The sequence below is a fragment of the Zea mays genome, chromosome 9 (assembly GCF_902167145.1).
Source record: "Zea mays cultivar B73 chromosome 9, Zm-B73-REFERENCE-NAM-5.0, whole genome shotgun sequence".
In the NCBI taxonomy this organism is placed as follows: domain Eukaryota; kingdom Viridiplantae; phylum Streptophyta; class Magnoliopsida; order Poales; family Poaceae; genus Zea; species Zea mays.
The window spans coordinates 67,168,569-68,322,001 of record NC_050104.1 but is presented as its reverse complement, the minus strand read 5'-3'; the positions used below and the strand labels follow the sequence as shown (position 1 = coordinate 68,322,001).

The 1,153,433-nt window shown below is 45.8% G+C and overlaps 5 protein-coding genes, 1 long non-coding RNA gene and 2 pseudogenes across 7 annotated transcripts; 4 read left to right on the top strand and 4 right to left on the bottom strand.

Moving 5' to 3' along the window:
- The first annotated feature begins 44,006 nt into the window (after positions 1 to 44,006).
- Positions 44,007 to 45,779, top strand: LOC103632007 (uncharacterized). Its single transcript, XM_020544613.1, has 6 exons — positions 44,007 to 44,237; positions 44,346 to 44,438; positions 44,528 to 44,638; positions 44,720 to 45,073; positions 45,197 to 45,430; positions 45,510 to 45,779. Exons 1-6 carry the CDS (start codon positions 44,022 to 44,024, stop codon positions 45,777 to 45,779), a joined length of 1,278 nt encoding a protein of 425 aa, XP_020400202.1. The 5' UTR covers positions 44,007 to 44,021.
- A 205,403-nt stretch (positions 45,780 to 251,182) lies between these two features.
- On the top strand, positions 251,183 to 254,413 carry LOC100283707 (uncharacterized). Of its 2 annotated transcripts, NM_001156606.2 has the most exon segments (5): positions 251,526 to 251,903; positions 252,511 to 252,726; positions 252,799 to 252,947; positions 253,531 to 253,807; positions 253,916 to 254,413. In NM_001156606.2, coding segments are annotated over 5 exon segments (1,194 nt in total). In that variant the 5' UTR covers positions 251,526 to 251,572; the 3' UTR covers positions 254,137 to 254,413.
- Positions 254,414 to 380,564: 126,151 nt separating this feature from the next.
- On the top strand, positions 380,565 to 394,149 carry LOC100277419 (uncharacterized). The gene is made up of 8 exons (NM_001150984.2): positions 380,565 to 380,863; positions 380,968 to 381,171; positions 383,200 to 383,349; positions 383,437 to 383,619; positions 391,395 to 391,475; positions 393,260 to 393,460; positions 393,541 to 393,681; positions 393,773 to 394,149. Exons 1-8 carry the CDS (start codon positions 380,711 to 380,713, stop codon positions 393,971 to 393,973), a joined length of 1,314 nt encoding a protein of 437 aa, NP_001144456.2. The 5' UTR covers positions 380,565 to 380,710; the 3' UTR covers positions 393,974 to 394,149.
- Positions 394,150 to 502,111: 107,962 nt separating this feature from the next.
- Positions 502,112 to 502,242, bottom strand: LOC111590196 (uncharacterized; annotated as a pseudogene).
- A 3,839-nt stretch (positions 502,243 to 506,081) lies between these two features.
- Positions 506,082 to 510,268, bottom strand: LOC100191753 (uncharacterized). The gene is made up of 5 exons (NM_001137180.2): positions 510,163 to 510,268; positions 509,455 to 510,043; positions 508,896 to 509,364; positions 506,886 to 507,081; positions 506,082 to 506,589 (listed from the first exon to the last, which is right to left on the bottom strand). The coding sequence occupies exons 1-4, from the start codon at positions 510,236 to 510,238 to the stop codon at positions 506,992 to 506,994; spliced, it is 1,224 nt and encodes a 407-aa protein (NP_001130652.1). The 5' UTR covers positions 510,239 to 510,268; the 3' UTR covers positions 506,082 to 506,589; positions 506,886 to 506,991.
- A 357,263-nt stretch (positions 510,269 to 867,531) lies between these two features.
- On the bottom strand, positions 867,532 to 868,499 carry LOC100284733 (VQ motif family protein). Its single transcript, NM_001157628.2, has one exon. It carries the CDS (start codon positions 868,341 to 868,343, stop codon positions 867,924 to 867,926), a length of 420 nt encoding a protein of 139 aa, NP_001151100.1. The 5' UTR covers positions 868,344 to 868,499; the 3' UTR covers positions 867,532 to 867,923.
- Positions 868,500 to 943,374: 74,875 nt separating this feature from the next.
- Positions 943,375 to 947,078, bottom strand: LOC109942355 (uncharacterized). Its single transcript, XR_002265122.2, has 3 exons — positions 946,794 to 947,078; positions 943,811 to 943,905; positions 943,375 to 943,704 (listed from the first exon to the last, which is right to left on the bottom strand). It is a non-coding gene; the product is annotated as an uncharacterized lncRNA (long non-coding RNA).
- Positions 947,079 to 996,571: 49,493 nt separating this feature from the next.
- LOC103638500 (60S ribosomal protein L7-4-like) lies at positions 996,572 to 1,001,377 on the top strand (annotated as a pseudogene).
- The last annotated feature ends 152,056 nt before the right edge of the window (positions 1,001,378 to 1,153,433 follow it).

Genomic DNA, 1,153,433 nt, shown 5'->3' with positions numbered 1-1,153,433 from the left:
CAAAAACCTAGTGAGGAGATTAGAGAATCTTAATCCCGCATTTGTTCCTCATTAGCGCTAGCGAGAGCCACCTAGAGCACACACCACTTGCATTAGGCTTCTCTTGGTCAAGCGAAAGTCTATGGCTTGTTACTCTTGGTGATCGGCATCACCTAGACGGCTTGGTGGCGTTGGGAGCTCGGTGATCACCGTGAAGATCTTGTTGGTGACCTGACTAAAGTTTGTAAGTGGTCCCGAGGGATCCACCACGCCGGAGTGGCAAAGGATCATCTCGTAGTGAGCACTTGGTTCTTGCGAGGACCAAGGGGGAGCGATACCCTTGCGTGGGTGCTCCAACGAGGACTAGTGGAGAGTGCCGACTCTTCGATACCTCGGGAAAAATTGGAGGAGTCTTCTAAACCTTGCTTTACATTCCGCACTTAATTCAAGCACTTTACATTGTGTATTTGTTTAGCAAGTATTTGAAATATTGTCTTACCATTGTTGTATTTCTAGTATTATTATCTTAGTGCTAGTTGTTGGGGTGAAGTTGGGCTCTTGCTTAGCTCTTGCTTAGGTTTTAATTAGTGTTGATTTTTAGAAAAGCCCAATTCACCCCCCCCCCTCTTGGGCATCGTGATCTTTTCAAGGGGAAATCGCAGCCCCGCTCTGAAGAAGCTCTTGAAAACCACAACTTCATCCTTCTTCGGCTCTGGGGTAGTCTCTTCTCCAGCAAATCTAATAAGTTTGCTTTCAGCTTCTCCAAAATAGCCTAGTTTCATCATCATAGGTATGTCATCTTCAGACACAGTAGATTTTTCAAAATCTAGATGACTAGGCTTCGTTGGGATCAGAATGTTGTAGTCTTCTTCACTCTCAACATCTTCACCCTCAATCACAGTCTGCTCAGCTTCGACATTAGAAGTACCTTCGTCAGCCATAACCAGACCTGATCGTTTCATTACTTCTGAAATTGGTGCCGTTTAAGTGGCCTCGGTTTCATACCCCTCACGAGACATCCTTGCAGTTGATCGCACTCTGGCCATTTTGATGGATTTGTACTGTTGATCGCTGAACAGATTTATATCAAGATCAGCAGAGAGGAATATACCATTCTTTGAAATACTAAAGTCAGCCGAAGTTTTTCAATGGGGTCCGGCTCAACAGAAAGCTTTCGAAGAGTTAAAGCAATACCTGATAGACTTGACAACTGTAACTCCACCTTCATCAGGAACTCCGTTACTCCTGTATGTGGCTGCCTCCCATTCTGCAGTCAGTGCGGCACTTGTACAGGAGAAGCAAGATGACCAAATAAAAAGACAAGCACCAGTATACTTCGTCTCCGAAGTACTTAGTTTATCAAAGAAAAATTACACAGAATTGGAGAAGGTATTGTATGTTGTGTTAATGGCCTCAAGAAAGCTTCCGCATTACTTTCAAGCATATCATATAATAGTCCCTTCATCACAACCTCTGAATGATATAATGAGAAACAGAGAAGCTACAGGAAGAATTGGAAAATGGGCTGCGGAACTCAGGCGCTAGCAGATTTCATTGCTGATTGGACGCCAGGGGCTCAAGGAGAAGAAGCAACAAAAGATGCCGAAGCCTGGACAGTATTTTGTGACGGTTCTTGGGGAACCTTCGGCGCTGGAGCGGCTGCTGTTCTAATAGCGCGCTCTAAAGTCAGGACATGCTACACAGTAAAGCTGGACTTTAGTTGTACAAATAATATTGTTGAATACGAAGCTCTTATGTTAGGGCTTCGGAAGCTAAAGGCAATGGGAATAAGAAGGGCAATCCTTAAATCTGATTCCCAAGTTATTTCTGGCCATGTAGACAAAAGCAGCAAGGCAAGGGATCCAAAGCTTGAAAAATATTTGGATGCAGTCCGAAGATTGGAGGCTTCTTTCGAAGGATTTTCTGTAAAAAATATTCCAAAGGGGGGAAAATGAGCATGCAGATTTGCTAGCTAAATCAGCGGCACAGGGGCTCCCTTTGCCTTCAGAAGTGTTCTTTGAGACAATAAAAGCACCTTCAGTCGAACTTATGGAGAGAGCAGTGCTTGCAATATCACCTGTACATAGTAAAGATTGGAGGACTGAGATTATATCTTTCCTCCAAGGTAATTGTCTTTCGGATGATGAAGTTTATAATAAAAAAATGAAAGCAAGAACAAGACCATATGTGATCATAGAAGGGGAGTTATATAAATATGGAGTCTGCTCTCCACTACTCAAGTGTTTATCCAGAACCGAAGGTCAAGAACTGATGAAGGAAATACATGCAGGTTTATGTGGGTCTCATATTGGGTCTAGGCCTTTGCTGGGGAAGGTTTTCAGACAAGGATTTATTGGCCGAAGGTAGCTTCGGATGCAGCAAATCTGGTTCAAAAATATGAAAATTGCCAAAGATGTGCAAAAGACCAGAAACAACCTTCGTCTCTAACCTAGTTAATACAGCCAACTTGGTCACTGCAAAGGTGGGGTTTGGATTTGTTAGGTCCACTTCCACCAGCACAAGGAAATTTGAAATATATCGATCTAGAAGTGGAATATTTTTCTAAGTGGATCGAAGCAAAGCCCTTAGCCACAATAACTTCGGCCACAGTACAGAAATTCTTTTGGCAAAACATTGTTTGTCGCTTCGGCGTGCCGAAGGAAATAACCGTGGACAATGGAACTCAATTTGATGCTGAAACGTTCAAAGATTTCTGTGACCGAATTGGTACAAAAATTCATTTTGCATCAGTAAGGCATCCATAATCAAATGGGTTGGTAGAAAGAGAAAATGGAATTATAATGTAAGGAATAATGAAGTTAATCTTCAACCAACCTAGAGGAAAGTGGCCAGATGAGTTGATTAAAGTGGTGTGGATCCACAACACAACTGTATCAAGGTCAACAGGTTTTACACCTTTCAAGCTCCTGTTCGGTGACGAAGCAATAACACGAGAAGAAGCAAAGACAGGATCAATAAGAACAACAGCTTCAGCGGAGGACGAAGCTGATTCTCAAATAACAGAAGACACTATAGAAGGGACCAGACTTCAGGCCGTAGAACACATCAATAAGTATCAGATCGAAACAATAAGATGGCGTGATAGGAAAGTTCGATTAGAAAATATCAAGCCAGGGCATTTGGTGCTTCGGAGAGTAGCCAACCCAGATACAGTGGGCAAGTTACAACTGAAGTGGGAAGGTCCTTTTCTGGTAGTATCTTCGTCAAGACCCGGTTCTTACAGATTGAAGGATATGAATGGCAACGACATACCCAGATCTTGGAATGCGGATGAGCTTCAACGGTACTATGTGTAATTAATGTAATCTTTTTCATTTTTCCTATGGCACCCTTTTCCTTTTAGGAGGGGAGAAAGGTTTTTAATGGGGCCATAGTTTGTAATTTCATTCTTATTTAGCCCCATGCAATACAAAGGCCAAAATCCCCCAAAGATGTAATATGTAAAATCAGAGCTTGCACCATCGAGTGAAAAAGAAAACAAGGAGAAGCTCAAAAGACGTCCCTAAGGGGATGCAGAGCTGTAATCACCCCAAGGATGACGAAGCAGCAAAAAGTCGTTCCTAAGGGAGCGCAGCGTAAGTTCCGAAGCTACAGAAGTCATTCCTAAGTGAGCGCGGCGTAAGTTCTGAAGCTTAGAAGTCGTTCCTAAGGGAATGCAGAGCCAAATACCACCGAAATATAAGGTGAAGAAGCTCCAAAGTCATTCCTAAGGGGATGTAGAGCTTAAATGCCACCAAAATAGAAGGTGAAGAAGCTCCAAAGTCGTTCCTAAGGGAATGCAGACCTTAAAGACTCCAAAGTCGTTCCTAAGGGGATGTAGAGTCTGGGTGTGGCTTCGTGTGCGTTTGGGACATTCATTTGCATATTACATCACATCATGCATTGCATTCATACAGACATTAATTTAGACATTCGTAGGATCATCATCATCACGACATAAAGCACAAACAGAAATACCCTGGCTTCGACGACAAGATGCTTCGATGAACACGAAGAAGCTTAGCTTCGATTCAAACATACTTTATGCAAGGAAATGCTTCGATGTGTACGAAAATAAGGGAAGGTGTTTTTCGCCTTCGGCTCAAAAGATACAAGTTTCATCCACAACAAAGCAATTCGCATATGGATGGAAAGGTAAAAATATATTAAAAGGTATGGACAAATATACAAAGTACTGTTCAATTCTTGATTACAATCTTTTGCAAAGATAATGCAAATGTTTCTAAGCTCTATACAGGAAGGCTTAAAGAGAAGCTTCATCTCAACAACCTTTGGAATGTGCTTTGCGTCATCAACCTTCGGCACCGCTATCCTACAGACAAACAATGGAATGAGGTAAAAGTAATTATAAGAATCAAGGCCAGCAACAGGTATGAGTTTCGTACTGGTTTAAGCAGGTTTCGGGCTTCGTCCCCAGCCAACTCTCGCCCACCCTTAGCTCAAATTTGAGTTATGAATCTATTTCTGATGCTTTGGGCTTCACTAGGAATATCAATCAAATCTGACGGCGTTAGGCTGAAGGTTGGTATGTTCACTGTCTTTGCATGCGTGCAACCGGCTTTCAAGAATGCGACAGCTGTGCCGCGAGAAGCTAGCAAAGCACAGAAGTCACCATGCCCAGCTATCACTTCATCGAGTGCATCAACTTCATTTTCAATATGTTTGAAAGTATTTGATATGTCTTCAGACGAAGGGGTAATATCTTCAGAACTGGCCCCAACCGAGCTGAAGAGCCCTTTCAACTGTTGCACGCAGCGGCTGCCAAAATTTAAACACGTATCCCGAAGGTCCTTCAAAGATTTCTGTAGCTTAGTATTTTTATCAGCTTCAGCTTCATACTTTGTTTGCAGTTCTTTCTTTTCTTGTTCGAAGCTTTCTGATTTTTCTTTTAAGGTTGTTTGACTTTGGAGAAGTTCCTCGCTTAGTCTAGCATTTTCAGCTTGAATTTCTGCGAGCGAACCCTCTGTTGCTTGAAGCAGAAAATCCTTCTTCTCTAACGAATCTTCGTAATCCTTGATCTTACTCTCCAAGCCATCAATTATGATTTCATTTTTCTTGTCCTCGAGGTCTTGTTGCATCCTCAATGTAGTACTTAATAACATACTCTGTAGAAATAAGCCGACATCAGAAAATTTTGCTTCATCACAAAAATAAAAGAAACCTAGCAAAGGAATTTTACCTTGAAATTGGAGTAAAACAGATTGTCGACGATATGTTGTTGCCGGTAGCCGCTAATATCAGCCTCAAGCTTCGGGAAACCGACACTCTTCGATAGAGTGCCCATTATCTTTGCACCAGCGCGATCGCAAATGCATCATAAGGCTCCTTCGTCAATTCCACCAAAGAGCATAGCTTCTGGCTGGTAGTCACAGGATATCCCATATTCCTGTAGCTCCTTCTTTTCAGCCTCGAACAATTCTTGACCAACCAGGTTTCGAAGGTCAAAGTCACTTTCTTCTGAAGCAGCATCATCAATCTTTTTCCCTTTGTCAGGCACTGTGGCCATGACCTTCTCTACAGCCGCAGCTGTCTCTTCCGCAGCCATATCCGAAAGAATTTTATCAATCCCTGACAGTGTACTCTCAAGGTTGGCAGCTTCGGCAGCAGCTGCAGCTTCGGCAGAGATATCAGCTTCAGCAATGGCCTCGGCGCTTGCAATAGGTGCTATTTTGGATGTCGAGGCCAGCGGTGGTGTCCGCTCAATGGCTTGCATGACATTAACAATTCTTCATTTTTTATGACCATCAGCCTTCTCCTTTGTAGCCGAAGGCTCATCCTTCTTCTGTAAAAGTTTCGTCAGTTCTGGCCCCAGAGGACTTAGCAGCTTGATGGGTAAAGATTCAGTCATTACCTTTAAAATTTCTGTCATCTCGGCAGTAGGAGGCGTCGAAGGAGTCTCCTCTGTCGCCTCAGTTGTATTCGGCTCCGGAGTTTCAGCCTTCCTCTTCTTCGAAACTGCCGCCTTCGGCTCAGGAGTGGATTTTCTCTTCTTTGAAGCCTTCTCAATCTCCTTTACCATTCTGCCAGCTTGTCTGCTCAGAATGCTGACAATTCTTTTTCTTTTCACCCCTTCAGCACCTTTGTCAAGCTTTTCATAATCAGGGTATTCAAATTTCAAGGCGTCCATTACCCGGTTCAACCATTGTTTTGGCCGGGTGCCAAAGGCTGCGGTCATCAGTTGATCTTCCTTCTTGGTATAATTCCCAAGTAATTCGTTGCACATGGTCTCAATCATGTCCAGCCATTCTTTGCAAGGCTTCTTGAATTGTTTTTCAAATTTGAAACGGTAAGCAAGACGAACAAGTTCATGCTTCTTCCCCGTTTCTTTCTTCTTCGGCATTCCCCAGTCACTTGATGTCGGATATGTTCTATTCGCCAAGTATTCTTGCACCAAGTCCCTGGTACTGATCTGCTCAGCTACCACACTAAATTCCGCTTCGGCTAGCTGACAGGGTGACCCGAGTTGCATGTTGCATAAGGGCCGGGTCATTCCGAAGCTCAAACTTAGTGGACTCATGACCATGGTCATCAGCTTCTCCCTATTTTTCTCATCAGCATTCATATAAAACCATTCATTTTTCCAGCCAGTTGGCCACTTTGTGCGGTAGCTGAGGACTGGTGCCTTTGTATCTTTTCGATACGCAAAGTTATAACAACCAAAATTTTCATGAAGACCATCTGTCCTGGCCTTCGTCTGATAATGCAGCTCATGCACTCGACAGAAAGCTTCGGCATCTAGGCTCATCCCTTGGCTTCGAAGGGCCCAGATAAAGACGCTGAGCCTAACAATAGCGTTAGGAGTCAGCTGATGAAGATATATTTCGAAGTTCTTTAGAACTACCCCTATCATCTCATTCAGGGGTGAAAGCATCTAGGCCCCTGGTTGGTTTTAGTGATTAATGATAACGTAATGTTATATGTGACTAACGTGTGTTTTGCAGAGACAAATGGTAAGTTAGGTCGCATTACAGGTAGAAGTACTACAATGGTGAAAACAATCCCGGAGATAAGAACTCGAAGCGACGGCTAAACGACGAAACAAAAGGTGAAGGACTACGGAGTCCGAGTGTCAAGGAGATGTGGACACTCGTGATTTAGTTAGATCTTTTATTCTCTTTTAGTCGTACTATAAAGAGGGATTGTCGATGAGTAGTTTGACCAAGAGAGTTCTAGTGTAGTGTTGGTGCACAATCACACTCACATACAGTGCTAGGTGTCACTCTAGAACTCACTCACAAGTTAGAACAAAAACCAATTTGAAAATCAGCTAAAAACAAGAGATAGAGTTTCTGGCCCTGGGGCACCGGACTGTCCGGTGCACCATCTGCCAGGTGGGCCAGGCTGGCCTAGGGGAAGGCTTCCCCTGAGCAGAAAAACCCGAGAGCGCCTGTTTCAGAAGTGAATTATAGTGGCGCACCGGACAGTGCACCGGACTGTCCGGTGTGCATCGGACAGTGACTGTTCACTGTCCGGTGTGCCATCAGTCCAACGGCTACCTGTCAGAACTAGCCGTTGGAAACGACCATTGGCGCAACGGTGGCGCAACGGACTGTCCGGTGCGCCCGTGCGCAGTAAAATGCCTGTAACGGCTAGTTGGTAGGTGAGGGCTATTTATACCCCCTCCACCCACCATATTCAATGTCTTGCAGCCCACATTAATTCCAGCACATTGCTAGAGCATTGCAAGCACCAAAAACCTAGTGAGGAGATTAGAGAATCTTAATCCCGCATTTGTTCCTCATTAGCGCTAGCGAGAGCCACCTAGAGCACACACCACTTGCATTAGGCTTCTCTTGGTCAAGCGAAAGTCTATGGCTTGTTACTCTTGGTGATCGGCATCACCTAGACGGCTTGGTGGCGTTGGGAGCTCGGTGATCACCGTGAAGATCTTGTTGGTGACCTGACTAAAGTTTGTAAGTGGTCCCGAGGGATCCACCACGCCGGAGTGGCAAAGGATCATCTCGTAGTGAGCACTTGGTTCTTGCGAGGACCAAGGGGGAGCGATACCCTTGCGTGGGTGCTCCAACGAGGACTAGTGGAGAGTGCCGACTCTTCGATACCTCGGGAAAAATTGGAGGAGTCTTCTAAACCTTGCTTTACATTCCGCACTTAATTCAAGCACTTTACATTGTGTATTTGTTTAGCAAGTATTTGAAATATTGTCTTACCATTGTTGTATTTCTAGTATTATTATCTTAGTGCTAGTTGTTGGGGTGAAGTTGGGCTCTTGCTTAGCTCTTGCTTAGGTTTTAATTAGTGTTGATTTTTAGAAAAGCCCAATTCACCCCCCCCCCTCTTGGGCATCGTGATCTTTTCAAGGGGAAATCGCAGCCCCGCTCTGAAGAAGCTCTTGAAAACCACAACTTCATCCTTCTTCGGCTCTGGGGTAGTCTCTTCTCCAGCAAATCTAATAAGTTTGCTTTCAGCTTCTCCAAAATAGCCTAGTTTCATCATCATAGGTATGTCATCTTCAGACACAGTAGATTTTTCAAAATCTAGATGACTAGGCTTCGTTGGGATCAGAATGTTGTAGTCTTCTTCACTCTCAACATCTTCACCCTCAATCACAGTCTGCTCAGCTTCGACATTAGAAGTACCTTCGTCAGCCATAACCAGACCTGATCGTTTCATTACTTCTGAAATTGGTGCCGTTTAAGTGGCCTCGGTTTCATACCCCTCACGAGACATCCTTGCAGTTGATCGCACTCTGGCCATTTTGATGGATTTTTACTGTTTGACGAAGCTAACCCGTATGATGAAGTTAACCTTAAATGATGAAGTGTTCGCTTGAAAGCGCAGTGTAGAAAGCTTCGGCTATGGTTAAATTTTTTAACAGCACAATAGTGCAATGGCAATTAATGCTTTGGTAACTCTTCACCAACCCATCTGTTTATATAGTGCTGAAGGGGGGAAGGTGAACCGCCAGGTCGCCTGCACTCGCTGAACGGTGGACCGCTTGACGCCTGGAATATTATAATCCTTTCTCGGCAACGAGCTCAGGAAAGGTGTTTTTCGGACCTTCGGCATTCCGAAGCCTTCGAGTATTTCACGGATCGAGCTTGTTACAAAAAACGTTCTAGCACTGCGAAGGGCTACTGTTGGGGGCCTTCTTCTCCGCCGAAGGTCCTCTAAGCAAAAACACCTTCGGCAAGACGATATGCAAGCAGATACGATATGAAGATATATGCCGAAGCTACAATTGAAAGAGCTTCGGCATGATGGCATACTTAAGACGAAAGGTGGCACCGACTTAAAGAGGAAAAGACTGTATAGCCCCTGATAGTTTGTACCATGATTATAATTAGTTATTAAGGACACGAATGTAATTTTGCCCGGGCTGCGCCCCGTGCATATAAATTGATGAATAGTACCCCCTACTGTTCACACTGACCTGTAATCGCTCACACGTCACTTCGGAATTTTGATCTTCTATCAAGTCGAAGGTATCAATGTAATTTAAATATCATTGATGTTTGTTCCTACTTATATGAGGATAATATGAATAATCTAATGATTTAAAATGATTATTCATGTTCTTTCTGCGTTTCGTATGTCCCTGTTTACATCTTTGCATATTGAAATTGTAAAGCCCAAAATTGCTAGGAAAATAAAATAAAATAATGATGATGAAATAAATAAATGTGTTTATGATCGTGTTTTAGGGATTTTTTTGAAACCTTTGGATATTATTGGGTTTCTCATGCTTTTGAACGTTCAATTGAACAACAAAATTAAACTAGCCAAATAACAAACTAAAGAAATATAGAATTATGCACCTCATAATGGAGTTCATGCATTTTTACCTTTGTGCTCAAAATTTTGAGACAAGCTTAAGTTTGAAAAGTAGAATTTGTAGCACCCAAAAATTTTATTTTGGATTTCTAATAGAATGATACGAAGATTTGAAACATGATATTCTTTATATCACCTTTTAAGTCACATCTTCTTAAATAGATATAATTAAATACTAAAAGATTTAATGATCTTATATAAATTAAGTTATTCTTTTTAGATAAAATGTTAGAAATGTTATCTGAAATAACTATTAATAAATTGGTACAATAGAAATTATTGCATTAAAACATATATTTGGTGGGTATAAAATATACACTTGGAATTGGAAGAAGTTGCTTAAAATAATTAAAGCAATGAAAATATATATAAAATAAAAATAAAAACGTTGCATCATGCTGGATATTTTGATTGTGCGTGAAAACATTAACCCTAAGTTTGGATTACAAATTCGAATTTGGAATGGAAAATAAAACTAGAAATGAAATCTGAAAAAAATAAAAAAAATAAAAAGAAACCACTGTACCGCGCTTGGGCCAATTCTACCCTAATCGGCCCACCGTAATTCCGTGGCGGCCTGGGTAGCTGACCGGTGCCGACACATGGGCCCCGAACGCCAGCGTCGGTCGCGTGGTTGGCTCGCTGGCACCGTGGGACCCGATGACTAGGTCCGTCTTCTCCGCAGAACGCGCGCATTGGGTCATGCCACCGGAAACGCTCGCAACGGACTCGCTGTGGAATCCGCGTCGCCGCCAATCTCCTCGGCGGACTCGCTCTGGCCCTATAAAACAATCACGGGTTCCCCCCTCCATCTTCCCCATTGCTAGGAACCTGACCTCGGTGGGAGCACGACACAGGGAGCCGCTGTCGTCTACACTCTCAACCAACCAGTGCCTGGGCCTCGGCCGGTCGCTGTGCGGTACTCACGGCGGAGTCAGCGCTTCTTCGTGGCCTCGCCGGATTCGATTGGTGAACGGGTCGCCCTAGATTCCTCCCCGGAGTTGAGGTCTTCCGCCAATGTTGCTCCGCTCTATGGTCGGCCTCGTTATTGCCTTTGCCTCCGGTAATCTACTGCCCCTTAGGTTATCCCATTGTCTTCTCTTTCCTCTGCACGAGCTCTTGCACTGTTTGCGCCGTAGTGCTAGGGCGGGTTTGTCACCGGAAGTTGGGAAGCCGCCGCGCGCCGTGGGCAGGGAACTATGAGGCGTGATTCACATTGTGCCCTCCCTATTTTGATTCGCCTTGTTCCCTACTGCGTGTTGAACTACTTGGGTAATCATTTGGGGTACTGACGCTGGATCGCGTGTCTCCGGTGAGCCGTCACCGCTGGTGCACGGGGCGCCGCCGCCTGGCATTGTCGGGAGATAGGAGATAATGGCCTAGGCGTCGATCTGGATTTGAACGACCAAGATTAAAACGAGACATATCCCTTCGCTTATAAAATCTGTGCCCTTGGATTCGGATCTGATGATCGGAATTTGGGCAGACCAAGGTCTAATCTGGGCCACAGATTACAGATCGTGCGGCCAGAACCAGCCCATACCCTTTCAGCTAAGAACAATTGGTAAAGAGGCCCTGCATGTTTCCTTATTTAACCCGCGGTACAGTAGTGTGTAAAAATCATTGCAGGCAGGTCCTATAATTAACATTTTAGGTCTTTGTTAAAATAGTGTGCGCAGTCTAGAGCTTTGAGAAAATAGGAAAAATAGTTTAGAAAATGGATTTCTAGTGCCAAAATAATTCCAGAACTTATATAATGCATATAAAATTCATCTTAGCACCTTTTTAATCCATTCCAGTTGCAATATTTTTATAGTAATAATGTTTAACACTTGGTAACTCTGTTTAGTCATAAAACATATATTAAAATTGTTTACTTAATTTATCCTGTGCGAGGCACTTAAAACTTCAGAAATTCATAATTCCTCCGTTTTAATTCCGAATTGACTCGTTCCAGTTACGTTAGTTTCATAAAGTTATTGTCTGCGCAGTGGCAATATTAATTGTACCATAGAACATATTTTTATAATTAGATATTTGTCTAGCCTATGTTTAATAAATGAACTCCTCTAACCGAAGTTAACCTATCCATAATTATAGTTTGATTAAAATATGATATAATTAGGATTAAAATTGAATTAATTATTCATGGAATAATCTCTCATATAATGTATACTAATCAATTCATAATATAGTTTAATCATGTAGATCTACCATAAATCCTAATTCTTTAACCGTAACTCTGATTTTAGTGGTTCGCAAATCCACGATCTCGTAGCTTTCCGTAGAATATTATTACGCAGTTTATTCTTATATTTGGTGTGATGTTAATTTTGCCTATACATGTTTTTCTGTATTGCTATGTTTAGTAGTGAGGACACGTGTCATCTAAAGAGCAAGTTGGTACCTGGAATCTCAAGTGCCAGGCAAGTTGTGCCCTTGATCCACTTTTGTTACCCAATAATGTTCTTTAATATCATTTATTCATGTATATGTTTAATTTGGATGGGATCCAATACGTCACCCTACATTGTTTATCTTTTTACCTTGTTTACCCCTGAATCATTGGGTAGTTATGCTATTGCTTACACGGTTTTTGGGTTAATATTTCATTATATCCATGTTCATATTATTCTGTTATGTTATTTATGTTCATGATAATATCATTAAGTTAATGGGAACATGGAGAACCACCTGGGAAAACAATGCTACCACAAGGGTAGTATGGGATGCCCTTGGCTGACTAATTAGGAAAGCTAGTGGATGACTACCTTACCCGAAAGGGGCAAGGGCAGTAGGGGAGTGGTCAGTGTAGGGAGGTACTTGGGTTGATTTTGCTGCGATGGCGGTGAGGCGAGGGATCCCTGCATTGGAGCTTCCTAGAAACTGTAGCAGGTTTTCTGAAGCTAGTGGAACTTTGTAAAGGCCTCGTAGTGTTACCCTGCCTCGCTTCCTTAGTAGAGGTGTATGGGATTCATGACCCCTTGGCAGATGGGTAATGTGGGGGACAGATATCCCCCGGGTCCACTTGAAGGCTAAAAAACCTCACGAAAGGCCTTGGGCCCAATAATTCGCGAGGTCGTTCCTTCGTGGGCCTGGGGAGGGACGCCTAGTGAAGCGGAGTGACACAAGATTGGATCAACGCAATCCTAGATGACCCGATGAATTTGGGCAACCGCAATAGTGACCCGACCTTCCCGCGCAGTGTCCTCATACATCGGAACCGAACGGAGATAGGTCGGCGGAATTATAGGAAGATAAGCTCAGTCGGTTCACTATTACTTAGGCTCACGCTGTTATCATATCCACATGTAACGCCCCACGGTCAAGTATATAAGGCCTAGGGGCATCCCCTCAAAAACATATCTCACCACTTAGCCATCCACTCAGTTCTCTAACATCCTCGATACTAGAGAACCTCCTTGTAACCCACCACTCAAAGTATTCACGCTAGGACGTAGGGTATTACGCATCTCAAAGCGGCCTGAACCTGTACAAAATTGTCCACTGTCTCTCGTGCATCTAGCGCGAACCATCGAGCTACAGTCGGTAACACCGTCCTACCCCAAAAAGCACCTCGAGGGGCAACCCTGGGTGCGCGGTCGGACCCAAAACACCGACAGCTGGCGCGCCAGGTAGGGGGTGTGTCACTGATCCAAGCTAGCTCAATGGCCATCACCTTCCAGCACAAGATCGTCCTCCGTCCCGGGTCCACATTCTGCTTCGGAACCATTTCATCCATGGCAGATGAAGAGGGAACTCTACATCGCATCGCGTATCCGCCGAAGAGAAAGCCTTCCTCAACAAACTCTGGAAAAGCCGGAACGAAGCAAGAAAAAGCGCGACCTCTAGCGCTCCGAACCGAGACTCCCTCCTGCAAACCAGGAACAGAGGGTCCATCTACCCGGAGAACTCTGTTGTCCACCTCTTCCACAGAGACATGGACACAAATCACTACGAGAAAGGAGGCGAACAAGGTCAAGGATCGTCAAACTGCTCTTCTGGTGCCTCCACCCTCAAAGGAGAACAGAAAGAAGCTCGTCACTACGACGGTTCCATTCTACCCCGACGTCCTCTTCATCGGAGGAAGAGTGGAATCAACTCCCATCTCCGACGATGAACCAACCGCACCAGGAGAAGAACCTCTTCAGCGGGAATCTCGCCGACGAAGGAACCGGCGCCGAAACGTTCGGCGACAACACGAGGCCGGAGAGCGGGACCCGGCGCAACCTGTGTCACGAGATGAGGTCTCGGAGATGGGAGAGACTCCAGAAGAACGGGTCTTCAAGGAAAGGAGGAATTCCCGACGACATGATCGTCGGCAAACTCAAGAGCAGGCTGAGCAGGAAGCGAGACAACGCCGAGAGAATCCACTTTTCGGACGAAACCTGAACCCCGACTTCCCCCGAGCCATGAACACACCGAGTGAGGTCGGTGGAGTACTAGCTCGGATAGCCGATGGCCTCCCCCCGCACTCCGGACGCCGAGGGCTATCGGCGGCTGTTCACTCGGGCAGCTAATCACCTTCTACCTCTCGCTCATCCACCGAGTGATCTACGACACGCCATCAACAGTCGGCAAGACGCACGGAGCTCCATCAACGCCTCGCGCGAACGACGACACGAGAACGTGAAACGGCGCCGAGAAGAATATGACCGGGATCACGACATCCCTGCGCGGAGTCAGGCCACCAGAATTGAGTCGGCAACGACTTCGACTGGTGGGACGACCCAGGGACGGTCGAGGCACCACGATAACAACTCCCCTCCCCAGGATAGACATCATCACCGACGACAGGAGGATACGTGTGGAGTATCGGCGCTCACTCCACGCCTCAGGTCCATCCAATGGCCCCCTAACTTCAAAGTCTCTAACGTCGACAAGTACGAGCCTAAGCAGGATCCGGGAGGCTGGTTGGCCGTCTACACCACCGTCGCCCGAGCTGCTGGGAAACCGAAGATGTGATGACCGCATACTTGCCTATCGTCCTTGGGCAAGATGCACTGCAATGGCTTCGACACTTACCCTGACACTGCATCGACGACTGGAGCGATTTCAGTCAGCGTTTCACCGCCAACTTCCAATCTCTCTCTAACAAACCAGCGCAGCCGTGGGACCTCAAATCCATCAAGCGCCGAGGGGATGAGACTCTACGGTCAAACCTGAAAAGATTTCAGACCATGAGAAATCGTATCCCCGAGGTCGCGGAAGCGGTAGTGATCGAGGACTTCTACCGGGGATCTAATGACTCGGCCTTCATCCGAGCCATACTACAGAAGGCGTCGACTACCTCCGAGCAGCTGTTCCGGGAAGCCGACCTCTACATCACCGCCGATGAACGAGCTCAGGATCTCATTGGAGGAGCAAAGCCTGCACCGGCGGCACCGCGGCGCGACATGAACCAACAACCTGACAAACGTTGGGAGAAGAGGCCTCGTGAAGAAGTCCACGCCGCCGGACCACCCGCCTCTCACGCCCGAGGAGGACCTCGCGGATGCGAACGAACACTGGACGACATCCTCGACGCTTAATGCCCGTACCACAAAGACATGCGCCACACCCTCTGGAACTGCAGAGACTTCAAGCACTCCATGGGGAATGGCCGACCCTTCCAACCTCTGCCACCTCCCCCACCGTGAGGAGGACCTGGAGAACCTCGACAACCTCAACAGCAGGAGGGGGAGGAGGCGGAGCGTTCCCTTGCGATGGAGAAGTCAACATCATCTTCGGTGGACATGTATCGCAGGAAAGTAAGAGGCAACAGAAGCTCAACGACCGTCAGATACTAGTGGCGGCCACCGGCCCTCTCGCCCCATATCGATGGTCCGAACACCCGATCACCTTCACTCGGGCAGATAAGTGGCTCAACTTCGATCACCTAGGCAAATACCCGCTCCTCATCGATCCGGTGATCCGAGAAAGCAGGGTAAAGAAGGTATTAGTGGACGAGGGAAGCAGCATCAACGTCACCTTCCGCCGGACGCTTCAAGGCTTGGGAGTTGCCCTCAAAGAGCTCCACAAGTCAGACACTCCTTTCTTCGGCATCTGGCCGACTGAAGGAGAATATCCACTAGGACACATCTACATGCCGTCACCTTTGGAACCCCGGAAAACTACAGAACTGAGTTCCTAAGGTTCGAGGTGGCGAATTTCGACTGCGGATACAACGCCATCATCGGTAGGCCGAGACTGGCGAAGTTCATGGCCATTCCACATTATACATACATGATATTGAAGATGCCAGGACCACAAGGGATCATAACTGTGCGCGCTGACTTCCAAGGCGCTGCAGAGTGTTTCCGAGTGGCCATTCAGGCGACCCTTACCACCAAACCATCGGCGACTCCTTCTGCGCAGGCGAACTCAAAGCCTAAGGAAGACCTCGCGGTACCCGCGAATGAAGCTCAAGCCGTGACCTCTATGCGGCCGACTGAAGAAACCAAGAGAATCAACCTCGGGTTCGCCGATGAGCGCAAGACTGCCATCATCAGTTCCAGCCTGGATGACAAATAGGAAGGCGCGCTCATCCAGTTTCTGCAAGATAACCAGGACGTATTCGCATGGCAGTCTGTGGATATGCCGGGAGTCCCGAGAGAACTGGCCGAGCACAAACTGAAGGTCTACCCCCTGGTGAGGCTGATCCGACAAAAATTACGTCGTTTCACGCCCGACAAGAGAGAAGCCATCCGTGCAGAGCTGGCTCGCTTGGTTGCGGTCGGATTCATTAGAGAAGTATTACATCCCGAGTGGTTAGCAAATCCTGTTCTTGTACTCAAAAAAATAAAGTGGATTGGTGCATGTGCGTCGACTATACGGATCTCAACAAACACTGTCTGAAGGATCCCTTCGGACTTTCCAGAATAAACCAGGTGGTAGACTCAACCGCCGAGTGTTCTGTGTTGTCTTTCTTAGATTGCTATTCTGGGTATCATCAAATCAGCTTGGCAAAAGAAGATGAGGAAAAAACAGCATTCATCACCCCGTTCGGGGCTTTCTGCTATACCTCCATGTCGTTTGGCCTCAAAAACGCTGGAGCGACTTACCAGAGAGCCATTCAGACATGCTTAGCCGACCACTGGGGCAAACACGTGGAAGCTTATGTGGATGACGTGGTGATCAAGACAGAAAACTCAGAAAATTTCATTGAAGATTTACAGCTGGTCTTCAATAGTCTGCGGCGATATCGATGGAAGCTTAATCCTGAATAGTGTGTCTTTGGAGTACCAGCAGGAAAATTGCTTGGGTTTATTGTCAGCCACCGGGGGATTGAGGCCAATCTAGAAAAGATTGAGGCTATCATGAGAATGGAAGCACCACGATCATAGAAGAAAGTACAAAGACTTACTGCATGCATGGCAGCCCTAAGTAGGTTCATATCAAGGTTAGGAGAAAAAGGCCTACCGTTCTACAAACTGCTCAAGAAGGTAGACAAGTTCTAGTGGACTTCAGAGGCTCAGGAAGCTCTAGATGCCCTGAAGAAATTCCTGACAACACCACCAGTGCTAAAACCGCCGCGCCGAGCCACGCCAAGTCAACCAGCCGAAGATATGCTGTTATACATCTCTTGCACGACTCACGTGGTGAGCACCGCGTTGGTAGTCGAGCGAGCAGAAGAAGGACATGCATACCCAGTACAACATCCAGTCTATTTCATCAGTGAAGTCCTGGGTCCCTCGAAGAAGAAATACCCTCAAGTTCAAAAACTATTGTATGCAGTACTTCTAACTGCACGCAAGCTCCGTCACTACTTTGACGATCACAAAGTCATAGTAGTCACTGGATTTCCAATAGGGGATATTCTCCACAACAAAGAAGCCATCGGAAGAATAGCCAAGTGGGCCTGTGAGCTGGGAGCTCACAACATTGAGTTTCGACCTCGTATTGCAATCAAGACTCAAGCACTAGTTGACTTCGTATCAGAATGGACCGAGCAACAAGTGCCGGATAACCCGGAGACTGCAAAAGTATGGCGGATGTATTTTAATGGTTCGTTGAAGCTGCAGGGGGCAGGCGCAGGAATCCTCTTCATTGCACCCAGAGGTGAACAACTCAAATATGCTCTTCAGTTACTATTCTCAGCGTCTAATAATGCGACAGAGTATGAAGCTTTGATTCATGGACTGAACATTGCCATATCATTGGGCATCAAGAGGCTGATGGTATATGGGGATTCACTGGTGGTCATAAGTCAGATAAACAAAGAGTGGGATTGCTCGAATGACTCCATGGGGAAATACTGCACCGCCGTCCGAAAGCTAGAAGACAAGTTTGAAGGGCTGGAATTTCATCATGTGGAGAGAGATCGCAACGCGGCAGCTGATGCATTGTCAAAGCTAGGATCCAGTCGAACTCAGGTCCCGCCTAGAATCTTTGTCCAAGAAGTACTGCGCCCGAGCATCTCATTAGATCGGGCAGAAGAGTGCAATATTCTGAGCCAACCAGAGTCAGATTCTGATGACTGGAGGGAGTCGATCATCAAATACATAAAGAATGAGGAGGAGCCGGATGACAAAAATGCAGCAGAGCGTATTGCAAGGCAGTCAACTCACTACACTCTCATTGGGGAAACACTATACATAAGGGGCACGACAGGAGTCCTCATGAAATGCATTCTTTCGGCTACTGGGAAGCAACTGCTAGATGAGGTCCACGCTGGACAATGCGGGATACACGCAGCATCCCGGACTCTGGATGGGAAGGTCTTTAGGTCTGGTTTCTACTGGCCAACGGCAAAGAGCGACGCAGCCAAATTAGTCCAGAGATGTGAAGCTTGTCAATACTTATCAAAACAGCAGCATCTACCAGCACAGCAACTGCAAACCATACCTGTAACATGGCCATTAGCGTGCTGGGGACTGGATATGATTGGACCCTTCAAGAAAGCTCAAGGAGGATACACTCATGTACTAGTTGCTATTGACAAATTCACTAAGTGGATAGAGTACAAGCCCATTGCTTCTCTAACTTCAGCTAAGGCAGTGGAATTCATACAGGACATAATATTCAGGTTCGGAATACCGAACAACATCATAACCGACCTGGGATCCAATTTCACTAGTTCAGAGTTCTTTGATTTCTGCGAACAAAAAAGCATCCAGATCAAATATGCATCAGTGGCACACCCAAGAGCCAACGGGCAGGTAGAAAGAGCCAACAGAATGATATTGGAAGCACTCAGAAAGAAAGACTTCGACAAGAATGAAATGTTCGCAGGAAAGTGGATCAGAGAGTTGGCGTATGTGATCTGGAGCCTAAGAACTCAACCCAGCCGAGCTTTGCATGGAAACACTCCTTTCTTTATGGTTTATGGTTCGGAGGTAGTGCTACCTGCTGATCTCAAGTTTGGGGCGCCAAGATTGATCTTCGAAAACATAGCTGAAGCTGAGGCTACTAGACTAGAGGATGTTGATATACTAGAAGAAGAACGATTGAATACAATGATTCAGTCAGCCAGGTATCAGCAAACTCTGAGGCGCTATCATGATAAGGCCATACGACATCGATCCTTTGCAGTGGGAGATCTCGTCCTCCGCCGAATTCTAACAGGGGAGGGACGACACAAATTATCGCCGCTATGGGAAGGACCATTCATAGTAGCAGAAGTCACTCGGCCTGGATCATATCGTCTTACTCAAATGGATGGCACGGAAATAGGAAACTCATGGAATATAGAGCATCTCAGGAAATTTTACCCCTAGCTAGATTTCAAAAGCTATTGGGACAACATTGTATTCTGTAATTGGGAAGTACACCATCAATAAAAAGACTTCATTCTTAAGGGCACTCGAACTGTTTATTGTCAATCTGCACGTTTACTCGACTCAGGGTGACCACTATACCCTACAAACGGAGCAATTGACTTAAGTCGACGACGACTTAAGGCGGAGTGACATGCTCACGCTCACGTAACTCAGGGTGACCACTATACCCTACAAACGGAGCAATCGGCTTAAGTCAGTAGTGACTTAAGACGGTGCAACATGCTCACACTTACTTAACTTAGGGTGACCACTATACCCTACTAACGGAGCAATCGACTTAAGTCGGCAGTGACTTAAGACGGTGCAACATGCTCACGCTTACTTAAATTAGGGTGACCACTATACCCTACTAACGGAGCAATCGGCTTAAGTCGGCAGTGACTTAAGACGGTGCAACATGCTCATGCTTACTTAACTTAGGGTGACCACTATACCCTACTAACGGAGTAATCGGCTTAAGTCGGCAGTGACTGAAGGCGGTGCAACACGCTCGCGACCACTCGATTCAGCATAAGCAAGTTTGCGATTGCTCGTCTTAGGGCGATCTCTATGCCCCGCGAAATAGGAAGAAGTTTCAAAACCATCACACTGCACGTACTTCTGCAATCATAACGACTGTTGAATTCAAACAACAGAAAAATAATAATTGCGTTCAGTACCGAGAACATTTTCTAACAGAATATTCAAGCACATTGACCACATACATAATGGATTCAGTGTTTCTGCTTAGTAATGTTTTTCTCAGGAGCAACTGGTGAAGAAGGGCGACTCGAAGAGTTAGGAGCAACGTTGACATCAGCAATTATGTCATCAGGAACAATCACACCCGGCCTTCTCATCAAGATCTGCCCCGCGCGAATGGCTTTGTCCATAGCCTTGTCGCGCTGAGCCTTCAAGGTGGTAGAAGTGTCTTCAGCAGCCTTAACAGCCAGCCGAGAAGTTTCTAGCTCCTGGACGACTGATCTTTTGGAAGCGCGCAGATCCTTGATGACAAAATCTTTGCTTGACACCAATTGCCTAACACGAATGAGTTCATCCTGGGACTCTTGCAGCTTGTAACGATGATTATCCAAGTCTGCCATGGTAAAGCGATGGCTCCTCTCCAAGATAGTCAAAGAATTGTTGGCATCGCGATACAACCTATCAAGGTTATCGCGAGAAGCTGCAAGGGCACGTTTTTCTTCCTACAGACAAGAATCAGCTCTCAAATACCCGGCGGGCAGTAAGAACACAATAGAGAAAGTCAAAGTAAACTTACTTCGTTAGCCACCCTTTCAGAGTCAAGCTGAGCACTGAGAGAGGAATTCAATAAGTTGGCGTTGTCTAAAGAAGCAGAAACTCGAGCCAGGTCCATCTGACCTTGAGAGTACTTCTCCTCGAGCTCAGAGTACCGCCGGACCATATTTAGCAAGAAATGGTTGAAAAAAGATATTCAGTAAAAAGCAGATTAATCAAATAGCCAAATAAGAAACAGAGGCACTAACCAGCATTTGTCATCTCCAACTCAGATACCTGCCACTGAAGTAGCACTAGATTCCAATGCATCAGAGACAGAGCTCTTTCTGGGACAGAAGCACCCTGTGATCTTAGCTGATCAGCCATCTCGTCAACCAAAGCCTGGTATTGAAAACAGGTGAGTGCAAAGAAAATATTTCGCCCGAAGTATAGCCAGATCAGGAAAAACCAAGTTACCTGAAGATTGGAGAAGAATGAAGGAAGCCCCAAATCATGAGAAACCAGTTGGTGACTCAATGAGGGAATATCAACCGAGGCAATCTGAAGAGCATCATTGGGGATCAACTCAACATCACTAGCAGGAATCAAAACTCTAGCGTTGGGTATGCCGGTCTCTAAGGCGACTTCCTGATTTGAAGCACGTGCTGCCGCCATGCAATCAGAATGTGGAGGAGAAGACCCGACGTGGACATCCATGGAGGTATGAGAATGGGAGCCCGCTCGGACACCCTTGGGGGCTGGGTCGCAGCCTGCATCGCCCATTGGAGCCGGATCACCACCGGCAGCACCCTCGGGGGCTGGGTTGTCGCTCGCGCTACCCACCCGAGCCGGATCATTGCTGACAACACCCTCGGGGGCTGGGTAATCGCTGGTTCCATCCTTGGGGACTGGGTTCTATGCAGCCACCTCTAAGGCTGAAGGACTCTCAGTCACCTCCATGGGAATGGAGCAACCTAGACCAGCTTCTTGACTCTGAAGACCGCACTCCAAGGTCGACGAGGCACGAGACGCTGCTCGGAATAACTCTAACTCCACATCAGGAATGTCAGCGCAAACGTCCATCATACCACCATCTGTTGGCTCAGATAGTAGATCTTCAGGAACCATATCCTTGAGAACCTGGTCAAAATTTGCTATGGACAACTCTTGCAGACCAATGAGAGCAGACAAAGCTGAAGAAGGAATATCACTACTCCCCCCACTGACTAGGTAACGCCGACTGTTTTTCCGAATTAAGGGGATTTCCTCCTCTTCATCCTCATCCTCGTCAACAATACGAACAACACACCCATTGGGTTCAGCGTCGGCCGGATTGCACCCATTGGGATCAACATCATCCAGGTCATACCCATTGGGGTCAGCGTCAGTAGGGTCACACCCATTGGGATCAACTCCAGTAAAAAGTTCCATTGGCACTTCTTCAGCAGCAGGAGCAGAAGGGCCAGCATCCTGATTCAAACATGACACTCACCGAAGCCTCCTCTTTTTCTTCTTCTTCCCCTCGGCAGGAGCAGTTGGGTGACTGGCCGGGCGAAGGCGCTTTGGGTGAGCACCATCAGATTTTTGAGCAGCCAAGGTCTTTTCAGGCTCGGGGACAGTTGAAATATCTATGGTTTCAGCAGGGACGGAATCGGATGAATCCTCAGCCAACATGTCCAGCATAGCACTTATCTCTGTATCACTCGGGTTTATGGGCATCTCAAAGTGACTTGCCTTTCATCATTGGGGAGATCACCAAGTGAAGCAACCAAAGCCTCGACTTCTTCGGGAGAGGGTCACACTCTAAGACCCAGGCCACTGTCGCTAGCAGGAGGATTGGACACAAAACTGAAAAAAGTCTTGGAAGGTGGCAGATTCCAGGCAGAATATGCAATAGGAGCACCAATATTCGACACTTTGCCTCTAAGAATCATCTCCAGTCGGCTCACCAAATCCACGGCAGGAATCCTCTTGTTGGTAACCCAGGTAGAATCAGTGACACCACTATACAAATAAGCCGGGTACGCTCTATCCTTCAGTGGCTGAATATTCTTGAAAACAAAGTCTGCAACTACCGCTTTAGCAGTCAGACCTCTCTCCTTCAACAAGCCAATTTCAGCAAGCAGAACCCTGGCTTCGGTTATCTCCAAGTCTGTGGGGGATTCAGTCCAACTTGGAGCACGAACATCCGGCTGTCTCCCTGACCGAGGGGGGAGGTACTTGCCATGATTCTCTACAATAAACCACTCCAAGCGCCATCCTTTCATGCTGTCCTTGAGTGGGATGTCGAGGTACTCTGTCTTCCTCCCACGACGCATCTCCAAACTCGCACCACCCACGAGCTGGTGCTGCCCCCCGGCCATTCCAGGCCGACAATGATATAAGTACTTCCACAAGCCAAAATGAGGCAGAATTCCAAGATAGGCTTCACACAAGTGAACAAAAACAGAAACTTGCAGAATAGAGTTGGGATTCAGATGAGTCAGATTCAGATGATAGAAATCAAGGAGACCGCGAAAGAATGGAGAAATAGGAAGAGCAAGGCCGCGGATGAGAAAAGGAATGTAAATAACGGACTCGTGGGTATCCTCAGTCGGGACAGTAACCCCACGACAGATCTGCCAAGAGCAAAGCTCCTTCGGGGGAAGAACTCCGACAGAAACAAGATGGAGAAGGTCTGACTCAGAAACAATAGACATGTGATTACCTGCGAAAGGAAATTGACTGTTGGGATTGATGGGAGGAATAATCGCAGTGGCGGAATTCTGACTCTTTCGCTTGGGCGCCATCTCAATCTCGCCGGCGAACTGAGCGGAAGCGAGATCAAAGGGAAACAGAGAAGGTCTGGAAGCGGAAAGTAAGGCTAGGGCTCAGAAAGCAGAGGCATGCGACGGCGCGGCACAAATGGGGTTTTCCCGGGCCAAGCACCAATTCTAAAAATGCCTAGTCATCACTCGGCTGTTACTTCTAAAACGCCGACGTGGCTCGATATAACTCAGCTATTATTTCTAAAACGCTAACATCACCGGTCTTCACTCGGCTGTTACTTCTAAAATGCCGACGTGGCTCGATATAACTCAGCTGTTATTTCTAAAACGCTGACGTCAACGGTCTTCACTCAGCTGTTACTTCTAAAACGCCGACGTGGCTCGATATAACTCAGCTGTTATTTCTAAAACGCCGACGTCACCAGTCTTCACTCGGCTGTTATTTCTAAAAACGTCGACATGGCTCAGTATAACTCGGCCGTTACTTCTAAAACGCCGACGTCACCCATAATCACTCGGCCGTTATATCTAAAACGCCGAGGTGGCTCAAAAGGACTCGGTTACTCTAAACACAAATACAGTCGATCAGCTAATCGCAAAAGAAACAGTGGAAAAGCAAGAAACGCGCACAAAACAAGGAGAAGTCTTCTTCATTATATAAGGAGGGGAAGTATTTTCACAAACTTAAAAACCAATTCATTATGAGTTGACCTTCTTCCCACTATTCAGTACATTACACTAATACATTACATTTCACTACACTATACTACTAACTACTACTACATTATTCTACTAATACTACTTCTACTACCATACTAACATCTAATCCAGTGGTGCCTAGCCACTGGCCTTGCCACTGCCGCCCTTGCCGTTGCCGTTGCCGCTACCGTCATCATCCTTGCCGTCGCGCTTGCTGCCGTCGCCACCGCCATCGCCGTCGCCCCTGTCGCCGTCGTCGTTGCTGTCGCTCCCCTCCTCGGACGAGTTAGAGGATTCCCCCTCGTCCGAGGAGACCTCCGACTCATCCGAGCCCTCGAGCCCAGCGTGCTCGACGGCCCAGATGTAGGTCCACACCTCTGCAGCAATCCCCCAGGAATCGTTTGAGTCGTTAGACGATGCCGGGGGAGAGGCATGGACCGGCGATCCCTCGGACTCGGAGGAGAACTCCTCCTTCGAGTACTCGGAATCGCCGAAGTCCTCCGAAGGAGGAGTCGGCTCGTGCTTCCTCTTGTCGCTGGAATGGTGCGAGGAGCTTCCGCCTTTCTTGCTCTTGCCCATGGTGGAGTAGAAGAGAAGAGAAGAGAGTAAGCAGCAAGCGACAGAGAGATGTGCGAAGACACCAGTGAAACAAGCGCTCTATTTATAGAAGAAGGCAACCGCTCATCTCCTACCACGGTCACTGAACAGTCGCAAATATTCAATAAGCAATTCAAATCGTCTGCAAACAAGTCGGGCGGTTGGCGCCGTTTCACGTAACATGACACCCATTGGGACTCAAGTCAACTGCTTGAACGATATGATTACACCTATGGTCACGTCAAGTTACTACTTAGGGGCAGTTTGCTAAACGTTCAGCGCACCAAGTCGTCCCTTGCCCACACCCATTGGGGGGGACGTCCAACAATTTTCAAAAGATTTTCCCAAGCAGTCACATCCATACAGTATACGCAATGAATACCTCAAGACAGAAGGAAGATATCGACGGAGATCAGAGGAAAGCCAAATATAGCCGATGAGGTACAAGTCTAATCAACAGAAGCATTGAAGCACGAAGTGATATAAAGACTAGCCAAGAACCATCTACCGAACGTCCAATCTATCGCAGATCAAATAAATTTCAAACCTAACAAGATATGGGCAGATCGCGTGCTCGATCTCAAAGGCAAAACTGTATGCTGACCTCTAAAGCATAAAGTTGATGATATAATGCTGATTTCTAAGGCATTCGACGAAGAGGAAAGGATGATTTCTAAAAACAGCATGAGATTAAGACCTTCGAGTGGATTATTTTCAGTAATCCACTCGAAGCTCGGGGGCTACACCCATTGGGTGCACCTCCGGTGCACCCAATGAAACATTAACCCCAAAAGATAGAATGCTGATTTCTAAAGCATGAGATGAAAATAAAACAATGCTGACTTCTAAAGCATGAGTTGAAGATAAAAACGATTTCTGAGAAAACTTGAAATGAAGACCTTCGAGTGGATTATTTTCAATATGCTGGTCTCCAAAGCACGAACCCAAGACAGAGCACCGATTTTCGAGGAATAAAACGAAGGCTGATGAATAATGGCAGAAGAAAACAACAGAAGATCGTTTTTACCGAGTCACTCAGAGTTCGGAAGCAACGGTTCGCCAGACTTATTTTCAAGGCATCAAAATCAAAAACTACAAGCTGGACCTAGGATCTTTGGGCCGATTATTTCAAAATCAACCCAAAGATCGGGGGCTTGTGGGGGACAGATATCCCTTGGGTCCACTGGAAGGCTAAAAACCTCACGAAAGGCCTTGGGCCCAATAATTCGCGAGGTCGTTCCTTCGTGGGCCTAGGGAGGGACGCCCAGTGAAGCAGAGTGACACAAGATTGGATCAACGCAAGCCCAGACGGCCCGATGAATTTGGGCAACCGCAACAGTGACCCGACCTTCCCGCGCAGTGTCCTCATACATCGGAACCGAACGGAGATAGGTCGGTGGAATTATAGGAAGATAAGCTCAGTTGGTTCACTATTACTTAGGCTCACGCTGTTATCATATCCACATCTAACGCCCCACGGTCAAGTATATAAGGCCTAGGGGGCATCCCCTCAAAAACATATCTCACCACTTAGCCATCCACTCAGTTCTCTAACATCCTCGATACTAGAGAACCTCCTTGTAACCCACCACTCAAAGTATTCACGCCAGGACGTAGGGTATTACGCATCTCAAAGCGGCCCGAACCTGTACAAAATTGTCCACTTTCTCTCGTGCATCTAGCGCGAACCATCGAGCTACAGTCGGTAACACCGTCCTACCCCAAAAAACACCTCAAGGGGCAACCCTGGGTGCGCGGTCGGACCCAAAACACCAACATGTAACATGACTTGTGGGTAAAGATGTGCAACCCCTGCAGAGTGTAAAACTGGTATACTAGTCGTGCTCACGGTCATGAGCAGCTCGGAACCTCACATGATTTATCTATGGAATTAAAACTCAATTGTCATTTGCATCGCATTGGGATTATTTTATTATTACTTTTACTTATTATTACTAAGGTTTGATATTTACTTATACTTAGTAATTGCTAATAAAATTTTGACCAACTTATAAAAGCAATGCTCAGCTTTAACCTTTATTTTGTTGATCAGCCATACACTTCACATGAACTCCCACCTTTGGTGAGTTCATACACATTATTCCCCACAACTTGTTGAGCGATGAACATGTGTGAGCTCACCCTTGCTGTCTCACACCCCCCACAGGAGAAGTACAGGTGGTTCAAGAGGAGCCACGCAACGAGGAGTTCGATTCGATCTAGGTGGCGTCTCCCAGTTGACTTTCTGGCGCCAAGGTTGATCCTTAGTTCGTTTTATATTTATAATTTATTTTGTAAGTCTTTCGCTATGTAATAAGTACTCTGATTATACTGTGACATTTATCTCTATACACTCTGTTATTATATATGTTGTCTTTTTTGGCGCATGTATGAGATGCACCCGGCTTTATCCCTTAAAACCGGGTGTGACAGAAGTGGTATCAGAGGAATGTTGACTGTAGGACGAAACCTAGATAGAACTGGACAACCAATACTCACTTACCTCTGCTACTCTGATTCTTTTTCTAAACTCATCTTACTCTTTTCTCATCTATTTCCGCTTTACTCTGATTATTCTTATCTTTCCTTCTAAAGACAAAAGTGGATTTCACACTTTGAAATCCTGTGCCTAAAGTGACTTTAGGAATAGGAGACCTACTTGTTGGGGGCCTTCGTCTTCCGAAGGTCCTCAAAAACATGATTAACAATGTTTCCCAGGTGTAATATATGTACAGGAACCTTCAGACTCGGAATGAAGTTGTACATAATATAAGGAGCATGTTTGGACGAAGGTTGAACCAGCTACGAAGCTACGAGCAAGGAAGCTTCGGCTCAGTAGCAGAAAAAGGAACCAACTTAAGGAGGAAAAGGCTATCTAGTCCTCGATAGATTGTCTTTAAGTCAATAGTAAACATAAAGGGCATGAATGTAATTTTACACAGGCTACGCCCTGTGCCTATAAATAGATGAACAGTGTCACACCCGAGCTTTAAGTAACAAAGCCGGGTATCTCATACATGCGCCAAGAAGACAACATATATAATAACAGAGTGTATAGAGATAAATGTCACAATAATCAGAGTATTTATTACATAGCAGAAGTCTTACAAAATAAAAGATAAATATAACAGGATCTAAAATCCATCCTTGGCACCAGAAAGTCAACTGGGAGACGCCACCTAGATCGAATCGAACTCCTCGATACGTGGCTCCACTTGAACCACCTGTTCTTCTCCTGTGGGGGGGGTGTGAGACAGCAAGGGTGAGCTCACACATGTTCATCGCTCAACAAGTTGTGGGGAATAATGTGGCATGAACTCACCAAAGGTGAGAGTTCATAAAGTGTAAGGCTTACCAAAGAGAATGGTTAAAGCTGAGCATTGCTTTTAAAGTTGGTCAAAATTTTATTAGCAATTACTAAGTATAAGTAGATACCAAACCATAATAATAATAGAACAAAATTAATAATAATCCCATGCAGATGCAAATGACAAATTGAGTTTAGGTTTCATAATTTAATCATCAGAGAGTCCTGAGCTGCTCATGACCGCGAGCTCGGCTAGTATACCAGTTTTACACTCTGCAGAGGTTGTACCCTTTACCTACAAGTCGTGTATCCCATGTCGCCAGGGTTAGCTAGACCCTTAGACACTACCGAGGTGAATGGCTAGGGATCCACTACGAGGCCTTTACAAAGTTCCACTAGCCTCCGAAAACCCGCTACAGTTTATGGGAAGAGCACTTGCAAGAATCCCCCATCTGACCGCCATCGCAGCAAAATCAACCCGAGAACCTCCTTGCATGCAATCCCCTACTGCCCTTGCCCCTTTCGGGTGAGGTAGTCTTCCACTAGCTTTCCTAGTTAGTTGGCCAAGGGCGACCCATTAAACCCTTGTGGTGGCACGTGTTTCTCAAGTTAAGCTCCATGTTCCAATTAACATTAATGATCTTGACATGAACATAAATAGAATAACAAAATAACTGGAACATGGATATAAGAAAATATTATCCCAAAACCATGTAAAGCAATAGCAAAACTACCCAAGTGATTCAGGGATAACAAGGTAAAATGGAATAACAATCTCGGGTGACCTATCGGGTCCCATCAAAATTAAGCCTATGCATGGTAAATGATTATAAAGAACATTGTTGGGTAACAAAAGTGATCAAGGGCACAACTTTCCTTCAATGAGCTCCTGCTCAGCTACTTCTATCTGCTGCTCACTAGGATCCTCGGTCACAGGCTCTTCTACTCGCCACAATACAAACAAGCACAGTATATAGAGAAAATTAACATCACACCAAACATGTAAACAAGATACATAATAATACTCTACACATTAAAATAAAATCCTAGGGACATAAATCATAATTTTTGGAGTTATAGATTTTAAGATATGAATTTCCAAAAGTTTTATGTGCTTAAAATATGATTAAATGATAAATAAATTTTCTTATTGTTTTCATGTCAAAACAGAGACTCTAAGTGATAGAAAATAATATTACAAAATTTTAGAAACTGGAATGGGTTCATTTGGAGCTCATATGAATTTTCTATGAATTATTCAAATTCTAGTACTCAATTATATAATAAAAACCTATTTTCTAATTCCTTTATTCAATTTATCATGGCACTGGATTGGGCCTCAAATCCTGGAAAGTTCAGGGGCATCTAGGAAAATCTCCAAGACACAGTGAATAATACCCCTGGATGGCGGGTTGTTTTCTGTAAAAGATAAGGGTTCTTTAGCAAAATGGCCAGGCCGAAGGGGTTAACTCTAGATTTCGGCTGTTGGATCTAAAATCCAAGGCAGGGAGCTCACCACACCACGATCTAATGCCAGTCGTTCGATCTAGATGGGCGGCCGAGATCACATGTGCCCAAGCGTTATCTTCAATCTAATCTAAGCCGTTAGATGCGAATCCAGCGCCCCAGAGTCGTCTTCCCTAACTCGACACAACTAAGTGGGGCGAACAGCACCCCGCGGCAGAGCAACTCGCCGGCGCACCCTGCCCGACGGAGACAGGGCCCCAAATTCCCAAATCAACTGGTGCTAATCGAAATTCAAAGAACGACGAACCTACTGAACATGTGTTCATTGGAAGACGTGCGACGGAATGCCCTACCCACGGCATGGCGCGGTGTCACGGCGCCGATGAGGCTCCAGTGACAAATTCCTGGTCTACGGATGGGTAAATACCTCCCCAGCGAAACTCTACATGACGAGGATCGGTTGACGAAGATGATGGGAGATTACCTACACGCAGCAGCGCAGAAGAACTCCCTGGCCACAGAACCAGGCAGTCCGCGGCGGAACACAAACGGCGGCGAGAAATTCCGGAGTCCCGAAGTACAATCTGCCCAAGGCGAGGCTTCGCGCACCCTCCCCAGCAGCCAATGCTTCTCACGGTCGGGTTCACCGGCTGATTTTGGTGGTCGGGTAAGACCTCTCTTCACGGCGGAGCTCTCCCCTTTCTCTTCTCGCGGTTATGGCTAGAACGGCCCTAGCTCGAGGCTAACTCCCGAGATATAGTACTGGGGACGGATGACCATGCAAGGCTTAAATCGCGGGCGCGGGGTTCAGGTCAGCGCATGGATGCGAGGTCCGCGCGGAGGTTGCGGCGGCCATGGCGGCAGTAGTTGGTGCACCTGGCGGAAGGCCCCACCGATCATAGCAACTCAGGAGCGCAAGCGAGTGGGAGACCGATGCAATGGGCCCACATGCAGGTGCGCGCGAAGGTACTAACGAGGGAACTGACTGATGGGGCCCGTGAGATAGCGGTGGACGCAGCTGATGGCTAGGACCCACCCTGCAGTGAGTGACCGCGCGCAGTGGAAGGGAATTGGGCCGCGCGTGTGTTGAGTCAATGGGCCGGAAGTGATGGTCCGTGGCCCAGGTAAGCTTTCTTCCTTTTTTCTTTTGTTTTTATTTTCAGTTTTCTTTTCTCCTTTTAATTTCAAATTTAAGTCCCAAATTTGAACTTCCAATATAAATGTGAATTTAGTACTCAAATTAAAGGTAGACTTTAATCATACCATTATGGTTGGGTTTATATTTTTATCGATTTTGTTTTATATTTTATGATGTTTCTCCTCTTTCTTTTCTTTTTCTATGTCATTTTGTTTTCAATTTAGAGGTTATATACCATGTGTTCATTAACATATTAATATATTTTTAATGACACATTTATTTTATTATCCACAAATGCACAATCCAATAAAACTCAGCATGATGCACATATTAATTTAAGTGTCATTAGCTAATTAATGACTTTTGAGGTGTTGATTCACATGTTATAACAAACAGAGGCAAAAACATGTGTGTAAATCAACTATGTTTTCAATTTTACATTTTTGAGTATTACAAATCCTACCCCCTTTAAAAAGAATCCCGTCCTCGAGATTTAGGAAGGACTAGAGAAAAGATGGAGAAAATCTATGTGAAACTCTTTTTCTCTTTCCCACATTGCTTCATCCTCTCCATGGTGACACCATTGCACTTTGCACATATTTATCACCTTATTTCTTGTAACTCGAGTCAAAGTATCCAAAATCTTGATCGGGTACTCCATGTAAGTCAAATCACCCTGAACACTGAGCTCTTCCATTGGTAATTGTTCCTCAGGGACACGGAGACACTTCTTCGGTTGAGACACATGGAATACATTGTGCACATCAGATAGATTATCAGGTAGCTCGAGTTGATAAGCCATCTCTCCAACTTGCCTAAAAACTCTGAAGGGTCCAATAAAGCGAGGGGACAATTTGCCGTTAACTTTAAATCTCCTCATTCCATGAAGTGGTGACACCTTGAGGTACACATGATTTCTTTCCTCAAATTCCAGTGGTCTTCTTCTATTATCTGCATAGCTCCTTTGTTTGGTCTGAGCTACCCTCAAATTCTCCCTGATTATACATACTTGTTCTTCTGACTCTTGAATAAGTTCAGGTCCAAAGAACTAGCTTCCTCTAGTCTGATCCCAATATAGAGGAGTCCTGCATTTCCTGCCATACAGAGTCTCGAACGGTGACATCTTCAGACTGGCCTGGTAACTATTATTATATGAAAACTCTGCATATGGTAAGCTCTTATCCCAACTTCCACCATGCTTAAGAGCACAAGCTCTTAACATATCTTCTAGTACTTGGTTAGTCCTCTCTGTCTGCCCATCAGTCTGAGGATGGTAGGCTGAACTAAAATTCAACTTTGTATCCAAGCTCTCATGCAACTTCTTCCAAAACTGAGAAGTAAACTATGATCCTCGATCAGACACGATCTTCTTGGGCACACCATGTAGGCAAACTATCCGAGTCATGTACAATTCTGTTAGCTTGGCTCCCGTGTAGTTAGTTCTCACAGGTATGAAGTGAGCCACTTTGGTCGCTCTATCCACAATAACCCATATAGAACCATATCCTTTCGAGGTGCGAGGCAATCCAGTAATGAAGTCCATACCAATCTCTTCCCACTTCCATTCGGGTATCTTTAATGGGTATAATAGTCCAACTGGTCTTTGGTGTTCGGCCTTAACTCTTTGACACACATCGCACATAGCCACATGTGCAGCCACATATCTCTTCAATCCATACTACCAGTATTTTTGCTTCAAATCCTGATACATCTTGGTACTCCTAGGATGAATAGAATAATCCGAGTCATGGGCCTCCTTTAAAATAGTCTCACGAAGGCTTTCAATATCAGGAACACATATCATGTCCTTGAACCATACGGTGCCTTGCTCACCCTCCTTGAATTCCGGACCTCGTCCTTCAGTAATCAGATCCTTAATCTCTTGTATCTTAGCATCACCAATTTGTCCTTTACGGATTTCTTGCTCCAAAGTAGGTTCCACATCAATAGTGACTCTTTCAGTGTGAGCAACTAACCCCAAGTTAAGTCTCCTGAAATCCTCAACAATCTCATCAGGTAGCTGGGCAACAATAGCTGAATGAACGTGTTCCTTCCGACTCAAGGCATCTGCAACCAAATTCGCCTTGCCCGGGTGATAGTGAATCTCCAAATCATAATCCTTAATAAGCTCCAACCAACGGCGTTGCCTAAGGTTGAGATCCTTCTAAGTGAATATATACTTCCAACTCTTATGATCCGTGTACACTTGGCTCTTGATTCCCATGATATAATGCCTCCAAATCTTAAGCGCATGCACAACGGCTGCCAGTTCTAAGTCTTGAGTGGGGTAGTTCAATTCGTGTTTCCGCAACTGACGAGACACGTAGGCAATCACATGTCCTTCTTGCATGAGCACACATCCCAAGCCTTGGCTACATGCATCACAATAAATGTCAAATCCCTTCTGTAGATCTAGCATAACCAACACTGGCGGCCATATCGACCTCTTCTTTAAATGATCAAAGCTATCTTGGCACTTCTTGTCCCACTTAACTTCTCTTCCCTTCTCTAGAAGCGAGGTCATAAGCTTTGCGATCTTAGAAAATCCTTCAATAAATCTTCGATAGTATCATGCAACTCCGAGGAAACTCCGAATCTCTGTAACTGTAGTGGGTATGCTCCACGCCACTATCTCCTTGACTTTAGCAGGCTCCCTTGATATTCCTCCATTAGAAATGATATGTCCAAGAAAGGGCGCCTCGCCGACCCAAAACTCGCAATTGCTATACTTGGCATAGAGTTGATTGTCTCATAGCTTCTGTAGCACCAATCTCAGATGTTCCTCATGATCACTATCACTCTTGGAATAAATAAAAATGTCGTCGATGAAAACCACGATGAATCTGTCCAAATCATGAACACCTTATTCTTCAAATCCATAAAATAGGCTGGTGCATTAGTTAGTCCAAATGACATAACTACGAACTCATATAAACCATATTGGGTCGAGAAATCCGTCTTGGGAATATCCGATGGCCTAATCTTCATTTGATAGTAACCCGATCGGAGATCAATCTTCGAGAATACACTTGCACCTCTCATCCGATTAAATACATCCTCAATACAGGGTAATGGACACTTGTTCTTCACAGTGACATCGTTAAGGGACCTATAATCCACGCACATCCCTTGCGGTCCATCCTTCTTCTGTACAAACAGTACTGGTGCTCCCCAAGGTGAGGAACTCGGACGTATGCACCCAGCCTCTTGTAATTCCGTTAACCGTTTCTTTAGTCCCTTTAACTCTTCTACAGACATCTTGTATGGCCATTTGAAAGTAGGGGCAACCCAGGTAAGGGATCAATGACAAACTCAACTTCCCTATATGGTGCATCCCTAGTAACTCTTCTGGGAAGACATCTGGAAATCTCTAACCACACAGATGTTGACACCAACAAACTTCCCATCTACTAAGAATGCCGCTAGTTTGGTGGCGGTAGTTACTGCAATTCCAACTTCAAATCTTTCTCCTTTGGAACTGGTGAGTTCTATGGTTCCTTTAGCATAGTGTATAAACTGCCTTTGCCTTTCTTAACCATGACATACCAAGGATCACGTCTATAGTGCTCTCTTCTAACACTATAGGGGTAGCCTATCTGGGTTAGAAACACAGGGTACGAAAGAAAGGATTGTAGACAAGGCATGTAATTACGAAGCATGTTACTTTGGGAGATTTATTAGCTAAGTGTGTCGCCTATTAAAGCTAATTCATTACCTTATGGTGGTACATGCTAAGATGCCCGTCTATACTATTTCAATCAATCAAAGAAGCAAATCAGGCATTGATCATCAGAACAATCAACCAACATTTTTAATAGAGAAAATAATTTTTAATTTCTTTGTCTTAGGTCTCCTATCTCTTAGAAAGGTCATAAATGTAGGATTCCAAGGTGTGAAATCCATCTAGTCTCAGAGTAGAAAAGGTAAGAATGATCAGAGTAGAATAGAAAAAGGTGAGACATGATCAAGATAAGGTAAGTATGGAATGAATCAGAGTAAGATAAGTAGTTAAGGGTTTGTCCATTTCTATCTAGGTTTCATCCTATAGTCGACATTTCCTCTGATACCACTTCTGTCACACCCGGGCTTTAAGGAACAAAGCCGGGTATCTCATACATGCGCCAAGAAGAAACCATATATAATAACAGAGTGTATAGAGATAAATGTCACAATAATCAGAGTATTTATTACATAGCAGAAGTCTTACAAAATAAAAGATAAATATAACAGGATCTAAAATCCATCCTTGGCGCCAGAAAGTCAACTGGGAGACGCCACCTAGATCGAATCGAACTCCTCGATACGTGGCTCCACTTGAACCACCTGTTCTTCTCCTGTGGGGGGGGTGTGAGACAGCAAGGGTGAGCTCACACATGTTCATCGCTCAACAAGTTGTGGGGAATAATGTGGCATGAACTCACCAAAGGTGGGAGTTCATAAAGTGTAAGGCTTACCAAAGAGAATGGTTAAAGCTGAGCATTGCTTTTAAAGTTGGTCAAAATTTTATTAGCAATTACTAAGTATAAGTAGATACCAAACCATAATAATAATAGAACAAAATTAATAATAATCCCATGCATATGCAAATGACAAATTGAGTTTAGGTTTCATAATTTAATCATCAGAGAGTCCTGAGCTGCTCATGACCGCAAGCTCGGCTAGTATACCAGTTTTACACTCTGCAGAGGTTGTACCCTTTACCCACAAGTCGTGTATCCCATGTCGCCAGGGTTAGCTAGACCCTTAGACACTACCGAGGTGAATGGCTAGGGATCAACTACGAGGCCATTACAAAGTTCCACTAGCTTCCGAAAACCCGCTACAGTTTATGGGAAGAGCACTTGCAAGAATCCCCCGTCTGACCGCCATCGCAGCAAAATCAACCCGAGAACCTCCTTGCATGCAATCCCCTACTGCCCTTGCCCCTTTCGGGTAAGGTAGTCTTCCACTAGCTTTCCTAGTTAGTTGGCCAAGGGCGACCCATTAAACCCTTGTGGTGGCACGTGTTTCTCAAGTTAAGCTCCATGTTCCAATTAACATTAATGATCTTGACATGAACATAAATAGAATAACAAAATAACTGGAACATGGATATAACAAAATAGTATCCCAAAACCATGTAAAGCAATAGCAAAACTACCCAAGTGATTCAGGGATAACAAGGTAAAATGGAATAACAATCTAGGGTGACCTATCGGGTCCCATCAAAATTAACCCTATGCATGATAAATGATTATAAAGAACATTGTTGGGTAACAAAAGTGATCAAGGGCACAACTTGCCTTCAATGAGCTCCTGCTCAGCTACTTCTATCTGCTGCTCACCAGGATCCTCGGTCACAGGCTCTTCTACTCGTCACAATACAAACAAGCACAGTATATAGGAAAATTAACATCACACAAAACATGTAAACAAAATACATAATAATATTCTACACATTAAAATAAAATCCTAGGGACATGAATCATAATTTTTGGAGTTATAGATTTTAAGATATGAATTTCCAAAAGTTTTATGTGCTTAATATATGATTAAATGAGAAATAAATTTTCTTATTGTTTTCATGTCAAAACAGAGACTCTAAGTGATAGAGAATAATATTACAAAATTTTAGAAACTGGAATGGGTTCATTTGGAGCTCATATGAATTTTCTATGAATTATTCAAATTCTAGTACTCAATTATATAATAAAAACCTATTTTCTAATTCCTTTATTCAATTTATCATGGCACTGGACTGGGCCTCAAATCCTGAAAAGTTCAGGGGCATCTAGGTAAAATCTCCAAGACACAGTGAATAATACCCCTGGATGGCGGGTTGTTTTCTGTAAAAGATAAGGGTTCTTTGGCAAAATGGCTAGGCCGAAGGGGTTAACTCTAGATTTCGGTCGTTGGATCTAAAATCCAAGGCAGGGAGCTCACCACACCACGATCTAATGCCAGTCGTTCGATCTAGATGGGCGGCCGAGATCACATGTGCGCAAGCGTTATCTTCAATCTAATCTAAGCCGTCAGATGCGAATCCAGCGCCCTAGAGTCGTCTTCCCTAACCCGACGCAGCTAAGCGGGGCGAACAGCACCCCGCGGCGGAGCAACCCGCCGGTGCACCCCGCCCGACGGAGACAGGGCCCCAAATTCCCAAATCAACTGGTGCTAATCGAAATTCAAAGAACGACGAACCTACTGAACATGTGTTCACTGGAAGACGTGCGGCGGAATGCCCTACCCACGGCATGGCGCGGTGTCACGGCGCCGATGAGGCTCCAGTGACAAATTCCTGGTCCCCGGATAGGTAAATACCTGCCCTGCGAAACTCTACATGACGAGGATCGGTAGACGGAGATGATGGGAGATTACCTACACGCAGCGGCACGGAAGAACTCCCTAGCCACGGAACCAGGCAGTCCGCGGCGGAACACAGATGGCGGCGAGAAATTCCGGAGTCCCGAAGTACAATCTGCCCAAGGCGAGGCTTCGCGCACCCTCCCCAGCAGCCAATGCTTCTCACGGTCGGGTTCACCAGCTGATTTTAGTGGTCGGGTAAGACCTCTCTCCACGGCGGAGCTCTCCCCTTTCTCTTCTCGCGGTTGTGGCTAGAACGGCCCTAGCTCGAGGCTAACTCCCGAGATATAGTACCAGGGACGGATGACCATGCAAGGCTTAAATCGCGGGCGCGGGGTTTAGGTCAGCGCACGGATGCGAGGTCCGCGCGGAGGTTGCGGCGGCCATGGCGGCGGTAGTTGGTGCACCTGGCGGAAGGCCCCACCGGTCATAGCAACTCAGGATCGCAGGCGGATGGGAGACCGATGCAATGGGCCCACATGTAGGCGCGCGCGAAGGTACTAACGAGGGAACTGACTGATGGGGCCCGTGAGATAGCGGTGGACGCAGCTGATGGCTAGGACCCACCCGGAAGTGAGTGACCGCGCGCGGTGGAAGGGAATTGGGCCGCACGTGTGTTGAGTCAATGGGCCGGAAGTGATGGTCCGCGGCCTAGGTAAGCTTTCTTCCTTTTTCTTTTGTTTTTATTTTCTGTTTTCTTTTCTCCTTTTAATTTCAAATTTAAGTCCCAAATTTGAACTTCCAATATAAATGTGAATTTAGTACTCAAATTAAAGGTAGACTTTAATCATACCATTATGGTTGGGTTTATATTTTTATCGATTTTGTTTTATATTTTATGATGTTTCTCCTCTTTCTTTTCTTTTTCTATGTCATTTTGTTTTCAATTTAGAGGTTATATACCATGTGTCCATTAACATATTAATATATTTTTAATGACACATTTATTTTATTATCCACAAATGCACAATCCAATAAAACTCAGCATGATGCACATATTAATTTAAGTGTCATTAGCTAATTAATGACTTCTGAGGTGTTGATTCACATGTTATAACAAACAGAGGCAAAAACATGTGTGTAAATCAACTATGTTTTCAATTTTACATTTTTGAGTATTACAAACAGTACCCCCGTACTGTTCACGCTGACTTGTATTCATTCTTGCTTCACGCTCGGACTTTTACCTTCTGTCAAGCCGAAGGTACAAATGTAATTCGATATTGTTCATATTCATTTATGATTATTTAATAAAGATATGTTAAAGATGTTGTATAATTATTCATGTTGACTCTCATGTTTCACATGCTTCTTCTCTCATCAATATATATATACTGAGATGATGAAGGTACGTCCTTCGTGACCTTCGTTTGAAGATCATTATATCCTGAGGGAAATAATGCTTCGGAAGACGAGGGGCTTTAATCATTAACATTTTGTGTTGCCTTGTTCTTAACTCGTAGCATTTGAGAACAAGTCCCCAACATTGGCGCCCACCTCCACTGTACTCACTTCCATAATCTTCGGTAAAGCATTAACCTTCGTCATGCCGACGAAGAAGATAACAGCGCCAGGGGCTGCACTGCAGCCACTGGACACAAACCAGGAGACTCTCTTCTCTCTCCGAGAGGCCAGAAGCCAAAAGAGAATGGCCATCAGTCCAACACTTCAGGAGGAGGAGTTGGACTAGGAGATCAGGGACATGGAGATCATTCACCAGCAGGTGCAAAGGAAAAAGGAGAAGATGGCTCGGCTGGCCGACCTTCAAAAGAAGATCGATGAAGCTACTGAGGAAGTGCGTCATCTTACTCAAGATGATCATGACCGAAGGCCCTGGCACAGAGAGCTTCATCAAGAGGACTCATTCAACGAAGATGAATGGTACGATGATTTTAATCATGGTACCTTTACTTTTGATGATGCTTCTCCCCTGGCAGCAGAATTGCAAGCTATCCCATGGCCACAATCCTACAAGCCACCCCAGCTACCCTTGTACGATGGGCACTCAGACCCAAAGCAATTCTTGATGAGCTATGAGGCAACAATATCCTCATATGGAGGCAACACAGCTGTCATGGCAAAGTCCTCCGTCATGGCAGTCTGAAACGTGGCCCAGACATGGTACTCTTCTCTTCGGCCAGGGACAATTACGTCATAGCAAAAGCTCAAGGACATGCTGGTTACCAGTTTTCAAGGTTTTCAGACGAAGCCAGTCACAGCTCAGGCCTTGTTCCAATCCACACAAGACCATGAGGAATACCTTCAGGCGTATGTCTAAAGGTTCTTGCGACTGAGAGCACAAGCGCCCACAGTGCCCAATGAAATTGTCATTGAGGCCATCATTAAGGCTCTTCGGCAAGGACCTATGGCCCAATACTTCGCCAAGAAACCTCCCCAAACTCTGGAGAAGCTGCTTTAGAAAATGGATGAGTACATCCGGGCTGACAATGACTTTCGACAAAGAAGGGAGGAAGCTTACAGATTTTCTGAGATGACTATGGGCTTCAGAGGGAAAATCCACCCTAGGCATGTCAGATCAATCCACATCTCCAGTCAGAATGATGACAAAGGAAGCTAGCTTCAGAGGCCACAACACAACTCACAGTCTTCGGGACAGCAGCAAAGCTCCTTCAGGCCACCAGCTCCAACGGGCAGAGGCGGCAGGGGCTTCGGAGGAAGATATGGGGATCAGCCCAGGAAAATCTATTGCTTATTCTGTGGTGAGGACAAAGGCCACACTACAAGAACCTGCCAGATCACTATTCTAAAGCAAAAAGAGATTGCCGAAGCAGAAGCTCGACAGAATCAGCCGAAGCAAGTCCTACATACTGCTTCGTCCAACTCTCCCTACATACCAGAATATGTGGGCAACAAACCTGCAACTTCTGTTGCTTCGGCAAGCCATTCACAGGCTTCTTGGCCTCAGCTTCCACCGCCACCACTACTGCAACCTACTTATTCCCGAAGCCAGCAGCTAGAAGGGCGCCATCACTCCCAACAACAACGTGAAATCAGGGAGGAATCCGAAGCTCGTACAATCAATAGTATTGTACCAGAATTGAAGCACATATACTGAGCGATATCCTGCTTCTGAAATACTTTTATGTTCTATGCCATTTTGCTTTTTAATAAGGAACAAGCAATGTAAATATAGTTTTAATTTCTTGTAATGATTTTGCTTCTATCAGAATGAAATATATCTTCTTCACAGATTTACAAAGCTCAAAAGTCGTTCCTAAGGGAATGCAGAGCTAAATTTGCCGAAGCTAAAAAAAGTCATTCCTAAGGGAGCGCAGCTTATGTTTTGAGCTCGAAAGTCGTTCCTAAGGGAATGCAGAGCCTAAATTGCCAAAGCTACAAAAAGTCGCTCCTAAGGGAGCAGCGTAAGTTTTCTGCTCAAAAGTCGTTCCAAAGGGAATGCAGAGCCAAATACCGCCGAAATATAAGGCGAAAAAGTTCAAAAGTCGTTCCTAAGGGGGTGCAGAACTTATACCGCCGAAATAGAAGGCGAAGAAGTTCAAAAGACGTTCGTAAGGGGATGCAGAACTTACATCACCGAAATAGAAGGTGAAGAAGCTCAAAAGTCGTTCCTAAGGGGATGCAGAGCTTGTGTGTTCCAGTGTGGGCGTGAGGGTGTGTGTCTTCGGCATCCTCATCATTTTGCATCATATCATCACATCATTTTGCATAACATCACATCATACATCATATTGCATCAATGACACGAGAATTGAATACGGAGCTGATCTTCAGAAAATGCTTCATCAAAATGAAAATGTGCTATGGCACGAAGTAAGCTTCGGGAAATACAGTTTCATCAGCCTTGTCACAAGAAGGGATCTCTCTTTGCGAAGCATGGATGTCTTTCTTTACGAAGCATGGATCTTTTTCTTTATGAAGCATGAAAAGAAGGGAAGGTGTTTTTTCGCCGAAGGCTCAAAAATGGTATGTATGTAAGTTTCATGTGTCACAAAGAAATAAGTTAAAATAATTTACATACACTACACCATGACACAAAATTAGCGTCAAACATCTGACGGTAAAAATAGACTTTTGGCGACAGTCTGTCTGTCGCAAAATATTACCATCGCACCATTTGTCGGTAGTTATGGGATTGGCGTTTGCCAATCTGTCGGCAATATTGTTGATCTATTGTGATAGTCCATCTGTCGGTATAAATGATTATCGGTGGCGCAACGTCTGTCGGAAAAAATTCGCATCAGATCATTTGTCGGCAAATGGATGTGAGGAATCGAACTCGTGAGACCCTTGGCAAATTAAAAAGATAAAAAACATCTCCGATGCGCTATTTAGAATTATTTGATTTACTTTTGGTATATTACCTACTCAATATTTTACTCGTTAGTTTACAGTAGCAAGCTAAGTTGGGCGTATCTCAGGCAAATGTGATCCTAATAATGTACGCATGGTATAGCTAGGATCTCTCTTTTCGATTAAGTACGTATTGTATAGCTAATTTATAAATAAATATATACAGCGTACGCATCTATAACTAATTAATAAATAAACATAACTAATTCCGATCCCTGTATCTCTCTTTTCCTATACGCGTGCGTCTCCCAGTCCCCTCTCTTTTCCTATACGCGCGCGCGTGCGTCTCCCAGTCCTCCCACGCGAGACTACTCCTTCAACCCGCCGTCAAAAACTAAACACCGCGCCGCCGCGTCCGAGTAAACCCTAGGTAACCAGGGTGGCAGGGCCCGCGCGGCCGCTAGTGCGTGCGGCGAGGCAAGCCGTCGAGCAGGTGTGCACTGCACCGGCGCGCAACCAGGACGACTCCGCTACTCTGCCTGTGACTGGTGAGCCACGTTCTCCCATTCCTAGTTGGTCTGTGTTGATTGTTGTTAGACCAAAACAATGGATTAATTGATCATTAAGATGAGGATCTATCTTTTCTTAATTAGGTAACCACTTATATAAGTCAATTTTACGTTACATTGCAATTATTTTATTCAAATGAAGTTTATATGTGCCATTATTTATGCATTTGTATTGTTTAAACTTTTTAAGAGGTACAATTTTTTTAGTGTTATATCTGGCCCTACCCTTAGAAAGATCCTAGCCCCGCCACTGAGTTCAGAGGTAGAGTTGCAGTTGCAGATATTCCAAGTACTAGCAACTAATCTTATTTAGAACTGAGTTAATTAAGACAGACCTCAAAACAGATAATTGCAGATATTCCAAGTACTATCGTTGCAATTTTGTGCCTACAAATCAAACGAATTCCCTATCTAATGCTACTACAAAGGATCACACTGTCACAAAAATCATGTAATACAGGAACATTTCAAGCAGTCCAATTTATAAGTCCTGGAGGCTAAATGCACAAATCATTCCGTATAATCAAAATACTGAAATATGTACTATCAGATTAAATTTCTAGAAAGGTACGATAGTGAGTTTAATAATAGCGTTGTTTAGGACTCGTCACTAACATGGTGGCAATGCTAGCTACATCATCCAGTGTCCAGAAATGTTCTTCTGATCATCCTTAGTCCTCACAGTTCCTCCTATATGGTAGAAGCTTTGTTTCCCTATCTCTATCTTTCTTAGATGAAAGAAGTTGGCTCTGCGCTTGCAATATCGGAACAACACATGCCATCCTAACCTGTTTCTTTTGGAGCTCCATCGTCCTAGGTCCCAGCACCGTCCCATCCAATACTAGAGCCAGAAGCTTTTAGGGCCCGAGTAATATTTATTATATATACAAAAATATTTATATTGTTCCTTCTTAAATATAATCTTTACACTTTGCCACCTAGCAGTCCTATAGGGTGTCTGAGTAGTGGCTCTGCCATTAGTCCCACCAACAATATCTCGACCTAACAAGATAGGTTCATGGACGTATGGGCGTATGGATATTGCTTGTTTGTCGGCCTGCAATTCCTACTCCACTCGCGGTTCAGTGTTTGAATCCATGTCCACCGCAACACCATAGCAGATGGGCGTATTATATAGGTTGGTCGGTTTCTAGAGTCTTGGATGATTAGGATGTCTGATCGACTAATCGATCCATATTATTCTAAGGCACAAAAGTACGAATGCACAACAAACTAAAGTGTTAAAGAGTTTTTTGTGCAGAAAACATTCACATGTGTCTTCATGAACTATCTGATCCTTATTTGAAAATATTTTTAAGTTCAAATTTGAAAATATTTTTATGTTCTTTTTCTGGTATGGGTGCATATATCTATTGGAATAAGGAGCATAGCCAAAGATCAGTTTTGTGTTGAGAAATCTGCTGGCAAGTATTGTGGACAGACAGCCGGCGACAATAAATTCAGTGGTGCACGACGCCTGAACGATAGCCATTGGTCAGTGGTAATCTCTAGCCTTAACTTTTTCATCTTCTGTTGATCAGAACTATCTAAACTGGGAAAAAAGTAATTAATTTAGCTTTTATCTTTAATACTTGTAACGATTCCCCTTTTTCCACCTCTACTTTGAGGCTAGGAAGGGTACATTTCACCCACTATTTGTTAAGGTACAACATGGATAAAAGGTGGATGAATGAACCTAGGTATATTTCTAACAATGTACTATAAACCATTATTTTGTAGTAATCACCTTTGACCAACATATCGTTTTTGTACCTAATATTTATAGGCACACGAAGGTCTACATAGATGGGGTAGTTGGATTTATTGAGTTTGCGTTTAGCAATTCTATAAGCGGAAACAAAATTCTATGTCCATGTAGAAAATGTGTTAATTCTCTATGGAAAGATGAAAATGAAGTTCGTTCGCACTTGATATGTGATGGCTTTCAAGAGGGATACAAAAGGTGGACTTATCATGGGGAAAGAGACTCTGTGCCTATTAATAGTCATGACTACACTGATACAGAGGCTGTAAACAATTCAGACGAAGATGACATAGCCAATTTGGTTCATGACTTAGCTGGTGGTATAGATTATGTTGAAACAGGAATACTATGAAGTGGATGAATCTGGTATAGATTATGTTATAACATCTGCAGCAAAAAAGTGGAGAGAGTTTAAGGCTGACCTAAAGAGCAAATATTTTGATGAAACATTGAGTTTTGAAGAGCTTATTGCTAAAAGGGATGAAAGGGTGAAAGAATCTGATTGGGAGTGGTTGATAACTTATTGGATGTCTCCAGAAGCCGAGGTACATGCTGATTTGTTTTGAATTGCTTTTTGAGATATAAACCTTCATTAAACTATTGTATGAATGAATTTGTATTATTGTTTTGATAGATTCATATTTATGTTGTAGGTTCGTACAAACAGAGGTAAAGATAATCGTTCAAAGCTGACTATGTCGCATGCAGCTGGTAGCAAGAGTTATGCTCGTGTGGGGCATGAACTGGTAAAAAAATTATAATCACTAGTTTGTATAATTAGTTTAATTTATGAAAATTCTAGTCAATTACTGGACCAAATCATGTTTTCTTGTAGGCCGAGCAACAAGGACGCCCTGCGAGAAGAGATGAAATATATGTTAGAACACACACGCGTAAGAACAAAGAAGGGGATATTGTGCCTCTACCTGGAGCAGAAATATTCATTGTGAGTACACACATATTTTTGATTTGTGTAATAATTAAAATATAAGTGAACAAAATATAATATATGTGTGGTCCTCTTAAGAATAAATTTGAAGAAGTTGTTGCTGAGAACCCAGAACTGAAGGACAGAAGTATTGAAGATGGTGATTTATATGCACATGTTTTTGGAGAGAAAGAACCAAGAGGTCGTATTCGTGGTTTAGGCTTAGGACCAACTCCACAAGATGTAGGCACTCCTGGAACTCAAATGAAAATATCAACAAAGCTTCAAATGGCATTGCAAGCTCGCAGTCAGTCTGAGCAAGAGGTTAGAGCCTTAAGACAGGATATGAATCAAATGAAAGAGAAAATGGATCAAATTTATCAAATGATGGTAGCAGCTCAAGGGGTGCAACATATAGAAAGCCCATCACAACATGGGTCTAATTCTCGACAGGTGATATAATATTGCATATGTTTAGCCAGTGTAGCATATATCGAGCAGTTCGCCGTCTATCTTGTTAATTAGGCTTGTTTCCTTTATCTCACTAACACTTTTTCCCTTTTTATTTTTCTTTAGAACTCAAGGGTGCATCGGTCAGATGAGGTGGCACATGGTTACAATGGTAATGACCATTCACCAAATATGGTTGAAGATGACTTGCAGCTTACTAGGCGAGTTGCAAGCACTATGGGCCGTCCAAGGAATCGTGAAGATGTTAATACTATTGAAGAGCAAAGTCGCAGGCGAGACATTGCAACAATGGTACCTCAAAGAAATCATGGATCACCTCAAAATGCAGATGATAATCATGTAATTTCTCATCTATCACTTCATATTTATGTTTCATTATTATTTGAACTTTGTAATCTTACTTCGCATATTTTATTAGGTTGGTAAAGAAGTCATATTATATTCTATGATGAGATCAGAAGTTCCTGTTGCAATAGCAAATATTATCTCAACCGACCCAACCACTAAGGTTGCAGATGTTCCTCTTGGAAGGGAGTTTACACAGGTTTTTGTGACTCGTGTGCTAAAAAGGGAAAGTACTCTACCACGACCATACTTAGGTGTAGAGAGTATGGGAGATGCTCTTTTTATGCCCGTTGCATGGCCAACGAACAAGGTAATACTACAACCTTGTATTTTATTTATGTAATTAATAGAACAAGCTTCTAATGTTCTGTATTTTTAGATGAGTCGTAACAAAAAATCAACATTGACCCAAGGTTCTACAGCAGCAGCAGGTAAATATTTTCTTCATATATATTTGTGTATAAGTGTAGAGATGGATTAAAAACTGAGTGAATGGTACTATTGCATAACTGTGCATCTGAATCAATCTCTGATTTTGTAGACAATTCTTGTCTCTAATATGTAATTGTTTGCAATGGATCATAATTGTTTGCTTGGATGTTTGGCTCTTCTGCTGGTGCTTTAGGAAACCTCCTAGGTGGCATTGCTCTCAGCTATTTTTCTCCCAAAGTCTTGTTTCTGTTTTTCACAATCCTTCTCCAGCTCTTCAGTACATCACTTCAGCTCAGTTCTGTTCATTTCTCTTCTGTTCAGTACATCATTTCTGCTCAGTTCTGTTCATCAGTACATTATTTCTGCTCATCAATTCTGTTCGATCAGTTCAGTTCTGTTCAGCCACTCAGTTGATAAATTTTCTGGTTACAAGCCATTCACTGATGCAACACTTTAGCAATCAGGTAGTAGACAGGAATCTGAAATCTGTAATAGCTTCAGGAACTCGGTTTATACCAAACCTCCTAGGTGGCATTGCTCTCAGCTATTTTTTCCCAAAGTCATGTTTCTGTTTTTTTTGCAATCCTTCTCTTGTTGCAGTTCTTCAGTACATCACTTCAGCTCAGTTCTGTTCTGTTCTGTTCAGTACATCATTTCTGCGATTGTATATGTGCACTATATATCATTTGTTGGATCAGAGATCAATGACTGAGATTGTATATGTGCACTATATATATGCACCTCCCCATCATTTGCATTAGATATTTTCCCTTCTTTGTAATCATGTGCATTCATTACATAAATATATGTATTAATAGACCTTTATTGCACTTTCAGTTTGTATTTTCTGTTGGGAGTTTATAGACCTGCTGATACAATAATTGACATATTATCAAATTATGTTGTAGGAAGAGGAGCTGGAAGCAAGGATCAGATTGCTTGAAGTGTGAAAAAAATGATTACTCGCATGCATGCTAGCTGTTGGCGTAACACCCAGCCGATGGAGAGATTTTAGTTTGCTAGATGTATATTTATACTTTTGCATGTAATAGAACTGAACGATCACTTCAAAAATTTAGGAAATTCGTGTATGCTATTATTTTTATATGTTCATCACAGGAATCGTGTTCTAAACAAATATATGTTGGAATTCAAAGTCAAAGATTGATCTCTTTCTTTTACTAATCAAATTTCATATATTCTGAGCTAAATATTATTCAAGTTGTCCTGCAATGTGCATCATAATCGGTTTATTATTTGTTTCATTAGCATATATTTGTATGCATGGATTATTTTTTTTAAACTGCACATAGGGAATAACATCAGACAATCTGTCGGCATATAGACTTTTAGCGACACACAAGCCGTCGACACATATATGTCTGTCGGCAAAAGTATGTCTGACGGCAATGATATGTCTGTCGGCAAAAACATAAACATTGCCGACAGATATTATGTCGGTACATATATGTCTGCCGGTAAAGCGTATTGCCGACAGGACTTTCGCCGACACACATTATCTGTCGTTAAAACTTTTTACCGACGGACTGTGAGACGTTATTCAGGTGTTTTACCATCAGATAGTCCGTAGGCAATAATGTGTCATGGTGTAGTGATATTCGATTCAAAGTTACACACATCAAATATCATAGTTTTGTTGCAATAGAAACCTAATCTCCCTTCATTTGTTATACACATCAAGCTTTTCAAAATGTTTATTACAATAAAATCTATTCCTCTTTAAGGACTTTCTCTGCAACTTCGTTCAACAATTTGTTGACGACTTCGTCGACAATGGATTCAGCCATGTTTATGATGTCCAACGCTTCCTTCATTTCTGGATCAGCCAGGGGATCGTACGGTTCCGGCGGTGGAGGTAGTTCAGCTGAAGTAGGAAAAATTGATTAATTCGAAGCCACAGAGCAAGTTCCGAAGCTAAAAAGCCAAAAAATAATACATATACGCTTTTCACGCTCTGCAGCCTCTTCAGCTCGTCTTGCTTCCGCTCGGGCTTCATGGGTGTCTTGTTCACTTTTTTGTATAATTTCATGGGCCATCTCTTGGCCACCATTCACCCAGACAAAATTGTAAAACTTCCCACCCATCAAGGTTGCTTCAGTTGATGGATCCTTCGTATCATCCACGGAGAAGGCAGCTTCGGCCTGGGCCATGGTCTTGACGTGATCACACCCGGCCTTCTCCAAGATGGCTGAAATCCCCCGCGCACCAGAAAACGCACAAACATCCCCCCGATCACTCAGAATTTCTTTGAAGGTTTCGCCTACTCTGCCGAAGAAAACTTCGTACGAGGCGACCCCGAAGGCGTTATTGAATGGATAAGTGGAGAACCTACTTTGGCGAAGCAAGTTTTCAATTTTTTCACATAATCCAAGGATTTCTCGAAACATCTTTTCTTGGATTGGCGAAGTTCTTCAACATTTTTCTCTAGTTAATTTTTCCAGTATTCGCTAATTTCTTGGTTAGCCTGTGCGAGTGCGCAGTTTTCCTTAGCTTCGGCTAGTTGTCTCCGAAGGTCTTCAATTTCAATTTTCTGGGCTTCGGCCTGAGCTTTGAAACTAGCTTCGTCTTTCTTCACTTTGTTTACCAATGAAATTAAGGTTTTGTCTTTTTCAAGACCTTCGTTTCTCAATTCAATCACCTTTGAACGAAGGTTATTCAGAGCCATTGTATAGCCTTCTCTTCAATATTCTTCTGTGCCCTTAGGGCATTACTAAGAATCAAGCCCTGTAAAAAATAAGAAAGAATTGAATATGACAATGAAATACGTTAGTTTCCAACTTAAAAGTTAACTTTCATACCTTTATACTATTGTATGCTAGGCTATCGGCAAGATCATCCTTCAACAAAATTGAAAGGCCATTTTCCAGCTTCGGGAATCCCATATTCTTAGCTATCTCCCGGCAAACAGATATTTCTTTATTGTTCGGGAGACAGTACAGGAAATCATCTTCATTACTTCCGTTAAATATTAAGGCTCCTTTCAGATATTTCAGTTTTTGAGCATAATGCCTTGCTTCCGCGATTTCATCTTCGGACAGTTTCTTTCCCCGAAGCATGTCGATAAATGTAATCAGCAGCTTCGACCTGCGCTTCGGAGGCAGGAGATTGTGCCCTTTCTGTAATATCTTGCCCTGCTATCAGAATGGTATCTGAAGTTTGTTGATCAGCTTGGACTTCAGACGTGATAGCCTTCGTCTCGCTGGGCATCAGTGGCCCAGTCTTGGTTTCGGCTTGCCCGGCTTGCCCAATTGTGCCTTCGGCTTGCCCAGTTTTGGCTTCAGCCTGCCCAGTTATGACTTCAGTTTGCGCTTTAGCAATTTCCTTTGAAGGAGCGGGGCTCAAAGCTTTCATAGTCTCCAGCACAGCGTCCAGCACGTTGGCCATTCTTCTCCTCTTGGGAGTCGCGACAGAAGCTTTTTGTACCTTCGGCAGTTTTGCCTCCATTGAAGGGCTCAAAATTTCTGGCATTTTTATTGTTTCTTTTGACTGTGGCTCTTCAGCCTTATCATCTTTAGATAAGGTTGGCTCGACTGTAGGCACCTTCGGCACTACAGTCGGCTCTTCAGTGCTCTGCATAATCGGAACAGTTTGCTTTGATTTGGCAGCAGAAGAGGACTCTACGCCAAATACAGGTACTACAGCCGATTCAATATAACGTGGCCGGTGGGTCAGAACCTTCTCCTTTGTGCTCTTTGGCTCAGCTGGGGTGACCGAAGCGGCAATCTTCCTCTTTTTATCTTGCCCCCGCAGCGGGTAGCGGTAATAAAGGTATATGAAGCCAATAGCATCAAATACCCTATTTAATCTTTTCTTGCCCTGACCTCCAAAGGCTGCGGACAGAGCATTATCTTCGGCCTTGGAGTATGCTCCAAGTAGCATGTTGGGGACTTGTTCTCAAATGCTATGAATCAAGAATAAGGCAACACAGAATGTTAAATGTTAATGCCCTTCATCCTTCGAAGCATTATCTCCCTTAGGATATAATGATCTTCAGACGAAGGTCATGAAAGACATACCTTCTTCATCGTAACATATGTTAATAAAAGGAGAAGTGTATGAAATATACGAAACAACATGAACGATCGCATAACATTATCAATTCATCCTTATTATATTAAGATGGAAAAATAGAGACAATATTGAATTACATATGTACCTTCGGCTTGACAGAAGGCAAAAGTACAAGCGTGACGCACGACTGAATACCAGTCAGCGTGAACAGTACGGGGGTACTGTTCATCTATTTATAGGCACAGGACGCTGCCTGTGAGAAATTACATTCATGCCCTTTACATTTATTATTGGCTTATAGAAAAATCTATGAGGACTGGATAGCCTTTTCCCTTTTAAGTCGGTTCCTTTTCCCGTGATTGAGCCGAAGCTCCTTTGCGCATAGCTTCGAAGTATCGGCAACCTTCGTCACGATCGCGCCCTTCTCATCGTGTAATCCGAAGGTACCTGTCCATAAGCCATACTTGAAAGGCATTGTTAAATTACACTTTTGAGGACCTTCAGAGGATGAAGGCCCCCAACAGTAGCCCCTCGCAGTATTAATTTGTTTAAGATAACAAATTCAGACTGCGTCATGGACGAAGGCCTTAAGCCGATGGTCCGAAAAAACACCTTCCCTTTGCTAGAATAGCAACAGTCAATGACAGTCGGGACCCTGCAATTTGGAGTGCGCCGAGCGTATAAATAAGAACTCACCCTGACCACATTTGGTACGCTGTTTGTGCCACTTGCTTTGTTTGCTCAATTTTATAGCTCTTGCTCACCAACGCTTGCTTAGTTTCTCAAGCTTTCTAAGCTTCGGTTTGAAGGACACATTTTCGCCATTTCCGAAGAAAAGATGTCTCAAGACAAGAAAGTTGCTGCTAAGACGAAGCTAACCGAAGAGGAGAAGCTCTTTGAGCAGATAAAGGCTGTGAATCCTTATACAGCTGGGTTTTTAGAATCAATGGAAAAATCAAATACAGAGAAAATTACAAAAGATATATTGGAGGGCCTGTCTGAAGATACTAGTGAAAGTGATAGTTATGATGCTGAAAGTGGGGGTGAAGATTCTGAGGACCAGCCCTGGAGGCCAAGTCATTCGATTTTCGGAAAATCGACCATCAAACAAAATCACCTTGAGAGCATGAGAGGAAGATACTTTCAGGATATGTCTATTGTGAGAGCTAGCGGAGACAACGACGTCCCTGCCCCTGAGGAAGACGAAGTTGTGATTTACCGAAGCTTCTTCAAAGCTGGGCTTCGGTTTCCATTGAGCAGGTTTGTGGTCGAAGTGTTGAAAATTTATCAGATCTTCCTTCATCAGATAACCCACGAAGCTATTATTAGAATGGGAATTTTTGTCTGGGCTGTGAAAAGCCAGGGAGTGGAGCCAAGCATGAAATGTTTCTGCAGTATGCATGAACTTGCATATGAGACGAAGGCCATGGGCAAGGAACAATATCATAATAACTTTGGCTGTTATGGATTTACTGCCCGCCCCAACGCAAGCTATCCAGTGCCAACATACAGAATAAGGTGGCCTGGAGCCTGGATGGAGGAATGGTTTTACGTGAAGAATGACTTGAAGGCAAGAGAAGATATTAAAGAAGTTATTATGCGCCCCATTTGGTCCCGCTTCAGCCTTCGAAGGCCAAAGGTTGAGATTGACGAAGCCGCCGAAGCATGTCAAAAGGCTTTCGGTACTGTGTGCTTTTTTATTGGTACAAGAGATTTAATCTAGGAGCATATAACCTTCAGAGTATGGCCACTTGTAGAGAGCTGGGAAATGACGAAGGAGACTGTCACCAAGTCTAACGAAGGTGAGCTGGTTTGACTGAAATACACCTTCAGATATGGAGATAAATTTGATGAACCGAATGATGACTGGCTAAAATGTATCGAAGCTACAAGTGATGAACTGCTTGGGCCGTATTCCAAAGCAGAAGATAATGCATTATCCACATCCTTTGGTGGTTGGGGAAAAAAGAGATTGAACAGAGTTTTTGATGCCATTGGCTTTGTTTACCCCGACTACTGCTACCCGCTGCGGGGACGGGGAAAGAAGAGGAAGACCACTGCTTCGGCTAGGACTACTGCTTCGGCCACTCCAGATGAGCCTGCGCCAAAGAGCAAAAAGTTGAAAGTCCTTACCCACCGGCCGCGTTATATTGAACCGGTCGTGGTGGCTGAGTTTGGCGGAGAGACTTCTTCAGCTGCTGAACCAAAGGAGCCCATTTCTCCTACACAGAAGGCTGAAGATCCGACTATAATGCCGAAGGTACCCTCAGCCGAGCTAACTGAGTCGAAGACTGATAAAGATAAGGCTGGAGAGCCAAAAATCGAAGGAACAAAAATGTTAGAAATTTTAAGCCCTTCGGCAGAAGTAATAGTGCCGAAGGCACAAAAAAGTCTTGTGGCAACTCCCAAAAGAAGAAGGATGGCAAATGTACTAGATGTGCTAGAAACAGTAAAGGCTTTAAGCTCTACTCCTTCAGGGAAAATCGTCGAGGATTCGAAAATGCAAACCGAAACTGAAACAAAAGCGGCCGAAATTGGAGCTGCAGTAAGCCAGGCTAGTGCCAAAGCTGGGCCTTCAGAGCCCACTGAGAGAAAACCTTCGGAAATTGAAGAGAAGGCAGCAGAGGAAGAGGCTATAGAACAGACTTTGCCTGAAAAAGTTGCCACTCCTGCTCCCGAAGCTTTAAAAGAAAGTATTGAATATATCATCCGACATGCTTCGGGAAAAAGACTCTAAAGAAGAAGAACGAGAAGCTCAACACTATGCCCAAAAACTGAAATATCCGAAGGGGACATTAGTGTTCAATGGTAGCGGAGAGGAAGATTTTTTGTACTGTCTCCCAGATAGCAAAGAGATATCTTTTTGCCGGGAGATGGGTAGAAGCTTCGGTTTTCCAATGTTAGAAGATGGCCTCTCAATACTGTCGAAGGATGAATTGGCTGACATTTTGGCATATAATAGTGTTGGTGACTTGTTCTCAAATGCTTCGAATTAAGAACAAGGCAACATAAAAAGTGTTAAATATTAAAGTCCTTCGTCCTTCAAGTTATTATGTCCCTTCGGATATAATGAATTCCGGACGAAGGTTATGAAGGAAAAAACCTTCGTAAGCACAATAGATGATAAGGAAGAATTCATATGCGAAACATGAAGAATAATATAGATATTATCATCAACTTATTTTTATTTGCATTATCATATCCAAAATAACAAATTATAAATGTACCTTCGGTTTGACGGAAAGTAAAGGTACAAGCGTGATGGAAAAAGCGAATGCCAAGTCAGCGTGAACAGTACGGGAGTACTGTTCATCTATTTATAGGCAAGGGATGCAGCCCGTATAGAATTACATTAATGCCCTTTACATTTATCAATAACTCTATAGTAATTCTTCGAGGTCTAATTGCCTTTTCATCTTTAAGTCGGTTCCCCTTCTCTGCTATCATGCCGAAGCTTTTCTGTGCACAGCTTCGTGATCATCTTATCCTTCGTCATAATTGCCTTTCGTCTCACTCAGGCTTCGTCCTGACCATACTCTTGTATACTCATAACCCGATTCCGAAGATACTTGTTCACATATTTCACTTGGAAAACTTTATCAAATCATGTTTTTGAGGACCTTCGGAAGCCGAAGGCCCCCAACAGTAGCCCCTCGCAATATTAATTTGCTAGAATGATAAATTCATATTGCGACATGGACGAAGGCCTTAAGCCAAAGGTCCGAAAAAACACATTCCCTTTGCTAGAATAGTGTTGGGGACTTGTTCTCAAATGCTATGAATTAAGAACAAGGCAACATAAAATGTTAAATGTTAATGCCCTTCGCCCGCTGAAGCATTATTTCCTCAAGGATTTAATGAACTTCGGACGAAGGTTAAAAACGGAACAATTACGAAGGATGAATCTTCGTAATTGAACTCTCAGAAATTATATAAAACAATACGAGATATGAAGCATTAAAGACAAATAAATTATAAGTAGACGACATCATTTTTATATTATATAAACTTGATGTATTCAAATATTAAACACATTTATACCTCTGTCTTGGCAAAGAATAATTTCCGAGTGATGCGATTGCAATTACAGGAATGTGTGAACAGTAAAAGAATACCGTTCACTATTTATAGGCACAGGACACAGCCTGTGAGGAATTACAATCATACCCCTCATAAAAGTTTACAACATTGACTCAGACCTTTATGGGCTAAAAGGTCATTCTATCTTTAAGTCGGTTCGACCCTTCATCTTCGGATATGTTGTAATACCGAAGCTTCATGAATGGTGCCTTCGGCGTCACGTATGAGCAGCTTCAGTCGAAGCTGTCTCTTTCTACAGGACCTTCGGTGACGAAGCATGGTCCCAACAGTAGCCCCTTCGCGGTGCTAGATCGTTTTTCGTAACGAGCTTGATCCGTGAAAAAAAGTCTCTTAGGCTTCAGGAAGCCGAAGGTCCGAAAAACACCTTCCCTGAGCTCGTTGTCGAGAAACGATACAGTTTCCGAGCGCGTAGCGGTCCCACCCTGCAGGTTTACTATTTGGTCTCTGTGGCCCACCGCGCAGCGGGTGTGAGCAGCTGTTTGCCTGGTGTAAAAATCCTGACGATTCACCTTCTTACCTGCAGTACTATATAAACAGACGGGTAGGTGTGAAGTTACCACAGCATTCATTGCTATTGCACTGTTTTGCTGCCAAAATTTTTAACCATAGCCGAAGCTTGACTCTCGCAATCAGACGAAGCTCCAGTTTAGAGCCTACTTCGTCAGAAGAAAAGCTTCAGGAGAAGAAGTTATTTAGTTCCCAAGAAATCTTTCAAGAAATTCAGAATTAAATGGCCAGAGTGCGCTCTACTGCTAGAGCTGAGCGTGAGGGAGGCGAAGCCGAAGGAGCGGAGACTATTCCTATCTCCGAAGCAATGCGACGATCCGGATTGGTGACCTCGGAAGGAATCCCCACTGCCGAGACAGAACAGACTGTTGCCGATACAGAACAAGTTGCTGCCGAAGCGGAGGAAGGAGATATTGAGGAAGCTGATTCCGATGATGATTACCATATCGCCGTACCGAGCAAGCCCAGCCATTTGGACTTCGGAAAGTCGACTGTCTCCAAGGCTGATTTCTCCAAAATGGTGAAGTCGGGCTATTTCAGTGAAAATGAGAAGAAGCTGCTTCGCTTCGGGGGGGGAGGAAACTACCCCGAAGCCAGAAAAGGATGAAATAGTTATTTTCAAGAGTTTTCTGAAAGCTGGGTTGAGATTTCCTTTGAATAGAATGATTTCTGATGTGCTGCAAAGGTTTGGGATCTATTTTCATCAGCTGACTCCTAACGCTATTGTCAGGCTTAGCGTCTATATCTGGGCTCTCCGAAGCCAGGCGGTGGAGCCGTTTGCCGACAGCTTCTGTCGAGTTCATGAGCTGCATTACCAGACTAAGGCCAGAAAAGATGGATTGCATGAAAATTTTGGTTGCTATAATTTTGCCTATCGGAAAACCACAAAGTTTCATGTGATCAGCTACCGAAGCAAATGGCCGACAGGCTGGAAGTCAGAATGGTTTTATGTCAAAGTTGACAAAGACAAAGAGAAGCTGGTTCAGAGCCCTCTTGAACTAATCTTCGGAGAAACAAGACCCCGATGCAAAATGGCAGTAGAAGGTCCAACTTGGGCTGCACTGGGTGAGTTCAAAATTATTGCAGAACATATTGGCACTAGAGATTTAGTGCAAGAATTTCTGGCCTTCAGGGTATTTCCAACTATGAAAGAGTGGACTATGCCGAAGCTTAAAGGGGAAAAGAAAGAGGGGGAACTCGTCCGACTGCCTTATTATTATAAGTTTAAGAAATATTTTAAAGCACCCTACCAAGAATGGCTCGATACAATTGAAATAATGAGTAATGAAATTCTTGGAAATTACTCCAAAAAAGAGGACCAACTGATAACAGCAGCCTTCGGCACTCGGCCGAAGCGAAGGCTGAACAGGGTGCTTGATGCTATAGGATTTGAATATGCTGATTATGGTCGACTGGGCAGAGATGCTGGAGGCCCGAAGCGAAAAAGAATTGCCAGCGCTACTGACGAAGAAGTCGCCAAGGTAGCCAAAAAGAAAAAGAAAGATTCTGAAAAACTTAGCCCTGAAGAGTTAAACCCTGAGCCGAAGGTGGCCACTACAAGAAAGAGAAAAAGTGCATCTCCAGAGCCGGAAACGCTGGTTCAAGAAGAAGATACTCCTGCTACTCCTTCTGCTGTTGAAGTAGAAGAGATTATGAAGGTAATGACTGAACCCTTGCCTATCAGGCTAAGTCCGCTGGCGCTGGAACTGACAAAGTTTTTTTAGAAGGACAAGGCAGCTTCGGCAGACGAAGGTCCTGCACTGCCGAAAAAACGAAGGATTATTCAAATAGCAGATGTAATTCATGGGACACCGTCTCCAACACCGGCATCAAAAATTGCCATTGATCAAACTGCCAAAACTGCCGAAGCTGAAGGCGCCGCAGCCGAAGCCACCAGAGCGGAAATTTTCGAAGCTGATACTGGCGCAGCCGAAGCTGCCGAGGCTGAAATCGGGGTCACAGAAGATCCAAACCTAGAAGAGACACTTGAAGTTATTGATAACATACTCCTAAAAATGACTGAGGAGGAATCTGTTGTGGCTGCGGCAAGCACAGCTACTGAAAAGGGGAAAGAACAAGCTGAGGACATTTTGGAGGAAGAAGATTTTGAATTTCAAGATTTACTTGGGCAAGGACTGACAGACGCTGAAAAAGCAGAACTTAAAAAATGTGCTATAGCCTGCGGATATAAGCCAGGGGCTACACTGTTCGGCGGTGTTAACGATGGAAAACTGAGGTGCCTTCGAAACCGCAGCGAAGCTAAAATTGTTAGAACTCTCTGCAAAAATATTGGCTTGCCGAAGCTAGAAGCAGACCTGTGCCGTTATCAACGACACCATATCGCCGGAAGCTTGCTTTACGCTAACTTCAAGGTAACAAATATTTTTGTTATTTTATTACTATTATTATTATCTTTTAGGTCGTGTTTTAACGAAGATCGTTTCGACAGAGCATATTATTAAGCAAGGTTCTAAAAATGCAACAAGATCTGGAAGAAGAGAAAAACAAAGCCGTCATTCAAGATTTGGCTGAAAAAGTTGAAAATTACGAAGCTAGTCTGAAAAAGAAAGACTTCACAATCCAGGACCTTGAATCATGGTCAAAGAGCACGAAGGTGCATTAGAAAAGAAAGATTTTGTTATTCAGACCATGGAGGGTTCTTTGGCTGAAGTCCAAACTGAGAATAACAAGTTAAAGAATGAATTGCTCCGATAGTCAGAAAAATTCGAGCAAGAAAAGAAATATCTTGAAGCAAGCCTCAAAACTGAAGTGGATAAAAATTCAAATTTGCAGAAAACTTTTAAAGAACTTCAGGAGAAATGCTTAAGCTTCGGCAGCCGATGCGTGCAGCGGCTGAAGGATGTGTTTCACTCTGTTGGAGCTAGCTCTGTGAAATTTACACCTTCAGCTGAAAATCTGCCCAGAACATTAGAATATATTGAAGGCGAAGTTGATGCCCTTGACGAAGTTATTGGTGGGCACACCGACTTCTGCGCCCTGGTAGCTTCTTGGGGCACAGCTACTGCTTTTTTGAAAGCTGGCTACACGCATGGAAACATTGTGAACAGACCAAACTTCAGCTTGTCAGCATCAGATCTGATAGATATCCCAAGCCTAGCCCGAAGCATTGGAAATAGATTCATGACCCAGATCTGGGTAAGTGGCGGGCGAAAAATGGCAGGTGACGAAGCTCGAAGCCATCTTAAGCCGGTAAGAAACTTATGTTTGTTACTTTTACCTTCTCCTTTGAAATTTGCACCTTTCTTATTCTGCTGTTTGGTACACACAGGATGACGAAGCTGAAGAATGACGAAGCTAAAGTTTGACGAAGCTGAAGACGAAACCTAGGCTGAAGCTTAAAGTTGCTTACAATATGCTTTCCTGCAAAAATTCTGGAGAAATTCTTGTAATATAGCTATGGAACAACTCATGTAAATTTGTACATACCTTGTAATATATTATGTCTCCCTTATCCGCATACAGTCTGCTTTGCTGTGGACGAAACTTCTCTTTTGAGCCGAAGGCGAAAAACACCTTCCCTTCTTTTCGTACACAACGAAGCATAAATTTTTTTTCCTTCGAAGTTTTTCCTCATTTCTGAAGCACTTGTCTTCTTTGTGTAGCATGATGATGATTCTATATATGTCTAAATGAATGTTTATGAATGCAAATGACATGATGACATGTACTGTGCAAATGAATATTGGGACACATGTTCAAAAACCATAAGCACAGCCCTTCATCCCCTCAAGAATGATACAAATATTTTTGCCGTTTACTTTTCGGCTTCACCGTTTACTTTTCGCTGTATCAGCGTTGACTTTTCGCTGTAAGCCTCCCTTGGGAGCTTCTTCGCCTTTTACTTTCAGCGGAATCAGCGTTTATTTTTCGCTGTAAGCCTCCCTTAGGAGCTTCTTCGCCTTTTACTTTCAGCGGAATCAGCGTTTATTTTTCGCTGTAAGCTCTGCATTCCCTTAGGAACGACTTTTGAGCTTCTCCCTGTTTCCTTTTCTTTTTTCCTTTGCGTTTACATTTACATTTTTGGGGGATGTCATTCTCATAGAATTGAAATAAGGAAAATTACATGTTGTGGCCCCATTAAAAACCTTTCTCCCCCTTTGGAAAGGAAAAGGGTGCCACAAAAAAGAATATAAAAAAATTACATCATACTAAACATAATATCGCCGAAGCTCATCCGCATTCCACGATCTAGGAATGTCGTTGCCGTCCATATCCTTCAATCTGTAGGAACCGGGTCTTGACGAAGATACTACTAAAAAGGGGCCTTCCCACTTCAGCTGTAGTTTGCCTACTGTCTCAGGATTGGCTACTCTTCGAAGTACCAAGTGTCCTGGTTCAATGTTCTTCAGCTTAACCTTTCTGTCACGCCATTTTATTGTTTCAGCTTGATATTTATTGATGTTTTCCACAGCTTGAAGTCTGATCCCTTCAATAGCATCTTTTTCTACAAAGCAATCAGCTTCATTTTCGCCTTCTGCCGAAGCTACTGTCCTTATTGATCCTGTTTTGGCCTCTTCTGGGGTTATTGCTTCGTCACCAAACAATAGTTTAAAGGGTGTAAAGCCTGTTGATCTTGACATGGTTGTGTTATGACTCCACACCACTTTGATTAACTCGTCTGGCCACTTTCCCCTGGGCTGATTGAAGATTGACTTCATTATTCCTGTCATTATGATCCCATTAGCTCTTTCGACAAGTCCATTTGACTCCGGGTGTCGGACTGATGCAAAATGGATGTTCGTGCCGATTTGATCACAAAATTCTCTGAAGGCTTCAGAATCAAACTGTGTCCCATTATCCACAGTAATAGCCTTCGGCACTCTGAAGCGACAAACAATGTTTTGCCAGAAAAACTTTTGAATAGTAAATGAAGTTATTGTGGCTAAGGGTTTTGCCTCAATCCATTTGGAAAAATATTCCACTGCCACCACCACATATCTTAAGTTCCCCTGTGCTGGTGGTAATGGACCTAGCAAATCGAGACCCCACCTTTGCAACGGCCAAGTGGGTTGTATTAATTGAGTTAAAGACGAAGGTTGTTTTTGATCTCTTGCACATTTCTGACAACCTTCGCACTTTTGAACTAAATCCGCTGCATCCGAAGCTGCCTTTGGCCAATAAAATCCTTGGCGAAAAACTTTCCCAAGCAAGGGCCTAGATCCAATGTGAGATCCACACAGACCTGCATGTATGTCCTTCATTAATTCTATACCTTCGGATCTGGATAAACACTTGAGCAATGGGGAACAGACTCTACGCTTGTATAACTCCCCTTCTATCATGACATATGGTCGAGCTCTTACTTCTATTCTCCTGTTATAAGCTTTGTCGTCTGAAAGAAAATTACCCTGAAGGAAAGAGATGATCTCAGTTCTCCAATCTTCACTATAAACAGGGGATATGTTAAGGATTGCTCTTTCAAGAAGCTCGACCGAAGGTGCTTTTATTGTTTCAAAAAATACTTCCGAAGGTATACGCAGCCCCTGGGCTGCTGACTTAGCCAATAGATCAGCGTATTCATTTTCTCCACGAGGAATATTTTTGACAGAGAAACCTTCGAAGGAAGCCTCAATCCTTCGGACTGTATCTAGATACTTTTCAAGCTTCGGGTCTCTTGCTTTGTAGCTCTTGTCAATATGACCAGAGATAACTTGAGAATCAGTTTTAAGAATGGCCCTTCTGATTCCCATTGCCTTTAATTTCCGAAGACCCAAAAGCAGAGCTTCATACTCAGTGATGTTATTTGTGCAACTAAAATCAAGTCTTGCCGCATAACAAGTTTTAACTTTGGAAGGTGAAACCAACACAGCAGCCGCTCCTGCTCCGAAGGTTCCCCAAGACCCATCGCAAAACACTGTCCATGCTTCGGCATCTTTATTTGTTTCTTCCTCCTGAGCCCCTGGCGTCCAGTCAGCAATGAAGTCTGCTAACGCCTGGGACTGAATCGAAGATCTATGAACATAATCAATACAAAATTCATTGAGCTCTGCAGCCCATTTTCCAATCCTTCAAGTAGCTTCTCGGTTTCTCATAATATCCTTCAGAGGTTGTGAAGAAGGAACAATTATGTTGTAAGCTTGAAAATAGTGCCGAAGCTTCCTGGAGGCCATCAAGACAGCATACAGTACCTTCTCCAATTCTGTATAATTTTTCTTTGATAAACTAAGAACCTCGGATACAAAATATATTGGGGCCTGCCTCTTAACTTGGCCTTCAAGCTTCTCCTGAACAAGTGCTGCACTTACCGCTGAGTGCGAAGCTGCCACATATAATAACAATGGAGCCCCTGGCGTAGGTGGAGTTAATGTTGTTAGATCTATCAAATACTGCTTCAGCTCTTCGAAGGCCTTCTGCTGGATTGGTCCCCATTGAAAGACTTCGGCTGACTTCAGCACTTCGAAGAATGGTAAGTTTCTCTCTGCTGATCTAGATATGAATCTGTTGAGAGACGCCAGCCTTCCTGTCAATCTTTGAGCCCCCTTTTTTGTACTTGGTGGTTCCATTCGAAGTATAGCTTCAATTTTGCTTGGATTAGCCTCGATTCCCTTTGTTGAGACTAGGCAACCGAGAAATTTCCCCTTCTTTACTCCGAAGACACATTTTTCTGGATTCAATTTTAGACCAACCTGTCTAAAATTAGTGAAGGACTCCTACAAATCAGCAATGTGGTTATCTTGCTTCGTGCTTTTTACAATGATATCATCAACATAAGTTAGCACATTCCTGCCTATCTGAGAATGAAGGACCTTCGCTGTCATTCTGCTGAAACTTCCTCCGGCATTCTTAAGCCCCTCAGGCATCCGAAGGTAACAATATGTCCCACTAGGGGTTATGAAGCTGGTTTTCGGTTCATCCTCCTTCTTCATCCATATTTGATGATAGCCTGAATAGCAATCCAGCAAACTCATAAGCTCTGATGAAGCTGCTGCATCAACTAAGGATTCTATCCTTGGCAATGGAAATTAGTCCTTCGGACATGCTTTATTGAGGTCAGTAAAATCGATACACATTCTCCATTTACCATTGGCCTTCTTCACCATAACAGTGTTAGCCAACCATTCTAGGTATTTTACCTCTCTAATAACTCTGGCACTGAGGAGTCTTTTCACTTCATTCCGAGCACCTTCGGCCTTGTCATTAGACATTTTCTGAAGCCTCTGCTTTCTGGGTCTGAAGGATGGATCAACATTGAGCGAATGCTCAATAACATCCCTGTTAACTCCACAAAGATCATTAGCTGACCAAGCAAAAACATCTTTATTGTTGAACAAAAACCTTATCAAGGTTTTCTCCTGTTCTTCAGACAATTGAGATCCCAATAGCACCTTCTGCTCTGCTATATCCTCACATAAGAGCATGGGTTTCGGCTGGTCAGCCGAAGTAGCTTTTTCCCTTCTGAACTTTTATTGCTCACAAGCTTCAGTTCCATCTATATTATGGATTGCTTTTGAGTCTGTCCAATTTCCTTCGGCCCTTCTGGCAGCTTCTTGACTTCCATGAATAGCAATGGGCCCTTGGTCCGAAGGTATCTTCATGCAAAGATAAGCTGGATGCAGAATTGCTTCGAAGGCATTAAGAGTACCACGACCAATGATTGCATTGTAAGGGTATTCCATGTCAACAATATCAACCACAATTTGTTCAGTCCTTGTGTTGTTGATAAATCCGAAAGCCACTGACATTGAGATTTTGCCGAGTGCTACAATCTGCCTTCCTCCGAAGCCGCAAAGGGGATGTGTGGCATCAAGAATTTTATCTTCGGGCTCTTGCATCTGTCTGAAGGCCTTAGCAAATATGATATCAGCTGCACTGCCTGTATCAACCAAAACATTGTGGACCAAAAATCCTTTGATAACACAAGAGATAACCATAGCATCATTGTGTGGGTAATCCTTGATTTGAAGGTCCTCTTGGGAGAATGTAATAGGAATGTGAGACCATTTTGACTTGATGAAGGGTCCTTGCACCCCGACATGTTGTACCCTTCTCTGTGCCTCCTTCTGCTTCTTGTTGGCTGGCTCTGAACATGAACCGCCTGTTATCGGGAGTACCAGCTTCGAAGCCGAAGCAGCTCCAGCTTGAATGTTGAACGAAGCCATCAGCTCAGAAAAGTGGAAGTGAGTTCACCGGAGGTGGGCGCCAATGTTGGGGACTTGTTCTCAAATGCTATGAATTAAGAACAAGGCAACATAAAATGTTAAATGTTAATGCCCTTCGCCCGCTGAAGCATTATTTCCTCAAGGATTTAATGAACTTCGGACGAAGGTTAAAAATGGAACAATTACGAAGGATGAATCTTCGTAATTGAACTCTCAGAAATTATATAAAACAATACAAGATATGAAGCATTAAAGACAAATAAATTATAAGTAGACGACATCATTTTTATATTATATAAACTTGATGTATTCAAATATTAAACACATTTATACCTCTGTCTTGGCAAAGAATAATTTCCGAGTGATGCGATTGCAATTACAGGAATGTGTGAACAGTAAAGGAATACTGTTCACTATTTATAGGCACAGGACACAGCCTGTGAGGAATTACAATCATACCCCTCATAAAAGTTTACAACATTGACTCAGACCTTTATGGGCTAAAAGGTCATTCTATCTTTAAGTCGGTTCGACCCTTCATCTTCGGATATGTTGTAATATCGAAGCTTCATGAATGGTGCCTTCGGCGTCACGTATGAGCAGCTTCAGCCGAAGCTGTCTCTTTCTACAGGACCTTCGGCGACGAAGCATGGTCCCAACAAATAGCAACAGTCATTGACAAGCGGGACCCTCCAGTTTTCAACGCACTAGGTGTATAAATAAGAGCTCACCACGAGTTTATTTGGCACACTTTTTTGCCATCTGCTCTTGCTCACCCGACTTTTAGCCTATGCGCAACAACACTTGCTTGGCTTTTTAAATTTTTAAGCTTCGGTTTCGAGAGCACTTTCTCAGCATTTGCGAAGATGTCTGAAGATAAGAAAGTTGTTGCTGAATCAAAGCTGAGCCTTTCTGAGGAGATGCATCTCGGCTTTCTTCAATCAATAGCAAAGACCAATACAGAGAAGATCACTAGGGAGATTTTGGAGGGTTTATCTGAAGACACTGGTGACAGTGACAGTTATGATGTGGATAGTGGTGGCGAAGATTCCGAAGATCGACCTTGGCGACCAAGCCATGCGGTTTTTGGTAAATCAAGTATTAAACAAAGCCATCTTGTCAATATGAGGGGTAGATATTTTCGGGACTTGTCTATTGTGAGGGCTGACGAAGGAGAGAAAACTTGTCCGACTCCCGAGGAGAATGAAGTCGTGATATTCCGAAGCTTCTTAAAGGCTGGACTGCGGTTTCCCTTGAGCAGTTTTGTCGTGGAAGTACTGAAGATATTTGAAATCTGCCTTCATCAACTTACTCCCGAAGCAATCATAAGGATGGGCATCTTCGTCTGGGCCGTGAGGAGCCAAGGTTTAGAACCAAATGCAAAAAGTTTCTGCAACATACATGAGCTATTGTATGAGACAAAACCTTGGGGTAAAGAGCAGTATCACAACAATTTTGGCTGCTACAGCTTCGGCGCCCGGTCTGGGTCAAGCTGTCCCGTGCCAACCTTTCGAAAGAGGTGGCCCGGCGACTGGATGACAGAATGGTTTTATGTGAAGAGTGACTTGAAAACACGGGAAGATATTAAAGATATCATTATGCGCCCTATCTGGCAACGCTTCGGCCTCCGGAGGCCGAAGGTGGAAATGAATGAAGCAGCCGAAGAATGCCAGAGAGCCTTCGGCGTGGTTTGCTCTTTTATTAGGACAAGGGATTTGGTCCAAGAACATATTGCCTTCAGAATATGGCTACTTGTAGAAAAGTGGGAAATGCCGAAGGAGACCGTTAGAGAAACTGACGAAGGTGGATTAGTTAGGCTAAAATACACATTCCAATATGGAGATAAATTCGTCGAGCCAGATGATGTCTGGCTAAAAAGTATTAAGGCCATAAGTGATGAATTGCTTGGATTATACTCGAAGGCCGAAGACACTGCACTATCAGCGGCCTTCAGAGGCCGAAAGAAGAAGAGACTCAACCGAGTATTTGATGCAATTGGATTTGTCTACCCCGACTACCGTTATCCAACGCGGGGTCAAAAAGAAAGAATACATCTTCTGCGAAGGAAGTTGCTTCAGCCGCTCCTAGTGAGCCGGCGCCGAAGAGGAAAAGGGTAAAGGTTCTCACACACCGGCCACGTTATATTGAACCGGCCACAGTGCCTGAGTTTGTCGGTGAAACCTCTTCGGCCACCGAAGCTAAAGAACCAACTCCCCTGCCGAATATTGAAGGGCTGGCCGAAGTGCCGGCGACGGAAAAAATAGAAGAACCGAGGGCTGAAGAAACAAAGACATCGGAAATTCTAAGTCCTTCAGCAAAAATTGAGGTGCCAATGCCAATGCCAATGACGACCCCAAAGAGAAAAAGAATGGTTAATGTACTGGATGTATTGGAGACAATAAAGTCTTCAAGCACTACTCCGAAGAAATTTGGCAAAACTTCCGAAGTGCAAATCGAAGCCTTGGGTGCCGAAGCTTCAAAGCATCAAGTTGAAACTGAAGCTGGGCCTTCAGAGTCCGCCAAAGTAAAATCCTTGGAAGCCGAAGAAATAAAAACAACAGAACAAATTTTGGCCGAAGAAACTGGCACTGCCGCCTCCGAAGCATTTTCCAAAGCTTTCGATTATATTTTACGACATGCTTCGAGGAAAGAATTGACTGCAAAAGAAAAGCGAGAGGCTCAGTTTTATGCCCAAAAACTGAAATATCCAAAGGGGGCATTGATATTCAACAACAGCGGAGAAGGAGACTTCTTGTATTGTCTCCCCGACAATAAGGAGATTTCTGTCTGTCGGGAGATGAGCAAGAGCTTCGGATTCCCAACATTAGAAAACGGGCTCTCGGTGTTATCAAAAGACGAGCTAGCCGACAGCCTGGCGTATAATAGCTTAAAGGTGCGAAAATGAGGTCTTTGTATTATTTCTTGAAATTAAAATTTTTAATTTGCTTAAACTTATTGACGCACACACAATTTTTTGCAGGGCCTTATACTAAGCAATGCCCTCAGGGCTCAAAAAGATGCTGAAGACGAAGGGTGTGTTATGGCCCTGAGCAACCTTCGTTCCGAAGTAATTGAACTAAGGAACGAATGTCTCAAAAAAGATAAAATATTACATTCATTGATAAATAGAATAAAAGAAGACGAAGCTACTTTTAAAGCTCAAGCTGAGGCTCAGAAGCGTGAAATTGAAGATCTTCGAAAACAACTAGCTAGAGTTAAAGAGGAACGCACACTTGAAGAAACAAAACGAGAAATCAGTGAACAATGGGCAAATCACTTGGAAAAAAAACGTTGAAGAGCTTCGTGCATCTAAGAAAAGATGCTATGAAAAATCTATAGAATGTGTTAAGAAAGTAAGAACCAGCTTCGCCAGCGTTGGGGCTTTCTCAAGTGAAGAGAAATTCATAAGGGGTGACCCCGAAGGCCCAATTGAATGGATCAGCCACGAAGCTGAAGCCTTTGAAGAAATTTTGAATAGTTATGGAGACATATGTGCCTTTTCGGGTGCCAGGGGGATTGCTACCATTTTGGAGAGGAAAGGTTGTGACCACGTGAAATTCTTGGCACAATCCGAAGCCGCCTTATCCTATGAAGATATAAAAAAACCCTCGGCCGAAGCGAGCCTGGTAGGTGGAAAATTTTTCACCGACATCTGGGACAATGGTGGCCGGGAAATGGCCCAAGAAATTATACGAAAAAGCGAAAAAGACATTCATGACGCTAGAAAAGTAGTAGAGGCCGCTGAGAAAAGTGCAGAGCCCGAAGGGCAAATAGGTATTGACTAGTGGTTTTTGACTTTTTGTTGTAATTTTTTGATTTCGAACTTGTTCACGGTTTGTAATAGTAATATAGCCGTATCTTCTCCTCCCCCAAAACCTGACGAGCCATCTGCGGACCCCCACGCGAAGGGGGACGACGAAATTAAGAAAATGGCTGAAGCCATCATGGATAAAGTTGTCGATCAGCTAATAAATGAAGCTGCAGAAATAGTTCTAAGGGAAGATTAGCTGTTATTGTAAAAAGATTTAGAATGTAACGTTTGTTGAGAAACATGTGTAATATTTTGTAACTTTGAATGTAATATATTAGTTGTTTACAGTTCTATTCTTTACGATGCATGAAACTTCATATACATACCGTTTTTGAGCCTTCGGCGAAAAAACACCTTCCCTTCTTTTCATGATTCGTAAATAATATCCGTGTTCTCATAAAATCAGTAACCAATCCTCGTAAAATCAATAATCAATATATCTTTTCATTTCAGAATTTGACGAAGGTATAATTCCTCGATAGTTATTTTTGTGCCCTATCACTGTTTCTTCGAAACAATCTTCGAATATCAATACTGAGACCCCCTTCTTGCGTTGTTGATGCAATATGATGTATGATGTTATGCTGTGCAAATGATGTAATGATGTGATGTTGTGCAAAATGATATTTGCCGAAGATCGACGTTTTTTCACTGCAAGCCTCCCTTAGGAGCTTCTTCGCCTTTTACTTCAGCGGAATCAGCGTTTATTTTTCGCTGTAAGCCTCCCTTAGGAGCTTCTTCGCCTTTTACTTTCAGCGGAATCAGCATTTATTTTTCGCTATAAGCCTCCCTTAGGAGCTTCTTCGCCTTTTACTTTCAGCAGAATCAGCGTTTATTTTTCGCTGTAAGCTCTGCATTCCCTTCGGAACGACTTTTGAGCAGAAAACTTACACTGCGCTCCCTTAGGAACGACTTTTTGCTGCTTCGAAGAAATTACGCTGCGTTCCTTAGAACAAAATTTTTGATAATTCGAAGGTCCTCCTTGCCACCATAAATTGTTATGCTTCGGCAACTTAAGCCTATGGAGAAGATATATTTTCATTATGGTAAAAAGCGAAACTGTTACAAGAGATTAAAAACGACAAAAAGCACTTAAGCCTCCCATAATTGTTCCTTATTAAAAAGAAAATAATACTGAATGCGAAAAACTGCTGTCGGGGTAGGATATTTGTCAGTAAATATGCTTTGACTCTGGCACAGTGCTATTGACTGTGCGAGCTTCGGACTCTTCTCTGAAGTCCCGTTGAAGGTGAGTGTGCTGACTCCCTTCTGGCTGCTGGCCTCGTTGCGTTGGTGGTGGAGGTGGAGGCTGTTGCCAAGATGCTTGAGGTTGGCTTGCCGAAGCAACAGAAGCTGCAGGGTCGTTGCCTACATATTCTGGAATGTAAGGCGAATGGTACGAAGCAGTATGCATGACTTGCTTCGGCTGCCTCTGTTGTGCTGCAGCTTCTGCTATCTCCTTTTGCTTCTGGATGGTAACATGGCACATCCTAGTGGTATGGCCCTTGTCCTCACCACAGAATAGACAATAAATTTTCCTTGGCTGATCCCCAAATCTTCCTCCGAAGCCCCTGGTGCCTCTGCCCCTTGGAGCTGGTGGCCGGAAAGAGCTTTGCTGCTGCCCCAAAGCTTGCGAGGAGTACTGTGGCCTTTGCTGTTGATTCCCTCTATCATCACTCTGAGTAGAGTTGTGAATTGACCTGACGTGCCTCGGATGGAATCTTCCTCCGAAGCCCCTGGTCATTTCAGAGAACATGTATGCTTCCTCCCTTCTTTGGCGGAAGTCATTGTCAGCTCGAATATACTCGTCCATCTTATGGAGCAGCTTCTCCAAAGTTTGAGGAGGCTTCCTGGCAAAGTATTGAGCTGAAGGTCCCGGCCGAAGCCCCTTAATCATGGCCTCAATGACAATTTCACTGGGCACTGTTGGTGCCTGTGCCCTTAGACGCAGGAACCTTCGGACATACGCCTGAAGGTATTCTTCGTGGTCCTGGGTGCACTGGAATAAAGCTTGAGCAGTGACCGGCTTCGTTTGAAACCCTTGGAAGCTGGTTATCAGCATGTCCTTCAGCTTTTGCCATGAGGTGATTGTTCCTGGCCGAAGAGAGGAGTACCAGGTTTGTGCAACACTCTTGACAGCCATGACGAAAGATTTTGCCATGACTGCAGTATTGCCACCAAACGAAGATATGGTTGCTTCATAACTCATCAAGAATTGCTTCGGGTCTGAATGACCGTCGTACATGGGGAGCTGGGGTGGCTTGTAAGACTGGGGCCAAGGTGTAGCCTGCAGTTCTGTTGACAGAGGAGAAGTATCATCAAAAGCAAAATTTCCATGATGGAAATCTTCATACCAGTCGTCCTCGTTGTAGAAGCCCTCCTGATGAAGCTCTCTGTGCGGAGGCCTTCGGTTCTGGTCATCTTGAGCAAGATGACGAACTTCTTCAGAGGCTTCGTCTATCTGCCTTTGCAGGTCAGCTAGACGAGCCATCTTTTCCTTCTTCCGTTGGACCTGTTGATGGAGCATCTCCAAGTTTTGGATTTCTTGATCCAAATCGTCCTCCGGAGGCGTTGGGCTGGTGGCCTTCCTCTTCTGGCTTTGGGCCTCCCTAAGAGAAAGGACATCCTGATTGGGATCCAGCGGCTGCAGAGCGGTAGCCCCTGTTGCTGAAGCTTTCTTCGGCGGCATGACGAAGGTGATGCTTGCCGAAGGTGTTCAAAACTCAAAAAATGGAAGTGAGTTCACCGGAGGTGGGCGCCAATGTTGGTGACTTGTTCTCAAATGCTTCGGTTTGAAGGAAAAGTAAAGGTACAAGCGTGATGCAAAAAGTGAATGCCAAGTCAGCATGAACAGTACGGGAGTACTGTTCATCTATTTATAGGCAAGGGATGCAGCCCGTATAGAATTACATTAATGCCCTTTACATTTATCAATAACTCCAATGTTGGTGACTTGTTCTCAAATGCTTCGAATTAAGAACAAGGCAACATAAAAAGTGTTAAATATTAAAGTCCTTCGTCCTTCAAGTCATTATGTCCCTTCGGATATAATGAATTCTGGACGAAAGTTATGAAGGAAAAAACCTTCGTAAGCACAATAGATGATAAGGAAGAATTCATATGCGAAACACGAAGAATAATATAGATATTATCATCAACTTATTTTTATTTGCATTATCATATCCAGAATAACAAATTATAAATGTACCTTCGGTTTGACGGAAAGTAAAGGTACAAGCGTGATGCAAAAAGCGAATGCCAAGTCAGCGTGAACAGTACGGGAGTACTGTTCATCTATTTATAGGCAAGGGATGCAGCCCGCATAGAATTTACATTAATGCCCTTTACATTTATCAATAACTCTATAGTAATTCTTCGAGGTCTAATTTGTCTTTTCATCTTTAAGTCGGTTCCCCTTCTCTGCTATCATGCCGAAGCTTTTCTGCGCACAGCTTCGTGATCATTTTATCCTTCGTCATAATCGCCTTTCGTCTCGCTCAGGCTTCGTCCTGACCATACTCTTGTATACTCATAACCCGATTCCGAAGATACCTGTTCACATATTTCACTTGGAAAACTTTGTCAAATCATATTTTTGAGGACCTTCAGAAGCCGAAGGCCCCCAACAAATAGCATAAAGGTATAAAAGTTAACTTTGTATCTGAAAACAAATTGTTTCTTTTGCTTATATTTGATCTTGATCTTCTTTTGTAGGGCCTAATCCTTAGCAATGCCCTTAGAGCACAGAAAAATATTGAAGATGAAGGGTATACAATAGCTCTGAACAACCTTCGTTCAGAAGTGATTGAACTAAGGAACGAAGGTCATGAGAAAGACAAGATATTAATTTCATTGGTAAACAAAATAATAGAAGACGAAGCTAGCTCCAAAGCTCAAGCTGAGGCCCAGAAGAATGAAACCGAAGACCTTCGGAAACAACTAGCTGAGGTCAAAGTAAAATGCGCTGTCGCTGAAGCTGATCGAGATGTCAGCGAATATTGGAAAAATTATTTAGAAAAAACAGTTGCAGAACTTCGCGCATCCAAGGAAAGATGTTTTGAAAAATCTGTGGAGTGCGTGAAGAAAATTAAGACCAGCTTCACCAATGTGGGCGCTTATTCAAACGAAGACAACTTCATACGAGGCGATCCCGAGGGTGTTATCGAGTGGATCAGCGGAGAAGCCGAAGCTTTTGACGAAATCTTGAGTGACCGTGGGGATGTCTGTGCGTTTTCTGGTGCGAGAGGAGTTTCAGCTATCTTGGAGAAGGCGGGTTGCAATCATGTTAAAACCCTAGCTCAGGCCGAAGCTGCCTTCTCCGTGGAGGACACGAAGGATCCGTCGGCCGAAGCAAGTTCATTGGGCGGCAAATTTTTCACTGATATTTGGGAAAATGGCTGCGGAGAAATGGCCCATGAAATAATGAAGAAGAGCGAAAAAGATATCCACGACTCTCGAGAAGCAGCGAAGAAAGCTGAGAAAGCTGCAGAACTTGAGAGACGGATAGGTATTGTTTAATGGCTTGCATCTTCGCCGTTTGTTTTCGTGGCTTCAAACTGATTGATTTTTTCTATCGCAGCTGAGCTACCTCCTCCACCGGAGCCGTTCGACCCCCTGGCCGATCCGGAGACAAAGAAGGCGATAGAAATCATTAATATGGCCGAAGCTATTATCGACGAAATTGTTACCAAACTGCTTAACGAAGCTGCAGAAAAAGTTCTGAAGGAAGAGTAGTAGTTATTGTAAAAACATTTCTAGGATATTAATGTAACATTTGCTGAACTAAGTCTGTAATATTTGATGTTTATAATTTTGAATCTAATATGTAAGTTGTTTGCAATTCAACTCTTTGTGATGCATGAAACTTTATGTACATACCGTTTTTGAGCCTTCGGCGAAAAAACACCTTCCCTTCTTTTCATGCTTCGTAAAGAAGAGTTTTTATGCCTTGCAAGAACATCCACACTCCGTAATAAGATCAATGCTTCGTACACAATAGATCCCTTCTTCCACAACAAAACTGATGAAGCTGTAATTCTCAGCTTACTTTGTGCCTTAGCACCATTTCATTTTTGTAAATCATCCTTCGAAGATCAGCTTCGTTTCCAATTCATGTCATTGGTGTGATATGATGTATGATGTGATGCTATGCGATATGATGCGATGATATGATGCAAAGAATGATGCTAATGCCGAAGACACATACCCACGCTGAAACACAACCTTTGCGTCCCCTTAGGAACGATCAAAATCTCTTTGCCGTTTATTTTTCGGTTTCACCGCTTATTTTTCGGTGTAAGTTCTGCATCCCCTTAGGAACGTCTTTTGAACTTCTTCGCCTTCTATTTCGGTGGTATTCGCATTGACTTTTCGCGTTTCGCCTTATATTTCGGCGGTATTTGGCTCTGCATTCCCTTTGGAATCACTTTTGAGCAGAAAACTTACACTGCGCTCCCTTATGAACGACTTTTTGTAGCTTCGACAAACTTACGCTGCGCTCCTTAGGAACGAATTTTTGTAGCTTCAGCAAACTTACTCTGTGAATTTTAGCTCCGCATTCCCTTAGGAAGGATTTTTGAGCTTCAACAATTTTTGAGCTTTTTGAGTCTATGGAGAAGATATATTTCACTATGACAAGAACGAAGCTATTACAAGAAATCAAAAATGACTAGAAAACTAGGTTTACATTGACTATTCCTTATTAAAAAGAAAATGACAATGAATTTAAAAATACTTTAGAGGTAGGATATTTCTCAATATATGTGTTTTGATTCTGGCATAGTACTGTTGACTGTGCGAGCTTCGGATTCCTCCCTGAAATCTCGCTGCTGATGGGTCTGTTGGCTCCATTCTGGCTGTTGTCCTCATGAATAGGCAGGTTGTAGTGGTGGCGGAGGTAGAAGCTGTGGCCAAGAAGCCTGTGGCTGACTAGCCTAAGCAACAGAAGCTGCAGGATGATTACCCACATATTCTGGTATGTAGGGTGAGTGACACGAAGCAGTGTGCAGGACCTGCTTCGGTTGATTTTGCCGGGCTTCGGCTTCTGCGATCTCCTTCTGCTTTTGAATGGTGATTTGGCACATTCTTGTAGTATGTCCCTTGTCTTCACCACAAAATAGGCAGTAGATCCAGAAGTGGTATCAAAGCTATGCTGACCCTAGGTCGTTAGACTAGTTAGAAATGGAAAGCCTAGTTTGTTCAAAACTTGCTAACTTCATTCTTATAAAATTATTTTTATCAGCCTTACCTCTTTAAAATTCAACTGAGTTGACATTTTCTCTTGTAGATGTTTCGTACCCTTCAAACCACTCGAGTCAACACCAACTACGCCCCTCCGCCATGGCAAGCTCCTGTCTACCCAGTTGTAGTGGAGGAAGTTCCGGTGGATCTCCCTCGCATTCGAGTGGAGCATGGAGTCATCTTGGAGGACAGCTCGGAGGAACTTCTGCCGATGCCCACCCCGTTGGCAGAGTCACTGACCTTCGCAGCTAGGTCATCGACCTCAGCATCGCCTGCACCAGCAGTTCAAGCTCCTGCACCCGGAGGCGACGACCCAGACGACTCTTGGGATGATGATGAAGATGACGATGACGAAGATGAGGAGGACAACAACAACGAGGAGGCCAACGATGCTCAGCAGGAATACTTCATGGGGTTTGGGCCTGTCACCGAAATTACACAACAATGTTCGAGACGGGGCACTTCCCCAACCTGCTGCAAGACGTGCTGCATACGTTGGGATCCTACGTCTGACCCTTGTACGAGACAAGGCGAGTGTGCGAGCCTCCTCGGGCTTGATACTACATCACTCGCATCCACGTCAGGGTGATGGATGCAGGGGATAGGGGGTTCAGGACTCTATTAGCTCATGAGTCCCTGACACCGCTATCCACCTACGCTGCTTCGGGCAGCGATGCTGCCAAACAGAATCTTTGGTCTCTCCGCCACACCTACCAGTAGCAGCTGCATGACACAAGGTTTAGGCATCTTCCTCTAAGTCTTAGTGAAGGAAGCCAGACCAGCATCGTTCCAGGTGGAGCTAATGAGGATCGCCTCAACACCCTAGCTGGTGTAGTGGCCGGTCTTAACACCGACCTAGACAGTGCCACCCTGAATCTCTCTAGGGTGCACTTGGAGCTGGAGGATGCCCACGCCAGGTTTGCAGCCCTGGAAGCCCTACTTCAAGGACGGGATCCCCCTGAAGCCCAGGTCCCCACCATGGCATTGTCCCCTCCTCGCAAGAGGATTCGCTATGGGGAGCCCGGATCCATCACCAGACTACTTTGAAGTTTTAAGTTATAAGTTGTAATAAGATAGTTCTCGCGTCAAACGATGAATACTCTTTTATAAGTTATCTTTATAATAATAACAACCATGTGATGGTGTTGGTTGCAATGTTTGATTTGGATTTTTTGTTTGAGTGCAATGGTCTTACGGAATGATGGCCATAAGAGCATATAAAAAATAAACTTAAGCTATTTCCCTCTAGAATCTTTATTACTCCTCACTCCTCTAAGAATTTCACTTTCTAACCAATCAGATGGTGAACGCTCGTTCAGGACCCAACAACAACAGCAACCAGTGTGGTCAACAGATACCACCACCACCCCGAACCCTAACATGGAGCAGTTTATCGTATCTCAGATGCAGCTTCTGTAGGGACTCACTGCGTCTGTTCAACAGATTTAGCAAAACCAGCAGAACCACCAACACCAGTAGCAACAGCAGAATGTACCCCCGGCTAGAGATAAGCATCGGGATTTTATGAGCCATCACCTGCCAACTTTCTCTCATGCGGTTGATCCTTTAGATGCCGATGACTGGCTCAAGGTTATCGGAAAGAAGTTGGATATCACCTAGTGCAATGACCGGGAGAAGGTCTTGTACGCCTCGGGAAGACTCGAGGGAGCCACGTCCGATTGGTGGGATGCCTTCACAGCGGCACAACCCAATGCGGATATTATAACCTGGTAGGAGTTCCAAGTGAACTTCCACTCTCATCATATTCCCTCGGGGAATATGAAACTAAAGAAGAAGGAGTTTCTTTCCCTTACTCAAGGGAATATGATCGTCAGTGAGTACCGTGATCGCTTCACCCAGCTTTCACGCTACGCATCGAAAGAAGTGGATACCGACGAGAAGCGGCAAGAGCATTTCTTGGATGGATTGATTGGACCACAGAACTATCAACTTTAGAGTCATACCTTCCCCAACGTCCAGACTCTGCTGAACAAGGCAACTGGCCTTGAAAGCAAAAGAAGGGAATTGTCTGACCACAAAAGGAAGTTTCAAGGTCAGTCTAGCAGGAACACACGCCCGAACAACTCGCAGGGTTCTCAGTTTCGCTCTGGAAATCAGGGTGGAAACAACTATCAAGTGCAACACTCTGGACAACAAGGCCAGAAAAGCAATCAAAGTCAAAATCAGCAGAGGAACAACTCTCAAACCAACCAAAGGTCTGGTGGGAATTCGCAGACTCGTCAAGGTGGCGCCGTGAACACACAGGCCAAAAGCAACAATGCACCAGTCCAACCCAATGGCTGTTTCAAGTGCGGTGAGCTTGGCCATTATGCTAACAACTGCCCTAGGTGCAACCAACAGACACCTCAGAAGAATAGCGGATAGAGAACTGACCAGAACACCCCCGCTCGTGGATCTGCGCAGAACAAAACGTCGTAGAACCAGAATAGAGGAAGGGTTAATCACATCACAGCGGAATCAGTGCCTGAGGATGCCAATGTGGTATATGGTATGTTTCTTATCAACTCCATACCTGCTTCAGTTTTATTTGACTCTGGAGCATCACATTCATTTATAACTGAGTCATTCGTGGAAAAACATAACATACCAAAGCACCCTCTTAAGAAGATGTTACATATTAGTTCACCAGGAGGTAACATGAAGGACACACACTCATGCCTCAATGTTAATCTCAATATTCAAGGAATAGATTTTCCAGTCAACCTAGTGGTCTTAGGATCCAACGGTATTGATGTGATTCTTGGATGCGACTGGTTGAAAAGTTGTGATGGAGTGATACAATATGCCAACAGAACAATTATGTTGACAAGTCCTCAAGGTGAAAGCATCCTAGTTAGCACAGATATGTCAACAGATGCAAAAGGAGAAACAATGATAAATCACTTGGAAGAAAAGCCCATAGAAAATATCAAGGTAGTGTGTGAATACCCAGACGTATTTGTGGAGGAATTACCAGGTATGCCACCTGACCGTGATATAGAGTTTTCTGTTGAATTATTACCAGGAACTGCACCTATCTCAAAAAGACCTTATAGAATGGATGTCAAAGATTTAGTAGAACTGAAGAAACAAATAGAGGAATTACTAGAAAAAGGTTTCATTCGCCCAAGTTCATCCCCTTGGGGAGCCCTAGTTCTATTTGTGAGCAAGAAAGATGGTTCGAGAGAATATGTGTTTATTATAGAAGTTTGAATGAAGTAACTATTAAGAATAAATACCCATTACCTCGGATTGAAGATTTATTTGATCAGATGAAGGGAGCTAATATATTCTCGAAGATAGATCTAAGGTCGGGATATCATCAGCTAAAGATTCAAGCAGAAGACGTACCTAAGACAACCTTCACTACGAGATATGGGTTATATGAGTTTTTGGTCATGTCATTTGGACTGACTAATGCACCGGCATATTTTATGAACTTGATGAATAAAGTATTCATGGAATATCTGGATCAGTTTGTTGTCGTATTCATTGACGACATACTGATATACTCTCCGAATGAAGAAACACATGAAGATTATCTAAGACTAGTTCTACAAAAGCTTCGTGACAACCAATTGTATGCAAAGTTCTCGAAGTGTGATTTTTGGCTGAAGGAAGTTGCTTTCCTAGGACATATTGTTACTTATGGTGGAATTAAAGTAGATCCAGGAAAGATAAGTGAAATACTAAATTGGAAGCAACCAAAGGATGCGTCCAAGATTAGAAGTTTTCTTGGATTGGCAGGATACTACAGAAGATTTATTGAAGGTTTTTCCAAGTTAGTGAAACCTCTTACCTCACTACTAGAGAATGGTAAAGAGTTTAAGTGGGATGAAGCATGCCAGAAATGTTTTGTGGAACTCAATAAAAGGTTAACTACTGCACCAATATTGGTAATGCTAGACATTCACAAAGGATTTGATGTGTATTGCGATGCATCACACCTTGGACTTGGATGTGTGCTAATGCAAGAAGGAAAAGTGATAGCTTATGCATCAAGGCAGTTGAGGAAACACGAGAAGAATTATCCTATGCATGATTTGGAACTAGTTGTCATAGTGCATGCTTTGAAGATTTGGAGACACTATATGATTGGAAACAAGTGCAAAATCTTCACGGATCACAAAAGCTTGAAATACATATTTACTCATAAAGAACTCAACCTAAGATAGAGAAGATGGCTTGAGTTGATCAAAGACTATGATTTGGAAATATAATATCACCCAGGAAAAACAAATGTAGTGGCTGATGCTTTGCGTCGTAAGGGTCAAGTGAACAACATCACTACTCATTTGATGTCACAGGAATTGTGCTAGGAAATGGAACAACTCAACCTTGGTATGCTCAATAATATGGAAGCAATAGTTATGGAAGTTGAATCTACTTTGGAACAAGAAATTCATAAAGGACATGAAGCTGATGAGAAAATTAAGGAAATTAAAACTTTGATTGGTTTGGGTAAAGCCCCAGATTTCACGGAAGATGATCAAGGCACAATATGGTTTAAAAAGAGAATATGTGTACCAGAAATCGAACACCTATGCCAACTTATTTTGAGAGAAGCTCATGATTCGGCTTACTCTATTCACCAGGGAAGCACAAAGATGTACCAGGATCTAAAGGAAAAGTATTGGTGGTACAGTTTGAAAAGAGATGTTGCTACTCATGTTGCATTGTGTGACGTGTGTCAGCGAGTTAAAGCTGAACACCAAAGACCAGTAGGATTACTACAACCTCTCAAGGTACCTAAATGGAAATGGGAGGAAATCGGTATGGATTTCATAGTTGGACTACCCCATACTCGAGATGGCTATGATTCGATATGGGTCATAGTAGACAGGTTGACTAAAGTGGCACACTTTATACCTGTGAAGACAACTTACTCGGGAGCCCAACTAGCAGAGTTATACATGTCGAGGATTGTTTGTCTGCATGGAGTACCAAAGAAGATCGTATCAGATCGAGGAACCCAGTTTACCTCGCGCTTTTGGAAACGACTACATGAGTCCATGGATACCAAGCTAAACTTTAGTTCAGCTTATCATCCACAAATGGATGGGCAAACGGAAAGAACAAACCAAGTGTTGAAAGATATGCTAAGAGCTTACGCTCTAAAGCATGGTAGAAGCTAGGATAAAAGTTTGCCTTATGCAGAATTCTTGTACAACAATAGTTATCAAGCAAGTCTAAAAATGGCACCATTTGAAGCACTTTACGGACGAAAGTATAGAACATCGCTTTATTGGAATCATACCGGAGAAAGTCAAGTATTTGGTCCAGAAATTCTACAAGAAGCAGAAAAGCAAGTGCAGATTATCAGAGAGAATTTGAAGACATCACAGTCAAGACAGAAAAGCTATGCTGATAATAGAAGAAGAGAGTTGATATTCGAAGTAGGAGACTTTGTATACCTTAAAGTTTCACCAATGAGAGGAATGAAAAGATTTAAGGTTAAGGGAAAATTATCTCCTCGCTATATTGGCCGATTCAAGATTTTGGAAAGAAAAGGTGAAGTAGCGTACCAGTTAGAGCTACCCGATAGTTTGTCGGATGTGCATGACGTATTTCACGTGTCACAACTCAAGAAGTGCTTGAGAGTACTAGAGGAACAGTTACCCATGGAAGAACTAAATGTTAATGAGAATTTGACTTATTCGGAGTACCCTGTCAGAATTCTGGAAACATCTCACAGAATTACACGGAGTAAAGTCATTAACATGTGCAAAGTTTAGTGGAGTCATCATTCAGAAGATGAGGCCACTTGGGAAAGAGAAGATGAACTCACGACAGAATTTCCCCAATTATTCTCAGAAATTCCTTAATCTCGAGGACGAGATTCTTTTATGAGCGGTAGGTTTGTGACACTATAAAAACCATCAACTAAAATAATACATTTAAGAGTATTAATGATAATTAGGGTAATAACTTTTCTTTTTAATGTTTGATTTTTATTTTTCATAGAGAATATTTTTTGTTTTAGTCATGTTTGATTTTGGATATTTAATAGAATTTCCTTCTTAATGAAAATCCAATTAAATAATATAATAATTAATAGTCCAGAAATAAATATTTTAGTTATAAATAATTTTGGTATAATTATTATGATTTTTAGGGTTATTTAAAAATAATATTTTGAAATAGAAAAGAAATAGAAAAAAACAAAAGAAAAACCTAACCCTAGCTGTGGCCCACTAGGGGCCCATTAAGCCCCATTCGCGCCCTCCTCCCCTTCCCTCCCAGTCGTCGCCGCTAGGCACTGCATGCACGCGCGCCCACGCGTGGAGCCGCTGCCTCGCCGCGCGCTCGGCGCCGCTGGCCATGGCCGCCCCACGCCCGACCGCGCCGACCCGGCTGCCCGCGACCTTGACGCCAACCGGAAACTGTTGGCCCCTTCTCTCTCCCTTCCCCCATTCCTCTCCATTGATGCCATTAGAAACGGTCGCCGCCATTAATCCGAGTAATGGAGCCGCCGGCACCTCTCCCTCTCCCCTTGACGTCTCTCCCTCTCCCCTCCTCTCTATAAAAGCCGGTCGTGCCATGGAGTTCTCCCTCCCCTACCCGAGCTCTCTCTCACTCCTCGCACTCTCTCTCCCTCGCCGTTCGTCGCCGGAGCTCGCCGTTCATCGCCGGAGCCGTGCCACCTTGCCGAGCTCGAGCCTCGCCAACCCCACGCCCCTTCCCCACTCGGCCGACCCCCGTCGAGTTCCTCCCTGCACAAGCGAGAACCTAAGGTTGAAGACAACCCAAAACAATTTTAATTTATTTTTGAAATTATGTTTGAATTAATTTATGAATTTTGTGAATTATCGTTGTAATATTGGGATGATGTGATTTGGCGATTCATGTGTATGTGAATCGTTGAGTATATGTGTATGAATTATTATTAGACATGTTATTTATGTGCAATGGTTTTGGATTTGAAAGAATGACAAAATTCGGTAGACATGTGATACAAATACTAAATAAGTGATTTTATAACTAATTCTATTTAAGATGAATTTTAATGTTTATATAGAAGTTATAATCAAAAGGATCATTTAGGCAGTAAAGAAAAGTGGTGTAGAATTTATCTTGGTGCCAGAATTATAGGCTAATCCTCGTTCTAAGTTATTTATTAGATGTTTTGACCTCTGATTATTATTGATACTTTCTTTTAGAAAGAAAAGAGAAAACTAAAAGAATATCACTAGTCGTAATGAAAATATGTTTTTACTAGCCAAAATAAATGTGTCCATAAGTATAGCACTTAAATTCTTAAAATTAGTAAAACACTTGTTTATGTCATAATAACCATGATTATGTTATTAAAAGTCTAATTACTGATTTATACTGATTATTAGAATATTAATGTTATAAGAATCATGAATAAACCATTTTTAGTTATACACATAAGTTCTGTTTAGAAATAAATGGAATAAAATATATTAGTCTATTATTAGTAATAAAGAAAATAATTAGCCTTTGTTTTCATAAAGAATGTAAATACTAGATAAAACTAGTATTATAGCCACCTACTCATAATTTCATCAATAATGACTCGCAGTAATAGTCATAATGAATTAATAAGTATTTACGCTTTAAAACGTATTTATGAGTGTGATAAGTGTGATGTATGAATATGAATGTAATGGTGAATGATTACCCCTGTACTGGTGTATGTTTATTTATTTGGAGTACGTATTCTTTTGTATGTGCGATACGCAAATCGATGCTAGAAGTGGACTATGAGTTAGACGAGCCAAACACGTTTGAGGACGACCCACAGGAAACTTTCGAGCAAGGCAAGTGGATTCTCCTTCTGCATATTCTGTTTGTACCCAATTAATGCATATAATAATGTTTACTTTTTGGACATATTGCATAATTTGATGGAATTTGCCTAATTAAGGATTTCCTAGATTTACCAACTGTATTCCTTGATTACCCTGGGAAAATACTATGCTTTGCAAATTTTTGCTACCGCTCAACTTGATAATTTTGATGTCACTCATTATTTGATATTAATGTTCCGGAAATGAAATTGGCATTATGTTGTTAACCCGAAGGTTAAACAAGATTATTTCATATTAATTGGAACATGGAGTGACCACCCAGGATAACAGTGCAACCACGAGTGCTATCATGGCTCTGGCTTTGGTAATTAGCTTTATATGCTTTGTACCTAGCAACCTTACCTGAAATATGGGAAAGAGGGGAAGCGGAAGTGGTGGTAGCTCACGTTAACATGGGGTCGTATTCTTGGCTAAGGTACCTCGCCTAGAGGGCCTCCACACCGACTTGGAAACCTTAGCAGGTTGCTTTGTATTAAGTGTATTTTGTGAAAGCCTCATAATGGATCCCTAGCCATTCACATCGGCAGTGTTTACGGGTCCGATCAACCCAAGCTCGATGGGATACATGGCTTGTGGGTAAAGTTGTACCACCTCTACAGAGTGTAAAACTGATATATCAACCGTGCTCACGGTTAAGAGCAACCTGGACCCTCACATGATAATTGAAGTTAAAGATGGACAATAAATAGAGATCTGATGATCTACCAATGGTTTGCTTAAGTGGTTTCACTTAAGTGTTTTTGATATACTCTTATACCTTTGTTTAAAAGGGATACTTGGGATACACACTTATTAGTAAGATAGGTGTTGTTAATAAAATATTGACCAACTAAAATGCTTACTGCTCAACCTTAGCCTCACCTTATTAAACTTGCATTAATTTTCCCCCACTTGCTGAGCACTGACCATAAGTGAGCTCACCCTTGATAATATTTTGATCATAGGGTGATGAAGAAGACCTTGATGGAGATTTCGATGAATACTGAGTCTAATGATGCGCCGGTCATCTTCCTAAAGGAGATTACCCATGTTATTTCCGCTTTACTTTGATGATACATTTTAAGATACTATTATCTGGATGTTGTAATAAAGACTATACTACTCCCTTTGCACCTTTCTTGCATTGTCTTTTGATGTATTACACTTGTGACGTCAACATATGTGTGGAAATGGATCTTGGCACACATATGCTATGCATTCAGTTTTGCCCCCTGAACCGGGTGTGACAGTTTGAAGTGGTAGTTCATTTGTGGTGGCATAGCGACCAGAAATAAAAGAACGCATAGCTCTAGAATCAAATAATATGGCTCCTAGAATTGAATTAATGTAAAACATACCGATAGCGATGTCCGCTCCAGCAGTAGTGGCCTCGACACTGACTTGGTTGACCCTGGCTATGTTGAATCCTTTGCCAGAGGTGGGAGTCAGTTGCTTATTCTGAGTGGGTGTGCTAGAATTCCCCATCGAATAAGCATTTGCATAGTGCCCAACCTGACTGCACTTGAAGCTTGTGGGGCATGTCCTCTGTCCTACGGGTCTCGCTGGGGTGCCAGTGGGGGCAGCCTGACGAGTGTGGGGTGTTTGCGTGGTCCTCCTCCAGGACGAGCTGGTGTACCCTAGGGTAGAACATAGAGAGGACAAATACTGCTGCTACCCTGCCCCTAGGTAATGGCCTTCCGCTTCATTTCTCCCAATTGAACACGCTTGTGTTCAATAGCTAGAGCTTTGTCCAAGAGTCTCTGAAATGATGGGAAGGTGTGAGCAACAAGTGCATACTACAGTGGTCCATTCAGTCCCTCTATGAAGTGCTCTTGCTTTATCTCATCATCAGCCACTTCATCTGGAGCATATCTTGATAGTTGAATAAATCTATCACAGTACTTGCTGATTGACATATTGCCTTGTTTAAGAGATAGAAATTCCTTCTTCTTAATCTTCATCAGTCCAGCAGGAATGTGATAATTTCAGAACTATGTGGTGAATTCTGCCCAGGTGATAGTATCAGCAGCATCATGGGCAGCAGGACCAGTAAAACGACCAGAAGCATAGAGCACCTTCTCCTGGTCAGAGCATTGAGCAATATTTAGCATCTTTTCTACTGACTTTAACTAGTCGTCGGCTTGTAGAGCATCTGGAGAGCTGGCAAATGTAGGAGGCTTGTGGCTCATGAACTCTTGGTGCTTGTCCTGGGGTGGAAGTGGTGGTGTGGTGGAGGCATTGGTGCTTGCTGCTGTCGCACCATTCTCTCTTTTCGCATTTCCTTCCTCATCTCATGCCTTTCCTAGCGCATCTCTTGACGTTCCTGCCGCATTTGTGCTTGCATATCCGCCTTAGTGTTGGCCATTTGTTATAGCATCTGCATCTGAGCTGCAACCACTGGATCAGTCCTGGCCGGTGGAGGATTCAGAGGATTCATTTCTGCTTGTTGTTGTCTAAGCACCCTCCGGTTGTGTGGGTTGGCAGGTAGATCAATTCCGCCTCCCTTCCTGGTATTGACGATCTGGGTTAGAAATACATGGTAAGATAGAATTGTAGAATAGACGAGTAATTGTGAGGTAGAATCTTTTTTGGGGTTTTATTAGTTAAGTAGATTAGTGTGTCACCTACTCATTCTAATTACCTTATGGTGGTACATGCTAGAATGCCCTGCTATACAATTTCAATCAATCAAAGAAGCGACTCAAGCATTTACCGTATGTTGGGGGTCTTCTTCTTCGCCGAAGGTCCTCAAGACAAAAACACATTCGGCTAAATAATAAAAAGGCTCGCCGAAGCTATCATCAACCTCGGTTTAGCCTCCCAAGACGAAGACCTGCGTACAAGCAACGTTGCAGAATGCCGAAGCTCAATAGCTTTGGCTCGGACTAAGCAAAGAAGGAAAAAGACTAGATAGACCTTATTAGTTTTAGTTGCTTGTAAATAAACGTTCAGGGGCATGAATGTAATCTCACATGGGCTGTGTCCCGTGCCTATAAATAGATGAACAGTAACACCATACTGTTCACGCTGAATTGTAATCACTCTCTCGCATTCATGCTTTCGAGAAAGCCGAAGGTATCAATGTAATATTAATACTATTGAATATTCATTTATATTTTATTGAACATGAGCATAAAAGAATTAATAAGATGCAGTTATTGTCTTCATCCTTTTGCATTCTTATTCACATATTAAAGGATGAAGGTATGTCCTTCTTGACCTTCGTCTGATGAGCATTATACCCATGTGGAGATAATGCTTCGGAAGATGAAGGTCTGTAATAATTAACAATTGTGTTGCCTTGTTCTTGATACACAATATTCGAGAACAAGTGACCAACATTGGCGCCCACCTCACGTGAACTCACTCCCACGATTGCAACAATGGCTTCGCAAGACAACCAAGTTGTGGCACCTTCGACTACGAAGTTGGTGCTCCCAATCACGGGCGACTCAAGTTCTGAACCAGCCAATAAGAAGCAGAAGAAAAAAGCACAGAGAATGATACAACATGTTGGAGTGCAAGGACCCATCATCAAGTCCAAATGGTCCCATTTACCAATCACAAATATCAGGAAGATCTTCAACTCAAGGATTATCCTCACAATGATGCAATGGTTATATCTTGTGTCATCAAGGGGTTCCTGGTCCACAATGTCCTAGTAGACACAGGTAGTGCGGCAGACATCATCTTTGCGAAGGCTTTCAGGCAAATGCAAGAGCAGGATGACAAGATACATGATGCAACACACCCCCTTTGCGGCTTCGGAGGAAGATAGATTGTGGCGCTCGGCAAGATAACTATGCCGATCACCTTCGGCTATGTTCACAATATAAGGAAAGAATAGGTTGTTTTCGACATTGTTGATATGGAGTATCCCTATAATGAAATCATTGGTCGAGGAACATTGAATGCTTTCGAAGCAATACTCCACCTAGCATATCTTTGCATGAAGATACCTTCGGACTAAGGGCCTATCGCTGTGCATGGAAGCCAAGAGGCTGTCAGGAGAGATGAAGGGAACTAGACAGATTCGAAGGCCATCCATAACATAGATGAAGCCAAAGCTCATCAACAATACAAACATAAAAGAGACAAGGTTGCCTCAGTAGATCAGCCCAAGCCCATGCTTTTGTGCGAAGACATAGCCGAGCAGAAGGTGATGGCAGGAAGCCTTGCGACTTAGTGCATCTGCCACCACATTGGCCTTTCCTGGGTGATAGTGAATTTCTAATTCATAATCCTTAACCAGCTCAAGCCATCTCCTCTGCCTCATGTTTAGTTCTGACTGGGTGAAAATATACTTCAAACTTTTATGATCTGTATATATATGGTAGATATTTCCCAGCAGATAATGACGCCATATTTAAGGGCATGAAACACAACAGCTAATTCCAAGTCATGAGTTGGATAATGTTCCTCATGCCGGCGCAACTGTCTTGAAGCATATGCTATAACTCGACCCTCCTACATTAAGACACATCCGAGGCCACTGTCGGATGCGTCACAGTACACATCAAAAGGCTTTTCAATGTCCAGTTGAGCCAATACCGGAGTAGTGGTCAATAATACCTTCAATTGCTCGAAGGCTTCGTTGCATCTTGAGGACCAGTTAGATTTGGTATCATTCTTCAACAGACTTTTGATTGGCTTCACAATCTTGGAGAAATCCGGGATAAATCTGCGGTAATAGCCAGCCAGCCCAAGGACACTTCGAACTTGATGTACAATGGTTGTTGGTTTCCACTCAAGAATATCCTTGACCTTGCTGGGATCAACCACAATCCCATTTGCAGACAATACATGTCCCAAAAATTGGATTTCCTCCAGCCAAAACGCGCATTTGCTGAATTTAACATATAATTGGTGCTCCCTTAAGCGCGTTAATACGATCCTTAAATGTTTAGCATGCTCCTCTTCATTCTTGGAATAGATTAAGATATCATCAATGAAGACCACCACAAATTTATCCAACTCGGGCATAAATACCGAGTTCATTAGATATGTGAAGTGGGTAGGAGCATTTGTCAACCCTAAGGACATATCCAAATATTCGAATAATCCATACCGCGTAGTAAATGCGGTCTTGGGTATATCTTTGGGCCGAATACGGATCTGATGATAGCCTAACCTGAGGTCAATTTTGGAGAATATTCGTGCTCCAGTAAGTTGATCAAACAAGATATCAATCCGGGGAAGAGGGAACTTGTTCTTGATCGTGACCTCATTAAGGGGTATGTAGTCCACTCACATTCGAAGTGTTTGAACCTTCTTCTTGACAAAGATTGCGGGACATCCCCAAGGTGATGAATTGGGCCGAATGAATCCCTTGTCAAGCAAGTCTTGTAATTGAGTCTTGAGCTCCGCCAATTCATTTGGTGGCATCTGGAACAATCTTCTAGAAATAGGAGTTGTATCGGGCTTCAGTTCGATCACAAACTCTACATCCCTTCCTGGGGGCAATCCAGGCAAATCTTCAGGAAACACATCCGGAAATTCACATACTACCGGAATATCCTGGATTTCGGGAATGATAGCTTCATAGACCGATCCAAATGGTTTAGTTGTAATAGCTACAGGGATGTACAGGAGAACCTCTTCATGGCCATGGCTCAACTTGATAGTCCTTAAGTCAGTGTTAAGGATAGCTTTGTGCTGGGCTAACCAATTCATGCCCAGAATTACATCTATATCTTGGCCTTTCAAAACAATCATGTTGGTGGGAAAATCCCGTTCAGCCAATGTTACTAGCACATGGAAGGCTACTTCCTTAGTAAATATTTGTCCCCCGGGCGAATGGATAATAAACCCTTCCCTTGATTCAATGCAAGGAATGCAATATTTTTCCACGAATTTCTTAATTATGAATGTATGTGAAGCACCAGAATCAAAGAGAATGACTGCTGGGAGATTGGCCACAAGGAACGTACCCATCATTACTGGCTCTCCTTCCAGTGTAGTGGCCACTTGAGTATAATAAATTTGCCCAGTCTTCTTGACATTTTTGCCTGCTAAATTATTATCCATGTTCCCTTTGCCTTGATTTGAGCTCCTAGAGTTATGCTGATTGCTGGAGTTATTCTGCCTCAGATATGGACAGTCTTTGATAAAATGACCAGACTTTCCACAGTTGAAGCAGCTAATTGAAGAACTAGGGAGGGCGGGGAAACGAGCACCAGGGACACTTGGCTGATTTGTATAAGTGGGGCCAGTGGCAGGGTGAATGAAAATAGGTTGTTTGAACGAATAGGAGGGTGGACGAGGCAAAGAACGATTCTGATTAAATGGTCGGATTACCAACCTGGTTCGGTTCTCAGGTCCCTGATTGGACCTGTCAACTCCAAATCCCTTTGATTTTCCTTGGCCTGTATTCTTGGCTTCTACTGCCAACGCCATGCTGACAGCTCTGCTATAAGTAAGGTCTAGACTGGTGGCCATTTTCCTTTGGAGTCGGTCGTTGAGTCCTCTCATGAAGCAGTTCTTCTTTTTTCAGGTCAGTGTTTACTTGGTCAATCACATATTGGGATAAATGATTAAACTTGTTGAGATACTGCATCACAGTATCCCCTCCTTGTTTTAGTCGGATAAATTCCTCTTGTTTCATGTGAAGCACTCCTTCTGGAAAATAGTGTTCACGGAATGCCAGCTTAAATTCATCCCAAGTGACCTGATGTTCGGCTGGTTGAATTGCCACAAAATTTCCCCACCAGGTACTGGCAGGGCCTCTCAGTTGTTGGGCAGCGAACAACAGCTTCTATGTTTCTGTGCAATGGATTAATTCGAACTTCTGCTCCATTACCCTTATCCACTCATCAGCTTCAAGAGGGTCTTCAGCTTTAACAAAGAGTGGGGGACGCATTTCAGAGAAGTCCAGATACAAGGTTTCACGTGGTCCCTGTGGAGGAGCCCTTCCGCCTTGCTGCTGGAATTGATTACCCACCATCTCACGTAAAAAGCGGGTTTTATCTGTATTTGCATTAACCAAGGCAGCGATAGTCTCGGCCAGCGTTGGTGGTACAGGTGGTGGATTAGGAGTATCTTCCCGACCACGGGAAGTACCCGCATCGTGATGCGCACGAGTCCATGATGGCATCTGAGGCAAAGAAATATTTGGGAAAAATATAACATGCCGATACACACCATCATTTTACATTACCAAGATGTAATGATACAGACTCAAGTGTACAACATGACTACATTACTTATTTTACATAGGTATAGTTCCTACACTATACTAGTCTAGTTTTCGTCGTCCTTGTTTTCTTCATTCCCTGCAGTGGGAGACCGATCGTCAGCCAGGCTCATGGAAGGAGGAGGCCTAAAAAGGTCCAGTTCCCCATCAATTCCTTCACATGTTGTCCCTGATGGACCGACTCCCATTGCAACAGGGTCGGCAGGCACGTCCAGGTGCAGTCGCGAATACAATACATGCACTTCCTCATGTAAAGTGTTGCAGTATGCCTGCAAGTTGTCAAGGGCCGCAGTAAGCTCGGTTACGCGAGCACGAGCTTTGGCTTCCCAGTCCCAAGCAACCGAACGTGAGTTGATGGCCCAATCGACCGCCAGATCCCGTTCAGCAAGCTCGTCTTGCAGGCGTCTGACGTCAGATGCCATCTCATTTATACAATGACCGTCTTGTCCCCGCACCCTGTTTTGGTGACGTAGCTCCATCCGAAGCTGTTCCACATGGGCTTCCAAGTCTCCGATTGGATCGTTGTTGCCGCTGCTGCTCCCTTCATGTCTTGGAGCCAACTAATGACGAGGCACGCTAATAGGTCCAGTGGACTTACGCGCGGTTTTCCTTGTGCGCGGCATATGTCCATAAGGGGAAATTTTTATTAGTATAGTTTTTAAACATGATGCATGCATAATTAAGGAATCAACCTTCGTTGATCCTACTTCCCATAATTTGCACTCTATTACCTGGTCTTACAAGATGAGAACTTCCAGAACGTGGCAAGGTAAGAAAGAAAGAAATTTTCTTGGATAAGTATTTGAAAATTCTTTTTGAAATGCTTCATAATATCTGAAGAGATGGAATTCGCTGCGATACCAGCTATGACGGAACCTCCCAAGTCATTAGGCCCACCTACAGTTGTCCTTGTCCAACGGACCTTGGACAACCTGTAGATGCACGTAATCACTCGACAAATTCGGTATCTGTATCACTTTCCTCGTCCAAGAGCGTTTCACCCGTCACACAGATATTACAACACATCGGAGAAACGAATAAGCAGAAGCGAATTACAATAACTTAGTTTACATTCATTAAAATATAGAAAGAGTATTATTATTACATCACCAGGTCATAAGAGTGCATAAATATTATTATTACAAACTTGGGAGGCAAAAACCCCTCCCGCATAATTGTATATTGTTTTTCAAAGGGAGGCCAACATCCTCCCGCAACCACTTCACTGTTGAGGTTCGTCCTTGGGCACCACCTTAGTGCAAAAACAACAAAATTATGTTGTTTCCTCACCTACAACAACATGGGTTCGAAAACCCTGAGTACGAAGTGTACTTTCGCAAGGCTTACCCGTCAAAATAAAAGACTATCAAGGATATGCTGGCTTAAGGGAGTTAAGGTAAGGCTTAATCAAGAATCAAGACTCTGTTTGCAAAAATGCTTACTAATAGTGGATCCTTAAAAATCCAGTTTTATTAGCAAGTTAAGTCATTATCTGTCACTAGAGTTCTTTCTACCCTAGTTCAAGCACTTGGTATATACTAGCCATTCTTTTATCACCCCTTTTTATTCACTGGGATGCTACGTGTAAGTCAGTGACCAAGTCTTCATGTTCGAGAAGTAACGGCGATCCGAATCGATTAATACTCAGCTGAGGATCTCCAATCACACGACATATGTAGCACTTAACCCTTGCATATGTCAACTCGCCACCGGGGTTCTTAAGACCAGACCGGGTTCACGCCAACCGAGAGCACAGATGCAGCACCGTCCAGCCTCTTGCCACGGAGGGTACACGCTACTCTCGCCATCTCTCCACTCCCATTGCGTGTTGGCCTTTCTGGTATTAGTCTGCCCAAGGCAAAGCTTACCCATGACGAGGCATGTGACCAGTTAAAGGGTCCTCGGTCAGCAGGCCCACATCGAGACTGTCCTTAATCGACTCAAACGAAGACACTACACCGAGACTCTCTTCTCGTGCAAGTCACCCATCCGGTCTCAACTTTATCATTTCAACCCAAAGTTTGGTACCTAGTAGAGGTACATCCTTCCAGATGTTGAACCCATCATGGCCATGATGGATCCACCATCAAGTTTTATTTTTGAAAACATCCCATCCACTGTGAAGCATCACCTTTTGTTTTTAAAATAAAACATTTGTTTTTCTAAAGCAGGACTAAGCATCAGAAAACCTTTTAATAAAATAGGTAATCAAGGAATGGTAAAAATAGTTCCAAGGAAGGAAACAACAATTGGTTTAACACCCAACTCCTATTACCTAATGCATCATTCAAGTGATAATGAGTTTAAAACATCAAGGAGGTGGCAAATGCACCGGGGCTTGCCTTGTGTTGTAGGAAAGTCGGGCTCTGTTCCACATATGTCAAAGTAAAAACAGTTCCCGACAAGTGGATTTTCTGTTGATGTAGTAGGCTCTTCCTCTTCAACAGTCACTTCTTCTTCGTTTTCTATTTATAACCATGAATGCTCATGTAATGCTTATGAAAATGCAATAATAGGAAAGATACATTAAGTTGTATCTTGAATACAACTTTCCTTCACGGTGCACGAGGAAAACTATGGTTTTTCTAGGTTAGTACCTTAGTAGGGTTAGACATTTTTACCCTAAGGAGCTAGGGTTTTGGGTTTAGGAATCAGACAATGTCCAAAGCAAGTCAAACTTCACTCATAGGGTCTAAATATCATATTAAGCTTATCCAAAAAGTTTGGTGATTTTTGGAGTCACTAAATAATTCCTAAAATTCCAGAAGTATAGGTTTAAGCTCTTTTAACTACTGATTAATTCCTTGTTTGGACTAAAAATCCTAGAACTACTTTTATTAAATACTAGAGAAATTTAGGAGTCCAACAAAATTGGGCTCATATTTTTATCATTTTCTATAATTTTCTATGGATTTCCTAAGCTTGGTAGAAAAAGAAAAAGAGAAAGCATAAACAGTAATGGGCTGAAACTAGCCCAAGTCGGCCCACGCACAGGCGAAAGCGCGCCCGCGCGTGCCCGCGGCGTCAGATTTGCACAGCAGACCCTGACGATTTGAAAAAACCCTTAAAGAGTGTGCAGCACTATTTCTCTATGTCACTGACCATCGCAAACAGACCCTCCCCTTTTCTATTTCTTCACAAGTCGAGACCCCCGACCAAGGACGGCGGAGCAGGGATTCCGGCGAGCCCACACCAGCCGGAAAACGCAACGGCTATGCTTCTCCATTGTACAACACCTAATTCTACCCTGAACGACCATTTCCCCTCACTCAATTGCAAGGTTCTGGCTCACAATCACTCTGTCCACGGTGATGGCACAGATCGAGGACAATTCGAGGTGTTCCCGGTGATCTAGCGTGATCTAGTTCAATTGGCCGGGCTGTTAAGCATCTACAGCACATAGGGATGCTGAAACGAGAGCGAGGAATACATGAATGGACCTCTAGAGAGCTAGCCACGGAGAGCTCACTCACGGTGGAGTTTTGACTGAATTGGGGGAACTTGGAAATTGGAGCGCTCTGGTGGACGATCTGAGGCACGGGCTGGTGCGTTGGGTGCGTGACTACCTAGCGGAGCTCACGGCATGCTCAATTTATAAGGCCCGAGGGCGATGGCTCATGAATTTGGAATGGCGCGCTAGCGGCCGGAGAGAGGGAAGAACATAGGCGCAAGAGCCACGTGGCTTTTACCGTGGCAGGCTTACCGGCGACGAGCCGACAATCTAGAGCGGCTTACTGCGACGTGGTGAAGCTTCAAGGCACGTGGCAACCGATCGGCAGGCGGCCAACTCCGGTGAGCTTATCTGAACCGGCCGTAAGGCAAGGGGGTATGGCGGCTAGCTCCTTGTCTCACCCGCGACGAAGATCTTTTTACCTTGAAGTGTTATCCGGGCACCACTGAGCACGAATCACCTCGCCGGCGCGAATCCAGGCGCGGGGGTCGCCGGCGGTAAGGTGCACTGCACCAGGGATCTTCTTCAGTTCACTGTACCATCAGAACACCATTTAGAACACCTGACAGAGAGGTTTGCAGCACCCAGATCTCCAATTTTTATGTGAGAACTTGTTAATCCACCTATAACAAAGTTCTAGCCCTATAATCCAGCTACAATCTTGCTATAGTAACCATACTCAAACACTCACTAGATTATCTTCAAAAGAGCTCCCAGATTTCATCCCAAGTTACTGTCAATAAAAGTTCAGACTGTGAGTTGACTGACAGCCAGACTTTAGGCCTATTTATCTCCCAGTTTTGTATGACACCAAGGTTTAATCACTTAAACAAAGTTATGCTCCTATAGTAGCTCTATAATCTTGATGTATTGACCTAGGGAAAATTCTTCATGGATTAAAATATATAAGGCTCCAAAGATGCTCCAAGTTCACTGAATTTCAGAGTTAGGCCTATATGGTTTAGGTGGTGCTTTTTGCAAATAAGCCCAAATCCCACAATTTGACTTGCAAATCCTCAAATGTGAGAAACACATGATGTGTGGTGTTCTATTACTTTGGTATTTTCACTTGGGTCCAAAAGTGCACAAGATTTACACTTAGCCCCCTAGGGTTCCAGTTTAGGGTTTTCTAGGTGTCTTTCAGGGTTTTTAGCACTTTAGGGTTTTGGTGTTACTAAAGTTCATCAAAGATGATACCTTATGATCATTTCTCATGTCTTTTGAGGTTTTCACACATTTTGGGCTTCACTCATAGCCATAAGCCCTAATTTAGGGTTAAGCACTCTACCCTAGGGTTAACCACACATCAAGTCACATCAGTACAATTGATTTGAAATTTTTACCTAATGAATGCACTCTAGGTGTAACAAACACATGATATGCCAATGCTCATGATGTTATGCTCAAGTTTTAATGATAGTAACACCAGGGGTGTTACAAGTTCGGATGGAGCCACCAAAGTCAAGAAAAGGTGCTCAGAGATTTAGCATAAAGGAATATGCCATTCTTCGAAGTACTAAAGTCAGCTGAAGTTTTTCAATGGGGACCGACCCAACAAAAGGCCTTAGAAGATTTGAAACAATATCTTATATAGTTGACAACCTTGATTCCACCTTTATCAGGAGCCCCATTGCTATTGTATGTAGCTGCTTCCCACGCTGCAGTAAGTGCAGCGCTGGTTCAAGAAAAGCAAGAGGAACAAACAAAGAAACAAGTCACAATTTATTTCGTCTCCATTGTATTAAGTCCATCAAAGAAACTACATAGAGTTGGAGAAGGTACTATATGTTGTACTGATGGCCTCCAAAAAGCTTCAGCACTATTTCCAGTCCTACCATATCATAGTACCTTTGTCTCAACCTCTAAAGGATATCATAAGAAACAGAGAAGCTACAGGAAGGGTTGGCAAGTGGGCTGCAGAGTTGAACGAGTTCACCATTGACTTTGTTCATAGATCTTCGATTCAATCTCAAGCATTAGCAGACTTCATTGTCGATTGGACGCTTGGGGCTCATGAAGAAGTACATCCAACAGATACCGAAGCTTGGAAAGTATTCTATGATGGATCATGGGGAACCTTTGGCGCAGGTGCAGCTGTTATTCTAAATTCACCATCAAAAATCAAAACCTGCTATGCAGCTAGATTGGAGTTCAATTGCACAAACAACATTGTAGAATACAAAGTTGTCCGTTTGGGGCTTCAAAAGCTTAGGGCCATGGGGATAAGAAGGGCAGTGATTAAATCTGACTCTCAAGTCATCACAGGCCAGATTGACAAAAGTAGTAAGGCAAGGGACCCGAAGCTTGAAAAATACCTTGACACAGTCCGAAGGATGGAAGCCTCCTTCGAAGGATTTTTAGTGAAAATATCCCAAGAGGAGACAATGAATAGACAGATTTACTAGCTAAATCAGCGGCACATGGGCTCCCGCTTCTCCCAGAAGTATTTTTTGAAATTCTGAAAGCACCTTCGGTCGAACTCATGGAAAGAGCGGTGCTTACAATTTCACCTGTGCATAGCGAAGATTGGAGAACATAATTGTATCTTTTCTCTACGGCAACTATCTTTTGGATGATGAAGTTTACGTAAAAAGGATGCATGCCAGAACAAGGCCACATGTGACTATAGAGGGGGAAATGTTCAAACAAGGAGTATGCTCCCCATTACTAAAATGCCTATCCAGAGCCGAAGGTCAAGAATTGATGAAGGAAATACACTCAAGAATATGTGGAGCCCACATTGGATCCATGCCACTCCTTGGCAAAGTTTTAGACAAGGTTTCTATTGTACAAAGGCTGCTTTGGATGCGATCTAGTACAAAAATGTGAAAATTGTCAGAAGTGTACTAGGGATCAGAAACAACCTTCATCTCTAACGCAACTGATTCAGCCCACTTGGCCATTGCAAAGATGGGGACTAGACTTACTAGGCCCACTTCTACCAGCCCAAAGGAATTTGAGATATGTTGTGGTAGCAGTGGAATATTTTTCAAAATGGATCGAAGCTAAACCACTAGCTACAATAACTTCGGCCACAGTTCGAAAGTTTTTCTGGCAGAACATCATTTGCCACTTCGGTGTGCCGAAGGCTATCACAGTTGACAATGGAGCACAATTCAACTCTGAAGCATTTAAAACCTTCTGTGGTCAGATTGGAACGAAGATACACTTTGCATCAGAAAGATATCCAGAATCCAATGGTTTGGTAGAACGGGCAAACGGAATCATCATCACATGAATAATAAAATCAATCTTTAATCTTCCAAAGGGAAAGTGGCCAGACAAATTGGTGAAGGTAGTGTGGAATCACAACACTGTTGTTTCAAGGTCAATAGGTTCACTCCATTTAAGATTTTGTTCGGAGACAAAGCAATAACATCGGAAGAAGCAAAAATAGGATCGATAAGGACTCTAGCTTCGGCAAAGGACGAAGACGCTTGCAAAATATCAAAAGACGCCATAAAAGGGGTCATACTCCAAGTAATAGATCATATCAATAAATACCAAGCCAAAACAGTAAAGTGGCAGGACAGGAAAGTGAGGTTAAAAATATTAAGCCAGGACATTTGGTGCTTCGAAGAATAGCCAACTCAGAAACAGCGGGAAAGCTACAACTCAAATGGGAGGGCCCCTTTTGGTAGTATCTTCATCAAGACCTGTATCGTACAGGTTAAGAGACAAGGATGGGAATGATATTCCAAGATCCTGGAATGCAGACGAGCTTCAGAGATATTATGTGTAACAACAATGTAATTTTAATTCTTTTTCCTACGGTACCCTTTTCCTTTTGAAAGGGGAGAAAGGTTTTTAATGGGGCCATAGGTTTCATCTTTCATTTTCTTTTTGTAGCCCTGTCCAATACAAGGGTAAGTTTCCCCCATATGTAAAATGTAAAGATCTGAGATTATACACCATCGAGTGTAAAAATATGAAAAAGCTTCAAAGTCATTCCTACGGGGATGCAGAGCTAAAATGCCACCTAAGTCAAAGGTGAAGAAGCTCCAAAGTCGTTCCTAAGGGGATGCAGAGCTTAGCTCCAAAGTCATTCCTACGGGGATGCAGAGCTAAAATGCCACCTAAGCAAAAGGTGAAGAGACTCCAAAGTCGTTCCTAAGGGGATGCAGAGACTGGGTGTGTATTTATGTGGGTTTTTGTTATCTTTGGCATACACTTGCGTACTTCATGACATCATATTTTGCATTCATACAAACATGCATTAGACATCTGTAGCTTCATCGCACCATGGCACATTGCATAAGACACTAAGGGAAGGTGCTTTTTTGCCTTCGGCTCGAAAATGCTTCGTTATGAATGAAAAGGATGTTTTTGACTTCGCTCCAAAATGCTTCATTTTGAACGAAAAGAAGGGAAGGTGTTTTTCGCCTTTGGCTCAAAACAAATAAGGTGGTTCCGTCCAAACCAAAGCAAACGACAACATATGAAGGTAAAATTGCAAAGGTAAAAGTATATTACAATCCAATTTTTTTATCTACATACATTTTTTGTACAAAAGTTAGATGAATTTTTCTAAGGCTACACGAGAATCCTTCACCTTCGGGTCTCCAAACTATACTAACATTTTCTTTAGCTTCGGTTCTTCACTCTTCGCCAATATCAGCCTGAGAAATTTCTCATATGAAATGTTTAGCAGTATGAAGCAGGAAAAAACAGAAGGGGGGAGTAAGGATGTTTTTATACTTCGTCAAGGAGAGCTCGAGCTTTGTTTCTAGCTAGCTCTCGGCCACCCTTCGTCCAAATTTGGGTAATAAATCTGTTACCCATGCTTCGAGCCTCACTTGGAATACTCTCAAGGTCAATCGGGGAAATAGTGAAGGTGAGCTTGTTAACATTTTTCAAGTGCTTACACCCGGCTTTTGCAAATATAGTACCAGTTCCTCGAGCGGCCACTAGAGCGCAAAAATCTACATGCCCTACCATCACTTCGTCAAATTCATTGATTTCTTTTTCCACAAACTCAAGCGCCTATGGAATATCGTCGGTACAATAATTCGCTTCTCTTGACATTGGCCCGACCAAATTGAAAATTTCGCGCAGACGAAGGGAGCACCGAGTTGCAAAGCCGGAGCAAGTGTCTCGAAGCATTCTGAGGGCTTCGTATAGCTTAGAACTTTTCTCTTCTTCAACTTTGACTTCATCTTTTAGTTCTTTAATTTCATGCTCATAGCAGACTGCATCATCTTAAAAATTTGAATTCACTTTTTCATGCTCTATGTTCAGCCTTTTCAGTTGTTTGTCTTGGTCAGAGATTTGAATAGTTTGATTTTCAATCTGAAGGTGATCTTTGGCCAGGTCCGCTTCGGTAGTTCTAATTTAGAATCCTTTTCCTCCAAAAGATTCTTTAGTTCTTTCACTTTTTCTTCCAAGTTACTGATAATAGGCTCATTCTTTCTATCTTCGCCTTCCTGTTCCAACTTCAAGGCTTTGATCAGAAGTAGGCGCTGTTGAAAGAGACGAAGCTACATTAGCTTGAAACTCTTGAAATTTAAAAATTAATAAATTGAAGAGGTAAACATTAAAATTTGTACCTTAAAATTTGAGTAGAATGAACTTCGAGTAATATGTTGCCTCCTATAGTTCCACAGGTCTCGTTCGAGCTTCGGGAATCCGATGCTCTTGGATAAAGTATTGACAATCTTTGCTCCGACACGATTAGGGATACACCCTAGGATTTCTTTGTCAACACCACCAAAGAGCACGGATCCAAGCTTGTAGCCACTAGCAATAGAGAACTCTTTCAGTTTAGAGATATCTTCTTTGGAGAGTTCCTGGCCACCCAAGTGTCGTAGGTCCAAACCTTTGTTGTCCGAAGAAGCTCCTTCCAATTCTATCATCTTTAAGGGCGAAGCCCTACCAGTGGTCACTTCATCCATTTCCCTCTCGAGAACCACATCAGCTATAATCCGATCAATCTCTGACATTGTGGTTCCAAGAGGGCCTCCGCTATTTTCAGCTTTAGCGACCATTTCATCAGCTTCGACACCGGCGGGGGCAGCAATTTTTTCTATCAAGACCGGGGGTGGGGTCATATGGATGGTCCTCATCACAACTATCATGTGTCGTTTCTTCTGACCACCCTCACTTCCCCCAGTCGCCAAAGTAGTCTTCTTCTCCTCTTCCGCACCTTTTTCATCCCCCTTCTCCTTTGACAGCAATAAGCTAGTCAGATTTGACCCTAGAGGACTTAGCATAGCAAATGGGAAGGGTTCAGTCATTATCTTTAGGATTTCTGTTACACCGATGGAAGAGGACAAAGAGGTTCCAGCAATCTTCTCTGGTGAATCTTGTACCTTCGCCTCGATAGGGGCTAGAGTTGAAGACTTTCGTTTCTTGGGAGCCGAAAGCTTTGGCTACGTTAAAATTTTTTATTTCTTGGAAGCAGCCCTCTGCTTGTCTTTTTCAATGGATCGGATTGCTTGCCTTTTCAAAATGCTTAAAATCCTATTTTTCTTCGCTCCCCCAACTTCTTCGTCAAGCCTTTCATAGTTTGGGTACTCGAAGCCAAGGGTGTCCATTACCCGGTTCAACCTTCGTTTGTTCCGAGTACTGAAGGCAGCTATCATCAATTGATCCTCTTTCTCCATATATTTTCTAAGGATCTCATTGCACATTGTCTCTATCATTTCCAATCATTCGGCATAGGGGTTGCTGAAAGTGTTCAAAAACATGAACCAGTATGGCAACCGAACAAGCTCAATTTTTTTCCCTTCATCCTTCTTATTTGGCATTCCCCACCCACCAGATGTTGGAAAGGTTTTGTTAGCCACATATTTTTGCACCAAATCTCGAGTACTAATGTGCTCTGCCACAACACTGAATTTCACTTCGGCTAATTGGCATGGGGAGCGAAGTTGCATATTACACAATGGCCTCGTCATATCGAAGCTTAATTTCAAGGGACTCATTACCATGCTCATGAGCTTTTCCCTTTTCTTCTCATCAGCTTTTACATAAAACCATTCATTTGTCCAACTGGTAGGCCACTTGGTATGATAACCAATCACTGGAGCCTTTGTGTCTTTCCGGTATACGAAATTGTAACATCCAAAGTTTTTATTTAGACCATCTGCCCTTGCTTTGGTCTGATAATGAAGCTCGTGGACTCTGCAAAATCTTTTGGCATTAGCACTTTTTCCTTGGCTTCGTGAAGCTCAGATATATACACTAAGCCTGACTATAGCATTTGGAGTTAGTTGATGAATATATATTTCAATTTTTTTTCAAAACTTCACCGATCATTTAATACAAAGGGAACCGAAGCCCTGCCTTGAAGAAGCTCTTAAAAACAACAACTTCATCATCTCTTGGCTCTAGAATTATTTCGTCTCCGGCAAATCACAACAATTCATCATCATTTTTCCCAAAATATCCAAGCTTCATCATTAAGACTAAGTCTTCCGCCTTCAGGGTGTATTTTCCAAATTCAATATGGCTAGGTTTGCTTGGACTCAAAATGCCATCATCCTCATCATCATCACTAGCAGCTTCGGCAATTGCATCATCTTTCTCTGGAATAACCTCTTCTCCCTCCTGAACAACCAGCCCAGACCATTTCATTACTTCTGAGATCGGGGCCGTCTCAGCTGCTTCAGTATCCTCACCTTTGTTTGTTAGTCTAGCAGTAGACCTGATCCTAGCCATTTCAGTCCTTAAGACGAAGCTAAATTTCAGCTAACTTGATGATTGTCCGAAGGATACACAACAAGTGCACAGAAAATAGAAAGCTTCGGCTTCAGTACAACGATGCAATAGCAATGAATGTTGTGGTAACTTCTAACTAACTCATCTGTTTATATAGCTCTGCATGTGAAGAAGGCGAACCGCTGTAACCTGCATACTGATTGATCGATGGACCAGCGAAGGCCGTAACCTTTTATTCGTTTTTAATAACAAGCTCAGGGAAGGTGTTTTTCAGACCATCGACATCCAGAAGCCTTCATGTTTTTCGCGGATCGAGCTCGTTATGAAAAAAACAACCTAGCACCGTGAAGGGGCTACTGTTGGGGGTCTCCTTCTCTGCTGAAGGTCCTCAGGATGGAGAAATTGCCTATAATCAATGAGACTAAATGCCGAAGCTACAACAAGCATGCGTGAAGCGCCGAAGGATGGCAACTTCGGCTCAAGGTGGTTGTGAAGGTCAAACATGATGTTGAGCCGAAGAGGAAAAGACTCGTTAATCCTTGATGTTTGTATTAGGATTATGTGTATATGTCAGGGTCATATATGTATTTTTGCTCGGTCTGCGTCTCATGCCTATAAATAGATGAACAGTACCTCTGTACTGTTCATGCTGAATCAAGATTGTACTCTCACTTCCATCTTCGAGTGAGCCGAAGGTATAAATGTAATATATACATATCATGTATTGCTTTGTCGATATATGATATAAACTTCAATGTTATTTAATGTTTGGTATGATATAAATAATTATTACAATATTACATCGGAAGATACATTTTCGTATTTGTGAATGATGAAGACTTGTTCTTCGTAACCTTCGTTTGAGAACCATCAAACCTGGAAGGATTTGATGCTTCGAAGGACGAATGTCCTTTTCATATAATATTTGTGTTGCCTTGTTTTGTGATTAAGCTATCATAAACAAATGACCAACATGCGTCGCTATCACACAAGTCCCTTGCGTATGATAGAGAGGTAGTTGGCATTTAACACAAAATTTTGCGCTAATGAAGCTATGTGATTTTCTGCTGGAACTGCTGCGGCTGCTGCTGGGGTGGGTTGTTCCTTGGAGTGGGTGGTGGAGGACGATTGGGTGCTTCCTGTGGTTGGGGTGGTCTAATCACCCATATGTCTGACTGCTGCTGAAACCCTCTTCTCTGGTTGCTGGAAACAATCCGAAACTTCTGGGGCTGTGACAAAGGTCCTGTCATTGGTGCCTTCATTTTCTTTTCTGCCCGGTGAGCTAGAATATATTCTTCCAAGGAGATGGCCAGGTTGACCAACTCATTGTAGTTGTTGGCCCGAACAGTGTTGAGACGCTCCCGGAGTTTTGTGCTGAGCCCTCTCCGGAACATGTCCCTCTTCTTTTCATCTGAGTCTGCATGATATCCGACGTACGGGCATAGGTCATTGAAGGTCTGGGCATACTGTAGTACCATGCGAGTCCCTTGGGTCAGTGCTAGGAAGTCATTTAGCTTGCGGTCCATGATGCTCGCGGGAATGTGGTGTCCCCTGAAGGAAGTCTTGAATTCTTCCCAGGTTACCATGTGGTCAGCGGGGAGCATGGCGAGAAAGTGATCCCACCATGTCATTGCAGGTCCACGGAGCTGTTGGGCGGTGAAGCGTGCCTTGGCGGTGTCAGGGCAAGCTCCCGTGAAAAGGGGAAACCTGGACTCCACAACTCTGAGCCACACATCGGTGTCCAGCGGGTCCTCAGCATTTGTGAACTTTGTTAACAATAGACAGGAATCGAGAGAACATAGTGTCTATGGTATCTATAGCCAATTGCACTAAGTTCTCATAATCTCGCTAGTACATCTCAAAAAGTTTGGTCTTTAAATGATCATTGCCCTCATGGAATCTCTCGAGGGTGCATCAAATCTCATGAGCTGCAGCCAAATGTCCAACTCGCTCAAACTCAGGCAGCGATAGACATGAGAACAAAGCGTTTTGAGCATTGTTTTCTTCGAATCATGGAACTGCATTTGAATCGAAGGTGATCCAAGCACTCAAAGCATCAATGGCAACATCAAAACAGATCTCCTAGACGCGGTACCCAATACCGTGAAGATATGCCGACATGCGAATCTTCTAGTACGGTTAGTGTGTCCCATCGAATAACTGAGGTTTGCCAACACCTTGTTACATGTCACCTTCGTGAATTTCAAACCGATTAGGGGAAAAGGATATCCTTAACCGGCTTTGATACCAATTGAAGGACCGGTAAGGCAACCAGAGGGGGTGAATGGGAGGCACTAAAATTCTCTTCGAGAACAGCATCGTGACTTTGATCCTAAACTTGACCCAAAAGCTCTAGGACTCGCAAAGCACCAAATTACTGTGTATTTCAATCTAGTATCGTTTGAATACACAAAAGTCCTAGAAGAAAATCAACCAAACTGTCTGAATCAAAGTCGAAAACACAGAACGGAGGGAGCGGCAGTGTCGGGCGTCTGGCCAACAGTGCCCGGCCGCGGTAGTGCCACACTAGGGTCCAGCAGTGCCACACACCTATAAAAGAAAAATTGCTTCAAACTTCACAAAAAGATTCTATGGGGGAAAGAAGATGATATGTGAAGTACCGACTCGAGCAACTCAAAACTCAAAACGTAGATTAGAAATCCCATTTTGGTTGGGTTTTAATGGGGTTTTCTACAGCGAGTTCAAACTGAGTTCATCTCGAATCATGACCAAAATCTACACCAACAGAGTGTGTGTAGTGATCTGAGAAGTGTAACTCACCACCAATCAATTCTCAAGCTATATCCCCACACAAGAATGTGATGGTTCTTCACAAAATCACAAAGAGAGGAAAGGGAAGTACACGAGAGTGAAACAAACCAAAAAATTACATGGAAACAAAACTAGGATTTAGACTCAATGAAACCTATGGGTGGAACTGGCCACCCTTCCTTGGATCAATTATTGCAGATTACACAGATGTAGTTCAAAACTAGCAGATCTCTGGTAGGAGCAAAACTAGACAGAAAACTAGTGCTCTCTCTCAAGTGGAAATCTAAAATAGTGCTCAAAGAGATGTGGCTACTAAGATGGCTGTAACAATAGCCCTACCTCTCTATTTATAGAGGGTTAGTTTCCTAGACTAAACTACCCCTATGTACATAGAGCCTATCCACTTCACCTAGGTGCAAAATGGACCAACTCCTGGGTTTTTATCCGATTCCCACATGCTCCACACGAAGTTGCTTAACCTTGACGCACCCTTCGATGTGATGTTGTGCCACCACCAGTTCCCACAGAAACTGCTGCCACCGAGTTTTGAGGTCAAACTCCGTCGAAAACCCGTCGATCGTAGTGTTGGGTGGTTTTTTGAGGATCAACCACCAAACCACCATGAGTATCACACCACTTGTGTGTCTCTCATGTCTTGGACATGTGCCCCGCTAGTCCCCGACCACGCCGGCAACACGGTCCGCTCTGCGACATCCTCGCGCGAGTGCATGTCCCAAGTATCAGCCACCACGGCTAGTCATCCCGCGACTCTGGTCCCTCAGTCATGTCTCAGCGCCCGTCCTTCACCACTCTCGATCCATCGGCACGAACCCGCATGACCTTCACCGTCAACCACCGTCCTTGTGCTCCACACCTGCACACCACAAGGCGATCGACATGGTTGCACAACACATAACTCACGCCTCAGTTAGTCCATGACTCACCCGAGATGCTACCCGTTGACAATCACGCATCATCAACCCGAACATCAAGGGACAAAGCAACCTTGTGTTCGCAGGTGATGACAGTGTTCCTGCTGGACTAGCTCTTAGATTGGAACTTTCTCTAGTGTTCCATCAACTCCTTCCTCTTGCTTTATAGTCTTATGACCTTGTGCATAAGAGTCTAGAAATCTAGAAAATTATGGCTCTATTGCTAATAGTTGAGCAGTCCAATCAGCCATTCTAAGAATCACTCTTGTGCTTCTCAACTATGTCTGCTTCCTTAGAGGCGTAACACGATAACTGGCTGAAGCAAACATAATATTAGCTTATCGACATGTTGCCCTAGGTAAGCGATAAAATTCCCTTCTTTAATTTCATCACACCCTAGGGGATGTGAGAGCACCTAGATGGGGTGCATAGGTGATCCTGCAAAAATACGGCTCCAAACACAAACTTGGTCTAAAATTAGGAGTTAGTGCAAAACTAAACCAAGTTTGAAGAGAGAAGAGAGAAAGTCTTCTTCACTTGATTGCTCTTTTAGAAGTGAATTATACTAAGAGAAATATTACAAGTGAAAATTTAGAGAAATTAGAAAGTAATAAAATCACAAGAAAGTAAATGCATAAGTGAGACAGGGGATTTTATCCCGTGGTTCGACCAAGCCTGAATGCCTTCTTACATCCACGTTGTGGTGTCCTCTCGACAAGGGTTACTTTCAACCCCTCTAAAGTGATCTAAAGATTGAACTTGAGTGCCATGGTCTACATTATATCAATAGTATCCCTCTCTCAAGGAATCTCCACAAATTGGAGTTTTTTGTAGCTGTACACAAGGTTAGAGTAAAAACTAAGCACAATAGAGGGCAGAGAGTCCACACACAAGAGCCAAAACCAGCAACACAACACAAGAACAAGATCACAAGAGCACAAAACACATAGAGTCACAAGAACATCTGAAACCTATGCTCAGATCTCATTAGAATCATCAGAACGCGTTGAGGCAGAGTGTCGGATTGTAGAGAGGCTTTTGGTATGCTTGTGTGCTAAAGAGGTGCGCCATGGGGGCTCTTTTATAGCCCCAAAAGGCCCCATAGTCGTTGCCCCTTCCATAGAAAACTTGCTAAAAATCTACAGATCTCTAGGGCACCGGACCAAGTCCTATAGCTCCATCCTCGGGATCTAACTAGGAGCAGACGGGCACTAGACCGGTCCGGTGCACCTCCGGACTATGTGCCACGTCAGCTAGCCATTGGCCAGTGCACACCCGTGGGAGATAACCGTTGAAGACGGTCCGGTGCACCACAGGACCGGTTCCTCTAGACAGTCCGGTGAATTATAAAAATAATTCCCGAGATTGTAGACTTTGTACGGATGGTGGTCCGGTGCACCACTGGAAGGGTCCAGTGCACCAGGCTGTCTAAAGCCTATGTTTAGGCTCACTGCAGACGCGGTCCGATGCGCCACCAGTGAGTCTCAGACTTGGGCAAATAAGTCATTTATTGCCAAATCTTATTCCATTTGACTTGGCCTTTCTTGTGAGCTTCCCTATGATTAGTCAAACATAGTTAGCACATAATCAAATTAACTAAGTGTGGGAAACTCACCTTTTCACCAAAGTTTCACTAGGATTTGCATTTTGGCTCAAACTAAGTCCTAGAAGCACTTTTCTCATAGAATAGAGTTAGTAATAAAAAAACAAAAGTGCTAAACACATAGTATTAGGCATATGCAACTTGTCTAAGTACTCAAACCTTATGGTTTTACCCTTTTTACCGAAAGTTGCACTTTCTAGCCTGTATTTCAGCTCTTTTGGACTTAGTGCCTTCAAACTGCCTTCAAGTGGACATGTGCTCATACTCATATCAAACTAGTTAGTCCATGTTGGTGTGTTGGACACTTAGTCACCAAAACATGTAGAAATCGCTATCTAGCACATTTCCCTTTCAGGATGTGATGGGCTCGAAAGTTATTCTAAAACTCCTGCCAGTGATGATATTAGTGTCAACGTGGACTATAATGTATGTGTCCCATCAGTCAGACACTTCTTCAAACCTTCTTGATGCATGCATGACTCTTCCCCTGTCGGTGCACTGAGTGATATCCAACTTATTGCTTATTAATTTAAGCCACTCATCAGCATTCAATGCATCAACTTAATGGGAGAAAGTTGGTGGATGATGGCTCATAAACTCTGTGTTTGTCTCTTGTCTAGTGTGCGTTTTGGTGTTGTTGTTGCTGGTTCTGCTGTTGTTGGAGTTGTTGTGTAGAAGCAGCTAGATTCTGCATCAGTTGCATTTGAGTGGCGATGAATTGCTCCATAGTTGGGTTTGTTGGGGGTGGCGGCAACTATTGACCAGAGTTTTGACCTTGGTTTTGTCCTGCACCTGATCGGCTATTCACCATCTGGTTGGTAAGAGAGTGAACCCTTTTGATAAGTAAGGACTTGATAAAGAATTTAGGGGCCTAGGTTTTGAACGAAAGTTAACTTGTGCTTATTATTTAGTTATTAATGCTTTTGTGGTCATCATTCCACAAGATCATTACACCCAGTGAAAGATTCAAATCAATGTTTATTCAATCATCAACCCATCAGATAATATCAAGATATCGTCATTGTTTCATTGTCTACCATGTTCGACCTTATTACAATAAGATCGATGACAAATCTAAAGAAGCCTAATGATGGAACCGGGGGTTCCATAACGAAGCCTTTGGCATGGAGGAGACACAGATGCGAAGGGTGCTTCCTGTTGGTCACTTGTTTTGGTTCCTAAAAGGTATCAAAATAAGACAACACAATTAACAATATGAGACCTTCTCCCCTTCTACTTATCTTCAGTTTTGGAGATAAATTGAGGAGAGAATGACATTATAATTGAAATTCTAATAGAAACAAAAATATATAAATACACTCAAGGGAAATCTTCTCTATTGTATTCCTCATGTTATCTTTTTATTATTACCTACGAGTACAATTATACCTTTGTAGGTTCAAACAACAACCTGTAGGCAAAAGTTAACACAACTTCGGTTGCGGAGCTAATCAGTGTGGTATGAGTTCATGCCCCTCTATATGAGCATTGTTCACCTATTTATAGGAAATACCAGGTATACAACTCTGTGAAATTATAATCTTGAATCCTATATATATAGATATGAAAACTACTGGAGACATCATCGTCATTTCTTCCAAAGAGACAACACTCATGTTGGTCATCTTCATTTATGGGTTAGTTGCTTTGTCTTCGACGACAGGCTTTGGCTGAGTGTTTGAACTGAAGCTTCTTGCTATCCTCTTTTTACTTGTGTTAACATCATTCCGCAAATACAGACTAATAACTCATGAAATAGATTGTAGAACCATTAATAATAATTAGTTTTGAGGACCTTTGGGAAAGGCTTTCTCCCAACACTTTTTCTTCTCCTTCTTCAGGTGGGTTCCTTCCTTCGAGTTGGGCTTTCAACTCGAGAATCCTTGGGTCGACATCCTACAGTTCTTTATGCTTCTTAGAGGTACTTTTTGTCATCTTTAAGGATTGGCTATAATGGTGGGGTTGTTTTTTGTCATCTTTAAGGAAGATCCATGTGTTCAACTGTTCCTAGAAATCAATTTTTAGTTGTTGTGTTCCTGAAAATCATTTTTATGGGGTTGGCTGGCCGATCCATGAAAATCATCAGTTTCTAGATACTCTTGGCAGGGACAATTGCAACAACCGCCCTACGAAACGACTAGCGTTGAATTTGTGCTGTTGAATGACCATTTTCACTCTGGGTTTGATGACCTCGAATCCTCGATCGGGGTGGCCATTTCTCAGTTCCTCTTGCTGTATGCATGCATATATCTCAACCAACAGCGAGGTACACAGTTGTGGCATCGGCTCTTTCTAGTCGGTTGTCAGTGGTACTTTGCAACGGATTGGAAGTATCCAATGAGATAGAGACGACGAAATCAATTTGGCATTTGGTATATATATCTTATTCAAATTAATAAAATGAGTCGTCTCTTGATGGGTCTCTAAGTAGCTAAGTAAAAAAAATCAAGAAACGGTCTCTTCACGAAGAGTCTATCTCTACGTGACTCTTTGATACATAATATGTATTGACTACATTTATTATCTAAAGGCTTAATATTATATTATACAGTCTCTTAACTATCTCTTGTATTTAAAAAACTGTTCCATATGATTAGAGTTGTTAGTTGTACGTGCTCTAACCGGTTCCACAGGAGGGGGGCCAAAGGCCATTCATGTTGATCCACACTGCGCCGCATCGACAGCATCTCAGCCCTGATACGCTCAAGATAAATAAACTAGAAATCCGGCAATGGTGACGAGACGAGATAGCTCTTTCACGTCGTCTTATCAACATACCACGTAGACTTCGTCTCAGATATCCATGCGACAAAGCACTGCTGCCTACCGGATTAATCCCACTAATACCGAATCCAACACGAACATAGATCGATCTGAACCACACCACCATGCAAGCAATCTACACCCAAAAAAATGCCACTATATATTTGATGTTCATCAAAATTTCTTTAGACCCCGTTTGGATCCTTTGAATTGAATCATATTCATAATTGTAATTTAAACATAGATCAATTAAACTAATGTAATTTATGTGGAATATATTTGTATAATATTGTTGGTCATATGAGAATCTACTGTAAGGTACCAAGCCGAAAGGAATGTTATATATAAGTTGAAGAATAGACATAAAAACCGGCGATATATATATCAAATTAATTTTTATCCTTCACCCGATATATGAATTTAACATAAACTTATATATAAAGTTTCGAAAGTGGTGTAATGTCAAATTTAAGACAAGTAACATACTCGATTAAGTAGAGTATAATTCCTTAAAAATTAACTGATCCAGCTAGAGAGCCCCTAAGTTTGATTAGATTTATATAAAAAAAACTGTGGGTGAAACTTAAATTTTATGTATTTCTCCAATTTTCCTTAAACTATATATACAGTTTCGAAACAAAATTGTGGGGCGAAACTTATGGCTGTAATTACAGAAAAACCTAGAGCAACCGCAAGTGTATCTCTGATATCCAAGTAACAAGAGATCCGGTCTGTGGCATGCGCATATATGCATGCAGTCAAAGCGTTCAGTGCATTAGTGCACGTACAACCTGGTACTTAGCTGTAGATTTGCGATATACGTACAATACTGCCTAGTGTAATCGCACCACCTCTTACCACCAAAGTTGCCCCTTTTTGGGGTTGATGAGCGAACCGGGATTCGACAGGATAACGAGGGACGCTGCCCTAGTTACAACTAAAGTAATGCTTCAGGGTGCCCACGATTAACTGCCAGCCCAAGTGGCCGTGCTGATCGTTGCGATTCCGAAGCGACCCCCACTATACCTTTTCAGCAATCGTATCGACTCCCTTCAAAAAGGCCATGGCATTTTCGATCCAGCCAGCTTTACTCAATATGGATTTTCTCATTCGAGCAACCACTCCATTGTAGACAAGCATATAGTCCATGCTAACACTACAATCTCGGTAAGGAGATGGGATGGGTCGACGGTAGTTGTGACGCGAGAGGAGCGAGTAAGGTGGAGGGGGTGGCGAATATAAGGTTCTACAAGCGACGGGGTCACTAGAGATGATGAGAGATGATACAAATAATATTGTCTATTAGATTTGAGTAACTAAGAAAAAGGGGTTATACATAGATCTGAATCGTTGGTTTTGACAGTGTGTTGAGTATGGATCTAATTTTTCGGTGGATTTAGTGTAGGTTATAGATAGATTATATATTGGTATAGATGAAATAGTATATCATAAATATTTTCTTGAATTTAGGAGGATAGATTCATTCTTTATGCTAAGTATTAATTATGGTCTTGTGACAACAAATATATAATGACGTGTCGTTCTATTAGGATATCTCCAACAGGCTACTCATCATCTTATTTGATTTCAAATTTCACTCAATAAACAGTGCAAAACAGTGTTTGACAAAATTATATGTATGATCTGTTGGCCATACCCTTATACTTTCCGTTCATATATATACTTTGAATTCGATATCCAACCACCTGTTTAGCTAACAATTGGGTCCAAACGAAATTAGCTAGATAAAAATTAGTACCTTTTAGTTATTAGCTGCTAGCTAGCCTTAGCGCACTTGATCCAAACAAACACATTAACTTAAGAATTGTTTGGTTTGAGAAATGATATAGTTCATCATCTTCTCACTTCTCATTTTTTTTATTTGGTTTGTGGAATGGAGTGAGTTAATCCATCATCACTTCATTCATCATAGTTAATTGTTTAATACTAATATGTGTAATGGAGTCATCTCACCAGATTTGAGGAATGGACGCATAATGCACCACTTCATTTTGGATAGAGTGATTCATCAAATCAAACACCTCATTAGTTCTGCAACCCGAACATCTCGTTAATTTATTAGTACCAATTATAAACTAACCATCGGTTAGTTAAAATGATTCTTCCTCGCTGCTTCCTCTCCTCGCCTGAGGACCTCGAATCGGTGTGTGTATATATATGGGCCTTGGGCTGCAAGTGTTTGACCACATCGATCGATCACCATCTGTATGTGGACAACAAATATATATTGTTGTTTGTGCATGCTATAGATAATAGATCGTTTGTTCGTTGCTCACTTGTAACTTTGTCGTCTTGCTTGGTGCTCGATACCATGTCGTCAAGGATGGCAGCGGTGGCGATGGCTGCGTTCCTGTTCTGCGCTCTCTTTGCTTGGACGTCGTCGGAAGCGGCACGCATGGGGCGGACGGGTGATGAGGTCGTTGTTGTTGCCGCCGCTAGAGCTGTCAATCGAGGTGGCAGAGGAAGCGGCGGCAATGTGGTCTACTGGGAGAGGCAACGACAGCAGCGCGGACTCATCGTCGGCGGCCGTCGGCCGAGGCTCGCGTCGTTCACGCCACGTGACGACGGTGCTGGCGAGGTTGGCGGCTACAAGAGAGAGGTGCCCTCCGGCCCGGACCCTAAACACCACGGCGACCCGCCACCCACGTCGGCTGCTCCGACGACGAGCCCATAGAAAGGAAGTAAGACGAGGGAGTAATGACGTGGACGTGCATGTGCAGGCGTTGTAGAAGGCGTAGGAGTAATAATGTACGCGCGCGCGCGTACGTACGTGCTGTGTTGTTGGGTCCTTATTTGCATGTTGGCTTGTACCGTGTGCAATGTTTCTTGTATTCGTTCAACCGGTAGCTTGAACGAGTTGAAATAGTTTCTCCTCATATATTTATATATATAACAAAATGCGTGGTCCATATATAGATGTCCAAACGGGCGGCACGGCCTGATCTAGCCCGAGCACGTTTCAGCACGGCCCGTTTGAGCCCGTCATGGATGATAAGGCAGAACCATTAACTGTGTTAGGCCTTGCCGCGCCGACGGACTGATAGAGTCAGCCGAGCACGGCACTGTTCAGGCCCAACCGTGCCGGGCTGGCCCGGAAAGCACGACCCATGAAGGAGCCTGTGCCAGCCCGAGCACGGCAAATATCAGAAATATATATAAATTAGAAATATATATAGAAAAATATATAGAAATATAGATACGCACACGTTGGAGTTCCTCACGGCGCGCACTGGTTCCTCACGGATCCACACACGCACACACCTCACAGATCCGAGCCGACGCGCACTGGTTCCTCACGGATCCACACACGCACACACCTCACAGGAGCACTGGAGTAGGGAGGATGGAGCACCGGAGCACTGGAGCAGGGAGGAGGGAGCACCGGAGTACTAGAGCAGGGATGAGGGGCACCGCACCACTGGAGCAAGGAGGAGGGAACACCGGAGCACTGGAGCATGGAGCACCGGAGTTCGCCGTGCGCTGCATCGCGACTCCGAGAGGACCCAGAGAGCACTGGAGCAGGGAGCACCCGAGTTCGTCGTGCGCCGCGCCGGGAGGAGGGAGCAGGGAGCACTGGAGTTCGCTATGCACCGCGCATGGAGAGGCAGGAGCCAGGGATGGAGGGACCCCAAGACTGAGAGAGCAGGGAGCACAGGAGTTCGCCATGCGCTGCGCCGAGAGGAGGGAGCTGTCACACCCGGTTTTGGAAGACAAACCGAATGTGAACCGTGTACGTGCCAGGATCAGAACTCATGTACACAGCGATTACATAATTGGACATCATCACACAATGCTTAAAGTAAATAGCGGAAAGGGTACTTTAATTACATCAAGATGTCCGAGACATCCACAGAGTCTAATACATGTCCATAGTGTTCAACATTAATATCAAAGTGCGGAGAAACGAAACGTAGAAGATAAGCCTACACAGGCAGCTGACTGGGGGTTTGCCACTAAAAAAACTAGAACTCATCGTATTGCTGGAACTCCTCAAAGTCCTCCATGTTGCCAACATCTCCTCCTGAGCACTGAGTACAGTGGGGACAACCTGGGGTGGGGTGGTTTGTAAAGAAAGGGTGAGTACACTTCAACGTACTCAGCAAATATCCCGTTTGGCTAAAGTGGACTAGTTGTATGTGGAGTTAAGGTTAAGTAGTTGCTTTTAGTTGATCAAATTTTATTACTATAAGTAGAGCCAAATTTTAGTAATAAACCCAGTTATTACCCAGAAGCACTCCCTCCAAGAGGAAATACCAGAGATCGAAATTATAACCATCATTGCTAATCATCATCATAAAAGTAACCAAGTTCTTCTAATCAAAGAGGATCCCAAGGCTGCTCATAACCGTGAGCACGACTGATATACTAGTTTCTAACACTCTGCAGAGGTCGCACACTTTACCCACAAACCGTGATTCCCATTCTGCCCGGGGTTCTAGCCTCCCCGTTGATAACTACTAAGGTGACCCAGCAGGGTCTCACTACGTAGCCTATACAAAGATTTCCCAGAGGTCATAGTCGCCCGTTAGGTTTCTCCAGTTTAATAAACACAGTACATCTCTCCAAAGGAAGGGTGACTAACAAAACCAAATCAAAGAACCTCTGCAACCAGCCTCGGCAGAGCAAGTACTGTGCCCGGACCCCATTGACGGCCCTACGGCGAAGCCAACTACTCCTTTAGTTCCTCTAATTAATTAGCTAAGGGCGTCCCATTCCACCCTCATTGCTGCACTATTATCCTGGGTTGTCACTCCCCAAACATGTCCTTACGGAGAGGTACTCAGGAAACAGCCTGAGCCCCCTAAAGTAATCACAAGAACCTCATCGGGATAACATCATCGTATCATAAATTATCACATCATATTCATTGATTAAGTTAAAGCAATAGCATAAGCTAACCATGATTAACCCAAAAAGGTAAACAAGGGTAAGGTAAATACAGACTAGTCAATCCTTAAGTTTCAATAATGTAATGCAGGACAGTGAATTATAAAGTAAAGTAGGACATGATAGGTCTGAGGACACTTGCCTTCGCCAGGTTGTTGCTCCGAGGGATCTTCGGCAACACACTCAGGAACCACGAGCTGCTCATTGTCTAAATAAAGCGATCATACATTCAATACACTTGGAAAGTACAAATGAACATCACATCAAGCATGTACCAATCATTGGAACACATCTCAAAAGGTATAGTATTAAATAAAGGATAAAGAAATCAAATTATAGAATGAACTAATCTTAATTAGGAGTTGATTACTCTCTTAGTGTTTGGAACATATCTCAAAAAGTTAAGGTAGTAATTTAAACAAAGTAAGAGATTAAATTATAAGATGAACTAATCTCCTTTAGGAATTGATTATTCTTTAACTGTGGTCCATAATTACATAACCTAATTCTATTCATTTTGTTGAGACCTAAAAGTTAAACAAAAGATGAATTCATGTAATGCGTATGACTAATCTCACAAGATTAAATATACTTTAACTTCTAGGGCTTTCATTTTATTTATTTCATTAAATAAATAAATCAACATATGCATTAATCTTATACCCTAGGTGTAAAATTAAAGTGTATAGACTATAAATGAACATAATATATTTGGATAGAGAATAATCTTATGAACATTTTGCAATTTGAACCACTAAATTTGGAGTTCATATGAAAAAGATATGAAATAAACAAGTTTTGAAGTTTGAAATATGAAATTAGGGCTAATTCTGTGATTAAATAAAAGTGCAGGGGACTAATTAAAATAAACCAGGGGTCTGCGTGCTAAAATTCAGGACGGCGGGTTGATTTCCTAAAAGCCGGGGGTCTCTTAAGTAAAACTCACACGCGAAGGGGTACGGGGTAATCTCGACCGTCGGATCCGAGATCAACGGATAGGATTAGATCGCGCGGAAGCGAGAGCGAGGACGCGACTGACAGGCGGGAACAAGGCGTCAGCGAGCCAGGGCGGGCTGACCGGCCGGGCCCAGGGGCAGGGGAACAGGTGAGGGGGAGAGGGGAGAGCGGCCGGATCCAGATCGGAGGGCTGCGGTCAGATCTGCACTGATGAAACCTAAACCGCCCGATCTCGGACGGACGCCCGAATCTAATGGCTGGGGGCGGACCTAAACGCGGTGGCACCGCTCGGTCCCGCGGCGAGGGCTCGCTAGAGACGAGGGGATTGGCCACGGCGGGGCTCCAGAGGCTTGGGAAATAGCTTGGGTGCGTTCAGGGCGGTCTGGCGGACTCAGCCATGGGCATCACACTGGCGCGGGAGCACCAGAGGGCGCTGCACACGGCGAGGCGGACTAATGGCAGCGCGGATCAACTCCGGCGAGCAATCACGCGGGCAAAAGGGCAATAACGGCCGAATTAAGGGCGCAGGCAGGTTGCTCACCTCGAGTGCGAACTCCGGAGCGTGAGAAGGACGGCGAAGGTGTGGTGGAACCTCGGGTTGACGGCGGTAAGGCTCTAGCTGCGCAAGAACTGCTCCGGTGAGCACGGGCCAGGCAAACTAGAGAGGGGGAGGGCACACCGAAGTGTGTCCCGAGCAGCTAACGGCAAGGCGGAACTCACCGAGGCAAAGGACGGGCGCGGGCGCGACGGTGATCACAAAACGGACAGCGACCGACGGTGAGCGGTGGCGGAGTTCTCTGGTCGCGCGCGCAGAGCGAGAGAGCGAGGGGCCTCGGCTGAGGGCGCAAATGCGCAAGGGGAGGTGGGCGAGCAGGGCGCGGGGCTCAAAAGGGGCGCAGGCGCGAGGACGTGGCCGAGAATGCACGGACGTGGGCGCGTCCACGGTGGGGGATCGTGGGCGGGAGGTTGGGGATGACTGACAGGTGGGCTCGGTGGGACAGAGAGAGAGCGGACGCGGGGAAAAGGAACGGCGCCGACAGATCGACCCCAAAGAGCAGCGAGAGGGAGAGAGAGCGCGCGCTCGGGATGGCGCCGATAGGCGGGGCCTGCCTATCAGGCACCAAGGGCACGCGGGCGCGCTTAGGCTGGGCTTAGTGGGCCGATTGGGCTGAAATGGGTTTTCTATTTTCCAGGTAATTTCTAATTGTTTTTCTATTTATTTTCTCTAGGGTTTTCAATTCAAATTCAAATCAAGTTTCAAATTCAAACCAAATCAAACATGTGCAGTAATTCAAAGAATATTTAGGCTCAATATGATGCAACATTTCATGACTCATATGTTTTGGGAAAAATAAAATAAATAATCCCTCACTAATTAAACTAACCCTAATCAAAAGAGGAAGAGGAGCCGCGAGAGGAGAGAAAGGAAGAGCGCCACCGCCGTCAGGATTCCTTCGCGACTGTAGTCGGTCGTTGGGCGGATTGCGAGGGTGGGAAGGAGCCTTGGACCCTGATGCACGTCTTCATCGCCGAATCGAACTTCGTGGGTAAACGGAGCTGACAGAATTGCTCACCAGTGTGGCGTCTCTACCGTGGATCCGCCATTCCTCGTCGGTGGAGCTTGGTGTTGCACAATCGGAAGTAATAGAGCAGGTTCTGTGTTCGGCATGTTCAATTCATCATGTAGCGCCACCTAGGCCGAGTTTTGGGTATCGGGGAAGCAAGTTTTAGGAGTTTCCGGCGATGAACCGCCGTGTTGGGGCACGGCGCCGCCGTCCAGATGGTGTTGGTTGGGGGAGATTGCCAGCATCGCTCGTAGACCGTAGATTTGCAGACGAGTGGTCAGGATTAGACAAGAGGTACCGATTCGGCTAAGGCTTCTCTCGGCCGTCGATCATGCGGTTAAGGGCGTGGATTGATCGGGTGGTCATAAAATATGAGTCGTACATCCTTGATCCCACGGTCGTGGCGTGTACCGATTCACATCAGTGTAGGATCTAATCCCGACCGTCCGGTGGGGATCCAACAGTGCAAATCAAAACGTACCCCTTCGGCCTTGTAACTTTGCGTAAGAGACCCTGCAGTTATCAGAAAATAACCCGCCGTCCATTTTTACGGTGCTCGGTGTCTGGGGATTCTTATCCCGAGCCTCCTGGCTTTTGATTAAATCCTGTGCGCAGTCCAAGAAATAAAGAAAAGAGGGAAAATGAATTTAGAAATTGATTTTGGGTTTAAAAATAATTGCAGAAACTCATTTAATTCATATAAAATTCATATTGAGTCCAAATTTAACCATTCCAGTTTCTATAATTTTGTAAGATTATTGTTTATCATCTAGTGCCATTGATTTGACATGAAAGCCACTTTAAAATTTTATCTCTTAATTAATCTCGTGTCAAATACATAAAACCTTCATAAAGTCATAACTCTTTCATTTTAAATCCGATTTGACTCGTTCAAGTTGCGTTAGTATCGTATGAATATTTACTATGCAATAAAAACATTTATTATACCATGTCTCATTATTTTATAATTAGGTCTTTATTTAACTTATGTTGGTTAGTCTTGTTAATCTGCTTATCATTATAACCTACTAGAATAATATCTATGGTCAATTTATAACTTAGATTAAAGTTGAGATAATTATTTATAGAATAACCTCTTATATGATTTATATTAACTAAATTATAATATAGTTTAATATTTCAATCACATAGATCTTTTATAAAATCATAACTCCTTAATCGTAACTCTGATCTTAGTAGTTCTCGATCCCACGATCTCGTAGCGACGTGTAGATTATTATTATTATTCAGTTTGTTCTTATGTTTGGTGTGATGTTAATTTTATCTATACCATGTTTGTTTGTATTGCTACGACTAGCAGTGAGGTCATGAGGATCCGAAGAATAATCCTGGTACCTGGAATCTCAAGTCTCAGGCAAGTTGTGCCCTTGATCACTTTTGTTTACCCAATAATATTCTTTATTATCGTTATTCAATGCATAGGTTTAATTTTGATGGGACCCAATAGGTCACCCTAGTCTGTTAATCCATTTTACCTTGTTATCCCTAAATCACTTGGGTAGTTTTGCTATTGCTTTACATGGTTTTGGGATAATATTTCATTATATCCATGTTCCAATTATTTTGTTATTCTATTTATGTTCATGTCAAGATCATTAATGTTAATTGGAACATGGAGCTTAACTTGAGAAACACGTGCCACCACAAGGGTGGAATGGGACGCCCTTGGCTAACTAATTAGGAAAGCTAGTGGAAGACTACCTTACCCGAAAGGGGCAAGGGCAGTAGGGGACTTGCATGCAAGGAGGTTCTCGGGTTGATTTTGCTGCGATGGCGGTCAGACGATGGATTCTTGCAAGTGCTCTTCCCATAAACTGTAGCGGGTTTTCGGAAGCTAGTTGAACTTTGTAAAGGCCTCGTAGTGGATCCCTAGCCATTCACCTCAGTAGTGTCTAAGGGCCTTGCAAACCCTGGCGACATGGGATACACGACTTATGGGTACAGGGTACAACCTCTGTAGAGTGTAAAACTGGTATACTAGCCGACATCACGGTCATGACCAGCTCAGGACTCTTGCATGATTAAATATGGAACCTAAACTCAATTTGTCATTTGCATTTGCATGGGATTATTTATTAATTTTGTTCTATTACTTATATTATGGTTTGGTATTTACTTACATTTAGTAACTCCTAATAAAATTTTGACCAAATTATAAAAGCAATGCTCAGCGTCAACCTTTATTTTGTTGATCAACCTTACATTTAACATGAACTCCCACCTTTTGCGAGTTCATGCCACATTATTCCCCACAACTTGTTGAGCGATGAACATGTGTGAGCTCACCCTTGCTGTCTCACACCCCCCCCATAGGAGAAGTACAGGTGGTTCAAGTGGAGCCACGTTTCGAGGAGTTCGATTTGATCTAGGTGGCGTCTCCCAGTTGACTTTCGCCAAGGATGGATTTTAGATCCTTTTATATTTACCTTTTATTTTGTAAGACTTCCACTATGTAAGAAATTTCTCTAATTATTGTGACATTTATCTCTATACACTCTATTATTATATATGTTGTCTTCTTTGGCGCATGTATGAGATCCACCCGGCATTGTTCCCTTAAAACCGGGTGTGACATGGTCGATGCTCACTAGCGAGCGCCGCCGTGGTGGCGGTGATCCCTCCACACCATGGCTCGGAGGAAGGTGATGGCCTCCTGGTCGTTTGATCAGATACTGGCGGCTGGGATCAGAACATGTAGCCAATTGGTTAGATCAAATCTGCACCATATATGTTAGTGTGTATGGCTCTGATTAGATCCGGTAGAGTTCGGATTGGGGCGCGTGTGGGCCGTCAATCCATTGATGGACAGCTCTGATCTGTTGCCACATGTCGCTTCAACGTGGTCGATCCAAGCCCTTGGATCATGATCGGGCGGATCCGAAAGGGTCTTAGTCAATTGAAATCAACACCGTCGAGTTCGGATCCAAAGGACACAATTGCGTACCAATTCAACTTGGCTCGATCTAATCCGGATGCTCGGTTAAGGATCCAACGATCGAGATCCGTCCGGACCCATCGGTCGCGCAAGTTTACATATAAACCCCTCTTTTTACATAGTAACAACCCGCGATCCACTTAGGGTTAGCCTGAGTCTTAGTATATTTTGCGCCAGAGCCCCTGACTTCTTTGATAATTGACGCGTAGTTCAGAGGGTAGTAAAAACAGAGAATTAATTATGGAAACTATTTTTTAATGCAAAATTAATTCTAGAAACTTTTGAAATTATTTTTTAATTAATTTTAACTCCAAATTGATCAGTGCCATTACTTTTGTTTTAATATTGTCTATCAACTAGTAGCTCTGTTTAGCCATGAAACTTAGATTAAAAATTGTCGCTTGAATTATTGCACACGAAGCACAAAATAGCTTCAGAAATTCATAACTTAATGACCGTATCCGAATTTAGTGATTCTTGTTCCTACGATGTCGTTACGTAGCGTAGAATATTATCATGCATTCTGATCTATTGTTGGTGTGATGTTAATTTCTGTCATCCCATGTTTGTTTGTATTGTTGCGAGGATGTCCTCATCAGGTAACATGACTTGTGGGTAAAGATGTGCAACCTCTGCAGAGTGTAAAACTGGTATATCAGCCGTGCTCAAGGTCATGAGCGGCTCGGACCCTCACATGATTAATTTATGGAATTAAATTCAATTTGTCATTTGCATTGCATTGGGATTTATTATTATTTTGATTTACTATTACTATGGTTTGGTATTTAATTACATTTAGTAACTACTAATAAAATTTTGACCAACTTATAAAAGCAATGCTCAGCTTTAACCCTTACTTATTGATCTGCATTGCACTTCACATGAGCTCCCACCTTTGGTGAGTTCATGCACATTATTCCCTACAGCTTGTTGAGCTATGATATTTTGTGAGCTCACTCTTGCGATATATAACACCCCCCCACAGGTGAAGAGCCAGTGGTCGAAGAGGAGCCGCCCTACAATGAAGCATATGAGTTGATCTAGGTGGCGTCTCCCAGTCAGCTTTGTGACGCTATGGAAATAATATTTAGTTCGCTTTATTATTATCATTTATTTTTGTAAGACTTCCGCTATGTAATAAGTACATTTATGATATTTATGACATTTGTCTCTATACACTTTGTCATTATATGTGATGTTCTTACTTGGCGCACATATAAGACGCACCCGGCTTTATCCTTTAAATCCAGGTGTGACAGAAGTGGTATCAGAGGCAAATGTTGACTATAGGACGAAACCTAGATAGACCTGGACAAAACCCTTACCTACTTACCCTACTCTGATTATTTCTATACTTATCTTGATCCTGTCTCACCTTCTACTGTTCTACTCTGATTGTTCTTACCTTTTCTATTCTAAGACAAGGAGGATTTCACACTTTGGAATCCTACATCCATGACCCTCTATAGAGATAGGAGACCTAGGACAAAATTAAAAATAGTTTCTCTATTTAAAGTAATTGGATGTTTGTTCTTATGGTAAATGCTTGAATTGCTTCTTTGATTGATTGAAATCAGTATAGCAGGGCATTCTAGCATGTACCACCATAAGGTAATTAGTATGAGTAGGTGACACACTAATCTACATAGCTAATAAAACATCCAAAAGATTATGCCTCATAATTACTCGTCTATTCTACAATTCTATCTTACCATGTATTTCTAACCCAGATGGTCAATACCAGGAAGGGAGGAGGAATTGATGTACACGCCAATCCACACAACCGGAGGGTACTTAGACAACAACAACAACAAGCAGATATGAATCCTCCAAATCCTCCACCGACCAGAACTGCTCCAGTGATTGCAGCCCAGATGCAGATGATGCAACAAATGGCTGATACTATGGCAGATATGCATGCGCAGATATGACAGGAACGCCAAGAGATGTTCCAAGAAAGGCAAGATAAGCGGAAGGAGATGCGCCAAGAGAGGATGGGGCGATAGCAGCAAGCTCCATTGCCACCACCACTACCACCATTTCCACCCCGGGGCAAGCACCGGGAATTTATGAGCCACAAGCCGCCTACCTTCGCTATCTCTCCATATCCTCTACACGCCGACGACTGGTTGAAGTCAGTAGAGAAGATGCTAAACATTGCCCAATGCTCCGACCGGGAGAAGGTTCTATATGCTTCTAGTTGTCTGAATGGTCCTGCTGCTGAATGGTGGGATTCTTCTGTTGCTGCCCATGATGCTGCTGACACTATCACTTGGGCGGAATTCACCACACAGTTTAGAAACTACCACATTCCTTCTAGACTGATGAAGATTAAATAGAAGGAATTTCTATGTTGGTTAGTCTTGTTAATCTGCTTATCATTATAACCTACTAGAATAATATCTATGGTCAATTTATAACTTAGATTAAAGTTGAGATAATTATTTATAGAATAACCTCTTATATGATTTATATTAACCAAATTATAATATAGTTTAATATTTCAATCACATAGATCTTTTATAAAATCATAACTCCTTAATCGTAACTCTGGTCTTAGTAGTTCTCGATCCCACGATCTCGTAGCGACGTGTAGATTATTATTATTATTCAGTTTGTTCTTATGTTTGGTGTGATGTTAATTTTATCTATACCATGTTTGTTTGTATTGCTACGACTAGCAGTGAGGTCACGAGGATCCAAAGAATCATCCTGGTACCTGGAATCTCAAGTCTCAGGCAAGTTGTGCCCTTGATCACTTTTGTTTACCCAATAATATTCTTTATTATCATTATTCAATGCATAGGTTTAATTTTGATAGGACCCAATAGGTCACCCTAGTCTGTTTATCCATTTTACCTTGTTATCCCTAAATCACTTGGGTAGTTTTGCTATTGCTTTACATGGTTTTGGGATAATATTTCATTATATCCATGTTCCAATTATTTTGTTATTCTATTTATGTTCATGTCAAGATCATTAATGTTAATTGGAACATGGAGCTTAACTTGAGAAACACGTGCCACCACAAGGGTGGAATGGGACGCCCTTGGCTAACTAATTAGGAAAGCTAGTGGAAGACTACCTTACCCGAAAGGGGCAAGGGCAGTAGGGGACTTGCATGCAAGGAGGTTCTCGGGTTGATTTTGATGTGATGGCGGTCAGATGAGGGATTCTTGCAAGTGCTCTTCCCATAAACTGTAGCGGGTTTTCGGAAGCTAGTGGAACTTTGTAAAGGCCTCGTAGTGGATCCCTAGCCATTCACCTCGGTAGTGTCTAAGGGCCTTGCAAACCCTGGCGACATGGGATACACGACTTGTGGGTACAGGGTACAACCTCTGTAGAGTGTAAAACTGGTATACTAGCCGAGCTCACGGTCATGACCAGCTCAGGACTCTTGCATGATTAAATATGGAACCTAAACTGAATTTGTCATTTGCATTTGCATGGGATTATTTATTAATTTTGTTCTATTACTTATATTATGGTTTGGTATTCACTTACATTTAGTAACTGCTAATAAAATTTTGACCAAATTATAAAAGCAATGCTCAGCTTCAACCTCTATTTTGTTGATCAACCTTACATTTAACATGAACTCCCACCTTTTGCGAGTTCATGCCACATTATTCCCCACAACTTGTTGAGCGATGAACATGTGTGAGCTCACCCTTGCTGTCTCACACCCCCCCCCCCCACAGGAGAAGTACAGGTGGTTCAAGTGGAGCCACGTATCGAGGAGTTCGATTTGATCTAGGTGGCGTCTCCCAGTTGACTTGCGCCAAGGATGGATTTTAGATCCTTTTATATTTACCTTTTATTTTGTAAGACTTCCACTATGTAATAAATACTCTAATTATTGTGACATTTATCTCTATACACTCTATTATTATATATGTTGTCTTCTTTGGCGCATGTATGAGATCCACCCGACTTTGTTCCCTTAAAACAGGGTGTGACATGGTCGATGCTCACTAGCGAGCGCCGCCGTGGTGGCGGTGATCCCTCCACACCATGGCTCGGAGGAAGGTGATGGCCTCCTGGTCGTTTGATCAGATAATGGCGGCTGGGATCAGAACATGTAGCCAATTGGTTAGATCAAATCTGCACCATATATGTTAGTGTGTATGGCTCTGATTAGATCCTGTAGAGTTCGGATTGGGGCGCGTGTGGGCCGTCAATCCATTGATGGACAACTCTGATCTGTTGCCACATGTCGCTTCAACGTGGTCGATCCAAGCCCTTGGATCATGATCGGGCGGATCCGAAAGGGTCTTAGTCAATTGAAATCAACACTGTCGAGTTCGGATCCAAAGGACACAATTGCGTACCAATTCAACTTGGCTCGATCTAATCCGGATGCTCGGTTATGGATCCAACGATCGAGATCCGTCTGGACCCGTCGGTCGCGCAAGTTTACATATAAACCCCTCTTTTTACATAGTAACAACCCGCGATCCACTCAGGGTTAGCCTGAGTCTTAGTATATTTTGCGCCAGAGCCCCTGACTTCTTTGATAATTGACGCGCAGTTCAGAGAGTAGTAAAAACAGAGAATTAATTATGGAAACTGTTTTTAATGCAAAATTAATTCTAGAAACTTTTGAAATTCATATTTAACTAATTTTAACTCCAAATTGATCAGTGCCATTACTTTTGTTTTAATATTGTCTATCAACTAGTAGCTCTGTTTAGCCATGAAACTTAGATTAAAAATTATTGCTTGAATTATTGCACACCAAGCACAAAAAAACTTCAGAAATTCATAACTTAATGACCGTATCCGAATTTAGTGATTCTTGTTCCTACGATCTCGTTACGTAGCGTAGAATATTATCATGCATTCTGATATGTTGTTGGTGTGATGTTAATTTCTGTCATCCCATGTTTGTTTGTATTGTTGCGAGGATGTCCTCATCAGGTAACATGACTTGTGTGTAAAGATGTGCAACCTCTGCAGAGTGTAAAACTGGTATATCAGCCGTGCTCACGGTCATGAGCGGCTCGGACCCTCACATGATTAATTTATGGAATTAAATTCAATTTGTCATTTGCATTGCATTAGGATTTATTATTATTTTGATTTACTATTACTATAGTTTGGTATTTACTTACATTTAGTAACTACTAATAAAATTTTGACCAACTTATAAAAGCAATGCTCCGCTTTAACCCTTACTTATTGATCTGCATTACACTTCACATGAGCTCCCACCTTTGGTGAGTTCATGCACATTATTCCCCACAGCTTGTTGAGCTATGATCTTTTGTGAGCTCACTCTTGCGATATATAACCCACCCCCACAGGTGAAGAGCCGGTGGTCGAAGAGGAGCCGCCCTACAATGAAGCATATGAGTTGATCTAGGTGGCGTCTGTGGCGGAACCACCCGAATTATTCCAGCTTAAGTGCCCAAGTCGCATCCTTAAGGGCAGCAACACACTTAAACAGGAATAACCTGTCAGTCCCTCGGATCTAGTCCGATAAAGCCACTTACCAGGATCGAATACCACTAGCTCACACGAAGGTGAGGCACAGAGATATACAATAAAACATAATACCACAAATTTAATAAGTATCATTAGTGTTTACATTATCGGAGTTTCAAAAATGATAACCATAAATTTTAGTGCAGCGGAAATAACTAACAGAGAAAACCGAGTAACATGGCGAAGCCTGGCCACGCTACTCCTACTGGTCCTCTCCTGCAGAAGCAATAACCCTCTCGACCGTCTATCCCGGTGGCAGGGATGAAGGCCAAGTCACATCAGCAACCAATTATCCTAAGGAGTACCTGCAAAAATTATGCCACAAGCAAGGCTGAGTATACTAATACTCAACTAGACTTACCCGGTGTGAGGAGTCTACTCCTCTACCTCTAGACATGCAGCTGTTTGGTTGAGGGGTTTGGTTTGCCAAAAGCACTAGCAGAGTCTAAAATCAAGTTTTAGCTTTTCAAGTTTTAGTATGATCCTTTTTAAACTAGATGAGTACCTAGCTATTCATACATGGTATCAAACATTTTATCAATCAACATCTTTTCCAGTCACCTCATTTCCACTTATTACTCAATGCAGTACAATGGATCAAGCACTCTCATTAGCTGCGAGAAGCAGACGATTCGAATCGAGTTTTTATCCTTGCAAGGTAAACCTAAACACACGACGTGGCGAGGCACTCCGTCCCCACACACATCAACCGTCCCCATCGATTCCCCGTCAGCAGAGAGGGGCTCCCGCCTTGGCGTACAATGCCTCACTGACCCTGACTGCCGTCGTGCAGTGACCGCACTTGTACCCACCATAACCGGAATGGGAGACCACGTCTCAGGTCGCGTGAGGAGGGCAATCTGCTGCCAGGTTCAATCAGGTACTAGGCTTACCGATTTACCATATTTCTCGGCATATGTTTAGTACGTTCAAACGCTTGACACAGGTATCCACACGTTAATCCTTATTCCAATTTCATCTCGTAGACCACGCATCCCCATGGATCCGTATCCACAGACCATCATCATTCTGATATAAAAATGGATACATTCAATTCCTGACCTCGCGCGAGTGCTAGAAAAATCACTCGACTTCTACCGAGATCCCTAATTAGTAAAGCAGCTACTCGACCTAGCATACTAGTATCCATCTCAAAGGGAAATCCTGAGGTAATGCAACTAGGGTTTCAGGCAACTCCTACACTTAAGTGCACAATACAAGCCTACAATCATTAAGTGTAGTAAAATAATATATAGAACTGGTTATGCATAAAACCGGGGCTTGCCTTTAATTTAACACTTAGATAGTGTTTGCTGGGGTGGGTACTCGCTTGGCGAGCATCCACTGGGTAAGTCCACCATTCTTCAGGTCGTCCACCAACTGCATCTTGTGGTTGGCACCACATCACTGGCTCGATCATCGTCTCTCGGTCCTAAATGAGATGCAATATGCATATGTATGAATATAATGAAATAGCACAAGATACTTTAAGTAAATGCTAGCGAATTAAACACTAAGTAGCGAGACATCACAAGCAACCACACCCACTAGCGTTAGCTAACTACATATCGTCGAGCGCACAACATTACACCACTAAAAAGACGACAAATATTTTGGATATTTACGCAACACAATACTACATCACAATTAACTAGAGAAAGAAACGTATAAAAACATGACACATATGTTATCTCAAGCTTGGCCATGGCAATTCTATATGAATTTAGTGCTAACCAACCATTTATAGCCAAAAGGGTGAACTAACAATTAATTGAGCACATGCAGATTTTTAGGACAGTGTTGAATGTGAAATTTATGATCCGTTGGTGCAGGGCTGTAGAAGGTACACGAAGTTGCCTGCTGCAAAATAGGAGAGAAAGCAAATTATTAACAGGTATATAAATGAGATGCACGGCGATAGGTGACCAGTAATGCATAATCAAGAGGCATGTCAGGATAATGACGCAAGGCTATAAAAGTGGAATCTGTTAGTATTATTCCTATTATTTAGACTAAGTTAGTTCCTATTATTTAGTAAAGGTAGCTCCTGTTATTTAGATTAAGTTAGCTATCAGGTTTCAGAATCGACTATATAAATATGTTGTAAGCTACAGTAACGCGAACAGAAGAAAAAAGAGCTTACAATTACCTTTTTTTTTATCTGTTATCTATTTCCTTTGTTTTTCTTTCTTTGGTGTTTTGCCGAGAAAAACACTCGAAATTCTCTGCGAAAGTGAGATCATCGCTGTTGCTTAAAAGAAAATACTGGTAGCAACAGATTTGGCGACTCCGCTGGGGAACGATTTGCAATCGTTTCACATCGACAAACTGCTGGCGATTGGCGTCCTTATCGCCAATCATAGTCAAGGCTATGGAGGAAAAGACAGCAAAGAAGGCGGTGCTGGACAAATCTGAAGTTCATCCCTTGAACGTGATCAAGGTCACAATGGAGGACCTTGCAGAGGCGGACCGGAAGGAGATTGAGGAAGAAATTGCACGAGAGATGGAGGAAAAACGAAACGAGAGATTGGCTTGCTTTCGAAAAACCAAGAATGGTGTGATCAAACAGATTGGTGGGGCAAGCACGTCCAACAAAAAGGTAAGTTCATCTGTCACTTGTGAAGAACTAGCTCATATGATTGATACCGCTGTAGCTAGCAAATATGGGACTGATGTCACAGAAATAACACACATGATTTCTGAGGGAGTGCGCAATGCTTTTGACACATTTAGATCTGAGTTTAAGCAAGATATGAATAATAATATGCCTAGACAGATCCGATCTATAGTTCAACAGGTTCAAGGAGAATTGCAGGGTAAGCGTGTAGAAAATCTTTCATATGCGCCTAGTTATAACGGAGCAGCTGCACATAATGATGTAAACCAAACTGTTAATGAGAGGAGTGGGGATTCGGTAATGAACTTTAACCTACAGCAGCCATATTATCAGAGTATGGCATATGGGCCATCTATTCCACCTATAGGAAACAGGATACCACAAGGATTTGTTCCACATGATTACAGGATTGGGGAGCAGAGAGCGCTGTTATCAGCATCGGGAGTCGCACATACAACAGCTGAGGGTGAGAGATCTGAGGGTGTTAGAGAACAAGTGGCAAGGACTCTCAGGGAATTTGGTTTTGAGCCCAAAGGGCATACTAGGTCATATAGGAAGCCCTATCCTGAATTTTTTGACACTGTGCCATATCCTCGAGGTTTTAGAATCCCGGACTTTGTGAAATTTTCTGGGGATGATTCAAAAACTACCTACGAGCATGTAGGACAATACCTAGCGCAGGTAAGCGAAATTGGTATAACAGATGCCCACAAGGTGAAATTGTTTCCTTTATCATTATCTAGTACTGCTTTCAATTGGTTTACATCTTTAGCACCAAATTCAGTTACTACGTGGGCATGTTTAGAGCAGAAATTTCATGATTATTTTTATTGTGGTGATACTGAACTCAGGCTATCACATCTTACCATGGTTAGGCAGAAATATAATGAAACTGTTTCTGAATACATTAGAAGGTTTAGAGAAACAAGAAACAAATGTTATAGCTTAACTTTAGGGGAAAAGGATCTAGCCGACCTAGCTTTCACAGGGTTATCATCCTATCTGAGGGAGAAACTAGAGGGGCAAGATTTTACTGACATAAACCAAGTCATGCAGCGTGCTATTACCCATGAAAGTCGTGCTAGGGACAACAAACAGTATAGCCGATTTAGAGATATGAATGGCAGGGAGAAAGAGAAACAGGGGGTTAACATGTTAGAGCCCGATAATGACAGTGATGAAGAGACAGATGTATGTGTGGCTGAATGGGTAGATGCGCCAAAGAGTAGGCCCATGACGTGTGCTTTTTTAAAGCCAAGTCCAGGGAAAAGGGAAGAGATGAAATATACATTTGATGTGTCCAAGTGTGATAAATTGTTCGACATCTTATTACAGAATAACATCATTAGATTAAGGGAGGGGCATGTGATTCCACCCCCTGAGCAATTGGCTAAGAAAGATTATTGTAAATGGCATAATTCATTTTCTCATTCTACTAACGAGTGTAATTATTTTCGTCGTCAGATACAATCGGCCCTAGCTGATGGACGATTGACGTTTGGAGAAGCTAGCAAAATGAAGCTTGATAAAGATCCGTTCCCTATCAATGTAATTGATTTCGAGGGCCAAAGAGTGTTAGTTCGGACAGATCAGGCCGAAACTACTAAAGGCAAGAATGTGGTTATCTCTGATGATCTCAAACTCAAGATGATAAAACCGAAGAGTCCGGAAGTCGGTGTGTGGAAAATAAACGAGAGAAAAAGAGTTCAGTCTGTCTTTAAACCAACTTCTGAATTTTTGATCAATAAATATACTTCACAATGGAAAAGGAATGAGTTCCAACATCCTAGAGGTTTTAAGAGACCCAGGGCTCCAGAATGGGCACAAGGCAGTTTCTTTGGACAGAGGGGAGGGCCGTTGAACTGGAGAAGCAGGGAAGACCGTGCTCATGCAGAAAGCCAATATTTGTTCTCACAACATGAATTCCCGAAGCGGCCATATTTGGAGACAGAGCAAAGGCATGGAGGTGGAGTGTGGAGCAGGCTAGGGAGAAGCATGGGGAGACGGCCCGGGGCTATTGCCATATCAGAAGGCCCCGAAGAGTCGCGCTCGCAGATTCAAAAGAAATGGTCTCCTCGCAACCCAGTGGATGCTAGAGGGCTGTGTATGGGCAAAAAATTAGAAGGGGGAATTATTGTTGATGGGCAAAATGAGCCGCTGAGGAAAAGCTGCTCAAAAATCATAGTGGGAACAGTGGAGTGCGACATATTAAATGCTGCAGAAGGTTCCCAGGCAGAGGTGGCAAAGCAGAATGGTCAGGTGGCTGTCATAAATAATTACATAAAGAATGGTGAAGAAGTGGCGGCCAAGCCAAATGTAGTACATGGACACGTAGCTGCTGCTGGGATAAACAGATTATAGGTGATCAGGCCACAAAGTGGTGGTGGACAAGGGATGAGCAGCAAGCGCATGAGGCTTGACGTAGGGGCTGCACGAGAAATGAATAATTTTGCTAGCTGGGATGGTAGTGTACTGGACGTGGGGGGCAAGAAAAATCATGGTTCAGTTGCGCCCGGTACAAAACCAGCACCGAGATGGTGTCCACCTGGGTTAAGCCGTACGCAAAAGCGTCGTGTCCAGCGGTTGAGGACTATGGAAATGACAGAAAAGATGGAAGAGGAGGAACGTGACAGATGGTTTAACGAGGATAGGCCAATGGTTATCCCTAAGAAAACGTGGAGGGAGAAACGATTGGCCAGGGAGGAAAAAGATGATGACAACAGCAGTGGTTCCGATAAAGAAGAAAGCACTGAAGCACAAGGGGACATGGATATAAACATGGTGTTTGTTTTACCTAATGAGTTCAGAGCAGGAGAGGGAGATGTGGCTGAGCTAACATTGGGGGCTGAACGTGCTGTGTTTGAAAAAACAAGTGAACAGGGATCTCATCTAAAACCATTATATGTTCGTGGTCACATTGATGGGAAGCCAATGGGGGGCATGTTGGTCGACGGGGGAGCAGGTGTGAATGTGATGCCGCTATCCGTGTTTTCTAAGTTAGGATACAAAGAGAGTGAGCTAATTAAGACGAATATGAATCTAAGTGGGTTTTCAGGGGAGCCATCACAAGCAAAAGGAATTATGTCTGTTGAACTCACAGTGGGCAGCAAAACTGTCCCAACGGCCTTTTTCGTGGTGGATGTGAAAGGGAGGTATAATGTTTTGCTAGGGCGAGACTGGATACATGCTAATGGTTGTGTGCCATCTACTTTGCATCAGTTTTTGGTTCAATGGGTAGGTGATCAGGTGGAGGTGATTGAAGCAGACACCGCTATGTGTATCGCACTCATGGAAACGCCAATGGAATGGCAACACGGTAATATGCGGTGTTTGACAGGAAGAGATTTGTCAGGATATGATTTTATCAGTGTAGAGCGAGATAGTTTTGTGCCTATTCATGTAAAGCCGGCTGACATAGCACGGCTCAATGACTTAGCATTATAAATGAATGAACACGATAATTTAAAATGGTTACAGGAGAGGACAGATGAATATCGTTTAAACAAAAACGATATGGGTGAGGTGGTGGATGATTTTGATGACCTTGGAAAGTTAGGACAGGGGTTCTCATCTGTTGATGAACTAGAGGAAGTCGATATTGGAGACGGAAAGGTGCCAAGGCCGACATTTGTAAGTGCTAAATTAATAGCCGATCAGAGGCAAAAGGTATGTGATTTACTTAGAGAATTTAGAGACTGTTTTGCATGGAATTATACTGAGATGCCAGGGCTGAGTAGGGAGTTGGTTGAGCATAGGCTACCAATTAAGCATGGGTTTAGGCCACATAAGCAGCCACCTAGACGATTTAACCATGACATCCATGACAGAGTTAAGGAAGAAGTTGATCGGCTGTTAAAAGCAAATTTCATAAGGCCATGCAGGTATGCGGAATGGATCTCCAATATAGTGCCGGTTGAGAAGAAGAATACAGGGAAGATCAGGATTTGTGTGGATTTTAGGGATCTAAACAGGGCCACCCCGAAAGATGAATACCCAATGCCTATAGCCGATGAACTTGTTAATCAGGCTTCAGGGAATAAAATCATTAGTTTTTTGGACGGTAATGCAGGGTATAACCAGATTTTTATGGCCGAAGAGGATGTATCTAAGACAGCCTTTCGTTGCCCTGGTTTTGTGGGGTTGTTTGAATGGGTTGTGATGACATTTGGATTAAAGAATGCTGGTGCAACATATCAACGGGCCATGAACCTTATTTTTCATGATCTTTTGGGCATTGTGTTAGAAATCTACATTGATGATGTTGTGGTGAAATCGGCTGCTTTCAGTGACCATTTAGCCGATTTACGGTTGGCATTGGGGAGGATGCGAAAGTATGGTTTAAAGATGAATCCCCTCAAATGCGCATTCGGAGTGTCGGCTGGTAAGTTTTTAGGCTTTATGGTGCATGAGCACGGGATTGAGATTGATCCAAAAAAGGTGGAAGCAATTGATAAATTGGGAGAGCCGACATGCAAAAGAGACGTTCAAAGGTTATTAGGAAAGATTAATTACTTGAGGCGATTTATATCCAATTTGGCCGGCAAAATTGAGTCATTCGTACCTCTTATTCGGCTTAAACATGAATCTGATTTTAAGTGGGGAGCTGAACAGAGGGAGGCATTCGCTGTTATTAAGGGATATTTGGCAAAGCCGCCAGTGCTTAAAGCATCCAAGGCGGGAGTGCCTTTCAAATTGTATATTGCAGCACAAGAGAAGGTAATCGGCGCTGTTTTAATACAAGAACATGGTGGGAAAGAGAGTGTGGTGGCCTATTTAAGCCGTCGTCTGCTGGACAGCGAGAGCAGGTATGTGTTCATTGAAAAACTCTGCTTATCCTTGTATTTTGCATGCACCAGGTTTCGACATTATTTGCTCTCAAGTACTTGTACTGTAGTATGTCAAACGGATGTGGTTAAATATATGTTGCAGAAACCGATTCTTAGTGGTCGAGTCGGGAAGTGGGCATATGCTTTGATAGAGTACGATCTAATTTATGAGTCTTTATCTTCTATGAAAGGGCAAGTTATAGCTGATTTTATAACTGAACATAGGGTTGATGTAGAGCAGGAAATCTCATGTCTTAATATTCGTCCTTGGCAATTATTTTTTGATGGTTCTGTGTGCAAAGAAGGGCAGGGAATCAGCTATGTTTTAGTATCACCAAATGGTTTATTGCATGAAACATCAATTAGGATTGAATATTGTTGCACTAACAATCAGATTGAGTATGAGGCGTTGTTGTTTGGGTTAATGCATTTAGATGATATGGGAATAAAAGATATAGACGTGTTCGGGGATTCGTTGCTTGTGGTACAGCAGGTGAGAGGGGAATTTCAGTGTTTAGATGGTATGCTGCGTAATTATTTAGACAGGTGTCTAGATATTGTTAAAAAATGGATACTTTCACTATTGTACATATATCTAGAGATAAGAATGGTAGAGCTAAATTTTTGGCACAACAAGCATCGGGATATAACATAGAGAGAGGACAGTTCTTTATCAAGAAGGAGCCAATGTTTGCAGGCATCAATAGTATAGAAAGGACTAACTCAGGCCATAAAAAATTCGAGGCCGAGCAGCAAGATGGGATGGATAATGCTGATTGGAGGAAACCATTAGTCGAATGTCTGCAAAATCCCAGCAATACCAAAGATAGAAATGTTCGGAGGCAAGTTTTGAAGTATACTTTAATGGAGGGTGAGTTGTATCGACGGACGATAGATGGTCTGCTGCTAAAATGTTTAGATGAGGATGATTCAAAAGTAGCTATGGGGGAGGTCCATGAGGGTATGTGTGGCACACATCAGTCAGCCCATAAAATGAGGTGGATGCTAAAACGGGCAGGGTTTTATTGGCCGACCATGATGGAGGATTGTTTTAGATATTTCAAAGGGTGTGAGGCGTGTCAAAGGTTTGGGGATATTCAGTCAGCGCCAGCGAGCACATTGCATCCTATTATAAAACCATGGCCATTTAGAGGGTGGGGTTTAGATTTTATTGGTGAGATTCATCCATGCTCATCTAGAAGGCATCAATTCGTGTTAGTGGCTACTGATTATTTTACTAAATGGACTGAAGCTGTGCCTTTAAAAAATATGACGCATAAGGAATTAATTAGTTTTGTATTAGAGCATATTGTATACAGATTTGGCATTCCACAAACATTAACAACAGATCAGGGAGCTGCTTTTATGTCTCACCAATTTAAAGATTTTGCCAAATCTTTGCGGATCAAGTTATTGAATTCGTCGCCGTATTATGCGCAAGCTAATGGGCAGGCCGAATCTAGCAACAAGGTGTTGATCAGGTTGATAAAGAAGAAGATTGCAGAACAACCGAAGAGGTGGCATGAAGTGTTGTCAGAGGCGTTATGGGCTCATCGAGTATCTCGGCATGGAGCAACTAAAGTGACACCATTTGAATTGGTTTATGGACAAGAGGCAGTGCTTCCTATTGAGGTGAATTTACAGGCTTGCAGAGTAGCTTGTCAGAATTCGTTATCAGCTAAGGTATATGGTGAGCTAATGTTAGACAGAATTGATGGGAATAATGACAGTCGATTAACAGCCTTAAGGGAAATAGAGAAAGAAAAGCTGAGAGTGGCGAGAGCTTATAATAAAAAGGTGAAGGAGAAATCATTTCAGATTGGAGAGTTGGTATGGAAAACTATTTTACCCATCGGAGTCAAAAATAATAAATTCGGCAAATGGTCGCCGAATTGGGAAGGACCATTCAAAGTTGTAGGTATTGTGCACGGGAATGCATACTTCGTTGAGGACTTACAAGGAAGGAGATTACCCAAGGCCCTCAATGGCAAGTATTTGAAAAAAATACTATCCTAGCGTTTGGCAAGAGGTGTGCTAAGATTTGAAACTAGAAGTGGAGCTAAAGTCTCATTATAGTTGGAGCCAACTATAATCTAATAATGCTTATACTGGCTAAAATGAGCAAATCGTATGGGCACTTAATAGCACATGTGAAATCAGATTAGTTAGGAATATACCTTTGATTACTGCTCTGTGAATGTCACACCCGGCTTTAAGGAACAAAGCCAAGTGCATCTCATACATGCGCCAAGAAGACAACATATATAATAACAGAGTGTATAGAGATAAATGTCATAAAACACCAGAGTACTTATTACATAGCGGAAGTCTTATTACAAAATAAAGAAATAACCACAAAACGAACTAAGGATCGTCGGCGCAAATGTCAACTGAGAAACGCCACCTAGATCAGATCATACTCCTCGCCTGTGGCTCCTCCTGAACCACCTGCTCTTCTCCTGTGGGGGGGTGTGAGACAGCAAGGGTGAGCTCACACATGATCATAGCTCAACAAGTTGTGGGGAACCAGTGGACATAAACTCACAAAGGTGTGAGTTCATGTGATGTGTAAGGCTAATCAATGATAGGGGTTAAAGCTGAGCATTGCTTTTAAGTAGTTGGTCAAAATTTTATTAGCAATTACTAAATGTAAATAAATACCAAACCATAAATAAAGTAATAGAACAAATTAATAATAATCCCATGCAATGCAAATGACAAAATTGAATTTAAGTTCCATAATTTAAACATCAGAGAGTCCTGAGCTGCTCATGACCGTGAGCTCGGCTAGTATACCAGTTTTACACTCTGCAGAGGTTGTACCCTTTACCCACAAGTCATGCTACCCATCTGCCAAGGGGTCGCGAATCCCATACACCTCTACCTAGGAAGCGCGGCAGGGCAACACTACGAGGCCTTTACAAAGTTCCACTAGCTTCCGAAAACCCGCTACAGTTTATAGGAAGTTCCAATGCAGGGTTCTTGGCTGACCGCCATCGCAGCAAAATCAACCAAGGACCTCCCTACACTGACCACTCCCCTACTGCCCTTGCCCCTTTCGGGTAAGGTAGTCTTCCACTAGCTTTCCTAATTAGTCAGCCAAGGGCGTCCCATTAAACCCTTGTGGTGGCACGTGGTTCTCAAGTTAAGCTCTATGTTCCAATTAACATTAATGAACTTGACATGAACATAAATAGAATAACAAGAATAATTGGAACATAGATATAATAACTGATTATCCCAAAACCATGTAAAGCAATAGCAAACTACCCAAGTGATTCAGGGGATAAACAAGGTAATGAGATACACAATCTAGGGTGACCTATTGGGTCCCATCAAAATTAACCTATGCATGGATAAGTGATATTAAAGAACATTATTGGGTAAAAAGTGGTCAAGGGCACAACTTGCCTTCAATGAGCTCCTGCTCAGCTACTTCAATCTGCTGCTCACCAGGATCCTCAGTCACGGGCTCTTCTACTCGCCACAATACAAACAAGCACAGTGCATATAGAGAAATTAACATTACACCAAACATACATACAAAATACACAGTAATAATCTACACATTAAAATAAAATTCTAGGAACAGGAATCATAATTTTTGGAGTTATAGAATTTAAGTTATGGATTTTCAAAGGTTTTATGTGTTTAAAATAGGATTAAGTGTGGGATTAATTTTCTTACTGTTGTCATGATAAAACAGAGGCTCTAGGTTATAGATAATAAAATTAGAAAATTTCAGGAACTGGAATGAATTAATTTGAAGTTAGTATGTATTTTCTATGAATTTATAAAGTTCTAGTAATTATTTTCATGTTAGAAATCCATTTTCTATTCATTTATTCGATTTAAACTAACTCTGGGCTGGGCCTCATTTACCAAAAAGGCCAGGGGGCTCGGGGTAAGACTCCTAAGACACAGCGCACAGTGAAATAGAACGGCGGGTTCATTCTAAAATACCCTAGGGTCTCTTTAGCAAAATGTACCCGCGAAGGGGTATCCTTCATTCTGAGCCGCCTGATCCTATTCCTACGGCCCAGATTAAATCATAACTCGAGCGAACCGGCACAAAACGACAAGCGCATGATCGGGATCAGACGCACTAGATCGATCTGCGCGAAGCGCGCTGCCTACCGGTCATCGCCAAATCGACGGCCCTAACTGATACGGAGAATGGGTATGACGTGGTCTGTTCGGAGCCACGCACTGGTCAATCAACGGCTAGGAGTGACCGAAGTCCCTGAGATCCCAGATTTGATCGCGACCGCTTATGCGCGAATCAACGGTCGAGAGTGATCCGCCCAACCCGGGCCGACTCCGGCGGTGAAACAGGAACCTCGCGGCGGCGTGGTTCGCCGGAGCACGATGAAACACCTTACAGGTGATTGGATTGCTACGATGATGGGGAATTTACGTATATAAGCTGACAATGAACTTGATGGGAAGAAGTTTACCGTGAATCTGGGCGCAATCGACGAGGTTCACGCAGAGCCGCGGCACGGCGGTGGTGTACCGAAACCGACGATGAATTCCGTCCGCTAAGGTTGCTCCAGGTGTCCGCTGGTGGTGCGCGCACCCATTCCAAGGTTAGGAGAAGCTCCCCAGGCTACCGGAGGGTGCCAATCGAGATCAGGGCGCGAAATAGACGACGGCGCGGAGCTTCGCCTCCCGGTGTCGCACTGCTCTCAACTGTACTGAGGTGGTCGCGAAGAAGAAGGGAGGAAGAGCGAAACTGAGACCCCGAATCCTTTGTAGGCGCTAGGGTACCCAGGGCGCGGTCACCAGACCCGCGAGTATGGCGCGGTCTCCCGCCGAGTTCGGGGAAAATTCGTTGAGGGAGGTAGGAGACGAGCTGACTTGCGGGCCCCGTGGACCAGCGGCACAAGCAGCGGACGCTCGCGAGTGATGCACTGGCCGAGCGGGCCCATGTGTAAGTGGCAGATGACATTTGCGCGCAGGTGGTTAGTGGTGGGCTTCGTGGGCCGCGCAGTGGGGATGCGGTTGTGGGCTGAAATGATTTGGTGGTCCGACTGAATTCCTTCCTTTTTTTCCTTTTATATTTTCCTTTCTCTTTTCCCTTTTAGATTTTCCAATTCAAATTTAAATTCTAGTTTTAAATTCAAACTTGTGACAAATTTATCCTTTTATTATATTGTGCCAGGACAAGTTACAATTTGGAGATATATTTATATATATCATTTATATTTTTATATCACATAATATTTGTTTGCTTCTCTTTTCTAAATTCTAGAATCTCTTTTAGGTTTTAAATTCCACTTTGGGCTTTTTAATATATTCCTTGTCACATTCCTATTATATGTTGTCACAAAATGCACACCAAATAAAACCTCAACATGATGCACAATTTAATGGTATATCCTTTTATTAATTATTTATTTTTTTGAATATGGTGCTCACAAGTGATGATACATAAAGATTAAACTCACATAAAGAGAAATTGTTTCTCTATTGGTATTATTCTTAGCAAATTACAAAGTGGGTGTTACAGTGAAGTAGGGGCGAGCTTGGTTGGTAGCGGACAGTCATCTTCAGAAGATGTGGATCCAGACGTCTAGGAGGTCTGAATCGATGAAGTCGCTTCAACCTAGGGGCCGGAGCAGACGCACGGTGGGAGTTTGCTTCGGCCGTCTACCTGGAACTGCGTGCTCGAGCCTTCGCCGAGATGGTGATGCTGCGCGTGACGGCGGTGTGCTGGTGCCCTCACCAGACGCTGATGCTTCATGCGGTCGTCATAACGCTGGTGTGCCACGACCACGGTGGTGCTGATCGCGACCTAGGGTGGTCACGACGCATGGCGCGCCGAGGAGACTCCGTGCCGAGGAAGGGCTTCGTTGCTGTAGCAGTGGCAGCGGCGTGACCAGAGTTCTAGAACCCTAGCGGCTAGCGGTGGATGTAAGTGCTAGGCGGAGCATCAGACATGGGCTGAAGCGGAAGAAAGAGAGAAACAATTGGTCGCATATGTGAGCAGGGCCATTTTGGTTTAGGCACTTTGCGGGATGGGCCTGAGGTTGCTGTGCGCCTGTGCACTTGAGATATGGCTGGTGAACAGATATCATCATCCAAGGCGATTTTTTTTAAAAGAGAGAGTGTGAAGAGGTATTGCTAAAAGTGTCATATGAGCCGATTCGATATAAGAATCGATGCTGAGGTGTTTTTCGGCACATTATATTTGCTCGAAAAACAGGGGGGTATGTGTTGAATGTGAAATTTATGATCCGTTGGTGCAGGGCTGTAGAAGGTATACGAAGTTGCCTACTGCAAAATAGGAGAGAAAGCAAATTATTAACAGGTATATAAATGAGATGCACGGCGATATGTGACCAGTAATGCATAATCAAGAGGCATGTCAGGATAATGACGCAAGGCTATAAAAGTGGAATCTGTTAGTATTATTCCTATTATTTAGACTAAGTTAGTTCCTATTATTTAGTAAAGGTAGCTCCTGTTATTTAGATTAAGTTAGCTATCAGGTTTCAGAATCGACTATATAAATATGTTGTAAGCTACAGTAACGCGAACAGAAGAAAAAAGAGCTTACAATTACCTTTTTTTTATCTGTTATCTATTTCCTTTGTTTTTCTTTCTTTGGTGTTTTGCCGAGAAAAACACTCAAAATTCTCTGCGAAAGTGAGATCATCGTTGTTGCTTAAAAGAAAATACTGGTAGCAACAGACAACAGCACAGCAGTTACTAGTTTTAATCATATCTCTTCAAATATTCATCCAAAAATAGCAAACTAGGATTTTCTGGAAAGCTTAAAAGTGAACTATAACTTTGGTATTTTCACCTCAACCTGATTCAACACATAGCAAAGTCAAAAAGTGCAATCACAGCAGCTCTGTCTAGATTTGGACAGATTCAGACTTGCAACTTCAAAAATTTACAACTAGAGATTCAGACATCCAAACAAGTTGATTCTAGACTTTCTGGAAAGCTAATTAAATGTTGTACAAATTATTTATAAACATCTTAAGGTGATTCAATGTTTAACTAAGAATAAAAGACACTAGAAGGCTTTGTTGTCCCGAATAGGACAGATTCAGTCTTCAGATTTTAAACATTCATAACTTAATCTTCAGACCACCAAAAAGAGTGATCCAAGACTTTTTGGAAAGCTTGGCAAAAGAACTACATAACTTTTATAATCACCAAGAAGTGATTCTAGGTTTAATCAAATCAAACATTACAGTTTTCGAAATCTGTGCTGACAGTGGACAGAACACAGCAACCAGTTTGTAAAATTTATAACTCTTAAACTGTCAGGCCTATGGTTGTAAAATTTTAACACAAGCAAGATAAGAAAAGCGTCTACAACTTTCTTATAACGACCATGAACTGATTGCAACATTAAATTGAGCAAACAATGCAGTTTCTGAAATCTGTACAGAATTTGCACAGATTCAGTTACTAAATTTGTAAAAATCATAACTCCTAAACGATCGGACTTAAGCCTGTCAAATTTTAACACAAGTAAGATAATAGAGTTATCTACAACTTTTCTATAGCACATATCTACATAAAACACCATTTAGTTCATCAAACATACAGTACGGGGAAATCGCTGCGTGCAGCCCAAAACAGCAATTAATACATTTCAGCTTCTATACAATTCAAGAATTTCCGCATTTTAGAGACTTGACTTACTCTAACTTATATCAAGACAGACATAAGCATAGTCACACAATAGATGACGTGTCAGCTACGTAGTCATGCCATCACTTCACCCCACACTCCCAAGTAACAAAACAACTCTAACCGAACTTGGCATTTGGCCGATTGATTCCTAACCCATTTTTCATACCACCACTACACCACCCATCGCAAACATAGACTAATTCAATCATACTTCATATGGCAATTTATACAGAGTCGCAGAGTAACAATATTAACACATAGGTAAGCGACATTTCTTCACGACTTTTGGCTAAGTCGTCAAACAGACGACATGATGACTACGAAGGCATGTCACCATTTCATCACACACACTCATCTCCTATATGCGCACTAATCCATTTCTTGCGACATATGCATTCAAAATCAATCCACACTACACAAGTACACTTATCTCTTATTTATGCGCAGACTTAACACCTTTCGGGATAAAACGTCACTATAAACACCTTACACATAATTGCATTACCAACCGACTTGTTCTCTCGGAAACATCTAGTCGAAGCAATGAACCCAACCGTACACTATGTGCCAGGTGAAATTCAAGGAACGCGTAAGGTGTACTGGCTCGACTTATAATTATAGAGAAAGCGATGACTACTTTGGCATGTCACCACCTCTCTATTTAAGCCAAGTCAATTTCTACTATCGACTAAGAGTTCTAAGTATTAAACACATTATTACTTTTCATGCACAAATAAATCTCAACTTAACACCATTTTTGGTTAACTCGATCGACATACTATGCATGTCCTTCGCCCTTCAAAATTTATCGCACAACAGGAATCATCCTACTTGCTAATGACACCAATAATACCTACTGATCTATTATTCGCAACACGAACACAGTTACACGCCGCCTACTAGTTTCTAACATAATCCTTACATAACTCGTAATCCCACTACTCACTAACAATAAATCACGCACGACAACTACCACATCAACCGGTTAATTTATTTGGACACCGCCTGCCTAGCGTACCACTAGTACCCCACGTTTGACTAATGCTCAATAATACATCCTTTATTCGATTATACAACAGCAACCTAAGCGTCGTGTTACCCAATGCATACATCTTTCCTCGTCGCGAGTATAACCATATTACGGCATATACCCGCACTCCTCAATCAATTATCTTACGCCACCACTACTATATCATACCACGGCACACACACACCTACGTGTTCCCATATTGCGCACAAGACATCAACCGCACAAGTGACTCCCACAGGATTACTCATACTCCTCATTCACCTCTACTATCCCAATCACCAATCACACGCATAAAACAATTACACTTTTCACATAAACACCCATCGGTGCATCTCCCAAAACATAATCCGCATTTTGTAACTTAGTCTTCGCATCAAACAACGCATCACATATTTTTTTCCTATCAAAATATAAAAACATCCGAGTCCTTGTTCTACTTCCTTTTTGTCTATATAGTGTTCATTCATACAATTATAATTTCACGCACATATTCACACACGCACATCATCGACCAAATACGTAAACAAAACAAATCGTGAATCATTCAAGGCGAATAACCTAGCCAAAATCCGATCGGAGTTGCACATGCATGCCATCCGACGGGGCTCTTTGCCGACGAGCGACGCGCGAGGCGTGACGACGACAAGGGCTGCAAGCACGGTACAGTTTATTACACGATTTCTTGGTATGGTCATTTAATCGAACACGAAAAACGCATGACAACTAGCAGCTCACCGAGGTTGTTGTTCGCTGCACAGATTGACGACTAGCGGAGCTCGACGCCGACGTGCTGGGAAAACGATGGCAGCCAGGGCCGTGCAGATCGATGGGGCTTGCTGCTGTGGACCGGCACCGCTGCGCAGATCGGTTGACGCTGTCGCGGACAGCGCACAAGAGCACATGGACAGAGGTCCGGCCATGGCAGAGAGGGCGCAAAGAGGTGGAGCTGCAGGGGAAAAATAGCAGTGGAGCCGCTAGGGAAGGGGATGACGCAGATAGGAGATCGGGGCGCCATGGGGCTATGCTCCTGCTGTGCCTGCTGGGACCCCAAGCTGCCGGCAGGTGGGAAAACGAGCAGGGAGCTGCACGGCTGGGAAACAGGGGCGCCATGGGAGGAGCTGGAAAAATTCTAGGCATCATCCATGGGAAGTGGAGCTCGCGCCCATGGATTGGAGGACAGGGAGCAGATGTGTCGCGCCCTGGGGAGGGTAAGCTGGGCGGCCATGCAGTTCCTGCGCGCTGGAGAAGAAGAGGAGGACGCCATGGCCATGGCTGCTGCTGCACGAGGGAGAAGGAGCAGTGGGCGTCGAGCAGCTGGAGGGGAGAGCTCGTGGCCATGGGGAAGAAGAGCTCGAGTGTCGTGGGAGCTTGGAGCTTGGCTCCTTGCTGTCGAGCGCCATGGAGACGAGCGTGGCTCCCTGCTGCTGCCATGGGGAAGAAGGGCTGCTGGAAAATGGCTGGTGGTGGCTAGGGGTGGGAATGGAAAATTCCCAAATGCAAGTGAGGGGGGTCCGTATTAATAGAGGAGCCTTAGGGTTAGGGTTTCCTTAGTGGGCTAGGCTGGGCTGGAATGGGCTTGGCCCAAAACACTTAATCAGGCTGCGCTAAATTATTTTCCGGAATAAAAATGCTCCCGCGGAATTCGTCTGTGCAAAGACAGAGCGAGTTGGTGCTCGGTCGAACAGAACGAAGGATTATCCGTACTAGGAATTTGATTTGTTTAGCGTCGCTCGGAAAATAATTCCTCGCACCCAATTAGGAACAAAATGAATTGAAACCGATTGGTTTTGGATTCGTGATCGAGATCAGTCGGGTCGGGTTAATAAAAATCCTTGCCGGTGTTGATTTTTGAAATCGGTTCGGATACAAAGATATTTGGCCGAGTCGGATAAATTTGATTAGAGGACGACATATTGAGTATTCCGTGTGAGAGTACGAACTCAGATTAAAATAGTCAGACATAGATCAATGTTCGAGGAATTAAACTCGGGCTCAGACCAAATAACAGCCGTCGAGAGTTTGATTTAATGAGCTTCAGATGAGATTTATAAATCGAGATTGATTATCGAGTTTGCATTCGTCGAGAATAAAAGTTTTTAACAGGCTCCAAATTCGGCCCTCTGTGAGACTGAATAACTCCGAATTCGATGAAACATGAATGAATAATCTGGATAATCAGAGATAGACACGATCGAGAAATAGAAATTTTTACTGAGCATTTGAGATTAGGATAAATCTCCCGACATAACACAAAACTGACACCTGGGGTGTCACAGCGTCTCCCAGTCAGCTTTGTGACGCTATGGAAATAATATTTAGTTCGCTTTATTATTATCATTTATTTTTGTAAGACTTCCGCTATGTAATAAGTACATTTATGATATTTATGACATTTGTCTATATACACTTTGTCATTATATGTGATGTTCTTACTTGGCGCACATATAAGACGCACCCGGCTTTATCCTTTAAATCCGGGTGTGACAGAAGTGGTATCAGAGGCAAATGTTGACTATAGGACGAAACCTAGATAGACCTGGACAAAACCCTTACCTACTTACCTTACTCTGATTATTTCTATACTTATCTTGATCCTGTCTCACCTTCTACTGTTCTACTCTGATTGTTCTTACCTTTTCTATTCTAAGACAAGGAGGATTTCACACTTTGGAATCCTACATCCATGACCCTCTATAGAGATAGGAGACCTAGGACAAAATTAAAAATATTTTCTCTATTTAAAGTAATTGGATGTTTGTTCTTATGGTAAATGCTTGAATTGCTTCTTTGATTGATTGAAATCAGTATAGTAGGGCATTCTAGCATGTACCACCATAATGTAATTAGTATGAGTAGGTGACACACTAATCTACATAGATAATAAAACATCCAAAAGATTCTGCCTCATAATTACTCGTCTATTCTACAATTCTATCTTACCATGTATTTCTAACCCAGATGGTCAATACCAGGAAGGGGGAGGAATTGATGTACCCGCCAATCCACACAACCGGAGGGTACTTAGACAACAACAACAACAAGCAGATATGAATCCTCCAAATCCTCCACCGGCCGGAACTGCTCCAGTGATTGCAGCCCAGATGCAGATGATGCAACAAATGGCTGATACTATGGCAGATATGCATGTGCAGATACGACAGGAATGCCAAGAGATGTTCCAGGAAAGGCAAGATACGCGGAAGGAGATGGGCCAGGAGAGGATGGGGCGATAGCAGCAAGCTCCATTGCCACCACCACTACCATCATTTCCACCCCAGGGCAAGCACCAGGAATTTATGAGCCACAAGCCGCCTACCTTCGCTATCTCTCCATATCCTCTACACGCTGATGACTGGTTGAAGTCAGTAGAGAAGATGCTAAACATTGCCCAATGCTCCGACCGGGAGAAGGTTCTATATGCTTCTAGTTGTCTGACTGGTCCTGCTGCTGATTGGTGGGATTCTTATGTTGCTGCCCATGATGCTGCTGACACTATCACTTGGGCGGAATTCACCACACAGTTTAGAAACTACCACATTCCTTCTGGACTGATGAAGATTAAATAGAAGGAATTTCTGTCATTGAAGCAAGTCAACATGTCAGTCAGCGAGTACCATGACAGATTCATTCAGCTATCAAGATATGCTCTAGATGAGGTGACTGATGATGAGAGAAAGCAAGAGCACTTCATAGATGGACTCAATGGGCCACTATAGTATGCACTGGTTCCTCATACCTTCCCATCATTTCATAGGCTTCTTGACAAAGCTCTAGCTATTGAACACAAGCGTGTTCAACTGGGAGACATGAAGTGGAAGGCCATTACCCAGGGGCAGGGTAGCAGTAGTATTCGCCCTCGCTACATGCCGCCCCAGGGTACACCAGCTCGTCCAGGAGGAGTACCGTGCCTAGCTCAGTACGCTCCACAGAGGACTCCACAGACACCCCACACTCGTCAGGCTGCCCCCACAAGCACCCTGGCGAGGCCTACAGGACAGAAGATGGGCCCTACATGCTTCAAGTGCAGTCAGCTTGGGCACTATGCAAATGCTTGTACGGTGGGGAATTCCAGCACATCAGCTCCGAACAAACAACAGACTCCTGGCAAGGGATTCAGCATTGCCAGGGTTAACCAAGTCAGCGCCAAGGCCACTGCTGATGGAACGGATATCGCTATCGGTATGTTTTACATTAATGCAATTCCAGCAGCCTTATTATTTGATTCTAGAACTACACATTCGTTTATTTCTGCTCGATTTGCCACCACCAATGAATTAGCACTTCAAAATATGAAAAGACCAATGGTAGTAATTACACCTAAAGGGCCTGTTGAAGGAAACTACACGACACAGATTAACACTGACAATTATGGGAAGGGAATTATGGTCTACACCTGTAGTATTAGAAGAAAGCAGTATAGATCTGATACTCGGAATGTCCTGGTTAAGGAAAGCAAAGGCAATTATACACTATGAAAAGGGTGAAAGGGAAATGTGCCCTTAGGCTATTTCTAAGTATTTTGGTGATTTAGTGTCCAACACAAGTGCCTAAGTGATAAATGGTGGACAAAGTACAAATCAAGTATAAAGGTATGTTTCTCAGGCTTAGTACATAGTTTTAGAGACTAATGTGTTGTGTCTAAGTACTAGAAACAGGAAAAATCAAAGTTGGAATTAAAGATGGCTTTGTTCAGCCAAAGTCAGCTCTGTCTGGGTGCACCGGACTGTCCGGTGGTGCACCGGACAGTGTCCGGTGCGCCAGGCAGACTCAGGCGAACTTGCTACTCTCGGGAAGTAATTAACGGCGTACGGCTAAAATTCACCGGACTGTCCGGTGTGCACCGGACTGTCCGGTGAGCCAACGGTCGGCCGGGCCAACGGTCGGCCGCGCGATCCACGCGGGACACGTGGCCGAGCCAACGGCTAGTAGGGGCACCGGACTGTCCGGTGTGCACCGGACAGTGTCCGGTGCGCCAACGGCTCCAAAGCGCCAACGGTCGGCTTCGCCAAAGAAGGAAAGAAATCCGCGCCGGACAGTGTCCGGTGGTGCACCGGACTGTCCGGTGCGCCAGGCGACAGAAGGCAAGAATTGCCTTCCTGGAATGCTCTCAACGGCTCCTAGCTGCCTTGGGGCTATAAAAGGGTCCCCTAGGCGCATGGAGGAGGCAACCAAGCAACCTTTGAGCATTGTTGATCATTCACACTTCACTCTTGCGCACTAGTTCGACATTCTTAGTGATTTGAGCTCTGTTCTAGTGAGAACCTTGAGATATTGTCTTGAGCTCAAGTCTTGATCGTGTGTGTGCATATTTGCTGTGGTTTTTGAGTGTGTTGCTTCCCTCCCTTACTCTTGTACTTCATATTGATTCTTATTGTAAGGGCGAGAGACTCCAAGTTGTGGAGATTCCTCGCAAACGGGAAAAGAGCAAAGTAAAAAGAACACCGTGGTATTCAAGTTGATCATTGGATCACTTGAAAGGAGTTGAGTGCAACTCTCGTCCGTTGGGACGCCACAACGTGGAAGTAGGCAAGTGTTGTACTTGGCCGAACCACGGGATAAACCACTGTGTCTATCTGTGTTGATTCTGTTGTGGTTATTGTGTTTCGCTAAGACTCTTCTCTATCCACTTGGCATTACTGTGCTAACGCTTAACCAAGTTTTTATGGCATTAAATTCAAGTTTTACAGGATCACCTATTCACCCCCCCTCTAGGTGCTCTCAATTGGTATCAGAGCCGTTCTCTTCATGTAAGGGACTAATCGCCCGAAGAGATGGATCCTAAGGGCAAGGGGATGGTGATCAATGATAAGGAGAAGGAGTCCTTCATCAACGAGCCTAAAGATGACAAGCCTACCGACTCGGGCTCGGGCCACAAACGAAGAGATGGGAAGAAGAAGACAAGGCGCATCAAGGAGATCGTCTACTACGACGACAGCGACGAGTCCACTTCTTCCCAAAAGGACAACAATGACAACGACTACGAGAAACGGAAAACGGTCAATTCAAACTTTTCTTTCGATTACTCTCGTATTCCGCAAAGTACAAATACTCATTTGCTCTCCATTCCACTTGGCAAACCTCCTCACTTTGATGGAGAGGACTACGGATTTTGGAGTCACAAAATGTGTAGTCACTTGTTCTCTCTCCATCCAAGCATATGGGAGATTGTAGAGAGTGGAATGAAATTTGATAGCTTGGATAGTCCTATGTTCATTAACAAGCAAATTCACAAAAATGCACAAGCTACTACTGTTCTTCTAGCTTCATTGTGCAGGGACGAATACAATAAGATGAGCGGCTTGGACAATGCCAAGCAGATCTGGGACACCCTCAGGATCTCACATGAGGGGAACAATGTCACCATGCTCACCAATATGGAGTTGGTGGAGGGAGAGCTTGGGAGATTTGCAATGATAAGGGGAGAGGAGCCAACCCAAACATACAACCGGCTCAAGACCCTCATCAACAAGATAAGGAGCTATGGAAGCACACGATGGACGGACCACGACGTCGTTCGTCTAATGCTAAGGTCCTTTACTGTTCTTGATCCACATCTTGTGAACAATATTCGTGAAAATCCTAGGTACATAAAGATGTCGCCCGAAGAAGTTCTTGGGAAGTTCGTGAGCGGGCGAATGATGATAAAGGAGGCGAGATACGTGGATGACGCAATGAACGGTCCAATCCATGAGCCTCAACCCATTGCTCTCAAGGCATCAAGGAGCAAGGAGGCACTACCTAGCAAGGTAGCACAAGTTGAGGCGGCCGGGCTCAATGATGAAGAGATGGCCCTCATCATCAAGCGCTTCAAGACGGCGCTAAAGGGACGCAAGGAGCATCCCAAAAAGACCAAGACGAAGGGGAAGCACTCATGCTTCAAATGTGGTAAGATTGGTCATTTTATCGCTAACTGTCCCGATAATGATAGTGACCAGGAACAAGGGAACAAGAGGGAAAAGAAGAAGGCATACAAAAAGGCTAAGGGCGAGGCACACCTTGGAAAGGAGTGGGACTCGGATTGTTCGTCGTCCAACTCCGACAACGAAGGACTCGTCGCCACCGCCTTCAACAAAGCATCCCTCTTCCCCAATGAATATCACACCTGCCTCATGGCAAAGGAGAAGAAGGTAAACTCTCGAAAATCCACTTATGCTTCTTCTACTGAGGATGAGTCTAGTGATGTTGATGAAATAGACTATGCTAGTTTATTCAAGGGCCTAGATAGAACTAAGATTGATAAAATAAATGAATTGATTGATGCTTTGAATGATAAGAATAGATTGTTAGAAAAGCAAGAGGATCTCTTATATGATGAACATGATAAGTTTGTAGAAGCTCAAAAATCCCTTGCTTTAGAAATAAAGAGGAATGAAATGCTTTCTTATGAATTGTCTACATACCATGACTCTATTTCTAGTTTAAAGAGCATAAACGATGACTTGAGTGCTAAGTTAGAAATAGCTAATAAATCAACATCTTGTGTAGAACATGTTGTAGTTTGCACTAGGTGTAAAGATTTTAATGTTGATGCTTGTAGTGAACACCTAGTTTCAATTTCTAAATTGAATGATGAAGTGGCTAGTCTTAATGCCCAACTTAAGACTAGCAAGAGTGAATTTGAAAAACTGAAATTTGCAAGGGATGCCTACACAATTGGTAGACACCCCTCAATTAAGGATGGTCTTGGCTTCAAGAGGGAAGTCAAGAACTTAACAGGCCATAAGGCTTCCATCTCCGCCAAGGAGAAAGGGAAGGCCCCTATGGCAAATAGTGTGCAAAAGAACCATGCTTTCTTATACCATGATAGGAAATTTACTAGAAATGTTCATCATGATAGGAGTTGTAATGCTTATGGTTCAAATGCAATGTTTGCTTCTAGTTCTTCTATTATGCATGATAGAAATTTAGCTAGGAGAAATGCTATTAATCACATGCCTAGAAGAAATGTTGTTCATATGCCTAGGAAAATAATAAGTGAACCTTCTACAATTTATCATGCTTTAAATGCTTCCTTTGCTATTTGTAGAAAGGATAAGAAGATAATTGCTAGGAAATTAGGGGCCAAATGTAAGGGAGACAAGACTTGCATTTGGGTCCCTAAGACTGTTGTGACTAACCTTGTAGGACCCAACATGAGTTGGGTACCTAAGACCCAAGCCTAAATTTGCCTTGCAGGTTTATGCATCTGGGGGCTCAAGCTGGATTATCAACAGCGGATGCATAAACCACATGACGGGGGAAAAGAGGATGTTCTCTTCCTACGTCAAGAACAAGGATCCCCAAGACTCAATCATATTCGGTGATGGGAACCAAGGCAAGGTGAAAGGCTTAGGCAAGATTGCAATCTCAAATGAGCACTCTATTTCTAATGTGTTTTTAGTTGAGTCACTTGGATATAATTTGTTATCTGTTAGTCAATTATGCAATATGGGATATAATTGTTTATTCACAAATATAGTTGTGTCTGTCTTTAGAAGGTGTGATGGTTCACAAGCTTTTAAGGGTGTACTAGACGGCAAACTTTATTTAGTTGATTTTGCAAAAGAGGAGGCCGGTCTAGATGCATGCTTAATTGCTAAGACTTGCATGGGCTGGCTGTAGCATCGCCGTTTAGCACATGTGGGGATGAAGAACCTTCACAAGCTTCTAAAGGGAGAACACGTGATAGGTTTAACTAACGTGCATTTCGAAAAAGATAGACCTTGTGCAGCTTGTCAAGCAGGTAAACAAGTGGGAGGAGTGCATCACAGCAAGAATGTGATGACCACATCAAGACCCCTGGAGCTGCTACATATGGACCTCTTCGGACCCGTCGCCTATCTAAGCATAGGAGGAAGTAAGTATGGTCTAGTTATTGTTGATGACTTTTCCCGCTTCACTTGGGTGTTCTTTTTGCAGGATAAGTCTAAAACCCAAGGGACCCTCAAGCGCTTCCTAAGGAGAGCTCAAAATGAGTTTGAGCTCAAGGTGAAGAAGATAAGGAGCGACAACAGGTCCGAGTTCAAGAACCTTCAAGTGGAGGAGTACCTTGAGGAGGAAGGGATCAAGCACGAGTTCTCCGCTCCCTACACACCATAGCAAAATGGTGTGGTAGAGAGGAAGAACAGGACGCTAATCGACATGGCGAGGATGATGCTTGGAGAGTTCAAGACCCCCAAGCGCTTTTGGTCGGAAGCCGTGAACACGGCTTGCCACGCCATCAACCGGGTCTACCTTCATCGCCTCCTCAAGAAGACTTCGTATGAGCTACTAACCGGTAACAAACCCAATGTTTCGTATTTCCGAGTTTTTGGGAGTAAATGCTACATTCTAGTGAAGAAGGGTAGAAATTCTAAATTTGCTCCCAAAGTTGTAGAATGGTTTCTGCTAGGTTATGATTCAAATACAAAGGCGTATAGGGTCTTCAACAAATCATCGGGTTTGGTTGAAGTCTCTAGCGACGTTGTATTTGATGAGACTAATGGCTCTCCAAGAGAGCAAGTTGTTGATCTTGATGATGTAGATGAAGAAGATGTTCCGACGGCCGCAATATGAACCATGGCGATTGGTGATGTGCGACCATAGGAACAAAAGGAGCAAGATCAACCTTCTTCCTCAACAATGGTGCATCCCCCAACTCAAGAAGATGAACAGGTTCATCAAAAGGAGGCGTGTGATCAAGGGGGAGCACAAGATGATCAAGTAATGAAGGAAGAAGCACAACCGGCACCTCCAACTCAAGTCCGAGCGATGATTCAAAGGGATCATCCCGTCGACCAAATTTTGGGTGACATTAGGAAGGGAGTAACTACTCGATCTCGATTAGTTAATTTTTGTGAGCATTACTCCTTTGTCTCTTCTATTGAGCCTTTCAGGGTAGAGGAGGCCTTGCTAGATCTGGACTGGGTGTTGGCCATGCAAGAGGAGCTCAATAACTTCAAGAGAAATGAAGTTTGGACACTGGTGCCTCGTCCCAAGCAAAATGTTGTGGGAACCAAGTGGGTGTTCCGCAACAAACAAGACGAGCACGGGGTGGTGACAAGAAACAAGGCACGACTTGTGGCAAAAGGTTATGCCCAAGTCGCAGGTTTGGACTTTGAGGAGACTTTTGCTCCTGTGGCTAGGCTAGAGTCCATTCGTATTTTGCTAGCATATGCCGCTCACCATTCTTTCAGGTTGTTCCAAATGGATGTGAAGAGTGCTTTCCTCAACGGGCCAATCAAGGAGGAGGTGTATGTGGAGCAACCCCCTGGCTTCGAGGATGAACGGTACCCCGACCATGTGTGTAAGCTCTCTAAGGCGCTCTATGGACTTAAGCAAGCCCCAAGAGCATGGTATGAATGCCTTAGAGACTTTTTAATTGCTAATGCTTTCAAGGTTGGGAAAGCCGATCCAACTCTTTTTACTAAGACTTCTGATGGTGATCTTTTTGTGTGCCAAATTTATGTCGATGACATAATATTTGGTTCTACTAACCAAAAGTCTTGTGAAGAGTTTAGCAGGGTGATGACTCAAAAGTTTGAGATGTCGATGATGGGCGAGTTAAGCTACTTCCTTGGGTTCCAAGTGAGGCAACTCAAGGATGGGACCTTCATCTCCCAAACGAAGTACACGCAAGACTTGATTAAGCGTTTTGGGATGAAGGACGCCAAGCCCGCAAAGACTCCAATGGGAACCGACGGACACACCGACCTCAACAAAGGAGGTAAGTCCGTTGATCAAAAGGCATACCGGTCTATGATAGGGTCGTTACTTTATTTATGTGCTAGTAGACCGGATATTATGCTTAGCGTATGCATGTGTGCTAGATTTCAATCTGATCCAAGGGAGTGTCACCTAGTGGCCGTGAAGCGAATTCTTAGATAATTAGTCGCTACGCCTTGCTTCGGGATCTAGTATCCAAAGGGGTCTACCTTTGACTTAATTGGATATTTAGACTCAGACTATGCTGGATGTAAGGTCGATAGGAAGAGTACATCGGGGACGTGCCAATTCTTAGGAAGGTCCCTGGTGTCGTGGAGTTCTAAGAAACAAACTTCTGTTGCCCTATCCACCGCTGAGGTCGAGTACGTTGCCGCAGGACAGTGTTGCGCGCAACTACTTTGGATGAGGCAAACCCTCCGGGACTTTGGCTACAATCTGGGCAAAATTCCACTCCTATGTGATAATGAGAGTGCTATCCGCATGGCGGATAATCCTGTTGAACACAGCCGCACAAAGCACATAGACATCCGGCATCACTTTTTGAGAGATCACCAGCAAAAGGGGGATATCGAAGTGTTTCATGTTAGCACCGAGAACCAGCTAGCCGATATCTTTACCAAGCCTCTAGATGAGCAAACCTTTTGCAAGTTGCGTAGTGAGCTAAATGTTTTAGATTCGTGGAACTTGGATTGATTTCTAGCATACATGTGTTTTATGCCTTGATCATGTTCCTTAATGCATTTTGTTGTTTATTTATGGTGCTGAAGTTGTACAAGCACTCCCCGGACTTCACAAGTCCATTTGCAAGTGATGCACATATTTAGGGGGAGATGTGCTACAACTTGACCCTTTGAGACTAACTGTGTGCTTGAGTTTGCTTAATTTAGTCTCAAAGGAGGTTTGAAAGGGAAAAGGTGGACTTGGACCATGCAAGACTTCCACTGCACTCCGATGAAAGAGTAACTTATTCCAAGTTCATCTTTGTACTCTTATTGCCTTTTTACTCTTAGTTGAAGATTTTGGTGAGGCAATGGGGTTAAAGGGCCAAAGTTGATCCTGTTTTGGTGCTTGATGCCAAAGGGGGAGAAAATAAGGCCAAAGCAAGAAATGGATCAGCTACGACTTGTGAATTTGAAAATAGTAGAGTTAGAGTTTTTGTTTGTCAAAATACTCTTGTTTGCCTCTTATTGTCAAAAGTTGGTCTCTTGTGGGGAGAAGGCTTAATTATGGGAAAAAGGGGGAGTTTTTGAATCCTTGATCAATTCCTCGTAAACTATCTCTCTTTATGGTTCAACATGTGTGTTTGACTTAGAGATAGGAAATTGAGTTTGATTTGCAAAAACAAACCAAGTGGTGGCAAAGAATGATCCATATATGTCAAAATTGAATCAAAACAATTTTGAGTTATTATTTGAATTGATTTTACAATTGTTCTACTTGCTTTATGTTGTATTGGCATAAATCACCAAAAAGGGGGAGATTGAAAGAGAAATGTGCCCTTGGGCCATTTCTAAGTATTTTGGTGATTTAGTGTCCAACACAAGTGCCTAAGTGATAAATAGTGGACAAAGTAAAAATCAAGTATAAAGGTATGTTTCTCAGACTTAGTACATAGTTTTAGAGACTAATGTATTGTGTCTAAGTACTGGAAACAGGAAAAATCAAAGTTGGAATTAAAGATGTCTTTGTTCAGCCAAAGTCAGCTCTGTCTGGGTGCATCGGACTGTCCGGTGGTGCACCGGACAGTGTCCGGTGCGCCAGGCAGACTCAGGCGAACTTGCTGCTCTCGGGAAGTAATTAACGGCGTACGGCTAAAATTCACCGGACTGTCCGGTGTGCACCGGACTGTCCGGTGAGCCAATGGTCGGCCGGGCCAACGGTCGGCCGCGCGATCCGCGCGGGACACGTGGCCGAGCCAACGGCTAGTAGGGGGCACCGGACTGTCCGGTGTGCACCGGACAGTGTCCGGTGTGCACCGGACAGTGTCCGGTGTGCACCGGACAGTGTCCGGTGCGCCAACGGCTCCAAAGCGCCAACGGTCGGCTTCGCCAAAGAAGGAAAGAAATCCGCACCGGACAGTGTCTGGTGCGCCAGGCGACAAAAGGCAAGAATTTCCTTCCTGGAATGCTCTCAACGGCTCCTAGCTGCCTTGGGGCTATAAAAGGGTCCCCTAGGCGCATGGAGGAGGCAACCAAGCAACCTTTGAGCATTGTTGATCATTCACACTTCACTCTTGCGCACTAGTTCGACATTCTTAGTTATTTGAGCTCTGTTCTAGTGAGAACCTTGAGATATTGTCTTGAACTCAAGTCTTGATCGTGTGTGTGCGTATTTGCTGTGGTTTTTGAGTGTGTTGCTTCCCTCCCTTACTCTTGTACTTCATATTGATTCTTATTGTAAGGGCGAGAGACTCCAAGTTGTGGAGATTCCTCGCAAACGGGAAAAGAGCAAAGTAAAAAGAACACTGTGGTATTCAAGTTGATCATTGGATCACTTGAAAGGAGTGGAGTGCAACTCTCGTCCGTTGGGACGCCACAACGTGGAAGTAGGCAAGTGTTGTACTTGGCCGAACCACGGGATAAACCACTGTGTCTATCTATGTTGATTCTGTTGTGGTTATTGTGTTTCGCTAAGACTCTTCTCTAGCCACTTGGCATTACTATGCTAACGCTTAACCAAGTTTTTGTGGCATTAAGTTCAAGTTTTACAGGATCACCTATTCACCCCCCCTCTAGGTGCTCTCAAAGGGAACCGTAGAACTCACCAGTTCCAAGGGAGAAAGATTTGAAGTTCAGATTACCATAACCGCCTCTACCAGATCTGCCATATTTTTAGTAGATGGAAAATTTGTGGGTGGGAACATCCGAGTTGTTAGAGACTTTCCAGACATCTTTCCTGAAGAGTTACCCGGAATGCCACTAGATAGGGAAGTTGAATTCGTCATTGATCTCTTACCTGGTACTGCTCCCATTTCAAAAAGGACATATAAGATGTCAGTGGAAGAGTTAAAAAAAACTTAAGAGACAATTAACGGAGTTAAAGGAAGCAGGGTACATTCGTCCAAGTTCCTCACCTTGGGGAGCATTGGTTCTGTTTGTACAGAAGAAGGATGGTTTGCAAAGGATGTGTGTGGACTATAGATCACTTAATGATGTCACCATTAAGAACAAGTACACATTACCTCGTATTGAAGATTTATTTGATCAGATGAGAGGTGCTAGGGTGTTCTCTAAGATTGACCTTAGGTTGGGCTACCATCAAATGAAGATCAGGCCATCTGATATTCCCAAGACGGCTTTCTCTACCCGATATGGTCTATATGAATTCACAGTCATGTCGTTTGGCTTAACCAATGCACCAGCCTACTTCATGAATCGGATGAACAAGGTTTTCATGGAGTATCTTGATAGATTCTTCGTGGTATTCATCGACGACATTCTTATTTATTCCAAGAATGATAGTGACCACGAGGAACATCTGCGGATGGTGCTATAGAAGTTACGGGATAATCAACTTTATGCTAAATTTACCAAGTGTGAGTCCTGGCTTGATGAAGTACCATTCTTCGGGCATATCATCTCCAAGGGAGGAATTTCAGTAGATCCGACTAAAGTAACATCGATAGTTGGTTGGAAGATACCAAGTTCAGTTACGAAGATCCGGAGTTTTCTGGGACTCGCAGGCTATTACCGGCGATTTATTGAAGGATCTTCTAAGATAGTGAAGCCTATGACCTCATTGTTAGAGAAGGGAAAGGAGTTCAATTGGACCTGGGAATACCAAGAGAGTTTCAACCAGTTGAGGTTTAAGTTAATGTCAGCCCCAGTGTTGATTATGCCTGATCTACAGAAGAGTTTTGATATATATTCTGATGCAAGCCGGCAGGGCTTGGGATGTGTGATGATGCAAGAGGGACACGTCATCGCCTACGCATCTCGCCAGTTGCGAAAACATGAGTTGAACTACCCCACTCATGACTTAGAACTGGCAGTCATAGTGCATGCAGTCAAGATATGGAGACATTATATTATGGGGACTAAGTGCCAAGTCTATACTGATCACAAGAACTTAAAATATATCTTCACTCAGAAGGATCTTAACCTTAGGCAACGCCGTTGGTTGGAGCTCATCAAAGACTATGACTTGAAAATTCACTATCATCCGGGCAAGGCGAATCTAGTTGCGGATGCCTTGAGTCGAAAGAAGCATGTCCATGCAGCTATTGTCACCCAGTTACCTGATGAGTTTGTAGAAGATTTTGAGAACTCAATCTAGGGATAGTTGCTCGTACTAAAGGAATTACCATAGAGGTAGAGCCTACCTTGGAGCAGGAAATACGCAAGGTTCAGATCGGTGACGCTAAAATTCAAGAGATCAAAGATTTGATAACAGAAGGTAGAGGCCCAGACTTCATAGAGGATGAGGAGGGCACGATATGGTTCAAGAACCGGATTTGTGTTCCTGAGATCGACGGTCTTTGTGAAACCATATTGAAGGAGGCACATGAATCAGCTTACTCCATCCATCCGGGTAGTACCAAGATGTACCAGGACTTGATGTAGAAGTATTGTTGGTACGGACTAAAGAAAGATGTTGCTTCACATGTAGCATTGTGTGATTTTTGTCAGAGGGTAAAAGTTGAACATCAAAGACCTGCTGGTTTGCTGCACCCGCTTAAGATACCTGAGTGGAAGTGGAAAGAGATTGGCATGGATTTCATTGTAGGTCTACCCCGCACATCTATTAGTATTGGGTATGATTCTATATGGGTGATTGTGGACAGGCTCACTAAAGTAGCCCACTTTATCCTAGTGAAGACCACATACTCAGGATCCAAGCTAGCAGAGTTGTACATGGCATAGATAGTATGTCTAGACGGTGTGCCTAAGAAGATTGTGTCGGACTGAGGATCTCAGTTTACTTCTCGGTTTTGGCAGAAGTTGCACGAGTGCTTGGATACAAGATTGAATTTTAGTTCGGCCTACGATCTTCAAACTAATGGGCAGACCGAGAGGACCAACCAAGTACTATAGGATATGTTAAGAGCTTGTGCTCTTAAACATGGTGGCAGTTGGGATAAGAGTTTATCGTATGTGTATTTCTCCTACAATAATAGCTACCAGGCCAGTTTGAAGATGTCACCGTTTGAGGCTCTATATTGCAGAAAATGCAGGACTCCACTATATTGGGATCAAAATGGTGAAAGACAATTCTTTGGGCCAGAAATTATACAAGAGGCAGAAGAGCAAGTCCGTTTGATACGGGAGTACTTGAGAACTGCACAGTCGAGGCAGAAAAGTTATGCGGATAACCGGAGAAGATTGCTAGAGTTTAAGGAGGGTGATCACGTGTATCTGAAGGTGTCACCGATCCAGGGTATGAGGAGATTTATTATTATTTTTAAATATCTATGAACTTCAATGTTTGTTCTTATGATACATGTCTGATTTGGATCTTTGATTGAGTGTGATAAGTTGTAGAGTAATGTCCACAATTACATCTACATACACATAATGCTTATAAAACTAACTAGACAAATTAGATTATCCCTCATTAAAGTATGTAGCCTAACAATATCCATCTCATCTTAAAAGATTTTATCCTACACTCATAGATCCATCTCATCTCAAAAGATCCTAACATATCCTAATTAAAATATATCTAGCTTAATAGATCCATCTTATCTTAAAAGATACTCTATTACCTTAGTAGACTCATCTTATCTTGAAAAGATTTTATCTCATCCTAATAGATCTAACTGACATCAAAAGATTCTACCTTATCCTTATGGATTCATCTTGCCCTAATTAGCATATTTAACCCACTCTAGAATAACAACCATGAGCTAATCCAAAATTTATATAGATCTTATCTAGTCATATCAATTTATTCTAGATCTGATCGAATCTAATAGGTTAATCCAACCTAACTAAGCCTAACCTTAAGTTGAGCTAACCTAAGGTCAGTCACTTAACCAGTTAATAGTGGTAAAATAAATGACTCTACTCCTATGGAATATGTTTTACCTTAGTTCACTCTGCACTAAATGAAGAACGACAGACCAACCTGACCATATGCAGCTACCTTAACCATCTGATAGTTGCACAACCCCTCTGTTTTAACCTAACAGAGATTCTGATCTACCTACACCATATAATCCATCCTATCTCAAAAGATTCTAACATATCCTAATAATATATATTCTACCCTAGTAGATCTATCTAATTTCAACTAGTTTAATCTAGTTTTATCCAATCTAATCTAGACCCTATCAGCTAGGTATTAACTTAACTTAGTACATTAGACCAACTCAACCATGAGCAGAAAAGCTAACCCAACCAATAGAGTCATGATGGATTGCATAATCTGTCCATCCCCACTTAACATCAAACAAACTTTTGACCTACATCATGTAGTCTATCTCACCCATATCTATCTTAACCATGTTCCCCACTTCGATAAAATACACTAGCCTCGAATGAATGAGACCAGGACCGGAGGAGGAAAAGATCAACATTGACAAGGAAGGATATAATAGTCAAAGCGAATCTCGAGATGAATCAAGACTTGAACATTCCGGATGAAGTCCTTTCCTTACCATAATCTTTGTTACTTCAGCCTGTCCAGCTTATATCCTGCATAATAAGTAGCTGGATACCTATGCTCTCCTAATCACCCACTATTGACTATAAAAAAATGAGATTCTGGATTTTTGAACCAATTATAGACTAAAAGCTGAATTACAAACCAATCCTTCTATATCCCTTTTCTTACAAATCTCGAGGGTGAGATTTCTGTTAAGGGGGGTAGGATTTGTAGAGCCCAAAATTTGTATCAAAGAAAAATAAGGATATAAATAAATAAATATAGTAGAAGTTAAATGTCTTGGGGAATTTATCGAACCTTGGGAGATTAATTGAGTTTCTTCTATGTGTGCATATTCAAATAATAGAATTATATTGACCAAATAACAAATAAAAAACATAGGAATACACACCTCATGTTGAGGTTCTTGTATTTCTTCATTTGTATTTAAAATTTTGTGAGACATGTTTAAGTTTAAAATTTGAATTCGAAAATAAAGAGAAAAGGGAAGGAAAGAAAAGAATACATATTATAGGGTAACCATAATAAATAAATAATATTATGGCGGACCGTAGAAGTATAACTCATGTTTACTTTTAGGGGAGATTTAAGATCTGGAATTCAAAGCAAGACTTGAAATTTGGATGGATATTTGAAATTGGAAATTAGAAATTCAAATAGAAATGGAATATAGAAAAGAAAAGGAAAATAATGAGGAAAACTGCGTCATGGGCCGAAACCCTGCTTGGCCCATTTTTCTTATTCCACCGCGCAGCCCAACTGACTCACCGCGCGCGCCCGGACTGGCTTTCTCGTCGCTGACAGTAGGACCCACGTGGACAGCATAATCTTCTACCTGCCGTGGCCGATAGATCCACCGCAACAGACGCCGAGTCTGGCACAACGGATGTGAAGCAGCCCTCCAGCCAACCACCTGGTCCGGTTTTCTTGCTAATGGCTCCGGTATATATATATAGGCATTGGAGGCCCTCCTTAAAACCCAAGTCCCAACCGCCGCTGGCTCTCGGAGCCCTATCCTTCAATTCTTCCCAGGAACCTTTCCAGTCGTCGATGCATGTGCAGACACCATTTGTGTTGGCCGACGGGGAAGTACATGGGGGGTCATACGACGACAGAGATTAGAACCACAAGCAGAGAAGCGCATGTATCTTGCCACCTGCACCTGTGGACCAGGAGGCTACAATTCCTGCCCGAGGGCGAGTGCGAGGTACAACGTCCGGTGCCGCTGTTACCTGTGGCCGTGGTACCGCAGTCGTCTAAAGCTTCCGGAAAGCCCATGTCTTCTATGGGCCTCGATAACCTAGCTGCCACTACTGCAAGCCCAGTCGTTGCCGCGCGCTCTGCTCCGGGCTGTGATACCATCGCCGCGCTGGATAAAGCTTGGAGACGGAGTGGGCCACCGTGTGGCTGCTGTGGCGAGGTCGAAGTCACTATCCAGCATCGAGGTATGACCCCTCCCGTGGTTCCGACTTGTTCATCGCTCCGCATTAGCGTCATTTCAGTCGGGGTTGGCTCACCTGGGTGTGACAATGGCGCCGCCGCACTCGTGGTCGCAGCCATGGTCGTCGGTGTCGGCAGGAAAGAGATAAGTGGGGACCGTTGGATCTCCATCAGGCGTCCGTGATTTGAGCGCGCCATAATCGAGCTCGGACCGTCGACGTTTTGATCCATGGCTCAGATCGAGCGTTGCGTACCCCTTCGGCTTTTTTTAAATCTCAGCCCTCGATTTCTGATCAGGCGGCTCAGTTGCGCCGATACCCCTTCGCCTGAACCATTTGTCACATGAGCCCCTCGGCTTCTATAAAAATAACCCGCAGTACAACTGCGTATGGTAGATTTTACATAATAAACCTTGAGCTTCCTGGTATTGGTGCGCGCAGTCCAAGAAATAAAGAAAATAGGAAAAAGGAATTTAGAAATTGATTTTGGGTATAAAAATAATTGCAGAAAATCATGTAATTCATAGAAAATTCATATCGAATCCTTTTTTATCCATTCTAGTGGCATTAATTTTGTTTGAATGTTGTTTATTACCTAGCAACTTTGTTTAGCCATGAAACTTGAATTAAAATTATTCACTAGATTTATTCTATACTAAGCACTTAATAACTTCGGAAATTCATAACTCCTCTGTTTTAATTTCGAATTGACTCGTTCTAGTTGCGTTAGCTTCGTATAAATATTTACTACGCAGTAGCAACATTGATTATATGATACCACATACTTTTATTATTAGAAATTTGTCTAGCCTATGTTTAATAGATTAACTCCTCTAATCAAAGTTAACCTATCCATAATTATAGTTTGATTAGAATATGAACTCTAGCTAAGTTATAATTAAGATTAAAGTTGAATTAATTAATTATAGAATAATTTCTCACATGATTTACACTAACCAATTTATAATATAGTTTGATATTTAAATCACATAGATATTTTATAAAAATTATAACTCCTTAACCGTAACTCCGAAGTTAGTGATTCTCGAGCCCACGATCTCGTAGCAACGCGTGGATTATTATTATGTAGTTTGTTCTTATATTTGGTGTGATGTTAATTTTGCCTATACACTGTTTGTTTGTATTGCTATGACCAGCGCGAGGTTACGAGTCATCTGAAGAGCAAGTTGGTACCTAGAATCTCAAGTCCCAGGCAAGTTGTGCCCTTAACCACTTCTTACTCAGTCATGTTCTGATTAATCATAATGATCTGTATAGGTCAATTTTGATGGGACCCAATAGGTTACCCTAGTTTGACTATCTTTATACCTTGTTTACCACTGAATTCTTGGGTAGTACCTGCTATTGCTTTATGTGGTTTTAGGTATAATGATATACATTATTCATGATTATACTTTATTATCAGTTGTTATTTACTGTTCATGATAAGATCATTATGTTAATTGGAACATGGAGAACCACCCGAGAAAACAATGCTACCACAAGGGTGGTATGGGACGCCCTTGGAGGGGTCCCTGCATTGGAGATTCCTAGAAACTGTAGCGGGTTTTCTGAAGCTAGTGGAACTTTGTAAAGGCCTCGTAGTGTTACCCTGCCTCGCCTCCTCGGTATAGGTGTATGGGAAGTCATGATCCCTTGGCAGATGGGTAACATGACTTGTGGGTAAAGATGTGCAACCTCTGCAGAGTGTAAAACTGGTATGCTAGTCGTGCTCACGGTCATGAGCAGCTTGGACACTCACATGATTAATTTATGGAACTAAATTCAATTTGTCATATGCATTGCATCGCAGGTGTTGTTATCACTTTTGTTCTACTACTTAATTGGGTTGGTATCTACTTATACTTAGTAATTGCTAATAAAATTTTGACCAACTTTAAAAGCAATGCTTAGCTTTAACCATCCTCTTTGGTAAGCCTTACACTTCACATGAGCTCTCACCTTTGGTGAGTTCATGCACATTATTCCCCACAACTTGTTGAGCGATGAACGTATGTGAGCTCACTCTTGCTGTCTCACACCCCCACAGGTCAAGGACAGGTACCGCAGGATGAGGCGCATGGAGGATGTTGTGATGTGTTCGTGAAAGGTCTAGACCGTCGTCTCCCAGTCAACTTTGGGTGCCTAGATCGTTGTCTGCATATGATGTAATTACTTATTTATTTTGTACAGAACTCCTATTATATAGTAAAGATGTGACATTCGTTTCTGTACCATGAGTCATCATATGTGTGAGACTTGGTCCAAGCACACTTGGTGATTATTTCGCGCCCGGGTCTTGGTGCCCCTGAAACCCGGGTGTGACAGTTGTCCCCTCGCTTTATTGGACTCTTCTTAATCCTGAAGCGAGTGGGAGAAGTGTAACACCCTAAAATTCAATCTTGTGAAATTAAGGAAAAATTCCCCAAAGGTTTTCAATAAAAACGCCTTTTCTTAATAATATTCATAATTTCAGAGTTACTACCCCAAAATTAATATAATTTTTACCTAGATAAACTAAAGTATTCTTGGATTGAAATTATATATAAGAATTATGATTAAACTATTTCTTTAAATATAATCTACAACATAAATTATATTTCACTAAAATTCATAGGATGTGAACTATTCTCTATTTTATGATTGGAATCATGTATAAAATAACTAAAAAATATATATATATATATGAAGTAATAGTAATAATATAAAGTTTTTCATTCATGCCGATGTTTTATTCGTGCATTTAAAAGTAAAAGTTTATAATTCAAACTTGAGCTTGATTTGAATTTAAAATAGAAATCAGAAAATAAGAGAAAAGAAAAAGAAAGGAAGATTACATGCGCCTAGGCCGATTTTTCGCCAGGTCGGCCCATTAACCTACACCACCAACCTAACCCAACTCCACGCGCCGACAGGCTGGCCCAGTTTGTAAGTCGCCCGCGCACGTCTCTGATGTGCTGTCGCTGGGGGGCCCACCTACCGTTCACACGGCCGGCTGGGAACCCAGCACCTCACTCACGGGCTATGCTTCCCCATGCGTCTACCGCCCCCTCCCGTCCACTGTGGATCTTCCTCGATTATTCTGCCCTCCGGAAGCTCCAGCGCGGACCTCTCAGTTCCGTTCAACCACCTCTCGAATTTATCTCATCTGGGGCTATAAGTAGGGCTGTCAGCCCCACAACACTCGTCGTGTGTGGTCGCTTCCATGCCTGGCGTCGCTAGTCCGCAGGTTCCCCTGGTGTCCGGGATGCAGCAGTGAATCTCGTCGGTATCCTCGCCAGTTCTTGCTCGCGCTAGGATAAAGTTGCACCGCGTCCACCTCCTCTTTCTCTCCCGCCACCCACGCCGCGCGGCCGCACTGCCGACCTGCCTCGCCAAGTCGCCAGGATCCCGGCGGCCCCGCCTTGGTGCCCTGACTGACGCCACCACCGAGCTACATCACGGAGAGATTCGACAACGAGAGAGAGTGAGGAGTTGATGTTGGGTTGTTGTTTGCGTTGGCGCAAGGGCGGTCAGGCTCTAGGAAATCGCTCGCCATCGCGCTGTGGGTGCCGCAGATCCGCCGCACGCGGTGTGCGAGGCTCGGCGTGGTTTGAATCGAAGTGAGTAATCTTACAACAGCGTTATACCATTACCATCTACGTAGTACTGCTTTCGTATTGGGGTTCGGGCATAGGAATCGAGAATAGCAAATTCTGGTCATGGCGCCGTCGGCCGTACCCGGGCCCTCCTCACCGGTCGTCCGTCTGTGTGCCTGGGAACAGGGAGCATTATGCGTCGTTCATCAAAGAATGAACGTTTTGGATTAATCGCCCACATACACCTTCGCCTAGATCAATCCGAGGCTTTAGATGGTAATCGAGCGGTTTGAACCAGATCAGGTCGTAGGAGTTACGTGGACCGTGGATCTCTGATCCAGCGGTGCATACAACTCACCGGTTAAATAAATTACTCAGTCTAATCTGAACGCTTGGTTGATGATCCAACGATGGAGATTTGCCAATACCTCTTCGCCGAGTCAGATTCACAAAAGAGTCCATGTGAAACTAGAAAATTAGCCCGCCATTCCGCGTTGTATAAAGAATGCAGCAGATTGGTCATGTTAATTGTACTTTTGACCCCAGGCTTTGTTAAAATTGTGAGCGCAGTCCACGAAAATATAAAATCAGATAAATTCATTTCGAAAGTGATTTTTAAATACAAAAATAATTGTAGAAACTTGTATAATTCATAGAAAATTCATATTAGATCTTTTTTAATCCATTCGAGTTCCTATAATTTGGTAATAATATTGTCTATCACTGAGTAACACTGTTCAAGCATGAAAACTATATTAAAATTTATCATGCAATTATGTTTGTACCAAACACATAAGGACTTCAGAAATTCATAACTCGCAATCCGTAACTCCAAATTGATCCATTCCACTTGTAATAAATTCATAATAATATTGTTCATCCTCTGATGACCCTAGTTTTGTATGAAACATATGGTTAAATTTATGCGCTTGATTTGTTTTGTATCTTCAGAAAATCATAACTAATTCATTTTAACTCCGATTCGATCCATTCAAATTACGTTAGCTTCGTATAAATATTTACTACGTGGTAACAACGCTAATTATACCCTGTCGCATACTTTTATAGTTAGATATTTATTTATCCTATGTCTACTAGATAAGCTCTTCTAAATCAAAACTAACCTGACAATAATTATAATGTGGTTAAAACATGATCTCTAGTCAAGTATAATCTAGATTAAAGTTGAATTGATTATTTGAGTATATTTTCTCATATGATGTATAATAATCAATTTACAATATAATTTGATATTCAACCCCATAGATCTTCCATAAATCGTAACTCGGTAACCGTAACTCCGAATTTAGCGGTACTTGAACCCACGATTTCGTAGAAACACGTAGATTGTTATTATGCAGTTTGTACTCATGTTTGATGTGATGTTAAATTTTCCTATACCCTATTTGTTTGTATTGCTACGACTAGCAGTGAGGTCACGAGGATCTGAAGATCATCCTGGTATTTGGAATCTCAAGTCCCAGGCAAGTTGTGCCTTTGATCACTTTTATTTACCCAATAATGTTCTTTAATATCATGTATTCATGCATAGGCTTAATTTTGATGGGACCCAATATGTCACCCTAGTCTGGTTATCTTTATACCTTGTTTACCCCTGAACTATTTGGGTAGTTTCGCTAGCTCTATATGGTTTTGGTTTAATATTACATTATCTTCATGTTCCGATTATACTGCTATTTTATTTATGTTCATGCCAAGATCATTATTTTAAATTGGAACATGGAGCTTAACTTGAGAAACACGTACCACCACAAGGGTGGAATGGGACGCCCATGGCTGACTAACTAGGAAAGCTAGTGGAAGACTACCTTACCCGAAAGGGGCAAGGGCAGTAGGGGAGTAGGCGTGTAGGGAGGTTCTCGAGTTGATTTTGCTGCGATGACGGTCAGACAAGGGATTCCTACATTGCTCTTCCTAGAAACTGTAGCAGGTTTTAAGAAGCTAGTGGAACTTTGTAAAGGCCTCGTAGTGGATCCCTAGCCATTCACCTCGGTAGTGTCTCAGGGTCTAGCTAACCCTAGCGAGATGGATACACGACTTGTGGGTACACTGTACAACCTCTACATAGTGTAAAACTGGTATACTAGCCGTTCTCGCAGTCATGAGCAGCTCAGGACTCTCGCATGATGAAACTATGGAACTAAATTCAATTTGTCATTTGCATTGCATGGGATTTATTATTAATTTTTTTCTATTATTATTATGGTTTGGTATTTACTTACATCTAGTAATTGCTAATAACATTTTGTCCAACGTTAAAAGCAATGCTCAGCTTTAACCATTCTCTTTGGTAAGCCTTACACTTCACATGAGCTCCCACCTTTGGCGAGTTCATGCACATTATTCCCCACAGCTTGTTGAGCTATGAACGTATGTGAGCTCAACCTTACTGTCTCACACCCCTGATAGGTCAAGAACAGGTACCACATGATGAGGCGCATGGAGGATGATGCGATGTGTTTGTGAGAGGTCTAGGTCGTTGTCACGCAACCTCCCAACGTACTAAGCCCACTTACAGTTGTCCTTGTCCTAAGGACCTCGGACAATCCTGTAGATGCGCATAATCACTCAACAAGTTCGATCCTCTATATCTTCCTTACATCTCCGAAGAGCGTTTTACCCATCACACAGATATTACACCACATCGGAGGAAAGATTAAGCGTAAGCATATTACAATAACTTAATTTACATTCATAAAATATATAGAGAGAATATTATTACAACACCGGGTATTAAGAGTGCATAAAGTATTATTACAAACCAGGGAGGCAAAACACCCTCCCGCACAAAAGTTCATTGTTTTTAAACAGGGAGGCAGACATCCTCCCGGCCACACGATCACGGATTCGGCTCCTCTTTTGGTACCACCTTTGAGCAGAAACAGCAAAACTCTGCTGTTTCATTACCTACAACAACATGGGTTCGAAAACCCTAAGTACGGAGTGTACTTTCGCAAGTCTTACCCGACAAAATAAAAAGACTCTCAAGGATATGCCGGCCTGAGGGAGTCAAGGTAAGGCTATTCAATAATCAAAGACTCTATTTGCATAAATGCTTACTAACAATGGATCCTTAAAAATCTAGTTTTATTATCAGGTTAAGTCATTACATGTATCTAGAGTTCTTTCTACCCTATTTCAAGCACTTGACCTACACTAGCCGTCTTTTATCACCCCTTTACTTTACTGGATTGCTACGTGTAGGGCAGTGACCAAGTCTTCATGTCCGAGAAGTAACGGCGATCCGAATCGATTAATACCCAGCTGGGGATCTCCAACCACACAACATATGTAGCACTTAACCCTTGCATATGTCAACTCGCCACCATGTTTCTCAAGACCAGACTGGGTTCACGCCAATCAAGAGCACAGATACTCCACCGTCTAGCCTCTTGCCATGGAGAGTACACGCTACTCTAGCCATCTCTCCACTCCCATTGCGTGTTGGCCTTTCTGGTATTGATCTGCCCGAGGCAAACCTTACCCATGACGAGGCATGTGGCCAGTTAAAAGGTCCTCAATCAGCAAGCCTACATCGACACGGTCCTTAATCGACTCAGACGGAGACACTACACCGAGACTTCCTTCTCATGAAAGTCACTCACCCGGTCTCGTCTTTATCATTTACAATCCCAAAGTTTGGTTCCTGACAGATGTACATCTTTTCTGATGTTGAACCCATCACAGCCATGATGGATTCATCATCAAGTTTTATTTTTGAAAACATTCCATTCCATTTGAAGCATCATCTTTTGTTTAAAACAAAACATTTTGTTTTCTAAAGCAAGGCTAAGCATCAGAAAACTTTTTAGTAAAACAGGTATCAAGGAATGGTAATCAATTTCAAGGTAGGAAATGCAACAATTGTGTAGCACTCAACTCCTATCACCTAATGCATCATTTCAAGTGATAAAGAATTTAAAACAATAAGGAAGGGGTAAATGCACCGGGGCTTGCCTTGTGTCGTAGGGGACTCGGGATCTGTTCCAAAAATGTCAAAGTAGAAATTGTCCCTGACAGGTGGAATTTCAGTTGGTGGTGCAACTTCCTCTTCAACAACTACTTCTTCGTTTTCTAAACATAACATATACAGACATAAATGCCCATGTGATGCTATGAACATGCAATTATGATAGAACATATTAAGTTATATCTTGAATATAACTTTCCTTCACAGTACTCCTGAGTCACTAGGGTTTTCTGGATTACTACCCTATTAGGGTTAGACAAATTCTACCTTAGGAAGCTAGGGTTTTGGGGTTTTGGGATCAAACAATGTCCAAAACATACCAAACTTTACCCAAGGGCTTTGATTATTATATTAAGCTTACCCAAAAAGTTTTATGATTTTTAGAGCTACCAATTTAATTCTAAAATTCTAAAAGACTAGATTTAGGCACTATTAATTGCTAAATAATTCATGGTTGGGACTAAAAATCTTGGAACTATTTTTATTAAATACTCGAGGAATTTAGGAGTCTAGTAAAATTGGTCTCATGATTTTATCATTGTTTTAGTATTTTCTATAAATTTCCTAAGTCTAATAGAAAAAGGAAAGGAATGAATAGTAACGGGCTCAAACTAGCTGAGAGCACCTAGAGGGGGGTGAATAGGTGATCCTATAAAAACTTAATGCCACAAACTTGATTAAGTGTTAGAGCAATAAAGCCAAGTGGCTAGAAAGGAGTTCTTGCAAAACACAATAACCACAAGGATATCAACACAGAGAGGCACAGTGGTTTATCCTGTGGTTCGGCCAAGTTCAACACTTGCCTACTCCACGTTGTGGCGTCCCAACGGACGAGGGTTGCAATCAACCCCTCTCAAGTGATCCAAAGATCCACTTGAATATCACGGTATTTCTTTTCCTTTCACTATATCCCGTTTGCGAGGAATCTCCACAATTTGGAGTCTCTCGCCCTTACAAAAGATGATCACAAATGAACACGGAAGTAAGGATGGGATGAGCAACACACACAAGTCCACAGCAATACACACACACGGCCAAGACTTGAGCTCAAATGAATATATCAAAGTTCTCACTAGAACGGAGCTCAAATCACTAAGAATGTCAAACGAGTGTGCAAAGACGAAGTGTGAATGATCAAGAATGCTCAAAGTGTGCTTGGTGTCATCCTCCATGCGCCTAGGGGTCCCTTCTATAGCCCCAAGGCAGCTAGGAGCCGTTGAGAGCAATCCAGGAAGGTAGTTCTTGCCTTCTATCGACTGGCGCACCGGACAGTCTGGTGCACCACCGGACACTGTCCGGTGCGGATTTCTTTCCTATTCTGGCGCAGCCGACCATTGAAGGTTTGGAGCCATTAGCGCACCGGACACTGTCCAGAGCACACCGGACAGTTCGGTGCCCCCTTCAGACCGTTGACCTGGCCACGCGTCACGCGTGGATTGCGCGGCCGACCGTTGGCTCGGCCGATCGTTGGCTCACCGGACAATCCGGTGCACATCGGACAGTCCAGTGAATTTTAGCCGTACGCCGCCGACGAATTCCTGAGAGCGGCCTTTTCACCAGAGCCAGCCTGGCGCACTGTCCGGTGCACCACCGGACAGTCCGGTGCACCCAGACTGAGCAGAGTCTTGGCTGCTCGAGCCAAGTCTTTCCAAATTGTCTTTTCTCTGATTCTGGCACTTAGACAAATATGTTAGTACACAAAAACCAATGTACTAAGTCTAGAATCATACCTTTGTATTGATTTGCACTTTGTCCACCCTTTGGCATATACTCATTCCCTTAATGTGTGTTGGGCACTTAATCACCAAAATCTTATAGAAATGGCCCAAGGGCACATTTCCCTTTCAATCTCCCCCTTTTTGGTGATTTATGGCAACACAACAAAAAGCAACTAAAAGAAGTGCAACATCAATGCAAATGAGAACACAAATTTGTTTTGATTCAAATTTGGCATATTTGGATCATTCTTTGCCACCACTTGGTTTGTTTTTGCAAATCAAACTCAATTTCCTATCTCTAAGTCAAATTCACTTGTTGAGGCATAGAGAAAGGTATTCCAAGAGAAATTGATCACTGATTCAAAAACTCCCCCTATTTCCCATAATCAAACATTCTCCCCACAAGAGACCAACTTTTGACAAAAAGAGACATTTTAGAATTTTGACAAATCAAAAGTCCTAACTCTACTATTTTCAAAATTCTCAAGTGGTACAAAATTCTCAAGTGGTAGCTGATCCATTTGTTGCTTTGGCCCTTAATTTCTCCCCCTTTGGCATCAAGCACCAAAACGGGATCATTTTTGGCCCTTAAACCCCATTGCCTCACCAAAATTGTCAATTAAGAGCAAAAGGCAATAAGAGACATGGAGATGAACTTGGAGTAAGTTACCCTCTTATAGGAGTGCAGTGGAAGTCTTTCATGGTCCAAGTCCACCTTTCCCTTTCAATCCACCTTTGAGACTAATTTACGAACACTCAAGCACATGGTTAGTCCCCAAAGAGTCAAGTTGTAGCACATCTCCCCCTAAATATGTGCATCACTTGTAAATGGACTTGTGAGGTCCGGGGAATGCTTGTACAACTTGAGCACCATAAATAAATAACAAAATGCATAAGGAACATGATCAAGGCATAAAGCACATGTATGCTATAAATCAATCCAAGTTCCACGAATCTAAGACATTTAGAGGCTTGGTAAAGATATCGGCTAGCTGGTTCTCGGTGCTAACATAAAACACTTCGATATCCCCCTTTTGCTGGTGGTCTCTCAAAAGGTGATGTCGGATGTCTATGTGCTTTGTGCGGCTGTGTTCAACAGGATTATCCGCCATGCGGATAGCACTCTCATTATCACATAGGAGTGGGACTTTGCTCATATTGTAGCCAAAGTCCCAAAGGGTTTGCCTCATCCAAAGTAGTTGCGCGCAACACTGTCCTGCGGCAACATACTCGGCCTCAGCGGTGGATAGGGCAACAGAAGTTTGTTTCTTAGAACTCCAGGACACCAGGGACCTTCCTAAGAATTGGCATGTCCCTGATGTACTCTTCCTATCAACCTTACATCCAGCATAATCGGAGTCTGAATATCCAATCAAGTCAAAGGTAGACCCCTTTGGATACCAGATCCCGAAGCAAGGCGTAGCAACTAAATATCTAAGAATCCGCTTCACGGCCACTAGGTGACACTCCCTTGGATCGGATTGAAATCTAGCACACATGCATACACTAAGCATAATATCCGGTCTACTAGCACATAAGTAAAGTAAGGAACCTATCATAGACCAGTATGCTTTTTGATCAACGGACTTACCTCCTTTGTTGAGGTCGACGTGTCCGTCAGTTCCCATTGGAGTCTTTGCGGGCTTGGCGTCCTTCATCCCAAACCGCTTGATCATGTCTTGCGTGTACTTCGTTTGGGAGATGAAAGTGTCGTCCTTGAGTTGCTTCACTTGGAACCCAAGGAAGTAGTTCAACTCGCCCATCATCGACATTTCAAACTTTTGAGTCATCACCCTGCTAAACTCTTCACAAGACTTTTGGTTAGTAGAACCAAATATTATGTCATCGACATAAATTTGGCACACAAATAAGTCACCATCACAAGTTTTAGTGAATAAGGTCGGATCGGCTTTCCCAACCTTGAAAGCATTAGAAATTAAAAAGTCTCTAAGGCATTCATACCATGCTCTTGGGGCTTGCTTAAGTCCATAGAGCGCCTTAGAGAGCTTACACACATGGTCGGGGTACCGTTCATCCTCAAAGCCAGGGGGTTGCTCCACGTACACCTCCTCCTTGATTGGCCCGTCGAGAAAAGCACTCTTCACGTCCATTTGGAACAACCTGAAAGAATGGTGAGCGGCATAGGCTAACAATATGCAAATTGACTCTAGCCTAGCCACAGGAGCAAAAGTCTCCTCAAAGTCCAAACCTGCGACTTGGGCATAACCTTTTGCCACAAGTCTAGCCTTGTTCCTTGTCACCACTCTGTGCTCGTCTTGTTTGTTGCAGAACACCCACTTGGTTCCCACAACGTTTTGCTTGGGACGTGGCACCAGTGTCCAAACTTCATTTCTCTTGAAATTGTTGAGCTCCTCCTGCATGGCCAGCACCCAGTCCGGATCTAGCAAGGCTTCTTCTACCCTGAAAGGCTCAATAGAAGAGACAAAAGAGTAATGCTCACAAAAATTAACTAATATAGAGTGAGTAGTTACTCCCTTGCTAATATCACCCAATATCTAGTCGACGGGATGATTCCTTTGAATCGTCGCTTGAACTTGAGTTGGAGGGGCATGTTGTGCTTCTTCCTCCATAACATGATCATCTTGTGCTCCCCCTTGATCACACGCCTCTTCTTGATGAACCTGTTCATCATCTTGAGTTGGGGGTTGCACCATTGTTGAGGAAGAAGGTTGATCTTGCTCTGTTTGTTCCTGTGGTCGCACATCTCCAATTGCCATGGTACGTATGGTGGCCATTGGAACATCTTCTTCATCTATATCATCAAGATCAACAACTTGCTCTCTTGGAGAGCCATTAGTCTCATCAAATACAACGTCGCTAGAGACTTCAACCAAACCTGATGATTTGTTGAAGACCCTATACGCCTTTGTATTTGAGTCATAACCTAACAAAAACCCTTCTACAGCTTTGGGAGCAAACTTAGAATTTCTACCTTTCTTCACTAGAATATAACATTTGCTCCCAAATACACGAAAGTATGAAACGTTGGGTTTGTTACCGGTTAGAAGCTCATACGAAGTCTTCTTGAGGAGGCGATGAAGATAGACCCGGTTTATGGCGTGGCAAGCTGTGTTCACGGCTTCCGACCAAAACCGCTCGGGCGTCTTGAACTCTCCAAGCATTGTCCTCGCCATGTCGATGAGCGTCCTGTTCTTCCTCTCTACCACACCGTTTTGCTGTGGTGTGTAGGGAGCGGAGAACTCATGCTTGGTTCCTTCCTCTTCAAGATACTCCTCCACTTGAAGGTTCTTGAACTTGGACCCGTTGTCGCTCCTTATCTTCTTCACCTTGAGCTCAAACTCATTTTGAGCTCTCCTTAGGAAGCGCTTGAGGATCCCTTGGGTTTCAGATTTATCCTGCAAAAAGAATACCCAAGTGAAGCGGGAAAAATCATCAACAATTACTAAACCATACTTACTTCCCCCGATGCTAAGATAGGCGACGGGTCCGAAGAGGTCCATATGTAGCTGCTCCAGGGGTCTTGATGTGGTCATCACGTTCTTGCTGTGATGAGCATTTCCCACTTGTTTACCTGCTTGACAAGCTGCACAAGGTCTATCTTTTTCGAAAGTCACATTTGTTAGACCTAACACATGTTCTCCCTTTAGAAGTTTGTGAAGGTTCTTCATCCCCACATGTGCTAAACGGCGATGCCATAGCCAGCCCATGCTAGTCTTAGCTATTAAGCATGCATCTAGACTGGCCTCCTCCTTTGCAAAATCAACTAAATAAAGTTTGTCGTCTAGTACACCCTTAAAAGCTAATGAACCATCACTTCTTCTAAAGACAGACACATCTACATTTGTGAATAGGCAATTATAACCCATATTACAAAGTTGACTAACGGACAACAAGTTATAACCGAGCGACTCAACTAAAAATATATTAGAAATGGAGTGCTCGGAAGAAATAGCAATCTTTCCTAGCCCTTTAACCTTGCCTTGATTCCCGTCACCGAATATGATTGAATCTTGGGAATCTTTGTTCTTGACGTAGGAGGTGAACATCTTCTTCTCTCCCATCATGTGATTTGTGCATCCGCTGTCGATAATCCAGCTTGAGCCCCCGGAAGCATAAACTTGCAAGGCAATTTAGGCTTGGGTTTTAGGTACCCAACTCTTGTTGGGTCCTACAAGGTTAGTAACAATGGTCTTAGGGACCCAAATGCAAGTTTTATCTCCCTTGCATTTTGCCCCTAATTTCCTAGCAATCACCTTCTTATCCTTTCTACAAATTGCAAAGGAAGCATTGCAAGCATGATAAATTGTAGAAGGTTCATTAACTATTTTCCTAGGAACATGAGCAACATTTCTCCTAGGCATATGATGAATGACATTTTTCCTAGGCATATCTCTACCATGCACATAGGAAGAACTTGAAGCAAACATTGCATTTGAATCATAAGCATTACAACTCCTATCATGATGAACATTTCTAGAAAATTTCCTATCATAAATAAATGCATGATTCTTTTGAGCACTATTAGCCATAGGGGCCTTCCCTTTCTCCTTGGTGGAGATGGGAGCCTTATGACTTGTTAGGTTCTTGGCTTCCCTCTTAAAGCCAAGCCCATCCTTAATTGAGGGGTGTCTACCAATCGTGTAGGCATCCCTTGCAAATTTTAATTTATCGAATTCATTTTTGCTAGTCTTAAGTTGATCATTAAGACTAGTCACTTCATCATTTAATTTAGAAATGGCAACTAGGTGTTCACTACAAGCATCAACATTAAAATCCTTAAACCTATTGCAAGTCACAACATGTTCTTTACAAGAGGTTGATTTATTAGCTATTTCTAACTTAGCATTCAAGTCATCATTGATACTCTTTAAGCTAGAAATGGATTCATGGCATGTAGACAATTCATGTGAAAGCATTTCATTTCTTTTAACTTCTAAAGCAAGAGAATTTTGCGCACTTACAAATTTATCATGCTCTACATATAAAAGATCTTCTTGATTTTCTAAAAGTCTATTTTTCTCATTCAAAGCATCAATCAACTCATTGATCTTATCAATTTTAGTTCTATCTAATCCTTTGAATAAACATGCATAGTCTATTTCATCATCACTAGATTCATCATCACTTGAAGAAGCATACGTAGTATTATTTCGAGTACTTACCTTCTTCTCCTTTGCCATTAGGCATGCGTGATGCTCGTTGGGGAAGAGGAACGATTTGTTGAAGGCCGAGGCGGCGAGTCCTTCGTCGTCGGCGTCGGACGATGAACAATCCGAGTTCCACTCCTTGCCAAGGTGTGCCTCGCCCTTAGCCTTCTTGTAGGTCTTCTTCTTTTCCCTCTTCTTTTCTTGACTCGAGCCAGAGTCATTGACTTTGTTGTCCCTTGGCTCGTTGAAGATGGACTCCTTCTCATTGTCGTTGACCACCATCCCCTTTCCCTTAGGATCCATCTCTTCGGGCGATTAGTCCCTTTCTTGAAGAGAACGGCTCCGATACCAATTGAGAGCACCTAGAGGGGGGTGAATAGGTGATCCTATAAAAACTTAATGCCACAAACTTGATTAAGTGTTAGAGCAATAAAGCCAAGTGGCTAGAAAGGAGTTCTTGCAAAACACAATAACCACAAGGATATCAACACGGAGAGGTACAGTGGTTTATATCGTGGTTCGGCCAAGTTCAACACTTGCCTACTCCATGTTGTGGCGTCCCAACGGACGAGGGTTGCAATCAACGCCTCTCAAGTGATCCAAAGATCCACTTGAATACCACGGTATTTCTTTTCCTTTCACTATATCCCGTTTGCGAGGAATCTCCACAATTTGGAGTCTCTCGCCCTTACAAAAGATGATCACAAATGAACACGGAAGTAAGGATGGGATGAGCAACACACACAAGTCCACAGCAATACACACACACGGCCAAGACTTGAGCTCAAATGAATATCTCAAAGTTCTCACTAGAACGGAGCTCAAATCACTGAGAATGTCAAACGAGTGCGCAAAGATGAAGTGTGAATGATCAAGAATGCTCAAAGTGTGCTTGGTGTCATCCTCCATGCGCCTAGGGGTCCCTTTTATAGCCCCAAGGCAGCTAGGAGCCGTTGAGAGCATTCCAGGAAGGTAATTCTTGCCTTCTGTCGACTGGCGCACCGGACAGTCCAGTGCACCACCGGACACTGTCCGGTGCGGATTTCTTTCTTGTTCTAGCGCAGCCGACCGTTGAAGGTTTGGAGCCGTTGGTGCACCGGACACTGTCCGATGCACACCGGACACTGTCCGGTGGACAACAGATAGTCCGGTGCCCCCTTCAGACCGTTGACCCGGCCACGCGTCACACATGGATTGCGCGACCGACCGTTGGTTCGGCCGATCGTTGGCTCACCGGACAGTCCGGTGCACACCGGACAGTCCGGTGAATTTTAGCCGTACGCCGCCGACGAATTCCCGAGAGCGGCCTTTTCACCAGAGCTAGCCTGGCGCACCGGACACTGTCCGGTGCACCACCGGACAGTCCGGTGCACCCAGACTGAGCAGAGTCTTGGCTGCTCGAGCCAAGTCTTTTCCAATTGTCTTTTCTCTGATTCTAGCACTTAGACAAATATGTTAGTACACAAAAACCAATGTACTAAGTCTAGAATCATACCTTTGTATTGATTTGCACTTTGTCCACCCTTTGGCATATACTCATTCCCTTAATGTGTGTTGGGCACTTAATCACCAAAATCTTATAGAAATGGCCCAAGGGCACATTTCCCTTTCACTAGCCCGAGCCGGCCCATGAACGGGGAAAACGCGCCCGCGCACGCGCTCGCGCTGGCGGCTTTGCACAGAGGACCCTAGCTATTTGAATAACTGATTAAGAGTCCCTAAACACTATTCATCTGTCTCACTAACGTTCTCACACAAGCCCCTGCACTTCTGTTTTTTCGCAGACCCAGGTCCCCGACGGCGAACGACGGTGAGCACGCCCTCCGGCGAGCCTGTACCGGCCGGGATACTCAACAACTGATGCCCTAACTTGGTCTACACCTATTTCTACCCCTGGCGACTCTAATTCGGCCATCAATTGCACAATTCCGGCCCGGAGCCTTTCTGTCCACGACGACGACGAAACCCAAGGGGAAATCGAGGCGTTCTTGGTGATTCAGGGCGATCTAGCTCAATAAAACAGGTCTACAAGCAACGGGAGACTTAAGGAAGGCTAGAACATCAAGCAGAGAAGCTTGAACTAACCTCTAGGGGGCTGGCCACGGCGAGATGTCTCACGACGGCGTTTCGACCGATTTGGGAAGAATTTGAAATTCGCGAGCTACGGTGGCTAATCGGAGGTGAGGGCTGGTGCATTGGGCGTGTAACAACCTAACGGAGCTCACTGGGGCATCAATTTATAGAGTCCATGAACGGTGGCTCCGAATTTAAGAAGAGAAGTTGGCGGCTGAAGGGAGGGGATGAGTCACCGCGGCGCTCTACCTTGCATTCACTGAGGCACTGTCACAGGCGATGGATAGGCTACCTATTGTGGTCTATTGCGACGTGGTAACACCACAGATTATGTGGCACACGAGCGGCAAGCGGCCAACACCGGCGAGGATCATTTCGGCCGGCCGCAGAGCAAGTGGGTACGGCGGCCAGCACCCGACCTCATCCGCGGTAAGATCTTTTTCACCCGAGTCGTTATCTGCGCGCCCATGGGCACGAATCAAATCGCCGGCGCGAATCCAGGCACGGGAGTCACCGGTGGCGAAGCGCACTGCATCTACTGATCTTTGTCAGGCACTGTACCATCAGAACCCCCATCGGAGTGCGTGACAGAGGTAATTAGAGGGCTTGGTTCTCCAATTTTTATGCGATAACTTAACTAGCCTTCTGTAGCAAAGTTGTTAATCTATAATCCAGCTACAATTCGACTATAGGAACCTTGATCATTTGCTTACTTGATCAAGCTTGAATCAACTCCAAAGTTCATCGGAACCCACTGTGAGGCCAATTTCAGACTTCAGTGGTGACTGACAGCCATACATCAAGTCCATTTATCTCCAATTTTTGTACAGCATCAAGGCTCAGTTACTTAAGCAAAGTTATGCTCCTATCATAGCTCTACAAATTTGATGTATTGACCTAGGGCAAAATCATCAAGAATTAAGAAATACAAGGCTCCAAAACTGGCTCCATTTCACTGCAATTCAGACTTAGCCACTTAGGGGTTCTTGGATCCTTTTGCAAATAAGTCCAAATTTATCCATACTACATGGAAATCCTTCAATGTGAAAGTTACTTGGTTTTTGATGTTCTATTACTTTGATATTTGCACTTTGGTCCAAAAGTATATAGAATTTGAACTTACCCCCCCTAGGGTTCCAATTAGGGTTTTCTAGGGTTTTGGGCACACTAGGGTCTTTGTGCCATTCAAATTCATTACTCTTAATCTCTTTTGGGTGTTTCCAAAAACTTTTGAGATTTTACACATTTTGGCTTATTATTACCTATATGCCCTAATCCTAGGGTTAAGTACCCTACCCTAGGGTTAAGCACACTTCAAGTCACCACATCACAACTTGTTTTGAAATTTTACCTAGTGAATGCATTCTAGGTGTGACAAACAAAATGAAATGTTAATGCATATGATGTCATGCTCAAGTTTTAGTGCCAGTAACACCAGAGGTGTTACATCCTTCCCCCCATAAAAGAATCGCGTCTCGAGATTTAAGGTCCTAGGGTAAGTAGTGGAAAAGGAAACACGTCACATCTTTATTTCCTTATTTGTCTTACAGGGCAGGGGGTGATATGGGGTTTATTTCAACTTTACAATCAAATATACACATCTTACAAGTTACATGAAGCTAAAAACCTAGGAAAATTTTTCTCCATGAAATCTTGAGTCTCCCAGGTACCTTCATCTTCAGTATGCTGGTTCCATTGTACCTTATAGAATTTAAGAGTCCTTTTTCGGGTGATCCTGTCCTTCTGATCCAAAACTCGAATGGGATGTTCTGAATAAGTCAAATCTGGTTCCAAAGCAACATCCACTACATCGATGGTTTGATCAGGAATACGAAGACACTTCTTCAACTGGGATACATGGAACACATTATGTACTGCAGATAATGTTTTAGGCAGTTGAAGTCTGTACGCCACTGGCCCGCATTGTTCAAGAATGGGAAACATGCCAATGTATCGAGGTGCCAACTTTCCTTTTACCCCGAATCGATTAACACCCTTCATTGGTGATACTTTCAGGTATACATGATCCTTGACTTGAAAGAACAAAGGCAGCGTCGTTTGTCCGCATAATTTTTCTGCCGGGCCTGAGCTTCTTTCAAGTCATGCCTTATTCGTTGAACCTTTGCCTCTGTTTCCTTGACTAAATCAGGCCTGGAATACCACCGTTCTCTAGGTTCTGACCAATTTAAGGGTGTCCGGCACCGTCGCCCATACAGCGCTTCAAATGGTGCCATTTTAATGCTCTCTTGATAGCTATTATTATAAGAAAATTCTGCCAATGGCGGACAATCATCCCATTTTTGTGGAAACTCCAGGACACATGCCCGCAACATATCTTCAAGTATATGATTTACTCTCTCAGTTTGTCCACTTGTTTGAGGATGATAGGTCGAACTGTGTAGCAACTTAGTACCCAGAGACTTGTGGAGCTCTTCCCAAAATTTGGATACAAATTGCGGTCCGCGGTCAGACACTATTGTTTTTGGAACTCCATGTAAACTGAGAATACGGGCAATATAAAGTTCCACATATGTAGCCACTATATACTTCACTTTGACGGGAAGAAAGTGGGCAATCTTTGTAAGCCGATCAATTATGACCCATACAGAGTCAAAACCATATTATTCCTTGGTCATCTTTTCTGAAGCAATTTGCTTTGTCGGCTTCCATTTTATCATGAATATGCTTCATACCCTTGTTGGTTCTTTGGGCATCAATAATTCTCTGTAGAAGAACTGACTCAAGCTTCAATTGGGTCAAAGTGTCGTGTTGTATCATACCTAGATTTAACTTTTCCATTTCTTGACATAGTGTCGTGTCAGGGGTCCTTACTATAAGACAATGACAGGAAGCTTTGCGACTCAATGCATCTGCCACCACATTGGCTTTTTCTGGATGATAACGGATTTCCAAGTCATAATCTTTAATTAGCTCAAGCCATCTTCTCTGCCTCATGTTCAGTTCTGACTGGGTAAAAATATACTTCAAACTTTTGTGATCCGTATACACATGACATATATTTCCCAGCAGATAATGACACCATATCTTGAGGGCATGAACGACTACAGCTAATTCCAAATCATGAGTTGGATAGAGTTTCTCATGTCGGTGCAGTTGTCTTGAAGCATAAGCTATGACTCATCCCTCTTGCATTAGGACACATCCGAGTCCACTGCCTGATGCGTCACAATACACATCAAAAGGCTTTTCTATATCTGGTTGAGCCAATACCGGAGCAGTGGTTAATAACACCTTCAGCTGCTCGAAGGCTTCATTGCATTTTGAGGACCAATCAAACTTTGTATCATTCTTCAATAAACCCGTAATAGGTTTAACAATCTTGGAGAAATCCAGAATGAACCTGCGGTAATATCCAACCAGTCCAAGGAAACTTCGAACTTGATGTACTGTAGTAGGTGGTTTCCATTCTAGAATATCCTTGACTTTGCTAGGATCGACCGCAATCCCTTATGCAGATAATACATGTCCAAGAAACTGGATTTCCTCCAACCAGAACGCGCATTTGCTGAACTTGGCATACACCTGATGCTCCCTTAAGCGCGTTAGCACGACCCGTAAGTGCTTAGCATGCTCCACTTCATTTTTGGAATAGATCAGAATGTCGTCAATGAATACCCCCACAAATTTATCCAACTCGGGCATAAATACCGAGTTCATTAAGTATGTGAAGTGGGCTGGAGCATTTGTTAATCCGAAAGACATGATTAAATATTCAAATAACCCATACCGCATAGTGAATGCGGTCTTGGGTATATCCTCAGGTCGAATACGAATCTGATGATAGCCTGACCTGAGATCAATCTTGGAGAATACCCAAGCTCCAGTAAGTTGATCGAATAAGATATCGATCTGAGGAAGAGGGTACTTGTTCTTGATGGTAACCTCATTAAGGGGTCTGTAGTCGACGCACATTCGAAGTGTCTGATCCTTCTTCTTGACGAAAATTGCTCGACATCCCCAAGGTGATGAACTTGGTCTGGTAAACCCTTTCTCCAGCAAATCTTGTAGTTGAGTCTTGAGTTCTGCCAATTCATTAGGTGGCATTCGATACGACCTTCTAGAAATAGGAGTCGTATCGGGCTTTAGTTCAATTACAAATTCCACATCCCTTTTTGAAGGCAATCCAGACAAGTCTTCAGGAAAGACATCCGGGAATTCACATACCACCGGAATATCCTGGATTTCTTATATTATAGCCTCATAAACTTGTCCAGATGCTTTGGCTGGGACAGCTACAGGGATGGACAATTGGATCTCTTCATGGCCATGGCTTAATTTAATGGTTCTTAAGTCTGTATTGATGATGGCATTATGCTGAGCTAACCAGTTCATGCCCAAAATTACATCTATGTCTTGCCCCTTTATAACAATCATGTTTGTATGAAATTCTCGTTCGGCTAATGTTACTGATATATGGAAGGCTACTTCCTTAGTAAATATCTGACCCCTAGGTGAGTGGATAACAAATACCTCCCTTGATTCAGTGCAAAGTATGCAATATTTCTCCATAAAATTCTTGCTTATGAAGGTATGTGATGCACCAGAATCGAAGAGGATAACTGTTGGATGATTGGCAACAAGGAACGTACCCATCATTACCGGTTCGCCCTCCGGTGTTGTAGCCACCTAGGTATAATAGACTCGTCCAGTTTTCTTGAAATTCTTGCCCTTTGAAGAGTCGGCCATGTTTCCCTTTCCTTGACTTGAGTTCCTAGAAGTCTGCTGAAAGTTGGATTTATTTTGCTTCGGGTATGGGCAGTCCTTGATGAAATGTTCGGACTTCCCACATTTGAAGCAACCACTGGAGGAACTGGGAAGGGCAGAGAAACGAGTACCAAGGGCACTCGGCTGATTGTTAGGAGCGGGGGCAGTAGTGGGACGAATAAAGATGGGCTGCTTGAATGGATATGAAGGTGGGCGAGGTGAAGAACGATTTTGATTAAAAGGTCAGATCACCAACCTGGTTCTCTTTTTAGGCCCTTGATTTGACCTTTCACCTCCAAACCCTTTTGATTTTCCATGTCCTACATTTTTTGCTTCCACTGCCAATGTCGTACTGACAGCCTTACTGTAGGTGAGGTCCAAGCATGTTGCCATTTTCCGCTGAAGCCTATCATTGAACCCCTCATAAAACAATTCTTTTTCTTTAAGTCAGTATCCACCTGGTCAATGGCATACTGAGAGAGGTGGTTGAATTTGTTGAGATACTGCATCACCATATCTCCTCCTTGCCTCAACCGGATAAACTCTTCTAGCTTCATCTAGAGTACTCCCTCTGGAATATAATGCTCTCAGAATGCCAACTTGAACTCATCCCTGGTAATCTGATGTCCAACAGGCTGGATTGCTGAGAAATTTGCCCACCAAGTATTGTCAGGCCCTCTTAGCTGTTGTGTGGCGAACAGGGGCTTTTGCGTCTCTGTGCATCGAATTAACCCAAACTTCTGTTCCATCACTCTTATCCATTCGTCAGCTTCTAAAGGTTCCTCTGCTTTAACGAAAAGCGGTGGTCGAGTCTCATAGAATTCCAAATAAGTAGTATCACGCGAGCCTTGAGGGGGAACTTTGCCTCCGTGCTGTTGGAATTGGTTGCCCGCCATTTCGTGCAAGAAGCACGTATTATCAGCGGTGGCATTGACCAGGGCAGTTATAGCCTCGGCCAAAGTCGGTGGTACTGGTGGTGGGTTGGGAGTATCCTCCCCACCGTGGGATGTCCCCGCACTATCATGTGCACGAGTCTGTGATGGCATCTGAGGCAAAGAAACTTTTGAAAAAAATATAACATGCCAACATACACCATTATATTACATTACTGAAATGTAATAATTATACAGACTCCTTTATACAACTTGACTTAACTACTTATTTTACATAAGTATGATACTTAGACTATACTATTCTAGTCTTCTTCATCCTTTGTTGCTCCATTTCCTGCTGCAGGAGACCGTTCGTCAGCAAGGTTCATGGAAGGAGGGGGCCTAAAAAGGTCCAGCTCCCCATCAAGTCCTTCATTAGCTGTTCTCGATGGTCTGGCTCCCATTGCAGCAACGTCTGGTGGCACGTCCAGGTGCAGCCGTTCATACAGTACATGCACTTCTTCATGTAAGGTATTACAGTACACTTGCAGGTTCTCGAGAGATGCACTAAGCTCTGCCACTCGAGCAAGAACTTTCGCTTCGTAGTCCCAAGCGAAAGAGCGCGAGTTAACGGCCCAATCAATGGTCGTATCGTGTTCTGAAATTTCGTACTGCAAGCGACTCACTTCAGCTGACAGCTCCGCAATACGGTGGCTATCTCGCTCACGTGCCCTATTCCTGTGGCGTAGTTCTGACTGGAGTTGCTCCACCCTGGCTTCCATGTCACCAATTGGGTCATTACTGCCACTACTACTTCCTTTGTGTCTGGAGGCTAGCTGATGTCGTAGCACACCGAGAGGTCCAGTCGATTTGCGCTGGGTATGCTTAGTGCGTGCCATATCTCCATAAGAGGGGAAGATTTATTAGTATAGTTTTAAACATGATGCATGCATAATCTAATAATTATGGAATCAACCTTCGTTGATCCCCCACTTCCTACATATATTGCACTCTGTTACCCGACTTTACAAGATAAGGGGCTACCAGAAAGCGATAAGGTAAGAATGAAAGAAAAATTTAAGATAAGTGTTTGAAAATTCTTTTGAAGTACTACATAATATCTAAAGAAATGGGTTTCGCTCCGATACCATCTATCACGGAACCTCCCAAGGTACTAGGCCCACTTACAGTTGTCCTTGTCCTAAGGACCTCGGATAATCCTTTAGATGCGTATAATCACTCGACAAGTTCAGTCCTCTGTATTTTCCTTACATCGCCCAAGAGCGTTTTACCCATCACGCAGATATTACACCACATCAGAGGAAAGATTAAGCGGAAGCATATTACAATAACTTAATTTACATTCATAAAATATATATAGAGAGAGAGAGAGTATTATTACAACACCGGGTATTAAGAGTGCATAAAGTATTATTACAAACTAGGGAGGCAAAACACGCTCCCGCACAAAAGTTCATTGTTTTTAAACTGGGAGGCAGACATCCTCCTGCCCACACAATCACAGATTTGACTCCTCTTTTGGTACCACCTTTGAGCAGAAACAACAAAACTCTGCTGTTTCATTACCTACAACAACATGGGTTCGAAAACCCTGAGTACGGAGTGTACTTTCACAAGTCTTACCCGACAAAAGAAAAAGACCCTCAAGGATATGCTGGCCTGAGGGAGTCAAGGTAAGGCTATTCAAGAATCAAAGACTTTGTTTGCAGAAATGCTTACCAATAGTGGATCCTTAAAATCCAATTTTATTATCAGGTTAAGTCATTACCTGCATCTAGAGTTCTTTCTACCCTATTTCAAGCACTTGACCTACACTAGTCGTCTTTTATCACCCCTTTACTTTACTGGATTGCTACGTGTAGGGCAGTGACCAAGTCTTCATGTCCGAGAAGTAACGACGATCTGAATCGATTAATACCCAGCTGGGGATCTCCAACCACACGACATATGTAGCACTTAACCCTTGCATATGTCAACTTGCCACCGGGTTTCTCAAGACCAGACCGGGTTCACGCCAACCGAGAGCACAGATACTCCACCGTCTAGCTTTTTGCCACGGAGGGTACACCCTACTCTCGCCATCTCTCCACTCCCATTGCGTGTTGGCCTTTCTGGCATTGGTCTGCCCGAGGCAAATCTTAACCATGACGAGGCATGTGGCCAGTTAAAAGGTCCTCAATCAGCAAGCCTACATCGACACGGTCCTTAATCGACTCAGACAGAGACACTACACCGAGACTTCCTTCTCATGCAAGTCACCTGCCCGGTCTCGTCTTTATCATTTACAATCCCAAAGGTTGGTACCTGATAGAGGTACATCTTTTCCGATGTTGAACCCATCACGGCCATGATGGATTCATCATCAAGTTTTATTTTTGAAAACATCCCATTCCATCTGAAGCGTCATCTTTTGTTTAAAACAAAACATTTTGTTTTCTAAAGCAAGACTAAGCATCAGAAAACATTTTAAGTAAAACAGGTATCAAGGAATGGTATTCAATTTCAAGGTAGGAAATGCAACAATTGTGCAGCACTCAACTCCTATCACCTAATGCATCATTTCAAGTGATAAAGAATTTAAAACAACAAGGAAGGGGTAAATGCATCGGGGCTTGCCTTGTGTCGTAGGGGACTCGAGATCTGTTCCACAAATGTCAAAGTAGAAACTCTCCCCAACAGGTGGAATTTCAGTTGGTGGTGCAACTTCCTCTTCAACAACTACTTCTTCTTTGTTTTCTAAACATAACACTATACATACATAAATGCCCATGTGATGCTATGAACATGCAGTTATGATAGAACATATTAAGTTATATCTTGAATATAACTTTCCTTCACGGTACTCCTGAGTCACTAGGGTTTTCTGGATTAGTACCCTATTAGGGTTAGACAAATTCTACCTTAGGAAGCTAGGGTTTTGGAGTTTTGGGATCAAACAATGTCCAAAACTTACCAAACTTTACCCAAGGGTTTTATTATTATATTAAGCTTACCCAAAAAGTTTTATGATTTTTGGAGCTACCAATTTAATTCTAAAATTCTAAAATACTAGATTTAGGCACTATTAATTGCTAAATAATTCATGGTTGGGACTAAAAATCTTGGAACTATTTTTATTAAATACTAGAGGAATTTAGGAGTCTAGTAAAATCGGTCTCATGATTTTATCATTTTTTTAGAATTTTCTATAAATTTCCTAAGTCTGGTAGAAAAAAGAAAAAGGAAAGGAATGAATAGTAACGGGCTCAAACAAGCCCGAGCCGGCCCATGAACGGGGAAAACGCGCCCGCACTGGCGACTTTGCACAGAGGACCCCGGCTATTCGAATAACTGATTAATAGTCCCTAAACACTATTCATCTGTCTCACTGACGTTCACACACAAGCCCCTGCACTTCTGTTTCTTCGCAGACCTAGGTCCCCGACGGCGAACGGCGGTGAGCACGCCCTCCGGAGAGCCTGTACCGGCCGGGATACGCAACGATCGATGCCCTAACTTGGTCGACACCTATTTATACCCTTGGTGACTCTAATCCGGCCATCAATTGCACAATTCCGGCCCGGAGCCTTTCTGTCCACGACGACGATGAAACCCGAGGGGAAATCGAGGTGTTCTTGGTGATTTAGGGCGATCTAGCTCAATCAAATGGGTCTACGAGCAACAAGAGACTTAAGGAAGGCTAGAACATCAAGCAGAGAAGCTTGAACTAACCTGTAGGGGGCTGGCCTCGGCGACATGTCTCACGGCGGCGTTCCGACCGATTTGGGGGGAATTTGAAATTCGTGAGCTACAGTGGCTAATCGGAGGCAAGGGCTGGTGCACTGGGCGCGTAATAACCTAACGGAGCTCACTGGGGCATCAATTTATAGAGTCCATGAATGGTGGCTCCGAATTTAAGAAGAGAAGCTGGCGGCCGAAGAGAGGGGATGAGTCACCGTGGCGCTCTACCGTGGCATTCACTGAGGCACTGTCACAGGCGATGGATCGGCTACCTACTGTGGTCTATTCTGACGTGGTAACACCACAGATTACGTGGCGCACGAGCGGCAAGCAGCCAACACCAGCAAGGATCATTTCGGCTGGCCGTAGAGCAAGTGGGTACGGCGGCCAGCACCCGACCTCATCCGCGGTAAGATCTTTTTCACCCCGAGTCGTTATCCGCGCGCCCATGGGCACGAATCGCATCGCCGACGCGAATCCAGGTGCGGGAGTCACTGGCAGCGAAGTGCAATGCATCTACTGATCTTTGTCAGGCACTGTATCATCAGAAGCCCCATCAGAGCGCCTGACAAAGGTAATTAGAGGGCTTGGTTCTCCAATTTTTATGTGACAACTTAACTAGCCTTCTGTAGCAAAGTTGTTAATCTATAATCCAGCTACAATTCGACTATAAGAACCTTGATCATTTACTTACTCGATCAAGCTTGAATCAACTCCAAAGTTCATCAGAACCCACTATCGGACCAATTTCAGACTTCAATGGTGACTGATAGCCATACATCAAGTCCATTTATCTCCAATTTTTGTACAGCATCAAGGCTCAGTTACTTAAGCAAAGTTGTGCTCCTATCATAGCTCTAAAAATTTATGTATTGACCTAGGGCAAAAATCCTCAAGAATTAAGAAATACAAGGCTCCAAAATTGGCTCCATTTCACTAAAATTCAGACTTAGCCACTTAGGGGTTCTTGGGTCCTTTTGCAAATAAGTCCAAATTTCTCCATACTACTTGGAAATACTTCAATGTAAAAGTTACTTGGTTTTTGATGTTCTATTCTTTTGATATTTGCACTTTGGTCCAGAAGTATATAGAATTTGAACTTACCCCCCCTGGGTTCCAATTAGGGTTTTCTAGGGGTTTTGGCACACTAGGGTCTTTGTGCCATTCAAATTCATTACTCTTAATCTCTTTTGGGTGTTTCCAAAAACTTTTGAGATTTTACTCATTTTGGCTTATTATTACCTATATACCCTAATCCTAGGGTTAAGTACCCTACCCTATGGTTAAGCACACTTCAAGTCACCACGTCACAACTTGTTTTGAAATTTTACCTAGTGAATGCATTCTAGGTGTGACAAACAAAATGAAATGTTAATGCATATGATGTCATGCTCAAGTTTTAGTGCCAGTAACACCAGAGGTGTTACAGCCGTCGTCTCCCAGTCAACATTGGGTTGCTGGATCGTTGTCTCCTTATGATGTAATTATTTATTTATTTTGTACATAACTCCTTTTATATAGTAAAGTTGTGACATTCATTTCTGTACCATGATTCATCATATGTGTGAGACTTGGTCCCAGCACACCTGGTGATCATGTTCGCACCCAGGTCTTGGTGCCCCCGAAATCTGGGTGTGACAAGAAGTTGCATATCAACTAGAACTACCCGATCATCTTGCGGATGTACATGATGTCTTCCATGTGTCTCAACTCAAGAAGTGCCTCAGGGTACCCGAAGAGCAGCTACCTATGGAGGATCTTAGTGTTCAAGATGATCTGACTTATACGAAATACCCTATCAAGATCCTTGATACTTTGACTCGTGTCACGAGGAGTAAAGTGATCAAAATGTGCAAAGTGCAATGGAGTCACCATGGTGAAGATGAAGCTACTTGGGAAAGAGAAGTAGAACTACGATAAGATTTTTTCCCCACCTTTTTCCTAGTCCATCCTAATCTCCAGGATGAGATGCTTTGTAAGGGGGTAGGATTTGTAATACCCAATTTGTAAATGAAAATAAGAGAGTACATCTCATCCTATGTTCTGTCACATGCTCATTATCACATGGTAGTAACCACATATGAGAAAAACAAATGAATAAGACAACTAAAATAAGCCATGCATCATATTGGAGTTTGGTTGTGCATTAAATAATAGTAAAAACAATATCAATAAAAATAAAATAATAAGTTGAAGATTTGGACTAAAATCTAAATTTGAAAGTGGAAATTGAGAAAAAGGAGAGAAAAGAAAAGGGAGAAAGGATATAAAATATACAAAAAATGCATATAAATATATTGGTACTTTTAATTGCCCAATATAATCTGAGAGTGAATTTGCCATAAGTTTGAATTTAAATTGGAATTGGAATTTGAATTTGGAAAATAAGAAAAGAAAATGGAAAATAAAAAGAAAAGGAAAAGGAAAATTGGAAAAACGCCGCTTCGGCTCAATTCCCTGTCTCGGCCCACCTCGCTCTCGTCCGCACGGCCCAGTTAGCCTCCCCACACGACGATCTGACGTACTGGGCCCCCTACCAGTCGTGAGACCTCCCTTATGCGTGCATGGGGCGCATCTGGTGGAAGTGTTTCCTCAGCCGGGGACGCTTCATGCGGGACCCGACGGTCATACCCGTTGTCTCCTCGATAAGCGCGGAGGCCTCAACCGAACGCGGGCAAGTCGCCTAGCCGACCCACCTTCCCCACCTTGCTTGGGTCGTATAAAGGAAGTCTAGTCGCAACCCTCTCTCCTCTTTTATCCTCCTGCGTGGGCTTGAGCACGGAACCAATTCACAACGTCCCGCCGCCGGGCCCTATTGGAATTGATCCACCGTCGACGATCCCCGCTCCCGTCACCGTGTTGACCTCGGTGCCGACCTAGGAAGCTTCATCATGGCTCGATGGTGGTGGCGGAAGAACCAGAGAGAAGGAAGGGCTCGTGGCGACGACGGAATTCCACGCCGGAACTCGGCCTTCGCCGTAGCGCGTGGTCGGCGTCTATTGCTCCACGGTAGCCGGTAAGAAACCCCCGCAAACAGCTCATCTAGCTTGCCCCTTCGTTTATCTGCGTCCGGGTTAGTAGTTTGGGCTCTAGGGTAGGGGTTTGGTCGGTGCTCACCGGCGAGCGTCACAGTGGTGGCGGTGATCCCTCCACGCCGTGGCTCGGAGGAAGGTGATGGCCTCCGGACCGTTTGATCAGATACCGGCGGCTGGGATCAGAACATGTAGCCAATCGGTTAGATCGAATATGCACCGTAGATGTTGGTGCGTATGGCTCTGATTAGATCAGGTAGAGTTCGGATTGGGACGCGTATGGGCCGTCGATCCATTGATGGATAGCTCTGATCTATTGTCGCATGTCGCTTCAATGTGGTCGATCCAAGCCCTTGGATCATGATCGGGCGGATCCAAAAGGGTCTTAGTCAATTTAAATCAACACCATCGAGTTTGGATCCAAAGGACACAATTGTGTACCGATTCAACTCGGGTCGATCTAATCTAGATGCTCGGTTGAGGATCCAATGGCCGAGATCCATCTGGACCCGTCGATCACGCAAGTTTACATATAAACCCCTCCGTTTACGTAGTAACAACCCGCAGTCCACTCAGGGTTAGCCTGAGTCTTAGTATATTTTGCGCCAGAGCCCCTGAATTCTTTGGTAATTGACGTGCAGTCGAGAGAGTAGTAATAACAGAGAATTAATTATGGAAATTGATTTTTTAATGCAAAAATAATTCTAGAAACTTGTGAAATTCATATTTAATTCATTTTAGCTCCAAATTGATCCATTCTAGTTGCATTAATTTTTTTAATATTGTCTATCAACTAGTAGCTTTGTTTAGCCATGAAACTTAGATTAAAAATTGTCGCTTGAATTATTGCACACTAAGCACAAAATAACTTCAGAAATTCATAACTTAATGACCATAGCTCCGAATTTAGTGATTCTTGTTCCTACGATCTCGTTACATAGCGTAGAATATTATCATGCATTCTGATTTGTTGTTGGTGTGATGTTAATTTCTGTCATCCCATGTTTGTTTGTATTGTTGCGAGTAGACGAGCCAGCCACTGAGGATCGAGGGGTTCAGCAGGTGGAGACTGCTGAGCTAGAGCTCGTTGAAGGCAAGTTGTGCCCTTGATCATTTCTTTTTACCCAGTCATGTTCTTATTAATCATATTGATTTGCATAGGTTAATTTTGATGGGACCCAGTAGGTTACTCTAGGTTGGCTATCTTTATACCTTGTTTACCACTGAATTTTTTGGTAGTACCTGCTATTGCTTTATGTGGTTTTTGGGTATGGAGACACATATTATTTGTGATCATACTTTTATTATCAGTTTGTTATTTATTGTTCATGATAAGATCATTATATTTATTGGAACATAGAGTGACCACTCGGGAAAAACAATGCTACCATAAGGGTGGATGAGACGCCCTTAGCTGACTAACTAGGAAAGCTAGTGGAGGACTACCTTACCCGATAGGGGCAAGGGCAATAGGGGAGTGGTCAGTGTGGTGAGGCCCTTGGGTTGATTTTACGGCGATGGCGTTCAGGCGAGGGGTCCTGCATTGGAGGTGTATGGTAGTTGCGATCCTTTGGCAGATGGGTAATGATACACCCAGCCCAGGTGGGGTTGGCCGAGGCCCAATAAATTAGGGTTGCCCAGAGCCCAACAGTTCATTAAGCACACCCAACTCAGGGAAAGACCCAATCGCCCCAAAAGACTAGTCCAATGGGGGAAGGGTGGCTCTCCCTTTTAAAGAGGCTTCCTCCTCCCAAGTTAAGTGAGGTGGGATAATACTGAGGCTCACACGGTCACCGTCCGACTACAATTGGGCCAACTGGGCCAAATGCGTCTTTGCCAACGGGTAATAGTGGAGGATGTCCTCATCATTCTTACCTTCTTAAAATGGGCCCTAGCTTTGATACCATATGATACACCCAACCTAAGTGGGGTTGGCCGAGGCCCAACAAATTAGGGTTGCCCGGAGCCCAACAGTTCATTAAGCACACCCAACTCAGGGAAAGGCCCAATCGCCCCAAAAGTCTAGTCCAATAGGGGGAAGGGTGGCTCTCCCTTTTAAAGTGGCTTCCTCCTCCCAAGTTAAGCGAGGTGGGATAATTCTGAGGCTCACACGGTCACCGTCCGACTACAATTGGGCCAACTAGGCCAATTTGCGCCTTTGCCAACGGGTAATAGAGGAGGATGTCCTCATCAGGTAACATGACTTGTGGGTAAAGATGTGCAACCTCTACAGAGTGTAAAACTGGTATATCAGCCGTGCTCACGGTCATGAGCGGCTCGGACACTCACATAATTAATTTATGGAATTAAATTCAATTTGTCATTTGCATTGCATTGGGATTTATTATTATTTTGATTTACTATTACTATGGTTTGGTATTTACTTACATTTAGTAACTGCTAATAAAATTTTGACCAACTTATAAAAGCAATGCTCAGCTTTAACCCTTACTTATTGATGAGCCTTACACTTCACATGAGCTCCCACCTTTGGTGAGTTCATGCACATTATTCCCCACAACTTGTTGAGCTATAATCTTTTGTGAGCTCACTCTTTCGATATATAACCCCCTTAGGTGAAGAGCAAGTGGTCGAAGAGGAGCCGCCCTATAATGAAGCATATGAGTTGATCTAGGTGGCGTCTCCCAGTCAGCTTTGTGGTGCCAAGGAAATAATATTTAGTTTACTTTATTATTATCATTTATTTTTGTAAGACTTCCGCTATGTAATAAGTACATTTATGATATTTATGACATTTATCTCTATACACTTTTTCATTATATGTGATGTTCTTCCTTGGCGCACATATGAGACGCACCCGACTTTATCCTTTAAATCTGGGTGTGACACTGAGCAACACTCCTGACCGCCATGACGAAGGACTTGGCCATGACAGCTGTGTTACCACCATAAGATGATATGGTTGCTTCATAACTCATAAGGAACTGCTTCTGGTTAGAGTGACTGTCGTACATGGGCAATTGAGGTGGCTTGTACGATGGTGGCCATGGTACTGCCTACAACTCTATAGCTAATGGAGAAGTATCATCAAAAGCAATATTCTCATGGTTAAAAGCTTCATAACACAGATCTTCGTGGTTGGGGCCTTCCTGCTGAAGATCTCTTTGGCGTTGATGGTACTCTTGATGATCAGTATCATGCGCAATGTGTCGCATCTCTTTAGTTGCTTCGTCGATCTTCTTTTGCAACTTAGACAATCGAAGCATTTTTTCCTCTTCTCTTTTCCACCTGTTGGTGTATGGCTTCAAGGTTGCTGATTTCTTGGTCTAACTCCTCATCTTGTGGGGTTGGGCTAGCAGCCTTCTTTTTTTTGGCTTCTGGCTTCTCTTAAAAGAATTTTGTCTTGGTTGGTGTCCAGAGGAGCAGGAATAGCCCCTAGCGCCATTGTTTTCTTCAGCGGCATGACGAAGATGGTCATTAATGAGTTCACCGGGGGTGGGCGCCAATGTTGATTAGTTGTTCTCAATTGCAATACACAGTTGAAAACAAGGCAACATAATGTTAAAAAGATGATCAACCTTTGTCCTCAAGCAGTTGTCTCTTCCAAACAACTTCTTCGAAGATGAAGGTTGGGATTTTAGCCGAACGAATCAAACATCAGCATATTTTGATTATACAAGGAATGTAAATAAGTTAAATATATTAAATTATCTCAAATATTTTCATATCTCATTTTTCCCTTTTCATATAAGGAATTTACAATCTTACCTTTGGTTCCACAAAGTAAATTAGAACGAACGTAATCTTGAAAAGAGATTACACAATGCAATTATCCAATCCACCCTCTCCAGAAAGGTATTTTATGCAGGGTAATGTTCATCTATTTATAGTGGAACGTACAACTTCGTATGAAATTACATGTATGTCCATAGGATCAATACATAGGATTTACAAACAACGTGAGGGCAATATTGTCTTCGGCATCTAACATTCAGGATAACACCTTCTCCAGTTATCATCTCCTTGTGTCGTTATGACGAAGCTAGCTTCTTCGTTCTTCTCCACGTTCTGCATCGAAGGTGTTTCGTCGCTGAAGCTCCTGCAACACTTAATAACATGTTGATAGCTAATGGTTAAATGTGTTTTTGAGGACCTTCGAAAGACGAAGGCACCCAATAGGATGTTCCTATAGATGGCATGCAGTAGGTTGGATCTAGGTTGTTCTTATAGATGGTTTATTATTTATCTATCCCTGGGTTTAGTCAACAGCATGGGTAATACCGGTGCTCCTCTAGTCTGTCACTCCCTTCTTGGTCCTGCATGTAGCATGCATCACTCTTGATTAAGCAACCGACTCAAACATGCTTCAGACAGGTTTACTCTCGTCGTCGGTCACTTTCACTGCATGATCACATTTATTGTTATATAATAGCTGACTTAGGAAAGAAACAACCATCAGGTCAAGGAACCGATCAGCGTAACCCACATAGGTTGATCCACGCGATTTGGCCGGAATTTAACGTTTAACTTATTGTTATGCATTTGCAGAGCGATACATCGACACCAATACCGCCTTCCTAGTTGTAGGTCACGCCAAGTAGCACTTCTTGGACCCAAGGACATGGAGCTGTGACATGTGGTCAGGAAGGACATCCGCATCCGCAAGCACACCTCCTGGCTCCTAGTGTGTCGGCTGCAAAGATTACCCTTAGCAGGTTTCCGCGACGACACCACATCGATGCCACGACGAATTTTAGAATTGGCTGAAGGGGTTTGGATCTGCTATTAACCAAAAGACAATATTATCGGCTAAAAATGCATTTTTAGTATTCATGGATCTAAATGACACACATGTGCAAGTTGATAGACCACCCATTCATTTTACTAATTTCTTCACTCTACATGCATGATATGCTTCCATAGGATCATGTTGTGCTCGTCCATCTTTTTTTGTGAGAAAACTTACACGAATGAGACGCGTGCTTCAGCGATGAGACGATCGATGATGACCCTTTCTTTCATCGTATGTTGGAGAACGTGGTGGTGGTTGATGGCATCTGGGCCTTTGTTTCGAAGTGTCCCTGCACGGATGGACCGTGTTTCAGTTAAGCCAGGCGGGCGCGGGCGCGGGCGCGGCCGGCGGTGAGACAACCCATGCCTTAATAGGCTAGAATGTTGATAGGCCTTGTCAGAGCGTGTCACCGGCCCACTTCACCTGTGGCCGAAAGCCCATTAAGTAGAGAGTACCCCACCCTACGCAACGCACGCATCACGCTTATAAAAGACTGCTGCTAGGATGCTAAAGTTGAGTGCAGTGCAGCATATGTTCTCCCGATGGCTTTTCTTCCAGTAGAGTACGCTTTTGGTAGCATGCTGCATGGGATGGAGATCGGTTCGAGAGGTGAGAGACACTCAGACCATCGTGAACAAGCAGATGCTTCATCTCCATGTCGGTGTGCGTACGTACGTATATGGATGAACAGCAGGTGTACGGGTGGTGGGTGTGGCTCCATCATCGCTACTAGGCTGTCGTCTCTCCGATCGCCCACGGCTATAGGTGTACATTTGGGCCGGGTCTGGTGGGCCGGCCCGAAGCACGGAAAAAAAGCACAGCCCAGGCACGGCACGGCCCGAAATAATTTAGTGCCGGGCCGGCACGGCCCGTTATATCGGGCCGGGTTTGGGCTGAGGTCACGGCCCATGGGCGGGCACGAGCACGACCCGTTTAAGGCAGGCACGAAATGGCCCATATAGAGGCACGAAAAGGCCCATATATTTATTAAAACCACACTTCATTCCACACTTTCATGTACTTGATAAATAACATAAAGCTAGAGATAATGCTAGTTAGATGTTTTTTAGCTTTGAATTAGAGTGTGTGATGTAATTTTGCTTTTGTTATGAACATTAGACAATAAACTGAACATACGAACTTTGTATAGAGTTGATTATACTCTTTTTTCTTCTAACAAAATGATTTATAAACGAGGTAGTCATTGCATAGTTGTGGTAACTTTAATACAAATACTAAGTTTGATTTTGTTCAAATTTATTTGTCTTATCTTTTATTTGTTTTTTTTTTTGAATTTAGGGCTCTAATGTGAATTTTGGGCCAAAAATTGAATTTCGGGCCTAAAATTGAATTTCGGGCCGTAATGTGAATTTCGGGCTTTTATAATTTCGGGCCGCCCGAAATGAGCCCGGCACGTTTAAGCAATTACGGGTCGGGCCGTGGGCCGAGGGCTAGGCCCATAGGCCGGTCCAGCACGGCCCGAAATTCAAACGGGTCGGGCCGGCCCGAAATTCAAACATTACGGGCCTTTTCGGGCTTGGGCCAGGCCGGGCCGGGCGGCCCGAATGTACACCTATACCCACGGCAGGCAGGTAGCAGATGCCCCCGCTCCGGTCCGGCCGTACGTGGTGGTTGTTAGCCCACCTAAACAAACAAACCAACGCCTGCGGTGAGAGTTGAACCGTCGCTTTCGCTAGGGTTGGATCGTGTGGACCGCCAGCTCTACCACGCACGCTGCAGTTGGGCTCGCTCGATGAGGCTTCACTTCACTTCAGGGTCCCTTCTCACGTGCATAAACACCCGCCTACCGCGTTGACGGATGATATGGCTCGCATGTAGGTGTGCAAAAAAAACAAAGCTCGAAGCAGCTTCATTTCGGATTAGCAGTCAACTCGTCTAAGGGTGTATAACTCCCTGAAGAGAAGTGCTTTTAATGAGCTAGAGAAGGGGAGTAGTCGTCGTCATCAGCCGGAGCATATGATGATCTCTCTTTGGAACAAGAAGAATGTCAAGGTTGGTCTCATCGTGGTAGCTCAACCTCTAATCCTGATTACGACGCTTAACTGTATCAACGAACAACATTATTCTTCCCCGGCCCGTCACAGGCAAAAAGTGCTGTGCATATATCGAATTAAAACAGCGTCATGCACGCACGCTGACAGCCCAATAATTGATGTCAAAGCGCCACATATATATTAGATGTTCACTCCCTTCGTTCGCAGCCGACCACTGTGACTTGAACTAACTAATTTTTAGCTAGAAAACAAGATGCTGACATTTATAAAAACAAATAAATTAATTGTCCGGACGTTATTTTCATGAGAAAAAAAATTGACGGGGCATAACTGCATGTATATTTTAAAAGGTTCGTTTTAGATTAATCACACATTCATTAAGTAATATATGAATGTAATTTACGCTATATTTTTATTATCATTTAAATGAATGTGGACAGAAGAAAAAAAAGTAGGCTAAAAAGAACTCCGCTATTTTGGAACGGAAGGAGTAATATCTTTGGTTGTTTTGTGTGTGTTTGTTTGTCGATCTCTAACTCTCTGCATCACTAGGACCACTGATGGAGACCGCCCTACCTTCTTTTTTTCTTTCCTTTATTATTTTTTTTATTTTTTGTCAAACACATAGTACGTGGTTTTGGAAGTTTCCAACGGGCCATGGGCGAGTGCTGCAGCTTGATAGATTTGGCTCACCAACTGGGTCGCATTATTCGCAGCTTTTTGGCCCACCCCACCACGCCCCGCCCCGCCCGCGAGAGGAAAAAAAAAAATGGAAATGGATACACCAAACCAAGGCGATATCTTGTGCCCCTGCGCTCTGCGCTGGTGAGTGCATGTGGCATGCTGTCAGGGCGTTGGCAGCCAATGCATTGATAAGCTTGCAAGTTTGGTTGACCGCACATGCAGAGTATTAATCCCTGCACATCCTGGTCCAGCGCATATCCTATGGCTTCTCCTGTGCAAGTGCAAGGCGACTCAACATCTGTGAATCTGTGATGCATCCACCATGCATTCAACCCCTTTTATGTCGCGCTAGCTCCGACTTGTAGTATAGAGTCCACACGGTAGGTGATTAGTAGTTACTGTATCACTAGTGAGTAGCAACACTGCTGTTGGGGGCTTCTATTGCTGAATGGATAGCGAAGATAGCCTTCGTCAGAATTACGCATGAAGCAAAGACGAAGCTATGAAGCTTCAGCCCCATAGGATTGACGCGCGGACGGACCGGACGGAGTAAGCTTCGGTTCCGCAATAACAACACACGAAGTAGAAGTGGGCGACAATTTGGCCAAAACGACACGACGGAGGAAAAGGCGACGTCATCCTTGATTCTTAGTTCATGTATATAGGATCCGTGCGTATGTTTATAATTTTTATCTGAAGCTGTATTTTGTTACTATAAATAGAGGAACAGTGTCATGTATGGGGCGGGTGGGGCATGGAGGGAGATGCAAATCTCTCAGTCTCTCAAGTTATTTTGTACTGCCTTCGTGCCACTTCCTCTGTAGAGCCAGGGCCGCAGGTATAATTATAATTAATTCTGATATGAGCCATCGAAGAAGGTCAAGAATGTGCAAAGTGAATTATCCTGTCATATTCCTGCGTTATGCTGTTCTCGATTGTCGATTATTTCTTTAACCATCTCTCTTTAATTAGTTTTCATTAGGGATTGATTAAAGGGTGAAGGAAGCATTAATTCATCCGTGTTGCATTTTTTTTGTCTCTCAGAAGTCAAAAGCGAGTGACAAAAAACTACGACCGCTACTGTATTTTACCAAATTTTACAAAAGCTCATTGTACCGCATGCACGTATTCGGATCTATCTAAATCGACGGTGGATTTAAGCCGGATATGGGCATGTCTGTTTCATCTTTTTTTCTATTGAGTTTTTTTAGAATCTGGTTGTGGGGAGAGTGGGGTATTGCAGGATTATGTGCGGATGAAGATGAAAGGGTTCTGTTGCGAGCCTTCGTCTTCCGAATGTCCTTAAAAACACGACTAACATGTTTTCCAAGTGTAATATACTGTTACAAGAACCTTTGGCTTTGAGATGAAGGTGCGCACGGTATGAAAGGAGCGGTCTGGAAGAAGGATGATTCAACTCCGAAGCTATGGATGAAGAAGCTTCGGCTTAGCGCAAAGACGGTGATGGAGAATGAAACCGACCTAAAGAGGAAAAGACTGCTTAGTTCTCGACGGATTACTCCTTAGTTAATAGTAAATGTCAAGGACTTGGATGTAATTTTACCCATGTTGTGTTATATTCCTATAAATATATGAACATTAACATCGTACTGTTCACGCTGACTTGTATTCACTTGCACGTCACTCTTGGATTCTTACCTTCTGTCAAACCAAAGGTATAAATATAATTTAATATCGTCAATGTTTGTTCATGATTATATAATGAGAATATAGATAATCTAATGATTTGATATGATTATTCACATTCTTTATATATCCCATATGTTCCTGCTTTTTCATTATATATTGAGATGATGAAGGTATGTCCTTCATAACCTTCGTTTGAAGATCATTATATCCTACGGGAGATAATGCTTCGAAGGACGAAGATTTTTAACCATTAACATTTGTATTGTCTTATTCTTAACTCGTAGCATTTGAGAACAAGTGACCAACAGGTTCTTAGAGTTTAGAGTCCATAAAGTGATGGATTTTTACTATCGTGACGACTCGACCAAATATGTGTTCACGTTGATTTTTGGATGATTTTAGCCAAAACAATTCTCATAGAATTTGACTGAAAAGCCAGACATTTAATAGTTCGTAGCAGAATCCGGCGGCCAGAATTAGCAAAAAAAAATTTGAAATAAATAGGGCCTATCACAAACAGCGTTGCATGCGAGGAGCTAAGCGGCAACTACATATTTTGTGATATGATTTTTTACTCTCCGCCTACAACTCCAAGGCCCTAATACGCATCTAATCCCGCGCCATAACAAATTAAGGACGCTGCGGTACAATCTTTTTTAAAGGCCATGTCCTCGTGGATTTGTTTTTTTTAACGTTCTCTACCTCTGCTTCTCTGCAAGCAAGACTCAAACAAAACAAGAAGCTTCCCCTTCCGCTTCCTCCCCACTCCCAAGCCACAAGAGTAGCAGGCAGCAGCAAGCACATTGGCAACTGGGCACTGTCGTACGTGACCAACTAGTAACCAATAGCTACGGCTCAACCACCGCGGTGCCTTTAATAGCTGTAGCCATTGTGCACGGCCCTCCTGGGGTTGCATTGTTTTGGGAGGGACAGACAAGCATGGGGACGCCGCATTGGAGCATCTGTTGACCTCAAGGGTTGCACAGGCCGCAGAGATCATGCACTTCTCTACCGGGGTGTCCTACCACCTCCACCACAAGTCTACTGCGCTGCACTACTGCTACAAGATCCATGCTATCCCCTTAGTGCGCCGCGTACACAGTGAGCTGACTGAGGAGTGAGGACACGCCTCATCGATGGCTCCTCAATTTTCCTCACAGTTCCTTCTGACAATAATTACTTTATTTGAGCTTCCTAATTAGAAAATAACGTTTGCTCATGGTTTAACCCTGTTCAATTGGCTTTAATCCTTGGCTTTAATCTGAATCGGTTTCTATTACATCTACAATGTTTTTATCTTTATGAATTGCAGCTGCGGACAGTCGGCTTTAATCCGAAGCGAATAGCCTTGTAACCGAACTATGAATGTTTGCTGTTTGATGTCTATCGGGGTCAACAGGGTATGGATTCAAACTTCTCGCTTTGTTACCAGGGTTATTGCTAGGTTGAGCAAGCAGAGTGATCCGTCAGTGGAGTTATAATTTCTCTTATGGGCACGCACCATCGACCTATCCCGATATGCATCCCAATAGTGTTGCACGCTAAGGGTGTTGGATGTGATCTCGACTAACTGAGTTTGACTTAACACATAAGTTAAGGTCCACATGATAGTGCCGATTTGTTAGATTATTTATCACGGTCGACGGTGGTCTTAAGAGTCGATCCGAATTTTGCAGCAGCGTGTACATAAATAAGACCAAAGCTAATCTCTCACCACTTAAACCGATCCAACCGATTAATTAGACGTTGGGAGGGAATTGGATGCTCGATTCCATGTTCTATGTCAAGTTCTTCGCCAACAGAGCCTCAGCTCTCACATGAGCCTCAACTCTCATTAGTCACTAAGATGTATTTTGCATAATATTAAGTTATTAATCATATTTAGACTAGTTTAAGATCCTTTTTAGTCTAAGATCAACTGTAACGATCGATATCAAGAGACTACTTAGTACTAACATGATCCTAGGCTAGAGCATATTAGTTTTATATGCATGTATTAAGATCTTTGCATTGTTAATTGTTGTTTGTCATGGATTAAGACAAACCTCATGCAATCAGTGACCTTTTCCATCTTTTCAAGTCCTGTTAAGCAATGAGAAGGAGAGGATTGGACAAAAACCCAAGCAAAGTGTTGGGGCGAAGGCAAAGACGCCACCCTTCGCTCGAGGCCTTCGCTGCAGTCGCTGGTCTGACAGAGACAAAACGGGCGGGGACACCCTTCGCTCCATTCGGCACCAGACGAAGGCCTGCGGCCACGCCATCCCGCAGCACGGCCTCGTTCAGCTCTGAGGCCCACGTGTGATCTGGCCCATTGTAACGGGCCCTGCGTGGCCGCCTTTGTGTTACGGGCCAAATCTGTAAAGGCATGCTTGTAATTACAGCTTGTAACCCTGCTTTATGGGAATATTCTGGGGATAAATTAGGTGTCTGAGGGCACATGCGTCCTTAACACAAGGCGCTGGGCACTCAGATACCTATAAATACCCCCGCACAGTGCCCGTGAGAGGCTAGATTAACAGAGCTATTGCCCCCGAGCACGTAACCCTGTTGTCACCACTGTTCACCCTTGTTGGCCTCCTTGCTGCCAAGAGCAAGTGCCAACATTTGGCGCCCACCGTTCGTGCTACGACAACCACCCGCGATGGCACCCAAGAGAGCTAACCCGAAGGTTGACGAGGCTGCGAAGGCAACACTGCTTGCCGCAAGAAAGGGCAAGGCCCTCGCCCTCACCCAATCCACCCACCAAGAGCCCACTGAAGACAATATTCCCCGCACCTGCGAAGACGACACCTTCCGCACATGCGGGCCCGAAGGACAATCGCAGCCGCCCCCAGGCTTCGCCCCACTGGAGGGCGCGGATCTCACCGAGGACGGCGAGGTCCTCGGCGTCTCAACAGAAGAACAGTTACAGCTGCGCGCCCTGCGCCTCAAGAACCGCAATCTCCAGAGGCAGAAAGAGATACTGGAGGCCAAGCGCCAGCGTGTGTCCGCACTAGCCAAGGTGCGGCAAATGATACGCGACGAGGAGCAGAAGGCCCAAGACCTCGAGCGCGAGATCGCGCTGATGCAGCGCGAAGGCCACCTCGGTCCGCAGCAAGAGCCACCCCTCCAGCAACGCGCACAACCGGAAGACACGCGCGAAGGCCACCTCGGCCTGCAGCATGGCCCACCCCTGCAACACCGGGCGCAGCCGGAGAACCCGCGTTTCCCCCAGCATGACTACGCCTTCCAGCACGCCGCGCCATTCCAAGGGGTCAACTACCTCGACGAGCGAAGTCCCCTGGCGCCACACCTGCAAGTGACGCCTTGGCCAGCTAACTTCCGAGCAGGGGCATATCCCAAGTACAACGGCAGCACCGACCCGGCGCAATACATAATGAGTTATCAAGTCGCCGTTGCATCCGCCGGAGGGGACGACGCCACAATGGCGAAGTCTTTCATCATCGCCCTAGAGGGCCCAGCACTCACCTGGTTCACCAGATTGCCTCCGCTGTCCATTGATTCGTGGAGAAGTCTCAGGGACAAGTTCCTTCTCAACTTCCAAGGGTACCGTCCAGACACCGACGCGTTGGCCGAGCTCTCGCTTTGCAAACAGCTGGAAAAGGAGACTCTGCGGGAGTATTACCGCAAATTCCTAACACTCAAGTCACAGCTGCCCTCCGTCGATGATCAGATCGCCATCCACTACGCCATCAGTGGCCTTCGGGCCGGCGTCCTCTACAGCCACTGCATCAGAGATCCACCCAAAAACCTCCAGGAGCTATATCAGCTCTTTGAAAAATATGCCAAATCCGAAGAGCTCCACCAGCGCAAGGTTGAGTCACAGCGGAAGCCCAAAGATGCCCCGCAGTCCAGCCGCACGTGGACGAGGACTCCGCAACCAGACTCCGGTCGAGATGGCCGCAGTCAACAGCAAGTGCACAACATCGCCAACCAGCAGCCTGCTGCTGACCCCCCTCGTCGCCAGGAATATCCCCCCAGGGCCGCGGAAACGGAACTCGTGGCAGGGGCCGAGGGCGCGCGCAGCCGCCGCGTCGGTTCTACTGCCTTTTCCACGGCGAAGACTGCGCCCACCAAACCAAAGATTGCCCTGAAACGAAGGCAACCAGAGACAGAATGGCGCGGGCGCAGCCAGCCGACAATCCCAGAATTGTCGCGCATAATTACCAGCCACCCCCTCCACCATATATCCACGCTCCCGCTCCGCACCCACCGCACCACGCTTACCAACACCATCAGGAAGTACAAATCGTACCTCCTCCACCCCCACCACCACACCAGCAACATCAAAACATCCCCCATGCCCCAAAGCAGGAAGACTTCGCCGACCAACCATATCGCGGAGTCATTCACATGATAACAGGGGGGTCCAGCACTGACTTCGATACCAAGCGGCAGAAGCGGGACCACTACCGCAGCATCAACCATGTCGCGGTCACTGGCCCAGTCGTGCAGACGAAGTGGTCCCACATACCGCTAACCTTCGACGCACGAGACGTCGACCTGCGCAGCGCCCTCCACATCGACGCTATGGTCATCAATTGCAGCGTGGCAGGCTGGGACTTACACAAAGTCCTAGTCGACAACGGCAGTCAGGCGGACATCATCTTCCTCCACGCCTTCGACCGCATGGGTATAAGCCACAGCTTGCTGAAGCCTTCGGACAACCCTTTGTATGGTTTCGGCGGCAAGGGCACCTTTCCCGTTGGCAAAATAGAGTTGCCCCTCTCCTTCGGTGTAGCACCCAATGCCCGAAGTGAGCAAGTAACCTTCGACATTGTCGACATGGTATATCCATACAACGCCATCATGGGCCGGGGCTCCATCAATAAGTTCGAAGCTGCCATCCACGGGCTGTACCTATGTATGAAGATACCAGGTCCGCTAGGCGCCATTACAATCTACGGCAACCAGCAGACGGCGCGCAACATAGAGCGAGACTTCGTGCCTGGTCAGAGGAATGTACACTGTCTCACGACCCAGCGCGAGGTCCCCGCGCTCACCAGCCCAACCGATAAGCAGCACGACAAGGCACAGTTGCAGAGCCAAGACGGGACCAAGACTGTCCCCCTCGATCAGGCCACGCCCAAGCAGACAGTCACTATCAGCGAAGACCTCACCCCACTTGAAGAAGAGAAACTTCTCTGCTGCCTGGCCAAGAATAAAGATGTCTTCGCCTGGTCCGCCCTCGACCTGGTCGGAGTCAGCCGATCCATAATTGAGCACAGTTTGGGAATTGACCCTTCGGCGCGACCAAAAAAGCAAAGGCTTCGCAAAATGTCCGACGAAAAGACAGAGGCCGCCAAGGCGGAGGTGCACCGCCTCCTGGAGGCTAAATTCATTGAGCCAGTGGCTTACCCCACGTGGCTCTCCAATGTTGTAATGGTGCAGAAAAAAAGCGGGAAATGGCGAATGTGCATAGACTTCACCAGTCTCAATAAGGCCTGCCCAAAGGACAATTTCCCGTTGCCGCGGATCGACAAAATAGTCGATAGCGCGGCCGGATGCGAGGTCATGTCTCTCCTTGACTGCTTCTCCGGCTATCACCAGATATACATGAAGGAGGAAGACAAGGCTAGCACCAGCTTTATAACACCCTTCGGCACTTATTGCTTCGTCAGAATGCCGGAGGGTCTCAAGAATGCCGGGTCCACCTTCTCCAGACTCACCAAAACAGTACTCGAAGGGCAGGTCGGCAGAAATATATTTACATATGTGGACGACATCGTCGTCGCCAGCAAGAATAAGGAGGACCATCTCGTCGACCTGGCCGAGACATTCGCGAACATGCGAGATGCACGACTCCGCCTAAACCCGGAAAAGTGCGTCTTCGGTGTTCGCCAGGGCAAGATATTGGGCTACCTGGTGTCACACCGCGGTATCGAGGCCAACCCAACCAAGATCCAGGCCATCGTCGACATGTCGCCTCCGCAGTCCGCCAGGGACGTCCAGCGTCTGACAGGCAGGTTGGCCGCTCTCAACAGATTCATCTCCAGGTCCGCCGAGCGAAGTCTCCCCTTCCTCAAAACACTCCGCGGTGCGAAAGACTTCGCCTGGGGACCGGAGCAAGCAGCGGCCTTCGCCTCACTAAAACAGTACCTGTCGGAGTTGGCCATCCTCACAAGCCCCGACTCCTCGCTCCCCTTATTGCTCTATGTCGCGGCTTCGCCGCACGCGGTCAGCGCGGCACTAGTGCAGGAGCAGACAGTCGAGGGCGCAGTCAGACAGTGCCCTGTCTATTATGTCTCCGAGGTCCTGACACCGTCCAAATGCAACATGACAGAGCTGGAGAAGATCGCCTACGCAGTTGTTATGTCCTCGCGCAAACTGCGCCATTACTTTGAAGCATTCAAGATCCGAGTCACCTCAGACAGGGGGCTCGGCGAACTATTCAGAAACCCGGAGGCATCGGTGAGGATTGCCAAGTGGGCAGCCGAACTCTCCGGCTACCACATCAGCTTCGAGCCCAGGACAGCCATCAAGTCGCAAGTCCTGGCAGACTTCGTCGTCGACTGGACTGGGCCAGTAACACAGCCGGACCCGTCCACAGAGAAGGTCTGGACCATCCATTGCGACGGCGCATGGTGCCATGCGGGGGCAGGCGTCGCTGCAGTCGTCACCTCACCAGCCGGAGTCAAACACAGATATGCAGCACGCCTCAACTTCGCTCTGGAATCCGACAGATGCACAAACAATATAGCAGAGTATGAAGCGGTTATCCTCGGCCTCCGCAAGCTAAGGGCCCTCGGAGTCACCACATGTATCATCAAGACAGACTCCAAGATAGTTGCTGGCCAGATCGAGAAAGACTATGCAGCAAAAGACCCTGCGCTCATGCAATACCTCGCGGCTATCCGAAGTCTCGAGAGACAGTTCAAGGGATTCACCTTGCAGCATGTGGATAGGGCCAAGAACGAGGAGGCCGATGCATTGGCCAAGGCTGCCGCCAGGGGCGAGCCCCTGCCCTCCGACGTGTTCTTTCACACCATCGGCACGCCAGCCGTCCGGAGCCCCGAAGGGCTCCAAATAACTAATGATAGCGAGGGCCACCGTATAGTCAACCTAATCATGACCGAAGACTGGCGGGCACCAATAACCCTATTCCTACAGGGGTACTATCATCCAGCCGACGTCAGTGAGGCAAAGCGCCTCAGACATCGAAGCCGGGACTTCGCACTGATTGAGGGCCAATTATACAAGAAAGGGGTCAGTCAGCCAATGCTTAAATGCGTCACCGAAACCGAAGGCATGCAGATCCTACGCGAAGTCCACAGTGGCATGTGCGGCTCGCACGCAGGGCCAAGGGCCCTGGCTGCCAAGGTGATCCGACAAGGGTTTTACTGGCCTGCAATGATCTGCGCCGCAAATCGAGTCACAAGGTCCTGCGAAGCCTGCCAGAAGTTCTCTCCTCGGTCAGGCAACCCCTCGCAATATACAAAGCTGATTGCCCATACATGGCCTCTCCAGCGCTGGGGCCTGGACATTGTCGGGCCCCTGCCCACCGCTCAGGGGAACCTTAAGTTCGCCTTCATAGCCGTCGAATACTTCACCAAATGGATTGAAGCGAGGGCTGTTTCCACAATCACATCAAAGACTGCCCAAAAATTCTTCTGGCAGAACATTGTTTGCCGCTTCGGGGTACCGTCCGAGCTAACAGTTGACAACGACAAGCAGTTCGACAACCAAGATTTCAAGGATTTTTGTTTCTCCATCGGCACCAAGCTTGCCTTCGCCTCAGTCTATCATCCGCAGTCCAACGGGGTCGTGGAGCGTGCCAATGGGAAAATCTTCACAGCTGTCAAAAAGATGCTCCTCGATGAAAACAAAGGCAGATGGACCGATTTATTACCGGAGGCAGTCTGGGCGCTAAACACAACTGAGTGCAGGGCGACCGGGTTCACTCCTTTCCGCCTTCTATACGGATCGGAGGCAATGACCCTGCAAGAAATAAAGCATGGGTCCCGCGTACAGTTCTGTCAGCCGTCCCCGACATGGACGAGCCAACTTCAAAAGATCTCATTGACGGAGACCGGGTCTTCGCCCTACAGGCCCTAAACAAATACCAAGCCCAGACCAAAGCATGGCGCGACCACGCAGTCATCCCGAGGGAGTTCAGCGAGGGGGACCTCGTACTCGTCCGAACAGCTCGGACGGAGTCCAAGGGCAAGTTGGAGCCCAAGTGGGAGGGCCCCTTCATAGTCAAGACAAAAGCTTCCCCCAGCGCTTACAGGCTCACAACGCCAAATGGCGAGGACCTGGAGCACTCCTGGAACATCGACAACCTCCACAAATTTTTTGTTTGACCCATTTAGGGCTGACTTCGCCCTTGTAATTCGCCGCAAACAATCTTGTACCGGCCCGCACTCTTTTCCTCCCGGGGGGTGAGGTTTTTAACGAGGCGGAGCCATGTAATATATGTGAGAAAAATCCCCCGCAAAAACATGTGTCGAAAAAAGACCGCGACAACGGTCTTCGGCATTCGACCAATTCGAAGTCACCGCGAGGCTAAGCGCTAGCCACCCTCGCGTGCGACAAATCCGCGCAGAAGTCGCCTAAGGGTGCAGCCGGACCAATAAGCACAACAAGTGCGAAAAAATCCGATGTCTATCGCGAAGACTATCCGCGCAGAAGTCGCCTAAGGGTGCAGCCGGACTAAGCACCACAAGTGCGAAAAAATCCGATGTCTATCGCGAAGACTATCCGCGCAGAAGTCGCCTAAGGGTGCAGCCGGACTAAGCACAACAAGTGCGAAAAAATCCGATGTCTATCGCGAAGACTATCCACGCAGAAGTCGCCTAAGGGTGCAGCCGGACTAAGCACAACAAGTGCGAAAAAAATCCGATGTCTATCGCGAAGACTATCCGCGCAGAAGTCGCCTAAGGGTGCAGCCGGACTAAGCACAACAAGTGCGAAAAAATCCGATGTCTATCGCGAAGACTATCCGCGCAGAAGTCGCCTAAGGGTGCAGCCGGACTAAGCACAACAAGTGCGAAAAAATCCGATGTCTATCGCGAAGACTATCCGCGCAGAAGTCGCCTAAGGGTGCAGCCGGACTAAGCACAACAAGTGCGAAAAAATCCGACGTCTATCGCGAAGACTATCCGCGCAGAAGTCGCCTAAGGGTGCGGCCGGACTAGCACAACAAGTGCGAAAAAACCCGAAGTCTATCGCAAAGACTCCGCGCAGAAGCCGCCTAAGGGCGCAGCCGAACTAGTACAACAAAAGCAGAAACGACTGCATCAAACCATCCGTGCTAAGAACGACTATAATCACACCAGCACAGCATAACCAACCATACCAGACAAAGGTACACAACGTCCTCGCAGGCACAGGCACGCGAGGGCACACAACTCCATCGTACAAACCTTTACACATATACAAGCGAGGGCACCACACTCTACATCGGCTCAACCTTAGGAATAATTCCCATCTCTCTATAATTAAATAACATTATCCTAAGCTCCTCACCCGCAAAAAGACTTCGCAGTTCCCCTTCCCCTGTACTCGCAGCAGCCGGCAAAGACAACAGTTCCTGCCGATCAGCCCTACTCACGCGAAGCCGAGCCCCTTCCTCCGCACTAACCCTACGCTTTGCAACCGCCCTTCGTCGTCGGCGCCCGGTGCTAGGACCTGGCACGTCTGGCGCGTCCGCGGCGTGTGGCGAAGCCTCCGCCGCAGCCACGTCCAAGGCCGCAAAATAATCCAAGTCCTCCTCCGACGACTCCTCAGTCCACTCAACCGAGCTCCCAGAGTCAGTAAAATCAAAAAACTCAGATATAGACCCACCATATTCATTCCCACCTTCCGCGGTCGAAGCCGCCAAAAACTCAGTAGTAGCGGTTGCGTGCGCAGGCCCAAAATCTTGAACCTGCGCAGCAACCAAAATTCAGTACAACATCCAAAATTCCCCAACCCTAAACACCCACTACGCCACCTGCGAAGGCCCTGACGCTGCGGGAGCCTCCGCCGTTGGCTCCGCCGCCACTTCTGCCGTTGTTTCCGCCGCCTCCACCGCGGGATCTTCAACACTCGGCGCAGCTGCCGCGGGGGCATCAGGGGCGCCTTCGGCCACCTTTGGGGGCAGGTCTTCGCCGGCCGCAGCAGATGTGGGGACAGCCGTCGCAATCGCTGCGGTCTCCGGGGTTGGCTCCAGGGCGGCCCCGGTCACAGCCTTCGCAGGGGTCGGCTCCGGGTCTGGCAGCACGCTGTTCAGAGCCCCGAAGTCGTCCACCCGCTCGCCGCGCTCCGCCTAAGACAAAACACGCAAAACTCAGCAAACACAAGCACACCCCACATACAGCAAACGCCAAACAAACAACATTACCTGAGCCCTCGCAATCTCAGCCCGCTCCCTGACCACCTCACGACCGTGCGGACCCCACATCCGGTCGTAGAGGGCCCCGGCGGATTCCTTCACAACGGGGTCTTCGACCTTATAGACATCTCGCTCGAAATCTTCATCTGCCTGGTCGAAGACCTCGAAGTGCCGGCACCAATCGCGGGAGAGTGCGTTCATCGCCCCCTCGCAGGTGACCAAGGAGGCGTACGACATAAATCCCCCCACAACAGCGGGGAGTTCCTGCAGCTCCTCCTGCACCCATTGCAGACAACGAAGCCCGGGCTCTCGGTCCGGCACCTCGAAGTCGCCGGTCCGCGTGCCCAGCTCGCGATATGTATCATTAAGCTGAGCGCGCGTCCGTTCAGCCTCCGCACGCATCGCGGTCTCGGCCCCCTTCGCGCGGCTCTCCAGGGCGGCAAGCCGCTCTTGCAGATGTTCGGCGAGCTCCTTGGCAAGATTGCCCTCCGCCCGCGCCAGTTTAGCCTCTGCCTGCGCAGCCTGCTCCTTGGCGATGGCCTCGTTTGCCTCCCTCCTCTCCGCCGCCAGTTGGCGCCGGAGGTCAGCCTTCTCCCTCTCCAGGGCGGCCACCCTGTCCGTCAGCTTACGGCACTTGCTGTCGGAGGCCGATTTCTCACGGACAGCGTCAGCATGTTGTGTCCGAAGTCTCTCGACTTCGGCAGACACAGCTGCCGTGAGGGCCCCCGACGCAGTACGGCTGGCGAAGTCAGCCACCTGCAGGGCACACGTAAGGCCATTGCCCCAAAAGGATGAGGTGGGGGAGAGAGTATAACTCAGCGGACCTGACTCAGCGCCTCCGTCGCCTGACTCAGCGCCTCCGTCACTCCCTTCAGCCGGCGGGTCACTGCGCCCGCCTCGTCCCTGACCAACGCGAGGGCCGACACCTCGCCTCCGGCGCCAAGCGCCTCGCCCCTCGCCTTCGGCACTATGGCGGCCGTCGCGATCGCCGCGCCAGGCGCAACTATAGCAAGCTGGCCCTCGTCCGGCCCTGCAACGCATCAACAAATTTAAAAAAAATTAACAATAATAGGCCAGCGACTTACCACCAAGATAGTCGTCCACGGTAATATCGGTGCCGAAGTCGGCAACACGTTTGCCCGACAACGGCAACGCTCGGGCCGCCTTCGAAGCCTCCGCCACTCCGCTGGCCGGCGGCACCACCTTCGTTGACTTGGAGCCTCCGGCGCCCGCCGTTGCCTCCGGCGCCTTGTGATAGTCGCCTAGAGGGGGGGGGGTGAATAGGGCGAAACTGAAATTTACAAATATAAACACAACTACAAGCCGGGGTTAGCGTTAGTAATAAGAAACGAGTCCGCAAGAGAGGGCGCAAAACAAATCCCAAGCGAATAAGCGAGTGAGACACGGAGATTTGTTTTACCGAGGTTCGGTTCTTGCAAACCTACTCCCCGTTGAGGAGGCCACAAAGGCCGGGTCTCTTTCAACCCTTCCCTCTCTCAAACGATCCACGGATCGAGTGAGCTTTCTCTTCTCAATCACTTGGAACACAAAGTTCCCGCAAGGACCACCACAAGATTGGTGTCTCTTGCCTCAATTACAAGCGAGTTTGATTGCAAAGAAAGGATCAAGAAAGAAGAAAGCAATCCAAGCGCAAGAGCTCAAAAGAACACAAGCAAATCACTCTCTCTAATCACTATGGCGTTGTGGAGTTTGGAGAGGATTTGATCTCTTTGGTGTGTCTTGAATTGAATGCTAGAGCTCTTGTAGTAGTTGGGAAGTGGAAAACTTGGATGCAATGAATGGTGGGGTGGTTGGGGTATTTATAGCCCCAACCACCAAAAGTGGCCGTTGGAAGGCTGTCTGTTCGATGGCGCACCGGACAGTCCGGTGCACACCGGACAGTCCGGTGCCCCCTGCCACGTCATCACTGCCGTTGGATTCTGACCGTTGGAGCTTCTGACTTGTGGGCCCGCCTGGGTGTCCGGTGCACACCGGACAGGTACTGTTTGATGTCCGGTGTGCCAGCATGGGCGATTCTGACTTCTGCGCGCGCAGAGGGCGCATTAAATGCGCGGCAGAGAGCCGTTGGCGCGGAGATGACCGTTGCTTCGGAGGCGCACCGGACAGTCCGGTGCACACCGGACAGTCCGGTGAATTTTAGCGGGCTAGCCGTTGGCGTTTCCCGAAGCTGGCGAGTTCCTGAGGCCGACCTCCCTTGGCGCACCGGACACTGTCCGGTGTACACCGGACAGTCCGGTGAATTATAGCCGAGTCGCCCTGGAAATTCCCGAAGGTGGCGAGTTTGAGTCTGAGTCCCCTGGTGCACCGGACAGGTACTGTTCACTGTCCGGTGGCACACCGGACAGTCCGGTGCGCCAGACCAGGGGTGCCTTCGGTTGCCCCTTTGCTCCTTTATTGAATCCAAAACTTGGTCTTTTTATTGGCTGAGGGTGAACCTTTTACACCTGTATAATCTACACACTTGGGCAAACTAGTTAGTCCAATTATTTGTGTTGGGCAATTCAACCACCAAAATTATTTAGGAACTAGGTGTAAGCCTAATTCCCTTTCAATCTCCCCCTTTTTGGTGATTGATGCCAACACAAACCAAAGCAAACAGAGATGTGCATAATTGAACTAGTTTGCATAATGTAAGTGTAAAGGTTGCTTAGAATTGAGCCAATATAACTACTTACAAGATATGCATGGAATGTTTCTTTCTTATTTAGTATTTTGGACCACGTTTGCACCACATGTTTTGTTTTTGCAAAAATTTTTTGTAAATTCATTTCAAAGATCTTTTGCAAATAGTCAAAGGTAAATGAATAAGAGTTTGCAAAGCATTTTCAAGATTTGAAATTTTCTCCCTCTGTTTCAAATGCTTTTCCTTTGACTAAACAAAACTCCCCCTAAATTAAATCCTCCTCTTAGTGTTCAAGAGGGTTTTGATATACCATTTTGAAATACTACTTTCTCCCCCTTTTGAACACAACAGGATCCCAATTGATAAATACTTCTTGGAAAACACTAAGTTTTGAAATTTGGTGGTGGTGCGGTCCTTTTGCTTTGGGCTCATTTCTCCCCCTTTTTGGCATGAATCGCCAAAAACGGAATCATTAGAGCCCTTAGGTACTATCTTCCCCTTTGGTCATAAGTAAATGAGTTAAGATTATACCAAAGACGAAGTCCTTTTGCTTTGAATTCTCATTTCTCCCCAAGGAATAGAGAGATGCTTGGAGTGATGGCGAAGTATGAGTTACGGAGTGGAAGCCTTTGTCTTTGCCGAAGACTCCAATTCCCTTTCAATATACCTATGACTTGGTTTGAAATAGACTTGAAGACGCATTAGTCATAGTATATAAAAGAGATATAATCAAAGGTATTCAAATGAGCTATGTGTGCAAGCTAGCAAAAGAAATTTCTAGAATCAAGAATATTGAGCTCATGCCTAAGTCTGGTAAAAGATTGTTCATCAAGAGGCTTGGTAAAGATATCGACTAATTGATCTTTAGTGTTAATGTAAGAAATCTCGATATCTCCCTTTTGTTGGTGATCCCTAAGAAAATGATACCGAATGGCTATGTGCTTAGTGCGGCTATGCTCGACGGGGTTGTCGGCCATTTTGATTGCACTCTCATTATCACATAGTAAAGGAACTTTGGTTAATTTGTAACCGTAGTCCCGCAGGGTTTGCCTCATCCAAAGCAATTGCACGCAACAATGGCCTGCGGCAATGTACTCGGCTTCGGCGGTGGAAAGAGCGACCGAATTTTGCTTCTTTGAAGCCCAAGACACCAAGGATCTTCCCAAGAACTGGCAAGTCCCCGATGTGCTCTTCCTATTAATCTTACACCCTGCCCAATCGGCATCCGAATAACCAATCAAATCAAAAGTGGATCCCCGAGGGTACCAAAGCCCAAACTTAGGAGTATAAGCTAAATATCTCAAGATTCGTTTTACGGCCGTAAGGTGGGATTCCTTAGGGTCGGATTGAAATCTTGCACACATGCAAACGGAAAGCATAATATCCGGTCGAGATGCACATAAATAAAGCAATGAACCAATCATCGACTGGTATACCTTTTGATCGACGGATTTACCTCCCGTGTCGAGGTCGAGATGCCCATTGGTTCCCATGGGTGTCTTGATGGGCTTGGCATCCTTCATTCCAAACTTGGTTAGAATGTCTTGAGTGTACTTCGTTTGGCAAATGAAGGTGCCCTCTTGGAGTTGCTTGACTTGGAATCCTAGAAAATACTTCAACTCCCCCATCATCGACATCTCGAATTTCTGTGTCATGATCCTACTAAACTCTTCACATGTAGACTCGTTAGTAGACCCAAATATAATATCATCAACATAAATTTGGCATACAAACAAGTCATTTTCAAGAGTTTTAGTAAAGAGTGTAGGATCGGCCTTGCCGACTTTGAAGCCATTAGAAATAAGGAAATCTCTTAGGCATTCATACCATGCTCTTGGGGCTTGCTTGAGCCCATAAAGCGCCTTAGAGAGTCTATAGACATGGTTAGGGTACTTACTGTCTTCAAAGCCGGGAGGTTGCTCAACATAGACCTCTTCCTTGATTGGTCCGTTGAGGAAGGCACTTTTCACGTCCATTTGATAAAGCTTGAAGCTATGGTAAGTAGCATAGGCCAATAATATGCGAATTGACTCAAGCCTAGCTACGGGTGCATAGGTTTCACCGAAATCCAAACCTTCGACTTGGGAGTATCCCTTGGCCACAAGTCGTGCTTTGTTCCTTGTCACCACACCATGCTCATCTTGCTTGTTGCGGAAGACCCATTTGGTTCCTACAACATTTTGGTTAGGACGTGGAACCAAATGCCATACCTCATTCCTCGTGAAGTTGTTGAGCTCCTCTTGCATCGCCACCACCCAATCCGAATCTTGAAGTGCTTCCTCTATCCTGTGTGGCTCAATAGAGGAAACAAAAGAGTAATGTTCACAAAAATGTGCAACACGAGATCGAGTGGTTACCCCCTTATGAATGTCGCCGAGGATGGTGTCGACGGGGTGATCTCGTTGGATTGCTTGGTGGACTCTTGGGTGTGGCGGCCTTGGTTCTTCCTCATCCTCTTTTTCTTGATCAATTGCATCTCCCCCTTGATCATTGCCATCATCTTGAGGTGGCTCATCTTCTTGATTTTGCCCTTCATCAACTTGAGCTTCATCCTCATTTTGAGTTGGTGGAGATGCTTGCATGGAGGAGGACGGTTGATCTTGTGCATTTGGAGGCTCTTCGGATTCCCTAGGACACACATCCCCAATGGACATGTTCCTTAGCGCTATGCATGGAGCCTGTTCTTCACCTATCTCATCAAGATCAACTTGCTCTACTTGAGAGCCGTTAGTTTCATCAAACACAACGTCACATGAGACTTCAACTAGTCCAGTGGACTTGTTAAAGACTCTATATGCCCTTGTGTTTGAGTCATAACCAAGTAAAAAGCCTTCTATAGTTTTAGGAGCAAATTTAGATTTTCTACCTCTTTTAACAAGAATAAAGCATTTGCTACCAAAAACTCTAAAGTATGAAATGTTGGGCTTTTTACCGGTTAGGAGTTCATAGGATGTCTTCTTGAGGATTCGGTGAAGATATAACCGATTGATGGCGTAGCAGGCGGTGTTGACCGCTTCGGCCCAAAACCGGTCCGGTGTCTTGTACTCATCAAGCATGGTTCTTGCCATGTCCAAAAGAGTTCGATTCTTCCTCTCCACAACACCATTTTGTTGAGGCGTGTAGGGAGAGGAGAACTCATGCTTGATGCCCTCCTCCTCAAGGAAGCCTTCAATCTGAGAGTTCTTGAACTCCGTCCCGTTGTCGCTTCTAATTTTCTTGATCCTTAAATCGAACTCATTTTGAGCCCGTCTCAAGAATCCCTTTAATGTCTCTTGGGTTTGAGATTTTTCCTGTAAAAAGAATACCCAAGTGAAGCGAGAATAATCATCCACTATTACAAGACAATACTTACTCCCGCCGATGCTTATGTAAGCAATCGGGCCGAATAGATCCATGTGGAGTAGCTCAAGCGCCCTGTCGGTCGTCATGATGTTCTTGTGTGGATGATGAGCTCCAACTTGCTTTCCCGCCTGGCATGCGCTACAAACCCTGTCTTTCTCAAAATGAACATTTGTTAATCCTAAAATGTGTTCTCCCTTTAGAAGCTTGTGAAGATTCTTCATCCCAACATGGGCTAGTCGGCGGTGCCAGAGCCAACCCATGTTAGTCTTAGCAATTAAGCAAGTGTCGAGTTCAGCTCTATCAAAATCTACCAAGTATAGCTGACCCTCTAACACTCCCTTAAATGCTATTGAATCATCACTTCTTCTAAAGACAGTGACACCTACATCAGTGAATAGACAGTTGTAGCCCATTTGACATAATTGAGAAACGGAAAGCAAATTGTAATCTAAAGAATCTACAAGAAAAACATTGGAAATGGTATGGTCATGTGATATAGCAATTTTACCCAATCCTTTGACCCAACCTTGATTTCCATCCCCGAATGTGATAGCTCGTTGGGGATCTTGGTTTTTCTCATATGAGGAGAACATCTTCTTCTCCCCTGTCATGTGGTTTGTGCACCCGCTGTCGAGTATCCAACTTGAGCCCCCGGATGCATAAACCTACAAAACAAATTTAGTTCTTGACTTTAGGTACCCAAACTGTTTTGGGTCCTTTGGCATTAGAAACAAGAACTTTGGGTACCCAAACACAAGTCTTTGACCCCTTGTGTTTGCCCCCAACAAATTTGGCAACTACCTTGCCGGATTTGCTAGTAAGCACATAAGATGCATCAAAAGTTTTAAATGAAATGGCATGATCATTTGATGCATTAGGAATCTTCTTCTTAGGCAACTTGACATGGGTTGGTTGCCTAGAACTAGATGTCTCACCCTTATACATAAAAGCATGATTAGGGCCAGAGTGAGACTTCCTAGAATGAATTTTCCTAATTTTGTTCTCGGGATAACCGGCAGGGTACAAAATGTAACCCTCGTTATCTTGAGGCATGGGAGCCTTGCCCTTAACAAAGTTAGACAAATTTTTAGGAGGGGCATTAAATTTGACATTTTCTCCCCTTTGGAAGCCAATGCCATCCTTAATGCCAGGGCGTCTCCCATTATAAAGCATGCTACGAGCAAATTTAAATTTCTCATTTTCTAAGTTGTGCTCGGCAATTTTAGCATCTAGTTTAGCTATATGATCATTTTGTTGCTTAATTAAAATCATGTGATCATGAATAACATCAACATCAATATCTCTACATCTATTACAAATAGTGACATGCTCAATGGTAGATGTAGATGGTTTGCAAGAATTAAGTTCAACAATCTTAGCATGAAGTATATCATTCTTATCTCTAAGATCGGCAATTGTAACTTTGCAAACATCAAAATCTTTAGCCTTAGCAATCAAATTTTCATTCTCTAATCTAAGGCTAGCAAGAGAAATGTTTAATTCTTCAATCCTAGCAAGCAAATCATCATTATTATCTCTAGGATTGGGAATTGAAACATTGCAAACATGAGAATTAACCTTAGCATTTAAACTAGCATTTTCATTTCTAAGGTTGTCAATCATCTCACGGCAAGTGCTTAGCTCACTAGACAATTTTTCACATTTTTCAATTTGTAAAGCGTAAGCATTTTTAACCTTAACATGTTTCTTATTTTCCTTGATTAGGAAGTCCTCTTGGGAGTCCAAGAGATCATCCTTCTCATGGATGGCACTAATTAGTTCATTTAATTTCTCCTTTTGTTCCATGTTAAGGTTGGCAAAAAGAGTTCGCAAATTATCTTCCTCACCACTAGCATTATCATCACTAGAAGACTCATATTTAGTGGAGGAGTTAGATTTAACCTTCTTCTTTTTGCCGTCCTTTGCCATGAGGCACTTGTGGCCGACGTTGGGGAAGAGAAGTCCCTTGGTGACGGCGATGTTGGCGGCGTCCTCGTCGTCGGAGGAATCACTTGAGCTTTCGTCGGAGTCCCACTCGCGACAAACATGAGCATCACCGCCCTTCTTCTTGTAGTACCTTTTCTTTTCTCTCCTCTTGCCCTTCTTGTCGTTATCCCTGTCACTGTCACTTGATAATGGACATTTAGCGATAAAGTGACCGGGCTTACCACACTTGTAGCAAACCTTCTTGGAACGGGATTTGTAGTCCTTCCCCTTCCGTTGCTTGAGGATTTGGCGAAAGCTTTTGATGATTAAAGCCATCTCCTCATTGTCGAGCTTGGAGGCGTCAATTGGTTGTCTACTTGGTGTAGACTCTTCCTTCTTGTCCTCCGTTGCCTTGAAGGCTACCGGTTGCGCCTCAGATGTGGATGGTTCGTCAAGCTCGTTGATCTTCTTTGAGCCTTTAATCATGCATTCAAAGCTCACAAAATTCCCGATAACTTCTTCGGGGGTCATTTTAGTATATCTAGGATTACCACGAATTAATTGAACTTGAGTGGGGTTAAGGAAAATGAGAGATCTTAGAATAACCTTAACCACCTCGTGGTCGTCCCACTTTACGCTCCCGAGGTTGCGCACTTGGTTCACCAAGGTTTTGAGCCGGTTGTACATGTCTTGTGGCTCTTCCCCTTGGCGAAGACGAAAACGACCGAGCTCCCCCTCGATCGTTTCCCGTTTGGTGATCTTGGTGAGTTCATCACCCTTGTGCGCCGTCTTGAGTAGGTCCCAAATCTCCTTCGCATTTTTCAACCCTTGCACTTTGTTGTATTCCTCCTTGCTTAGAGAGGCGAGGAGAATGGTTGTAGCTTGAGAGTTGAAATGCTCGATTTGGGACACTTCATCCTCATCATAGTTCTCATCCCCTACGGACGGTACCTGCGCACCAAACTCAACAACATCCCATATGCTTTTGTGGAGCGAGGTTAGATGAAATCGCATTAAATCGCTCCACCTAGCGTAATCTTCACCATCAAAAGTTGGTGGTTTGCCTAATGGGACGGAAAGTAAAGGTGTATGTTTGGAAATACGAGGGTAGCGTAGGGGGATCTTACTATACTTCTTGCGCTCTTGGCGCTTAGAAGTGACGGAGGGCGCATCGGAGTCGGAGGTCGATGTTGATGAAGTGTCGGTCTCGTAGTAGACCACCTTCCTCATCCTTTTGTACTTGTCCCCTTTCCGATGCGGTTTGTGAGAAGAAGATTTTTCCTTCTTCTCTTTGTGGTGAGAAGAGGAAGACTTTTTCTCCTTCCGTTTGGAGGAGTCCTTCTTCTTCTCCTTCCTCTTGGTGCGGGATTCTTCCGATGAAGTGCTCCCGTGGCTTGTAGTGGGCTTTTCGCCGGTCTCCATCTCCTTCTTGGCGTGATCTCCCGACATCACTTCGAGCGGTTAGGCTCTAATGAAGCACCGGGCTCTGATACCAATTGATAGTCGCCTAGAGGGGGGGTGAATAGGGCGAAACTGAAATTTACAAATATAAACACAACTACAAGCCGGGGTTAGCGTTAGTAATAAGAAACGAGTCCGCAAGAGAGGGCGCAAAACAAATCCCAAGCGAATAAGCGAGTGAGACACGGAGATTTGTTTTACCGAGGTTCGGTTCTTGCAAACCTACTCCCCGTTGAGGAGGCCACAAAGGCCGGGTCTCTTTCAACCCTTTCCTCTCTCAAACGATCCACGGATCGAGTGAGCTTTCTCTTCTCAATCACTTGGAACACAAAGTTCCCGCAAGGACCACCACAAGATTGGTGTCTCTTGCCTCAATTACAAGTGAGTTTGATTGCAAAGAAAGGATCAAGAAAGAAGAAAGCAATCCAAGCGCAAGAGCTCGAAAGAACACAAGCAAATCACTCTCTCTAATCACTATGGCGTTGTGGAGTTTGGAGAGGATTTGATCTCTTTGGTGTGTCTTGAATTGAATGCTAGAGCTCTTGTAGTAGTTGGGAAGTGGAAAACTTGGATGCAATGAATGGTGGGGTGGTTGGGGTATTTATAGCCCCAACCACCAAAAGTGGCTGTTGGAAGGCTGTCTGTTCGATGGCGCACCGGACAGTCCGGTGCACACCGGACAGTCTGGTGCCCCCTGCCACGTCATCACTGCCGTTGGATTCTGACCGTTGGAGCTTCTGACTTGTGGGCCCGCCTGGGTGTCCGGTGCACACCGGACAGGTACTGTTTGATGTCCGGTGTGCCAGCATGGGCGATTCTGACTTCTGCGCGCGCAGAGGGCGCATTAAATGCGCGACAGAGAGCCGTTGGCGCGGAGATGACCGTTGCTTCGGAGGCGCACCGGACAGTCCGGTGCACACCGGACAGTCCGGTGAATTTTAGCGGGCTAGCCGTTGGCGTTTCCCGAAGCTGGCGAGTTCCTGAGGCCGACCTCCCTTGGCGCACCGGACACTGTCCGGTGTACACCGGACAGTCCGGTGAATTATAGCCGAGTCGCCCTGGAAATTCCCGAAGGTGGCGAGTTTGAGTCTGAGTCCCCTGGTGCACCGGACAGGTACTGTTCACTGTCCGGTGGCACACCGGACAGTCCGGTGCGCCAGACCAGGGGTGCCTTCGGTTGCCCCTTTGCTCCTTTATTGAATCCAAAACTTGGTCTTTTTATTGGCTGAGGGTGAACCTTTTACACCTGTATAATCTACACACTTGGGCAAACTAGTTAGTCCAATTATTTGTGTTGGGCAATTCAACCACCAAAATTATTTAGGAACTAGGTGTAAGCCTAATTCCCTTTCACCTTGCTAGGTGCAGAGGCGCCCGCCTTCGCCGCCAGCGGCGGCTTGCCTCCGCCGGGGGCCGCAGCCTTCGCAGCCCCCCGCTGCCGCTTCGGCCTAGCTTCATGCAGCCTGACAGCCGCCTGGCATTTTTGCGCCGCCCCTTGGCGATCCTTGTCCATCACTGCCCACACAACAGCACCGATATTTCGCCCGTAAGGAAAAACTCTCCACTGACGAACCATACGAGATGTAAAACAGTCCTCCTCAGCCGCGCAGGGGATAGGAACATTTCTAGGCCAGCAACCCCCGGTAACCCTCAGCATCCGAGCCGAAGACTCCTGGAGCTCGGGCGAAGACATCCTTTCCCCCGGGGCCGCACACGTCCTCATCAACTCTCTAGCAAAACTATCAGACACCCCAAGTCCTCCCATCGCAGTACCTAATTTTCTCTTTTTCGAGGAAGGGGCGGCCGCCGGCGCAGGGTCGTCTCTAGTCTCCACCGCCGGTTTCTTCCCACGGCGGTCCGCTTCGTCTTGACCAGGATAGCCGTCGTACGGCAATTGATTTAATTCGAAGACCCTGTTCAAACGGTCATTTGACCCGCGGATATCAAAGCTGCGCTGGCCTTCCGTCCTCGGCACATAACGTCCCACGAGCCGCACCGCCAAGTCCTCCTCATCACGCACAAAGGCGGCCGGGTCACGGTTTCGCAAATTCAGTGCGAAGGCAGGACTTCGCACCACCCTTCCTCCGTGAAAAGGCATCTGGCGAGGGCACACTTCGCCCAACGCCCAGCCGTGCGCCAAGGGCCAGACCCCGTACGCCACGAACTCTTCAACTAAATCACGCCCACTGCTCTGACCGGCGGCGCACCGAAGGGCCCCTTCGTCTGCATCCTCTTCTGCCACTTCAAAGGGCGGATACGCAAAGTAATAATGAGAGCACATCTCAGACACGGGGAGTCCCTCATGGTCTTCGACAGTACCCTCAGCGACGTAAAACCAAAATTCATTCCAATTGCCCCACTTGTTGCGGGCGCACGGAACCAACTCCACTACTGGCATTGTGGTCTTGCCGGTCTTCGGCGTGAATGTGCATGACCCGAACTGGGCAACTCCGTCCCCAACCATCCTCTTCTGCCAATGCAAACAATAATTCTTCGCAAAAACTTCAACCGACGGCTGTCCGCCGTACGAAGTCGTCGCCCAGACATACTTCGACAGTGCCACCACGACATTCGGTGTCAGCTGATGTATTTGAACATTGAATCTACGTAGGACTTCACCAACAAACCGATGCGCAGGCAAGCGGAGACCGACGGCGAAGAACGCCTCAAAAACGACCAACTCACCCTCCGGCTCGGGGACTTCCTCCGTCCCCGGAGCACGAGCAACTCCGCCGCCAAAATAACCCAACCGCTGCATATCTTCAACGCGGGCTGACGTCATCCGCGACACACCAAAATCAACAGAGTCGCCGGCGCGCAACTCCTCCACCATCAAGCTACTCAACGTCTCCTCAGACGAGGTGGCGGCCGGCGGCGTAGTGGCAGCGGAAGAAGAGGAGGACGGCATTGCTACGTACCGTCGGCGGCGGCGGGCGGTCTGCTTCACTCGCGCCAGAACTCCGGCGAGCAAGAGGGCAGCGGAAGAAGAGGAGCAGCAAGACAGCGGGCGGCTAGGGTTTTCACGGAGCGCGGAAGGCAAAGTTCAAATAGCGCCAACCCCCGCCCCCCTTTTATAGGCAGGGCGCGGCTCTTCGGGAAACCCGCAATCCGACAGGGCGCGACGCTTCGGGAAACCCGCAATCCAACTGTACGCCGTCCATCAACGGTCACATCAAAAACCCCCGCGGAACCACTTCGAGCGAGGGCAGCGTCTCCGCCATCTGGCGACGTCTTCGGCACCAGGTGACTTTGTCGAACTGGTCCCTCGGAGGGAAAATGTTGGGGCGAAGGCAAAGACGCCACCCTTCGCTCGAGGCCTTCGCTGCAGTCGCTGGTCTGACAGAGACAAAACGGGCGGGGACACCCTTCGCTCCATTCGGCACCAGACGAAGGCCTGCGGCCACGCCATCCCGCAGCACGGCCTCGTTCAGCTCTGAGGCCCACGTGTGATCTGGCCCATTGTAACGGGCCCTGCGTGGCCGCCTTTGTGTTACGGGCCAAATCTGTAAAGGCATGCTTGTAATTACAGCTTGTAACCCTGCTTTATGGGAATATTCTGGGGATAAATTAGGTGTCTGAGGGCACATGCGTCCTTAACACAAGGCGCTGGGCACTCAGATACCTATAAATACCCCCGCACAGTGCCCGTGAGAGGCTAGATTAACAGAGCTATTGCCCCCGAGCACGTAACCCTGTTGTCACCACTGTTCACCCTTGTTGGCCTCCTTGCTGCCAAGAGCAAGTGCCAACACAAAGTTCCAAAAATCCCTAAAATCACAAACCCTAACCCTAAGCTAAGATATGGAACATTTGATCTAAATGGTAAATTATGTAATATCTATACACAAAGGAGCCAAAATTTGTCATATTTTGTTTGTATGTCCACTTGTATTTTGTTTCGGTCATCGTTTCTTTTGGTATTTACTTTTTTCGGTCATTGCTTTGTTTAGTAGTTTTGTGTGTTCCATTTCTATTTTGACCCCACAATTTCCATTCTATTTTCTTCCTTCTCTATGTAGATTTATATTTGTTTTGGTTCAATTTTATTGTTTTCTCTTTTCCCATTTATTTTGTTTCTCCCTCCAATTGCTTATGCTTCTTCATGATTTTTTGTTTTTCATAAAATTCAAAAACTAAAAAACGTTTTGTGTCTTTGAACTATCTATCCTTCCCAAATAAATAAATATTTTTACCACTAATTTATTTCATGTAGTTTTGGTTACAAACAAAAATTCTTATTAAAATTTTGAATGAACCGATAATCCAACTAACTAAACTGTGGACTAAAATTTTAAGTAGTGTTGTCTAATCTATTCTAAATAATTGTATCTTTATAATCCACGACACGAGTTGGCATATGAAAATTGAGATATCCCTCATAATCATCAATAAACAGATCCATCTTTAACACATTGACAACTTACTCCTTGTTGACTTTTGTTGGAGAGAAGGCTCTATCGATGGTCCACAAGTAGCGGATCCTATTGTTTTGAGTCTATTTCAAGAACCAAGTGGTACGAGCTTTGGTACGCTTTGGCAAGTTGGAGGAAGAAGCGAGGCTTCGTCAACACGAATGAAGTGAAGCTTTGTCGTATCATCTAAGCTATCTTCGTGGAGCGCCATTCAAATAAAACTTCGGTCAAATATAGACATTGAAAAGACAAGAGAGCTCATGAGGGACGTGTACAACACATCTTTTGAGTGAGAAGACAAAATACCCTCCGGTGGTTGCATAGTCCTTGTGTAAAGGATTCGTGATATCAATGTAATTTCATATGAAGATGTATAGCATAGGGTCCCTATAAAGGCATCATATCAGCCTATCAGGTACACAAGGATGCCCCAGTGCACAAATGCACAAATCAAACGTGAGTCGTTGATATGTGATCCAACGGATGATACACAAATTGCAAAATAGCCCTCCCACGCTCTCTGCAGTATTCTTACCACTTTTTGAAGAAACCTCCACACCCTTTTTACCCAGGTGATGGACACGGGCGCTCTCTGTCTTCCTGTTGCAGGGAGCAACGCCGCCGCCTTTCTATCATGTCACTGCCGGCCCTACACACGTCGCCATTCTACCCTAGTCGCGGAGTCACTGTCACCTGTAGCCGCTGTCATCCCATACCAACACCGTCACCTACAGTCGTCGTCCCCTAGCATGGGTTTTGTTGGCGCATTTGGAGCTTGCAACTCTAAAATATTGGTTGCACATTCAAGGAAATGGATCTGTACAGCTAAAATTCAGTTAATACAGCGCCAACAGAGCTAAAATTCAGAGTTGGCTATGAAGATTTGGTTATGAAGATTTGGTTCAAACAACAGTATGCCTAGCACATATTAGTCTCACCTGTTGCTAAGCACTGTCAGCCAACAGATAGTTCCAAAAAACAGCAGATAAATCTATAAAGTTGTCTCCATCAATTTCTTCTTATTCTTTCCTTTGCGAGGATTCGGTAGTTCATTAGCCCTCTTGATTCTTTTACTCCTCCCCTTTGATCGAACATCATTTGGAGGATGTATTTGTATTTCTTCTATAATTTTGCAACCAATAAAATTCTCATATTCTTCTTGTGCAGGTTGCAACATGCTAGGTACATTATGTCCCAAAGAATCATCTATATTGAGCACACTTGAAACTAAGAAATCCATAGCTTCATTTGAACCTTTTGCTTTTTGAACCAAATCCTCTATCTTGTTTTGAACAAGCGCTATCTTTTTTCCTTTGCTCCACTTCTTTAGCATCTTTTGGCTTCTCTTCCAACAGGTTTCCTTCCTCATCATATACAATCTCTGTAAGGTAACAAATAAAAAATAAATTTAGGATGTTGTCGGGTACCGTAATTAGGGGTACCCCCAATGCTCCTAAACACGGCTAGAAAACATCTTGAGAACAAACCATAAACAGCTGATAAAGCGTGGTTCAAGTCAAGGCCTCGTCTACCAAGGGACGTGACCTCATCCGAGCCCAGCCTCGGGCAAGGACGATAGTCCCGGACGGATTCACGCCACGCTCGAGGGTCCCTTCAGTCAGCAGACGCACCCCCGTCCCACCCGAGGCTAAGCTCGGGCGAACTTTGTCGTACGACGACCTTGGCCGGATCGCCCTACCAACCGACTGTATCGCATGTGCATTTAATGCGGGGATCGTCTGACACCTTATCCTGACACGCGCGCCTCAGTCGGCAAGGTCGAAGTGACCGCAGTCACTTCGCCCCTTTACTGACCGTTCTGACAGGAAAACAGCGCTATTCACCCCGTTCCGACTACTGTGCCAACCACCAGGGGAAAAATGAGTCACGATCTCCCACGAGTTCAGCCTCGGGCGCAGCAGGGAGCTCCGCCTCGCCCGACCTCAGGCCTCGGCCTCAGCCTCGGCCTCGGGAGAAGGTCTCCGCCTCGCCCGACCCTGGGCCTCGGCCTCAGCCTCGGCCTCGGGAGGAGTCGCATCCTCGCCCCACCTCGGCCTCGGCCTCAGGAGAAGTCCCTGCCTCGCCCGACCTCGGTCTCGGACCGACTACGCTACAGGGGATACATCATTACCCTACCCCTAGCTAGCTGCCTCAGGCTATGGAGGAACAAGACCGGTGTCCCATCTAAATTACTCCGGTAACAGGTAATGATGGTTCCCCGCGTGCGCCCATGACGTCGATGGCTCTCAGCTCCTTACGAAAGCAAGGTAGGGGCGCCCATGACCTCGGGCCGCACCGTCAACTATGCTTCTACAGGGCTCAAGGCACTTCTCCGACGGCCACGTTAGCACGTATACATGGCTCAAGACACTTCTCTGACGGCCACGTTAGCGCATGTACAGGGCTCAAGGCACTTCTCCGCCAGCCATGTTAGCACATAGCTACACCCCCATTGTACAGCTGGGCCATCTCCTTGTATCTATAAAAGAGGATGTCCAGGGCCTTCCTAAGGGGGACGGACGGAGGGACACACGCAGGGACGGGGCGAGCGAAGAGAGGCAGGCAGAGTAGGAGAGATGCGGAGGAGGCTAGCTCAGACAGCCCACCTCAAGGCCAAACCCTCTCTCTCTCTCGCTCTCGCTCTCGCTCTCTCGCGACGCTTGTAACCCCTACTACGAGCACCCCGGTGCAAGATAATATAAGCGTCATCCTCCCGCTTGTGTTCCATCTTGCATCAACCCATCTAGGCAGGGACACGCAGCAACAAATTCACTGGTCGGTTGACGGTCCTCGCGGGTCCGAAACGCCGACAGTTGGTGCGCCAGGTAGGGGCCTGCTGCGTGTTAACAAATACTTTCCCGTTGAGTTCCAGATGGGTAGCCTTCAGCAGCCTCTTCGGCCCGGGACGGTGCTCCGCTTCGGGAGTCTCGAGTTCATGTCCCGCGACGGCAGCTACGACGTGGTACTCCTCCCCTCGCTGCGCGACAGCAACGACGGTCGTCGGCTCGCTCGGCGGCGGCGAACTCAACGACGACTTCCCCCCGTGGCAGAAGAGGAACACGGGTTTTCCTCGCCACCCTCCTCACCGGAGAAGGAGGAGACGGGGCAACCGTGGCCAGGTAGGAGGCGGACCTCGTCGGCTGTCGGGCCAGAGCGAGTCGATGACGCCGGCACCCCTGCGGGGGACATGTCGGGTGTTGTCCTCGCACCTGAGACAACGATGGATGTCGCTTCCCCGCAACGTGCCAACCCCAAGCGGACTGATGACGCCAGCACCCTCGTGAAGGACTTGTTGGGCGTCAGCCTCGTACCTTAGATAACGGTGCATTCCGTCCCCGATGCGACTTCACCACCGTCCATCAACCAAGAGGTACCATCCGTTTTCCACCCTGTTCCCTTTAGATTCAGCTTCGATCCACCAAGCGACCCCGCTTCGGTGAGCGCTTTCGCGAGGGCATATCCTGACCTTCAAGGGTACCATATGTGGTCAACCTGGGACCGACTGACGGCTGTCTCCACCTACGGACCCGTGGGTTCCGAGGAAGAGGATGACCCCGACTTCGGTTGTGATTTCTCCGGACTCCGTGATCCCAATGTCATGCAAGACTTCATGTCCGCATGTGACTACTGCCTCTCCGGCTGCTCTAACGATGGCCACAGCCTCGGCGACGAGGGTTACGACCCAAGTCGCGAGTGTTTCCACATCGATCAGGGGGATCACGACAAAGACAACCACCTCGGCATGCCAGAAGATGACAACGCCCCTGTGCCTGCGTCTCGCGTTGAGATCCCGCGGGAGCTAGCTGTGGCCCCAGTCCCTGCGGGGGGTCAGGACACACATCTCGAGCAACTCCGCGAGATGCAGGCCAAGCTCGACGAAGAAAAGGGGCGACTTGTGCAGCTCCGACAAAACATCGAGCAGGAGTGGGCAGGTCGAGCACTCGCCGGAGGAGCACGTCATCGGGCCCGGGACGTCCAGCGCCGTATCGTCGACGATGCCAGGGCAGGGCTGCCCCCGGCCTTCAGCGGGGCCAGCTAGAACCTAGCTGCAGCAGCGATGCTACTTCGAACAATGCCGGAGCCATCCACCACCGAGGGGCGGTGTATCCAGGGCGAACTCAAGGATCTCCTGGAAGATGCCGCAGTCCGACGAGCCGAGAGCTCTGCCTCCCAAAGGCAAGGGTGCCCCTCGGAGTATCGTGCAACGCCCTCCTGACACACGCGGGAGGCCTCGGTACGCACCGAGCGCATGCGGGATGGGACGCCCGCAGCCTCGGATTACCTCGGCGACAAACAACACCGCTGCGACCGTCGTGCCTGCCTCGAGGAAAGGGTGCGCCGAGGCTACCACCCCAGGCGCGGAGGACGCTACGCCAGCAAGGAGGATCGGAGCCCCTCGCCCGAACCACTAGGTCCGCGAGTCTTCAGCCGGACCATACGACGGGCGCCGTTCCCGACCCGGTTCCGAGCCCCGACTACCATCACCAAGTACTCAGGGGAGACAAGGCCGGAGTTGTGGCTTGCGGATTACCGGCTGGCGTGCCAGTTGGGAGGGACGTACGACGACCACCTCATCATCCGCAACCTCCCCCTTTTCCTCTCCGACGCTGCCCGGGCATGGCTAGAGCATCTGCCTCCTGCGCAGATCTCCGACTGGGACAACCTGGTCAAGGCTTTCGCTAGAAATTTCTAGGGTACGTACGTGCGCCCTGGGAACTCATGGGATCTCTGAAGCTGCCGCCAGCAGCCAGGGGAATCCCTGCGATAGTACATCCGACGGTTTTCCAAGCAGCACACCGAGTTGCCCAACATCACCGACTCGGACATCATCGGGGCATTCCTCATCGGCACCACTTGCCGAGACCTGGTGAGAAAACTGGGACGCAAGACTCCCACCAAGGCGAGCGAATTGATGGACATCGCCACCAAGTTCGCCTCTGGTCAGGAGGCGGTCGAAGCCATCTTCCAGAAGGACAAGCAGCCTCAGGGAAGACAGAAGGAAGACGCCCCCGAGGCGTCCGTCCAGCGTGGCACGAAGAAGAAGGCCAAGAAGAAGGTGCAAGCAAAATGCGACGCCATTGACGCGGATCTCGTCGCTGCTGCCGAGCACAGGAACCCTCAGAAGCCTCCCGAAGGGGCCAACATGTTCGACAAGATGCTCAAGGAGTCTTGCCCCTATCACAGGGGTCCCGTCAAGCACACCCTTGAGGAGTGCGACATGCTCCGGTGTTACTTCAACAAGGTTGGACCCTCGGTAGAAGGTGGCAAAGACCAAGGCAACAACAAGAAGGGGGCGACAAGGATGAGGAGTTCCCGGAGGTCCACAACTGCTTCATGATCTACGACGGACAGGTGGCGAACGCCTCGGCTCAGCACCGCAAGCAGGAGCGCCGAGAGGTCTGCTCGGTGAAGGTAGCAGCACCGGTATACCTAGACTGGTCCGACAAGCCCATCACCTTCGACCAAGGCGACCACCCCGACTGCATACCGAGCCCAGGAAGGTACCCGCTCGTCGTCGACCCTGTCATCGGCAACGCCAGGCTCACCAAGGTCCTCATGGACGGAGGCAGTAGCCTCAACATCATCTACGCCGAGACCCTAGGGCTCTTGGGGATCGATCTGTCCATGATCCGGCCGGTGCAGCGCCTTTTCATGGGATCGTCCCCGGTAAGCGCGTCTAGCCCCTTGGGCAACTTGATTTGCCCGTCTGCTTCGGAACTCCCTCCAACTTTCGAAAGGAAACCCTCACTTTCGAGGTGGTCGGGTTCCGAGGGACCTATCACGTGGTGTTGGGAAGACCGTGCTACGCCAAGTTCATGGCCGTCCCCAACTACACGTACCTCAAGCTCAAGATGTCAGGCCCCAACGGAACCATCACCATCGGATCCACGTACCGCCACGCTTACGAGTGCAACGTAGAATGCGTGGATTATGCTGAGGCCATCGTCGAGTCTGAGGCCCTCATCGCCGACCTGGATTGCCTCTCCAAGGAGGCACCTGATGCGAAGCGCCACGCCGGCAACTTTGAACCGGCCGAGGCGATTAAGTCTGTCCCTCTCGACCCCAGCAACGACGCTGGCAAGAAAGTCAGGATCGGCTCCGAGCTCGACCCTAAATAGGAAGCAGTGCTCGTCGACTTTCTCCGCGCAAACACTGAAATTTTTGCGTGGAGTCCCTCGGACATGCCCGGCATACTGAGGGATGTCGCCGAGCACTCGCTGGACATCCGAGCCGGTGCCCGACCTGTGAAGCAGCACTTGCGCCGTTTTGATGAAGAAAAGTGCAGGGCCATAGGCGAGGAGGTCTACAAGCTGATGGCTGCAGGGTTCATCAAAGAGGTATTCCATCTAGAATGGTTAGCTAACCCTGTGCTTGTAAAGAAAAATGGTGGGAAATGGAGGATGTGCGTAGACTACACTGGTTTAAACAAAGCATGTCCAAAGGTTCCCTACCCTCTGCCTCGCATCAATCAAATTGTGGACTCCACTGCTGGGTGCGAAAACCTATCTTTCCTCGACGCCTATTCAGGCTATCACCAAATCAAGATGAAAGAGTCCGACCAGCTCGCGACTTCTTTTATCACACCTTTTTGCATGTATTGTTATACTACTATGCCATTTGGCTTGAGGAATGCAGGTGCAACCTACCAAAGGTGCATGAACCACGTGTTCGGAGAACACATCGGTAGAACGGTCGGGGCTTATGTCGATGACATCGTTGTCAAGACAAGGAAAGCCTCCGACCTCCTCTCCAACCTCGAAGTAACTTTTGGGTGCCTGCATGCAAAGGGCGTGAAACTCAATCCCGAGAAGTGTGTCTTCGGAGTCCCCCGAGGCATGCTCCTAGGGTTCATCGTCTCCGAGCGAGGCATCGAGGCCAACCCGGAGAAAATCGCGGCCATCACCAACATGGGACCAATCAAAGATTTAAAAGGAGTACAAAGGGTCATGGGATGCTATGCAGCTCTGAGCCGCTTCATCTCGCGCCTCGGCGAGAAAGGATTGCCCTTGTACCGCCTCTTAAGGAAGGCCGAGCGCTTCACATGGACCCCCGAGGCCGAAGAAGCCCTCGGAAACTTAAAGGCACTCCTTACTAATGCGCCCATCTTGGTGCCCCCCGCTGCGGGAGAAGCCCTCTTGATCTACGTAGCCGCAACCACTCAGGTGATCAGCGCCGCGATCGTAGTCGAGAGACAAGAAAAAGGGCATGCACTGCTCATCCAGAGGCCGGTCTATTTCATCAGCGAGGTGCTATCCGAGACCAAGATCCACTACCCACAAATCCAGAAGCTAATGTACGCAGTAATTCTAACACAGCGAAAGTTGCGACACTATTTCGAGTCTCATCCGGTGACTGTGGTGTCATCCTTCCCCCTGGGAGAGATCATCCAGTGCCGAGAGGCCTCGAGTAGGATAGCAAAATGGGCAGTGGAACTCATGGGCGAAACACTTTCATTCGCTCCTCGGAAGGCCATAAAATCTCAAGTCATGGCAGACTTCGTGGCTGAATGGGTCGACACCCAATTGCCGACAACTCCAATCCAGGCCGAACTTTGGACCATGTACTTCGATGGGTCGCTTATGAAATCCAGAGCAGGTGATGGCCTGCTCTTCATTTTGCCCCTCGGGAAACATGTGCGCTACGTACTGCGCCTCCATTTTCCAGCTTCAAACAACATGGTCGAGTACGAGGCCTTGGTTAATGGACTGCGCATCGCCGTCGAGCTAGGGGTTCGGCGCCTCGAGGCTCGTGGCGACTCGTAGCTCGTCATTGACCAGGTCATGAAGAACTCCCATTGTCGCGATCGAAAAATGGAGGCCTATTGCGATGAAGTCCGGCGCTTGGAAGATAAGTTCCATGGGCTGGAACTCAACCAAGTTGCTCGACGGTACAACGAGACCGCGGATGAGCTGGCAAAAATAGCCTCGGGGCGGACGACGGTTCCCCCGAACGTCTTCCCTAGGGACATATATCAACCATCCGTCAAACTCAACGACGCGCCTGAACCCGAGGAGACCTCGGCCCAGCCCGAGGTACCCTCGGCCGCCGAGGGTGAGGCCTTGCGCATCGAGGGGGAGCGGAATGGGGTTGCGCCAAACCAAAACTGGTAGACCCCGTACCTGCAATATCTCCTCCGAGGAGAGCTGCCCCTCGATAAGGCCGAAGCTCGGCGACTGGCTCGACGCGCCAAGTCGTTCGTTTTACTGGGTAATGAAAAAGAGTTGTACCACCGCAGCCCCTCAGGCATTCTCCAACGATGCATATCCGTCGCCCAAGGACAAGAGCTGTTACAAGAAATACACTCGGGGGCTTGCGGTCACCATGCAGCACCTCGGACCCTCGTGGGAAACGCTTTCCGACAAGGTTTCTAATGGCCAACCACGGTGGCCGATGCCACTAGGATTGTACGCTCCTGCCAAGGGTGTCAATTCTACGCGAGACAGACGCACCTGCCCGCTCAAGCCCTGCAGACAATACCTATCACTTGGTCGTTTGCCGTATGGGGTCTGGACCTCGTCGGTCCCTTGCAGAAGGCACCCGGGGGCTTCACGCACCTGCTGGTTGCCATCGACAAATTCTCCAAGTGGATCGAGGTTCGACCCTTAACCAGCATCGGGTCCGAGTAGGCGGTGGTGTTCTTCACAAATATCATCCATCGCTTTAGGGTCCCAAACTCCATCATCACCGACAATGGCACGTAGTTCATTGGGAAGAAGTTCCTGGACTTCTGCGAAGACCACCACATCCGTGTGGACTGGGCCGCCGTAGCTCACCCAATGACAAATGGGCAGGTGGAGCGCGCCAACGGTATGATTTTGCAGGGACTAAAACCAAGGATCTACAACGACCTCAACAAGTTTGGCAAGCCGTGGGTAAAAGAACTACCCTCGGTGGTTTGGAGTCTGAGGACGACGCCGAGCCGGGCCACGGGCTTCTCGCCATTTTTCCTAGTCTATGGGGCCGAGGCCATCTTACCCATGGACTTGGAATACGGTTCCCCGAGGACAAAGGCTTATGACAACCAAAGCAACCAGACCAGCCGAGAGGATTCATTGGACTAGCTGGAAGAGGCTCGGGACGTGGCCTTACTACACTCGACATGGTATCAGCAGTCTCTGCGACGCTACCACGCCCGAAGGGTTCGGCCCCGAGACTTCCAAGTGGGAGACTTGGTACTTCGGCTGCGACAAGACGCCCGAGTGCGCCACAAGCTTACTCCTCCCTGGGAAGGGCCGTTCATCATCGCCAAGATTTTGAAGCCCGGGACATACAACCTGGCCAACGATCAAGGCGAGGTCTACAGTAATGCTTGGAACATCGAACAACTACGTCGCTTTTACCCTTAAAATGTTTCAAGTCGTTCATGTATCTCGCTTTCTTTACATACATAAATAAAGTCTAACCATCAAGGAAGGAACAGCCTTGCCTCGGCAAAGCCCGACCCTCCCTCGGGGGCTTGAAGGGGGGAACCCCCTCTGCGTCAAAATTTTCCTTAGAAAAGTCTTTTACCAGAACAACTTTCACACTTTTCGACTGCGTCGATAACAGAATCCTAAAGACGAGCGAGAGAGACCTTGAACGGCAAGGCCGACCGAGCCGAGGGACTCCTACGCCTTCGAGATACGGATACCTCACTCATCACCTTCCACGAAAAGTAGCTCACGCTCGGATAAGCGATTCTGCTACCGAACAAGTCCTAACGCTCGAAAAGTTTTCTACTGAAACGACTTTCGTGCTTTTCGACTATATCGATACCGGAATCCTAAAAACGACGAGAGGAACCTTAAACGGCAAGGCCGACCGAGCCGAGGGACTCCTACGCCTCCGGGATACGGATACCTCACTCATCACCTTCCGTGAAAAGTAACTCACGCTCGGATAAGCGATTCTGCTACCGAACAAGTCCTAACGCATGAAACAAGAGGAAAGAAAACGCAACTTTATAATCCGACAATTAAAATGTTTAGGCCTCAGCGGCCGCAAAAAGCATACGCATACTTAAAACAAATCGTTCCTGCAGGCTCAGACATCGGCAGGCTCAGACATCCTGCAGCACACTCGGTGTCATTTCCACCCTCGGCAGAGTTTGGCCCGGCCTCAGACGACGACACGGGCGGAAGGATCTCCACCTCAAAGGAGGAAGTCAGTGCCGCGCTTGGGCCCTCGACAGCCGCGTTCAAGCCTCTGGACCTCGGCTAAGGCAGCCTCCTCTTCGTCGGGTAAGTAGTACCCCTCGCTGACCCGCTCCAGATCCACGTCATAGTGGGAAGCGAGAACGGCGAAGGCCCGCCTAACGCCATGGTGCAGCGCCCGCGGAGTCTGCTGCGCACATGGCCGCCCAAGGCCCGTAGGTGACTCTGGGGGGAGCTACCCGAGGGGACGTTGTCAAGGCCAAAGGCCTGGCAGAAAGTCGAGATGGCCTCGGACATGGCCACACGGTCGGCCTCCTTCTGCTCAGCCACCTGGGCAAGCGCCTTGTAGTTCTTGACGGATTTGTTAAGAGCCATCTCGAACCCTGCAGACAGCCGAACAAAATTCTTCAGACACAAGGAGAAGAATGGAGACAAAAACAAAGTCACAGAGCGAGCAAAACACACCTTCGGCTCGGGCACGCTGCTGTGAGGTCATGGCTTGGGTGGACCGGCCAGACCCGATGGCCACGACCAAGCCCTCCGCAAGGGTCCCGGCCCGAGCGGTCGCCTCGGGTCTAGAAAGGGGGAAACCCCCTCCGCGTCAAAATTTTCCTCGGAAAAGTTTTCCGCCAAAACAACTTTTGTGCCTTTCGACTACGTCGATAACAGGATCCTAATAACGAGTGAGAGAGATCTTGAACGGCAAGGCCGACCGAGCTGAGGGACTCCTACGCCTCCGGGATACGGATACCTCACTCATCACCTTCCGCGAAAGGTAGCTCACGCTCGGATACGTGATTCTGCTACCGATGAACAAGTCCCAATGCTCGACACAAGAGGAAAGAAGCACGGGTTTTATTCTCAAATACCCGAATGTTTAGGCCTCGACAGCCACAAAGAACAAACACACATACTAAGGGTAACAATGGTACCTAGACTTAGACGTCGACAGCACCCTCGGCGGTTTTCCCGACTTGCGGCATATGTCTTAGTACTTAAAGCTATTACATCTTGCTTTTAAGCAAGTACCATTACAAACGGGACTCCGGCTCCATTCCCGTGGGAATGAACAACCTCCACACCAGAAGGCCTGCGGGATAACAAACTCCAGGTGGCTCGCCGACGACCACTGCACCAGCAGCGCGACAATGACCTCTGCCTCGGGCGGCTAGACAGCAGCAGCGATGGCCTCAGGGCAAACACTACTGCGAAAAGGCCCTCGCTCACGTCCCCTCACGAGGGACGAGAACCAGCCATTAAAGCGAAAGAGCCGGAGGTCAGGAGCGTAGGTGCCACTGACGGTCTCGTCGGCGGAGGCAACCGCTTCGGCAGAGGGAGCCTCACCTATGGCGACCACCACCTCATCACCGACGACAGCAGCCACCTGCGCGCCAATGCCACACCGGCGAACGGCGGCCGCCCCAATGCGCACCGGCAGGTCCTCACTCCCGTCCTCGCCGAGGCTGTCCCAGAACACGAGTAGCGTCCTCGCGGCGTACGACGTGTTGTGCGACCCCCCGGTGCAGCCGACAGCGCAAGGAGGACCTAGACGTGGCTGGACCGCGCACGGTGCGACCGACACCCGTGCGGCGGACGGGCAGCCGCGCTCCGCCCCAGCGGTAGGAGGCGGCACCGGAAGCAGCACCAGAGCCACTCAGGCCGGGGAGCCAGACACGCGGCAGCTGCCAGCGCCATTGACGGCGAACACCCTTCTCCCCCGATCACTGAGGGAAGGAGCGGGCTGCTGCCCACGCGGAGGCGGGCCCCAGCTCGGTGCACCCTCCTCCCCAGCACAGATGATGAACATCCTTGAAGCTGAGGGTAGGGGGAGGCCACGGCCCGGCTCGCTCTTCCCCACCACGAGGCCTACGCTCATCATCCTGGGTGACCACCGGCGGGGGACTGCAGCCGAGCTGCATGATGAAAATCCTTGAAGCCGAGCGATGACTGAAGAGCGCCAACCCCCACGAGGTCGCGCTCCTCCAACAGCAGCAAGAAGGCAACACAGGTGCACCCCATCTAGGGGCTCGGAAGGTGGAAAGACGCGATGAATGCGAGGAGTGCGAAGGCATGGCTACTGCCCAGGGGATCGACCCCTTTTTAAAGACAGATCTCCTCACTCGCACCCCCAAGCGTCACGGGCAAAGTCTCCACCGACGTGCTCCAGGGTTCTCACCCTCCGACACGGGGGCTGGGTCCCACATATCATACGAGCTGACCCGAAACGGAAGAAGCCAAACCGCCGCACACGAAGCATGTAACCGCCCCGCGGTTATAAGCACTCCCTCATCCTCGCCGAAACTAGCGGGCGAAAGGGCGGACCGCCACGCAAGAAACATACAACCGCACCACGGTTGTGCACCCTTTCGGCTTCGTCGCATCCGGCGGTCCAGCATAGAGGCCCGAGCCCACATGTCATGTAACCGGCGCGCCGGTTACTACGTGCAAGGAAACCGCACCGCCACTTGCGCCAATGTCGCGTCTTCTCGACTGCGGAACCAGTGCCATGACTCGAGGCAGCCCTGCGCGTGACCCAATAGTGCCAATTAAGTGCAACGATCACGAGTCACTTAGCCGCGGGGATAGGCACGGCGGTTGATGTGACCGAAGGCGGGCCGGCAGTAATTGTAGCAACAGACGTGTGGAAGCGGTGGTCCAATCACCTACAGGCTCGCATCCTCTCCTGAAGCGGCAGAGGAGCCCTCTCCCACGACGTAAAAACGACGCACCCGTGTTCCGTTCCTCGAACGACTCACGCACGCGCAACAGACGCCCCGGGAATCGCCCGTCCCGTTGCATTAACTCCTTGGCAGGGCAAACGACAACTCCGGCAGGCGAAGCAAGCGCCGTTTCACCTTCGTCATGATGACCGCGTCAAAAAAGGTGCGCCACATTATTTAAATTCATATCCTTTTTCTTTTCCTCTCTCTCTCTCTCTTGCCACACGGACCGGGAAAGGGGATATTTCGAAAAAGGATCCTTCTCAGCGAAGGAAACGGGCCCCGAGCCCTCCTACTGATCAGGGGTTCGAAGGTTGCGCCCTCCGGGGTTCGGCAACCGCCCCAGAGCACTCGGGCTCCGAGCCCATTACTGATCAAGGGTTCGAAGGCTGACCCCTCGGAAGGGTTCGACAGCCGCCCCAGAGCACGCAGAGTCAGGGATGACCCTCGGTATGTCCGTTACATGGCCGAGGCTCGAGCTACGCTTCCAAGGTACCCTAGGACATTTTCGAGACCAGCGGGAACGATTTGTAATGGAATCCCACCGGAGGGAGGCACCGAGCCCTCGGACCCTATCGAATGGGTCTGGGTCCAGCAAATCACCTGCAGGTACTTTTGGAGCGCGCCTCCGGGCCACTAGCCGACCCTTATCGAACGGGGCTCGGGCATCCACTCGGATCACCCGTTAACAACTCACTGGAAACACCATGTTCGGTGCCCTCCGAGGGTAACATGGCGCTTCCCCCCCCCCCTTCCTCCTTGCAGAGAGGCGACGAAGGGGCGTACAATAAAAGTCGAGATGATCCTTGATCATCCTCTCGCTCCGTGCAGATGCTCGGGGGTTGCTCTCGCACCAGGCAACGGCCAAACTGTTGACCACGTCAACAAACCAGCTTAAAAACTCGGAGCCTGACCGTGCACCCGGGCTACGGCCAGGCCGCATGAGGGAACAACAAGGCTGACCGAGGCATCACAAAAAGAATTAAGACCTCAGAGGAGTCAAACCACTCCCCCGAGGCCTCGGGGGCTACACCCGACGGGTGCGCTCACGCGCACCCATCGGAACAAAATACGACCGAGAAGGGCTGGTCCCCTTGCAAAAATTCGGCAGAACCTCCAAGCGAGTACCTACACTCCCTTCGAGGCTCGGGGGCTACTGTCGGGTACCGTAATTATGGGTACCCCCAATGCTCCTAAACATGGCTGGAAAACATCTTCAGAACAAACCATAAACAGCTGATAAAGCGTGGTTCAAGTCAAGGCCTCGTCTACCAAGGGACGTGACCTCATCTGAGCCTAGCCTCGGGCAAGGACGATAGTCCCGGACAGATTCACGCCTCGCCCGAGGGTCCCTTCAGTCAGCAGACGCACCCCCATCCCACCCGAGGCTAAGCTCGGGCGAACTTTGTCGTACGGCGACCTCGGCCGGATCGCCCTACCAACCGACCGTATCGCATGCGCATTTAATGCGGGGATCGCCAAACACCTTATCCTGACACGGGCGCCTCAGTCGGCAAGGTTAAAGTGACCGCAGTCACTTCGCCCCTTTACTGACTGTTCTGACAAGAAAACAGCGCTATTCACCCTGTTCCGACTACTGTGCCAACCATCAGGGGAAAACTGAGTCACGATCTCCCACGAGTTCAGCCTCGGGCGCAGCAGGGAGCTCCGCCTCGCCCGACCTCAGGCCTCGGCCTCAGCCTTGGCCTCGGGAGAAGGTCTCCGCCTCGCCCGACCCTGGGCCTCGGCCTCATCCTCGGCCTCGGGAGGAGTCGCATCCTCGCCCGACCTCGGCCTCGGCCTCAGGAGAAGTCCCCGCCTCGCCTGACCTCGGTCTCGGACCGACTACGCTACAGGGGATACATCATTACCCTACCCCTAGCTAGCTGCCTCAGGCTATGGAGGAACAAGACCGGTGTCCCATCTAAATTACTCCGGTAACAGGTAATGATGGTTCCCCGCGTGCGCCCATGACGTCGATGGCTCTCAGCTCCTTACGAAAGCAAGGAAACGTCACCAGGACCCCGGGCCGCACCGTCAGCTATGCTTTATAGGGCTCAAGGCACTTCTCTGATGGCCACGCTAGCACGTATACAGGGCTCAAGACACTTCTCCGACGGCCACGTTAGCGCATGTACAGGGCTCAAGGCACTTCTCCGCCAGCCACGTTAGCACATAGCTACACTCCCATTGTACAGCTGGGCCATCTCCTTGTATCTATAAAAGGGGATGTCCAGGGCCTTCCTAAGGGGGACGGACGGAGGGACACACACAGGGACGGGGCGAGCGAAGAGAGGCAGGCAGAGTAGGAGAGACGTGAAGGAGGCTAGCTCAGACAGCTCACCTCAAGGCCAAACCCTCTCTCTCTCTCTCTCTCTCTCTCTCTCTCTCTCTCTCTCTCTCTCTCGCTCTCGCTCTCGCTCTCTCGCGACGCTTGTAACCCCTACTACGAGCACCCCGGTGCAAGATAATATAAGCCTCATCCTCCCGCTTGTGTTCCATCTTGCATCAACCCATCTGGGCAGGGACACGCAACAACAAATTCATTGGTCGGTTGACGGTCCTCGCGGGTCCGAAACGCCGACAGATGTGTACATAGGATAAGAAAAGTAACACAAATTGTGATTCCTTTTACCTCTTACATCGTGTTTCCCATCTCTTTAAAATGTAAGGCGAAGGTAGTTCATATAGCATTTCACCTTGCAATGCCAAAATAATATGACAAGTGTTCAAAGCACTCCAAAAAAAATACTTGTCATGATTTATTGGAGGACCAACCTTCTCTAGAACCTTCTCCATAATGTGCCACATGCAAAACCTATGAATTGTATCTGGGAGAACACTTCTAATTGCTGATTTCATGCTAGCATCCTCATCTGTTATAATAAATCTTATGGCTTTTCCTCCCATTGCCATTAGAAAAGTCTGAAACAACCACTCATAGGAGTCAATCTTCTCATATGAAAGGAAAGCAGCTCCGAACAAAACACTTTCCATATGATGGTTCACACCAGTAAAAGGTGCAAACATCATATTGTACTGGTTTGTGCTATATGTTGCATCAAAAGATACTAAATCACCAAAATGTTTATAATTCTTCCTACTATTAGCATCCGCCCAAAATATGTAAAACTAACTTTCCATGCTCATCCATAACAAAGTCATAAAACAGGCAGAATTTGCCTCTTTCTTCCTCTCCCTCTGTGACACAAATAATTGAGCATCTGCATTTTTAATTTTCTCCCTAAGTCCTCAATAATAATTCTACAAATCCCGCTTCATGCATCCAATATTGTCAAATCCATCACTCACTTGTAAAAGTCTATAGGCTTGCGAGGTACCAATACTAACTTTGTGGCAAGTGAATAAGGTTGTCTTGGCTCTTTGACTGATTGTTCGGTTCGAACGGAGAAAAGGAATTTTATCAGATGATACTAGACCATGGTTATGCTCCTCAACAAATGAAGCAATATAATACCAATTATCATAACCCAATCTCACATATATACGTGCATTGCATCCACATCTTGTTTCAAATAGTTTTTTTGCTTGCTTGGTTTAGAACATCTTTTTGTGAAGCCTTCCCTCGAATGGACAAACCTCTTATACTAAACGACATCACTTTTCTTTCCTTGGGCTCCTATACGAACTGAAAAACCTCATTCATGTGCATACGCCTTATACAATTCTTCCACTTCATCAAGACTACCAAATGTCATTCCAACAACTGGCTTTAGTCTATTCTCGCAATCAGGCACAAACTGTGATGGCTGCAAAAACATCATTGAATTATTATATCAAAGTGTGTAGCTTGTAATATTCAAAAATAAAAAGAAAAGTGCGCCAGTTAAATTGCTCACAAGACTACAACTCAATGGAATTTTTTTGGGCGTATGAAAACTATCTGTAGCCTTAACACGATGTGTGTCCTCAACAGATTCAACGACAGGAGAATCGTCTTGAGGTGTGGGTTGTGCAGGATGATCAGCTTCATGGGCACATGTCTCGACGGGGTGAGGAATTTGAACAGAACCAACATGATCAGAAAGTTGAATGGTACCAGAGACTTGAGCGGTTGTCTCATCGGTATTAGGGCCAGCTAGACATCGCGAGTCCATGGCTGTAAGAAGCGCCATCAAGCCACCATCCGGGCATGGCATCGGCGGCACCTCCATGAACAAGCATGGCGACGGTGGGTCATCCATGAATAGACATGGAGGTGGCTCCTCCTCCATGAACACAGGGACAACTCTGTGCAGGTGATGATGGCGTTGGTAGGGGACGGCGGCTGCAGCAAGTGACGACGATCGCGACGACCTAGGCGAGCGTAGGGTCGTCGGCGGCGTCTACGTATTCGTATGTGGGAGAGAAGACAGAGCGTCTATGTCCAGCGTGGAGAAAAAAGGCTGGGAGGGGGGCTTGGAAAAAAGTGGTAGGAGAAACTGGTAGTGCGGGAGAACTATTTTGTAAATTACCTATGGATCGTTGGATCACATATCAGCGGCTCTGAAAGGGAAATAGGGTCAAACCTTTTCCTAAATGATTTTGGTGGTTGAATTGCCCAAAACAAATAATTGGACTAACTAGTTTGCTCTAGATTATAAGTTCTACAGGTGCCAAAGGTTCAACACAAACCAATAAAAAGTCCAAGATAGGGTTCAAAAAACAAGGAGCAAAACCAACCGAAGGCTGCCATGGTCTGCTGCACCGGACTGTCCGGTGTGCCACTGGACAGTGTCTGGTGCACCACCGGATAGTGTCTAATGCATCAAGGAGATCAACTCTGAACTGCTCATCTTCGGGTTTCTGGAAATGCCACTCCGCTATAATTCACCGAACTGTCCGGTGTGGCACCAGACTGTCCGGTGTGCCATGCGGAGCAACGGCTACTGCGCCAACGGTCGTCTGCAAAAGTGAACAGTGAACGCTACAGTGCGCGGACAGTTCGCGCAGAGCCAGAGCAGGCGCCAGAAGGCGCACCGGACAGTGAACAGTGCTGTCCGGTGCACCACCGGACTGTCCGGTGGCCCCAATTGTCAGAGCTCCAACGGTCGAACCCTAACGGTTGGGTGACGTGGCTGGCGTACCGGACTGTCCGGTGCGCCCATCGACAGACAACCTCCCCAACGACCATTTTGGTGGGTGGGGCTATAAATACCCCCAACCACCACACTTCAAGGCATCCAAGTTTTCAGACTTCACATTCAATACAAGAGCTAGTGCAATCAATACAAGACACAAATTGAATAGAATCAAAGCCTCTCCAAGTCCCATTTCCACTCCAAGCAAATAGTGACTAGATAGAGTTTTTGCTCGTGTTCTGTGAGCTATTTTTCTTGGATCACTTTTCTTCTTCCTCTTTCTTGTTCTCAAGTAACTTGTAATCAATGCAAGAGACACCAAGTTGTGGTGGTCCTTGTGAGGGGTCTAAGTGACCCGTTGATTAAGTTGAAAAGCTCACTCGGTCTAGGTGACCGTTTGAGAGAGGGAAAGGGTTGAAAGAGACCCGGTCTTTGTGACCACCTCAACGGGGAGTAGGTTTGCAAGAACCGAACCTCGGTAAAACAAATCACCGTGTCATCCGCTTTCATTTGCTTGTGATTTGTTTTCACCCTCTCTTTTGAACTCGATTTTATTTCTAACGCTAACCCGACTTGTAGTTGTGCTTAAAGTTTATAAATTTCAGATTTGCCTATTCACCCCCCCCTCTAGGCGACTTTCAATTGGTATCAAAGCTCGGTACTTCATTAGAGCCTAACCGCTCGAAGTGACGTCGGGAGATCACGCCAAGAAGGAGATGGTGACCGACGAGAAGCCCGCCACAAGCCACGGGAAAGCTCCATCGGGGGAGTCCGGCAACAAGAAGAGGGAGGAATCATCTCTCCGTGTCAAGTCGCACCGGAGTGGCGACAAGAAGAAGAAAATGAAGAAAGTGGTCTACTACGAGACCGATTCTTCATCGCCTTCCACCTTCGGCTCCGACATACCGTCCGTCACTTCTAAGCGCCATGAGAGCAAGAAGTTTAGTAAGATCCCCTTACGCTATCCTCGCATTTCCAAACGCACTCCTTTACTTTTCATCCCACTAGGCAAACCACCGGTTTTTGACGGTGAAGATTATTGTATGTGGAGTGATAAAATGAGGCACCATCTAACCTCACTCCACGCTATCATTTGGGACATTGTTGAGTTTGGAGCGCAGGAACCATCCGTGGGGGATGAAGGCTATGATTCGGACGAGGTAGCCCAAATCCGGCACTTCAACTCCCAAGCCACTACTATACTCCTTGCCTCTCTAAGTCGAGAGGAGTATAATAAGGTGCAAGGGTTGAAGAGTGCCAAAGAGATTTGGGACATGCTCAAGACCGCGCACGAAGGAGATGAGGTGACCAAGATCACCAAGCGAGAAACGATCGAGGGGGAGCTCGGTCGATTCATGCTCAACCAAGGGGAGGATCCACAAGCCATGTACAACCGGCTCAAGACCATGGTGAATCAAGTGCGCAACCTCGGGAGCACAAAATGGGATGACCATGAAATGGTCAAGGTTATTCTAAGATCACTCGTTTTTCTTAATCCTACACAAGTTCAATTAATTCGTGGTGATCCTAGATATAAGCTAATGTCTCCCGAGGAGGTTATAGGAAAGTTTGTGAGCTTTGAGTTGATGATCAAAGGCTCCAAACAAATCATCGAGCGAGGCGCCACCTCCACACCCGAGGTGCAACCCATCGCATTCAAAGCAACGAAGGAAAAGAAAGAAGAGTCTACATCAAGTAGGCTCCCCATTGACGCCTCCAAGCTCGACAATCAGGAGATGACGCTCATCATCAAGAGCTTCCGCCAAATCCTCAAGCAAAGGAGGGGGAAAGATTACAAGCCCCGCTTCAAGAAAGTTTGCTACAAATGTGGTAAGCCCGATCATTTTATTGCTAAATGTCCATTGTCTAGTGATAGTGACAGGGGCGACGACAAGAAGGGGAGAAGGAAGGAAAAGAAAAAGTACTACAAGAAGAAGGGCGGCGATGCCCATGTGTGTCGGGAATGGGACTCCGATTAGAGCTCCACCGACTCCTCCTCCGACGAGGATGCCACCAACATCGCCGTCAACAAGGGTCTTCTTTTCCCCAACGTTGGCCACAAGTGCCTCATGGCAAAGGACGGCAAAAAGAAGAAGGTAAAATCTAGAGCTTCCACTAAATATGCAACATCTAGTGATGAGACTAGCTCCAGTGATGATGAGGATGATTTGCTCACTCTTTTTGCCAACCTAAACATGCAACAAAAGGAAAAATTCAATGAATTAATTAGTGTTATTCATGAGAAGGATGAACTCTTGGATAGCCAAGAGGACTTCCTTATTAAGGAAAACAAGAAGCATGTTAAGGTTAAAAATGCTTATGCTCAAGAGATAGAAAAATGTGAAAAATTGACTAGTGAGCTTAGCATTTGCCATGACACTATCTCCAACCTTAGAAATGAGAATGTTAAATTGATTGCTAAGGTTGAGAAGTTAAATGTTTGTGATAATTCGCTTGTCAACCTTAAAAATGAAAATGCTAGGTTGATTGCTAAGATTGACAAATTGAATGAATCACTCTCTAGCCTTAAGATTGAGAATGATAAATTAATTGCTAAGGCTAAAGATTTAAATATTTGCAATGTTTCTATTTCCAATCTTATAAATGAGAATGCCATGTTACATGCTAAGATTGATGAATTAAATGCTTGCAACCCTCTACATCTAGTATTGATCATGTTACTATTTGTACTAGATGTAGAGACATTAATGTTGATGCTATCCATGATCACCTAGCTTTAATTAAACAACAAAATGATCACATAGCTCAACTTAGTGCTAAAATTAATGAGCATGACTTAGAAAATGAAAAATTTAAATTTGCTAGAAGCATGCTCTATAGTGGGAGATGCCCTGGCATTAAGGATGACATTGGCTTCCAACAGGGAGACAATGTCAAGCTTAATGCCCCTAAGAAATTGTCTAACTTTGTTAAGGGCAAAGCTCTCATGGTTCAGGATAACGAGGGTTATATTTTATATCCTGCTGGTTATCCCAAACACAAAATTAGGAGAATTCGTTCTAGGAAGTCTCACTCTGGCTCTCATCATGCTTTTATGTATAAGAGTGAGGCATCTAGTTCTAGGCAATCTACTCATGTTAAATTGCCTAAAACGAAAACTCCTACTGCATCAAATGAGCCTATTATTTCATTTAAGACTTTTGATGCATCATACGTTTTAACAAACAAATCAGGCAAAGTAGTTGCCAAATATGTTGGGGGCAAACACAAGGGCTCCAAGACTTGTGTTTAGGTACCCAAGGTGCTTGTTTCTAATGTCAAAGGACCCAAGACCTTTTGGGTACCTAAGAACAAGGCCTAAACTTGTTTTGTAGGTTTATGCATCCGGGGGCTCAAGTTGGATCATTGATAGCGGGTGCACAAACCACATGACTGGGGAGAAATGGATGTTCTCCTCCTATGAGAAAAACAGTGATCCCCAAAGAGCTATCAGATTCGGGGATGGAAATCAAGGTTTGGTCAAAGGACTTGGTAAAATTGCTATATCACCTGACCATTCTATTTCAAATGTTTTTCTTGTAGATTCTTTAGATTACACCTTGCTTTCAGTTTCTCAATTATGCAAAATGGGCTACAATTGTCTTTTTACGGATATAGGTGTTACTGCCTTTAGAAGAAGTGATGATTCAGTAGCATTTAAGGGAGTATTAGAGGGTCAGCTATACTTAGTTGATTCTAATAGAGCTGAACTCGATACTTGCTTAATTGCTAAGACTAATATGGGTTGGCTCTGGCATCGCCGACTAGCCCATCTTGGAATGAAGAATCTTCACAAGCTTCTAAAGGGAGAGCACATTTTGGGACTAACAAATGTTCATTCTGAGAAAGGCAGGGTTTGTAGCGCATGTCAAGCAGGAAAGCAAGTTGGTGTTCATCATCCACACAAGAATATCATAATGACCGACAGGCCGCTTGAGCTACTCCACATGGATTTATTCGGCCCGGTCGCTTACATAAGCATCGGCAGGAGTAAGTATTGTCTTGTTATTATGGATGATTATTCTCGCTTCACTTGGGTGTTCTTTTTGCAGGATAAATCTCAAACCCAAGAGACCTTAAAGGGGTTCTTGAGACGGGCTCAAAATGAGTTCGGCTTAAGGATCAAAAAGATTAGAAGCGACAATGGGACGGAGTTCAAGAACTCTCAAATTGAAGGCTTTCTTGAGGACGAGGGCATCAAGCATGAGTTCTCTTCTCCCTACACACCTCAACAAAATGGTGTAGTGGAGAGGAAGAATAGAACTCTTCTTAACATGGCGAGGACCATGCTTGATGAGTACAAGACTTCAGACCGGTTTTGGGCGGAAGCAATCAACACCGCTTGCTACGCCATCAACCGTCTCTACCTTCACCGAATCCTCAAGAAGACATCATATGAACTCCTAACCGGTAAAAAGCCCAATGTTTCATATTTTAGAGTCTTTGGTAGCAAATGTTTTATTCTTGTTAAAAGAGGTAGAAAATCTAAATTTGCTCCTAAGGCTGTAGAAGGCTTTTTACTTGGTTATGACTCAAACACAAGGGCATATAGAGTCTTTAACAAGTCCACTGGACTAGTTGAAGTTTCTTGTGATATTGTGTTTGATGAGACTAATGGCTCTCAAGTAGAGCAAGTTGATCTTGATGAGCTAGATGATGAAGAGGCTCCATGCGTCGCACTAAGGAACATGTCCATTGGGGATGTGTGTCCTAAAGAATTCGAAGAGCCTCCACAAGCACAAGATCAACCGTCATCTTCCAATCAAGCATCTCCACCAACCCAAAATGAGGATCAAGCTCAAGATGATGAAAATGATGATCAAGAGATGAGCCACCTCAAGAGGAGGACAACGATCAAGGGGGAGATGTCAATGATCAAGACAAGGAAGATGATGAGGGTCCAAGACCGCCACACCCAAGAGTCCACCAAGCGATACAACGAGATCACCCCGTGAACTCCATCCTTGGTGATATTCTTAAGGGGGTAACCACTCGATCTTGTGTCGCTCATTTTTTTGAACATTACTCTTTTTTGTCTTCTATTGAGCCATACAGGGTGGAAGACACATTAAGAGATTCGGATTGGGTGTTAGCAATGCAAGAGGAACTCAACAACTTCACGAGGAATAAGGTATGGCATTTAGTTCCACGTCCTAACCAAAATGTTGTAGGAAAGTGGGTCTTCCGCAACAAGCAAAATGAGCATGGTGTGGTGACAAGGAACAAAGCCCGACTTGTAGCCAAGGGATATTCACAAGTCTAAGGTTTGAATTTCAGTGCAACCTATGCACCCGCAGCTAGGCTTGAGTCAATTCGCATATTACTTGCCTATGCTACTTACCATGGCTTTAAGCTTTATCAAATAGACGTAAAAAGTGCCTTCCTCAATGGACCAATCAAGGAAGAGGTCTATGTTGAGCAACCTTCCGGCTTTGAAGATAGTGAGTACCCTAATCATGTTTACAAACTCTCTAAGGCGCTTTATGGACTCAAGCAAGCCCCAAGAGCATGGTATGAATGCCTAAGAGATTTTCTTATCACTAATGTCTTCAAAGTTGGCAAAGCCGATCCTACTCTCTTTACTAAAACCATTGCAAATGATTTGTTTGTATGCCAAATTTATGTTGATGATATCATATTTGGGTCTACTAACAATTCTACTTGTGAAGAGTTTAGTAGGATAATGATTCAAAAATTCGAGATGTCTATGATGGGGTTGTTGAAGTATTTCTTAGGATTTCAAGTAAAGCAACTCAAAGAGGGCACCTTCATCAGCCAAACTAAGTACATTCTAGATATACTCACCAAGTTTGGAATGAAGGATGCCAAGCTCATCAAGACACCCATGGGAACCAATGGGCATCTCGACCTCGACACGGGAGGTAAATCCGTAGATCAAAAGGTATACCGGTCGATGATAGGATCCTTACTCTATTTATGTGCATCTCGACCGGATATTATGCTTTCTGTATGCATGTGTGCAAGATTTCAAGCCGATCCTAAGGAAGTTCACCTTAGGGTCGTGAAAAGAATCTTGAGATATTTAGTTCATACACCTAAGTTTGGTCTTTGGTACCCCAAGGGATCCACTTTTGATTTAATAGGTTACTCAGATGCTGATTGGGCAAGGTGTAAAATTGATAGAAAGAGCACATCAGGGACTCGTTAGTTCTTGGGAAGATCCCTGGTGTCTTGGGCTTCAAAGAAACAAAACTCAGTAGCTCTTTCTACCGCCGAAGCCGAGTACATTGCCGCAGGCCATTGTTGCGTGCAATTGCTTTGGATGAGGAAAACCCTTAGGGACTATGGTTACAAATTGACCAAAGTCCCTCTCCTATGTGATAATGAGAGTGCAATCCGCATAGCGGATAATCCCGTTGAGCACAGTCGCACTAAGCACATAGCCATTCGGTATCACTTTTTGAGGGATCACCAACAAAGGGGGAATATAGAGATTGCTTATGTTAGCACCAAAAAACAATTAGCCGATATCTTTACCAAACCACTAGATGAGAAAACTTTTACTAAACTTAGGAATGAGCTAAACATTCTTGATTCTAGGAATTTTGATTGATACTTTGCACACATAGCTCATTTACATACCTTTGATCATGTCTCTTTCATTTGCTATGACTAATGTGTTTTTCAAGTGTATTACATGCTAAGTCATAGATTGAAAGGGAAATGGAGTCCTCAGCGAAGACAAGGCTTCCACTCCACTCCATCATATTATTTACCCTTCGCCGTCACTCCGCACCGCTCTCCACTTTGGTATAATCTTTCACTCATACATTGTTTGCCAAAGGGGAGAGATTTGAAAAAGGGCTCTAAAGATTCCGTTTTTGGCGATTCATGCCAAAGGGGGAGAGAGTATTAGCCCAAACCAAAAGGACCACACCACCATGCCAATTTCAAAAAAAAATTCGAAACAAAGTTGTTTTCAATTGGTAATCTTTGAAATTAATATTCCTCTAAGAAATTCTATCTCATTTGGTATCTATATTCTAAGGAGGAGTTTTTCAAAAATCGGTATCTAAAATATTTGATCTTCTTTCAATTTGCAAAACCCTCTTGAACACTAAGAGGAGAATTTCATTAAGGGGGAGTTTTGTTTAGTCAAAGGAAAATCATTTGAAATAGGGGGAGAAAATTTCAAATCTTGAAAATGCTTCTTGAAATCTTATTCATATATCTTTGACTATTAGAAAAAAGATTTTGAAAAAGAATTTCCAAAAGAATTTGTAAAAACAAAACAAGTGGTGCAAGCGTGGTCCAAAATGTTAAAAGGAAGAAAGCAATCCATGCATATCTTATGAAAGTTTAAATTGGTTTAATTCCAAGCAACCTTTGCACTTACCTTATGCAAACTAGTTCAATTCTGCACTTATATATTTGCTTTGGTTTGTGTTGGCATCAATCACCAAAAAGGGGGAGATTGAAAGGGAAATAGGGTCAAACCTTTTCCTAAATGATTTTGGTGGTTGAATTGCCCAACACAAATAATTGGACTAACTAGTTTGCTCTAGATTATAAGTTCTACAGGTGCCAAAGGTTCAACACAAACCAATAAAAAGTCCAAGATAGGGTTCAAAAAGGAAGGAGCAAAACCATCCGAAGGCTGTCATGGTCTGGCGCACCGGACTGTCCGGTGCACCACCGGACAGTGTCCGGTGCATTAGGGAGATCAACTCTGAACTGCCCAACTTCGGGTTTCTGGAAATGCCACTCCGCTATAATTCACCGGACTGTCCGGTGTGGCACCGGACTGTCCGGTGTGCCATGCGGAGCAACGACTACTGCGCCTACGGTCGTCTGCAAAAGTGAACAGTGAACGCTATTGTGCGCGGACAGTTCGCGCAGAGTCAGAGCAGGCGCCAGAAGGCGCACCGGACAGTGAACAGTGTTGTCCGGTGCACCACCGGACTGTCCAGTGGCCCCAATTGTCAGAGCTCCAACGGTCGAACCCTAACGGTTGGGTGACGTGGCTGCCACACCGGACAGTGTCCGGTGGCGCACCGGACTGTCTGGTGCGCCCATCGACAGACAGCCTCCCCAACGGCCATTTTGGTGGGTGGGGCTATAAATACCCCCCAACCACCACACTTCAAGGCATCCAAGTTTTCAGACTTCACATTCAATACAAGAGCTAGTGCAATCAATACAAGACACAAATTGAATAGAATCAAAGCCTCTGCAAGTCCCATTTCCACTCCAAGCAAATAGTGACTAGAGAGAGTTTTTGCTCGTGTTCTTTGAGCTCTTGTTCTTGATCGCTTTTCTTCTTCCTCTTTCTTGTTCTCAAGCAACTTGTAATCAACGCAAGAGACACCAAGTTGTGGTGGTCCTTGTGAGGGGTCTAAGGGACCCGTTGATTAAGGAGAAAAGCTTACTCGGTCTAGGTGACCGTTTGAGAGAGGGAAAGGGTTGAAAGAGACCCGGTCTTTGTGACCACCTCAACGGGGAGTAGGTTTGCAAGAACCGAACCTCGGTAAAACAAATCATCGTGTCATCCGCTTTCATTTGCTTGTACTTTGTTTTCACCCTCTCTTTCGGACTCGATTTTATTTCTAACGCTAACCCGACTTGTAGTTGTGCTTAAAGTTTATAAATTTCAGATTTGCCTATTCACCCCCCTCTAGGCGACTTTCAGGCTCACGTTCGATTTGTGCATTTGTGCACCGGGGTAGCCTTGTGCACGTGATATGATGCCCCCTATAAATAGATGAACAGTGCCCATACAGAGAGGATCACAAGACAATTCATGTACCTTTGCTACTTTCGAGCATCCCATGTTTGCTCTAAATGTACTCATCTTCAAGCATCCCATGTTTGCCCCGAAGGTACTGTTGTAATCCAATTTGTGTAATAAAAAATGGACTATTATAGTGTTATTCCCTTAAGTGCTTCTCTTTACATCTTAATAATTCATTTGCCTTGTTCATATGTTTACGTCCTTCTCTTGCCTTCTCATGTTTATTGGTAAGGGGGAAATGTGTTATCGTTTTAACTGTGTTGCCTGTTATGGTTCCTTCCATGAGCTTTAATAGGTGTCCAACAACTTTAATTAGATATTAGAATTGTATACTTTGATGGATCCTTAAAGAAAGTTATGGAACTAAATAAATATTTTAGGTGTAGCAATGCATGGATACTAAAGAAATAAACTTATGATATATTCACTTCTAAATATTTATGTGCTTGGTTGGTAACGGGAGAAAAAGTCTACCATGGTAGTGTTGGTCACTTGTTCTCAAATGATGTGAATCAAGAACAAGCCAACACAATTGTTAAATATAAAGGACATTCGTTCTCCGAAGCATTGTTTGCCTTCAGATTCAATGAACATCGGACGAAGGTCATGAAGGACATGTCTTCATCATCTTATAAATAAATTAAAATACATAAATATAAATATAATTGATACAAATCATTTATTCATTCGTATAAACATTTCTTAAAATTTATAAGAGTATTAACAGAATTTATATTACATTGATACCTTCGGCTTACTCGAATGTGTTGGCACGAGAGAGATTACAATTCAGCGTGAACAGTATGATGCTACTGTTCATCTATTTATAGGCACAAGACGTAGCCTGGATAAAATTACATTCATGACCTTCAACATTTGTTTATAATCATAACTTAAATCACTAGGGTCTATCTGGTCTTTTCATCTTTTGCTTGATCTAAACCGAAGCTGATGGCAGCTTCGGCACTTGTCATCGTTGCTTTCAAGCGAGGTCTTCGTCTTGAGGACCTTCGGTAGAAAGAAGGAAATCTCCATAATCACTTTGCCGATGGTGTCTTTGTGTTGAGGACCTTCGGGAGAGAAGAAGACACCCAACAGGTAGCATTTTAATTTGATATATATGATTAATATACATGATAATATTATGTTATTGGCAACATTAACTTATATTATGGACATCATGGTCATTCATAAAATAAATCATAGAGTTTAAATTTACAGAAGCTAAAATACAAATAGACAATATTCACGTCGACGTTTCTAGTACTGTTTGATAGTGTTTTTCTTCCATTACAATACACGTTCGTATTTGTGCTTTTTTTTAATCTACAAAGGCTTTAGCGTCGTTGAAGTAGATGAAGAGTTGATGGGAGGGCAAATGAATGGCCAGTTGACCGACCAGGGAGACAATCGAGGAAGAAAAGCGCCCGCGAGGTCGAAAACTTACAAAAGGAAAAAAAAGTTGGGCCTGTCGGAATTGATCCACGCATAGATCCACTTCACAATGATACAAGAGGAACATCTCATCATGACCGGGGATCCACCCAGCAATAGAAAACCACTCCTATCGTCGGTTCAAAAATTTTCCCATATACAACAGTATACAGCCATATCACTCAGATTTCATCCTTTTTTTTCTCCCTCCTGTAGTGTTCTTTTAAATTCTTCCTCTATATCTCACATCAATCATAAAATATTATTTTCTATACATTTTCATCTTTTATTATTATTTTCCCCAATTGACAAATAATGGTGCTCACCAACTTCGAGACAAGTGGGACAGCTTAGAGCGCCCCTTACTCTGGCAGACTTCTCTGCTCCACCATAGTACTATATAGTGTAAAGGAGCTTTTAGCGTTGAACGTTGCAGCAGACCAGCGACGCTAAACACATACAGGGCAAGGGGAGGGGGCAGCTCGCGACGGGCGTTGCAGACTTTATTAGCACGCCCACGCTAGGCGTTGCGTGCCTGCTCCAACTCTAAGCATTGAATTACTTTAATCTAGCGTGTACTTTTATGGCTTGTTTGGTGACCAGTGAAATAGAGGGAATCTATGAGGTTGAATAGCATGTACTTTTAGCTAAAAGACGCTTAAGATCGCCAATAGTGGAACAACGACTATACATACTTCTCACCAGAACATGAAACGATACCATTATAGAAATGCTAAAGACTCCCTAAGATCATATGTTTCCTTATTTTAATATACTCATTGATGGAGTTAGCAACATTATTGTAGGCGAGCATGTAGAGGGAAGCGATGTATATTTTGGCGAGGGAAGAAACCACTGTGGTTGAGTTCACCGACTCTACGAGTGAATTAGGGGGAATGGTCACCCAATCTGTCAAAGATTTGTAGAAAGAGTCTGCATGTGGTGCCTTCGATGAAAGTAGAGTGAATGATAGATCCACGAGTCATTGAAGTAGTCTTGCATCAGCTGATTGTGGGTGACTTCATGATCCTGGTCGATGTAGCTCCACTGCTCTTCACCTTCCTATAATTGAATACTCGGAGGCAAGCTTCACATCACGTATTTATCATAGTTTCATGCAATATATAGAGTATCTCGTCTTCATCTATCTCAACGCTAGAGGTCGCGGAGGACATGAAAGAATTATTTGGAGTGAAAGGATAGTGACAAGAATGAAATAGGAAGTGTTAGGAGCAAAATGGAGAGTGAAATGTGTGAATGGATCCAAACATCCCTCTCTATTTGTAGACCTAATTTTATTTATTTATTGATTTTTTGAATTGTTTTTGTAATCCCACTAGCTAATAGATGGATAAACTATAGTCCTATGGAGAATACTTCCGCTTCTCTGTGACAACTGTCCACCACTGGGAGTAGTTTCTTATTTATATTTATGAATTATGCAGTTTTTATTTTATATTTAAATTATATACTTTTAATTATTTTTATGAATTGTGTAATTTTATATGATTAATTATATAATTGGATGCATTTTTAATTCAATAAAATGACATATTCAATGTCAACTAAGAACCTATAAAAGAAATGCTGATGTGATGTTGAGATGATTATAAGCTAAGTTAAAGATAGTGCACTGGATAGTTGTGATCGACAAGGGTTGATCAACTAACGACCCTGCTATCAAACATGTCAACCCTTATTTGCCGGAGTGCTCTAGTATATAGCTTGTAGCTTCGGCCTACAACCACCAAATTGCCACTTTTATAGATTTTAGTTGCAATAAACTATCATTTTATCGAAATAAAAATACACAATTAAGCAAATAAAAAGTATTTAATTTATAAAACATAAATAAAATTACATTAAAACTACATAATTCAAAAATAAAATCTAATTGCCAAAATGTAGATTCTAGATATACTCCATTAAATCATTTTGACGCTGGTCATGAACCATACTAGCATGAATTGTGGCCTCACATTGAATGATGTCTATAAATCTCATGGGTGCATGGAAATGATGGTTGGTGCTACAATGGAGGACTCGACTATCTCATAGTTATCCATATCATATGCTTTTTTCATGCTTATCTTTAACAATCATGTTGTGTTGAACGATACATGCACACATGATCACACTAAGTATTTGCTGGGAAAAAGAATGACCTAGGCTAGCGAGAATATAGAAGCAATCCTAGAGGACCCCAAATGATCTCTGTACGTCCTCTCGTGGCATGCAACAAACATATGCTGCTTTCAGAGTCTATAGGAGAAAATGGTCTTCACAAACACTGACCACTAGAACTAGATGCCATTGGCGAGGTAGTACTCTTAGTTATACTATGTCCATTCATCATGAACTTCACATTTGATGTTTCTCTCTTGAGCTCATCAATGAATAACAACGATTGGTTGAGCGCATTGACATCGTTGTTCCACCCTACTATAAAAAAGCATGCAAAATTCATAAGTCATACGAGGCATCCGTCTCGAGCATTATGGGCAGGGATCCAGTGTCCCCCAAAGTAAACTTCTCTTTCCATTCAACGAGACAATTTTTCTACTTAATGCATGTAATATGTACTACCTATGTACCCAAAAATCCATCTCTTCCCTTTAGCTAAAAGATACTTAAGATCGCCAACAGTGGGACAACGATTATACATACTTGTCACCAAAACATGAAACAACACCATTATAGAATTGCTCAAGACTCTCTAAGATCATATGTTTCCTTATTTTAATATATTTATTGATGGAGTTAGCAACATTATTGTAGGCGAGCATGTAGAGGGAAGCGATGTATTTTTGGCGAGGGAAGAAACCACTGTGTTTGAGTTCATGACTCTACGAGTGAATTAGGGGGAATGGTCACCTAATCTGTCAAAGATTTATAGAAAGAGTCTGCATGTGGTGCATTCGACGAAAGTAGAGTGAATGATAGATCCACAAGTTATTGAAGTAATCTCACATCAGCTGATTGTGGGTGGCTTTATGATCCTGGTCGATGTAGCTCCACTGCTCTTCACCTCCCTATCGTTGAATACTCGGAGGCAAGCTTCACACCGCTGTATCTATCATAGTTTGATGCAATATATAGAATATCTAGTCTTCATCTATTTGAATGCTAGAGGCCGCGGATGACATGGAAGAATTTTTTTTGGAGTGAAAGGGTAGTGAGAGGAATGAAACAAAGGAGCAAAATAGAGAGTGAAAAGCGTGATTGAATCCAAACATCCCTCTATTTGTAGACCTAATTTTAATATTTTTTGAATTGTTTTTGTAATCCCACTAGCTAATAGATGGATGAACTGTACTCCTATGGAGAATACTCCCGCTTCTCTGTGACAACTGCCCACCTCTGGGAGTAAACAACTGTAAATGAAGCGATATCCGATCTCACGCTATCTCGTAACGGGCTGAACTGAAAATCACAATCCAATACATTTCCATGAACCTAAACGCGTCGTTAGATCTACTCTATTAATTTTACCAGCTAATAACTACGGTAGTCTTTAATTTTAGTCGGCTACTATAGCTGCATCCAATGCTAACCGTAGGGGCAATCGTCGGCCCAAACCAAAACATTTGCCCAGTGGCTGCCACACCCACACCTCATCCTGAGCTGCTGCAGCACCTGCAAAGCTCTGCAAGCATCCAGCACAGGCCACACTGGCCACCTCTCTCTCACTCTCTTCACTCCCACAGCCGCAGTTTATATAAAGCAAAAGCGGAGGAGAGCAACGCGCCACACAAGCAAAGAACTTGGCCCCGCCTCCCGTCTCTTACCGCACATGCGCGTCGGGCCGCGTCGACATAGCTGCTTGCCGCCGACACCCGCAGCCGCAATGGCCGTCGCCCACGCGCCGCCGCGCCGGGGCGTGCTCCCCCTCCTGCTCGTCGCCGCGCTCGTGGCGGCGTTGCCGGCCACCTGCGCCGCGGCCAGGAGCAAGAAGTCGTACACGGCCATCTTCAGCTTCGGGGACTCGCTCTCCGACGCCGGCAACCTCATCGTCAACGGCACGCCCAAGGCGCTCACCACCGCGCGCCCTCCCTACGGGATGACCTTCTTCCGCAAGCCCACCGGCCGCTGCTCCAACGGCCGCCTCGTCGTCGACTTCCTGGGTACTGCACTGTACCCTAGTAGTAGTTCGTTCCAACACCGGCAGCTGTTTTTATTTCGCTTCCGTGACTAATTTTTCCCAACTGCTTGTACTTATTTTTGTGGTCTCTGGGATATCTAATTCAAACGTCTCCGTCGCTAAAACTTTTTGATTTGAGTGTCAAGAGGAGCCTGCTATGACTTGGGTGGTCAAGATGAAATTGACCTGTTCTTTTCTTTTTATTAAACAAAAAGTTTGGTAGAGCAAACCTAAAATTTGTTTGTTAAATTTTAGAAAAAGGGAAAAACAAAGATGAGGTGACTAGTGACTACTAAATTTGTTTGTAAGAGTCCCATTTCTTTGCTCTCAGCTCTTCATTTCTCTGTGGTGCTACCCTTTTAATCAGGCGAGGGCGAGGGCGAGGTCAAAAGGGGTTGATTTTTTCCGACCTTCCTTTATAAAAAGATGGAAACGAGTGGTAGAAAACTGGTGGTAAAAAGGGTTGCTGCTTTGCCGCGCTGTGAATCGTTGCCGTCTCCGCTCTGCTGCTAGAGTTTTAGCAGAGTACTGATGCGAATTAAAGTCTCTTCTTTCCCTTTTGTGATGGGAACCTTTGGCCAATTATGCAGCCGAGCATTTCGGGCTGCCACTGCCGCCACCGTCGCAGGCCAAGGGCAAGGACTTCAAGAAGGGCGCCAACTTCGCCATCACCGGCGCGACGGCCCTGGAGTACTCCTTCTTCAAGGCGCACGGCATCGACCAGCGCATCTGGAACACCGGCTCCATCAACACCCAGATCGGCTGGCTCCAGGACATGAAGCCGTCCCTCTGTAAATCGGAGCAAGGTCCGGCCCCAATCTCACCCGCACTGAATGTTCTCGAAAATTTTGCAGTGGATCACCGAATGTTGGTTGCAGACTGCAAGGATTACTTCAGCAAATCCCTGTTCGTCGTCGGGGAGTTCGGGGGCAACGACTACAACGCGCCGCTCTTCTCCGGCGTCCCATTTTCTGATGTCAAGACTTACGTGCCCCTTGTTGCAAAGGCTATCGCCAATGGCGTTGAGGTAGCATTTCTCAACTATGAGTCTCAAATTCACTAGTAGATGATTGACCCTTACATTTCATCATACACCATTCTGCATATACATTGATGATGCAGCAGTAGAGTTTCAGAAAGTGGTCAACTGTTTTCGAATGGGGGGAAAATGTTTGATGGCGTGGCCCTGAACTTCCGCATGCTAAATTGAGCTTCTGCACAGTCCATCAGATTGTTGTTTAGTGCAGCCCCATGTGATGCAAGCATGAGGGGGCTCCAGGTAGAACATGATTGCACAATGAAAGAGAGAATGGGCATGCAAAAGGTAGGGTGGGTACAGATGAAGAGAGAATCTTTTGCTATGCGCATGCCCATCATGGAATGGTTGTAAACAATGGTTTGCTTCCACAAATTTCAAGACGACATGATAGATTTATCTGACGACATGGTGGTGGTGGTGCATCTGTAACTAGCTTAACGGCTTTATACATCTGTTTGCCCGTACCTACGTGTAAAGCTAGTTCCGCAACATTTGCTTTTTAACTATACTTCCCTAATTTCCAGTCACACTCTGCAAACTTTTTTTTAAAAAAAATGTAAATTTTTTCCAGAAACTGATCGAGCTTGGGGCAACAGACCTCCTGGTGCCTGGCGTTCTCCCAATTGGCTGCTTCCCGTTGTACCTGACGCTGTACAACACCAGCAGCAAAGCAGACTACAACGCCCGGACCGGGTGCCTTCGGAGGTACAACCGCCTGGCCTTCCACCACAACAGGGAGCTGAAGCAGCAGCTTGACGAGCTTCAGAAGAAGTACCCCAAGACGAAGATCATGTATGGAGATTACTTCAAGGCTGCACTGCAGTTTGTCGTCAACCCTGGAAAATTTGGTGAGTTCTCTCCCTTTCTCTGTCTGCTTCTCCAAGTATATCTCTTGGTGGCTGGCTCCAAAGGCATTCCGTTCCATGAAATGAAACGAACACTGTGAGCTGCTGCAGGTTTTAGCACGGCCTTGCAGGCGTGCTGCGGCGCAGGAGGGCAGGGCAACTACAACTTCAACCTGAAGAAGAAGTGTGGCGAGCAGGGCGCGAGCGTGTGCTCCAACCCGTCGTCGTACGTGAGCTGGGACGGCATCCACATGACCGAAGCTGCGTACAGAAAGGTCGCCAATGGCTGGTTGAATGGCCCGTATGCTCAGCCCCCAATTCTCAAGTCATGATCGAGATTACTAGGCTGTGCGTAATACCGCCGCAGCTGCATGCTGCGGCTAGAGATATATATGAGGAGTGTTTCAGGCAATAGATATGCTAAGTTATGGTAAAGCTATTTGGTCTGTTCATTGGAAGATCTGTATAAACTGCGCCGGTATAGATATGTTCCCAGCTGAAATGGCTCTAGCACAGATGTGCATGGCATGTTCTCTGATTCTTTTCATTTGTTCTAAAAAAATATTGCGGCAGTAATATGAGTTGATAAAAGTAACTAAATTTCTGCAATTTTATCAGGCTTCAAAGCTACCATTAAATTTCCCCCATCCAGGTCGATCTAGTGTTGCAATTTCTATTCGGTCATGACAGTTGATATAAGCCACGTTACAGAACACAGCATGCCTGGCTTTGATGTGGACGGGTGAGAAATAGAAGTGCCAACAACTGGTATGATTACGAAGGCTGCTCAATTGCTGCTTGACAACTCAGTGAGGTAGCTGCATCTGAATAATCCTTGGAATGGATTAATTTGTAGCACCAGCAATCCTGCATTTTGGAATGCTGCACGCCTGGGTTTGTAAGTCGAATGCACCTGAGTTAATATTTAGCTGCTAAAATTAGCTGAGGACATTTAAACAATCTAGCTAGTAGCTAGCTACTTTTAGTAAATTAGCTAATAGTTAGCTAGATAATTCCAGTAGCAATTGTTTAGCTACTAACTGTTACATCTAGTAGATTCCTGTCAAACAAATGGGACCTATATCTCTGCGTAACTCTGCTTCATGCTCACGTACGGAAGCCATGATTTTGTTATTTTTTTTTGCCGAGGACATGGTGAGCAAGAAACCTCCATTCATGTGAGTATACTTCTATGACTGGAGGGTGTACTTGCCTTCCGTCCTTGGAGGACAACTGGATAAGATAACTGATGTCTGCATCTGGTCATAGCTTGGAGTGATGCTGGATCATTTGCCAGGCATTCCGGAACAATCCACCGGCGGAGTTCACGAGGCCGGGTGTTGGATTCAAAAGTTTCAATGCTGCAGATTGGGTCCGTTTGGTCGGCTTCCATTTCTTAACCAACCAAAACCATGGCAAACTAAAACTTAGACTTGCCAAAACCAAAGCTCGTTAAACTTAGGATAAAAAAATATTGGTACACTACACTTTTTATTTCTTATGCAATTTAAGAAATTTTTATAGATTTACTAAAACTTTGGTTCGGTCTGCCAATTCTTTGGCAGTTTATCAATTGATAACTAAGAGTTTTGTCTTGTCATAATTTTGGCTGAGCGAAAATTGAAAGCGAGCATGCCAAGATGCCCACACAGGGAGAGGCCTAAACGTCATAGGAAGATTGACCGAACCCGTGTGGTTGGTGAAAACATCTAGATCTCTAGTTAGTTTTAGTGATTAATGATGACGTAAGATTATTATGACTAACATATGTTTTTGCAGATTATATTGTAAGTTAAATCATAATGTAGAAAATTTGTGTGAGCAACGCGATCAGATATGAGGTAATCTGGTTCTTCTCTTTGGAACTCGACACTCTCGCGCCGCCAACTCGCGCCCTTGCTCTGGGTTCATCGTTTGCCAGCCATATGTTCCAGAGTATTCTCTTCGTTCGCTACAAACCAGTATATGTATCCCTATACAAGCCCACGGGCCAGGATTAGTTGATTCACTCTAGGTCGGCATATATTCATAGCTCTCTGACTTTGCCGACGGCCGCCATCTTCTCGCGAAGCCTGTTCCTGCCTCTGCTTCTGCCTCCGCACTAGGTCCCTGACATCCCCTTCCTTGGGATTTAGCTTGTCTCCAAGCTGGTGGCAAGGGAAATTGAGTCTTGATTGCATCCTCATCCTCTTAGGTGGTTAGAGATGCGGGCCAGCCAGTCCAGTGAATGAGGAGCTAGGGAACCACCTTGCCTGCTCGACCGAATTTTTTTTTTCAGCCCTACTTTTGAAAAATATTTACGTTTCGACCCTCAGAAATTTTATATGCAAGTTTGGACCCGATACTCGGCGCCATAGGCTGTGGCGCCGAGGTAACACAGCTCGACGCACAACCTATGGCGCCGAGGTATGACGTGGCAGCAACGGCTACCCACGCCTAGTGCTGACATGGCACTGACGTGGCGCCGATGCGGCCTCGTAGCTCGGCGCCACAGATCTTGGCGCCGAGCTACGGAGGCCTATAAAAACAGCCGTGCTGCTGGGCGAGAGCAGCACATTTCCTCTCATTTCAAAACTTTGTCAAAATTTGTTGGATTTAAAGATTCGAGTTGGTTCACTTCGTAGACCAAGGTATGGTGCCCAACTGATTTGTTTTGTATATTAGGTTGTTAGTTTCATAGTTGCTCATAGTTTGATAGTTTGTGTAAACCTATTATATTATCATTTCGATTATTAATTTCATAGTTGCTCATAATATATATAGTATCATTAATATGATGAGTATATTTTATTTGATAGTTTGTGTAAACCTGTTATAAAGCATATTAGGTACAAGTGATAATTATAATCGTTTATTAGATGAAAGATATGTACCGAGAGGCGTTGTGGCAGAAGAGAGGTCGTCCTCGGGAGTTATATCCGGACGTATCTAGTAAGGATGCTCTTGTTCCTCCTGAACTCCCCGTGCCTAACTGTGACTGTGGCAGACTGGCTTGGGTATGTCAATCCCAACATCCAGACACGGCTGCTCGCTGCTTCTAGCTGTCTAATTAGCTAACTAATTAAACCAAGTAATCTTGTGCTACAAATTTATTTTTCAGTTAGAAAAATCTATTTAGCTCAAATTAATACCAAGCAATGATATATTAACATCTAGCTGTCTAATTAGCTAACTAATTAATACAAACTAATTTGAATCCTCACCGTGGGGAGATGGCGACGGGGAGCACGAGGTCGGCTTGGCCTTGATGGTGGTGCAGAGGCAGAGCGAGGCGTCGAGGTCGGCCACGCCGGAGAGCAGCGAGCAGCAGGTGTCGCCTTCGGCGGTGGAGGGAGGGCATGGCGTGGACGAAGGCGGCGGCTTCGCCTTCGGCGGTGGAGGCGGCAGCAGCTTCGGCGTCGGGCAGTAGGGGTAGGCCGCGGCCTGCGCGAGCAGTGTGGACGGTGGCGGGCGGCTCTGGTGGCGGCGGGTGGGCAGGGCGGCGTCGGCGTCGGGAGGAACGAAGGGAATGGGAGGAAGGAGAAAGAAGAAACACGGTGTAACGGTTAATTCCTAGCTCGACGCCAGGATCTATGGCACCGAGCTAGGTGCCACACGTGCTAACACGTCAGGTCTATCAGCCATGGACACGTCAGCGCTCGGCGCCATAGGCTGTGGCGCCGAGCTGTGTTTTATGGCGCCGAGAAAAGGGTCCAAAATTGAGATTAAAATTTTTTAGGTCCAAACTAAAAGGGAAATGTTCCCTTGGGCCATTTCTAAGTATTTTGGTGATTAAGTGTCCAACACAAATGGTTTAAGTGTTCAATTGTGCCAAAGACTCAAGAAGTGAAAATCAAGGTACAAGGTATGATTCTAGACTTAGTACATTGGTTTTTGTGTACTAACATATTTGTCTAAGTGCTAGAATTAGAGAAAATACAAAAGGAAAAAGACTTGGCTGGAGCAGCCAAGACTCTGCGCAGTCTGGGTGCACCGGACAGTGTCCGGTGCGCCAGGCTGGCGTCAGGTCAACTGGCCGCTCTCGGGAATTCGTCGACGGCGTACGACTAAAATTCACCGGACTGTCCGGTGAGCCAACGATCAACCGCGCCAACGGTCGGCCACGCAATCCGCGCGTGACGCGTGGCCGAGCCAACGGTCTGATGGGGGCACCGGACTGTCCGGTGTGCACCGGACAGTGTCCAGTGCGCCAACGGCTCCAAGTCTTCAACGGTCGGCTGCGCCAATTTAGGAAGGCGATCTGCACCAGACAGTGAACAGGGGATGTCCGGTGGTGCACCGGACTGTCCGGTGCGCCACCCGACAGAAGGCAAGAATTGCCTTCCAAGAATCTCCAACGGCTCCTAGCTGCCTTGGGGCTATAAAAGGGACCCCTAGGCGCATGGAGGAGACACCCAAGCATACTTTGAGCATTCTTAATCATTCACACTCCGTCTTCATGCACTCGATTGACTTTCTTAGTGATTTGAGCTCCGTTCTAGTGGTGAACTTTGTGCTATTCATTTGAGCTCAAGTCTTGGCTGTGTGTGTGCGTATTGCTACGGATTTGTGTGTGTTGCTTCCCTCCCTTACTCTAGTGCTTTCACTTTGATCATTATTGTAAGGGCGAGAGACTCCAAGTTGTGGAGATTCCTCGTAAACGGGAAAGAGTAAAGAAAGAAGAACACCGTGGTATTCAAGTTGATCATTGGATCACTTGAGAGGAGTTGAGTGCAACTCTCGTCCATTGGGATGCCACAACGTGGAGTAGGCAAGTGTTACTTGGCCGAACCACGGGATAAACCATCGTGTCTCTTGTGCTTGTTCTCACTGTGACTATTGTGTTTCACAAGAGCTTGGTCCTTAGCCACTTGATTTCATTGTGCTAACACTTAATCAAGTTTTGTGGCTTTAAGTTTTAAGTTTTTACAGGATCACCTATTCACCCCCCTCTAGGTGCTCTCAATTGGTATCGGAGCCGTTCTCTTCACGAAAGGGACTAATCGCCCGAAGGGATGGATCCTAAGGGAAAGGGGATGGTGATCAACGACAAGGAGAAGGAGACCTTCCTCAATGAGCCAAGAGACGACAAGCCCACTGACTCGGGCTCAAGTCATAAGAAGAAGGATGGGAAGAAGAAGAGGCGCATCAAGAAGATAGTCTACTACGACAGTGACGAGTCCTCTTCTTCCCAAAGAGACGACGATGACGAGAAAAAGAAAACGGTCAACTCAAACTTTTCTTTTGATTATTCTCGTATTCCGCATAATTCCAATGCTCATTTGCTTTTCATTCCTCTTGGTAAACCTCCACACTTTGATGGAGAGGACTACGGTTTTTGGAGTCACAAAATGCGTAGCCATTTGTTCTCTCTTCATCCAAGTATATGGGAGATAGTAGAAAATGGAATGCAATTTGATAGTACGGATAATTCCATGTTTATCAATGAACAAATTCACAAAAATGCACAAGCTACCACTGTTCTATTAGCATCCTTGTGCAGGGAAGAGTACCATAAGGTGAGCGGCTTGGATAACGCCAAGCAAATCTGGGATACCCTCAAGATCTCGCACGAGGGGAACGACGCCACCATGGTCACCAAGATGGAGTTGGTGGAAGGGGAACTAGGAAGGTTCGCAATGATCAGGGGGGAGGAGCCAACTCAAACGTACAATAGGCTCAAGACCCTCGTCAACAAGATAAGGAGCTATGGGAGCACGAGATGGACGGACCACGACGTCGTCCGACTAATGCTTAGGTCTTTCACCATACTTGATCCTCATCTTGTGAACTCTATTCGTGAAAATCCTAGGTACACCAAGATGATGCCCGAGGAAATACTCGAAAAGTTCGTAAGCGGGCGAATGATGATCAAGGAAGCAAGATACATTGATGAGGCATTGAATGGCCCAATGCCCATCTACGAGCCTCAAAAGGTTGCTCTCAAAGCAACAAGTAGCAGGGAGGTGCTACCTAGCAAGGTGGCGCAAGTTGAGGCGGCCGGGCTAAATGAGGATGAAATGGCCCTCATTATCAAGCGCTTCAAGACCGCACTAAGAGGACGCAAGGAGTACCCAAACAAGAACAAGGCAAAGGGAAAGCGCTCCTGCTTCAAGTGCGGTAAGCAAGGTCATTTTATTGCTCAATGTACTGATAATGAAAATGACCAGGAAGACGAAAGACATGGGAAGAGAGAGAACAAGAAGGTTTACAAGAAGGCGAAGGGCGAGGCACACCTTGGCAAAGAGTGGGACTCGGATTGTTCTTCATCCGACTCCGACAACGAAGGACTCGCCGCCTCGGCCTTCAACAAGTCGTCGCTCTTCCCCAACGAGCGCCATACTTGCCTAATGGCAAAGGAAAAGAAGGTAAACGCTCAAGAAACTCATATGTACTCTACTTCTAGTGATGAGGATTCTAGTGATGATGAAGTAGACTACACTAGCTTGTTCAAAGGATTAGATAGAGGTAAAATAGAAAAGATTAATGAGTTGATTGATGCAATGAATGAAAAAGATAGATTGCTAGAAAGGCAAGAGGAAATTTTGTATGAGGAACATGACAAATTCATTAGTGCTCAAAAGTCTCTTGCCTTTGAGATTAAAAGAAATGAATTACTTTCTTCTGAGTTATCTAAGTGCAATGAATCCATTTCTAGCTTGAAGACATTGAATGATGATTTAAGTGCTAAGCTAGAAGTAGTAAATAAATCTAGTCCTTGTGTAGAGCATGTTGTAATTTGCAATAGATGCAAGGATTTTACTGTTGATGCTTGTAATGAACATTTAATTTCTATTTCTAAATTAAATGATGAAGTAGCAAGTCTTAATGCTCAACTTAAGACTTGCAAAAGTAATTTTGATAAATTAAAATTTGCTAGGGATGCCTACGCTGTTGGTAGACACCCCTTAATTAAGGATGGGCTTGGCTTTAAGAGGGAAGCCAAGAACTTAACAAGCCAAAAGGCTCCCATTTTCATCCAGGAAAAAGGGAAGGCTCCTATGGCTAGTAGTAATCAAAAGAAACATGCATTTATCTATGATAGAAAATTTTCTAGGAATGATCATTATAATAGGAGTTATAATGCTTATGATTCACATGCCATGATTGCTTCAAGTTCTTCCATTGTGCATGGTAGAGATATGCCTAGGAAAAATGTTATTCATCATATGCCTAGGAGAAATGTTGTTCATGTGCCTAGGAAAATGCATAATGAAAATGCTACTGTTATTCATGCCTGCAACACTGATTTCGTTGTCACATGTAAAAATAAGAAAGTAGTTGCTAGGAAATTAGGGGCAAAATGCAAGGGAGATGAAACTTGCATTTGGGTCCCTAAGGCTATTGTTACTAACCTTGTAGGACCCAACAAGAGTTGGGTACCTAAAACCCAAGCCTAATTTGCCTTGCAGGTTTATGCATCCGGGGGCTCAAGCTGGATTATCGACAGCGGATACACAAACCACATGACGGGGGAGAAGGAGATGTTCACCTCCTACGTCAAGAACAAAGATTCCCAAGATTCGATCATCTTTGGAGACGGGAATCAAGGCAAGGTTAAAGGACTAGGGAAGATTGCCATTTCATCCGAGCATTCCATATCTAATGTATTCTTAGTTGAATCGCTCGGGTATAACTTGTTGTCCGTTAGTCAACTTTGTAATATGGGTTACAATTGTTTATTTACCAATGTAGATGTGTCCATCTTTAGAAGGTGTGATGGTTCATTAGCCTTTAAGGGTGTACTAGATGGCAAACTTTTTTTAGTTGATTTTTCGAAGGAAGAGGCCGGTCTTGATGCATGCTTAATTGCTAAGACTAGCATGGGCTGGCTGTGGCATCGCCGTCTAGCACATGTTGGGATGAAGAACCTTCATAAACTTCTAAAGGGGAACATGTGTTAGGTCTAACCAATGTATCTTTCGAAAAAGATAGACCTTGTGCAGCTTGTCAAGCAGGTAAACAGGTGGGAAGTACTCATCATAGCAAAAATGTGATGATCACATCAAGACCGTTGGAGCTACTTCATATGGACCTCTTCGGACCCGTCGCCTACCTCAGCATCGGGGGAAGTAAGTATGGTCTTGTTATTGTTGATGATTTTTCCCACTTCACTTGGGTATTCTTTTTGCAGGATAAAACAGAAACCCAAGGGACCCTAAAGCGCTTCTTAAGGAGAGCTCAAAATGAATTTGAGCTCAAAGTGAAAAAGATAAGGAGCGACAACGGGTCCGAATTCAAGAATCTTCAAGTGAAGGAGTACCTTGAGGAGGAAGGAGTCAAGCACGAGTTCTCCGCTCCCTACACACCACAACAAAATGGTGTGGTAGAGAGGAAGAACATGACACTTTTAGACATGGCAAGGACGATGCTTGGTGAATTCAAGACGCCCGAACGGTTTTGGACAGAAGCTGTGAACACGGCCTACCACGCCATGAACCGAGTCTACCTTCATATCCTCCTCAAGAAGACGTCGTTCGAACTCCTAACTGGTAACAAACCCAACGTGTCATACTTTCGTGTATTTGGGAGTAAATGTTACATTCTAGTGAAGAAAGGTAGAAATTCTAAATTTGCTCCCAAAGCTGTAGAAGGGTTTTTGTTAGGTTAGGACTCAAATACAAAGGCATATAGAGTCTTCAACAAATCATCAGGTTTGGTTGAAGTCTCTAGCGACGTTGTATTTGATGAGACTAATGGCTCTCCAAGAGAGCAAGTTGATCTTGATGATGTAGATGATGTGCGACCACAGGAACACAAAGAGCAGGATCAACCTTCTTCCTCAACAATGGTGCACCCCCCAACTCAAGATGATGAACAGGTTCATCAAGAAGATGCGTGTGATCAAGGGGGAGCACAAGATGATCATGTTATGGAGGAAGAAGCACCACATGCCCCTCCAACTCAAGTCCGAGCGACGATTCAACGGAATCATCCCGTCGACCAGATTTTGGGTGATATAAGCAAGGGAGTAACTACTCACTCTAGATTAGCTAATTTTTGTGAGCATTACTCGTTTGTTTCTTCTATTGAGCCTTTCAGGGTAGAAGAGGCCTTGCTAGATCCGGACTGGGTGTTGGCCATGCAGGAAGAGCTCAATAACTTCAAGCGAAATGAAGTTTGGACCCTGGTGCCTCGTCCAAAGCAAAATGTTGTGGGAACCAAGTGGGTGTTCCGCAACAAGCAAGACGGGCACGGAGTGGTGACAAGGTATAAGGCTTGACTTGTGGCAAAAGGTTATGCCCAAGTCGCAGGTTTGGACTTTGAGGAGACTTTTGCTCCTGTGGCTAGGTTAGAGTCTATTCGCATTTTGCTAGCCTATGCTACCCACCAATCTTTCAGGTTGTTCCAAATGGATGTGAAGAGCGCTTTCCTCAACGAGCCAATCAAGGAGGAGGTGTACGTAGAGCAACCCCCTGGCTTTGAGGATGAACGGTACCCCGACCACGTGTGTAAGCTCTCTAAGGCGCTATGGACTTAAGCAAGCCCCAAGAGCATGGTATGAATGCCTTAGAGACTTTCTAATTGCTAATGCTTTCAAGGTTGGGAAAGCCGATCCAACTTTATTCACTAAGACTTGTGATGGTGACTTATTTGTATGCCAAATTTATGTCGATGACATAATATTTGGTTCTACTAACCAAAAGTCTTGTGAAGAGTTTAGCAGGGTGATGACTCAAAAATTTGAGATGTCGATGATGGGCGAGTTGAACTACTTCCTTGGGTTCCAAGTGAAGCAACTCAAGGACGACACCTTCATCTCCCAAACGAAGTACACGCAAGACTTGATCAAGCGGTTTGGGATGAAGGACGCCAAGCCCGCAAAGACTCCAATGGGAACCGACGGACATGTCGACTTCAACAAAGGAGGTAAGTCCGTTGATCAAAAGGCATACCGGTCTATGATAGGTTCTTTGCTTTATTTATGTGCTAGTAGACCGGATATTATGCTAAGTGTATGCATGTGTGCTAGATTTCAATCCGACCCAAGGGAATGTCACCTTGTGGCCGTTAAGCGAATTCTTAGATATTTAGTTGCTACGCCTTGCTTCGGGATCTGGTATACAAAGGGGTCTACCTTGGACTTGATTGGATATTCAGACTCTGATTACGCTGGATGCAAGGTCGATAGGAAGAGTACATTAGGGACGTGCCAATTCCTAGGAAGGTCCCTGGTGTCTTGGAGTTCTAAGAAACAAACTTCTGTTGCCCTATCCACCGCTCAGGCCGAGTATGTTGCTGCAGGATAGTGTTGCGCGCAACTACTCTGGATGAGGCAAACCCTTCGGTACTTTGGCTATAATCTGAGCAAAGTCCCACTCCTATGTGATAATGAGAGTGCTATCCGCATGGCGGATAATCCTGTTGAACACAACCGCACTAAGCACATAGACATCCGGCATCACTTTTTGAGAGACCACCAGCAAAAGGGAGATATCGAAGTGTTTTATGTTAGCACCGAGAACCAGCTAGCCGATATCTTTACCAAGCCTCTAGATGAGTCAACCTTTTGCAGGCTGCGTAGTGAGCTAAATGTCTTAGATTCACGTAACTTGGATTGATCTATAGCATACATGTGTTTTATGTCTTTGATCATGTTCTTTTATGCATGTTGATGTTTATGTATGGTGCTCAAGTTGTGCAAGCAATCCCCGGACCTCAAAAGTCCATGTGTGAGTGATGCACATATTTATGGGGAGATGTGCTACAACTTGACCCTTTGAGACTAACAGTGTGCTTGAGTTTACTTAAATTAGTCTCAAGGGTGGATTGAAAGGGAAAGGTGAACTTGGACCATGCAAGACTTCCACTGCACTTTGATGAGAGGGTAATTAACTCCAAGTTCATCTCCTTGCTCTTATTGCCTTTTTGCTCTTAATTGACGATTTTGGTGAAGCAATGAGGTTAAAGAGCCAAAAATGATCCCGTTTTGGTGCTTGATGCCAAAGGGGGAGAAATTAAGGCCAAAGCAAGCAAATGGATCAGCTACCACTTGAGAATTTTGAAAATAGTAGAGTTAGAACTTTTGTTTTGTCAAAATACTCTTATTGTCTCTTTTTGTCAAAAGTTTGGTCTCTTGTGGGGAGAATGTTTGATTATGGAAAAAAGGGGGGAGTTTTTGAATCTTTGGTCAATTTCTATTGGAACACCTCTCTTTATGCCTCAACAAGTGTGTTTGACTTAGAGATAGGAAATTGAAGTTGATTTGCAAAAACAAACAAAGTGGTGGCAAAGGATGATCCAAATATGCCAAATTTGAATAAAAAACAATTCTTGTTCTCATTTGCATTGATGTTGCACTTCTATGAGTTGCTTGTTATTGTGTTGGCATAAATCACCAAAAAGGGGGGGATTGAAAGGGAAATGTGCCCTTGGGCCATTTCTAAGTATTTTGGTGATTAAGTGTCCAACACAAATGGTTTAAGTGTTCAATTGGGCCAAAGACTTAAGAAGTGAAAATCAAGGTACAAGGTATGATTCTAGACTTAGTACATTGTTTTTTGTGTACTAACATATTTGTCTAAGTGCTAGAATTAGAGAAAATACAAAAGGAAAAAGACTTGGCTGGAGCAGTCAAGACTCTGCGCAGTTTGGGTACACCGGACTGTCCGGTGGTGCACCGGACAGTGTCCGATGCGCTAGGCTGGCGTCTGGTCAACTGGCCGCTCTCGGGAATTCGTCGGCGGCTGTCGGCGTTTCGACCCCGGGGGTCCCTGGACCGACGAGTAAATTGTCGCCACGTGCCCCAGCCCAGATGGGTCGGCGCGAGACGGGGCGCGAAGGGGGGAGAAAGCCGGAGGGAGACAGGCGTAAAAGGGGAAACCTGCGGCCTTCGTGTTTGTCCCGCGCCTAGGTCGGGTGCGCTTGCAGTAGGGGGTTACAAGCGTCCACGCGGGAGGGAGCGAGAGGCCTATGCACGCGTCGTCCCGTCCTTCCCCGCGCGGCCAACCCTCTGTAAGAGGGCCCTGGACCTTCCTTTTATAGGCGTAAGGAGAGGGTCCAGGTGTACAATGGGAGACATAGCAGTGTGCTAACGTGTCTAGCAGAGAGGAGCTAGTGCCCTAAGTACATGCTGTCGTGGCAGCCGGAGAGGTTTTGGCACCCTGTTCGTGTGATGTCGTGGCCGTCGGAGGAGTGCTGGAGCCTTGCGGAAGGACAGTTGTCAGAGCCGTCGAGTCCTTACTGACGTCTCCTTGCTTCCGTAAGGGGGCTGAGAGCCGTCGTCGTCACGGAGCGCGCGGGGCATCATCATTATTTGTTTTACCGGGGCGAGCCAGATGGGACGCCAGTCTTGTTCCCTGTAGCCAGAGCTAGCTAAGGGTAGGGTAATGATGGCCCCTCCTGTGACGTGGTCGGTCCGAGCGGAGGCTCCTCCGAGGTCGAGGTCGAGTCTGTCTTTCGAGGTTGAGGTTGAGTCTGAGCCCTTGGGTCGGGCGAGACGGAGACCGTCGGTTGAGGCCGAGGCCGAGTCCGAGCCCTGGGTCGGGCGAGTCGGAGTTTGTCGTCTTCCGGGGCCGAGCCCGAGTCCGAGCCCTGGGTTGGGCGAGGCGGAGTTCGTCGTCTTCCGGGGCCGAGCCCTGGGTCGGGCGAGGCGGAGTTCATCGTCTTCCGGGGCCGAGCCCGAGTCCGAGCCCTAGGTCGGGTGAGGTGGAGTTCGTCGTCTTCTGGGGCCGAGCCCGAGTCCGAGCCCTGGGTCGGGCGAGGCGGAGCTTCCTATGGCGCCCGAGGCCGGACTTGGCCGCTGTCAGCCTCACTCTGTCGAGTGGCACAGCAGTCGGAGCGACGCAGGCGGCGCTGTCTTCTTGTTAGACTAGTCAGTGGAGCGACGAAGTGACTGCGGTCACTTCGGCTCAGTCGACTGAAGGGCGCACGTCAAGATAAGGTGTCAGGCCATCTTTGCATTAAATGCTCCTGCGATACGGTCGGTCGTCATGGCGATTTGGCCAAGGTTGCTTCTTGGTGAAGACTGGGCCTCGGGCGAGCCGAAGGTGTGTCCGTTGCTGGAGGGGGTCCTCGGGCGAGACATAAATCCTCCGGGGTCGGCTGCCCTTGCCCGAGGCTGGGCTCGGGCGAGGCGAGATCGTGTCCCTTGAGTGGACCAAGCCTTGACTTAATCGCACCCATCAAGCCTTTGCAGCTTTGTGCTGATGGGGGTTACCAGCTGAGATTAGGAGTCTTGGGGGTACCCCTAATTATGGTCCCCGACAGTAGCCCCCGAGCCTCGAAGGGAGTGTTAATACTCGCTTGGAGGCTTTTGTCGCACTTTTTTGCAAGGGGACCGGCCTTTCTCGGTTGCGTTTTGTTCCGGTGGGTGCGAGCGAGCGCACCCGCCGGGTGTAGCCCCCGAGGCCTCGGAGGAGTGGTTTGACTCCTTCGAGGTCTTAATGCGTTTCGCGATGCTTCGGCCGGTCTGGTTGTTCCCTCATGCGAGCTGGCCGTAGCCCGGGTGCACAGTCGGGTCCCAAGTTCTCGGGCTGGTATGTTGACGCTGTCAACGATTTGGCCGGAGCCGGGTTTGCGAGAGCAGCCCCCGAGCCCCCGCACAGAGCGAGAGGATGGTCAAGGACTGACTCGACTTTTTTACATACGCCCCTACGTCGCCTTTCCGCAAGGAGGAGGGGGGGGGGGGAAGCGCCATGTTGCCCTTGGAGGGCGCCGAACATGGTGTCTCCAGTGAGCTGCTAACGGGTAATCCGAGTGGACGCCCGTGCCCCATTTGTTAGGGGTCGGCTAGAGGCCCGGAGGCGCGCTCCAAAAGTACCTGCGGAAGATTTGCCGGACCCGGTCCCCTTTTGACGGGGTCCGAGGGCTCGATGCCTCCCTCTGATGGGATTTCGTTACAAAATCATTCCCGTTGGTCTCGAAAATGTCCTAGGGTACCTCGGGAGCGTAGCCCAAGCCTTGGTTATGTATCGAACGTACCCCGGGTCATCCCTCGCTCTACGTCTGAGGCAGCTACAAACCCTTCGGGGGCCAGCCTATGAACCCCTGATCAGTAGTGGGCGCGGAGCCCGAGTGGCCTGAGGCGGCCGTTGAACCCTTTCGAGGGGCTGGCCTTCGAACCTCTGACCAGTAGTGGGCGCGGAGCCCGAGTGCTCTGAGGCGGCTGTTGAACCCCTCCGAGGGGCCAGCCTTTGAACCTCTGATCAGTAGGGGGGCTCGGGGCCCGTTTCCTTCGCGGAGAAGGATCCCTTTCGGGGTATCCCCTTTCCCGGTCCCTGTTGTAAGAGAGAGAAAGAGGAAAAGGAAAAGGATACGAAATCGAATGACGTGGCATACCTTTTTTGACGCGGTCATTATGGCGAAGGAGAAGCGTCGCCCGCTTCTCCTGCCAAAGGTGCCGCCTGTCCCGCCGCAGAGTTAATGCGACGGGACGAGTGGTTCGCGGGGCAGCCGTTGCGCGTGCGCGAGCCGTTCGAGGAACGGGCGTTTCGCTTTGAGTTTTGAATCCCGCGGCAGGTTCGGGCGAAGTATTGAACGAGTCTCGCCTGGGTCTTTATATATTCGGGAGAGGGACTAGTGACGGTTTTTTACTCTTGCTACTTGCCTCCCTTTTAGGTTTTCGCAACCCGAGGGAATAGCCAGAGAAAGGAAACTGCTCACCTAGTCCTTTCTGCCGCCACCTCTTCTGCTTGGTGATGGCCGACCGGGTGACCATTGTTCCACCGCGCGACCCGTGGCCCTTCTCCACCGTCACTGCAGATGACCTGGATGCCCTTGTTGCTGAGGGTTTACTTCACCCTCTCTCCGGTGACTCGCAGCCGGAGTGGATGCCTCCCCCGAGCGGAGCCGCCCCGTCCCCACCGCCGGGGTATGTCGTGAGCTTCGTCTCCTTTCACGAGCGGGGGTTCGGAGTGCCGGCAAGCCGTTTTATGCGGGCGATTCTGCATGTCTACGGGGTGGAGCTGCACAACCTCAGCCCCAACTCCATCTCGCAAGCCGCCATCTTCGCGGCGGTTTGTGAAGGATACATGGGGATTGACCCTCACTGGGACCTGTGGACTCATTTCTTCTCCGCGGAGCTTTTTGCTTCGCCGACGGGGGAGAGAAGGGTCCGCACGGCAGTGCGGGCCGGTGGCTGCATCCTCCAGCTGAGGCAGGCGCGGGCGCCGTAGTATATTCCCGCCATCCTTGCGTCCTCGAACAAAGGGTGGCAGCGCTGGTGGTTCTATCTCCGAAATGACGACGGGAGGCTCCCGTCATTTTCTCAGCGAGTGGTGACCGCTGCCGCCGATGTCTGGCGCTATGGGACCCCGCACGACAGACAGAAGAATCTCCAGCCCCTTCTGAAGGCCCTGGAGGAGTTGCGGAAAGGAGGGCTCACCGCTGCAGGAGTGGTTGCCGCCATTCATCGCCGGAGGGTGCTTCCCTTGACGGAGCGGCGGTTGCCGCTTTGGGAGATGACGCCGGAGGCCGACTTGGAGGGTTTGCGGATGTCTTCGGATCCCCTTCCCATCGACGACCTCCACAGGCGGGTAGCCGTCACGTTGGGGAAACCGGACGCCGGCGCCCTTTCCTAGCCCTTGATGCGTCCCGACCGCGGGTGTGTGTCCCTGGTGAGTGTCCGCTCCTTCTTTCTCCTTGCGTCGGATTTGCCCTTGGTTCTCACAGCCGAGACTTTTCGTCTATCTCCAGGAGGTAGGGTGTCACAAGCCTTCCCGGCCACCGGTCCCGGAGGACGCGGTGGATCGAGCTGCGCAGAGGGTTGCCGCGGAGAAGAGGAAGGAGAAAAAGGACGCGAAGAAGGCTCAGGCCCGCGAGCGGACGCGGGCTCGGGACGCCTTGGTAAGGTTCCGTCGTCGGCAGGAGAGGGATGGGCTCCCGAGGGAGCCGTCGCCGGAGACGCCTGACGACGATGATGACGATGAAGACGATGACGAAGACGACAATATGGCTGCCCGCCTTGGCCTCAGTCCGGATCTAAGGCCGGGCTAGGGGTCGTCAAGCCAGCCCCCGAGCGGGCTGGTGTCCTCGGTATCCGGGGCCGGGACGTCGGGGTCCCGGTCCGAAGAGCGGGGGCAGACCGAGGGGGTACTTGACCCCTCAGCCGGGGAAGTTGAGGTGACCCCGGGGAGTCAGGCCGAGCTGCCTGTTCCCCGAGAGTCGTCGCCCGTGCCGGCTGCGCAGGAGGGCGATCCTCAGGTTGTCGTGGCTGCGCCTAGGCAGTCCATCTCTCGGGCGCCTAGGGCACCCAAGGCGAGGATGGTACCGAGGCTGGCAGCAAGGCAGACCTCGGGGGTACCCTCGGGGGTACCCTCGGGGGTCGAGGTTCGAGAGACCTCCCCACAGGCACGGTTGATTATGGCCCGGAGTGGGTAAGTATCTTAGGATATCTTCGTCCTGGCTCCTCCTTCGTATGTCCCGCCCCTGATTCTCCCTTTCTCCTTAGCAAGCGGAGTCACGGTCCGACCGATCTGGCTCCCTGGAAGGTCCTCAAGACGGTGTCGGCTTCCGCAGCTAGTGCCGCGCCGGGCCTCGCCGGCCAGCTGACCTCCTCGCAAGACGCCCCACAGCGGGGGGCTCAGGCGGCACCAGTTGCCGTGGAGCGAGCTCCCGAGGCTAGCTCTTCTATCGAGGCGGCCGTCGCGCTGGGGGAGGTTGCTGGCGCGGTCGTGGTCTCGGGCCCACCGGACATGCTGCCGGCGTTGGCGCCGGCTGCTGCCGAGGCCATCGACGTCCTGGTTGTGGAGCGACCCATCGCCGCCGACACTAAGATGGCCGAGGCGTCGCTACTTGGTGCCTCGGAGGAGGGGGGCGCGGGACCGCGACCCATCCCGTCGAGCGGCAGCCTTGTCCCCGCGCGGCGGAGTTCCGAGGGGCGGCACCAGTTGCTTCGGTTCCGGACCCGTGGGGCCTCGGATCCCCTCTTCGTTCTTGACGATGAGCGGAAGGAGCAGTCTTGGGACGAGCTCCGTGAGTGTGCCGAGGCAACGGTGGGGTCACTCCGGTCATCCTTGGAGGTCTTTTGCAGGGACGTTCCCAAGATTCTCCAGGTAATGATTTCAGGCATACCTTTCTCGTGATGAAGGCGTTCTTTGTGACGCCCCGCTTCATTCCCTCAGGATCTGACAGATCTGAGCGCCGCCAAGTCGTCGTTCATCCGCCGCGAGGTCGATGTCTAGGGTTCGCTGCGGTCCCTGAGGACCACGCTTGCCGGGGCTACCGCGCGCCTCTCCCAACAGAGCGCCGAGGTGGCGGACCTTCGGTTGCTCTGTGCCGATCTAGGAGCAGAGGCAGCAGTGGCACGCGCAGAGGTGCAGCGGCGGCAGTCGGAGCTTGACCAGGTCACCGGCGAGCGGGACCAATCTCGGGGCCGGGCCGCCAAGGCCGAAAGCCGGGCCGGAGCCCTTGCAGCAGACCTAGCCGTGGCCCAAGCCGCATCCTCGGAGCAGCGTGCCCGAGCCGGAGGTATGTCTTGGCTGTTTTAAGTTTTTGTTTCAGCTTGGTTCCTCAACTTGGGTTTGAGGTCTTGCGCTTTGGCTGTTCACAGAGCTCGAGTCTGCCCTTGATAAGTCCACCAAGGCGCTTGCTCAGGCGGCCGAGTAGAGGGAGGCCGACCACGCGGCCATGTACGATGCCATCTCGGCTTTCTGCCGGGTCTTTGGCTTCGACGACGTCCCCTCGGGAAGCTCCCCTCAAAGTCGCCTGCAGGCCTTGGGTGACCATGCGCGTGGCAGACTCCACGAGGCGCCCCATCATGGCGTCAGGCGGGCCTTCGCCGTGCTTGCTTCCCACTATGTCGTGGATCTGGAGCGGGTCAGCGAGGGGTATTGCCTCCCCGACAAAGATGAAGCCGCCCTGGCCGAAGTCCAGAGGCTCGACGCGGCCGCCGCGGGCCCGAGCGCGGTGCTGGCAACCACCTTCGAGGCAGAGATCCTCCCGCTTGCGCCGTCGTCCGAGGCCGGGGCGGAACTTGCCGAGGGTGGGGACGAAGCCGAGGGCGCGGCTCCTTCTCCTGGCGACGCCTGACTCTGCCGGAGCAGTTTTATTTGAATGCATATGTGTCTTTTGCGGCCACTGAGGCCCGAACACTTTATTATCGTAGTATAAGGTTGTGCTCCTTTTCCTTCCGTTTTGCGTATCCGGCCCCGTTCGTCAGTAGCAGGGTGGCTTGCCCAAGAGTCATTTTTCGTGGTAGGTGACGAGTGAGGTATCCGTATCCCAGAGGCGTAGGAGTCCCTCGGCTCGGTCGGCCTTGCCACTTACATGCGCCCTCATTTGCTTCTTGGGGTCCTGCTACCGATATAGCCGGGGAACGCAGAAGCCTTTTAGATGGAAGACTTTTTTCGAGGAAAATTTTGACGTAGAGGGGGTTACCCCCTTCTAGCCCCCGAGGGAGGGTCGGGCTTTGCTGAGGTAAGACTGACCCTTCCTTGATGGTTAGACTTCGTGTGTGAACGAGGTGTATGAACGACTTGAAAGCATCTTAAGGGTAGAAGCGACGTAGCTGTCGGATGTTCCAAGCGTTGCTGTAGACCTCGCCTTGACTGTTAGCCAGCTTGTACGTCCCGGGCTTCAGAACCTTGGCGATGACGAACGGCCCCTCCCAGGGAGGCGCAAGCTTGTGCCGCCCTCGGGCGTCTTGTCGCAGCCGAAGCACCATGTCGCCCACCTGGAGGTCTCGGGACCGAACCCCTCGGGCGTGGTAGCGTCGCAGGGACTGCTGATACCGCGCCGAGTGTAGTAAGGCCATGTCCCGAGCCTCTCCCAGCTGGTCCAGTGAATCTTCTCGGTTAGCTCGATTGCTTTGGTCGTCGTAGGCCCTCGTCCTCGGAGAACCGTATTCTAAGTCTGTGGGCAAGATGGCCTCGACCCCATAGACTAGAAAGAACGGTGTGAAGCCCATGGCTCGGCTCGGCGTCGTCCTCAGACTCCAGACCACCGAGGGGAGCTCCCTCATCCATCGCTTGCCGAACTCGTTGAGGTCGTTGTAGATCCGTGGCTTGAGTCCTTGCAGAATCATGTCGTTGGCACGCTCTACTTGCCCATTCGTCATGGGGTGAGCCACGGCGGCCCAGTCCACCCGGATGTGATGATCCTCGCAGAAGTCCAGGAACTTTCTGCCGGTGAACTGGGTGTCGTTGTCGGTGATGATGGAGTTCGGGACACCAAAGTGATGGATGATGTTGGTGAAGAACGCCACCGCCTGTTCGGACCTGATGCTGTTTAGGGGTCAGACCTCGATCCACTTGGAGAATTTGTCGATGGCGACCAGCAGGTACGTGTAGCCCCCGGGTGCCTTCTGCAAGGGACCGACGAGGTCCAGACCCCACACAGCAAACGGCCAGCTGATGGGTATCGTCTGCAGGGCCTGAGCTGGCAAGTGTGTCTGCCTCGCATAGAATTGACACCCTCAGCAGGTGCGGACAATTCTAGTGGCGTCGGCCACCGCGGTCGGCCAGTAGAAACCTTGTCGGAAGGCGTTTCCAACAAGGGCTCGGGGCGCCGCGTGATGCCCGCAAGCCCCCGAGTGTATTTCTTGTAAGAACTCCTGGCCTTCGGCGATGGATATGCATCGCTGGACGATGCCTGAGGGGCTGCGGTGGTAGAGCTCCTTCCCGTCCCCCAGCAAGACGAACGACTTGGCGCGCCGCGCCAACCGCCGAGCTTCGGCTCGGTCGAGGGGTAGCTATCCTTGCTGGAGATATTGCAGGTACGGGGTCTGCCAGTTTCGATTAGGCGTGACCTTGCTCCGCTCCTCCTCGACGCGCAGTGCCTCACCCTCGGGGGCCATGGGTGCCTCGGGCTGGGCCGAGGCCTTCTCGGGCTCGGGCGTGTCGTCGGTCTTGATGGAGGGTTGATGCAGGTCTCGGGAGAAGACGTCCGGGGGAACCGTTGTTCGCCCCAAAGCTATCTTAGCCAGCTCGTCCGCAGTCTCGTTGTAGCGTCGGGCGATGTGGTTGAGCTCGAGCCCGTAGAACTTGTCCTTTAGGCGCCGAACCTCATCGCAGTAGGCTTCCATCTTCGGGTCGCGGCAGTGGGAGTTCTTCATGACTTCGTCGATGACGAGCTGCGAGTCACCGCGAGCGTCGAGGCGTCGGACCCCTAGCTCGATGGCGATGCACAACCCGTTGACTAGAGCCTCGTACTCGGCCACATTGTTGGACGGCGGGAAATGGAGACGTAGCACGTAGCATAGGTGCTTCCCGAGGGGCGAGATGAAGAGCAGGCCCGCGCCTGCCCCTGTCTTCATCAGCGACCCGTCGAAAAACATGGTCCAGAGTTTCGGTTGGATCGGAGCTGTTGGGAGCTGGGTATCGACCCATTCAGCCACAAAGTCCGCCAAGACTTGGGACTTGATGGCCTTCCGAGGGGCGAACGAGATTGTCTCGCCCATGATTTCCACTACCCACTTTGCAATCCTACCCGAGGCCTCTCAGCACTGGATGATCTCCCCCAGGGGGAAGGATGACACCACAGTCACCGGATGAGACTCGAAGTAGTGTCGCAACTTCCGCCGCGTCAGGATCACCGCGTACAACAGCTTCTGAATTTGTGGGTAGCGGATCTTGGTCTCGGACAGTACCTCACTGATGAAGTAGACTGGCCTCTAAACGGGCAATGCATGCCCCTCTTCTCGTCTCTCAACCACGATCGCGGCGCTGACCACCTGAGTGGTAGCGGCGACGTAAATCAAGAGGGCTTCTCCGGCCGCGGGGGGGCACCAAGATGGGCGCGTTCGTGAGGAGCGCCTTCAGATTCCCGAGGGCTTCCTCGGCCTCAGGGGTCCAAGTGAAGCACTCGACCTTTCTTAAGAGGCGGTACAGAGGCAGGCCTCTTTCGCCGATGCGCGAGATGAAACGGCTCAGGGCCGCAAGGCATCCCGTGGCCCTCTGTACGCCTTTCAAGTCCTTGATGGGCCCCATGTTGGTGATGGCCACGATTTTCTCCGGGTTGGCCTCGATGCCCCGCTCGGAGACGATGAACCCCAAGAGCATGCCTCGGGGGACCCCGAAGACGCACTTCTCGGGATTGAGCTTTACGCCTTTCGCCTTGAGACACCGGAATGTCGTTTCAAGGTCGGAAAGGAGGTCGGAGGCTCTCCTCGTCTTGACTACGATGTCATCGACATAGGCCTCGACCGTTCAACCAATGTGTTCGCCGAACACGTTGTTCATGCACCTTTGGTATGTCGCACTCGCATTCCTCAAACCGAACGGCATGGTAACATAGCAGTACATGCCGAAAGGTGTGATGAAAGAAGTCGCAAGCTGGTCGGACTCTTTCATCCTGATTTGGTGATACCCTGAGTAGGCATCAAGGAAAGACAGGGTTTCGCACCCAGCAGTGGAATCCACGATTTGATCGATGCGAGGCAGAGGGTAGGGAACTTTTGGACATGCTTTGTTTAGACCAGTGTAGTCTACACACATCCGCCATTTCCCTCCTTTCTTTCTCACAAGCACAGGGTTGGCAAGCCATTCGGGATGGAATACCTCTTTGATGAACCCTGCCGCCATTAGCTTGTGGATCTCCTCGCCTATGGCTCTGCGCTTTTCCTCGTCGAATCGGCGCAGAGGCTGCTTCACGGGTCGGGCCCCAGCTCGGATATCCAGCGAGTGCTCGGCGACATCCCTCGGTATGCCGAGCATGTCCGAGGGACTCCACGCGAAAACGTCGGCGTTTGCGCGGAGAAAGTCGACGAGCACTCCTTCCTATTTGGGGTCGAGCTCGGAGCCGATCCGGATCTGCTTGGAGGCGTCGTTGCTGGGGTCGAGAGGGATGGATTTAACCGTCTCCGCTGGCTCGAAGTTGTCGGCGTGGCGCTTCACGTCTGGCGCCTCCTTAGAGAGGCTCTCCAGGTCGGCGATGAGGGCCTCGGATTCGGCGAGGGCCTCGGCGTACTCCACGCACTCCACGTCGCATTCGTACGCGTGTCTGTACGTGGGGCCTTCGGTAATGACCCCGTTGGGGCCCGACATCTTGAGCTTGAGGTAGGTGTAGTTGGGGACGGCCATGAACTTGGCGTAGCATGGCCTCCCCAACACTGCGTGGTAGGTCCCTCGGAACCCGACCACCTCGAACGTGAGGGTTTCCCTTCGGAAGTTGGAGGGAGTCCCGAAGCAGACGGGTTGATCGAGTTGTCCGAGGGGCTGGACGCGTTTCCCGGGGATGATCCCGTGGAAAGGCGCTGCGCCTGCCCGGACCGAGGACAGATCGATCCGTAGGAGCCCGAGGGTCTCGGCGTAGATGATGTTGAGGCTGCTGCCTCCGTCCATGAGGACCTTGGTGAGCCTAACGTTGCCGATGACGGGGTCGACAACGAGCGGGTATTTCCCCAGGCTCGGCACGCGGTCGGGGTGGTCGCCCTGGTCGAAGGTGATGGGCTTGTCGGACCAGTCTAGGTAGACTGGCGCTGCCACCTTTACCGAGCAGACCTCCCGACGCTCTTGCTTGCGGTGCCGAGCCGAGGCGTTCGCCACTTGCCCACCGTAGATCATGAAGCAGTCGTGGACCTCGGGGAATTCTCCTGCCTTGCGATCCTCCTTCTTATCGTCGTCGCGGGCCCGGCCACCCTCCGCAGGTGGCCCGGCTTTGTGAAAGTGGCGCCGAAGCATGGCGCACTCCTGAAGGGTGTGCTTGATGGGCCCCTGATGATAGGGGCATGGCTCCTTGAGCATCTTGTCGAAGAGATTGGCGCCTCCGAGAGGTTTTCGAGGGTTCTTGTACTCGACAGCGGCGACAAGGTCCGCATCGGCGGTGTCGCGTTTCGCTTGCGACTTCTTCTTACCCTTCTTCTTGGTGCCGCGCTGAGTAGACGCCTCAGGGACATCTTCCGGCGGGCGGCCCTAGGGCTGCTTGTCCTTCCAGAAGATGGCCCCAACCGCCTCCTGGCCAGAGGCGAACTTGGTGGCGATGTCTATCAGCTCGCTCGCCCTGGTGGGGGTCTTGCGACCCAGCTTGCTAACCAGGTCGCGGCAGGTGGTGCTGGCGAGGAACGCGCCGATGACATCCGAGTCGGTGACGTTGGGCAGCTCGGTGCGCTGCTTTGAGAATCGCTGGATGTAGTCCCGGAGAGACTCTCCCGGCTGCTGGCTGCAGCTTCGGAGATCCCAGGAGTTCCCAGGGCGCATGTACGTGCCCTGGAAGTTGCCGGCGAAGGCTTGGACCAGGTCGTCCCAGTTGGAGATCTGCCCCGGAGGCAAATGCTCTAGCCAGGCTCGAGCGGTGTCGGAGAGGAACAGGGGGAGGTTGCGAATGATGAGGTTGTCATCGTCCGTTCCACCTAGGTGGCAGGCCAGCCGGTAGTCCGCGAGCCACAGTTCCGGTCTTGTCTCCCCCGAGTACTTGGTGATAGTAGTCGGGGTTCGGAACCGGGTCGGGAACGACGCCCGTCGTATGGCCCGGCTGAAAGCCTGCGGACCGGGTGGTTCGGGCGAGGGACTCTGATCCTTCCCGCTGTCGTAGCGTCCCCCATGCCTGGGGTGGTAGCCTCGGCGCACCTTCTCGTCGAGGTGGGCTCGACGGTTACGGTGATGGTGCTCGTTGCCGAGGCATCCCGGGGCCGCAGGCGCTGTGTTGCGCGTGCGCCCGGTGTGGACCGAGGCTTCCCGCATGAATTGGGAAGTCACGGCGCGATGCTCCGAGGGGTACCCCTGCCTTCGGGAGGCAGAGCTTTCTGCCCGTCGGACCGCGGCATCCTCCAAGAGATTCTTGAGCTCTCCCTGGATACGCCGCCCCTCGGTGGTTGATGGCTCCAGCATCGCGCGGAGAAGTATTGCCGCTGTAGCCAGGTTCTGGCCGACCCCACTGGAAACTGGTGGCGGCCTTGCCCTAACATCGTCAGCGATGCGGTGTTGGATGCCCTGGGGTAGATGACACGCTTCTCCGGCCGGAGGTTGGCCTGCCCATTCCTGCCCGATGTCCCGGCGGAACGGCTCAAGTGTTCCTGCTCCCTCGTCGAGCCTGGCCTGCATCTCGCGGATTTGCTCGAGCTGCGAGTCCTGACCCCCCGCAGGGACTGGGACCACAACTAGCTCCCGTAGGATGTCAACGCGAGGCGCAGGCCTAGGGGGATCACTGTTCTCCGGTATACCAAGATGGTTACCTTCGCCGGTACCCCCTAGATCGACGTGGAAACATTCACGACTTGGGCCGCAGCCCTCGTTGCTGAGGCTGCGGCTACCGTCGGAACAGTCGGAAAGGCAGTAGTCGCATGCGGTCATGAAGTCCCGCATGGCACTGGGGTTACCAAGTCCGGAGAAATCCCAACAAAAGTTGGGCTCGTCATCTTCCTCGGAACTGATAGTCGCCTAGAGGGGGGGTGAATAGGGCGAAACTGAAATTTACAAATATAAACACAACTACAAGCCGGGTTAGCGTTAGAAATATAAACGAGTCCGAGAGAGAGGGCGCAAAACAAATCCCAAGCGTATAAGCAAGTGAGACACGGAGATTTGTTTTACCGAGGTTCGGTTCTTGCAAACCTACTCCCCGTTGAGGAGGCCACAAAGGCCGGGTCTCTTTCAACCCTTCCCTCTCTCAAACGGTCCCTTGGACCGAGTGAGCTTCTCTTCTCAAATCAAAGCCGGGAACAAAACTTCCCCGCAAGGGCCACCACACAATTGGTGCCTCTTGCCTTGATTACAATGGAGTTGTGATCTCAAGAACAAGTGAGAAAGAAAAGAAGCAATCCAAGCGCAAGAGCTCAAATGAACACGGCAAATCACTCTCACTAGTCACTAGGGCTTTGTGTGGAATTGGAGAGGATTTGATCTCTTTTGTGTGTCTAGAATTGAATGCTAGAGCTCTTGTAGTAGTTGAGAAGTGGAAAACTTGGATGCAATGAATGGTGGGGTGGTTGGGGTATTTATAGCCCCAACCACCAAACTTGACCGTTGGCTGGAGGCGTCTGCTCGATGGCGCACCGGACAGTCCGGTGCACACCGGACAGTCCGGTGCCCCTGCCACGTCATCACTGCCGTTGGATTCTGACCGTTGGAGCTTCTGACTTCTGGGCCCTCCTGGGTGTCCGGTGCACACCGGACATGTACTGTTTGATGTCCGGTGCACCGGTATGGCCATGTCTGACGTCTGCGCGCGCTGTGCGCGCATTAAATGCACCGCAGGGAGCCGTTGGCGCCGAAAAGAGCCGTTGCTCCGCTGGTACACCGGACAGTCCGGTGCACACCGGACAGTCCGGTGAATTTTAGCGGAGCGGCTGCCACGCGAACCCGAGGCTGGCGAGTTCCGGAGACCGCGCTTCCTTGGAGCACCGGACATGTCCGGTGCACACCGGACAGTCCGGTGAATTATAGCGCGCCGGCTTCCGAGAAATCCCGAGAGTGAAGAGTTTGAGTCTGAGTCCCCTGGTGCACCGGACAGGTACTGTTCACTGTCCGGTGGCACACCGGACAGTCCGGTGCGCCAGACCAGGGGTGCCTTCGATTGCCCCTTTGCTCCTTTATTGAATCCAAAACTTGGTCTTTTCATTGGCTGAGTGTGAACCTTTTACACCTGTATAATCTATACACTTGGGCAAACTAGTTAGTCCAAAGATTTGTGTTGGGCAATTCAATCACCAAAATTATTTAGGACTTAGGTGTAAGCCTAATTCCCTTTCAATCTCCCCCTTTTTGGTGATTGATGCCAACACAAACCAAAGCAAATATAGAAGTGCATAATTGAACTAGTTTGCATAATGTAAGTGTAAAGGTTGCTTGGAATTTAGCCAATATAACTACTTTACAAGATATGCATGGAATGTTCCTTTCTTATGTAACATTTTGGACCACGTTTGCACCACATGTTTTGTTTTTGCAAATTCTTTTTGTAAATCCATTTCAAAGATCTTTTGCAAATAGTCAAAGGTAAATGAATAAGAGTTTGAAAAGCATTTTCAAGATTTGAAATTTTCTCCCCCTGTTTCAAATGCTTTTCTTTTGACTTAACAAAACTCCCCCTAAAAGAGATCCACCTCTTAGTGTTCAAGAGGGTTTTGATATACCATTTTTGAAATACTACTTTCTCCCCTTTTTGAACACAATAGGATACCAAATGATAAATACTTTTGGAAAGCACTAAGTTTTTGAATTTGGTGGTGGTGGTGCGGTCCTTTTGCTTTGGGCTCATTTCTCCCCCTTTTTGGCATGAATCGCCAAAAACGGAATCATTAGAGCCCTCGAAGTAATTTCTTCCCCTTTGGTCATAAGTAAATGACTTAAGATTATACCAAAGACGAAATCCGGTCCTTTTGCTTTGGGCTTTTACTTTCTCCCCCAAAGACAAGGTCCTTTTCTTGGAGCGATGGTGAAGGATGAGTTACGGAGTGGAAGCCTTTGTCTTCGCCGAAGACTCCAATTCCCTTTCAATATACCTGTGACTTGGTTTGAAATAGACTTGAAAACACATTAGTCATAGCATATAAAAGAGATATGATCAAAGGTATTCGAATGAGCTATGTGTGCAAGCTAGCAAAAGAAATTTCTAGAATCAAGAATATTGAGCTCATGCCTAAGTCTGGTAAAAGATTGTTCATCAAGTGGCTTGGTAAAGATATCAGCTAATTGATTTTTAGTATTAATGTAAGAAATCTCGATATCCCCTTTTTGTTGGTGATCCCTAAGAAAATGGTACCGAATGGCTATGTGCTTAGTGCGGCTATGCTCGACGGGATTGTCGGCCATTTTGATTGCACTCTCATTATCACATAGCAAAGGGACTTTGGTTAATTTGTAACCGTAGTCCCGCAGGGTTTGCCTCATCCAAAGCAATTGCGCGCAACAATGACCTGCGGCAATGTACTCGGCTTCGGCGGTGGAAAGAGCGACCGAATTTTGCTTCTTTGAAGCCCAAGACACCAAGGATCTTCCCAAGAACTGACAAGTCCCCGATGTGCTCTTCCTATTAATTTTGCACCCCGCCCAATCGGCATCCGAATAACCAATCAAATCAAACGTGGATCCCCGAGGGTACCAAAGCCCAAACTTAGGTGTGTAAGCCAAATATCTCAAGATTCGTTTTACGGCCGTAAGGTGGGATTCCTTAGGGTCGGATTGGAATCTTGCACACATGCATACGGAAAGCATAATGTCCGGTCGAGATGCACATAAATAAAGCAATGAACCAATCATCGACCGGTATACCTTTTGATCCACGGACTTACCTCCCGTGTCGAGGTCGAGATGCCCATTAGTTCCCATGGGTGTCTTGATGGGTTTGGCATCCTTCATCCCAAACTTGGTTAGAATGTCTTGAGTGTACTTCGTTTGGCTAATGAAGGTGCCCTCTTGGAGTTGCTTGACTTGGAATCCTAGAAAATACTTCAACTCCCCCATCATCGACATCTCGAATTTCTGTGTCATGATCCTACTAAACTCTTCACAGGTAGACTCGTTAGTAGACCCAAATATAATATCATCAACATAAATTTGGCATACAAACAAGTCATTTTTAAGAGTTTTAGTAAAGAGTGTAGGATCGGCCTTGCCGACTTTGAAGCCATTAGCAATAAGGAAATCTCTTAGGCATTCATACCATGCTCTTGGGGCTTGCTTGAGCCCATAAAGCGCCTTAGAGAGCCTATAAACATGGTTAGGATGCTCACTGTCTTCAAAGCCGGGAGGTTGCTCAACATAGACCTCTTCCTTGATCGGTCCATTGAGGAAGGCACTTTTCACGTCCATTTGATAAAGCTTAAAGCCATGGTAAGTAGCATAGGCTAATAATATGCGAATTGACTCAAGCCTGGCTACGGGTGCATAGGTTTCACCGAAATCCAAACCTTCGACTTGGGAGTATCCTTTGGCCACAAGTCGAGCTTTGTTCCTTGTCACCACACCATGCTCGTCTTGCTTGTTGCGGAAGACCCATTTGGTTCCTACAACATTTTGATTAGGACGTGGAACTAAATGCCATACCTTGTTCCTTGTGAAATTGTTGAGCTCCTCTTGCATTGCCATCACCCAATCCGAATCTTGAAGTGCTTCCTCTACCCTGTGTGGCTCAATAGAGGAAACAAAAGAGTAATGTTCACAAAAATGTGCAACACGAGATCGAGTGGTTACCCCCTTATGAATGTCGCCGAGGATGGTGTCGACGGGGTGATCTCGTTGTATTGCTTGGTGGACTCTTGGGTGTGGCGGTCTTGGTTCTTCCTCATCCTCCTTTTCTTGATTATTTTCATCTCCCCCTTGATCATTGCCATTATCTTGAGGTGGCTCATCTTCTTGATTTTGCCCTTCATCAACTTGAGCCTCATCCTCATTTTGAGTTGGTGGAGATGCTTGCATGGAGGAGGATGGTTGATCTTGTGCATTTGGAGGCTCTTCGGATTCTTTAGGACACACATCCCCAATGGACATGTTCCTTAGCGCGATGCATGGAGCCTCTTCATTACCTATCTCATCAAGATCAACTTGCTCTACTTGAGAGCCGTTAGTTTCATCAAACACAACGTCACATGAGACTTCGACTAGTCCAGTGGACTTGTTAAAGACCCTATATGCCCTTGTGTTTGAGTCATAACCAAGTAAAAAAGCCTTCTACAGTTTTAGGAGCAAATTTAGATTTTCTACCTCTTTTAACAAGAATAAAGCATTTGCTACCAAAAACTCTAAAATATGAAATGTTGGGCTTTTTACCGGTTAGGAGTTCATATGATGTCTTCTTGAGGATTCGGTGAAGATATAACCGGTTGATGGCGTAGCAGGCGGTGTTGACTGCCTCCGCCCAAAACCGATCCGAAGTCTTGTACTCATCAAGCATGGTCCTTGCCATATCCAATAGAGTTCGATTCTTCCTCTCCACTACACCATTTTGTTGTGGAGTGTAGGGAGAAGAGAACTCATGCTTGATGCCCTCCTCCTCAAGGAAGCCTTCAATTTGTGAGTTCTTGAACTCCGTCCCGTTGTCGCTTCTTATTTTCTTGATCCTTAAGCTGAACTCATTTTGAGCCCGTCTCAAGAATCCCTTTAAGGTCTCTTGGGTTTGAGATTTTTCCTGTAAAAAGAATACCCAAGTGAAGCGAGAATAATCATCCACTATTACAAGACAATACTTACTCCCGCCGATGCTTATGTAAGCAATCGGGCCGAATAGATCCATGTGGAGTAGCTCAAGCGGCCTGTCGGTCGTCATGATGTTCTTGTGCGGATGATGGACTCCAACTTGCTTCCCCGCCTGGCATGCGCTACAAATCCTGTCTTTCTCAAAATGAACATTTGTTAATCCTAAAATGTGCTCTCCCTTTAAAAGCTTATGAAGATTCTTCATCCCAACATGGGCTAGTCGGCGGTGCCAGAGCCAACCCATGTTAGTCTTAGCAATTAAGCATGTGTCAAGTTCAGCTTTATCAAAATCTACTAAGTATAGCTGACCCTCTAACACACCCTTGAATGCTATTGAATCATCACTTCTTCTAAAGACAGTGACACCTGTATCAGTAAAAAGACAGTTGTAGCCCATTTGACATAATTGGGAAACAGAAAGCAAGTTGTAATCTAAAGAATCAACAAGAAAAACATTGGAAATAGAATGGTCAGGAGATATAGCAATTTTACCAAGTCCTTTGACCAAACCTTGATTTCCATCCCCGAATGTGATAGCTCGTTGGGGATCTTGGTTTTTCTCATATGAGGAGAACATCCTTTTCTCCCCGGTCATGTGGTTTGTGCACCCGCTGTCGAGTATCCAACTTGAGCCCCCGGATGCATAAACCTACAAAACAATTTTAGTTCTTGACTTTAGGTACCCAAACGGTTTTGGGTCCTTTGGCATTAGACACAAGAACTTTGGGTACCCAAACACAAGTCTTGGAACCCTTGTGTTTGCCCCCAACAAACTTGGCAACTACTTTGCCGGATTTGTTAGTAAGCACATAAGAAGCATCAAAAGTTTTAAATGAAATGGCATGATCATTTGATGCATTAGGAGTTTTCTTTCTAGGCAACTTGGCACGGGTTGGTTGCCTAGAGCTAGATGTCTCACCCTTATACATAAAAGCATGATTAGGGCCAGAGTGAGACTTCCTAGAATGAATTTTCCTAATTTTGCTCTCGGGATAACCGGCAGGGTACAAAATGTAGCCCTCGTTATCCTGAGGCATGAGAGTCTTGCCCTTAACAAAGTTAGACAAGTTCTTAGGAGGGGCATTAAGTTTGACATTGTCTCCCCTTTGGAAGCCAATGCCATCCTTGATGCCAGGGCGTCTCCCATTATAGAGCATACTTCTAGCAAATTTAAATTTTTCATTTTCTAAGTTATGCTCGGCAATTTTAGCATCTAACTTTGCTATGTGATCATTTTGTTGTTTAATTAACGACATGTGATCATGAATAGCATTAACATCAATATCTCTACATCTAGCACAAATAGTGACATGCTCAATGGTAGATGTAGAGGGTTTGCAAGAATCAAGTTCCACAATCTTAGCATGAAGAATATCATTTTTATCTTTAAGATTGGAAATTGTAACTTTGCAAACATCAAAATCTTTAGCCTTAGCAATTAAATTTTCATTCTCTATTCTAAGGCTAGCAAGAGATACATTCAATTCATCAATCTTAGCAAGCAAGTCAACATTATTATCTCTAAGATTGGGAATTGAAACATTACAAACATGTGAATCAACCTTAGCATTTAAAATAGCATTTTCATTTCTAAGGTTGTCAATCATCTCACGACAAGTGCTTAGCTCACTAGATAATTTTTCACATTTCTCAATTTCAAGAGCATAAGCCTTTTTAACCTTAACATGTTTTTTGTTTTCTTTAATTAGACAATCCTCTTGGGAATCCAAAAGGTCATCCTTTTCATGAATAGCACTAACCAATTCATTCAATTTTTCCTTTTGAGCTATGTTAAGGTTGGCAAAAAGGGAACGCAAATTATCTTCCTCATCACTAGCATTGTCATCACTAGAGGATTCATATTTAGTGGAGGATTTAGATTTAACCTTCTTTTTGCCGTCCTTTGCCATGAGGCACTTGTGGCCGACGTTGGGGAAGAGGAGTCCCTTGGTGACGGCGATGTTGGCGGCGTCCTCGTCGTCGGAGGAGTCGCTTGAGCTCTCGTCGGAGTCCCACTCGCGACAAACATGGGCATCGCCGCCCTTCTTCCTGTAGTACCTTTTCTTCTCCTTTCTTCTCCCCTTCTTGTCGTCGCCTCGGTCACTGTCACTAGATATAGGACATTTAGCAATAAAATGACCGGGCTTACCACATTTGTAGCAAACCTTCTTGGAGCGGGACTTGTAATCCTTTCCCCTCCTTTGCTTGAGGATTTGGCGGAAGCTCTTGATGACGAGCGCCATTTCCTCATTGTCGAGCTTGGAGGCGTCTATTGGTTGTCGACTTGGTGTAGACTCCTCCTTCTTCTCCTCCGTTGCCTTGAATGCAACGGGTTGAGCTTCGGATGTGGTGGCATCATCAAGCTCGTTGATCTTCCTCGAGCCTTCGATCATGCACTCAAAACTCATAAAATTCCCGATAACTTCCTCGGGGGTCATTTTAGTATATCTAGGATTACCACGAATTAATTGAACTTGAGTAGGGTTAAGGAAAATAAGTGATCTTAGAATAACCTTAACCACCTCGTGGTCATCCCACTTTACGCTCCCGAGGTTGCGCGCTTGGTTCACCAAGGTCTTGAGCCAATTGTACATGTGTTGTGGCTCCTCCCCTTTGCGAAGCCGGAACCGACCGAGCTCCCCCTCAATCGTTTCCCACTTGGTGATCTTGGTGAGCTCATCACCTTCATGCGCGGTCTTGAGTAAATCCCAAATCTCCTTTGCGTTCTTCAACCCTTGAACTTTGTTATACTCCTCTCTACTTAAAGAGGCTAGGAGTATTGTTGTTGCTTGAGAGTTGAAGTGCTCGATTTGGGCCACCTCATCCTCATCATAGTTCTCATCCCCTACTGACGGTACCTGTGCACCAAACTCAACAACATCCCATATACTTTTGTGGAGCGAGGTTAGATGAAATCGCATTAAATCGCTCCACCTAGCGTAATCTTCACCATCAAAAGTTGGTGGTTTGCCTAATGGGACGGAAAGTAAAGGTGTATGTTTGGAAATGCGAGGGTAGCGTAGGGGGATCTTACTATACTTCTTGCGCTCTTGGCGCTTAGAAGTGACGGAGGGCGCATCGGAGTCGGAGGTCGATGTTGATGAAGTGTCGGTCTCGTAGTAGACCACCTTCCTCATCCTCTTGTGCTTGTCGCCTTTCCGATGCGGCTTGTGGGAAGAAGATTTTTCCTTCTTCTCTTTATGGTGAGAAGAAGATTTCTTCTCCTTCCCTTTGTTGGAGGAGCTCTTCTTCTTCTCCCTCCTTTTGGTGCGGGACTCTTCCGATGAAGTGCTCCCGTGGCTTGTAGTGGGCTTTTCGCCGGTCTCCATCTCCTTCTTGGCGTGATCTCCCGACATCACTTCGAGCGGTTAGGCTCTAATGAAGCATCGGGCTTTGATACCAATTGATAGTCGCCTAGAGGGGGGGTGAATAGGGCGAAACTGAAATTTACAAATATAAACACAACTACAAGCCGGGTTAGCGTTAGAAATATAAACGAGTCCGAGAGAGAGGGCGCAAAACAAATCCCAAGCGTATAAGCAAGTGAGACACGGAGATTTGTTTTACCGAGGTTCGGTTCTTGCAAACCTACTCCCCGTTGAGGAGGCCACAAAGGCCGGGTCTCTTTCAACCCTTCCCTCTCTCAAACGGTCCCTTGGACCGAGTGAGCTTCTCTTCTCAAATCAAAGCCGGGAACAAAACTTCCCCGCAAGGGCCACCACACAATTGGTGCCTCTTGCCTTGATTACAATGGAGTTGTGATCTCAAGAACAAGTGAGAAAGAAAAGAAGCAATCCAAGCGCAAGAGTTCAAATGAACACGGCAAATCACTCTCACTAGTCACTAGGGCTTTGTGTGGAATTGGAGAGGATTTGATCTCTTTTGAGTGTCTAGAATTGAATGCTAGAGCTCTTGTAGTAGTTGAGAAGTGGAAAACTTGGATGCAATGAATGGTGGGGTGGTTGGGGTATTTATAGCCCCAACCACCAAACTTGACCGTTGGCTGGAGGCGTCTGCTCGATGGCGCACCGGACAGTCCGGTGCACACCGGACAGTCCGGTGCACACCGGACAGTCCGGTGCCCCTGCCACGTCATCACTGCCGTTGGATTCTGACCGTTGGAGCTTCTGACTTCTGGGCCCTCCTGGGTGTCCGGTGCACACCGGACATGTACTGTTTGATGTCCGGTGCACCGGTATGGCCATGTCTGACGTCTGCGCGCGCTGTGCGCGCATTAAATGCACCGCAGGGAGCCGTTGGCGCCGAAAAGAGCCGTTGCTCCGCTGGTACACCGGACAGTCCGGTGCACACCGGATAGTCCGGTGAATTTTAGCGGAGCGGCTGCCACGCGAACCCGAGGCTGGCGAGTTCCGGAGACCGCGCTTCCTTGGAGCACCGGACATGTCCGGTGCACACCGGACAGTCCGGTGAATTATAGCGCGCCGGCTTCCGAGAAATCCCGAGAGTGAAGAGTTTGAGTCTGAGTCCCCTGGTGCACCGGATAGGTACTGTTCACTGTCCGGTGGCACACCGGACAGTCCGGTGCGCCAGACCAGGGGTGCCTTCGATTGCCCCTTTGCTCCTTTATTGAATCCAAAACTTGGTCTTTTCATTGGCTGAGTGTGAACCTTTTACACCTGTATAATCTATACACTTGGGCAAACTAGTTAGTCCAAAGATTTGTGTTGGGCAATTCAATCACCAAAATTATTTAGGACTTAGGTGTAAGCCTAATTCCCTTTCAGGAACCCGAGGGCCAGTAGGTCGAGACGGCTGTCAGGCGGTCCCAGGGTGACCGCATACCGTACCCCGGAGGGTTTGGACTCGCCTCTATGAAAGCGTCCACCAAAGCGAAGTCGCTTGGTGGGTCGAGGCTGAATCCAAAAGGCACGAGACGGGAATCGGTCGGTACCTCTTGGTCGATGGGTGGTGACGAAGTCACGTCAGGGGCAGACTGCACCGTCGTCTCAGGTACGAGGGTGACGCCCAGCAAGTCTTTTGCGAGCGTGCTGGCGTCGTCCGTCCGCTTGGAGTTGGCGTGTTGCGGGGAGACGGCGCTCGTCTTCGTCTCAGACGCGAAGTTGATGCCCGACGTGTCCCCCGTTGGGGCGCCGGCGCCGTCGACTCGCTCGACAGCCGACAACGTGCCGCCTCCTGCTTGGCCTTGGTTGCCTCGCCCCTCCTCCGTCGGCGGGGGAGGCGACGGGACAAACCCGAATGTTGTTCTTCCGCCACGTGGGGAAGACGTCATCGATTCCGCCGCCGGTGGGTGGGTTGTCGACCGCCATTGTCGCTGTCGCGCGGTGGGGGAAAGAGTATCATGTCGTAGCTGCCGTCGAGGGACATGAACTCAAGACTCCCGAAACGGAGCACCGTCCCGGGCTGGAAAGGTTGCTGGAGACTGCCCATCTGGAGCTTGACGGGAAGCTGTTCGTCAACACGCAGCAGGCCCCTACCTGGCGCGCCAACTGTCGGCGTTTCGACCCCGGGGGGTCCTTGGACCGACGAGTAAATTGTCGCCACGTGCCCCAGCCCAGATGGGTCGGCGCGAGACGGAGCGCGAAGGGGGAGAAAGCTAGAGGGATACAGGCGTAAAAGCGGAAACCCGCGGCCTTCGTGTTTGTCCCGCGCCCAGGTCGGGTGCGCTTGCAGTAGGGGGTTACAAGCGTTCGCGCGGGAGGGAGCGAGAGGCCTATGCACGCGCCGTTCTGTCCTTCCCCGCGCGGCCAACCCTCTGTAAGAGGGCCCTGGACCTTCCTTTTATAGGCGTAAGGAGAGGGTCCAGGTGTACAATGGGAGACGTAGCAGTGTGCTAACGTGTCTAGCAGAGAGGAGCTAGTGCCCTAAGTACATGCCGTCGTGGCAGCCGGAGAGGTTTTGGCACCCCGTTCGTGTGATGTCGTGGCCGTCGGAGGAGTGCTGGAGCCTTGCGGAAGGACAGCTGTCGGAGCCGTCGAGTCCTTGCTGACGTCTCCTTGCTTCCATAAGGGGGCTGAGAGCCGCCGTCGTCATGGAGCGCGCGGGGCATCATCATTATTTGTTTTACCGGGGCGAGCCAGATGGGACGCCGGTCTTGTTCCCCGTAGCCAGAGCTAGCTAAGGGTAGGGTAATGATGGCCCCTCCTGTGATGTGGTCGGTCCGATCGGAGGCTCCTCCAAGGTCGAGGTCGAGTCTGTCTTTCGAGGTCGAGGTTGAGTCCGAGCCCTTGGGTCGGGCGAGACGGAGACCGTCGGCTGAGGCCGAGGCCGAGTCCGAGCCTTGGGTCGGGCGAGTCAGAGTTCGTCGTCTTCCGGGGCCAAGGCCGAGTCCGAGCCCTAGGTAGGGCGAGGCGGAGTTCGTCGTCTTCCGGGGCCGAGCCCGAGTCCGAGCCCTGGGTCGGGTGAGGTGGAGTTCGTCGTCTTCTGGGGCCGAGCCCGAGTCCCAGCCCTAGGTCGGGCGAGGCGGAGCTTCCTATGGCGCCCGAGGCCGGACTTGGCCGCTGTTAGCCTCACTCTGTCGAGTGGCACAGCAGTCGGAGCGACGCGGGCGACACTGTCTTCTTGTCAGACTGGTCAGTGGAGCGGCGAAGTGACTGCGGTCACTTCGGCTCAGTCGACTGAAGGGCGCGCGTCAGGATAAGGTGTCAGGCCATCTTTGCATTAAATGCTCCTGCGATACGGTCGGTTGTCGTGGCGATTTGGCCAAAGTTGCTTCTTGGCGAAGACTGGGCCTCGGGCGAGCCGAAGGTGTGTCCGTTGCTGGAGGGGGTCCTCGGACGAGACGTAAATCCTCCGGGGTCGGCTGCCCTTGCCCGAGGCTGGGCTCGGGCGAGGTGAGATTGTGTCCCTTGAGTGGACCGAGCCTTGACTTAATCGCACCCATCAGGCCTTTGCAGCTTTGTGCTGATGGGGGTTACCAGCTGAGATTAGGAGTCTTGGGGGTACCCCTAATTATGGTCCCCGACAGCGGCGTACGGCTAAAATTCACCGGACTGTCCGGTGGTGCACCGGACTGTCCGGTGAGTCAACGGTCGGCCGCGCCAACGGTCGACCGCGCAATCCGCGCGTGACGCGTGGCCGAGCCAACGGTCTGATGGGGGCACCGGACAGTGTCCGGTGCGCCAACGCCTCCAAGTCTTCAACGGTCGGCTGCGCCAATTTAGGAAGGCGATCTGCACCGGACAGTGAACAGGAGATGTCCAGTGGTGCACCGGACTGTCCGGTGTGCCAACTGTCGCAAGACTGCAACGGTCGGATGCGCCTGAAAAGGAAGGAGATCGCGCACCGGACAGCTACAGGGACTGTCCGGTGGCACACCGGACTGTCTAGTGCGCCACCCGACAGAAGGCAAGTATTGCCTTCCAAGAATGCCTCCAACGGCTCCTAGCTGCCTTGGGGCTATAAAAGGGACCCCAGGCGCATGGAGGAGACACCCAAGCATACTTTGAGCATTCTTAATCATTCACACTCCGTCTTCGTGCACTCGATTGACTTTCTTAGTGATTTGAGCTCCGTTCTAGTGGTGAACTTTGTGCTATTCATTTGAGCTCAAGTCTTGGCTGTGTGTGTGCGTATTGGTACGGATTTGTGTGTGTTGCTTCCCTCCCTTACTCTAGTGCTTTCACTTTGATCCTTATTGTAAGGGCGAGAGACTCCAAGTTGTGGAGATTCCTCGCAAACGGGAAAGAGTAAAGAAAGAAGAACACCATGGTATTCAATTTGATCATTAGATCACTTGAGAGGAGTTGAGTGCAACTCCTGTCCATTGGGACGCCATAACATGGAGTAGGCAAGTGTTACTTGGCCGAACCACGGGATAAACCATCGTGTCTCTTGTGCTTGTTCTCACTGTGACTATTGTGTTTCACAAGAGCTCGGTCCTTAGCCACTTGATTTCATTGTGCTAACACTTAATCAAGTTTTGTGGCTTTAAGTTTTAAGTTTTTACAGGATCACCTATTCACCCCCCTCTAGGTGCTCTCACAAACGTGATTTTATTCCTGATAAAGGGCTAAAATGCAAAAAATCGGCCTGCTCGACGTAGAAGCGGACGTCGAGAATTTTTTCAGGAATTTGTAGACCTTGAGAAAAAGCAGGCACATCAGCACTTACAGGACTGTTAGCACCAATTACTTGTTTCAATTGTGAAACATGGAAGACTGGATGAATCAAGCAACCTTCCGACAATTCTAGTTGATACGTGTCACACCCAGTTTTAGAGGCAAACCAAATGCGAACCATGTACGTGTCAGGATCAGCAATTCACGTACACAACAGTTACATAGTTCGACATCATCACACAGTTCCCAAATAGTAACATAAAATAGTATTAATTTGATTACATATGATGTCCGAGACATCCACATAGTCATTAATATAGATCAAATTGCGGAAACGAAATGTAGCTAAACACGGCCTTTACAGGCAGCCGACTAGGGGTTACCGCTAACCCACGCCTAAAACTCATCATAGTCTTGGAACTCCTGAAAATCCCCCACCACGACTTCATCTTCTCCTGAGAAGTGATTGCAATGTGGACAACCTGTGGTGGGTTTGGTATTGTAAAGCAAGGGTGAGTACACATCAACATACTCAGCAATTGTCCCGTTTGTCTGTGGTGGACTAGCTTTATGTGGGGTTAAAATCAAAGCAATTGCTTTTAGTTGGTCAGATAATTATTACTAGTAGAGAGCCAAGTTTTAGCATTAAACCCAAATTATTAGCCCAAAAATACTCCTTCCAAATGGAAAGAATACCAGAAACCATAATCATAATCATCAAACCATAATTATCCTCATCATCATCTGTAATCATAGTATCTCTAATCAAAGGAGCTCCCAAGGCCGCTCATAACCGTGAGCATTACTGATATATCAGTTTCATAACACTCTGCAGAGGTTGCACACTTTACTCACGAGTCGTGATTCTTTTTTGCCTCGGGACGATCAAACCATTAAACACTACCAAGTTGAGTAGGCAAGGTTTCACTACGTAGCCTTTACAAAGATTCCCAAATGCTGAAGTCGCCCGTTAGGTTTCCTAAATGTACCGCACTCCTCCCCAAGGGGAAAACCACCCTTGGCAGAGCGAGCCGCAAACACCGAGCCCCATTGACGGCACGACGGCGAAGCAAACTACACCTCAGTTTCTCTAATTAATTAGCTAAGGGCGTCCCATACCACCCTCATGGCTGTACTGTTTTCCCGGGTGGTCATCCAACGAACCAGTACTTACGGAGAGGCACTCGAGAAACCTCTCGAGCCCCCTTTAAATGTCACAATGCCATCATCATAATCAGAAGTAAACCTTGTATCATAAATAATCTCATCATGTTCATTGATTAAAGTAAAGTGCTAGCATAGAGATAATCCAAAAATGATCCAACCTAAATAGGTGAATAAGGACAGGATAAACAAGAACTAGTAAATCCTTAGGTATAAATTGTGTAATTGCGAGAGATGAATTATAAAATGAGTAGGACATAAATAGGTCAGAGCTTGCCTTCACCAACTAGTTGCTGCTCAGGATCTTCGCCTGCAACTCTTCGAATTCCGTCAACAGACCATTATCTATACGTGTTTAAACATACATTCCATAATCTTAACATAGAAATAAAAAATACACCACACATCAAAATATTACAACTAAACAGACGCGTGGCGCAGGACTCACATCTACGACTATGCGAGAAAAGAAACTACAACGGTCGAGGCTACGACCGAAAGGCATAGCGATTACGTTAGGCCGTTATGGACTAAAACAATTGTCTAAATATAATCATATTAATTAACCATCGTGCAATGCATAAATAAAATTAGCACTAGATCCTAATTAGTTCGGTGTTTGATTAATCGTCGTTACACTATGCACCTTAATTATTATACGCGATCCTAGGTAAATTTAAAAAGATCGTCGCGCGACGAAGCGCGCAATACAACACATGATCTAAACGGAAATAAAAGGATTATCGCGCGACGAAGCGCGCGACATAACACACTATTCGAACGGAATTAAAAAGGATTGTTGTGCGGCGAAGCGCGCGACATAGCGCGTGATTTAAACGGAATTAAAAAAGATTGTCGCGCGGACACCACACACGAGTTAAATGGAATTTAAAATGTTAGGGCACACGAGATTAAACGGAGTTAAAAGAAGGGAGGAGGGAGAGAGGGGAGGGAGGAGAGGGGAAGCTCACCACGGGGCTCGACGGACGGCAACAACCGCTCACCGGGATCCACCCTAGGACAAGGAGAGAGGTGGAAGAGAGGGAGAGGGAGGTTACTTTGCGCAGGAAAGAGAGAATGGGCGAGGGGCGCGCATGGGGGAGGGTGGGGTGCCTGGGCGCGCGCCCAGCGCCAGGCTGGGTTGCGGGCCGAGCCGACTTCCCTCTACTCGATCTCGCCTGCTTCTAATCAAGATCAATCCACGATTCGAACACTAAAACTAGACGAACCCATGCCTAGGCTCAACATCAGATAAAATAAATATACTCCGGCATGATGCAACCACAATATCAACTTAGGTTTTGGTTAGACGCGATACGGACACCCGTCTCTATATTGCTTTAAAAATAGGAGGAACGAGCGAAACATGAAGATAAAAAGAGAGTAACATCTGAATTTGGTGAATATTAGAAAAGAAAATTTATACCCCGAATTTGGGGCGTTACAGTACGCCGCCGGGTTAATTTGCTTGGTGATCTCAAATGGGCCTGAACAAACGAAATGCCAAATTGTGACTGGTTCGATCAGCAACTGACGACTAGTTGTATGGTTGTAACTTGAGAAACACTTTTTCCCCACGCTGAAAGACCGTTCAGTCTGCCCTTTGTCCTCCTGTCGTTTCATGCAATCTTGTGCCCCGTTGTAAGTGCATCCGAACCTGCTGAAGCATATGCGGTCTGATGTGAATGGGATTGTGCAAATCAGGGACAGTGCACTGCTCAGCAGTTAGCAGACCAAAATTGGAAGGTGTATGGCTATAGAATACTTCAAAAGGGGACTTGTTCAATGAAGAATGGATGTAGGTATTGTACCAGAATTCTGCCACTGACAACCACGAAGACCATTAACGAGGGCAAGAGTGCACAAAACAATGTAGATAAGTTTCTAAACATTGATTGGCAAGCTATGTCTGCCCATCGGATTAGGGGTGGTAAGCGCTGCTGAGACATAGCTTGGTTCCAAAAAGGCAAAATAATTCCTCACACAACCTGCTAGTGAAGATGGGGTCCCTATTTGAGATGATGGACAATGGTAATCCATGGAGTTTGTAGACTTCCATCAAGTATATCTTGGCTACTGTCTAAGCAGTAAAAGGATATGATAGTGGTAAGAAGTGCCCATATTTAAAGAATTTGTTTACAACCACCATAACACAGTTATACCGACTAGACTATGGTAAACCTGAGATGAAATCCATACTTACCACATGCCAAGCTTGTTCGGGCACAAGAAGAGCTAGCAGCATTCCAGGGTACTTAACCCATTCCACCTTGGCTTGCTCACAAATGTTGCAGTTGTTTACAAACGACTTCACCTGGGACTTCATGTCTGGCCAGCTAAAAATCATTTTGATCCTTCTGTATGTGACTAGGAAACTTGAGTGTCCCCATTAGCATTGTCATGCATGGCAGTGATCATCTTGTCCTGCAGCATTTTGTTAGAACCCAACCATGTCCGGTTCTTGTGTTTTATGACCCACTTTCCTAGCTGAAATGAGTCCATCTTGCCTCAAGTAGTTAACTGTCCTACTATCCTCTTAGCCAAGGTATCATTTTCATATCCTAGTGTCACTTCCAATAGCCACTCGGGTACCACTGTAGAACTGACAATTACATTAATACACAAATTGTAACACCCTGAATTTGGGGTATAAAATTTCTTTTCTGATATCCACCAAATTAAGGTGTTACCCTATCCTTTCTATGCTTTTCTTTTTTTCTAAATAATGGAGAATTATTTTGTTTTATATTGGCATAAGCCTAGTGAAGTGAGCCCTAGAAGTGCTTTGGTTGTTGCATTCATGCCGTTACATGGTGTTTCTAAGTGTAAAATGTGTTTGAAACATGTTAATATACCTTATAGAAGATTTCGATAAATTTTTATATTTTTCGGAATTTTTTCTATTTTCTGTATTCCAAAATCTATTTATTTGAAATACCTAAAAATATTTTTAGAAACTCTAAATATGTTATTTGAGTTTAGGTGCCAAAACATTTCTATGAATTTTTCTAGAATTTTTGAAAGCATCTACATTATTTTGAGCACAAAATCTGAATTACTAGGCTTTTCTAAATTTAATAAATGATAAAATCTGAATTTGGCCCGAAATTTAATCTAGTACGAACTATATATATATATATATATATATATATATATATATATATATATATATATATATATATATATATATATATATATATATATATATATATATACTGTATTTATATATTACACCTGGGTGCATTCAATATAGAGAATGCACCCAGGCCGAACCTATGTGCCAGGTCCGAGCCAACCGTCTCACCCAGGCCGGTTTCGTCCCTCCCGCACGCTCCGGACAGAACCTTTTCATTTTCCCGCCCCCGCCCCTCTTTCTCCGTGAACGACGCGAACGGCTCAACCTCTTCACATAAGTTGCAATCACACCAGACTTGCAGTTGCAATTATACCAGACAGTAGTTGCAATCATTGTTTTGTTTAACAGATTTTTGGACATAGTTATATAGAAGTTGCAATCACACTAGACCAGCAGTTGCAATTACACCAGGCAGCAGTTGCAATCATTGTTTGTTTAACAGATTTTTGGACATAGTTATATAGAAGTTGCAATCACACCAGATCAGAAGTTGCAATTACACCAGACAACAGTTGCAATTATTGTTTGTTTAACATATTTTTGGACATAGTTATATAGAAGTTGCAATCACAACAGACCCACAGTTGTAATTACACCAGACCAGTAGTTGCAATCTTGTTTGTTTAACAGATTTTTGGACATAGTTATATAGAAGTTGCAATCACACCAGACCAGCAGTTGCAATTACACCAGACCAGCAGTTGCAATCATATTTTTTAACAAAATTTCTCAGAGTTATTCAGTACTTGCAATCACATAAGAGCAACTCAGCAGTTGCATCCACACTACACCAGCAGTTGCAATTACAACACACCATCGGTTGCAATCATTTTGTTTACATTTTTTAACAGATATTTGAGTAAAATTATACAACAGTTGCAATCACACATAATGCGGGCTTGCAATCCCACCTAATGCGGGGGACAGGGAGGCACGCAGACAGAGAGGCGCGCGGCGGCGCGGGGACAGGGAGGCGCGCGGCGGCGCGAGGACAGGGAGGCGCTCGGCGGCGGTGGGATCTAGGTTTAGAGGATCGGAGGAAGGAGGAGACGGCGGCGGCGCGGGGATAGGGATGCGCGCGGCGGCGGCGGGGGCGGGGAGGCGCGCGAAACAGGACTTACGCCTGGGTGCATTCAATATAGAGAATGCACCCAGGTGCATTTTAGCAGCGCCGTATACTGTATTTATATATTACACCTGGGTGCATTCAATATAGAGAATGCACCCAGGCCGAACCTATGTGCCAGGTCCGAGCCAACCGTCTCACCCAGGCCGGTTTCGTCCCTCCCGCACGCTCCGGACAGAACCTTTTCATTTTCCCGCCCCCGCCCCTCTTTCTTCGTGAACGACGCGAACGGCTCAACCTCTTCACATAAGTTGCAATCACACCAGACTTGCAGTTGCAATTATACCAGACAGTAGTTGCAATCATTGTTTTGTTTAACAGATTTTTGGACATAGTTATATAGAAGTTGCAATCACACCAGACCAGCAGTTGCAATTACACCAGGCAGCAGTTGCAATCATTGTTTGTTTAACAGATTTTTGTACATAGTTATATAGAAGTTGCAATCACACCAGATCAGAAGTTGCAATTACACCAGACAGCAGTTGCAATTATTGTTTGTTTAACATATTTTTGGACATAGTTATATAGAAGTTGCAATCACAACAGACCCACAGTTGTAATTACACCAGACCAGTAGTTGCAATCTTGTTTGTTTAACAGATTTTTGGACATAGTTATATAGAAGTTGCAATCACACCAGACCAGCAGTTGCAATTACACCAGACCAGCAGTTGCAATCATATTTTTTAACAAAATTTCTCAGAGTTATTCAGTACTTGCAATCACATAAGAGCAACTCAGCAGTTGCATCCACACTACACCAGCAGTTGCAATTACAACACACCATCGGTTGCAATCATTTTGTTTACATTTTTTAACAGATATTTGAGTAAAATTATACAACAGTTGCAATCACACATAATGCGGGCTTGCAATCCCACCTAATGCGGGGGACAGGGAGGCACGCAGACAGAGAGGCGCGTGGCGGCGCGGGGACAGGGAGGCGCGCGGCGGCGCGAGGACAGGGAGGCGCTCGGCGGCGGTGGGATCTAGGTTTAGAGGATCGGAGGAAGAAGGAGGAGACGGCGGCAGCGCGGGGATAGGGATGCGCGCGGCGGCGGCGGGGGCGGGGAGGCGCGCGAAACAGGACTTGGGTGCATTCAATATAGAGAATGCACCCAGGTGCATTTTAGCAGCGCCGTATATATATATATATATATATATATATATATATATATATATATATATATATATATATATATATATATATATATATATATATATATATATATATATATATATATATATATATATGACTAGCTTTTTCTCGGTTAGCACATCCTGAATCACGAAACGGTTTTCTCGTATTTATTCCCCGTCTCCCGAAATTGCGCCTCGTCGACGTCTCGGTGCATCCGGTTTATCGATCGCACCGATTCACGATGGATTTATTCTTGGCTCCCGCGATGTCATCTTCTGGGTGACTCTTCTCCATTGTTTTTAAGTATGGTTCGTTTTTTCGACCATAGCCTTGCCCCGGCCGTGCTGCCTCGCTGACCGCGTCTAGCTAGCCCCACGCTGTGCCGTCGTGCCCTCCCGGTCGGCGAGCAGCTCGCCCCGTCCCCCCGGTTGCGCCCGCCCTGCTCCCTGCCTGCGCCGCCGCCATGGCCGCGTTCAGCCCTAGCGCCGCCACGCCTGGCCAACAGAGCCACACCGTCGTCCAGCCGCACCAGCGAGCACGCGTTGCCCCATCCCCCGCACAAGCAGCCACTGCCCGCGAGGCTGCCCGCAGCCCCGCAGTCCTCGGCCAGCGCCCTTCTCCTCATCTATGTTGCTTGCTGCGTGTAGCCGAGCAGACAAGCGCACCTGCTGCCGGCGACCAACAACGCAAGCGCGGCCGAGCCCGCCCCCACTCGAAGCCTCCCTGGACGAAGAACCTCCCTAGCCGAGCCCCAAGGACGGTTCCATTTCTTGCATTAGCAGTTAGAGAGGGAGAAGGACACCGTGCGTGGTGCATGAGAACCGGAGTTCGGAGGAACTGCGTTCGTGTGTTTGACGTTGGAGAGAAAAATGGTCATGCCCCCACCTGCAATTAATATTTTTTTCCTCTCTTATTTCCCACGCTGATGCGTGGGTCTGGATTTTGGAACCACTCCCCACATGCAAAAAGGTTGGACAGGATTTTCTGTTGCTATGATTTTGTGATCCTCTGTGTGGCTCATTACCGATTAATAAAATCGTGCCACGTCATAACAATCAACTCTATATTAATTATTCGATATATTTTGCATCGTAAATACATTTCGATATGTTTCATTCGCATTAGTTTTATAATAATACTTACTACGTATTAAAATATTATTTTATCACATTACATGTTTTAATTGATTCATTAATTATTTGTTTATCTGGTAGATATTAAAATAGTAATCTGATTAAAACTAATTTATAGTTTTAATTTACGCTTTTATAAATACATGAGTATGTGATTATGCTAATCCGATTTTTTTTGAATTAATACTTGTTTAGTATAAAGTATAAACGCAATATCTGTTATTGATTCTTGCGTGTGGCGCTCGCCGTCGTCGCGCTATCCGCATGTCGCACGTGTTGTTCGCACGCTGTCACGCTGTTTCACGCGCGTTGCCGCACGTCGTCCGCACGCCATGTTGCGTGTGTCCGCGCATCGTTCGCGCGTGCTGTGCCGCACGCGTCGCGCACATCGTTTTCGCACGTCGCGCTCCTTGTCTTGCGTCGTAAATTCGCCTAGCTTAGAATCATTCATATTAATTAAATTACTTAGTTAACCGAGAACGGCTAGTGTAACAAATTAATCGAAACTAAGTAGTAGTTTCGATTTACATTTCCTAAATTCTTGATATTATGAGTATCTCGAATTAAATGTTCTAATTAATACTCGTTTAGCATAAACATGTTACCTGTTAGTGATTCTCTTGGGTCGCACGCATCGTTTTTTTCTGTCACGCGTTCTGTCGCATGTCAATAATTCATTTCACCTAGAATAGCCCACGTTAATTAAGTTATGTATTTTAATGACGACTTTTCGAGTAGCGAACTAATCGGAACCAAATAATGATTTTATTTGTGCATTTAATAGATATCAATTAATACACTGGTAGCACACCCTTTTGAAGCGGGGCTTGTAGTCTTTCCCCTCCTTTGCTTGAGGATTTGGCGAAAGCTATTAATGACGAGAGACATCTCCTCGTTGTCGAGCTTGGAGGCGTCGATTGAAAGCCTACTTGGTGTAGACTCCTCTTTCTTTTCTTCTGTTGCTTTGAATGCAACGGGTTGCACCTCGGGTGTAGAGGTGGCGCCTTGCTCCAAGTTGACAATGTGTTTGGAGTCTTTGATCATAAGTTCAAAGCTCACAAACTTGTCAATCACCTCCTCGGGAGACATCTGTTTATATCTAGGATTCCCACGTATTAATTGTACTTGAGTAGGATTACGAAAAACTAGGGATCTTAGAATAACCTTAATCATTTCATGGTCATTCCATTTGGTACTCCCGAGGTTGCGCACTTGGTTGACCATTGTCTTGAGCCGGTTGTACATGGCTTGCATCTCTTCTCCTTTGTTGGGGACGAATCGACCGAGCTCTCCCTCGATCGTCTCTCGTTTAGTGATCTTGGTCACCTCGTCTCCTTCGTGCGCCGTTTTGACAACGTCCCAAATTTCTTTCGCGTGCGTCGTCATTTGCGAAGTGTGGCATACTTCGTTTCACGAGTTGTCACGTGCGTTATTAAATTGTTTTCGCTTATGATCACTTACGTTAATTAGTCACCTTTGTAGCTGTTAGCTATTAGAATATCAAATTAATCGAAACTAAGTAGTCGCGTTAATTTATATTTTATAAATGCCTGCTAATATAATTATGCATTTGTAGATACCTGTTAACGTGATCGTGTCGACTTAAATGCTATATTTAATATAGAAACGACATAATTTAGTAATATTTGTATATCGCGTCGTTTATTAGCCGTGAATTGTTAGTTATTCAATATATAATGCGTCGCAAACCTGTTTCGACTCGTTTCAGTCGCGCTAACTCTGTAACAGCGTCACACTCATATTAGTAACACTATTTCGTCATGGCACAAGTTTTAATTAATTAATTAGTCAAGTAATTGTTTAATCTACTTGTTATTTCAAATAGCTTTCTGGTTAAAACTATTTTACAGTTTCTACATTGCGCCTTTATAAATACGTGTTAACATGATTAATCTCATGTTTGAATGTTTGGAATTAATATTTACTTAGTATAATCACGACATCCATTGGTTGCTCTCGTGTGTCGCACGTGTGGTTGTGTGCTGTTCGCGCGCATCGTCACGCGTCATTTGCTCATGGTCACACGTGGTTGCGCGCGCTTTCCGTGTGCTCCTTCGCACGTGATGCGCGCGCTGTTCCCACGTGTGGCGTTCGTTGTAGTCGTGTTGCATGTTTTAGTTAAATAGCTAATTATTGGTTTGTTCGAGGGTTAATAAAATAACAATTTAATTAGAATGAGTATATAGTTTTAACTCGTGCCTTATAAACATAAATGTTAATTAACTCGATCAATGCTAGCTTAAATACTTTTAACTAATTATTTGTTTGTTGTTGTTGGCGCGCTGCATCGTTTGCGCGTCATCGTGTTGTTCGCTCGCTGTCGTGCACGTTTTTTCGCGTGCAAACCGCGCGCTGTTTCGTACAGCGTTGTGTGTCGTCGCACGTCGTGTGCGTGCGTCGTCTCGTGACGATCACGTGTGTCGTGCGGCGTGTACGCGTGATAATAAATAGTTTGCCCCTTATAAACACTCATGTTAACGATGTTAATGCATCATGTCATATATTTTACATAATTAACTTAAGGTTCGCTCGACTAATATTTGTTACATTAATATCCCAACTAGATTAATGTGTATTGTTCCACTTGGGGCTTTATAATAAATATTAACATGGTAAATATTAACTTAATTACTTTCTATTTATTTAATATTTGTTTAGTATAAACGTGTCACCTATTTAGTTTTCCTCGCCTATCGCGCGTGTTGTCCCGCATGTGATGGTGAAGGAAACGGGTGACGCTTAAGAGGGGGTGAATTAGGAGTTATAAAACTTTCACTAAACTAGGCCACAATTGAATCCCTAGAGCAAAACCTATGCAAATAATCAAACTAGAATGTGCAAACTAGGTTTTGTCTAAGTGTTGCTATCTCTACCGCAAAGGCTAAGTTTCAATCTACACTAGATAAGTATGAATACAAGATTGAAACTTAAATGCTTAATATAAATGCGGAAACTTGAGAGCACCTAGAGGGGGGTGAATAGGTGAACCTGTAAAAAACTTTAAAACTTATAGCCACAAAACTTGGTTAAGAGTTAGCACAATGGAATCAAGTGGCTAAGGACCGAGCTCTTGTGAAACACAATGATCACAAAGTAAACAAGCACAAGGGACACGGTGATTTATCCCGTGGTTCGGTCAAGTATAACACTTGCCTACTCAATGTTGTGGCGTCCCAATGGACGAGGGTTGCACTCAACCCCTCCCAAGTGATCCAATGATCAACTTGAATACCACGGTTGTTTTCCTTCTTATATTCTTTCCCATTTGCGAGAAATCTCCACAACTTGGAGTCTCTCGCCCTTACAACAAATATCAAAGTGAAAGCACTAGAGCAAGGGAGGGAAGCAACACACACAAATCCGCAGCAATACACACACACACAGCCAAGACTTGAGCTCGAATGAATCGCAACAAGTTCACCACTAGAACGGAGCTCAAATCACTAAGAAAGTCAATCAAGTGTGCGGAGACGGAGTGTGGAAGATTTAGAATGCCCAAAGTATGCTTGGGTGACTCCATGCGCCTAGGGGTCCCTTTTATAGCCCCAAGGCAGCTAGGAGCCGTTGGAGGCATTCTTGGAAGGCAATACTTGCCTTCTGTCGGGTGGCGCACCAGACAGTCCGGTGTGCACCGGACAGTCCCTGTAGCTGTCCGGTGCGCGATCTCCTTCCTTTTCAGGCGCATCCGACCGTTGCAGTCTTGCGGCAGTTGGCACACCGGACAGTCCGGTGCCCCCTGCCGACCGTTGCCTCGCCCACGCGTCGCACGCGGATTGCGCGGCCGACTGTTGGCGCAGTCGACCGTTGGCTTCACCGGACAGTCCGGTGAATTTTAGCTGTACGCCGTTGATTGTTTCCCGAGAGCGATGACTTCGCCGCAGACAGTCCGGTGCACCCAGACCGAGCTGCATTTGGCTGTACACAGCCAACCTTTTCCAAAACATTTTCTCCTGTTTCTAGCACTTGAACACAATACATTAGTCTTCAAATCAATGTACTAAGTCTAGAAACATACCTTGTACCTTGATTTGCACTTCTTGAGTCTTTGGCACAAATTAACACTTAAAGCATTTGTGTTGGGCACTTAATCACCAAAATACTAGAAATTGCCCAAGGGCACATTTCCCTTTCAATCTCCCCTTTTTGGTGATTTATGCCAACACATCAAAAAGCAACTAGAAGAAGTGCAACATCAATGCAATTAAGAACAAGAATTGTTTTTTATTCAAATTTGGCATATTTGGATCATTCTTTGCCACCACTTGGTTTGTTTTTGCAAATCAAATTCAATTTCCTATCTCTAAGTCAAACACACTTGTTGAGACTTAAAGAGAGGTATTCCAAGAGAAATTGATCAAAGATCAAAGATCCAAAAACTCCCCCTTTTCCCATAATCAAACATTCTCCCCACAAGAGACCAACTTTTGACAATAAGAGTATTTTGACAAATCAAAAGTTCTAACTCTACTAACTCTACTATTTTCAAAATTCTCAAGTGGTAGCTGATCCATTTGCTTGCTTTGGCCTTAATTTCTCCCCTTTGGCATCAAGCACCAAAACGGGATCATCTTTGGCTTTTTAACCTCATTGCCTCACCAAAATTATCAATTAAGAGCAAAAAGGCAATAAGAGCATAGAGATGAACACTACAAGAAACTGATAAATGTTCGTGGGTAAAATTAAAAACGTGGGTACCGACGTTCTTACATGAGTTAAGATCATGGGTTTAGTTAAAAACGTGGGTACCCACGTTCTTAAATTAAGTTCGTGGGCCCAGCCAAAACCGTCGAATTTAACTCATTAGGAACGTGGGTACCCACGTTCTTAAGTTAAGTTCGTGGGCCAGCTGGACACCGTCGAACTTAAACCAAGACACCTAAATCCCTACCCTGCGCCGCGCGCCCCGAGCCTCTCTCTCACCAGCGCTTTCCTGCCCAGCGCGCCGCCGCCTAAACACAGACCGCCGCCCCGCCGACCGCTACACCGCCCAAGGTGGGTCGCCGCCGCTAGCCCGCCAAATCCCGTCCTCGGCTCGCCGCCCCGCAGGCAAACCTCACCGCGCCGCCGCCAGCACCTCGCCGCCGCAAGGCCGCCCAAGCTCGTTCTCCGCCATCGTCCTTCGCGGTCCTCCGCGGTCGCCGGTCGTCCTCCGCCGCAAGGCCGCCCAAGCTCGGCTCGCCTCCGTGTAAGTACTACTAACAATTTCCACTGCTGCTGCTGCTACATATATGTGTTCTTATTTACATCCCCAATAAGTGTTATTGTGTTGTATCACATTTACCTATATATATATCAAATGGAACATTTCTCCAAGTGCTACAATAATGAAGATTGTTAGGGCATTTACAACACCATTAAATACATGTATCTTGAGCGGTCTCCAGCAAGGTAAGCGAAAAAAAATCAGACACAATTTTCAAGCATAATAGACTATTTAGAATTAATACATTTATGATTTAGAGACATTTTGTTGTTCAATAAAGTCTCTTTGTTGTTTATTATGTTTGGAGAACTGTTCCAGTGTCTAAGCATTATACATGCCCTTATAATGTACTTTTTTTAGAACTCTAGTAACACTTTCCATGACACACATGCATGGTTTACCTATTGCAGTTTTTAACACATACTAAATGAGCAACAAATATTCGAGTACGGAGGTAATACAAATTTACAAAAAAGTAATTATTATACACCAGCACATGTGTCAATGTTTGTACAGAGGTAAATATACATAATAATATAATGAGTACAAGACCATACTATTAAAAATATGTACAAATAAAAATCTACTATTTTTCCTACATTCAAATTTACAGGCCATTCTAGGCTTTTCTAGATATATACTATGTCTTGCACATATATAGCTTTTTACTACGTGTATAGACTTTATACAATTTGAAAAGAAGAGAGTATTATTAAACTGCAGTGCTTCTTGAGCCATTCTATATGCAAATCCAACCATTTTCCATCCCATCCAGCAGAGATCGATCTACTCTAGCTAGATCAACCAATGTCATAAATCATATAAGATTTGGATAGCCTGAAAATTCAACAAATGTCATAAATGCAGTTTGTCCTCATCACAACCATGTACCACGCGCGGCGGATTTTTTTAAATACTAGTATTTAATTATATGGCGTGGTAAAACTTAAAGAGCTCACCAGCTCTGTAGGATTCAAACAGCATGAGCCCAACTATATTGAATCCAGCCTTATCTTTGTGGTCTCATCCTGTTGGAGTTGGCCCATGACGACCACAAGGGTCATTTTAGTTCAATATATATATGTTATTTGACAGTATTTTCTGTTTTTTTCTTTTTACTTCTTCTAATTCTTAGGTAACAAGTAGTTCTCAAACATTTTGCAAATCAGGAATGAGAGTTACCTACTATAGTAAAAAGAATATGAACCAAGAGTGAGTAAAACAACAAAACTACAACAGAGTAACATAGTTCGGGCAACGAAGTACACTGCAGAATAATGTCACAAGCCTAATCCACCTCTTCCACCCACATTCTTGTGAATGGGGAGCCTGGGTTGCCAATTTATCATCGAGGCCTTCGCCATGGTGATCCTCTCTCTCCCATGCTCTTCATCTTAGTCATGGATATTCTGAATTCTTTGGTTAATTATGCTACAAATAACCATCTGCTTCAGGCCCTTGCTGTCCATCATGCCAAACATCGTATTTTCTTTTATGCAGATGATGCAGTCATTTTTAAGGTCTTTTTAAACTGATTTACTTGTTATCAAGCATATTCTTGGACTGCCCCTTGCTGTCCACAGATCCCCTAAGGAGTCCTTGCAGCTGCTTGTGGTTGTCGACGATGGTATAGATAGCAGTAGCATTGTACACAAGCAGCAAGCAACACCCCACCTCCTTGCATTGACTGTTGCATTTTTTATGAAACCTAAAGCTGTGTTTCCATCTAATTGTAGGCCCATTTGACTCTAGTCTCCGGTCTCTCTCTCCACTCTAACTACAGGCCGGCCTGCGTCTCCTCGATCATCACCACCTTGACGATCTCCGTGAAGGTATTTTTCTTCTTTCTTTGATGCATATTATTAGAATTAGTTTGTTAGCTAAAATTTGATGCATGATTTTTGGGTAGTTGTTACAATTGATGCATAATTTCTTGTTCATTGTAAATTATTCGATGTTAGGTTCAATGTTTGGTTAATTTTTTTATGTCTAGTGATCCTTCCTAATAGAAGAAGGGCTTAACGATGTTTATTTACACATTTTTTTATTTATGTTTGTATGCATAATGATGTTTATTTACACATTTTTATTTATGTTTGTATGCTTAATGAGGTTTACTTACATATTTTTTATACATTGAGTTATTTAGTTTTGGAAATGGATGACAATAGAAGAAGGGCGATGTATGATGGATTCAATAGCCTGACTCTAGGTCACTCAAAGGAATGGGTTAGGGTTGCAAAACAATTCGTGGATCTCGCATTTTCCGGTGGACCTCGTGTGGTGAAGTGTCCGTGTACCAAGTGTCGAAATTTTAAGTATGTGAGAAAGATCAAAGAACTGGAGCATCACCTTTGCAAGAATGGGTTTATGCCTAACTATCTTGTGTGGCGCTCACATGGAGAAGTAGAGCAGAATATCACAGAGTCAGAAAGAATTGATGATGAGGAGGAGGATCGGATGGATGACTTGGTGGCTGATATTAGTAGAGAGTATCCAACATTGGCCTCGGAACAGGGTACACCAGAGGAAGTGCAGGAGTTTTATAAGCTTCTTCACGCGTTAGAGGAAAAAGTGCATGACGACACCACTATGACCGTGTTGCAGGTGGTTACACGTCTTATGGCAATGAAGGCAAAGTATAACTTCTCGAATAACTGCTATAACGATATAATCAATCTGATTATTGATCTCATCCCATCGAACCATAAGATGCCAAAAGACTTATACCAGTCCAAAAAGATCGTGTCCGGTCTTGGGATGAAGTATAAGAAGATTGATGTGTGTGAAGATAATTGCATGTTGTTCTGGAAGGAATATGAAGCGGCCACCCATTGTTAGATATGCGGTAAATCAAGATATGCGGAGGTACTAAAAGAGGATGGAGCTACTTTTGCTACAAAAGTGGCAGTTAAACAGCTTCGATATATGCCCATCACTGCAAGGCTTAAACGTCTGTTTTTAACCCCAGAAACTGCGAAGCTAATGTTGTGGCATAAGGAAGGAGACCGTGAGAGCCAAGATCTAGACATTATGATGCATCCATCAGATGGCGATGCTTGGAAGGCTCTGGATCGTTTTGACCCAGAATTTGCAAGAGACGCTAGGAGTGTTCATCTAGGCTTGTCCACTGATGGTTTCACTCCTTACGACAACAGTTCAACTTCATACTCTTGTTGGCCGGTTTTCATCATGCCCTACAACCCCCCTCCCAACAAATGCATGAAAGAAGGGTTCATATTTCTTGCCCTTATTATTCCAGGGCCTAAACATCCTGGAAAGAAGATCAATGTATTCATGCAACCGTTGATTGAAGAGTTCAAAGAGCTATGGGTAGGGGTAAAGGCTTATGATGGTCATCTAAAACGTGAATTTACCTTACGTGTTGTATATTTGTGGTCAATTCATGATTTGCCTGCATATGGTATTTGGTCTGGCTGGTGTGTCCACGGTCGACTGTGTTGTCCCATATGCATGGGGGACACACAAGCATATCGATTGGAGCATGGTAAAAAGGTCTCATTCTTTGATTGTCATCGACGGTTTCTTCCATCCAACCACCCGTTTCGAAATGATACGAAGTCATTTAGAAGAGGCATAAAATTTAAAGATGGTCCACCAAAACGTTTAATGGGTGAAGATATCCTGATACAACATCGTGCCCTTCAAAGGGCTGCAGAAGGTCATGAGTTTGAAGGCTATGGTCAAGATCACAACTGGACTCATATTTCTTTTCTCTGGGAACTTCCGTATGCGAAGGTATTGATTTTACCACACAACATAGATTTGATGCACCAAGAGCGCAATGTTGCTGAAAGCATCATAAGCATGTGTCTAAACATTAAGGGTAAACAAAAGACAACATCAATGCCAAGAAAGATTTAGCTAATCTTTGCGATCGCCCTAGCCTTGAGGTCAAATTAAATCCTAATGGAAAGGAGAGGACACCACGAGCTCCATACTGTCTAAAGCCGGAAGAGCGAAAAGAAGTATTTCAATGGTTGAAAATGTTGAAGTTTCCAGACCGCTATGCAGCTAACATAAAACGTACTGTTAACCTCGACACTAATAAATTAAATGGTTTGAAGGCTCACGATTACCATATTTTGATGGAAAGACTTATGCTGGTAATGTTCCGTGGCTATTTGAAGCCTCCTCTTTGGAAGATGATTGCTGAACTTAGTTACATATATAGACATATATGTGCTAAGCATATCTTAAAGAAATTGATGATTCAATTTGAGAAACAAATCGCGGTGCTTGTATGCAAGATGGAAAAAGTATTTCCGCCTGGATTTATGAATGTGATGCAACATTTGCTAGTGCACTTACCTTATGAAGCATTGGTAGGAGGACCAGTGCAGTTCCGATGGATGTATAGTCAAGAAAGAGAATTGAAAAAACTTAGAGCTACTGTGCGGAACAAAGCAAGGTTTGAGGGGTGTATCGCAGAGGCCTTTGCAGCTAAAGAGATCACAATCTTCTCAAGTCAGTATTTATCACACACTAACAACGTGAATGCTCAGTCAACGCGGTATCATACTGAAGAAGAAGGTCCTTCGACCGACCTTAGTGTTTTTCTCTGGAAGGGGAAAGGGGTCGGGGCTTCTACTGCACATTATGTTGACATAAGAGAGCGTAATTTCACCATGCTCTACTTGTACACCAACATGGAGGAACTTGATCCATACTTTGAAATGTTTGATTCCATATATTTAGCTGGCCACAAACCTACACCAAAGGAACTGGATAATCTACGTATGAAAGGGATGAATGGAGGTCCATGTTTCGTTGAATGGTTCCACGAGCATGTAATTATCTCTTTATAATTTTCCTTTGTGTACTTAGTTTGCTCATATGACTTGCTATTTACCAATATCTTTTTTTTCTGCTCTATGTAGTGTAAGAAACTTGACTCTCTAGTCTCGGATGATTTGCGACAGATATCACATGGTCAGTTGAAAGCAAGAAAATATATAGCCGCTATGATATTAATGGATACCGTTTTCGAACATCAAAATTAGAAAAAATCCGCCCGCAGGCAGCCACGACAAACAGTGGAGTAGTAGCAACTGCCACAAATGCAGACGGAGGCACTCATGACTATTATGGTGTTCTTCAAGATATAACGGAGTACACTCTTGGTGGGGCCAAAGACTTCATGTTTGTGTTATTTTATTGTGAATGGTTTGATCCTCAACAAACGCGAGAGGATGAATTTGGAATTGTGGAGGTAAAGCATGAATCACGGTTTAAAGGCAGCGATTATAGCAATGTTGTGCTTGCACATCAAGCGCAACAGGTGTACTATCTAACATATCCTCATGAAAACTTGAAGTCTTGTTGGGTTGTATACAAAATTAATCCTGAAGTCCATCCGTTATGATATGATTATTACAACACAAATAACGAAGATGATGATTCTGTTAATATTTATCAAGAAGAAGGCGATCAGTCAGAAAATAGAGAATTTACTATATCTGAGGATTTAGGGCTCAATGAAGTAGCTAGTCTCGCCATAGATTTGATGGCAGAAGAACCAGGTCCTTCTAGGGCAAGGACTCGTAAGTCACAGAGAATTCTTGAAAAACAACAAAGACTTGAAATAATTGAGCAGCGCGTTGCTGAAGCAGATTCTAATGCCGATGATTTTTGAAAAGTATATATATTTAAATTCTTGTATATGCATTCCTATTTCAATACTAAAAGTATATATATTTAAATTCTTGTAATGAAATTTGTGCAGATGATGAGGGTCATGGACAAGCTCAAAGGGAAGAAGCGCGAAGACCGTGGTGACTCCTCGAGGTCACGGTCGACTAGGGGTTCAGGTGGTGGGGTACATCCTCTATGTTGTTCCAGGTATTTAATTTGTTTTATTTTCTTTTCTTCTACGTATACTTCGAGTACTTGATATATCTCATTGTTGATTATGTTTTTAGGGCTCTACAGCGTCAAGGCAACGGCTAGAGCAGCTCCTTGGTTGCATGGAGGAGCAGGGGCGCGAAGTGGCAAGCCATAGTGCACCTGGGCAAGAGCGCGAGGTGGCAGGCCATAGTGCACCTGGGCAAGAGCGCGATGTGGCAGGCCACAATGCACTTGAGCCAGAGAGTGAGGCGATAGGCTCAAGTGGACCTATGCTAGAGCAGGACCACAATGCATTTGAGCAAGCGCGCGAGGCGGCAGAGCACAATGCACCTAGGCTAGAGGACGAGCTGGCACGCCAAGGTTCACCGATGCGTGATGATGATGACTATGGGGAGGACTGCGATGGAGAGGCCGATGACGAGGTTGTTACGACGACACAGGCAATGAACTTCAGGTAATTTTATTTTGACGAGGAGTTCTATTTTTTGTTGGATTGATATTATTACCAGTGCACAATTTACAATTTTGTAGGTTTCGGCGGTCCCTTAGAGTTCCACCGACACAACCCTTGGACCAACGTAGGGTCATAAACCCTGCAGGAGAGAGGAGCTGGGTGGAGGTGGCATGGAGTGGCAAAGGTCACCGGACACCGGTTAACACAGTGCTGGGATCTATAGCTCGTTTTCACTATCCAGGGGTGGTACAACTCAACGGGGCAGAGATAGGGGCGTATCACTGGGCTCACTGGGGCCTCAAACCATATGGACCCGACCGTACTCACCAAGACGCAGTGTGGTCATCATTTTGGGTGAGTTTATTATGTCTTTTAAATTTACTTACCGTGGGTGTCTATAAATGAATTTAATTGCTTCTTCATTTTGCAGGAACAATTTAGATTGGACGAAACAGCAAACGAAGAACATGCGAAACGTGTATTCCACAATGCTGCTAGAAAAGTTATAAATGGTTCAATGTCAGATGCACGGGTCAAAGCTGTTACCGTGTACTTCAAGAAAGTGAAGGGTCAAAGAATGACCAACAAGCAGGCATGTGAAATCCACTTGACAGCTGAGGAGTACAAACAAAGTGAAGTGGACTGGCTCACTGCTCATCCTGAAGCTTGAGTCAAGCTCTGCGAGTACTGGGCCTCAGATGAGTACAAAGTGATTTCAGATAGAAATCGTTTGAACCGGAAGAGCAAACCGGGCCTCCATCGATTTGGAGCAGATGGATTTATTGGGAAATCACAACGAATGGTATGACGAGCTAAGTAACATTTAGTCTTTTTCCCTCAGACAAATTTGTATATTTTATTATGTCTCTTACTGCAGGAGGCTCGTGATGGTGTTGAACCCCGATTCATTGACGTTTACATGGAGGGACACCGAGGTCCAGATCCAGAGCATCCAGAAGTTTTATGTGACGACAGCGCGACAGAAAAGCTGGTAGGTGTAAATAATAACTATCTATTCTTAATTAACTTGTGACTCATTTATAGTTAACATAAATTGTTTTGTAGACTCGTTATGCCGAGGAGGTTAGGAGGAAAGCAGGAGACGATGATCTAGATTGGAGGGAGGCACCTTTCGATGCGGATGCAGCATATGTTGCTGGTGGTGGGCTACCACATGGGAGGTATGATAAGATCAAAGTTGTGATATATAAAAACTATTGGTTCATAACTTGTGATGTTTCTAGGTTGGGGATCGGTGATGGGGTTGTGAGTCGCGATAGCTTTGGTCATCGGTCAGTTTCCTCGGTGGGGAGTAGATCTCGAACTTCAACTTCGAGGGAATCAGAGCTTGATGAGCAACTAAGACAACAACAACAAGTTCAACAACTATCTCAACAAGTTCAGATGATGCAGGGAATGCTGATGCAGGTAATAATTTTATTAATACGCTCAGAATCTGCCCAATCTCAGAATTTGCCCATATTTTTTTATCTAACTCGCTCTGAGCCTTAGACAGCCCAAAATCGGTCTGGTCAATTGTTTAGTGATTGTATAATTTAGGTGTCCAGCTGGTCGAGCGAGCCTAGGAGTTTGCAGTCAATTGTATAATTTAGGTGTCCAGCTAGTCGAGCGAGCCTAGGAGTTTGCAGTGAATTAGGGTATTGAGACAAGGATCACCTTTTTCTGAATGATAAAACTTGAAAACGGATAAGAACAGTACTGTGGCACTTATGAAATAATGGCATGGCATAGTCTTTAACACAAGTAACATGTGATGTTCCGATCTTGCTTGACGGCTCATATGCTGCACAACAGTCAGCTCGAGGACTGATGCTAGGCAGGCTGAAAATGTTTGGTACAAACAGCACAACTAGAAGAGAAATTGGATACGGTGGTTGTATGTCGTTGCCTTGAACATTGAACTGTGCTCCCCAAAAATGTCAAAGAAGTTGGCTTGCTGGAATCTTTGGGGGCAAGTAGTCAGGATGACCTTTGCTAGTTAGGACGCTTTTCCATTTGTAAAAAACATGGAAGATAGCTGACTTTTCTTCGTAAGTTGGCATACCAAGATTTGGTGTCTAGTAAATAGTAGTCAACTAAAATTAGTATTGTGATCGTACAGGTTGCCCACCAAAGACCTGCATTCTATCCGGTGGTCTCCTTTGATCGAGCAAATTCAAAATTCCAGCAAATAATCATCATTCAGAATTGTCCAAACACTGTTCTCTATAGCTGGAAGGTTACAGTTGACCAAACTGTTTTTTCTGTACTTCCCCTCACTTAGCTTGTTTTATGAATAATGCCAGTAAATATCACATACAGCAGGCAGGTAGCTAATCAGTAATTGATTATTTGCAAATGAACTACAAATGTCAGCTGAAAAAGGATTGGTCTTCTTATGAAATTTACTGATCCCCAATGATGGACTCAAAAACTCTATAGATGCTTTCACTAGGTAACCATTAGTATTAAAAACAATGTTAGTTGGGTCTTAACGTGTACCCCTGGTCCAACTGGAAAAGCAACAGAGTGTACTAGTCAATGACTATATCGGACCCTTGAAAATTCTTCATCGTCCCTTCTTTTTCCTTTGTTTGTTCCTGCCATTGCTTTCTGGGATACTTGATAGATCTACAGTGTACTTTAAGCTGCGAGTTGGGATGGGCATATATAGTCGCAAGGTTCAGGCTGTATACATGGCAGCGCGCCCTGCATATTATTAGATCATCCACATAGACCTCCACCACCAGGAGAGAATTTCCAGCCCCTTTTCTGTAGACAGCATGTTCCACTACACACTTGTTGATGAGCTGATTTTTGTGTTATGTGTAATCTAGGCTATTCCTGTTTGCTTTCTTGATTAGCTGATTTTTTGTGTTATGTGTAATCTCAATTTCTGTCATCTGCTAGTTGCCTGCATCAGTGAATTGTGACTTCAGTTGGTAAAGCCTAACTCATGGTTCAGTTGGTAACTTGCTTGTGACTTCAGTTGGTAAACCAACTTCGACATCAGCTAGCATCCCATCGTTTACAGCATTTTTACATCCAAGTTTTTTTTAAAATGGTCTGGTTGTAGAAATAAAAAAAGCATGCACATAGATTATGGTGGCGCGAGTGCTTTTTAGCTCTGTCTTTCTTCTGTATCTATCAACCACTCTAATCCTACACGTTCCAATGCACTTTATGTTTTCCATCGGATTCAGAATTCAGTTGTTTAGTATAAACTCTATATATACATTAGTTTAAAATAAAACTCAAGCTTATTGTATTTGCAGATGTATAGTGCTCAGATGGGATCTCAAATGGGACCCCAGTTCACCCGTCCGTCACAATTTGGACAGACACCAAACACCAATGAAACACAGGTATAGTTTTGTAGTATATTTACTTTCATTTACAATTATAATCATGCATCGTTTTATTTGATAATAGGGTTCTGAGACCGGACAAGGAAACCCACAGATGGACATACATTGGTCGATGCCCCCTAGAGGACAGCTTCTTCCTCCTCCACAACCAGGTATGGGATATTAGCCGCCACCACCATGGGGATATCCTACACATCCAATGGGGCCTTGGGGACGCCCCCCATGGCCAACACAGCCACTTCCGTCACCAGCGGTACATTCCTGAATTTAATGCTAGTTGATTTCAATGCTAGTTGATTTTTCGAATATACTTAGTTGGGGTCTTAAACGTTGATACCATTTTTCCACAAACTCAGTTACTTGGGGTCTAAAACGATGGTACCATTTTCCATAAACTCGGTTAGGTTTAAGTTAATTTGACACTGACAAAATCCAGGATAAGACAGCTAGTATGGCCAAAGACTTGTGTCGTTGTGCTTTCAATCTGTTGACTGGTGCCTTTGTCATATTGAGCTAGTTCTTAATGCCAGTTGTATATTAATGAGAATTTTTGTTTATTTTGTAGGATTCCACAACTCATCAAGTGACTCCTCCCCCTCATGATAACTTTGCGGACAGATGTCTCAATTCTAGTGGTGGAGCTACAAACAACAATCCGATGTCCTGATCGAGAGCGATGGAGCTAATGTTTGAACTTGTGTATTTGAACTTGTGAACTACAAATGTGAACTATGGATGTGAACTATGGATGTGAACTTATGTATTTGGACTTAATTAAGTGAATTTGTGAACTTATGTATTTGGACTTGTGTGAATTTGTGATATGAACATATATCCATGTGTTTGAAATCTGTATTGTATGTGATGTTCTGTGTTGCATGTGATATTATGTGTGTCTAATTTTTCATTTCTATATTTTTTATTTTTTCTGGAAAAGAGTTAAGAACGTGGGTACGCACGTTCTTAAGGTTAAGAACGTGGGTACTGTCGAACTTAATGGCAACCCTCGCCGACCCACGCAGGACCTATAAGTTCGACGGCCACGTGGCCCCGTTGAACTTAACTGTAAGAACGTGGGTGCCGTCGAACTTATGGGAAAGAATTCGACGGCCCCCGTCGAACTTAAAAACCCACGTTCTTAACCTTAAGTTCGACGGTACCCACGTTCTTAATGTTAAGTTCGACGGTACCCACGTTTTTAACCTTAAGAACGTGGGGGCCGTCGAACTTACTTCTTTAAGTTCGTCCAAAAATCGCCGTCGGCTATATTCGTCGGTAAACCCACGTTCTTATGGTAAGTTCGACGGCCTATTACATTAAGTTCGACGGTTTTTCACCCACGTTCTTTAATCAGTTTCTTGTAGTGGAACTTGGAGTTAATTACCCTCTCATCGGAGTGCAGTAGAAGTCTTTCATGGTCCAAGTCCACCTTTCCCTTTCAAACCACTTTTGAGACTAAAACAAGTAAACTCAAACACAAGGTTAGTCTCAAAGTGTCAAGTTGTAGCATGCCTCCCCCTAAATAAGTGCATCACTTGCAAGTGGACTTGTGAGGTCCGGGGATCATGTGTACAACTTGAGCACCACAAAGGAACAAAATAGATTGAAATGCATAAAGTACATGATCAAAGGCATAAAACACATGTATGCTATAGATCAATCCAAGTTCCGCGAATCTAAGACATTTAGCTCACTACGCATCTTGCAAAAGGTCGTCTCATCTAAAGGCTTGGTAAAGATATCGGCTAGCTGGTTCTCGGTGCTAACATAAAACACTTCGATATCTCCCTTTTGCTGGTGGTCTCTCAAAAAGTGATGCCAGATGTCTATGTGCTTAGTGCGGCTGTGTTCAACAGGATTATCCGCCATGCGGATTGCACTCTCATTATCACATAGGAGTGGGACTTTGCTCAGATTGTAGCCAAAGTCCCAGAGGGTTTGCCTCATCCAAAGTAGTTGCGCGCAACACTGTCCTACGGCAACGTACTCGGCCTCAGCGGTGGATAGGGCAACGGAAGTTTGTTTCTTAGAGCTCCAAGACACCAGGGACCTTCCTAGGAATTGGCACGTCCCTGATGTACTCTTCCTATCAACCTTGCATCCAGCATAATCGGAGTCTAAGTATCCAATCAAGTCAAAGGTTGACCCCTTTGGATACCAGATCCCGAAGCAAGGTGTTGTCCTTGAGTTGCTTCACTTGGAACCCAAGGAAGTATTTTAACTCGCCCATCATCGACATCTCAAATTTCTGAGTCATCACCCTGCTAAACTCTTCACAAGACTTTTGGTTAGTAGAACCAAATATTATGTCATCGACATAAATTTGGCACACAAATAAGTCACCATCACAAGTCTTGGTGAATAGAGTTGGATCGGCTTTCCCAACCTTGAAAGCATTAGCAATTAGAAAATCTCTAAGGCAATCATACCATGCTCTTGGAGCTTGCTTAAGTCCATAGAGCGCCTTAGAGAGCTTACACACGTGGTCGGGGTACCGTTCATCCTCAAAGCCAGGGGGTTGCTCTACGTACACCTCCTTCTTCATTGGACCATTGAGGAAAGCGCTCTTCATATCCATTTGTAACAACCTGAAGGAATGGTGAGTGGCATAGGCTAATAGAATGCGAATAGACTCTAGCCTAGCCACAGGAGCAAAAGTCTCCTCGAAATCCAAACCTGCGACTTGGGCATAACCTTTTGCCACAAGTCAAGCCTTGTTCCTTGTCACTACTCCGTGCTCGTCTTGCTTGTTGCAAAACACCCACTTGGTTCCCACAACGTTTTGCTTTGGACGTGGCACCAGGGTCCAAACTTCATTTCGCTTGAAGTTGTTGAGCTCTTCCTGCATGGCCAACACCCAGTCCAGATCTAGCAAGGCCTCTTCTACCCTGAAAGGCTCAATAGAAGAGACAAACGAGTAATGCTCACAAAAATTAGCTAATCTAGAGCGAGTAGTTACTCCCTTGCTTATATCACCCAAAATCTGGTCGACGGGATGATTCCTTTGAATCGTCGCTCGGACTTGAGTTGGAGGGGCCTGTGGTGCTTCTTCCTCCATAACATGATCATCTTGTGCTCCCCCTTGATCACACGCCTCTTCTTGATGAACCTATTCATCATTTTGAGTTGGGGGGTGCACCATTGTTGAGGAAGAAGGTTGATCTTGCTCTTTGTGTTCCTGTGGTCGCACATCTCCAATCGCCATGGTGCGTATTGCGGCCGTTGGAACATCATCTTCATCTACATCATCAAGGTCAACTTGCTCTCTTGGAGAGCCATTAGTCTCATCAAATACAACGTCGCTAGAGACTTCAACCAAACCCGATGATTTGTTGAAGACTCTATATGCCTTTGTATTTGAGTCATAACCTAACAAAAACCCTTCTACAGCTTTGGGAGCAAATTTAGAATTTCTACCTTTCTTCACTAGAATATAACATTTACTCCCAAATACACGAAAGTATGACACGTTGGGTTTGTTACCGGTTAGAAGTTCGTACGACGTCTTCTTGAGGAGGCGATGAAGGTAGACCCGATTTATGGCGTGGCAAGCTGTGTTCACAGCTTCCGACCAAAACAGTTCGGGCGTCTTGAATTCACCAAGCATCGTCCTCGCCATGTCTATAAGCGTCCTGTTCTTCCTCTCTACCACACCGTTTTGCTGTGGTGTATAGGGAGTGGAGAACTCGTGCTTGATTCCTTCCTCCTCAAGGTACTCCTCCACTTAAAGATTCTTGAACTCGGACCCGTTGTCGCTCCTTATCTTTTTCACCTTGAGCTCAAATTTGTTTTGAGCTCTCCTTAGGAAGCGCTTTAGGGTCCCTTGGGTTTCTGATTTATCTTGCAAAAAGAATACCCAAGTGAAGCAGGAAAAATCATCAACAACAACAAGACCATACTTACTTCCCCCTATGCTGAGGTAGGCGACGGGTCCGAAGAGGTCCATGTGAAGTAGCTCCAGAGGTCTTGATGTGGTCATCACATTCTTGCTGTGATGAGTACTTCCCACCTATTTACCTGCTTGACAAGCTGCACAAGGTCTATCTTTTTCGAAAGTTACATTGGTTAGACCTAACACATGTTCTCCTTTAGAAGTTTGTGAAGGTTCTTCATCCCAACATGTGCTAGACGGCGATGCCACAACCAGCCCATGCTAGTCTTAGCGATTAAGCATGCATCTAGACCGGCCTCCTCCTTCGAAAAATCAACTAAATAGAGTTTGCCGTCTAGTACACCCTTAAAAGCTAATGAACCATCACTCCTTCTAAAGACGGACACATCTACATTGGTAAATAAGCAATTGTAACCCATATTACATAGTTGACTAACGAACAACAAGTTATACCCGAGCGATTCAACTAAGAACACATTAGATATGGAATGCTCGGATGAAATAGCTATTTTTCCTAGTCCTTTAACCTTGCCTTGATTCCCGTCTCCAAAGATGATCGAATCTTGGGAATCTTTGTTCTTGACGTAGGAGGTGAACATCTTCTTCTCCCCCGTCATATGGTTTGTGCATCCGCTGTCGTTAATCCAGCTTGAGCCCCTGGATGCATAAACCTGCAAGGCAAATTAGGCTTGGGTTTTAGGTACCCAACTCTTGTTGAGTCCTACAATGTTAGTAACAATAGCCTTAGGGACCCAAATGCAAGTCTTGTCTCCCCTGCATTTGGTCCCCAATTTCCTAGCAACCACTTTCACATTTTTACATGAAAGTACAAAATCAGTGTTGCAGGCATGAAAAACAGTAGCAGATTCATTATGCATTTTCCTAGACATATGAACAACATTTTTCCTAGGCATATGATGAATAACATTTTTTCTAGGCATATTTCAACCATGCACAAAGCAAGAACTTGAAGCAATCATGGCATGTGAATCATAAGCATTATAACTCCTATTATAATGAGCATTTCCTAGAAAATTTTCTATCATAAATAAATGCATGATTCTTTTGACTACTACTAGCCATAGGAGCCTTCCCTTTCTTCTTGTTGAGAACCGGATCCCTTTGACTTGTTAAGTTGTTGGCTTCCATTCAAAAGCCAAGCCCATCCTTAATTGAGGGATGTCTACCAATGGTGTAGGCATCCCTAGCAATTTAATTTGTCAAAGTCATCTTTGCAAGTCTTAAGTTGGGCATTAAGACTTGCCACTTCATCATTTAATTTTGCAATAGAAGTAAGGTGCTCAACACATGCATCAATATTGAAGTCCTTACACCTATTACAAATCACAACGTGCTCTACACAAGAACTAGATTTATTTACTACTTCTAGCTTAGCACTTAAATCATCATTTAAAGTCTTCAAGCTAGAAATAGATTCTTTGCAACTAGATAACTCAGAAGATAGTAATTCATTCCTTTTAATCTCTAAGGCAAGAGACTTTTGAACACTAACAAATTTGTCATGTTCCTCATACAAAATGTCCTCTTGCCTCTCTAGCAGTCTATCTTTTTCATTCAAGGCATCAATCAACTCATTAATCTTTTCTACTTTAGCTCTATCTAATCCTTTGAACAAGCTAGTGTAATCTACTTCATCATCACTAGAATCCTCGTCACTATAAGTAGAGTACTTAGGAGATTCTCGAGCGTTTACCTTCTTTTCCTTTGCCATTAGGCAAGTATGGCGCGCGTTGGGGAAGAGCGACGATTTGTTGAAGGCCGAGGCGGCGAGTCCTTCGTCGTCGGAGTCGGACGAAGAACAATCAGAGTCCCACTCTTTGCCAAGGTGCGCCTCGCCCTTCGCCTTCTTGTAAGCCTTCTTTTTCTCCCTCTTCCCATGTCTTTCGTCTCCCTGGTCATTTTCATTATCAGGACATTGAGCAATAAAATGACCTGCCTTACCGCACTTGAAGCAGAAGCGTTTTCCTTTTGCCTTGTTCTTGTTTGAGTACTCTGCGTCCCCTTCAATGTGGTCTTGAATTGCTTGATAATGAGGGCCATTTCATCCTCGTTTAGCCCGGCCGCCTCAACTTGCGCCACCTTGCTAGGTAGCACCTCCCTGCTACTTGTTGCTTTGAGAGCAACCGTTTGAGGCTCGTAGATGGGCATTGGGCCATTCAATGCCTCATCAACGTATCTTGCTTCCTTGATCATCATACGCCCGCTTACAAACTTTCCGAGTATTTCCTCGGGCGTCATCTTGGTGTACCTAGGATTTTCACAGATAGAGTTCACAAGATAGGGATCAAGTACAGTGAAGGACCTGAGCATAAGTCGGACGACGTCGTGGTCTGTCCATCTCGTGCTTCCATAGCTCCTGATCTTGTTGACCAGGGTCTTGAGCCTATTGTATGTTTGGGTTGGCTCCTCCCCCTGATCATTGCGAACCTTCCCAGTTTGCCTTCCACCAACTCCATCTTGGTGATCATGGTGGCGTCATTCCCCTCATGAGAAATCTTGAGGGTGTCCCAAATTTGCTTGGCGTTATCCAAGCCGCTCAACTTGTGGTACTCGTCCCTGCACAAGGATGCTAGCAAAACAGTGGTAGCTTGTGCATTTTTATGGATTTGCTCATTAATGAAAACGAGATTGTTAGTATTATCAAAAAGCATTCCGTTTTCAACGATCTCCCAAATACTTGGATGGAGAGAGAATAGGTGACTACGCATTTTGTGACTCTAAAATGAGTAGTCTTCTCCATCAAAGTGCAGAGGTTTCCCAAGTGGCATTGAAAGTAAATGAGCATTGGAGTTAACCGGAATACGAGAATAATCAAAAGAAAAGTTTGAGTTAACCAGTTTCTTTTTCTCGTCATAGTCGTCGTCTCTTTGGGAAGAAGAAGACTCGTTGCTGTCGTAGTAGACAATCTTCTTGATGCGCCTCTTCTTCTTCCCGTCCTTCTTCTTGTGACTCGAGCCAGAGTCAGTGGGCTTATCGTCTCTTGGCTCGTTGAAGATGGACTCCTTCTCCTTATCGTTGACCACCATCCCCTTTCCCTTAGGATCCATCTCTTCGGGCGATTAGTCCCTTTCATGAAGAGAACGGCTCTGATACCAATTGAGAGCACCTAGAGGGGGGTGAATAGGTGATCTTGTAAAAAACTTTAAAACTTATAGCCACAAAACTTGGTTAAGAGTTAGCACAATGGAATCAAGTGGCTAAGGACCGAGCTGTTATGAAACACAATGATCACAAAGTAAACAAGCACAAGGGACACGGTGATTTATCCCGTGGTTCGGCCAAGTATAACACTTGCCTACTCCACGTTGTGGCATCCCAATGGACGAGGGTTGCACTCAACCCCTCCCAAGTGATCCAATGATCAACTTGAATACCACGGTTGTTTTCCTTCTGATATTCTTTCCCGTTTGTGAGGAATCTCCACAACTTGGAGTCTCTCGCCCTTACAACAAATATCAAAGTGAAAGCACTAGAGTAAGGGAGGGAAGCAACACACACAAATCCATAGCAATACGCACACACACAGCCAAGACTTGAGCTCGAATGAATCGCAACAAGTTCACCTCTAGAGCGGAGCTCAAATCACTAAGAAAGTCAATCAAGTGTGCAGAGACAGAGTGTGGAAGATTTAGAATGCTCAAAGTATGCTTGGGTGACTCCTCCATACGCCTAGGGGTCCCTTTTATAGCCCCAAGGCAGCTAGGAGTCGTTGGAGGCATTCTTGGAAGGCAATACTTGCCTTCTGTCGGGTGGTGCACCGGACAGTCCGATGTGCCACCGGACAGTCCCTGTAGCTGTCCGGTGCGTGATCTCCTTCCTTTTCAGGCGCATCCAACCGTTGCAGTCTTGCGGCAGTTGGCACACCACACACTGTCCGGTGCACACCGGACAGTCTGGTGCCCCCTGCCGACCGTTGGCTCGCCCACGCGTCGCGCGCGGATTGCGTGGCCGACCGTTGGCGCAGTCGAGCGTTGGCTTCACCGGACAGTCCGGTGCACCACCGGACAGTCCGGTGCACCACCGGACAGTCCGGTGAATTTTAGCCGTACGCCGTTGATTGTTTCCCGAGAGCAACGACTTCGCCGCAGATGACTCACCGGACAGTCTGGTGCACCACCGGACAGTCCGATGATTTATAGCCGTACGCCGCCGTCGAGTCCCGAGAGCGAACTTTTCACCGAGACGGGTCCTTGCGCACCGGACACTGTCCGGTGCACCACCGGACAGTCCGGTGACCCAGACCGAGCTGCATTTGGTTGTACACAGCCAACCTTTTCCAAAACATTTTCTCCTGTTTCTAGCACTTGAACACAATACATTAGCCTTCAAATCAATGTACTAAGTCTAGAAACTTACCTTGTACCTTGATTTGCACTTCTTGAGTCTTTGGCACAAATTAACACTTAAAGCATTTGTGTTGGGCACTTAATCACCAAAATACTTTAGAAATGGCCCAAGGGCACATTTCCCTTTCAAAACTTAAAGAGCAAAGTAGAGAAGCAAACTCTCATGGATGACGCTGGTATTTTTACCGAGGTATCCGGAACCGCGCAAGGTCCCGACTAATCCTCGTTGGTGCCCCTACGCAAAGGGAAGCCCACGCGAGGGCCAAGCACCTCGGTCGAGTAACTCCATAGAGAGTCGCGGGCCTTCTCCACGCGCAAGTGGTGCTCCACTTCTGGCTCCTCTCGGACGCTCCCCGCCGTCTCCACTATCGAGCTTCCAGTCGAAACGCCGCGGGCCTCGTTCCCTCCGGTACACGGTGGCGGCCGTGACACAAACGCGGTTGTCATGGTCTCGCAAGACTCTCGCCCCACTCGATACAATTACAACGGCCCGCGCAAGAGCCGAGGGGTTGTGTGGTTTGTCTAAACTCACTCAACTTATTAGTTGAGTGATTGTGTTGAACATCAAACACCAAAACTCAATTAGCCAAATGGCCCGGGGTCAATTTTCCTTACAATCTCCCCCTTTTTGGTGATTGATGACAACACAACCAAAGCAAGCAAATAATACAATTATTTGAATGACAATATGCAATCTACTTGCTAGGATGCATGTATGTCCCCACAATGTGATATTATGGACTTAAGCCTCCCCCTAACTCCATAATTCACTTACTTCCTATTCTTGGACCAAATAACAAAAACCACCTGAAAACCATTAAAATTTTAAATTGGTGGTGTTTGGTGTTTGATATAGTTTTCATTGCTTTGGTCCCTAAACTTCTCCCCCTTTGGCATCAACCACCGAAAAGGAAGACATTAAAAGTATGTAGGAAGTAAAAAAATGCCCTCAGATGATTACTCCCCCTAAATGAGTTTTCTCTTTTAGAAAGAATTTTCTCCTCCTTTAGAGACGAAGAAAAACTCCCCCTGACAGAGATCTTCTACTTAGGAAAAAGCATGTGAGAAATAGAGGTGTAAAACATGATTTGAAAAGACTAACTTCCCTTATGCATAGGTAAAAGAATATGAGTTAACCACTTATGCATTTTTAGCAACATGGAAGTTTGTGATATGAAATATAGTCTAATCAAATATTGGAGAAGACATGTAAATGATGCTAGATGTAGTCTCAAAAGATACCGATTGAAATTCAATGGCAAGCTTGAGAGACATGAGAGTTCTTGGAGATTTTGCAGTGGAAGATTGTTGTCTTTCTCCGGGGACTTCATTTTCCTTACAATGAGACTATCACATGAAATAGACTTGAAAAGGTGTTAGTCTCGAAGTATTAGATTATAGAGTAACCTCCCCCTGAAGGTGTGCATACAAGTTTTGAATACTTGCAGGAGACATGCACTTTGATTTGATATCAAGAGGAGCAAATTATCTATAATCCAAACTTTGGCACATATAAATTAAATGATGCACATTGTAGGATGTGAGTATTTTACCACTCATAATACCAATTGATGCATCATTTATTATGGGGTGATAAAGGAGCTATGTGCCGTGCTCAAAAGAACATTTTAAATCATGTAGGCTTGCTTAAGTGAATGAATTTAAAACAAGCAGACCTACCATGTGATTTTCCTAGTATGCATGTATTTAAGCTAAAGTAAGTACAAAATGTAATACTAGGTATGAAAGGTAACACTAGATACATAACAGATAGATACTCATATCTAAAAATAAGGAATGCAATAAATCTAGTTACCTTAGTCATGGGTGGGAAATTTGGGTCCAAATTTTGCACTAACCCGCTTGGCAATTAAACTTGATCCAATATGATGTACCCCATGATATACATCCCAACTTTGCCAAGTCTCTTAATTTCCTGTCTGACCTTTGGTCCACTCACTTCCCTTTCGGGATCCAAACCTTCTTGGTGCTTTTCATGGTTGAAATTATTTCCTTTGGCACCCAGATGCGTTTGGCCCCCTTTCCTTTGTTGGCTTGCTTGTTGGCCTTGATTGCTATCACCTTTCCATTCTTTTTCTTCTTGATCAAATATGGTGTAGCAGTCTTTTTGTCCACCTTTTTGATGTAGGTGTTGTAGATTTTGCTTGATGGCTTTTGCTTGAGCTTTTGCCTTTGCTTATCCCCGGTCATCGTCTTGCATTGAAAAAACTTGTGGCCTTCCTTGTGACATAACCTACAAATCATAGTTTCTCCCTCCATAGGCTTGTTCACTCCCGCAGTGGTGTTATCCTATGGAGGTCGGATTTGTTTGGCTTTGCCTTTCTTGTCATACAAAGCCTTGCCAAGACGAGCCACTTCTTGCCTTAATTGCTCATTTTCCTTTACAACCTCATCCGAACATGTTTCTATAACAATATTCTCAACAAGAACTTGGTTGCAGGGATTAGTATCATTAATTAAATCAAAGCAAGAAGTAGAAGCATCATTTTTAATAATTTCAGGAATTTTAACTAAAGATGCTCCTGGGGTGCTACCGATGTTTTCTAGCTTAGTAGTTAGCTCATTATTGTGTATGCTAAGAATTTCCATTTTCTCTAGCAAATTTTCAATAGCTTCTTGGGAGCTAGCTAACTTAGCCTTAAGTTTTTCATTCTTTTTAATGAGGCCATCATCAACAGCATTGGATGGAGCACTAGACTCTAATAGCTCAATTTTAGTTGACAGCTCACAATTTAAGTTTGCAAAAGTTTCAAATTTTTTTAGCAAACCTTTATAATCATTTTGGGAGCTAATCAACTTATTTTTCAAAGTTTTATGTTGAGCTTTTTGCTTAGTGCAAACATCCTGAAAAATTTTAACGGCTTCCGCAAGTTCATCTACGGAGGGCTTTCCCTCACCATCATCATCACTACTACTGTCATCACTAGAGGATGGGATACTCATTTTACCTCTTGCCATAAGGCATTTGTGTGATGACCGTGATGAGCGTGATGAGGACCGGTGGCTGCGCGTCCTTGGAGGTTCATCTTCACTTGAGGAATCATCCCAAGTTCTAACACTTGTTAGCGCCTTGCCTTTGCTCCTCTCCTTTTTGGGTTTGGCCATAGTTGGACAGTTGTCTCTGAAGTGACCCTTCTCCTCGCATGCGAAGCACCCTCTCTTTCTTTGCTTTTTCTTGTCAATGTTAAAGAGAAGATCTTTGACCTGCAGGGGCACACCCATTAGATTAATCTTGCGGATCATCCCCATTACCTTTCCGACGCGTCGGATGGTTTCTTCGTCCTCGGAGGATGATGTGCATGATTGATTATCTTCATCATCATTACTTTCTTCTTCTTCCTCTTCTTCACTTGAGGAACTTGGAGTGGGAGCCTTCTTTTTGCCCTTCCTTTCATCACATGCAAAAGCATATGGCCTTGAGGAAGTTGGCTCCTCTCCCTGACACATTTTTCGCGACATCTCAAAGGCCGCGATTTTTCCAATTACAATGGTCGAAGTCATGTTACCCAAGTCCTCCATGTTGTGAAGGATAGTGATGATGCTCCCATATCTTCGCTGTGGTAGCAAAGAGATAATCTTCCTCACAATGTCCGCATCACCTAGCTTATTAATGTCAATATTATTGAGCTCATTAATAATTAGATTCAAACGAGAATACATGTCTCTAACAAGCTCATCATCTTTCATAGCAAAAGAATTATACTCATTTAAGACTAGGCAATGTTTTTGCTCACGGACATTGGATGTGCCGTCATGGAGCTCATGCAATTTTAGCCAAATCTCATTAGCAGTTTTCAATGTAAATACTTGATTAAAATATCCATGCTAAGAGATTCATACAAGCAATTTTTGTCTCTAGCGTTTAAATGAATTTCTTTTTCCTCACTCGTGGTGGGTTTCTCGAAATTCTTGAGGGGTTTCATCCCGTCATGAGTGACTCTCCAAACACCTAGATCAACGGCCTCTAGGTAACACGTCATTCTAGCATTATAATATGGGAAGTTAGTGCCGTCAAAGTGTGGTGGCCTATGGGTATCCATCCCTTACTCTAAAAAGCATCGGCTCTTTTAGCGGTGAGGCTAAAGCGTTTCAAATGAGCCAAACCAGGCTCTGATACCAATTGAAAGAAACGGGTGACGCCTAAGAGGGGGGTGAATTAGGACTTCTAAAACTTTCACTAAACTAGGCCACAATTGAATCCCTAGAGCAAAACCTATGCAAATAATCAAACTAGAATGTGCAAACTAGGTTTTGTCTAAGTGTTGCTATCTCTACCGCAAAGGCTAAGTTTCAACCTACACTAGAGAAGTATGAATACAAGATTGAAACTTAAATGCTTAATATAAATGCGGAAACATAAAGAGCAAAGTAGAGAAGCAAACTCTCGTGGATGACGCCGGTATTTTTACCGAGGTATCCGGAACCGCGCAAGGTCCCGACTAATCCTCGTTGGTGCCCCTACGCAAAGGGAAGCCCACGCGAGGGCCAAGCACCTCGATCGAGTAACTCCATAGAGAGTCGCGGGCCTTCTCCACGCGCAAGTGGTGCTCCGCTTCTGGCTCCTCTCGGACGCTCCCCACCGTCTCCACTATCGAGCTTCTGGCCAAAACGCCGCGGGCCTCGTTCCCTCCGATACACGGTGGCGGCCATGACACAAACGCGGTTGTTACGGTCTCGCAAGACTCTCGCCTCACTCGGTACAATTACAACAGCCCGCACAAGAGTCGAGGGGTTGTGTGTTTGTCTAAACTCACTCAACTAACTAGGATTCACCTAGAGCAAGCGCTAATGCGGTCTAACTAACCTAAGCACTTCGCAAAGCACCTATGCTAATCATCGAGTGATTCTATTAAGCACTTGGGTGTAAGAGCACTTGGAAATGTCTACAATATGTCTTGGTATGTTGCTTGGGCTCCCACACTTGAAAATGGCTGGTTGGGGGTGTATTTATAGCCCCCAACACAAATAGAGCCGTTGGAGAAAAGCTGCTGCTTTCTGTGTCACACCAGACAGTCCGGTGGTGCACCGGACAGCGCACTGTAGCCTGTCCGGTGCGCCTAGTCGTTGCCCTGTCAGAGCAGGTGACCGTTGGCGCCGCAGGCTTTCCACACCAGATAGTCTGGTCCTCACACTGGACAGTCCGGTGGTCTTCTCTCCGGGTGCCACCTGGAACTAGCCGTTGGGCTGCTGTTCCCTGGTGCACCGGACAGTCCGGCGTGTGGGCACCGGACAGTTCGGTGTGCCACCGGACAGTCCGGTGCTCCACACACAGATAGTCCGCAGGCAGCACACTTGGACTTTTCTTGGATCTCTTTAATGTCTTCTTTTGAGGTGTTGCTTTCCTCAATTCCTTAGTCCAAGTTAATCTTGCATCCTGTGAACTACAAACACAAACAATAGAAAACTTATTAGTTCACTGATTGTGTTGAACATCAAACACCAAAACTCAATTAGCCAAATGGCCCGGGGTCCATTTTCCGTACAAATGGCGTGCTTGTTCGCGCTCGTTGTGCGCGTTGTTTCGTGTGTCGTCAGCGTGCGATGTCGCGCGTGTCAGCGCGTCGTTTGCACGCTGTCGTGTTGTTTCGTGCATCGTAAATTCGCATGGCTTAGAATCCCTTGTGTTAATTAGATTACTTATTTATTTGACAACTGTTAGTGTAGTAGATTTAATCAAAACTAAATAGCAGTTATAATTTATATTTTATAATGTCGAATTAAATGTCCTGACTATTACTTGTGTAGCGTAAATGTTATAACTTCTCGACCGTAGCTTCGACTAACACGTTTCTTATCCTCGTGTAACCGTAGAAGCGCTCTCTATTTTATATTGCTTGCTATTATGATATTTTATCTTGTATGGTGTAATGTTCTTATGCAAGTATATGTTTGTTTGCTTGTACTTGTTCATCTTCGCTTCGCCTTGCGATTAGATTGCGATCCATTTCCGAGCTTCGAGGGATCGAAGATCAAGCTTCAGCGACCAAGCGATCTAGCTCTTCGAGTTCCATAAGATTGAAGACCCTGAGCATCTGTTTGGCGAAGGCAAGTGTCCTCTGACCCGTTATGTTCTATCTACTTATAATTCATTGTCCTGCATTACTTAATTGGAACCTAAGGATTGACTAGCTTTGTATTTGCCTTGTCCTTGATTACCTTTTGGGTTATTATGGTTAGCTTCATGCTATTGCTTTACTTTAATCAATAAACATGATGTGAATATTTATGATACGATGATGATCTTGTGATATTTTAGGGGGCTCGAGCCATTTTCCCTGAGTACCTCTCCGTAAGGACCTGTTCGTGGAGTGACCACCCGGGATAACAGTGCAGCCATGAGGGTGGAATGGGACGCCCTTAGCTGATTAATTAGATGAACCTGGGGGTATAGTTGGCTTTGCCGGAGGGCCGTCAATGGGGGCCGGGGTGTAGTGCTTGCTCTGCTAAGGTGGGGTGTAGAGGTTCATTCGATTTGGTTTTGTTAGTCAGCCACCTTGGGGAGGTGTACTGCGTTTGTACGACTGGCGAAACCTAACGAGCAGCTATGCACCAGGGGATTCTTTGTAAAGGCTACGTAGTGATACCCTGCCAGGCCACCTAGGTAGTGGTCAATGGGGATTAGCTCTCCCAGGGTAGAAGGGGAATCATGACTCGTGGGTGAAGTGTGTGACCTCTGCAGAGGACTAGAAACGGATATATCATCCGTGCTCATGGTTATGCTGCCTTGGGATCCTCTTTGATTAGAGATACAAACAATCTGAGATACAATGGTTCTATTTATGATTTTGGTTCGATGATGATAATGATGTTCCTCGATGAGAAAATGGTTCATGGGTTGGTTATATGATAAAACTTGGCTTCCACTAATAATAAATACCTGACCAACTAAAAGCAACTGCTTGAGCTTAACTCCACATAAAGCTAGTCCACCTCAGCCAAACGGGACATTTGCTGAGTACGTTGATGTGTAGTCTCCCTTGCTTTCACAAAAGCACCAGGTTGCCTTTGGTGCAATCTATGCTCGGGTAAAGAAGAAGGCGTTGAGGCAGATCTCCAGGAGTTCTAGGACTTCGACGAGTTCGAGAATTAGGATAGCGACCTCCTCCAGTCAGCTGCCTGTGGTGGGTTAATTTACGTTGGCTACGTTTCTATTCTATGTACTTTGATTTATATTATGTAAATGGCTCTAGTCTTTAATATTATTACTTACTCTTTATTGTTATTCGAAGCATCTTGCTATGATGAGTCATTTATGTAATCGCTGTGTACGTAAATTTCTGATCCTAGCACGTACATGGTTCACATTCGGTTTACCTTCCAAAACTGGGTGTGACACTTGTTATACTCCTCTCGACATAAAGAGGCGAGGAGTATAGAAGTTGCTTGGGAGTTAAAGTGCCTAATTTGGGTGGCTTCATCCGAGTCATAGTCCTCGTCCCCCACCTGTGGTGCCTGCACTCCAAATTCAGCAATGTCCCATATGGTTTCGTGGAGTGAGGTTAGATGATGCCTCATTTTATCACTCCACATACAATAATCTTCACCATCAAAATATGGTGGTTTGCCTAAGGGAACGGAAAGTAGAGGAGCGCGTTTTGAAATACAGGGATAGTGTAGGGACATCTTACTATACTTCTTACGCTCATGGCGCTTAAAGTAGTGGACGATTTGGTGCCGGATGTGGAGGGTGTTGAAGAGTCGGTCTCGTAGTAGACCACCTTCTTCATCTTCTTCTTCTTCTTGTCACCCCTCCGATGTGACTTGATGGAGGAAGAGGATTCCTCCTTGTATTTGTTGTTGGACTCCCTTGATGGAGTCTTTCTCGAACCCGTGGGCTTGTCACCGGTCACGATCTCCCTCTTGGCGTGATCTCCAGACATCACTTCGAGTTTGTTAGACTCTTAATGAAGCACTGGCTCTGATACCAATTGAAAGTCGCCTAGAGGGGGGTGAATAGGAGAAACCTGAAATTTATAAACTAGAACACACACTAAGGCTGGGGTTAGCGTTAGAATTAAATCCGAGGCGGAAGATTGTTTCTCTTGCCACAAGTTGCTCAAATGATGTAGATGACGTTTGGGAGCAAACTCAAATCAATATTGGCAAGAAACTTTAGAGAGAGGAAAGAGGGCAAACAAATCAAATGGAAATCAACACAAGTGGACGCGGTGATTTGTTTTACCGAGGTTCGGTTCCAAAGAACCTAATCCCCGTTGAGTAGGCCATAAAGGTCGGGTCTATTTCAACCCTTTCCCTCTCTTAATCGGTCACTCAGACCGATCGAGTGCTTTTTCTCAATCTCATGGGTCACTAAGACCCAACAAGGATCACCACACAATTAGGTGTCTCTTGCAAGCTTTACAAACACTTAGAGAGTTTAGAGAGAGATAAAGAAAGCACGATTAAGAGCCAAGCAACAAGAGCAATATGACAAGACATAAAATCACACTCTCTCAAGTCACTAATCACTAATGATCACTGGTCACAATTATGGAACATGGAGAGATTTGGAAGCTTGAATGTGTCTTTGGTTGAAGTGAATGCTCTTATATTGAATGAGAGTGAATGAGAGGCTTGGATGATATGAATGGAGGTGGTTGGGGTTGTATTTATAGCCTCCAACCACTTCCTAGCCGTTGCTCCCTTTCCGCCGATCGCGGACGGTCCGTGCCCCTGGTCTGGACGGTCCGCCCCTGCACATCAACGGCTGAAATCGCAATAGTCAGCAGTAACGGCTATATCAATGGCTAGAGAACATTTAATGCGTCGTCAGATGTCAGGTAAAGCAGTCGCAGACGGTCTGCGAGGACGCTAAAAATGAATTATACCAAACTCATCACCTTCGGGTTTTTTTGTTCTTACAAGTACCGGACGGTCCACGACTGAGGCCGGATGGTTCGCTCTTGGTCTCGGATGGTGCTTGCTTCTCCCTCAGACGGTTCGTAGTGTTAGCTTGTGTTTTTGCAGTGTTTCTGTCCGAGGCTCACCTTGGTGTCGCGGACGGTCCGTGCATAGGTGTTTTTTCAAAAAGCTTCTCCTGTCCGGAATAATCTATGGTATTCCGGACAGTTGACTTAGAATAGTTGTAGATGAACTTATCCACCTGACAAATGATCAACTGGGCAAACTAGTTAGTCCTTAAGGTTTGTGATGGTCGTCAAACACCAAAATTGATTATAAGAAATGTTGAGGCCATTTCCCTTTCACCGACGTCCTGAACCGCTGGCGATAGCTCGGGCGCGGGAGCGTCGCGTTTCCCTAGGATAATGGAAGATTGTTCGCTACTAATCAGGGGATAAGTTGAGAGATTGTAATCAACGGTTGTGCAGGGGAACTCTCTCTGGTTGGGTATATAACGCCAGGAGGCACCCCTACCATTTTCATCTAATCAAGTTGTGGGGAATAATGTGCATGAACTCACCAAAGGTGGGAGCTCATGTGAAGTGTAAGGCTTACCAAAGGGATGGTTAAAGCTGAGCATTGCTTTTAAAGTTGGTCAAAATTTTATTAGTAGTTACTAGATATAAGTAGATACCAACCCAATTAAAAAGAGATCAAGATTAATAACAACACCCACAATGCAATGCAAATGACAAATTGAGTTTAATTCCATAAATTAATCATGTGAGGGTCCGAGCCACTCATGACCGTGAGCACGACTGATATACCAGTTTTACACTCTGCAGAGGTTACACATCTTTACCCACAAGTCGTGTTACCCATTTGCCATGGGGTTGATCGGACCCCATACACCTCTACCAAGGAAGCGAGGCAGGGTACCACTATGAGGCCTTTACAAAGTTCCACTAGTTTAAAAAAAACCCAATTTAGTTTCTAGGGAGCACAGCATAGGAATCCCCGTTTGAAAATCCATCGCAGCAAAATCAGGCCGAGAACCTCCCTATACCGACCACTCCCCTACTGCCCTTGCCCCTTTCGGGTAAGGTAGTCCTCCACTAGCTTTCCTAATTAGTCAGCCAAGGATGTCCCATACCACCCTTGTGGTAGCACTGTTTTCCCGGGTGGTCACTCCATGTTCCAATTAACAATATGATCTTGTCATGAACAATAATTAAACAACAACATAATTGGAACATGATCATAATAAAACATTAGTTTCCCAAAACCAGGTAGAGCAATAGCAAATCTACCCTATAATTCATCTGTTTGTAAGGTGGGGGAAAACAATGCTAGGGAAACCTATTAGGTCCCATCAAATTAACCTAAGTATGTCACAATGATTAATAGGAACATTATTAAGTAAAAAGGAGTGATTAAGGGCACAACTTGCCTAGGACTCGAGATTTCAAGTACCAGGATGATCTTCAGATTCTCGTGACCTCAATGTTATTCGTAGCAATACAAACAAACATGGTATAGGAAAATTAACGTCACACCAAACATAAGCACAAACTGCATAATAATATTCTACGCGTCGTAACGAGATCGTGGGTTCGAGAACCACTAAATTCGGAGCTACGGTTATAAAGTTATGATTTTCTGAAGATTTACGTGTTTAATATAGAATAAACTAAGTGCATTTATGTTTCATAACAAACTAAGGTTACAAGATGATAAACAATATTATTATGAATTTATTGCAACTAGAATGGATCAATTTGGAGTTAAAATGAATCAAATATGAATTAAACAAGTTTCTAAAATTATTTCTAGACTAAAAATCGAAATATGAATTTATTTTATAATTTCTGAAGGACACATGGATTGTGGCCACTATTTTAACAAAGCCCAGGGTTTAATTTGCAAATACCAGGGCATGGTTGTAATTATTTAACATTGGTTGTGGACGGCGGGTTGAATACTAGGAACCAGCGGGTTCCCAATGCAAAATGTACTCGGTGAAGGAGTATCAGCTTACCCAGCCACCCGATCCAAAATCAGTGGCACAGATTAGATTTGCACTTTAACCCAACCGGTGTGTGATTTCGGCCAACAGATTAGCGATCAGCGGTCAAGATTTAATTCGCGCGGAATCGAACTACGTCCCTCCGATCCCCATCGGATGGCCAGTACACACATAGCAAATCGATGTGCCCGAATATAATCGTGGTCGGCCATCATAGCATCAACGACACACGATGACACACCCCACCGATCTAATCCTATCCACCAATAGTGGATCGAACGGCCCCGGGTTCACCTTCTTCCTCCGACAGCACCAACGGCGGCGCCCACAAATCGACAGTGGCGCCATGGCCGAGGTGCGGCCAACCGGCGCTTCCGGCCCCAAATCGATCTAACAAGGTTTGCTACGCGCCTAATAGAGGATTGCGAAGCACTAGGAAGCATTCATATCGTGGTTTTGGGCATCAGTGGTACTGCCCGCGGCAAGTAGCGGATCGGCGGCCCTGCCCTTGCTCCGACGACGAATTGCGCGCACCCCGAGCCACCCCACGCCCAGCGAAACACACACTAGCTACAACAAGAGCTGGTGACGCCCCCCTGCCTGCCACCCGAGGGCCCGGCAGCCGCGTAGCCTCGCCCCGACGGCGATGGCTGACACAATCTCCCTCCCTTCTCTCTCTAGTCACTACACGCTCGGTGAGGGAACGACTTGGTCACGTGGTTGAGGGTGGCTAGATGCAGATGAGGAGGCAGGGAAGGCGAGAACTTATAGGTGCAGGTGGGTTGACGTGAAACTCGCCGGGCTCTGTTAGGATTCGCGATCGGCGAGGTCCCCAACATTTTCGACGGGTATGGTTGACGCGGACGTGGACTCCGGTGAGTGGGCCCTCGAGGGAATGTCCCCACTAGGCAGCGCCGAAGCATGCCAGGCCACATAGGAGAAGGCGCTGATTCGGGGTTCAGCCGGGAGCACGCCATGCACGGGATCTGCCCAACGACCCGCAACAGCTGGAGCTGGAAGATCTGTCCGCCTGATGGGGATGAGTCTGACAAGGCGGTCCAACCAGCAGCGACCCAAGGCGAGCCAAGGAAGGCGCACAGTGCGTGCGGCTGAATGACCGCAAAGTGGGCCCCATTAGTCAGCTGGTGTGAGCGTGAAGAGAAGATGGGTCGCGCGAGATGAGGAATGGAGATGGGCCTCTACGAAGAGAGTTGGCCCAAGAGCAGGTTTGTTCTTTTTCTTTTCTTTTTTAATTTCTTTCACATTTTCAAATTTCTATTTCAATTTCAAACCTGTTGCAATTTTCTGTTTTTAAATTTCAGATTTCCATTCTCAAACATAATTCTATAGATCCTACTATTTTCAATGCTTTTATTTATTCTTTTTCTCATTGTTTAATTCTAAAATAATAGATGATTATTATAATTTCCTTTCTCACTTTCTATTTTATACTTTCATTTACAATTTGAGGTCAAATAAAATGTATCCCAACAAAATCATAAGCATGGGATGCACATTCCTTTATTTATTTATGGGTTAATTGACTAATATTACTCCATTACTTGGTTATGAAAATGCAAGGGTCCTAACAAATTTCCAAATGTTTAAAAAATTCTCAAACACCATTATAAATATATTTATTCATTTATTTTATCATTTTCCCTTTTACCAATTTTGGGCTTTACAGTAAATTGTTTTGAGTGCTAATCATATTTGTCTAAGTGCCAGGGACTTCATAAAGAGAAGCCCAAAAGATAGCAAAAGAAAACAAAGAAAGAAACAGAGAGGAAGTGCTAGACTGTAGAGCACTGGACGGTCCTTTGCTACCCACCGGACAGTCCGGTGCTCGATCTGGCCAACTTGTTGCTCTCAGGTTTTTCAGCCTGCGTCGACTATAATTCACCGGACAGTCCGGTGTGCCAGCCGTGCAACGGCTAGCTGCCACGTCGGCCTCGGGCCAATGGTCAAGTGGCACACTGGACAGTCCGGTGCCCCCCAGAACAGGAAATCAGTCAATCATGGGATTCTCTGTCACGCCTAGCGCGCGCACTGATCACTGTCCGGTGTGCACCGGGCAGTCCGGTGCACCCGCGGACAGAAGGCAACCAGGGCCTTCCAAATAGAGCTCCAACGGCTCCTAGCTCCCTTTGAGCTATAAAAGGGACCCCTAGGCGCATGGAGCATGACACCAAGCAATCATTGAACATCCGACAACGTCGAGACATCGAATTCACGCCTTTGCTTTAGTGGATTGAGATTTGGGCACTTGTTTTGAACTGTAACTCCGCTGTGCTGTGTTTGTGCTCTTCTCTGTTGTTGTGTGTGCGTGAGTTGCTGCAAGTTTGTCCCGTATGTGTGATTCTATTCCCCCTTACTCTTGTGTTCATTTGAAATCATTTGTGTAAGGTGTGAGAGACTCCAAATTGTGGAGATTCCTCACAACGGGATATTGTTGAGATAAAGAGAACCGTGGTATTCAAGTTGATCTTTGGATCACGTGAAAGGGGTTGAGTGCAACCCTCGTCCGTTGGGATGCCACAACGTGTAGGCAAGTATTCTACTTGACCGAACCACGGGATAAAAATCGTTGTGTCACTTGTCTTTATCCTACTGTGATTTTCTCTCTACTCATCTCACTTACATTATTGCTCTAAGTTTAATACTCACTTAGTGAAGAGTAATTATGTGAAGAAGCTTACTCCGCTCATATTCCTCATTTGAACTTGGCTCTTGCTTCCACTAATTCAATATTATTCCAAGTTTGTTTTGTTAAGTTTTTTATAGGATCACCTATTCACCTCCTCTAGGTGCTCTCAAAAAGCTAATCTCCCAAGCCCACCACTGTAGCAATAGGGACAAGACATGATGGAGGCCTATGAGAAACATAAGTATCAATAATGCAACAACAAAAGTGAATACCAAAGTAGCTCCTATATCATTTCCTACGTGATAGCCAGCGGCGGGTATAGGGGTAAGTGATATGCTATTTGATGCCTATGGTGATGACAAAAAACCGTGAGAAGAGGTTTCCTCCAAAAAAACTATTATTAAAGCTTAGATTTAATTAATAAATTTGATAAGAACAAAATTGCATCTTCATATAGTTCCTAATTAGATTTAAACACAGCTTGTCCATAAGTGCTCAATCTCACTGGCCTAGTAAAGAAAACATGTATTGTTATTTGTATATGTTTTCCCATGGCATATACACAACAGTTCAATTGAGTCATGAGGAATCTGAACCAATATACTACACATACAAAAGGATAACCTTGACCAGTGCAGAATCCCAAAATAAGCAGAGTGCCACCCCTTCCAAAGATTGCACATAATAATGTTTGTGCGCATACAATCTTCAATTGGTAGCTAGCAGCCTGCACTTTATAGACAGATAGATCACTTAACCAAGCTCTTGGAAGGAGAGGAACCAAGAACTGCTCGAGTGCTTACATTAATGAGTTGGACACCACAATACCTTCTGACATAGATACCCTCTGCATCCTAGCATAGAAATATTGTAGCTTCAGGTCGGAGTCGGTGAGGCTCTCGTAGACAACCCTGAGCTTCTTGTCCTCCACGTCCTTGAAATGGCCCTCCAAAATCCAAAAGAAAGGAAACCAAGACAAATATGTCCTGCTGTGCACACACAGAAACATCCCAAATCTAAGGATCAGTAGATGGTAACACATTTGCGCAGGGAGGAGCAAAGTGTGTTGGAGGCGCTCGACAGCCTCTTCATGATGGTGCAGCTTCCCCACGACGTTGCCACTTGTGGTCCGAGAGAAGCCACCATGACTGTGTGCCAGGTCCTAGGGTCGAGCGCCACCTGCAGGGTGCGACTCGGGTCAGAGGGCGTCCTGCCACTGCTCGTCAAGCTGGCGGAGTACTTTAGCATCGCAGGGTGCAAGAAGGCCGAGAGGGGGAGGAGGTATGAGAGAGGTATGAGGGGGATCTTGACGGCGTGCAGCTCGACGGGAGGTTACTTTCGTCGTCCTTCCCGTATTTTCTGGAAGTGTCATGTAGTATGGAGGAGGCCGGTTGCCTAGTTCAATCGGCTGCACAGAGGAATCATGAAGTGTTTCATCACCGTTGAAATATGATCCGAAGGCCATAAAAAAGAGGATGACGTGGAGCTTCGAGGAGCGAGCTTTGCTCCCACGAATAATATAGAGAAAAAATAATATAATACCTTTTATCGACTTAGTTTTTATACTCCGACAATTGTGTATCTTGTTCTAACCACTAATCAAGGGATCTAGTTGGGGTGTAAAGTTATAATTTTCAGGTTTCGCCTATCCACCCCCCCCTCTAGGAGACTTTCAAGCTCGTTAGTAGCTCGGCTCGACTCAGATCATTTTAATTTTGTAGCGAGCCAAGCTAGCATTCTAGCTCGGTTCTGTAATGAGCCAGCTCATGTTAGCTCGTGAGCTAGCTCGCTAGCCAAACAAGCCAAGCCACAACACAAGTTTGTCTAGTCATTGATGTCGTCTCATCTCTCACAGTCTTGTTTTCTCGTAGTTATGATCTGTGATATGAACATGTGTAGATGTGCCATGTGCTTAAATATTTGCATTATTGCAAGGCTACATACCTACATTGCATATTTAATATTTGATTATTGGTTATGGTTTTGTGAACTTTGTTTCTAGCAGCATATGATGTTAGTGTTGTGGAATAAAATGTTACATGTTTGTGGAATCGAGCTTTATAATGATGCTTATTGCTATCTGTTGGGGCGAAGGTGAAGACGCCACCCTTCGCTCGATGCCTTCGCCAGACTCGCTGCACCAACGGAGACAAGACGATTGGAAGACTCTACCCTTCATCTCACGCATCGCAGGACGAAGGCCCATGACGAGGTCGTCCCATCCCGTGGCCTCATCCATCATGGAGGCCCACGCGTGATCCGGCCCATTGTGGCAGGCCCTGCGTGGCCGCTACGCATTACGGGCCTGATTTGTAAAGGCTTCCCTGTAATTACAGTCTGTAACCCTGCTTTATGGGAATATTCCGGGGATAACCTGGGCGCCTGAGGGCACAAACGTCCTTAACTCAAGATGCTAGGCACTCAGGCACCTATAAATACCCCCGCATAGTGCCCTTGAAAGGCTAGATTAACAGAGCTATTGCCATCTCAAGTTAAAACCTTGTTTACACTGCTTTCACTCCCCCGTTGGATCAACTTGCCCAGGAGAGCAAGTTCCAACATTTGGCGCCCACCGTTCGTGCTACAGAAAAACCACCCGCGATGGCACCCAAGAGAGCTAGCTCGAAGGCTGACGAGGCTGCGAAGGCAGCACTGCTAGCCGAGAAAAAGGGCAAGGCCCTCGTCGACACCACCCACCAAGAGGCCACCGAAGACGACGCACTCAACAAGAGGCAGCGCAACGAACAACCCACTCCCGAAGGTAGTCTCCGCACCTGCAGCTATGGAGGACAACCGCAACTTCCCCTAGGCTTCGCTCCACCGGAGGGCGCGGAGGTCACCGAGGACGGCGAAGTCATCAGCGTTTCAGCGGAAGAGCAGCTACAGCCGCGCGCCTTGCGCATCAAGAACCGCAACCTCCAGAAGCAAAAAGAGATCCTCGAGGCCAAGCGCCAACGTGTGTCTGCACAAGCTAAGGTGTGACAGATGATACGCGACAAAGAGCAGAAGGCTCAGGAGCTCGAACAAGAGATCGCGCTCATGCAGCGCGAAGGCCACCTCAGCCTGCAACACGGCCCACCCCTCCAACAGCGCGCACAAGTCGAAGACCTGTACTTCCCTCAGCGCGGCCACGCCATCCCACACGCCGCGGCATTCCAAGGTGTCAACTACCTTGACGAGCGAAGTCCCCTGGCGCCACACCTGCAAGTGTCACCATGGCCCGCCAACTTCAGGGCAGGGACCTATCCCAAGTACAACGGCAGCACTGACCCAGCACAGTACATCATGAGTTATCAGGTCGCCGTTGCATCATCCTGAGGGGACGACGCCACGATGGCCAAGTCATTCATCATCGCCCTCGAAGGCCCAGCCCTCACCTGGTACACCAGGTTGCCCCCATTGTCCATCGACTCCTGGAGAAGTCTCCGGGACAAATTCTTGCTCAACTTCCAAGGGTACCGCCCAGACACCGACGCCTTGGCTGAACTTTCACTCTGCAAGTAGCTAGAAAAAGAGACTCTGTGGGAGTACTACCGCAAGTTTCTGACCCTCAAGTCACAACTGCCTTCGGTTGATGACCAGATCGCCATCCACTACGCCATCAGTGGCCTTCGGCCAGCGTCCTTTACAGCCACTGCATCAGGGATGCCCAAGAACCTCCAGGAGCTGTATCAGCTATTTCAAAAATACGCTAGATCCGAAGAGCTCCACCAGCACAAAGTCGAGTCTCAGAGGAAACCCAAAGACACTCCACAGTCCAGCCGCACGTGGACGAGGCCCTCGCAGGCAGACTCCGGTCGGGATGGCCGCAATCAGCAGCAGGTGCACAACATCGCCAACTAGAACCCCGCTGGCGAGGCCCCTCGCCGCCAGGAGTATCCCCCCTAGGGCCGTGGAAACGGAACTCGTGGTCGGGGCCGGGGACGCGCGCAGCAGCCGCGCAGATTTTACTGCCTGTTCCACGGCGAAGACTGCGTCCACCCTACAAGAGACTGCCCAGAAACGAAGGCCACCAGAGACAGGATGGCACGAGCGCAACCAGCCGACAACCCTAGAGTTGTCGCACACACATACCAGCAACCCCCTCAGCCATACAACCACGGCCCCGCTCCGCACCCACCGCACCACGCATACCAACATCACCAGGAGGTACAAATTGTACCTCCCCCACCCCCACACCAGCAACAGCAAAACGTCCACCACCACAACCACCCCCAAGCCCCAAAGCAAGAAGACTTCGCCGATCAGCCGTATCGCGGAGTCATTCACATGATCACTGGGGGGTCCAGCGCCGACTTCGACACAAAGCGGCAGAAGAGGGACCATTACCGCAGCATCAACCACGTCGCCGTCACCGGTCCAGTCGTGCAGACAAAGTGGTCCCATGTGCCATTGACCTTTGACGCCCGTGACGTCGATCTGCGCAGCACACCACACATCGACGCCATGGTTATCAATTGCAGCGTGGCAGGATGGGATCTGCACAAAGTCTTAGTCAACAATGGCAGCCAGGCAGATATCATTTTCCTCCATGCCTTCGATCGCATGGGCATAAGCCACACCTTGCTCAAGCCTTCGGACAACCCGCTGTATGGCTTCGACGGCAAGGGCACCTTTCCTGTCGGCAAAATAGAGTTACCTCTCTCCTTCGGTGTAGCACCCAATGCCCGAAGTGAGCAAGTCACATTCGACATCATCGACATGGTGTACCCGTACAACGCCATAATGGTCCGGGGCTCCATCAACAAGTTTGAGGCAGCCGTTCACGGACTTTACCTGTGCATGAAGATCCCAGGTCCGCAAGGCGCCATCACAGTCTACAACAACCAGCAGGCTGCGCGTAACATAGAAAGAGACTTCGTTCCCGGACAAAGAAACGTACACTGCCTCATGGCCCAGCGCGAGGTCCCATAATCTGCCAGCCCAACCACCAAAGAACATGACAAAGCACAGCTGCAAAGCAACGACGGGACCAAGACTGTCCCCCTCGACAAGGCGACACCCAAGCAGACTGTCACCATCAGCGAAGACCTCACTTCACATGACGAGGAGAGACTCCTCTGCTGTCTGTCCAAGAATAAAGACGTCTTCGCCTGGTCCGCCCTCGACCTGGTCGGAGTCAGTCGCTCCATCATCGAGCACAGCTTGGGAATTGACCCTTCAGTAAGGCCGAAGAAACATCGGCTGCGCAAGATGTCTGATGAGAAGACAGAGGCCGCCAAGGCTTAGGTACATCGCCTGCTTGAGGCCAAATTTATCGAGCCAATTGCCTACCCTACATGGCTCGCCAACGTAGTGATGATGCAGAAGAAGAGCGGCAAATGGTGGATGTGCATCGATTTCACCAGTCTTAACAAGGCCTGCCCCAAGGACAACTTCCCGCTGCCTCGGATCGACAAAATCGTCGATAGTGCGGCCGGGTGCGAAGTCATGACACTCCTTGATTGCTTCTCCGGCTACCATCAAATATTCATGAAGGAGGAGGACAAGGCGAGCACCAGCTTCATAACACCCTTCGGCACGTATTGCTTCATCAGAATGCCGGAGGGACTTAAGAACGTCGGGTCCACTTTCTCTCGGCTCACCAAAACGGTGCTCGAGGGCCAAGTCGGCAGAAATATATTTACGTATGTGGACGACATCGTCGTCGCCAGCCGAAGCAAGGAAGACCATCTGGCTGACCTCGCCGAAATGTTTGCGAACATGCGGGACGCACGACTTCGCCTAAACCCCGAAAAGTGCGTCTTCGGCGTTCGTCAGGGGAAAATATTGGGCTACCTAGTGTCGCATCGCGGGATTGAAGCCAATCCAACCAAAATCCAGGCCATCATCAACATGACACCCCTACAGTCAGCCAGAGACGTCCAACGACTGACAGGCAGATTGGCCGCCCTCAACAGATTCATCTCTAAATCCGCAGAGCGAAGCCTCCCTTTCCTCAAAACACTCCGCGGCGCAAAGGACTTCGCATGGGGACCAGAGCAGGCGGCGGCCTTCGCTTCATTGAAGCAGTACTTGTCAGAGTTGGCGATTCTTACAAGCCCAGACCCCTCGCTACCCCTGTTGCTCTACATAGCAGCTTCGCCGCATGCGGTCAGCGCAGCACTGATTCAAGAGCATAGCAGAGAGGACACGGTAAGGCAATGTCCAGTTTACTACGTCTCCGAAGTACTTACGACATCAAAATGCAATATGACGGAACTGGAAAAAATTGCCTATGCAGTTGTTATGGCTTCGCGCAAATTGCGCCATTATTTTGAAGCATTCAAGGTTCGGGTCACCTCAGATAGGGGACTCGGCGAATTGTTTAGAAACCCGGAGGCATCAGTCCGGATTGCCAAATGGGCGGCCGAACTCTCCGGCTACCACATCACATTCGAACCCAGGACAGCCATCAAGTCACAAGTCCTGGCAGACTTCGTCGTCGACTGGACTGGGCCAATAACACAGCCGGACCTGTCCGCAGAGAAGGTGTGGACAATCCATTGCGACGGCGCATGGTGCCATGCGGGGGCAGGCGCCGCTGCAGTCATTACTTCACCCACAGGGGTCAAGCACAGATACGCAGCACGCCTCAGCTTTGCTTTGGAGTCTGACAGATGCACTAACAACATAGCAGAATACAAAGCTGTCATCCTCGGCCTTCGCAAGCTAAGGGCACTTGGCGTCACCACCTGCATCATCAAAACAGACTCCAAGGTCATCGCCGTCCAAGTCGAGAAAGACTACGCAGCGAAGGACCCCGCACTTATGCAGTACCTCGCGGCTATCCGTAGTCTAGAGAGGCAATTCAAAGGTTTCACCTTGCAGCATGTGGACCGAGCCAAGAATGAGGAGGCCGACGCATTGGCCAAGGCAGCCGCCAGAGGCGAGGCCCTGCCCTCCGACGTATTCTACCATGTCATCGGCACGCCAGCCGTCCGCAGCCCAGAGGGGCTCCAAATAACCAATGACAGCGAGGGCCACCGCATAGTCAACCTTATCATGACCGATGACTAGCGGGCACCAATAACCCTGTTCCTGCAGGGGTACTATCATCCAACCGACATCAATGAGGCCAAGCGCCTCAAACATCGAAGCCAGGACTTCGCACTAATTGAAGGCCAGCTTTACAAGAAGGGGGTCAGTCAACCCATGCTTAAATGTGTCACCGAGACCGAAGGCGTCCAAATTCTGTGCGAAGTCCACAGCGGGACTTGCGGCTCTCACGCAGGGCCTAGGGCCCTAGCCGCAAAGGTAATCTGTCAAGGTTTCTACTGGCCCTCCATGATCTGCGCCGCAAATCGGGTCACAAGGTCCTGCGAAGCCTGCCAGAAATTTTCTCCACGCTCGGGAAGCCCTTCGCAATTCACAAAGCTAATCGCCCACACATGGCCTCTTCAGCGCTGGGGCCTGGACATTGTCGGGCCCCTGCCCACGGCCCAGGGGAACCTCAAGTTCACCTTCGTCGCTGTCGAGTATTTTACCAAATGGATCGAGGCGAGGGTTGTATCCACAATAACATCGAAGACTGCCCAGAAATTCTTCTAGCAAAACATTGTTTGCCGCTTCGGAGTCCCGTCCGAACTCACAGTTGACAATGGCAAGCAATTTGACAGCCAAGACTTCAAGGATTTTTGCATCTCCATTGGCACCAAGCTTGCCTTCGCCTCAGTGTACCACCCGCAATCCAATGGAGTTGTGGAACGCGCAAATGGCAAAATTTTCGCAGCCGTCAAGAAGATGCTCCTCGACGACAAAAAGGGCAAGTGGGCCGACCTGTTACCTGAAGCGGTCTGGGCACTGAACACGACTGAGTGCAGGGCGACTGGGTTCACCCCTTTCCGCCTTCTATATGGATCGGAGGCCATCACCCCGCAAGAAATAAAACATGGGTCACCACGGACAGTCCCGTCAGCCGTCCCCGACGTGGACGAGCCCACTTCGAAGGACCTCATCGACGGAGACCGCGTCTTCGCCCTACAGGCTCTAAACAAATACCAAGCTCAAACAAAAGCATGGCGCGACCACACAGTCATCCCGAGGGAATTCAGCGAAGGAGACCTCGTACTCGTCCGGACAGCACAGACAGAGTCCCAGGGCAAGCAGGAGCCCAAGTGGGAGGGCCCTTTCATCGTTAAGACGAAGGCGTCCCCCAGCGCATACAGGCTCACAACGCCATCCGGCGAGGACTTGGAGCATTCTTGGAACATTGATAATCTCCACAAATTTTTTGTTTGACTCCTCAGGGCCAGCTCGCCCTTGTAATTCACAAAACAATTTTATTCCGGCCCGCACTCTTTTCCTCCTGGGGGGGTGAGGTTTTTAACGAGGCGGAGCCATGTAATATACACGCGAAAAATCCCCCACAAAAATCTACGTCGAAAAAAGACCGCATCGACGGTCTTCGGCATTCGACTAATACAAAGTCACCACGAGGGACAGTGCTGGCTACCCTCGCGTGCGACACTCCGCGCAAAAGTCGCCTAAGGGTGCAGCCGGACTAGCACAACAAGTGTGCAAAATCGAAGTCTTCTTCAAAAGACTATCCGTGCAAAAGTCGCCTAAGGGTGCAGCCGGACTAACACAACAAGTGCGCAAAATCGAAGTCTTCCTCAAAAGACTATCCGTGCAAAAGTCGCCTAAGGGTGCAGCTGGACTAGCACAACAAGTGCACAAAATCGAAGTCTTCTTCAAAAGACTATCCATGCAAAAGTCGCCTAAGGGTGCAGCCGGACTAGCACAACAAGTGCGCAAAATCGAAGTCTTCTTCAAAAGACTATTCGTGCAAAAGTCGCCTGAGGGTGTAGCCGGACTAGCACAACGAGTGCGCAAAATCGAAGGCACATTACATCCGTGCAAAAGTCTACATCGAGAAACTGTCCGCGCAAAGACCGACTACAGGCGCAGCCGGACCGACATAACAAACGTGCTAGACCAAGTGCGCAACGCCCCTATGGACATAGCCGGATGCGCGAAGGCGCACAGCCTCATCATACAAACTATAGTTACACACGTACAGCGAGGGCATCACACCTTACATCGGTTCAACCTTCGAAATGATTCCCATCTCCCTATAGTTAAACAGCATTATCCTCAGCTCCTCAACCTCAAAAAGACTTCGCAACTCCCCCTCACCTATACTCGCCCCAACCGGCGAGGACAACAATTCCCGCTTGCCAGCCCTGCCCACACGAAGCCGACCACCATCCACTTCACTCACTCTACGCTTCGCCACTGCCCTTCGCCGCCTACGCCCAGCACTCAGACCAGGCAAAACTTCAGCATCCGTAACACGCGGCGAAGCCTCCGCCGCAGCCACATCCAAGGCCGCAAAGTAATCCAAGTCCTCATCCGAATACTCTTCCGTCCACACAACCGAACTCCCAGAGTCATCAAACTCAGAAAACTTAGACGTAGACTCATCCGATTCATTTCCAGCAACCATGGTCGAAGCCGCCACAAAATTAGCAATAGCGGTTGCGTGCGCAGGCCCAAAATCCTGAACCTGCGCAGCAACCAAGGTTCAGTAACACAAACAAACTACCCCACACCCACTAAGCCACCTGCGAAGACCTAGCCACCGCCATGGGATCCTCCGCTGCCAGCTCCGTCGCCGCCTTCGGGGGATCCTCCGCCATCGGCACAGTGGCTGGCGACGAGCCTCCACCAGACACAGTAGACGCAGGGGCAGCGAGGGAGCCTTCACCGGTTTCCGGGGGCGGTGCCGGGTCGACCTCAGCCTCGGCCACCACCGGGTTGACCTCTACTTCGGGCAGCGCGCTGTTCAGATGTCCGAAGTCCTCCACGTCCTCGGCACGCGCCATCTACAACACAGCACACCGATTCAGCAAACCCACGTATACCCACATTCAACGACACGAAACAAAAGACAAACTTTACCTGATCCCTCGCCCGGTCAGACCGCTCCCTAACTGCCTCCCGACCATGGGGGCCCCACATCCGGTCGAAGAGGGCCCCCGCAGAGTCCTTCACCACAGGGTCTTCGACCTTAAAAATCTCGCGCCCAAAGTCTTCATCGGATCGGTCGAAGCCCTCATAGTGACTGCACCCCTCGCGGGACAGCGCATTCATGACCCCTTCGCAGGTGACGAGGGAGGCAAAGGACATGAAGCCCTCCACGATGGTCGGGAGTGCCAGCAATTCCTCTTGCAGCCACTTGAGGAAGCGAAGGCCCGCCTCTCGGTCGGGCACCTCGAAGTTAGCAGTCTGCGCACCCAGCTCGCGGTATGAGTCCACGAGCTGTTTGCGCGTCCGCTCAACTTCCGAGCGCGTAGAGGCCTTGGCCCTCTCCATGCGGGCCTGCAGAGCGTTGAACCGCACCTCCCATTCCTCGGTGCGCTGGCTGGCGAGACTCCCCTCCGCCCTCGCTAATTTGGCCTCCGCCTGCGCCTTGGCGATGGCCTAGTTGGCCTCCCTCCTTTCCTCCACCAGCTGGCACCGGAGGTCCGTCCTCTCGCCCTCCAGGGCGGCCACCTTCTCCTCCAGCCTGCGGCTTTTGCTCTCCGCAGCCGACTTCTCCCAGATGGCGTCCGCGTGCTGCGCCCAAAGTCTCTCGACTTCGGCAGACACGTCTGCAGTAAGGGCACCCGACGCCACGCGGTCGGCGAAGTCGGCCGCCTAACAGACACACATGAGACCGCAATCACCATGAAAGCGGCACACACCGAAGTCTAGCTCAACTTACTTGACTCAGCTGCTGCGCCAGCTGCTGCGACGCCTCCCTCAGCCGGCGGGACACAGTGCCCGCTTCGTCCTTGACGGCAGTGGCTGCCGAAATCTCGCCGCCAGCGCTGAAAGTGCCACCCTTCACCCCAAGCACCGCGGTAGACACCGTGGTTGCCACCGCAGGCGGGACAACAACAAGTTGCCCCTCGCCCGACCCTGAAACGTATCACCGGTCAAAAAAATGCTTACCAACGAGATAGTCGTCCACGCTAATATTTGTGCCGAAGTCGGCAACGCGTTTCCCCGGCGAAGGCAGTTCCCGGACCTTCGCAGCTCCGTCCGGGGCAGACTTGGTTCCGCCGGCGCCGACCGCCTTCGCGCTCTCTAGCACCTTACTGGACCCAGGGGTGGCCAGCTTCGTAGCCAGCGTCGGCTGGCTACCGCCGGGGACGGTAGCCTTCGCACTCCCCCGCGCCCTCTTCGCTTCACGCCTAGCATCGGGGAGCCTGATGACCGCCCAGCGTTTCTGCGCAACATCCTGGCGATCCTTTTTCATCACTGCCGACACAACAGCAGCGATATTCCGTCCGTAAGGAAACACTCTCAAGTCACGAGCCATGCGAGACGTAAAGAAGTCTTCGGCAGCCGCGCGGAGGATAGGAACGTTCTTGGGCCATCGACCCCCGGTAACCTCCAGCATCCGCGCCGAAGACTCCCGGAGCTCGGGCGAAGACATTTTCCCCCGAGGGCCGCCCATGTCCCCATCAACTCCATAGCAAAGCTATCGGAGACCCCCAGTTCTCCCACCGCAGTACCTAGCTTCCTCTTTTTAGTGGCTGGGGCGGCCTCCGGCGCGGGGTCGTCTTCAGTCACAGCCGCTGGTTTTTTCCCGCGGCGGTCGACGACGTCTTCCCCGGGATAACCGCCATACAGCAAACCATTCAACTCGAAGACCCTATTCAGGCGGTCGTTGGATCCACGTATATCCCAACTCCGCTGGGCTTCCGTCTTTGGCACATAGCGCCCAACAATTCTCACCGCCCCATCCTCCGCCTCACGCACAACCACGGCAGGATCCCGCCCTCGCACATCCAAAGCAAAAATCAGACTTCGCACCTTCCGTCCACCCAGGGAGGGCATCTCGCGAGGGCATACTTCGCCCAGCGCCCATCCATGCGCCAAGGGCCACACCCCATACCCTATGAATTCCTCAACTAGATCGCGCCCACTACTCGTGCGGGCAGCGATCCGAAGGGCCCTTTCATTTTCATCCTCCTCCGCCACTTCAAATGGCGGGTACGCCACATAATAATGAGAACACATAATGGCGGCAGGGAGCCCTGGGTGATCTTCGACTTTAGCCTCCGAAACATAGAACCAGTAGTCCCACCAGTTGTCCCACTTATTTCGGGCACAGGGGACCAGCTCCACAACTTCCATCGAAGTCTTCCCGGACTTTGGCGTGAAAGTGCACGATCCGAATTGCGCAATCTTATGTCCAATTTTTCTCTTGTGCCAGTGCAGACAATATTGCTTAGCGAAGACCTCCACCGAAGGCTGACCGCCATACGACGTCGTTGCCCAGACATACTTCGCCAATGCCACCACGGCATTCGGTGTCAGCTGATGAACCTGGACTTTGAACTTCTGCAGAACCTCCGACACAAAACGATGCGCGGGCAGACGAAGGCCGGCGATGAAAAATGCCTCAAAAACAACCAATTCGCCCTCGCGCTCGGGAACCTCCTCTGCCCTCGGGACGTGCCCAACCCTGCCGCCAAAATACCCCAATCGTTGCATATCTTGCACGCGGACCAACGACATCCGTAAAAGACCGAATTCCACTGTATCACCCAGTCGTAATTCATCCGCCGCCACAGTGCCCGAGAGATCCTCGGAAGACGCCTCAGCCGTCGGCGTGGTCGCAGCAGACGAGGAGGAAGACGACATGGCTACGTACCGTCGTCAGCAGCGAGCGGTCTGCTTCACGCGGGCCAGGTCTCCGGCGAGCAGGAGCAAGGAGGGTAGACGAGCAAGCGAGCAGGTTGAAAAAGGGAGGTTAGGGTTTTCGTGGCGCATGGAAAGGTAAATTTCAATCCGCGCCGCCCCCACCCCCTTTTTATACACAGGGCGCGACGCTTCGGGAAGCCCGCAATCCAACAGTGCGGCGTCAATCAACGGTCATGTCAGAAACCCCCACGGAACCACTTCGAGCGAGGGCAGCGTCTCCACCATCTAGCGACGCCTTCGGCACCAGATGACTTAGTCGAACTGGTCCCTCGGAGGGCAAATGTTGGGGTGAAGGCGAAGACGCCACCCTTCGCTTGATGCCTTCGCCAGACTCGCTGCACCAACGGAGACAAGACGATTGGCAGACTCTACCCTTCGTCTCACGCGTCGCAGGACGAAGGCCCATGACGAGGTCATCCCATCCCGCGGCCTCGTCCATCATGGAGGCCCACACGTGATCCGGCCCATTTTGGCAGGCCCTGCGTGGCCGCTACGCATACGGGCCTGATTTGTAAAGGCTTCCCTGTAATTACAGTCCGTAACCCTGCTTTATGGGAATATTCCGGGGATAACCTGGGCGCCTGAGGGCACAAGCGTCCTTAACTCAAGATGCTGGGCACTCAGTCACCTATAAATACCCCCGCACAGTGCCCTTGAAAGGCTAGATTAACAGAGCTATTGCCATCTCAAGTTAAAACCTTGTTTACACTGATTTCACTCCCCCGTTGGATCAACTTGCCCAGTAGAGCAAGTTCCAACAATCTTATTATAATAAGGGTTTGTAAATCTGTAAGTTAATACATATTTGGTTATTTAATTTAATATTAAAAGTTAGAAGCTAGGACGATGATATGATAATAATATTATAAAAGTTTTGGGTGTGTAGTGTTTGTCGGGTACCGTAATTAGGGGTACCCCCAATGCTCCTAAACACGGCTGGAAAACATCTTCAGAACAAACCATAAACGACTGATAAGCATGTTTCAAGTCAAGGCCTCGTCTACCAAGGGACGCGATCTCGCCTCGCCCAAGCCCGGCCTCGGGCGGGAATAGTAGTCCCGGACGAACTCACGCCTCGCCCGAGGGCCTCCTCAGGCAGTGGGCGCACCCTTGGCTCGCCCGAAGCCCAGCCCGGGCAGACTTTGTCGTGTAGTGACCTCGGCCAAATCGCCTTACCAATAGACCGTATCGCATGCGCATTTAATGCGGGGATCGCCTGACACCTTATCCTGACACGCGTGCCTCAGTCGGCAAGGTCGAAGTGACCGCAGTCACTTTGCCCCTTTACTGACCGTTCTGACAGGAAAACAGCGCTATTCACCCCCGTTCTGACTATTGTGCCAACCACCAAGGTAAAACTGACACTAGTAAGTCACGACCTCCCCCGAGTTCAGCCTCGGGCGCAACAGGGAGCTCCGCCTCACCCGACCTCAGGCCTCGGCCTTAGCCTCGGCCTCGGGAGAAGGTCTTCGCCTCGGGAGGAGTCACAACCTCGCCCGACCTCAGCCTCGGCCTCAGGAGAAGTCTCCGCCTCGCTCGACCTCGGCCTCGGACCGACTACGCTACAGAGGATACATCATTACCCTACCGCTAGCTAGCCACCCCTCGCTACGAAGGGACAAGACCGGAGTCACATCAAATTACTCCGATAGCAGGTAATGATGGTTCCCCGTGTGCGACCATGACGTCGATGGCTCTCAGCTCCTTACGGAAGCAAGGAAACGTCAGCAGGACCCTGGGCCGCACCGTCAGCTACGCTTCTATGGGGCTCAAGCGCTCCTCCGATGGCCACGTTAGCACGGGTACAGGGCTCAAGGCACTTCTCCGCCAGCCACGTTAGCACATAGCTACGCCCCCGTTGTACAGCTGGGCCATCTCCTTGTATCTATAAAAGGGGATGTCCAGGGCCTTCCTAAGGCACGCAGACACAGGGACGCAGAGAGGGCAAAAAGGCAGGCGAGCAGAGGCAGGCAGAGTAGGAGAGACGTGGTGGAGGCAAACTCAGATAGCTCACCCCAAGGCCATACTCTCTCTCTCTCTCGCTCGCTCTCGCTCTTGCTCTCTCGCAACGCTTGTAACCCCTACTACGAGCACCCCGGTGCAAGATAATATAAGCCTCATCCTCCCGCTTTTGTTCCATCTTGCATCAACCCATCTTGGCAGGGACACGCAACGACAAATTCATTGGTCGGTTTACGGTCCTCGCGGGTCCGAAACGCTGACAGTTGGCGCGCTAGGTAGGGGCCTGCTGCGTGTTGACAAACACTTTCCCGTTGAGTTCCAGATGGGTAGCCTTCAGCAGCCTCTTCAGCCAGAGACGGTGCTCCGCTTCGGGAGTCTCGAGTTCATGTCTCGCGACGGCAGCTACGACATGGTACTCCTCCCCTCGCAGCACGACAACAACGACGGTCGTCGGCTCGCTCGGCGGAGGCGAACTCGACGATGACTTCCCCCCATTGCGGAATAGGAACACCCGGGTTTGCCCCGCAACCGTGGCCAGGCAGGAGGCGGCACCTTGTCGGCTGTCGGACCAGAGCGAGCCGACGACGCCGGCACCCCTGCAGGGGACATGTCGGATGTTGTCCTCGCACCTAAGACAACAACAGGTGTCGCTTCCTCGCAACGTGCCAACCCCAAGCGGACTGATGACGCCAGCACCCTCGCGAAGGACTTGTTGGGCGTTAGCCTCGTACCTAAGATAACGGTGCATTCCGTCCCCGATGCGACTTCACCACCATCCATCAACCAAGAGGTACCGTCCGTTTTCCACCCTGTTCCCTTTAGATTTAGCTTCGATCCACCAAGCGACCGGTCGGCCCAGATAATTCCCGTCGGCTGACATGGCCGACGGGAATTAATAAGTAATTCCCGTCGGCTGACCTGGCCGACGGGAATTAATTAGTAACTCCCGTCGGCTGACCTGGCCGACGGGGATTAATTAGTAATGCCCGTCGGTTGTAGTGGCCGACGGGAATTAGCCCTTATTCCCGTCGGCTCGATATTGGCCGACGGGGATTACGTATTCCCGTCGGCGGCCGACGGGAATAACCGTATCCCCGACAAGGGACGCCTGGCGGCTGACAACCGACGGGAATAAGGGCTAAACCGACGGGAATTACTTATTCCCGTCGGTTTAGTGCTTATTCCCGTCGGTTCCTGGCCGACGGGAATTAACTGTTTTCCTGTAGTGACCCCGCTTCGGTAAGCGCCTTCGCAAGGGCATATCCTGACCTTCCAGGGTACCATATGTGGTCAACCTGGGACCGACTGACAGTCGTCTCAACCTCCGAACCCGCGGGTTCCGAGGAAGAAGACGACCCCGACTTCGGTTGGGATTTCTCCGGACTCCGTGATCCCAGCACCATGCGAGACTTCATGTCCGCATGTGACTACTGCCTCTCTGGCTGCTCTGACGATGGCCATAGCCTCGGCGACGAGGGTTACGACCCAAGTCGCGAGTGTTTCCACATCGATCAGGGGGATCACGACGAAGACAACCACCTCGGCATGCCGGAAGATGACAACGCCCCTATGCCAGCGTCTCGCATTGAGATCCCACGGGAGCTAGCTGTGGTCCCAGTCCTTGCGGGGGGTCAGGACACACAGCTCGAGCAACTTTGCGAGATGCAGGCCAAGCTCGACGAAGAAGCAGGGCGGCTTGTACAGCTCCGACAAAACATCGAGCAGGAATGGGCAGGTCGGGCACTCGCCGGAGGAGCGCGTCATCGGGCCCGGGACGTCCAGCGCTGTATCATTGAAGATGCCAGGGCAGGGCTGCCCCCGGCCTTCAGCGGGGCTGGCCAGAACCTAGCTGCAGCGGCGATGCTACTCTGAACAATGCCGGAGCCATCCACCACCGAGGGGCAGCGTATCCAGGGCGAACTCAAGGATCTCCTGAAAGATGCCGCAGTCCGACGAGCCGAGAGCTCTGCCTCCCAAAGGCGAGGGTGCCCCTCGGAGCATCACGCAACGTCCTCCCGACGCATGTGGGAGGCCTCGGTCCGCACCGAGCGCACACGGGACGAGGCGCCTGCAGCCCCGGACCGCCTCGGCAGCGAACAACACCACCGCGACTGTCGAGCCCGCCTCGAGGAAAGGGTTCGCCGAGGCTACCACCCTAGGTGCGGAGGACGCTACGACAGTGAGGAGGATCGGAGCCCCTCGCCCGAACCACTAGGTCCGCGAGTCTTCAGTCGGGCCATACAACGGGCGCCGTTCCCGGCCCGGTTCCGTGCCCCGACTACCATCACCAAGTACTCAGGGGAGACAAGGCCGGAGTTGTGGCTTACGGATTACCGGCTGGCGTGCCAGTTGGGAGGGACGGACGACGACAACCACATCATCCGCAACCTCCCCCTTTTCCTCTTCGACGCTGCCCGAGCATGGCTGGAGCATCTGCCTCCTGCGCAGATCTCCGACTGACCTGGTCAAGGCCTTCGCTGGAAATTTCCAATGTACGTACGTGCGCCCTGGGAACTCGTGGGATCTCCGGAGCTGCCGCCAGCAGCCAGGGGAATCCCTACGAGAGTACATCTGGCGGTTTTCCAAGCAGCACACCGAGTTGCCCAACATCACCGACTCGAACGTCATCGGGGCATTCCTCGCCGGCACCACTTGCCGAGACCTGGTGAGCAAGCTGGGACGTAAGACTCCCACCAAGGCGAGCGAACTGATGGACATCGCCACCAAGTTTGCCTCTGGTCAGGAGGCGGTCGAAGCCATCTTCCAGAAGGACAAGCGGTCTCAGGGAAGACAGAAGGAAGATGCCCCCAAGGCGTCCGTCGAGCGTGGCACAAAGAAGAAGGCCAAGAAGAAGGCGCAAGCAAAACGTGACACCGTTGACGTGGATCTCATCGCTGCTGCCGAGCACAGGAACCCTCGGAAACCTCCCGGAGGGGCCAACATGTTCGACAAGATGCTCAAGGAGTCGTGCCCCTATCACAGGGGTCCCATCAAGCACACCCTTGAGGAGTGCGACATGCTCCGACGTTACTTCAACAAGGCTGGACCCTTGGCAGAAGGTGGCAAAGACCAAGGCAACAACAAGAAGAGGGGCGACAAGGAAGAGGAGTTCCTGGAGGTCCACAACTGCTTCATGATCTACGGCGGACAGATGGCGAACGCCTCGGCTCGGCACCGCAAGCAGGAGCGCCGGGAGGTCTGCTCGGTGAAGGTAGCGGCGTCGGTCTACCTAGACTGGTCTGACAAGCCCATCACCTTCGACCAAGGTGACCACCCCGACTGCATATCGAGCCCAGGAAGGTACCCGCTCGTCGTCGACCCTGTCATCGGCAACGCTAGGCTCACCAAGGTCCTCATGGACGGAGGCAGCAGCCTCAACATCATCTACGCCGAGACCCTAGGGCTCTTGAGGGTCGATCTGTCCACGATCCGGGCCGGTGCAGCACCTTTTCACGGGATCGTCCCCAGTAAGCGCGTCCAGCCCCTTAGGCAACTTGATTTGCCCGTCTGCTTCGGAACTCCCTCCAGCTTCTGAAAGGAAACCCTCACTTTCGAGGTGGTCGGGTTCCGAGGGACCTATCACGCAGTGTTGGGAAGACCGTGCTACGCCAAGTGCATGGTCGTCCCTAACTACACGTACCTCAAGCTCAAGATGTCAGGCCCCAACGGAACCATCACTGTCGGATCCACGTACCGCCACGCTTACGAGTGTGACGTGGAATGCGTGGAGTACGCTGAGGCCATCGCCGAGTCCGAGGCCCTCATCTCCAACTTGGATTGCCTCACCAAGGAGGCGCCTGATGCGAAGCGCCACGCCGGCAACTTCGAACCGACCGAGGCGGTTAAGTCCGTCCCTCTCGATCCCAGCAACGACGCCGGCATGAAAGTCAGGATCGGCTCCAAGCTCGACCCCAAATAGGAAGCAGTGCTCGTCGACTTTCTCCGTGCAAACGCCGAATTTTTTGCGTGGAGTCCCTCGGACATGCCCGGCATACCGAGGGATGTCGCCGAGCACTCGCTGGACATCCGAGCCGGTGCCCGACCCGTGAAGCAGCACCTGCGCCGTTTTGATGAAGAAAAGCGCAGAGCCATAGGCGAGGAGGTCCACAAGCTAATGGCTGCAGGGTTCATCAAAGAGGTATTCCATCCAGAATGGTTAGCTAACCCTGTGCTTGTAAAAAAGAAAGGTGGGAAACGGAGGATGTGCGTAGACTACACTGGGTTGAATAAAGCATGTCCAAAGGTTCCCTACCCTCTGCCTCGCATCGATCAAATAGTGGACTCCACTGCTGGGTGCGAAACCCTGTCATTCCTTGACGCCTATTCAGGCTATCACCAAATCAAGATGAAAGAGTCCGATCAGCTCGCGACTTCTTTTATCACACCTTTTGGCATGTATTGTTATAATACCATGTCGTTTGGCTTGAGGAATGCAGGTGCAACCTACCAAAGGTGCATGAATCATGTGTTCGGAGAGCACATCGGCAGAACGGTCGAGGCTTACGTCGATGACATCATTGTCAAGACAAGGAAAGCCTCTGACCTCCTCTCCGACCTCGAAGTAACTTTCGGGTGCCTGCGTGCAAAGGGCGTAAAACTCAATCCCGAGAAGTGTGTCTTCGGAGTCCCCCGAGGCATGCTCCTAGGGTTCATCGTCTTCGAACAAGGCATCGAGGCCAACCCGGAGAAAATCGCAGCCATCACCAACATGGGACCCATCAAAGATTTAAAAGGAGTACAAAGGGTCATGGGATGCCTTGCGGCTCTGAGCCGCTTCATCTCGCGCCTCGGCGAGAAAGGATTGCCCTTGTACCGCCTCTTAAGGAAGACCGAGCGCTTCACTTGGACCCCGGAGGCCGAAGAAGCCCTCGGAAACCTTAAAGCACTCCTTACTAATGCGCCCATCTTGGTGCCCCCCGCTGAGGGAGAAGCCCTCTTGGTCTACGTAGCCGCAACCACTCAGGTGGTCAGCGCCGCGATCGTAGTCGAGAGACGAGAAGAGGGGCATGCACTGCTCATCCAGAGGTCGGTCTACTTCATCAGCGAGGTGCTATCCGAGACCAAGATCCGCTACCCACAAATCCAGAAGCTATTGTATGCAGTAATTCTAACACGGCGAAAGTTGCGACACTACTTCGAGTCTCATCCGGTGACTGTGGTGTCATCCTTCCCCCTGGGAGAGATCATCCAGTGCCGAGAGGCCTCGGGTAGGATAGCAAAATGGGCAGTGGAACTCATGGGCGAAACACTTTCATTCGCTCCTCGGAAGGCCATAAAATCTCAAGTCTTGGCAGACTTCCTGGCTGAATGGGTCGACACCCAATTGCCGACAACTCCAATCCAGGCCGAACTTTGAACCATGTACTTCGATGGGTCGCTCATGAAATCCGGAGCAGGTGTTGGCTTGCTCTTCATTTCGCCCCTCGGAAAACATGTGCGCTACGTACTGTGCCTCCATTTTCTGGCGTCAAACAACGTGGCCGAGTACGAGGCCTTGGTTAATGGACTGCGCATCGCTGTCGAGCTAGGGGTTCGGCACCTCGACGCTCGTGGCGACTCGCAGCTCGTCATTGACCAGGTCATGTAGAACTCCCACTGCCGTGATCGAAAAATGGAGGCCTATTGCGACGAAGTTCGGCGCTTGGAAGATAAGTTCCACAGGCTGGAACTCAACCATGTTGCTCGACGGTACAACGAGACAGCGGATGAGCTGGCGAAAATAGCTTCGGGGCGAACGACGGTTCCCCCGAACGTCTTCTCCAGGGACATACATTCACCATCCGTCAAAATCGACGACACGCCCGAACCCGAGGAGGCCTCGGCCCAGCCCGAGGTACCCTCGCCCGCCGAGGGTGAGGCCTTGCGCGTCGAGGGAGAGCAGAATGGGGTTGCGCCAAACCAAAACTGGCAGACCCCGTACCTGGAATATCTCCTCCGAGGAGAGCTGTCCCTCGACAAGGCCGAAGCTTGGGAACTGGCTCGGTGCGCCAAGTCATTCGTTTTACTGGGTGATGAAAAAGAGTTGTACCACCGCAGCCCCTCAGGCATTCTCCAACGATGCATATCTGTCGCCCAAGGACAAAAGCTGTTACAAGAAATACACTCGGGGCTTGCGGTCACCATGCAGCACCTCGAGCCCTCGTGGGAAACGCTTTCCGACAAGGTTTCTACTGGCCGACCGCGGTGGCCGACGCCACTAGGATTGTATGCTCCTGCCGAGGGTGTCAATTCTACGCGAGACAGACGCACCTGCCCGCTCAAGCCCTACAGACAATACCTATCACTTGGCTGTTTGCCGTATGGGGTCTGGACCTTGTCGGTCCCTTGCAGAAGGCACCCGGGGGCTTCACGCACCTACTGGTCGCCATTGACAAATTCTCCAAGTGGGTCGAGGTCTGACCCTTAACCAGCATCAGGTTCGAGCAGGTGGTGGCGTTCTTCACAAATATCATCCATCGCTTTGGGGTCCCAAACTCCATCATCACCGACAATGGCACGCAGTTCACTGGGAAGAAGTTCCTAGACTTCTGCGAAGACCACCACATCCGTGTGGACTGGGCCGCCGTAGCTCACCCAATGACAAATGGGCAGGTGGAGCGCGCCAACGGTATGATTTTGCAGGGACTAAAACCGAGGATCTACAACGACCTCAACAAGTTTGGCAAGTGGTGGATAAAAGAACTACCCTCGGTGGTTTGGAGTCTGAGGACGACGCCGAGCCGGGCCACGAGTTTCTCGCCGTTTTTCCTAGTCTATGGGGTCGAGGCCATCTTACCCACAGACTTGGAATACGATTCCCCAAGGACAAAGGCTTACGACGACCAAAGCAACCAGACCAGCTGAGAGGATTCATTGGACCAGGTGGAAGAGGCTCGGGACGTAGCCTTACTACACTTGGCGCGGTATCAGCAGTCTCTGCGACGCTACCACGCCCGAAGGGTTCGGCCTCGAGGCTTCCAAGTGGGAGACTTGGTGCTTTGGCTGCGACAAGACGCCCAAGGGCGCCACAAGCTCACTCCTCCATGGGATGGGCCATTCATCATCGCCAAGATTTTGAAGCCCAGGACGTATAAGCTAGCCAACGATCAAGGCGAGGTCTACAGCAACGCTTGGAACATCCAACAGCTACGTCGCTTCTACCCTTAAAATGTTTCAAGTCGTTCATGTATCTTGTTTTTCTTTACATACATAAATAAAGTATAATCATCAAGGAAGGATCAGCCTTGCCTCGGCAAAGCCCGACCCTCCCTCGGGGGCTAGAAGGGGGGAACCCCCTCTGCGTCAAAATTTTCCTCAGAAAAGTTTTCTACCAAAACGACTTTCGTGCTTTTTGACTATATCGATAACGGAATCCTAATGACGAGCGAGAGGAACCTTAAACGGCGAGGCCGACTGAGCCGAGGGACTCCTACGCCTCCGGGATATGGATACCTCACTCATCACCTTCCGCAAAAGGTAGCTCACGCTTGGATAAGCGATTCTGCTACCGAACAAGTCCTAGCGCACGAAACGAGAGGAAAGAAAACGACTTTCATGATTTTTGACTATATCGATAACGGAATCCTAAAAACGACGAGAGGAACGCTTAAACGGAAAGGCCGACCGAGTCGAGGGACTCCTATGCCTCCGGGATACGGATACCTCACTCATCACCTTCCGCGAAAAGTAACTCACGCTCGGATAAGCGATTATGCTACCAAACAAGTCCTAACGCACGAAACGAGAGGAAAGAAAATGCAGCTTTATAATCCAACAATAAAAATGTTTAGGCCTCAGCGGCCGCAAAAAACATACGCATACTTAGAACAAATTGTTCCTGCAGGATCAGACATCGGTAGGGGGAGGAGCAGCACCCTCGGTGTCGTTCCCACCCTCGGCAGAATCTGGCCCGGCCTTAGACGGCGACACGGGCGGAAGGATCTCCACCTCAAAGGAGGAAGCCAGCGTCGCGCTTGGGCCCTCGACAGTCGTGTCAAGCCTCTGGACCTCGGCTAAGGCAGCCTCCTCTTCGTCGGGTAAGCAGTACCCCTCGCTGACCCGCTCCAGATCCACATCGTAGTGGGAAGCGAGCACGGCGAAGGCCCGCCTAACGCCGTGGTGCAGCGCCCCGCAGAGTCTGCTGCGCACATGGCCGCCCAAGGCCCGCAGGTGACTCTGGGGGGAGCTACCCGAGGGGACGTCGTCGAGGCCAAAGGCCCAACAAAAGGCCGAGATAGCCTCGGACATGGCCACACGGTCGGCCTCCTTCTGCTTGGCTGCCTGAGCAAGCGCCTTGCAGTTCTTGACGGACTCGTTAAGAGCCGTCTCAAACCCTGCAGACAGCCGGACAAAGTTCTTCAGACCCAAGCGAAGAAGTGAGATAGAGTGGGAAAACCAAAACAGAGGTATCCTCAGATACTTACTCGCTCCGGGGCAAGGCCAATCGTGCCTATGGGGAGGCCCCTCAAGCCCCGGTCTCCGCAGGCGTTGCCGAGGGTTGCCCCGCTGCCGGCTTCAGCGCCGCTTCCGCCTCGGGCGCCCGAGGCGCCGAAGGGGCGGCCCTCCCAGGCGTCGTCACAACGCCCGGGGGACCAACCTCCTGTACAGCCGGCACGAGCGCTTGTTCTTGGGGGACAGGCGGATCGGCCTGACTCCTCGGAGTCACCCCAATTATCTCGGCCAAGGGGTCAAGTACCCCCTCGGCCTGCCTCTGCTCCTCGGACTGGGACCTTGGTGTCCCGCCCCAGGCACTGATAGTGCCAGCCCACTTGGAGGCTGGCTCGGCGACCCTTGGCCCATCCTCGGGTCCGGGCTGAGGCCAAGTCGGGCCACCATGTCGTCGTCTTCGTCATCATCATCATCATCGTCGTCGTCGTCAGGCGTCTCCGGTGACGGCTCCAACAGGAGCCCATCCCTCGCCCGCCTCCGACGACGCTTCTCCAAGGCTTCCCGAGCTCGCATCCTCTCGTGAGCTCGGGCCTTTTCCGCATCCTTCTTCTCCTTTTCCTTCTCTGCGGCGAGCCTACGCACGCCTCGGTCCACCGCGTCCTCCGGGACCGGTGGCCGGGCGGGTTTAAAAATCCTCAACCCCTAGGGATGAACAAAAATCCCAACAGTAAGAATCAAAGGCGTAGAGAACTCGGCGCAAAATAGAAGGAGGATCAGACACTTACCAGGGTCACATACCCATGGTCTGGACGCATCGCGGGCTGGCTAAGGGCGCCAGCATCCAGCCTCCCTACCGTACCTGCTACCCGCTTGAGGAGGTCGTCGGTGGAGAGGGAGGTCGAGGACATCCGCGAGCCCTCCAAATCGACCCCCGGCTTCATCTCCGCAAGCCGCAATCGCCGCTCTGCCAAAGGGAGCACCCTCCGACGATGGATAGCGGCGACGACCCCCGCAGCGGTAAGGCCCTCATCTCGTAACTTCTGCAAGGCCTGCAGAATAGGCTGGAGCTTCTCCTGGTTCTCGCGCGTGGCCCTCCAGCGCCAGTTATTGCCGGCGGCGGTCACCACTCGTTGAGAAAACGGCGGAAGCCTCCCATCGTCGTTCTGGAGATAAAACCACCGGTTCTGCCACCCCTTGTTCGAAGACACAAGGGAGGCAGGGATGTACTGCTGCACGCGCCCCGGCCTCAGCTGGAGGGTGCAGCCACCGGCCCGCACCGCCATACGGACCTTCTTCGCGTCCGTCGACGCGGCGAAGAACTCCACGGAGAAGAGATGGGTCCACAGGTCCCAGTGAGGGTCAATCCCCAAAAAACCCTCGCAAACCGCCGCGAAGATGGCCGCTTGCGCAATGGAGTTGGGGTTGAAGTTATGCAGCTCCACCCCGTAGTAGTGCAGGAGCGCCCGCATGAAGCGGCTCGCTGGCACTCCAAACCGCCGCTCATGGAAGGGGATGAAACTGACCACATACCCCCGTGGCGGAGTCGGGTCGGCCTCGCTCCCGGGGGCCATCCACTCCGGCTGCGGCCCGCCGGAGAGAGGATGGAGCAAACCATCGGTAACAAGGGCCTCCAGATCCTCCGCGGCAACGGTGGAGAAAGGCCACGGGTCGCGCGGCGGAACGACGGTCACCTTGTCAGCCATCACCGAACGGAGGTGGTGGAGGCAGAGGGGATGAGGTGCGCGATTTTCTCTTCTCTGGCTATTCTCTTGGGTTGCGGAAACCAAAGCAGAAGGCAAGCGCAAATGGCAGGGTAAAGAACCACCACCGGCCCCTCTTCCGGGTATATAAAGGCCCGGGCGAGATCCACCCAAAACTTCGCCCGAACCCGTCGCGAAATTCAAACTTGAAGGTGAAACGGTTTTTCTGTTCCTCAAACGACTCGCGCACGCGCAACAGACGCCCGGCGAATCGCCTGTCCTGTCGCATTAACTCCTTGGCAGGGCGAGCGACACCTCTGGCAGGCGAAGCGGGTGATGTTTCACCTCCATCATGATGACCGCGTCAAAAAGGTGCGCCACATTATTTAAATTCATATCCTTTTCCTTTTCCTCTCTCTCTCTTGCCACCGGGACCTGGAAATGGGATATTTCGAAAAGGATCCTTCTCATCGAAGGAAACTGGCTCCGAGCCCTCCTACTGATCAGGGGTTCGAAGGTTGCACCCTCCGGGGTTCGGCAACCGCCCTAGAGCACTCGGGCTCCGAGCCCTTTACTGATCAGGGGTTCGAAGGCTGGCCCCTCGGAAGGGTTCAACAACCGCCCCAGAGCACGCAGAGTCAGGGATGACCCTGGGTACATCTGTTACATGGCCGAGGCTCGGGCTACGCTCCCGAGGTACCCTAAGACATTTCCGAGACCAGCGGGAATGATTTGTAATGGAATCCCACCGGAGGGAGGCACCGAGCCCTCGGACCCTATCGAATGGGTCCGGGTCCAGCAAATCACCTGCAGGTACTTTTGGAGCGCGCCTCTGGGCCACTAGCCGACCCTTATCGAACGGGGCTCGGGCGTCCACTCGGATCACCCGTTAGCAACTCATTGGAAACACCATGTTCGGTGCCCTCCGAGGGTAACATGGCGCTTCCCCCCCCCCTTCCTCCTTGTGGAGAGGCGACGAAGGGGCGTACAATAAAAGTCAAGACGATCCTTGATCGTCCTCTCGCTCCGTGCAGAGGCTCGGGGGCTGCTCTCGCACCAGGCTACGGCCAAACTATTGACCACGTCAACAAACCAGCTTAAAAACTCGGAGCCTGACCGTGCACCCGGGCTATGGCCAGGCCGCATGAGGGAACAACAAGGCTGACTGAGGCATCATAAATAGAATTAAGACCTCAGAAAAGTCAAACCACTCCTCCGAGGCCTCGGGGGCTACACACGACGGGTGCGCTCGCGCGCACCCATCGGAACAAAATATAACCGAGGAGGGCTGGTCCCCTTGCAAAAAATCCGGCAGAACCTCCAAGCGAGTACCTACACTCCCTTCGAGGCTCGGGGGCTACTGTCGGGTATCGTAATTAGGGGTACCCCAATGCTCCTAAACACGGCTGGAAAACATCTTCAGAACAAACCATAAACGACTGATAAGCATGGTTCAAGTCAAGGTCTCGTCTACAAAGAGACGCGATCTCGCCTCGCCCGAGCCCGGCCTCGGGCAGGAACAGTAGTCCCGGACGAACTCACGCCTCGCCTGAGGGCCTCCTCAGGCAGTGGGCGCACCCTCGGCTCGCCCGAAGCCCAGCCCGGGCAGACTTTGTCGTGCAGCGACCTCGGCCAAATCGCCTTACCAACCGACCGTATCGCATGCGCATTTAATGCGGGGATCGCGTGACACCTTATCCTGACACGCGTGCCTCAGTCGGCAAGGTCGAAGTGTCACACCCTAGTTTTGGGGCACCAAGACCCGGGCGCGAACATAATCACCAGGTGTGCTGGGACCAAGTCTCACACATATGATGAATCATGGCACAGGATCGAATGTCACAACTTTACAATATAATAGGAGTTCTATACAAAATAAATAAATAATTACATTATAAGGAGACAACAGTCCAGCAACCCAAAGTTGACTGGGAGACAACGACCTAGATCTCTCACGAACTCATCGCAGCATCCTCCATGCCCCTCATCCTGCGGTACCTGTTCTTGACCTGTGGGGGGTGTGAGACAGCAAGAGTGAGCTCACATACGTTCATCGCTTAACAAGTTGTGGGGAATAATGTGCATGAACTCGCCAAAGGTGGGAGCTCACGTGAAGTGTAAGGCTTACCAAAGAGGATGGTTAGAGCTGAGCATTGCTTTTAAAGTTGGTCAAAATTTTATTAGTAGTTACTAAGTATAAGTAAATACCAACCCAATTAAGTAGTAGAACAAAGTAACAACATCACCTGCAATGCAATGCATATGACAAATTGAATTTAAGTTCCATAATTTAATCATCAGAGAGTCCTGAGCTGCTCATGATCGTGAGCTCGGCTAGTATACCAGTTTTACACTCTGCAGAGGTGGTACCCTTTACCCACAAGTCATGTTACCCGTCTGCCAAGGGATCGCGACTTCCCATACACCTCTACCGAGGAGGCGAGGCAGGGTAACACTACGAGGCCTTTACAAAGTTCCACTAGCTTCAGAAAACCCGCTACAGTTTATAGGAAGCTCCAATGCAGGGTTCTTGACTGACCGCCATCGCAGCAAAATCAACCAAGGACCTCCCTACACTTACCACTCCCCTACTGCCCTTGCCCCTTTCGGGTAAGGTAGTCCTCCACTAGCTTTCCTAATTAATCAGCCAAGGGCGTCCATAAACCCTTGTGGTGGCACGTGTTTCTCAAGTTAAGCTCTATGTTCCAATTAACATTTAATGATCTTGTCATGAACATAAATAAAATAACAACATAATTGGAACATAGATATAATGAAATATTAACCCAAAACCATATAAAGCAGTAGCAGAACTACCCAAGTGATTCAGGGGTAAACAAGGTATTCAGGATAAACAAACTAGGGTGACCTATTGGGTCCCATCAAAATTAAACCTATGCATGGTAAATGATTATAAAGAACATTATTGGGTACAAAGTGGACAAGGGCACAACTTGCCTGGGACTTGAGATTCCAGGTACCAACTTGCTTTTCAGATGACACGTGTCCTCGCGCTAGTCGTAGTAATACAAACAAACATGGTATAGATAAAATTAACATCACACCAAACATAAGAACAAACTAAATAATCTACGCGTCGTAACGAGATCGTAGAAACAAGAACCACAAAATTTGGGGTTACGGTTAAGGGGTTATGATTTTCTGAAGATTCTATATGTTTTGTACAAGATTAAATAGGATATAAATTTTATTGTGGCTTTTATGTCAAAACAGAGGTACTATGTGATAGACAATAATATTATAGAATTATAGAAATTGGAATGAACTCATTTGGATTTCATATGAATTTTCTATGAATTACACAAGTTCTAGTACTTATTTTTATATTAAAAATCTCTTTTCTATTTATTTTCCTGGGTTTTCTATTTACGGGACTGGGCGCACTATTTATAGGAAACACAGGGGCCACGGGGCAAAACTTTCTAAGACTCAGAGAGCCAGCAGTAGGACTGCGGGTTGATTGATAACAAGCTCGGGGTCTCATACGCAAATCGCCCAAGCCGAAGGGGTACGCAGAGATCTTGGCCGTGCGATCAAGGGTGGGCGCGTGAGATTAGATCCCCGAACCGGTACACATACATGACCACTGGATCTAAAATCGACGGCACAGTTTTAATGACACGAAGGGGTATGCGCAGGACTAATCACGGTCGTCCACACAAGATCTAACGGTGGATATTGGATCTGATCAAACTCTATCATCAACCAAATCCTAGCCGTCCATCACAGAATCTAGGGCCCCCTGGCTTCTTCAACCTCGCGACGTTGTGCATGGCCGTCCATGCCCAAACTACTTCCCCCACCATGACAGGCAATCCAGCGCTGGCCAAGACCCAACAGGGGAACACCGCCCGTTCGCCGACCCCAGGAACGTTACAACCTTCCACAAGCTTCGCGCCACCGAACGCCCTCAGCCCGCGGCGGCCCTCGATTTCCCCTGACTGGTGCGCTAATGGCGTTTTGGACGAGGTAGTGATACTCCGGCGTACGGTACCGCCGCTGCGCGCTACCCGAGGCCTACGCAGGTGAGGCACGCTAAAAGTGTCGCGCGCCCAGCCCCGCATGAGACCTAGCGTCAAACATAATCGAGGACGTGATTACTGATGTGAAGGCGCTCACCGATACTGCGACGAAACATCGACCGCGGCGAGGTCCATCCTCCCAGCCAAACTCGCATCATCCCACGGGCCCTGGGCATGATCCCTGTTGACCGGTGAAGCGCCAAAGCCATCCTCCAGTGCCTAGTTGGCCACACAGGCGGGAATCCATGGTCGCGGGGAGAGGGCATGATCTCCCTCCCGTGGCGAGGTCGATTTCCCCCCCCCCCATGGTGCTAGATCTCAAATCCTGGCAGCTTGGGATGTGGATAGGATGAGGTGGTCTAGGATTTTATACCGGAGTAGAGCTCGATTCGGAGGAGACCGCTCGACGAACGCAGCGGCGAAGATCACGGCGGGATTCTGTTTTAGCGCCCCCCGTTCGGACTTGAGGAAGAGGATAGGGCTGACAGTGGGTCCCGCATGGAAGACAGCCGCGCGCGAGCAAGGGGCTGCGCCGTGGACCCCGGCTGCCAGTAGCGTAGGGAAGGCAGCATAGTGGGCTGCACGTGGAGGGAAAACGACTGGGCCGAGAAGTGTGGCGGCCGGCCCACTCTGGCTTGGTTCATTTTATTCTTTTCTTTTTACACTCTATTCTCTTTCCTATATTTCCAAGTTCAATTTGAATTTGAATTCAAACTTGTGCTAAACTTATTCTTAATTATATTGTAAAATTAAGAGGTACCAATTCTAAAAATATAATTTCTCTTTGTATTATATACTCTCCTTTTCTTTTCTTTTCTTCCCATTTCCTTTACTTCTCCACCTCATTATCACTATTATATTTTCATTCCTTTTATTACTATTGTATTAAATGCACAAGCAAAAACTCCAACGGATGCACTTTATTTTATTTTAGTATCATTTGTTTTAATTAATCACTCTTAATTATGCATGCTCTTTTTATGATGCAAATATGGTACATAAAATAACGAGATCCAATATAGTATCACTGTATACATTTTGGTATTACAAATCCTACCCCCTTAAAAATAATCTCGTCCTCGAGATTTGTAAGAAAAAGGATTATACCAAGATTGGTTTGTAATTGAGATTGTAGTTCCTAATTGATAAAAAAAATTAAGACTCTCTCTCTCTTTTTTTTAATACTATTTAGCAAGTAATTAGAAATCCATGGGTATCTTTTATGTTTAGACACACAGTTAGGTAAGAGGAGGGATGGTCAGAGTGAGGTTAGTTGATGGTAAGAAGAACTTGGTAAGGGAAGACTCCATCCAAGGTGGTAAATCTTGAATCATCTCGAGATCTGATTTGACTCCTATTCTTCCATGTCAAGGTTGATCTCCTCCTTCTTGCTCTTTGGTGTCTCCATCCGGGTTTGCGACAAGAGGCTAAGATAGATCTGTTATGTAGGTCAAGTTGTTGGGTATGGCCGAGTTGATCTAGGTCACCAATTTAGGCTTAAGTGTATAGACTTATTCTTTGTGCATTAAGTAACCCTCACCAGATTAGATCATATTAGATAGGATCTAGATTAGATTAGATATGACTAGATTAGAATAGATAAGATTTAAGTAATTTGGATTAGGTCATGGTTGTTACTCTAGGATGAGATAAGCAAAGTGGTTAGGATAAGATAAAATTTTTTTAAGGTAAGATGAATCCATTAAGATGAGAGAGAATCTTTTAAGATAAGATGGATCTATTAGGCTTGATATATTCTAGTGGTGGTATTCTTAATTTGTATAGTTATCTTATGATTTTTATTTATTTATATTTATGTCTATATGTATATGCAAATGTAATTGTGAACATTACTCCACAACCCATCACACTCAATCAAAGATCCAAATCAAACAAGTAACATAAGTACAAGCATTCAAGCATATAGATACAAAAAAAATAGTTTTGTTTTTTTTCCTGAGGGTAGGTCTCCTATTCCTAAAAGTCACTTTAGGTACGGGATTTCAAAGTGTGAAGTCCACATTTGTCTTTAGAAGGAAAAGATAAGAGTAATCAGAGTAAGCAGAAATAGAGGAGAAAAGATTAAGATAAGTTTAGAAAAGAATCAGAGTAGCAAAGGTAAGTAGAGAATGGTTGTCCATTTCTATCTAGGTTTTGTCCTACAGTCAACATTCCTCTGATACCACTTCTGTCACACCCGGGTTTTGGGGCACCAAGACCCGGGCGCGAACATAATCACCAGGTGTGCTGGGACCAAGTCTCACACATATGATGAATCATGGCACAGGATCGAATGTCACAACTTTACAATATAATAGGAGTTCTATACAAAATAAATAAATAATTACATTATAAGGAGACAACAGTCCAGCAACCCAAAGTTGACTGGGAGACGACGGCCTAGATCTCTCACGAACTCATCGCAGCATCCTCCATGCGCCTCATCCTGCGGTACCTGTTCTTGACCTGTGGGGGGGTGTGAGACAGCAAGAGTGAGCTCACATACGTTCATCGCTCAACAAGTTGTGGGGAATAATGTGCATGAACTCGCCAAAGGTGGGAGCTCACGTGAAGTGTAAGGCTTACCAAAGAGGATGGTTAGAGCTGAGCATTGCTTTTAAAGTTGGTCAAAATTTTATTAGCAGTTACTAAGTATAAGTAAATACCAACCCAATTAAGTAGTAGAACAAAGTAACAACATCACCTGCAATGCAATGCATATGACAAATTGAATTTAAGTTCCATAATTTAATCATCAGAGAGTCCTGAGCTGCTCATGATCGTGAGCTCGGCTAGTATACCAGTTTTACACTCTGCAGAGGTGGTACCCTTTACCCACAAGTCATGTTACCTGAAAGTCGCCTAGAGGGGGGGTGAATAGGGCGAAACTGAAATTCTCAAAAATAATCACAACTACAAGCCGGGTTAGCGTTAGAAATATAAACGAGTCCGCGAGAGAGGGCGCAAAACAAATCGCAAGCAAATGAAGAGTGTGACACGTGGATTTGTTTTACCGAGGTTCGGTTCTTGCAAACCTACTCCCCGTTGAGGAGGCCACAAAGGCCGGGTCTCTTTCAACCCTTCCCTCTCTCAATCGATCCCTCGGACCGAGTGAGCTTCTCTTCTCAAATCACTTGGGAATCAAACTTCCCGCAAGGGCCACCACACAATTGGTGCCTCTTGCCTTAATTACAAGTGAGTGTTTGATCACAAGAAAGAATTAAGAAAGAAGAAAGCAATCCAAGCGCAAGAGCTCGAAAGAACACAAGCAAATCTCTCTCTCTAGTCACTAAGGCGTTGTGTGGAATATGGAGAGGATTTGATCTCTTTGGTGTGTCTAGAATTGAATGCTAGAGCTCTTGTAGTAGTTGGGAAGTGGAAAACTTGGATGCAATGAATGGTGGGGTGGTTGGGGTATTTATAGCCCCAACCACCAAAAGTAGCCGTTGGGAGGCTGTCTGCTCGATGGCGCACCGGACAGTCCGGTGCACACCGGACAGTCCGGTGCCCCCTGCCACGTCATCACTGCCGTTGGATTCTGACCGTTGGAGCTTCTGACTCGTGGGCCCGCCTGGGTGTCCGGTGCACACCGGACAGGTACTGTTTGCTGTCCGGTGTGCCAGTATGGGCGCGCCTGACTTCTGCGCGCGCAGAGCGCGCATTAAATGCGCGGCAGAGAGCCGTTGGCGCGGAGATAGCCGTTGCTCCGGAGTCGCACCGGACAGTCCGGTGCACACCGGACAGTCCGGTGAATTTTAGCGGACTATCCGTTGGAGTTTCCCGAAGCTGGCGAGTTCCTGAGGCCGCTTCTCCATGGCGCACCGGACAGTCCGGTGAATTATAGCGCGAGTGCCTCTGGAAATTCCCGAAGGTGGCGAGTTTGCGTTGGAGTCCTCTGGTGCACCGGACATGTCCGGTGGTGCACCGGACAGTCCGGTGGGCCAATCCAGAGGTGCCTTTGGTTGGCCCTTTGCTCCTGTGTTGAATCCAAATTTGATCTTTTTATTGGCTGAGTGTGAACCTTTAACACCTGTATAATCTATACACTTGGGCAAACTGGTTAGTCCAATAAATTTGTGTTGGGCAATTCAACCACCAAAATTAATTAGGGACTAGGTGTAAGCCTAATTCCCTTTCAATCTCCCCCTTTTTGGTGATTGATGCCAACACAAACCAAAGCAAATATAGAAGTGCATAATTGAACTAGTTTGCATAATGTAAGTGTAAAGGTTGCTTGGAATTGAGCCAATATTAATACTTACAAGATACGCATGGATTGTTTCTTTCTTATTTAACATTTTGGACCACATTTGCACCACAAGTTTTGTTTTTGCAAACTCTTTTGTAAATCATTTTCAAAGTTCTTTTGCAAATGGTCAAAGGTAAATGAATAAGATTTTGCAAAGCATTTTCAAGATTTGAAATTTTCTCCCTCTGTTTCAAATGCTTTTCCTTTGACTAAACAAAACACCCCCTCAAATAAATTCTCCTCTTAGTGTTCAAGAGGGTTTTAAGATATCAAGTTTTGAAATACTACTTCCTCCCCCTTTAGAACATAATAAGATACCAATTTGAAATTGACCAAATGAAAATCTCTAATTTTAAAAACTCGGTGGTGGTGCGGTCCTTTTGCTTTGGGCTCATTTCTCCCCCTTTTTGGCATGAATCGCCAAAAACGGAATCATTAGAGCCCTCGAAGTGCTATCTTCCCCTTTGGTTATAAATAAATGAGTTAAGATTATACCAAAGGTGAAGTCCGGTCCTTTAGCTTTGGGCTCTTACTTTTTCCCAAAGACGAAGTCCTTTTCTTTGATGCTCATTTCTCCCCAAAGAATAGAGAGTTGCTTGGAGTGATGGCGAAGTATGAGTTACGGAGTGGAAGCCTTTGTCTTCGCCGAAGACTCCAATTCCCTTTCAATATACCTATGACTTGGTTTGAAATACTCTTGAAAACACATTAGTCATAGCATATAAAAGAGATATGATCAAAGGTATACTTGTGTGCTATGTGTGCAAACTAGCAAAAGAAATTTCTAGAATCAAGAATATTGAGCTCATGCCTAAGTTTGGTAAAAGTTTGTTCATCAAGTGGCTTGGTAAAGATATCGGCTAATTGATCTTTAGTGTTAATGTATGAAATCTCGATATCCCCCTTTTGTTGGTGATCCCTAAGAAAATGATACCGAATGGCTATGTGTTTAGTGCGGCTATGCTCGACAGGATTGTCGGCCATTTTGATTGCACTCTCATTATCACATAGCAAAGGAACTTTGGTTAATTTGTAACCGTAGTCCCGCAGGGTTTGCCTCATCCAAAGCAATTGCGCGCAACAGTGGCCTGCGGCAATGTACTCGGCTTCGGCGGTAGAAAGAGCGACTGAATTTTGCTTCTTTGAAGCCCAAGACACCAAGGATCTCCCCAAGAACTGGCAAGTCCCCGATGTGCTCTTCCTATTAATCTTACACCCCACCCAATCGGCATCCGAATAACCAATCAAATCAAATGTGGATCCCCGAGGGTACCAAAGCCCAAACTTAGGAGTATAAGCCAAATATCTCAAGATTCGTTTTACGGCCGTAAGGTGTGATTCCTTAGGGTCGGATTGGAATCTTGCACACATGCAAACGGAAAGCATAATGTCCGGTCGAGACGCACATAAATAAAGCAATGAACCAATCATCGACCGGTATACCTGTTGATCCACAGACTTACCTCCCGTGTCGAGGTCGAGATGCCCATTTGTTCCCATGGGTGTCTTGATGGGCTTGGCATCCTTCATCCCAAACTTGTTTAGAATGTCTTGAGTGTACTTCGTTTGGCTAATGAAGGTGCCCTCTTGGAGTTGCTTTACTTGGAATCCTAAGAAATACTTCAACTCCCCCATCATAGACATCTCGAATTTCTGTGTCATAATCCTACTGAACTCTTCACATGTAGACTCGTTAGTAGACCCAAATATAATATCATCAACATAAATTTGGCATACAAACAAGTCATTTTCAAGAGTTTTAGTAAAGAGTGTAGGATCGGCTTTTCCGACTTTGAACCCATTGGCAATAAGAAAATCTCTAAGGCATTCATACCATGCTCTTGGGGCTTGCTTGAGCCCATAAAGCGCCTTAGAGAGTCTATAGACATGGTTAGGGTACTTACTATCTTCAAAGCCGGGAGGTTGCTCAACATAGACCTCTTCCTTGATTGGTCCATTGAGGAAAGCACTTTTCACGTCCATTTGATAAAGCTTAAAGCCATGGTAAGTAGCATAGGCTAATAATATGCGAATTGACTCAAGCCTAGCTACGGGTGCATAGGTTTCACCGAAATCCAAACCTTCGACTTGGGAGTATCCTTTGGCCACCAGTCGAGCTTTGTTCCTTGTCACCACACCATGCTCATCTTGCTTATTGCGGAAGACCCATTTGGTTCCTACAACATTTTGGTTAGGACGTGGAACTAAGTGCCATACCTCGTTCCTTGTGAAATTGTTGAGCTCCTCTTGCATCGCCACCACCCAATCCGAATCTTGTAGTGCTTCCTCTACCTTGTGTGGCTCAATAGAGGAAACAAACGAGTAATGCTCACAAAAATGTGCAACACGAGATCTAGTAGTTACCCCCTTATGAATGTCGCCGAGGATAGTGTCGACGGGGTGATCTCGTTGTATTGCTTGGTGGACTCTTGGGTGTGGCGGCCTTGGTTCTTCATCCTCCTTGTCTCCATCATTTGCATCTCCCCCTTGATCGTTGCCGTCATTTTGAGGTGGCTCATCTTCTTGGTCTTCTTGTTCAACATCTTGAGTCTCATCCTCATTTTGAGTTGGTGGAGATGCTAGCGTGGAGGAGGATGGTTGATCTTGTGCATGTGGAGGCTCTTCGGATTCCTTAGGACACACATCCCCAATGGACATGTTCCTTAGCGCTATGCATGGAGCCTGTTCATCACCTATCTCATCAAGATCAACTTGCTCTACTTGAGAGCCGTTAGTTTCATCAAACACAACGTCACATGAGACTTCAACTAGTCCAGTGGACTTGTTAAAGACTCTATATGCCCTTGTGTTTGAGTCATAACCAAGTAAAAAGCCTTCTACAGTCTTAGGAGCAAATTTAGATTTTCTACCTCTTTTAACAAGAATAAAGCATTTGCTACCAAAGACTCTAAAATATGAAATGTTGGGCTTTTTACCGGTTAGGAGTTCATATGATGTCTTCTTGAGGATTCGGTGTAGATATAACCGGTTGATGGCGTAGCAAGCGGTGTTGACTGCCTCCGCCCAAAACCGATCCGAAGTCTTGTACTCATCAAGCATGGTTCTTGCCATATCCAATAGAGTTCGATTCTTCCTCTCCACTACACCATTTTGTTGTGGAGTGTAGGGAGAAGAGAATTCATGCTTGATGCCCTCTTCCTCAAGAAAGCTTTCAATTTGAGAGTTCTTGAACTCCGTCCCGTTGTCGCTTCTTATTTTCTTGATCCTTAAGCCGAACTCATTTTGAGCCCGTCTCAAGAATCCCTTTAAGGTCTCTTGGGTTTGAGATTTTTCCTGTAAAAAGAATACCCAAGTGAAGCGAGAATAATCATCCACAATAACTAGACAGTACTTACTCCCGCCGATGCTTATGTAAGCAATCGGGCCGAATAGGTCCATGTGTAGGAGCTCCAGTGGCCTGTCGGTCGTCATGATGTTTTTGTGTGGATGATGGGTACCAACTTGCTTCCCTGCTTGGCATGCGCTACAAATCCTGTCTTTCTCAAAATGAACATTTGTTAATCCTAAAATGTGCTCTCCCTTTAGAAGCTTATGAAGATTCTTCATCCCAACATGGGCTAGTCGGCGGTGCCAGAGCCAACCCATGTTAGTCTTAGCAATCAAGCAAGTGTCGAGTTCAGCTCTATCAAAATCCACCAAGTATAGCTGACCCTCTAACACTCCCTTGAATGCTATTGAATCATCACTTCTTCTAAAGACAGTAACACCTACATCAGTAAATAGACAGTTGTAGCCCATTTGACATAATTGAGAAACGGAAAGCAAATTGTAATCTAAAGAATCTACAAGAAAAACATTGGAAATAGAATGGTCAGGAGATATAGCTATTTTACCAAGACCTTTGACCAAACCTTGATTTCCATCCCCGAATGTGATCGCTCGTTGGGGATCTTGGTTTTTCTCATATGAGGAGAACATCTTTTTCTCCCCTGTCATGTGGTTTGTGCACCCGCTGTCGAGTATCCAGCTTGAACCCCCGGATGCATAAACCTGCAAAACAATTTTAGTTCTTGATTTTAGGTACCCAGACGGTTTTGGGTCCTTTGGCATTAGAAACAAGAACTTTGGGTACCCAAACACAAGTCTTTGACCCCTTGTGTTTGCCCCCAACAAACTTGGCAACTACTTTGCCGGATTTGTTAGTAAGCACATAAGAAGCATCAAAAGTTTTAAATGAAATGGCATGATCATTTGATGCATTAGGAGCTTTCTTTCTAGGCAACTTGGCACGGGTTGGTTGCCTAGAGCTAGATGTCTCACCCTTATACATAAAAGCATGATTAGGGCCAGAGTGAGACTTCCTAGAATGAATTCTCCTAATTTTGCTCTCGGGATAACCGGCAGGGTATAAAATGTAACCCTCGTTATCCTGAGGCATGGGAGCCTTACCCTTAACAAAATTAGACAATCTTTTAGGAGGGGCACTAATTTTGACATTGTCTCCCCTTTGGAAGCCAATGCCATTCTTAATGCCAGGGCGTCTCCCATTATAAAGCATGCTACGAGCAAATTTAAATTTCTCATTTTCTAAGTTGTGCTCGGCAATTTTAGCATCTAGTTTAGCTATATGATCATTTTGTTGCTTAATTAAAATCATGTGATCATGAATAGCATCAACATCAATATCTCTACATCTAGTACAGATAGATACATGCTCAACAATAGATGTAGAGGGTTTGCAAGAATTAAGTTCAACAATCTTAGCATGTAATATATCATTCTTATCTCTAAGATCGGAAATTGTAACTTTGCAAACATCAAAATCTTTAGCCTTAGCAATCAAATTATCATTTTCTACTCTAAGGCTAGCAAGAGAAATATTCAATTCTTCAATCCTAGCAAGCAAATCATCATTATTATTTTTAGGATTGAGAGTTGAAACAATGCAAACATGAGAATCAACCTTAGCATTTAAACTAGCATTTTCATTCCTAAGGTTGTCAATCATCTCACGGCAAGTGCTTAGCTCACTAGATAATTTTTCACATTTTTCTACTTCTAGAGCATAAGCCTTTTTAACCTTAACATTTTTCTTGTTTTCTTTAATTAGACAATCCTCTTGGGAGTCCAAAAGGTCATCCTTTTCATGAATGGCACTAATCAATTCATTTAGTTTTTCTTTTTGCTCCATGTTAAGATTGGCAAAGAGAACACGCAAACTATCCTCCTCATCACTATTATTATCATCACTAGAAGACTCATATTTAGTGGAGGAGTTAGATTTAACCTTCTTCCGTTTGCCGTCCTTTGCCATGAGGCACTTGTGGCCGACGTTGGGGAAGAGAAGTCCCTTGGTGACGGCGATGTTGGCGGCGTCCTCGTCGTCGGAGGAGTCGCTTGAGCTTTCGTCGGAATCCCACTCCCGACAAACATGGGCATCGCCGCCCTTCTTCTTGTAGTACTTCTTTTTCTCCTTTCTTCTCCCCTTCTTGTCGTCGCCTCGGTCACTGTCACTTGATATAGGACATTTAGCAATAAAATGACCGGGCTTACCACATTTGTAGCAAACCTTTTTGGAGCGGGGCTTGTAGTCTTTCCCCCTCCTTTGTTTGAGGATTTGGCGGAAGCTCTTGATGACGAGCGTCATTTCCTCATTGTTGAGCTTGGAGGCGTCTATAGGTTGTCGACTTGGTGTAGCCTCCTCCTTTTTCTCCTCCGTCGCCTTGAATGCGACGGGTTGAGCTTCGGATGTGGATGGATCATCAAGCTCGTTGATCTTCCTTGAGCCTTCGATCATGCACTCAAAACTTACGAAATTCCCGATAACTTCCTCGGGGGTCATTTTAGTATATCTAGGATTACCACGAATTAATTGAACTTGAGTGGGGTTAAGGAAAATGAGAGATCTTAGAATAACCTTAACCATTTCGTGGTCGTCCCACTTGACGCTCCCGAGGTTGCGCACTTGGTTCACCAAAGTCTTGAGCCGGTTGTACATGTGTTGTGGCTCTTCCCCTTTGCGAAGCCGGAACCGACCGAGCTCCCCCTCGATCGTTTCCCGCTTGGTGATCTTGGTGAGCTCATCTCCTTCGTGCGCGGTTTTGAGCACATCCCAAACCTCCTTGGCGCTCTTCAACCCTTGAACTTTGTTATACTCCTCTCTACTTAAAGAGGCGAGGAGTATTGTTGTCGCTTGAGAGTTGAAGTGCTCGATTTGGGCCACCTCATCCTCATCATAGTCTTTATCCCCTACGGATGGTACTTGTGCACCAAACTCAACAACATCCCATATACTTTTGTGGAGTGAGGTTAGATGAAATCGCATTAAATCACTCCACCTAGCATAATCTTCACCATCGAAAGTTGGTGGTTTGCCTAATGGGACGGAAAGTAAAGGTGCATTTTTAGAAATGCGAGGGTAATGTAGGGGGATCTTACTAAACTTCTTACGCTCTTGGCGTTTAGAAGTTACGGAGGGCGCATCGGAGTCGGAGGTCGATGTTGATGAAGTGTCGGTCTCGTAGTAGACCACTTTCCTCATCCTTTTGTGCTTGTCCCCTCTCCGATGTGGCTTGTGGGAGGAAGATCTCTCCTTCTTCTCTTTGTGGTGCGAAGAAGATTTCTTCTCCTTTCCTTTGTTGGAGGAGCTCTTCTTCTTCTCCTTCCTCTTGGTGCGGGACTCTTCCGATGAAGTGCTCCCGTGGCTTGTAGTGGGCTTTTCGCCGGTCTCCATCTCCTTCTTGGCGTGATCTCCCGACATCACTTCGAGCGGTTAGGCTCTAATGAAGCACCGGGCTCCGATACCAATTGAAAGTCGCCTAGAGGGGGGGGGGGTGAATAGGGCGAAACTGAAATTCTCAAAAATAATCACAACTACAAGCCGGGTTAGCGTTAGAAATATAAACGAGTCCGCGAGAGAGGGCGCAAAACAAATCACAAGCAAATGAAGAGTGTGACACGTGGATTTGTTTTACCGAGGTTCGGTTCTTGCAAACCTACTCCCCGTTGAGGAGGCCACAAAGGCCGGGTCTCTTTCAACCCTTCCCTCTCTCAATCGATCCCTCGGACCGAGTGAGCTTCTCTTCTCAAATCACTTGGGAATCAAACTTCCCGCAAGGGCCACCACACAATTGGTGCCTCTTGCCTTAATTACAAGTGAGTGTTTGATCACAAGAAAGAATTAAGAAAGAAGAAAGCAATCCAAGCGCAAGAGCTCGAAAGAACACAAGCAAATCTCTCTCTCTAGTCACTAAGGCGTTGTGTGGAATATGGAGAGGATTTGATCTCTTTGGTGTGTCTAGAATTGAATGCTAGAGCTCTTGTAGTAGTTGGGAAGTGGAAAACTTGGATGCAATGAATGGTGGGGTGGTTGGGGTATTTATAGCCCCAACCACCAAAAGTGGCCGTTGGGAGGCTGTCTGCTCGATGGCGCACCGGACAGTCCGGTGCACACCGGACAGTCCGGTGCCCCCTGCCACGTCATCACTGCCGTTGGATTCTGACCGTTGGAGCTTCTGACTCGTGGGCCCGCCTGGGTGTCTGGTGCACACCGGACAGGTACTGTTTGCTGTCCGGTGTGCCAGTATGGGCGCGCCTGACTTCTGCGCGCGCAGAGCGCGCATTAAATGCACGGCAGAGAGCAGTTGGCGCGGAGATAGCCGTTGCTCCGGAGTCGCACCGGACAGTCCGGTGCACACCGGACAGTCCGGTGAATTTTAGCGGACTATCCGTTGGAGTTTCCCGAAGCTGGCGAGTTCCTGAGGCCGCTTCTCCATGGCGCACCGGACACTGTCCGGTGTACACCGGACAGTCCGGTGAATTATAGCGTGAGTGCCTCTGGAAATTCCCGAAGGTGGCGAGTTTGCGTTGGAGTCCTCTGGTGCACCGGACATGTCCGGTGGTGCACCGGACACTGTCCGGTGGTTCACCGGACAGTCCGGTGGGCCAATCCAGAGGTGCCTTTGGTTGGCCCTTTGCTCCTGTGTTGAATCCAAATTTGATCTTTTTATTGGCTGAGTGTGAACCTTTAACACCTGTATAATCTATACACTTGGGCAAACTGGTTAGTCCAATAAATTTGTGTTGGGCAATTCAACCACCAAAATTAATTAGGGACTAGGTGTAAGCCTAATTCCCTTTCATTACCCGTCTGCCAAGGGATCGCGACTTCCCATACACCTCTACCGAGGAGGCGAGGCAGGGTAACACTACGAGGCCTTTACAAAGTTCCACTAGCTTCAGAAAACCCGCTACAGTTTATAGGAAGCTCCAATGCAGGGTTCTTGACTGACCGCCATCGCAGCAAAATCAACCAAGGACCTCCCTACACTGACCACTCCCCTACTGCCCTTGCCCCTTTCGGGTAAGGTAGTCCTCCACTAGCTTTCCTAATTAATCAGCCAAGGGCGTCCATAAACCCTTATGGTGGCACGTGTTTCTCAAGTTAAGCTCTATGTTCCAATTAACATTTAATGATCTTGTCATGAACATAAATAAAATAACAACATAATTGGAACATAGATATAATGAAATATTAACCCAAAACCATATAAAGCAGTAGCAGAACTACCCAAGTGATTCAGGGGTAAACAAGGTATTCAGGATAAACAAACTAGGGTGACCTATTGGGTCCCATCAAAATTAAACCTAAGCATGGTAAATGATTATAAAGAACATTATTGGGTACAAAGTGGACAAGGGCACAACTTGCCTGGGACTTGAGATTCCAGGTACCAACTTGCTTTTCAGATGACATGTGTCCTCGCGCTAGTCGTAGTAATACAAACAAACATGGTATAGATAAAATTAACATCACACCAAACATAAGAACAAACTGAATAATCTACGCGTCGTAACGAGATCGTAGAAACAAGAACCACAAAATTTGGGGTTACGGTTAAGGGGTTATGATTTTCTGAAGATTCTATATGTTTTGTACAAGATTAAATAGGATATAAATTTTATTGTGGCTTTTATGTCAAAACAGAGGTACTATGTGATAGACAATAATATTATAGAATTATAGAAATTGGAATGAACTCATTTGGATTTCATATGAATTTTCTATGAATTACACAAGTTCTAGTACTTATTTTTATATTAAAAATCTCTTTTCTATTTATTTTCCTGGGTTTTCTATTTACGGGACTGGGCGCACTATTTATAGGAAACACAGGGGCCACGGGGCAAAACTTTCTAAGACTCAGAGAGCCAGCAGTAGGACTGCGGGTTGATTGATAACAAGCTCGGGGTCTCATACGCAAATCGCCCAAGCCGAAGGGGTACGCAGAGATCTTGGCCGTGCGATCAAGGGTGGACGCGTGAGATTAGATCCCCGAACCGGTACACATACATGACCACTGGATCTAAAATCGACGGCACAGTTTTAATGACACGAAGGGGTATGCGCAGGACTAATCGCGGTCGTCCACACAGGATCTAACGGTGGATATTGGATCTGATCGAACTCTATCATCTACCAAATCCTAGTCGTCCATCACAGAATCTAGGGGCCCCTGGCTTCTTCAACCTCGCGACGTTGTGCATGGCCGTCCATGCCCAAACTACTTCCCCCACCATGACAGGCAATCCAGCGCTGGCCAAGACCCAACAGGGGAACACCCCCCATTCGCCGACCCCAGGAACGTTACAACCTTCCACAAGCTTCGCGCCACCGAACGCCCTCAGCCCGCGGCGGCCCTCGATTTCCCCTGACTGGTGCGCTAATGGCGTTTTGGACGAGGTAGTGATACTCCGGTGTACGGTACCGCCGCTGCGCGCTACCCGAGGCCTACGCAGGTGAGGCACGCTAAAAGTGTCGCGCGCCCAGCCCCGCATGAGACCTAGCGTCAAACATAATCGAGGACGTGATTACTGATGTGAAGGCGCTCACCGATACTGCGACGAAACGTCGACCGCGGCGAGGTCCATCCTCCCAGCCAAACTCGCATCATCCCACGGGCCCTGGGCATGATCCCTGTTGATCGGTGAAGCGCCAAAGCCATCCTCCAGTGCCTAGTTGGCCACACAGGCGGGAATCCATGGTGGCGGGGAGAGGGCATGGTCTCCCTCCCGTGGCGAGGTCGATTTCCCCCCCCCATGGCGCTAGATCTCAAATCCTGGCAGCTTGGGATGTGGATAGGATGAGGTGGTCTAGGATTTTATACCGGAGTAGAGCTCGATTCGGAGGAGACCGCTCGACGAACGCAGCGGCGAAGATCACGGCGGGATTCTGTTTTAGCGCCCCCCATTCGGACTTGAGGAAGAGGATAGGGCTGACAGTGGGTCCCGCATGGAAGACAGCCGCGCACGAGCAAGGGGCTGCGCCGTGGACCCCGGCTGCCAGTAGCGTAGGGAAGGCAGCATAGTGGGCTGCACGTGGAGGGAAAACGACTGGGCCGAGAAGTGTGGCGGCCGGCCCACTCTGGCTTGGTTCATTTTATTCTTTTCTTTTTACACTCTATTCTCTTTCCTATATTTCCAAGTTCAATTTGAATTTGAATTCAAACTTGTGCTAAACTTATTCTTAACTATATTGTAAAATTAAGAGGTACCAATTCTAAAAATATAATTTCTCTTTGTATTATATACTCTTCTTTTCTTTTCTTTTCTTCCCATTTCCTTTACTTCTCCACCTCATTATCACTATTATATTTTCATTCCTTTTATTACTATTGTATTAAATGCACAAGCAAAAACTCCAACGGATGCACTTTATTTTATTTTAGTATCATTTGTTTTAATTAATCACTCTTAATTATGCATGCTCTTTTTATGATGCAAATATGGTACATAAAATAACGAGATCCAATATAGTATCACTGTATACATTTTGGGTATTACACGAAGTGACCGCAGTCACTTCGCCCCTTTACTGATCGTTCTGACAGGAAAACAACGCTATTCACCCCGTTTCGACTACTGTGCCAACCACGAGGGTAAAACTGACAATAGTAAGTCACGACCTCCCCCGAGTTCAGCCTCGGGCGCAACAGTGAGCTCCGCCTCGCCCGACCTCAGGCCTTGGCCTCAGCCTCGGCCTCGGGAAAAGGTCTTCGCCTCGCCCGACCCCAGGCCTCGGCCTCGGGAGGAGTCACAACCTCGCCCGACCTCAGCCTTGGCCTCAGGAGAAGTCTCCGCCTCGCCCGACCTCGGCCTCGGACCGACTATGCTACAAGGATACATCATTACCCTACCGCTAGCTAGCCACCCCTCGCTACGAAGGGACAAGACCGGAGTCACATCAAATTACTCCGATAGTAGGTAATGATGGTTCCCCGCGTGCGACCATGGCGTCGATGGCTCTCAGCTCCTTACGGAAGCAATGAAACGTCAGCAGGACCCCGGGCCGCACCGTCAGCTACGCTTCTACGGGGCTCAAGCGCTCCTCCGACGGCCACGTTAGCACGGGTACAGGGCTCAAGGCACTTCTCCGCCAGCCACGTTAGCACATAGCTACACCCCCGTTGTACAACTGGGCCATCTCCTTGTATCTATAAAAGAAGATGTCCAGGGCCTTCCTAAGGCACGCAGACACAGGGACGCAGAGAGGGCAAAAAGGCAGGCGAGCAGAGGCAGGCATAGTAGGAGAGACGCGGTGGAGGCAAACTCAAACAGCTCACCCCAAGGCCATACTCTCTCTTTCTCTCTCGCTCTCGCTCTCGCTCTCGCTCTCTCGCAACGCTTGTAACCCCTACTACGAGCACCCCGGTGCAAGATAATATAAGCCTCATCCTTCCGCTTGTGTTCCATCTTGCATCAACCCATCTGGGCAGGGACACGCAGCGACAAATTCACTGGTCGGTTGACGGTCCTCGCGGGTCCGAAACGCCGACAGTGTTAAACACTTAAAATATGATTTTCAGTGTTATATATATTTTTATGTACATAGATCTTTGTATTTAGGGCGTGTTTGGCATGGTTTCAGAGTAAAACTCCAAGGAGGAGCTGGCCAGGGCATGTCAAACACCCGAACTCCAGAGTTGTAAACTCTATGGAGTTTTTGGAGCTACAATACAATTTTTTGGAGTGCCTCTTTTGCTGCTCCGAAAGCTCAAAAAAAGCAATCTGGTTATAGAGTTTAGAGTTATTTACCCGCCACCGCCACCGATTATGAGAAACAATCTAAACTCTGGAGCAGAGCTGTTCCACCCAGAGTTTTAGAGTAGAGCTACTCTGGAGTGAAGCAGAGTCATGCCAAAAATGCTCTTAGTTATGTAGCTTACGAGCCTAACGACCTAGCTCGAGCTTTCTAATGAGCCGTACCGAACCAAATGTTTAGCTCGTTTGTATAACGAGCCAAACCGACCGTTACATTAATAAGACATAACAAGCCGAACCATAACGAGTCGATCTGACTCGATATCTACCCTTGCCTACACGCGTGCGCGTGTGTGTGAATAGCGCTTCATGGAGTCGCGAGAAGACCCGTGTGGTCGTTGGATTCTGGAAAACCACTCGTTGCTTCTGGAACACCACCGCGAAAGCAAAGGAATAACGAGCCGAGGAAATGGCCACGCGGTCACTCACCTCCGCACTTCCGCTCTCCAGAACCCCGCGCGTCCCCTCGCATCGTCCCTCTCTCCGCCGACTCCAAACCCTAACCCGCGCGCTTACCTCCTCGTCCCCTCAGGCCATGGCGTCGTCCCCTACCCCCAAGAAGGCAAGTGCCGCCCTCGACCTTCAGCTCTCAGCTTCTTGCCCACTGCACTGCGTCCTAATTGGTGACGGGGAACGAACGGCTGATTGATTTGGTTGCTCCCGCAGGTGCTGGTCCCGATCGCGAATGGGACGGAGCCGATGGAGGCGGTCATCACCATCGACGTGCTCCGGCGCGCGGGGGCCGATGTCGCCGTCGCTTCCGTCGAGCCGGGGGCGACGTCCGTAGCTGCCTCATGGGGCATCAAGCTTACCGCCGACGCGCTCCTCGCCGACCTCGCGGACGATGAGTTCGATCTCATCTCTCTACCGGTGAGTCTTTTTTTTTTTGATTTCCCAAAATGGAACCGATTTGGAACCTGTTGTGCTGCACTGCTAACAGGACACTTTGTTTTTTTTTGAGTGTGGAATCATGGGATAAAAATGTTGAAATGTGGCTAGCTCACAAGACCGAACTTGAGGATAATATCATCAAAGTCATGAAACAGGTCTCCTAGGATGGAATTTGTGTTCAGGATGAGCTGCGTCTTCTGAATGTAAATGATGATATATAATCAGTTAAATATTATAATCTGATAAGCATGATAAACAGATAAATACTGTTGGATCCTTTTCTTTTGGTATGGTGTTCCCAGAACCCAAGATTCAAACTTGTTAATCTTTGACTAACGCTTAATTCAAGAATTTAAACGTTATACCATACTAATTTGATATCAATGGATTCATATTTGAGAAAGCTTTCAGATGACGTGAAATTCATAGTCATAAACATAAAACATTGTGATTAAGGCGAGGCATGGCGACCCACCCCTTCCAGATGCCTAGGCGAATAAGGCATTCGGTGAGATGACGCCATACACATACACCTTCACCTACAGTAGAGCTGGACAAAGGTTCATTGATACACACCTTTTTGCTGCCAATTTTAGAGTCTATGCACAAGTAGCTACCACCCACTAGGCAGAGCAGTTTATACCTTATCCAATTAGCCAAGCACAAGCAGCATACCACATCACAGGAGTATATCCATATTCAAATCCAATATCCAAAGCATAAGCAAATATGCAATATAGTCCATCTTCTGAACAGAGGAAGGACATAACAGGAAAAACAGAGGAAACAAGGGAGAGGGAGAGCAGAGGATAGGAAAAGAGGTACTTGCGAGCCTGTGAAGGGTGCTGGTCCTGGTCTGTTACCAGGGAAATGAGCAGAGGAAGGAGACACTGAGCCCATGAAGAAGCAGAAGAAGGCAGCCCTCGACAGGGCATAGTTCGGAGGTGCAGATCGTCGGGCTAGGATGCGAGGTTGGATGAAGGAGGCACGAGCTGATGGAGTCGAAGGAGATGCTGAGCCCATGTAAAAACACAAGTAGGAGTCCTCAACAGGCATAGGTCAGAGGCGCAGATCACTGGGTGGGGATGTGAGGTTGGATGTCAAAGGCACGAGGTGAAGGAGTGGAGGTCGCCAGGAGCTGCGAATTGGGAGAGCATAAGGGGAGGGAGTGACTGGATGAGATGGGTCGCGTTCCAGGTGCTACCGCCACCATCTTCTCTTTCCCTTCCCTCATTTTTTCTCCCGCTCGCATCGATCTATGCACTTTTCCTGCGCATGCAGACACCTTTTCGCTCTTGCAGTGTCAGTTTGACACCTTGGCGATGCCATTCTGCTTGAGCTTATCAGGGAAGACACGGCGCCTCAATCAGAAAAAAAACGCCCAGATGCCTAGGTGACGCCTTAATAACTATAGTTGTAAATGTTATTATATGTGAGATACTAATGGCCAAAGTGTGATGTCGGATATCATACTTGGTCAAAGCATGCCTTGTGAAAAGAAAAAGGAGGGAGCATATTTGATGAAGTGGGTAGTGAGATATATGCTATGCAAAGTTACAATATAAAAAATGAGTATCTATTCATCGCCACATACTCACATCCTTCTTTTGTGCAGCAGTCGATCAATTTTATTTTAATTTGTATAAAACTAACTATGATCCATTTCTGATTTGACATTTTAATCATCAGTAGAACAATTGTATATATGGCTTTAACCGGAATCTTGTCCCACCTCATATTGTTTTTTGCTCTTTGTGTATGAGATCTATGGTTTGTGCATGTGTTTTTTTGCCACCTGGCATCATCCTTGGCATCTGTATATTGTAGGTCTCTTTTCTCATGCTATTAAAACTGTTGAAATGTTTGAACCCTTCTCCATTTAAGCACTTCCTTGCACCTGGGTATTTGGATACAAATCTATAAGATGAACTCCTAGAAGTTTCTAGAGCTTTCTTGTCCAAACACTCTAATTTATTTTTTGAGCTGTTTGGTCTATATTTTACTCAGGGAGGGATGCCTGGTTCTTCGACTTTTGGAGAGTGCAAAGTTTTGGAGAAAATGGTCAAAAAACATGTAGAGAAGGGCAAGCTTTATGCTGCAATTTGCGCTGCACCAGCAATGACTCTAGGAACTTGGGGTTTGCTCAATGGCTTAAAGGTAGTTTGTTCATTCAATTTTCATTATCCTGATTTATAGAATCAACACCTTTTATTTGAGTTGAGATTATTCTAACTTTTTTTACAGGCAACATGTTATCCTTCGTTCATTGATAAACTTCCTTCAGAGGTACATGCTGTGGAATCAAGAGTGCAGATTGATGGGAAGTGTATGACCAGTCGTGGACCGGGAACAGCCATGGAGTATTCTGTTATTTTGGTTGAGCAACTATATGGAAAGGAAAAAGCTAAAGAAGTTGCTGGGCCAATGGTAGGATTTGTTTCAACACTACATATATATTTTTCATGCATGTATCTTCTTGCTGAACACTGCAGAAATTTTATGTTGCTAAAAATCACCATTTGGTAGCGTGAGATGTTTCCTTATAAAAATATCAAACACAAAGTTAGGTTGGCATCTTCACCATATTGTTTAAGTATGTATTGGCTGCTAAATGGATATAAAGAAGAATAGAAGATTCATCTTATTTTGTTTAGATGAATATCCAATGTGGATCTTCTTATGGGCTATTTGTGTTAGCGTATTATTTTTTTTTACGGAAACCTACCTCGAAAGAACCTTCAGGTTAAGCGTGCTTGGCCTAGAGCAATCTTGGGATGAGTGACCGACCGAGAAGTCTTTTCGGGTGCTCATGAGTGAGGATAAAGTTCGCACAAAAGTCTTGTGTTGGTTTGTGGGGATGGTCTATGACTCTGAATGGCTGCTAGGAGTAAGTACCACCGGTTCGGGAGTGTACGGGGTGTTACAAATGGTATCAGAGCCGATCCTCGTGGTTTCACGGTCGTGTATGGGCTAGGGGTTCGGGCATATGGCGCATGTGGGCCCGGAGTGGTCACATGGCATATGATGACACTGGACACACAAACGTGGCCAAGAGGGAGAGGTTCCTGGCTTGGGATTGACCAACGAGGACGCCAGTCTTCAAAGGGGGGAGGATTGTGATATCCTGGCTTGGCCCAAGGTTTAATAGGATTGATAGAATACTCATACCAATAAGGTGTATCTTTTTTTTCAGAAGCCTACCTCGAAAGAACCTACAGGTTAAGCGTGCTTGGCCTAAAGCAACCTTGGGATGTGTGACCGACCAGGAAGACTTCTCGGGTGCGCATTAGCGAGGATAAAGTGCGCACAAAAAACTCGTGTTGGTCTGTGGGGATGGTCTATGATCCTAAAGGGCTGTTAGGAGTAAGTACCACTGGTCTGGGAGTGGACGGTGTGTTACACCAGGAACACTCGGTCGATCGGTGGCCATGGTGGACCCTCTCCTCCCCATGCGACGCACGACCGCGCCTCCTCTGCATCCCACGGCCGCGCCCCGTTCCTCCCGCTTTGCCACGCGTGGCTGCATGGCCACTCAGAGCACCTGGAGCTGATGTCGCGCCTGGAACTGCCCTTGCTATTCTCTTTCTCTCGCTCGGCGTGCTCTACGTGCCCATCCACTTCCCCTCCACGACCGACGACGCCATCCTCGCGCCTAGAGCCGCATCTTCCCCTCCCCACGGCCAGCGCGACCGCACCTCCCCTTCCTGCGTGCGCATCGCCCACCCTACTTTTTCGCGCCGTCGTCCGTGGTCCCGTTACCCTCCTCGCGCTTGGACCTGCCACCGACATCATCCTTGTGTCTAGTGTGGGCGTGACCCTCCTGTTTGCGCCCGGCGCAGGCACCTCCGCGTCTGGCGCAGCCGACACCACCCTTGCCAACATCTTCACTACGCTCGGCGCAGGCCCCTCTCCTACGAGCCCGACCTCTTCTCTGCGCATGACGTCCTCCCATTGCTCGCGGGAGGTGACCTAGCTCCCCTGCCTTGTGTGCAGGCGGGCCCGTGCCTCCCCACGCTCATCGGCTCCGTTCCTGCAGGCGCGTCATGACTCTCCCTCCTCTACGCTCGTCATCTTTGTCGGTCCATCGTTGACCGCGGGCGGCTCCCCCCTTATCTTATGCGGCCACGCAATAGGACCCCGTGTCGGCTCATCGCTTCTTCGGGCCAACCTCCCAGTGTCGCTGCCTCTTGCTACGGCTGCGCAGGCCGCTCGCGGCCACTACGCCGCCAATGGAGGCTCCTCCGCCTTCTTCTTGGCCTTCGACAGCAAAGCAGCCTCTCCCCACAACGCACGACGTTCTCCCTCCCACACTCGCAGCTACGACCACATCAATTGCCTCATTACCAGCCCCTCCAACGACCCCCGCTCGCTGGAAGCCGTGACTAACTGCTCTGGCTGCTGATGCCCCATCCGTGCGGTCCTTCCCCCTCCCCGCGACCACTAGCGAGTTCCCCCACCCCTGCGCGCTCAACATCCTCACGCCTCCCATGCATCTCTTCTCCCCCTGGGTGCAGCTCCTGCTTCGCCTCCCTTCTTCCCAACATCAGTTGGCAGCAGCTGGTCGCCGCCCTCCATGGTGCACCGCCCCATCCCTTTGCCTCACCCTGCTCTTCATCTCGTCCTCCCATGGCGCCCTCATCTATTCCCCCGTAGCATCACTTTGCCTCACCAACCACTCCCTTGACGCTCGTCCTTTGCCATGTTGCGGTCCACGTGACTCCCTACCATGCGTGTGTCTCCCTTCACTACAACTTGTTTCTTCGAACCAAGTTCGTGGCCTTTGATTAGGCCAAGAACCTTGTTCTCCGTGACTGCGGCAAGCTCTACCATCCTCCGGCCTCCGTCCATCCTTACGAGGGCCACCACACTACTGCACCGTTTGTGTTCCATAGTGACGAGATCGTCTCCATGATGATCGAGGCCTCGCCGTCTCCATCGCCCATGCTCGTTGTTAGCATAGTTTTTAAGGCGAGATGAGGGCATGAGGCGAGCCACTAGCGCCTTACCGCCTAGGCGAGCTCTTAGGCAAGGCGATCCACCCTCGCCTTACCGCTTAGGCGACGCTTAAGCGTCGCCTTACGGACGCCTTAAAAACTATGGTCCTTGTTGCTCTGTGGCCCCAGTGCTCATCCCGGTGGCTCTGTGGGGGGTGTCTCACATGGCTCTCCTCGTACCCCATGTCATTGCTGCCCACTTCCTACTCCCACCGACTGGGTTGCTGGCTCCAATGCCTTGTACTGCACCACTCCTGACCCTGGTACTGTTTCTTTTACCCCATCTCGCAAGCCCACTTTCTCGCCTTCTATCATTGTTAGTAATAGGTCAACCCTGCCTATCACCTTAGTTGGCGACTAGGTTCTTCCTAGTCCTTTGTACCTCAATAACATCCTTGTTGCTCCCAACATCATCCAGAATCTTCTCTCACCATGGAGTTCGATCCTTGGGGACTCACCATACGAGATCTTACTACTCGTGCCGTGGTCGCCTGATGCGATAGCTTCAGCCCCATATATTATCCTATTCGCTTCCCCACCTCATCTCCCTCATCCTGTGTTGCCACACCCCATGCCCTCGTCACTGCTGCTACTGCTGCCTCCACTTGGCACCGTCGTCTTGGCCACCCTAGCTAACCTCTCTAGACTCTTGGGCACCTCGGGCATCACCTACCCCTACGACAACGATGCCTCGCTTTGCCATGCTTGTCAGCTTGGGCGTCACACTTGCTTACCCTTCTCTTCTTCCATGTCCTGAGCCGCTCCTCCCTTCGACCTTGTCCATTGTGACCTTTGGACATCCTTGATACCGATCATTTCTGGTTACAAGTACTATTTGATCATACTGGATGACTTCTCTCACTACCTGTCGACCTTTCCCCTCCACCGTAAGTCTGACACCTTCCTCAGTATATCTCACTTCTTCGCGTTAGTGTCGACTCATTTCGGTCGCACCATCCGGAGTGTTCAGTGGGATAGCGGACATGAGTTTGATAACTCCATGTCTCGTACCTTCTTTCTCTCACACGACATGCAACTGTGGATGTCGTGTCCTGACACCACTTAGAACGGTCGGGCCGAGCGCATGATTTGAACCACCACCAACATGGTGTGTTCCCTCCTCTTCCAGGCTTCTCTCCCGCCCGCCACTGGGCCGAGTCACTGCACACTGCCACCTACCTTCTCAACCGTCTTCCCTCCAAGGCGAGTTAGCCATCCCACTCCGTTCTTCGCCCTCTTCGGCACCACCCCCTCATATGACCACCTTCTTGTCTTTGGGTGTGTTTGCTATCCCAACATATCCTCCACCACTCCCCACAAACTTGCGCCTTGACCCACTCGTCTTTTCCTTGGGTATTCCTCCGATCACAAGGGGTGCCTCGATCTCCTCACCCACGACATCATCACCTCCCGTCACGTGGTCTTCGACGAGGATGTCTTTCTCCTTGCCGGCTCCTCCCCCCTCTCGACCTTAATTCTCTCCTTGATGCCGATCCCGTCGTTGTCCCTTCTCTTCCACCACCTCGGTCCTAGCGCCCTCTTTCCAGTCATGCGTGGCTTCGACTATCTCTTTCGCGCCATGTGCGGCCCCGTCGCCTTCGACTGTGCCACACGCGGCCCCGTCGCCTTCGATTGTGCCACGCGCGACCCTATTGCCTTTGGCCGTGCCACGCGCGGCCCTGCCTCTCTGACCACTTTCAGCTCGCTTCGTAGATCTTGCCCGCGTTGGCATGTGTGGCCCAGTTCACCGGTCCCCCCTCTGATGAGCTACTCTGTGCATCGACTCGCTCCCGTGACGAGCCGCCGGTGCACCATCCAGTGGCCATCCACCACGACCCCTGTTGTCAGTGTTTTGGTACTGACTGCTCACTACTAGGTAGCCCACACAGTGCTTTTGGGAGGATGGCGTCGTTGATCGTGACCCAATGGTACAAGCAGGAGCACGTCGGAACACAAGGGGATTATACAGGTTTGGACCGCCTGAATGCGTAACACCCTACGTCCTGTTTGGTGCTGAGTATTGAGATTGCTTGGGTTACACGGATTACAGATGATTTGCGGGTGGTGATGTATGAGATCTATCAGCCTAAAGGTGGGCGTGGTTGCGATAAGAGGAATGTCGAGACAGTTTTGTAGGGGTACCCCCCTCAATATAGCTGGTCGCTTCCTCTCGAGTTATCCTCCACGTATCCCGCCATTCGGTTGTGCGCAAACTTTGCTCTCGGATTATCAACAATTCTCTCTATGACGGGCGTGCATAGATAACTGCCTTGCGCCACATTCTTCGGGATTGCCTCTAGCTCGGAGCGTCATCTTATTTGAAGAAATATGTTCTGCCTGGTCGTGGCCCAATAGTATGCCTGCTGGACGATTCATCGGGAGCCCGCCAGGCAGCCCATTGAATATATCCATGTTATGGCTTGAGGACCGAGGGGATATCTATCTCCCACACCTGCCATGTCCACCCGATGGTCACACATTGCTCGACCGGTGTCCTCTGACCAGTGGACCAGTTGGTGCTCATGGACACCCATGCTTCGGCTCTCTCGCCTACCCTATGCTATGGAGGAGTTTGAGGCCCATGCTGGCTGACCAAACCTGTCATCTGGGACTTGTCGTGCCCCCTGGCACCAAAGTGGCCACCGGCAAGTGGATTTTATGTCACAAGCTCAAGGCCGATGGTACTCTACATCGGTACAAGGCCTGTTGGGTCCTTTGGGGCTTCACTGAGCGCCCCATAGTGGATTACGATGAGACCTTCAACACCATCGCCAAGCTCGCCACCGTTTGGACACATCCTTGTTCATCCTTCGGCATGACGATGACACCCTCTACCTCCTCCACGTCGATGACATCGTGCTCGCGGCATCCTGTGCATCCTCCCAGCGCACGATCGCCACCCAACATCATTAGTTAGCGATCAAGGACTTGGGCCACTCCACCTCCTAGGGGTCACCGTGGAGCGCCGTCCCCAAGGCCTCTTCCTTCACCAGCGTCAGTACGTCGTCGACGTTCTGGAGCGGGCTGACATGTCTGACTGCAAGCCTTGCTCCACGTCTGGTGACACTCGAGCGTAGGTCTTTGACGACGATGGTGCCTTGATCATTGACATGACGGTCTACTGGAGCCTCGTCGGGGCTCTACGATACCTCATCTTTACCTAGCCAGACATCACCTATGCGGTTCAATAGGTGTGCCTTCACATGCACACCCCAGGGGAGCCCCACTTCGCCGCTGCCAAGTGGATTCTTCGCCGCTTCGGCGACACCCTTGAGTGTGGCCTTCCTCTTCGGCCTTCTCCGATTTTTGAGCTGGTCGTCTACACCGACGTGGACTGGGTTGGCTGCCCTGACACGCGCCGGTCCACCTCTGGCTACAATGTTTTTGGGTAGCAACCTCGTATCTTGGTCCTCAAAATGGCAACCCGTCGTCTCCTGCTTCATGCTGAGGCTGAGTATCACACTGCGGCGAACGACGTGGCTGGGGCATTTTGGCTTCGTCAGCTGCTCTAGGAACTTCCACATCCCCTCGCGCGCCACACTCGTCTACAACGATGACGTCAGTACGGTCTACCTCTCCACCAATCTCGTGCAGCACCAACGCACGAAGCACGACCTCCACTTCGTTCGCGAGCGTGTCGCTGTCGGCAATTTCCGTGTTCTCGTTTCAACCACTTCGCAGTTCGTCGACATCATCACAAAGGGGCTCCCATCCACAATGTTCTCAGAGTTTCGGTCCAGTCTTGACTATACTTATTAAGGCGTCGGTAAAGCGTCGCTCAAGCGGCGCTAAGCGTTAAGGCGCGATGGCGGAGGTCGCAGGCGCGCAGTTGGATGGGGAGCTGCTGACACAACAACCGAGCTTGCTTGTTGAGCATTAGTGGGGGAGGGAGCGGAAGATGGAGCACTGCACTGGTGCTGCAAGCCTGGAAGGAGAATTGGCGGCGGTTGCTGGAGCAATGAAAAATTTAGGGCGTGGGTGTGGCTGTGGTGGAATCTGGGTTTGTGCTGAGTTAATGGGCTTCTAGATGGGCCACCAAACAGAAGTCCATATCATTCTTTTTTCCTTTCCTTTTCCACTTCTGTTTTCTTTCTAACATCCTTTGACAGTTCAGAATTCAAAGAAAATATTGGATTCTTTGGGTTCTGTATGTTAGAGACCCATTAAAGTGTTTCACGACCTAATTTTGTGTGCAAACACCTTACCTTAACTATATATTTTCCTATCTTTATATATGAGTAAGGCGTCGTTTCAACTTACGCCTTTCCACTTAAAAGGTGAAAAGGGGGTTGCTCGCATTAACTCGCCTTAATAACTATGGTCTCAACATCTGTATAGGATAGAGTTGAGACTGTAGGGGTGTTAGCGTATTATGTATTCTATCTCTGTATTGGGCCTTGGCCCATGTACTTGGCTATATATAATATATCCCTTGCCCAATTAGGGTTAGGGTTTCCAATCAAACAACTTGACATCATAGGATAGATCATAATAAGTTAAAATTTGTCTTATATTGTTTGCTAAACGATTATATCCCCTACCCAATTGAGGTTAGGGTTTCCAACCTAACAATTTGACATCACATGATAGATCATAATAAGTAAAAATTGTCTATGTTGTTTGCTAAACCTGGTAAAATCATCTGGTGAGTTGTTGACATTTCTAGTATAGAGAGAACTTAGCTCACCTAAGAAGCTTTCCAGTCCACATCTTTGCTGAAACTGGTTGCTAGTTAGGTTAATCAAATTATATGGTTCTTTTGTTTATTATAGAATACCCTAAGGCCCAAGTTTTTTTTCTTCTTGAAAACGCAGGAGGACTGTCTCATTATATTAAGAAGAAAGAAGGTTATGGGGCCAGAAAACAGCCCAAACACAGGAGCCTCCTTACGGAGGATGAAAACATGAAAACATAAAAGGACTCATAAGGAACCTATAAACAACATCCTCACATCAAGTAAGACAGGGAGAGAGAAACTAGACTGCAGGGTGCCGGGCAGCCAAGGCCCAAGTTGTTTCGACTAAAAAGGCTTTGTTGTGTTTTCTTGCAACTTTCCTGCATTTGATTCCTGTTTCCATCATATTAGTTTTGAAGTAGTAGTTTTTTTGTTGACATTTGCAACATCTCTTGTTCTTTGTTTTTTTACTATAGTTGATGTATTTTTGACAGCTGTTAATTCTATTCAACTAAGTGAATATTACCTTTCAGGTTATGCGTCCTCAGCATGGTGTGGAATTCTCTATGAAAGAGGTGAATTCAACTAGTTGGAATGTTGGTGAAACACCAAATGTAAGCATTTTCAGTGATAATTTGTTTCTTCGATTTGTGGTCCAGTGAAATGAAAACTTAAGTTGTCTCGTATGTTCTTTCCTTGTAGAGTTATGTTTCCCTTGTACACATTCTTTGTTAAGATTTAAAAGTTCTTTTTGAGGACTTGTAATGTGGCACAATCGTATACAATGCTGCAAAGTATGACTGGCAGTTTTTAAACCACCTATTATGGTAGTGTGATACTCCATTATTGTGGGGCATATTAGGATTTGAATAGATCAAACTTTGTTAGTTTTGACCCTGTGTTAGTGAAAATGTCAAATTACTCCATGCATGCTTAGTGTATAAAAGTTATTCTCTTTAGTCCGTAGTTCTCATTCCTGACAACAAAAATGGATTGCAACTAGTACATATGCTCTATTCGAAATGTCATTCTCCTGACCAAGAATACCAAAATAGATTTATATTTGCATATATTTTAATATGATATTGATTTTGTAACAGTTCAAAGTTCATAGTATATTCTAAGGAATTAATGGTTAAAATGTACTTTTTAGGACTTCTCAAATCAATACAGCTTAAATAAGGAAATGTAGGGAATATGAGTTTATGCAAAACAAAGGTTTTCAACTACCAGCGTAGAATGTAGTAATATACATGCAACTTTGCAAAAGAGTCATTGTGTGTTCAGTTGAGCTTAATCACTAGGTTTGATTTATATAAGACGAATGAATCTGAATTGTACGTATGTGTGATCTCTGGGCGTGAACTGGATGAACGGGGGCGAGAGGACGCCGTGCTGTTGCACGGCTGGGAACAAGTAGAGGCAAGGAACAATCTATTCTTTAGATTAATTGCTTGCTGACCATACTGATTACAGAGATAGGACTTATATAGTTCTGGACCGAAACAAACTTCCTACCCTAACAAGCTCATCTAACAACTCCTTAATTGCAGGACTTATCTAATCTGTTTGCAACAACCTGCAACAGAATCTGCTAGTAACTCTCTATGCCTTATCTGCACCGTCCCCTACAATGTGCCGGCCAGTTGGCCTTTTAGACCTCCGGCTGTACACATTGCCGGTCATAACAAGATCATAGTAGCAACATCAGCAATAAGTGTGGTATATGAAATATGATTGTCATCGTTCACTTGATTTGCTGCATTCTTTTGTTTGTGTTGTTTTCGGTCCTCTACAAGTCAAATATTGTATTTGTATCTATACTTGGTGCTCTCTGTAGATCAGGTACATATCATTCATTGTTACCTACAGGTGGTTATTTTTACTCGAGCCATTATTATTTATCTGTCTACTGAAATGAACACACGTAGATTTTATGCTAAGTGGAAAGTCATCTTTTCATGGCATTTGCAAACTCTGATGACCGTACAGAATGTTTTGGCAACCTTCTCGTTTCCTTTTTGTGCTCTCTATGACCATAAACTCCATTCCTTGTGTTGTTGACCTTTTGCTGTCTTCAAAATGCAAATCTGGTCATTTGTTTTCTTACATTATATTTGTGTAAGATCAGTGTTTATAAGAACCATGTTTATGTCACAAATCTAATTGTAAACAAAATAGGTAAAAGTTCTAGAAGTTTGACGTCGACCAAATGTGCCAGTAAATTTTGTGATTAGATCTAGGACTCTTCAGTGTCTCAGAAGATGCAGAGCATGCACTTTACCATGGCATTTTGTTGTTGATTGTCTGCTTTGTACTGTGCCACTGCATTGAAATCTGAGTTAAAATACATAGCACTGGATCTCAAAGTTGGAGCTATTGATGACTGCCTGTACAGATTCTAGTACCAATCGCTAATGGGACAGAGGAGATGGAAGCAACTATGATACTTGACATTTTGCGTAGGGCGAAAGCAAATGTTGTGGTTGCCTCCTTGGAAGACAAGCTAGAGATTGTTGCATCCAGGAAGGTGAAGATGATTGCTGATGTGCTGTTGGATGATGCTCTTAAGGAGCAATATGATCTCATTCTGTTACCTGTAAGTTTGATGTTTTTTTTTTGCCATGATCTAGTAACTTACTGCTCTCAGATCTTATACCTTCCAATATTTTTTGATAGGGAGGTCTGGGTGGTGCAGAAGCATATGCAAAATCTGATAAACTAATGGATCTGATCAAGAAGCAAGCTGCGGCAAATAGATTGTATGGAGCTATATGTGCCTCCCCTGCGATTGCTCTTGAACCACATGGCCTACTAAAGGTGTCATTTGAGATCAATAATAGATCATACTAGTGGAGCGAACATGCAGAAATGTTCTTGGGACCTAACTTTCCTTTTTTTTTTACTTCAGGGAAAGAAAGTTACATCCTATCCTGCTATGTGGAACAAACTTGCAGACCAAAGCGAATGCAACAACAGAGTTATTGTTGATGGTAACCTAATCACCAGCCAAGGTCCTGGGACTTCTATGGAATTCTCGCTTGCCATAGTGGAGAAACTCTTTGGACGGGAGAGAGCCCTTGAGCTGGCCAAATCCATGGTTTTTATTTGAGTTGAAATGGTACGTGTACGTATTAGGTTTCTGGAGTATGTACTTGTGTAAATCGAGGCATGCTATGTTCTTTTTCTTGTGGAATGTACTTCAAATCCCCTTTTAAATAGAAATAAGACGAACGCTTGTAATGTGTTTCATATGCAGTAAAAGGTTTGAGGCAAACATTAAGCGAAGACAGTCCTGAACCTCACGTTCTATGAAATCTTTTTGCTCGTTTGAAGCTAGCCTATATTGAAATGGGGTGTAGCAGTTAGGTGACGAGCATAGCATGTTTTGGCTTTTTAGATATAGTTTTTCTTATGAACGTAGATATAAATAATGTCTAGAAACTAATAAAATTAATGTGCATAGAAATGCCAAACATCTTATAATTTAAATCGAATTAGTCAGTTGCCCGTGTGTACCTACATAAATTATTCACAAAAAAGATTCCAAGATTTTTTATTAGATTTTTTATTAATTGTCCCTGCTTTTCGCATAATATTTTTTTATTTGACTAACCGAGTCGACATTGTGGTAAAGGAAAGGCCATGTAGACAAGCGATGTCGAGCCATCGAATGGGTACCATATATAGCAAATCAGAGACCCCCATCACTCGCCTCCCCCACTTTTAAGGTTCCGTAGAGCAAGAAGGGAAGATAAAAGATAGTCATATCTATTCCTTGCCGGAGAAGGACACGACGAAGACATGAACATCTGGAGGCGACATAGGTAGTGTACCGCTAGATACATATAGAGAGAGAGCACACAAGTGGAGAAAGAAGCCCAACCAGAGCAGCTCCAAATCGAGAGGCACCCGTAGCAGGCGTCAGTCTGAAAAGGGTGAGAGGATGTGAGTGCCTTCCAGCCCTGGACCCGTCGAGGCGATACAACATCACCACCAACTTTGTAGCATATGCCAACTGCTGCCGCGCTACGGGCCTTGGTTGTCCAATATCTCATATCTGGACTTGTCATCGCCAAGATAACCTAAGCGTGACAGGCGTCATCATGTCCTCGGCGACACGTACGAAGAAAAGCCAGGAGCAAGACCGACTCGCTCGTATCCGCATGAACGAGCGTCGGTCGGCTCGTGGCTGTGACCGTGGGCATGTGCAGCAGGTTGGGGAGGAAAAACAGGGCGAAGGCCGGGAAGACGAACGTGACGTCCAACGAGTGCAAAAACGATGGTGCGTTGGTGCGTGCATACTGTGAAACACCCTCGTGGACGTGTAATAGCCACTGCACGGGTCGATGTCGGGGCTGGTGTCGGACGAATACGGGAGGAGGCACCTGCTCCCATGCCCTCTCTGAGAATGGGTGGCGTGGAGGCGGAGGCATGAGGGGAAAGAGAAAAGAAGCAGGATGATGAACAAGGTGGCGACAACTGAGGCGAGGACCATCATTATCGTGCGGAGGTATAGATGGTCAAACTGGCCGTATCTGGCGGGCTGGTCTGGGGCACGACCCATTTAATAGTGTCTGGGCCAGCCCGACACGATCGTCGTGTCGTGGTTGGGCCGTAGCCTCGGCCCGTAGTGCTGATCCGACGCGGTACGATTTTTATTTTATTTTACTTTACAAAACTCGTATATACATATATACAATTTATATTCAATATTGAAAACAATTAACAGTGATGTTCTACTGGTTAAATGGCTTCAATCAGTGGCTCTCGCCCTTCTTTCATGAGGGCTAGGGTTTGAAACCCACCTCCTGCACCATTTTTTAATATTTTACGCTAATTTAACCATCGGACTGGCTACGTGGAGGTTGTGTGCATGGAGGGATGCAGCGGGTTAATTTGAGATAGATGTAAAGGGTTATTTGTAAAAATATGACGCAGGACAACCGTTGAAACTGGTGCTTTAAGTATAGTAGAGATCTTGTGGATTAGGTTGCTAATAAAGAGTCTTATAATTTGAAACCGAGGATAATTTGAAACCAAGGGACTAGAAATGTCAAAACGTCTTATTATTGGAATAAGACGCATTAGAATGCTAATAAAATGTCTTGTAATTTAAAATAAAATAAAGGGATTAGAATTCTAATAGAACTGAATTTTGATTTTGTACTTTAACTGTAGTTGTATTTTTTTAAAAGTTAGTTAATTCATTAAGGCTATGTTTATATCGTATATTAGTGATTGATTATGAGTAGGATGTTCTGTCGGAATATTTTTTTTATTTATTTTAAACTATTTTGGCTCTTTCTCTATATTAGGAAAATAGATTCTATGGACCATTAGATTTGAATTTTGGTGTTTGATAACTATTTAGACTAAATTTGTTTGGTAAGTATATAGAGTAGAGCTTAATTAAACTAATGCTGTTTGCTAAGTATATAGGATATAGTTTGAATAGATGTAAGGTGGATTTAGGCTTAGGCAAAGTGATGATATAGGTAATTAACATCTCAAGCAAGACATTAGAGGCCATATTGAAGACATGTAAGACATACTAGAAGTCTAAGATACTAAAGAGTAGATGTGAGAATAGCAATCAAGATTGGTTAAGCGTTTTCTACTTGCAGAGCAGGCCACGTTGATCTATTTATATAGGCAGATGACTGTCGTGGATAACATCCTAAGGGGATAACTCCTGACAGAATTTGCTATATTTTAGGCTTAATCTATAGCATAGTTATCTCCTAGAATATCTACGTAGTTATCTCTCAGATAAACTACGTTTACATAGCAGAGGCCTATGACCAAATTCAGATTACAAACTTTTCAATCTAACATCTCCCCGCAATCATAACTTGCACAAGATGAGATTGTCTCTAAAGGATGCCAATTTCTTCATAGTTAAGGCCTTAGTAAAACCATCTGCAATCTGATCTTCAGTGGAGATGAGTCTCACTTTCTAAGAGCTTTCTAGCTACTCTTTCTCTGACAAAGTGAAAATCAATTTTGATATGCTTTACCTGGCCATGGAACATTGGATTTGCTGTGAGATAAGTAGCCCCTATATTATCACACCAGATTCTAGCAGAAGGTGGACAGTGAATCTTTAACTCATACAAAAGAGATTGTATCAAGATTAATTCTGCATTAGCATTATCAAGAGCCTTGTATTTAGCTTCTATACTTGACCTTGACACCATTGGCTGCTTTCTAGCACTCCAGGACACAAGATTACTACCAAGATAAACTGCAAAGCCCCCTGAAGATCACCTATCATTTGGGTCACCAGCCCAATCTGTGTCAGCAAAAGACTAACAAGTAAAGATGACGACCTTGGAATCTTTAAGCCATGACCAAGAGTGTATTTCACATATCTCAATAGTCTTTTCAGTGCTGTCCATTGCTGCGAGGTTGGAGCATGAAGGAACTGGTATACTTTATTGACTGCAAAGCTCAAATCTGGTCGTGTTAGGGTTAGATATTGTAAATAGCCAACAATGCTTCTATATCTTGTTGCATCCTCTGGCCCAAGTAACCCACCTTCATCAATTCTCAATTTTTTAGAAGTAGAGAGAGGTGTAGTCACCGGTTTATAGATTTTCATACAAGTTCTTTTCAAATATATTTGAAGCATACTTGGTTTGAGCAAGATGAATACCATCTTTTACCTTCTAAACTTCAATACCAAGAAAATAATGTAGTTGGGCAAAATCAGATTTCAGATCATTGAGCATTGCATCTATAACTTCTTGAGAGGAACTAGCAATAATGATGTCATCTACATAAACGAGCATAAAAATGGTGATACCTCTCTTGCAAAAGAACAGATAAGTATCAGATTTGGAAGCCTCAAAACCCATTTTCACCAACTTTTCACTGAGTCTTGAATACCCCTTGGTGCTTGTTTGAGTCCATTAATGGCCTTATCGAGTTTACAAAAATAATTTGGTCTCAACTTATCTTCAAATCCTGGCGGTTGTTTCATGTAAACATCCTCCTCTAGAATGCCATGAAGAAACACATTATGTACATCAAGCTGCCTCAATAACAAGCCTCTGGATACTGCTAGGATAAGATGACTCTGATAGTTGCTGCTTTGACAACCGGACTAAATGTATCTTCATAATCTATGCTGTAGCGTTATTTAAATTCTTTGGCTACCAATCTAGCTTTGTACCTATCAAGGGTGCTGTCACACCCGGTTTCAGAAGGCAAACCGAATGCGGCCCATGTACGTGCCAAGATCAGAAAATCCAGTAACACAATGATTACATAAATGAACATCATTGCACAATGCTCGAATAATAACATAAAGAAGTATTAATTTATTACATCACGATGTCAAAGACATCCACATAATCATTAATTTAAAGAGTAATCAAAGTCCTAAAGCGAAACACGAATAATAACATAAAGAAGTATTAATTTATTACATCACGATATCAAAGGCATCCACATAATCATTAACTTAAAGAGTAATCAAATTCCTAAAGCGAAACACAGTAAAGGTAAGGCCTTCACAGACAGCTGACTGGGAGTTGCCACTAATCTAGTCTAGAACTCCTCGAAGTCCTAGAACTCCTAAAAGTTCTCCGTGTTGCCGTCATCTTCTCCTGAGCAGTGGTTACAATGTGGACAACATGGTGTTTTGTGTTTAATCAAGGGTAAGTACACATCAACGTACTCAGCAAATGTCCCGTTTGCCTGAAGTGGACTAGCTGTATGGGGGGAACAGGTTCAAAGCAATTGCTTTTAGTTCTTCAGGTATTTATTATTAGTATAAGACAACTTTATCATAGAATCCAAGTATCTCTAATCAAAGAGGTCACACACTTTACCCACGAGTCGTGATCCCTTTTTGCATTGGGTCGATCAAACCCTTAAACACTCACAAGGTGAGTCGGCAAGGTTTCACTACGTAGCCTTTACAAAGATTCCCCTGGTGTATAGCCGTCCATTAGGTTTCATCGGTTGTACAAACATAGTACTCCCTAAGAGGGATGTCTAACAAAACCAAATTGAATGAACCCCTATACCCCATCCTTAGCAGAGCAAGCATTATGCCCTAGCTCCTATTGACGACACAACGGTGAAGCAAACTACACCCAGATTCCTCTAATTAATTAGCTAAGGGCGTCCCATACCAAACTCATGGTTTGCACTATTTTCCCGAGTTGTCTCTCAACAAACATGTCCTTACGGATTGGTACTCGCGAAACAGCCTGAGCCCCCTAAATTGTCACAAGTTCATCATATCCAGAATAAATCATCGTATCATAAAGTATTTCTCATCATGTTCACCGATTAAGGTAAACACTAGCATACTATTGATCATAATAGCCCAATTCCAAAAAGGTAATCAAGAAAAGGATAAACATAAACTAGTAAATCCTTAGGTTGATCATAGTACGCAGGAGAGTGAATTATAAAGTAAAAAGTACATAATAGGTCAGAGGACACTTGTCTTCACCAAGCTGCTGCTCAAGGACTTCTTCTGCAACTCCCTCGGGAAACGCAGACTGCTCGTTGTCTACGCAAAACAATCATTCATTCAATACACTTCGGAAATAGCAAATGAACAATACACCAAACAACATTATAGATCAAGTAAATATGCAACGTGACATGGAGCTCACATCTATGGTAGATGAACAACCAAGGCTACAGGGGCGTTGACGGGATCAAGCTAGTTGGCTCGGCCGAGCTGGGACGAGCACAACGCATCGAGGGCACAGCGTGCCGAGGGCAGACACAGTGTGCCGAGGGCACAACACGTTGAACATAGAGAAGAAAAGGAGAGGCAGGTTAGACAACGGGGATTCTCGTCTTGACCGAGGTAACGGTGCGGGCTCAGACTAACAGATTCTTGAAAGGGAAATGACCTCAACATTTCCTATAATCGATTTTGGTATTTGACGTCCATCACAAATCATGTGGACTAACTAGTTTGCCTAGTCAATATTTTCTCAGGTGCATAAAGTTCATATACACATACAAAAAAATGATCATGGGACAATTCTACAAGTTTGGAGCAAACATACTTGCTGCAGCCAGTGGCACACCAGACTGGCTGTTCTCGGATTTTTTCAGCGCTTGTTCACTAAAAATCATGGTGTGCCACCGGACTGTCTGGTGAGATAACGAGCAACGGTCAACTTCGCCCAACGTTCGACTGTGCGACTGCGCACGCAGTCTGAAGCGTCAGAAGTTAGAAGATAGACTGCGACGACAGGTCACACCAGACTATCCGGTGCAGCAAAAGGACAGGCGACTTCAACGGTCAACTGCTCCAAACCCCAACAATCTGCTGACGTGGCACACACCAGACAGTGAACAATACTGTGTTCGGTGCACCACCGGACTGTCCGGTGTGCCCATCGACGGAGTAGTCAGCTAATGGCTAGAATAGTGTTTGGGGCTATAAATACCCCCCAATCACCACCATTCAAGCCATTCAAGCATCCCACTCTCCTCATTCAATACAAGAGCAAAGAATACACTCCAAAGACACAATTAAAGCCATTTGATCCTCTCCAAGTTCCATAATCAAGTCAAGTGATCAAAAGTGTTTAGTGACTTGAGAGAGGGTGTTTTGTGTTTCTTTTGTTGCTCTTGTTGCTTGGTTGCTTTCTTCATCTCTTTCTAATCTTTTCAAGTGATTTGTAAAGCTAGCAAGGGACACCTAATTGTGTGGTGATCCTTGCGGGGTCTTAGTGACCCGTGACATTAAGAAGAAGCACTCGACCGGTCTAGGTGACCGATTGAGAGAGGGAAAGGGTTGAAATAGACCTGGTCTTTGTGGCCTCCTCAACGGGGAGTAGGTTCTTTGGAACCAAACCTCGGGAAACAAATCGATGTGTCCATTTGTGTTGATCTTCATCATTTGATTTGTTTCTTCCCTCTCCTCTCTCTCTAAAGTTCTCTTGCTCATGTGTTGAGTTAGCTCCCAAAGTTATCTGCATTGATTGAGCAACTCGTAGCAAGAGAAACTATCTTCCGCACTCTGAATTCACTATTATTTATTTCTAACCCTAACCTCGGCTAAAGTGCGTGTTCAAAGTTTATAATTTTTAGGTTTCGCCTATTCACCCTTTCTCTAGGCGACTTTCAATTGGTATCGGAGCCCAGTGCTTCATTAGAGTTTAACAACTCGAAGTGATGTCGGTAGAACACGCCAAAAAGAGATGGTGACCGGGGAAAAGCCCGGATCTTCGGGAAAGAAGAATGAAGAGAGGACTCCGTCAAAGGAGACCGGCGATAAGCACAAGGAGCACAAGAAGGAATCCACCGGCTCCATTAGGTCACATAGGAAGGGTGATAAGAAGAAAAATCAGATGAAGAAGGTGGTCTACTACGAGACCGATTCTTCCTCACATTCCACCTCTGGCACCGAGTCCACAACTTCGAAGCGCCAAGAGCGTAAGAAGTATAGTAAGATGCCTCTTCGCTATCCTTGCATTCCTAAACGCGCTCCTTTACTTTCCGTACCCCTAGACAAACCACCATATTTTGATGGTGAAGATTATTGTATGTGGAATGATAAAATGAGGCACCATCTAACCTCACTCCACGAAAGCATATGTGATATTGTTGAGTTTGGAGCGCAGGCACCACAAGTGGGCGACGAGGACTACGACTCCGATGAGGCCGCCCAGATAAGGCAGTTCAACTCCTAAGACACCTCTATACTCCTCGCTTCCTTGTGTCGAGAGGAGTACAACAAGGTGCAAGTGTTGAAAAGTGCCAAAGAAATTTGGGACGTCCTCAAGACGGCGCATGAAGGGGATGAGGTGACCAAAATCACCAAGCGCGAAACGATCGAGGGAGAACTCGGTCGATTTGTCCTCAACAAAGGAGAAGAGCCACAAGCAATGTATAATCGGCTCAAGACAATGGTCCACCAAGTCTGCAACCTCGGGAGCACCAAGTGGGATGACCATGAAATGGTCAAGGTTATTCTAAGATCTCTTGTTTTTCATAATCCCACTCAAGTACAATTAATTCGTGGAGATTCTAGATATAAACAGATATCTCTCGAGGAGGTAATTGACAAGTTTGTGAACTTTGAACTTATGATCAAAGATTCCAAACATATTGTCAACCTGGAGTAAGGAGCCACCTCGACACCCGAGGTGCAACCCGTTGCATTCAAAGCAACAGAAGAAAAGAATGAAGAGTCTGCACTAACAAGTAGACTCCTAATCGACACATCCAAGCTCGACAACGAGGAGATGTCTCTTATCATCAAGAGCTTCCAGCAAATCCTCAAACAAAGGAAGGGGAAGTCCTCTTCCCCAATGTCGGCCGCAAATGCCTCACGGCTAAGAATAGCAAAAAGAAGAAGGTACATTCTATAGATACCCACGAATACACTACTTTCGATGATGAGAGTAGCTCTAGTGATAATGATGATGATTTGACTTCTCTTTTTGCAAACCTTACCAAAGATCAAAATAAGAAAATTAATGAATTGATAGAAATCATTAACGAGAAGGATGATATCTTGGAATGCTAAAAGGACTTGCTCGTTAAGGAAAATAAAATGTTTGTTAAGCTAAAAGATGCTTATGCTCTTGAAGTAGAAAAATGTGAAAACTTGTTTAAAGAGCTTAACATCTGCAATGATTCAATTTCTTGTCTTAGAACTGAAAATAGTAGTTTAATTGCTAAGATTGAAGAATTGAATGCTTGCAAACCCTCTACATCTACTGTTGAGCATGTCACTATTTGCACTAGATGTAGAGATGTTAATGTTGATGCTATGAATGATCACCTTGCTATGATTAAAGAACAAAATGATCACATAGCTAAATTAAATGCTAAAATTACCGAGAATGAACTAGAAAATGAAATATTTAAATTTGCTCATAGTATGCTTTATAATGGGAGACGCCCTGGCATTAAGGATGGCATTGGTTTCCAACAAGGACGCTAATGCAACATCAAACTTAATGCTTCTAAGAACAAGCTTTCTAACTTTGTTAAGGGCAATGCTCCCATGGTTCAGGATAGAGAAGGTTACATTTTATATTCTGAAAACTATCCTGAGCACAAAATTAGAAGAATTCATGCTAGAAAATCTCATTCTGTTTCTCATCATGCTTATATGTATAGTAATGAGGCTTCTAGCTTTAGGCATACAACTCATATCAAAATGCCAAAAAAGAATATTGCTAATGCATCAAATGAACATAACATTTCATTTAAGACTTTTGATGCATCTTTTATGCTTACTAACAAATTAGGCAAGGTAGTTGCCAAATATGTTGGAGGCAAACACAAGAGTCCTAAGACTTGTGTTTGGGTACCCAAGGTGCTTGTTTCTAATGTGAAAGGACACAAGACCATTTGGGTACCTAAGAACAAGGCCTAAATTTGTTTTATAGGTTTATGCATCCGGCGGGACAAGTTGGATAATCGATAGCGGGTGCACAAACCACATGATAGGGGAGAAAAGGATGTTCTCCTCATATGAGAAAAACAATGATCCCCAAATAGCAATCACATTCGGGGATGAAAATCAAGGTTTGGGAAAAAAATTGCTATATCTCCTAACCATTCCATTTCTAATGTTTTTCTTGTAGATTCTTTATATTACAACTTGTTTTCTATTTCTCAATTATGTAAAATGGGCTACAACTGTCTATTTACTGATGTTGTTGTTACCGTATTTACAAGAAGTGATGATTCAATAGCTTTTAAGGGTGTTGTTGGGACTATGCTTCGTCGCCGAAGGTCTTGTAGGAAGAAGCAGCTTCGGCTGAAGCTGTCCGCATGAGATGACCGAAGGATCCTCTTCATGAAGCTTCGGAATTATAAACCGACTTAAAAGTAGAATGACCTTTTAGTCCATAAATGTTTGGGTCGCTGTTGTAATCCCTTATAAGGGGCATAATTGTAATTCCCCACAGGCTGTGTCCTGTGCCTATAAATAGTGAACAGTATTCCTTTACTGTTCACACATTCCGGTATTTGCAATCACATCATTCGGGAACCAATCTTTGCCAAGGCAGAGGTATAATTGTATTCAATGATTAAATATACTGAGTAAATATAATATGATTCGTTTATGATTCATTTACCTTTGATACTCTATATTTTATGTTATCTTATACAATCTATTAAAATTCAATTACGAAGATTTAACCTTCGTAATCATATTGTCATCAACCTTCGTCCAAGGTCCATTAATCCCCAAGGGAATAATGCTTCGTTGAACGAAGGACATTTACATTTAACATTTTATGTTGCCTTGTTCTTAATTCATAGCATTTGAGAACAAGTCCCCAACATTGGCGCCCACCTCCGGTCAACTCACTTCCACTTTTTTGAGCTGATGGCTTCGATTAACGATCAAGCTGGAGCTGCTTCGGCCCCGAAGCTGGTGTTCCCGATAACAGGTGGTTCGTGCTCAGAACCAGCCAACAAAAAGCAGAAGAAAGAGGCGCAGAGAAGGGTACAACATGTTGGAGTACAGGGACCCTTCATCAAGTCAAGATGGTCACACATTCCAATCACCTTCTCCCAAGAGGATCTTCAGCTCAAGGATTTTCCTCATAACGATGCTATGGTTATTTCTTGCGTTATCAAAGGATTTCTGGTCCACAATGTTTTGGTTGATACAGGCAGTGCAGCTGATATTATATTTGCTAAGGTCTTCAGACAAATGCAAGAGCCAGAAGACAAGATTCATGATGCTACACACCCTCTCTGTGGCTTCGGAGGAAGACAGATTGTAGCACTGGGCAAGATCACCATGCCAGTGACCTTCGGCTTCATCAACAACACCAGAACCGAGCAAGTTGTGTTTGACATTGTTGACATGGAATACCCTTACAATGCAATTATTGGTCGTGGCACCCTCAATGCTTTCGAAGCAATTCTTCATCCTGCTTACCTTTGCATGAAGATACCTTTGGATCAAGGACCCATTGCTATTCATGGAAGTCAGGAAGCTGCCAGAAGGGCCGAGGGAAACTGGACTGACTCAAAAGCAATCCATAACATAGATGGAGCTGAAGCTTGTGAACAGTACAAATTCAGAAGGGAGAAAGCAGCTTCAGCAGATCAGCCGAAGCCCATGCTCTTATGTGAGGACATAGCAGAGCAGAAGGTGCTGTTGGGCTCTCAATTATCCGAAGAACAGGAGAAAACCTTGATAAGGTTTTTGTTCAACAACAAAGATGTTTTTGCATGGTCAGCCAATGATCTTTGCGGAGTTAACAGGGATGTTATTGAACACTCGCTCAATGTTGACCCATCTTTCAGACCCAGAAAGAAGAGGCTTCGGAAAATGTCTGATGACAAGGCCGAAGGCGCTGGAAATGAAGTCAAAAGACTCCTCAGTGCAGGAGTTATCAGAGAAGTAAAGTACCCAGAATGGCTAGCTAACACTGTTATGGTAAAAAAGGCCAATGGCAAATGACGAATGTGTATCGATTTTATGGATCTCAACAAGGCCTGTCCGAAGGACGAATTCCCATTGCCAAGGATAGACTCCTTAGTTGATGCAGCAGCTTCGTCAGAGCTTATGAGTCTTCTCGATTGTTATTCAGGCTATCATCAAATTTGGATGAAGAAGGAGGATGAGCCGAAGACTAGTTTCATAACCCCTAGTGGAACATATTGTTACCTTCGGATGCCTGAGGGGCTCAAGAACGCTGGAGGAAGTTTCAGCAGAATGACTGCGAAGGTTCTCCAGTCTCAGATAGGCAGAAATGTGCTAACTTATGTTGATGATATCATTGTAAAAAGCACGAAACAGGAAAATCACATTGCTGATTTGCAGGAGACCTTCGCCAGTTTTAGACAAGCTGGTCTAAAGTTGAATCCAGAAAAATGTGTCTTTGGAGTAAAGAAGGGGAAATTTCTTGGATGCTTGGTTTCAACAAAGGGAATTGAAGCTAATCCAAGTAAAATTGAAGCTATACTTCGAATGGAGCCACCAACTACAAAAAGGGGGCCCAAAGATTGACAGGGAGGCTGGCATCTCTCAATAGATTCATATCCAGATCAGCAGAGAGAAATTTACCATTCTTCGAAGTGCTGAAATCAGCCGAAGTCTTTCAATGGGGACCAAGCCAACAAAAAGCTTTCGAGGAACTGAAGCAATATTTGATAGATTTAACAACATTAACTCCACCAACGCCAGGGGCTCCTTTGTTATTATATGTGGCAGCTTCGCATTCAGCGGTAAGTGCAGCACTTGTCCAGGAGAAGCTTGATGGCCAAGTCAAGAAGCAGGTCCCAGTGTATTTTGTATCTGAAGTTCTTAGTATATCAAAGAAAAACTATACAGAATTGGAGAAGGTGTTATATGTGTTTTGATTGCATCCAGGAAGCTTCGGCATTACTTTCAAGCATACAATATTGTTGTTCCTTCTTCACAACCGTTGAAGGATATTATGAGAAATAGAGAAGCTACTGGACGGATTGGAAAATGGGCTGCAGAGCTCAATGAATTTTGCATTGATTATGTGCATAGATCTTCGATCCAGTCTCAAGCGTTGGCAGATTTCATTGCTGACTGGACGCCAGGGGCTCAGGATGAAGAAACAAATAAAGATGCCGAAGTGTGGACAGTGTTTTGCGATGGGTCTTGGGGAACCTTCAGAGCAGGAGCAGCCGCTGTGTTGGTCTCACCATCCAAAGTTAAAACTTGTTATGCAGCAAGGCTCGATTTTAGTTGTACTAACAATATTAATGAGTACGAAGCCCTGCTTTTGGGCCTTCGGAAGTTAAAAGCAACGGGAATCAGAAGGGCCATTCTTAAAACTGATTCCCAGGTTGTTTCGGGTCATATCGACAAGAGTTGTAAGGCTAAAGATCCGAAGCTTGAAAAATATCTAGACACGGTCTGAAGGATTGAAGCTTCCTTCGAAGGATTTTCTGTCAAAAATATCCCTCGAGGACAAAATGAGCATGCTGATTTGCTAGCTAAGTCAGCAACACAGGGGCTGCCCTTACCTTCAGATGTGTTCTTCGAAACAATAAAAGCACCTTCAGTGGAACTTCTTGAAAGAGCAGTCCTCAATATATCTCCTGTTTATAGTGAAGACTGGAGAACTGAGATTATCTCTTACCTTCAGGGTAATTTCCTTTCAGATGACGAAACTTACAACAGGAGGATAGAGGCAAGAGCTCGTCCATATGTCATGATAGAAGGGGAGTTGTACAAGCATGGAGTTTGTGCTCCATTACTCAAGTGTTTATCTAGAGCCGAAGGCATAGAATTGATGAAAGAAATACATGCAGGCCTGTGTGGATCTCACATTGGATCTAGGCCGTTACTTGGAAAAGTTTTCCGTCAAGGGTTTTATTGGCCGAAGGCAGCTTCGGATGCAGCGGAATTAGTTCAAAAGTGCGAAGGTTGTCAGAAATGTGCAAGAGATCAAAAACAACCTTCGTCCCTAACTCAGCTGATACAACCCATCTGGCCATTGCAAAGGTGGGGCCTTGACTTGTTAGGTCTGTTACCACCGACCCAAGGAAACTTAAGATATGTTGTAGTGGCTGTGGAATATTTTTCTAAATGGATTGAGGCAAAGCCTTTAGCCACAATAACTTCGGCCACCATTCAAAAGTTTTTCTGGCAGAATATTGTTTGTCGTTTCGGAGTACCAAAGGCCATCACTGTAGATAATGGAACACAGTTCGACTCCAAAGCTTTCAGAGAATTCTGTGATCAAATTGGCACGAAGATCCATTTTGCATCAGTCAGGCATCCGGAGTCAAATGGACTCGTTGAAAGAGCCAATGGCATCATAATGACAGGAATAATGAAGTTAATCTTCAATCAACCCAGGGGAAAGTGGCCAGATCAATTAATCAAAGTGGTATGGAGCCACAACACAACAACATCAAGGTCAACAGGCTTTACTCCATTCAAATTATTGTTTGGTGACGAAGCAATAACCCCGGAAGAAGCTAAAACTGGATCAATAAGAGTAGTAGCTTCGGCAAAATTAGATCCTGAAGCTGACCATTCTGTGGAAAAAGATGCTATAGAAGGGATCAGGCTTCAAGCTGTGGAGAACATCAATAAATATCAAGCCAAAACAATCAAATGGCGTGATAGAAAGGTTCGGCTAAAGAATATTGAGCCAGGACATTTGGTGCTTCGGAGAGTGGCTAACCCAGATACAGTGGGCAAGTTGCAGTTGAAATGGGAGGGACCTTTTTTAGTAGTATCTTCGTCAAGACCCGGTTCATACAGATTGAAGGATATGGATGGCAACGACATTCCTAGATCTTGGAATGCGGATGAGCTTCGGCGATATTATGTATAACTTGATGTAATTTTTTATATTTTATATTTTTTCTTTCATGGCACCCTTTTCCTTTCTGAAGGGGGAGAAAGGTTTTTAATGGGGCCATCACATGTAATTTCCTTTTTAAGTTCTATAAGAGCAAAATCCCCCAAAGATGTAAATGTAAAAGCTGAGAACGCACCATCGAGTGCCGGAAAGAAACAGGGAAGAAGCTCCAAAGTCGTTCCTAAGGGAATGCAGAGCTTACAGCGAAAAATAAACGCTGATTCCGCCGAAAGTAAAAGGCGAAGAAGCTCCAAAGACGTTCCTAAGGGAATGCAGAGCTTACAGCGAAAAGTCAACGCTGATTCCGCCGAAATTAAAAGGCGAAGAAGCTCCAAAGACGTTCCTAAGGGAATGCAGAGCTTACAGCGAAAAGTCAACGCTGATTCCGCTGAAGTAAAAGGCGAAGAAGCTCCTAAGGGAGGCTTACAGCGAAAAGTCAGCGCTGATATGTGATTGTTTCTAAGGAAATAACGGTTGTGATTATGGCTTCGGATATGTGTTTGGACATTCATTTGCACATCACATTACATCATAACATTTGCATTCATAAACATTCATCCAGGCATATGTAGGATAACCATCATCATAGCATAAGTGGTTGCTTCGGCAAAAAGGAAAAAACTGTCTTTTGTACTTCGTCGTGTACGAAAAGAAGAGCTTCGGAAAAAAGGAAAAGTTGTTTTTTATGCTTCGCTGTGTACGAAAAGAAGGGAAGGTGTTTTTTCGCCTTCGGCTCAAAAAGATAATTTCGTCCACATCAAAGCGTCTCTCATACATTAATGGAAGGGTAAGAGCATATTACAAGGTATGAACAGAATTCATTAAGAACAGTTTAGTCATATTTACAAAAGTTATTTCAAAAGTTTCTTGAGTTTGTCTACAGTCTACTCCTACTGATCTTCATGAGGCCTCAGCTTCGGCGTCATACTCTTTAAGCATCGGTCTCGGCTTCGTCATCCTACATGAATTAAGTTGTTGTGGGTCAAAACCAAGCTTGAAGGAAAAGGTAAGCACAAGGTATGATTTCTTACTGGTTCAAGATGACTCCGAGCTTCGTCTCCAGCCTTTTCTCGCCCGCCTTTTGTCCATATCATCTTTACAAATCTATTAGAAATGCTTCGGGCGAGGTCAGGAATATCATCTAAAATTGATGGTGATAGAGTGAAATTGGGCCTATTAACAATTTTTCCATGGTCGCAGCCAGCTTTCAGAAAAGCTGCAGCAGTGCCCCGAGAAGCTACCCAGGCACAGAAGTCACCGTGCCCGGCTATAACTTCGTCAAGCTCATCAATTTCACCCTCAATATGTTCGAAGGTCTTTGATAAATCTTCAGTTGACGGGGTGAACTTCCCACTGCTGGCCCCGACTGCGTGGAAGATTTTTCTCAGTCGTTGAATACATTTATTGCTAAACTCCAAACATTTGTCTTGAAGGCTTGCCAATAATTTTTTCAAATCTGAATTTTGTTGGACTTCGGCTTCAAGTTTCGTATTAAGTTCTTGCCTTTCTTTTTCAAACTGTTCAGATTGGCAGAGAAGCTTCGTATTCAATTCTGCTACTTTAGCTTCGGCTTCTGCCAATAAGCTTTCAGTTGTCTGAAGCTCAAAGTTTTTCTTTTCAATAGTAGCTGATTGCTCTTTTATTTTGCTCTCTAAATTTTCAATTATAACCTCGTGTTTTTTGTCTTCTAGATCTTGCTGCATTTTCAAAGCCTTGCTCAACAGCATACTCTGCATGTAAACAACCTTCGTTAGACATGTCTTCATTATTAAAAACAATAAAAGTCAAGGGAAAAGTAGTTCACCTTGAAATTGGAATAAAATAAACTACCAACGATATGTTGTCGTCGGTAGCGGCTAATGTCCGTTTCCAGCTTCGGAAAACCGATACTCTTTGATAGAGTACCGATAACCTTAGCTCCAGTTTGATCCCGGATACAGTCTAATTTTTCATCGTCAATACCCCCGAAGAGGAGTGCTCCTGGTTTATATCCGCAAGATTTGGCATATTCTTTAAGCTCTTCTATTTCGGTTTTTGACAATTCTTGTCCAACTAAATTTTGAAACATGAAGGCTTCGTCCTCTGAAGCTTCGTCAGCAATTTCCTTTTCTTTCTCAGACACTGCGGCCATGGCCTCTTCGGCGGCAGTAGTGGCTTCTTCTGTGGCCATGTTTAGCAGCATTTTGTCGATGTGTTCGATTGTGCTTGCCAAATTCAAATCTTCAGTTGAGGTAGCTTCGGTAGCCGCGACCTCCGAAGGTGTGACTTCAATATTTGTTATTTCCTCAGCCGCTGGTATCTTCTGAGCTGAAGCTCTCGGTGGTGTCTTGTCAATGACTTCTGTCACTGCGATGATTCTTTGTCTCTTTGTTTTAGTTGTTTTCTTCGTTTTTTCGGGCTCCTTTTCCTTCTGAAAAAACTTTGTCAGTTGAGGCCCCAATGGACTTAGCTTCACAGGCAGGGATTCAGTCATTACCTTCAAAATCTCTTCCACGTCAGTGGCAGAGCGTGATGCGGGAGTCTCCTCTTCGTCGGATACTTTTTGCTTCGGAGATGATACTTTCCTCTTCTTCGGAATATTCTTCTTTTTTGGTGGTTCTTTCTCATCTTTATTTAAAGCTTCGGCTACCCTTTTCCTTTTCCGGCCTTCAACACCTTTATTTAGATTTTCGTAGTCAGGGTATTCAAAACCCAGGGCGTCTAGCACTCGATTCAGTCTTCGCTTCGGACGGGTACCGAAGGCCGCAGTCATCAACTGATCCTCTTTTTTGGAGTAATTACCGAGTATTTCATTGCACATTATTTCAATTGTGTCCAGCCACTCTTGGCAAGGTGTTTTAAAATATTTCTTAAACTTGTAATAGTAAGGTAACCGCACAAGTTCCCCTTCTTTCTTCTCCCCCTCTAGCTTCGGCATTTCCCATTCTTTTAAGGTAGGAAAAACCCTGAAAGCCAAAAACTCTTGAACCAGGTCTCTTGTGCTGATATGCTCTGAAATAATTTTAAACTCAGCCAACGCTTTTTGGGTTGGACCTTCTGGTGTCATGTTGCAATGAGGTCGGGTTTCTCCGAAGATTAGTTCAAGCGGACTCTGCACAAGCTTCTCCTTGTCGTCATCAACCTTGACGTAGAACCATTCCGATTTCCAGCCTGCCGGCCACTTGCTTCGATAGCTGATGACAGGAAACTTTGTGGTTTTCCGATAGGCAAAATTATAGCAACCAAAGTTATCATGCAATCCATCTTTTCTAGCCTTCGTCTGATTCTGAGAGTCAAGCTTCGGCTATGGTTAAAAATTTTGGCAGCAAAACAGTGCAAATAGCAATGAATGCTGTGGTAACTTCACACCTACTCGTCTGCTTATATAGTGATGCAGGTAAGAAGGTGAATCGCTAGGATTTTTACACCAGGCGGACAGCCGCTTGCACTCGCTGCGCGGTGGACCGCAGAGACCAAACAGTAGCTCTGCAAGGTGGGACCACTACGCGCTCGGAAACTGAATCGTTTCTCGACAACGAGCTCAGGGAAGGTGTTTTTTGGACCTTCAGCTTCCCGAAGCTTAAGAGACTTTTTTCACGGATCAAGCTCGTTACGAAAAACGATCTAGCGCCGCGAAAGGGGCTACTGTTGGGACTATGCTTCGTCGCCGAAGGTCTTGTAGGAAGAAGCAGCTTCGACTGAAGCTGTCCGCATGAGATGACCGAAGGATCCTCTTCATGAAGCTTCGGAATTATAAACCGACTTAAAAGTAGAATGACCTTTTAGTCCATAAATGTTTGGGTCGCTGTTGTAATCCCTTATAAGGGGCATAATTGTAATTCCCCACAGACTGTGTCCTGTGCCTATAAATAGTGAACAGTATTCCTTTACTGTTCACGCATTCCGGTATTTGCAATCGCATCATTTGGGAACCAATCTTTGCCAAGGCAGAGGTATAATTGTATTCAATGATTAAATATACTGAGTAAATATAATATGATTCGTTTATGATTCATTTACCTTTGATACTCTATATTTTATGTTATCTTATACAATCTATTAAAATTCAATTACAAATATTTAACCTTCGTAATCGTATTGTCATCAACCTTCGTCCAAGGTCCATTAATCCCCAAGGGAATAATGCTTCGTTGGACGAAGGACATTTACATTTAACATTTTATGTTGCCTTGTTCTTAATTCATAGCATTTGAGAACAAGTCCCCAACAGGTGTGTTAGATGGTCAGCTATATTTAGTTTATTTCAATGATAATGCTGAACTAGACACTTGCTTAATTGCTAAGACTAATATGGGCTGGCTCTGGCATTGCTGACTTGGTCATGTTGGGATGATGAATCTTCACAAACTTCTAAAGGGGAGCACATTTTAGGACTAAAAAAGTTCATTTTGACAAAAGACAGGATTTGTAGCGCATGTCAAGCAGGGAAGCAGGTTGGAGTTCATCATCCACACAAGAACATCATTACGGTTGAGAGGTCGCTTGAGCTACTCCACATGGATCTATTCGGCTCGATTGCTTACATAAGCATTGACGGGAGTAAGTACTATCTTATGATTGTGAATGATTATTCTTGCTTCACTTGGGTGTTCTTTTTGCAGGAAAAATATCAAACTCAAGAGACCTTAAAGAGATTCTTGAGACGGGCTCAAAATGAGTTCAGATTGAAAATCAAGAAGATTATAAGCGACAATGGAACAGAGTTCAAGAACTCTCAAATTGAAGGATTTCTTGAGGAGGAGGGCATCAAGCATAAGTTCTCTTCTCCCTACACACCTCAACAAAACGGTGTTTTGGAGAGAAAGGATATAACTCTTTTGGTTATGACTCAAACACAAGGTCATATAGAGTCTTCAACAAATCCACTGGATTAGTTGAAGTTTCTTGTGACATTGTGTTTGATGAGACCAACGGCTCTCAAGTAGAACAAGTTGATCTTGATGAATTAGATGATGAAGAGGCTTCATGCGTCGTGCTAAAGAACATGTCCATTGGAGATGTGTGTCCAAAATAATCCGAAGAGCCTTCACAAGCACAAGACCAACTGCCATCTTGTCACACCCGGTTTTGGAAGGCAAACCGAATGCGAACCATGTACGTGTCAGGATCAGAAACTCACGTACACCGCGATTACATAATTTGACATCATCACACATTGCTCAAAGTAAAAAGCGGAAATGTACTTTTATTACAATAAGATGTCCAAGACATCCACAGAGTCTAATACATAGCATAGTCATTAATATCATCAAAGTGCGAAAATACGAAACGTAGTAGATAAGGACTACACAGGCAGCTGACTGGGGGTTTGCCACTAAGAAAAACTAGAACTCGTCGTAGTCATGGAACTCCTCAAAGTCCTCCATGTTGCCAGCATCTCCTCCTGAGCACTGAATAGAGTGGGGACAACTTGGGGTTGGGGTGGTTTGTAAAGCAAGGGTTAGCACACATCAACGTACTCAGCAAATGTTCCGTTTGGCTAAAGTGGACTAGCTATATGTGGGGTTAAGGTTAAGCAGTTGCTTTTAGTTGGTCAAGTATTTATTACTATTAGTAGAGCCAAATTTTAGTAATAACCCAATTATTAACCAAATGTACCTCCTCCAAGAGTAAATACCAGAGATCAAAATTATAACCATCATTATTAACCATCATCATAAAAGTAGCCAAAGTACTTCTAATCAAGAGGATCCGAAGGCCGCTCTTAACCGTGAGCTCGGCTGATATATTAGTTTCTAACACTCTGCAGAGGTTGCACACTTTACCCACGAGTCGTGATCCCTTCCCAGTCTGGGTTGTACAAACCCGATCTTCACTACCGAGGTGAATGGCCAGGGATACACTACGTAGCCTTTACAGATACTCCCCTGCTGCATAGTTGCTTGTTAGGTTTGCCAGTTGTACAAACGCAGTACACCTCCCCAAGGTGGGTGACTAACAAAACCAAATCAAATTAACCTCTGCACCCCTTGGCAGAGCGAGCACTATGCCCCAGCCCCCATTGACGGCCCTCAGGCAAAGCCAACTACACCCCCAGGTTTATCTAATTAATCAGCTAAGGGCGTCCCATTCCACCCTCATGGTTGCACTGTTATCCCGGGTGGTCACTTCACGAACAGGTCCTTACGGAGTGGTACTCAGGAAAATGGCCCAAGTCCTCTAATGTATCACAATATCATCATCGGGATAACATCATCGTATCATAAATGTTCACATCATGTTCATTGAATAAGTTGAAGCAATAGCATAAGCTAACCATGATTAACCCAAGAGGTAAACAAGGATAAGGTAAATACAGAATAGTCATTCCTTAGGTTTCAATAATGTAATGCGGGACAGTAAATTATAGAGTATGTAGGACATAATAGGTCAGAGGACACTTGCCTTCACCAGGTTGTTGCTCAGGGAGATCTTCGGCAACACACTCAGGAACCACGAGCTGCTCGTTGTCTAAATAAAAGGATCATGCATTCAGTACATTTGGTAAATGACAAATGAACAGCACATCAATCATGTACAAACACTGGAACACATCTCAAAAGGAACAGTATAAACTAAAAAAGGGAGTTTAAATTATAAGGTGAACTAATCTCATTTAGTAGTTGATTATTCTTTAAGTGTTGTCCATGATTACATAATCTAGCTCTACTTATTTTAATGAGATATCAAATTTAAACCAGAGATAAGTTCATACATCAAATATTATTATCTTCACAATTATAAGCATCTATTTACCACTAGGGTTTCTGAAAGGGAATTAGGCTTACACCTTTTTCCTAATTGATTTTGGTGGTTGAATTGCCCAACACAAATAATTTGACTAACTAGTTTGCTCTAGATTATGAGTTATACAGGTGCCAAAGGTTCACAACAAACCAATAAAAAGACCGAAAAAGGATACAAATATAGAGAGCAAAAAGTCAGCCGAAGTGTGCCCTATTCTGGCGCAACGGACTGTCCGGTGCACCACCGGACTCCAACTCCGAACTGCTCACCTTCGGGAATTCTGGAGGCCGCTCCGCTACAGCGGAGCAACGGCTACTTCAGCACCAACAGTCACCTGCAACTTCATTCAATGCGCTACAGTGCGCGCAGAAGTCAGGCATGCGCCACAAGGCGCACCGGACATTCTACAGGACCTGTCCGGTGCACCACCGGACTGTCCGGTGGCCCAGAAGACAGAAGCTCCAACGGTCAGAATCCAACGGCTGGGTGACGTGGCAGGCGCACCGGACTGTCCGGTGCGCCATGCGACAGCAGCCTTCACCAAATGACTAGTTTGGTTGTTGGGGCTATAAATACCCCTAACCACCCACCATTCATGCATCCAATTTTCTGACTTCCCACACCTTACAAGAGCTATAGCATTCAATACAAGACACACCAAAGAGATCAAATCCTCTCCCAAGTCCATAGATCATTCCTAATCAAATAGTGAGTAGTGAGAGAGTGACTTGTGTTCATTCGAGCTTTTGCGCTTGGATTGCTTCTTTTTCTCATTCTTTCTTGTGATCAACTCAATTGTAACCAAGGCAAGAGACACCAATTGTGTGGTGGTCCTTGCGGGGACTTTGTGTCCCGTTTGATTGAAAAGAGAAGCTCACTTGGTCTGAGTGACTGTTTGAGAGAGGGAAAGGGTTGAAAGAGACCTGGTCTTTGTGACCACCTCAACGGGGAGTAGGTTTGCATGAACCGAACCTCGGTAAAACAAATCATCGTGTCTCACTCTTTATTTGCCCGCGATTTGTTTTTCACCCTCTCTCTCTCGGACTCGTTCATATTTCTAACGCTAACCCGACTTGTAGTTGTGCTTAAGTTTATAAATTTCAGATTCACCCTATTCACCCCCCTCTAGGCGACTTTCAATTGGTATCCGAACCCGATACTTCATTAGAGCTTAACCGCTTGAAGTGATGTCGGGAGATCACGCCAAGAAGATGGTGATCGGCGGTGAAAAGACCGCTACAAGCCACGGGAAGGCTACATCAAGGGAGTCCGCCAACAACAAGAAGGATGGATCTCCTTCACGCATTCGATCGCACAAGAGTGGCGAGAAGAAGAAGAAAATGAAGAAAGTGGTCTACTACGAGACCGACTCTTCCTCGCACTCTACATCCGGATCCGACACCGCGTCCGTTACTTCTAAGCGCCAAGAGCGCAAGAAGTATAGTAAGATCCCCCTACACTATCCTCGCATTCCTAAGCATACTCCATTACTTTCCGTCCCATTAGGAAAACCACCGACATTTGACGGTGAAGATTATTCTAGGTGGAGTGATATGATGAGATATCACCTAACCTCACTCCACAAAAGTATATGGGATGTTGTTGAGTTTGGTGTACATGTACCATCTGTAGGGGATGAAGATTATGATGAGGACGAGGTGGCCCAAATCGTGCACTTCAACTCCCAAGCCACCACTATACTCCTCACCTCTCTAAGTCGAGAGGAGTATAACAAGGTGCAAGGATTGAAGAGCGCCAAGGAGATTTGGGACGTGCTCAAGACCGCGCACGAAGGAGACGAGGTGACAAAAATCACCAAGCGGGAGATGATCGAGGGGGAGCTCGGTCACTTCAGGCTTCGCCAAGGGGAGGAGCCACAAGAGATGTACAACCGGCTCTATACCTTGGTGAACGAAGTGCGCAACATCGGGAGCACCAAATGGGATGACCATGAGATGGTCAAGGTTATTCTTAGATCACTCGTTTTTCTTAACCCTACGCAAGTTCAATTAATACGTGGTGATCCTAGATACACACTAATGTCTCCCGAGGAAGTAATAGGAAAATTTGTGAGCTTTGAGTTGATGATCAAAGGCTCAAAGAAAATCATCGAGCAAGATGCCTCCTCCACGCCCGAAGCACAACCGGTCGCATTCAAGGCGACAGAGGAGAAGAAGGAAGAGTCTACATCAAGTAGACTCCCCATTGACGCCTCCAAGCTTGACAATGAGGAGATGGCGCTCATCATCAAGAGCTTCCGCCAAATCCTCAAGCAAAGGAGGGGGAAGGACTACAAATCCCGCTCCAAGAAAGTGTGCTACAAGTGTGGTAAGCCCGGTCACTTTATTGCAAAATTCCCATTATCAAGTGACAGTGACAGGGATAACGACAAGAAGGGCAAGAGGAGAGAAAAGAAGAGGTACCACAAGAAGAAGGGCGGCGATGCCCATGTGTGGCGCGAGTGGAACTCCGACGAGAGCTCCACCGACTCCTCCGACGAGGACGCCGCCAACATCGCCGTCACCAAAGGACTCCTCTTCCCCAACGTCAGCCACAAGTGCCTCATGGCAAAGGACGGCAAAAGGAAGAAGGTAAAATCTAGATCCTCCACTAAATATGCATCCTCTAGTGATGAAGATAATTCTAGTGATGAGGAGGATAATTTGTGCACCCTTTTTGCCAACCTAAACATGCAACAAAAGGAAAAATTAAATGAATTAATTAGTGCTATTCATGAGAAGGATGAACTCTTGGACTCCCAAGAGGACTTCCTAATTAAGGAAAATAAGAAGCATGTTAAGGTTAAGAATGCTTATGCTCTAGAGGAATAAAAATGTGAAAAATTATCTAGTGAGCTAAGCACGTGCCATGATATTATTGCCAACCTTAGAAATGAGAATGCTAGACTAATTGCTAAGGTTGATTCAAATGTATGTGATGATTCAATTTCCAATCTTAGAGAAGATAATGCTAGTTTGCTTGCTAAGATTGAAAAATTGAATGCTTCTCTTGATAGCCTTAGGATTGAAAATGAAAAATTGATTACTAAGGCTAAAGACTTAGATGTTTGCAATGCTTCCATTTCCAATCTTAGAAGTGAAAATGACATTTTACATGCTAAGATTGTTGAACTAAAATCTTGCAAACCCTCTACATCTACCGTTGAGCATGTTTCTATTTGCACTAGATGTAGAGACATTAATGTTGATGCTATTCATGATCACCTAGCTTTAATTAAGAAACAAAATGATCACATAGCTCAATTTAATGCCAAAATTAATGAGCATGACTTAGAAAATAAAAAATTTAAATTTGCTAGAAGCATGCTCTATAGTGGGAGACGCCCTGGTATCAAGGATGGCATTGGCTTCCAAGAGGGAGACAATGTCAAACTTAATGCCCCTCCTAAAAGATTGTCTAACTTTGTTAAGGGCAAGGCTCCCATGGCTCAGGATAACGAGGGTTACATTTTGTACCCTGCCGGTTATCCCGAGCACAAAATTAGGATAATTCACTCTATGAAGTCTCACTCTGGCCCTAATCATGCTTTTATGTATAAGGGTGAGACATCTAGCTCTAGGCAATCAACCCGTGCAAAATTGCCTAAGAAGAAAACTCCTATTACATCAAATGATTCTAACATTTCATTTAAAACTTTTGATGCATCTTATGTTTTGACTAACAAATCCGGCAAAGTAGTTGCCAAATATGTTGGGGGCAAGCACAAGGGGTCAAAGACTTGTGTTTGGGTACTCAAAGTTCTTGTATATAATGTCAAAGGACACAGAACCGTTTGGGTACCTAAAATTAAGAACTAAATTTGTTTTGTAGGTTTATGCATCCGGGGCTCAAGTTGGATCATCGATAGCGGGTGCACAAACCACATGGCAGGGGAGAAGAAGATGTTCTCCTCCTATGAGAAAAACCAAGATCCCCAAAGAGCTATCACATTCGGGGATGGAAATCAAGGTTTGGTCAAAGGATTGGGTAAAATTGCTATATCACCTGACCATTCCATTTCCAATGTTTTTCTTGTAGATTCTTTAGATTACAATTTGCTTTCCGTTTCACAATTATGTAAAATGGGTTACAACTGTCTTTTTACGGATATAGGTGTTACTGTCTTTAGAAGAAGTGATGATTCAGTAGCATTTAAGAGAGTGTTAGAGGGTCAGCTATACTTAGTAGATTTTGATAGAGCTGAACTCGACACTTGCTTAATTGCTAAGACTAACATGGGCTGGCTCTTGCATCACCGACTAGCACATGTTGGAATGAAGAATCTTCACAAGCTTCTAAAGGGAGAACATATTTTGGGACTAACAAATGTTCATTTTGAGAAAGACAGGATTTGTAGCGCATGTCAGGCAGGGAAGCAAGTTGGTGTTCATCATCCGCACAAGAACATCATGATGACTGACAGGCCACTCGAGCTCCTACACATGGACCTATTCGACACGATAGCTTACATAAGCATCGGCGGAAGTAAGTACTGTCTAGTTATTGTGGATGATTATTCTCGCTTCACTTGGGTGTTCTTTTTGCAGGAAAAAATCTCATACCCAAGAGACCTTAAAGGGATTCTTGAGACAGGCTCAAAACGAGTTCGGCTTAAGGATCAAGAAAATTAGAAGCGACAACGGGACGGAGTTCAAGAACTCTCAAATCAAAGGCTTTATTGAGGAGGAGGGCATCAAGCATGAGTTCTCCTCTCCGTACACGCCACAACAAAATGGTGTAGTGGAGAGGACGAATAGAACTCTATTGGACATGGCAAGGACCATGCTTGATGAGTATAAGACTTCAGATCGGTTTTGGGCAGAGGCGGTCAACACCGCGTGCTACGCCATCAACTGGTTGTATCTACACCGAATCCTCAAGAAAACATCATACGAACTCCTAACCGGTAAAAAGCCCAATGTTTCATATTTTAGAGTCTTTAGTAGCAAATGCTTTATTCTTGTTAAAAGAGGTAGAAAATCCAAATTTGCTCCTAAGGCTGTAGAAGGCTTTTTACTAGGATATGATTCAAACACAAGGGCATATAGAGTCTTTAACAAGTCCTCTGGACTAGTTGAAGTTTCTTGTGACATTGTGTTTGATGAGACTAATGGCTCTCAAATAGAGCAAGTTGATCTTGATGAGCTAGATGATGAAGAGGCTCCGTGCGTCGTGCTAAGGAACATGTCCATTGGGGATGTGTGTCCTAAGGAATCCGAAGAGCCTCCACAAGCACAAGATCAACCATCTTCTTCCATGCAAGCATCTCCACCAACTCAAGATGAGGATGAGGCTCAAGATGATGAAGGAGAAGATCAAGAAGATGAGCCACCTCAAGAGGAGAGCAATAATCAAGGGGGAGATGCCCGTGATCAAGATGAACAAGTTCCAAGATCGCCACACCCAAGAGTCCACCAAGCAATTCAACGAGATCACCCCGTGAACACCATCCTCGGCGATATTCAAAAGGGGGTAACTACTCGATCTCGTGTTGCTCATTTTTATGAACATTACTCTTTTGTTTCCTCTATTGAGCCACACAAGGTAGAGGAAGCACTTTGATTCGGATTGGGTGGTGGCAATGCAAGAGGAGCTCAACAACTTCACTAGGAATGAGGTATGGCATTTAGTTCCACGTCCTAACCAAAATGTTGTAGGAACCAAGTGGGTTTTCCGCAACAAGCAAGATGAGCATGGTGTGGTGACAGGGAACAAAGCCCGACTTGTGGCCAAGGGATATTCACAAGTCGAAGGTTTAGATTTCGGTGAAACCTATGCACCCGTAGCTAGGCTAGAATCAATTCGCATTTTACTTGCCTATGCTACTTACCATGGCTTCAAGCTTTACCAAATGGACGTGAAAAGTGCCTTCCTCAATGGACCAATCAAGGAAGAGGTCTATGTTGAGCAACCTCCCGGCTTTGAAGATAGTGAGTACCCTAACTATGTATATAAACTTTCTAAGGCGCTTTATGGGCTCAAGCAAGCCCCAAGAGCATGGTATGAATGCCTAAGAGATTTTCTTATCACTAATGGCTTCAAAGTCGGAAAAGCCAATCCTACACTCTTTACTAAAACACTTGAAAATGATTTGTTTGTATGCCAAATTTATGTTGACAATATCATATTTGGGTTTACTAACGAATCTACATGTGAAGAGTTTAGTAGGATCATGACACAAAAATTCGAGATGTCAATGATGGGGGAGTTGAAGTACTTCTTAGGATTTCAAGTGAAGCAACTCCAAGAGGGCACCTTCATTAGCCAAACGAAGTATATTCAAGACATTCTAAACAAGTTTGGGATGAAGGATGCCATGCCCATCAAGACACCCATGGGAACCAATGGGCATCTCGACCTCGACACGGGAGGTAAATCCGTAGATCAAAAGGTATACCGGTCGATGATAGGTTCTTTACTCTATTTATGTGCTTCACGACCGGATATAATGCTTTCCGTATGCATGTGTGCAAGATTCCAAGCCAATCCTAAGGAAGCTCACCTTAGGGCCATAAAACGAATCTTAAGATATTTAGTTTATACTCCTAAGTTTGGGCTTTGGTACCCTAGGGGATTCATATTTGATTTAATTGGTTATTCAGATGCCGATTGGGTGGGGTGTAAAATTAATAGAAAGAGTACATCGGGGACTTGCCAGTTCTTGGGAAGATCTCTAGTGTCTTGGGCTTCAAATAAGCAAAATTCCGTAGCTCTTTCTACCGCCAAAGCCGAGTATATTGCCGCAGGCCATTGTTGCGCGCAATTGCTTTGGATGAGGCAAACCCTTAGGGACTATGGTTACAATTTAACCAAAGTTCCTCTTCTATGTGATAATGAGAGTGCAATCCGCATGGCGGATAATCCTGTTGAACATAGCCGCACTAAACACATAGCCATTCGGTATCATTTCTTAAGGGATCACCAACAAAAGGGGGATATCGAGATTGCATATATTAACACCAAAGAACAATTAGCCGATATCTTTACCAAGCCACTAGATGAACAAACATTTACCAAACTTAGGCATGAGCTAAATATCCTTGATTCTCGGAATTTCTTTTGATGTTTGGCACACATAGCTCATAAACGTACCTTTGATCATATCTCTTTCATATGCTATGACTAATGTGTTTTCAAGTGTATTTCAAACTAAGTCATAGATTGAAAGGGAAAAGGAGTCTTCGGCGAAGACAAAGGCTTCCACTCCACTCCATCAAATTACTCATCCTTCGCCGTCGCTCCACACCGCTCTCCAATTTGGTATAATCTTCATTCATATGTTATTTACCATAGGGAGAATTCAAAAGGGCTTATATTTCACTCAAGTATCCGTTTTTGGCGATTCATGCCAAAGGGGGAGAAAGTATTAGCCCAAAGCAAAAGGACCGCACCACCACCAATTTTCAAAAATTTGAGTTAAGAAAAGATTCTTCAATTGGTGATCTTTCAATCGGTATCTTATTTTTGATAGAATTTCAAATTGGTACAACCTCTTCAAAACTAATATCCAAAACCCTCTTGAACACTAAGAGGAGGATTTGATTGAGGGGGAGTTTTGTTTAGTCAAAGGAAAAAGCATTTGAAACAGGGGGAGAAAAATTCAAATCTTGAAAATGCTTCTCAAAATCTTATTCATTTACCTTTGACTATTTGCTAAAGGATTTTGAAAAGAATTTACAAAAGAATTTGCAAAAACAAAACATGTGGTGCAAGCGTGGTCCAAAATGTTAAAAATGAAGAAATCAATCCATGCGCATCTTATGAGAATTTATTGGTTCAATTCTAAGTAACCTTTGCACTTACATTATGCAAACTAGTTCAATTATGCACTTCTATATTTGCTTTGGTTTGTGTTGGCATCAATCACCAAAAAGGGGGAGATTGAAAGGGAATTAGGCTTACACCTTTTTCCTAATTGATTTTGGTGGTTAAATTGCCCAACACAAATAATTGGACTAATTAGTTTGCTCTAGATTATGAGCTCTACAGGTGCCAAAGGTTCACAACAAACCAATAAAAAGACCGAAAAAGGATTCAAATATAGAGAGCAAAAAGTTAGCCGAAGTATGCCCTGGTCTGGCGCACCGGACTGTCCGGTGCACCACCGGACTGTGTCCGGTGCACCAGGGACTCCAACTCCGAACTGCTCACCTTTGGGAATTCTAGAAGCCGCTCTGCTACAGCGGAGCAACGACTACTTCAGCGCCAACGGTCACCTGCAACTTCATTCAATGCGCTACAGTGCACGCAGAAGTCAGGCACGCGCCAGAAGGCGCACCGGACAGTCTACAGGACCTGTCCGGTGCACCACCGGACTGTCCGGTGGCTCAGAAGACAGAAGCTCCAACGGTTAGAATCCAATGGCTGGGTGACGTGGCAGGCGCACCGGACAGTGTCCGGTGGCGCACCGGACTGTCCGGTGCGCCATGCGACAGCAGCCTTCAACAAACGACTAGTTTGGTGGTTGGGGCTATAAATACCCCAACCACCCACCATCCATGCATCCAAGTTTTCTGACTTCCCACACCTTACAAGAGCTATAGCATTCAATACAATACACACCAAAGAGATCAAATCCTCTCCCAAGTCCATAGATCATTCCCAATCAAATAGTGACTAGTGAGAGAGTGACTTGTGTTCATTCGAGCTCTTGCGCTTGGATTGCTTCTTTTTCTCATTCTTTCTTGTGATCAACTCAATTGTAACCAAGGCAAGAGACACCAATTGTGTGGTGGTCCTTGCGGGGACTTTGTGTCCCGTTTGATTGAGAAGAGAAGCTCACTCGGTCTGAGTGACCGTTTGAGAGAGGGAAAGGGTTGAAAGAGACCTGGTCTTTGTGACCACCTCAACGGGAGTAGGTTTGCACGAACCGAACCTCGGTAAAACAAATCATCATTTCTCACTCTTTATTTGCCCACGATTTGTTTTTCACCCTCTCTCTCGGACTCGTTCATATTTCTAACGCTAACCCGGCTTGTAGTTGCGCTTAAGTTTATAAATTTTAGATTCGCCCTATTCACCCCCCCTCTAGGCGACTTTCAGTTTCCTTTTTATTTATTTTATTAAGTGAATAAATCAACACATACACTAACCTATAGTTAGACACAAAATTAGAGTGTACATACTGTGAATGAACATAATTTATTTGAACTGAGAATATTCCTATGAACATTTTACAATTTGAATCACTAAATTTGGAGTTCATATGAAAAAGATATGAAATAAACAAGTTTTGAAGTTTGAAATATAAAAATAGGTCCGATTCTGTAATTATTTATAAGTGCAGGGGTCTGTTTATAAGAATTCAGGGACCTGCGTGTAAAGTCTAAAGACGACAGGTTCTATTACCCGAGAACTCAGAGTCTCTTTAGCAAAAATCACAAGCGAAGGGGTACGGGGTATTCTCGGCCATCGGATCTGCGAGCAACGACTGGACCAGATTAGATCTGGTCGAGCGGACACGCGCGCGAACGCGAGCGCGTGCTGACCACCGAGCCATTGGTTGTCAGCGGCCTGGGGCGAGACGGCCTGACCGACCGGCCCCAGCTGCAGGGCACATGTGAGAGAGAGTGAGAGGAGAGCGGTGAGATCTGGATCGGGCGGTTAGGATTAGATCTGGCTTAATTGAAATCGGGCCGTCCGATTAGGGTTGGGAAGACATGATGCGCGCCAGGGGACTTTAACTTCGCTGGGTAGCCAGGGGCTGCGCTCTCCGCGGGCACGACGGCACTGTCGCCGGAGGCGAGTGTCACAGAACCTCCCAAGGTATTAGGCCCACCTACAGATGTCCTTCTCCTAAGGACCTCAGATAGTCATGCAGGTGTGCATAATGACTTGGCAAGTTCGGTCATATGTATCTTCATCATATCGCCCAAGAGCGCTTAACCCATCACACAGACATTATACATAACCAGAGGTGAGAATGAGCGGAAAGGATTACAATAACATAATTTACATTCATATAAAATATGGTAGGAGTACTTATTACATAACAGGGTGTTCGAGGGCAGCACTTATTATTACATACCTAGGAGGCAAAACACCGTCCCACAAACAAGTTTAGTGTTCTTCCTCCTGCTTTGGCACCATCTTTGAGCAGAAACAGCAAAACTCGGCTGTTTCATCACCTACAACAACATGGGTTCGAAAACCCTGAGTACAGAGTGTACTTTCGCAAGTCTTACCCGTCAAAAGAAAAGACTCTCAAGGATATGTTGGCTTTTGGGAATCAAGGGAAAGCTTATCAAGATTTAAACACTCTGTTTGTAGAAAAGCTTATTATGAGTGGATCCTTAAAAATTCATTTTACTTGTCAGGTTAAGTAGTTACCTGTATCTAGAGTTCTTTCTATCCTTGATCAGACACTTGACCTATGATAGCTGTCTTTTATCAACCCTTCAGTTCACCGGATTGCTATGTGTAAGTCAGTGACCACGTGTTCATGTCCGAGAAGTAACGACGATCCGAATCGATTAATACCCAGCTGGGGATCTCCAACCACACGACATATGTAGCACTTAACCCATGCATATGTTAACTCGCCACTGGGTTTCTCAAGACCAGAATGGGTTCACGCCAACCGAGAGCATAGATACACCACCGTCCATCCTCTTACCACGGAGGGTACACGCTACTCTCGCCATCTATCCACTCCCATTGCGTGGTGGCCTTTCTGGTATTGGTTCGATCGAGGCAAAGCTTACCCATGACAAGGCATGTGGCCAGTTAAAAGGTCCTCGATCATCAAGCCTACATCGGTTCAGTCCTTAATCGACTCAGACGAAGACACTACACCGAGACTTCCTTCTCATGCAAGTCACCCGCCCGACCTCGTCCTTATCATTTAAAACCCAAAGTTTGGTACCTGGCAGAGGTACATCTTTTCAGATGTTGAATCCATCACGACCATGATGGATTCACCATCACCAGTCTTTTGTTTGTAAAATCCCCATCCCATATGAAGCATCACCTTTTGTTTAAAACAAAATATTTTGTTTTCTAAAGGAAAGCTAAGCATCAGAAAACTTTAAGTAAATCAGGTAACAAGGAATGGTAATCAGTTTCCAAGGAAGGGAATGCAGCAATTGTTTAGCACACAACTCCTATCACGTAATGCATCATCTCAAGTGATAAAGAGTTTAAAACAACAAGGAAAGGGGTAAATGTACCGGGGCTTGCCTTGTGTTGCAGGAGGTTCCGGGTCTACTCCACAAATGTCGAAGTAGAAGTTATTCTCGGCTGGTGGGTTCTCAGCTTGAGGGACAACTTCTTCCTCAACTAAAGTCTCTTCTTCGTTCTCTATACATGACAATACATGTATATGAATGCTGATGTAATGCTATGTGTTGGTCACTTGTTCTCAAATGCTATAAATCAAGAACAAGACAACACAAGTGTAAATGGTTAAAGACCTTCGTCCTTCGAAGCATTATCTCCCTTAGGATATAATGATCTTCGGACGAAGGTCATGAAGGATGTACCTTCTTCATTTCAATAAGCAAGGATGTAAACTAAGACATATGAAACACAAAGGAAATATGAATAATCATTTCATATCATTAGACTATTCATATTTTTATTATATAAACAGGAACAAACATCAATGATATTCGAATTACATTTGTACCTTCGGCTTGACAGAAGGTGGAAAAGCAAGAGTGACGCGCGAGAGATTACAAATCAGCGTGAACAGTACGGGGGTACTGTTCATCTATTTATAGACACGGGACGCAGACCGGACAAAATTACATTCGTGTCCTTGATAACTAATCATAATCATAGTACTAATTGTCAGGAACTATGTGGTCTTTTGCTCTTTAAGTCGGTGCCATCCTTCGTCTTAAGTATGCCATCATGCCGAAGCTCTTTCAATTGTAGCTTCGGCATATATCTTCAAGTCGTATCTGCTTGCATATCGTCCTGCTGAAGGTGTTTTTGGTTAGAGGACCTTCGGCAGAGAAGAAGGCCCCCAACACTATGAATATGCAGTTACATAATAGAAACATACTAAGTTATATCTTGAATAGAACTTTGCTTTACTGTACTGTACACACTAATCACTAGGGTTTCTTAAGTTGGTATTCTATTAGTATTAAGCAATTAAACCCTAGAAAGCTAGTTTATTGAGTTTGAGACCAAACAAAGTCCAAATCATTTCAAACTTCACCTAAGGTCTTTAATCATCAAACTAAGCCTACCCAAAAAGGTTTACTATTTTTGGAGCCAATAAATTATTTCTAAAATTCTAAAAGGCTTGGTTCGAGCATCTTTAAATGCTAAATAATTCTAGGCTTGGGATAAAAATCTTGGAACTATTTTTATTAAATACTAGATGATTTTAGAAGTCTAACAAAATTGGTCTCATATTTTACCATTTTTATTATTTTCTACTAATTTCCAAGTCTGGCATTAAAAAGAAAAGGAAAAACTATGAATAGTGCTGGGCTCAATTCAGCCCAAAACAGCCCACGAACGGGGAAACACACGCGCGCCCACGCTGGTGATTTTTCACAGAGACCCTCTGCCATTTGAACAAATGGTATAGAACCCCTGGCACTATTCATCTGTCTCGCTGACGTTTGCGCAAAAACCCATGGACTTCTATTTCTTCACTAACTTAGTCCCTGGCGACGACATGCTCGCCCGCCGGCCATCCCCTCACTGGAACTCACCCTAAACGACGACGACTGCCGAAATCGAGCGCCGGATCAGCATCCCCGATCCGAGGCGAACCTAGTCCATGCCCTAATTGAGCTAGTCCGACCCAGAATCCCCTCTGCCCACGACGACGACGAACAACAAGGGCAAGCCAAGGTGTTCCCGATGATCTAGCGCGGTATAGTTCAATTAATCGAGTCTACGAGCAACAGGAGACCCTAAGGATGCTAGAACACGAATCAACCTGTAGATGGCTGGCCACAACGAGATGCCAACGACGAAGAATTTGACCGATTTGGGGGAAGTACCGAATTCGCGGGCTACGGTGACTAATCGGGGGCGAGGAGTGGTGCTCTGAGTTCGTAACAAGTTAGCGGAGCAGGCCGGGGTGTGGCAGAACCGTTCGAATTATTCCAGCTTAAGTGCCTAAGTCACGCCTCAGGGGTCATAACACACTTAAATTGGAATAACCCGTCAGTCCCTTAGATCTAGTCTGATAGAGCCACTTAACTAGGATCAAATACCACAAACTCACTCGAAGGTGAGTCACAGAAGAAATACAATAAAGCAGGAAAACCTCAAATTAAAGTACTGGAATTATTACATAAGTCGGAGTTTCTCAAGTAAACTGAAATAATTCATAAGATAGATTTGCAGCGGATAATCGATGTCGTCAAAGCGAGGAATAGGGCAAGACCTAGCCCACTACTCCTCCTGCTCCTCTCCTGCTGGAGCAGCATCCCACTCGACCGTCCAACCTGGTGGCAGGGTTGTGGGCCAAGTTGCACCATCAATCATATCCTATAGCGTACCTACAAAAATTATGCAGCAAGCAAGGCTGAGTATACTAATACTCAACTAGACTTACTCGGTGTGAGGAAACTACTCCTCTACCTCTAGACCATGCAACTGTTTGGCTGAGGGGTTTGGTTTGCCAAAAGCACTAGCTGAGTCTAAAATTAATTTTTAGCTTTTCAAATTCTAGCATCATTATCTTAGCTAAATTTGCTCCTTCTAAGCATACATGGTAACAAGCATTTAATACAATCAACAAGTTATCTCATGTAAACCTCATTTCACTTCTTACTTAATGTAGTACAAGAGGTCAAGCAGTCTCATTACCTGCGAGAAGCAGACAATTCGAATCGAGTTTTAAACCTTGCAAGGTAAACCTAAACACACGACATGTAGGGGCACTCCGTCCCCACACATATCAACCGTCCCCATCGATTCCCCGTTCGTGGCCAGGGCTCACTGCCTTGGCATACAATGCTCCACTGACCCTAGCTGCCGTCGTGCAGTGACCGCACTTGTACCCACCAATGGGAGACCCAGTCTTAGGACGAGTGAGGAGAAAAGTCCGTGCCCGGCTTCACTCAGGTACTAGGTTTACCGGTTACCATACTTCCCGACATGTGTTTAGTACGTTCAAACGCTTGACTCAGGTATCCACACATTAATCCTTAATTCCTTTTCCCGTCTCATGGACAAGGCATCCACCCTGAATCCAAGTCCATAGACCATCATAGATCCCGTTATCAAGATGAATACAATCAATTCCTGACCTCGCGCGAGTGCTAGAAAAATCACTCGACTTCTACCGAGATCCTGATTAGCATAGCAACTACTCGACCTAGCATACTAGTATCCATCTCAAAAAGGAATCCTGAGTTCATGCAACTAAAGGTTTCAAGCAACTCCTACACTTAAGTGCACATTACAAGCCTACAAACATTAAGTGTAGTAAAGTAGCATATATAAACGGTGTCGGAGAGCAAATCTCCGGCCGGGTGGAGGAGTGCACCTGCCCTAAATCCTAAGATGAGGAGGGGGCCTAAGCATTTTGCTTGTTAGTTGGAAGAACGAGAGGGACACAAGAACACACAAGGATTTAGATTGGTTCGGGCCGCCGGAGCGTAACACCCTACTCCACTGTGTGATGTATTGCTTGAGAGATTGTATGAACTTGTGAGTGTCTGAGTGAGCCTAAGATTGGGTCTGTCTTCTAACATCGCATGCCTCCCCTTTTATAGCTGAAGGGGGCATGCACAAAGGTACTAAGCCCTGACATGTGGGCCCAGGGACATAATGAATATAGCACTTGGAGCCACAAATGTTCGCTGTTGGGGCAATCTTCTTGTGCCCTGACATCCGAGATCTGCGTATCCTCGGCGTGCGGGGGGAAACTTCTTGTAGAAGGGATGATGTGCACAGTGCGCCGCACGGCACGGGTGCACTGTTTGATGATAGATTGGACAGGCGCGCCGTCTGCCAGCGGAGAGTACTGGACGCATTAAATGCCGAGAGGGCACATCGTTAGTCAGCTTGGTGGCAGGCGGCGCGTCCTCTCTGCAATAAATGCAGAGACTGCACGGCTCTAGGGGCCTGATGTCAGGCTCCGCCCGCTAGTTTATGTCACGGGCCACAAGCCACGCGGTAGCAGCGGGTCTCCGCCTAAGCGGGGAGCGCAGTGCAAGGCCTGGACACGTGCCAGCACCGGACCCTCACTTACGCCGAGGTTCTCCCTGACCCGAGACCTTGCTGTGACCCGGACCTTACTCAGAGGGACCCGGTGCCCATCCGAGGGACCCGACATGCTTTCTTGGGAGTCCCGGACTTGCATGCACAGGGGTCCGGCGTCCCTCTGTGGGGGTCCGGATCCAACGATGCATCCTGGGGTGTATTGTCTTTCTTTGCTATGTGGGCCTTTAGTCCTGCCCACGTGGTGGGGTCGGGTGTCATTCTCTGTGTCTCCCGGAGACGCTGTTCGTGCACAACGCCTTCATACTGTAGAAGAGGGTACCCCTGATTCAGGGTACCGACAGTGGCCCCCGGGCTCGCCTCAGGGGAGGATGCGAGCCTGCAGGTGGGGCCAGAGACTGATTGGTGGTTGTCCTGCTGCTCCTGCGCGCCTGTTGATGTAATTACTGCCGGCCCGCCTGTGGTCATGCCGACTGCTACGCCTATTCCCACGGCTGACTGGCCCGTGACCATCGTACTTAATGTCACTGTTGGGCCATGCACGGGGTGCCTCGAGTCGCTGCACTGGTTCTGAAAACTTATCTTTTCAGTCTTCCGCGACGGCCCCGAGAAGACGTGGCATTGGCGCGAGCGGCAGCGCGATTTTTTCGCACCCGGTAACCGGCGCGCCGGTTGTATGACATGTGGGCCTGGGCCCCCGTGTTGGACCGCCGGTTGCAGCGAAGCTGAGGGGGCGCACAATCGCGGGGCGGCTATACGCTTCTTCCATGGCGGTTCGCCTTTTTGACCGCTGGTTACGGCGAAGATGAAGGGGCCCTTAACCGTGGGGCGGTTGCATGCTTTTTGTGCGGTGGTTCGCCTTCCTGACCGCTGGTTGCCCCGAAAACGAAGGGGCACATAACCACGGGGCAGTTGCACGCTCCTTCTTCGGGTCAGTCTGTATGCCATGTGGGGCTTGGCCCCCATGTCATAAGGTGGGAACTCTAGTGCACGTCGGGGGAGACTTTGCCCGTGACGCTTCGGGGCGCGAGTGGGGAGATCTACCTTTAAAAAGGGATCGATCTCCCGGGCAGTAGCCATGCCTCGCTCCTCTTGCATTCATCGTGCCCTTATGCCTTCCGGGCCTCCAGATGGGGTGCGCCAGTGTTCTCTGGAGGGATCCGCGTCAGGGCCGCTCCCTCCGGTGATCTCACCACCGGAGAGCTCGCGCTCATGGTGCTGCTGCCGATCTTGTCTTCTTCTTCTTGTTGTTAGAGGAACGCAACCCCATGGGGATTGGCACTCTTCTGCCATCGCTCGGCTTCAAGGATTTTCATCATGCAGCCCGGTCGCAACCTCCGGTCGGTGGTCATCCACAAGGATGACTACCAACCTTGTGGTGGAGAGAAGCGAGTCGGGCTGGGGCCTCCCCCATGCCCTCAGCTTCAAGGATGTTCATCATCCTCGCTAGGGCGGAAGGCAAGCCGAGCTGGGGTCCTGCCTTCCGCATGGGCTGGTGACCCGCTTCTTCCTCCAGCATTTGGGGGAGAAGGGCATTCACCAGCCTTGCGGAGGAGGCGAACTTCGGTTACGCGAGGTCGGCCGGCTGCAGGCGCCGTCAGCTGCCGCGTGTCTGGCTCCTCGGCCTGGATGGGTTTGGTGCTGCCTCCGGCGCTGCCTCCTGCTGCTTGGGTGGGGCGTGGCTGTCCGTCCACCGCACGGGCGACGGTTGCGCCGTGCGTAGGTCCGCCACATCCACGGCTTCTCCCGCGCCGTCGGCCGCACCGGAGGGTCGTACAAGACGTCGTACGCCGCGGGGGCGGCGACCGCGTTCTTGGATGGTCTTGTCCTCACTCCCGCAGTGAGGACGGGAGCGAGGACCTCTTCGTGCGTGCTGGGGCAACCACCGCCCATCGGTGCAGATGTGGTCGCTGCCGCTGGTGGGGCTGAGGTGGTCGCCGCCGCTGGTGAGGTTGCCCTCTGCAGAGGTGGTTGCCTCCGCTGGCGAGACCGTCAGTGCCACCTGCCGCCGGACCTCCAGCTCTTTGGCTTTAATGGCCTCATTGTCGCCCCCCGTAGGAAGACAGGGGCGAGGACCTTTTTGCAGTGGTGTTCGTACTGAGGTGATCGCCACTGCTGGCGAGTCGTCGGTGCAGAGGTGGTCGCCGCCGTCGGTGCTGATGTGGTCGCCTCCGCTGGCGAGCCGCTCGAAGCTAGCTAACCCGCTACCCTATTAGTGTGGAGGTAGTTCATACCTACAGAGTAGAGATGGAACTAGGGCTCCACTTGAAAATAGATGTAATACTTTCGCTTTTTGTAAGGTACTCAAGAGTACTATTTTTTAAGCAGTATTAGCACTTATCTATTTTCAACTTGTTTCTGTTGTGTGCGATATTGTTGACTCCTCCCTGGTACCTGGCCCCCAGCCTGGGATGCAGGCTTGATGTGTTTGAGGCTGGATACCAGCGTATCTGAAAAGGTTGTCAACAACTCTCGGGAGGCAACCTCGCCGGGATCTGGACCTGTACATAGCTTCAGCTAGGGAGCGTTAGTAGTACACCCATAGGGTTCCCTGTCTGACATTAGCCACCCTTTGATACATGCTCGGGACTCACAGGTTTCAGTCCGGGTGGCCAAGTTGCGTGTCCGGACTCCCTTGGGTTGCGGTTCTAGATACTAGGACACTTGTCGTAGGGCGGTGGAGCGTACAGGCCCACGATACGGGACCAGGCTGAGCGGCTGCACGGGCTCCGGACCACCCCAGGTGATCAATGTCCGTTCTCTAGCTCGGTCCCAAGGTTGTCGGACCCACAGGACTTATAGCCCCAAATACTAGGTACCCGTCACGGAGTGGTGGAGCGTGCAGGCCCAATGTACGGGACCAGGCTGAGCGGCTACATGGGCTCCGGAGCACCTCATGGAACGGGGTCCCGTTCTCTGGGGCCGGCTCCCAGGCTGTTGAACCTCCCAACTTTCGTATCGGGGGCCCTAGACTGCAAGCCTGGCTGCTCAATTCGGATGTCGTAACGTCAGGACAGATAGGAACCGCACGGGTGGGTTAGATAAAAAGTATTATCTGAAAAACTGCAAGGCAAGGCCATGGAGCAGCGAGATGTATCTATCATAGGGGCACAACTGAGGGGGTAGTTTTCCTTTATAACTCGTCATGCATATGTGCAGACCAATAGGCCGGGTTTATAGGGACAGACCCCACCGGATTGTCGTACACATATGTGTTACCTAGTTACAAAAAAGGGAAACAATTTCGACCCCTCAGACTTGCTCTATGGATAGAACTTATAGAGATGTTTCGGCATCGGGGTAAGGCACTCCCCCCAGTCGTAGCTAGATGGTTGCCCTTGGGTCGGTGCATTCCCGTTACATCGAAGGGTCCTTCCCAGCTGGGGGAGAGTTGCGGAGCCCTTCTTGGTTTGGTACTCACCGTAGGGCTAGGTCCCGACCCTGGGTTCCCATCTGCATTTGACACGGGAGCCCTCGTCTTTGGCTGTGGCCACTCTTGCATGTACCTGTCGTCAGCCTGGACCCGTGGGGAATCCAGAAGGGTTTCCGGAGGAAGGCATGCTTCAGCTCCATAGACCGGGGAGCACGGGGTCCCTCTAGGGTCCGTCTAGTTGTCTTCACCGAAGTAGGAGCCTCCAGCGAAGATATCCTTCAGGTCCCCTCGGGCGACTGATACCCGAGGTCCTGTTCAGCCACAGCCACCTCGTCGTCGTCCACCTTTTCTTTGCCAGGTCGGCGACGAGGTGGGGAGCCGTCTTTGGAAGACTGCTCGCGCGCTCACTGACGCGTTTCGCGAGGTCAATAATCTCGTGGCACTCTGCGGCGCTGTGGCGACCATTGGGGTGCATAGGACATGAGCCGCTGTTACCCCTCTGCGGCCGTGGGCGTTTGCGGCGGTCGCCCTGGCCTCCGGTCGTGGCTGTGACCACCAGAGCGGTGGACAGCGGCTTCTGGTAGTCACTGTCCTTCTTCTTTTTCTTCTTTCCGTCCCGAGGGACGGCACCCAAGCCACCTGACTGGGCAGCTCCGGTTTGTGGGGCTGAGTGCCATGCACGGCCCTCGGCGGCTCTGGCGCATTTATCGGCCAGAGCGAAGAGTGTGGGGACAGTTTCCACATCATGCGTGGCCAACTTCTCCAGCATTTTCTCATCACGTACTCCCTGTCGGAAGGCCGTGATGATGGAAGCATTAGAAATGCGAGGTATGGTACCTCGCACCTTGGTGAAGCGGGAGATGAACTTCCAGAGAGTCTCCCCGGGCCTCTGCCTCACCGCATGGAGGTGGGCCTCCACACCGTGCTGTTGGTAAGCACTGGCAAAGTTTGCAACGAACCGCGCGCAGAGCTCCTCCCAAGGAGTAGACTGACCCTAGGGTGAGGTTCATGAGCCAGGTCCGGGCAGGTCCAGACAAGGCAACATGAAAATATGTTGCCATCACAGTGGTTTTTCCACCTGCTGCCGTGATGGCGGTGACGTACACCTGAAGGAACTCCGACTTGTTTGATGTTCCGTCGTATTTTTCCGGCAGGTGTGGCCGGAACTTGGTTGGCCATGACGCCGCGCGGAGATGATCCGCAAGAGCGGCGTAGCCCACACCGGCCAAGGGGACACCCCCGTTTGGGACCGGGTGCCCATTGGTGTCTGCGGTGCAACCGCAGCGAAGTCTTGATCGAGGTTGCGACCATCGATGTTTTGGCGGCGCTCGCGCGCCCTATCCAAAGAGACCCGTGCATCCTCTCCCGCACGCCTGTGGTTGAGTTCTGCCCGGAGGTCGTTGGTCTGTGCACCCCTTACTGAGGGCGAGCGCACAGATGCTGACGCCTCCTATTGGCGCCGTGATGACCGTGTCCTCGACCTGGTCGAGGTAGAATGTGCCAAACCAAGCAGTCGGTCGACGTCGTCTCGCCATTGCTTCATGGCCCCCGGTGAGGTCGTGGAGCTTGGGGGTGTCGCAACAACTCCCTGGCTGCTGACAATGCTCCCGGAGTCGCCCTCGATGGAGTCCGGGACGTCTATGCAGCCGTGTGTTGCCGTGCGGTGTGCACAGCAGCGGTGCCTGGCACAGGGCGGTTGGGAACCTGCGGTGTGGAAGAAACAACTTCTCCCTCCAACGCGAAATCTACCGACGTCTCGGCACGGTGCTCTATGATTTGCACCATCATGCTTTGAGCAAGGAGACAAGCAAAAACCTAATGCCTAGCCCCCTACCTGGCGCGCCAAATGTCAGAGAGCAAATCTCCAGCCGGGTGGCAGAGTGCACCCGCCCTAAATCCTAAGATGAGGAGGGGGCCTAAGCGTTTTGCTTGTTAGTTGGAAGAACGAGAGGGACACAAGAACACACAAGGATTTAGAGTGGTTCGAGCCGCCGGAGCGTAACACCCTACTCCACTGTGTGATGTATTGCTTGAGATCTTGTATGAACTTGTGAGTGTCTGAGTGAGCCTAAGATTGGGTGATTGGATCTGTCTTCTAACGTCGCATGCCTACCCTTTTATAGCTGAAGGGGGGCATGCACAAAGGTACTGAGCCCCGATATGTGGGCCTAGGGACATAATGAATATAGCACTTGGAGCCACAAATGTTCGTTGTTGGGGCAATCTTCTTGTGCCCTGACATCCGAGATCTGCGTATCCTCGGCGTGCAGGGGAAACTTCTTGTAGAAGGGATGATGTGCACAGTGCGCCACACGACACGGGCGCACTGTTTGATGATAGATTGGACAGGCGCGCCGTCTGACGCCGTCTGCCAGTAGAGAGGACTAGACGCATTAAATGCCAAGAGGGCACATCGTTCATCAGCTTGGTGGCAGGCGACGCGTCCTCTCTGCAATAAATGCAGAGACTGCGCGGCTCTAGGGGCCCGATGTCAGGCTCCGCCCGCTGGCTTATGTCATGGGCTACAAGCCACGCGGCAGCAGCGGGCCTCCGCCTGAGTGGGGAGCACAGTGCAAGGCCTGGACACGTGCCAGCCCCGGACCCTCACTTACGCCGGGGTTCTCCCTGACCCGAGACCTTGCTATGGCCCGGACCTTACTCAGAGGGACACGGTGCCCATCCGAGGGACCCGACATGCCTTCTTGGGAGTCCCAGACTTGCATGCACAGGTGTCCGGCATCCCTCTGTGGGGGTTCGGATCCAACGATGCATCCTGGGGGTGTATTGTCTTTCCTTGCTACGTGGGCCTTTAGTCCTGCCCACGTGGTGGGGTCGGGTGTCATTCTCCATGTCTCCCGGAGACGCTGTTCGTGCACAGCGCCTTCATACTGTAGAAGAGGGTACCCCTGATTCAGGGTACCGACAAATGGTTATGCATAAACCGGGGCTTGCCTTCAATTGCTGGGGCTGTGGGGAGATCCTCGATGGCAGTCTCGAGAGTTTGCTCCTGGTCTTCCTCGTGGACAGCTCCTAGCTCAGGGACGAGCACATACTATCCGTTAGCGAGATTGCAATCTAATGAATGTAATGAGTAAGATACATGCATGGCATGATATATAATTTAGCAATTAAAATTTGATGGGGGATGATCAATTTAATGAGGTAGAGCTTAATCTTACTACTGAAGATTTTTGTGGTACACTTAGCAATTTAGGGTCAAGCTTGGTTAAGCTAATTGGTAAGTCCATTTTAGTGTTCCATTGATTTCTTTTCAATGTCTTACTGAGGGTTTATTAAGATTCCTAGCTGAAATCATTGGAGTGGAATTTATTATTCCCTCTCTTCTTTTCTATTTCTTTTATGCTTTTAAGGCGGGTTTGAACTACAAGATAGCTTAATAAATTTTCAAAAATTCTGCAAATATTATCATGACTTCTTACTGCTGTATAAGCCTCTGTCTCAAAATTTGGGGCTTAAAAAGTGAGGGGTTCTCTCTGTATAAAATTATCAAATATTAGGGCAGAGGGGGTGTTTTGAACTACAACCTTATTTTAACAGGGGGTTATTTTCCAATACTTATTTTTGCTGGTATTTAGATGTTATAACATGACTTTGTACAAATTTTCAGCGACTAATACTTATTAGTTATTTTAGTATGATTTTCTAAAGTTTCTAGCCAAATGGGTGCTTTCTACTACCACTATATTTGAAAAATATCAAACAATAGATTTCTAATTTTTCCTATCTTCTTCTTTGTGCAATAGCAATCATTCTGAAAATTGGTAGTTTTTTGCTTAAAGGAAGGGTGGTAGGAATTTCTTAAACTAAATGGCCTTTTTCATGAAGTAGGGGCAATGGACATTATTTTGTAGTTTCCAATTGGGTTTTGCATTTTTCTCTGGTGTCCTACTTCATTATTAATCTGGTAAAAATTTATTCGCTCACTATTGCACACTTTTTGGCTTGCTTATGATTTAATTGAACTATGGCTCAACATCAAGTTCTATTTGTTTACCCTACGTAAAATGTTGGACTGGGGTGTTTATTATTTTTGTAGTGGTGTCCTAGTGGTTACAAGTCAATTGGATTTTTCTTAACAATTTTGAAATTGTTTTCATAATTCTAATAGTTGTCTTTCTAGTTTGATTAGTGCCTAATAAAATATTTTACCTTGAATTTATTCTGGACTAGGGTTCCTTTTATTTTTCATAGGTTCTTCATTACTTAAGTGAACTAGGAAACATATTTGCATCCACTATTCATTATTTTTTAAAACCTTTCTTATTTTTTTAAGTTTTAGGCAATTATGGCTTTTAATAGATAGATAACCCTGTTTGAATTTTCAATACTGGGGTGCTTAGTATTTTTAAACAGTGTCTAAGTGGGGGTTTGAACTTCTATAATTTTTCTTAAGTTCAGCACAGAAGCATAACAAATTTTCTTCCTTTTAAAAAGGTTTGGTCAGTTTCTTTAATTAATTCCAAACTCTAGGATTTAAAACAGAAAGCATAGGGTTCAGTATTTTTATGTGATACTCCATAATATTTTGAATCCAGCAAAATTGGGTTGACTAAATTTGGTTGAATATAACTCAAGATATAAATTTCCTAAGTTCTCTACTGAATTTAAAAAGAATAAAAAGAAAATGGATAAAGGAAAAGGGTTTTGCACTGGGGTCCCTGGCGAAAGATTTAAGTGTATTACAGACAGGTCCCCGGTTCACTATTCATCTGAGTCTATGACTCTGCAGAAAACCCCCTAGGGTTTTATGAAATCGAACCCACGATCCTTCCCCTAATGGAACAGTGACCGCGACGGAAGAAAAGGGTGGAGGGGCTTACCGGCGGCAAGGTTGCTCCGGTGAGGGGTCGGATGAGGTCCGGGGGTCTCTGGCGATCACGTCGAGGTACGGATCGTCGGCTGCGGTGGTCAGAGTAGGTCGGTCCGCGTGCGCAGGCGGGGGAGCTCGTAGGCAGCGAGGAATTCGGCCTGCTCACGGCGCCATAATCCAATTGAATGGGTTAGAGAGATTTGCTAGAGATCAAGGAAGGTAAGCACGCAAGGAATTTGAGAATGGCTCACCGGATTGCTCGGTCTACGCGCGGTCGCGGGTGACTGAAGTCCGGCGAGGACGATCTCGGGTCTCCGGTGAAGTTCTACCGGGTTCGAGGACTTGGAAAGCTTCACGGGCTTCCGGCGAAGCTAACCGAGTGACTGGCGCGACTTGGAAGTGACTAGAGGGAGCTGACCGCAGTGGCCGAGGCTCGGGTGGTGATGGCGGGCGGTGGCGCGGCGTGCTCGAGGCGAAGTCCGGTGAACTTTGGCTCGGGCAGGACTTGAAAGAGCGTGGGGAGGTACGACCGAGGCCTGGGGCTGCTTTATAGGCACGGCGCGGTGCACGGGCGGTCGTGGACCCGCGAGCGCGCGCGGGTGCGCGAACTGGCATGAACCGAGCGTGTCAGCCACGATCGAACACGTGGAACCGTTGCTTCTGCCCGAGTTCTAACACCGATTGGGCGCAAATCTTTGCAAATTTGGGCAAGATCGCTGTGAAGGATTTGTTCCCCTGACTGTGCTTTGTCGCTTGTGTGTGGATGTCGTGTGGTTTTAGGCTAGGAGCAGAGAGTTTTAGCGTCACCAAGGTGCCAGTGTCAGATAGTCGGGTCTTGAGGACAAACGGTGCCAAAATCGTGCCAAACGGTTTTTGTTTGAGTTCAAATTTTTCCAGAGCGTGTTCAAAGAAATTTGACACCACTTTGATATTTGGACTTTTTGGTTTCGAGTTTTGGAAAACAGGGAACACATTTGATCTTGCAAGAGGGTTTTGAAATTCAGAATTCAGAATTCTGAATTCCCCATAGGGCATTGGTTCAAAGGGCCGATTTGGGGATTTTGGAAAATCCAAATGGCAAAACCTTCTTACTATATTTTGTTGGTTATTTAGTGCACTACAACTTTGTTATTTGGTTCTTACCAAAATTTTGTATTTTTCCCAAGTTTTTCCCAAATTCCCTTTATGTGCATAAATGGTCCACTTAGGATTAATTAGGGTTTGAGAGTTCTTCTTACTTTGAGGTTCATGACATGATTAAGGATAATTTCTTAAGATGAAAAAGACTCACTTCAACCTTTGTTATTAATTTTTGATGTTCATTCTTCTATTTGGTTCACATGTGATAATGGTTTAAGTTAGCTTAGAGAAGAAACCCTAGGTGGCACTGGGGTGTCACAGCCTTCCCCCCTTAAAGGAATCTCGTCCCGAGATTCGGGTCAGAGTCCTCCCAAGGTGAAGTGAGGGTTAAGGCTTGGTTGAAGGGGGTGATTTATTTGTTAAGGTTCTTCTTAGCAACTGCTCTTCGAATGTCATTCTCTTTGCAACTTCAGAAGGAAGTCCTTTTAATTTTTGGCTTACAATTAACTTTTTCTATATTAAGATCATTTTTCTGATATTTAGATTCAAAGGGCAGGGGGAGGGGTTGGGCATGATTACATAGCAATTTCTTTACGTAGGCAATCGGGGAAGTTGGAATGCACAAATTCCTCAGTCTCCCAAGTAGCCTCTTCCTCTGAGTGATTACTCCATTGGATCTTGTACATCTTGATCGATTTAGCCCGAGTTGATCTTTCTTTGCAATTCAGAACCTTGGAAGGGTACTCTTGGTACGATAGATTCGACTCTATCTCCAATTCTGGTTCTACTATGATCTCAGTCGGCAATCGAACACACTTCTTCAGTTGGGATACATGGAATACATTGTGGATGACAGACATTTTTGGAGGTAACTTCAATTTGTATGCCACGGGTCCACATGCTTCTATGATCTCATAAAGTCCAATGTAGTGAGGGGCTAACTTGCCTTTGATCCCAAACCTCTGCACTCCCTTGGTGGGTGATACCTTCAAGTATACGAAATCTCCCACCTCGAACTAGAGAGGTTTCCTTCTCATATCATGGTAACTCTTCTGCCTGGCCTGAGCAGCTTCTAGATTCTTCCTGATTAGGTTGACCTTCCTTTCGACTTCAGTCACTAAGTCAGGTCCGAAAACTTCTCTTTCTCCAGGCTAAGACCAATTGAGGGGTGTTCGACACGTTCTTCCATATAGAGCTTCGAAGGGTGCCATCTTTAGGTTGGACTGATAACTGTTGTTATAAGCAAACTCTGCCAAGGAGAGGTGCTTCCCAGTTCTTGCCACAATCGATTGCACAAGCCCTCAACATATGTTCAAGAATTTGATTTACCCTCTCGGACTGACCATCAGTCTGTGGGTGGTAAGCTGAACTTCTGATTAGCTTGGTTCCTAAAGACTCTTGCAGTTGTTCCCAAAATCTGGCAACAAATTGGGCTCCTCGATCAGAGATAATGGTCCGAGGTAATCCGTGCAAACACACAATTCAGTCAATGTACAGCTCTGCATACTTCTGAACCTTATCAGTGGTGTGCACCGGAAGAAAATGTGCCACTTTTGTCAATCGATCCACAATAACGTAAATTGAATCATGATGATGAGAGGTGTTGGGTAGACCCACAATAAAATCCATGCTGATGTCATCCCATTTCCATAAAGGTATAGATAGGGGTTGCAAAGCTCCAGCTGATTTCAAGTGGCTTGCCTTTATCCTCTGACATGTGTCACATTCTGATACATATTGGGCTATCTCCCTCTTCATTCTGGTCCACCAATACAAGGGCTTCAGATCATGGTACATTTTAGTGCTCCCTGGGTGCATGGAGAATTTGGAGAGATGGGCCTCATCCAAGATTCTCTTCTTGAGATCTTTATTTTTAGGAACCACCAATCTGCTTTCGAACCATAATATACCCTTTCCATCTTGGCGGAAACATTTATACTTTTCTATCTTCTGATGGAGGTTCTCCTTAATGATTTGTACTCCCTTGTCACTGAGTTGGGCCATGATGATCTGGTCTTGCAAAGTTGGCTCAACGGAAATGTGAGACAAAGCACCATAAGGGATCACTTCAATCTTCATTTTGCTCAACTCGTCACATAGGGTGTTGATGCGAGAATCCATCATAACACAGATGCATTGCAATTTCCGACTCAAAGCATCTGCCACCACATTGGCCTTCCCTAGGTGATAATGTACCTCCAGGTCATAGTCCTTGATCAGCTCTAGCCATCATCTCTGCCTCATGTTGAGATCAGTCTGAGTAAAGATGTACTTAAGGCTCTTATGATTAGTGAAGATATTGCAGTGGGTTCCCATCAAATAGTGTCTCCACATTTTTAATGCATGGACCACTGCTGCTAACTCCATGTCACGAGTGGGATAATTTTGCTCATGAGGTCTGAGTGCCCTTGATGCGTAAGCAATGACTCGGTTGTCTTGCATCAAGAAACAACCTAGTCCAGTGCCAGAGGCATCACAGTACACATCAAATGGCTTGCTGCTGTCGGGTTGCGCTAACACCGGTGCTGTGGTCAGATGTTGCCTCAATGTGTGGAAGGCATCTTCGCACTTCTGACCCCAAACAAACTTGGCTTCTTTCTTCAACAATTCAGTTATGGGCTTCGCAATTCGAGAGAAGTCCGGAATGAATCTTCGGTAATAACCAGCCAATCCCAGAAAACTTCGAATCTGACGGACAGTCCTTGGTGGCTTCCAGTTCATCACCTCTTGCACCTTATCAGGATCAACAACTATGCCTGCCTGAGAGATAGTGTGACCCAAGAATTTGATTTCTTTTAGCCAAAAATCACATTTTGACAATTTGGCATAAAGACGGTGCTCTCGCAGACGTTGAAGCACTACATGCAAATGACCGACGTGCTCTTCTTCGTTCTTTGAGTACACCAAGGTATCATCGATGAAAACCACTACGAACTTGTCTAGTTCAGGCATGAAAACAGAATTCATCAGATACATGAAATATGCTGGTGCATTAGTGAGCCCAAATGACATCACCAAAAATTCATACAACCCATATCTGGTTGAGAAAGCGGTCTTCGGAATATCACTTGCCCGTATCTTGATCTGATGATAGCCGGAGCGAAGGTCTATCTTGGAAAACACTTTGGCTCCGACCAACTGATCGAAAAGAACATCAATACGAGGCAAAGGATACTTGTTCTTGATAGTCACCGCATTAAGTGGGCGGTAATCTATGCATAGTCTCAAGCTTTCATCTTTCTTTTTCACAAACAAGGCTGTACATCCCCAAGGCGAAGTACTTGGGCGGATAAAACCTTTGTCCAGCAATTCTTGCAATTGCTTCTTCAATTCTACCAACTCAGCGGGTGGCATCCGGTAAGGCCTCTTGGAAATAGGCACCGTCCCGGTTGCAACTCGATGGCGAATTCGATATCCCGGTCTGGGGGCATTCCTGGTAATTCATCAGGGAAAACATCTGCATACTCACAGACCACTAGAATCTTCTTCACAGGTGACTCCATCATAGCAAAAGCACATGATTGAGTAGAATCTTGGCGGGGGAGATACAACACAAGGTCTTTGGATGTAGGAGAACGGATCTCCAGAGCTCTGGCGGCTACATCCAACACTACTCGGTGTTGTGTCATCCAGTCGGCTCCGAGAATGATGTCCATACCCTCTAATCCCAAAATCAGGAGTGTGGTTTTGAAGATTCTACTTCCCATTGAGATAGACACATTTCGGTTTAATTGGTTGGTTGCAATTTTACCCTCAGGTGTGGCTATCATGAATGACCCCTTTGTATGATAGAAAGGCAATTGACATTTAGCACTGAACTTCTGGCTAATGAAACTATGAGATGCACCAGAATCAAACAGAATTAAAGCAGGTTGATTAAAAACTGAAAAGATACCAGTCATGATGGGGGCTCCCTTAGGTAACTCCTCCAGAGTGGTGAAGTTGAGCTTCCCTTGCCTGATTTGCACCTTCTGCTTTCTTTCCTTGTCTTGATTTGGTGCTGGCATATGCCTCTGCTGATTTCTTGGGCAATTTTTGGCATAGTGGCCCACATTGCCACAAGTGAAGCACTTGTTCCCATTACCCTGGTGGAACTGCTGCTGCTGCGGAGGCTAATTGTTCCTTGGAGCGGGAGCTGAAAATCGAGTGGGTGCCAGCTGCTGCTGCTGAGGTGGCCTGATCACCCATCTGCCTGCCTGCTGCTGAAATCCCCTGCTCTGGTTGTGAGAAACAATCCCGAACCTCTGGGTCTGAGCGGATGGTGCTGCCATTGGTGCCTTTCTCTTCTTCTCTGCCCGGTGAGCTACAATACAGTCCTCCTAGGAGATGGCCAGGTTGACCAACTCATTGAAGCTATCACCCCGGACAGTGTTGAGACGCTCACGCAACTTGGTATTGAGACCCCTGCGGAAGCGGTCTCTCTTCTTCTCATCGGAATCAGCATGATATCATGTGTATTAGCACAGGTCGTTGAAGGCCTGAGCATACTGCAATACCATGCGGGTTTCTTCATTGAGTGCCAGAAATTCATTCAACTTGTGATCAAGGATTCCAGCTGGGATATGGTGCCCTCTGAAAGCAGTCTTGAATTCCTCCCAAGAAACTTCATGATCAGCAGGTAGCATAGCACTAAAATGGTCCCACCAAGTCCGAGCAGGGCCGTGAAGCTGCTGCGCGGCGAAGTGAGCCTTGGTATCATTAGGGCAGTCTCCCGCGAGGAGGGGAAACTTGGACTCCACGACACGTAACCACACGTAAGTGTCCAACGGATCCTCTGCCTTCGTGAACAAAGGCAGCTGCGTGCTCAAGAACTCCTGGTAGGTTGCCGCTGCCGGAGGTCGCTGCGGCTGGCCTCCACCATACAGCTGATGGTGGGACTGGCGCTGCAAAAGCTGTCGCAGAATCTCGTTCTGCTGGGCCATCAACTCCTGCACTGTGGGAGCTAGAGGAGGTGGCGGGGGAACTTGCTCGTTTTGCCCGCGACGCTGCCTAGCAGCCATCTGAAAATAGAGATTGTTGCCACTGTTATCCCAATTCACAATTTTGAACAACATGCTATTATCTCATATGAAAGAAGAATTGCCATAATCATAACATCAAGTTCGAACGAAGGTAACATGGTTACAAACATCCCACATATCTCAAAAGTTCACAAGGGTTACATCAATTAGGGGAAAGTACCCGTAAGCCTAGTCCAAAATCTGCCATTACTAAGCTTGCGTAGATTTCTATCCGCCTAAAGTGTCAAAATGACTGATCAACCCTGAGTAGTGGAAGCGACACTGGATACGGGCGAAGGGGGCATCGCGGAGGCAGTCACATTGGTACCAGGGGCTGGTCCTAACTCCTCAGGAGCCTCTTCTCCCTCGCTTCCGGCCTCATTGGCCTCCATCTCCAGGTGGTGCATGTCTAGGTGGTCATTAGCTTCCTCGAGCTCCTGCTGCACATCGTGGAGCTGGTTTTCCAAGACATCAATTGTGTTGTCTCGGATCTCCACCTGCTGCTCCAAGGTGGTGATGCGCTGGCTCAGCCTCTACACTTGTAGGTCCTTCTCCACCAGCTCGGAGGACAAGTCGACCACAAAGTCTTCTCGGCTGTCAAGGGTGAGCTTGGTGGTTTGAGTGAGGTTAGCAAGAGTGCCATAGCGTCACTCTGCAGGGCCTGAAGGCGGTACAACGCACTCATGCTCTGAATAGTGACCCTCCCAACCAAGTCAGGATACATCGCCCACACGTCCTTCACATGGCTCACATGATTGCACCACATGGGGTCATCCTTTTTCTCAGCAGGGAAGAGTCCCAAGGGGTGCATCACCATCTCCAGGGGATGGTAGCCACAGAAAGTCGTCAGGGTCTTCATAGCCGCCGCTTCAGTGGTGTCGTCCATCCTGAATCCAATCGTCTCGGAGTCAAGAGAAGGCCAACGCAGCTGAAGGGGATGAGCCTCCAGAGTCAGCCAGACTCGGCAACATGGTACCTGATGCTCCTCGTATAGCTGCACCGTGTACAAAGGGGCGTAGGGTAACCGGTGGAGTTAAGCACTTCCCAAAGATGGAAGGAAAACCATCATGAGAAAGAAAGTCAGAGCTGAAACGAGTGTCTCCTCCACTGGCGGGGTAGGTGAAGTCATCTTTGGAAGGATATCAGATGTAAAGATTATGGTGGAAGGAAGAAAATAAAAGAGCCTAGGTGGTTTTAAAGGAAGCGGGTTAGCTCAAATTTTTACTTCTTTAGTGTCTAATCCCTTTTAGTTTTTATAATGCATGCATGCTGAGAATAACGTCTCCTCTCTGAATTAAAGGGTGCTCTTAGGACATCCTTAGAAAACTAAGGACTGGCCCACAGGGCCTACTTACTTAGCCACCTATTTCTCCCTCTATTCCTAAGGTCTTTCGTCCTAGGTCTAGCGTTCTAGTCCTGACGATTCATACTAGTTTCTAAGCAAGTTTTAGATTTTTGAAAATCGGTATTCATGGTTTATTGTGCTTCTCTGTGGTGGAATTTGCTCCGATACAAGCTGTGGCATAACCATTCGAATTATTCCAGCTTAAGTGGCTAAGTCACGCCTCAGGGGTCGTAACACACTTATATCGGAATAACCCGTCAGTCCCTCAGATCTAGTCTGATAGAGCCACTTAACCAGGATCAAATACCACAAACTCACTCGAAGGTGAGTCACAGAAGAAATACAATAAAACAGGAAAACCTCAAATTAAAGTACTGGAATTATTACATAAGTCGAAGTTTCTCAAGTAAACTGAAATAGTTCATAAGATAGATTTGCAGCGGATAATCGATGTCGTCAAAGCGAGGAATAGGGCAAGGCCTAGCCACTACTCCTCCTGCTCCTCTCCTGCCGGAGCAGCATCCCACTCGACCGTCCAACCCGGTGGCAGGGTTGTGGGCCAAGTTGCACCATCAATCATATCCTGCAGCGTACCTGCAAAAATTATGACGCAAGCAAGGCTGAGTATACTAATACTCAGCTAGACTTACCCGGCGTGAGGAAACTACTCCTCTACATCTAGACCATGCAACTGTTTGGCTGAGGGGTTTGGTTTGCCAAAAGCACTAGTTGAGTCTAAAATCAATTTTTAGCTTTTCAAATTCTAGCATCATTATCTTAGCTAAATTTGCTCCTTCTAAGCATACATGGTAACAAGAATTTAATACAATCAACAAGTTATCTCATGTAAACCTCATTTCACTTCTTACTCAATGTAGTACAAGGGGTCACGTAGTCTCATTAGCTGCGAGAAGCAGACGATTCAAATCGAGTTTTAAACCTTGCAAGGTAAACCTAAACACACGACATGTAGGGGCACTCCGTCCCACACATATCAACCGTCTCCATCGATTTCCCATTCACAGCCAGGGCTCACCGCCTTGGCATATAATGCTCCACTGACCCCGGATGCCACCGTGCAGTGACCGCACTTGTACCCACCATAGCTAGCATGGGAGACCCAGTCTCAGGACGATTGAGGAGAAAAGTCCACACCCGACTTCACTTAGGTACTAGGTTTACCGGTTACCATATTTCACGACATGTGTTTAGTACGTTCAAATGCTTGACTTAGGTATCCACACATTAATCCTTAATTCCTTTTCCCGTCTCATGGACAATGGATCCACCCTTAATCCAAGTCCATAGACCATCATAGATCCCGTTATCAAGATGAATACAATCAATTCCTGACCTCGCGCGAGTGCTAGGAAAATCACTCGACTTCTACCGAGATCCTGATTAGCATAGCAGCTACTCGACCTAGCATACTAGTATCCATCTCAAAAAGGAATCCTGAGTTCATGCAACTAAAGGATTCAAGCAACTCCTACACTTAAGGGCACATTACAAGCCTACAAACATTAAGTGTAGTAAAGTAGCATATATAAACGGTTATGCATAAAACCGGGGCTTGCCTTCAATTGCTAGGGCTGCGGGGAGATCCTCGATGGCAGTCTCGGGAGCTTGCTCCTGGTCTTCCTCGTGGACAGCTCCTTGCTCACGGACGAGCACATACTCTCCGTCAGCGAGATTGCAATCTAATGAATGCAATGAGTAAGATACATGCATGACATGATATGCAATTTAGCAATTAAAATTTGATGGGGGATGATCAATTTAATGAGGTAGAGCTTAATCTTACTACTGATGATTTTTGTGGTACACTTAGCAATTTAGGGTCAAGCTTGGTTAAGCTAATTGGTAAGTCCATTTTGATGTTCCATTGATTTCTTTTCAAGGTCTTAGTGAGGGTTTATTAAGATTCTTAGCTGAAATCATTGGAGTGGAATTTATTATTCCCTCTCTTCTTTTCTATTTCTTTTATGCTTTTAAGGCGGGTTTGAACTACAAGATAGCTTAATAAATTTCCAAAAATTCTGCTAAAATTACCGTGGCGTCTTACTGGTGTATAAGCCTCTGTCCCAAAATTTGGGGCTTAAAAAGTGAGTGGTTCTCTCTGTATAAAATAATCAAATATTAGGGCAGAGGGGTGTTTTGAACTACAACCTTCTTTTAACAGGGGGTTATTTTCCAAGACTTATTTTTGCTGGCATTTAGATGTTATAACATGACTTTGTACAAAGGTTCAGCCACTAATACTTATTAGTTATTTTAGTACGATTTTCTAAAGTTTCAAGCCAAATGGGTGCTTTCTACTACCACTATATTTGAAAAATATCAAACAACATATTTCTAATTTTTTCTATCTTCTTTGTGCAAGAGCAATTATTCTGAAAATTGGTACCTTTTTGCTTAAAGGAAGGGTGGTAGGAATTTCTTGAACTAAATGGCCTTTTTCATGTAGGGGCAATGAGCATTATTTTGTAGTTTTCAATTGGGTTTTGCATTTTTCTCTGGTGGCCTACTTCATTATTAATCTGGTAAAAATTTATTTGCTCACAATTGCACACTTTTTGGCTTGCTTATGATTTAATTGAACTATGGCTCAACATCAAGTTCTATTTGTTTACCCTACTTAAAATGTTGTACTAGGGTGTTTATCATTTTTGTAGTGGTGTCCTAGTGGTTACAAGGCCACTGGATTTTTCTTAACAATTTTGAAATTGTTTTCATAATTCTAATAATTGTCTTTCTAGTTTGATTAGTGCCCAATAAAACATTTTACCTTGAATTTGTTCTGGACTAGGGTTCCTTTTATTTTTCCTAGGTTCTTCATTACTTAAGTGAACTAGGAAAAATATTTTCATCCACTGTTCATTATTTTCTAATACCTTTCTTATTTTCTTAAGTTTTGGGCAATTATGGCTTTTAATAGATAACCCTGTTTGAATCTTAAATACTGGGGTGCTTAGTATTTTTAAACAATGTCTAGGTGGGGTTTGAACTTCTACATTTTTTCTTAAGTTCAGCACAGAAGCATAACAAATTTTCTTCCTTTTAAAAACGTTTGGTCAGTTTCTTTAATTAATTCCAAATTCTAGAATTTAAAACAGAAAGCATAGGGTTCAGTATTTTTTCGTGATAGTCCATAATATTTTGAATCCAGCAAAATTGGTTTGACTAAATTTGGTTGAATATAACTCAAGATATAAATTTCCTAAGTTATGTGCTGAATTTAAAAAGAATAAACAGAAAATGGATAAAGGAAAAGGGTTTTGCACTGGGGTCCCTGGCGAAAGGTATTAAGTGCATTACAGACAGGTCCCCGATTCACTATTCATTTGAGTCTATGACTCTGCAGAAAACCCCCTAGGGTTTTATGAAATCGAACTCACGATCCTTCCCCTAATGGAACAGTGACCGCGGCGGAAGAAAAGGGCGAAGGGGCTTACCGGCAGCGAGGTTGCTTCGGTGAGGGGTCGGGTGAGGTCCGGGGGTCTCTCGCGATCACGTCGAGGTACGGATCATCGGCTGCGGTGGTCGGAGTAGGTCGGTCCGCGTGCGCAGGTGGGGGAGGTCGTCAGTGGCGAGGAATCTGGCCTGCTCACGGCGCCATAATCCGATTGAATGGGTCAGAGAGCTTTGCAAGAGATCAAGGAAGGTAAGCGTGCGAGGAATTTGAGAATGGCTCACCGGATTGCTCGGTCTACGCGCGGCCGCGGCGACCGAAGTCCGGCGAGGATGATCTCGGGTCTCCGGTGAAGTTCTGCCGGGTCCGAGGACTTGGAAAGCTTCATGGGCTACCGGCGAAGCTAACAGAGTGACTGGCGCGGCTTGGAAGTGACTGGAGGGGGCTGGCCGCAGTGGCCGAGGCTCGGGTGGTGATGGCGGGCGGTGGCGCGGCGTGCTCGAGGCGAAGTCCGGTGAACTTTGGCTCGGGCAGGACTTGAGAGCGCGGGGAGGTACGGCCGAGGCTTAGGGCTGCTTTATAGCCACGGCGCGGTGCACGGGCGGTCGTGGACCGGCAAGCGCGCGCGGGCGTGCACTGCGGAGCGCGGGTGCGCGAAATGGCGTGAACCGGACGTGTCAGCCACGGTCGAACATGTGGAACCGTTGCTTCTGCCCGAGTTCTAACGCCGATTGGGCGCAAATCTTCGAAAATTTGGGCAAGATCGCTATGAAGGATTTTCCCCTGACTGTGCTTTGTCGTTTGTGTGTGGATGTCACGCGGTTTTTGGCTAGGGACAGAGAGTTGTAGCGTCACCAAGGTGCCAGTGTCAGATAGTCAGGTCCCGAGGACAAACGGTGCCAAAATCGTGCCAAACGGTTTTTGTTTGAGTTCAAATTTTTCCAGAGCGTGTTTAAGGAAATTTGGCACCACTTTGATATTTGGACTTTTTGGTTTCAAGTTTTGGAAAATAGGGAACACATTTGATCTTGCAAGAGGGTTCTGAAATTCAGAATTCAGAATTCTGAATTCCCCATAGGGTATTGGTTCAAAGGGCTGATTTGGGGATTTTAGAAAATCCAAATGGCAAAACCTTCTTACTATATTTTGTTTGTTATTTAGTGCACTACAACTTTGTTATTTGGTTCATACCAAAATTTTGTATTTTTCCCAAGTTTTTTTCCCAAATTCCCTTTATGTGCTTAAATGGTCCACTTAGGATTAATTAGGGTTTGAGAGTTCTTCTTACCTTGAGGTTCATGACATGATTAAGGAAAACTTCTTAAGATGAAAAAGACTCACTTCAACCTTTGTTATTAATTTTTGATGTTCATTCTTCTATTTGGTTCACATGTGATAATGGTTTAAGTTAGCTTAGAGAAGAAACCATAGGTGACACTGGGGTGTCACACGGGGCATCAATTTATAGCGGGTACGACAATTTGAACGGAGAAGAGCCCACAGTGATGAGGGAATGAGTCACCGAAGCTCGCTAACGTGGCATTCGCTAGGCAAAGGTTTACGGACGTCAGTAGTTATCCTTCACAACCCACGACGACGATGAATCGCAATGCTGGCTTGGATCGCGACACGGGTTCACCGGCGGCAAGATGCGCTGAACCTGAAGATCTTTTCACTACTGTACCATCAGGATCTTCTTAAGTCGTTCTGACAGATCATCTTTAAGGGTGTTTTCTTCTATTTCTATGTGATGAGCTACTGACCGGATTACATCAAAGTTATTAACCTATATGCCAGCTTCAATTTGATTATAGGAACCCTGGTCATTTGCTCACTCGATCATGCTCAAATTGGCTCCAAAGTTCATCAGGGTTCACTGTCAGTCAAATTTCAGTCTTCAGTGGTGACTAACAGCCCAACTTTAGATCCATTTTTCTCCAATTTCCATACAGTTCCAAGGCTTAGTCACTTAATCAAACTTGAACTACTAACATAGCTTTACCATTTTGTTGTAATGACTTAGGGAAAAATATCCATGGATTAAGAGATAAAAGGGCATAAACCTGACCTAATGTCACTGATTTTCAGAGTTTAAGCCACATGGTGCCTTTGTACTTTTTGCAATTAACTCCAATTTGTTCCACAACACTTGAAAATCTTCCAATGTAAAAGTTGTTTAGTTTTTGTTACTCTACCATTTTGATATATGCACATTGGTCCAAAAGTGTATAGAAATTGAAATCACCTTGTTGGGCACTAATTAGGGTTTCTAGGGTTTCAATTAGGGTTTGGAGTGTTCTAGGGTTTATGTGCCGCTCAAATTCATCAAGTTTAGTCTCTTATGAACATTTCCACTACCCTTTGAGATAAAACTCAAGTTGTTATCATACACACCCACATACCTCTATCCCTTGGTTAAGTACCCTATTCTAGGGTTTAGGGATCACTTCAAATCATCACATCACAACTTGTTTTGAGATTTTAGCCTAGTGGATGCACTCTAGGTGTAACATACATAATGAAATTTCACTGCATATGATGTCATGCCCAAGTTTTAGTTCTTGTAACACCAGGGGTGTTACATCCTCCCCCCATAAAAGAATCTCGTCCCGAGATTTAAGGTCCTAGGGTAAGTAATGGAAAAGGAAACGCGTCACAACTTTATTTCCTAATTTATCTTACAGAGTAGAGGGCGGTGTGGGGTTTGTTCCACTTTACAATAAAATACATAAATCTTACAGGTTACATGAAGCTAAAAACCTAGGAAATTTTTTCTCTAAGAAGTCTTGAGTTTCCCAGGTAGTTTCTTCTTCAGTGTGTTGGTTCCATTGTACCTTATAAAACTTGAGAGTCCTCTTTCGAGTGATTATGTCCTTCTGATCCAGAACTCGAATGGTATGTTCTAAATAAGTCAAGTCTGGTTCCAAAGTAACATCCACTGCATCTATAGTTCGATGAGGAATCCGAAGGCATTTCTTTAATTGAGATACATGGAACACATTATGCACCGTAGACAATGATTCTGGTAATTGAAGTCTGTACGCCACTTGCCCACATCGCTCAAGAATGGGGAACAGGCCAATATATCGGGGTGCCAACTTTCCTTTTACCTCAAACCGACTAACACCCTTCATTGGTGATACTTTCAGGTATACATGATCGCCGTCTTGAAAAACCAATCATCGACGTCGCTTATCCGCATAGTTTTTCTGCCGAGCTTGAGTTTCTTTCAGGTTATGCCTTATCCGTTGGACTTTTTCTTCCGTTTCTTTAAACAAATCAGGCCTGAGAAACCACCGTTCTCCAGTTTCTGACCAGTTTAAGGGTGTTCTACATCGTCGTCCATACAAAGCTTCAAACGGTGCCATCTTAATACTTTCTTGATAACTATTAGTATAAGAAAATTTTGCCAATGGCAGGCAATCATCCCATTTCTGTGGGAACTCCAAGACACAGGCTCGTAGCATGTCTTCAAGTATTTGGTTTACTCCCTCAGTTCGTCCACTCGTCTGAGGATGATAGGCCAAACCGTGGAGTAATTTAGTACCCAAAGATTTGTGCAACTCCTCCCAAAACTTGGATACAAATTGAGGTCCCAGTCCGACACTATCGTCTTTGGAACTCCATGTAATCTGAGAATACGAGCCACATATATCTGAGCATAGGTGATGACCGGATAATATGTTTTGACTGGCAAGAATAGCTGTCTTTGTAAGCCGGTCGATTATGACCCAGATAGTTGTCTTTGTAAGCAGTCTTGGGCAATCCCACAATGAAATCTATACCGATATCTTCTCATTTCCAGGTTGGGATTGGCAAGGATTGTAATGGTCCGACAACCTTCATATGTATTGCCTTGACACGTCTACAAGGGTCATAGTTTGCCACATAGCGTGCAATTTCAATCTTTATTTTAGTCCACCAATAATGTTGTTTCAAGTCTTGATACATCTTAGTGCTTCTAGGGTGAATGGAATACCGACTAAGATGAGCTTCGTCCAGGATTTGTTGACGGACTTCAGCATCCTTTGGCACTACTATGTGGTCTTTAAACCATATTATTCCTTGATCATCTTTCCTAAAACAATTTGCCTTGCCGGCCTCCATGTCTCATGAATATACTTCATACCCTTATCTGTTCTTTGAGCATTTATAATCCTTTGCAAAAGAACTGACTCAAGCTTTAGATGTGTCAAAGTTCCTTGTTGTACTATCCCCAGATTCAACTTTTTCATTTCTTAACATAAAGTGGTGTCAGGTGTTCTTACTGTGAAACAATGACAAGAAGCCTTGCGACTTAAAGCATCTGCCACCATATTAGCTTTTTCTGGGTGATAATGAATCTGCAAATCATAATCCTTGATTAGCTTGAGCCACCTTCTTTGCCTCATGTTTAGCTCTGATTGGGTGAAGATTTACTTCAAACTCTTGTGATCCGTATATAAGTGACATATATTCCCCAGTAGATAATGACGCCAAATCTTAAGGGCATGAACTACAACAACCAATTCCAAATCATGGGTTGGATAATGTTCCTCATGCTAGCACAGTTGCCTTGAAGCATAAGCTATGACTCGTCCTTCTTGCATCAAGACACATCCAAGTCCATTGCCCGATGCGTAGAAATAAACATCAAATGGCTTTTTAATATCCGGTTGGGCCAAAACAGGTGCAGTAGTCAATAATACTTTCAACTGTTCAAAGGCCTCGTTGCATTTAGAGGACCAGTCAAACTTAGTATCATTATTCAATAACCCAGCAATGGGTTTAACAATTTTGGAGAAATCCGGAATAAATCTGCGGTAATAACGAGCCAGTCCAAGGAAACTTCGAACTTGATGCACGGTAGTTGATGATTTCCATTCTAGAATATCCTTGACCTTGTTAGGGTCAATCGCAATCCCTTTGGCAGACAAAACATGTCCAAGAAATTGGATTTCCTCCAACCAGAACGAGCATTTTCTAAATTTGGCATACAAGTGATGTTCACTCAAGCGCGTTAACACGATCCACAAGTGTTTTGCATTCTCCACTTCATTTTTGGAATAGATCAGAATGTCGTCGATAAAGACCACCACAAACTTGTCTAACTCGGGCATGAATACCGAATTCATCAAGTATGTGAAGTGGGCTAGAGCATTTGTTAATCCAAATGACATAACCAAATATTCAAACAACCCATACCGAGTGGTGAATACGGTCTTGGGTATATCCTCGGGTCGAATTCGGATATGATGATAGCCCGATCTGAGATCAATTTTAGAGAACACCCGAGCTCCAGAGAGTTGATCGAATAAAATATCGATCCGAGGGAGAGGATACTTGTTCTTAATAGTAACTTCATTGAGGGGTCTGTAGCCCACGCACATTCGAAGAGTCTGATCCTTCGTCTTGACAAAGATTGTTGGACATCCCCAAGGCGATAAACTTGGTCTAATAAATCCTTTCTCCAATAGGTCTTGTAATTGTGTCTTGAGTTCTACCAGTTCATTGGGTGGCATATGGGACGACCTTCTGGAAATAGGAGCCGTACCAGGCTTCAATTCAATCACAAACTCCACGTCCCTTTCTGGAGGTAACCCAGGCAAGTCTTCGAGAAATACATCCGGAAATTCACATACAACCGGGATATCCTGTATTTCTTGTACTATGACCTCAAAAACTTGTCCAGATGTTTTTACTTGGACAACTACAGGGATGGACAATTGGACTTCTTCATGACCATAACTCAATTGAATGGTCCTTTGATCCGCATTGATGATGGTCTTATTCTGAGCTAACCAATTCATGCCTAGAATTACATCTATATCTTGTCCCTTTATAACAATCATGTTAGTAGGGAACTCACATCCAACCAATGTTACGGGTACGTGGAAGACTACTTCCTTAGTAAATATTTGACCCCCAGGTGAGTGAATAACAAACCCCTCCCTTGATTCAGTGCTATGTATGCAATGCTTTTCCACAAAAGTCTTGCCCATGAAGGTATGTGATGCACCAGAATCAAAAAGGATAACTGATGGATGGTTGACAACGAGAAACGTACCCATCATCATCGGTTCTCCTTCCGGTGTAGTCGCCACCTGGGTGTAATAAACTCGCCCAGTTTTCTTCATATTCTTGCCCGCTGGAGAGTTGACCACATTTCCCTTTCCTTGATTCGCGTTCCCATAAGTTTGTTGAAAATTTGATTTATTCTTCTTCGGGTATGGGCAGTCTTTGATGAAATGTCCAGACTTCCCACAATTAAAGTAGCCACTTGAGGAACTGGAAAGTCGTGGAAACGAGCACCAGGGGCACTCAGCTGATTGTTCTGGGTGGGGGCAGGAGTGGGACAGATGAACATGGGTTGCCTGAAGGGATATGTGGGTAGACGAGGAGAAGAACGATTTGGGTTGAAGGGACGAATTACCAACCTTGTCCGCTTTTTAGACCCCTAAGATGATCCTTCACCCGCATATCTCTTGATTTTTCCTTGGCCCGAATTCTTGGCTTCAACTGACAGTGCTGTGCTTACAGCCCTGCTATAGGTAAGATCTAGACACGTAGCCATTTTGCGCTGGAGTCGGTCATTCAATCCCCTCATGGAGCAATTTTTCTTTTTTGTAAGACGAATATTTGTAAGATGAGTAATAACATAGAATTGGTCAAGATGACCAACTTTTGAAATGACACTAAAGATCAAGGTAAGAGTAGGGGTCTATAGTCCTTAGGGTGACCATTCTAGTCTAGGTTAGCGGTCCTACAGTCAATAAGGCTTTGATACCACTTATGTCACACCCGGTTTTGGAAGACAAATCAAATGTGAACCATGTATGTGCTAGGATCAAAATCTCACGTACACAGTGATTACATAATTGGACATCATCACACATTGCTCAAAGTAAATAACGGAAAATGTACTTTTATTACAATAAGATGTCCAAGACATCCACAGAGTCTAATACATAGCTTAGTCATTAATATCATCAAAGTGCGGAAATACAAAACGTAGTAGATAAGGCCTACACAAGCAGCTGATTGGGGGTTTGCCACTAAGAAAAACTAGAACTCGTCGTAGTCCTGGAACTCCTCAAAGTCCTCCATGTTGCCAGCATCTCCTCCTGAGCACTGAATACAGTGGGGACAACCTGGGGTGTGGGTGGTTTGTAAATCAAGGGTGAGTACACATCAACGTACTCAGCAAATGTCCCGTTTGGCTAAAGTGGACTAGTTGTATGTGGGGTTAAGGTTAAGCAGTTGCTTTTAGTTGGTCAAGTATTTATTACTATTAATAGAGCCAAATTTTAGTAATAACTTAATTATTACCCAAATGTACCTCCTCCAAAAGGAAATACCAGAGATCAAAGTTATAACCATCATTATTAACCATCATCATAAAAGTAACCAAAGTTCTTCTAATAAAAGTGGATCCCAAGGCCACTCTTAACCATGAGCTCGGCTGATATACCAGTTTCTAACACTCTGCAGAGGTTGCACACTTTACCCATGAGTCGTGATCCATCCCAGCTTGGGTTGTACACGATCCGCAAGTGTTTCACATTCTCCTCTTCATTTTTGGAATAGATCAGAATGTCGTCGATAAAGACCACCACAAACTTGTCTAACTCGGGCATGAATAACAAATTCATCAAGTATGTGAAGTGGGCTGGAGCATTTGTTAATCCAAATGACATAACCAAATATTCAAACAACCCATATCGAGTGGTGAATGCGGTCTTGGGTATATCCTCGGGTTGAATTCAGATATGATGATAGCCCGATCTGAGATCAATTTTAGAGAACACCCGAGCTCCAGAGAGTTGATCAAATAAAATATCGATCTGAGGGAGAGGATACTTGTTCTTAATAGTAACTTCATTGAGGGGTCTGTAGTCCACACACATTCGAAGAGTCTGATCCTTCTTCTTGACAAAGATTGCTGGACATCCCCATGGCGATGAACTTGGTCCAATAAATCCTTTCTCCAATAGGTCTTGTAATTGTGTCTTGAGTTCTGCCAGTTCATTGGGTGGCATACGGGACGACCTTCTAGAAATAGGAGCCGTACCAGGCTTCAATTCAATCACAAACTCCACGTCCCTTTCTGGAGGTAACCCAGGCAAGTCTTCGGGAAATACATCCGGAAATTCACATACAACCGGGATATGTTGTATTTCTTGTACTATGACCTCAAAAACTTGTCCAGATGTTTTTACTTGGACAACTACAGGGATGGACAATTGGACTTCTTCATGACCATAACTCAATTGAATGGTCCTTTGATCCGCATTGATGATGGTCTTATTCTGAGCTAACCAATTCATGCCTAGAATTACATCTATATCTTGTCCCTTTATAACAATCATGTTAGTAGGGAACTCACATCCAGCCAATGTTACGGGTACGTGGAAGACTACTTCCTTAGTAAATATTTGACCCCCCAGGTGAGTGAATAACAAACCCCTCCCTTGATTCAATGCTATGTATGCAATGCTTTTCCACAAAAGTCTTGCTCATGAAGGTATGTGATGCACCAGAATCAAAAAGGATAACTGCTGGATGGTTGACAACGAGAAACGTACCCATCATCATCGGTTCTCCTTCCGGTGTAGTCGCCACCTGGGTGTAATAAACTCGCCCAGTTTTCTTCATATTCTTGCCCGCTGGAGAGTTGACCACATTTCCCTTTCCTTGATTCGCGTTCCCATAAGTTTGTTGAAAATTTGATTTATTCTGCTTCGGGTATGAGCAGTCTTTGATGAAATGTCCAGACTTCCCACAATTAAAGCAGCCACTTGAGGAACTGGAAAGTCGTGGAAACAAGCACCAGGGGCACTCGGCTGATTGTCCTGGGCGGAGGCAGGAGAGGGACAGATGAACACGGGTTGCCTGAAGGGATATATGGGTAGACGAGGAGAAGAACGATTTGGGTTGAAGGTACAAATTACCAACCTTGTTCGCTTTTTAGACCCCTGAGATGATCCTTCACCCGCATATCTCTTGATTTTTCCTTGGCCCGAATTCTTGGCTTCAACTGATAGTGTTGTGCTTACAGCCCTGCTATAGGTAAGATCTAGACACGTAGCCATTTTGCGCTGGAGTCGGTCATTCAATCCCCTCATGAAGCAATTTTTCTTTTTTGTAAGACGAATATTTGTAAGATGAGTAATAACAAAGAATTGGTCAAGATGACCAACTTTTGAAATGACACTAAAGATCAAGGTAAGAGTAGGGGTCTATAGTCCTTAGGGTGACCATTCTAGTCTAGGTTAGCGGTCCTACAGTCAATAAGGCTTTGATACCACTTATGTCACACCCGGTTTTGGAAGGCAAACCAAATGTGAACCGTGTACGTGCTAGGATCAAAATCTCACGTACACAGTGATTACATAATTGGACATCATCTCACATTGCTCAAAGTAAATAACGGAAAATGTACTTTTATTACAATAAGATGTCCAAGACATCCACAGAGTCTAATACATAGCTTAGTCATTAATATCATCAAAGTGTGGAAATACGAAACGTAGTAGATAAGGCCTACACAAGAAGCTGATTGGGGGTTTGCCACTAAGAAAAACTAGAACTCGTCGTAGTCCTGGAACTCCTCAAAGTCCTCCATGTTGCCAGCATCTCCTCCTGAGCACTGAATACAGTGGGGACAACCTGGGGTGTGGGTGGTTTGTAAATCAAGGGTGAGTACACATCAATGTACTCAGCAAATGTCCCGTTTGGCTAAAGTGGACTAGTTGTATGTGGGGTTAAGGTTAAGCAGTTGCTTTTAGTTGGTCAAGTATTTATTACTATTAGTAGAGCCAAATTTTAGTAATAACCCAATTATTACCCAAATGTACCTCCTCCAAGAGGAAATACCAGAGATCAAAATTATAACCATCATTATTAACCATCATCATAAAAGTAACCATAGTTCTTCTAATCAAATAGGATCCCAAGGCCACTCTTAACCGTGAGCTCAGCTAATATACCAGTTTCTAACACTCTGCAGAGGTTGCACACTTTACCCACGAGTCGTGATCCCTTCCCAGCCTGGGTTGTACATACCCGATCTTCACTACCGAGGTGAATGGCCAGGGATACACTACGTAGCCTTTACAGAGACTCCCCTAGTGCATAGCTGCTCGTTAGGTTTTGCCAGTCGTAGAAACGCAGTACACCTCCCCAAGGTAGGTGACTAACAAAACCAAATCGAATGAACCTATACACCCCCCTTGGCAGAGCGAGCACTATGCCTCGGCCCCATTGACGGCCCTCAGGCAAAGCCAACTACACCCCCAGGTTTATCTAATTAATCAGCTAAGGGCGTTCCATTCCACCCTCATGGTTGCACTTTGATCCCTGGTGGTCACTCCACGAGCAGGTCCTTATGGAGGCAGATCGACGGCGGCGAAGCTGCGGCAGTGAACCGGTGAGCATGGACCGGGCAAACCAGAGGGGGAAATGACGAACCGAGGGGTGTCCCGAGCTGCAGGTGATGTGGCAGAGCTTACTGAGGCAACGGGCACGAGCGAGGGCTCAATGATGGTCGTGGAACAGGTGGCAGGCTTCGGTGAGCGGCGACGGAGCTGCCTAGTTGCGCGCGTAGGGCGAGGGAGCTCGGCTGAGGGCGCAAATGAGCAGGGGGTAGTGGGCGAGCGGGGTGCGGGCTCTAAAGGGGCGAGGGCGTGCAGAGGTGGCCGGGAAACGCGCGGACGTGGGCACGTCCACGGTGGGGGTGCGCGGGCGGGAGGTTAGGGACGGGGGGCCTGACTGCTGGGGTCCACGGGCCAACAAGAGAGGACGTGCGCGTGCTTTAAGAAAATGGCGCCGATAGGCTTGGCCCACCGGGCAGCAGAGGGAGAGAGGGGGAATAGAGCGAGCCGGCGGGCGCGTGCGCAGGCTGGGCCTGCTGGGCTGACCTAGGCCGAAATGGGATTTTCCATTTTCCTAGATTTTCTAATGCCTTTTCTATTTATTTTCTTTAGGGTTTTCAATTCAAATTCAAACCAAGTTTCAATTTCAAATTAAATCAAACATGTGCAATAATTCAAAGAACATTTGGAGCTCAGCATGATGCAACATTTCATGACTCATTTTGTTTTGACAAAATAAAATAATTAATCCCTCACTAAGTAAGCTAATTCTACCAAAAAGAAAAAGAGAGAGAAACTGGAGAGAGGGAAGAGTAACACCTGAATTTAGTAGATACTAAAAGAAATTTTATACCCCTAAATTCATGGTGTTACACATCTTCCATACAAGCATCTCCACCAACTCAAGATGAGGAAATGACTCAAGAGGAAGAGGATCAAGACCAAGACGATGAGCCACCTCAAGAGGGGGACATTGATCAAGGGGGAGATGAAGAGGATCAAGACAAGGAAGATGATCAAGAAATTCAGGATCAAAGACCACCACATCCAAGAGTCCACTAAGCAATTCAAAGAGATCACCCCGTCAACTCCATACTTGGTGAAACCACTCTTTTGTGTCTTCTATTGAGCCATACATGATAGAAGATGCACTAAGAGATCTCGACTGGGTGGTGGCAATGCAAGAGAAGCTCAACAACTTCACAAGGAATGAGCTATGGCATTTAGTTCCATGTCCTAACCAAAATGTTGTAGGTACCAAGTGGGTATTCCACAACAAACAAGATGAGCATGATGTGGTGATTAGGAACAAAGCCCAACTTGTTTCCAAAGGACATTCACAAGTCGAAGGTTTGGATTTTGATGAACCCTATGCACCCGTAGCTAGGCTTAAGTCAATTCGTATATTACTTGCCTATGCTACTTACCATGGCTTTAAGCTATTTCAAATGGACGTGAAAAGTGCCTTCCTCAATGGCTCTATCAAGGAAGAAGTGTATGTTGAGCAACCTCTCGGCTTCGAAGATAGTGAGTATCCTACACATGTTTATAAGACCTCAAAGGCGCTTTATGGGCTCGAACAAGCCCCAAGAGCATGATATGAATGCCTAAGCGACTTTCTTCTGACTAATGACTTTAAAGTCGGAAAAGCTAACCCTACTCTCTTCACTAAAACAATTGATAAAGACTTGTTTATATGCCAAATTTATGTTGATGATATTATCTTTGGGTCTAATAACAAGTCATATTGTGAAGAGTTTAGTAGGATTATGATACAGAAATTTGAGATGTCCATGATGGGGGAGCTGAAGTATTTCCCCGGATTCCAAATCAAGCAACTATAAGAGGGCACCTTCATTTGCCAAACAAAGTATATTCAAGATATTCTCAAAATGTTTGGAATGAAAAATACCAAACTCGTCAAGACACCCATGGGAACAAATGGGCATCTCGACCTCGACATAGGAGGTAAATCTATAGATCAAAAGGTATACCGGTCGATGATAGGATCTTTACTCTATGTGCTTCATGACCGGATATTATGCTTTCCGTATGCATGTGTGCAATGTTACAGGCTAATCCTAAGGAAATTCACCTTAGGGCCATGAAAAGAATCATGAGATATTTAGTTTACACCCCTATGTTCGGGCTATGGTACCCCAAGAGATCTACCTTTGATCTAATTGGGTATTCCGATGGTGATTATGTCAGATGTAAAATTGATAGGAAGAGCACATTAGGGACTTGTCAATTTCTGGGGAGATCTCTGGTGTCTTGGGCCTCAAAGAAACAAAACTCAGTAGCTCTATCCATCGCCGAAGCCGAGTTTATTGCTGCAGGACATTGTTGTGCACAATTACTCTGGATGAGGAAAACCCTTCGGGACAATGTCTACAAGTTGAGCAAAGTCCCTCTCTTATATGATAATGAGAGTGCAATCCGCATGACGGATAATCCCGTTGAACACTGCCGCACTAAGCACATAAACATCTGGTATCACTTTTTGAGAGATCACCAACAAAAGGGGATATCGAAATTGCTTATGTTAGCACCCACAGCCAATTATCTGACATCTTCACCAAGCCCCTAGATGAAAAGACTTTTAGCAAGCTTAGGAATGAACTCAATATCCTAGATTCTCATAACTTTGATTGAAATCTTGCACACATTGCTCATTTACATATCTTTGATCATGTCTCTTTCATTTGGTACAAATACATATTTCCTATTCTTCTTATGCCAAAGCTAAGACTAATGTGCTTCCAAGTGTATTTCTATCCTAAGTCTTAGATTGAAAGGGCGACAAAGGAAATGTTTCCACTATGACTCTGTCGGTATCATATATCCATTGCCCTACTCATGTATTTACATTCCTATCTTTCTTGTAAAAGGCCTCTAGTTTTATTCATTTTTGGCGCTTAATGCCAAAGGGGGAGAAAATAATAGGCCAAAGCAAAAGGACTGCACCACCACCATGTTTTCTAAAAACTTTTTCAAAAAGGGGAGAAATTAATAGGCATTTGCAAAAACCCTCTTGGTAGCTGAACTTTCAAAAACTTGAAAATACTTTTAGAAATCATATTCTTATACCATTGGCTATATGCAAAAGAATTTAAAAATACTTTTCCAAGAGATTTGCAAAAACAAGCTAAGTGGTGCAAATGTGGTCCAAAATGTTAAATATATCAAAACAAACATACATGCTTAAAACTGCTTACATTTCAAAGTAATTTATGCACATCTGATAAAATGCAATCTAGTTACATTTCTACACTTTGTATTTGCTTTGGTTTGTGTTGGCACCATTCACCAAAAAGGGGGATATTGAAAGGGAAATGGCCTCAATATTTCCTATAATCGATTTTGGTGTTTGACGTCCATCACAAACCATGTGGACTAACTAGTTTGCCTAGTCAATATTTTTCTCAGGTGCATAAAGTTCATATACACATACAAAGAAAATGACCGTGGGACAATTCTACAAGTTTGGAGCAAACAGACTTGCTGCAGCCAGTGGCGCACCGAACTATCCGGTGTGCACCGGACAGTGTTCAGTGCCATAGCTGGAGTACTCCGCGAACTGGTTGCTCTCGGATTTTTTCAGCTGTCATTCACTAAAAATCACCGGACTGTCCAGTGTGCCATCGGACTGTCCAATGAGACAACGAGCAACGGTCAACTTCGCCCAACAGTCGCCTGTGCGACTGCATGCGCAGTCTGAAGCATCAGAAGTTAGAAGATAGTCTGCGACGACTGGTCGCACCGGACTGTCCTGTAACACCCAAATTCTGAATTTGAGATTGGTAGAAGAAATCCAAGCAAAGTACCCATGATAAATAATTAAACTTTATAATTCACCCCTTTTAAAGGTAAATGATCATAATAAAATAACGATGGTTAAAATAAATCATAATAGAGATTAGACATTGGAAAAATGTTCCTATCAAAACAAAGGGGGGGACTTTTGAATATACCTTTAATCCAACTACACACTCAAATAATAATGTGGTGTGTGTACTTCATGTTGAAAACCTAGCCTAAATAAAATAAATAAATAAATAAATAAAGTAACTGAATAAATAAATATTATGTAGAAATTATGCATCATGTGAAATTTTTCTTGTGCATAAATTTGAAATTTAGAATTTAAACATGGTTTGAATTGGATTTGAAATAAGAAAGGAAAATAAAATCAGAACAAAACAAAACAACCACTTGGGCTGAATTCGGTTCCATGGCCCAACTCCTTGGCTTTGGTTGGCCCATCTATACTTACCTCCCCTTGGCCCAACTCGGCCCCCACCGCGCGCTCCTGGGTTTGGCGTCACTGACGCATGGGCCCACTTAAGCATCGACGCCGCGTCCTCCACTCAAGCTCACTGGCAGCCGGGCCCGAAAAAAAAAACCAGGACCGTCTTCTCCTTCCTCGGGTCGTACTCGCCGCCAAAATGGAATCCACGGAATCCGGAAGCCACCTGGCGTGTAATTTCCGGGATCCTGTAACAACCTGGGCGCGCGCGTCATGCACCCAGGTCGGACTCTTCTCGTGTATAAAACGAGGTCGCGACCCCCCTTTTGACCGGGCACCACCGGCGGCAAAGAAAGGAAAGCGTAGGAGAGAGAAAGGAAGCTACCGCCCGCCACGTTCTCTCCTGCAATGGAGTCCTCCCACCTGCCATTCACACGGCCGACTGGGAACCAGCACCGGACTACGCTGTCGTCCTTCCCCATGCGTCTACCGTCCCCATCCTAACTCAGCACCGAAGAACCGAGCACCCAAATGAACAAAGAAACGACGGTGAGAGAGAGAGGATTGTCGCCAGCGTGGCCTTGCAAATTCACCACCGTCGTGGTCTTGGAGTTGGACCTGCTCGCACCGTGGCCTTATCTTACAGCCGGGGAGTCCTCCTCCTAGCGCGACTTGGCATGCGCCGTTGAAGCTCTGCGGACCCTCCTTCCAATCGCGCTTGACCAGGATCAAGCCGCCACCGCAATACCGCCCTGCGACGTGGGCGGAGCCCTCTGCACCGCCCATGCTAGGTGAGACCCTCCCCAAAGGTTCGCTTTCTTCTCCTTCCTGCGTAGTTCTGGTCGAGGCCAGGTTTCATGAACTTACGCGTTGGTGCGGGGGTGCTCCGGCGCGTCGCAGTCTGGTCGGGTGGGGCACCGTCGTGCCCTGGTGTGCGGCTGGTGAAGAAGATGAGGTCTCGGCCGTTGGATCTAGGGCCGGCGGCCGAGATTAAACCTAACATGCCCCTTCTGCCGTTTTGAATCCGAGTCATTGGTTGTGGATCGGACGGGTGGGAATGTGTACCGGTTCTAATCAAGGCAGATCTAATCTGGATGGTCTGATGCTGATCGAACGGTTGGGATCTCAGCGTACCCGTTCGGTCGTGTGAAAAGTGCTAAAGAGCCCCTGCACTTAGTTGAAATCAACCCGCCATCTACACGGGGAGAATATGAGTCTGGGAGAAATTGCGAGTTAGCCCCTGATCTCTTATGAAATATTGTGCCCAGTCCAGAACCCCTAGGAAATTCAGAATTTATAAAGAAAATATGTTTTTAGTATGAAAATAAATCCATAAACTTATTTAATTCATATTTAATTCATTCTAACTCCAAATTCGTCCATTCTAGTTGTATTAAATTCGTATTAATATTGTTTATCACCTAGTACCTTTGTTAACCATGAAACTTGAATTAAGATTGCTCAATTAAATTAATCTATTCTAGGTGCTAAATAATTTCAGAAATTCATAACTCAATATTCGTAACTCCGTTTTAATCCATTCTAGTTGCATTAGTCTCACAATAATATTTATTATCATCTGGTAACTTTGTTTTGTCATGAAAAATAGGTTAAAATGTTGCACTTAGTCTATTCTATATTTAACCACGTGGATCTTCGGAAATTCATAACTCGGTAACCGTAGTTCTGAATTTAGTGATTATTGTACCTACGATCTCGTAGCTTCGCGTAGACTATTATTACGCAGTTTATTCTTATGTTTGGTGTAATGTTAATTTTTTCCTATACCATGTTTGTCTGTATTGATACGTTTAGTAGTGAGGACACGAGTCACCTGAAGATCATCCTGGTACCTGGAATCTCAAGTCTCAGGCAAGTTGTGCCCTTGATCACTTCTTTTACCCAGTCATGTTCTGATTAATCATAATGATCTGCATAGGTTAATTTTGATGGGACCCAATAGGTTACCCCAGTTTGACTATCTTTATACCTTGATTACCACTACACTTTTTGGGTAGTACCTGCTATTGCTTTATGTGGTTATGGGTATGGAGATACATTTTATTCATGATTATACTTTTATTATCAGTTGTTATTTACTGTTCATGATAAGATCATTATGTTAATTGGGACATGGAGAACCACCCGGGAAAACAGTGCTACCACAAGGGTTTAATGGGACGCCCTTGGCTGATTAATTAGGAAAGCTAGTGGATGACTACCTTACCTGAAAGGGGCAAGGGCAGTAGGGGAGTGGTCAGTGTAGGGAGGCCCTTGGGATGATTTTACTGCGATGGCGGTCATGCGAGGGATTCCTGCATTGGAGCTTCCTATAAACTGTAGCGGGTTTTCTGAAGCTAGTGGAACTTTGTAAAGGCCTCGTAGTGTTACCCTGCCTCGCCTCCTCGGTAGAGGTGTATGGGATTGGCCGTCTCTTGGCAGATGGGTAACATGACTTGTGGGTAAAGATGCGCAACCTCTGCAGAGTGTAAAACTGGTATACTAGCCGTGCTCACGGTCATGAGCAGCTCGGACACTCACATGATTAACTTATGAAACTAAATTCAATTTGTCATATGCATTGCATCGCAGGTGATGTTATTACTTTTGTTCTACTACTTAATCGGGTTGGTATTTACTTATACTTAGTAATTGCTAATAAAATTTTGACCAACATTAAAAGCAATGCTCAGCTCTAACCATCCTCTTTGGTAAGCCTTACACTTCACGTGAGCTCCCACCTTTGGCGAGTTCATGCACATTATTCCCCACAACTTGTTGAGCGATGAACGTATGTGAGCTCACTCTTGCTGTCTCACACCCCCCATAGGTCAAGAACAGGTACCGCAGGATGAGGCGCATGGAGGATGCTGTGACGTATTCGTGAGAGGTCTAGGTCGTCGTCTCCCAGTCAACTTTGGGTTGCTAGACCGTTGTCTCCTTATAATGTAATTATTTATTTTGTATAGAACTCCTATTATATAGTAAAGATGTGACATTCGATCCTGTGCCATGATTCATCATATGTGTGAGACTTGGTCCCAGCACACCTGGTGATTATGTTCGCGCCCGGGTCTTGGTGCCCCGAAACCTGGGTGTGACTACTGTGCAGCAAAAGGACAGACGACTTCAACGGTCAACCGCTCCAAACCCCAACGGTCTACTGACGTGGCACACACCAGACATTGTTGTGCACAATTACTCTGGATGAGGCAAACCTTAGGGACTATGGCTACAAATTGAGAAAAGTCCCTCTCCTATGTGACAATGAGTACAATCCGCATGGCGGATAATCCTGTTGAACACAGCCGCACTAATCACATAGACATCCGATATCACTTTCTGAGAGATCACCAACAAAGGGGAGATATTGAAATTGTTTATGTTAGCATCCACAACCAGTTAGGCGATATCTTCACCAAGCCCCTAGATGAAAAAACTTTTAGCAAGCTTAGGAATGAACTAAATGTCTTAGATTCTTGGAACTTTGATTGAAATATTGAACATATTGTTCATTTTATACCTTTGATCATGTCATATCTCTTTCATTTGGTACAAATGTATATTTCTTATTATTCTTGTGCCAAATCTAAGACTAATGTGCGTCCAAGTGTATTTCTATACTTAGTCTTAGATTGAAAGGGAAATGGAGTAATAGGCAAAGGCAAGGCTTCTGCTCCATATCTCTCAGTATCCTTTGCCCTGCTCATGTATTTACATTCATATCTTTCTTGTTAAAGACCTCTCGATTTCTCTATTTTGGCGCTTAATGCCAAAGGGGAGAAATTAATAGGCCAAAGCAAAAGGACCGCACCACCACCCTATTTCTAAAAACTTTTTTCAAAATTGGAATCATTTCCAAAAACCCTCTTGGCAGCTAAGGGGAGAACTTTTCAGGGGAAGCTTTTATTTAGCCAAAGGAAAAGCATTTGAAAAAGGGGGAGAATCTTTCAAAACCTAAAAATGCTTTAGAAATCATATTCTTATACCAATTGGCTAATTGCAAAGGAATTTGAAAATACTTTTCCAAAATATTTGCAAAAACAAGCTAAGTGGTGCAAATGTGGTCCAAAATATTAACTATGTCAAAACAATCATATATACTTAAAACTGCTTTCATTTCAAAGTAACTTATGCACATCTGTCAAATTGCAAACTAGCTACATTTCTATACTTTGTATTTGCTTTGGTTTGTGTTGGCATCAATCATCAAAAAGGGGGAGATTGAAAGGGAAATGGCCTCAACTATTTCCTATAATCGATTTTGGTGTTTGACGACCATCATAAACCTTATGGACTAACTAGTTTGCCTAGTTGATCTTTTCTCAGGTACATAAAGTTCATATATAACACCCTGAATTTGGGGGTATAAAAATTCTTTCTAATGATCACCCAAATTCATGTGTTACTCTTCTCTCTCTCACCCTAGGTTCAATCTCTCTCTAGATTCTCTCTCCCTTCTACCCCTTTTAAGTAGAATTAGCTTAAGTGAGTAGTGGTTAATTATTTATTTTTGACAAAACATTATGGGTCATGACATGTTGCATCATGCTGAGCTTAAATAATCTTTGAATTGTTGCACATGTTTGAATTAGTTTGAATTTGAAACCTAATTTGAATTTGGAATTGAAAATCCTAGAGAAAAGAAATAGAAAAGGAATTAGAAAATTCAGGAAAAAGGAAAAGCCATTCTAGCCCAAACCAGCCCAGCTCGGCCCAGCCAGGCCGCGGGCCTGCGCCGCCTGACAGGTGGGCGCCACCTGTCAGCGACGGTTTCTGCCCCGCGCACTTTCCCCCCTCCCTCTCTCTGCCCCGTGGTGCCAACTTGTTGGCACCAGTTGTTTTCCCCTCCGCGCGCCCCTCTTCCATCTCTGCCTCGCAGGCCCGTTCTGCTAGGCGCTGAGCCGTTGCCCCGCGCGCCCCTTCTCTCTCTCTCTCTGCGCCGTGGGCCTTCCCTGTCAGCTCCGCCCTCCCCGCGCCCACCGTGAACTAGCGAGCGCGCACTCACGCACGTCCCCGGGATCCTCGGCCACGTCGCTCTGCCCATGCCCCCAGCCCTTTTTGAGCCCCACCCGTGCCCGCACTCACTCCCCCGCCTCATTTCACGCAGTCCCACCCTCGCTCGCGCTCTGCTCACGCCGCCAGACCTCGCCGAAGACCCGCGCCCGCTTCCTTGTCCATCTAGCTCGGCGGAGAGCGCGTCAAGCCACCCCGAGCTCCGCCCCGAGGTGAGACACATGTACCCGTGCCCAGATTCCCCAATTGCGCTCTGTGGTCGACCAATTTCGGCTTTACCGGAGTTCGGCCGTGGCCGTACGCCACGCCCGTGCGGTGACCGGCCAAATTAGCCCGGCCTAGTGCCCCGATGTTAGTCCCTAAGGTACCCCTCCCTCTGCTGAAGCTATCCCAGGCCTTAGCGTGCCTCAAGCCCCCTCCCTGTGGCCGGAATCCTTCATCGGAGTTCCTTCGGTCCGCCCGAGGCCTTTTCCCCGCTGTTCTCCCCTCTTTGTCCGCGGATTCGTGGCCTTTTCCCCGCCATTGAGTTCGCTGTGGCATTCTCTCCCTCTCTGCCCAATCCTGGCGACCCCGGAACCACCCTAGCACGCGCCTGCCCCAACTCCAGCGACTTCACTGCCACGGAGAGGAGCAGCGCCGCCCGCAGCCATTCACCTTCCCCCGGTCTGATCTCCCCCATCCGATCTTGATCGCACGATCTAGATCGAGGATACCGCTTCACGCACGCGCGCACTGCGCCCCTGGCCCGCCTGTGAGCGCCCGTGTCCCCTGGCACTGGGCCCGATCGGTCAGTGCGCCCTCCCCCTCGGTCGCTGACGCCCTGGCCCGCCTGTCAGCACTCGCCCGCCCGCGCGCGCGCCCTCGGCCGCAGATCTAATCTTGGCCATCGGTTTTTTATCTAACGGTTGGAATCACCCGATACCCCTTCACGCGGTAGTTTTATTAAAGAGACCCTCGGTTTGTTTAGAATCAACCTGCCGTCCCTGGTTTTCACGCGCATGCCCCTGTATTCTTGTAGATTTAACCGTGGACTTTTAAATATTCATGGAATTAGACCTATTTTCATATTTTAAATTCCCAAACTTGTTTATTTCATATCTTTTGCATATGAACTCCAAATTTAGTGATTCAAATTACAAAATGTTCATAGGATTATTCTTTGTTTATATAAATTAGTTCCATTTACATTCTGAGCATTCTAATTTTTATGGTTAATTATGAACTAGTATAGGTGTAGGTTTATTTATTTAATAAAATAAATAAAAGGAAAACCCTAGAGATTAAAGTGTATTTGATCTTGTCAAGATTAATAATGTGTATTACATGAATTTATCTCTGGTCTAACTTTTAGGTCACAATAAAATAAATTGAACTAGGTTATGTAATTGTGGGCAATACTTAAAGAGATAATAATCTATTTCTAAATGAAGTTAGTTTATGTTATACTTTGATCTCATTATCCTTTATGTACTATTGTGTCTTTTTAAGATGTATTCCTATGTTTGTACATGTTTGGTGTGCTGTTCATTTGTACTTTCCAAATGTATTGAATTTATGCTCGCTTTATTTAGACAACGAGCAGTCCGAGGTTCCTGAGTGTGTTGTTGGAGACCTCCGTGAGCAGCAACCTGGTGAAGGCAAGTGTTCTCTGACCTATTATGTCCTACATACTCTATAATTCATTGTCCCGCATTACTTTATGAAACCTAAGGATTGACTAGCTTTGTATCTACCCTGTGCTTAAATTACCTTTTGGGTTAGCATCTTGCTTTTGCTTTACTTTAATCAATGAACATGATGTGAACATTTATGATACGATACTGTTATCTTGATTATGTTGATGATCTTGTGATACTCTAGGGGGCTCAGGCCTTTTTCCTGAGTACCTCTCCCTAAGGACCTGTTCATGGAGTGACCACCCAGGATAACAGTGCAACCATGAGAGTGGAATGGGACACCCTTAGCTGATTAATTAGATGAACCTGGGGTGTAGTTGGCTTTGCCGGAGGGCCGTCAATGGGGGCCGGGGCGTAGTGCTCGTTCTGCCAAGGTTGGGGTGCATAGGTTCATTCGATTTGGTTTTGTTAGTCATCCACCTTGCGGAGGTGTACTGCGTTTGTACGACTGGTGAAACCTAACGAGCAGCTATGCACCAGGGGAGTCTTTGTAAAGGCTACGTAGTGTATCCCTGGCCATTCACCTTGGTAGTGAAGATCTGGTCTGTACAACCCAGGCTATAAAGGGATCATGACTCGTGGGTAAAGTGTGCAACCTCTGCAGAGTGTTAGAAACTGGTATATCAGCCGAGCTCACGGTTAAGAGCAGCCTTGGGATCCTCTTTGATTAGAAGAACTTTGGATACTTTTATGATGATGGTTAACAATGATGTTATAAGTCTGATCTCTGGTATTTCCTCTTTAGAGGGAGTACTTTTGGATAATAATTGGGTTTATTACTAAGACTTGGCTCTACTAGTAATAATAAATACTTGACCAACTAAAAGCAACTGCTTAACTTCAACCCCACATACAGCTAGTCTACTTTAGCCAAACGGGACATTTGTTGAGTACGTTGATGTGTACTCACCCTTGCTTTATAAACCTCCCCACCCCAGGTTGTCCCCATTGTACTTAGTGCTCAGGAGGTGATGTTGGCAGCATGGAGGACTTCGAGGAGTTCTAGGATTACGATGAGTTCTAGTTTATTATTAGTGGCAAACCCCCAGTCAGCTGCATGTGTAGGCTTATCATCTACGTTTCGTTTCTCCACACTTTGATTGTTATGTTAAAGACAACGATTATGTAATAGACTCTGTGGATGTCTTGGACATCTTGATGTAATTAAGTACCTTTCTACTATTTATTTCGAGCATTGTGTGATGATGTCCAATTATGTAATGGTTGTGTACGTGGAGTTTCTGATCCTGGCACGTACATGGTTCGCATTCGGTTTACCTTCTAAAACTGGGTGTGACAAAAGTGGTATCAAAGCCTTGCTGACTGTTGGACCGCTAACCTAGACTAGAATGGTCGACCTAAAGACTATAGACCCCTACTCTCACCTTGCCCTTAGAGTTCTTTCAAAAGTTGGTCTTCTTGACTATGTTATTTACTCATCTCAAAAAGTTATGTCTCACTTTTCTTTCGGTTTACTTTCTGGTCTCATAGTTCTACTCTTACTCTTGTGCTTACGATGTCTTTTGTAGATGGCTCGTATCAGGTGCACTGCACGTAAGTTTGTGATTCCCTTTTTTCCTTCTCGCCTGGCGGAGCGTCCACTGCGTCGCACGGTGCCAGGTCAGTCCAGTCACCTGGAGAGACTGCATCGTCACCTGCACGAGGAGCAGGAGCATCAATGCCAGGAGCAGGAGCAGGAGCAACAGGACTCTTCCCCCTCGCATCCGCAGGAGGTGGAGCCTGAAAGGTCGCCTTCCCCTGCACCTCAGCCAGAGATGCCCCCTGCACCACCACAGGGCATCACGGCTGCTGGAGGAGACCCTGACGGAGACGAAGACGACAACGACGCCGGTGGCAGTTCGAGCCACGGCACGGAGCTCTCGGAGGAGCTGGAGCCGGAGGGATGGATCGCTAGACCCATCACTCGTGAAGCCGCTCACGGTTGTCACTTCCACGACACTCTCGATACCCTGCTGCATCGGGCCTTCGACCAACACACTTGGTCCATCGAGTACCGTTGTGTAGTCTACCAGCATCGTCGCGGGTTATACCCGGACCAGTGGGAGGCTACTTGCTTGGTGCGTTGTCTGGACAATGATCTCCAGGGTGCAGAGGCCTTCTAAGAGCACTATTCTATTACTGAGAGGGATACTGCCGAGGTAGCCATGCAAGATGCAGCACGATAGGCACTTTCTTAATATTGCTCGAGTTCAGCAGGGTAGCTGATGGCCTTGACCTGAAGTACTACCCTCGCCGTTCGACCGGCAGTGCTGGGGGTGTGATTGCCTCACCAGTTGGTGAGGGCAATCCCAGGCTGAACAGCATGGTCAACTTGGCTGTCGTGCTCAACATAGAGTTGGACCACGTCCTTGACGAGTTCGGCAAGGTTTGGACGGAGGTTGCGGAATTGCGTGCTAAGTGCACAGCACGCCACTATCTAGATGGTGGTTCTCCCGCCCCTGTCGGAATTCAGCACCCTTACAGTTCACCGTCTCATGGTCGCTTCGACTATGGTACCCTAGACTGCAGGACCTGAATAAATTTGGATCCCTAGATCGACAAAGTTGGAGTCTATAATAAAGCTTAGTTCAGTGTTTTAGGCTTGTCAGTATTAGTTGGAGTTAGTTTGTTTATCTTATGTTGAATGCTTGTTATGATGGACATGTACTAAAGTTGGATCTTTGTAATGATTGTCACCAAGGTGTGGGTATCCCCTGCAACTTGGTGTAGTATTAATAAAGTCAGATATTTAGTTGGGTAATCCATTTATTTCCACTTTCCTCTTTATCTGAGAAGCTGTCAGCAAAGATGGTCATTTGTTCAGTGCTATGAAGATTTTCTATACATCTTTTCTTATGCTGAAAGACTGTAGAGGCAGATTTGATATATATGTGTGATTGCTACAAAAGTCTAAGAATAGGCGCAGAGGTGCGAGGCGTGCTCAGCCAGAACAGCAGGCACCCTAAGAGGAGGCAGCACCGCAACAACATTTGCCACCACCACCCCCGATGACCATTGAGCAAATGTTCCTGATGCAGACCCAAGCAGTCCAGGCAATTGGTCAGACCTTAGCAGCTATGCAGCAGGTGCAGCAGCAGCCACCACCACCTCAGCCTCAGGTGCAAGTTCAGATGCCTCAAGTGCCCAGAGACAAGCGGGCAGAATTCATGAGGGGCCATGCCCCAGTCTTTGCCCACTCTGCTGATCCCATGGACGCTAAAGATTGGCTGCGTACCATGGAGCGGGAGTTGCACACTGCCCAGTGCAACGATCGTGAGAAGGTGTTGTATGGTCCCCGACAGATGAGGGGAGCAACACAGTCTTGGTGGGAGTCTTACCTCGCCACCCATGCCTACCTTGAAGCCATCACTTGGGAAGAATTCAGGGACAACTTGCGTCGCTACCATGTGCCCGACGGACTGATGATAGTGAGGAAGGAGGAGTTTCTCGCCCTGAAGCAAGGTCCCCTGTCCGTCAGCGAGTACAGGGACAAGTTTCTGCAGCTGTCGCGTTATGCCCCAGAAGATGTCAACACGGATGCTAAGAGGCACTACCGCTTTCTGAGAGGATTGGTTGATCCCCTCCACTACCAGCTGATGAACCACACCTTCCCTACCTTCCAACATCTGATCAACAGAGCAATCATGACTGAAAGGAAGCATCAGGAGATGGAGGACATGAAACACAAGATTGGTGGATCTTAGGCCGGGAGTAGCAGCCGTCCTCGCTACTCAGGCAACCACCTCAACCATTCAAGCAAGGTCACCAGCACCAGCATCAGCGTCAGAACCAGCAACAGCAGTACCAGAGGCAGTTTCCTCAGCAGCAGCAGCAGTACCGTTAGAACAACCAGCAAGGAGGAAATCAATACCAACGTCAGAAAACACAGGCTGTCTTCCTGCCCCAGCAACCAACCAGAACAACCAAGCAGCGCTAGCGCAAGGTGGGAGTCGTGCATGTTTCCACTGTGGGGAACAAGGCCATTGGGCGAATCATTGCCCAAAGAAAGCAGCTCAGCAGCAGCCAGCTCCCAATGCCCCAGTCAGACAGAATGCAATGCAGCAAGGAGGCAACAACCGTGGGCAACCTCGTGCCTAGTATGGAAAGGTGAACCACTTGGAGGCCGACACAGTACAAGAGACTCCAGGAGTGGCACTAGGTACGTTTTCAGTCGAGTACCATTCTACAAATGTCTTATTTGATACTGGAGCAACACATTTTTTGTGACTGCATCATGGGTAGAATCACATAATATACCAGTAGCATCCATGTATCCACCTATGAGGGTTAGTTCAGTTGGTGGAAGAACCCAAACGGATAGATTTTGCCCTAGTGCAAGAGTTCAAATAAGGGGATAGAGTTCCCCGCTTATCTAATGGTTATGGGTAACCAAGATACAACTATAGATGTCATCCTATGGATGAATTGGCTGACCAAGTATCAAGCCAGTCTTAGCTATGACAAGAGAACGATGAAGTTAGTGTCCCTATCAGGAGAAGAAGTGTTAGTGGAGTTGGTCTTGTCTGGACCAAGAAAAGGAAGTTGTCACCAAGTCACCGCCCATATTGAAGAGATTAAACCATCAGAGGCTATCAATGTAGTATCAGAATTCCCAGATGTGTTTCTCGAGGAGTTACCGGGTATGCCACCTGAAAGGAAGGTTGAATTTGCCATAGAGCTTATACCAGACACCGCCCCTATTTCCAAGAGAGACCATCGAGTGTCCGGACCAGAATTGGTGGAACTCAAGAAGCAGATTGATGAGTTGTTGGAGAAAGGCTACATCAAACCGAGTACCTCGCCTTGGGTAGCCCCAGTGCTGTTTGTGGAGAAGAAGGATGGCACGAAGAGGATGTGCATCGATTATCGAGCCTTGAAAAGTTACTATCAAGAACAAGTACCCCCTGCCCAGAATTGAATATTTATGCGATCAGTTGAGAGGAGCCAGTGTGTTCTCAAAGATAGATCTGAGGTCAGGCTACCATCAGCTTAGAATCCGAACCTCAGATATACCGAAGACAGCATTCATCACGAAGTATGGACTGTATGAATTCACGGTCATGTCATTCGGTTTGACAAATGCGCCAGCTTACTTCATGTACTCAATGAACAGTGTGTTCATGGACTACCTCGACAAGTTCGTAGTGGTGTTCATCGATGATATTCTTATATATTCCCAGAATGAGCAAGAGCATGAGGAGCATTTGAGGAAGGTACTTCAGAGGCTACGAGATTGTCAGCTGTATGCCAAGCTTAGCAAGTGTGAGTTCTGGATCAGTGAAGTCATGTTCTTGGGTCACATTATAAACCGAGAGGGATTGGCTGTAGATCCGAAGAAGGTAACAACTATCTTGGACTGGAAAGCACCAAAAGTTGTCCGAGGAATCAAGAGTTTTATCGGAATGACCAGTTATTATCGGCGTTTCATTGAAGATTTCTCCAAGATTGCCAGGCCAATGACAGCCTTGTTGGCAAAGAAGGTTGAGTTCAAGTGGACCCTAGCATGTCAGAAGTCCTTTGAGACATTAAAGGATAAGTTGACAACGGCACCAGTACTGATTCTACCAGATGTTCACAAGTCATTCTCAGTATATTGCGATGCTTCGTACATAGGACTAGGATGTGTGTTAATGCAGGAAGGGAGAGTAGTGGCATACTCGTCCCGACAGTTGAAGATTCATGAGAAGAATTACCCTACTCATGATCTGGAATTAGCAACCGTGGTTCATGCATTGAAGACCTGGAGGCATTATCTTTATGGGTAGAAGTGTGATTGTTGGAACTCACTCTCAGCAGCAAGAAGGCCAACAAGGGTGAACAGTGGTGACAACAGGGTTACGTGCACGGGGGCAATAGCTCTGTTGATCTAGCCTCTCACGGGCACTGTGCGGGGGTATTTATAGGTATCTGAGTGCCCAGCGTCTTGTGCTAAGGACGCATGTGCCCTCAGACACCTATTTTATCCCCAGAATATTCCCATAAAGCAGGGTTACAAACCGTAATTACAAGTATTTCTTTACAAGTTAGGCCCGTAATACAGAGGCGGCCACGCGGGGCCCGTTACAATGGGCCAGATCACGCGTGGGCCTTGGGACTGAACGAGGACGCGCCGTGGCAGGACGTCGCCGCAGGCCTTCGTCGAAGTGCCGAGTCCTGCGAAGGGTGTCCCTGCCCGCTTTGTCTCCGTCGAACCAGCGGCTGCAGCGAAGGCCTCGAGCGAAGGGTGGCGTCTTTGCCTTTGCCCCAACAGTGATATCTACACGGACCACAAGAGTCTCAAATATATATTCACTCAGTCATAGCTAAACATGAGGCAGCGAAGATGGCTAGAATTGATCAAAGATTATGAGCTAGAGATTCATTATCACCCAGGCAAAGCAAATGTGGTTGCAGATGCTCTTAGTAGGAAGAGTCAAGTCAATATGTTGGCCGCTCACCCGATGTCGTATGAGCTAGCGAAGGAGTTCGATAGGTTGAGTCTCGGATTTCTAAACAACACTCAAGGAGTGATAATCGAGTTGGAACCCACTCTAGAGCAAGACATCAGGAAAGGTCAGAAGGATGATGAGAAAATTAACAAGATCCGGCAGCTGATCATAAATGGAAAAGGCAAGGATTTCCGTGAAGATGCAGAAGGAGTAGTATGGTTCAAGGACAGACTGTGTGTTCCCGACATCAAATCGATCGGGGAACTGATTCTCAAGGAAGCTCATGAGACAACATACTCTATACACCCTGGTAGTGAGAAGATGTACCAAGACCTAAAGAAAAGATTCTGGTGGTACGATATGAAAAGGAAGACAGCAGAGTATGTGGCTGTATATGACAGTTGTCAGAAGATTAAAGCAGAACATCAAAGACCTGCAGGTTTGTTGCAACTGTTGCAGATTCCTTAGTGGAAATGGGATGAGATCGGAATGGACTTTATAGTCGGTTTGCCCCGCACTCGTACTGGTTATGACTCCATCTGGGTAGTAGTGGACCGTTTGACAAAGGCGGCCCATTTCATACAAGTCAAGACCACCTACAACAGTACAGTGTTGGCCGAACTATACATGGCTTGGATTATGTGCTTGCATGGCGTTCCGAAGAAGATAGTATCAGATAGAGGCACCTAGTTCACCTCTCATTTTTGGCAGCAGTTGTATGAAGCTTTGGGCACACACTTGAAGTTTAGCTTAGCTTATCATCCGCAGACAGATGGTCAAACAGAGAGAACCAATCAGATTCTGGAGGATATGTTGAGAGCTTGTGCTTTGCAAGACAAGATAGGTTGGGACAAGAGATTACCATATGCGGAGTTCTCTTACAACAACAGCTATCAAGCCAGTCAGAAGATGTCACCATTCGAAGCACTTTATGGGAGGAATTGCAGAACTCCATTGCATTGGGACCAACCTGGTGAAAGACAGGTGTTCGGTCCAGATATTTTGTTCGAAGCCGAAGAGAACATCAGAATGGTCCGAGAGAATTTGAAGGCAGCGCAGTCCCGACAGCGAAGTTATGCTGACACCAGAAGAAGGGAACTCAGTTTTGAAGTGGGAGACTATGTCTACTTGAAGGTGTCACCCATCAAAGGAACCAAAAGGTTTGGAGTCAAAGGCAAGCTAGCACCTCGATATATTGGGCCGTATCAGATTCAAGCAAGACGTGGAGAAGTGGCTTACCAACTCAGCTTACCAGAGTATTTGTCCGCTGTGCACGATGTGTTCCATGTGTCTAAGTTGAAGAAATGCTTGAGGGTGCCAGAAGAGCAGTTGCCAACAGAGGATCTTGAAGTTCAAGAAGATCTGACCTATATTGAGAAGCCAACTCAAATTCTGGAGACAGCAGATCAGGTCACTCGGAGAAGTACCATCAGGATGTGCAAAGTCAAATGCGTTCACCACTTAGAAGAAGAAGCAACTTAGGAAAGAGAAGACGATTTGAAAGCCAAGTACCCTGAGCTCTTTTCTAGCCAGCCCTGAATTTCGAGGGCGAGATTCTTTTAAGGGGGATAGGTCTGTAACACCCTGAATTTGGGGGTATAAAATTTCTTTCTAATGATCAACCAAATTCATGTGTTACTCTTCTCTCTCTTACCCTAGGTTCTATCTCTCTCTAGATTCTCTCTCCCTTCTACCCCTTTTAAGTAGAATTAGCTTAAGTGAGTAGAGGTTAATTAATTATTTTTACCAAAATATTATGGGTCATGACATGTTGCATCATGTTGAGCTTAAATAATCTTTGAATTGTTGCACATGTTTGAATTAGTTTGAATTTGAAACCTAATTTGAATTTGGAATTGAAAATCCTAGAGAAAAGAAATAGAAAAGGAATTAGGAAATTCAGGAAAAAGGAAAAGCCATTCTGGCCCAAACCATCCCAGCTCGGCCGAGCCAGGCCGTGTGCCCGCGCCGCCTGATAGGTGGGCGCCACCTGTCAGCGGCGCTGCCCCGCGCGCTTTCCCCCTCCCTCTCTCTGCCCCGTGGGCCAACTTGTCGGTGCCAGTTGTTTTCCCCTCCGCGTGCCCCTCTTCCCTCTCTGCCTCGTGGGCCCGTTCTGCCAGGCGCAGAGCCGTTGCCCCGCACGCCCCTTCTCTCTCTCTGCGCCGTGGGCCTTCCCTGTCAGCTCCGCCCTCCCCGCGCCCACCGTGGACCAGCGAGCGCGCACTCGCGCACGTCGCCGGGATCCTCGGCCACGTCGCTCTGCCCACGCCCCCAGCCCTTTTTGAGCCCCGCCCGTGCCCGCACTCACTCCCCCGCCTCATTTCATGCAGTCCCGCCCTCGCTCGCGCTCTTCTCACGTCGCCACACCTCGCCGAAGATCCGCGCCAGCTTCCTCGGCCATCTAGCTCGTCGGAGACCGTGTCAAGCCACCCCGAGCTCTGCCCTGAGGTGAGACACCTATACCCATGCCCAGTTTCCCCAATTGCGCTCTATGGTCGGCCAATTTTGCTTCACCGGAGTTCAGCCGTGGCGGTCCGCCTCGCTCGCGCGGTGACCGGCCAAATTAGCCCGGCCTAGTGCCCCGATGTTAGTCCCTAAGGTACCCCTCCCTCTGCTGAAGCTATCCCAGGCCTTAGTGCGCCTCAAGCCCCCTCCCCGTGGCCGGAATTCTTCATCGGAGTTCCTCCGGTCCGCCCGAGGCCTTCTCCCTGCCGTTCTCCCCTCTCTGTCCGCGGATTCATGGCCTTTTCCCCACCACTGAGTTCGCTGTGGCATTCTCTCCCTCTCTGCCCAAACCCGGCGACCCCGGAACCACCCTAGCACGCGCCTGCCCCAACTCTGGTGACTTCACCGCCGCGGAGAGGAGCAGCGCCACCCGCAGCCGTTCACCCTCCCCCGGTCTGATCTCCCCCATCTGATCTTGATCGCACGACCCAGATCGCGGATACCGCATCGCGCACGCGCGCCCTGCGCCCCTGGCCCGCCTGTCAGCGCCCGTGTCCCCTGGCGCTGGGCCCGATCGGTCAGTGCGCCCTCACCCTCGGTCGTTGATGCCCCTGGCCCGCCTATCAGCACTCTCTCAATCACGCGCGCGCACCGTCGGCCGCAGATCTAATCTCGACCATCGGTTTTTGATCTAACGGTTGGAATCACCCGATACCCCTTCGCGCGGTAGTTTTATTAAAGAGACCCTCGGTTTGATTAGAATCAACCTGTCGTCCCTGGTTTTCGCGCGCAGGCCCCTGTATTCTTGTAGATTTAACCCTGGATTTTTAAATATTCATGGAATTAGACCTATTTTCATATTTTGAATTCCCAAACTTGTTTATTTCATATCTTTTGCATATGAACTCCAAATTTAGTGATTCAAATTGCAAAATGTTCATAGGATTATTCTCTGTTTAAATAAATTAGTTCCATTTATATTCTGTGCATTCTAATTTTTATGGTTAATTATGAACTAGTATAGGTGTAGATTTATTTATTTAATAAAATAAATAAAAGGAAAACCCTAGAGATTAAAGTGTATTTGATCTTGTGAAGATTAATAATGTGTATTACATAAATTTATCTCTGGTCTAACTTTTAGGTCACAATAAAATAAATTGAACTAGGTTATGTAATTGTGGGCAATACTTAAAGGGATAATAATCTATTTCTAAATGAAGATATTTTATGTTATACTTTGATCTCATTATCCCTTATGTAGTATTGTGTCTTTTTAAGATGTATTCCTATGTTTGTACCTGTTTGGTGTGCTGTTCATTTGTACTTTCCAAATGTATTGAATGTATGCTCGCTTTATTTAGACAACGAGCAGTCCGAGGTTCCTGAGTGTGTTGATAGAGACCTCCCTGAGCAACAACCTGGTGAAGGCAAGTGTCCTCTGACCTATTATGTCCTACATACTCTATAATTCACTGTCCCGCATTACTTTATGAAACCTAAGGATTGACTAGCTTTGTATCTACCTTGTCCTTGAATTACCTTTTGAGTTATCATGGTTAGCATCTTGCTTTTGCTTTACTTTAATCAACGAACATGATGTGAACATTTATGATACGATACTGTTATCTTGATTATGTTGATGATCTTTTGATACTCTAGGGGGCTTAGGCCTTTTTCCTGAGTACCTCTCCGTAAGGACCTGTTTGTGGAGTGACCACCCGGGATAACAGTGCAACCATGAGAGTGGAATGGGACACCCTTAGCTGATTAATTAGATGAACCTGGTGATGTAGTTGGCTTTGCCGGAAGGCCGTCAATGGGGGCCGGGGCATAGTGCTCGCTCTGCTAAGGTTGGGGTGCAGAGGTTCATTCGATTTGGTTTTATTAGTCACCCACTTTGAGGAGGTGTACTGTGTTTGTACGACTGGCGAAACCTAACGAGCAGCTATGCACCAGGGGAGTCTTTATAAAGGCTACGTAGTATATCCCTGGTCATTCACCTTGGTAGTGAAGATTCGGTCTGTACAACCTAGGCTGGAAAGGGATCACGACTTGTGGGTAAAGTGTGCAACCTATGCAGAGTTTTAGAAACTTGTATATCAGCCGAGCTCACTGTTAAGAGCAGCCTTGGGATCCTCTTTGATTAGAAGAACTTTGGATACTTTTATGATGATGGTTAACAATGATGTTATAAGTCTGATCTCTGGTATTTCCTCTTTAGAGGGAGTACTTTTGGGTAATAATTGGATTTATTACTAAAACTTGGCTCTACTAGTAATAATAAATACTTGATCAACTAAAAGCAACTGCTTAACTTCAACCCCACATACAGCTAGTCCACTTTAGCCAAACGGTACATTTGTTGAGTACGTTGATGTGTACTCACCCTTGCTTTACAAACCACCCCACCCCAGGTTGTCCCCATTGTACTCAGTGCTCAGGAGGTGATGCTGGCAGCATGGAGGACTTCGAGGAGTTCCAAGATTACGACGAGTTCTAGTTTATTATTAGTGGCAAACCCCCAGTTAGCTGCCTATGTAGGCTTATCATCTATGTTTCGTTTCTCCGCACTTTGATAGTTATGTTAAAGACAATGGTTATGTAATAGACTCTGTGGATGTCTTGGACATCTTGATGTAATTAAGTACCTTTCCGCTATTTATTTCGAGCATTGTGTGATGATGTCCAATTATGTAATCGCTCTGTACGTGAGTTTCTGATTCTAGCACGTACATGGTTCGCATTCGGTTTACCTTCTAAAACCGGGTGTGACAATATACGTCTCTAAGGAAAATAGACCCTTGGGGACACTTCTATAAAATGGGGCAAGTCAGACTTGCACCAGCCTGTGGCACACCGGACTGTTCGGTGTGCCCCGGACAGTGTCTGATACCCAGGCTGGTGCGCCCGATGAACTGGCCGCTCTCGGGAAAACTCAGAGCTCCGTGGCTAAAATTCACCGGACTGTCCGGTGTGCACTGGACTATCCGGTGAGCCCATGGCCAACGGTCATCTTCGCAGACGGTCGACTGCCACGCGACTGCACCAGGTCAGAAACTTCAGAAGTCAGAAGCATTCAGCAATGGTCAGGTCGCACCGGGCTGTACGGTGCGGCACAAGGGCAGACAAATCCAACGGTCAACTCCAATGGGCGACTGACATGGTAGGCACCGGACACTAAATAGTGTCGTGTCCGGTGCACACCAGAATGTCCGTTACGCCCGTCGACAGAAAGCACAACCAACGGCTAGAATAGTGGTTGGGGCTATAAATACCCCCAACCACCACCATTCAATGCATACAAGCTTTCCACTCTCCACACTCAATACAAGAGCAAAGAATTCATTCCAAAGACACATTCAAAGCATCCAATCCTCTCCAAGTGCCACAAATAAGACAAGTGATCAATAATGATTAGTGACTTGAAAGAGGGTGATTTGTGTTTCATTTGTTGCTCTTGTTGCTTGGTTTGCTTTCTTCATCTCTCTCTAAACTCTCTAAGTGATTTGTAAAGCAAGCAAGAGACACCTAAGTATGTGGTGATCCTTGTGGGGTCTTAGTGACCCGTGAGATTAAGAAGAAGCACTCAACCAGTCTAGTTGACCGATTGAGAGAGGGAAATGGTTGAAAAAGACCCTGCCTTCGTGGCCTCCTCAATGGGGAGTAGGTTCATTGGAACTCGAACCTCGGGAAAAAAATCATTGTGTTCATTTGTGTTGATCATCACCATTCGATTTGTTTCTTCCCTCTCCCCTCTCTCTAAAAGTTATCTTGCTCATAATCCTTTTGAGTTTGCTCCCAAAGTTATCTGCATTGATTGAGCAACTCATAGCGAGAAGAGCTCTCTTCCGCACTCCGAATTTATTATTATTTGTTTCTAACCCTAACCTCGGGTGAAGTTCATGTTCAAAGTTTATAATTTATAGGTTTCGCCTATTCACCCCTGTTGGAACTTGCTCTCAGCAGCAAAGAAGCCAACAAGAGTGAACAGTGGTGACAACAGGGTTGCGTGCTCGGGGGCAATAGCTCTGTTAATCTAGCCTCTCACGGGCACTGTGCGGGGGTATTTATAGGTATCTGAGTGCCCGGCGCCTTGTGTTAAGGACGCATGTGCCCTCAGACACCTAGTTTATCCCCAGAATATTCCCATAAAGCAGGGTTACAAGCTATAATTACAAGCATGCCTTTACAGATTAGGCCCGTAACACAAAGGCGGCCACGCAGGGCCCGTTACAATGGGCCAGATCACACGTGGGCCTCAGAGCTGAACGAGGCCGCGCTGCGGGATGACTTCGTCGCCGGTCTTCGTCTGGTGCCGAATCGAGCGAAGGGTGTCCCTGCCTGTTCTGTCTCTGTCTGACCAGCGGTTATCAGCGAAGGCCTCGAGCGAAGGGTGGCGTCTTTGCCTTCGCCCCAACATTTGCCCTCCGAGGGACCAGTTCGACAAAGTCACCTGGTGCCGAAGACGTCGCTAGATGGCGGAGACGCTGCCCTCGCTCGAAGTGGTTCCGCGGGGGTTTTTGATGTGACTGTTGATGGACGGCGTACTGTTGGATTGCGGGTTTCCCGAAGCGTCGCGCCCTGTCGGATTGCGGGTTTCCCGAAGAGCCGCGCCCTGCCTATAAAAGGGGGCGGGGGTTGGCGCTGTTTGAACTTTGCCTTCCGCGCTCCGTGAAAACCCTAGCCGCCCGCCGTCTTGCTGCTCCTCTTCTTCCGCTGTCCTCTTGCTCACCGGAGTTCTAGCTCGAGTGAAGCAGACCGCCCGCCGCCGCCGACGGTACGTAGCAATGTCGTCTTCCTCTTCTTCCGCTGCTACTACGCCGCCGGCCGTCGCCTCGTCTGAGGAGACGTTGAGTAGCTTGATGGTGGAGGAGTTGCGCGCCGGCGACTCTGTTGATTTTGGTGTGTCACGGATGACGTCAGCCCGCGTTGAAGATATGCAGCGATTGGGCTACTTTGGCGGCGGAGTTGCTCGTGCTCCGGGGACGGAGGAAGTCCCCGAGCCGGAGGGTGAATTGGTCGTTTTCGAGGCGTTCTTCGCCGCCGGTCTCCGCTTGCCTGCGCACCGGTTTGTTGGCGAAGTCCTGCGTAGATTCAACGTTCAAATACATCAGTTGACACCGAATGCCGTGGTGGCACTGGCGAAGTATGTCTGGGCGACGACTTCGTACGGCGGACAGCCGTCGGTTGAAGTTTTTGCGAAGTATTATTGTTTGCATTGGCAGAAGAGGATGATTGGGGACGAAGTCGCCCAGTTCGGGTCATGCACATTCACGCCGAAGACCGGCAAGACCACAATGCAAGAAGTGGAGTTGGTTCCGTGCGCCCGCAACAAGTGGGGCAATTGGAATGAATTTTGGTTTTACGTTGCTGAGGCTACTGTCGAAGGCCATGAAGGACTCCCTGTGTCTGAGATGTGCTCTCATTATTACTCTGCGTATCCGCCCTTTGAAGTGGCAGAGGAAGATGCAGACGAAGGGGCCCTTCGGTGCGCCGCCGGTCAGAGCAGTGGGCGTGATTTAGTTGAAGAGTTCGTGGCGTACGGGGTGTGGCCCTTGGCGTACGGCTGGGCGCTGGGCGAAGTGTGCCCTCGCCAGATGCCTTTTCACGGAGGAAGGGTGGTGCGAAGCCCTGCCTTCGCACTGAATCTGCGAAACCGCGACCCGGCCGCGTTTGTGCGCGATGCGGAGGACGGGGCGGTGCGGCTCGTGGGGCGTTACGTGCCGAGGACGGAAGGCCAGCGCAGCTTTGATATCCGCGGGTCAAATGACCATTTGAACAGGGTCTTCGAATTAAATCAATTGCCGTACGACGGCTATCCTGGTCAAGACGAAGCGGACCGCCGTGGAAAGAAACCGGCGGTGGAGACTGGAGGCGACCCTGCGCTGGCGGCCGCCCCTTCCTCAAAAAAGAGAAAATTAGGTACTGCGATGGGAGGACTTGGGGTGTCTGATAGTTTTGCTAGGGAGTTAATGAGGACGTGTGCGGCCCCGGGGGAAAGGATGTCTTCGCCCGAGCTCCGGGAGTCTTCGGCTCGGATGCTGAGGGTTACCGGGGGTTGCTGGCCTAGGAATGTTCCTATCCCCTGCGCGGCTGGCGAGGACTGTTTTACATCTCGTATGGTTCGTCAGTGGAGAGTTTTTCCTTACGGGCGGAATATCGGTGCTGTTGTGTGGGCAGTGATGGACAAGGATCGCCAAGGTGCGGCGCAAAAACGCCAGGCGGCTGTCAGGCTGCATGAAGCTAGGCCGAAGAGGCAGCGGGGGGCTGCGAAGGCTGCGGCCTCCGGCGGAGGCAAGCCGCCACTGGCGGCGAAAGCGGGCGCCTCTGCACCTAGCAAGGCGCCGGAGGCAACGGCGGGCGCCGGAGGCTCCAAGTCAACGAAGGTGGTGCCGCCGGCCAGCGGAGTGGCGGAGGCTTCGAAGGCGGCCCGAGCGTTGCCGTTGTCGGGCAAGCGCGTTGCCGACTTCGGCACCGATATTACTGTAGACGACTATCTTGGTGGTAAGTCGTTGGCCTATTTAGCATATTTATCCCACTCTAGAATAACAACCATGAGATAATCCAAAATTTATGTAGATCTTATCCAGTCTAAAATAATCATATCAATTTATTCTAGATCTGATCCAATCTAAAGTGAGTTACTTAATGCTGGTACAAAGGATAAGACCATACTCCTAATGCACTTAAACCTAAATTAGTGCATTAGACCAACTCAACACCGAGCATAAGATCTAACCTAGCCAATAGAGTCATGATGGATTGCATAATCTGTCTATTCCCACCTGACATTAAACAAACTTTTGACCTACATCATGCAGTCTATCTCATCCATATCTATCTTAACCATACTCCCCAACCCGATGTTATACACTAACCTCGAATTAATGAGACTAAGACCGGAGAAGAAAAGATCAACATCGACAAAGAAGGATATAACAATCAAAGTGAATCTCGAGATGAATCAAGACTGAAACATATTGGGTAAAGTCTTTTCCTTGCCTAATCTTTCTTATCTCAACCTGTGCAACTTATACCCTACATAATAAGTAGCTGGATACCTATGCTCTCCCAATCTCCCACTACCTCCACCACTGCCACCATCTCCACCAAGCTATATAAATATATATATACTACTATTTGTAAGATCTAAGTGTTACCTTAGTTAGTAGCTAGTATTTTACTATATTGAGAATAATAATAAGGTCTAATTGACCGTATGTGTTTCTAATAAAATTATGCATCATGCTGAGATTTTGTCTGTGCATAGTTTGAGATAACATGATTATGCACCCTCTTACAAATCTCGAGGACGAGATTTCTGTTAAGGGGGGTAGGATTTGTAAGCCCAAAATCCTACATTGAGATTTAGGAATTTGTATTCCCAGATTTGAATAAAGTCTTTTATAATAAGAGATTAAATAAACGATCCTATATGATTAAAACCCACCTTTGTTGAATCATATGGTTAGAAATATTTCCCCAAAAGAATTAAGTTAAAAAAATACCTTGGTAACAATTATACACTGCACAATCCCCTCTTTGGATAAATATGAACCAAACTTTAAATGGACTATACATTCAAAAGAGTAATTTTCATTTTGTGAGCGTAGCAGATTCATAAGTTGGGTAACTTGTTATGTGACTCGACATTTATTCTATGAATAACCATAAGATCCGTACTCAATTAAAATAAGTAGTAATTACATAAACTATGAATCAAATGGGTAGCACATGCCGAGACTTTTTGACTAGTGCATTAAATGGCGTGAACCCAAACTAGAAAAGAAAATTTAAATCAAAAGCTAAAACCTTAGGAATATTTAAATGATAATTAGCGATAACCGTAGTCTAAGCCAGAGTCACGTCGGTCACCTCACTCACGCAGAACCACCCACGTACACTGCATTCTTTATTCATTTCCGTCGTGCTGACGTCATCGTGGCGTCAGGGATGAGGTCAGTTGTGAAACCCCGTACTCACTAGCAGTTGGGCCCTTCTGGTATGGCAACCGTATGGCCGACCGTAGAGGAGATCCTAGCGCCACCTCAGTAGATATCCATTCCAGTTTCATCGCAACAAACTTGGAACAAATCTTTCCCATGTGCCAGCTCGGCGCTAGCCGATCGGATCCCAGCTCTGGGTATAAAACTACTCCTCCCCCATAACCGCCCCTCACCATTGCCGCAAGGATGCCCGAGTAGGAGCTGAGTTCCACGCATCGCTCGCCTTCTAGGGAATTTGCGAGGGAGACTGCTTGCGCATGCGCCAACACGAGATCAGACATCTGGCGCGTGGATCTTCCCTCCACCGGTGGTGGCCACAGGTGCCGGAGCTCGCTGTGACCGTTGTGCCTGCACCTCGACGTGGGCCTGCGCATCGTCGTCAACCAGTTCGCTTCATCGGCGGTGAGCATCTCCTCTGGCGGGATATCTTCCTCTGCTTTTCGAGCATAGGCTAATGGCCTGGAGCGCTGGCGCGGTACCGTAGCCGGGCAGGATGCCGCTGGGTCAGTCGTCGCTCTGGGTTTAGCAGACGATAGAGAAGGAGTGCGAGTTCTGTTTGCGTGCTGTTGGTGGTGAGGTCGAAGGCGGGGCAGTCACCGTGGGATTTATATCGGATGGCTAGTAATACAGTAGTTCACGATGGATTTCGGACCATCGATCTATGATCCAAAGGCAGGCATTGTGTACCAGTTCGGCACGTGGGTCTTCTAATCCAGATCGCTGGTTGTGAATCGGACGACTTGGAATATCCTCGTGATTTTAGCAGCAAGCCGGTTTTCCATGAGTCCATGAAAAATAGCGAAACTAACCCGCTGTCCATGTAGGGCGTAAAGATTAATACATTTAGGTCCTAGATTTAATTAATTTAGTCCTGAACTTCTCTGTAGTTTTACCCGCAGCCCAAGAATGTGATATTCTTTTAGGATAAACCTAGAAAATGGTTTAAATGTGAAAATAAATCTAGAAAATTTTAGTAAATGCATAATTAATATATTTTAACTCCAACATAATGCATTCCAGTTGCAATAAATCCATAATAATATTGTTTATAACCGGTAACTTTATTTTGCTATGAAACATAAATTAAAATTATGCACTTGATTTCTTTTGTACCCGACTCCTAAACCTTTAGAAAATCATAACTTTATAACCGTAGCTCCGAATCTAGTGGTTCTTGAACCTACGATCTCGTATCATCGCGTAGATCATTATTATCCAGTTTGTACTTATGATTGGTGTGATGTTAATTTTGTCTATACCATGTCTGTTTGTATTGCTACGACTAGCAGTGCGGTCACGAGGATTTGAAGAATCACCCTGGTAACTGGAATCTCAAGTGTCAGGCAAGTTGTGCCCTTGATCACTTCTTTTACCCACTCATGTTCTAATTAATCATAATGAGCTGCATAGGTTAATTTTGATGGGACCTAATAGGTTACCTAGTTTGTCTATCTTTATGCCTTGTTTACCACTGAACTTTTTGGGTAGTACTTGCTAGTGCTATATGTGGTTTTGGGCATTGAGATACATATTATTCATGATTATACTTTTGTTATCCGTTGTTATTTACTGTTCATGTCAAGATCATTAATGTTAATTGGAACATAGAGCTTAACTTGAGAAACACGTGCCACCACAAGGGTTTATGGACGCCCTTGGCTGATTAATTAGGAAAGCTAGTGGAGGACTACCTTACCCGAAAGGGGCAAGGGCAGTAGGGGAGTGGTCAGTGTAGGGAGGTCCTTGCTTGATTTTGCTGCGATGGCGGTCAGGCAAGAACCCTGCATTGGAGCTTCCTATAAACTGTAGCGGGTTTTCTGAAGCTAATGGAACTTTGTAAAGGCCTCGTAGTGTTACCCTGCCTCGCCTCCTCGGTAGAGGTGTATGGGAAGTCGCGATCCCTTGGCAGATGGGTAACATGACTTGTGGGTAAAGGGTACCACCTCTGCAGAGTGTAAAACTGGTATACTAGCCGAGCTCACGGTCATGAGCAGCTCAGGACTCTCTGATGATTAAATTATGGAACTAAATTCAATTTGTCATATGCATTGCATCGCAGGTGATGTTGTTACTTTTGTTCTACTACTTAATTGGGTTGGTATTTACTTATACTTAGTAATTGCTAATAAAATTTTGACCAACTTTAAAAGCAATGCTCAGCTCTAACCATCCTCTTTGGTAAGCCTTACACTTCACGTGAGCTCCCACCTTTGGCGAGTTCATGCACATTATTCCCCACAACTTGTTGAGCGATGAACGTATGTGAGCTCACTCTTGCTGTCTCACACCCCCCCATAGGTCAAGCACAGGTACCGCAGGATGAGGCGCATGGAGGATGCTGCGATGAGTTTGTGAGAGAGATCTAGGTCGTCGTCTCCCAGTCAACTTTGGGTTGCTGGATCGTTTCCTCATATGATGTAATTATTTAATTATTTTTGTACAGAACTCCTGTTATATAGTAAAGATGTGACATTCGATCCTGTGCCACTATGCATCATATGTGTGAGACTTGGTCCCAGCACACCTGGTGTTTATGTTCGCGCCCGGGTTTTGGACCCCTAAAATCTGGGTGTGACAGAAGTGGTATCAGAGGAATGTTGACTGTAGGACGAAACCTAGATAGAACTGGACAACCATTACCTACTTACCTTACTCTAATTCTTTTCTAAACTTATCTTAATCTTTTCTCATCTATTTCCGCTTTACTCTGACTATTCTTACCTTTTTCCTTCTGAAGACAAATGTGGATTTCACACTTTGAAATCCTGTGCCTAAAGTAACTTTTAGGAATAGGAGACCTACTCCTAGGAACAAAAATGAAACTATTTTTATATATATCTATGAATCTGAATGTTTTGTTCTTATGATACTTGTCTGATTTGGATCTTTGATTGAGTGTGATGAGTTGTGGAGTAATGTCCATAATTACATCTGCATATACATATAGGAAAAAAATGCTTATAAAGATAACTAGACAAACTAGATTATCACTCATTTAAATATATCTAGCCTAATAGATCCATCTTATCTTAAAGGATATTCTATTACCTTAATAGATTCATCTTACCTTGAAAAGATTTTATCTTGTCCTAATAGATCTAACTAACCTCAAAAGATTCTACCTTATCCTTATGGATTAATCTTGCCCTAATTAGCATATTTATCCCACTCTAGAATAACAACCATGAGATAATCCAAAATTTATGTAGATCTTATCCAGTCTAAAATAATCATATCAATTTATTCTAGATCTGATCCAATCTAAAGTGAGTTACTTAATGCTGGTACAAAGGATAAGACCATACTCCTAATGCACTTAAACCTAAATTAGTGCATTAGACCAACTCAACACCGAGCATAAGATCTAACCTAGCCAATAGAGTCATGATGGATTGCATAATCTGTCTATTCCCACCTGACATTAAACAAACTTTTGACCTACATCATGCAGTCTATCTCATCCATATCTATCTTAACCATACTCCCCAACCCGATGTTATACACTAACCTCGAATTAATGAGACTAAGACCGGAGAAGAAAAGATCAACATCGACAAAGAAGGATATAACAATCAAAGTGAATCTCGAGATGAATCAAGACTGAAACATATTGGGTAAAGTCTTTTCCTTGCCTAATCTTTCTTATCTCAACCTGTGCAACTTATACCCTACATAATAAGTAGCTGGATACCTATGCTCTCCCAATCTCCCACTACCTCCACCACTGCCACCATCTCCACCAAGCTATATAAATATATATATACTACTATTTGTAAGATCTAAGTGTTACCTTAGTTAGTAGCTAGTATTTTACTATATTGAGAATAATAATAAGGTCTAATTGACCGTATGTGTTTCTAATAAAATTATGCATCATGCTGAGATTTTGTCTGTGCATAGTTTGAGATAACATGATTATGCACCCTCTTACAAATCTCGAGGACGAGATTTCTGTTAAGGGGGGTAGGATTTGTAAGCCCAAAATCCTACATTGAGATTTAGGAATTTGTATTCCCAGATTTGAATAAAGTCTTTTATAATAAGAGATTAAATAAACGATCCTATATGATTAAAACCCACCTTTGTTGAATCATATGGTTAGAAATATTTCCCCAAAAGAATTAAGTTAAAAAAATACCTTGGTAACAATTATACACTGCACAATCCCCTCTTTGGATAAATATGAACCAAACTTTAAATGGACTATACATTCAAAAGAGTAATTTTCATTTTGTGAGCGTAGCAGATTCATAAGTTGGGTAACTTGTTATGTGACTCGACATTTATTCTATGAATAACCATAAGATCCGTACTCAATTAAAATAAGTAGTAATTACATAAACTATGAATCAAATGGGTAGCACATGCCGAGACTTTTTGACTAGTGCATTAAATGGCGTGAACCCAAACTAGAAAAGAAAATTTAAATCAAAAGCTAAAACCTTAGGAATATTTAAATGATAATTAGCGATAACCGTAGTCTAAGCCAGAGTCACGTCGGTCACCTCACTCACGCAGAACCACCCACGTACACTGCATTCTTTATTCATTTCCGTCGTGCTGACGTCATCGTGGCGTCAGGGATGAGGTCAGTTGTGAAACCCCGTACTCACTAGCAGTTGGGCCCTTCTGGTATGGCAACCGTATGGCCGACCGTAGAGGAGATCCTAGCGCCACCTCAGTAGATATCCATTCCAGTTTCATCGCAACAAACTTGGAACAAATCTTTCCCATGTGCCAGCTCGGCGCTAGCCGATCGGATCCCAGCTCTGGGTATAAAACTACTCCTCCCCCATAACCGCCCCTCACCATTGCCGCAAGGATGCCCGAGTAGGAGCTGAGTTCCACGCATCGCTCGCCTTCTAGGGAATTTGCGAGGGAGACTGCTTGCGCATGCGCCAACACGAGATCAGGCATCTGGCGCGTGGATCTTCCCTCCACCGGTGGTGGCCACAGGTGCCGGAGCTCGCTGTGACCGTTGTGCCTGCACCTCGACGTGGGCCTGCGCATCGTCGTCAACCAGTTCGCTTCATCGGCGGTGAGCATCTCCTCTGGCGGGATATCTTCCTCTGCTTTTCGAGCATAGGCTAATGGCCTGGAGCGCTGGCGCGGTACCGTAGCCGGGCAGGATGCCGCTGGGTCAGTCGTCGCTCTGGGTTTAGCAGACGATAGAGAAGGAGTGCGAGTTCTGTTTGCGTGCTGTTGGTGGTGAGGTCGAAGGCGGGGCAGTCACCGTGGGATTTATATCGGATGGCTAGTAATACAGTAGTTCACGATGGATTTCGGACCATCGATCTATGATCCAAAGGCAGGCATTGTGTACCAGTTCGGCACGTGGGTCTTCTAATCCAGATCGCTGGTTGTGAATCGGACGACTTGGAATATCCTCGTGATTTTAGCAGCAAGCCGGTTTTCCATGAGTCCATGAAAAATAGCGAAACTAACCCGCTGTCCATGTAGGGCGTAAAGATTAATACATTTAGGTCCTAGATTTAATTAATTTAGTCCTGAACTTCTCTGTAGTTTTACCCGCAGCCCAAGAATGTGATATTCTTTTAGGATAAACCTAGAAAATGGTTTAAATGTGAAAATAAATCTAGAAAATTTTAGTAAATGCATAATTAATATATTTTAACTCCAACATAATGCATTCCAGTTGCAATAAATCCATAATAATATTGTTTATAACCGGTAACTTTATTTTGCTATGAAACATAAATTAAAATTATGCACTTGATTTCTTTTGTACCCGACTCCTAAACCTTTAGAAAATCATAACTTTATAACCGTAGCTCCGAATCTAGTGGTTCTTGAACCTACGATCTCGTATCATCGCGTAGATCATTATTATCCAGTTTGTACTTATGATTGGTGTGATGTTAATTTTGTCTATACCATGTCTGTTTGTATTGCTACGACTAGCAGTGTGGTCACGAGGATTTGAAGAATCACCCTGGTAACTGGAATCTCAAGTGTCAGGCAAGTTGTGCCCTTGATCACTTCTTTTACCCACTCATGTTCTAATTAATCATAATGAGCTGCATAGGTTAATTTTGATGGGACCTAATAGGTTACCTAGTTTGTCTATCTTTATGCCTTGTTTACCACTGAACTTTTTGGGTAGTACTTGCTAGTGCTATATGTGGTTTTGGGCATTGAGATACATATTATTCATGATTATACTTTTGTTATCCGTTGTTATTTACTGTTCATGTCAAGATCATTAATGTTAATTGGAACATAGAGCTTAACTTGAGAAACACGTGCCACCACAAGGGTTTATGGACGCCCTTGGCTGATTAATTAGGAAAGCTAGTGGAGGACTACCTTACCCGAAAGGGGCAAGGGCAGTAGGGGAGTGGTCAGTGTAGGGAGGTCCTTGCTTGATTTTGCTGCGATGGCGGTCAGGCAAGAACCCTGCATTGGAGCTTCCTATAAACTGTAGCGGGTTTTCTGAAGCTAGTGGAACTTTGTAAAGGCCTCGTAGTGTTACCCTGCCTCGCCTCCTCGGTAGAGGTGTATGGGAAGTCGCGATCCCTTGGCAGATGGGTAACATGACTTGTGGGTAAAGGGTACCACCTCTGCAGTGTAAAACTGGTATACTAGCCGAGCTCACGGTCATGAGCAGCTCAGGACTCTCTGATGATTAAATTATGGAACTAAATTCAATTTGTCATATGCATTGCATCGCAGGTGATGTTGTTACTTTTGTTCTACTACTTAATTGGGTTGGTATTTACTTATACTTAGTAATTGCTAATAAAATTTTGACCAACTTTAAAAGCAATGCTCAGCTCTAACCATCCTCTTTGGTAAGCCTTACACTTCACGTGAGCTCCCACCTTTGGCGAGTTCATGCACATTATTCCCCACAACTTGTTGAGCGATGAACGTATGTGAGCTCACTCTTGCTGTCTCACACCCCCCCATAGGTCAAGCACAGGTACCGCAGGATGAGGCGCATGGAGGATGCTGCGATGAGTTTGTGAGAGAGATCTAGGTCGTCGTCTCCCAGTCAACTTTGGGTTGCTGGATCGTTTCCTCATATGATGTAATTATTTAATTATTTTTGTACAGAACTCCTGTTATATAGTAAAGATGTGACATTCGATCCTGTGCCACTATGCATCATATGTGTGAGACTTGGTCCCAGCACACCTGGTGTTTATGTTCGCGCCCGGGTTTTGGACCCCTAAAATCCGGGTGTGACAAGGTGGGAATGAATATGGTGGGTCTGTATCTGAGTTTTTTGATTTTATTGACTCTGGGAGCTCGGTTGAGTGGACTGAGGAGTCGTCGGAGGAGGACTTGGATTATTTTGCGGCCTTGGACGTAGCTGCGGCGGAGGCTTCGCCACACGCCGCGGGCGCGCCAGACGTGCCAGGTCCTTGCACCGGGCGCCGACGACGAAGGGCGGTTGCAAAGCGTAGGGTTAGTGCGGAGGAAAGGGCTCGGCTTCGCGTGAGTAGTGCTGGTCGGCAGGAGCTGTTGTCTTTGCCGGCCGCCGCGGGCACAGGGGAGGGGGAACTGCGAAGTCTTTTTGCGGGTGAGGAGCTTAGAATAATGTTATTTAATTATAGGGAGATGGGAATTATTCCTAAGGTTGAGCCGATGTAGAGTGTGGCGCCCTCGCTTGTATATGTGTAAAGACTTGTAAGATGAAGTTGTGTGCCCTCGCGTGCCTGCGCCTGCGAGGGCGTTGTGTACTTTGTCTGGTATGGTTGGCTATGCTGTGCTGGTGTGATTATAGTCGGTCTTAGCGCGGGTGGTTTGATGCTGTCGTTTCTGCTTTTGTTGTACTGGTTCGGCTGCGCCCTTAGGCGGCTTCTGCGCGGGTTCTTTGCGATAGACTTCGGGTTTTTTCGCACTTGTTGTGCTAGTCCGGCTGCACCCTTGGGCGACTTCTGCGCGGATAGTCTTCGCGATAGACATCGGATTTTTTCGCACTTGTTGTGCTTAGTCCGGCTGCACCCTTAGGCGACTTCTGCGCGGATAGTCTTCGCGATAGACATCGGATTTTTTTCGCACTTGTTGTGCTTAGTCCGGCTGCACCCTTAGGCGACTTCTGCGCGGATGGTCTTCGCGATAGACATCGGATTTTTGCGCACTTGTTGTGCTTAGTCCGGCTGCACCCTTAGGCGACTTCTGCGCGGATAGTCTTCGCGATAGACATCGGATTTTTTCGCACTTGTTGTGCTTAGTCCGGCTGCACCCTTAGGCGACTTCTGCGCGGATAGTCTTCGCGATAGACATCGGATTTTTTCGCACTTGTTGTGCTTAGTCCGGCTGCACCCTTAGGCGACTTCTGCGCGGATAGTCTTCGCGATAGACATCGGATTTTTTCGCACTTGTTGTGCTTAGTCCGGCTGCACCCTTAGGCGACTTCTGCGCGGACTTTTCGCACGCGAGGGTGGCTAGCGCTTAGCCTCGCGGTGACTTCGAATTGGTCGAATGCCGAAGACCGTTGTCGCGGTCTTTTTTCGACACATGTTTTTGCGGGGGATTTTTCTCACGTATATTACATGGCTCCGCCTCGTTAAAAACCTCACCCCCCGGGAGGAAAAGAGTGCGGGCCGGTACAAGATTGTTTGCGGCGAATTACAAGGGCGAAATCAGCCCTAAATGGGTCAAACAAAAAATTTGCGGAGGTTGTCGATGTTCCAGGAGTGCTCCAGGTCCTCGCCATTTGGCGTTGTGAGCCTGTAAGCGCTGGGGGAAGCTTTGGTCTTGACTATGAAGGGTCCCTCCCACTTGGGCTCCAACTTGCCCTTGGACTCCGTCCGAGCTGTTCGGACGAGTACGAGGTCCCCCTCGCTGAACTCCCTCGGGATGACTGCGTGGTCGCGCCATGCTTTGGTTTGGGCTTGGTATTTGTTTAGGGCCTGTAGGGCGAAGACCCGGTCTCCGTCAATGAGATCTTTTAAAGTTGGCTCGTCCACGTCGGGGACGGCTGACGGAACTGTACGCGGGGACCCATGCTTTATTTCTTGCGGGGTCATTGCCTCCGATCCGTATAGAAGGCAGAAAGGAGTGAACCCGGTCGCCCTGCACTCAGTTGTGTTTAGCGCCCAGACTGCCTCCGGTAGTAAATCGGTCCATCTGCCTTTTTTCGTCGAGGAGCATCTTCTTGACAGCTGTGAAGATTTTCCCATTGGCACGCTCCACGACCCCGTTGGACTGCGGATGATAGACTGAAGCGAAGGCAAGCTTGGTGCCGATGGAGAAGCAAAAATCCTTGAAATCTTGGCTGTCGAACTGCTTGCCGTTGTCAATTGTTAGCTCGGACGGTACTCCGAAGCGGCAAACAATGTTCTGCCAGAAGAATTTTTGGGCAGTCTTTGATGTGATTGTGGAAACAGCCCTCGCTTCAATCCATTTGGTGAAGTATTCGACGGCTACGAAGGCGAACTTAAGGTTCCCCTGAGCGGTGGGCAGGGGCCCGACAATGTCCAGGCCCCAGCGCTGGAGAGGCCATGTATGGGCGATCAGCTTTGTATATTGCGAGGGGTTGCCTGACCGAGGAGAGAACTTCTGGCAGGCTTCGCAGGACCTTGTGACTCGATTTGCGGCGCAGATCATTGCAGGCCAGTAAAACCCTTGTCGGATCACCTTGGTAGCCAGGGCCCTTGGCCCTGCGTGCGAGCCGCACGTGCCACTGTGGACTTCGCGTAGGATCTGCATGCCTTCGGTTTCGGTGACGCATTTAAGCATTGGCTGACTGACCCCTTTCTTGTATAATTGGCCCTCAATCAGTGCGAAGTCCCGGCTTCGATGTCTGAGGCGCTTTGCCTCACTGACGTCGGTTGGATGATAGTACCCCTGTAGGAACAGGGTTATTGGTGCCCGCCAGTCTTCGGTCATGATTAGGTTGACTATGCGGTGGCCCTCGCTATCATTAGTTATTTGGAGCCCTTCGGGGCTCCGGACGGCAGGCGTGCCGATGGTGTGAAAGAACACGTCGGAGGGCAAGGGCTCGCCCCTGGCGGCAGCCTTGGCCAATGCATCGGCCTCCTCGTTCTTGGCCCTATCCACATGCTGCAAGGTGAATCCCTTGAACTGTCTCTCGAGACTTCGGATAGCCGCGAGGTATTGCATGAGCGCGGGGTCCTTTGCTGCATAGTCTTTCTCGATCTGGCCGGCAACTATCTTGGAGTCTGTCTTGATGATACATGTGGTGACTCCGAGGGCCCTTAGCTTGCGGAGGCCGAGGATAACCGCTTCATACTCTGCGATATTGTTTGTGCATTTGTCGGATTCCAGAGCGAAGCTGAGGCGTGCTGCATATCTGTGTTTGACTCTGGCTGGTGAGGTGACGACTGCAGCGACGCCTGCCCCAGCATGGCACCATGCGCCGTCGCAATGGATGGTCCAAACCTTCTCTGTCGACGGGTCCGGCTGTGTTTTTGGCCCAGTCCAGTCGACGACGAAGTCTGCCAGGACTTGTGACTTGATGGCTGTCCTGGGCTCGAAGCTGATGTGGTAGCCGGAGAGTTCGGCTGCCCACTTAGCAATCCTCACCGATGCCTCCGGGTTTCTGAATAGTTCGCCGAGCCCCCTGTCCGAGGTGACTCGGACCTTGAATGCTTCAAAGTAATGGCGCAGTTTGCGCGAGGACATAACAACTGCGTAGGCGATCTTCTCCAGCTCTGTCATGTTGCATTTGGACGGTGTCAGGACTTCGGAGACATAGTAAACAGGGCACTGTCTGACTGTGCCTTCAACAGTCTGCTCCTGCACTAGTGCCGCGCTGACCGCGTGCGGCGAAGCCGCGACATAGAGCAATAGGGGGAGCGAGGAGTCGGGGCTTGTGAGGATGGCCAGCTCCGACAAGTACTGTTTTAGTGAGGCGAAGGCCGCTGCTTGCTCCGGCCCCCAGGCGAAGTCTTTCGCACCGCGAAGTGTTTTGAGGAAGGGGAGACTTCGCTCGGCGGACCTGGAGATGAATCTGTTGAGAGCGGCCAATCTGCCTGTCAGACGCTGGACGTCCCTTACGGACTGCGGAGGCGACATGTCGACGATGGCCTGGATCTTGGTTGGGTTGGCCTCGATGCCGCGGTGTGACACCAGGTAACCCAATATCTTGCCCTGGTGAACACCGAAGACGCACTTTTCCGGGTTCAGGCGGAGTCGTGCATCTCGCATGTTCGCGAATGTCTCGGCGAGGTCGGCGAGGTGGTCCTCCTTATTCTTGCTGGCGACGACGATGTCGTCCACATATGTAAATATGTTTCTACCGACCTGCCCCTCGAGTACTGTTTTGGTGAGTCTGGAGAAGGTGGACCCCACATTCTTGAGTCCCTCCGGCATCCTGATGAAGCAATAAGTGCCGAAGGGTGTTATAAAGCTGGTGCTAGCCTTGTCTTCCTCCTTCATGTATATCTGGTGATAGCCGGAGAAGCAGTCGAGGAGTGACAAGACCTCGCATCCGGCCGCGCTATCGACTATTTTGTCGATCCGCGGCAACGGGAAATTGTCCTTCGGGCAGGCCTTATTGAGACTGGTGAAGTCTATGCACATTCGCCATTTCCCGCTTTTTTTCTGCACCATTACGACATTGGAGAGCCACGTGGGGTAAGCCACTGGCTCGATGAATTTAGCTTCTAGGATGCGGTGCACTTCCGCCTTGGCGGCCTCTGTCTTTTCGTCGGACATTTTGCGGAGCCTTTGCTTTTTTGGTCGCACCGAAGGGTCAATTCCCAAGCTGTGCTCAATTATGGATCAGCTGACTCCGACCAGGTCTAGGGCGGACCAGGCGAAGACATCTTTATTCTTGGCCAGGCAGCAGAGAAGCTTCTCTTCTTCATGTGAAGTAAGGTCTTCGCTGATAGTGACTGTCTGCTTGGGCGTGGCCTGATCAAGGGGAACAGTCTTGGTCCCGTCTTGGCTCTGCAACTGTGCCTTCTCGTGCTGCTTATCGGTTGGGCTGGCGGGCGCAGGGACCTCGCGCTGGGTCGTGAGACAGTGTACGTTCCTCTGACCAGGCACGAAGTCCCGCTCTATGTTGCGCGCCGTCTGCTGGTTGCCGTAGATCGTGATAGCGCCTAGCGGACCTGGTATCTTCATACATAGGTACAGTCCGTGGATGGCAGCTTCGAACTTATTGATGGAGCCCCGGCCCATGATGGCGTTGTACGGATATACCATGTCGACAATGTCGAAGGTTACTTGCTCACTTCGGGCATTGGGTGCTACACCGAAGGAGAGGGGAAGCTCTATTTTGCCAACGGGAAAGGTGCCTTTGCCGCCGAAGCCATACAACGGATTGTCCGAAGGCTTGAGCAGGCTGTGGCTTATACCCATGCGGTCGAAGGCGTGGAGGAAGATGATGTCTGCCTGACTGCCGTTGTCGACTAGGACTTTGTGTAGGTCCCAGCCTGCCACGCTGCAATTGATGACCATAGCGTCGATGTGGGGGGCGCTGCGCAGGTCGACGTCTCGTGCATCGAAGGTTAGCGGTATGTGGGACCACTTCGTCTGCACGACTGGGCCGGTGACCGCGACATGGTTGATGCTGCGGTAGTGGTCCCGCTTCTGCCGCTTGGTGTCGAAGTCAGTGCTGGACCCCCCTGTTATCATGTGAATGACTCCGCGATATGGTTGATCGGCGAAGTCTTCCTGCTTTGGGGCATGGGGGATGTTTTGGTGTTGCTGGTGTGGTGGTGGGGGTGGAGGAGGTACGATTTGTACTTCCTGATGGTGTTGGTAGGCGTGGTGCGGTGGATGCGGAGCGGGAGCGTGGATATATGGTGGAGGGGGTGGCTGGTAATTATGCGCGACAATTCTGGGATTGTCGGCTGGCTGCGCCCGCGCCATTCTGTCCCTGGTGGCTTTCGTTTCTGGGCAGTCTTTGGTTTGGTGGGCGCAGTCTTCGCCGTGGAAAAGGCAGTAGAACCGGCGCGGCGGCTGCGCGCGCCCTCGGCCCCTGCCACGAGTTCCGTTTCCGCAGCCCTAGGGGGGATATTCCTGGCGACGAGGGGGGTCAGCAGCAGGCTGCTGGTTGGCGATGTTGTGCACTTGCTGTTGACTGCGGCCATCTCGACCGGAGTCTGGTTGCGGAGTCCTCGTCCACGTGCGGCTGGACTGCGGGGCATCTTTGGGCTTCCGCTGTGACTCAACCTTGCGCTGGTGGAGCTCTTCGGATTTGGCATATTTTTCAAAGAGCTGATATAGCTCCTGGAGGTTCTTGGGTGGATCTCTGATACAGTGGCTGTAGAGGACGCCGGCCCGAAGGCCACTGATGGCGTAGTGGATAGCGATCTGATCATCGACGGAGGGCAGCTGTGACTTGAGTGTTAAGAATTTGCGGTAATACTCCCGTAGAGTCTCCTTTTCCAGCTGTTTGCAAAGCGAGAGCTCGGCCAAAGCGTCGGTGTCTGGACGGTACCCTTGGAAGTTGAGAAGGAACTTGTCCCTGAGACTTCTCCACGAATCAATGGACAGCGGAGGCAATCTGGTGAACCAGGTGAGTGCTGGGCCCTCTAGGGCGATGATGAAAGACTTCGCCATTGTGGCGTCGTCCCCTCCGGCGGATGCAACGGCGACTTGATAACTCATTATGTATTGCGCCGGGTCGGTGCTGCCGTTGTACTTGGGATATGCCCCTGCTCGGAAGTTAGCTGGCCAAGGCGTCACTTGCAGGTGTGGCGCCAGGGGACTTCGCTCGTCGAGGTAGTTGACCCCTTGGAATGGCGCGCCGTGCTAGAAAGCGTAGTCATGCTGGGGGAAACGCGGGTTCTCCGGCTGCGCCCGGTGTTGCAGGGGTGGGCCATGCTGCAGGCCGAGGTGGCCTTCGCGCGTGTCTTCCGGTTGCGCGCGCTGCTGGAGGGGTGGCTCTTGCTGTAGACCGAGGTGGCCTTCGCGCTGCATCAGCGCGATCTCGCGCTCGAGGTCTTGGGCCTTCTGCTCCTCGTCGCGTATCATTTGCCGCACCTTGGCTAGTGTGGACACACGCTGGCGCTTGGCCTCCAGTATCTCTTTCTGCCTCTGGAGATTGCGGTTCTTGAGGCGCAGGGCGCGCAGCTGTAACTGTTCTTCTGTTGAGACGCCGAGGACCTCGCCGTCCTCGGTGAGATCCGCGCCCTCTAGTGGGGCGAAGCCTGGGGGCGGCTGCGATTGTCCTTCGGGCCCACAGGTGCGGAAGGTGTCGTCCTCGCAGGTGCGGGGAATATTGTCTTCGGTGGGCTCTTGGTGGGTGGATTGGGTGAGGGCGAGGGCCTTGCCCTTCTTTGCGGCAAGCAGTGCTGCCTTCGCAGCCTCGTCAGCCTTCGGGTTAACTCTCTTGGGTGCCATCGCGGGTGGTTTGGTCGTAGCACGAACGGTGGGCGCCAAATGTTGGAACTTGCTCTCAGCAGCAAAGAAGCCAACAAGAGTGAACAGTGGTGACAACAGGGTTGCGTGCTCGGGGGCAATAGCTCTGTTAATCTAGCCTCTCACGGGCACTGTGCGGGGGTATTTATAGGTATCTGAGTGCCCGGCGCCTTGTGTTAAGGACGCATGCGCCCTCAGACACCTAGTTTATCCCAGAATATTCCCATAAAGCAGGGTTACAAGCTGTAATTACAAGCATGCCTTTACAGATTAGGCCCGTAACACAAAGGCGGCCACGCAGGGCCCGTTACAATGGGCCAGATCACACGTGGGCCTCAGAGCTGAACGAGGCCGCGCTGCGGGATGACTTCGTCGCCGGTCTTCGTCTGGTGCCGAATCGAGCGAAGGGTGTCCCTGCCTGTTCTGTCTCTGTCTGACCAGCGGTTATCAGCGAAGGCCTCGAGCGAAGGGTGGCGTCTTTGCCTTCGCCCCAACAACCCCCCTCTAGGCAACTTCCAGTATCCCTCAGTGAAGCAGTTTCATCCTGTTATCAAAGCTGAGAATGGACATCCCCAACTGAGACAGACTCCACATGAGCAACAATGGCTGAGGCAACTGGATTGAATTCTTCATCAAATCGCGCCAGAATATATGAGACTAGTTCTTCATCACCAATAGCCTGCTTGGTAGATCCCATCTCATCTGCAAGAGATTTCATCTTGGTGATATACTTAGAAATAGTCATGTTACCTTTTCGAGTAGTAGCTAGAGCAATCCGCGTGTTGATAGTTCATGTGCGAGACTGTGATGCGTAGGTTTGCTCTAGGAGAGAGCACACATCTTTAGGTGTGGAACATGAGGCAACCTGACACATGAATTCTGGAGTCATGGTCGTCATGAGGAAGCCTAGGACCTGCTGCTCAAGCGCGGTCCACTAGATAAATTCTGGATTGATCTCTTGCCATCGAAGTTGTTGGGAATCTTCTCCTCAGGCGCGACGGTAACCAACAAGGTATCCCTGCAGCTGGGCACCTCTGATGACGGGTAGAACTTACGCATAGTTCATCTTGCTGAGTTTTATGACAATGATTTGCCTTAGAAGGGGTCTTGGCACAATGGTTTGGGAGATGGACGCCATTCCTATAATTGGAGATAGATGGCGGCTAGGGTTAGGGTAGAGGAGAGGCTCCGATATCATGTGAGAATAGCAACCAAGATTGGTTAAGCGTTTTCTACCTGCAGAGCACCCGCATTGATCTATTCATATACGTAGATGACTGTCGTGGATAACACCCTAAGGGGATAACTCTGCCTAACAGAATCTGCTATATTTTAGGCTAATCTATAGCAGAGTTATCTCCTGGATTATCTACATAGTTATTTCTTAGTTAAACTACATTTACATAGCAGAGGCCTATGGCAAGATTACAAGCTTTTCAATCTAATAGTAGAAACCTTGACCTAGGACATAAACAAAACTAAAGCCAAAACTAGAGACAAATAGGGGAATAAATTAGAGTTATCTTATATTTTTGGATCTGTTCAAATTGATAAGACTTCAAACGCATGATGCGTTTTTACTACTAGAGAGACAAAATTGAGGCGTGGTGTTGAACTAAGTGGACGGATTTAGGTCCCTTTTTACTCGACACCTTGGGTTGTATGTCTCATCCATAGGGTTCCCTACATGAGAAGTGAACAAACTTTTGTAGGAGTCAGGGGGTGTTTGGTTCCCACTTTCTAAGTCACCTTTAGTTTCCAGACGGGGTGACTAAAATAGGTCTTTCAAATAGAATTTCTAGGGACTAAAGTTTAGTCTCTAAAGTTTAGGAGGGTAACTAAAGGAACCAAACACCCTCTTATTAACTAGATTTCTCATGTTCTGCTCCACCACATCGCCCGTCCTCCTGTGCCAGCCTACTGGTTTGGGTACTCTAGTATTCACCTCAATCCACATGTAAACTAATTTACACCCCAATCCACGTTAATACATGTGGATTGGGGTGAATACTAGAGTACCCAAACAAAGCCTCACTGATGACAAAAACAAGCATTATGATCTCCCTCCAACCAATGCACTTCCCCCTTTGCCTGTCGTACTAGTTTTTACTGATATGATCTTTGATGAGCTGAAGCAGGATTAACCCACCCCGTGGGATGCAATGATTATAGAAGAAGAGAATTATGGAGACACTCGGCCCTCAGATACTAGCTTGCGCTTGAAGGATTGGTGAGGTGACTAGAGGTGGTGTGGGGGAGGGGGTGAATGGGAGCTAATCAAATTTTGTTGCTAAAAACTGAAATCGAGCACTTCAATTGAGATGAAGAAAACGCTCAAACCAAAATCATATCAGCAAACCAATGATCTCATGATTTCAAAATGTTCCTAATACTAACACAAGACCATTAAAACGAACGGATCGCAAATCGGACACAAAAAGTCCGAATCGGTCTAAAACCGTGTCGCGAACTAGTGTTGATTTAGGCAGCACAAAATTCAGTTCTTGGATGCAAAACTGAACCAAACGAACTCTGATGTAGATGAAATTTTATACACCCTTTGATTGTTTCCAAGGTCTCGTCAAATTTTGAGCTCAATCGGATTTGTAAATCAATCACAGATTTGAAAATACGGTCAAAGTTGGGGTTTTATTGGAGTTTTCTAGAACGAGTTCTAGCTGGTTTTTTTCTCAAATCACAACCAAAATCTGCAACAATAGGGTGTATGCAGTGATTAGAGTAACATAACTCACTACCAATCAATCTCCAAACTAAATCCTTACACAAGAACTCGATGGTTCTTCACAAGATCACAAAGAGAGGAGAGGGAAGAACACAAGAGCAAAGAGACTCAAAATTTCACCAAGAATGAAAACTGAGATTGAGAGGCAACCAAAGCTATGGGTGGAACTGGCCACCCTTCCTCGGATTACACAGTGAAGCTTACAAATCACAGACGCAAAGGTTCAAAGCGTTGCGGATCTCTGGCTTGAAAACTAGATCAGACTAGGGAATGGAAAACCACAAGTGCTAAAACCCTAAGCCAAAGAGATGGTTGAAACAACCAGCCCACCCTTCTATTTATAGAGGGTTATTACTACTTCCTAAACTATCCCTAGATACATAGAACCTATCCACTTAGTCGGGGGCAAAATGGACCAACTCCTAGGATTTCGATTTGATGGTCACACGCTCCACATGAAGTTGCTTCGCCTTGACGCACCCTTCACGATGATGCCACGTGCTGCGCCCGATTTTCGCCCGCCGTCCTTAGCGCTGGGTGTTTTTTCGAGGATCAACCACCAAACCTCCGCGAGTAGCGCACCACATGTGTGTCCCCCATGTTCTGGACACATGTTCGGCCAGTCCTCGATCGCACCGACCACATGTTCTGCTCCACTACGTCCTCGTGCGAGTGCGTTTCGCAGGTGTCAGCCACCATGACTTGTCACCCGACGACTTTGGTCCCTTGGTCAAGTCCCAACGCTCGTTCTTCACCACTCCCGGTCCATCCCCACGAACCCGCATGACCTTCACCTTTTCCGTCGGCCTGCACACCACAAGCCGACCGACATGGTTACACAACACATAATCTCACGCCTCGGTGAGTCCATGACTCGACCCGAAACACTACCCGTTGACAATCATTCATTGTCAACCCAAACCCGAATCACAAAGGACATGTCAACCTTGTGTTCGCCGCACTATTTTATATAGTTGTCACTAGGTCTAGTTTTAAGGTGTTGGACTTTGAATCGGGGGCCGTTTGTTGTTTTTCTCTATATTGAGACTCGGCCCTAAGCTAGCAGTTAAGTTTACCGTACAACATTCTCTCTCTGTCTCAAAATAGTATTCTCAAAATAGTATTCGTTTTAGTGTTTTAATAGATTCGTATACTATTTGATGTATGTATTTTATATGTGTGTCTATGTTTATTGTCATCCATTTGGATATGGACAAAAATATTGAGCTAAAATGAACATTATATTGGAATGGAGGGAGTATTAACTTGAGTAAAAATTGTAGTAGCAATCCTTGAACTTTGGCACACCGTGTCATTTGGGCTACCGAATTCAGAAAACTACCAAAACAGATCCTCTAACTTAGTTAGCCCAGGTAAAATGTTCCAAAATCCTTGAACTTTGGCACACTGCCATTTGGGTCATCGAATTCAGAAAACCAGCAAAACAACTAACTTAGTTGTCCCATGTAAAATCGTCCAAAACCGGATTTACTCAAAACAGTGCCAATGTGGGGACTTAAGTGACATATCATGCAAAGTCCAGTGACTTAAGTGATACATCAGGCCAATTTTGAGAACCCACGTGAGTCTATATCAACATCCGGTTTGAGCAAACTCGGTTTTGGACGGTTTTATATGACTCGACTAAGTTAGAGAACCTGTTTTTGTGGGTTTTTGAAGTTCGGGGGGCCGAGTGACACAAAGTGTTAAGTTCGAGGACCGCTAACTCATTTTTACTCTATTAACATTGTAGCGGAAAAACAAATCTTTCTTTAACAATGAGGACTTCATAATGTCATAGTTTTTAAACAGATTACAATAAGATGCAATAGCTGCCTCATTTGTTTACTCGAGTTATTTACATGACTGGGCCACTGGCCTCTCATTTCGACCAACCACCCCGGGGGATGAGGGCAGAATGGTCAAGCTAAATGGAGCTAAAAATAAACGAATGAACCAATTGGTATGTACAGCTAAAATTCGCATCAGAAGAGGCCTAGACCACGGGCTTGTCAACGCAAGGGGAATAAAGCCAGCTCTCTTCTCGCTGAGAAGGAGACGCCAGTTCTCCCAAGCAGCGCAGGCCACCCTTTTTCCTCCTGGCATAAATCTTCTCAGAACGAACTAGTTTTCCTGGTTCCTTCTCCTGATCTCCTCTGCAAGTAACCAAGGAATAAAGTCTGGTGTGTGCTAGAAAATGGCCTCGCAAATAGCTTATACACGCTGTTTCTGTCCTCAAGATAGTGGCTTCCACATCGCCCCCTCGTCCTAGCTTTTTTCTCCCTGTGCAACGGCAAAAAAGGAGGCCGTTCAGCATGTATTGTAAGCAATGTAAATGTGCAAAGCAGAGCAGCCAAGTTGGTTTTTGGACCGGATGTCCTATGGGGTAGGCATGTGGAAAGGGACGACTACAGACTACAGAGAGAGAAAAAGAAGGTCTTGTTGTGGATGGTTGGGCCTTTGTTGTTGTTGATATAAAGCCGCAGACAAAAGGAGGCCGGGCAATGCAAGGATGTGTCATGCAAGGTCATAGGAACATGGTGGCCGGACGCGGACGGGGACGGAGCCAGCCATATTACCTTGGATTTGAACGGTGCGTCTCCCCTTTGGTCTTGGAGGCTTTTGGTCCACAAAAGCCAGGCCATTCTGCAGGCCTGGCAGTGGGCGGGCGCGCGCTTTTTGCGGTCACAGGAGGAGCGATCCTTGTTGGGTGATAAGCAGGATGGCCACAGATACGGCGACGAGGCATAGGCCGGCATAGTCCTTCCCAACATCCTGCGTCAAAAGACGATGCATATGCGTTGTTGCCAGTCAGATGTAGCTCAACTAGAGAAAAAGAGGACTGGAAAATGAATCAAAAAACACACACAGATGGAAACTAACCGACCTCCTTGTAACAAAAGATATATGTATAAAACTAAGGAATGAAAGTTAGTTTGGCCCTCAAGACACTAATCCCGCCGCGCGAAGAAAGTGCGCACACCACGGACTTGTTCTTTCTTGTGTGAGCAAATGCGCAAGGAATATTTAGAAATATGTATATATATCTTTGCCATGATCTGGATGACCACATTTTAAACAGAGCGAATATACGGCTCCACAACCACAATGCAAATCTGACTTGTGCAAGCTAGGTGACATATTTCAACACCCCCAAAGAGTGAAGAGATATGGTGTGAACGCGACGACCATGCATGTGCAAAAGGCTACCTTGTCGTCCTTGGATGATATGGTGTGCAAAAGGCTTTTTTTCCCCGCTCCTGTCCTTGGATATGGTATCTTTGTAGTTGTAGGCTATGCTTCTTTTTTGTGAATGGGGCAACCCTGTTTCGTAATCTTATATCCTTTGCAGGTCTATCTAGCAGTATCATGCGTGCACTTTGAGTGATAACGAGGGAGAGGAATTAATAGCTGCCCACTGCAGGGTTAAGGTCAATGAAAAACTGCAGCATGCCTATGATCTAAGGTCCTGCTCAGCAGAGCCTGCAGAACACAATTTTGCACTGTAGACTAAACTGTTTAGTGGAGCTAGAAATAAGAAGTGTGATAGGGAGATGGATGGGTACTTTGCTGTAGATAGCCTTAGATTAAATATAATAAGTTCACGTAGGCGGGCTGCAAGGGCTCATCAGATTTGTAGCCAGCTGAAAGCAGTATGTTCACGGACTCCAATTAAAACAGATTGTGAGAGTTAGAGATAAGCCAAATATTAAGAGTGTGTTTGGTTTGAGGAATTGAGTGATCCATCTTCTTCTTACTCCTCACTTTTTTATTTGGTTTGTGGAATAGAATGGGTTGATCCATCACCACCCCATTCCTCATAAGCTAATAATTAGTATATACATGAGGAGTGGGTTGATTCCACCAAAATTAATGAAATGAACTTATGATGCATCACCTCATGAAGTATAGAGTGACTCCACAAACCAAACACACCATAAATTTACAGCTTTTATCATAAGAGAGTTATTGTATGACTAGACTTTTAGTTGTCCATATGTTGTGACATGACAACCTCATAAAGCCCACTGTAGGCTATTTTATTAACCTTGCTCTTACTTGATAAATTCTTGGTTGCAAAGTTTGTTGCATCTTTGATGGGTATATATATAGTAGTGTATATAAAGTATGGACCGATCATATATATATATATATATATATATATATATATATATATATATATATATATATATATATATATATATATGGACCAAGTGGTGTGTTTATGTGGGTGATGATGCTATAAAGCATGGACCGATCATATATGAATAGCATGCATGCATGTTCATGGACCACTTGGATTGCATTGCACCGGGCTATGGCTTGGCCCAACGGTGCTCCACATGTGTAGTGCACCCAATGCAATGCAAGTGGTCTCTCCAGGGTGACGTTTATTATTTTGCGGTGCTGGATATATATGTGGGGGAGATGTGCAAGAATCTTTAAAGAAAACATATAGATCACTGTGAGTGACGATCTGGCTGAAAGTAAAGCGATCCTGTACACGCATTGTGTCATCCTACCACTGCACATTCATGGTCGATCGACAAGCAGTTAACTGCAATGCAAGAGGAGCATGGAGCTCTCACCGTGGTCCTGGCTGCTGGCGACGTGGCGAGGGAGAGGGAGGCGGCCGACGTGGTGGCGAGCTGGGAGAGTCCGACGTTGTAGACCATGCTCATGTCCGGCTGGTAGAGTCCGTAGTTCCTCTCGGAGGCGGGGCCGGGCTTCATGTCCTCGTTGAAGAGCGCGAAGAGGTAGACCTCGAGGCGGAGCCTGGGCCGCAGCGGCGTGCCCTCGCCGCTCACCTGCCGCATGAGCAGGTTCCGGTTGTATTGCCGCGCGTTCTCTACCGTGGCGCCGGCCTCGTTGGCGTCGCCCTTGGACGGCCACCCCGTCTCCGACACGTGCACGGGCACGCCGCCGTAACCCAGCCGCGCCGCCGCGAACGTCACGGCGTCCACCTGCGCGTACAGCATGCTCGTGTACTGCAGCTTGGTGAAGGGGTCCACGGCGCCCACGTGGGACGGGTTCGACAGCGCGTAGTCCAGTGACACCCTACACACAGCATTTGCATTAGCTAGCTAGTTGAATATATATACAGCGGCGGGCGACGGCGAAATGAACGAGGATTAATGAAGCACGCACTTTGTGGGGTCATCCTTGTAGGCAAAGTAGGGGTAAGCGTTGACCCAGAAGGGCGAGCTGGTCTCGGCGAGGAACCGCAGCAGCTGCGCCATGTAGGGGGCGGCAGCCTGCGTGAAGACGCCTTGCGACGGCGGGTAGGAGGTGGCGAGCACGGCGAGGGAGTTGGCGGTGGACACGCGCACGTACGCGTCCATCCCCAGCTGCGCCAGCGCCGCGTGCAGGTTGCGCATGGCCGGCACCAGGCTGGCCTTGAGCTGCTCGTCGTCGCCCGTGAACACCTCGTTCCCCACCGCGATGCCCGTCACGCGCGTCGCCGGGAAGTAGGGCCGCAGGCTGGCGCTCACCCACTGCAGCGCCTGCGACGCGCTGCTCGCCATGCCCGGGACCAGGTCGTCCGGGACGGTCACGACCAGCTCGATGCCCGTGCCCGCGAACGCCGTCAGCACCTGCGGGTTCACGTCGTAGATGCGCACCTTGCCGATGCGGAGCGAGGAGAGCAGCTGCACCACCTGCGCCGGCGGCGGCAGGTTGTTCGCCACCTGCCCGTAGTTGATGCCCAGCGCCGTGGCCTGCCGCACAAAGCCCACCTCTGCAACAGAAATATTCCAGCCTATACATTATATACTACACAAGGCAAGCCCAGCGCTCTGTTTGGTTTTGGAATCGTACGCCGTGCGAGATTCAGACGGCAGCAGGGATATGCAGTACCTGAAGACAGAAAGGTGCAGAGGAGGGCACAGATCAGAAGCGCTGTTGGTCCCAACGACGACAATGCAGATGCCATTGTTGTGAGATGGATGGAGGTGTGATCGAGTTAGAGGAGGAGGAGGAGGAGGGAAGGGGGAGGGAGGATGGCAGGAGTTTGCTGAGTATTTATAGGAGGAGGCACGGCAGGTTCCAGGGGCAGCGCTTAGAAGAAAGCAGAAGGCGCAAGGAAATTCACCCAGGGTTGGGGACGACGACAACGTAAGCGTGCATTGGGTTGGGTTAAGCTAATTGGCCAATAATTCTTTTCTTTACTTATTGGGTGAAGGCCGGCGTTGCCATGCCGGGAGATGGGAGCAGGCACGCAGAGGCTTCTGTGTTGGGTCTCTCTGTTAGCCTAGCTAGTTAGCTGTTGCTTGCCGCTGCCTTGTCCCGTTCCGTTGCCGTGGCTTGCATTGGCAGGGCTGTGGTAGCCCTGTGCAGCAAGAAAACGTCTCGATGCTCTAGTCTAGCTAGCGGAACAAGCTCACGGACGGGGACGTCAGACGTGTGTGTGAAAGCGGCTCCCTGGGATACCTGGTACAGAGCTATCATTTGCAGGAGGTTCTGTCGTGACTTCTCCTCTCGGGGGAATCTTCAGTAAGTTTTTTTTTTAAGAAACATAATCTTTCATATAACGAAGCGCACCGAAAGAGATCGCCGGTTATATACGAGAATTCTAGTAGCAGGAGTTGTCAGCAATCATACAGGATACATCTAGGTGCACGATAAAAAACTATATACATCTACACAAGTTAAAATAACGTGTACAACTTAATTAAAATGCAGGAAGTGCCTTACGGCTTAAAAATGAGTATCCAAAAACTTAAACCAATTTAAATAATAAAATTGTAAACTATAAAGTTTCACAACCCTATCATACCGAAATTTTTGGTTTTGATTGGCCCGAAACCTTTTTGAAACTTTTCTTTTTAATTTCAAATGTGCGGAATCCAAACATAATTTTGTTTGCATAGCTGATTTCAAATGGGGGGAAATTGTCAATCGTAATTCGTAAGGTTTGTGTAACTTTCTAAAATCTACAACTTTAGTTTTAGCCATTTCTCCATATGAGACTGTTTAAAGCTTTTGAATTTTAAACATAAAATTTCAAACGTAATTTTATTTGCATAGATATCGACTTTTCAAGATCTAAAGATTTTATTTAGGCTGTTTGTTCATCCGAGATTGTTTGGAAAAATACAAAATTTTAAACTTGAGGAATTGAAACATTTCAAAATAGCAGTCATTTAGGTCTAGATTATTATATCTATATTTATATGGATGATGACGAATATAGACATATATAAAGAACGCATACATTAATTATTGTACGAATATATGAAAAGGAAATTTTAATTTGAGACGGAGGAAGTATCAAACTTGGTAAAAGTTAGGCCATTTTTTCTCACATCAAACGTTGCCTATTTGTTCGAGGGTTCCCTATCCTTGGAGACGACCACGCCCAAAACTCCGCAGTTGGATCCTCTTCATTTACCTTCTCTCTGGTCCCAACTTCCTGAAGAAGCGATCCATTTTTTAACCATGCAAGAGAGTTGCGCCCACTTAGGCTGTCTCCAGCAACGTTCTCTAAATTTCATCCCCTAAAGGAATATTCTCTGTCCTTTACAACACACTCTAAAAGATTCCGTCCTCTATATATTCATCATCTCCAGCAACGTCCTCTACATTTTGTTCTCTATATCTCATTCTCTACATTTTCTACCATATATTAACACAAATTTAAAATGGCATTTTTTTTGTAAATATTGAGTCTGTTTATATATATTATAAAATATTTTTTATTCATATGGATACATATAGAAAGGGCACGGTGCGAAAATTGGTTTTTTCTGTTCATGTATTCGACGATGCAATTTTTGTCTTTTGTTTTTCTCTTCTGTGGCCGAGATCCACAGCGCTGCTGCCGGACTTCTTGCCACCACCGTCGTCAAGCGACTCCACGCGCCGCTGCCGGACTTCTCGCCGCCACTGCCGTCAAGCGACTCCACTCACCGCAGCAGGGTCATACTCTCCGGCGGAGCTCCTCCATGCAGCCCAACTTCTCCAAGTCGTTGCAGCCGAGGCCCCATGGCGTCCGCCGCTAGCTGGAGGGTGGCTACGGCGATGTGCTGGTCATCTTCCCCGGCGTTGCTACTATCTTCTCCTCCGCGGCGCGAGCTCCGCGCAAGCAGGCTCGTTTGGAGGTTGCGGTGATGCGGCCATGGCCGGTGTCCTTCCGTCGGATGTCTGTAGCAACGCGAATAGCGGACGAATAGTGTTTCTTTAGATGTAGCGGCTCTGACACATACTCTAAATTTTAGAGCACTCTATAGGGTTCCTTGCTGGAGGCATAAAGGAGCACCATGTCCTCTATATTTAGAGTACAGGTTGGTTTAGCGGACCTTGTTGGAGATAGCCTAAGCCCTTTACAGCAACAGCAACGTCGACAAGAAAGTGTGCTGGCTACATGTTCCTCTGCAACTCTGCTACGGCTTACTAGGCGGCTCGGCCGGTTCCTTAGCCCACTTTCGCTGTATTGTATACTCGCAGTGCAAATGTGCTCGGCATCTGCGGCTACACACTACCCTCAGTCTCTTAGCTCACTGATGATCATGTTAAAAGATACTTCTTTTGTCCTAAAATAGAATTCATTTTAGAATAAACAACATATTTATTAATTAACCTATGAATGTAGTTTACTTGTATGTCTATATTCGTTATCATTTATTTAAATATGGTCGAAAAAAGAGAGCTAAAAAGAACTAATTTTTTGAGATGGAGGAAGTATTATATAATGCTGAGTTATGATCGGATTGATGTTTCGGTTTTAAGATAGAATAAAATCTAGTTTAGATCTATATTGTATTTATCTATTACTCTCAGAAATGGCTCCTATATAAGCATGTTACGGTGAAAGACTGTTCTCATCCAACAAATAAACACATAATGCATATATTTGAGTTTGAGCTATCGACAATTTTTTAAAGCGCATCTATATTTTTATATGGTAACCAAGGCTATATAGTGAGTTCATTATCATCTACCTTCGCGAATCTTCACGAATCCTCTCCCTGGTTTACCTGTCCGACGACGTCTACTATCCGTTGCGCAAAGCTGCTCAACTTCCTGATCGGTGGTACCAAAGCATCATCGGCTTAATTGTCGATTTAATTATTATTCATGATAATATTATTGTGTTAATTGAAATATAGAGCGACCAGTCTAGAAAACAGTGCTAACACAAGGGTGGAATGATACGTGCTTAGCAGATTAATTAGGAAAGCTAGTGTGAGTTAATCCTTTCTCGAAATGGGCAAGAAGGGTGGATGAGTGCAGGTATAGGGAGGTCCTCGGGTCAGACTATCTGTCGTACCTTTTTGGATGTGGGATTCATATATCGCCTTCAGCCTAGAATCCAAAGCGGGTTCTCTCTTCTAGTGGAACTTTATAAAGGATTGGCAGTGGATCCCTAGCCATTCACCTTGAGAGTGTCTAAGGGTCTTGCAAACCGTGGCTAAACAGGAGACACGTCTTGTGGGTAAAGATGCGCAACCTCTACAGAGTGTAAAACTGGTATATCAGCTGTGCTCACGGTCATGAGCGGCTCGAACCCTCACATGAGTAATTTATGGAATTAAACTTAACCTATTATTTGCATTGCATTGTGGGATTTATTCAATATTGTGATCAATTATTTAATTTTGATGATACATACTTATATTTAGTAATTGCTAATAAAATTTTGACCAACTTATTAAAAGCAATACTCAGCCTTAACCATTTTTCTTGGTAAGTCTTACACTTCACATGAACCCCATCGTAAGTGAGCTCATGCATATTATTCCCCATAACTTGTTAAGCGATGAACCATGAGGTCACGCATGCTAAACTCACACAAGGAGAAGAGCAGGTAACGTAAGATGAGGAGTATGAAGGATGCTACGATGAGTTCGAGAGAGGTCTAGACCGTTGTCTCCCAATCAACTATGTTTGTTGAGGATTGTAGTCGTCATATGGTGTATTTATTTAGCTATTTTGAATAGAACTCCTATTATGTAATAAAGATGTGACTTTGTTTTCTGTAACATAAGTCATCATATATGTGAGACTTGATCCTATCACACATTTGAGATACGTCTGGATTTGTCCTTAAATCCAAGTGTGACACATTTGAAGGTTTGGGAGCCCAAGCAACATGCCAAGGAATCTCATACACATTTCAAATAGCTCCAACACCCAAGGGCTCAATAGAATCACTCGGTGATTAGCGTAGGTGCTTTGTGAAGTGCTTAGATTAGTTAGACTGCATTAGCGCTTGCTCTAGGTTTGTTCCTAGTTGTGCGAGTGAAGTTAGACAATCCACCAAACCCCTTGGCTCTTGCGCGAGCCATTGTAATTGTACCAATTGGGGCGAGTGTATTGCGAGACCGTATCAACCACGTTTGTTATACGACCGCCACTGTGTATCGGAGGGAATGAGGGCCCTGGCGATTTGACTGGAAGCTCAATAGTGGAGACGGTGTGAAGCATCTGAGTGGAGCCGGAAGTAGAGCACCACTTGTATGTGGAAAAGGCCCACAACTCTCTATGGAGTTACTCGACCGTGGTGCTTGGTCTTCGCGTGGGCTACCCTTTGCGTAGGGGCACCAACGAGGATTAGTCGGTACCTTGCGCGGTTCCAGATACCTCAGTAAAATACCGGCGTCATCCACGAGAGTTTGCTTCTCTACCTTTGTCTTTAACTTCCACATTTACATTGTTTACTTAAGTTGCAATCTTTACTATTATTATTTTAAAATATAGGATTGGAACTTAGGTTGCAAAACTCCTTTTGCGGTAGAGATAGCAACACTTAGACAAAATCTAGTTTGTACAATCTAGTTTACTTATTTGCTTAGTTTTTGTTCTAGGGATTTATTTGTGGCCTAGTTTAGAGCGAGATTTTTATAGGTTATAATTCACCCCCTCTTAGGCGTCCATGTTCCTTTCAATTAGCGTTCTCCTCTACGGCCAAATGTTTCCACAAGCTATATAAGTGTAGTAGGAGCTTTGCAATATTTAGCTTTGACTAGAGTTGATATTGTGTCCTCAATAAATGAGGTATGTTAGTTTTTGCATCTCCTACTACTATTTATTAAACAACGATCAAGAAGATATTGAGATATATGAAGCAAACCACTAATTTAGGATTGAAAATTAAGAACAACTAGTTTAGGATTGAAAATTAAGTGAAATTCTAATCTTGACAGTGCCTTCTCTAACATAGATTGGGCAGGAGATATAGATGATAGAAGATCTACATATGGTTTTATAGTTTATATAATTTTTATCTTATGGAGTGCATGTAAGCAAGAGACTATATCAAGGTTTAGCACTAAAGTTGAATGACTGCTATGAAGTCAAGCCTTAGGTACAATCGAGCCTCCTGTACCTTTAGATCGTGATCCAATCGTACGTCACATTTGACACTTAAACCACTCCACCACCAGCTCATGTAGCTTTATCAAAACCCCCTAACAAACTATGGTTGGATCACGATCCAAAGATCTCGAAGGCTCACTTGCACCTAAGCCTTACTTGCACATGTGTCCTTCCTGAGTCTAAAGCCATAGCAAATGCTGCAACACAAGTTATGTGGATGCAAATTCTTCTAAAAAAGCTTAATATTTATAGTTCCAAGACAACAAGACTGTAGTGTGATAATATTGGAGCGATTTATTTGTTATAGAATGTTGTGTTTTATGCTAGAACAAATGCATAGAAGTTGATTACCATTTTGTTCGAGAAATAGGTCATAAAAGAATGCTTGAGATTGTTTTGTTTCTTCAAATGATTAGGTGGCTGACAAATTTACCAATGCTTTATTCGTAAGATCATTAGGGACTTTTAAGTATAATGTAATCCTGGAGAAGATTAAGATTGAGGAAGGATATTGTATAGGATGATAAGATATACTACCTCTATTTTCGAATATTTGTCGCCCGCTAGTTCATTTTTGAACTAAAATGCGGTAAATAAAATAGAATGGAGGGAGTGATATTTTGGTTTCTAAGATAGATTAGAATTTAGTCTAAATCCGTGTTCTATTTATTGGGGACTCTCGCTCTTATATATGTACACCAACTCATCCAACACATCAACGCGTAATATAAACATACCCAATTTTAGTTGGCCGATGATTCTTCTAAGGGCATCTATTATTTTATAGATCATGATGCTTGCTACTGCTCTAAGCATAGAAGTTGATTACCATTTTGTTCGAGAAATAGATCATAGAAGAATGATTGAGATTGTTTTTGTTTCTTCAAATGATTAAGTGGCTGACAGATTTACTAAAGCTTTATTCGTAAGATTATTAGAGACTTTTAAGTATAATGTAATCCTAGGGAAGATTAAGATTGAGGAAGGATATTTTATATGATGATAAGATATACTACCTCCATTTTCGAATATTTATCATCCGCTATTTTATTTTTGAACTAAAACAACACGACAAATAAAAAGTAACGGAGAGAGGAATATTTTGGTTTCTAAGATAGATTAGAATTTAGTTTAAATCCGTGTTATATTTATCGAGGACTCTCGCTCTTATATATGTACACCAACTCATCCAACACATAAACGCGTAATAGTCTGCCGGCGATTCTTCTAAGGGCATCTATTATTTTACAGACCATGATGCTTGCCACTGCTCTCTTTAGCCTCCTCTCCATCCGTTCGAGTGGTCTTCAGAATAATGCCTCTGTTTTGCCCTACCTGCCTACACACATGCACGCTCACACTTTGATTTCGTAAAGTAAATAGAATCATCACCAGCTTCATTTCATAACACCTTCTGATTGCGGCAAAAGTAAATGGATCCACGCGTTGTTCGTGTACTAGTACCTCCCTTTCTCTAGCGCTCTTTGGAGTTTGGATCGACAAACACTAGTTGAGTGTCTGTGAGTCACGGTACCTCGCAAAGAAAGGTCTCATGTGCATATATTGCAAGGGATCTCACTGGCCATCAGTTGGGATTCATTAGAAAAGCAAGATCTCGTGTCCTTAGCAGGGACTGTCTTTCGCGCGGTATCGCGTTGCCAAACTGTCGAGCTCTGGAATTCTGGTCTGGTGATAGAAAACTTTGATTTGCGGTATTTTTTTTATATGCTGCTTGTTACTACTAATTACCAGGAGCATTCCAATCCAGGATGTGACTACACAAGAAAACTTTGACCAGGCTGCCACGCCAGCTGCTGCCTTTAGACCTTTGGATAACTGCTGCTTTTAGACTCGTAGGACGACAGGAAGCACATACTAACCAAAGGTCTAATTCTGCACCTTTTCCTCGCTGCAATTTGACTAGGCGGCATAGAGGCACAAAAGACGACTATTATATGCATCTAGACAGACAGGATTGATTATCTTCTAGGTGATTTCGAAACTTTCTTGCTCCTCTGCATTAGTTACAGTTTGTAGCCCCTGGTTCAGCATCGGCAGCCGTTTTCCTGAATGACCCCGTAAATTTTCAGTCGGCCAAGGTTTTGTCCACTCAGCCACAGGAAAATTTGTGGAAAGGAGTGGCGTTCATATGGCAAGGTCTAATGGGCACTTTATTCCAGCTTCGCCTTTGCAAAATAAGTGCATTGTACTAGTACTAATTTCTCTTTTTTTGTCGGAGGATCCAGATCTAGGAATACTTTTGATTTGTATATCTTTTTTTCCCTCTAGTCATTTTCGGGTTGTGTGCAAAGTCAATTTTGGTTTTGTTGTTGTTATCCAAAACGATAGTACCCGTCGTAGTTAGTGAGTCAACTTATATCGAGAACAACAACAATAAAATAATTTAGTCCTATGTAAATTGGATTAAACGCGCTAAGTCGAGATTATGAATAACTGTTTTTCATATATTTCTATTTAATGCTATGTTTTTGGTATATTTTATCATTTCAAGTCTTCTTTTATTGCATCTTCCGATATTAACTTTACTCTTCCTCTTTCTCTCTTTCTATTGTTACCTTGTCTTAGTATCTCACTACACATTGGTGTTTCTAGAGGTCTTCAATGGACATGTTTAAACCATCTCAATAGATGCTAGACAAACTTGTTTTAATTGGTGCTATCCCTAACTATTGGGCACCTATCATGAGTCCTGTAAGGATAACAGGGCAACACAATTAAATCAACATTACCTTCTCATCATTTATCCACTCATGCATATGGGTGAAACGTGGAGAGAAGATTAGATAAAAAGGAATTATATAAGAAGTAGATTATAAGCTTATTACAATGTATTGTCTTTGAAACACACGAAGAGTGTTTGAAGGTAGAATCGTTCAGATAGGTTCGGAGACAGAGCGTGTTGAGTGCGATAAAAGCACGTGGAGCTTCCAAAAAAGTGTCCCTCTACATGAAACTTTACACCTATTTATAGGAGGGCATCGATGTACAACTTTGTATGAGATTACATTTGGTGCCCTTAAACCTTATACACATAATCTACATAATTTGTTAGGGGTGTTGTTGTATTTTCCTCCACAAAATGTGTTGTGCAAGTCTCCTCAATCCTACTTCGCTCCTTCTGGAATGCTTCGTCCAAGCCCTAGTGATAAATTTGTTAATTCCTCCTTAACGACGAAGTTGTTCCGTTATTTATGTCACCGAGTTCTCCTGGATGAAGCTTACATAACTAATCCTAAAACAAACGTGGAAATGAATAAAACTCATCAGTGACACTCGCCCAATAATTGCCCCTCGCGGGATTAGTTCGTTTTCTATAACCGGTTCAGACCACGCATTAAACAAAGGAGGCATTGTGCCAAAGGTAAAAAACACCTTTCTTGAGCACGTTATCGAAAACTGACATTCCCAAATCCGCTTTGCAACATGAGTGGCGGGGATCGGCATAAGTGACCCACCGTCATTGAGTGAGCACCAATTAACTCCTCGACTACGATGCTTTTTATCTATATATTAGAGTTGGCTCACGTTGATTAGGCATCACATTCACTACTGTTGCCAACCTGCTACCACCGGTTTCTTTGCCTCCGAAGCTCCTTCTCTCTATTGCTTTTTCATGAGCTTTGGATGTTTGTACTTCATGCTCTTGCAAATGGCAAGAACCAAAATGATCGCTGAACTGGCCATCCTAACATCCTTGGATGTCACTGAAAAGAGAGAAACAATAGTCACCAAGACAGCGCTTGAATCAGCAAGCGACACCTTGGCTATTGTAACCGAAGCAATAACCCTAGCCGAAGAAGAAAATATTAAAGATATTTTAGGTGATCATAACAAAGATGAGTCATGTGAAGACAATGGTGAAGAATTTGAAGTTGAAGAGCATGACAGCGACATTCGTCTAACGAAGTTGAGCCATGTGAGCTTCAGAAAGCCGATGATAAAGTAGGGGCAAGTAGAAGTAATGAAGAAGTTAGGGTACATCGGAGATAATGAAATCATCAGGCTTGGCGAAAAGGATATTGTTCCTCAGTCACAAATAAATGAGGTTGTAGCCTTCCACAACTTCAAGGCTAGCCTCATATTCCCTCTACATAAGATGGTTATCAAAGTGCTGAAGAAATACGAGATATACCTTCAACAATTAACACCTAATGCAATAATGAGACTTAGGATATTTATCTGGGCAGTCTGAAGCTAGGAAGCTAAACCAAGTGCTGAATGCTTTTCCATGTACACAAACTACATTACCAGATGCAGGTGATAGCAAATGAAAGACTACATAACAACTCGGAATGCTACAACTTTCAATATTAGAAATATGTACGATTATTTCTCCTAGCTTACTAAAGCAAGTGGCCGTACACTTGGATGAAGGAGTGGTTTTATCTGAAGAATGATTTAGAGAAAATGGAGGATATCATCGATTTCATTCAGAGACCAATGAGATCTACCTTCGACATCAAGAAATATCCGTGCAACATGAAAGACACATCGCATACCACCATGATCACTTTTAACACCGTGTGTAGTTACATTGGTACAAGGGATTTAGTTCAAGAACTTCTAGCATACAGTGTCTAGCCATTGACAGCGAATGGTCGGTACCAGAGCCAAAAGGTGACTGCGAAAAGAAGCATGAAGTGAAAGGCGAAATCCTTGTGAGGTTGGACTACAAGTACAAATTTGAAGAAGTATTTGGTGATCCATGTGATGAATAGTTGGAGGACATCGAGTCGAAGAGCAATGAAGTGCTTAATAATTTTGTTGCGAAGGAAGACCAGACCCTTGTTGTTGCCTTCAGCGGTTGAGAAAAATGAAGACTGAATCGAGTCTTTGAAGCAATATGATTTTCAAACCTGGATTACCCCCATCTAGCTCAAGACGTTGGGGAAGAAAAAAGTCAACATGATGGAACAAAAATTTGTGAAGCAGATAAAAACAAAAGTGACTAATAAACACCAAAGGGCAGTTTTAGGGTCCGAAATTGAGACGACCAAGGAAGGTAAAGATTAACGAGGAAAAGATTTCTATCGAAAATGAAGAAGAGAGTGCAATAACAAAGCCCACTATTGAAGAGAGGACCGATCCTTTAGCCATAGGCATGCATAGTCGTGAATAATGAAGGTAATGACTAAACCCATACCTTCTGTAGAGTTAAGCCCTTTGGGGTTGAAGCTAATTAAATTTGTTTCTTTGGCTAAGGAAAAGGACACTGAAGATGAGGTGATGTAAGTGCCCATCGAAGATTTTATCCCTCTTGCCAAAATGAGGCCCAAGCCAAAGCTAGATGCCAAAGAAGACTCAAAAGTGACAGTGCTAAAAACACCGAGGAAAGCTAGCCGTATGACTTCGCTAATGGTCGCCCACTTTTTCACTCCACCTAGTGAAGAATTCACCAAAAGAGCACCAAGTCCTCTGAAGCATAGGGTTTTTCATGAAGATATAATGGTCATAGCGTTGTCAAGGGCAGCCAAAGTCAACAATATCGTTCACGAGGAGAGGGTTGCCCTGAAGGAAAAAACAAACAATGAAGTTCTGGAGGCTGAAGAGCAAATATAGGAAAAAGGGGGAATAACTCAAAAATAAATGCTTTTGCTTAAAGGTTTGAAGAAGAAAAAAAGGAGGCGAGGAAAATAGAATACGTCCTTCGTCACGTGGCTGGCGAGGAGCTAACCGTAGAACAAGCTGTCGAGCTATTGACCTATGTCGACAGGGGCGATCGTGTTTGGTGGGAGAGACAGAGACTTTCTATACTGCCTACCGGATAGCAAGGAGATGGATGTGGCTAGCACCATGATGGACAACACTGGTTATCCGAAGCTTGAACACGGATTATGTAGGATGGCTATTTGAGATCTTGCGGACTGCCTTGCATGCACAAGCATAAAAGTTTAATACTTACCTTATTTTGATTTATAAATAACTCTTATTTAAAAGTTGAAATACAAAGGAATTTTGAATAAGAAAGTGCCTAAAAGGCAATAAGTAATCTTTGGGTAGAGATAGTTGAGCTTCAGAAAAAGGAGAAACAAAAATAACATATGCTAATTACATTGGCCGAAGATTTGGTGGAGAGCCGAGCCAAGCTTCCTACTCTTGCTGATGAAAGGAATAGAAAAATTGAAGAATGACAAAGTTGCCAAGCTCAAGGCAAAAAAATTGCACCATTCAAGTTGAATCATTGTGCTCAAAGCCCAAGTAGAGAAAGGTATTGAAGCCCATAAGGCCAAAATGGCCAAGTTCAGAGAAGAAATAGAAAATCTCCATGAAAAAGAAATCCTTTCAGATGAAAAAGATAAATTACAGAAAAATGTAAAATATTTATGAATCTTGTTGGAAAGTTGCTTCTCCACTACAACCCGATGCTGCAAAAGACTTAAAGACATTTTTTGATTGTTGCACGCTCTAACGAAGTTAACTTTGTGCTCGGGGATGTAGTTCGGGCGGTAGATTGGAGTGACGAAGAAGTCGATGCATTTGATGAAGTCCTATACACTAAGCAGGATTATTGTACTTTTGTGGGTTCACAAAGCACAACTTCAATGTTGGAGAAAGCTAGATGTACACATTTGAAGACCATCGGACACCCGAACTTTGGGATATCATTGGATGACATTAAGAAACCTTCGACTGATGTCTCCAATGTGATAAAGAGATTCTTTACACTCATTTGGAGTAAAGGGGAAGGAATTGGTCAGAGCTCAAGCGATGGAAAACATGAACAATGTTTATTCTAAAGATTAAACTTATATATATGCACCATACATTAAATACTTTTGAGCACTTATGGTTCTCAGGTTGTAGAGGCTACTAAAAGAGCCGAAGCAATAAAAGAGTCTCAAAAGCTGGCCAAAGATGAAGCTAGTAGTTTAAGCCCTGTGTTAGGCTTAAGTTTTAATTATTTGTAATTACTTATTAAAACTTTACCAAAAGACCCTCTTGGTAGGAAATTGAAGATGATAATGTTGAGATTGATGATGAAGCTTTAGAACGTGGGATACTTATTATTGAGAAAGTAAACAAAACATTAGATGAAGTTGTGCTAAAAATACGTACTAAAGTAGGTGATGAGATTATGAAAGAAGACATATTAAAGCCCTTTTAATATAAACAGTTGTGTATGTCTATAAATGATGCTTATCATATGTTTTTATACCTTCGTAATTTGCTTTGTGATGTGTGAAATCAAAAAGCGTCATTTCAACCAAAGGCGAAAAACACCTTCCTTTCTTTTCACGCATAACAAAGCATTAGATAGATGAAACTTACACCATTTCAACTACATTTCCCATCTTGCAATGGAAAGGAAGGTTGAATATGTGGGCGAAGTCACTTGAGGATACACAATCATGAACCGTATGGTACTTATTTTAAAAGGATTATATGGCCGAAGATATAACTATTGATTGATACAAGTGTTTTGAGTTATAAAATATGCCATGTGCTGAGATCGTGTAGGAAGATTGGCTCATCGTACACAATCACAATGATCATGTAAATGGGTCTGTCCTCATCTAAATGACTTTGCAGACGCATGTTATACATTCATACAAGGTGTATTGTCGAAGGTATGAACAACTAAAATGACATGCATTATTTTAAAGTGTAAAGCAAGACATCTAGAATCATACTCATCATATAATTGATCCTGCCTTCCTCCAAAAGACTTTGGGATCATTCTGACTCTGCCTTCGAATAGGAGTTTGAAGTCTTATCACCATTACTGGGTGATTTCTTTTTGACTCTGCCTTCCATCTGAAGGACTTCGATGTCTTATCACCATTACTGGGTGTTTTTTTTTCTAACTTTGCCTTCCATCTAAAGAACTTTGAAGTCTTATCACCATAAATGAGTGATTTCTTTTTGACTCTATCTTCCATCTAAAAGTCTTCAAAGTCTTATCACCATTACATGATGACTTCTGTTTGACTTTGCCTTTCATTTGAAGGACTTGTCTTACCACCATTACTAGGTGATTTCTTTTTTGTCGATGCACTCAAAGGTGTAACCATAGAGTTACATTTTACAACGTGTCTAGGGAAATATACACCCTTATATTTGATGGGTGAAGCTACATGAGTTACAAAGGTAGCCCCATTAAAAAACCTAACACTTCGTTTGATCAGACGAAGGTCGCATGTGAGGAAAAAGGGTGCTAACCTAAAAACAAAATTAGATCAAAGCAGTCCAATATTTGGATTTTCTTCTGCTTGCTTCATCCCCTCTAGCCCCAATATATGTGCTTTGAAGCTAGAACCACACCGTTTACTGTGTGGGTTTAGAGGGCTCCCTTTTGTCATATTGTTGCGAGTCCTGTATTCGATATTGAGGGTGACTTGAGGGCAATTGCTCATATGGTGGAGATCCTAGGATGTAAGATTGAGAAACCCCCCAGTGGATGGACTATGGGCTGGGTGAAATAATGGATACCAAAGGTTGAGATTTTGGCTTTACATGCTAAGGGATGTAGAGTGAGTAGTAGGATGATGCTTGATAGATCTCTTGGGACTGGCTTGTTTGTGCAACGGCTATAAGTTCTTTTTGTTTTTGTATTGTGATATGGCATGACTTTGTAATGGGGCCTTTGTTCTCTCCACAAAAAACACAATACAATCTTTGTGGCAGCGTGTTCTGATTGAACCGAGCTCCGAAGCTTCGACCTCCTCTTCTACCTCTTGGAACCAGAGGGCAAGAATTGCGATACGAAGCTTGGTGTTGCCCACTTGATGATTGAGGCAAATCATGGGGTTGAGAATGCTATCCTTGAGGCTAGTTTGACTTATCTTCGTGAAGACCTAGATTCTGGATGTTTCAGATATGCCTTGAGTGAAATCTTCCTTCAAAGCCCCTAGACGCCTCCGCATATCTCTATGCCTCTTCTTGATGCTGTCAAAAGTCATTGTTTGCCTTGATGTATTCACTCAACTTTTGCAATAGCTTCTCTAGGGACTAAGGTCACTTTCTTGCAAAATATTGTATTTTCCTCCACAAAACGTATGTGCAAGTATCCTCAACCCTACTTAACTTCTTCTGGAATGCTTTGTCCAAGCCTTGGTGAATAAGCTCTTACTTGCTCCTTGATGATGAAGTTGTTACTCTATTTAGGTTACGAATCTTACATAACTAATCCTAATACAAACGTGGAAACGAATAAAACTCATCAGTTTGGGGACCTTCGACCTAAGGCACTCCCCAACACTAACATATCACATATATCATCATTCCTCACTCGATCCCTTCTTATATGTCCATAAATCTAACACAACATATGCATTTTCATAACGTTTATCAACTAAATATGTCATCTTTTGTAGGCCAATATTCTACACCATACAATATAGCAGGTATAATTGACATTCTATATAATTTGTCTTTTAGCTTATGTGGTACCCTCTTGTCATATAGAATGCCAAGTGCTTTATGCCGCTTCATGCACTCTTCTTTTTCTATGACTAACATCTTCATCTATATGTTTTCTTTTTGTAGCATTGATCCTAAATACCTAAAGGTATCCTTCCTGGCATTACTCGACCTTTCAAACTAACATCTCCTTTCTCATGTGTAGTAGTGATGAAATCATATATCATATACTTGGTTTTCGTTTGCTAAGTCTAAAACTTTTGGACTCTAGAGTATGTCGCCACAACTCTAATGTCCTATTTACTCCTACTTGACTTTCATCAATTAGTACCACATCATCCACAAAAAAATATACACCAAGAGATATACCTTATGACCTTATCTATCAACAAGCAAAAAAGATAAGGGATTAAATTTAATCCTTGATATAGTCTTATTTTAATCAGAAAGTCATCTATGTCCCTCATCACTTGTTTGAACACTAGCCACAATATTATTGTACATGTCTTTAATGAGTCCAACATCATGCGTTAGAATTTTATGTTTATCCAAAACCCACCATACATCATTCATCAGTATTTTGTTATTTCTTCAACTTCATGAAATTCATTTATAGGTCCATCTTCTATCCATATACTGTCCATCACTTATTTTATTAAGAAAATGGCTTCCATGGTTGATCTTCTCATCATGAAACCAAATTGGTTCAAAGAGATCTTTGTTATTACTCATATAAAAAAACTCAACCTATGGGGGGAGATCGCCCATATGACATTATATTAAGAAGAAGAAGTCCTTCTCATGCAGGTCGAGAAAACCCTCAAGCCCATCATGAAACCAAATTGGTTCAAAGAGATCTTTGTTATTCCTCATATAAAAAACTCAACCTATGGGGGGAGATCGCCCATATGACATTATATTAAGAGGAGGAGGAAGAATTCCTTCTCATGTAGGTCGAGAAAACCCTCAAGCCCATGCCTCACCCATACAAAGTGGAATCATAGCCCATGCGAGAACAACCGTGACTGGGACTTCGATTTGTGCATTGGCATGGGACAGACAAGGAGATTTTTTAACCCTATCTTAAAATTCGCTCACATGAAGAGTCGAACTCAGGACCTGATGAGTGTCGCTCTAACCATCTAATCGACTCAGACGGTGCTTGATATTTCTCTCCCATAGTTTCATAAGATGGCTCATCAACTTTATTGTCTGGTAGTTAGTACAACTTTAAATTTCTCCCGTATCCTTGTTGATCTGTACCAATATACTTCCCACCACTTGTTAGGCATCTCGTTTGACTAGAAGATATGGTTGAACAACTTGGTTAGCCATACTATAGCTATGTCCTAAAGATATCTTCATAACTCATTTAGGATACCATCATGGCCCATCATTTGATCCGCTTTCATCCCTCTCAAGTCTAATCTCGTCCGCCTTCACCAAGAAGTGATTAATTTCATACTTCATGCAGTTAACTTGGTAGAAGTCTATTGTCTTCCTCTCACGGACTCAAGCCATCCTATAATGACCTTCTCTCATTCCTTCGTACTCATCATTCTACCCTTTGCCACATTAATAGTTTACTATGTAGTCTTCTTTGCTACCTTATACTTCTCTAAGTTGTGCATACTGCTAACAAGGTATAGACGTCTATAGCAGTCTTTCTTCTCTTTAATAGCACTTTGGACTTTCTCATTCCACGATTAAGTATCTTTAGCTTTTCTTTCACTCCCTTTAGTTGCTCAACATACCACTCAGGTCACCTTCCAAATATAGGTTGTCATCTTCTCCCACATACAGTTTCATCATTTCTTGCTTCCAAGTGCCCTCTTTGATGACCCTTTCATTGAAGACTCATGCCTTCTCTCCTTTCAGTTTCCACCGCTTCGTTATCGTAATCTTGGGTCATTTATCCCTACATACACGTACCTGAAAATGAAAGATCGCCACCACAAGCTTATGTTGAGAGACAACATACTCGTTTGGTATCACCTTACAATCCAAGCATGTTCATTTATCCTCTCTTCTTGTTAGGATAAAGTCAATCTTGAGAGAACCTAGAGGGGGTGAATAGGTGATCCTACACAAATCAACTCTAAACAACACAAACATGGTTTTATAATGAGTGTTAGTGAAAGCTAAAACCAAGTTGTTATGTGTAGAGATGAAGAGAGAGGAGAACTCTTCATTTGATTGCTCCTTTGAAATGTGTCTCGAACTTAGGAGCAATAATACAAGTGAAAATGAAAAATCAAGAAGACAACAATTGCAATAAAGTAAATAAACAAGAGACACGATAATTTTATCGTGTGGTTCGGCCAATGCCTACTCCACATTGTGGTGACCTCCTTCGGTCAAGGGTTGCACTCAACCCCTCTCAAGTGATCCAAAGATCAAACTTGAGTACCACAATTGTCTTCCTTATATCAATTCCCGGTTGTGAGGAATCTCCACAAATTGGAGTCTCTCACGCCTTACACAAATGTTTACAATTAAGACAGAGTAAGGATGGGAGTAGAAACACACACAAGAACTCAATCATAGCAACAACACGTACGCAAGTCAAGAAGAGAGCACAAGAATTAAACAGTGGAGTCACATCTCAAGAACACGCTCAAATCTCTTTGTAATGAATCGATAGCGTGGTCGCGGAGTCTAGGAGTTGTAGATTTCTCAAAGTGTACTTGTGTACTGCTCCATGGTGCCTAGGGGTCCTTTTATAGCCCCAAGGGACCTAGGAGGCATTGGAACTTCATTTGGAAGGCCCTGATTGCCATTTGTCCGCGGTTGCACCGGACTATCTGGTGCACATCAGACACTGCACAGTAAATAATTTCTTTCCTTTCCTGGCGAAACCGACCATTTCTGATCGTTGATCACTTGGCACACCGGATAGTCTGGTGCAACCTTATGACCGTTGGCTCGGCTGACATGGCCGACACTGATTGCGCGGCCGATCGTTGGCTAGGCGCGTGGCTGGCACACCGGACAGTCTGATGAATTATAGCCGCGACGTCCCGGCGGATTCACGAGCGACCTGTTCGCCGGCTTACTTAGCCTGGGCACCAGACACTGTCCGGTGCTCCTAGACTGGCACAAGTTTGGCTAATCTTAGCCAAACACCATTTCTCCATAATGGTTCGACTTGAGAAGTTTCCTAGCACTTAGATAAACATAGTTAGTAACTAAAACAATTTGGTAAGTGCTAGAATCATATCTTGTTTCTTTAATGCAATAGATTTGCAATATACACCAAATGCACTTTTCTATGTTTCTCAAGTTGCCTTTCAAATATCTGTGTCTATGCTCATACATCAAGATGTTAGTCCAAGACGATGTGTTGAGCATTTAATCACCAAAACAATATAAAAATGGACAAAGGGCACATTTCCCTTTCAAATCTTACTAGAATGTTGGCCACTACTATAGGAGACAAAATGAGAGTCTCTTCTTAAAGAGAGTGTTGGCTATCAACAGGTCAAAAAACTACCACGAAGTCCAAGACCTTTTCTCCCTCTTGATTCCTACCACAATATTCAAAACCTTCATGAACCACCTCGAAACATGCACTTGTTATATCTACATGTCCATTGAAGTGAGTCTGCTTATGTAAATTATAAAATTCGTGAAATAAAATCTAAATTACCCTTGGACTGAAGAAGTTTATTAGTTAAGTTATAATTGAAAGGTTATATACTAGAAAATATGTATATGTTTCCGTGCCTTGAAACATAGTGCATAGAAGTACTCAGAAGTTGTATCCAAATACAAAGGTCTCCAGCTATGGCCAACATATCGTCCATATGGCCATGCAAAATAATGTATTGTAATGTAGACTGTACTGTTTATAAAGTGGAGTTTGAAATGAGAGATTGAGATGAGTAAGCTGTTGGAGATATAGAAGAACCATATTGCACTAAATTGACACAAACTTGGTTAGTAATGTGTTGTTACTTAAACCAACCGTTCCAAAACAGTATTTGTTTTAGATCTTGATTTTTATGTCTATATTCAACGGATAATGATGAATGTAGACAAATATATAGAACACATTCACCAAGTTTGTATGAATCCACTAAAAATCCAAAATGAATTTTATTTTGGGACAGACAGTACTATTTATCAAGCAACCTCTTTAACCACGGTAATGACAATATGTACATATACGGGAATTAAATTATAATTAGAAAATGAAGTGAGGATATATACTTTTTTATTGTGTTCCCTCTCAACCTCCAATGTACAGGATGTGCCTTGAGCCACCGGGCTGCCTGAAAATTGCTTCCTCGAACGACTACAAATCCACCATATTTAGAGCCATAATGCTACGGCCTCCATTTTTCTTCTCAAATTATATACATATTCAAATAAGAAATGAATTTACCATTTTTTCTAATCCAACCATGATATCTCAGTAAACAATTGAAAACGTTTCAACTGTAAAAGTTATAGTCAAACTCTAAAATAGAACAGTTATAAATTATCAATTAGAGCCTGCTCATTTAAATTCCAATTCAATTGGATTGGAAGAGATTCAGAAAGATTTGATTCTTAACCAATCAAAATCCTCCTCAATTCAGTTTGATCCCCTCCAGACCATTTGAATTAGCGGGAAAACAAATAAGTCTTTAATAGATTTTAAATAAAATATGTGAACATTCAGTTGGAAGCAAGAATTACACATACGTCTGTGCTATGAGCTGAAAAAGAAACAGAACATACAAAATAGTGAAGACAATAAACTAGAACTTTCGATTCTCACACTCAAATTATCAAATCGGCCCTAGCTCCAGATGAATAAATTAAACGAACATGATTGGTTTTCACAAATAAAATATCGTACATAGGATCATTCGGTCGGTATATTCGAGATGAGGTCAGCTGACAGATCTTAGCTCCTTTTTTATATAAATCTTGCTTGGCTTAAGCCTTAAGAGATGTTTCCTTTGTGATCCTACGGTACATAAAAACACTGCGATCGTGGGCACCTCGTGCACAGACATCTCAGCTGAGAATTATGAGTTGCAAAAGGGAATCTTTTGTGGCACAGAACTATCAATTAAATAGGTATCCGAAACACATCACGGCCTTACGGAGATCATGGGGAACTTGGTCATGCACTAAACAGCTTTGGCTGATTTATTGTACTTTGTCAGTTTCGTGAAAGTTTTAGAATAATAAGCTAGCTTCAATCCATTCCGATCAATTTCCTAAAAAGTTACTACTGATTATAAAAAGGACCCCATAAATTTATATATAAATCATCCAACTTTACCATTATAATTGACAATTCAATAACTTCTAATTTTCTAATTTTTTTCCATTATGAACAATTATTTAAAAAGCTTATAAATTAGCTTATAGATTAACTACATATTGGAGATAAAAAAACGACTAGTGGGGGTGAAAAAGCGACCACAAAAGTTAGCCTCTAAAAATTCTCAATCTAGAACATGTTGAGGGTCTCCTTCTCTAACAAACCATTTTTGATTAATCTTAACAAATATGTCGAAGGACCAAATGTCGAAGTTATAACAGTGAAGCAAAAGGAACGCAAGGAGTACAACAGAGCTTCGACAAGAATCATAACTTCGTCTTAAGGTGGTCCCAAAGGTCAAACAAGAAACCAAATCAACAGTGAAAATACTCATTTATCCTTAGTATATGTATTAGGACAATGTATAGATATCAGGATCATAATTGTACTTTTACTTGGGCTACGTCCTATGCCTATAAATAAAGGAACAATACCCCCATACTATTCACGCCTTTTATTAAAACTCATTCTCGCATGCTCTCATCCGAGCAAGCTGAAGGTAGAAAATGTAATGTAATGCTTTATTAGCATGTAATCTAGATTATGACATTATTTTAACATGCAAGATAAAATGAATACCTAAGATAATATAACATTGTAATATTATCTTTATGAGAGATGAAGACCCGTTCTTCATCACCTTCGTCCAAGAACCATTATCTCTAAAAGAAGATAATGCTTCGAGGGACGAAGGTCCTTAATATTTAATATTTGTGTTGTCTTGTTTTTGATTCACATCAATTGAGAACAAGTAACCAAAATTGTCGGCCACCTCCGGTGAACTCACTTGCACGACTACAACAATGACTTCACATAGTCATCTAGCTTCGTTACCTGCGGCTACGAAGCTCGTTCTTCCCATCACAGGCGGTTCAAGCTTCGAGCCAGCCAACAAGAAGTAGAAGAAGGAGGCCCAAAGAAGGGTACAACATGTTGGAGTACAAGGACCCTACATCAAATCCAATTCTCTCAAGAGGACTTTCAACTCAAGTACTATCCACACAATGATGTCATGGTTATATCTTGTGTCATAAAAGGATTTCTAGTCTATAATGTTCTAGTGGATACAAGTAGTGTAGCAGACATCATCTTTACAAAGGCTTGCAGGCAAATGTAAGAACAAGAAGATAAAATACATGAAGCAACACATCCTCTATGTGGCTTCGGAGGGAAACAGATAACAGCACTCAACAAAATAGCAATACCAATTACCTTCAGTTACATACACAACTAGAACTGAGCAAGTTGTATTTGATATTATAGACATGGAGTACCCCTATAATGCAATCATTGGAAGAGGAACATTGAATGCCATCGAAGCAATGTTACACCCAACATACTTGTTCATGAAAATACCATCGAATCAGGGTCCAATAGGCTGCTAGAAGAGCAGAAGGAAACTGGACAGAATCCAAAGCTATCCACAATATACACAAAGCTAAGGCCCACTAGAAACACAAGCATGTAAGGGATAAAGCAGCTTTGGCAAACCAGCCAAAATCCATGCTCTTGTGTGAAGATATAACTGATCAAAAGGTGTTGTTTGGATCCCAGTTAACTAAGGAGCAAGAGGTGTTGTTCAACAATAGAAATGTCTTTGCCTGGTCAGCCAATGACCTATGTGGTGTATCAGAGACATTATTGAACATCCTCTCAATGTAGATCCCACCATCAGACCAAGAAAGAAGAAGCTTCGGAAAATAGCGGATGATAAAGCCGAAGAAGCAAGGAAAGAAGTTAAAAGGCTTATAAGTGCTAGTGTAATCAGAGAAGTAACATACCCAGAATGGTTAGCCAATACTGTAATGGTAAAAAGGTTAACGGGAAATGGAGAATGTGTATTGATTTCACAGATCTCAATAAGGCATGACCGAAGGATGAGTTTCCTTTGCCCAGGATAGACTCCCTTATAGATGCGGCAAGCACTTCAGAGCTCATGAGCCTGTTAGATTGCTACTCAGGCTATCATCAGATTTGGATGAAGAAGGAAGATGAGCCCAAGACAAGCTTCATAACCCCCAGTGGTACATATTGCTATCTTCGGATGCCTAAGGGGCTCAGGAATGCTGCAGGAAGCTTCAGCAGAATGACGTCCAAGGTGATGAGTACTCAAATTGGCAGAAATGTCTTGACATATATTGATGACATCATAGTCAATAGTACGAAGCAAGAAAATCACTTTGCAGGTTTACAAGAGACATTTGCCAACTTTAGGAAAGTAGGCCTCAATCTGAATCCAGAAAAATGTATCTTCGAAGTAAAGAATGGAAAATTCCTTGGATGCCTTGTGTCAACCAAAGGAATTGAGGCTAACCTGAGCAAAATAGAAGCGATACTTCGGATGGAACCGTCGAAGTCAAGAAAGGGTGCTCAGAGGTTGATAGGAAGACTTGCATCATTGAATAGATTCATATCAAGATCGGTAGACAGAAACCTACCGTTCTTTGTAGTGTTAAAATCAGCCGAAGTCTTCCAATGGGGATCAACTCAATAGAAAGCTTTCGAAGATTTGAAGCAGTACCTTATACAATTGATAACCCTAACTCCACCTTCATCAGGAGCTCCACTGCTGTTGTATGTAGCTGCCTCCCATACTACTGTTAGTGCAGTGCTAGTCCAAGAAAAGCAAATGGACAGACGAAGAAACAAGTCCTAGTTTACTTCGTCTCAAAAGTCTTGAGCCCGTCAAAGAGAAATTACACAGAATTAGAGAAGGTATTATATCTCGTATTAATGGCCTCTAGAAAGATTCAGCACTATTTTCAGTCCCATCATATAATAGTACATTCGTCTCAATCATTGAAAGATATTATAAGAAATAGAAAAGTCATAGGAAGGGTTGGAAAATGGGATGAAGAACTCAATGAGTTCACTATCGACTTCGTCCATCGATCCTCAATCCAATCTCAAGCACTAGCAGACTTTATTGCTGACTGGACGACATGGGCTCACAACGAAGTGCATTCGATAGATGGAGAAGTTTGGACAGTATTCTGTGATGGATCATGGGGGACCTTCGGCGCAGGTGCCGCAGTAGTTTTAATTTTACCATAAAAAAATAAGGACTTGCTATACGACGAGGCTGGAATTCCAGTTTACAAACAACATTGCAGAATACGAAGTAGTGCTGCTAGGGCTTTGAAAGCTTAAAGTCATGGGAATAAGAAGGGCAATACTTGAACCCGATTCTCAAGTAATCAAAGAGCATGCCGACAAAAGCAGCAAGGCAAAAGACGCTAAGTTGGAAAAATATCTTGATACAGTCCGAAGGATGGAGGCCTCCTTTGAGGGATTTTGAGTAAAAAATATTCCAAGAGGGGATAATGAGCAAGCAGACTTGTTAGCCAAATAAGCAGCACAGGGGCTCCCACTCCCCCAGAGGTTTTCTTTGAAACCCTCAAAGCACCTTTGGTTGAGCTTATAGAAAGGGTTGTACTCACAATATCACCTATGCTTAGTGAGGATTGGAATACAGAGATTGTATCCTTCCTCCAGGGCAATTACCCTTTGGACGATGAAGTTTACATAAAGAGATTGCAGGTCAGAACAAGGCCATACGTGATCATAGAAGGAAAATTGTTTAAACAAGGAGTCTACTCTCCATTGCTGGAATGTTTATCTAGAACCGAACGTCAAGAGTTGATGAGAGAAATTCACTCAGGGATATGTGGTGCTCATATTGGGTCCAGGCCACTCTTGGACAATGTTTTCAGGCAAGGCTTCTACTAGCCAAAAGCTGCGTCAGACGTAGTAGATTTGGTGTAGAAATGTGATAACTGCCAGAGGTGTGCTAGGGACAAAAACAACCTTCATCTCTAACGCAGTCAATTCAGCCTACGTGGCCATTGTAGAGATGGGGATTAGACTTATTGGGACCATAACACCAGCTCAAGGAAATCTAAGATATGTTGTGGTAGTAGTTGAATATTTCTCCAAATGGATCGAAGCTAGACCACTAGCTCCAATAACATCAGCCACAGTTCAAAAGTTTTTCTAGCAAAATGTTATCTGCCGCTTTGGAGTACCGAAGGCCATTACAGTGGACAATGGAGCATAGTTTGACTCCAAAGCATTCAATGCCTTCTGCGATCAGATTGGAACGGAGATACATTTTGCATTAGTAAGACATCTAGAATCCAATAGTCTGGTGGAACGAGCAAATGGAATTATCCTCATAGGAATAATGAGGTCAATCTTTAATCTACCAAAGGGAAAATGGCTAGATGAATTAACAAAAGTGGTGTGGAACCATAACACTACAGTTTCAAGATCAACAGGCTTCACTCCATTTAAACTTACGTTTGGAGACGAAGCAATAACCCTGGAAGAAGCAAAAATAGGGTCGATATGGACTCTAGCTTCGGTATAGGATGAAGATACCAGCAAAGTAACAAAAGACTCCATAGAAGGAGCCAAGCTTCATGCAATTGATCATATTAATAAATACCAAGCTGAAATAGCAAAGTGGCAAGACAAAAAAGTCACACTAAAGAATATCAAGCCAGGGCATTTTGTGCTTCGAAGAATAGCTAACCCAGAGACCGTAGGGAAGCTACAGCTCAAGTGGGAGGGCCCCTTCTTAGTGGTATCTTCATCAAGACCAGGATCTTACAGGTAAGAGACATGGAAGGAAATGACATTACAAGGTCTTGGAATGTAGATGAGCTTCGGAGATATTATGTGTAACAACCATGTAATTTTTTTTTTCCATTCCTATGGTTCCCTTTTTCCCTTTCAAGAGGGGAGAAAGATTTTTAATGGGGCCATAGGCTGTAGTTTTCATTTTCTTTTTACACCTATTCAATACAAGGGAAAATTTCCCCCACATGTAAAATGTAAAGATCTGAGATTACACCATCGAGCGTAAAACATGAAGAAGCTCCAAAGTCGTTCCTAAGGGAATACAAAGCTAAAATACCACCTAGTAAAGGTGAAGAAGCTCCAAAGTCGTTCATAAGGGGATGCAGAACTAAGCTCCAAAGTCGTTTCTAAGGGGATGCAGAGCTAAAATACCACCTAGTAAAGGTGAAGAAGCTCCAAAGTCATTCCTAAGAGGATGTAGAGCTAAAATACCACCTAGTAAAGATGAAGAGACTCTAAAGTCGTTCCTAAGGGGATGCAGAGTCTCTCTATGTGTGAATTTTTTCTTACCTTCGGCATACATTTGCATAACGCATCACATCATACTTTGCACTCATACAAGCATTCATTATAGACATTTTTAGCTTCATCGCATCATGGCAATTCGCATGAGAAACTAACAAGAAGTTTATGATGCTTTGTTGTGAACGAAAAGAAGGCAATGTGTTTTTCGCCTGTCGGTTAAAAAACAATAAACGTGGTTTTGTCCACAACAAAGCAAACAAGAGTAGAAGAAGGTAATATTACAAGGTAATTGTACACATTTACAAAAATGTTGTTACATCCTTCATCAAACTTTCTATCAAATATAATCTTTTTCTTTACAACGAAGAGCTCTAAAAGCATTTTTCAGGACTCTATCAGAACAACTCTAAAAGCTTCGAATCTTCATTCTTCATCGGCATTGCCCTGGAAACAACATCATATCAGAAACGCACGATAATAAATAGGAAGAAGAAGGAAGAAGATAAGCAGAAAAGGATTTTTATACTTCATCAATTAGCGCCCAAGCTTCATTTTCGACAACTTCTCGACCACCTTTTGTCCATATCTGGATAATAAACCTCTTACCTACGCTCCTGCCTTCAACCGGAATGTTGTCCAGGTCGGATGGGAAAATGCCGAAGGTTGCTTTATTGATAGTCTTCAAATGTTTACACCCAGCCTTGGCAAAAATAGCGGTCGTCCCATAGGCAACCACGAATGCAAAGAAGTCGCCGTGACCCACTATAGCTTCATCAAGATCGTCAATTTCTTTTTTGATCCAGTCGAGTGCGTTCAGAATATCATTAGCTGAGTGCATAGCCTCTTCTGAAGCAGCTCCAACAGAGTTAAAGATACTCTGCAACCGTGAAGAGCATTGGGTCACAAAGCCAAAGCATCTGTCTCGAAGCCTTTTTAAAGACTCGGAGAGTTTAAAATTCTTATCAGCTTCGTCTTTGACCTTTAGTTTCAAATCTTCGATTTCATGGTTGAAGTGGCTGACACTATTCTGCAAGGTTGATTTTGTTTTTTTGAGTTCTCTATTCAACTCTTTAGTTCTCTTGTTCTTCTCTGAAATCTGGATATTCTGTTTCTCACCACGGAGGCAAGCTTCAGCAAGAGAATCTTTGGCAGTCTTGAGCAAAGAATCTTTTTCCTTCAGCGAATTCTCAAGATTTTTAATCTTTTTCTCCAAATCATTAATGATGAACTCATTTTTCTATCTTCATTTTCTTGTTGCAACTTTAAAGCTTTGCTTAGTAAAAAAACTCTATTGCAAAACCGAAGCTACATAAAGTTTTTATTCTCGAAACTTTGAAACTAACAAATTGAAGGGAAAGTAATAAAATCCATACCTTGAAATTTGAGTATACTAAACTGCCAGTAATGTGTTGTTTTCTATAACCACTAAGATCCCTTTCATGTTTCAAGAATCTGATACTTCTTGTCAGGGTATTCACAATCTTCGCTCCAGCACGATCATGGATACAACCGAGAATCTCTTCATCTACACCACCGAAGAGCACAGACCCAGGCTGATAACCACATGATATAGCAAATTCCCTCAGTACAGAAATGTCCTCTTCGAAAAGTTGCTAGCCACCCAGGTGCCGTAAATCGAAGTTTTTGCTTTCCGAAGAGGCTTCTTCAGTATTTTTCATTTTTGATGCTAAAGTTTCGGTAGCAACCACTTCCTCAGTGTCCCTCTTAGGTACCACATCAGCAATAATCCTGTCAATTTCTGATAAAGTGGTCCCAAGAGGACCTCCACTGCTTTTGGCATCCTGAGGCCCATCGGCAACTTCATCAGCAACGGAAGGGGCAGTTCTTTTCTGTATTACCAGTGGGGAAGTATCAAGAACGACCCTCATAACAGTCATCATACGCCTCTTCTTCTGGGCATTCCCCCTGGGCGCCAAAGCACCCTTTTTGGTTTCCGCTTCGGCAACTTTCCTAGCACTTTTCTCCTTTGGTTGTAATAAGCTAGTCAGCTCTGACCCTAGAGGACATGGCATAGCAAAAGGCAAAGATTCAGTCATTACCTATAGGACTTCTGTCACACCAATAAAAGATGCTAAAGGGGTTTTAGCGACCTTCTTCGGCGGAGCGAACTCATCTTCCTCGGCATGACTTAATTCTACAGACTTCTGTTTCTTGAGTTTCGAGGACTTCAGTTTCAGTTTATAAATTTCAGTCCCCAAAACCTTCGGTCTTTTTGATAGTTTTTTGTTTTTGTCTTCCTCAATAGATCTCATTGCTTGCCTCTTCAGAATACTTACATTCCTTTTCTTTTTCACCCCACCAACTTCAGCTTCACCCTCAAATCTCTCATAGTCTAGGCAATCAAAGCCTAGGGCATCCATTACCCGGTTCAACCTTCGTTTTTCTCGACTACCAAAAGCAGTGGCCATGAGCTGATCTTCTTTCTTAGTATAATTCCTGAGAATTTTGTTGCACATTGTTTCGATCATCGCCAGCCATTCGGCGCAGGGGCCGCTGAAGGCATCTTGAAATTTGAAGCAATACAACATCCTCACTAGTTCTAGGTTGCTTCCTTCGTCTTTGAGCATCAGCATCCCCCACCCATGTTGTGTTGGAAGAACTTTGTTTGCTAAATATTCTTGAACCAAATCTGAAGTGCTTATTTGTTCTGCCACAACTCTGAATTGCACTTCGACTACCTGGCATGGGGAGCCTATTTTCATGAAACATAACGGCCTCATCGTGCCGAAGCTCAACTTTAGAGGACTCATCACCATATTCATATTTTCCCCTTTTCATCTTGTCAGCTTTCAGGTAAAACCATTCGCTAGTCTAGCCAGTGGGCCAGTTGGCGCAGTATCCAATTATAGAAGCCTTCGTATCTTTTAGTATGCAAAATTGTAGCATCCGAAGTTTTTGTGTAGACCATCTGCTCTTGCCTTGGTCTAGTAGTGAAGTTCATGGACTCTACCAAATCCTTCGACGTTAGCCATCATTCCTTGTCTTCGCAGAGCCCAAATATACACGTTGTGTCTAACTATAACATTTGGAGTCAGCTGATGAAGATATATTTCAAATTTCTCCAAAACTTGGCCAGTCATTTCGTACAAGGGGAACCGAAGCCCAGAATGGAAGAAGCATTTGAAAACTATCACTTCATCATCCTTCGGTTCCGGGACTGTTTCGTTGCCTGTGAACCGTATCAACTCATCACCATTCTTTCCAAAATAGCCAAGTTTCTTCATTAAAACTAGATCTTTAGGCTTCACAGTAGATGTACCAAATTCAATATGGCTAGGCTTGCTTAGACTCAAAATGCCATCATCGTCTTCATCATCACTGTCAGCTTCGACATCAACAGTCTTAGCTTCATCATCAATGGTATCGTTCTTTGGCATAGATCCCTCTTCCCCCTGAATAACCATTCAGCAAGCAATACACAAATGCACAAAAGCATCAACTTCCCCTCAAATAAATTTCCCCCCTAAGTTATGTACAAGAGTAGAAAGAGGTCCAACAAATGCAAGAGCTTCAGGAGTATATCAATCAGAGTATAAAAATGCTCTAACTGGTGATTTGCGATGTGTGCAGCAATATACACATATGCTAGCAGATGCTCAAACTAATCATAGGCACAAGATAGGTAAAGTATAAGCATTTGAACCAGTTTTAAGCATATCAAAAAGAGAGGTTCACCACTAAAATATCAATGAGCATATGTAAGCAAGAAATCAACAAAGTGCTAGTCAAAGGTGTACAAGGTGAACTACCCATACAACAATCACTCGTCATGCCTTTGGGGCCCTACCTTTACCGAAGGTCCTCATTTAACCTTCACTTCGACATAAACAAGTGTGTTTCAGGTACACTTCAATCAATGGACGAAGATAGCCTTCAGCCGAAGTAGGGTATAAAGAACCTCCACATATGCACGCAAGTAATAAAGGTGTGAGCCGAAATTGATATCCTCGGCAAAGGAGAAGAGCTTCGGACACGAGTTAGTCGAAGGAAAAAGAAGTTGGAAGACTTGTGCTGCAAGAAAGAAAAGGAAAAGATAACAATGTCCTTGTATCATTTGTAAACCGTAAACCCCATGGACATGTATGTAATTTTCTATGAAGCTGTTCAACTTCCCTATTAATAGGTGAATAATGCCCTGCGTAAGGTACCTTTTTGAGGGTCGTAGCTTGTTTAGCCTTTAAAGAACCTTTGTGACACCTTGTGTTAAGGAGATGAAGGTATGCTTGTTAACTCATTGATATAAATGAAGATGGAATACAAATGCTAAGGAACATGAGATGAGTTCCATACACTGCTTTACATTGTCTTTTCATATTGTTTCATTCACACTTCCTTTTGAAAACCTTCGTCCCTTACGCTAACACTTCAATGAAGTGTTAAACCAAAGGACGAAGGTCCTAATATTTAACTTGTGTTGTCTTGATTTTCAAAGCCTTCAGGGGATTGAAATCAAGAACCGACATTGGCACCCACCTCCAGTGATATCACGACCACAACAAGTTACACCACAGCAAAGAGCATGGCAAGCCATTAAGCTTCGTCACCATCCATGGAGAAGCTTATGCTCCCCATCAGTGGGGGCTCGAGCTTCGAACCCAGTAACAAAAAGCAAAAGAAAGAGGCCCAAAGTAGGTTACAACATGTAGGCGTCCAAGGACCCTACATTAGGACCAAATGGTCCCATATTCATATTACCTTCTCTTAGGATGACCTTCGTCTCAAAGACTATCCACATAGAGATGACATGGTTATCTCTTGTATTATCAAAGGTTTCGTGGTACACAATGTACACAATGTTATGGTTGCCAAGGCTTTCTAGCAAATGCAAGAGCCCGAAGATAAGATCTTGGATTCAACTTTTCCTCTCCGTGGCTTCATAGGACAAAAAGTGATGGCACTAGGAAATCTGGCCATGCCTGTTACTTTTGGTTATGTCAACAATACAAGAACAAAAGAAGTCATGTTCGAGATTGTTGATATGGAATTCACAAACAATGCCACCATCGAAAGAGGAACTCTCAATGTATTCGAAGCAGCTTATCATTCCTTGAAGATACCCAACAATCAAGGGGTCATATTAGTTTATGGTAGTCAAGTGGTAGCAAGAAGGGCAGAAGGAACCATGCAAGAACCAAAGATTGTCAACAACATAGACGAAGCTGAAGTGCAAATCCAAGAATCCGAAAAGCCAGTAAAATAAAAAGCATCTTCGGTGGATCAGCCTAAGCCGGTACTTCTCTGTGATGATGTTGCAAAGCAGAGGGTTTTTTTGGCAATCAACTAACTTCGGAGCAAGAATCTAATCTCCGAAGGTTTTTGTTTCACAACAAATTTGTCTTTGCTTGGTCAGTAAATGACCTATGCGGAGTGGACAGAAGCATAATAGAGCATGCTCTAAACGTGAATCCAAGTGTCAAACCACGTAAGCAAAAGCTTCGCAAGATGTCCGAAGACAAGGCCGATGGTGCAAAGGCCACAGTTAAGAGATTGCTTACTGCCAAGGTCATAAGAGAAGTTGCATACGTATAATGGATGGCCAACATAGTTGTGGTCAAGAAATCAAATGGCAAGTGGAAGATGTATATTGACTTCACATATCTCAATAAAGCATGTCCGAAAGACGAATTCCCATTACTAAGAATTGATTTTCTAGTAGATGTAGCTACCACTTAGGAGCTCATGAGTTTGTTGGATTGTTACTCAAGGTACCATCAAATCTGGATGAAGAAGGAAGATGAGGCAAAGACTAGTTTCATAACCCCTAGTGGCACTTACTGCTCTTTGGATGCTAGAGGGGCTCAAGAATATCGGAGGAAGCTTCAGTAAAATGATAGCCAAAGTGCTGAGTTCACAAATGGACAATAATGTTTTGACTTATGTGGATGACATTATTGTAAGAAGCACGAAGAAACAAGATCACATTTCAGATCTTCAAGAAACCTTTGCCAATGTCCGAAGGGTAGGCTTGAAGTTGAACATTGACAAATGCGTCTTTGGAGTAAAAAAGGCAAGTTCCTTGATTGCATTGTGTCAACAAAGGGAATAGAAGCAAACCCGAACAAAATCGAAGCAATACTTCGCATGGAACCACCAAAGTCAAGAAAATGGGCACAGAGGTTAGCAGGGAGACTAGCTTCTCTAAAAATATTCATATCATAGATCTGCTAAACAAAGCTTGCCGTTCTTTGAGGCCTGAAATAAGCAGAGGTCTTTCAGTGGGGACCCTCTCAGCAACAAGCCTTCAAAGAGTTGAAAGGTTACCTAATAAAGCTAACAACGCCTTCTCCACCTTCGCCATGGGCTCCTCTATTACATTATGTATCAGCTTCGCAATCAAGTGTAAGTGTTGCCTTGGTTCAAGAAGTAGTGAATGAAGGTGTGAAAAGGCAAATGCCTATCTACCTCGTATCTGAAGTATTGAGCTCATCTAAAAGGAATTATACAGAGATGGAGAAGGTCATGTATGTAGTCCTAATGGCTTCAAGAAGCTTCGACACTACTTCCAATCCCACAACGTTGTTGTGCCATCATCCCAACCACTTAAGGATATCATAAGAAATAGAGAGGCTTCTGGTCAAATTGGAAAGTGGGCAGAAGAATTCAATGAGTTTATCATAGACTTCATTCACATATCTTCCATTTAATCTCAAGCATTAACATATTTTATTGCTGATTGGACTTCGGGCTCACTAGACAAGGCAACCCAATCAGATGAAGCTGTTTGTTGGTTAATTGTTCTCAAATGCTATAAATTAAGAACAAGGCAACACAATTATTAATGGTTAAAGACCTTCGTCCTTTGAAGTATTACTTCCTTTCGGATATAATAATCTTCAGACGAAGGTCATGAAGGACATACCTTCATCATTTCAGCATACAAATATAAATAAGAATGCGAAAGAACATTAAAGAATATAGGTAATGATTATATCCTTGCAATTTATTTATATTTACATTCATAGATAAGAATTAACATCAATGATATTTATAATACAATGGTACCTTCGGTTCGTCAGAAGGTGAGAATGCAAAGATGACACAAGAGAGACTACAATCCAGCGTGAACAGTACAGTGTTACTGTTCATCTATTTATAGGCATGGGACGCAGCCCAGATAAGATTACATTCATGCCCCTGACATTTACTCTTAATCATAATGCAAGTTATCAAGGACTAAGTAGTCTTTTCCCCCTTAGGTCGGTTTCGTCCTTCATCTTTGCTATCATACCAACCGAAGCTTCTTTAGCCATAGTTTCGGCGTCCATCCATGTCACCTTCCGGTTGTATCTTCATATCGCACATGCATTTACCATGAGAAAACCTTCATCCCGAAGCCAAAGCCTCCTATAACAGTCTATGTCATACTGAAAACAGATGGTTAGTCATGTTTTTGACGACCTTCGGAAGAGGAAGGCCCCCAACACTGTCTGCACAGTCTTCTGTGATGGCCCATACAGAGATAGAGAATGGACATCTCTGGACAGTCTTCCATTCAATCTAGTGAGCTTTGGACACAATGGAGTTTGTGCAGAAATGTGACAATTGCCAGAGATGCACAAGGGACTCGAAGAAGCCTTCGTCCTTAACTCAACTCATACAACCTACATGGCCCTTACAGAGATAGGGAATGGACATAATAGACACAATGCCAGCAGCGCAAGGAAACTTGAGATATGCAGTAGTGGTAGTGAAATACTTTTCTAAGTGGATCAAGGCAAAAGCTCTAGCAACAATAACTTCGACAACTACCAGAAGTTCTTTTGGTAAGACATTATTTGCCGCTTCGAAGTCTCGAAGCCTATTCTATTGACAACGGTACTTAGTTCGACTCCGAAGCATTCAAAGAATTCTGCAACCAAGTGGGAACAAATATACAGTTTGCATCAGTTAGGCACCCAGAGTCCAATGGGTTGGTTGAAAGAGAAAACAAAATAATTTTGCTAAGAATCAAAAAGTCTTTAGTTGGATTACCCAAAGGGAATTGGATAGATGAGCTTATGAAAGTTGCATGGAATCACAACACATCTATATCAAGATCCACTGATTTTACACCATTCAAGCTTCTCTTCAGGGATTAAGCAGTTACCGCCAAAGAAGTTAGGCTGGGTTTAGCAAGAGTCATAGCTTCGACTCAAGATCAGGATGATGAAAAAATTTCGAAGGTTACAATAGAATAGTCAAGGCTCGAAGCAATTGAGAACATAAGGAAGTATCAGGCAGAAACCATTGGATGGAGAGACAAGAAAGTGAAACTAAAGAATATAGCACCAGGTCATCTCGTGCTCCTAAGAGTAGCTAACCCAAATATAGCAGGAAAATTGCAAGTGAAGCGGGAAAGCCTCTTCTTGGTCTTTGCTTCGAACAAACCAGGTTTCATATAGATTGAAGGACATGGAAGGTGTTGGGGACTTGTTCTCAAATGCTATGAATTAAGAACAAGGCAACATAAAGTGTTAAATGTTAACGTCCTTCGTCCATGAAACATTATTCCCTTGAGGATAATGGGCCTTGGATGAAGGCTGATGAGAGCATAATTACGAAGCTTAAATCTTCGTAATGAAATTTCAATAGATATTGTAAGATAACATAAAATAAAAGGTATAAAAGGGGTAAATAAATCATAGACGAATTACATTATATTTACTTAATATATTGAATCATTGAATACAATAATACCTCTGCCTTGGCAAAGGTTGGATTCCGAAAGATGCGATTGCAATTACCAGAATGCGTGAACAGTAAAGGAATACTGTTCACTATTTATAGGCACAGGGCGCAGCCTGTGAGGAATTACAAGTATGCCCCTTATAAAAGTTTACAACATTGACTCAGACCTTTATGGACTAAAAGGTCATTCTATCTTTAAGTCGGTTTGTAATGCCGAAGCTTCATGAAAAGGAACCTTCGGCCATCTTATACAAACAGCTTCAGCCGAAAGCCGCTTCTTCCTAGAAGACCTTCGGCGACGAAGCATAGGCCCAACAGTAGCCCCTTTCGCGGTGCTAGATCGTTTTTCGTAACGAGCTTGATCCGTGAAAAAAGTCTCTTAGGCTCCGGGGAGCCGAAGGTCCAAACAACACCTTCCCTGAGCTCGTTGTCGAGAAACGATTCAATTTCCCAGCGCGTAGCGGTCCCACCTTGCAGAGTTACTGTTTGGTTTCTGCGGTCCACCGCACAGCGAGTGCAAGCGGGTGTCCGCCTGGTGTAAAAATCCTGGCGCTTCGCCTTCTTTCCTGCAGTACTATATAAACAGATGAGTAGGTGTGAAGTTACCACAGCATTCATTGCTATTTGCACTGTTCTGCTGCCAAAATTTTTAACCATCGCCGAAGCTTGTCTGTCGGAATCAAACGAAGCTCCAGTTTGAAGCCTGCTTCGTCAGAAAAAACTTCGGAAGAAGAAAGTGTTAAATTTCCACATATTCATAATTAAATGGCCAGAGTGCGTTCTACCGCCAGGGTTGAGCGTGAGGGGGGCGAAACTGAAGCTTCGGAGACTGTTCCCATCTCCGAAGCCATGCAATGATCCGGGCTGGTGACTTCGGAAAAGATCCCTAGTGATGATGCAGAACAAGCAGAACAAGCAATCGCTGAAGCAGAAGAAGAAGATATTGAGGAAACTGATCCCGAAGATGATTATCGCATTGCCATGCCAAGCAAGCCCAGCCATTTGGACTTCGGGAAATCTACTGTTTCGAAGGCTGATCTGTCCAAGATGGTAAAGTCAGACTTTTTTACTGAAAATCAGAAGAAGCTACTACGCTTCGGGGGAGAGGAGACTACCCCAAAGCCGGAGAAGGATGAAATTGTTATTTTTAAGAGCTTCCTAAAGGCTGGATTAAGATTCCCCCTACATGGGATTATTGCAGAGGTACTGAAGAGGTTCGGAATCTATTTTCACCAGCTGACCCCTAACGCTATCGTTAGGCTTAGTGTTTATATCTGGGCACTCCGAAGCCAAGCGGTGGAACCGTTTGCGGACAGCTTTTGCCGAGTTCACGAACTGCACTATCAGACGAAGGCTAGAAAGGATGGATTACATGACAATTTTGGTTGCTATAATTTTGCTTATCGAAAAACTACGAAGTTTCCTGTGATCAGCTACCGAAGCAAATGGGCAGCAGGGTGGAAATCGGAGTGGTTCTATGTCAAGGTTGATGACGATAAGGAAAAGCTTGTGCAAAGTCCACTTGAACTAATCTTCGGAGAAACCCGCCCCCACTGCAACATGACACCAGAGGGTCCAACTCAAAAAGCAATGTATGAATTCAAAATAATTGCAGAGCATATCAGTACAAGGGACCTGGTCCAGGAGTTTTTGGCTTTCAAGGTTTTTCCTAGTGTAAAAGAGTGGGAAATGCCGAAGCTGAAGGGGGAGAAAAAAGAAGGTGAACTCGTGCGCTTACCTTACTACTTCAAGTTTAAGAAATACTTTAAAACACCTTGCCAAGAGTGGCTGGATACAATTGAAGTGATGTGCAATGAAATACTTGGCAATTATTCTAAAAAAGAAGATCAGTTGATGACCGCAGCCTTCGGCACCCGTCCGAAGCGAAGACTAAACCGAGTGCTGGACGCCCTGGGTTTCGAATACCCTGATTACGAAAATCTGAACAAAGGTGCCGGAGGCCAAAAAAGGAAAAGGATAACTGAAGCCTTAAATGAAGATGAAAAAGAACTACCAAAGAAGAAAATTCCGAAGAGGAAGAAAGCGTCTTCTCCGAAGCGTAAAATATCCGACGAAGAAGAAACCCCCGCATCACCCTCTGCCGCTGACGTTGAGGAAATTCTGAAGGTAATGACTGAATCCTTACCTGCGAAGCTAAGTCCACTGGGGCCCCAACTGACAAAGTTTTTTCAGAAGGACAAGGAGCCCGAAAAATCGAAGAAAATAATCAAAGCAAAGAGACAAAGAATTATCACTGTGACAGAAGTAATTGACAAGACACCGCCAAGAGCTTCAGCTCAGAAAACACCAGCGGACGCGGAAGGGATAGATATTGAAATTACACCTTCGGAGGTCGCAGCTGCCGAAGCTGCCTCGGCTGAAGATTTGAACCTGGAGAGCACAATCGAACATATTGATAAAATACTGCTAGACATGGCTGCAGAAGAAGCTACCACCGCCGCCGAAGAGGCCGCGACCGCAGCGTCGAAGAAAGGGAAAGAAATTGCTGATGAAGCTTCGGAGAACGAAAACTTCATGTTCCAGAATTTAGTTGGAGAACAACTATCAAAAGCTGAAATAGAAGAGCTTAGAGAGTACGCCAAATCCTGCGGATACAAACCTGGGGCGCTCCTCTTCGGAGGCGTTGATGATGAAAAATTAGATTGTATTCGAGATCAAACCGGAGCCAAAGTTATCGGTACTCTGTCCAAGAGTATCGGCTTTCCGAAGCTAGAAACAGACATCAGCCGCTACCGACGACAACATATCGTTGGTAGTTTATTTTATTCCAACTTCAAGGTGAACTACTTTTCCCTTAACTTTTATTGTTTCTAATAATGAAAACATGTCTGACGAAGGTTGTTTTCGTGCAGAGTATGCTGTTGAGCAAAGCCTTGCAAATGCAGCAAGATTTTGAAGATAAGAAGCACGAAGTTATAATTGAAAATTTGGAAAGCAGAATAAAGGAGCAATCAGATGCTTTCGAGAAAAAGAACTTTGAGCTCCAGGCAACCAAAGGTTTATTGGTGGAAGCTGAAGCAAAAATAACAGAACTGAACACGAAGCTTCTCCGCCAGTCTGAGCAGTTCGAACGAGAAAAACAAGATCTTAATGCAAAACTTGAAGCCGAAGCTCAACAAAATTCAGATTTGAGAAAACTATTGACGAGCCTTCAAGAAAAATGTTTGGAATTTAGCAACAAATGCATTCAACGGTTAAGAAAGATTTTTCACTCAGTTGGAGCCAGCAGTGAAAAATTCACCCCCTCAGCTGAAGATCTACCGAAAACCTTCGAACATATTGAGGGTGAGATTGACGAGCTCGACGAAGTCATAGCTGGGCACGGTGACTTCTGTGCCTGGGTGGCTTCTCGGGGCACTGCTGCAGCTTTCCTGAAAGCTAGCTGCGATCATGGAAAGATTGTCAATAGGCCAAATTTCACTTTATCACCATCAATCCTAGATGACATTCCTGATCTCGCCCGAAGTATCTCTAATAGATTTGTAAAAATGATATGGACAAAAGGTGGGCGAGAAAAGGCTGGAGACGAAGCTCGTAGCCACCTTGAGCCAGTAAGAAACCATACCTTGTGCTTACCTTTTCCTGCAAGCTCGATTTTGACTTACAATGATCTTATTCATGTAGGATGACGAAGCCGAAGCCGATGATTAAAAATGACGCCGAAGCTGAAGCTCCTTGGAGATTAGATAGTAGACTGTAGACAGTACTTGAGAAACTTTTGAGATAACTTTTGTAAATGTAACTAAAACTTGTCTTTAATGAATTCTGTTCATACCTTGTGATATATCCTTATCCTTCCATTGATGTATGAGAAATGCTTTGATGTGGACGAAATTTTCTTTTTTGAGCCGAAGGCGAAAAAACACCTTCCCTTCTTTTCGTACGCAGCGAAGCATAGAAAACAACATTTTCCTTCTTTCCGAAGCTCTCCTTTTTGTACACGAAGCTCTTTCTTCCCCTTCTTTTTTTTCTTTTTGCCGAAGCAACCACTTATGCCATGAAGATGATTATCCTACATATGCCTGGATGAATGTTTATGAATGCAAATGCTATGATGTAATGTGATGTGCAAATGAATGGCCAAACACGTATCCGAAGCCATACTCATAGCCATTATTTTCTTAAAAACAATCACACCTCAGCTCTGCATTCCCTTAGGAACGTCTTTGGAGCTTCTTCGCCTTTACTTTTGGCGGAATCAGCGTTGACTTTTTGCTGTAAGCTCTGCATTCCTTTTGGAACGACTTTGGAGCTTCTTCGCCTTTACTTTTGGCGGTATCAGCGTTGACTTTTCGCTGTAAGCTCTGCATTCCCTTAGGAACGACTTTGGAGCTTCTTCGCTTTTTACTTTTTGGCACTCGATGGTGCGCTCTCAGCTTTTACATTTACATTACTTGGGGGATTTTGCTCTTATAGAACTAAAAAAGAAAATTACATGTGATGGCCCCATTAAAAACCTTTCTCCCCCTATAGAAAGGAAAAGGGTGCCATGAAAAAGAAAAAACATAAAAAATTACATCAAGTTACACATAATATCGCCGAAGCTCATCCGCATTCCAAGATCTAGGAATGTCGTTGCCGTCTATATCCTTCAATCTGTATGAACCGGGTCTTGACAAAGATGCTACTAAGAAAGGTCCGTCCCATTTCAACTGCAACTTGCCCACTGTTTCTGGGTTGGCCACTCTCCGAAGCACCAAGTGTCCTGGCTCAATATTTTTTAGCCGAACCTTTCTATCTCGCCATTTGATTGTTTCGGCTTGATATTTATTGATGTTCTCCACGGCTTGCAGCCTGATCCCTTCTAAAGCATCTTTTTCTACAGAATAAGCAGCTTCGGAATCTGATTCTGCCGAAGCTACTACCCTTATTGATCCGGTTTTAGCTTCCTCCGGAGTTATTGCTTCGTCACCGAATAACAACTTGAATGGAGTAAAGCCTGTAGACCTTGATGTTGTTGTGTTGTGGCTCCACACCACTTTGGTTAACTGATCTGGCCACTTTCCCCTGGGTTGATTGAAGATTAACTTCATTATTCCTGTCATTATAATGCCGTTGGCTCTTTCAACGAGTCCGTTTGACTCCGGATGCCTGACTGATGCAAAATGGATCTTCGTACCAATTTGGTCACAGAAATCCCTGAAAGCTTCGGAGTCAAACTGTGTTCCATTATCCACAGTGATAGCCTTTGGCACCCCGAAACGACAAACAATATTCTGCCAGAAAAACTTTTGGACGGTGGCCGAAGTTATTGTGGCTAAAGGCTTTGCCTCAATCCATTTAGAAAAATATTCCACAGCTACTACAACATATCTCAGGTTCCCTTGGGCCGGTGGTAACGGACCTAACAAGTCAAGGCCCCACCTTTGCAATGGCCAAGTGGGTTGTATGAGCTGTGTTAAGGACGAAGGTTGTTTTTGATCTCTTGCACATTTCTGACAACCTTCGCACTTTTGAACTAATTCCGCTGCATCCGAAGCTGCCTTCGGCCAATAAAATCCTTGGCGAAATTTTTTGCCAAGTAACGGCCTAGATCCAATGTGAGATCCACACAGGCCTGCATGTATTTCTTTCATTAACTCTATACCTTCGGTTCTAGATAAACACTTGAGTAGCGGAGCACAAACTCCATGCTTGTACAACTCCCCTTCTATCATGACATATGGACGAGCTCTTGCCTCTATCCTCCTGTTATAAGCTTCGTCATCTGAAAGGAATTTACCCTGAAGATAAGAGATGATCTCAGTTCTCCAATCTTCGCTATAAACAGGAGATATATTGAGGACTGCTCTTTCAAGAAGTTCCACCGAAGGTGCTTTTATTGTTTCGAAGAACACATCCGAAGGCAAGGGCAGCCCCTGTGCTGCTGACTTAGCTAGCAAATCAGCATGCTCATTTTGTCCTCGAGGGATATTTTTGACAGAAAATCCCTCGAAGGAAGCTTCAACTCTTCGAACCATATCCAGATACTTTTCAAGCTTCGGATCTTTAGCCTTGCAACTCTTGTCGATATGACCCGAAACAACATGGGAATCAGTTTTAAGAATGGCCCTTCTGATTCCCATTGCTTTTAGCTTCCGAAGACCCAGAAGCAGGGCTTCGTACTCGGCAATGTTGTTTGTGCAACTAAAATCAAGCTTTGCCGCATAACAAGTTTTAACTTTGGAAGGTGAAACCAACACAGCAGCCGCTCCCGCTCCGAAGGTTCCCCAAGACCCATCGCAAAACACTGTCCATGCTTCGGCGTCTTTATTTGTTTCTTCCTCCTGAGCCCCTGGCGTCCAGTCAGCAATGAAGTCTGCTAATGCCTGGGAGTGAATCGAAGATCTATGAACATATTCAATACAAAATTCATTGAGCTCTGCAGCCCATTTTCCAATCCTTCCAGTAGCTTCTCGGTTCCTCATAATATCCTTCAGAGGTTGTGAAGAAGGAACAATTATGTTGTAAGCTTGAAAATAGTGCCGAAGCTTCCTAGATGCCATCAAAACAGCATATAACACCTTCTCTAATTCTGTGTAGTTTTTCTTTGATATACTAAGAACTTCAGATACAAAATATACTGGGACCTGCTTCCTGAGTTGGCCATCAAGCTTCTCCTGGACAAGTGCTGCACTTACCGCTGAGTGCGAAGCTGCCACATATAATAATAAAGGAGCCCCTGGCGTAGGTGGAGTTAGTGCTGTTAGATCTATCAAATACTGCTTCAGCTCTTCGAAGGCCTTTTGCTGGATTGGTCCCCATTGAAAGACTTCGGCTGACTTCAGCACTTCGAAGAATGGTAAGTTTCTCTCTGCTGATCTGGATATGAATCTATTGAGAGATGCCAACCTTCCTGTCAATCTTTGAGCCCCCTTTTTTGTAGTTGGTGGCTCCATCCGAAGTATAGCTTCAATCTTACTTGGATTAGCTTCAATTCCCTTTGTTGAAACCAAGCATCCTAGAAATTTCCCCTTCTTTACTCCGAAGACGCATTTTTCTGGATTCAACTTTAAGCCAGCTTGTCTGAAACTGGCGAAGGTCTCTTGCAGGTCAGCAATATGATTCTCCTGCTTCGTGCTTTTTACAATGATGTCATCAACATAAGTTAGCACATTTCTGCCTATCTGAGACTGGAGAACCTTCGCAGTCATTCTGCTGAAACTTCCTCCAGCGTTTTTGAGCCCCTCAGGCATCCGAAGATAACAATATGTGCCGCTTGGAGTTATGAAGCTAGTCTTCGTCTCATCTTCCTTCTTCATCCAGATTTGATGATAGCCTGAATAACAGTCTAACAGACTCATGAGCTCTGAAGAAGCTGCTGCATCAACTAAAGAGTCTATCCTTGGCAATGGGAATTCATCCTTCGGACAAGCTTTGTTAAGGTCTGTAAAATCGATACACATTCGCCACTTGCCATTGGCCTTTCTTACCATAACAGTGTTAGCTAGCCATTCTGGGTACTTTACTTCTCTGATAACTCCTGCACTGAGGAGTCTTTTGACTTCGTTGCGAGCACCTTCGGCCTTATCATCTGACATTTTCCGAAGCCTTTGCTTTCTGGGTCTGAAGGATGGATCGACATTGAGCGAGTGCTCAATAACATCCCTATTAACTCCGCAGAGATCATTGGCTAACCATGCAAAAACATCTTTGTTGTTGAACAAAAACCTTATCAAGGTTTTCTCTTGTTCTTCGGATAACTGAGAGCCCAACAGCACCCTCTGCTCTGCTATATCCTCACATAAGAGCATGGGCTTCGGCTGATCTGCTGAAGCTGCTTTCTCCCTTTTGAATTTGTATTGTTCACAAGCTTCAACTCCATCTATGTTATGGATTGCTTTTGAGTCAGTCCAGTTTCCTTCGGCCCTTCTGGCAGCTTCCTGACTTCCATAAATAGCGATGGGTCCTTGATCCGAAGGTATCTTCATGCAAAGATAGGCAGGGTGAAGAATTGCTTCAAAAGCATTGAGGGTGCCACGACCAATAATTGCATTGTAAGGGTATTCCATGTCAACAATGTCAAACACAACTTGCTCAGTTCTAGTGTTGTTGATGAACCCGAAGGTCACTGACATGGTGATCTTGCCTAGTGCTACAATCTGTCTTCCTCCGAAGCCACAGAGAGGATGTGTAGCATCATGAATCTTATCTTCTGGCTCTTGCATTTGTCTGAAGGCCTTAGCAAATATGATATCAGCTGCACTGCCTGTGTCAACCAAGACATTGTGGACCAGAAATCCTTTGATAACACAAGAGATAACCATGGCATCGTTGTGTGGGTAATCTTTGAGCTGAAGGTCCTCTTGGGAGAAGGTAATAGGAATGTGAGACCATCTTGACTTGATGAAGGGTCCTTGCACCCCAACATGCTGTACCCTTCTCTGTGCTTCCTTCTTTTGTTTCTTGTTAGCTGGCTCTGAGGATGAACCACCTGTGATCGGGAGCACCAGCTTCGGGTCCGAAGCAGCTCCAGCTTGGTCGTTGAACGAAGCCATCAGCTCAAAAAGTGGAAGTGAGTTCACCGGAGGTGGGCGCCAATGTTGGGGACTTGTTCTCAAATGCTATGAATTAAGAACAAGGCAACATAAAGTGTTAAATGTTAACGTCCTTCGTCCATGAAACATTATTCCCTTGAGGATAATGGGCCTTGGACGAAGGCTGATGAGAGCATAATTACGAAGCTTAAATCTTCGTAATGAAATTTCAATAGATATTGTAAGATAACATAAAATAAAAGGTATAAAAGGGGTAAATAAATCATAGACGAATTACATTATATTTACTTAATATATTGAATCATTGAATACAATAATACCTCTGCCTTGGCAAACGTTGGATTCCGAAAGATGCGATTGCAATTACCAGAATGCGTGAACAGTAAAGGAATACTGTTCACTATTTATAGGCACAGGGCGCAGCCTGTGAGGAATTACAAGTATGCCCCTTTTAAAAGTTTACAACATTGACTCAGACCTTTATGGACTAAAAGGTCATTCTATCTTTAAGTCGGTTTGTAATGCCGAAGCTTCATGAAAAGGAACCTTCGACCATCTTATACAAACAGCTTCAGCCGAAAGCCGCTTCTTCCTAGAAGACCTTCGGCGACGAAGCATAGGCCCAACATAAGGAAACAACATTCCAAGGTCATGGAATGCTGATGAGCTTCAAAGATATTACATCTAATGTCAAGCTTAGGCACCCTTTTTCCTTATAAAGGATTTAAGGTTTTTTAATGGGACTGAAGATGTAATAGTTGCACAAAGAGTACCTAAAATCAATAAAGGTGGCCTCCAAAGCGGCAAATTGTCGGCCACCTTTATCCAACAATTCAAAGAAAAATATTTTGCCAGCACGAAGTACACTCTTTAAAGGAGCCTTGATATCTTCTACGGCCACGCCAAAGTCATTTTCCCCATGGCCTTAACATGTTCGAAGCCAGCTTTCTTAAGTATAGAGGCCATGCCATGTGATCCAATCATTTCACAATAATCACTTCAGGCATTGATAATATTTTCAACTTCACTTAATTCCTTTTCAATCCAACCAAGTGCCCCTTCGGCGTCACTGCTAGCGAAGGAGCTAACCCTCGAAGTCACGCCAACTGAGGAAAAGATTTTCTTCATAGCATCACAACATTGGGAGGTAAGATCGAAGCAATTACCTCAAAGCTAGTTCAAAGTCTCCAATAATTTTTGATTTTATTGACTCTGCTTGAATTATTCCTTTTTGCCACCTCAAGGTTGGTACGAAGTTCTTTATTTAGAATTTTCCTGTTCTTATACCTTCATTGCAGCTTGCCTTTTTGCTTCATCAGCCTCAGCTAATTTTTCTTTTAAAGATGCAATCTCGCTCTCTTTTTCTTGCAAAGAGTTTAGGAGTGTTCCATCTTCATCTTGTAGCTTTGATAGATCATTATCTTCTTTTTCTTCTTGAATTCTCAGGGATTTTCTCAACATTAGCTCTGCATCCTGAAGATAAATCGTTTATGTTAAATATATACTTCCTTCGAAGATGCATCTGAACAAAGAGTTTCTCTTTCCTTGATGCTAGTATAAGCCAAACTATAAGTGTAACACCCCCTGTGTTACAAGAACTAAAACTTGGGCATGACATCATATGCATTGACATTTCATTATGTATGTTACACCTAGAGTGCATCCACTAGGCTAAAAGTTCAAAACAAGATGTGATGTGATGACTTGAAGTGATCCTTAACCCTAGGATAGGGTACTTAACCAAGGGATAGTGGTATATGGGTGTGTGTGATAGAAAATTGAGTAGGATCTCAAAGCTTAGTGGATATGTTCAAAAGAGACTAAAATTAGAGAATTTGAGTGGCACATAAACCCTAGAACCCATAAACTCTAATAAGGACTCTCTAAACCCTAATTTGTGCTCTATGATATGAAATCAATTTCTATGCACTTTTGGACCAAAGTGCATATATATAAGTGGTAGAGTAACAAAAAACTAAGCAACTTTTACATTTGGAGATTTCCAAGTTTTGTGGAGCAATTTGGGGTAAATTGCAAAATGGTCAAAGTGCACCCAAATGCTTAACTCTGAAAAACAGTGTGATTGGGCTGACTTTGGGACCCTGTATCTCTTAATCCATGGAGATGTTGCCATAGGTCAATACAACAAATTGGTAGAGCTACTATAGTAGTCCAAGTTTGATTAAGTGATTGAACCCTAGAGCTATACTGAAATGGGAGTAAAATGGCCTGGAAGTTGGGCTGTCAGTCGAGTTCTAGTCTGAAAACAGATTGACAGTGGTGTCTGACCATCTTTGGGGCCGAATTACGCATGATTTAGTGAGTAGTCGACCAAGAACTTCGTAACAAAGTTGAAGCTGGTTTATAGAAGAACAACTTTGGTACAGTCGGCTTAGTGGTTTGTCACATAAAAATTGGAAAACGAAGCCCTTCAATTCACCCTATCAGATGGACTAAGGAAGATTGCCATGGTATAGTAGCTGAAAAGATCTCCAGTGCCGTGAACTCGATGTTGGTGATCTTCCACCGCAATTTGTGCTCGCTTGGGAGATTCGTGCCTGTGGAGAGTGGATAACTTTGGGCAGATTCACTGCTCTGCGAGTTGAGCTGGGGAGGGGTAAAAATCTGGCCGGCGCGCGACACTCACTTGAGTGCTCCATGTCATAGTGTCACCGGTGGTCGAGCTCTCCCTCACTATGTCTCTCTTCTACGTGGTGTCCATGCACTTGTGTAATACTCCCATGGCCGTAGGTAGCTAGCCGTGTCATCGCGCCGTCGTGTGCCATGACGTCGGGCCATAGTTGAAGAAAGCTGAGCGACGCTATAACGTTCTTAACCCAAATTCGTGAAGCATGCGAGTAAATACTATAAATTGAGTGCCCTCCTTGCTCCGCTATCTCGTTACGAACCCAGTGCACCACTCCACGCTCCCGATCGTCCACCATAGCTCACGAATTCCCGTTTTCCCCCAAATCAGCCAAGAACACCGTCATGAAGCATCACGCCGTGGCCAGCCGATCTCAGGTCCATTCGTGTCCCTCTGATTCATGTTTCTGCCTCCTCTGACGCTAGTGAAGCTCTCAGTCTCGGCCAGGAACGCCGCCGCGGACATAGCTTACATCGACCGGCCGTTCCTGGTAGTCTCTATCCAAAATTGCGCGAGCACCATAGCCCTGGTAGGTCACTAGTTAGTGATGCATCCTTGAATTAAGCTAGACCGGTTCGAGTAGGCCGACACCGGCATGTCAATGATCCGGTTCCGCCATTACCGTGGACAGCTAGTTATTAGCGGCACTCGGGTCAAATTGAGCGCGTAAATGTGTTCGGGTCACGTCCATGGGGGTGTTTGAGCGCTCACCACCACCGGAACGGGTCACCGCCGGCGAGTACACGCGATTCTGGCCGGGTATTCTCACGCTGGTGGCCAGGGACCTGAATCGTGAAGAAACAGAAATAGGAGGGTATATCTACGATTCTCAGTGAGACATTGGAATAGTGTTCAGGGGCTCTTTACTGGTTATCAAATACCGAGGGGCTCCGTGCGAAAGTTTCACGCGGGCGCGGGCGCGGACGAGTTTCTCTGTTCGCGGGCGGACTTGGGCTGGAATTGGCCCAACACTATTCATCCTTTCTCTTTTTCTTTTTTCTGTCAGTTTGGGAAATCTATAAAAAATAGTAGAAAAATGGTAAAATTATGAGACTAATTTTGCTAGATTCCTAAGAGCATCTAGTATTTAATGAAAATAGCTCCAAGATTTTTATCCCAAACTTAGAATTATGTAGCCCTTAAAGGTGTTCAAACCAAGCTTTTTAGAATTTTAGAAATAATTTAGTAGCTCCAAAAATGGTAAAACGTTTTGGGTAGGCTTAGTATGATGATTGAAGACATTATGTGAAGTTTGAAATGATTTCGACACTGTTTGGTCACAAACCCAATAACTAGCCTCTTAGGGTTTAGCTGCTCAATATTGATAGAATACCAACTTAGGAAATCCTAGTGATAAGTGTGTACCGTGAAGGAAAGTTGTATTCAAGATACAACTTAGTATGTTTCTATTATGTAACTGCATATTCATAACATCACATAAGCATTCATGTACATGTACTGTCATGTATAGAAAACGAGGAAGAGACTGTGGTTGAAGAAGAAGTTGTCACTCAAGCTGAGAATCCTCCAGGCGAGAATAAATTATACTTCGACATCTGTGGAGTAGACCTGGAACATCTTGCAACACAAGGCAAGCCCCGGTGCATTTACCCTTTTCCTTGTTGTTTTAAACTCTTTATCACTTAAGATGATGCATTAGGTGATAGGGGTTGTGTGCTAAACAATTGCTACATTCCCTTCCTTGAAAATTGATTACCATTCCTTGTTACCTGATTTACTTAAAGTTTTCTGATGCTTAACCTTTCTTTAGAAAAAAAATGTTTTGTTTTAAACAAAAGGTGATGCTTCATATGGGATGGAGATTTTTACAAAGAAAAGACTGGTGATGGTGAATCCATCCTTGAGAGTCATTTTCTTTGATGGGTAAGACTTGCGAAAGTACACTCCGTACTCATGGTTTTTGAACCCATGTTGTTGTAGGTGATGAAACAACTGAGTTCTGCTGTTTCTGCTCCAAGATGGTGCCCAAGCTGGAGGAAGAACGCTAAACCTATTTGGGGGAGAGTGTTTTGCCTCCCAGTAATGTAATAATAAGTTCCGCACTCGAACACCCGGTTATTTAATAAGTACTCTTGCTATATTTTTATATGAATGTAAATTATATTATTGTAATCCTTTCCGCTCATTTTCTACTCCGATTATGTGTAATGTCTGCGTGATGGGTTAAGTGCTCTTGGGCGATATGATGAAGATATAGATAACTGAACTTACCGAGTCATTATGCGCACTTGCATGATTGTCTGAGGTCCTTAGGACAAGGACATCTATAGGTGGGCCTAATACCTTGGGAGGTTCCATCACAGTAAGAAAGCTTTCTCTTTTTAACTTGACTTAACCGGTCTTCGACTTCTGGAAAGCCAATGCTTCGAGTGATATTCCTCATAATCTTCGATTCATCGGGATCAAGTATACACATCAGCATTTGATCTCCCCGTCCGAATACCCCATAGCTTCACCTTTGCTTTCTATTCCAAAAGCTTCCATGTCATCAAGTTCACCTCCACCAAGATGCCTCACGAAAAAACCAAGCTCATCTACTATTTCACTAGTAGTCTGAGTAGCTTTGGCGGCATCTTTTTCAATAATAGGGTTTGACTCTTTCAACTCTTTTTTCGCTTCCTCATGCCCCGAAGACCTGCTGCCTTCGGCGGTCTTATTCTTGTTGTCTTCTTTGGAGGTTGTGGGCTCTCTACTTCTTCCTCATACAAAATCCCTTTGACCTCCAAAAGCTGGTCATCTTTGTCAATTCCCTTTGCAGTTAGCATAAACCGAGTCAGTGTCAGTCCTCAGGGACTTAAAGGGGAAAATGGTAACGATTTTTTCATTACCTTGAGAATCCATGTACAGCCATATAAGAGGTAGTTGTAGCACTCCCTTTTCTTTGATCTTGCCCAACAACAGTTTTTTTGAAGTCCTCACTTTCTTCATTTTGGGGCTCGGAGATGGTTCTTTGTCGCCCTCTGACTCATCATTCTCTGTGATAGCTTCAATAATTTTCTTCGATGTCTTCCCAGCACCCTTAGCAACCCTTTTCCTTTTCCCCAGTTTCAGTATTAATAGCGGGATCTTCATAGTCAAGATACTCAAAACCAATGGCATTCATAACTCTATTAAGCCGAAGCTTCCCCCGGCTTCTGAAAACAGATGACATATCTTCGTGCTCCCTAGTGAGGTAGTTCCCATAGATCTCATTGTACTTTTCTTCTATCAACCTAAGCCATCTAGCCAAAGGAGCTTTGTACGAAGATTGTTCCTTGAAACCAAAAGCTAGAGTAACAAGCTCTTCATCTTTTGACTTCACCTCCTTGGTAGTTTCCACCTAGTCCGAGTCAGATAAATGTTATAGGCAAGTGCCTCTTGAATCAAATCTTGAGACCCAATTTTCCTAACAACTGTATGAAAGGCTTCATAGCACTCTTTAGCAACCTCGTTTAATTTGCACTTCGGTCGTTTCAGACCGAAGCTAATTCTTAAAGGACTCATAGGCACGCCTTTGAAGCCATCACGCTATTCAGAGTCAACTTCGGCGTAAAACCGCTCTTTTGTTCAGTCCCCGTGCCACTTTGTTAGATATGCAAGGACCATACCAGTTGTATCCTTATGATACGCGAGGTTGTATCATCCGAAGTTATTATGAAGGTCTGTCTGACCCTTGGCATTTGTTTGATAGTGCAAATTATGCACCCTGCACAAAGCATCAACATCTGTGCGACCCCTGGCTTCATGTAGCCCAAATGAAAATGCTAAGGCAAACTATGGCATTCAGAGTCAATTGATGCACGTATACCTCATAACGTTGTAGTATCTTCACAATCATCTTATACATCTGAAGCCAAACTCCTGCCTTTAAAAAGCTTTTGTATACAACAACTTCGTCCTTTCTCGACATCGTGGTTGCCTCATTCCTAGGGAGGCGCACATTGACTTTACTGCTAAAATAACTAAGCTTCTTAATAGATTGAAGGTCCTTCTCCCTCAAAGTGGAACGACCAATTTCAATATATCTTGGCTTTGAAGGTCTGACCTTCGGCAACTCCAGAGCTGGCCTTGATGATGACAAAGCCCTCATAGCTTCGGAGATGGGTAGGGTATCTTGACATGCCTCCGAAGAGGTAGGTGTGATCAGTTTTGCGGTGGTGTGAATCCTAGCCATCTGAGTGAAATGGAAATGGTCTAAGATGACGTAGCCAAAGCCGGCTTTTGAAGCAGCGGTGGATGGGAAGCTTCGGAGGCACAAACAATTTTGGCAGCAGGTAGTTGAGCATAGTAAATGTGATCACACTCACCCGTTTGGCTGTTTTTATACTAAGAAATTGGAGCGAAGCGGCACGAGTTGCCAAAAAAGTTTGTGCACTTCACCCTCAGCTTCTCCCTATTTGTTTAACTTCCAGACCAATTGTTTTTATTGAATCGATCTATCTTCTTCATAATGAGCTTTGAGAATGTGTTTTTCGGACCTTCAACACAAGGCCTCCCAATTCTATTTTTTTGCAATCTAAGCTCGTTACGAAGAAACTAACTCATGCCGCAAGTGGCTACTGTTGGTCACTTGTTTTTTATTGCAGTGAACCAAGAACAAGGCAACATAATGGTTAAACGTTAAAGACCTTCGTCCTTCAAAGCATTATCCCCCTTCGGGTATAATGAGTTTTGGATGAAGCTCATGAAGAACAGGTCTTCATCGATCACAAATATAAAAAACATGACTACAAATATTATGTCACATCATTTATTCACTTCATATCAAATGTTAAACAACATTAGAATCCATATCATATATTAATAAACTAATACATAATGCACGTTACATTTGTACCTTCGGCTTGCTCGACGGCAAAAGCGTGAAAACAATTCCAACCCAGTCGTGAACAGTACAGGAGTATTGTTCATATATTTATAGGAAGTCGTATAGCTTTGTACGATATTACATTCATGCCCTCATAGATTACACACAAAGTTTTCAATTATCCCAAGGATAATATTGTCATTTGCATTTAGCAGTCCTTATGTCGCCTTCTGGCGTCAACGTAACGAAGCTTGCTTCGTCGTACTTCCATTGATCTATGTCAAAGCTTTTCTGGTAACGAAGCTCCTGTAACACTTAGAAACATGATGATAACAAATGGTTAGTTGTGTTTTTGAGGTCGTTCGGAAGACAAAGATCCCCAATAGTAGCCCCTCACAGTATTAGTTTGTTTCTTTGTAACAAATTCAGACTACGAAACGAACTCAGACATTTAGCCGAAGGTCAGAAATAAACACCTTCCCTTCGCTAGAATAGCGAAACCTTTTGTACCATGGGGGGCCCACCGGGTAGTGGTGCTTTGCATATATATATGAGGGTTGGGATAAAGATATTTTTCGTGCTATCAAGCTTGTACTGGATTTGTTGTTTAGCTTGCTTACACTGTACCCACGACTGTGTTTGAGCTTCATCTTTTTGTTTCAAACAACGCTAAGATGGTCGATGATAAGAGAAGTGAGGACCCCACATTGGCTAGGTTTTATGAAGATATGGAGAGGGCAAATGCTGAAAAAATTATTGATGAGATTTTAGCTGGGCTGTCTGAAGATTCTAGTGATAGTGAAGATTTTGATATTTAATGTGACAACGATGATGCTGAAGCTCGGCTGTGGAGGCCAAGTCATGTGGTATTTGGAAAATCAACCGTGAAGAAAGGACATGTTGAGGCTATGAAAGGCAAATACTTTCATGATGTGTAGTGAGAATCAGTGGTGAAAATATTGTTCCACTCTCTGAAAAAGATGAGGTAGTGTTTTTTCGAAGCTTCATGAAGGCTGGGCTACGGTTCCCCTTACACAAGTTTCTAGTCGAAGTTTTGAAGAAGTTCAAAATTTTCCTTCATCAGCTCACCCCTTACGCATTAATCAAGGTTAGGATTTTCATTTGGGCAATAAGGAGCCAGGGATTGGAACTAGATCCAAATTTTTTTGCAATATTCACGAGTTGTCTTATAAGACGAAGGCCACTAAGAAAGAGCAGTATCATAACAACTTTGGATGTTATACCTTCGTATATCGATCTGATGCAAGGCGTCCCGTGCCAACCTCTTAGAAAAATGGTCGGGTTCATGGATGAAGCAATGGTTTTATGTGAAGAATGATTTGAGACAAAGAAGTGATATTAAGGATGTAATCCGGTGGCCTATCTGATCCTGCTTCAGACTAAGGAGGCCTGCTATTGTGAATACAGAAAAATCGCAAGGCTGCCTGACGGCATTTGCTACTATGTCCAACTACATCAGTACCAGGGACTTAGTGCAAGAGCATATAGCTTTCAAGGTGTAGCCCTTGACTGCTGAGTGGGAAATGCTGAAGAATGTTGATGTTGATATTAATATGGGAAAAAGTAGTCTGGTACACCTGAAGTACACTTATTGATTTAGGAATTAATTTGGTGAGCTAGATGATGATTTAGTCAATGCCATTGAAGCAACAAGTGATGATTTGCTAGGGAGCTATACGAAGGCTGAGGACGAAGCTATGTATACTGCCTTCGGTGCTCGAGGGAAACGAAGATTGAACTGGGTCGATGCTATTGGATTTGTTTATCGTGATTACCGCTTCCCGATACGGAAAAGGGGGTTAAAAAGGAAGAGTGGGCCTAGGGCTTCTTATGCTGCACCGAAGCAAAAGAGGGTGAAGGTTTTAACCCACCAACCGAAGTAGTACTTCTTGGAAAGGGCTGCACAACTGCCTGCCACATGGACTTCAGAGACAGAGACTGCCGAAAAAACCTAAGGAGTTCTCTTGACAACTTCAGTGAATGCCCTAAATCCTATTCACTTGGAACTGCCAAATCAGCTGAAGGTTCAAGAGTTGCCAAAGGCGCCAGTGCAACCGCAAATTACAATCGCTCCAGTAGGTACACCGAAAGGTAGGAGAATGACTAATGTGCTTGAGGCTATTTTAAGACCTTCGAAGATGGCATCACCTGCACCGCCGAAAGTTTCCAAGGATAAAGCTGGTGAACCGATGACCGTTACTTCGAGTACTTTTGCTGATTCAGATAAGGCTAGACCTTCAGAGGCCACACTGTCGAAGGAAAAATCTGAGAGCCTACCAGAAAGAATGACAACGCCATCCCTCGAAACGGCATCGTCGGAAAATATTGACTTCATCATCCATCATGCTTCAGGAAAGCAACTGACGAAGGAACAAGTTGCCGAAGCTCAACATTATGCCAAAGATCTGAGGTATCCAAGAGGGTCCTTAGTTTATGGAGGCAACGATGAGGATGATTTATTGTACTGTCTTCCTTATAACAAGGCAATTGACGTCTGCGGAGAAATGATGGATAACATGGGTTACCCAAAGCTTGAGCTCGAGCTATCCTTAATGCCAAAGGACCATTTGGCAGATTGCTTGGCATACAATAGCTTGAAGGTTTGTGCTTACTTTTTTCTTTGGGCTCTTGATAATTATTTTGATTAAAGTATTTACTTGTTTTCTTTTTGTCATTATTAGGGACTTATTTTAAGCAAAGCTTTGAAGGTGCAAAAAGAATGTGAGGATGAGAGCACTAAAATAGCTTTCGAAAATTTGCGCTCATAAGTTATAACGCTTCGGAATGAGGTCCTTGAGAAAGACAAGATTCTTCTTTCTTTAGTCGAAAGGCTAAAGACGAATGAAGCTAATTTGGCTAAATTCTCTGAAGCAGATCAAAAGATTTCGAAGCTTGAAAAAAGAAGCGGACGCAAAACGTATAGATGATCTTGAATATGCTTTATCTGCCCAAGTAGAACTGCATAAATCTGAAGTGGCAAGACTGGAGAAGAAACTTGGTGAAGTTACAGAAAATTTTAACGTTGAGCAAGCTAAGCATGAAATATTTGATACTGAACGATCTAGGGTACAAAAGAATGTCGAAGAGCTTCGTGAAGCGAAGAAAGAATGCTACTATGTTGCTATACAATGTTCTGATAAATTAAGGAATGCTTTTGCTAAAGTTGGCGCATTCTCAACTGAGTGAAACTTTATATGTGGAGATCCCGAAGGTGTGATCAAATGGATTGAAGGTGAAATTGAAGATTTCGACTAAGTCCTAACCGACAGAGGGGACTTTTGTGCTTGTGCGGGTGCTCGAGGGGTTGTATCATTGTCCGAAAAGGCTGGCTGTGATCATGCTAAGGCTGTAATGCAGCCAGAATTCTTAGTTTCATCAAATGACATTAGAGAGCCTTCAGCCGAAGCTACCGCCCTTGGCGTGAAATTTTATTCTGATGTGTGGATGAACGACGTAGAGAGATAGCAGATGAAGCTATCAGGCAGAGCGAAGAAGAATCTTATCTTGCTTCAGAGGAAGCAAGAAAAGCTAAAGAAGCCACAGAACACGAAAGGCATATAGGTGCGTTTGTCATATTTTAGCTTCATAAATGCTTTAGCTTCGTATCTGACATAAAGTTATATTTTTGTGCAGCTAAGTTCTCTCCCCCTGGAACCATATGATCCTGACATAGTTCTAGCCCTAAAGGGCACTTTTGATGAATTCAAAATAGTGAACACAACAATAGATGAAGCTGTTTAAAAACTTCTAAATGAAGCTGCAGAAAAAGTCCTGAAGGAGGATGACTAAGCTTTGTTGTAAAAATCATTGTAAAATTTGTATGCTGCCTTTATCGTACATACCGTTTTTGAGCCAAAGGCAAAAAAACACCTTCCCTTCTTTTCACGCTTCATAAAGAAAATCTCTTTTTGCCGAAGGGCTTTCATAAGGAATACCGTTGCCGAAGTGATAGTATTGACCCCTTTGTCTTGTTTGAGGGCAACCGCTAGAGATATAGTATCTTTTCTTTTGCCTTGCCTTATTCCATAATTCCTTAACAAAAACACACTTAGCTCCGTAGATCAACCACATTTGCAAATGAAGGAGCAATTTCCCTTCTTTTTCCTCTTTGAATGATGCGAAATGATGAATTATGTTATGATGCCGAATGATGAGATGATGATGCGAAAAATGATGGTACAAGACACTTCATAATAATAAGACTCTGCATCCCCTTAGGAACGACTTTGGTGTCTCTTCACCTTTTACATAGGTGGTATCTAAGCTCTGCATCCCCTTAGGAACGACTTTGGAGCTTCTTGACCTTTTACTTAAGTGGTATTTAAGCCCTGCATCCCCTTAGGAACGACTTTGGAGCTTATTCACATTTTACTTAGGTGGTATTTAAGCTCTGAATCCCCTTAGGAACGACTTTAGAGCTAATCTTTGCATCCCCTTAGGAACGACTTTGGAGCTTCTTCACATTTTACTTAGGTTGTATTTAAGCTCTGCATCGCTTTAGGAACGACTTTGGAGCTTCTTCATCTTTGTTGTTACACTCGATGGTGTAACCACAAATTTATTACAACATGTTGAAGGTTGCACATTCTCAAATTGTTTCTGAGGCAAGAACATGAAGCAAAAGAAATGAAAATTACAATAGATGCATATCAAATTCTTAGTCTACCCCTCTCTAGTTTCAGTAGATGTGCCTAGACTCTGGAACAATACTATTAACTATTCGAGCTTCGGACTCCTCCCTTGCATCATGCTGCTGCTGAACTTGGCGCTACCCTTCAGGCTGTTGGTTATGGGATGAAGTTGGAGCTAGTGCAGGTGGTTGTGGTAAGGCCCACGCAGCTAGAGAGTGACTTGCCGAAGCCATTGAAATTGTGGGTTGTGAGAATGGTTGTTGGTTGCCCACATACTCTGGAATGTATGGGGAATAACACGAAGCAGTATGTAGGACTTGCTTCGGTTGATTCTGCCGTGCTTCCTCCTCAGCTATTTCGTTTTGCTTCTGTATTGTAACTTGGCAAGTTCTTGTTGTGTTCCCCTTATCCTCTCCATAGAATAAGCAAAATAGTCTTCTTGGTTGAGAGTTGAATCTTCCTCTGAAGCTTCGTCCATGTCACACCCGATTTTGGAAGGCAAACCGAATGCGAACCATGTACGTTCCAGGATCAGAAACTCACGTACACATTGATTACATAATTGGACATCATCACACAATGCTCAAAGTAAATAGCGGAAAGGTACTTTATTACAATAAGATGTCGGAGACATCCACAGAGTCTAATACATAGCCATAGTCATCAATATCATCAAAGTGGGGAAAAACGTAACGTAGTAGATAAGGCCTACACAGGCAGCTGACTGGGGGTTTGCCACTAAGAAAAACTAGAACTCGTCGTAGTCCTGGAACTCCTTAAAGTCCTCCATTTTTCCAGCATCCCCTCCTGAGCAATGAATAAAGTGGGGACAACCTGGGGTGGGGGTGGTTTGTAAAGCAAGGGTGAGTACACATCAACGTACTCAGCAAATGTCTCGTTTGGCTGAAGTGGACTAGCTTTATGTGGGGTTAAGGTTAAGCAAATGCTTTTAGTTGGTCAAGTATTTATTACTATTAGTAGAGCCAAATTTTAGTAGTAACCCAATTATTACCCAAATGTACCTCCTCCAAGAGGAAATTCCAAAGATCACCAAGGATCAGAATTATAACCATCAATATTAACCGTCATCATAAAAGTAACCAAAGTTCTTCTAATCAAAGAGGATCCCAAGGCCACTCATAACCGTAAGCTCGGCTGATATACCAGTTCCTAACACTCTGCAGAGGTTGTACATTTTACCCACGAGTCGTGATCCCTCTCAGCCTAGGTTGTACATACCCGATCTTCACTACCGAGGTGAACGGCCAGGGATACACTATGTAGCCTTTACAAAGATTCCCCTGGTGCATAGTTGCTCGTTAGGTTTCGCCAGTCGTACAAATGCTGTACTCCTCCCCAAGGTGGGTGCTAACAAAACAAAATCGAATGAACCTCTGCACCCCCCTTGGCAGAGCGAGCACCACGCCCCAGCCCCCATTGACGGCCCTCAGGCAAAGCCAACTACACCCCCAGGTTCATCTAATTAATCAGCTAAGGGCGTCCCATTCCACCCTCATGGCTGCACTGTTATCCCGGGTGGTCACTCCACGAACAGGTCCTTATGGAGAGGTACTTAAGAAAATGGCCTGAGCCCCCTAGAGTATCACAATATCATCATCGGGATAACATCATCGTATCATAAATAATCACAACATGTTCATTGATTAAGTTAAAGCAATAGCATAAAACTAACCATGATAACCCAAAAGGTAAACAAGGATAAGTAGATACAGACTAGTCAATCCTTAGGTTTCAGTAATGAAATGCGGGATAGTGAATTATGAAGTATGTAGGACATAATAGGCTAGAGGACACTTGCCTTCATCGGGTTGTTGCTCAGGAAGATCTTCAGCAACACACTCAGGAACCACAGACTGCTCGTTGTCTAAATAAAGCTATCATGCATTCCATACATTTGGTAAATGACAAATAAACAATACATCAATCATGTACAAACGTGGGAACACATCTCAAAAAGAAAAGTATAAACTCAAAAGAGAGTTTAAATTATAGGGTAGATTAATCTCATTAAGTAGTCGATTATTCTTTAAGTGTTGTCCATGATTACATAATCTGATTCTATTTCTATTAATGAGACATAAGAGTTCCACCAGAGATAAATTCATACATCACATGTTATTATCTTCCCAATATTAAACTTCAGTTTTACCAATAGGGTTTCCCTTTTTATTTATTTTATTAAGTGAATAGATCAATACATATACTAATTTATAGTTACACATAAAAATTAGATTGTGTAGATTGTGAATGAACCTACTTTATTTAAACATAGAATATTCCTATGAACATTTTGCAATTTTAATCACTAAATTTGAAGTTCATATGCAAAAGATATGAAATAAACAAGTTTGAGAGTTTAAAATATAAAAATAGGTATAATTCTATAATTATTTAAAAGCCTAGGGTTCAATCTGCAAGATTACAGGGGCCTGCGCGCGAAAACCAGGGACGACGGGTTGATTCCAAACAACCCGAGGGTCTCTTTAACAAAATTACCGTGCGAAGGGGTATCGGGTCTGCTCAACCGTTAGATCCAGAATCCACGGCTGAGATTAGATCCGCGGGCGAGCGAACGCTGACAGGCGGGCCGGTGGTATCAGCGATCGAGAAGGGGGGCGGGCTGACCAGTCGGGCCCAGCGCCAGGGGCGCAGGCACTGATCGGCAGGGCCCAGGGGTAGAGCGCTGGTGAGGGAGCGAACCTAAGCGGCCGGATCCGAATCAGACAGTTAGTATTAGATTAGGTTTAATTAGATCCGGGCCGATCGATCTTAGACTGACGCTTGGGACCTAACGTGTGCGGGCGAGCGAACGGTGACAGGCGGGCCAGTGGTGTCAGCGACCGAGAAGGGAGGTGGGCTGACCAGTCGGGCCCAGCGCCAGGGGCGCAGGCACTGATCGGCAGGGCCCAGGGGCAGAGCGCGGGTGAGGGAGCGAACCTGAGCGGCCGGATCCGAATCGGACAGTTAGTATTAGATTAGGTTTAATTAGATCCAGGCCGACCGATCTTAGACTGACGCTTGGGATCTAACGGCCGGGTTCCTCGGCCGCCAGCGGTGGCGCCGCTCGCGTCCGCGGCGTAGGTCCACCGAAGACGAGGACACGAGCGCGCTGGGGCCCACTAGGACATCGGGAAGGGCTCGGGGAATTCAGGAGAGCGCGGTGAACTCGGCTAGGGTCATGGCATCGACACATAGGCGCTGGAGGGGGGTGGTTCAAGGCGAGGCTGCTCGGCGGTGGCGCAACACTGCTCCGGCGAGCAATCACGCATGACCGAGGGCAAACAAGGGGAAAATAGGAGCAGGTCTGGGTTGCTTACCTCGAGAGAAGACTCTGGGACCCTTGAACGGTGGTAGGGGCACAACAAGGGCTTGGGTCGACGGCGGCGGCTTTCCGGCGGCGCGAGGGAAACTCTGGTGAGCACGGGAAGAGGGAACCAGAGAGGGAGAGGGTAAGCTAAGGCGTGTATCAAGTTGCGGGCACCGAGGTGAAAGGCACGACGAAGCTCCAACAGTGATGGCAGAACGGGCGCGCGGGCACGGCGAACGACGGCTGTCCTCGGAGAGCTCCTAGGAGGAACGGCACACGAGCGATAGCGGGCTGGGGTGTTTGCGAGTGGGGAAATGGCCGAGCAGACGAGAGGGGGCTTGAATAGGGGCTGGGCGCGTGGGTGGTGGCTGAAATTCGCGCGGACGTGGGTGCGGACGTGGGCGTGGCCATGGCGGGCGCGCGGACCGGCAGTTAGAGGAGGGGGAGAGGACTGACGAGCAGGGCCCGATAGACAGCGGTGCAGACGCGCGAACGCGCAATGGGCTAGGGCACCGACAAGACGACCCCACTGGGCAGAGAGGGAGAAGGCCAGTGAGCTAACTGGGCGCGGCGCCGACAGGACGGGCCCACATGGCGGTGAGAGCGGGGAAGGGGAAAGGCGGGCGCGGGCGCGCGCTGCTGGGCCGGTTTGGGCTGACTTGGGCCGAAATAGAGTTTTCCTTTTTCTTGGATTTTTCTATTTGCTTTTCTATTTTATTTTCTTTAGGGTTTTCAATTCAAATTCAAACCAAGTTTTAAATTCAAACTAATTGTAACATGTGCAATAATTCAAAGAATATTTAAGCTCAACATGATGCAAAATTTCATGACTCATAATGTTTTGGCAAAAATAAATAATTAATTCCCTCCCTAATTAAGCTAAGTCTACACCTGAATTTGGATGATAATAAGAAAGAAATTTTATACCCCCAAATTAAGGGTGTTACAAACCTATCCCCCTTAAAAAGAATCTCGCCCTCGAGATTCAAGGTTGGCTAGAAAAGAGCTCAGGGTACTTGGCTTTCAAATTATCTTCTCTTTGCTTCTTCTTCTGAGTGATGACCCCATTTGACTTTGCACATCCTGATGGTGCTTCTCCGAGTGACCCGATCTGCTATCTCCAAAATCTGAGTTGGCTTCTCATTCTGCGGTCTCCAAACTTCAAGGTCCTCTGTTGGCAACTGCTCTTCTGGCCCCCTCAAGCATTTCTTCAGCTAAGACACATGGAAGACGTCATGCACAACTGACAGACTCTCTGGTAAGCTGAGTTGATATGCCACTTCTCCATGCCTTGCTTGAATTCGGTACGGTCCGATGTATCGAGGTGCTAGCTTGCCTTGACTCTGAATCTTTTGATTCCCCAGATCGGTGACACCTTTAAGTAGACATAGTCTCCTACTTCAAAACTCAGTTCTCTTCTTCGGGTGTCAGCATAACTTCGTTGTCTAGACTACGCTGTCTTCAGATTCTCTCGGACCATTCTGATGTATTCGGCTTCAAGCAAAATATCTGGACCGAACACCTGCCTTTCGACGGCTGGTCCCAGTGCAATGAAGTTCTGCAATTTCTCCCATAAAGTGTTTCGAACGGTGACATCTTCAGAATGGCTTGATAGTTGTTGTTGTAAGAGAATTCTGCATACGATAGCCTCTTTTCCCAACCTATTTTGTCTTGCAAAGCGCAAGCCCTCTACATGTCTTCAAGAATCTAGTTGGTTCTCTCTATTTGACCATCTGTCTGCGGGTGATAAGCTGAGCTAAACTTCAAATGTGTGAGCTGAACTTCAAATGTGTGCCCAAAGCTTCATGCAACTGCTGCCAAAAATGAGAGGTGAACTGAGTGCCTCTATCTGATACTATCTTCTTCGAAACGCCATGCAAGCACACAATCCGAGACATGTATAGTTCAGCCAACACTGCACTGTTGTAGGTGGTCTTGACTAGTATGAAATGGGCCGCTTTTGTCAAACGGTCCAATACTACCTAGATGGAGTCATAACTAGTATGAGTGCGAGGCAAACCAACTATAAAATCCATCCCGATCTCATCCCATTTCCACTGAGGGACTTGCAATGGCTACAACAAACCTGCAGGCCTCTGATGTTCTACTTTAATCCTCTGACAACTATCACATACAGCCACATACTCTATTATCTCTCTTTTCATACCGTACCACCAGAATCGTTTCTTCAGATCTTGGTACATCTTCTCGCTACCAGGATGTATAGAATATGTTGTCTCATGAGCTTCCTTGAGAATCAGTTCCCGGATCGATTTGATGTCGGGAACACACAGTCTATCCTTGAACCATACCACTCCTTCTGCGTCTTCACGAAAATCCTTGCCTTTTCCATCTATGATCAGCTGTCAGATCTCATTGATCTTCTCATCATCCTTTTGGCCCTTCCTGATGTCTTGCTCTAGAGTGGGTTCTAACTCAATAGTCACTCCTTGAGTGTTGTTCAGAAATCCGGTACTCAATCTGTCAAATTACTTTGCTAGCTCATACGGCATGGGGTGAGTGGCCAACATATTAACTTGACTCTTTCTGCTCAGAGCATCTACAACCACATTTGCTTTGCCTGGGTGATAATGAATCTCCAGCTCATAATCTTTGATCAACTCTAGCCATCTTCGCTGCCTCATGTTTAGCTCTAACTGAGTGAATATATACTTGAGACTCTTGTGGTCCGTGTAGATATCACACTTCTGCCCATACAAATAGTGCCTCCAGGTCTTTAGTGCATGAACCACTACTACTAGCTCCAGGTCATGAGTAGGGTAATTCTTTTCATGAACCTTCAACTGTCGGGACGAGTAAGCCACTACTCTCCCTTCCTGCATTAACAGACATCCCAAGACAGTGTACGAAGCATCACAATATACTGAGAATGACTTAAATTACACATCAGAGGAACGAATAAGCGGAAGCAATTACAGTAACTTAAATTACAATTAAATATAGAAAGAGTGTTATTATTACAGACCAACGGTATATGAGTGCAGAAGTAATATTATTACAAACCCGAGAGGCAAAAACTCCTCCCTTATAAAAGTATAATGTTTTAAAAAGGAGGACAACATCCTCCAGAGGCTTCACTCTTGAGATTCTTCTTTTGGCACCACCTTAGAGCAAAAGCAACAAAAGTTTGCTGCTTCCTCACCTACAACAACATGGGTTTGAAAACCCTGAGTATGAAGTGTACTTTCGCAAGTCTTAACCGTTAAAATAAACGACTCTCAAGGATATGCTGGCGTGAGGGAGTTAAGGTAAGGCTGAATCAAGAATCAAGACTCTATTTGCACAAATGCTTACTAATAGTGGATCCTTAAAAATCCAGTTTTATTAGCAAGTTAAGTCGTTACCTGAATCTAGAGTTTCTTCTACCCTAGTTCAAGCACTTGGCCTATACTAGCCATCTTTTTATCAACCCTTCTTGTTCACTGGAATGCTACGTGTAGGGAAGTGACCAAGTCTTCATGTCCAAGAAGTAATGGCGATCCGAATCGATTAATACCCAGTTAGGGATCTCCAATCACACGACATATGTAGCACTTAACCCTTGCATATGTGAACTCGCCACCGGGGTTCGTAAGACCAGATCAGGTTCACGCCAACCGAGAGCACATATACACCACCGTCCAGCCTCTTGCCACGGAGGGTACACGCCACTCCCATTGCATGTTGTCTTATTCTGGTATTAGTCTGCCCGAGGCAAAGCTTACCCATGATGAGGCATGTGACCAGTTAAAAGGTCCTCAATCATCAAGCCTACATCGAGACGGTCCTTAATCGACTCAGACGAAGACACTACACCGAGACTCTCTACTCGTGCAAGTCATCCGCCCGGTCTTAGCTTTATCCTTTTAAACCCAAAGTTTGGTACCTGTCAGAGGTACATCTTTTCCGATGTTGAACCTATCATGGCCATGATGGATCCACCATCAAGTTTTATTTTTGAAAACATCCCATCCCACTTGAAGCATCATTCTTTGTGAAAACAAAACATTTTGTTTTTCTAGAGCAAGACTAACCATCATAAAAACCTTTTCGTAAAATAGGTGATCAAGGAAAGGTAATCAATCTTCCAAGGAAGGAAATGCATCAATTGTTTAGCACACAACTCCTATCACCTAATGCATCAAGCAAGTGAGAAAGATTTTAAAATAGCAAGGAGGTGGCAAATGCACCGGGGCTTGCCTTGTGTTACAGGAGAGTCGGGCTCTGCTCCACAAATATCGAAATAAAGCAGTTCCCAGCAGGTGGGTCTTCTGGTGGTGGTGGTGCAACTCCTTCTTCTTCAACCACTACTTCTTCGTTCTCTATATATAATCATATATAACCATGAATGCTCAATTAATGCTTATGAAATGCAGTAATAGAAAAGGTTTATGAAGTTGTATCTTGAATACAATTTTCCTTCACGGTACTCCAGGGAACTAAGGTTTTTGAAGTTAGTATTTTATTTCATAGGGCAGACACTACTTAGAAGATTAGGGTTTTGGTGTTTAGGTATCAAATAATGTCTAAAGCAAGTCAAACTTCACCCAAGGTTTTTAAATATCATTTTAAGCTTATCCAAAAAGTTTGGTGATTTTTGGAGCTACTAATTAATTTCTAAAATTCCAGGAGTATAGGTTTTAGCCCCTTTTTAATACTGAACAATTCCTGGTTTGTACTAAAAATCCTAGAACTATTTTTATTAAATACTATAGAAATTTAGTAGTCCAGCAAAATTGGTCTCACAGTTTTAGCATTTTTCTAGAATTTTATATGAATTTCCAAAGTCTGGTAGGAAAAGAAAAAGGGAAAGTATCAACAGTACTGGGCTTAATCTGGCCCGAGACGGCCCACGATAGGCGAAATGCCCCCCGCACGCGCCCGCGCTGATGACTTTGTGCAAATGCCCCTGTCGTTTTAAACAACTTGAAAAGAGCCTAAAGCACTATTTCCTGAGTCACTGACAATTGCACCGAGACCCTCGCACTTCTATTCCCTCACAACACTAGGTCCACGACGCTGAACAGCGGAGCAGTAGCTCTAGCGAGCTTGTACCGGCCAAGATACACAATGACCAATGCTCAGAAGTGGTTGACACCTAATTCGACCTCTAATAATCCTTTCCCCTCAACCAATTTCAAGGTTCTAGCCCTTAATCTCTCTGCCCATGGTGGTCGTGCGATCAACGGACAACTCGACACGTTCCCAGTGATCCTATGAGTTCTAGCTCAATTGGCCGGGTCGAGAAGCATCACAAGCACACAAGGATGCTAAAACAAGAGTGAGAAAGGCATGATCGAACCTGTGGATTGCTGACCGCGATGAGCTCACACACGCGGTGTTCTGGCCGATTTGGGGGAATCCCAAATTGGAGCTCTCTGGTGAACAATCCGAGACACGAATAGGTGCGCTGGAGGCTTGAATACATAATGGAGCCGATGGCACACTCAATTTATAGGATTGATGAGCTATGGCTCATTAATTTGGATTGGCATGCTGGTGGCCGGAGAGAGGAGATGAGTCACCGCGGTGATCTACCGTGGCGATCATAGAGCAATGAGCTATGGCGGTCACTTGGGCAGTCACTATGGCTCGCGATGACACGATAAATGTCCTAAGGCGTGGCGCCACCATGGTGAATGGCGTACATGCCGGTGACGGCCGCTCGGCCACGTCGCCGGCGCGAGTGAATGAGTCATAGAGCGCACAGTGCCTCCAAGTTCATCCGCGGCTAGATCTTTTACCCAGGGATCATTATCCGTGTTTAACTAGGTGTGAATCGCGGCGCTAGCATGAATCCAAGCGCAAGGTCACCGGCTACGAGGAGGGGAAAGCTGAACCTGAGATATTTCGGTAGGCACTGTACCATCGAGATCCTTATCAGAGTGCCTAACAGAGAGAATTGCAGTGCCCCGATCTCATATTTTTGTGTGGGAATGTGTTAACCTCTCTATAACAAAATTGTAGCCCTATAATCAAGCTACAATCTTGTTATAGTAACTATACTCAATTGATCACTAGATCCCACTCCAATTCGACCTCAAAGTCCTGCCAATGTCACTGGTAACCCTAATTCAGTTATCAGTGCAACTGACAGCTCAACTTTGTGCTCATTTTACTCCAAACTTTGTATGTGATCAAGGCTTAGTTACTTAAGCAAAGTTGCACTCCTATTATAGCTCTACAAGTTTGATGTGTTTACCCTAGGCAAATTATTTGTATTTTTAGAAATACAGAGCTCCAAAGTCAGTCTTATTCAACTGATTTTGGACTTAGGCACATGAGAGGTATAGGGTGTCTTTTTGCAAATAAGCCCAAATCTCATAATTTGGTTTTTCAAATCCTCAAATGTGTGAAACATATGATTTGAGGTGCCCTAATACCTTGGTTTTTGCACTTTTGTCCAAAAGTGCACCAATTTTACACTTAGCCCCCTAGGGTTCCAATTTAGGGTTTTCCAGGGTCTTTTCAGGGTTTTTAGCACCCTAGGGTTTTGATGCCAATCAAGTCCTTCCAAGAGGGTATCTTAGGATCATGTCTCATATCTTTTGAAGTTTTCTCATGCTTGGGCTTCCCTTAAATCCATAAGCCTACATTTAGGGTTGAGTACTTTGCACTAGAGTTAACCACACGGTCATATCAGTACAACATATTTGAAATTTTTACCTAGTTAATGCACTCTAGGTATGACAAACACATGATATGCTAATGCTCCTGATGCTATGCTCATGTTTTAGTGACAGTAACACCAGGGCTGTTACATCCTTCCCCCCATAAAAGAATCTCGTCCCGAGATTTAAAGTCCTAGGGCAAGTAGTGGAAAAGGAAACGCGTCATATTTTTATTTCCTTATTTCTTGTACAAGGCAGGGGGTGGTATGGGGTCTACTTCTCTTTTACGACAATTGTACATATTTCACAAATTACATCAAGCTAAAAAGCCTAGGAAAATTTTTTCTAAAAAGTCTTGGGTTTCCCATGTAGCTTCATCTTCCGTATGTTGGTTCCATTGTACCTTATAAAATTTGAGAACTCTTCTTCGGGTGACCCTGTCCTTTTGATCAAGGACTCGAATAGGATGTTCCGAGTATGTTAAGTCTGGTTCCAAGGTAACATCCGTTACATCAATAGTTTGATCTGGAACCCGAAGGCACTTCTTTAATTGGGATACATGGAACACATTGTGCACTGCAGACAATGTTTCGGGTAGTTGGAGTCGGTATGCCACTGGTCCACATCTTTCAAGAATAGGAAATAGACCAATGTACTAGGGTGCAAGCTTCCCTTTTACACCGAAACGAGATACACCCTTCATTGGCGATACTTTCAGGTAAACATAGTCTTCAACTTGAAAGTACAAGGGTTGGCTTCGTTTGTCAGCATAACTCTTTTGTCGAACTTGTGCTTCTTTCAAATTATGTATAATTCCTTGAACTTTTTCTTCCATTTCTTTAACTATATCAGGCCTGAAAAACCATCTTTCCCCTGGTTCAGACCAATTCAATGGAGTACGACACCGTCGTCCATATAAAGCTTCAAAGAGTGTCATCTTGATACTTTCTTGATAACTATTGTTATATGAAAACTCTGCCAATGGTAAACATTCATCCCATTTCTGTGGGAATTCCAGAACGCATGTCCGTAACATGTCTTCAAATATCTGGTTCACTCTCTCAGTCTGTCCACTTGTTTGGGGATGATAGGCCAAACTCTGAAGCAACTTAGTACCCAAAGATTTGTGGAGTTCTTCCCATAATTTGAATACAAATTGTCATCCACGGTCTGACACAATTGTTTTTGGGATCCCGTGCAGACTGAGAATACGAGCAATGTAAAGTTCCACATATGCGATTACTGGATACTTTACTTTTACTGGAAGAAAGTGGGAGATCTTTGTAAGTCGATCAATGATAACCCAGATAGATTCAAATCCTTAAGTTGTCCTAGGTAGTCCCACAATGAAGTCCATGCTAATGTCCTCCCATTTTTCAAGTCGGGATGGGCAAAGATTGAAGTGGACCAGTAGTTTTCATATGTATGGCTTTGACACGTCTACATGTGTCACACTTCACCACATATCATGCAATTTCAATCTTCATCTTCGTCCACCAATAATATTGCTTTAAATGATGATACATCTTAGTGCTTACGGGATGAATGAAATATCGACTAAGATGTGCTTCATCCAAAATTTGCTGGCGGACATCATCATTCTTGGGCACAACTATGCGGTTATTAAACCATACTATACCTTGATCATCCTTTTGAAACATTTTGCTTTACCGGCTTTTATTTTCTCATGAATATATCTCATACCCTGTGGGGGTATGCTTCGTAGCCGAAGATCCTAAAGAAAGAAACACCTTCGGCAGATCCTCTCCAAAGCAGTGCCGAAGCTATCACCTATAAAGCTTCGGCACAGTGACATGTCTCAAGACGAAGGGGTGAACCGACTTAAAGATGAAATGACTTAAACACCCATGATATTAAGTGTCATTATTGTAGTTGATTGTAAAGGGCATAAATGTAATTATACACAGGCTGTGCCCTGTGCCTATAAATAAGTGAACAGTACCCCTATACTGTTCACGAAATCCTATAATCACGCATTGGGCATTTGCTTCTGTATTACATTGGTATTTCAGCTTTCCTTCAAGCCGAAGGTACATTTATAATTTGTTATCATTTCTATAATAATAAAATAGAAATGAGTTAATAATAATAATCAGTTGCTTATATATTTTTTTCATATTTTATGTAAATCCTTCTTCATTATTCATTGTGCTTATGAAGGTATGTCATTTATAACCTTCGTCCGGAATTCATTATATCCCAAGGGAGATAATGCTTCGAAGGACGAAGGACTTTAACATTTAACAATTTCTGTGTTGCCTTGTTCTTAATTTATAGAAGTTAAGAACAAGTCCCCAACATTGGCGCCCACCTCCGGTGAACTCACATCCACTTGCTGAGCTGATGGCTTCGTTCAAAGCTGGAGTTGCTTCGGCTCCGAAGTTTGTGCTCCCGATAACAGACGGTTCATGCTCAAAGCCGGCTAACAAGAAACAGAAGAAGGAGGCACAGAGAAGAGTACATCATGTAGGGGTACAAGGACCCTTCATCAAGTCAAGATGGTCTCACATCCCAATTACCTTCTCTCAAGAGGACCTTCAACTCAAGGATTACCCACACAATGATGCTATGGTTATCTCTTGTGTGATCAAAGGATTTCTGGTCCATAATGTTTTGGTTGATATAGGTAGTGCAATGGATATTATATTTGCTAAGGCCTTCAGACAAATGCAAGAGCCCGAAGACAAGATCCATGATGCCACACATCTCCTTTGTGACTTCGGAGGAAGGCAAATTGTATCACTCAGCAAAGTCACAATGCCAGTAACCTTCGGATTTATCAACAACACAAGGACTGAACAAGTTGTGTTTGATATTGTTGACATGGAATACCCCTACAATGCAATCATTGGTCGCGGTACTCTCAATGCCTTTGAAGCAATTCTTCATCCAGCATATCTTTGCATGAAGATACCTTCGGACCAAGGGCCCATTGCTATTCATGGAAGTCAGGAAGCTGCTAGAAGGGCCGAAGGAAACTGGACAGACTCAAAAGCAATCCATAACATAGATGGAGCTGAAGCTTGTGAGCAATACAAGTACAGAAGAGAGAAAGCTGCTCCGGCCGATCAGCCGAAGCCCATGCTCTTATGCGATGACATAGCAGAGCAGAAGGTGCTATTGGGATCTCAACTGTCTGAAGAACAGGAGAAAACCTTGATAAGGTTTCTGTTTAACAACAAAGATGTTTTGGCATGGTCACCTAATGCTCTTTACGGAGTCAACAGGGATGTTATTGAACACTCGCGTAATGTTGATCCATCCTTCAGACCCAGAAAGCAGAGGCTTCAGAAGATGTCTGAGGACAAGGCCGAAGGTGCTCGGAATGAAGTGAAAAGACTCCTCAGCGCCGGAGTCATTAGAGAAGTAAAATACCCATAATGGCTAGCCAACGCTGTTATGGTAAAAAAGGCCAATGGCAAATGGAGGATGTGTATTGATTTTACTGACCTCAACAAGGCCTGTCCGAAAGATGAGTTCCCATTGCCAAGGATAGATTCCCTAGTTGATGCAGCAGCTTCATCAGAACTTATGAGTCTGTTGGATTGTTATTCAGGCTATCATCAAATTTGGATGAAGAAGGAGGACGAGCCAAAAACCAGCTTCATAACCCCTAGCGGAACATATTGTGACCTCCGGATGCCTGAGGTGCTCAAAAATGCTGGAGGAAGCTTCAGCAGAATGACAGCAAAGGTTCTTCATTCTCAGATATGCAGAAATGTGCTAACTTATGTCAATGATATCATTGTAAAAAGCACAAAGCAAGAAAATCACATTGCTGATCTGCAGGAGACTTTCGCTAATTTTAGACAGGCCGGTCTAAAGCTGAATCCAGAAAAGTGTGTTTTCAGAGTAAAGAAGGGGAAATTCCTTGGTTGCCTAGTTTCAACAAAAGGGATTGAGGCTAATCCAAATAAAATCGAAGCTATTCTTCGAATGGAACCACCAAGCACAAAGAAGGGGGCTCAGCGACTGACGGGAAGACTTGCATCTCTAAACCGATTCATATCTAGATCAGCAGAGAGAAATCTACCATTTTTTGAAGTACTGAAGTCAGCCGAAGTTTTTCAATGGGGACCACTTCAGCAGAAAGCCTTCGACGAGCTGAAGCATTATTTGATAGTGTTGAGACTATGCTTCGTCGCCGAAGGTCTGGTAGGAAGAAACAGCTTCGGCTGAAGCTGTCCGCATGTGATGACCGAATGTTCCTCTTCATGAAGCTTCGGAATTACAAACTGACATAAAAGTAGAATGACCTTTTAGTCCTAAATGTTTGAGTCGCTGTTGTAATCCCTTATGAGGGGCATAATTGTAATTCCTCACAGGCTGTGTCCCATGTCTATAAATAGTGAACAGTATTCCTTTACTGTTCACGGATTCCGGTATTTTGCAATCGCATCTTTCGGGAATCAATCTTTGCCAAGGCAGAGGTATAACTGTATTCAATGATTAAATACACTGAGTAGATATAATATGGTTCGTTTATGATTCATTTACCTTTGATATTCTATATTTTATGTTATCTTATATAATCTATTAAAATTCAATTACGAAGATTTAACCTTCGTAATCGTATTGTCATCAACCTTCGTCCAAGGTCCATTAATCCCCAAGGGAATAATGCTTCGTTGGACGAAGGACATTAACATTTAACATTTTATGTTGCCTTGTTCTTAATTCATAGCATTTGAGAACAAGTCCCCAACATTGGCGCCCACCTCCGGTCAACTCACTTCCACTTTTTTGAGCTGATGGCTTCGATTAACGATCAAGTTGGAGCTGCTTTGGCCCCGAAGCTGGTGCTCCCGATAACAGGTGGTTCGTGCTCAGAACCAGCCAACAAAAAGCAGAAGAAAGAGGCGCAGAGAAGGGTACAACATGTTGGAGTGCAGGGACCCTTCATCAAGTCAAGATGGTCACACATTCCAATCACCTTCTCCCAAGAGGATCTTCAGCTCAAGGATTTTCCTCATAATGATGCTATGGTTATTTCTTGCGTTATCAAAGGATTTCTGGTCCACAATGTTTTGGTTGATACATGCAGTGCAGCTGATATTATATTTGCTAAGGCCTTCAGACAAATGCAAGAGCCAGAAGACAAGATTCATGATGCTACGCACCCTCTCTATGGCTTCGGAGGAAGACAGATTGTAGCACTGGGCAAGATCACCATGCCAGTGACCTTCGGCTTCATCAACAACACCAGAACCGAGCAAGTTGTGTTTGACATTGTTGACATGGAATACCCTTACAATGCAATTATTGGTCGTGGTACCCTCAATGCTTTCGAAGCAATTCTTCATCCTGCTTACCTTTGCATGAATATACCTTCGGATCAAGGACCCATTGCTATTCATGGAAGTCAGGAAGCTGCCAGAAGGGCCGAGGGAAACTGGACTGACTCAAAAGCAATCCATAACATAGATGGAGCTGAAGCTTGTGAACAGTACAAATTCAGAAGAGAGAAAGCAGCTTCAGCAGATCAGCCGAAGCCCATGCTCTTATGTGAGGACATAGCAGAGCAGAAGGTGCTGTTGGGCTCCCAATTATCCGAAGAACAGGAGAAAACCTTGATAAGGTTTTTGTTCAACAACAAAGATGTTTTTGCATGGTCAGCCAATGATCTTTGCGGAGTTAACAGGGATGTTATTGAACACTCGCTCAATGTTGACCCATCTTTCAGACCCAGAAAGCAGAGGCTTCGGAAAATGTCTGATGACAAGGCCGAAGGCGCTCGGAATGAAGTCAAAAGACTCCTCAGTGCAGGAGTTATCAGAGAAGTAAAGTACCCAGAATGGCTAGCTAACACTGTTATGGTAAAAAAGGCCAATGGCAAATGGCGAATGTGTATCGATTTTACGGATCTCAACAAGGCCTGTCCGAAGGACGAATTCCCATTGCCAAGGATAGACTCCTTAGTTGATGCAGCAGCTTCGTCAGAGCTTATGAGTCTTCTCGATTGTTATTCAGGCTATCATCAAATTTGGATGAAGAAGGAGGATGAGCCGAAGACCAGTTTCATAACCCCTAGTGGAACATATTGTTACCTTCGGATGCCTGAGGGACTCAAGAACGCTGGAGGAAGTTTCAGCAGAATGACTGCGAAGGTTCTCCAGTCTCAGATAGGCAGAAATGTGCTAACTTATGTTGATGATATCATTGTAAAAAGCACGAAACAGGAAAATCACATTGCTGATTTGCAGGAGACCTTCGCCAGTTTTAGACAAGCTGGTCTAAAGTTGAATCCAGAAAAATGTGTCTTCGGAGTAAAGAAGGGGAAATTTCTTGGATGCTTGGTTTCAACAAAGGGAATTGAAGCTAATCCAAGTAAAATTGAAGCTATACTTCGAATGGAGCCACCAACTACAAAAAAGGGGGCCCAAAGATTGACAGGGAGGCTGGCATCTCTCAATAGATTCATATCCAGATCAGCAGAGAGAAATTTACCATTCTTCGAAGTGCTGAAATCAGCCGAAGTCTTTCAATGGGGACCAAGCCAACAAAAAGCCTTTGAGGAACTGAAGCAATATTTGATAGATTTAACAACATTAACTCCACCAACGCCAGGGGCTCCTTTGTTATTATATGTGGCAGCTTCGCATTCAGCGGTAAGTGCAGCACTTGTCCAGGAGAAGCTTGATGGCCAAGTCAAGAAGCAGGTCCCAGTGTATTTTGTATCTGAAGTTCTTAGTACATGAAAGAAAAACTATACAGAATTGGAGAAGGTGTTATATGCTGTTTTGATGGCATCCAGGAAGCTTTGGCATTAGTTTCAAGCATACAATATTGTTGTTCCTTCTTCACAACCGTTGAAGGATATTATGAGAAATAGAGAAGCTACTGGACGGATTGGAAAATGGGCTGCAGAGCTCAATGAATTTTGCATTGATTATGTGCATAGATCTTCGATCCAGTCTCAAGCGTTGGCAGATTTCATTGCTGACTGGACGCCAGGGGCTCAGGATGAAGAAACAAATAAAGATGCCGAAGTATGGACAGTGTTTTGTGATGGGTCTTGGGGAACCTTCGGAGCAGGAGCAGCCGCTGTGTTGGTCTCACCATCCAAAGTTAAAAATTGTTATGCAGCAAGACTCGATTTTAGTTGTACTAACAATATTACTGAGTACGAAGCCCTGCTTTTGGGCCTTCGGAAGTTAAAAGCAATGGGAATCAGAAGGGCCATTCTTAAAACTGATTCCCAGGTTGTTTCGGGTCATATCGACAAGAGTTGTAAGGCTAAAGATCCGAAGCTTGAAAAATATCTAGACACGATCCGAAGGATTGAAGCTTCCTTCGAAGGATTTTCTGTCAAAAATATCCCTCGAGGACAAAATGAGCATGCTGATTTGCTAGCTAAGTCAGCAGCACAGGGGCTGCCCTTACCTTCGGATGTGTTCTTCGAAACAATAAAAGCACCTTTAGTGGAACTTCTTGAAAGAGCAGTCCTCAATATATCTCCTGTTTATAGTGAAGACTGGAGAACTGAGATTATCTCTTACCTTCAGGGTAATTTCCTTTCAGATGACGAAACTTACAACAGGAGGATAGAGGCAAGAGCTCGTCCATATGTCATGATAGAAGGGGAGTTGTACAAGCATGGAGTTTGTGCTCCATTACTCAAGTGTTTATCTAGAGCCGAAGGCATAGAATTGATGAAAGAAATACATGCAGGCCTGTGTGGATCTCACATTGGATCTAGGCCGTTACTTGGAAAAGTTTTCCGTCAAGGGTTTTATTGGCCGAAGGCAGTTTCAGATGCAGCGGAATTAGTTCAAAAGTGCGAAGGTTGTCAGAAATGTGCAAGAGATCAAAAACAACCTTCGTCCCTAACTCAGCTGATACAACCCATCTGGCCATTGCAAAGGTGGGGCCTTGACTTGTTAGGTCCGTTACCACCGGCCCAAGGAAACTTAAGATATGTTGTAGTGGCTGTGGAATATTTTTCTAAATGGATTGAGGCAAAGCCTTTAGCCACAATAACTTCGGCCACCATTCAAAAGTTTTTCTGGCAGAATATTGTTTGTCGTTTCGGAGTACCAAAGGCCATCACTGTAGATAATGGAACACAGTTCGACTTCGAAGCTTTCAGAGAATTCTGTGATCAAATTGGAATGAAGATCCATTTTGCATCAGTCAGGCATCCGGAGTCAAATGGACTCGTTGAAAGAGCCAATGGCATCATAATGACAGGAATAATGAAGTTAATCTTCAATCAACCCAGGGGAAAGTGGCCAGATCAATTAATCAAAGTGGTATGGAGCCACAACACAACAATATTAAGGTCAACAGGCTTTACTCCATTCAAATTATTGTTTGGTGACGAAGCAATAACTCCGGAGGAAGCTAAAACTGGATCAATAAGAGTAGTAGCTTCGGGAGAATCAGATTCTGAAGCTGATCATTCTGTGGAAAAAGATGCTATAGAAGGGATCAGGCTTCAAGCTGTGGAGAACATCAATAAATATCAAGCCGAAACAATCAAATGGCGTGATAGAAAGGTTCGGCTAAAGAATATTGAGCCAGGACATTTGGTGCTTCGGAGAGTGGCTAACCCAGATACAGTGGGCAAGTTGCAGTTGAAATGGGAGGGACCTTTTTTGGTAGCATCTTCGTCAAGACCGGTTCATATAGATTGAAGGATATGGACGGCAACGACATTCCTAGATCTTGGAATGCGGATGAGCTTCGGCGATATTATGTATAACTTGATGTAATTTTTTATATTTTTTATTTTCTCTTTCATGGCACCCTTTTCCTTTCTGAAGGGGGAGAAAGGTTTTTAATGGGGCCATCACATGTAATTTCCTTTTTTAGCTCTATAAGAGCAAAATCCCCCAAAGATGTAAATGTAAAAGCTGAGAATGCACCATCGAGTGCCGGAAAGAAACAGGGAAGAAGCTCCAAAGTCGTTCCTAAGGGAATGCAGAGCTTACAGCGAAAAATAAACGCTGATTCCGCCGAAAGTAAAAGGCGAAGAAGCTCCAAAGACGTTCCTAAGGGAATGCAGAGCTTACAGCGAAAAGTCAACGCTGATTCCGCTGAAGTAAAAGGCGAAGAAGCTCCTAAGGGAGGCTTACAGCGAAAAGTCAGCGCTGATATGTGATTGTTTCTAAGGAAATAACGGTTGTGATTATGGCTTCGGATATGTGTTTGGACATTCATTTGCACATCACATTACATCATAACATTTGCATTCATAAACATTCATCCAGGCATATGTAGGATAACCATCATCATAGCATAAGTGGTTGCTTCGGCAAAAAGAAAAAAAACTGTCTTTTGTACTTCGTCGTGTACGAAAAGAAGAGCTTCGGAAAAAAGGAAAAGTTGTTTTTTATGCTTCGCTGTGTACGAAAAGAAGGGAAGGTGTTTTTTTGCCTTCGGCTCAAAAAGATAATTTCGTCCACATCAAAGCGTCTCTCATACATTAATGAAAGGGTAAGAGCATATTACAAGGTATGAACAGAATTCATTAAGAATAGTTTAGTCATATTTACATAAGTTATTTCAAAAGTTTCTTGAGTTTGTCTACAGTCTACTCCTACTGATCTTCATGAGGCCTTCAGCTTCGGCGTCATACTCTTTAAGCATCGGTCTCGGCTTCGTCATCCTACATAAATTAAGTTGTTGTGGGTCAAAACCAAGCTTGAAGGAAAAGGTAAGCACAAGGTATGATCTCTTACTAGTTCAAGATGACTCCGAGCTTCGTCTCCAGCTTTTTCTCGCCCGCCTTTTGTCCATATCATCTTTACAAATCTATTAGAAATGCTTCGGGCGAGGTCAGGAATATCATCTAAAATTGATGGTGATAGAGTGAAATTGGGCCTATTAACAATTTTTCCATGGTCGCATCCAGCTTTCAGAAAAGCTGCAGCAGTGCCCCGAGAAGCTACCCAGGCACAGAAGTCACCGTGCCCGGCTATAACTTCGTCAAGCTCATCAATTTCACCCTCAATATGTTCGAAGGTCTTTGGTAAATCTTCAGTTGACGGGGTGAACTTCCCACTGCTAGCCCCGACTGAGTGGAAGATTTTTCTCAGTCGTTGAATACATCTATTACTAAACTCTAAGCATTTGTCTTGAAGGCTTGCCAGTAATTTTTTAAAATCTGAATTTTGTTGGGCTTCGGCTTCAAGTTTCGCATTAAGTTCTTGCTTTTCTTGTTCAAACTGTTCAGATTGGCAGAGAAGCTTCGTATTCAATTCTGCTATTTTAGCTTCGGCTTCTGCCAATAAGCCTTCAGCTGCCTGAAGCTCGAAGTTTTTCTTTTCAATAGTAGTTGATTGCTCTGTTAATTTGCTCTCTAAATTTTCAATTATAACCTCGTGTTTTTTGTCTTCCAGATCCTGCTGCATTTTCAAAGCCTTGCTCAACAGCATACTCTGCACATAAACAACCTTCGTTAGAAATGTCTTCGTGATTAAAAACAATAAAAGACAAGGGAAAAGTAGTTCACCTTGAAATTGGAATAAAATAAACTACCAACAATATGTTGTCGTCGGTAGCGGCTGATATCCGTTTCCAGCTTCGGAAAACCGATACTCTTTGATAGAGTACCGATAATCTTAGCTCCAGTTTGATCCCGGATACAGTCTAATTTTTCATCGTCAATACCTCCGAAGAGGAGTGCTCCTGGTTTATATCCGCAAGATTTGGCATATTCTTTAAGCTCTTCTATTTCGGTTTTTGACAATTCTTGTCCAACTAAATTTTGAAACATGAAGGCTTCGTCCTCTGAAGTTTCGTCAGCGATTTCCTTTTCTTTCCCAGACACTGCGGCCATGGTCTCTTCGGCGGCAGTAGTAGCTTCTTCTGTGGCCATGTTTAGCAGCATTTTGTCGATGTGTTCGATTGTGGTTTCCAAGTTCAAATCTTCGGTTGAGGTAGCTTCGGTAGCCGCGATCTCCGAAGGTGCGACTTCAATATTTGTTATTTCCTCAGCCGCTGGTATCTTCTGACCTGAAGCTCTCGGTGGTGTCTTGTCAATGACTTCTGTCACTGCGATGATTCTTTGTCTCCTTGTTTTAGTTGTTTTCTTCGTTTTTTCGGGCTCCTTTTCCTTCTGAAAAAACTTTGTCAGTTGAGGCCCCAATGGACTTAGCTTCGCAGGCAGGGATTCAGTCATTACCTTCAAAATCTCTTCCACGTCAGTAGTAGAGCGTGATGCGGGAGTCTCCTCTTCGTCGGATACTTTTTGCTTCAGAGATGATACTTTCCTCTTCTTCGGAATATTCTTCTTTTTGGTGGTTCTTTCTCATCTTCATTTAAAGCTTCGACTACCCTTTTCCTTTTCCGGCCTTCGACACCTTTATTCAGATTTTCGTAGTCAGGGTATTCAAAACCCAGGGCGTCCAGCACTCGATTCAGTCTTCGCTTCGGACGGGTACCGAAGGCAGCAGTCATCAACTGATCCTCTTTTTTGGAGTAATTACCGAGTATTTCATTGCACATTATTTCAATTGTGTCCAGCCACTCTTGGCAAGGTGTTTTAAAATATTTCTTAAACTTGTAATAGTAAGGTAACCGCACAAGTTCCCCTTCTTTCTTCTCCCCCTCTAGCTTCGGCATTTCCCATTCTTTTAAGGTAGGAAAAACCCTGAAAGCCAAAAACTCTTGAACCAGGTCTCTTGTGCTGATATGCTCTGAAATAATTTTAAACTCAGCCAACGCTTTTTGGGTTGGACCTTCTGGTGTCATGTTGCAATGAGGTCGGGTTTCTCCGAAGATTAGTTCAAGTGGACTCTGCACAAGCTTCTCCTTGTCGTCATCAACCTTAACGTAGAACCATTCCGATTTCCAGCCTGCGAGCCACTTGCTTCGATAGCTGATGACAGGAAACTTTGTGGTTTTCCGATAGGCAAAATTATAGCAACCAAAGTTATCGTGCAATCCATCTTTTCTAGCCTTCGTCTGATAATGCAGCTCATGAACTCGACAAAAGCTGGCGGCAAACGGCTCCACCGCCTGGCTTCGGAGGGCCCAGATATAGACGCTAAGCCTAACGATAGCGTTAGGAGTCAGCTGATGAAAGTAGATCCCAAACCTCTTCAATACATCTGCAATAATCCCATGCAGGGGGAATCTCAACCCAGCCTTTAGAAAGCTCTTGAAAATGACTATTTCATCCTTCTCTGGCTTCGGGGTAGTTTCTTCCCCCCCCGAAGCGTAGTAGCTTCTTCTGACTTTCATTGAAATAACCCGACTTCACCATCTTGGAGAGATCAGCCTTCGAAACAGTCGACTTTCCGAAGTCCAAGTGGCTGGGCTTACTTGGCATGGCAATACGATAATCATCTTCGGAATCAGTTTCCTCAATGTTTCCTTCTTCCGCTTCGGCAGTCGCCTGTTCTGTCTCAGCAGTGGGGATTTCTTCCGGGGTTACCAGTCCGGATCGTTGCATCGCTTCGGAGATGGGAACAGTCTCCGATCCTTCAGCTTCACCTCCCTCACGCTCAACCCTAGCGGTAGAACGCACTCTGGCCATTTAACTCTGAATTTTTTGGGAATTAAATACTATTTCTTCCGAAGCTTTTTCTTCTTACGAAGTAGGCTTCAAACTGGAGCTTCGTCTGATTCTGAGAGTCAAGCTTCGGCTATGGTTAAAAATTTTGGCAGCAAAACAGTGCAAATAGCAATGAATGTTGTGGTAACTTCACACCTACCCGTCTGTTTATATACTGATGCAGGTAAGAAGGTGAATCGCCAGGATTCTTACACCAAGCGAACAGCTGGCACCCACTGAACGGTGCCACAGAACCCGAGAAGGTGAATCGCCAGGACACGTGTAACTGCTGCATGGCGGGGCCACCTTGCGCTCGGATTATTTTAATCGTTTCTCGACAACGAGCTCAGGGAAGGGGCTACTGTTGAGACTATGCTTCGTCGCCGAAGGTCTGGTAGGAAGAAACAGCTTCGGCTGAAGCTGTCCGCATGTGATGACCGAAGGTTCCTCTTCATGAAGCTTCGGAATTACAAACCGACATAAAAGTAGAATGACCTTTTAGTCCATAAATGTTTGAGTCGCTGTTGTAATCCCTTATGAGGGGCATAATTGTAATTCCTCACAGGCTGTGTCCCGTGTCTATAAATAGTGAACAGTATTCCTTTACTGTTCACGGATTCCGGTATTTTGCAATCGCATCTTTCGGGAATCAATCTTTGCCAAGGCAGAGGTATAACTGTATTCAATGATTAAATACACTGAGTAGATATAATATGGTTCGTTTATGATTCATTTACCTTTGATATTCTATATTTTTTGTTATCTTATACAATCTATTAAAATTCAATTACGAAGATTTAACCTTCGTAATCGTATTGTCATCAACCTTCGTCCAAGGTCCATTAATCCCCAAGGGAATAATGCTTCGTTGGACGAAGGACATTAACATTTAACATTTTATGTTGCCTTGTTCTTAATTCATAGCATTTGAGAACAAGTCCCCAATAGATAGACCTAACGACATTAACTCCACCAACGCCAGGGGCTCCTCTGTTGTTATATGTGGCAGCTTCGCACTCAGCGGTAAGTGCGGCACTTGTCCAAGAGAAGCTTGAAGGGCAAGTCAAAAAGCAAGCCCCAATATACTTCGTCTCCAAAGTTCTTAGTTTATCAAAGAAAAATTATACAGAATTGGAGAAGGTGCTGTATGCTGTTTTGATGGCTTCCAGGAAGCTTCGACACTATTTTCAAGCATACAATATAATTGTCCCTTATTCACAACCATTGAAGGATATTATGAGAAATAGAGAAGCTACTGGAAGGGTTGGAAAATGGGTTGCGGAACTCAATGAGTTTTGCATTGATTATGTGCATAGATCTTCGATTCAGTCCCAGGCGTTAGCAGACTTCATTGCTGACTGGATGCCGAAGCTTGGACAGTATTCTGCGATGGTTCTTGGGGAACCTTCGGGGCAGGAGCAGCCGCTGTGTTGGTTGCACCCTCCAAAGTTAAAACTTGCTACGCAGCAAGACTTGATTTTAACTGCACAAATAACATTGCTGAGTACGAAGCTTTGCTTTTGGGTCTTCGGAAGTTAAAGGCAATGGGAATTAGAAGGGCGGTTCTTAAAACTGATTCCCAGGTTATTTCTGGTCATATTGACAAGAGTTGTAAAGCAAGAGACCCGAAGCTTGAGAAATATTTAGACACGGTCCGAAGGATTGAAGCTTCCTTTGAAGGGTTTTCTGTCAAAAATATTCCTCGAGGAGAAAATGAACATGCTGATTTGCTAGCCAAGTCAGCAGCACAGGGGCTGCCCTTACCTTCGGAAGTATTTTTCGAAACGATAAAAGCACCTTCGGTTGAACTTCTTGAAAGAGCAGTCCTCAATATATCTCCTGTTTATAGTGAAGACTGGAGAACTGAGATCATCTCTTTCCTTCAGGGTAATTTTCTTTTAGATGACGAAGCTTATAACAAGAGAATAGAGGCAAGAGCTCGACCATATGTTATAATAGAAGGGGAGCTGTACAAGCATGGAGTCTGTTCTCCACTACTCAAATGTTTATCTAGAGCCGAAGGTATAGAATTGATGAAGGAAATACACGCAGGCCTGTGTGGATCTCACATTGGATCTAGGCCTTTGCTGGGAAAAGTTTTTCGTCAAGGATTTTATTGGCCAAAGGCAGCTACGGATGCAGCGGAATTAGTCCAAAAGTGCGAAGGCTGTCAGAAATGTGCAAGAGATCAAAAACAACCTTCGTCTCTAACCTAGTTAATACAACCCACTTGGCCATTGCAAAGGTGGGGCCTTGATTTGTTAGGTCCGCTACCACCAGCACAAGGGAACTTAAGATATGTTGTAGTGGCAGTGGAATATTTTTCTAAATGGATTGAGGCAAAGCCTTTAGCCACAATAACTTCGGTTACTATTCAAAAGTTTTTCTGGCAAAATATTGTCTGTCGCTTCGGAGTGCCGAAGGCCATTACTGTGGACAATGGAACACAGTTTGATTCCGAAGCTTTTAGAGAATTTTGTGAACAAATTGGCACGAAGATCCATTTTGCATCAGTTCGGCATCCGGAGTCAAATGGACTTGTTGAAAGGGCTAATGGCATCATAATGACAGGAATAATGAAGTTAATCTTCAATCAGCCCAGGGGAAAGTGGCCAGATGAATTAATCAAAGTGGTGTGGAGCCACAACACAACAATATCAAGATCAACAGGTTTTACACCATTCAAATTGTTGTTTGGTGACGAAGCAATAACCCCAGAAGAAGCTAAAGCGGGATCAATAAGAACAATGACTTCGACAGAAGACGAAGCTGATTATTCTGTGGCAAAAGATGCTATAGAAGGGATCAGGCTTCAAGCTGTAGAGAATATCAACAAATATCAAGCCGAAATAATAAAATGGCGTGACAGAAAGGTTCGGCTAAAAAGTATTAAGCCAGGACACTTGGTACATCAGAGAGTTGCCAACCCAGACATAGTAGGCAAGCTACAGCTGAAGTGGGAAGGACCTTTTCTGGTAGTATCTTCGTCAAGACCCGGTTCTTACAGGTTGAAGGATATGGACGACAACGACATTCCTAGATCATGGAATGCGGATGAGCTTCGGCGATATTATGTCTAGCTTGATGTATTTTTTTATATTCTTTTTTATGGCACCCTTTTCCTTTCCAAAGGGGGAGAAAGGTTTTTAATGGGGCCATAGCATGTAATTTCTCTTTTTCTTATTTCAGCTCTATAAAAGCAATATAGAAGCTGAGAACGCACCATCGAGTGCAAAAAAAAAGAAAACAAACAGGGAGAAGCTCAAAAGTCGTTGCTAAGGGAATGCAGAGCTTACAGCGAAAAGTCAATGCTGATTCAGCCGAAGTAAAAGGCGAAGAAGCTCCTAAGGGAGACTTAGAGTGAAAAGTCAACGCTGATTCCGCCGAAGTAAAAGGCAAAGAAGCTCCTAAGGGAGGCTTACAGCGAAAAGTCAACGCCGATTCCGCCGAAGTAATAGGCGAAGAAAATCCTAAGGGAGGCTTACAGCGAAAAGTCAGCGCTGATACACCGAAAAAGAAAAAAAACGGTGAAGCCGAAAAATAAGCGGCAAAGAAGATTAAATCATTCCCAAGGGAATGAAGGGTTGGATTATGGCTTCGAATATGTATTTGGACATTCATTTGCACGATACATTACATCATGGCATTTGCATTCATAAACATTCACTTAGACATACATAGGATCATCATCAGCATAACATACAAACTTGCTTCGGTTCCGAAAGGAAGGTAATTTTATGCTTCACTGTGTACGCAAAGAAGGGAAGGTGTTTTTTTGCTTATGGCTCAAAAATTTTAATTTCGTCCACACCGAAGCATTTCATACATGGACGGAAAAGTAAGATTATATTATAAAATGAAACTCAAATTACATCATACTTTGTACAAGTTATTACAAGAGTTTTTTGAGCTATTTTTTACAGATTATTCAAGCTTCGACAGCATCTCTAGAGCTTCGTCCTTTTACTCTGTAGCTTCAGCTTCGGCTTGGTCAATCTGTACGGAAGTATTATAAGCTAAATTCAAAATTTAAAGGAAAAGGTAAGCATAAGGTATGATTTTGTTACCAGCTTAAGATGGCTCCGAGCTTCGTCACCAGCTTTGCTCCGACCCCCCTTTGTCCATACTAACTTTATAAATCTATTTGCAATACTCCGAGCCAGATTGGGAACATTATCTAGGTCTGCTGGTGACAGGCTGAAGTTGGGTCTATTAACAACCTTGCCGTGTTCACAGCCAGACTTCAAAAAGGCAACAGCTGTGCCCCGAGAAGCTGCTAGGGCACAGAAGTCGCTATGCCCAGCTATAACTTCGTCAAGATCATTAATTTCACCTTCAATGTGATCAAAGGCACCAGGCAGGTCTTCAGCCGAAGGAGTAAACTCTTCACTACTGGCTCCAACAAAATGAAACACTTGCTTTAACTGATGAATGCATCGAGTGCTGAACTCCAGGCACTTATTCTGAAGATTTTTCAAAGATTCTTTCCGTTCCGAATTTCTGTGAGCTTCGGCTAAAAGTTTTGCATCAAGCTTCAGCTTTTCTTGTTCCAAATTTTCTGATTGGGAAAGAAGCTTCGAATTTAATTCTGTTATTTTTGCTTCAGCGTCCACTAATAAGCCTTCGGCTGTTTGTAGCTCGAAGTCTTTCTTCTCGATGGCAGCAGATTGCTCTTTTATCTTGTTTTCTAAGTTTTCAATTATAATTTCGTGCCTTTTATCCTCTAAGTCTTGCTGCATTTTTAATGCCTTGCTCAAAAGTATACTCTGTGGTCAAATAACCTTTGTTAGAAAATGTTTCCGTAACCACAAATAATAAGAGTTAGACACAAGATATTTACCTTAAAATTAGAATAGAACAAACTGCCGACAATGTGTTGTCGACGGTAGCGGCTTATATCCGCTTCGAGCTTCGGGAAGCCAATACTCTTTGATAGAGTACCGACAACCTTCGCACCGGTTTGATCTCGTATGCAGCCTAACCCTTCATCATCAATACCACCGAAGAGAAGCGCCCCCGGCCGGTACCCGCAAGATATAGCATACTCTTTTAATTCTTCCTTTTCAGCTTCTGTCATCTTCTGGCCAACTAAGTTTCGGAAGTCAAAAGTTTCATCTTCCGAAGTATCTTCGGTTATTCCTTCTTTCTCGGGTTTTGCAGCTGTGGTCTCTTCGGTGGCTGCAGCAGTTTCTTCAGCGGCCATGTTTAGCAGCATTTTATCTATATCAGCAGCTATGCTCTCTAAATTAATATCTTCGGAGTTGGCATCTTCGGCTCTGGCTTCTTCTGCGGCAACCTCCGAAGGTACAGCTTCAGTAGCTGTCGTGCCTTCAGTCGTCGGCACCTTCGGAGTTGGAGCTCTTGGTGGTGCTGTTTCAATCACTTCTGTCACGGTAACAATCCTTTGCCTTTTTGGCCTAGACGCCTTTGTTTTTGTGGGCTCCTTTTCATTATGAAAAAGCTTCGTCAGATGAAGCCCCAATGGACTTAGTTTGACAGGCAAAGTTTTAGTCATTACCTTTAGAATTTCCTCTATTTCAGCATCAGAAGATGTCACAGAAGTCTTCTCTTCTTCATCAATTGATTTTTGCTCTGGGATCGAGTCCTTTCTTTTCTTCGAAGCTAATACTTTTGCTTCAAACTTTTGTTTCCTCTTCTTTGATTGATCTTCGTCGTCTTTGTTCAAAGCACCAGCTACTCTTTTTCTTTTCTTCCCTTCGGCACCCTTGTCGAGTCGCTCATAATCAGGATATTCAAAGCCTATAGCATCCAGCACTCTGTTTAGCCTTCGTTTCGGACGGGTGCCGAAGGCTGCTGTCATCAATTGATCTTCTTTTTTAGAATAATTCCCAAGAATTTTGGTGCACATTACTTCGATTGTTTCCAGCCATTCTTGGCAGGGTGCTTTGAAATATTTCTTGAACTTGTAGTGGTAGGGCATTCGGACAAGTTCCCCCTCTTTCTTCTCTCCTTCAAGCTTCAGCATAGCCCATTCCTTCATAGTTGGAAATATCTTGAAAGCCAAAAATTCCTGCACTAAGTCCCTAGTGCCAATGTGCTCTGCAATAATCCTGAATTCAGCCAGCGCAGTTTGGGTTGGACCTTCTGGTGTCATATTGCATTGGGGTCTAGTCTCTCCGAAGATCAATTCTAGCGGACTCGGGACCAGCTTCTCCTTGTCATCGTCAATTTTGACGTAGAACCATTCCGATTTCCAGCCTGCCGGCCACTTGCTTCGGTAGCTGATCAAAGGAAATTTTGTAGTCTTCCGGTAAGCAAAATTGTAACAACCAAAATATTCATGTAATCCATCCTTTCTGGCCTTGGTTTGGTAATGTAGCTCGTGCACCCGGCAGAAACCTTTGGCAAACGGTTCCACCCCCTGGCTTCGGAGAGCCCAAATATAAACACTAAGCCTAACGATAACGTTAGGAGTTAGTTGATGAAAGTGGATCCCAAACTTCTTTAGCACGTCGGCAATCATATTATTTAAAGGGAATCTCAAACCAGCTTTGAGGAAACTCTTGAAAACTACTATTTCATCTTTTTCTGGCTTCGGAGTAGTTTCTTCTGTAGGATTACGGGGAGGCTACGCTAGCGCAAAACAAAATTTTCAACCCCATAATACCAAGAACTACTGCGGTTATAGGTCATGGAATTACCACTAGACGCGTAGAGCAGCGGAAGACGTCTCGATGTAGACAAACGCGTCGAGCAGTGCCGTGCAGTCGTCAGCGTCTTTCACGTCCTCGCACGGTTCGTCCTAGTGCTTCAGATGCAGCACCTCCGAGGTATCCACACGTACAGGGAGGAAGCGCCGCGTACCAAACTGCTAGGTTCGCGACGGCGGCTTGGCGAGGGCGAGAGGTGAGCGGCGGCTGCTCGTTTGCTGGTGGCAAATTAGGTTAAGCCTAACCGCGCCCCCGCCCCTCATTATATAGGCGTTATGGTGGGCTTCTGACACCGAGGCCCATCATTTACCCTAAAGCCCAGTCTAATTTCGGATCTAATCCGAGTTAGGCTTCCTTCCCCTTAAGTGTGTGACCCTATAGGTTCACGTACAAATAGACATAGCCCGAGTACTCTTACTTGGCCCAATAATTGACAGCGGCCTCTAGCAAGACATGTCAACTCCTATGCGCACGTAAAGATCATATCAGACGAACCATTGCAACATTACGTACATGTTGTTCCCTTTGTCTCACGATATTTGGTCTGGCTCTAAGCTGACCTCTCTTTCTCGATACTGTGAATTGGAATCCTTTCAATGGTTAACTCTTAACCCTAGCACGGCCATGCATTTCTTGATCCAATCACTCGAGGGGCCCAGAGATATCTCTCTCACAAAGAGAGGGACAAATTCCATCTTGACTGACCATGCCTCACAACATGCTTCCTGACAATCCCAAAACTACCTTTATAACTACCCAGTTATGGAATAGCGTTTGATAGTCCCTAAGTAAGTCAATTCACATCTTGAGAACATGCGACAATCTCAGGTCTAAGGATACAGTATTCATGTTGCAAAAAGAGAACTATATTACAATATCTCACGTTGGGTCGGTCCAGACTCATGTCATACATGCGCCCACATTATTAGTTTAACATCTCCATGTTCATGACTTGTGAAATGTAGTCATCAACTAATACATGTGCTAGTCATCGACTCTGACTAGGGACATCATTTAGAATAACCATATAAGTAAAGAATCTCACAAACAATTCACATAATTGCTAATCAATACGAGGTGCCTTCCATGGATATTCAATTAAGCAATATATATATCATGGATACAAAGAAATATGCTCATCTCTATGATTATCTCTAGGGCATATTTCTAATAGTCTCCCACTTGCACTAGAGTTAATCTAGAAGATATCTAATACCCATAGATCTCATGTGTGCCTCATGCTTAGGTTGTGGAAGAGGTTTTGTCAAAGGATCAGCAACATTCAAATCCGTATGTATTTTGCATATCTTTATCTCACCCCGCCTAATGAATTCCCGTATGAGGTGAAACTTCCGCAGTACGTGTTTGTTTTTCTGGTGGTTCCTTGGCTCCTTAGCTTGCGCAATAGCCCCATTGTTGTCACAGTATAGGTTCAATAGACTAGAAGCATTAGGAAACACACCAAGCTCGATGAGGAACTTCCTTATCCAAACACCTTCCTTCGCAGATTCAGAAGCTGCAATGTACTCGGCTTCTGTTGTAGAATCAGTCACAGTCTCCTGTTTGGAACTCTTCCAACTAACAGCACCACCATTTATTGTGAACACAAAACCTGATTGTGATTTTAACTCGTCTGGGTCAGTTTGGATGCTAGCATCGGTGTAACCAGTTACAACGAGCTCCTCCTTACCCCCATATACCAGGAACATATCTTTAGTCCTTCTTAAGTACTTAAGAATGCCTTTTACCGCTGTCCAGTGATCCTCACCTGGATCAGCCTGGTATCTACTCGTAGCACTTATAGCGTATGAAACATCTGGGCGTGTACTTATCATGGCATACATGATTGATCCAATTGCTGAGGCGTATGGTACCTTACTCATGCGCTCCCGCTCATTAGCCGTCGCAGGACATTGCATCTGGCTAAGGTGTTTACCATGTGACATAGGTATGAACCCTTTCTTGGACTATTCTATGTTGAACCGTTTCAAAACCTTGTCAATGTATGTATCTTGACTTAATCCTATAAGCCTCTTCGACCTATCTCTATAGATCCTTATGCCCAAAATATATGCTGCTTCCCCTAAGTCCTTCATAGAAAAACTCTTTTTCAGTGAAGCCTTGACGGACTCCAGCATAGGAATGTCATTCCCAATCAATAATATGTCATCCACATACAAGATCAGAAATACAACAGCGCTCCCACTTTCCTTCTTGTAAACACAAGCTTCTTCTTCATTCTGATGAAAACCAAGCCCTTTGATCACTTCATCAAAACGAATGTTCCAACTCTGAGATGCTTGCTTCAACCCATAAATGGATTTCTGAAGTTTGCATATCTTTCCAGCATTGATTGGATCGACAAAACCCTCGGGCTGTATCATATACACGTCCTCATCTAAGTTTCCATTAAGGGAAGCTGTTTTGACATCCATCTGCCAAATCTCATAATCGAAATATGCGGCAATAGCTAGAATGATCCGAATAGATTTAAGCATCGCTACTGGCGAGAATGTCTCGTCATAGTCAACTCCTTGAACTTGTCGAAAACCCTTTGCAACAAGTCGAGCCTTATAGATGTGAACATTTCCATCCATGTCTTTCTTCTTCTTATAGATCCATTTGCATTCTATAGGTCTAACACCATCAGGCGGGTCAACCAAGTTCCAAACTTGATTTTCTCCCATGGAATCTATCTCGGATCTCATGGCGACATGCCATTTCTCGGAGTCTGGGTCCATCATCGCTTCTGAATATGTTGCAGGTTCGTCGTTGTCTAACAACAACACTTCCCCATTGCCCAACAATAGCACTTCTCCTCGTGCCTCGCGAAGCCTTGCTGACCTTCGTGGTTGTGGTGGTGATTCTCTTGCCATAGACGTCTCAACTTGTTCTGCTACATTAGCATCACTTGTTGAATCTTGTCCCACTGGCTCATCCTGAACTTCTTCAAGATACACCTTTTGTTTACTTTTCTCTCTTTTGAGAAACTCTTTCTCTAAGAACACACCGTTCCGGGCGACAAACACTTTGCCCTCTGACCGGTGGTAAAAGTAATATCCTAAAGTTTCCTTTGGATATCCCACGAACATGCACTTGTCCGATTTTGGAGTGAGTTTATCTGACTGAAGTCGCTTGACGTAAACCTCACAACCCCAAATCTTCAGAAAAGACAAACTGGGAGTCTTCCCAGTCCACATCTCATATGGTGTCTTAACTACGGACTTAGACGGTACCCTATTTAGTGTGAAAGCTGCTGTTTCTAGAGCGTATCCCCAAAACGACAAAGGTAGGTCCGACTGGCTCATCATTGATCGAACCATATCCAATAAAGTCCGATTACGTCGCTCAGACACGCCATTCCTCTGAGGCGTTCCAGGCGGCGTAAGCTGTGGAACAATTCCACAACTCTTTAGATGATTGCTAAACTCATGACTCAAATATTCACCTCCACGATCTGATCGCAGTGCTTTAATTTTCTTGCCACGCTGATTTTCTACTTCATTCTGAAACTCTTTGAACTTTTCTAAGGATTCAGACTTGTGTTTCATTAAGTAGACATACCCATATCTACTAAAATCATCAGTGAAGGTTATGAAGTATTGGAATCCTCCCCTAGCTGTCATACTCATTGGTTCGCACACATCAATATGTATGAGTTCCAATAAATCTAACGTCCTCTCTGGTAAACCCGTGAAGGGCGCCTTGGTCATCTTACCAAGTAAGCAAGCTTCACATGTCTCGTATGATTCAAAATCAAACGAAGTTAAAAGCCCATCAGAATGAAGCTTCTTCATGCGATTCTCACTTATATGACCCAAACGACAATGCCACATGTAGGTAGGACTTAAATCATTAGGCCGAGGCCTTTTAGCACTAATATTACAGATAGGTGCATCATCAAGATTTAAAATGAATAACCCATTCATAATGGATGCAAAAGCCACAAACATGCCATTCTTAGAGATCACACAACCATTGTTTTCACTCGCAAATGAATAACCATCCTTCATCAAACATGAAGGAGACATAATGTTTCGACTCATACTAGGAACTAGATAACAATTATTTAACTCCAAAATAAATGCTGATGGGAGGTGAAGTTGCATCGTCCCGACGGTCAACGCAGCAACTCTTGCATTATTGCCTACCCGGAAATCAACTTCTCCTCTTTTCACGCTTCTACTTCTTATCATTCCCTGCATCGAATTGCAAATATGGGCAACCGATTCGGTATCAAATACCCAAGAATTAATATAAGAATCAGCAAGAAAAATTTCTGTAATGTGAATAGCAAGTGTACCTGCTGTGGTTGTACCCTTACCGCCGCGATCCTTAATAGAGGCCAAGTACTGCTTGCAATTCCTTTTCCAGTGACCAAGTTCTTTGCAATAAAAGCACTCTGCAGCTGGTCCAGCCTTGGGCTTTTGATTTGACTTGGATACTGTATCCTTTGCCTTGCCCTTCTTCTTTTGAGATTTACCCTTCTTCTTAAAGTTGGGTTTGTTTTGGACCGCCATCACATGGCCGCTGCTGCCAGCACTTTTCTTTATGTCCCCCTCTGCAGTTTTCAGCATGCCACATAGTTCATTGAGGCCCCTCTCCGCCCCATGCATATGGTAGTTCGTGATGAAGTTTCCATAGCTGGGCAGAAGAGATGCCAAAATGAAGTCAGTGGCCAACTCTTGGCTTATTGGGAAGCCTAGCTTCTCCAACCTCTGACTGTAACCAACCATTTTGATTACGTGTGGCCCAACTGCTGCGCCTTCTGCTAGCTTGCATTCCAGAAAGGCTTTGGACACATTGAACCTTTCAGTCCTAGCCTGAGTCTGGAACATATCCTTGAGCGCCACGATCATATCGTGCACCTCATGGTTTGTCTCAAACTGCATCTGTAGCTCAGGCTCCATGCAAGCAAGCATTAGGCAACTCACTTCAAGATTAGTATCCATTGCTTTCTTGTAAGCGGTTTTAGCTGCAGCAGTTGCATTTTCACCAGGATCCTCTGGTAGTGGGGTGTCTAGAACGTCTTCCTTTTTTTCAGCCCTGAGAACAATTCTCAGGTTACGGATCCAATCCGTATAGTTTGTTCCATTTAACTTATCCTTTTCAAGAATTGATCGCAAAGTAAATGTTGGTGTGCTAGGTGCCATTTATCTACAACAAAATAATGCAAAATACTAAGACAAAAATATCCATGACAGAGTAAATCATATTAAACATTTAATAGTCTACTCCCACTAAAATCAATATCCCTCGATTGATACTTAGTGATTCAGAACCCACAACTAACAAGTCTACTAGTGAGCTTTAGCATCACCGCTAGAAGACAAGGTAGATCGGTAAGCAACTCCTTGCTAATCATATCATATATATGACTCCTGTTGTTGGGTGACATCTCTATGTCTCGGCTCCCAACCTTATGCCTCAAAGTCCTTAACCATTAAGCTGACTTTGTTTAAGTTAACCAACCCTTTCTGCAGTTCGTATCCGATACAAACCTATCTAGTCAAGGAAAACTGGTGGCACCCTAATTTCATAGACCCACCACCAATTGTACAAGACTTATGATAGTGCAAGGTTTGGAGAGGCATTTAAGCTTAACATTTATGAGGGATCGTCCTACTTATATCATCGCACGCAAGGACATATATGCAATATGAACAAGTAGAACATTAAGAATGGCATTCACACAACAGTGGTGATTCAGTATGGCTTGTTGTCACATGGTGATCCCCATCTCCAATAATCTGTCCATCACGATGATCTCCATCTCCATGATATAGGTATGCCATCCTTCAGGTGATGAGTCCTTCAAGACCTATCTAACGTATGCTGGTAAACAAATTACATATACGCTTTGGATCATAACATGTTGACACGCAGGTCATTACATTAAATTTGGACAATACATATGGCTCCAGCCGTATTGCCCAGGTCACGACACGCAGGTCATGAATAATTCATTAATATGCATCATATACACAATAGCCATACCGATCACAAGATGCCCTGCAAAAACAGGTTAGACAAACATGTTTCTATATGTTCGCCACTACAGCAGATAGCCACGGCGGTCCCAAACTTCTTTAGCACGTCGGCAATCATCTTATTTAAACGGAATCTCAAACCAGCTTTGAGGAAACTCTTGAAAACTACTATTTCATCTTTTTCTGGCTTCGGAGTAGTTTCTTCTGTAGGATTACGGGGAGGCTACGCTAGCGCAAAACAAAATTTTCAACCCCATAATACCAAGAACTACTGCGGTTATAGGTCATGGAATTACCACTAGACGCGCAGAGCAGCGAAAGACGTCTCGATGTAGACGAACGCGTCGAGCAGTGCCGTGCAGTCGTCGGTGTCCTTCACGTCCTCGCACGGTTCGTCCTAGTGCTCCAGATGCAGCACTTCCAAGGTATCCACACGTACAGGGAGGAAGCGCCGCGTACCGAACTACTAGGTTCGCGACGGCGGCTTGGCGAGGGCGAGAGGTGAGCGGCGGCTGCTCGTTTGCTGGTGGCAAATTAGGTAAAGCCTAACCATGCCCCCGCCCCTCATTATATAGGCGTTATGGTGGGCTTCTGACACCGAGGCCCATGATTAACCCTAAAGCGCAGTCTAATTTCGGATCTAATCCGAGTTAGGCTTCCTTCCCCTTAAGTGTGTGACCCTATAGGTTCACGTACAAATAGACATAGCCCGAGTACTCTTACTTGGCCCAATAATTGACAGCGGCCTCTAGCAAGACATGTCAACTCCTATGCGCACGTAAAGATCATATCAGACGAACCATTGCAACATTACGTACATGTTGTTCCCTTTGTCTCACGATATTTGGTCTGGCTCTAAGCTGACCTCTCTTTCTCGATACTGTGAATTGGAATCCTTTCAATGGTTAACTCTTAACCCTAGCACGGCCATGCATTTCTTGATCCAATCACTCGAGGGGCCCAGAGATATCTCTCTCACAAAGAGAGGGACAAATTCCATCTTGACTGACCATGCCTCACAGCATGCTTCCTGACAAACCCAAAACTACCTTTATAACTACCCAGTTATGGAATAGCGTTTGATAGTCCCTAAGTAAGTCAATTCACATCTTGAGAACATGCGACAATCTCAGGTCTAAGGATACAGTATTCATGTTGCAAAAAGAGAACTATATTACAATATCTCACGTTGGGTCGGTCCAGCCTCATGTCATACATGCGCCCACATTATTAGTTTAACATCTCCATGTTCATGACTTGTGAAATGTAGTCATCAACTAATACATGTGCTAGTCATCGACTCTGACTAGGGACATCATTTAGAATAACCATATAAGTAAAGAATCTCACAAACAATTCACATAATTGCTAATCAATACAAGGTGCCTTCCATGGATATTCAATTAAGCAATATATATATATATATCATGGATACAAAGAAATATGCTCATCTCTATGATTATCTCTAGGGCATATTTCTAACATCTTCTCCACCGAAGCGAATCAGCTCTTTCTTATTTTCGCTGAAATAACCCAACTTCACCGTCTTAGGAAAATCAGCTTCGGAGATGGTGGACTTTCCGAAGTCCAGGTGGCTAGGCTTGCTCGGCACTGCGCTGATGTAATCATCTTCAGAATCGGTCTCTTCAATACCAGCTTGCTCTGTTTCAGCAGCAGGGACGTCTTCCGGTGTTACCAACCCAGATCGCTTCATTGCCTCCGAAATAGGAACAGTCTCAACAGCTTCGGTCTCATCTCCATCACGATCGACCCTTGCAGTAGAGCGAACTCTAGCCATTTGATTATGACTTACTTGAAATTTTTTGTGTTGGTTTCTTTTGTCTTTTCCGAAGCTCTTACTCTTGTGCCGAAGCAGATTCACAAGCGAGGTTTCGTCTGAGCACGATGATCAAGCTTCAGCTATGACTAAAAATTTGGCAGCAAAACAGTATAATAGCAATGAATGTTGTGGTAACTTCACACCTACCCATCTGTTTATATAGTGCTGCAGGTGGGAAGGTGAATCGGCAAGGTCTCCAGCACCGAACAAACAGTCACCCGCACTCACTGAACGGTGGGCCACATAGTTCGAGAAGGTGAATCCCCGGCGAGCGTGTAATTGGTGCAAGATGGGTCGCGCGCGCGACGATTATTTTAATTGTTTCTCGCCAACGAGCTCTGGGAAGGTGTTTTTTGGATCTTCGGCATCCCGAAGCCTAGAAGATTTTTCACGGATCAAGCTCGTTACAAAAAACGATCTAGCACCGCGAAGGGGCTACTGTTGGGGGTATGCTTCGTAGCCGAAGATCCTAAAGAAAGAAACACCTTTGACAGATCCTCTCCAAAGCAGTGTCGAAGCTATCGCCTATAAAGCTTCGTCACAGTGACATGTCTCAAGACGAAGGGGTGAACCGACTTAAAGATGAAATGACTTAAAGACCCATGATATTTTGTGTCATTATTGTAGTTGATTGTAAAGGGCATAAATGTAATTATACATAGGCTGCGCCCTGTGCCTATAAATAAGTGAACAGTACCCCTATAATGTTCACGAAATTCTGTAATCACGCATTGGGCATTTGCTTCTGTATTACATTGGTATTTCAGCTTTCCTTCAAGCCGAAGGTACATTTATAATTTGTTATCATTTCTGTAATAATAAAATAGAAATGAGTTAATAATAATAATCAGTTGCTTATATAATTTTTTTCATATTTTATGTAAATCCTTCTTCATTATTCATTGTGCTTATGAAGGTATGTCATTTATAACCTTCGTCCGGAATTCATTATATCCCAAGGGAGATAATGCTTCGAAGGATGAAGGACTTTAACATTTAACAATTTCTGTGTTGCCTTGTTCTTAATTTATAGAAGTTAAGAACAAGTCCCCAACATTGGTGCCCACCTCCGGTGAACTCACATCCACTTGCTGAGCTGATGGCTTCGTTCAAAGCTGGAGTTGCTTCGGCTCCGAAGTTTGTGCTCCCGATAACAGGCGGTTCAGGCTCAAAGCCGGCTAACAAGAAACAGAAGAAGGAGGCATAGAGAATAATTGACTGGTTTGGGCATCAATAATCCTTTGCAGAAGAATCGACTCAAGCTTCAATTGGCTCAAGGTTCCATGCTGAATCATTCCCAAGTTTAACTTCTCCATTTCTTGACACAAGGTGGTGTCAGAGGTCCTTGCTGTAAGACAATGGCAGGAAGCTTTGCGACTTAGTGCATCTGCCACCATGTTGGCCTTGCCTGGGTGATAGTGAATTTCTAATTCATAATACTTAATCAGCTCAAGCCATCTCCTCTGCCTTATATTTAGTTCTAACTGGGTAAAAATATACTTCAAACTTTTATGATCCGTATATGTTGGGTCTATGCTTCGTCGCCGAAGGTCTTAAAGAAAGAAGTGATCCTCGGATGAAGCTGTTTGTACAAGATAGCCGAAGGTTCCTCTTCGTAAAGCTTCGGCATCGCAAACCGACTTAAAGATAGAATGACTTTTTAGTCCATAAAGGTCTGAGTCAATGTTGTAAGTTTTTATAAGGGGCATACTTGTAATTCCTCACAGGCTGCGTCCTGTGCCTATAAATAGTGAACAGTATTCCGTTACTGTTCACGCATTCTGGTCTTTGCAATCGCATCTTTCGGAATACAACCTTTGTCAAGGCATAGGTATCATTGTATTTAATGATTCAACATATTGATTGAGTATAATATAATACATCTGTGATTCATTCGTCCATTTTGTATCTTTTATTTTACATTATTTTACATTATTTTACAATGTTTATTGAAAGTTTATTACGAAGGTTCAACTTCGTAATAATACTCTCATCAACCTTCGTCCAAGACCCATTATCCTTAAAGGAATAATGCTTCACGGACGAAGGACAGTATCATTTAACATTTTATGTTGCCTTGTTCTTAATTCATAGCATTTGAGAACAAGTCCCCAACATTGGCGCCCACCTCCGGTGAACTCACTTCCACTTTTTGAACTGATGGCTTCGTTCAACGATCAAGCTGGAGCTGCTTCGGACCCGAAGCTGGTGCTCCCGATCACAGGTGGCTCGTCCTCAGAGCCAGCTAACAAGAAACAGAAGAAGGAAGCACAGAGAAGGGTACAGCATGTTGGGGTGCAAGGACCCTTCATCAAGTCAAGATGGTCTCACATTCCTATTACCTTCTCCCAAGAGGATCTTCAGCTCAAAGATTACCCACACAATGATGCCATGGTTATCTCTTGTGTTATCAAAGGATTTCTGGTCCACAATGTTTTGGTTGATACAGGCAGTGCAGCGGACATCATATTTGCTAAGGCCTTCAGGCAGATGCAGGAGCCAGAAGATAAGATTCATGATGCTACACATCCTCTCTGTGGCTTCGGAGGAAGGCAGATTGTAGCATTGGGCAAGATTACCATGTCAGTGACCTTCGGGTTCATCAACAACACTAGAACTGAGCAAGTTGTGTTTGACATTGTTGACATGGAATACCCTTATAATGCAATTATTGGTCGTGGTACTCTCAATGCCTTCGAAGCAATCCTTCATCCTGCCTATCTTTGCATGAAGATACCTTCGGATCAGGGACCCATTGCTATCCATGGAAGTCAGGAAGCTGCAAGAAGGGCCGAAGGTAATTGGACTGACTCAAAAGCAATCCATAACATAGATGGAGCTGAAGCTTGTGAACAGTACAAATTCAGAAGGGAGAAAGCAGCTTCAGCAGATCAGCCGAAGCCTATGCTCTTATGTGAGGACATAGCAGAGCAGAAGGTGCTGTTAGGCTCTCAGCTATCCGAAGAGCAGGAAAAAACCTTGATAAGGTTTTTGTTCAATAACAAAGATGTTTTTGCATGGTCAGCCAATGATTTATGCGGAGTTAATAGGGACGTTATTGAGCATTCGCTCAATGTCGATCCATCCTTCAGACCCAGAAAGCAAAGGCTTCGGAAAATGTCAGATGATAAGGCCGAAGGTGCTCGTAACGAAGTCAAAAGACTCCTCAGTGCAGGAGTTATTAGAGAAGTGAAGTACCCAGAATGGCTGGCTAACACTGTTATGGTAAAAAAGGCCAATGGCAAGTGGCGAATGTGCATCGATTTTACAGATCTTAACAAGGCTTGTCCGAAGGATGAATTCCCACTACCAAGGATAGACTCTTTAGTTGATGCAGCAGCTTCGTCAGAGCTCATGAGCCTGTTAGACTGCTATTCAGGCTATCACCAAATTTGGATGAAGAAGGAAGATGAGCCGAAGACTAGCTTCATCACTCCAAGTGGCACATATTGCTATCTTCGGATGCCTGAGGGGCTCAAAAACGCTGGAGGAAGTTTCAGCCGAATGACTACGAAGGTTCTTCAATCCCAAATAGGCAGAAATGTGCTAACTTATGTTGATGACATCATCGTCAAAAGCACGAAGCAGGAGAATCATATTGCTGATCTGCAGGAGACCTTCGCCAGTTTCAGGCAAGCTGGTTTAAAGTTAAATCCAGAAAAATGTGTCTTCGGAGTGAAGAAGGGGAAATTTCTTGGATGCTTAGTTTCAACAAAGGGAATTGAAGCCAATCCAAGTAAAATTGAAGCTATACTTCGGATGGAGCCACCAACTACAAAGAAGGGGGCTCAAAGATTGACAGGAAGATTGGCATCTCTCAATAGATTCATATCCAGATCAGCAGAGAGAAACTTACCATTCTTCGAAGTGCTGAAGTCGGCCGAAGTCTTTCAATGGGGACCAATCCAGCAGAAAGCTTTCGAAGAACTGAAACAGTATTTGATAGATCTAACAACACTGACTCCACCAATGCCAGGGGCTCCTTTATTATTATATGTGGCAGCTTCGCACTCAGCGGTAAGTGCAGCGCTTGTCCAAGAGAAGCTTGACGGTCAAGTCAAAAGGCAGGCCCCAATATATTTTGTTTCCGAGGTCCTTAGTTTATCAAAGAAAAATTATACAGAGTTGGAGAAGATACTGTATGCTGTCTTGATGGCCTCCAGGAAGCTTCGGCACTATTTCCAAGCTTACAACATAATTGTTCCTTCATCACAACCTCTGAAGGATATTATGAGGAACCGAGAAGCTACTGGAAGGATTGGAAAATGGGCTGCAGAGCTCAATGAATTTTGTATTGAATATGTTCATAGATCTTCGATTCAGTCACAGGCACTGGCAGACTTTATTGCTGATTGGACGCCAGGGGCTCAGGAGGAGGAAACGAATAAAGACAACGAAGCCTGGACAGTGTTTTGTGATGGATCTTGGGGAACCTTCGGAGCAGGAGCGGCTGCTGTGTTGGTTTCACCTTCCAAAGTCAAAACTTGTTATGCGGCAAAGCTTGATTTTAATTGCACGAACAACATTGCTGAGTACGAAGCATTGATTCTAGGTCTTCGGAAGTTAAAAGCAATGGGAATCAGAAGAGCCATACTTAAAACTGATTCCCAGGTTGTTTCGGGTCATATTGACAAAAGTTGCAAGGCTAAGGATCCGAAGCTTGAAAAATATCTGGATATGGTTCGAAGAGTTGAAGCTTCCTTCGAAGGGTTTTCTGTCAAAAATATCCCTCGAGGACAAAATGAGCATGCTGATTTGCTAGCTAAGTCAGCAGCACAGGGGCTGCCTTTACCTTCGGATGTATTTTTCGAAACAATAAAAGCACCTTCGGTGGAACTTCTTGAAAGAGCAGTTCTTAATATATCTCCTGTTTTTAGCGAAGATTGGAGAACCGAGATCATCTCTTACCTTCAGGGTAAATTTCTTTCAGATGACGAAGCTTATAACAAGAGGATAGAAGCAAGAGCTCGTCCATATGTCATGATAGAAGGGGAGTTGTATAAACATGGAGTTTGTGCTCCGCTGCTCAAATGCTTATCCAGAACCGAAGGTATAGAGTTAATGAAAGAAATACATGCAGGCCTGTGTGGATCTCACATCGGATCTAGGCCGTTACTCGGAAAAATTTTCCGTCAAGGGTTTTATTGGCCGAAGGCAGCTTCGGATGCAGCAGAATTGGTTCAAAAGTGCGAAGGTTGTCAGAAATGTGCAAGAGATCAAAAACAACCTTCGTCCTTGACACAGCTCATACAACCCACTTGGCCATTGCAAAGGTGGGGCCTTGACTTGTTAGGCCCGTTACCACCGGCCCAAGGGAACCTGAGATATGTTGTGGTAGCTGTGGAATATTTTTCTAAATGGATTGAGGCGAAGCCCTTAGCCACAATAACTTCGGCTACCGTCCAAAAGTTTTTCTGGCAGAATATTGTTTGTCGTTTCGGGGTGCCAAAGGCTATCACTGTGGACAATGGAACACAGTTTGACTCCGAAGCTTTCAGGGATTTTTGTGACCAAATTGGTACGAAGATACATTTTGCATCAGTCAGGCACCCGGAGTCAAATGGACTCGTTGAAAGAGCCAACGGCGTTATAATGACAGGAATAATGAAGTTAATCTTCAATCAACCTAGAGGAAAATGGCCAGATCAGCTAACCAAAGTGGTGTGGAGCCACAACACGACAACATCAAGGTCTACAGGCTTCACTCCATTCAAGTTGTTATTCGGTGACGAAGCAATAACTCCAGAAGAAGCTAAAGCCGGATCAATAAGGATAGTAGCTTCGGCAGAATCAGATTCCGAAGCTGCTTATTCTATAGAAAAAGATGCTTTAGAAGGGATCAGACTGCAGGCCGTGGAGAATATTAATAAATATCAAGCTGAAACAGTCAAATGGCGGGATAGAAAGGTTCGGCTAAAAAATATTGAGCCAGGACACTTGGTGCTTCGGAGGGTGGCCAACCCGGAAACAATGGGCAAATTGCAGTTGAAATGGGACGGGCCTTTCTTGGTAGCATCTTCGTCAAGGCCCGGTTCATACAGATTGAAAGATATGAACGGCAATGACATTCCTAGATCTTGGAATGCGGATGAGCTTCGGCGATATTATGTATAATTTGATGTAATTTTTCATATTTTTCCTTTCATGGCACCCTTTTCCTTTCCAAAGGGGGAGAAAGGTTTTTAATGGGGCCAGCATATGTAATTTCCTTTTTTAGTCTTATAAGAGCAAAATCCCCCAAAGAATGTAAATGTAAAAGCTGAGAGTGCACCATCGAGTGCCCAAAAAGTAAAAACGAAGAAGCTCCAAAGACGTTCCTAAGGGAATGCAGAGCTTACAGCGAAAAGTAAACGCTGATTCCGCCAAAAGTAAAGGCGAAGAAGCTCCAAAGACGTTCCTAAGGGAATGCAGAGCTTACAGCGAAAAGTCAACGCTGATTCCGCCAAAAGTAAAGGCGAAGAAGCTCCAAAGTCGTTCCTAAGGGAATGCAGAGCTGAGGTGTGATTGTTTTCAAGAAAATAATGGCTATGAATATGGCTTCAGATACGTGTTTGGCCATTCATTTGCACGTCACATTACATCATAGCATTTGCATTCATAAACATTCATTTAGGCATATGTAGGATAATCATCTTCATCGCATAAAATGATTGCTTCGGCAAGAAGAGAAAAAAGAAAGGGAAAAAAGAGCTTCGTGCACAAAGAAGAAGGGAAAATGTTGTTTTCCACGAAGGAGAGCTTCGGGAAAAAGGAAAATGTTGTTTTCTATGCTTCGTTGCGTACGAAAAGAAGGGAAGGTGTTTTTTCGCCTTCGGCTCAAAAAAGGAAATTTCGTCCACATCAAAGCATTTCTCATACATCAGTAAAAGGTTAAAGATATATTACAAGGTATGAACAGCATACATTAAAAACAAGTTTTGTTTACATTCACAAAAGTTATCTCAAAAGTTTTTCAAGTACTGTCTGCAGTCTATTATCTAAATCTCCAAGGAGCTTCGGCTTCGGCATTATTTTTGATCATCAGCTTCGGCTTCCTCATCCTACACGAATAAGGTCGTTGGAAGTCAAAATCAAGTTTACAGAAAAGGTAAGCACAAGGTATGAATTCTTACTGGAGTAAGGTGGCTTCGAGCTTCGTCTCCAGCTTTTTCTCGACCACCTTTTGTCCATATCATTTTTACAAATCGATTCGAGATGCTTCGGGCGAGATCAGGGATGTCATCCAGGATTGATGGTGACAAAGTGAAATTTGGCCTGTTGACAATTTTCCCATGATCACAGCCAGCCTTCAGGAAGGCTGCAGCAGTCCCTCGAGAAGCCACCCAGGCACAGAAGTCGCCATGCCCAGCTATGACTTCGTCGAGCTCGTCAATCTCCCCCTCAATGTGTTCGAAGGTTTTTGGCAGATCTTCAGCTGAGGGGGTAAATTTTTCGCTGCTGGCTCCAACTGAGTGAAAAATCTTTCTTAGTCGTTGAATACACTTGTTGCTAAATTCAAGGCATTTTTCTTGAAGATTTGTCAGTAGTTTTCTCAAATCCGAATTTTGCTGAGCTTCGGCTTCAAGCTGTGCATTGAGATCTTGTTTTTCTTGTTCGAACTGCTCAGACTGGCGGAGAAGCTTCGTGTTCAGTTCTGATATTTTTGCTTCAGCTTCCGCCAGTAAACCTTCGGCTGCCTGGAGCTCAAAGTTCTTTTTCTCAAAAGCATCTGATTGCTCTTTTATTTTGTTTTCCAAATTTCCAATTATAACTTCATGCTTTTTATCTTCAAGATCTTGCTGCATTTGCAAGGCTTTGCTCAATAGCATACTCTACATAAACACAACCTTCGTCAGACATGTTTTTATTAGACGCAATAAAAGTTAAGGGACAAGTCATTCACCTTGAAGTTGGAGTAAAATAAACTACTAACGACATGTTGTCGTCGGTAGCGGCTGATGTCTGTTTCTAGCTTCGGGAATCCAATATTCCTAGACAGAGTGCTGATGACTTTGGCCCCTGTTTGGTCCCGAATACACTCTAATTTCTCATCATCAACGCCTCCGAAGAGGAGTGCCCCAGGTTTGTATCCACAGGATTGGGCATACTCTTTAAGCTCTTCTATTTCAGCTTTTGTTAGATGTTCTCCAACTAAGTTTTTGAACGCAAAGGCTTCGTTTTCCGAAGCTTCATCAGCAATTTCTTTTCCTTTCTTTGACGCTGTGGTCACAGCTTCTTCGGCAGCAGTGGCAGCTTCTTCTGCAGCCATGTCTAGCAGCATTTGGTCAATATGTTCAATTGTGCTCTCTAAATTCAAATCTTCAGCTGAGGTAACTTCGGCGGCTGCGGCCTCCGAAGGTGCAATTTCAATATCTGCCCCCTCTGCTGCTGCTTGTGTTTTTTGGGCCGAAGCTCTTGGCGGCGTTTTGTCAATTACCTCTGTCACGGTAATGATTCTTTGTTTCTTTGCCTTGATTGTTTTCCTCGATTTCTCGGGCTCCTTGTCCTTCTGAAAAAACTTTGTCAGTTGAGGACCCAGTGGACTTAGCTTCGCAGGTAAGGATTCAGTCATTACCTTCAGAATTTCCTCAACAACAGCAGCAGAAGGTGATGCGGGGGTTTCTTCTACTTCGGATATTTGTTGCTTCGGAGAAGAAGCTTTCTTTTTCTTTGAAATTTTCTTCTTTATTGGCTCTTTTTCACCTTCATCTAAGGCTTCAGTTACCCTTTTCCTTTTTTGGCCCCCGGCACCTTTGTTCAGATCTTCGTAGTCTGGGTATTCGAAACCCAAGGCGTCCAACACTCGATTTAGCCTTCGTTTCGGACGGGTGCCGAAGGCTGCGGTCATCAATTGATCTTCCTTTTTTGAATAATTGCCAAGTATCTCGTTGCACATCACTTCAATCGTATCCAGCCACTCTTGGCAAGGAGTTTTAAAGTATTTTTTAAATTTGAAGTAGTAAGGCAAACGTACAAGTTCACCTTTTTTCTTCTCCCCCTTCAGCTTCGGCATTTCCCACTCTTTTACACTAGGAAAAACCTTGAAGGCCAAGAATTCCTGGACCAGGTCCCTTGTACTAATATTCTCTGCAATTATTTTGAATTCATACATTGCTTTTTGAGTTGGACCCTCTGGTAACATGTGGCACTGGGGGCGAGTTTCTCCGAAGGTCAGTTCCAGTGGACTTTGCACAAGCTTTTCTTTATCATCATCAACCTTAACATAGAACCATTCTGATTTCCACCCGGCTGCCCATTTGCTTCGGTAGCTGATCACAGGATACTTCGTAGTTTTCCGGTAAGCAAAATTATAGCAACCAAAATTCTCATGTAATCCATCCTTCCTAGCCTTTGTCTGATAGTGCAGTTCGTGAACTCGGCAAAAGCTGTCAGCAAACGGTTCCATCGCCTGGCTTCGGAGTGCCCAGATATAAACACTGAGCCTAACGATAGCGTTAGGGGTTAGCTGGTGAAAATAAATTCCGAAGTTCTTCAGTATCTCTGCAATAATCCCATGAAGGGGGAATCTTAGTCCAGCCTTTAGGAAGCTTTTAAAAATAACAATTTCATCTTTTTCCGGCTTTGGGGTAGTCTCTTCTCCCCCGAATCGTAATAGCTTCTTTTGATTTTCAGTAAAATAGCCTGATTTTACCATCTTGGACAAATCAGCCTTCGAAACAGTAGATTTCCCGAAGTCCAAATGGCTGGGTTTGCTTGGTGTGGCAAGGTGATAATCATCTTCGGGGTCAATTTCCTTAGCATCTTCTGCTTCTGCTTCAGCAATTGCTTGTTCTGCATCATCAATAGGGATCTTTTCCGAAGTCACTAGCCCGGATCGTTGCATGGCTTCGGAGATAGGGACAGTCTCCGAAGCTTCCGTTTCGTCCCCCTCACGTTCAACCCTGGCGGTGGAGCGGACTCTGGCCATTTAGCTATGAACTTTTGAAACTTTAATACTTTTCTCCTCCGAAGCAGGCTTCAAGACGGAGCTTCGTTTGATTCCGACAGACAAGCTTCGGCGGTGGTTAAAAATTTTGGCAGCAAAACAGTGCAAATAGCAGTAAATGCTGTGGTAACTTCACACCTACTCGTCTGTTTATATAGTGCCGCAGGTAAGAAGGCGAAGCGCCAGAAGTTTTACACCAGGCGGACACCCGCTCGCACTCGCTGTACGGTGGACCGCAGAGACCGAACAGTAATTCTGCACGGTGGGGCCGCTACGCGCAGGGAAATTAAATCGTTTCTCGACAACGAGCTCAGGGAAGGTGTTTTTTGAGACCTTCGGCGCTCCGAAGCTTAAGAAACTTTTTTCACGGATCAAGCTCGTTACGAAAAACGATCTAGCACCGCGAAAGGGGCTACTGTTGGGTCTATGCTTCGTCGCCGAAGGTCTTAAAGAAAGAAGTGATCCTCGGATGAAGCTGTTTGTACAAGATAGCCGAAGGTTCCTCTTCGTAAAGCTTCGGCATCGCAAACCGACTTAAAGATAGAATGACTTTTTAGTCCATAAAGGTCTGAGTCAATGTTGTAAGTTTTTATAAGGGGCATACTTGTAATTCCTCACAGGCTGCGTCCTGTGCCTATAAATAGTGAACAGTATTCCGTTACTGTTCACGCATTCTGGTCTTTGCAATCGCATCTTTCGGAATACAACCTTTGTCAAGGCATAGGTATCATTGTATTTAATGATTCAACATATTGATTGAGTATAATATAATACATCTGTGATTCATTCGTCCATTTTGTATCTTTTATTTTACATTATTTTACATTATTTTACAATGTTTATTGAAAGTTTATTACGAAGGTTCAACTTCGTAATAATACTCTCATCAACCTTCGTCCAAGACCCATTATCCTTAAAGGAATAATGCTTCACGGACGAAGGACAGTATCATTTAACATTTTATGTTGCCTTGTTCTTAATTCATAGCATTTGAGAACAAGTCCCCAACAGTATATACATGGCAGATATTTCCCAGCAGATAATGACGCCATATTTTAAGGGTATGAACCACAACAACTAATTCTAAGTCATGAGTTGGATAATGTTCCTCATGCCGGCGCAACTGACTTGAAGCATATGCTATAACTCGTCCCTCTTGCATTAAGAGACATCCGAGACCACTGCCCGATGCGTCACAATACACATCAAACGGCTTTTCAATGTCCGGGTGAGCCAATACAGGAGCAGTGGTCAATAATACCTTCAGCTGCTCGAAGGCTTCGTTGCATCTTGAGGACTAGTTAAATTTTGTATCATTCTTTAATAAGCTTGTGATTGGCTTCACAAGCTTGGAGAAATCCGGTATAAATCTGCGGTAATAGCCATCCAGTCCAAGGAAATTTCGAACTTGATGTACAGTGGTTGGCGGTTTCCACTCTAGAATATACTTGACCTTGTTGGGATCAACCACAATCCCATTTGCAGACAATACATGTCCCAGAAATTGGATTTCCTCCAACCAAAACGCGCACTTGCTGAATTTAGCATTTAATTGATGTTCCCTTAAGCGCGTTAATACGATACGTAGATGCTGAGCACGCTCCTCTTCATTCTTGGAATAAATCAAGATATCATCAATGAATACCACCACAAATTTGTCCAACTTGGGCATAAATACCGAGTTCATTAGATATGTGAAGTGGGCCGGAGCATTCGTTAATCCGAAAGACATAACCAAATATTCGAATAATCCGTACCGCGTAGTAAATGCGGTCTTGGGTATATCTTCGGGTCGGATACAGATCTGATGATAGCCCGACCTGAGGTCAATTTTGGAAAATACCCGAGCTCTGGTAAGTTGATCGAACAGGATATCGATCCGGGGAAGAGGGTACTTATTCTTGACCACACACATTCGAAGCATTTGATACTTCTTCTTGACAAAGATTGCGAGACATCCCCAAGGTGACGAACTGGGTCGGATGAATCCCTTCTCCAGTACATCTTGTAATTGAGTCTTGAGCTCTGCCAACTCATTTGGAGGCATTCAGTACGACCTTCTAGAAATAGGAGCCATACCGGGCTTTAGTTCAATCACAAACTCTACATCTCTTTCTGGAGGTAATCCAGGTAGATCTTCCGGAAAGACATCCATGAATTCACATACTACCGGAATATCCTGGATTTTCGGTATAATTGCTTCATAGACTCTGCCAAATGGTTTAGCTGGAATAGCTACAGGGATGGACAAGAGAACCTCTTCATGGCCATAGCTCAACCTGATGGTTCTTAAATCAGTGTTGAGGATAGCTTTGTGCTGGGCTAACCAATTCATGCCCAGAATTATATCTATATCTTGGCCTTTTAGAATAATCATATTGGTGGGAAAATCCCATTCAGCCAATGTTATTGGCACAATGAAGGCCACTTCTTTAGTAAATATTTGTCCACCAGGAGAATGAATAATAAACCCTTCCCTTGATTTAGTGCAAGGAATGCAATATTTCTCCGCGAATTTCTTGCTTATGAATGTATGCGAAGCACCAAAATCAAAGAGAATAACTGCTGGGTGATTGGCCACAAGGAACGTACCCATCATACCCGGCTCTCCCTCCGGTGTAGTGGCCACTTGAGTGTAATATATTCGCCCAGTCTTCTTAATATTCTTGCCCGCTGAATTATTTGCCATGTTTCCCTTGCCTTGATTTGAGCTCCCTAAGTTCTACTGATTGTTGGATTTATTCTGCGTCGATATGGGCAGTCTTTGATAAAATGTCTAGACTTCCCACAATTGAAGCAGCCAGTTGAGGAACTAGTGAGGGTGGGGAAACGAGCACCAGGGGCACTCGGCTGACTTGTAGAAGTGGGGGCAGTGGCAGGGCGAATGAAGATATGCTGTTTGAATGGGTAGGAGGGTGGGCGAGATGAAGAACGATTTTGATTGAAAGCTCGGATTACCAACCTTGGTCACTTTTCAGGTCCCTGATTGGACCTGTCACCACCGAATCCCTTTGATTTTCCTTGGCCTGTATTCTTAGCTTCTACTGCCAGCGTTGTGCTAACAGCCCTGTTGTAAGTGAGATCTAAGCAGGTGGCCATTTTTCTTTGAAGTCGGTCGTTGAGGCCTCTCATGAAGCAATTCTTCTTTTTCAGGTCAGTATTTACTTGATCAATTGCATATTGGGATAGATGATTAAATTTGTTGAGATAATGCATGACAGTATCTCCTCCTTGCTTGAGTCGCATAAATTCCTCCTGTTTCATGTGTAGCACTCCTTCTGGAATATAGTGCTCACGAAACGCTAACTTAAATTCATCCCACGTGACCTGATGTCCGGCAGGTTGAATGGCCACAAAATTTCCCCACCAAGTACTGTCAGGGCCTCTTAATTGTTGAGCAGCGAACAACGGCTTCTGTGTTTCAGTGCAGCGGATTAGTCAAAATTTCTGCTCTATAACCCGTACCCATTCGTCGGCTTCTAGAGGGTCTTCGGCTTTAACGAAGAGTGGGGGACGGGTTTAAGAAAAGTCCAAGTATGAAGTCTCACATGGTCCCTGCGGATAAGCCCTTACGCCATGTTGCTGGAATTGATTTCCCGCCATTTCACGTAAAAAGTGGGTATTGTCGGCGGTCGCATTGACCAAGGCAGCGATAATCTCGGCCAACATTGGCGGTATAGGCGGTGGATTGGGCATGTCTTCCCGACCACGGGAATTACCCACACTGTCATGCGCACGAGTCCTGGATGGCATCTGAGGCAAAGAAACATTTGGGAAAAATATAAACATGTCGAAATACACCATCATTTTACATTACCAAGATGTAATGATACAGACTCAAATGTACAACATGACTTTATTACCTATTTTACATTAATATTATATCTAAACTATACTACTCTAGTATTTATCGTCTTTGGTTGCTTCACTGTCTGTTGTAGGGGACCGCTCGTCAGCCAGGTTCATAGAAGGAGGGGGCTTAAAAAGGTCCAATTCCCCACCAAGTCCTTCACCTGCTGTTCGTGAGGGTCCGGCTCCCATTGCAACAGGGTCGGCAGGCACGTCTGGGTGCAGTCGCGAATACAGTACATGGACCTCCTCATGTAAAGTATTGCAATACACCTGCAAGTTGTCAAGGGCCGTGCTAAGCTCATCCACACGGGCTCGAGCTTTGGCTTCCCGGTCCCAAGCAATCGAACGTGAATTGACAGCCCAATCGATTGCCAAATCCCGTTCAGCAAGCTCGTCTTGCAGATGTCTTACATCAGCTCTCAACTCATTCATACGCTGACCATCTTCTACCAACACCCTGTTTCGGTGACGTAGCTCCGTCCGAAGCTGCTCCACTTGGGCTTCTAGGTCCCCGATGGGGTCGTTACTGCCGCTGCTGCTCCCTTCATGTCTTGGAGCCAACTGATGCCGAGGTACGCCAATAGGTACAGTGGACTTACGCGCAGTTTTCCTCGTGCGTGGTGGCATATCTCCATAAGGGGGAAAACTTTATAAGTATAGTTTTTAAACATGATGCATGCATAATTACGAAATCAACTTTCGTTGATTCCCAACCTTCTATACATTGCACTCTGTTACCTGGTCTTATAGGATGAGTACTTCAGAAAGTGGCAAGGTGAGAAAGAAAGAAATTTTCTTGGATAAGTATTTGAAAATTCTTTTTGAAACGCCTCATAATATCTGAAGAGATGGGCTTCGCTCCGATTCCAGCTATGACAGACCTCCCAAGTCATTAGGCCCACCTACAGTTGTCCTTGTCCAGCGGACCTCGGACAACCCTGTAGATGCACCTGATCACTCGACATGTTCGGTATCTGTATCCTTTACCTTTCCCAAGAGCGTTTCACCCGTCACGCAGATATTACAACACATCAGAGGAACGATTAAGCGGAAGTAATTACAGTAACTTAATTTACATTAAAATATAGAATGAGTGTTATTATTACAGACTAGCGTTATATGAGTGCAGAAGTAATATTATTACAAACCCGAGAGGCAAAAATCCTCCCGCATAAAAGTATAATGTTTTTAAAAGGAGGATAACATCCTCCCGAGGCTTCACTCTTGAAATTCTTCTTTTGGCACCACCTTAGAGCAAAAGCAACAAAAGTTTGCTGCTTCCTCACCTACAACAACATGGGTTTGAAAACCCTGAGTACGAAGTGTACTTTCGCAAGTCTAACCCGTTAAAATAAAAGACTCTCAAGGATATGCTGGCGTGAGGGAGTCAAGGTAAGGCTGAATCAAGAGTCAAGAATTTGTTTGCACAAATGCTTACTAATAGTGGATCCTTAAAAATCTAGTTTTATTAGCAAGTTAAGTCGTTACCTGAATCTAGAGTTCCTTCTACCCTAGTTCAAGCACTTGGCCTATACTAGCCATCTTTTTATCAACCCTTCTTGTTCACTCGAATGCTACGTGTAGGGCAGTGATCAAGTCTTCATGTCCGAGAAGTAACGGCGATCTGAATCGATTAATACCCAGCTGGGGATCTCCAATCACACGACATATGTAGCACTTAACCCTTGCATATGTGAACTCGCCACCGAGGTTCTTAAGACCAGATCAGGTTCACGCCAACCGAGAGCACAGATACGCCACCGTCCAGCCTCTTGCCACGGAGGGTACACACTACTCTCGCCATCTCTCCACTCCCATTGCATGTTGTCTTATTCTGGTATTAGTCTGCCCGAGGCAAAACTTACCCATGATGAGGCATGTGACCAGTTAAAAGGTCCTCAATCATCAAACCTACATCGAGACGGTCCTTAATCGACTCAGACGGAGACACTACACCGAGATTCTCTTCTCGTGCAAGTCACCCGCCCGGTCTCAGCTTTATCCTTTTAAACCCAAAGTTTGATACTTGTCAGAGGTACATCTGTTCCGATGTTGAACCCATCACGACCATGATGGATCCACCATCAAGTTTTATTTTTGAAAACATCCCATCCCACATGAAGCATCATTCTTTGCCAAAACAAAACATTTTGTTTTTCTAGAGCAAGACTAAGCATCAGAAAAACCTTTTCATAAAACAGGTGATCAAGGAAAGGTAATCAATCTTCCAAGGAAGGAAATGCATCAATTGTTTAGCACACAACTCCTATCACCTCATGCATCAAGCAAGTGAGAAATATTTTAAAATAGAAAGGAGGTGGCAAATGCACCGGGGCTTGCCTTGTGTTATAGGAGAGTTGGGCTCTGCTCCACAAATATCGAAATAAAAGCAGTTCCCGGCAGGTGGGTCTTCAGGTGGTGGTGGTGCAACCCCTTCTTCTTCAACCACTACTTTTTCTTCGTTCTCTATATATAATCATATATAACCATGAATGCTCATGTAATGCTTATGAAATGCAGTAATAGAAAAGGTCGTTGATCGCACGGCCACCGTGGGCAGAGAGATTAGGGGCTAGAACCTTGAAATTGGTTGAGGGGAAAGGATTATTAGAGGTCGAATTAGGTGTCAACCACTTCTGAGCACCGGTCATTGCATATCTTGGCCGGTACAAGCTCGCCGGAGCTACTGCTCTGCCATTCAGCGTCGTGGACCTGGCGTTGTGAAGGAATAGAAGTGCGAGGGTCTCGGTGCAATTGTCAGTGACTCAGGAAATAGTGCTTTAGGCTCTTTTCAAGTTGTTTAAAATGCCAGGGGCCTTTGCACAAAGTCATCAGCGCGGGCACGCGCGGGGGGGTGGGGGGGGGCATTTCGCCTATCGTGGGCCGTCTCGGGCCAGATTAAGCCCAGTACTGTTGATACTTTCCCTTTTTCTTTTCCTGCCAGACTTTGGAAATCCATAGAAAATTCTAGAAAAATGCTAAAAATGTGAGACCAATTTTGCTGGACTACTAAATTTCTATAGTATTTAATAAAAATAGTTCTAGGATTTTTAGTCCAAACCAGGAATTGTTCAGTATTAAAAAGGGGCTAAACCTATACTCCTAGAATTTTAGAAATTAATTAGTACCTCCAAAAATCACCAAACTTTTTGGATAAGCTTAAAATGATATTTAAAAACCTTGGGTGAAGTTTGACTTGCTTTGGACATTATTTGATACCTAAACCCCAAAACCCTAATCTTCTAAGTAGTGTCTGCCCTATGAAATAAAATACTGACTTCAAAAAATGAGAAGCAAGGAATTCTAATTTCGAATCAGGATGTAAGAATCAAAAAATTTACTGAAGAGCTGAAGGAAGCAAGAACAATTTTGGAAGAAAAAACGAGCTGATTAAGTCGTGAATCCAAAGCCTTAAATATGAAAATTAAGGCTGAAGCTGAGAAAAGTTTTAAGCTTAGCGAAACACTAAAATCTCTTCGGGAGAGATGCTTTGGATTTGCGACGCAATGCTCTGCTCGACTGAAATTCAACTCTGTCGGAGCTACATCTGAGGAAGCCAATCATTCTGCCGAAGATATCCCATGGGAACTCGGATGAATTGAGAAAGAGATTGAAGGTCTTGACGAAGTCATAGTCGGCCAAGGTGACTTTTGTGCACTAGTGGCTGCCAGTGGAACATCTGTTGTTTTTGCCAAGGCTGGATGCAACCACCTGAAGACTGTTAATAAGCCAACCTTCGGCCTTTCGACATCAGATTTGGACAACATCCCGGCCAAAGCCATCAATGTAGGCAATAGATTTATTACTAAAATCTGGACCAAAGGTGGCCAAGAAGTTGCTAGAGACGAAGCTCGAGCTTTAATTGACAAGGTATAAAAATTTTCCAACTTTTCATGCTTCTCATATTCATCTCATTGTGTTTCATAACGTCTTTTTGTTATTTCCAGAAGGAAACAAATGAAGATTGACAAACCGAAGCTTACCCAGTAACCCTGAAGAATGCTTCCAAAGGTGTCTTACAACTTTGCGAGCAGTCCTTCTGGAAGCATAGTGTGATTTGGTTTTAATTAAGATATATCTAATTCCTCTAATTTTTAGGATTTTCTCACAAATTATAATTAAAAACCATCGAGTTGGACTTTGTTCCAAAGCTAAATATAATTCTCAATTTAGTTTTAGCGAACTCAAATGCACAACACTATCTCCAACAATATCCTCTATATCCCTCATTTAGAGTCTTTTCTTATTTATATCTTATTCGTCTCGAGCAACGTACTCTATATCTAATCCTCTATAGATTACATACCTATATCATACCGTCAAATGTTATATATATATATATATATATATATAAGTTTTGCTTAATTTATTTTTTAAATAATAAAATTAATAGATGATAGGAGGGAGAGTCTCTATATAAAAGATGAGGAGGATCCTCATCGAGGATGATTTAGAGGACATAGTGAAGCATATAGATGAGGAGAACCTTCTCTATTAAGCGCATCATTTGGCAATACTTGTCCCATAAGTGTTTCTGAACCTCTTGAAAAACAAATATCAGATGCCATAAAGATTAAAAACATAATCCATCATGAGTCTTCTTTCCGTTTAATAAAAAACGACAGAAGTCAAAAAAGAAATTTGGTGCTATCTGAGTCAGCTTATACCATCTAATGATCATGAAATCTACGCAGTCCATTAGGGATTGACAAACTAAAGTCGCCAGAGGAAACCAGCTGGACAGAGACGTCGATCTTTCCATCGCCTTTCATCAATATGCAGTTGCAGGTATGGACATATCAGATGATGCCATGCTTGCTTACACTCGCTAATCATATATAAAAGCGCACGATTACTAGCTTTGGATAGGTATCAGCTGACCGATCACTTTGTTTTCTATATCTGTCAAAAGATTGGCGACCGTTAGTGGAGGCTGGCTCATTTCGCAAAAAGGATGATGCAATTCGGCAGCCGCAGTTCTTGGCTCCTGCCGATGTCACCGCCATAATATCCTTGTATATATTTTTCAACACCCGTGTCGCTAAAGATCGTGTGTTGGTGTTAATTGTTACTTTGCAAGATCATGCACATAGTTCTGGACTGCTCGCTTCAGTTGGGATCATTCCTAGAAATTTCTATGGTCATCAGCATGCAAGACAATGGAGGAGTGGAAACACTTTACAAGCCTATCGATCTTATCTTGTTTGAGGACGGAACTATAAATTGACGAAGAAAAGACAAAATATGCTTACAATATGACCGCGGGCCACCCTTCTACCAAATCCATATCTAGAGAGAGGAGGATAGGGCAGGAGGTTGAAGAAGTATATCTCTTACTACATTCATTCCACGCCATTCTGGTTTTATCAAAAACCAAACAATTTAAGATTGGACAAGGTTATACAATAAAAAATAATTAAATTCATGCTGAATATTTGTATGAATCTATTCGGTGCCATATATACATTACTTTCATTTTTTGGCAGAGACGCTATATCGAGAACAACAACAATAAAACCTTTCAGCCACAAATAAATTGATATGGAATAAAGTTGAAAACCCACTGCCACAAATCAAGGTTCAGATATATGCATAGTCGTTTTCTAAGCCAACTCCATCGATCGAGAACCATCTCTAAAAATAGTTTCTGAATCAGGACGGCACAAAAGCCTACTTGCCTCTAAAAATACTTGCAATTTTTAAACATAACTAGAGAGCCGAACCGCCTCTAAAAAATCGTGGCAGTTCTAGTGGTGGCTGGAATTTTGGCCGACCTTATTTTTAGAGTGGTTGGTAATTTGACTCAACTCTAAAAATAAGTATGATACAATAAAATTTAAAGATTTTCTAAACCAAGTTATATAAAGACAAATTTTATATCAAAATTATTGTACTCGATAAGATCTTGTCACACCCGGGTTTAGGGGGTCAAACCTGGGCACGAATCAAATGTGTACTGGTATCAAGTCTCACATATATGATGACTCATGGTACAGAAACGATTGTCACATCTTTAATATATAACGGAGTTCTGTACAAAATAACTAAATAACTACAATCATACGAAGACGACGATCCAGCAACCATAGTGACTGGAGACGACGGCCTAGAACTCTCACGAATCCATCGCGACATTCTTCATGCTTCTCATCCAGCGGTACTTGTTCTTGACCTGGTGGATATGAGTACAGTAAGGGTGAGCTCACATACGTTCATTGCTCAACAAGTTATGGGAATAATGTGCATGAGGTCACTTACAGTGGCACTCATGTGAAGTGTAAGACTTACCAAAAAGGATGGTTAAAGCTGAACATTACTTTTAAAGTTGGTCAAAATTTTATTAGCAGTTACTAGGTATAAGTAGACACCAATCCAATTAAATAAGAGATCACATTTGCTAACAACCCACAATGCAATGTATATGACAATTTAAGTTTAGTTCCATAAATTAATCATGCGAGAGTTCTGGGTCGCTCTTGATCGTGAGCACGGCTGATATACCAGTTTTGCACTCTGTAGAAGTTGCGCATCTTTACACACAAGTCGTGTTACCCATTTGTCGCAGGGTTGTATGGACCCCATACACCTCTACCGAGGAGGCGAGGTAGGGTAGCACTACGAGGCCTTTCCAAAGTTCCACTAGTTCGAGAATACCCACTACGGTTTCAGGAAGAAGGAAGCATAGGAATCCCTCGTCCGAACTGCCATCGCAACAGTTCGACCCGAGAACCTCCCTATACTCTACAGCGACGCCTCCCCGCTTGCCCCTTTCGGGTATTGTAATCTCTCCCTATCTTTCCTAATTACTTGGCCAAGGACGTCCCATTCTACCCTTGTGGTACACTGTTATCTCAAGTTAAGCTCCATGTTCCAATTAACATAATGATCTTGCCATGAACAATAATTAAAACAACAACATAATTGAAACATGATCATAATTCAAAGGTAACATTAATCCCAAAACTAGGTAGAGCAATAGTAATACTACCCAATAGTTCATTTGTTTGCAAGGTGTGGGATAAACAATACTAGGAAAACCTATTAGGTCCCATCAAATTAACCTACGCAAGTCACAGTGATTAACAGAAACATTATTAGGTAGAGAAAGGTGATTAAGGGCACAACTTGCATTAGACTCGAGATTCGAGGTATCATGCTGGTCTTCAGATTCTCGTAACCTCGCTGCTACTCATAGCAATATAAACAAACATGGTATAGCAGAAATTAACATCACATCAAATAGAAGCACATAATGCATAATAATGATCTACACATCGTGACTAGATCCTAGGTTCGAGAACCACTAAATTCGGAGTTACGGTTATAAAGTTATGATTTTCCGAAAGCTTAAGTGTCTACTATAAAACAAATGAGGTACAAGATTTTATCCATAGATTTCATGGTAATACTAGGTTAGATGATAAACAATATTAAATATGAGATTAATGCAACTGGAATGGATCAAAAAGAAGTTAAAATGAATTAATTATGAAATTAATAAGATTCTGGAATTATTTCTATACTAGAAACCACTTTTCTATGTTAATTTACTCATTTTATTTAACATCTGGCCACGGGTATCAATTCCAGAAACCCCTGGGATTAATTTACAAATTTCTGGACATAGATTTAATTACTTTACCACAGGTGTGGTCGGCAGGTTGATTTCGAAGGAAACCAGGGACTCATTTGCAAGTTAACCCGACCGAAGGGGTAACCTTGGATCTCGGTCGCCCGATCACTAACCAATGCCTCAGATTAAATATCCCTTAACTAGAATCGGTACGCAACAGGTTCCTCCCGATCTACCATCAATGACTGAGATCAGCTTTCCCTAAGATCGGCCTAGATACGACCAAAGGCGGATCTGCAGTCCATATTTAAAACTGTGAATTCCACCCTCGACCCGCTCCATCCAAATCGGACGGCTACCATTCCCTTGGCCCGAACCGGTACTCAGCTTTTAATCGCAGCCGTCAGTTGTTTGATCCACGGCCATCGCGCTCTCACCCCTTACCCTCCCATCCCCTCCACCAACGATCGGAGCGGTTACCGGTCACGGCGGTGCCCACCGTTGAAGCACGCCAAATTCTGTGCCCCAGCATGCTATTCCAAACGTGGACGAGTGCTATCTGAACTACAGAATCCGAGCGAACTGTTAAGGAATGGCTTACCGGTATTGAAGTGGCCTGAGGTGCTGGCCACGGTGTCACGCGAGTCCGCGACGGAGCGTGTCGAGAAATTGTCACCCCTCCGAAGACTCCCGCGCACCACCACCCTCTAGAATTGACCACGCGAGATCACGTGAAGCTCTCCACGACACCCGAGGCACCGAGTGGTGGCGTGCAGCAAGATTCACTTACAACGACCCCGGCGGCGCTTCCTCCTTCACCACTCCGAGCGCAATCCAGCGGCGGCGACTAGGTTTGGGTGACCAGGGAGTAGTCAAGGTGGGTTGGTCGCGACGGGATTCGGTTTTATAGAGAAACGGGGAAGGGACCGTGGAAATTGGATTGTCGGCGAGCTCATGCGTCAATCGGCCGAGGTGGTTAGAGAGCAGGCGCAGAGGAGCTCCCTAGGGACCCCACCTGCCTGGCATAGCGCATGTGCGGGCGTGGCCGGCCACCTGGGCCCACCGATCAGTGAGATGGCGCGTGCGCCAGCGAGAAGCAAGAGACTAGCCACTGGGCCCTTGGTGTCAGCGCATGCCGTGGGGGAAACTGAGGAGTGGGCCGCAGAGGGGGGAAAGTGGAGTGGGCCGCGGAGAGGGTAATTTGGCCTAGCTAGCATTTTTTTCTTTTTATTTTACTTTCTATTCTTGTCGGGGACCATAATTAGGGGTACCCTCAAGACTCCTAATTCTCAGCTGGTAACCCCCATCAGCACAAAGCTGCAAAGGCCTGATGGGTGCGATTAAGTCAGGGATCGGTCCATTCGAGGGACTCGATCACGCCTCGCCCGAGCCTAGCCTCGGGCAAGGGCAGCCGACCCCGGAGGATCTCCGTCTCGCCCGTGGCCCCCCTCCAGCGACGAACATACTTCCGGCTCGCCCGAGGCCCTGTCTTTGCCAAGAAGCAACCCTGACCAAATCGCCGCGCCGACCGACCAAATCGCAGGAGCATTTAATGCAAAGGTGGCCTGACACCTTTATCCTGACGCACGCCCTTCAGTCAGCAGAGCCGAGGCACCATAGGAAGCTCCGCTTCGCCCGACCCAGGGCTCGGACTCGGGCTCAGCCCCGGAAGACGGCGAACTCCGCTCCGCCTGACCCAGGGCTCGGACTTGGACTCAGCCCCGGAAGACGGCGAACTCCGCTCCGCCCGACCCAGGGCTCGGACTTGGGCTCAGCCCCGGAAGACGGCGAACTCCGCTCCGCCCGACCCAGGGCTCGGACTCGGGCTCAGCCCCGGAAGACGACGAACTCCGCTTCGCCCGACCCCAGGGCTCGGACTCAACCCTGGCCTCAGCCGACGGTCTCCGCCTCGCCCGACCCAGGGGCTCGGACTCGACCTCGGCCACGAAAGACAGACTCGACCTCGACCTCGGAGGAGCCTCCACATCGCCCAACCTAGGGCGCGGACCGACCACGTCAACAAGAGGCGCCATCATTACCCTACCCCAAGCTGACTCAGCCTACAGGAAACAAAGACCGGCGTCCCATCTGGCTCGCTCCGCCAGACAAAGTAATGATGGCGCCCCGCACGCTCTATGACGATGGCGGCTCTCAGCCCCCTTACGGAAGCAAGAGGACGTCAGCAAGGACTCGACAGCCCCGACAGCCGTCCTTCCGCCAGTCTTCAGCGCTCCTCCGACGGCCACGACACCACACGAACCGGGTGCCAAAACCCCTCCAGCTGCCACGATGGCATGTACTTAGGCGCTAGCTCTCCTCCGCTAGACACGTTAGCACTCTACTACACCCCCATTGTACACCTGGATCCTCACCTTACGCCTATAAAAGGAAGGACCAGGGCCCTCTTACAGGGGGTTGGCCGCGCGGGGAAGAGGACGGGACAGGCGCTCGCGTGAGGCCGCTCGCTCCCTCTCCCACGTGGACGCTTGTAACCCCCTACTGCAAGCGCACCCGACCTGAGCGCGGGACGAACACGAAGGCCGCGGGATTTCCACCTCTCTCACGACCGTCTCCGGCCGCCTTTTCCCCCCTTCGCGCTCGGCCTCGCGCCGACCCATCTAGGCTGGGGCACGCGGCGACATTTCACTCGTCGGCCCAGGGACCCCCCGGTCTCAAAACGCCGACAGTTGGCGTGCCAGGTAGGGGCCTGCTGCGTGTTGACGAACAGCTTCCCGTCAAGCTCCAGATGGGCAGTCTCCAGCAACCTCTCCATCCTGGGACGGTGCTCCGTTTCGGGAGTCTTGAGTTCATGTCCCTCGACGGCAGCTACGACATGATACTCCTTCTCCCGTCGTGCGACAGCGACAATGGTGGCCGACAGCCCGCCCGCCGGCGACGGAATCGACGACGTCTTCCCCGCGTGGTGGAAGAACAACATTCGAGCTCACCCCGCCTTCTCCCCCGCCGACGGAGGAGGAGGCGGGGCAACCAAGGCCAAGCAGGAGGCGGCCCCTCATCGGCTGTCGAGCAAGTCGACAGCGCCGGCGTCCCAACGGGGGGCGCGTCGGGCATCGACCTCGCGTTTGAGACGAAGGCGGGCGCCGTCTCCCCGCAACACGCCAATTCCGAGCAAACGGACGACGCCAGCACGCTCGCGAAAGGCTTGCTGGGCGTCACCCTCTTACCTGAGACGACGGTGCAGTCAGTCCCTGACGTGACTTCATCACCGCCCGTCGACCAAGAGGTACCGACCGATTCCCATCTCACGCCCCTTGGATTCAGCCTCGACCCGCCAAGCGGCTTCGCTTTGGCGGATGCTCTCGTAGAGGCGAGTCCAAACCCTCTGGGGTATCGTATGCGGTCACCCTGGGACCGGCTGACGGACGTCTCGACCTACGGGCCCTCGGGGTCCGAGGAAGATGACGAGCCCGACTTCTGTTGGGATTTCTCCGGACTTGGTAACCCCAGTGCCATGCGGGACTTCATGACCGCATGCGACTACTGCCTTTCCGACTGTTCCGACGGTAGCCGCAGCCTCGGCGACGAGGACTGCGGCCCAAGTCGTGAATGTTTCCACGTCGATCTAGGGGGTCCCTCCGAAGGCAACCATCTCGGTATGCCGGAGAACGGTGATCTCCCTAGGCCTGTGCCTCGCGTTGACATCCTACGGGAGCTAGCTGTGGTCCCCGTTCAGGCGGGGGGTCATGACCCACAGCTTGAGCAAATCCGCGGGGTGCAGGCCAGGCTCGACGAGGGAGAAGGAGCACTTGAGCCGATCCGCCGGGACGTCGGGCAGGAATGGGCGGGCCAGCCTCCGGCCGGAGAAATGCGTCATCTACCCTAGGGTATCCAGCCGCGCATCGCCGACGATGTCAGGGTAAGGCCGCCACCCGCTTCCAGTGGGGTCGGCCAGAACCTGGCTGCAGCGGCAATGCTTCTCCGCGCGATGCCGGAGCCATCAACCATCGAGGGGCGGTGAATCCAGGGAGAGCTCAAGAATCTCCTGGAGGGCGCCGCGGTCCGACGGGCCGAAAGCTCCGCCTCCCGAAGGCAGGGATACCCCTCAGAACATCGCGCCGCGACTTCCCGATTCATGCGGGAAGCCTCGGTCCACACCGGGCGCACGCGCAACACAGCGCCTGCGGCCCCGGGTCGCCTCGGCAACGAGCACCATCACCGCGACCGTCGGGCCCACCTCGATGAGAGGGTGCGCCGAGGCTAACACCCCAGGCGTGGAGGACGCTACGACAGCGGGGAGGATCGGAGTCCCTCGCCCGAACCACCCGGTCCGCAGGCTTTTAGCCGTGCCATACGACGGGCGCCGTTCCCGACCCGGTTCCGACCCCCGACTACTATCACAAAGTACTCGGGGGAGACGAGACCGGAACTGTGGCTCGCGGACTACCGACTGGCCTGCCAACTGGGTGGAACAGACGATGACAACCTCATCATCCGCAACCTCCCCCTGTTCCTCTCCGACACCACTCGCGCCTGTTTGGAGCACCTGCCTCCGGGGCAGATCTCCAACTGGGACGACCTGGTCCAAACCTTCGCCGGCAATTTCCAGGGCACGTACGTACGCCCTGGAAACTCCTGGGACCTCCGAAGCTGCCGGCAGCAGCCGGGAGAGTCTCTCCGGGACTACATCCGGCGATTCTCGAAGCAGCGCACCGAGCTGCCCAACATCACCGATTCGGATGTCATCGGCGCGTTCCTCGCCGGCACCACCTGCCGCGACCTGGTGAGCAAGCTGGGTCGCAAGACCCCCACCAGGGTGAGCGAGCTGATGGACATGGCCCCCAAGTTCGCCTCTGGCCAGGAGGCGGTTGAGGCTATCTTCCGGAAGGACAAGCAGCCCCAGGGCCGCCCACCGGAAGATGCCCCCGAGGCGTCAACTCAGCGCGGCGCCAAGAAGAAGGGCAAGAAGAAGTCGCAAGCGAAACGCGACGCCACCGACGCGGACCTTGTCGCCGCCGCCGAGTACAAGAACCCTAGGAAACCCCCAGAGGTGCCAACCTCTTTGACAAGATGCTCAAGGAGTCGTGCCCCTATCACCAGGGGCCCGTCAAGCACACCCTTGAGGAGTGCGCCATGCTTCGGCGCCACTTCCACAGGGCCGGGCCACCCGCGGAGGGTGTCAGGGCTCGCGACGACGACAAGAAGGAAGATCACCAGGCAGGAGAGTTCCCCGAGGTCCGCGACTGCTTCATGATCTACGGTGGGCAAGCGGTGAACGCCTCGGCTCGGCACCGCAAGTAAGAGCATCGGGAGGTCTGTTCGGTGAAGGTGGCGGCGCCAGTCTACCTAGACTGGTCCGACAAGCCCATCACCTTTGACCAAGCCGACCACCCCGACCACGTGCCGAGCCTGGGGAAATACCCGCTCGTCGTCGACCCCGTCATCGGCAACGTCAGGCTCACCAAGGTCCTCATGGACGGAGGTAGCAGTCTCAACATCATCTACGCCGAGACCCTTGGGCTCCTGCGTGTTGATCTGTCCTTGGTCTGGGCAGGCGCTGCGCCTTTCCACGGGATCATCCCCGGGAAGCGCGTCCAGCCCCTCGGACAACTCGACCTTCCCGTCTGCTTCGGAACGCCCTCCAACTTCCGAAGGGAGACCCTCACGTTCGAGGTGGTCGGGTTCCGAGGAACCTACCACCCGGTACTGGGGAGGCCATGCTACGCGAAGTTCATGGCCGTCCCCAACTACACCTACCTCAAGCTCAAGATGTCGGGCCCCAACGGGGTCATCACCGTCGGCCCCACGTACAAACACGCGTTCGAATGCGACGTGGAGTGCGTGGAGTACGCCGAGGCCCTCGCCGAATCTAAGGCCCTCATCGCCGACCTGGAGAGCCTCTCTAAGGAGGTGCCAGACGTGAAGCGTCATGCCGGCAACTTCGAGCCAGCGGAGACGGTTAAGTCCGTCCCCCTCGACCCCAGCAGCGACGCCTCCAAGCAGATCCGGATCGGCTCCGAGCTCGATCCCAAATAGGAAGCAGTGCTCGTCGACTTTCTCCGCGCGAATGCCGACGTCTTCGCGTGGAGTCCCTCGGACATGCCCGGCATACCGAGGGATGTCGCCGAGCACTCGCTGGACATCCGAGCCGGAGCCCGACCCGTCAAGCAGCCTCTGCGCCGATTCGACGAAGAAAAGCGCAGAGCCATAGGCGAGGAGATCCACAAGCTAATGGCGGCAGGGTTCATCAAAGAGGTATTCCATCCCGAATGGCTTGCCAACCCTGTGCTTGTGAGAAAGAAAGGAGGGAAATGGCGGATGTGTGTAGACTACACTGGTCTAAACAAAGCATGTCCGAAGGTTCCCTACCCTCTGCCTCGCATAGATCAAATCGTGGATTCCACTGCTGGGTGCGAAACCTTGTCTTTCCTCGATGCCTACTCAGGGTATCACCAAATCAGGATGAAGGAGTCCGACCAGCTCGCGACTTCTTTCATCACGCCCTTCGGCATGTACTGCTATGTCACCATGCCGTTCGGCTTGAGGAATGCGGGCGCGACGTACCAGCGGTGCATGAACCATGTGTTCAGCCAACACATTGGCCGGACGGTCGAGGCCTACGTCGATGACATCGTAGTCAAGACGAGGAAAGCCTCCGACCTCCTTTTCGACCTTGAAGTGACATTCCGATGTCTCAAGGCGAAAGGCGTGAAGCTCAATCCCGAAAAGTGTGTCTTCGGGGTGCCCCGAGGCATGCTCTTGGGGTTCATCGTCTCCGAGCGGGGCATCGAATCCAACCCGGAGAAGATCGCAGCCATCACCAGCATGGGGCCCATCAAGGACTTAAAAGGCGTACAGAGAGTCATGGGATGTCTTGCGGCTCTGAGCCGCTTCATCTCACGCCTCGGCGAAAGAGGCCTGCCTCTGTACCGCCTCTTAAGGAAGGCCGAGTGCTTCACTTGGACCCCTGAGGCCGAGGAAGCCCTCGGGAACCTGAAGGCGCTCCTCACGAATGCGCCCATCTTGGTGCCCCCCGCTGCCGGAGAAACCCTCTTGATCTACGTCGCCGCGACCACTCAGGTGGTTAGCGCCGCGATTGTGGTTGAGAGACGAGAAGAGGGGCATACATTGCCCGTCCAGAGGCCAGTCTACTTCGTCAGCGAGGTACTGTCCGAGACCAAAATCCGCTACCCACAAGTTCAGAAGCTGCTATACGCGGTGATCCTGACGCGGCGGAAGCTGCGACACTACTTCGAGTCTCATCCGGTAACTGTGGTGTCATCCTTCCCCTGGGGGAGATCATCCAGTGCCGAGAGGCCTCGGGTAGAATCGCAAAATGGGCGGTGTAAATCATGGGCGAAACAATCTCGTTCGCCCCTTGGAAGGCCATCAAGTCCCAGGTCTTGGCGGACTTCGTGGCTGAATGGGTCGACACCCAGCTCCCAACAGCTCTGATCCAACCGGAGCTCTGAACCATGTTCTTCGATGGGTCGCTGATGAAGACAGGAGCCAGCGTAGGCCTACTCTTCATCTCGCCCCTTGGAAAGCACCTACGCTACGTGCTACGCCTCCATTTCCCGGCGTCCAACAATGTGGCTGAGTACGAGGCTCTGGTCAACGGGTTGCGGATCGCCATCGAGCTAGGGGTCCGATGCCTCGACGCTCGCGGTGACTCGCAGCTCGTCATCGACCAAGTCATGAAGAACTCCCACTGTCGCGACCCGAAGATGGAGGCCTACTGCGATGAGGTTCGGCGCCTAGAAGACAAGTTCTACGGGCTCGAGCTCAACCACATCGCCCGGCGCTACAACGAGACTACGGACGAGCTGGCTAAAATAGCCTCGGGGCAAACAACGGTTCCCCCGGACGTCTTCTCCCGAGACCTGCATCAACCCTCCGTCAAGATCGACGACACGCCCGAGCCCGAGGCACCCTCGGCCCAGCCCGAGGTACCCTCGGCTCAGTCCGAGGCACCCTCGGCTCGTCCCGAGGCACCCTCAGCTCGGCATGAGGCACCCTCGGTTCAGCCCGAGGTACCCTCGGCCCCCGAGGGTGAGGCACTGCGCGTCGAGGAGGAGCGAAGCGGGGTCACGCCTAATCAAAACTGGCAGACCCCGTACCTGCAATATCTCCACCGAGGAGAGCTACCCCTCGACCGGGCCGAAGCTCGGCGGTTGGCGCGGCGCGCCAAGTTATTCATCTTGCTGGGAGATGGGAAGGAACTCTACCACCGCAGCCCCTCAGGCATCCTCCAGCGATGCATCTCCATCGCCGAAGGCCAGGAGCTCCTACAAGAGATACACTCGGGGGCTTGCGGCCATCACGCAGCACCTCGAGCCCTTGTAGGAAACGCCTTCCGACAAGGTTTCTACTGGCCGACGGCGGTGGCCGACGCCACTAGAATTGTCCGCACCTGCGAAGGGTGTCAGTTCTACGCAAGGCAGACCCACCTGCCTGCTCAGGCTCTGCAGACGATACCCATCACTTGGCCTTTTGTCGTGTGGGGTCTGGACCTCGTCGGCCCCTTGCCGAAGGCATCCGGGGGCTACACGCACCTGTTGGTCGCCATCGACAAATTCTCCAAGTGGATCGAGGTCCGACCCCTAAACAGCATCAGGTTCGAGCAGGCGGTGGCGTTCTTCATCAACATCATCCATCGCTTCGGGGTCCCGAACTCCATCATCACCGACAACGGCACCCAGTTCACCGGCAGAAAGTTCCTGGACTTCTGCGAGGATCACCACATCCGGGTGGACTGGGCCGCCGTGGCTCACCCCATGACGAATGGGCAAGTAGAGCGTGCCAACGGCATGATTCTACAAGGACTCAAGCCTCGGATCTACAACGACCTCAACAAGTTCGGCAAGCGATGGATGAAGGAACTCCCCTCGGTGGTCTGGAGTCTGAGGACGACACCGAGCCGAGCCACGGGCTTCACGCCGTTCTTTCTAGTTTATGGGGCCGAGGCCATCTTGCCCACAGACTTAGAATACAGTTCCCCGAGGACGAGGGCCTATGCTGACCAAAGCAACCAAGCAAATCGAGAAGACTCGCTGGACCAGCTGGAAGAGGCTCGGGACAAGGCCTTACTACACTCGGCGCGGTACCAGCAGTCCATGCGATGCTACCACGCCCGAGGGGTCCGGTCCCGAGACCTCCAGGTGGGCGACCTGGTGCTTCGGCTGCGACAGGACGCCCGAGGGCGGCACAAGCTCACGCCTCCCTGGGAAGGGCCGTTCGTCATCGCCAAAGTTCTGAAGCCCGGAACGTACAAGCTGGCCAACAGTCAAGGCGAGGTCTACAGCAACGCTTGGAACATCCAACAGCTACGTCGCTTCTACCCTTAAGATGTTTTCAAGTTGTTCATATACCTCGCTCCCACGCAAAGTTTAGTCATCAAGGAAGGGTCAGCCTTGCCTCGGCAAAGCCCGACCCTCCCTCGGGGGCTAAAAGGGGGGAACCCCCTCTGCGTCGAAATTTTCCTCGAAAAAAGATCCTTTCTGCCAGAATGTCTTTCGTGCTTTTCGACTACTTCGAAAGTGGATCCTGAAAACGACGGAGTACACGTAAGCAGCCAAGGCTGACCGAGCCGAGGGACTCCTACGCCTCCGGGATACGGATACCTCACTCATCACCTTTTGCGATAAGTAACTCGTGTTCGGATAGGTGATTCCGCGGATCGAACAAGTCTTCACGCTCGAAAGTTCCTCTGCCGAAGCGATTCTTCGGGCCTTCTCGACTGCGTCGGTGACAGAACCCCATGGACGGGCAAGAGCGCGCGTAGGCGGCAAGGCCGACCGAGCCGAGGGATTCCTACGCCTCCGGGATACGGATACCTCACTCATCACCTTCCGTGAAAAGCAACTCTCGCTCGCACAGACAATTCTGTTATCGACAAAAAAGTCCAGATACTCAAAACAAGAGGAAAAGAAGCGCAGCTTTACAACACAGCGAGGGTGTGTTTGGGCCTCAGCCGCCGCAGAAAACACACGCTACAAGATAATCCGATCCTGCAGGCTCGGATCTTGACAGCTGAAGGGAGCAGCAGCACCCTCGGCGTCGACTACACCTTCGGCGAGGTCCGACCTAGCCTCCGATGGCGACGTGGCCCGAGGATCTCCACTCTGAAGGACGACTTCATCATCACGCCCGGGCCATCGCCGCCTGGGTCTCCTCCAAGAATCCGGCTCGAGCAGGCGGCTTAGCTGGTCACCCCGAGGCCTCGGCCAGCTGTCCCCCGAAGATATTAGCCCGGCCCGAGGCCTCGGCAGATCGACTCCGGCGTCGGTCCCGCTAATGGACGACCCGGCCAGGCTCCGGCCGACCAAGTCTTCTTTTCGAGCCAACTCTGCCTCTGTCCGTGCTGACACCGCTACCCCTGGCCTCAGCTCATCGAAGAGCGGCCGAGGGGTTCCTTTAACTAAGCAAGAGAAGCCTCGGACAGCAAGGCCGACTGAGCTGAGGGACTCCTACGCCTCCGGGATATGGATACCTCACTCGTCACCTTTGCACGGGGCGACTCACGCTTGGTGAAGCGGTCCAGACAACCAACAGGCGAGTCTTAGTGCTCGAAAATGAGGAAAAAACACGGCTCCGCGCCAAAAATACATACACGTTCAGGCCCCGACAGCCACAATGAACAAAAGACCGGCATTCAAGGTGCCATTACAAACGGAACTCCGGTTACACCTCCGCAGGTACGAACAACCCCACTCGATCGGGGGGCCTGCGGAGCAACAGAAGGCCGACGGACGTCGCCCGCTCCAGCAGCAGCGACAACGGCCCCCGCTACGGGTGGTCGAACTGCAGCAGCGATGGCCTCAGAGCGGACGCCGCTGCAACCTTGCCCTCGCCCACGCTGACGCTCGAAGGGCGAGGACAAGTACAAAGAGCCGAAGGCCCGAAGTGCGGATGCTGGCGGTGATCCCGTCGGCAACGGGGACTTCTCGAGCCACCTCCACCTCGGCACCGGCGACAGGGGCCGTCAGCCCTCCGGCAGATCCCCACTCAGATCCTCCCGGATGAGTGGGGCACCGACCTCCGCGTGGAAGCGCCATACCGGTGCAAAGGCTGGACCGCCCTAGAACACGAACGCCGCCCTGGCAGCGCGCGACATCTTGGGCGGTCCTCCCGTGCGCACGGCGCGACAACCGCCTTCGCGGCAGGAGGGGGCACCGGGAGCCAAGCCGGCGAGCCCAACGCGCTGAGGCTGACGACGCCCGCCGTCGACCAGCCCCGCGTTGTCGAAGTCCGCCCCTCTCGCAGGGCCGGTGAGCGCCCTCTCCCTCGAACGTTGAAGGAGAGGCTGACCCACGAACCCGCGCGGGAGGTAGAGCTCCGGCTCAGCCCGGCCTCCACCCCAGCGAGGATGATGAACATCCTTGAAGCTGAGGGTGGGACCAAGATCGCAGCCCGGCTTGCTTCTCCCCACCCAGGGGCTGGTGGTCACTGTCTCGGGTGACCACCGGCGAGGGGATGCAGCCGGGCTGACTGATGAAAATCCTTGAAGCCGAACGATGGCTGAAAGGTACCGACTCCCACAGAGTTGCGTCCCTCCAACGACAAGGCGGAAGGACTGCGGGCATCCCCCATTCGGGGGCTCGGAGGGAGGAAAGACGCGATGCATAAGGGAGCACGAAGACATGGTCGCCTTTCAAGGGGGTCACCCTCCTTTTCAAGGCGACTCTCCCTACTTGCGTCCCTAGCCGTCGTGGGCTGAGTCTTCTCCAACACGCTCCAAGGTCCTCCCCCTACGGCGCGGGGGCTAGGTCCCACGCGTCATACAAGTTGGTCGAGAGCAGAAGAAGCCAAACCGCTGCGCGCGATGCATGCAACCGCCCAGCGGTTACAAGCATTCCTCCACTTTTGCCCAGACCAGCGGGCGAAAGGGCGGGCAGCCATGCAGGCGGCATGCAACCGCGCCAAGTGGGCGCACCTCTCCGACTTCCAACGCGCCCAGCATGGAACCCACGCCCACGCGTCATGCAACCGGCGCGCCGGTCGCTACGTGCAAGCAACTGCACCGCCACTCGCGCCACCACCGCGCCTCCTCGATTGCAGAATCAGTACCGCGACTCGAGGCGACCCAGCGCGCGACCCAGCAGCGCCAGCCTGGCGCGACGGTCAATGCGGCCAAAAATGGGCCGGCAGTAATCGCAGTGGCAGGCGGGCGGGAGCAGCGGTCACGTCGTCAGCCAGGCTTACGTCCCATCCTGGGGCAGTGAGAGAACCCTCTCTCACGGCGTGAAGACGGCGCGCCCGTGACCCGTTCCTCGAACGACTCGCGCACGCGCAACGGCCGCCCCGCGAACCACTCGCCCCGTCGCATTAACTCCGCGGCGGGACAAGCGGCGCCTCTGGCAGCGGAAGCGAGCGACGCTTCGCCTTCGCCATAATGACCGCGTCAAAAAAGGTACGCCACGTCATTCAATTTCGTATCCTTTTCCTTTTTCCTCTTTCTCTCTCTTACAACAGGGACCGGGAAAGGGGGATACCCCGAAAAGGATCCTTCTCCGTGAAGGAAATAGACTCCGAGCCTCCCTACTGATCAGAGGTTCGAAGGCTGGCCCCTCGGAGGGGTTTAACAGCCGCCTCAGAGCGCGTGGGCTCCACACCCACTACTGGTCAGAGGTTCGAAGGCCGGCCCCTCGGAAGGGTTCAACGGCCGCCTCAGGCCACTCGGGCTCCGCGCCCACTACGGATCAGGGGTTCGAAGGCTGGCCCTCGAAGGGTTCACAGCCGCCTCAGACACAGAGCGAGGGATGACCATGGGTACGTTCGATACATAACCAAGGCTCGGGCTGCGCTCCCGAGGTACCCTAGGACATTTCCGAGACCAGTGGGAACGATCTTGTAACGGAATCCCATCAGAGGGAGGCATCGAGCCCTCGGACCCCATCGACAGGGGACCGGGTCCGGCAGATCACCCGCAGGTACTTTTGGGCGCGCCTCTGGGCCTCTAGCCGACCCCTAACAAATGGGGCACGGACGTCCACTCGGATTACCCGCTAGCAGCTCACCGGAGACACCATGTTCGGCGCCCTCCGAGGGCAACATGGCGCTTTCCCCCCTCCTCCTTGCGAAAAGGCGACGCAGGGGCGTATGTAAAAAAGTCGAGTCTGTCCCTGACCGTCCTCTTGCCCTGTGCGGAGGCTCGGGGGCTGCTCTCGCAAACCCGGCTTCGGCCAAACCGTTGACAGCGTCAACATACCAGCCCGAGAACTTGGGACCCGCCCGTGCGCCCGGGCTACGGCCAGCTCGCATGAGGGAATAACCAGGCCAGCCGAAGCATTGCGCGAGGCATTAAGACCTCGGAGGAGTCAAACCACTCCTCCGAGGCCTCGGGGGCTACACCCGGCGGGTGTGCTCGCGTGCACCCACCGGAACAAAACGCAACCGAGAAAGGCTGGTCCCCTTGCAAAAAAGTGCGACAAAAGCCTCCAAGCGAGTGTTAACACTCCCTTCGAGGCTCGGGGGCTACTGTCGGGGACCATAATTAGGGGTACCCTCAAGACTCCTAATTCTCAGCTGGTAACCCCCATCAGCACAAAGCTGCAAAGGCCTGATGGGTGCGATTAAGTCAGGGATCGGTCCATTCGAGGGACTCGATCACGCTTCGCCCGAGCCTAGCCTCGGGCAAGGGCAGCCGACCCTGGAGGATCTCCGTCTCGCCCGAGGCCCCCCTCCAGCGACGAACATACTTCTGGCTCGCCCGAGGCCCTGTCTTCGCCAAGAAGCAACCCTGACCAAATTGCCGCGCCGACCGACCAAATCGCAGGAGCATTTAATGCAAAGGTGGCCTAACACCTTTATCCTGACACGCGCCCTTCAGTCATCAGAGCCGAGGCACCATAGGAAGCTCCGCTTCGCCCGACCCAGGGCTCGGACTCGGGCTCATCTCCGGAAGATGGCGAACTCCGCTCCGCCCGACCCAGGGCTCGGACTTGGACTCAGCCCCGGAAGACGGCGAACTCCGCTCCGCCCGACCCAGGGGTCGGACTTGGGCTCAGCCCCGGAAGACGGCGAACTCCGCTCCGCCCGACCCAGGGCTCGGACTCGGGCTCAGCCCCGGAAGACGACGAACTCCGCTTCGCCCGACCCCAGGGCTCGGACTCAGCCCTGGCCTCAGCCGATGGTCTCCGCCTCGCCCGACCCAGGGGCTCGGACTCGACCTCGGCCACGAAAGACAGACTCGACCTCGACCTCGGAGGAGCCTCCACATCGCCCAACCTAGGGCGCGGACCGGCCACGTCAACAAGAGGCGCCATCATTACCCTACCCCAAGCTGACTCAGGCTACGGGAAACAAGACCGGCGTCCCATCTGGCTCGCTCCGCCAGACAAAGTAATGATGGCGCCCCGCACGCTCTATGACGATGGCGGCTTTCAGCCCCCTTACGGAAGCAAGAGGACGTCAGCAAGGACTCGACAGCCCCGACAGTTGTCCTTCCGGCAGGCTTCAGCGCTCCTCCAACGGCGACGACACCACACGAACCGGGTGCCAAAACCCCTCCGGCTACCACGATGGCATGTACTTAGGGCGCTAGCTCTCCTCTGCTAGACACGTTAGCACTCTGCTACACCCCCATTGTACATCTGGATCCTCTCCTTACGCCTATAAAAGGAAGGACCAGGGCCCTCTTACAGGGGGTTGGTCGCGCGGGGAAGAGGACGGGACAGGCGCTCGCGTGAGGCCGCTCGCTCCCTCTCCCGCGTGGACGCTTGTAACCCCCTACTGCAAGCGCACCCGACCTGGGCGCGGGACGAACACGAAGGCCGCGGGATTTCCACCTCTCTCTCACGACCGTCTCCGGCCGCCTTTTCCCCCCTTCGCGCTCGGCCTCGCGCCAACCCATCTGGGCTGGGGCACGCGGCGACATTTCACTCGTCGGCCCAGGGACCCCCCGGTCTCGAAACACCGACAGTTCTGCTTTCTCTTATTTTCAAATATCAAACTGAATTTTAAACTCTTTTTTTGAACTTCAAATTTGCATGTGGCAAAAATAATCCTAATGTGAATACCATTTCTTCTGTTGGCAAGAATATTGTTTATTTATTTTTCTTTTCTTCCTATTATTTAACCATAGAAGGAAACAATTGACTTTAATACAATTTTCTTTTTTACTCATTTTCTGTTTTCCATTCTCATTTGAATTTAAATTATGATTCCTTTGTTTTGATAGAAAACACTTTCAAATGTCTAAATCTTTATCAAGATATGATTTAGCTAACATTATTTTATTATGACCATTTACTTTAGAAAGGGGCAAATTCTAAAGTCTAATTATTCATCAAGGGTACTTTATTTTGATTAGTATTATTTTTAACAGATTTCCTTGTATCACATGCTTAGGATTTTAGGTGTTACATATCTACAAAATTTTAATTGATAACTTTAATTTGAAATCATTAAAATCCAACATTATTGTTTTATGTTTTATAATTTATTTTTTAATAAAATTTTAAATGACTAGGACGGAAAAGTTGTTGAGCACCAAAACTGTCCTAGAGGGTCCGCGGTCCGAACTGTCCGCCATAGCAGCGCGGACCGTCCGTGCGTGCGTAGAATCATTTAAGGTTCCTGATTTCTTGCGGGATTTGTTAGCTAAACCTGCGGTATTAACTCGAGAACCAATTCGTAACAAGTCCAGACCTCCCCCTTTATATAGACAAAGGGCTACGGTCGATTGAACCCCCCAACAATCGATCAATCAATCAATATACATCTAGTTCTTTACATTTTGCCCTAAGAGTAGATAGAAAATGAGATCCTTCTTTTTAATCTCCACCTCTATCTGACTCTATGTCGTTTCGAGGCATCTAGTTCTTATGAGGGCCTAGGATCTTTCCTCCCCGACGGGGTCCCTCCCGGTAGTGAGATCCAGGTGCCATCGGCGAACTCCGCCGCCCCTGTGCACGCGCGGATCGTCCGACTCGTCAGGCAGGAACCCTAGCCTCTGTGCCAGGTCACGGACCGTCCGCGCCTCCGCAGAGAGTACTGTCGTCGGTTCTCATCAAAGTGATTGGTGCCTAGATCGGCGCCAACACACTTTTTGGCGACTCCGTTGGGGACTTCGCGTGAAGACCTATCAGATCAGCCCTCAATGACTGGTTCAAAAGATAGCTCCGACGTATCCTCCAACAACATCATCGAGCTGACTTGGGAAACCTTGCCGGCTAAAAAACAGCTGGAATTCGAGGAACACTAGGAGCAGTTGATCAAGGAAGCAAAAGCAAAGTTCCTGGACAACTTCAAAGTGGACAGAAAAAGGTCGTTCGGCAACGGGCGACTGATCTGACTTCGCTCCGACCCATTGCAGCTACCCCAAGGTAACCAAAACAAACCAACTCCAAACATTAGCCCTTCGATAAACGAGAGAATGTTGGAATGAGTGATTTGAGGCCCATCGACTATATGGACTAACGCTCTAACTATTTCTACGACTAAGACAAGGGAAATACAATACTTTCCACGTGTAGTAATGGGGGGGCTCCTGTTGACCATAGGTTGTGTGGCCCCACATCGTGCACCGGCTATTAGAGGATTGCTCCCAACCCGAACAACCAATGCTCCAAGGAATAGACAACAATACCATCATCCATCATCGGTTAAGATCGGATTAGCGAGGATGCTGTGGTGACAAGAAGACCATTGCTATGTCCTCCCTGCTTTCACTCTAGCATCTAGAAGGACATCAACGTCTTCTTCATGGACTTTGTGTGATAGTGTATTTTGTATAGTGAAACCCTAGATACAGGGATACAATATATAGAACCCTAATGGGCCAGGCCCATATACATAAACACTCTAACACCCCCCTCCCCCCCGCAGTCGAAACTATAGCCACTGTAGATGTTGAGACTGGACCAAAACTCCGCAAACACCATCGATGGAAGCCCCTTGGTGAAGACGTCGGCGAACTGGGAGGTGGTCGGGATGTGAAGGACGCGAATAGCTCCATAGGCAACCCGTTCGCGGACAAAGTAAGATTGATCTCGAGAGGTTTTGTGCGCTGGTGCTGGACAGGGCTGGTGGAGAGGTAGACGGCGCTGACGTTGTCGCAGGAAACCAGTGTGCTCGTGGCTAGTAGACTGTGGAGCTCTTGGAGCAGCTGACGGAGCCAGTCCGCCTCATCCACGCTGTTGGCCACGGTGCGGTACTCGGCCTCGGCGTTGGAGCGAGAGACGATCGACTAGCGCTTTGATGACTAGGAGACGAGGCTGTCTCCGAAGAACATGGCATAGCCTGAGGTGGACCGGCGCGTGTCGGGACAGCCCGCCCAGTCGGCATCGATGTAGACGTGAAGCCCCATGGTCGAGGACCAGCGTAGAAGGAGCCCGAAGTCGAGGGTGCCACGCAATTACCGCAGGATCCGCTTCATCGCGGTGAGGTGCGGCTCCCGAGGGTCATGCATGTGGAGGCACACCTGCTGGACAGCGTAGGCGATGTCGGGCCTGGTGAAGATGAGGTACTGGAGTGCCCGACAATGCTCCGATAGCCGATCGGATCGGCGACCGGGGGGCGGTGGTGGAGACCTTGCCCTGCGTGTCGACAGGAGTCGCGTAGGGCTACACTCGGCCTTGCCAGCACGCTCAAGGAGGTCGACGGTGTACTGCCGCTGGTGAAGGAACATGCCCTAGGGACGACGCTCGACTGTGACCCCCAGGAAGTGGTGGAGGGCCCCAGGTCCTTTATCGCAAACTCCTGCTGGAGGCAGGTGATGATGCGATGCAGGAGCCTATAGGAGGAGGCGGTGAGCACAATATCTTTGATGTAGAGGAGGTACGCAGTGTTCGGGCCGCGACGGAGTAGGAATAGGGACATGTCCGACTTGGCTTTGATGAAGCCCTGCGAACACAAGAAGGTGGTGAAGCGTCTGTACCAAGCTGGGCGAGCCTGCTTGAGGCCGTAGAGGGACTTGTTGAGCTTGCAGACCATGTCGGGATGAGTAGGGTCGACAAACCCAACGGGCTGAGTGCAGTAGACCGTCTCTGTCAGGGTGTCGTGGAGGAAGGCGTTCTTCACGTCGATCAGGTGGACCGGCCAGTCCCTAGACAGAGCGAGAGTCAGAACAATCTGGACGGTGGCAGGCTTGACCACTGGATTGAAGGTCTCATCGTAGTTGACCCCTGGACGCTGGGTAAAGCCCCGGAGCACATAACAGACCTTGTACCGCTCCAGGGACCCGTTAGCATGTAGTTTCAGCTTGAAGATCCATTTCCCGGTGACCACGTTGGCGTCTTGGGGACGAGGCACTAGGTCCTAGGTGTGGTTAGTCTAGAGGGGGTACTCCTCTTCCATGGCACATCGCCACTGTGGGTCAGCAAGTGCACCACGGACAATCATGGGCACCGACGGTAGGGCCAGAGAAGAGGTCACAGAGAGAATCAACCGATCAGGGGCCCAGAGCACACCCCCCGCATGTCGGGTGACCATCAGTTGGATGTGGCGAGGATCTCGGTGGACGATGACGGGGTGATAGGCCGGGGGCTCGACGCGAGGGCGAACCGGTGCACCACGGTGCCCGTGGCGCTGGTACATCAGGATGGGATCGATGTAGCGGGACGACGGGGCCATACGTGGCGGTGCGGGAGACACCGTAGCCGTACGGGGCTTGGTGAGAGATGTCGGGGCCGCACGTGCCGATGGAGGGGACGCCTAGGCCGCATGTGGCTATGTGGGGGAGGTTGGCGCCGGTGGGGTCACGCGAGGCGACGTAGGGGACGCCGATGCCACACGAGGCTATGCGGGGGAGGGCGTCGCAGGTGGGGCCACACGAGGTGGCGCGGTGGATGGACTTGCAGGGAAGGGGGGACGACAGTAGGGGACACAAGGTCGAGATCGAGGAACACGTCGAGCTCGGTGAGAGAGGCAGTGGAAGAAGAAGAGGAAAAAGGGGAAATCCAGCTTGTCGAAAACGACGTGACGACAGTTGAGGACTCTTTGTGAGGTGAGCTCGAGACACTGGTACCCCTTATGGTCGGGGGAGTATCTGAGGAAGACACAACGAGTGGAGCGGGGCGCTAATTTATGAGGAGCAGTGGAGGCGATATTAGGGTAGCAGGCGCACCCGAAGACATGAAGATGATCGTAGGAGGGGTGGGTGCCGAAAAGAGCGAAGTAAGGAGTGGGGTGGGCAACCGCCTTGGTGGGCAGATGGTTGAGGAGGTAGGTAGCAGTGGTGAGGGCCTCGAACCAGTAGTAAGTAGGAAGGGAAGCCTGAAAGAGCAGAGAGCGCATGACATCGTTCGCTGTGTGAATCATGCGCTCAGCCCTGCCATTCTGAGGAGACGTGTAGGGGCACGACATACGGAGGTGGACGCCGTGAGAGAGGAAAAGTCACGGGACGCATTGTTATAGAACTCGCGTCTGTTGTCACACTGGACACTCCGGATGGTGCGACTGAACTGAGTGGATACCCAAGAGAAGAAGTGAGACAGGGTGGGATAAGTGTCCGACTTCTAACGTAAAGGAAAAGTCCACAAGTAGTACGAGTGGTCATCGAGAATGAGTAAATAGTACTTATAGCCAGAAATGTTGATTACAGGGGATGTCCGTACATCATAGTGTATCAGATCAAAAATGCCTGCTGCCCTAGAAGAGGACGTATGGAATGGGAGCCTAACATGGCGACCTAACTAACAAGCATGACAGAGGTGCTCAAAAGATCCCCGATAACCAGAAATAGGGGTACTACTGGAGAGCTTGGACATCACATCACGCCCGGGGTGGCCGAGACGACGATGCCAAGTCACAGAGGAGGCGGCCGCTGCAAGAACAGGCGGGGCAGAGGTCAATGTAGGGGAAGCAGGTAGGTGAAGCGTGTAGAGAGGCCCAGGGCTGTCACACCGAGCGAGAAGGGTCCTGGTGGCAAGATCCTTGACAGACAGACCAAACGGGTCAAATTCCATAGAATAAGAGTTGTCGGTAGTGAACTGACGGACGAAAAGAAGATTCTGAATGACCCCCCGGGGGAGACAAAGATGTTGGTTAAACAGAAAGGACCGGGAAGGATCGCGTCATCTATAGAGGTGACGGGTAGGGCAGATCAGTTTCCAACAACGATGGAAGAAGGAAGGGAGGGGTGGGGGAGAGGTGGAAGATAGAATACCTGCGTCTGGGGTGGTGTGGTAGGAGGCACCAGAGTCAGCCACCCAGTTAGAGACCGAGGTGGGTGGGGCCAGTGTCATCATGGAGAAGGAGCTGGCGAGAGACTGCGCGTCCCACCCATTAATCCAGGGCCCCCACACAAGTTGGCTGGAGGCCCCAGGAGTGGAAGGAGCCCCTGTTGAGGCTGGGGAGGTGCCGAGGGCGCCGCTGGAGGTGGAGTAGCAAAGAAGACCTGCTGAGAGGTAGTGGGGCGAGGAGCCGAGGCACCCGCGGATGGCCCGGGCCACATGTGAATGGTGCTAGTCCACGAGTTGTAGAGGGATGGACACTAAGAACCACCCGGAGAGCTACCCCAGCCACCCGATGTGCCACTGCATCCACTCTTGCGACCGAGGCTGCGACCACGACACCCCAGAGCCAGTAGTCTGCCGAAGAGCTCTAGAGTGCGGGGGGCCGAAATGCGGTGAAGAGGAACCCCCCCCCCCCCCCCCCCCCCCCCCCCCCCCCCGAGTTAGAGGAGGCAGCCCGAGGTGCGCTGTAGAGCGTCGTGGCGGTCGCAGTGGCGGAGAGGCAAAGCTCCTCGAGAAGCATATCATTCTTGGCCTCCGCAAAAGTGTTAAAAGGCTTCATTCGGGTAAGGATGGGCGTCACACGATCGAAGGGAGGGCTCAAGCCGCGGAGGAGGTTGAGCACGAGGCTCTCATCGGTGATGGGGGCCCCGAGGGTGCGGAGAGTGTCCACCATCGTCTTCATCTGGCAGCAGTACTCATCCATAGAGAGATCGCCCTGATCAAGCTGGCGAAAAGTGGTCTCAAGGTACAGGATCCAAGTGTGGCGGTTGCCGAGGAACTGAGCCTCAAGTGCACCCCAGATCCGGTGAGTGGTATCGTCCGCTACTCAAACGATGTCCTGAAGTTCAGTCGTGAGGGTGCCATGGATCCAGGAAAGCACCACCTCATCCATCAGTAGCCAAACCTCCAACGGGTCAGTGACCATGGAGAGGACGTGGTCGGCGAGGGCGTAGCGACGGAGGGTCTACAGGACCTGGTCGCACCACCGAGGGTACTGAGTGGAGTCGGGCGCGAGAACGTCGGTGACGGTTTCCCGGATGCTAGTGAGGGTTGCCGCCTGAGCATGAAGAGAGGCGCGAAGACTTGAGGCTCGGGCAGGCGTGGGCTCGAAGGTGTCGGTGCTGTGACGAGCGGACGTGGGGGAAACATCCGACACGCCCTTGTCGGCGAGACGGTGGTAGGTCTCGGCATACTGGCGCTCGATAGCGTCAACAACCGCATGCTCCTGCTCAAGAGCACGGGCGGCGTCTTGGGCCCACTGGCGAGCCGCCGTGACGGCTGCCCGGTGGCAGCGAAAATCGGTGCAACGTCATCCGAAGGAGCGCGCAGGGATGAGGTGATGGCGGACGATTGGCTGTAGACAGTCATCCGCGAGGGGGGGGGTAGCCACGCACGGGGCCCCAACCGTCAGCCGAGCGGGACAGGGGAAAAACCCGGCGCAAGCATCTAGGAGCGAAGTAGGGCGGCATCCGACAGGAAGAGCGCAGGGGCCGGCCGAGACCCGTCGGGGCCAGGGACGGCCGCGAGGGGGGCGGATGGGGTCGGCGCGGATCTGGTCGGGGAGGGAAGGCCAGTGCGGTCGGATCAGGCGGTGGCGCGGTCGGAGGAGGAGCGTCAGGGGGAGACAGCGCAGCAGTGGCGACGAAAACATGCCCCAACGGCGCACCGACAGCGGGGCGGAGCGCACAGGGACGGACACGACCGCCAGGGGGCGAAGACGATCCGCAAGGTTCCCTCGACAACCTCTACTGATAACGAAATGCCATGAAGATTATGGTTAGTTGTTCAATTCATCTTAGACATTTAGTGTTCACGTTAACTAGATTAGAGGTCCTGCTACGGTTTACATGCTAATTTCTCTAATGTTGGACCCCTAACTTTCTTTATTAAATGAAAGATGTTCCGAATTTTGATAAAGTTCTTTATCAAGAAAATTGGTTTCAATCATTCATTGTACCCTACACGCTGCGAGATTTGCAGCCCTGACAATTAGGAGGCAGCCCAAAGGATCACTAGCGCCCCCGACATATGCACGCGCAAACGACGGTGACGACCCCATCCAGGAAAGCTGGCGGCTGGCCGGTCGGTACAACGGATACAACGGACTCCGTCACCACATCAAGTCGTCCACTGCAAATGGAGCTGGCAACCCATATGGACGTCAACTTCTCTGTTTCCTCTCCTATGATCGTCAGCCCTTCCCTTTTCTCTCAAAGCCTTTTGCTTTTGCCTTATTCGATCGGATCCTCTTCATCGATTGTGTGGGTGGGGTGGGCTGGGGGGTGGGGTGTGGGTTGTTACAGAGTCTGCTGTAGAGGACAGTTACGCTAGGTGTTAGCCAGTTACTGTACCATTTTACATCGAGTAAAAGACGACATCAATCCTATCTTTTCTAAGGGCATATTTAATACACTAGAGCTAATAGTTAGCTGCTAAAATTAATCAAACATATTCAAACAGTCTTCTACTTTTAGCAAGATTAGCTAATAGTTAGCTAGCTAATTCTAATAACGGTTTTTTAATCAATTAGCTATTAGCTCTAGTGCAATCAAACACCCCATAAAACATAGGATAATTAAGTGTTTTAGAATTTATTATTCGTTTAGATATACACTATACACTAAATCAATCAATCTAAAACAAATTAAAACACCTTATAATTTATAAGAGATGGAATTCTGACCCCCAACAAACGGTCTATAAACACGAGACAAATTCGATTGACAATATCTTATATAGTATAGATATATGTAAGGGTGATAATGGATCACGGTTCAAATGTTTCTTCACAATAAGTTTAGGTAATTAATAAATTTTAGTTTAAAAATAAATATTAATAGAGTCGGATCCGAATCCGATTCAATCATTAAATTTTATAGTGTAAAATTTAGAGTTCATTACCACCCCTAGATATATGGTTTGATATTAGTGGTGTGGCATGTCTTTTAAACATTTATATAGGTCCATTTAAAATGTTCAGACAAAGAAGAAACAAATGATTCCGAATAGTCACATGTGTTAGGTTACACTAAAAGTTAATATTTCAATTGACTTGGGAACCTTTTATTTTAGGCGCTATTATCATTATCTTAGTGACATGTGACATAACGTCGACGTATCACTGTTTATACGCCACAGCCCTCGTGCCGATGGAAAAGATTTGGCCAAATCTTTCGGCTACACCGTCGCCATCACCCCAAGCCTCCCGTCCGGTCCATGTCACGTATTTGGCTCCTGTCCGGTTCTCTCCCTGCCTGCACTTGTGTTTTGTTTGTCGACTGCGCGGCAGTAACATGCGAATGCGAGCGTCGTCATGCCTTCGTGGCCTGGGAAACTTGTGGCTTCGAAGTCCTAGACATGCGCACAGTTGAGTGTTCGTTTCGAACATAAAATTTGAATCAATATACTTTTAGGATATACTAACTTTTTTCTCTATTAATAATAGATATAGAATGTATATTCATCATTTAATTTCCTCATGCTCGTTATATTTTTAACTTAATTTCATGGTCATCATAACTTCTGTATAACATTACGATGAGTAGCTAAAACTGGTGCGCTTGTATACCAAGGGTTGCCTAAATAAGCCTATATATGAATGAAAGAAAAAGGCGACCTAGCAACTCAACATGCATGGGAATAGGGTTGGCAACGACAGCCAGCCGCTGAGGCTAAACGGTGCCGGCAGGTGGTGGTGGCGGTTATTCCCTTTTTGCGTGGAGATGAGTCAGAGATGACATCTTCAAGAGTGAGCGCTGCATGTTCTTGGCGGGCCGCACGTGGTCGCACACGTCGACGACGAGAGCCGGCGGGCATGCTGCACGACATGAGAGAAGACTTAGTGTGGTGGATTTCCCAATTTCTCCATCTCCTTTGGGTCCTTTCTTTAGATAATATAAAAAGAAGCTTTGGTTTATTAATGTATTCTTTCACAGTATTTTACTTGTTGTAAACTATAAATCATTTTGATTTTTTATATCGGTTTACTATCTAATCATAAAGAAAAGAATGCCTCGCTGAAGGTCCTCATGTAATAAAATTTGTTGTCTTAAGTCTACTTCAGTAGTCAAGTCATTTGGGCTCCACACATCTACATCGGATTTATGGAAGTTGAAACAAAACTTCATCGTTAGCCAAATAACTGCTTCGGGAAGCGGAGGCCCAAACAAGGATAGGCCTACCACTATAGGAACCTAGAGCATTTTCGGTGATCACATACCGTCGAAAATAGAGCATATGTCGTCGAAAATAGATTATTTTCGGCAGCATATGTCCTATTTTGGCGGCCTGGCCCGGTCGTCAAAAATAACTAATTTTCGCTCGTTTTTCTTTGGCCGCCGAAAATTATAGTTTATTTTCTATAGTCAACGGCCGCCGAATATTATATGCGCTTATTTTCGACGGGCAGAGGAAAACGAGCGAAAATAAGAGTATTCAGAACAAAAAATATGAAAAAGGTAAAATTAACAGCAAATTCAAATAATATACATCACAACATAACATTATTGCAGCAACATAAAGTTTCAGAATTACACACATTCACCACAATTCCTCACAAATACATCACAGTCCAGCAAAGTACCTCACAATTCCATTACAATCCAACACAAACTCACAAATCCACCACAAGAGTTAAATCATTACATATAGGGGTCGTTTGAGTTGTGACCACTATCTCTAAAAGCGAAGAAGTTGTTTACAAAGTTGTCTATCTAGTTTGGAGTCTGAAAGAAAGAAAAAGACATTAATAACTATAGTGTTAAGTTGAACACACAAACAAATTGTTTGTCAAAGTAACCTCTTTTGTAGTAGCTTCCTCCCCTCCAGAAGCTCCTTCTGGTGCTGGTATCACCGGTGGTGGTGTGTTGTTGCCCATAACCCCCGGTCCCTACAAAATCAAGTTAAGTCAAGATTTGAAAGGTTAATACAAACGACAAGTCTAATCTAAATTGACGCACATGAGATGGAGGTGTTGGAGCATTTAATCCCCACTGAGGCATCGACGATTGAAAGTGAGGAAAAACCAATGGTTGTTGTGTGCCTGCTCTAAAAACCAAGACTATTGCAAATACAATATATTAGTTATAGAACAAATATATGACCGTGTTGAGAATAAAAATGGCACTCATCTTCATTGCTTGTTGCGCCTGTGTGTTGTAAGCAGCCATGTACTCTGATAGTTGTTGGATGATTGCCATTTGTTGCTGCCACATCTCTTCACGAAACCTTTCTTGTTGCTCCCTCATAGTCTCCTCCATGCTCGAGAGCTGACTACGGTGACTACGGCTGCTACCACAACCCGCCTGCAACGAAGAGCCCCCACGAGACCACAACTCCGTCGAATCGATCATACTGGTAAACATAGAATACCTTGAAAACAAGAAAATTAGCTATTCGATCATAATTACAATCTTATTGAAAAAAAATCACAAGTTCATATCGTTCATGGGCCTTTACTCCAATAGAATGCACAACTCCGGCATCGATAGTAGGCGGTCCTCTTCAATCATAGTCTTCACCATACTTTCTAACCATCTCCAGCACGTAAGTCTCATGCAATATAATATGAAGGTTCACCACACATGTAATGTATAGCTATGTGGCAAGGAAACATTAATCCTAACTACTACTAACCAGACGCTCATCGGTTGCCTGACTGCATAGCTCATTGGGGATTTCACTGTTTTTCGTTCTATGCACTCACCTATAAACATCGATTGGGCTCAGGACAACTCTAGTTTGAGCCTCCTAGAAATGTGAAAGTCGCCTAGAGGGAGGGATGGATAGGGCGAATCTGAAATTTATAAACTTAAGCACAACTACAAGCCGGGTTAGCGTTAGAAATATGAACGAGTCCGAGAGAGAGGGCAAAAAACAAATCACGGGAAAATAAAGAGTGAGACACGATGATTTATTTTACCGAGGTTCGGTTCTTGCAAACCTACTCCCCGTTGAGGTGGTCACAAATACCGGGTTTCTTTCAACCCTTTCCCTCTCTCAAACGGTCACTTAGACCAAGTGAGCTCCTCTTCTCAATCAAACGGGACACAAAGTCCCCGAAAGGACCACCACATAATTGGTGTCTCTTGCCTTGGTTACAATTGAGTTTGATCACAAGAATGAAGGAAGAAAAGAAGCAGTCCAAGCGTAAGAGCTCAAATGAACACAAATGTCGCTCTCTCTAGTCACTATTTGATTTGGAGTGATTCCGGACTTGGGAGAGGATTTGATCTCTTTGGTTGTGTCTAGAATTGAATGCTATAGCTCTTGTAAGGTGTTGAAGGTGGAAAACTTGGATGCAATTGAATGTGGGGTGGTTGAGGTATTTATAGCCCCAACCACCAAAAGTGGTCGTTGGAGGGCTGTTGTCAAATGGCGCACCGGACAGTCCGGTGCGCCACCGGACACTGTCCGGTGCGCCAGCCACGTCACCCGGTCGTTAGGGTTTGACCGTTGGAGCTCTGACTGCTGGGGCCTCTTGACTGTCCGGTGGTGCACCGGACAGGTCCTGTAGACTGTCTGGTGCGCCTCCCGCGCGTGCTCTGAATCTGGCGCGCACTGTAGCGCATTTAATGCGGTTGTAGTCGACCGTTGCGCGCGAAGTAGTCGTTGCTCCACTGGCACACCGGACAGTCCGGTGAATTATAGCGGAGCGGCCTCCCATTTTCCCGAAGGTGGCAAGTTCATCTTCGAGTTCCCTGGTGCACCGGACACTGTCCGGTGGCACACCGGACAGTCCGGTGCGCCAGACCAGGGTGCCATTTGGGATGTCTTTTGCTCTCTTTGTTTGAACCCTTTCTTGGTCTTTTTATTGGTTTGTTGTGAACCTTTGGCACCTGTAAAACTTATAATCGAGAACAAACTAGTTAGTCCAATTATTTGTGTTGGGCAATTCAACCACCAAAATCAATTAGGAAAAAGGTGTAAGCCTAATTCCCTTTCAAAATGTATGAGTTTAAAAGGATCCATTTCTGATTAAAATAGAATACTACATACTCATCATTCGCTTTGCCAACTGAATATGTCCATCAGCCCCTTAGGTATGGTTGACTATGACCTCATCATTGTCCCTGTCCTATTGATGGCGCTGCCTATGTCAATTCCTGTTTGACTTCTCAATCCACTCTATCGATGCCCATATCGTACACAAAGCCCTATAAGCATGCTACTGGTGTTCCATCCATGGAAAGTTACCTGCCTCTAAGCGTTAGCACAAAATTACATTCACATAGGAATGAGGTGTTAGATAAGGTTTTTACCTCCATGTACTGGTCAACAGTCAAGGTGTAAACCTAATTCCCTTTCAATCTCCCCCTTTTTGGTGATTGATGCCAACACAAACCAAAGCAAATATATAAGTGCATAATTGAACTAGTTTGCATAATTGTAAGTGCAAAGGTTGCTTGGAATGAAACCAATATATTCTCATAAGATATACATGGATTGTTTCTTTATATTTTTAACATTTTGGACCACGCTTGCACCACATGTTTTGTTTTTGCAAATCCTTTTGTAAATTCATTTCAAAGTCTTTTCGCAAATAGTCAAAGGTGAATGAATAAGATTTTGATAAGCATTTTCAAGATTTGAAATTTTCTCCCCCTGTTTCAAATGTTTTTCCTTTGACTAAACAAAACTCCCCCTCAATAAAATCCTCCTCTTAGTATTCAAGAGGGTTTTAGATATTAATTTTGAAGAAGGTATACCAATTTGAAATTATATCATAGATAAGATATCAATTGAAAAAATCATCTTTTCTTAATTCAAATTTTTGAAAATTGGTGGTGGTGCGGTCCTTTTGCTTTGGGCTAATACTTTCTCCCCCTTTGGCATGAATCGCCAAAAACGGATACTTGAGTGAAATATAAGCCCTTGTTACTACTTTTTCCCCCTTTGGTAAACAAAATATGAGTGCAGATTATACCAAGGACGGAGAGTTGCTCGGAGTGACAGCGAAGGATGAGTAATCTCGATGGAGTGGAGTGGAAGCCTTTGTCTTCGCCGAAGACTCCAATTCCCTTTCAATCTATGACTTGGTTTGAAATACACTTGAAAATATATTAGTCATAGCATATAAAAGAGATATGATCAAAGGTATATGAATGAGCTATGTGTGCAAAACATCAAAAGAAATTCCGAGAATCAAGAATATTTAACTCATGCCTAAGTTTGTTAAAAGTTTGTTCATCTAGTGGCTTGGTAAAGATATCGGCTAATTGTTCCTTAGTGTTAATATATGCAATCTCGATATCCCCTTTTGTTGGTGATCCCTTAGAAAATGATACCGAATGGCTATGTGTTTAGTGCGGCTATGCTCGACGAGATTATCTGACATGCGGATTGCACTCTCATTATCACATAGAAGAGGAACTTTGGTTAATTTGTAACAGTAGTCCCTAAGGGTTTGCCTCATCCAAAGTAATTGCGCGCAACAATGGCCTGCGGTAATATACTTGGCTTCGGCGGTAGAAAGAGCCACAGAATTTTGCTTCTTTGAAGCCCAAGACACCAGAGACCTTCCCAAGAACTGGCAAGTCCCCGATGTGCTCTTTCTATTAATTTTACACCCCGCCCAATCGGCATCCGAATAACCAATTAAATCAAATGTGGATCCCCGAGGGTACCAAAGCCCAAACTTAGGAGTATAAACTAAATATCTCAAGATTCGTTTTACGGCCGTAAGGTGAGCTTCCTTAGGGTCGGCTTGGAATCTTGCACACATGCATACGGAAAGCATAATATCCGGTTGTGAAGCACATAAATAGAGTAGAGAGCCTATCATCGACCGGTATACCTTTTGATCTACGGATTTACCTCCCGTGTCGAGGTCGAGATGTCCATTGGTTCCCATGGGTGTCTTGATGGGCTTGGCATCCTTCATCCCAAACTTGGTTAGAATGTCTTGAATACACTTCGTTTGGCTAATGAAGGTGCCCTCTTGGAGTTGCTTCACTTGAAATCCCAAGAAGTACTTCAACTCCCCCATCATAGACATCTCGAATTTCTGTGTCATGATCCTACTAAATTCCTCACAAGTAGATTCGTTAGTAGACCCAAATATAATATCATCAACATAAATTTGGCATACAAACAAATCATTGTCAAGAGTTTTAGTAAATAAAGTAGGATTGGCTTTTCCGACTTTGAAGCCATTAGTGATAAGAAAATCTCTTAGGCATTCATACCATGCTCTTGGGGCTTGCTTGAGCCCATAAAGCGCCTTAGAGAGTTTGTAAACATGATTAGGATACTCACTATCTTCAAAGCCGGGAGGTTGCTCAACATAGACCTCTTCCTTGATTGGTCCATTGAGGAAGGCACTTTTCACGTCCATTTGGTAAAGCTTAAAGCCATGGTAAGTAGCATAGGCAAGTAAAATGCGAATTGATTCAAGCCTAGCTACGGGTGCATAGGTTTCACCAAAATCCAAACCTTCGACTTGTGAATACCCCTTGGCCACAAGTCGGGCTTTGTTCCTTGTCACCACACCATGCTCATCTTGCTTGTTGCGGAAGACCCACTTGGTTCCAACAACATTTTGATTAGGACATGGAACTAAATGCCATACCTCATTCCTAGTGAAGTTGTTGAGCTCCTCTTGCATCGCCACCACCCAATCCGAATCTTGAAGTGCTTCCTCTATCCTGTGTGGCTCAATAGAGGAAACAAAAGAGTAATGTTCACAAAAATGAGCAACACAAGATCGAGTAGTTACCCCCTTTTGAATATCACCGAGGATGGTGTTCATGGAGTGATCTCGTTGGATTGCTTGGTGGACTCTTGGGTGTCGCGGCCTTGTAGCTTGTTTATCTTCCTCATCTTGATCATCATGGGCATCTCCCCCTTGATCATTGCTCTCCTCTTGAGGTGGCTCAACTTCTTGATCTTCTCCTTCATCATTTTGAGCCTCATCCTCATCTTGAGTTGGTGGAGATACTTGTATGGAGGAAGATGGTTGATCTTGTGTATTTGGAGGCTCTTCGGATTCCTTAGGATACACATCCCTAAGAGACATGTTCCTTAGTGCAACGCACGGAGCCTCTTCATCACCTAGCTCATCAAGATCAACTTGCTCTACTTGAGAGCCGTTAGTCTCATCAAACACAATGTCACAAGAAACTTCAACTAGTCCAGAGGACTTGTTAAAGACTCTATATGCCCTTGTGTTTGAATCATATCCTAGTAAAAAGCCTCTACAGCCTTAGGAGCAAATTTAGATTTTCTACCTCTCTTAACAAGAATAAAACATTTGCTACCAAAGACTCTAAAATATGAAACATTGGGCTTTTTATCGGTTAGGAGTTCGTATCATGTCTTCTTGAGGATTCGGTGTAGATATAGCCGGTTGATGGCGTAGCAAGCCGTGTTGACCGCCTCGGCCCAAAACAGATCCGAAGTCTTGTACTCATCAAGCATGGTTCTTGCCATGTCCAATAGAGTTCGATTCTTCCTCTCCACTACACCATTTTGTTGTGGCGTGTAGGGAGAGGAGAACTCATGCTTAATGCCCTCCTCCTCAAGGAAGCCTTCGATTTGTGAGTTTTTGACCTCCGTCCCGTTGTCGCTTCTAATTTTCTTGATCCTTAAGCCGAACTCGTTTTGAGCCCGTCTCAAGAATCCCTTTAAGGTCTCTTGGGTATGAGATTTTTCCTGCAAAAAGAACACCCAAGTGAAGCGAGAATAATCATCCACAATAACTAGACAGTACTTACTCCCGCCGATGCTTATGTAAGCTATCGGGCCGAATAGGTCTATGTGTAGGAGCTCGAGTGGCCTGTCAGTCGTCATGATGTTCTTGTGTGGATGATGAACACCAACTTGCTTTCCTGCCTGACATGCGCTACAAATCCTGTCTTTCTCAAAATGAACATTTGTTAGTCCCAAAATGTGTTCTCCCTTTAGAAGCTTGTGAAGATTCTTCATTCCAACATGTGCCAGTCGGTGATGCCAGAGCCAGCCCATGTTAGTCTTAGCAATTAAGCAAGTGTCGAGTTCAGCTCTATCAAAATCTACCAAGTATAGCGGACCCTCTAACACTCCCTTAAATGCTACTGAATCATCACTTCTTCTAAACACAGTAACACCTATGTCCGTAAAAAGACAGTTGTAACCCATTTTACATAATTGCGAAACTCAAAGCAAGTTGTAATCTAAATAATCTACAAGAAAAACATTTGAAATGGAGTGGTCAGGAGATATAGCAATTTTACCCAATCCTTTGACCAAACCTTGATTTCCATCCCCGAATGTGATAGCTCGTTGGGGATCTTGGTTTTTCTCGTAGGAGGAGAACATCTTCTTCTCCCCTGTCATATGGTTTGTGCACCCGCTATCGATGATCCAACTTGAGCCCCCGGATGCATAAACCTACAAAACAAGTTTAGTTCTTGATTTTAGGTACCCAAACGGTTTTGGGTCCTTTGACATTAGATACAAGAACTTTGGGTACCCAAACACAAGTCCTTGACCCCTTGTGCTTGCCCCCAACATACTTGGCAACTACCTTGCCGGATTTGTTAGTTAAAACATAGGATGCATCAAAAGTCTTAAATGCAATGTTAGAATCATTTGATGCAATAGGAGTTTTCTTCTTAGGCAATTTAGCACGGGTTGATTGCCTAGAACTAGATGTCTCACCTTTATACATAAAAGCATGGTTAGGGCCAGAGTGAGACTTCCTAGAGTGAATTCTCCTAATTTTGTGCTCGGGATAACCGACAGGGTATAAAATGTAACCCTCATTTCCTGAGGCATGGGAGCCTTGCCCTTAACAAAATTAGACAATCTTTTAGGAGGGGCATTAAGTTTGACATTGTCCCCCTTTTGGAAGCCAATGCCATCCTTGATGCCAGCGCGTCTCCCACTATAGGGCATACTACGAGCAAATTTAAAATTTTCATTATCTATCTCATGCTCGGCAATTTTAGCATCTAATTTTGCTATATGATCATTTTGTTGTTTAATTAAAGCTATGTGATCATGAATAGAATCAATGTTAATATCTCTACATCTAGTACAAATGGAAACATGCTCAACGGTGGATGTAGAGGGTTTGCAAGAATTAAGTTCAACAATCTTAGCACGTAGAATATCATTCTTATCTCTAAGATCGGAAATTGTAACATTGCAAACATCTAAATCTTTAGCCTTAGCCATTAACTTTTCATTATCATTCCTAAGGCTAGCAAGAGAGATATTTAATTCTTCAATCTTAGCAAGTAAATTATCATTATTATCTCTAAGATTGGGAATTGAAACATTACTAACACTAGAATCAACCTTAGCAATTAATTTAGCATTTTCATTTCTAAGGTTGGCAATAATATCATTACAAGTGCTTAGCTCACTAGATAATTTTACACATTTTTCTACTTCTAGAGCATAAGCATTCTTAACCTTAACATGCTTCTTGTTTTCTTTGATAAGGAAGTCCTCTTGAGAATCCAAGAGTTCATCCTTCTCATGAATAGCACTAATTAATTCATTTAATTTTTCTTTTTATTGCATGTTAAGGTTGGCAAAAAGGGTAATCAAATTATCCTCCTCATCATTAGATTTATCCTCATCACTAGAGGTTGCATATTTAGTGGAGGATCTCGATTTTACCTTCTTCCTTTTGTTGTCCTTTGCCATGAGGCACTTGTGGCCGACGTTTGGGAAGAGGAGGCCCTTGGTGACGGCGATGTTGGCGGCGTCCTCGTCGGTGGAGCTCTCATCGGAGTCCCACTCGCGACACACATGGGCATCGCCGCCCCTGTTCTTGTGGTACCTTTTCTTTTCTCTCCTCTTGCCCTTCTTGTCGTCGCCCCTGTCATTGTCACTAGATAGTGGACATTTTGTATAAAATGACCGGGCTTACCACACTTGTAGCAAACTTTCTTGGAGCGGGGCTTGTAATCTTTCCCACTCCTTTGCTTGAGGATTTGGCGGAAGCTCTTGATGATGAGCGCCATCTTTTCATTGTCGAGCTTAGAGGCGTCGATGGGTTGTCTACTTGATGTAGACTCCTCCTTCTTCTCCTCTGTTGCCTTGAATGCGACAGGTTGTACTTCGGGCGTGGAGGGGTCATCTAGCTCGATGATTTTCTTTGAGCCTTTGATCATCAACTCAAAGCTCACAAAATTTCCTATCACTTCCTCGGGAGACATTAGTGTGTATCTAGGATTACCACGAATTAATTGAACTTGCGTAGGGTTAAGAAAAACAAGTGATGTAAGAATAACCTTAACCATTTCATGGTCATCCCATTTTGTGCTCCCGAGGTTGCGCACTTGGTTCACCAAGGTCTTCAAGCGGTTGTACATGGCTTGAGGGTCCTCGCCTTGGTTGAGCTGGAACCGACCGAGCTCCCCCTCGATCGTCTCCCGCTTGGTGATTTTGGTCACCTCATCTCCTTTGTGCGCGGTTTTAAGCACATCCCAAATCTCCTTGGCGCTCTTTAATCCTTGCACCTTGTTATACTCCTCTCGACTTAGAGAGGCGAGGAGTATAGTGGTGGCTTGAGAGTTGAAGTGTCGGATTTGGGCGACCTCGTCCGAATCATAGTCTTCATCCCCCGATGATGGTACCTGTACTCCAATCTCAACAACATCCCAAATGCTAGTGTGGAGTGAGGTTAGATGATGCCTCATTTTATCACTCCACATATTATAATCTTCACCGTCAAACATAGGTGGTTTGCCTAATGGGACAGAAAGTAATGGAGTACGTTTGGAAATGCGAGGGTAGCGTAGGGGAATCTTACTAAACTTCTTGCGCTCATGGCGCTTAGAAGTTACGGACGGCGTGTCGGAGCCGGAGGTAGATGGCGATGAAGAGTCGGTCTCATAGTAGACCACCTTCCTCATCTTCTTCTTTTTGTCACTGCTCCGACCCGACTTGTTGTGTGAAGGGGATCCCTTCACCTTGTTGGCGGACTCCCCGGATGGAGCCTTCCCATGGCTTGTGGCGGGCTTCTCGCCGGTCCCGATCTCCCTCTTGGCGGATGCTCCCGACATCACTTTGAGCGGTTAGGCTTCTAATGAAGCACCGGGCTCTGATACCAATAGAAAGTCGCCTAGAGGGGGGGGGATGAATAGGGCGAATCTGAAATTTATAAACTTAAGCACAACTACAAGCCGAGTTAGCGTTAGAAATATGAACGAGTCCGAGAGAGAGGGCGAAAAACAAATCGTGGGCAAATAAAGAGTGAGACACAATGATTTGTTTTACTGAGGTTCGGTTCTTGCAAACCTACTCCCCGTTGAGGTGGTCACAAAGACCGGGTTTCTTTCAACCCTTTCCCTCTCTCAAACGGTCACTTAGACCGAGTGAGCTCCTCTTCTCAATCAAACGGGACACAAAAGTCCCCGCAAGGACCACCACACAATTGGTGTCTCTTGCCTCGGTTACAATTGAGTTTGATCACAAGAATGAAGGAAGAAAAGAAGCAATCCAAGTGCAAGAGCTCAAATGAACACAAATGTCGCTCTCTCTAGTCACTATTTGATTTGGAGTGATTCCGGAGTTGGGAGAGGATTTGATCTCTTTGGTTGTGTCTAGAATTGAATGCTATAGCTCTTGTAAGGTGTTGAAGGTGGAAAACTTGGATGCAATTGAATGTGGGGTGGTTGGGGTATTTATAGCCCCAACCACCAAAAGTGGCCGTTGGAGGGCTGCTCGCATGGCGCACCGGACAGTCCAGTGCGCCATCAGACACTGTCCGGTGCGCCAGCCACGTCACCCAGCCGTTAGGGTTTGACCATTGGAGCTCTGACTGGTGGGGCCTCTAGACTGTCCGTTGGTGCACCGGACAGGTCCTGTATACTGTCCGGTGCGCCTCCCGCGCGTGCTCTGACTCTGGCGCACACTGTAGTGCATTTAATGTGGTTGCAGTCGACCGTTGTGTGCGAAGTAGCCGTTGCTCCGCTGGCACACCGGACAGTCCGGTGAATTATAGCGGAGCGGCCTCCCATTTTCCCGAAGGTGGCAAGTTCAACTTTGAGTTCCCTGGTGCATCGGACATTGTCCGGTGGCACATCGGACAGTCGGGTGCGCCAGACCAGGGTGCCATTTGGGATGTCTTTTGCTCTCTTTGTTTGAACCCTTTCTTGGTCTTTTTATTGGTTTGTTGTGAACCTTTGGCACCTGTAAAACTTATAATCTAGAACAAACTAGTTAGTCCAATTATTTGTGTTGGGCAATTCAACCACCAAAATCAATTAGGAAAAAGGTGTAAGCCTAATTCCCTTTCAAAATGTATGAGTTTAAAAGGATCCATTTCTGAGTAAAATAGAATACTACATACTCATCATTCGCTTTGCCAACTGAATATGTCCATCAGCCCCTTAGGTATGGTTGACTATGACCTCATCATTGTCCCCGTCCTATTGATGGCGCTGCCTATGTCAATTCCTGTTTGACTTCTCAATCCACTCTATCGATGCCCATATCGTACACAAAGCCCTATAAGCCTGCTACTGGTGATCCATCCATGGAAGAGTTACCTGCCTCTAAGCGTTAGCACAAAATTACATTCACATAGGAATGAGCTGTTAGATAAGGTTTTTACCTCCATGTACTGGTCAACAGTCAAGTAGACATTCGAATATTGTCGAAAGTTGTTGATAGAATGCCCTCGATGTTTCATGTACGCGTTCACAACATGTAGATGAGCGTTGGAAATTGCATCCTTGCACACCTTCTTCTCATTTTTCTCTAATACTCGGTCTATATGCTCCTGAGCCTTAAGTTCCACACGATAGCGTCTTTCTCCAACATAAAAAATAAAGTTAGTATCAAATAAATCATAAAATGTTAGTGTCAAATGATACTCTTACGCAAAAGTCATCCTTGACGGTGCCCTAAGCTGTTCCATATGTAGCATATGGAGCTAGCGCAAAGTGTGACTAGCTAGTGCAAGGAACCACCACGCCTTTTGATCGGTCACAATTATAGGATTATGTAGATGACATAGGTTACCTAAGACTTGATTAACCTGTCTTTGGTGACCTCGGCCATCGAAAGGCATGTCATCCCATTGGCTGCATGACAAAATACAAGAAATTCATGTCTTATATACCATGTATATTAAAATAAGGAAACAAGTAAGAACATAAATGGCCAAACGTGAATACCTATCACCAACTGGGATGATCAGTAACTGAGCTTCTGATTGTGCATGCGCTGACAGAGGGAGGACAAAGTGGCCCTCCATCGAAAGGCAGGAGCATCGATGGTCTCGTGATCTTCTGGAACCTCCTCCTCCTCATCTTTGGATGGCTGTGACCTCCTCTTTGTGGCCCTGCACCCCGGCATCTGTGGTTGCAACCTCTTCCTCGTGGCGCTGCACCTCCTCCTCCTCTTCCTATGGACATGAAATAGAGACCTGTAAGACACATTTATATATAAGTGAATGACAAATAAGAGCAATTACATAAACATTTACATCGATACTCCTTTGTAGAGCGATAGGTCTACCATGCAGCTATGGTCGGGTTTGTGTCAGCAATGCCTCTTGTCTGCTCTGGTTAGAAGAACTCCCTTGGAAAAGGGAACGTGCACAGGGACTATCCTGCTAGCCGCATTAAGGAACCCCCTCATAGTGTGCCTGGTTTTGTTACGACTCATCCTGTTCAATAGAAAAACATTAAAAGTATTAGTTCCATAAAACTAAATATAGTTAATAAAAATAAGTAATACATCAAATAATTGAAAACAAATAAAGGAATGTATGTGTTACAGAACCTCCTAAGATACAAGGCCCACGTACATCTGTCCTTGTCCCAAGGACCTTAGACAACCATGCAGATGCACCCAGTAGCTTAACAGGACATGATTCTTGCATCTTCTTCAACATCGCCCAAGAGTGCATATCCCATTTCATAGACATTACACATTATCGGAGTAAAAGTGGAAAGAGTTACAATAACTTAATTTACATTGATATGTTAAAGTAACAATATAGAAAGAGTGTTTATTACAATATACGGGTCTGAGTGCTTCTACTTATTACATCATTGGAAGGTACACATCTTCCATAAGTTCATACTTAGTTTTCATCCTCCTGCTTGGGGACGATCTTGGAACAGAAGCAGCAAAATTCTGCAGGCTCTCAAGAATATGCTGGCCTTTAACATGGGTTCGAAAACCCTGAGTACGGAGTGTACTTTTGCATGTCTTACTCGACTAAAAGAAAAGACTCTCAAGGATATGCTGGCCTTTAGGAGTCAATGTAAGGTGTTGGGGACTTGTTCTCAAATGCTATGAGTTAAGAACAAGGCAACATAAAATGTTAAACATCTTTTCTCTTCGTCCGTTGAAGCATTATCTCCACAAGGATTTAATGAATCTTCGGACGAAGGTCACAAGCATAATGTTACAAAGGTTTCACCTTCGTAATTAATCTTATAAAGATAGTACAAAATAACATAAAATATGAAACGTTAAAGATAAGTATCTTGAAAATGAATAACATCATTCACATATCTTACTATATGAATTTAAGGTATTTGAATACAATGTTTAAGTACATCTATACCTGTGCCTTGACAAACAATAGTTTCCGAGTGATGCGTTAGCAATTACAGGAATGCGTGAACGGTAAAGGAATACTGTTCACTATTTATAGGCACAGGACACAACTCATGAGGAATTACAATTATGCCCCTCATAAAAGTTTACAACAATGACTCAGACCTTTGTAGGCTAAAAGGTCATTTTATCTTTAAGTCGGTTCGACCCTTCGTCTTCGGATATGCTATAGTTCCGAAGCTTCGTGAACGGTATCGTCGGCATCATGTTCAAGCAGCTTCAGCTGAAGCTGTTTCTTTTTGCAGGACCTTCGGCGACGAAGCATGGTCCCAACAGTAGCCCCTTCGCGGTGCTAGATCGTTTTTCGTAACGAGCTTGATCCGTGAAAAAAGTCTCTTAGGCTTCAGGAAGCCGAAGGTCCGAAAAACACCTTCCCTGAGCTCGTTGTCGAGAAACGATACAGCTTTCGAGCGCGTAGCGTTCCCACCATGCAGGTTTACTGTTCTGGTTTTTGCGGCCCACCGTTCAGCGGGTGCGAGCAACTGTTTGCCTGGTGTAAAAAATCCTGACGATTCACCTTCTTACCTGCAACACTTTATAAACAAACGGGTAGGTGTGAAGTTACCACAGCATTCATTGATATTGCACTGTTTTGCTGCCAAAATTTTTAACCATAGCCGAAGCTTGACTTTCGCATCCAAACGAAGCTCCAATTTGGTGTTTGCTTCGTCAGAAGAAGAGCTTCAGAAGAAAAGGTTACTATTTTCCAAGAAATTTTTCAAGAAATTCAAAATTAAATGGCCAGAGTGCGCTCTACTGCTAGAGTTGAGCGCGAGGGAGACGAAGCCGAAGGTGCAGAAACTGTTCCTATCTCTGAAGCAATGAAGCGATCTGGATTGATGACATCAGAAGACATCCCTGCTGCTGAAGAAGAACAATCAGATATTGAGGAAGCTGATACTGACGGTGATTACAATATCGCAGTACCGAGCAAGCCTAGTCATCTGGACTTCGGGAAGTCGACCATCTCGAAGGCTGATTTCCCAAAGATGGTGAAGTCGGGCTACTTCAGCGAAGATGAGAAAAAGATGATTCGCTTTGGTGGAGAAGAGATTACCCCGAAGCCACAGAAAGATGAAATAGTGATTTTTAAGAGTTTTCTCAAAGCTGGTTTGAGATTTCCTTTGAATAGGATGATTGCTGATGTGCTACAAAAGTTTGGAATCTATTTTCATCAACTAACTCCTAACGCTATTGTTAGGCTTAGTGTTTATATTTGGGCTCTCTGAAGCCAAGGGGTGGAGCCATTTGCCGAAGATTTGTGCCGAGTACACGAGCTACACTACCAAACTAAGGCCAGAAAGGATGGGCTGCATGAAAATTTTGGTTGTTACAATTTTGCATATCGGAAAACTACAAAATTTCCTGTGATCAGTTATCGAAGCAAGTGGCCGGCGGGCTGGAAATCGGAATGGTTCTACGTAAAGTTGATGACGACAAGGAGAAACTTGTACAGAGTCCGCTTGAGCTAATCTTCGGAGAAACCCGACCCCAGTGCAACATGACACCAGAAGGTCCAACCCAAACGACGTTGGCTGAATTCAGAATTATTGCAGAGCACATTGGCACGAGGGATTTGGTGCAGGAATTTCTAGCTTTCAAAGTATTTCCAACTATGAAGGAATGGGCTATGCCGAAGCTTAAAGGAGAGAAGAAAGAGGGAGAGCTTGTCCGACTACCCTATCATTATAAATTCAAGAAATATTTTAAGGCACCCTGCCAAGAATGGCTCGAAACAATCGAAATAATGAGTACTGAAATTCTTGGAAATTACTCTAAAAAAGAGGACCAATTGATGACATCAGCCTTCGGCACCCGGCCGAAATGAAGGCTAAACAGAGTACTTGATGCTATAGGCTTTGAATATCCTGATTATGGGCGATTGGGCGGAGATGCTGGAGGCCCGAAGAGAGAAAGAATTGCCAGCGCCGTTGACGAAGAGAGCACCAAAGTGACAAAAAAGAAAAAGGAGATTTCTGAAAAGCTGAGCCCTGAAAAGTTGAGCCCTGAGCCGAAAGTGGCTGCTGCTAGAAAAAGGAAAACTGCATCTCCAGAACCAAAAACGTTGGTTCGAGAAGAAGACACTCCTGCGACACCTTCTGCTGCCGAAGTAGAAGAGATTCTGAAGGTAATGACTGAATCCTGCCTGTCAAGCTAAGTCCGCTGGCGCCGGAACTGACGAAGTTTTTTCAGAAGGACAAAGAAGCTTCGGCAGCAGAAAGTCCTGCACTGCCGAAAAAACGAATAATTATTCAAATAGCAGATGTGATTCATCAGACGCCGCCACCGACGACAGTGTCAAAAATTGCTTTTGTCGAGATCGCTGAAGCCGAAGGCGCCGCAGCCGAAGCTTCCAGAGTGGAAACCACCGAAGCTGAAACCGGCGACGCCGAAGCTGCTGGGGCCGAAGCTGGGACCACGGAAGGTTCGAATCTGGAAACCACTCTTGAAGTTATTGACAATATTCTCCTGAAAATGGCTGAAGAAGAAGCTGTTGTGGCCGCGGTAACCATGGCAACTGAAAAGGGAAAGGAGCAGACCGATGACATTTTAGAAGAACAAAATTTTAACTTTCAAGATTTGCTTGGACAAGAGCTAACAGGCGCCGAAAAAGAAGAGTTGAAAAAAATATGCCATATGTTGTGGGTATAAGCCAGGGCCTACGCTATTTGGTGGGGTCAACGAAGGGAAGCTAAGATGCCTTCGGAACCGCACCGAGGCCAAAGTTGTTAGAACCCTCTCCAAAAGCGTTGGCCCGCCGAAGCTAGAAGCGGACCTCTGCAGGTACCAGCGCCACCATATCGCCGGAAGTCTGCTCTATGCTAATTTTAAGGTAACAAATTTTATTATTATTATTATTATTATATTTTTTTATTTTTAGGTCGTTTTCTGACGAAGATCGTTTTGGCAAAGTATACTATTAAGTAAGGTTCTAAAAATGCAACAAGATCTCGAAGAGGAGAAGAACAAAACTATCATCAAAGATTTGGAAGAAAAAGTTGAAAATTACGAAGTTGTTCTGAAAAAGAAGGACTTCACCATCCAGGACCTTGAAATCATGGCTAAAGAACACGAAGGTGCATTAGAAAAGAAAGACTTTGTTATTCAGTCTATGGAAGGCTCCTTGGCTGAGGTCCAAGCGGAGAATTACAGTTTAAAGAATGAATTGCTCAAACAATCAGAAAAATCTGAGCAGGAAAAGAAACACCTTGAAGCAAGCCTTAAAACTGAGATGGAGAAGAATTCAAATTTGCAAAAATCCTTGAAGGAGCTTCAAGAGAAATGCCTAGGCTTCGGCAGCCGATGCGTGCAGCGGCTGAAGGATGTGTTTCATTCTATCGGAGCCAGCTCTGAAAAATTTACACCTTCAGCTGAAAACCTGCCCAGCACATTAGAATATATTGAAGGCGAGGTTGACGTTCTTGACGAAGTTATTGGTGGTCATGCTGACTTCTGCGCTCTGGTAGCTTCTCGGGGCACAGCTAGCTTTTCTGAAGGCTGGCTGCACGCATGGAAAAATTGTGAATAGACCAAACTTCAGCTTATCATCATCAGATCTGATAGATATTCCAAGCCTAGCCCGAAGCATCGGAAATAGATTTATGACCCAGATTTGGGTAAATGGCGGGCGGAAAATGGCGGGTGACGAAGCTCGAAGTCATCTTAAGCCGGTAAGAAACTTATATTTATTACTTTTACCTTCTCCTTGAAATTTGCACCTTTCTGATTATGTTCTTTAATATACGTAGGATGACGAAGCTGAAGTATGACGACCTGAAGCTTGATAGTTGCTACAATATTCTTTCCTGCAAAAATTCTGGAGAGACTTTTGTAATATCATTATGGAAAAAGTCATGTAAATTTGTACATACCTTGTAATATATTTTGTTTCCGCTATTTGTGTACAATCTGCTTTGCTATGGACGAAACTTCTTTTTTGAGCCGAAGGCGAAAAACACCTTCCCTTCTTTTCGTACACAACGAAGCATGAAAAAAATTTCCTTTTGCGAAGTCTTTCCTTATTGCCGAAGCACCTATCTTTTTGTGTGGTATGATGATGATTCTATATATGTCTAAATGAATGTTTATGAATGCAAATGACATGATGAAATGTATTGTGTAGATGAATATTGGGACACATACTCAAAAACCATAATCATAGCCCTTCCTTCCCTTGGGAATGATTCAAATCTTTTTACTTTTCAGCTTCATCGTTTACTCTTTGGTGTATCAGCGTTGACTTTTCGCTGTAAGCCTCCCTTAGGAGCTTCTTTGCCTTTTACTTTCAGCGGAATCAGCGTTGACTTTTCGCTGTAAGCCTCCCTTAGGAGCTTCTTCGCCTTTTACTTTCAGCGGAATCAGCGTTGACTTTTCGCTGTAAGCTCTGCATTCCCTTAGGAACGACTTTTGAGCTTCTCCCTGTTTTCTTTTCTTTTCCCTTTGGCATTTACATTTACATTTTTTGGGGGATATCACTTTTATAGAATGGAAATAAGGAAAAGAAAAATTACATGTTGTGGCCCCATTAAAAACCTTTCTCCCCCTTTGAAAAGGAAAAGGGTGCCACAAAAAAGAATAGAAAAAATTACATCAAACTAAACGTAATATCGCCAAAGCTCATCCACATTCCATGATCTAGGAATGTCGTTGCCGTCCATATCCTTCAATCTATAGGAACCGGGTCTTGACGAAGATACCACCAAAAAAGGTCCTTCCCACTTCAGCTGTAGTTTGCCTACTGTTTCAGGGTTGGCTACTCTTCGAAGCACCAGATGTCCTGGTTCAATGTTCTTGAGCTTAACCTTCGTGTCACGCCATTTTATTGTTTCAGCTTGATATTTATTGATACTTTCCACAGCTTGAAGTCTGATCCCTTCTATAGCATCTTTTTCCACAGAGCAATCAGCTTCGTCTTCACCTTCTGTTGAAGCTACTGTTCTTATCGATCCTACTTTGGCCTCTTCCGGGGTTATTGCTTCATCCCCAAACAATAGTTTGAATGGCGTAAAGCCTGTTGATCTTGACATGGTTGTGTTATGGCTCCACACCACTTTGATTAACTCGTCTGTCCACTTTCCCCTGGGCTGATTGAAGATTGACTTCATTATTCCTGTCATTATGATCCCGTTAGCTCTTTCGACAAGTCCGTTTGACTCCGGATGTTGAACTGATGCAAAATGGATCTTCGTGCCAATTTGATCACAAAATTCTCTGAAAGCTTCAGAATCAAACTGTGTCCCATTATCCACAGTAATGGCCTTCGGCACTCCGAAGCGACAAACAATATTTTGCCAGAAAATCTTTTGAATAGTAATCGAAGTTATTGTGGCTAGAGGCTTTGCCTCAATCCACTTAGAAAAATATTCCACTGCCACTACAACATATCTTAAGTTTCCCTGTGCTGGTGGTAATGGACCTAGTAAATCAAGGCCCCACCTTTGCAACGGCCAAGTGGGTTGTATTAATTGAGTCAAAGACGAAGGTTGTTTTTATCTCTTGCACATTTCTGACAACCTTCACACTTTTTGGACTAAATCCGCTGCATGCGAAGCTACCTTTGGCCAGTAAAATCCTTGACGAAAAACTTTCCCAAGCAAAGGCCTAGATCCAATGTGAGATCCACACAGGCCTGCGTGTATTTCCTTCATTAATTCTATACCTTCAAATCTGGATAAACACTTGAGCAACGGGGAACAGACCCCACGCTTGTATAGTTTCCCTTCTATTATGACATATGGTCGAGCTCTTGCTTCTATCCTCTTGTTGTAAGCTTCGTCGTCTGAAAGAAAATTACCCTGAAGGAAAGAGATGATTTCAGTTCTCCAATCTTCACTATAGACAGGGGATATATTGAGGACCGCTCTTTCAAGAAGCTCGACCGAAGATGCTTTTATTGTTTCGAAAAATACTTCCGAAGGTAAAGGCAGCCCATGTGCTGCTGACTTGGCCAATAGGTCAGCATATTCATTTTCTCCACGAGGAATATTTTTAACAAAGAATCCTTCAAAGGAAGCCTCGATCCTTCGGACTGTATCTAGATATTTTTAAAGCTTCGGATCTCTTGCTTTATAGCTCTTGTCAACATGACCAGAAATAACTTGGGAATCAGTTTTAAGAATGGCCCTTCTGATGCCCATTGCCTTTAACTTCCGAAGACCAAAGAGCAGAGCTTCGTACTCAGCAATATTGTTTGTACAACTGAAATCAAGTCTTGCCGCATAACAAGTTTTAACTTTGGAAGGTGAAACCAACACAGCAGCTGCTCCTGCTCCGAAGGTTCCCCAAGACCCATCGCAAAACATTGTCCATGCTTCGGCATCTTTATTCGTTTCTTCCTCCTGAGCCCCTGGCGTCCAGTCAGCAATGAAGTCTGCCAACGCTTGGGACTGAATCGAAGATCTATGGACATAATCAATACAAAATTCATTGAGCTCTGCAGCCCATTTTCCAATCCTTCCAGTAGCTTCTCGGTTTCTCATGATATCCTTCAAAGGTTGTGAAGAAGGAACAATTATGTTGTAAGCTTGAAAATAATGCCGAAGCTTCCTCGAGGCCATCAAAACAGCATACAGTACTTTCTCCGAAGACACATTTTTCTGGATTCAGCTTTAAACCAGCCTGTCTAAAATTAGCGAAGGTCTCCTGCAGATCAGCAATGTGATTATCTTGCTTCGTGCTTTTCACAATGATATCATCAACATAAGTTAGCACATTCCTGCCTATCTGAGAATGGAGAACTTTCGCTGTCATTCTGCTGAAACTTCCTCCAGCATTCTTAAGCCCCTCAGGCATCCGAAGGTAACAATATTTTCCACTAGGGGTTATGAAGCTGGTTTTCGGTTCATCCTCCTTCTTCATCCAGATTTGGTCGTAGCCTGAATAGCAATCCAGCAAACTCATAAGCTCTGATGAAGCTGCTGCATCGACTAAAGAATCTATCCTTGGCAATGGAAACTCATCCTTCGGACAGGCCTTATTGAGATCAGTAAAATCGATACACATTCTCCATTTACCATTGGCCTTCTTCACCATAACAGTGTTAGCCAACCATTCTGGGTATTTTATCTCTCTAATAACTCCGGCACTAAGGAGTCTTTTCACTTCATTCCGAGCACCTTCGGCCTTGTCATCAGACATCTTCCGAAGCCTCTGCTTTCTGGGTCTGAAGGATGGATCAACATTGAGCGAGTGCTCAATAACATCCCTGTTAACTCCGCAAAGATCATTAGCTGACCAAGCAAAAACATCTTTATTGTTGAACAAAAACCTTATCAAGGTTTTCTCCTGTTCTTCGGACAATTGAGATCCCAATAGCACCTTCTGCTCTACTATGTCCTCACATAAGAGCATGGGCTTCGGCTGATCAGCCGAAGCAGCTTTTTCCCTTCTGAACTTGTATTGCTCACAAGCTTCAGCTCCATCTATATTATGGATTGCTTTTGAATCTGTCCAATTTCCTTCGGCCCTTCTGGCAGCTTCCTGACTTCCATGAATAGCAATGGGCCCTTGGTCCGAAGGTATCTTCATGCAAAGATAAGCTAGATGAAGAATTGCTTCGAAGGCATTGAGAGTACCACGACCAATGATTGCATCGTAAGGGTATTCCATGTCAACAATATCAAACACAACTTGTTCAGTCCTTGTGTTGTTGATAAATCCGAAGGTCACTGGCATTGTGATTTTGCCGAGTGCTACGATCTGCCTTCCTCCGAAGCCGCAAAGGGGATGTGTGGCATCATGAATTTTATCTTCGGGCTCTTGCATCTGTGTGAAGGCTTTAGCAAATATGATATCAGCTGCGCTGCCTGTATCAACCAAAACATTTTGGACCAGAAATCCTTTGATCACACAAGAGATAACCATAGCATCGTTGTGTGGGTAATCCTTGAGTTGAAGATCCTCTTGGGAGAAGGTAATTGGAATGTGAGACCATCTTGACTTGATGAAGGGTCCTTGCACCCCGACATGCTGTACCCTTCTTTGTGCCTCCTTCTTCTGCTTCTTGTTGGCTGGCTCTGAGCATGAACCGCCTGTTATCGGGAGTACCAACTTCGGAGCCAAAGCAGCTCCAGCTTGAATGTTGAACGAAGCCATCAGCTCAAAAAAGTGGAAGTGAGTTCACCGGAGGTGGGCGCCAATGTTGGGGACTTGTTCTCAAATGCTATGAGTTAAGAACAAGGCAACATAAAATGTTAAACATCTTTTCTCTTCGTCCGTTGAAGCATTATCTCCACAAGGATTTAATGAATCTTCGGACGAAGGTCACAAGCATAATGTTACGAAGGTTTCACCTTCGTAATTAATCTTATAAAGATAGTACAAAATAACATAAAATATAAAACGTTAAAGATAAGTATCTTGAAAATGAATAACATCATTCACATATCTTACTATATGAATTTAAGGTATTTGAATACAATGTTTAAGTACATCTATACCTGTGCCTTGACAAACAATAGTTTCCGAGTGATGCGTTAGCAATTACAGGAATGCGTGAACGGTAAAGGAATACTGTTCACTATTTATAGGCACATGACACAGCTCATGAGGAATTACAATTATGCCCCTCATAAAAGTTTACAACAATGACTCAGACCTTTGTAGGCTAAAAGGTCATTTTATCTTTAAGTCGGTTCGACCCTTCGTCTTCAGATATGCTATAGTTCCGAAGCTTCGTGAACGGTATCTTCGGCATCATGTTCAAGCAGCTTCAGCTTAAGCTATTTCTTTTTGCAGGACCTTCGGCGACGCAGCATGGTCCCAACATAAGGTTTAGCAAGAACCAATGACACAATTTGCACAAAGCTTATTAATGTGGGTCCTTATAAATTCTTTTTACTTGTCAAGTTAAGTGGTTTCCCTGAATCTAGATTTGCCTAATCTAGATCAAGCACTTGGCCTACACTAGTCATCTTTTATGAAACCCTGAGTTTAGTTGTCACTACGGTGTAGGTTAGTGACCAAGTCTTCATGTTCGAGAAGTAATGGTGATCCGAATCGATTAATACCCAATTAGGGATCTCCAGCCACACGACATATGTAGCACTTAACCCTTGCATATGTCAACTTGCACTCAAGTTTCTCAAGACTAGAACGGGTTCCCACTACCCGAGAGCACAGTTATCCACCGTCTAGCCTCTTGCCACGGAGGGTACACGCTACTCTCACCATCTCCCATGCCTAGAGCGGGCGAGATGTTCTGGTACTGGTCCGTCCGAGGGAAAGCTTACCCATAACAAGGCATGTGGCCAGTTAAAAGGTCCTCGATCATCAAGCCTACATCGGCTCGATCTTTAAACGACTCACACGGAGACACTACACTGAGACTCTCTTCTCGTGAAAGTCACCTGATCGGTCTCATCTTATAATTTATAACACAAAAACTTGGTACCTGTCAGACATCCTCTTTTCAGATGTTGAATCCATCACGATCGTGGTGGATTCATCATCTTATGTTTTATCTTTGTGAACATTCCCATTCCAGTGTGAAGCATCGCCCTTTTAAAACAAAATTGTTGTTTTCTAGGCAAAGCTAAGCATCATTAAAACTTGTTTGATGAAATCAGACAACAAGGAAAGATATTCAATTTTTCAAGGAAGGAAATGCATCAATAGTTTACCACACAACTCCTATTACTTTATGCATCATTCAAAGGTGATAAATTTTAAAACACAAGGAAATGGTAAATGCCCCGGGGCTTGCCTTTTGTTGTAGGAGTAGTTGTTTCTTCACCACAGATGTCAAAATAGAAATTGTTTTCCACAAGAGGGTTCTCTGCTAGAGGGACAACTTCTTCTTCTATTATATAATCTTCTTTGTGTTCTACATGCAATAATACCACAAAAGGAATCCTAAAGATTCCCGTCGGCTCAAATAATTCCTGTCGGCCTTTGACCAAGCCGACGGGAATAAGGTAATCCCCGTCGACAATCAAATAGCCGACATCAAATAATTTAATTCCTGTCAGCTAACGTACTAGCCCACGGGAATTAATTTAATTCCCATCAGCTATCTCATAACCAACGGGGATTAGCTTTACTCCCGTCGGCTCCGAACTCTGGCCGACGGGGATTGCCTAACTCTCATCGGCCAGTGACCTAGACCGATGGGAATTAAGTTTTTAAGAGTCGCGGTCTATCTCCCGCATTGGCTCATTTTCAACGCCTCTTCAACTTCTGCGCGCCACCGCGCCCGACGCCGGTCAGCCCAGCGTCGCCATACACTGCCTTCCTACGCTACCGCCCCACCGCCGTTTCCCACCGCCGCGACCTACACCTCACGCCGCCACCTCCCCCCCCGTCGGTCCAGCCACCGCCGGCGCCCAGCACCGCGACATCGTCTATGCCTCCATCCGTCCCATGCAAGCTCCTCCATGGAAGAATGTCATTCAAGTCGTCGATGTATAATCCTAAACCTACGCAATGCAAATGAAAGTGTGATTAATTAGATGTGCTAAATTTGTATGTTAATGCGTTTGTTTTCGTCGGTTTTTTGTGGTCGACGGGAGTTAACTTTTATGCGATTAGAGTTAGCTTAAATATAAACTGTGTGCCTTGATGTTTTTAGTTAATGAATTTGATGGTGAATGTGTTGTTATACAAATAGTAATTGTTGCAAATATTAATTGTTGTGAATATTGTTAATTGATGAATGACATGTTATGTAAGTATTGATTCTACTACCTCATTGTTGCAACTACATATATAGTTTTACAAACTATGTGTCACCCATTTCAGAACGCTATGCATCACATGTATGCATCATACATGTTATGTGTCACTTGTAGAAACAAGAATGTCTCACACGCACTTTTTACTCATACACAACCGCAATAATGGGTGATAGACGTGATTGGATGTATGAAGGTTTCAAAATGGGTGGGTGTCACACAAATGAATGGTTTGCCAAAACTCAGATGTTTCTGGACCATGCAGCTGCTTTGTCACAAATAAATAATATTAGGTATCCATGCAATAAATGTAGAAATATGACGAGCCACACCAAGAGGCAGTTCACACTACACCTGTGTTCACATGGTTTCGTGCCAGGCTATAAGGTCTGGTATTTCTACGGGGAGTCACGCCTTGAACGAGCAACATAAGTAGAAGTTGATGACGGTGAAGATGTTGATAGGATGGACCAGATGCTTGAGGATCTGCAGCCTGAACTAGCCCCAGATCATCAGGATTCACCTACACCAGAGGTTCAGAAGTTCTTCGACCTCCTCAAAGCGAAAGAAGAGCCTCTTCACGGGCACACTGACGTGATTGTCCTCGAATTCATGACCCGACTGATGTCAATCAAGTCCAAATTTGCATTCTCAATTAATTGTTACAAGGAGCTTGTGGATTTGATTAGCGAGGTTCTTCCTACAGGTCACAAGATGCCCAAAGACATGTACCAGTCCAAGAAATTGCTTGAAGGTCTTGGTATGGCGTATGAGAAGATTGATGTTTGCCAGGACAACTGCATGTTTTTTTGGGAAGGAACATGGCAACGAGCATAAATGCTTAAAATGTGGGAAGTCGAGGTACGTGGAGCTTGTAAATGAAGATGGGGAGAAGGTGGTGACAAAGGTTGCACATAAACAACTTCAGTACATGCCTCTCACTCCTAAAGTGAAATGTTTGTTTCTCTTAAGGAAGACCGCTATGCACATGAGGTGGCATAAAGATTGTACAGACAGACAAGATGGGTTAATGGTGCACCCGTCATATGGTGATGCATGGAAGGATCTTGACAACTGTAATCGAGAGTTTGCTAGCGATGCAAGAAACGTTCGTATCGGTTTAGCAACTGATGGTTTCATGCCTTTCAATATGACCGATGCGTCGTATTCATGTTGTCCTGTATTGCCATAACATACAACCTTCCATCTACTCTTTGTATGAAATATGAGTTTATGTTCCTATGTCTTGTTATACCTGGGCCTGAGCATCCTGGCGTACGCCTCAATGTGATGCTTCAACCACTGATTGAGGAGTTAAAGAAGCTATGGAAACAAGTAGAAGCCTATGACTGCTTCAAGAAGTAGAAATTCAATCTTCGTGTTGCATATCTGTTCTCGGTTCATGATTTTATGGCGTATGGTATTTTCTCTGGATGGAGCGTACATGGTAGATTGACATTTCATTATTGTGCGAAAGATACATATTGTTTTCGTCTTAGTGCTGGTGGCAAGATATGTTACTTTGATTGGCATAGATGCTTTCTACCCTTCAATCACCCCTTCAAAAGGCAGAGAAAGGAGTTTAGGAAGGGCACCACCATCATTAATGACCGCCCAAGCGATGTAGTGGGATACAAATTACAGAAGAGCATATGTAAAGCCCAAAATTTGTACAAGAGAAAAAAAAGAAAATAAATAAATAAATATACAAATATGCATAGCATGCTGAGGTTCTTGTACTTTTGCATTTGTATTCAAATTTGTGAGACAAATTTAAGTTTGAAAATTAGAATTTGAAAATGGAAATAGAGAAGAAAAGGAATAAAAAAAGAGAAATAAAAAGACGCTTGGCTGGGCTCAAACTCTGTTTGTTCGGCCCACCTACTCATAGGGCGCAGTCCAAGTTGCTACTCCTAGGCAAGTCGCTGACATGCGGGCCCCGTAGGCAGGCTATCGCTCGCTCACGCTGGGAGTTCCTCTGCGCCGACAGGTGGACCCTTTTCCTATCCCAGTCCTCACGGCGGCTTCCTGGTGGGACCCACACCCTTCCACTATTCCTCTTCTCAGCTTGAGCGCAATGAAACGATCGCCATTGCCTCCGCTTGTGCCGTGCCAGCTGGGTCCGTCTCGAATGCCAGGCGACAGTTAGGATACAAGTGCTGGTTATAAGCACCAGGATAGCCTCACCTTGTCATTCCATTGTGCCATAGCCTACAAACCCGAGCCCCCATCTCCGAGCTGAAAGAGAGAGAATCACATTGAAGGAGATCGCCCTCCCGTCACCGTTGAACCTCGGAGTGCGGCCTCGGTGGTTTGGCGTCGTTCGCTGATCGTGTGCAATGGCGCAATCTCGTTCGAGGGTGGTCGGTGGAGCGAGAATTCATCGTCGGAGCTATCTCTCCACCGCGGCGGCGCCTTGCACCATGGTCTGACCTCACCAGCATTCGGTACACAGGTATGACCACCACGTCGGTATTAGTCACTCTCTTTTATACGTGTAGCATCCACCCGGGTGGCGTGTTGGTCATCATGGTCGCGGGTGCGGGCCGCTCTGGTGGTACGCCACCGTGTGTCATGGGCGGCGCCGTCGCCCTATTTATCCATGAGTGTTGTGGGTTGGGGTGCCATCAGATCCAACATCGATGGCTCAGATTAGAAGTAGGGCACTGGTTCGGGGGGAAGGAATCTAGGGCATTGATGGTAGATGAGATGAACCACGTCGGTTCGATCAACATAAAATCTGGGCCGTGCATACCTTATCCTAGGGTTCATGTTGAAGACCGATTCATTATAACGATAGTTTAATCCTGACCATAGATCCAAGATCCATCGACCGAGATCCAAGGATACCCCATCACTGCGCGCACTTTCTAAAAGAGACCCTGAAGTTTTTAATTATTAGCCTGCAGTCCTGATCCTTTATAAAATCATTGCACCGGGGCCCAGAATTTTGCAGGGAAGTGTGGCGGAACCACCCGAATTATTCCAGCTTAAGTGCCCACGTCACGCCTTAGAGGCAGCAACACACTTAAATTGGAATAACCCGTTAGTCCCTCAGATCTAGTCTGATAAAGCCACTCCCCAAGGGTTGAATACCACTAGCTCACTCGATGGTGAGTCATAGAGAGAATGCAATAAACATGAAACCACAAGTTAAGGTACTAGAGTTATTACAATAATTAGAGTTTTAACAACAGAAAAGCAAGTTCACAATTAAAGTGCAGCGGATAATCGATAACTTCGAATACTGAGGAATAGGGCAAGGCCTAGCCCACTCCTCCTCCTACTCCTCTCCTGCCGGAGCAGCATCCCACTCAACCGTCCAACCCGGTGGCAGGGTCGAAGGCCAAGTCACACCATCAATCATGTCCTGTAGCGTACCTACAAAAAATTGTGCCACAAGCAAGGCTGAGTATACTAATACTCAGCTAGACTTACCCGGTGGGAGGAGTCTACTCCTCTACCTCTAGACCATGCAGCTGTTTGGCTGAGGGGTTTGGTTTGCCAAAAGCACTAGCTGAGTCTAAAATCAATTTTAGCCTTTCCAATTCTAGCATAATTAATTTAGCTAGGTTTGCTCCTTTCTAAGCATACAAGATAACAACCATTTAGTACAATCAACATGTTATCTCAAGTAACACCTCATTTCACTTTTTACTCAATGCAATACAAGGGGTCAAGCAGTCTCATTAACTGCGAGAAGCAGACGATTCGAATCGAGTTTTAAACCTTGCAAGGTAAACCTAAACACACGACATGTAGGGGCACTCTGTCCCCACACATGTCAATCGTCCCCATCAATTCCCCGTTCGTGGCCAGGACTCACCGCCTAGGCATACAATGCTCCACTGACCCTGGATGCCGCCGTGCAGTGACCGCACTTGTACCCACTATAGCTAGCATGGGAGACCCAGTCTCAGGACGAGTGAGGGGTAAAGTCCGCTCCCGGCTTCACTCAGGTACTAGGCTTACCGGTTACCATATTCCCCGACATGTGCTTAGTACATTCAAATGCTTAACTCAGGTATCCACATATTAATCCTTAATTCCATTTCTGTCTCATAGACAAGGCATCCACCCTGGATCCAAGTCCATAGACCATCATAGATCCCATTATCAAGATGAATACAATCAATGTGTGACCTCGCGCGAGTGCTAGAAAAATCACCCGACTTCTACTGAGATCCTGATTAGCAAAGCAGCTACTCAACCTAGCATACTAGTATCCATCTCAACAAGGAATCTTGAGTTCATGCAACTAAGGGTTTCAAGCAACTCCAACACTTAAGTGCACATTACAAGCCTACAAACATTAAGTGTAGTAAAGTAGCATACATAAACGGTTATGCATAAAACCAGAGCTTGCCTTCAAATGCTGGGGCTACGGGAAGATCCTCGGTGGCAGGTTCGGGAGCTGGCTCCTGGACTTCCTCTTGGACAGCTCCTTGCTCGGGAATGAGCACGTACTCTCCGTCGGCGAGGTTACAATCTAATGAAAGGAATGAGTGATATATATGTATGCCATGATACGCAATGTAGTAGTAGGAAAAATGATCAAATTGATAAGGTAAAGTTTAATCTTACCACTGGAAGTTCTAGTGGTATACTTAGCCATTTAAGGTCAAGTATGGTCAAGTTTAAATGGTCAGATTATTTGGGTGTCCCACTAGTTTTCTTTTAGTGTCTTAGTGAAAAGTCTATCATGACCTTGCTAAAATCATTATGGGTGTGATTTATCACTTTTACCAACTCTCTAGTTTCCTTTTTCCCATTATGCTTTTTAGAGTGGGTTTGAACTACAACATAGCTTTAACAATTTCCAAAAATCTTGTAAACATTACAGTAGCTTTTCACTGGTGTATAATTATCAGTCTCAAAAATTGAGGCTTAAAATGATAAGAGTTCACTCTGTACAAAAACGTTAAGTTTTAGGGCAGAGGGGGTGCCTTGAACTACAACTCTCTTCTAACAGTGGATTATTCCCTAAGACTTATTTTTGCTGGCATTTAGGTGCAATAATATGACTTTGTATCATGTTTTAGCCAATGATACCTACTGGTCATTTTGTTGTGATTTTCTAAAGTTTTTTGGCCAAGTGGTGCTTTCTACTACCACTATGCTTGAAAAATGTCAAACAATAGATTTCCTAATTTTTCTATTTTCTTCTTTGCATAAGAGCAATCATTCTAGAGTTTGGCAAAATTTTGCCCAAGGGGACAGGTGGTAGAAATTCTTGGAATATATGGCCTTTTTCATGGGGTAGGGGGTAATGTGTGTTATCTTATATTTTTAACTAAATTTTATATTTTTTTCTGGTGGTTTACATCATAAGTAATTGAGAAACATTTTGTTTGCCTACTGTTGCACATTTTCAGGCTTTCTCATGATTTATTTAAAGCATGGGCCAATTTCAAGCTTTAATTGATCAACTCTCTTATTGTGATGGGTTGGGGTGTTTATCATTTTTGTAGTGGTGCTCAAGTAGTTAGAGGCCTACTGAATTTTTCTTGTCATTATTGTATTTGTCCTTATATTTTTAATCATGGCTTTTCTTGATTTCTTAATGCCAATTAAAATTATAACCTTGGATTAGCACTAAACTCTGGTTCCATATATTTTTCCTAGGTTTTGTGTAACTTAGGCATACTAGAAAAAATATGGTCATTCCCTGGTTTTCATTTTCTACTGCCTTTTTTATTTTTCTAAAGTTTGGGCAGAAATAACCTTTAATGGACATTCCTGGGTTATTTTTGTATACTGGGGTGCTTAGTATTTTTAAACAGTGTGTATGTTGGGTATGCATCTCTACAAATTTTCTTCAGCCTAGTATAGAAGTATTCCTATTTTTCTCTAGATTAATAAGGTTTGGGTATTTTCCAAATTTAAATCAAAACTCTAGAAAGTATTGCAGGAACCATAGGGTTTACTATTTTTGCTTGATAGTTTATAATATGTAGGTCCTAGCAAAATTTGTTTGACCAAATTTAATTGAACATAACTCAAGTTATGAATTTTTCAAGTTCCCTGTTCATTTGGAAAAGAATAAACATAAAAGTTTAAAGGAAAACGACTTTGCATCGGGGTCCCTGGACTTATTCTTATCCGAGTCATTTAAACCGTGCCCCTGGAGAACTATTCATATCTATCACTGACTTAACACTTAACCCCCTGGCCTTTTACCCTCTCTAACCCACACTCCTCCCTCGCCTGAACAGTAACCGAGGAAGAAAAAGCGGTGGCGCGGCATACCGACGACGGTAGAGGTTCGGTGAAGGGTCGGGTGAGGTACGAGGGTCTGTGGCGGTCATGTCGAGGTGCGGGTCGCCGACGGTGGTGATCGGAGGTGGGCTGGCCACGTGCGCAGGCGGTCAGGCTCGTCGGCGGTGCGTGCTCCGTCTTGCTCACGGTGGTAAAGTCAAATCAAAGTGCTCGGGGAGCTTCATGGGAGGTCAGTGATGTCGCGGGTGCAAGGAATTGAAAAATGGCTCACCTGGTGGCCCGATCTACACGCAGTGGCGGGTGGCCGAAGTCCGGCGAGGTTGCGATCGCTTCTCCGGTGAGGCAATGCCTCGGCTCAAGCTTGGGAAAGTTTCACAGCCTCTCGGGGAAGCCGTCCAGGGGCTAGGGCTAGGCTAGGGGTCGACGGGAAGGGCTGGCCACGGCGGCCGTGCTCGAGCAGTGATGGCGGGTGGTGGCGCGTCGTGCTCAGGGGAAAGTCCGGCGAACTCGGGCTTGGGCAGAACTGAGGGTGTGCGGGGGAGTACGATGGAGGCCTTGGGTGAATTTATAGGCACAGGCGCGGGTGAGGGCGTGGGGTCGGGCGTCGCTCGGCGCGGGCGCGCGGGGTCGGGTGCTCGGGCGTGCTCTGGCGCGCCAGGCAAAGGTCGAACACATGGAGGTTTGTTTCTGCTCTTGTTCAAATGCTTGTTGGTCGACCAAATGTGCATATCTTGCCAACAATCCTGTGTATTGTCTCTTCACTGTGCCAAGGGCTCTCTATCTTGTGTGAGTCCCGAGTGGAGATATGGTCTGGTTGGGAAGATATGGTGGTGTGAGGTCAGCTCTGTCTACACTACTCAGCCCGAGACAAAACCCATGCCAAATTGCATCAAACGATTTTGGTTTGATTTCAAACTTCACCAAAGTGTGCCTAGGGTATTTTGGTGCCACTTTGATATTTGGACTTTGTGGATTCGAGTTTTGAAAAATAGAGAACACAACTGATCTTTGGGAAGAGGTTGAAATTCAGATTTTGAATTTTCCCTAGAGGCTTTACTTCATCGGCTGTTTTGGAAATTTTGAAAAATCCAAATGATCAATCTTTATTACTACGTTTTTTAGTTTATTTAATGCACTATAACTTTGTTAATTGATCCATATTAATATTTTGTATTTTTCCCAAGTCTTTTCTCTAATTCCCTTTTTGTGCTCAAATGGCCAATTTGAATGGTGTTAGGGTTTTGGATGCTTTTCTCACTTGAGGTGCATGATGTGCTTTAGAGTATGATTCTTGAGCTGAAAAGACTTAATTAGGCTTTAATCCCTTATGTTTAGGTGTCTCTTTCATTATTAGAGCTACGAGTGATAATGGTCGCAAGTTGGGGTACTAGGAAAAACCCTAAGTAACATTGTGGTGTTACAGCCTTCCCCCCTTAAAGGAATCTCGTCTTGAGATTCAGGTCGGAGTCCTCCGGGGTGAAGAGAAGGTTATGGCTTGCTTGCATGGTGTGGGTTTGTTTATTAAGGTTCTTTTGTAAACTGCTCTTCGAATGTCATCCTCTTTGCAACTTCAGAAGGAAGTCCTTTTTGAATTAGTATTATAGCTTACTCAGTTTATGTTAAGATCATCTTTCTTATATTTGGATTCAAAGGGCAGGGGGAGGGGATGGGGCATGGTTACGTATCGATTCCCTTAGGTAGAAAATCAGGGCAGTTTGATCGTAGAAATTCCTCAGTCTCTTAAGTAGCTTCTTCCTCTGATTGATTGCTCCAATGGATCTTATACATTTTGATCGACTTCGCACGAGTTGATCTTTCCTTGCAATCCAGAACCTTGGAAGGGTACTCTTGATATGATAGATCTGGCTCTATCTCCACTTCTGGTTCTGCTATAACCTCGGTTGGCAAATAGACAGACTTCTTCAATTGGGATACATGGAACACATTGTGGATGGCAGACATTTTCGGAGGTAGCTTCAATTTGTATGCCACGGGTCACATGCTTCCACGATTTCATAAGGTCCAATGTAGCGAGGGGCTAACTTGTCTTTGATCCCAAACCTTTGCACTCCTTTTGTGGGCGATACTTTCAGATATACGAAATCTCCCACTTCAAACTGGAGGGGTTTTCTTCTCTAGTCATGGTAGCTGTGTAACACCCCGGGATCCACAAACACCACAGAATGCTACTAAACTACACATCTAACATTCATATATAAAATTTCGACAGCATCTCCTTTGAAAATTCATAAACGGGGAAGCAACAAAGTATAAATAGATATCATGATAAGAAAACATAATAGACATTAATAATCTGCTAGCAATGGGAAGACAACCATGACGACATGAACTAAATTAACCCGTGCGCACATCTAGTTAGAAACAACATCCTTTGACAAGAAGTTTCTAATTAAATCATGACTGCGCCTAAGCAGCGTTATTATGAGAGTGGAGGTGGATGTGCTGCTACTTCCCACTTCCCTTGATGAGCAACAAGCACCTGCATTGAGTAATGCAAGAGTGAGATGAAACATCTCAGCAAGTGAATTGTTTTGACGAGATATTTAAACCACAAATTGAATTAATCAACATTTTAAAAGAATCACAATTAAAATCAGAAATACTTGTAGATATAGAACTCAGTAGTCACAATATAACCAATACCATCTCATTTTCTCGAACAACCACAATAGGTTGTATAACACTTCCCTACATCAACAATACCTGCAAATATCACTTCAATGTATGCATAGGAACACAATGTGTAGGTACTCTGTATTCATACATCTGAGGGTATAAAACCACATCATCTGCAAATATCACTTCAATGAATGCATATGAATGCAATGCATATGTCCTCTGCCTTCATACCTCTAAGGGTATGAAGCCGCATCGTACCCCTCCTCGGGCAACGTACGATGCTAAGTTTTGCCGGTACGGTCGGACCATAGGTCACGACCCAACTTCAGATGCAAGTGAATCATGCAATGTATATAGCATGCTACATCTATCAATATACTTCACTTCCTTCACATACAATACAAACCTCAACTAATACTTCATTTACCTTCAGATACAATACAAACCTCAAATAATACTTCATTTACCTTCAGGGGTGTGAATTAATCTCATGAGTCGTACTCGAATCATAATCATCATCAACATATGATTGAGCTTCAGGATAATGCAAGCAAGTAAAGCATCACCATGGAGTCCAATTATGAAAGAATCTAATAATTCTGAATATTAGAGTGTAGGCGATAGAAATAACATGTCAGAATGGAAGCAACCACCGCTACATTCACTTGCCTTCATCGAAGAAGAAAAATGTACTAGGCATGATCTGGAGTGTAGCCACCTGCTAGCGGGCATAAAACATAGTACAAATATTTTACAAACATTTGCCAACAATCAACAAATCGCTCCTACACTTGAAACCAAGACCTGGTGGAAAACCTCCCACCCTAAACCACATGTCATACAGCAGCAGCGCTGTTTGTTAATTTTGTACCTTTAAAATTATAACCGTGGTGATATCAAACAAATACTCTAGGAGCAACTACACAAAATACTCTACAACTTCGGTATTCAATGGATTGTTAAATTCTGCCATCTATAAGTTCTAAAACATCTGACAAGATAACTGACTGAATCTGTTTCAGACAGCAGCATAGTTAACTTTCAAAATTAGATATCTCACAAACTACTCAACCACAAAAAATGAAATTCTGCTGGAAGTAAGAACTTTTATCCCTCCGCAAAAGTCTCCATAGTTGGGAGAGACAATTCGGCCATTTACCTGATGAAACCTACCAGTGAACAGACCCGCTCATTTTTGTCAGGCAAACAGGAACAGCCACAGTAAAACAAACATAACTGGAGTTTCATAATTCATATGAATGCACTCTTTAACAATCTGGAAATCTTATGAAATTATCTACAACTTTTCTTACAAACCCAAGGTTTTATTATGTTGATAAAATTGCCTAAATCTTAAAAGAACAGATTCTGCACAGAATTATGAGACTGAAAAACTGTTATAATCAAACTGCAATAACTCTCTGATCTGATGTCCGATTGAGGTGTTCTTCACGGCCACGGAAAGATCTACAAATTATCTACGACTCATATATAGACTGTTTATTTTTTGAGGCTAGTAAGACCACGGAAAACTAGTATGAATAGAAACTGTCAAATCTGACATTCTGCAAAAAACTAAATTCGAGATCAAAACCTAACCCCACATCTAATCCAACCTCTAATCCTTTAATCCCCATGATCCACAACCTCCAAAAGCACATAATTATAGAGAGGAACAAGGATCTCATCCATACCTAGGGTTTCCCCAAGAAATTCTGCAAGAAGAGATGGGGAAGAACATCTCCTTGATCCTCTCTTCCCCTTCAACTCAACGTGCTCCTCCTCTTCTCGATCCTTGCTGCGTGGGGGAGATCTAGACGGAGGAGGAAGCCGTGGAGAGGGGCTGCCATGGGAGGAGAGGACGACCAGCCAAGGGGAAAAGGGGGAGGGGCGGCCAAGTGTGGGGGGGGGGGAGGGATGGCGGCCAAGTAGGGGCAAAAGGGGGAAAAGGCCACCACTAGGGTTTCTTTGCGGGAGAAAAGAAACGACACCACAGATGACTCTGACTTAGCATCCAATGGCCCACAACCCTTTTCTCACATCCACGCACCGAAGATCAACCTTTGGTAACATTTTTTTGGTATATTACACTCTACCCCGCTTAAAAAAATTCGTCCTCGAATTCGTCTACTCCAAACAAGACATCCAAGTTACCCCATATAGCACCACCATTCCAAAACATGGGTTCATTCTTGGTCTTAATTAACACAAGAACTTCTACCTCGGACTAAATGTCTATGGAAACTACACCACCTGACATCAAGCATGAACCAACATGTAATGAAGCTCAAACCAAGTCATAAATGCAATCAACACTACGATTTCACAACATCGAATTTGGATGCAGCCATACATCCGCATCAATGTCTTAAAACGACACTCTTTTATGAAGGGGTAATATGCACTAAGCACAACCTTTACCAACTTCAACAATTCATTTTAATTCAATGGTGAAACATCCACACCAGATGAATGTATAAGAAGATCAAACACCTCACCTCACAGCACCACGAAACAAGTAGTTCTATTGAAACAAAACTCCTAATCTTCCTAAACCTTGTTCTTGCCATAATGAAAAGATAATCATGTAATCTAACATTCTTTGCACCCCAGCAAAAGGGAGAAAATCTATAGAACTAATGGAGCAATAAAGCTGACAAGAAGCCAATAACATTCTGCGCGGCATAGTTCATCGAAGAAATGCCAAAAACTCCACATAGAGCACTGACAGCCCAACGACAACACAATACTTGCTTAACCCATGTCACTATACTTCATCCAACAACTCAACTAAGAAAAATATCCAAACTAGTAAGGTTAACCTACACATAATATAAGTCCTCATCTACTGTAGTTCAGAAACTTACATTTCATTCTATCATATGATGCACTCAGAGTACCAGACATAAAGGGTCAATACTAACCCTGTAATCCTTCACACATTTGGCAAACATCCCAAGCTGATGTAAAAATCACATCCTTTAGGAATAGGTGACTAACCACACACAACCAACTCTAGGCTAGGCAATGACTTCATTGAAACCAATTGATAAGTGGTCCAACAATGGCTCCACAAACATGCATCGGGGAGAGAACCATCAAATCCTCAATGTACTAATACATAATCAATGGATCAAGAAAAATCAAAGATTTATTCTACAATTAGCATGACTAACATGCAACCACTTTAAACCACATCTAGGCTTTGTGGCTACTAAAACACACGATAGAAGAGAGACATGTAAGCCATTCTGGTTATGTAAAGACTTCCCCCAAAATCCATATAAAAGTATCAATATTCATTTCTTTCAGAACTAATTTCTCAACATAAACAATCATTCTTTGCAAAGATAGTTGGAGCTATCCACCAACCGCTCAACAACTTAAATTCAAATTGATGATTACCTTGTACCCCAAAACATGCAATTCACAATCCTCTTAGAAACATCCTCAATCAAGCATATATAACAATATTATTGTAATAAAACTCAACCATGAAAACATGGTGAAAACAACATAGGCATACTTGTATATCACAAGCACAATAACAACTTCATTGTCACAAATGACCAGCGATATCAACCACATTAATAAAACAATATCAAAATTTCAGAAAAATAAATTATATCAAGCATTAAGCCATAAACAACTTACCACATCACCGTAAAGGAATAGGGAGGGGTGAAGTTATTGTCATCTGCACTTCAAAGACACTAATATATATCAAAGATATTTAAACCCATACCCTTCCTATATGTGCGAGTGTGTCAAATTTATCTTCAAATTGCCAAGAATCTAAAGCCTATGCTTTGATACCAACTATAACACCCCGGGATCCACAAACACCCAGAATGCTACTAAACTACACATCTAACATTCATATATAAAATTTCGACATCAACTCCTTTGAAAATTGCATAAACGGGGAAGCAACAGAGTATAAATAGATATCATGATAAGAAAACATAATAGACATTAATAATCTGCTAGCAATGGGAAGACAACCATAACGGCATGAACTAAATTAACTCGTGCGCACATCTAGTTAGATACAACATCCTTTGACAAGAAGTTTCTAATTAAATCATGACTGCGCCTAAGCAGCATTATTATGAGAGTGGAGGTGGATGTGCTGCCACTTCCCACTTCCCTTGATGAGCAACAAGCACCTGCATTGAGTAATGCATGAGTGAGATGAAACATCTCAGCAAGCGAATTGTTTTTACGAGATATTTAAACCACAAATTGAATTAATCAACATTTTAAAAGAATCACAATTAAAATCAGAAATACTTGTAGATATAGAACTCAGTAGTCTCAATATAACCAATACCATCTCATTTCCTCGAACAACCACAATAGGTTGTATAACACTTCCCTATGTTAACAATACCTGCAAATATCACTTCAATGTATGCATAGGAACGCAATGTGTAGGTACTCTGTCTTCATATCTCTGAGGGTATAAAACCACATCATCTGCAAATATCACTTCAATGAATGCATATGAATGCAATGCATATGTCCTCTGCCTTCATACTTCTAAGGGTATGAAGCCGCATCGTACCCCTCCTCGGGCAACGTACTATGCTAAGTTGTACCGGTACGGTCGGACCATAGGTCACGACCCAACTTCAGATGCAAGTGAATCATGCAATGTATATGTTGGGGGCCTTCGTCTTCCGAAGGTCCTCAAAAACATGATTTAACAATGTTTCTGGAGTATGATACATAAACAGGTACCTTCGGACTCGGATCAGAACCACAATCTGAAGAAGTACAAAGAATACGAAGGTTGGCGTAGAGCCAAAGCTGTGCGCAGGGGAGCTTCGGCATGGTAGCAGAAAGGGAACCGACTTAAAAGGGAAAAAGGCTATTTAGTCCTCGATGGATTACTATAGAGTCATTAGCAAATGTAAAGGGCATGAGTGTAATTGTACATGGGTTACGTCCCGTGCCTATAAATAGATGAACAGTGCTCCCGTACTGTTCACGCTGACTTGGCATTTGCTTTGGCGTCACGCTTGTACCCTTACCTTCTTTCGAGCCAATGGTACATTTGTAATTTGATGTCATTTCTATTTTCCCATAGTAATGAAATAGAAATGAGCTGATAATAATATATAATTGTTCATGCTATCTTTATTCATTATTATATGTTACATCGATGAAGGTATGTCCTTCATAACCTTCGTCCGAAGATCATTATATCCTAAGGGAAATAATGCCTTGAAGGATGAAGGGCTTTAACATTTAACATTTTTATGTTGCCTTGTTCTCAACTCATAGCATTTGAGAACAAGTCACCAACATTGGCACCCACCTCCGGTGAACTCTTTTCGACCACCTTCGACAAGCACTGACCTTCGTCATGCCACCGAAGAAAGCTTCAGCGACAGGGGTTGCCGCTCTGCAGCCGCTGGACCCGAACCAGGAGACCCTTTCTCTTCGAGAGGCCCAAAGCCAGAAGAGGAAGGCCACTAGTCCAACACCCCAGGAGGACGAGTTGGATCAAGAAATCAGAAACATGGAAATGCTTCATCAACAAGTACAAAGGAAGAAGGAGAAGATGGCTCATCTAGCCAACCTTCAAAGGCAGATTGATGAAGCCACTGAAGAAGTACGCCATCTTGCTCAAGATGAACAAGAACGAAGGCCCCAACACAGGGAGCTTCATCTAGAAGGCTTGTTCGATGATGATGGATGGTATGATGATTTTAATCATAGTACCTTTACTTTTGACGATGCTTCTCCCTTGGCAGCAGAGCTGCTGGCTATCCCATGGCCCCTATCGTATAAGCCACCTCAGCTACCGATGTATGATGGGCATTCAGACCCGAAGCAGTTTTTGATGAGCTATGAAGCAACTATATCCTCATACGGAGGCAATGCAGCTGTCATGGCCAAGTCTTTCGTCATGGCAGTTAAGAATGTGGCCCAAACGTGGTATTCTTCTCTTCGGCCAGGAACAATTACTTCATGGCAGAAGCTCAAGGATATGCTGGTAACAAGTTTCCAGGGCTTTCAGGCGAAGCCAGTTACAGCTTAGGCTTTGTTTCAATGCACGCAAGACCACGAGGAATATCTCCAAGCATATGTCCGAAGGTTCTTGCACCTGAGAGCACAAGCGCCTACAGTGCCCAATGAAATTGTCATTGAGGCCATGATCAAGGGGCTTTGTCTAGGACCTACTGCCCAGTATTTTGCTAGAAAGCCTCCACAGACTTTGGAGAAGCTGCTCCAAAAGATGGATGAATACATCCGTGCTGACAATGATTTTCGCCAAAGAAGGGAGGAAGTCTACAGGTTCTCTGAGATGACCAGGGGCTTTGGAGGTAGAATCCACCCAAGACATGTCAGGTCAATTCACTCAACCAAGAGTGACGACAAAGGAAGTCAACAACAGAGGCCACAATACTCCTCACAAGCTTTGGGGCAGCAACAAAGCTATCTTCGGCCGCCAGCTCCAAGAGGCAGAGGCGCCAGGGGCTTCGGAGGAAGGTTTGGGGATCAACCTAGAAAAATTTATTGCCTATTATGTGGTGAGGACAAGGGCCATACTACAAGGATGTGCCATGTCACCATTCAGAAACAGAAGGAAATAACAGAATATGTAGCTCAGCAGAACCAGCCGAAGCAGGTCATGCATACTGCTTCGTATAACTCACCCTACATACCAGAGTATGTAGGTAACCATCCTGCAGCGTCTGTTGCTTTGGCTAGTCAGCCACAGGCATCCTGGCCACAGCCTCCACCCCCGCCACCACTACAACCTGCATATTCACGTGGCCAACAGCCAGAAGGGAGTCAACAGACCCATCAACAGAGAGACTTCAGGGAGGAGTCCGAAGCTCGCACAGTCAACAGTACTGTGCCAAAATCGAAACATATTTATTAAGAGATATCCTACCCTTGAAACAGTTTTTACATTCGTTGTCATTTTCTTTCTTACTAAGGAACAATTGCTGAAAACCTAGTTTTCTTGTCGTTTTCAATTCCTTGTAATAGCTCCATTTTTGCCATAGTGAAAATATATCTTCTCCATAGACTTAAGGAGTCCAAAAAGTCGCCGAAGCACAAAAAGTCGTTCCTAAGAGAACACGCGGCTAAAAAGTACATCACAAGTATCTCCGAAGCTACAAAAAGTCGTTCTACGGAACGCAGCGTAAGTTTACCGAAGCTAAAAAAAGTCGTTCCTAAGGGAGCGCAGTGTAAGTTTTCTGCTCAAAAGTCGTTCCAAAAGGAATGCAGAGCCAAATACCGCCGAAATATAAGGCGAAGCGCGAAAAGTCAACGCGAATACCGCTGAAATAGAAGGCGAAGAAGTTCAAAAGACGTTCCTAAGGGAATGCAGAACTTACAGCGAAAAGTCAGCGCTGATACACTGAAAAATAAGCGGTGAAGCCGAAAAATAAACGGCAAAGAGATTGTGTATTCCACTGTGGGGATGTGTGTGTGTCTTCGGCAGAAATATCATTTTGCATAGCATAACATCATCACATCATTCGCATAACATAACATCATACATCATGTTGCATCAATGGCACAAGAAGGGGACACAATGTTAATCTTCGGAGAATGCTTCGAAAAAGTGAAATTGTGCTAAGACACAAAATAAGTTTTGAAGAAATACAACTTCATCAGCTCTGATGAGGAGGAAAAAATCTATTGTTGATGAAGCATTATTGTTTTTGGTGACGTCTGGAGAATTTTTTACGAAGCACTATGATATGGAGGAAAAAATCTATTGTTGACGAAGCATTAAAGTTTTTTGCGACGATTGGAGGATTATTCACGAAGCATAAAAGCTCTTCTTTACGAAGCATGAAAAGAAGGGAAGGTGTTTTTTCGCCGAAGGCTCAAAAACGGTATGTACATAAAAATTTCATGCATCACAAAGAAGTGAATTACAAAACTATTTATATATTACATTCAAAACCCATGAGCACCAAATATTACAAACATAGTCCAGCAAATGTTACATTAATATTCTAAGCAATATTTTTACAATATTTATTCTTCTTCTTTCAAAACTTTGTCTGCAACTTCGGTCAGCAGTTGAGTAACGACTTCGTCCATAATGCTTTCGGCCATATTAATAATTTCTGCTGATTCCTTTGCCTCTGGATCAACCAATGACTCGAAGGGCTCTGGGGGAGGAGATAGTTCGGCTATGGTAGAAAACGTAAATAAGTTCGAAGTCATAAAAACAAACAATAAAGTTAAAAGCTATTAAGCAATATCTATCCGCCTTTCGAGTTCCGCAGCTTTTTCAGCCGCCTTTGTTGCTTCCCTAGCATCATGAGTATCTTTTTCGTTCTTCTTTATTATTTCGTGGGCCATCCCTCGGCCACCATTTTCCTAGATGTCAGTGAAGAATTTTCCACCAACTAAGCTTGCTTCGGCCGAGGGATCCTTCGTATCATCAATAGATAAAGCAGTTTCGGCTTGTGCCAAAGTTTTCACATGTTCACACTCTGCTTTCTCCAAAATAGCCGCGACTCCTCTTGCACCAGAGAAGGCACAGATGTCCCCGCGGTCGCTCAAAATTTCTTCAAAAGCTTCGGCTTCGTTGCTGATCCACTCAATTAGGCCTTTGGGGTCGCCTCGTACGAAGTTATCTTCGCTTGAATATGCGCCAACATTGGCGAAGCTAGTTTTTATCTTTTTCACACATTCTATAGATTTTTCATAACATCTTTCTTTTGAGGAGCGAAGTTCTACAACTGTTTTTCCCAATAATTCTTCCAGTAATCACTGGCGTCTCGGTCAGCTTCGGCAATAGCACATTTCAGTTTAGCTTCGGCCAGTTGCTTTTGAAGGGTTTCGATTTCGCCCCTTTGGATTTCAGATTGGGTCTTGTAGTTAGCTTCATCCCCCTTTACCTTATCCACCAAAGTAAGTAGAATTTTATCTTTTTCCAAAGCTTCGTTCCTCAGCTTAATAACCTCTGTTCAAAGATTGTTGAGAGCAATAGTGCAACTCTCGTCTTCGGCATTCTTCTGTGCCCTTAACGCGTTGCTAAGTATTAAACCCTATATGAAGAGAATGAACGAGTTAATATAAGAGCAAAAGAATAATTCAGAATTCGTAAACTTTCAAATATACAATTTTTGTACCTTCGGACTGTTATATGCGAGACTATCTGCAAGATCGTCCTTCATCATGGCGCAGAGGCTAGCTTCAAGCTTTGGGAACCCCATACTTCTGGCCATCTTCCGGCAGACAGATAATTCTTTGTTGTCTGGGAGGCAGTATAAGAAGTCGTCTTCGTCTGTGCCATTGAACACTAAGGCCCCCTTCGGATACTTCAGTTCTCGGGCATAGTGTTTAGCTTCAAAAATCTCTTCTTCAGATAACCTTTTTCTCGAAGCATGTCGTATAATATAATCAAGAGCTTCGGAAGGCGCTTCGGGAGTAGGAGTGCCAACTTTTTCAGGTAGAATTTGTTCTACATCTTCTTTTCCCGCTACCTTTTCTCTGGTTTCCAAGGATTTCTCCTTGGCGGGCTCTGAAGGGCTAGCCTCGGTGTTGGCCTGGCTCTTTGTAGCTTCGGCTTCGGTCAGCCTTGTATCAGTTTGCGTTTTTGAAGCCTCGGCAGTTTTCCCCAGAGTAGAGCTTGAAGTTTTTATCGTCTCTAGCACATCCAGTACATTGGCCATCCTTTTTCTCTTGGGGTCGCTGTAAGACCTTTTTGTGCCTTCGGCGCTGTCACTTCTACCGAAGGGCTTAGAATTTCTAATATTTTGGTCCCCTCGACTCATATCTCTTCAATATTATCGGCCTTCGGCTCAGCTAGTTCGGCTGAGGATGCCTTCGGCATTGCAGCCGGCTCTTCAATCCTCTGCGTAAGCGCAGGTTCTTTCGCTTCGGTAGCCAAAGAGGCCTCACCACCAAATTTAGGCACTGTGGCTGGTTGAATATAGAGCGGTCGGTGAGTAAGAACCTTCACCTTTTTCCTCTTCGACGTGGGCTCGCTTGGAGCAGCTGAAGCAACATCCTTCCCAGAAGTTGCACTCTTTCTCTTCTGCCCCCGTGGTGGGTAGCGGTAGTTAGGGTACATAAATCCAATAGCATCAAAAACTCTATTTAGCCTCTTCTTTTTTCGGCTCCCGAAGGCCGCAGATAGCACGTTATCTTCAGATTTGGAGTAGACTCCAAGTAGTTCATCACTGGTGTTTTCAACACACTTCAGCCAGTCATCGTCTGGTTCGATAAATTTGTCTCTAAACCTGAAGGTATATTTTAATCGAACCAAACCACCTTCGTTAGGGTTGCTGATGGTCTCTTTTGGCATCTCCCAGTTGTCTATCAGTGGCCATATTCTGTAGGCCACGTGCTCTTGGACTAAGTCCCTTGTCCCAATAAATCTGTAGACTGTGCTGAAGGCCCTTTGGCACGCTTCGGCTTCCTCATCAATCTCTACCTTCGGCTTTCGAAGGCCGAAGCGCGACCAGATGGGGCGCATGATGATTCCTTTAATATCTTCTCTTGCTTTTAAATCATTCTTCACGTAGAACCATTCTTTCATCCAGTCTCTGGGCCATCTCTTCCGAAAGGTTGGCACTGGGCAGCTTGAGCCTGAACGAGCCACGAAGCTATAGCAACCAAAATTGTTATGATACTGTTCCTTACCCCAAGTCTTCGTTTCATAGCACAATTCATGCATGCTACAGAAACATTTTGCACTTGGCTCCAAACCTTGACTCCTCACGGCCCAGACGAAGATCCCCATTCTGATAATTGCTTCGGGGGTAATCTGGTGAAGGAAAATCTCATATATCTTTAGAACTTCAACCACAAATCTGCTTAAGGGGAACCGAAGCGCAGCCTTGAAGAAGCTTCGGTAGATTACGACTTCATTCTCTTCAGGAACGGGAACAGTCCTGTCTCCGTTGTCAGCCCTCACAATAGACATGTCTCGAAAATACCTTCCTCTCATCTTATCAAGATGGCTCTGTTTGATAGTCGATTTCCCGAAAACTGCGTGACTTGGTCGCCAGGGCCGATCTTCGGAGTCTTCGCCCCCGCTTTCTGCATCATAACTATCGCTGTCATCGGTATCTTCAGATAAGCCTTCTAGAATTTCTTTCGTAATCTTTTCTGTATTTGTCTTTGCAATTGACTCAATGAATCCAGCAGTCTTTTCCTCAAGAAGCTTCTCCTCTTCGGTTAGCTTCATTTTAGCAATTGTCTTCTTGTCTTGAGACATCTTGTCTTCGGAACTGACAAAAATATGTCCTTAATCCAAAGCTCAGAAAACTTAAGAAACAAAGCAACTGTTGGAAAGCAAGAGCTAAGAAATCAAGCAAAGCAAAGTAAGCGTACCAAATATGCTCTGGGTGAGTTCTTATTTATACGCCCAGCGCGCTCAAAGTTGGAGGGCCCCGGTTGTCATTGACTGTTGCTATTCTAGCAAAGGGAAGGTGTTTTTTCGGACCTTCGGCTTAGGGCCTGCGTCCATGTCACAATCTGAATTCGTTATTCTAACAAATTAACCTTGTGAGGGGCTACTGTTAGGGGCCTTCGTCTTCCGAAGGTCCTCAAAAACATGATTTAACAAAGTTTCTGGAGTATGATACATAAACAGGTACCTTCGGACTCGGATCAGAACCACAATCTGAAGAAGTACAAAGAATACGAAGGTTGGCGTAGAGCCGAAGCTGTGCGCAGGGGAGCTTCGGCATGGTAGCAGAAAGGGAACCGACTTAAAAGGGAAAAGGCTATTTAGTCCTCGATGGATTACTATAGAGTCATTAGCAAATGTAAAGGGCGTGAGTGTAATTGTACATGGGTTGCGTCCCGTGCCTATAAATAGATGAACAGTGCTCCCGTACTGTTCACGCTGACTTGACATTTGCTTTGGCGTCACGCTTGTACCCTTACCTTCTTTCGAGCCGAAGGTACATTTGTAATTTGATGTCATTTCTATTTTCCCATAGTAATGAAATAGAAATGAGCTGATAATAATATATAATTGTTCATGCTATCTTTATTCATTATTATATGTTACATCGATGAAGGTATGTCCTTCATAACCTTCGTCCGAGTATCATTATATCCTAAGGGAAATAATGCCTTGAAGGACGAAGGGCTTTAACATTTAACATTTTTATGTTGCCTTGTTCTCAACTCATAGCATTTGAGAACAAGTCCTCAACAGTATATGGCATGCTGCATTTATCAATATACTTCACTTCCTTCACATACAATACAAACCTCAAATAATACTTCATTTACCTTCAGATACAATACAAACCTCAAATAATACTTCATTTACCTTCAGGGGTGTGAATTAATCTCATGAGTCGTACTCGAATCATAATCATCATCAATATATGATTGAGCATCAGGATAATGCAAGCAAGTAAAGCATCACCATGGAGTCCAATTATGAAAGAATCTAATAATTCTTAATATTAGAGTGTAGGCGATAAAAATAACAGGTCAGAATGGAAGCAACCACCGCTACATTCACTTGCCTTCATCGAAGAAGAAAAATGTACTAGGCATGATCTGGAGTGTAGCCACCTGCTAGCGGGCATAAAACTTAGTACAAATATTTTACAAACATTTGCCAACAATCAATAAATCGCTCCTACACTTGAAACCAAGACCTGGTGGAAAACCTCCCACCCTGAACCACAGGCCATACAGCAGCAGCGCTGTTTGTTAATTTTGTACCTTTAAAATTATAACAGTGCTGATATCAAATAAATACTCTAGGAGCAACTACACAAAATACTCTACAACTTCGGTATTCAATGGATTGTTAAATTCTGCCATCTATAAGTTCTAAAACATCTCACAAGATAACTGACTGAATCTGTTTCAGACAACAGCATAGTTAACTTTCAAAATTCGATATCTCACAAACTACTCAACCACAAATCATGAAATTATGCTGGAAGTAAGAACATATATCCCTCTGCAAAAGTCTCCATAGTTGGGAGAGCCAATTCGGCCATTTACCTGATGAAACCTACCAGTGAACAGCCCCGCTCATTTTTGTGAGGCAAACAGGAACAACCACAATAAAACAAACATAACTGGAGTTTCATAATTCATATGAATGCACTCTTTAACAATATGGAAAGCTTATGAAATTATCTACAACTTTTATTACAAACCCAAGGTTTTATTGTGTTGATAAAATTGCCTAAATCTTAAGAGAACAGATTCTGCACAGAATTATGAGACTGAAAAACTGCTATAATCAAACTGCAATAACTCTCTGATCTGATGTCCGATTGAGATGTTCTTCGCGGCTACGGAAAGATCTACAAATTATCTATGACTAATATAAAGACTTTTTATTTTTTTTGGGCCACTAAGACCACGGAAAACTGGTATGAACAGAAACTGTCGAATCTGCCATTCTGCAGAAAACTAAATTCGAGATCAAAACCTAACCCCACATCTAATCCAACCTCTAATCCTTTAATCCCCATGATCCACAACCTCCAAAAGCACATAATTACAGGGAGGAACAAGGATCTCATCCATACATATGTTTTCCCCAAGAAATTCTGCAAGAAGAGATGGAGAAGAACATCTCCTTGATCCTCTCTTCCCCTTCAATTCAACGTGCTCCTCCTCTTCTCGATCCTTGCTGCGAGGGGGGAGATCTAGAGGGAGGAGGAAGCCATGGAGAGGGGCTGCCATGGGAGGAGAGGACGACCAGCCAAGGGGAAAGGGGGGAGGGGCGGCTAAGTGTGGGGGGGGGGGGGAAGGGGCGGCGGCCAAGTAGGGGCAAAAGGGGGAAAAGGCCACCACTAGGGTTTTTTTGCGGGAGAAAAGAAACGACGCCACAGATGACTATGACTTAGTATCCAACGGCCCACAACCCTTTTCTCACATCCACGCACCGAAGATCAACCTTTGGCAACATTTTTTTTGGGATATTACAAGTTGTCACACTCGGGTTTCAGGGCACCAAGACCCGGGTGCGAACATAATCACCAGGTGTGCTGGGACCAAGTCTCACACATATGATGAATCATGGCACAGGATTAAATGTCACATCTTTACTACATAACAGGAGTTCTATACAAAATAAATAAATATTTACACCATAAGGAGACAACGGTTCAGCAACCCAAAGTTGACTGGAAGACGACAACCCAAAATTGATCGAAAAGAACATCAATACGAGGCAAAGGATACTTGTTTTTGATAGTCACCGCATTAAGGGGGCGGTAATCTATACACAGTCTCAAGCTTTCATCCTTCATCTTCACGAACAAGGCTGGACATCCCCAAGGTGAAGTACTTGGGCAGATGAAACCCTTGTCCAACAACTCTTGCAGCTGTTTCTTCAAATCTGCCAATTCAGTGGGTGGCATCCGGTAGGGCCTTTTGGAAATATGTGTCGTTCCCAGTTGCAATTCGATGGCGAATTCAATATCCCGGTCTGGCAGCATTCCTGACAATTCGTCCGGAAAAACATCTGCATACTCACAGACCACTGGAATTTTCTTCAAGGGTAACTCTATCATAGCAAAAGCACATGACCGGGTGGTTTCTTGGCTGGGCAGACATAAGGTGAATTTTCCACAAATTGGGGATTGGATTTCAACGATGCGGTTGGCTACATCTAGCACCACTTGATGTCGGGTCAACCAATTGGCTCCCAAAATAATATCCACATTATCCGTCCCTAAAATAAGGAGAGTGGTTTGATAATGTTGCTTCCTAGCTGAATAGGCACACTTTGATTTAATTGATTTGTTGCAACCTTGCCTCTTGGCATTGCGATCATAAAAGACCCTCGGGCATGACAGAAAGGCAATTGACATTTGGCACTGAACTTCTGGCTAATGAAACTATGTGATGCACCAGAATCAAACATAATTAATGCAGGTTGATTAAAAACTGAAAAGGTACCAGTCATGACGGGTGCTCCTTCAAGTAGCTCTTCCAGAGTAGTCAAATTGAGCTTTCCTTGTCTGACTTGCACCTTCTGCTTTCTTCCTCTGTCTTGGTTTGGTGCTGGCATCTGCCTCGGCTGATTCCTCGGGCAATTCTTAGCATAATGGCCCACATTGCCACATGTGAAGCATTTGTTTCCATTCCCCTGGCGGAACTACTACTGCTGCTGAGGTTGATTGTTCCTTGGGGCGGGAGCTGGAAAACGGTTGGGTGCTTGTTACTGCTGAGGTGGCCTGATAACCCATCTTCTTGCCTGCTGTTGAAATCCTCTCCTCTGATTGTTGGAGACAATCCGAAACCTCTGGGGTGGAGCTGAGGGTCCTGACATTGGTGCTTTTCGCTTCTTCTCTGCCCAGTGAGCTACAATACAGTCTTCCTATGATATGGCCAGGTTGACCAATTCATTGAAGCTGTTAGCCCGAACAGTGTTGAGACGCTCACACAACTTGGTGTTGAGACCCCTGTGGAAACGGTCTCTCTTCTCCTCATCAGAATCTGCGTGATAGCCCGCATACTGGCACAGGTCATTGAAGGCCTAGGCATACTGCAGCACAGTGCGGGTTCCTTGAGTTAATGCCAGAAACTCATTCAGCTTGCGGTCTAGAATCCCTGCTAGAATATGGTGTCCCCTGAAAGCAGTCTTGAATTCCTCCCATGTCACTTCATGATAAGCAGGTAACATGGTGCGGAAATGGTCCCACCATGTCCTAGCAGGTCCATGAAGCTACTGCGCGGTGAAGAGAGTCTTGGTGTCGTTAGGGCAAGCTCCCGTGAGGAGGGGAAACTTGGACTCCACGACCCTTAGCCACACATCAGCGTCTAGTGGATCCTCTGCCTTGGTGAACTAGGGCGTCTGCGTGCTCAGGAACTCTTGATAGGCCTACGCGGCCGGATGACGTTGCGGCTGGCCTCCACCATACTGTTGAGGGTGGGGCTAGCGCTGCAATAGCTACCGCAAAATCTCATTCTTCCGAGCCATCATCTCCTACACCGTGGGAGCTAGAGGAGGTGGTGGGGGAACCTGCTCGTTCTGCCCGCGACGCTGCCTAGCTGCCATCTGAAAATAGACATTTTGGCCATCATTATCTCGACTCATGGTTCTAACAGAATTTCTTTATATTATGAGAAGAAATGCCATAACATGGTACTGAAACCAAACATGACTGCATTCATTTCATTACTCATAAAAGTTTTCCTAGGTTACAACATTTTAGGGGAATTACCCATAAGCCTAGTCCAAAATCTGATGCCAAACTAAGCTCGCGTGGGTTTCTATTCTCCTAATCCGTCAAACTATCCCATCAACCCTGAGTGGTAGAGGCAACACTGGATGCGGGTGAAGGGGGCATCCCGAAGGGAGTCGCATTGGGACCAGGGGCTGGCTCTAATTCCTCGAGAGCCTCCTCTCCCTCGCTTCCGGCCTCGTTTGCCTCCATATCCTGGTGGTGCATCTCTAGGTGGTCGTTGGCTTCCTCAAGCTCCTCCTGCACATCACAGAGCTAGATCTCCAGGACATCAATGGTGTTATTCTGGATCTCCACGTGCTGCTCTAGGGTTGCGATGCGCTGGCTCAACTGTTCCACCTGTAGGTCCTTTTCCACCAATTCTGAAGACAAGTCGACCACGAAGTCCTTTCGACAGTCGAGGGTGAGCTTAGTGGTCTGAGCAAGGTTAGTGAGGTGTGCCATGGTGTCGCTCTGCAGGCCTGTAGACGGTACAGTGCGCTCATACACTGAACAGTGATCCTCCCAACTTGGTCGGGATGCATGGCCCACACGTCCTTCATGTGGCTCACTTGGTTGCACCACATGGGGTCATCCCTCTTCTCAGCGGGGAAGAGTCCTAGTGGGTGCATTACCATCTCCAAGGGATGGTATCCGCAGAAAGTCGTCAGGGTCTTCATAGCTACGGCCTTAGTGGTGTCGTCCGCCCTGAATCCAATAGTCTCAGAATCAAGGGAACGCCAACCCGGCTGTAGAGGGTGAGCCTCTAGAGTCAGCCAGACTCGGCAACAGGGCACCCGATGCTCCTCGTACAACTGCACCGTGTATAGAGGGGGTGTTGGGTAACCAGCGGAGCTGAGCACCTCCCATAAGATGGAAGGGAAGCCCTCGTGGGAAAGGTAATCGGAACTGAAACGAGTGTCTCCTCCGTTGGTGGGGGTGGATGAAGTCATCTGTGAAAGAGGATTAGACGTAAACGTTATGGTAGTGGAAAAGAAAAACACGTGACCGGGTTGTTAACAGGAGGTAGGTTAATTTAGATTCTTCTTCTTATGTTATTTATTATTAACCATATTTGCTACATTCACACTTGGATGCATTTTCCTTTAATTTCTAATCCTTTCATGTTTTATAATGCATACATGCTGGAAAGAATGTCTCCTCACCGATCAGAAGGGTGCTTTTAAGGCATCCTTGCAATTCTAAAACTAGGCCATATGGCCTACTTAATTAGCCACCTGTTTTCCCACTATTCCTAAGGCCTTTCGTCCTAGGTCTAGCGTTCTAGTCCTAACGATTCCAACACTGGTTTCTAAGCAAATTTTATTTTTTTTAAAAGTTGGTATTCACGACTTATTGATTCCTCTATGGTGGTATTCGCTCATACCAGCTGTGGCGGAACCACCCAAATTATTCTAGCTTAAGTGCTCACATCACGCCTCAGAGGCAGCAACACACTTAAATCGGAATAACCCGTCATTCCCTCGGATCTAGTCTGATAAAGCCACTCCCCAAGGATCGAATACAACTAGCTCACTCAAAGGTGAGTCATAGAGAGAATGCAATAAACATGAAACCACAAGTTAAGGTACTAGAGTTATTACAATAATCGAAGTTTTAACAACAGAAAAGCAAGTTCATAATTAAAGTGTAGAGGATAATCGATAACGTCGAATACTGAGGAATAGGGCAAGGCCTAGCCCACTACTCCTCCTGCTCCTCTCCTGCCGGAGCAGCATCCCACTCAACCGTCCAACCCGGTAGCAGGGTGGAAGGCCAAGTCACACCATCAATCATGTCGTGTAGCGTACCTACAAAAATATGTGCCACAAGCAAGACTGAGTATACTAATACTTAGCTAGACTTACCCGGTGTGAGGAGTCTACTCCTGTACCTCTAGACCATGCAGCTGTTTGGCTAAGGGGTTTGGTTGCCAAAAGCACAAGCTGAGTCTAAAATCAATTTTAGCCTTTCCAATTCTAGCATAATTAATTTAGCTAGGTTTGCTCCTTTCTAAGCATACATGATAACAATCATTTAGTACAATCAACATGTTATCTCAAGTAACACCACATTTCACTTTTTACTCAATGCAGTACAAGGGGTCAAGCAGTCTCATTAGCTGCGAGAAGCAGACGATTCGAATCGAGTTTTAAACCTTGCAAGGTAAACCTAAACACACGACATGTAGGGGCACTATGTCCCCACACATGTCAATCGTCCCCATCGATTCCCCGTTCGCGGCCAGGACTTACTGCCTTGGCATACAATGCTCCACTGACCCCGGCTATCGCCGTGTAGTGATCGCACTTGTACCCACCATAGCTAGCATGGGAGACCCAGTCTCAGGACGAGTGAGGGGTAAAGTCCGCGCCCAGCTTCACTCAGGTACTAGGCTTACCGGTTACCATATTCCCCGACATGTGCTTAGTATATTCAAACGCTTGACTCAGGTATCCACACATTATTCCTTAATTCCATTTCCGTCTCATAGACAAGGCATGCACCCTGGATACAAGTCCATAGAACTTTATAGATCCCATTATCAAGATGAATACAATCAATCCCTAACCTCACGCGAGTGCTAGAAAAATCACCTGACTTCTACCGAGATCCTGATTAGCAAAGCAGGTACTCGACCTAGCATACTAGTATCCATCTCAACAAGGAATCCCGAGTTCATGCAACTAAGGGTTTCAAGCAACTCCTACACTTAAGTGCACATTACAAGCCTACAAACATTAAGTGTAGTAAAGTAGCATATATAAACGGTTATGCATAAAACCGGGGCTTTCCTTCAAATGCTGGGGCTACGGGAAGATCCTCGGTGGCAGGTTCGGGAGCTGGCTCCTGGACTTCCTCTTGGACAGCTCCTTGCTCGGGAATGAGCACGTATTCTCCGTCAGCGAGGTTACAATCTAATGAATACAATGAGTGAGATATATGTACGCCATGATATGCAATGTAGTAGCAGGAAAAATGATCAAATTGATAAGGTAAAGTTTAATCTTACCACTGGAAGTTCTAGTGGTACACTTAGCCATTTAAGGTCAAGTATGGTCAAGTTTAAATGGTCAGATTATTTGGGTGTCCCACTAGTTTTCTTTTAGTGTCTTAGTAAAAATTCTATCATGATTGTTGCTGAAATCATTATGGGTGTGATTTATCACTCTTACCAACTCTCTCTTTTCCTTTTTCCGATAATGCTTTTTAGAGTGGGTTTGAACTACAACATAGCTTTAACAATTTCCAAAAATCATTTAAAAATTACAGTAGCTTCTCACTGTTTTATAATTCTCAGTCTCAAAAATTGAGGCTTAAAATGATAAGAGTTCACTCTTTAGAAAAATGTTGAATTTTAGGGCAGAGGGGGTGCCTTGAACTACAACTCTCTTCTAACAGTGAATTATTCCCTAAGGCTTATTTTTTCTGGCATTTAGGTGCAATAATATGACTTTGTATCAAGTTTTAGCCAATGATACCTTCTGGTCATTTTATTGTGATTTTCTAAAGTTTTGGGGCCTAGTGGTGATTTCTACTACCACTATACTTGAAAAATGTCAAACAAATGATTTCCTAATTTTTCTATTTTTTTCTTTGCGCAAGAGCAATCATTCTATAGTTCGGCAAAATTTTGCTCAAAGGGAAGGGTGGTAGAAATTCTTGGAATATATGGCCTTTTTCATGGGGTAGGGGGTAATGTCTGTTATCTTATATTTTATTTAAATTTTATATTTTTCTCTGGTGGTTTACATCATAAGTAATTCAGAAATTTTTTGTTTGCCCACTGTTGCAGAATTTTAGGCTTTCTTTTGATTTATTTAAAGCATGGGCCAATTTCAAGCTTTAATTGTTCAACTCTCTTATTGTGATGGGTTGGGATGTTTATCATTTTATAGTGGTATTCTAGTAGTTAGAGGCCTACTGAATTTTTCTTGTCATTATTGTATTTGTCCTTATATTTTTAATCATAACTTTTCTTGATTTCTTAATGCCAATTAAAATTACAACCTTGGATTAGCACTAAACTCTGGTTCTATACATTTTTCGTAGGTTTCGTGTAACTTAGGCATACTAGGAAAGATATGGTCATTCCCTGAGTTTCATTTTCTACTGCCTTTTTCATTTTTCTAAAGTTTGTGCAGAAATAACCTTTAATGGACAGTCCTGGGTTATTTTTGTGTACTGGGGTGCTTAGTATTTTTAAACAGTGTGTATGTTGGGTATGCATCTCTACAAATTTTCTTCAGCCTAGTATAGAAGTATTCCTATTTTTCTCTTGATCAATAAGGTTTGGGTATTTTCCTAATTTAAATCAAAACTCTAGAAAGTATTGAAGGAACCATGGGCTTTACTATTTTTGCTTGATAGTTTATAATATGTAGGTCCTAGCAAAATTTGTTTGACGAAATTTGGTTGAACATAACTCAAGTTATGAATTTTTCAAGTTCCCTACTCATTTGGAAAAGAATAAACATAAAAGCTTAAAGGAAAACGACTTTGCATCAGGGTCCCTAGACTTATTCTTATCCGAGTCATTTAAACCGTGCCCCTGGAGAACTATTCATATGTGTCACTGACTTAACACTTAACCCCCTGGCCTTTTACCCTCTCTAACCCGCACTCCTCCCTCGCCTGAATAGTAACCGAGGAAGAAAAAGCGGCGGTGCGGCTTACCGGCGACGGTAGAGGTCCAGCGAAGGGTCGAGTGAGGTCCGAGGGTCTCTGGGGGTCACGTCGAGGTGCGGGTCGCAGGCGGTGGTGACCGGAGGTGGGCTGGCCGCGTGCGCAGGAGATCGGGCTCATCAGCGGTTACATGCTTTGGCCTGCTCACGGTGGTAAAGTCAAATCAAAGTGCTCGGGGAGCTTCATGGGAGGTCAGTGATGTCGCGGGTGCAAGGAATTGAAAAATGGCTCACCTGGTGGCCTAGTCTACACACGATGGCGGGTGGCTGAAATCTGGCGAGGTTGCGCTCGCTTCTCCGGTGAGGCAATGCCTCGGCTCAAGCTTGGGAAAGCTTCACAGCCTCTCGGGGAAGCTGTCCGGGGGCTAGGGCACGGCTGGGGGTCAACGGGAAGGGCTGGCCACAGCGGCCGTGCTCGGGCAGTGATGGCGGGCGATGGCGCGTCGTGCTCAGGGCAAAGTCTGGCGAACTCGGGATTGGGCGGAACTGAGGGCGTGCGGGGGAGTACGGTCGAGGCCTTGGGCGGCTTTATAGGCGCGGGCGTGGGTGAGGGCGAGGGGTCGGGCGTTGCTCGGTGCGGGCGCGCGGGGTCGGATGCCCCAACGTGCTTTAGCGCGCCAGGCAAAGGTCAAACATGTGGAGGTTTGTTTCTGCTCTTGTTCAAACGCCTGTTGGTCGACCAAATGTGCATATCTTGCCAACAATCTTGTGTGTTGTCTCTTCATTGTGCCAAGGGCTCTCTGTCTTGTGTGAGTCCCGAGTAGAGATATGGTCTGGGTGGGAAGATATGGTGGTGTGAAGTCAGCTCTGTCTGCACTATTCATCCCGAGACAAAAACCCATGCCAAATCGTGTCAAACAATTTTGGTTTGATTTCAAACTTCACCAGAGTGTGACTAGGGTATTTTGGCGCCACTTTGATATTTAGACTTTGTGGATTCGAGTTTTGAAAAACAGAGAACACAACTGATATTTGGGAAGAGGTTGAAATTCAGATTCTAAATTTTCTAAATTTTTCCTAGAGGCTTTACATCATGGGATAATGAGGAATAGGGCAAGACCTGGCCCACTACTCCTCCCAGTCCTCTCCTGCCGAGGCGGCATCCCGCTCGACCGTCCAACCCGATGGCAGGGTGGCTGGCCAAGTCACACCATCAACCATGTCTTGTAGTGAACCTGTAAAATGATGCCACAAGCAAGGCTGAGTATACTAATACTCAGCTAGACTTACCCGGTGTGAGGATTCTACTCCTCTACCTCTAGACGATGAAGTTGTTTGGCTAAGGGGGTTTGGTTTGCCAAAAGCACTAGCTGAGTCTAAAACAAGTTTTAGCTTTCAAGTTCTATCACATCCTTTTTACACTAGGTTTGCTCCTTTCTAAGCATACATGGTAACAATCATTTAGTGCAATCAACATATTATCTCAAGAAACCTCATTTCACTTCTTACTCGATGCAGTACAAGGGGTCAAGCAGTCTCATTAGCTGCGAGAAGCAGACGATTCAAATCAAGTTTGAACCTTGCCAGGTAAACCTAAACACACGACATGTAGGGGCACTCCGTCCCCACACATATCAGTCGTCCCCATCGATCCCTCATCAACAGATCAGGGCTCACGACCTTGGCATACAATGCTCCATTGACCCAGGCCCCCACCGTCCAATGGTCGCACTTGTACTCACCATAGCTAGCATGGGAGGCTCCATCTCAAATCCAATGAGGAGGAAAGTCTGTGGGCAGGTTCAATCAGGTACTAGGCTTATCGGTTACCATATTTCCCGGCATGTGTCTAGTATATTCAAACACTTGACTCAGGTATCCACACATTAATCCTTAAGTTCATTCCTGTCCCATAGACAAGGCATCCACCCAAGATCCATGCCCATAGACCATCGTAGATCCCGTTATCAAGATGATTACAATCAATTCCTGACCTCGTGCGAGTGCTCGAAAAATCACTCGACTTTTACCGAGATTCTCAATTAGCATAGCAGCTGCTCGACCTAGCATACTAGTATTCATGTCAAAGGAATCCTGAATTCATGCAACTAGGGTTTCAAGCAATTCCTACACTTAAGTGCATGATACAAGCCTACAAACATTAAGTGCAGTAAAATAGCATATATAACGGTTATGCATAAACCAAGGCTTGCCTTCAAATGCGGGTGTGGTGGAATGTTCTTCGGCGACGAGCTCGGGAGCTGGTTCCCAGTTGTTGTGCCTCTTGCTCTTGGATCAAAACGTACTCTCCGTCCACGAGATTGCAATCTAATAAATACAAATGCATGAGCATGAATGCAACATATATACGTATATATCCCTTGTGCGCTAGAAATTAAAAGCTACTTTCACCCTTTGTTTTTAAAGGCTTTTATGGGGTAGGTTGAACTATGCTTCCGTTCTAGAAGTTTCTAAAAATTCTATAACAATTACAGTGGCTTCTTACTGACTTAATTAAGCTTCTATAAAAATTTGGGGGTGTAAAGCAGAAGAGGTTAACCCTGTACAAAAATGACAAGGTCTAAGGCAGAGAGGGCACTTTGAACTACAACCCTTGTGTAGAAGTGGCTTCTGCCCTATAGCTTATTTTTGCTGATGTTTATGGGTAATATCATGCTTCTTTGCCAAATTGTAGACAATTAAACTTAATGGTCATTTAATGGTGATTTTCTAAAGTTTGGGGGCTTAGTGGGTGCTTTCTACTAGCACTCCTTTTGAAAAATGACAAACAACAGATTTCCTAATTTTTCTAGTTTCTTCTTTGCGCAAGAGCAATCATTCCCAAAGTTGGTCATTTTTACTCATAGGGGATGGTTTGTATGATTTCTTAAAGTTTTATAAACTTTCTCATGGGGCAGGGGGTGGGGTATATTCTACTGTGTAACTACCTTATTTTTATATTTCCCCCATAGCACATATTTCAAATGTTTGGGAAAAAATAAGGTTGCTTACTGTTTTCTACTTTTGGTCCCTCTTTTTATTTTCTAAAGGTATTGGCAAAAACCTAATTTCATTTGTTTAACCCACTTACTTTAGTATTCTGAGGTGATTAATAATTTTGTAGTGGTACAACAGTGGTTAAGTGACTACTAAATTTTTCTTAACATTAGTGCATATGTCCTATTATTTTTAATCATTATCTTACTTAAATACTCAATACCTAAATTAAATCACAAATTCCAGAACAATACTGGACTAGGGATCCATATATTTTTCCCTGGAACTTTATCACATAGGCATGCCAGGGAAAATAGTGTGGCTCTCTGGCTCCTACCTTTAGTTCCCTTTTTTCCTTTTTCTATGTTTTGGGCAAAAATAAGTTTTGGTGAATAAACCATGCTTAACTTTGTGTACTGTGTTGTTTAGCACTTTTAAATAGTGCTATTACTTGATAAGTAGCTCCACAAATTTTCATGACTCCTGCATAAGAGCTTTTCTATTTTTGTCTCCTTTTTCTTGGTTTAGGCAGTTTGCTTATTTAAATCAAATACATAAAACAAGCTACTGTACAAAGGTGATTTTATATTTTTGGTTGAAAGCTCTTAGTACACACAGTTTAACAACATTGGTTTCATGAATGTTGGGAAGTATTCATTAAGTTATGAATTTTTTAAGCTTGTTGTAGATTTAAAAAGGCATTTCCAATTAATAGGAAAAGAAACGTCGTTTTGCGCTCGACCCCCTGGCTTTTCCCCCTGCTCTCTCTTCACTTATGCCCTCGGGCTCCTATTCACCTGAGTCGCTGACAGTGCAAAAAGACCCTTAAGTTTCTAAGGTCCTCAAGCCGCGCTCCCTCCTCTCGCCGGAACAACGTGTGATGGAACCTCCCATGTCATTAGGCCCACCTACAGTTGTCCTTGTCCAACAGACCTTGGACAGCCCTATAGATGCACGTAATCACTCGACAAGTTCGGTATTTGTATCCATTTCCTTTCCCAAGTGCGTTTCACCCGTCACGCAGATATTACAACACATTGGAGGAATGAATAAGTGGAAGCGAATTACAATAACTTAATTTACATTCAGAATACAGAAAGAGTGTTATAGTTATTACAACCCAGGGTATAAGAGTGCATAAGTATTATTATTACAAACTTAGGAGGCAAAACCCCCTCCCGCATAAAAGTATATTGTTTTCAAAAGGGAGGCCAACATCCCTCCCGCAACCACGTCACTGTTGAGGTTCGTCCTTTGGCACCACGTCCTTGGGCACCACCTTAGTGCAAAAACAGCAAAATTCTGCTGTTTTCTCACCTACAACAACATGGGTTCAAAAACCCTGAGTACGAAGTGTACTTTCGCAAGTCTTACCCATCAAAATAAAAGACTCTCAAGGGTATGCTGGCTTAAGGGAGTCAAGGTAAGGCTTAACCAAGAATCAAGACTCTATTTTGCAAAATAGTGGATCCTTAAAAATTCAGTTTTATTAGCAAGTAAAGTCATTACCTGTCACTAGAGTTCTTTCTACCCTAGTTCAAGTACTTGGCCTATACTAGCCATCCTTTTATCAATCCATTTTTGTTCAATGGAATGCTACGTGTAAGTCAGTGACCAAGTCTTCATGTCCGAAAAATAACGGCGATCCGAATCGATTAATACTCAACTGAGGATCTCCAATCACACGACATATGTAGCACATAACCCTTGCATATGTCAACTAGCCACCGGGGTTCTTAAGACCAGACCGGGTTCACGCCAACCGAGAGCACAGATACACCACCGTCCAGCCTCTTGCCACAGAGGGTACACACTACTCTCGCCATCTCTCCACTCCCATTGTGTGTTGGCCTTTCTGGTATTAGTCTGCCCGAGGCAAAGCTTACCCATGACGAGGCATGTGACCAGTTAAAGGGTCCTCGGTCATCAGGCCTACATCGACAAGGTCCTTAATCGACTCAGATGGAGACACTACACCGAGACTCTCTTCTCATGCAAGTCACCCGCCCGGTCTCAACTTTATCATTTAAAACCCCAAAGTCTGGTACCTGTCAGAGGTACATCTTTTTCCGATGTTGAACCCATCATTGCCATGATGGATCCACCATCAATTTTTATTTTTGAAAACATCCCATCCACTGTGAAGCATCACCTTTGGTTTTAAAACAAAACATTTGCTTTTCTAAAGCAGAACTAAGCATCTAAAAACCTTTTAATAAAATGGGTAATCAAGAAATGGTAAACAATTCCAAGGAAGGAAATACAACAATTGGTTTAACACCCAACTCCTATCACCTAGTGCATCATTCAAGTGATAAAGAGTTTAAAACAGCAAGGAGGTGGCAAATGCACCGAGGCTTGCCTTGTGTTGTAGGAGAGTCGGGTTCCGTTTCACAAATATCAAAATAGAAATAGTTCCTGGCAGGTGGATTTTCTGATGATGGAGTAGGCTCTTCCTCTTCAACAGTCACTTCTTCTTCGTTCTCTATATCTTGGCGAAGCTGTCCCCGGGCTCGGATTGGGCGATGGAGGCTCGGACTGACCGGTCCTCGTGCTCCGGCGACCGGCAAGGTAGCATTCAATCAAGAGAGGCTACGAGCTCGTGGAAGATGCGAGGGAGCCCCTGACGAGCTTGGTTGGGTAGTGTGGTGGCTGGAGCGTACTAGCCACGGTGGCCAAGACTTGGGCAGCTCTGGCGGGGCACGCTGAGCTCGCTGAAGTTGCAGACTTGTAGCAAGGGAGTGAGGCGGGGTGCGGAGTGGATGGCCGTGCACTCGGGGAGGGTTATATAGACACGCGAGGGCGCGAGCGTGGGCGTGCAGTCGGTCTGATGAGCGCTCGGGGCGCGTGCTGGGACAACCAGTGCGCGCTCAGCCCTTCAGGCATGACATCGAGCACGTGGCACAATGCAGTGTTGTCATTTTCAATCGCCCGTTGGCTCCAAATCTCAGCGAATTTGGGCAAGATACTATTGTAAGATATCTTCCCCTGACTTCATTCTGGCGGTTTTGTGTGGAGGCCGAGGCATTTCTATGCAAGGAGTAGTCGTGTCCTTAAGGTGGGTCTGTCTGCCTGCTCCATCCCGAGAAGGAAATCATGCCAAATCGTGTCAAATGGATTTGGTTCGACTTCAAACTTCACCAGGGTGTTCTAGGGGTATTTTGGTGCCATTTTGTCAATTGGGCCAAGTGGTTTTGAGTTTTGGAACATGGTGAGCGCGTTTGATCTTTGTGAGGGGGATGAATATCAGAAAACTGAAATTCTGATTTTCATTTGGAGTTCCCACTTAAGTGAATTGTTTGAGGGTTTTCCGAAACCTTTTTGGGACAACTCCCTTACTATATTTTGTATGTTATTCAGTGTACTACAATTTTTATAATTAGCCCATGACAATGTGATTTACTTAGTCCTTTTGCTGAGTTTTTCTTTAGTGCCCTAATGTCCTAAAGAGGGGACTTTAGGGTTTTAGCACTTCACCCTCTTCCCTAAGCTTGATATTGTTATAAGGTATGATCTCTTAGAGTGATGAAACTTGGTTAGGTCTTGGCCCCTCAAGTTTGGTGCCTTTTTCTCAAACCAAACCACATGTGATAATAGGTCACAGATGGAGGTACTTAGGGGAAACCCTAAGTAACACTTGGGGTGTTACAGCCCTCCCCACTTAAAAGAATTTCGCCCTGAGATTCGAGCCGAGATCTCCCAGGAGTGAGGAGGTGGTTACAGCTTGCTTGTATAGTATTGGTTAGCTTTTAAGGTTCGCGAGAAAAATCTGCTCTTCGAATGTCATCCTCTTTGCAACTTCAGAAGGAAGTCCTTCTTTGCTTAATTTCATTTCTTAATTCGATTTTCATTAAGAGTATCTTTCCTATATTTGGAATCAGAGGGCAGGGGGGTTGGGGCATGGTTACGTACCGACTTCCTTAAGTGGACAATCGGGGTAGTATTTGCGTAGAGAATCCTCATTCTTCCATGTAGCCTCTTCTTCTGTATGGTTGCTCCATTGGATCTTATACATCTTGGTCATCTTCGCACGAGTGGATCTTTCCTTGCAGCCCAGAATCTTGGAGGGGTGTTCTTGGTAAGATAGATCTGGTTCTATCTCTATATCTGGCTCAGTTATGACTTCCGTCGGTAACCGAATACACTTCTTCAATTGGGACGGATGGAACACATTGTGTATGGCAGACATTTTTTGTGGTAATTTCAACTTGCATGCCACTGGTACACATGCCTCTATGACCTCATAAGGCCTAATGTAGCGAGGGGCTAGCTTGCCTTTGATCCCAAATCTTTGCACTCCTTTTGTGGGTTATACTTTGAGATATACGTGGTCTCCCGCTTCAAACTGTAGGGGTTTCCTTCTTTTGTCGTGATAACTCTTTTGCCTGGCCTGAGTAGCCTCTAGGTTCTTCCTGATTATCTTGACTTTTCTTTCGGCTTCCAACACTAGGTCGGGTCCAAAAATTTCTCTCTCTCCGCGTTGTGACCAGTTTAGGGGTGTTCGACACCTCCTTCCATATAAGGCCTCAAAGGGTTCTTCAAACTAGATTGATAGTTGTTGTTGTAGGCAAATTCTGCTAAGGAGATACACGTGTCCCAGTTCTTGCCATAATCGATTGCACAAGCTCTAAGCATATCCTCAAGGATCTGATTTACCCATTCTGTTTGACCATCGATTTGAGGGTGGTAAGCCGAATTTCTTATCAGCTTGGTTCCCAAGGACACTTGCAATTGTTCCCAAAATCTGGCTACAAATTGGGCTCCTCGGTCAGAGACAATTGTCCGGGGCAATCCATGCAAACACACAATTCGGTCGATATATAATTCCACATACTTTTGCGCCTGATCGGTGGTGTGTACTGGAAGAAAATGAGCCACCTTTGTCAATCGGTCCACAATAACCCATATTGAATCATGGTGTCGAGAGGTGTTGGGTAGACCCACAATAAAGTCCATGCTGATGTCATCCCATTTCCATGAAGGTATTGAAAGGGGTTTCAAGGCATCGGCCAACTTTAGGTGACTTGCTTTTGTCCTCTAACATGTATCACATTCGGACACATACTTGGCTATGTTCCTTTTCATTCTCGTCCACTAATACAGGGGTTTTAGGTCATGGTACATCTTGGTGCTCCCCGGATGCATGGAGAATTTGGAGAGGTGAGCCTCATCCAAAATTTTCTTCCTGAGGTCCCCATTTTTATGAACTACCAGTCGGTCTTTGAACCATAACGTTCCCTTACTATCTTGGCAGAAGCACTTATACTTCTCAACTTTCTGGTTAAGCATTTCGTTGATGATTTGCACTCCCTTATCACCAAGCTGGGCCATAATAATTTGGTCTAGCAAGGTTGGTTCAATGGATATGTAGTCCAAGGTACCAGAAGGAACTACTTCAATCCTCATCTTACTCAACTCGTCACATTGGGTATTGATGCAAGAATCCATCGTCATACAATTGCACTGTGACTTCCGACTTAGGGCATCTGCTACTATGTTGGCTTTCCCAGGATGCTTGTGCACTTCCAAGTCATAATCCTTGATCAGTTCCAGCCATCTTCTCTGTCTCATGTCATCCTGAGTGAAGATGTACTTGAGGCTTTTGTGATCTGTATAGATATTGCAGCGAGCTCACATCAAGTAATGCCTCCAGATTTTTAAGGCATGGACGACGACTGCCAAATCTAAATCATGAGTAGGATAATTCTGTTCATGAGGTCTGAGTGCTCTTGATGCGTAGGCAATGACTCGGTTGTCTTGCATTAGAACACAACCTAGTCCTGTGCCAGAGGCATCACAATACACATCAAATCGATTGCTGTTGTCAGGTTGCACCAACAAGAGTGCTGTTGTCAGATGTTGCCTCAAGGTGTGAAAGGCATCTTCACATTTCTGACCCCACTCAAACTTTGCTCCCTTCTTCAATAATTCAGTCATGGGTTTAGCAATTCAGGAGAAATCAGGAATGAATCGTCGGTAATACCCTGCCAATCCCAGAAAACTTCGAATCTGACGGACAGTGGTGGGTGGCTTCCAATCCATCACCTCTTCTACTTTATCCGGATCAACCGCGATCCCTTTTTGAGAGATATTGTGACCCAACAATTTAATTTCCTTGAGCCAAAAATCCCACTTTGAGAACTTGGCATACAGTCGGTGGTCCCACAGTCGTTGGAGTACTATGTGTAGATGCATGGTGTGCTCAACTTCGTTCTTCGAGTACACCAAGATATCGTCAATTAAGACCACCACAAACTTGTCCAACTCGGGCATCAAGACCGAATTCATTAGGTACATGAAGTATGCGGGCACATTTGTTAATTTGAACGACATCACCAGATACTCATACAGCCCATATCTGGTTGAGAAGGTCGTCTTCGGAATATCACTTGCCCGTATCTTAATTTGGTGATAGCCAGAGCGAAGATCTATTTTGGAAAACAACTTAGCTCCAGTCAATTGGTCAAAAAGAACATCAATACGAGGCAAAGGATACTTGTTTTTAATAGTCACAACGTTGAGTGGGCGGTAATCTATGCACAATCTTAAGCTCTCATCCTTCTTCTCCATGAACAAGGCTGGACATCCCCAAGGTGAAGTACTTGGGCAGATAAACCCTTGTCCAACAATTCTTGCAATTGTTTCTTCAATTATGCAAGCTCTGCTGGTGGCATTCTATAGAGGCTATTGGAGGTAGGTGCAGTTCCCGGCTGTAATTCTATGGCGAAGTCAATATCTCGATCTGGTGGCATTCCCGGCAACTCGTCCGGAAAGACATCTGCATACTCACAGACCACTGGGATCTTCTTCAAAGGTAGCTCTATCATGGAAAAGGAACATGACCGGGTGTTCGCCTAGCTAGGTAAGTACACGGTAAGCTCTCCAAAGGTTGGAGAATGGATTTCCAGAGCCCTGGCAGCTATATCTAGCAAGACCCAGTGTTGGGTCATCCAGTCAATCCCCAAGATGATATCTATGTTCTGCACCCCCAGAATTAGGAGTGTGGTTTTGAAGGTTTTGCTCCCCAATTCGATAGGCACATTTCGATTTAATTGATTGGTTGCAATTTTGCCTCCTAGCGTTGCTATCATAAAAGCCCTTGGGTATGGTAGAAGGGCAGTTGGCATTTGACACTGAATTTTTGACTAATGAAGCTATGTGATGCACTGGAGTAAAAAAGAATTAAAACTGGTTGATTTAAAACTGAGAAGGTATTGGTCATGACGGGTGCTCCTATGGGTAGCTCCTCTAAAGTGGTGAATTTAGTCTCCCCTGCTTGACTTGCACCCTTGGCGTCTTTCCCTTCTCTTGGCTAATAGCTATCACCTGTCTTGGTTGACTCCATTGGTAATCCTTGGCGTAGTGGCCGGTGTCACCACACGTGAAGCATTTGTTCTCGTTTCCTTGTCGGAACTGCTGCTACTGTTGCTGTCGCTGGGGCTGATTATTCCTTGGAGCGGGGGTGGGAAGACGGTTGGGGACTTGCTGTTGCTGAGGCGGCCTAATTACCCATATTCTTGCCTACTGTTGGGATCCCCTGCTTTGATTGTTGGAGACAATCCGGAACCTTTGAGGTGGGGCCGATGACCCTGTCATCGGTGCCTTCCTCTTCTTCTTTGCCCAGTGGGCTAAGATGCAGTCTTCCTGTGAAATGGCCAGGTTGAGTAGTTCATTGTAGCTATTGGCCCGAATAGTGTTAAGGCGCTCAATGAATTTGGTGTTGAGCCCCTCCGGAAGCGGTCCCTCTTCTTCTCATCAGAGTCTGCATGATAACCCGCATATTAGCACAGGTCGTTGAAAGCCTGAGCGTATTGCAGCACAGTGCGAGTCCCCTGAGACAGTGCCAGGAACTCATTTAGCTTGCAATCCAATATGCCCACCGGAATGTGATGTCCCCTAAAAGCAGTCTTGAATTCCTCCCACGTCACCACGTGGTCAGTGGGCAACACGGCGAGGAAATGGTCCCACAATGTCCTTGCAGGTCCACGAAGCCGTTGTGCGGCAAAGCAAGCATTTGTGGCATCAGGGCAAGCTCCCATGAGAAGGGAAAACTTTGATTCCACTACCCCGAGCCACACGTCGGCATCCAGTGGGTCTTCCGCCTTGGTGAACAGCGGCGGTTGAGTGCTGAAGAACTCTTGATAGGTAGCTGCAGCCAGTGGGCCTTGTTGTTGCCCGACACCAAACTGTTTAGGGTAGGGCTGTCGTTGCACCAGCTTTCGCAGGATTTCATTCTATTGAGCCATTAACTCTTGCATCGTTGGAGCTAGGGGCGGTGGTGGGGGGACTTGCTCGTTTTGCCCACGATGGGGTCTAGCCGCCATCTGAAAAATAGGAATTTTGCCGCTGTTACTTCAACCCAAGATTTCAAGTAGTGACTTCATAGCATGAGGAGAATAATTACACAAAATTATATTGAACCAAACGAAGATAATCATTCATTCATCTTGCATTGTTCATATAGGTTTTTCCGAGTTACAACATATTAGGAGATCCACCCTACATCCTAGTTCAATAGTTGGTGCCAAAAGCTAAGCTCATGTGGTATTCCCATCATCCTAACATGTTTGATTCTAACCCATCTAACCCTAAGTAGCAGGGCAACACTGGCCGCAGGTGTAGGGGGCACTCCAGAGTAGGATGTGTCCAAACTGGAAGCTAGCTCAACCTCCTTGGGATCCTCCTCCTCCTCGCTGTTCCCGTCTGCCTCCATTGCATTTATGTCTTGGTGGTGCATTTATATATGAGTGCTGGCCTCATCTAGCTCCTCTTGCACATCATTAAGCTGATTTTCTAGGACCTCAATGGTGTTGTCCTGGATTTCCACCTGCTTCTCCAACTCTTGGATGCGGTTGCTCATCTGTTCAATCTATAGATCCTTCTCCACCAACTTTGAAGACAGATTGACCACGAAGACCTCCCTATCATCAAGGTGGTCTTTGCAGTCTGAGAGAGCCCAGTGAGGTGCATCATGGCATTGCTTTGTAGGGCCTGCAGGCGGTACAGTGCACTCATGCACTAGACGGCGATTCTCCTCACCTGGTTGGGATGCATGGCCCACACATCCTGGGCGTGGCTCACTCGGTTGCACCACATTGGATCATCCCTCTTCTCAGCGGGGAAGAGGCCAAGTGGGTGCTTCAACATCTCCAGCGGGTGGTATCCGCAGAAGGTCATCAAGGCCTTCAGTGTCGTGGCCTCAGTGGTGTCATCCGCCCTGAATCCGACAATTTTGGAATCAAGTGAACGCCACCCAGGCCGCAGAGGATGAGACTCTAGGTTTAGCCAAACCCTACAACGTGGCACTCGGTGCTCCTCGTACAGCTGCACCATGTACAGAGGAGGTGTGGGGTATCCAGCGAGGCAGAGTACCTCCTACAAGATAGAGGGAAAGCCCTCTTGGGAAAGGTAGTCGAAGCTGAAGCGGGTGTCTCCTCAATCGGCGGTGGTAGGTGAAGCCATCTGTGTAAGAGGGGTAAGTGTGAGTGCTAAGGTATCGGCAAGGAGAAAAGTTTGCTTAAGTTAAAAAGAGGATGGTTAATTATGCTAATCTAATTTAAGTTTCTTCCCTGTTACCTGTTCTTAACTGAGGTTTTTAGGGGTCATGAGTCAATATATTCCCTTCAACTTTTAATTAATCACTTTTTTTTAGTCCTGCTTTGCTACAATGCATGCATCCTTGAATGAACGTCCTCTCATCAATCATAGGGGTGCTCCTAGGGCATCCCTTCTCTCATAGTGTTGGCCTATATGGCCTACTTATATAGCCACCTATCTACCCCACTATTCTTAAGGCCTTTTGCCCTAGGTCTAGCATTCTAGTCCTGACGATCCAACACTAGTTTCTAAGCAAGTTTTATTTTTGAAAGATTGGTATTCATGACTTATTGACTTCTCTGTAATGGTATTCGCTCCGATACCAGCTGTGGCAGAACTGCCCAGATTATTCTAGCTTAAGTGCCCGAGTCACGCCTTGAAGGCAGCAACACACTTAAATCGGAATAAATACCAGCTCTGGTAGAACCGCCCAAATTATTCTAGCTTAAGTGCCCAAGTCACGCCTTGAAGCCAGCAACACGCTTAAATCGGAATAACGCGTCAGTTCCTCGGATCTAGTCCTATAGAGCAACTTACCAAGGACCGAGTACCATTAGCTCACACGATGGTGAGACTCAAAGAGATTGCAATAAACATGAAACCACAAGTTAAAGTACTTAAGTTACTACATAAAACAGAGTTTGACAAAAGATAACAGTGTTCTTAATATTGTAGCGGACAATAAATAACGTCGATAACGAGGAATAGGGCAAGGCCTGGCCCACTCCTCCTCCTAGTCCTCTCGTGCCGAGGCAGCATCCCACTCGACCGTCCAACCCGGTGGCAGGGTGGCTTGCCAAGTCACACCATCAACCATGTCTTGCAGTGAACCTGTAAAATGATGCCACAAGCAAGGCTATGTATACTAATACTCAGCTAGACTTACCCGATGTGAGGAGTCTACTCCTCTACCTCTAGACCATGAAGTTGTTTGGCTGAGGGGGTTTGGTTTGCCAAAAGCACTAGCTAAGTCTAAAACAAGTTTTAGCTTTCAAGTTCTATCACATCCTTTTTACACTAGGTTTGCTCCTTTCTAAGCATACATGGTAACAATCATTTAGTGCAATCAACATATTATCTCAAGAAACTTCATTTCACTTCTTACTCGATGCAGTACAAGGGGTCAAGCAGTCTCATTAGCTGCGAGAAGTAGACGATTCGAATCGAGTTTGAACCTTGCAAGGTAAACCTAAACACACAACATGTAGGGCCACTCTGTCCCCACACATATCAGCCGTCCCCATTGATCCCCCATCAACAGATCAGGGCTCACGGCCTTGGCATACAATGCTCCATTGACCCCGGGCGCCGCCGTGCAATGGCCGCACTTGTACCCACCATAGCTAGCATGGGAGACTACGTCTCAGGTCCAATGAGGAGTAAAGTCTGTGGGCAGTTTCAATCACGTACTAGGCTTATCGGTTACCATACTTCCCGACATGTGTCTAGTACGTTCAAACGCTTGACTCAGGTATCCGCACATTAATGCTTAAGTTCATTCTCGTCTCATAGACAAGGCATCCACCCAGGATCCATGCCCATAGACCATCATAGATCCCGTTATCAAGATGAATACAATCAATTCCTGACCTTGCACGACTGCTCGAAATATCACTCGACTTCTACCAAGATCTTCAATTAGCATAGCTGCTGCTTGACCTAGCATACTAGTATTCATCTCAAAGGAATCCTAAATTAATGCAACTAGGGTTTCAAGCAATTCCTACACTTAAGTGCACGATACAAGCCTACAAACATTAAGTGCAGTAAAATAACATAGACAACGGTAATGCATAAACCAGAGCTTGCCTTCAAATGCGGGTGTGGTGGAAGGTTCTTCGGCGACGAGCTCGAGAGCTAGTTCCCAGGCTTCTTCTTGCTGTGCCTCTTGGTTTTGGATCAAAACGTATTGTCCATATGCGAGATTGAAATCTAATAAATGCAAATGCATGAGCATGAATGCAACATATATATGTATATATCCCTTGTGCATGCTAGAAATTAAAAGCTACTTTCAATCTTTGTTTTTAAGGCTTTTATGTGGTAGGTTGAACTATGCTTCTGTTCTAGAAGTTTCTAAAAATTCTATAAAAATTACAGTGGCTTCTTACTGACATATTTAAGCTTCTCTAAAAATTTGGGGGTGTAAAGCAGAAGTGGTTAACCCTGCACAAAAATGACAAGGTCTAGGGCAGAGAGGGCACTTTGAACTACAACCCTTGTGTAGAAGTGGCTTCTGCCTTATAGTTTATTTTTTATGATGTTTACGGGTAATATCATGCTTTTGTGCCAAATTGTAGACAAAGAAACTTAATGGTTATTTAATGGTGTTTTTCTAAAGTTGGGGGCTTAGTGGGTGCTTTCTACTAGCATTCCTTTTGAAAAATGTCAAACAACAGATTTCCTATTTTTTCTTGTTTTTTCTTTGCGCAAGAGCAATCATTCAAAAGTTGGTCATTTTTACTCATAAGGGATGGGTTGTTTGATTTCTTAAAGTTTTATAAACTTTCTCATGGGGCAAGGGGTGGGGCACATTCTACTGTGTAACTTCCTCATTTTTATATTTTTCCCCATAGCACATATCTCAAATGTTTAGGGAAAAATAAGGTTGCTTACTGTTTTCTAATTTTGGTCCCTCTTTTTATTTTCTAAAGGTATTGAGAAAAACCTAATTTCATTTATTTAACCCACTTACTTTGGTATTGTGAGGTGGTTAATATTTTTGTAGTGGTACAACAGTGGTTAAGTGACTACTAAATTTTTCTTAACATTAGTGCATATGTCCTATTATTTTTAATCATTATCTTACTTAAATATTCAATACCTAATTAAAATCACAAATTCCAGAACAATAGTGGACTAGGGTTCCATATATTTTTCCCTTGAACTATATCACTTAGTCATGCCAGGAAAAATAGTGTGGCTCTCTGGCTCCTACCTTAAGTTCCCTTTTTCCTTTTTCTAAGTTTTGGGCAAAAATAGGTTTTGGTGAATTAACCATGCTTAACATTGTGGACTGTGGTGTTTAGCATTTTTAAACAGTGCTATTACTTGATAAGTAGCTCCACAAATTTTCTTGACTCTTGCATAAGAGCTTTTCTATTTTTGTCTCCTTTTTCTTGGTTTAGGCATTTTGCTTATTTAAATCAAAACCTTAAAACAAGCTATTGAACAAAGGTGATTTTATATTTTTGGTTGAAAGCTCTTAGTACACAAAGTTTAACAAAATTGATTTCATGAATTTTGGGTAAGTATTCATTAAGTTATGAATTTTTTAAGCTTGTTGCAGATTTAAAAAGGCCTTTCCAATTAACAGGAAAAAAACGTCATTTTGCGCTCTGCCCCCTGGCTTTATTCCCTGCTCTCTCTTTCACTTATGCCCTCGGGCTCTTATTCACCTGAGTCTCTGGCAGTGCAAAAAGACCCTCAGGTTTCTAAGGTCCTCAACCCATGTTCCCTCCTCCCCGCGCCGGAATAGTGCTCAGAGTACAGCGAGAAATTGCGGTTCACCTGGCGCGATAAGGTGTCGAGGTTGGGTTGTGGATCTTCGGGACAGTCAGGCAAACTTGAGGGTGGTGGTGATCGACCGACGGCAAAGGAGCAAGCCGGTCCACGGGCGCAGGCGGGTGTAGGTCGTCGGCGAGCTTCAATCCGGGGGCCTGGTGCAGTAGAGTCTCGCGACAACCCTCGGGGAGCTTAGCGGGGCCTTGGTGAAGCTGTCCCCGGGCTCGGATTGGGCGGTGGAGGCTCAGAGTGATCGGTCCTCGTGCTCCAGCGGCCGACAGTGAGTGGCGGTGCCTTCCTAGTGAGGTAGCGTTCAATCAAGCGAGGCTACGAGCTCCAGGAAGATGCGGGGGAGCCTCTGGCGAGCTTGGTTGGGCAGTGGGGTGGCTGGAGCGGGCTAGCCATGGTGGCTAAGACTCGGGCAGCTCTAGCGGGGCACGTTGAGCTCGCTGGAGTGAGGGAGTGAGGTAGGGTGTAGAGTGGATGGCTATGCACTCGGGGAGGGTTATATAGGCATGCAAAGGCGTGGGCGCGCGGTCGGTCTGACGAGCGCTCAGGGCGCATGTGGGGACAACTAGTGCGCGCGCAGCCCTTCAGGCATGGCGTCGAGCACATGGCACAATGAAGTATTGTCATTTTCAATCGCCCGTTGGCTCCAAATCTCACCAAATTTGGGCAAGATCCTATTGTAAGATCTCTTCCCCTGACTTCCTTCTGTCGGTTTTGTGTGGAGGCCGAGGCATTTCTTGGTCTGTGCGAGGAGTAGTCGTGTCCTTAAGGTGGGTCTGTCTGACTGCTCCATCCCGAGAAGGAAATCATGCCAAATCATGTCAAATGGATTTGGTTCGACTTCAAACTTTGCCAGGGTGTTCTAGGGGTATTTTGGCACCATTTTATCAATTGGGCCATGTGGTTTTGAGTTTTGGAACATGGTTAACGCGTTTGATCTTTGTGAGGAGGCTGAATTTCAGAAAACTAAAATTCTGATTTTCATTTGGAGTCCCACTTGAGTAACTTGTTTGAGGGTTTTGCAAAACCTTTTTGGGACAACTCTCTTACTATCTTTTGTACGTTATTAAGTGTACTACAACTTTTATAATTAGCCTAAGTCATGACAATGTGATTTACTTAGTCCTTTTGCTGAGTTTTTCTTTAGTGCCCTAATCTCGTAAAAAGGGGACTTTAGGGTTTCAGCACTTCACCCTCTTCCCTAAGCTTGATATGGTTAAGGTATGATCTTTTAGGGTGATGAAACCTGGTTAGGGCTTGGCTCCTCAAGTTTGGTGCCTTTTTCTCAAACCAAACCACATGTGATAATAGGTCATAGATGGAGGTACTGAGGAGGAAACCCTAAGTATCACCTGGGGTGTTACAGGAATCCCTCGTCCAAAAAGCCATCGCAGCATGATCGACCCGAGAACCTCCCTATACGCAGCTCCTCTGCCGCCCTTGCCCCTTTCGGGTAAGATAGTCCTCCACTAGCTTTCCTAATTAGTCAGCCAAGGGCGTCCCATTCCACCCTTGTGGTAGCATGAATATCTCAAGTTAAGCTCCATGTTCCAATTAACACAATGATCTTGTCATGAACAATAATTAAAACAACAACATAACTACAACCTGATCATAATGTAACATTAACCCCGAAACCAGGTAGAGCAATAACAAAACTACCCAAAAGTTCAATGTAAACAAGGTGTGGGATAAACAAATCTAGGGAAACCTAGTAGGTCCCATCAAATTAACCTGAGCATGTCATAGTGATTAACTGGAACATTATTAGTTAAAGAAGAGTGATCAAGGACACAACTTGACTATAACTCGAATTTCCAGGTACTTTACCAAGTTGGTCATCGATGACTCGTAACCTCGCTGCTACTCGTAGCAATATATACAAATCGACAAGGAGTACATAAAAATAACATTACACCAAACATGAGGACAAACCACGTAAGAATATTCTACGCGTTGCTATGAGGTCGTAGGTTCGAGAACCACTAAATTCAGAGTTATGGTTAAGAGGATACAATTTTCCAAAGATTTACGTGATTAAACAATAAAAAATAAATTATATGTTAATTAATATAAATCATGTGAGAATTAATTAAACTTTAATCTGAGATATAACTTGATTATAGGTTGTATTTTTAGTCAGGTTATAATCATAGACAATTATCTTTGATTAGTAAGATAAATCAATAATCATAGGATAAATAATATAAAAGTAAGTAATATGTTGTAAATAATGTTGTTATTGCGTAGACAAATTTAATATGAGACTGACGCAACTTGAATGGACTAAATCTGAGTTAAAACGGGCAATATAGGGATTAATTTAGTTTTCGGTCATTTTTATAATTAAATCGAGCTCTAGGGACTTATTTGCAATTCTCAAAGACTGCTAGGTAATCATCTTACCGCATAGGTGAACGGCGGGTTGATTAATATAGAGCACATGGTCTATTTTGCAAAAGTAGACGGTCGAAGGGGTATGGGCTTTTGTAGACCGTTCGATCGGTAGTCTACGGTGCATATTAGATCGAAGCCTCAGTCGTTGGATCGGAGATCGACGACAGAGATTTTATGATAGCAGATCAAATTTCTCCCGCCAGATTGAATCGAACGGGCCGTGGCCTCGGCCGAATAGGTATGCGACTGATCCCATCACAGTCGTCGGATCTAAAATCAACGCTCGAGATTAAAGGATCCCACAATCTGATCTCGAACAACAGATCCTAGGTCAACGGCTACGATTTTTTATCACGATGGGGTATTTGAGATTCAATCGTGAATGCTCATCACCGGATCGACGGCCAGGGCCGTTTCTCCCCCGCACGATCCTTTTCACACTAGAACGGGGTTGCGGCAGCCTTGTGATACCCGGTTTGCAAAGAAGAGAAGTTGAAGGTTATTCTTTTTGTTTGATTTTTCTCTTATTCGGGTGTCGCGCTTTGGGGATTTAGAATTTGTGGAAAACATTCACCATTATAGCAGTAGAGTGGTTGGTCGGGAGCTGTCGTGCAAGCGAGTTGGGCCGCGAATCGCAATCTGGCCCACTAACCCTCCCCTAACCCTAGCCGCCCCCCCCCCCCCTTTTTCCCCCTTGGGTTGTTGCAGCCGCCCCTTCCCCTCCCCTTTCTCTTGGACGCCCCCCCCCTCTCCCATCTTCTTCCTCCTCAAACCTTTGCAGCCCTCACCACCCAAAACCCTAGCTCCCCCCCCCATTTCTCCCCCTCCTCCCAAGGTGCAGCCCTCCCGTGTGGTTCTCCGTCGTGTGGCTGCGATCTCAATTGGAGTTTGGAGGGAGGAAGAAGGAAGGAGTAAGGGCAGAACCTAAGGTGAATTTGTGATTAACTTTTGTTGTTTTTGTGCTGCAATCAATTGGATTATGTGTTTATCTTTGCGAATCGGTAGAGGTGCTGTCCAGGAATTTTGTGAGTGGGTGAACAGCAGTAGTTCTAGGGATTTCTGGGAATTTTCGTGGGGTAATTAGTGGGAATCAGTGGGATAATCATGTAGAGCTTTGTCATACCTTTCCAACGAGTACTTATGCGCTCGATTCGGAGTTATAATTTAGGAGATATCGTTGTTTGAATCCGGGTATGTTGCTGTCCAAAAAAACAGATTTTTCAGGTGGGTGAACAGCAGTAGTATTAGCAGTTTCTGGGAATTTTTCGTGGGTAATTAGTATTAACCAGTATTATAATCATGTAGGGCTTTGTCTTATCTTTCCAATGAGTACTTATGTGCTTGATTTGGAATTATATTTTAAAAGATATCGCTGTTTGAATCCGGGTATGTTGCTGTAAAAAAAACAGATTTTTCAGGTGGGTGAACAGCAGTAGTATTAGCAATTTCTGGGAATTTTTCGTGGTTAATTAGTGCTAACCAGTATGATAATCATGTATGGCTTTGTCTTATCTTTCCAATGAGTACTTATGCGCTTGAATTGGAATTATATTTTAAAAGATATCGCTGTTTGAATCCGGGTATGTCGCTGTCCAAAAGAGAAAAAAAACAGATTACAGGGTTCAACTTGTGAACTGTTTTGGGCTAATTAGATGTTGGAATTTAATTATAAATTGTATACAAAACTTGTGGGGAATTTTATGTAGATGCCTCTGGAGTTTTTGTTTGTTACCAATGCTGTCATAATTTTGAAGTTATGAAATTATTAAGCAGCGCCGCTACAGTTTGGTGGGTGTGGGGAGAGATGTAACCCGCGGCGGGGTTTGAGTTTGTGCGTAGGTGCGGCGTCATTTATGAGCCTGGTTATGTGAAATTGGTGCACTAAGTTGTGTGTCAAAAACAGGTGGTGGACTTCCGGATCGTACTTAGGGATTTGCCCAAACTTCCGGTAAAGGCAAGTAAATACAGTGGTGGTTGCTACCGTTTGGTTTGCATCCTATTCCCTGTCATTGAGTATGCATAAGTTTTAAATATGTTAATCATTGAATTCTATGATGAAGTTTATTTGTTCGAAAGTATTAATTCTCAATTGTCTAATATTGTGGATGATCATGATTTGGTAATGATATATGTGGTTGATTCCTATCATGGATGGAGTTGAAGTATTTTTTTTGAATCACGTTATATGAAGTGTTGTAGGCATGTCATGCACATTGCATCATCCATCTTGCATTCTGAAGTTATGTCGTGATCTTATGGTCCGACTGTACCGGTACATTTTTAGCATCGTACGTTGCCCGAGGAGGGGTACGATGCGGCTTCATATCCTTAGAGGTATGAAGGCAGAAGTCATCCTTGCATTTGCAGACATTTGCACTCATGAGGTATATATATGAAGAGTGACATTACTATGTTACTATTGTGGTTTCTACCTGCGAGGTGTGGTAGCTAGGTGTGTTGTACGTTGTAAACGTGCTGCACCTTTGTAATAAGAAGGTTGTGAAATCAAGTGGTGGTAAAACAATATTCTTATGTGGTTAAACAGTTTGATATTATTTTACTTGCTGAGATGTGTCATCTCACTCTTGCATTACTCAATGCAGGTACTTGATACATGTTGGGAATGAGGGGAGTAGCAGCACGTCCACTTTCACTCTCATAATAGCGCTGCCCAGGCGTAGCCATGATTTAATTAGAAACTTGTTGTCAAAAGAAGTTTATTTTTTTTTGCTAGTCGTGCGCACGGGTTAATTCAGTTCATGTCGTATGTTTAACTTCCCTTTGCTAGCCGATTAATAATACTTGGTATGTTTTTGTCATGATATATGTTTATACACTGTTGTCCCCCCCTCATTTATGCAATTTTGCAAAGGAGATGCTGCCAAAATTTTATATAGATGTCAGAAGTGTAGTTCAGTAGCATTCCGGGGTGTTTGTGGACCCCGGGGTGTTACAGTTGGTATCAGAGGATAGGCTTTAGATTCTACGCAATTTGAAGATAAATTTGACACACTTGCACATATAGGAAGGGTATGGGTTCGTATATCTTTCATATTAGTATTTTATTGTATAGATGACTAGAACTTCCTTACTCCAAATTCCTTTATGGTTTGATGGGGTACGTCATTAATGACGTAATGCTTGATATGATATGTTATTTCTATTTAATATTGGTTTCTTGATGTGGTTGTTATTGAAGATATTATGCAAGTGAAGCTACTACTGTACTTGTTTTATATACATATTGTCATGATGTTTTTTTTTGATGCAATGTTTTCAAATCTCTGAGCTATCACTATCATATATTTCTATATGCTTGACTGTGGATGTTTTTTTTCCAAAAGGATTCTTGGGTTCTAGTACTTGTAGGACCGATTGTTTATTGAGCTTGTCTATAGTGGGTCTAATCTGACTTGGTGTAGTGTGAAAACACTATATAATGTAGTTTTATGGTGTTGTTGAGTTTGATTGACTGTTGGGTTACAACCCAACTTATCAATGTAATATTTCCATGGGTGCAATGCTTTGCGCCTCACTTTTTTGGCTAGTGTGGCTACTTGCTAACTTGATCTTAGTATAAAATTGGTTTGTCTCTATAGAGCAAAGGCAACATTGTAATGTCTATGAAATCTTGAGACTGGTAGAACTCAAGTGAATTTGTAAGATGACGTAGATTGATAAGTCCAACCATGTTTACCTGATAGGTTTTCTTATTATGTGCAACCTTATTTTTTTAACAATAAATAGGGTGGTTTCAAGTGGATTTTATGTCGTGCATGTTTTCCTTCTATGGTTTGTTTCAATAGCCATAAAGGCTATGCATAATTTTTAGTTGTTGCAGGCTAGTCATATGGACGATATTGACAACCCATTTTTTTTTTCCAACATTGTATGGTAGTTTGATTTTTTTTATGATCAGTTTCTCTATGCATGCTTGTTGAATCATTATTTGGACCGCTTTATCTTAAACGAAGTCAATGCTTAACTGGGAGTTGCTTATGTTTGTTAGTCATCTATCTCTTTAATGATGGGGTTGTTGCATCGGATTGAGATTTTTCTTATATGAATGATGGTTTGATAGATCATGTATGTCTACTACTTTGAATGCATCCTGTGATATCACGAGGTACAAATTGTTCAAGTGCAGTAATAGTAGGTTTTGTTGTATGTGAGGTTAATCAAGGTAGTTTGGTTATGTGGATTGTCTTATTGACATCCAATTACTCCTGATGAGCATAGTATCGTGTTGCTATTTTAGTATTGAAAGTAATATTTATGAAGCTTTTGCATGAGTCTGTGTCAAGAAGTACATTAGTTTTTCTTGTTGTTATCCCTCCATTGCTTTATGAGTATTGCAAATTTTATCTCTTTTGAGAGGAGGAAAAGACGTTACATGACATGAGCACCATTTGCTTCACGTCAACAGAATAGTTGTGGAGAGCTCTAATAGTTGGATTCTAGTGTAATAACAACCATGTCTTATAGTGCTAGAGACGGGTATGTTAGGTGTTTCATACATTGTCGATACATGGATGTTTGACCTTAGTGGCATTAACAAACGAGGTTGTTTAATTCGTTGATTGTTGTGCTTAGTGTTCTAACCTATTAGGTAAAGTGTTGCTTAAAGGCTTTGGGGAGTTGCATCCCCATTTGGTAGTGGAAAATCCTAGTGTTGATCGCACCTGCCAATGCCTTGGGTTTTATTTTATATTGTTTTTTTTATTATGGGTAAGGTGTTGTTTGGTTTTGGGAGTCATTTTAAATTAGTTGGAGGCTGAATCAGGCTTCACTTATCTAGAATGTTTTGTAGTAGGCTTCTTCATCTTTGCATAGGATGCTCAATCACCCAGTTTGGTCTAATCATTGGAGAGTTATGGGTTTCCTATAGCAGCCTTAATTTTGTACGGAAGTATAGACATTGAAGACGGTAAATTTTGGTTTTTGTTGGATTATGAAAGTTTTAGTAATTTCATGATCTTTCCAAAGATTATTGGTTTGTAATTTTCATTGCATATAATTGGAGTTAGGCTACTCTGAAGTTGTTACACCGTTGTGTCTGAACTTTAGGTGTCGTTAAAACCACCAATAAATCGACCGTGTTCTGATAGTTTCAGAGCCCAAATTTGGGAATTCTCTTTAAGAAAAACTTTTAGTTTTTCTAAGTACCTTTTAATGGGTATTTACTTGTAATTGCCTATTAAATAGATTGGGAGAGGTGGTTGTCCGGATATAAGTCGAATCTCTGATGTGCAGTATCTCAGGTTGAGTTTAGCTGTAGGTCATGCAGAGTTGAGGGTTATAAAGATAAATTTGGGTGCAACTTTATTGCAAAAGTCGTGGACAATTTCCAAACTTTTCCAACGCATGTTCGTTGTAGTTTTAAGTTGAGTATAGCAGGAGTTATAGGAATTTGAATTTTAGTTGTCCAATATTTCTATCCTATCAGTTTTGCAACAAAGCAGTTGCATTGTTTTATCGGTTTGGAAACCAATTCTGAGACACTCATTATAATAAAAGTTTAGGGAATGTTATAACCTTTCCAATGAGTTTGTATTTGCAAAATTTTGTTAGATGCAGATTGGGTGAGTTATTGGATGGATATATATGCATAGTATAATTAAAAAAAGTGTTCTTCGATGGAATGATATAATGTATAGAATATGCTTGGATGGATATATGGGCAGGCGTAGTATGCTTAAATCGATTCTTGCTTCCATGATGTGAGATAAGGCTTAAAATGATTTAAAAAGTTAGCATATGGCTTCTATCTTTATGTTGGCTCTGAGTGTCTCGTAATGAAGAACCTAAAGTTATTAGTCCTTCGATGAACGCTTAATCTTAGAAGAGTATAGAACCTGAATAAATCTATTGCTTGCTGTTTGGGACTACATGACCAGTTTTGGTTATGCAGCTAGTTCAATGAATTAAACCATGTTTTCTGTAGAGGTGTTGTATATAAAAGTTGTAGCCAACTTCTTCATCTTACTTGTGTAAAATTTCATGACCATAGGTCTAGTAGTTTGGGAGTTATGATTTTCTCAAGTCTAGTCTTGGAATCTATCCAGATTCTGTACAGATTTTGAAACTGACCTTGTTTGCCCAAGTTAAACTTTGAATCAGTTCTTATAAATTATAAAGAAGTGGAGTACTTTCCTTAAGATTTCCAACAAATATTGGATCACCCTTTTTGGTGACCTATAAGTTAAGCTACAACTGTTTTAAGTGGAATCTTTGAATCTGTCCAAATTTGGACAGCAAAGCCTTTCTTATGTCTTTTGACCTTGATATGCATTGAATTAACCTGATATGTTTATAAATGAAATATAGACAATTTTACTGGCTTTCAAAAAAGTCTAGGAGCGCCTAAATTGGATGACTGAGACTCCAATTATGGATTTTTTTAAGTGAGTAGTTGAATTCTGTCCAAGTCTGGACAAAATTTACGTTTCGCATTGTTCGTCCTTTCTAAGTGTCAAATCTTGTGGTGATGATAATACCAAGGGTATAGTGGACTTTGTAAGCTTTCCATAAAGTCCTAGTTTACTACTGTTGGATGCATATTTTGTGAGTTTATGAGCAAAACAATTAACCGTTGTGCTAATGTCTAGAAATATGCAAGCATTAAATTGATCTTTTGAAGTTACTCTTGTTTGGATAGGTTTGGTTTAGGCTATTGGAGCACAGTATGTATTGCTTTCATTATATATATTCATTGAAGTACTTGCATGTGTCAATGTTGATTTGGTGTCAGGAAAACTTTGTCCGGGTTATATAGGACTGTCTATTATCTTAGCCCGAGTTGGCAGCTTGGCTTAGCACATGCAATTGTCGGAGTCTATGATCAGAGTACGCCATGTATTCCATGTCTCTATGTTGAGAAAGTATTTGCGGAATCCATATCAATAATCGAGCTAGAGTCGATTCCCATGTAGCAAGACCTGACTCTAGAGTGTCGTCTGCTGCGTATCCTAGAATCCTTGAAGCTCGAGGAGCTGATGCGACAGAAGTACCCCGAACTTTTCGTTATGGGTTGAGTTTTTGTTGTCACTGATCTTTCCTTGTCGTTCCGATAGAAGTGTCGGAATTCGAGGTCGAATTCTTTTTAAGGGGGGTAGAGTGTGATACCCGGTTTGCAAAGAAGAGAAGTTGAAGGTTATTCTTTTTGTTTGATTTTTCTCTTATTCGGGTGTCGCGCTTTGGGGATTTAGAATTTGTGGAAAACATTCACCATTATAGCAGTAGAGTGGTTGGTCGGGAGCTGTCGTGCAAGCGAGTTGGGCCGCGAATCGCAATCCGGCCCACTAACCCTCCCCTAACCCTAGCCGCCCCCCCTTTTTCCCCCTTGGGTTGTTGCAGCCGCCCCTTCCCCTCCCCTTTCTCTTGGACGCCCCCCCCCTCTCCCATCTTCTTCCTCCTCAAACCTTTGCAGCCCTCACCACCCAAAACCCTAGCTCCCCCCCCCCCCATTTCTCCCCCTCCTCCCAAGGTGCAGCCCTCCCGTGTGGTTCTCCGTCGTGTGGCTGCGATCTCAATTGGAGTTTGGAGGGAGGAAGAAGGAAGGAGTAAGGGCAGAACCTAAGGTGAATTTGTGATTAACTTTTGTTGTTTTTGTGCTGCAATCAATTGGATTATGTGTTTATCTTTGCGAATCGGTAGAGGTGCTGTCCAGGAATTTTGTGAGTGGGTGAACAGCAGTAGTTCTAGGGATTTCTGGGAATTTTCGTGGGGTAATTAGTGGGAATCAGTGGGATAATCATGTAGAGCTTTGTCATACCTTTCCAACGAGTACTTATGCGCTCGATTCGGAGTTATAATTTAGGAGATATCGTTGTTTGAATCCGGGTATGTTGCTGTCCAAAAAAACAGATTTTTCAGGTGGGTGAACAGCAGTAGTATTAGCAGTTTCTGGGAATTTTTCGTGGGTAATTAGTATTAACCAGTATTATAATCATGTAGGGCTTTGTCTTATCTTTCCAATGAGTACTTATGTGCTTGATTTGGAATTATATTTTAAAAGATATCGCTGTTTGAATCCGGGTATGTTGCTGTAAAAAAAACAGATTTTTCAGGTGGGTGAACAGCAGTAGTATTAGCAATTTCTGGGAATTTTTCGTGGTTAATTAGTGCTAACCAGTATGATAATCATGTATGGCTTTGTCTTATCTTTCCAATGAGTACTTATGCGCTTGAATTGGAATTATATTTTAAAAGATATCGCTGTTTGAATCCGGGTATGTCGCTGTCCAAAAGAGAAAAAAAACAGATTACAGGGTTCAACTTGTGAACTGTTTTGGGCTAATTAGATGTTGGAATTTAATTATAAATTGTATACAAAACTTGTGGGGAATTTTATGTAGATGCCTCTGGAGTTTTTGTTTGTTACCAATGCTGTCATAATTTTGAAGTTATGAAATTATTAAGCAGCGCCGCTACAGTTTGGTGGGTGTGGGGAGAGATGTAACCCGCGGCGGGGTTTGAGTTTGTGCGTAGGTGCGGCGTCGTTTATGAGCCTGGTTATGTGAAATTGGTGCACTAAGTTGTGTGTCAAAAACAGGTGGTGGACTTCCGGATCGTACTTAGGGATTTGCCCAAACTTCCGGTAAAGGCAAGTAAATACAGTGGTGGTTGCTACCGTTTGGTTTGCATCCTATTCCCTGTCATTGAGTATGCATAAGTTTTAAATATGTTAATCATTGAATTCTATGATGAAGTTTATTTGTTCGAAAGTATTAATTCTCAATTGTCTAATATTGTGGATGATCATGATTTGGTAATGATATATGTGGTTGATTCCTATCATGGATGGAGTTGAAGTATTTTTTTTGAATCACGTTATATGAAGTGTTGTAGGCATGTCATGCACATTGCATCATCCATCTTGCATTCTGAAGTTATGTCGTGATCTTATGGTCCGACTGTACCGGTACATTTTTAGCATCGTACGTTGCCCGAGGAGGGGTACGATGCGGCTTCATATCCTTAGAGGTATGAAGGCAGAAGTCATCCTTGCATTTGCAGACATTTGCACTCATGAGGTATATATATGAAGAGTGACATTACTATGTTACTATTGTGGTTTCTACCTGCGAGGTGTGGTAGCTAGGTGTGTTGTACGTTGTAAACGTGCTGCACCTTTGTAATAAGAAGGTTGTGAAATCAAGTGGTGGTAAAACAATATTCTTATGTGGTTAAACAGTTTGATATTATTTTACTTGCTGAGATGTGTCATCTCACTCTTGCATTACTCAATGCAGGTACTTGATACATGTTGGGAATGAGGGGAGTAGCAGCACGTCCACTTTCACTCTCATAATAGCGCTGCCCAGGCGTAGCCATGATTTAATTAGAAACTTGTTGTCAAAAGAAGTTTATTTTTTTTTGCTAGTCGTGCGCACGGGTTAATTCAGTTCATGTCGTATGTTTAACTTCCCTTTGCTAGCCGATTAATAATACTTGGTATGTTTTTGTCATGATATATGTTTATACACTGTTGTCCCCCCCTCATTTATGCAATTTTGCAAAGGAGATGCTGCCAAAATTTTATATAGATGTCAGAAGTGTAGTTCAGTAGCATTCCGGGGTGTTTGTGGACCCCGGGGTGTTACAAGCCTACCCGCAGTGGCAGGCCCACCGGCGAGCGGTGGCTGCTGCGAGGCTATGGATGAGATGAGTCTTTGATTGATGGCTTAAGGTGCTATGGTGGTATGTATTTATATAGACTGGGAGGTGGGTGGTTACATGATTGATCTAATCTGGTACTTACCTGTTACAACCATATCCTATATATTAGGAACTCTAACAAACTCGAACCCAAATCTGTTAAATGATAGATCTAATCTGGTACTTATCTATTACAATCCTATCTTATCTATTAGGAACTCTAACAAACTCGAATCTAGAATAGGTAACAGTGATGCAAGATCCGGCAGGTGGAATAAAAAATATGAGGAAAAACTCACGTGGGTTGTGTTCCATAAGTGGCTGAATAGATAAGCTTTTTATTTGCTATTCTTTTTTTCCTATTTTTTATTTCTAGATTTAATTATCCCAATTGAAATCTGATTTTAAATTTTGAAATCATATTTATATGCATAACCAAAACACCAACATGAATGCAAATATTTTACATTTATTTACTCCTTATTTACTTTGCTCAAATAAGTATTTGTATGCATGAAATTTTATAAGCATGGAATTCACATAGTTATATAACCCAATAAGAGTAATTTATATAGAATAACTCACTATCCTATTATTATAGTTTAAGTATATAGCCAACATTTTATATTTACTATTTATTAAATTTTAGGGAAGATAGTCTCAATTCATAACTTTGTTATATTACGCTTGAAATTTAAATCTTTAGAGAATTTTCTTAATTAACCAAGATATGATTTTGGAGTGTTACAAATTGTACCCCCTTAGAAATAATATGTTCCTCGAGATTAGTTAGAAAAGGGTTACAGAAGAATTGGTCTGTAGTTTAGCTTTTAGTTTATAATTGGTTCAAAAATCAAGAGTCTCGCTATTTTTTTAATAGTCAATAGTGGGTGACTAAGAGAGCATAGGTATCTAGGTACCTATTATGTAGGATATAAGCTGGACATGTTGAGGTAAGAAAGATTATGACAAGGAAAATACTTCATCCGAAATGTTTAAATCTTGATTCATCTCGAGATTCGCTTTGACTGTTATATCCTTCCTTGTTGAGGTCGATCTTCTCTTCCTTCTTTGGTCTTGGTGTCGGTGTCCAAGTTAGGGTTATGTAGTTAAGGTAGATTATAGGTAGCAACAGATAGTCTATAGGTAGGTAGCATTGGTTGAGTGTGTTATGTCAAATTCTAGTTTGGTGGCTTTGTGTTAAGTCGAGCTAGAAAAATTATGTAGATCATTAGAAACATGTAGGTTAGGGTTAGGCTGGTAGATTAGAATCTTTTTTTAAATAGATAGATTAGGCAATCTATCATGAATGTGTAGGTTGTCTGTATATGGCCGAGTTGGTCTAAGACACCAATTTAGGTTTTAGAGTAAGGCATAAATAATGTCTAATATACCAGATTCAACTACTCTAAGTTACTTGGTATTAATCATTAAATATAGGCAAGAATGTTGAATCAAATAAGATGAGGGTTTCCTACTAGATTAGATAAACTTAGACTAGATCGGATTAATCACATTAGGTCACCTTAGATTAGATTATATCATATTAGATTAGCTGAGATCTAGATTAGATTGGTATAACTAAATTAGACTAGATAAGATCTAATTAGTTTTGGTTAAGATCATGGTTGTTACTCTGAGATAAGTAAAGTGGTTAGGACAAGATGAATCTATTAGGATAAGATAGAATCTTTCAAGATAAGATAAATCTATAGAGCTAGATATATTTTAATGGGGAATAATCTAAGTTGTATAGTTATCTTATAAACATTTTACGCCTATATGTATATGTAGATGTAATTGTGGATATTACTCCACAATTCATCACACCCAATCAAAGAACCAAATCAGTCAGGTATCATAAGGACAAGCATTCAACCACATAGATACGCCTGGGGCGCTCTCTACAGCCAGGGAGTTGCTATGCCACCCTCCTATCTCCACGGCCTCGCCGGGGCCATGAAGCAGTGGCATGACGATGTCAATCGTCTGCTTGGCATGGCGCATTCTGGCTCAGCCAGGCCCAGGCCTCGGTCATCCCGGCATCAACATGAGGCGTCAGCATCAGTGCGCTCACCTTCAGTGAAGTCTGCACCGACTGAGGACCTGCGGGCGGAGCTCAACCACAGGCGTGCGGGAGAGGACGCTCCAGTCTCTCTAGAGAGGCCTGATGACCTGCGGGCAGAACTCAACCGCAGGCGTGCGAGAGAGGATGCTCGCGTCTCTCTGGAGAGGGCACGAGAGCGCCGGCACAACGTCGAGGGTCGCAACCTCGACCTAGACTTCTCCGCGGTTGCGCCGCAAACTCTAAGGGGTGCCCAAATTCAGGCGGGTGTCCCGTTGGCCGGTGTAGGCTGCGCCACGCTAGCGAATCATCTTCGTGCGGCAACTTGGCCATCCAAGTTCCGGCCACACCTGCCAGAGAAGTATGACGGTACGTCAAATCCGTCGGAATTCTTGTAGGTATATGTCACTGCCATTACGGCAGCAGGTGGAGACACCGCTGTAATGGCAACATACTTCCATGTAGCCTTGTGTGGGCCAGCTCGGACCTGGCTCATGAACCTCACCCCCAGGATCGATCTACTCCTGGGAAGAGCTCTGCGCGCGGTTCACAGCGAACTTCACCAACGCTTATCAACAACATGGCGTGGAGGCTCACCTCCATGAAGTGAGGCAGGAATCCGGGGAAACTCTCCGGGCTTTCATCTCCCACTTCACTAAGGTACGAGGGACTATACCCCGTATCTCTAATGCTTCCATCATCACCACTTTCCGCCTGGGGGTACGTGATGAAAAGATGCTGGAGAAGTTGGCCACGCATGACGTGGAAACTGTCACCACGCTCTTCGCTCTAGCCGACAAGTGTGCCAGAGCTGCCGAGGGCCGTGCATGGCACTCGGCACCACAAACCGGAGTTGCCCAGATGGGTGGCTTGGGTGACGTCACCCAGGACGGCAAAAAGAATAAGTAGAACCGTGGCCACGAGAGGCCTCAGGCTGCTGCTCCGGTCGTCGCAGCTGCGACTGGGGGCCGGAATGAGCGCAACAAGCGCCCACGTCCACAAGGGGCAACAGCGGCTCATGCCCTGTGCACCCCAACAGTCGCCACAGTGCCGCGAAGTGTCGCGAGATCATCAAGATCGTGAAGCGCGTCAACGAGGGACGCGAGCAGACTTCCAAGGATGGCTCCCCACCTCATCGCCGGCCTGGCAAGAAGAGGGTCGACGACGGTGATGTGGTCGCGGGAGAACGGGACCTCGGGTATCAGTCCCCCGAGCAGGTCCTCAAGGACATCCTCACTGGAGACTCCGACTTCGGTGATGATACCGACCGCCGCAAGAAGCTGTACGTGATGTACGACAGAAGCTGGGAGCTCACCTCCTGTAGGAACGTGAAGTCCCTGCGCCGCGAGGTCCTGTCGACGACCCCAGGGGTCCCGAAGGCAGCCCCACACCAGCGGTAGTGGAGCACCACTATCTCCTTCGGGGCATCCGACTGCCCCGAGAACATGGCAGGGGCCGGCATACTGCTGCTCGTCACCGCCCCTATCATTGCCAACATCAAGTTGCATCATGTTTTGATCGACGGAGGGGCTGGGCTCAACGTCATCAGCCACGCTGCGTTCAAGCAGCTGCAGATCCTAGGGTCCCGACTGGGACCCTCTCATCCATTCTCTGGAGTGGGCGCTCAACCGGTGTATCCTCTTGGGAGCATCACGCTCCCGGTTACATTCGGGACAGAGGAAAACTTCTGCACAGAGAAGGTCCAGTTCGACGTTGCGGAGGTTAACTTCCCGTTCAATGCCATCATTGGCAGGCCGGCCCTGTACAGGTTCATGGCCATTGCCCATTACGGGTATTTGGTCCTCAAGATGCCAACTCTAGCAGGGGTCCTCACCGTGCGAGGCGACCGCGCCGCTGCGCTTGTGGCTGTGGAGAAGCTGCACGCCCTGGCAACGGAAAGTGCTCGCCCGGACGATGGAGGGAGGGACCCCTCGACCTTCGGCACCAAGGTGCCTACCAAGGTGCCAAAGGTGCAGGCATCCGGAGCGGACGACGTCCCCGTCAAGGCCATCCGACTCTATGCAGATCTCCCCTAGACCACTCGCATAGCGGGTGATCTGGAGGAAAATAGGAACTCGCGCTCGTCTCCTTCCTCCAGGCAAATGCCGACGTGTTCACATGGGAGCCGTCGTAGATGCCTAGGATCCCCAGGGAGGTGATCGAGCACCATCTGAAGATCAACCCTGATGCCAAACTGGTGAGTCAGAAGCCTCGGAGACAGTCCGTCGAGCAGCAGGACTTCATCCGAAAGGAGGTCCGGAAGCTGCTAGACGCTGGCTTCATCGAAGAGGTTCATCAGCTAGTGTGGCTGGCCAACCCAGTCATCATCCCCAAGGCGAATGAGAAGCTTCGGATGTGCATTGACTACACCAGCCTAAATAAGGCTTGTCCCAAGGACCCATACCCACTCCCACGTATAGACCAGATCGTGGATTCTACCTCCGGGTGTGACCTCTTGTCCTTCTTAGATGCTTACTCTGGTTTCCATCAAATCCAAATGGATAGGGAAGAGAGGAAGCATACCGCTTTTGTAACAGTGGATGGGCTTTACTGCTATGTTGTAATGCCTTACGGTATGAAAAATGCCTTGCCAACATTTTTGCGGGCGATGAGTAAGACTTTTGGGGACCTGATCAGGGACAGAGTAGAGGTATACGTCGATGACATCGTAGTCAAGACTAAGAGAAGGTCAACCCTACTGGAAGACTTAACCCTGGTCTTCAACAAGCTACGGGCAACACGCACGAAGCTGAACCCGGACAAGTGCGTCTTTGGTGTCTCCGCAGGGAAGTTGCTGGGGTTCCAGGTTTCGCACCGGGGCATTGAAGCAAACCCGAAGAAGATCAAGGCGATTGAGGCGATGAGGCCTCCGGCCCGTATCAAGGACGTCCAAAAGCTTACGGGGACATTAGCCGCCCTTAGCCGCTTCATTTCAAGGCTGGCTGAGAGGGGGCTGCCCTTCTTCAAGCTATTGCGGAAGTCCGGCCCATTCTCTTGGATAGAAGAGGCGGAACAAGCCTTTTAAGAGTTGAACCAGCACTTGGTGTCCCTACCAATACTGGTAGCTCCAGAACCTGGGGAGTCGTTGTATTTATAAATCGCAGTGGCTGCCGAAGCAGTAAGTATGGTGCTGGTCGTCGAAAGGATGACACAAGAAGACCAGGTGGCGCTAGAAGGCCAGGAACCTGAGGGCTCCACAGGGGTCCGAACCATCCAGAAATCGGTCTACTACGTCAGCGAGGTCCTCCATGAGGCAAAGGCCAGGTATCTTGAGACGCACAAACTTCTCTATGCTGTGCTTGTTGCGTCCAGGAAGCTGCGCCACTATTTCCAGGCACACAGGGTCGTGGTGGTGACCTCTTTCCCGTTAAGAGCCATCCTCCACAACTCTAACGCCACTAGGAACATCGCCAAGTGGGCCGCGGAGCTCGCTGAGTTCTAGCTAGAGTTCCAGCCTCGCCACGCCGTCAAGAGCCAGGTTCTGGCTGACTTCATTGTGGAGTGGACACCTCCTCCTAGCGCTCCTGGGGGTCCGGATCCCGATTCGGACCCCACACCTGTGGAGCCCAGGGGTCCGGTCTTCACCGAGCCCCACTGGACGCTCTTCTTCGATGGATCCGCCCATCAACAAGTTGGCGGAGCTGGGGTGGACCTCATCGACCCAAACGGAGATCAAGTGAAGTACATGGTGCACCTTGAGTTCAAGGCCACCAACAATATGGTAGAGTACGAAGCATTGATCTTTGGCTTGTCGGCCGCCCTATCCCTAGGGATCCGCCAGCTCCTTGTGAAGGGGGACTCCCAGCTGATCATCAAGCAAGTCCGCGGGGAGTGTAGCTGCAACGAGCCCAGGCTAGCAGCTTACCTCCTCCACGTAAGGAAGCTGGAAAAAGACTTCACGGCCCTGGAACTGCAACACGTTCCTCGGGCTGATAACTCGGCGGTAGATGAACTCTCCGTGAGAGCATCAACTTGGGCACCCGTGCTTGAGGGTGTCTTCGAAAGACGGCTGTTGTGACCCATCGCCCAGCCTGCCGAACTGGACGAAGGGGGCGAGACTAGCACCTCGAAGCTAGCGGTCCCGATGGCGTACCATCTACAAAACCCACCGAAGACTATGTGTGCTACAAGGGGTTCTGCCAGCCCCTTAGCGCCACAACCAGTATCTCAGAGTGGTCCAAATGCATGAATCTCCGAGATCCGGGACTACCTAAAGGAAAAAATCCTTCCCGAAGATCATGTGTCCATAGAGCGCATAGTGCGGTTGGCTAAACACTACACGGTCGTAGAGGGGGATCTCTACCGTCGTGGCGCCAACGGCATTCTCATCGGTGCATCACCTAGGAGGAGGGCCATGATTTACTCGCGGAGATCCATGGAGGAGAGTGCGGAAGTCATTCAACATCCCGCACACTGGTTGGTAAGGCCTTCCGGCATGGCTTTTACTGGCCAACAGCTCTCCAGGATGCAGATGAGATGGTAAAGTCCTGCAAGGCGTGTCAGTTCCATGCAAAGCAGATACACACACCAGCTCAGGCTCTACAGATGATTCTACCCTCCTGGCCATTCGCCGTATGGGCGGTAGATATCCTGGGACCATTCCCCAGGGCCGTCGGCGGGTACCGATTCCTCTTCATCGCCATCGACAAGTTCACGAAGTGGCCTGAGGCCACCCCTGTGGTTAGCATCACCTAGGGTGTTGTTGTTGCCTTCCTCAAGTTGTTCGTCTGTAGATTCGGGGTCACAAGCCGTATCATTACGAACAATGGGACCCAGTTTACAAGTCGACTCTTCCAGGAGTATTGCGAGGGCATCGGCACCCAACTCTGCTTTGCATCTGTGGCTCATCCCAGGAGCAATGGCCAAGATGAGAGGGCAAATGCAGAGATCCTCAGGGGACTCAAGACACGCACCTATGACTGCTTGAAAAAGCATGGTGCAAATTGGGTCAATGAGCTACCATCCGTGCTATGGGGGAACCGGACCACACCCAGCCGAGCTACCGGGGAGACCCCGTTCTTCCTGGTCTACGGGGCCGAAGCCTAGCTTCCCTCGGAAATCCTTATGGGCTCCCCACGGGTCTAGTCGTTTGATGAGTCTATGCAGGAATAGCTTCGGCGTGAGGACGTGGACTTCATCGACGAGCGCAGATGGCAAGCGACGATCCGAAATGCACGGTTCAACCAAGCGCTCAGGCGCTACCATCAATGATTCGTGCATAGTAGGGAGCTCAGGGTCAGGGACCTAGTCCTAAGGCGAGTACTGAACCGAGAAGGGCTCCATAAACTCTCCCCTAGTTGGGAAGGACCCTTCAAGGTGATGGAAGTATGCCGACCCGGGTGTGTCCGCCTTGCCACAACTGAAGGAGTGCCTCTTCCCAATCCCTGGAACAAAGAGCATCTCCGTAAGTTCTATCCATAGGAGCATGTCTGAGGGGTTGAGGTTTTTTCTTTTTGTAACTGGGTTGTGCATATGTGTACGTCAGCCTGGTGAGGTCCGCCCTCATAAGCCCGGCCTGTTGATCTGCACCTATGTATATCAAGTTATAAAGAAAGGATTTACCCCTAGATGTGCTTCTGTGATGGTTTTATTCTGCTACAGCTTCCAGCTATTTTATCTAAGCCACCCATACAGTTCCCACCCTTGCTGGTATGATGACATCCGAATTGAGTAAGCCAGGCTTGCAGTTCGGGACCCCTATCCTGATACAGGGGGTCCGGCAACCTGCGGGTCCGGTTCTAGAGAATGGGTGCTCGTTTCCTGGAGTGGTCCGGAGCTGTGTAGCCGCTTAGACTGGTCCCGTACCCTAAGCCTGCACCTTCACCACTCTACAACGGGTGCCCTAGTTTTTGGAGCTGTGACCTTGTAGGTCCGGACATGAGGCTTGGCTTCCTAGGCTAAATCCTGCAGGTCCTGTTGCATGAATCAAAGGATGGCAGATACCAGACGATGGGTCCTATGGGTGTACTATTAACACTTCCTAGCCGAAGCTGTGTACAGGCCCAGGTCCCAGTCAAGACTACCTCCTGGGGGTCGGGCCACCAACTCTCTCTTAAGTAGGCTGGTATCCAGCCTCGACACGTCGAGCCTACATCCCAGGGGTCCAAGTACCAGGGAGGAGTTGGTAACGCCACACACAGCAAGGACAAATAGCATACAGATAAGTTCTAATACTGCTTCATAAGTAGTATTCAAAAGTATCTTACAGAACCAAAAAATATTACAAAGCCGCTTCCCAGTGGGACCCTTGCCTTCTCTCTACAGATCTAGCTACTCATCATCAGCAGGATCCCGTTGGAAGCGTTCGGCCACCAGTGCTACGACATCTTGTATGCCCTCCCGGGCGGCGTCTTCAGTGTCGGCCACCGAACCAGCGATCACCGGCTCCAAGGAGATGGCCGGGTCGTGGCTCCGGAAGCACATCAGGATATACTCGATTACCGCCCGGTAGAGCCTGCAGCCTTCAGCCTCCAGGCAGGCGCCAAGAATCTAGTCTAGGCGTCGGAGGCGGTCGGCGGCGGAGTCCAGCACCGGGAGCGCGTCGGAGATGGACGTCGGCAGCTCCGACACCAGGATGGGACTCACCCCTAGCGGCACCAGTGTCGTGCTCGCCTCACCGGCCCATGCGGCGATGCGCTGGACCCCGACGCGATGCTCCGCCCGGAGATCTTCAAACGTTTTCTTCATCGCCTCCACCGCGTGGGGGCCCGATGCTGCCTGCGCCGCCAGCTCCGCCTGGAACTGGCGGACCCACTCTTCCATCTTTTTCTTCTTTCCTCCGCCTCGAGCTCATGCTCGGCCAGCAACTTATCTCGCCTTTCAAACATTTCCTCCCTGAAAGCAAGGTCCTTCTCCCGCTAGGCGAGATCCGTCGCCCGCTTATCTAGGGAAGCATCCTTCTCCTTGAGGTTCTCCTCGGCTAGGGAAATGTTGCTGGCCTTGTCCTCCAGCTCCCGCTCCCATTTTGGATCCTCTCCATAGTCGCGGTCTGCTGAACCCGCTGCTCCTCCAGGATTTCGTTGAAGCCACTCAGCTTGGCCTGGAGCTCTGTGACAACCTCCTCCCTCTAGTTCAAGGCCTCCTCCTTCTTGGCCAACCTCTTCTCCTTCCGGCTCGCCTCCAGCTCCCGGGTGTACACCTTCTGGAGGTCCTTTTTGTAGTCCTTGCGGTCCTGCTCAAGCTCGATTCGCTCAGAGGCGAACTGGCGGGACGCCGCCTTGGTGCGCTCCTCCAGCTAGGTACGCCAGTCGTTGAGGCGCTGGTGTTCGGCCTCAAGCGCCTCCCACTCCCGTAGAATCACCGCCTCAGTCTCATGAAGAGCCTGATGGGCACGAGACAACACCCGGGGGAGGGGAACTAGTGCTGCTTCTGGCTCAGTGCCGGATCGGAACTGCCGCCCAAAAATCACCTCCGTCTCCTCCGGAGTGGGCGGCAGGATGGAGCTGGACGCGCCCCCCGCGTCACCCTCGATGGCGGAGGTGGGCGCAGTTGGGACCTACTTCATCGCTGCCGATGACGTACTCGACGGCATCGCTGTCGTTGAGGCTGCGGCAGCCATCGACGCAGTTGCAGCGGCCGGGGGCAGACCCCCTACACCACTCCCAGTAGACGTCTGCTGCTGAGAGCCAGACCCCCTGGGCATGGAATCTGGCGGAGGAGGCGCGGCCTTGGGAGCAGAGGGGGAGGAAGCCCTGACAAGCAAAGGATGGGTTAAGATTCGTTGGCATGATAAATAGACTAATGGAAAAAGGGGTTACACTCACTTGGGGCCCTGGACCTTCCAGTGACCCTGGAAGCGGGGCGACCACTGCTTTTGCTGCTGCTGCTACTGTTGCTGCTGCTGTTGTTGCTGCTGATGGTGGTGCCCCTAGGGGAGATCACCCCCAGGTGGTGGTGGCGGCGGCGGACCCGACGGTGGTGGTGGCTGTGGTGGCGGTGGACCCAATGGTGGTGGCGGCGGAGGACTGACGTGCCTCTGCGCGCCGTGGGCCTGGGAGCTGACCTCCTCGGCTCCACCAGCAGTCTTCTGACGCTTCTGGGGGGTCCAAGATAAATGACCCGTCGGCGCGGCGCAGTCGGCGTCGCCTCTCTTCCTCCGACCCTCCGGTGCCACCTGGGGCGGAGGAACTGCCTGCAACCCCTTTGCCCTTGTCCAAGGGGCGGGGGGCCGTGGCGGGGGCGCTAGGAGCCGCGGCGGGGGCGCTGGGAGCCATGCCGACAGACTGGGGGCCTCCAGCCGACGCATCGGAGATCCGGATCCCGCGGTGGGGGTCCCGGCCGCCGGTCTGACAAACCGCCACGCCGCTCTCATCGAGGGTCGGCAGCGTGGCCAACACCGCAGATCACAGCCCTGGATCATCGCAGAGCGTCGGGATTTCCTAGGGGAGTATCAAGGATTCAGGGACGAAGGACTCACTAGTAATCCCCTTCACCAGAAGTTCTAGCTCCTCCCAGGACAGGTCGATCCCCGACCCGTGCTGGATCTGGCCGATGTCGTTTGAGCTGGTGAACCAGCAACACAGGCGCGCCCTCCTCTGCAGCGTCGCGATCCAGCGCTTCAGGAAGTCCCCGACCACATGCATGGAGGTTAGACCACCGGATGCCAAGGTCTTGATTCTGTCCAGCAAGGGCATGAACTCCGGCGCCAGCGACGGCTTGGCCCTCCATTGCTTCCGATCGAGCGCTGGTCCGTCGCTTGGCAGGACGAGGCGGTCGTTGGCCTCGGCGCTGGCGACCACCCAGTCGGCACGCTAGTTCTCCCACATTGTGCCGCCGAGGGTGGGGATGTAGGCCACAGTTGAGTCCGACCTTGTCTGGAAGTAGTATGCGCCGAGGTGGTCCTTAGCCTTCCCAGACTTCACCAACACGAAGAAATGGCGGAAGAGGGAGGTGCAGGGGGCCACCCCCACGAACATCTCGCAGAGGTGGACAAAGATGGCCGCCTGGAGGATGGAGTGGGGCGTAAGGTGCTGAAGTTGGAGGCCGAGCTCCTCCAACAGCAGCAGGAAGAAAGGCAAGATCGGCAGCGCCAACCCGCAAGAGAGGTAGGAGACGAACAGCACGAACTCCCCGGCGGCGAGATCGCCGAGGGGAGTGGCGCCGGCGCGGATCCTTTCGGCGAACGCCGGCGCGTTCCATCCGAGCAGATGACGCACCAGGTTGAGCACCCCTCAGACTAGAAACGCTCAGGATGAACTAGCGAAGCCATGGCAACTACGGCGGCGGAAAGTAGAAGAGCGCAAATGCAAAGGGGCGCAAAGAGCTCGAAGGCGAAAGGTCGCAGCGATTGGGAGAAAATGCGAAAGCATAACCGCTGCACACAGGGCGAATCCCTCTTCAAGGAAGGCTCTCCCGCTCGCGCCCCGAGACGCCACAGGAAATCCCGACCGACGCACACCTGATGCCCAGGCGACCCAGTCTATGACACGAAGGCCCAGGTCCACAAGTCATACAGATTGTGCGCTGAACTCCTGGTGCGGAAAAGGCGAACCGCCGCCCGGGGTAGCGCGCCTCTTCATCTCCGCCGAAACAACAGCCCAGACTATGACACGGGGGCCCGGGTCCATAGGTCATACTCCTTGGGTGCTGGTTCCCGGGTGCAGAAAGAGCGAACCGCCGCTCGCGCTAGTAGGGTGCTTCCTCGGGGCCGTGGCAGAAGACAGAAGGTGATTTTTTAAAACCAATGCAGCGGTATCGAGGCGCCTCGCGCGTGGCCCGGCGAAACCACCAGGCGTGGGGGCCGCGGGTCAGTCAGCCGCGGGGACAAATTTGGCAGTTGGCATGACCGAAGGCAGATTGATAGCGAGTACGTTAGCAAACGCATGGAAGCGGCGCGCCAATCACCAATCAATCTATTGGCCCCACCTGCAGGCTTGCATCCTCCCCTGATGTGGGCCCGGGGGCCACTGTCGGTATCCTGAAACTAGGGTACCCCTTACTACAGTATGAAGATGTGGTACCCATGCGGCTATCTCTAGTCGCGTGGTAAAGGAGCTGTGTGTGGGGCCAGACCACGGCTCGCCCCAGCCTCAGGCGACTACTCTGGGCCAGCAACAACACCCGACCCTACCACGTGGACGGCTCCGGGGGCGCCATGTGGCCAGAGAAGGTGATATACTCCAAGGTATCAATAGTGAGTCCGGACCCCCATGGGAAAGTGCCGGACCCCTGTATATACAGACCGGACCTCCGGGTAAGGTCCGGGACCTCCACGGGCGCAAACCGGACCCCTAGAATGGGTTCCGGACCCCTCTGTGTGGGGTCCGGGCCACTCACAGCAGGGTCCCAGGATTCTGGGACAAAGAATACCCATACCTTAATCAAGGCCAGGCGGGGGTCCGGAGACGACACGTGTCTAGGCCATACCGTATACGCTTCTGCTCCCCGCTCAGGCGGAGTCCCGATGCTGCCACATGGCATGGTACACGTGACATAAGCCAACAGGCGGAGCCTGACGTAAGGCCTCTGGGCTGCGCGGCCTCTGCATTCCACTAACAGGCGATGTGTCGCCTAGGCATTTATTGAGCCCTGTCCATTCCGCGGGCAGGCGGCGACCAGTCCATTCCGCAAGCGGCGTGCCTGTCCATTCCACTGGTAGGCAGTATGCCCATGCTGCCGCGTGCACTACGCTCATCATTACTCGCGCGTTACCAAGGAAGCAGCCACAACATATCAATACTGCATGGACTACGGACATCATGGCGCCAGGAGAATGCTCAGGCGTACTCGCATTAGTTACTTCTATAATGTATTCCCTCTGTTTTGCTCCTTGGCCCACATGTCGGGGCTCAGCATCATTGTACGTGCCCCCTTGAGCTATAAAAGGGAGGGCACATGACGTTACAAGGCAGATTCACACAGACTCTCATACACTTAAGCTCTCAAGCTCACAGATTCAATACAACACACAGTGGAGTAGGGTATTACGCTCCGGCGGCCTGAACCACTCTAAACCCTCGTGTTCACTCATGTTCACTCATGTTCATCGATCATCTAGCAGACAGGCAAAACGCTTAGGCCCCTCCTCATCTTAGGATTTAGGGCGGGTGCGTTCCACCACCCGGTCGGAGAATTTCCTCTCCGACAATACCTATAAAAATAGTTTTGTTTTTGTTCCTAAGATTAGGTCTCCTATTCCTAAGGGTCACTTTGGGTACAGGATTTCAAAGTGGGAAATCCACTTTTGTCTTTAGAAGAGAAAAGGTAAGAGTAATCAGAGTAAAGCAACAATAGATTAGAAAAGATTAAGGAAAGTTTAGAAACAATCAGAGTAGCAAAGGTAAATAGGTAAGGGTTATCCAGTTCTATTTAGGTTTCGTCCTATAGTCAACATTCCTCTGATACCACTTCTGTCACACCCGGATTTAAGGGCCAAACCCGGTCGCATCTCAAATGTGTGCTAGGATCAAGTCTCACACATATGATGACTCATCGTACAGAAACGAATGTCACTTCATTTATATATAACAAAGTTCTGTACAAAATAGTTAAATAATTATATCATACGAAGACCACGATCCAGCAACCAAAGTTGACTGGGAGACGACGACCTAGATCACTCACGAACTCATCACAACATCCTTCATGCGCCTCATCCTGTGGTACCTATCCTTGACCTGGGGGATGTGAGTACAGCAAGGGTGAGCTCACATACATTCATCGCTCAATAAGTTGTGGGGAATAATGTGGATGAACTCACCAAAGTTGGGAGCTCATGTGAAGTGTAAGGTTTACCAAAGGAAATGGTTAAAGCTGAGCATTGCTTTTAAGAGTTGGTCAAAATTTTATTAGCAGTTACTAAGTATAAGTAGATACCGACCCAATTAAATAAGAGATCACAATTAATAATAACTCCTGCGATGCAATGCATATGACAAATTAAGTTTGGTTCCATGAATTAATCATGCGAGAGTCCTGAGTCGCTCTTGACCGTGAGCACGACTGATATACTAGTTTTACACTCTGCATAGGTTGCACCCTTTACCCACAAGTCGTGTATCCCATCTAGCCAGGGTTTGCAAGGCCCTTTAGACACTTCCGAGGTGAATGGCTAGGGATCCAATACGAGGCCATTACAAAGTTCCACTAGCTTCAGAAAACCCGCTACGGTTTCTGAGAAGGGCAATATAGGAATTCCTTGTCTGAAAAGCCATCGCAACATGATTGACTCGAGAACCTCCCTGTACGCAGCTCCTCTACCGCCCTTGCCCCTTTCAGGTAAGGTAGTCCTCCACTAGCTTTGATAATTAGTCAACCAAGGGCGTCCCATTCTACCCTTGTGGTAGCACAGATATCTCAAGTTAAGCTCCATGTTCCAACTAACACAATGATCTTGTCATGAACAATAATTAAAACAACAACATAACTGGAACATGATCATAATGTAACATTAATCCCAAAACCGGGTAGAGCAATAGCAAAACTATCCAAAAGTTCAATGGTAAACAAGGTGTGGGATAATCAAATCTAGCAAAACTTATTAGGTCCCATCAAATTAACCTGAGCATGTCATAGTGATTAATCGGAACATTATTAGGTAAAGAAGAGAAATCAAGGGCACAACTTGCGTGTAACTCGAATTTCTAGATACTTCACCAAGTTGGTCTTCGGTGACTCGTAACCTCGCTGCTACTAGTAGCAATACATACAAACAGACAAGGAGTACATAAAAATAACATTACAGCAAATATGAGAACAAACCACGTAAGAATATTCTACGCGTTGCTATGAGGTCATAGGTTCGAGAACCACTAAATTTAGAGTTACAGTTAAGAGGATATGATTTTCCAAAGATTTATGTGATTAAACAATAAAAGATAAATTATATGTTAATTAATATAAATCATGTGAGAATTAATTAAACTTTAATCCGAGATATAACTTGATTATAGGTTGTATTTTTAGTCAGGTTATAATCATGGACAATTAACTTTGATTAGCAAGATAAATCAATAATATAGAGCACTAACTTTGATTATATGTTGTATTTTTAGTCAGGTTATAGGGATTAATTTAGTTTTCGGTCATTTTTATAATTAAATCGAGCTCTAGGGACTTATTTGCAATTCTCAAGGACTGCTAGGTAATCATCTTACTACACAGGTGGACGACGAGTTGATTAATATAGAGCATAGAGTCTCTTTTGCAAAAGTAGATGGCCGAAGGGGTATGGGCTTTGTAGATCGTTGGATTGATAGTCTACGGTGCAGATTGGATCGAAGTCTCGGTCGTTGGATCAGAGATCGACGACAGCGATTTTATGATAGCAGATCCAATTTCTACCGCCAGATTGAATCGAACGGCCCACGACCTCGGCCCAATAAGTACACGGCCTATCCCATCAAAGTCATCTTATCTAAAAATCAACACTCAAGATTAAAGGATCACACGATCTGATCTCGGCCAACAGATCTGAGATCAACGACTACAATTTTCGATCACGGTGGGGTATTTGAGATTCAATCATGTGCACTCATCATCGAATCGACGGCCAGGGCCGTTTCTCCATCACATGATCCTGTTCACGCTAGACGGGGCTGCGGCATCCTGCCTGCGGTGTCAAGCCTACCGGCAAGCGGTGGCTGTTGCGAGGCTATGGATGAGATGAGTCTTTGATTGATGGCTTGAGGTGTTATGGTGGCATGTATTTATATAGGATGGGAGGTGGGTGGTTATATGATAGATCTAATCTGGTACTTATCTGTTACAACCATATCCTATATATTAGGAACTCTAACAAACTCGAACCCAAATCCATTACATGATAGATCTAATCTGGTACTTATCTGTTACAATCCTATCTTATCTATTAGGAACTCTAACAAACTCGAATCTAAAATAGGTAACAGTGATGCAAGATCCGGGAAGTGGAATAAAAAAATAGGAAGAAAAACTCAGGTGGGTTGTGTTCCATAAGTGGCCAAATAGATAAGCCTTTTATTTGCTATTCTTTTTTTCCTAATTTTTTATTTCTAGATTTAATTATCCCAATTCAAATATGATTTTAAATTTTGAAACCATATTTATATGCACAACCAAAACACCAACATGAATGAAAATATTTTACATTTATTTACTCCTTATTTACTTTGCTCAAATAAGTATTTGTATGCATAAAATTTAATAAGCATGGAATTCACATAGTTATATAACCCAATAAAAGTAATTTATATAGAATAACTCACTATCCTATTTATTATAGTTTAAGTATATAGCTAACATTTTATATTTACTATTTATTAAATTTTAGGGAAGATAGTCTCAATTCATAACTGTGTTATATTACGCTTGAAATTTAAATCTTTAGGGAATTTTCTTAATTAACCAAGATACGATTTTGGAGTGTTACAGAAATGCGGCAGGAACTCCAGCAGGAATGACTGGAACGACAACAACAACCACCATTGCCACTACCACCACCACCAGCTCCACCCCTAGACAAGCACCGAGAATTCATGAGTCACAAGCCACCTACATTCTCTAGCTCTCCAGATTCTCTACATGCTGATGATTAGCTGAAGTTAGTGGATAAAATGCTCAATATTGCTCAATGTACTGATCGGTAGAAGGTCCTATATGCGTCGAGCTGTCTCACTGGCCCCGCTGCTCATTGGTGGGACTTCTACTATGCCACCCATGCTACTGCTAATACTATCACCTCGGCAGAATTCTCTACACAATTTAGGAACTATCATATTCCTGCAGGCTTGATCAAAATTAAGAAGAAGGAATCCTTGTCACTTAAGCAAGGCAACATGACAATTAGTGAATACCATGATAAATTCATTCAGATGTCAAGGTATGCTCTAGAGGAGGTTGCTGACGACGAACGGAAGCAGGAGCAGTTCATGGAGGGACTAATTGGGCCACTCCAGTACCAGTTGGTATCCCACACCTTCCCATCTATCCAGAGGCCTCTGGACAACGCTATAGCTGTTGAACACAAACGTGTTCAGCTGGGCGAGATGAAGAGGAAGGCTATCACCTAGGGACAGGGGAGCAGTAGCATCCGCCCTCGCTATGCTCCACCCCAGGGTAAACCAACTCATTTTAGAGGAGGGCACTAGTCTTACAAACGACCTGCTCAGCAGACTTCACATACTCGTCAGGCTACCCCCATTGGCACCCTGGCGAGACCTACTGGCCAGGGCACTGGTAAAGACACCACATGCTTCAAGTGTAGTGAGGTTGGTCACTATGCTAATGTTTGTCTAAAGAGGAACCCCAACACACTGGCTCGTGGTAATTCTTAGGGCAAGTAGACACAGACTCTAGGTAGCAACTATGGTTATAGCATCGCCAGGGTTAATCAAATTAATGTTGAAGCTACTGAGGATGGTCCTAACATCGTCATTGGTACATTCTTCATTAATTTCGTGCTAGCTATTATAATTTTTTATTCTAGAGCTTCGCATTCATTCATATCTGCTCGTTATGTTCATGCAAATAGTCTACCTTACCTTGCCATGAGTAGATCTATGATAGTCATTACACCTAAAAGGGCAACATATATGAGTCATAGAATAGAAGTAACAATCTTGGGAAGAATGTTTTGGGCTATGCCTATAGAGCTAGAAGAGAGTACAATAGAATTAATCCTTGGCATGAACTGGTTAAAATAGTGGAATGCAGTAATACATTGTGCTAGAGGGACAGTATAACTTTCTAGTCCTGATGGGGATAGATTTGAAGTCATAGTTGCACCACCCACATCTAACACACCTACTGTAGACATGATCGACGGTAAATTTGTGGGAGATCACATCAAAATTGTTAGTGAGTTCCCAGATGTCTTTCCAGAGGAGTTACCCGGAATGCCACCAGATAGGGAAGTTGAGTTTGTTATTGATCTCTTACCTAGAACCGCTCCTATATCTAAAAGGCCATATAGAATGTCAGTGGAAGAATTAATATAACTTAAGAAACAACTAACGGAGTTGCATGAGGCGGGGTACATTCATCCAAGTTCCTCACCTTGGGGAGCCCTGGTTCTGTTTGTATAGATGAAGGATGGTACAAAGAGGATGTGCATTGATTATAGTTCACTTAATGATGTCACGATTAAAAATAAGTATCCTTTACCTCGTATTGAAGATTTATTTGATCAGATGAGAGGTGCCAGAGTATTCTCTAAAATTGATCTCAGATCAGGATATCATAAAATGAAGATTAGGCCATCTGATATTCCCAAGATGACTTTCTCTACCCGCTATGGTCTATATGAGTTCACGGTCATGTCGTTTGGCTTAACTAATGCACCAGCCTACTTCATGAATCTGATGAACAAGGTGTTCATGGAGTATCTTGATAGGTTTGTCGTGGTATTCATTGATGACATTCTGATTTATTCCAAGAATGATAGTGATCATGAGGAACATCTGTGATTGGTACTACAGAAGCCGAAGGATAATCAACTCTATGCCAAGTTTAGCAAGTGTGAGTTCTGGCTTGATGAAGTGCCATTCCTTGGGCATATCATCTCCAATGGTGGAATCTCAGTGGATTCGGTTAAAGTAAGGGAGATAGTGGGATGGAAGATACCGATTTTAGTCACGGAGGTCCAGAGTTTCCTGGGACTCGCGGGTTATTACCGGCGTTTTATTGAAGGATTCTCCAAGATAACAAAGCCTATGACCTCACTATTAGAAAAGGGGAAAGAGTTTAAGTGGACTCAAGAATGCCCAGAGAGTTTTAATCAACTGAGGTTCAAGTTGATGTCACCCCAAGTGTTGATTATGCCAGATCTATAGAAGGGATTTGACATATACTGTGATGCATGCCACTAGGGCTTGTGATGTGTTCTTATGCAAGAAGGACATGTCATTGCCTACACGTCTCGCTAGTTGCAGAAACATGAGCTGAACTACCCCACTCATGACTTAGAACTGGCAGCCGTAGTGCACACTCTCAAGATTTGGAGGCATTATATTATCGGGAACAAGTGCCAAGTCTATACTGATCATAAGAGCTTAAAATATATCTTCACTCAGAAAGTTCTCAACCTTAGGCAATGCGAATCTGGTTGCGGATGCCTTGAGTTGGAAAGAACATGTTCATGCAGCTATAGTCACCCAATTACCCAATGAGTTAGTACAAGACTTCAAAAGGCTCAACTTGGGGATAGTTGCACATGCTGAAGGAATCACCATAGAAGTGCAACCTACCTTAGAGCAAGAAATACGCAAGGGTCATGTTGGGGGCCTTCCTTTTCCGAAGGTCCTCAAAAATGTGACTAATATGTTTTTCAGTGTAACATAGACTGTTGCAGGAGGCTTCGGTTTTGAGATGAAGGTATGTGTGATATGAAGATACAACCTGAAGGTAGGATGAATGGACGCCGAAGCTGTGGCTGAAAGAGCTTTGGCTTAGTATAATGACGAAGGTGAAAGATGGAACCGACTTAAAGGAGAAAAGACTACTTAGTTTTTGATAGCTTGCCTTATGATTAACAGTAAATGTCATGGACATGAATGTAATTTTATCCGGGCTGCGTCCCGCGCCTATAAATATATGAACAGTAACATCGTACTGTTCACGCTGAACGGTAATCGCTCTGGCGTTACCCTCGCATTTTCACCTTCTGGCAAGCCAAAGGGTATCAATGTAATATAAATATTGTGAATATTTATCTATGCTTATGAAATGGGAATATAAGTAATTTGTTGATATATCATCATTATTTATGTTCTTTTGTATTTTATGTACCTTTATTTACATTTGTTTACTGAGATGATGAAGGTATGCCCTTCATAACCTTTGTCCAAAGACTATTATACCCAAAAGGAGATAATGTGTCGAAGGACGAAGGTCTTAAATCATTAACAATTGTGTTGCTTTGTTCTTAATTTATAGCATTTGAGAACAAGGACCAACATTGGCGCCCACCTCCGGTGAACTCATTTGACCACCTTCGACAAGCATCGACTTCCGCAATGCTGCCAAAGAAGACAACGGTGCCAGGGGCTGCCCTGCAGCCACTGGACACTAATCAGGAGACGCTGCGAGAAGCTAGGAACCAGAAGAGGAAGGCTACTAGTCCAACACCTCAGGAGGAGGAACTGGATCAAGAGATCATGGATCTGGAGGCTATCCATCAACAAGTGCAAAGGAAGAGGGAAAAGATGCTTCGGCTCGCCGACCTTCAGAAGAAGAAGCCGCTGAAGAAATGCGCCATCTCACTAAGGATGACCAAGACCGAAGGCCTCAACAAAGGGAGCTTCGCCAAGAAAGTCCACTCAATGATGATGAATGGTTCGGTGACTTTCATCACGACAATTTTGCTTTTGACGATGTTTCTCCTTTGACAGCAGAATTGCAGGATACCCCGTGGCCACCGTCATACAAGCCACCTTAGCTCCCTATGTATGACGGGCACTCAGACCCCAAGCAATTCGTGATGAGCTACAAAGCAACCATATCCTCATATGGGGGCAATACTGAAATATGGCGAAGTCCTTCGTCATGGCAGTCAAAAGCGTAGCTCAAACTTGGTACTCCTCTCTTCGGCCAGGGACAATTACGTCGTGGCAGAAGCTAAAGGATATGTTAGTGACCAGCTTTCAGGGATTTCAAAAAAAGCCAGTCACTGCCCAAGCTCTTTTTGAGTGTACACAAGACCAGGAGGAGTACTTGCAGGCGTATGTCCGAAGGTTCTTAAGGCTGAGAGCTCAAGCACCTACAGTGCCCAATGAGATCGTCATTGAGGCCATGATCAAGGGACTTCGGCCAGGCCCCACGGCACGATACTTCACAAGAAAGCCACCACAAACCTTGGAGAAGCTTCTCCGGAAAATGGACGAGTACATCAGAGCCGACAATGACTTTCGGCAAAGAAGGGAAGAAGCCTAAAGATACTCTGAAATGGCCAGGGGCTTCTGAGGGAGATTCACCCCCAGGCATGTCAGGTCAATCCATAATGCCAGCTCAAGTGACGACAGGGGAAACCAAACCCAAAGGCAGCAACACAGTTCCCAATCATCAGGGGCACAACAAATTTCCTTCAGGCCACCAGCTCCAAGAGGCAGAGGGGCAGAAACTTCGGAGGATGATATGGAGATCAGCCCAGAAATTTTTTTTTGTTTGTTCTGCGGCGAAGACAAAGGGCATACCACAAGAACGTGCCAGGTTACAATCCAAAAGCAGAAAGTGATTGTCGAAGCCAAAGCACGGCAGAATGAGCCAAAGCATGTTCTACATACCGCTTCATGCTACTCTCTGTATGTCCCAGAGTATGTAGGCAATCAATAGCCTACGGCCTCTATTGCTTCGGCAAGCCATTCTCAAGCTTCTTGGGCCTAGTTGCCACCGCCACCACCACTAGCACCTACTCTGGTCCGCAGTCAGCAGCCAGAAGGGCATCACCACGCTCAGCAACAGCGCGATTTTCGGGAGGAGTCTGAAGCTCGCACAGTCAACAGCACTGTGCCCGAGTGGAAGCACATTTACTAAACGATATCCTAACCTGATGTATTTTTGTTTTGTTTGTCATTTTATTTTCTTGCATGAAAAACAATTCATGGAGGTTTGATCTCGAACTTGATGTAATAATATTGTGGTCACACCATCGAGTGTAGAATGCCACCCCTCAACAACGCTTCCTAAGCTACGAAGTCGTTCCTCAGGGGTGCAGACTAAGTTCCGAAGCTACAAAAGTCATTCCTAATGGAGCGTAGAGTAAGTTCCGAAGCTCAAAAGTCGTTCCTAAGGGAATGCAGAGCCAATATGCCACCGAAATAAAAAGGTGAAGAAGCTCAAAAGTCATTCCTAAGGTAATGCAGAGCTTAAATACCACCAAAATAGAAGGTGAAGAGACTCAAAAGACGTTCCTAAGGGGATGCAGAGTCTGGTTGTGTTTTCGTGTGGGTATGAGTCTTCGGCATAAACATCACGCTGCATCATATCATCGCATCATTTCACATAACATTACATCATACATCATGTCGCATCAGCCAAGATTATGCAGAAGGAAAGTTGCTTCTTTCAAAATATGCGATGAATGAAACAGTGTGCTGGAGCACAAAGTACACCTTTGGCAATTATAATTTTACATGCCAAGAAAATTTTCGTCGACAAAAATATTATACAACAGCTGTGCTATATAAAGGCTCTTTCTTTACGAAGCATGAAAAGAAGGGAATGTGTTTTTTTGTCGAAGGCTCAAAAATGGTATGTACGCAAATTTCATGCATCGCAAAGAAATATATTACATTACTATACACATAGATATACAATGTTTAACTCATGTATGAATATTACATTTCCCAAATACTACATTTCTTAAGTACACAAAAATTTAGTCTTCTTTTAAGATCTTCTCGGCAGCTTCGTTCAGAAGTTTCTTGATAGCTTCACCAATAGCTTCTTCGCCAATCCTTATTGTTTCTAGTGTCGCTTTCATGGCTGGATCGGCCTCAGGATCATATGGCTCGGGTGGTGGTGAAAGTTCAGCTGCAGTAGAGTAGCGAGTTGTTAATCTGAAGCCAGAAAAAATACTGAAGCTAAGATTCAATAAAAATACCTATACGTCTTGCGCGCTCAGCAGCCTCTTCAGTTCGCTTGGCTTCTTCTCGGGCATCATGGGATTCTTTTGCATTTTTATTTATAGCTTCGTCGGCTATCTCCCGGCCGCCCTTCATCCAAATGTTAGAATAGAATTTCTCACCCATCATAGCAGCTTCAGCCGAAGGATCCTTCATGTAGTCTACGGAGAACACGGTTTCTGTCTGGGTTGCAGCTTTAACGTGTTCACAGCAAGTTTTCTCTAAAATTGCTGCAACCCCTCTAGCACCGGCGAAGGCACAAAAATCCCCACGGTCGCTAAGAATTTATTCAAAAGCTTCAGCTTCTTTGCCAATCCATTAAATAATTCCCTCAAGATCGCTTCTAATAAATTTTTGCTCCGATGAGTATGCACCCACCTTTGCAAAACTATCTTTCAATTTTTTAGCACAGCCTAAGGATTTCTCATAATACCTCTCCTTTGATTCGCGAAGCTCATCCACATTCTTTTGTAATCTTGAACTAGTCCATTCGCTTATTTCTTGTTTGGCTTTTGCCACTTCGAAATCCTCATTCTTTTCGTTAAGCTTTTTCTTTAGGTCTTCAACTTCGGACTGCGTAGTAAGTTTGGCTTCGCTGGCTTTTACCCTGTCTATCAAGGAAAGCAGAATTTTATCCTTTTCTAGGGCTTCATTTCTCAGTTTGATAACCTCTGTCCAAAGGTTCCCAAGGGCTATTTGGCAGCTTTCGTCTTCAGCATTCTTTTGTGCCCTTAAAGCATTGCTCAAGATTAAGCCCTACAAAAAAGGGGGGATCAGCATAATCATGAAAGATGCAAAAAGTAATTTGTTTATAAGTCGGAACATCTTTACCTTAAGACTGTTGTAAGCGAGGCTGTCTGCAAGGTCATCCTTCGACATTGCAGAGAGGTCAACCTCGAGCTTCGGAAACCCTATGTTCCTTGCTATCTCCCGGCAAACATATATTTCCTTGTTATCCGGAAGGCAGTACAGAAAGTCATCTTCATCAGTGCCATTATACACCAAGGATCCCTTTGGGTACTTTAATTCCCTGGCGTAGTGCTTAGCTTTGGCAATCTACTCTTCTGACAACTGTTTACCCAAAGTGTGTCGTACGATGAAGTCTAGCTCCTCAGTAAACACTTCGGGAATAGGAGATTTAACTTTCTTGGATGCGCCTTCTTTTTCCAAGATCAGAGTGGCATCCAAAGGTCCTTGTTCAGTATACTATTCAATAGTTTCAATAGGCCCTGTTTCGATGGGCACTGAGGGCCCAGCTTCGACTTCAACACGAGTTGTAGCAGCTTCGGTGGCCTCCTTTGCAGAGGCAGGAGTTGGTGCCCTTGTTGACTCCAAGATAGTGTCTAGCATGCTAGCCATCCTCCTCCTCTTAGGAGTTAATGCAGGAACTTTGGATAGCTTCGGCAACTCCGGTTCTGGCTCAGGATTTTTGGCAGCCCTGCCGACTCCTCCAGTTATGGTTCTTTGACCGTTTTCTCCATGGCTTCAGCAGGGCGTTTCGGTGCTTCGGCTGGCTCGGCTTTCTCCTGTCCTGTTGCTTTCGGCACTTCAGTCGATTCTCCCTTGGCACCGGCAGGAGCAGGGTGTTCCAGCCCAGCGGCGGAAGAGGTCCCCTTGGCACCGGCAGGAGCAGGGTGTTCCAGCCCAGTGTGTCAAAACCTTGATCTTTTTTTCGGTGCAGCAGAGATGACCGAAGCAGCAACTTTTCTTTTCTTTCCCTGCTTTCGCGAGGGATAGCAATAGTCTAGGTATATAAATCCAATTACATCAAAAACTCTGTTTAATCTTTTCTTGCCTCGTCCTCCAAAGGCTAATGTCTGGGCATCATCTTTGGCCCTTGTGTAGGCCCCAAGCAATTCATCACTAATTGCCTCAACACAGTTCAACCAGTCATCGTTTGGCTCATCAAATTGATCTCTATATCTGAAGGTGTATTTCAGATAAACCAAGCCGCCTTGACTGGACCCGGCAGCAGCCTCCTTCGGCATCTCCTAGTCACTCACAAGAGGCCACACTCTATAAGCAATGTGCTCTTGGACTAGGTCTCTTGTGCCAATAAAAGTGCATACACTATTAAAAGCCCTCTAGCATGCTTCAATTTCATTTCCAAGAGCAGTGGCTGGCCTTCTAATGCTGAAGCGAGAACAAATAGGGCGTTGGATGATCCCCTTTATATCTTCTCTTTCAATTAAGTTGTTCTTTACATAAAACCATTCTTCCATCTAGGCTCCTGGCCACCTCTTCCGAAATGTCGGAACTAGATAGCACACATCAAAGCGAGGCACGAAGCCATAACAACCAAAATTATTATGATATTGCTCCTTGCCAGTAGCCTTCGTCTCATAGAACAACTCGTGCATGTTGCAGAAGCATTTTGCACTTGGCTCTAGTCCTTGGCTCCTCACGGCCCAAATAAAATCCCCATCCTGATGATAGCTTCGGGGGTAATCTGATAAAGGTAAATCTCGAAAGTCTTCAGAACTTCAACTAAAAATTTACACAAGGGAATCCGAAGCCCTACCTTCATGAAGCTCATGTAGACAACAACTTTGTCTACTTCAGGCACAGGGGCGACGCTATCTCCTGCAGCCCTCACAATAGAAATATCGCGGAAAAATCTCCCTTTCATAGCATCAATCTGACGTTGCCTGATGGATGATTTTCTGAAGATGGTATGACTCGGCCGCTAGGGCCAATCTTCGGCATCTTCGTTTCCACTTTCCAAATCAAAACTTTCGCTATCGCCAGAATCCTTAGATAACCCAGCCAGCATTTCATTTGTGATTTTCTCTGTGTTTGTCTTTTCCATAGCCTCATAAAACCCAGCTAGTGCAGGGTCTTGTTGAGCCCTTTCTGAATTTCAAAACCCCATCTTCAGTCTAGATCCGAAACTCCTGGATTTGCTCGCCGAAGTTCGGGACGGTTCCAACTCCGATGACAAACTCTGGTGAGCAATTAATTTCGATCCGTGCGTCGTCGGTGGAATCCGAGTGTACCGTTGTGTTTGTCTCACAGAGAGGTTCGTCCTGGTGCTTTCGATTCATCGATTCGACTGACGTTTCATCCCCAATCAGTGTTTGTCTCCTCGGCTCCGATGAGGTTTTCTTCTCCGGTGAGCCCTTCCTCCATTGTTGCCCATGAAGCTTTTTTGTTTCTTCGATCCCCGTCCGTGCATCGCCTCCCCTGTCAATGTTTAGTATCCGACCGCACACCCAGGGGTACCCTCGTGGTGCTTTTTGGTAGGACGGTGTCGCTGATTGTAACTCGATGGTTCATGCCAGAAGCACGAGAAAGAGAGTCAGGCGATTTTCTGCAGGTTCGGGCTGCTTTGAGGTGCGTGATACCCTACTTCCTGAAACACCCTAGGTGTTACTGTACGTAAACCGCGAATATGGACTTAAGCACGGGATGTCGATGAGGATAGTAATCTCAATTTCCTGATCATTTTCGCTTATCATGATTTTAATATCGCATCTGTCTCTGTCTATCAGACTCTTCCTAAAGTTTTCACGAAGTTCAGAACTTATTTGGTCTGAAAATTAGCGAGTCCTGTGATTATTTACAATTCATCAACTGTGCAAATACGAATTTAGAAACTTAGATCAGTCCTTCGATTTTGTCCCAAACAAGATTTATTAGAAGTCGGCGACTAAAGTTTTTGGGTGTAAAATAATTTAGTTCCCTTTCATCAACCGTGACTTCGCGTCTAAGGATTTTAAATTGGATTGTTTCTCTAGCAATTTATCCAAGACAGAGAAGTTTACGGTTGGTTAACAGATAAATTTATTGAATCTCAGTCTTATCAAGAGTAGTCTGCTATATCATCGCCAATGTCTTCTTGATTCAACTAAATCAAACATCGACTAAAATATGGAATTCGATATCGTCTGGTTTAATCTGTCTACCTCTCGCTCCCATGAAGATGCTGACATCGTCTCCGAAGGGATTCCGATTGCGATGTCGCGTTCAGCATCCTGATTTTTTTGAGGCTGATCCCAGCCGACCTCTCTGTTGGAGGCCTTCGTCCTCCGAAGGTCCTCAAAAACGTAATTTAACAATATCTTCCAAGTGTGACATATGAACAGGTACCTTCGGACTCGGGGGAAAAGCATATACGATGTAAAAAGCTTGATCGTGACGAAGGTTTGAGTTGCTCCGAAGCTACGCGCAAGGGAGTTTCGGCTAAATAGCGGAAAAAGGAACCGACCTAAAGGAGAAAATGTTATTTAGTCCTTATAGATTTGTCTATGAGTCAATAGTAAATATAAAGGGCATGAATTTAATTTCTCACAGGCTGCGTCCTGTGCCTATAAATAGATGAATAGTACCCCCGTACTGTTCACGCTGACTTGTACTTGCTTGTGCATCACGCTTGTATTTTTACCTTCTGTCAAGCCGAAGGTACATTTGTAATTCAATATTGTTTCTGGCTTTCCATGATAATATAATGAGGATGAATTAATAATTTGATATGATTGTTTATGTTGTCTCTTATATTTCATATGCTTCTTCTTTTATTAACATAAACCGTGATGATGAAGGTATGTCCTTCATGACCATCATCTGAAGATCATTATATCCTAAGGGAAATAATGCTTCAAAGGACGAAGGGCAATAATATTTAACATTTTGTGTTGCCTTGTTCTTAATTCATAGCATTTGAGAACAAGTCCCCAACATTGGTGCCCACCTCCGGTGAACTCATTCGACCACCTTCAGCAAGCACTGACCTTCGTCATGCCGCCGAAGAAAGCTTCAGCGCCAGGGGCTGCTGCGCTGCAGCCACTGGACCCAAATCAGGAGAATCTCTCTTCGTGAGGCCCAAAGCCAGAAGAGAAAGGCCACTAGTCCAACACTCCAGGAGGAGGACTTGGACCAAGAGATCAGGGACATGGAAATCATCCATCAACAAGTACAAAGGAAGAAGGAGAAGATGGCTCGGCTGGCCGATCTTCAAAGTAAGATCGACGAAGCTACTGAGGAAGTACGTCATCTTGCTCAAGATGAATAAGACCGAAGGCCCCAACACAGGGAGCTTCGTCAGGAAGGCTTATTCAACGAAGATGGATGGTATGATGATTTTAATCATGATACCTTTACTTTTGATGATGCTTCTCCCTTGGCAGCAGAACTACAGGCTATCCCATGGCCACAATCTTACAAGCCACCTCAGCTACTAATGTATGATGGGCATTCAGACCCAAAACAATTTCTGATGAGCTATGAGGCAACAATATCCTCATATGGAGGCAATGCAGCTGTCATGGCTAAGTCCTTCGTCATGGCAGTCCGGAACGTGGCCCAGACTTGGTATTCTTCCCTTTGGCCAAGGACAATTATATCATGGCAGAAGCTCAAGGACATGCTGGTGACCAGTTTCCAAGGCTTTCAGACGAAGCCAGTCACAGCTTAGGCCTTGTTCCAATGCACGCAAGACCATGAGGAGTACCGCCAGGCGTATGTCCGGAGGTTCTTGTGATTGAGGGCACAAGCGCCCACAATCCCCAATGAAATTATCATTGAGGCCATGATTAAGGGCCTTCGACCAGGACCTACGACTCAGTACTTCGCCAGGAAGCCCCCACAAACTCTAGAGAAGCTGCTTCAGAAGATGGATGAGTACATCCGAGCTGACAAAGACTTCCGCCAAAGAAGGGAGGAAGCTTACAGATTCTCGGAAATGACCAGTGGCTTCGGAGGAAGAATCCACCCGAGGCATGTCAGGTCAATCCATAACTCCACTCAGAGTGACGACAAAGGAAGTCAACCTCAGAGGTCACAATACACCTCACAATCTTCGGGGCAACAGCAAAGCTCTTTCAGGCCACCAACTCCAAGGGGCAGAGGCGCTAGGGGCTTCGGAGGAAGATTTGGGGATCAGCCTAGAAAGATCTACTGCTTATTCTGTGGTGAGGACAAGGGTCATACTACAAGAATGTGCCGAATCACCATTCAGAAGCAAAAGGAGATAGCAGAAGCCGAAGCTCGGCAGAATCAGCCGAAGCAGGTCTTGCACACTGCTTCGTGCCACTCTCCCTACATACCAGAGTATGTGGGCAATCATCCTGCAATTTTTGTTGCTTCGGCTAGCCATTCACAGGCTTCCTGTCCACAACTTCCACCCCCACCACCACTACAACCGACCTATTCTCGAAGCCAGCAGCCAGAAGGGCGCCAGCACACCCAACAGCAACGGGAGTTCAGGGAGGAATCCGAAGCTCGCACAGTCAACAGTAATGTGCCAGAATCAAAACACATTTATTGAGCGATATCCTACCCTCGAAATACTTTTTTGTTCTACTTCATTTTGTTTTTCAATAAGGAACAATTAATGTAAACACTAGTTTTAATTCCTTGTAATAGTTTTGCTTCTATCAGAATGAAATATATCTTCTTCACAGATTTACGAAGCTCAAAAACTGCCGAAGCTCAAAAGTCGTTCCTAAGGGAATGCAGAGCTAAAAATCGCCGAAACTACAAAAAGTCGCTCCTAAGGTATCGCAGAGTAAGTTATGCCGAAGTTACAAAAAGTCGTTTCTAAGGGAGCGTAGTGTAAGTTTTCTGCTCAAAAGTCGTTCCAAAGGGAATGCAGAGCCAAATACCGCCGAAATATAAGGCGAAGAAGTTCAAAAGATGTTCCTAAGGGGATGCAGAACTTATACAGCCGAAATAGAAGGCGAATAAGTTCAAAAGATGTTCCTAAGGGGATGCAGAACTTACGCCGAAAAATAAGCGGTGAAGCCGAAAAATAAACGGCAAAGAGACATTGATCGTTCCTAAGGGGACGCAGAGACTATGTGGGTGTGTGAGTGCGTGTCTTCGGCATTAGCATCATATTTTGCATCATATCATTACATCATACCGCATAGCATCACATCATACATCATATTGCACTAAATACACGAATTGAATACGAAGCTGATCTTCGGAGAATGCTTTGAAAAAATGAAAATGTGCTAAGGCACAAAGTAAGCTGAGAAATACAGTTTCATCAGCTCTGTTGCAAAGAAAGGATCCCTTGTTTATGAAGCATGGATGTTTTTACAAAGCTTGGATGTTCCTACGAAGCATGAATGTTTTTACAAAGTATGGATATTTTCACGAAGCATGGATTCTTCTCTTTACGAAGCATGAAAAAGAAGGGAAGGTGTTTTTTCACCGAAGGCTCAAAAACGGTATGTGTATAAAAGTTTCATGCATCGTAAAGAAGAGAATTACAAATAATTTACATGTTAGATTCAAAACTTTACACATCGAATATTACAACCTTGTTGCAGCAAAGTTACATTGTTCATCTGAAAATATTTTTACAATAAGTACTAGTCTTCCTTTAGGACCTTCTCCGCAACTTCATTCAGCAATTTGTTAACGACTTCGTCAACAACAGATTCGGCCATATTTATGATTTCTAGTGCCTCCTTCGTTGCTGGATCGGCTAGTGGATCGAATGGTTCCGGTGGCGGAGATAATTCAGCTACAACAGAAAAAATTAGTCAGTCCGAAGCCACAAAAACAAAAAGCTGAAGCTAGGTGCTACGAAACAATACATATGCGTTTCTCGCGTTCTGCAGCTTCCTCAGCTTGTTTCGCTGCCACTCGAGCGTCATGAATATCTTTTTCACTTTTCTTCATAATTTTGTGAGCCATTTCTCGGCCACTATTTGCCCAGATGTCAGTGTAAAATATTCCGCCCATTAAGCTTGCTTCGGCTGAGGGATCCTTTGTGACATCCACGGAGAAGGCAACTTCGACCTGGGCCAGGGTTTTGACATGATCGCAACACGCCTTCTCCAGGAGGGCTCAAAACCTCTGGCATCTTCGTTATTTTTTCAGTTTCTGGCTTTTCAGCCTTATCAACCTTCGTTTCAACTACCGAGGAAGTCCCTTCGCCAAATTCAGGTATCGCGGCCGGTTCGATGTATCGCGGCCGGTGAGTTAGGACCTTCAACTTTTTTCCCTTCGGCACAGGTTCGTCCGGGGTGGCCGAAGTAGCAGCTTTCCTCTTTTTCCCTTGTCCCCGCAGTGGGTAGCGGTAGTCGGGGTAAACGAAGCCAATGGCATCAAAAACTCTGTTCAATCTCTTCTTTCCCCGACCTCCGAAGGCTACAGATAGTGCATTATCCTCTGCCTTGGAATATGCTCCAAGTAGTTCATCACTTGTAGCTTCGATGCGTTTCAGCCAGTCATCGTTTGGTTCATCGAACTTATCCCCATACCTGAATGTATACTTCAGCCGGACCAGTTCACCTTCGCTAGACTTGGTGATGGTCTCCTTCGACATTTCCCAGCTCTCTACAAGCGGCCATACTCTGAATGCTATATGCTCTTGAATTAAATCTCTTGTACTAATGAAGAAGCAGACAGTACCGAATGCCTTCTGGCACGCTTTGGTGGCGTCATCAACTTCGACCTTCGGCTTTCGGAGACCGAAGCGGGACCATATCGGGCGCATGATAACCTCCTTGATGTCCTCCCTCGCTGACAAGTCGTTCTTCACATAAAACCATTCTTCCATCCAAGCTTCGGGCCATCTCTTCCGAAATGTTGGTACTGGGTGGCTTGCGCTGGGACGGGCGATAAATCCATAACAACCGAAGTTGTTGTGGTACTGTTCTTTACCCATGGCCTTCGTGTCATACAGAAGTTCGTGCATGCTACAGAAGCATTTCGCGCTTGGCTGTAACCCTTGGCTCCTTACTGCCCAGACGAAAACCCTCATCCTTATTATGGCTTCGGGAGTGAGCTGATGGAGGAAGATTTGGTAGGTTTTCAACACTTCAACTACAAACTTACTCAAAGGGAACCAAAGTCCAGCCTTGAAGAAGCTCTGATAGATCACAACTTCATTTTCTTCAGGGGCAGGGACATTGTTGTCTCTGCCAGCCCTTACAATAGACATATCCTAAAAGTATCTTCCCCTCATGTTCTCAAGATGACTTTGTTTGATGGTTGATTTACCGAAAATCGAGTGACTTGGTCTCCAGGGCCGATCCTCAGAATCTTCGCCCCCACTTTCTGCATCATAACTATCACTGTCACCAGTATCTTCAGACAGGCCCTCCAGTATCTCCTTAGTAATCTTCTCTGTATTTGTTTTTGCCATAGAATCGATAAATCCAGCAATGTAAGAATTCACAGCCTTCTTCTCCTCAAAAAGCTTCTCCTCTTCAGTCAGCTTCGTTTCAGCAGCAACCTTCTTATCTTGAGACATTTTCTCCTTCAGAAATGACGAAAGTGCGTCTTTCTAACCGAAGCTCAGAAAGCTTGAAAACTAGCAACCGTTAGTGAGCAAGAGCTAAGAAATTGAGGAAATAAAGCAAATGGCACAAGCAGCGTATCAAATGTGGTTGGTATGAGTTCTTATTTATACGCTCGACACGCTCCAAATTGGGGGGGGGGGGGTTCGTCATTGACTGTTGCTATTCTATCAAAAGGAAGGTGTTTTTTCGGACCTTCGGTTTTAGGACTTCGTCCATGTCGTAGTCTGAATTCGTTATCTTAAACAACTTAATACTGCGAGGGGCTACTGTTGGGGCCTTCGTCCTCCGAAGGTCCTCAAAAACGTAATTTAACAATATCTTCCAAGTGTGACATATGAACAGGTACCTTCGGACTTAGGGGAAAAGCATATACGATGTAAAAAGCTTGATCGTGACGAAGGTTTGAGTTGCTCCGAAGCTACGCGCAAGGGAGCTTCGGCTAAATAGCGGAAAAAGGAACCGACCTAAAGAGAAAAAGGCTATTTAGTCCTTATAGATTTGTTTATGAGTCAATAGTAAATATAAAGGGCATGAATGTAATTTCTCATAGGTGCGTCCTGTGCCACGCTGATTTGTACTTGCTTGTGCATCACGCTTGTATTTTTACTTTCTGTCAAGCCGAATGTACATTTGTAATTCAATATTGTTTCTGTCTTTCCATGATAATATAATGAGGATGAATTAATAATGTGATATGATTGTTTATGTTGTCTCTTATATTTCATATGCGTCTTCTTTTATTAACATAAACCGTGATGATGAAGGTATGTCATTCATGACCTTCGTCTGAAGATTATTATATCTTAAGGAAAATAATGCTTCGAAGGACGAATGACATTAATATTTAACATTTTGTGTTGTTTTGTTTTTAATTCATAGCATTTGAAAACAAGTCCCCAACACTCTCTATCCCCATCGCCAGCACTAATGCTGCGTGGCAAAAATCCCTAGATCGACAATGTCCAATTGCCACGCGTCTCTCTCGCTGGCTTCAATCTTCGGCCGCCTCTTTTCTATTGGATGCCTGGGAATCAGCCTCACGTCACCGTCTCCCAGTCCGTAGCATCCACCCAGCTCCCTGCATCTTCCATGGTCGCTTCTCCAGCGTTCCTCCAGCTCGTCTAGGTCCAACCATCGTCCTTGTTCCTTCTCCCCTAGACGTTGGTTTGGAGCTCATTAGCCATGGTGGCCGCGCACGCGCACCTCCTCTATCTGCGCACGGTCTGTGGTTCTTTGCATCACCGAGCTCCATCCGTGGCAACTAGCTAACTCCACCCCGCGTCAAGTCTTCAAGCTTCACCCAAGCAGTGTGCTTCTTGCTCCGTCCGTGCAAATGTCCAGCTACCGGTGACAGAGTCGCTCGCCCAGCTCCTCAACCCCCTGCTCGGCTTCAGCTTTGTCGTGCCCCTTAGAACAGCTTGCCGTCTCATCATGGCTGTCTGACACCGACCCTCTACCTTAGACCGACGTCCGGACCGCACCAGCGCTTGTCCATGTTTCCCTGGTGGTCGGCGTTCACTCGGACCAAGCTCCGGCCTTCGGCTACACTCACCAGCCACGCTCGCTCTGCGTCCAGCTCATCGTGTCTCGTCATTGGCTCTTCGGCAACTCTGTCCAAGTAACGACACCAGCCTCCCTGGCGCTCGTCTCCTTGTCCAGCAGCCCTCGGTTCCTAGACCTCGCTGCGCGGTATCGCTGTCTCTGCTCACCCCTGTCAGCGTGCAGCTGTCGGGTCATCAAACGCTAGCTGCTCTCAGCTCGCCGTGGGGTTCGCCGAACTCGCCCCATAGCGTCTCAATCCTCCCATGCGCCACGCCAAGTCACTGTCACGGGAATCTGCCTCGCAACACTGTTGTGTTCGCCGTCCGCCATGCTTTGGAGCCGCGTGGTTGACCTCCATGCTTGTTGCGCTCATGTTGCAGTTTGGAGAGAAGATCCAAAGTTGTTTGGTGGAGAAGGAAGCGAAGCCGCACAACACTTGTCAGATGTTCGACGACAATCCTGAACGAGAATTCATCAACGTTCTCACGAATATTGAGTCGCGTTTGATACTGGTGAGCTGATTTTCTACTTTTGCTACGGGTTGGATAAATAGATTAATGGATATATTAATTGCGTCGGTCCTTTTGCTAGTAGCATATGTGTGTTGTGGTTTGTAGATATAATATTTACTGGAATACCCGAGTCGCTGGCAGCGATTTAGTCGATGTCGTGCGCTAGTAGTTAGTATAATCTATGTTTGTAATCGATAAATGACGTACTCCATGAATAAAAGTTTATCGAATCTTGTTTACTATTGTCCAAATTAATTGAAGGCGAACAATATCGTTTGATCCGCTTCAGTTGCAATCTAAAAATTACTTAGTGGACATTGTTCTTTAGTGTTTTAAATCTTTAGGATTTAAATTATGATCTTGGGAAACTCTATGTTGTTTGATGAAGTTCATGCTCTATTTTAGTGATTGTTATACTAAACTGTTTCGAGTGTCTAAATATAAGTAGTATAAATAAACTGGGTACAGCTGAAACTTGAGAACTTCGTAGTGGATGGTGGACGCAAGTACTTTAGATATTTAAACTATTGAGTCTGCAGTTTCCCGAAACACTTGACAATACTTTATCAGCTAGATCAAATAGTGTGATGCTTTTATTTAGTTGGCGTGTGATGCATAGTAGTTTGAGAAAATAGTTTAGAGAAATAGTTAAATTGTTCTATTCTTCTTCTGAGTTTTTATGTCCAAGGATGGTGAACTCGGGTATTGTAATCTTCCCATGATGTGCCCTGGCTTAGTAAAGTTTCGAGTGTGCATATAGTTTAACGTTTTCTTGATATTTGAATTAAATCCGATTAAACAGAAGGAATGCGAGTGTTGTAGTTAGCATGTATAGTTTACTAGTTCATGATATTTGCGTTAGATACGGTTAATCTAGAGAAACGTGATTATTATGCTTGGTCATATGTCGATAATCAGTGTTCTCTTATGAGTGTTGTACTGTGCCTCACCATTAAGTGTTTCATTTTCTACCACATAGCATTGTTTATTATCATTCCAGTCCTTATGTTCAATCATGTGCATCATGCATTTCAATTAGGTGCGCGAGTTGGTCACGTGACGCGAAAAACGACCCAGGTCAACCCCAAGATGATGTAACGGGTGGGTTACTCCATTAGGTGATGCTGGTGGATCAACCTGAAGATGGACAGGCTAATCAAGTGCCAGGACAAGGATGATCATCAAGAGATCGTCGTCTAACAAACGCTAACCTAGTGTTATTCCAGGCAAGCCCCGGTGCATTTGCCGCCATCCTTGTGTTTACAAAATTTTATCACTTATATACTGCATTAGGTGATAGGAGTTGAGTGATTAAACACTTGATGCATTAACATCCTTGAAAGGTGGATTACCACACCTTGTCACCTATTTTATAAAAGCTAGAGATGCTAAGTCTTGCTGATAGATTAAGAAAAATATTTTTGATCTATGACTCATGTTTTTATAAAAAGAAAATGGGCTTGGGATAATGAAAGCATCAAGACGTTGATAAATTCATTATGCAGGCATGGCTCCTCTGCCAAGCGCCAATTCATTTGAAATAGTTTAAAATGGGACCAGACGTTGAGCCGGAAAAGTCGCCTGTCTGTGTCGATTAAGGACCGTACCGATTGTTGGGCTGCTGATCTAGGACCTTTTAACTGGCCACATACCTGGTCATGGTTAAGCCTGAACTTGGCTATTCCCTATGTGAAAAGACAATCGCGCACTGAGATTGGAGAGATGGCGAGAGTAGCGTGTACCCCCTGGCAAGAGGCTAGATGAGGAGTACTATGCTCTCTGGTGGCGCGGACTGGTTCACGTAGTGGAAGATTCGTGGGAATGGTAGACATATGCAAGGGTTAAGTGCTACATATGTCGTGTGGTTGGAGATCCCCAGCTAGGTATTAATCGATTCGGATCGTCGTTACTTCTCGGATATGAAGACTAGATCACTGCTGTAACACCCTTGGTGTTACTGGCACTAAAACTTGGGCATAACATCATGTGCACTGACATCTCATGTTGTTTGTTAAACCTAGAATGCATTCACTAGGTAAAATTTTCAAACAAGTTGTAATGATGTGACTTGAAGAGTGCTTAACTTTAGGTTAGGGTACTTGACCCTAGAATTAGGGCCTATGGATGAAAGTGAAGCCAAAATGAGTAAAAATTCTCAAAAGCCATCAGGAATGTTCACAAGATATCAAATTTGATGCACTTTAGTGGCACAAAAACCCTAGTGTGCCCAAACCCTAAAGACAAGCCCTAGAAAACCCTAATTGGAACCCTAGGGGGGTAAATGTAAATTTTATGCACTTTTGGACCAAAGTGCAAATATCAAAGTGATAGAACATCACAAACCAAGTAACTTTCACATTGGAGAATTTTCAAGTTGAATGATGAAATTTGGACTTATTTGCAAAAGGGTCACATGAGCACTATGTGACTAAGTGTGAAATTCAGTGTATTGAAGCCAACTTTGGAGCTCTATATCTCTAAATTCATAAACAATTTGCCCTAAGTCAATGTATCAAACTTATAGAGATATGTTAGGAGTACAACTTTGATTAAGTAATCAAGCATTGGTGCTGTACAAAAATAGGAGATAATTAGGCTTGAAGTTGGGCTGTCAATTAGCCCTTGGACTGAATTGTGATCACTAGTGAAGCTAGAGGAACTTTGAGATTGAATTCGAGTAGGATCCAGTGATTGATTGGGTATGGTTACTATAACAAAATTAAAGTGGGATTATAGGACAACAACTTTGTTATGGATAGATTAACAAGTCGCCACACAAAAATTGGAGAACTAAGCACCTTGATTTGCTCTGTCAAGACTTCTGATGAAGAAGGTGAAAGTCTCCTAGAGGGGGGTGAATAGGAGGAAACTGAATTTTACAAACTTTAAGCACAACTACATGCCGGGGTTAGCGTTAGAAATAAATCCGAGTCCGAAAGAGAGGGAAAACAAATCAACCAAGAAATAAAGTGGATGAACACGGTGATTTGTTTTACCGAGGTTCGGTTCCAAAGAACCTAGTCCCCGTTGAGGTGGTCACAAAGACCGGGTCTCTTTCAACCCTTTCCCTCTCTCAAACAGTCACTTAGACCAAGTGAGCTTTCTCCTTAATCAAACGGGTCACTTAGACCCCACAAGGACCACCACACACCTGGTGTCTCTTGCTTTGATTACATGTCACTTGAGAATAAGAATGGGAATAGAAGAAAGCACGATTGCAAAAGCCAAGCAACAAGAGCGACAAATAATACACAGATCACTCTCTCTCTCAAGTCACTAATCACTAATGATCACTTGTCTTAATTGTGGAAATTGGAGAGATTGAAAGCTTTGATTGTGTCTTTGAAAGGATGGCTAGCTCTTGTATTGAATGTGAAGGATTAGAGTGCTTGGGTCAGATGAATGGAGGTGGTTGGGGTTGTATTTATAGCCCCCAACCACTTCCTAGTCGTTGCTCCTTTTTTGTCGACCGCGGACGGTCCACCCCTGGACATCAACGGCTACAATCACAACAGTGAGCAGTAACGGCTATATCAACGGCTACTATGCATTAAATGTGTCGTCAGATGTCAGATAAAGGCAGTCGCGGACGGTCTGGTCGTGCACCCCGGACGGTTCGCGAGGACGCTACAATTCATTTTACCGAACCTGTCACCTTCGGGGTTTTCGGTTCTGCACCGACCCGATGGTCCGCGCCTGAGGCCGGACGGTCCGCTCTTGGTCTCGGACGGTGCTTACTTTTCCATCGGACGGTCCATAGTGTAGACTTGCGTTTTTGCATTGGTTCTGTCCGAGGCTCACCCTAGTGTGTTGGACGGTCCGCTGCAAGGGCCCGGACGGTCCGCGCTTAGGTGATTTTCCAAAAAGCTTCTCCTGTCCGGAATAATCTACGGTATTCCGGACTGTCGACTTTAGAATAGTTGTAGATGAACTTATGCACCAGTGGAATGATCAACTAGACAAACTGGTTAGTCCACAAGGTTTGTGATGGTCGTCAAACACCAAAATCGATTATAGGAAAAGTTGAGAATATTTCCCTTTCAATCTCCCCCTTTTTGGTGATTGATGCCAACACAAACCAAAGCAAATACAAAGTGTAGAAATGTAACTAGTTTGCATTTTGACAGATGTGCATAAGTTATTTTGAAATGAAAGCATTTCTAAGCAGATAAGTTTGATATGATAATTTTAACATTTTGGACCACATTTGCACCACTTGTTTTGTTTTTTCAAATTCTTTTGAAAAATCTTTTCAAAGTCTTTTTGCAAATAGTCAAAGGTATATGAATAAGATTGTGAGAAGCATTTTTGAGATTTGAAATTTTCTCCCCCTATTTCAAATGCTTTTCCTTTGACTTAAACAAAACTTCCGCTGAATGAAATTCTCCTTTTAGTGTTCAAGAGGGTTTTACCAATATGAAAAAGATTAGACACCAATTGAAAACTTATTTTAAAAACTATAAAAACTTTGAAATTGGTGGTGGTGCGGTCCTTTTGCTTTGGGCTTAATATCTCTCCCCCTTTGGCATTAATCGCCAAAAACAGAGTCTTTTGAGAGCCCTTTTTACTTTCTCCTAAATGGTACAAATGAATATGAGTGAAGATTATACCAAAGTGGAGAGTGGTGTGGAGTGACAGCGAAGGGTAAATGATACCGATAGAGTGGAGTGGAAGCCTTGTCTTCGCCGAAGACTCCATTTCCCTTTCAATCTATGACTTAGTGGAAATTCACTTGAAAACATATTAGTCATAGACATAAAAGAGATATGATCAAAGGTATATGCATGAGTTATGTGTGCAAAGTGTCAATCAAAGTTCCGAGAATCAAGAATGTTTAGCTCATTCCTAAGTTTGGTAAATGTTTTCTCATCTAAAGGTTTGGTAAAGATATCGGCTAATTGTTCTTTTGTGCTAACATAAGCTATCTCGATATCCCCCCTTTGTTGGTGATCCCACAAAAAGTGATACTGAATGGCTATGTGCTTAGTGCGGCTGTGTTCAACGGGATTATCCGCCATGCGGATTGCACTCTCATTATCACATAGGAGAGGGACTTTGCTAAATTTGTAGCCATAGTCCCTAAGGGTTTTCCTCATCCAAAGTAATTGCGCACAACAATGGCCTGTGGCAATATACTCGGCTTCGGCGGTAAAAAGAGCTATTGAGTTTTGTTTCTTTGAAGCCCAAGACACCAGGGATCTTCCCAGGAACTGACAAGTCCCTGATGTGCTCTTCCTATCAATTTTACACCCTGCCCAATCAGAATCTGAATAACCTATTAAATCAAAGGTGGATCCCTTGGGGTACCAAAGACCAAACTTAGGTATATGAACTAAATATCTCATGATTCTTTTTATGGCCCTAAGGTGAACTTCCTTAGGATCGGCTTGGAATCTTGCACACATGCATACGGAAAGCATAATATCCGGTCGAGATGCACATAAATAAAGTAAAGAGCCTATCATCGACCGGTATACCTTTTGATCAAAGGATTTACCTCCCGTGTCGAGGTCGAGATGCCCATTTGTTCCCATGGGTGTCTTGATGGGCTTGGCATCCTTCATTCCAAACTTGTTAAGTATGTCTTGAATGTACTTCGTTTGGCTAATGAAGGTGCCCTCTTAGAGTTGTTTGACTTGAAATCCTAAGAAATACTTCAACATCCCCATCATAGACATCTCGAATTTTTGAATCATTATCCTACTAAACTCTTCACAAGTAGATTTGTTAGTAGACCCAAATATGATATCATCAACATAAATTTGGCATACAAACAAATCATTTGCAATGGTTTTAGTAAAGAGTGTAGGATCGGCTTTTCCGACTTTGAAGCCATTAGTGATAAAGAAATCTCTTAGGCATTCATACCATGCTCTTGGGGCTTGCTTGAGCCCATAAAGTGCCTTAGAGAGTTTGTAAACATGATTAGGGTACTCACTATCTTCAAAGCCGGGAGGTTGCTCAACATAGACCTCTTCCTTGATTGGTCCATTTAGGAAGGAACTTTTCACGTCCATTTGATAGAGCTTAAAGCCATGTAAGTAGCATAGGCAAGTAATATGCGAATTGACTCAAGCCTAGCTACGGGTGCATAGGTTTCACCAAAATCCAAACCTTCGACTTGTGAATAACCCTTGGCCACAAGTCGGGCTTTGTTCCTTGTCACCACACCATGCTCATCTTGCTTGTTGCGGAATACCCACTTGGTTCCTACAACATTTTGGTTAGGACGTGGAACAAGATGCCATACCTCATTCCTCGTGAAGTTGTTCAGTTTCTCTTGCATTGCCAACACCCAATCCGAATCTCTTAAGGCATCTTCTACCCTGTATGGCTCAATAGAAGACACAAAAGAGTAATGTTCACAAAAATGTGCGACACGAGATCGAGTTGTTACCCCCTTATGAATATCGCCGAGGATGGAGTTCACGGGGTGATCTATTTGTATCGCTTGGACTCTTGGGTGTGGCGGTCTTTGACCCTGTTCTTCTTGATCATCTTCCTTGTCTTGATCATTGTCATCTCCCCCTTGATCATTGTCCTTCTCTTGAGGTGGCTCATTTTCTTGATCTTCTTCTCCATTGTCTTGAGCCTGATCCTCATTTTGGGTTGGTGGAGATGATTGATTTGAGGATGATGGTTGATCTTGTGCTTGTGTAGGCTCTTCGGATTCCTTAGGATACACATCCCCAATGTACATGTTCCTTAGTGCGACGCATGGAGCCTCTTCATCATCTAGCTCATCAAGATCAACTTGCTCTACTTGAGAGCCGTTAGTCTCATCAAACACAATGTCACAAGAAACCTCAACCAATCCAGTGGATTTGTTGAAGACTCTATATGCCCTTGTGTTTGAGTCATAACCAAGTAAAAAGCCTTCTACAGCCTTAGGAGCAAATTTAGATTTTCTACCTCTTTTAACAAGAATAAAGCATTTGCTACCAAAGACTCTAAAATTTGAGACATTGGGCTTTTTACCAGTGAGGAGTTCATATGATGTCTTCTTGAGGATTCGGTGAAGGTAGAGCCGGTTGATGGAGTAGCAGGCGGTGTTAATTGCCTTAGCCCAAAACCGGTCCAGAGTCTTGTACTCATCAAGCATGGTCCTTGCCATGTCCAATAGAGTTCTATTCTTCCTCTCCACTACACCATTTTGTTGTGGTGTGTAGGGAGAAGAGAACTCATGCTTGATGCCCTCTTCCTCAAGAAAGCCTTCAATTTGAGAGTTCTTGAACTCCGTCCCGTTGTCGCTTCTTATTTTCTTGATCCTTAATCCGAACTCATTTTGAGCTCGTCTCAAGAATCTCTTTAATGTCTCTTGGGTCTGAGATTTTTCCTGTAAAAAGAACACCCAAGTGAAGCGAGAATAATCATCAACAATTACTAGACAGTACTTACTCCCGCCGATGCTTATGTAAGCTATCGGGCCGAATTGATCCATGTGGAGTAACTCCAGTGGCCTGTCTGTTGTCATGATGTTTTTGTGTGGATGGTGGGTATCAACTTGCTTTCCTTCTTGGCATGCGCTACAAAAACTGTCTTTCTCAAAATGAACATTTGTTAGTCCCAAAATGTGTTCTGTCTTTAGAAGCTTGTGAAGATTCTTCATCCCAACATGGGCTAGTTGGTGATGCCAGAGCCAACCCATGTTAGTCTTAGCAATGAAGCAAGTATCGAGTTCAGTCTATTAAAATCAACTAAGTATAGCTGACCCTCTAATACTCCCTTAAATGCTACTGAATCATCACTTCTTCTAAAGACAGAAACACCTATATCCGTAAAAAGACAGTTGTAACCCATTTTGCATAATTGAGAAACTAAAAGCAAGTTATAATCTAAAGAATCTACAAGAAAAACATTGGAAATGGAATGATCAGGAGATATAGCAATTTTACCAAGTCCTTTGACCAAACCTTGATTTCCATCCCCGAATGTGATAGCTCTTTGGGGATCATCATTTTTCTTGTAGGAGGAGAACATCCTTTTCTCCCATGTCATGTGGTTTGTCCATCCGCTATCAATGATCCAACTTGAGCCCCCAGATGCATAAACCTACAAAACAAGTTTAGGCCTTGTTCTTAGGTACCCAAACGGTCTTGGGTCCTTTCACATTAGAAACAAGCACCTTGGGTACCCAAACACAAGTCTTGGAGCCCTTGTGTTTGCCCCCATCATATTTGGCAACAACTTTGCCTGATTTGTTAGTTTAAACATAAGAAGCATCAAAAGTCTTAAATGAAACATTAGGCTCATTTGATGCAACAGGAGATTTCTTTTTAGGCATTTTAACATGGGTAGAATGCCTAGAACTAGATGTCTCATTCTTATACATAAAAGCATGATGAGCACCAGAATGAGACTTCCTAGAATGAATTCTCTTAATTTTATGCTCAGGATAACTAGCAGGATACAAAATATAGCCTTCTTTATCCTAAGCCATGGGAGCCTTACCCTTAACAAAATTAGACAATTTCTTGGGGGCATTAAGCTTGACATTGTCTCCCTGTTGGAAGCCAATGCCATCCTTAATGCCAGGGCGTCTCCCATTATAGAGCATGCTTCTAGCAAATTTAAATTTTTCATTTTCAATTTCATGGTCATTGATTTTAGCAGTTAGTTGAGCTATGTGATCATTTTGTTGTTTAATTAAGGCTAGGTGATCATGAATAGCATCAACATTAATATCTCTACATCTAGTACAAATAGAAACATGATCAACACTAGATGTAGAAGGTTTGCAAGATTTTAATTCATCAATCTTAGCATGCAAAATGTCGTTCTCATTTCTAAGATTGGAAATAGAGATATTGCAAACATTTAAATCTTTATCCTTAGAAATTAATTTGTCATTTTCAATTTTAAGGCTAGAAAGTTATTCATTCAATTCATCAATCTTAGCAATTAAACTAGCATTATCATTTTTAAGATTGACAAGTGAATCATCACTACCATTTAACTTCTCAACCTTAGCAAGTAATTTGGCATTCTCAGTTCTAAGGCTAGAGACAGTGTCGTGGCAAATGCTAAGCTCTTTAGATAAGTTTTTATTTTTCTCTACTTCTTGAGCATAAGCATTTTTAACTTTAACAAGCTTTTTGTTTTCCTTAATAAGGAATTCCTCTTTGCTATCCAAGAGTTCATCCTTCTCATGAATGGCACCTATTAATTCATGCAATTTTTCTTTTTGTTGCATGTTTAAGTTGGCAAAAAGAGCAAGCAAATCATCTTCATCATCACTAGAGCTACCCTCATCAGTAGATGTCGTATATTTAGTGGAGGCCCTAGATTTTACCATCTTCTTTTTGCCGTCCTTTGCCATGAGGCACTTGTGGCCGATGTTGGGGAAGAGGAGGCCTTTGGTGACGGCGATGTTGGCGGCGTCCTCGTCGTCAGAGGAGTCGGTGGAACTCATGTCGGAATCCCATTCCCGACACACGTGGGCATCGCTGCCCTTCTTCTTGTAGTACTTCTTCTTTTCCTTCCTCCTTCCCTTCTTGTCGTCGCCCCTGTCACTGTCACTAGAAATAGAACATTTTGCTATAAAATGACCGGGCTTACCACACTTGTAGTAGACCTTCTTGGAACGGGGTTTGTAGTCTCTCCCATTCCTTTGCTTGAGGATTTGGCGAAAGCTCTTGATGATGAGCGCCATTTCCTCGTTGTTAAGCTTGGAGGCATCGATGGGGAGCCTACTTGATGTAGACTCTTCTTTCTTCTCCTCCGTCGCTTTGTCGGAGTCGGTGGAGCTCATGTCGGAGTCCCATTCCCGACACATGTGGGCACCGCCGCCCTTCTTCTTGTAGTACTTCTTCTTTTCCTTCCTCCTTCCCTTCTTGTCGTCGCCCCTGTCACTGTCAATAGAAATAGGACATTTTGCTATAAAATGACCGGGCTTACCACACTTGTAGCACACCTTCTTGGAACGGGGTTTGTAGTCTCTCCCCTTCCTTTGCTTGAGGATTTGGCGAAAGCTCTTGATGATGAGCGCCATTTCCTCGTTGTCAAGCTTGGAGGCGTCCATGGGGAGCCTACTTGATGTAGACTCTTCTTTCTTCTCCTCCGTCGCTTTGAATGCGACGGGTTGCACCTCGGGTGTGGAGGTGTCGCCTTGCTCAACGATTTGTTTGGAGCCTTTGATCATCAACTCAAAGCTCACAAACTTTCCTATCACTTCCTCGAGAGACATTAACTTATATCTAGGATCACCACGTATTAATTGAACTTGAGTAGGATTATGAAATACGAGTGATCTAAGAATAACCTTGACCATTTCATGGTCATCCCATTTTGTGCTCCCGAGGTTGCGCACTTGGTTGACCAAGGTCTTGAGCCGGTTGTACATTGCTTGTGGCTCCTCTCCTTGGTTGAGGATGAATCGACCGAGCTCCCCCTCGATTGTTTCCCGTTTGGTGATCTTGGTCACCTCATCCCCTTCATGTGTGGTCTTTAGCACATCCCAAATCTCCTTGGCACTTTTTAGCCCTTGCACCTTGTTATACTCCTCTCGACATAGAGAGGTGAGGAGTATAGTGGTGGCTTGGGAGTCAAAGTGCCAGATTTGGGCGACCTCGTCCGAATCATATGCTTCATCCCCCTCGGATGGTACCTGCGCTCCAAACTCAACAATGTCCCAAATGCTAACGTGGAGTGAGGTTAGATGATGCCTCATTTTATCACTCCACATACAATAATCTTCACCGTAAAAAACCGGTGGTTTGCCTAATGGGATGGAAAGTAAAGGAGTGCGCTTAGATGTGACGGACGGAGCGTCGGATCCGAAGGTGGAGGGCGATGAAGAGTCGGTCTCGTAGTAGACCATTTTCTTCATTTTATTCTTCTTGTCGCCACTCCGATGCGACTTGACGCGGGGAGGTGATTCCTCCCTTCCTTTGGCGCCAGACTCCTTTGATAGAGCCTTCTCGTGGCTTGTGGCCGTTTCCATCTCCCTCTTGGCGGATCCTCCCGACATCACTTCGAGTTGTTAGACTCTAATGAAGTACCGGGCTCTGATACCAATTGAAAGTCGCCTAGAGGGGGTGAATAGGCGGAAACTGAATTTTACAAACTTTAAGCACAACTACAAGCCAGGGTTAGCGTTAGAAATAAATCCGAGTCCGAAAGAGAGGGAAAACAAATCAACCAAGAAATAAAGCGGATGAACACGGTGATTTGTTTTACCGAGGTTCGGTTCCAAAGAACCTAGTCCCCGTTGAGGTGGTCACAAAGACAGGGTCTCCTTCAACCCTTTCCCTCTCTGAAACGATCACTTAGACCGAGTGAGCTTTCTCCTTAATCAAACGGGTCACTTAGACCCCACAAGGACCACCACACACCTGGTGTCTCTTGCTTTGATTACAAGTCACTTGAGAATAAGAATGGGAATAGAAGAAAGCACGATTGCAAAAGCCAAGCAACAAGAGCGACAAATAATACACAGATCACTCTCTCTCTCTCTCTGTCTCAAGTCACTAATCACTAATGATCACTTGTCTTATTTATGGAACTTGGAGAGAGTGGAAGCTTTGATTGTGTCTTTGAAAGGATGGCTAGCTCTTGTATTGAATGTGAAGGATGGAGTGCTTGGGTCAGATGAATGGAGGTGATTGGGGTTGTATTTATAGCCCCCAACCACTTCCTAGCCTTTGCTCCTTTTCTGTCGATCGCGGACAGACCGCGCCCCTGGTCCGGATGGACCGCCCCTACACATCAACGGCTACAATCGCAACGGTCAGCATTAACGGCTATATCAACGGCTACTATGCATTAAATGCATCGTCAGATGTCAGATAAAGGCAGTCGCGGATGGTCCGGTCGTGCACCCCGTACGATATTCAGGACAGTCGACTTTAGAATAGTTGTAGATGAACTTATGCACTTATGGAATGATCAACTACACAAACTGGTTAGTCCACAAGGTTTGTGATGGTCGTCAAACACCAAAATCGATTATAGGAAATGTTGAGACTATTTCCCTTTCAGAAGGCCATGGTACAGTAGCCTGAACCCGAACGCCAGGTTTAGTGTATCGCCACCGGTGAGCTCGTGCCAAGATCTGAGTTCGCTGGGGAGATTCGTGCTTGCCGCGTAGTGGATAACGGTGGGGGAGTAAAAGATCTTGAGGGGGTGGATTTGGTCGTGGGGTGAAACTTATTGACTGCGGTTGTAGCCATGCGACGTGGCTGGGCCACCGGTGTTGTCGTGGTACACCGGTGACCTCAATTACACCACGTCGTAGCCCTTTAACACGTAGTAGTAACCGTGGCAAGCCTGGACTTGCCATTTTGGAGCCTTTACACCGGTAGGCGCCACGACGGAGCCATCAGTACAATGTCTTGTCACAGCCGTGCTCCACTCTCTTCCCAAATTCGAAATAATCGTGTCTGACCTCTATAAATTGAGCACCTCCCTTGCTTCGTCTCCTCATCACGAGCCCAGTGCAACTCTAACCTCGGCCAGTCTTCCACCAAAGCCCGAGAAATTCTGTTTCCCCCCAAATCGGTCGAAACGCCGCTGTGAAACATCTCGCTGTGGCCAGTCGTCTACGGGTTAGTTCATGCCCTTCTGTGTGATGTTCTAGCCTCCCTCATGTCTCCTGTTGCTCACAGACCCGTTTAATTGAACTAGACCGCATTGAATCGCCTAGAACACCTTGGTTTGTCTCTGGTTTCACCGTCGTCATGAACAGACAAAGCCTGAGCTTGATTTGTGCAATTAATGGGGGGATTTGTGTCGCCGAGGGTGGAATTAGGTGTCAGCCAAGCTAGGGCTCTGGTCTTTGAGTGTCTTGGCCGGTACAGGTTCGCTGGAAGGCGTGCTCACCTGCGATCACCATCGGGGACCCGAGTTTGCGAAGATAAGAAAGAAGGGGCTCGGTGCACTTGTCAGTGAGATAGAGAATAGTAACTAGGGACTCTTCATCAGATATTCGAACAGTCGGGGTCCTCGGTGCAAAATTGCCAGAGCGAGCACGCTCGCTGGCGCGTTTCGCCCGGTAATGGGTCAACCTTGGCTGGTTTCGGCCCGACACTGTTGTAATTTCTTCTTTTCTTTTTCTGATTAAGTTTCGAAATCCATAGGAAATTCTAGAAAAATGATAAAAAGATGGGACCAATTTTACTAGACTCCTAAATTTCCCTAGTATTTAATAAAAATAGTCCCAAGATTTTTAGTCCCAACCATGAATTATTTAGTATTTAAGAAGGCCTAAACCTAGACTTTTGGAATTTTAGAAATTACTTGATTGCTCCAAAAATCATAAAACTTTTTGGGCAAGCTTAAAATGATAATTAGAACCCTTGGGTCAAGTTTTACATGTTTTGGACATTGTTTGATCCCCCAAACCCAAAACCCTAGTTTTCTAGGTATAATTTGACTTATTCTAGTGGGGTATTGACTCAGAAGACCCTAGTGACTTAGGAGTACCATGAAGGAAAGTTGTATTCAAGATACTACTTGATGTATCTCTATTATAACTGCATATTCATAGCATCACATGAGCATTCATGTATATGTTTGGTTATGTATAGAAAACGAAGAAGTTAGTGTCGAAGAAGAAGAGACTGCACCACCAACTGAGACTCCAGCTGCCGAGAATAGTTTTTATTTTGATATCTGTGGAATAGATCCCAAATCCGCTACAACACAAGGCAAGCCCCGGTGCATTTACCTTTTCCTTGTAATTTTAAACTCTCTATCACTTGAATGATACATTAGGTAATAGGAGTTGGGTGTTAAACCAATTGCTGCATTTCCTTCCTTAAACTATTTACCCTTCCTTGATTACCTGTTTTGTTAAAAGATTTTTTGATGCTTAGTATTGCTTTAGAAAACAAAAATGTTTTGGTTTTAACAAAAGATGATGCTTCAGATGGAATGGGATGTTTTCAAAAATAAAACTTGATGGTGGATCCATCATGGCCGTGATGGGTTCAACATCGGACAAGATGTACCTCTCTCAGGAACCAAGTTTTGGGATTGAAAATGATAAAGACAAGACCGGGCAGGTGACTTGCACGAGAAGGGAGTCTCGGTATAGTGTCTCCGTCTGAGTCGATTAAGGACCGTACCGATGTAGGCTTGTTGATTGAGGACCTTTTAACTGGCCACATGCCTTGTCATGGGTAAGCTTTGCCTCGGTCAGACCAATACTAGAAAGGCAAACACACAATTGGAGTGGAGAGATGGCGAGAGTAGCGTGTACCCTCCGTGGCAAGAGGCTGGACGGTGGTGTATCTGGGCTCTCGGTTGGCGTGAACCCGGTCTAGTCTTGAGAAACCCGGTGGCGAGTTGACATATGTAAGGGTAAAGTGCTACATATTTCGTGTGGTTGGAGATCCCCAGCTGGGTATTAATAGATTCGGAACGCCGTTACTTCTCGGATATGAAGACTTGGTCACTGCCCTACATGTAGCAATCTAGTAAAGAAAAAGGGTGATAAAAGACGGCTAGTGCAGGCCAAGTGCTTGAACTAGGGTAGAAAGCTATCTAGCTATAGGTAATGACTTAACTTGACAAGTAAAATGAATTTTTAAGGATCCACTATTAGTAAGCATTTCTGCAAACAGAGTCCTTGAGTCTTGAATAGCCTTACGTTGACTCCCTCAAGCCAGCATATCCTTGAGAGTCTTTTCTTTTGTCGGGTAAGACTTGCGAAAGTACACTCCGTACTCAGGGTTTTCGAACCCAGGTTATTGTAGGTGAGGAAACAATAGAGTTTTGTTGTTTCTGTTCAAAGGTGGTACCCAAGGAAGAACCCCAGCAGTGAAGTTGGTAGCGGGAGGATGTTGGCCTCCCACTTTGAAATCAATAAACTTTTGTGCGGGAGGGTGTTTTGCCTCCATGGTCTGTAATAGTACTTCATACACTCATAATACCATGGTATTGTAATAATAATACTCTCTCTATATATTTTATGAATATAAATTAAGTTATTGTAATCTGCTTCCGCTTATCCTTTCCTCCAATGTGATGTAATATCTGCGTGACGGGCGAAGCGCTCTTGGGCAAAATGATGAGGATTCAGTTACCGAACTTGTCGAGTGATTACATCTACAGGGTTGTCCAAGGTCCTTAGGACAAGACAAATGTAGTTGGGCCTAATACCTTGGGAGGTTTTGTCATAGCTGGTATCGGAGCGAAGCCCATCTCTTCAGATATTATGTAGTACTTCAAAAGAATTTTCAACTACTTACCTAGAAATATTTTTTCATTCTTACCTTAGCACTTTCTGGTAGTCCCTTATCTTGTACAATTGGGTAACAGAGTGCAATATATAGGAAGTTGGGGATCAACGAAAGTTGATTCCATAATTATCAGGTTATGCATGCATCATGTTTAAAAAAATATACTAATAAATCTTCACCTTTTATGGAGATATGGCACATAGAAGGAAAACAACGCGCAAATCTACTGGACCTCTTGGTGTGCCATGATATCAGCTAGCTTCCAGGCACGAAGGAAGTAGTAGTGGCAGTAATGACCCAATTGGAGATTTGGAAGCTAGGGTGGAGCAACTCCGGTCAGAACTACGCCATAGGAATAGGGCACGTAAGCATGACAGCCATCGTAGAGCTGAATTATCAACTGAAGTCAGCCGCTTACAGTACAAGATTTCAGAACGGGATTCAGCCATTGATTGAGCCGTCAACTTGTGTTTGATCGCTTGGGACCGCGAAGCAAAAGCTCTAGCTCGTGTGGCAGAGCTTAGTGCATCCCTCGAAAGCCTGTAAGTGTACTGTAATACTTTACAGGAAGAAGTACATGTATTGTATGCTCGACTGCACCCGGACGTGCCTTCCGACGTTGCTGCAATGGGAGCCGGACCATAGGGAACAGCAAATGAAGGACCTGATGGGGAGTTGGACCTTTTTAGGCCACCTCCTTCCATGAACCTTGCTGACGAACGGTCTCCTGCAGCAGGAAATGAAGCAACAAAGGATGAAGAAGACTAGAGTAGTATAGTTTAGATATTATACTAATGTAAAATAAGTAATGAAGTCAAGTTGTACACTGGAGTCTGTATAATTATTACATTTTGGTAATGTAATATGATGGTGCATGCTGGCATGTTATATTTTTTCCAAATGTTTCTTTGCCTTAGATGCCATCACGGACTCACGCACATGATGGTGCGGGGACTTCCCGTGTTATCATGCCAGTACCACCGACTATGGCCGAGGCTATCGCTGCCCTGGTCAATGCCACCGCTGATAATACGCGCTTCTTGCGCGAAATGGCGGGCAATCAGTTCCAATAGCTTGGTGTGAGAGCTCCTCCTCAAGGACCGCGTGAAACAAAATATTTGGAATTACTTGAGACTCGACCCCCACTCTTCATTAAAGCAGAAGAACCTCTAGAAGCCGATGAGTGGGTGAGAGTTATGGAACATAAATTTGGGTTAATTCGATGCATGGAGACGCAAAAGTCGTTGGTTGCCGCACAACAGCTAAGAGGGGTCTGCCAACACTTGGTGGGCAAATTTTTCAGCAATCCAACCAGCTGGGCATTAGATTACTTAGGAAGAATTCAAGCTAGCATTCCGGGACATTATGTTCCAGAGGGAGTGCTCCATATGAAACAAGAAGAGTTTATCCGGTTAAAGCAAGGAGGAGATATTGTAATGCAGTATCTCAATAAATTCAACCATCTCTCCCAGTATGCCATTGACCAAGTAAATACAGATCTGAAGAAAAAGAATTGTTTTATGAGGGGACTCAATGATAGGCTTCAGCGGAAAATGGCAACCTGCTTGGACCTTACCTGCAGTAGGGCTTTCAGTACAACACTGGCAGTGGAAGCTAAAACTGCAGGACATGGAAAATCAAAGAGGTTTGGAGGTGAAAAGTCAAATCAAGGGCCTGAGAAGAGAACCAGGTTGGTGATCCGACCTTTTAATCAAAATCGTTCTTCGCCTCGCCCACCTTCATATCCATTCAAGCAGCCTGTCTTTATTCGTCCCACTACTGTCCTCGCACCCTACCAATCAGCCGAGTGCCACTGGTACTCGTTTCCCTGCTCTCCCCAGTTCTTCCACTGGTTGCTTCAATTGTGGAAAGTCCGAACACTTCATCAAGGACTGCCCATACCCGAAGCAAAATAAAACCAATTTCTAACAGAACTCTGGGAACTCCAACCAAGGAAAGAAGAACACGACTAATACTTCAACGACAAGAATTTCAAGAAAACTGGACGTATTTATTATACCCAAGTGGCTACGACACCAGAAGGCGAGCGTGTAATGATGGGTACATTCCTTGTTGCCAATCACCCAGCAGTTATTCTCTTCAATTCTGGTGCATCACATACCTTTATAAGCAAGAATTTTGTGGAAAAGCATTGCATTCCTTGCACTGAATCAAGGGAAGGATTTATTATCCATTCACCTGGGGGACGGATATTTACTAAGGAAGTAGCCTTCCACATACTAGTAATGTTGGCCGGACGGGAACTTCCTACCAACATGATTGTTTTAAAAGGTCAAGACATAGATGTAATTCTGGGCATGAACTGGTTAGCCCAGCATAAGGCCATCATCAATACAGACTTAAGGACCACAAATTGAGCCATGGCCACAAAGAGATTCAATTGTCCATCCCTATACTTGTCCCAGCCCAACTATCTAGATGAGCTTGTGAAGCGATCGTGCAGGAAATCCAGGATATTCCGGTGGTATGTGAATTCCCGGATGTCTTTCCTGAAGATCTGCCTGGGTTGCCACCAGAAAGGGATGTGGAATTTGTGATTGAACTAAAGCCCGGTACGACTCCTATTTCTAGAAGGTCGTACCGAATGCCACCTAATGAATTGGCAGAACTCAAGACTCAATTACAAGACTTGCTTGAGAAGGGGTTCATTAGACCTAGTTTATCACCATGGGGATGTCCAGCAATTTTCTTTAAGAAGAAGGATCAGACACTTCGAATGTACGTGGACTATAGACCCCTTAATGAGGTCACCATCAAGAACAAGTACCCTCTTCCTCGGATCGATATCTTGTTTGATCAACTTACTGGAGCTCGAGTATTCTCTAAGATTGACCTCAGGTCAGGTTATCATCAGATCCGTATTCGACCCGAAGACATACCCAAGACCGCGTTCACTACGCGGTATGGATTATTTGAATATTTGGTCATGTCCTTTGGATTAACAAATGCTCCAGCCCATTTCACATACTTAATGAACTCGGTGTTTATGCCCGAGTTAGATAAATTTGTGGTGGTCTTCATTGATGACATCCTGATCTATTCCAAAAATGAAGTGGAGCATGCTAAGCACTTACGGATCGTGCTAACGTGCTTAAGGGAGCACCAGTTATATGCTAAGTTCAGCAAATGCGCGTTTTGGTTGGAGGAAATCCAGTTTCTTGAACATGTATTGTCTGCACAAGGGATTGCGGTAGATCCCATCAAAGTCAAGGATATTCTAGAATAGAAACCGCCAACTACAGTAGTACATCAAGTTCGAAGTTTCCTTGGACTGGCTGGATACTACCGAAGGTTCATTCCGGATTTCTCCAAGATTGTTAAACCTATTACGGTTTTATTGAAGAATGATACAAAGTTTGATTGGTCCCCAAAATGCAATAAAGCCTTCATGTAATTGAAGGTGCTATTAACCACTGCTTCTATATTGGCTCAACTGGATATAGAAAAACCTTTCGATGTGTATTGTGACGCATCGGGTAGTGGACTCGGATTTGTCCTAATGCAAGAAGGTCGAGTCATAGCTTATGCTTCAAGACAACTACGCCGGCATGAGGAGCATTATCCAACTCATGATTTGGAATTAGCTGCAGTTGTTCATGCCCTCAAGATATGACATCATTATCTACTGGGGAATATATGTCATATATACATAGATCATAAAAGTTTGAAATATATCTTTACCCAGTTAGAACTGAACATGAGGCAAAGAAGATGGCTTGAGCTAATTAAAGATTATGACTTGGAAATCCACTATCACCTAGGCAAAGCCAATGTGGTGGTAGATGCACTGAGTCGCAAAGCTTCTTGTTATTGTCTTACAGTAAGGACCCCTGACACCACACTATGTCAAGAAATGGAAAAGTTAAACCTGGGTATGATACAACACGGAACCTTGACACAATTGAAGCTTGAGTCAGTTCTTCTACATAGAATTATTGATGCCCAAAGAACCGACAAGGGTATGAAGCATATTTATGAGAAATTAGAAGCCGACAAGGCAAATTGCTTCAGAAAAGATGACCAAGGAATAATATGGTTCAATGATCGCATAGTTGTGCCTAAAGATGCTGAAGTCCGCCAACAAATTTTGGATGAAGCTCATCTTAGTGGATATTCCATTCATCCCGGAAGTACTAAGATGTATCAAGACTTAAAGCAACATTATTGGTGGACAAAAATGAAGATTGAGATTGCATGTTATGTGGCAAGATGTGACACCTGTAGACGTATCAAGGCAGTGCATATGAAGACATCTGGAGCACTGCAATCTTTACCCATCCTAGCATGGAAATGGGAAGACATTAGCATGGATTTTATTGTGGGATTGCCCAAAACAGCCAAAGGTTTTGATTCTGTATGGGTTATAATTGATTGGCTCACAAAGATTGCCCACTTTCTTCCCATCAAAGTAAATTATATAGTGGCCACATACGCGGAACTTTACCCCAGGCCTTCGTCTCATACGAAAGTTCATGCATACTGCAAAAACATCTTGCACTAAGCTCTAGACCTTGACTTCTCACAGCCCAGACGAAGATCCCCATACTAATAACTGCTTCGGGAGTGATCTGGTGAAGGAAAATCGGGTACGTCTTTAAAACTTCAACCACAAATCTGCTCAACGGGAACCGAAGTCCAGCTTTGAAGAAGCTTTGGAAGATTACAACTTCGTTTTCCTCGGGAGCAGGAACGGCCCTGTCTACGTCAGCCCTCATAATAGACATATCTCGAAAATACCTTCCTCTCATATTATCAAGATGACTCTGTTTGATAGTTGATTTCCCGAAGACTGCATGACTTGGTCGCCAGGGCCGATCTTCAGAGTCTTCGCCTCCACTCTCCACATCATAGCTGTCGCTATCATCACTATCTTCAGACAAGCCTTCCAGTATCTCTTTAGTAATCTTCTCTGTATTTGTTTTTGCTATTGACTCAACAAATCCAGGACTCTTCTCCTCAAGGAGCTTCTCCTCTTCAGTTAGCTTCGTCTCAGCAACTGTCTTCTTGTCTTGAGACATCTTCTCTTCGGAAATGACAGAAACGTGTCCTTCAAACCGAGGCTCAAAAGCTTGAGAGCTATCAAGCGCTAGTAAGCACAAGTTATAAAATTGAAAAAATAAGGCAAATGGCACAAGCAGTGTATCAAGTGCAGTCGGTGTGAGTTCCTATTTATACGCCCAGTGCGCTCCAAGTTGGAGGGCCCCGTCTGTCATTGACTGTTGCTATTCTAGCAAAGGGAAGGTGTTTTTTCGGACCTTCGGCTTAGGGCCTTCGTCCATGTCGCAATCTGAATTCATCATTCTAACAAATTAATATTGCGAGGGGCTACTGTTGGGGGCCTTCGTCTTCCGAAGGTCCTCAAAAAATATGATTTAACAATGTTTCCCGAGTGTAATATATGAACAGGTGCCATCGGACTCGGATCAGAACCACATAGTGTGAAAAGCACGAACAATACGAAGGTTGACGCAGCGCCGAAGCTACGCGCAAGGGAGCTTCGGCATAACGGCAAAAAAGGGAACCGGCTTAAAAGGGAAAAGGTTATTTAGACCTCGGTGGACTTCCTTAAAGTCATTAGCAAATGTGAAGGGCTTGGATGTAATTTTACACTGGTTGTGTCCCGTGCCTATAAATAGATGAACAGTACCCCTGTACTGTTCACGCTGACTCGTACTCATTTTTGTGTCACTCTTGTACTTTCATTTTCTGTCAAGCCAAAGGTACAAATGTAATTCAATATTGTCATTATTCATTTGTTCATTTATGATTATATAATAAGAAATGTGTATGATAATGTTATATGTTTTTTCACATTATCCCTTATGTTTTATATGCTTCATCCACCTTTGATATGTTTATATATATATGTTGAGATCATGAAGGTATGTCCTTCATGACCTTCGTTCAAAGATCATTATATCCTTAGGGAAATAATGTTCCGAAGGACGAAGGGCATTAACAAATAACCTATTTTTGTGTTGCCTTGTTCTCAAGCCAAAGCATTTGACAACAAGTCCCCAACAACATTAAATTAAGGACTATCAGGTGGCTTAGTTCAAAACACTAACCCACAACCGGGGGGATATTGCATACATGTGTAATGTTGTTTTTAAAGCCATTTAGTTTTGAATGGATCGATGTCCAAGGTAAGGTGAGATGTGAGAGCATGACCGAACAAACGTCGGTCTAGGGGAGTGCTTAGTTGTGGCGCTTGATTATATACATGTTACATATATGTATATATGAAGGCTGCAATATGGAGTATTTACTTTTCTGGGAATTCAGTACCCCCATGGATGTTTATGGGTATACAGACATGGGAATACTGAGAAGTGTAATGTACTTGTAACAACGCACCTATGCTCAGGTAAGAAGGTGAGTTACCATAATGAGCTGCCCTATGGTTAAAGTGTGGTAGCGGCGCCTATGCGTGGCTCGGCGCTTAATGAAGAGCTAGCCTCCATATAGCAATATATGGAGTATACACTGTGATAAAACTGTCATGTGTGAATTGCATCAAGGGAAACTGGGTTGTGATGGAATTTTCTGTAGGTACACTAACCTCGAAAACGTATGTGTAGCTGACGACTAGCAAAATATCGAGAGAGTCGTATGTATGCCACCGATATAGAACGCTACTGCCACATTAGATTGGCAAAAATTTGTGAGGACGCATAGCACGAGCATGCATCTTGATTGTTGCATCATGTTTGTCACCTGTGCACGAAAATGCTTCTCTCGCCTTTATTCTGGTAGCCGGTGATTGTAGATAATGTGGTGTAATGCTCTATTATGAACTCCAATGAAATAGTTGTCCTCCGTTCTTTAGGTAATCTATTTAGGTGTTATATATGTGCTTGCTCTTGTATTTGATGTGTCGATAGAAGGTTGGTGACTTGTTTGCATAAACCCAAAATTAGGCCATGTTCTTATTTAGTGAACCATAACCCAAAATTGATTTTTCCGTTATCCCTCCATGACCAAACTCATACAAATAAATGCTTAGATAATTTCTTGGTTGGACATAAAATGTACCCAGGCTTAAAACAAGAATCTCGAGTTATATCTCCTTCCAAAACCATGTCCTTATTCGGTTGGTGCAAACTGATATCCCTAATTCAAGTTTGCCTCTTCTTGAGGTTTATACCGTTACTTTATCAATCTGACCTAGAAAAGATATGTCTGAGTATTTTCTTGAGTTGGATGCCTTTGGTTTCCTCATATCTATCGAAGGCATACCAACTTAATCTTATGATTGTTTTCCCTTCGTATCTAATCAGATAGTAATCCTCGACCTTGTAATCGTTGTGATGGGCATAGAAATAAGCTTGGGCTGAATTAACAGTCTCCCATCATGCTCCTTTCATCAAGTTAATTATGGCCATGTCTTGCTTGTTTCATCGGGCCATGATCTATTTGGCTCTCTACTTGTAACCATGCTTAAAGGTGGAGACTCTTTTGTATATTGTCATCCAAAGATAGTCTATTTGTGTCACGTGAGATTTCTTATTGGTTATGTTTGGTAATGGCGTTATGACTAAAACTGACGGTGCCACGATGAAACCGGGGGCCTTCTGTGTGTGCGCACACACAGTTGTGCTGCTCGGCACGCGCTGGTACCACGGCTAGTATATCCCATCTTTATCTTCTATATGAGGCTTGTCACTTAAGCTAGCATGTATTTCAAACTTAAGAAAATTTTACATCATTCAAAATGTAATCCTTCTAATTCACTTTTGTAACCACTCCGATCATGTACAATGTAAACTTGTTGTAAATTGGTAAAATTTGTAATAAAAATTCCGCTGCAAATTACGGTGTGTGATTTGTGTTTACTTAATCCTGCGATCTTGGCGGTAAGTGGTTTATCTGGGGTCCTTGGGACACTCGTACATATCCTGTTAAGTTGTTCAGTGCACATGCATAGCCGTCTGAGGTCTTTGAGACAAGGACAGGTGCATGTGGGGCCCAATAACTTGGGAGGTTCTACCACAGCTGGTATCGGAGCAGGATTAAGTATAATACGATCACATACGTTTTTTTAAAACTATGTTTTGGTTTTGGAAAACCTATTTTCAACTAAACACATTATTTGGTTTTGAAAAACGGATTAAAAAAAACTATGATACTAGCGACATCCTCTGTTAAGCATTAAATTAAGGACTATCAGGTGGCTTAGTTCAAAACACTAACCCACAACCGGGGGGATATTGCATACATGTGTAATGTTGTTTTTAAAGCCATTTAGTTTCGAATGGATCGACGTCCAAGGTAAGGTGAGATGTGAGAGCATGACCGAACAAACGTCGGTCTAGGGGAGTGCTTAATTGTGGCGCTTGATTATATACATGTTACATATATGTATATATGAAGGCTGCGATATGGAGTATTTACTTTTCTGGGAATTCAGTACCCCATGGATGTTTATGGGTATACAGACATGGGAATACTGAGAAGTGTAATGTACATGTAACGACGCACCTATGCTCAGGTAAGAAGGTGAGTTACCATAATAAGCTGCCCTATGGTTAAAGTGTGGTAGCGGCGCCTATGCGTGGCTCGGCGCTTAATGAAGAGCTGGCCTCCATATAGCAATATAAGGAGTATACACTGTGATAAAACTGTCTTGTGTGAATTGCATCAAGGGAAACTGGGTTGTGATGGAATTTTTTGTAGGTACACTAACCTCGAAAACGTATGTGTAGCTGACGACTAGCAAAATATCGAGAGAGTCGTATGTATGCCACCGATATAGAACTCTACTCCCACATTAGATTGGCAAAAATTTGTGAGGACGCATAGGACGAGAATGCATCTTGATTGTTGCATCATGTTAGTCACCTGTGCACGAAAATGCTTCTCTCGCCTTTATTCCAGTAGCCGGTGATTGTAGATAATGTGGTGTAATGCTGTATTATGAACTCTAATGAAATAGTTGTCCTACGTTCTTTAGGTAATCTATTTAGGTGTTATATATGTGCTTGCTCTTGTATTTGATGTGTCGATAGAAGATTGGTGACTTGTTTGCATAAACCCAAAATTAGGCCAGGTTCTTATTTAGTGAACCATAACCCAAAATTGATTTTTCCGTTATCCCTCCATGACCAAACTCATACAAATAAATGCTTAGATAATTTCTTTGTTGGACATAAAATGTAACCAGGCTTAAAACAAGAATCTCGAGTTATATCTCCTTCCAAAACCATGTCCTTATTCGGTTGGTGCAAACTAATATCCCTAATTCCAGTTTGCCTCTTCTTGAGGTTTATACCGTTACTTTATACATGTGACCTAGAAAAGATATGTCTGAGTATTTTCTTGAGTTGGATGCCTTTGGTTTCCTCATATCTATCGAAGGCATACCAACTTAATTTTATGATTGTTTTCCCTTCGTATCTAATCAGATACTAATCCTCGACCTAGTAATCGTTGTGATGGGCATAGAAATAAGCTTGGGCTGAATTAAGAGTCTCCCATCATGCGCCTTTCATCAAGTTAATTATGGCCATGTCTTGCTTGTTTCATCGAGCCATGATCTATTTGGCTCTCTACTTGTAACCATGCTTACATGTGGAGACTCTTTTGTATATTGTCATCCTGACTTAGTCTATTTGTGTCGCGTGAGATTTCTTATTGGTTATGTTTGGTAATGGCATTATGACTAAAACTGACGGTGCCACGACGAAACTGGGGGCCTTCTGTGTGTGCGCAGACACGGTTGTGCTGCTCGGCACGCGCTGGTACCACGGTTAGTATATCTCGTCATTATCTTCTGTATGAGGCTTGTCACTTAAGCTAGCATGTATTTCAAACTTATGAAAATTTTACATCATTCAAAATGTAATCCTTCTAATTCACTTTTGTAACCACTCCGATCATGTACAATGTAAACTTGTTTTAATTGGTAAAATTTGTAATAAAAATTCCGCTGCAAATTACGGTGTGTGATTTGTGTTTACTTAATCCTGCGATCTTGGCGGTAAGTGTTTTATCCGGGGTCCTTGGGACACTCGGACAGATCATGTTAAGTTGTTCGGTGCACATGCATAGCCGTCTGAGGTCTTTTAGACAAGGACAGGTGCATGTGGGGCCCAATAACTTGGGAGGTTCTGCCACAGCTGGTATCAGAGCAGGATTAAGTATAATACGATCACATACGTTTTTTTAAAACTAAGTTTTGGTTTTGGAAAACCTATTTTCAACTAAACACATTGTTTGGTTTTGAAAAACGGATTAAAAAACTATGATGCTAGCGACATCCTCTGTTAAGCATTAAATTAAGGACTATCATGTGGCTTAGTTCAAAACACTAACCCACAACCGGGGGGATATTGCATACATGTGTAATGTTGTTTTTAAAGCCATTTAGTTTCGAATGGATTTACGTCCAAGGTAAGGTGAGATGTGAGAGCTTGACCGAACAAACGTCGGTCTAGGGGAGTGCTTAATTGTGGCGCTTGATTATATACATGTTACATATATGTATATATGAAGGCTGCGATATGGAGTATTTACTTTTCTAGGAATTCAGTACCCCATGGATGTTTATGGGTATATAGACATGGGAATACTGAGAAGTGTAATGTACTTGTAACGACGCACCTACGCTTAGGTAAGAAGGTGAGTTACCATAATGAGCTGCCCTATGGTTAAAGTGTGGTAGCGGCGCCTATGCGTGGCTCGGCGCTTAATGAAGAGCTGGCCTCCATATAGCAATATATGGAGTATACACTATGATAAAACTGTCATGTGTGAATTGCATCAAGGGAAACTGAGTTGTGATGGAATTTTTTGTAGTTACACTAACCTCGAAAACGTATGTGTAGCTGACGACTAGCAAAATATCGAGAGAGTCGTATGTATGCCACCGATATAGAACGCTACTGCCACATTAGATTGGCAAAAATTTGTGAGGACGCAAAGGACGAGCATGCATCTTGATTGTTGCATCATGTTTGTCACCAGTGCACGAAAATGCTTCTCTCGCCTTTATTCCAGTAGCCGGTGATTGTAGATAATGTGGTGTAATGCTGTATTATGAACTCCAATGAAATAGTTGTCCTATGTTCTTTAGGTAATCTATTTAGGTGTTATATATGTGCTTGCTCTTGTATTTGATGTGTCGATAGAAGATTGGTGACATGTTTGCATAAACCCAAAATTAGGCCATGTTCTTATTTAGTGAACCATAACCCAAAATTGATTTTTCCGTTATCCCTCCATGACCAAACTCATACAAATAAATGCTTAGATAATTTCTTTGTTGGACATAAAATGTACCCAGGCTTAAAAAAGGAATCTCGAGTTATATCTCCTTCCAAAACCATGTCCTTATTCGGTTGGTGCAAACTGATATCCCTAATTCCAGTTTGCCTCTTCTTGAGGTTTATACCGTTACTTTATCAATCTGACCTAGAAAAGATATGTTTGAGTATTTTCTTGAGTTGGATGCCTTTGGTTTCCTCATATCTATCGAAGGCATACCAACTTAATTTTATGATTGTTTACCCTTCGTATCTAATCAGATACTAATCCTCGACCTTGTAATCGTTGTGATGGGCATAGAAATAAGCTTGGGCTGAATTAACAGTCTCCCATCATGCACCTTTCATCAAGTTAATTATGGCCATGTCTTGCTTGTTTCATCGGGCCATGATCTATTTGGCTCTCTACTTGTAACCATACTTACAGGTGGAGACTCTTTTGTATATTGTCATCCTGACTTAGTCTATTTGTGTCGCGTGAGATTTCTTATTGGTTATGTTTGGTAAAGGCGTTATGACTAAAACTGACGGTGCCACGACAAAACCGGGGGCCTTCTGTGTGTGCGCACACACGGTTGTGGTGCTCGGCACGCGCTGGTACCACGGTTAGTATATCCCGTCTTTATCTTCTGTATGAGGCTTGTCACTTAAGCTAGCATGTATTTCAAACTTAAGAAAATTTTACATCATTCAAAATGTAATCCTTCTAATTCACTTTTGTAACCACTCCGATCATGTACAATGTAAACTTGTTGTAAATTGGTAAAATTTGTAATAAAAATTCCGCTGCAAATTACAGTGTGTGATTTGTGTTTACTTAATCCTGCGATCTTGGCGGTAAGTGGTTTATCTGGGGTCTTTGGGACACTCGTACAGATCCTGTTAAGTTGTTCAGTGCACATGCATAGCCGTCTGAGGTCTTTGAGACAAGGACAGGTGCATGTGGGGCCCAATAACTTGGGAGGTTCTGCCACAGCTGGTATCAGAGCAGGATTAAGTATAATACGATCACATACGTTTTTTTAAAACTATGTTTTGGTTTTGGAAAACCTATTTTCAACTAAACACATTATTTGGTTTTGAAAAACGGATTAAAAAAACTATGATGCTAGCGACATCCTCTGTTAAGCATTAAATTAAGGACTATCAGGTGGCTTAGTTCAAAACACTAACCCACAACCGAGGGGATATTGCATACATGTGTAATGTTGTTTTTAAAGCCATTTAGTTTCGAATGGATCGACGTCCAAGGTAAGGTGAGATGTGAGAGCATGACCGAACAAACGTCGGTCTAGGGGAGTGCTTAATTGTGGCGCTTTATTATATACATGTTACATATATGTATATATGAAGGCTGCGATATGGAGTATTTACTTTTCTGGGAATTCAGTACCCCATGGATGTTTATGGGTATACAGACATGGGAATACTGAGAAGTGTAATGTACTTGTAACGACGCACCTATGCTCAGGTAAGAAGGTGAGTTACCATAATGAGCTGCCCTATGGTTAAAGTGTGGTAGCGGCGCCTATGCGTGGCTCGGCGCTTAATGAAGAGCTGGCCTCCATATAGCAATATAAGGAGTATACACTGTGATAAAATTGTCATGTGTGAATTGCATCAAGGGAAACTGGGTTGTGATGGAATTTTTTGTAGTTACAGTAACCTCGAAAACGTATGTGTAGCTGACGACTAGCAAAATATTGAGAGAGTCGTATGTATGCCACCGATATAGAACGCTACTGCCACATTAGATTGGCAAAAATTTGTGAGGACGCATAGGACGAGCATGCATCTTGATTGTTGCATCATGTTTGTCACCTGTGCACGAAAATGCTTCTCTCGCCTTTATTCCAGTAGCTGGTGATTGTAGATAATGTGGTGTAATGCTGTATTATGAACTCCAATGAAATAGTTGTCCTATGTTCTTTAGGTAATCTATTTAGGTGTTATATATGTGCTTGCTCTTGTATTTGATGTGTCGATAGAAGATTGGTGACATGTTTGCATAAACCCAAAATTAGGCCATGTTCTTATTTAGTGAACCATAACCCAAAATTGATTTTTCCGTTATCCCTCCATGACCAAACTCATACAAATAAATGCTTAGATAATTTCTTTGTTGGACATAAAATGTACCCAGGCTTAAAACAAGAATCTCGAGTTATATCTCCTTCCAAAACCATGTCCTTATTCGGTTGGTGCAAACTGATATCCCTAATTCCAGTTTGCCTCTTCTTGAGGTTTATACCGTTACTTTATCAATCTGACCTAGAAAAGATATGTCTGAGTATTTTCTTGAGTTGGATGCCTTTGGTTTCCTCATATCTATCGAAGGCATACCAACTTAATCTTATGATTGTTTCCCTTCGTATCTAATCAGATACTAATCCTCGACCTTGTAATCGTTGTGATGGGCATAGAAATAAGCTTGGGCTGAATTAACAGTCTCCCATCATGCTCCTTTCATCAAGTTAATTATGGCCATGTCTTGCTTGTTTCATCGGGCCATGATCTATTTGGCTCTCTACTTGTAACCATGCTTACAGGTGGAGACTCTTTTGTATATTGTCATCCTGACTTAGTCTATTTGTGTCGCGTGAGATTTCTTATTGGTTATGTTTGGTAATGGCGTTATGACTAAAACTGACGGTGCCACGACGAAACCGGGGGCCTTCTGTGTGTGCGCACACACGGTTGTGCTGCTCGGCACGCGCTAGTACCGTGATTAGTAGTTGTAATCCATTATTATACTATATTGATATGTCATCTCTGCATACTCTAGTTTTACTATGTGAGATTCATTATTGGTGCCAGTTTAGTAATGGTGTCATGGATAAGGACTTATGGTGCCGTGGCGAAACTAAGAGCCTCCTGTGAAAGCGCACACAGGATTTTGCTGCTTGACGCATGCCGGTATCGAGGTCTCTAGTCATGATCAATTACAGGACTACACTAATATGTTATCTTCCGTAGATCTCTTCCTTGAAACGATTTCAGTGTTGTTTGACGAAGTGACCAAGCAATATCTATCATGACTGTTGGATCAAAGAGCATACCACTTTGATGTGTTCTTTACTAAATTCGCTACCAATTCAGAAGTCTCCTTAAAAAATCAAAACCTATTTGTGTCTAATCGTGTGATAATAATCACTCCTATCTTGTGTGGTCTCTTTTCCCTTGACTTTGGTAGTGACTGCACGTATACAAGTTCCCTTTGCATCCTTTGTTGTAAAGGTGAAGCCTTGGAGCTTTTTAGTGAGGGAAGATAGTTGATTAGTTCTCAAAATAGAGATTGGCTTTCCCTGCTGCTGAGATGTAGGAGTTTGTTCATTCGCTCTCTTATTTAATCCATGTATTCCCTAACCAAGTCAGTTCATCTCGTATGGAGAAACGGGTGAACAACCTGACCAAATGGATTTCGACCCAAATGCATGATCTCTTGTTAACAAATGTGAACTCTCGACCATTGGATTGCCGATGGATAATAAGAAGACTTGCTCAATGTCAAAAGTAGTTCAACAAGTTGGTTTTACTAACTTGTAGTTACATTATGAACAAAGGTTGAGTTTAGAGATCATTTTATCGAGTTGTCTAAACTCACTTTAGTTCAGCCTATCCTGAAGAAACCCTTATCAAGATCAAGTGAAAGTTATAAACATATGCGCAGATTTTGTGCCATATTGGATTAGATTATGAGCATAAGCATCTTAACTCTACATTGTTGACCGATGTACTTTGCCATCCTCAGCTAACTGGTAACAGCCTGGCCACAGTTCTAGTCGTGTCTCGATAGCCTCACATGTGATTTTCCAACATGTGTGGTCTGACAGAGTCATGCTAGCGCTAGATGAAGTTGGTCCATGGTGAAATCAACAATTGTGATCGCCCTCACTAATGTATTCCTCGAATCTCTATCATTTTTCTTAGACTTGGATTCCCTAGCTAACCACGAGTTAACTGTGATTTTATTCGACATCCCCACTCGTCTCGTGTGCTACGGATTTTCCATGGTGACTTGTGGATAAACCTATTTCTATGTGTTTTACCCAAGAGGTTGTATCAAAATTGGCTTGGACAATTACTATCCATCTATCCGCTACTCACTTAATAGACTCATGTTATCAGAAAAAGCAAACTGCACACATGGAACCTTATGTGTTCTTCTGTCAGATATCATCTCCGTTGTTGACATCTTTAATTAACTTAAAATGATACATGATATATCCACAAGGGAAACAAACATCTTGAAGTACTCACCTCTGTTAGGAATTGCCTTATCCTTTCTCGGAGTCACCTTGCTTAAGAATGTGATATTGGATTCCTTCCAAGGCAGTTGTGTGCTATCGCTGATATGGACAGGACTTACATGCTTCTCTACTCCTAAAAGTCTTTAGCTCTGAATCTCGGGACGAGATTCTTTTAAGGGGGAGGGTTGTAACACCCTAGGTATTACTGTACGTAAATCGCGAATATGGACTTAAGCACGAGATGTCGATGAGGATAGTAATCTCAATATCCTGATCATTTTCGCCTATCATGATTTTAATATCGCATCTGGCTCTGTCTATCATTCTCTTCCTAAAGTTTTCACGAAGTTTGGAATGTATTTGTTCTGAAAATTAGCGAGCCTATGATTATTTAAAATTCATCAATTGTGCAAATACGAGTTTAGAAACTTATTTCAGTCCTCCGATTTTGTCCCAAACAAGATTTATTAGAAGTCGACGACTAAAGTTTTTTGTGTAAAATAATTTAGTCCCCTTTCGTCAACCATGACATCGCGTCTAAGGATTTTTAATTGGATTGTTTCTCCAGCAATTTATCCAAGAATGAGAAGTTTACGGTTCGGTTAACAGATAAATTTATCGAATCTCAGTCTTATCAAGTCTTATCAAGAGTAGTCTGCTATATCATCGCCAATGTCGTCTTGATTCAACTAAATCAAATGTCGACTAAAATATCGAATCCGATATTGTCTGGTTTAATCTGTCTACCTCTCGCTCCCGTGAAGATGCTGACATCGTCTCCGAAGGGATTCCGATTGCGATGCCGCGTTCGGCTCGCGTAATTCAAAATTTATTTATCTCATAAAGTGTAAGTCTGGTGCTAGTTTAAAATTTATCGATTAAGGCGAATTAGAAATGTCACCTAATTATTTCGCTCTTGTTCGAGCGATCTCTACGAACTCTGTAGCGATAATATTAAGGGTGGACTGTTTAGAATAAATCGAACTTGAACTAAATAAAACTAGAATAACGGTTAGCCAATTCGCTTTCCTATTTAAAAACCCGAGAAAAATAATCTATTATCGATGGCTCTTTAAATTGGTGGTAGCGCTTTAAATTGGCCCGTTTACTCCTTGTTTTAAATCCAAATCCCAATATTCAGAACGGATGAGGTTTATCTGTTTTAAACTAAATTTGACATAGTTTGAAATATCCAAACCGATCTCCTTTGGTTAGGTTTGTGAGTTTCTCGTCCCGATCTAAATCTTTAAATATAAATAACAGGTACGAATTCAACTCCGGAGTAGTCACCAAATCAAATGCTATCCAAATATTGTTGGTCGAGCTTGTTTTGGTTTAACCCTATATACATCTGTTAGACCCGAGTTTCAGAACCTAAAATACCCATATTTATCTTTGTTTTAATTGAAATGAAGAAAACTCTCCCAAATATCTCCTAACCATTCTCCTTCACGTAACTCTACCCGGCATCCTGATTTTTTTGAGCCTTATCCCAGCCGACCTCTCTATCCCATCGCCAGCACTACTGCTGCGTGACAAAAATCCCTAGGTCGGCAATGTCCAATTCCCACGCGTCTCTCTCCCTGGCTTCAATCTCCAGCCGCCTTTTTTCTATTGGATGCCTGGGAATCAGCCTCACGTCACTTTCTCCCAGTCCGTAGCATCCACCCAGCTCCCTGCATCTTCCATGGTCGCTTCTCCAGCGTTCCTCCAGCTCATCTAGGTTCAACCATCGTCCTTGTTCCTTCTGCCCTGGACGTTGGTTTGGAGCTCGTTAGCCATGGTGGCCGCCCACGCGCACCTCCTCTGTCTGCGCTCGGTCTGTGGTTCTTTGCATCACCGGACCGCACCAGTGCTTGTCCATGTTTCCCTGGTGGTCGGCGTTCGCTCGGACCGAGCTCCGGCCTCCGGCTACACTCACCAGCCACGCTCGCTCTGCGACCACCTCGTCGTGTCTCATTGTCGGCTCTTCGGCAACTCTGTCCAAGTAACAACACCAGCCTCCCTGGCGCTCGTCTCCTCGTCCAGCGCCCCTCGGTTCCTCGACCTCGCTGCGCGGTATCGCTGTCTCTGCTCACCCCTGTCGCCGTGCAGCTGCCGGGTCGTCGAACACTGCTCTCAGCTCGCCATGGGCTCGCCGAACTCGCCCCATAGCGTCTCAATCCTCCCCTACGCCAGCATGCCAAGTCACTGTCACGGGAATCCGCCTTAAAGCACTGTTGTGTTCCTCGTCCGCCGTGCTTTGGAGCCGCGCGGTCGACCTCCATGCTTGTTGCGCTCATGTTGCAGTTTGAGAGAAGATCCAAAGTTGTTTGGTAGAGAAGAAAGCGAAGCCGCACAATCGACGACAATCCCGAACGTAAATTCATCAACGTTCTCACGAATATTGAGTCGCGTTTGATACTGGTGAGCTGATTTGCTACTTTTGCTATGGGTTAGATAAATAGATTAATGGATATATCAATTACGTCGGTCCTTTTGCCAGTAGCATGTGTGTTGTGGTTTGTAGGTATAATATTTACTGGAATACCTTAGTCGCTGGTAGCGATTTAGTCGATGTTGTGCGCTAGTAGTTAGTATAATCTATGTTTGTGATTATATGTTTGTGATCGATAAATGTCGTACTTGATATTAATAAGTTAGATTAATATCCATGAATAAATGTTTATCGAATCTTGTTTACTATTGTCCAAATTAATAGGAGGCGAACAATATCGTTTGATCCGCTTCAGTTGCAATCTAAAAACTACTTAGTGGACATTGTTCTTTAGTGTTTTAAATCTTTAGGATTTAAATTATGATCTTGGGAAACTCTATGTTGTTTGATAAAGTTGATGCTCTAATTTAATGATTGTTATACTATAGCTAGTAATCAGTTAGATATCTTGAATAAGCTGTTTCGAGTGTCTAAATATAAGTAGTATAAATAAGCTGGGTACAACAGAAACTTGAGAACTTCGTAGTGGATGGTGCATGCAAGTACTTTAGATATTTAAACTATTGAGTCTGCAGTTTCCCGAAACACTTTCCTACTTGACAATACTTTATCAGCTAGATCAAATAGTGTGATGCTTTATTTAGTTGGCGTGTGATGCATAGTAGTTTGAGAAAATAGTTTAGAGAAATAGTTAAATTGTTCTATTCTTCTTCTGAATTTTTAATGTCCAAGGATGGTGAACCCGGGTATTGTAATCTTCCCATGATGTCCCTGGCTTAGTAAAGTTTCGAGTGTGCATATAGTTCAATGTTTTCTTGATCTTTGAATTAAATCCGATTAAACAGGAGGAATGCGAGTGTTGTAGTTAGCGTGTATAGTTTACTATTTCGTGATATTTGCATTATATATGGTTAATCTAGAGAAACGTGATTATTGTGCTTGGTCGTATGTCGATAATCAGTGTTCTCTTATGAGTGTTGTACTGTGCCTCACCATTAAGTGTTTCATTCTCTACCACGTAGCATTGTTTATTATCGTTCTAGTCCTTATGTTCAATCATGTGCATCATGCATTTCAATTAGGTGCGCTAGTAGATCACGTGATGCGAAAAACGACCTAGGTCAACCCCAAGATGATGTAACGGGTGGGTTACTCCATAAGGTGATGCTTGTGGATCAACCTAAATATGGACAGGCTAATCAAGTGCCAGGACAAGGATGATCATCAAGAGATCGTCGTCTAACAAACGCTAATCTAGTGTTATTTGAGGCAAGCCCCGGTGTATTTGCCACCTTCCTTATGTTTACAAAATTTTATCACCTATATGCTGCATTAGGTGATAGAAGTTGAGTGATTAAACACTTGATGCATTACCATCCTTGAAAGGTGGATTACCACACCTTGTCACCTATTTTATAAAAGCTAGAGATGCTTAGTCTTGCTGATAGATTAAGAAAAATATTTTTGATCTATGACTCATGTTTTTATAAAAAGAAAATGGGCTTGTGATAATGAAAGCATCAAGACGTTGATAAATTCATTATCCAGGCATGGCCCCTCTGCTAGGCGCCAAATCTTTTGAAATAGTTTAAAATGGCACCAGACGTTGAGCAGGAAAAGTCGTATGTCTGTGTCGATTAAGGACCGTACCGATTGTTGGCCTGCTGATCTAGGACCTTTTAACTGGCCACATATCACGTCATGGGTAAGCCTGAACCCGGCTATTCCCTATGTGAAAAGACAATCGCGCACTAGGAGTGGAGAGATGGCGAGAGTAGCATGTACCCCCTGGCAAGAGGCTAGATGGGGAGTACTATGCTCTCGGGTGGCGCGGACCGGTTCACGTAGTCGAAGATCCTGGGGAATGGTAGACATATGCAAGGGTTAAGTGCTACATATGTCGTGTGGTTGGAGATCCCCAGCTGGTATTAATCGATTCGGATCGCCGTTACTTCTCGGATATGAAGACTGGATCACTGCCCTGCATCGTAGATAATAAGTGGAATAAGAATTTGGTAAAAGGAAGCTAGTATAGGACAAGTGAATGCTCTAGATCAGAAAAATCTAGAAACAGGAAAGAACTTAATTTGCTAATTAAAAGATGGTTTAAGGATCCACTTCTAGTAAGCTTTTTTGCAAAAAGAGTCTTTGAAACTTGATGAGTTTTATCTTGAATCCCTTTGAGCTAGCATATCCTTGAGAGTCTTTTCTTTAGTCGAGTAAGTCTTGCTGAGTAATTGTGTACTCAGGGTTTTATTCCCTGTTGTTTTTCAGGTTATAGTTTTGTTCTGTTGTGGATGGTGCTAAGTGCTGGTGGGTTCGGCCTTCTATTTAAGTATATCCCGTCTTTATCTTCTGTATGAGGCTTGTCACTTAAGCTAGCATGTATGTCAAACTTATGAAAATTTTACATCATTCAAAATGTAATCCTTCTAATTCACTTTTTTTAACCACTTCGATCATGTACAATGTAAACTTGTTGTAAACTGGTAAAATTTGTAATAAAAATTCCGCTGCAAATTACGGTGTGTGATTTGTGTTTACTTAATCCTGTGATCTTGGCGGTAACTGGTTTATCCGGGGTCCTTGGGACACTCGGACAGATCCTATTCAGTTGTTTGGTGCATATGCATAGCCGTCTAAGGTCTTCGAGGCAAGGACAGGTGCATGTGGGCCCAATAACTTGTGAGGTTCTGCCACACTTCCTGGGGTGGCTTTGTATGCGTGGTGTGTTTACAAGTGGTGTTTCCTGAATGGAGAGGTGCAAATTGAGATGAAAATGATGGGGTACCTCCTAGGCCTTATATACACGACCGTGGGGCATTCCTTACGCACGTGTTGATCACACTCTTCTAGCTTATCTCCTAGTTAATAGCGAACAGACTTTGCTTATCCTGAGGAAAACTAGGCAGCTCCATTCTAATCTATCCCCAGCATTTGAGGGTGTCAGGCGTGGGAAAAAACAAACAGCTTCCACAGGATCACTCTTAATCCGCGAATAATCCGGACGTGAGCCCATCGCCTTCCTGGGTCGGCCCATTTCAAATGTAGTCTTTGTTCGGCCCATGACGTGATGACCTTGCAGGGCAACTGACTTGTGGCCCCAAGCAGTTTTTTCGCCTTCTAGTGGACTCAGGGATATCTATCCCCCATAAGCCACCAATCTTTGAGTTGATTTTGAAATAATCAATTCAAAGGTTCCTGGTCCTTGCTTAAGAGTTTGTAGCCTGACTTGGACTATTTGTACCTCTGTTCAGTGTAGCCCCCGAGCTTTGAGTGGATTTAGAAGTCATCCATTCAAAGGTCTTCATCCTTATGCTTTTGAAATCAGCACTTGACTTCAAGGCATTGTGAATTTGTTGGGTGCACTGAAGGTGTACCCAATGGGTGTAGCCCCCGAGCTTTGAGTTGATTTTGAAATAATCAATTCAAAGGTCTTCATCCTTATGCTTTTGAAATCAGCACTTAGCTTTCAGATATTGTGAATCTGTTGGGTGTAGCCCCCGAGCTTTGAGTTGATTTTGAAATAATCAATTCAAAGGTCTTCATCTTGTGCCGCTTTTAAGATAATTTTTTACAATAACCAGGTGATGACATATGTCCATGTATTGTTAGGTCTGGAATCAATTTGATCGGTGACGAGTTGGACATCTGGCCGGTTGAAACATAGGACCCTTGGCTAGACACCACTCAGCCCGTACTTTAATGCTTCTGTTGATTGGACTTGTGCTTCGGTGACCACATTTGGACTTCCTCCCATTTCAGCTGATCTTCTCTTTTGTCGTGGTACATTCATTGTATATATTTTGAAGGTATCGCCACTTCAGAAAATCTTGAAGATTCCAGGCGGTACAACCAATGGGTGTGCCCAAAGGGTGTCTGCCCTGCGAAAGGTGTTTATCGCGTTGTCCTGAAGTAGTAACTTGATGCGACGGAGGGGTGTGATCATTTGCCTAAGCAGTTGACTTCAATCCAATCGGTGTCGTGTTACGAGAAATGGTGCCAGTTGCCTAACTCATTTTTAGGCGGTTTGAATTGCTTATTGAATTCTTGCGACTGTTTGGTGAGCGGGGTAGGAAGTGGACGGTCACCCCTTGGCCTCTTTAAATAGCCGCTTGCTTTGGCTGCTTTCTTCACTCGCCCTTAATCACTTGCTCTCTTCTTCCTCCTCACTTCTCCCCCTTCTGCCCGACCATGGGCAGAGGCAAGGGATGGCCCCGCCACGCTGACTGGAAGCGCAAGCGTCCTCCGAGTCCACCCTCGGAGGACTTCAGGGATTCGGAGTACTCGGAGGAGGTTTCCTCTGAGTATGATCGGTCACCTGCTCTAGCGTCCCTCGTGGCATCATCCGAGGACTCGGACGACTCCATGGGGTTGTCCATTGCGGCGCGGGCGTACTGGTGATCCATCAAGTGCGCTGGGCTCAGTGGGTCAGACGACTCGGAGGAGGCCTCCTAAGAGGAGGTGGAAGATTCCTTCGACTCTGAGGAGTGGAGCGGCGGCGAGGGAGACGGTGGTGAGGGAGACGGCAGTAGCGGCGACGACGACAGCAAGGGCAGCGGTGACAGAGATGGCGATGGGAAAGCCGACGGCGACGACAACGATGACGGTGGCAGCGACAACGGCGACGATGGCAGGTACGACGACGATGACAAGGTCGGTGGCATATTGCTGCTGGCATAAATATTAGTATAGGTAGTAGTAGTAGTTAGTAGTAGAATAAGGTAGTTTAGTTAGTAGTGTAATGTAATGTAATGTAATGTAATGTAATGATCGAGGGGTGAGGAGGCTGACTCATGATAAGTCGGTCTCAAGTTTGTAATGATCTCCCCTGATGAATGAAGACGCGGTTCCCTACTGATCTGTTGTTGCACGCTCTGTTCATGCATTTGATGGCTCATTAGCATTTTGGAGGTAATGCCCAAGTGATGCTTGTTTTTCTGCGATCCCAGCTTTTCCTGAGTTATTGGCCTGCCGCTTTGCGCCCGACTTAACATGCCAACCCATACTTCTGTTGACGCCCCCCTTGAGTTCTGAACCCTAGTTCTCACTTTTTCCTCCGTCGCTTTCCAATTTCCTGAGTTCATGTATCCGCTCGCATCGTTTGAGAGATCACGATGGCACCCAAGAGGAGGAAACAGAGTGTTGCTATTCCGATCATCTCGCCAATCGATCCCAACAACCAACTCCCATTCACCGGTAACCACATGTCTATTATTTCTGAAGCTGACCTTCAGCACCTCGTCGAAATTAGTGTTCTTCCGCCAAAAGAATTGTGCTCCTGGCGAATCTAGTGTGGAGTTACAGTTCCGATAGAGGATACCCATGAGGTTGTTATCTTCGTGCCATTTCTCATCTCGGGACTAGCCCTGCCTGCTTCTCCTTTCTTCCACGACCTTCTCGACTTTTATTCTCTGAATCGTACCCATTTAAATCCCAATTTTGTTCTTCAAATTGCTGTGTTTGTTCATCTTTGCAAAGCTTTCCTTGGAATTCTTCCTCATTTTGGGCTTTGGAAGTACCTCTACCATTGTCGGCCCAGGATGACCGGAGGACAGCATCAACTTGTTGGCGGTGCTAGCCTGGAACTTCGCCGAGGCAGGAAAGTTGAGGATCTTGATATCCCTTTGAAGAACAGTATTAAGGGATGGCGCCTCGAGTGGTTTACCATGGAGAACCACAACAAGTCCCTCGCTTCTCGATCGGGGAGGCAGCCTGATGTCCAAATGCCTAGCTAGACAGAGGCCCCTACAGATTTAGAGCTTGCTGAGTCCAGAGTGTTGCTTGCTGAGATATGTGCGCTGAAGGATAGAGGCTTGACTGCTAAAGCTATTGTTGTTGAATTTTTCTTCAAGAATATTCAACCTCTAAAGGATAGAGTATACCCTGCCTACTTGTATATTGGGATCATATGACCCTACACGAATTACCAGCAGACGGATTTCTGAAGAAGATATGTTGAGCCGAGTTGGTTTGATGCTGAGAGGCAAGATTTCGAATGCTGGTGCTCTCTTATCATATTCTGCTTGGAATCTCCCTCGCAAAGTCCTTTTTCCAATTTTGTTTCCAATCCTCCTATTCAAGATGGCAATCCGGGTCATAGAGTGCGACCCTCCCTAGAGGATATTGAGGCCTTCATTGATCCATATCGAAATGTCCATGAAGAAGAAAGGTAGACCCATTTCTAGATGCAGATGACTGCTAATGAGGCTGAAGTGAACGCTGCTCTCACTATGCTGGCGGGTGAGTCACCTGACTCTGCCCATACTGAGTCGGTTAGTGCTGTAGCTGGACATGGCCATGGCGAGGATGAAGGAGCTCACAGTCCCAAAAGTGTCCGTCACAAATGATTGCATTGAACGACCCATTCAACTGCGCCTACCGAGGGGAAGAAAAGAAAGAAAATACTTCGGCGGTCATCTTGCTTGGAACTGGGTGCTGATTCTACCGTCTTAGTTCTTGGCAGTGGCTCGGCGAGCTCCAACCTCGAGGATGATATTGAAAATTGTGATGGTGCTAGAGTTGGTGGTCTTATGCTTGATGAGGATGAAGAGGAGGAAGAGGAAATTATCCCTTTGATTCGCAAGAACAGCCGCAGCCATAGTAGCAATGACGTCCCAATTTAGGCTTTATCGGGACTAGTTAATCTCTAGGGGTTGACGATGTCTGCCATTAATCATGCACTAGAGGAAATTATTCCTGAAGACCTTTTATTGGAGCCTCCTGAAACTGAAAGTTCTATCGTCCGTACAGAGGTCTAGGATGATATCCCTTTGGCAGGTAATCCTATCGGGCAAGAAATAACCCGAACAGTTTTTCACTCTTCTTCAACCTTGGAGGGCGGTCTAGCTCGCAAGAACACACTGGCTCTTGACGTTGCGGCCAGGGTCACCCAGCTCCTGTGGGTACGACTGAGGGTGCTTCAGCTTCCGAAGGTGCCGCTGAGGATAACCCAGCCCCCGAGGGTGGTGCTCAGGATGACCCAGCCCCCAAGGGTGCCGAGCTTGGTTCCTCTTCGGCTGCTTCCATGGACGTTCATGTCGGATCGCCACCGGTCCAATCTGAGGAACCTATGATGATGAGTCCTTCTACTGCTCTTGTCGGTCCGGTCACTTTAGAGGCCAGTGACCCGGATGCTGGGAACCAACCACCTGCTATCGGAGCTGAGGTCCTCCTAAGTGAAGCTCTCAACATTGTCTCAGCCTATACTCCATCATCAGACAGTGCATCGATGCCTCCGGCTCTGGAATTTCCCTTATTCCTTTCTAATCTCCAAGTGAGCTGATCTTTGCCTCGCATTATTTATGTTGACAAATAGGTTCCCTCGCTAACTTTTGAGCTTGCAGAATGTCCTCAACTCTGTGTCGGCCCAGTTGAAATCATGTAGTGCCCCTATCCCCGATCAAGTTTTGTCCTTGATGTAGTGGAATCTTCTCCTGCTCCAGTGGCAAATAGATGATCTAAAGGCCTCGAACTTTGGTTATTGGGTCTACAGCTTCCTTTTGTTGTTTATTGCTTCTCTCGTTTTACATCTTGTATTTTTTCCTGTTGCTTCACCAGCTCTGACTCAGCAGTGTTCTGATGCTGAGGAAAGGTATGCCCATAGTCAAGCTGATTTGAACCAGGTTTCTGCATTCTTGGATGGCACCCAGACCCTGAACTCTTCCTTGAATGCTCAACTCGATTCAGAGAAGAGGGCTCACGAGGTAGATTTTCCTAACGGCTTCTGTTTTACACCTTTGCTTCGATGCTCAGTGTTCTTCTTGCTTGTAGGAGGAGAGGCGAACGCTTCTTGATTCTTGTGACAATCTAGATAGCTTGTACCATGATGCTAGCAATTCCCTCACTATCTTGGAGAGGAGCCATCACTTTACTATGTCGGAACTAGACCATCACAGGGATGAGTTGAGGGCTTCCCAGACTGAAGTGTCATGACTTGGTAAGCTACTGGCTTCGAAGGATTCTGTCATCAAGGAGTTGTGCACCTCGAAGAAACTTGTCACACAAGAGTTGGAAGTCGTTGGTCACAACATTAAGGCCTTAGAGGATGACCATGTTGTTATGAAAGCAATGTGTGACAAAGTGATGGACAAGGCTGTTTGTGCCGGGCGAATCCTGATGAGAAGACCTGGTGCTGTGGTGCCTGAGGACATCGTTGCTGACATTCTTGATGTATCTGCTGGTGTGAGCAAACCTTTTTCCTATGGTAATCCTACTGGCGAGGTTCCCTGCAAGAATGCTCCTGCACAGTGATTTGTGTGATGAAGACAAACTTTGATTTGTTCGAATGAGAAACACTTTTCGTTGAGTTAGTATTTTTAGCGAGATAGAGTATCATGGAATTCACGTGTGTGTGATCACACTATGCTTTGACCGACTGCTTCGTTAGCAGGGTGTTGAGATCACCCACGAATATGTAAGCATGTTGTATTGCTTTGAGGTGCTCTCGACTTGAGTTGACTGCTTCGTTAGTAGGGTATAGTAACCAACCTAAATCATGTAAGCATGAGCATGTCGCACTGACTTAAGGCGTATCCGACTTAAGCCGATTGCTCCGTTAGTAGAGTATAGTGATCACCCCGAGTCGTGTAAGCGTGAGCATGTCGCACTGACTTAAAGTGTTTCCGACTTAAGCCAATTGCTCCGTTAGTAGGGTATTGTGATCACCCTAAGTCATGTAAGCGTGAGCTTATCGCACCGACTTAAGGCGTTTCCGACTTAAGTCGATTGCTCTGTTAGTAGGGTATAGTGATCAACCTAAGTCGTGTAAGCGTGAGCATGTCGCACCGACTTAAGGCATTTCTGACTTAAGTCGATTGCTCCGTTAGTAGGGTATAGTGATCACCCTATGTCGTGTAAGCGTGAGCATGTCGCACTGACTTAAGGTGTTTCCGACTTAAGCCGATTGCTCCGTTAGTAGGGTATAGTGATCACCCTAAGTCATGTAAGCGTGAGCATGTTGCACCGACTTAAGCCGATTGCTCCATTAGTAGGGTATAGTGATCACCCTAGGTCGTGTAAGACTGAAGGTATGCTACGATGTTTGTAAGTTGTTTCCAACTTAAGCTAGTTGCTGATCGAGAATTTGCATGCGGTAGAACATAGAAGCTTTATTGATGATGAAACCTTTTGCTCACAAGGTACAACTTGTCCACCAGAGTTTTGAGGTACTGCTATGGATATAATTTCCGAAGGTGCTCAATATTTGATGAATTTCCCACTTCGGTACCATCCATTTGGGTGAGCCGGTAGGATCCTGGCCGGGTAACTTCCGCAACGATGAATGGTCCTACCCATGGGGGCGACAGTTTGTGTCGTCCCTCTCTCGTTAGTACTCGGTGGAGGACTAAATCTCCAACTACGAAGGATCGATGCCACACTGCTTTGTTGAGGTAGCGTCTCAGGGCTTGTTGGTATCTGGTCGACTGGATGACCACATTTAACAGTTCTTCCTCTAGTATATCAATGTCTTCCAGCCTGGTTGCTTCTGCTTCAGCTATGCTTTTGAATGCTAGCCTAGGTTCTCCAAAGATCATATCCACTAGTAATACCGCCTCCGACCCGTATACCATGAAGAATGGGGTGTTTCCATGCAAAGCCCGGCTTGGCTGGGTTCGCAGGCTCCAGACCACATATGGTAGTTCTCGGATCCATTTCCCTGCAAGCTTTTCGCTCTTGTCGAACACTTTTTTCCAAAGCGCATCCAGTATCATTCTGTTGGCTCTTTCCACCTGCCCATTAGCTCTTGGGTGTGCCACCAATGCATATTTGATCTGGATGCTCCTCTGCTCGCAGAAGTCAAACAACTCTGAGCTAGTGAAGTTAGATCCTAGGTCTGTAATAATGCTATTAGGTATTCCAAACCTGAACATTATTTCCTAAATGAATTCCATCCACTTCGTGAATTTATCAATGGCAACCAGTATGTGAGTATATCCCCATTGAGCTTTCTTGAAGGGCCCAATCATGTCCAGTCCCGAGCATGCAAATGGCCAAGTTACAGGAATAGCCTGCAACTGTTGCGCGGGTAGATGTTGTTGCTTTGATAAGAACTGGCATGCCTCGCATTTCTGGACTAACTCTACTGCATCGCTCTTCGCTATTGGCCAGTAGAACCCAGACCTAAAAGCTTTCTCTACTAGAGACCGTGACGCTGCATGTACGCCACATTGCCCAGCATGGATTTCATCCAACAGCTGCTTTCTAGTAGCCAAGTGAATACACTTCATGAGGACTCCTCCTACACCTCTTCTATATAGTAGACCCCATATGATGGTATAGTGGGCCGACTGTCTCGCGCTGCGCTCTACCGCGGCCTTATCATGTGGTTCTTCCTCGTTTCTTATATATCTGATGATTGGCTCCCTCTAGTCATTAGGATCTGCTTCTGCCTACTCCAGAATGTGGCATTCCTCCATCTGCTTTGTGGTGACACTTGGTTGTTGTATCTCTTGGACGAAAACACCAGGTGGAACCTGGGCCTGACTAGACCCCAATTTCGATAGTGCATCCTCCGTTGCGTTGCGATCTCTTTCCACGTGGTGGAACTCCAATCCTTTGAATTTGTCCTCTAGCTTCCGTACCGCTGTGCAATATCTGTTCATTGAGTCGGTTGAGCAATCCCAATCTTTGTTCACTTGGCTTATGACCACTAGTGAGTCACCGTACACCATTAATCTTTTGATGCCGAGTGAAACAGCGATGCTTAGTCCATGGACGAGGGCCTCGTACTCTGCAGCATTGTTGGATGCTAGAAATAGGAACTGAAGTGCATACTTGAGCTGATCACCTCCAGGAGCGATGAAGAGAATCCCCGCTCCTGCTCCCTACAATCTTAGCGAGCCATCGAAATACATTCTCCAGACTTGAACAGCTTCTGGGCTTTCCGGGACCTTGTTTTTAGTCCACTCTGATACGAAATCAACCAGTAGTGCCAGAGCTTGCGAGCAGTTAGAAGTACTGCGTATAATAGCTTCTGAACTTGAGGATATCTTATCTTTGAGGGACCGAGGACTTCGCTGATAAAGTAAATCGAATGCTGCACTGGGTATGCGTGCCCTTCTTCTGCCCGCTCGACTTCCAACACGGTGCTTACCACGTGAGTCATGCAGAAAATATATAGCAGCAGATCTTCGACCAGCTGTTCGGATGTAGCTCGGCGTGGTGGCTTGAGTACCGGTGGTGTGGTCAGGAACTTCTTTAGTGACTCTAAAGCTACCTGAGCTTCTGTGGTCCACTGGAATTTGTCCACCTTTTTGAGCAACTTATAAAATGACATTCTTTTCTCGCCTAGCCTTGATATGAATCTGCTCAGCTCTGCCATGCATCTAGTGAGCCTTTGTACCTTCTTCTATGATCGTGGTGGCTCCATCCTCATGATGGCTTCAATCTTCTCTGGATTTTCCTCTATTCCTTGATGGCTGACATTAAACCCAAGCAGCTTTCCAGCTGGCACCCCGAACACACACTTTTCTGGGTTTAGTTTCCATCGGTAGCGCCTTAAGCTATTGAAGACCTGTTGCAAATCTTCGATAAAGTTGTCTGAGTTTTCTGTCTTAATGACTACATCATCGACATAAGCCTCCACTCACTTGCCCCAATGGTCGGTTAAGCATGTCTGGATAGCCCTCTGGTAAGTTGCTCCGGCATTCTTAAGGCCAAATGGCATGGATGTATAGCAATAGGCTCCGAACGATGCGATGAATGCAGTCTTCTCCTCGTCTTCCTTTGCCAAACTGATCTGATGATATCCGGAGTAGCAATCTAGGAAGGAGAGCATAGAACAGCCAGCAGTCGAGTCAACTACCTGATCTATTCTAGGGAGCCCGAAGGAATCCTTCGGGAAGTGCTTATTAAGATCAGTGTAGTCGACGCCCATGCGTCAACCTAATTTTATTCTTTTTGAGTAAAAGAATGGGGTTTGCCAGCCATTCTGGAAGCAGTACTTCTCTAATGAACCCTGCCGACACTAGGCGAGCTAATTCTGCCCGAATGGCTTCTCTCTTGTCAGGCATGAAACGACGCAACTTCTGTCGGATTGGTCTTGCCTGACGATACACTTTGATTTTGTGCTCGGCCAGCTCTCTCGGGACTCCTGGCATGTCCGCAGGTTGCCATGCGAACACATCCCGATTGTCTTGCAGGAACTGGACAAGCGCGCTTTCCTATTTGTCATCGTGGCTGGAGCTGATGATTGCTGTCTTGCGTTCATCAGAGAATCCTAGATTGATCCTTTTAGTTTCTTCAGTCGGCCGCATAGAGGTCGTAGCCGAAGCTTCATTCGAGGGGATCATTAAATTTTCGTCCTCCAGTCTGCTATCGGCCTGTGCGGGAAGGGCTACCGGGGGCTCGGCAGTGAGAGCCTTCTGAATGACACCCCAAAAGCATTCCGCGGCACCTTGGAAGTCGGCGTGCACAGTGATAATCCCTTGAGGCCCCGACATCTTGAGTATGATGTACGGGTAGTGTGGAATAGCCATGAATTTTGCTAGTCCCGGTCTTCCAATGATGGCGTTATACCCATAGTCGAAGCGCACCACCTCAAACCTCAAGAACTCAGTTCTATAGTTCTCTGGGGTTCCAAAGGTGACAGACAGGTAGATGTGCCCCAGCGGGTACTCCCCTTCGGCTGGCACGATGTCCAAGAAAGGAGTATCCGACTCAGTGAGGTCCTCGATGGCGACCCCCAGGGCCTGGAGCGTCCGGGGGAATGTGACGTTGATGTTGCTTCCACCGTCCACCAACACCTTCTTTACCCGGCTTTCTCGGATCACAGGATCGACAAGTAGCGGATATTTGTCGGGGGTGATCGAAGTTAAGCCATTGATCGGCTCGGCTGAAGGTTATCGCGTGTTTCGACCATTGGTAAGGAGCCAGAGCACTGTTCATGGCTACTAGGACCTGCCAATCACTGAGCTTTTGTTTCCTTCTGCTTTGTTGTGCTCCATGGCCTCCGAATATGACGTTGACCTCCCTGTCAACGCGCGGGAAAGCTCCACCCCTCCCCCCTTCCTGCTGCTGAGGCTGCCTAGGCTCGCCCGGCTCTCCTTGGGGCGGGGGTGGTGGTATTGGCTGGAATGGTCGGCCATGCCCAACAGAGTGTTTGAAGTCTTTGCAGTTCCGTGGGGTGTGACACATGTCCTTGTGATACGAACACTAGGAGTCGAGGATCTCGTCTAGTGTTCACACTCCTCCGCGGGGTGCACCGCGGGCTCGAGCGGCAGGTGGCCCAGTGGTGTGCCCCTCCTCGTGAGGCCTCTTTTCCCAGCGTTTGTTCGGTTGCTGTTTCATGTCCCGCCACGACACGGGCGGTGCGGATTTTGCGCCTCCGATGAGGTCCTAGACCCGCTCATCAGTGGTGATGTAGATGTCCGTCTCCCTGAACAACTGTTCGGAGGTGGTCGGTGCCTTTTGAAGTGTGGCCCGGACAAAGGTCGGGTCGTTGGATCCCCGATAGAAGTCTTGAATCACAGCCGCTTCGGTGACTTCGGGAATGCGGTTCCTCACGTTTGAAACCTTTTGAGGAATGATCGGAGCGTCTCATCATTCTGGCGCCTAATGGATTTGAGGTCCCATGGTTGTGCCAGTTTATCGGAGAGAGACTGGAAGTTCGCGATAAATCGACAACTGAAGTCACTCCCGTCGTCCATGCAGTGTCGAGGTAGGTGTCGGAGCCATTGCAGCGCGTCCTACCCCAGGACAATGGGCAAGTACACCATCATGACGTCCTCCATTGCCCCAGCAGCCCAGGCGGCGGTCGTATAGACAGCCAACCAGCCTATCGGGTCCTGCTTAGGCTCATATTTGTCGACATTGGACACCTTGAAGTTCGGAGGGCATTGGATGACCCAGAGGCGAGGAGTAAGCGCAGAGACTCCACACGCATCCTCCTGCCAATGTTCGCGTCATCGGTCCTGGGGAGGGGAGTCCGTACCAGGTCATCTCAAACGTCCCCAAAATGGACTATTTGTCGAAGCTGCCACCTACTCAATTTGTGTTGCACGACTTCGCGCCGGTGCACCATGATCTCGGTCGTACTCCTCCTGGTGCCTTATCTCATTTTCATGTCGTCGGTCACGTGAAGCGCTAATGGTGCTTCGTGCGTCTTGTCGGCTGTTGATGGCGTGACGTAGGTTGTTTGTAGGATGCGCGAGGAGTAGAAGATGATTGGCCGCCTATGTAAGCTGCCGTCGGTAGCCCTCCACGTCTGGGGTTCGTGGAAGGCCGTCAGCTATCTGTGCCAGCACTCCTCCAACTTCACTCGACGTGTTCAATGCTCGAGCGAAGCCGAGGTACAGGTTTCGAGCGAGAAGAGGGTTCTCTCGACGGAGTCTAGCATCTTTTTTAGCTAGTTCTCGCTCTCGCTCCTAAGCCTGTCGGCGATCGCGGCGATGGGAGTTGCGTCTTTCTCCATGTACACGTTCATCGGGAGTTTCCCCCACTTCCGAGGCTTCATCCCGAGATACGGGTTGCGCTGGATCCTGTTCTCCGGCTTCATGATGTCGCCGCACATTCAGGCGTTTGTTTCTCCGTCTCCGGGCATCACGCTGGGGAGGTTCTTCCCCCTGCATGGTAGGCTCATTGTCGGAGATGGGCGATGACTCCAATCTCCCCTGAATGAAAAGGATGTCAGGGTAGGAAGGAGTAGGTATGGTGGTGTTCTTCTTCCCATCCTCCTTGGAGGGTAGAAGTATCAGGAGGATGGCTCGGTGTGTTTTCCTTCCCCGGTATGGGATATTCACTTCCTTCCTCTGAGTGATCCGCGTCCACTCCTTAGTTGGTGCGGTAGACAACGGAGTTCTTCAGGTTGGTGAAGCCCCGACCGATTGGTCTTCCCTCTTCTGAGGGTTCCTGAGTCCTGGCTTGCGAGGGACCATCTTCCCACGAGCTGTGAGCGGGTGCGCGGCTCACAGACTTGCTTCGGCTTCTCTCGGGATTCCCAAGGAGGGTCTCTTCACGGGTTGATCCGCTACGCGGTGCAGAGTCCCCTCTATGTCCGCTATGCATGAGATGGTTCCGAAGCAGAACATAGCTACTGGACTGAGAGTGATCTTGTTCTTGAAGATGACGGCCATGGAGCTAACTTTGATCAACGACACACCCCTACCTAGCGCGCCAGCTGTCGGTGTTTAGTGTTCGACTGCACACCTGGGGGTACCCTTGTGGTGCTTTTGGGTAGGACGATGTTGTTTATTGTAACTCGATGGTTCGTGCCAGAAGCACGAGAAAGAGAGTCGGGCGATTTTCTCCAGGTTCGGGCCGCTTTGAGTGGCGTAATACCCTACTTCCTAGGGTGGCTTTGTATGTGTGGTGTGTTTACAAGTGGCGTTTCCCGAATGGAGAGGTGCTAATTGAGATGAAAATGATGGGGTTCCCCCTAGGCCTTATATACACGACCATGGGGCATTCCTTACGCACACACTGATAACACTCTTCCAACTTATCTCCTAGCTAATAGTGAACAGACTTTGCTTATCCTAAGGAAAAGCCGGCGGCTCTGTTCCGATCTATTCCCAGCATTTGAGGGCATCAGGCAAGGGAAAAACGAACAGCTTCCACGGGATCAATCCCAATCCGCGAATAATCCGTACGTGAGCCCATCGCCTTCCTGGGTCGGCCCATTTCAACTGTAGTCTTTGTCCGGCCCATGACGCGATGACCTTGTAGGGCGACTGACTTGTGGTCCCAAGCAGGGTTTTCGCCTTCTAGTGGACCCAGGGGATATATGTCCCCCACATCCCCCTCCCCTCTCTCTTCCCCCTAGTGGCGGCACCCTCTCCCCCTTCCTCCCCCCTGGCGCGGCTTCCCCCTCTCCCCGATGGCGACGCCCGCCCTATCCTCGCACGCACGCGCCCTTGGCTTGGCCCCCTTCCACCTATGCGCGGCCGGCCCTCTCTTCCTCTCCTCCCCTTGCCATGGTGTGAGGAAGGAGGAGGGAGTAAGAAGATGGCGATTTTGCAAAATGCCCCTGGCGAATTTTAAAACTGCGCGCATAGATGCTTTTCAATTTAAAATCGCGATATCTTTTGTGTTTTAAATCTGATTCACTCTATTCAAGTCGCGTTAGATTTTTATTAAAATTGTCTACATGTTAGAAGTATTATTCTTTGTTGTTACATATTTTATTTAATTTATTTAAATGTTTGTTTGATCAACAGTTATTAAAGTAGCGTTTCAATTTAATCTAATTTAGGGTTTCAAATTGCGCGTTTAAAATAAACACCAGCATGGTTAACCCTAATTGAAATATTCTCTATTTAATAGTCTTTGCGTGTCGTGTTGGCCCGCACGCCGTGCGTGTCCTATGTGTGTGCTGCCATGTTGTTTTGCGTGTTGCGCATTTCTTCTCACGCTGATAGTTCGTCTTGCTTAGAGCCGCTAATTTTTTAAAAAATTACCTATTTAACTAAGAGTTGTTAGCATAGTAGATTAATTAAAACTATGCGATTGTTCTAGGTTACATTTAATAAATGTCGATTAATATAATTATGTCAAAATAAATGTTCTAATTAATACTTGTTTAGTGTAAACGCGATAACTTCTCGACCATAGCTCTAATTGTCGCGCTTCTTTCCTCGCGTGACCGTAGTAGCGAGCTCTATTTCGTATTGCATGTTTTTATTATGTTTTTCTTTGTATGGTGTAATGTTCTTATGCATATATATGGTTGTTTTCTTGTTCCTGTTCATCTTCACTTCGGGTTGCGATTAGAACACGATCTGTTTCCGAGCTTCGGTGAACCAACGATCAAGCTCCAACGACCAAGTGAACAAGCTCCTCGAGTTTTACAAGGTTGAAGGCACTGAGCATCTGTTAGGTGAAGGCACGTGTCCTCTGTCCTATTTATGTCCTATTCACATGACAATTCATTTCTTTGCATTACATAATTGAAACCAAAGTGTAACACCCTGAATTTGGTGGTATAAAATTTCTTTCTAAATATCTACCAAATTCATGTGTTATCTCTTGTCTCTCTCTCTCTTTAGTCTCTCTCTTTCTTTTGATTAGAATTAAGTTAATTAGGAGAGGGCTTAAGTATTTATTTTGTCAAAACAATGTGAGTCATGAAATATTGCATCATGCTGAGCTTAAATTATTCTTTTGTTTGATGCACATGTTTGAAATTGTTTGAATTTGCATTTGATTTGAATTTGATTTGGAAACCCTAGAGAAAATAAATAGAAAATCCATTAGAAATTCCAAGAAAAAGCCACTTCGTCCCAAACCAGCCCAGCTTGGCCCATCTAGGCCTCGTGCGCCCGCCCTCCCGTGACAGGCGGTCCCCGCCTGTCAGCGCTGCCTCGCGCCCGCTCTCTCTTTCCTCTCTCCCTCTTGCTGCCTGGTGGGGTCGACTTGTCGGCGCCATACTCATCCATGTGCGCACGCCTTCACTCGCTGATCCGCGGGCCCAGCTCATCAGTGTAGAGGCTCGTTCGCTCGCCCGCTCCCTCTCTGTTCCGTGGGCCCCACCTCTTGGAACCGTCCCCCCGAATCACCTGCGCTCTCCACCGTGGACGCACCCATGGCCGCGCATTTTTCAGCCACACCCCTACGCGCCCAAGCCTTTTCTGGACCCCATCCACACTCACCCACCATCCCCCGCTCAGTTGCGCCCTCAGCCGAGCACCCTCGCCCTCTCTCTCGTTCTGCGCGCACGCCCAGGGAGCTCTGCCGCCGCTCACTGTGGTCCGCCGCTCGTTCTGTAGCTGCCATCGACCCCTCGCCATGTCTGTTGCCTTAATAAGCTCCGCCTCTTCGCCAGCAGTGTGGGACATCCTCCGGTTTGCCCCCAACCCCTCTGGTTCCACTGATCCGCGCTCACCGGCGTTCTCCCCGTGCAGCCGAAGCCTCAACGACGTTAACTCGTGCCTCGCCATGCCCCAGACACCGTTCGATAGTCCCCGAGCCTTCCCTTAAGGTAACCGACCTAACCCCACCCCTAATTTCCCTGTCATGCACTTAGTTGTGCGCGATTGCGCACCGGAGTGTCCTCCGGTCCGCCGAGGACTCCCCCTACGTTGTCTGGTCGCCTCAGCCCCATTCATGCAACCCCGACCATGCCATAACGCTTGCCAGGTCATCCCTAACCTCTCCAGCTATCCAGACCAACCCCTAGTGCCCTAGGAGCCCTGGTCTGCCTCGCCTCCATCGACGGCGCCATCGTGTTCACGGAGCGCGCACCCCCTGCCTGACCAAAGATGGCAAAGTCCATGTCGCCCATCCTAACCGCCCATTTCTAATCGGACGGCCTGACTTCAATTAAACCAGATCTAATCCCAACCGTCTGATTCGGATCTGACTGCTCGAATTCGCCCCCTCATCCGCACCCTGCAGTTGGGCCCGGTCGGTCGGTCCGCCCCGCATCTGGTTGGCTAACGCCCCCTGGCCCGCTTGTCAGCACTCGCCACGCATCCGCGCGCGCGCTCGTCCACGGGATCTGATCTCAGCCGTTGATTTAAGATCTAAGGGCTGAGATGGCCCGATACCCCTTCACATGTATTTTTGTTAAAGACACCCTCGACTTCTCAGTAATCAACATGTTGTTCTTTAGTTTCGTGCTCAGGCCCCTATATTCTTGTAAACAAACCCCTAACCTTTTAATTAATCACATATTTGGACCTAATTTTGTATTATAAACTTCAAAACTTGTTTATTTCATATCTTTTTCATAGGAACTCCAAATTGAGTGATTCAAATTGCAAAATATTCATAGGATTATTCTCTGTTCAAATAAATTATGATCATTCACTGTTTGTACACTTTAATTTTATGCCTAAGCTATAGGTTATGGTATGTAATAATCTGTTTATGAAATAAGAAAAATAAATGGAAAACCCTAAGGGTACTAAGGTGTTTAACCTTGTGAGATTAATAATTTGTCATGTATGAATTTATCCCTGGTATAATTTTGTGTCTCACTAAAATTAGTGGAACTCGATTATGTAATTCATGGAGATAGATAATATTTATGAAATCACAAACCTCTAAGTGTGCCAGTTCACCCTAACACCTAGGTTTATACTGCTCTATCAAACTTGTGTTCACTTGAATGCATTTGTTTGGTGTATTGTTCTGTTGTCTTTATCCAAATGTATTGAATGCATGATCGCTTTGTTTAGACAACGAGCAGCCTGTGGTTCCTGAGTGTGTTGCCGAAGACCTTCCTAAGCAACAACCTGGTGAAGGAAAGTGTCCTCTGACCTATTATGTCCTACATACTTTATAATTCACAGTCCCGCATTACTTTATTGAAACATAAGAATTGACTAGTCTATATTTATCTTATCCTTGTTTACCTTTTGGGTTATCATGGTTAGCTTTATGCTACTACTTTAACTTAATCAATGAACTTGATGTGAATATTTATGATACGATGATGTTATCCCGATGATGATCTTATGATACTTTAGGGAACTTAGGCTATTTCTTGAGTACCTCTTCGTAAGGACCTGTTCGTTGAGTGACCACTAGGGATAATAGTGCAACCGTTAGGGTGGAATGGGATGCCCTTAGCTGATTAATTAGAGGAACTTGAGGTGTAGTTGGCTTCGCCGTAGGGCCGTCAATGGGGTCCGGGCACAGTACTTGCTCTGCCGAGGCTGGTTGCAGAGGTTCTTTGATTTGGTTTTGTTAGTCACCGTTCCTGTGGGGAGAAGTATTGTGTTTATCAAACTGGAGAAACCTAATGGGCGACTATGACCTCTGGGGAATCTTTGTAAAGGCTACATAGTGAGACCCTACTAGGTCACCTTGGTAGTGATCAATGGAGAGTCATGATCTCCGGGCAAAATTGGAATCACGACTTGTAGGTAAAGTGTACAACCTCTGCAGAGTGTTAAAAACTGGTATATCAGCCGTGCTCACGGTTAAGAGCGGCCTTGGGATCCTCTTTGATTACAATAACTTTCATGACGATGTTTAATGATGATGGTTATAATTATGATCTCTATTATTTCCTCTTGGAAGGAGTACATTTGGATAATAACTGGGTTTATTACTAAAATTTGGCTCTACTATTAGTAATAAATACTTGACCAACTAAAAGCAACTTCTTAACCTGAACTCAACATACAGCTAGTCCACTTCAGCCAAAAGGGACATTTTTTGAGTACGTTGATGTGTACTCACCCTTGCTTTAAAAACCACCCCACCCCAGGATGTCCCCACTGTACTTAGTGCTCAGGAAGAGATGCAGGCAACATGGATGACTTTGTGGAGTTCCTGGACTATGACGAGTTTTAATTATGTTAGTGGCAAACCCCCAGTCAGCTGTCTATGAAGGCCTTTTCTACTACGTTTCGTATTCCCCACTTTGATAATGTTAATGACTATGTTATAGACTCTTTGGATGTCTTGGACATCTTGATGTAATAAAGTACCTTTCCGCTATTTACATTGAGCAATGTGTGATGATGTCCAATTATGTAATTGTTGTGTACGTGAGTTTCTGACCATGACACGTACATGGTTTGCATTCGGTTTGCCTTCCAAAACCGGGTGTGACATAAGTGGTATCAAAGCCTTGATGACTGTAGAACCGCTAACCTAGACTAGAATGGTCGTCCTAAGGACTATAGACCTTTACCCTTACCTTGACCTTTAGTGTCATTTCAAAAGTTGATCATCTTGACATATTCTATGTTGTTACTCATCTTACAAAACTCTTGTCTCACTTTGCTTTCTGTTTACTTGCTGGTCACATAGTTCTATTCTCACTCTTGTTCTTACGATGTCTTTTGTAGATGGCTCGTATTAGATGCACTGCATGTAAGTCAGTGATCCCTTTTTTCCCTTTCGCCTGGCGGAGCGCCACTGCGTCGCACGGGGACAGGTCAGTCTAGCCACCTGGAGAGACTGCATCGTCGCCTGCACGAGGAGCAGGAGCACCAAAGCAAGGAGCAGGAGTAGCAGGACTCTTCCCCCTCGCCTCAGCAAGAGCCAGAGGGATGGATAGCTAGACCCATCACCCATGATGCCGCTCGCGGGTGTCACTTCCACGACGCTCTTGACACCTTGTTGTGTCGGGCCTTCGACCGACACACTTGGTCCATTGAGTTCCGTTGTGTAGTCTACCAGCATCGTCAAGGGTTATACCCGGACTAGTGGGAGGCTACTTGCTAGGTGCGCCGTCCGGACGATGATCTCTGGGGTGTAGATGCCTTCTCAGAGCATTATTCTATCACTTAGAGGGATACTGCCGAGGCAGCCATGCAAGATGCTGCACGGCGTGCGCTTTCGCAGTACTGAACGTTGTTCAGCGGGGTAGCTGATGACCTCGACCTGAAGTACTACCCTCGCCATTCGACCGGCAGTGCTGGAGGTGTGATTCTCTAGCCCGTTGGTGAGGGAATCCTAGGCTGAACAGCATGGTCAACCTGGTCGTCGTGCTCAACACCAAGCTGGACCACGCCGTTGACGAGTTGGGCAAGGTTCGAGCGAAGGTTACGGAATTGCATGTTGAGAGCGCAGCGCGCCACTATCAGGATGGTGGTTCTCCCGCTCCTGTCGGGATTCAGCACCCTTACCGCTCGCCGCCCCGTGGTCGCTTTGATTACGACACCCCTCACTGTAGGACCGAGATAGATTTGGAGCCATAGATCGACAGAGTTGGAGTATGTAATAATGCTTAATTTAGTGTCTTGGTCTTAGTCAGTCTTAGTTAGCCTTAGTTTACTTATCATATGTTTTGATGCTTGTCGTGATAAACTTGTAATAAAGTTGGATCTTTGTAATGATTGTCACTAAGGTGTGAGCATCCCCTGCAACTTGGTGTAGTTATTAATAAAGTCGGTTATTTAGTTGAGCAACCAATTTATTTCCACTTTCCTCTTTATCTGAGAAGTTGTGTTGGCTGTGTTGGGAGTCAGTGAAGATGATCAATTGTTCGGTGTTATGAAGATTTCTATATACCTTTCTTGTGTAGAGTCAGATCTGATCTATGTGTGCTTTCTACATATGTCTAAGAACAGGGGCAGAGGTGGAAGGTGTGCTCAGCAGGAGCAGGAGGCACCCAAGGAAGAGGTAGCTCAGTAGCAATTGCCACCGCCACCCCCGATGACCATTGAGCAGATGTTCCTGATGCAAACCCAAGCAGTCCAAGCAATTGGTCAGACTTTAGCAGCAATGCAGTAGGTGCAACAGCAGCAACCCCCACCTCAACCTCAGGTGCAAGTTCAGATGCCACTGGCAGGGACAAGCGGGCAGAGTTCATGAGGGGCCATCCCCCTGTCTTTTCCCATTCTGCTAACCCCATGGACGCCGAAGATTGGTTGCGTACCATGGAGCGTGAGTTGCACACTGCTCAGTGCAACGATCGTGAGAAGGTTCTGTATGGTCCCTGTCTGCTAAGGGGAGCTGCACAGTCCTAGTGGGAGTCTTTCCTCGCCACCCATGCCGACCCTAAAGCCATCACCTGTCAGGAGTTCAAGGACAACTTCCGTCGTTACCATGTGCCTGAAGGGCTGATGATAGTAAGGTTGGAGGAATTCCTAGCATTGAACCAAGGTCCATTGTCTGTCAGTGAGTACAGGGACAAGTTCCTGCAGCTATCATGCTATGCGCCTGAGGATGTCAATACAGACGCTAAGAGGCAATACCGCTTTCTGAGAGGTTTAGTTGACCCCCTTCAGTACCAGCTAATGAACCATACTTTCCCTACCTTCCAACATTTGATCGACAGAGCAATAATGACTGAAAGGAAGCGTCGGGATATGGAAGACAGGAAACACAAGATTGGTGGACCTCAGGCCAGGAGTAGCAGCCGTCCCCGCTACTTAGGCAACCCACCTTAGTAGTTCAGTCAAGGTCACCCTGAAGGTCACTAGCACCAACATCAACGTCAGCACCAGCAGCAGTATCAGAGACAGTTTTCTCAGCAGCAGCAGCAGCAGCAACAGTACCGTCAGAACAACTAGCAAGGAGGAAATCAGTACCAATGTCAGAACAACCAGGCACCTCGCCTTCCTGTCTCAGCAACCAACCAAAGCAACCATGTAGCTCTAGCGCAAGGAGGAGGACGTGCATGTTTCCATTGTGGGGAACAAGGCCACTGGGTGAATCATTGCCCAAAGAAGGCAACTCAGTAGTTGCTAGCTTTCAACACATCAACAAGACAAGGAGCACCGTAGCAAGCACCATGAGTCCGTGGCCAGGCCTACAACCGTGGAAAGGTGAACCACTTGGAGGCCGAAGCAATCAAGAATGCACATGATGTGGCAGTAGGTATGTTTCCATTCAGATCCTACCCAGCAAAAGTATTATTTGATACTGGTGCCACGCATTCTTTTGTTTCTACATCATGGGTAGAAGCACATAACATCCCCGTAGAACCAATGATTCCACCTTTAAGAGTTAATTCAATTGGGGGAAAGGTTCAGTCCGATAAGATGTGTCTGAATCTAAGGATTGAAATAAGGGGGGTAGATTTCCCCGCTAACTTAGTAGTAATGGGTACTCAAGGGTTAGATGTCATCATAGGGATGAATTGGCTGCACAGAAACCAAGCCACCGTCAGTTGTGACAAGAGGACCGTAAAGTTGGTGTCCCCATCCGGAAAGGAAGTAGTAACTGAATTGTAAATGCCTGAACTAGAAGGAGCCTATCACCATTTGTCGGTAGATGACAAGGAGGCCAACCTGATTAAGGATATTAGAATTGTGTCGGAGTTCCCCGACGTGTTCCCTAAGGAGTTACCAGGCATGCCACCCAAGCGTAAAGTTGAATTTTCCATAGAGTTTATCCATGGCATCGCCCCTATTTCCAAGAAAGCCTATTGAGTGTCTGGACCAGAATTGGTGGTACTCAAGAAACAGATTGATGAGTTGTTAGAGAAAGGCTACATCATACCAAGTACCTCGCCTTGGGCCGCTCCAGTTTTTTCGTGGAGAAGAAAGATCGGACAAAGAGAATGTGCATCGATTACATATCTTTGAATGAAGTCACTATCAAGAACAAGTACCCCTGTCCCGAATTGAAGATCTATTCGACCAGCTGAGAGGAGCCAATGTGTTCTTGAAGATAGATCTGAGGTCAGGTTACCATCAGCTCAGGATCCAACCTTCAGACATACCAAAGACATCATTTATCACCAAGTATAGACTATATGAGTTCACGGTCATGTCATTCGGTCTAATGAATGTGCCATCTTATTTCATGTACTTGATGAATAGTGTGTTCATGGACTATCTCGACAAGTTCGTAGTGGTGTTCATTGATGACATCCTTATATACTCCTAGAATGAGCAAGAGCATGAAGAGCACTTGAAGAAAGTACTACAGAGGCTACAAGATTGTCAGTTGTATGTCAAGCTACGCAAGTGCAAGTTTTGGATCAGTGAAGTCATGTTCTTGGGTCATATTATAAACCGAGAGGGATTAGCTGTGGATCCAAAGAAGGTAGCAGCTATTCTGGACTAGAAAGCACCGAAAGATGTCCGGGGAATCAAGAGTTTCATTGGAATGGCCGGCTACTATCGGCGTTTCATTGAAGGTTTCTCCAAGATTGCCAGGCCAATGACAGCCTTGCTGGCAAAGAAGGTTGAGTTCAAGTGGACCCTAGCGTGCCAAGAACCCTTTGAGACGTTGAAGAAGTTGACGACAACACCGGTATTGATTCTGCCAGATGTTCACAAGCCATTCTTAGTATATTGTGATGCTTCGTACACCGGTCTTGGATGTGTGCTAATGCAAGAGAGGAGAGTAGTGGCGTACTCGTCCCGACAGTTGAAGGTTCATGAGAAGAATTACCCCACTCATGATCTAGAGTTAGCAGCACTGGTTCATGCACTGAAGACCTGGAGGCACTATTTGTATGGGCAAAAGTGTGATATATACACAGACCACAAGAGTCTCAAGTACATATTCACCCAGTCAGAGTTGAACATGAGGCAACGAAGATGGCTAGAGTTGATCAAAGACTATGAGTTGGAGATACATTATCACCCAGACAAAGCAAATGTGGTTGCAGATGCTTTGAGCAGAAAGAGTCAAGTCAATATGTTGGCCTCTCACCTGATGTTGTACGAGCTAGCAATGGAATTCGACAGGCTGAGTCTCGGATTTCTGAACAACACTCAAGGAGTGACAGTCGAGCTAGAACCCATTCTAGATCAAGATATCAGGAAGGGCAAGAAAGACGATGAGAAGATCAACAAGATACGGCGGTTGATCATAGAAGGGAAAGGCCTAGATTCTCGTGAAGATGTAGAAGGAGTGGTGTGGTTTAAGGATAGGCTGTGCGTTCTCGACAACAAATCAATCCAGGAACTGATTCTCAAGGAAGCTCATGAGACAACATATTCTATACACCCTGGTAGCGAGAAGATGTACCAAAACCTGAAGAAAAGATTCTGGTGGTACGATATGTAAAGGGAGATAGCAGAGTATGTTGCCAGATGCGACAGTTGTCAGAGAATCAAGGCAGAACATTAAAGGCCCGCAGGTTTGTTACAGCCATTGATGATTCCTCAGTGGAAATGGGATGAGATTGGGATGGAATTTATAGTCGGTCTGCCTCGCACTTGTGCTGGTTATGACTCTATATGGGTAGTAGTGGACCGTTTAACAAAGGCTGCTCATTTCATACCAGTCAAGACCACCTATAACAGTGCAGTGCCGGCAGAACTATATATGTCTTGGAATGTATGCCTGCATGGTGTTCCAAAGAAGATAGTATCAGATAGAGTTACCCAGTTCACTTCTCATTTTTGGCTGCAGCTACATGAAGCTTTGGGCACACATTTGAAGTCCAGTTCAGCTTATCACCCGCAAATGGATGGTCAAACAGAGAGAACCAACCAGATCCTCGAAGATATGTTGAGAGCTTGTGCATTGCAAGACAAGTTAGGTTGAGACAAGAGACTATCTTATGTAGAATTCTCCTACAACAACAGCTATCAGGCTAGTCTGAAGATGTCACCATTCCAAGCACTTTATGGGGGGGATTGCAGAACTCCGTTGCATTAGGACCAACCCAGCGAAAGGCAGGTGTTCGGTCCAGACATTTTTCTTGAGGCTAAAGAGAACATCCGAATGGTTCGAGAGAATCTGAAGACAGCGCAATCTAGACAGCAAAGTTATGCTGACACCCGAAGAAGAGAATTGAGCTTTGAAGTGGGAGATTATGTCTACTTGAAAGTGTCACCCATCAGAGGAATCAAAAGGTTCAGAGTCAAAGGCAAGCTAGCACCTCGATACATTGGACCGTACCCAATTCAAGCAAGGCGTGGAGAGGTGGCATATCAACTTAGCCTACCAGAAAGTCTGTTAGCTGTGCATGACATGTTCCATGTGTCTCAGCTAAAGAAATGCTTGCGAGTACCAGAAGAGCAATTGCCAACAGAGAACCTTGAAGTTCAAGAAGACCAGACATATATTGAGAAGCCAACTCAGATTCTAGAGAGAGCAGAATGGGTCACTCGAAGAAGCACCTTCAGGATGTGCAAGGTCAAATGGGGCCATCACTCAGAAGAATAAGCAACCTCGAAAAGAGAAAACGATTTGAAAGCCAAGTACCCTGAACTCTTTGCTAGCCAACCCTGAATATCGAGGGCGAGATTCTTTTTAAGGGGGATAGGTTTGTAACACCCTGAATTTGAGGGTATAAAATTTCTTTCTAAATATCTACCAAATTCAGGTGTTATCTCTTATCTCTCTCTCTCTTTAGTCTCTCTCTCTCTTTCTTTTGATAAGAATTAAGTTAATTAGGAGAGGGCTTATGTATTTATTTTATCAAAACAATATGAGTCATGAAATGTTGCATCATGCTGCTAAATTATTCTTTTGTTTGATGCACATGTTTGAAATGGTTTGAATTTGCATTTGATTTGAATTTGAATTTGAAACCTAGAGAAAATAAATAGAAAAGCCATTAGAAATTTCAGGAAAAAGGAAAAAGCCAATTTGGCCCAAACCAGCCAAGCTCGTCCCATCTAGGCCTCGCGCGCGCCCACGCCTGCGCGCCCATGACAGGCGGTCCCTGCCTGTCAACGCCGTCTCACAATCGCTCTCTCTTCCCTCACTCCCTCTCACTGCCCGGTGGGGTTGACTTGTCGGCGCCAAACTCATCCACGTGCGCATGCCTTCTCTCGCTGATCCACGAGCCACGCTCGTCAATGCAGAGGCCCGTTCGCTCGCCTGCTCACTCTCTGTTCTGTGAGCTCCGCCTATCGGAACCGTCCCCCCAAATCGTCCGCGCTCCCCACCATGGACGCGCCCACGACCATGCGTTTTCCGGCCATACCCCCACGTGCCCAAGCCTTTTCGGGACCCCGCCCACACTCACTCGCCCTCCCCTGCTCAGTTGCGCCCTCAGCCGAGCACCCTCGCCCACTCTCTCGTTGTGTGCACGCGCCCAGGGAGCTCCATCGCCGCTCGTCGTGGTCCGCCGCTTGTTCTGTGGCTGCCGTCGAGCCCTCGCCGTGTCTGTTGCCTTGGTAAGCTCCGCCTCTGCGCCAGCAATGTGGGACATCCTCCAGTTTGCCCCCAACCCCTCTGGTTCTCTCGGTCCGTGCTCACCGGCGTTCTCCTCGTGTAGCCGAAACCCCGCAGCCGTCAACTCGTGCCCTCATTGTGCCCTGGACACCGTTCGAGAGTCCCCGAGCCTTCCCTCAATGTAACCGACCTAACCCCGCCCGTACTTTCCCCTATCATGCACTTAGCCACGCATGATTGCTCGCCGAAGTGTTCCCTTGTCCACCGAGGACTCCCCTTCCACCATCTGGTCGCCTCAGCCCCGTTCATGCAACCCTGACCCCGCCATAACGCTTGCTAGGTCATCCCCAACCCCTCTAGCTATCCAAACCAACCCCTAGCGCCCTAGGAGCCTCGGTCTGCCGTCGTGTCTGTGGAGTATGCCACCCCTGCCTGACCGGAGAATGCAAAGTCCCTGGCGCCCATCCTAACCGCTCATTTGTAATCGTATGACCCGACTCCAATTAAACCAGATCTAATCCCAACTGTCCGATTCGGATCTTACTGCTTAGATTCACCCCCTCACCCGCACCCTACAGTTGGGCCTAGCCAGTCGGTCCGCCCCGCACCTGGGTTGCTGACGCCCCATGGCCCACGTGTCAGCACTCGCCGCGCATTCGCGTGCGTGCTCGTCCGCGAGATCTGATCTCGGCCGTTGATTTAAGATCTGACGGCTGAGATGGCCCGATACTCCTTCGCGTGTATTTTTGTTAAAGAGACCCTCGACTTCTTGGTAATCAACCTGCCGTCCTTTAGTTTTGCGCGCAGGCCCCTGTATTCTTGTAAACAGACCCCTGACCTTTTAATTTGTCACAAACTTGGACCTAATTTTATATTTTAAACTTCAAAACTTGTTTATTTCATATCTTTTTCATATGAACTCCAAATTGAGTGATTAAAATTGCAAAATGTTCATAGGATTATTCTCTGTCCAAATAAATTATTGTCATTCACTATCTGTAAGCTATAGGTTAGTGTATGTAATAATCTGTTTATGAAATAAGAAAAATAAAAAGGAAAACCCTAAGGGTACTTAGGTGTTTAAACTTGTGAGATTAATAATATCTCATGTATGAATTTATCCCTGGTATACAAAAAAACGTAAGGGCTGTCTATTGGTAATAGAATTGAAAGGGTAGAAGGTATCAACCCCTCGGCATTGTTGGTGAAGTTTAAGTGGGAGTAAGCATTGCCCCCTTACTTGTTCGTTGTCTATCTGGTCTACTAACCTAACCTGATGTCTACCTGTAGAAATCTATACTCGTTTGAACTACTCGATTGCTATTTTTTTGTATTTCCTTTACTAATACTAACAACTAATAATGTGCGTGGAATAACGAGTTTTATTTTTTGGTCTGCCAAAACTTTGATTGAAAGAGGAGTGTTAAAGCAATTCGCTTACGAAATCACAGTCCAAAGCAAAGCAACTACTTACTGGTTTAGCTCGTGTTTTCCTTTTTGAAGTAGTTTGGCAGACGCATTGATTGTTCGTGGCTGGTCACACGGCTCCGGTCCATCGGGCCACTCTCAATTCTATGGTTTCGAAAACAATAGGGCTCTTCTCGTATGAGCAGGCTTATCAACCACTCAGAATAGGGAGCTTCAAGCGGGAAGTCTAGCTTTGGGACGTTGCCCCTCCCTCGGATGAAAATAGATCTCGTGGTGACGGGCTTGACAAAAGTCAGTTAGCAAGCGAGTGTTCCATAAAAAAATAAACTGGATTCTCTGGATCCAGGATGATTCAAGCTTTTGCAAGAGTGAGTAAGTCTCCCTAGTCATCAGGAAATTAACACTCTAAGGCGCTTATTCCTATTCCCACTTGAAAATCTACAGCCCAGTGTAACACCCCTGGTGTTGCTATCACTAAAACTTGAGCATGTCATCATGAGCATTAGCATAACATGTGTTTGTCATACCTAGAGTGCATTCACTAGGTAAAAATTTCAAAAATGCTGTACTGATATGACTTGATGTGTGGTTAACCCTAGTGTAAAGTACTTAACCCTAAATCTGGGCTTATGAATATAAGGGAATCCCAAATATGTGAAAACCTCAAAAGATATGAGGAATGATCCTAAGATATCCTCTTGAAAGGACTTGAGTGGCATCGAAACCCTAAACTACTCAAAACCCTAAGAAGACCCCTGGAAAACCCTAAATTGGAACCCTGGGGGTAGATATAAATTTTGTGCACTTTTGGACCCAAGTGCAAAAACCAAAGCATTAGAGCACCATAAATCATATGTTTCACACATTCGAGGATTTGCAAATCAAATTATGGGATTTGGGCTTATTTGCAAAAAGGCACCCTATGCCTCTCATGTGCCTAAGTCCAAAATCAGTAGAATAGGGCTGACTTTGGAGCTCTACATCTCAAGGTTCTTGAGGATTTTGCTATTGGTCAGTATAGCAAATTTGTAGAGCTATGTAAGGAGAACAAAGTTGATTAAGTGACCAAGCACAAAAATGAGAGATAAATAGGCTTGAAATTGGGCTGTCAGTCAACTCTTGAACTGAAAGTTTGGCCACCACTGACATTAGCAAAATTTAGTATCAATTTTGAGTAGCATCGAGTAGGAATTCGGCTAGGGATGCAATAGCAAAATTGAAGATGGTTTATAGATCCACAACAATTATGCAGATGGGTGATGAAGTTGCCACATAAATTTTGGAGAAAATTGCCCCTAATTGTGCTCTGTAAGTTGCTCTGAAGAACAATCGCGATGCTACAGTACCAGAAATATCTCTGGTGCGGAGCACCTCGCCGCCGGCGCCGATCCGCGCTGTGATTCTCACCATGTTCCGGTTAGGCGCTCGGCGGGCATCTCTTCGCGACGATATTCATGAATTGGGTAAGATCGTCGCGGTGGAGGGCAACTATCCCGGCCGCTATGTGGCCACTGATCTTTGTAGTCGTGCCCGGTCACCGGCGCTGCTTCCCTCCGTTCATCCACGGCATCATCGATTTGACCATGTTACTGACACGGCGAGACGTGTCAAACGCCTAGAAAAGGACCGCGCCAGACATCGTCGTTGATTGCCAGCGAAATCCGGTGAAGGTTATAACCTTGGTCGTCGCCATAGATCACCGGACCTATAAATTCACCGTGCCCTCACCCCTGTCATCCAGATTGATCGTGCACTGCTCTTCGCCTCTAAGTTACGAAGCTAACTGCTCACTAGCCATCCTGTTTTAACCACCATCATCGGAGATCATCGGATTTCCCCGTGATGGATCACTTCCGCCGCCGTGAAGGACCCATCCGTGGCCAGCTCTCCTCGGGTCAGTACCTACCCATTTGCCTCTTGTTTTAGCTTGCCTTTAGCCTCGTGTTGCTCACGATGTCAGCCAATTGAACTTTACCGAAGCCTAAACCCCGGAATACCAAGTCGCTCCGTAGAACACCACCACAGACACCCTCTCTATTGACCCACTCTCCCATCCCCGTTCAGTCCAAATTCAAACGTGTACACAGTCTCTGGTGAACCCGTGAAGCTCACCCGAGCTTCAATTTTAGCATCACTGCCGTTAGTTGTCTAGAACACGATCACCAGGGTCTTTCTGCCACCGTGACCATGAACAAGCTCCAATTAGGGTCAAATCTTTCAAATTAAGTGAGGGTTTTTGCTCGGATAGACTTGTGCTTGATGTTTTTGAGCTTGTTGCTATCTTTCCGGGTCGCCATCGCCGTGAAACCATAGCTCTGGCCAGGTGTTCGGCTTGGTCCCGTCATGGACCAAGAACTGTGAAGAAATAGAAGTATAGGGGGTTTTGTAATTATCAGCGACACATAGAAACAGTGTGTGGGTGCATTTCTGTTTTTGTTGAATTTCTCATGACCTTTGCGCAAAAACGCCAGGGCAGGCGCGCGAGGGCGTGTTCTCGCCTAGACACGGGCTGACTTGGGCCAGTTTTCAGCCCAACACTGTTCATTATTTTCATTTTTCTTTTTCTACCAGACTTTGGAAATCCATAGAAAATTCTAGAAAAATGCTAAAAATGTGAGACCAATTTTGTTAGACTCCTAAATTTCTATAGTATTTAATAAAAATAGTTCCAAGATTTTTAGTCCAAACCAGGAATTATGAAGTGTATAAAATAGCCAAAACATAGTCTCTTGGAATTTTAGGAATTGTTTTAAGACTCCAAAAATCACCAAACTTTTAGGATGAGCTTAATTTAGTAATTAGACCCCATGAGTGAAGTTTGACTTGTTTTGGGACAATGTTTGATACCTAAATCCAAAACCCTAATCTTCTAAGTAGTGTCTGCCCTATGAAATAAAATACTAACTCCAAAAACCCTAGTTCTCTGGAATACCGTGAAGGAAAGTTGTATTCAAGATATAACTTGATAAACCTTTTCTATTACTACATTTTCATAAGCATTACATGAGCATTCATGGTTATATATGGTGTTGGAGACATGTTCTCAAATGCTATGAGTTAAGAACAAGACAACGCAAAACATTAATGGTTAAAGTCCTTCGTCCTTCGGAGCATTATTTCCCCTTAGGATATAACGACTCTTGGACGAAGGTTACAAAGAACATACCCTCATAAGCTCAACATATAAAAATGAAGAGGGATTCGTATGAAGTGTAATAAACAACATGATCAATTAAATATGTTGTTATTATTGAATTATTTTTATCTTATTATTATGAATGAATAGAAATGATAACTTATTACAAGTGTACCTTCGGCTTGAAGGAAGATAAAGAGTACAAGTGTGACGCAAAAGCAAGATGCCAAGCCCGCCTAGACAGTACAGGAGCACTGTTCATCTATTTATAGGCACGGGTCGCAGCCCATGTAAAATTACATTCAGGCCCTTTGCATTTGCTAATAATTCTATAGTAATTCATCAAGGTCTAGATAGCCTTTTCCCTTTTAAGCCGGTTTCCTTTTCCCTATCGTCATGCCGAAGCTCCCTTGCGCACAGCTTCGGCTCTGTTCCATCCTTCGTTTCCCTTGTGCGTCTTCATACTGTGATTTTGACTCAAGTCCGAAGGTACCTGCTCATGTATTATACTCCAGAAACATTGTTAAATCATGTTTTTGAGGACCTTCGGAAGCCGAAGGCCCCCAACATATGGTTATATAGAGAACGAGGAAGAAGTAGTGGTTGAAGAAGAAGGAGCTACACCACCACCACCTGAAGACCCACCTACCGGGAACTGCTTTATTTTGATATTTGTGCAGCAGAACCCGACTCTCCTATAACACAAGGCAAGCCCCGGTGCATTTGCCACCTCCTTGCTATTTTAAAATCTTTCTCACTTGCTTGATGCATTAGGTGATAGGAGTTGTGTGCTAAACAATTGATGCATTTCCTTCCTTGGAAGATTGATTACCTTTCCTTGATCACCTGTTTTATGAATAGGTTTTTCTGATCCTTAGTCTTGCTCTAGAAAAACAAAATGTTTTGTTTTGACAAAAGATGATGCTTCAAGTGGAATGGGATGTTTTCAAAAATAAAACTTGATGGTGGATCCATCATGGCCATGATGGATTCAACATCGGAAAAGACGTACCTCTGCCAGGTACCAAACTTTGGGTTTTTAAATGATAAAGCTGAGACCGGGTGGGTGACTTGCACGAGAAGAGAGTCTCGGTGTAGTGTCTCCGTCTGCGTCGATTAAGGATAGTGTCGATGTAGGCTTGATGATTGAGGACCTTTTAACTGGTCACATGCCTCGTCATGGGTAAGCTTTGCCTCGGGCAGACTAATACCAGAATAGGACAATACACAATGGGAGTGGAGAGATGGCGAGAGTAGTGTGTACCCTCCGTGGCGTGATGCTGGACGGTGGTGTATCTGTGCTCTCGGTTGGCGTGAACCCGATCTGGTATTGAGAACCCCGGTGGCGAGTTGACATATGCAAGGGTTAAGTGCTACATATGTCGTGTGATTGGAGATTTCCAGCTGGGTATTAATTGATTCGGATCGCCGTTACTTCTCGGACATGAAGACTTGGTCACTTCCCTACACGTAGCATTCCAGTAAACAAGAAGGGTTGATAAAAAGATGGCTAGTATAGGCAAAGTGCTTGAACTAGGGTAGAAAGAACTCTAGATTCAGGTAATGACTTAACTTGCTAATCAAACTGGATTTTTAAGGATCCATTGTTAGTAAGCATTTTTGCAAATGGGGTATTGATTCTTGATTAAGCCTTACCTTGACTCCATCAAAGCCAGCATATCCTTGAGAGTCTTTTATTTTGACGGGTAAGACTTGCGAAAGTACACTTTGTACTCAGGGTTTTCGAACCCATGTTGTTGTAGGTGAGGAAGCAGCAAACTTTTGTTGCTTTTGCTCTAAGGTGGTGCCAAAGGAAGAGTCTCAAGAGTGAAGCCTCGGGAGGATGTTGTCCTCCTTTTAAAAACATTATACTTTTTATGCTTGAGGGGTTTTTGCCTCCTGAGTTTGTAATAATAATACTTCTGCACTCGTATACCTCTGGTCTGTAATAATAACATTGTTTCTATATCTTAATGTAAATTAAGTTACTGCAATTGCTTCCGCTTATTCGTTCCTCCGATGTGTTGTAATATCTGCATGACAGGTGAAACGCTCTTGGGAGAGGTAATAGATATAGATACCGAACTTGTCGATTAATCAGGTGCATCTACAGGGTTGTCCGAGGTCCGCTGGACAAGGACAACTGTAGGTGGGCCTAATGACTTGGGAGGTTCCGTCACAGCTGGTATCAGAGCGAAGCCCATCTCTTCAGATATTATGAAGCATTTCAAAAAGAATTTTCAAAGACTTATCTAAGAAAATTTCTTTCATTCTTATCTTCCTACTTTCTGAAGTGCTCATTTTGTAAGACCAGGTAATAGAGTGCAATGTATAGGAGGTTGGGAATCAACGAAGGTTGATTCCATAATTATGCATGCATCATGTTTTAAAACTATACTAATAAATTTTCCCCCTTATTTAGATATGCCGCCGCGTACGAGGAAAACCGCGCGTAAGTCCACTGGACCTATTGGCGTACTGTTGGGGACCTTCGGCTTCCGAAGGTCCTCAAAAACAGGATTTAACAGTATTTCTGGAGTATAATGTGTGAACAGGTATCTTCGAACTCAAGTCGGCATCACAGTAGACCAGAATAATACGAAGGTTGGTACAGCGCCGAAGGTGTGAGCAGGAAAGCTTCGGCGTGGCAGCAAAAAGTGAAACCGACTTAAAGATGAAAAGGCTATTTAGACCTCGGCAGATTTCTATAGAATTATTATCAAGTGTAAAGGGCATGAATGTAATTTTGTATGGGTTGTGTCCCGTGCCTATAAATAGGTGAACAGTATCCCCGTACTGTTCACGCTGACTTGGCATTCGCTTTTGCGTCACGCTTGTACTATCATCTCCTTCTAGTTGATGGTACACTTGTAATTCAACGATATTTCTGTTTATGCCTGATAATAATATATAATTGTTTATGTTGTCTTTTATATTCCTTACATTTCATCCTTCGTCACTGTATAATGAAGTTATGAAGCCTTCGTCCGAAAACCATTATATCCTAAGGGAAATAATGTTTCGAAGGACGAAGAACTTTAACGATTAACATTTTCTATGTTGCCTTGTTCTTAACTCATAGCATTTGAGAACAAGTCCCCAACATTGGCGCCCACCTCCGGTGAACTCACTTCCACTCTTTGAGTTTTTTGAACACCTTCGGCGATCATAAACCTTCGTTATGGCGCCGAAGAAAGCTTCAGCGACTGGGGCTGCAGCTTTACAACCACTGGACCACAATCAGGAGACAGTCTCCCTTCGGGAGGCCCGAAGCCAGAAAAGGAAGGCTGTCAGCCCGACACCACCAGAGGACGAGATAGATCAAGAAATCAGAGATATGGAGATGCTTCATCAACAAGTACAGAGGAAGAAAGAAAAGATGGCCAGGCTAGCTGAACTACAGAGGCAGATAGACGAAGCCTCTGAAGAAGTTCGTCATCTTGCCCAGGATGAGCAACACCGAAGGCCTCAGCACCAAGACCTTCATCAGGAGGGTTTTCCCAACGAAGATGACTGGTATTACAATTTCCATCATGGGAATTTTGTTTTCGATGATGCTTCTCCTCTGTCCGCTGAGCTGCAGGCTACATCTTGGCCTCCGTCCTACAAGCCGCCTCAGCTTCCCGTATTCGATGGCCACTCAGACCCGAAGCAGTTTTTGATGAGCTACGAAGCAACAGTATCTTCGTATGGTGGCAATGCTGCAGTCATGGCCAAATCTTTCGTTATGGCTGTCAGGAGTGTTGCTCAAACCTGGTATTCCTCCCTTCGACCAGGAACGATCACTTCATGGCAGAAGCTGAAGGACTTGTTGTTAACTAGCTTCCAAGGGTTTCAGACGAAGCCGGTCACTGCTCAAGCTCTGTTCCAGTGCACCCAGGATCACGAAGAATACCTTCAGGCGTATGTCCGAAGGTTCTTGCGTTTGAGGGCACAGGCACCAACGGTGCCCAATGAAATTGTCATTGAGGCCATGATCAAGGGGCTTCGGCCAGGACCGTCAGCTCAGTACTTCGCTAGGAAGCCCCCTCAAACTTTGGAGAAGCTGCTCCAGAAGATGGACGAGTACATTCGGGCCGATAATGATTTTCGCCAAAGAAGGGAGGAGGCTTTCAGGTTTTCTGAAATGACCAGGGGCTTCGGAGGGAGGTTCTACCCGAGGCACGTTAGATCAATTCATAACTCTACACAAAATGATGATAGAGGGAGCCAATAGCAAAGGCCACAATGTTCCTCACAGGCTTCGGGACAACAGCAAGGCTCCTTCCGACCACCAGCTCCAAGAGGCAGAGGCGCCAGGGGCTTCGGAGGAAGATTTGGCGATCAACCGAGAAGAATCTTTTGCTTATTCTGTGGTGAGAACAAAGGTCATACCACCAGGATGTGCCATGTTACCATCCAGAAGCAAAAAGAAATAGCCGAAGCGGCAGCACAACAGGCTCAGCCGAAGCAGGTCATGCACACTGCTTCGTATCATTCGCCTTACATCCCAGAGTATGTAGGCAATCACCCTGCAGTTTATGTTGCTTCGGCGAGTCAACCTCAGGCTTCCTGGCAACAACCTCCGCCTCCACCACCGCTGCAACAAGGCCAGCAGCCAGAAGGGAGCCAATATGCTCCACATCAAAGGGACTTCAGAGAGCAGTCCGAAGCTCGCACAGTCAACAGCACTGTGCCAGAGTCAAAGCACATCTATTGACAAATATCCTACCTTAATAGCAATCTTTTTCATTCAGTTTTATTTTCTGTAATAAAGGACATTGTTCAGGTTTCATGTAAATAGTTTCGTTGATTCCCACAAGGAAAATATATTTTCTTCACAGGCTTAAATTCTTCGAAGTAAGTTTGCCGAAAATTCTTCGAAGTAACAAAAAGTCGTTCTAAGGAACGCAGAGTAAGTTTGCCGAAGTCACAAAAAGCCGCTCCAGAGGGAGCACAGTGTAAGTTTTCTGCTCCAAAGTCGTTCCAAAGGGAATGCAGAGCATACAGCGAAAAGTCAACGCTGATACCGCCTAAGTAAAAGGCTAAGCGCGAAAAGTCAACGCGAATACCGCTGAAAGTAAAAGGCGAAGAAGCTCCTAAGGGAGGCTTACAGCGAAAAATAAACGCTGATTCCGCTGAAGTAAAAGGCGAAGAAGCTCCTAAGGGAGGCTTGTAAAAGATTATGTGTTTTATTGCAGGGATGCGTGTGCATCTTCGGAATAAGCATCGCCTCACATAACATAACATCATCGCATCATTTCGCATAGCATAAGCATCATACATCATGTTGCATATGGCACAAGAGGTGGACACAATATTAATCTACAGAAGAACGTTTTGAAAAAAGGGAAAAATCATAATGTCACAAGGAGATACATTGTTGATCTTCGGAGGTGTAGCTTCGGAAAATATTTTCACGAAGCCTGGATATTATTCATCAGAACACTGGATATTGTTGAAAAATTCTTCTTCACGAAGCATGAAAAGAAGGGAAGGTGTTTTTTCGTCAAAGACTCAAAAGCGGTAAGTGTAAAGTTTCATGCATCGTAAAGAATTAAGCAAGAAAAACAGGTATATTACATTCAGGGTTACAAAATGTTACAATATATTACATTTCAGAAGCTTTTACAATAATATTTAATCCTCTCTCAAAACGACTTCTGCAGCCTCGTTTAGGAGCCGATTGACGACTTCGTCCATAATAGCTTCAGCCATCTTTTTTATTTCGCCGTCTCCTTTCGGCTGAGGGTCCGAAGGGGCTTTAGCAGAATCTGAAGTAGAACAGGATACAGCTACATTGCTATGACAAATTGCAAACGAATCTTAAAACCTAAAATTACAGCACAATAAAAACTATTAGATAATACCTAATTGACCTTCGGGCTCTGCGCTCTTCAGCAGCCTCAGCTACTTCTCTAGCATCGTGAATGCCCTTTTCGCTTCTTTGAATAATCTCTCGGGCCATTTCTCGGCCACCATTATCCCAGATATCGGTGAAAAATTTTCCACCAACCATGCTAGCTTCGGCCGATGGATCCCTTGCATCTTCGAAGGACAAAGCACCTTCGGATTGCGCTAGAATCTTTACATGTTCGCAGCCTTTTTTCTCTAAAATGGTGGCAATTCCTCTGGCACCCGAGAAGGCACATATATCTCCACGGCTATTTAAAATTTCTTCGAAGGCTTCAGCTTCGTGGTCGATCCATTCGATGGGACCTTCGGGATTGCCTCTCGTAAAGTTTTCCTCACTTGAGAATGCGCCGACCCTGGCGAAGCTAGCCTTTAACTTCTTAACACATTCTATAGATTTGTTATAGCATCTCTTCTTGGACGACCGAAGCTCTTCAACAGTTCCTTCTAAGTGATCTGCCCACTGATCGCTGAGTTCTCGCTTTGTTTCTTCAAGTATACGTTCTTCCTTGGCTCTGGCCAGTTGTTTCCGAAGATCTTCAAGTTCGCGTTTATGAGCTTCAGCTTGACCTTTAAAAACAACTTCGTCTTCCTTTATTTTATTTATCAATGAGTGTAATATTTTATCTTTCTCGAGACCTTCGTTCCTCAGTTCAATTACTTCGGAACGAAGGTTGCTCAGGGCCACAGTACACCCTTCGTCTTCAGCATCTTTCTGTGCCCTGAGGGCATTGCTAAGTATCAGGCCCTGCAAAGAGAAATATGTGTGTGTCAATAGGTTTAAACAAACGAAAAATTTTGGTCTCAACAAAAAATGCAAAGATCCCATTTGTTGCACCTTCAAGCTATTATATGCCAGGCTGTCGGCCAAATCATTTTTCGATAGCACTGAGAGCCCGTCTTCCAGTGTTGGGAATCCGAAGCTCTTGCTCATCTCCCGACAGACAGAAATCTCTTTGCTGTCAGGGAGACAATACAAAAAGTCTTCTTCTCCACTGCCATTGAATATTAATGCCCCCTTTGGATACTTCAGTTTTTGGGCGTAAAGTTGGGCCTCTCGTTTTTCTTTTTCTGATAGTTGTTTCCCCGAAGCATGGCGAATAATATAATCAAGGACTTTGGGGGATGCTTCGGGGGCAGCAGCGCTGATTTCTTCAACAAAAGTTGGCTCTGTAATTTTTTCTTCCTCGAATTCCAGGGATTTTATTTTTGTGGGTTCTGAGGACCCAGCTTCGGCTTCAGTTTCTTGCTCTGGAGCTTTAGTATCAGAGACTTCAGTTTTTTCTTCGAGGATGACAACAGTCTCCTTCGGAGGTGTGCTTGAAGATTTCATTGTCTCCAGAACATCTAGCACATTGACCATTCTCTTCCTTTTCGGAGTCACTGCTGGCACCTTTTGGTTTTTTACTGTCTCAATATTTGCTGCAGGACTCAAAACTTCTGATGTTTTTGATCCCTCAGTTGCTTCTTTTACTTCTTCCATTTTTTCTGTGGACGGCGCTTCGGTCTTCTCTTTCGTTTCTGATAACAAAATCTTTGATTGTTCCAATTCTATCTTTGTTGGCACTTCGGCCGTTTCTGCGACTTCTGGCAGCAAGGTTGGCTCGGTTGGTTTTTCAGCTTCGGTGGCCGAAGGGGTTTCTCCGGTAAACTCAGGCACCGAAGCTGGTTCAATATAGCGCGGCCGATGTGTGAGGACCTTTATCTTCTTTCTTTTCGGTTCTGGCTCGCTAGGAGCAGTTGCAGCTTCTTCTTTTGCAGAGGTTGTGTTTTTTCTCTTCTGCCTTCGAATGGGATAGCAATAGTCAGGGTAGACAAACCCGATTGCATCAAATACCCGATTCAGCCTCTTTTTTTTCGGCCTCCGAAGGCTGCTGACATTGCAGTGTCTTCGGCCTTCGAATAAGCCCCAAGCAGTTCATCACTTAAATTTTCAATGCTTTTTAACCAGTCATCATCTGGCTCAATGAATTTATCTCCAAATTTAAAAGTGTACTTCAACCTGATAAGTCCACCTTCGTCGGCCTCTTTTATGGTTTCTTGTGGCATTTCCCATTTCTCCGCGAGCGGCCATACCCTGAAGGCAATATGCTCTTGTACTAAGTCTCTCGTTCCAATAAAAGAACAGATAACGCCGAAGGCCCTCTGGCATTCTTCGGCAGCTTCATTCATTTCAACCTTCGGCCTCCGAAGGCCGAAGCTTTGCCAAATAGGGCGCATAATTATACCTTTGATATCTTCTCGTACTGTCAGATCATTCTTCACATAAAACCATTCTGTCATCCAGTCGCCGGGCCATCTCTTCCGAAAGGTTGGCACGGGGCAGCTTGACCCGGACCGAGAAACGAAACTGTAGCAGCCAAAATTATTGTGATACTGTTCCTTACCCCAAGGTTTTGTTTCGTATGATAATTCGTGTATATTGCAGAAGCTTTTTGCATCAGGCTTCAGACCTTGGCTTCTCACGGCCCACACGAAGATATTCAGCCTTATAATTGCCTCGGGGGTAAGTTGATGGAGATAGACTTCGAATATTTTCAGCACCTCTACAACGAAGCTGCTCAAGGGAAATCGCAGTCCAGCTTTCAAAAAGCTTCGGTACACTACGACTTCATTCTCTTCAGGGTGTGGGCAAGTTTTTTCCCCTTCGTCGGCCCTCACAATGGACAAATCCCGGAAATACCTTCCTCTCATGTTGACAAGATGATTCTCTTTGATAGTTGATTTACCATAAACTGAATGGCTTGGTCGCCAGGGATGATCTTCGGAGTCTTCACCACCACTGTCCACATCATAGCTGTCACTGTCATCAGTATCTTCAGACAAACCTTCCAGAATCTCCTTGGTGATTTTTTCTGTATTGGTCTTTGACATCGCTATAAGAAACCCCAAGTTTTTCTCTTCGTCGAGGCTCAGCTTCATCTCAGCAGCAGTCTTCTTATCTTCAGACATCTTCGGAGACACCAAAAAACTATTTTCAAAGCCGAAGCTTCAAAACTAAAATCTTAGCAAATCTTAGTACACAAGAGCTAGAAATTGAGTGAGCGGGAGCAGTTGGCCAGAGAGCGTGTCAAATGAGTTGCGGTATGACCGTATTTATACGCCAAGTGCGTTGAAAATTGAAAGACCCCGCTTGTCAGTGAATGTTGCTATTCTAGCAAAGGGAAGGTGTTTTTTCGGACCTTCGGCGTAAAGCCTTCGTCCATGTCGCAATCTAAATTTATTATTTTAAACAAATTAATATTGCGAGGGGCTACTGTTGGGGACCTTCGGCTTCTGAAGGTCCTCAAAAACAGGATTTAACAGTATTTCTGGAGTATAATGTGTGAACAGGTATCTTCGAACTCAAGTCGGCATCACAGTAGACCAGAATAATACGAAGGTTGGTACAGCGCCGAAGGTGTGAGCTGGAAAGCTTCGGCGTGGCAGCAAAAAGTGAAACCGACTTAAAGATGAAAAGGCTATTTAGACCTCGGCAGATTTCTATAGAATTATTATCAAGTGTAAAGGGCATGAATGTAATTTTGTATGGGTTGTGTCCCGTGCCTATAAATAGGTGAACAGTATCCCCGTACTGTTCACGCTGACTTGGCATTCGCTTTTGCGTCACGCTTGTACTATCATCTCCTTCTAGTTGAAGGTACACTTGTAATTCAACGATATTTCTGTTTATGCCTGATAATAATATATAATTGTTTATGTTGTCTTTTATATTCCTTACATTTCATCCTTCGTCACTGTATAATGAAGTTATGAAGGTACGCCCTTCATAACCTTCGTCCGAAAACCATTATATCCTAAGGGAAATAATGTTTCGAAGGACGAAGAACTTTAACGATTAACATTTTCTATGTTGCCTTGTTCTTAACTCATAGCATTTGAGAACAAGTCCCCAACACGTACCTCGGCATTAGTTGGCTCCAAGACATGAAGGGAGTAGCAGCGGCAGCAATGATCCGATCGGAGACCTAGAAGCCCAAGTGGAGCAGCTTCAGACGGAGCTACGACACCGAAACAGGGTGTGGGTAGAAGATGGTCAGCGTATAAATGAGTTGACAACTGATGTCAGACGTCTGCAAGACGAGCTTGCTGAGCGGTATTTGGCGGTCGATTGGGCCGTCAACTCACGTTCGATTGCTTGGGACAGGGAAGCCAAGGCTCGTGCTCGTGTGGCCGAGCTTAGTACGGCCCTTGACAACTTGCAGGTGTATTGCAATAATCTACATGAGGAAGTCCATGTACTGTATTCGCGACTGCACCCGGACGTGCCTGCCGACCCTGTTGGAATGGCAGTCGGTCCATCAAGGACAACAGGTGAAGTAACTGATGAGGAGCTAGACCTTTTTAGGCCTCCTCCTTCCATGAACCTGGCTGACGATCGGACTCCTACGGCCGGAAATGAAGAAACCAAGGATGACGAGGACTAGACTAGTATAGTTTAGGAAATATACCTATGTAAAATACATAATGAAGTCATGTTGTACATTTGAGTCTGTATCATTACATCTTGGTAATGTAAAATGATGGTATGTACCGGCATGTTATATTTTTTCCCAAATGTTCTTTGCCTCAGATGCCATCAAGGACTCGTGCGCATGACGGCGCGGGTACTTCCCGTGGTTGGGAAGACACACCCAATCCATCGCCCGTACTGCCAACGCTGGCCGAGGCTATCGCTGTCCTGGTTAACGCAACTGTCGACAATACCCGCTTTTTACGCGAGATGGTGGGTAACCAATTCCAGCAATAAGGCGGAAGGGCCCCTTTGCAGGGACCACGTGAGACTTCATATCTGGACTTCTCTGAAACCCATCCCCCACTCTTCGTTAAAGCCGAAGACCCTCTGGAAGCCAACGTATGGGTACGAGTTATGGAGCAGAAATTTGGACTAATCCGCTGCACCAAAACCCAGAAGCTGTTGTTCGCTGGTCAACAGTTAAGAGGCCCTGCCAGTACTTGGTGGGGAAATTTTGTGGCCATTCAACCGGCCAGACATCAGGTCACATGGGATGAATTTAAGTTAGCGTTTCGTGAGCACTATATTCCAGAAGGAGTGCTACACATGAAACAGGAGGAATTTATGCGACTCAAGCAAGGCGGAGATACTGTCATGCAGTATCTGAACAAATTAAATCATCTATCCCAATATGCAATTGACCAAGTAAATACTGACCTGAAAAAGAAGAATTGCTTCATGAGAGGCCTCAACGACCGGCTTCAAAGGAAAATGGCCACCTGCCTAGATCTCACTTATAGCAGGGCTGTCAGCACAGCGCTGGCAGTAGAAGCTAAGAACACAGGCCAAGGAAAATCGATGGGATTCAGATGTGACAGGTCCAATCAGGGACTTGAAAAGTGAACCAGGTTGGTAATCCGACCTGTTAATCAGAATCGTTCTTCATCTCGCCCACCCTCCTACCCATTCAAACATCCTGTCTTCATTCGCCCTGCTACTGCCCCCACTTCTACAAGTCAGCCGAGTGCCCCTGGTGCTCGTTTCCCCGCCCTCCCTAGTTCCTCAACTGGCTGCTTCAATTGTGGGAAGTCTGGTCATTTTATCAAAGACTGCCCATATCCGAGGCAGAATAAATCCAACAATCAACAAAACTAAGGGAGCTCAAATCAAGGCAAGGGAAACATGGCAAATAATTCAGCGGGCAAGAATATCAAGAAGACTGGGCAAATATATTACACTCAAGTGGCCACTACACCGGAGGGAGAGCCGGTTATGATGGGTACGTTCCTTGTGGCCAATCACCCAACAATCATTCTCTTTGATTCTGGTGTTTCGCATACATTCATAAGCAAGAAATTCGTGGAAAATATTGCATTCCTTGCACTGAATCAAGGGAAGGGTTTATCATTCATTCGCCTGGGGGACAAATATTTACTAAAGAAGTGGCCTTCAATGTGCCAGTAATATTGGCTGAATGGGATTTTCCCACCAATATGATTGTTCTGAAAGGCCAAGATATAGATGTAATTCTGGGCATGAATTGGTTAGCCCAGCACAAAGCTATCCTCAACACTGATTTAATAACCATCAGGTTGAGCTATGGCCATGAATAGGTTCTCTTGTCCATCCCAGTAACTATTCCATCTAAACCATTTGGTAGAGTCTATGAAGCTATTATACCAGAAATCCAAGATATTCCAGTAGTATGTGAATTCCCGGATGTCTTTCTGGAAGATCTGCTTGGATTACCTCCAGAAAGAGATGTAGAGTTTGTGATTAAACTGAAGCCCGGTACGGCTCCTATTTCTAGAAGGTTGTACCGAATGCCTCCAAATGAGTTGGCAGAGCTCAAGACTCAATTACAAGATCTACTGGAGAAGGGATTCATCTGGCCTAGTTTGTCACCTTGGGGATGTCCTGCAATCTTTGTCAAGAAGAAGGATCAAATGCTTCGGATGTGCGTGGACTACAGACCCCTTAATGAGGTCACAATCAAGAACAAGTACCCTCTTCCCCGGATCGATATCTTGTTCGATCAACTTACTGGAGCAAGGGTATTCTCCAAAATTCACCTCAGGTCAGGCTATCATCAGATCCATATCCGACCCGAAGATATACCCAAGACCGCATTTACTACGCGGTACGGATTATTCGAATATTTGGTTATGTCTTTCAGATTAACGAATGCTTCTGCCCACTTCACATATCTAATGAACTCGGTATTTATGCCCGAGTTGGACAAATTTGTGGTGGTCTTCATTAATGATATTTTGATTTATTCCAAGAATGAAGAGGAGCATGCTCAGCATATACAGATCGCATTAACGCGCTTAAGGGAACATCAATTATATGCTAAATTCAGCAAGTGCGTGTTTTGGCTAGAGGAAATCCAATTTTTAGGACACGTAATGTCTGCAAATGGGATTGCGGTTGATCCAAGCAGGGTCAAGGATTTTCTAGAATGGAAACCGCCAACCACTGTGCATCAAGTTCGAAGTTTCCTTGGACTGGCTGGCTATTACCGCAGATTTATCCCAGATTTCTCCAAGCTTGTAAAGCCAATCACAAGTTTATTGAAGAATGATACAAAATTTAACTGGACCTTAAGATGCAACGAAGCCTTCGAGCAGCTGAAGGTGTTATTGACCACTGCCCCGGTATTGGCTCAACCGGATATTGAAAAGCCTTTTGATGTGTATTGTGACGCATTAGGCAATGGCCTCGGATGTGTCTTAATGCAAGAGGGCTGAGTTATAGCATATGCTTCAAGAAAGTTGCACCAGCATGAGGAACATTATCCAACTCATGACGTAGAATTAGCTGCTATGGTTCATGCCCTTAAAATATGGCGTCATTATCTGCTGGGAAATATCTGCCATATATATACAGATCATAAAAGTTTGAAGTACATTTTTACCCAGTCAGAACTAAACATGAGGTAGAGGAGATGGCTTGAGCTGATTAAGGATTATGAATTAGAAATTCACTATCACCCAGGCAAGGCCAACGTGGTGGCAGATGCACTAAGTCACAAGGCTTCCTGCCATTGTCTTACAGTAAAGACTTCTGACATCACATTATGCCAAGAAATGGAGAAATTAAACCTGGGAATGATTCAACATGGAACCTTAAACCAATTGAAGCTTGAGTCGGTTCTTCTGCAAAAGATTATTGATGCACAAAAAAGTGATAAGGGTATGAAACACATTCATGAGAAAATAAAAGACGGTAAAGCAAACTGTTTCAGAAAGGATGATCAAGGCATAGTATGGTTTAATAACCGCATAGTTGTGTCTAATGATGATGATGTCCGCTAGCAAATTTTGGATGAAGCACATCTTAGTCGATATTCCATCCATCCCGGAAGCACTAAGATGTATCATGATTTAAAGCAACATTATTGGTGGACAAAAATGAAGATTGAAATTGCACGCTATGTGGCGAAATGTGACACATGTAGACGTGTCAAAGCCATACACATGAAGACTGCTGGTCCACTGCAATCTTTGCCCATCCCGACATGGAAATGGGAGGACATTAGCATGGACTTCATTGTTGGATTACCCAAGACAGCAAAAGGATTTGATTCTATCTGGGTTATAATTGATCGACTTACAAAGATCGCCCACTTTCTTCCAGTAAAAGTAAAGTATCCAGTAATCACATATGTGGAACTATATATTGCCCGTATTCTCAGTGTACACGGTGTTCCGAAGACAATAGTGTCGGATCGTGGACCCCAATTTGTATCCAAATTCTGGGAGGAACTCCACAAAGCTCTGGGTACTAAGTTGCTCCACAGTTCGGCCTATCATCCTCAAACCGGTGGGCAGACTGAAAGAGTAAATCAAATACTCGAGGACATGTTACGGCATGTGTTCTAGAATTTCCGCAGAAATGGGATGACTGTTTACCACTGGCAGAATTTTCATATAACAATAGTTATCAAGAAAGTATTAAGATGGCACCCTTTGAAGCTTTATATGGACGACGGTGTCGTACTCCATTGAATTGGTCTGAACTAGGGGAAAGGGGGTTTTTCAGACCTGATATGGTTAAAGAAATGGAAGAAAAAGTTCAACGAATTATACATAATTAGAAAGAAGCACAAGCTCGACAAAAGAGTTATGCAAACAAACGACGCCAACCCTTATACTTTCAAGTCCAAGATTATGTGTACCTAAAAGTATCACCTATGAAGGGTGTGACTCGATTCGGTGTAAAAGAAAGCTTGCACCCTGATACATTGGTCTGTTCCCCATTCTTGAACAATGTGGGCCGGTGGCATACCGACTCCAACTACCCAAAACATTGTCTGCAGTGCACAATGTGTTCCATGTATCTCAATTAAAGAAGTGTCTTTGGGTTCCAGATCGAACCATTGATGTAACAGATGTTACCTTGGAACCAGATTTAACATATTAAGAACATCCTATTCGAGTCCAACATCAGAAGGATAGGGTCACCCGAAGAAGAACTCTCAAATTTTATAAGATACAATGGAACCAACATACGAAAGATGAAGCTACATGGGAGACCCAAGACTTTTTAGGAAAGAATTTCCCTGGCTTTTTAGCTTCATGTAATTTGTGAGATATGTACAGTTGTTTGTAAGAATGGAATAGACCCATACCACCCCCTACCTTTTACAAGAAATAAGGAAATAAAAATATGACGTGTTTCCTTTTCCACTACTTGCCCTAAGACTGTAAATCTCGGGACGAGATTCTTTTATGGGGGGAAGGATGTAACACCCCTGGTGTTACTATCACTAAAACTTGAGCATGACATCATGAGCATTAGCATAACATGTGTTTGTCACACCTAGAGTGCATTCACTAGGTAAAAATTTCAAAAATGTTGTACTGATATGACTTGATGTGTGGTTAACCCTAGTGTAAAGTACTTAACGCTAAATCTGGGCTTATGGATATAAGGGAAGCCCAAATATGTTAAAACCTCAAAAGATATGAGGAATGATCCTAAGATATCCTCTTGAAAGGACTTGAGTGGCATCCAAACCCTAAACTACTCGAAACCCTAAGAAGACCCCTGGAAAACCCTAAATTGGAACCCTGGGGGGTAGATGTAAATTTTGTGCACTTTTGGACCCAAGTGCAAAAACCAAAGTATTAGAGCACCATAAATCATATGTTTCACACATTCGAGGATTTGCAAATCAAATTATGGGATTTCGGCTTATTTGCAAAAAGGCACCCTATGCCTCTCATGTGCCTATGTCCAAAATCAGTAGAATAGGGCTGACTTTGGAGCTCTACATCTCAGGGTTCTTGAGGATTTTGCTCTTTGTCAGTATAGCAAATTTGTAGAGCTATGTAAGGAGAACAAATGTTATTAAGTGACCAAGCACTAGTGTTGCACAAAAATGAGAGATAAATAGGCTTGAAATTGGGCTATCAGTCAACTCTCGAACTGAATGTTTGGCCACCAGTGACATTAGCAGAATTTAGTATCAATTTTGAGTAGCATCCAGTAGGAATTCGGCTAGGGATGCTATAGCAAAATTGAAGACGGTTTATAGATCCACAACTTTGATGCAGATGGGTGATGAAGTTGCCACATAAATTTTGGAGAAAATTGCCCCTAATTGTGCTCTGTTAGTTGCTCTGAAGAACAATCGCGATGCTACAGTACCAGAAATATCTCTGGTGCGGAGCACCTTGCCACCGGCGCCGATCCGTGCTGCGATTCACGCCATGTTCCGGTTAGGCGCTCGGGGGGCATCTCTTCGCGACGATATTCATGAATTGGGTAAGATCGCCGCGGTGGAGGGCAACTATCCCGGCCGCCATGCGGCCACTGAACTTTGCAGTGGTGCCTGGTCACCGGCGCCGCTTCCCTCCATTCATCCACGGCATCATCGATTTGACCGTGTTACTGTCGCGGAGAGACGTGTCAAACCCCTAGAAAAGGACCGCGCCCAACATCGTCGTTGATTGCCAGCGAAATCCGGTGAAGGTTATCACCTTGGTCGTCGCCATAGATCACCGGACCTATAAATTTACCGTGCCCTCACCCCCGTCATCCAAATTGACCGTGCACTGCTCTTCGTCTCTAAGTTATGAAGCTAACAGCTCACTAGCCATCCTATTTTAACCACCATCATCGGAGATCATCGGATTTCCCCGTGATCGGTCACTTCCGCCGCCGTGAAGGACCCATCCGTGGCCAGCTCTCCTGGGGTCAATACCTACCCATTTGCCTCTTGTTTAGCTTGCCTTTAGCCTTGTGTTGCTCATGATGTCAGCCAATTGAACTTTACCGAAGCCTAAACCCTGGAACACCAAGTCACCCTGTAGAACGCCGCCGCGGACACCCTATCTGTTGACCCACTCTCCCATCCCCGTTCAGTCCAAATTCAAACGTGTACACAGTCTCTGGTGAACCCGTGAAGCTCACCCGAGCTTCAATTTTATCATCACTGTCGTTAGTTGTCCAGAACGCGATCACCAGGGTCTTTCCGCCGCCGTGACCATGAACAAGCTCCAATTAGGGTCAAATATTTCAAATTAAGTGAGGGTTTTTGCTCGGATAGACTTGTGCTTGATGTTTTTGAGCTTGTTGCTCTCTGTCGGGGTCGCCATCGCCGTGAAACCACAGCTCCGGCCAGGTGTTCGGCTTGGTCCCGTCGTGGACCAAGAACTGTGAAGAAATAGAAGTATAGGGGGGTTTTTGTAATTGTTAGCGACACATAGAAACAGTGTGTGGGTGTGTTTCTGTTTTTATTGAATTTCTCAGGACCTTTGCGCAAAAATGCCAGGGCTGGCGCGCGCGGGAGCATTCTTGCCCAGGCACGGGCTGACTTGAGCCAGTTTTCAGCCCAACATTGTTCATTATTTTCATTTTTCTTTTTCTACTAGACTTTGGAAATCCATAGAAAATTCTAGAAAAATGCTAAAAATGTAAGACCAATTTTGTTGGACTCCTAAATTTCTATAGTATTTAATAAAAATGTTCCAAGATTTTTAGTCCAAACCAGGAATTATGAAGTGTATAAAATAGCCAAAACCTAGTCTCTTGGAATTTTAGGAATTATTTTAAGACTCCAAAAATCACCAAACTTTTAGGATGAGCTTAATTCAGTAATTAGACCCCATGAGTGAAGTTTGACTTGTTTTGGGACAATGTTTGATAGCTAAACCCAAACCCTAATCTTCTAAGTTGTGTCTGCCCTATGAAATAAAATATTAACTCCAAAAACCCTAGTTCTCTGGAATACCGTGAAGGAAAGTTGTATTCAAGATACAACTTGATAAACCTTTTCTATTACAACATTTTCATAAGCATTACATGAGCATTCATGGTTATATATAGAGAACGAGGAAGAAGTATTGGTTGAAGAAGAAGGAGCTACACCACCACCACCTGAAGACCCACCTAATGGGAACTGCTTTTATTTTGATATTTGTGGAGCAGAACCCAACTCTCCTATAACACAAGGCAAGCCCCGGTGCATTTGCCACCTCCTTGCTATTCTAAAATCTTTCTCACTTGCTTGATGCATTAGGTGATAGGAGTTGTGTGCTAAACAATTGATGCATTTCCTTCCTTGGAAGATTGATTACCTTTCCTTGATCACCTATTTTATGAAAAGGTTTTTCTAATGCTTAGCCTTGCTCTAGAAAAACAAAATGTTTTGTTTTGACAAAAGATGATGCTTCAAGTGGGATGGGATGTTTTCAAAAATAAAACTTCATGGTGGATCCATCTTGGCCATGATGGGTTCAACATCAAAAAAGATGTACCTCTGCCAGGTACCAAACTTTGGGTTTTTAAATGATAAAGCTGAGACCGTGCGGGTGACTTACACGAGAAGAGAGTCTCGGTGTAGTGTCTCTGTCTGCGTCGATTAAGGACCGTGTCGAAGTAGGCTTAATGATTGAGGACCTTTTAACTGGTCACATGCCTCATCATGGGTAAGCTTTGCCTCGGGCAGACTAATACCAGAATAGGACAACACGCAATTGGAGTGGAGAGATGGTGAGAGTAGCGTGTACCCTCTGTGGCAAGATGTTGGACGGTGGTATATCAGTGCTCTCGGTTGACGTGAACCCGATCTAGTCTTAAGAACCCCGTTGGCGAGTTGACATATGCAAGGGTTAAGTGCTACATATGTCGTGTGATTGGAGATCCCCAGCTGGGTATTAATTGATTCGGATCGCCGTTACTTCTCGGACACGAAGACTTGGTCACTGCCATACACGTAGCATTCTAGTGAACAAGAAGGGTTGATAAAAAGATGGCTAGTATATGCCAAGTGCTTGAACTAGGGTAGAAAGAACTCTAGATTCAGGTAATGACTTAACTTGCTATTCAAACTGGATTTTTAAGGATCCACTGTTAGTATGCATTTTTGCAAACAGAGTCTTGATTCTTGATTAAACCTTACCTCACCTCAAAGCTAGCATATCTTTGAGAGTCTTTTATTTTGACGGGTTAGACTTGCAAAAGTACACTTCGTACTCAGGGTTTTCGAACCCATGTTGTTGTAGGTAAGGAAGCAGCAAACTTTTGTTGCTTTTACTCTAAGGTGGTGCCAAAGGAAGAGTCTCAAGAGTGAAGCCTCGGGAGGATGTTGTCCTCCTTTTAAAAACATTATACTTTTATGAGGGAGGGGTTTTTGCCTCCCGAGTTTGTAATAATAATACTTCTACACTCGTATACCTCTGGTCTGTAATAATAACACTCTTTCTATATCTTAATGTAAATTAAGTTACTGCAATTGCTTCCGCTTATTCGTTCCTCCGATGTGTTGTAATATCTGCGTGACGGGTGAAACACTCTTAGGAGAGGTAACGGATACAGATACCGAACTTGTCGATCGAGTAATCAGGTGCATCTACAGGGTTGTCCGAGGTCCGCTGGACAAGGACAACTGTAGGTGGGTCTAATGACTTGGGAGGTTCCATCACACCTAGTGCTCCGTCGTAACTTTAGTTAGGTCAAGCTTGCTTTCCGCACACTCTGTCATGTCCTCACTTCAACCCCCATTTTTAGGCACCGTAATTTCGCTGCTTCTTTCTTCTTCCAACCAGACAAAATGTATGGATTGCTTCCTGCTTCCTTTCTTTGGAGAGAATGGGCTACGACACCTACAAGAGCATATGCTCGGGCATCCATCCAATTATGGAATATTCAGGCCAGCAGTAAACGAATGAAGACAATGTCAAATGTCAGTGGTCATCATCCCTATAAGAAATATGGGGAAGCTTTGTACGCAATCCAAACAAGTCAAGCAGGGACACTGAATCAGTAAAGAAACCAGCCTAAAGAGTATGTATTCACACTGGTACAGAACATAGATCAGATCGGAAGGGATAGAGGGATGCAATAATAAAGAAAGATCTTGATTTTATCTTTCCTTCCTGCTTAGGAAAGTTCAAGTTGCCGGGCCTCAGAGCCAATTCCTTAAGGAAAATCTGGTTTCTTACTTTATTTGTGTGGGGACCCATATTTCAATATGTTCATTTAACCTCACCCCGGACTTTGTCACTTTGAAGCTCTAAGGTATCTCGTACAAATACACAGGAGTCAGGACTCATCTAACTACTCTTTCAACTATCCCTACTCTTACTTAAACTGTCCCCCTAAGAAGTCATCAAATGGTAACACGATGTCGGGTGTGGCAGGGATCGAAAAAAAGCATCAGCTCATTCGCAGAGAGAGAATGAGAGAAGGTGGACAATGGTTAGGGATGCAAGTACTAGAGTTTGGAAGGTTTGAATTGTGTGGCCAGAGGTATTGGTTACGATTCTAGTGGTCTTCAGGCGAGTTGACAAAACTACCCCTATGCGAAAAGAATGAAGCTGATGTGGTTGTTCCAATTTATGAAATTGACTTGCTCTTCTCTCGATTGAACCATTGCAACCAAGGATTGAAAAAAACTTCTATTTACTCGATGGTTGCTGTTTCCATGTGATAAATTTTTCCTACGGAAACGTTTCCTTTTTTCTTAGAAACCCATCTCTTTCCTTTCCCTTCCTGGCCATGAAACAGGCTAGCGCCTTTTATGAACTCTTATCCAAAATCTCTCATCAATCAAAGTCTGTTCCTTCTACTGCACCTCAAGCACCTCCGGTTCAGGTCTTTTATGATTGTGACCAATTTCCTGGCCAGTTGGAAGGCCAAACCAGCCCAAGTGATTGATCTCTCCCCAGAAAAGAAACAGGTTCAGATAATGATGAATAACATGAGTTGGCAATACCATGACTATTTCGATTTCCAAGCGATGACCATGCTCTTTGATTGAAGCAGCGACTCGTATTGAAGATGTTATCTACAATGGGATGGGACTCATGGATCACAGGTCAAAGAGGCAGATCCAAAAGGAAAGAAGATAGCCCTGAGGGAACAAGCAAGAACAGTGAAGTGAATATCTTGTCTGATGGAAAACCAAAGACACTCAAGACTTTCACTCCATTCAGCATAACTCTCAGTCGCGCCTTGGAAAATAAGCTTAAGAAGCATGTTGTACTTCCTCCTGCCAATATAAACATGATCGAGCCAACATTGTCGAGTTGGTAGTCTCCGACTCCCTCCTTATTACGCCAGCCGGAGAAAAGGGAGAAACCGATGGTAGAGACATGACTGGAATCCAGGAGATTGATGAGATTGAGCCCCCTATCATAAGAATAGAACGTGAAGCCAGGTTGATTGATGCTGATGTAGTGCATATTCTCGTAGGAGATGATAGTTTCATCACGAGCGAGAATCTCCCACCATCTGCTAGATCTTGTTCTTGGTTCTGTTGGCTACTCTCTGGTGGGGCCCACCCTATGTTGTCCCAGTGTGTAAACTTGCCTATGATGGGGTATTGATGCAATAATACATGAGGGTCGATGTAATTGCATCATACTCAAGAGGATGAGGAGGTCATCTAAACCCTAATACCTAAGTAGGATAAGACAATCTCTTTTATCCCTAAGCAATTTTATTGATAGAATATAGCCTGTTAAGCACTAACCTTGTCAGCAAGCTGAATAACCTATCCCTCATAAGCTAGCCCTAGTGAGTTCTTGAAAGTAAGGTAGTAGTCTCTAAGGACGAGCTTTAACCAGTAGTGAAAGTGAAAAGCGAATAAGAATTGATTTCTTAACTTCTCTTTTTTCAAGTAAGAGTCTACTCTACTCTACATAGTAGGCTAGAACTAGGGTTGTACGGCTGGCGTCCACTTGCAAAGGACCAATTTGACTCTGAGTTGTCGTAAAGAAAATCCTTTGGCACTTTCATGCGTGATGGGTTGAAGCCACTCCATATAAAAGCGTTGTCAAGTAGGCAAGGTGTGGAAAGTAAGCTGCTTCTTCTATCAAAGAGATAAATAGGGCATTCCTTCCATGCCTATTCTTCAATGGAAGGTGCTCCATCCTCCTTAGATGTCACCAGCCCTGCCTGGCCGAGGGAGGGAAGAGATGGCTAGTAGGGATTTAAGAGCAGTAAGGTGAGCTATCGTTGTAAAGAAGAAAGTGTCTTTCAAAACCTTTTCTTTTAAAAGAAAAGTACTACTTTCGTTTTGGTGATTGAATTAGGAAATAGGGAAATGAACTCTTTAGTTTAATGAGCGTGCTCGAACCGACTAAATAGAAAAACCATGTTTACGAAAAATAGTAATTTTATCTGGTCGTTTTTTCAACAAAAGCAGTGTTGTTGTCAGAATCTATGAGTGAAAGCTCAAAGAAAGCGCATAGGGTCTCTAGTCTGGAAAGCGAATCAGCCCTTATGGGGATGCACACTACGGAATAAATCATGTTTGCCTTTCTGAAGATATATTTCTTACTTCTTGAGTGAAAAGTTTTTCACTACTTTATCTTTATCTTTATCACATGTTGTAATGTATTGTAAAGCATCTTGGAAAGCCCTTGATATGCTTTCTTCCTCATCATCTGCATAGCTTTGCTGCAGTTCTTGCACCCACTATGGTAATAGCTCATAAATGGCAGCTACTCCTGCAAAAAATTGACTTATTTGCCCGCAGCGGGCCTAAGCCTTTATTGTCTTATAAGATCACTTACCAAAGGATTCTTTTTACCTGTTTGCTTATTAGATAGAAAGACAACCAGATGTTGTAGTGTGCGCTCTTGGTCTTCTCTACATGTACATGGACAATTGAGGTGTTGTCTTTTGTTCAGGTAGTCTTGCTTGTAACACAGTGAGTGTATATGTTTCTTATTTCCGTAGAAAGAACTACTAGCCAGGAGATGAGACTCAAAGTGCACCCTTCTCAGACATAGGAAAGCTCAATCTCTTAAAGACATAGCATTGAAAGAGTGAGTAAGAAGCATTGACTTAATTTCTTTCACAATCAAGGCCAGAAGACAACACAACTGTCTATCATTTCTCTAGGAGAGGTCAATGCAGCCTCGGAAAAAAGGGGGAAAGCTAGTCCTAACTAAGTTAAGCTAAGGATGAGATCTTGTGCCCTTCATCGATTGGAGTGGCATTAAATGCATGGACATGGAACTGTTCTAATCCCATCATACCTTGTGATACACATTTCTGGTCGGCGGGTAAAGATGCCAGGGTGGAACAAAAAGAGTAAAGGATTGGCAAGCAAGTATCAAGCAGAAGTGGTCCACTTTTGGCAATGTTGACTTGGGATGTTTCTTTCCGCTTTGCAAAAAAGGAGTCAGTCTATTATACGATTGATAGCAGTAGCAACCACCAGTAGAAGTGGTTCATAGGTCTCACTAAAATTAGTGGAACTCGATTATGTATTTCATGGTGATAGATAATATTTATGGAATCACAAACCTCTAAGTGTGCCAGTTCACCCTAGCACCAAGGTTTACCTTTTGTGTTTATACTGCTCTGTCAAACTTGTGTTCACTTGAATGCATTTGTTTGGTGTATTGTTCTGTTGTCTTTATCCAAGTGTATTGAATGCATGATCGCTTTGTTTAAACAATGAGCAGCCCGTGGTTCCTGAGTGTGCTGCCGAAGATCTTCCTTAGCAAGAACCTGGTGAAGGCAAGTGTCCTCTGACCTATTATGTCCTACATACTTTATAAGTCACCGTCCTGCATTACTATATTGAAACTTAAGGATTGACTAGTATGTATTTACCTTATCCTTGTTTAGCTTTTGGGTTATCATGGTTAGCTTTATGTTACTGCTCTAACTTAATCAACGAACATGGTGTGAATATTTATGATATGATGATGTTATCTCGATGATGATCTTGTGATACTTTAGGGGACTCAGGCTATTTCCTGAGTACCTCTCCGTAAGGACCAGTTCGTTGAGTGACCACCCCAGATAACAGTGCAACTATGTGGGTGGAATGGGACGCCCTTAGCTGGTTAATTAGAGGAACTTGAGGTGTAGTTGGCTTCGCCGTAGGGCCATCAATGGGGTCCGGGCACATTACTTGCTCTGCCGAGGCTAGTTGCAGAGGTTCATTGATTTGGTTTTGTTAGTCACCCTTCCTATGGGGAGAAGTACTGTGTTTATCAAACTGGAGAAACCTAATGGGTGATTATGACCTCTGGGGAATCTTTGTAAAGGCTATGTAGTGAGACCCTGCTAGGTCACCTTGGTAGTGATCAATGGACAGTCATGATCTCCGGGCAGAATGTGAATCACGACTTATGGGTAAAGTGTGCAATCTCTGCAGAGTGTTAGAAACTGGTATATCAGCCATGCTCACGGTTAAGAGCGGCCTTGGGATCTTCTTTGATTAGAAGAACTTTCATGATTATGTTTAATGATGGTGGTTATAATTATGATGTCTGGTATTTCCTCTTGGAGGGAGTACATTTGGGTAATAACTGGGTTTATTACTAAAATTTGGCTCTACTATTAGTAATAAATACTTGACCAACTAAAAGCAAATGCTTAATCTCAACTCCACATACAACTAGTCCACTTTAGCCAAACGGGACATTTGCTGAGTACGTTGATGTGTACTCACCCTTGCTTTAAAAACCACCCCACCCCAACTTGTCCCACTATACTCAGCGCTCAGGAGGAGATGCACGCAACATGGAGGATTTTGAGGAGTTCTAGGACTACGACGAGTTTTAATTATGTTAGAGTAACACCCCGGGATCCACAAACACCCCAGAATGCTACTAAACTACACATCTAACATTCATATATAAAATTTTGACAGCATCTCCTTCGAAAATTGCATAAACGGGGAAGCAACAAAGTATAAATAGATATCATGATAAGAAAACATAATAGACATTAATAATCTGCTAGCAATGGGAAGACAACCATAACGACATGAACTGAATTAACCAGTGCGCACAACTAGTTAGAAACAAACATCCTTTGACAAAAAGTTTCTAATTAAATCATGACTGCACCTAAGCAGCGTTATTATGAGAGTGAAGGTGGATGTGCTGCTACTTTCCACTCCTCTTGATGAGCAACAAGCACCTGCATTGAGTAATGCAAGAGTGAGATGAAACATCTTAGCAAGCCGATTGTTTTGACGAGATATTTAAACCACAAATTGAATTAATCAACATTTTAAAAGAATCACAATTAAGTTCAGAAATACTTGTAGATATAGAACCCAGTAGTCCCAATATAACCAATGCCATCTCATTTTCTCGAACAACCACAATAGGTTGTATAACACTTTCCTGCGTCAACAATACCTGCTAATATCACTTCAATGTATGCATAGGAATGCAATGTGTAGGTCCTCTGCCTTCATACCTCTGAGGGTATAAAACCACATCATCTCCAAATATCACTTCAATGAATGCATATGAATGCAATGCATATGTCCTCTGTCTTCATACCTCTAAGGGTATGAAGTCGCATCATAATCCTCCTCGGGCAACGTACGATGCTAAGTTGTACCGGTACGGTCGGACCATAGGTCACGACCCAACTTCAGATGCAAGTGAATCATGCAATGTATATGGCATGCTGCATTTATCAATATACTTCACTTCCTTCACATACAATACAAACCTCAAATAATACTTCATTTACCTTTAGATACAATACAAACTTCAAATAATACTTCATTTACCTTCAGGGGTGTGAATTAATCTCATGAGTCATACTCGAATCATAATCATCATCAATATATGATTGAGCATCAGTATAATGCAAGCAAGTAAAGCATCACTATAGAGTCCAATTATGAAAGAATCCAACAATTCTGAATATTAGAGTGTAGGCGATAGAAATAACAGGTCAGAACGGAAGCAACCACCACTACATTCACTTGCCTTCATCGAAGAAGAAAAATGTACAAGGCATGACTTGGAGTGTAGCCACCTGCTAGCGGGCATAAAACTTAGTACAAATATTTCACAAACATTTGCCAACAATCAACAAATCGCTCCTACACTTGAAACCAAGACCTGGTGGAAAGCCTCCCACCCTGAACCACATGCCATACAACATTACCGCTGTTTGCTTATTTTGTATCTTTAAAATTATAACAGCGGTGATATCAAACAAATACTCTAGGAGTATCTACACAAAATACTCTACAACTTCGGTACTCAATGGATAATTAAATTCTGCAATCTATAAGTTCTAAAACATCTGACAAGATAACTGACTGAATTTGTTTCAGACGGCAACATAGTTAACTTCAAAATTCGATATCTCACAAACTACTCAATCAAAAATAATGAAATTCTGCTGGCAGTAAGAACTTTTATCCCAAGGTTTAATTCTATTGATAAAATTGCCTAAATCTTAAGAGAACAGATTCTGCACAGAATTATGAGATTGAAAAACTGCTATAATCAAACTACAATAACTCTCTGATCTGATGTCCGATTGAGGTGTTCTTCATGGCCACGGAAAGACCTACAAATTATCTAAGACTCATATATATACTTTTTATGTTTTTTTAGGCCACTAAGACCACGAAAAACTGGCATGAACAGAAACTATTGAATTTGTCATTCTGCAGAAACTAAATTCGAGATCACAACCTAACCCCACATCTAATCCAACCTCTAATCATTTAATCCTTATGATCCACAACCTGCAAAAGCACATAATTACAGGGAGGAACAAGGATCTCATCCTTACCTAGGGTTTCCCCAAGGAAATCTGCAAGAAGAGATGGGGTAGAACATCTCCTTGATCCTCTCTTCCTCTTCAATTCAACGTGCTCCTCCTCTTCTCGATTCTTGCTGCGTGGGGGAAGATCTAGGGAGGAGGAAGCAATGGAGAGTGGCTGCCATGGGAGGAGAGGGGCGGCCATCCAAGGGAAAAGGGGGAGGGGTGGCCAAGTGTGGGGAGGGGGAAGGGGGGAGGCGGCCAAGAAGGGGCAAAAGGGGGAAAGGGCCACCACTAGGGTTTCTTTGCGGGAGAAAAGAAACGACGCCAAAGATGACTCCGACTTAGTATCCAACGGCCCACAACCCTTTTTCCCACATCCACCCACCGAAGATCAACCTTTGGCAACATTTTGTTTTGGGATATTACGCTCTACCCCCCTTAAAAAGAATTCGTCCTCGAATTCGACCACTCCAAACAAAACATCCAAGGTACCCCATATAGCACCACCATTCAAAACATGGGTCCATTATTGGTCTTAATTAACACAAGAACTTCTACCTCGGAATAATTGTCTAAGGAAACTACACCACCTGACATCAAGCATGAACCAACATGTAATGAAGCTCAAACCAAGTCATAGATGCAATCAACACTACGATTTCACAACATCAAATTTGGATGCAGCCATACATCAGCATCAATGTCCTAAAACGACACTCTTTTATGAAGGGTAATATGCACTAAGCACAACCTTTACCAACTTCAACAATTCATTTTAATTCAATGGTGAAACATCCACACCAGATGAATGTATAAGAAGATCAAACACCTCACCTCACAGCACCATGAAACAAGTAGTTCTATTGAAACAAAACTCCTAATCTTCCTAAACCTTGTTCTTGCCATAATGAAAAGATAATCATGTATTCTAACATTCTTTGCACCCTACCAAAAGGGAGAAAATCTACAGAACTAATGGAGCAATAAAGCCGACAAGAAACCAATAACATTCTGCGCGGCACAGTTCATCGAAGAAATGCCAAAAACTCCAAATAGAGCACTGACAGCCCAACAACAACACAATACTTGCTTAACCCATGTCACTATACTTCGTCCAACAACTCAACTAAGAAAATATCCAAACTAGTAAGGTTAATCTACACATAATATAAGTCTTCATCTACTGTAGTTCAGAAACATACATTTCATTCTATCATATGATACACCCAAAGTACCAGACATAAAGGGTCAATACGAACCCCGTAATCCTTCACACATTTGGCAAACATCTCAAGCTGATGTAAAAACCACATCATTTAGGAATAGGTGACTAACCACACACAACCAACTCTAGGCTAGGCAATGACTTCATTCAAGCCAATAGATAAGTGGTCCAACAATGGCTCCACAAACATGCATCGGGGAGAGAACCATCAGATCCTCAATGTATTAATACATAATCAATGGATCAAGGAAATCAAAGAATTATTCTACAATTAGCATGACTAACATGCAACCACTTTAAACCAAATCTAGGCTTTGTGGCTACTAAAACACACGATAGAAGAGAGACATGTAAGCCATTCTAGCTATGTAAAGACTACCCCCAAAATCCATATAAAAGTACCAATATTCATTTCTTTCAGAACTAGTTTCTCGACATAAACAATCATTCTTTGCAAAGATAGTTGGAGCTATCCACCAACCGCTCAACAACTTAAATTCAAATTGATGATTACTTTGTACCCCAAAACACGCAATTCACACTCCTCATAGAAACATCCTCAATCAAGCATATATAACAATATTATTGTAATAAAACTCAACCATGAAAAACATGGTGAAAACAACATAGGCATACTTGTATATCACAAGCATAATAACCACTTCAATCTCATAAATGACCAGCGATATCAACCACATTAATAAAACAATATCAAAATTTTAGAAATAAATTATATCAAGCATTAAGCCATAAACAACTTACCACATCACCGTAAAGGAATAGGGAGGGGTGAAATTATTGTCATCTGCACTTCAAAGACACTAATATATATCAAAGATACTTGAACCCATACCCTTCCTATATGTGCAAGTGTGTCAAATTTATCTTCAAATTGCCAAGAATTTAAAGCCTATGCTTTGATACCAAATGTAACACCTCGGGATCCACAAACACTCCAGAATGCTACTAAACTACACATCTAACATTCATATATAAAATTTCGACAGCATCTCCTTCGAAAATTGCATAAACGGGGAAGCAACAAAGTATAAATAGATATCATGATAAGAAAACATAATAGACATTAATAATCTGCTAGCAATGGGAAGACAACCATAACGACATGAACTGAATTAACCAGTGCGCACAACTAGTTAGAAACAAATATCCTTTGACAAGAAGTTTCTAATTAAATCATGACTGCACCTAAGCAGCGTTATTATGAGAGTGAAGGTGGATGTGCTGCTACTTTCCACTCCTCTTGATGAGCAACAAGCACCTGCATTGAGTAATGCAAGAGTGAGATGAAACATCTTAGCAAGCCGATTGTTTTGACGAGATATTTAAACCACAAATTGAATTAATCAACATTTTAAAAGAATCACAATTAAGTTCAGAAATACTTGTAGATATAGAACCCAGTAGTCCCAATATAACCAATGTCATCTCATTTTCTCGAACAACCACAATAGGTTGTATAACACTTTCCTGCGTCAACAATACCTGCTAATATCACTTCAATGTATGCATAGGAATGCAATGTGTAGGTCCTCTGCCTTCATACCTCTGAGGGTATAAAACCACATCATCTCCAAATATCACTTCAATGAATGCATATGAATGCAATGCATATGTCCTCTGTCTTCATACCTCTAAGGGTATGAAGCCGCATCATAATCCTCCTCGGGCAACGTACGATGCTAAGTTGTACCGGTACGGTCGGACCATAGGTCACGACCCAACTTCAGATGCAAGTGAATCATGCAATGTATATGGCATGCTGCATTTATCAATATACTTCACTTCCTTCACATACAATACAAACCTCAAATAATACTTCATTTACCTTTAGATACAATACAAACTTCAAATAATACTTCATTTACCTTCAGGGGTGTGAATTAATCTCATGAGTCATACTCGAATCATAATCATCATCAATATATGATTGAGCATCAGTATAATGCAAGCAAGTAAAGCATCACTATAGAGTCCAATTATGAAAGAATCCAATAATTCTGAATATTAGAGTGTAGGCGATAGAAATAACAGGTCAGAACGGAAGCAACCACCACTACATTCACTTGCCTTCATCGAAGAAGAAAAATGTACAAGGCATGACTTGGAGTGTAGCCACCTGCTAGCGGGCATAAAACTTAGTACAAATATTTCACAAACATTTGCCAACAATCAACAAATCGCTCCTACACTTGAAACCAAGACCTGGTGGAAAGCCTCCCACCCTGAACCACATGCCATACAACATTACCGCTGTTTGCTTATTTTGTATCTTTAAAATTATAACAGCGGTGATATCAAACAAATACTCTAGGAGTATCTACACAAAATACTCTACAACTTCGGTACTCAATGGATAATTAAATTCTGCAATCTATAAGTTCTAAAACATCTGACAAGATAACTGACTGAATTTGTTTCAGACGGCAACATAGTTAACTTCAAAATTCGATATCTCACAAACTACTCAATCAAAAATAATGAAATTCTGTGGCAGTAAGAACTTTTATCCCAAGGTTTAATTCTATTGATAAAATTGCCTAAATCTTAAGAGAACAGATTCTGCACAGAATTATGAGATTGAAAAACTGCTATAATCAAACTACAATAACTCTCTGATCTGATGTCCGATTGAGGTGTTCTTCATGGCCACGGAAAGACCTACAAATTATCTAAGACTCATATATAGACTTTTTATGTTTTTTTAGGCCACTAAGACCACGAAAAACTGGCATGAACAGAAACTATTGAATTTGTCATTCTGCAGAAACTAAATTCGAGATCACAACCTAACCCCACATCTAATCCAACCTCTAATCATTTAATCCTTATGATCCACAACCTGCAAAAGCACATAATTACAGGGAGGAACAAGGATCTCATCCTTACCTAGGGTTTCCCCAAGGAAATCTGCAAGAAGAGATGGGGTAGAACATCTCCTTGATCCTCTCTTCCTCTTCAATTCAACGTGCTCCTCCTCTTCTCGATTCTTGCTGCGTGGGGGAAGATCTAGGGAGGAGGAAGCAATGGAGAGTGGCTGCCATGGGAGGAGAGGGGCGGCCATCCAAGGGAAAAGGGGGAGGGGTGGCCAAGTGTGGGGAGGGGGAAGGGGGGAGGCGGCCAAGAAGGGGCAAAAGGGGGAAAGGGCCACCACTAGGGTTTCTTTGCGGGAGAAAAGAAACGACGCCAAAGATGACTCCGACTTAGCATCCAACGGCCCACAACCCTTTTTCCCACATCCACCCACCGAAGATCAACCTTTGGCAACATTTTGTTTTGGGATATTACGCTCTACCCCCCTTAAAAAGAATTCGTCCTCGAATTCGACCACTCCAAACAAAACATCCAAGGTACCCCATATAGCACCACCATTCAAAACATGGGTCCATTATTGGTCCTAATTAACACAAGAACTTCTACCTCAGAATAATTGTCTAAGGAAACTACACCACCTGACATCAAGCATGAACCAACATGTAATGAAGCTCAAACCAAGTCATAGATGCAATCAACACTACGATTTCACAACATCAAATTTGGATGCAGCCATACATCAGCATCAATGTCCTAAAACGACACTCTTTTATGAAGGGTAATATGCACTAAGCACAACCTTTACCAACTTCAACAATTCATTTTAATTCAATGGTGAAACATCCACACCAGATGAATGTATAAGAAGATCAAACACCTCACCTCACAGCACCATGAAACAAGTAGTTCTATTGAAACAAAACTCCTAATCTTCCTAAACCTTGTTCTTGCCATAATGAAAAGATAATCATGTATTCTAACATTCTTTGCACCCTACCAAAAGGGAGAAAATCTACAGAACTAATGGAGCAATAAAGCCGACAAGAAACCAATAACATTCTGCGCGGCACAGTTCATCGAAGAAATGCCAAAAACTCCAAATAGAGCACTGACAGCCCAACAACAACACAATACTTGCTTAACCCATGTCACTATACTTCGTCCAACAACTCAACTAAGAAAATATCCAAACTAGTAAGGTTAATCTACACATAATATAAGTCTTCATCTACTGTAGTTCAGAAACATACATTTCATTCTATCATATGATACACCCAAAGTACCAGACATAAAGGGTCAATACGAACCCCGTAATCCTTCACACATTTGGCAAACATCTCAAGCTGATGTAAAAACCACATCATTTAGGAATAGGTGACTAACCACACACAACCAACTCTAGGCTAGGCAATGACTTCATTCAAGCCAATAGATAAGTGGTCCAACAATGGCTCCACAAACATGCATCGGGGAGAGAACCATCAGATCCTCAATGTATTAATACATAATCAATGGATCAAGGAAATCAAAGAATTATTCTACAATTAGCATGACTAACATGCAACCACTTTAAACCAAATCTAGGCTTTGTGGCTACTAAAACACACGATAGAAGAGAGACATGTAAGCCATTCTAGCTATGTAAAGACTACCCCCAAAATCCATATAAAAGTACCAATATTCATTTCTTTCAGAACTGGTTTCTCGACATAAACAATCATTCTTTGCAAAGATAGTTGGAGCTATCCACCAACCGCTCAACAACTTAAATTCAAATTGATGATTACTTTGTACCCCAAAACACGCAATTCACACTCCTCATAGAAACATCCTCAATCAAGCATATATAACAATATTATTGTAATAAAACTCAACCATGAAAAACATGGTGAAAACAACATAGGCATACTTGTATATCACAAGCATAATAACCACTTCAATCTCATAAATGACCAGCGATATCAACCACATTAATAAAACAATATCAAAATTTTAGAAATAAATTATATCAAGCATTAAGCCATAAACAACTTACCACATCACCGTAAAGGAATAGGGAGGGGTGAAATTATTGTCATCTGCACTTCAAAGACACTAATATATATCAAAGATACTTGAACCCATACCCTTCCTATATGTGCAAGTGTGTCAAATTTATCTTCAAATTGCCAAGAATTTAAAGCCTATGCTTTGATACCAAATGTAACACCTCGGGATCCACAAACACTCCAGAATGCTACTAAACTACACATCTAACATTCATATATAAAATTTCGACAGCATCTCCTTCGAAAATTGCATAAACGGGGAAGCAACAAAGTATAAATAGATATCATGATAAGAAAACATAATAGACATTAATAATCTGCTAGCAATGGGAAGACAACCATAACGACATGAACTGAATTAACCAGTGCGCACAACTAGTTAGAAACAAATATCCTTTGACAAGAAGTTTCTAATTAAATCATGATTGCGCCTAAGCAGCGTTATTATGAGAGTGAAGGTGGATGTGCTGCTACTTCCCACTCCCCTTGATGAGCAACAAGCACCTGTATTGAGTAATGCAAGAGTGAGATGAAACATCTCAGCAAGCGAATTGTTTTGACGAGATATTTAAACCACAAATTGAATTAATCAACATTTTAAAAGAATCACAATTAAGATCAGAAATACTTGTAGATATAGAACTCAGTAATCCCAATATAACCAATACCATCTCATTTTCTCGAACAACCACAATAGGTTGTATAACACTTCCCTGCGTCAACAATACCTGCAAATATCACTTCAATGTATGCATAGGAATGCAATGTGTAGGTCCTCTGCCTTCATACCTCTGAGGGTATAAAACCACATCATCTCCAAATATCACTTCAATGAATGCATATGAATGCAATGCATATGTCCTCTATCTTCATAACTCTAAGGGTATGAAGCCGCATCATACCCCTCCTCGGGCAACGTACGATGCTAAGTTGTACCGGTACGGTCGGACCATATGTCACGACCCAACTTCAGATGCAAGTGAATCATGCAATGTATATGGCATGCTGCATTTATCAATATACTTCACTTCCTTCACATACAATACAAACCTCAAATAATACTTCATTTACCTTCAGGGGTGTGAATTAATCTCATGAGTCATACTCGAATCATAATCATCATCAATATATGATTGAGCATCAGTATAATGCAAGCAAGTAAAGCATCACCATAGAGTCCAATTATGAAAGAATCCAATAATTCTAAATGTTAGAGTGTAGGCGATAGAAATAACAGGTCAGAACGGAAGCAACCACCGCTACATTCACTTGCCTTCATCGAAGAAGAAAAATGTACAAGGCATGATTTGGAGTGTAGCAACCTGCTAGCGGGTATAAAACTTAGTACAAATATTTCACAAACATTTGCCAACAATAAACAAATCGCTCCTACACTTGAAACCAAGACCTGGTGGAAAGCCTCCCACCCTGAACCACATGTCATACAACATTACCGCTGTTTGCTAATTTTGTATCTTTAAAATTATAACAGTGGTGATATCAAACAAATACTATAGGAGTATCTACACAAAATACTCTACAACTTCGGTACTCAATGGATAATTAAATTCTGCCATCTATAAGTTTTAAAACAACTGACAAGATAACTGAATGAATCTGTTTGAGACAGCAGCATAGTTAACTTCAAAATTCGATATCTCACAAACTACTCAATCAAAAATCATGAAATTATGCTGGCAGTAAGAATTTTTATCCCTCTACCAGTGAACAGACCCGCTCATTTTTGTCAGGCAAACAGGAACAACCACAGTAAAACAAACATAACTGGAGTTTCATAATTCATATGAATGCACTCTTTAACAATCTGGAAAGATTATGAAATTATCTACAACTTTTCTTACAAAACCAAGGTTTTATTCTATTGATAAAATTTCCTAAATCTTAAGAGAAGAGATTCTGCATAGAATTATGAGACTGAAAAACTGCTTTAATCAAACTACAATAACTCTCTGATCTGATGTCCGATTGAGGTGTTCTTCGTGGCCACGGAAAGATCTACAAATTATATACGACTCATATAAAGACTTTTTATGTTTTTTGAGGACACTAAGACCACGAAAAACTGGCATGAACAGAAACTATTGAATCTGTCATTCTGCAGAAACTAAATTCGAGATCACAACCTAACCCCACATCTAATCCAACCTCTAATCCTTTAATCCCTATGATCCACAACCTCCAAAAGCACATAATTACAGGGAGTAACAAGGATCCCATCCTTACCTAGGGTTTCCCCAAGGAAATCTGCAAAAAGAGATGGGGTAGAACATCTCCTTGATCCTCTCTTCCTCTTCAATTCAACGTGCTCCTCCTCTTCTCGATCCTTGTTGCGTGGGGGAAGATCTAGGGAGGAGGAAGCAATGGAGAGCGGCTGCCATGGGAGGAGAGGGGCGGCCAGCCAAGGGAAAAGGGGGAGAGGTGGCTAAGTGTGGGGGGAAGGGGGGTGGCGGCCAAGAAGGGGCAAAACGGGGAAAGGGCCACCACTAGGGTTTCTTTGCGGGAGAAAAGAAACGACGCCACAGATGACTCTGACTTAGCATCCAACGGCCCACAACCCTTTTTCCCACATCCACCCACCGAAGATCAACCTTTGGCAACATTTTTTTGGGATATTACAGTTAGTGGCAAACCCCCAGTCAACTACCTGTGAAGGCCTTATCTACTATGTTTTGTATTCCACACTTTGATAATGTTAATGACTATGTTATAGACTCTGTAGATGTCTTGGACATCTTGATGTAATAAAATACCTTTCCGCTATATACTTTGAGCAATGTGTGATGATGTCAAGTTATGTAATTGTTGTGTACGTGAGTTTCTGATCCTGGCACGTACATGGTTCGCATTTGGTTTGCCTTCCAAAACCGGTTGTGACACAAAGGATTGACTAGCTTTATATTTACCTTGTCCTTGATTACCTTTTGGATTATTATTGTTAGCTTTATGCTAGTGCTCTACTTTAATCAATAAACATGATGAGATGCATTTATGATACTATGATTTTATTCTAGATGTGATGTTGAACTTATGGCATTTTAGAGGACTCGGGCTGTTTCCAGAGTACCTCTCCGTAAGGACCTGTTCATTGACAGACCACCCGGGAAAATAGTGCAACCATGAGGGTGGTACGGGATGCCCTAAGCTTATCAATCGGAGGAACCTTGGGGTGTAGTTTGCTTCACCGTTGTGCCGTCAATGGGGGCTGGGGCATAGTGCTTGCTCTGCTAAGTGTGGGTGCCGGTTTTGTTAGTCACCCACCTTAGGGAGGAGTATTGTGTTTGTACAACTAGCGAAACCTAACGGGCGGCTACACACTAGGAGAATCTTTGTAAGGGCTACGTAGTGAAACCTTGTTGACTCACCTTGGAAGTGTTTGAAGGTTTGATCGACCTGTGGCACAAAGGCAATCACGGCTCATGGGTAAAGTGTGCGACCTCTGCAGAGGAATGAAACTGATATATCAGCCATGCTCACGGTTAAGAGTTCCCTTGGGATCCTCTTTAATTAGAGATACATATGGTTCGAGATAATATGGTTTTATTTATGGATTTGGTTATAGATGATAATGGTTCTATTAATGACGTTTCTTACCGTGGATTCTAGTATTTCCTTTATGAGGAGGTACTCTTTGGGATAATAACTTGGGTTTACTAATAAAACTTGGCTCATATTGATGAATAAAACTTGACAAAGTAAAAGCAACATGCTTTCAACCTAACTCCATATAAAGCTAGTCCACCTCAGCCAGCAGGACATTTGCTGACTACGTTGATGTGTACTCACCCTTACTTTCACAAAACACCAGGTTGCCTTTGGTGCAACCTATGCTCAGGTAAAGAAGAATGTGTTGAGGCGGATCTACCGGAGTTCCAGAACTTCGATGAGTTCGAGAATTAGGCTAGCAACCTCCCTAGTCAGCTGCCTATGGTGGGTTTATTTACGTTGGCTACGTTTCTATTCTGTGTACTTTGATTTATATAATGTAAATGACTCTAGTTTGTAATATTATTACTTACTCTTTATTAATATTTGAATTATTGTGCTATAATGAGTCATTTATGTAATCAATGTTTACGTGAATTACTGATCCTGGCACATACATGGTTCACATTCGGTTTACCTTCTAAAATCGGTGTGACATTATGCTATACGGTGTAGTTATGCAATTTGGTGCGCTGCGTAAAACTTGTTTCGTGCTGCATGCACACAAAATTAACATGGCAAGAATGTGCATTGAAATAAAATGGTTCGGTTTGCATGCAAAAAATCTGATTTTAATGCTTTATATCGTCCATAAATATATGATCTCTCCAACAGTTATGCATTTAGGAACGTTAGTACCAGTTTATGATATATACTGATGCAAATTATGTTACACGGTGAAGGTATTTATGCACTGCAGTTAGGCTTGTTAGAATTAGTTCCTATTTTTATGGATCGCAAGCATGCAATATCTATTTTTATGTAGATCCCAAAATTATGGCAGGTCGTGAGAGTTTCCATTATATGCACACAAATTTTGGCTAACATTTTCGTTCACACTGCATCCACGCAAAAAATGGATGACATGTATCACACAAAGCATAAAAATCTGGCTTGCAATACACTGCTGGCACATCTCCAGACCCTAGCATAAAATCCTTCAGATTTTTAGCGTAAAAACCCACAATTATGAGCATAAAATACCGAGCCAAACCCCCACGTCCATGAGTCCACCATAAATCAAGGGACTTGATTAGAGGACTTGATTAAGAGATTTAATAAGCTGGGTTGATTAGGGAATTTAAATTTTTATGGTAGTAACGGACGCCATAAATCAAGGGACTGTATGCGCAAGATATTATGGAATCATAACAAATGTCCTTATTTTTTTGGAGTGGTTACCTTTTTTGTGAATTTTTGTTTTGCTGCTAAATGTGTGTGTCATAAATATCTTGTACATATGACATAAATGGTAGGAACCCAATATACACATTGGGTTATGTAATGATATAATGCATAAAATCAATAAACGTTTACATGAAATGTGAATAGAAATATCATAAACAGATAATAGATGGAAGGGGAGCCATGAAATGAAAATTTATGTCATAAAAATATATTTACGTTGGCATAAATATGTATTTAAAGTAGCCTAAAAACAGGGCCACCGCTCGTCGAACCGCCGCCTCGCCTCTGGGATCCACCACCGCTCGCACTTATGGGAGGCCGCCATCGTCGCCCACGTCTAGGTTAATCTGCCGCCACCGCTCCCACCTTGGATGGCGTCATCATCGTGCGCGCTTCATGGAGCCACTATTGCATGTGGGACTCTAGCGTCCGACGCTGTATCCGCTCCCACCTCCCTTCCATCTTGCGCGTCTCGGGGGGCCGCCGCCGCACGCGTGCCCTTGGAATCTGCAACGAGGCGGGCCTCAAGGCCGCTGCCGCGTGCGTGCTCCTTATGGTCCATCGCCGCATGCTTGCCTCCAAGTTCGGCCGTCGCGCGCACGCTTTGGGGGGGGGGGGGGGTCACCGTCGGCGCCGCTAAAAAATGAAACCCTAGTGCCCTAGGGCTCCTTTTATAGACATCCAGGACCTGGTACGACTAAATCAGATGCAACATTAGATCAGGGCTTCCCCTGGTTGTATATATATATATATATATATATATATTCAATAATCCAAGTGTTGAACAATTAAGTTCACATGTCTCGCAAATAAGTTCACGACCATCACAATATATCACAAGCATGTCTCACAAATAAGTTCACAAGTAGCATCGCCAAGCTGGTCAATTAAACTGATTTGGTGAAGCACAAGGATCATTCGATGCCGCCCATGTAGGACACTCGACAAAATTAACAGCAACTTACAGCCGTTATCTATCATCGGCTCTTTGCCAAGCGCTTTTCTTTTGCTGAGGGTTGGACATTCGGCAAAAGCCACTTTGTCAAGTGTCTTTATTTGCCGAGAGTGTGGCACTCGACACACTGTTGTTTTGTTGAGAGCCTTTCTTTGCTGAGTGTTGTGCTTGGCAAAATATCTCTTTGTCGAGTGCCCGTAGTTTTGCGCTCGGTAAAATTATATGCACTCAGCAAATAATGCATCTCTGGTAGTGTTGTTAATACATATGCATTTAGAACTAAGATTGGAATTAAAATTCAATAATTTTGTCAACCTCTAGATATGTATGAGAAAAAAACTATTTATATCCCACCATATGCTCTGTTCTAAGCACATTACAAAACTCACATCGCATTTGACTATGCTTTGAAACAGCTCGTGAATTAAAAATACCGCAAGTATGAAGACAAGTCGAGTTTTAAAGGAACTCATAGCATGCAGAAAACAACAAATTCAATGAGGAATTAATTGCTAAGACAATTTATTTTATTATCATATTAAAAGCCTTTTGTTTTGAGCTGTAGTTATTTAGCCTTTAAGCTGAAAATTTTGCTTTATAGGTTTTGGTCATTGAGGCTATGTCCGGCGACTCTCGTATCTCATTCCTAGTGGTCTCACCTTATATTTTAAACTCTATCTACAAATAGCGATGTTTAGAATATAAAACAAAGTTTTATACCACTACCTACCGGGGATAACCTGACTTTTGAAAATAATAGCTTCTTGTAGCATCATCCTAAAAATAAAAAATCGCAACGAGCTTTTTAACTTTAATTTTATTTTTTCAAACAATTTTCCTAGTTTTTTAAAATAAGTTTAATAGCTAGGCTGCTAGTTTCAGATTTTGTGTTCTAACTAACAATAATAAGATCTTGTAAGTATATATACGTTCAGTCATTCACAAGTCACAACCACGGTCAAAAAATCAAAATTTAATAAATTTGACAACCTGTATGAGAAAAATATCTATGCATATTGCACACATGATCTGTGTTTAGCCCATTACAAATTTGACACGGCAGCATTTAACTGTCGTTGAGAGAACTCGTGGCGTGAGTATGCAGCTACATGAATCAACAGTACAGCGGTTGACAGACAATCCATCTCGATCTGTCTCCTTGCACACCTAGCTCTTGGTCATCAATGTGCCCAGCCCAACTCGCTGCGACTGCGACGTGGCTGGCAAATTGGCAATGGCAAACTTCAAGTATCCGCGCTTCATCATTCATTCATGCATTCCGAAAACACCACCAAGGCGCAAGGACACACCACGCACCGTGGTTTCAGTAAGGAAAGACGCTGGCGCCGCCGTCGGGCCGATTGCTCGCGGCGGTGGTGTAGAACAGGTCTGCAAAGTCGCAGAGCTCGTTCATGTCCTCCAGCCGAGGCGCCGCCGCGAGGTGCTCTTGCTTCGGCGCCGGCATCGTCGCCAGGTAGCCGCCGGCAGCCTGTAGATCTGTCCATCCAGTGGTCTGCTGCTGCCCAGCGCCAATGAAGGTCGGCCGGCACGGGCGCAGGCTTTGTGGCTGAGGATGCGCCGGCGGCTGAGTCGTCTGCGACGAGGCGGCTGGGGACTTGCCGGTGAGGCGCTGCACGACGGCCTTGAAGCTGGCGGCGTCGGAGCTAATGAACTGCGTCTCGATGAACTTGACCTTCACGCCGGCATCCTGCGGCCGCCTGGTGCCCTGAACTTCCATGGCCATATGCGCTCTGAAGTCTGAACTCGAAGAAAGCTAAGCTAGATTGATCAGAGGTCCAGAGCCGCTGCTTCCCCTCTTGGACTCGGAGACCAGGCGGTGTCAACCAAGACCTATATATAGGCTAGCGCAGGTTCGATCGACTTTCTTGCGTTGTGATGTGCTGTAGAATTGGCTGCGGAAGCTGCCCGGGTTTTTATAGGTTCAGGCGTTCAGCTCCCGTCCACGCAAAGATGGCAACCAGGAAGAAGCAGGTGTACACTTTACACACACTTCCAACTAATTCGCGGGACCCTGCATACTTGGGGCCCAACTGTCAGTAATACAAACTCAGTGCGAGTGCAAGGCGGTTGGTGAGCTCCGTGCGGGGGCGTTGGGAGGCTGGTCAAAGGTGCGGGTCGCCACGGAACGGCGAGCGGTCAGCCGGAGGGGGCGGACCGGCCGGGCGGTCAAGCGCTCGTGCGGAATAGCAGCTTCTACAAGCAGTCTACTACTAGTGTCGCATCAGGGCAGTTCGTTCTTTTCCTGCTGCAGCATCGCTGAACACCTTCTCTTTTCCGCCATTCTGCACGCAAGTGGCCGATACAATAGATTTTACTGGAATCCAACCCTATCAGTGCGTGAGTGGTGCACATCGTTCTGTTGAATTGACCGTGGAAACATACCGGCCCTAATGACGTCATTTCCTACTTCCTCGCATTTTGCGGCACGGTGACAGTAAAATACGAGGAACATTTACATTTCACCTATTAAGATCTTGTTCGTTTACACCAATCCAGCTCTATATTAGCATAGATTCAAATTAAATTAATGTCACAATTCATAACCCAAAATAATCTAAGCTTAATCAAATTTTTTTATTCGATTAAACCCATCAAAGATTATAATCCACCGCTTTGGAAATTTTTTAAACTATAGAAGACATAGATTATATCCATAGCCCATTAGATATGGAACAAATCCATAAAGATATTGCATAATTTTATATTAGAATACATGGATCAAAAGAATAAGTAGCTTTGAGAGAAACATGGATTAAATGATGGATTTAATCTCGCTACGGGATTGAGTGTGAGGTATGAATTCACTCAACCTAGACCCGACTTAAATCCATGGTGGGATTACATCCCTTATAACCGAGCAAGTCCTAATCCGGATGTGTTGCTCAGTTCTATGCCGCCCAAATTCTCTACTCAGTTTTCCCCTCTTACCTTCACATTGAGCTCAGAAATCACCTCACGACGGCATTTTCATCCGTCATGGCTCTTATAGGTGGACCCAAAGCCTTACATGTGGGACCCGTCCACACTTTTCCCCCTTCCCTTCCCAAATTGAATCGACTGCAAGCTCCCAGGTCGGCTGGCGGCTAGCCGCATCCATCTCCCTCCATGACGTCGTCCCTTAAGCGTCTGGCGGCCAAATCCTTCTCCGGAACCAGCAACAGCGGCGCGGGTGGGCCTCGGGCGTGGCACGACTGCTGCATTTGTGGTTGGCGAAGTGAGCGGATCACGGACGCCACAGTCAGCTGCTTCCCTGGTGCTGCTAGCACGGCGTGCTGCCTAGACATCCCCATATCATTGTTCTCCTCTTCCTCTTCTTGGTTAGTGTCCTCAAATTGTGTAGGCCTCTTATCTACTACCAACATTAAATGGCTTTGAACCAAATCTAAATACAACCTCTCCTCCTCATTGTCATAAACAACCTCATCAGGTACATCATAGTCTAATACCAACACTGGATGGATTTGGGTACAAGATAGTTGAGAGTGTATTACCTGATTAGCCCTTGCTCCAATAACCACGCCATTTTGGACAACAACATACCTTTCTCCAAGATGCATAATAAACATTAAAGATAAATCTATGTTGCTCTTAATTGTAACAAACTTATTCTGAAACTTGTCAAAGTAACTAAACTACACCTCATCATCAATATTCCAAGCATGCTGATCACATATAGCCTTGCTAAATTACAAGCATTTCAGGTAACACCTCATCATCAACGTATCTGTCGGGGACCATAATTAGGGGTACCCCTAGACTCCTAAACTCGACTGGTAACCACCATCAGCACAAAGCTGCAAAGGCCTGATGGGCGCAATTCAGGTCAAGGCTCCGTCCACTCAAGGGACACGATCTCGCCTCGCTCGAGCCCAGCCTCGGGCAGGAACAGTAGACCAAGGTGGATCCACGCCTCGCCCGAGGGCCTCCTCAAGCAACGGGCGCACCTTCGACTCGCCCGAGGCCCAGCTCGGGCAGGCTTCGTGGAGAAGCAACCTTGGCCAGATCGCCTCGCCAACCGACCGGATCGTAGGAGCATTCAGTGCAAGGATCGCCTGACACCTTATCCGGACGCGCGTTCCACAGTCGACAAGGCCGAAGCGACCGCAGTCACTTTGCCCCTCCACTGACTGACCTGACAGGAAAACAGCGCCGCCTGCACTGCTCCGACTGCTGTGCCACCCGCCAGGGTGAGGCTGACAGTCGCCGAGTCCAACCTCAGGCGCCATAGGAAGCTCCGCCTCGCCCGACCCTAGGGCTCGGACTCCACCTCGACCTCAGAAGACGGTCTCCGCCTCGCCCGACCCCAGGGCTCGGACTCAACCTCGACCTCGGAAGACGGTCTCCGCTTCGCCCGACCCCAGGGCTCCGACTCAACCTCGACCTCAGAAGACGGTCTCCGCCTCGCCCGACCCCAGGGCTCGGACTCAGCCTCGACCTCGGAGGAGTCGCCTCCTCGCCCGACCTTGGGCTCGGACCGACCACGTTACAGGGGGTACATCATTACCCTACCCCTTGCTAGCTCAGGCTACGGGGAACAAGACCGGCGTCCCATCTGGCTCGCCCCGGTAAACAAGTAATGATGACACCCCGCGTGCTCCATGACAATGGCTGTTCTCAGCCCCTTACGGAAGCAAGGAGACGTCAGTAAGGACCCGACAGGCCCGACAGCTGTACTTCCATAGGGTTTAAGAGCTCCTCCGACGGCCACGACATCACCTGAACAGGGCACCAACACCTCTGCGACAGCCACGTCGGCATGTACATAGGGCTCTGGCTCCTCTCTGCTAGACACGTTAGCACATTGCTACACCCCCCATTGTACACCTGGGCCTTCTCCTTGCATCTATAAAAGGAAGGTCTAGGGCCCTCATACGAAAAGGTGGCCGCGCGGGAGAACGGGCTGACGGGCAGGCTCTCTCTCTCTCTCTCTCTCCCACGCGAACGCTTGTAACCCCCTACTGCAAGCGCATCCGCCCTGGGCGCAGGACAACACGAGCCGCGGTTCCCCTTATTGTTCCCCCTTGTGTTCCGTCTCGCGCCGACCCATCTGGGCTGGGACACGCAGCGACAATTTACTCGTCGGTCCAGGGACCCCCGGGGTCGAAACGCCGACAGTTGGCGCGCCAGGTAGGGGTCTGCTGCGTGTTGACGAACAGCTTCCCGTCAAGCTCCGGATGGGTAGTCTTCATCAACCTCTCCAACCTGGGACGTGGCTCCATTTCGGGAGTCTCGAGTTCATGTCCCTCGACGGCAGCTACGACATGGTACTCCTTCCTCCGCCGCACGACAACGACAATGGCGGTCGTCAGCCCGCCCGCCGGCGGTGGAATCGACGACGTCTTCCCCCCGTGGCGGAAGAGCAGCATCCGGGCCTGTCCCGTCACCTTCCCCGCCGCAGGAGGAGGAGGCGGGGCAACCGTGGCCAAGCAGGACGCGACACCTCGTTGGCTGTCGAGCGAGTCGATGACGCCGGCGCCCCAGCGGGGGACACGTCGGGCGTTGACCTCACGTCTGAGATGAAGACGAGCGTCGCTTCCCCGCAACATGCCAACCCCGAGCGAACGGATGACGCCAGCACGCTCGCGAAGGACCTGCTGGGCGTTAGGCTCGTACCCGAGATAACGGTGCAGTCCGTCCCCGACGCGACTTCGTCACCATCCGTCGATCAAGAGGTACCGTCTGTTTTCCACCTTGTGCCTTTTAGATTCAGCTTCGACCCACCAAGCGACCCCGCTTCGGTGGAGTCTTTCATAAAGGCATACCCAAACCTTCCGGGGTACCATATGTGGTCAACCTGGGACCGACTGACGGCCGTCTCGACCTATGGGCCCCCGGGTTCCGAGGAAGATGACGAGCCCAACTATGGTTGGGATTTTTCCGGGCTCGATAACCCCAGTGCCATGCGGGACTTCATGGCCGCATGTGACTACTGCCTCTCCGATTGCTCCGATGGTGGCCACAGCCTTGACGACGAGGACTGTGGCTCGAGTCGCGAATGTTTCCACGTCGATCTAGGGGGTCTCGACGAAGGCAACCACCTTGGTATGCCGGAGGACGGCGATCCCCCTAGGCCTGCGCCTCGCGTTGACATCCTTCGGGAGCTAGCTGTGGTCCCAGTCCCTGCGGGGGGTCAGGACGCACAGCTCGAGCAAATCCGCGAGATGCAGGCCAGGCTCGACGAGGAAGCAGGGCAACTTGTGCAGCTCTGGCAGAACATCGGGCAGGAGTGGGCAGGCCGAACACCGGCCGGAGAAGCGCGTCATCTGGCCCAGGACGTCCAACACCGCATCGCTGACGATGCCAGGGCAAGGCTGCCCCCGGCCTCCAGTGGGGTCGTCCAGAACCTGGCTGTAGCAGCAATACTACTCCGAGCGATGCCGGAACCATCCACCACCGAGGGGCGGCGTATCCAGGGAGAGCTCAAGAATCTCCTGGAGGATGCCGCGGTTCGACGGGCCGAAAGCTCTGCCTCCCGAAGGCAAGGGTACCCCCCGGAGCATCGCGCCGCGACTTCCCGTTTCATGCGGGAAGCCTCGGTCCACACCGGGCGCACGCGGGACGCAACGCCTGCAGCCCCGGGTCGCCTCGGCAACGAGCACGACCGCCGCGACCGTCGAGCCCACCTCGACGAGAAGGTGCGCCGAGGCTACCACCCCAGGCGTGGAGGACGCTACAACAGCGGGGAGGATCGGAGTCCCTCGCCCGAACCACCCGGTCCGCAAGCTTTCAGCCGAGCCATACGACGGGCACCGTTCCCGACCCGGTTCCGAACCTCGACTACCATCACCAAGTACTCGGGGGAAACAAGGCCGGAACTATGGCCCGCGAACTACCGGCTGACCTGCCAGCTGGGTGGAACGGACGATGACAACCTCATCATCCGCAACCTCCCCCTGTTCCTCTCCGATGCCACCCGAGCCTGGCTGGAGCATCTGCCTCCTGCTCAGATCTCCAACTGGGATGACCTGGTCAAAGCTTTCGCTAGAAACTTCCAGGGCACATACGTGCGCCCTGGGAACTCCTGGGATCTTCGAAGCTGCCGCCAGCTGCTGGGAGAGTCCCTGCGGGACTACATCCGGCGATTTTCGAAGCAGCGCACCGAGTTGCCCAACATCATCGACTCAGATGTCATCGGCGCGTTCCTCGCCGGCACCACTTGCAACGACCTGGTGAGCAAGCTGGGTCGCAAGACCCCCACCAGGGCGAGCGAGCTGATGGACATCGCCACCAAGTTCGCCTCTGGTCAGGAGGCGGTCGAGGCCATCTTCCGGAAGTACAAGCAGCCTCAGGGGCGCCCGCAGGAAGACATCCCCGAGGCGTCCGCCCAGCACGACACGAAGAAGAAGGGCAAGAAGAAGTAGCAAGCAAAACGTGACGCCACCGACGCAGATCTTGTCGCCGCCACCGAACACAGGAACCCCCGGAAGCCTCCCAGAGGGGCCAACCTGTTTGACAAGATGCTCAAGGAGTCGTGCCCCTATCATCAGGGTCCCGTCAAGCACACCCTTGAGGAGTGCGTCATGCTTCGGCGCTACTTCCACTAGGCCGGGCCCCCGGCGAAAGGTGGCAGAGCCCACGACAACGACAAGAAGGAGGGCCACAAGGCAGAAGAGTTCCCCGAGGTCCATGACTGCTTCATGATCTACGGTGGGCAAGTGGCGAACGCCTCGGCTCGGCACCGCAAGCAGGAGCGCCAGGAGGTCTGCTCGGTGAAGGTGGCGGCGCCAGTCTACCTAGACTGGTCCGACAAGCCCATCACCTTCGACCAGGGCGACCACCCCGACCGAGTGCCGAGCCTAGGAAAGTACCCGCTCGTCGTCGATCCCATCATCAGCAACGTCAGGCTTACCAAGGTCCTCATGGACGGAGGCAGCAGCCTCAACATCATCTACGCCGAGACCCTCAGGCTCTTGCAGATCGATCTGTCCACGATCCGGGCCGGTGCGACGCCCTTTCACGGGATCATCCCTGGGAAGCGCGTCCAGCCCCTTGGACAACTCGATCTGCTCGTCTGCTTCGGGACTCCCTCCATCTTCCGAAAGGAAACCCTCACGTTCGAGGTGGTCGGGTTCCGAGGAACCTACCACGCAGTGCTGGGGAGACCATGCTACGCTAAGTTCACGGCCGTCCCCAACTACACCTATCTCAAGCTCAAGATGTCGGGCCCCAACGGGGTCATCACCGTCGGCTCCACGTACCGACACGCGTACGAATGCGACGTGGAGTGCGTGGAGTACGCTGAGGCCCTCGCCGAATCCGAGGCCCTCATCGCCGACCTGGAGAGCCTCTCCAAGGAGGTGCCAGATGCGAAGCGCCACGCCGGCAACTTCGAGCCAGCAGAGGCGGTTAAATCCGTCCCTCTCGACCCCAGCAATGACGCCTCTAAGCAAGTCCGGATCGGCTCCGAGCTCGACCCCAAATAGGAAGCAGTGCTCGTCGACTTTCTCCGCGTGAATGCTGAGGTTTTTGCGTGGAGTCCCTCAGACATGCCTGGCATACTGAGGGATGTCGCCGAGCACTCGCTGGATATCAAAGCTGGAGCCCGACCCGTGAAGCAGCCTCTGCGCCGATTCGACGAAGAAAAGCGCAGAGCCATAGGCGAGGAGATCCACAAGCTGATGGCTGTAGGGTTCATCAAAGAGGTATTCCATCCCGAATGGCTAGCCAACCCTATGCTTGTGAAAAAGAAAGGTGGGAAATGGCGGATGTGTGTAGACTACACTGGTCTAAACAAAGCATGTCCGAAGGTTCCCTACCCTCTACCTCGCATCGATCAAATTGTGGATTCTACTGCTGGGTGCGAAACCCTGTCATTCCTCGATGCCTACTCAGGGTATCACCAAATCAGGATGAAAGAGTCCGACTAGCTCGCGACTTCTGTCATCACACCTTTTGGCATGTGCTGCTATATTACTATGCCATTTGGTTTGAGGAATGCAGGCGCGACATACCAAAGGTGCATGAACCACGTGTTCGGAGAGCACATTGGCCGAACAGTCAAGGCTTACGTCGATGACATTGTAGTCAAGACGAGGAAAGCCTCCGACCTCCTCACTGACCTTGAAACGACATTCAAGTGTCTCAAGGCGAAAGGCGTAAAACTCAATCCCGAGAAGGGTGTCTTCGGAGTCCCTCGAGGCATGCTCTTGGGGTTCATCGTCTCCGAGCGGGGCATCGAGGCCAACCCGGAGAAAATCGCGGCCATCACCAACATGGGGCCCATCAAGGACTTGAAAGGAGTACAGAGGGTCATGGGATGCCTTGCGGCTCTGAGCCACTTCATCTCGCGCCTCGGTGAAAGAGGCCTACCCCAGTACCGCCTCTTAAAGAAGACCGAGCGCTTCACTTGGACCCCCGAGGCCGAGGAAGCCCTCGGGAACTTAAAGGCGCTCCTTACAAGCGCGCCCATCCTGGTGCCCCCCGCTGCCGGAGAAGCCCTCTTGATCTACATAGCCGCAACCACTCAGGTGGTCAGTGCCGCGATCGTAGTTGAGAGACGAGAAGAAGGGCATGCATTGGTCGTCCAGAGGCCGGTCTACTTCATCAGTGAGGTACTGTCCGAGACCAAAATCCGCTACCCGCAAATTCAGAAGCTACTGTACGCGGTAATTCTGACGCGGCGAAAGCTGTGACAATACTTCGAGTCTCATCCGGTGACTGTGGTGTCATCCTTCCCCCTGGGGGAGATCATCCAGTGCCGAGAGGCCTCGGGTAGGATTGCAAAGTGGGCGGTGGAGATCATGGGCGAGACAATCTCGTTCGCCCCTCGGAAGGCCATCAAGTCCCATGTCTTGGCGGACTTTGTGGCTGAATGGGTCGACACCCAGCTTCCAGCAGCTCCGATCCAACCGGAACTCTGAACCATGTTTTTCGACGGGTCGCTGATGAAAACAGGAGCGGGCACGGACCTGCTCTTCATCTCACCCCTCGGGAAGCACCTCCGCTACGTGCTGCGCCTCCATTTCCCGGCGTCCAACAACGTGGCCGAGTATGAGGCCCTGGTTAACGGGTTGAGCATCGCCATCGAGCTAGGGGTTCGGCGCCTCGACGCTCGTGGCGACTCGCAGCTCGTCATCGACCAAGTCATGAAGAACTCCCATTGCCGCGACCCGAAGATGGAAGCCTAATGCGACGAGGTTCGGTGCCTGGAAGACAAGTTCTACGGGCTCGAGCTCAACCACGTCGCCCGACGGTACAACGAGACTGCGGACGAGCTGGCTAAAATAGCCTCGGGGCGGACAACGGTCCCCTTGGACGTCTTCTCCCGAGACCTACATCAACCCTTCATCAAGACCGACAACACGCCCGAGCCCGAGAAGGCCTCGGCCCTGCTCGAGGTGCCCTCGGCTCAGCCCGAGGCACCCTCGGCTCAGCCCGAGGCACCCTCGGCCCCCGAGGGTGAGGCTTTACGCGTCGAGGAAGAGCGGAATGGGGTCCCACCTAATAGAAACTGGCAGACCCCATACTTGCAATATCTCCACCGAGGAGAGCTACCCCTCGACAGAGCTGAAGCTCGGCGACTGGAGCGACGCGCCAAGTCGTTCGTCTTGCTGGGTAACGAGAAGGAGCTCTACCACCGCAGCCCCTCAGGCATCCTCCAGCGATGCATATCCATCGCCGAAGGTCAGGAGCTATTGCAAGAAATACACTCGGGGGCTTGCGGTCATCACGCTGCACCTCGAGCCCTCGTTGGAAACGCCTTTCGACAAGGTTTCTACTGGCCAACCGCGGTGGCCGACGCCACTAGGATTGTACGCACCTGCCAAGGGTGTCAATTCTACACAAGGCAGACCCACCTGCCCGCTCAAGCCCTGCAAACAATACCCATCACCTGGCCGTTTGCTGTGTGGGGTCTGGACCTCGTCGGTCCCTTGCAGAAGGCACCCGGGGGCTTCACGCACCTGCTGGTCGCTATCGACAAACTCTCAAGTGGATTGAGGTCCGACCCCTAAACAGCATCAGGTCCGAACAGGCGGTGGTGTTCTTCACCAACATCATCCATCATTTTGGAGTCCCAAACTACATCATCACCGACAACGGCACCCAGTTCACTGGCAGGAAGTTCCTGGACTTCTGCGAGGACCACCACATCCGGGTGGACTCGGCCGCCGTAGCTCATCCCATGACGAATGGGCAGGTAGAGCGTGCCAACGGCATGATTTTGCAGGGACTTAAGCCGAGGATCTACAACGACCTCAACAAGTTCGGTAGACGATGGATGAAGGAACTCCCCTTGGTGGTCTGGAGTCTGAGAACGACGCCAAGCCGAGCCACGGGCTTCACGCCGTTTTTTCTAGTCTATGGGGCCGAGGCTATCTTGCCCACAGACTTAGAATACGGTTCCCCGAGGACAAAGGCGTACAACGAACAAAGCAACCAGGCCAGCCGAGAAGACTCACTGGACCAGCTGGAAAAGGCTCGGGACATGGCCTTACTACACTCGGCGCGGTATCAGCAGTCCCTGCGACGCTACCACGCTGAGGGGTTCGGTCCCGAAACCTTCAGGTGGGCGACTTGGTGCTTCGGCTACGACAAGACGCCCGAGGGCGCCACAAGCTCACACCTCCCTGGGATGGGCCGTTCATCATCGCCAAAATTTTGAAGCCCAGAACATACAAGCTGGCCAACAGTCAAGGCGAGGTCTACAGCAACGCTTGGAACATCCGACAGCTACGTCGCTTTTACCCTTAAGATGTTTTCAAGTCGTTCATATACCTTGTTTACATACGCAAATAAAGTCTAACCATCAAGGAAGGGTCAGCCTTGCCTCAGCAAAGCCCGACCCTCCCTCGGGGGCTAGACGGGGGGAACCCCCTCTGCGTCAAAATTTTCCTCGAAAAAAGTCTTCCACCAAAACGACTTTCGTGTTTCCCGGCTATATCAGTAACAGAACCCCGAGAAACGAATAATAGTGCATGTAAGCGGCAAGGCCGACCGAGCCGAGGGACTCCTACGCCTCCGGGATACGGATACCTCACTCGTCACCTACCGCGAAAAATAACTCTTACTTGGGTAAGCAATCCTGCTACTGACGAACAAGTCCGGATACATGAAACAGGAGGAAAAGAGACACAACTTTATATCACGACGACAAAGTGTTTAGGCCTCGGCGGCCGCGAAAGACACATACATATTCAAAATAAACTGCTCCGGCAGAATCAGGCATCGCCCAGGGGAGGAGCTGCACCCTCGGCTTCGTTTCCACCCTCGGCGAGATCCGCCCCGGCCTCGGACGGCGGCGCAAGCGGAAGGATTTCCACCTCGAAGGAGGACGCTAGCACCGCGCTTGGGCCCGCGACGACCGCGTCAAGCCTCTGAACTTCGGCCAGGGCAGCTTCATCTTCGTCGGGAAGGCAGTACCCCTCGCTGACCCGCTCCAGATCCACATCGTAGTGGGAAGCGAGCACGGCGAAGGCCCGCCTAACGCCGTGATGCAGCGCCTCGCGGAGTCTGCCGCGCGCGTGGTCACCCAAGGCCTGCAAGCGACTCTGGGGGGAGCTTCCCGAGGGGACGTCGTCAAGACCAAAGACCTAGCAGAAGGCCGAGATAGCCTCGGACATGGCCATGCGATCGGCCTCCATCTACTCAGCCGCCTGGGCAAGTGCCTTGGCGGACTCGTTGAGGGCAAACTCGAACTCTGCAAACAGCCAAAACAGAATTCTTCAAACACGAGTTGAAGAGTGAAGCTGAATCAAAATCTCAAAACAGCCAAGACGTACCTTCAGCCCGGGCACGCTGCTCCGAGGCTGCGGCTTGGGCGGACTGAGCAGACCCGACGGCCACAGCCAGGTCCGCCGCAAGGGCATCACAAAGAATGCCTTGATCACATGAAAGGTACTCTTGAAATCCTTACCTGGAGGATCCTGGGAACGTCCCTGGAAAGGACCTCCATGGTCGACCGAAGCGACCCCATCGTTGCCTCGGCACACTCACGAAGCTCGTCCCGAGACTGCTCCTCCCGCTCATCGTCAAGAACGAAGAGGGGTTTCGAAGCACCACGGGTCCAGAACCGGAGCGCCTGCCCACGCCGCTCATTGGGACCGCGCCGCGCGAGGACGAGGTCGCTGCTCCCCAGGACGGGCCGCGGTTCGGCAGTCAGCGCATCGGGTACCTCCTCGGCTAGGGGGGCAGGTTTCCGATCGCCGGCCTCGAGTAGCGGCGCCTCGGCCATCTCAGCATCGGCGGCGACGGGTGGCTCCATGGCCAGAATGGCAACAGCCTCGGCAGAAGCCGGTGCCAGCGCCGGCAAAACGTCAGGTGGGCTCGAGGCCGCGGCCGTGCCAGCAGTCTCCCTCGGCACGACGGCCGCCTCGACGGAGGGGTCAGCCTCGGGAGCTCGCCCCACGGCAACTCGTACCGCCTGAGCCCCCTGCTTGGGGGCATCTTGTGAGGAGGCCAGCCGACCGGCGTGGCCCGGTGCGGCGCTGGCTGCAGAAGCTGGCGCCGTCTTGAGGACCTTCCGGGGAGCCAGACCGGTCGAGCCGTACCTCCGCTTGCTGGGAGGAAAAGGAAAAGCAGGATCAGGACACACGAAGAAGGAGCCGGGACAGAGGTATCCTCAGATACTTACCCACTCTGGACCAAGGCCAATCGTGCCTGCGGGGAGGCCCCTCGGCCCCCGCAGGCGCTGCCAAGGTTTGCCCCGCCGCCGGCTTTGGCACCATCCCTGCCTCGGGCACCCAGGGCGTCGAAGGGACGGTCTGCCCAGGCGCAGTCACGATGACCTGAGGACCAACCTCTTGTGCGGCCGGCACGGGCGACTGCTCTTGGGAGACAGGCGGGTCAGCCTGACTCCTCGGGGTCACCTCAACTACCTCGGCCGAGGGGTCAAGTACCCCCTCGGCCTGCCCCTGTTCTTCAGACCAGGACCCTGATGTCCCGGCCCCGGATACCGACGACGCCAACCCACTCGGGGGCTGACTCGACGACCCCTGACCCAGCCTCAGATTCGGGCTAAGGCCAAGGCGGGCCACCATGTCGTCATCTTTGTCATCATCGTCGTCGTCGTCGTCGTCAGGCGTCTCCGGCGACGGCTCCCTCGGGAGCCCGTCCCTCTCCTGCTTCTGACGACGCCTCTCCAAGGCGTCCCGAGCCGCATCCGCTCGCGGGCTCGAGCCTTTTTCACGTCCTTCTTCTCCTTCTTCTTCTCCGTAGCCACCCTCCGCGCGGCTCGGTCCACCGCGTCCTCCGGGACCGGTGGCAGGGAAGGCTTGTGAAACCCCAACTCCTGGAGACGGACGGAAATCTCGACTGTGAGAACCAAGGGCAATCTGACACAAGAAAGAAGAAGGAGCGGACACTCACCAGGGATATGCACCCGCGCTCGGGACGCATCGAGGGCTAGGTAAGGGCGCCGGCGTCTAGCCTCCCTACCGTGCCGGCTACCCGCCTGTGGAGGTCATCGGCGGGGAGGGGGACCGAGGACATCTGTGAACCCTCCAAGTCGATCCCCAGCGTCATCTCCGAAAGCAGCAGCCGCCGCTCCGTCAAGGGGAGCACCCTCCGGCGATGGATGGCGGCAACCACCCCCGCGGCGGTGAGCCCTCTGTCTCGCAGCTCCTGCAAGGCCTCTAGAAGGGGCTGGAGATTCTTCTGTCTCTCGCGCGGGGCCCCTTAGCGCCAGTTGCTGCCGGTGGCAGTCACCACTCATTGAGAAAACGACGGGAGCCGCCCATCGTCATTCCAGAGGTAAAACCACCGGCACTGCCACCCCTTGTTCGAAGACACAAGGATGGCGGGGATGTACTGTTGCGCACGCGCCTGCCTCAACTGGAGGATGCAGCCACCGGCCCGCACCACCATGCGGACTCTCTTTCCCCCCGTCGTCGAGGCAAAAGGCTCCGCGGAGAAGAGATGGGTCCACAGATCCCAGTGGGGGTCAATCCCCAAAAATCCTTCGCAAACCGCCACGAAGATGGCTGCTTGCGCGATAGAGTTGGGGTTGAGATTGTGCAGCTCCACCCCATAGAAATGCAGAATCGCCCGCATGAAACGGCTTGCTGGCACTCTGAACCCCCGCTCATGGAAAGAGACGAAACTCAGCACATACCCCGACGGCGGGGACGGGGCGGCTCTGCTCGGAGGGACCATCCACTCCGGCTACGGGTCACCGGAGAGGGGACGAAGCAAGCCATCGGCAACAAGGGCCTCCAGATCGTCCGCCGTGGCGGTGGAGAAAGGCCACGGGTCGCGCGGCGGAACGACGGTTACCCGGTCGGCCATCACCAAGCGAAGGGGGTGGCGGCGGAGCAGACAAGGTGCGCGGTTTTCTATCTCTGGCTATTCCCTCAGGTTGCGGAAACCAAAGTAGGAGGCGAGCAGAAGAGTAAAGAACTACCACCGGTCCCTCTTCCGAATATATAAAGGCCCGGGCAAGACCCGTTCAACACTTCGCCCGAACCCGCCGCGAAATTCAAAACTCGAAGGCGAAACGCCCGTTCCTCGAACGGCTCGCACAACGGCTGCCCCGCGAACCACTCGTCCCGTCGCATTAACTCCGCGGCAGGGCAGGCGTCACCTTTGGCAAGCGAAGCGGGCGACGCTTCACCTCCGCCATGATGACCGCGTCAAAAAAGGTGTGCCACACCGTTCAATTTTGTATCCTTTTCCTCTTCCCCTTTCTCTCTCTTGCTACAGGGACCAGGAAAGGGGACAATCCGAAAGGGATCCTTCTCTGTGAAGGAAGCGGGCCCCGAGCCCTCCTACTGATCAGAGGTTCGAAGGCTAGCCCCTCGGAAGGGTTCGACAGCCGCCTCAGGTCACTCGGGCTCCGCGCCCACTATTGATCAGGGGTTCGAAGGTTGGCCCCCCGAAGGGTTCGACAACCGCCTCAGAACACGCAGAGCGAGGGATGACTCTGGGTACGTCCGATACATGGCCGAGGCTCGGGCTACGCTCCCGAGGTACCCTAGGACATTTCCGAGACCAGCATGAGCGATTCTGTAACGGAATCCCATCAGAGGGAGGCATCGAGCCCTCGGATCCTATCAAACGGGACCGGGTCCGGCAAATCACCTGCAGGTACTTTTGGAGCGCGCCTCTGGGCCACTAGACGACCCTTATCGAACGGGGCATGGGCGTCCACTCGGATCACCCGTTAGCAACTCACTGGAGACACCATGTTCGGCGCCCTCCGAGGGCAACATGGTGCTTCCCCCCCCCTCCTCCTTGCGGAAAGGCGATGAAGGGGCGTATGAAAAAAGCCGAGTCAGTCCTTGACCGTCCTCTCGCTCTGTGCAGAGGCTCGGGGGCTGCTCTCGCAAACCTGGCTCCGGCCAAACCGTTGACAGCGTCAACATACCAGCCCGAGAACTCGGAACCTGACTATGCACCCGGGATACGGCCAGTTCGCATGAGGGAACAACCAAACCGGCCTAGGCGTCACACAAGACACTAAGACCTCGGAGGAGTCAAACCACTCCTCCGAGGCCTCGGGGGCTACACCCGGCGGGTGCGCTCGTGCGCACCCACCGGAACAAAATGTAACCGAGAAAGGTCGGTCCCCTTGCAAAAAAGTGCGACAAAGCCTCCAAGCGAGTACCAACACTCCCTTTCAGGCTCGGGGGCTACTGTCGGGGACCATAATTAGGGGTACCCGCAAGACTCCTAAACTCGGCTGGTAACCACCATCAGCACAAAGCTGCAAAGGCCTGATGGGCGCAATTCAGGTCAAGGCTCCGTCCACTCAAGGGACACGATCTCGCCTCGCCCGAGCCCAGCCTCGGGCAGGAACAGTAGACCAAGGTGGATCCACGCCTCGCCCGAGGGCCTCCTCAAGCAACGGGCGCACCTTCGACTCGCCCGAGGCCCAGCTCGGGCAGGCTTCGCGGAGAAGCAACCTTGGCCAGATCGCCTCGCCAACCGACCGGATCGCAGGAGCATTCAATGCAAGGATCGCCTGACACCTTATCCTGACGCGCGTTCCACAGTCGACAAGGCCGAAGTGACCGCAGTCACTTCGCCCCTCCACTGACTGACCTGATAGGAAAACAGCGCTGCCTGCACTACTCCGACTGCTGTGCCACCCGCTAGGGTGAGGCTGACAGCCGCCGAGTCCAACCTCAGGCGCCATAGGAAGCTCTGCCTCGCCCGACCCCAGGGCTCGGACTCCACCTCGACCTCAGAAGACGGTCTCTGCCTCGCCCGACACCAGGGTTCGGACTCAACCTCGACCTCGGAAGACGGTCTCTGCCTCGCCCGACCCTAGGGCTCGGACTCAACCTCGACCTCGGAAGACGGTCTCCGCCTCGCCCGACCCTAGGGCTCGGACTCAGCCTCGACCTCGGAGGAGTCGCCGCCTCGCCCGACCTTGGGCTTGGACCGACCACGTTACAGGGGGTACATCATTACCCTACCCCTAGCTAGCTCAGGCTACGGGGAACAAGACCGGCGTCCCATCTGGCTCGCCCCGGTAAACAAGTAATGATGACACCCCGCGTGCTCCATGACGACGGCGCTTCTCAGCCCCTTACGGAAGCAAGGAGACGTCAGCAAGGACCCGACAGCCCCGATAGCTGTACTTCCGTAGGGTTTAAGCGCTCCTCCGACGGCCACGACATCACCTGAACAGGGCACCAACACCTCTCCGACAGCCACGTCGGCATGTACATAGGGCTCTGGCTCCTCTCTGCTAGACACGTTAGCACATTGCTACACCCCCTATTGTACACCTGGGCCTTCTCCTTACATCTATAAAAGGAAGGTCCAGGGCCCTCGTACGAAAAGGTGACCGCGTGGGAGAACGGGCTGACGGGCAGGCTCTCTCTCTCTCTCTCCCACGCGAACGCTTGTAACCCCCTACTGCAAGCGCATCCGCCCTGGGCGCAGGACAACACGAGCCGCGGTTCCCCTTATTGTTCCCCCTTGTGTTCCGTCTCGCGCCGACCCATCTGGGCTGGGACACGCAGCGACAATTTACTCGTCGGTCCAGGGACCCCCCGGGGTCGAAACGCCGACAGTATCTTTTTTACCACTACCATCCAAACTTCTTTTTCTTCTCACATTCAACACAAAAGACATATTTGAATTCATCCTAGTTGACAACAAAATTATTCTAGTCGGTAAATTAGCCCCAACATCAATTAACTAGTGCTAAAATTTGTTGCATACCTCAATTAACTAGAGCACATCACACAACGAGCTCAATGAGCAGAGCAGCACATAGTTGAGAAGAGATAGAGTATCACGCAGCTGAACAAAGCTAGGTAGAGCAGTTGCAGTTGCAACGTGCGCTTAGGGACGTGGCGACATGCCCGCCCTCTCACCGTAGGCCACGCAATGATGCTCGCCAAAGCAACGGTAGGATCAAGTGGTGTAGAAATGCCAGACGCTCCGTGGCTGTGCAGGCTTAGGGAAGACATGCGAGGAAGAGGAGCGTGGGGTGGAGTGTTAGGAAACGTGCTAGGCACATCTACCACGTTAGGCGGGAAACTTGCAAGTAAGAGATCATGGATCGTTACCACTAAACGCGCAGCGCAGCGGAAGATGAGTTGAAGCGGCGATCCAACGTATGCGTGTGTCGATGGAGAGGAAGTAGGTGATCACGATCGTCTCCTCCTCCTTCACAGTCTATTAGTGCAGTAGTCGCAGCTGCGCCTCCATGTAGTCCACATGTACGGGGAAGGAACACCTTGCGTTAGTGTGCTAGCACCGCATGCGTAGCGAGGGTCTCACGACTAGGTATGAGGAAGGCGACGGCTAGGGTTTGCACGTGTGGTGGAGCACTCTAACCTTAGCCCATTCCCATATATTTATAGAGCATGTTAATGGGTTACAACCCATTAAATCACTAATCCCAATTGGGGCCTAATCTTAGGCATATCACTTACAATCTCCCACTTGCACTAGAGACAATCATATAGGCAAGTTCCAATGTTTCAACCCCTTAAGTGTGTGACCCGTTAGGTTCATGTGCAGACGACAATGAATGGAACCTTTCCAAACCACAAGTCAGTAGTGGTACCTAGTATATTAAAAATCATACCGATTGAACCTTGATACATTCACATACTAATCCCTTTGTCGCACAATATCAGTCAAGCTCAAGGCAAGGTACATGCCATCCTTGTTATAGCTTAACCATTCACTCGATCAAATAGTGGATTCAATTCATGACTAACATTTAGTCATTGTGATTAACTCTTTAATCATATTGCCATGGCCATGCACTTTCCAATCCAACTATCTCGAGGGGCCCAGAGATATCTCTCCTGTTATCTAAGATATCACACCAGGATTTAAGAGGCAAACCCGGGTGCGTCTCAAATGTGTGCTGGGATCAAGTCTCACACGTATGATGACTCATGGTACAGAAACGAATGTCACATCTTTACTATATAATAAGAGTTCTGTACAGAATAACTAAATAATTGCATCATAGGAAGACAACAATCCAGCAACCATAGTTGACTGGGAGGACGATGGCCTAGACCTCTCATGAACTCAACGCGACATCCTTCATGCTCATCATCTTGACGATACCTGTTCTTGAACTGGGGGATGTGAGTACAGCAAGGGGGAGCTCACATACGTTCATCGCTCAACAAGTTGTGGGGAATAATGTGCATGAGCTCACTTACAGTGGGGCTCATATGAAGTGTCAGGCTTATCAACAAATAATGGTTAAAGCTGAGCATTGCTATTAGAGTTGGTCAAAATTTTATTAGCAGTTACTAAGTATAAGTAGATACCATCCCAAATAAGTAAGAGATCAAAATTAATAATAAACCCACAATACAATGCAAATGATAGACTAAGTTTAATTCCATAATTTAATCATACGAGAGTCCTGAGTCGCTCTTAACCGCGAGCACGACTGGTATACCAGTTTTACACCCTACAGAGGTTGCACCCTTTACCCACATGTCGTGTTACCCATTTGCCAAGGGATCACGACTTCTCATTCATCTCTGCCAACGAGATGAGGCAGGGTAGCACTACAAGGCCTTTACAAAGTTCCACTAGCTTCAGAAAACCCGCTACAGTTCTGAGGAGAGGGATATAGGAATCCCCTGTCTGAAAAGCCATCACAGCATGATCAGCCCAAGAACCTCCCTATACCGACAAATCCCCTACGCCCTTGCCCCTTTCGGTTAAGGTAGTCCTCCACTAGCTTTCCTAATTACTCAGCCAAGGGCGTCCCATACCACACTTATGGTAGCACGGTTATCTCAAGTTAAGCTCCATGTTCCAATTAACACGATGGTCTTATCATGAACAGTAAACAACTCAATAGCAGTAAATAGCATGATCATGAAAAATATGTATCTTAATACCCAAAACCACATAGAGCAATAGCATATACTACACAAAAGTTCAGTGGTAAACAAGGTATAAGGAAGACCAAACTAGGGTGACCTATTGGGTCCCATCAAAATTAACCTGAGCATGTCACAATGATTAACATGAACATTATTGGGTAAAGAAAAGTGATCAAGGGCACAACTTGCTTGTGACTTGAGATTCCAGGTACTTCAACAAGTTGGTCTTCAGGTTTCTCGTGGCCTCACTGCTACTCGTAGCAATACATACAAATAGACAAGAAGTACATAAAAATAACATTACACCAAACATGAGAACAAACTGTGTAGGAATATTCTATTCATTGCTACGTGATCGTAGGTTCAAGAATGACTAAAATCAGAGTTATGGTTATGAAAATATGATTTTCTAAAGTCCTTAGGTGATTACACAATATAACTATACTCTATGTTGATCATATGAGAAGAATATAACTAACTCTACTTTAATCTAGGTTATAACTTGATTAGAGATTATCTGCTAGTCAAATTATAATCATAGTCGGATTACTTTGATAAAAAGATTAATCTACTATATACATGGTAACTAAATAACTAACTATAAAAGTACGTGATATAACAAAATAATGTTTGTCACCGTGTCGTAGTTTTTATTACGAATCTTGCATGATTTGAACGGGTCAAATTGGAGTTAAAATATGAAAGTTATGATTTATCTAAGATTTATGGATTTTTTATATCAAAATCATTTTCTAGATTTAATACTAATTCCTGGACTGCGAGTAATAAACTCCAATAACTCAGGGTTCAATTTGCAAAGATAAGGACTCTTTTGTAACGTTTTTACTATCAGGGTGGATGACATGTTGAATGCGTAATAACACATGGAATGTTTAACAAGTTTGTTCGGCTGAAGGGGTACCAACATATCCTAACCATTGGATCACCATCCTAGGGCACCGATTAGATTAACCATTAAGCGAACCGGTATTTAACGCCAACCCTTAGATCAATAACCAACATCTTATATTTTGAATACCTAAGATTCATTACAATCCGTTCGATCGGATCTCAATGGTCAAAATTATCGTGTGAAGGGGTATGTTAACCAAGGCCGAGAGATCCTAATCCAACGGCCCACATTACTATATGTCACACCCGGATTTGAGGGCCAAACCCGGGCACGACTCACATGTTTGCTGGGATCAAGTCGCACACATATGATGACTCATGGTACAAAAACGAATGTCACATCTTTAATATATAATGGAGTTCTGTACAAAAATAGTTAAATAATTATATCATACGAAGACAACGATCCAGCAACCAAAGTTAACTTGGAGACGACGGCCTAGACCTCTCATGAACTCATCGCGGCATCCTTCATACTCCTCATCCTGTGATACCTGTTCTTGACCTGGGGATGTAAGTACAACAAGGGTGAGCTCGCATATGTTCATCGCTCAACAAGTTGTGGGGAATAATGTGCATGAGCTCACTTACAGTGGGGCTCATGTGAAGTGTATGGCTTACCAAAGAGGACGGTTAAAGTTGAGCATTGCTTTTAAAGTTGGTCAAAATTTTATTAGAAGTTACTAGATATAAGTAGATACCAACACAATTAGTAAGAGATCACAATTGATAATATCACCCATAGTGCAATGCATATGACAAATTAAGTTTAATTCCATAATTTAATCATGCGAGAGTCTTGAGTCGCTCTTGACTGTGAGCACGACTGATATACCCGTTTTACACTCTACAGAGGTTGCACATCTTTACCCACAAGTTGTGTTACCCATTTGCCACGGGGTTGTATATACCCCATACACCTCTACCGAGGAATCAAGGCAGTGTAGCACTACGAGGCCTTTCTAAAGTTCCACTAGTTCGAGAAAACCTGCTACGTTTTCAGGAAGAAGGAAGCATAGGAATCCCTCGTCCGAAATGCCATCGCAGCAATTCGACCCAAGAACCTCCCTATACTCTGTAGCGATGCCTCCCCGCATGCCCCTTTTGGGTAAGGTAATCTCTGCCTAGCTTTCCTAATTACTTGGCCAAGGGCGACCCTTTCCACCCTTGTGGTAGCATTGTTATCTCAAGTTAAGCTCCATGTTCTAATTAACACAATGATCTTGTCAGGAACAATAATTAAAACAACAACATAATTGGAACATGATCATAATATAGCATTGGTTTTCCAAAACCAAGTAGAGCAATAGCAAGTCTACCCAATAGTTCTTTTGTTTGCAAGGTGTGGGATAAACAATACTAGGGAAACCTATTAGGTCTCATCAAATTAACCTAAGCATGTCACAGTGATTAACAGAAACATTATTAGGTAATGAGAAAAGTGATCAAGGGCACAACTTGCCTTAGACTCGAGATTTCCAGGTACTTCACCAACTTGGTCTTCAAGTGACTCGTAACCTCGCTTCTACTCGTAGCAATACAAACAACCATGGTATATCAGAAATTAACATCACATCAAATAGAAGAACATAATGATAACAATGATATACACATCGTAACTAGATCCTAAGTTCGAGAACCACCAAATTCGGAGTTACGATTATAAAGTTATGATTTTCCGAAGGTTTAAGTGTCTACTATAAAGCTAAGGAGGTACAAGATTTTAATCATAGGTTTCATGGTAATACAAGGTTACTAGATGATAAACATTATTTGTGTGAGATTAATGCAACTGGAATGGATCAAAAAGGTGTTAAAATGAATTAATTATGAATTTAATAAATTCTGTAATTATTTCTATACTAGAAACCATTTTTCTATATTAATTACTTGATTTATTTAAGTCCTGGGCTGTGGGTACTATTTACTAGAAGCTCGGGGTTTAATTCGGAAAATACAGGACTCGTTCGCAATTACTTTTGACAATAGGTGGACTGCGGGTTTTTGATAAAACCCCAGGGTCTCTTATGTAAAAGAACACGACCTAAAGGGTATCAGTGATCCTGAGCCGACCGATCGGATCCTACGGCCCAGATTAAAAGATTCGCCCGCCGAACTAATACGTACTCCGACCACCCAATTCCACATCTATGATCTAGATTTTATGATAGTCTGATTCACACCACACCATCAGATAGAAGATCTACGGCTCTGTTTTGATGGAACGAAAGGCTATACTAGGATCTAATCTTAGCCACCCATTTTGAGATCGACGACCAATGCATCATCACTCCCGCCCAGCAGGCGAACCTGGCGGCGCGCACGCCACAGCGGCGGAGCTCTCGCCGGCGAGCAACACGCCTAGAGCCTCGGAGCCCAAATCTTAAAATTGATTGGTGCAACGCGTAGAGGAGCAGCTGGCAGAGTTATCCGAGGTCACTCACCGGCGGTGAAGGCGTTGAAGGAGCTCGGCCATGGTAGGGAGCGGTCCACGGTGGAGGAGGAGGTCCGGTGAGCGATTCCAGGGGCCCGGCTAACCAATCGCGCCCGGTGAGGCCTTGAACGTCTTCCGGGGAACCGAGTGAAGCTCCACGAGTACTTTTCGAGGCCCGGACGGTGGTGTTCAAGTGGGACCACAATGGCGGCGACACTCCCTCCCTTCCTTGCCAACAGTGGACTATGGCGCTTGGGCAACAGATGTGGGCGTAGGCGGATGAGAAGAGGGGTCACGATGGTCGAGCTTTTATGGCCCGAGGAGGAGAGGTCCCGACCGACATATTCCCCCGCGATTCCCGACGGCGGGTTTAGCGGCGTTTGTTAGGTCCATGCGGCCGTTGATGCGAGGAAGACGGACCTGACACCCTTGTCCCATCAACCAGTGATGGAGTAAGGCGGGTGCGGCGTGGTTCCTCAATCTGAGGGGTGGACCCCACGTGGCGGTGACCGAGAGACCGGAGCCGCAACGCGGGTTGGTTGGGCCGCAGTGGGCCACGCGGGATGTGATCCAGGTCCGAGGCAGGGATTCGGCCCAAAGCAGGCTTTCTCCCTTTTTCTTTATTTTTGTTTTCTATTTTGTTTTCTATTTCTATTTGTTTAAATTCAAATTGGGTTTTGAATACCCTCAAGTTCAAATGCACAAATAGAAATCCAGTATGATATGCAAAAGCAGAAAATTTATTTAGTTCTTTTCTATAAATTTCAAATATATAATTCCCATAAGAGAACCAAATTCAAATAAATCTTTCTTTCTAATATTATCTAAACTTTTATATAACCTATGGAAATAATTTATGTAGAATATTTTACCAAGTTATTTAAAAATCTCCCTAGTTTTAATATTTATATTTTTTCAAACATTTTTAAAGAGTGCCTTAAAGGAAACAATAAACTTATTGAAAGTCTCTCATTTATTTGTTACTTCCATTTTTTTAAGTTTTATGTTTTGGATCTAAGTTTTGAATACCAAATTCTTAATTATCAATATGTATTTAGTTTAGAGAGATATACTCTATATAAAGAATTGAAATTGTTATTGGAAGTCATTTTATTCGCAAAACTTTGGAGAACTTTTATAAATCCTAAAATAGAAATTTGAGACATTACACTATCTGAATCGGTATATGAGATCGACCACCCGATCTAATACCAAGGGTGTAGATTTAAAGTAATGGAGGGGTACGTACGTTATGATCTTGGTCGTCCATTCAAGATCGACGGTCCATATCCTGTTTGAACCCGATCTAATCCTCACCACCCCTGGCGGATCCAATGGCTCACGCTCCCCCTACACCCTCTGGCTGCCTACACACAGCGGCGCCGCCCCGGACCACGACGAAGGTCTACCGGAGCACAACGCTCCGGCCCCCGATGCCCCTAAACTACACAGAGATAGGAGCTACACGATGCTACAAACTCGACGAACCAGTGGGAACAGGTCTTATCGAGAATGATGGCGAGGAGGCTCCGTTCCACGATGCTCCTATGATCTGCGGTGGTGTTTTAACGCCGATGAGAAATCGCTATCGGACCGCTGATACAGCGGCCGCGACGACCACCGACTACCCACCTTGTGCTCTGCGTTTCATCATGGATCGGTCAACGAGGCTTAATCAGTGGCATGTGTAGAGATAAACTTTGGTTGCTCTCCACCCCGACCCGATTTCGGTGCCCATGAAATGGCGCGCACATCCGTGGTGAAGTTGGCTAAGGGGGGTTCATTATATATACTCCGCCTAGGAAGAAGCTCAGGGTGGGCGCTGGTTGGGGCAGGCGCGAGATGCCCGACGAAGAGCTCGCAACAGACACGGCTGAAGATGATCTGGACCACCTGGTCCCACCTGGCAGCGAGGGACATGGGCGTGGGCGTGGCAAGGATGCTGTCCTAGCGGCCCCACTAGGCAGCGGCAGGTGACGCCCGGGCGCGCGCTAGCAAGGCTAGGCCGCGTAGGAGAGTCATGGGACTCGGCCGAGTTCCAATTGACCCATACGGTTGAATGGAATTATCTTTTCTTTTCCTTTTTCTTTTCTTTTCTATTTTTATTATTTCTTCTCCAATTCAGATTCAAATGAAGATTAAATTTCAAATTCAAAACAGAGTGCACACTCAAAATTCTAGCATGAAGTGCAAAGTCATCCAATTTATTTATGGAGTTATTGCCCCTAAGAAAAATGATTTTAAATGAACACACAAGATTTTGTATTTTAAGAAATAAATTCATTTCCTTAATAGAATAATTAGAAATATATGATTTGCGTAATAAATAACTAAATTCATGTGGCTACCCTTTCATTGGATTTTTTTGTAAACATGTTTATTTTAGGAGGGACTTCAATGGTAAAGAAATTTCTTATTAAAATATATTTTGATTCAGAATTTTATGAAGTACATGGAATAAGATTTTGAGGTGTTACATAAGAGGGGCAAATCCCATTTTGATCCACACATATCCCATTCCATGCTTCATGGTACACTCGAAGACTCCTTTTATGACTACCTAGTTACGACGTAGCAATTGGGGTCCCAAAATGCACAACTTTACATAGTGAGAAACAATGGGTATCTCAGGTCTAAGGATTTAGTAGGTGTACCACTCGAAAACAACTGATGGCACATACTAAATAACAATCCCAGCAATGTTTCGGGGTGGGTCCATCCAACACCATGTTCATTAACATGTGTTCACATTATTAACTTGATATCTCTATATCCATGATCCGTGAAACATGATCATCAATTAATACATGTGCTAGTCCGTGCATACTCATTATCTCACACTACTACAGCACACCTCTGTACAGGCGGTCTGGTTCGCCACTACACAGGCGGTTCCAGGAACCGCTTGTGGTGCACCGCCTGTGATGTAAAACAACATCACAGGCGGTCAATCAAAAACCGCCTGTGAAAAACACAGATCACAGGCGGTCCAGTTCAACTGAACCGCCTGTGATAGACACACATCACAGGCGGTTCAGTTCAAAGGAACCGCCTGTGATAGACACACATCACAGGCGGTTTTAATTATAAGCCGCCTGTATTTCCCAGATTCATATACAAAAGCAGATTCATATATATTTTCCAGATTCATATACAGAAACAGAATTAATAACAGATTCAAACACAGATTCAAACACATATTCATCATACAAAGATTCAAACATCCCCATATATAGCAGGTTCCATACACAGATTCATCCACATATATATCAAGTTCCATCATACACAGATTTATACACATCAAGTTGCATAACAACTCAACATCTCAAAGTTCCATAGACATCTCAAAGTTCCATAAACATCTAAAGTTCCTAACTAAAGACCTAAACACTGTGTGATATTGTGTACAAACTTAGTTCTTGGAATTTTTGCAAATTTCCATTTACATTGTAGAATAGCCCTTGTTGATGAAGAACTTCACGGCGCATAAAGTAAAGCAAGTCCCTTACAACCTTAGCCACGCCGGTGGAAACCATATCTCTTTCTAACCATTCAGCATTGATCTTAGATTTAGGAACCTGCAATGAAAGTAAAAAGCAATCGGTGCTAAGAGTAATGTGATGAGCAACAATATAACATAAAAATTGCAATATAGACAATGATAGCGAACTTACATCCTCACGATTGACCATGTAATGGAAGGTGACACGACACCATTCGCATACATAATAACCGCACAGGACAGTACCCGGAGGTTGTTTGTCACCATATGGAAATAATGATATTGACAAATTAGGCTTGTCCTCTGGATGTTCGCCGCCAAGATCTTTCCAATAAAAACGGTATGCACTGCATATAAGAATAGCATTGTGAGATTAAGAATACATTTGTTAAGATGTAATAAGTACAAGTGTGCAATAATAATCATACTTCTCTAAAATCTTCAAGAAGTCATTATACGGAGCCTTTTCCATTCTCAGTGAGTCGAAGACCACGACTTTACCATCCTTTGGCCAGATCATGATACAAATGTAGTGGTCACTATATAGACATAGACGAAAACACATGTTAATATCACGATTGCCATAATTTATAGTTCAAAATTAAACCATGTCGATAACTTACTTAAAGTGGTGCGGAGCTATTATTAAGTCCTTGCCATGTTGTACATGATTGTACATGGCTCGTCCAATGTATGCCGCCATTACCTTCATTTTCTTTCTCTGATTCTGTTTGACGGCTTTCTCAAATTCAGCATCGTCCAAGTCTTTGTATTCTTCTCCTTGCCTCCGAGCAACTACTTTGTAGCGAGCTTGGGATATCATCAACGGGTCAAGAAACCCTGTCTTAAGTTGTTTCTTCTTATCATCCATGTATTGCATCCTACGTGTAATAGTGTTAATCGTTAGACTCTCGTTTATGTGTGCGTGTACAAAACTAACAAATATGAAAGTTTAGAGGTACTTACAAGCAGAAGAGGGTTAAGTAGTTCGTTTCCATCCTTTGTCGGTGGTACAACGACCAGAGATCGTCAAAGAATAAATGCCGCACAGGATTTATATGATCATTGCTCCAAAATGCATCTTCTGGCACAACAAATGTGAATTCCTCGAGTTTGTATTTGTTGCTAGCCACCATGTACCACTCATGCATTCTAATCTCCGGAGTCGACAACTTAGAAAGTTGCACCGTCGTTAAGAACGGCCTCCCATTCACAAATTTAGGAGGAACATCCTCCTTCTTGTATACCGAGATATTGGTTTTAAGACGTAATGATTCTCGAGTATGAATCATTCCATCTTCTTCCCATACTTCGAAATTGTCTATTTGGGCCGGCCGTGTGCCTACTCCATGAGATGCTGATACTGCTTTTGATTGATTAGTCATAACTCTCTGCAATTTATGCAGGTAGCGTGCCACTGATTCTGACGGTTTCTTGACATCGTCTGTGGCGATTCGCTTATGAATCTTCTTTGAAATAGTTGGCCCTTCAACATTGGTGCCAACCTTTGGTTCCTTTTTTATGTTGACGTCGACATTCTGAGGAACAATTTTGTCTACGCCCCCCTCGTCGAGTTCCTTCGCAAGAGGCGATATGATTGTTTCAACGATTTTTTTGGAGGTCGGTGTCATATCTTCCTGCACCATGGGGTGTGGAATGATCGAACTAGCTTTTTGTTGCATTGGTGTTGAATTCGGCTCATCACCAAACTTGATGTCGCGTCGATGCCAAAGGACCAACTCGTTAATTGCCTCATGCAAAGTTATGATCCCCTCAACTGGAAAATCTATCTCCCAATCTTCACAACCATTGTCTGTGATTTCTAGAACTTCGACCACAGCATAGTGTGGCGGGACAGGATTGTCCTTGTAGTTAACAAGTCCTGGTTTTACCAAACCAGTAGCAGCTTGCTTTGTTTTTGTCCCAGATCGATTGATTGGAATATGAAGAAAGCAAGGCTTGTCCTCAACAATATCGTCTATAGGGTACTTGGTCAAGTCTTGCACAGATCCAACGCTGCTAGGGACTATAGGTGGACTCATGTGGCTTGGCTTGAGTTCAAATGATATGCATTCTGTTTTCTTCATTTTGTTCATCACGTCATTAATAGCCTTTTGTACCCTTTCATCAATAGTCTCTTCAAGGGTCCTTTTCGACTTCTCGTGTTTCCTATATGACGACGCATACTCTGGAAACGCCTCTCTCCAGGAAATCTTAGAAGAGATTCCCCGAGCCCGTCCAGTGTGTTCAGGATTGCCTAGGGCTGTAGTTAGTATGTCATTCTCCCTCCGAGGCTTAAATTCTCCTTTTTTTCTCTTATCTGCATATTCTTGAATTTTTGACGAAACTTCGCCTACCAATTCTGGATGCACAAGTTTGCCGTCCTCACTCAAACCTGCTCGACCTAAGATCCAACGAATAGCTCTCTCATCGATATCTTTTAATATTGGGTCCAAAGTGCCGTTAGTTATAGCTTCCTCGATAATCTTGTTCCACTGCACAACTTTATGGTGATATCCGCTTGACCCCAGGCGATGGGGGTGTTTGTTCATCTTCGCTCTCTGAGAATTAGTTTCGCCCAGTTCTTTGGCCTTCAGTTCGGTCTTCTGACGAACAAATTCCTCCCACTGAGCTTGAGTGATTTTCCCCATTTTCTTGGGCGGAGGAACCTTATTCTTCTTAACAAAGTCCCTATTCATCTCGGCCTTCCACCCACGAAACATCTTGGCCATAGCAGAGAGCATCGACTTCCTTACTGCATCCTCTGTGCCTTTTGGGAACTTGAATGACTCAGACAACTTAGCCCATAGCTTGTTGCGGGTGTCTTCATCTAAATCCTTCCATTTTTGAAGTGTGATTGGCACTATATCTCTAACAGTAGCCCCGCAGGAATTTCGAAACTTTGTAACCACGTCAAGTGGTTCTTCAGGAAACCCCTCTGCATTTAGTTTTGTTACATACATAACTGCACCTTCTTTCATCTGATTTGGACCTCGTCGCCCTCGTTTCCGCTTATGTGAAACGGATGATTCAGGCATCGGAGCATCCTCCGTGTTTCGTGTAGAAGATGCATCCTCTTTCTTCTCTTCATTTGAAATCTATATAGTGAAAAAATTAATGGCCTTTCATATATGAACATTATTTTACAATATAGTCCACATATTTCTATTTACCTCTTCATCGTTGGGAATATAGTCGGCATCAAGCTCATCTGATGTTTTTTTCTTCCTTGGAGGTATAGGAGTACAAGGATTGTCGTCACTAGAACTATCCTCCCCGCTCCCTTCACTGGAGCTGCTCGTTGTCTGCCATTCAAGTTTGGTCGCGTCTTCATCAACTTTGTTAGACGCACCGGTGCAGACCACATCCATACTAGGCTGCTCGTTGTCTGCCATTCAAGCTGGTTCCATCGATAAAGGGATATACTGTTAGTGTGATATACTGGTTCCATCAATAAGGGAACTTGGAGAAAAGGCACTTTCCAATGCAGTTAGACAGAGAAGGCATGGCTGTGATGTTATAATGCTGAAGGACCCCAAGAAGAGATTATGCCCTATAGTCTACCACCTCTCGTTATTTGTGGGCTTCACCGAGGGCAAGAAACATTTGGTGACATCAAACGACCTTCGGGCTGGGGACGTCTGCGAGCTTGTTAAGGGGCCAGACGATGGTGAGCCGGTGTACTCTGTCCGGATGTGTGGTCACAAAATTTAAAGCCGCCCCGGCTTCATCTGTGCGCTTCTCTTCTCTTATGTCGGCTACTAAGATCACTTAGCGACCCACCTAAGAGAAGAGAAGCACACACATGCAGCCGGGGCAGCTTTTAATTTTGTGACCACACATCCGGACATAGTACACCGGCTCAACATCGTCTGGCCTCTTAACAAGCTCGCAGACGTCTTCAGCCCGAAGGTCGTTTGCTATCACCAAATGTTTCCAGCCATCGGTGAAGCCCACAAATAACGGGAGGTGGTAGACTACAGGGCTTAATCTCTTCTTGGGGTACTTCAGCATTATAACATCACAGCCATGCTGAAGGACCCCAAGAAGAGATTAAGCCCTGTAGGACCCCAAGAAGATATTAAGCCCTGTGGACTACCACCTCCCGTTATTTGTGGGCTTCACCGAGGGCGGGAAACATTTGGTGACATCAAACGACCTTCGGGCTGGGGACGTCTGCGAGCTTGTTAAGGGGCCAGACGATGGTGAGCCGGTGTACTCTGTCCGGATGTGTGGTCACAAAATTTAAAGCCGCCCCAGCTTCATCTGTGCGCTTCTCTTCTCTTATGTCGGCTACTAAGATCACTTAGCGACCCACCTAAGAGAAGAGAAGCACACACATGCAGCCGGGGCAGCTTTTAATTTTGTGACCACACATCCGGACATAGTACACCGGCTCACCATCGTCTGGCCCCTTAACAAGCTCGCAGACGTCTTCAACCCGAAGGTCGTTTGCTATCACCAAATGTTTCCAGCCATCGGTGAAGCCCACAAATAACGGGAGGTGGTAGACTATAGGACTTAATCTCTTCTTGGGGTCTACACACTTAAGATTGTAGGAGCTAGTGCTCAACTACTAGCATCTATAGATATGGACACAAGTCCAAATTTGGTGCTACTCGGCACCATCGATATCACTAGAAAAAAAATACATCAAAGAGATACACTTCCCAATAGTACTCGAAGATAGTTCATTGACTTGACACTCTCTAAGAGGTTCATACAAAATACATTATCTCTAAGAGTGAAACCTACGATACTCATATCGTGTTGTTTAGGACTAAACATCAACAACCCCTTGACTGGTCGCTATCATACTCAATTCCAAAATATTTTTCCAATATGTCGGCTTGAGTAAGGAGATCTGGGCTTGGGAGTTCCTCCAAATCATCTGCAGCTTCATCATCATCTTCAGCATATTGCAGGGCTTCATCTTGAATAATTTTAGCCCTCTTGGAGTCAGCATACTTTTTGATGGACAGAGCACACTTCTCAAGCATGTCGCATACATCTCCAATTTGAAACAAAGTGGTCTTAAGTGTGTACACTGATTCCGGTTCACTAGTATCCACAACCCCATCAGTCACTAGACTGCGAATGATGTCAACATGTGTCTCGATGACTCGAACTGAGCTCTCAACCATGTCAAGTGGCTCTTTTTCCATCTCTAAAACTGAAAATGGCCAAGCCTCACAATCAACATTGAGATCGCAACAAAGGCAGGGATCAGAGGGAAAACAAGGATGTGGCTTATAGGGCAAAAAGAGGGGTCCAAATAACATTGTCATGGCTATGAACAAGTCAAAGATGGGAGATAAGAACAAGTCTTATAACATAGGGTTGGGAAGCAAAGATAGGTAGTCAAAAAACTAAGAAGGGAGATAAGAACAAGTCTTATAACATAGGGAGATAATAACATTGCCATGGCTATGTACTTCCATGATGTATGTGGCCATAAACACTAAAAATAGACTTGTTTCCCCAATCACTATGGAGATTTTCTACCAAGAAGGGGTCCTAGTAGTTGCATCAACTATCCATGACAAAATTCTTCATAAGCATAATTACCAACATTTAATCACAAGGGATACAAGCTACTAAAGCAAAAATGGTGACCTTAACAAAATATGTAAGTGAAAACACCAACAATATAAGCATAATGACCAACATTAACAATATAAGATTAACAATAATTAAGGCAGGGGTCCTAGTAGTTGCATCAACTATCCATGACAAAATTCTTCATAAGCATAATTACTAACATTTAATCACAAGGGATACAAGCTACTAAAGCAAAAATGATGATCTTAACAAAATATGTAAGTGAAAACACCAACAATATAAGCATAATGACCAACATTAACAATATAAGATTAACAATAATTAAGGCAGGACTAGCAAAAACAAGTAATGAAGGCATGAATTTTTAACAAGTAATTAAGGCATGATCAAGGAGTGCACCGAGGGCTCGGAGATGGGCACGGCGGCGCACTCGGCGCTCGGGCTCGGCGGCGCTCGGGCTCGAGGACGGGGACGGCGGCGCTTGGCCTCGGAGACGGTGGCGCTTGGGCTCGGGGACGGGGAAGGGGACGGTGGCGCACTCGGAGATGGGCACGGCGGCGCGCTCGGGCTCGGGTACGGGGAAGGGGACGGTGGCGCACTCGGAGATGGGCTCGGCGGCGCTCGGGCTCGGGGACGGGGAAGGGGACGGTGGCGCACTCGGAGATGGGCTCGGCGGCGCTCGGGCTCGGGGACGGGGTGGAGGGCGCCTCGGAGACGGTGGCGCTCGGGGACGGGGACGGGCGCCCAGCTCGGAGACGGTGGTGGTTGGGCTCGGGCTCGGCGACGGCGTGGAGGGCGCTCACGGCTCGGAGACGGGGATGGGGACGGGAACGGCGGCGCAGCAGCCTGGCGGCGTAGTATCAGCTCCGGGCGAAAACACTAAACCCTAAGCCACCGTACCGACGCTTTTATATAGTAAACACATCACAGGCGGATTTTAAGAAAAACCGCTTGTGATGTATAACATCACAAGCGGTTTTCTATGTCGACCGCCTGTGATATGTAAACATCACAGGCGGTCGGAATAGAAAACCGCTTGTGATGTTATACATCACAAGCGGTTTTTCTTAAAATCCGCCTGTGATGTGTATGTAGTATAAAAGGCTCGGTTCCAGCGCAGGAACCCTAACTTCCGGAGCCCGACGCCGCTAGGCTGCACACTACTGTAGCGGCGGCGGATTTTTTTGATCTACGGGGAAAAGGTTTTGTTTTTGATTTTCGGGCTTGATTTCAAGAGTTTATGCATATATATGATCTCCGTTTGTTTTATTTCTCATTTTGATACGATTTTTTGCCTCAATTTTGTAATATAGACCGGAATTGAAGAAAAACTCAGGAATTCCAAGATTTAGACTTGTAGTTGATCTGATTTAAAGATTTTTTTTGAAGAGTTGTCTCACCTCAAGGTACCTATATTGCTGCAATCTTGTTTCATTTTCATGCACATTAATTCGTTCATGATTTAGGGATTAAATTCAATTAATTAGGGATATTTTAAAAAAATTTGTCTCATATACTAGGTACATCTCGATATGATCTTGTTTCACTTTCATGAACATTTATTTTTTCATGTTACATCTCGATATTGACGTTAATCAATATAGGGATAGGTAATGGCGGACCGAGGTTGAATGTACAATGTGCCAAGACCACATCCGTCGTACATTCGAAATTTGAGAAGCTTTATTGAAGCGGCCAACAAGCACGCGAATTTGCGAAAGAGCAAGGAGATATTATGTCCGTGCATCGATTGTGATAATAAGATAGCTTGGAGAGATATAGGAGTAATCCAATCACATCTGCTAAAAAGAGGGTTTAAAAACAATTACACGATATGGTCAGAACATGGTGAGTTGGATCCGTGTGAAGTGCCTGGTAATGACGAGAGAGTTGTCGGAATTTTAGATCTTAAAGTTGATGGTGAAGTGGATAATGTGGATGCTAATCAAGAATTTGAAGAATTTGATTGTGAAGAGATGTTGCGCCATATGGAACCAGAAATGTTAAGTTCTGTGGGATCGCAGAAAGGGCTATCTAAAATGGAGGGACTGGAAAGTGCCTCAAAAGAACCTTTATATGATGAATCAAAGGGTTGTGACAAAGAGTTTACTACACTGCGTACAGTTCTAGAACTTCTGAAGTTGAAGGCTAGCGCCGGATGGTCTGATACTAGCTTCATAGATCTTTTGAATTTTCTGTCTCAATTACTACCAAAACCCAACAAACTACCAACAAGCACTTATAAAGCGAAGAAGCTTATATCTCCCATAGCTCTGGGTGTGCAAAAAATTCATGCATGTCCGAACCATTGTATTCTGTATCGTGGCGATTTTGAGAACGCATCAAGATGCCCAGTTTGCAATGTCAGTCGATACAAGAAGAGCTACAATCAAGACTGTGTAAAAAAATTCCCGAAGAAAAATAAAAACAAGAAATCCACTATTGGACCTGAAAGTGACGATGACACTTTTGATGACATGGATGGGAAAAAGAAGTCAAAGAACCCAGCTTTGGTGATGTGGTATCTTCCAGTAATTGATCGCTTAAAACGTTTGTTCTCAAACCCTAGGGAGGCTGAGCTTATGCGTTGGCATGCTGAAAATCGCAAGCAGAATAACAAACAGATTCGACACCCTGCTGATGCATCACAATGGAAAAATTTCGATCTTATGTATCCTGAGTTTGCCAAAGAAACCAGAAATGTAAGATTTGCTTTGGGTACAGACGGAATGAATCCATTTGGTGAAAAAAGAAGTGTACATAGCACCTGGCCCGTGACTTTAACGATGTACAACCTTCCATCATGGCTGTGTCACAAAAGAAAGTATATTATGTTGACTATTCTTATTCAAGGTCCGAAATCAGCTGGTGTTGATATTGATGTGTTCCTAGAACCTCTTATGGAAGATATGACAAAGCTCTGGAATGAAGGAGTTAGAATATGGGATGAGTATTGCCGTGAGTATTTCAACTTAAGAGCAATTATATTTGTTACCATCCATGATTCTCCCGGTGGCGCCACACTATCAGGGCAAAAGACTAAAGGAAAGAATGGTTGTGTAGTGTGCGTCGATGGAACTGCTTCCATGTACCTTAAATCATCCAAGAAGTTGGTGTTCATGGGACACAGACGGTTCTTGATGAAGCAGCATAAGTACCGAAAGATGAAAGAGGAATTTAATAATCAACTGGAAAGTGAAGGTGCACCAAAGCCTTATAGTGGGAAACTTGTTTTTGAAATTGTAAAGAACATTCATGTTGTATTCGGAAAGGGAAAAAACAAAGGAGAAAAGAGAAAGAGAACTGACCCTTCAACTTACACAACTTTCAAGAAGCAATCAATATTTTTCAAGTACCTCCCATACTGGAAGGATATGGAAATTTGCCACAGCATTGATTTGATGCATGTAACAAAAAATGTTTTTGACAGCATCATTGGAACCTTGTTGGGCATGCCGAGTAAGACAAAAGACGGACTTAAATCACACAATGATCTAGTAGATCTTCAAATCAGACCGGAACTTCATCCAGTGGATAGTGGCAAAGGGAAGCCTTACCTCCCCCCAGCTAGCTACAACTTGTCAGTTGAGGAGAGAACAAAGATTTGCAAATGTTTGCGTGGGGTCAAAGTGCCCACAGGTTTCTCATCCAATATCAGCAGACTAGTCAGGATGAAGGACTTGTCTCTATTTGGCTACAACTCTCATGACTGTCATGTGATGATGACGGTGTTCCTCCCAATTGCGGTAAGAGCCCTCAAAACAGAGCATGTCAAAGTTGTCATCACACGCTTGTGTTACTTTTTCAATGCGGTTTCACAAAAAGTAATAGCTTTAGAAGACTTGGACTATCTAAAGGCATACATCATCGAGACTATGTGCAAGCTTGAAATGTGTTTTCCTCCATCATTTTTTGATATGCAAGTACACCTAATCATACATCTCGTGGATCAGATAAAAATATTAGGGCCACTATATTTACATCATATGTTTCAGTTGGAGCGATACCTGGGAGTATTAAAAGGTTATGTGCGAAATCGCGCTCACCCAGAGGGTTCAATCATGGAGGGATACACTACAGAAGAAGTGATTGAGAGCTGTATAGATTACATCAGTGACGGAACAATGATAGGTGTGCCTGTACCTAAACATGAGGGTAAACTATGTGGGAGAGGGAGAATGGGCAAGAAAAATTTTCGCGTTGAGGATTACAAGCTAGTACATTGTGCTCATGGTAGTGTACTACAACATCTCACGATAGCCGAGCCTTACATAGAGGAACACCTGAATGAGCTTCGTAAAGAAAATCAGAACCGCACAGAGGACTGGATCATGAGGGAGCACAAACATCGTTTCAGCGAATGGTTAATGGACAAAAACATCCCATTCGGAGACTCTTCGGATGAGAAAACAATGAAGAATTTGGCTTCTGGGCCATCGTGTTTTGTGACATCATGGCAAGCATATGACATCAATGGGTACACATTCTACACTAAATCAAAAGACATGAAAAGTGTTGCACAAAATAGCGGTGTTCGTATCGATGCTTTTGACCTACATGGACAGAAGACCACATATTTTGGATTCATAGAGGAAATATGGGAACTTGATTATGGCCCAAGCATGAAAATACCCTTGTTTAAGTGCCAATGGGTACAACATCCCGTGGGGGTGATAGTGGATAACTACGGACTCACACTGGTAGACTTAAAGAAAGTAGGATATAAAGATGACCCGTGGGTTCTCGCCGAATGTGTTGCACAAGTGTTCTATGTACTCGATCCAGCAGATGAGAAGATGCATGTAGTTATTTCTGGAAAGCAAAAAATTGTTGGAGTTGAGAATGTGGGAGACCAAGATGAGGAATACAATAAGTATGAAGAGATGTTCGTCTTTAACGGTCCAGAGAGAATCAAGCGTGTGGAAAAGAAAATTGATAAGAACTTAAAGCCATACATGCGGAAAAATGGTAGTTCTTGAAAAATTGTATGAATCAAATTGTATTTGTTATCATGTATGATCGACTATGAATTGTGGTTGCCAATTAATTTAAAATCTCTCTAGTTATCTATGTGTGCTATTATAATTCATTTAAATTGTATTTGCATATTATTGTTAAAAAATAAATATTAATTCATTTAAATTGTATTTGCATATTTCTGTTAAAAATTAAAATTATTTTCATATTTAAATTGTATTTTCATAATTTTACAATCACAGGCGGTTTTGTCTTAGGGTCCGCTTGTGAAAAGGATAGAGCATCACAGGCGGTCCTAAACAAAAACCGCTTGTGATACTATTACATCACAGGCGTACTAAACCGCCTGGGACATCACAGGCGGTTTTCTAACCGAACCGCCTGTGATGTAAAAATCCTACCGCTTGTATAGAGCCAAATTGTACTAGTGTCATATAACGATATGGACTAGGGATTATCTAAAATAACACCATAATCAACAAAGAATTTCACGAACAAGTCACATACATGATAATCTATGTAAATGATAGTTATTCAAACAATACTTTATTCAATAGTACATAAACATAGTCATGACATAGGTCTCTCACACATTCGCACTAGAATCACTTATGTAAGCATCTTATACCCATTGATCTTGTGTGTGCCTCATGTTTTGCTTGTGAAAGAGGTTTCGTCAATGGATCTGCAACATTTGAATCCATGTGCACCTTGCAAATCTTTTGATGTGATCTAGGCTCCTTTGCCTGTGCAATGGCTCCACTATTATCACAATAGAGATCCACTAGATTGGATGCACTAGGAACAACACCTAACATAGAAACAAAATTTCTGATCCAAACAACCTCTTTTGCAGCTTCTAAAGCCGCATTATTGTAACACCCTGAATTTGGGGGGCATAAAATTTCTTTCTAATTATCACCCAAATTCAGGTGTTACTCTTCTCTCTATCTATCTCTAGATTCTCTATCTCTCTTTTTCCTTTTGAGTAGAAATAGCTTAATTAAGGAGGGATTAATTATTTATTTTTGCCAAAACATTATGAGTCATGAAATGTTGCATCATGCTGAGTTTAAATATTCTTTGAATTGTTACACATGTTTGAATTAGTTTGAATTTGAAACTTGAATTGAATTTGAAATGAAAACCCTAGAGAAAAGGAAATAGAAAAGCAATTAGAAATTCCAGGGAAATAGAAAAAGCCAATTCGGCCCAAACCAGCCCAGCAGCGCGCGCCCGCGCCCGCGTGCCTGCCGCCCCTGACAGGCACGCTTGCCGCACCAGACAGCCCCGAACTCTTCTCTCTCGCTCGCTCGGTGCCAAGTGGGGCCAAGCTGTTGGCGCCGGTTTCTTCGCCCGCGCGCCCGTCCTCTCTCTGCTTTGCGGGCCTCCCCTATCAGCTTCGGCCTCCCCGCGCCCGTCGTGGACCAGCGCGCGCGCACTAGCGCACGTCGCCGGAATCCTCGGCCACGACGCCCGCCCACGTGCCCCAGCTCCTTTTTGAGCCTCGCCCGCGCCCGCACTCACTCCCCCGCCTCATTTCAGGCAGCCCCGCTCCCGCTCCCGCTCGCGCTCTGCCCACACCGTCCGACCTCGCCGGAGACCCGCGCCCGCCTCCCCTGTCATCTTGCTCGCAGGAGGCCACGCCAAGCGACCCCAAGCTCCGCCCCGAGGTGAGACACCCGCCCCCGTGCTTGTTTTACTCTATTCGTGCCTGCCTTTAGCCAATTTGGCCTCGCTGGCGTGTGGCCGCGCTTGCTCGCCGCGCCCGCACGGTGTCCGGCTAACCCGACCCCGTCCAGTGCCCCGGCTTTGGCCCAAAGTGCTCCCCCACCTCTACTGGAACTAGCCCGAGCCCTATCACGGCCGATTGCCACTCCTGGCGGCTGGAATTCCTCACCGAAGTTACCCCGACCCGCCCGGAGCTTTTCCTTCGCCGTTCTCCCCTCTCTGACCTCGGTCTCATGGCCACAATCCCGCCATCGAGTTCGTCGAGTCGTCTTCCCCCTCTCTGACGAACTCCGGCGACCCCGGAACCGCCATAGCATGCACGCGCCCCAACTCCAGCGACTTCACCGCCGTGGGAAGGAGCGGCGCCGCTCGCAGCCGTTCACCCCTCCCGATTTGATCTCTCCCGTCCGATCTCGATCGCACGACCGAGATCGCGCGATACCGCTTCGCGCACACGCGCCCTGCGTTCGGGCCCGTCTGTCAGCGCCTGTGTTCCCTAGCGCTGGGACCGATCGGTCAGTGCGTCCCCCACCTCAGTCGCTGACACCGCTGGCGCGCCTGTCAGCGCTCGCCCGCCCCCACGCACGCACCCTCGGCCGTAGATCTAATCTCAGCCGTTGGTTTCTGATCTAATGGTTGAGATCGTCCGATACCCTTTCACGTGTAGTTTTGCTTAAGAGACCCTCGGGTTAGTTGAAATTAACCCGCCGTCCCTGGTTTTCGCGCGCAGGGCCTTGTAATCTTGCAGATTGAACCCTAGGCTTTTAAATAAATATAGAATTAGACCTATTTTCATATTTTGAATTCCCAAACTTGTTTATTTCATATCTTTTGCATATGAACTCCAAATTTAGTGATTCAAATTGCAAAATGTTCATAAGAATATTCTCTATTTAAATAAATTAGTTTCATTTACAATCTGTACATTCTAATTTTATGGTTAACTATGAACTAGCATTTGTGTAGGTTTGTTTATTTAATAAAATAAATAAAAGGAAAACCCTAGGGGTTAATGTATATTTAGTTTTGTGAGACTAATAACATGTATCACATGAATTTATCTCTGGTCTAACTTTTAGGTCACAGTAAAATAAATAGAACTAGGTTGTGTAATTATGGACAACACTTAAAGAATAATCTATTTCTAAATGAAATTGGTTCATGTTATACTTTGATCTCATTATTCCTTATTTAGTATTGTGCCTTTTTAAGATGTATTCCAATGTTTGTACATGTTTGGTGTGCTGTTCATTTGTACTTTCTAAATGTATTGAATGCATGCTCGCTTTATTTAGACAACGAGCAGTCCGAGGTTCCCGAGTGTGTTGCTAGAGACCTCCCTGAGCAACAACCTGGTGAAGGCAAGTGTCCTCTGACCTATTATGTCATACATACTTTATGATTCACTGTCCCGCATTACATTACTTAACCTAAGGATTGACTAGTCTGTATTTACCTTATCCTTGTTTACCTTTTGGGTTATCATGGTTAGCATTTTGCTATTGCCTTAACTTAATCAATGAACATGATGTGATTATTTATGATACGATGATGTTATCCCAATGATGATATTGTGATACTCTAGGGGGCTCAGGCCTTTTTTTCTCGAGTACCTCTTCGTAAGGACCTGTTCGGAAGTGACCACCCGGGATAACAGTGCAACCATGAGGGTGGAATGGGACGCCCTTAGCTGAATAATTAGATGAACCTGGGGGTGTAGTTGGCTTTGCCTGAGGGCTGTCAATGGGGGTCGTGACGTAGTGCTCGCTCTGCCAAGGGGGGATGCAGAGGTTCATTTGATTTGGTTTTGTTAGTCACCCACCTTGGGGAGGTGTACTGCATTTGTACGACTAGCGAAACCTAACGAGCAGCTATGCACCAGGGGAGACTTTGTAAAGGCTACGTAGTGTATCCCTGGCCATTCACCTCGGTTGTGAAGATAGGGTCTGTACGACCCAGGCTAGAAAGGGATCACGACTTGTGGGTAAAGTGTACAACCTCTACAGAGTGTTAGAAACTAGTATTTCATCCGAGCTCACGGTTAAGAGCAGCCTTGGGATCCTCTTTGATTAGAAGAATTCTGGTTACTTTTATGATGATGGTTAACAATGATGTTATAATTCTGATCTCTGGTATTTCCTCTTTGAGGGAGTACATTTGGGTAATAGCTGGGTATATTACTAAAACTTGGCTCTACTAGTAATAATAAATATTTGACCAACTAAAAGCAACTGCTTAACCTCAACCCCACATACAGCTAGTCCACTTTAGCCAAACGAGACATTTGATGAGTACGTTGATGTGTACTCACCCTTGCTTTACAAACCACCCCACCCCAGGTTGTCCCCACTATACTCAGTGCTCAGGAGGTGATGCTGGCAACATGGAGGATTTTGTGCAGTTCCAGGATTACGACGAGTTCTAGTTTATTCTTAGTGGCAAACCCCCAGTCAGCTGCCTGTGTAGGCTTATCATCTACGTTTCGTTTTCTCCGCATTTTGATGTTTTTGTTAAAGACAATGGTTATGTTTTAGACTCTATGGATGTCTTGGACATCTTGATGTAATTAAAGTACATTTCCACTATTTGTTTCGAGCATTGTGTGATGATGTCCAATTATGTAATCGCTGTGTACGTGAGTGTAATACTCAAAATTGTATAAAAGGAATATATAGAGGATTTCCTTATTTTATGTGCCACATTTGCATCATAAAAAGAGCACACATCTAATTGAGAGTGATTAATTAAAACCAATAATACCAAAATAAAAGAAAATGCATCATGTGGAGTTTACATGTTTGTGCATTAAATAAAACAATAAGGATAATAATAATAAGTTAATATTTTTTTGAAGTTGGACTAAAAACCCTAAATGGAAATTAGGGTTTGAAAATAAGGAAAAGAGAAGAGATACGAAAATATAAATAATATATATAAACAAATATCTTCAGACTTATCACTTTTAATTGCACAAATATAGTTTGTAAATGAGGAGCCACCAAGTTGGAATTTGAATTGAAATTTAAATTGAGATTCAAATAAGAGGAAAATGGAAAAGAAAAAGAAAAAAAATAAAAATAAAAATCACAAGCAGTCGTGTGGGCCGAATCTTCATTTCTCAGCCCATTTGCTTCGCCCGCGCCAGCCCAACATCGCGCCCAGCCGCACGCTCACCGCGCTCCTGCCGCTCGGGCCCCACTTGGCATCCACTAGCACACTCCACTGCCGTGTGGACCCCTCCGGTCAGACTAATCCTCATCTGCTGCCTTCTTCCTCATCGCGTAACAAACCGCGCGGGATCTCCTCCATGAATGCCGCGGCCTACGTGACTTCCGTCCGGATTCTGTTTGAGCATATAAACCCTCTGCCCCTTACCTCTCCTCCACATCCCTCCACGCGCCGCCACTATCTTGCTCAGGTTGTGGCCGCCGATAGAGTGAGGAATTGATGCCTGGAGCCGTACTCGCCTGTGGTCCGCCGCTCGTGACACCTCGCCTGACCGCTGGTCGGTGCTCGGGGGAGAGTCGCGGGGGCTCGCCAGTGGTTTGGAATCGTGCGGGTGTGGAGCATCGGGCGCGTGTGCAACGGAATTTCGGAGGATTGTTCGTCGGAGTGCCAGGGACCGCCGTGGGCTCGTCCTTCCGCCGACAGTGCTCTGCGCCGCGCCATTGTCGGTATGGTACCTCCCTCTTTGATTTCTTTGAGCTCTGCTTCGTATAGCGCTGTTCCTGGGTGGAGTTCGATGGCCGGACTGGGCATTTGGGGTGGCGGCAATGGGCACCGTCGCTGGGCGCTGTCAGGAGGATGAAGGTGAAACGGAGGCCTTCGATCCTGAATGGACGACTGCGATTGAGTACCGCATACCAGTTCGGTCAGATTGGTTGGAACCATGGAGCGTTGTGGGTATTCCGGCCATGGCGGCTCGCTGTGGCACTCTGCGTCGTCACCGGAGTTCAGCCGGGGGAGGGAGATAAAGTCATGACCGTTGATGCCCCCTCGGACGGCTTAGATTAGATCCCGTGCGCTGGTAGGGTGGAAAGTGTGCTGGACCGTTCGATCGGGGATCCTACGGTTTAGGTTAGGTCAAGCATTATTGAATCTGGACGGTTGGATCAAGATCCTGCGGCTCGGGTTCAATACCGGTTCATGACACTTGATCTATTTTGAACCCTAGATTCCTGATCGGAGGGCTCAGATTAGAAGATACCCCTTCGCGCGGCATAATTTCTAAAGAGACCCTAGGTTAATAACTATTCAACCCGCAGTCTACCCTATACTGTTCTCTGTGACTCGGGATTTTTACCTAGGCGCCCCTGTACTTTTCAGAAAACGTGGCCCAATCCAGAGGGTATTAAAAATCAGAAATTTATATCAGAAATTAGTTTTAATGCCCAAATGAATGTTAGAACTTGTAAAATGCATAGAAAATTCATTTTAGCTCCAAATTGAACCATTCCAGTTCCTAAAATTTTGTAATTTTATTCTCTATCATTTAGTGTCTCTGTTTTGACATGAAAACAGTAAGAAAATTAATTTCTCATCTAATCCTATTTTAATCACATTAAACCTTAGGAAATTCATAACTTGAAATCTATAACTCCAAATTTAGTGATTCCAGTTCCTATGATTTCATTTTAATGTGTAGATTTTTACTGTATATTTTATTCATCTGTTTGGTGTGATGTTGATTTTGGCTATACTATGTATGTATTGTGTTGATGCGAGTAGACGAGCAAGCCACTGTGGAAACTGAGGTTCAACAAGTAGAGATAGCTGAGCAGGAGCTCATTGAAGGCAAGTTGTGCCCTTGATCACTTACTTTTTCCCAGCCATGTTCTTATTAATTATAATGATCTGCATAGGTTAATTTTGATGGGACCCAATAGGTTACCCTAGATTTGACTATCTTTATACCTTGTTTCACCACTGATTTTACTACTAAATTTTTGGGTAGTACATGCTATTGCTTTATGTGGTTTTGGGTATAGAGATATTTATTACTCATGATTACGTTTATTATGTATTTATTATTACTGTTCATGTTAAGATCATTATGTTAATGGGAACATGGAGCGACCACCCGGGAAAACAGTGCTACCACAAGGGTTTAATGGGACGCCCTTGGCTGATTAACTAGGAAAGCTAGTGGAGGTCTTCCTTACCCGAAAGGGGCAAGGGCAGTAGGGGAGTGGTCAGTGTAGGGAGGTCCTTGTTTGATTTTGCTGCGATGGCGGTCAGGCAAGAACCCTGCACTGGAGCTTCCTATAAACTGTAGCGGGATTTCTGAAGCTAGTGGAACTTTGTAAAGGCCTCGTAGTGTTACCCTGCCTCGCCTCCTCGGTAGAGGTGTATGGGATTGGCCATCTCTTGGCAGATGGGTAACATGACTTGTGGGTAAAGATGCGCAACCTCTGCAGAGTGTAAAACTGGTATACTAGCCGTGCTCACGGTCATGAGCGGCTCGGACCCTCACATGATTAATTATGGAACTTAAATTCAATTTGACATTTGCATCGCATTTGGGATTATTTTATTATTACTGTTCTTTATTATTATTAAGGTTTGGTATTTACTTACACTTAGTAATTGCTAATAAAATTTTGACCAACTTATAAAAGCAATGCTCAGCTTCAGCCTTTATTCCATTGATCAGCCTTACACTTCATGAACTCCCACCTTTGGTGAGTTCATGCCACATTATTCCCCACAACTTGTTGAGCGATGAACGTATGTGAGCTCACTCTTGCTGTCTCACACCCCCCCACAGGAGAAGAACAGGTGGTTCAAGAGGAGCCACAAGGCGAAGAGTTTGATCTGATCTAGGTGGCGTTTCTCAGTTGACATTGGCGCCGACGATCCTTAGTTCGTTTTATGTTTATTCTTTTATTTTATATTAAGTCTTCCGCTATGTAATAAATACTCTGATTATTATGACATTTATCTCTATACACTCTGTTATTATATATGTTGTCTTCTTTGGCGCATGTATGAGATGCACCCGGCTTTGTCCTTTAAAACCGGGTGTTACAGAAGTGGTATCAGAGGAAATGTCGACTGTAGGACGAAACCTAGATAAAATGGACAAACCCTTACCTATTTATCTCATTCTGATTCATTCTACACTTACCTTACTCTGATTCTTTCTACACTTATCTTGATCCTGTCTCACCTTCTACTGTTCTACTCTGATGATTCTTACCTTTTCTACTCTGAGACAAGATGAATTTCACACCTTGGAATCTTACATTTATGACCTTTTTAAGGGATAGGAAACCTAAGACAAAATTAAAATTATTTTCTCTATTAAAAATGTTGGTTGATTGTTCTAATGATCAATGCCTGATTTGCTTCTTTGATTGATTGAAATAGTATAGACGGGCATCTTAGCATGTACCACCATAAGGTAATGTATTAGCGTTAGTAGGTGACACACTAATCTACTTAGCTAATAAATCCCCCGCAGTAACATTCCTCGTAATTACTCGCCTTGTCTACAATTCTTCCTTTCTTATCCTATGTTTCTAACCCAGATGGGCTACCCCTATAGTGTTAGAAGAGAGCACTATAGACGTGATCCTTGGTATGTCATGGTTAAGAAAGGCAAAGGCAGTTTATACACTGTGATAAAGGAACCATAGAACTCACCACTTCCAAAGGAGAGAGATTTGAAGTTGGAATTGCAGTAACTACCGCCACCAGACTAGCGGCATTCTTAGTAGATGGGAAGTTGTTGGTGACAACATCCGTGTGGTTAAAGATTTTTCGGATGTCTGTAGAAGAGTTAAAGGGACTGAAGAATCAGTTAACGGAATTTCAAGAGGCCGGGTACATTCGTCCGAGTCTTCACCTTGGAGAGCACCGGTTTTGTTTGTACAGAAGAAATATGGATTACAACGAATGTGTGTGGACTATAGATCACTTAATGATGTCACTGTGAAGAACAAGTGTCTATTACCCCGCATTGATAATTTATTTAATCGGATGAGAGGTGCAAGGGTATTCTCGGAGATTGAACTCCAACCGGGTTATCACCATATGAAGATTAGACCATCAGATATTCCTAAGACGGCTTTCTCAACCCGATATGGATTATATGAGTTCACTGTTATGTCGTTTGGATTATCCAATGCACCAGCCTATTTTATGGATCTAAAGAATAAGGTGTTCATGATCTAGACAGATTCGTCATGGTTTTCATCGACGGTATTTTTATTTCGAGAGTGATAGCGATCATGAGGAACATCTGAGATTGGTGCTACAGAAGCAATGAGATAAACAACTCTACGCCAAGTACAGTAAATGCGAGTTTTGGATTGGCGAGGTGCCATTCCTTGGATATATCATTTCTAATGGAGGGATACCGGTGGATCCTGCCAAAGTCAAGGGGATAGTGGCGTGGAGCATACCCACTATAGTTACTGAGATCCAGAGTTTCTTGGGACTTGCATGATACTATCGGAGATTTATTGAAGGATTTTCTAAGATTGTAAGTCTATCACCTCACTTCTGGAAAAGGAAAGAGAGTTCAAGTGGGACGAGAAGTGCCAAGACAGCTTTGATCAATTGAAGAAGAGATTGATGTCACCACCAATGTTGGTTATGCCAGATCTACAGAAGGGATTTGACATCTATTGCGATGCATGTGGCCAAGGCTTGGGATGTGTGCTCATGCAAGGACATGTGATTGCCTACACGTCTCGTTAGTTACGGAAACAAGAATTGAACTACCCCACTCATGACTTAGAACTGGCAGCCGTTGTGCATGCACTTAAGATTTGGAGACATTATATTATGGGAAGCAAGTGTCAAGTATACACAGATCATAAGAGTTTGAAGTATATATTCACTCAGAAGGATATCAACCTTTGGCAACGCCGTTGGTTGGAGCTTATTAAAGATTACGATTTGGAAATTCACTATCACCCGGGCAAGGCGAATTTGGTTGTAGATGCCTTGAGTCGAAAGGAGCATGTCCACTCCGCTTTCGTTGTCCAGCTACCCGATGAATTAGCAAAAGATTTTGAGAGACTCAACCTGGGAATCGTTACACATACTGAAGGAGTCACCATCGAGTTGGAACCCACCTTGGAGCAAGAGATTCGTAAGGGTCAGGTTGGTGATGCTAAGATTCAAGAGATCAAGGATCTTATTACTGAAGGTAGAGGCCCGGAATTCATGGAGGATGAGCAAGGCACGATATGGTTCAAGAATCGGATCTGTGTTCCCGAAATTGATAGTCTTCGGGAAACTATATTGAAGGAAGCACATGACTCAGTTTATTCTATCCACCCTGGGAGTACTAAGATGTATCAAGATTTGAAGCAGAAATATTGGTGGTATGGATTGAAGAGAGATGTGGCTGCACATGTGGCTATGTGTGATGTATGCCAAAGAGTTAAGGCTGAACATCAGAGGCCAGCCGGACTACTGCATCCACTGAAGATACCTGAGTGGAAATGGGAAGAGATTGGTATGGACTTCATTGTTGGATTACCCCGCACGTCTGCTAGGTATGATTCTATATGGGTGATTGTGGACAGGCTAACTAAAGTGGCCCACTTTATTCCAGTAAAGACCACGTATTCAGGAGCCAAGTTAGCTGAGTTGTACATGGCACGGATTGTCTGCCTACATGGTGTGCCAAAGAAGATTGTGTCAGACCGGGGATCACAGTTTACCTCTCGGTATTGGAAGAAGTTCCACGAGTCATTGGATACGAGATTAAATTTTAGTTCGGCTTACCATCCCCAGACTGATGGGCAGACAGAGAGAACTAACCAAGTGTTAGAGGATATGTTAAGAGCTTGTGCTCTTAAACATGGTGGAAGTTGGGATAAGAGTTTGCCTTATGCGGAGTTCTCTTATAATAATAGCTATCAAGCCAGTTTGAAGATGTCACCGTTTGAGGCTTTATATGGCAGAAAGTGCAGGACTCCATTATATTGGGATCAAACTGGTGAAAGACAGTTATTTGGACCTGAGATTATACAGGAAGCAGAAGAACAAGTTCAACAAATAAGGGAGAATTTGAGAACTGCACAGTCCCGACAGAAAAGCTATGCTGACACCCGGAGAAGACTGCTTGAGTTTAAAGAGGGAGATTATGTCTATTTGAAGGTGTCACCACTCCGGGGTATGAGAAGATTCAAAGTCAAAGGAAAGTTGTCCCCTCGCTTTATTGGACCCTTCTTAATCTTAAAGCGAGTGGGAGAGGTTGCATATCAATTGGAGTTACCGGATCATCTCGCGGATGTTCATGATGTATTTCATGTATCTCAGCTGAAGAAATGTCTCAGGGTACCTGAGGAACAATTGCCAATGGAAGACCTTAGTGTTCAAGAAGATTTGACTTATGCTGAATACCCCATCAAGATTTTGGATACTTTGACTCGAGTTACAAGGAATAAGGTTATAAAGATGTGCAAAGTTCAATGGAGTCACCACGGTGAAGATGAAGCAACTTGGGAAAGAGAAGAAGATCTTCGTATAGATTTTCCCCATCTTTTCCCTAGATCTTCCTAAATCTCGAGGACGAGATTATTTTTAAGGGGGGTAGGATTTGTAATACTCAAAATTGTATAAAAGGAATATATAGAGGATTTCCTTATTTTATGTGCCACATTTGCATCATAAAAAGAGCACACATCTAATTGAGAGTGATTAATTAAAACCAATAATACCAAAATAAAAGAAAATGCATCATGTGGAGTTTACATGTTTGTGCATTAAATAAAACAATAAGGATAATAATAATAAGTTAATATTTTTTCGAAGTTGGACTAAAAACCCTAAATGGAAATTAGGGTTTGAAAATAAGGAAAAGAGAAGAGATACGAAAATATAAATAATATATATAAACAAATATCTTCAGACTTATCACTTTTAATTGCACAAATATAGTTTGTAAATGAGGAGCCACCAAGTTGGAATTTGAATTGAAATTTAAATTGAGATTCAAATAAGAGGAAAATGGAAAAGAAAAAGAAAAAAAAATAAAAATAAAAATCACAAGCAGTCGTGTGGGCCGAATCTTCATTTCTCAGCCCATTTGCTTCGCCCGCGCCAGCCCAACATCGCGCCCAGCCGCACGCTCACCGCGCTCCTGCCGCTCGGGCCCCACTTGGCATCCACTAGCACACTCCACTGCCGTGTGGACCCCTCCGGTCAGACTAATCCTCATCTGCTTCCTTCTTCCTCATCGCGTAACAAACCACGCGGGATCTCCTCCATGAATGCCGCGGCCTACGTGACTTCCGTCCGGATTCTGTTTGAGCATATAAACCCTCTGCCCCTTACCTCTCCTCCACATCCCTCCACGCGCCGCCACTATCTTGCTCAGGTTGTGGCCGCCGATAGAGTGAGGAATTGATGCCTGGAGCCGTACTCGCCTGTGGTCCGCCGCTCGTGACACCTCGCCTGACCGCTGGTCGGTGCTCGGGGGAGAGTCGCGGGGGCTCGCCAGTGGTTTGGAATCGTGCGGGTGCGGAGCATCGGGCGCGTGTGCAACGGAATTTCGGAGGATTGTTCGTCGGAGTGCCAGGGACCGCCGTGGGCTCGTCCTTCCGCCGACAGTGCTCTGCGCCGCGCCATTGTCGGTATGGTACCTCCCTCTTTGATTTCTTTGAGCTCTGCTTCGTATAGCGCTGTTCCTGGGTGGAGTTCGATGGCCGGACTGGGCATTTGGGGTGGCGGCAATGGGCACCGTCGCTGGGCGCTGTCAGGAGGATGAAGGTGAAACGGAGGCCTTCGATCCTGAATGGACGACTGCGATTGAGTACCGCATACCAGTTCGGTCAGATTGGTTGGAACCATGGAGCGTTGTGGGTATTCCGGCCATGGCGGCTCGCTGTGGCACTCTGCGTCGTCACCGGAGTTCAGCCGGGGGAGGGAGATAAAGTCATGACCGTTGATGCCCCCTCGGACGGCTTAGATTAGATCCCGTGCGCTGGTAGGGTGGAAAGTGTGCTGGACCGTTCGATCGGGGATCCTACGGTTTAGGTTAGGTCAAGCATTATTGAATCTGGACGGTTGGATCAAGATCCTGCGGCTCGGGTTCAATACCGGTTCATGACACTTGATCTATTTTGAACCCTAGATTCCTGATCGGAGGGCTCAGATTAGAAGATACCCCTTCGCGCGGCATAATTTCTAAAGAGACCCTAGGTTAATAACTATTCAACCCGCAGTCTACCCTATACTGTTCTCTGTGACTCGGGATTTTTACCTAGGCGCCCCTGTACTTTTCAGAAAACGTGGCCCAATCCAGAGGGTATTAAAAATCAGAAATTTATATCAGAAATTAGTTTTAATGCCCAAATGAATGTTAGAACTTGTAAAATGCATAGAAAATTCATTTTAGCTCCAAATTGAACCATTCCAGTTCCTAAAATTTTGTAATTTTATTCTCTATCATTTAGTGTCTCTGTTTTGACATGAAAACAGTAAGAAAATTAATTTCTCATCTAATCCTATTTTAATCACATTAAACCTTAGGAAATTCATAACTTGAAATCTATAACTCCAAATTTAGTGATTCCAGTTCCTATGATTTCATTTTAATGTGTAGATTTTTACTGTATATTTTATTCATCTGTTTGGTGTGATGTTGATTTTGGCTATACTATGTATGTATTGTGTTGATGCGAGTAGACGAGCAAGCCACTGTGGAAACTGAGGTTCAACAAGTAGAGATAGCTGAGCAGGAGCTCATTGAAGGCAAGTTGTGCCCTTGATCACTTACTTTTTCCCAGCCATGTTCTTATTAATTATAATGATCTGCATAGGTTAATTTTGATGGGACCCAATAGGTTACCCTAGATTTGACTATCTTTATACCTTGTTTCACCACTGATTTTACTACTAAATTTTTGGGTAGTACATGCTATTGCTTTATGTGGTTTTGGGTATAGAGATATTTATTACTCATGATTACGTTTATTATGTATTTATTATTACTGTTCATGTTAAGATCATTATGTTAATGGGAACATGGAGCGACCACCCGGGAAAACAGTGCTACCACAAGGGTTTAATGGGACGCCCTTGGCTGATTAACTAGGAAAGCTAGTGGAGGTCTTCCTTACCCGAAAGGGGCAAGGGCAGTAGGGGAGTGGTCAGTGTAGGGAGGTCCTTGTTTGATTTTGCTGCGATGGCGGTCAGGCAAGAACCCTGCACTGGAGCTTCCTATAAACTGTAGCGGGATTTCTGAAGCTAGTGGAACTTTGTAAAGGCCTCGTAGTGTTACCCTGCCTCGCCTCCTCGGTAGAGGTGTATGGGATTGGCCATCTCTTGGCAGATGGGTAACATGACTTGTGGGTAAAGATGCGCAACCTCTGCAGAGTGTAAAACTGGTATACTAGCCGTGCTCACGGTCATGAGCGGCTCGGACCCTCACATGATTAATTATGGAACTTAAATTCAATTTGACATTTGCATCGCATTTGGGATTATTTTATTATTACTGTTCTTTATTATTATTAAGGTTTGGTATTTACTTACACTTAGTAATTGCTAATAAAATTTTGACCAACTTATAAAAGCAATGCTCAGCTTCAGCCTTTATTCCATTGATCAGCCTTACACTTCATGAACTCCCACCTTTGGTGAGTTCATGCCACATTATTCCCCACAACTTGTTGAGCGATGAACGTATGTGAGCTCACTCTTGCTGTCTCACACCCCCCCACAGGAGAAGAACAGGTGGTTCAAGAGGAGCCACAAGGCGAAGAGTTTGATCTGATCTAGGTGGCGTTTCTCAGTTGACATTGGCGCCGACGATCCTTAGTTCGTTTTATGTTTATTCTTTTATTTTATATTAAGTCTTCCGCTATGTAATAAATACTCTGATTATTATGACATTTATCTCTATACACTCTGTTATTATATATGTTGTCTTCTTTGGCGCATGTATGAGATGCACCCGGCTTTGTCCTTTAAAACCGGGTGTTACAGTGAGTTTCTGATCCTGGCACGTACATGGTTCGCATTCGGTTTGCCTTACAAAACTGGGTGTGACATAAGTGGTATCAAAGCCCATGCTGACTATAGAACCGCTAACCTAGACTAGAATGGTCGACCTAAGGACTATAGACCCCTACTCTTACCTTGACCTTAGTGTCCTTTCAAAAGTTGGTCATTCTGACCAACTCTATGTTATCTACTTATCTCAAAAGTTTTGTCTTACTTTTCTTTCTGTTTACTTTCTAGTCTCATAGTTCTACTCTTACTCTTGTGCTTACGATGTCTTTTATAGATGGCTTGTATCAGGTGCACTGCACATAAGTCTATGATCCCCTTTTTGCCTTCTCGCCTGGCGGAGCGTCCACTGCGTTTCATGGTGCCAGGTCAGTCCAGCCACCTGGAGAGACTGCATCGTCGCCTGCACGAGGAGCAGGAGCGCCGATGCCAGGAGCAGGAGCAGGAGCAGCAGGACTCTTCCCCCTCGCCTCAGCAGGAGGTGGAGTCTAAGAGGCCGCCTTCCCCTGTATCTTAGCCAGAGATGCCCCCTACACCACCACAGGGCATCTTGGATGCTGGAGGAGACCCTGACGAAGACAGAGACGACGACGACACCGGTGGCAGTTCGAGCGATGGCACAGAGCTCTCGGAGGAGCCGGAGCCGGAGGGATGGATCGCTAGACCCATCACTCGTGACGCTGCTCGCGGGTGTCACTTCCACGACGCTCTCGACACCCTGTTGCGTCGGGCCTTCGACCGACACACTTGGTCCATCCAGTACCGTTGTGTAGTCTACCAGCATCATCGCGGGTTATACCCGGACCAGTGGAAGGCTACTTGCTTGGTGCGTCGTCCGGATGATGATCTCCAGGGTGCAGAGGCCTTCTTAGAGCACTATTCTATTACTGAGAGGGATACTCCCGAGGCATCCATGCAAGATGCAGCACGACGAACACTTCCTCAGTATTGCTCGTTGTTCAGTGGGGTAGCTGATGGCCTTGACCTGAAGTACTACCCTCGTCGTTCGACCGGTAGTGCTGGAGGTGTGATTGTCTCGCCAGTTGGGAGGGCAATCCTAGGCTGAATAGCATGGTCAACCTGGCCGCCGTGCTCAACACAGAGTTGGACCACGCCCTTGACGAGTTGGGCAAGGTTCGGGCGGAGGTTGCGGAATTGCGTGCTGAGTGCGCAGCACGCCACTATCTGGATGGTGGTTCTCCCACCCCTGTCGGGATTTAGCACCCTTACCGTTCGCCGCCCCGTGGTCACTTCGACTATGGTACTCCATACTGCAGGACCCTGATAGATTTGGATCCATAGATCGACAAAGTCGGAGTGTGTAATAATGCTTAATTCAGTGTCTCAGTCTAGTCAATCTTAGTTAGAGTTAATTTTCTTATCTTATGTTGGATGCTTGTTATGATGGACATGTAATGAAGTTGGATCTTTGTAATGATTGTCACCAAGGTGTGGGTATCCCCTGCAACTTGGTGTAGTTATTAATAAAGTCAGTTATTTAGTTGGGTAATCCATTTATTTCCACTTTCCTCTTTATCTGAGAAGCTGTCAGTGAAGATGGTCATTTGTTCAGTGTTATGAAGATTTTCTATACATCTTTTCTTATGCTGAAAGACTGCAGAGTCAGATGTGATATATGTGTGTGATTTCTATAGATGTCTGAGAACAGGCGCAGAGGTGCTAGGCGTGCTCAGCCAGAATAGCTGGCACCCCAAGAGGAGGCAGCTCCGCAGCAGCATTTGCCACCGCCACCCCCAATGACCATTGAGCAAATGTTCCTGATGCAGACTCAAGCAGTCCAAGCAATTGGTCAGACCCTAGCAGCGATGCAGTAGGTGCAGCAGCAGCCACCACTGCCTCAGCCTCAGGTGCAAGTCTAGATGCCACAAGTGCCTAGAGACAAGTGAGCAGAATTCATGAGGGGCCACCCCCCAGTGTTTGCCCATTCTGCTGATCCCATGGATGCCGAATATTGGCTGTGTACCGTGGAGCGTGAGTTGCACACTTCCCAGTGCAACAATCGTGAGAAGGCATTGTGCGGTCCCCGACAGCTGAGGGGAGCAGCACAGTCTTGGTGGGAGTCTTACCTCGCCACCCCTACCAACCCTGAAGCCATCACTTGGGAAGAATTCAGGGACAACTTCCATCGCTACCATGTGCCCGAGGGACTGATGATAGTGAGGAAGGAGGAGTTTCTCGCCTTGAAGCAAGGTCCCCTATCCATCAGTGAGTATAGGGATAAGTTTCTGCAGCTGTCACATTATGCCCTAGAAGATGTCAACACGGATGCCAAGAGGTAGTACCTCTTCTTGAGAGGATTGGTTGATCCCCTCCATTACCAACTGATGAACCACACCTTCCCTACCTTCCAGCATCTGATCGACAAAGCAATCATGACTAAAAGGAAGCGTCGGGAGATGGAGGACAGGAAACGCAAGATTGGTGGATCTTAAGTTGGGAGTAGTAGCCATCCTCGCTCCTCAGGCAACCCACCTCAGCCATTCAAGCAAGGTCACCAGCACCAGCACTAGCATCAGAGTCAGAACCAGTAGCAGCAGTACGAGAGGCAGTTTCCTCAACAGCAGCAGTAGTACCGTCAAAATAACCAGCAGGGAGGAAATCAATATCAGCGTCAGAGCAACCAGGCACCCCGTCTTCCTGCACCAGCAACCAACCAGAACAACCAAGCATCACTAGCGCAAGGAGGAAGTCGTGCATGTTTCCACTATGGGGAACAAGGCCACTGGGCGAATCATTGCCCAAAGAATGCAGCTCAGCAGCAGCCAACACCCAATGCCCCAGTCAGACAGAATGCAATTCAGCAAGGAGGCAACAACCGTGGGCAGCCTCGTGCCCAGTATGGAAAGGTGAACCACTTGGAGGCCAACACAGTCTAGGAGACTCCAGGAGTGGCACTAGGTACGTTTTCAGTCGAGTACCATTCTGCAAATGTGTTATTTGATACTGGAGCAACACATTCTTTTGTGACTGCATCATGGGTAGAATCACATAATATACCAGTAGCACACATGTATCCACATATGAGGGTTAGTTCAGTTGGTGGAAGGACCCAAACAGATAGATTTTACCCTAGTGCAAAAGTTCAAATAAGGGGGATAGAGTTCCCCGCTGATCTAATAGTTATGGGAAACCAGGAGACAACTATAGATGTCATCCTAGGGATGAATTGGCTAACCAAGTACCAAGCCAGTCTTAGTTGTGACAAGAGAATGGTGAAGTTAGTGTCCATATTAGGAGAAGAAGTGTTAGTAGAGTTGTTCTTGTCTGGACCAAGGGAAGGAAGCTATCACCAAGTCACCGCCCATATTGAGGAGATTAAACCATCAGAGGCTATCAATGTAGTATCAGAATTCCCAGATGTGTTTCCCGAGGAGTTGCCAGGTATGCCACCTGAAAGGAAGGTTGTATTCGCCATAGAGCTTATACCAGGCACCGCCCCTATTTCCAAGAAAGCCTATCGAGTGTCCAGACCAGAATTGGTGGAACTCAAGAAGCAGATTGATGAGTTGTCAGAGAAAGGCTGCATTAGCCCAAGTACCTCGCCTTGGGCAGCCCTAGTGCTATTTGTGGAGAAGAAGGATGGAACAAAGAGGATGTGCATTGACTATAGATCCTTGAATGAAGTTACTATCAAGAACAAGTACCCCCTGCCCAGAATTGAAGATTTATTCGATCAGTTGAGAGGAGCCAGTGTTTTCTCAAAGATAGATCTAAGGTCAGGTTATCATCAGCTCAGAATCCGACCTTCGGATATACCGAAGACCGCATTCATCACCAAGTATGGACTGTATGGGTTCACAGTCATGTCATTCGGTTTGATGAATGCGCCAGCCTACTTCATGTACTTAATGAACAGTGTGTTCATGGACTACCTCGACAAGTTCGTAGTAGTGTTCATTGATGATATTCTTATATATTCCCAGAATGAGCAAGAGCATGAGGAGCATTTGAGGAAAGTACTTCAGAGGCTACGAGATTGTCAGCTGTATGCCAAGCTCAACAAGTGCGAGTTTTGGATCAGTGAAGTCTTGTTCTTGGGTCACATTATCAACCGAGAGGGATTGGTTGTAGATCCGAAGAAGGTAACATCTATCTTGCACGGGAAAGCACCAAAAGATGTCCGAGGAATCAAGAGTTTCATCGGAATGGTCGGTTATTATCGGCGTTTCATTGAAGGTTTCTCCAAGATTGCCAGACCAACGATAGCCTTGCTGGCAACGAAGGTTGAGTTCAAGTGGACCCCAGCATGCCAGAAGTCCTTTGAGACATTGAAGGAGAAGTTGACAACGGCACCCGTACTGATTCTACCAGATGTTCACAAGCCATTCTCAGTATATTGTGATGCTTCGTACACCGGACTGGGATGTGTGTTGATGCAGGAAGGAATAGTAGTGGCATACTCGTCCCACCAATTGAAGATTCATGAGAAGAATTATCCTACTCATGATCTGGAATTAGAAGCCATGGTTCATGTACTGAATACCTGGAGGCATTATCTTTATGGGCAGAAGTGTGATATCTACACGGACCACAAGAGTATCAAATACATATTCACTCAGTCAGAGTTAAACATGAGGCAGCGAAGATGGCTAGAATTGATCAAAGATTATGAGCTGGAGATTCATTATCACCCAGGCAAAGCAAATGTGGTTGCAGATTCTCTGAGTAGAAAGAGTCAAGTCAATATGTTGGCCGCTCACCCGATGCCATATGAGCTAGCGAAGGAATTCGACATATTGAATCTCGGATTTCTGAACAACACTTAAGGGGTGACAATTGAGTTAGAACCCACTCTAGAGCAAGACATCAGGAAGGGCCAAAAGGATGATGAGAGGATCAACAAGATCCGGCAGCTGATCATAGATGGGAAAGGCAACGATTTCCATGAAGATGCAGAAGGAGTGGTATGGTTCATGGATAGACTATATGTTCTTGACATCAAATCGATCCGGGAACTGATTCTCAAGGAAGCTCATGAGACAGCATACTCTATACACCCTGGTAGTGAGAAGATGTACCAAGACCTAAAGAAAAGGTTCTGGTGGTACGATATGAAAAGGGAGATAGCAGAGTATGTGGTTGTATGTGACAGTTGTCAGAGGATTAAAGCGGAACACCAGAGACCTGCAGGGTTGTTGAAGACGTTGCAGATTCCTCAGTGGAAATGGGATGAGATCAGAATGGACTTTATAGTCGGTTTGCCTCGCACTCGTACTGGTTATGACTCCATCTGGGTCGTAGTGGACCATTTGACAAAGGCGACCCATTTCATACCAGTCAAGACCACCTACAACAATGCAGTGTTGGCCGAACTATACATGTCTCCGATTGTGTGCTTGCATGGCGCTCCGAAGAAGATAGTATCAGATAGAGGCACTCAGTTCACTTCTCATTTTTGGCAGCAGTTACATGAAGCTTTGGGCACACACTTGAAGTTCAGCTCAGCTTATCACCCGCAGACATATGGTCAAACGGAGAGAACCAATCAGATTCTGGAAGATATGTTGAGGGCTTGTGCTTTGCAAGACAAGATAGGTTGGGACAAGAGGTTACCATATGCGGAATAATCTTACAACAACAGCTATCAAGCCAGTTTGAAGATGTCACCATTCGAAGCGCTTTATGGGAGGAATTGCAGAACTCCATTGCATTAGGACCAACCTGGTGAAAGATAGGTGTTTGGTCCAGATATTTTGCTTGAAGCCGAAGAGAACATCAGAATGGTTTGAGAGAATTTGAAGGCAGCGCAGTCCAGACAACGAAGCTATGCTAACACCCGAAGAAGAGAACTGAGTTTTGAAATAGGAGGCTATGTCTACTTGAAGGTGTCACCAATCAGAGGAATCAAAAGGTTCGGAGTCAAAGGCAAGCTAGCACCTCGATATATCGGGCCGTATCAGATTCAAGCAAGACGCAGAGAAGTTGCTTACCATCTCAACTTACCAGAGAATCTATCCGCTGTGCATGATGTGTTCCATGTGTCTCAGTTGAAGAAATGCTTGAGAGTGCCAGAAGAGCAGTTGCCAACAGAGGACCTTGAAGTTCAAGAAGATCTGACATATATTGAGAAGCCAACTCAAATTCTAGAAACAGCAGATCGGGTCACTCAGAGAAGTACCATCAGGATGTGCAAAGTCAAATGGGGTCACCACTCAGAAGAAGAAGCAACCTGGGAAAGAGAAGATGATTTGAAAGCCAAGTACCCTGAGCTCTTTGCTAGCCAGCCCTGAATCTCGAAGGCGAGATTCTTTTAAGGGGGATAGGTCTGTAACACCCTGAATTTGGGGGGTATAAAATTTCTTTCTAATTATCACTCAAATTCAGGTGTTACTCTTCTCTCTATCTATCTCTAGATTCTATCGATCTCTAGATTCTCTCTCTCTTTCCTTTTGAGTAGAAATAGCTTAATTAAGGAGGGATTAATTATTTATTTTTGCCAAACATTATAAGTCATGAAATTTTGCATCATGCTGAGTTTAAATATTCTTTGAATTGTTGCACATGTTTGAATTAGTTTGAATTTGAAACTTGAATTGAATTTGAAATGAAAACCCTAGAGAAAAGGAAATAGAAAAGCAATTAGAAATTCTAGGGAAATATAAAAAGCCAATTCGGCCTAAACCAGCCCACCAGGCCCAGCCGCCCGCGCCCGCGCGCCTTTTGCCCCTAACAGGCGGACCCCGCCTGTCGGCGCCAGACTGCCCCGCACTCTCCTCTCTCTCTCGCTCGCTGCCCAGTGGGGCCAAGCTATCGGCGCTGATTTCTTCGCCCGTGCACCCCTCTTCTCTCTCTGCTTTGCAGGCCCGTTTTACCAGTCGTCGAGCCGTTGCCCCCGCGCGCCCGTCCTCTCTCTCTGCGCCGTGGGCCTCCCCTGTCAGCTCCGCCCTCCCCGCGCCCACCGTGGACCAGCGCGCGTGCACTCACGCACGTCGCCGGAATCCTCAGCCACGATGCCCGCCCACGCGCCCCAGCTCCTTTTTTAGCCCCACCCACTCCCGCACTCACTCCCCCGCCTCATTTCACACAGCCCCGCTCCCGCTCGCGCTCTGCCCACGCCGTCCAACCTCGCCGGAGACCCACGCCCGCCTCCCCGGTCATCTCGCTCGCCGGAGGCCACACCAAGTGACCCCGAGCTTTGCCCCGAGGTGAGACACCCACCCCCGTGCTTGTTTTACTCTATTCGTGCCTGCCTTTAGCCAATTTGGCCTCGCTGGCGTGTGGCCGCGCTTGCTCGCCGTGCCCGCACGATGTCCGGCCAGCCCGACCCCATCCAGTGCCTCGGCATTGGCCCAAAGTGCTCCCCCACCTCTACTGGAACCAGCCCGAGCCCTATCACGGCCGATTGCCTCTCCTGGCGGCCGGAATTGCTCACCGAAGTTACCCCAGCCCACCTAGAGCTTTTCCTCCGCCGTTCCCCCCTCTCTGACCTCGGTCTCGTGGCCACAATCCCGCCATCGAGTTCGCCGAGTCGTCTTCCCCCTCTCTGACCAACTCCGGTGACCCCGGAACCGCCATAGCACGCACCCGCCCCAACTCCGGTGACTTCACCGCCGCGGGAAGGAGCGGTGCCGCCCGCAGCCGTTCACCCCTCCCGGTTTGATCTCCCCCGTCCGATCTCGATCGCACGGCCGAGATCGCGGGATACCGCATCGCGCACGCGCGCCCTGCGTCCGGGCCCGTCAGTCAGCACTCGTGTTCCCTGGCGTTGGCCCGATCGGTCATTGCCCCCCCCACCTCGGTCGCTAACGCCGCTGGCCCCCTATCAGAACTCGCCCGCCCGCACCCTCGGCCGCAGATCTAATCTCGGCCGTTGGTTTCTGATCTAACGGTTGAGATCGTCCGATACCCTTTCGTGTGTAGTTTTGCTTAAGAGACCCTCAGGTTAGTTGGAATTAACCCGCCGTCCCTGGTTTTTGCGCGCAGGCCCCTATAATCTTGCAGATTGAACCCTAGGCTTTTAAATAATTATAGAATTAGACCTATTTTCATATTTTGAATTCCCAAACTTGTTTATTTCATATCTTTTGCATATGAACTCCAAATTTAGTGATTCAAATTACAAAATGTTCATAAGAGTATTATCTGTTTAAATAAATTAGTTCCATTTACAATATGTACATTCTAATTTTATGGTTAACTATGAACTAGAATATGTGTAGGTTTGTAAATTTAATAAAATAAATAAAAGGAAAACCCTAGGGGTTAAAGTATATTTAGTTTTGTGAGATTAATAACATGTATCACATCAATTTATCTCTGGTCTAACTTTTAGGTCACAGTAAAATAAATAGAACTAGGTTGTGTAATTATGGACAACACGTAAAGAATAATCTATTTCTAAATGAAATTAGTTCATGTTATACTTTGATCTCATTATTCCTTATTTAGTATTGTGCCTTTTTATGATGTATTCCAATGTTTGTACATGTTTGGTGTGCTGTTCATTTGTACTTTCCAAATGTATTGAATGCATGCTCGCTTTATTTAGACAACGAGCAGTCCAAGGTTCCCGAGTGTGTTGCTGGAGGCCTCCCTGAGCAACAACCTGGTGAAGGAAAGTGTCCTCTGAGCTATTATGTCCTACATACTTTATGATTCATTGTATCGCATTACATTAATTAACCTAAGGATTGACTAGTCTGTATTTACCTTATCTTTGTTTACCTTTTGGGTTATCACGGTTAGCATTTTGCTATTGCCTTAACTTAATCAATGAACATGATGTGATTATTTATGATACGATGAAGTTATCCCAATGATGACATTGTGATACTCTAGGGGGCTCAGGCCTTTTTTTTCCTGAGTACCTCTCCGTAAGGACCTGTTCGTGGAGTGACCACCTGGCATAACAGTGCAACCATGAGGGTGGAATGGGACGCCCTTAGCTGAATAATTAGATGAACCTGGGGATGTAGATGGCTTTGCCTGAGGGCCGTCAATGGGGGCCGGGGCGTAGTGCTCGCTCTGCCAGGAGGGGTGCAGAGGTTCATTCGATTTGGTTTTGTTAGTCACCCACCTTGGGAAGGTGTACTAAGTTTGACTAGCGAAATCTAACGAGAATCTATGCACCAGGGGAGTCTTTGTAAAGGCTACGTAGTGAAGATCGGGTTTGTACAACCTAGGTTGGAAAGGGATCACGACTTGTGGGTAAAGTGTACAACCTCTGTAGATTGTTAGAAACTGGTATATCAGCCGAGCTCACGGTTAAGAGCAGCCTTGGGATCCTCTTTGATTAGAAGAATTCTGGTTACTTTTATGATGATAGTTAACAATGATGTTCTAATTCTGATCTCTGGTATTTCCTCTTTGAGGGAGTACGTTTGGGTAATAGCTGGGTATATTACTAAAACTTGTCTCTACTAGCAATAATAAATATTTGACCAACTAAAAGCAACTGCTTAACCTCAACCCCACATACAGCTAGTCCACTTTAGCCAAACGGGACATTTGCTGAGTACGTTGATGTGTACTCACCCTTGCTTTACAAACCACCCCACCCCAGGTTGTCCCCACTGTACTCAGTGCTCAGGAGGTGATGCTGGCAACATGGAGGATTTCGAGGAGTTCTAGGATTACGACGAGTTCTAGTTTATTCTTAGTGGCAAACCCCCAGTCAGCTGCCTGTGTAGGCTTATCATCTACGTTTCCTTTTCTCCGCACTTTGATGTTTTTGTTAAAGACAATGGTTATGTATTAGACTCTGTGGATGTCTTGGACATCTTGATGTAATTAAAGTACCTTTACGCTATTTATTTCGAGCATTGCGTGATGATGTCCAATTATGTAATCACTGTGTACGTGAGTTTCTGATCGTAGCACATACATGGTTCGCATTCGGTTTGCCTTCCAAAACCGGGTGTGACAATTATAGTCAGCTTCCGCCACCAAATCTGTTGTTGTATTTTGTTTGGAACTCTTCCAACTCACTGCACCACCATTGAGATAGAAAACAAAACCGGATTGCGATCTAGAATCATCTATGTTTTTCTGAAAGCTAGCACCTGTGTAACCAGTTACAACGAGCTCTTCCTCACCACCAAACACTAAGAACGCATCCTTAGTTCTTCTTAAGCACTTAAGGATGTTCTTCAGAGCTGTCCAATGGGCTTCTCCATAATTTGATTGATACCTACTCGTAACACTTTCATCATAGGAGATATCTAGGCGTGTACATAGCATGGCATACATGATGGATCCTATAGCCGAAGCATAATGAATTTCTTTCATTCTTTCTTGCTCATCAATTGTCACCGGACACTGACTCTCGCAAAGATGAACGCCATGTGACATTAGCAAGAATCCTTTCTTAGAATCTTGCATATTGAATCGATTCAATACTTTGTCAATATATGTATCTTGGCTTAATCCAATTAGCCTTTTTGATCTATCTCTATAGATCTTTATGCCCAAAATATATGACGCCTCTCCTAAATCTTTCATTGAGAAACTCTTTCTTAATGAAGATTTAACGTCCTCAAGCATTGGTATGTTATTCCCAATCAACAATATGTCATCTACATACAGGATCAAAAATACAATTGTGCTCCCACTAATATTCTTGTAAGTACAAGGCTCCTCTGGATTTTTTATGAAACCAAACACTTTGATCACTTCATCAAAACGTATATTCCAACTCTGAGATGATTGCTTCAATACATTAATGGACTTACGAAGTTTGCATATCTTCCCAGCATTTTTAGTATCGACAAAACCTTCAGGCTTTGACATGTCACATCCTTAGCTAGACTTCCATTAAGGAAAGCGATTTTGACGTCCATTTGCCATATTTCATAATCAAAATATGCAGCGATAGCTAGGATAATCTGTACAGACTTTAGCATTGCAACTTGTGAGAAAGTTTCATCATAGTCTACACCATGAATCTGCTTGAGTCCTTTGGCCACCAACCGTGCTTTATATATGTGAACATTTCCATCCACGTCTATCTTTTTCTTGTAAATCTACTTGCAGTCGATAGGTCTCACACCATTGATTGGATCAATCAAGTTCCAAACTTGATTGTCATGCATGGATTGTATTTTGGATTCCATGGCTCTAAGCCATTTGTCCGAGTCGGATCCCATCATTGCTTCTTTGTAGGTTGCAAGCTCATCATTGTCCTACAATAATATGTCACGATGCTCCATGGTTAGGAGTGTGAATTTTTGAGTTACACAACATTTCCTTGTAGACTTACGTGGGGCTGGTGTTTCTTCAATATATTGCACAACATCTTGTATGAGTTCAGTGGGTGCTAAAACATTTTCAGGTGTATCTCAAATTTCTTCAAGTTGCACTTTGCTCCCACTAACTTCTTTTGAGAGAAACTCTTTTTCTAAGAAGACACCATTGCAAGCAACAAACACTTTGCCCTCGTTTTTATTGTAAAAATAATATCCTTTGGTTTCCCTTGGATACCCCACAAAAAAGCATTCGCCTGATTTTGGTGTGAGTTTGTCTGACATCAAATGTTTGACATAAGCCTCGCATCCCCAAACTTTGAGGAAAGACAATCTAGGATGTTTCCCAGTCCACATCTCATATGGAGTCTTCTCAACAGACTTAGTCGGAACCCTATTTAGTGTAAGCTCAACTGTTTCAAGAGCATAACCCCAAAAGGATAGTGGAAGATCAGCTTGGCTCATCATCGACCTAACCATGTTTAACAAGTTCGGTTTCTCCATTCAGATACCCCATTCCATTGAGGCATTCTAGGTGGATTCAACTGCAGAACAATTACACATTGTTTAAGATGATCATTAAATTATCGGCTCAAATATTTACATCCACAATCTGATCACAGAAACTTAATTGTCTTGCCAAGTTGATTTTGTATTTCATTCTAAAATTCTTTGAACTATTCAAATGATTCAGACTTATGCCTCATTAGGTATATATATCCATATCTAGTAAAGTCATCGGCGAAAGTAATAAAGTACTAAAATCCTCCTCTACCAATCAAACTCATTGGTCCACATACATCAGTGAAGGGTGCTTTGGTCATCTTCCCAAGCAAACAAGACTCACACACATCAATTGATTCAAAATCAAATGAGTTAAGCAAACCAACATTGTGGAGTCTTTTAATGCGTTTCTCATTTATATGACCTAAGCGACAATGCCAAATAAAAATAGGATTCAAATCATTTGGAAGAGCCTTTTTAGTATTAACGTTACAGATAGTCTTATTATCAGAATCAAGAACATATAATCCATTCACCAATGGAAAATGAGCATAGAAAATATCATCATAATAAATAGAACAACGCTTGTTCTTTATTACAACCTCATAGCCATCTACTTCTTCCATACATGAAAAAGAGATAATGTTCTTACTTATAGAAGGAATGCAATAACAATTATTCAACTCTTAAACTAATCCTGAGGGTAGAGATAAGTTCTAGGTGCCGACTACTATGACCGCAACTCTTGCTGTAACATCCCGGGATCCACAAACACCCCAGAATGCTACTAAACTAGACCTCTAACATTTGCATATAAAATTTCGACAACATCTCCTTTGAAAATTACATAAACGAGGAAGCAACAAAGTATAAATAGATATCATGATATGAAAACATAATCGACATTAATAATCTGCTAACAATGGGAAGACAACCATAACGGCATGAACTAAATTAACCAGTGCTCACAACTAGTTAGAAACAAACATCCTTTGACAAGAAGCTTCTAATTAAATCATAACTGCGCCTAAGCAGCGTTATTATGAGAGTGAAGGTGGATGTGCTGCTACTTCCCACTTCCCTGGATGAGCAACAAGCACCTGCATTGAGTAATGCAAGAGTGAGATGAAACATCTCAGCAAGCGAAAATTGTTTTGACGAGATATTTAAACCACAAATTGAATTAATCTATATTTTAAAAGAATCACAATTAAGATCAGAAATACTTATAGATATAGAACTCAGTAGTCCCAATATAACCAAAACCATCTCATTTCCTCGAACAACCACAATAGGTTCTATAACACTTCCCTGCGTCAACAAAACCTGCAAATATCACTTCAATGTATGCATAGGAATGCAAAGTGTAGGTACTCTGTCTTCATACATCTGAGGGTATAAAACCACATCATCTGTAAATATCACTTCAATGAATGCATATGAATGCAATGCATATGTCCTCTGCCTTCATACCTCTAAGGGTATGAAGCCGCATCGTACCCCTCCTCGGGCAACGTACGATGCTAAGTTGTACCGGTACGGTCGGACCATAGGTCACGACCCAACTTTAGATGCAAGTGAATCATGCAATGTATATGGCATGATGCATTTATCAATATACTTCACTTCCTTCACATACAATACAACCTCAAATAATACTTCATTTACCTTCAGATACAATACCAACCTCAAATAATACTTCATTTACCTTCAGGGGTGTGAATTAATCTCATGAGTCATTCTCGAATCATAATCATCATCAATATATGATTGAGCATCAGTATAATGCAAGCAAGTAAAGCATCACCATAGAATCCGATTATGAAAGAATCCAATACTTTTGAATATTAGAGTGTAGGCAATAGAAATAACAGGTCAGAACGAAAGCAACCACCGCTACATTCACTTGCCTTCATCGAAGAAGAAGAAATGTACTAGGCATGATCTGGAGTGTAGCCACCTACTTGCGGGCATAAAACTTAGTACAAATATTTCACAAACATTTGCCAACAATCAACAAATCGCTACTACACTTGAAACCAAGACCCGGTGGAAAGCCTCCCACCCTGAACCACATGCCATACAGCAGCAGCGTTGTTTGTTAATTTTGTATCTTTAAAATTATAACAGTGGTGATATCAAACAAATAATCTAGGAGTATCTACACAAAATACCCTACAACTTCGGTATTCAATGGATAATTAAATTCTGCCATCTATAAGTTCTAAAACATATGACAAAATAACTGACTGAATCTATTTCGGACAGCAGCGTAGTTAACTTCAAAATTCGATATCTCACAAACCACTCAACCAAAAATCATGAAATTCTACTGGCACTAAGAACTTTTATTCCTCTACAGAAGTCTCCATAGTTAGAAGAGCCAATTCGGCCATTTACCTGATGAAACCTACCAGTAAACAGACCCGCTCATTTTTGTCAGGCAAACAGGAACAGCCACAGTAAAACAAACATAACTGGAGTTTCATAATTCATATGAATGCACTTTTTAACAATCTGGAAAGCTTATGAAATTATCTACAACTTTTCTTACAAACCCAAGGTTCAATTATGTTGATAAAATTTCCTTAATCTTAAGAGAACAGATTCTGCACAGAATTATGAGACTGAAAAACTGCTATAATAAAACTGCAATACCTTTCTGATCTGATGTCCGATTGAGGTGTTTTTCACGGCCACGGAAAGATCTACAAATTATCTACGACTCATATATAGACTTCTCAGTTTTTTGAGGCCACTAAGTCCACGGAAAAATGGCATGAACAGAAACTGTCGAATCTGCCATTCCGCAGAAAACCAAATTCGAGATCAAAACCTAAGCCCACATCTAATCCAACCTCTAATCCTTTAATCCCCATGATCCACAACCTCCAAAAGCACATAATTACATGGAGGAACAAGGATTTCATCCATACCTAGGGTTTTCCCCAAGAAAATCTTCAAGAAGAGATGGGGAAGAACATCTCCTTGATCCTCTCTTCCTCTTCAATTCAACGTGCTCCTCTTCTCGATCCTTGCTGCGTGGGGGGGATCTAGAGGGAGGAGGGAGCCATGGAGAGTGTAGGGGGTGGCTGCCAATGGGAAGGAGAGCAAGGGAGGGAGGGGGGCGGCTGATATCCATTGGGGAGAAGGAGAGGGGGCGGCTAGGGTTTTGGAGGAGAGGGGGGCTCTCATCCACCGGATCGAGATCAATGGCTCAAACTCGCTCTCCCCTTTGAGCTCCCGACCCTAGCAAAAAATGCCAAAAGATCTAATGTTTTCTGAGGAATGCCTCCTGAAACTCCAAACCCCAATGCCACAGAACAAGAAAGAAAAGAGAAAAAGAAATTTAATTTTTTCAGAAAATTGGGGTATCACACTCTACCCCCCTTAAAAAGAATTCATCCTCGAATTCGACCACTCCAACAAAACATCCAGGGTACCCCATATAGCAGCACCATGCAAAACATGGGCCCATTATTGGTCTTAATTAACACAAGAACTTTTACAACGACTAATTGTCTAAGGAACTACACCACCTGACATCAAGCATGAACCAACATGTAATGAAGCTCAAACCAAGTCATAGATGCAATCAACACTACGATTTCACAACATCGAATTTGGATGCAGCCATACATCAGGATCAATGTCTTAAAATGACACTCTTTTATGAAGGGGTAATACGCACTAAGCACAACCTTTACCAACTTCAACAATTCATTTTAATTCAATGGTGAAACATCCACACTAGATGAATGTATAAGAAGATCAAACACCTCACCTCACAGCACCACGAAACAAGTAGTTCTATTGAAACAAAACTCCTAATCTTCCTAAACCTTATTCTTGCCATAATGAAAAGATAATCATGTAATCTAACATACTTTGCACCCCACCAAAAGGGAGAAAATCTACAGAACTAATGGAGCAATAAAGCCGACAAGAAGCCAATAACATCTTGCGCGGCACAGTTCATCGAAGAAATGCCAAAAACTCTACATAGAGCACTGACAGCCCAACAACAACACAATACTTGCTCAACGCATGTCACTATACTTTATTCAACATCTCAACTAAGAAAATATCCAACTAGTAAGGTTAACCTACACATAATATAAGTCTTCATCTACTGTAGTTCAGAAACTTACATTTCATTCTATCATATGATGCACTCAAAGTACCAGACCTAAAGGGTCAATACTAACCCCGTAATCCTTCACACATTTGGCAAACATCTCAAGCTGATGTAAAAACCACATCATTTAGGAATAGGTGACTAACCACACACAACCAACTCTAGGCTAGGCAATGACTTCATTCAAACCAATAGATAAGTGGTCCAACAATGGCTCCACAAACATGCATCGGGGAGAGAACCATCAGATCCTCAACGTATTAATACATAATCAATGGATCAAGAAAATCAAAGATTTTATTCTACAATTAGCATGACTAACATGCAACCACTTTAAACCACATCTAGGCTTTGTGGCTACTAAAACACACGATAGAAGAGAGACATGTAAGCCATTCTGGCTATGTAAAGACTTCCCCCAATATCCATATAAAAGTACCAATATTCATTACTTTCAGAACTGGTTTCTCAACATAAACAATCATTCTTTGCAAAGATAGTTGGAGCTATCCACCAACCGCCCAACAACTTAAATTCAAATTAATGGTTACCTTGTAACCCAAAACACGCAATTCACACTCCTCTTAGAAACATCCCCAATCAAGCATATATAACAATATTATTTTAATAAAACTCAACCATGAAAACATGTTGAAAACAACATAGGCATACATGTATATCACCAGCATAATAGCAACTTCAATCTCACAAAAGACCAGCGATATCAATCGCATTAATAAAACAATATCAAAATTTAGAAATGAATTATATCAGGCATTAAGTCATAAACAACTTACCAGATCACCGTAAAGGAATAGGGAGGGTGAAATTATTTCATCTGCACTTCAAAGACATTAACATATATCAAAGTTATTTGAACCCATACCCTTCCTATATATGCAAGTGTGTCAAATTTATCTTCAAATTGACAAGAATCTAAAGCCTATCCTCTGATACCAACTGTAACACCCCGGGATCCACAAACACCCCAGAATGCTACTAAACTACACCTCTAACATTTGCATATAAAATTTCGACAATATCTCCTTTGAAAATTGCATAAACGAGGAAGCAACAAAATATAAATAGATATCATGATATGAAAACATAACCAACATTAATAATCTGCTAGCAATGGGAAGACAACCATAACTGCATGAACTAAATTAACCAGTGCGCACAACTAGTTAGAAACAAACAACCTTTGACAAGAAGCTTCTAATTAAATCATAACTGCGCCTATGCAGCGTTATTATGAGAGTGAAGGTGGATGTGCTGCTACTTCTCACTTCCCTGGATGAGCAACAAGCACCTGCATTGAGTAATGCAAGAGTGAGATGAAACATCTCAACAAGCGAATTGTTTTGACGAGATATTTAAACCACAAGTTGAATTAATCAACATTTTAAAAGAATCACAATTAAGATTAGAAATACTTGTAGATATAGAACTCAGTAGTCCCAATATAACCAATACCATCTCATTTCCTCGAACAACCACAATAGGTTCTATAACACTTCCCTACGTCAACAAAACCTACAAATATCACTTCAATGTATGCATAGGAATGCAAAGTGTAGGTACTCTGTCTTCATACATCTGAGACATCATCTGCAAATATCACTTCAATGAATGCATATGAATGCAATGCATATGTCCTCTGCCTTCATACCTCTAAGGGTATGAAGCCGCATCGTACCCCTCCTTGGGCAACGTACGATGCTAAGTTGTACCGGTACGGTCGGACCACAGGTCACGACCTAACTTCAGATGCAAGTGAATCATGCAATGTATATGGCATGATGCATTTATCAATATACTTCACTTCCTTCACATACAATACAACCTCAAATAATACTTCATTTACCTTCAGATACAATACCAACCTCAAATAATACTTCATTTATCTTCAGGGGTGTGAATTAATCTCATGAGTCATTCTCGAATCATAATCATCATCAATATATGATTGAGCATCAGTATAATGCAAGCAAGTAAAGCATCACCATAGAATCCAATTATGAAAGAACCCAATACTTCTGAATATTAGAGTGTAGGCAATAGAAATAACTGGTCAGAACGGAAGCAACCACCGCTACATTCACTTGCCTTCATCGAAGAAGAAGAAATGTACTAGGCATGATCTGGAGTGTAGCCACCTGCTAGCGGGCATAAAAATTAGTACAAATATTTCACAAACATTTGCCAACAATCAACAAATCGCTCCTACACTTGAAACCAAGACCCGGTGGAAAGCCTCCCACCCTGAACCACATGCCATATAGCAGCAGCGCTGTTTGTTAATTTTGTATCTTTAAAATTATAACAGTGGTGATATCAAACAAATAATCAAGGAGTATCTACACAAAATACCCTACAACTTCGGTATTCAATGGATAATTAAATTCTGCCATCAATAAGTTCTAAAACATATGACAAGATAACTGCCTGAATCTGTTTCAGACAGCAGCGTAGTTAACTTCAAAATTTGATATCTCACAAACCACTCAACCAAAAATCATGAAATTCTACTGGAAGTAAGAAATTTTATTCCTCAACAGAAGTCTCCATAGTTGGAAGAGCCAATTCGGCCATTTACCTGATAAAACCTACCAGTGAACAGACCCGCTCATTTTTGTGAGGCAAACAGGAACAGCCACAGTAAAACAAACATAACTGGAGTTTCATAATTCATATGAATGCACTTTTTAACAATCTGGAAATCTTATAAAATTATCTACAACTTTTCTTACAAACCCAAGGTTTAATTATGTTTATAAAATTGCCTAAATCTTAAGAGAACAGATTCTACATAGAATTATGAGACTGAAAAACTGCTATAATAAAACTGCAATAACTTTCTGATCTAATGTCCGATTGAGGTGTTCTTCGCGGACACTGAAAGATCTACAAATTATCTACGACTCATATATAGACTTCTCATTTTTTGAGGCCACTAAGACTACGGAAAACTGGCATGAACAGAAACTGTCGAATCTGCCATTCCGCAGAAAACCAAATTCGAGATCAAAACCTAACCCCACATCTAATCCAACCTCTAATCCTTTAATCCCCATGATTCACAACCTCCAAAAGCACATAATTACAGGGAGGAACAAGGATTTCATCCATACCTAGGGTTTTCCCCAAGAAAATCTTCAAGAAGAGATGGGGAAGAACATCTCCTTGATCCTCTCTTCCTCTTCAATTCAACGTGCTCCTCCTCTTCTCGATCCTTGCTGCGTGGGGGGGGGATCTAGAGGGAGGAAGGTGCCATGGAGAGGGTAGGGGGCTGCTGCCAATGGGAAGGAGAGCAAGGGAGGGAGGGGGTGGCTGCAATCCATTGGGGAGAAGGAGAGGGGGCGACTAGGTTTGGGGAGGAAAGGGGGCGCTCCCATCCACCGGATCGAGATCAATGGCCCAAACTCGCTCTCCCCTTTGAGCTCCCGACCCCAGCGAAAAAATGCCAAAAGATCTACTTTTTCTGAGGAATGCCTCCTGAAACTCCAAACCCCAATGCCATAGAACATGAAAGAAAAGAGAAAAAAGAAGTTTAACTTTTTTTCAGAAAATTGGGGTATCACACTTGCTCCATTGCCGAGACGTACATCCATCTTGCCTTTTGTAAATATTCTAGTCTTCCTTAGTCCCGCAACGATTTGCAAGAGTGAATCATCAGTCCAGTATCAAATACCCATGATTTATTAGAAGATGTAGCAGTATTAATTTCTATAACATTTATACCTGAAGTAGAAGTCTCACTTCCCTTCTTCTTAACTTCTTCCAAGTACTTCTTGATGTTCCTTAACCAATGTCCCTTTTCATGAGAATGGAAGCATTCATTATCAAGAGAATGGACAGACTCGCCCTTTGGCTTAGCCTTAGAGCTTAAGGTCTCCTTGGGTACATTCTTTCCCTTTTCTTTGCCCTTGGGAGGTGTCCAACGCTTCCTCTTCTTGTTCTCCTTTTGAACCATCGTCACATGAGTAGGATTCTTCTTAATGCTTTCCTCAGTTGTCTTTAGCATCCCATGCAATTCAGCTAATTTTTTCTCCAAGCCATTCATCTGGTAGTTCATTATTAACAGCTCGTAGCTCGGAGGGAGCGACTAGAGAATAGCTTGAATAGCCATGTCATCATTGAGTTCACAACCAAGTTTGTCCAAAGTCTCGATGTAACCAATCATCTTGATCACAAGAGGACTAACCGGGCTACCTTCTGTGAGCTTGGAAGAGAACAAGGACTTTGAGATGTTGTATCTCTCGGCCCTAGCCTGGTTCTCAAACATTCCTCGTAGCCCCACAATCCTAGAATAAGCTTTAGTATGCTCATACTGTTTCTGCAGATTCTGGGACATGGTGGCAAGCATAAGACAACTCACATTAATTGAGTCATTGGTGTGCTTCTCATAAGCCACACGTTATGACTCATCCACATTATCAGGGAGGTCATCAGGGTATGGTTCCTTAAGAACATACTCAGCTTTCTCTTGTCTGAGAACAATTCTCAGGTCACGGTACCAATCAATAAAAATAGTTCCATTGAGTTTGTCCTTTTCAAGCACAAATCACAAATTGAAAACGGAATTGTTGCTAGCAGACATGATCTACAACAAAAAATAGATATACAAAGTTTTAGCACTATGTTATGACCAATCTTCTATTAACCAATGTAATAAAAGGCATCACCACTATATTGAATTGTCTTCCCTCTAACGAAATAAAGTGGTCCAAGATCCATATCCACTAAATTTTAGTGAGCTTTGGCTTCACCGCTAAAATTGAAGTGTCATAGGTAAACAACAAATTCTTAATCATATCTCTATATGACTCTTGTTTGTTGGGTGGCATCCAATGCCCCTGCTCCCAACTCCATGCCATAAAGCCCAAAACTGTTTGATAGCTTTGCTAAGTAACCAATACTATGCATGTGAATGTCCAACATCCATCTTAATCGCAAAGATAGCTGATAGTGTTTTACTTTAGCAAACACACCATGTAATGATCACAGCTTCACTAAGTGCAGCTATTGGTAAAAGGCAAAAAAACTTAGCTTTTTCTGAGAGAAGCTATTCCATCACGACAAAAACATCCACCATATGTAATGCATGAAAGGAATAGTAAGACAAGAAGATAAACATCACATCATATAATCATATCGTATCATGAATAGTATGGCCTTTTTGGATTCATTGTGGTCTCCATCGCCATGCCTCCTCTTTTCTTGTGGTGATCATTATTGCCATCATGCTTGAAGTGCCTCCATGTAACTATACAAAGCTACTACATCTAATAGCTAGTAAATGAATAACATGAAGAATCTTTGAAGCATCACATATCGACACGGAGGTCATTTTACAACAATGAAACAACCTCAACCTGGTTGTGATACTTTGCAGCATGCAGGCATGCACAAAAGTTATGACAAAAACATCACAACATATTAAGGCCATACTATTCACATCATACCCTGCAAAACCAAGTTAGACAAACATGTTTTCTACATGTACACCACTATAGAAGATAGCAACGGCAGTCCATGAATTTCATGTACCTCACAGGATATCATGCATCATATCTATGGAAATTTCACTAAAAATCTCATGTGGTTGATCAAATCAACCCAAATTCGAGACCTTCAACCTGAAAAACATTACACTCATGACGTCGATCAGTTACGTCAATCTACTGATTGTGTAGCACCGATGGTGATTCCATCCGGTAGGGGCAAGTTGTGAACACAACAAAGAAGGACGAACTGATCCCTTTAGTCATATACGATGCAATCTACTTCAAAAATTACCGATCTGTTGTCTCGATCTTCTAATTGTGTACACGATTAGCCCAGATGGTGATTCCAGTCGGTAGGGGCAAGTTGCACACACAACAGAGTCACGGTGAACTGATCCCATCAGCAATATACAATGCAATCTACTTCAAGCCGTTACGACCAATTGATCTAATCAAATCGTGCATCAAATAGATCCATATCATGAACCTATATCCATACCAAAAACTACACAAGATGGCCCGAATACCACTGTTAGGAAACATGCTAGACACATCTACCACGTCACGTAGGAAACTTGCAAGTAAGAGATCATAGATCGTTACCACTAGACGCGCACCACAGTGGAAAACGAGTTGGAGCAGCGATCTAAATTGGGTGCGTGTCGATGGAGAGGAAGTAGCCGATCACAATCGTCTCCTCCTCCTTCGTAGTCTGTTAGCGCAGTAGTCGCAGTTGCGCCTCCATGTAGTCCAGACGTATGGGGAAGGAACACTGTGTGTCGGTGTGGTAGCACCGCGCACGCAGCAAGGGTCTCACGACTCGGTATAAGGAAGGCAATGTCTAGGGTTTGCACGTGTGGTGGAGAGCTCTAACGCTAGCCCCTTCCCATATATTTATAGATCGTGTTAATTGGTTGCAGCCCATTAAACCTATAATCCCAATTAGCCTCTAATCTAAATTGTGTATGATTGCCTCTTGGGCATATCACTAACATGGAGAGCCGGCTAGAAGAGCAGCAGGAGGAGTCGGGTACGACCGCCATACGGCGAAGCCCACACGCCAGAAACAGGAAGCCGTCCTTCGGGGGCACACATTGAGTTAGATGGGCACAACATCTTCTACGCTCGGTGGAGAGCTGGCCTCAGGCACATCACACAGTGGCTTGGAGAAGCAACTAGCTATGGCGTTCGAGATCCGCTCATACCACCGACCATGGATCCAGCTGCCATCATATACCTGGGATCCGCCCGCACCGCCACATGTCGGAAAAGGATACGGTCGCCAGACGCTTTGAGGCGAGGTGTGCACCATGAAAAATCTAATTTGGCCATTGTTTAGTTGTCACACCTGGTTTTAGAAGGTAAATCGAATGCGAACCATGTATGTGGATGGATCAGATATTCACGTACACAACAATTATATAATTTGACATCATCACACAATTCTCAATTAATAGCGGAAATAAGTATTACTTTATTACATCATGATGTTTGAAACATCCACATAGTCATTAACTTAAACATAAATCAAAGCGTTGAACAAAACATAGTAAGATAAGGCCTTCACAGGCAGCCGACTGGGGATTTGCCGCTAGTCTAGTTCAAAATTCCTCGAAGTCTTGATACTCCTGAAATCCTCTGCATTTCTTTCATCTTCTCCTGATAAATGGTTGCAATAGGGACAACCTGGTGTTTGGTGTTTAAGCAAGGGTGAGTACACATCAACGTACTCAGCAAATGTCCCGTTTGGTTGAAGTAGACTAGTTGTATGTGGGGTTAAGCTCAAAGCAGTTGCTTTTAGTTGGTCAGATATTTACTATTAATAGAAGCCAAGTTTTATCATAAAACCCAAGTTGATCTCACTACTACAAATCGAGTCATATGAGATGGTTAATTTTTAGTTATTAAGACGCTTATGAAGTGTCCAAATTTGATGGAGTCGCAAAAGATGTTCCATTTTTAAGATGGTTATAAACCGTCTTAAAAGATATTAAATAAGACAGTTTTTAATTTATAACCGTCTAAAAAAGGCATTTGTTTAAGTCATTTTGTCTAATAAACCGTCTTAAATTAGGTTTTTGTTTAAGACACTTCTTCTAAAGAACCGTAAAAAATACGAACATTATAAGTCACAAAGTATTTATCAAAATGACTAGAATATTCTATAATAATAGACACTCGCAACAGAAAAACCATCTTATTTAGAAGGGTGATATTGGACGTTTTCGAAACCGTCTTATTTAGGAGACTGATATTAGACGTTTTGATAACTGTCTTATTAAGATTTAAACAAAATGACTTACATGTCATTACATTCTTCAATTACCACATTATAATAATTTATAAGAGAAAAAAATACAAACACATATATTTAATAACACTATAATTAATACAATATAGATAAATACCATTCAATATCTCATAAATAAGCATTGTCAAATAACTCATACATAATTGTACTCTAAATTCAAACTAAACTACTAATGGGAAAACTTGCTCATCAACTGTTTGTGCTAACATTGAGCCTAACTAAGTATATATGAATTCAAGTCTCCACACTTGTGCGACCACCAAAATTTGAGTTCCATTCCATCTTTCATCGATGACATCATCCATCGTTTCATCAGTTCATCATCGTCGATGGCATCATTCACCAGTATTTATGTGCATCTTCTACTCTGAATCCTGAGCCTTGACCACCTGCAATAACATGTCAGCATGTCCTAATTTATGTATTTACATAAATCTTACAATAGTTCTGAAATAGGAAAGCTCATATAAAACAGTGTTAGTTGAGTTGTGCAAGGCTAGTTGGTCTGTTTCAGCATCTGCAGTAGCATATGGAGTTGAGTTGTTTTTGAAGGCCTAAACATATGTACATATATAATTATACAGAGCATGCAAAATAGACATTCTACAACTATAGATATTGATGATGATATGAGGCAATATTCAGTTCTTGGAAGATTTGTTGTGCGTTTACAGCAGGGAACTTTTTTTTAGTCGTTTACAGCAGGGAACTTTTTCTCTTTATGTACAAATCATATTGTTGATAAAATCTTGTGTGCGGACCTAAGTGGAAAGGTTCTCTAAATTTGAATATGGAAGATTCATTTAACTGCAATGCAATGTACTGTTATGCAAATTGCTGAAAAATATGGAAAAGTTGCAGTGAATATAGTTGGAGTTGTGACATGGCAAGTGATGTGTGCTGGAAGCAATAAACATATGTTATATGCATTGGCAGAAGATTTGTTAGTTGTACCTAGTCCGATAGAAGTTGTAGTCTTTAAAAAGGAATTTGCAATAGTTCCATTGTTCCAAGCGTTTGGCCAACCTGTAATATTAGCCAAAAATGAATAGATTAAACTTTGGGCAACCTGTAACATTAGCCAAAAAATGAACAGATTATATTTTGTTGTGTATATGGTAAGGAGTAATGCCAGGACAGAAAATTAACAATCAGTTGGTGGAGAGGAAGATTACAAATTTTTAGTTAGACACATATGAACACCTCACATTGTCTTGTGGGTTGTTTTGATCCACACCCTTCGCTTCGCACGATTTTTCAGCTAGCGTACCTATTTGGATGTACAATGCACATGTATGAACATAAGAAATAGTACAATATTATATGAAGTTATATGGTATAGGATTAAACATTCTCTAGCAAAGCATTATAAGCAAACATAAGTAATCACTAGATACATTAACTCTAACACAACAAGCATGATCTTCTAATCAATCAAACCTAACTTAAACACCAAACAATCGTGAACCATGTATGGATCTTCTTTAACTAGAACATACACCAAACGATTACCATAATTTAAACTTATTAGCCTTGGACATCTACAACTTCGAATTTGAATAGAAATACTTTAACTAACTTTTTAAACCATTTCATCGGATTAACTAGCTTAGCTAACACATCACACTATTTGTCCTAGCAAGTAGAGCATCATCAAATATTACATAATCTCATTTGACCATAACCTAGAAGCAAAAGACTTTAAGCGCCTAAATGCACTTCCCACTATATAGCTCTCGGATTACAACTGGAATAAACCTATTGATGCTATTTGCTTCGAACTAATAAGGATAACGAGGAACATTTATTCAAGATGATTAACTTAAGCGACCAATCTCCATTTATGATATTTACTCAATCAACAACCATAGAACATGATAATTACTACAACAAAGCATTACTTCACCAATTAAGAATCAGCTAAACTTACTTAGCCAAACAATAGTAACTTCAAGCCAACAATTTAATACTTGCATAATTTTTAGACAGCAGCACAGCAGTTAATTGTTTTATTCATAGCTCACAAAATATGCATCCAAAAATAGTAAACTAGGACTTTCTGAAAAGCTTAGAAAGTCCTCTATAACTCTTATATTATCATCACAACATGATTCGACAGTTTGAAAGGTCAAACAGTGCTAAACTTTAATTCTGTCCAGATTTGGACAGAATTCGGCTACTCACTTCAAAAAAATCATAACTGGAGTTTCAGGCATCCAAATCAGATGATCCTAGACTTTTTAGAAAGCTAATAGAATTGTCTACAATTCATTTATAAACATCTCAGGTTAATACAATACATATCAAAGTCAGTTACTACAAACATACTTCGCTGTCCAGATTTGGACAGATTCAGACTCTATAGTTCAAACAGCTGTAACTTGATCTCTAGACCACCAAAAAGGGTGCTCCAAAATTTGTTGGAAAGATTAAGGAAAGTACTACAATTCTTATATAATTACTAAGGGCTGATTCTCAGTTTAGCTTAGCCAAACAATCCAATTTTCGAAACCTGTACAGAATTTGGACAGATTCTAAAACTGGACTTGGAAAAATCATAACTCCTAAACTACTACACCTATGGTCATGAAATTTTAACACAAGCAAGATAAAAAGATTATCTATAAGAATGCTGATAGTGACAGTATAATTCAACACCCAAACAAGAAGTATCCATTCATATGGCTGCCATCAGGCAATATGAAAGGCAAGGAGAATGGAGAGCATTATGAATTGTCACCTCAGGTTTTAAATGAATGGGCTCCTGTGAGTGGGAAGTGGTTAGGGGATGTGAAGCAACAAGGGCAGGATAATGAGAAGGGGAAACAATTCCAGTGGCCAATAGTTTGGATGCCAGCAGGGTATGATGCACCAAACCAAAAGGCTAAAGAGATGAATGACACAGAAGAGACCCCAAAATCCCCCAAAGATTTCTGAAGTGTCTCCTCAATCACCCAAGATCATTCATCTATCTTGGTTTGGGAATGGTCATCATCATGATCAGAAATCGGCTGCCAGAAATGGTTCTGGAGACCACAACAACGGATCACCTGTGGTTACTGGCCATCAAGACAACATGATACTAGAAGGAAACCCTAAAATCACTCCAGTTGTGCCCAAGAGCATACACGATGGGAAGAAACCTCCAAGGGAAAACTGCAAGACCATTCCAGTTGTGCCAGAGAAAGAGATTAATGAAAAGAAGGCCAGTACTTACAGAACCATTCCGGTCATAAAGGAAAGTGATGAGAAGAAGATTGGCATGAGGGAAAAGAGGGAGTCAAAGGAGGCCAACAGTGCTGAAATGGTTGAAGAGAACAGGAAAAAAAAACACAATGACTCATCAGTAGTTAAGCATTCAAAATTGCCCCCAGTATGCTTACGTGTGGATCCCTTGCCAAGAAAGAAACCTGGAAATGATTCTTCTAGGTCTCCTAGTCCACCAAGGAAGAATACTGACAACACGAAGAAGGACGTGGAGGAGGCCCAGAGCCAGATCCTGGAGCCTAAACAGTCTAGTACAAGTAAGGATATCACTGTGTCTGAAGTGAAAGGAAGTTGGGTTTAGAAATGAAACAGTGGAAGTTGCTTCTGTTGAACATCTGCAGGAGGAAGAAGCTCCCACAAGTAAAGATGGCCAAAAGGTCCAAGCTGCTAGCACTACAGTTGGTGATCAAGAAAATGCAGACCTGAAGAGCATAGAGGAAGATCATGTGCAAGAAAATGCTGGTGCAGGAAGCTTGAATGGATGTGACAAAAGAAAAAATGAAGATGGGACAGTGATTGAAAGTGAAACTGCGAAAGATGATGCCAGAACATATGGAGTTAATTTGTCAGAATCAGATGTTGCAGTTCGTATTCAATCTGCCTACAGAGGGTATGATGTTCGAAAATGACAACCTTTGGATAAGCTCTGGAAGATCAAGCATGTGCATGAACAGATGCAAGTTGTGAGGAAGCAGATTCAATGCCTTTTAGATTCTTGCAGTAAGCCAACACAAAAAGAGCAAGTGGCCATAGGTGAAACTATTATGAATTTACTCCTGAAGCTTGACGCAATCCAGGTATATTTTCATAGGCAATAGAAAATAGTAAGAATAAGAAGAAATAGCTCAGTGCAACATAGACAAATGTCTACTTCTTTGAAGATTAACATACCTTGTCAATAAGGTTGATAATTCCATCATTTATTGCACAATAAACGTTTTCTCTAAGAACCTGTATAGTAGTAGGATTGATTCACAGACATCGTTTGTCGGAGTAGTTCATCATTTCATCATCTTGAGATCAACTCAATTCTTGAATTCCGCATCACGTGATCAACTAGCGTACCTAATGGAATGCGAAATGCATATGAATGAGAACAAACATAAATAACACAAAATAGATAAACTAACTGAAGAGGACAAAACACCTATGGCAAACTCCATAATAATCACACACTTGGAGTCAATCATACTCAACTTTTATGAAACACAGGCATTTATAACCTAAACTTTATTACAAAATTACAAGGTACTTACGTCACACTTAAAACCACAAGACTACCAATCAACCAATCAAGAACTAACCAAACCTAGTGACCTACACAAAAGCAATTCCAAACAACCATTTTAATACTTGCTGATTTTTGGACAGCAGAGCAACAGTTATTTGTTTTGCTCATAACTCATAAACTATGCATCCAAAAATAGTAAACCAAGACTTTCTGGAAAGCTTATGAAGTCCTATAAAACTTTTGTATTACCATCACAACAAGATTCGACCTTTAAAAAGGTCAAACAGAACTAAACATAAATTCTGTCCAGATTTGGACAGATTCAGATATCACACTTCAAATAGCCATAACTTGGCCTCTAGACTACCAAAAAGGGTGATCCAAGACTTTTTGGAAAGATTAAGAAGAGTACTACAATTCTCCTATAATTACTAAGGACTAATTCTTAGTTTAACTTGGTCCAACAGTGCAACTTTCGACATCTACACAGAATCTGGACAGATTCTGATATCGGACTTGGGGAAGCATAACTTTCAAATTATTGGACCTATAGCCATGAAATTTTAGTACAAATAAGATAAGGAGGTTATCTACAACTTTTATATATGACATTTTCACATAAAACATGGTTTACTTCACTAAACTAGCTACACAACTAAAACTATGCATGCAGTGCAAACAGCAAGCATTCTAATTTAGTTCCTATTTAGTTTCTACATTTACCATGTTCTTGACACTTAAAATATTCTAACATATTATCATTAATTAGAGCCAAAGCCACCTATTCAAACATCATATATATATATATATATATATATATATATATATATATATATATATATATATCCACCCAACATGAACTCGGTTAATACATATAAAGTATCATGACTACTAAAGCATAGAACTAACTTCATTAGACGAAACTCATCAAAACAACACTAACAATATTCATTAGCGACACGTTTGAATTTACTAAACTTACCCTTTATATTACTAACTCAACCAACACAAATAACAATCAACCTAAGCACACTTGATTCCGACAAAACCCTACTTTTCACATCATTCGCATCATCTCAAGGGCCATACTCAACATACTCATCCTTCAATGCACTTTACATGTCAATGCACTTTACATGTCAATGCACTTTACATATAACCCTACGTTTCAAACTACCCCTTCACCCTCAACAACGCATCTGACTTCCAATCGAATACGACCATACAGCACAAAGGGCAATTCATCAAACATTTGACATACCACAAGGCAACTAATATATCCATCCAATCCATCAACTAAACCAGGAAAAGGAATAGCACATCACTCACCATACCTCAATCGATACCAGGTTCATAAGAACGACAACAGTCCTGGCTTAGGCGTTCCACCGGACACCTACCAGGCGCTGCACTGGGGCATCACTTCATCACCTTCGGATTCCTAGGGATTTTTCCTTCGAGAACAGATGACACCATGACCGTCATGGGAGGGGCAACCTGAGGATGAGGGCGCCAAGCCTGTCCACGGCGAGCAGCAAAAGGGAGGGGCACGTCCATGGTTGGGCAGGAACAAACGCCATGGGAGGGGCAACCTGAGGATGAGGGCTGACATCCATGGAAGAGCTCGGCCACCAGGGTGAGGAGCGGCGTCCAGCAGGGGGGGCGAGCACCAGCGAGGGCGCCGTGAGGGAGATAGGGCTGGGCGAGTGGAGGGGGCTCAGTTGGGCGCTGCTTGCTGCAGAAAAGGGGAGGAGATGGGGGCGCCTGCACAAGGGAAGAAGGGAGAGAGGATGGACGCCTGGGAACCCTGCGCCATGGGAAGGTGCTGGTGCAGAGAGTTGGGGAAGGAATGGCGTCGGCTTGCTGCAGGAACAAGGCAGAGGGAGGCGGCGTGAGATAAGGCTCCCAGGTAATCAATGCCTTCCAGAATAATGCCAAGGCGGTGGAGATAATTGGTAGAAGAAAAATTCTCATCTTTCATCTATTTTCTTTTACAAAAATAAATGCACATATATCTAGTAGCTAGGATTTGTGAGGGTTTAAATGAGTTGGTCCAAAATACATTTCGGATTACGTCTTTCAATTTCTAGATTACGAAACAGAGAACCAACCAAATTTAGAAATTATTTGATCTCAACTCTTGCGATCTTGGTCCAAATTAATCTTGCATCAAACGCCCGAATGCTCCAGTTAATGTAACATAAAAAGACATTACGGAGCGAGCACAACAACAACTTGCAAGCCCAAGAGTCACCACGACGCTAGCATGTCGGACATACGGCAACGGAGTTAGGGAAGGCACGACACGTGGTGAGGAGATGGAGCGGTGGCCGATCCGGATAAACGAGAAGGATAGCGGTAGGGAGCTTAGGTGCATACAGGGACCTTCGTGGAGACGATACGTGTCTTTCACGTAGGTGAGAAGCTGTGTGTTGTCACATAGGGTTGCGCCCGTCACGCACCATGAAGCCAAATCACAGAGAGACACATGCAACACATGTGTCAAAGAATTTCAAACGAAGCTTAAAGAACCAGATTCGATTTCAAAGATTAGAGTTTGGGCAAGACGTTGATGGCTTAACCCAAACAATATTGGATCTGATGTTTCGGAAGATTACTAAAGTCTAATTTTTTGCAAAATAATTTAGGATAATTTAAACGGATGGACACAGACACGATATCAAAATCGTGATAAACAAGGATGATCAAAATTTAGTGACCTTTACATTCACAGCTATCACGTGTTAAAGTCTGCACTCGTGGTCGAGCCGACGATAAACACCTGGGGTGTTACAAGTACTCTATCCTTGTTTTCTACACATTCTCAACATTTTATTTCCTAATAATAATGTAATTTACATCCTAAAATACATGATTTAGGACTTAATTGTTGGACTTAAATTTATATTTAGTGCCCTAAACTCTTTAAATGATGTAGTATTTTAAATTTTGGGCACTATTTTGAGTCACCTTGTTAGAGATGCTCTAAGGCCCTATCTCATCCCCTATCTCATTCACTATTTCAAACTTCACTCTGTAAACAATGTTAAATAGTGTCATCTACAGTTCTGTGCCCCCTATTTTACTTTATCCACCGAAGACAGCCCAAGGAAGTAGAAGAGATATATCATCAAACTAAGCCAAATTCACTATTTACTACGTTTTTTCATATTTATAAGTGTCAAGTATACTGACTAATATCTAAGACAGTTCTTATATTCTAGACGACTCTAATATTATTTTTATTTGAGATGGTTTCATATACAGAAGTGTCTAATATACTAACCAAAATCTAAGACAATTCTTGTGATCTTAATGACTCAAAAAGTATATTTATTTGAGACGGTTTACAATAACAATCTGTCTTAAATCAATATAAGACATTTATTAGGATGTAACTGTCTCAAAACATATCTTTATTAAAGACGGATCTTCAACAAACTGTCTTATCTTACTCATTAACATATGATAAAAGACACTTTTGTAAAATGCAATGATATATGTCTTAAAATGTGTGTCTTAAATAAGCATATCTCTAGTAGTGTCTTCCCAAAAGGAAGCACTTCCTGCAAGCGGAAAGTACCAAATATCATGAGTATAGACATTATCATTAAACCATAGACATAAATAAATCTAGAGTAACTCTAATCAAAGAGGATCCCAAGGCTGCTCTTAACCTCAAGCACGACTGATACACCAGTTTTTACCCTCTGTATAGGTTGCACACTTTACCCACGAGTCGTGATCCCTTTTTGCCTCGGGTCGAACAAACCCTCAACCACTACCAAGGTGAGTCAGCAAGGTTTCACTACTTAGCCTTTACAAAGATTCTCTTGGTGTGTAGCCACCCGTTATGTTTCACCAGTCATACAAACATAGTACTCCTCCCGAAGGTGGGTGACTAACAAAAACCAAATCGAATCAACCTCGACACCCACCCTTACACACTAGGAATTCCGAATATTCCCGTCGGCTAAATTAATTCCCGTTGGTTTTTCAAGTAACCGACAGAAATTAAAAAATCCCCGTCGGTTTCATTTCAGCCGATGTGTCTTAATAATCCCCGTCGGTCAAAATTGTTAACCGACAGCAATAATGTTACTCCCGTCGGCCGACGGGGATTAAGTTTTAATGTGCCAAGCCCAGAAGCACGTGAACCCTTAACTCCCGTCGGCTCTTACTAGTGGACGACGAGGATAAGGGTTTTGAAACAACTCTCGTAAGCCACGCCGATGGGGATTAAGTTTTCGAGAAACGTGTCGAGCCTAGACGCATATGAACCCTTAACTCCCGTCGGCCCTAGCTGGTGGCTAATGGGGATAAGGGTTTTGAAATAACTCCCGTCGGCCAAGCAGACGGGGATAAGGGTTTTGAAATAACTCCCGTCGGCCCTAACTGGTGGCCGACAGGGATTACTGATTTAATGGGCGTCGGCCCGACCGCTTCGCCTCAATTCCACTCATCTCCCACGCGCTGCTCCCGTCGCTCCGTCGCAACGCCATCATGGCCCAACCTTGCCCCCACCCCGCCGTCCACCTCGCCGCGGATGACGTCGCCGCCCAGCTCGCCCCGGCCTCGCCCCGGCACACTCCCACGAATTCCCGGCGGTGCCCCCACTATGCCCAGGCCTCGCCCTCACCGTCCACCTTGCCACCGTCGTGTCCTCCATGTCGTGTCCCTCCCGGCCGTCTCCGTAGTGTCCAGCCGATGCTCCACCGTTCGATCATCGCTCTGCCGACCACGAGTCCGCTGCACCTCGCCTTGACATTCGTCGCTCACTCGTCATGTCGTGTCCCTGCCCCAACTTTCGCACCCACTCATCGTCCTCCACGTGAGTTAATTTATACATGAAGCGCTGTTATTAATTTTCGCACCCACTCGTCGTCCTCTTCCGAAGGTCCTCAAAAACATGACTAACCATTTTCTTCTAGCATAATATTTATTATTACAGGGAGCTTCGGTTCATGATGGAAGTTTTCACCTTTGTCTAAGGTCTACAAGACGAAGGTATAGCCTGAGAATGATAACAATGAACATCGAAGTTATGGTTGAAGAGTAATAGCTTCGGTTTAAAGCGGTGATGAAGATCAAGAATAATGCCGAGTTGGGGAGGAAAAGACTAGCTAATCCCTAGTGATTTAGGCTATAGTTATGAACAAGTAACAGGGTCATAAATGTATTTTTACCCAGGGCACGTCCCGTGCCTATAAATAGGTGAACAGTACCACCGTACTGTTCATGCTGGATTGTAATTGCTCTCGCGTCAACACCTTCAAACAAGCTGAAGTTATTAATGTAATATAAGTTCTATCAGTGTTCATATGTATATCATGAAATACATATATGAATGAATGAATGGATTACATATATTATCTCTACGGATTCTTATTCTCATAAATGATGAAGGCGTGTCCTTCATGACCTTCATCTGAAGATCATTATATCCAAAAGGAGATAATGCTTCGGAGGACGAAGGTCCTTAATTTTTAACAATTGTGTTGCCTTGTTCTTGATTCACAACATTTGAGAACAAGTGAACAACATTGGCGCCCACCTCCGGTGAACTCAAACGACCACTTTTGGCAACAGCTCGAGCAACCACCTTCGTCATGCCGCCGAAGAAGGCAATAGCGCCAGGGGCTGCCCTTCTGCCGTTGGACATCAACCAAGAGGGGCTCTCCCTAAGAGAAGCTCGAAACCAGAAAAGGAAGGCCACCGGCCAAACACCGCAGGAGGAGGAGCTGGACCAAGAGATCAGAGACTTAGAGGCCATACACAAGCAAGTGTAGGGAAAGAGAGAGAAAATGCTTCGGCTAGCTGAACTTCAGAAGAAGATTGACGAAGTTGCCGAAGAAATGCGTCATATCACGCAAGACGACCAAGGACGAAGGCCACAACAGAAAGAGCTTCGTGAAGAAAGTCCAAGCAATGATGACGAATGGTATGATGATTTTCATCTTGGTAACTTTGTTTTTGATGATGCTTCTCCTCTAGCAGCAGAATGATAGGCTACCCCATGGCCACCATCCTATAATCCACCGCAGCTTCCCATGTATGATGGGCATTCTGATCCGAAGCAGTTCCTTATGGGCTACGAGGCAACCATTTCATCATATGGTGGCAACCCGGCTGTCATGGCGAAATCCTTCGTCATGGCAGTCAGGAGCGTGGCTCAGACATGGTATTCTTCCCTTCACCCGGGAACGATCACGTCATGGCAAAAGCTGAAGGACATGCTGGTAACCAGCTTTCAGGGTTTCCAAACGAAGTCAGTAACTTCCCAAGCCTTGTTCCAGTGCATGCAAGACCATGAGGAATACTTGCAAGCATATGTCCAAAGGTTTCTGCGACTCAGGGCCCAGGCACCAACGGTGCCAAATGAGATTGTCATCGAGGCTATGATCAAAGGGCTCCGACCAGGACCAACGGTGCAGTATTTTACCAGGAAGCCACCACAAACTTTCGAAAAGCTTCTACAAAAGATGGATGAGTACATCAGGGCCGATAATGACTTTTGGTAGAGAAGGGAAGAGGCCTACAGATACTCTGAGATGACTAGGGGCTTCGAAGGAAGGCTCCACCCTAGGCATGTCAGAAAAATCCATAATCCCAGCTCAAGCGACGACAGGGGAAACCACGCTCAAGGCCATTAGAAAAGCTCCCAGGCTTTAGGGACGCAACAAAGTTCTTATAGGCCACTAGCTCCAATAGGCAGAGCAGGAAGAAGCTTCGGAGGAAGGTTTAGTTCCCAACCCAGAAGGTTGTTTTGTTTATTCTGTGGGGAAAATAAGGGACATACAACAAGGACGTGCCAAGTCACGATCCAGAAGCAAAAAAGAAATAGCTGAAGCCGAAGCACGACAGACTTAGCCGAAGCAGATCCTGCACATAGCTTCGTGCTATTCTTCATACATTCCAGAGTATGTGGGCAACAAGTAGCCCACAACATCAGTTGCTTCGGCAAGTCACTCTCAAGCTGCATTGGCTCCGCAACCACCACCACCACCTATGGCACCAACCTTGCCTCACAACCAGCAGCCAGAAGGGCACCGCCAAGCGCAGCAACAGCGTGACACACATGAAGAGTGTGAAGCTCGCACAGTAAACAACATTGTGCCTGAGTCGAGACATATTTACTGAAGCAATACATAGGCTCAATCAAAAAATCATACTTAATGTAATATTTACTTTTCTGCCTTTATATTTTTCCCTCAAAGACAATATAAGAAGGTTAAACCTTCGGCCTATTGTAATGAATCTAAGGTTACACCATCAAGTGTAAGGCGAAGAAGCTCCAAAGTCGTTCCTAAGGGGATGCAGAGCTAGAATACCACCTAAGTAAAGGGTGAAGAAGCTCCAAAGTCGTTCCTAAGGGGATGTAGAGCTAGAATACCACCTAAGTAAAAGGCAAAGAAGCTCCAAAGGCGTTCCTAAGGGGATGCAGAGCTAAAATACCACCTAAGTAAAAGGTGAAGAGACTCCAGAGTCATCCCTAAGGGGATCCAGAGTCTTATTTTTTATGATTTTGCATCAACATCATTTGCATCATACCATCACATCATATTGCATGACATCACATCATACATCATTTAGCATCGACAACAACATTGGAAAAACAAGGGAAATTGATCCTTCAAACATACCGACTAACGCATGAGGTTAAGTCCATCTTCGACAAAGGGTCATGAAAAACGTATCAACAATTTAAGATCCATGCCATTAACAGAGGTTTTGATATACAGGGTTTATATCTTCGACAACGGTATTCTTATTCAACATTTACGGCAAGACCTTCAGAGTTGCTTCGGCAAAGAAGGGGGATTTCTTTCTTTCTTTATGAAGCGTGAAAAGAAGGGAAGGTGTTTTTTTGCCTGAGGTTCAAAAATGGTACGTACGAAGGTTTCACGCCTCACAACGAAATATATTACATCATTAAATATACAAATAGCTGATAATTGTTTCTTACAAAAACAAAACTGTATACAAAGATTCTAAAGTCTCAATATACAAGCTCTAGTAATCTTTCAGAACTTTGTCACCAGCTTTATTTAGTAGTATGTTGACAGCTTCGTCAACAGCTTCATTAGATATCCTAATTACATCGAGCACCCCCTTCAGTGATGGATCAACTTCAGGGTCGTATGGCTCCTGAGGGGGAGAGAGCTCAGCTGCACCACAATACAAGTGTTTGTTAGTTTTGAAGCTAAAATAATTTACAGAATTAAGTCACGATGGATATACCTATGAGTCTTGCATGTCCTGCAGCTTCTTTGGTTTTTCTGGCCTCTTCCAAGGCATCATGAGACTCCTTTTTGTTTTTCTGATAGCTTCATCAGCTATCTCTCGGCCACCCTTCAGCCATACTTTGTTGTAAAACTTTCCACTTAGTGCACATGCTTTGCCTAAGGGTTCTTAATGTAGTTGGCTAAAATTGAGAACCCTAGTTGAACCATAGCCTTGGCATGTTCGCAACCGACCTTCTCAAGGACTGATACGGCTCCGCGGGCGCCGGCAAAGGCGTAGAAGTCCCCTCTTTCACTGAGAATCTCCTCAAAAGCTTTGGCTTGACAGCTAATCCACCGGATAACCTCGTGAGGATCACCACGGATAAAGTTCTGCTCCAAGGAGAATGCGCCAACCTTAGAAAAACTATTCTTCAAATTATTAGCACATTAAGAAGCAACATTGAAGCATTCCTCTTTAGCGTGACGAAGCTCCTCCACATTTTTCTGCACCCTCAATCGTTCCAGATCAGATATCTCACGTTTCGTTTGTTCCACATTGAAATTTTTAGTTACTTTAGCAAGTTTCTTTTCTAATTTTTGAACTTTAGATCTATGCAATTCCACTTGAGTATACACCGCATACTCCAAGTCAGAAATGCGCTTTGCATCTTTCAATTGCCTCTCTTCAATCCACTTCATCCTTTGCTTTGCTTCAGAAAGGCTAGAAAGCCTGGCTTCACTAGATTTTAACCTTTCCACCTGAGAGAGCAGGATTCTATACTTCCCAAGAGCTTCATTTCTTAAAGTTATAACCCCGGAACGAAGGTTTCCAATTGCTATCTGCTGGCTCTCATCTTCTACATCTTTTTGAGCTTTTAAAGCTTTACTTAGAATTAAACCCTGGCAAACAAAGAATGAACAAATAATAACGATAAGAATTACCACAAAAATAGTTCACCATAACAAAAGTTACCAAATGTGAAGCCAAAGTATACAAACCTTCAAGCTATTGTAGGCGAGGCTATCTGCAAGTTGGTCCTTCGTCATTGTAGACAGACCAAGCTCAAGCTTTGGATAACCCATTTTGTCCATCATTTCACGGCAGACATTTATCTCTTTGCTGTTTGGTAGACAGTAAAGGAAGTCATCTTCATCATTTCCTCTGTATACCAAGGACCCTCGGGGGTATTTCAGGTTCTTGGCATAGTGTTGAACTTCGGCAATCTGCTCTTCTGATAATCGCTTTCCCGAAGCATGTCGAACAATATAGTCCAAATCATCCTGGGGAGGTGCTTTGGGAACAGGTGACGTGGGCTTTTCTAGAAGATTTTCTTTCACCAGCTCTACTGGATTAGCTCCTGAAGTACCCTCTTCAGCATGAACAGGAGAAGCACTTGCAGTGGCTACTTCCCTTGCATCTCCAATTTTATCATCAGAAACTTCAGTAGTAGCAGGAGCGGGCGACTTTGTGGATTGTAAAACAGCATAAAAACACTAGCCATTCTCCTCTTCCTAGGAGTCATTGTTGCAGTAGTTGATAGCTTCAGCAACCCTGTCGCTATTGAGGGACTCAGCAGTTTTGAATGTTCTTTCGTTGTTTTCTATGTTCCCGGCACTTCTACCACATCGACACTAACTTCGACTGACATAGCAATAATTGTTTCCGTAGCTAAGGGGATAACTTCGGCACTTTAACAAACTTCAGCTTCTCTGTCGTAGGCACTACATCCGTCTTTACTAAAGAATGTAGCTTTGGTCTACGGGTCAGGACATTAGCTCTCTTCGACTTCTATGCACCGGATGAGGTCGAAGTGGCAATTTTTCTCTTCCCTCCTTGTTTTCTAATAGGGAAACAATAGTCAGGATAAACAAACTCGATCACATCAAAAACTCTTTTCAGTCTCTTTTTCCCTCGAGCACCAAAGGCAATGGTCATGGCTTCGTCTTCTGCCTTCGTGTAGGTTCCCAGCAACTCATCACTGGTTGCCTCAATAGCCTCTAGCCAATCGTCATTCGGCTCGTCAAATTGGCTTCTATACTAGAAGGTGTATCTTAGATAAACTAGACCACCCTCGCTGGAGCCAGCAACAGTTTCTTTCAGCATCTCCCAGTCATTTACAAGAGGCCACACCTTGTAAGCAATGTGCTCCTATACCAAATCCCTAGTACCGATTTAAGTGCACATGGTGTTGAAAGACATTGAACAGGCCTGCACTTTGTTCCCAATTGCAATTGACAGCCTTCTAATACTAAAGTGTGACTATATGGGACGCTGAATAATGCCCTTACATCTTCCCTCTCACTCAGATCATTCTTCACATAGAACCATTAGTTCATCCAAGAGCCCGACCATTTCTTCTGAAATGTTGGCACGAGATATCTTGTGTCAGAGTGGGGCACAAAGCTGTAGCACCTGAAGTTGTTATGGTACCGCTCCTTCCTAGTTGCCTTCGTCTGGTAAGATAATTCATGAATATTACAGAAGCACCTGACATCTGGCTCTAGCCATTGGCTCCTCATAGCCCAAATAAAAACTCCCACTTTTATTAAAGCTTCGGGAGTAAGCTGATGAAGGTATATTTCAAATGTCTTTAACACTTCAATCAGCATCATATGCAAAGGAAAACGCAGCCCAACCTTCATAAAACATTTAAAAACCACTACTTCATCTGCTTTGGGAAGAGGAACAGTACTCTCTCCTCCAACCCACACAATGGATATATCGTGAAAATATTTTCCCTTCATCCCTTCAATCTGTCTTTGTTTAACACTGGACTTTCCAAAAACAACATGACTCGGTCTCCATGACCGATCTTTGGCATTCTCATTACCACTTTCCACATCAAAGCTATCAATGTCGCTGGAATCCCCAGATAGCCCAGCCAGCATCTCATTAGTGATTTTTTCAACGTTGGTCATTTCCATTGCTTCGTAAAAACCAGCAGGTGTGGGGTCTACAGTCTTCTTATCTTCAGTCATTTCGATGATGATCACAGCAAATGCTGAAGCTCAAAAAACAATTGGGCCCACATAAGAAGAAGGCTAAAATGGCAATCACATCACAAAAAGCTAGATGGCACGAAAAATATTCATAGCGCAGGCCTCTATATATATATACTTAGAGCTTCACAGGTCGGTGGGTCCCACGATTCAGAACGATTCGCTATTCTAGCGAATGGAAGGTGTTTTTCGGACCTTCGGCTAAAGCCCTTCGTTCGTATCACAGTCTGAATTTGTTACAAAGAAACAAATTAATACTGCGAGGGGCTACTATTGGGGGCCTTCCTCTTCCGAAGGTCCTAAAAAACATGACTAACCATTTGCTTCTAGCATAATATTGATTATTACAGGGAGCTTCGGTTCATGATGGAAGTTTTCTCCTCTGCGAAGGTCTTCAAGACGAAGGTATAGCCCGAGAATGATAACAATGAATGCTGAAGTTATGGTTGAAGAGTAATAGCTTCAGTTTAAAGTGGTGATGAAGATCAAGCATAATGTCGAGCCGAGGAGGAAAAGACTAGCTAATCCCTAGTGATTTAGGCTACAGTTATGAACAAGAAACAAGGTCATAAATGTATTTTTACCCGGGCTGCGTGTCGTGCCTATAAATAGGTGAACAGTACCACCGAACTGTTCACGCTGGATTGTAATTGCTCTCGCATCAACACCTTCAAACAAGTCGAAGTTATTAATGTAATATAAGTTCTGTCGATGTTCATATGTATATCATGAAATACATATATGAATAAATGAATGGATTACATATATTATCTCTATGGATTCTTATTCTCATAAATGATGAAGGTGTGTCCTTCATGACCTTCGTCTGAAGATCATTATATCCAAAAGGAGATAATGCTTCGAAGGACGAAGGTCCTTAATCTTTAACAATTGTGTTGCCTTGTTCTTGATTCACAACATTTGAGAACAAGTGAACAACAGATTTGTTGAAGACTCTATATGCCTTTGTATTTCAATCATAACCTAGTAAAAAACCTTCTACAGCTTTAGGAGCAAACTTTGAATGCCTAGGTTTTGAATTTCTACCAAAATTATTTTAGCAACCGATTCTTTAGTACTATCTCTTGGCTTGATGTTTCCTCTATAAATGTCACTTCTCTAAGCCTTTCTTATTTGTGACCAATGTGTGTTTGAGTACCACTGAATTTATTGAGTTTGAGTGTCTTGAGTCTTTACAATCATTGAGTGCCTTGTGTACTATTGTAGCAGTGATGCCCTGTCCTCCTAGTAACTTTTACATAGTCAGAAATGATGTTTTCTACGTTTTCTTTTTATTTGGTCTCTATAATGCTTACATCATTTATTTTAAACTCTAATTTGTTCTATTTTATATGTTTTGTAGGAATCATTATCACATTGATCATGGTGAAACAGAGAAGAAGTTGATAAAAATAAAGTAGCCCCTAGGAAAGAAATAAGAAAATATGAATTCCAACTAGCTCTTAGGGCTAGTTTGGTGCTACGATTATCTTCATCCCTCATATAAAATCCTTTGGCCTGGAACCCCTTGACCATAAGAATTATTATTAAGTAGGTTAGAAAAGAAGGAACTAAGATGAAAAAATAGGAAATATTAAACTCAGACGTATTTTCACACTTTCTTATCTATTTGTAATAAAACTCTATAATACTATTTTTGGATTTATATATTTATCAATGTGCACATAAGAGGATCTTCATCCCACACATTAAACCCTTTTGGTGCACGCAAGAGTATCTTCAACTATTTAATAATATGCACACATATATTTATAATATACACATATATATTTAATAATGTGCACATATAAATATGATAGTATGCTGAAAATAAAAATATCACTATTAGTTTCAGTTCTTGGCTAGAATGGGTACTAAACAGTACTAGTTGGACTATACAACAACTACTAAAGACTCAGCATTAGTATCGGTTCTGTACTACAACCTATACTAATATTCGCACTTTATATACCCCATCCCCAACTAGCAACGAAACCCTAGCTTCACCTAAGCGTCGTGACTCCATAGACCCACCTCTAGCCATCGGCCCCACCTACATTGGCATCGGGCGCCACACTTGCACCACCGTCGGCCGCATCTGCACCATCGTCAGCATCATTAAGAGGTTTTATATGTTTGCTTGTTTCATTTTCTTCACTAAGTTGAAAATTTCTTCTAAATAGTGAATGCTTTGTTAGTGAATGTTTTGTTCATTTTTCATAGAAGAAGGAACTAAGAATGTGTATAGTGGGTTAGGGAAGAATTTTGTATAGTGGGTTAGTGAATGCTTTGTTCATTTTGGATAGAGGAACTAAGAATAAGAGAAATTTCATCTCAATAATGAATATGTTTTGCTCATAAAATGTATATGTATTGATTATTATAAATATAATTATTATGTATCATAAACATTAATAATTATATATATGACTAAAATTGAATGTTTAGCTCTTCCATATGTAAGAACAACATCTACAAAGGCGAAGATGGAGCATGTGTTATATACCTCTTACAATATAATATTAGTCCATATATGTTTGTTTGCTTGCCCCATTAATTTGTATCTTTTAATCATATACAATACAAGTTTAATCACTCCAGTTTGTGAAACTAAATCGCCAAATTGAATACACTTCTTTAGGTTCTTACTCTGCTACAGGTTGTACATCTCAGTCATCTGATATCGGTCGTGCGCACCCGACCCAAAGCCACCAATAATGTTAGTCCTCACCCATGTCTGTGTCAGTGGTCTTGCATCAGAATCAAGTAACCTTCCAAGGTTACATGCATTTGACTCGAGTTTTCAGTTCAAAAGTTGTTCTTATCAGTTGACTTGTCTCGTTCAAATAAATTTGTAGTCAGAATAATGTGGAAGCCCCTCTATGATATTTAATAATGATTTTGATTTATGTAATAATATGATATACATATTTTCGGTATGATGTAAGTTTCTTTTCATATTTACAGTAAACTGATGGAAATCCAAAGAAATATATGTCTTGGTCTCTATAACCACAAGTTTATTTTTGATGAGATGATGAGTGGAGAGATTTTGTTACTATAATTGAATGGGTAATATTATCGATTTTGCAAAAGATCTTAGTTTAGAAGAAGTAAGAGAACATATTATTGAAATGAGAATGAGTTAAAGATCATAAGGTAACAGTGGAATGCATATCATAATCTTAAACTTATTTTCACCTTTAGACCCTTTCCAATTGTCATTTTTAATGAAAGAAGGAAAAGAATGACCTAGGGTGACTTCATGGCTATCCATGTTTGATTCTATTAAGCTTGATGTGTCCTATTGTCTCCAACTAAAGTCGTCCCAACTTCTCCTGTTGCACCTGAAACACATCCTCCATCCAATATAAAGAGGTTGAAGACGTCAGACATAGGTACTATTTGCCAAACAAATCCAAGCCTTAGTCAATAATTTTCTAGGCTGCTACAAGAAGAGAAAAAATTACAATATATTTTCAATGGTCCATTGAATATGGGGAAGTTTACTAAAAAAACTTAAGAGGTGTGGTTTGAGAGGCAAGTTATTTCATCTTAGTCTCAAATTACTAAAAGGAAATAAGATTAGAAACATCACCGGATATTCATGATACAAAAATATTATGAATCAATAGGCTATCTTTTATGTGTCATTGATCCTTAGCTGGATGATGTCGTGTGGGTGTTGAATGTTGTGAAGTATGGAGTGATTGTGAACTCTAAGTTGTGAACTATGAAGTGATTGTCAACTATGAGTTGTGAACTATGAAGTTGTTGGTCACCTATTGGGATTCCCGTGGAGAATCAGAACATGACAACACAACTAAAGGTAGGTATTAGACCGTCGTCCTTCAAATCTTTCCCATGAGAGATAGATTGAAGGAAGATCTTTTACAAATTTAAAAGAAGCAAGATAGGTAAAGGTACCCAGGATAGTTCACTATTGGTATACTCCTTTTATTATTCCTTCCCGATTACAAATGATTACAATTATACCTTCATAAGTTGTCATAGCAATTCGAAGGTGTCAAGGCGGCGTATCTTCGGAGGCGGAGCAATTTTGTTCTCGAGAGCCCCCCGTGCATGACACTATGCCTCTATTTATAGTGGTGGATCAGTGTACAACTTCGTATAAAATTACAATCATATCCACAGTTCGATGTATACAAACTACGAAACCCACTAGGGGCATCATCATATTTTTCCTTAAATCGTGTTGAGCAAGCATTCAGGCTTTCCCTTCGTCTGATTTGTCAAAATCCTCCTTCATCCAACTAATCTCGAGCTTCGTATCCGAATCGTGGGACCGAAGCTTCCAAATTCACCTTCGTATACGTTGTTTGGGCAAAGGTGGTTCTATCATTCCTTTAGAGCACCTCAAACAAGCTTGGAGACAATCGATGTCTTGGTGTTTTGAGGACCTTCGGCTAGAATAGGCTCCCATCATAAGTGATTGTGAAATCTATTGTGATATATGTTTCGGTTTTATGTTGTATGTATGTTGTGAACTTTGCATTGGTACGTATATACATATAAAAATGTAAATACACGGAATAATGCCCCAAGACCAACATTTAGTTCAAGTTTGAGTCTAGATCCAATATTAAAGATGGCCCTTTAGTACCAGTTCAAGCCAAAAACCGGACGAAACCTTTAGTACTGGTTCTTGTCTTGAACTGGTACTAAAGAACCCTCTTTAGTACTGGGCGTTGCAACTCAGACTAAATATTGGGACCTTTAGTCTCGGATGCACAATATCGGTTGAAAATTCGATATTGTAACCTTCCCAACCGGTAAAGATAGACATTTCTTAAGTAGCGGTATCTAAATTATGACGTATATCAAAATGTATTGTAAAAATTATATATTTAAAAACTTTATACTCTCTCGGTTTATAAATATATGGTCTTTTTCTGAAAAGTTTAATCATCTATTTTATTTAAAATATTTATTAAAAATGTAAAGTTTAATTGATAAAACAAATTATAATAAAATAAATGACGTTCTTTTTAATAAGATAGACATCAAATTTTTGAAAAAAAAAGTCATATAAACAGAGGAACCAGTCCACGCACGGGGTCACCGGTACATCGAAGCAGTTTTGTGGCGCCGAATCGACAAGGTTAAAACCTCACCGTCGGGTAATTATACAATGGTCGACATCACATCAGTGAGATCAGTCAAACTTGCCTGCTGCATGCATTAAGTGGTCAGTACATCCTGAGATTGATTATATGCCTGCACATCTCCATCTTCTGCATGTGATGGGTTGACTGGGACTGTCAAGCACGGATAGGAGTGCAGTACAATTATACGCCATGTCGCGATCAATCATGCATGCCTGCCGTCAGTGAGACCATGACTCCATGATATATTCGTTTGACAGAGGTTCTGTTTGAATCATTTCAAACTAAAAGGCTCTGCTTGGAATTTGGATCACCTCGTGCTAAAGTTTAGGTACTTAGGCTATAATTTAGATGTATTCAAATTTAGATGGATCGTTTTAAGGCGGCCCATTTTTAATTTACTGGCTTTGATACATAGGCTAAAAATAGATTAAAAGTAAAAAAAAATATTCTCTAGAAATAGACAAATAGCCAACTTTTAATTCACTGTAGTTTACTTTTGTCAATTAATAATCCAATAGCTTTTTAAGCTGAGAGCTAAACTTTAGTCACTCTTAATTTTCATGTTTGGATGTTTAGGTCTTAAATTTAGTTGGCTAAAGTTTGAAAAAAAGTATCTAAGAGCATCTCCAAGAGACTTTTTACTTCTGACTCTCTATTTAACTCTGTATTTGTCTCTCCATAAAAATTAAACTATATATATAATATCTCATTCCAACAGATTCTCCAATATGCAATTTAGCTTGGCTAGCGAAAGTTGCTAGCCAAATTTAGTTAGTAAGAGAGTTAATTTAAAGAGCCGGATAATTTGGTAAATTTAAATGGCTAGTATGTTGAAGAGTTATTTCGTTATTAAATAGCTAAAATTTAGCTTGACAAACTTTTTAGCTAGTCTCTTAGGTATGCTATAAGTAGGCCTAAAATAGCTCACCAGCTGCCTTTAGCTTCTAGAAAACGGATAAATACGTGACCCTTGAATACTGTTGATGATATGTGATCTGTCCGCGCCTCGTTTGGATATGTTTATTAACTTGTTTTTGGCTACTTTGACTTGACTTCAGCTCATCGACCAACTTTACAGCCACATCCTCTATAGAGAAGGAAATATTAAAGGTGTACCATTTACATTAATAATTATTTTAATTCTGCACGTCACTATCGGCAGTGAATAGTAATATTTATATTTGAGTCTGCAGCCTTCAGTACACGATTCGTGACTAGAGTTTCCAACTTGCAAACAAAAGAGGAGTTCAGTTTCCCTGTCTTTGCGACCTGACAATGGACATGAAATATGGTACTCCTTACATCTATTTTAAATAAAATGTTTTGGGTGCTCTCTGCTTTCATACGATACAGGAAGCCACAGCCATCCCCTCTAGCTACCACGGTACCACGGAACCAACCTGGCCATACTCGCCTCACCCTCTCCCCGCATGCATCTGATTCCTGGCATGGGCGCAATTTTTTCCATTTGCATGTCCAAAAAATTAGGAAGCTTATCTGTTAACTGTAGGATGCATGGAAATAAAAAAATCTGATTTGAATGCTTTATTCCATCCATAACTATAGAATCTCTATAATACTCATATAGCTAGGCTCATTAGAAACATTTTATGATATATATTAATATTAATTATATTACACGTTGTAGGTATTTATGCAATACGGTACGATACGTAGAAAATCAGTTTTGTGCTGCATATGCATAAATTTAGGATGACGAGATTGTGCGTTGAGAGAAAATAGATTAACATATAAGGAAACAAAAAAATATGATTTAAATGTTTTATTTCCTTCATAAATATAGGATCTTTACAACAGCAATGCAGTTAGGCTCGTAGGAACCAATTTATGACATATACTGATACTAATTATGTTATTCGGTGGGATATTTATGCATTGTGGTACACCATGTAAAAAAATTTCTACTGCATGCGCACAAATTTAGGATGACAAGAATGTGCATTGAAAGAAAATAGATTGGCTGCATGAAAACAAAAAATCTGATTTAAATGCTTTATTTCGTCTATAAAAGTAAGATCTCTACAACAGCCATGTAGCTCGGATTGTTGGAATCAGTTTACGACATATACTGATACTAATTATGCTACACGACATAGATATTTATGCAATGTGGCACATCGTTTAGAAAATCTGTTTGCTGCTGCATGTGCACAAATTTGGGATGACAAGAATGTGCGTTGAAAGGAATGTAATGGCATGCATGGAAATAAAAAATCTGATTTAAATGCTTAATTTTCTCCATAAATATAGGATCTTTTCAACACCCATACATCTAGGCTCGTTAGAACCAGTTTATCATATATACCGAGACTAATTATAGTGCACGTTGTAGGTATTTATGCACAGTTGTACACATGTAAAAAATATATTTTCTATTGCATGCACATAAAATTAGGATGATAAGAATGTGAGTTGAAAGAAAATAGATTGGCATGCATGGAAACAAAAATCTGTTCAATGCTTTATTTCGTCCACAAATATAGAATCTCTCCAACAGACATGCAGTTAGGCTCGTTAGAACTATTTTATGATATATACTGATACTAATTATGCTACATGGGGAAGTTATTTATGCATTGCGGTACACTACGTAAAAAACAACAAACGTTTACATAAAATATGAATAGAAATAACAAAAACATACAAAAGATGGAAGGAGAGCCATGAACTGACAATGTATCATAAAAATCTATTGACGTTAGCATAAATATGTATACAAAATCGTATAAAAATGTTGGCATAAATATGTATACAAAATCTAGGGAAGCCCGTGTGTCGTCGGCTTCCCTGGGACGCCAGCGGGCTCCACTCCGGGGCGCGTGCCTCCGAGGAGCTGACGTCGCGCGCGCGACTCCCAGACCCGCCTCCGCGGGCGCGCCTCCTAGATACTCGATCATGGGGGAGCGCCATAGTCGGTCGTCGCTCGGTCCTGAGGGAGCGCCTGAGAGCACCTAGAGGGGGTGAATAGGTGATCCTGTAAAATTCGACACTAAATTCCAACAAGCTTGATTAAAGAGATATTAGCGCAAGTTAATTAAGTCTATGAGGCAAGCTCTTGCGAACACAAATAATCACAGAGAGAGCAATCATAAGAGACACGCGATTTTATCCCGTGGTTCGGCCAAGTAACACTTGCCTACTTCCACGTTGTGGCGTCCCAATGGACGAGGGTTGCACTCAACCCCTTTCAAGTGATCCAATGATCAACTTGAATACCACAACCTTCTTCCTTATAGTTTTCTTCCCGTTTGCGAGGAATCTCCACAAGTTGGAGCCTCTCGCCCTTACAATATTGATCACAAAGAAATCACGGAGTAAGGATGGGAAGAGCAACACATACAAGACTCAAATTCGCAGCACAACCACGCACACAAGTCACGACTTGAGCTCGAAACACAACACACGGAGTTCACAACTCAAATGGAGCTCAAATCACTAACACAAAGAATCGAATGCGTGAAGTTGGAGTCTTAGGAAGCTTAGTGAATGCTTAGGTGTATTCTCCATGCGCCTAGGGGTCCCTTTTATAGCCCCAAGGCAGCTAGGAGCCGTTGAAGACCAACAAGGAAGGCTATCCTTGCCTTCTGTTGAGTGGCGCACCGGACAGTCCGGTGCGCCACCGGACAGGTCCTGTAGATGGTCCGGTGCGCGATTGCCTTCCAAATCGGGCACAGATGACCGTTGCAGCTCCGGGCCCGTTGGCGCACCGGACAGTCCGGTGCCCACTATCGACCGTTGGAGCTGCCACGTGTCGCCCGTGGATTGCGCGGCCGACTGTTGGCGCTGGCGACCGTTGGCTCACCGGATAGTCCGGTGAATTATAGCCACGTCGCCCCTTTGCTTTTCCCGAGGGCGACGAGTTCGCCACGGACGACTCACCAGACGGTCCGGTGATTTTTAGCCGTACGCCGCCGTTGAGTCCCGAGAGCGGCGACTTCACGCGGACCAGCCTGGCGCACCGGACAGTCCGGTGTGCCAGACCGAGTTGAGAATTGGCTGCATAGAGCCAAGCTTTTCCCTTTTCCTTTCTTCTTCTTTAGTCACTGTTTCTAGCACTTGGATAACCATGTTAGTATACAAGACAATTCACCAAGTCTAGAAATATACCTTTTCCTTGATTTGCACTTCTCTCTTTATTTTGCACATTAGAACTCAATTAAATGTGTTGGACACTTAATCACCAAAACATTATAGAAATTGCCCAAGGGCACATTTCCCTTTAAATCTCCCCCTTTTTGGTGATTTATGCCAACACAACCAAAAGCAACCAAAAGAAGTGCGACATCAATGCAATTGAAGACCAAATTGTTTTTGACTATAATTAGGCATATTTGGATCGCTCTTTGCCACCACTTGGTTTTGTTTTTGCAAATCAAATTCATTTTCCTATCTCTAAGTCAAACACACTTGTTTGGGCACATAAAGAGTTATTCCAAGAGTAAAATTGATCAAGTGTCAAAAACTCCCCCTTTCTCCCATATTCAAAATCCTCCCCCACAAGAGACCAAATTTTGCAATAAGAGTATTTTGGATAAATCAAAAATTCTAACTCTATTATTTTTGAAATTCACAAGTGGTAGCTGATCCATTTGCTTTGGCCTTAATTTCTCCCCCTTTGGCATTAAGCACCAAAACGGGATCATTATTGGCCCTTTAACCCCATTGCCTCACCAAAAATGTCAATTAAGAGCAATAAGGCAATAAGAGCATAAGTATGAACTTGGAGTTAAATACACCAATACCGGAGTGCAGTGGAAGTCTTTGCATCGTCCAAGTCCATTTTCCCTTTCAATGCACCTTTTAGACTACATCAAGTATACTCAAACAACCAGGTTAGTCTCAAAAGGTCAAGTTGTATCACATCTCCCCATAAATATGTGCATCACTTGCATATGGACTTGTGAGGTCCGGGGATCACGTGTACAACTTGAGCACCACAAACATACAACAATTAATGTAAATGCTTCAAAGTAACATGATCAAAGGCATAAAACACATGTATGCTATAGATCAATCCAAGTTATGCGAATCTAAGACATTTAGCTCACTACGCAACCTGCAAAAAGTTTTCTCATCGAACGGCTTGGTAAAGATATCGGCTAGCTGGTTCTCGGTGCTAATATGGTACACTTCGATATCTCCCTTTTGCTGGTGGTCTCTCAGGAAGTGATGACGGATGTCTATGTGCTTAGTGCGGTTGTGTTCAACAGGATTATTCACCATGCGGATTGCACTCTCATTGTCACATAGGAGTGGGACTTTGCTCAGATTATAGCCAAAGTCCCGGAGGGTTTGCCTCATCCAAAGTAGTTGCGCGCAACACTGTCCTGCGGCAACATACTCGGCCTCAGCGGTGGATAGGGCAACAGATGTTTGTTTCTTGGAACTCCAAGACACCAGGGACCTTCCTAGGAATTGGCACGTCCCCGATGTGCTCTTCCTATCTACCTTGCACCCGGCATAATCGGAGTCTGAATATCCAATCAAGTCAAAGGTAGACCCCTTTGGATACCAGATCCCGAAGCAAGGCGTAGCAACTAAATACCTAAGAATTCGCTTAACGGCCACAAGGTGACATTCCTTGGGGTCGGATTGATATCTAGCACACATGCATACACTAAGCATAATGTCCGATCTACTAGAACATAAATAAAGCAATGACCCTACCATAGACCGGTATGCCTTTTGATCAACGGACTTACCTCCTTTGTTGAGGTCGACATGCCCGTCGGTTCCCATCGGTGTCTTCGCGGGCTTGGCGTCCTTCATCCCAAACCTCTTGAGAAGATCTTGAGTGTACTTCGTTTGGGAGAGGAAGTATCGTCTTTGAGTTGCTTCACTTGGAACCCAAGGAAGTAGGTCAACTCGCCCATCATCGACATCTCGAACTTTTGTGTCATCACCCTGCTAAACTCCTCACACGACTTTTGATTAGTAGAAACAAATATTATGTCGTCGACATAAATTTGGCACACAAAAAGATCACCATCACAAGTCTTAGTGAAAAGAGTGGGATCGGCTTTCCCATCCTTGAAAGCATTAGCACTTAAGAAATCTCTAAGGCATTCATACCATGCTCTTGGGGCTTGCTTAAGTCCATAGAGTGCCTTAGAGAGCTTGAACACATGGTCGGGGTACCTGTCATCCTCAAAGTGGTTGTTCCACGTAAACCTTCTCCTTTATTGGCCCATTGAGGAAAGCGCTCTTCACATCCATTTGGAACAGCCTAAAAGAGTGGTGAGCGGCATAGGCTAATAGTATTCGAATAGACTCTAGCCTAGCCACAGGAGCAAAAGTTTCCTTGAAATCCAAACCTGCGACTTGGGCATAACCTTTTTCCACAAGTCGAGCCTTGTTTCTTGTCACCACTTCGTGCTCGTCTTGCTTGTTGTGGAACACTCACTTGGTTCCCACAACATTTTGCTTTGGACGTGGCACCAGGCTCCAAACTTCATTTCTCTTGAAGTTGTTGAGCTCTTCCTGCATGGCCAACACCCAATCCGGACCCTGCAAGGCCTCTTCTACCCTGAAAGGCTCAATAGAAGAGACAAACGAGTAATGCTCACAAAAGTTAGCTCTCTTGCTTATGTCACCCAGAATTTGATCGATGGGGTGATTTCTTTGGATCGTCGCTCGGACTTGAGTTGGAGGGACCCGTGGTGCTTCTTCCTCCATCACTTGTTCTTCCTGTGCTCCCCCTTGATCATGTCCCTCTTCTTGAGGTACCTATTCACCGTCTTGAGTTGGAGGATGCACCATTGTGGAGGAAGATGGCTGATCTTGCTCTTGTTGTTCATGTGGTCGCACATCACCTATCGCCATCGAGCGCATTGCGGCCGTCGGAACATCATCTTCATCTATGTCATCACGTTCAACTTGCTCTCTTGGAGAGCCATTAGTCTCATCAAAAACAACGTCGCTAGAGACTTCAACCAAACCCGATGATTTGTTGAAGACTCTATACGCCTTTGTATTTGAGTCATACCCTAGTAAAAACCCTTCTACTGCCTTGGGAGCAAATTTAGGATGTCTACCTTTCTTTACCAGAATGTAACATTTGCTCCCAAATACACGAAAATAAGAAACGTTGGGTTTGTTACCGGTAAGGAGTTCATACGAGGTCTTCTTGAGAAGGCGATGCAGATAGAGCCGGTTTATGGCATGGCAAGCTGTGTTCACAGCTTCCGACCAAAACCGCTCAGGCGTCTTGAACTCTCCAAGCATTGTCCTCGCCATGTCGATAAGCGTCATGTTCTTCCTCTCTACCACATCGTTTTGCTGTGGTCTGTAGGGAGCGGAGAACTCATGCTTGACGCCTTCCTCCTCAAGATACTCCTCAACTTGTAGGTTCTTGAACTCGGACCCGTTGTCGCTCCTTATCTTTTTCACTTTTAGCTCAAATTCGTTTTGAGCCCTCCTTAGAAAGCGCTTTAGGGTCCCTTGGGTTTCTGATTTATCCTGCAAAAAGAACACCCAAGTGAAGCGGGAAAAAAATCAGCAATTACTAGACCATACTTACTTCCCCCGATGCTAAGGTAGGCAACGGGTCCGAAGAGGTCCAGGTGAAGAAGATCCAGAGGTCTTGATGTTGTCATCACATTCTTGCAGTGATGAGTGCTTCCCACCTGTTTTCCTGCCTGACATGCTGCACAAGGCCTATCTTTCTCGAAACAAACATTGGTTATTCCTAACACATGTTCTCCCTTTAGAAGTTTATGAAGGTTCTTCATCCCAACATGTGCTAGACGGTGATGCCACAACCAGCCCATACTAGTCTTAGCTATTAAGCATGCATCTAGATCAGCCTCCTCTTTTGAAAAATCAACTAAGTAGAGTTTGTCGTCTAATACACCCTTAAAAGCTAATGAACCATCATTCCTTCTAAAGACAAATACATCAACATTTGTAAAAAGACAATTGTAACCCATGTGACACAATTGACTTACAGACATAAGGTTGTAACCAAGCGACTCTACTAGAAATACATTTGATATTGAGTGCTCGTTGGTGATGGCTATCTTGCCCAAGCCTTTGACCTTGCCTTGGTTCCCATCTCCAAAGATAATCGTATCCTAAGAATCCTTGTTCTTGACATAGGAGGTGAACATCTTCTTCTCTCCCGTCATGTGGTTTGTGCATCCGCTGTCGATAATCCAGCTTGAGCCCCCGGATGCATACACCTGCAAGGCAATTTACGCTTGGGTTTTAGGTACCCAACTCTTGTTGGGTCCTACAAGGTTAGTCACAATAACTTTTGGAACCCAAATGCAAGTTTTGCTCCCTTGCATTTTACTCCCAACTTCCTAGCAATCACTTTTTCATTCCTACATGAAAGTACAAACGAAGTGTTGCAAGCATGGAAAACAGTAGTAGGTATATTACACATTTTCCGAGGCACATGATGCACAACATGATTTTTCCTATGCCTACTTCTACCATGCACAAAAGTAGAGCTAGAAGCAAACATAGCATGTGAATCATTATAAGCAACATGAATATGACTCTTATTATGATGAGGACGACTAGCAATTTTTCTATCATAAATAAAAGTATGGTTCCTTTGAGGACTACTAGTCATAGGGGCCTTCCCTTTCTCCTTGGTGAGAATGGGAGCCTTTTGACTTGTTAAGTTCTTGGTTTCCCTTCGAAAACCAAGTCCATCCTTAATTGAGGGGTGTCTACCAATAATGTAGGAATCCCTAGCAAATTTTAATTTATCAAAATCAATTTTGCAAGTCTTAAGTTGAGCATTAAGACTTGCCACCTCATCATTCAATTTAGTAATAGCCATAAGATGTTCATCACATGCATCAACATCAAAATTCTTGCATCTATTACAAATAACAACTTGCTCTACACATGAACTAGTTACATTTGCCTTCTCTAGCTTAGCATTTAATTCATCATTTAAACTCCTTAAACTAGAGACAGATTCATGGCAAGCAGACAATTCAGAGGATAGCACTTCATTTCTTTTAATTTCTAAAGCAAGAGATTTTTGAACACTAATAAATTTGTCATGCTCTTCATACAAAATATCTTCTTGCTTTTCAAGCAATCTATCCTTTTCATTAAGGGCATCAATTAATTCATTAATTTTGTCTACTTTGTTTCTATCTAAGCCTTTAAACAAACCAGTATAGTCTACTTCATCATCAGATTCCTCATCACTAGAAGAAGAGTACTTAGGGGAATCTCGAATACATACCTTCTTCTCCTTGGCTATGAGGCAAGTGTGGCGTTCGTTGTGGAAGAACGAAGACTTGTCGAAGGCCGAGGCAGTCAATCCTTCATCGTCGGAGTCGGACGAAGAGCAGTCCGAATCCCATTCTTTTCCAAGGTGCGCCTTGCCTTTCGCCTTCTTGTAGACCTTTTTCTTCTCTTTCTTCCCGTATTTCTCTTGTTCCTGGTCATTATCATTATGGGGGCATTGTGCTATGAAATGACCAGTCTTACCACATTTGAAACAGGAGGGCTGTTGGGGGCCTTCGGCTTTCGAAGGTCCTCAAAAACGTGATTTAACAATGTTTCTGGAGTATGATACATGAACAGGTACCTTTGGACTTATGTCATAACCACAATATGAAGAAGCACAAAGGATACGAAGGATGGCGCAGAGCCGAAGCTATGCGCAGGGGAGCTTCGGCGTGATAGCAGAAAAGGAAACCGACTTAAAGGGGAAAAGGCTATTTAGACCCCGATGGATTACTATAGAGTTATTAGCAAATGTAAAGGGCATGAGTGTAATTCTACATGGGCTGCATCATGTGCCTATAAATAGATGAACAGTGCTCCCGTACTGTTCACGCTGACTTGGCATTCACTTTTGCGTCACGCTTGTACTTTTGCCTTCTTTCAAGCCGAAGGTACATTTGTAATTTGTTCTCATTTCTATTTTTCCATGATAATAAAATAGAAATGAGTTAATAATAACATCTAAGTGTTTATGTTATTTCTCATACTTTATATGAATCCTTCTTCATTATTTGTTGTACTTATGAAGGTATGTCCTTCATAACCTTCGTCCGAAACTCATTATATCCCAAGGGAAATAATGCTTCGAAGGACAAAGGACTTTAACGTTTAACAATTTCTGTGTTGCCTTGTTCTTAATTCATAGCATTTAAGGACAAGTCCCCAACATTGGCGCCCACCTCCAGTGAACTCTCTTCGACCACTTTCAGCAAGCATCGACCTTCGTCATGCCGCCAAAGAAAGCTTCAGCGACAGGGGCTGCCGCTCTACAGCCGCTAGACCTGAACCAGGAGACCCTTTCTCTTCGAGAGGCTCGAAGCCAGAAGAGGAAGGTCACCAGTCCAACACCCCAAGAGGATGAGTTGGACCAAGAGATCAGGAATATGGAGATGCTTCATCAGCAAGTGCAAAAGAAGAAGGAAAAATGGCTCGGCTAGCTGACCTACAAAGACAGATAGACGAAGCCACTGAAGAAGTACGTCATCTTGCTCAAGATGAGCAAGACCGAAGGCCCCAGCGCAGAGAGCTTCACCAAGAGGGCTTCTTCAACGAGGATGATTGGTATGAGGACTTCCATCATGGAAATTTTGCTTTTGATGATGCTTCTCCTCTGTCAGCAGAACTGCAGGCTACACCTTGGCCTCCATCTTACAAACCACCTCAGCTTCCCATGTACGACGGGCACTCAGATCCGAAGCAGTTTCTGATGAGCTACGAAGCTACCATATCTTCATATGGAGGCAATACTGCAGTCATGGCGAAATATTTCGTCATGGCAGTCAAGAATGTTGCACAAACCTGGTACTCCTCTCTTCGGCTAGGAACAATCACATCATGGCAGAAGTTGAAGGACATGCTGATCACCAGTTTCCAAGGGTTTCAGACGAAGCCGGTTACTGCTCAAGCTTTGTTCCAGTGCACGCAGGATCACGAGGAATACCTTCAGGCGTATGTATGAAGGTTCTTGCGTCTGAGGGCACAAGCGCCAACAGTGTCCAATGAGATTGTCATTGAGGCCATGATCAAGGGGCTTCAGCTAGGACCTTCGGCCCAATACTTCGCTAGGAAACCCCCTCAGACCTTGGAAAAATTGCTTCAGAAGATGGATGAATACATCCGCGCTGATAATGACTTTCATCAAAGAAGGGAGGAAGCTTAGAGATTCTCCGAGATGACCAGGGGCTTCGGAGGGAGGACTCACCCAAGGCACGTCAGATCAATCCACTCTACTCAGAATGACGACAGAGGAGGTCAGCAGAGGCCGCAATATTCCTCCCAGGCTTCGGGGCAGCAACAAAGCTATCCTCGGTCTCCAGCTCCAAGGGGTAGAGGCGCCAGGGGCATCGGCGGAAGGTTTGGGGATCAGCCCAGGAAAATTTATTGCCTATTCTGCGGTGAGGACAAGGGCCATACTACAAGGATGTGCCATGTCACCATCCAGAAACAGAAGGAGATAGTAGAAGCTGTAGCCCAACAAAACCAGCCGAAGCAAGTTATGTATACTGCTTCATATCATTCACCATACATACCAGAGTATGTGGGTAACCATCCTGCAGTTTTTGTTGCCTCGGCAAGCCAACCTCAGGCATCTTGGCAACAGCCTCCACCTCCACCACCAATGCAACCCACATATTCCCAAGGCCAGCAGCTAGAAGGGAGCCAGCACACTCACCAGCAGCGAGACTTCAGGGAGCAGTCCGAAGCTCGCACAGTCAACAGTACTGTGCCAGAATCAAAGCACATCTACTAAGAGATATCCTACCTCTGAAACAGTTTTTACATTCGTCATCATTTTCCTTTTCAATAAAGAAGCAATCATTGAAAGCCTAGTTCTTTTGTTGTTTTCAATTTCTTGTAATAGCTTCGTCATTGTCATGATATAACATACCTTCTTCACAGACTCACGAAGTTCCAAAAGTCAGTAAAACACGAAAGTTGTTCTCAAGAGAATGAGGGGTTCACAATTATATTACAAGATTTGCCTAAGCAACAAAAAGTCGTTCTAAGGAACGCAGTGTAAGTGTACCGAAACAAAAGTCGTTCCTAAGAGAGCGCAGCGTAAGTTTTCTGCTCAAAAGTCGTTCCAAAGGGAATGCAGAGCTTACAGCAAAAAATAAACGTTGATTCCGCCGAAGTATAAGGCGAAGCGCGAAAAGTCAACGCGAATATCGCTGAAGTAAAAGGCGAAGAAGCTCGTAAGGGAGGCTTACAGCGAAAAGTCAGAGCTGATACACCGAAAAATAAGCGGTGAAGCCGAAAAAGAAACGGCAAAGAGACTGTGTTCTACTATGGGAACGTGTGTGTATCTTCAGCACAAATATCATTTTGCATATCATAGCATCATCACATCATTCGCATAACATGACATCATACATCATATTGCATCAATGGCACAAGAAGGGAATACAATGTTGATCTTCGGAAATTGTTTCGAAGAAATTGTGCCAAGGCACAAAATAAGTTTTGAAGAAGTACAGCTTCATCAACTTTAGTATCAAAGGAGATCTATTGCTTACGAAGCATAATATTTTCACGAATATGGATATTCTTCACGAAGCATGAAAAGAAGGGAAGGTGTTTTTTCGCCAAAGGCTCAAAAACGGTATGTATGTAAAGTTTCATGCATCGTAAAGAACTGAATTACATACACCTTATATATTGCTTTCAAAACTATAAAATATTACACACTTTGTTCAGCAAATATTACATCAATATTCCGAATGTTTTTACAACAATAGCTATTCTTCTTTTAAAACTGCTTCTGCAGCTTCGTTTAGTAGTTGAGTCACAGCTTCGTCCATAATAGCTTCGGCCATCTTAGTAATTTCATCTTCCTTTTTTGCTTCGGGGTCGACCAATGACTCGAAGGGCTCCGGGGGAGGAGATAGTTCAGCTGCGATATAAAGCATAAATAAGTTGGAAGTCACAAAAATAAAACATAAAGTTAGAAACAATTAGGCAATACCTATCCGCCTTTCAAGTTCTGCAGTCCTTTCAGCTGCCTTTGTTGCTTCTCTAGCATCGTGAGTATCTTTTTCACTTTTCTTTATAATTTCATGATCCATCCCTCGGCCGCCATTTTCCCAGATGTCGGTGAAAAACTTTCCACCAACTAAGCTTGCTTCGGCCGAGGGGTCTTTTGTATCTTCAATAGATAAGGCAGCTTCGGTTTGCGCCAAGAATTTTACATGTTCGCAACCTATCTTCTCCAAGATGGATGCGACTCCTCTTGCACCAGAAAAGGCGCAGACGTCTCCACGACCATTCAAAATTTCCTCGAAGGCATCGGCTTCACTGCTGATCCATTCGATTGGGCCCTCGGGATCGCCTCTTACGAAGTTGTCCTTGCTGGAGTATGCGCCGACGCTGGCGAAACTAGTCTTAATTTTTCTCACACATTCTATGGATTTTTCATAACACCTTTCTTTTGAAGACCGAAGTTCTGCAGTTGTTTTCTCCCAATAATTTTTCCAGTAATCACTGGCGTCTCGGTCAGCTTCGGCAATTGCACATTTTAATTTTGCTTCTGCCAGCTGTTTCCGAAGATCTTCAATTTCGCATTTCTGGGCTTCGGCTTGGGCTTTTGAAGTAGCTTCGTCCTCTTTTATCTTGTTCACCAATGAGTTCAAAATTTTATCTTTTTCAAAACCTTCGTTCCTTAGTTCAATTACCTCGGAATGAAGGTTGTTCAAAGCTATAGTGCATCCTTCATCTTCGGCACTTTTTTGTGCCCTGAGGGCGTTGCTAAGAATGAGGCCCTGCGAAAGAAGTGTGGAATTAAGTATAAGAAAATAAAACAAATCTTGGTTTTTTAATATAAAAATTCATTCTCATACCTTCAAGCTATTATATGCTAAGCTGTCCGCTAGTTCATCTTTCGATAACACCGAAAGTCCATCTTCTAGCGTCGGGAATCCGAAGCTTTTGCCCATCTCCCGGCAGATAGAAATCTCCTTGCTGTCTGGGAGACAATACAAGAAATCTTCTTCTCCACTTCTATTGAAAATTAATGCCCCCTTTGGATATTTTAATTTTTGGGCATATAATTGAGCTTCTCGCTTTTCTTTTTCAGACAACCTTTTTCCCGAAACATGTCGTATAATATAATCGACAATTTTGGAAGATGCTTCGGGAGTAGGAATGGCAGCTTGTTCAGACAGAGTCTGTTCTGAAGTTTCTTTTTTCAGGGATTTCTTCTTGGCGGGTTCTGAGGGCCCAGCTTCGGTCTCGACATGACTTTTTGCAGCTTCGACTTCAGTTTGTTTTGTTTCAATTTGCGTTTTTGAAACTTCGGCTGTTTTTCCTGGAGTAGAGCTTGTAGTCTTTATTTCCTCCAGTACATCTAGTACGTGGACCATCCTTTTCCTCTTGGGGGTAACTGTAAGATCTTTTTGTGCCTTCGGCACTGTCACCTTCGCCGAAGGACTTGTAACTTCTGATATCTTTGTTCTCTCAACCTCTGTCCCTTTAACACTCTCGACCTTCGGCTCACCCAAGTTGGCCAATGATGCCTTTGGGACTGCGGCCGGCTCTTCAGGTTTCTGCGTAATCGCAGGTTCTTTGGCTTCAGTAGCCGAAGAGGCCTCACCGGCAAATTCGAGCACTATGGCCAGTTCAATATATCGCGGCCGGTGAGTAAGAACCTTCACCTTTTTCCTCTTCGGCGCGGGCTCGCTTGGAGCAGCTGAAGCGGCATCTTTCCTGGAAGTGGCACTCTTCCTCTTTTGCCCTCGTGGCGGGTAGCGGTAATCAGGATACATGAACCCAATAGCATCAAAAACTCTATTTAACCTTTTCTTCTTCCGGCCTCCGAAGGCCACAGATAACGCATTATCTTCTGCCTTCGAGTATGGCCCAAGCAGTTCATCGCTTGTAGCTTCGATGCATTTCAGCCAATCATCATCTTGCTCAACAAACTTACCTTCATACCTGAAGGTGAACTTCAGCCTAATCAACCCACCTTCATCAGACTTGGTGATAGTCTCCTTTGGCATTTCCCACTTTTCTACAAGTGGCCACACTCTGAAGGCTATGTGCTCCTAGATTAAATCCCTTGTCCCGATGAAAGAGCAAACTATGCCAAAGGCCTTTCGGCATTCTTCGGCTGCTTCATCAATTTCCACCTTCGGTTTTCGAAGGCCGAAGCGCTGCCAGATAGGGCGCATGATAATATCTTTAATGTCTTCTCGTGTCTTTAAATCGTTTTTCACGTAAAACCATTCCTTCACCCAATCCCCAGGCCATCTTTTCCGGAAGGTTGGCACGGGGCAGCTTGAGCCAGAGCGAGCGACGAAGCTATAGCAACCAAAATTGTTATGATATTGCTCTTTGCCCCAGGGTTTCGTCTCATATAACAGTTCTTGCATACTGCAGAAACTTATTGCATTTGGCTCCAAGCCCTGGCTCCTCACATCCCAGACGAAGATTCCCATTCTTATGATTGCTTCGGGAGTAATTTGATGAAGATAGACCTGATAGATCTTTAAAACCTCAACCACAAATCTGCTTAAGGGGAACCGAAGCCCAGCCTTAAAAAAGCTTCGGAAGATCATAACTTCATTCTTTCGGGAGTAGGCACAGTCCTCTCTCCGTCATCTGCCCTCACAGTGGACATGTCTCGAAAATGTCTTCCCCTCATGTTATCGAGATGACTCTGTTTAATACTCGATTTTTCGAAGACCGCGTGACTTGGTCGCCACAGGCGATCTTCGGAGTCTTCACCCCCACTCTCCATGTCATAACTGTCACTATCACCGGTGTCTTCAGATAAACCTTCTAAAATCTCCCTAGTGATCTTCTCTGTATTAGTCTTTGCTATTGATTCAAGAAACCCAAGATTCTTCTCCTCAGAAAGGCTCAGCTTTGTTTCGATGACAACTTTGTTATCTTGAGACATCTTCGGAAATGTTGAAAACGCGCTCTTAAGGCCTGTTGGGGACTTGTTCTCAAATGCTTCGAATTAAGAAAAAGGCAACACAGAAAATGTTAAATGAAATTGACCTTCGTTCGCAGAAGCATTATATCCCCATGGATTTAATGAACTTCGAACGAAGGCCACGGACAAGATACCACGAAGGTTACACCTTCGTGATTAATGTGAAATAAAATATAAAATATTAGACATTATAGGAAATATAAACTACATTATTTATACATCTTATAATATAAATCTAAATGTTAAAACAATATTTAGGTACGTTTATACCTTCGTCTCTGGCAGAAAATGATTCCAGCACAATGCGTTAGCAATTACAGGATAGCGTGAACAGTGTTGGGGTACTGTTCACCTATTTATAGGCACAGGGTGTAACCTGCGTAAAATTACATTTATGTCCTTTACAATTGACTACAATAATGACACAAAAACATCATGGGTCTTTAAGTCAATCCATCTTTAAGTCGGTTTGGTCCTTCGTCTTGAGATCTGTCATTGTGCCGAAGCTCTATAGGTAACATCTTCGACGCTTACCCATGAGAAGATCTTCCGAAGGTGTTCTCTTTCTTTAGGATTTTCGGCTACGAAGCATACCCCCAACAGTAGCCCCTTCGCGGTGCTAGATCGTTTTTCGTAACGAGCTTGATCCGTGAAAAAGTCTTCTAGGCTTCGGTACGCCGAAGATCCAAAAAACACCTTCCCTGAGCTCGTTGGCGGGAAACGATTAAAATAATCGTCGCGCGCGCGATGGCCCCATCTTACAGCAATTACGCGCGCCCCAGCGATTCACCTTCTCGGACCCTGTGGCCCACCGTTCAGCGAGTGCGGGTGACTGTTTGTTCGGTGCGGGGGACCTTGACGATTTACCTTCCCACCTGCGGCACTATATAAACAGACGGGTAGGTGTGAAGTTACCACAACATTCATTGCTATTGCACTGTTTTGCTGCCAAAATTTTAGTCATAGCCGAAGCTTAATCATCGTGCTCAGACGAAACTTCGCTTGTGATTCTCCTTCGTCACAAGAGTAAGAGCTTCGGGAAAGAACAAAAAAGTCAAGAACAAAAATTTCAAGAAAGTCACAATCAAATGGCCAGAGTTCGCTCTACTGCTAGAGTCGATTGAGAGGGAGATGAGACCGAAGTTACTGAGACTGTTCCTATTTCGAAAGCAATGAAGCGCTCTGGGTTGGTAACACCGGAAGACATCCCTGCTGCTAAAGCAGAGCGAGCTGATGTTGAAGAGACCGATTCTGAAGATGATTATAGCAGTGCGGTGACGAGCAAACCCAGTCATCTGGATTTTGGAAAATCCACAGTCTCCGAAGGTGACCTTCCTAAGTTGTTGAAATTGGGCTATTTCAATGAAGAAAAGAAAGAGCTGTTTCGCTTTGGCGGAGAAGAAACTACTGCGAAGCCAGGAAAAGATGAAATAGTAGTTTTTAAGAGTTTCTTCAAAGCTGGTTTGAGATTCCCTTTAAATAAGATGATTGCCGATGTGCTAAAGAAGTTTGGGATCCACTTTCATCAGCTAACTCCTAACACTATTGTTAGGCTTAGCGTTTATATCTGGGCTCTCCGAAGCCAAGGGGTGGAACTGTTTGCCGAAGGTTTTTGCCGAGTGCATGAACTGCATTACCAAACCAAGGCCAGAAAAGATGGGCTACACGACAACTTCGGCTGCTACAATTTTGCATATCGGAAGACTACAAAATTTCCGGTGATAAGCTACCGAAGCAAGTGGCCGGTAGGCTGGAAATCGGAATGGTTTTACGTCAAAGTTGACGATGATAAGGAGAAGTTGGTCCAGAGCCCGCTAGAGCTGATCTTCGGAGAGACCAGACCCCAATGTAATATGACACCAGACGGTCCAACCCAAACTGCACTGGCTGAATTCAGAATTATCGCGGAGCACATTGGCACTAGGGACTTGGTGCAGGAATTTTTGGCTTTCAAAGTATTTCCAACTATGAAAGAGTGGGCCATGCCGAAGATTGAAGGAAAAAAGAAGGAAGGAGAACTTATCCGGCTGCCCTACCACTACAAATTCAAGAGACATTTCAAAGTACCCTACCAAGAATGGCTGGATACAATCGAAGTAATGTGCACCGAAAATCTTGGAAATTATTCTAAAAAAGAAGATCAATTGATGACAGCGGCCTTCGGCACCCGTCCGAAACGAAGGCTAAACCGAGTGATGGATACTATAGGCTTTGAATATCCTGACTACGAGCGACTGGACAAAGGTGTCGAAGGACAAAAAAGAAAAAGAGTGGCTAGTGCTCTGAATAAGGACGACGAAGATCAATCAAAGAAGAAAAAACAAGAGTCTGAGGCGAAAACAGTTGCTTCGCAGAAAAGAAAGGCTTCAACTTCGAAGCAAAAATCAATTGATGAAAAAGAAAAGACTTCTGCGACATCCTCTGCTACTGAAGTAGAGGAAATTTTAAAGGTAATGACTGAAACCTTGCCTGTCAAACTAAGTCCACTGGGACTACATCTGACGAAGCTTTTTCATAAGGAAAAGGAGTCCACAAAATCGAAGGCACCTAGGCCAAAGAGGCAAAGGATTGTTACTGTGACAGAAGTTATTGAAGCAACACCACCAAGGGCTTCAGCACCGAAGGTGCCGGCTATTGAAGCTGTACCTTCGAAAATTGCCGCAGCAGAAGCCAGAGCCGAAGATGCTAAATCCAAAGATATTAATTTAGAAAGCATAGCTGCTGATATAGACAAAATACTGTTAAACATGGCCATGGAAGAAGCTGGCGTAGCCACCGAAGAGAGCACGGCCGCAAAACCCGAGAAAGAAGAAATGACCGAAGATACTTCGGAAGATGAAACTTTTGACTTCCAAAACTTAGTTGGCCAAGAGCTGACAGAAGCTGAAAAAGAGGAACTAAAGGAATATGCTATATCTTGCGGGTACCGGCCAGGGGCGCTTCTCTTCAGTGGCATTGATGACGAGAGGCTAGGCTGCATACGAGATCAGACTGGCGTGAAGGTCATCGGTACTCTATCAAAGAGTATTGGCTTCCCGAAGCTTGAAGCAGACATCAGCCGCTACCGCCGACAACACATTGTCGGCAGCTTGTTCTATTCCAATTTTAAGGTAAATATCTCGTGCCTAACCTTTACTATTTTTAATAACATAAATATTTTCTAACGAAGGTTATTTGTCCACAGAGTATGCTTTTGAGCAAGGCCTTAAAAATGCAGTAGGACTTAGAGGATAAAAGGCACGAAATTATAATTGAGAACTTAGAAAACAAGATAAAAGAGCAATCAGCTGACATCGAAAAGAAAGACTTCGAGCTTCGAACAACCGAAGGCTTATTAGCGGATGCCGAAGCCAAAATAATAGAATTGAATTCAAGGCTTCTTTCCCAATCAGAAAATTTTGAACTAGAAAAGCTGAAACTTGATGCAAAGCTTGAAGCCGAAGCTCAAAAAAGTTCAGAGCTGAAAGAATCCTTGACAAATCTTTAGAATAAATGCCTGGAGTTTAGCAATCGATGCATTCAACAGTTGAAACAGGTATTCCATTTTGTTGGAGCCAGTAGCGAAAAGTTTACTCCTTCGGCTGAAGACCTGCTTGGTGCCTTCGAGCATATTGAAGGTGAAATTAATGATCTTGACGAGGTTATAGCTGGGCATGGCGACTTCTGTGCCCTGGCAGCTTCTCGGGGCACAACTGTTGCCTTTTTGAAGTCTAGCTGTGAACACGGCAAGATTGTTAATAGACCCAACTTCAGCCTGTCACCAGCAGACCTAGATAACATTCCCAGCCTGGCCCGAAGTATTGCGAATAGATTTATAAAATTAGTATGGACAAAGGGTGGACGGAGCAAAGCTGGTGACGAAGCTCGAAGCCACCTTAAGCTGGTAACAAAATCATACCTTATGCTTACCTTTCCCTTTGAATTTTGAATTTAGCTTATAATACTTACATACAGGTTGACCAAGCCAAAGCTGAAGCTGCAGAGTAAAAAGGCGAAGGTCCATGGATGCTGTCGAAGCTCGAATAGTCTGTAAAAATAGCTCAAAAACTCATGTGATAACTTGTATGATGTAATTAAATTTCACTTTGTAATATAATCTTACTTTTCCGTCCATGTATGAAATGCTTTGGTGTGGACGAAATTAATACTTTTGAGCCAAAGGCGAAAAACACCTTCCCTTCTTTGCGTACACAGCGAAGCATATAATTGCCTCTTTTCCCTTTTTTTAGAAGCCTTCTCTTTCAAAGCCGAAGCAAGTTTGTATGTTATGATGATGATGATCCTATGTATGTCTAAGTGAATGTTTATTAATGCAAATGTATGATGTAATGTATCGTGCAAATGAATGTTCGAAGACACATATGAACCATAATAACAAATCTTTGCTGTTTATTTTTCGGCTTCACCGCTTATTTTTCGGTGTATCAGCCCTGACTTTTCGCTGTAAGCCTCCCTTAGGAGCTTCTTCGCCTTTTATTTCGGCGGTATTCGCGTTGACTTTTCACGCTTCGCCTTTTATTTCGGCGGAATCAGCGTTGCCTTTTCGCTGTAAGCTCTGCATAGGAACGACTTTTGAGCAGAAAACTTACGCTGCGCTCCCTTAGGAACGGCTTTTTGTAGCTTCGTCGTGCTCTGCATCCCCTTAGGGACGTCTTTCGAGCTTCTCCCTGTTTTTCTTTTTTCTCGTTGCACTCTATGGTGCATGCCTAGTTTTTACATTTACATCTTCGGGGGATACTGCTCTTGTAGAGCTGATATAAGAAAAAGAGAAATTACATGCTATGGCTCCATTAAAAACCTTTCTCTCCCTTTAGAAAGGAAAAGGGTGCCATAGGAAAGAATTAAAAAGATTACATCAGGTTACACATAGTATCACCGAAGCTCATCCGCATTCCAAGATCTAGGAATGTCGCTGCCGTCCAAATCCTTCAACCTGTAGGAACCGGGTCTTGACGAAGATACTACCAGGAAAGGCCCTTCCCACTTCAACTGTAGCTTGCCTACTATGTCTGGGTTGGCAACTCTCCGAAGTACCAAGTGTCCTGGCTTAATATTTTTTAACTGAACCTTTCTGTCACGCCATTTTATTGTTTCAGCTTGATATTTATTGATATTCTCCACATCCTGAAGCCTGATCCCTTCTATAGCATCTTTTGCTACAGAATAATCAGCTTCGTCTTCTGCCGAAGCCACTGTTCTTATTGATCCCGCTTTAGCTTTTTCTGGGGTTATTGCTTCGTCACCAAACAACAATTTAACTGGTGTAAAACCTGTTGACCTTGATATTGTTGTGTTGTGGCTCCACACCACTTTGATTAATTCGTCCGGCCACTTCCCTCTGGGCTGGTTGAAGATTAGCTTCATTATTCCTGTCATTATAATGCCGTTAGCTCTTTCGACAAGTCCATTTGACTCCGGGTGTCGAACTGATGCAAAATGAATCTTCGTGCCAATTTGTTCACAAAACTCTTTGAAAGCTTCGGCATCAAACTGCGTTCCATTGTCCACGGTAATTGCCTTCGGCACTCCGAAGCGACACACAATATTTTGCCAGAAAAACTTTGGAACAGTGACCGAAGTTATTGTGGCTAAAGGCTTCGCCTCAATCCATTTAGAAAAATATTCTACTGCCACCACAATATATCTTAAATTCCCTTGTGCTGGTGGAAGTGGGCCTAGCAAATCAAGGCCCCATCTTTGCAATGGCCAAGTGGGCTGTATTAATTGAGTTAGAGACGAAGGTTGTTTTTGATCTCTTGCACATTTTTGACAACCTTCGCATTTTTGGACTAATTCTGCTGCATCCGAAGCTGCCTTTGGCCAATAGAATCCTTGACGAAAAACTTTACCCAACAGAGGCCTAGATCCGATGTGAGATCCACACAGGCCTGCATGTATTTCTTTCATCAACTCTATACCTTCAGCTCTGGATAAACATTTGAGTAATGGAGAACAGACTCCATGCTTGTATAACTCCCCTTCTATTATTACATATGGACGGGCTCTTGCCGCTATTCTCTTATGATAAGCTTCGTCATCTGAAAGAAAATTGCCCTGAAGAAAAGACATGATCTCAGTTCTCCAATCTTCGCTATAAACAGGAGATATATTGAGTACTGCTCTTTCAAAAAGGTCAACCGAAGGTGCTTTTATTGTTTCAAAGAATACTTCCGAAGGTAATGGCAGCCCCTGTGCCGCTGACTTGGCTAGTAGATCAGCGTGTTCATTTTCTCCTCGTGGAATATTCTTGACAGAAAACCCTTCGAAGGAAGCTTCAAGTCTTCGAACTGTATCCAAGTATTTCTCAAGCTTTGGATCTCTTGCTTTGCAACTTTTGTCAACATGGCCAGAAATAACTTGGGAATCAGTTTTGAGAACCGCCCTTCTTAGACCCATTGCCTTCAACTTTCGAAGACCCAAAAGCAAAGCTTCGTATTCAGCAATATTATTTGTACAACTAAAGTCAAGTTTCACTGCATAGCATGTTCTGACTTTGGAAGGTGCAATTAAAACGGCAGCTGCACCTGCCCCGAAGGTTCCCCAGGAACCATCGCAGAATACTGTCCAAGCTTCGGCATCTTTAGTTGCTTCTTCTTCCTGAGCCCCTGGCGTCCAGTCAGCGATGAAATCTGCTAGCGCCTGGGACTGAATCGAAGATCTATGCACATAATCAATGCAGAACTCATTGAGTTCCGCAGCCCACTTTTCAATCCTTCCAGTAGCTTCTCTGTTTCTCATAATATCCTTCAAAGGCTATGAAGAAGGAACAATTATATGGTATGCTTGAAAATAATGTCGAAGCTTCCTGGAGGCCATTAAAACAGCATACAACACCTTCTCCAATTCTGTATAATTTTTTTTGGTAAACTAAGAACTTCGAAAACAAAGTATATCGGAGCCTACTTTTTCAATTGCCCTTCAAGCTTCTCCTGAACAAGCGCCGCACTTACTGCAGAGTGCGAAGTTGCCACACACAGCAGCAGAGGAGCCCCTGGCGCTGGTGGAGTTAGAGTTGTTAAATCTATCAAATACTGTTTCAGTTCTTCGAAGGCTTTTTGCTGAGCTGATCCCCATTGAAAACTTCGACTGACTTTAGCACTTCAAAGAATGGTAAATTTCTCTCTGCCGATCTAGATATAAATCGATTCAAAGATGCCAGTCTTCCTGTCAGCCGTTGAGCCCCTTTCTTTGTGCTTGGCGGCTCCATCCGAAGGATAGCTTCGATTTTATGTGGATTAGCTTCGATCCCTTTCGTTGAAACCAAACAACCAAGGAATTTCCCCTTCTTTACCCCGAAGACACATTTTTCCGGATTCAGCTTCAGATCAGCTTGCCTAAAATTAGCGAATGTCTCCTCCAGATCAGCAATGTGATTTTCTTGCTTTGTGCTTTTTACTATGATATCATCAACATATGTTAGCACGTTTCTGCCTATCTGAGAATGAAGGACCTTTGCTGTCATTCTGCTGAAGCTTCCTCCAGCATTCTTGAGCCCCTCAGGCATCCGAAGGTAACAATATGTACCACTGGGGGTGATGAAACTGGTTTTTGGCTCGTCTTCTTTTTTCATCCAGATTTGATGGTAGCCTGAATAACAATCTAGTAAACTCATGAGCTCTGACGAACCTGCTGCGTCTACCAGAGAATCTATGCTTGGTAATGGAAATTCATCCTTCAGACAAGCCTTGTTGAATCTATCCTTGGTAATGGAAATTCATCCTTCGGACAAGCCTTGTTGAGATCAGTAAAATCAATGCACATTCTCCATTTACCATTGGCTTTTTTTACCATAACAGTGTTGGCTAGCCATTCTGGGTATTTCACTTCTCTGATGACTCCGGTGCTGAGGAGTCTTTTCACTTCATTCCGAGAACCTTCGGCCTTGTCATCAGACATCTTCCGAAGCCTCTGCTTTCTGGGTCTGAAGGATGGATCAACATTGAGCGAGTGTTTAATAACATCCCTGTTGACTCCACAGAGATCATTAGCTGACCATGCAAAGACATCTTTGTTGTTGAACAGAAACCTTATTAGGGTTTTCTCCTGTTCCTCAGACAATTGAGATCCCAATAGCACCTTCTGCTCTGCTATATCGTCACATAAGAGCATGGGCTTCGGCTGATCGGCCGAGGCAGCTTTCTCCCTTCTGTACTTGTATTGCTCACAAGCTTCAGGTCCATCTATGTTATGGATTGCTTTTGAATCTGTCTAGTTTCCTTCGGCCTTCTGGCAGCTTCCTGACTTCCATGAATAGCAATAGGCCCTTGATCCGAAGGTATCTTCATGCAAAGATATGCTGGATGAAGAATTGCTTCAAAAGCATTGAGAGTACCACGACCAATGATTGCGTTGTAAGGGTACTCCATGTCAACAATATCAAACACAACTTGTTCAGTCCTTGTGTTGTTGATAAATCCGAAGGTCACTGGCATCGTGATCTTGCCAAGTGCTACAATCTGCCTTCCTCCGAAGCCACAAAGGGGATGTGTGGCATCATGGATCTTATCTTCGGGCTCTTGCATCTGTCTGAAGGCCTTAGCAAATATAATATCCGCTGCACTGCCTGTGTCAACCAAAACATTGTGGACCAGAAATCCTTTGATAACACAAGAGATAACCATAGCATCATTATGAGGGTAATCCTTGAGCTGAAGATCCTCTTGGGAGAAGGTAATCGGGATGTGAGACCATCTTGACTTGATGAAGGGTCCTTGCACCCCTACATGTTGTACCCTTCTCTGTGCCTCCTTCTTCTACTTCTTGTTAGCTGGCTCTGAGCATGAACCGCCTGTTATCGGGAGTACGAGCTTCGGAGCCGAAGCAACTCCAGCTTTGAACGAAGCCATCAGCTCAGAAAGTGGAAGTGAGTTCACCGGAGGTGGGCGCCAATGTTGGGGACTTGTTCTCAAATGCTTCGAATTAAGAACAAGGCAACACAGAAAATGTTAAATGAAATTGACCTTCGTTCGCGGAAGCATTATATCCCCATGGATTTAATGAACTTCGAACGAAGGCCATGGACAAGATACCACGAAGGTTACACCTTCGTGATTAATGTGAAATAAAATATAAAATATTAGACATTATAGGAAATATAAACTACATTATTTATACATCTTATAATATAAATCTAAATGTTAAAACAATATTTAGGTACGTTTATACCTTCGTCTCTGGCAGAAAATGATTCCAGCACAATGCGTTAGCAATTACAGGATAGCGTGAACAGTGTTGGGGTACCGTTAACCTATTTATAGGCACAGGGTGCAACCTGCGTAAGATTACATTTATGTACTTTACAATTGACTACAATAATGACACAAAACATCATGGGTCTTTAAGTCAATCCATCTTTAAGTCGGTTCGGCCCTTCGTCTTGAGATCTGTCACTGTGCCGAAGCTCTATAGGTAACAGCTTCGGCGCTTGCCCATGAGAAGATCTTCCGAAGGTGTTCTCTTTCTTTAGGATCTTCGGCTATGAAGCATACCCCCAACAAGGCCGAAGCTAAAAAATCTAAAAAGCCAGGCAAGCGTTGGTATGCAAGAGCTAAAAATTGGGAAAGCAAGAGAAGATGGCAAGAAAGCGTGCCAAATGAGCTCGCAGTGTGTTCTTATTTATACACCTAGTGCATTGCAAGTGGGAGGGCCCCGCTTGTCATTGACTGTTGCTATTCTAGCAAAGGGAAGGTGTTTTTTCGGACCTTCGGCTTAATGCCTTCGTCCATATCGCAATCTGAATTTATCATTCTAACAAATTAATATTGCGAGGGGCTACTGTTGGGGGCCTTCGGCTTCCGAAGGTCCTCAAAAACTTGATTTAACAATGTTTCTGGAGTATGATACATGAACAGGTACCTTCGGACTTATGTCATAACTACAATATGAAGAAGCACAAAGGATACGAAGGATGGCACAGAGCCGAAGCTATGCGCAGGGGAGCTTCGGCGTGATAGCAGAAAAGGAAACCGACTTAAAGGGGAAAAGGCTATTTAGACCTCGATGGATTACTATAGAGTTATTAGCAAATGTAAAGGGCATGAGTGTAATTCTACATGGGCTGCGTCCCGTGCCTATAAATAGATGAACAGTGCTCCCGTACTGTTCACGCTGACTTGGCATTCACTTTTGCGTCACACTTGTACTTTTGCCTTCTTTCAAGCCGAAGGTACATTTGTAATTTGTTCTCATTTCTATTTTTCCATGATAATAAAATAGAAATGAGTTAATAATAACATCTAGGTGTTTATGTTATTTCTCATACTTTATATGAATCCTTCTTCATTATTTGTTGTACTTATGAAGGTATGTCCTTCATAACCTTCGTCCGAAACTCATTATATCCCAAGGGAATTAATGCTTCGAAGGACGAAGGACTTTAACGTTTAACAATTTCTGTGTTGCCTTGTTCTTAATTCATAGCATTTAAGGACAAGTCCCCAACAAGCGCTTTCCCCTTGTTTTGTTCTTGTTGGGGGTACTCCTTGCGTCCTTTAAGCGCGGTCTTGAAGCGCTTGATGATGAGCGCCATTTCATCCTCATTGAGCCCGGCAGCTTCTACTTGTGCTACCTTGCTTGGTAGCGCCTCCCTACTGCTGGTTGCTTTGAGAGCAACGAGCTATGGCTCGTACACGGGTAGTGGACCGTTGACTGCATCGTCCACGTATCGAGCCTACTTCACCATCATGCGCCCTCTCACAAACTTTCCAAGGATCTTCTCGGGCGTCATCTTTATGTACCTGGGGTTTTCACGAATAAGATTGACAAGATGGGGGTCAATTACAGTAAATGACCTTAGCATGAGTCGGACGACATCATGGTCCATCCATCTTGTGCTTCTATAGCTTCGAATCTTGTTGACCAAGGTCTTGAGCCTGTTGTAGGTTTGTGTTGGCTCCTCTCCCCTAATCATCGCAAATCTTCCCAGCTCACCTTCCACCAACTCCATTTTGGTGATCATGGTGGCTTCGTTTCCCTCATGAGATATCTTGAGGGTGTCCCATATTTGCTTGGCATTGTCCAAGCCACTCACCTTATTGTACTCATCCCTGCAAAGAGATGCTAGCAACACAGTAGTAGCTTGGGCATTCTTATGAATTTGCTCATTTATAAAAACAACATTGTCAGTACTATCAAAGTGCTTTCCGTTTTCAACAATTTCCCAGATGCTAGGATGGAGAGAAAATAAATGACTACGCATTTTATGACTCCAGAAAGAATAATCTTCTCCATCAAAGTGGGGGGGGGGGGGGGGTTCCCAAATGGAATTGATAGCAAATGAGCATTAGAATTGTACGGAATATGGGAATAATCAAATGAATAGTTTTGATTAACCGTTTTCTTCTTTGACAAGGAGTCGTCGTCGTCGTGTGGTGAAGAAGACGAGGCATCGTTGTCGTAGTATATGATCTTCTTGATGCGCCTCTTCTTCTTCCCTTCTCTCTTCTTTTGACTCGATCCTGAGTTAGTAGGCTTGTCATCTCTTGGCTCGTTGAGGACGGACTCCTTTTCCTTATCATTGACCACCATCCCCTTTCCCTTAGGATCCATCTCTTCGGGCGGTTAGTACCTTAGATGAAGAATACGGCTCTGATACCAATTGAGAGCACCTAGAGGGGGGTGAATAGGTGATCCTGTAAAATTCAACACTAAATTCCAACAAGCTTGATTAAAGAGATATTAGCGCAAGTTAATTAAGTCTATGAGGAAAGCTCTTGCAAACACAAATAATCACAGAGAGAGCAATCACAAGAGACACACGATTTTATCCCGTGGTTCGGCCAAGTAACACTTGCCTACTTCCACGTTGTGGCGTCCCAATGGATGAGGGTTGCACTCAACCCCTTTCAAGTGATCCAATGATCAACTTGAATACCACAGCTTTCTTCCTTATAGTTTTCTTCCCGTTTGCGAGGAATCTCCACAAGTTGGAGCCTCTCGCCCTTACAATATTGACCATAAAGAAATCACGGAGTAAGATTAGGAAGAGCAACACACACAAGACTTAAATTCGCAGCACAACCACGCACACAAGTCACGACTTGAGCTCGAAACACAACACACGGAGTTCACAACTCAAATGGAGCTCAAATCACTAACACAAAGAATCAAATGCGTGAAGTTGGAGTCTTGGAGTCTTAGGATGCTTAGTGAATGCTTAGGTGTATTCTCCATGCGCCTAGGGGTCCCTTTTATAGCCCCAAGGCAGCTAGGAGCCGTTGAAGACCAACAAGGAAGGCTATCCTTGCCTTCTGTCGAGTGGCACACCGGACAGTCCGGTGTGCCACCAGACAGGTCCTGTAGATGGTCCGGTGCGCGATTGCCTTCCAAATCGGGCACAAATGACCGTTGCAGCTCCGGGCCCATTGGCGCACCGGACAGTCCGGTGCCCACTGTCGACCGTTGGAGCTGCCACGCGTCACCCGCGGATTGCGCGGTCGACTGTTGGCGCTGGCGACCGTTGGCACACCGGGCAGTCCGGTGAATTATAGCCACGTCGCCCCTTTGCTTTTCCCGAGGGCGACGAGTTCGCCGCGGACGACTCACCGGACGGTCCGGTGATTTTTAGCCGTACGCCGTCGTCGAGTCCCGAGAGCGGCGACTTCACACAGACCAGCCTGGCGCACCGGACACTGTCTGGTGCACCACCGGACAGTCCGGTGTGCCAGACCGAGCTGAGGATTGGCTGCATAGAGCTAAGCTTTTCCCTTTTCCTTTCTTCTTCTTTAGTCACTGTTTCTAGCACTTGGATAACCATGTTAGTATACAAAACAATTCACCATGTCTAGAAACATACCTTTTTCCTTGATTTGCACTACTCTCTTTATTTTGCACATTAGAACTCAATTAAATGTGTTGGACACTTAATCACCAAAACATTATAGAAATTGCCCAAGGGCACATTTCCCTTTCAGCGCCGCCATCGGTACATCCTAAGGGAGCGTTGCCATCGCTCGGTCCTGGGGGAGGTCACCATCGCTTGGTCATGGGGGAGGTCGCCATCGCTCAATCCTTCGGTAGCGTCGCCGTCGATCGCCCTCCTCGGTGCGCCGCCGCCGATGGCCCCCGAGATCATCGTTGCTTGCACGCCCGAGGAAACCGGCGCCGCTGCTCGCTTGCCCGAGGGAACCGTCGCCCCGCTAAAACCTAATCCCTGGCAGCCTGAGGCTATTTTTATAGCTGCCCGAACCTGGTGTGGCTGAACCGGATGGCACCATTGAGCCAGGGCATTATCTAATTATTGGAAGGCCAGGGCTCCAAATATACAAACTATATATATAGTTTATCTATTGGTAGCCTTGGGCTTCCAAAGAGTGACCAAAAGCCCTGACCCAACGCCACCTTTCGGTTCAGCCGCACCACCTCAAACAGATCAGGCCTTGAGTCGTCTATAAAAGCTACCCGAGACCACCATGAATTAGTGCTGATTCGACGGGGGCCGACCACGACGGCGATGCCATACATGCAAGCGCGCGGGCCGATGACGAGTTCGCGACTGGGTGATGTATGTGGCACTGTCACAGGCAACGCAGCTGAGATGGGATCGGCGGCGCCGGACATCCCTAGGGGTGAGTTGCGACGACGTTTTCCCCTAGGCACGAGCAGCGTTGGATCCTAGAGACGCGTGTAGCGGGCGACGACTCCCTTAGGGCATGAGCGACGTCGTGTTTTTATGCTACTCTGTATACATATTTATGCCAACATCAATAGATGTTTATGACATATATATTAGTCAATGGCTACCCTTCCATCTATTGTGTGTTTATGATATTTCTTTTCACATTTTACGTAAACAATTATAGATTTGTATGCATTATCTCGTTACCTAACCTAGTGTGTATATGGGGTTTCTAACATTTACGTTAGCTCGGTATTTATGATCAAAACTAAGAGGTTTTACTCTCAGAACTGAAGGTTTTTACGATCGAACATAGAGATGCGTCCAAACAGTGACCCGCATGCCAATTTTTAAGTAGTGTACCGTAACGCATAAATACATTCACCGTGTAGCATAATTAGTATCAAATATATCATAAACTGTTTGTAATAAGCCTAGCTGCATGGTTGTTGTAGAGATCCTATTTGTTTATATGTATGCCAATCCATTTCCTTTCAGCGCACATTCTTACTATCCTAAATTTGTGCGCATGCAGTAGGAAACAGATTTTTTTACGCGGTGTACCACACTACATAAATATCTACATCGTATAACATAATTAGTATTAGTATATGTCATAATTTGGTAACAACGAACCTAGTTGTATGGCTTTTACAGAGATCCTTTTTTATGGACGAAATTAACCATTTAAATCAGATTTTTTTTTGTTTTCGTGCACATCAATTTATTTCCTTTCAACACACATTCTTTGTCATCCTAAATTTGTATGTATACAGCAGGAAACTGTTTTTTACGCGGTCTACCACACCGCATAAATATCTACACCGTGTAATATAATTAATATCAGTATATATCATAAACTGATTTTAACGAGCCTATCTGCATGACTGTTTGTAGAGATCCTATATTTATGAGAGAAATAAAGCATTTAAATCAGATTTTGTGTTGTTCCATGCATGTCAATCCATTTCCTTTAAACACACATTCTTTCCATTCTAAATTTGTGCACATGGAGCAGTAAAAACTAATTTTTTATGCGGTCTACAGTATTGCATAAATAACTATAATGTGTAGTATAATTAGTATCAGTATATATCATAAAATGTTTCTAACGAGAATAGCTACATGGCTGTTATAGAGATCCTATATTTATGGACAGAATAAAGCATTTAAATCAGTTTTTTGTTTCTATGTATGTCAATCTATCTCCTAAATTTGTGCGCATGCCTTCCAATTTTGTTGCACATGCAAATGGAAACAAAAGACTCGCATGTAGGGATGAGCGTGAGGGTGGAGGTGGCCACGCTGGTCTAGTTGGGTGGAGGGCGGCTAGGACTGGTCTGGTCACATGGTGCAGGGGTGGCTAGGGTTTTCACCATATGTTTATAAGCAAAGAGCTCCCAATAGTTTTACCATATATATATATATATATATATATATATATATATATATATATAAGCATCTCTCTAACTAGAGAGCCCTCGCGATTTTTACGCCGTAATTTTTGGGCCACATTCGTCGTTATGGAACAAATTTACGATTTACGCTAAAATTTATACCCCATTTACGTTGTTTTGGTTCACGTTTTACGCAAAAATCCGTCCGAGCCAGAACCCGCGCACGATCGGACGCGCGCGATTTTTACGCCGTAATTTTTGGGCCCCATTCGTCGTTATGAAACAGATATATGATTTACGCTAAAATTTGTACTCATTTACTCTGTTTTGGTTCACGTTTTACGCAAAAATTCGCCCGATCCAGAACCCGCGCACGATCGGAAGCGCGCGATTTTTACACTGTAATGTTTGGGCCTCATTCATCGTTATGAAGCAGATCTACGATTTACGCTAAAATTCGTACTCATTTATGCTGATTTGGTTCACGTTTTACGCTAAAATCTGTCTGAGCCAGAACCGTGAACGATCGGATGCACACCTATGTGCGGAGGTATACCTAGCTGCGGCTTCCTGGTACTAATGGAAGCCCTAGGCTTCCATTAGTTTTTCCATATCTTTACTACTCCTTAAGAGAGTTTTGTAGGCGTCCACACATATGGTTCCGCCTCCATCCAGATCTCACGCTCGCCCTAAGCACCACCCAGCACCAGCCGCCATCCCCGCCCACCATCTCCGCTGCGAGGAATCCTGCTCCGCTATGGAAAGAGATTGCCTCCGCTGCGCCCTGATTCCGAGTCGGCATCATCGTCCGCGTCTTGGCTCTCGGTCCTTCGCCCACAATGTCCATGGAAGGAGATCGAGAATCCCGGTCCTCGGCCAGGCTCTAAATGGAAGGAGATCGAGGAATCCGCCTCTGCTGCGCCCTGGCACCCTCTACGACCGCCGCCTCTCCCCCGCCTGCCCGCCCGCGAGACAATCGCCATCGTCCCCCTGCCCCGCGCCGCTCGCGATGACCCCCTCCCCCGCGATTCCGAGGTCTTCGCGACCCATGGCGTGTCGCTCTACGCCGACCTCCTCCTCCATCTGGTAAGCGACCACCTCCTCTGTCTGGTAAGCTTCAGAGATCCCTGTGTGCCCGGTACGGATCGTGATGTTGAGTTGTGTTGACCCACGCGAATCGATGTTGATGTGCTTTGTTTTTCCAGAGATCCAGACAGTGCTCTTGTTCACCGCTGCCTTCATCGTCTCCTCGCCGACGGCCTCCGCGGCTCCAATCCGACCTCCCTGGAACCACATGATGAGGTACACAAATGAACCCCCAATCCTGCTCGCCTGTAGCTCTAGCTACAACGATGTGTTTGACGTTTCTTGGTGTTGTCGCCCGCACGGTGTCTATTGATGCGGTGTTCCAGCAGAGGCTGATTTGTGGAGTTCCTTGCTTTTGTTCATGTTTCTTCAGCTTGTATTGGTCGGTGTACTACGCCGAGGGGATTGGGACCGGCAGCGGCAGCCAGGAGTGGAAGGCCAACCTGAGCTGGGTGCTCGCCGCCCTCGCCCCCCGCCGGAGCAGCAGCAGGTGCCTCGTGCTCGCGCACCTGCGCCGACCCACCTCCCGGATCAACATCAGTGCGTGACTCCGCTGCCCTTCCTCTGTTTCTGTTTGCTTTCTTGCTTTCTATCTGTATAAACTTGCATTCCATTCACTACCTCTGCCTGCCTGCATTTTTTTCTCCAGCTACCCCGCTCCCTCCCTCTCTGCTTGTCGTATGGTAGTAGCTAGATACTGACTCCGGGTCTTATCTATACTACTCCTTAATCAGGTTAAATCAGCAAGAATGTCTATGACCTATCCATTCTATACCGCCAACATATAATGTTCTTCATGCTCTGAATGACTAAATCCTGCATTTCTATGCAACGCCATGCTCAATTTTAGATGAGATCCACTTCTCCGTGTTTTTGACTCTGTTTAGCCTGATACTGACGATTTCAGGATAGACAACAATAGCAGTCTTGGCATCGAAGCATTGCGGCATTGAATTAAGGTAAGCCAGCGCGTCGCACGACATTGCTGCCCTCGTTGTTTACTTCGCGTTTGGATCTGTGGCTGAGGAGCTGCGGGTTGGTTGGCCTGTGGCCATGCAGATGTCGTCCGAGGCGTCGAAGGTGGCGGTGCCGGAGTCGGTGCTCCGCAAGCGGAAGCGCGAGGAACAGTGGGCCACCGAGAAGAAGGAGAAGGCTCTGGTCGAGAAGAAGAAGTCCATCGAGAGCCGCAAGCTCATCTTCACCCGTGCAAAGCAGTACGCCGAGGAATACGATGCCTAGGTCAGATCGCCGCTCCTAACCTGCCTGTAGACTATTCGTGCGGGGTGGTTGGTAGGATTTATGTGCAGCATTCCATTTTCATCCTTATGGCCTGTGGAATCTGTGTTTGATTGGGTTGGACCGTGGCTTTACGTTGATACTGAGCGAGTTATGCGAATGCTACTACGTAACATGATGGGTTGCTGTCAATGGTTGTAGTAAGAAATGTGTTAGCTGCTCTGCTTACTGTACAACAAACTATTATATTACTTAGTGCATTTGGAACGCATGTGGTTAATCCTTTTGTTGCTGGGTTGTTGTCAATGGTTGTAGTAAGAAATGTGTTAGCTGCTCTGCTTACTGTACAGCAAACTGTTATATTACTTAGTGCATTTGAAACGCATGTGGTTAATCCTTTTGTTGCAAATGTCCGAGCACAATCATTTTAGAATCTAATCGTTGGACCAGTACGATCGTCCCAACTGTAAGCAATCTAGAATGTTTTTGGACATTATAGTTGTCCTATGATGTTATTATCAGTAGGTGACCTAGCATTTAGGGTCGTTGGCACTCTTCAGATGCTTGATGAAAGAGAACCCGGATATGTTATCTGTGTGCTTATGGGGATGCTTGGAGCAGGAGAAGGAACTGGTGCAGCTTAAGCGCGAGGCCCGTTTGAAGGGTGGTTTCTATGTCAGTCTTGAGGCAAAGCTGCTCTTTGTGGTCCGCATCCGGGGGTGAGTCTCAAGTTCATATGTCAGTATTATACAGAGGATGAATTTGTAGGCTTATGCTGTTTTCCATTTCTGTTGAAACTACAGTATTAATGCCATGCACCCTAAGACCAGGAAGATCTTGTAGCTTCTGCAATTGAGGCAGGTGTGTTCACTGATGTCTGTTTTTACAATTGCATTGCTGCTATTAGAATTTTGTCTGATTGTTTGTAAAACTGAACATTTGTTTATTTTAGATCTTCAATGGCGTGTTCCTCAAAGTCAACAAGGCGACTATTAACATGCTACACAGGGTTGAGCCATATGTTGCATATGGGTAAGTTTTCTTGCTGATTTAATTCTTCCGTTGCCGCTTATCTCTACTACTCTATATGAAGGTATTGTAGGCGTCCATAGTACCGTGTTCTACCGCGACCGTCCTGTCCTCCCCACCCGCCCGCAATCAGCGCTCCGTCGACACCGCGCCGCCACAATCAACGCGGATTCGCGGGCCCTCCTCCCCACCGCCGCGCAACAGATCCGCGGGCGTTCCTCCCACCGCCGCCATCCGCAACCTCAAATCCTCCCAGATCTCCTTCCGCTCTGGGACCGTGGCGTTGGGGCGCGTGAGCCACGAGCTCTCGGTGCCGCCGTCGCCGTCCACGCGGCAGAGGAACCCTGCCAGGGTCTGCGCGAACCGCTGGCGGTGGAGCGGGTCCGTGACGAGGCCGCACCAGGCCTTGTGAAAGGGAAATGTGCCCTTGGGCCATTTCTAAGTGTTTTGGTGATTAAGTGCCAACACAAGTGCTTAAATGTGAATTTGTGTATATGAATGAACAAAGTGCAAGACAAGAACAAAGGTATGTTTCTAAGTCTTAGTACATTGGTTTTATATACTGATATTCTTGTCTAAGTGTTAGAAACAGGAAGAAGAAGAAAAGAGGAGAGTTGGCTGTGTGCAGCCAAAGGCTGTTTCGGGCTGGGACACCGGACTGTCCGGTGTGCACCGGACAGTGTCCGGTGCGCCAGACCAGCGTGGAGCAAACCAGCCGCTCTCGGGAATTTGCTGACGGCGTTTGGCTAAAAATCACCGGACTGTCCGGTGTGCACCGGACTGTCCGGTGAGCCAACGGTCGGCCAGGCCAACGGTCGGCCGTGCGATCCGCGCGCGACACGTGGCCGAGCCAACGGTCGGAAGGGGGCACCGGACTGTCCGGTGTGCACCGGACATGTCCGGTGCGCCAACGGCTCCCAGATCTGCAACGGTCGACTGCGCTGTTTAAGGAAGGAAATCGGGCACCGGACAGTGTCCGGTGTGCACCGGACTGTCCGGTGCGCCACGAGACAGAAGGCAAGAATTGCCTTCCCAGATTGCTCTCAACGGCTCCTAGCTGCCTTGGGGCTATAAAAGGGACCCCTAGGCGCATGGAGGAGTACACCAAGCAACCTTAGAGCAATCTTGATCATCCACACTCAGTCTTTGCGCATTCGTTTGTCTTTCTAAGTGATTCGAGCTCCGTTCTAGTGAGAACTTCAAGATAGTCTTTTGAGCTCGAGTCTTGGCCGTGTGTGTGCGCATTTCGCTGTGGATTTGTGTGTGTTGCTTCCCTCCCTTACTCTGTACTTCTTTATGAAACTCAATTGTAAGGGCGAGAGACTCCAAGTTGTGGAGATTCCTCGCAAACGGGAAAAGATCTAAGAAAAGAAGAACACCGTGGTATTCAAGTTGATCATTGGATCACTTGAGAGGAGTTGAGTGCAACTCTCGTCCGTTGGGACGCCACAACGTGGAGTAGGCAAGTTTTGTACTTGGCCGAACCACGGGATAACCACTGTGTCATCTCTGTGATTGCTTTCTTGTGGTTATAGTGTTTTGGCTCTTCTCTGGCCACTTGGCAATAATTGTGCTAACACTTAACAAGTTTTTGTGGCTAGAACTTTAAGTTTTACAGGATCACCTATTCACCCCCCCCTCTAGGTGCTCTCAATTGGTATCAGAGCCGTTCTCTTCAAGAAAGGGACTAACCGCCCGAAGAGATGGATCCTAAGGGGAAGGGAATCGTGATCAACGACAAGGAGAAGGAGTCCTTCGTCAACGAGCCAAGGGATGACAAGTCCAACGACTCAAGCTCGGGCCACAGACGCAAAGATGGGAAGAAGAAGAAGACAAGACGCATCAAGGAGATCGTCTACTACGACAGCGATGAGTCTACTTCTTCCCAAAAGGATGAGGACAACGACTACAAACAAAAGACGGTTAACTCAAACTTTTCTTTTGATTATTCGCGCATTCCGCATAGCTCAAATGCTCATTTGCTCCCCATTCCACTTGGCAAGCCTCCTCACTTTGATGGAGAGGACTACGGATTTTGGAGTCACAAAATGCGTACTCACCTATTTTCTCTCCATCCAAGCATTTGGGAGATTGTGGAAAGTGGAATGAAATTTGATAGCTCGGATAGCCCTTCGTTTATAAATGAACAGATCCATAAAAATGCACAAGCTACTACTGTGTTGCTAGCCTCTTTGTGCAGGGACGAATATCACAAAGTGAGCGGCTTGGACAATGCCAAGCAGATCTGGGACACCCTCAAGATCTCTCATGAGGGAAATGATGTCACCTTACTCACCAAGATGGAGTTGGTGGAAGGCGAGCTCGGACGATTCGCGATGATAAGGGGCGAGGAGCCGACACAAACATATAACCGGCTCAAGGTCCTTATCAACAAAATAAGGAGCTACGGAAGCACGCGATGGACGGATCACGACGTCGTCCGCCTAATGCTAAGGTCATTTACCGTTCTTGATCCTCACTTGGTGAACAATATTCGTGAAAATCCTAGGTACATCAAGATGTCGCCCGAAGAAATTCTTGGAAAATTTGTAAGCGGGAGAATGATGATCAAGGAGGCGAGGTACGTGGACGACGCGTTAAATGGCCCAATCCATGAGCCTCAACCCATTGCTCTCAAAGCAACAAGGAGCAAGGAGGCGCTACCCAGCAAGGTGGCGCAAATTGAGGCGGCCGGTCTTAATGATGAAGAGATGGCCCTCATCATCAAAAGATTCAAGACGGCACTAAAGGGTCGCAAGGGACAGCCAAGCAAGACTAAGACCAAGGGAAAGCGATCATGCTTCAAATGCGGTAAGCTTGGTCATTTTATTGCTAACTGTCCCGACAATGATAGTGACCAGGAAAAAGGGGACAAAAGGGAGAAGAAGAAGCATTACAAGAAGGCCAAGGGCGAAGCACATATTGGAAAGGAGTGGGATTCGGATTGCTCCTCCTCCGACTCCGACAATGAAGGACTCGCCGCCACCGCCTTCAACAAGTCATCTCTCTTCCCCAACGAGCATCACACTTGTCTCATGGCAAGAGAGAAGAAGGTGAGTACTCGAGACTCCACTTATGCTTCCTCTAGTGATAATGAGTCTAGTGATGATGATGACATAGACTATTCATGCTTATTCAAGGGCTTAGATAGATCTAAGATAGATAAGATAAATGAACTCATTGATGCCTTGAATGATAAGAATAGGCTATTAGAAAAACAAGAGGATCTTTTATATGAAGAACATGATAAGGTTGTAGAGGCACAAAAATCCTATGCTTTAGAAGTTAAAAGAAATGAAATGCTTTCTTTTGAACTATCTAATTGTCATGAAACCATTTCCACCTTGAAAGGTGTCAACAATAATTTAAATGCTAAATTAGAAGTAGCAAACAAATCCAATTCTTGTGTAGAACATGTTGTAATTTGTACTAGGTGTAAAGATTTTGACATTGATGCTTGTAGTGAACACCTTGTTTCAATTTCCAAGCTTAATGATGAATTGGCTAGTCTTAATGCTCAACTTAAGACTAGCAAGCATGATTTCGATAAACTAAAATTTGCAAGGGATGCCTACACAATCGGTAGACACCCCTCAATTAAGGATGGACTTGGCTTCAAGAGAGAAGCTAAGAACCTAACAAGCCATAGGGCTCCCATTCCCGCCAAGGAGAAAGGGAAGGCCCCTATGGCTAGTAGTGTACAAAAGAACCATGCTTTTATATATCATGATAGGAGACAAACTAGAAATGCTTATAAGAGTTATAATGCTTATGATGATTTTAACTCACATGCCATGTTTGCTTCTAGTTCTTCCTGTATGCATGGTAGAAATATGTCTAGGAAAAATGCTATGCCTAGAAAGAATATTATTCATGCTCCCAGGAAAGTAGTGAATGAACCTTCTACAATTTATTGTGCTTTAAATGCTTCCTTTGTTATTTGTAGAAAGGATAAGAAAATTGTTGCTAGGAAGTTAGGGGCAAAATGCAAGGGAGACAAAACTTGCATTTGGGTCCCTAAGGATATTTGCACTAACCTTGTAGGACCCAACATGAGTTGGGTACCTAAGACCCAAGCCTAAATTTGCCTTGCAGGTTTATGCATCCGGGGGTTCAAGCTGGATTATCGACAGCGGATGCACAAACCATATGACGGGGGAGAAGAAAATGTTCACCTCCTACGTCAAGAATAAGGATTCCCAAGATTCAATTATATTCGGTGATGGGAATCAAGGCAAGGTAAAAGGGTTAGGTAAAATCGCAATTTCTAATGAGCACTCTATCTCTAATGTGTTTTTAGTAGAGTCTCTTGGTTATAATTTGCTATCTGTTAGTCAATTATGCAACATGGGGTATAACTGTCTATTTACAAATGTAGATGTGTCTGTCTTTAGAAGAAGTGATGGTTCACTAGCTTTTAAGGGTGTATTAGACGGCAAACTTTATTTAGTTGATTTCGCAAAAGAAGAGGCTGGTCTAGATGCATGCTTAATAGCTAAGACTAGCATGGGCTGGCTGTGGCATCGCCGCTTAGCACATGTAGGGATGAAGAACCTTCACAAGCTTCTAAAGGGAGAACACGTGATAGGTTTGACTAACGTACAATTCGAAAAAGATAGACCTTGTGCAGCTTGTCAAGCAGGTAAACAGGTGGGAGGAGCGCATCACAGCAAGAATGTGATGACCACTTCAAGACCCCTGGAGCTGCTGCATATGGATCTCTTCGGACCCGTCGCCTATCTGAGCATAGGAGGAAGTAAGTATGGTCTAGTTATTGTTGATGACTTTTCCCGCTTCACTTGGGTGTTCTTTTTGCAGGATAAGTCTGAAACCCAAGGGACCCTCAAGCGCTTCCTCAGGAGAGCTCAAAATGAGTTTGAGCTCAAGGTGAAGAAGATAAGGAGCGACAACGGGTCCGAGTTCAAGAACCTTCAAGTGGAGGAGTTCCTTGAAGAGGAAGGGATCAAGCACGAGTTCTCCGCTCCCTACACACCACAGCAAAATGGTGTGGTAGAGAGGAAGAACAGGACGCTCATCGACATGGCGAGGACGATGCTAGGAGAGTTCAAGACCCCTGAGTGCTTTTGGACGGAAGCCGTGAACACAGCTTGCCACGCCATCAACAGGGTCTACCTTCATCGCCTCCTCAAGAAGACGTCGTATGAGCTACTAACCGGTAACAAACCCAATGTATCGTACTTTCGTGTATTTGGGAGCAAGTGCTACATTCTAGTAAAGAAGGGTAGAAATTCTAAGTTTGCTCCCAAAGCTGTAGAAGGGTTTTTGTTAGGTTATGACTCAAATACAAAGGCGTACAGAGTCTTCAACAAATCATCGGGTTTGGTTGAAGTCTCTAGCGACGTTGTATTTGATGAGACTAATGGCTCTCCAAGAGAGCAAGTTTTTGATTGTGATGATGTAGATGAAGAAAATGTTCCGATGGCCGCTATACGAACCATGGCGATTGGAGACGTTCGGCCACAGGAACAAGATGAACGAGATCAACCTTCTTCCTCAACTATGGTGCATCCCCCAACTCAAGACGATGAACAGGTTCATCAACAGGAGGCGTGTGATCAAGGGGGAGCACAAGATGATCATATGATGGAGGAAGAAGCGCAACCGGCACCTCCAACCCAAGTTCGAGCGATGATTCAAAGGGATCATCCCGTCGACCAAATTCTGGGTGACATTAGCAAGGGAGTAACTACTCGATCTCGATTAGTTAATTTTTGTGAGCATTACTCTTTTGTCTCTTCTATTGAGCCTTTCAGGGTAGAAGAGGCCTTGCTAGATCCGGACTGGGTGTTGGCCATGCAAGAGGAGCTCAACAACTTTAAGAGGAATGAAGTTTGGACACTGGTGCCTCGTCCTAAGCAAAATGTTGTGGGAACCAAGTGGGTGTTCCGCAACAAACAAGACGAGCACGGAGTGGTGACGAGGAACAAGGCTCGACTTGTGGCAAAAGGTTATGCCCAAGTCGCAGGTTTGGACTTTGAGGAGACTTTTGCTCCTGTGGCTAGGCTAGAGTCCATTCGTATCTTGCTAGCATATGCCGCTCACCATTCTTTCAGGTTGTACCAAATGGATGTGAAGAGCGCTTTCCTCAACGGGCCAATAAAGGAGGAGGTGTACGTGGAGCAACCCCCTGGCTTCGAGGATGAACGGTACCCCGACCATGTGTGTAAGCTCTCTAAGGCGCTCTATGGACTTAAGCAAGCCCCAAGAGCATGGTATGAATGCCTTAGAGACTTTCTAATTGTTAATGCTTTCAAGGTTGGGAAAGCCGATCCAACTCTTTTCACTAAGACATGTGATGGTGATTTGTTTGTGTGCCAAATTTATGTCGATGACATAATATTTGGTTCTACTAACCAAAAGTCTTGTGAAGAGTTTAGCAGGGTGATGACGCAGAAATTCGAGATGTCGATGATGGGCGAGTTGAACTACTTCCTTGGGTTCCAAGTGAAGCAACTCAAGGACGGCACCTTTATCTCCCAAACAAAGTACACGCAAGATCTGCTAAAGCGGTTTGGGATGAAGGACGCCAAGCCCGCAAAGACGCCGATGGGGACCGACGGACACACCGACCTCAACAAAGGAGGTAAGTCCGTTGATCAAAAAGCATACCGGTCAATGATAGGATCTTTGCTTTATTTATGTGCTAGTAGACCGGATATTATGCTTAGCGTATGCATGTGTGCTAGATTCCAATCCGATCCTAAGGAGTGTCACTTAGTGGCGGTGAAGCGAATTCTGAGATATTTAGTTGCTACGCCTTGCTTTGGGCTCTGGTATCCAAAGGGGTCTACCTTTGACTTAGTTGGATACTCAGACTCCGACTATGCTGGATGTAAGGTCGATAGGAAGAGTACATCGGGGACGTGCCAATTCTTAGGAAGGTCCCTGGTGTCATGGAACTCTAAGAAACAAACCTCCGTTGCCCTATCCACCGCTGAAGCCGAGTACGTTGCCGCAGGACAGTGTTGCGCGCAACTACTCTGGATGAGGCAAACCCTCAGGGACTTTGGCTACAATCTGAGCAAAGTCCCACTCCTATGTGATAATGAGAGTGCTATCCGCATGGCGGAAAATCCTGTTGAGCACAACCGCACAAAGCACATTGACATCCGGCATCACTTTTTGAGAGACCACCAGCAAAAGGGGGATATCGAAGTGTTTCATGTTAGCTCCGAGAACCAGCTAGCCGATATCCTTACCAAGCCTCTAGATGAGAAGACCTTTTGCAGGCTGCGTAGTGAGCTAAATGTCTTAGATTCGCGGAACTTGGATTGAATTGTAGCATACAGGTGTTTATGCCCTTGATCATGTTCATTCTGCATTTTTGATGCTTATTGTGGTGCTCAAGTTGTACAAACACTCCCTGGACCTCACAAGTCCGTTGCAAAGTGATGCACATGTTTAGGGGGAGATGTGTTACAACTTGATCCTTTTGAGACTAACCATATGCTTGAGTTTGCTTGATTTAGTCTCGAAGGAGAATTGAAAGAGAAAAGGTGGACTTGGACCATGAAAGACTTCCACTGCACTCCGATGAGAGGGTAACTTATTCCAAGTTCATCTCATGAACTCTTATTGCCATTTGCTCTTAATTGACGATTTTGGTGAGGCAATGGGGTTAAAGGGCCAAAGTTGACTCCGGTTTGGTGCTTGATGCCAAAGGGGGAGAAAATAAAGGCCAAAGCAATAAATGGATCAGCTACCACTTGAGAGATTCTGAAAATAGTAGAATAGAGCTTTTGGTTGGTTTGTTCAAAACTCTTGTATTGTCTCTTTCGTCAAAAGTTGGCTTCTTGTGGGGAGAAGTATTGATTATGGGAAATAGGGATAGAGCTTTTGGTTTGTTCAAAACTCTTGTATTGTCTCTTTCGTCAAAAGTTGGCTTCTTGTGGGGAGAAGTATTGATTATGGGAAATAGGGGGAGTTCTTGAAATCTTTGATCAATCTCTTTTGGAATGACTCTCTTTATGCTTCAACATGTGTGTTTGACTTAGAGATAGAGATTTGAGTTTGATTTACAAAAACAAACCAAGTGGTGGCAAAGGATGATCCATATATGCCAAAATCAAATTTATTTTATTTGAAGTGTTTTTGCACTTGTTCTAGTTGCTTTATGTTGTGTTGGCATAAATCACCAAAAAGGGGGAGATTGAAAGGGAAATGTGCCCTTGGGCCATTTCTAAGTGTTTTGGTGATTAAGTGCCAACACAAGTGCTTAAATGTGAATTTGTGTATATGAATGAACAAAGTGCAAGACAAGAACAAAGGTATGTTTCTAAGTCTTAGTACATTGGTTTTATATACTGATATTCTTGTCTAAGTGTTAGAAACAGGAAGAAGAAGAAAAGAGGAGAGTTGGCTGTGTGCAGCCAAAGGCTGTTTCGGGCTGGGACACCGGACTGTCCGGTGTGCACCGGACAGTGTCCGGTGCGCCAGACCAGCGCGGAGCAAACCAGCCGCTCTCGGGAATTTGCTGACGGCGTTTGGCTAAAAATCACCGGACTGTCCGGTGTGCACCGGACTGTCCGGTGAGCCAACGGTCGGCCAGGCCAACGGTCGGCCGCGCGATCCGCGCGCGACACGTGGCCGAGCCAACGGTCGGAAGGGGGCACCGGACTGTCCGGTGTGCACCGGACATGTCCGGTGCGCCAACGGCTCCCAGATCTGCAACGGTCGACTGCGCTGTTTAAGGAAGGAAATCGGGCACCGGACAGTGTCCGGTGTGCACCGGACTGTCCGGTGCGCCACGAGACAGAAGGCAAGAATTGCCTTCCCAGATTGCTCTCAACGGCTCCTAGCTGCCTTGGGGCTATAAAAGGGACCCCTAGGCGCATGGAGGAGTACACCAAGCAACCTTAGAGCAATCTTGATCATCCACACTCAGTCTTTGCGCATTCGTTTGTCTTTCTAAGTGATTCGAGCTCCGTTCTAGTGAGAACTTCAAGATAGTCTTTTGAGCTCGAGTCTTGGCCGTGTGTGTGCGCATTTTGCTGTGGATTTGTGTGTGTTGCTTCCCTCCCTTACTCTGTACTTCTTTGTGAAACTCAATTGTAAGGGCGAGAGACTCCAAGTTGTGGAGATTCCTCGCAAACGGGAAAAGATCTAAGAAAAGAAGAACACCGTGGTATTCAAGTTGATCATTGGATCACTTGAGAGGAGTTGAGTGCAACTCTCGTCCGTTGGGACGCCACAACGTGGAGTAGGCAAGTTTTGTACTTGGCCGAACCACGGGATAACCACCGTGTCATCTCTGTGATTGCTTTCTTGTGGTTATAGTGTTTTGGCTCTTCTCTGGCCACTTGGCAATAATTGTGCTAACACTTAACAAGTTTTTGTGGCTAGAACTTTAAGTTTTACAGGATCACCTATTCACCCCCCCCTCTAGGTGCTCTCACCTTGGAGACGCACTTGAAGCGGTGGAGGGAGTTGGCGAGGAGGAGGCCGAACATCTCGACGAGCGCGTCGTCGGGGATGCAGGGGCCAGGCGCCGCCGCCTCCGCGCGCAGCTTGGGGCCTGGACCCCCGCTATCGCCCCCATCACCTCTGGTCATCCCGCCTCCCCCCACGCCGCACGCACCCCGCCATCCGCTCTCCTGCCCCACCCCCACAACAACAGAGGACTTTACTGTTGCAGCTTGGTAGGATATGCCTCGACATTCTCAAGGACAAATGGAGCCCAGCACTTCAGATTCGAACAGTTCTTTTGAGGTCTCTATATTTGTCTATGTGTGTCAGTATACATACTTTATGTTTTTGGCAACAAAAACGTTGTTTCTTCTTTTTTAACCTAATAAACCAAATGTACAAAGGGGAGCTGTTTCTCTTTTGTTCTTGTGCAGCACCGAAATACGACTTTATAAACCTTGTTCAGTTACTATGCCTGTTATATCCATGAACATGCTTGCTATTCTGACACTATTCTGGCTTTCAGTATACAGGCTCTACTGAGTGCACCAAATCCAGATGACCCTCTCTCCGATAACACTGCAAAGCACTGGAAATCCAATGAGGTAAAAACTGTTGAAACAGGTAAATTGAAGGTGACAAATCAGTCAATGTTGTCGCTTCTGGCCCCCGATTTCCATAGCTAACAATGGGAGTTTTCATATGATTTGCAGCCAAGGAGTGGACTCGCCTGTATGCGAGCGGTGCATGAGAGCGCAGTGCTGTTCTTGGTGTAATAACCCCATCACACTTCAGTCCTAATCCGTTGCCATTTGCTTGATAAAAATAGACTGGAGATTTTTGCCATGGAATGAAGTCTCTAAATGACTACCACTCTGAATTGTTTGGTTGTACACCTGCGGTCGGTTCCCTTTACCTTTGGGCACCTTTGACTAATCAGTATATGTGGTACAACTTGCAGTTACTCTAATATATTTGTCACTTCATGTAGAAGAGCTTCTCAACTGTTCATAATGTTGGAACTGAGGCTGGTTAGCTTGGTTGCATTTTCGCTGTACCTTCCTCTGTTGGTCTGTCGACTGTCGCATGAGAACGAATTTTGCCAAAACTCGAGTTGCACCTGGTCATGTTTTCTGTGATGTGCTTTCTTATTAGGTGATGACTGGTTGGTTTTATCACAACTCTTTGGCTCCTATTTATTCATCTGCCTTATTACTAGCTGATTATCTTGTTCTATTATCTTGAGTTATCCACGAATTACCACATCTTGCCAAATGAAACTGTTGTTGTCATCTTTGCATATCTTTGTGACTTGCCTTCGTTGCAAATCCTTCCTGTTCTTCTACTTCACTTTTTCCAAATGTTCCATAGGAACTAGATTATAATGCTTTAGGTACATAGTTCGATAGATTATAGATTATAATGCTTTAGGTACATAGTTCGCACCTTTGCTAGATTATTTGTCCTCAAAGGTGGAATCCTTCATATAAACATCTGTTTCTGTATTCTGTCTCTACAGACACCTTCTCTACCAGTGTTGGGTTCTCTTGTCCCTATTGTTGGTGGAGTTGTATTGGCGTCGATGACTGAAGTTTCATTCAACTGGTAATTTATTTTTTAAAAGCGTCAAAGAATTTACTCAAAGCAATATTGTGTATTTGATTCTAATACTAGGAGAAAACAGGATTGGATTCTGGAGTGCCATGACTTCGAATCTTATGAATCAATCGCGGAACGTTTACAACAAGAAAATTCTCGCTGATAAAGAGGTGAGCCTTTTGCGCTTATAATGTTCCCTAACTGTAAATCCACAACAGTTCAGCACGATATATGCTGTGAACCGTCCCTCTACTAAAGTGGGTTGGAAGGCCTGTATGCCTAATCTATGCAGGGCAGGGTAGGTGCTCTGTTCAACAGTACAGGATGTCCCCGCATAACTTCTGCTACACCCCCTAACTAGACTTGTTCTTATTACAGGACAGTTTGGATGACATAAATCTCTTCTCAATAATAACTGTCATGGCATTCTTGTTATTTCGAACACCAACAATGACGATCTAGAGCCCGGGGAAAGTAGCAAGATTCTGAGCTCCTACAGTTAGACAGCCGCCAGACCTAGTCACGACGACTGATGTTGGAAACTAGCGGCTCGCCTACTTCAGTTGAGTGCAAAGCTGCCAACATATGATCCATGCTTTTGGGTTCTTTGTATCTGTATCTATCAATTCATTAAGTGCAGGACAATCCACGTTTTTTGTTTTATATACTATAAAAAATTAGTCTGTATCGAGATTAACCTGTCATGCTGCAAATAAGGTCCAAACACGACACGATGATCGGACCAGACCGGCACGGACCCAATGGACAACTGTTAATCACGTTCTAACTATAAAAACCAAATGTTTTTGCAAGATGTTTTTATGATATTTTCATTGTAGTATAATTTGATTTTTATCAGTTTAGTGTTGTATTGATTGTTCACAAAGAATTTATGAGATACTAAGGTCGATAATATTATGTCGTAGTTTTGCTAATCGTAAGTTAAATAGAGAACATAGCTTTTTTAGGTCAAGACTAATGTAGTATTAAAATGTGTGGAGCGTAGACACTAAGTTTATCGTAAATTTAAATGTAAGCTATTAAAATGAGTAGGACTCAGACACTAGAATTATTTCTTTCGTGATTAAAGTTAGTAGATTATATTATTTTGAGCATACCCATTTTCATGGTATTGTATATTACATGACATTGAATAGAATACAATCAGGAGCAAATTCAGATACTATGTTGTTCACTATATTCGGTAGATTATGTTTGCAAATCTACGATTTTAGGGACAACTCACGTAAACAGAGACTTATCGATATTGTAAAAAGGATTAGATTAGTGTACGGTTGTCGACACATTTGTCTGACATTAAAAATTCTATATTGACTCTTTAGAAATAATTTGTGCGATGCTGATAATATTTACCACACGAATTTTGCGTATTATAGCGATGTTTGTCGTTCCGTTTCTATGTTTCATACAATTTTTTACTCCCGTCGCAACGCACGGGCACGTACCTATGAAGGGATTAAGTGTATTTGCTAGCGATTTGAAATCGATTATAGTTTGAACGAGGAATTCAGGGTGATCCCAGGACTGAGAGAATATGACGACCACTACATCGACACAGACAATTGATGGCTCATACAGCCATACCACTGTATGGTTGTGTTGAAAATCCCACTTGGTCCCTGGATAGGGATGATATCTTGCAAGTAATATTCAATATGGAGGTGTAATTGTGTTTAATAGTCGGCATGCCTTAGTAATGTGTACAACCTTCTGCATAAAGCTTGACCAAGGACAATGGGGATGCTAGAGAAGGATATGTGAATGGAGAATGTGGTGTGTGTTTTGTCTTGTACGGGTGCAGAAACATTGATGTTTTCAAATAAATTTCTTTGATTCAAATAATTCTCGGTGGAGAAGTTATGAGATCAAATTTACAAAGCACTTCAACTCTTTATGTTGTTCTATTGTGGTTTTAACCTCAACTTATAACACTTTATGTTTTTTTGCCGATCAAACAGCTTGGGACTTTGGTCCACTAATTTGGATTAAGCGGCCATTAAATATGATTATATGCCGTCGCAACGCACGAGCATTATACTAGTATATATATATATATATATATATATATATATATATATATATATATATTGTTACATACTTAAATTTGGTTTATATAAATAATAAAAGAAATCTCTATCTCTACAAGTACAAAAAAAAACGTGAAACGGGACCGCCTACCCAGTCATGTCATAGGGAAGCCGCTCCCGGTCAAATGATCCGCTGATCTAAGGGAAATTTGACATGTTGCCATGTAACGCACGCCAGGACGTTAATTATCACTCATATTCGTGTAATTACGTTATTAATACTAGCACGTCACGCCCGTGTGTCATGTTGGTGCTCTCAGTCAACAGGACGTACACACGTGAAATATCTTTCCTGCTCTGCTCGTTAGACATCTGTTTACGTGGAGCCCACTTTTCATCCTCTCTTTTCTGCTGCTTCTTCATTCAGCACAGTTCAGATGAACCATGACCGAGCTCGACCGCCCGCATGCAGTTAGGGTCACCCGCACTGGCACTGAGGCAGAGCTCGCCAACGGCCATGTTCCAACTTCCAAATCGTGGTGTCTGTGACGGTGGTGGTGCTGCTGTTGTCTTCGTGCACCTTCCGTCGCCGCTCCAAGACGGGCACGTATGCCAGGACGACAGCGCCTACCACCGCGACAACGACACGCACGGGCACTCCAACGGCGAGCCCGAGCATCTGTCTCCTGTCACCGCCCACCAGCGTTTTCGTCGCACGGGAGCTTGTCCAGCGCCATGTTCTTTGTTAATGCTGGGATGCAGTTGAGCAAGTACTTGCAGCAACGTTGACACCGCGGACCCAAAGTAGGACCACTCGGCACGGTCGCCCCGATGTCCAGTTGCGTGATAGGGACCGCTAGCCGGGGCTTCGCCTTCCTGGACACACACTACCGTGCACATCGCATTACCGCAATACAGCGCGCGTCATCGTTATCGTCATAATCGACCCGTACATGACGGGGACGAGATCTTGATGCCAAGTGCCGCGGTAGCATGTGGCAAACCCAGCGACCACGACCATCCTTGCCGTGGCCGGCCGTGTCCGTTCGCGTCATGGTAGAACTCGCCCGGCGGCGTCCGCGTCCCCTAGTTATGTCACCGCCGCCCCAGCTCCAGCTTGTTGCTTAGCTCCCATTCGATCAGCCCTGCAGGCAGCTCTCGGCCGCTGCATGTGTCCTCGCCATTGTCTCAGCCTATACACCCAAAGAATCTGGCCTCCCTCCCACCACACACCGCCGCCATATCCTGCCTATGAAGTCGTTTCGGCACCGGCATGCACCACCCACGACGATATGGAGCTCATGAGGGACAGCAGTGGCAAAGCCTGCTCGCGCTATCGTGGTTTGGTACCGACGGCGCACTACGGGATATGCCACGTTGTGCTTTTAGTAGGACGACGAAGTCGATTGCAGCTCATGGTTCGTGCAGGGCTAAGAATATTATACAGGTTTGGGCCGCTGAAGCGCGTAACACCCTACGTCTTGTGTTGTTCGAAGATTGTATTGCTTGGTGGTTGTGATTACAGAGAATTCTAGAGTTAGAAGACGACTTTGTCTACTGAGATTTGTCGTGTTCTCCATTGGGTGGTTCATCCGCCTTATGCCGACGAGAGAGCTGAGTCACGCACACCACGTCCCACGACCATTGCCGGTCTGAAACTAACTCTGACCCATACAAAAGTCAGCGAGTCCTTAGGAACACGTCACGCCCTCCGCATGGGTGGGGTCCGATCCATGTGCCTTGGCACCCAGGCAACCGCAGTCCCGCTTGTGTCTGGTCACGCCCGACTAATAGCTTACAAAGCCCAGCCGTATATCCCACCGAGGCCTCTTCATCGACCTACAGATTGTAGCCAGGTCGTGCCACCTGGGGGATATCCATCCCCCACCAGCCCCTGAGGCTGAAGCCAATTTTGAGATTAATTGGCTCGAGGCTCTAAGAACAAGTTCTGCCCTTGAGAACAACTGTTATGTGTTGCATATTTCTTATGACAAGGTGATGGATAAACTGAAACATGTTTACCAACCAAAAGTAGTAGTCTCCAAAGCAAGTGTTTCTGGAGGAGCCATGAGTAAGATGCCTAAAAAACCGGAGTCTGATACAGATGGGAGCGGAGAAGCTGTTCAGCAGGACAAACTAGTGTCTCCTTCTACCGCATAGGGCAACAAGGACTAGCCTTGTACTTGCAGGTGTTAAACTGATGACATTTCATTGCGTTGTAATATGAGTAGTTTGAAATACTCTCATAGATTGTTGTGTGCTTGTTGTTTTATATAAGGAGAACTTCTGAAATCTTCCAGTTCATTACTTGTATCGGCTTAGTGAGTGGGGCGTGGACATTACCCCTTTTCTAGATGCGTGAGCATGCAACACCGGTATGAGTCGGACGAGAACTAATACCGATTTCTCCATTGACAGGGTTTAGAAAACAACCTTTTTCTATATGCGTGAGCATGTAGCAATAGTGTAGGTCGATGCAAGACTTACACTGATTGCTCTGTTGATAGGGTTTAGAAAGCACCCTTTTGTTGTATGCATGAGCATGTAGCACCATTCTAGGTCGATGTAGGACTTACACCGATTGCTCCATTGATAGGGTTTAGAATGCACCCTTTTCTGTATGCATGATCATGTGATACCGGTATGAGTCGATGATGACTCGTACCGATTGCTCCGTTGATATAGTTTAGAAAACACCCGGGTTCTATAAGCGAGAGCATGTCGCACCAGCTTAAGTCGTTCTATGACTTAAGCTGGTTGCTCTGTGATAGTGGTTGCATATGGAAATAAGAAGAAAAAAAAATTCAAAGCATGTAGCTAGAAATCACGTGGAGAACACTTCTTTGTTGAGTACAATGCTTTAGCGTACAAGTTCAGGGTTCTCATTTTGAGATCATGACTACTCTGGCTTTAGGGTTAAAACTAATGAAGATGCTCAATGTTCCACGAGTTCCCGACTAGAGTTCCATCGATTTGGGGCAACCTATAAGATCCTAGACGAGTGACTTCTATGACGATGTATGGCCCTTACCAAGGGGGATAGCTTGTGTCACCCTTCTCCTGATAGAACCCTACGATGCACCAGGTCTCCTAATGAAAAAGCTCTGAAGCGAACTGCTCTATTGTTATAGCACCGCGAAGTCTACTAATATCGAGCTGACTGGATCATAGTGTTTAGTCGTTCTTCTTCCAGTTAGTAAATCTCTTCGAGTCGAGTTGCCTTTGCTTCTGCTATGTCCTTGAACATCAACCTTGGTGCCCTAAATGCTAAGTCTGCAGGTAGCACTGCTTTCAACCCATACACCATGAAGAATGGTGTGTTGCTATAGAGTTTTTGGCTTGGTTGACTTCGGAGACTCTAGACAACGTATGTGAGTTACTTGATCCATTTTATTGAAAGCTTCTCGTTCTTGTCGAAGACCTTCTTCCTCAATGCTTCTAGGATCATGCCATTAGCTCGTTCCACTTGACCAATGGCCCTCGGATGAGCTACTAAAGCATACATGAGAAGGATGCACTTCTCATAGAAATCAAAGAACTCTGCCCATGTAAAGTTGGATGCTAGGTCTATGATGATGTTGTTAGGTATCCCAAACCTGAATATGATCTCCTGAATGAACTCCACTACGTTGGATGTCGTCAGTAATGCAACCGATTTGTATTAGATCCACTTCGTGAACTTGTCAATGGCCACCAACACGTGTGTACCCTCCTTGAGCCTTCTTGAAGGGTCCAATCATGTCCATCCGCGACATGCAAAGGGCAAGGATATTGGGATAGTCTATAGCTACTGTGCCGACAAGTGTTGTTGTTTAGCTAAGAATTGACATGCCTCACATTTCTGAACCAGGTCGGCTGCATCTTGCTTGGCGGTCGGGCAGTAGAACCCTGGTCTAAAAGCCTTCCAGACCAACGTTCTTGAGGCTACATGAACACCACACTGCCCTGTATGGATATCTTCCAACAAGTGTCTACCCATGGGCGTGTCAAAGCATATCATGAAGGCTCTGATGGCCCTACACCTAAATAAGAAATTGTCGATCAGAGTATAGTTGGTAAACTGCCTAGCAAGGTGGTCAGTAGCAGCTTTGTCATCCAGTTCTTCTTCAGTAGCAATCTGCCTAGCATCAGTGACCCATCGAAATACATTTTCTAGACTTCCATTAGCTCGGGGTTTTTAGAGACCTAATTTTCTGTCCACTCTGAGATGAAATTGACTAAATCTTAGGTCTTGATAGCCATGCGAGGCTAGAACTCGATCTCGTGACCCCAACTCGAATGCTCATTTTGCCATCCTCCCCACCGCCTCTCAGTTGCATAATATGTCTTCGATCGGGAAACCAATGACCACTATGACTTTGTGATGATTGAAGTAGTGGCACAACTTGCATGCAGTAAGGAGGACAACATACAACAACTTCTGAACTTGAGGATACCTAATCTTGGATAGCTCCAGGACTTCGCTGATGAAGTAGTCTGGGTACTGAGTCGCTTGTACATGCCATTCTTCTTTTTTGCTTGACCACCATTGCAGTGCTCACCACGTGAGTCATACACAAGATGTACAACAATGGATCCTCAACCAGCTAATCTATGGTCGCTCGATTGGGTGGTTGAGGACTGGTGGTGCTGCCAAGAACTTCATGAGTGCATCAAATGCATCCCGTGCCTCTAGAGTCCACTAAAACCTATCCACGTTCTTGAGCAACTTGTAGAATGGCATGCCCCTTTCACCGAGCCATGAGATGAATCGACTTAGGGCTGCCATGCATCACATCAACTATTTGACATTCCTATGAGATATGGAAGGCTCCATCCGCAAGATAGCATCGATCTTCTGTTGGTTTGCCTCAATTCATAGGTGGCTAACAATGAAACTGAGCAGCTTCCCTGCCGTTACCCTGAACACACACTTGTCCAGGTTGAGTTTCTAGCGGTAGCGCCTCAAGTTGTCGAAGATTTGATGGAGGTCGTCAATGAAGTTGTTTGGTTCCTTCATCTTGATCACCACATCATCGACATAGGCCTCCACGCTCTTGCCTTAGTGGTCTGTTAGGCTCGTCTGGATAGACTGCTGGTAGATCACCCTAGTGTTCTTCATACCAAAAGGCTTGGAAGTATAGCAGAACGCACTGAAAGGCATGATGAAAGCGGTCTTCCTCTGATCTTCCTCTGCTAGACTAAACTAGTGATACCCTGAGTAACAATCTTGGAACGAGAGCAGGGAACATCCAACAATGAATTCTACCACCTAGTGTATTCTAGGGTGCTTGAAGCGGTCCTTTGGGCAATGTTTGTTTAGATCAGTATAGTAAACACACATGCGCCAGTCTACCTTATTATTTTTTAATACAAGAATAAGGTTTCCAAGCCACTTGGGGTGCAAGACATATTTAATGGATCATGTATCTACTAGTTGAGTCAATTCTTCTCAGATTGCCTCCCTCTTGTCTTGGGTGAACTGATGCAGCTTCTTCCTAATCGGTTTTGCCTACAGATAAACCTTTAGGTTATGCTTGACTAGGTCCTTGGTAAACCTAGGCATATATGCAGGTTGCCATGCAAACGCTTCTCAAAAATCCTGTAGGAACCAAACAAGCATGTCTTCTGTAATGCCCTGAATTTGGGGGTATAAAATTTCTTTCCCAATCTTCACCAAATTCAGTCATTACCTTCTTTATCTCTTTCTTTTCTGCTCCTTTCTCCCATTTTCAAAGTAATATAGAGATTTATGTCCATGCCATGTGTAAGCAAAACCCTAATGCAATATATGTGGTTGCATCATGCTGGGTTGCATATATTTTGTCTTTCATGCTTTGCCCGGGACTTAGTCCATTGAATTTGGAGCTTGTTCCCATGAATAGATTTAATTAGAAAGAAATGAAATGATTAAAGGAAAGAAGAGGAGAAAGCGGTCCGCTTGGCCCAGCCGCGGCCCGGCGCACGGCTTAGCCGGCCCCTGGTGCGGCCCAGCCGCTGCCCCCATGCACGTGCCCAACCGCCCCTCCCTTCTCCCGCTTGCACCCATGATCTAGGAGAGGAGAAACCGCCCTCCCCTTATCCCTCTTCCTCCTCTCCCACTATTTCTCTGCCCCGTTCCTCGCTTGGACCACTGGAGAGTTGTGGTTGCCGTCGTTCGTCGCGTTCGTGCTAAGCCCCCTCCCCCTCCCTCTCCTGCTCCCTCCCCAGCGTGGCCCCCTGCCCCGGCGCCCCCGCCCCCACGGTGCGGTGGTCGTGCCCCCGGCGCGGCCCCCTGCCCTACGTGCCCCTCCCCGGCACGGCCCCAGCCCCGACGTGCCCGCCATGCTGCCCCAGCCCAGCGCGCCCCTGCCCCAGCACAGTCCCTACCTCTGGCACGACCACTATCCCGGGTGCCACTGCCCTAGTGCGGCACTGCCCAGTGCTCGGCGCGGCCCCCGGTGTAGCCCCCGACCCGACGATTGGCACGGCCCCCAGCGTGCAGCCCCAGTGCGCGTGTGCCCTCGGCGCGCTTCGCGCTCGCCGTTTGCCGCTTCGCGCATGTCGTAATGCTTTAATTTTTGCTTGGGTCATGTGTCATTTCGCGCGCAACGTGCACACCATTTTTGTGTGTCGTGCGCTTTGCCGCGCGATGACCTTTTGATCCACTTAGAATCATGTATGTTAATTAAAGTGCATAGTGGAACGACGGTTAAACGAGCACCGAACTAATCAGGACCAAGTGACAATTTTATTATGTGTTGCATGAATATCAATTAGTATAATTATGTTGAAATAAATATTTTTATCCATAGCCGCTTAACATAATCGCTATATCCCTCGGTCGTAGCTTTGGCCGTCGTAGTTTATTTTCTCGCATAGTCGTAGATGTGAGCTCTACGCCACGTGTCTGTTTAATTGATCTGTTTCATTGTATGGTGTATTGTTTCCTTCTATGTTAATAATGTGGGATGTATGTTTGCACTCGTATAGATAACGGTCCGTTGGTGGAGTCCAAGGAAGTTGCAGGAGAAGACCCTGAGAAGCAACTGGTTTGTGAAGGCAAGTGTCCTCTGACCTATCTATGTCCTACTCATTTTATAATTCATCTCCCCGCATTTACATACTTTATACCTAAGGATTTACTAGTCTTTTACTTATCCTATCCTTGATCACCTATTTGGGTTGTATTATTTCTGGATTAGCTTTATGCTAGCGCTCTACTATAATCAATGAACATGATGATACTATTTATTATACAATGCTTACTTTTGGATATGGTTATGGAATGGTGATGGTTCAGGGGGCTCGAGCTATTTCTCGAGTGCCTCTTCGTAAGGACTTGTTCGTTGGATGACCACCCGGGATAACAGTACAGCCATGAGGGTGGAATGGTACACCCTTACTAATTAATTAGAGGAACTGGGGTGTAGTTTGCTTAGCTATCGTGCTGTCAATGGGGCTCGGTGTACGCGGCTCGTTGTGCCGAGGGTGGTTGACCCCTTGGGGAGGAGTGCGGTGCATTTATAAAACCTAACAGGCGACTACATCTTCGAGTAATCTTTTTAAAGGCTTCGTAATGAATCCCTAGCTGCTCACCTCGAGAGTGAACAAGGGTCTTGCAAACCCGGGCTAGATAGGGAATCAAGGCTCATGAGTAAAGTGTGAGACCTCTGTAGAGGGTTAGAAACTGATATATCAGCCATGCTCACGGTTGTGAGCAACCTTGGGAACTCCTTTGATTAGAGATACTATGATTACAGATGATCATGATGATGATGGTTCTAATGGTTATGATTTGAATGATGATGATTATGACTATAGATTCTGGTATTCTCCTTTTGGAGGAAGTACCTTTGGATTAATAACTTGGGAATATTGCTAAAACTTGGCTCTCTACTAGTAATAATAACCTGACCAACTAAAAGCAACTGCTCTGTGCTGTGCCCCACATACAGCTAGTCCACTATATCCAAACGGGACATTTGCTGAGTACGTTGATATGTACTAACCCTTACTTAAAAACACCAAAACACCAGGTTGTCCACATTGCAACTCCTGCTCAGGAGAAGATGAAGGCGTAACGGAGGATTTCCAAGAATTCCAAGACTATGATGAGTTCTAGGTTTCGGTTAGCGACAAACCCCCAGTCGACTGCCTGTGAAGGCCGTATTTTACTACATTTCGTATTCGCACTTTGATATATGTTTAAGACTATGTGGATGTCTTGGACATCATGATGTAATCAAATTAATACCTCTTTACGTTATTATTTGAGCATGTGCGATGATGTCTAGTTTCGTAATCGTTGTGTACATGAATTTCTGATCCTGGCATGTACATGGTTCCCATTCGGTTTGCCTTCTAAAATCGGGTGTGACATCTTCCTATTTGGGAGTGAGGCTAGCACTAATGGTTGTCGTCTTGCGGGCATTGGGGAGACCAAGGCTGGCCTTTTTGGTCTCCTCTGTTTATCGTATGGCTGGGGTCGGGGGAGTGTGCCCACATCCGTCACCTGCCTCTTTTGTGCCATCGAGGTGCCCATGGCGGGGACCATTTGGATGGCCCCTCGGTAGCACTCTGCAGTGCCCTAGAAGTCGGCCTTCATGGTGATGATGCCTAGAGGGCCCAACATCTTGAGCATCATGTATGAGTAATGCGGGACAACAATAAACTTGGCTATCCCCGGTCTCCTAATGATGGCGTTTGTGGCACAACCACCCGAATTATTCTAGCTTAAGTGCCTAAGTCACGCCTCAGGGGCCGTAACACACTTAAATCGGAATAACCCGTCAGTCCCTCAGATCTAGTCTGATAGAGCCACTTAACCAGGATCAAATTCCACAATCTCACTCGAAGGTGAGTCATAGAAGAAATACAATAAAACAGGAAACCTCAAATTAAGTGCTGGATTATTACATAGATCGGAGTTTTTGAGTAGCAAATAAAGTTCACAAAATAAAGTGCAGCGGATAATCGATGTCGTCGGTATCGAGGAATTGGGCAAGGCCTAGCCCACTACTCCTCGTGCTCCTCTCCTGCCGGAGCAACATCCCACTCGACCGTCCAACCCGGTGGCAGGGTGGTAGGCCAAGTCACACCATCAACCATTTCCTGAATGGTACCTGCAAAAATTGTGCCACAAGCAAGGCTGAGTATACTAATACTCAGCTAGACTTAACCGGTGTGAGGAGTCTACTCCTCTACCTCTAGACTATGCAGCTGTTTGGCTGAGGGGTTTGGTTTGCCAAAAGCACTAGCTGTTTCTAAAATCAATTTTTAGCTTTTCAAATTCTATCATCATTAACTTAGCTAGATTTGCTCCTTCTAAGCATACATGGTGACAAGCATTTAGTTCAATCAACAAGTTATCTCATGTAACCTCATTTCACTTCTTACTCGATGCAGTACAAGGGGTCAAGCAGTCTCATTAGCTGCGAGAAGCAGACGACTCGAATCGAGTTTTAACCTTGCAAGGTAAACCTAAACACACGGCATGTCAGGGTACTCCGACCCCACACATGACAACCGTCCCCATCGATTCCCCGTTCGCGTCCAGGCCTCACCGCCTTGGCATACAATGCTTCACTGACCCCGGCTGCCGCCGTGCAGTGACCGCGCTTGTACCCACCATAGTAGCATGGGGGACCCAGTCTCAGGTCGCATGAGGGATAAAGTCCACGCCCGGCTTCACTCAGGTACTAGGTTTACCGGTTACCATTTTTCCCGGCATGTGCTTAGTACGTTCAAAAGCTTCACTCAGGTATCCACACATTAATCCTTAATTCCTTTTCCCGTCTCATGGACAAGGCATCCTCCCTGGATCCAGGTCCATAGACTAACATATATCCCGTTATCAAGATGAATACAATCAATTCCTGACCTCGCGCGAGTGCTAGAAAAATCACTCGACTTCTACCGAGATCCTGATTAGCAAGCAGCTACTCGACCTAGCATACTAGTATTCATCTCAAAAAGGAATCCTAAGTTCATGCAACTAGAGGTTTCAAGCAACTCCTACACTTAAGTGCACATTACAATCCTACAAGCATTAAGTGTAGTAAAATAGCATATAATAACACGGTTATGCATAAAACCGGGGCTTGCCTTCAATTGCTGGGGCTGCGGGGAGATCCTCAATAGCAGTCTCTAAAGCCTGCTCCTGGTCCTCCTCTTGGACAGGTCCTTGCTCGGGGATGAGCACGTACTCTCCGTCGGCAAGATTACAATCTAATGAATGCAAGGGGTAAGATATATGCATGATATGATAGGTGTTTTTAGAAATTACAACTTTTGACGATGTATGATCTACTTGAGTTAAACAAGGTTAACTTTACTTATGTAAGACCTTTGGGGGGGTGTACTTGGTAAATTGGGTTAAACTTAGCTAAGGTAAGTGGTAGGTTTATCTTTGGGGTTCCACTGAATTCCTTTTAAGTCTTAGTGAGGGTTGATAAGTACTCAAGTTAGACTTATTGGGGTGGGGTTTATTTCTTTTTCCCTTTTCTTTTACTTTCTTAAATGTTTTGGAGTAGGTTTGAACTACAAGTTGCTTTTATAAAATTCTAAAAATTCTGCAAAAATTACAGTGGCTTGGTATGGTGTATGTTTCTCTGTCTCAAAATTTGGGGATCAGAAAGTGAATAGTTTTCTCTGGACAAAATTATTAAATTCTAGGGCAGAAGGGGTGCTTTGAACTACAACTATTATTTAATAGTGGGTAGTTCTCTAAAACTTATTTTTGCTGGCTTTTAGGTGTTATAACATGACTTGATACAAATTTCTAGCCATTAATTCCTTTTAGTTATTTTACTATGGATTTCTCAAGTTTCTAGCCAATTAGATGCTTTCTACTATCACTATATTTGAAAAATATCAAACAACAGAGTTCTTATTTTTTTTAGTTATTGTTTTGTGCAAGAGCAATCATTCTAAAGTTTGGCATCGTTTTGCTTAAGGGAAGGGGTGGTATGTATTATTTGAATTAAGTGGCCTTTCTCATAAATCTTTAGCAATAGGTATGAGTTTGCTCCTTTTTCATGGGTTTGTATTTTTCTCTGGTGGTTTATCTCATTATGCACTTAGCAAAATTTTGGTTGCCCATTATCACATCATTAGGGGTTGTTCATGATTTATTTGGAAAATGCCTTATTATCACTTTATATTTATTTTCCTTACTTAAAATGTTGGGTTGAGGTGTTCTTTATTTTTGTAGTGGGGCTCTGGTGGTTGTAAGTTCACTGGATTTTTATTATCCATTTTGGGTATGGTTTTGTAACTCTAATAATTGATTTTCAGTTCAAATAAGGCTAAATAAAGCATTCTAATTTAAAACTGATCTGGACTAATTGTTTCTTTATTTTTCCTAGGTTCTCTGTTACATAAGCAAACTAGGAAAAATAATTTTAATCATTGTTCATTAATTTCTAATGCCCTTCTGGTTTTTTCTAAGTTTTGGGCAAAATAGCTTTAAATGAATATCTACATCATATTTTTCAATACTGGGGTTCCTACTATTTTTAAACAGTGTCTAAATGAGGTTTGAATACCTACAAATTTTCTTAGGTTTAGTACAGAAGAAAAACTAATTTTCCTTAATTAAACAAGGTTTGGCCAGTTTCTGTTTTTAATTTTAAACTCTAAAAATTACAACAAAAAGCATAGGTTTATCATTTTTAAATGATAGTTCATAATATTCAAGAGCGAGTAAAATTAGTTTGACAACTTTTTATTAAGAATTCATCAAGTTATGGGTTTTCTAAGTTCTCTGGTCATTTTAAAAAGATTAACAGAATTGATTAAATGGAAAACCACTTTGCACTGGGGTCCCTGGCGGTTATTTTTAGTTTTCTTCGCGGATCAGTCCTTAGGCTACTATTCACATGGGTCACTGACGTTACAGAAAACCCCTTGGGTTCTTCAAATCCTAACCCGAGGTCCTTCTCCTATCTTAAACAGTAACCACGGCAGAAGAAAGAACGGAGGGGCTTACCGGCGGCGAGATTGCTCCGGTGAGGTGGTCGAGGACGTAGGGGAGGTCTTGGGGATCACAACGGTGTGCGGGTCGCCGTTGGGGATGGTCTGAGTTGGCCGGTCCACGTGCGCAGGCGGGGATGCTCGTCGGCGGCGAGGAGTCTGGCATGCTCACGGCGAGATAGTCCAATTGGACGGGTCAGAGAGGTTCACGGGATGCCAGAGAAGACATGGGTGCAAGGAATTGGACGGGGACTCACCGGTTAGCTCTGTCCACGCGCGGCGGCGAAAGACCGAAGTCTGGTGAGGTCGATCTCGGGCTTCTGGTGAAGTCCGGCTGGTCTGAGGGCTTGGGAAGCTTCACGGGCCACTGGCGGAGCTAGCCGAAGCACTGGCTCGACTTGGGGGTGGCTGGAGTGGGCTGGCCACGATGGCCGAAGCTCTGGCGGCAATGGCGGGCGGAATTGAGCTCGCCGGAGCTAAGGAGAGGTGGCTGGCCGGTGAAGGTGAGCGGGGTGAAGTGAGGCACGCCTGGGGAGGCTTTATAGGCGCGGGCGAGCACGGCCGAGGGTGGGGCTCTGACATGCGCTCGGGGCGTGCGCGGCAAACGCCAGTGCGCGCTCTGGCGCCTGGCACAGCGTCGAGCACGAGGCAGCGCAGAGAGAGGTCAAGTTCAAACGCGGATTGGGCCCAAATCTTTGAGATTAAGGCCACGATCCCATTGAAAGATCTCTTCCTCTCAGGTCCCTCTGTCGTTTGTGTGTGGAGGCTAGCAAGTTTCGCTGACTGGATTAGGAGATAGAGAGGGGAGAAATCTTGTTTGTCTCACTGCCACACACAGGGAGAAAATCTCTGGTTTGACGTGTCCGAGGCACGCGTCCCAATGCCATCTCCTGGCACATGACAGAGAGGTTAATTAGGCACATTTTTGTTAATGGGGCCATTAGGATTCGAGTTAGGGATCAAGGTGAACATCCCTGATCTTTGGCTCAAGGTCTGAATTTCAGAATTCTGAAATTCAGAATTCCCATTAAGTCCCCACATGAGAAGCTTGATTTGGGGTTTTATTTGAGTTATTTTGGCTAAGCTTTCTCAACCTTTCTTGTTGCTTATTAAATATACTTCAATTTTTATAATTGGCTCAAGTCATAATTTTAAATTTTTCATACCCTTTTCCTTATTTTCTTAAATTTTGCTCATGGGGCTCACTTAGGGTTTTATTAGGGTTACAACATTATTACCTTTTTAAAAGACCCATTTGCTTTGATCATGATACTTTTAAGTATATGCTTGGTGAATTCTTTATTACTTAAGTTAATATGATGCTCATGCTTACTTTGGTTCACATAAAATGATGGTTCTTGGTTTGGCATTATAAGAGAGACCCTAGGTGACACTGGGGTGTCATAGCCTTCCCCCATTAAAGGAATCTCGCCCCGAGATTCGGGCCAGGGTCCTTCCGGGGTGAAGCGAAGGGTGAGACTTATAGGAAATGGGTGATTGTTGTTATTATTAGCGTGAAACTGCTCTTCGAACGTCATTCTCTTTGCAACTTCAGAAGGAAGCCCTTTTTAAGTTTTACTTCATAGTTACATCATTCTGAATTAAGATCATATTTTTGAAATTAGATTCGAAGGGCAGGAGGAGGGGTTTGGTGTGATTACGTACCAGCTTCCTTAGGTAGGCAATCGGGGAAGTTGGATCTCAAGAATTCCTCGGTTTCCCAAGTAGCTTCCTCCTCTGAGTGATTACTCCACTGGACCTTGTACATCTTGGTCGATTTAGCCCGAGTTGATCTTTCTTTGCAATCCAGAATCTTGGAGGGGTACTCTTGGTACAATAGATCTGGCTCTATCTCCAATTCTGGCTCTGCTATGATCTCGGTCGGCAATCGAACACACTTCTTCAGCTCAGATACATGGAATACACTGTGAATGGCAGACATCTTTGAAGGTAACTTTAGCTTATATGCCACGAGTCCACATGCTTCTATGATCTCATAAGGTCCAATGTAACGAGGGGCTAGCTTGCCTTTGATCCCAAACCTCTGCACTCTCTTGGTGGGTGATACCTTGAGGTATACAAAACTTCCCACCTCGAACTGGAGAGGTTTCCTTCTTTTATCGTGGTAACTCTTCTGCCTGGCCTGAGCAGCTTCTAGATTCTTCCTGATTAGTTTGACCTTCCTTTCGGCTTCAGTCACTAAGTCAGGTCCAAAAACTTCTCTTTCTCCAGGTTGAGACCAATTGAGTGGTGTCCTGCACCTTCTTCCATAGAGAGCTTCAAAAGGTGCCATCCTTAGGCTGGATTGATAACTATTGTTATAAGCAAACTCTGCCAAGGAGAGGTGCTTATCCCAGTTCTTGCCACAATCGATTGCACAAGCTCTCAGCATATCCTCTAGAATTTGGTTTACCCTTTCCGTCTGACCATCAGTCTGTGGGTGGTAAGCTGAACTCCTGATTAGCTTGGTTCCCAAAGACTCTTGCAATTGTTCCCAAAATCTGGCAACAAATTGGGCTCCTCGGTCAGAGACAATGGTCCGAGGTAATCCGTGCAAACACATGATCCGGTCAATATACAATTCTGCATACTTCTGAGCCTTATCAGTGGTGTGCACAGGAAGAAAATGTGCCACTTTCGTCAATCGGTCCACAATAACCCAAATTGAATCATGATGACGAGAGGTGTTGGGCAGACCCACAATGAAATCCATGCTGATGTCATCCCACTTCCACGAAGGTATAGACAGTGGTTGCAAAGCTCCAGCTGATTTCAAGTGGCTTGCCTTTATCCTCTGATAGGTGTCACATTCTGATACATACTGGGCTATCTCCCTCTTCATTCTGGTCCACCAGTACAAAGGCTTCAGATCATGGTACATCTTGGTGCTTCCCGGATGCATAGAGAATTTGGAGAGATGAGACTCATCCATGATTTTCCTCTTGAGGTCCTGATCTTTAGGAATCACCAATCTGCTTTTGAACCATAACACACCCTTTTCATCCTGGCGGAAACAATTATACTTCTCAACCTTCTGATGGAGATTCTTCTTGATAATTTGCACTCCCTTGTCACTGAGCTGGGCCATGATAATCTGGTCTTGCAAAGCTGGCTCAACAGAAATGTGAGACAAAGAACCAGAAGGAATCACTTCAATTTGCATCTTGCTCAACTCATCACACAAGGTGTTAATGCGAGAATCCATCAGAATACAATTGCATTGCATCTTCCGACTCAAGGCATCTGCTACCACATTAGCTTTTCCTGGGTGATAATGTACCTCCAGGTCATAATCCTTGATCAGCTCTAGCCATCTTCTCTGCCTCATGTTGAGATCAGCCTGAGTAAAAATGTACTTAAGGCTCTTATGATCAGTGAAGATGTTGCAGTGGGTTCCCATTAGATAGTGCCTCCACATCTTTAATGCATGAACCACTGCTGCCAACTCGAGGTCATGAGTGGGATAGTTTTGCTCATGAGGCCTGAGTGCTCTTGAGGCATAAGCAATGACCCGGTTGTCTTGCATCAAGACACAACCTAGCCCGGTGCCAGAGGCATCGCAATATACATCAAAAGGCTTGTTGTTGTCGGGTTGTGCCAATACTGGTGCTGTGGTCAGATGCTGCCTTAATGCATGGAAGGCATCTTCGCACTTCTGACTCCAAACAAATTTGACTTCTTTCTTCAGCAACTCAGTTATAGGCTTCGCAATTCGAGAGAAGTCCGGAATAAATCTTCGGTAATAACCAGCTAATCCCAGAAAGCTCCGAATCTGACGGATAGTTGTCGGTGGCTTCCAGTTCATCACCTCTTGCACTTTATCAGGATCAGCAGCTATTCCAGCCTGAGAGATAGTGTGACCCAAAAATTTGATTTCCTTTAGCCAAAAATCACACTTGGAAAACTTGGCATAAAGGTGGTGCTCTCGCAGACGTTGAAGCACTACATGCAAATGCCCGACATGTTCTTCTTCGTTCTTTGAGTACACCAAAATGTCATCGATGAAAACCACCACGAACTTGTCCAATTCCGGCATGAAAACAGAATTCATCAGATACATGAAATATGCTGGTGCATTTGTCAGCCCGAATGACATCACCAAGAATTCATATAGCCCATATCTGGTTGAGAATGCCGTCTTCGGAATATCACTTGCTCGTATCTTGATCTGATGGTAGCCAGAGCGAAGGTCTATCTTGGAAAATACCTTGGCCCCGACCAACTGGTCAAAAAGAACATCAATACGAGGCAAATGATACTTGTTCTTGATAGTTACCGCATTAAGAGGGCGGTAATCTATACACAGCCTCAAGCTTTCATCCTTCTTCTTCACAAACAGTGCTGGACATCCCCAAGGCGAAGTACTTGGGCGAATAAATCCCTTGTCCAGCAACTCTTGCAATTGCTTCTTCAACTCTGCCAACTCAGCGGGTGGCATTCGGTAGGGCCTCTTGGAAATTGGGGCCATTCCCGGTCGCAACTCGATGGCGAATTCAATATCCCGGTCTGGTGGCATTCCTAGCAATTCATCAGGGAAGACATCTGCATACTCACAGACCACTGGGATCTTCTTCAGAGGTAACTCCGTCATAGAGAAAGCACATGACTGAGTAGAACCTTGATTAGGCAGAATTAAGGTGAAGTTCCCGCAGAACGGAGAATTAACTTCCACGGTACGGCTGGCTATATCAAGCACAACTTGGTGCAAGGTCATCCAATTTGCTCCTAGAATAATGTCCACATTTTCCAACCCCAACACAAGAAGAGTGGTTTTGACAATGTGGCTTCGCAGTTGAATAGGCACACTTTGGTTTAATTGATTAGTTGAAATTTTACCCCCAGGTGTGACTATCATGAATGACCCTTTTGAGTGAGAGAATGGCAGTTTACATTTAGCACTGAACTTTTGGCTAATGAAACTATGAGATGCACCAGAATCAAACAGAATTAAAGCAGGTTGATTATAAACTGAAAAGATACCGGTCATGATAGGAGCTCCTTCAGGTACTTCCTCCAGAGTAGTGAAGTTGAGCTTCCCTTGCCTGACCTGCACCTTCTGCTTTCTTCCCTTGTCTTGATTTGGTGCTGGCATCTGCCTCTGCTGGTTCGTGGGACAATTCTTGGCATAGTGGCCCACATTGCCACAAGTGAAACACTTGTTCCCATTGCCTTGGCGGAACTGCTGCTGCTGCGGAGGCTGATTGTTCCTTGGGGCGGGAGCTGGAAAGCGGTTGGGTGCCGGCTGCTGCTGCTGCTGAGGTGGCCTGATCACCCATCTGCGTGCCTGCTGCTGAAAACCCCTGCTCTGATTGTGAGAAACTATCCGGAACCTCTGAGCCTGAGCGGATGGTGCTGCCATTGGTGCCTTTCTCTTCTTCTCTGCCCGGTGAGCAACAATGCAATCCTCCTGGGAGATGGCCATGTTGACCAGCTCATTGAAGCTATCAACCCGGACAGTGTTGAGTCGTTCCCGCAGCTTGGTATTGAGACCCCTGCGGAAGCGATCCCTCTTCTTTTCATCAGAATCAGCATGATACCCTGCATACTAGCATAAGTCGTTGAAGGCTTGCGCATACTGCAGTACCGTGCGAGTTCCTTGATTAAGGGCCAGAAATTCATTCAACTTCCGATCAAAAATGCCAGCTGGGATGTGGTGTCCTCTGAAGGCAGTCTTGAATTCCTCCCAAGATACTTCACGATCATCGAGGAGCATAGCACGGAAGTGATCCCACCAAGTCCGAGCAGGGTCGCGAAGCTGCTGTGCAGCGAAGCGAGCCTTGGCCTCATCAGGGCAGTCTCCTGTGAGGAGGGGAAACTTGGACTCGACGACGCGAAGCCATACGTCGGCGTCCAACGGATCCTCTGCCTTGGTGAACAAGGGTGGCTGCGTGCTCAGAAACTCCTGGTAAGTTGCCATAGCCAGAGGTCGCTGATGCTGGCCTCCACCATGCGGTTGAGGGTGGGGCTGGCGCTGCAAGAGCTGTCGCAGAATCTCATTCTGCTGGGCCATCAGCTCCTGCACTGTGGGAGCTGGAGGAGGTGGGGGGGGAACCTGCTCGTTATGCCCGCGACGCTGCCTAGCTGCCATCTAAAAACAGAGATTGTCGCCATTGTTATCCCAACTCACAGTTTCGAACGACAAGATATCATCTCATATGGAAGGAAAAATGCCATGATCATAATATTAGGTTCGAAATGAAGATAACATGGTGACAAAGATCCCACAGATTTCAAAAGTTCATAGGGTTACATCAATCAGGGGAAAGTACCCATAAGCCTAGTCCAAAATCTGATATTACTAAGCCCGCATAGGTTTCTATCCGCCTAAAAGTGTCGAAGCGACTGCTTAACCCTGAGCGGTGGAAGCGACACTGGATACGGGTGAAGGAGGCATCGCGGAGGTAGTCCCATTGGAACCAGGGGCTGGTCCTAGCTCCTCGGGAGCCTCTTCTCCCTCGCTTCCGGCTTCATTGGCCTCCATCTCCAGGTGGTGCATGTCCAAGTGGTTGTTTGCTTCTTTGAGTTCCCTCTGCACATCGTGAAGCTGGTTCTCCAAGACATCAATAGTGTTGTCTCGGATCTCCACCTGCTGCTCCAAGGTGGTGATGCGCTGGCTCAACCTCTCCACCTGCAGATCCTTCTCTACCAACTCGGTGGATAGATCGACCACAAAATCTTCTCGACTATCGAGAGTGAGCTTGGCAGTTTGAGAGGTGTTAGCAAGGAGTGCCATAGCATCGCTCTGAAGGGCCTGAAGGCGGTACAGCGCACTCATGCACTGAACGGTGATCCTCCAGACCAAGTCAGGATACATCGCCCACACATCCTTCACATGGCTCACGCGGTTACACCACATGGGATCTTCCTTCTTCTCAGCAGGGAAGAGTCCCAAGGGGTGCATCACCATCTCCAGGGGATGGTAGCCACAGAAAGTCGTCAGAGTCTTCATGGCTGCTGCTTCAACGGTGTCGTCCGTCCTGAGTCCAATCGTCTCAGAATCAAGAGAACGCCAACCCGGCTGAAGGGGATGAGCCTCCAAAGTCAGCCAGACCCGACAACGAGGTACCCGATGCTCCTCATACAACTGCACCGTGTACAAAGGGGGCGTAGGGTAACCGACGGAGTTAAGCACTTCCCACAAGATGGAAGGAAAACCATCGCGAGAAAGGAAGTCAGAACTGAAACGAGAGTCTCCTCCACTGGCGGGGGTGGGTGAATTCATCTACGGAAGGGAATCAATGGTAAAGATTATGGTGGAAGGAAAAAGAAAAAGAGAGCCCGGATGGTTTTAAAGAAAGTGGGTTAGCTCAAATTTTTAATTCCTCTTTGTGTTTTATAATGCATGCATGCTGGAAGTAACGTTGCCTCTCAAAAGAAAATAGGGTGCTTTTTAGGGCATCCTTAAAAATATAAGTACTGGCCCACGGGGCCTAGTTAGCCACCTATTTCCCCCTCTATGCCTAAGGCCTTTCGTCCTAGGTCTAGCGGTCTAGTCTTGACGATCTGTAGCGGTTTCTAGGCAAGTTTAAGATTTTGAAAATTGGTATTCATGGTTTATTGTCCTTCTCTGTGGTGGAATTTGCTCCGATACCAGCTGTGGCAGAACCAACCGAATTATTCCAGCTTAAGTGCCTAAGTCACGCCTCAGGGGCCGTAACACACTTAAATCGGAATAACCCGTCAGTCCCTCAGATCTAGTCTGATAGAGCCACTTAACCAGGATCAAATTCCACAATCTCACTCGAAGGTGAGTCACAGAAGAAATACAATAAAACAGGAAACCTCAAATTAAGTGCTGGATTATTACATAGATCGGAGTTTTTGAGTAGCAAATAAAGTTCACAAAATAAAGTGCAGCGGATAATCGATGTCGTCGGTATCGAGGAATTGGGCAAGGCCTAGCCCACTACTCCTCGTGCTCCTCTCCTGCCGGAGCAACATCCCACTCGACCGTCCAACCCGGTGGCAGGGTGGTAGGCCAAGTCACACCATCAACCATTTCCTGAATGGTACCTGCAAAAATTGTGCCACAAGCAAGGCTGAGTATACTAATACTCAGCTAGACTTAACCGGTGTGAGGAGTCTACTCCTCAACCTCTAGACTATGCAGCTGTTTGGATGAGGGGTTTGGTTTGCCAAAAGAACTAGTTGTTTCTAAAATCAATTTTTAGCTTTTCAAATTCTATCATCATTAACTTAGCTAGATTTGCTCCTTCTAAGCATACATGGTGACAAGCATTTAGTTCAATCAACAAGTTATCTCATGTAACCTCATTTCACTTCTTACTCGATGCAGTACAAGGGGTCAAGCAGTCTCATTAGCTGCGAGAAGCAAACGATTCGAATCGAGTTTTAACCTTGCAAGGTAAACCTAAACACACGGCATGTCAGGGTACTCCGACCCCACACATGACAACCGTCCCCATCGATTCCCCGTTCGCGTCCAGGCCTCACCGCCTTGGCATACAATGCTCCACTGACCCCGGCTGCCGCCGTGCAGTGACCGCACTTGTACCCACCATAGCTAGCATGGGAGACCCAGTCTCAGGTCGCATGAGGGATAAAGTCCGCGCCCGGCTTCACTCAGGTACTAGGTTTACTAGTTACCATTTTTCCCGGCATGTGCTTAGTACGTTCAAAAGCTTGACTCAGGTATCCACACATTAATCCTTAATTCCTTCTCCCGTCTCATGGACAAGGCATCCTCCCTGGATCCAGGTCCATAGACTAACATATATCCCGTTATCAAGATGAATACAATCAATTCCTGACCTCGCGCGAGTGCTAGAAAAATCACTCGACTTCTACCGAGATCCTGATTAGCAAGCAGCTACTCGACCTAGCATACTAGTATTCATCTCAAAAAGGAATCCTAAGTTCATGCAACTAGAGGTTTCAAGCAACTCCTACACTTAAGTGCACATTACAATCCTACAAGCATTAAGTGTAGTAAAATAGCATATAATAACACGGTTATGCATAAAACCGGGGCTTGCCTTCAATTGCTGGGGCTGCGGGGAGATCCTCAATAGCAGTCTCTGAAGCCTGCTCCTGGTCCTCCTCTTGGACAGGTCCTTGCTCGGGGATGAGCACATACTCTCCGTCGGCAAGATTACAATCTAATGAATGCAAGGGGTAAGATATATGCATGATATGATAGGTGGTTTTAGAAATTACAACTTTTGACGATGTATGATCTACTTGAGTTAAACAAGGTTAACTTTACTTATGTAAGACCTTTGGGGGGTGTACTTGGTAAATTGGGTTAAACTTAGCTAAGGTAAGTGGTAGGTTTATCTTTGGGGTTCCACTGAATTCCTTTTAAGTCTTAGTGAGGGTTGATAAGTACTCAAGTTAGACTTATTGGGGTGGGGTTTATTTCTTTTTCCCTTTTCTTTTACTTTCTTAAATGTTTTGGAGTAGGTTTGAACTACAAGTTGCTTTTATAAAATTCTACAAATTCTGCAAAAATTACAGTGGCTTGGTACTGGTGTATGTTTCTTTGTCTCAAAATTTGGGGATCAGAAAGTGAATAGTTTTCTCTGGACAAAATTATTAAATTCTAGGGCAGAAGGGGTGCTTTGAACTACAACTATTATTTAACAGTGGGTAGTTCTCTAAAACATATTTTTGCTGGCTTTTAGGTGTTATAACATGACTTGATACAAAATTCTAGCCATTAATTTCTTTTAGTTATTTTACTATGGATTTCTCAAGTTTCTAGCCAATTAGGTGCTTTCTACTATCACTATATTTGAAAAATATCAAACAACAGAGTTCTTATTTTTCTTAGTTATTGTTTTGTGCAAGAGCAATCATTCTGAAGTTTGGCATCTTTTTGCTTAAGGGAAGGGGTGGTATATATTATTTGAATTAAGTGGCCTTTCTCATAAATCTTTAGCAATAGGTATGAGTTTGCTCCTTTTTCATGGGTTTGTATTTTTCTCTGGTGGTTTATCCCATTATGGACTTAGCAAAATTTTGGTTGCCCATTATCACATCATTAGGGGTTGTTCATGATTTATTTGGAAAATGCCTTATTATCACTTTATATTTATTTTCCTTACTTAAAATGTTGGGCTGAGGTGTTCTTTATTTTTGTAGTGGGGCTCTGGTGGTTGTAAGTTCACTGGATTTTTATTATCCATTTTGGGTATAGTTTTGTAACTCTAATAATTGATTTTCAGTTCAAATAAGGCTAAATAAAGCATTCTAATTTAAAACTGATCTGGACTAATGGTTTCTTTATTTTTCCTAGGTTCTCTGTTACATAAGCAAACTAGGAAAACTAATTTTAATCATTGTTCATTAATTTCTAATGCCCTTCTGGTTTTTTCTAAGTTTTTGGCAAAATAGCTTTAAATGAATATCTACATCATATTTTTCAATATTGGGGTTCCTACTATTTTTAAACAGTGTCTAAATGAGGTTTGAATACCTACAAATTTTCTTAGGTTCAGTACAGAAGAAAAACTAATTTTCCTTAATTAAACAAGGTTTGGCCAGTTTCTGTTTTTAATTTTAAACTCTAAAAATTAGAACACAAAGCATAGAGTTTATCATTTTTAAATGATAGTTCATAATATTCAGGAGCTAGTAAAATTAGTTTGACAACTTTTTATTAAGAATTCATCAAGTTATGGGTTTTCTAAGTTCTCTGGTCATTTTAAAAAGATTAACAGAATTGAGTAAATGGAAAACCACTTTGCACTGGGGTCCCTGACGGTTATTTTAAGTTTTCTTCGCGGATCAGTCCTTAGGCTACTATTCACATGGGTCACTGACGTTACAGAAAACCCCTCGGGTTCTTCAAATCCTAACCCGAGGTCCTTCTCCTATCTTAAACAGTAACCGCGGCGGAAGAAAGGGCGGAGAGGCTTACCGGCGGCGAGATTGCTCCAGTGAGGTGGTCGAGGACGTAGGGGAGGTCTCGGGGATCACAACGGTGTGCGGGTCGCCGTCGGGGATGGTCTGAGTTGGCTGGTCCACGTGCGCAGGCGGGGATGCTCGTCGGCGGCGAGGAGTCCGGCCTGCTCACGGCGAGATAGTCCAATTGGACGGGTTAGAGAGGTTCACGGGATGCCAGAGAAGATATGGGTGCAAGGAATTGGACGGGGACTCACCGGTTAGCTCTGTCCACGCGCGGCGGCGAAAGACCGAAGTCCGGTGAGGTCGATCTCGGGCTTCCGGTGAAGTCCGGCCTGGTCCGAGGGCTTGGGAAGCTTCACGGGCCACTGGCGGAGCTAGCCGAAGCACTGGCTCGACTTGGGGGTGGCTGGAGTGGGCTGGCCACGATGGCCGAAGCTCTGGCGGCAATGGCGGGCGGAATTGAGCTCGCCGGAGCTAAGGAGAGGTGGCTGGCCGGTGAAGGTGAGCTTGGGGTGAAGTGAGGCACGCCCGGGGAGGCTTTATAGGCGCGGGCGAGCACGGCCGAGGGCGGGGCTCTAACATGCGCTCGGGGCGTGCGCGGCGAACGCCAGTGCACGCTCTGGCGCCTGGCACAGCGTCGAGCACGAGGCAGCGCAGAGAGAGGTCAAGTTCAAACGCGGATTGGGCCCAAATCTTTGAGATTAAGGCCACGATCCCGTTGAAAGATCTCTTCCTCTCAGGTCCCTTTGTCGTTTGTGTGTGGAGGCTAGCAAGTTTCGCTGACTGGATTAGGAGATAGAGAGGGGAGAAATCCTGTTTGTCTCACTACCACACACAGGGAGAAAATCTCTGGTTTGACGTGTCCAAGGCACGCGTCCCAATGCCATCTCCTGGCACATGACAGAGAGGTTAATTAGACACATTTTTGTTAATGGGGCCATTAGGATTCGAGTTAGGGATCAAGGTGAACATCCCTGATCTTTGGCTCAAGGTCTGAATTTCAGAATTCTAAAATTTTGAATTCCCATTAAGTCCCCACATGAGAAGCTTGATTTGGAGTTTTATTTGAGTTATTTTGGCTAAGCTTTCTCAACCTTTCTTGTTGCTTATTAAATATACTTCAATTTTTATAATTGGCTCAAGTCATAATTTTAAATTTTTCATACCCTTTTCCTTATTTTCTTAAATTTTGCTCATGGGGCTCACTTAGGGTTTTATTAGGGTTACAACATTATTACCTTTTTGAAAGACCCATTTGCTTTGATCATGATACTTTTAAGTATATGCTTGGTGAATTCTTTATTACTTAAGTTAATTTGATGCTCATGCTTACTTTGGTTCACATAAAATGATGGTTCTTGGTTTAGCATTATAAGAGAGACCCTAGGTGACACTGGGGTGTCACAGCGTTGAGGCGTAGTTGAACCAAGCCACCTTAAAGCGTAGGAACTCGGTGCGGTAGTTTTCAAGCGTGCCGAAGGCCATGGGTAGTTAGGTATGACCTAGAGTGTACTCCCACTCAATCGAGACAATGCTGAATAAGGGATTGTCTAACTCTTGGAGGTCGGCGATAGAGACCTCGAGTGCCTAAAGGGTCTTCGAGAATGTGTCCTTGATGCTGCTACCCCCAACCATTAGCACCTTCTTGACTTGGCTCTCTCGAATCACTGAGTTAACAAGCAGAGGGTACTTGCTTGGATGAACAAAAATGAGCCATTAGTCAGCCCGACTAAAGGTGATTGGGATTTAAGACCACCTATATGACATTAGCGAGCTTGTCATAGCCACCAGGACTTGTTGGTCAGATAGCTTCTGCTGCCACTTGTTATCCTAGGGTACGTGGCCCCAAAAGATGATGTTGACCTCCCTGTTGACATTGGGGAAAGGCTAGGCATTGCCCCCTTGCTGCTGAGGTGGCAGGTCCTAGTCTCATCGAGGAGGTGGTGGAGGAAGCACATGGAATGGTTGGCCTTGGACGATCATGTTAGAAATATGCCCTAGAGATAATCATAAAGATGAGCATATTTCTTTGTGTCCATGATATATATTTTCTTAATTGAATATCCATGAAAGGCACCTTGTATTGATTAGCAATTATGTGAATTGTTTGAGATTATTTACTTGTATGGTTATTCTAAATGGTGTCCCTAGTCAGAGTCGATGACCATCACATGTATTAGTTGATGACTACATTTCACAAGTTATGGACATGGTAATGTCAAACTAATAATGTGGGTGCATGTATGTCATGAATCTAGACCGACCCAATATGAGATATTGTAATATAGTTCTCTTTTTGCAACATGTACACTGTGTCCTTAGACCTAAGATTGTCGAATGTTCTCAAGATGTGAATTGACCTACTAAGGGACTATCAAATGCTACTCTGTAACTTTGTAGTAATAAAGGTAGTTATGGGTTTGTGAGTAAGCATGTTGTGAGGCATGGTCATTCAAGATGGAAATAGTTCCTATCTTCTTGAGAGAGATGTGTCTAGGTCCCTCGAGTGATTGGATCAAGAAATGCATGGTCGTGCTAGGGTTCAATGTTAACCATTGAAAGGATTCTAATTCACAATATCAAAAAAGAGAGTTCAGCTTGGAACTAGACCAAATATCGTGAGACAAAGAGAACAACATGTACATAATGTTGCAATGGTTCGTTTGATATGATCTTTACATCACATATGAGTCGACATGTCTTGCTAGAGGCCATTGTCAATTATTGAGCCAAGTAAGACTACTTGGTCCATGTCTATGTGTATGTGAACCTATAGGGCCACACACTTAAGGGGAAGGAAGCCTAACTCGGATAAAGATCCAAAATTAGACAGAGTCAGAAGCCCACTAGAAAGCCTATATAATATGGGGTGGGACACGGTTATGGTTAACCTAATTCACAACCACCAAACTAGTAGCCGCGTCCCTGTTGCTCTCGCCAAGTCGTCCTCGCGATCCTAGCAGTTTGGTATGCGACGCTTCCTCCCTATACATGTGGATACCTCGAAGGTGCTGCATTTGGAGCACTAGGACGAACCGCACGAGGACATGAAGGGCGCTAGGGACTGCACAACACTTCTCGACGTGTATGTCTACGAGATGGCTTCCGCTGCCCTGTACGTCTAGTGGTAATTCCATGACCTATAACAGTAGGAGTTCTTAGTTTGTGGGGTCGAAAATTTTGTTTTACGCTATTGTAGCCTTGCCATAATCCTACAGTGGTACCGGAGCCAAGTTATGCATAGTTTTAGGTCTAGATCTATGTTCATGAGATGGACCTACTTGATGTAGGGTTTGATTAGATCAAGTGGTCATACTGGGTTGAACTAGATTACATTAGATATGACTGAAAATATCAGTTCATCCTTCTCTGTTATATGCGTGACTTACCCCCTACTGACTGGAATCCCCATTGGGGTTAACTGCATACACAACCATCCGATTGCCATAACAGATCGACGTCATTAGTATAATCTTCTTCATGTCGAAAGTATCAGATTTGGGTTGATTTGATCAATTTCATGAGATTTCCAGTGGAATTTCCATACATATTGTTGGGGACTTGTTCTCAAATGCTATGAATTAAGAACAAGGCGACACAAATGTTAATGGTTAAATACCTTCGTCCTTTGAAGCATTATCTCCCTTAGGATATAATGATCTTCAGACGAAGGTCATGAAGGACATACCTTCATCATCTTAGTATATAATGAAAAACAGGATCATATGACACATATGAAAAACATGAATAAACATATGATATCATCAGACTATTTATATTCTCATTATATAATCATGAATAAACATCAACGATATTGAATTACATTTATACCTTCGACTTGACAGAAGGTGAGAATCCAAAAGTGACGTGCGAGTGAATACAAGTCATCGTGAACAGTATGGTGTCACTGTTCATCTATTTATAGGCGCAGGACACAGCATGTGTGAAATTACATTCATATCCTCGACATTTACTATTGCCTAAAGTGTAATCTGACGAGGACTAGACAGCCTTTTCCTCTTTAAGCCGGTTTCATTTTCCACCGTTAAGCCGAAGCTTCCCCATTCATAGCTTCGAAATTGATTCATCCTTCTTCCAGGCCATGCCTTTCAAACCGTGTACACCTTCATCTCAAATTCGAAGGAACTTGTGACAATATATTATACTTGGAAAACATGTTAGTCGTGTTTTTGATGACCTTCGGAAGACGAAAGCCCCCAACAGTAGCCCCTCGCAGTATTAATTTGTTCTTGTAACAACAAATTCAGACTACGACGTGAACGAAGGCCTTAAGCCGAAGGTCCGAAAAAACACCTTCCCTTCGCTAGAATAGTGAAAGTCAATGACAAATGGGGTCTGCCAAGTTGCAAAGCGCTAGGAGTATAAATAGGAACCCACAGTGGCAGCATTTGGTACGCTATTTCTGTTGTTTGCGTTATTTTGCTCAAATTTTTAACTCTTGCTTATCAGCCCTCGCCTGATTTTTGAGCTTCGGTTTAAAGATAAGTGCTTGCTCCATGTCTGAGGAGAAGAAGATGACTAAGGAGAAGAAGATGATTGAGGAAGAGAAGCTGTATGAGGAGAAGAAAGTTGCGGATCCTTTTATTACTGGGTTTTACGAATCCATGGCAAAGACAAACACAGAAAAAATCACAAAGGAAATAATGGAGGATTTATCTGAAGATTCTGATGACAATGATGACAAACACAGATCGATCGCCCCTGGTGGCCAAGCCATACTATCTTCGGAAAGTCAACCATTAAGCAAAGTCATGTTGACGCTATGAGAGGAAGATACTTTCGTGACATGTCTATTGTGAGGGTTGGAGGAGACAGCACCGCCCCTGCTCTTGAGGAAAACGAGGTGGTTATTTACAAAAGCTTTTTGAAGGCGGGTCTTCGATTCCCACTAAGCAGATTTTTTATTGAAGTGCTAAAGATATTTCAGATCTTTCTTCATCAACTTACTCCCGAAGCTATAATTAGAATGGGCTTGTTTGTTTGGGCTGTAAGAAGCCAAGGGCTAGAACCGAGCGCGAAGTGTTTTTGTAGTATGCATGAACTTTTGTATGAGACGAAGGCCACCGCCAAAGAGCAGTATCACAACAACTTCGGTTGTTACGGATTCATCGCTCGCTCTAATGCAAGCTACCCGGTTCCAACATAGCGGAAAAGATGGCCTGAGGCCTAGATGGACGAATGATTTTATGTTAAAAATAATTTGATTGAGAGGGAGGATATTAAGGAAATTATCCAGCGCCCCATCTAGTATCGCTTCGGCCTCCGAAGGTGGCTATTGAAAGTAATGCCGAAGCGTGCCAGAAGGCTTTTAGCAATGTATGTGCTTTCATTGGCACAAGGGACATAATTCAAGAGCACATAGCCTATAGAGTGTGGCCACTTGTGGATAGCTGGGAGATGCCGAAGGAGACTACTGCTGAATCCAGCGAAGGTGGATTAGTTCGATTGAAATATACCTTCAGATACAGAGAGAAGTTCGATGAACCAAATGATGACTGGTTGAAATGCATTGAGGTTACTAGCGACGAGTTGCTTGGGACATATACCAGGGCCGAAGATGATGCCTTGTCCTCAGCCTATCGTTTCCGATAGAGGAGCCCAATTCATAGCAAGATTTTAGGAGCAACTGCAAGAATCCTTAGGAACCAGGCTAATAAGAAGTTCCGCGTACGATCAGCAAACTGATGGCCAAACAGAAAGAGTGAACCAATTCCTTGAAGACATGTTGAGAGCATGTGCGATCCATTATGGTAAAAATTGGGACAAATGTCTCTCCTTAGTAGAGTTCTCCTACAACAACAACTATCAAGCTGTAACACCTCAAAATCTCATTTTGAGAATTATGTAAAATGTTGGGGCAAAGGCGAAGACGCTACCCTTCGCTCGATGCCTTCGTCGCCTCGCTACACCAACGAAGACCATGCCCGAGCAAGCCGAGAGCGCCGACCGCATGATGACCGGCGCGGTTGCCCTTCGTCCTCTCCATTGCAATACTAAGGCAGGATTCCGACGAAGTCTTCTAGTCCCACGTCCTCATCGCGCCTGGAGGCCCATGTGGGATTCGACCCACTGTAACGGGCATTGCGCGGATAAGCGTGTTACGAGCCTCATCTGTAATAGCCTTTTCTGTAATGACGGTCTGTAACCTCCCCTTATGGGAATATTCTGAGGATAGTCCAGGTACCCGAGGGCATAAACGTCCTTGCCAGAGGACGGTGGACACTCGGGTACCTATAAATACCCATGTACTATGCCCTTGAGAGGCCAGATTAACAGAGCTATTGCCATTTCCTGTTGAACTTTGCAAACACCCTCTCCACTCTCCCGTTGGATCAACTTGCCTAGTGGACGAGTACCAACATAAAATTTTCCAAAGATTTTGAGTTAGAATTATTTTTTTAAACTTTTGAAGTCACACCTCCTAAAATAAATGTTTTATGATAAAGATTCAATAAAGGGATTCTTATATAAATGATCCCTTGTTGAAGTTGATAAGTATTATAAGGATAAATATTAGAGCTTCGTTTAATTGAGATTATACAATCAAAAATATTTTTCGCAAAATAATTATGTGGAGAAATATATCCAAAAGTATGTACTTATGTAGGATAATAAACAAACAATAATATGAATATTGCATCACATGTTGGATTTGGATTGTGCTTTTTATTTTGAAGATTAAACGTGAAACCTGAGTCAAATTTGAATTTGAAATTTTCAAAATAAATAGAGATAGAAATAAAACAAAAATTCAAATGAAAACAAAGAAAAATAGAAAAAGGGAAAAGATGAATAGCTAACTCGGCCGAGGTCTTTGTTTTCGGCCCATCCCTAGCCTAACCCCTGCGCAGCCCACTTACACCCCCACGCTTCTCTTTTCTCTGCGGCTGCCTAGTGGGGCCATTGTGTCATGCTCTCAGTTCCCCCGTGCGCTTTGGGTGTGACACCGCTCGGTGGGCCCATGTTGCCAGCATCGCCCCCAAGCTCTATACCGGGATGCCTAGGTTACCGCAGGGATCTCGGGCGCAATCCCTTGGTCCGCGCTGGCTCGGACCCAAACCTGTCTTTGGCTATAAAAGGATAGAGCCCTGGGCACCTCTTCCTCCCATTGGTGGCGTCAACCCAATATTTGGCCGTGTGGAACGAAGGCCACCAGTGAGATAGGTTAGGAAGTTGATAAGTATTATAAGGATAAATATTAGAGCTTCGTTTAATTGAGATTATACAATCAAAAATATTTTTCACAAAATAATTATGTGGAGAAACATATCCAAAAGTATGTACTTATGTAGGATAATAAACAAACAATAATATGAATACTGCATCACATGTTGGATTTGGATTGTGCTTTTTATTTTGAAGATTAAATGTCAAACCAGAGTCAAATTTGAATTTGAAAATTTCAAAATAAATAGAGATAGAAATAAACAAAAATTCAAATGAAAACAAAGAAAAACAGAAAAAGGGAAAAGATGAATAGCTAACTTGGCCGAGGTCTTTGTTTTCGGCCCATCCCTAGCCTAACCCCTGCGCAGCCCACTTACACCCCCACGCTTCTCTTTTCTCTGCGGCTGCCTAGTGGGGCCATTGTGTCATGCTCTCACTTCCCCCGTGCGCTTTGGGTGTGACACCGCCCGGTGGGCCCATCTTGCCAGCATCGCCCCCAAGCTCTATATCGGGATGCCTAGGTTACCACGGGGATCTCGGGCGCAATCCCTTGGTCCGCGTTGGCTCGGACCCAAACCCGTCTTTGGCTATAAAAGGATAGAGCCCCGGGCACCTCTTCCTCCCATTGGTGGCGCCAACCCAATATTTGGCCGTGTGGAACGAAGGCCACCAATGAGATAGGGGAGGAAGATTGCCGCCGTCGCAGAAGGAAGACATCAGGTCCGCTATGGGGGAAAACCTCGGTACGCTAGCGCTGGTGCATCGGCTGGTGATTGGGGGGTTCTCCAGATCGCTGAGAACCATGGCTTGGCTTCTAGGGGCGTGCAGATCAATTGAGTCACCTCGAATTCCTCATCGGAGGCAAGATACTGCCATGAATCCGCCACCCACCGTGGGCGGGGGACTGTGTGCTATGACTCACGGTAAGCTTGTGTCCTATAGATTATCTAGCTACTTGGTTCGCATTGCACTTGTTGGATTAAAGAATAGAGCACTGGGGCGTGGGGCAGTGAGTTCGCCAGCGAAGAACCACCATGTAATGCTCGGGCGCCGCCACATGCCGTTTGAGAAAGTGTGAGGGAAAGGGGGGATTACCATCGGTCATTGATCGCGGATCAGACGCCTCGGATTATATTCACATATACCGGTTCGACCAGATCTGATGCGGGTCGTTTGATCATGATCGGGCGCTTGCGAATTGATCTAGGCATTTTAAAATCCAAAGCGTCAGTTATTGATCCAGTGGCTCGGGTGAGTTGGCTGGTTTGGATCTAATCTCGGCCCTTGATATCGGATCGTGCGGCCGGGATGCTCCTGTGCCCCTTCGGTCAACGCATTTTGCTAAAGAGACCTTTGGTTTTTGATAAACCAACCCGCCGTCCTATGTCGTTCAAAAACCATTACAGATAGGTACTGTTTTATGTGAAATAGACCCTGACCTTCATGGAAATAGTAGCCGGCGTCCATAAGTCATCCAGGATTTAAAGATCAAATATAGAAATTGATTTTGAGTATAAAAATAAATCCAGAAACTTGTTTAATTCGTATTTAATTCATTTTAGCTTCAAATTGATCCATTCCAGTTGCATTAAATTTATAGTAATATTGTTTATCATCTAGTAACCTTGTGTTGTCATAAAACATAGATTAGAAATTATACACTTAGTTTCTTTTAATCCAACACTTAAAACTATGGAAATCCATAACATCTTCGTTTTAATTCCGATTTGGTCCGTTCAAGTCGCGTTAGCTTCATATGAATATTTACTATGCAATAAGAACATTTATTGTACCATATCTCATTCTTTTATAATTAGATCTTTATTTAACTTATATGTTGGTTAATCTTGTTAATCTGCCTATCATTATAATCTACTAAAATATGATCTATGGTCAATTTATAATTAAGATTAAAGTTGAATTAATTACTACCTTAGGTTATATTTTCTCTTGACTTATAAAATAAACACAAGACCTAGTATTAATTACCTAGTCACGTGGATCTTCCGTAAACTATAACTCTTTAACCGTAACTCCGAATTTAGTGGTTCTCGATCTCATTACGACGCATATATTATTATTATGCAGTTTATTCTTATGTTTGGTGTGATGTTAATTTTGCCTATACCATGTTTGTTTGTATTGCTACGTTTAGCAGGGAAGACACGTGTCATCTGAAGAGCAAGTTGGTACCTGGAATCTCAAGTCCCAGGCAAGTTGTGCCCTTGATCACTTCTTTTTACCCAGTCATGTTCTTATTAATCATAATGATCTGCATAGGTTAATTTTAATGGGACCCAATAGGTTACCCTAGTTTGACTATCTTTATACCTTGTTTACCACTGAATTTTTGGGTAGTACCTGCTATTGCTTTATGTGGTTTTGGGTATAGAGATGCACATTATTCATGATCATACTTTTATTATCAGTTTGTTATTTACTGTTCATGATAAGATCATTATGTTAATTGGAACATGGAGCGACCACCCGGGAAAACAGTGCTACCATAAGGGTGGTATGGGACGCCCTTCGCTGACTAATTAGGAAAGCTAGTGGAGGACTACCTTACCCGAAAGGGGCAAGGGCAATAGGGGAGTGGTCAGTGTAGGGAGGCACTTGGGTTGATTTTGTTGCGATGGCGGTCAGGCGAGGGGTCCCTGCATTGGAGCTTCCTAGAAACTGTAGCGGGTTTTCTGAAGCTATTGGAACTTTGTAAATGCCTCGTAGTGTTACCCTGCCTCGCCTCCTCGGTAGAGGTGTATGGGAGTGGCCTTCTCTTGGCAAATGGGTAACATGACTTGTGGATAAAGATGCGCAACCTCTGCAGAGTGTAAAACCGGTATATCAGTCGTACTCACGCTCATGAGTAGCTCGGACCCTCAGATGAGTAATTTATGGAACTAAATTCAATTCGTCATAAGCATTGCATTGAGGGTGTTGATATCAGTTTTGTTCTACTACTTAATTGGGTTGGTATTTACTTATACTTAGTAACTATTAATAAAATTTTGACCAACTTTAAAAGCAATGCTCAGCTCTAACCATCCTCTTTGGTAAGCCTTACACTTCACATGAGCTCCCACCTTTGGCGAGTTAATGCACATTATTCCCCACAACTTGTTGAGCAATGAACGTATGTGAGCTCACTCTTGCTGTCTCACACCCCGCACAGGTCGAGAACAGGTACCACAGGATGAGGTGCATGGAGGATGCTCTGACGAGTTCGTGAGAGGTCTAGGCCGTCGTCTCCCAGTCAACTCGTTGTCTCCTTTCGATGTAATTATTTATTTATTTTGTACAGAACTCATATTATATAGTAAAGATGTGACATTCATTTCTGTACCATGATTCATCATATGTGTGAGACTTGGTCCCAGCACACCTGGTGATTATGTTCACGCCCGGGTCTTGGTGCCCCCGAAAACCGGGTGTGACACAAGCTACTCTGAATATGGAACCCTTCGAGGCCTTATTTGGAAGGAGGTGTCGAACACCCCTAAACTGGTCACAAGCAGGTGAAAGAGAGATCTTTGGACCTGATTTGGTGCTTGAAGCTGAAAGGAAAGTCAGAATAATCAGAAAGAATCTAGAGGCTGCTTAGGCCAGGTGTAACACCCAGTTTGTAACATATAATAAAAAAAAGAGAAATGAAATTCATGTATATATGTATGTGTGTTATCTCTACTTGTCATTTCATGTGGACACCTCACCTATATAAATGAATAAGTAATAAAAAGGCACTCAAACAAATTATGCATCATGCTGGTACTTTATTTTGTGTGCATTTTGTGACAACATAGAATAATATGAAAAGAATTATATTAATACCCAAATGGGAATTTAAGATCTAAAAGAAATTCTAGGATTTGGAAAGAAAGAAAGAAAGAACATGATAGGTGAGTAAAAATAGTATAAAAAAATAAATAATAATAATCATAAAATATTATTCCTATACTAGGAATTAAATGTGTACATTTACCCAAAGGTGCAACTCATAAAAATATTCAAATTCAAATTGGGAATTTAAAATATAAAGAAGACAAAATAGGAAAAGAAAATAAAAAAAAGGGAAAACGATGCTTGGGCCGGTTTATCTTATTTCGGCCCAACTCCCACACAGCCCACTCCACCCTCGTTGTGCGACGCCCACTGGCGGGTGGGGCCCGCCCCGTCAGCCGCTCCCTCTGCCGCGCCATTACACTGAACCGTGGACCCGCGCGGCAGCACTCATCCCCGTCCTTCGCTTCACCGAGGAAATCTCACCAGAACTCCGTGCGCGAAGCTGGCGGGCGCTGCGGCGGGATTTTCGACCGGCCGTTCTGGGTTCTGTTATCAGGACGCAAGCGCCATCGAATCCCGTGAATTGCGCCTGGGGATAGGACTTCGATTTTGGCCAGGCCTATATATGCAAGAACAGCATGCTCCTTCGCCTCGTACATCCGGCCAGGCCGCGACCGAGCAATTGCTCGTCGCCATCACACTCCGTGGCGCATCCGCTAATCGCCCAGCCGTGCTGTGGACTCGGGGGAGAGTTCGCCGTGGAGCCATGGAACGGCTGCGGGCCTGGCAGGTTGGGGACTCCAGGAATTTGTCGCCGGAGCTCGTGCGCCGCTGCGTGGCCTCCATGCACCCTGGACCGAGGTCACTGCTACACGTCCCATGGTAACTCGCCCTTCCCTTTGCTCGCCACGGTACCCACGTCATTTAGCGCCTCACCACGCTAGGATTTGCGTTCAAAATCGTCGGATGCCCTTGCTCCGGCAACCACGCCACCGCACGCACTGGGCGGCGCCGCCTCTGTGCGGATCCTGGGGGGAAGAAAGCTTGGCACCGTTGGATCTAAGTGGGCGGGCAGGATTACAAGTAGCCATACCCCTTGGAAGCTTTAAATCAGAACCGTTGGTTTGGGAATAGACGGATAGATTTGGCTCTGCGTTCCAACCCACGGATTGGCTATGGGCCGTAGGATCCCGATCCCAGGGCTCGCGTTGCAGGCTGATCACTTAAGTGCACGTACCTAATCTGGGCCGTTCGGGTCTGATCCGATGGCCCATCATGGCCGATACCCCTTCACTTTGCCAGTTCGCAGAAGAGACCCTAGGGTTTCACCTATTCAACCCGCCATCCATTCTAAGTGAAAAATAATCACAGACAGATCCTGTTTTTAGCACTTTAGCCCCTGGCTTTTTCAGAAATCGGGTTGCAGGCTGAGACCTCGATTTATTTATAAACTAAATACAGAAAATGAATTTTTAGTATTAAAATAAATTCAGAAACTTAGATAATCCATAACTTCTTTATTTTAACTCCTTTTTAACTCATTCCAGTTGCAATAATTTTGTATTACTATTGTCTATCAACTAGTAACACTGTTTAGCCATGAAACTTGAATTAAAATTGTTCATTTGGATTAATCTATTCTAAGCACTAAATAATTTCAGAAATACATAACTTAATGACCGTAGCTCCTAATTTAGCAGTTCTTGTTTCTCCGATCTCGTAGCAGCGCGTAGATTATTATTACGCAGTTTATTCTTATGTTTGGTGTGATGTTAATTTTGCCTATACCATGCTTGTTTATATTGCTACGACTAGTGTGAGGTCACGAGTCATCTGAAGATCATCCTGGTACCTGGAATCTCAAGTCTCAGGCAAGTTATGCCCTTGATCACTTCTTTTTACCCACTCATGTTCTAATTAATCATAATGATCTGCATAGGTTAATTTTGATGGGACCCAATAGGTTACCCTAGTTTGACTATCTTTATACCTTGTTCACCACTGGATTTTCGGGTAGTACCTGCTATTGCTTTATGTGGTTTTGGGTATAGAGATACATTTTATTCATGATTATCTTTTATTATCAGTATTATTTACTGTTCATGATAAGATCATTATGTTAATTGGAACATGGAGAACCACCCGGGAAAACAGTGCTACCACAAGGGTTTATGGACGCCCTTGGCTAACTAATTAGGAAAGCTAGTGGAAGACTACCTTACCCGAAAGGGGCAAGGGCAGTAGGGGAGTGGTCAGTGTAGGGAGGTCCTTGGTTGATTTTGCTGCGATGGCGGTCAGGCAAGAACCCTGCATTGGAGCTTCCTATAAACTGTAGCGGGTTTTCTGAAGCTAGTGGAACTTTGTAAAGGCCTCGTAGTGTTACCCTGCCTCGCCTCCTCGGTAGAGGTGTATGGGAAGTCGCGATCCCTTGGCAGATGGGTAACATGACTTGTGGGTAAAGATGCGCAACCTCTGCAGAGTGTAAAACTGGTATACTAGCCGTGCTCACGGTCATGAGCAGCTCGGACACTCACATGATTAAATTATGGATCTTAAATTCAATTTGTCATATGCATTGCATCGCTGGTGATGTTGTTACTTTTGTTCTACTACTTAATTGGGTTGGTATTTACTTATACTTAGTAATTGCTAATAAAATTTTGACCAACTTTAAAAGCAATGCTCAGCTCTAACCATCCTCTTTGGTAAGCCTTACACTTCACGTGAGCTCCCACCTTTGGCGAGTTCATGCACATTATTCCCCACAACTTGTTGAGCGATGAACGTATGTGAGCTCACTCTTGCTATCTCACACCCCCCCACAGGTCAAGAACAGGTACCGCAGGATGAGGCGCATGGAGGATGCTGCGATGTGTTCGTGAGAGGTCTAGGTCGTCGTCTCCGAGTCAACTTTGGGTTGCTGGACCGTTGTCTCCTTATAATGTAATTATTTATTTATTTTGTACAGAACTCCTGTTATGTAGTAAAGATGTGACATTCGATCCTGTGCCATGATTCATCATATGTGTGAGACTTGGTCCCAGCACACCTGGTGATTATGTTCGCACCCAGGTCTTGGTGCCCCTAAAACCCGGGTGTGACAGAAGTGGTATCAGAGGAATGTTGACTGTAGGACGAAACCTAGATAGAATTGGACAAACATTCTCTACTTATCTTTGCTACTCTGATTCTTTCTAAACTTTTCTTAATCTTTTCTCATCTATTTCCGCTTTACTCTGATTATTCATACCTTTTCATTCTAAAGACAAATGTGGATTTCACACTTTTAAATCCCGTACCTAAAGTGACTTTTAGGAATAGGGGACCTAATCTTAGGAAAAAAACAAAACTATTTTTTATAGGTATTTATGCACTTGAATGTTTTGTTCTTATGATACTTGTCTGATTTGGATCTTTGATTGAGTGTGATGAGTTGTGGAGTAATGTCCGCAATTGCATCTACTTATACATATAGGCAAAAAAATCATAAAATAACTAGATAAACTAGATTATCCCTCATTAAAGTATCTCGACTAACAATATCCATCTCATCTTGAAAGATTCTATCCTACACTCATAGATCCATCTTATCTTAAAAGACTCTCTCTTATCTTGATAGATCCATCTTATCTTAAAAGATTCTATCTTATCCTAATAGGTTCATCTTATCCTAACCACTTTACTTATCTCATCCTAAAGTAACAACCATGATCTAATTAAGGAGGTATTATCTAGTCTACCTAGTCATAACAATCTAACCTAGATCTGATCTAGTGTGATAGAATAATTTAACCTAAGGAAGGCTAACCCTAAGTTGAGCTAATCTAATGTGAGTTACTTAGGGCATGTTTGGTTTGATGTCTAACTTGCCACACTTTGCCTAACTTTTCTGCCTAAGGTTAGTTCTTCAATTTGAACGACTAACTTTAGGCAAAGTGTGGCATAGTTAGCCACAAACCAAACAGACCCTTAATGCTGGTACAAAAAAATAAGACCATACTCCTAATTCACCTAAGCTTAAATCGGTAACTTAGATCAACCCGGCCATACCAAACAACCTGACCAACATAATAGGTTACATAACCTATCCCAATCATTCAGAAGCAAAACAACCAAACCAGATTATGACTAATATCATTTAACTTAAAGCCACCTACTAAACTAGCTGCTCCACCTACTACTTTATCTTAACTACATGTCCCTAATTTGGATAACAACTTCAAGAACGAAGATCGAAGATGATCAACTTCATCAAGAAAGAATGAGCACCAACTCAAGTCTTCAAGGATCAAGTGAGATCACCAAGATGAGTCAAGATCCACAATCTTGGATGGAGTCTTTTCTTACCCCATTCCTTCTTATCCAAAACTATATATGCTTTAAAGATATCATTCATCCTGCATAATAAAGTGGCTATACCCATATATACCCAGGCCTTCCTAATCACCCACTATTGTCAAAAAAAAGGGAAACTCCGGATCTTAAAGCTATTATAGACTAAAAGCCGAATCACAAACCAATTCTTCTGTATCCCTTTTCTTACTAATCTCGAGGACGAGATTATTTTTAAGGGGGGTAGGATTTGTAACACCCAGTTTGTAACATATAATAAAAAAAGAGAAATGAAATTCATGTATATATGTATGTGTGTTATCTCTACTTTTCATTTCATGTGGACACCTCACCTATACAAATGAATAAGTAATAAAAAGGCACTCAAACAAATTATGCATCATGCTGGTACTTTATTTTGTGTGCATTTTGTGACAACATAGAATAATGTGAAAAGAATTATATTAATACCCAAATGGGAATTTAAGATCTAAAAGAAATTCTAGGATTTGGAAAGAAAGAAAGAAAGAACATGATAGGTGAGTAAAAATAGTATAAAAAAATAAATAATAATAATCATAAAATATTATTCCTATACTAGGAATTAAATGTGTACATTTACCCAAAGGTGCAACTCATAAAAATATTCAAATTCAAATTGGGAATTTAAAATAGAAAGAAGACAAAATAGGAAAAGAAAATAAAAAAAAGGGAAAACGACGCCTGGGCCGGTTTATCTTATTTCGGCCCAACTCCCACACAGCCCACTCCACCCGCGTTGTGCGACGCCCACTGGCGGGTGGGGCCCGCCCCGTCAGCCGCTCCCTCTGCCGCGCCATTACACTGAACCGTGGACCCGCGCGGCAGCACTCATCCCCGTCCTTCGCTTCACCGAGGAAATCTCACCAGAACTCCGTGCGCGAAGCTGGCGGGCGCTGCGGCGGGATTTTCGACCGGCCGTTCCGGGTTCTGTTATCAGGACGCAAGCGCCATCGAATCCCGTGAATTGCGCCTGGGGATAGGACTTCGATTTTGGCCAGGCCTATATATGCAAGAACAACACGCTCCTTCGCCTCGTACATCCGGCCAGGCCGCGGCCGAGCAATTGCTCGTCGCCATCACACTCTGTGGCGCATCCGCTAATCGCCCAGCCGTGCTGTGAACTCGGGGGAGAGTTCGCCGTGGAGCCATGGAACGGCTGCGGGCCTGGCAGGTTGGGGACTCCAGGAATTTGTCGCCGGAGCTCGTGCGCCGCTGCGTGGCCTCCATGCACCCTGGACCGAGGTCACTGCTACACGTCCCATGGTAACTCGCCCTTCCCTTTGCTCGCCACGGTACCCGCGTCATTTAGCGCCTCGCCACGCTAGGATTTGCGTTCAAAATCGTCGGATGCCCTTGCTCCGGCAACCACGCCACCGCACGCACTGGGCGGCGCCGCCTCTGTGCGGATCCTGGGGGGAAGAAAGCTTGGCACCATTGGATCTAAGTGGGCGGGCAGGATTAGAAGTAGCCATACCCCTTGGAAGCTTTAAATCGGAACCGTTGGTTTGGGAATAGACGGATAGATTTGGCTCTGCGTTCCAACCCACGGATTGGCTATGGGCCGTAGGATCCCGATCCCAGGGCTCGCGTTGCAGGCTGATCACTTAAGTGCACGTACCTAATCTGGGCCGTTCGGGTCTGATTCGATGGCCCATCATGGCCGATACCCCTTCACTTTGCCAGTTCGCAGAAGAGACCCTAGGGTTTCACCTATTCAACCCGCCATCCATTCTAAGTGAAAAATAATCACAGACAGATCCTGTTTTTAGCACTTTAGCCCCTGGCTTTTTCAGAAATCGGGTTGCAGGCTGAGACCTCGATTTATTTATAAACTAAATACAGAAAATGAATTTTTAGTATTAAAATAAATTCAGAAACTTAGATAATTCATAACTTCTTTATTTTAACTCCTTTTTAACTCATTCCAGTTGCAATAATTTTGTATTACTATTGTCTATCAACTAGTAACACTGTTTAGCCATGAAACTTGAATTAAAATTGTTCATTTGGATTAATCTATTCTAAGCACTAAATAATTTCAGAAATACATAACTTAATGACCGTAGCTCCTAATTTAGCAGTTCTTGTTTCTCCGATCTCGTAGCAGCGCGTAGATTATTATTACGCAGTTTATTCTTATGTTTGGTGTGATGTTAATTTTGCCTATACCATGCTTGTTTATATTGCTACGACTAGTGTGAGGTCACGAGTCATCTGAAGATCATCCTGGTACCTGGAATCTCAAGTCTCAGGCAAGTTATGCCCTTGATCACTTCTTTTTACCCACTCATGTTCTAATTAATCATAATGATCTGCATAGGTTAATTTTGATGGGACCCAATAGGTTACCCTAGTTTGACTATCTTTATACCTTGTTCACCACTGGATTTTCGGGTAGTACCTGCTATTGCTTTTATGTGGTTTTGGGTATAGAGATACATTTTATTCATGATTATCTTTTATTATCAGCTATTATTTACTGTTCATGATAAGATCATTATGTTAATTGGAACATGGAGAACCACCCGGGAAAACAATGCTACTACAAGGGTTTATGGACGCCCTTGGCTAACTAATTAGGAAAGCTAGTGGAAGACTACCTTACCCGAAAGGGGCAAGGGCAGTAGGGGAGTGGTCAGTGTAGGGAGGTCCTTGGTTGATTTTGCTGCGATGGCGGTCAGGCAAGAACCCTGCATTGGAGCTTCCTATAAACTGTAGCGGGTTTTCTAAAGCTAGTGGAACTTTGTAAAGGCCTCGTAGTGTTACCCTGCCTCGCCTCCTCGGTAGAGGTGTATGGGAAGTCACGATCCCTTGGCAGATGGGTAACATGACTTGTGGGTAAAGATGCGCAACCTCTGCAGAGTGTAAAACTGGTATACTAGCCGTGCTCACGGTCATGAGCATCTCGGACACTCACATGATTAAATTATGGAACTTAAATTCAATTTGTCATATGCATTGCATCGCAGGTGATGTTGTTACTTTTGTTCTACTACTTAATTGGGTTGGTATTTACTTATACTTAGTAATTGCTAATAAAATTTTGACCAACTTTAAAAGCAATGCTCAGCTCTAACCATCCTCTTTGGTAAGCCTTACACTTCACGTGAGCTCCCACCTTTGGCGAGTTCATGCACATTATTCCCCACAACTTGTTGAGCGATGAACGTATGTGAGCTCACTCTTGCTGTCTCACACCCCCCCCACAGGTCAAGAACAGGTACCGCAGGATGAGGCGCATGGAGGATGCTGCGATGTGTTCGTGAGAGGTCTAGGTCGTCGTCTCCCAGTCAACTTTGGGTTGCTGGACCGTTGTCTCCTTATAATGTAATTATTTATTTATTTTGTACAAAACTCCTGTTATGTAGTAAAGATGTGACATTCGATCCTGTGCCATGATTCATCATATGTGTGAGACTTGGTCCCAGCACACCTGGTGATTATGTTCGCACCCGGGTCTTGGTGCCCCTAAAACCCGGGTGTGACACCAGGCAAAAGAGCTATCACGACAAAAGGAGGAAGCCCCTGTTGTTTGAAGTGGGAGATCATGTATATCTAAAGGTCTCACCCAATAAGGGAGTGCAGAGATCGGGATTAAGGGTAAATTAGCCCCTCGCTATATTGGACACTACGAGATCATCGAGGCATGTGTTCCAGTGGCTTATATGTTGAAACTACCACCAACAATGTCGGCCATACATGATGTATTCCATGTCTCTCAACTGAACAAGTGTGTTCAGGTACCAACAGAAATCCTGGATGAGCCTGAAGTGTAAATAGAACATGACATGTCCTACCAAGAACACAATGCCAAGATTCTAAATTGCAAGGAAAGATCCACTAGTAAGAAAGCCATCATGATGTATAAAGTCCAATTGAGAAACCACACGGAAGAAGAAACCACATGGAAAACTGAGGATTATCTGAGCAAGAGCTACCCTGATAGTAGACGCGGCCCGATCTTTCGTGAGATGCGATAATTTGATTGAATGGTGATCTCAACGTTGATGATCTAAGGCTCCGAGCGAACGGTTCCTCGCAATAACTACCCCACGGCTCCGTTGGTTATCACCCGCGACACACGAGTGACCTCGCCATGAAGGCTTATCCCTGCAAGTGCAATCAAGAACACAAGCAAGAACAGGAAAGAAACGCAACCAAAATTGTATTGATCACGGGATGGGGTCTCACAAACCGATGACGGCGACACTGTTCGATGACAGAATTGATCTAAGCAAAAACCCGAACCTAATGTGGCGGTGGCTTCTGAATAAATAGAGTATTAAGGCGTGCGTGACTTCTAGACTCGCCCCTAATGGGCTCCGACACGATAAACGGCCCAATGGCCCAACAGACGGTGTCGCAGCACCAAAACAGAATCTGAACGCTGAATTGTTTTGACGATTCCTGTTGACTCCGGATGACATTTAAGGTGGAACCAGTTGGATTGGTTAGATAATCTCTTTATCTTTCCAACCATATCAAGTTCGTCGCAATCGGAGTCCGGATGCATCTTGGGCGTCCATTTTAGTGCAGACTGGTCCTAGACCCCGAGATGGAGTCGCAGCCGAGTCGGACTTGATCTGCTTCCTGTTGTGGGCGCCCTTGCTGCTCCTCCTCAACACCTTGGCCTTTCCCAAGTCCTTGCTTGTTCTCTCCAAGGTTCCTAATCTTCAAAACATCCATGGCCCCAAGCATAAGCTCTGAAACACAATTGACTAGGGTAGAACATACCTGGAGATTCAGCTGTCGTGCACGCGATCGTGTTATCGGTCCATTCATTTATGTATAGAAGTGATGTCCTATCATCCTCCCCTCTTGAATTGGAGTCGTCCTCGACTCGATCTCATCTTCGTCACCCATATATGGCTTCAAATCTAAAATGTAAAGGTGGGACTAAGCCCAAAATCTGGAGGCAACTCAAGTGTATATGCATTATCATTAATTTTTGCAAGAACTTTATAAGGACCAGCAGCTCGTGGCATAAGTTTAGACTTTCTCAAATCAGGAAACCTATCCTTTCTCAAATGAACCCACACCAAGTCACCAGGTTCCAATTTCATTTCCTTCATGCCTTTATTAGCAGCAATACGATACTTTTCATTCATCTTTTCAATTTGCAACTTAGTTGTTTCATGTAACTTAAGAATGAATTCAAAACGTTGTGTAGCATCGAAGTTCACTATTTTAGAAGTTGGTAAAGGTAGCAAATCAATTGGAGCACGAGGATTAAAACCATATACTACCATAAATGGACTAATCTTGGTTGTGGAATGAATTGATCTATTATAAGCAAACTCAATATGTGTCAAACATTCCTCCCACAACCTCAAATTATCCTTCAAAACAGCCCGCAACATGTTAGATAAAGTGCAATTAACAACCTCTGTTTGCCCGTCAGTTTGGGGATGACAAGTAGTAGAAAACAGCAACTTTGTTCCCAATTTAAACCACAAGGTTCTCCAAAAATGACTTAAAAACTTAGCATCCCTATCAGAAACAATAGTATTTGGCACACCATGCAAACACACAATCTCAGTGAAGAACAAATCAGCAACATGTGAAGCATTATCAGTTTTGTGACAGGGTATAAAATGTGCTATCTTTGAAAAACGATCGACAACGATAAAAACACTATCACTCCCCCTCTTTGTTCTAGGCAATCCCAAAACAAAATCCATAGAAATATCCACCCAAGGTGCACGAGGAACAGGAAGAGGTAAATAAAGACCATGGGGGTTAAGTTGGGACTTAGCTTTGTTGCACGTGGTGCAACGAGAGACGTAGCGCTCAACATCACACCGCATCCGAGGCCAATAGAAATGAGTAAACAACACATCCTCGATCTTCTTAACACCAAAATGTCCCATCAAGCCACCTCTATGTGCTTCCTGCAAGAGTAGAAGATGAACGGAGCTAGCTGGAACACACAACTTGTTAGCACGGTAGAGATGGCCTTCACGCAGCATAAATTTTTGCCACGTTCTTCCCTCTCTGCAATTTTCAAAAGCATCTTTGAAGTCCAAATCAGCAGCATATAATTCTTTTATAGTCTCCAAACCAAAGATTTTATGATTAAGTTGGGACAACATAGTATAACGTCTAGATAAAGCATCAGTAATCACATTATCCTTTCCTTTTTTATGTTTAATAATGTAAGGAAATGATTCTATGAATTCAATCCATTTAACATGTCGTTTGTTTAGATTAGATTGTCCCTTAAGATACTTCAAAGATTCATGATCCGAATGTATGACAAATTCTTTAGACCATAGATAATGTTGCCAAGTTTGCAAAACTCGTACTAAAGCATATAATTCTTTGTCATATGTAGAATAATTCAGAGTTGGACCATGTAATTTTTCACTAAAGAAAGCAACAGGTTTACCTCCTTGAATGAGCACTCCTCCAATCCCAATGCCACTCGCATCACACTCGAGCTCGAATGTCCTGTCAAAATCAGGAAGTTGCAGCAGTGGTGCTTGTGTGAGCTTCGATTTGAGGGCATCAAAAGCTTGTTGTTGTGATGGTCCCCAACGAAACGACACTCCATTCTTTGTCAACTCATGGAGAGGTGCTGCAATGGTGCTGAAATCGCGCACAAATCGCCTGTAGAATCCTGCAAGACCAAGTAAACTTCGAACCTGCGTGACCGTGGTGGGAAGTGGCCAGCTCGTGATGGCAACAATTTTTTCCTCATCCATCTCAATGCCCTGCGATGTCACAACATATCCAAGAAAAGACACACGGTCGGTGCTGAAGGTGCACTTCTCAAGGTTACCAAATAAACGTGCATCACGCAAAACATAAAAAACAGCACGTAAATGTTCAATATGATAATCATGAGACTTGTTGTAGATAAGAATATCATCAAAATATACCACCACAAATTTACCAATGAAAGCACGTAAAACCTCGTTCATCAATCTCATGAAAGTGCTAGGCGCATTAGTTAACCCAAAAGGCATGACTAACCACTCATAAAGACCGAACTTAGTTTTAAATGCAATTTTCCATTCATCACCTGAAGACATACGAATATGGTGGTATCCACTACGCAAGTCAATTTTAGAGAAAACAATAGAACCACTTAATTCATCAAGCATGTCATCCAATCTAGGAATAGGATATCTGTACCGAATTGTGATGTTATTAATGGCTCTACAATCAACACACATGCGCTAAGTGCCATCTTTCTTAGGAACCAAAAGAACAGGAACAGAACAAGGACTAAGGCTCTCATGAATGTACCCGCGGTCCATATGGTCCTGGACCTGGCGCTGAATCTCCTTAGTCTCCTTGGGGTTGGTCCTGTAGGCACCACGGTTGGGCAAGCTCGCCCCTGGAATTAAATCAATCTTGTGCTCAATGCCTCGCACAGGTGGCAATCCAGGGGGTATCTCAGAGGGAAACACATCCATATACTCTTGCAAAAGGTTAGCAATAGCAGGTGGCAAAGCAATAAACGTATCATCAATGGAATAGAAAGCATTTTTGCACACTAAGGCATAGCAAAGTCCAATAGAGGCATGAAACTCATCAAGATCAGATTTAGTGGCTAGCAAAGTAGGAGTTTTTAACTTAATAGGTTGCTGATTTTCAGAGTTCAAAACACCTTTTTGCTTAGCATTAGTCTTTTTCTCATGTTCAAAGTGGACAATTTCAGTGGGAGTCATAGGAAGCAACACAATTTTCTTTCCCTTATGCATGAAAGTATATTTATTAGATCTACCATGGCGAATAGCATCAGTATCAAACTCCCAAGGACATCCCAGTAAAAGAGAGCAAGCATCCATAGTCACCACATCGAAATCAGCATAGTCATGGTAAGAGCCAATAGAAAAAATGTACCCTTGTTGTTTTTGTTACCTTGAACTTACCGCTGTTGTTAAACCATTGAATGTGATAAGGGTGGGGATGCTCTCGTGTGGTCAAGCCAAGCTTCTTGACCACCTCAACGTTCACCAAGTTGTTGCAGCTACCACCGTCAATGATGGTATGTACACGGCAGTCCTTGACGATGAGGAACATGTTGAAGAGGTTGTGGCGCTGTCTGTTATCGTCGTCACTAGCCGTGGTACTCAAAGCTCGTTGCACAATCAAGGCCTTATAGGTCTTGGTCGCTGTTGTACCAAGAACCTCTTCATCACCATCATAAGTCTCTGCAATGTTAGCTCCAACAATATCTTCATCTTCAACAGCAGAAGCACTAACATACCCACCATCACCAGTAGCAATGTATGCCCATTTGCTGCGGCAATCTCGCTGAATATGGCCAAGTCCCTGGTAGCGGTGGCACTTGATGTCGGAGGAGCGGTCTGTGGAAGAGGTGGTCGTAGCAGGTTTTGCTGCAACACCCGAAGGCACAACGGAAGATGTGGACGTCCGTACGCCCGAAGATGATGACGCCTTGGCTGGCGCCGGTGGCTGGCGTGGAGCGAAAGTGCTGCTCCTCCGCTGTTGATGACCCTGTAATTCTTTTTATGCCAACATAGAAAGATGGAACAAGCGTTGTATAGAATGATATTCTTTATAATCAACAATATCCTGAATCTCCCGCCTCAATTCCCCATAAAACCTAACCATTTGATCCTCCGGATCCTCAACTACCCCACATCGTAGCATACCATTCTGAAGCTCTTGGTAGTATTCCTGTACCGACATGTCTCCCTGATCTAAGCATTGCAATTTTTTCGAAGATCACGTGTATAAGAAGGGGGAACAAAGTGAGCTCGCATCTTCTCTTTTAACACATTCCATGTTTGTGGTGCAGCACGTGTGTTAACAAGTTCATTCCACCAAATGATAGCAAAATCTCTAAATTCACTAGTGGCTTGTCTAACCCTATGCTGCTCAGGAAGAAGATGGAAATTAAATTTTTGTTCTACCGTCATCTCCCAGTCTAAGTAAGCTTCAGCATCATAAGAACCCATGAACGATGGAATAGAGAACTTAATCTTAGCAAATGGATCATGGTCTGGTTTAGGATTATGACGACGTCTACCATTACCTCCCATACCTTGTCGATTACGTGCGAGGCGTTGTCACAGCGGTGCATAAACATCGTCGTCGTCGTCCACAGGAGAGTGAGCTGGGGCTGGAGTTGGTGGTGGGGGACGAGCCTCCAGTACGTCCATGCGTCTAACAAGTTCAGCAACTCGTCGATCAAGCTGCTCATAGGATATCGCTGTAGTGTCCTGGTATTTTTTAAAAGCTTCAGTCATTGCGCGCATCATCTCCTTCAATTCTATATGAGAGACACACTCATCATCGTTAAGCTTAGGCCCTTTGTCCTTGTCCATTTGATTCTTTGGTCCTGTCATTGTTAGCACAAAACAGAGACAAAAAGGCAACAAACAATGTGAACCCTACAACTATCTCTCAGGGTGGTGGTGGAGGTGGTGGAATACAAATTATGAAGCGTCTTACTCCGCTCTTACAAGGTTCTTACCAGCACTGCAGGTGGCAAATGGTGACCGGTGTGACTGTCCAGTGTGCGTGGGTGTGATTGCAAATGAGTACCTGTTCTGCTCGAGAGAAAGCTGGAGCTATGGGAAGGCTGACTAAATATATATATATGGCACATAAGTCAGTAACAGATAGCAATGCTGAATAAGTGTTCCAAGTACTCGTCCTAGTTGCTGGCCTATAAAATGTAATAGAACAGTTGGACCAAGGCACAAGAAAGGAGGTACAAGTATCTAGGTGCAGCAAGAAACAGGCTTGGGGCAAAATAATCATGGAGGTGCACAGAACACTCACGTTTCTGTTTATGTAGTACTCTTTTCTTTTTTTGTGATTTTTTTCAATTTTTTTTATATTTTCTCTTTTGCAGCAGCACATAAGAAGAAAACACACCAAGTTTCAGATTTTTTTGTGCAATGACGCGTCCTCTGGAATTTCTACAAGTTTGCCCTAAAATCGGAATAAATGTTTGGAAAATGAGAAGTCCTATTTCCAAGCCGAATTTGGGAATTTTAAAAACAGCGAATCCGACAAGTTATGTCATACTTAGGAATCAAGGCTCTAAGTACATGCCAAGTTAGCATAAGACATTACCCTAATTACCTCATGGTCATCAAGGAAATAAAGTGACCAAACCCCAAAATGATCCTACCTTAAGCAAGAGAAATCAAATGGGGAAAGCTAATTGAACCATACTATTATGACTTGGATCAGTAGCATAGAAAAGTAGCACACCAAGTTTTCTACAAAGATTAGTTAGCAAAACACCACTAAAAACGTGGCCAAAGTTTCCCCAATCAAGCTACAAAAGAGAGGGAAGTTAGTAAAAGATTAGAACTTCCAAATTCTGAAAATCAGCCCCTCTAACTAAACCTCCAATGTTCATTAGGTTCCAGACCCTAAAATAAATAGCTCCAATGGACAAAGTCGTACCTAATTAGCTACCCTAACTCATACCAGAAGGTGGCATTGAAACTCGAAGCGTGACATGAACAAACCATGGCTTTTACCTCGGTAAGGGTCTGCTGGACATATTGCAATTGAGTGTGCCATATCTTCTCAGCCAGTGAGCAAAACCCAATGACCCCCATATAATATCTCTAGCTTAGGTTATAAGAAAAAAATTATAGATTAAGATTTTGCTAAGATCAGGCTTGGACAAGCGACAATACTCAAGGGAAGGCGGCCAAACAAACACGTGACAGGTGTTCGACGGCGGCTGGCAGCAGCCGAATGGGCTCTGTCCGTGTGCCCGCGCGCCAACCCGCGCCTGAGCTCATGGTCTACGCCATGGCTAGGGAAACGCGGCATCGCGCGCGCTCACGCCTATAAGTAGCAGCCCTCCCTCGACCTTTCCCTCTGACCACTGCCAAGCCTCCTCTCGTCGGAGTTCACAGCAGCCGAGCACTCCATTGCCCGCACAGCCACCCAAGCACCAGCCACCGTGGTCCGACCGACGCAGCCACCCTACAACCGAGCAGCCACCACCAAGAGCTTCCCTGAGCCCCAGTGAACCTCCTCGGTCAATCCAATTTGCCTCTACTCCCTGCCAGTGTAGCGCCACCGCTCGCCGGACCATACCTGAGCGATGGAGAACGTGGTCAGCTCCCACCCATGCACCATTAGCTCATTCCTTTCACCGGTAGCACCCTCGTCCTTTCGTGAAGCTTCCTCACTAGTGGAATCGAATGCTACCATCATCGTTGGTCGGGAATCAGAGTCGCCGCCGACCACCACCGCCTGCGCATGGACCGAGCAACTTCGACCACCACCGGCCACAACCCAACCGTCGACGTGTTCGCCGGAGCCTCCCCAATCTAACCGACCACCTCGCTGGAAATCTACCGTTGCCGGTAAGCCCCACCATCCGTATTTTCCTCTCTATCACTGTTCTGGTGAAGTAGGGAGCGCGAGTTAGATAGTTTATAAACATAGGGGGGTATTCTCAATGTAAGTGACTCGAGTGAATAGAGCCCCGAGGACTGACCTGTGAGAAAAGAAGGAAAGAAAACCCAGGGACCTCTCTATCACTGTTCCGGTGAAGTGCGGTCATTGCACGGCGTCATCTGGGGTCAGTGGAGCATTGTATGCCAAGGTCATGAGCCATATTCTGTTACCAGGGAATCGATGGGGACAATTGATGTGTGTGGGGATGGAGTGCCCCTACATGTCTTGTGTTTAGGTTTACCTTGCAAGGTTAAACTTGATTCGAATCGTCTTCTTTTCACAGCTAATGAGAATTCTTAATCCATGCTGCTACATCGAGTAAGAAGTGAAATGAGGTTTCTTGAGATAAAGTGTTGATTGCATTAATTGCTTGTTACCATGTATGCTTAGAAGGAAACAAACTTAGCAAATAAATGTTATAAACTTGAAAAGCTAAAACTTGTTTAGACTCAGCTAGTGCTTTTGGCAAACCAAAACACTCAGCCAAACAACTTAATGGTCTAGAGGTACAGGAGAAGACTTCTCACACCGGGTAAGTCTAGCTGAGTATTAGTATACTCAGCCTTGCTTGTGGCATCATTTTTACAGGTTTTTGTTGCAAGATATGGTTGATGGCATGACTTGGCTAGTCACCCTGCCACCGGGTTGGACGGTCGAGTGGGATGCCGCCTCAGCAGGAGAGGACCAGGAGGAGTAGTGGGCCAGACCTTGCCCTACTCCCCACTTATCGACGATAATTATTATCCGCTACAATGTTGAGAACGATGTTTCCTGTATTAAAACTCTAATTTATGTAATAATTTAAGTACTTTTAATTTATGGGCTCATGCTTTATTGGTATTTCTCTGTGTCTCACCTTCGCGTGAGAAAGTGGTACTCGATCCTTGTCAAGTGGTTAATCGGACATGATTCAATGGACTGACGGTTTATTCCAGTTTAATCGTATAGTTGCCTACTGGACGATGGTTGAGCACTTAAGTTGGAATAATATGGATGGTTCCTCCACAGTAAAAATACCTCTAGGACCGCCGCGAGGGTCGGGGTCGGCTTTATAGGCGCGGGCGCATCTTGGGTGCAGCGGTGGCTGGTCATGGGTGCGGGGACGCGCTGGGGCACTAGTTGGGTGCGCGCTGGTGTTCCCCCCCTGGTCGAACACGTGGCTCGATTCGTTTTGTCCTTTTTCTTGCCTATGCAGTCACTTGTCCAATCCTGATCTCAGTGGAAATCATGTACAAAGCATCTTCTCCACTCCCTAAGCTAGCTCTTGTGTATGTATGTCAAAAGATTTGGTCCACTAGTTGAAGAGATATGGAAGGGGAAAGGTTGGGTTGTCTCACTACTCAGATTCGAGACCAAAGGGGTGTCTAGTTGTGTCAAACGATTTTGGTTGGAGTTGAAAATTTTCCAGGGTGTGCCTAAGGTATTTTGGCGCCACTTTGTAAATTGGGGCATGTGGTTTTGAGTCTTCTAGCTAATGGAACATATTTGGTTTTGTTAGAGGGGCTGAAAATGAGTTAAGGAAAAATATGATTTTCTTTTGTTTCCTCCACTTTAGTGACCTTTTTGGGGATTTTGCAAAACCTTTTGGGGCATCTCCCTTACTAACTTTGGTAGGTTATTTAATGTGCTATAACTTTTATAAATGGTCCAAGTCATGATCATCAAATTTCTATAACTTTCTTACTCAATTTCTTTTGGTACTCAATTTGCTAACAGGTGGGCAACTTAGGGTTTAAGCACTTCTCCCCTCCTTGTTTGCTTAATATGGCTAAGGTAGATCTTTTAGGATGATTAATACTTAATTAGGGCCTTGGTTCCCAAGTATGGTTCCTTTTGCTCAAATTAACCCACATGTTGAGTAGAAACCCTTAGTAACACAAGGCGTGTTACAGATGCCGAAACATGGAGACTTATTTACGGCGGTCTAGGTTTAGCTCCTGAAAGTTGTCGTGTTCGCTGCAGTGGAGAGACACTTACCTATGATTGTATTGGCCCATTTGGATCCCTTTATTTTGAGGGAATTGGAATCTACTTAACGGGATACATTATTTGATTTGGAATTTGACATTCCACCATATTCCAAAGTTTAGATATAAGCCATTATCAAATTTATAGGGTGAGAGGGGAAAATTAATATTATGTATCACTAATCTATGATTCTACTACACAACTTATCACACGTTTTTTGGTTCGCTCCACTAAAGTAAAATGTTAATACATAAATAACTCCGCGATATGACCAACAATATTATACAAATATATTTATATAAAACCATATTAGATTAATTTATCTATGCCTAAATTGGTATTATTAGAATGAAATTCAATTGCAAAGATCCAAATGGGCCGTATTGTATTCACCTACACTTCAAACATTGACTACAATACTTTGCACAACAATCATCAATCGATAAATTTATAAGCTGGAGTGAACGATACTCAAAATTCACTTTGTGCGCTCAACATAATTACTATTCATTGATTATGTAGAAACAGAAAGAACAGATGTATGCCGTATCGAACAATCGATCCTGCCAACAAATTAGCTACATATATCTACCATACAATCAAGAGTACGGTAGGTAGCTTTGTTCTCAAGATATATAGCATCCATATGACAAGACTCTGTAGTAAAACCCTAGCTCCTTGACTACGAGGTGCATGGGAGGGCATAATCCATGGTTGGCAGCTCAGATGCCTAGGAGCATGCACGAATATATGAAGGCACGACAACGATGCTTCTGCAGCAAGCATTGTTTTCTAGTGGCCCTGTTTCCTAGCAGTAAGATTGATCGGAGCCATGCACGGAGTCTACCTGGTTCGTTGACTGGGAGGGAATCATGCAGGTTGTCCATGCTGCAACATGACAGTTGGCGCAAAATGAGCCTGCGCAGATGATGCATGCGTCCGGACGTATAGCTAGTGCGACAATACTAGCTAGGGTCTAACGTATGGCTGCTTAGCTGCCCCTTTGTTTAATGTATATGGATTTACAGGCGAACTGGAACGAAGAGCAAACTGTCAGCGTTTATCATCACGACCTCGCTTATCGTACCGAAACACGATCGAAAAGGAGTGACGCCCAAAATCAACTGTGATGGAGCCTTTCCGATTGCTCTATATACGCCTAATTTGATGGTTGCCCGCAGGCGCGCTAGCTCGCGGGAGCTTGGCCGGTCTAGTACGGCTATTTCGGACGTATCTACAGATGCAAATAAATGGATTTAAAATGATTTGTTCTGCATTCATTCATGTAGTCTGCGTTTCCGTATCAACCAATCTGATGGTATATGATTTGTAGGTTGGGGCTTTGTCAATCGGGCCGTGATAGTCGTTCAGGCGATGTGGTGAAAGCAGGCTATGCTCACATATGCAAGGTGTGTCAGACGTCATCCATTCAGAAGTATTGGCATGTCAGCTAGCCCTAGAAGCTGCAGCAGACTTGGGGATTAGAATTGCTGAGACAGGATTGGTCTCCAAGACGGTGTACAAGCAATGTCAATGGCCACATTAGCTTTCGATCTTTGTGCTGTAAGTGGACTATGGTCCGTTTTGTTCGGAGTGACTAAAGTTTAGTGACTAAAATTTAGTCATTTTTAACTTTTAGTCCCTAAAAAAACAAATATATTGACTAAAGTGGGGTGACTAAATTTTAGTTCTTTAGTCAACAAAGGGAGTGACTAAAAGAGACTAAAGTAGTATTTTTAACCTTATTTGCTCTCTCTACTTTCTTCTTGCAGCAAACATCCACTAATTAATAGGGGTAATATAGTCATTATTTATAGCAATTAATGTTCTTTAGTCCAGTTTAGTCGCTGGAACTAAACGAGGTACTTTAGCGACCAACTAAAGTTTAGTCTAGTGACTAAAGAAACCATATAGGGCCTAATACGGGAGACGAAAGATCTGGTGGCTTCAAATTTCCACAGGATAAACTTTAGCCGTGAGGTCCGGCACAGGTTGCTGCATCTGTTTTGGCTTCAGCTGGGTTTGACTCCATCTCACGATGATCATTCTTCCAGTACTACTGACTGGTGGATTTCATCGACCAAGGTGGTGGTTGAATTGTAAGCCGTTAGATTGCTGCGTGCTCATCACCTCGTGAAATATGGATGATCAAGGCAGCGACTATACTTCAATAGGCAAGCTGCTTGACGCTATGGGTTTTAGAGGAGGGCCGGCGCGGCAAGCGCAGTCCAGAACCTGAGTTAGGGCTGGGTTCAGTAAACTGTCGCTCTTTGTTCGTTTTGTGGCTAGTTTGGCCAACTCTTGTAGGCCTTTCTTGTACTCTTGCCCCTTAACGAAATACTCCAAGCATGTTCTTTTGTTTTTGAAACGAACCAGGCAAGAGAAGTTGCCGATTATATTAACAAAGGAGAGAGGTACGGATCAGATAAAACAACAAAACAACATGCAGTTGGATTGGGATACCAACACGGCAAACTCGCTGTTGGAAACCAAATTGAGCGGACGGTCTGGCCTCGAGGCCGGACGGTCCGCGCGTGCATAGAGACAGTTATGGTTCCTAGTTTCTCGCGGGATTTGTTACCTAAAACCGTGGGATTAACTCGGAAAACAGTTTCAAGCGGATCAAGACCTCCCCCTTTATATAGATGAAGGGCTACGGCGGATTGAACCCTCAACAATCGATCAAATCAAGTCTATTTCTCGTTTTTACCTTATGCATTAGGAGTAGCTCTAGTTTAGTTCTAGTTTAGTATTCCAATCCCCAAATTCTCCGCTTCTCTTCGACTCTACCTCGATTAGAGGAGTCTAGGTCGGCCTGCTGAGCCTAGACAACACCTAGGATCTATCCTCCCTGACGGGGTCCCTCCCGGTAGCGAGATCCAGGCGCCGCCGACGACCTTCGCCGCCACTGCGCACGCGCGGACCGTCCGGCCTGTAGGCGCAGACCGTTCGGCCGTCAGGTAGGGAACCCAAGCCCCTGTACCAGGTCGCGGACAGTCCGGCCCCTAGCCGCAGACTACCGCGCCTCTACAGAGGGCACCGCCGCCAGTTCTTGTTATAGTGATTGGCGCCCGAAATGTGTCAACATACTTTTGGCGACTCCGCTGGGGACTAGGTGTCTAGATCTGCTAAAAATCGTCCCATAGATGGCTGGTTCTAAGGATCACACCAAGATCTCCACCACCAACATCATCAAGCTAGCCATGGAGGCGCTCCCGGCTGATGACCAAAGACCCTTTGAGGACCTCATAATGCGCGATGAGAAGGAGGTGATGCGGCAATGGAATGAACAACGTGACAAGGGGAGGCGGAATTGCTTCATAAACTCTCCGAACGACGCAAGGACGCGGCAGAAAAGTATTTGTCACACTTCACGGTGGATCGCCACCAGAGGATCGTCCGTCAAGGGGAGATCGATAGAAATCTCTCCTAGCTCCACTTCAGGGTCCTGCTGTAAGTACTCCAAATCTATCTCTTATGACTTTCATGGATCAACGAGAAGATCAGTTAAAGCAATACGTAGATGAATCTATTAAAATGCATTTACGTTCATACAAGAAATCAACCGCTCCTAGTTTTCCATCGCGTGAGTCTAATACAGAGCCACCCGCGCCAAGCGCATCGGCTACAAATGGGTCACCCTTGACCCAACTATCATATGGTATGCCCATGCACGCTTTCTTGTCATCATCACAGTCGCCGCCATTAGGCACGCGGCAAGTACTGGACACGGCCGGATCGTCCGAGCATCATCTCAGATAGTCCGGTTATACCGCGGATCGTCCAGCGTATTTCGCCGGACCGTCCAACCCGACGCAGGCCCGCACATGGCCGGACCATCCGGGTACAACCCCGAACAATTCGGACCCATCATGGACCATCCGGTACATTACGCCAGACCGTGTGGATATGTCATGGACCGTTCGGTACCTTATGTCGGACCGTCCGGATATGTTGCGGATCGTCCGTTATCTTACGTCGGACCGTCCGGATATGGCATGAATCGACCGGTGTATTACGCCGGACCGTCCGACTCTACACGAATCCACACGCAGACTGCACAAGTTGCGCCATATATGACCGAATCATCCGGGTACAGCCCTGGACCATTCGGCCCGATCGCAAACCGTCCATCCCTTTAAGACAGACGGTCCGGGTACGAGACTACCCAGGCAACACCATATACGGTTGAACAGTCCGGACACATCTTCGGACCGTTTGGCCCGGTTGCGGACCATCCATCCCCTTACGCCGGACCGTCCGGGTATGCATACGCAGAACCAAGAGCTGCACTACCCTTCCCACACTCATCGCAGCAACAATATGGTGCTCCACCAGCCACACATTATAACCATGCCATGACACCTCATGGACATAGGGCTGAATACTATTCGGCCAAAAGAGAGCCTGAGAGGTATAGGGCAGGAGCTGGTGACATTAATAGGACATCTAACACACACCTCAGACATCCCTAGGAGGAAAGCCGACAGAGTGATGTCAGGCAACCTGATATTTCCACCCATAAACTTAATGGGTGGTCGCCAGACATGGCGGAGAGGATCAGATATGAGGTAGCCAGAATGTTCAGGGACAAACTTGGTGTTAGTATGTCAAGTACAGGGCAATCGTATTGGAAGCCTTATAGCCATCGATTCAACATCGTGTCGTATCCACGGGGGACTAGGATACCAGACTTCTCTAAATTTTTTGGTGAAGGTGGGAAAAGCACGCACGAACATATAAGCCAATTCATAGCACACTTGGGAATATTGGCTGATGGGGAAGCTTACCGCGTTTGTTTATTCTCGTTGTCCCTTACTAATACCGCATTCGCATGGTACGTAGCCTTGCCACCGAATTCTATTAACTCTTGGGAAGAATTAGAGCGAAAATTTCATGAACACTTCTTCTCAGGAGAACATGAGTTAGAATTGGCTGACTTAGCTTCAGTCCGACAAGGGCCTGAAGAATCGGTTAATGACTATATCCGGAGGTTCCGGGACACTAGAAACCAATGCTTTCAGATCCATGTCGCGGAAAAACAGCTAACATGACTGGCTTTCAATGGGTTGCGACCCTACTTAAAAGAAAAATTAGATGGCAACCAATTCTTTTCGCTAGTGCACTTACACCAGCGGGCTATGACCTGTGAAAGCCGACGTAAGGAAACATCAAAATCGACTAGCCATAAGATGCATCTAGTGGGATACGATAATTCAGACGATGAATCCACGGATGTATACACCGCCGAACTGGTTTGCCCAGGACAGGCTAAACCTTCCGCATGTTCTGTTTTACAGTCGATTCGAAAGAATCGATAAGAAGAAGTTAAGTTTACTTTTAATGTTGCCAAATGCGATAAAATATTTGACGAGTTACTAAAAACGACAACATTAAACTCATACTATTCCTCCCCCTAATGAATTAAAGTGGCGTGTTTATTGTAAGTGGCATAATTCTTTTTCTCATGCCACCAATGATTGTAATGTTTTTCGTCGACAGATACAATCGGCCATAAATGAGGTCCGGTTGGCTTTTTAGGAGATGCAAGTAGACATACAACCATTTCATGTTAATACAATAGAACTCAGATGCAAAAAGGTCTTGGTTTGGCCCGAAATGGCCGATAAAGGCAAAGGCAAGGGCATCGTCATTAGCGATCCTCGCATGTCAAATATATCACAAAAGGAGATTGCTCGAAAGGCTCCGGATGAGAAGGCTAAAAAGTCCGAAGGCGCCGGGGGGCAGGCACAATTAATAAGCCAAGCACGACAGCCTCGCCCGAGCATCGCAGATGGTCCGGCACCTACGTGTGGACGGTCCGGTGCTCAGACAGACGGTCCGGCTAACTCAGCCGGACAATCTGCCTATGGACAAAGGCGTCAGCCTCCACACAAAGCAAGGAAAGAGGCGCAAGGGCAAAGCACATATGGTCGGCTGATCAAAGCTGACCCTACTTTTGATCAGGTGCTCTCCAAGAGTGCTCGCAAGAAGACCGTTCTACGTGATCGGTCAACGAAGAAACCCCGATCACCTTCTAAAACGAAATGGCCAAACAAAATGGCTCGAAAGGCGACACAACAAGCATCGCCTATTCATCCTATGGGACCAGAGTACTTTCCACCCATTTACTCATCGTCGGTATATTATCCTGTTCAAATATGGAATGGTACGACGATGAATCCATGGTACATGTATAGTCCCTTTGTTTATCCAGACTGGGGGGGCACCTCCATTCTATTTCTTTTGATCCATTGATCGAATGGTCATGGTCGAGAAAGATACAATCTGAAACGGCCTTTATACAATGGTGCTTTATTGAATGATCTCCATATTAGAAAGCCGGTGACTTACATTAGGCTTAGTTCATATGCTTTTGGTTCGTCAACCTTCACCAAAAGGCAGGGGCATATATTGGAAACCAAATTGAGCGGACGGTCCGGCCTCAAGGCCGGACGGTCCACGGTCCGGACGGTCCGCGCGTGCGCAGAGACAGTTAGGGTTCCTAGTTTCTTGTAGGATTTGTTACCTAAAACCGCGGGATTAACTCGGAAAACAGTTTGAAGCGGATCCAACCTCTCCCTTTATATAGATGAAGGGCTACGGCCGATTGAACCCCCCAAAAATCGATCAAATCAAGTCTATTTCTCGTTTTTACCTTATGCATTAGGAGTAGCTCTAGTTTAGTTCTAGTTTAGTATTCAAATCCCCCAAATTCTCCGCTTCATTTCGAATCTACGTCGATTAGAGGAGTCTAGGTCGGTCTACTGAGCCTAGACAACACCTAGGATCTCTCCTCCCCGACAGGGTCACTCCCGGGAGCGAGATCCAGGCGCCGCCAGCGATCTTCGCCGCCCCTACGCACGCGCGGACCGTTCGCCCTGTAGGCGCGGACCGTCCGGCCATCAGGCAGGGAACCCAATCCCCTGTACTAGGTCGCGGACAGTCCGACCCCTGGTCGTGGACTGTCCACGCCTCTGCAGAGGGCACCACTGCCGGTTCTCGTTATAGTGATTGGCGCTCGAAAAGATGTCAACACTCGCCGGTTGGATTGGGACACCAACACGGCACAACACTCACCGCCTACAGAATGCACAAACATCCCCGATAATGGGAGCCCCTCACACACAACTCATCCAGAGTTATCGTTGCCAAGCTCGACCCAAGTGAAATGCAGCTCCAACTCCGGAAGACGGGCCGCACATGGCCAAAGAAAACACGACGCCGCCTACAACCAAACACCAGCACAGAAGGAGGAAGATCGCGATACGCCGTCGTTGCCAAGCCTCAACACACCCCACGTGAGACAACTCCGATTCTTCACTAACGAGCTTGAACCTCCATCCTACCTCCAGCATGTTCTGAAAAGGAAAAATGATGCTAGACTGCAGATGGCCCACAAAACTCTGACTTGCCATCCTTAGACCTTTGACCACAATACTTTATTTTTGCAAGTTGCTGAAAATCCACGGTCAAACTAAAGGAGTGTTTGGTTTGTAGTGACTAATTTTTAGTTCATCCATTTTATTCTATTTTAATCTCTAAATTAATAAATATGAAAATTAAAATTCTATTTTTTCCATATTTGGTAATTTAAGAATTAAAATGTAATAAAATAGAGAGACTAAAAATTAGTCCCTAGAAACCAAACATCCCTAAGAAGCTAACTGCCAATAAGCAAAACGAAATCATCAATTATGCAGCGTCCTTGTGCACTCCTATATTAGATAAAAGCAAGGTAGATGCATTGATCACACGAGTGAAGTAGGTGGAGGCGTGGAGAGATATTTGAGGAAAAAGGTCTCTTGGCCCTGATCGTATTTGTTGTGCACGACACTACTACAAAAACGATTTTTTTTAAAAAACACCACCTTTATTTATTCTAGGTGGTTTAAAAGGGACCCTTTTATAACAACGACTAATATGCAAACAATCATTATATGCAAGCGTGCATGCAACTCTCTTGGTCCGTTGGATCTAGATCCAACCGTATGTGTAATCGTGGTTTGTTAAGTTTTTTTATAAAGCTATACAAGGTGGTGGTAAAACTTCCCTTCCCATATAAGGCACCATCTTTGTTTAAAACAAATCATTTTGTTTTCTAAGGCAAGACTAAGCATCAGAAAACTTTTGAGTGAAACAGGTATCAAGGAATGGTAAACAGTTCCAAGAAAGGAAATGCAGCAATAATGTATCACTCAACTCCTATCACCTAATGCATCATTTCAAGTGATAAAGAGTTTAAAACCATAAGGAAAAGGGGTAAATGCATCGGTGCTTGCCTTGTGTTGTAGGAGACTCGGGATCTGTTCCACAAATGTCAAAGTAGAAATTGTTCTCGACAGGTGGAATTTCAGCTGGTGGGGCAGTTTCTTCTTCGACAATCACTTCCTCTTCGTTTTCTATACATAACAATACATATACATGAATGCTCATGTGATGATATGAATATGCAATAGAAACACATTAATTTGTGTCTTGAATATAACTTTCCTTCACGGTACACCTGAGTCACTAGAGTTTCCTGAATTAGTACCCTATCAGGGTTAAGCAAATTCTACTCTAGGAAGCTAGGGTTTTGGGTTTGGGATCAAACAATGTCCAAAACATGCCATACTTTACTCAAGGGCTTTAATTATGATACTAAGCTTACCCAAAAAGTTTTATGATTTTTGGGGCTACCAATTAAATTCTAAAATTATAAAAGACTAGGATTAGGCATCTTTAAATGCTAAATAATTCATGATTGAGACTAAAAATCTTGGAACTATTTTTATTAAATACTAGAAGAATTTAGAAGTCTAGTAAAATTGGTCCCATGATTTTATCATTTATCTAGAATTTCCTATAAATTTCCTAAGCCTGGTCAAAAAAGAAAAGGGAAAAGGATAAACAGTAACATGCTTAAATCAGCCCGAGCCTGCCCACAAACGGGGAAAACGCGCGCATCCGCGCTCGCGCCCGCGCTGGCGGCTTTACACAGAGGACCCCGGTTGTTTGAAAAACTGCTAAAGAATCCCTAGCTACTATTCACTATCTCTCTAACATTCTCACTTAGGCCCCTATATTTCTGTTTCTTTACTGCGCTAAGTCCACGGCGGTGAATGGCGACGAGCACACCCTCCGGCGAACTTGTACTGGCCAGAATACTCAATGGTCGGTGCCCTAACTCGGCTAACACCAAATCCTACCCCTGGCGACCCTAATCCCTCCATCAATTGCACGAATTCGGCCCTGAGCTCGTCTGCTCACGACGGCGGTGAATACCGGAGACAAACTGAGGTGTTCTTGGTGTTTCCGGGCGGTCTAGTTCAATAAAACATGTCTACGAGCAATGGGAGACTTAAGGGATGCTAGAACATCAAGCAGAGAAGCTTGAACTGACCTGTAGATGGCTCGCCACGGTGAGAAGTTCACGGCGACGTTCCGACCGATTTGGGGAAATTTGAAATTTGTGAGCTACAATGGTTAATCGGGAGCGAGGAAGGGTGCACTAGCTTCGTAACAAGATGGCGTAGCAGATAGGGGTGGCAATTTATAGAGATCACCCATCGGTGCTATGAATTTGAGCAAGGTTGGCTTACGGCGGTGAGAGGGTGAGTCACTGGAGTATGACTACCGTGGCATTCACTGGAGCAACGACTCAGACGATAGACAGGCCATCTATAGCGACCTACTATGATGTGGTAACAAGGTAGGAGCGTGGCATGCTCGGGTTAACGGCTATCATCACCACGACGGCCACGCGACCACGTTGCGACGGAAGTTAGTACGGCAACAGGGCGGCCATAGTTACCCTGACCTCAGCCACGCGAAGATCCTTTCACCCAAGTCGTTATTCGCACGTCACCGGGCGTGAATCACAGTGCTGGCATGAATCCGGGCACAAAGGCCACCGGCGGCGAGGTGCATTGCACCTGAAGATCTTTTTCAGTACTGTACCATGGTGATCTTCATCAGAGCGTCTGACAGAGGTAGTTAGAAGGCTTGGTTCTCCAATTTTTGTGTGGCAACTTGATCATCTGTCTGCAACAAAATTGTGTCCTATAATCCATCTTTGATTTTGTTATAGCAACCATGCCTAATCAATAACTGGATCCCACTCAAAATTGATCTCAAATTTCATCTGACTTCAGTGTTAGTCAAAATTCAGCCTTAGGGCTCACTGACAGCCAAACTTCCAGTCCAATTATCTCCAATTTTTGTACAACAACAATACTTAGTCACTTAATCAAAGTTGTACTCCTATCATAGCTCTTCAAGATTGATGTATTGACTTAGAGAAAAATCTTCATGAATCAAAAGATACAAAGCTCCAAAGATGACCCAATTCCACTGAAATTCAGAGTTAGCCACTTTAGGGTTCTTGGGTCATTTTGCAATGAAGTCCAAATTTCTCCATACTAATTGAAAATCCTCCAATGTGAAAGTTACTTGGTTTTTGATGTTCTATCACTTTGATATTTGCACGTTTGTCCAAAAGTGTATAGAATTTGAATTTACCCCTATGGTACAATTTAGGGTTTTCTTGGGTTTCTTTTAGGGTTTTTGTGCCATTCAAATTCATCATTATTAATCTCTTTTTAGTACCTCTAGTGACTTTTGAGATTTCACTCAATTTGGCTTACTGTCACCCACATGCCCTAATCCTAGGGTTAAGTACCCTACCCTAGGGTCAAGCACACTTCAAGTCACCACATCACAACTTGTTGAAATTTTACCCAGTGGATGCATTCTAGGTGTAACAACAAAATAAAATGTCAATGCATATGATGTCATGCTCAATTTTTTTAGTGCCAGTAACACCAGGGGTGTTACATCCTTCCCCCCATAAAAGAATCTCGTCCCGAGATTTAAGGTCTTAGGGTAAGTAGTGCAAAAGGAAACACGTCACATCTTTATTTCCTTATTTGTCTTACAAAGCAGGGGGTGATATGGGGTTTGTTCCATCTTTACAATCAGAAATACACATCTTACAAGTTACATGAAGCTAAAAACCTAGGAAAATTCTTCTCCAAGAAATCTTGAGTCTCCAAGGTAGTTTCATCTTCTGTGTGTTGGTTCCATTGTACCTTATAGAACTTGAGGGTCCTTTTCGAGTGATCCTGTCCTTCTGATCCAAAACTCGAATGGGATGTTCTGAATAAGTCAAATCTGGTTCCAAAGCAACATCCACCACATCGATGGTTCGATCAGGAATCCGAAGCCACTTCTTCAACTGGGATACATGGAACACATTATGTACTGTAGATAATGTTTCAGCCAGTTGAAGTGTGTACGCCACCGGTCCGCATTGTTCAAGAATGGGAAACGGGCCAATGTATCTATCGGCGTTTCGACACCGGGGGGGTCCCTGGACCGACGAGTAAATTGTCGCCGCGTGCCCCAGCCCAGATGGGTCGGCGCGAGACGGAGCGCGAAGGGGGGAGAAAGCCGGAGGGAGATAGGCGTAAAAGGGGAAACCCGCGGCCTTCGTGTTTGTCCCGCGCCCAGGTCGGGTGCGCTTGCAGTAGGGGGTTACAAGCGTCCACGCGGGAGGGAGCGAGAGGCCTATGCACGCGCTGTCCCGTCCTTCCCCGCGCGGCCAACCTTCTATAAGAGGGCCCTGGACCTTCCTTTTATAGGCGTAAGGAGAGGGTCTAGGTGTACAATGGGAGACGTAGCAGTGTGCTAACATGTCTAGCAGAGAGGAGCTAGTGCCCTAAGTACATGCCGTCGTGGTAGCCGGAGAGGTTTTGGCACCCTGTTCGTGTGATGTCGTGGCCGTCGGAGGAGTGTTGGAGCCTTGTGGAAGGACAGCTGTCGGAGCCGTCGAGTCCTTGCTGACATCTCCTTGCTTCCGTAAGGGGGCTGAGAGCCGCCGTCGTCACGGAGCGCGCGGGGTGTCATCATTATTTGTTTTACCGGGGCGAGCCAGATGGGACGCCGGTCTTGTTCCCCGTAGCCAGAGCTAGCTAAGGGTAGGGTAATGATGGCCCCTCCTGTGACGTGGTCGGTCCGAGCGGAGGCTCCTCCGAGGTCGAGGTCGAGTCTGTCTTTCGAGGTCGAGGTTGAGTCCGAGCCCTTGGGTCGGGCGAGACGGAGACCGTCGGCTGAGGCCGAGGCCGAGTCCGAGCCCTGGGTCGGGCGAGTTAGAGTTCGTCGTCTTCCGGGGCCGAGCCCGAGTCCGAGCCCTGGGTCGGGCGAGGCGGAGTTCGTCGTCTTCCAGGGCCGAGCACGAGTCCGAGCCCTGGGTCGGGCGAGGCGGAGTTCGTCGTCTTCCAGGGCCGAGCCCGAGTCCGAGCCCTGGGTCGGGCGAGGCGGAGTTCGTCGTCTTCCGGGGCCAAGCCCAAGTCCGAGCCCTGGGTCGGGCGAGGCGGAGTTCGTCGTCTTCCGGGGCCGAGCCCGAGTCCGAGCCCTAGGTCGGGCGAGGCGGAGTTCGTCGTCTTCTGGGGCTGAGGCCGAGTCCGAGCCCTGGGTCGGGCGAGGCGGAGCTTCCTATGGCGCCCGAGGCCGGAATTGGCCGCTGTCAGCCTCACTCTGTCGAGTGGCACAGCAGTCGGAGCGACGCGGGCGGCGCTGTCTTCTTGTCAGACTGGTCAGTGGAGCGGCGAAGTGACTGCGGTCACTTCGGCTCAGTCGACAGAAGGGCGCGCGTCAGGATAAGGTGTCAAGCCATCTTTGCATTAAATGCTCCTGCGATACGGTCGGTCGTCGTGGCGATTTGGCCAAGGTTGCTTCTTGGCGAAGACTGGGCCTCGGGCGAGCCGAAGGTGTGTCCGTTGCTAGAGGGGGTCCTCGGGCAAGACGTAAATCCTCCGGGGTCGGCTTCCCTTGCCCGAGGCTGGGCTCGGGCGAGGCGAGATCGTGTCCATTGAGTGGACCGAGCCTTGACTTAATCGCACCCATCAGGCCTTTGCATCTTTGTGCTGATGGGGGTTACCAGCTGAGATTAGGAGTCTTGGGGGTACCCCTAATTATGGTCCCCGATAGTAGCCCCTGAGCCTCGAAGGGAGTGTTAATACTCGCTTGGAGGCTTTTGTCGCACTTTTTTGCAAGGGGACCGGCCTTTCTCGGTTGCGTTTTGTTCCGGTGGGTGTAGCCCCCGAGGCCTCGGAGGAGTGGTTTGACTCCTTCGAGGTCTTAATGCGTTTCGCGATGCTTCGGTCGGTCTGGTTGTTCCCTCATGCGAGCTGGCCGTAGCCCGGGTGCACGGTCGGGTCCCAAGTTCTCAGGCTAGTATGTTGACGCTGTCAACGATTTGGCTAGAGCTGGGTTTGCGAGAGCAGCCCTCGAGCCCCCGCACAGAGCGAGAGGACGGTCAAGGACAGACTCGACTTTTTTACATACGCCCCTGTGTCGCCTTTCCGCAAGGAGGAGGGGGGGAAAAGCGCCATGTTTCCCTTGAAGGGCGCCGAACATGGTGTCTCCAGTGAGCTGCTAACGGGTAATCCGAGTGGACGCCCGTGCCCCATTTGTTAGGGGTCGGCTAGAGGCCCGGAGGCGTGCTCCAAAAGTACCTACGGGTGATTTGCCGGACCCGGTCCCCTTTTGACGGGGTCCGAGGGCTCGATGCCTCCCTATGATGGGATTCCGTTACAAAATCGTTCCCGTTGGTCTCGGAAATGTCCTAGGGTACCTCGGGAGCGTAGCCCGAGCCTTGGTTATGTATCGAACGTACCCCGGGTCATCCCTCGCTCTGCGTCTGAGGCGGCTGTGAACCCTTCGGGGGCCAGCCTACGAACCCCTGATCAGTAGTGGGCGCGGAGCCCGAGTGGCCTGAGGCGGCCGTTGAAACCTTCCGAGGGGCCGGCCTTCGAACCTCTGACCAGTAGTGGGCGCGGAGCCCGAGTGCTCTGAGGCGGCTGTTGAACCCCTCCGAGGGGCCAACCTTTGAACCTCTGATCAGTAGGGGGGCTCGGGGCCCGTTTCCTTCGCGGAGAAGGATCCCTTTTGGGGTATCCCCTTTCCCGGTCCCTGTTGTAAGAGAGAGAAAGAGGAAAAGGATACAAAATCGAGTGACGTGGCGTACCTTTTTTGACGCGGTCATTATGGCGAAGGCGAAGAGTCGCCCGCTTCTCTTGCCAAAGGTGCCGCATGTCCTGCCGCAGAGTTAATGCGACGGGACGAGTGGTTCACGGGGCAGCCGTTGCGCGTGCGCGAGCCGTTCGAGGAACAGAACATAGGCGCGTCGTCTTCACGCCGTGGGAGAGGGTTCTCTCGCTGTCCCTGGAGGGGACGTGAGCTTGGCTGACGACTTGACCGCTGCTTCCGCCCGCCTGCCACCGCCATTACTGTCGGCCCATTTCTGGCCGTATCGACCGTCGCGCCTGGTTGGCACTGTTGGGTCATACGCAGGGTTGCCTCGAGTCGCGGTACTGGTTCGACAGTCGAGGAGGCACGGTAGTGGCGCGAGTGGCGGTGCAGTATCTTGCACGTAGCAACCGGCGCGTCGGTTACATGACGTGTGGGCCTGGCCCCCATGCTGGGCGCGTTGGAGTCGAAAGGGTGCGCCCACTTGGTGCGGTTGCCTGCCGCCTACATGGCGGTCCGCCCTTTCACCCGCTGGTCTGGGCGAAAGTGGAGGAATGCTCGTAACTGCTGGGCAGTTGCGCGCACCGCACGTGACGGTTTGGCTTCTTCTACCTTGGGCCAGCTTGCATGACGCGTGGGACCCAGCCCCCGTGTCGTAGGGGGAGGACCTTGGAGCGTGTTGGAGAAGACTCAGCCTGCGATGGCTGAGGACGCAAGCGGGGAGAGTTGCCTTTAAAAGGAGGGTGACCCCCTTGAAAGGCAACCATGTCTTCGCGCTCCCCTTATGCATCGCGTCTTTCCACCTTCCGAGCCCCCGGATGGGGAACACTCGCAGTCCTTCCGCCTTGTCGTTGGAGGAACGCAACTTCGCGGAAGTTGGTACCTTTCAGCCATCGTTCGGCTTCAAGGATTTTCATCAGGCAGCCCGGCCGCATCCCCTCGCCATCGGTCACCCAAGACGGTGACCACCAGCCCCTGGGTGGGGAGAAGCAAGCCGGGCTGCGGCCTCTGCCCCTCCCTCAGCTTCAAGGATGTTCATCATCAGTCCTGGGGAGGGGAGTGCGCCGAGTTGGGGTCGGTCTCTGCGCGGGCAGCGGTGTTGGGGCGAAGGCGAAGACGCCACCCTTCGCTCGAGGCCTTCGCTTCAGTCGTTGGTCCAACGGAGACAAGACAACGGGCAGGGACACCCTTCGCCCCGTACGACATCAGACGAAGACCTGCGACGAGGTCATCCCACCGTGCGGCCTCGTCCAGCATGGAGACCCACGTGTGATCCGGCCCATTGTAACGGGCCCTGCGTGGCCGCTGCGTGTTACAGGCCTAATTTGTAAAGGTATCCCTGTAATTACAGTCTGTAACCCTGCTTTATGGGAATATTCTGGGGATAACCTAGGTGTCTGAGGGCACATGCGTCCTTATCACAGGACGTTGGGCACTCAGATACCTATAAATACCCCCGCACAGTGCCCGTGAGAGGCTAGATTAACAGAGCTATTGCCATCTTGCGCGAGAACCCTGTTAACGTCACTGTTCACCCCCGTTGGATCCCCTTGCAACAGAGAGCAAGTTCCAACATTTGGCGCCCACCGTTCGTGCGACGAAAAAACCACCCGCGATGGCACCCAAGAAAGTTAACTCGAAGGCTGACGAGGCTGCGAAGGCAGCACTGCTGGCCGCAAAAAAAGGCAAGGCCCTCGCCCTCACCTACTCCACTCACCACGAGGCTACTGAAGACGACGTTCTCCGCACCTGCGAAGACGATGCTCTCCGCACCTGTGGCCCTGAAGGACAATCACAACCCCCCCAAGGCTTCGCCCCACCGGAGGGCGCGGACCTCACCGAGGACGGCGAGGTCCTCGGCGTCTCGGCGGAAGAACAGCTACAGCTGCACGCCCTACGCCTCAAGAACCGCAATCTCCAGAGGTAGAAAGAGATACTGGAGGCCAAGCGCCAGCGCGTGTCCGCACTAGCCAAGGTGCGGCAAATGATACGCGATGAAGAGCAGAAGGCCCAGGACCTCGAGCGGGAGATCGCGCTGATGCAGCGCGAAGGCCACCTCGGCCTGCAGCATGGGCCACCCGTGCAACAGCCCGCACAACCGGAAGACCCGCGTTTCCCCCAGCGCGACCACACCTTCCCGCACGCCGCGCCATTCCAAGGGGTCAACTACCTCGACGAGCGAAGTCCCCTGGCGCCACATCTGCAAGTGATGCCTTGGCCCGCCAACTTCCGGGCAGGGACCTATCCCAAGTACAACGGCAGCACTGACCCGGCACAATACATAATGAGTTATCAGGTCGCCGTTGCATCTTCCGGAGGGGATGATGCCACAATGGCCAAGTCTTTCATCATCGCCCTCGAAGGCCCAGCTCTCACCTGGTTCACCGGGTTGCCTCCGCTGTCCATTGATTCCTAGAGATGCCTCCGGGACAAGTTCTTGCTCAACTTCCAAGGGTACCGCCCAGACACCGACGCCTTGGCCGAACTCTCGCTCTGCAAGCAGCTGGAAAAGGAGACTCTGCGGGAGTATTACCGCAAATTTCTAACACTCAAGTCACAGCTGCCCTCAGTCGATGACCAGATCGCCATCCACTACGCCATCAGTGGCCTTCGCGCCGGCGTCCTCTATAGACACTGCATCAGAGATCCACCCAAGAACCTCCAGGAATTATATCAGCTGTTTGAAAAATACGCCAAATCCGAAGAGCTCCACCAGCCAAGGTTGAGTCTCAAAGGAAGCCCAAAGATGCTCCACAGTCCAGCCGCACGTGGACGAGGACTCCGCAGCAAGACTCCGGTCGAGACGGCCGCAATCAACAGCAAGTGCACAACATCGCCAACCAGCACCCCGCTGCTGACGCCCCTCGCCGCCAGGAATATCCCCCCCAGGGCCGCGGAAATGGAACTCGCGGCAAGGGTCGGGGGCGTGCGCAGCCGCCGCGCCGATTCTACTGCCTCTTCCATGGCGAAGACTGCGCCCACCAAACCAAAGACTGCCTAGAAACGAAGGCCACCAAAGACAGGATGGCACGGGCGCAGCCAGCCAACAACCCCAGAGTTGTCGCGCACACTTACCAGCAACCCCCTCCACCATATATCCACGCCCCCGCCCCGCATCCACCGCACCATGCTTACCAACACCATCAGGAAGTACAAATCGTACCTCCCCCACCCCCACCACCACACCAGCAACATCAAAACATCCCCCACGCCCTAAAGTAGGAAGACTTCGCCGATCAGCCGTATCGCGGAGTCATTCACATGATCACTGGGGGGTCCATCACCGACTTTGACACAAAGCGGCAGAAGCGGGACCACTACCGCAGCATCAACCACGTCGCCATCACTGGCCCAGTCGTGCAGACGAAGTGGTCCCACGTACCGCTAACCTTCGACGCATGAGACGTCGACCTGCGCAGCGCCCCCCACAGCGACGCCATGGTTATCAACTGCAGCGTGGCAGGCTGGGACCTGCACAAAGTCCTAGTCGACAATGGCAGTCAGGCGGACATCATTTTCCTCCACGCCTTCGACCGCATGGGCATAAGCCATAGCCTGCTCAAGCCTTCGGACAACCCGTTGTATGGCTTCGGCGGCAAGGGCACCTTTCCTGTCGGCAAAATAGAGCTGCCTCTCTCCTTCGGTGTAGCACCCAATGCCCGAAGTGAGCAAGTGACCTTCGATATTGTGGATATGGTATATCCGTACAACGCCATCATGGGCCGGGGCTCCATCAATAAGTTTGAAGCAGTCATTCACGGACTGTACCTATGCATGAAGATACCAGGTCCGTTAGGCGTCATTACGGTCTACGACAATCAACAGACTGCGCGCAACATAGAGCGGGACTTCGTCCCCGGACAAAGAAATGTGCACTGCCTCACGGCCCAGCGCGAGGTCCCTGCGTCCGCCAGCCCAACCAGCAAAGAGCACGACAAGGCACAGCTGCAGAGCAACGACGGGACCAAGACTGTCCCCCTCGACCAGGCCACGCCCAAGTAGACAGTCACTATCAGCGAAGACCTCACTTCGCATGAAGAGGAGAAGCTCCTCTGCTGCCTGTCCAAGAACAAAGATGTCTTCGCCTGGTCAGCCCTCGACCTGGTCGGGGTCAGCCGATCCATAATTGAGCACAGCTTGGGAATCGACCCTTCGGTGAGACCGAAAAAACAGCGGCTTCACAAAATGGATGACGAGAAGACAGAGGCCGCCAAGGCAGAGGTGCACCGCCTCCTGGAAGCCAAATTCATCGAGCCGGTGGCTTACCCCACGTGGCTCTCCAACGTTGTGATGGTGCAGAAAAAGAGCGGGAAGTGGCGAATGTGCATCGACTTCACCAGTCTCAATAAGGCCTGCCCAAAGGACAACTTCCCGTTGCCGCGGATCGACAAAATAGTCGACAGCGCGGCCGGATGCGAAGTCATGTCACTCCTCGACTGCTTCTCCGGTTACCACCAGATATACATGAAGGAGGAAGACAAGGCTAGCACCAGCTTTATAACACCCTTCGGCACATATTGCTTCATCAGAATGCCGGAGGGACTCAAGAACGCCGGGTCCACCTTCTCCAGGCTTACCAAAATAGTGCCCGAAGGGCAAGTTGGCAGAAATATATTCACATATGTGGACGACATCGTCGTCGCCAGCAAGAGCAAGGAGGACCATCTCGCTGACCTCGCCGAGACATTCGCGAACATGTGAGACGCACGACTCCGCCTAAACCCGGAAAAGTGCGTCTTCGGCGTTCGCCAAGGCAAAATATTGGGCTATCTGGTATCACACCGCGGCATCGAGGCCAACCCAACCAAAATTCAGGCCATCATAAACATGACGCCCCCGCAGTCCGCCAGAGACGTCCAGCGCCTGATGGGCAGATTGGCCGCCCTCAACAGATTCATCTCCAGATCCGCTGAGCGAAGTCTCCCTTTCCTCAAAACTCTCTGTGGCGCAAAAGACTTCGCTTGGGGACCAGAGCAGGCAGCGGCCTTCGCCTCATTAAAACAGTACCTGTCGGAGTTGGCAGTCCTCACAAGCCCCGACTCTTTGCTACCTCTGTTGCTCTATGTTGCGGCTTCACCGCATGCGATCAGCGCAGCACTGGTGCAGGAGCAAACAGTTCAGGGCGTTATCAAGCAGTGCCCAGTTTATTACGTCTCCGAAGTGCTGACACCGTCCAAATGTAACATGACAGAACTGGAGAAGATTGCCTACGCAGTTGTTATGTCTTCGCGCAAATTGCGCCATTATTTTGAAGCATTCAAGGTCCGAGTCACCTCAGACAGGGGACTCGGCGAATTGTTCAGAAACCCGGAAGCATCGGTGAGGATTGCCAAGTGGGCGGCCGAACTCTCCGGCTACCAATAACCCTGTTCCTACAAGGGTACTACCACCCAACTGACATCAACGAGGCCAAGCGCCTCAAACATCGAAGCCGGGACTTCGCGCTGATTGAGGGCCAACTCTACAAGAAAGGGGTCAGTCAGCCAATGCTTAAATGTGTCACCGAGACCGAAGGCATCCAAATCATGCGCGAGGTCCACAGTGGTACTTGCGGCTCTCACGCAGGGCCAAGGGCCCTAGCCGCAAAAGTGATCCGCCAAGGCTTCTATTGGCCCGCAATGATCTGCGCTGCAAATCGGGTTGCAAGGTCCTGCGAAGCCTGCCAGAAATTTTCACCTCGATCAGGCAGCCCCTCGCAATTCACAAAACTGATCGCCCACACATGGCCTCTCCAGCGCTGGGGCCTGGACATCGTCGGGCCCTTGCCCACGACTCAGGGGAACCTTAAGTTCGCCTTCGTCGCTGTCGAATACTTTACCAAATGGATCGAAGCGAGGGCCGTTTCCACAATAACATCAAAGACTGCACAAAAATTATTTTGGCAAAACATTGTTTGCCGCTTCGGAGTACCGTCCAAACTAACAGTCGACAACGGCAAGCAGTTTGACAGCCAAGACTTCAAGGACTTCTGCTTCTCCATTGGCACCAAGCTTGCCTTCGCCTCAGTATATCACCTGCAATCCAACGGAGTTGTGGAACGAGCCAATGGAAAAAATTTCACAGATGTCAAAAAGATGCTCCTCGACAAAAAAAAGGCAAGTGGGCCGATTTGCTATCTGAGGCGGTCTGGGCGCTAAACACGACTGAGTGCAGGGCGACCGGGTTCACCCCTTTCCGCCTTCTATATGGATCGGAGGCCATGACCCCACAAGAAATAAAACATGGCTCCCCGCGAACAGTTCCGTCAGCCGTCCCCGACGTGGACGAGCCCACTTCGAAGGATCTCATCGATGGAGACCGAGTCTTCGCTCTACAGGCCCTGAACAAATATCAAGCCCAGACAAAAGCATGGCGCGACCACGCAGTCATCCCGAGAGAATTCAGCGAAGGGGACCTCGTACTCGTCCGAACAGCTCGGACAGAGTCCAGGGGCAAGCTGGAGCCCAAGTGGGAGGGCCCTTTCATTGTCAAGACGAAGGCTTCCCCCAGCGCTTACAGGCTCACAACGCCAAACGGCGAAGACCTGGAGCACTCCTGGAACATCGACAATCTCCGCAAATTTTTTGTTTGACTCATCAGGGCCGGTTCGCCCTTGTAATTCGCAAAAACAATTTTATTCTGGTCCGCACTCTTTTCCTCCCGGGGGTGAGGTTTTTAACGAGGCGCAGCCATGTAATATACAAGTGAAAAACCCCCGCAAAACATGCGTCGAAAAAAGACCGCGACGACGGTCTTCCACATTCGACCAATACAAAGTCACCGCGAGGCTCAACGCTGACCACCCTCGCGTGCGACAACTCCGTGCAGAAGTCGCCTAAGGGTGCAGCCGGGCCAGCACAACAAGTGCGAAAAATCAAAGTCTACCGCGAAGACTATCCGTGCAGAAGTCGCCTAAGGGTGCAGCCGGACTAGCACAACAAGTGCGAAAAACCGAAGTCTACCGCGAAGACTATCCATGCAGAAGTCGCCTAAGGGTGCAGCCGGGCCAGCACAACAAGTGCGAAAAACCAAAGTCTACCGCGAAGACTATCCGTGCAGAAGTCGCCTAAGGGTGCAGCCAGGCCAGCACAACAAGTGCGAAAAATCAAAGTCTACCCCGAAGACTATCCGTGCAGAAGTCGCCTAAGGGTGCAGCCGGACTAGCACAACAAGTGCGAAAAACTGAAGTCTACCGCGGAGACTATCCGTGCAGAAGTCGCCTACGGGTGCAGCCCGGCTAGCGCAATAAGTGCGAAGAATCGACTATCCGTGCAACAGTCCGCGCAAAGACCGACTACACGCGCACCAATCCAGCATAACAATTACACCTGACCAAGCACGTAACGCCTTCGCGAGCATAGCCGAATGTGCGAGGGCACACAACTTCATCATACAAGCCATTACACATGTACAAGCGAGGGCATCACACTCTACATTGGCTCAACCTTCAGAATAATTCCCATCTCCCTATAGTTAAATAACATTATCCTAAGCTCCTCACCCGCAAAAAGACTTTGCAATTTCCCCTCACCTGTACTCATGGCGGCCGGCAAGGACAACAGTTCCTGCCGGCCAGCCCTACTCACACGAAGCCGACCGCCGTCCGCCCCACTCACTCTACGCTTCGCAACCGCCCTTCGCCGCCTACGCCCAGTACTCGAACCAGGCACATCTTCTGCATCCGCAGCGTGCGGTGAAGCCTCCGCCGCTGCCACATCCAAGGCCGCAAAGTAGTCCAAGTCCTGATCCGACGACTCCTCAGTCCACTCAACTGAGCTCCCAGAGTCACCAAAATCAGAAAACTTAGATGCAGACCCATCCGATTTATTACCATCATCCACGGTCGAAGCCGCCAAAAAATTAGTAGTGGCGGTTGCGTGCGCAGGCCCAAAATCTTGAACCTGCGCAGCAACCAAGATTCAGCAACATATCCAAAATTCCCTAACTACCCACACCCACTACGCCACCTGCGAAGACCCAGCCGTCGCGGGAGCCTCCGCTGTCGCCTCCGCCGCCACCGTCACAGGATCCTCAGCCCTCGGCGCAGCAGTTGGCGGCGGGCCTTCGCCGGCCGCAGCGGCTGCGGGGGCATCAGGAACGCCTTCGCCGGTCTCCGGGGGCAGCTACAGGGCGGCCTCCGTCGGGTTCGACTCCAGGTCAGGCAGCGCGCTGTTCAAAGCCCCAAAGTCATCCACCCTCTCGCCACGCGCCGCCTGAGACACAGTACACAAATTCAGCAAACCCATATATAGCCCACATCCAACAAACACCAAACAAAAGCCAAACATTACCTGACCCCTCACCGTCTCGGCCCGCTCCCTGACCACCTCTCGACCGTGGGGGCCCCACATCCGGTCGTAGAGGGCTCCGGCGGATTCCTTCACTATAGGGTCCTCAACCTTGTAGATATCACGCTCGAAATCCTCATCAGCTTGGTCGAAGACCTTATAGTGCCGGCACCCTTCGTGAGAGAGCGCGTTCATCGCCCCCTCGCAGGTGACCAGGGAGGCATAAGACATAAACCCCTCCACGATGGTGGGGAGCGCCTGCAACTCCTCCTGTACCCACTCAAGGCAGCAAAGTCCGGGCTCTTGGTCCGGCACTTCGAAATCAGCGGTACGCGCGCCCAGCTCATGGTATGAATCTACAAGCTGTTTGCGTGTCCGCTCAGCCTCCGCGCGCGTCGAGGCCTCGACCCTCTCCACACGAGCCCGCAGAGCACTGAGCCGCTCCTCCAACTGCTCGGCGCGCTGCTTGGCAAGGCTGCCCTCCGCCCGCGCCAAATTGGCCTCCGCCTGCGTAGACTGCGCCTTGGCGAGGGCCTCATTGGTGTCCTTCCTCTCCTCCACCAGTTGGCGCCGGAGGACAGCCTTCTCACCCTCCAGCACAGCCACCTTATCCGCCAGCTTGCGGCATTTACTGTCGGCGGCCGACTTCTCCCGGACGGCGTCAGCATGTTGCGTCCGAAGTCTCTCGACTTCGGCAGACACAACTGCCGTGAGGGCCCCCGACGCCGTGCGGTCTGCGAAGTCAGCCGCCTGCAAAACACACATAAGACCACAGCCCCAACGAAGCCGATATATAAAAAAACAAAAAACAAAAAAAAACGAAGTCTAGCTCAACGTACCTGACTTAGCGCCTCCTTCATCTCCTTCAGCCGGCGGGACACAGCACCCGCCTCCGGCACTAAGAGCAATGAGTGCCGGCATCTCGCCGCCGGCACTAAGAGCACCGCCCTTCACCTTTGGCACTACGGCAGCTGCCGTGGTCGCCGCGGCAGGCGAAACAACGACAAGTTGGCCTTCGTCCGACCCTACGACGTATAAACAAATTACAAAAAAAATCGAGCCAACGGCTTACCAACAAGATAGTCGTCCACACTAATGTCGATGGCGAAGTCGGCGACGCGCTTGCCCGGCGGAGGCAACCCTCGGGCCGCCTTCGCGGCCTCCGGCACCCTGCTGGACGCCGGTGCAGCCTTCGCAGACTTGGAACCACCGGCGGCAGCCGTAGCCTCCGGCGCCCTGCTGGATGCAGGGACGACCGACTTCGCCGCCAGCGGCGGCTGGCCTCCGCCGGGGGCAGCAGCCTTCGCAGCCCCCCGCTGCCTCTTCGGCCTGGCTTCATGAAGCCTGACGACCGCCTGGCGCTTCTGTGCAGCTCCTTGGCAATCCTTGTCCATCACTGCCGACACAACATCAGCAATATTCCGCCCGTAAGGAAACACTTTCCATTCACGAACCATGTGTTGGAACTTGCTCTCTGCTGCAAGTGGGCCAACGGGGGTGAACAATGGCGACAACAGGGTTACGTGCACGGGGGCAATAGCTCTGTTGATCTAGCCTCTCACGGGCACTGTGCGGGGGTATTTATAGGTGTCTGAGTGCCCAGCGTCTTGTGTTAAGGACGCATGTGCCCTCAGACGCCTAGTTTATCCCCGGAATATTCCCATAAAGCAGGGTTACAAGCTGTAATTACAAGTTTGCCTTTACAAGTCAGGCCCGTAATACAGAGGCGGCCACGCGGGGCCCGTTACAATGGGCCGGATCACACGTGGGCCTTGGGGCTGAACGAGGCCGCGCCGTGTGAGGTCATCGCCGCAGGCCTTCGTCAAAGCGCCGAGTCCTGCGAAGGGTGTCCCTGCCCGCTTTGCCTCCGGCGGACCAGCGGCTGCAGCGAAGGCCTCGAGCGAAGGGTGGCGTCTTTGCCTTCGCTCCAACATTTGCCCTCCGAGGGACCAGTTCGACAAAGTCACCTGGTGCCGAAGACGTCGCTAGATGGCGGAGACGCTGCCCTCGCTCGAAGTGGTTCCGCGGGGGTTTTTGATGTGACCGTTGATGGACGGCGTACTGTTGGATTGCGGGTTTCCCGAAGCGTCGCGGCCTGTCGGGTTGTGGGTTTCCCGAGGAGCCGCGCCCTGCCTATAAAAGGGGGCGGGGGCGGCGCTGTTTGAACTCTGCTTTCCGCGCTCCGTAAAACCCTAGCCGCCCGCCGTCTTGCTGCTCCTTTTCCTCCGCTGCTCCCTTTGCTCGCCGTCGTTCTGGCTCGAGTGAAGCAAACCGCCCGCCGCCGCCGACGGTACGTAGCCATGCCATCCTCTTCTTCTTCCGCCACCGCCACGCCGCCGGCCGCCGCCTCGTCTGAGGAGACGTTGAGTAACGCGATGGTGGAAGAGTTGCGCGCCGGCGACTCTGTTGAATTCGGTGTGTCACGGATGACGTCAGGCCGTATTGAAGATATGCAGCGGTTGGGCTACTTTGGCGGCGGAGTCGCTCGTGCTCCGGGGACGGAGGAAGTCCCCGAGCCGGAGGGCGAGTTGGTTGTTTTCGAGGCGTTCTTCGCCGCCGGACTCCGCCTGCCTGCGCACCGGTTTGTCAGCGAAGTCCTGCGCAGATTCAGTGTTCAAATACATCAGCTTACGCCGAACGCCATAGTGGCGCTGGCGAAGTATGTCTGGGCGACGACTTCGTACGGCGGGCAGCCGTCGGTTGAAGTTTTCGCGAAGAATTATTGCTTGCATTGGCAGAAAAGGGTGGTTGAGGGCGGAGTTGCGCAGTTCGGGTCGTGCACTTTCACGCCGAAGACCGGCAAGACCACGATGCCAGTAGTGGAGTTGGTCCCGTGCGCCCGCAATAAGTGGGGCAGTTGGAATGAGTTTTGGTTTTATGTTGCTGAGGCTACTGTCGAAGGCCATCAAGGGCTCCCCGTGTCCGAAATGTGTTCTCACTATTACTCTGCGTATCCGCCTTTCGAAGTGGCAGAAGAGGATACAGACGAAGGGGCCCTTCGGTACGCCGCCGGTCAGAGCAGCGGGCGTGATTTGGTTGAAGAGTTTGCGGCGTACGGGGTCTGGCCCTTGGCGCACGGCTGGGCGCTGGGCGAAGTATGCCCTCGCCAGATGCCCTTTCACGGAGGAAGGGAGGTGCGAAGTCCTGCCTTCGCACTGAGTTTGCGGAACCGTGACCCGGCCGCCTTCGTGCGTGATGCAGAAGACTTGGCGGTGCGACTCGTGGGGCGCTACGTGCCGAAGACGGAAGGCCAGCGCAGTTTTGATATCCGTGGGTCAAACGATCGCTTGAACAGGGTCTTTGAATTAAATCAACTGCCGTACGACGGCTACCCTGGTCAGGACGAAGCAGACCGCCGCGGGAAGAAACCGGCGGTGGAGGCCGGAGGCGACCCTGCGCTGGCGGCCGCCACCTCTTCGAAAAAGAGAAAATTAGGTACTGCGATGGGAGGGCTTGGGGTGTCTGATAGTTTCGCTAGAGAGTTAATGAGGACGTGTGCGGCCCCGGGGGAGAGGATGTCTTCGCCCGAGCTCCGGGAGTCTTCGGCTCGGATGCTGAGGGTTACCGGGGGTTGCTGGCCTAAAAACATTCCTATCCCCTGGGATGAAGAGGACTGTTTTACATCTCGTATGGCTCGTCGGTGGAAAGTTTTTCCTTATGGGCGAAATATCGGTCATGTTGTGTGGGCAGTGATGGACAAGGATCGCCAAGCGGCGGCGCGGAAACGCCAGGCGACCGTGAGGGTTCATGAAGCCCGGCCGAAAAGGCAGCGGGGAGCATCGAAGGCTGAGGCCTCCGGCGGAGGCAAGCCGCCATTGCCGGCGAAGGCGGGTGCCTCTGCGCCTGGCAAGGCGCCGGAGGCGACGGTGGGCGCCGGAGGTCCCAAGCTGTCGAAGGTGGTGCCGTCCGCCAGCGGAGTGGCGGAGGCTGCGAAGGCGGCCCGATCGCTACCGCCGCCCGGCAAACGCGTTGCCGACTTCGGCACTGAGATTGATGTGGAGGATTATCTTGGGGGTGAGTCTATATGTATACACATTTTTTTTTTTTTAATCTGTTGATGCGTTGCAGGGTTGGACGAGGGCCCGCTCGCTCTAGTTGTGCCTGGCGCGGCGGTCGCGACGGCTGCGCCAGCGCCGAAGGCGGGGGTAGAGACCCTTGGCGCTGGAGGCGAGGTGACTGCCCTCGCGTTGGTCAGAGACGAGGCGGACGCGGCGACCCGCCGGCTGAAAGGAGCAATGGAGGCGCTGAGTCAGGTCTGCCGAGCTTTTTTTTTTTTTTTTTTTTTTAACACGGGCCTTATGTGTGTTCTGCAGGTGGCTGACTTCACCAGCCGTACTGCGTCGGGGGCCCTTACGGCGACGTTGTCTGCCGAGGTCGAGAGACTTCGGACGCAACACGCGGACGCTGTCCGTGAGAAGTCGGCCTCCGACAGCAAGTGCCGCAAGCTGGCGGAGAAGGTGGCCGCCCTTGAGAAGGAGAAGGCAGACCTCCGGCGCCAGCTGATGGAGGAGAGAAGGGAGGCCAACGAAGCCATCGCCAAGGAGCAGTCTGCGCAGGCGGAGGCCAGGCAGGCGCGGGCGGAGGGCAATGTCGCCAAGGAGCTCGCCGGGGAGCTGCAGCGGCGGCTTGCTGCCTTCGAGAGCCGCGCGGAGGGGGCCGAGGCCGCGGCGCGAGCGGAGGCCGAACGGACGCGCTCGCAGCTCATGACTTCATATCGCGAGCTGGGTGTGCGGACGAGCGACTTCGAGGTGCCGGAGCGAGAGGCCGGACTTCGCTGTCTGGAGTGGGTGCAGGAGGAACTGCAGGAGCTCCCCACTGTCTTGGCGGGGTTGATGTCGTTCACCTCCCTGGTCACCTGCGAGGCAGCGATGAACGCGCTCTCTCGCGAAGGCTGCCGGCACTTTGAGGCCCTCGACCAGGTGGATGAAGATTTTGGGCGAGATATCTTTGAGGTCGAAGACCCCGTGGTGAAGGAGTCCGGCGGGGCCCTCTATGACCGGATGTGGGGTTCATACGGTCGAGAGGTGGTCCGGGCGCGGGCCGAGGCTGCAAGGGCTCAGGTAACGTTGTCGTTTACTCGGTGCTTGCTGGATGCGGTTTGTGCGTGTGTTTGCTGAATTTTTGTACGTTTTGTCTTAGGCGGAGCGCGGCGAGCGGGTGGACGATTTTGGGGCGCTGAATAGCGCGCCGCCTGAGCCGGAGACCACCCCTGCGGAGGCCGCCACTGGAGTCGCCCTGGTGACCGCGGGAGATGCACCAGGCGCCCTTGTACCTGCTGCGGCCGGCGAAGGCCTACTCCCAAGGGTGGCCGAAGGCGCGTCTGATGCCCCCGCAGCTGCTGTGCCGGGCGCTGAAGATCCAGCGGAGACAACGGCGGAGGCGGCGGCGGAGGCTCCCGCAGCGGCAGGGCCTTCGCAGGTGGCGTAGGTGGTGTTTAGGGTTGAGGGATTTTTGGATGATGTACTGAATTTTGGTTGCTGCGCAGGTTCAAGATTTTGGGCCTGCGCACGCAACCGCTACTACTGGTTTTTTGGCGGCTTCGACCGCGGAAGGTGGAAATGAATGTGGTGGGTCTGTTTCTGAGTTTTTTGATTTTACTGACTCTGGGAGCTCGGCTGAATGGACCGAGGAGTCGTCGGAGGAGGACTTGGACTATTTTGCGGCCCTGGACGAGGCTGCGGCGGAGGCTGCGCTACATGCTGCGGACGCGCCAGGCGTGCCCGGTCCTAGCACCGGGCACCGACGACGAAGGGCGGTTGCGAAGCGTAGGATTAGTGCGGAGGAAGGGGCTCGGCTTCGCGTTAGTAGGGTTGGTCGGCAGGAGCTGCTGTCTTTGCCGGCCGTCTCGGGTGTGGGGGAAGGGGAGCTGCGAAGCCTTTTTGCTGGTGAGGAGCTTAGGATAATGTTATTTAATTATCGAGAGATGGGGATTATTCCTAAGGTTGAGCCGATGTAGGGCGTGGTGCCCTCGCTTGTGTATGTGCAAGGGTTTGTTAAATGGAGTAGTGTGCCCTCGCGTGCTTGTGCCTGCGAGGGCGCTGTGTACTTTGACTGGTGTGATTGATTGTGCTGTGCCAGTGTGATTATAATTGGTCTTGCTGTCGCTTCTGCTTTTGCCATACTGGGTCGGCTGCGCCCTTGGGCGGTTTTTGCGGTAGGCTCCGGCTGCGCCTTTTAGGCGACTTCTGCGCGAAAAGCCTTCGCGATAGATTTTGATTTTTGCGCACTTGTGGAGCTAAGTCCGGCTGCACCCTTGGGCGACTTCTGCGCGGTTAGTCTTCGCGATAGACTTCGATTCTTGCGCACTTGTTGTGCTAAGTCCGGCTGCACCCTTAGGCGACTTCTGCGCGGATAGTCTTCGCGATAGACTTTGATTTTTGCGCACTTGTTGTGCTAAGTCCGGCTGCACCCTTAGGCGACTTCTGCGCGGATAGTCTTCGCGATAGACTTTGATTTTTGCGCACTTGTTGTGCTAAGTCCGGCTGCACCCTTAGGCGACTTCTGCGCGGATAGTCTTCGCGATAGACTTTGATTTTTGCGCACTTGTTGTGCTAAGTCCGGCTGCACCCTTAGGCGACTTCTGCGCGGATAGTCTTCGCGATAGACTTTGATTTTTGCGCACTTGTTGTGCTAAGTCCGGCTGCACCCTTAGGCGACTTCTGCGCGGATAGTCTTCGCGATAGACTTTGATTTTTGCGCACTTGTTGTGCTAAGTCCGGCTGCACCCTTAGGCGACTTCTGCGCGGATTGGTCGCACGCGAGGGTGGCTAGCGCTTAGCCTCGCGGTGACTTCGAATTGGTCGAATGCCGAAGACCGTTGTCGCGGTCTTTTTTCGACACATGCTTTTGCGGGGGATTTTTCTCACATATAATACATGGCTCCGCCTCGTTAAAAACCTCACCCCCCGGGAGGAAAAGAGTGCGGGCCGGTACAAGATTGTTTGCGGTGAATTACAAGGGCGAACTCAGCCCTAGGAATTAAACAAAAAATTTACGAAGGTTGTCAATGTTCCAGGAGTGCTCCAGGTCCTCGCCATCTGGCGTTGCGAGCCTGTAAGCGCTGGGGGAAGCTTTTGTCTTGACTATGAAGGGGCCCTCCCACTTGGGCTCCAGCTTGCCCTTGGACTCCGTCCGAGCTGTTCGGATGAGTACGAGGTCCCCCGCGCTGAACTCCTTTGGGATGACTGCGCGGTCGCGCCATGCTTTGGTCTGGGCTTGGTATTTGTTTAAGGCCTGCAGGGCGAAGACCCGGTCTCCGTCAATGAGATCTTTGGAGGTTGGCTCATCCACGTCAGGGGTGGCTGACGGAGCTGTGCGCGGAGACCCGTGTTTTATTTCTTGCGGGGTCATTGCCTCTGATCCGTATAGAAGGCGGAAAGGAGTGAACCCGGTCGCCCTGCACTCGGTTGTGTTCAGCGCCCAGACTGCCTCCGGTAGCAAGTCGGTCCATGTGCCCTTTTTCTCGTCGAGGAGCATCTTCTTGATGGCTGTGAAGATTTTCCCATTGGCACGCTCCACGACTCCGTTGGACTGCGGATGATAGACTGAAGCGAAGGCAAGCTTGGTGCCAATGGAAAAACAGAAATCCTTGAAATCTTGATTGTCAAACTGCTTGCCGTTGTCAACTGTTAGCTCGGACGGTACTCCGAAGCGGCAAACAATGTTCTGCCAAAAGAATTTTTGGGCAGTCTTTGATGTGATTGTGGACACAGCCCTCGCTTCAATCCACTTGGTGAAGTATTCGACGGCTACGAAGGCGAACTTGAGGTTCCCCTGAGCGGTGGGCAAGGGCCCGACGATGTCCAGGCCCCAGCGCTGAAGAGGCCATGTATGGGCGACCAGCTTTGTGTATTGCGAGGGGTTGCCTGACCGAGGAGAGAACTTCTGGCAGGCTTCGCAGGACCTTGCGACTCGATTTGCGGCGCAGATCATTGCAGGCCAGTAAAACCCTTGTCGGATCACCTTAGCAGCCAGGGCCCTTGGCCCCGCGTGCGAGCCGCAAGTTCCACTGTGGACCTCGCGCAAGATTTGGATGCCTTCGGTTTCGGTGACGCATTTAAGCATTGGCTGACTGACCCCCTTCTTGTATAATTGGCCCTCGATTAGCGCGAAGTCCCGGCTCCGATGCTCGAGGCGCTTCGCCTCACTGACGTCGGTTGGGTGATAGTATCCCTGTAGAAACAGGGTTATTGGGGCCCGCCAGTCTTCGGTCATGATTAGGTGGACTATACGGTGGCCCTCGCTATCATTTGTTATTTGGAGCCCTTCGGGGCTCCGGACGGCTGGCGTGCCGATGGTGTGAAAGAATACGTCGGAGGGCAGGGGCTCGCCCCTGGCGGCGGCCTTGGCTAATGCATCGGCCTCCTCATTCTTGGCCCTGTCCACATGCTGTAGGGTGAATCCCTTGAACTGCCTCTCGAGACTTCGGATAGCCGCGAGGTATTGCATGAGCGCGGGGTCTTTTGCTGCATAGTCTTTTTCGACCTGACCGGCGACTATCTTGGAGTCTGTTTTGATGATACAGGTGGTGACTCCGAGGGCCCTTAGCTTGCGGAGGCCGAGGATGACTGCTTCATACTCTGCTATGTTGTTTGTACATTTGTCGGATTCCAGAGCGAAGCTGAGGCGTGCTGCATATCTGTGTTTGACTCCGGCTGGTGAGGTGATGACTGCAGCGACGCCTGCCCCCGCATGACACCATGCACCGTCGCAATGGATAGTCCAGACCTTTTCTGTGGATGGGTCCGGCTGTGTTACTGGCCCAGTCCAGTCGACGACGAAGTCTGCCAGGACTTGCGATTTGATGGCTGTCCTGGGCTCGAAGCTGATGTGGTAGCCGGAGAGCTCGGCTGCCCACTTGGCGATTCTCACTGATGCCTCCGGGTTCCTGAATAGTTCGCCGAGTCCCCTGTCCGAGGTGACTCGGACCTTGAATGCTTCAAAATAATGGCGCAGCTTGCGCGAGGACATAACAACTGCGTAAGCAATCTTCTCCAGCTCTGTCATGTTGCATTTGGATGGTGTCAGGACTTCGGAGACATAATAAACAGGGCACTGTCTGACTGCGCCTTCGACTGTCTGCTCCTGCACTAGTGCCGCGCTGAACGCGTGCGGCGAAGCCGCGACATAGAGCAATAAGGGGAGCGAGGAGTCTGGGCTTGTGAGGATGGCCAGCTCCGCCAGGTACTGTTTTAATGAGGCGAAGGCCGCTGCTTGCTCCGGTCCCCAAGCGAAGTCCTTCGCGCCACGGAGGGTTTTGAGGAAGGGGAGACTTCGCTCGGCGGACCTGGAGATGAATCTATTGAGGGCGGCCATCCTGCCTGTCAGGCGCTGGACGTCCCTGGCGGACTGCGGAGGCGACATATCGACGATGGCCTGGATCTTGGTTGGGTTGGCCTCGATGCCTCGGCGGGACACCAGGTAACCCAATATCTTGCCCTGGCGGACACCGAAAACGCACTTTTCCGGGTTTAGGCGGAGTCGTGCATCTCGCATGCTCGCGAATGTTTCCGCCAGGTCGGCGAGGTGGTCCTCCTTATTTTTGCTGGCGACGACGATGTCGTCCACATATGTGAATACATTTCTGCCGACCTGCCCCTCGAGCACCGTTTTGGTGAGTCTGGAGAAGGTGGACCCGGCATTCTTGAGACCCTCCGGCATTCTGACAAAGCAATAAGTGCCGAAGGGTGTTATAAAGCTGGTGCTGGCCTTGTCTTCCTCCTTCATGTATATCTGGTGATAGCCGGAGAAGCAGTCGAGGAGGGACATGACCTCGCATCCGGCCGCGCTATCGACTATTTTGTCGATCCGTGGCAACGGGAAATTATCCTTTGGGCAGGACTTATTGAGACTGGTGAAGTCTATGCACATGCGCCATTTTCCGCTTTTCTTCTGCACCATCACAACATTGGAGAGCCACGTGGGGTAAGCCACCGGCTCGATGAATTTAGCCTCCAGGAGGCGATGCACCTCCGCCTTGGCGGCTTCTGTCTTTTCATCTGACATCTTGCGAAGCTTCTGCTTTTTGGGTCGCACCGAAGGGTCAATCCCCAGGCTGTGTTCGATTATGGCTCGGCTGACTCCGACCAGATCGAGGGCAGACCAGGCGAAGACATCTTTATTCTTGGCCAGGCAGCAGAGAAGTTTCTCTTCTTCAAGTGACGTGAGGTCTTCGCTGATAGTTACAGTCTGCTTGGGCGTGGCCTGATCGAGGGGGACAGTCTTGGTCCCGTCTTGGCACTGCAACTGTGCCTTGTCGTGCTGCTTGTCGGCTGGGCTAGCCGGCGCAGGGACTTCGTGCTGGGTCGTGAGACAGTGTACATTTCTCTGACCGGGCACGAAGTCCCGCTCTATGTTGCGCGCCGTCTGCTGGTTGCCGTAGATTGTGATGGCGCCCAGCGGGCCTGGTATCTTCATACATAGGTACAACCCGTGGATGGCGGCTTCGAATTTGTTGATGGAGCCTCGGCCCATGATGGCGTTGTATGGATATACCATGTCGACAATGTCGAAGGTTATTTGCTCACTTCGGGCATTGGGTGCTACACCGAAGGAGAGGGGCAACTCTATCTTGCCAACTGGAAAGGTGCCCTTGCCGCCGAAACCATACAACGGGTTGTCCGAAGGCTTCAGCAAGCTGTGGCTTATACCCATGCGGTCGAAGGCGTGGAGGAAGATGATGTCCGCCTGACTGCCGTTGTCGACAAGGACTTTGTGTAAGTCCCAACCTGCCACGCTGCAGTTGATGACCATTGCGTCGATGTGGGGGGCGCTGCGCAGGTCGACGTCTCGCGCGTCGAAGGTTAGCGGTATGTGGGATCACTTCGTCTGCACGACTGGGCCAGTGACGGCGACATGGTTGATGCTGCGGTAGTGGTCCCGCTTCTGCCGCTTGGTGTCGAAGTCGGTGCTTGACCCCCCTGTTATCATGTGAATGACTCCGCGATAAGGTTGATCGGCGAAGTCTTCTTGCTTTGGGGGATGGGGAATGTTTTGGTGTTGCTGGTGTGGTGGTGGGGGTGGAGGAGGTACGATTTGTACTTCCTGATGATGTTGGTAAGCGTGGTGCGGTGGATGCGGAGCGGGGGCGTGGATGTATGGTGGAGGGGGTGGCTGGTAGTTATGCGCGACAATTCTGGGATTGTCGGCCGGCTGCGCCCTCGCCATTCTATCTCTGGTGGCCTTCGTCTCGGGGCAGTCTTTGGTCTGGTGGGCGCAGTCTTCGCCGTGGAAAAGGCAATAGAACCGGCGCGGCGGCTGCTGCGCCCGCCCTCGACCCCTGCCGCGCGTTCCATTTCCGCGGCCTTGGGGGGGATATTCCTGGCGGCGAGGGGGGTCAGCAGCAGGCTGTTGGTTGACGATGTTGTGGACTTGCTGCTGACTGCGGCTGTCTCGACTGGAGTCTGGCTGCGAAGTCCTTGTCCACGTGCGGCTGGACTGCGGAGTCTGACTGTTGGGTTTCCGTTGCGACTCGACCTTGCGCTGGTGGAGCTCTTCGGATTTGGCATATTTTTCGAAGAGCTGATATAGCTCCTGCAAGCTCTTGGGTGGATCCCTGATACAATGGCTGTAGAGGACGCCGGCCCGAAGGCCATTGATGGCGTAGTGGATAGCGATCTGATCGTCGACAGAGGGCAGCTGTGACTTGAGTGTTAAGAACTTGCGGTAATACTCCCGCAGAGTCTCCTTTTCCAGCTGTTTGCAAAGCGAGAGCTCGGCCAAAGCGTCGGTGTCTGGACGGTACCCTTGGAAGTTGAGGAGGAACTTGTCCCTGAGACTTCGCCACGAATCAATGGACAGCGGGGGCAATCTGGTGAACCAGGTGAGTGCTGGGCCCTCTAGGGCGATGATGAAAGACTTTGCCATTGTGACGTCGTCCCCTCCGGCTGATGCAACGGCGACTTGGTAACTCATGATGTATTGCGCCGGATCGGTGCTGCCGTTGTACTTGGGGTATGCCCCCGCTCGAAAGTTGGCTGGCCAAGGCGTCACTTGCAGGTGTGGCGCCAGGGGACTTCGCTCGTCGAGGTAGTTGATCCCTTGGAATGGCGCGCCGTGCTGGGGGGCGTAGTCATGCTGGGGGAAACGCGGGTTCTCCGGCTGCGCCCGGTGCTGCAGGGGTTGGCCGTGCTGTCGGCCGAGGTAGCCTTCGCGCATGTCCTCCGGCTGAGCGCGTTGTTGGAGGGGTGGTTCTTGCTGCAAACCGAGGTGGCCTTCGCGCTGCATCAGCGCGATCTCGCGCTCGAGGTCTTGGGCTTTCTGCTCCTCGTCGCGTATCATTTGCTGCACTTTGGCTAATGCGGAAACACGTTGGCGCTTGGCCTCCAGTATCTCTTTCTGCCTCTGGAGATTGCGGTTCCTGAGGCGCAGGGCGCGCAGCTGCAGCTGTTCTTCTGTTGAGACGCCGAGGGCCTCACCATCCTCGGTGAGGTCGGCGCCTTCCAGTGGGGCGAAGCCTGGGGGCGGCTGCGACTGTCCTTCGGTTCCGCAGGTGCGGAAGGTGTCGTCTTCGCCGGTGTGGGGAACATTGTCCTCAATGGGCTCTTGGTGGGTGGATTGGGTGAGGGCGAGGGCCTTGCCCTTTCTTGCGGCCAGCAGTGCTGCCTTCGCAGCCTCGTCAGCCTTGGGGTTAGCTCTCTTGGGTGCCATCGCGGGTGGTTTTGTCGTAGCACGAACGGTGGGCGCCAAATGTTGGAACTTGCTCTCTGCTGCAAGTGGGCCAACGGGGGTGAACAATGGCGACAACAGGGTTACGTGCACGGGGGCAATAGCTCTGTTGATCTAGCCTCTCACGGGCACTGTGCGGGGGTATTTATAGGTGTCTGAGTGCCCAGCGTCTTGTGTTAAGGACGCATGTGCCCTCAGACGCCTAGTTTATCCCCGGAATATTCCCATAAAGCAGGGTTACAAGCTGTAATTACAAGTTTGCCTTTACAAGTCAGGCCCGTAATACAGAGGCGGCCACGCGGGGCCCGTTACAATGGGCCGGATCACACGTGGGCCTTGGGGCTGAACGAGGCCGCGCCGTGTGAGGTCATCGCCGCAGGCCTTCGTCAAAGCGCCGAGTCCTGCGAAGGGTGTCCCTGCCCGCTTTGCCTCCGGCGGACCAGCGGCTGCAGCGAAGGCCTCGAGCGAAGGGTGGCGTCTTTGCCTTCGCTCCAACACCATGCGAGATGTAAAAAAGTCTTCGCCGGCCGCGCGGGGGATAGGAACATTCCTAGGCCACCAACCCCCGGTAACCCTCAGCATCCGCGCCGAAGACTCCCGGAGCTCGGGCGAAGACATCCTTCCTCCCGGGGCCGCGCATGTCCTCATCAATTCTCTAGCAAAACCATCGGAAACCCCATGTCCTCCCATAGCAGTACCTAGTTTCCTCTTCTTAGAGGACGGGGCGGCCGCCGGCGCGGGCTCGTCTCCAGACTCTACCACCGGTTTCTTCCCGTGACGATCCACATCGTCTTGGCCGGGATAACCGCCATACGGCAGTCGATTCAATTCAAAAACCCTGTTCAAATGGTCATTCGACCCGTGGATATCCCAGCTACGCTGGCCCTCTGTCCTCGGCATGTACCGACCAACGATCCGCACCGCCCCATCCTCCGCCTCACGCACAAAGGCGGCCGGATCGCGGCTATGCAGATCCAGCGCGAAGACAGGACTTCGCACCAGCTTCCCACCATGGGAAGGCATCTGGCGAGGGCCCCTTCGTCCGCATCCTCCTCTGCCACTTCAAAAGGCGGGTATGCTGAGTAAAAATGCGAGCACATCTCGGACACGGGGAGTCCCGGATGGTCTTCGACGGTACCCTCCGCGACGTAGAACCAAAACTCATGCCAATTGCCCCACTTGTTGCGAGCGCAAGGAACTAACTCAACTACCTCCATCGTGGTCTTGCCGGTCTTCGGCGTAAATGTACAGGACCCAAACTGGGCAACTTCATCTCCAATCATCCTCTTCTGCCAGTGCAGGCAATAGTACTTCGCGAAGACTTCAACTGATGGCTGCCCGCCATACGAAGTCGTCGCCCAGACATACTTCGACAGAGCCACCACGGCATTCAGAGTCAGCTGATGGATCTGAACGTTAAATCTGCGTAGGACTTCTCCAACAAATCGGTGCGCAGGCAGGCGGAGACCGGCGGTGAAGAACGCCTCGAACACAACCAACTCGTCTTCCTGCTCGGGGACTTCCTCCGTCCCCGGAACACGAGCGACTCCGCCGCCAAAGTAACCCAGCCGCTGCATATCTTGCACGCGGACCGACGACATCCGCGACACACCAAAATCCACCGTATCGCCGGCGCGCAACTCCTCCGCCGCCAAAGTACTCAGCGTTTCCTCAGACGACGCGTCGGCCGGCGGCGTAGCGGCAGCGGAAGAAGAAGAGGTCGGCATCGCTACGTACCGTCGGCGGCGGCGGGCGGTCTGCTTCACTCGAGCCAGATCTCCGGCGAACAAGAGCAAGGAGGGCAGACGAGCAGCAAGACGGTGGAAAAGGCGGCTAGGGTTTTCACGGAGCACGGAAAGTGAAGTTCAAAACGCGCCGCCCCCCGCCCCCTTTTATACACAGGGCGCGGCGCTTCGGGAAACCCGCAGTCCAACAGTACGGTGTCAATCAACGGTCATGTCAAAAACCCCCGCGGAACCACTTCGAGCGAGGGCAGCGTCTCCGCCATCTAGCGACGTCTTCGGCACCAGATGACTTAGTTGAACTGGTCCCTCGGAGGGCAAATGTTGGGGCGAAGGCGAAGACGCCACCCTTCGCTCGAGGCCTTCGCTGCAGTCGTTGGTCCAACGGAGACAAGACAACGGACAGGGACACCCTTCGCCCCATACGACATCAGACGAAGACCTGCGATGAGATCATCCCACCGTGCGGCCTCGTCCAGCATGGAGACCCACGTGTGATCCGGCCCATTGTAACGGGCCCTGCGTGGCCGCTGCGTGTTACGGGCCTAATTTGTAAAGGCATCCCTGTAATTACAGTCTGTAACCCTGCTTTATGGGAATATTCTGGGGATAACCTAGGTGTCTGAGGGCACATGCGTCCTTATCACAGGACGCTGGGCACTCAGATACCTATAAATACCCCCGCACAGTGCCCGTGAGAGGCTAGATTAACAGAGCTATTGCCATCTTGCGCGAGAACCCTGTTAACGTCACTGTTCACCCCCGTTGGAAACCCTTGCAATAGAGAGCAAGTTCCAACAAGCGGCCCGCTCCTTCCCTCAGCGATCAGGGGGAAGGGCGTTCGCTGTTCGTGGCGCTGGCAGCTGCCGCGTGTCCGGCTCTCCGGCCCGAGCGGGTTCGGCGCCGCTTCCGGTGCCACCTTCCGCCACGGCAGCCGGAAGAGGTTTCTCCGCCGACGAGATAGCCGGTGCCGCCCACGGACTGACCTCCAACTCTACGGCCTTCTGCTCGTCCTCGCCCCTCGAGTGGGGACGTGTGCGTGGGCCTTATGGCAGCAGCATCCGCCCTGAGGTCATCGCTGCTGCTGTTCGGCCGCTCGGAGCAGAAGTCGTCGTCGCCGCTGCTGGAGCGGGCGGCGGTGAGCCATCCATCGGCCTTCTGTTGCTCCACAGGCCCTCCAATCGTGGGGGGTTGTTCGTACCTGCGGAGGTGGAACCAGAGTTCCGTTTGTAATGGCACCTTGAGTGCCAGTGTCTGTTCATTGTGGCTGTCGGGGCCTGAACATGTATGTATTTTCGGCACGGAGCCGTGTTTTTTCCTTATTTCGAGCACTAGGACTCGCCAGTCGGCTAACTGAATCGCTCAACCAAGTGTGAGTTGCCTCGTGCGAAGGTGACGAGTGAGGTATCCGTATCCCGGAGGCGTAGGAGTCCCTCGGCTCGGTCGGCCTTGCCGCCCGAGGCTTCTCTTGCTTAGTCAAAGGATTCCTCGGCCGCTCTTCGACGAGCCGAAGCCGGAGGCAGCGGTGTCAGCACGGACAGAGGCGGAGTTGGCTCGAAAAGAAGACTTCGTCGGCCGGAGCCTGGCCGGGCCGTCCACTGGCGGGACCGAAGCCGGAGTCGAGTTGCCGAGGCCACGAGCCAGGCTGATGTCCTCGGGGGATAGCTGGCTGAGGCTTCGGGGTGGCCGGCCGAGCTTGTTTGCTCGAGCCGGATTCCTGGAGAAGACCATGGCGGCGATGGCCCGGGCACGGCGCTGATGTCGTCCTTCGGAGTGGAGATCCTCCGACCGTGTTGCCGTCCGAGGCTAGATCGGACTTCGCCGAAGGTGTAGTTGACGCCGAGGGTGCTGCTGCTCCTCTCAACTGTCAAGGTCCGAGCCTGCAGGATCGGTTTATCTTGTAGCGTGCGTATGTTTTCTGCGGCTGCCGAGGCCCGAACATACTGTCGTCGTGTTGTAAAAGTTGCGTTTCTTTTCCTCTTGTTTCGAGTGTCTGGACTTATTTGTCGGTAACAGAATTGTTTGTCCGAGCGAGAGTTACTTTTCACGGAAAGTGATGAGTGAGGTATCCGTATCCCGGAGGCGTAGGAATCCCTCGGCTCGGTCGGCCTTGCCGCTTACGTGTACTCTTACTCGTCCGTAGGATTCTGCTATCGATATAGTCGAGAAGGCCCGAAAAATCGTTTCGGCAGAAGAGTTTTCGAGCGTGAAGACTTGTTCGGTCCGCGGAATCACCTATCCGAGCGTGAGTTACTTATCGCAGAAGGTGATGAGTGAGGTATCCGTATCCCGGAGGCGTAGGACTCCCTCGGCTCGGTCAGCCTTGGCTGCTTACGTGTACTCCGTCGTTTTCAGGATCCCACTTTCGAAGTAGCCGAAAAGCATGAAAGACGTTCTGGCAGAAAAGATCTTTTCTGAGGAAAATTTCGACGCTGAGGGGGTTCCCCCCTTCTAGCCCCCGAGGGAGGGTCGGGCTTTGCCGAGGCAAGGCTGACCCTTCCTTGATGGTTAGACTTTGTGCGTCAATGAGGTGTACGAACGACTTGAAAGCATCTTAAGGGTAGAAGCGACGTAGCTGTCAGATGTTCCAAGCGTTGCTGTAGACCTCGCCTGGGCTGTTGGCCAGCTTGTACGTGTAACACCTCAGGTGTTACCATGGCTAGAGCACACCTTGGTACTACTGAGGACTGTGATCACATATGGTAGAAACTTAAGGAGAACATAACAACCTTGGAGACCATGTGTTAATCAAGATTGTTAATGACCTAAGAGCATCACTCAAGCTTTTGTGCACTTACTACCTTGGGCAAGAGGAGGGAAAACCCTAGACCTCTCTTGAACCCTATCTTCCAAAACCATGGTTGAGAGGGGGAGAGAATAAGCAATTGTGCAAACCATGAGTTAATCTTTAACCAAACTTTAAGTAACTTTATAACCAGCAATTGTGGGAAGGAAATGTTGCAAAAAGACCCCTGGAGAAACCCCAAACCCATTCCTAAGTGGAGAGAGAGCTAGAGCTCTCTAATTCTCTCTAAGTCAAAAACTACACCTACACTAAAGATCAACCGTGTTCACCTTGAAGATGGCACCAAAACCACCTATGTTCTATACCAAAAATGTGGCATACCACCTAGGGCACCCACTGGAAAAAGTTGAGCCCGAGACTTTGACGTTTTGACATGCCTTGGCATGGTTTTTGTCGCGAGGTGGGCAGAGAGACATACCTGATTTGGCGACCAAAGATCTCCCTACCTAGGCCATATCTGCCATGGCGACTCACGGATGAGAGACAGCCCTAGGTGCCAAGAAAAGACTCGCACCGGATTATTGCCAAGATTCGCACGTTTGCGACTTGGGCGAGCTGTGGAACACGGGCAGAAGAAAAGCTCCACGTGTTCGACGCGCTCTGTGCACGCCAGAGCACGCCCGCGCGCGCCCCGCGTCGCGCCAACGGCCAGCCAATGCCATGGCCCGCGCCCGCGCCTATAAAGCCCACTCAGGCGTCGACCACACTCTTCCGCGCACGCTCAAACCTCATCGGAGCTCAACTCACCGCCGTTTGCCCGTGCGCGGCGTGTCAGCGACCACCCGAGCCCCTGACGCCGTAGACCGGCCAGCCCAGCCTTTCCCAACCCCGTCCGACCCTCGGAGACGAGTGAGCACACCTCAGTGAAGCTCCCCGAGCGTGGAATCGAAGTCTGCTTCGCCGGAGAGGCCAGTCCACGGTTTCCGGAGTTCACAACCCCGCCGGAGTGCGTGGACCGGGTGATCCACTGAACCATTTTCCGATTCCTTGTGCACATAGTCTCTACGTCACCCCGTGGAGCTCACCGTGCCATTGGATTGAACCAGATCGCCGTGTTTTGGCCGGCACACTCGCCGCCGACGAGGACACCCGCCTGCGCACGTGGACCGAGCGATTCCGGCCATCCCCGCCGTCGAGCCGTACATCGCTGTGACCGCCATAGCCTCCCCGAGCCAACCCTGCCCCTCGCCGGACCTCCCTCACCGCCGGTAAGCCGCGCCACCCTTTTCTTTCTTGCGGGTACTGTTTAAACCTAGGGAAGGACCGCGGGGGAGAAGGAAAGAAGTCTGGGGGGTTTTGTGAAATGTCAGAGACTCAAATGAATAGTAGCGCGGGGGTATAACTGAGAGAGTTAGTTTGGAAATAACCCAGGGTCCTCGGTGTAAACTGCTTTTCCAGAAAACCTTTATTAAATCTGATTTTAAATTTGAACAGAACCTTAATAATTCATAACTTCTGTTTTATTCATCCAAATTTAGTCAAACCAATTTTGTCAGTCTTTAAATAATGTAAACTACTTAGGAAAAATATAAAACCCCTATGTACTACAGAAAACTTTAGGGTTCTAATTTAATTATTCTTTTGACCAAAAGCTAAATAATAGGGATAAAAATAGTTGCACTATTTGACTAGGGTTAGAAAAATTTGGAGAAGTTTATATCCACCTACTGACCTGTTTAAAAATGCTAAAGTTCTCTGTCCAACCCATTAAGTTAGTTTTTGCCATTTATTTCACAATATGCTTAAGATTTAGAAAAATAGAAAAGGTGACTAAAATGATGAACCAGAGGGCACTTCTATTTTGTTAGAGTACTTATTCAATGTAGTTCACTAGAAAAATCTATTATACCCTGGTTTAGTATAAAATAAGTAGGATCCCTTTTATTTTAAGAAAATAAGGAAAACTTAGAAAAACCTTACAAAAATAACCCCAAGGTGAAAACACCCCAACCCTTGGGATAATTAATGTTTTGTTATTAAGAACTTAGGAAAAATATGAAATTTGCTGTTTGACATTTTTCAAATAACAATGTAGTAGAAAGTGCCTTTTGGGCATTAAACTTTAGAAAATCATAACTAAACAACCATCCCTTAGCCTTCTGTGATCTTTAGCACAGAAGCTTATTATTATTGTTAGATGCCAACAAAAATAACCCTTAGGACAGAACCCACCCCTAATTAAGAGATGTAGTGCAAAGTGGCCCATTTTACACCACTTTTGTTATTTTTTTTCTAAAGCATAGCCTTTATATTTTAAACCTCAAATTCCTAGAACAGGCTATAATGACAAATGGAAACCCACTGTAATTTTTACAGAATTTTTGGAAAAAGTTAAACCACTGTTGTAGTTCAAACCTACACTAGAAACCATAAATAGAAAATAAAGAAAAGGGAAAAATGAATAATAAAAATTAGTGTCATCCTAAAACCCTTTGTAAATTGTCCACTAATTTATAATAAGGAAATACCAATCCTCTATGCTTATCCTTAACAAAAACCTACACCTAGAAGTGATAAGCATAAACCACTAAAAGCCACGTATGACCAAGAAAACCCTAAGTTACTCATTAACTTAGTTTTTCTTCTCTTAGCATAATGTTATTAAATCCTGCATAATCATGACATACATGTTCATTGCATTTCGATAGATTGTAACCTTGCTGACGGAGAGTACGTCCTCGTGCCGGAGCAAGGAGCTGCTCAGGAGGTAGCCCCGGATCCAGCACCAGAGCCTGCACCAGAGGATCTGCCTGCCACAGCCTTGGAAGGCAAGCCCCGGTTTTATGCATAACCGTTTATATATGCTATTTTACTACACTTAATGTTTGTAGTCTTGTACTGTGCACTTAAGTGTAGGAGTTGTTTGAAAACCCTAGTTGCATGATCTCAGTAATCCTTTTTGAGATGGATACTAGTATGCTAGGTCGAGTAGTTGCTTTATTTAATTAGGATCTCGGTAGAAGACGAGTGATTTTTCTAGCACTCGCGCGAGATCAGGAATTGGTTGTACCCACTTTTCATATCATATTGATAGTTGGTTGGTGGACACGGATCCATGGGGATGCGTGGTCTACGAGGTGAAATTGGAATAAGGATTAACGTGCGGATACCTATGTCAAGCGATTGAACGTACTAAGCAAATGCCAAGAAATATGGTAAATCGGTAAGCCTAGTACCTAAGTGAACCTGGCAGTGGACATATCCCCTCACGCGACCTGAGACGTGGTCTCCCGTTCCGGTTATGGTGGGTACAAGTGCGGTCACTGCACGACGGCAGTCGGGGTTAGTGAGGCATTGTACTCCAAGGCGGTGAGCCCTGGTCTGATGACGGGGAATCGATGGGGACGGTTGATGTGTGTGGGGACGGAGTGCCCCTGCATGTCGTGTGTTTAGGTTTACCTTGCAAGGATAAAAACTCAATTTGAATCGTCTGCTTCTCGCAGATAATGAGACTGCTTGATCCATTGTACTGCATTGAGTAACAAGTGGAAATATGATGAGTTGATATAAGATGTTGATTGCTAATAATGTTTGCTACTATGTATGAGTAGATGGTACACATTTAGCCTTAAGAGAGTCACACTTAAATTGACAAAGTTAAAACTTGACTTAGAAACTCAGCTAGTGCTTTTGGCAACCAAACCCCACAGCCAAACAACTGCATGTCTAGAGGTAGAGGAGTAGACTCCTCACACCGGGTAAGTCTAGCTGAGTATTAGTATACTCAGCCTTGCTTGTGGCATAATTTTACAGGTTCTTTGGAGGACATGGTTGCTGGAGTGACTTGGCCGTCCATCTTGCCACCGGGTTGGACTGTCGAGTGGGACCCTGCCTCGGCTGAGGAGGAGCATGAGGAGTGATGGGACAGGGTTCCCCATCTCTCTGTTTATTTACCGTTAGTTTTATTCCGCTACACTTCGAACAATGATGACTACTTTTACAAAACTCCGATGGTGATGTAATAATTTAATACTCTTACATGCATGGTTTTATGCTTTATTTTATTTGCTCTGTGACTCACCATCGAGTGAGATTGTGGTACTTGATCCTGTCAGTGGCCGTGTCGGACTAGATCCGAGGGATTGACGGGTTATTCCCATTTAAGTGTGGTCTAGCCTCTAAGGCGGGGCTTAGGCACTTAAGTTGGAATAATTCGGGCAGTTCCGCCACAGCTGGTGTCAGAGCTTGTACCACCACAGAGGAATCAATAAAATGTAAATACCATCCTTTTCCGAAATAAAACTTGATAGAAAAAAATGTTGGATAGATCGTAGGACGATCAGGATAGACCTAGGACGTGAAGCCTTAGGATGATAGAAGGGTAGCTAGGTGGCTAAGTGATTAGGCCCTACAGGCCACTTTAAGGGACGGGAGTTCTTCCCTATTCCCTTTACATTGCTGTGAGGTCGTTCAGGACGAGCATGCATGCATTCTTAAATTAAACAAATGGATAATTGAGTAAAGACTTAAAAACAAAATGATGACCAACTAAGTATCCCAATACCAATTTTTATAGTTGGAGAGCAGCTGAGTCTTATTTTTCTTGTTCTTTTTATAATTCTTTTTCTTTTACTTACGCTTAACCGTACACAGATGACTTCCCACGGATCCTCAGGCGACGGAAATGCACTGTTCCACACTGACGGGCTTGCACGAGAGGGCTTTCCCCGCATTTTGTGGGAGGTACTTCAGGGGGCCGGATACACGACGCCTCCTCAGTACGCGGTGCAGCAGTTCGAGAAGCACCGAGTGCCCCGCTGTAGGGTGAGGATGACCTTGGAGCCTCATCCCCTACAGCTAGGCTGGCGTTCACTGGACTCTGAGTCCTTTGGATACAGGGCTGAGGACACGATCGAGGCAATTGCTCTGCACAGGTTGACCACTTTCTGCGGATTCCATCCCTTGGAGCTGTCTACCCACCCCATTGGCTTGTTCCCCGCGGAAAGGGAGGACGACCCAATGTGGAAGGATCGGGTGGAGCATGCCAAGGACATCTGGGCTATCTACCCAGGCCAGACTGCCCACTTGACCGTACGGTGCATGAATGCCCTGTACCGTCTGCAAGTGATGCGTGGTGAGGCGATGTCCCATCTGATGGCATTGTTAGAGGCAACAAAGATCACCCTGGACAACAGAGAGGAGCTCGTGGTTGATTTGTCCACTGAAATGGTGGAAAAGGACTTGCAGGTGGAGCAGCTATCCAATGAGATCCAAGAGTTGGAGGAATTAGTGGGGACCAGGGAGAACACCATCGAGGTTCTCGAGGATCAGCTCATTAACACCCAGCAGCAGCTTGCCGAGGCTAATGAGCACCTGGATATGCATCACCAGGAGATCCAGGACATGGAGGCCAACGAGGACGTCGACATCGAGGGAGGAGAGGAGCCTGCCTCTAGCGTGGACACTGCTGGCTCAGGGAGACCACCTTCCCCCGAGTCGAGTGTTGCCTCGTTCGCTCACTAGGTGTCCGGGATAGAGTTAGAAGTCGGTGATGGTAGGACTCCTCGCAGCTAGCTTAGCTTTTGCACCCTTGGGGTACTAGGCTAGGTAGAGTTGAGTCTTTTTGGGATCCTTGATGTAATCGTGATAAACTCTTTCGGAAGCATGATTGATGGATGTTGTTAGTTAAATTTGGAAGGAATGTTTATGCCTTTTGAAATCCTTTTTGTATATGTTGAAATCTATCGATTTGTCTTTGACTCCTTCACCGCGATTAAACCTTAAACTTGAAGATATGGTATTGAGAATATATGTGATTTTTCAGATGGCCGGGAGACAGCGACGCGACCAGAATGAGCGCGTTCCTCCACCGCCACCACCGCCTCCCACTCTGCAGGAGCTAATGGCTCAGCAGAATGAGATCTTGAGGCAGCTAGCTCAGCGTCAGCCACCACCTCAGCACTACGGTGGTGGAGATCATCAGCGTCACCCCGCGGCAGCTACCTACCAGGAGTTCCTCAGTACCCAGCCTCCATTGTTCACCAGGGCAGAGGACCCACTTGATGCAGATGTATGGTTGAGAGTAGTGGAATCCAAATTCCCTCTACTCCATGGAGCTTGTTCAGAGGTCACTAAAGTCAGGTTCGCCACCCAGCAGCTTCGCGGACCCGCAAGGACTTGGTGGGACCATTTTCTTGCCATGCAGCCAGAGGACCGAGAGGTGGAGTGGAGAGAGTTTAAGGCAGCTTTTAGGGGACACCACATACCAGCCGGGATTATGGACCGCAAGCTCAACGAGTTTCTGGCACTCACTCAGGGCAACAGGACAGTGTTGCAGTATGCTCTGGCTTTTAATGACCTGTGCCAGTATGCTGGGTATCATGCAGATACGGACGAGAAGAAGAGAGACAGGTTCAGGAGGGGGCTCAGCACTAAGCTCCGTGACCGTCTCAACACCGTCAGGGCCAACAGCTACAATGAGTTGGTCAACATGGCCATCTCCCAGGAGGACTGTATCACAGCTCGTCAGGCCGAAAAGAAGAGGAAGACCCCTGTGGCAGGACCCTCGGCTCAGCCACAGCGTTTCAGGATTGTGTCTGACACTCAGAGCAGGGGACCTCAGCAGCAGCAAGGGCGATGGGTGATCCGACCACAGCAGCAGCAACAGCAGGCACCCAACCGCACCCAGTTTCCAGCTCAGAGGAACAATCAGCAGCAGCAGCAGTATCGTCAGGCGAATGACAATAGGTGTTTCACTTGCGGCAACACCGGACATTATGCCCAGAATTGCCCCCGGAACCAGCAGAGGCAGGGGCAGAATGTTAATCAGAACCAAGGCAAGAGGCAGAAGGTGCAAGTGAGGCAGGGCAGGCTAAACTTCACCACCATGGCTGATATTCCAGAGGGAGCACCCGTCATGACTGATATCTTTATAGTTTTGAATTATCCTGCCATTATTCTTTTTGATTCTGGTGCATCGCATAGTTTTATCAGTGCCAAATTTAGTGCCAAGTGCCAATTTCCTTTTCACCACACCAATGGGGGTATCACAATTTCAACACCAGGAGACAGGGTTGCCACCTACCAAATCAACAAGAATGTGCCTTTAAAGTTTGGTAGTCTGATAATCAAAACTAACCTCCTCATTTTGGGCTTGGATAGTGTGGATATCATATTGGGGACTGACTAGTTGACCAGAAATCAGGCTGTGATGGATATTGCAGCTAGGGCCATTAAGGTGCACTCGCCAACTTGTGGTGAAACCACACTATATTTGCCTGACCAAGGTTGTACCCGTTCCTGTGCCTTCGTCATGCTAGAATCCCCGGTAGAAAAGATCCCAGTGGTCTGTGACTACCCAGATGTTTTCCCCGATGAATTGCCAGGGATGCCACCTGACCGAGACTTTGAGTTCGCAATCGAATTGCAACCCGGGACTGCTCCTATCTCCAAGAGACCCTATAGGATGCCTCCCGCGGAATTGGCAGAACTGAAAAAGCAATTGCAAGAGTTGTTGGACAAGGGGTTTATTCGCCCAAGTACTTCACCATGGGGATGTCCAGCCTTATTCGTGAAGAAAAAGGATGAGAGTTTGAGAATGTGTGTTGACTACCACCCTCTCAATGCGGTGACTATCAAGAACAGATACCCACTGCCCCGCATTGATGTTCTGTTCGATCAGTTGGTAGGAGCCAAGGTATTCTCCAAGATAGATCTTCGCTCAGGTTACCATCAGATCAAGATCTGTGCGAGCGATATTCCCAAGACGGCCTTCTCAACCAGATATGGGCTTTATGAGTTTCTGGTGATGTCTTTTGGGTTGACAAATGCCCCGACCTATTTCATGTACTTGATGAACTCAGTATTCATGCCAGAGTTGGACAAGTTCGTGGCCGTTTTCATTGATGATATTCTGGTCTATTCCAAGAATGAAGACGAACATACTGAGCACCTGCACATCGTGCTTCAGCGACTGCGCGATCATCGTCTTTATGCTAAGTTGTCTAAATGTGAATTCTGGCTGAAGGAGATCAAATTATTGGGTCACACAATTTCTCAGGATGGGATATCAGTTGATCCTGAGAAGGTACAAGAGGTAATGGATTGGAAACCCCCGACTACAGTGAGGCAGATTCGGAGTTTTCTGGGATTGGCAGGGTATTATCGACGATTTATTCCGGATTTCTCCAGAATTGCCAAACCAATGACTGAACTGTTAAGGAAGGGAGCCAAATATGATTGGAGCCAGAAGTGCGAAGATGCTTTTCATACACTAAGGCAGCACTTGACAACAGCCCCAGTGCTGGCTCAACCTGATAACACCAAGCCATTTGAAGTTTATTGTGATGCTTCCGGTACTGGATTGGGATGTGTCTTGATGCAAGATAACAGAGTAATTGCTTATGCTTCCCAAGCACTCAGACCCCATGAGCAGAACTACCCTACACATGATCTGGAATTGGCCGCTGTGGTTCATGCTCTTAAGATATGGAGACACTACTTGATGGGAGCTCACTGTAACATCTACACTGATCACAAGAGTCTCAAATACATCTTCACTCAGACAGATCTGAACATGAGGCAGAGGAGATGGTTAGAATTAATCAAGGACTATGATTTGGAAGTACATTACCACCCGGACAAAGCCAATGTTGTAGCAGATGCCTTGAGCAGAAAGGCCCAGTACAATTGTATGAGCATGGATGCAAGAGTTACCACCTTGTGCGATGAATTGTGCAAGCTGAATCTGGAAGTTGTTTCTTCAGGTGACTTAAACTATATCTCGGTGGAGCCCACATTGCAAGAGCAAATAGTCAGGGCACAAATTGAGGATAAGGGTGTTCAGGTTATCAAGGAAATGATCAAGCAGAAGGCAGAAAAATACAAGTGTTTCCGTCAGGACAGCAAGGGAATTTTATGGTTTGGAGATCGATTGGTTGTTCCCAAGGACCCTGAGCTCAGAAAGAAGATACTGGATGAAGCTCACCTTTCCAAATTCTCCATGCACCCTGGTAGCAACAAAATGTACCATGATCTCAGATCCTTATACTGGTGGACCAGGATGAAGAGGGAAATTGCCAAGTACATATCCGAGTGCGATACCTGCCAGAGAATCAAAGCCAGTCATTTGAAGGCAGCAGGCCCTTTGCAACCCCTTCCCATACCATCTTAGAAATGGGAGGACATTTGCATGGACTTTATCGTAGAATTGCCCAATACCTCCAGGCACCATGATTCCATTTGGGTTATTGTGGACAGATTGACCAAGACTGCTCATTTCTTAACAGTGCATACCACCCACAAGACAGAGAAGTATGCGGAAACTTATGTTGATCAAATAGTGCAGTTGCATGGTATTCCAAAGACCATTGTATCTGACAGAGGGGCACTGTTTGTGGCACGCTTTTGGGAGCAGCTGCAAAATCACTTGGGACCCAAGTAATACGAAGCTCAGCATACCATCCCCAAACAGATGGCCAGACGGAAAGGGTAAATCAGATTTTGGAAGACATGTTGCGGGCATGTGCACTACACTACGGAAAAGATTGGGACAAGTGTCTTTCCTTGGCAGAGTTTTCTTATAATAACAGCTATCAGTCCAGTCTAAAGATGGCACCTTTTGAAGCCTTATATGGGAGAAGGTGTAGGACCCCGCTGAATTGGTCTCAAGCAGGAGAAAGGGAAATATTTGGGCCAGATTTGGTACTTGAGGCAGAGGAAAAGGTCAGGGTTATTACAAAGAACTTAGAAGCTGCTCAGGCCAGGCAAAAGAACTATCATGACACGAGGCGGAAGCCTCTACAATTTGAGGTGGGAGATCATGTTTATCTTAAGGTATCACCCACCAAGGGTGTCCAGAGATTCGGAATTAAGGGCAAGTTAGCTCCTCGCTACATTGGACCCTATGAGATAAAAGCAAGTTGTGGACCCGTAGCCTATCAATTGGAATTGCCACCTCACATGTCAGCAGTTCACAATGTATTTCATGTATCTCAGCTGCGGAAATGTGTCCGCCTACCCACTGAAGTGCTACCTGAGCCAGACATTGAGATAGAGCCAGACTTGTCCTATCAAGAGTACCCCGTCAAGGTGTTGGATCAGAAAGAAAGATCAACGCGGGCAAGGTCAATCCGAATGTATAAGGTTCAGTGGAGTCACCATTCAGCAGAAGAAGCTACATGGGAGACTGAGGATTTTCTACGCTCTCGCTTCCCCGACTTTCTGCCCAAAGGAGTCGGTACGTAACCCAAAACCCCACCCCCACCTGCCCTTTGAATACAATTATAAGAAAAACTTAGATAACAAGGGTAGTCTAAGTTGTGGATTTAACTTAAAAAGGACTTCCTTCTGAAGTTGCAAAGAGAATGACATTCGAAGAGTAGTTAACTAGAGAAACTTGAGTATAAGAAAGAGTAGCCCACCAACGTGCCTTCATAGCACCCCTCTAGAGGACTCTGCCTAAAATCTCGGGACGAGATTCCTTTAAGGGGGAGGGCTGTAACACCTCAGGTGTTACCATGGCTAGAGCACACCTTGGTACTACTGAGGACTGTAATCACATATGGTAGAAACTTAAGGAGAACATAAGAACCTTGGAGACCATGTGTTAATCAAGATTGTTAATGACCTAAGAGCATCACTCAAGCTTTTGTGCACTTACTACCTTGGGCAAGAGGAGGGAAAACCCTAGACCTCTCTTGAACCCTATCTTCCAAAACCATGGTTGAGAGGGGGAGAGAATAAGCAATTGTGCAAACCATGAGTTAATCTTTAACCAAACTTTAAGTAACTTTATAACCAGCAATTGTGGGAAGGAAATGTTGCAAAAAGACCCCTGGAGAAACCCCAAACCCATTCCTAAGTGGAGAGAGAGCTAGAGCTCTCTAATTCTCTCTATGTCAAAAACTACACCTACACTAAAGATCAACCGTGTTCACCTTGAAGATGGCACCAAAACCACCTATGTTCTATACCAAAAATGTGGCATACCATCTAGGGCACCCACTGGAAAAAGTTGAGCCCGAGACTTTGACGTTTGACATGCCTTGGCATGGTTTTTGTCGCGAGGTGGGCAGAGAGACATACCTGATTTGGCGACCAAAGATCTCCCTACCTAAGCCATATCTGCCATGGCGACTCACAGATGAGAGACAGCCCTAGGTGCCAAGAAAAGACTCGCGCCGGATTTTTGCCAAGATTCGCACGTTTGCGACTTGGGCGAGCTGTGGAACACGGGCAGAAGAAAAGCTCCACGTGTTCAACGCGCTCTGTGCACGCCAGAGCACGCCCGCGCGCGCCCCGCGTCGCGCCAACGGCCAGCCGACACCATGGCCTGCGCCCGCGCCTATAAAGCCCACTCAGGCGTCGACCACACTCTTCCGCGCACGCTCAAACCTCACCGGAGCTCAACTCACCGCCGTTTGCCCGTGCGCGGCGTGTCCGCGGCCACCCGAGCCCCTGCCTCTGTAGACCGGCCAGCCCAGCCTTTCCCAACCCCGTCCGACCCTCGGAGACGAGTGAGCACACCTAGTGAAGCTCCCCGAGCGAAGAATCGAAGTCTGCTTCGCCGGAGAGGCCAGTCCACAGTCGCCGGAGTTCACAACCCCGCCGGAGTGCGTGGACCGGGTAATCCACTGAACCATTTTCCGATTCCTTGTGCACACAGTCTCTGCGTTACCCCGTGGAGCTCACTGTGCCATTGGATTGAACCAGATCGCTGTGTTTTGGCCGGCACACCCTCCGCCGACGAGGACACCCGCCTGCGCACGTGGACCGAGCGATTCCGGACATCCCCGTCGTCGAGCCGTACATCGCTGTGACAGCCAGAGCCTCCCCGAGCCAACTCTGCCCCTCGCCGGACCTCCCTCGCCGCCGGTAAGCCACGCCACCCTTTTCTTTCTTGCGGGTACTGTTTAAACCTAGGGAAGGACCGCGGGGGAGAAGGAAAGAAGTCTGGGGGGTTTTGTGAAATGTCAGAGACTCAAATGAATAGTAGCGCGGGGGTATAACTGAGAGAGTTAGTTTGGAAATAACCCAGGGTTCTCGGTGTAAACTGCTTTTCCAGAAAACATTTATTAAATCTAATTTTAAATTTGAACAGAACCTTAATAATTCATAACTTCTGTTTTATTCATCCAAATTTAGTCAAACCAATTTTGTCAGACTTTAAATAATGTAAACCGCTTAGGAAAAATATAAAACCCGTATGTACTACAGAAAACTTTAGGGTTCTGATTTAATTATTGTTTTGACCAAAAGCTAAATAATAGGGATAAAAATTGTTGCACTATTTGACTAGGGTTAGAAAAATTTGGAGAAGTTTATATCCACCTACTGACCTGTTTAAAAATGCTAAACTTCTCTGTCTAACCCATTAAGTTAGTTTTTGCCATTTATTTCACAATATGCTTAAGATTTAGAAAAATAGAAAAGGTGACTAAAATGATGAACCAGAGGGCACTCCTATTTTGTTAGAGTACTTATTCAATGTAGTTCACTAGAAAAATCTATTATACCCTGGTTTAGTATAAAATAAGTAGGATCCCTTTTATTTTAAGAAAATAAGGAAAACTTAGAAAAACCTTACAAAAATAACCCCAAGGTGAAAACACCCCAACCCTTGGGATAATTAATGTTTTGTTATTAAGAACTTAGGAAAAATATTAAATCTGCTGTTTGACATTTTTCAAATAACAATGTAGTAGAAAGTGCCTTTTGGGCATTAAACTTTAGAAAATCATAACTAAATAACCATCCCTTAGCCTTCTGTGATCTTTGGCACATAAGCTTATTATTATTATTAGATGCCAACAAAAATAACCCTTAGGACAGAACCCACCCCTAATTAAGAGATGTAGTGCAAAGTGGCCCATTTTAAACCACTTTTGTTATTTTTGTCTAAAGCATAGCCTTTATATTTTAAACCTCAAATGCCTAGAACAGGCTATAATGACAAATGGCAACCCACTGTAATTTTTACAGAATTTTTGGAAAAAAGTTAAACCACTGTTGTAGTTCAAACCTACACTAGAAACCATAAATAGAAAATAAAGAAAAAGGGGAAATAAATAATAAAAATTAGTGTCATCCTAAAACCCTTTGTAAATTGTCCACTAATTTATAATAAGGAAATACCAATCCTCTATGCTTATCCTTAACAAAAACCTACACCTAGAAGTGATAAGCATAAACCACTAAAAGCCACGTATGACCAAGAAAACCCTAAGTTACTCATTAACTTAGTTTTTCTTCTCTTAGTATAATGTTATTAAATCCTGCATAATCATGACATACATGTTCATTTCATTTCGATAGACTGTAACCTTGCTGATGGAGAGTACGTCCTCGTGCCGGAGCAAGGAGCTGCTCAGGAGGTAGCCCCGGATCCAGCACCAGAGCCTGCACCAGAGGATCTACCTGCCACAGCCTTGGAAGGCAAGCCCCGGTTTTATGCATAACCGTTTATATATGCTATTTTACTACACTTAATGTTTGTAGGCTTGTACTGTGCACTTAAGTGTAGGAGTTGTTTGAAAACCCTAGTTGCATGATCTCAGGAATCCTTTTTGAGATGGATACTAGTATGCTAGGTCGAGTAGTTGCTTTATTTAATTAGGATCTCGGTAGAAGACGAGTGATTTTTCTAGCACTCGCGCGAGATCAGGAATTGGTTGTACCCACTTTTCATATCATATTGATAGTTGGTTGGTGCACACGGATCCATGGGGATGCGTGGTCTACGAGGTGAAATTGGAATAAGGATTAACATGCGGATACCTGTGTCAAGCGATTGAACGTACTAAGCACATGCCGAGAAATATGGTAAATCGGTAAGCCTAGTACCTGAGTGAACCTGGCAGTGGACATATCCCCTCACGCGACCTGAGACGTTTCTTCCATTCCGGTTATGGTGGGTACAAGTGCGGTCACTGCACGACGGCAGTCGGGGTCAGTGAGGCATTGTACGCCAAAGCGGTGAGCCCTAATTTGCTGACGGGAAATCGATGGGGACGGTTGATGTGTGTGGGGACGGAGTGCCCCTGCATGTCGTGTGTTTAGGTTTACCTTGCAAGGATAAAAACTCGATTCGAATCGTCTGCTTCTCGCAGATAATGAGACTGCTTGATCCATTGTACTGCATTGAGTAACAAGTGGAAATATGATGAGTTGATATAAGATGTTGATTGATAATAATGTTTGCTACTATGTATGAGTAGATGGTACACATTTAGCCTTAAGAGAGTCACACTTAAATTGACAAAGTTAAAATTTGACTTAGAAACTCAGCTAATGCTTTTGGCAACCAAACCCCACAGCCAAACAACTGCATGTCTAGAGGTAGAGGAGTAGACTCCTCACACCGGGTAAGTCTAGCTGAGTATTAGTATACTCAGCCTTGCTTGTGGCATAATTTTACAGGTTCTTTGGAGGACATGGTTGCTGGAGTGATTTGGCCGTCCATCTTGCCACCGGGTTGGACTATCGAGTGGGACCCTGCCTCGGCTGAGGAGGAGCATGAGGAGTGATGGGACAGGCTTCCCCATCTCTCTATTTATTTACCGTTAGTTTTATTCCGCTGCACTTCGAACAATGATGACTACTTTTGCAAAACTCCGATGGTGATGTAATAATTTAATACTCTAACATGCATGGTTTTATGCTTTATGTATTTGCTCTGTGACTCACCATCGAGTGAGATTGTGGTACTTGATCCTGTCAGTGGCCGTGTCGGACTAGATCCGAGGGATTGACGGGTTATTCCCATTTAAGTGTGGTCTAGCCTCTAAGGCGGGGCTTAGGCACTTAAGTTGGAATAATTCGGGCAGTTCTGCCACAGTACGTCCCGGGCTTCAGAACTTTGGCGATGACGAACGGCCCTTCTCAGGGAGGCGTGAGCTTGTGCCGCCCTCGGGCGTCTTGTCGCAGCCAAAGCACCAAGTCGCCCACCTGGAGGTCTTGGGACCGAACCCCTCGGGCGTGGTAGCGTCGCAGGGACTGCTGGTACCGCGCCGAGTGTAGTAAGGCCATGTCCCGAGCCTCTTCCAGCTGGTCCAGTGAGTCTTCTCGGTTGGCTCGATTGCTTTGGTCGTCATAGGCCCTCGTCCTCGGGGAACCGTATTCTAAGTCTGTGGGCAAGATGGCCTTGGCCCCATAGACTAGAAAGAACGGTGTGAAGCCCGTGGCTCGGCTCGGCGTCGTCCTCAGACTCCAGACCACCGAGGGGAGCTCCCTCATCCATCGCTTGCCGAACTTGTTGAGGTCGTTGTAGATCCGTGGCTTGAGTCCTTGCAGAATCATGCCGTTGGCACGCTCTACTTGCCCATTCGTCATGGGGTGAGCCACGGCGGCCCAGTCCACCCGGATGTGATGATCCTCGCAGAAGTCCAGGAACTTTCTGCCGGTGAACTGGGTGCCGTTGTCGGTGATGATGGAGTTCGGGACCCCAAAGCGATGGATGATGCTGGTGAAGAACGCCACCGCCTATTCGGACCTGATGTTGTTTAGGGGTCGGACCTCGATCCACTTGGAGAATTTGTCGATGGCGACCAACAGGTGCGTGTAGCCCCCGGGTGCTTTCTGCAAGGGGCCGACGAGGTCCAGACCCCACACAGCAAACGGCCAGGTGATGGGTATCGTCTGTAGGGCCTGAGCTGGCAAGTGTGTCTGCCTCGCATAGAATTGACACCCTTGGCAGGTGCGGACAATTCTAGTGGCGTCGGCCACCGCGGTCGGCCAGTAGAAACCTTGTCGGAAGGCGTTTCCAACAAGGGCTCGGGGCGCCGCGTGATGCCCGCAAGCCGCCGAGTGTGTTTCTTGTAAGAGCTCCTGGCCTTCGGCGATGGATATGCATCGCTGGAGGATGCCTGAGGAGCTGCAGTGGTAGAGCTCCTTCCCGTCCCCCAGCAAGACGAACGACTTGGCGCGCCGCGCCAACCGCCGAGCTTCGGCTCGGTCGAGGGGTAGCTCTCCTTGGTGGAGATATTGCAGGTACGGGGTCTGCCAGTTTCGATTAGGCGTGACCCCGCTCCGCTCCTCCTCGACGCGCAGTGCCTCACCTTCGGGGGCCGAGGGTGCCTCGGGCTGAGCCGAGGCCTTCTCGGGCTCGGGCGTGTTGTCAGTCTTGACAGAGGGTTGATGCAGGTCTCGGGAGAAGACGTCCGGGGGAACCGTTGTTCGCCCCGAAGCTATCTTAGCCAGCTCGTCCGCAGTCTCGTTGTAGCATCGGGCGATGTGGTTGAGCTCGAGCCCGTAAAACTTGTCCTCCAGGCGCCGAACCTCATCGCAGTAGGCTTCCATCTTTGGGTCGCGGCAGTGGGAGTTCTTCATGACTTGGTCGATGACGACCTACGAGTCACCGCGAGCGTCGAGGCGTCGGACCCCTAGCTCTATGGCGACGCGCAACCCGTTGACTAGAGCCTCGTACTCGGCCACATTGTTGGACGCCGGGAAATGGAGACATAGCACGTAGCGTAGGTGCTTCCCGAGGGGCGAGATGAAGAGCAGGCCCGCGCCTACCCCTGTCTTCATCAGCGACCCGTCGAAAAACATGGTCCAGAGTTCTGGTTGGATCAGAGCTATTGGGAGCTGGGTATCGACCCATTCAGCCACAAAGTCCGCCAAGACTTGGGACTTGATGGCCTTCCGAGGGGCGAACGAGATTGTCTCGCCCATGATTTCCACTGCCCACTTTGCAATCCTACCCGAGGCCTCTCGGCACTAGATGATCTCCCCTAGGGGAAGGATAACACCATAGTCACCGGATGAGACTCGAAGTAGTGTCGCAACTTCCGCCGCGTCAGGATCACCGCGTACAGCAGCTTCTGAATTTGTAGGTAGCGGATCTTGGTCTCGAACAGTACCTCACTGATGAAGTAGACTGGCCTCTGGACGGGCAATGCATGCCCCTCTTCTCGTCTCTCAACCACTATCGCGGCGCTGACCACCTGAGTGGTAGCGGCGACGTAGATCAAGAGGGCTTCTCCGGCCGCGGGGGGCACCAAGATGGACGCGTTCGTGAGGAGCGCCTTCAGGTTCCCGAGGGCTTCCTCGGCCTTAGGGGTCCAAGTGAAGCACTCGGCCTTTCTTAAGAGGCGGTACAGAGGTAGGCCTCTTTCGCCGAGGCGCGAGATGAAACGGCTCAGGGCCGCAAGGCATCCTGTGACCCTCTGTACACCTTTCAAGTCCTTGATGGGCCCCATGTTGGTGATGGCCGCGATTTTCTCTGGGTTGGCCTCGATGCCCCGCTCGGAGACGATGAACCCCAAGAGCATGCCTCGGGGGACCCCAAAGACGCACTTCTCGGGATTGAGCTTTACGCCTTTCGCCTTGAGACACCGGAATGTCGTTTCAAGGTCGGAAAGGAGGTCGGAGGCTCTCCTCGTCTTGACTACGATGTCATCGACGTAGGCCTCGACCATTCGACCAATGTGTTTGCCGAACACGTGGTTCATGCACCTTTGGTATGTCGCACCCGCATTCCTCAAACCGAACGGCATGGTAACATAGCAGTACATGCCGAAAGGTGTGATGAAAGAAGTCGCGAGCTGGTCGGACTCTTTCATCCTGATTTGGTGATACCTTGAGTAGGCATCGAGGAAAGATAGGGTTTCGCACCCAGTAGTGGAATCCACGATTTGATCGATGCGAGGCAGAGGGTAGGGAACTTTTGGACATGATTTGTTTAGACCAGTGTAGTCTACACACATCCGCCATTTCCCTCCTTTCTTTCTCACAAGCACAGGGTTGGCAAGCCATTCGAGATGGAATACCTCTTTGATGAACCCTACCGCCATTAGCTTGTGGATCTCCTCGCCTATGGCTCTGCGCTTTTCCTCGTCGAATCGGCGCAGAGGCTGCTTCACGGGTCGGGCCCCAGCTCGGATATCCAGCGAGTGCTCGGCGACATCCCTCAGTATGCCGGACATGTCCGAGGGACTCCACGCGAAAATGTCAGCGTTTGCGCGGAGAAAGTCGACGAGCACTGCTTCCTATTTGGGATCGAGCTCGGAGCCGATCTGGATCTGCTTGGAGGCGTCGTTGCTGGGGTCGAGAGGGACGGATTTAACCGTCTCCGCTGGCTCGAAGTTGCCGGCGTGGCGCTTCACGTCTGGCGCCTCCTTAGAGAGGCTCTCCAGGTCGGCGATGAGGGCCTCGGATTCGGCGAAGGCCTCGGCGTACTCCACGCACTCCACGTCGCATTCGTACACGTGTCGGTACGTGGGGCCGACGGTAATGACCCCGTTGGGGCCCGGCATCTTGAGCTTGAGGTAGGTGTAGTTGGGGACGGCCATGAACTTGGCATAGCATGGCCTCCCCAACACTGCGTGGTAGGTCCCTCAGAACCCGACCACCTCGAACGTGAGGGTTTCCCTTCGGAAGTTGGAGGGAGTCCCGAAGCAGACGGGTAGATCGAGTTGTCCGAGGGGCTGGACGCGTTTTCCGGGGATGATCCCGTGGAAAGGCGTCGCGCCTGCCCGGACCGAGGACAGATCGATCCGCAGGAGCCCGAGGTTCTCGGCGTAGATGATGTTGAGGCTGCTGCCTCCATCCATGAGGACCTTGGTGAGCCTGACGTTGCCGATGACGGGGTCGACAACGAGCGGGTATTTCCCTGGGCTCGGCACGCGGTCGGGGTGGTCGCCCTAGTCGAAGGTGATGGGCTTGTCGGACCAGTCTAGGTAGACTGGCGCCGCCACCTTTACCGAGCAGACCTCCCGACGCTCTTGCTTGCGGTGCCGAGCCGAGGCGTTCGCCACTTTCCCACCGTAGATCATGAAGCAGTCATGGACCTCGGGGAATTCTCCTGCCTTGTGATCCTCCTTCTTATCGTCGTCGCGGGCCCGGCCACCCTCCGCAGGTGGCCCGGCTTTGTGAAAGTGGCGCCGAAGCATGGCGCACTCCTCAAGGGTGTGCTTGACGGGCCCCTGATGATAGGGGCACGGCTCCTTGAGCATCTTGTCGAAGAGATTGGCGCCTCTGGGAGGTTTTCGAGGGTTCTTGTACTCGGCGACGGCGACAAGGTCCGCGTCGGCGGCGTCGCGTTTCGCTTGCGACTTCTTCTTGCCCTTCTTCTCGGTGCGGCCCTGGGGCTGCTTGTCCTTCCGAAAGATGGCCTGAACCGCCTCCTGGCCAGAGGCGAACTTGGTGGCGATGTCCATCAGCTCGCTCGCCCTAGTGGGGGTCTTGCGACCCAGCTTGCTCACCAGGTCGCGGCAGGTGGTGCCGGCGAGGAACGCACCGATGACATTCGAGTCGGTGACGTTGGGCAGCTCGGTGCGCTGCTTTGAGAATCGCCGGATGTAGTCCCGGAGAGATTCTCCCGGCTGCTGGTGGCAGCTTCGGAGATCCCAGGAGTTCCCAGGGCGCACGTATGTGCCCTAGAAGTTGCCGGCGAAGGCTTGGACCAGGTCGTCCCAGTTGGAGATCTGCCCCGAAGGCAAATGCTCCAGCCAGGCTCGAGCGGTGTCGGAGAGGAACAGAGGAAGGTTGCGGATGATGAGGTTGTCATCGTCCGTTCCACTCGGGTGGCAAGCCAGCCGTTAGTCCGCGAGCCACAGTTCCGGCCTCGTCTCCCCCGAGTACTTGGTGATAGTAGTCGCGGTTCGGAACCGGGTCGGGAACGACGCCCGTCGTATGGCCCGGCTGAAAGCCTGCGGACCGGGTGGTTCGAGCGAGGGACTCCGATCCTCCCCGCTATCGTAGCGTCCCCCACGCCTGGGGTGGTAGCCTCGGCGCACCTTCTCGTCGAGGTGGGCTCGACGGTTACGGTGATGGTGCTCGTTGCCGAGGCGTCCCGGGGCCGCAGGCGCTGTGTTGCGCGTGCGCCCGGTGTGGACCGAGGCTTTCCGCATGAATCGGAAAGTCGCGGCGCGATGCTCCGAGGGGTACCCCTGCCTTCGGGAGGCAGAGCTTCCGGCCCATCGGACCGCGGCATCCTCCAGGAGATTCTTGAGCTCTCCCTGGATACACCGCCCCTCGGTGGTTGATGGCTCCGGCATCGCGCGGAGAAGTATTGCCGCTGCAGCCAGGTTCTGGCCGACCCCACTGGAAACTGGTGGCGGCCTTGCCCTGACATCGTCGGCGATGCGGTGTTGGATGCCCTGGGGTAGATGACGCGCTTCTCCGGCCGGAGGTTGGCCTGCCCATTCCTGCCCGATGTCTCGGCGGAACGGCTCAAGTGTTCCTGCTCCCTCTTCGAGCCTGGCCTACATCTCGCGGATTTGCTCGAGCTTTGAGTCCTAACCCCCCGCAGGGACTGGGACCACAGCTAGCTCTCATAAGATGTCAACGCGAGGCGCAGGCCTAGGGGGATCACCGTTCTCCGGTATATCAAGATGGTTACCTTCGTCGGTACCCCCTAGATCGACGTGGAAACATTCACGACTTGGGCGGCAGCCCTCGTTGCCGAGGCTGCGGCTACTATCGGAACAGTCGGAAAGGCAGTAGTCGCATGCGGTCATGAAGTCCCGCATGGCACTGGGGTTACCAAGTCTGGAGAAATCCCAACAAAAGTCGGGCTCGTCATCTTCCTCGGAACCCGAGGGCCCGTAGGTCGAGACGGCTGTCAGCCGGTCCCAGGGTGACCGCATACCGTACCCCGGAGGGTTTGGACTCGCCTCTATGAAAGCGTACACCAAAGCGAAGTCGCTTGGTGGGTCGAGGCTGAATCCAAAAGGCACGAGACGGGAATCGGTCGGTACCTCTTGGTCGACGGGCGGTGACGAAGTCACGTTAGGGGCAGACTGCACCGTCGTCTCAGGTACGAGGGTGATGCCCAGCAAGTCTTTTGCGAGTGTGCTGGCGTCGTCCGTCCGCTTGGAGTTGGCGTGTTGCGGGGAGACGGCGCTCGCCTTCGTCTCAGACGCGAAGTTGATGCCCGACGTGTCCCCCGTTGGGGCGCTGGCGCCGTCGACTCGCTCGACAGCCGACAAGGTGCCGCCTCCTGCTTGGCCTTGGTTGCCCCGCCTCCTCCTCCGTCGGCGGGGGAGGCGACGGGACAAACCCGAATGTTGTTCTTCCACCACGTGGGGAAGACGTCGTCGATTCCGCCGCCAGCGGGCGGGTTGTCGGCCGCCATTGTCGCTGTCGCGTGGCGGGGGAAGGAGTATCATGTCGTAGCTTCCGTCGAGGGACATGAACTCAAGACTCCCGAAACGGAGCACCGTCCCGGGCTGGAAAGGTTGCTGGAGGCTGCCCATCTGGAGCTTGACGGGAAGCTGTTCGTCAACACGCAGCAGGCCCCTACCTGGCGCGCCAATTGTCGACGTTTCGACCCCGGGGGGTCCCTGGACCGACGAGTAAATTGTCGTCGCGTGCCCCGGCCCAGATGGGTCGGCGCGAGACGGAGCGTGAAAGGGGGAGAAAGCCGGAGGGAGATAGGCGTAAAAGGCGAAACCCGTGGCCTTCGTGTTTGTCCCGCGCCCAGGTCGGGTGCGCTTGCAATAGGGGGTTACAAGCGTCCGCGCGGGAGGGAGCGAGAGGCCTATGCACGCGCCATCCCGTCCTTCCCCGCGCGACCAACCTTCTGTAAGAGGGCCCTGGACCTTCCTTTTATAGGCGTAAGGAGAGGGTCCAGGTGTACAATGGGAGACGTAGCAGTGTGCTAACGTGTCTAGTAGTTGAGTTGTTCATTTGCATCTCGTTGATCCGATCTGCAAGGTTTGTCTCGTGGTTGTCGTGTTTGTTCTTTGGATGTCGCTGTCTATTTGTGTAGGGCGCATCGTCAGATCGAAAGGCAGGTTCTTTGTTGTTGATCGCCGCTGGCCCGTGATCTAGTTTGTCGCAGCCGCGTCGCTGCTTGAATTCCACGCGGGGGACAGAACGGAATAACCGGCCTGCACAGCCCTTCATCCGCTGCAGCAGCAGGGACTGCACTTGGACTGCCACCGTTAGCCTCTATTGCAGTTCACTAGGCTTACCAGTCAGAATGCAGGGTCAAGGTGCTGAAAAGGATCTGCTGCCGGCCAACTATTGTGATCCACGATACACCAAGAGCAAGTAATTCATTTTAATTTTCATCAGGTGTCACTTTTAGAAAATAGTGTTCAATCATTAGCCTCGTGACTGCTTACTTGTTTACTTATTTTACTTATTTGTCTCTGTCACTAGTTATATTTAATGACTCTGGTTGGTTAATTGGTCTAGCTTATTAATTAGTTTATATGCATGGTCAGCCGAGATTATTTGTGTTAATTATTTAATTAAACACCTATACATATCATTTGTGTTCTACTTCCTTATTTTATAGTTAGTTATTTCCGTTGCTTGTTTAGGGTGATATTCGGTTATGCTTGCATCGAGAAATTTTATTGGGCTCCCATTCACCCCCCCTCTGGTCGCTGTTTCGGTCCTACACTATTGTTTTTGGAATTCCGTGCAAACTGATAATACGAGCAATATATATCTGGGCATAGGTAATGACCGGGTAATATGTCTTGACTGGTAGAAAATGGGCTATCTTTATAAGCCGATCAATTATAACCTAGATAGACTCAAAACCTTTAACTATCCTGGGTAATGCCATAATGAAGTCCATACTAATATCCTCCCATTTCCAAGCTGGGATGGGCAAGGATTGTAATGGTCCAGCGGTCTTCATATGCACTGCCTTGACACGTCTACAGGTGTCACATCTTGCCACATAGCGAGCGATTTCAATCTTCATTTTTGTCCACTAATAGTGTTGCCTTAAGTCTTGATACATCTTAGTACTCCCCGGATGAATGGAATATCGACTAAGATGAGCTTCGTCCAAAATTTGTTGGCGAACTTCAGCATCTTTTGGCAAAACTATGCTATCTTTAAACCATATTAGTCCTTGGTCATCTTTTCCGAAGCACTTTGCTTTGTCGGCTTCCATTTTCTCATGAATGTGCTTCATACCCTTATCGGTTCTTTGGGCATCAACAATTCTCTGTAGAAGAACTGACTCAAGCTTTAACTGTGTCAAAGTTCCATGTTGTAGCATACCCAGGTTCAACTTCTCCATTTCTTGACATAGGGTGGTGTCAGGAGTCCTTACTGTAAGACAACGAAAGGAAACTTTGCAACTCAATGCATCTGCCACCAAATTGGCTTTTCCTGGGTGATAATGGATTTCCAAGTCATAGTCTTTAATTAGCTCAAGCCATCTTCTCTGTCTCATGTTCAGTTCTGACTGGATAAAAATATACTACAAACTTGTGTGATCCGTATACACATGACATATATTCCCCAGCAGATAAGGCCGCCATATCTTAAGGGCATTTACCACTGCAACTAATTCCAAATCATGAGTTGGATAGTGCTCCTCATGCTGACGTAATTGCCGTGAAGCGTAAGCTATGACTCGGCCTTCTTGCATTAGGACACACCCGAGTCCACTGCCTGATGAGTCACAATACACATCAAAAGGCTTTTCAATATCTGGTTGAGCCAATACCGGGGCAGTGGTTAACAACACCTTCAGCTGCTCGAAGGCTTCATTGCATTTTGAAGACCAATCAAACCTTGTATCATTCTTCAATAAACCCGTAATAGGTTTAACAATCTTGGAGAAATCCGGAATGAACCTGCAGTAATATCCAGTCAGTCCAAGGAAACTTTGAACTTGATGTACTGTAGTAGGTGGTTTCCATTCTAGAATATCCTTGACTTTGCTGGGATCAACCGCAATCCCTTTTGCAGATAATACATGTCCAAGAAACGGGATTTCCTCCAACCAGAACGTGCATTTGCTGAACTTGGCATACAACTGATGTTCCCTTAAGCGCGTTAGCACGATCCGCAAGTGCTTGGCATGCTCCTCTTCATTTTTGGAATAGATCAGAATGTCATCAATGAAGACCACCACAAATTTATCCAACTCGGGCATAAATACCAAGTTCATTAAGTATGTGATGTGGGCTAGAGCATTTGTTAATCCGAAAGACATGACTAAATACTCAAATAACCCCTACCGCGTAGTGAATGTGGTCTTGGGTATATCCTTAGGTCGAATATGGATATGATGATAGCCTGACCTGAGATCAATCTTGGAGAATACCCGGGCTCCTGTAAGTTGATCGAATAAGATATCGATCTGAGGAAGAGGGTACTTGTTCTTGATGGTAACCTCATTGAGGGGTCTATAGTCCACGCACATTCATAGTGTCTGATCCTTCTTTTTGACGAAAATTGTTGGACATCCCCATGGTGATGAACTTGGTCTAATGAACCCTTTCTCAAGCAAATCTTGTAGTTGAGTCTTGAGTTCTGCCAGTTCATTAGGCGACATTCAGTACGATCTTCTGGAAATAGGAGCCGTACCGGACTTTAGTTCAATCACAAATTCCACATCCCTTTCAGGAGGCAACCCAGGCAAGTCTTCAGGAAAGACATCCGGGAATTCACATACCACCGGAATATCCTGGATTTCTTGTACGATAGCTTCTTAAACTCGTCCAGATGTTTTGGCCGGGACAGCTATAGGGATGGACAATTGGATCTCTTCATGGCCATGGCTTAATTTAATGGTCCTTAAGTCTGTATTTATGATGGCCTTGTGCTGAGCTAACCAGTTCATGCCCAAGATCACATCTATGTCTTGCCCCTTTATAACAATCATATTTGTGGGAAATTCTCGTCCGGCCAATGTTACTGGTATACGGAAGGCTACTTCCTTAGTAAATATCCGTCCCCCAGGTGAGTGGATAACAAATCCCTCCCTTGATTCAGTGCAAGGTATGCAATGTTTTTCCATAAAAATCTTGCTTATGAAGGTATGTGATGCACCAGAATCAAAGAGAATAATTGCTTGGTAGTTCGCAACAAGGAACGTACCCATCATCACCGGTTCGCCCTCCGCTGTAGTAGCCACTGGGTATAATAGACCCGTCCTGTTTTCTTAAAATTCTTGCCCGTTGAAGTGTTTGCCGTGTTCCCCTTTCCTTGACTTGAGTTCCTAGTGGTCTACTGAGAGTTGGATATATTTTGCTTCGGATATGGGCAGTCCTTGATGAAATGTTCGGACTTTCCACAGTTGAAGCACCCACTGGAAGAACTGGGAAGGGCAGGGGAAACGAGTACCAGGGGCACTCGACTGATTGGTAGGAGCGGGGGCAGTAGTGGGACAAATAAAGATGGGCTGCTTGAATGGATATGAAGGTGGGCGAGGTGAAGAACGATTTTGATTGAAAGGTCGGATTACCAACCTTGTTCTCTTCTCAGGTCCTTGATTTGACCTTTCACCTGCATACCCCTTTGATTTTCGATGTCCTGCATTTTTGGCTTCGACTGCAGTGTTGTACTGATAGCCCTGCTATAGGTAAGGTCCAGACATGTTGCCATTTTTTGCTAGAGCTTGTCGTTCAATCACCTCATAAAACAATTCTTCTTCTTCAAGTCGGTATCCACCTGGCCAATGGCATACTGAGAGAGGTGGTTGAATTTTTTGAGATGCTGATCACCGTATCTCCTCCTTGTCTCAACCGGATAAACTCTTCTAGTTTCATCTGGAGTACTCCCTCTGGAACATAATGCTCCCGGAATGCCAACTTGAACTCCTCCTAGGTAATCTGATGTCCAACAGGCTGAATTGCGGAAAAATTTGCCCACCAGGTACTGGCAGGCCCTCTTAGCTGTTGTGCGGCGAACAGGGGCTTTTGCGTCTCCGTGCATCGAATTAACCCAAAATTCTGTTCCATTACTCTCACCCAGTTGTCGGCTTCTAAGGGTTCCTCTGCTTTAACAAAGAGCGGTGGTTGAGACTCAGAGAATTCCAAATAAGTAGTATCACACGGTCCTTGAGGGGGAACACTGCCTCCGTGCTGTTGGAATTGGTTGCCCGCCATTTCGCGCAAGAAGCGCGTATTATCAGCAAGTTGACCAGGGCAGCGATAGCCTCAGCCAAAGTTGGTGGTACCGGTGGCGGGTTGGGAGTGTCCTCCCCACCGTGGGATGTCCCCGCACCATCATGAGCGCGAGTCCATGATGGCATCTGAGGCAAAGAAACATTTGAAAAATATAACATGCCAACATACACCATCATATAACATTGCCGAAATGTAATAATTATACAGACTCCTTTATACAACTCAACTTTTCTTACTTATTTTACATAAGTACAATACATAGACTATACTACTCTAGTCTTCTTCATCCTTCGTTGCTCCATTGCCTGCTGCAGGAGACCATTCGTCAGCAAGGTTCATGGAAGGAGGGGGCCTAAAAAGGTCCAACTCCCCATCAGGTCCTTCATTAGCTGTTCCCGACGGTCCGGCTCGCATTGCAGCGACATCTAGTGGCACGTCTGGGTGCAGCCGATCATACAATACATGCACTTCTTCATGTAAGGTATTACAGTACACTTGCAGGTTTTTGAGAGACGCGCTAAGTCCTGCCACGCAGGCTAGAGCTTTTGCTTCACAGTCCCAAGTGAAAGAGCGCGAGTTGACGACCCAGTCAATGGCTGTATCACGTTCCAAAATTTCGTATTGCAAGCGACTCACTTCGGCTGACAGCTCTACAATACGGTGGCTATCCCGCTCACGTGCCCTATTCCTATAGCGTAGTTCTGACCGAAGTTGCTCCACCCTGGCTTCCAGGTCTCTAATCGGGTCATTACTGCCACTACTACTCCCTTCGTGCCTGGAGGCTAGCTGATGTCGTGGCACACCATGAGGTCCAGTCGGTTTGCGCTGGGTAGTCTTAGTGCGTGTCATATCTCCATAAGAGGGGAAGATTTATTAGTATAATTTTAAACATGATGCATGCATAATCTAATAATTATGGAATCAACCTTCGTTGATCCCTCACTTCCTATATATATTGCACTCTGTTACCCGACTTTACAAAATAAGGGGCTACTAGAAAGTGATAAGGTAAGAATGAAAGAATATTTCTAGGTAAGTATTTGAAAATTCTTTTGAAATACTACGTAATATCTGAAGAGATGGGCTTCACTCCGATACCAGCTGTGACGGAACCTCCCAAGGTATTAGGCCCACCTATAGATGTCCTTGTCCTGAGGACCTCGGACAACCAGGTAGGTGCACATAATCACTCGACAAGTTCGGTACTCTGTATCCTCATTACATCGCCCAAGAGCGTTTCACCCATTACGTAGATATTACATCACATCGGAGGAAAGAATAAGCGGAAGCATATTACAACACTTAATTTACATTCATAAAATATATAGAGAGAGTATTATTACAATACTGGGTGCTAGGAGTGCATAAAGTATTATTACAAACTAGGGAGGCAAAACACCCTCCCGCACAAAGGTTTATTGTTTTCAAACCGGGAGGCAAACATCCTCCCACATGCACGATCACTGCTTTGGCTCCTCTTTTGGTACCACCTTTGAACAGAAACAGCAAAACTCCAATGTTTCCTCACCTACAACAACATGGGTTCGAAAACCCTGAGTACGGAGTGTACTTTCACAAGTCTTACCCGACAAAGGAAAAAGACTCTCAAGGATATGCTAGCTTGAGGGAGTCAAGGTAAGGCTATTCAAGAATCAAAGACTCTATTTGCAAAAATGCTTACTGATAATGGATCCTTAAAAATCCAGTTTTATTGTTAGGTTCAGTAAAGTTACCTGCATCTAAAGTTCTTTCTATCCTAGTTCAAGCACTTGGCCTACACTAGCCGTCTTTTATCACCCTTTTACTTTACTGGATTTCTACGTGTAAGTTAGTGACCAAGTCTTCATATCCGAGAAGTAACGATGATCCGAATCGATTAATACCTAGCTGGGGATCTCCAACCACATGACATATGTAGCACTTAACCCTTGCATATGTCAACTTGCCACTGGGTTTCTCAAGACCAGACCGGGTTCACGCCAACCGAGAGCACAGATACACCACCGTCCAGCCTCTTACCACGGAGGGTACATGCTATTCTCGCCATCTCTTCACTCCCATTGCGTGTTGGCCTTTCTGGTATTGGTCTGCCCGAGGCAAAGCTTACCCATGACGAGGCATATGGCCAGTTAAAGGGTCCTTGACCATCAAGCCTACATCAACATGGTCCTTAATCGACTCAGACAGAGACACTATACCAAGACTCCCTTCTCGTGCAAGTCACCCACCCGGTCTCATCTTAATCATTTACAACCCAAAGTTTGGTACCTGGCAGAGGTACATCTTTTCCGATGTTGAACCCATCACGACCATGATGGATCCACCATCAAGTCTTTTCTTTGAAAACTTCCCTTCCCATATAAGGCACCATCTTTGTTTAAAACAAATCATTTTGTTTTCTAAGGCAAGACTAAGCATCAGAAAACTTTTGAGTGAAACAGGTATCAAGGAATGGTAAACAGTTCCAAGGAAGGAGATGCAGCAATAGTTTATTACTCAACTCCTATCACCTAATGCATCATTTCAAGTGATAAAGAGTTTAAAACCACAAGGAAAAGGGGTAAACGCACCGAGGCTTGCCTTGTGTTGTAGGAGACTCGGGATCTGTTCCACAAATGTCAAAGTAGATACTGTTCTCGACAGGTGGAATTTCAGCTGGTGGGGCAGTTTCTTCTTCGACAATCACTTCTTCTTCATTTTCTATACATAATAATACATATATATGAATGCTCATGTGATGCTATGAATATGTAATAGAAACACATTAATTTGTGTCTTGAATATAACTTTCATTCACGGTACACCTGAGTCACTAGGGTTTCCTGAATTAGTACCCTATCAGGGTTAAGCAAATTCTACTCTAGGAAACTAGGTGTCGGGTACCGTAATTAGGGGTACCCCCAACACTCCTAAACACGGCTGGTAATCACCATCAGCACAAGCTGCAGAGACTGATGGACGCAATTCAGGTCAAGGCTTCATCTACTCGAGGGCCTCCTCAAGCAACGGGCGCACCCTCGATTCGCCCGAAGCCCATCTTGGGCAGGCTTCGTTGTGAAGCAACCTTGGCCAAATCGCCTCTCCAACCGACTGTATCGCAAGCGCATTCAATGCGAGGATCGCCTGACGCCTTATCCTGACACACGTGCCTCAGTCGGCAAGGTCGAAGTAACGGTAGTCACTTCGCCCTTCCACTGACCGACCTGATAGGAAAACAGCGCCGCTCGCCCCTCTCCGACTGCTGTGCCACCTGCCAGGGTGAGGCTGACAACAGCTAAGTCCAGCCTCATGCGCAATAGGAAGCTCCGCCTCGCCCGACCTTGGGCCTCGGCCTCAGGAGGAGGTCTCCGCCTCGCTCGACCCCAGGGCTCGGCCCCCGCCTCGGCCTCGGAAGGTGGTCTTCGCCTCGCCCGACCCCAGGGCTCGGCCTCAACCTCGACCTCAGGCGGAATCGCGTCCTCGCCCGACCCCGGCCTCGGCCTCAGGAGGAGTCTCCGCCTCGCCCGACCTTGGGCTCGGACCGACCACGCCACGGGGGATACATCATTACCCTACCCTTAGCTAGCTCAGGCGCGAGGGAACAAGACCGGCATCCCATCCAGGCTCGCCCCGGTAACAAGTAATGATGGCTCCGCACATGCGTCCATGACGACGGTGGTTCTCAGCCCCCTACGGAAGCAAGGAGACGTCAGCAAGGTCCCAACAGCCCCGACAGCTGTGCTTCTACAGGGCTCAAGCGCTCCTCCGACGGCCACGATACCGCGTGCACAGGGCTCTAGCACCTCTCCAACATCCATGTTGGCATGTACACAGGGCTCAGGCACCTCTCTGCCGGACACGTTAGCGCATAGCTACACCCCCATTGTACACCTGGACCCTCTCCTTGCATCTATAAAAGGAAGGTCCAAGGCCCTCATGCGGGAGGGTCGTCGCGCGGGAGGACGGGCTGACGAACCGGCTCGCTCTGTCTCCCTCGCGAAAGCTTGTAACCCCTACTGCAAGCGCATCCCCCTGGCGCAGGATAACACGAGCCACGTTTCCCCCCCCCCTTGTGTTCCATCTCGCGCGCAACCCATCTGGGCTGGGACATGCAGCGACAATTTTTACTCGTCGGTCCAGGGACCCCCCAGGGTCGAAACGCCGACAGTTGGCGCGCCAGGTAGGGGCCTGCTGCGTGTTGACGAACAACTTCCCGTTGAGCTCCAGATGGGTAGTCTCCAGCAACCTCTTCAGCCCGGGATGCTGCTCTGTTTTGGGAGTCTCGAGTTCATGTCCCTCGACGGCAGCTACGACATGGTACTCCTTCCTCCGCAGCGCGACAGCGACAACGACGGCCATCAGCCCGCCCGGCGGCGGCGGACTCGACGACGTCTTCCCCCCGTGGCGGAAGAGCAGCATCCGGGTTTGTCCCGCCACCTTCCTCGCCACAGGAGGAGGAGACGGGGCAATCGTGGCCAGGCAGGAGGCAGCATCTCGTCGACTGTCAAGCGAGTCGACGACGCCGGCACCCCAGCAGGGGACATGTCGGGCGTTGACCTCGCGCCTGAGATGACAGCGAGTGTCGTTTCCCCACAACGTGCCAACCCCAAGCGGACAGATGACGCCAGCACACTTGCGAAGGACTTGCTGGGCGTTAGCCTCGTACCAGAGATAACGGTACAGTCCGTCCCCGACGCGACTTCGTCACCGTCCATCGATCGAGAGGTACCGTCCGTTTTCCACCCTGTGCCTTTTAGATTCAGCTTCGATCCACCAAGCGACCCCGCTTCGGTGAGCGCTTTCGTAAAGGCATATCCGAACCTTCCGGGCTACCATATGTGGTCAACCTGGGACCGACTGACGGCCGTCTCGACCTACGAGCTCCCGGGTTCCGAGGAAGAAGACGAGCTTGACTCTGGTTGGGATTTCTCCGGGCTCGGTAATCCCAGTGCCATGCAAGACTTCATGACCGCATGTGACTATTGCCTCTCCGATTGCTCCAATGATGGCCACAGCCTTGACGACGAGGGTTGTGGCCCAAGTCGCGAATGTTTCCACGTCAATCTAGGGGGTCACGACGAAGGCAACCACCTTGGTATGCCGGAGGATGACGACCCCCCTGGGCCTGCGCCTCGCGTTGACATCCTGCGGGAGCTAGCTGTGGTCCCAGTCCCTATGGGGGGTCAGGACACACAGCTCAAGCAAATCCGCGAGATGCAGGCCAAGCTCGACGAGGAAGCATGACAACTTGTGCAGCTCCGGCAAAACATCGAGCAGGAGTGGGCAGGCCGAACACTCGCCGGAGAGGCGCGTCATCAGGCCCGGGACGTCTAGCGTCGTATCGCTGATGATGCCAGGGCAAGGCTGCCCCGGGCCTCCAGTGGGGTCGGCCAGAATCTGGCTGCAGCGGCAATGCTGCTCCGAGCGATGCCGGAGCCATCCACCACCAAGGGGCGGCGTATCCAGGGAGAACTCAAGAATCTCCTAGAGGATGCCACGGTCCGACGGGCCGAGAGCTCTGCCTCCCGAAGGCAAGGGTACCCTCCGGAGCATCGCACAGCAACTTCCCGATTCATGCGGGAAGCCTCGGTCCACACCGGGCGCACGTGGGACACGACACCTGCAGCCCCGGGTCACCTCGGCAACGAGAACCACCGCCGCGACCGTCGAGCCCGCCTCGACGAGAAGGTGCACCGAGGCTACCATCCTAGGCGTGGGGGACGTTACGACAGCGAGGAGGATCGGAGCCCCTCGCCCGAACCACCTGGTCCGCAAGCCTTTAGCCAGGCCATACGATGGGCGCCGTTCCCGACCCGGTTCCAAGCCCCGACTACCATCGCCAAGTACTCGGGGAAACGAGGCCGGAACTGTGGCTTGCGGACTACCGGCTGGTCTGCCAGCTGGGTGGAACGGACAATGCCAACCTCATCATCCACAACCTCTCCCTGTTCATCTCTGACGTCGCCCGAGCCTGGCTGGAGCATCTGCCTCCTGCGCAGATCTCCAACTGGGACGACCTGGTTAAAGCCTTCACTGGAAACTTCCAGGGCACGTACGTGCGCCCTGGGAACTTCTGGGATCTCCGAAGCTGCCGCCAGCAGCTAGGGGAATCCCGGCGGGAGTACATCCAGCGGTTTTCGAAGCAGCGCACCGAGCTACCCAACATCACCGATTCGGATGTCATCGGGGCGTTCCCCACCGGCACCACTTGACGCGACCTAGTGAGCAAACTAGGCCGCAAGACTCCCACCAAGGCGAGCGAGTTGATGGACATCGCCACCAAGTTCACCTCTGGTCAGGAGGCGGTCGAGGCCATCTTCCGGAAGGACAAACAGCCTTAGGGATGCCAGCAGGAAGACGTCCCCGAGGCGTCCGCCCAGCTCGGCACGAAGAAGAAGGCCAAGAAGAAGTCGCAAGCAAAGTGCGACGCCGCCGATGCAGATCTTGTCGCCGCCGCCGAGCACTGGAACCCTGGAAAGCCTCCCGGAGGGGCTAACTTGTTCGACAAGATGCTCAAGGAGTCGTGCCCCTATCACCAGGGTCCTGTCAAGCACACCCTTGAGGAATGTGTCATGCTTCGGCGCTACTTCCATAAGGCCGGGCCCCTGGTGGAAGGTGGCAAAGGCCATGTCAACGACAAGAAGGAGGGCGACAAGGCAGAGGAGTTCCTCGAGGTCCACAGCTATTTCACGATCTACGGTGGGCAAGTGGCGAACGCCTCGGCTCGACACCACAAGCAGGAGCGCCGGGAGGTCTGCTCGGTAAAGGTGGCGGCGCCAGTCTACCTAGACTGGTCCGACAAGCCCATCACCTTCGACCAAGGCGACCACCCCGACTGCGTGCCGAGCCGAGGAAACTACCCGCTCGTTGTCGACCCCGTCATCGGCAACACCAGGCTCACCAAGGTCCTCATGGACGGAGGCAGCAGCCTCAACGTCATCTACGCCGAGACCCTCGGGCTCCTGGAGATCGATCTATCCACGATCCGGGCCGGTGCGGCGCCCTTTCACGGCATCATCCCCGGGAAGCGCGTCCTGCCCCTTGGACAACTCGATCTGCCCGTCTGCTTTGGGACTCCCTCCAACTTCTAAAAGGAAACCCTCACGTTCAAGGTGGTCGGGTTCCGAGGAACCTACCACGCGGTGCTGGGGAGACCATGCTATGCCAAGTTCATGGCCGTCCCCAACTACACCTACCTCAAGCTCAAGATGTCGGGCCCCAACGGGGTCATCACCGTCGGGTCCACGTACCGACACGCGTACGAATGCGACGTGGAGTGCGTGGAGTACGTTGAGGCCCTCACCGAGTCCGAGGCCCTCATCGCCGACCTGGAGTGCCTCTCCAAGGAGGTGCCAGATGCGAAGCGCCACGCCGGCAACTTCGAGCCAGCAGAGGCGGTTAAGTCCGTCCCTCTCGACCCCAGCAATGACACCTGCAAGCAAGTCCGGATCGGCTCCGAGGTCGACCCCAAATAGGAAGCAGTGCTCGTCGACTTTCTCCGCGCAAACGCCGAAGTTTTTGCGTGGAGTCCCTCGGACATGCCGGGCATACCGAGGGATGTCGCCGAGCACTCACTGGATATCCGAGCTGGAGCCCGACCCGTGAAGCAGCCTCTGCGCCGTTTCGACGAAGAAAAGTGCAGAGCCATAGGCGAGGAGATCCACAAGCTGATGGCTGCAGGGTTCATCAAAGAGGTATTCCATCCTGAATGGTTAGCCAACCCTGTGCTTGTGAAAAAGAAAGGTGGGAAATGGAGGATGTGTGTAGACTACACTGGTCTAAACAAAGCATGTCCGAAGGTTCCCTACCCTCTGCCTCGCATTGATCAAATCGTGGATTCCACTGCTGGGTGCGAAACCCTGTCATTCCTCGACGCCTACTCAGGTTATCACCAAATCAAGATGAAAGAGTCCGACCAGCTCGCGACTTCTTTCATCACACCTTTTGGCATGTACTGCTATACTACTATGCCTTTTGGCTTGAGGAATGCAGGTGCGACATACCAAAGGTGCATGAACCACGTGTTCGGAGAGCACATCGGCCGAACGGTCGAGGCTTACGTCGATGACATCGTAGTCAAGACGAGAAAGCCTTCGACCTTCTCTCTAACCTTGAAACGACATTCAAGTGTCTGAGAGCGAAGGGCGTGAAGCTCAATCCCGAGAAGTGTGTCTTCGGAGTCCCCTGAGGCATGCTCCTGGGGTTCATCGTCTCCGAGCGGGGCATCGAGGCCAACCCGGAGAAAATCACGGCCATCACCAACATGGGGCCTATCAAAGACTTGAAAGGAGTACAAAGGGTCATGGGATGCCTTGCGGCTCTGAGCCGCTTCATCTCACGCCTCGGCGAAAAAGGCCTACCCTTGTACCGCCTCTTAAGGAAGACCGAGCGCTTCACTTGGACCCCCGAGGCCGAGGAAGCCCTCGGAAACTTAAAGGAGCTCCTTACAAACGCGCCCATCTTGGTGCCCCCGCTACGGGAGAAGCCCTCTTGATCTACGTAGCCGCAACCACTCAGGTGGTCAGCGCCGCGATCGTAGTCGAGAGACGAGAAGAAGGGCATGCGCTGCTCGTCCAGAGGCTGGTCTACTTCATCAGTGAAGTGTTATCCAAGACCAAGACCCGCTACCCGCAAATTCAGAAGCTACTGTACGCAGTAATTCTGATCCGGCGAAAGTTGCGACACTACTTCGAGTCTCATCCGGTGACTGTGGTGTCATCCTTCCCCCTAGGGGAGATCATCCAGTGCCGAGAGGCCTCGGGTAGGATAGCAAAGTGGGCGGTGGAGATCATGGGCGAGACAATCTCGTTCGCTCCTTGGAAGGCCATAAAGTCCCAAGTCTTGGCGGACTTCGTGGCTGAATGGGTCGACACCCAGCTACCAACAGTTCCGATCCAACTGGAAATCTAGACCATGTACTTCGATGGGTCGCTGATGAAAACAGGAGCCGATGCGGGCCTGCTCTTCATCTCACCCCTCGGGAAACATCTCCGCTACGTGCTGCGCCTCCATTTCCCGGTGTCAAACAACGTGGCCGAGTACGAGGCTCTGGTTAATGCGTTGCGCATCGCCATCGAGCTAGGGGTTCGGCGCCTCGACGCTCATGGTGACTCGCAGCTTGTCATTGACCAAGTCATGAAGAACTCCCACTGCCGCGACCCGAAGATGGAGGCCTACTGTGACGAAGTTCGGCGCCTGGAAGACAAGTTCTACGGGCTCGAGCTCAACCACATCGCTCGAAGGTACAACGAGACTGCGGATGAGCTGGCTAAAATAGCCTCGGGGCGGACAATGGTTCCCCCGGACGTCTTCTCCAGAGACATACATCTACCCTCCGTCAAGACCGACGACATGTCCGAGCCCGAGGAGGCCTTGGCCCACCCCGAGGAGGCCTCGGCCCAGCCTGAGGTATCCTCGGCCGCCGAGGGTGAGGCACTGCGCGTCGAGGAAGAGCGGAATGGGGTCACGCCTAATCGAAATTGGCAGACCCTGTACCTGCAATATCTCCACCGAGGAGAGCTACCGCTCGACAAGGCCGAAGCTCGGCGACTGGCGCGGCGCGCCAAGTCGTTCGTCTTACTGGGTGATGAAAAGGATCTCTACCACCGCAGCCCCTTAGGCATTCTCCAACGATGCATATCCGTCGCCGAAGGACAGGAGCTATTGCAAGAGATACACTCGGGGGCTTGCAGTCACCATGCAGCACCTCGAGCCCTCATTGGGAACGCCTTCCGACAAGGCTTCTATTGGCCGACCATGGTGGCCGACGCCACTAGGATTGTACGCTCTTGCCAAGGGTGTCAATTCTACGCGAGACAGACGCACCTGCCCGCTCAGGCCCTGCAGACGATACCCATCACCTGGCCGTTTGTTGTGTGGGGTCTAGACCTCGTGGGTCCCTTGCAGAAGGCACCCGGGGGCTTCTCGCACCTGCTGGTTGCCATCGATAAATTCTCCAAGTGGATCGAGGTCCGACCCCTAACAAGCATCAGGTCCGAGCAGGCGGTGGCGTTCTTCACCAACATCATCCATCGCTTTGGGGTCCCGTACTCCATCATCACCGACAATGGCACCCAGTTCACTGGGAAGAAGTTCCTAGACTTTTGCGAGGACCACCACATCCGTGTGGACTGGGCCGCTGTAGCTCACCCCATGACAAATGGGCAGGTGGAGCGTGCCAACGGTATGCTTCTACAGGGACTTAAACCGAGGATCTACAACGACCTCAACAACTTCGGCAAGCGGTGGATTAAGGAACTACCCATGGTGGTCTGGAGTCTGAGGACGACGCCAAGCCGAGCCACGGGTGTCTCGCCGTTCTTTCTAGTCTATAGGGCCGAGGCTATCTTGCCCATAGACTTAGAATACGGTTCCCCGAGGACAAAGGCGTACGACGACCAAAGCATCCAGACCAGCCGAGAAGACTCACTGGACCAGCTGGAAGAGGCTCGGGATGTGGCCTTACTATACTCAGCACGGTATCAGCAGTCTCTGCGACGCTACCACGCCCGAGGGGTTCAGCCCCGAGACTTCCAGGTGGGAGACTTGGTACTTCGGCTGCGGCAGGACGCCCGATGGCGCCACAAGCTTACTCCTCCCTGGGAAGGGTCGTTCATCATCTCCAAGATTTTGAAGCCCGGAACATACAAGCTGGCCAACGATCAGGGCGAGGTCTACAGCAACGCTTGGAACATCCGACAGCTACGTCGCTTTTACCCTTAAGATGTTTTCAAGTCGTTCATATACCTTGTTTTCTATACATACACAAATAGAGTCTAACCGTCAAGGAAGGGTCAGCCTTGCCTCGACAAAGCCTGACCCTCCCTCGGGGGCTAGAAGGGGGAACCCCCTCTGCGCGTCAAAATTTTCCTCAGAAAATTTTTCTACCAAAACGACTTTCGTGATTTCCGACTATATCGATAACAGAATCCTGCAAAACGAGTAAGAGCGCACGTAAGCGGCAAGGCCGACCGAGCCGAGGGACTCCTAAGCCTCCTGGATACGGATACCTCACTCGTCACCTTCCGCGAAAAGTAACTCTTACTCGGATAAGTGATTCTGCTACTGACGAACAAGTCCGGATACTCGAAACGAGAGGAAAAGGAACACAACTTTATAACACGACAACAAAGTGTTTAGGCCTCGGCGACCGCAAAAAACACATGCATTCTCCAAACAGACTGCTCCGGCAGAATCAGGCATCGCCCGGAGGAGGAGCGGCACCCTCGGCGCCATCTCCACCCTCTACGAGATCTGGCCCGGCCCCGGACGGCGGCGCGAGTGGAAGGATCTCCACCTCGAAGGAGGACGCCAGCACCGCGCTTGGGCCCGCGACGGCCGCGTCAAGCCTCTGAACCTCGGCTAAGGCAGCCTCGTCTTCGTCGGGTAGACAGTACCCCTCGCTGACCCGCTCCAGATCCACGTCATAGTGGGAAGCGAGCACGGCGAAGGCTCGCCTAATGCTGTGCTGCAGCGCCTCGCGGAGTCTGCTACGCACATGGCCGCCCAAGGCCCACAGGCGACTCTAGGGGGAGCTACCCGAGGGGACGTCATCGAGGCCAAAGACCTGGCAGAAGGCCGAGATAGCTTCGGACATGGCCACGCGGTCGGCCTCCTTCTGCTCAGCCGCCTAGGCAAGTGCCTTGACGGACTCGTTGAGAGCTATCTCGAACTCTGCAGACAGCCAAACGAAATTCTTCAGACACGAGTTGAAGAATGAAGCTAAATCGAAGTCACAAAGCGGCCGAAACATACCTTCAGCATGGACACGCTGCTCCTAGGCTGTGGCTTGGGCGGACTGAGCAGACCCGACGGCATGGCCAGGTCCTCCGCAAGGGCTCTGGCCCGAGCAGACACCTCGGCTAGCTGACCCCCAAGGGCCTCAGTCCGGCCTACAGCCTCGGCAGCCTGGCTCCGAGATTAGTCCTGCTCGCCAATAACATGGCCAAGCTTCAGCTACCGCTGCTGCGCCTCCGTCCGTGCCGACGCCGCCTCTACCCGCGCCGCCGCTGCCTCCACCTCCAGATCATCACAGAGCAGCCGAAGGTCCGCCACCTCGGTGCTCCGTTGGGCGAGGCATTCATTAGCCTCGACAAGCGCGGCCCTCAGGAACCGCAGCGAACCCCAGATGTCGGTCTCGCGGCGGATGAACAGCGACTTGGCGGTGCTCACATGGTTAAAATAGGGAAGCAGGGTGTTACAAAGAATGCCCTAGTCACGCGAAAGGTATGCCTAAAATACTTACCTGGAGGACCCTAGGAACGTCCCTGGAAAGGATCTCCATGGTCGACCGAAGCAACCCCATCGCCGCCTCGGCATACTCATGGAGCTCATCCCGAGACTGCTCCTCCCGCTCATCGTCAAGGACGAAGAGGGGTTTCGAGGTGCCGCGGGTCCAGAACCGGAGCGCCTGCCCACACCACTCATTGGGGTCACGCCGCGCGGGGATAAGGTCGCTGCTCCCCAAGACGGGCCATGGTTTTGCGCGCCCCTCCTCCAAGGCGTCGGGACCCCCTGCAGTTGACGCATCGGGTACCATCGCTGACGGCGTACTAGGCCTCCCCTCGGCTAAGGAGGCAGGCTTCCGATCACCGGCCTCAGCAACAGCGGTCGCCCTCTCCTTATGGCCAAGACTGGGAAGGTCGGAGACGACTTCGAGCAGCGGCACCTCAGCTATCCCAGCATCAGCGGCGACGGGTGGCTCCACGGGCAAAACAGCGACGGCCTCGGCCGAAGCTGGTGCCGGCGCCGGCAACACGACAGGTGGGCTCGGGGCCGCGGCCACGCCAGCAGCCTCCCCCGGCACGATGGCCGCCCCGATGGAAGGATCAGCCTGAGAGGCTTGCCCCAGGGCAACTCGTGCCGCTTGGGCCCCCCGCTCGAGGGCGTCTTGTGCGGAGGCCAGCCAACCGTCGTGGCGCGCTACGGCACTGGCTGCAGAAGCCGACACCGTCTTAAGGGCCTTCCGGGGGGCCAGACCGGCCGAACCTTGCCTCCGTTTGCTGAAAGGAAAAGGTAAAGCAGGATTAGGACACACGGAGAAGGAGCCAAAAACAGAGGTATCCTCAGATACTTTCCCGCTCCGGACCAAGGCCAATCGTGCCTGCGGGGAGGCCCCTCGAACCTCAGTCCCCGCAGGCGCTGCCGAGGTTCGCCCCGCTGCCGGCTTCGGCGCCGTTCCCGCCTCGGGCGTCCGGGGCGCCGAAGGGACGGCCTGCCCAGGCGCCGTCACGACGGCCCGAGGATCAACCTCCTGTACAGCCGGCACGGGCGACTGCTCTTAGGGGACAGGCGGGTCGGCCTGACTCCCCAAAGTCACCTCAACTACCTCGGCCAAGGGGTCAAGTACCCCCTCGGCCTGCCCTCGCTCCTCGGACCGGGACCTTGATGTCCCAGCCCAGATACCGACAGCGCCAGCCCACTTGGAGGCTGGCTCGACGACCCCTAGCCCAGCCTCAAATCCGGGCTAAGGCCAAGGCGGGCCGCCATGTCGTCGTCCTCGTCATCATCGTCATCATCATCATCGTCAGGCGTCTCTGGCGACGGCTCCCTCGGGAGCCCGTCCCTCTCCTGCCTCCGACGGCACCTGTCCAAGGCGTCCCGAGCTCGCATCCGCTCGTGAGCCTGGGCCTTTTCCGCGTCCTTCTTCTCCTTCTTCTTCTCCGCGGCGACCCTCCACGCGGCTCGGCCCACCTCGTCCTCCGGGACCGGTGGCAGGGAGGGCTTGTAAAACCCCAACTCCTGGAGACGAATGGAAATCCCGACGGTAAGAATCAAAGGAAACCCAACACAAGATAGGAGAAGGAGCGGACACTCACCAGGGACACGTACCCACGCTCGGGACGCATCACGGGCTGGGTAAGGGCACTGGCATCCAACCTCCCTACCGTGCCCGCTACCCACCTGCGGAGGTCGTCGGCAGAGAGGGAGGCCGAGGACGTCTGCGTACCATCCAAGTCAACCCCCGGCTTCATCTCCGAAAGCGGCAACCACCGCTCTGCCAAGGGAAGCACCCTCCGGCGATGGATGGCGGCAACCACCCCCGCGGCGGTGAGCCCCCCATCTCGTAACTTCTGCAAGGCCTCCAAAAGGGGCTGGAGTTTCTCCTGTTTCTCGCGCGTGGCCCCCCAGTGCCAGTTGCTGCCGGCGGCAGTCACCACTCGTTGAGAAAACGACGGGAGCCTTCCGTCGTCGTTCCGGAGGTAAAACCACCGGCTGCCACCCCTTGTTCGAAGACACAAGGATGGCGGGGATGTACTGCTGCGCGCGCCCCTGCCTCAACTGGAGCGTGCAGCCAACGGCACGCACCGCCATGCGGACCTTCTTTTCCCCGTCGTCAAGGAAAAAAGCTCCGCGGAAAAGAGATGGGTCCACAGATCCCAGTGGGGGTCAATCCCCAAAAAACCCTCGCAAACCGCCGCGAAGATGGCCCTTGCGCAATGGAGTTGGGGTTGAAGTTGTGCAGCTCCACCCCGTAGTAGTGCAGGAGCGCCCGCATGAAACGGCTCGCTGGCACTCTGAACCCCCGCTCGTGGAAGGAGACGAAACTAACCACATACCCCTGCGGCGGAGTCGGGACAGCCTCGCTCGCAGGGAAAATCCACTCCGGCTGTGGGTCACCAGAGAGGGGACGGAGCAAACCATCGGCGACGAGGGCCTCCAGATTGTCCACCGTGACGGTGGAGAGAGGCCACGGATCGCGCGGCGAAACGACGGTCACCCTGTCGGCCATCACCGAACAAAGGAGGCGGAGGCGGAGGGGACAACGTGCGCGGTTTTCTTCTCTCTGGCTATTCTCTTAGGTTGCGGAAACCAAAATAGAAGGCGAGCAGCAGAGTAAAGAACCACCGCCGACCCCTCTTCTGGGTATATAAAGGCCCGGGCGAGATCCGTTCAACACTTCGCCCGAACCCGCCGCGAAATTCAAACTCGAAGGCGAAACGCCTGTTCCTCGAATGACTCGCGCACGCGCAACGGCCGCCCCGCGAACCACCCGTCCTGTCGCATTAACTCCTCGGCAGGGCAAGCGCCACCTTTGGCAGGCGAAGCAGGCGTCGTTTCACCTCCGCCATGATGACCACGTCAAAAAAGGTGTGCCACACTGTTTAAATTCATATCCTTTTCCTCTTCCCCTTTCTCTCTCTTGCTACAGGGACCGGGAAAGGGGATATTTCGAAAGGGATCCTTCTCCGCGAAGGAAGCGGGCCCCGAGCCCTCCTACTGATCAGGGGTTCGAAGGCTGGCCCCTCGGAAGGGTTCGACGGCCACCCCAGAGCACTCGGGCTTCAAGCTCATTACTGATCAGGGGTTCAAAGGCTGGCCCCTCGAAAGGGTTCGACAGCCGCCCCAGAGCACTCGGGCTCCGCGCCCACTACTGATCAGGGGTTCGAAGGCTGGCCCCTCGGAAGGGTTCGACAGCCGCCCCAGAGCACGCAGAGTGAGGGATGACTCTGGGTACGTCTGATACATGGCCGAGGCTCGGGCTACGCTCCCGAGGTACCCTAGGACATTTCTGAGACCAGCAGGAGCGATTTTGTAACAGAATCCCACCAGAGAGAGGCATCGAGCCCTCGGACCCTATCGAACGGGACCAGGTCCGACAAATCACCTGCAGGTAGTTTTGGAGCGCGCCTCTGGGCCACTAGCCGACCCTTATCGAACGGGGCACGGGCGTCCACTCGGATCACCCGTTAGCAACTCACTGGAGACACCATGTTCAGCGCCCTCCGAGGGCAACATGGCACTTTCCCCCCTTCCTCCTTGCAGAAAGGGGCGTATGATAAAAGTCGAGTCAGCCCTTGATCGTCCTCTCGCTCCGTGCAGAGGCTCGGAGGTTGCTCTCGCAAACCCGACTACGGCCAAACCGTTGACAGCGTCAACAAACCAGCCTAAAAACTCGGAACCTGACCATGCACCCGGGCTACAATCAGATCGCGTGAGGGAACAACCAGACCGGCCGAGGCATAACGAAAGGCATTAAGACCTCGAAGGAGTCAAACCACTCCTCCGAGGCCTCGGGGGCTACACCCGGCGGGTGCGCTCGCGCGCACCCACCGGAACAAAGTATAACCGAGAAAGGCCGGTCCCCTCGCAAAAGAGTGCGGCAAAGCGTCCAAGCGAGTACCAACACTCCCTTTGAGGCTCGGGGGCTACTGTTGGGTACCGTAATTAGGGGTACCCCCAACACTCCTAAACACGGCTGGTAATCACCATCAGCACAAGCTGCAGAGAATGATGGGCGCAATTCAGGTCAAGGCTTCATCTACTCAAGGGACGCGATCTCACCTCGCCCGAGCCCAGCCTCGGGCGGGAACAGTAGTGCAGGCGAATTCACACCTCGCCCGAGGGCCTCCTCAAGCAACGGGCGCACCCTAGATTCGCTCGAAGCCCAGCTCGGGCAGGCTTCGTTGTGAAGTAACCTTGGCCAAATCGCCTCACCAAGCGACCGTATCGCAGGCGCATTCAATGCGAGGATCGCCTGACGCCTTATCCTGACACACGTGCCTCAGTCGGCAAGGTCGAAGTGACCGCAGTCTCTTCGCCCTTCCACTGACTCACCTGACAGGAAAACAGCGCCGCTCGCCCCTCTCCGACTGCTGTGCCACCCGCCAGGGTGAGGCTGACAACAGCTAAGTCTAGCCTCAGGCACAACAGGAAGCTCCGCCTCGCCTGACCTTGGGCCTCGGCCTCAGGAGGAGGTCTCCGCCTCGCCTGACCCCAGGGCTCGGCCCCCGCCTCGGCCTCGAAAGGTGGTCTCCGCCTCGCCCGACTCCAGGGCTCGGCCTCAACCTCGACCTCGGGTGGAATCGCGTCCTCGCCCGACCCCGGCCTCGGCCTTAGGAGGAGTCTCCGCCTCACCCGACCTTGGGCTCGGACCGACCACACCACGAGGGATACATCATTACCCTACCCTTAGCTAGCTCAGGCTACGGGGGAACAAGACCGGCGTCCCATCCAGGCTCGCCCCGGTAACAAGTAATGATGGCTCCCCGCGTGCGTCCATGACGACGGTGGTACTCAGTCCCCTACGGAAGCAAGGAAACGTCAGCAAGGTCCCAACAGCCCCGACATCTGTGCTTCTACAGGGCTCAAGCGCTCCTCCGACGGCCACGATACCGTGTGCACAGGGCTCTAGCACCTCTCCGACAGCCACATTGGCATGTACACAGGGCTCAGGCATCTCTCTGCCGGACACGTTAGTGCATAGCTACACCCCCATTGTACACCTGGACCCTCTCCTTGCATCTATAAAAGGAAGGTCCAGGGCCCTCATGCGGGAGGGTTGTCGCGCGGGAGGACAGGCTGACGAACCGGCTCGCTCTCTCTCCCTCGCGAACGCTTGTAACCCCTACTGCAAGTGCATCCCACTGGCACAGGATAACACGAGCCACGTTTCCCCCCCCCCTTGTGTTCCATCTGGGCTGGGACACGCAGCGACAATTTTTACTCGTCGGTCCAGGGACCCCCCGGGTCGAAACGCCGACACTAGGGTTTTGGGTTTGGGATCAAATAATATCCAAAACATGCCAAACTTTACTCAAGGGCTTTAATTATCATATTAAGCTTACCGAAAAAGTTTTATGATTTTTGGGTCTACCAATTAAATTCTAAAATTCTAAAAGACTAGGCTTAGACATCTTTAAATGCTAAATAATTCATAATTGAGACTAAAAATCTTTGAACTATTTTTATTAAATACTAGAGGAATTGAGGAGTCTAGTCAAATTGGTCCCATGATTTTATCATTTTTTCTAGAATTTCTTATAAATTTCCTAAGCCTGGTAGAAAAAGAAAAGGGAAAAGAATAAACAGTAACAGGCTTAAATCAGCTCGAGCCAGTCCACGAACGGGGAAAACGCGCGCGCCCGCGCCCGTGCTGGCGGCTCTATATATACTTTGAATGGACCGATAACACGATCATGTGCACGAGAGCTAAATCTCTAGGTACGTTCTACCCTAGTCAATTGTGTTTCAGAGCTTACGCTTGGGGCCATGGATGTTTTGATGATTAGGAACCTTGGAGAGGACCAGAAAGGACTTGGGAAAGGCCTAGGTGTTGAGGAGGAGCAGCAATGGCGCCCACAACAGGAAGGAGATCAAGTTCGACTCGACTGCGGCTCCATCTTGGGTTCCAGGACCAGTCTACACTAAAATGGACGCCCAAGATGCATCTGGACTCCGATTGCGACGGACTTGATATGGTTGGAAAGATAAGGAGATTATCTAACTAACCCAAATGGTTCCACCCTAAAATTCGTCAGGAGTCAACAGGAATCATCAAAACAAGTCAGTGTTCAGATTCTGTTTTGGTGCTGCGATACCGTCTGTTGGGTCGTTGGGCCGTGTTTCGCTTGGGAGCCCATTAGGGGCGATTCCAGGGGTCACACACGCCCTAATACTCTATTTATTTAGTCATCGCCGCCATGTTAGGTTTGGGTTTTGCTTAGATCAATTCTGTCATCGAACAGTATCGCCGTCATCGGTTTGTGAGACCCTATCCCGTAATCAATACAATTTTGGTTGCGTTTCTTTCCTGTTCTTGCTTGTGTTCTTGATTACGCTTACAGGGATAAGCCTTCGTGGCGAGGTCAATCGTGTATCACAAGTGATAACCAATGGAGCTGTGGTGTAGTGATTGCGAGGAACCGTTCGCTCGAAGCCTTAGATCATCAACGTCGAGATCTCCACTCAATCAAGTTATCGTATCTCATGGAAGATCGGGTCGCGTCTACTATCAATTGATATCTGATTTCCAGGTTGCCCGTGAGGTATAATCCTACCTTTATTAGTTTTGTTTCGTCACATAGTCCACAAAAAGCCAAAAAAATTACGATCAGTTTATTCCGACCTAAAACCATCGTCTTAGCCTTTGCACAATTCAGTTTTAGAGTCCGCATTTCTGAGTTCGTGTTCTAGTTGAGTTTGGTTGCTAGATTACATTTATTTTGGTTTAGTTTGATTGTGTCCATCCGCTTCCATCCTACAAAACCGACCCTATCTACAAAACATATCCTATCTCTACAACCGACCCTGATCACAAAACAGATCCTATCTCTGCAACCGACCCTATCCACAAAACAGATCCTATCTCTACAACCGACCCTATCCACAAAACAGATCCTATCTCTAAAACCGACCATATCCATAAAACAGATCATGTATCTAAACCGACCATATCTAGAAAACAAATCCTATCTCTAAAACTGACCCTATGCTCCATAGCCTCCGCTTCGGTTCCTGCCGATTTGTGCCTTTGAAAACCATAACTTGAGGTACCTTCCATAAAACGGGCATAACTTTTCGCTCGATGCTCTGTTTGAGCTCAAATTTTTACAGCAGATTCCTGACTCCATTCTGAGGTGACCCAAACTCACCTACGGCCTGTTTGGTTTGGTCAAAAAATTCAAAAAAATCGGGAAGATAATTAAAAAAATTGTTTAAGTGTTTTCAGGAATTTCAAAGATCCTTTGTGAATTTCTCTAGGCCACAATACAACTCTGTTTCAAGTGAAATTTTGTGTGCTTCCATCCTTTGTGTTTTTGCATCAGTGGTAAAAAATTCAGAATATTTCGAGCTCTTTTGATGGTACTTCTTTTGAAACGCGCCTTTGATTTCTACTAGTGCTGAAAAATCTGCCCTATTTATAGAACTGCCATTCCCACTAGATACTTGTACCTCCTTTCTTGTGCTTTGGTCCAACTGTTCTATTACATTTTTTAGGCCAGCAACTAGGACGAGTACTTGGAACACTTATTCAGCATTGCTATATGTTACTGACTTGTGTGCCACATATATATATTTAGTCAGCCTTCCCATAGCTCCAATTTTCTCTCGAGCAGAACAGGTACTCCTTTACGCAATCACACCCATGCTCGTTGGACAGTCATACCGGTCACCGTTTGCCACCTGCAGTACTGGTAAGAACGTTGTAAGAGCGGGGTAAGACGCTTCATAATTTGTATTCCACCACCTCCACCACCACCCTGAGAGATAGTTGTAGGGTTCACATTGTGTGTTGCCTTTTTGTCTCTGTTTTGCGCTAACAATGACAGGACCAAAGAATCAAATGGACAAGGACAAGGGGCCTAAACTTAACGACGATGAGTGTGTCTCTCAGATGGAATTGAAAGAGATGATGCGCGCGATGACTGAAGCTTTTAAAAAATACCAGGACTCTGCCTCGACATCCTATGAGCAGCTTGATCGACGAGTTGCTGAACTTGTTACACACATGGACGTACTGGAGGCTCGTCCCCCACCACCAACTCCAGCCCCAGCTCACTCTCCTGTGGACGACAACGACGATGACGACGATGTTTATGCACCACTGCGACAACGCCTCGCACGTAATCGACAAGGTATGGGAGGTAATGGTAGACGTCATCATCATAATCCTGAACCAGACCATGATCCATTTGCTAAGATTAAGTTTTCTATTCCACCGTTCATGGGTTCTTATGATGCTGAAGCTTACTTAGACTGGGAGATGACGGTAGAACAAAAATTTAATTCCCATCTTGTTCCTGAGCAGCATAGGGTTAGACAAGCCACTAGTGAATTTAGAGATTTTGCTATCATTTGCTGGAATGAACTTGTTAACACACGTGCCGCACCACAAACATGGAATGCGTTAAAAGAGGAGATGCGAGCTCGCTTTGTTCCCCCTTCTTATAGACGTGATCTTCGAAAAAAATTGCAACGCTTAGATCAGGGAGACATGTCGGTATAGGAATACTACCAAGAGCTTCAGAAAGGTATGCTACGATGTGGGGTAGTTGAGGATCCGGAGGATCAAATGGTTAGGTTTTATGGGGGATTGAGGCGGGAGATTCAGGATATTGTTGATTATAAAGAATATCATTCTATACAACGCTTGTTCCATCTTTCTATGTTGGCAGAAAAAGAATTGCAGGGTCGTCAACAACGGAGGAACAGCACTTTCGCTCCACGCTAGCCACCGACGCTAGCCAAGGCGTCATCATCTTCGGGCGTACGGACGTCCACATCTTCCGCTGTGCCTTCGGGTGTTGCAGCAAAACCTGCTACGACCACCTCTTTCACAAGCCGCTCCTCCGACATCAAGTGCCACCGCTGCCAGGGACTTGGTCATATTCAGCGAAATTGCCCCAGCAAACGAGCATACATTGCTACTGGTGATGGTGGGTATGTTAGTGCTTCTGATGTTGAAGATGAAGATACTGTTGGCGCTAACATTGCAGAGACTTATGATGGTGATGAAGAGGTTCTTGGTACAACAGCGACTAAGACCTATAAGGCCTTGATTGTGCAACGAGCTTTGAGTGCCACGGCTAGTGACGACGACGACAGACAGCGCCACAACCTTTTCAACATGTTCCTCATCATCAAGGATTGACGTGTACATACCGTCATTGACGGTGGTAGTTGCAACAACTTGGTGAACGTTGAGGTGGTCAAGAAGCTTGGCTTGACCACACGAGAGCATCCCCACCCTTATCACATTCAATGGTTTAACAACAGCGGTAAGTTCAAGGTAACAAAAACAGCAAGGGTGCATTTTTCTATTGGCTCTTACCATGACTTTGCTGATTTCGATGTGGTGACTATGGATGCTTGCTCTCTTTTACTGGGACGTCCTTGGGAGTTTGATACTGATGCTATTCACCATGGTAGATCTAATAAATATACTTTCATGCATAAGAGAAAAAAAATTGTGTCGCTTCCTATGACTCCCACTGAGATTGTCCACTTTGAACATGAGAAAAAGACTAATGCTAAGCAAAAATGTGTTTTGAACTCTGAAAATCAGCAACCTATTAAGTTAAAAACTCCTACTTTGCTAGCCACTAAATCTGATCTTGATGAGTTACATGCCTCTCTTGGACTTTGCTATGCCTTAGTGTGCAAAAATGCTTTCTATTCCATTGATGATACATCTATTGTTTTTCCACCTGCTATTGCTAACCTTTTGCAAGAGTATATGGATGTGTTTCCCTCTGAGATACCCCCTGGATTGCCACCTGTGCGAGGCATTGAGCACAAGATTGATTTAATTCCAGGGGCGAGCTTGCCCAACCGTGCTGCCTACAGGACCAACCCCGAGGAGACTAAGGAGATTTAGCGCCAGGTCCAGGACCTTCTGGACCGCGGGTACATTCATGAGAGCCTTAGTCCTTGTTCTGTTCCTATTCTTTTGGTTCCTAAGAAAGATGGCACTTGGTGCATGTGTGTTGATTGTAGAGCCATTAATAACATCACAATTCGGTATAGATATCATATTCCTAGATTGGATGACATGCTTGATGAATTAAATGGTTCTATTGTTTTCTCTAAAATTGACTTGCGTAGTGGATACCACCAGATTCGTATATCTTTAGGTGATGAATGGAAAACTGCATTTAAAACTAAGTTCGGTCTTTATGAGTGGTTAGTCATGACTTTTGGGTTAACTAATGCGCCTAGCACTTTCATGAGATTGATGAACGAGGTTTTACGTGCTTTCATTGGTAAATTTGTGGTGGTATATTTTGATGATATTCTTATCTATAGTAAGTCTCATGATGATCATATTGAACATTTACATGTTGTTTTTGATGTTTTGTGTGATGCACGTTTATTTGGTAACCTTGAGAAGTGCACCTTCAGCACCGATCGTGTGTCTTTTCTTGGATATGTTGTGACATCGCAGGGCATTGAGATGGATGAGGCAAAAATTGTTGCCATCACGAGCTGGCCACTTCCAACCACGGTTACGCAGGATCGAAGTTTTCTTGGTCTTGCAAGATTCTACAGGCGATTTGTGCGGGATTTCAGCACCATTGCAGCACCTCTCCATGAGTTGACAAAGAATGGAGTGTCATTTCGTTGGGGACCATCACAACAACAAGCTTTTGATGCCCTCAAGTCGAAGCTCACACAAGCACCACCGCTGCAACTTCCTGATTTTGACAAGACATTCGAGCTCGAGTGTGATGCGAGCGACATTAGGATTGGAGGAGTGCTCATTCAAGGAGGTAAACCTGTTGCTTTCTTTAGTGAAAAATTGCATGGTCCAACTCTGAATTATTCTACATATGACAAAGAATTATATGCTTTAGTACGAGTTTTACAAACTTGGCAACATTATCTATGGTCTAAAGAATTTGTCATACATTCGGATCATGAATCTTTGAAGTATCTTAAGGGACAATCTAATCTAAACAAACGACATGCTAAATGGATTGAGTTCATAGAATCATTTCCTTACATTATTAAGCATAAAAAAGGAAAGGATAATGCAATTGCTGATGCTTTATCTAGACGTTATACTATGCTGTCCCAACTTAATCATAAAATATTTGGTTTGGAGACAACAAAGGAATTATATGCTACTGATTTGGACTTCAAAGATGCTTTTGAAAATTGTAGAGAGGGAAGAACGTGGCAAAAATTTATGCTGCGTGAAGGCCTTCTCTACCGTGCTAACAAGTTGTGTGTTCCAGCTAGCTCTGTTCATCTTCTACTCTTGTAGGAAGCACTTGGAGGTGGCTTGATGGGACATTTTGGTGTTAAGAAGACCGAGGATGTGTTGTTTACTCATTTCTATTGGCCTCGGATGCGGCGTGATGTTGAGCGCTACGTCTCTCGTTGCACCACGTGCAGCAAAGCTAAGTCCCGACTTAACCCCCATGGTCTTTATTTGCCTCTTCCTGTTCCTCGTGCACCTTGGGAGGATATTTCTATGGATTTTGTTTTGGGATTGCCTAGAACAAAGAGGGGGAGTGATAGTGTTTTTGTCATTGTCGATCGTTTTTCAAAGATGGCACATTTTATACCCTGTCACAAAACTGATAATGCTTCACATATTGCTGATTTGTTCTTCACTGAGATTGTGCGTTTGCATGGTGTGCCAAATACTATTGTTTCTGATAGGGATGCTAAGTTTTTAAGTTATTTTTGGAGAACTTTGTGGTTTAAATTGGGAACAAAGTTGTTGTTTTCTACTACTTGTCATCCCCAAACTGACGGGCAAACAGAGGTTGTTAATCGCACTTTATCTACCATGTTGTGAGCTATTTTGAAGGATAATTTAAGGTTGTGGGAGGAATGTTTGCCACATATTGAGTTTGCTTATAACAGATCGATTCATTCCACAACCAAGGTTAGTCCATTTATGGTAGTATATGGTTTTAATCCTCGTGCCCCAATTGATTTTCTACCTTTACCACCTTCTGAAATAGTGAACTTGGATGCTACACAACGTTCTGAATTCATTCTTAAGTTACATGAAACAACTAAGTTGCAAATTGAAAAGATGAATGAAAAGTATCGTATTGCTGCTAATAAAGGCAGGAAGGAAATGAAATTGGAACCTGGTGACTTGGTGTGGGTTCATTTGAGAAAGGATAGGTTTCCTGATTTGAGAAAGTCTAAACTTATGCCATGAGTTGCAGGTCCTTATAAAGTTCTTGCAAAAATTAATGATAATGCATATACACTTGAGTTGCCGCCAGATTTTGGGGTTAGTCCCACCTTTAACATTTCAGATTTGAAACCATTTATGGGTGACGAAGATGAGACCGAGTCGAGGACGACTCCAATTCAAGAGGAGGAGGATGATGAGGACATCACTTCTATAAATACAATGAATGGACCGATAACACGATCACGTGCACGACAGCTAAATCTCCAGGTACGTTCTACCCTAATCAATTGTGTTTTAGAGCTTACGCTTGGGGCCATGGATGTTTTGATGATTAGGAACCTTGGAGAGGACCAGCAAGGACTTGGGAAAGGCCTAGGTGTTGAGGAGGAGCAGCAAGGGCGCCCACAACCGGAAGGAGATCAAGTCCGACTCGGCTGCGGCTCCATCTCGGTTTCCAGGACAAGTCTGCACTAAAATGGACGCCCAAGATGCATCCGGACTTCGATTGCGATGGACTTGATATGGTTGGAAATATAAGGAGATTATCTAACTAACCCAACTGGTTCCACCCTAAAATTCTTCCGGAGTCAACGGGAATCGTCGAAACAAGTCAGCGTTCAGATTCTGTTTTGGTGCTGCGACACCGTATGTTGGGCCGTTGGGCCGTGTATCGCTTGGGAGCCCATTAGGGGCGAGTCCAGGGGTCACGCACGCCCTAATACTCTATTTATTCAGCCGCCGCCATGTTAGGTTTGGGTTTTTCTTAGATCAATTCTGTCATCGAACAGTATCGCCGTCATCGGTTTGTGAGACCCCATCCCGTAATCAATACAATTTTGGGTGTGTTTCTTTCCTGTTCTTGCTTGTGTTCTTGATTGCGCTTGCAGGGATAATCCTTCGTGGCGAGGTCATTCGTGTGTCACGGGTGATAACCAACGGAGCCGTGGTGTAGTGATTGCGAGGAACCGTTCGCTCGAAGCCTTGGATCATCAATATCGAGATCTCCACTCAATCAAGTAATCGTATCTCATGGAAGATCGGGCCGCGTCTACTATCACAGAGGACCCCGGTTGTTTGAATAATTGGTAAAGAATCCATAGCTACTATTCACTATCTCTCTGACATTCTCACTTAGGCCCCTGTATTTCTGTTTCTTTACTGCGCCAAGTCCACGACGGTGAACGGCGACGAGCACGCCCTCTGGCGAACTTATACTGGGCGGAATACTCAATGGCCAGTGCCCAAACTTGGCTAACACCAAATCCTACCCCTGGCGACACTAATCCCTCCATCAATTGCACGAATTCGGCCCTGAGCTCGTCTGCTCACGACGGCGGTGAATACCGGAGACAAACCGAGGTGTTCTTGGTGTTTCCAGGCAGTCTAGTTCAATCAAACGGGTCTACGAGCAATGGGAGACTTAAGGGATA

Coding starts and splice junctions, on each gene's coding strand:
- LOC103632007 (XM_020544613.1), top strand. CDS start 44,022: ATGTTGAAACAGGAATACTATGAAGTGGATGAATCTGGTATAGATTAT. Junction 44,439..44,527: donor CTCGTGTGGGGCATGAACTG/GTAAAAAAATTA, acceptor GTTTTCTTGTAG/GCCGAGCAACAAGGACGCCC. Junction 44,639..44,719: donor CTGGAGCAGAAATATTCATT/GTGAGTACACAC, acceptor GGTCCTCTTAAG/AATAAATTTGAAGAAGTTGT.
- LOC100283707 (XM_020543690.2), top strand. CDS start 251,573: ATGCGCGTCGGGCCGCGTCGACATAGCTGCTTGCCGCCGACACCCGCA. Junction 251,904..252,510: donor CCTCGTCGTCGACTTCCTGG/GTACTGCACTGT, acceptor CCAATTATGCAG/CCGAGCATTTCGGGCTGCCA. Junction 253,808..253,915: donor CGTCAACCCTGGAAAATTTG/GTGAGTTCTCTC, acceptor GAGCTGCTGCAG/GTTTTAGCACGGCCTTGCAG.
- LOC100277419 (NM_001150984.2), top strand. CDS start 380,711: ATGGCCACGCGGTCACTCACCTCCGCACTTCCGCTCTCCAGAACCCCG. Junction 381,172..383,199: donor TCGATCTCATCTCTCTACCG/GTGAGTCTTTTT, acceptor TATTTTACTCAG/GGAGGGATGCCTGGTTCTTC. Junction 383,620..391,394: donor AAGAAGTTGCTGGGCCAATG/GTAGGATTTGTT, acceptor ATTACCTTTCAG/GTTATGCGTCCTCAGCATGG.
- LOC100191753 (NM_001137180.2), bottom strand. CDS start 510,238: ATGGCATCTGCATTGTCGTCGTTGGGACCAACAGCGCTTCTGATCTGT. Junction 510,044..510,162: donor CTGCACCTTTCTGTCTTCAG/GTACTGCATATC, acceptor TTTCTGTTGCAG/AGGTGGGCTTTGTGCGGCAG. Junction 509,365..509,454: donor TACAAGGATGACCCCACAAA/GTGCGTGCTTCA, acceptor TGCTGTGTGTAG/GGTGTCACTGGACTACGCGC.
- LOC100284733 (NM_001157628.2), bottom strand. CDS start 868,343: ATGGCCATGGAAGTTCAGGGCACCAGGCGGCCGCAGGATGCCGGCGTG.